The 849881-nt window shown below is 39.2% G+C and overlaps 12 protein-coding genes, 3 long non-coding RNA genes and 1 pseudogene across 62 annotated transcripts; 7 read left to right on the forward strand and 9 right to left on the reverse strand.

Annotated features, from left to right (window-relative positions):
• Positions 1–223: 223 nt before the first annotated feature.
• Positions 224–239797, reverse strand: NCOA1 (nuclear receptor coactivator 1). 11 transcript variants are annotated; one of them, XM_057309412.1, is made up of 24 exons: positions 233493–233615; positions 231449–231561; positions 184038–184172; positions 133946–134011; positions 110011–110166; positions 94111–94216; positions 86935–87101; positions 80354–80451; positions 71609–71786; positions 69329–69508; positions 67941–68036; positions 63201–63341; positions 55655–55802; positions 52910–54230; positions 49824–50004; positions 38422–38539; positions 36988–37156; positions 35419–35733; positions 26430–26531; positions 24022–24424; positions 16822–16996; positions 10657–10840; positions 6473–6562; positions 224–2623 (listed from the first exon to the last, which is right to left on the reverse strand). In XM_057309412.1, exons 6-24 carry the CDS (start codon positions 94197–94199, stop codon positions 2453–2455), a joined length of 4326 nt encoding a protein of 1441 aa, XP_057165395.1. In that variant the 5' UTR covers positions 94200–94216; positions 110011–110166; positions 133946–134011; positions 184038–184172; positions 231449–231561; positions 233493–233615; the 3' UTR covers positions 224–2452. The 11 variants fall into 11 exon arrangements, with proteins under 11 accessions (XP_057165395.1, XP_048078386.1, XP_048078385.1 ...); XM_048222429.2 differs by lacking the exons at positions 231449–231561; positions 233493–233615 and adding an exon at positions 239679–239797; XM_048222428.2 differs by lacking the exons at positions 231449–231561; positions 233493–233615 and adding an exon at positions 239601–239797.
• A 6745-nt stretch (positions 239798–246542) lies between these two features.
• On the reverse strand, positions 246543–247705 carry LOC130543095 (uncharacterized). The gene is made up of 3 exons (XR_008958127.1): positions 247626–247705; positions 247469–247538; positions 246543–246950 (listed from the first exon to the last, which is right to left on the reverse strand). It is a non-coding gene; the product is annotated as an uncharacterized LOC130543095 (long non-coding RNA).
• Positions 247706–304218: 56513 nt separating this feature from the next.
• Positions 304219–317986, reverse strand: LOC125283177 (uncharacterized). Its single transcript, XR_007190869.2, has 3 exons — positions 317416–317986; positions 315085–315194; positions 304219–305275 (listed from the first exon to the last, which is right to left on the reverse strand). It is a non-coding gene; the product is annotated as an uncharacterized LOC125283177 (long non-coding RNA).
• A 7564-nt stretch (positions 317987–325550) lies between these two features.
• On the reverse strand, positions 325551–357660 carry LOC130543175 (uncharacterized). Its single transcript, XR_008958312.1, has 2 exons — positions 357571–357660; positions 325551–325786 (listed from the first exon to the last, which is right to left on the reverse strand). It is a non-coding gene; the product is annotated as an uncharacterized LOC130543175 (long non-coding RNA).
• Positions 357597–496716, forward strand: ITSN2 (intersectin 2). Of its 19 annotated transcripts, none has more exons than XM_048222828.2 (41): positions 357752–357843; positions 384644–384707; positions 386707–386808; positions 392390–392482; positions 394198–394261; positions 395502–395665; positions 396992–397198; positions 397356–397455; positions 398305–398444; positions 403603–403666; positions 404211–404348; positions 404802–404887; positions 405584–405846; positions 406718–406867; positions 409923–410063; positions 411073–411160; positions 414868–415007; positions 415955–416035; positions 427083–427219; positions 430220–430356; positions 431617–431714; positions 435542–435717; positions 436034–436178; positions 439586–439791; positions 441731–441795; positions 443279–443445; positions 446472–446517; positions 446599–446720; positions 454707–454803; positions 455265–455456; positions 479895–480016; positions 483494–483600; positions 484522–484705; positions 488297–488395; positions 489827–489994; positions 490420–490635; positions 491218–491339; positions 492150–492232; positions 494654–494737; positions 495166–495339; positions 495832–496716. In XM_048222828.2, exons 2-41 carry the CDS (start codon positions 384677–384679, stop codon positions 495987–495989), a joined length of 5157 nt encoding a protein of 1718 aa, XP_048078785.1. In that variant the 5' UTR covers positions 357752–357843; positions 384644–384676; the 3' UTR covers positions 495990–496716. The 19 variants fall into 19 exon arrangements, with proteins under 19 accessions (XP_048078796.1, XP_048078797.1, XP_048078788.1 ...); XM_048222827.2 differs by lacking the exon at positions 357752–357843 and adding an exon at positions 357973–358189; XM_057309343.1 differs by lacking the exon at positions 357752–357843 and adding an exon at positions 357973–358132.
• LOC130543106 (translation initiation factor IF-2-like) lies at positions 357742–376477 on the reverse strand. Its single transcript, XM_057308962.1, has 2 exons — positions 376453–376477; positions 357742–358628 (listed from the first exon to the last, which is right to left on the reverse strand). Exons 1-2 carry the CDS (start codon positions 376475–376477, stop codon positions 357742–357744), a joined length of 912 nt encoding a protein of 303 aa, XP_057164945.1.
• Positions 493459–540050, reverse strand: LOC113270466 (protein FAM228B-like). Of its 8 annotated transcripts, XR_008958311.1 has the most exons (19): positions 539702–540050; positions 538919–539049; positions 535711–535779; positions 533628–533819; positions 532927–533007; positions 529323–529410; positions 529072–529228; positions 523037–523144; positions 520719–520894; positions 515595–515701; positions 513841–513909; positions 512243–512434; positions 509967–510047; positions 508565–508652; positions 508281–508437; positions 501031–501175; positions 498820–498962; positions 497420–497521; positions 493459–494723 (listed from the first exon to the last, which is right to left on the reverse strand). XR_008958311.1 is itself a non-coding variant. In XM_048222846.2 (18 exons), exons 2-18 carry the CDS (start codon positions 539015–539017, stop codon positions 497497–497499), a joined length of 1977 nt encoding a protein of 658 aa, XP_048078803.1. In that variant the 5' UTR covers positions 539018–539049; positions 539702–540050; the 3' UTR covers positions 493459–497496. The 8 variants fall into 8 exon arrangements, 7 of the variants coding, with proteins under 7 accessions (XP_048078803.1, XP_057165331.1, XP_057165332.1 ...); XM_048222846.2 differs by having other exon boundaries at positions 493459–497521; XM_057309348.1 differs by lacking the exon at positions 493459–494723 and adding an exon at positions 500362–500399 and having other exon boundaries at positions 497429–498962.
• Positions 540051–540767: 717 nt separating this feature from the next.
• PFN4 (profilin family member 4) lies at positions 540768–546162 on the forward strand. Its single transcript, XM_026519861.3, has 4 exons — positions 540768–541031; positions 541415–541552; positions 542568–542673; positions 545134–546162. Exons 1-4 carry the CDS (start codon positions 540915–540917, stop codon positions 545160–545162), a joined length of 390 nt encoding a protein of 129 aa, XP_026375646.1. The 5' UTR covers positions 540768–540914; the 3' UTR covers positions 545163–546162.
• On the forward strand, positions 545920–555548 carry LOC113267957 (quinone oxidoreductase PIG3-like; annotated as a pseudogene).
• TP53I3 (tumor protein p53 inducible protein 3) lies at positions 555247–561571 on the forward strand. Of its 2 annotated transcripts, XM_044390609.3 has the most exons (5): positions 555249–555811; positions 557446–557713; positions 559179–559391; positions 560258–560454; positions 561235–561571. In XM_044390609.3, the coding sequence occupies exons 1-5, from the start codon at positions 555674–555676 to the stop codon at positions 561415–561417; spliced, it is 999 nt and encodes a 332-aa protein (XP_044246544.1). In that variant the 5' UTR covers positions 555249–555673; the 3' UTR covers positions 561418–561571. The 2 variants fall into 2 exon arrangements, with proteins under 2 accessions (XP_044246547.2, XP_044246544.1); XM_044390612.3 differs by lacking the exon at positions 560258–560454 and having other exon boundaries at positions 555247–555811.
• A 445-nt stretch (positions 561572–562016) lies between these two features.
• SF3B6 (splicing factor 3b subunit 6) lies at positions 562017–574221 on the forward strand. The gene is made up of 4 exons (XM_026519739.4): positions 562017–562339; positions 565302–565420; positions 571795–571933; positions 572096–574221. Exons 1-4 carry the CDS (start codon positions 562310–562312, stop codon positions 572183–572185), a joined length of 378 nt encoding a protein of 125 aa, XP_026375524.1. The 5' UTR covers positions 562017–562309; the 3' UTR covers positions 572186–574221.
• Positions 574222–574233: 12 nt separating this feature from the next.
• Positions 574234–586537, reverse strand: FKBP1B (FKBP prolyl isomerase 1B). Of its 2 annotated transcripts, none has more exons than XM_026519752.3 (4): positions 586384–586537; positions 582860–582907; positions 577974–578086; positions 574234–576867 (listed from the first exon to the last, which is right to left on the reverse strand). In XM_026519752.3, the coding sequence occupies exons 1-4, from the start codon at positions 586418–586420 to the stop codon at positions 576739–576741; spliced, it is 327 nt and encodes a 108-aa protein (XP_026375537.1). In that variant the 5' UTR covers positions 586421–586537; the 3' UTR covers positions 574234–576738. The 2 variants fall into 2 exon arrangements, with proteins under 2 accessions (XP_026375537.1, XP_057165335.1); XM_057309352.1 differs by having other exon boundaries at positions 576831–576912.
• Positions 586538–588235: 1698 nt separating this feature from the next.
• Positions 588236–608286, forward strand: WDCP (WD repeat and coiled coil containing). The gene is made up of 4 exons (XM_026519704.4): positions 588236–588320; positions 598722–600570; positions 603972–604086; positions 605444–608286. The coding sequence occupies exons 2-4, from the start codon at positions 598741–598743 to the stop codon at positions 605569–605571; spliced, it is 2073 nt and encodes a 690-aa protein (XP_026375489.1). The 5' UTR covers positions 588236–588320; positions 598722–598740; the 3' UTR covers positions 605572–608286.
• Positions 608287–613265: 4979 nt separating this feature from the next.
• MFSD2B (MFSD2 lysolipid transporter B, sphingolipid) lies at positions 613266–627849 on the reverse strand. The gene is made up of 14 exons (XM_026519685.4): positions 626203–627849; positions 623043–623168; positions 621817–621941; positions 621120–621243; positions 620832–620910; positions 620619–620749; positions 618401–618491; positions 618167–618288; positions 617630–617713; positions 617118–617198; positions 616771–616880; positions 616242–616385; positions 615679–615858; positions 613266–614078 (listed from the first exon to the last, which is right to left on the reverse strand). The coding sequence occupies exons 1-14, from the start codon at positions 626287–626289 to the stop codon at positions 614054–614056; spliced, it is 1509 nt and encodes a 502-aa protein (XP_026375470.1). The 5' UTR covers positions 626290–627849; the 3' UTR covers positions 613266–614053.
• Positions 627850–629435: 1586 nt separating this feature from the next.
• Positions 629436–682097, reverse strand: UBXN2A (UBX domain protein 2A). 9 transcript variants are annotated; one of them, XM_048222452.2, is made up of 11 exons: positions 682023–682097; positions 681768–681898; positions 681207–681330; positions 680569–680699; positions 672284–672383; positions 660183–660235; positions 650331–650469; positions 646984–647090; positions 644732–644869; positions 643310–643468; positions 629436–632764 (listed from the first exon to the last, which is right to left on the reverse strand). In XM_048222452.2, exons 6-11 carry the CDS (start codon positions 660221–660223, stop codon positions 632572–632574), a joined length of 777 nt encoding a protein of 258 aa, XP_048078409.1. In that variant the 5' UTR covers positions 660224–660235; positions 672284–672383; positions 680569–680699; positions 681207–681330; positions 681768–681898; positions 682023–682097; the 3' UTR covers positions 629436–632571. The 9 variants fall into 9 exon arrangements, with proteins under 9 accessions (XP_048078409.1, XP_048078407.1, XP_057165359.1 ...); XM_048222450.2 differs by lacking the exon at positions 682023–682097 and adding an exon at positions 668547–668666 and having other exon boundaries at positions 681768–682009; XM_057309376.1 differs by lacking the exon at positions 682023–682097 and adding an exon at positions 668547–668645 and having other exon boundaries at positions 681768–681998.
• Positions 682098–682164: 67 nt separating this feature from the next.
• ATAD2B (ATPase family AAA domain containing 2B) lies at positions 682165–831098 on the forward strand. 3 transcript variants are annotated; one of them, XM_026519592.4, is made up of 28 exons: positions 682165–682769; positions 705990–706141; positions 712601–712650; positions 713011–713164; positions 715324–715426; positions 716276–716384; positions 718928–719044; positions 722016–722091; positions 728649–728747; positions 730721–730832; positions 733499–733614; positions 735697–735871; positions 740571–740659; positions 751257–751416; positions 756373–756463; positions 761438–761749; positions 764731–764866; positions 773040–773226; positions 783405–783590; positions 794293–794428; positions 796760–796956; positions 800839–800998; positions 814349–814471; positions 817521–817658; positions 820957–821640; positions 824791–824918; positions 825241–825369; positions 827651–831098. In XM_026519592.4, exons 1-28 carry the CDS (start codon positions 682554–682556, stop codon positions 827690–827692), a joined length of 4377 nt encoding a protein of 1458 aa, XP_026375377.1. In that variant the 5' UTR covers positions 682165–682553; the 3' UTR covers positions 827693–831098. The 3 variants fall into 3 exon arrangements, with proteins under 3 accessions (XP_026375377.1, XP_044246522.1, XP_057165362.1); XM_044390587.3 differs by having other exon boundaries at positions 796760–796941; XM_057309379.1 differs by having other exon boundaries at positions 682245–682769; positions 705993–706141.
• Positions 831099–849881: the final 18783 nt, after the last annotated feature.

Raw genomic sequence — 849881 nt, forward strand, 5'->3', positions numbered from 1 at the left:
CGGGCAAATGGCCAAAGCTACGATTTCCTCATGGCCCACTCTCACAACTTTACTTTGACCCTTTCCAATTTTCACTGGTTCGTATCAGGGTGCCTTCAAGGATCTTTGGCTTCAGGGATCGTTTCTTTTGTGATCCTTTAATGACTCATTAGTCATTGGGGCTTTGGCAATTCCTGCAGGATGTAGGTTTCATTTCTTCCCTGTAAATGAAGAGGCAACCCAGGAGGTTGTTAAACAAATTCTATTCAGTAGCTGGAAAAGTGAATTTCCTGTGGAATGACAGGAATTACATAGAAGCAAGCAATTTTATTTTCCTCAAATGTAGCAATAATTTTAATCTGTACATACATAAAACAAACAGTGCAATTATAAAACCTTGAAGGTGACATGCATACTTTAAGGTGCAGCTGGGATGGGCAGGATGTTATTAGCATCTCCAATTTTCCTTACCACTTTTAAAAACTAGTTCCTTATGCAAAAGCACTGAGTCAGGAAACTTCATCTGGAATGCTGAAGTTAAAGGTGAACTTCCTGAAGTCTGCACATCTAAATATCACAAACAAAACAGAAATGACCTCCTAGAGCAGTTTGGTAAGGACTAGAGTAATATGGCTGGGCGTTCAAGCTGGGAATGAATGAAATCAGGGATGCATTTTCTGAAAAACTAAAAGAGATAATGTTTGTAACTGAGTGTCCTATTTCTGTTTCATAGTTGCTACCCATGTGAGCCCTTCCAGCAATCTTTTTATTCGGTATAGTTTCTGAGTAGATGCTGTTCAATGGAGTTATCTGTAACTAGGGGCGGTGAGATGCACAAAGGAGGACCTGGGAAAATGGCTTCTTCCTTGGTGTCCGAGTCCGTGCTCTTCATCCGTTGTTAGTTCTTATGGCCTTTGCTCTGCCGTGGAAGCAGAGGTAGCTGGTGCACGATGTCAGATGCTGTCACATTCACAGGCCCGGGGTGCAGGTAAAGGCGAGTGATGGGGGTCTACCTTTGCTTCTTCCACAATACCCTTCTCAAGCTTTCCTGGCCTTGCAGTGGAACTTCTAGAACTAGAGGCAGTTCACTGGGTCCTTGACTCAGAGGCCAGGATGAGACAAGACGTGGCAGAGTGACAAGACACAAAGGGAAAATACGGTACCAATTAGCCTCAGAGTAGGATAGAGAAATTTATATTTGCACTGATGAAAATTCAAATCCCCAAAGTCAATCTAAAACACATGAAAATTTTCTTTGAGTACTAATTTTTCTCTGTACAAGTAGCCTGTGCGCTTCTGTTGTTAACTCCTTGCACTGTCTCCAGGTAGGTGATCCCAGGGACACTCTAGGGCAGTATGCTCTAGCTCACCTGGAACAGCTCTTTCTGGCAGTGGCATTTTGATTTGAACCGCAAAGTAAATCCATACATGGCATCACAGTTAGTAAAATAATGAAATATCACTAGCCAAATGTAACTGCAATTCAATCAATGATATATTCACACACAAGTTTAGAAAAATCAAGAGTATGATAATAAAACCATAAAATTAAACGGAAGGAAATCAATTTCTACAAGAAATCAAATATATTTACAGTGAGATTTAAAGGGAAAAATAAGCTACTTGGATCATAAATTTAATTTTATTTTAAATAACTTTAGCTACCTTAGCTGTTAATACAATAAAAGCAGAAAGAACAGGCTGCCTTTTTTTCCAGATTTAATCAGAAAAATTGTATCTACAATAATTGACAAAACTCGCTTCTTGTCCTTCACCCATCTCATCAAAAATTATTGCATTTTCCCCCAAACTGTATTTTTTGGATTCCTCTGTGAATAGACTCATTTCGTCCTCGTTCCTGGAGGCATCTTGATTTAAATCCATCTTTAAAAAAAGGAGAAGGGGTACATATGGGAGGCAAAATATTCTCTCGAAGCCAACAGATACAGAGTTGCTAGAAGAAGCTGATTGTACACACAGGCTGCCTGGGGTCGGGGAGGGGAGGGCTGTGGGTTTAGACACACGTGACAGCCTTTGGTGGACGGGCACAGGCCAAGCCCCACCGGGCCCTTCTTCCTCGTCAGGGTCAGGACTGAGCCAGCAGAGGCGGGGCTTCATCTTCCCCTTGGAACTTGTCGTTTTGGTTCTCCTCCAAAAGCCTTCATCCAGATAAGAAGCCAATGACTGATTACAAAAATAAGAATAATTAAATTTGGCTCAAGAAATAGATTGTCCAACTGTTCTGCCTTGTTATTTTTTTCAATATCCAAGGCCTTTACAAAGAAAGAAACAAAAACACCTCTCAATCTTCCAACAAAAGTGAATTCCTTTTTTTTTTTTTTTTTTTTGCTCCAAATGCTACGACCTGAAGAATGGCTGCAGATTGAGATATCAAAAATCTCAGAAAAATATATAATATATTTGTATATCTCTGTATGTCTATTATTTAAATTTCACATTCCTTTAAAAGTGGTTATTCAGTCAGTAGCTGCTGAAGGAGGCTCTTCTGCTGGGCCTGGGGGGTCTGTGGTCCTGCTGTGGGTTTTTGAGTTCCCAGTGGACCAGGCTGGTTCAGGTAAGGGTCCCCGCCTACCAGATTCACTGTACACTGGACGTCAGCAAACACCTGAACCTGTTGCACCTGCTGGAACACAAATAAAAGATGTGTTTAGACAGAAGGGTCTGCCCCCCCGGCTTATGAGTGGGTACTACTTGAAGTGGAAACTCACTAGAGCATTCCTCTAGTCTGTAGTCACCACAGAGAAGAACTCTTCTGTCTTCTTGTCCTACAAAAAGAAAATCGCTGCACTCATTTTGCTCAGGGTTCTGGAAAGTTCACACTTTAAAAATAAAATCAAAATTGGAATGGTCAAGCCTCCTACAGGGTTGCCATCAATAATGAAAATGAGCATCACTGCTAATATTGCCAAGATTGGGAAAAGCCCAGGGTCAGAGTCTGGGTGTCCGTGGTGGGTTTAAAAATATATATACATACATATATATTTATTATTTGGAAACTGGTTACAAAAGCATTCCATGGATGACTTTAGTAGGATAAAAAAAACTTTATGATGTTAGAAAATTAAGGGCTTTAACCCAGTATTAGCAAAATAAAAACCACCACAACTCAGTAATAGGACATCAGCATTACTAAAGTTAATGTCCAGAAGATTTGCATAGTATCTAAATATACTATTACATAGCTCTTTTACATATTGCCTTTAGAATTACAGCAAAATATTAGTAGAACAATTTTATATTTAACTTCTTTTTCCTGATAGACAATTCATTTAAACACACGAGTTAAAAATAACAGTCAATTACTAGCTGAGAACAGTGTGAATTTTCCCTTTAGCTACTTCCAGTAATAATACATGTGTTCCTGAAAAATGTCTAAAGTTGCATAGTTCTAGCATTTTCTATTGGGAAAACAAAGCCAGAAGTTAGTTTTTACAACCATCCTTATTAAAAAGTCATTTGTAGAACTGATTAAAGCCAGTATCACACTTGCGAATGTTCCAGACCGAGAACTGAGATGCCTTCCAAGGCATCCAAGTACATCTGTTAGTGTCTCAAGCCTTTGGCAGATCTGTGCTTCATGTTTAATAGGTACATGAAGTATTTTAGATCAGTGATGCATTTTTTGGGTCATTCATCACTAATTTATGTCAATTACACTCAGCTTTTCTGAAAACTTTTCTATCCTAATCAAATAAAAGTTGTTTTCATCAGCCTTCATTGGCCACATGTCAAATGTCCCGACTCCAACTGCTGTGTCAGTCCAGCCCCCAATGTCTTTCTCTCTTGATCCATCTACACCTCCACTCTATGCTCCTGCAGAAAAGGCAGTCTCTGAGCTGAGTCTTCTCAGCCTGCGGGTTAAACCTCTAGTTAGATTAGCATCATTTTTCTCCTTATCCTCTTCTCTGCCTGATTTCCCAAATTTTGCTTCTGGAACCCACAGGCTCCCATTCGTTTGGGTCTTTTTTTGTACTACTACCATACACCAGCTCTCTGAGTCTAGTGGTTAGCTAGCCCTGTGCCCTCCCCTCCCCTATGTTCCTAACTTCTCTTTCCTACTCCTTTCCTTCTGGAGTTCCACCCCCTGATCCCCCTCTCTCCATGTCAACAATCCCCCTGCTAAGCCACCTTCCTGCTTCTCTGTATTCTGTTGTTTTCTGGTTCTCTGCTCTGTTTTGCCTCTTCCCCCCTTTCTGCTCTCCAAATACAGGTAGTCCTCAATCCTCCTTGAACCCTCCTCTCTTGGTTCTTTTCCCTCTCCTTTCCTGTACACCTGTTTCTGTATTTCTATTAAACTCACCCCCAAGCTTCTGTCTGGCAAATACAAAAGCACTGGAGCAAATAGAGATTGCATGATGGCCTACAACAGAAAGAAGATTCCTCCACTGAAACTTGGCATGAGCACAAGTTATAAGGTTTTTAGGCACTGACTGATTAAAAAAATAAAAGCATGTAAGTTTCATGCGTATGTGTTTCAACATATGAAATGCTGGGGCAGAGCACAAGGTGTTTCTGTCCCCGAACACTTAAAAACATTCTTAATAAAGGCGTGATTGAACAGAAAATTTTGCTTCTTTAAAAAGAATGTTTTTAAGATAGTCTATTTTGAAATTTAAAAAAAAAATGGAAAAGATCAAACCAAACTTCAGCCATTTTGAACCGCTACTTAAAAACAGGATGCCTTAGACCAGCCCTCAAAGGACTTCAGTTATTGCCACACCTTCACAGACAGGCAAAGCAAGACGCACACAAATCCTATGATTTGCCAGGTAAGAAGAGTGGTGTGAGTGGAGTCCCAACCTCTTAAGATTTTCTGGCAGAGTTTTCACATCAATTCAAATGCTGTCTCAGAGCTCACGAACTTTGAAAGTCGGTTGTTTAGTTTTAATTGACCTGCTGAGCTGCCCAGTATGTCTCTGCAGGAGCGAGACTTTGGAAACCTTCTAATGAAGACTTCATTGTCCCTATCACAAAATCCCCTCTTCACCCTCACAGGACTCAGATCCTATTTCCTGCAGCTCCAACTACGGACATGGCTCCTAGCTGGTCTTTCTCCTCCGGAGGAGGCTGCCTACTGCTCCTCCTGCCCCTCTTCCCCTCAAGATGAAGCCTGAGCTGGTGCTTATATCACTGTTCCCCCTGAGGGTGACACTTCATCTGCAGGACTCAGTCCAAACCCCTGAGTTTAGCATTCAAGGCTCCTAGAAATCTACTCCAATCTACTTTACCAATTTTAATTCCTATAAAATCTTATTACAAACCCTTTACCTCCCGTGGATTTGGTTTCCCAGGGCCATGCTAAGACATTACTCTCTCCCTGTCTCCGTGCCCTCCACTTCCAGTCCCCTACACTTGCAAGCTCACTCCCTCCTCCAGCCTCCGACACTTTCTCCTTCACCTTGCCTTGCTAACTCTCCTCAAGGTCCAGTTCAGCTCCTATGGAAATGCTCTTCTGACCCTCACAGCATTTTCTCCTTTCTTTGAACACTATGGCTCTTGTTACCTGTAACACAAAGTTTGAGTTTGCCTTCTTTTGGTGATGTGACAATTAATGTGTGTATGTCTGCGTGTTCTATCTTTCAACAGGCTGCAGTGGTACGGCAGAAAGAGCATGAACTGCGGCGTTAGAAATACCTGAGTTGAACCTCAGCTCTGCCACTTTCTAGCTTTGTGAACTGTGCGTGTAGTTAGGTCTCCTCAGGTTCTGTTTCTTCATCTGTGAACAAAAGGAATACTACTTCCTCCATAGGGTCATAGTGAGGCTTACATGAGATGAAGCAGACAGTGCTTAGCAGAGTGCCGGGCAAACTATAAGCACTTCACAAATGACACTTCCCTTCCTCACCTCTCCCCACAGTTCACCTAAGGGGCAACATGTTTCGTGTTTCTTTGTATCTCCACCTTACCATAATTCCTGTATAGTATCTTAAAAATATATATTCATTAAGAGACTAAAGACTAAATCAAAGTTACTGAAGTGAACTAAAACATCCACAATCTCTAAATTTAGGTTAATTCAGGAAAGTGGCCAGCCTTGCTCTCTGTATTGTTTTGAAACAAACTTCTAAAAGGAGGTAGAGTACACAGCAGGCATTCTATTTTGTCCGAGTTTACGGAGATCTTTTGAGGTACTTTGATTACACATGAGTTTTAGAATCGTGCTTATTTACTATATAACAATTAGTGGCCACCATTTGTGATCCCTTTATCCTGTTTTACCACTAGATTAAACCTTTTGAAAACTTATCTCATTTAACCATCTCAACAATGTATCTTGTTAGTTCTGTTGGTTAAGTAGCAGTTCAGGAAAGTTCCCTAACATGCCCAGGAGGACACAGCTAAGAAGAGTAGAGCCAGGACCCACACCCAGGTCTGACTCCCAAGGTCAGGCTCTTAACCATGATGCTAAACAAAGTTTCCTGTGTATCTAGAGTACATCTGGCAGCTCTGGGTTTAGAATTTTCTTACTGACCTGGGTTCCATCTGTTTCTGTTTTGAGAAGGTCAGTGGATGAGAGCTGGTTGCAGTAGAGGCCTGTGTGTCTCAGTGCTGGGTCGTTTATCTATCAAAGATAAGTACAAGACCAAATTACAAGCTAGTTGTTCAAGCTGAAGACCAAATTCTTCCATGAAGAATAATCTCACTGACAGAAAATAGGGGCGCAGCAGAAATAAAAAGCTTAGCAATTAACTGTGTTACAAGTCAGGACAGTGGTTCCCTTTGCAGGGGTGAAGAGGGATGTGGAAGGGAGCATGAAGAGAACCTCCGGGGTACTGTTCATAATGTTTTGTTTCTTGATTTGAATGGTAGCTTTAAAGATATGTTCAGTTTGTGAAAATTCATTGAGTTGTATATTTTTCTGTATATTCTTATATGATACTTCAATAAAAAGTTAAATTCACACACACAAAAGTTAATCAGCAAATCACTTTTATTTCTTGTCAAGATTCAGTAATAGAAATCAGATTTATCCTCTGCCTGAATCAATAAAAATTAGATAAAATATATGAAACAGAGGTGCTCAAGACATTGGACAAACCCAGTGAAGGACAGTGATCCCTAAGAGCTAGGAAACAATTGAGGTAAGTTCTACAATTACCTTAGCTTACTGTCTATAGAGAATTTCCAGGCTGTAGCCAGCGTGGGGACAGGGAACCCAGGCAGAGCCCTGTAGCCTCCCTGAGTTGAGATGATGCAGCTGGAAGTCTGAGATGGTCAAGGCAGCTGGAATTCACAGGGGAGAATATCAGAGAAGAGGGAGCTATGCAGAAAGAAAGCTCTGAAGACCTGCAGAGGGTCTCCTCAAGTCTGCAACTTAGTACTGATCTGCTAATGGGTTTTAGGGAACTACCCAAAGCAGAGAAAAGAGTCACCTGAAAAGATGTTGATGGAATAATTACCAAAGATCACACAGAGCTGGGAAAAAGTCCTGATCCAACCAGCCAGAGTGGAAAACATAATTCATACAGTACCAGGCAGCATATTAGGAAGGCTCTGCCTCATAGTAAAGTAAAATGAGCCCTATACTAAATACTGCTCTGGACCCACTAAGCAAAAAAGCAAGACCTGAAAGGACCAAACTGTTTCAAGTAACTGAACCGTTTCCCAGAAGAAAACTCAAGAATGTAGGAATACCAACAAGATAAAGTTCATATGTTTGGCACGCAATAAAAAATTACCAAGCCATGCAAATTAGCAAAAAAGATGACCCATAATGAAAAGAAAAGTCAATCAATTGAAACCAACCCCAAAATGATGCAGATGATAGAACTGACACCAAGAATATTAAGACAGTTATTACAATAACCGTATTTCATATGTTCAAGAAGATAAGAGGAAAGGCTAAACATGTTAGAGAAGATATGAAAGAGATCCAAATTGAACTTCTGGAGAGGAAAGCAGAATACCTGAGATGAAAAATACACTGGATGAAATTAACAGATCAGACATTGCCAAAAAAGAAAAGAAAAAGATTAGTGAACTTAAATCTACAGCAATAGAAACTATCTAAAATGAAACACACAGAGAAAAAATCGACTGACCTTCTGCCCTTCCCCTCAACATCCCCAAACCCAGAAAATCAGTGAGCTGTGGGACAAGTTCAAGTGGCCAACTATGTATATGATGTGATGTGATGTGATATAATGTAATGTAATATAATATAATGCGTGTATGTGTATGTGTGTAATTAAGAGTCTCTGAAGAAAAGGAGGTGAGTGGTGACAGAAAAAATATCTGAAGAAACAATGGTCAATAGCTTTCCAAATTTGATGAAAATTATATACCTATAAATCAAGAAGCTCACTGAACCCCAAGCACAAGAACCATGAAAACAATCACTAAGGCATACTGTAATCAAATTGCTTAAAATCAGTGACAAAGAGAATAATCTTTTTTAAAAGCAGCCAGAGAGGGAGAAAAATCAATCATGTACAGAGGAACAAAGAGAAAATGCCAGCAGATAACTCATCAGAAATACTGCAGTGGACCAACATCTCTAAAGTATTGAAAGCTAAAACTAAAGTCAATCTAAAATTCAGGGAAAAAGAACTTTCAAAGATGAAGGTGAAACAAAGACTTTTTCAGACATACAAAAGCTGAAAGCATTCAGCAGCAGCAGACTATAAGAAATGCTAAATGAAGACCTTTAGGCAGAAAGAAAATGATACCAAGCTGGAAATTTGGATCTACATAAAGGAATGAAGACCACTGTAAATCACTACATGGTAAATAAAAAAGTTCTTATTTAAATTAAGAAAAAAATGTAATTGTTTAAAGTAAAAGTATGTGGGGTATCTGACATATGTAGACATGATATGTACGGTAACAACAGCACAGGAGGGGAGAAATGGAAGTAAAAAGCTGTGAGGTTCTTATACACGAGGTGATTATCATAGCACTTGAAGGTACATGATGGTAAGTCAAAGATGTATGCTATAAACTCTGAAGCAACCACTAAAATAACGAAATGGAGTTATATATAGTTAATAAGCCATCAAAGGAGATAAAATGAATTAAAATGTTCAACTAAACAAAGAAAGGCAAGAGATAGAACAAAAAAAAACCAAAAAAGATGAGACATTTAAATTCAACCATATCAATAAGCACATTAAATGTCAATGGGCTAACCACTCCAATGGAAAGGTGCAGACTGTCGAATAGAATAAGAAAGCAAGACCCAACTAAATAAGAAATACGCTTAAGTGTAATATTCTTTTACCTAATTCATTATATTTTTATTATTTTAATCTGCTGGAGATAGTGAAAAATTCTAATAACTGAATAATAAGAACAAGGACAACAGACAACACTATTAGGTCTTCTATTTTGCTATAAGAAATGAATTACTAAGTTGTTGATTTTTTCCCTGCTAAACTCCTCAGGGACTTATTATACAATATCCAGGGAATAGAGAGTTTTCTAAAAAAATTCACATCAGAAAGGCATTCTATAGAAAAGGTAATCAGGGTTTACACGTTTTTAAGACTTGCTATAAATTATGGCTACATGGTCACAGTCTACTTTGTGGTTGCTAAAAATGAGAAGAGTAACTACAGGGAGGTACCCCAATGATCGTCTTAAATATCATTTTGAATTTAGTCATTCTGTCCCTAAAAATCTTCAGGATGCTCCAGGATAAACTCAAACATTTAGATGGCTTGCGATGTCCCTAAAAGCTCATCACATAGATTCTGCTTTAGATATAGTATCAAGGTCCCCTTAACATTCATTAGACTTTTCAACCTCTACTCCTCCCTAGGTTATGCTGGGGCAACCAGTCTTGAATTTTTTTTTTTCTATTCTCTCTCTTCAGGCAAACCTTCCAGGAAGCCTTTCCTTATCACACAGTTTTTCCTTGAAACCCTCAGTAGTTAATTGCACATCCCCCTAATCTAAATATGTATGGTCTCATGGAGGTCCGTCTCTTACACAGCAGTTTTGTCCTATTATTCAACTGATCCTTTATGTTGTGTCTCCCCAACTTGTTAATATTATATCCCACAGAGCTATCTTTGTATATAGTAAGTACTGAATAAATGTTTGTTGAAATGAAAGGGAAAAGTGAAGAAAATGTGTTCAGAATATAAAGAGGTAAGTTCCAAGCCAATGTATTATATGTATCATTTTATTTTATTTCATTTATTTATTTTTAATAACTTTATTAAATAATTTTTATTATACTTATTATTTAATTTATTATTTAAATATTTATTAAATAAATTAAATTAAATAAATATTTAATAAATCCATGCTCAGCGTGGAGCCCAACACGGGGCCTAAATTCATGACCCTGAGATCCAGACCCGAGCCGAGATCAAGAGTCAGATGCTTAACCGACTGAGCCACCCAGGTGCCCCTGTAACATTTTATAATAAATCTAAAACAATATAATCTCTTGAGACTAAAATCTTACAAGGTCTGTCAAAACTTCCATTGTATATCTTAAGAGGTAGTAATTATCAAAAGATAGTGGGAAATCATAAAGAAGTGCGTCTTTTCCCCCTAGTGCCACTGAGAAATAACTGACATACATCTCTGTGTGGTGTGGTTATTTTTGATGAGTAACTGAACATACCTGATTTTCCCCGGAGGAATGACCTGTGGTGTGGTCTGGGGGGAGGGGTGTGCAGCAAGTGTGCCAGCTGCCCCACTTACCTGCTCGGGGCACACAGTGTTCATTCCCGGCATCTGCAAAGAGCTCATCTGCATCTGGCCCATCATTGGGTTCATGTTCTGAACATTTGTGTTTCCACCTGCCATGGACACGGTGATGCTCATATTGTTGTACACTCCTGGCTGCGCAGGTGTGGGCTGGTTCTGGACAGCTTGACTGAACACACTGTTAACTCAAAAACAATCCCAATTACATCCACGGATCATGAACACGGGGGTAATGTGACTGGATTCTGTTTCTTAAGTACTAGGTAAAATTCCAAAGAAAAGATTTTACATTCTTAAATTACATGTAAGACTTTATCTTATTACAATATATAGAAAATGAGTGTAATGCAGATGGATTTTGAACTCTGCCCAAAGGATTTAATAACTACAAAGAGCTCATTTTAAGTTACAATTATCTGGCCTAGTATCAGAGTTGTTAAGTTCCAATTAGCCAAATAATTAAGAAAGAAAGTTTTCCACATAAGTACATCTTACAGATAACTGAAATATACTCATTTAACCATCAAAATCTTTCTAAAATTTATTATACTGTTTTATCTTCCTAAACCAAGAATATTCTATTTAAGCAAAATGCCTGGGATATATATCAATGCTCAATAAATGTTCATTGAATGAATGAACAGAGGAATCAATGATTCAAAGATGGCGTTCTTACACTGTGATTGCTTGTAATCTTCTTAGACTTAACACTTAAGGTGAACAGTACTATCTTGTTCCACTCATTCCTTGTCTCTAGTAACAAGTGACACATGGCAAGCACTCAGTAAATATCTGGTGAATGAATGAATTATGGACATGAGTTATTATTACTCAATGTTGTCAACTGATGAGGTTTGGACTGCTTCTTATTTATAGCTTTTCTTATTTATAGCATCTATACCAATGTTTTTCTGAGGGTAGCCCAGAGACCATCTGAAGAGAATTCCCTGGGACTCGTTGACAACTGGGATTCCCAGGCCTTACTCCAGCCCTAGTGAATCATTTTCTGAGGGTGGGCACAGAAAGTCGTATTTCTTTTCTTTTCTTTTTTTTTTTTTAAAGTTTTTATTTATTCGACAGAGAGAGAGACAGCCAGCGAGAGAGGGAACACAAGCAGGGGGAGTGGGAGAGGAAGAAGCAGGCTCATAGCAGAGGAGTCTGACGTGGGACTCGATCCCATAACGCCGGGATCACGCCCTGAGCTGAAGGCAGATGCTTAACCGCTGTGCCACCCAGGCGCCCCCAGAAAGTCGTATTTCTAACTACTTATGCACATTAAGACTCAAGAGCCTTTATTCAATGTTCTAGAGCTTGCTGTTGCTTCTCAAGGATTCAGCTTCTGGTTGCTTTCACTATGCTATAAACTAAGAAGAATATAACCAGATATTTTTATTTGGCAAATGTAATGTTTTTAAAGACTCCAAAGGTCTTCTCAGGCCAGAAGATAGCTTTTTATCTTTTCCAGAAGCAAAATGCAAGGGCAATTATGTTTTTCAGAGGGCTTGTTTTACTGACTTCCTTCTTTATGGCCTCGTTCTGGACTGTTGTTACAGTCCGGACTGTTTCTCTTAGTAGGCAGAATAGTATGGAATCAACTCCAAGTAAATAGAACTTGAACCTTTACATTTGAACTCCCAAATTCTAAATGATACACATAAACACATCTAAAGGAAAATGATATGAATTGTGTCTTTTCTAAGTTCTACAAAACACCAAATGTTTTATGATTATTAGTTGTTAAACAATAAACTGCTGGTAAAATTCCACCTATTTTAATGTTAATTCTGGAGAATTTGATTTCTAAAAATTATTTACCCCATCAATGGCTTATCTATTCCTTATCTATTCCTTGCTAGCCCCTGGGAGGTAAACAGGATGTACTGACATTTATAGTTTCCGGTAGATTAAGGTAATCATACTAAAATTAACAGACTGAGAAACAGCCTATTCATCATGTCTGAAGAAAAGTAGCAAATTTTCCCCAAGTAATTATAAAACACAAATGCTCAAAGAAAATTATATGCCTAGGAAACAGTCAATAATATGTCTTTGAACCATTAATGTCTGTACAGTGTGTATGCTTGTGAGGCAGTGTCCCCACAACTAAAGGTGAGGAAAAACCTATTAGTTTGCTGCCCATTTTCTAATGAGAACATTTCTGCCCCAGACAATGCTCATTTGTCAACTGATCCGTAAGTCACCACTGTGGAGGCTCAGCTCAGGGCTATGTAAGTTAATGCATGCAGAAGCTTCAAGGACTGCAATGATGTCATACTTAGTGAAAAAAGTTGAGGATTTAATTTCTTTTCACATTTACACTTGGGACTTACATTAGCTTCAGTTCATTCAAACTGCTCTTGCCAGTAGTTCCATTTTAGTTTCTTCCATTATGGGAAGAGGACCAAGCCCTCTGCAGCATCAATCACCGTTCTAGGTCTCAGAAGGGACAGTGGGGTTCACCAGGGCACCTTAGGCCCAATATGCGAAGACATCCTCCCTCCCTCTGCTTTCTTGGTCAGCCCCATGGCAGTTACTACAGTTTCTTAGACTAGCACCAGGTATTTGGAAGCCCATAAATTATGGCGGGGTGGGAGAGGAAGGTAAGGATGAAGACTTCAGCCTGAAGTGGCTATTGATATTAGAGGTTAGAGGTATTATTAACAAGCAGGGAGATGCTCCTGGTCATATAAGTCTAAAAACAAAGGGTTAAACAACAGGGCTTCCTGGCTTTTAAAATGCTAATAAGTGCTCTGACTCTCCCTAGCTACTAACTTTACACAAACCAGCACTGTTTCAACACAAAGAGGCCTGGTTTAACCCTTTATTTTTCTTGCCACTGGAGAGATCATGAAAAAGAATCACATTACAGTTTCTCGTTACATCATTCTTTTTTTTTTAAATGATTATCTCTATTTATTTATTTTTATTATAATAATATTTTTTATTATATTATGTTAGTCACCATACAGTACATCCCTAGTTTTTGATGTAAAGTTCCATGATTCATCAGTTGCGTATAACACCCAGTGCACCATGCAATACGTGCCCTCCTTACTACCCATCACCAGCCTATCCCATTCTTCTACGAAATGATTCTTTGTTTCATGTTTTACTTCTCTCCCTTTACTGCCATCACCAACTGGACTCTTGGGAACTTGACAGCAAGGGCAGTCCTCCCCCCCACACCAGTTCCTTGTGGAACAGTGCACTGTGCAAGAGAAACAGCGAGGGAGCAAAAAATACATGCTGCCTCTGTTGACTAATAAGCTTTTACACATGAAGCAAATAAGCAAGTGTGAATACCTGGAGGCTTGGTGACAACTATTTTCTTTTCCAAATGATTTGGCAAAGTCAAAGTTCAAAAAACTGTAAAGTACAACAAAGCTTCAAGCCCACATTTGAATCTGCGCCCAAGAAGTGACTGAGGTAGGACAGGGAATTTTTGTACTCATTCACTCAATAGATGTACATTAAGTGCTCACCTGTTCTAAAGGATGGACATACCCAAGCAAACAAAAACAAAATCTTGCTTTTAGGATGATTATATTCTAGTTGGAGGAGACAGACCATAAACAAACGGATTAACACACAACATGTCAGGTGTTAAGCACTGTGAAGAGAAATATAGACAGGAAAAAAAGGACGAGGGGGTGGGAAACGCTGTTGTTTTAGAAATGATGGTCAGGGAAGTTTAATATGGTGACATTTAATATCTATGTCTAATAAGGTGACATTTAAGGAGAGACTTGAAGTGTGAGAGAGCAAACCATGTGGCTACTGTGTGAGAAGAACATTCCGACAGAGGGATTTAAAAACGCAAAGGCCCTGAGTTTGCAATGTACTTGGCACATGTGAGGAACAGAAGAATAAACAGACACCAATGTGCAGACTGAGTGATGGGAACAGCAGCTGAAGTCAGAAAGGGACCAGGAGCAAGACCATGCGGGCTTCACAGGCCCTATATTGCATTCTGAGTAAGTTGGTGAGTTTTGAGTAAAGGACTGCCATACTGCTCATGTTTGAAAAGCTACCATGTGGAGATTACACGGCGGAGGAGCGAGGGTGGAAGCAAGGAGATGGGAGGGAGGCTCCTTCAACAGTCCAGGAAAAAGATGACGGTGGCTTGGACTAAAGTGTCCAAATGAGACAGGGAAGAAGTGAGAGCTGCTAAGAAGCTGACATGATGTGCTGATGGGCTGTCTGATGTGGGCTGTGAGAGGAGAAGAGGTTTTCTTCTGAATAACTGGAAGAATGAAGTTGTCGTTGACTGAGATGGGGAAAAGTGGAGAGGTGCAGGTTTTGGGGGAGAATACCCCCCCCCCAGATTTTGTCACGTTAAGCTTGAGATGCCTATTAGACTTCTGAGTGGGATGTCGATTAGGTAGTTGTACATACACTATGGTGTTCAGGGGAAAAGTCTGGTTTGGAGATTTACAGACTTTATTTTACTTTTTTTTTAAAGATTTTATTTATTTGTCAGAGACAGAGAGAGAGTGCGCATGCAAGCAGGGGGAGAGGCAGACAGAGGGAGAAGCAGGCTCCCCACTGAACAAGGAGCCCAACGTGGGACCCGATCCCAGGACCCTGGGATCATGACCTGAACCAAAGGCAAACGCTTAACTGACTGAGCCACCCAGGCGTCCCTGGGCTGGAGATTTAAACTGGGGAGTCATACACACTGAGATAGGTGTTTATAGCCATAAGAGTGAATAGCATTACCAAGGGAGCAAGTAGACAGAATGAGCTCTGAGGCCCTCAAATGGAACTCAGGGGGGTGAGGAAGCCCCAGCAGAGGACATGGACAGACAGGACGAGAGTCACCTTTCTCAAGAGAGAAAGTTGTTCCAGAAACTAAATGAAGAAGGAGCTTCAAGAAAGAATAAATGCTCAAATATGTCAAATGCTACCAACAATCACTGCTTTTGGCATTGTAGGGGACACTGTGACGACCTTGACAAGAGTATGTCTGGTACAGTGGTAGGGATGAAAGCCTGACGGGTCAATAAGGGAAGGAGAAGAAGCGTTAGAGTCTTTTAGGAAATTTAACTGTAATGGGGAGCAGACCTGTCAGTGGGACTGTGTTTTTTCCAAGACACATTTAAATGCTTAAGATGTAGGTATGGAGCTAGAGTTCAGTTGGATTTCATTAGGGAACGTCTCGCTAGCAGGGCCAAGTGCAACAGAGGAAGAGCTGGGCAAGGGAGTGGAGAGTGTCTGTAAGGGAATAACGATAATCATGGACCACCGTGGAATCGAAAATGAATTTAGGAAGCTGGGATTAGAGCATATTAGGAGACTAAATTCTTCTTGCACGTTATATAGACAGTTTCATTTCTACCTAATTTACACACGGTCCTCACTGAGAGCTACACAGTTCTCTAACAGGAAGACTTCCTCTCACCTTTCAGTGAACTTTAGGAGAATATGGTCTTAAGTTTTCAACTTTAACTGCCTTACTTATTATGTTGTCAGATCAAACGGCTTCCCTGTCATTAGAACCAAGACACAACCTAATTAAAAGCCTTATAAAACTCAAGTGAAGTGTGAAAAGTTCAGCAGCCAGGATTTGGGGGGAAAATGACGTTAGTGAGACAATTCTAAGCAGAATGGGCAAGATGAGGCCACTGAAAATCTAGAGATTCAAAGAGCTGGCTGAGGCAGAACAGCCTGAGAAGTCTCACAACCTTGGCTGTTGCTATGACATCTTTCAAACATGCTAAGAAGGGTGAAGCCTGTGTGCCCACTGTTCAGGCTCTAGTGAATTCTGCTACTTAATCATTCTTGCTTTCGATTTTTAAGATTTTTAAGTGTTTTCATAACACTTTTTTTTTTTTTAAAGTGCACATTTCTACATCTGTCCCAGGGAAGCTTGGCTCCGCACATGACTTGATCAAGTTCTTCTGGTATGTTAGCAGCAGGATGGAAAGGTCGGGGGCTACTAGATCACTTTTCTGCACTGTAAACATACAAATTTGCCTTAAAAATGACTTGAAACTTAAAGGATTTAGAAGTCATTATTTCTCTTTGCTATGACATAAAATTCAGTTCCATGAACTTGCAAATGGCAGTAGCCAATACTCTTCTATTTTGACTGTGAAGGCATGACTGTTCTCATGTGCTGCAGAGATCAGGGACGCTCATATATAAAAACTTACTTACTTGTTGTTTCCCATTGCACCTTGCTGCCAGGCCTTCATGTCTGGTGACTGGTACCCAGAAGAGGGTGGAGTTGGCTGGAGCAGAGAGCTCTGAGGAGGAGGGATTGGCATCGGCACCATGGAGCTCCCAGGGCTTAGAGATGGAGCAAAGTTGGCCTCGCCTTGGGGAACCATTCCTGCAAATTGACACAAATTAATTTATGTGAATACATTATATATTTATTAATCCCATAAAAGAGAACCCCCACCCCCATGAGGATCTGTCATAATATAGTTAGAAATAGCCTATTCATTAGAGTAGGGAAAACATTTTAGTCTCTTCAAAATAAGGCAGAAAATTTCAGTATAAACAGACAGAGAAGTAAACATATAAGTTTGGAAGAATGCCCCTTCTATTCACTAACATATTGACTTGGGTATCAGGATTATGTATAATTTCTTTTTCCTATTCTTTTTTGCTTACATGGATTTTTAAGTATAAAAAACATACATGAACATACATGACAGATTATTTGTGTAATAAGTTAGGGAAAAAGGCAAGACAAACGTGTGAGATGAAAAATGAGAAGAGTTTTGTTGTCCATGCCTCAGTCATCTCTGTGGGCTCTTTTTTCTTTCCCTGTCCTTTTTTCTAAAGCTTTACTGAGATATCTACACAGCCTCAAATTCACCCTCCGAACTGCACAACTCAATGAGTTTTAGTCCATTACAGAGCTGTGCAACCATCAGCACAGTGCTGTTTGGACATTTCCATCCTCCTCATGTCCCCCTGTGCTTGTCTGCAGTCAATCCCCTCTCCTACCCCTAGCCTCAGGCAACCACGGATCTGCTTTTTGTCTCGACAGGTGTACCTTTTGGGGGCGATTTCATTTCAGGATGATGCTTATTAGCAGTTATTGATATAATCATGTTAAAAATCCATTGGCCATAATATTAATAATTTATTTCTGGATTTTTAGGCTGTTACGGTGGTCCGTATGTCCACACTTGTACTAATACTATATTGTCTTGATTGATGTGACTTTATGGTAATTTTTGAAACGTGACAGTCATCCAACTTGGCTTTTCTTTTTCAAAACTGTCTTGGCTACACTGGGTCCTTTGCATTTCCATATAAATTTTAGGAGAAGCTTGTCAACTTCTCCAAAAAGCATATTGGCTGCTTTGAATTACAAGATCAATTTGGAGTGAATTTGCCATCTTTTCAGTCTTTTTCTGATTTCGTTTTGTACAGTGTCCACTGTTATATCTTCAACTTCACTATTTTTTCTTTTATAATGTCTAATCTCCTTCTTATCCCATCTAGTATATTTTTCATCTCAGACATTGTAGTCTTTGTCTCCAGAAGTTTGATTTTGGTTTTATCTATATTGTCCTTGACTTAATATGTTCAAGCTTTCCTCTAGCTTTTTGAATATCCAGAAAAATGTATGATTTTTAATTGTCTCAATGTCCTGTCTACTCTTTTTATCATTTGTGTGATTTCTGGGTTGGTTTTGATGACAGATTTTTCTCCTCATTATTGGTTTTATTATCCTGCATCCCTGCATGCCTGGAATTAAAAAGACCAGATCCCAGACCTTGTGAATTCTACCTTGTTAGGTGCTAGATTTTTAAAAGTCTTTAAAAAAGGACTGAGAGGGAGAAAAAGGGAGCGAGTGCATGTGAAAGGGGGTAGCAGGTTAGAGGAAAAGGGAGAGAGAGAGTCTTAAGCAGGCCCCATGTCTAGAGTGGAGCTTGACATGGGGCTCGATGCAGGGCTCGATCTCACACTCCTGAGATCATGACCTGAGCTGAAATGAAGAGTTGGATGCTAAACTGACTGAGCCATCCAGGCATCCCTAAAAGGCCTTTAAATATTTTCAACCATTGTCTGGGTTGTAGTTACATGACATGGAGACAGTTTAATTCTTTTGGATCTTGTACCTTAAGAGACAAGAGCAAAGTTTAGGGCTCATTTTGCCTGCTACTGAGACATTTTACTTGACACCCCATGAATCACAAGGTTTTCTATTCTGGCTGGTGGGAAGAGAAGTTGGCCCTGTGCGAATTTTGCAGATTGTTCCCTATAATCTTTCCACGTCGTTTTCCCTGGCCTTGTTTTGTGCGTGTGCACACGCACACACATAATACCTGAGTGGGACCCTGTGCACATCCCTGTGTGGCTCTCTCTCTTCTCTGATCCTGTTCCCTGAGACCTCGAGTTGCCTTGGTTTTCCTGGACTCCCAGCTTCATGGGCTCAACTCAGGGAAACCACTGGCTCCTTTTGGACTCCCTCTCATGCAGCATGGTCTGGATAATTTCGAAAACTATAGTTCAATGTACTTTGATTTTTTTGTTTGTTTTGGAGGGGAGAATAAATCTGGTTCCTTGGCCAAAGTGGAAGTCCTAACAGTTTAAAAGAGTAAAAATGGATTTCTTTTTTATGATTTCTGTTATGCTAGCACTTTGTATTTTATCTTTTTTTTCCTGACAAAATACATTTCATAAATACTTTTGAGGTACAGAAAGTTATAAAGGTGCAGAAAAGAAGAACGTCATGATTTGATTACCCATAATTTAGTATAATTCCTTCAAATCTTCTTTTCTAAAATCTTATGCGATTTTGTGACCTGCTTCTTTCCCTTATGATTATATTATAAGCATGCTTCTATGTCCTTAATGTCTCTCTGTAAATATAATTGCATATTCGATGTTTTGCCATTGTTATCATGACTTTCCTCCTTTTTCTTTGGTTAATATGGCCAGAGATGTAGTTAATTTATTCACTTTTGTTTTTTTGTAGGCTACAATTTAAAAAAATATTTTAAATTTTCTGTGAAAGTTGAGCCAAGTGTAAACTTCCTATATCTTTTTCTTTCATTAAATGTTTAACTACCTTTTTCTCTTGGTAAAGATTATATAAATAAAGCTACATATTTTCTCTTTGTTGCTTCCTCCATCTATAATTTAATCCCTAATAATTTTGACTTAGAATATGTGGAGAAGTTAATTTTTTCATTAATGAAGGTGGGTTTTTCCCCCATCTTCTGCATTTATATGTTGACTATCTTTGCGTACACTCTAAATTTTAACTATTTTGGTTGTGATCTTTGAAAAAATACTTGTCTGTTCCTAATTCATTTTTAACCTTGTTAATGATGAAATAATTTTTTTCAGAAAAACATGTATGTACTATTCTGCAGAATCAAAGTTAAACAATAAATAAGAGATTGCAAGTATATCAGCATACTTTTGACATTTCTTTCTGGACTCATCTCACATTCTAACTGTTTTCCTTATCAGATGACCTAGTTTTAGTAGAAAGAACCAGCTTGTGAATAATGAATTGGAGGGGTAGTCAAGAGTTCTCGTTCGGGTTCTGCCACCACATTGGACCTTGGATTCCTCGGACCAGACAATCTAGTTCCTTCTAGTTTAAAATGTCTACAATTCTATCTTAGCCTAGACTATGCTAAGCCTCCCTGCTGGACCATAAATAGCATCGCAGCCATTTGGCAGCAGCAACCAGAACCGGGATTCATCCTTCCATTCATTTACTTCTCCAAAGATTCATTGAGCATCTACTCTCCCAGCCAGACCACTGTGCTAAGCAATTGAGAAACTAAAAAGGTCACACTTTGCTCAGTCAAGAAACTTACTGTTTAAAAAGTAATGCAGCTAGGTGAACAAGTGTCTGTAAGACAGGGTGGTGAGTGCTTATGACTGGGAGTGGTCAGGGAAGGCTTCCCAGAGGACACACTTCTGAGAGGAGGCAGGAACAGGAATGAGGCAGGTGAATGAAGGATATTGGTTTGAGACAGCGGATACAGGATTACAAGGCCTAGTAAGAAAAGACAGCAAGGTATGTACTCTTTCTTAGATCTTGAACAGTTTGTTACAGCTGGAACACTGAGATACGGAGAGAAGGGAAAGTGGAATTGAGAAGTCTAACTTTGGACAAGTTGAGTTTGGGGTGCCAGTGGAGAGAAAATTCAAGTATGTCTGCCATCAGGCAGCTGTACACAAGAGCTGGGAGATCTAGCATGAAGAGGTCACTGAAGCCACAGGAGTAGATGAGATCACTTAGGAGGAATGGGTGGAGTAGTATGTTTACTGTAGTTCACAGAAGAGGGAGCTATGGATTGGCTTCAAGGAATTCATGAAGTCGGTACAAAATTTTGAAAATTTCCATCATATTTCCTTTAAATATCACCTTAGTATAAAATAAATTTTATTTATTTATTTTAAAAATACAGTTTTGGTTTTTTTGTTTTGTTTTGTTTTTAAAGATTTTTTAAAGATTATTTGAGAGAGAGCATGAGCATGAGCGGGGGTAGTGGGGGGAAGAGGCAGAGGGAGAAGCAGACCCCCCACTGAGCTGGGAGCCCAATGCGGGGCCTAATCCCAGGACCCTGAAATCACGACCAGAGCCAAAAGTAGATGCTTAACTGACTGAGCCACCCAGGGGCCCCTAAAATAAATTTTAAATGTGTAATTCTGTTCTTGTGCACTCATCATTATGGCCTGATAGTCTAGAAAAATTTTTGGTTTTCAGAAATAAAAGAAGGCATACTCTGCCATTACTACTACTTTCACTTATTTTGGGCTTCTACTAAGCTAAAAGATGCCAAAGCAAAGGACTAAAGCTAAGTTAAAATGAATTCAACCTTTGGTTTTACTAACATCAATTAACACAACAAGCTTTTTCTACAAAGGACCAGATAGGAAATATTTTTGGTTTTGCAGGCCATAAGGTTTCTAGCACAATTCAACTCTGCATATGAAGCCAGCCACAGATGACATACATAAACTAATGAGGATGACTGTGTTACAATTAAACTTTATTTACAAAAACACGTGGTGGCTGCCCCCCTCCCCATCTCCGAAAGATGTCCTCATTTGCAAAGGTTGAAACTTTTCCAGAACTTGAATTTGTACTCACACAAAACCTGGTCTTGAAGCTTTCTACCTGGTTGTTGATAATGTTGAAATGAGTTTATAACTTAGAGCAATGGAAAAAATTTAAAAACACTGCCTCTGGGACGCCTGGGTGGCACAGCGGTTAGGCGTCTGCCTTCGGCTCAGGGCGTGATCCCGGCGTTGTGGGATCGAGCCCCACATCAGGCTCCTCCGCTATGAGCCTGCTTCTTCCTCTCCCACTCCCCCTGCTTGTGTTCCCTCTCTCGCTGGCTGTCTCTGTGTCTGTCAAATAAATAAATAAAATCTTTAAAAATAAAATAAAATAAAAATAAAAACACTGCCTCTTTAAATGTTCTTCCGCTCTCCAGAAAACCTGACAACTTCCCCCTTATTATTTTGAAGTAGTTCATGGAAGAACTGCAAGCTCTGTCATTTCATTTCAGTTTGCAACTGGATGAAACAACCACTCTCTTTACTGCACCCAGCTTCTGGGTTTTGTTTGTAGTAGGAATGCTGACTTCATCAATGATGAATTCTTATTTTGTGAAAAGCATTTTCTGTCAATCTGAAGTTGGGCTAGGAGAAAAATCCAGGTACCAGATAGAGCACTTACGATGGGTAGCAACACATCTAGTTATGTCGCCTAGAGAAGTAATCTCCACCCACTCATGATCTCAGTCACTGTGCGTACATGGACACGGCAACAGATCAAAGACTAGACCCCTAACTCCGAAAGAAATCTTGTTAACTTCATTGGAAATGGGGTTCTGAAGCGCTGCCTTTCTAGGTGGCTGTGTCAAGAAATGGGAGCAGGATAGGAAATTCTTTCTTGGCTTTTCAGAGAAGAGGTGTTGAAGAGCATGAATGAAAATGGACAGAAGTACTATTTTTATTTATTTATTTAAGAGAAGAGAATCCTTGGGGAATTTACTAATGTTTGGCTTACTCATAAGCTATTTCTTTTTGCCGATGAATGAGACAAATCTTTTGATTTAAGGCTCTATCATCAATATTCTGAATGCTTTTAAGATTCTATTTGCTGTCTGGGCTAAGTTGCCATTTTGGAAGAAGAATGGAGAACCAGGTCACTAAACAGGTCTTCTAATGTTGGAAGAAGTACTTCTGCAGGCTAGAATAAAGTGAAAAAGCCTTGTCAAGTTCTCTGCATACAGAAGTCGTAAGACACATGAAAGTGGCCTTCAAAATGTTCAGAAAATATTATAATTAAAATATAGATTTATAATCCTTTTCTTGCCCATACAGATAGTGTCAGCGATATAAACCAGCCAAAGATGACTTCATTGTCTTGAGGACAAAGGAACTGATGTGACATAATTTTGAGTAAAAGGTCTTAGAGAATTCTGGTGCTGTCTGACACAAGTCTCCTAGATAACTTAATTTAATAGTCAAAGGATTTTAGCACTTGTTGCCCCCAGAATGAAAGTCTAAATTGATTTGGCTGTCAAAGTTGATAAGCGTATTGCTATGTAAAAAAAATCTCTATGTAACCTCAACATTTTATTCAAGTCAAATAGCAGTCTTCTCATGGAAATTCATTTTTAGGCAGACTTATAATTTACTTTTTCTTTCATTTATACAATGAAGGGATTTATTTCAATTTTTTCCCTAGGAATATGCCATTAATTTTGCATTGAAGTTTGATTAAACATCATGGATTAATCAAATGTGTTTTATTGCCACTACCCATTAGAATCTGAAAGTGATAGAAGTAAAATTTAAAAGGACATCATCACCTAGGACAAAGAGAATGGAAGAGAGACAATGCAAACAAAAGATTAAAAAGGAAAACCCAGGGAAGAATTTTCAAACTTCAGCAGCTAAGAATGCTGACACCAATGAGAAGTCTGAGATGCTTTGTAAAGATGGGCTATCCCTATATAAACTATCAAAAACAAAGTCTCCAACATAATGAAAACACTATATGCACATTTTGAGTTAATGTACTTCAACCCATTGTCTGAAGTGGACTTTCATAAGATTCTTACAGGGATCCATGACAGAAAGTAAGAAAGTAAGAGAATGTTACCTGCAGACAAAATGCTAAAAATTACAGAATCAGACAGGTCCTTCTGGATCCTCTGATTAATCATCTTAGCTATCAGTGAGTGATAAGCCTCCATTTAACCACTAGAGGCAAGAGATGAGTCTGGAGCCTGGATCTCCTGACTCCCATGTCAGCGTCTTTCCTCCTCGGCACACTGCCCCACCATTGCTGCACTGAAACACCGGAGCCTGTACGTTTACTTATGAAGTAGCGTAGAGGTGTAATCCTCATACCTGATCCTGGATACTGGAAGACATTCTGCTGCATCTGAGGATTGATTCCAGTGCCAAACTGTCCTCCCATGTTTCCTGTCATGCCTCTGTTTACCATGCTGTTGCGGTTGGCCAAGGTTGACTCAGGATTTGCTGCCAGTTGTGAAAACGGGCTGGTTGAAGCAGGTGGGGTTCCTGGATTTGTACCATAGTTTGGTGGGTAGGGAAATTGCTGCGGAGCACCCTGAGGAAGACGGGGGTTCCCCATTTGAACTGGCAGTCCAGATGAGGGAGGGAGGTTGTTCCCAAAGCTTTGTTGCCTCATGAGCATGGCTCTTTGCTGCTGTATTAGCTGCCTCTGTCGGTGCTGTTGGCTGTACAACTCCCGCTGACGCTGTGCCAACATTTGGGCGTTCAAGGGTGGCTGCAAAGGAGAACACAAATCCTCACTTATTAATATTGTTATCATCACCACCTACTTTGGAAAGCTTACAGGATAAAGCCTAGTAGCTTGGGGCAACAAAATATGTAGCCATTATCACTATGACTTCGAACTTATCTGACGTTAGGTTGTCAGGAGACTTTTTTTTCTTTTTCATTTCCCCCAAATTTACTGTGTTTCTTAGTTCCCCTCTTTTCTCACTGAGATCATTTATTTCACACTTTACTTAAATGAATAAAATGTGATTATAACTGATTTTAATTTTCTTCATTATACTTTCCTGTATTTTCCAAATTATTTATAATGAACATGCATTATCTTTACAATTGGAAAAACCTACAAATACCATTTAACAAGGAAGAATCAGAAATCCAGGATCCAATGCCAAATTGTTACTTAAAAAGAAAATAATTAGAAATAAAATAATAAACAGAAATAAATGGAACCAGCTATTTTTTTTTAAAAAAAGATTTATTTATTTTAGAGAGAAACCATGAGCAAGGGAAGGGAGAGAGGGAGTAAGAGGGAGAGAAGGAGACTCCCTGCTAAGCGCAGGGCCAGATACGGGGTTCGATCCCACAACCCTGAGATCATGACCTGAGTCAGAGGCTTAACCAACTGAGCTACCCAAGGGCCCCAGAACCAGGTATTTCATAACATTGTTGCAGTAAAGACTACTCCAGGCATTAGAGTATGTGTTTTAATAGCTATAATACTAGGAATGACAAAAGCAACAGTAAAATTAGGTTAAAATCACTTTTTGGTCTAACTTGTAAAGCAACATGGCATGTCATTAAGCCTTCCTCAGAAAATTTCAATTCAGATTGAGGATCTGATCGAAGCATATAGGTACTCTAAAATTAAACTTGCCAACTAGATATAGTCCAATCTAGAAGAAACTGTGACATATGACTTTCTAACGTGAATTCCAAAAGTGGGGTCTTGTTTCCTTATAACCTAATTACCCTTGCATGAGCTAATCACTGAGATTTTTAAGACAGGGAAACCCAAGTATGGATCCATGAAGATGCCAGTATCTGCTGCTTAACAGTAGTTTCGTTTCTTTTCTTTTCTCTTTTCTTTAGAGAGAGAGCAAGCGGGGGGGGGGGGGTGGTGGGAGCAAGAGAGAGGGAGAGAGAACCCCAGGCAGACTCTGCGTGCTGACTATGGAGCCGACAGGTGGCTCGATCCCAAGACCCTGAGATCATGACCTGAGCTGAAACCAAGAGCTGGATGCGTAACTGACTGAGCCACCCAGGCACCACATTAAAGGTAGTTTCTGTCAATATTTATCCTTTTGGTTACGGTTGGCTTCCTGTATTTGCCCCAAATCCATCTAGGTACACTTTATGGAGTTTAAAGAAAAGTTTTGTGTGAGTCCCGTCTAAAATTCCTCATCTCTCAAAATTTTGTGTCATCTTGGTTAAGAAAACATAAAAAAGTGGTTGAAGCAAAAATACTAAAGTATGTGTGGAAGTTAAGTAGGGAGTGAGTACTAGACAAGACTTGGAAGGCTACCCAGTTCTTATGTTTAAAGTTCCAATGGCCCTGGGTTCATGTACAAGGATTGTTAAAGATAAATAAAAAACAGAAAATGCTGATGCTCAGACTGAGCAGAGAACACAAGTTAGTTAAGATAACTCAGCAATGTGACTGGGCTTTGATCAGGTTTCAGGTACCATTCACACAGTTTCTTATCTAGGTGTCTTATTACTGGTCCTATTCAGGATAGCAATAGAGTGGTCTACGGATTCATCTGGTATCTAATAGCAATGACAACACCTATAAAACCAAACAAAGGACTCTTGGCTTTAGATCAAATATCAGTAAGGGGTATCACAAGTTGATTATACATTCGTTCTAGAAGAAACCTGCACTACCACCTTAAAAGATCAATTCACAGGCCATTTCGGACACTCAAGTCAACACTTAAAGAAACACAGCTTGGGTTAGAGAGGTACTAACAATGTCTGGTTTCTCACATTACCTGAGGTGTAATTTGCTGCTGCATGCCTGATCTCATATTGATGCCAACGGGAGCGTTTGCTGCAAACTGGTTCAAGATGGCTTGCCGATTTTGGTGGATCAACTAGAGAAAAATGGAACGATGAGATGTATTTCTATATACAAACATATACTTTGGCCCTTATAGAGTGACACAAACTTTTTATTGGTTACTAACAAGTTTTAGTATTACAGGTTTAGTAAGATTTTTTCCCATGTTTATCTGTCAAACGGCTGGCAATTCCTAACATTTATCAAATATTTCCTGCCTACAGAACATCAAATAGGGCAGAGCATTTAAAAGCAGAATCCATACTCATGTGCATATATATATGCACACAGGTATATACACATATACATACATATATCGTACTTTCGTTTTTTATTTTTTTAAGTAGGCTCCACACCCATCATGAGCTGTGGGGCTTCAACCCACGACCCTGAGATTAAGACCTGAGCTGTGATCAAGAGTTGGATGCTTAATCGACTGAGCCACCCAGGCACCCCCATATAGCATACTTTTAAAATCATGCTAATGTTTAGTTATTTCAGATACGTACAATAATGGAAAGAAAAGAACCATCAGCCCTACATCTTAAACTACTGTGAGTATAAAATTAGGTATATAATAGGGCACATTCTACAAAGGTCTGAAAGATTAATGGAAAAGTTGAGGTATTTCTCACTTAGAGGCTGTCGGATGGGTACATATTTGGGGAAATCCAACGTGATTTCATTTGCTGGGGAGAATTATGTAAGAAACAAATGGTTTGAGAAAATAGACTATTTATTTAACTAGAAGAAGTAATTACTTTAGACCAGCATTTCCCAAATTGGTGTTCTAAAGAACACTGTTCTGCAGGATATTAATAGATGTGCCAGGAAAATAGCATGCTGTGCTGTATTAAGTATTGGAAATGATGGGTTACACAAGGTGAAACAGATTTCTTTACTGCAGTAATTCTATGAGCCTTTAATTGGCCAAAGCACACTGTGGATCTTCAAGAAGGGGATATACCATGCAATTTGTTTTCACAAACCTTTTTTTCCCTGACATATAGCCATTAACATTTATCTCCTAGAATAATTTTGTATGGAACACTAGTTTGGAAGATGCTGTCTATATCAGGCTTAGGATTCCAGGTCATAGGCATGCCTTAACCTCATTAGGAAAACAAGCATCCTGGGAAGTGATATTTCCTGGTAAACAATCTATAACGTAAAGAATTTCTTGCTCAGTCATTTGATGTGAATAAACTGTTCGAGAAATAATAACAATATCAGTACTATTGTGTTTATATGGTACTTTATAACATAAACGACAAATATATTAACACATCCATATATTTTAATATATTTTATATTTTAATACATTAAAATATTTTAATATATGAGATGCAAACTAGAAAGACCATGAAAGTTTTATAAGAGAATCCAAACTGCTATAACAGTGATTAAATTTCCCATCTCCCAACAGCTCAATTCTTAATTCTGGTTTCATTAATTTTAGATCAGAAATTAGATCAGAAAACAAACTGTTTTTTTGGGGAAAAGCTCATTTTAATATAAATGTAAAAAACTAAAACTTTCAGGTATTTGTGGAATAGGATAAAACATTCAGAATTGCTTAAAAAATAAAGATATAAAAATTATGGTTTTAAAAGTCAAAGGGACTCTTGAAGCAGCTGGGTGGCTCAGCTGGTTAAGGGTCTGCCTTCAGCTCAGGTCCTGATCCCAGGGTCCTGGGATCGAGCCCCCTGTTGAGGCTCCCTGCCCAGCGGAGAGCCTGCTTCTTCCTCTCTCTCTCTGCCCCTCCCCCTGCTCATGCTCACGCTCTCTCTCTCAAATAAATAAAATCTTCAAAAAAAAAAGATAAAAGTCCAAAGGACTCAAGTACAAAGATCTACGTAATTCTTAGATTCTATAGACCACAGACATAAGTTTAAATAAACCATTAATTTTACAAAGATTTATAAAAAAATTAAGTGTATGCAAGATAATACACAGAGTTGAAGGCTACAGAGGTGAGCATATCTCTGTCCTCCGGACTTCTCTATTGAGTGGCAGAAGCCAACACAAAAGGGCACCACCTACAAGTGCTATCTATACTTGCATATCCAGAGATATCTACGAGGCACTTAGCCTAGAGCAGGAAGGCAGGGACCAAGAGCATGAGTGCGCTCAATGGGACCTTGAAAGATGAGAATGCCAGGTGGCAAGAAGGATGGTAGAGTTAACTTAAAACAGAAAGTACAGCAAGTCTAGAAACAGAAGACAAGGCAATGAGGATAGGGGAAAATACATTAATCTTAGCGATGAGGAGAAGTAACATTGCCAGGGGAGTGGGAGTTGGGTTTCCAAACTTACAGCTTTATATATTCTTTGAATTGTGAGATAATGTGAGAATGAACTGGGTGGGGATGGAGGAAAGATGCTTGAGAAGTAGTAAAAATGAGAAAATAACTTTAGGAAATAAATCGCAACCTGAGAAAATAAATAGGTTATTTTTAGAAGTAGAAGAAATTATTCTAAATTACTTTGTTAAAGAAAAATTTATCTATTTATGCCCTTGAAATAATTCTTTCCATTTCCTCCTCCCCTCTCTCTGTGTACAACCTGACTAATGCTGTATACAGCTGTCTCACTCTGACCTGCCTCTTCTCTCTGATTACTAAAATGCTACTCATTATCTAGCAAGCAGGCCAAGTTCTATTCTTCTTAGGAAGTCTTCCCAAAAGGATCACCATATCCTTTAATGCCTTGGAAATCTTGACTTTTGGTCGGTGGGAGGAGAGAGGTCTGGAGTCCTCAGAGCTGGGGACATAAATTCAAAAGTCTATGAAGGCCAGGTCAAGAGGTTTGTATTATAAAAAGAAATGTGCGGCTTCTGGCCAATGGAACAGTACAAATCCAGCCTACACATATAAAGCACACACACACACACCCTCAGAGGTCAGGCTGCCTGACATTCTGTCTGAATGGATTTTTTTTTCAATGCCTTATCAAGAAGTCCTTCCATAGGAAACCTAAGATGATTATCTAGCCTAGAGGTTCTCAACCAGGGATGATTCTGCCCCACAAGAGAAATTTAACAATGTCTGAAGACACTTTTGGCTGTACAGCTTGGGGAAAGGTTGCTACTGGCATCTAATGGGTGTAGGTCAGGGATGCCGTTAAACATTCTTAAATGAACAGGAAAGCCCCCTATAACTAAAATTATTTGTCCCAAAATGTCAATAGTGCGAAGACTGAAAACCCTGATTTAGCCACCATGTAAATTCTTGACAAGGAATTCTTTTATTTATTTTTTAAGATTTTATTTATTTATTAGAGAGAGCGAGCCCATGTGCGCAGAGGGAGAGGGTGAGAGAATCTGAAGCAGACTTCATGCTGAGTGCAGAGCCCCACGTGGGGCCTGATCCCATGACCTGAGCCAAAACCAACCGAGCCACCCAGGAGCCCCAACAAGGGGTTTCTTTTAAAGAAGCTATTCTTCTATCAGGCAGTTTTCATTGCCAGAATTCTAGAGATGAAATTAGCTTCACTGCATTTTCCGCCCTTTGATCTTAGTTCTACTTTCGGGTCACTTCTATTTTCTCTAATATATATATATATATAAATAGTCAATAGTGGTTCTTTTACCAGGTCCATACATTTCTCCGTTACTCTAACACATAACACATGTGAACTCGACTTGTTTTAAGATGGCTAATATATCACATTTCTTTATGTGTCTCAAATGTTACTCCCTTTTCATAGTATTTTCCTGAGAGTACGAAGACCCTGGCTGAAGAAGAATACAAAACTAGAACAGAATAATTACACCTTTTATGAGCCAATCTTACATAACTTTCTACAAGCAGCAGTACTACCCATTTTTGCTGTTGTCCTTTTCTCAAAATAGAACTTTAGGAATTCTTTATTTGTATCATGTATTTATTTCTTATTTGACATGTGAGCAGACATTACACCTAAGGGCTTCATTACAACTTTGTATTTCTTCTTAATCACCAGCTCCCTCCTTCATTTTTGCTGTTCTTTAAAAGTTTCAACCAATGAATCTCTACTAGTTTCCTAGAGTGTTTCCCCACCCCCCCAACTGGGGATTATTCATAACTGTATAAATAAATTTAAAATCTTAGAATCTTTTTACTCCTTGTGTACCACATTCCAGTCAATAAGATATACTTATGGTCAAGAAATGTGCTTTTAAACTGATCTTAAAATCCATTAAAAAGAAACTATGATGTAGATCTGAGTTTGTACCTTTCTTTTTTCAAATCATCAGGCACTGTCCTAAATTCCGGCCTATGAGATGCTTTATATCTCCTGTGTTTGGCAAGAGGGAAGGAGGAATGAGAGGATATGACCAACAAGACACAGATGATATCAATCTAGCAAGGTAAGTATATTATGAACACCATGCTATGAATCTGATGTATTCTGGATACTAATCTTTTGTCAGTTATACAGGGTTGCAAATATTTTCCCTGAGTCTATGGCTTGTCTTTTAACCTTGTTTATGTTGTCTTTTATAAGTTTTAAATTTTAATGCAAACATCAACCTTTTCCCTTATGCCTTTTAAGGGCCACATAAATCTTCTCATAGTCACATTTAGATCATTAAAATATCTAGAATTTATTTTTGTGTATGGTATGAGATAAGGAATCTAATTTCATTTTTTCCTCTCAAGGACAGTCCAATGTACTAGCATTTATTATACAGGCCATCCTTTCTCCACTGATTGCCACCTCTGTCCGTCATTAAATCTTTCTATACATCTGGGTGTGTCTCCGGGTTCTCTATTATGTTCCAACTGGTAGAACTACCTATGCCTATGCCAGTTCCACATTGTTTTAATTTCTGAAGCTTGATTTTAAATCTTGGTATCTGACAGGGCAAGCTCATCTTCACGATTCTTTAAGATGGTATCCATGCTTCTAAAAGTTAGCATTTATTTGTTAGATTTCATGTTGAGATTTTGATTGGAATTCTACTGAATTTAATTAATTTCAGAACAACTGCCATCTTTATGATAGTCTTTCCATTCACTAATATCTTTACTTGGATCTTTTTTTGACTTTCAATTACAATTTATAATTTTCTAAGTCTTACAAATTATGAACATATTTTGAAATTATATTTTCTAATTGGTTGTTGCTTGAAAAGGATTGCTATTAAATTTTGTTTTTCCCCCCTAGAAACACTGCTGAACTCCTCTACTGATTCTAAGTTCCTTACAGATTCTCTTGGATTTTCTATATAAGCAGTTGCATTGTTTGCATAAGATTATTTTGTTTCTTTGTCATGTTTGCTTTCTGTATTTCAAAATCACTTAATTTTTAGTGTGCCAATGATATTCTTTTTTTTTCCTGCACTAATATAAACTTATTCACTTAAAATATACAACCCGTAGAAAGGGCAGATGTTCTACCTCAGCTCACCAATTTGATCCAACTATGAACTTACCTGTATAACTTTATATATTTAAACCTCAATTTCTTGATTTTTATCAGGTACTTTATTGCCAGCCCACAGCCATTTACCCTTCCCTTTTTCCTCAATGACAGCATAGGGTTTTTGTTCAGCTGATTATCCCAAATCACACGTCTCAAGGGGCAACCTACATACCCTAAGCCAATCCTTGCCCGCAGTTGGGTAAGGGTGTACATAGGACTCTGTTCTGGTTAGTCAGATGTGTGAAATTTAAAAAAAAAATTTTTTTGGTCCTTTTTTTTTTTTTGGAGTGGTAGGGAGTAGAGAAGGAGAAGAACCTGGAAAAGATTTCTTGGCTTTTGAAAAAAGATGGGTAGGAAAGAGTCGTCTTTTTCCTGTTAGTTTTGTTTACATGTAATATTTGTAACCCTGGGAGCCATTTTTCTAGCTGCCAATGATTATAGAGTAAAAAGATAGAAAGAACCTAAGTCCCTGATAACATTCTGGAGCCTCTGAGGTAACCACACCTTGACCTCTCTCTTTTGTATTATCTCATTATCTGAGTCAAAATGCTTTTTTAAAATGGTTTTACTACTTTGAATGGGTCTTTTTTTTCTTCTCTTGTTGCTGAAAGCATCTTAACTGAAATACTGACAGACATGAGCCTTGGCCAGACCTTTTCACAGAGGGCCCTTAAGTGGACAGACACAGAAGACTCCAAGCATTTGCAGAGTAAGAGCCACTGCGGACTGAGGGCCCGCTGTTAGAAGAATTTATGGTCCAGAAGCCGAACAGCAGGTCTGGCTGCTGAGGCTCGTTAGGTAGCAGAGTACTGGCTTACGTGCAGTGTAAACTGTTTTGTGTACTGACATATCTGGGGGCTTAAAATTTTGATTTTGTGTTAGTGTGCACCAAATTTTGTATTTCTCTAACTTGATGGATATTTCACTCTGTTGGGCTACAAAGGTCACCAAACTTTGGACATGCTTCCATAATATTTACAGGCAACAGGGAGCCACATACACCTGTCTGCATCCTTATTACATGTGTACCCTTTGCATTGCTACTCTGCTTATCAGCTGCTTCAGGAGCAAATCAAAATAAAAGCAATGTTTTTTGGGGCGCCTGGGTGGATCAGTCGTTAAGAGTCTGTCTTTGGCTCAGGGCGTGATCCCGGAGTCCCGGGATAGAGCCCCGCATCGGGCTCCTCCACTGGGAGGCTGCTTCTTCCTCTCCCACTCCCCTGCTGTGTTCCCTCTCTCGCTGGCTGTCTCTCTCTGTCAAATAAATAAAAAAAATCTTAAAAAAAAAAAAAAGCAATGTTTTTTCTAAACTATGTGTGAGTGATTATTTCACACATTCACAAACCTGACCTAGACTGTTGATCTAGCATTGCTCGATAAGCCTTTAACTTTAGTCAGTATTTACTGACTCTATCCTGTAAAATGAGAAAATCAGCACACCTAGGTTTTCCTCTACTTTTCGGGATAGCCTTTAATTACTTACTACTTGCACTGTTATTTCGCTTTCCAGGTGTGTATGTTTGGAATGCCCCAAGCTGACTGTAAGTTCTAAAAGTTGCCTGTATTTTTTACTCTTTGTATTCCTCATGGTACCTAGTATATCTCCCTAAATATGTTTTGTGAACACTAATTTTGTGAACTATAAACATTTCTTATTCTTGTGCTCTCTATTGAATAATGAATGACAAGTTATAACAAGAAGTAGTTTACCTTCAACTAATACTCAGAACATATTACTATTTCTTTTCTTTGTTTCTCTTTCCTTTCCTCTCTTCCCCTAATTCCTTTCTGAGTTCTTTTTTTTTTTTTTTTAAGATTTTATTCATTGAAGGAGAGAGAGACAGCCAGCGAGAGAGGGAACACAAGCAGGAGGAGTGGGAGAGGAAGAGGCAGGCTCCTAGCGGAGGAGCCCGATGCGTGGCTCGATCCCGGAACGCCGGGATCACGCCCTGAGCCGAAGGCAGACGCTTAATGACTGAGCCACCCAGGTGCCCCCCTTTCTGAGTTCTTTATTCCACCCCAACATTTTAGAAATTATTCCTTTCTTTGCTATTCTACCATTAATAATTTTTTTCTATCTCATCTCTTCTTTTCTCTCTCCCTTTCATCACCTTCTTTTTAAGTGGAATGGAAACTCATTTTACATTATTTATTGAATATAATTTCATAATAATAGGTAGTATTTATTGTGTTACTGCACACCTGGCACTGTGCTAAGATCTTTATATGTACCATCTCATTCAGTCCACATACCACCTATGAGACAGAGGAACTATTTATTACATTTCTTTTATGGATATAATCAGAAATCAGAGGCTTTGCAAGGGTAAATAGTTTGACTGTCAAACTACCTAATTAAGGTTAGAACTAGGACTCGAAACTAGAGCTCTTATAACATTATATAATATTGCCTTTCTAATATAATTTAGTTCCTTCTTTTCTGAATTTGTAACACTCTAGGAAATTGCTTTAAATAAAGAAAATCCAAAGCAATATACACAGATGGTTTAAAAAAATACAAAAAGATTAATAAGAAGAAACAACAATCTATAGCCCTGGTCCTGCCTGCCAGAGACAATACTTTTTTTTTTTTTTTAAGTAGGCTCCATGCCCAGTGTGGAGCCCAACACGGGGTTTGAACTCATGAGCCTGAGATCAAGACCTGGGTTGAGATTAAGAGTCAGATGCTTAACTGACTGAGCCACCCGGGCGCTCCCCAGAGACAATACTTTTAACCATTTGTTTTTTTGGTTCTTGATGCTTATCTCTGTATTTGCTGCTTATACAATCTTAAATATTTATGCCATTATACCCACTCATTACATGTCATAAGAGGGAAGATTTAACTCACCCAACTCCCCAGGATCCCCAAACTATCCTTTCCTCCATTCTCCTAATACAATAACACCACTAAGCTCCAATCGCTCCAACTTCAAACAACATAAATTTCATTTTCTGTTCCAGCAATCATAACAGTATCTCTTGGAGCACCTGGGTAGCTCAGTCAGTTAAGTGTCTACCTTTGGCTCGGGTCATGATCCTGGGGTCCTGGGATTGAGCACCATGTCAGGCTCCCTGCTCAGTGGGGGGCCTGCTTCTCCCTCTCCTCCCTGCTCATGCTCTTTCTCGCTATCTCTTTCTCTCTCAAATAAATAAAATAAAAAATAACAGTATCTCTTGATGCTCTACTTTATAAGTTAAGCTACATATTTCTCCTTATTAATTTAATACTAATATGATGTTCATCCTAAGTATTTTTAATCTCAAAAACCAAAATTAAATTGCTTTTAAGTTGTGAGTCTCAGAGTACTTTGTTACGAGCCAGCTGTCTTTAACTGAATGAAAGTCTCCTGTATCTTATCCTAGCAAACCAAGGATGGTTTTTTGAATTTTTCATAAAGGTTGTGGGAACACTTCCAACTGACCCTTTATTCTAGCCACCGGGCTGTGTTAGTATGGCGCGAGTCAGCACAGGCCTTTACCAGCGCCACCTGCTAACCAGGACGACTCACCTGCTGTTGCCCCTGCAAGCGCTGCTGAAGCTGAAGCCGCAGCTGGTTGGGCGCGGCTGGAGGTCTGTTCAGAGTCTGCCGGGGCTGCATGCCCATGCCAGGCGAAAAAGCGCCTCGGGGAGGTGTCACTTGGACAGGCAGAGTCCCCAGTGAAGGTTTTTGCCTGACCATGCCTTGGAAAGGGCTAGAAAGATTGGCAGTAGGTGAAGGAGAAGAATAAGGCTGGGAATAAAGGTTGGGTCTTTCTTCCATCATCAAAGGTGGTGTTGCTTGTTGTGGTGGAAATCTCTCTGATAAGACATCTAATCCACCTCCCTGTTGGAAAATAAGCCAGAACATTTTACAAATAAATTACTGCCAATAAATGACATGCTTCTTTAGATAATCTTGGATCTGAGAACATGTTATCTCTAGAAAGTATTATTATAAAATATTATGCTGAATTCATGAAGCTAAGACCTTGCTACCTGAAGGAATCACTTATGAAAGTTACTTCTGAAATGGAGTAACAAATTAACTGAATGTTTAAAAATCTCAGAAAAGAGTTAAAACACAGGCTAAAATCAATGGAATGAAGCTAAAAGGTTTGAAAAGAACCACATCGCAGGGGCGCCTGGGTGGCACAGTGGTTGGGCGTCTGCCTTTGGCTCAGGGCGTGATCCCAGCGTTATGGGATTGAGCCCCACATCAGGCTCCTCCGCTGTGAGCCTGCTTCTTCCTCTCCCACTCCCCCTGCTTGTGTTCCCTCTCTCGCTGGCTGTCTCTCTCTCTGTCGAATAAATAAATAAAATCTTTAAAAAAAAAAAAAAAAGAACCACATCGCAAAGCCGAAGAGTCAACAAATGTTACATTTGGTAGTTTGCCATGAGAAGCAGACTATTAAAGGAGGGATAAGTGAAGCATTTTTCTATCTCGAATACAGAATTCATGCTTTCCTCTTATTCGGAAAAAAATTCATAGTTGGCCTAACAGAATGCCATAGCTACAGCTTTAATATTGATAACTATTATTCATTGTAAAAAATCTAACTTAAACTGTGACCTGGTGTGTGTGTGTGTGTGTGTGCGTGCGTGCGCACGCGCAGGCATGTGCACACCTATACACATGTGTACATAACTGAAAGTTTTATGAAACATAACTTCCCCTTTTCGTGGGCTATGCATTCTGATATAGTCTACTACTTAAAAAAATGTCGGTCATTTGATTTTTCAACCTGACAGTGTGAAAAATACCTCAAAGTTGCAGTATCATGGAATATACAGGTTGATAGCTAGCATGAATGAAGGATAAATTAAGTCCTAGAATAAGAATGATGATATAAACCTGGATTCTATTCTAGGGGGAGCCTCTAAGATTCTGGTTCATAGTGAAAGACTAAGACTTTCTAATTCTAACTATTTCTAATTATTATGACTTTTTTTGTTTAAAAAACTCACTTGATAACTTTCACAAGAGTAAGTTATAAAACCACTTAAACACAGTGAGAACAATATTGAAAAATCTTGCTTAAAAATAATTTTCTAGCTTCTCAGGATTGTTCATTTAAATAACGCCAATTTTAATAAATACCTGGACGAGTTTGTCAATTCCCAGAGCTCTATCTAGTTCAGCTAGCTCAGTTTCATCTTTGCCGCTGAGGAAGGACACTAGCTGTTCAAGAAGAGCCTTCTCATCATTTCTTCCTTCTACTGTTGTTGGTGGACAGAGAAGCTCATCTAATTGTGAACTAATACACTGGCTATAGAATCAAAAGATAAAAGAGTTTAAGACTGATACAGCAAATAAGTATTCAATCTCAATGACACACATACATATACATGTGTGTGTGTGTATATATATATATATATATATATATATATACATAATACACACATATATGCAAATCTTGTTCTAGAAAATTCTGTTGAGATGGTTTTCAACCAATTCTCACGCAATGAAATGTTCTATACTTATGTACCGAAATTTACAAATGTTCTGTATGTAGCTTGAATATATTCTCACTGTTTTGTCAATCACTGAAATTTGCTTCCATATTCTTTCTCTTAGCTTATAGAAATAGCTTGAAAAATTAACCAGAGTTAAGAAAGGGAAAAGAATTCTTGATGAAAGTCAAAAATAAAAATCAATCAAAATCTTAAGGAAAAAAATCATCTAGCCTATAGTAAGATTTATTCTATTTATACTTAACTTTCAAAGATGATCAAATCGTACTGATAACATAACATGATTACCATTTACAAAAGAAATCAAACTAGGAAAATGAAACATGCTCAGTGTTAAACAACAAAAAACACTATTGATTACATGAAGGAAATACACAGTCTAACCCAACTGATGCCAACTGATGCATAAAACTCAGAAATATATAGAAAATAATATTAATAATACAAATGTAATTATAAGGAATCTTCTTTGGGGAAGGTAAGTGGGAATACAGTTCATAGTTAAAGCTCTAAGCCACACTCGACACTGTCTAGTCATCCTTTGGTTGCTATGCATGAGATGTACTCTAATGTTTTGGAATGGAGCTACTTATGTCAATTAAGAAATTAAATTCTAATCAAGATGGGACACTGAGTAGATGTAAAAAGTACTTTCCCTTCTTATACCATCTTGCTCCAAAGAGAAACACTGGACAAAATAATTATACAACTAAAAGCTCAAGAGCTTTTATAATAATTGATATACTGAGCTCAATTCATCTACAGGTCTCAGAAATTTTAGAGTAATCAATCAAAGCAAAGCAAGAGATGAAAAAGAAAACAACTGCTGCATACTACATCAATCTTTTGGTAATTACAATACATACTAGCTTTGCAGTCACACAGTAAATAAATCTGTTTAACGTGGTATCTTCCTCTATCCCCCTTTTCTCGTTAAACATTCACTTCTACTACTATCTCACAAAATACCATGGTAGGCTGGAATCCAGTTTGGGAAAACAGTTCTTTGTCGTTGAAGTTGGTATCTGATATTTTATAAAATAGGAAATGTATTACTCACTCTTCTGGCTTATTCTGATTTACAGCAGTCACTGTATTATTTGCCCATGGAATCTGATCACCTGTTCCTGGCTGTCCAAACTGGTTATCAATTGCTTCCAATTCCAGCTCCGGTAACCCTGATTATAGAAGAAAAGGTAAGAAGTCAGTATCACAAAGGAAGATAAAACAACAGTATTTTTCAGAAGCAATATGTTGTATAGAAGAATGATATTTCCCCTATAAAATATTATTTCAAGGATACAAAGGTCCCTTATTCAGAAACTTAAACCGTCTAGAATGTGGCCACATAATTACCAGTGAGAAACTAAGAAAAAGTTGTCTGAACCAAAGACAATCTGATGTAAAAAAAAGTTCGCACATAAGTTGATGTTACCATAAGGAGAATCACTCAGAACTTTGCCAGAAATTATTTCTTTTCTTTCTTTTTTATTTTTCTTTCTTTTTTATTTTGATGCTTTAGATCTTATTTTTAAGTAATCTCTATACCCAATGTGGGGCTCCAACTCACAACCCTGAGATCAAGAGTTGCATGTTCCATTGACTGAGCCAGCCAGGTGCCCCCAGAAATGATTTCTTTTAAAGATAATTATAACAATTTTGGTTAACTGCTTTCTCAGTCTGTTAGGACATCAGAATCCGCTATAGGTAGGGACAGTGCTACCTTGACACAAGAGTGGCAAACACAAGATAAAATAGGTTCCATAACAGGCAGGAACAGAAACTAAATAGCATGGCAGTCTGGCATCATTCTGAAAATGGACAAAGCCCTGCAGCTGTTAACTGAGAACAGGGCTATATAATAACAGTGTAACAACCGATGCTTATGATGATGACAAATGAAGAGAGAGGTTTAGTTATATTTTATAATGGAAGAAAATTGTATATGCATTTTAGGAGGTTTTTGTTTAGGCATTTTTGGGAAAACCTGCATTATTTCTGTACTCTTCAGACTAGGAAAAATTGTAAATAACCTAAATTCCAGAAATTTAGGGACTGATTAAGGAACCATGGTATAGATATTTACTGTGTGCCATTAAATGAAAAAAAAAAAAAAACCCATAAACCAACACATTATGTTCCGAATGATTCTAGTTTTATAAATTATTTCATGTATATGAATAGGAAAAAATTCCAAAGGGTGTATATATCTTTGGTCGATTTTAGGTTCTGAGATTAAGGATGACTTTTCTTTTTTTGACTTTTTTTTTTTAATGCTTCCAATGGTTATCTGTAAATTCTGAAATGGACATATATTAATTAATTATTGTGATGAGCTGAACTGTATCCCCCCAAAATTTATACGTTGAAGCTCTAACTCCTAGTAATCAGAATGTGACAACTGTATTTGGAGGTGGGGTCTTTGGAGATGTGGTTAGGTTAAAATAGGGCCGTTAAGGGTGAGCTCTAACTCAACAGGACTGGCGTTCTTAAAAGAACAGGGGATTAGGACACAGACAACACAGATAGAGGGATGACCATGACACCACAGCAAGGAGGCGGCCATCCACAAGCCCGTGAGAGGCCTCAGAAGAAACCAAGCCTGCCAACCCCCTTCACCTTGGACTTCTAGCTTTCAGAACTATGAGAAAATTAATTTCTGTTGTTTAAGCCACCCAGTCTGTGGTATTTTATTATGGCAGTCCTAGCAAACTAATGTGATTTTTTAAAAAACAACTAAAAATGCCTTGGAGTTATTTTATTTATTCTATTTTTTTTTTTTTTTTTTTAGAGAGAGAGTGCAAGCGAGCATAGGGGGCAGAGAAGGAAAGGGAGAGAGAGAATCTTAAGCAGGCTCCATACCCACCACAGAGCCTGACGTAGGGCTTGATCTCATGACACTGAGATCATGACCTGAGCTGAAACCAAGAGTCAGACATTTAACTGACTGAGCCACCCAGGCGCCCCACCTTGGAGTTTTAATAGAAAACATAATTAAGTAGAATTTCTCATTCTAATGAATGGAGAATAAGTAGATTTAAGAATGCCTGAAAAAATGTGTTTAATGCTAGATAATGATCATTATAACTATAGAAAACATGTTAGGTTCACTTTTATGTGAAATATACTCAACATTTAGTATGAATGAAGTATAGGAGTCCAAGTAAACACATTCATTTCTAAATGCAAATAATTATAGCTTTCAGTTAAACTTGTCTTCTCTCTCGTGACAAATGATAGAAAAATCAAACTCTGTAGAATTCTGAAAAACAGAGCAAAAAAACCCACCAAACAACACCAATCACAAATAATGATGGGAAAGTAATCACTTAATTTCTACCTTTATTTAAATCAGAAAGTTGGTCAAAGATCATCTAAAGCTGTCCCATTGCTCTACTCCATACATTAATTCCTCAATCTTATTCTATTTCAGAAATCTAACCTAGACAAAATTAATTCTATTTAAGAGTCAAAGAAAATTTACAAGGCTGTCTACTATCAATACTGGAATATAAGATAGTTTATTTGACTCGGTAACAGGACATAACAGTACCTTGTTTTACTAGTCTTGATGGGGAAAATCTTAAGAAAATAAGTTGGATAAAATTTCTCAAAATGAAATAAGATTTATGTGCGAAGTTTGAGGACTAGGGAAAAAAAAACCCAAACAAATCAAACTTTGATTCAAGTAAAACTTTTGTTTGGATAGGCTTTATACTTAAAAGAAGTAAGTTTTTATTCTAAAAGTCATCAACAACCTCTTAGGATTTCCTTTAGAAATTTATTTCTACAAAAAAATCAAGGATTTCCTGGAATGTTTTAAGAAATACCTGTTATCTTCTCTTAGTCTGGGGAATAAACCTACTATTTTTGGTCATGTTTGTGCCCTTTCTCAAACATGAGTAAGTATGTATATATGTAACCCAAGACAGACACAATAACTTGTAAAGGGAAGCATCGATGTATCCCCAGTCCCTGTGTTGGAGAAGGGCAGCTGAAGTGGGTAGAAAACAAGCCCTTAGGGATCCCTAACTGAGCTATTAACCTTTCTTATCATCTTTGCAAAGAGCTCAACATCATATTTTCTCCATTTAAAATCTGCTTAGGGGCACCTGGGTGGCGCAGTTGGTTGAGCATCTGATTCTTAATTTCGGCTCAGGTCATGCATGATCTCAGGGTTGTGGGATCGAGCCCCCTGCTGGGCTCTGCATTCAGCACAGAGTCTGCTTGAGTTTCTCTCTCCCTCTCCTCTGCCCCTCCCCTGTGCTTGCTGTCTCTCTAAAATAAATAGATAAATCTTTTAAAAATCTGGTTAAAAGGAAAATTATTATCTCCATTAGCCACAAAAAAGTTACAGTAATAAAAAATTTAACAATTTCTACACACAAGTAGAAAGCATTCTCTAACCATTAGAGTGGCTTTTGCACATTCTACTCCTCTAACAGTTCACTATCTAGTGATTCTGAGGTTCAGCTACTTTCTTCAGGCGTTGGTAAAGAGGTTTCTGGTTCAGTTTTGTGTTACATTTGGCTACTGTAACAATGCACAGCAGTTACAATGTTTTATTTTTCTAAATATGATGTAGACAAAGGATTAATTTATTGAATGTAAAAAAAATATATCCTACAAATCATAAGATGAAAATGGAAAAACCCAATAGGTAAATGGATAGAGAAAATGAACAGGTCACATGGCAATCCCTGAAAAATGATCCAACTAATTTACAAAAAAAACCCACCTCACAGATTAAAACTATACTGGGATACTTAAAAAAACCAAACCATCAGATTGACAAAGATGTGAAAGCATATAATTCAATGTCTTAGAAAGGATGTGTAGAAAGAACATTATCCGTTAGAGTGTAAACTGACAAAATATCTAAGAAGGGCCATTTGGCAAAATCTATCCATCCTTTGACCAAGCAATTCTATTTAGAAATTCTATGTCAGATATACTCTCACATGTGATAAATGATCTCTACGTAAGATTATTCATTATAGCTCTATAATAGCAAAAGATACCTACCAAGAGACATAACACACTAAAAAGGGGGAAATTAAAATAGATTTTTTAAGTACTGAAAATGCTTTATGTGAATCTCATTATTTTTAGAGTTATACTATTATTTTAATGTACTAGAAATTAATGAGATTTAAAAATTAATCATCTCAGAATGTGTATGTTCACCAAACATAAAATCATCCACAAGATCACTCGCTTTTTCCAATGAAATTCTCAAAGTTCAAATATTTTTGGAATTCTTCTAGATCTATCTAAACTAGTATACAAGTCCCTCAAGAAAATATATCTCCTTATAGTTAGATCTAATTTTGGTTTGGATTTAAAAAAAGAAGTATTATTCTTTTTGGATCAACAAATTTGGCCCCAAATAACTCTAGAAAAATATCAGAAGTCAAATCCACCCTCAGAGGACAGGGATTTGAAGACAGTCAAAAGGACATAGCAGAGGGGCGCCTGGGTGGCTCAGTCATTAAGTGTCTGCCTTCAGCTCAGGGCGTGATCCCAGGGTCCTGGGATCGAGTCCCGCATCGGGCTCCCTGCTCCACTGGGAGCCTGCTTCTTCCTCTCCCACTCCCCCGCTTGCGTTCCCTCTCTTATTGGCTGGCTCTGTCAAATAAATAAATAAAATCTTAATACAACAACCACCACCACCACCACCATAGATATAGATGACAAACTGATGGTTGCAAGCAGAGAGGGGAGTGGGGGATGGACCAAATAGGTGAAGGGGATTAAGAGGTACAATCTTGGGGCGCCTGGGTGGCTCAGTCATCAACCGTCTGCCTTCAGCTCAGGTCAGGATCCTAGGGTCCTGGGATTGAGTCCCGCACTGGGCTCCCTGCTCCACTGGGAGCCTGCTTCTTCCTCTCCCACTCCCCCTGCTTGTGTTCCCTCTCTCGCTGGCTGTCTCTGTCGAATAAATAAATAAAAAATCTTAAAAAAAAAAAAAGGACATAGCAGAGGTTTTGAGGGTACTGCCAAAGAGGCACACTGTACATAGTTTGACCAATAATACCCTCCTAAATTGTCTCTTGATGTGCTCTGGTAGTACATTTCTAACAAAATTATTTAAATCACTTGGTCACACTGCATGGGTGTGTGGTGTGCATATCAACAGGATGTTTTGAAACCAGGCGGACTGAGATTTAAATCCCGATTCTGCATGTACTAAGTGGAAAACTTCAGGCAAGTTTTTGTATTTTTTTTTTTCCTTTTCATTCTCTGGTCCTTCATTTTCTCATATGTAAATAGACCTAAGGAAATGTGCCGGTTCAATGTGGCAGATTTATCCCTTCTATGTTATTTTCCCTCCAAAATTATCTCTGAAATAACAAAAGAAATAAAAAGGGAAAAAATAAATCTCCAGCTGAAGGAAAGGCAAAAGAAGTATTATGGCAGCTGACTCAAACGATGACGAGTTTCTGAAAGACAAAACAGAGGGAACAAACCAATGGTAAGACTTCAACGAAACTAAAAAACAACAAGACAAAGAGAAGATTCTCCAAGAAGGGGAGTTTTCCAAAAAGAAGCCCAGAACAACTCCAAGCTCAGAGGTCACTGGAGCGGGTACAGAAACAGGCCACAGGCAACCGGGCCACTGAACAGCTGCAGCAAGCTCCGCCCCACATGCAGACGACTCTGGCATCTGCCCCTGGGATTAAAGAGGTAAGAGCATGACTTGAGGTGGGAGTTCTGCCCAGGGAATCTCCCAGAGTGGGTGCTTGGGCTGCCACGAGGATTTCCCCATCACCAAGCCCCACTCTCTCACAACAGCAACACAGAAACAGGGCTTCTATAATCAGAACCTCCATTCGCTGCCAGAGCAAGAAGGTTTCTCACTTTCGCTAAAGACACACTCTAGCTACCAAGATTGTTCATTCTCAGCCTTGGTCAGTGTACATGGACAGACAGTGTAAATGCACTAGACATGCAAGAAAAGTCAATGGCAGGAAAGAGAGCAAATTTAACAAAGAAAATAACTTCAGAGAAAAATAGATTCTTACAGAAAATGGACAAGGCCTAGAGCAAGTATAATAAATGTATCATCACACAGATCACAAGGGTTCTCATACCCACAGAACGTAATGGATTCTTGTGAGAAGAAACATAATTTCTAGAAATTAAACACACGATAGCATAATCTCCTCCAGTCCTGTCCTGGAGGAGATTATGCTAAGTGAAATAAGACAAGCAGACAAAGACAATTATCACATGGTTTCACTCATTTATGGAACATAAGAAATGGGAAGATCGGAGGGGAGAAGGAAGGGAAGAATGAAGGGGGGGTAAACAGAAGGGGGAATGAACCATGAGAGACTGTGGACTCTGGGAAACAAACTGAGGGCTTCAGAGGGGAGGGGGGTGGGGGATTGGGCTGGGCCGGTGATGGGTATTAAGGAGGGCACATATTGCATGGAGCACTGGGTGTTATACACAAATAATGAATCATGGAACATTACAACAAAAACTAAGGATACTGTATGGTGACTAACATAACATAATAAAAAATATTATAAAAAAATTAAAAATAAAATAAACACACAAAAGCTGCAATTAAAAGAACTCAATAGATGGAACTGGAAGGCAGAATGGATATGATTGAAGATTCAGTTTTGATCTGGAAAATGTGGCCCAGAGATTTTCTCAAAATACAGTGCAAAAGGGCAAGGAAAAGAAAAGGTAAGAGAAAAGATGAGTGCCATGGCAGAAGCTCTGACTGGTGTACCTCAGGTGGTGACTATACGACGGTGACTAAACTCTGTCCTACTCTAGGCATTTGTACTTGACACAGTTCAGCTTAAGACTCAAGACTAAGGAAAGATGTTTGATTTTCCCAGATGGGCACAGGTCAAGACATGAAATCAGCCACTCAGTGATGGACTCTGGTTCTAGTAAAAGGTAGCGGTGGCGAGCATAGAGACTAGAGGAGACAGAGAATTAGAGGTTATTCTCTTCTTTACTGGATACGTTATCATATTTTTGTCCCAACTTCTTTTTCCTTCACCAATCCTTTACTCTTTTCCTTTATTCTGCCCAACTTGTTTCCTGAGCCTTATGCCCCCTGAAATCTTACTTTCTTTCCCGTCTATATGGAATTCCACATTGTAGGCTGGCTGTCTGCATCTATCCTCCTCACCCTCCTTTACCTCAGGATCTTCCCCTTCTATGCTTTTGGCCTTTTCCAACACTATAGCACAAGGTTTAACAGACTCTGGCCTATTTATATACTTTTATACATGGAGCTATATTCAGGGGAGGAAATCTCAAGAGAGAAGCAAGAGCTATTTGCCTCAGGACAGACTATGAAGGAAAAATACTCTGTTTTCACAGGCCTGCAGAGCTAGAAAATCCTTTCTTTTTTGTATTAACTTTTTAATCAAATTAATACATGCACATAATTTTTAGAGTCAAGACCAAAAGGACCATTACAAATAAAAGCAACTTTAAGCTTTACCCCTTTTAATCCTTTGGTTATTTCCCTTTTAATGGAGGCAGCCATTCTCAACTTGTGTAGCTGTCTTCTTTGGCATATGCCTATTTATGTCTAAATAGGCATATGCTGCTATTCCTTGATGGCTCAGTTTGAGATTACTGACCTTCCATTGTGATAGATAATGTCTTAATTTTCCCACACCTACCTTTCCTACTACCTCTTTTCCCTAACAGATCACAGTTTTTTTATAAAATAAAAAGTTAATACTTAGATTCTTATGATTATGCAAATATTACTCATTACAAAATTACATTGTGCACTATGTTCAAATCTCCTTTCTTGTACCATGCTTTCTTTTTCCTGGAGTTAGCGACTGTCTTGTTTTTTCATCTGCCTTGCTTTTCTAGGGGAATCTTTCAGATGCTTCAACATTGTTGACGTAAATCTATCAGTAACCTTCTCTATAAACTCAAAGAGATCAATCTCATTTCTCCCCTAGAAGCCTCCTTTCCAGAAGATTCAGATTCCAGTCTGTATTGGTTGTTCCTTAATCTAATTGATCAGCTATCATTCCCGGATTTCCTTTCAGATCCGCTGTTTCCCATGGACCTTGTATCTTTCTCTCTTTTGGTTTCCTCCCTGTCTTGTTGAGTACATCTCTAAGGACCTTCACTAGAAAAATGACTATACCATGCAAATATTTGAGCTGTTTTAGATCTGAAAATGTCTTTTTTCCACTTTACAACTACTGGAAATTTGGATGGCTAATTATAGGTTAGAAATTACTAACCTCAGATATTTCTGAAGTACATTTGATTGAGGTCTAATTTATATATAATAACATGCACCCATTTTAAATGTACAGTTTAATAAATTTTGACAAAGATATAAACCCATAACCTTCCATCTCAATAAAGTAAATAGAATATTTTTGTCATGTCTAAAAGTTCCTTCAGGCTGTCGATCTTCTCTACCTCAACCCCACACTGGTAACCAACGATCCAGACTCTTCTCACTCAGCATGTTTTTGAGAATAATTCATGCCAGGTACCACTAGTTTCTTCCTTTTCACTGCTGAGCAGTATTTCATTTTATAAATGTACCATTTCTTTGTTGATGGACATTTAGACTATTTCCAGTTTGAGGCTATCATGAATAAAGCTGTAGGAACATTTGTGGTCAAGTCTTTTTGATGAGCACATGCTTTCATTTCTCTTTGTTAAATACCTATGAGTTGGATTGCTGGGTCACATGGTAATGTATGCTTGACTTGATGAGAAACTGCTGAACAATTTTACCATTTTATATATCCAAAAGCAATGCCAAAGTTCAAGGTGCTCCACATCTTTGACATCACCATTTGGTACTGTCAGTTTTGAAAATCTGGGGTATTTCAGTGGATGTGTAGTAGAACTACATTATAGTTTTAATACCCATTTCCTTGATGATTAAAGATATTGACCATGTTTTCATGTGCTTATTGGCTATTTTCAATCTTCATTTATGAAGTGTCTTTTCAAATCCTTTGCCTATTTTTTCAGATTGGGCTGTTTCTTCTAATATTAACATTTTGCATTAACGTACTACATTTGTTAGAACTGATGAGTTAATATTGATACATATTCATTAACTAAAATGTATAGTCTACAGGGTTCACTCTTTGTGTTGTATGTTCTATAGATTTTGACAAATGTGTAACAACATGTATCCACCATTACAGTATCATACAGAACAATTTCACTGCTCTAAAAATGCCCCATACTCCACCCATTTATCCCTCCCTCTGACAACCACTAACAATGAATCCCTGTCAATCACTTATCTCTTTATTGTCCCCATAGTTTTGCCTTTTCCAGAATGCTTCATAGTTGGAATCATACAGTACACAGGCTTTTCAGATTGGCTTCTTTCACTCAGCAATATGCACTTAAAGTTTTTCCATGTCTTTTCATGGCTTGATAGCTTCCAGGTTTGGGTAATTAGGACTCACTGCATGCAATTCATATCTTTTCTCTGAAAGCTTTTAGAATCTTTCTCTCTGGTGTATTCCAGAATTACATGATGATAAGTTTTGGTACAGGTCTTTTTTGTATGTATGTGTTGGATACTTGTTGAGCCACTGAGATATGAAGAATTATGTCCTTTGGTTCTAGAACATTCTTGATTTTTTGTTTGTTTGTTTGAAAATATCTTCTCTTCCCTTTTTCCCCTTCTCATTGTTTGATTGATTCTTATCCATCATTATTGGCCCTCCTAGGTCAATCTTAACGTTTTTCTTCCCAACTTTCTACTTTTTTTTTTTTGGGGGGGGTCTTTTTGTTCTTTCTGAAAGTTTTTCTCAGTCTTGTCTTCTACCATTTCTCTTGAAATTTTAAAATGTTGGATATCTAATTTCCAAAGATTATTTTCTTATTCTTTGTCCCTTTTTTTCTTCCCATATGGATAAAATATCTTTTCAAAAATTTCAGGTTTTGTTTTTCTTTTTAGTCCATGCACTCGTTATATAGCTTTATTGCATCCTCTTTTTGTTTCTTTTACTCTCTTTTAAGTTGCAGACTTTGCTCAAAGTCCTGGTGATCTCTGTGTCTGTTCAGTGTTCTAAAACACCGACTGTGAGAGCTGAGTGTGAGGCTTGTGTCTTCTGGGAGCCTTCTGTTGGATGATTAGATGGCAGGGTGACCTTAGCACTTTAGGGAGCTCCCCTTACACACTCATATTCAGACATCTTCTTTCTGGCCATTCGGTTCCCCTGAGATAAATACCCCAGGCTCCCATACTGCATGGGGATCCAGGATCAAACCACTCGATATTCTGACTTCATTTCATTGCCTTTTAGCCTTTCACCTTGTTTCCCCAACTGTGTCCTGCTATCCCAAAGTCTGGAGCCTCTCAGTTCCAATTAGAAGAGAATTTTGGAATCATTTCATCTAATTCTCCTTTTGCAGATAAAGAGAATAAAGCTCAGGGAATTCATGTGCCCAAAGTAACACTGTTAATAAATGTGAGACTTGAATGTGAGACTTGAACCTGGGCTCCTGCTCATACCTAGTGCTCTGGTCAGCTGAAAGACTGCTTCCAAAAATGTCAGAAATGACTCAAGACCTTTTTTCCCAGCTTCCTGGAAATCTTGGCAAACTTGCAGGAATTGTGTCATGACAGCTAAAAGCTGCAGTAAGACTGAAATAAATGAGTCCCACATCTGATCCTGTCAGAAAGAGGGACAAGACTAAGATCGGAAACATGGGCAAATTTTGAAAGTGAGTTGCTTAGTTTCCCTTGGTTTCAAGGTTACACAATGGAATTACCACCACTGTTATTTTCAACTTTAAAATGTGACAGATGAAAAAAACTTGACAGTCCAGTCTTCATGAAGTATTATACTATCGAACTGTCTCTTTAGGCTAGAGCAGCAGTGACCCATTTCAACACAGTTGTCTCCTAAATGGTGCTCCATGGGATAACATGACTTGAGAAAAGAATTCCATAATCAAGAAAGTATGGTAAATGCTGGGTTACAGAAATCTAAACTGGTATCTTTAACACAGGACTTCTTAAAACTTTTAATATACACTGTGGATTTAAATAGGAGACTGGTATATGTGCTATGTAGCATTTACCCAGTGGATTTTAGCACAAAATCCCTTTTTTCCAATTCATAGGACTAGCATTCAAGGAAGACAATTTGGGTAATATAATCTGACCAATACTGTATTTTTGAAGTACTGCTATGGAATGTTTTGGGTAAGAACACAAAATTGCTCTCCCTAACATCAACTATTCACTTTAACATTAATTACAGAAAGACAGATGTTATACTATAATTTAAGATACATATGATGAGTGAAGTTCATATGTATAAAAGTAACTGTACATTATTTACAGTGGCATCAATGCAAAAATAGTTCACTCTCAACAAATTAATGGTCTGTGCAGGAATGTTAAGAAACAAAGCACTAATCCACATTATCATTAGACATTTAAAATGAGGTTTTTCTCCCAACACATACTATTCATCCTGGAAGTGGGTCTGGCAGTGGTGGATTGAAGTGAAGCTGGCAGGGTCTCCGATTTGATGGTTACATTGGTGACCGCACCATCCATCCTCTCTGGCTCGCATAAGCCTGGCAACTGGGCTGCCTTCTCCAGCGTGGGTAGTAACTGATCAAACTGGTCAAGGTCAGCTGTAAACTAAGAACGGAAACCAAAGTTAGAGGAAATATATTCTATACTTTACCTGAATCAATGCAGAAAACAAGTTGTTCCTTTACACTCTATGAGTTAAGTGTGACTATGAGAAAATGAAGAAAGAAGAAATAATTAAAGATTGAGGCCTCACTGAAATTATGTGAGCTACTGGAAAACAGTTTGGATGCTTACGATATTAATATACTGGAGGATATAAGATAATATAGACATAATATTTGCCTACTATATTTTGGCATAAAATTTAAGCATTGGAAAAAGATTGGACTGGTAAGAAGTGTCAAGAATATTGTGTTACACTGATCATGGATGATTTTTTGTCATATTTCTAAAAACCTTGTGAAATGACTTACTTTATGATGGAATGAAAAATAAACTTACACTGATGTAACTTTATAATTTAAAAAAGTTTGGGAAACTTTTTAATAACTAGTATACCAGCTTCAAAGATCCCAGGAAGGTCACGTCCCACTTGAGGATTTAATAAAATAAGAAACATATCTTCTAGACTAGACACGGTATCCCTACATCTGTCTAAGGTTATGCATAGGAGAAAACTGGCCTTTATTTCACAATATTATTCTACTATGATTACTTTGAGATCAACATAAAATCTCTATCTGTTTGGGTTTCACTATTTAATTCAACTAAAATTTATGTTTCTAGACTGTCTAAATAGAACGAGATATCTCTATCTCTATCTATCTATCTATCTATCTATCTATCTATCTATTTTAAATGTCTGACTCCTTTCACTTAACATTACATTTCTGAAGTTCAGGACCTTGTCACAAGCAGTAGTTAATTTGTTTTCACTGTGGAATAGCAACCCACTGTATGAACATACAACAATATATTTATCCATTCTACTGTGATGGATTTGGGGGTGTTTCCAGTTTGGGGCTAATACAAATAAAGCTATTATGAACATTTTTGAACAGATCTTTTGTTATACATGTGCAAAAAAGTCATAAAGGAAAAAACTGACAAATTGGACTACAGTACAATGAGGAACTTCACTTCATCAAAAGTACCATTAAAAAAAAAGAAAAGGCAAGGCAAAGCATAGAGAAGATGTCTGCAAGTAAATAACCAATAAAGGACTCATCCAAAATATGTAAAAAATTCTTACAAGTCAATAAGAAAAAGACAACATATTGGGAAAATGGGCGAGACACTTGAATAGGCAGTTCACAAAAGAAGATATTCAAATGACCATAGACATTTACTAGGGAAATGCAAACTGAAACTACTATGTACCACTACACAGACCCCAGAATGGCTAAAATTTGAAAGGCTGACAATACCAAGTATTAGCAACAACACGGAACAACTAGAGGGAATTCTTTGTACACACTAGAAAACTGGTGTTATCAATTAAAGATGAACATACACATATCTTATGATTCTGCAATTCCACTCGTATGTATAAACTTAGCACAAATGTATGCACATGTAAACCAAAACAGATGTACCAGGATTGCACACAATGGCATTATTTTATATAGCTGTCACTTTAAGTTAATTTTAAAGAGTGAGAGTTTTAAAGTAGTTAATATTTAAAGTGTTTTTTCAGCTTAAAAACACAGTATTAGTTTACTTGTACCAAGAAACATGAGAGATAGCCTTATCCTCAAAGCGCACACACATATAGAAATAACCAAAATAGTGTTATTACAAATAGTAAATAGAGACAATATGGAGCTTTATGAATGCAGAAAGGAAAGAAATGCCTAATGAGGGCTAGTGGGGAAGGCTTTACAGAGATGATGTCTGAACTGGTTTGTGAAGGATGAGGAGAAGTTCAGCAGACATAGAAAGGAGAGCAAGGCAGAAGATGCTTAGAAGAGACATGGCTTATCCCAGGAATGGCAAGGACTTCCATGTGCCTAGAATGCAGTATGCCTGAGGGAAGAGAGATATTTCTGTGAGACGAGGGTAGAACATAAAGCTAGCTCAATAAATGAAGGACCTATGCACACTAAGTGTGAATCCTGTTTCACAATGGAAAGTCTCACTGATAAGCTGCTTTGTAAATACATTTCCAGCTATCTTATACTTGTCTATATTCTTTCTAAATAATTTGTAAGCTCCTAGGGGGGGAGAGACTATATTTTCTGTTTTTCTTAAATTCCTTCACAGGGTCCACAGCAATTATTCAATAAATGAAGTGCTTGTTAATTTCACTCCACCCCTCCACCTCAGCCTAAACATAGAGATTCCTAATCTGTAACAATTTATGCAAAGGTTTATTTATGTTTACTTCTGTTTCAGAATACTCAAAGTCCTAGAATACTCAAAGTCCCTATTCTGATAAAGACTGAAGGTGCTTAGAATCAGATGAGAAGAAAAACAGCCTTAGAAAATGCTTCAAGGGAAACTACATAGCAAAGAAAGCCAGACTAGGCAGTCTTGCCTACCTCCTCACACTTTTCTCCCATTTCATTTACATCAGAACTTCCCAAATTTAGCTATACATCGGAGTTCTCTGGGGAGCTTCTTAAAAATACAGATTTCTGGGTCCTATTTTCACAGAGTTGGATTCAACAGGTGGGGTTTGGCGGGGGGGGGGGGGGCAGGAGAGGTATGTTTAAAAATCTCCAAAGCTGTGAACTGATTTTATATAAAGAAGCAAATCTCCACTTGCTTAGAACACCACATTCAAACTGTAGCCCTCCAAAGTTCCAAAGTGGACATCCTGTGATTTTGCAACTGTTTTCTCTGAGGGTATCCCGTAATGTTTCAACACTGATACTAACCTTTTAATCCACGCCCACTGGGTCAGACAAAACATAGCCTGAATCCAAAGCTGGTTTATGGTTGGAGTGAAATACATGAAAAGGAAAAAGTAACTCTGAATGTTCATTCTATGAAGCGAGGGATTACCTACCTGACTCTGGGACTCCAGTTTAATTTCTTCAGGAGCAGGTTTGGTCATTGGAGTTGGGTTTGTGTTACAAGGATCCATCTGTTCTTTCTTTTCCACTTTCACCTTTACATCATCCAGGCTCAGGTTCGGAGTTGATCTTAAATCTTTCTCATCTTTATCTAAAAGATATCGTAGGAGCTGATGGTCTTTTGATTCTTTTTTCTTTGAAGCCTCCAGTTCTAGTTTTACACTCGAGTTCCCCTGTACCTGTCCAGTCACCGATACAGAAGTAGATGCACTGTCCTTTTTATCAGGCTCAACAGACAAAGTGGTGATATCCGAGGGGCTACCCTCCTGTAGGAGCCGGTGCAGAATTTTGTGCCGCTCTGTCAGCGAGCTATGAGAGGAGGGGCAAGAACCGCTTGAAGAGTTAGCAGAGGCAGAGCTGGAAGTGCCTGAGCAAGACAGTACCTCTTTGCAACTTGTGTCTATATCAGCGTGCCGTAACTGCTGCTCTGCAGTGGTTGTCAGAAGCTGCACGAGTTTGTGACTGGTTTGAGAGTATTTATTGTCTCCATCTGAGAGTCTGTCATTGTTATGCAGAAGCCCAGAATCCAGAGGTTTGCCATCACTAGAGCTGTTGTCAGACTGAATCATTTCATTTAAAATGGATGCAATCTCTTTGTTATCTTTGGACTCAGCTTTTGCTGGTTGTATATTTAATCTGCTAGGTGAATTCTGTGAGCTCATCTGCCTGAGGACGGGAGAACTGGAGGAGAAGCCAACGGAGTTATTGGGTCCTTCATTCATGCTCTGTAAAGATGGTACTGGGATGTTTGAATAAGAGCGGTTACTATTATTACAGGCAGTACCTGTCATGCCAACGGGGGAGCTTAATGTTGGAATATTAGGAGGGAACGAATTGTTTGGCATCCTGGGCCTTGGTGCTAATCCAGAACTAACTTGTCTCCTCGGAGACATGAACTGTGCGAGAGATATTCCTGTACCTTCCATAGGAGAATTATTGAGGTTTAAAGAGGGGTTAGTGCTCTGGGAACTGGCCTGTCCCTGGTTTAAGGCAACACTGGCTACAATCTGATTTCCAGGTGAGCATCCAAAACTCCCTTGGCTGTTGCTAGAATTACTATGACTGCTGCTATGGAGGTCTGAGCTCTGTTGGCGGTTTACTCTGGGGGATACCATGTTGTTGCTGGATGGTGGCAATGTGGATGAACGGGCCACACCATGAGCTGGCGAGATACTAGAATTGACGGAGGGGTTAACTCGGGGAATTGACATTCCAGAATTAGTGTCATCTTGAGGAGAAAGACCACTGTGTTCCCTGGGGGGGGAAAAAGACATTATTATTCAAACATCTTCACTGGTTTCCATTAAAATATTTTTATGATGCATATTATAAACCAAGACCATTAACCTCATTAGTATTGCAAGCCATCACGTAAAGAGCTTCTGTATGACTTTAAATTAAGGAAAAACAGTGGACTGTTAGCACTACTGTGAAATATTAGCACCACTTAATAGGAAACAGTGCTCATGGTCCCATAAATTTGATAATGGTTTCAGTTATATGGGAAAGAAATCTTTCTTGGCCTTGGAAAAAATCCAATATATGTACTTTAAAACTTTTCAAAATTTAATACAAATACTTAACATTACAATAATATTTTTGGTTGAAGAGAAACTTCCCACACCTCTGTTTACAAAGTCTTTTATTCATGACTCCCTTGTTACAGCTTTTAAGTATTTCAACTCCAAAGAGGAAGACTGGGTAAGGAAAATACTGTGTCACTGATGTAAAAATTAAAAAGGGTGATATGCAGACATAGCAGATGTTTTGAAAGAGAAATCACAATATGAAAAAAAGAACTGTGCTAATTCCACTCACAAGCATAAATTAAACTAAAATTAGAAAAAAACAGAATACTGAATTCAGATTTTCACCGAGCTCTTTACTCAAATCCATAATTATGACAACAGATTTGTGACTGGTATTACCATGTTCCAATAAGCAAATATATCGGATGAGGAAAAGATGAAGTGAGGGGAAATGTCTTTGTTTTTGTTTAATGCTACATTTTAAATAGTTGCAAATGTAGGGTTTTGAATAATTCATAGGATAAAAGAATGGTTCCATGAATTTACCATATATACCAATGTAAAATGTATTTAGAGAGGAGAACAAATTAGAGGCAATGACACTCAAAAATCTCAAGTTGATAGTTTAATGACTTGTAGTTTGAGAAACTGTCAACTTGAACTCAGGGGCCATAGAGTTTGCCCTAAATGAGAATACAGCACTTTTAAAAATAAAAATAACAATATTAACAAACTCTGAAATCTTTTAGAAGACCAAAGTTCACATACGGAAAGTTGGCTATTTTTAGCCACCTTTTTGGTTTTTACCCCTGAAACACGTATTTTCAGCCTAACCTTTCCTGTGTTTCTTTTTCTTTCTTTTTCTTTTCTTTTTTCCCTTCTTTTCCCTTCTTTTCCCTTTTCTTCTCCCCTTTCTTTCTTTCTTTCTTTCTTTCTTTCTTTCTTTCTTTCTTTTTTTTAAACAATAAGGCTATTGTTAGGCAAAAAAACTATAAAACCCAGTATGGATATAGTGATTATATACTCATCACACTAGCTTAATGCCTAACTTAGAATTTTTGCTTTCTAGCCATCAAGAGTATAAAAAATTTTCTCTAAGAGATATGTGAACTGACTTATTTCATATGAAGCTCTCCAAATAAGTAGTACCTGTCGATGATATGAATTCCCATGATGAAAGGTTGCATGTCTGGACTTTGAGGGTAGCAAAGTTTACACTTGGTGTGGGCGCTAAGCATTGTCCCATCATTCAATATGAATCTATAGGATGGGCTGGAGGCAGTGCCACGAGTCATCACTGTTTCAAACAAAAGAAAAACCTAGTTAAAATTCTGACACTTGCACTTTGGGCAGAGGAGAGTTACCAAGCTTTATTTCTACCTTGAACCTCATTTTAAATGCCCTCCCAACAGCTGCCTGCTCAGACTCAAAATGAAGAATAGTTCAGACAAAGCAGATATCTGAGGGGGAGGGGAAATGATTCTGGTTGAAATAGACCACTCGATGACAAGTTTTAATTCAGTACTACTCGAACGAATGCCTCCGCATGTAAGTTAAAATTATGAAGAAACTTCAAACCAGGAAAAAAATCAACCTTAATCTTTCCCATAAAATGGGACAGTTCTTCAAATTTATTAAGTGTCCATTAAAAATATCAGGAAGTAATCTTCTCCCTTCTCCCTTTTGGAATTATCTCTAATAAGTCTGTTTTTTTTCTTTTTGCTGGCTGATTTTTTAACAGCTTTACTGAGATATAATTCATATATCATAAAACTCACCCTCTATGGTTTTATTACTTTGCAAAGTCACTTAACTGAAATTCAAATTTAATTTTTCACTCAGGAATGTGAATCACTGAGGTCCCATCTGACAAACTGTATTCACATATATGTATTATTTTTGATGTTTGAATTTAGTGTAGTAAGCAAATTAAGATAAAGTTAATCATGACTAATATAAAAAAACAAAAACTAGGTTAAGGCAGTCAAGTCACTATATAAACAACATAATTTACTTTTGTCTTAAAGGTTTATTAATAGCAGACAAAATTCTAACCATATTGGTAAGTATTTATTGAATACGTAAAGGCTATACCAGACTACTAAGTAAGAAAATGTCATTGATGTTTTAGCAATATAACAATTGTATTTTAATAAAGATGTAATAGGTAGATTCACTATATCAAGGTTAAAAATCGTATTCATGGAAACAGAAGAATTACTACCACAAATGACTATTACAATTTAGCCTGTAATAAATGTTAGTGCTATTTTTCAAAGACATTTCAGAAAGCCCTTCTATTCCATTTTAAGGACATGTTAAAAAGACTTAAAATGACCAATTAATAAATATTTTTTTAAACTACATTTTACTTTAAAGAGAAGACATACTCTCTTTTATTGCTTTGGGTATACCTTATATACTGAAAAGGGGATAATCTGTTGTAAATCTATACCATACACAAATCAGCTAAAGTAGCAAAATTAGAATATAAACTTAATTGAAAGGATTGAGACTGATGTCCAACCAACCACATTCCTTACCTATCTGGCAATTTCAGCCAAATCACTGGTACATTTATTTACCAGATATAACACACAGAGAAATTTAGTACCTAATGAAATAATAACTGATGAAAGAGAGTCTTAAATGAAATGGATAATTTTGTATAAGGATATAAATAAATGTTTGCTATAACATAACCCTAAAAAATTTTAATGATTCCAAACTGTTAAATCTTTTTAACAGTATATTTTGGAAAACACATCTACAACAAAAAAGTAGCATTTCAAGATAAGTTATTAATTTGAGGTAATGATAAAGCTACATTATATAAAGGGCCAGGCAAGATACGATATATTTCATGTTATTTTGCTTATGCCATTTTGTCTCTTTCTTCACCATTGTTTATTGCTCTTTAGGGTCTCCCCATTCTGCTGGAAAACACTGGCTCTTCACTATTGAGCTGCACTGTCACCAGCCACATGTGGCTATTTAAATTTAAAATTAGATAAAATTTTAAATTCATTTCCTCAGCCACACCACATTTCAACTACTCAATAGCGACACGTGGCTAGTGTCTCCCATCCTGGATAGTACAGTATACATATATACAATCCGCCTTCGACTTACATTTCCAACCTCATTTTTCATTGCTTCCTAAACATTTCTTCTGTGTTGTTTTAAATAAGAGGTAGATAACTTTACACACTTATTTTTCTTCATCAGCTAAAATAAACATAAGGGCTAGTACTGTGTCCCATTCTTGTTTTCCACTCCCCTTGAATCTTGCATGATGCTTTTCATGTAAAATCACCCAGCAAGTACTTGCTGGTTGGCCCTCAACTTGAATCTCATGTAAACAGATTAATATTGACTTGTGATCAACTACCATAACATTTCTTTAAAGGATAGATTTTAGATCTTAGCTGTGTTCTCAAATGCTTATATTTCAATTTATGTTCTTGCTCTCCTAGGAATGTGGACTTAACTTTTATAATGAAAATTAATGGAGAGACATTTCTTGATTTGTTGATAAGCTCTATAAATTGAGAAAGAACTAGAAAATGACTAACTTGGAAACATTTAAGATACTTAATGTGGATTACAGAAACATCACTAGTCCTTTGGTAACTACGCTGTCTTAACTTGGGACTCTATCTATCTAAACTAGTAAAAATTCCAAAACTGGGGAACCCCTATTAACTTTATAGAAGGAAATTACTACGCTTTAAGTTTTGAAGTTAGATTATTTATTTTGGATAATTCTGTGTGGAAAAAGACTTAGTGCACATCACAATTCACACATTCTTTGAAAAGGAAAAAAAGGTAATATAAACTACAGTAAAACTTTAATTATTAGAACTTAATTAAGACTATCCAGTTAACTAGGGGCATCTGGGTGGCTCAGTTGTTTAAGTGTCTGCCTTCAGCTCGGGTCATGATCCCAGGATGCTGGCATCAAACCCCACATGGGACTCCCTGCTCAGATGGGAACCTACTTCTCCCTCTCCCTCTGCCCAGTGCACTTGCCCACGCACTCTTTCTCTAATAAATAAACAAAATCTTAAAAAAAAAAAAAAAAAAGACTATCCAGTTAACTAAAATTCTCCTGGTGCTCAATTTTCATATGGGAAGGTAAGCAGGAAGGTAGCATGGATCAATGAAAAGAACAAAAGCCTAGAAGTCAGATTTAGGCTTGAACATGACTTTGTCATTTATAACTTTAGGACTTCATAATGCAAATTAACGTTCACCCATCATCACTAAAACTGAGCCACTAATGTGAGATAATATCTAGTATGGAGCCTAGTACATAGCAGGTACTGAATGAATACTTCCTGAATAAACACCAAAGAAAAAACAAACAAAAAGTGCCTATGTCCTGAGTCAAACACACATTTAGCTAATCCCTAGATACCATTTACACCAATAGCTTCAATCCTATATAACAATCATTAATATTTCAAACTAAGACATAAGTAAGGGAGTCACAGTTCTTCACAGAGCTGGCTGGATAAACACTTGCTCTGCACACCAAATTTCCCTATAAATGGGTTTCAAGGTTTACAACTGGACAAAACTATTTGGAATGTCACTGATCACAGGTCCTGGCCTTGTTTTCCAATCTAGTTTTGTCAGGTGTATAGCTAGCTAATATTGTGATCCCTGACTCCTGTGTCCATTTCTAAAATTTTTAGAACACTTAGTGGGGAGGGATACTATTAATGTGGTATTACTGACACCCCAGAAACTCTTCTAGGAACCTTTTAAAATAACAACTGTTTTGTTTTGTTTTCCCCTCCAGAATAGGCCTCAACAGTTACAAAGCAAAGGAAACCATTTTCTCCAGTGATGGCAGCTGTAAGAGTAGAGCTATTGGGTTTTTGACTCCACCCAATTTGGGGCCAAGATAACCTCAACAAGCATGCTTTACTGAATTTAACTAAATGGGCAGGTATAAAATGTGTGGTAGGATACTACAGGTCAATGCTGGTAGAGATTTCTTTTTCCTTTTGGTATTTCCCTAGATATGTGTAGAAAGAATGCAATTTAAAAAACTGTTAATTACGATAAAGAAAAAAAATTACCCCTAGATGCTCTAAGATTTTTAATTACTAATAAGTAAACCTTATTCAGTATATCAAAATTTCTCAAAAAGGAAAATAAATTCATATTTTAAATATTTTCAACAAGACCAACAAAAAAAGATTCTCAGTTAACTCTGTTCTATGGACCACGGAATTAACCACATTACACAAGTCTCAAAGAACATTCTGGTTAATCATTCATATGGGTACTTAAGTTGTTTAACAATGCTTCCAAACTTCTTGATACTATAAACTCCGTCCAATTGTCTTGTCATTTTCTTAATTAAAATAACTTTATTTTGTGATTATAACGTTAAGATAACAGAGAAGTGAAGAAAGAGTAAGATAAAGTCATTTGTAATCCCATCACTCAGAGATAACCACTGTCCACATTTCGTAAACCCTCTAGAATTGGATAAACGTCCAAGAGTGAGATGGTACTATATATGCTGTGCTTTTGTAGCCTATTTTTCAATATAACAATACATCATGGACATCTTTCAAGACAAAAAAAACGATGATCCATTAAATCACTGATAATAGGTAAGCAAAACTTTCATAAAACTTTCCTAGGCTATGTAGACCAACATTCCCATGACTGCTGCTCTCCCTAAATGCTGATAGACGTGCTACAGGAATAAGCATGCTGAGGAAAAATATGTCTGGATAACAAAGTCAAAGAGGTACCTTTATTGTAGAACCTCCCAGAAACTTAAACACTTTATACGTCTTATGAATTCTCAAGAGTGGGAGACTGAAACATTCCCCAAACTTAATTCAGCATGAAACATCATTCCTTAGTTACAGCTATTAATATCCTGTGGAATGTAGGTTTATGTTTTCCAAACTTCTCTGTAAGAAAACATCTTAGACTATAGACTCTGATTCAGTACTGTGGGTGGAGTCCAGAAATCTGGTTTAACAACTGCCCTGGATGAATGTTATCAAGGACCCTCGGGAAGTATTTAACCTAAACCTTTCTTAAAGGAACAGTTCTCAAATGAACTGAATCTGGGAAACTCTTCCAAACCATATACACCTACACAGAACTCCTCCCTAGTTTAAAAAGTTCCTCCCATGATCCTGATACCCATTTTCCCCTAATCTCACTGGAGAACCACAACTGTAATCTAGTTCATGCTGAATGCCCACATATTCTTTGGCTGAAATGTGGTTTTTTTTTTTTTTTTTTCAAATTTGATTCTGGAAAATGAAACAGTGAACTCCCTTTAAAAGCTGTCTCTGTCAAAAGCAGCTGAAAAACTAAGCTAAGAACTAACTTAAAGTTTAATGCACATTAGGATTTTCTACAAGCCACGGCCTTCAAAGAGTAAGTTAATGGGCAGGAAAATAAAAAAAGACTCAATCACTATAGAGTTTTACAAACTTCCAACATTTTAAAAGTTTCACACAAAATCAAGTTTCACACGGTAGCATAATTTCACTCTTTTCACACCGTGCTTGAGTGAAGAGGGAGCAATGGAACCGCAAATACAAATTTACACCTGCCCCGACTCTTAATAGACCAATGGGTCTTCACGCTCCATGTACTTAAGCGCTGCCTTTGGAGCTTCAGAAGATGCCTGGGCCCTCACAGGAGATTTTAAGCTAGCAGGCCACCATCTTTAACAGATGATCCCCATGTGAGTGTTTCATGGACCACAGTTTTCTTACCAGGTTAGATACTGCTGAGTATGAAATACCAGAAAAAAATGTGTTCAATCCATGAACACTGTTAGGCAAATTGCCCAGAATCTCCAAAACTATATAATCAGAGTCATGTGAACTCTGGACAACAGTGCTGAGAAAAATACCAGTTATCTCTATTGAGGAATGTTTTCTTCCCCCCAAAAGTGGAAGAAAAGGACATGAAGAAATGACTAATGGGGAAGAGGTGTTGAATTATATTTCTTTACATTCCACTCTAAATTGTTTTACTTCATATGTTAATAATAGTTACTTGTTAAACTTTAATCAATCTGTTTTATAGAGAATTCTAATGGTTTAGAAACACATCAACTGGTTCAGTCACATCTACAGGGAACCTAGTCACTTAGACAATAAGACAATAATCTAGACCTGCTTTGTCTTGGTGCAAGTATATATAAATTATAGGCAAATACAATTAAAAGTGTTTCACGTAAAGTCTTGGAAGGCCCAACTTATAAAGTTAAGGTAAAAAATAAAGACTATCATATACTTTAGCATTTTGGGCAGTGAATGGAGACAGTGCTCCGAGTCTCAAACTTAGGCAAAAGTCAAGTGCCATTACCGGTAGAGGGAGTCACGAAGTCTGCAACCAGTAAATGGCATTAGTTGCTTATTGCAATGGTTTCCAAACCTGACTGCACTTCAGGATTGCCTGGGAACTTTTTAAAAAATGTTAGGTTCTTGGTCCTATCCACTGAAATACCATCGTTGGGCAAAGTATCAGTCTAGTAAGAGGCCCACTAGAGAAGTATTTATTAGTCTACAGGAAGTTGTCCCAGAAGTAACCAGACTAGTGAGATTCAAATAGATGGCTTCCCGAAAAAAAAAAAAAAAAAAAAAAAAATCAAGCTGCTTCCTCTTCACATAACACCTGGAAGCCATTGACCTAAAATGTAACGAATGGAAAATCATCTATAAAGTTAGGAAACCTAATATTACAGGGAAATATTAAAATTAAGAAGGGTGATAGAATAATGAAAAATATTTTTAAATTATTTTTCAGGAAGAGCCATACGAAGAGTCTCTTTCCAAAGAAACTATTAAAGAATAAAGAATAAATTACACAGGGAATGAAGTATTAGGCTAACATAATTACGTGACAATATTTTTAAAGTATATAAAAACCCTCACCTCTGAAACTCTATGAACTTTCTCAAATAATTTTCCCTATGTTTCTTGTAATACTGTTAAGTTCCTTAAGGGCAGGGAATATACTTGTTTTATCTCGCATCCATGATATAGCATCTTTACAATTATTAATTTCATATGACATATTTTTAACTTGAAACTTCAACCTGAGTCAGGTGATATAGGTACCGTAACAGTAATGAAGTAAACCTGTGTGATACAGATTTCTATATTATCTAGAAGCCCTTTCACATGCCTGTTCTGCTGGGAATGATCTTCAAAAGTCAGACGAAATTATCACTTCTTCTCTGAAGACATCCCTGATTCTCCAAGTCAGAATTAATTTTTTGCTTTGGTTATACCTCTGGGTATAAGCCCATGACACACTGATCTTTAAAGTCACATATTGTCCTAATATATTTTGAGCTCCTTGAGGGCAAAACCCTGCTTTTTAGTCATCTTTATATCCCTGCCACCTGACATAGTGTTCTATATATGTGAGGAACTTGATACATGTCTGCTGAATGAATGAATGAATGAATGAGTGAGTGACCACCACATGATACCCTGTTCTTTAAAATGTGCATCCCAAATTCAGGATCCACTCATGAATTACTTTGCTTACCCATTTCTTCCTTTCCTAAAACTGATTATTGCAAAAACTGTAATTTGGAGAAAATACTTATCAAGCCATAAGTTCTATATAAATTACTTCATATTAATAAAAAGCAAGGTTAATGAAAATAATTAAGAGAAAAAAATTTTACCTTCTTGAAACAGTTGTCTGGCATAAGATGGTTCTCTGCCCTGAGGTTGGAAAAAAGCATAAATGCACTTCCTCACCAAATCTTCCCAGCCAGTTCTGCCAGCCGCTCTCAGGGAACTAGTATCAATAGAGATGATTTTACCTACATGAAGAAGGAAAGATTCCATTTGTGACAGCCTCTTGATATAAGTCATCTGTATTTCAAAATCGACAACTATATCAAAGAAATTTGCTGCTGCCCCTAAATGCTTAGTGGACAAAAACATTAATAAACACTACTAATTTTTTATTATATATGGTAACAGAGTGTATCACTTATGTGATACTAAAAAACTGTTTTGGCCGTGGAGTGTGTAATGTATTAGCATATCATATTCTAAAATTCAATTCCAGTCAAGTATTAAAGTCGTACCATCAAGACCTGAAGCTGCAGGGACTAACGCAAATCCAACTCCTCTAGTCTGCTCTTTGGATTCTACTCTCTACACACTAATGACTGGATCACTTATTGGAAAAGGAAAGACAGAGATGAAATATATTATTTTCGTTTAAATTAATTTCCAATAACTAAGTGAAGAGAATATGAGAAAGTAAGCAAAACTTTTCTTTTCTACCTCTTCTTGGGTTGTAGGCAATATTGCATTGAAGAATAAACAAAGACTAAAGGCAATGAAAGTTAAATCAGAAAAAGATTACAAGTGAGAGCATTAAGATTGGTTAGACATTCTGCACATAAAACATATGCTTTATAAAATGTAGTAGTGATTTGCTATTATTATCATACTTGAACAAACTTCCTAGATGGCTATGGAAGAATTCAGGTAAATTAGTCCTTAGTTAACCAGGGGCCGATTAAGCCAGTTTGGGATTATCCAGATCTATTCTATTTTTTTATGCAATCTTATATTAACACAAAATAATGTAGGTAAGATATATACATGTGTAGAATTAGATTAATAAAATGAAAACCTGCAAACCCACCATCCAACTTCAGAACTGGACCACCACCTATACCATTCCATTATTGTGTGTACTCCTCACTTGTCACATCCCTCTGTTTTTACATTCTCCTGTCAAGGGACATCTAGATTGTATCCCATTTTTTGATATTACAATCAGTGCTGCTGTGAACACTGTCTACATTTTCCATGGTGCATGTGTGTGAGAGCTTCTCTAGGGTACAAATGTAGCAACAGAACTGTTGAGTCATAGGTTATGTGAATATTGAACTTTATAACATTAAACTGTTTCCCAGAAACGTATATAAGAGCTACAATTAATCTAACATCCTCTCCATCACTTGGGGTATTGTCAGACTTCTTTATTTTTTACAATTAATAGCTGAAAAAAGTTTATGATCTAAATTTGTACTTCCCAATTAATGAGGTTGAGAATTTTTCATGTTTCCTCTTCTGTGCATCGCTGATTTTTCCCCTTATCTTCCCTCTTCTCACAACGAACTCAAATCTGTTGAATTATTTGTGCACCCTCATTTTAACTAATCCCTTCTTTATGTATTTCACTTGGTTTGCTGGAATTTATTAGGCCACTTTAACTCAGAGTCTTGAATCTGATATATCTGAATCTGTCTGATAAGGCTGTCACCCAAGTCTTGGCATAAATGTAAATGGTAGAAAGAAAAGAAATTTAAACTTAAAGAGGTAGAAAGAAAAGAAATTTAAACTTAAAGAAAGGAATTTTGTTATTTAAGAATGGTTTGGGGAAAGCCTAGTGAACACTTGACTGCAACTATAGACAATTCTGGATTTTCTAAGAATTATAATTATTTAATCTCTGTCTCTTATTACATCAGAGTCAAGAGTTGGTTATAGCAGAAAATCAACTGTCACAGGACCTTCACACACAACAAATGCTCCTCAGAGGCAATGACTAAGGTAGGGGTGTGTGTGTGTGTGTGTGTGTGTGTGTGTAAGTATTCATGTCAGTACTAAGCACAAGAGAGCAAGAGTCTAGACTTGCATGATTGGAGGGGAGACAGTGATTAAATTATCAGCAATGGTAACAAATGGTTGGGTAATGCAGTGACTATCTCAGAAAAGAATCATGAATGGGTTGATTTAGAGTACCTCTGCTTGCTAGAGGAAAGTTTAACCAACCAACCAACCAACCAACCCACCCACCCAACTAATAAGCCGCTGTTCAACAGTTCTTGGTAGACGATTTTTTCTTTTTTTAAGGGCTGTGAACCACTTTTTTAAGGGACGTAACTCTATGTAGAGTTAAAACTACTACTAAAATTTAAGGAATTAAATATCTAATACTTATTGCAACTAGTTTATTATTTTTTTATCTAAATCAATTCAACAATATAATAAAATGTTATTTACATTTTAAGAACACTCTATATTTCTTTGGCACCCTTCTATTTTCCTTATATTTTACATTTCCTCTGGTACCTTTTATGTAATAAGTGTGTATGGTACAGTGATGTCCTTGCAATAGTGCTTTGGTGGAAGGCAATGCAATATAAAGGAAGAGTTCTATATTAGGACCTATGGATGTCCGTTCTCAGTAATTAGCTGTATGGTTTTGGAAAACTCAAGATTCTATCCTTTGTAAAATGAGTGGGCTAGAGTCCATGATCTCTGAGGTTCCCTCCAGATTTATAATTATTTTATGATTCAGAACTTAATTTTAAATTTGTACACATTTACTTTAAAATCACATACATGTAAGATTTTAATGCTGGGTCCTTGGTCGGGAACAAAACTGCCAGTAATAATACTGCTGCTATGGGAAAATACAGTCTTTAAAACAATCCGATTTAAGGGCCACCTGGGTGGCTCAGTTGGTTAAGCATCTGATTCTTGATTTCAGCTCAGGTCATGATCTCAGGGTCTTGAGATCAAGCCCTACATCAGGCTCTGTGCTCAGGAGGGAGTCTGCTTCTGTCCCTCTCCATCTGCCCCTCCCCCTGCTTGTAATGCTCTGTCTCTAAAATAAATTTTAAAAAACAAAATAATCCAATTTAAGATTCAATGTCTAGAAATGCAATATGAGGAAAAGCTGAAATACACTGTTCCTAAATTATCCCGATAATTTTTAGGACTCCTTCATCTCCCCAATTATTCGGTAACCTGACTACCACTCTTTCCAGCCTGCTTTTATTCTGCTCACAAGCCCTTACTTGGTTTTACTGACACAAAAGACCAGTTATATTTTTCAGTGGACCCTATTTTTTCCCCACACATTAGTATTTTTGGTTTTCAATAAAGGTTATTCAATTTTTCCAGAGCTGTACATTGGCGAAAAATGGAAAAGGACATGTAGATGGTCGACTCAAAGAGGGAAGGAAGAAAGTTATGGTGACGGCTAATTACTAGGCGCCGATGCTGTATCTCCAAGTCCCAGACATTCTCTTTACTATACTCTATTATTTGTGCTAATTTATCCCCACCTACTCCTCAGTAACAGCAGCTGGGAGCTTATCTTTAAAAACACAAGAATAAAGCACACAACAGGAATATTAAATTTCTGGGACTAAAAAACTAATAAATAATGTAACAAATATTAACAAATGTTACAAATAATGGTAAAAGTCAAAAAGTACATTAAAACTAAACTTTCACAAAGAATATAATTCAGTAGAAATTATTTTTAAAATCTTGGTCTGCTAAAAAATATCTCTAGGGTATCAATCCCTATTTTAAAATGAAGGGGTAATTGATACATAGGTAACTCTGACGTAAAAGTCTGAAACTTGATGTGTTAAAGTGAAGATTACATAAATATATGAAAAGTACTACAGAAAATTGTAAAGAACAATAGCAATTTGTTTTGGCTGAAAGTCAAATCTGAAGTAGGCCTTTACTTAGAGGCCTTACTTCCCAGCTCTCCCTTTTGAGTTCTACTGCCCTTCTTTCAGTTCCTCTAATGCACTGTCTGTTTTCCCACGGGGCTTTGCAGCTAGCCCTCCTTCCTCATTCAGGAGTACTCATGCTGCACAGTGACCCTTCCTTGCCACCCCTTCCACACTTTGCAGAGTTGGCACCACCTCATCTTTTGGAGCTTAGAGCTTAGTATCAGCTCCTCAGACAGGCACTTGTTAACCAACTAATTTAAAAATAGGTTCTCCCTATTAGTTTGCCTTTTACCATCTCACAACTTTTCCATCATAAAATGTACCACAATTTGTAACTACGTTATTGGTTTTTGCTCAGCCATGTATACCCTGAGCCGTCACACATAGTGACAGGCGGTTCTAGGAACTTAATCCGTATGTGCTAAATACATTTAAAGAAAAAGAGGAAAGGAAAAAGAAATAGCCAGATACACCAAAGCATAATTTTAAAACCACCATTTATAAATAAATATATCTACATCTACATTGCCAAATTTCTTTAAAAATTTTACTTCATGATTATGAAAAATAATTTATAACCAAAACAATATGTGTATAGTTATAATGTTCTCCCCAACACCCTGCCCATGGCAATGATTACAGCATCTAAAATGCACAAGATGAATGGGGTGCCTGGCTGGGTCGGTCAGTGGAGCGTGTGACTCTTGATCTTGGGGTTGTGAGTCTAAGCCCCACGTTGGGTGTGGAGACTGCTTAAAAGTAAAATCTTAAAAAAAATTAATACAAAAAAATAAAATGCACAAAATCAAGACCATTATTTAAAATATTTTCTGTATAAGACAAGTAAACAGAAGCCGAACAGCAGACAAGAGAAGGACACAAAATTTTTTATGTAATTCTAGACTTTGCAGTTAATACCTGTAGTATCTTGCTTGGTCATAAAGGATTCTACACCTGTAATGGCTGGAGGCCGAGGTAATCGCCGTGCAATACAAATCAGACATGACTGGAAATCTGCCCAAAACAAGAAAGGGAAGTTGAAGAAAAGAGGGCAGAAAACAGTTCACATCTATCATTTGCCATTAATGGTTTTCATAAAAACAACACGTTATAGGATCTGACACAATACTGGAGTCACTCTCATCTCATAATGTAAGAGATAAAATTGCTGGTAACCAAAAACTGGCAGCTCCGGGTAGAGATCTGGTTAGCAAAAATTATCCCTTCACACTGAATGTTCGGATATAAAACAGAGAAGATGGACACATCTCATGTACTGGGTGATAACAACTTGAAGAAGTAGTTTTCACTAGACTTAAGGAACACAGTGATTTTTAAAATACAGTTTTTAGTCAATTTCCTATACTTACCAGTACTTAACAGCTACAAAGACTATTCTTATAACCATTGTGTAGATAATAATTACCATATGAGAAAAACATTTAACTCTTTCTGAAGAAGCAATTATTTTGTCCTTGATGGGAGGACTTCAATGTTTCAGGATCTATAATTTTTTTCGAAGTCCCATTTCCGATTTTTTTGAGTGCCACACATGATATCACACAGCTAAATATGAACTCAATCATATAAGACAGTCTGGCACTGGCCTGTGTATTTTGTAAAAAGTCCTCAGTTGACTGTGGCACCCATTTGCAGGTTAAACCTGCTGCAGGCATGGCCTTTTTTGTATCCGATTAATTTCTCATCTTCTACCTTCCCCAGTCCTTACTCCAGTTTCCAATTTGTGATGTTCTTCACTTAGCTCAGACTAGCTCACGTGGAAAACTCATCCTCTGTCACATATTTGACTAATGTCATGTTGATACCATGTTCGTATTAGAGCGTCAGCTGTGTTTTCATCTGTTCATACGCTTTCTCCTTATAAATTACCTTGTATGGCCTCAAAAATGCTAACTCTATTCTCCAACATTCACCACACTCTAAACTTGAAACTTTCTAAAAATCAGAGCTGTTCAACAGCCTGCTGCATCTGGTACATTTCCAACTGGCAGCAGTTAGCTACGTCTCTTATTTCTAGGCAGCAAGTTGGTTTGAATTTGACATTTTAGTGGGAATGCCAGCTTAAAACTGAGAGTGTGGGGGCATTTTAAAGGGGTGATTCTAGATGTTGGCAATTTTTTTCTTAAGTATTAGGAAATAACATAGTAAGCTGAAAAGCCACTATGATACATAATATACTGACCAAAAATACTATCTGAATAAGGCTGTTTATGATCAATTACCTCCCTGATCTTTAAAGCCATGGAAAAAGCAATCAAACACCTTAAAATCACCCTTTGTTTTACCTTCTCCATCCTCTTGAATTGATTTTGGCTGTGACACAGTGAAACACTGCATGACTTCATACCGCTGGCAAGCTTCTTGGTTCTCGGTGCCTGGCTCATCTGGAGGGTGAATTAGCATCCTGCAGTTAAAGGTATGGCTATTTCGTCGTGTTGCCTCCTGAGGCCAAGGAACTCCATTTACTGTGGAAGAAAAATTGATTATATGTCCGCAAATAGGGTGAAAAACTCTAAGGACACAAAAGACATACATTTAGCCCACTGCTTTATTAGATATTCAGATTAAAAGACAGATCTCTTCACATCTAACATCCTGAGGCGACAGGATACTTAGCTTCCTTAGCAAATCTAAATGTCTACCAATTACAAAATTGTCACATTTCTAAGAGATTGTATAGGATTTCCCCCCTAAAAAATAAGACCTTACATATTCCTAATTCATTAACAGTCTTTATAAACAGTTAAAGACAAAAATTAAAAATTAATAGCTTACTACCCTTTTACTCAGAATTTTATAGCAGTTCATTAATGCACTTTTCCATTTGTTTCCAGTTATATCCTGGAAACGAAAAAATGATTGGAAACCACAGATCCATTGTCAAGCAGAAATTTTAACCTGGCAGGCATGCATTCTTAAGGATGAGCTTGTGAAAATGCGCACCTTTTTGGGGAGAGGATTTAAAGTTTCTCAAAGGAGACTGTGACTCAAAAAAATATTTAGAATAGACAGAGACCAACCTTGGCTTCTTATAACCATTTTTCTCACACTTTATTTGCAACAATGCCTCGAACATAGTGGGTAGTCAGTAAGTTATTACATAAAAATCGGGGCGCCTGGTTGGCTCAGTCGGTTAAGTTTTTGATTTTGGCTCAGGTCATGATCTCAGGGTCATGAGATTGAACTCTACGTAAGGCTCCACACTGGGCATGGAGCCTGCTTTAAGATTCTCTCTCTCTCTGTCTCTGCCCCTCCCATCACTCCCTCCATACCTAAAAAATTAAAAAATAAAAATTTAAAAAGTAAGTTATTACATAAAAATGACTGTTAAAACATAAATGTTGCCTGACTTGGTATAAGAAAACTGAATTCAGTTATAGAAACTATGTCTGTACATTTTAAGTGATCATCACTGTGTGATGATTTCTATTTCTCAGTTACAATGCTATATTCAAACCACGGGGGCAGTCAGAGGGTTTTTAACGCTCTTCTCTCACCATTCCCAACAGTTTTCTTACTTTATCATCTTCACTGACCCTCCTTCCTTTTTAGTATCTCATCTGCCTGTAACTGTTAGAGGAATCATGGAAACAAACTTATACTGGAGGAAGGTGTCTTGGTTCTGCTATGAGCTAGCTGTGAGGTTTGGGTTAATTACTTTATCTTTGTACCATCTTTAAAATAAAGGAATCCACTATATTATCTCTCAAGTCATTCATATTCTAAAATTCTATAACAAAACACATAAGACCCCTTGATAATTCAAAGATCAAACTGTTGAAATCTTAACAGAAATAATCATTTCAGGCCCCCAGGTACTATAAACACACACTACTCTTTTCAAAGAAGAAATAAAGCTTCCATTCTATTGAGTGAATAATGTAGAAAGTAAAGAGCTACAGATAAGATTTGATTTGCATGTGTGGCTTAGTTATATAGAATTTCTAGTCAAGGCCCTCCCCTTACTTATAGAGCACACATAAGCTAAGGAACAGGCACAGGGTTTAGCAAATGGAACAGAGGTTGGAAATCAGACCCCATCCGTCCTCTCAGCTGGGCTCCTTTGTCAGCAAACAATCTGTCCAACCATACTTGAAACTTCTGAGTTGAAACCACGTATATCCAAAAATGTTCATTTTAATATATATATAATATATATAACATGACAGTATATTTTTCCCTCCCTCCCTCCTTTTTTTTCTTTTTGAGCGGGGTGATGGGAAGGATATACGTTTATCTCTTTCCTGGACATAATCAAAACTAGAAACAAAGGTAATTTCAAGCAGAAGCTTCTAGTGGCAAGGCAGCTGACTGCTCTGCTTCCTACTACTGTCACATGACTAGGGCATAACAAGAGGAACAGGAGAGAAGGAATGCTCTCTATCAGCTATCTGATGATACTCTCCCTTCATATTTACATATCAGGCTGAAATTAAATTTAAAAATATTTTTAATATGTTATAACATATTCTAGAATAATACTATGTATTATAAATATAATAATTATATAATGGAAAAAAGCTATAGAGAGTTCATGTTCTTTTAAAAAACACATTGCTTTGTACCTAGTGATTTTGGGAGCAGATTCTTCACAAATTCCGCATGATCCCCCACATGCAGTATGCTGTAGACACTGGTATTCATTAATTCCTCCTGATTGTAACCCAAGTAGCTGGTCACATTCTCTGACACAAATACAATTCTCCCTTCACAGTTCACAACAAAGAAAAATCCATCCAAAGCCTGCAAAGCCAAAAAAAAAAAAAAAAAAAAATGATTAAGAGATTAGGAGGTTAAAAAAATAAAAGAAAAATAAACATATACATTTCCCTATTGAAAAAGAGATCAGAAATATATGTCAAATTAAAAGAAAAAGGGAGCCTGAATAGAAGATTTAATATTGCATGTTTTCTGTAGAAGGACAGGATTTTGAAACAGACTGTACAGTAACGTACAGCAGGCACAAATGAGTCTATCAACCTTCCTCCTTAGAGAGAAACTTTATGGTAGGAGACGTGAAGTAGGTAATTGATATTCATGCAGTCATAACATCTCTAAATTATAGGTTAAGACCTGGTCACTACCCTCAAAGAACTTGGGGTACAGTGGTAGAGAGACATAAATATAATAAAATACTAGTAATGCAGTGTCAGAGCCATACACCAAATATTCTGTGAGCACAAAGAAAAATACCTAACTTGAGGCTGGGGTGGGGGACAAAGAAAGGCTCTTTACGGACCCCTACCTGCGTTCTACAGGACACAGTGGAGGAGTGGAAAAGGAATGAGGGAAGAACATTCCAGGCAGAGGGAACAGCATGGCACATTAAGGAACAAAAAAGCAGTTTAGAGTTGCTGGAGTACATGGTACAAGACAGGCTCATGGCAGGAAATAAGTTTGGAGAGGTGGACAAGAGTCAAATCAGAGGGCCTCCTATGCTGTGAAACAGAGTTAGGGGACTTCAAAAGGAAATGTATATGCCCTAAGGGGAGCATTAAATCCTAGAGGTGCAGGAAAAAAGTTAGAATCTCCATTTATAGTGTAATCTAAAATATAAAGAAGAAATTAAGCTTAACAAACCATACTGACACCCTGATATCTCAACTCAGTCCAGATAGGCACATACCACAAACCTGAGAGAAGATCCAGAACGCAGCAGTTGATAGCGGCACCTTCCTTATTTATAACCTTTCCAGTTATTGTAACATATTGCAATTTACTTGCTATAGGATATGTACAAGCAGTAAAAACAAGACATCTATAGGATTTTGTAACAAGATGTAAAATGACCGTGAAAATCCTTTGTATCACACATAAGTGTGCTAGTTATCTGTGGCAAAATTCTTAAAAGAGCTAACAATGTCACGGGCTATTCATTTTTCTTTTTTAAAAAGGCAAGTGTCCTAAATTTGTTTTCTATGACTACAAGTGCTTGTGATAATAAGTTACCTAGTAGATGTTTTCCAAATAACAAACACACTTAATATTGTCCCCGCAGGGTAAAGATAAAATTTAAACAATGAATAAGAAGTAAACTGCCTTTCAAAAAGACACTTACACTATTGAGAGAGTATGTGAAAATGCATGTTTTGAAATGTTAGCATATGATGAAAATTACTTGTAAGAATTCTCTTCTCAGTTTAAAAATTTAAAAACAGGACTTTTTACCTGCTCAAAAATCTTCCAGTTTCAGTGGGCTTTAAACTCATTTTTTTTTTAATGTGAAAATGCAACACCTTTTGATTACTTTGGAAGAATCACTGTTTGAGATCAACGAAGATGGAATTTCAGTAAAAACCTAGGGATGTGATTAATGATCTAAAAACCTCACCCCTATATAAACCTTTTGCTAACCTATTTCGTGTTTAGAAGAGCACAGGAAAGCACCCTCATTTCTAACTGACCGGGTTGTTTTTTTTTTTTTTTTTTTTTTTAAAGATTTTATTTATTTATTTGACAGAGAGAGACAGCCAGCGAGAGAGGGAACACAGCAGGGGAGTGGGAGAGGAAGAAGCAGGCTCCCAGCTGAGGAGCCTGATGTGGGGTTCAATCCCAGAACACCGGGATCACGCCCTGAGCCGAAGGCAGATGCTTAACGAATGAGCCACCCAGGCGCCCCCTCGTTTTGTTTTTTTTTTTAAGTAAGATTAGCTATAAATTTCATAGCAGGTGATCAATACATATTATTTGCCTAGCAGTTTACGTGAAAATAGGAATAATGGAAATACAGATATATCAATTTTTTAAAAAGTAGACCTAAAATTATTTAAATTGTTCTTAGCTATTAATTGAATCAGAATAAATAGAATTTCACTTAATTTATTTTTGGTCTCTTAAAAGAGTTTAATAAAGAACAGTGGGGTATAACTAAGTGTCATAGTTTAGAGCAAGAAACAGTATTAACATCAAAGACAGGCAAGCAAAACCTGGTTGTTCCATGGCAAACCTATTGCCAGGGCGATACTACCCAGCCTCTTTAGCACTACTTTCTCCCTTTTATCACCTAGTTTTCAGGGCATCCTTCTTGATTCCTCCCTCTCTGCCTCCCTGGTGACCCTGTCTATCTTCAAAGCCACAGCTATTCTCTCCCTTGCTTTCTTCACTTTCCATGTCTGTCTCTGGATATCTCTGGAAGTTGCCTGTTACCTGCAGGGGGAATGGGAGAGAACAAGACACGCTTTTGGGATCATCTCTGTCCAGTCTGAAGACTAGCCAATGGTGGGCTCAGCATCCAGCACCAGAAAGACCTACGGATTCACCCGGACTATTTGGTGCAGTTACTTTTAAAGTATTTACAAAATCCAAAGGACTTAAAAGTTCTCCTTCGTTGTAGTAGCCCTGGAGTCCCTGTAGTATCCTTTCCACAGACATACTGGGGCTTCTCCAAGTTCTCCTCCCATTGACTGTACCTGATTTCACTGCCAGGCTGGGAAGTTATTATAGTAACTGGCCTCTGGAATATGCAGCCGATCGGCCTTACAGGGAGTGTAGAACTCTCACCGGGTCTCTGCTTGGCCTCAGTTACATGGACTTGTCTTGTTTCCTCTGTGAAGTCTGGGCCATCATATTTCTTTTGAGCTTCCCCAGAAAAGACTGGCTTGGAAAACAGGTCTACAAAGGCTCCCTCGTGTTTGCAGAGTTGTCCTGCTGACCCTACTCCTGGGATGCAGACAGCCTGTCGTTTGCTGGAAATGCCTTTTTTTTTTTTTTTTTTTTTTTTGCTTTTTAATTACAAATGATATATATACTTATAAAAATTGCTTAAGTATGAAAATGAAATAGTAGAAGATCTGCCAAAATCTCACCCCCAGGAGACTGTTAACATTTCAGGGAATATTCTTTGAGACTATTTCTATGAATATACAAACATCTCTAATTTCCTCAAGTATGACTGACTAATATAATCTGCTGATACCCGCTCTTATTCTACAAGTTTCTCTCATATGTTGTGCATATAATTAACTTCCAAGTGTGCTTCTGGGAAGGAATCTTTCTGTTTCTCCACACCCTGGCAGCCAGTCTTTCGCTGAGCTGTGCACAGATGATAACAAGTGTCCATCCATTCAGCACATCATCAGCAATCTGAGGGGGTTCTCTCCTGACCTCCCAGTGTCTCACAGCAGGGGTCCACACTGGCCAAGGGTCTTGGCTTTACACGACCCCACAAGCTTCACTGTCACCTACATGCCAGGTAACAGACAAAAATTCTAGAGATAAAAACACACAATTCTCAACAATTCTATAGTCTCTGAAGGGAAAAAGACAAGTACACATAGTTATAATATAGTACAAAGAGGAATTCAAAAAGGTTATGCACAGAGTGAAGCACTCGAAATGGGTAAAGAAGCGACTGCCATTGGTACGGACTCCCGGGAGGAGGCCACACTATGCCTGGGCGAAGTCTTGAAGGACAGGGAGTAGTAACTCAGGTGGATAAGGGGTGGAAAGGACATTCAAAACAGAGGAAACAGCTCAAAGGTTAAAAACAAAATCACCTTGTATGAACTTGTTATATTTGTGATATATATTACAGTAAACTGTGTTTTTTCTAATCTTCAAGAAAAGCAAAAAGATAATAATAATAAGGAATTTATTCTAAAGGCAATGGGCATTTTCTAGAAGGCCATGTTTTTAAGCACAAGAGTGACATGATCTGCTTTTACAAAGATCCTTCTGGCCACAGGTTTGGCATGCAGACCGGAAGCAGAACAGTTGCAAAGCTATTGTGATACTCTAGTTCGAATGAGAGGGCCTGGATTAAGGCAACGGCAGTGGAAGTGATAGAAAAGAATCTGACACAGGCAGAACAAACAGTATTTGGTGACCTCTAGCAGCTGTGGGAATGAGGATTTGGGGTGATCCCTCATTAATGATGTAAGGGTTCTGGCAGATAAGTGCCTTTCCCTGAGAAAGGGGACCAAGGGGTAAAGAAATCTACTCTTCATTATTTTTTCCCCTATTTTTAAGCAGGAGACAAGAGGACAGATTTATAAATTTAGTTTTAGAAATGTATTTGAGGGGCGCCTGGGTGGCTCAGTGGGTTAAGCATCAAACTTGATTTAGGCTCAGCTCATGATCTCAGAGTCGTGAGACTGAGCCCTGCACCAGGTTCACACTGGGCATGGAACCTGCTTAAGATTCTCTCTCTCTCTCTGCCTCTCCTGCCCCCACTCTCTCTCTCTTTCTTTCTCTTAAAAAAAAAAAAGATGTTATATTTGAAATGACTAAGCAACATTTAGATGGGCAAGATAGGCAGCAAGATATAGTGAAAGAGAAACTGAAGAGAGATCTGAGCTAAAGACAGACATTTGCAATTTACAGGTACATACGGTATCATTTGGTTTTTTTGTTTATTGTTCTTAACTACAATCATCTTCTCTCCCTTCCAAAGAATATCTGATTTCCTTTGGGGAGTTACTTCTTCCCCATTAAATAAGGTCTCGTGAGATTCTTAATCAGGCTATTGGGAGACTTCCGACCTAAATGGGAACCTTGAGGAGAATTGCAGAAAGAATGAACATAGCTGGAATGCATTCATTCTAGCAGCAGGGCACTGCCCAGACGGGTCTTTCTAAGAGAGCATTTGTCTCGTATCTGCTTCCTAGCCTCCTTAAGATGCCTTGGTTTCATCTTATTTCCAAGCATCATTCTGTGATATCCAAATAGCACTCCAATAAATTCTCATGTGCTAAATTTAGTCAGAATTGGTGTCACTTGAAAACCAAGAAACCCAAATGATAATTTACACATACTTACATGTGCACACGCATACATGAATACATCACAGGACACAGACATAGATGTATATGAAACTGCCCAGGAAGTATGCACAGAATAACAAAAAGGAAAAGAGCCAAGCCCAGAACCCTGAAGGATGCTAACATTTAAGAGGCAGGTGATGAAAGAGAAATCTGAGGGAGAGGCTGAGGAGTAGCCAGAGAGGAGACAGTGCCTGTCAAGGAGGCAACAGGAAGAGTTTTAAGAAAGAGGGATTGGGTGGTAAATGGTGTCGAGAGGCACACAGCAATGTAGGGAATGGCACAAAGTGACATAAGGAGGCCTGAATGCACAACAAGACATAAGAGACCTCCATGACCAAAACAGAATCTTTCTTGGGAAGCAATGGGAGATAAGGAGCTAGAGTCAGATAATGCAGAGCTTTGAACAGGAGGCAGAGGAATTTAGACAGCAGAGAGCAATGGACAATGAGGACAATAAAAAAAAAAATGCAGGAGTTCTTACTATGCATCAAGCAACAAATATTTGTTGACTAAATAAAGTCTAATTCCACTCTCTCTTTAAATGTGAGGAAATTACCTCCAATATCTTCATTCTTAACTCATGCTACTTTATGTTTAAAAGGGGAGGGATGGGAATAACTGGAAAACTGTATGACGAGAATTCCTCATAGAATGGTTGATACTTGGTTACTTTTTAGATGTGCACATCTTCCATCTAAACAAGTCCCTCTAGACCAATGCTGCCAAAGAGAACTTCCTGTCATTGCAGAAAGTTCTGTATCTGTGTGTCCAGGACAGTAGTCACTAACCACATGTGGGCACTGAGCACGTTAAATGTGGCTGGTGAGGCTGAAGCACTGAATTTTTAGTTTTATTTAACTCTGAACAGCCATGTGTGGCTAGTGGCTAGCTTACTGAATAGTGCAGCTCTAGGCTGCAGCCTGAATGAATCCAAGGAGTGTCACGGTGGCTTTTCACCACTTCTCCTAGCTGCCCTGGATTAGACTCTAAAAGTTTAAGGCGATGAGGATGAGATTGGGGGATACAGAAGAAGGCACAGAAAAAGTTGTTGATGGACGCAACTTTGAAGGCTGTAAAAGTTAGTAATTCTATTTTGCAGTCTGTTTCACATATCTATAGCTCATAAATAAAAATACGATGAGCTCCTTGAAGTCAAGAACCTAAATATATTTCTATTCTGAGGTTTCGGAATTTCTAATTTGATGTGTTTTCTCCTATTTGAAAATGCTTGCCCGATGATATCTCGTTCACGTGCGATGTTGTGCCACAGCTTTCCTTGGATTCACTGTGGTTCTCAGGGTAATAATTTCATCGGCTAAAAGAAATAATTCCTACTTTGTTTTCTTTTTATAGTAGCTTCGAATGGATGTCTTCCTGTCATTTTCACTTCATGTTAAAGTGTTGTGGACTTCTCTCACACAGCAATAATGAAGGTTTAAATAAATTAAAGTAGCAGTAGTAATACTGTCTCCAGTTGTGCTGTGTTCAGTTTGTTGATAATCTGCTTGCTGTCCTTGCTGATCTCTTGTGGTTTCTGAAGAACCTGTGAGGAAGCTAGGATTTAAATGATCACCATTTTCCTATAGGAACCCCAGAAATCTCAAGAACCTGTACACCTTATACTTACTAGTATCTCAAAAAACATTATATGCAGCAAATAAATTTAATAAAATATTTAATGAATTGAAAGGAATCCTGAGGCTAGTTTTAACCTTAGGGCACTGAGAAGGCAGACAGAACCCACACAGAAAAGCTAGAAGATATGAAAAAACTAGCCTACTAACATCCTGCAGGGTAGAGGAGATAGGCAGTAAACGCTAGGACACATCAGGTCTCCAGGAAGGGCCAAGGGTAACCAAGCAGTGGGCCAGTGACAGGTGCTAAGCAGGGCAAAGAGATGAAGTTGGAAATGAACCAAAAGTGCTTTTCTTTCTTCAACAAATTTTTCTCTAATAGCTTATATTTTAAAATTTCAAAATACAGCAATGTTGAAAGAACTCTGTAGTCAGAATTGGTGGTATGTTCACCACCTAGATTCTACTATAAACATTTTTACTATATTGTTACAACACTGTTTCCAAGATATGGTCATGTGTCACGTAATCAATTTAATAGGTTATGAGAAGGAAAGAATAAAAACCATCAGACTATCACATGTGGTTGGCTCTCCTCTCCCAGTTACACGTGCATGCATGTGCTCAGAAGGCAGTCATTCCTACCCAGTTTCAATGGCCTATGTCCTTTACATGTTACAATTCTACAAAATATGTGCCCATTCCCTTAATAGAAACCATTAAGACCGATAGTGTAAGTAATAAAGTGCTTGTGTCACATGGAGGGAAAATGAAGAATTTAGTTTTTGAGGGGGGAACTGCTACTAGGAGAGCAAAAAATATTTAGCAGCCTGTTAAAAACACAGGAACAGAGTAGGTAAAGAGCAAGAAGTACGTATTTAGGTGTCATCTCCACGGAGATAAAAGGTAAAGCAAAGAACATATAAGAAGTTTCTGGGGCTAGAAAAGCAAGAACTGAATTCTCAGAATACTCCTACATTAGCGGTGTTGGAAGAGGGAATTATAGATAATAATTAAAAAAAAAAAAACAGAGGAATTAGTTGGGATAATAGGGAAAAATGCACAAGGGAGGTAGAAAACCAAGAGACCTGTGCAAATCTGAGTTGTTAGAAAGACTTCACCAGAAAGGAGGGCCTTCGGATAGGACCAGAAAAGGAGAATTTATTATATTCACAAAATATATTAAAAATATATAAGCGTATGTGTGTGTATATGTATTTATATATGTATGTGTACACATACATACAGGTATACAAATGAAACTAGGCCTAGAGACAGACAGGAGTACTCTGTGGGGAATGAGTGTGTCCATACGCACATGTTCTTAAACATTCATGTATGAGAGGGAGCACTTAAGGTGATGAGCCTGCTTGGAAACAAAACATCTGCGTTGAGAACAGAGGGAGTGAGGATTAGATAGGAAAAGCTGGGAAGAAAATTACACAGTAATTACAAAATAATTCCAGTTTAAAAGTTCTTCACTTTAAAAAGTTTGATAGAGGGTTGTTAAAATAGTAAGTTTTCTGACAGCATTTACATAAACAATTAAAAATCTTAGTCAGGAAACTTCTCAGGAAAACAGCTACCGCAATAAAGTGAGGCATCCCTTACTTAAAAGTGAAATTCTATCTTAGACATATAGATAGCACTAGCAAGCTAAATAATTCTAATGTTTTATACTCCCAGCAAGTCCCAACCCCCCCAGAAATAAATGGCAAAGCCATCCAGCAGGTTTCAGTTTTTCATCTGACTACACAGAATGCCTTCGTGAAAGTCCTCACATTCATCATTCACACTTAATTCTGAAATAGCCACAACTGTCAAACAGGTTACAAAATAAAATAACTATTAAAGGTTTTTTAAAACTTAGTTGGTTTTATAATTTATTAATTGGAAGTAAAACATAAAAGATAAAGAAAAAACCAAACTGGCTTAGACCAAACATGTGGATCACTTTCTGACTCTGAACAGCTACCTCCAACAGAAGAGGTCCCAGGGATTCCTTTTCTATCACCCCCTGACTGCTGGACGAGATGTCTGACTTCTGCACTTCATCGTCAGTTGTGGATTTCTCTATAATAAAGAAACAAAAAGTCACACATCCAAGAAGGGTGCATTTCCACGATGGCAAGTTGGTGAAGAAATAGATTCACCTGATTTAAGATTCAAATAACATTTATCTCCTATCTAGGTCATGTTTATTAACAGTATTATTTAATCTTAATTATACTCATTTTATGGATGACAAAATTGAGGGTCACAAAGGTTGAGTAAAGTGTCGCAAATCATATAACAAATAAGTGGCAGCAGGAGAATGTGAATTCTGACCTATTAAGTCCAGTATTTCACACACTGGAAGTTTTTAAGAAATGACTAAACTGTAGAAGAATGATGATTTCCTCCATTTTTCTTTATCCCTTTCTGGTTTGATCAATTGCCATTGAATAAAGAGTGAACAGATGCTTTTTCGTTTCGTGAGCCTGCATGAATTAGCTAACCTTTCACATTCATGTCATGGTGATCTGACTGATAAACCCGTAACCGCTAAAGGATCTGGAATTCTTTTGTGCAATAATGTTGAAAAAGCCATCCATCATCTTAAAACAGCACCATACTTAAATAAGTTTCCAATCTGTCAAACTAGTTAGTTAGTCAGCCAAAAACCAAATGTGGTATTATTGAATATAGAGACTCATTTTTTTCACTTTAAAATATGAACTATTTCATATATTCTAAAAAAATACAGAAAATGACATAGCATACGTTCACATAGCCACCGTTCATTTTTCACAGATGTTAACATTTGCTTCAGGTCCTTCCTTTTTAAAAAATAAAATGCTGCACATAGAACTAATGCTCTGCCACCATTCCTACTCTGTCCCTTTTCAGAACTAATCAGTATTCTGAGGCCAGCGTAATAATTTCTAAGCCTGTTTTTATTACTTAAGTACACATGTATGATTTCATGAATAATATATTACCGTGTTGTAAAGTTTTAAAGTTTACATAAATATACAGAGACTTTTCCAACATAAATATATAGAGACTTTTCCAACTTACTTTTGCCATTCAGTATTATGTCTGAAATTTAAGCACACTGATACAGATTTGATTCATTCATTTGAACTGCGATAGAGTATTATATCAAATGAATAACTCGAGTTAGACTTCCTAGTCCACTACTGACAGTCCTTGGACCACCACATACAGTGCTGTAATAAACTATTTTCAGTATTTCCTCTTTTGTACACGTGTGACTGTTTCTTTAGGGTAAATACTAAAAGTGAAGTTGTTGGATAATATAGGGTCTGTGCATTTTCAACATTATTAAGTTTGGGGCACCTGGGTGGCCCAGCCGGTTAAGCGTCTGCCTTTGACTCAGGTCATGATCCCAGGTGGGGGTCTCAATCCAGAGATTGAGCCCTGCGTCGGGCTCCTTGTTCAGCAGGGAGTCTGCTTCTCCCTCTCCCTCTATCCCCCCACCCCCTACTTGTGCTCTCTCGTGCCCGCTCTCTCTCAAATAAATTAAATCTTTTTTGAAAAAGTGCTAAGTTTGACAGATTGCTCAGAGAATGTACCATGAGTAATGTTCAAGGGTTTTGTCTTTCTGCATCCTCACTGGCAACTGATGTCACAATTTTTTTTTTTAATTTTTGTGAATCTAATGGGTGTAAAATGTCATCTTATGTAGTATTTATAATAACAGCTTTACTGAGCTACAATTCACATAGCATACCATTCATGCATTTAAAGCATACAATTCAATGCTTTTTAGTATATTCACAGTTGTGCAACCACCATCACAATAAATTTTAGAACATATTCATCACCCCAAAAAAGAAACCTCGTGCCCTTTAGCAGTCACTACCCATTTTCCCAAAACTCCCAAGCCCTAGGCAACCACCAATCTACTTTCTGTTTCTATGGATTTGCCTATTCTGGACATTTTATATAAATGGAATCATACAATGTGTGGTTCTTTGTGACTGGTTTCTTTTGCTTACCTTGTTTTCAAGGTTCATCCATATTGAAGCATTTGTCAGTACTTAATTCCTTTCTGTTGCCAAATAATATTCCACTATGTAAGTATACCTCATTTGACTTATCAGCTGATAAGATATATGGGTTGTTTCCACTTTTCAGCTATTTATGAATAATGATATTATGAACATCTGTGTGCAAGCTTTCATGTGGAAGTATGTTTCCATTTGTCTCAGATTTATACCTACAAATGGAATTGCTGGACAATACGGTAACTCTATGTTTAACATTTTGGGGAACTACTGGACTGTTTTCCAAAGTGGCTGCACAATTTTTTTTTAAAAGACTTTATTTATTTATTTGACAGCGAGAGAGATAGCCAGTGAGAGAGGGAACACAAGCAGGGGGAGTGGGAGAGGAAGAAGCAGGCTTCCCAGCAGAGCAGGGAGCCCGATGCGGGGCTCGATCCCAGGACCCTGAGCTTACGCCCTGATCCGAAGGCAGATGCTCAACGATTTAGCCACCCAGGCGCCCCTGCACAATTTTATTTTACATCATTACCAGCACTGTATGGGGGTTCCAATTTCTCCCATCCTTACCAACACTTGTTATCTGTCTCTTTGATCATAGCCATCCTAGTATCTCATTGTGGTTTTGATATGAATTTCTCTGATGGCTAATGATATTGAGCACATTTTTCCTGTGCTTATTAGTTATTTACATGTCTTTGGAGAAATGTCTATTCAGAGCCTTTGCCCATTTTTAAATTGGATTATTTATCTTTTTATTATTATGGTTATAAAAGTTTCTCATTTTGTTCTAAGATGTACTTCCTTCATCAATTCATATGTTTATGACATTAAAATAAGTTTTTGGGGGCGCCTGGGTGGCACAGCGGTTAAGCGTCTGCCTTCAGCTCAGGGCGTGATCCCGGCGTTATGGGATCAAGCCCCACATCAGGCTCCTCCGCTATGAGCCTGCTTCTTCCTCTCCCACTGCCCCTGCTTGTGTTCCCTCTCTCGCTGGCTGTCTCTATCTCTGTCGAATAAATAAATAAAATCTTTAAAAAAAAATAAAATAAAATAAGTTTTTGTTTTTAAACATTAGTTTGCAAAAAAACATAAACCATCAGGTTCAAGTAAATTAAATAACGATGTGTGAAAAGCAAAATATCTAAAATTTTAGACAAATCCTAAGGCAAGAGTGGCTATGGGACCTACTTTCTGGCTTAAGGAATGTGAACAAAATGACATGCAATTTCTGGGTCTTATCCTTTTTTTTTTTTAAAGATTTTATTTATTTATTTGACAGAGACAACCAGCAAGAGAGGGAACACAAGAAGGGGGAGTGGGAGAGGAAGAAGCAGGCCCCTAGCAGAGGAGCCTGATGTGGGGCTCGATCCCAGAACGCTGGGATCACGCCCTGAGCCAAAGGCAGACGCTTAATGACTGCACCACCCAGGCGCCCCTGTGTCTTATCCTTAAAAGGAAAGAAGCATGTCTTCCCATTTTCTTCTTCCCCCTTCCTGTCAGCTGGGATATGGACAGGTAAGCCATGTTTGACCACAGGGGTGATGGCAACTCACTAGGAATGGCACAGCAAAAAAGACAGAAGGAATCACAACCTCTGACACATACCTAGATAATCTTGTTAAAGCCACTGTATTTGGGTCTCTTCTAACAGTAGCCTAGCCTATATCCTAACTAATACATCCTGTATTTCTCAATAACATGTTTATTTGCTCTATCTTGATTATGTCCATGACAGACATTATTGAGGTGCTATCATGAAAAGTAAGACTTGAACTTAATTACATCAACCTTCTTATACACACATTTCTCTCTCCTTCCATCCTCCCAATACAGTTACAACAATTTTTAGAGCAATCAGTATTTAACGTTACTGTGGCTACATAAACATACTTCACAAATGAGCCAAGGTGCGTGCTACAATTTATGTTTCTTATATTGTGTTTTAGTTTTTTTTTTTTTAGTTTAACTCATCTCTAAACTATCCCCGAGAGCTGAAAAATTCCTCTCAATTTGGTCAGTCATCAGATACTCTGTTCCATTTTTTTCCTATGTAAATATTCCTCCTGAAGACCCCTACCCACCTGCTCCAACTGGGAACGGCTACGTTTTTAGGTTGATTCACAACTGTAATCCTGGGTCTCCTCCTACCTTTCTTCTGTTAAGACTCCATGGTTTCCCTGGATTAAGATCTTATGCCTTTCTTTGTTGGTTTACTACCTTGGTTTTGATAAGCATTTCTGAAAAAAGATAACTTTTCAACTGAGGCTCTGAATGTCTGAAAATGTCTTTATTTTGCACTCATACTTCATTTGGATGCACACAGAACTCCAGGTTTAGAATTCTCACTTTTCAGTCCTGTTATTCAGAAATCTGGATACATTCTGAATCTAGTGTGTGCCTATTTTTTATCTCTCTCTCATTTTTTCGTCTAGTGTCTGAAAATTGTGCATTGGTGTGCGTTGGTTTTTTCTCCTTTTTTTTTTATTCACTATGCTGGGCACTATATGAGGGCTTTCAATCTGGAAACCCACATCTCTCTAATTCTGAGAAGTGTACTGTTTTGTTTTTGTATTATTACTCTTATAATTTCTTCCCTCTATTTGGTTTGTTCTCTTTCTCTGTAACTGATCGTATGTTTCACCTCCTGAATGAATCCCATACATTTCAATCTTTCCCTTGTTTTCCACTGCTTACCTTTTTATTTTACTTTCTAAGGGATTTCTTCACATTATCTTTCAACCCTTCATCTGGTTTTCAACAAATACTCACTGAAAGTGTACTATGTAACCCGGAACTGTTTTAGGTATTGAGGACACAATGATGAACAAACAAAAATCCTTACCCTCATGGAGCTCTAGTGGGAGTAGGCAGACGATAAACAAATAATGTATGTAATATGTAGATGCAAAAAACACTGTGGGGAAAATAAATCAAGGAAGCTTAGAGGTGTGTGTGTATTAGGATAGTTATGGACAAGTTCATCGAGAAGAAATATTTGAACAAAGACATAAAAGGGGTGAGGGAGTGAGCCTTGTATATACCTGGGAAAGAATATTCCAGACAAAGGGAACAGAACATACAAATACTTGAGGCAGAGAGTGTCCACAATGGTTAGGCAGAGGGTATGAGTAAGCAAAGAGTAGTAAACAAGGTAAACAGGTAAAGTTTAGTTCAGCTCTCCTGATTTTAAGCACCAAAGGTTATTTGGTGTTCTGGATGTTTTACTTTATAGCATCTTATTATCATTTCATAGATGAACTATCTTCCTTTACGTCTCTGAGGGACTGTTGGATGGTTTAAGTTTTCTTCTGCTCCATGCATTGTCTCTGCTTTCTCTGAGTTCCCATTTTTTCTATTTGCTTGATTGGTGCCATTCCTTTTTCTGTTTGCTTGATTATAGCCTTTCCTCAAATATCTGGATTTTTATTCATATTAAAGAGTGAGGTACTAAAATGCTGACTGGCAGCTCTGTGAATAGAGGGGGCAAGAGAGGGAACTGATTTTGCCATGTAGGGATCACTCCCAATGGTCAGCGTCTGTGTCTTTTCCTTTGGACTGCTCAGTGTCCCCAGGAAAGTCCTCCCACCTTGGACTTTCGGAATAGGAGTCAGGCTGTCAGGGTTTGAGACCAAGCAGTAAGGAGACATATAGGCTCTTACTGGCTCTCCCCTTTGCAGACTTAAAAATACCAGTTTCTCCCCTCTGCTCAATCGGCTGCCACTAAACTATCTACTTATAGTCCATAAGTCTGTAAGAGTCTGTATGTATCTATAAGTCTATACTTATAGAGTCTTACATCCAGCTTATAAAATATTAAAATGCTATCACTTTAATCACTATAAATATATTTGTTTATAATCTTTTCACATTGTTGTTCTTAATCTGAAGTTCTTTTGGGTCTATTTCTTCTCTGTGTTATTTGTGCTCCCACTTACTGTAGATTATTTCCTCATATGTTACATGAATTTTTAGCAAAAAATCACCCTCAGAAGCACTTTTTCTTTGGGAATGCCCTGGGACCAGGTATGGGAGTTTTCCTCCAAAGTGCTCTCTCTGCCTTTGTATCTACTTTAATTCTTTGCCAGGGGTTTTGTGGTGTGGAGTCCTCAGTAAATATGGATAGTATAAACATGAATCATAAAAAAAAAAAATCAGGGTCCTCTCATAGGTGACTGTTTCCCACACCCAGAGCCCAGGCAGAGACCAGCTTATTACTCAGATGGAAGGATTTTCCTACAACTGAGCTGCTGTCCTTTAACACGATGCTACAGCTTCAGGTCTGACACCACAACTTGCATCTCTTGACTCAATCCCCTAGCATACCAGGTTCCATAACCTCCCAAGGCAACAAGTGTTCAAGTTAAATTAGCTTTGTTGTAACAAGAAGGCTCTCAGATTCACTTTCTAAAATAAAGACCATCTAAATGAAAATATTTAATAAAACTATGAAATTCAAAGCAATCTCTTAATAATAAAAAAATAAAATCATATATTATAAAGGTCTTCACAACAAAGCACACAGCTATGGGTTTTGTTTGTTTACCTTGTTCCATTCTCTTCATTAGCTGTATCTGATCGACTGTCTTCTTCAAAATCTTGCATTTGTCTGGCTTTACACTCAAACTGTCAATGTCACTGATGTTGGCAGACAGTAACTCAGCGAGCTCTTCTAAATATTTATTTTCTTGCTCCCTGCGCCTCTTTTCAGTGCTGTTACACAAAGAAAAACCAGTTAGTGTACATTTCTACCAACGTACTTACTTCTCTGTTCAAGTACTTAATATTTACATACTTATAGAGATCCGTAATTTTATACAGAATATAAAGTCAGATTTTGAAAACATCTAAATTCACATCTGAAAAATAGATACTATAAAATACCAAAGTACAGAAAACAATTCTGGCCAAAATACATAAAAAGAATGACTGCCATGAGAGACTATGGACTCTGGGAAACAAACTGAGGGCTTCAGAGGGGAAGGGGGTGGGGGATTGGGATAGGCTGGTGATGGGTAGTAAGGAGGGCACGTATTGCATGGTGCACTGGGTGTTATATGCAAGTAATGAATCATGGAACTTTACATCAAAAACTAGGGATGTACTGTATGGTGACTAACATAATAAAAAAATTATTAATAAAAAAAAGAATGACTGCATCACAGATGTATTTCTTCATGATGTAAATTTCTTCATGATGTAATACATCAAATACTTCAAACAGCTAATGAATGTTAGATGTTAAGAGGAAGCAGACAGTACATACACAATTTGCATTTGGAATTTACGTTCTAAATAATAACTCTTTGAAATAGAAAATCTGAATTTTCAAACAACTTTGTTATGAATTAAGCAGGGGAGACTATACTATAATTTAAGTAAGTTATACCTGGAAATCTGATAAACTTATTTTTGCTACTGATAGAAATCTGATAAACTCTTGATTCTTACAATGATTAGACCATTAGTTGGTTCTCATCAAGAAGAAAAGAGTATCCATCCAAAAAGTGAAATAAGAAGAATAAAAAATCAATCATTAGAGAGACAAAGGTATGGAGAACAAGGTTTTTTGTATACAACTTTGTTCTAAAAAATAGAAAAGACTTCTATTTATAAGTTCTCAAAATGTACGAAATAAAATCAATTTTGATTTATCTTGAAGCAAAATAATGAGAACAAAGGATAATAGTGCAAACAGCTAGCACTTTAAATTCATTCAAATGTACTGAATGAATATTGTTCACTTTTGCTAGCACTTTATATTCATTCAAATGTACTGAATGAATATTGTTCACTTTTGTTTTCCAGTTTTTACTTCTGGTTTAATTAGCCAAATCATCAGGCAACTTGCTTTATGTAATACATATAAAGACAGTGACGTTTACTTTGAAATGAATTTTTCCATTATCAAATTAACATAATAAGAAAGACTAGTCACAGATAGCTCTTTGTTTTATAAGCAGCAACCCAAATCATCTGGTATAATGGTAGAAAAGTGGTAGAAAAAAAGAGGTGACAAGAGGGAAAGATCAGTTGCTTTTTAAAAAGCTCATAATTGGCAACAATTAAAATACCACTTGCTTTCCATAAAAAAAACTATAAAAGCAATATTTCCCTAACAATACAGTAAGTTGGGAAGAAACAAGTCAGCCAATCAACTGCATTTAACTACGTAAATCAAGATACTACATACACATCCCAAAACAAAACCAAATTTTAAAACTATAACAATCACATTGCCTTATCTTTAAAACCTTTCATTATTGAGTTATTAGTCTCATTTTACTTAGTAAAACTTTATCTTACAGTTTCTGCAGAAAGTACGTGTAATAAGATATTTTGACAAATTTCATACCAAGGCACTGAAAACATGAAGAAAATAAGTAACATACATTTTGATATATGCAAGGTTTCAGAGAACTCCATCTCTGCAACCTTGATAGTGTTTTAGAGGACACATGATTTTACCATAGAGAAATTAATTCATACGAGACTTACTTTGTAGATTCAGTCTAAAGTATGATCTGTTTAAATCTAGGGATTTAAATTCCAACATGAGTAAATTGGATTCATGTGGTGGAACTCCCAAATCTGTTTTTGACATTAAATTTTATGTAAAACTGAAGTACCTGACACCACTGCAGAGTAAAAGAAAGTGACAGAGTGGCAAGATAGTCAGAGAGGTGACAGAGGAAGCAAGAAGCTAAAAAGTAATGAAATGCTGAGGTGTCTATAAAATGACTGAAGAATGAAACTAGGAAAATCACCATGAAATGAAGTAACTAATAAGCAAGGACAGAAAATGAGAGCAGATATATTCAATAAAGTCAAAACTGAAGAAGGGGCGGATGTGACCAAAAAATTCTACCTTAATAGAAAAGTAGGCTTCCTTTCTTACTCTGGGCCACTTATATTTCGCCTCACCAGCCCAAAAGACTTCCACTGATACTGCACACATGCTGGTTAATAATGCTATGAATTAACTCCTCGTGTATCTTTTGTTTTCAACTTACTAGCTTTTTCAACAAATGCTCTTCTGCTTATTATGTGCCAGGTAACCGTGTACTATGTCCTGGGGACCCAGGGGCAAATGAGATGTAGTCTCAATTAGGGTGAGATAAAGGAAAGGAGCCATTAGAGTGACAAGACTGTAATACTACAAAAGCTCACAGAGATAGCACCTAGACCTAGAGAATGAGGTGTCCATACCTAGTGGTAGACAGGGATTGGTTTCAGAGTGAGGGAGGCAGACAAACACACCCAGCTTTTCCAAAGGTATAAAATGGGAATGAAAACGTCAAGTTAAAGGACCTGTAAATAGTTCAGTATGGCTGAACTATAAATAAGAAACAAAAGGGCAAGAGATGAATTCCAGGCCGGGTCAGGAGGGCTCTTGCATACACCATGATAAAGAGCATGGTACATTGCTTAAAAGCACAAGTTCAAACTTCTTTCGTCATTTATTAGCTATGTAACGCTGGGCAAGTTATTTAATAGCAATTTGACTTCCCTAAGCTTCAATTTCTTTATCTGCAAAACAGGGATGATGACATTAATTATCTCCCAGAATTTTGTGAGGATTAAAAAAGATGATATGTGCAAAATGCTTGGCAGAGTTCCTGGCTATTAGTTCAATAAATGTTATCTATCATCATCATTTTGGCTATGAACATTTATTTTCAGGGTAAGAGGAAGCCCAGAAGGGTTTCAGAAGCAGAATGCATAGCATGACCAGATTCGTAAGCTGCCTGAAGATAGAAAACATGTCTCATTTCACTTACATCCTTACTAACATCATGCACACCATGCTGGTTGAATAGTAGGCACTTAATAAAGCACTTGTTGAGCTGAATTAGAGATGTTACACAAGCACAAGGCACAGCTACCCACCATTTTGAGACCAGCATTTTAATCCCCATTCTCCAGCACAGTTAAGGAATGGAGAAGAGGTAATAGGAGGAGATATGAGACATCTCACCCCACCACGCAATTACTAAGAAACTCTATCAGGGCTCTTGTGGACAGGGCTGGCAATACTCTGAAGTCTAACATATGCTCTTTATGATGAATGAGTTCACAATCTGTTTAAAGAGACAGCAGATGATAAGAAAACCAAAAGAAACATGACAAGGTGGTATTCATGTGCAAACTCAATCAGTTTCAAAAATCACAAAGTTTTGGTTTACCATATCGAAAAAATCAATTGAAACTAAAGCCTTACAAACCTGAAGGAGGGAATGTTCGCAAACATTTTGAAAGCAAACATACAAAGATAAGGATTATCCTTACAAACATATGAGGATTATCTTTAAAATATCTAAGAAGAGAAAAATATATTAAATTTTTGATATTTGTAATAACATGATTATCTTTGCACAAAAAAATCAAAGACCTACAGATAAACCATAAAACAAATAAAGTTCAGAACAATGGATGCACATGCACATGAGACCAATAATCCCAAATCATTAGTATTCCTGTATATTAAAAATTGCCAATTAGAAGGTAAAATAGACAAAATGATACCATTTCTAAAAGCAATAAAAATTTGGCGGTAGCCTGAAATATATCTAACTAAAGATGGGGTAGTTGTTCCAAGGGGAAAATGATAAACTATTACTTAAGAACAGTGAAGACCCGAATAAGCGAATAGCCTTTATATTCATAAAGAAGAACACTCTGGAATCTGGAGTCTAGAAAATAAAAATGTCATTTCTCTCCCAATTTAATCTATAAAAGTAAATGAAACTCTAATCCAAATCCCAGGAGTATTTTTTTTCCAGGGGAAGCTTAAAAAACTGATTTAAAAATCTGAATGGAAAGGTAAAGGGTTAGAACAGGGAAAACAATTTTGAAAAATGACAAGGAAGAGTGACGTGCCCCTTCAGAGATCAAAATAATTGTCATAAAAAAGTTCAGAACCAGATCCCTATCTATTTATTCAGGAACCTGATCCATGATAAGATAACAGTACGAAAGCAAGGAAAGGATAGGGTCATAATACTTATGTTCTACATGGGAAAAAATAAAATTATATCATACACAAAAATAAATTTCAGATTAATTAAAACTCTAAATATGTATTAAAAGAAAATATGCAAAAATACAGTTAAGGCCTTGAAGTAGAGGGGAAAAAATTCTTTAATAAGACCCGCCCTGCCCAAGAGCTTGACACATGAAAACTGAAGGTTCCAAGATACATGAACAGATTTCAAAAACAGAGTTAAACAGACTGGGAGAAGATATCTGCATCAAATATAAGCAAAAAAGAGTAGTACCCAGAAAATTAAAAATAACTCTTACAAATAAAATGGAAAAGGACAAACACCCTAGCAGGAAGATATAACCAGAAAATTCACAGAAGAGGAAAACAAAAATCATGATCAATTTATCTAGTGATCGGTGAAACATACTTAAAACTGTAATCCCACACTCATCAGACAGGCAAAGAGTCAAAGTGAGGAGAGAACAGTGTGGGTAAGGATGTGAGAAAAAAACTCTCAATGCTTGTTATTCGAAAAGCAATGTGATAGTTACCTAGTTAACATAAAAATGTACACAGATCCTAAAGGAACTCTTACATTTAAAGTAGGAGGTGTGTACGAGGATGTTCACTGCAGTGCTAGCGGTAAGAGCAAAAAATTCTAACAAAAAGGCTGTTTATCTACAGGGAATGTCTCTCTGTAGTGAAATGGATTTTTCAAATGGGGTACATTCCTGTAATACAATATTTAATCAAAAATTGTACTATAGTCAACAATGTTGTGTTACAAACTTCAAAGTTGCTAAGAGACTAGTTCTTAATTGTTCTCACCACAAAGAGAACTTAATAACTTGGGAGGTGGTAGAAGTATTAGCTAACACTACACAGAAGGTAATGCATAAATGTATCAAACCAACACACTGTACATCCTGAACTTGTGCAATGTTATATGTCAATTACATGTCAGTAATAATAAAAAAATAACTTAAAAAAGTGATAGGACTGAATCTATATGTATTTATATCTCAAGATGCATGTTGAAAAGAATATATTATAGAAAAATATAAATAGTATACAGCATTGTACAATATGTACTTATAAACATTCTATATTACTCACTAATCCTTATATATATATAATTACCAAAAATGGAAAATTAATTGCAGACAGATCAATTTAATCATTAATCATTTTACTACTTTTATTCAAACAAGACTATGCAAATATGATAAAATGTCAACAAAATACTAGTAATACCGAAAAATATGAACAATGGGTATTGTGATGGGTATACAGTTTCTTAGTCTCTCTACTTGTACAGATTTAAAAAATTCCCCCAAATAAAAAATTAAATCTAAAAAACATAGTTCTAATTATTTATTCTTAAGTTTTCCTTTGAAAAGGACCGACTTTATATACATATAAGAATATTAACTCTGACAACACAAATCTGGATTGTATCTTGATATCAACATTCCTCTGAGCATCTGGACACTTACCTGTGGTTGTGAGTACCTAGGTTATGACCTCTTTGTAACAGTTCTCTGAACTGATTAACTTTTCTCTCTCCATCCTGGAGCCCTGGCACTCACTCTTCTATTAAAATCCTTTCCTCCCCACCCCCCCCAACCCCATGTGAAAGAAGCGTGTAATCCAGTGATAAAAGTCTTCTGCCACTTGAATCTTTAGATCAGTGATTATCAACTGGGGCCATATTGCTTTCCCCGTCCTTGGGAAATATTGACAAATATTTGATAATGTCTGAAGATATTTTTGGTAATCACAACTGCTGTGACATTTTGGTTATTGTAACTGATATAAAGACGCTACTGGCCTCTAGTGCGTGAAAGCCAGGGACACTGCTAAACACCCTACAATATATAGGATGGCGCCCCACAACAAAGAATTATCTGGCTGACAATGCCAATAGTGTGAAAGGCTGAGAAAGTGCTCTAGATCCTAGAAGGTGAATGGATCCCAACTCTTCTCCTCTCAGGTCGGAAGCTGCTCTTTTGATGTGATTAAGATTCCTTCTCCATCTGGCATTTGTTAGTCTCCTTTTAGCCTATTTAAGATGATCATATTCCTTATAATATACAAGTATTTAATTTCACAAATAGGCATTCTTTAAAATCCTAATATTATAACAATATATTTCTTTCTTCTACTAAGACCATAATGTTCTAAGACAGCAATTAAAGATGTACAATGGATTTATTTATTCACCTGACAAATATTTACTATGTCCTTACTATATATAACCCAAATACTATGCTACAAATCAGGGATAAAATGGTAAGAACAGACAAGGTCCTTACCAAATGGCAGCCTAAGCGTGTAGTGGAGAAGCCCGGGATTTGTGAAATAATCCCATTAACTAGTAAAAATCCAAAATTATGGAGCAGAGCTATAAACATACATGTGTCTGAGACAGATACATGAATGAGGGAGATTTAAAATAATAATTATGGAAGTAAGAGAAGGCTTCTTTTAAGGTGGCAATGTCTAAGCTGGCATCTGGAGAACATACAGGTGTTAACTACAGGAGATCTAGAGGGAGCAAGCTGGATTAAGGGAGCAACATGTGCAAAGGCCCTGGGGAAGCAAGAGAACATGGTGAGTTTAAGGGACTCAAAGAAGACCAGTAAACTTGGAGTAGATGAAACAAGGGCTCTAAAGTGTCAATGGAGATGATAAAGAAGCTCTCTCAGATACAGACTAAGACAAGAGTGTTCCTACCTTGATGCCAGTGTGTCACATGGCGATCCTTTCCTCTTATGTGAGTCTGGGTTAGCAGGGTCGGATGAACTGTCCCCGAGGCCACTCATGTTGAAAAACTTCACACCTAAAAAGGAAGGACAACTATAAGAAATCCACCCCGGTGAACTTTCTAACCATAGTGGAGTAGGAAGCTCCCTTATGTTGGAAGATATCTAAACACTGCAGTCTCTCAATGAATAGCTAATTACAGCCATCATAAAAGCAACCATATCTATACAAAAGCACAGAGTCATAAGCTAGTTACTGAAAACTTTCTTTTCTGTATCTGTAAAACAAAATTAATAAGCCCTTATGAAATCATAAAGGTCAATTAGGATGAAAGTATTGTTAGAATAATGAAGTAGATACTGAAATTTTTTTTCAGTGAAAAAAATCACTTTCAGATGTAAATGTAAAAACAATGTATAACTGGGAGTCAGAGAAATTATTTTTTATGTTTATTTTAGATTATACATTGAAAAGAACTTTAAACAACTTTTACTCATAAGGTTTGGGATTTTATATTGCTAGGAAAATAAATAATACATATATAATTAAAGTTAAAGCGATGAACTAGATTTGGTACTTACCAACTTTGAATTCTATACTCCTAACCTTGTGTCTATGTAGTCAGGCGACAAAGATCAAATGTTTAGTCTATGTTAGGATCTTGGTATAGATGCCAGAGAACACAAAGTCATTTCCCTGAGCATACCAGCCAGGTCTCTCTCTCACATGCTGTGCCAGTTAGTGACTGCACTTACAGATCCCTTCTGACCTGTCCCTATCAACCACCAGTCTCTGTAGAATCCCTGATGGCACTCAGAATCCTATTCCTGGCCTTATGTTTATTACTACCTTTTGTATTCTATTAGTCCCGAACAACACACCTCCTCCATTCCCTTTCACTCCATCTACGCTTGCAAAAGGAAAGAAAATTTTTGTTAAGTGGGAAAAACCTTTAACTTTTCCTTAAATCATAAAATTATTCAACCACAGCAATGGCAGCTGTGCTTATAAAGTTTCTTATTAAGAATGCTGAGATCCATGAGAATCACTCACATGGTTTTAATGAATACATCTGAGTAAATCCTTTTTCTCTAGTCCTACAACTTACTCTGTCTCTAGTCCTTTCTCAATACAAAGACTGTCATTTCCCCCTTTCAGTGTATAAACAGTACCTAAAATTCTAATCATGAATTTATTATTTCATGCAACCAAAAGCGCACATTTTTAATTTCTCCCATATTAGAAGTACATTTCATAAAAATCTCCAATGCCTAGGATTGCAGTCTTATAATTACTTTTTACTTTTCTCTTTTACTCCTCATTTCTATTTGGTATCTGTGTCCTGTCAATTCTTCCTTAATCAGAGATCTTAGATTGTCCCCTCTTTCTTTATTCTCAGATATAGTTATGATTCCAGTTGGAAACAAATGCCTCATTCTGGATTAATGCAAGATCCATGTATCTGGTTTCTCAATTCCAGTCACTCTCATTTCTAATCTGTCCTATAAACAGCACCTAAACCATTCCTGCTCAAATGTCATTTTCAAGGTATCAGTTCCCTAATGAGGAATCAACTGGATCCCCCACTGAAGCACAGTGGTTAAAAGCATGCGCTTTGGGGTCAGAAAGGCCTTAAGTTTAAGTCCTGGCTTAACCACTACCTGCTTATTCTTGGGCAAAGTGTGTAATCTCCTTAAACCTAATTCCTTACCTGTAACACAGGGATAATAATTACCTTCACCTACCTTCAGATTTGTTGTGAGGACTGAATAGCGCGTGTAAAGAGCACACTGTAGTTCCTGGAGAAGCTAGCTACCGTTATTACCTCCTCTGTGGACAGAGAGCTCCATGAGGGGCAGTGTTCACTCAGTGGATAACTCATCCCCCACCCCCATCGATAAATACAATGGACACTTTTCATTCCTTTATTTATTAGTGCTCAATATCTGTTAACTATTATAATTATTTTACTGCACTACTTGGAGCAGCATTTGAGATAGTTAACGTTCTGAAACACTGTCATCCACTGGCTTCTGTGATCCCACAGCTCCTTCATACTTAACAAATCTATCTATCTATCATGCATCAGGCACTGTGTTAAAAGCTGAGCAAATAATGGACAGCAAAAAAGAGGTTCTTGCCCTCATGGAGTAGGAGACATAAACAAATAAGACACAAAAATAACATATCATTTTAAATTGTGATAAAAGTTACAAAGGAAAAGAATAGGGTTCATAGAAGCAACAGAGGAAACCTAATTTTAATTGGAATATCACCTGAGCCTTCTCTGAAGAGGTGATATTTAAGTCATGACCTGAGGGATTAGAATTAGTGTTGTTCTCTTCTTACTTTATTCTTAGTACTTCTTGCCCAAATCTTCGAAGTCAGGATTCCTCATGGTCCTAATGTCCTACGCCTCTTTTTCCCTCAGACTATATACATTATCCTGGGGTGATACCACTCACTCAACATGATTTCAAACCACATCTCTGTACTGACTATCCCCAAAACTCCATCCGTAGCTCAGACCTCCTGGGTCTCAGACCCTGAATCCAATTCTTCACCAGATATCTCTATCCAGATGTCACACAGGCACTTCAAATTCAACTTTCCAAAACGAACTTAACATCACCTCATGTATATCTTCTCTCAGTCAGTATGTTGAGCTTATTCTAGCCTCTTCTCTCGTACCCCACATGCAAGTAGGCGCCAAGATTTGTCAATTTTTATTTCCTAAATATTTCCAAAATCCATCCCTTCCTAATATTCTCTTCGTATTGCCTCCCGCTGGACTATTAAAATAGCTTTCCAGATGGTCTCCCTGAGCCACGAGAATAGACTATCAAAAATGTAAGTCTGATCACCTCAATCTTTGTTTAAAATCCCTTCATTAAAGCCTCACTGCCCACAGGACATTTAACCTCCTTGACATAATATACAAAGTTTCCATCACCTCTCACCTACTGTGTGTCTATTACAGAACTTGCTGAATAAGTGATTAACATCTGTTCAATCAAGTATTTATAGATTTTTTAAAAAGATTTTATCTGCTTATTTAAGAGAGAGAAAGAGAGGGCATGAGCAAGTGGAGGAGCAGAGGGAGAAACAGACTCCCCGATGAGCAGGGAGCCCGATGTGGGGGGTGGGGGTATTGAACCCAGGACTCTGGGATCATGATCTGAGCTGAAGGCAGATGCTTAACCAACTGAGCCACCCAGGTGCCTATAGATTATAGATGTTATATATTATATTATATACGACACATATATATAATCTATAAGTAAACAGATATACACACATGTAGATTACATATGTTAATTTTAGTTTTGACCCTAAGGAAAGACTTTAAAAATAAAATCCTTGATTATATTCCATGTTCCCAGCAAAGGTAAACATTATTCAGAAAACTTTAAATTGATCTCAACGTGGGAAACCCTAACTTAACTTAGCAACAAATATTTATTAAGTTCCTAGTATATGCCAGCCTCCCTCTGTTCAAGGTACTGGGGATATAGCTGTGAATAAAATTTATAAAAATCATAGCATTTCATTCTATTGTGAGGGAGAGAGACAAATAAAATTAAAAAGTAAATTATAGAGTATATTAGAAGGTAGTTAAGTGTTACAGAGAAAAATCAGGCAAAAATGGAGACGTGTGTGGAAGGGAAGGGACAGCAATTTTCAGTAGCACAGTTAGAAAAGTCCTCATTGAGATGGTGAGATATAGCAAAGATTTGAAGGAGGTGAGGGAGAGGGAAGGGCTGTAAGGCCTTAAGGCCAGAGCATAACTATGCTTTTTGAGAAACATGAAAGAGATCAGTGTAGCCAGAACCAGGGAGTGAGGAAGGAGATGAGCTCAGAAAGATCACAGGAGGCTACATCGTGTAAGGCCATAAAAACCATTTTAAAGACTTTAACTTTACTCTGACTGAATTAGGCAATCAGTGGAGGATAAAGAACAGAGGAATGACAAGATCTGATTTTCATTTTAAGACTTCCGCTACCAAGGGTAAGTACAATCTTTCTCATCTCAGGAATTTGGTATTTAAGTTTCCAATGGCTAAATGGCCGTTTTCATTTGGATATCTCACTATCACCTCAAACTCAACATGTATAAAATATGCTGGACTTTTAAGTTCCAGACTTCCAATAATGATGAATAAACGAGATGAGCTGCACTGTTGATTAATGTCATCATAAAAAATACTTGTTCAAACTCTAGTAGTGGGGGGAGAGGAAGGACCTATGATAAGGAAAATAATTGCAATGTAGGTGGAAAACCTCAATGCAAAGGCAAATCTGCCAGACTTGTAATAACAACCACCACAACAAAAAAGATGTCAAAAGGCCTGGCATGTTTGCTAACATCTATTCTGAAACCCAAACCCAAAATAAGAATAATCATCTAAGTAATGTATTACTATAATTAATACAATTGCTACCTTCTTTTCCTATGGAAATTCAAAGAAGCATAAATGAGGTTAATCAAGTATCACAGAAGAAGGCACTTCATTTTATATTCAGATAGAAATAAAATGCAATATTTTTAAATGTATTAATACAAAAATGAAATTATGCAACAAATTTTATAATAACGAAGGAACATTAAACTTTTCAACAGAAGCAGAAATAAAAGAGAGCAGAAAATGAAGAGGGGAAGAAAATGAAAGAGAAGACCTTAGAGTTTGCTAAACCAAAAGAAAGGAAACAGCTAACTCCCTACTTCCTTCTTACTTTCTTATCTGCCCATCTTTTCTGCCTCCAAAGACAGTAGGTTATACCCACCTGAGAATTTACCCATCTGGAATTCTACTGGCTCTCAAAATTGAAAGGGTCATATACTTCTTATTATACTATGGTAAAAAATATAACTGTCCTGCTTGTCTCCCCTTCTAGATTATGAACTCAAAGACAGTTACTAGATCTTTTTACTGTATATCCAGTATCTAACATAATGCCTAAAAGATATAAAAGCTAAAATAGGTGATGAATTCAAAGTGATAAAGCTTCTTAACTAATATGATATTTAAAAGTGTAAAGGATATTTAAGATATTTTATGGTTAAATATTTTCTGGAATCTTTCATAAAGCTTTGGAATTCTTTCCTATAATTGAGAAATTGAGCTTACTTGAAATCCTTGCTACCTTGTTTTCAATGGAAAAAAAACCAAAAAAAACAAAAAACCTGTCTTCTGGGAGCGCCTGGGTGGCTCAGTCGTTAAGCGTCTGCCTTCGGCCCAGGGCGTGATCCCAGAGTCCTGGGATCGAGTCCCACATCAGGCTCCTCCGCTGGGAGTCTGCTTCTTCCTTTCCCACTCCCCCTGCTTGTGTTCCTTCTCTCGCTGGCTGTCTCTCTCTCTGTCAAATGAATAAATAAAATCTTTAAAAACAAAAACAAAAAAACCTGTCTTCTTGATAGAGAAATGGAGAGTCTTTCTTCTAATTTTGAAAAGGTTAAAATCTACTACTTTGGGGAAACCTCCCATAATATTTCATAGTACTGTAGAAACATGAAGTCATGTTACAGTCATACAATGGTAAACATAAATAATACAATTTCGCAGACTAGATAATTTTGAGCAACAAATAAATCTAGATTTAAAATAAGATTCCCTGTACTGTGCTCCCCTCGGACTACTGGCTGGAGATTGACATCTTCTAAATTTATCTGAGATTCTGGGGCTGAGGAGACACTAGACAATAATTCAACAGCAGCCAGACAGGCTGGCCTACCAAAATAAGAGCCAACAATAAGAAGCTATGAGAGAGTCACCAACAATGTGCTGATGATACGATTCTGGTATTAACTGCTTTCTATTTACAAAACACAATATACAGATAGTGGAATGCAAAACCTCTGATGAGTGAAAACTATTACAGCTGTTCTATTTGTGGAATGGCTTTACATTTGGCAGTAAGGGTACCTAAATAAGGTTCATTAAGAAAAGAAATGTTAGTTTCAGGAAACCAATCTGCATATCACCTTTTAAAAAGAGGTAAGGTTTCTAAGTAAAAGTACCCTGTTGACTTGAGGAGTTGCTAAATTATACCCAAACAACCTCATGCAATCTGTAGAGAACAGTTTTAGGAATTAGAAACCACATCTATCTCAAATAGACTAGACAAAACCAAACAGGTGGGGCTGAAAAAATAGGTCATTGTTTTGTATTTCAGTTGAATTATAAATTTCTAGAGCATAAGACATTTGTCACTCATCCCCCAGACTTAGCTGAGAACCATATAATTTGAAAAATAAGTAACAATATGTTAGTAAACAACTCTAATAATACACTTAAAAATGCTTAGCGGGCAATTAGCACAAAACAGCACAGACATGATGAGGGGAGCATTCTCGGAGCTAAACCTCTCCACGTTGACAGCTGTATGAAAAGAATCACAAAGGAAAATCATGATAAAGAGCTCCTGCACTGGGCAACTGCCATATAATTTCTCAGATTAGTGTCCTCAGACCCCTAGGGTTCTCTAAAAGAAGTTCTCAATTTTGTCTTTTCATTGCCTTGTCAATTGAAATCTTTCTCATGTGATAAGAAAGTATGGGGACTTGGGGATTTTCACCACCCTGTTTATGGCTGAATAATTTTCCATTGTTTGGATATTCTACTTTTGCTTATCCATCATTTGATGGACATTAGGTTTTTCCATTTGGGGGACTATTTACCAATAATGATTCTGTGAACATTTATATGCATAAATGTGAGCATGTCTTCAATTCTCTTGGTATTCTTGGAGTGGAACTACTAAGTCATATTGTAACTCTCGTCAGCTTTTTGAGGAACTGCCGAACTGTCTTCCACAGTGGCTATACCATCTTAAATTTTTACCAGCAATGTACAATTGTTCCAATTTCTCCACATCCTCACCAAATTTGTTATTTTCTGTTTTGTAATTTTATTTTAATTCCGGTCATCCTAGGAAGTGTGAAGTGGTATCTCATTACAGTTTTGATTTGCATATATTTCCCTAATGTGCTTTTTCATGTGCTTATTGGCCATTTGTATATCATCTTTGGAGAATGTCTCTTTGGGTCCTTTGCCCATTTTTAAATTGGATTATTTGTCTTTTTATTCTTGAGTCATGAGAATTCTTCATATTAGGGTACTAAGCCTCTACCAAATATATGATTTGCAAACATTTTGTTTTGTGAACAAAGTCTTTAATTTTCACAAAATCCAATTTATCTACTTTTTCTTATTGAGTAAGTGAAATTCCTGGACTTCTTTAAAGACAGGTTATATTGATTGCTATTTTTCCTGTGTATACGCCTTACTTTCTTGTTTCTCTGAATGCCTAACTTTTTGTTAAAAAACAGATATTTTGAAGCTAACGCCTAAACAAAGATTTACTTAAATGTCTAGAAACAAAAAGTCTCTCTGAATCCACAAAGCCAGAGACCAGAACTCAGAGGGTGGCTATCTCCCTGGCCCAGAGAGGAACCCCTGCCATAAGTCTCTGCCATAAATGGCCTGCCAGTGTCTGAACTCTCATGGCCAGGAATAAAAAACAAAGGCAAAGAAATGGATCAAAGCAATGAATTCTTAAAAATAAAGACATCATTTTGTCTTATTTCATTGATTCTATAAAACATCAGATTTTTCTTAAAAGAAAATTCTGTGCAAAATCTTATTTATATTTATTACGTTAATAATAAAGATATTATCAAGGACTTGGTGACTTAAATTCTAAGGTATATAACGTTTGAAAACCTGCATTTAATAAATTTATGTTTACCACTTGAAGTTTATCCTACAGATTAAGAGAATGCTTTCTTTCTTTGCATTATTTTTTCTAAATGGAAAGAGTAAGTTTTGAAAAGCCATAAAAGTTTATTTTTTGTTTTCTATTAACAAAAATATAGGAAAAAAGAAAAATCAAATTAGTTTTAAAACCCAATATTTAGGGGCGCCTGGGTGGCTCAGTCGTTAAGTGTCTGCCTTCGGCTCAGGGCGTGATCCCAGAGTCCTGGGATCGAGCCCCACATCAGGCTCCTCCACTGGGAGTCTGCTTCTTCCTCTCCCACTCCCCCTGCCTGTGTCCCCTCTCTCGCTGGCTGTCTCTCTCTCTGTCAAAAGAGTAAATAAAAATCTTTAAAAATAAATAAAAATAAATAAAAAAATAAAACTCAATATTTTAAGTTACTCACACTGACTTTATTTAAAATTTAATTTTTTAAGATTAAAAAAATAAACATATATGCATTCACCTTGCTAAAATACTCCTGTTGTATGAATTTGTGCCTGAGGAAAGATAGCATATGAAATATGTATTTGTGGTAGCTATCTTATTAAGACAACTGGGCAGAAACAACCCGCAACATTTCCTTGCAAATCCATGAAACTAGATGATTCCAGTTATTGTACAACATTGAGTAACTGTAGATACACTTACATGTCTTCCAAAAATCACTTCTATATCATTCTAACTTGTGGGAAATATGTTGGTATTTCTTAAAATAAAAAAAATAAAAAAGAGATTAAAATCACACTTCCTGACCACAGCTCTCTTTAACTGTGTAAACAACAAAATAAGTATTATTTACTTGCACATGCGCAGGAGAAAAGTTTATAATAGTTTAGCAAAGAAGTAACGGACTTAAAAAAAGATAATTCCAAGATAACGTATGATTTTTGGTGCTATTGTAAATGGGATGGATTCCTAATTTCTCTTTCTTCAGTCTCATTGTTCGTGTATAGAAATGCAACTGATTTCTGAGCATTGATTTTGTATCCTGCCACATTACTGAATTGCTCTATAACTTCTAGTAGTTTGGGGGTGGATTCTTTTGGGTTTTCCATATAGAGTATCATGTCACCTGCGAAGAGAGACAGTTTGACTTCTTCTTTTCCAATTCGGATACCTTTTATCCCTTTTTGTTGTCTGATTGCTGTTGCAAGGACTTCTAGTACTATGTTGAATAATAATGGTGAGAGTGGGCATCCTTGTCGTGTTCCTGATCTTAAGGGAAAGGCTTCCAGCTTTTCCCCATTGAGAATGATATTTGCTGTAGGCTTTTCATAGATGGTTTTTATGAGATTGAGGAATGTACCCTCTATCCCTAGACTCTGAAGGGTTTTAATCAGGAAAGGATGCTGTATTTTGTCCAATGCTTTTTCTGCATCTATTGAGAGGATCATAGGATTCTTGGCTTTCTTCTTGTTGATATAATCTATCACATTGATAGATTTGTGAATGTTGAACCACCCTTGCATCCCAGGGATGAATTCCACTTGGTCATGATGGATAATCCTTTTATTGTACTGTTGGATCCTATTAGCTAGGATCTTGTTGAGAATTTTGGCATCCATATTCATGAGGGATATCGGTCTGTAATTCTCCTTTTTGATGGGGTCTTTGCCTGGTTTGGGGATCAAGGTAATACTGGCCTCATAAAATGAGTTTGGTAGTTTTCCTTCTGTTTCTATTTTTTGAAATAGCTTTAGGAGAACAGGTATTATTTCTTCTTCGAATGTTTGGTAGAATTCCCCGGGGAATCCATCAGGCCCTGGAGTTTTGTTTTTTGGAAGGTTTTTAATCACTGTTTCAATCTCTTCATAATTACGTAAAGGATCTATATTCTAGAAACTACAAATCACTCTTGAAAGACATTGAAGAAGACACAAAAAGATGGAAAAATATTCCATGCTCATGGATCGGAAGAATTAAAATAGTTAAAATGTCCATGCTACCCAGAGCAATCTACACATTCAATGCTATCCCAATCAAAATACCAATGACATTTTTCAAAGAACAGGAACAAACAGCCCTTAAATTTGTGTGGAACCAGAAAAGGCCCTGAATCGCCAAAGAAGTGTTGAAAAGGAAAAACAAAGCTGGGGGCATCACAATGCCGGATTTCAAGTTGTACTACAAAGCTGTGATCACAAAGACAGCATGGTACTGGCACAAAAACAGACACATAGACCAATGGAACAGAATAGAGAACCCAGAAATGCACCCTCGGCTCTTTGGACAACTAATCTTTGATAAAGCAGGAAAAAACATCCAGTGGAAAAAAGACAGTCTCTTCAATAAATGGTGCTGGGAAAATTGGACAGCTACATGCAAAAGAATGAAACTTGACCACTCTCTCACACCATACACAAAGATAAACTCCAAATGGATGAAAGACCTCGATGTGAGACTGGAATCCAACAAAATATTAGAGGAGAGCATAGGCAGCAACCTCTATGACATCGGCCACAGCAACCTTTTTCATGACACATCTCCAAAGGCAAGAGAAACAAAAAATAAAATGAACTTGTGGGACTTCATCAAGATAAAAAGCTTCTGCACAGCCAAGGAAACAGTCAAAAAAAACTAAGAGACAGCCCACGGAACGGGAGAATATATTTGCAAATGACACTACAGATAAAAGACTGGTATCCAAGATCTACAAAGAACTTCTCAAACTCAATACACAAGAAACAAATAAATCATAAAATGGGCAGAAGATATGAATAGGCACTTTTCCATTCCAATTTTACAAATGGCTAACAGACACATGAAAAAATGTTCAAAATCATTAGCCATCAAGGAAATTCAAATCAAAACCACACTAAGATACCACCTTACGCCAGTTAGAATGGCAAAAATTGACAAGGCAAGAAACAACAATTGCTGGAGAGGATGTGGAGAAAGAGGATCCCTCCTACATTGTTGGTGAGAATGCAAGTTGGTACAACCACTCTGGAAAACAGTGTGGAGGTCCCTTAAAAAGTTAAAAATTGAGCTACCCTATGGTCCAACAATTATGCTACTGGGTATTTACCCCAAAGATACAGACGTAGTGAAGAGAAGGGCCATATGCACCCCAATGTTCATAGCAGCATTGTCCACAATAGCTAAATCGTGGAAGGAGCCGAGATGCCCTTTAAAAGATGACTGGATTAAGAAGATGTGGTCCATATATACAACGGAATATTACTCAGCTATCAAAAAGAACGATTTCTCAACATTTGCTGCAACATGGACGGCACTGGAGGAGATAATGCTAAGTGAAATAAGTCAAGCAGAGAAAGACAATTATCATATGGTTTCTCTCATCTATGGAACATAAGAACTAGGAAGATCGGTAGGAGAAGAAGGGGATAAAGAAGGGGGGTAATCAGAAGGGGGAATGAAGCATGAGAGACTATGGACTCTGAGAAACAAACTGAGGGCTTCAGAGGGGAGGGGGGTGGGGGAATGGGATAGGCTGGTGATGGGTAGTAAGGAGGGCACGTATTGCATGGTGCGCTGGGTGTTATACGCAACTAATGAATCATGGAACTTTACATCAAAAACCAGGGATGTACTGTATGGTGACTAACATAATATAATAAAAAATATTATTATAATAAAAAAGAAAAGAAAAGAAAATGGTGATCAGAGAGACCAAACTAGGTGATAAAAATTTCATTGTCTCTTTCTTCCCATCAATTCCACCCTCTTTCAGATTCAAATACTAATTAGTGAGCAGAAAATAGAAGCTGCAGCCAGAAGAGAATGAAGATCAGCATTAGACACAGATAATTCACAGATGACTGATTATCTAAAACCAAAATCACATTTACTACATAAAATTATTCCAATATCTACGGGTGCCTAGGTGGCTCAGTCGGTTAGCATCTGACTCTTGGTTTTGGCTCAGGTCATGATCTCAGGATGGTGAGATCAGGCTGGAGTCCGCTTGAGCTCTCTCTCCCTCTCCTTCTGCCCCTTCCCCTGCTTGTACGCATGTGCGCGCTCTCTCACTCTCTCTATAAAATAAATAAATCTTTAAAAAAAAAAGTCCAATATCTAAAATAAAGAGTAAAGCGTTTGATTAGAAGTTGTTCAATTTTCCTCAAATATATCAGAAACTCATTTTGCAATACAGTATAGTTAAATGTACATATATAAACCAATAAAAGAAAAATAAATGTACTAAAATTTGATCCTTAAAGTTATAAGGTAGCAGAAGTACCGAAATTGCATGTCAATTATTTGGAATTATATGGAATTATATTTTGAGGGCACTATAAAATGATCAAGTCAGGTAAACCTCCAGTTAATTTCTGGGTCATCCCCCCAACTGGAGCAGAAGGGAAATGAATAAAATCACAATATAAATGTACATACAATCTTCACTACCCAAATTTATAGAAGAATATGTACTTTTTAAAGCCTAGTTTAAAACTTAAGTCATCTCACTTGATTCATTTATTTTTGGCAAAAACCTTATTAATACCCGTCAGGAAATGAAAATCCCCAAGCATTTCAGGTGAATAGCTGGTTAAACAGCATTTCCTCAATGATCATACTAATTGAACTAGCTATATTCCTTCCAGTGCAATGCCCAATGGAAGACTAACTCTAAACAAGTGAAATTCAAATTTCACTTTCCAGTGTTCTCAACAGAATAACAACTATGAAAATAATGCTTATATTTCAGAATCAATGGAAAATAATGCAAACAGTCAGAATCAGAGGGACCCTAGCAATTGTCATCTTCTGCACTGCTTCTCAAACTCTTTGACTATAGGCCACGTAAGGATATACACAAAATGCCTGTCTTGCCTGTTTCCACTTGCACAGGATAAAGTCAGTTAGTAACAAAGAATTTGAGAGGAACGAAACAATGAATAGGTTCACAAAAAAAGGAGGCCTATTAACATGCATTTAAAGGATATGACAATGTAATAATATATATATTGTTCATGCATTTTATATGTATTAACTCATTTATTCCTCACAACTGCTCTATGAAGTATGTATTATTATTATTTCTACTTACAGAATCACTGACTGAGTTCAACAGGTTTATCTTTCTGATAAAGAAATTACTGACAATGATAATAACGATGGAAATGATGATGGTGACCACCACTTACATAGGATTTACTATATACGCCAATCATTGATCTAAGCATCTAACTTAAATAATTTACTCATAAACCTTACTAGTTCATTCCCTCATATGAGACAGGTAATACTATAATCCATTTCGGAAATGAGGAAACCGAGCCATGGAAACATTATTTAATCTGCTCAACTTTGCCAAGTGGCAGAGGTAAAAACCATTCTTGGGTAGTTAGCTCCAGATTCTGGCCATGCTTTAACTTATATAACTAAACTACAGTCACATAACTGATAAGCAGAAAAGCCAACGATAGATTCCCAACTTTTGCTTTTCTTCTATGCTAAAATGCTTCCTCATTAGTTTTCCCAGAAAAGCTGACATTAAATTACACCACCTCTAGAAACCTGGGTGGTATTTACAAGAATCTCAAACACACAAACAGAGTCTTCTCAATTCTTAGTCCAAACATCACACAGAAATAAATAAAATTGATCATATATCTAATCCTGACTTCTCTTGCCATTATAATATAAAACAATTTTTCCTGTAAGATGTAATTCACTTTAAAATGTAAATGTGCTATTTCTTTAAGATAAAAAATTTTGTCGTTACAAACCCTATCTTTTGCCCAAAAAATTAATAAATCTTTTTGGATTTTAAGATTATATGTATACATACATACACATAAAAAATGGCTTTTCAGTAACATCCCAATCATCTTCAGGAATCTACCTTTTGGAATTTTGGGCTCCTATCATGATTTAACAGACTTTCTCCTGAGAAAAATCTTTACAGGCTTTGTTCTACCAGACAAGTTCTCAGTTAACAAACCCATGAATCTCCAAAGCCCCACATTATAGTCTCTTTAGAAAGGAACACAGATGGAAAGAGATATCAGGCTCAAAATGAGTGCTACTGTACAAAATGTCAGTTTTATGGAAGTCAAAGAAAAGGTGATAAAGAATTCCAGGTTAAGAAACCAAATAGCTGTAACAACTGCACAATGTGTGGTTCTGGATCAGACGACTGATAAAACTCTAATATGAACTATATATGAAATAGTAACAATAATGAAAATGTTTCCTGAATTTCATTATTATATTGTGGGTAAGTAGGAGAAACATATTGAATATTTAGGAGTGCAAGATCATAAATGTCTATAACTTACTCTCAAATGATTCACTGTCATCATAATGGTGGTGGTGGAAGAGGAGGAGCAAAAATAGTCGTAAATATACAGAGATAGAGTAAACGTAACACGTAACAAAATGTTTACAACTGGTGGAAGTGGACAATAGGCATACAGGGCATACCAACCCTGCAACTATGTAACAGGTTTAAAATTGTTTTTGATAAATGTTATGGGGAAATAGAAAAGATAAAAGTTTACACTATGATACGAAGAAAAAAGATGTTCTCAGAGTCACTCGATGAAAAATGAGTTACAGGAAAAGACACCCATGCCACAGATCAATCATTAGATCATTCTGTTTTCTCTCCCTTTCTCTTTCATAAAGTCACGGTACCAATATTTTCTTCCTGAAAACTCTTAAAGAGAGAGCTCTCCTATGTGATTAAGATTTCTCTTAATTATAATACATCTACTCTGCAAAACGGCTTTTTAATATTCAAAATGCTTTATTAACTCACTTCTCTCTTGTTATTGAGAATCAACAGTCTGATTTCAAATAACAGAAAATATAAGTTAATAAATACAATGTATCACCAGTTCATAAAAGCCAGAAATCTGGAGTGTGTTCTAGAAACCAATGAGATTTTAAAGTGAGAAGTAGCAGGATCAACTGAGTATCTTCTCAAATCATTTTGCACCTCCAGTCCCTGCTTTAAAGCTCTCTGCCAACAAGCAGTCTCACTTCCATCTCCCAAACTCATTGTTTATTCCAAACATAGGTGTTGCCTGTCAGCCAACTAAATTTAACTGCCTTTAACTTCTATGATTGTTAATAAACCTACTCAAGTTGACAGCTATCACTCTCCATGGTTAAAACCTTCTCCTTTAAAGTGATTGGGTGGGTGTGCAGCTGGGGCAGGGATGAGGGACGTTTCTGGGGTGCTGACATTGTTTTACTTCTTAACCTGTTTGACAAATATGTTTGGCACATGATAACTCAAGAGTTCCACACTTAAAATGTGTAACTTTTTTCTGTATAATGTATAATCTGTTAATTTAAAAAACTTCCTGCTGGAAGTCTTCCACTTACTGATTTATCAGTTTTTGGTTAACATTCAGCTTTTTACCTACTATCTTGGCTGGGTGCATGTTTATTTTTCTAACTATAGGCTGCTGTGATCATTGTCATGTTCATGGATTCACAAGTACTACTACCTCAGCTCACAAACTCTTAGAAAACAACTATGTAAAAATGCCCAAATGTAAAAAAAAAAGGGGGGGGCACCAAATATAGATTTTTTTTTTAAAGATTTTTATTTATTTTATTCGACAGAGATAGAGACAGCCAGCGAAAGAGGGAACACAAGCAGGGGGAGTGGGAGAGGAAGAAGCAGGCTCATAGCGGAGGAGCCTGATGTGGGGCTCGATCCCATAACGCCGGGATCACGCCCTGAGCCGAAGGCAGACGCTTAACCGCTGTGCCACCCAGGCGCCCCCACCAAATATAGATTTAATGACCGCATACATGTTAGAAATATATAGACCAACAAATCTAGGGATGGTTCAGTATAGTTTTTCTGCTTGCCATTTTTAATTCAATGAGGGTCTCATTGTAAAATACTGGTATGAACCCTATATTCATTTCAACATGCATTAAAGTGGTTCATAAAATGTAATGTAGAACTTCTCTAACATTTTTGTTTAGCAATGTCAGCACATGTTTTATAATAATCTTGACACTCTCAAATCAAACACATTATTTCCATTAACAAAAAGAGTCAACACATAATCATTTTCCCTCCATACTTTTTGTAGAGACAAAGGTTTTTTTTGTTTGTTTTGTTTTGTTTTGTTTTTGTTTTGAGACAAATTTCTTTAAAAACACAGCTACGATTCCCACCTGGGAGACTTCTTTGTTCATAATGAGTCCTCAAAACAGATATGGTCAAATCTTGTACTCCGGAGGGTAGCTTCCAGGGGAGTGGGGTAGCAAGGTTTCCAGAGATGGCTCTAGTTTCTTCACTCTCACCTCATTTAAGGCCAATTACACAAACAACTAAAAGGAGAAGAAAAAAAAAGCAGAAGGGAGGTTAGATTGCCATTTTATTCTTGAAGAAATGACAAAGATCAGAAATGCTGTGTAAAGAAAGAAAATACAACTTTTTTTTTTTTTAAGATTTTATTTATTTATTTGACAGAGATAGAGACAGCCAGCGAGAGAGGGAACACAAGCAGGGGGAGTGGGAGAGGAAGAAGCAGGCTCACAGCAGAGGAGCCTGATGTGGGGCTCGATCCCACAACGCCGGGATCACGCCCTGAGCCTAAGGCAGACGCTTAACCGCTGTGCCACCCAGGCGCCCCAGAAAATACAACTTTTAAGGCCATATGGAAAAATACTTCCAAAAGACAACGGACGAAGATACGATTTTACAGCTGAAGTCCTTTCTGGTGATTAGATACATATTCCTATTTAAAATTACTACTTAGGTAATACATAATTACATTCTGCCCTTAATCTTCTGAAAGAGCTATTTATGTCTTTAAAAAAAATTTCTGGCAGCATTTGTAAGTTTATCCTTCTTTTTACTTAAAATACTGATTGTTCGTATTTTCAGTTTACATTGAATGCTTCTTTTGATTTCTGTAATACTTCTCACTAGGCATTAAAGTTACTATGATATTTTACCTTCAAATTTTTTGTCGAAAAACTTTACGAACTCTTTATATTCACAATACCTAAAATTAAATTTGTTGAGCTCTGGTTCCAGTAATGATGGACTATCTTGTATTGGACTAACTTGCCCACAGATAACAATTATTAACACTGGGCAAAATATTAAAAAGAACTGTTCAAAGACATAGAAAAGTGACTAAGGCAGAAATGTAGGGGATTTGATCACTGAAAGAAAGGAACCATACTGATGAGATGTACACACGTATAACTTTCCCTTAAGAGAAAGCTTCCCTGTATATCTCCCTCAAGTACTGGGAGGCTAGAGTAAAGAAGAAAACCACAGCGCCACTGGCATCTGAGAGCTGACAGAAAGCTGGATCATAGGAAGGGAAAATCATGGTAAGAAGGGTGGTACAGAAAGGGGGGGACCTTAAATCTGTACACGAGTGTTCCTCCAATTTTGGTTGGTCCCTGAACTGCTCATGCACAGGGAGACTCCAAGTACCCCAAAAGAACACAACAGCTGGAGGACTAAAAAGCTGAACAGAGATTTCAGCTTCCTACCACAGGAAAGACAGTTTGGATTTTGAATACTGCTAAGTTAAAGGGCCTGGTGAACACAACTGGCTTCTCACAGAAACCACGGAAGGGCCACATCTTAGGGTAAAGACTATATCCCAGATATAAGGATTCTCCTAAGGCTAAGGGCAAAACTGAAATACCATCTGGTATGACAAAGCATAAAAACCAAACCTCCATAATTTCAAGGTGGATCAGTCAGTAGTATTTTTTTACTTTTTATTTTGAAATCATTATAGCCTCTTATCTTCACCAGAAGTTGTATTAGTGGTACAGAGAGATCCCAGATACACACTACTCACTTACCCCCAATGGTGACATCTTACATAACTGCAGTGTATTACCATAAACTGAGACACTGACTGGCACAATACAATTATCTAGACTGCAGACCTTACTTGAATTTTGCCAGTTTTTTAATGCACTCTTTATATATATATCTGTGGCATTTTCGCACATGTAGAGATCCATATACCACAGCACAACTTAGATTCCCTTTGCTTTTTATAATCACACCCTCCTCCCCTTTCCTTAATTCCTGGCAACCACTTATCTGTCCTCTATTTCTATAATTTTGTCACTCTGAGAATCTTAAAAAAATGAATCAAATAGTATGGAAACATTTTAGATTGGCTTTTTTTACTCAGCATAATACCATTGAAATCCATCCAATTTGTTGAATGTATCAATAGTTTGTTCCTTTTCATCATCAGTATGTCATTGCTCCATCATACCAGTTGTTTTTGGTTTTTGGTTTTTTCCCACCATCCACCTGTTGAAGTACAAATGGGATGTATTCTTTTGGGGGTTATTATAAATAAAGCGGTTATAAATATTTGTGTACAGGTTTCTATGTGAACATAAATTTTTCATTTCTCTAGGATAAATACCCAGAAATGCAACTGCTGGATTGTATGGCAAGTGTGTATTTACCAGCCAGCAATTTAGAACAAAAATCAATACAATTAAAAAAAAAAAAAACAATCTATGGGACGCCTGGGTGGCTCGGTCAGTTAAGTGTCTGCCTTCAGCTCAGGTCAGGATCCCAGGGTCCTGGGATCGAGTCCTGCATCGAGCTCCTTGCTCAGAGGGGAGCCTGCTTCTCCCTCTGCCTGCCGCTCCCCTGCTTGTACTCTCTCTCTCTCTGACAAATAAGCAAGAAAATCTAGGACATAATAAAAAAATTACTAAACATGCAAAGACGTTAAAAATTTTAACTCAAGATCAGGAGAAAAACCCTATTACAAGATGATCTAGATGTTGGAATTAACTGACAAGGATGTTTAAACAGTTAATACAAATATGTTCAAGATGTTACAATGAGTGAACAGATGAGAAATACTGGCAGCAAATGGGAAAAAAAGAAATAGAGAAATGAAAATTCAAGAGCTAGATAGTTCAATATCAAAATTGTAAAATTCACGGGATAGGCTGAATCTACTATTAGCTAATAATAGATGTGAGATGCCACAAAAAGAAGTTGCTAAACCTTAAGGTCAAAACAATACTCAATCCAAAGATCAGACAATTCAAAAAAATTAAAACCAACCGTTTAAAAGATTAGAAAAAAATTATTAATACTTTAACAAAACTGTCCAAGAAAACCAAGAGAAAACATGAATTATCAATACCAGAAATAGGAGAAATATCACTTCTGATCCTACAAATATAATGTTCTAAACCACATAATGCAAATCAATCCAGTAACTGAGATAAAATGAAAAATCCCTTAAAATTAATAAAACTAAAGAAATAAATAGAATGCTATCTACTAAAGAAATTATTTCATAATTAAAACAAAAATAAAACAAAACACCATTAAAACAAAACTCTAGGTCCAGATGGCTTCACTGGTGGGCTCTATCAAACATTTAAGGAAGTAATAATAGCAATCCTTTCTAGAAAGAAGATACTTTCTTTTTTCTAGAAAAAAGAAGAGAGATAGTCCTCAACTTGTCTTATTAAATAAGCAAATCCCTAATACCAAAAACTGACAAAGATATTATCAGAAAAGAAAATCAGCCTCATGAATACAGATGCAAAACAACAAATTGATTATATATATTTATATGAAGGATAATATATCATGATTGTTGTGGTTTATCCAAGAAATGTAAGGTTGGTTTAAAATTCAAATATCAACTAACGTAATTTACCATATTAACAGAATAAAAAGCATATAAACATTTCAACAGATACAGAAAAAAATCTGACAAAATTCTGCACCTATTGATAAAATTCTCAGCAAGCTAAGAATTAAAGGTAACTCCTTCAATCTGATAATGAGGATGAAAGAAAAACTACACCTAGTATTTTATGTAATGGCGAAAGAGTGGGAATTCTCCTAATATTGGGAACAAGGCAAGAATGGTCACTCTAGCCACTTCATTATTTTTTTTAATTTTATTTTTAAGTAATCTCTATACCCAACCCTGAGATCAAGTATGGCATGTTCCACTGACTGAGCCAGCCAGGCATCCCATAGCCACTTCATTACTGTAATGGATGTACTGAAGGTCCTACTCAATGCAGTAAGAAATAAAAGGAAATTCAGAGAGGAAGAGTTAAAATTGTCTTTATTCACTTAAAAATCATTTTTTTGGTATATAATTCTAAGGAATCTGAAAAATGATTACTAGAAGTAACATGTGATATGGCAAAGCTGTCTACAAAAATCAATTGTGTTTCTATACAACCACAACTGGAAAATAAAATGCAAATTTGTAATAGCATCAAAAAACATAGAATACTTAGGAATTAATTCAACAAAAGACATGCAAGACCTATACACTTATATTTTATAACATTGCTGGGGCACCTGGGTGGCTCAGTCAGCATCTGACTCTTGATTTTGGCTCATATCACGATCTCAGGGTCTTGAGATCAAGCCGTGTGTGGGGCTCCCCGCTCAGCGGGAGTGTGCTTCCTCCTTCTCCCTCTGCCTCTGCCCCTCCCCCAGCTTACACCCTCTCTCTCTCAAAATAAATAAAATCTTTAAAAGAAATTTTTATAGGGATGCCTGGGTGGCTCAGTCGGTTAAGGGTCTGCCTTCAGCTCAGGATCAAGTCCCACATTGAGCTTCTTGCTCAGAGGGGAGCCTGCTTCTCCCTCTTCCTGCTGTTCCCCCTGCTTGTGCTGTTTCTCTCTGACAAATAAATAAAATCTCTAAAAAAATAAATTTTTATAACATTGCTGAAATAAAAAAGACCCCCTCAAAAATAGAGGGATTCAATATTTTCATGGGTTCACCAAGATTCAATTCTCCCCCCAAAATTAATTCATATATTCAAAAATAAAATTAGTGGTTTACTTTATGTATATCTAGTACATTACACCATCAATAAATACATACGTATTTTTCTTCTGTTTTACATTTGTTCACAATTTTTTTAATGCTTATTTTGGGCTTTTTCTTTTTATATAAAAACTATGTTTTTTCTAACTCATGATTTCCCCAACACTGAATTCCATATTAAAGTGAAATGTTTAATATTAGAAAACTGGGTGATCTTATCACCTGGATCCAAAAGTGCTTACCCCTTCTAGTCCCTCTAAACTAAGTGCTTTTTGTATTTTCAAGGTTTTTCTTCTCTTGATTTAAACCCACAATTCAAAAACTCAAAGAAATGAACTAGGTTTTCATATTGACTGACAGTTAAAACTATTAAAGGATTTATACTTAGATTAGCCCAATTTACATTATATTTGAAGTTTCCTCACTTTATATGTCTAGTTTATTTGCCTTTGTAATAAACAGTGCCCTAGAACATTTTCTTGAAACAATTCATTTCAGTCCTCTGATGTTATTTTGTGGTTCATTTGTGAAGCACTTTATCTTTGAATTATCCTAAGTTAAATCCGCGTAGGAATTGTTAAACAGCAAGTGGCTATTGGCAAAGATGGCATTGTTCATCTAGTCATCCATAAACCTAGGTTCTGTCATTATTTGGCTTCCAAGAAAGAGCAAACCCCCAAATCACTTGCATACTTAATCCTGGAGGTATAATCTTTGCCACATAATGCCACTCTCTTCCATAAAACCCGAGAGTTTTTATGGGTACTTCTTCAAAACCAAGCAGTAACTGAAGCCAGATGGATCTTGCTAACGATTTAGGGTCCTGATGGATTCATGGTCAACCATATGAGGGACTGTAAAAGCAACGCTAACGGGGAGGCTGAGCACAGTCATTTGGAAACTGCATGAAGATGGAAAAGCACATGATAAATCCATATTCAAAAAAGATACATATACCAAAAAAATATATATGTACACAATGAGAGGTAAAAAAAAATATGGAACCAGGAGATAGGTGACTCAGAGAACTTACGACAGGAGGAATATGAAGAAATATTGAGAAAAAGGACAGTTCTGATAACCTGATATTTGATTATTACTGTGAAATCAGTGAGCTCTCTTAAAATGTATCTCTCCTTGGGGCGCCTGGGTGACTCGGTTAATTAAGGGCTGACTTTAGCTCAGGTCCTATGATCTCATGATCTCAGGGTCCTGGGATCCAGCCCCACGTCGGCTGCTGAGTCAGCTTCTCTCTCATCCTCTGCCCCTCCCCACCTCTCGTGCTTGCTCTGTCTCTCAAATAAATAAAATCTTTTTTAAAATTAAAAAACAGAATGTATCTCTCCAGTGATTTTTTTTCATATAATTTAATTTTAATTCCAGTATAGCTGACATAGTGTTATATTAGTTTCAGGTGTACAATATAGTGATTCAAATATTCCATTCCCTAGTGATTGCTGCGTAACTATCTGTACTATCAACAGCTCAGCATTTTAAGTCTTTCTTCACCACCTCTCCCCCCATCCAGAGGAATTTAGAGTAGGAGATCTGATACAGATAGTAACAAACTCCTACTAGACCCCCATGATTACGGAGCATGCCTGAAGGCTTTCAATTACTGGTTTCATTTTTCCCTCCTGTATGAAGGCCTTTCTGTCTTTATTATCCGCTTCTGATGCTGGATTCTGGCACAAGTTCTGGTTAATGGAGCACCTCAATTCCTTCAATTTAATTATTAATTTAATTTCTTAAGTTCAATCTGATTTAAAAATCAAATGAGGAAGCCAGCTGATAGAAGAGCACCTAACATGCAGCTACCACAGAGAAAGAGTAAAAAGGAAATCTATTAAACACTCTTTGTTATTTTGGAGTTAGGCAGAGGTACAGAGCCAGAAATTATGAATATATAGAGAAATGGAACAAATATCTATGGGTATACCCTCAGAATTAACAACAGAAAACACTTTTTATATTTTTTCTTTTTTAAGAAATGAAGCACTACCAATAAATCAGAAGTCTCCACACTGACACAGAGCCCACTCTGTTCATTCCCCCTCCCTTTGATAAGAGATAACCACTGTCATGAATATAGTACATTTCTTTCTGAATATGTATGTGTATCCATAAATAATACACACTAATGTTTTGTGTTTTAAAATATACGTGTTTAAACTGTATACTGCGCATAAATTCTGCATTTTGTTGATCTCATGCATTATGTTTTGGAGCTCTATCCCTGCTTAAGTGTGCACGCGTGTGGGTTTCATTGATACATGTATGTGAATATACACAGTCTCAGCCATTCCTGTATTTAAGGGGTCAGCACATTTTCATTTTTACAGATAATACCTCAATAAGTGTTCCTGCACATAGCTTCTTGTTCATATTTTCATGTGCACGAGTGCAAGAATTTCTAATGGCAATACCCAGAAGTGTACTTCTGAGTAACAGGAGCTACATATCTTCCACTCTACTCACCATTCGTCAAGTTGCTTGCCCAAACGGTTGTTTCATACTCCCACTAGCAAAGTATAAGAACCATTTCCCCACATTCTTTCTAACACCTGATACCATCACTTTATTTTTTAACAGTCTAATGGATGAAAATGGGATTTCATTTCAATTTGTATTTCCTTGAATATTATGGAGACTGAGCATCTTAGTTGACTATATGGATATCTTATTATTTGAAGTGGTACTGGTGTCTTGTTTTCCTTTATGCTGGGCACCCAAAAGGCACTTTTAGTTTTGGGAAGTTTTCTTGGATTATACTATTTATTTATTTTCTTTCCCTTCATTTATTCTGTTCTCTCTTTTTGGAACTCCTAACACTAGTCAGTTGACCCTCCTAGAGTCATCTTTTTATTTTCTTCAATCTTCTGATTATCATTTGTCTTTTTACTCTACTGAAATCATGACCTGAGTTAAAATCAAGAGTTGGATGCCCAACAGACTGAGCCACCAGGTGCCCCCATTTAACTGTTTCTTAAATATCTTTTAAACAATCCTCCTTATTTTAGTTCCCTGCCCTTCGTCACCTCCCACTTTCAAAGTTATGCAATACTACCACTGCCTGAGCCCTTTGGAGATTCACCAGTAAAAATTCCATCAGCCTTAGCTTTCACCTTGTCAAACTGGGCTTTCCTAGGTTTAATAAGATTGCTACCACTTGTCTTGCTGTTTTCCAGCCTTGAAAATTTTGCCCTATTTTTCTCCAATTCTCCTACAACTCTGGATTTATGACTAAAAACAACCCAACAACAACCCTTATTGACTTTATTTTGTTGTTGTTTAACTTAACTGTGGTTTGGGGAAGGAACAATATTAACTGTGTGCTCAACCCACCACCTTTACCTGTAATCAAATACTGCGTTATTATTGGTAATTTTGTTTGTTTTCAATCTTTCTGTTATTTCATAATCTTTATAAAGTTTTGCCTCGTGTATTATTTTCATCTTAATCTTTCTGACAATGTTAAAATCCCCATCCCGACATTCTCAAGAACTGATCCGCCATTGAAATTGCTCAGTAACATAATGAATGATATGGCAGAAAGACAACTAACAACAGGAAGTAAGGCCTATACAAAGTTAATTAGGAAAGTTTTAGAAAGGACCAGCTTTAGATCAAGGGAACATCTCTTCCCACACATTAGCTGATACCATGGATTCTGACTTTGGGAAATCAGAAAAAAAAATCCACCTTCCATTATCAACTGTCACCTTATGAGATGAGTATTAAAAGAAGCTGTGGTCTATTGTTCTTTTCTCTTTGAGGAAGTAAAAGAAACTTTCAAATCTCTAAGGGCAATAGATTCTCTCCCCCAGCCCACATACCGTAATTGTGAAGCGTGATGAAAATAACGTGTTACTTTAAATTACTTAAAATTACAATGTTTATACATTAAGTTACTTAAAATTACAATGTTTATACATTCACTGCTTTGATACAATTAGTGCAGATTCAAGGTTATCATTATTACAACATGACTTTAACTCTTCTTCTTTATGATGTACTTTTTGATGAGGAGAGAAAAGGAAAATGTTAGCCAAAATCTGGGTGTGATGGAACTACCTTAGGTTAGCTGTGCTGCTGTCCTATAGTGGGTCATTATAAATAAACCATTATCACTAGGAGCGACTAGAAATTACTTTGGTTTATATGGAGTAACTTCTCTGTTCTTATTAATTCTACCCCAAATAAAATTTAAGAAAGAAGGTGGCACCCAAACTTTGTGAGAAATGGGTTTTTTTCCTTAAGAGATACTGTAAGTTTTCCACAGAAGAACAAAGAAAGAATGATGCTACCAACCTCCTCCTACTGATCATGCAAGAGTCATGCTCTCCAAATCGAAGGCGAAGATAATTTAAATAAAATATGAAATCAAGCCGCCACATTGTTTAAAAAAATAATTTAAAAATATATGTAAAGTTTGTTTATTTAACTTCTCCATAGTATCTGTTTTTTCTCATTAACACTATGAAGAGGAGGCCTAAAAAAAGACTTTAAAGATGAAATTATTTTTTTTAACAGAATGGCAATATTTACTTATTTCTCCTCATTAATCTTTGATTTTTGGAAGGCTGATTTCATTGCTCTTATGATTACAAAATCGTTTTATGAAAACCTGGTAATCTCTCTCCAGAAAAAAAACCACCTCTTCACACAATTTTTGGATGTCTTAAAATATCTGGGTAAATTCATGGGTGCTGTTAGAAGAAATTGTAATGTTGGAAAGATACGAAAACTGTTGCTCCATGTAAAAGCATGAGCTCCAGTGGAACTCCAGCCGGAAAATAAATCTTGGTATGTGGCAAGAATTCTGAGTGGACCAGCATTAAAGAGAAATGTGACCCCAACAAAATTCTTTGTGTATGTGGATAAGAGGTATGAAGAAAGATGTTCATGCCAGCATTGTTTATGAGAGCAAAAAATGGTAAGAACGCAAATGCCCATCAATAATAAAATGGATTAGTAACCACTAGCATACTGATAGAATAAAACCTCACACCAGTGGAATTAATTAACTGAGCTTTAGCTATCCACATCTGCCTACGGGCAACCACATTCCCGTCTTACAACTGAGGCATATTGCATTATGGTTACAAGTATGGATTCTGGAGCTCAACTCCACCATCATTAACTTTCTGACCTTCATCTCTACAAAAAAGCACAATACTACTTGTACCTATTCCAAAGTTGTTAGGGGAATAAACACTTAATATTTTTAAGTTGTTTAAGATGATGCCTGGCACATGGTAAACACCGAGATGTGACTAACAGACCATAGCCAACTAAGTTTAAGATCTCTTCTGCTTGGCAGTCACTTATCTCATAAATGATGGCAGCCATCACATTTTCCCTTGTTTTTTTCCAGACTTGGGTATCATGATTTCTCTCATTATTTGTTTCATAATACATATTCAGGAAATTTAAGAAGCCCTCATATGGCTTCTTGTTTTTAATTCTCATTCGCCTTCCAAAGAAATACTGATGCTTAAATTCAAAGTTTTAAAGATAAAATGAAATTTAAATAACACAGTAAAACATCAATTCAAAGTACTTTGTTGAATCATAATTTCTATATCTTGTCCCCTCCTTTAAAAAAAAGGTAGATTATAAGCTTAAAACCAAAATTGTGTTAACTGCTTGCATATCAACTACTAAATCTAAAATATTAATGATTCTTACATCTTCCATTACATTTACATTAAAGAGATAAAACGCTGAAAAGCCCAGACTACTGGATTTCAAAACTACTAATTCTGGATGTCATATAAACACATCTATTTTGGACATAAGTTATTCTCAAAAGAATGCTCCTACTATTTTTATGCTCTATTTTAAGCTCCACACCTGTAAGCATCTGCCTAATTATTAAGTGCCAAACTAAACTCCTCTATATTCCTTTTCCTTGGTTATTCCCTATGAGGGGAGGGGAGTACCTTCACACTCACCCAAATGCTATCACAGAAACCAAGATATCACCTTTGAAATCTTTTCCACTGTCACATCCTATAGTGTGCTCAATCACCAAGCCCCATCTAGCCTATTTCAAAAATAAGTCATCATCCACATACATACAAATCTGATATCCTATTCCTGCTTACACCGCTTCCATGAGATTTTATCTCACAATAAAAGCCCAAACTCATGACATAGCCACTCTTCCCACAGCAGGCTATGTTTTAGCAGCACGGGTCCCCTCCTGAGTTCGTACCTATTGCCCAGTCTTTCTTCCCTACTCCACAGCCTTCACTATAATATATTTTCTGTTGCAAATAATCTCTTATTTTCTTCACCTGCCCAATTCCTATTCCTTGTTCAAGCTTCAGCTAAAACTCTACTTCTTTTACCACAGTAATCTAAATCAGCCCTTCTCTATACTTTAATATTAAACACTTTCTACTTTTCCTTCTTAGCATTTTTCTAAATTTATATTAATCTACTTGTTTGATTATGTGCTTATTGCCTATCTTCCTCACTAGACTTTTAAGCTCCTAGACGGATGTTTTTTAACTTGCACAGAGTAGGTACACAGCATTTTAAAAGGTTTAATTATTTTATTACTGAACCTATTCCAATTCAACAATAGTAATGCAGTTAAAAGCTTAAAGAGAAAGAGGATTATTAAACTGGTCAAAGGACATTATATCCTTCTAAACAAATCCAAAAGTGGTATCACTAGCATGGCGGGAGGCGGGGGGGGGGGAGGGGATACACTAGATTGTTAATATAAGGGATTAGACACAGGTTTGAAGGTGAGAAACACAGAGAAAAGAAAGATGAAAGTAGTAAACCTGCTGGATTAGTCTCTACTAATTGGAGAAAGCCCATTTCTGTGGCATCATTCTGCAATATAATTTATCTCTCTGTTTTTGCTACAAGGCGAGAGAAAACACCAGGATGTTGGAGAGAGTCCACATTCAAAGAGCTAAAAATGAAATGTAACACCTAAACTACAAGTGTTTAGTTCTTTCTTAAAGAGCAACTTTACTGAATCGGAAGGCAGCTGTTGAGGACTATCAAAACTAAGCTGTTCTAAATCTCCAAACACTATGGCGGGATGCTCAGACAGGACTGTAATTCCCAATACAGACTTTACACGTGTTAGAAGACGACATTGTACGAAGATGGCATTTTACAAAACACAGGTTAGATCACTTTAGGTAACAGTTAAAACTGGCATATACTTTATCAGATGAGTGTTTGCATTACACATTTTTCTATGTGCGGGCTCGGTTTATTCCACACACTGTCAACCGACAGACAGTCTTACTACTTTGTACCTCTCAAGGGTAGCAAAGAATAGATACTCACTAAAGTTAACTGATAAAAATGTTTGCATCTAGATATTTGTTTCTTTTTGTAACAATTCTAAATTACATATTACCTTTTAAAATAGAGAAGTGACCTGCAAATGTGCTTAGACGTTTTAAGCACATATAAGTAATTCCATTTTTTGGAATGCAAAGTTATAATCACATAATGAGGTGTGCTAATCTACAGTTACATTTAACCATCACTTTCCATATAGTGACATGCACAGTATCCTCAGGTGGGGGGGGGCACACAATAACCAGACACCTAGCCTCATGACTTCAAAAACCAGGTAATGCACATTATAAGGATTTTAAAATCAGATTATAAAATATTTTCTTTTTATTATTTCTTTTACTCAGTACACATAATTTCTTTTGTAACAGGCAGAGTGATTCAATCCTCACATATTTAAGAGCCCGATGTGTGGTAAGCACTATAGCAGGTGCTTGGGCGTGGCAATGAACAAGAGAGATGAAGTTCCCACTCTTCAAAGCTCACATTCCAGTGAGGGGAAAAGATCAGTAAATAAAACTGAATAATCTGACGTAGAGTTACTAGGGGAGCTACTTTTACACATTAGATGGAGTGATTAAGGCCAGTTTATACGTGAGGGTAATGTCTGAGCCAAGACCACATATAATAAAAACTTCATCCCAAAATGATTTCAGAAATGAATGATGTCATGGTTTGTGTGAAATAAAAACTCAGCACAAAGAACCTCTGCTTGGGGGCACCTGGGTGGCTCAGTCAGTTAATCATACAGCTCTTGATTTCAGCTCCGGTCATGATCTCAGGGTCAGTGGATCGAGCCCTGAGTCGGGCTCTGTGCTTGGCAGGGAGTCTGCTTGTTCCTCAACCTCTGCTTTTCCCCCTCCCCCCTCTCTCTCTATATATAATATATATATTATGTCACTTCTCTAAATTGTCACCTCTCCTTTATATTTTTAAAAATTATTGAGGACTCCAAGCCAAATTCAACAATACATTAAAAAAAAATTCAGCATGATACATCACATTAACAAGAGAAAGGATAAAAACCATATGATCATCTTAACAGATTCAGAAAAAGCATTTGACAAAGTACAACATCCATTCATGATAAAAACTCTCAACAAAGTAGGTTTAGAGGAAACATACCTCAACGTAATACAAGCCATATATGAAAAACCCACAGCTAACATCATACTCAATGGCAAAAACCTGAGAGCTTTTCCCCTAAGATCAGAAACAAGACAAGGATGTCCTCTCTCACCACTTTTATTTAACATAGTACTGGAAGTCCTACCCACAACAATCAGACAAAAAAAGAAATTAAAAAAAAAAAAACACATAAAGGACTAAAAAGAGTTTTAATTTATATAGGTTATCAATATTTATTGTATTATAAATTAAAATGAAGCAAATTTTAGAATTCTTAATAGCCCTTTAATAACCTATTATTTTTTTTACTGCAAATATGTAGCACTGAAGAAGATAAAAATCACAAATACAGTGGGGTACCACTGCCTTGATTTGTGGTAAGCTACCAGATTTACCGTCCGTTCTTTTTGTACCCTCAATGAAAATGTCTATGCATTAGAAAAGGCAAATAACATCTTAGTATTATTCACAAAACCATTTGGATGTTGTAGGGACGCCTGGGTGGCTAAGTCGGTTAAGCGTCTGCCTTCAGCTCAGTCATAATCGCAGGGTCCTGGGATAGAGCCCCACATCAGGCTCCTTGATCAGCAGGGAACCTGCCTCTTCCTCTGCCTGCAGCTTCCCCTGCTTGTGCTCTCTCTCTCTCTGACAAATAAATAAAATCTTAAAAAAAAAAAAAAAAAGCCATTTGGATGTTGTAGATCCCATGAAAAGATCTTGGGACCCTGTTATGGACTGAATTTTGTTTCCCCAGAATTTGTACGTTGACACCCTAACCCTCAATGTGACTGTATTTGGAGATAGGGCCTTTAAGGAGATAATTAAGGTTAATTAACACCATAAGGATGGGGCCTTAATCCAACAGGATTAATGTCTTTATGAGAAAGGGAAGTGACACCAGGAGTATATTCACAGAGGAAAGGCCATGGGAAGACACAGTGAAAAGGTGGTCTTTTGCAAACCAGGAAGAAAAGGCTTCACCAGAAACCAACATTGCCAGCACCTTAATATTGAACTTCCAGTGACCAGAATATTGAGAAAATGTATTTTGTTGTTTAAGTCACAAAGTCTGTGGTAGTCTGTTATGGCAGCCTAAGCAGACTAATGCAGACCCCCAGGAATCTGCAGACCCTATTTTGAGAATTTCTGCTCTAGATATATATACTTACTATCTCCTTCTCTGTTCTTAAGGAAGAGGGCAAAGGTGTGTTCAAAGAAAAAGATGGCCATCTGGAGCGTGGAAAAGGTAAATAAGATGACATCCAGGAATACTAAAGAACAGAAATATCCCAATAAACATGCAAAAAATTATAAGGTCCAATAGATAATCCATATAAGCTGGGCTCTCCCACCAACCTACACCTAGATTTCCCAAATCCCATGTTACTTAGACTCTGAAGTTTACTTCTCACTATATCACTTCTCTGAATTGTCACCTCTAAATCCTTTTAGCCCTTTGAACCAAATTCTGTAAAGTTACAGATTTGAGGAGATTTGAGGTGAACCTTCTGTTCATTCTAAACTCAATTCTCTTCGAGCTTTCAGGCGCCTCATAAGAAACTACACTCTCCTGGTTGTCCTCAGCTTCTCAATATCTTTCCAATGTCTGGTAAATGTGCTCAGTCTTTAGCCCTCTTTTCTTCAATGCCCATGTAAACACACAGGAACACACACACAACACACACACAAATTCTCTCTTCCCTTAGATAAGTACCAGTGTTCTTCTACACTCAATTTAATTTAAAAATCTATCGAGTATCTTAAATACCACATTTCAATAACTTCAATAACTTCAATACTAGGACACATATGGGCATAAGGCCAGTTATAAATTTAAGCGAGAAACCATAAAGAAAACACGGTAATTCTGACCAAAAAACAATGAAAAATTCCTAACAATGAAAACAATCTCATAATCCCACAAGTGACCAAGTTAATCTCAGAAAAATGGGCAAAGAATTAAAAAAAAATAATGCACATTAGATGATAGATAATATATAATTGGACAATAAAAATGAGAATACATCCAACCTAATTAATAACTGTTTGCATTAAATTAAAATTAAGGAAAAGTAATTTCTCATCTACCATGCTGGTAAAGCTAAAAGACTGACAAAATCCAGCATTCGTGGGGGTCTAGGGAATTATGCAATGTCCCACATCATTGTTAGGAATGTAAACTGGGGGGCGCCTGGGTGGCTCAGGTCATGGTCCTGGGGTCCTATGTCGAGCTCTATGTCGGGCTCTCTGCTCAGCAAGGAGCCTGATTCTCCCTCTCCCCGCCTCCTACTCATGCTTGCTCTCTTTCTCTCTCTCTCAAATAAATAAATAAAATCTTAAAAAAAAAAAAAAAAAGGAATGTAAATTGGTACTGCCTTTTTGGAGTTACCAAAATAATTAAAATGTACATAAAAAGCAACCCACCTTCAAGGAACTTGTCCTCATAATATAATCAAAAGTACATTAATTGTAGGGCAGCCACTCTCAACTGGGACCTTTAGTTCCCTCCAGGGAACATTTAGCAATGTTTGGAGACATTTTTGCTTGTCACATCTTGGAGCAGGGAATGCTACTGGTATCTGGTGGGTAGAGGCCAGAGACGCTTCTGAAAATCCTATAATGTACAGGTCAGCCCCCAAAACAAAGAATTATATGACCCACAATGCCAATCGTCCTGAGGCTTAGAAAGGCTGGTTTCAAGAACTTTTACCATTGCAGCTACCCTTCCTCATCCCCAGAAGGGAAGAAAATTAATTCTTATTTACATCAAACTCTAGTATACTAACTAGCTATGTAACTGGCAGGTGTGGATAATGTGCACTAAGAGGTCCGACTGCTATATGGCTCTCCTTCTCCTCCATTCATCATCTATTTTGCTAGACAGGTAAACTGATTCAGCCTGACTTCCTAGAAGCAGCTGAGCATCTTCCTCTCACACAGTTAATGAGTCAACTACATGGGGACTAGAGGTATCACAAGTACTACCATGTGCCTATCATGTTGCAAACAGAACTTGATAGTCAGCTAACAGAGTAAGGTCAAACATTAGGTTTAGGGAAATGAGACAAAGGTGTGTACTAATTCCTAACAGAGCCTCCTAGGATACAGGAATACAGAGATCTGTAACTAACTGGACCCATGGGGAATGCAAATTCATGAGCACTGCTTAGAAACTTGCCTGAACACATACCAAAAAATAAAATCTGAATTTACAGACAGGACCCATGTTCGGAGGTGTGGTGGTTAAAGTACTCAAAGGGAAAACAGAAAAATAAAGAGATTTTAAATATATGAGATATATATTTAGGGGACAAAGGAAACCTCAGGAAAGATAAGAACTGAAGTACCATTGTTGCGATTTTCTAGATGTTTAAAATGTCATATTCTAGGCAAGGGGTCAATGGATAAGTAAACCTTCCGGGGCCCCATGATCATGGGAGTTATAGTCACAACCCCCTTCCGCCTAATGAGGCAAGTCCAGTGGATAAAAGAGATCGAGGCTGGGATACTGCAAAGAAGAGGTAAGGAAAATTTCTAGCTTAGTTAACCAGATGAAAGATGGTATCAGGAATTCAAAATAGAATTGCTTTTCAAATATCCTGTTATCATCTCTTCCCACTTACCAGAGAGATATTTTCCCTAATTAGCTTAAATTTCATCACATACATCTAACTCATATTGATATGCCTGGAAAGGTCTTGCATATACTAAATTTATAGATCAAATCTCATTCTTTATATGCAAAACTAAAATATTTCATTCAATGAAATCCTAGTGTGAGCCATTCTTTTATTTTTTTTCAAGATTTATTTATTTGAGAGAGAGAGAGAAAATGCAAAGGGAGGGAGGACAGAGGGAGAGGGAGAGAGAGAAACTACAAGCAGACTCCCTGCTCGGCACAGAGCCCAGTCTCAGGACCCTGAGATCACAACCTGAGCCGAAATCAAGAGTCTAATGCTCAACTGACTGAGCCACCCAGGTGCCCCTGAATCATTCTTTTAAAAATTAATCCCACCTAGGGGCGTCTGGGTGGCACAGCGGTTAAGCATCCGCCTTCGGCTCAGGGCGTGATCCCGGCGTGATGGGATCGAGCCCCACATCAGGCTCTTCCACTATGAGCCTGCTTCTTCCTCTCCCACTCCCCCTGCTTGTGTTCCCTCTCTCGTTGGCTGTCTCTATCTCTGTCAAATAAATAAATAAAATCTTTAAAAAAAAAAAATTAATCCCACCTAAACATCTCTTTTGTAGAAAATCGAATTTTTACATATGGGATGGTGAATATATAAAATACTTTAAAAACACACACAGGGGCACCTGGGTGGCTCAGTCAGTTAAGCATCTGACTCTTGGTTTTGGCTCAAGTCATGATCTCATGGGTCGTGAGACAGACCCCCACATGCGCTCCCTGCTCAGCAGGGGGTCTGCTTGAAGATTCTATCCCTCTGCCCCTTCCCCCATGTGCACATCCGTTCTCCCTCTCTTTCAAATAAATAAATAAATCTTTAAAACACACACACAATAAGAATTAAATTTGCCCATATTGTTTTCCATATTCCCAGGCAGAATCATAAACTTGAACAGTTAATAATAACTTTATCATGACAGTTGTTGCACATGCTAAACACACCAAACTATATAAAACTTGACAATAGCCATGAAAATAGAAATCCCAACTTAATGCCAGTTGATTAAAGCAAGATGAACAGAATCTCCCCAAAGACACGCCCTTCTTAAGTCTCAGTTTACGCTACCTTTGATCTTGCTGGAAAGCAATTTAAAAAATTTTTTAGAAAGGATAAGAATTTTACCTGGAAAAACTGTAAAGAATTTGTAGAGCAGGTATGAGGAAGACTGAACAGTCTGCAGAGGCTGGGAAGGCAGGCGATTTGGGGGAAGAGAAGGTAAAGAAGAGGTAGAAAGGTGGCAGCTTAGTAAGGAATAGGAAAGTCTGAGAATGAACAAAGATATTTAAAGGCAAATTACAGGAAGTAAGTCTTGCTGGATGATACAGAATGCAAAGTACTCGCTTCATTCCTACAAAATCTTTCAGGAATAGTCTACAGTATTTATCTTCAAAAATATAACTTGGGCACTGTATTTTTATAGGGTTTTTTTGCTTGTTTTTTTGTATGCAAGAAATCCCGAAGAGAGCTTCAAGGACACAGAACGGTAGTCTAAGGGTCAAGACCAATTTGTCCCCCATCCACACAAAAATTACATTACAAAAATATAAACTGAAGTACAGAGTAGTCTATTTCTCATTGAAAAATAACATATTGCTCCAAGTCAACTAACCAGTTAACAAATTGGTTAATATAAGGTCATAAGAAGCCGAAGTTTATGGGTCTGGATCCCCATGACCCACAAACTAGTCTATTCTGCGTTCACATGCTATATGCCTAATCTTTGGTAAACTTCCTTTCAAATGAAAGTAGCTGGATGGTCAGTGAATGGCAGACAAGAGACTATGAAAAGATGAATGAAAAGTCATCACTATCTCTGGCAAATAAGTGCATGTCCCACTGATGTCGAATCTAAGGTCATACCACTTTGCAGAAAAAGGTCAAAGAACCATCAGCAGTTTGGAAAATTATTCTATTTCAGTCTTATGTAAGTTTTTTCAAGAAGGTTCACCATGTAATTTTAAGTCTAAAACAAACCCAAGTAAATACAAAAATAAACCCAAGAATAAATTAAGGACTACATTCATAAGAGAATTACAGCTTAAGATGCAATTATCTCACTTTAACGATGCTTAAATTAAAGCAATTAAACAACTTAACAGGGGAAATGTGTCTGTGATGGGTTCTATTTATTGCTGACCACAGTTAAGAAATTAAAAAAAAAAAAAAGAAAAGAAAAAACCCAACACATTTTGTTTAAATTTCTCTCATGTTTAAATCGAACAAAAGCAATAATGATAAAATAAGTAATATGTAACATCAAATTCTTAATCATAATTGAAAAGACAGAACAAAATGTCTACTCTTTCCTATTTAACCATCTGGAACATGTTACAAACTCCCTGAAAGCAAGAAAAATCTGCAAGTATAATTACACTCTGGGACTATTAGCATGACATGCTTCAATAAATACTCCTAATAGGATCTGCTGATATAATAATTGGCACTAAAACTGATGGATTTTCATTATTTGGCTATTTGTTCTAAATACTCAAGAAAACCAATAAACTGTCCCCTGAATAGAAACAAACAAATACTCAGCAAGGGCAAAATGTGATGGGTTACAGGGGTAGAACAAAGGAACAAAGAGCAAAGATTTGGAAATACCAGAGTTCAATTTATATTTTCTCTCTCCCTTTCTTCCTCTCTTCCCCCACCCCCCCAAACCTGGTGTAGCTATGTAGTCAAAAGTGACTCTGTTAGGGTTAGGAGAAAATGTTATATTAAGTCTTGAGCTGGCCAAATTCCAGTTGGCTGAAGCTCTTGAGACCAAATTGTAATAAGGGAAAATATTCAAAATGTATTCTACTCTTGATGGTTTTGGAGATTTAACATCTAACTACTTAAACTGGTAGGGCTAAGCAAGGAAAGAACCCAACTAGCTAAGGTTTTTAGGAAGACAGCTCTGGTAGCTGAGCAACGGAGGCAAGACGGTTGCTGTGGCAGTCTAATTCCGATGTGATGAGCAGGTGGACTGATGCAGCAATTGAGGTGAATGAGATACTGGACTAAGTCCACAAGAGTTGGGGGTGAAAAAGAGAGGTCAAACTGTCCACATGTCTGAATTACAAACATTGTTCAGGTTTACTGTTCAAATTCAGAAAATATAGGTAAATAAAAAGAATAACATATAAAAATCACTCATAACTGTTCCATCTAGAATTAATTAATGCAAACACCTGTATATTTACTCTTCTACACACATAGATATATATATGGTTTTGTTTTAATGATTATGGATTCACAATGCACATATTGTTTAAAAGCATCTTTTTTCACTAAATTTATGTATATAACTTATGTCATTAAGTATACTTCTACATAATTTGTATTGTCTGCAAAATATTTCTGTGTGTGTGTGTGTGTGTGTGTGTGTGTGTGTGTGTAGCAGTTTTTAATCAATGCAGTGAGGCAGAACTTTATATTGGTTCTAATTTTTTGCTATTACAAACAATACTACAGGGCACCTGGCTGGCTCACTCGGTAGAGCATGTGACTCTTGATCTCAGAGTCATGAGTTCAAGTCCCACATTAGGCATGGAACCTACTTAAATAAATCAGTACATCAATAAAATCTTTGGGAAAAAAACAATGTTATGATAAGGCATCTTTCTGGCTAAAATTTTATTTACATTCAGGATTATATTCTCTGAATAAGCTCCTATAAACACCAAGTTTCCTGGCACAGGAGACTGGATATATATTAATGCAATTTAGCCAAGAATCCGTTTACAGGAGATAACAGGTGTCTGAGGGAGAGGCTACTGAATTCAGTTATGTCCACATTAATTATGAATATGACATACAAGCAGATAAATCCAGATGACTTCCAAACAAGCAGTATATAAAGGTTCTGGAATCTCTGACATGTTGATAGTGGAGTACATGATATGACCAAGGAAAACTGTGGAGAGAGGAGAATGAATTACTACAGAAACACTCCAATATTCGGGGGCAGCGCAGCAGTTAAAACTGAAAGATCAAATGAAAAAAAAAAAAAAAGAGAGAAAACGAATAAGGTGAGAGGAAAACCAGCAGAAGTTGAAGGTAGAGAGATCATAATGTCCAGTTTCAAGAATTATTTTCAACCTGCCAAAAGAATCACAATCCCTTAAAACACAACAAACTCTTAGAAAAGTGCCCAGAGGTAGTCAAGGGCCCTTGCTAAAATAAAGCCCAATGAGACACGAATGCCTCAAAGGTACCAGGAATTCAATACATCCCAATACTACCATAAGCACTAAACCTACACACTTTTATGCTCAATGTGTCTATCACCTTCTCCCAACTTCATGCCATAAAGGTCCAACTAATGAAGAATTCTATGTAAATTTATGGTATAGCATTATAAAGGGTTTTGGGGGGCGGGGTGGCCTAAAATTGTTTTTTCTCCCTTCAAGTTTCTGGCTACTCCTAGAATTATTATCACAGAAAACATGTTTACAATTTCAACCTCATTTTATAAGCTTTCCAAAATATCTTTTCCAGAATTAATTTTTACAAACTTGATTTCATTTTTCCCTTCCTCTTTCTACCCTCTGCTTAACCCTGAGGGATTAAGAGCTTTAGTCCCCCAACAACTGGGTTCTAATATTTCCAAATGTCCATACCAATTGCCCCACTCAGGGACTGCTCTTGCAAAACACCACAGACCTTGGTAGGCCTCATATGGATACAGAAGTTGAGCTGCAGATCAAAGTATACTCTGACATCAAGTCACATTCATGTGGCTGCTAGAACGTGCAGAGATACTGCTTGCCCTGGGGTTATTTTTAAAGACCAACGTCATTCATTATTCCTATAATCACTGATTCCATTTTATCCATTACAACTGCCATTTCAATATCCTCTTCTTTCTTCCAGTCTTACATTCTTCCCCTTCTAGGAAATTTTTTATTCATTCTCTTTTTCATAACCCAGTTCTTCCAAGGGAGTGGTCTTTCCCTTGCATATTTTTAGTAGGTTACTTTATTACGAAGAGGCACTAGAAAAAGATGGAAAGAAATCTCAACTCCTATACATACAGTTTTATTGATCAATATGAAATCCATACCAGAGCAAAGTACTATACCAAATTAAAACTATGAACTATAAATGAGCCACTTAAGCAAATATTTTTTCATTGCATGTAAATAAGGATGGGAGAAAAGGAAATGTGTAAACATGGTGATATTCACCCCAACTCACAAATCATCATTCCATCCTCTGAAGAGCATTGTTTCTCACTCTCTCTCCTCCTCAGAAGCATAACTTCATGTGAGACTAGTACTGAATAACAAGCATGTAGGCCATGTGTATACAATACCTCAGAAAGTGCTCTTTAATAGAAATTTCAATACTGTATTTTACTTTTTACTTTTAAAAACTACTTCAGTAAACTCCAGACCTAAGAGTAGGCTCTTAGTATTTCAACATTGACCTGATAAAAGCATACTTTCTTAGCATCTCTGACATTTTCATTAATGTGAAGGATACCTATTTTGTTAGTGAATGGGACACCTTCTGTGCAATGACAAATTTCTACCAGCCTTTGCTTTGCCTCCTATCTGGATTTATTATTCTAATCCACCACATCACCATTCTCGTTCTGGGAAGCCATTCTTCGTCCACTATGGGTTGACTGAGTATCCCTCCTATGTGTCCCCATAGCACCCTATGTTTACCACACTGAGCATCTAAATAAAGTACCTGCCAACATATCTGTCTGGATCCCTGCAAGCAGACTGTCAACTCCTTGAGAGCAGGAAGGCTATGTCTTTCTGACTGCTGTATCTCTAGAGCCTAGAGCAGGGCTTCGCACCAAGTATATTCTCAACAGAGACAGCGTGGCCCCCACCAGCACCATTAACCGGTACCACCAACTGCTCTGCTCCTAGACTAAGGCTTATTACAATCTCCTGTATGAGAGTCAACACAGTTTTCTTGGGGGATACCATAAATCCTGATACTGACCTTCCACTTTGCGTGTGGTTAAGCAACACATTATAGGTTCTATTATTTCTTCAAAATCTCTATGAAGTAAAAATAATTATCCTCCTTTACCAATAAGAAAAGTAAAAGCTCAGAAAAGATAAAATGCTTTCTCATAACTATACAGTAAGCACCTGAGGAAAGATTCATACCTGTCTTACTGTAAATCAAAGCTGTTTCTACTATACTATTCCCCTTCCCCTATACCTATACTGAAGTGACATGAATATATAATAATTCAAATATATTTTTCTTGCTTTATTCTGCAATGTTGGATTCCTCTTGGAATCAATAAAATGTTAAGTATCTGGAAGACTACAAGGATTGTGGGTTAAGCCTATATGCTCTGGAATTGTATTAACTATCCAGATTCAAGTATCAATTGTGCTACGCGCTAGCTATGAAATATTGCGTAAGTTATTTAACTTTTCTTTGCTTCAATTTCTCATTTATAAAATGAGAATAGGAGTAGCAGCTACAGCACTGTTGTGAGGAATAGATTACAATATATGTGAAGAATTTAGAATAGAGCCCAGCATGTAATAATAATACTAACAGCCAGGATAATTGTATGCCTACTATGTATGTTAACTCCTCTTCAGTAAACATTAGCTATGAATGTTTATTTAAGTTTACACAAAGAAGTTGTTAACTTTTTCTATGTCAGTGGTTCTCAAACCTTATAGCACATCAAAATTATCTAAGAAGTTTTTAAAAATACCCACAGGACCTGCATTCTGCAGATTCTAGTCTGTGGGTCTGGACTGGTTTCTAGAAACCATTCTTTTGAAAAATTTCTGACAGGATTTCCATTCTCTGAAATGTTCTAGAGGTCATAAAACATGTCTGCTATATAGCATCTGAAACTGCTCAATAAAATATAAAAATTACCCTTTTCAATGCTGGATACCCCATAAAGAATGCAAGGGAAAACCACTAACATCAAGAATGGAAACAAATTAAGAAAAAAGACAGAAAAGCAAGCAGCAAAGCTGCCAGATAATCCAGGGGGAATAAACTAGGGGTGAGAGAGATCAAGGAAAAAGGCTCAGGCCTACTGAAGTCTCAGAGACCATCAGACAAAGTCGGGGCCCAAAAGGACAATAACCCAGGAAAAGGATGAATTCATACATCAAAAACACCTCAAAGGCAAACATCAAGGAAAATTTACCTCTTTGCTTTAGCAAACACATCATGAGAATTTGATGCCTGAATCATCTATACGATGTGGATGTTCCTAAAAACCAAGAGTAAGAATTTTAAGTTAAAATCCAGATTCATAGACCAAGCCCTCCAACTCCAAGCACATAGTAGAAGGAAATAAAAATCCTCTCCACAAGAATGTATCCTGAACCCAAACCAAAAAGAGTTTTCATAATTACACAGGATTCCAAAGAAAAGGAGTTCAGGATTCAAAAAGAAAATCACAAAACACACAAGTAAACAAGGCACTATTACAAAATACCAGTAAAAATTTAAAAATTTGTTGTAAAAATTTCCTGCAAATTCAGATATTAGAATTATCAAATATAGAACATTAAATATGTTTAATACATAAGAGAAAGAGAAAAGCAAACAGGGGTGCCTGGGTGGTTCAATCGGTTAAGTATCTGCCTTCGGTTCAGGTCATGATCTTGGGGTCCTGGGATCAAGCCCTGTGTTGGGCTCCCCTGCTCAGCAGGGAGTCTGTTTCTCCCTCTCCCTCTATACTCTCTCTCTCTCTCGCTCTCTCTCAAATAAATAAAATAAAAATCTTAAAAAAGAAAAGAAAAGCAAATCGAAAGCACTAGTAAGGTTCAAGAGGGTATAAAAAAATAAACAGAGAAATCTGAAAGAGCCAAAGAGAAGCACTAGAACTGAAAAACGTAATAAGCAAAACCACAATGAAAGAGTTAAACTAGAAACTAAAACAAAGTGAACAGTGAGACCATTACGACAAATTTACACAAGCCTATATGGTCACTAGAAAGGAAAGTGTGAAAGAGGTTAAGAAACATGGAGGAGAGAATGGAATAATCACCACCACCAGAAGTACTATATTCTCTGATCACAATACAATAAAAGAAAAGACAGAAATAAACTAAACACAAAACTGCCAAGCATTTGGAAATTTAAAACTCCATCTTTAAATAACTCACAATTCAAGAATAACAGAAAAAACATTATTTTTTAGCAAAAAAAAATTGTAAAACTAAGAATGAAGCAATAATGAAACCATTACATTTCAAAACTATAAAATGCAGCAAAAGCAACACTCAGAGGAGAATGTATTCCCATAAATACTTTCATTAGAAAAGAAGAATGGCTGAAAATTAATGGGCTAAATGTCTAACTAAAAAAGTTATTTCAAAAAATAACCTCACCTTAAAAAAAAATAAAAAGAAATACAAAAGCATAAATCAGTGAAATGGAAAACAAACACAATAAAGAGAATGATAAAACCAAAAGTTGGTTCTTTGATACTAGTAACAAAATACCCTTGATGAGGTCAAGAAAAAAAGATACAAGTTAATTATTAAAAATGAAAGGAGAACCTATCTATAAATAAAGGAAAGATTAAACAAATAGGATATTATGAAAACCCTTCCACAAATAGACTTGAAAACTTAAATGAAATAGGTAAATTCTTAAAAGAAAACCATCAAAGCTAACCTAGGACATGCGGATATAAACATACGACTGAACAAATAAGTAAACAGAAGAATTCCAAAAAATATATGGAGCTACCCCCCTCCCTCTAGGAGGAGGAGCTAAATTTCTAGACTCAGTGGCTTAGGAACTCGTTACCAAAGAATTAAGTAGGGAAAGAGAAGAATAATGACTTCACAGTGGGAAAACCTGGCAACACTACCTTAGCCATGTGAGGAAGGTTAATTTACCATCATCAGTGACTCGGTGGATATCATATACCCCCTAAAATGATGAGGTAAGAATGGCACTTCCCCTCTGTGGTATTCTTCTCATAACCTCAGTTTGATCATGAGAAAAACATGAGACAAACCCAGATAGGGAGATATTCTATAGCACAGCTGGTCAGCACACCTCAAGAGTCAAGATCATAAAAACAAGGAAAAATTAAGAAAGTGTCATAGACTAGAGGAGATCGGAGAAACATGACCACCAAATACAATGTGACACTCTAGGTTGGACCCCAGACAGAAAGAGGATATCAATGAAAAAAACTACTCAAATCCAAATAAAGTCTGAGTTTAATTAGTCAATGTCGCTGTCTTAGTTTTGACATATGCATCATGATAATGGAAGACGTTAAGAATGGGGTGGGGTGGTTGAAGAGCGTACTAGAACTCAATATACTATTTTTGTAACTTTTCTATAAATCTAAAATTATTCAAAAAAAGTTTTTCTTGCTTAAAAAAAAAAAAGACTAAACCCAGAAGATATGGAAAGACTTAATAATCCTACTGCTCTCAACGAGACTAAATCAATAGTTTAAAATCTTCTTCCAAACCATGAGTCAATTAGCTTTCCTTAAAAGTACAAGATTTGAGGACTGAGTGATCAAACTACTTAGAATTAACTTCATATACAGATTTTCTTTTGTGTCTTGATATAAGATTGCTTGCTCTTAAAGGTATAATGTATGGCACCACAGAAAATAAGAAAATATAGACAAGCAAATAAAAAAAGAAAACTCAATCCTAACAATTAAAAAAAAAAATCTTCTCACAAGGCAGTTGAGTTTTACCAAAAAGTTTGCCAGAAAGAGGAAATATTCCCCAACTCATGCTATGAGGCCAGTATAACCTTAATACTAAAACCAAACAGTATTAGTAAAGGAAATATGTCAATCTTACTCTTGAACAGAGGTGTGAAACTCTAAATAAAATACAGGTATCCCTCACAACAGAAACCTCAACACAAAAAATGCATTTATACAGCACATTTTATTAAAGGTAGGGCTGATATCCTTTGTTATTCCAATTCACCTCAATACTTTATAAAATGTATCAAATGGGGGGAAAATGCAGTATCCTTCAATGTCTACATTGTCACTATCCATTTTCCAGAAGTCAGGACCTAACTAGTTCAGTGGTTCCCAAACTATGTTCCAAGTCGTCCTGAGGTGCCACAGTGAACTCACCAGGGGTGTCAAGGGATGTTTTCAATTTGAAGGAAATAGCAACATACAACATCTGTCAAACATCACATGCATTCTTTCATGGTTTCAACATTAAATCACACTGCATTCCTTTTGATGACCTCTTTGTGAATCTGAGTTTATGGTGGTTGCTGCGATAAAAAGCAACCACCGTGTGAAAATCAACATGGAACAGGAAATGAGCGTGGCAGTGCCCAATCTGATTCCAAGATTTGAGAAGCTATGCAATACTTTCAGATGCACACATCCCATTAGTAAGTACAGTTGACTCTTCAACAACCTGGGTTTGAACTGCACTGGGCCACTTAACACTGGATTTTTTTAAAAAATAAATACTGTACAATATTATATTTCCTTTTCCTTACAGTTTTCTTAATATTTTCTTTTCTCTAGCTTACATCATTGTAAAAATACAAAATATGTGTTAATCGACTGTTTACATTATCAGTAAGGCTTCCAGTCAAGAGCAGGCTATCAGTAAAGTTTGGGGGGATTAAAAAGTTATACGGGATTTTTGATCATGCAGAGGACTAATCCCTGCATTGTTCAAAGGTCGACTATAATTGCAGTTATTTAAAAATAAAATGAAAATATAACTTTTTCTTTGAATTTATGTATGTATTTTTTGAAACAGCTACTAAGCTGGTAGGACATAAATACAAAGCTATTTCAACCTAACTGCTTAATGAATATAGCTGTTAGGTATTTCTTTGGTGTAAGGGCACTGTGAACTGGGGGAGTTTGGGAATTTCTGAAATAGTCATTTAACAGAGCATCCCTTACTATCCAAGCTAAGAATCTAAAAAAAGTCATTACTGAAAGATACTTAAATTAGCAAACTGCAGTGATGAACAAAAGATTTATCCATATAAGTTTATGCTAGGAATACAAGTGTGATTTAACATTACAAAGATATAAATATTATTCACAAAATTAACAGATCAAAGGAGAAAATTCAAATGATCATTTCCATAGTAACTGGTAAAACATTTGATGAAATTCAACATTCCTGATAACATTTTTAGAAAAATCTTTAAGAGAACATCTTTACTTTATGAAGGGTATCTAGAGAACATAGAAAATATTGTAGATAATTGTGAAATATTTGAAGCATTCACTTTAAAATTAGAAACAAGACAGGGACAGTCACTGACCACCACCTCTATTCTACCTATACAGGTATGTCGGGCACATTATACATAACTGGGGTAGGGAAAGATGAAAGAATTGGTATGGGAGAAACAAAACTTGGCCAAATGATGGGAAAGAGAAACTGGATGATCACAGACGGCAGATTTCTGTGGGCCAAGCCTAAAGGAGGCATACATTACTTCTACTCATATTCTACAGACTAGAACTCATTTAAATGGACATTCCTAATGCAAAAAAGGTGGAAAGTACAACCTAATCTGTGCCCAGGAAGAACAGGAAAATTTTAGTGTACATCTAGCCACTCTGTGCCACAAATCAAATTAGAAAATAATTTAACATTATCTGAAATTGAAAACGCACATACCAGATGGTCCAGCAATTCTATTCCTAGGTATCGATGCTTTTACACATGTATACCACAAGATATATATATGAGAATACTCATCACAGTATTGTTCATAATAGAAGAAAACAAAAACAAGCATGTCAATCAACAATAAAACAATATCACTGCATATTTACAATTAGCCATGAAAATACATGTACAGAGCAATGTAAATGAATCTTAGAAACTTAAAAGAAGATCTTAAGATGAAACATACAATATACCATTTTTTATAAAGTTCAAAAATAAATAAATCAATAGACTATTCTGTTTAGGCATAGATATATATGTAGTAAGACTTATTTTCAAAAATTAAAAGAGGTGGGGGGACTGCCTGGGTGGCTCAGTCGGTTAAGCGTCTGCCTTCAGCTCAGGTCATGACCCCAGAGTCCCAGGATCTAGCCCCGTGTCAGGCTTCCTGCTCAGTGGAGAGTCTGCTTCTCCCTCTCCCTCTGCTCCTCCCCCCGCTTGTGCTCTCTCTCTCTATCTCTCTAATAAATAAAATCTTTTTAAAAAATTTTAATTAAAAAAAATTTAAAATTAAAAGAGGGCACACGGGTGGCTCTGTCGATTAAGCACTGTTGAGCTCGTGAGGTCGAGCCCTGACTCAGGATGTGCACTCAGTGGGGAGTCAGCTTGAAGATTCTCTCCCTCTGCCCCTCCCCCCACTCATGCTGGCACTCCCTCTCTCTAAAATAAATAAATCTTTTAAAAAATTTAAAAAATAACAATCACAAAATTCAGCATAGTGTTTACACTTGTGGGGAGACAGGAAGAGGGATGAGTTGAGACAGACATACAAAGGGAGTTTCCATTGTATTGGTAAAATTCCATATCTTAGGCTGAGTATACATACTACTGCTTGGTTCATATAAACATACTTTTTAATGGAGGACAATAATTTTTTATTCAATGGATTAAGGAGATTATAGAATAGTATTTTATGGAGAATAACAATATAAATATTTCAAATAGCTCTACTTATGTTCTTATTTATTAACTAAAATATACTGCTGATTACCTAGAGAACTACTATTGAAGAAACATACTAGTTATTACGTAAATATTTAAAACAATTAAACATTTACTAAAAAAGAGTTTACCAGTTGACCATTCAATTACTTGTTCCTAGTCTTCCCCAATCACATGACCATTTAGTAAATTATACTATTTAATATAACAACTGAAAGCTACATTGAAGTCTCCATGCTCTTCCTGAATTTTAATTAGAGTATTTTTTGAAATTACAGAAGTAGTAACAAGGAACAATTAAGTTGGAGGGGAGGAGACATAATAATTCTAACCAAGTTTAAAGTACACGCGAAGAAAGGAATACTTGTATTCTGCCCTCTTGGGTAAAGGTGGGAAGAAGGTGGGGCTGTTTTCCAAAGAACAATCTCCAGAGGAATCCCAATTAATAAAATTGTCACAGAAAGGAGTGGGATTAAGATGCTCAGGAGCTCTTAAATCCTTTTTTCCCAGCACTGTTAAAAATGTAGCTTCACTGACTGATTATAAATGTACAGTATTATTTTAAAACTAATATTGAAGCTACAGAATTATGGAAAGTAATCCATGTAAACTGCATTAATATTTTAAATACTCCATTCTCCAGTAACTTTGTAAGTGACAAGCCTCAACAATACCAGCTATCTTTTATTGCAAGATGATAATATGTACTGAAACCTTGAAGATATAGACTACTTGGAAAGAAAATCAGTGGACTTGATGAAAACTGAGGCAAAGATTAACTGAGGTACAGAAAATAAATGCAGTTTTTTTCAGTAATCCAAATTCTGTGCATATCATAAAAACTGATATAAATGCAATCCAAAGAAGAGATTTACCATGGGACTAAAACAGTAAGAGGCAATAAGGTTTGGAAAACAGAAATCAGAATGGGGCCTGAGAAGCACGCACAGGAAGAAATACTACCATTGATAAAAGCTCCTATCTGGAAGGAGAGAAAGGAGAGAAAGGAGAGAAAGGAGAGAAAGGAGAGAAAGAAAGAAAGAAAGAAAGAAAGAAAGAAAGAAAGAAAGAAAGAGAGAGAGAGAGAGAGAGAGAGAGAAAGAAAGAAAGAAAGAAAGAAAGAAAGAAAGAAAGAAAGAGGAGGTAGGCCAAAGCACAATGACAATGGTAGGAATATGTGACTTTGGACCAAGAAACATCCCCACATTTAGGACTATGGGCAAAGCAAAGTAATGAAAACAAAAGCATACACAGTGTGATGAAATGTATGTTTCTTTTTTAACTTATTCATATTCTTTATACAAATTTCAATTTTTCCATAGCTGATTTATGAAAATGCTGAGGAATCTTTTTCCCACTGAAATTAATCACTTACTTGGTACCTATGATGGTTAATTTTACATGTCAACTTGGCTAAGCCACAGTGTCCATATAACATCAAACACCAATCGAGATGTTGCTATGAAGGTTATTTTTTTTTAGATGAACTTTTTTTTTTTTTTAAACTATGTGACAAGCCCTGTTTTTATTATACTTTCACTCATTTAAGAAAAAAAAACTTTCTTCTTATAGAAACTTTTATACACAGAAATAGAATAATACAATAAATCCCTATATAACCATTACCCAGCTTTAGCCATTATTAATGTTCTGCTGATCTTGTTTCACCTACTGTAGGCATGAAGAGAAAGATGGAGTATTTTAAAGCTATCCCAGACATCCTATTTGTTTGACCCATGAAAACTTCAGGCTATACAGAAAGAACAATTTTTAAAATGGAACAATACCAACTATCAAATCCCATAAAATTATAGCTCCTTCCTATCATCTAATACCTACTCCATTTTAAATTTTTTCTGTTTGTCTAACAAAGTCCATCTTTCTATAACTAATCAGGATCCACATGAAGTCCACAGCATTGGGATACATGTCTCTTTAACTTCTTTCACTTTTGCAGAAAAGTTTTTTTCTTCCTTTTTCTCTTATAGACATTCTGACTCCGGATTTGGTTGAAGATAAATTAACATTTAAATCAGTAGATTTTGAGTAAAGCAGATTATCCTCCAAAATATAGGCAGGCCTCACCCAATCAGTTGAAGGCCTTAAGAAAAAAAGACTGAAGTCCCCCCCAAGGAGAGGTAATTCTGCCTACAGACTATCTTCAGACTTGAGCTGCAACATCAACATTTTCCTGGGTGTACAACCTGCCAGCCTGCTCTGCAGATTTCAGATTTGCCAGCCCCCACAGTTATGTACACCAATTAAAATTCATCCATCCATCCATCCATCCATCAATCAATCTCTCTGGAGACATCAGGCTCTGGAAAACCATTACAGAGTACCCCAGAGTTTAAAGACTTGTTTGGTGAGTATAGAGGACTCAAAGATAGGTGCCTCATGTCCCTCAATCAATTCATTCATTTAAGAAATATATAAGCATCTGCTCTGTGCTACATTCTGAAGATTCGAAGCTGATCTAGATCTTTGTTCTCAAGGACTTGGGAATAGGGGAAGTTTAGCTGAAAGAAAAATACAATAAACGTGCAATAAATTCTAATGCAATTAATATAAGGTTATGAGCTCAGGATACTAATCATGAGAGCACGGGAAGGAGGGAGGGGCAGGACACAACTGAGGTTCCTGCATCAATTGAATCTTACTGCCTATAACTAAAATACTTCATCATATATTCACCCTTGAAAACCAATTACATACCTTATATGTTTAAATATAAAAATAAATACATTTTAAAAGATACAGAATGTGAAAACAAACATAACAGAAATACTACATTGTTAGTATTCCTTTGGAGTGATTTTTTTTTTATAAGCTGAACTGGCTAAGGAATCTTAAAATAGGACTCAGAATGTTGACGAATCTTGTTCCAGTTTTAAAAGCCAAACTGATTAACTGGGACTGGAAAGATTCATACAATCTCACAGCTCATAAATCTCAAGCATACCATGCAAAATGAATATTTTAAAATGGGATTAGTCTTTAATTCTTTGAAATGTAATAAGACATTAAATCATAAAATCCTTATTTTGAAAGCATCTTAAGCATATATGAAAAGTGATTACAATTTAAGTTCATTAAGAATACTTCAAATTGGGTGCCTGGGTGGCTCAGTGGGTTAAGTGCCTGCCTTCAGCTCAGGTCATGACCCCAGGGTGCTGGGATCCAGTTCCACACTGGGCTCCCTGCTTAGCAGCGGGGGGCAAGGGGGATTCTGCTTCTCCCTCTCTCCTTGCTTTTCCTCCTGCTCATGTTCTCTGTCAAATAAATATTTTTAAAAATAAAAAAAATTAAATAAAAATAAATTTTAAAAAAGAATACTTCAAATTAATTTGCTACAGCTTTAACACTTGTAACTATGCTACCTTTTATTACCAAATAATATAAAAATTCAGGATCTATGTTCATAATGAGAAATGTGACCACAAATTTAAACATTAAAAAATCATTAACTTAAGAACAATAGTTAAAATCTCAATCAGATAGTGAAGAGTGATAAATAAAACAAAACTCTTGTTTTTTTAGCTTTGGTCCTTATTTAAATAAGGCAATTTAATTCCCATTAGTCTGACAATCTGTATTATTTCATAACTCTTCAACTGGCATACTAAGGACTATCATACAAAAACTACTATCAGTATTATTATACGACATTTTCTTCTACGGGTTAGTGATGCGAAAGAAAAACATTTTCTGGGGCACCTGGGGACACAGTTGATTAAGAGTCTGACTCTTGGTTTCAGCTCAGGTTGTGATCTCGGGGTCCTGAGAGCCCCACATAGGGCTCTGTGGTAGACGCAGAGTCTGCTTGAGATTCTTCTCCCTCTCCCTCTCCCCTTCCCGCTCATGTGCCCTCTCTCTCTCTCAAACAAAAAATCTTTAAAAAATGTAAAGAAAAACATTTTTCAACATTAATTAAACTGATATTATTAAATTAACACAATCTCATAATTTTCCACAATTATTCTTTATCAACTAGTGAAACCTATATCCCCATAGTAGGCAAACCATAAATACTTGCTAGCAGAATGAATGAAATGTCCCTAAACTCTACCTGAACACGGACACTGCCAAAGGTATAATTTTTTGGTCAAGATTTTCCTTTGGGACTACAGGGACCTCCACATATCGTCCCTCTAAGACACTACATAAACTAGCATCTCTAATACTTCATGAAACTACGTAGCAAATTATTGGAGATCTCTATTGTGCCCACAAAAGCTTGTATTCAAATACAAATACCTTGCTATCAAGCTGAAAGCTCAACAACCTCTGTGCTGAAGCTGGAAGGCTAAAAAGGCCCTAAGAAATCAATCAGGATACCACCACAAGAGCTCTGCCGGGTTCTCTGCTAATCCCTGGGTAAGTCATTAACTTCTGCGCGCTGCAATTTACTCACCTGTAAAAAATGGAGGTTGGTCACTCCAAGATTCTATGATTAAATGATTCTAGAAAGCAAAGCAAATTTGCCTTCAATATTCCTTTGGAGGGTACAATGCTTCAGAAGCCCTATGAAAGTGGTTTTTCACCTTGTTTGGCTGATGGAAGGTTTGAAACTCTACTAAATGCTACAGACACTTCATCTCAAAAAAATTCCCACACAGAAAAAAATTTTTAACATAATATCAGGAAAGTTTAATAACCCTCTGAAGTGGTCCACGGAACTCATGTTAGAAACTTACGTTCCATAAATTTGAATCTCAATAAACTGGAGACATGTTAATAAGTGTGAAAACAAAGCAGCACTTTGCACCTGATTCTTTTTTATTAACAAATTAAATTTTAAATTTCAAACAACAGTAAAGAGGAATCAATTATTTTTATACCTATCAAAGAGAAACATGGTTTCAAAGCACTCAAACTACTAGCTTAATACATTAAACTATATTGGTAAATCTGAGTTACAGATAAGTGATATCCAAACCATTATGATTATATGTCAATCTCAATTTGAATGAACCAGGTGTAATTTATTAAAACATTTACTTAGGATTCCAAACTTAAACATACATTCCATTTTATTCTCTTTGTGTATACAACCCATTTGGAGATACGACTTCAATGAAAATATAAAACTAAATATAAAATACTGACTTGCTAAAATGGCTTCAATTTCTGAAAGATTACATAGCAATCATGTACTTTAAAAGTTGAACATAACTAATTTATAGTTAAGATTGGTTAAGTTTGTTGAGCTATATGAATTTGTTCATTATATTACGAAAGAAAGGAAAGTTAAGAAAAAAATTTAAAACACTTCTCCAATGTAAAAGGAAAGAAAGTAGAGGGGCCTGACTTATCACATACAAGAAGAAAAGGAGCAATTATACAACTCTGTAGAGATTAATTAAATATAGGCAAATAATGCTGGTGTTAAGGTTTTAAATCATCTTCGGAATAAGCCAAAGGACGCTAATATCTGCTCTTTTAGTACAGTTTCTAATGTAGATCTTTTGTGCAAGCTCCTCTTAGGATTTCTCTCATCTAAAACGGGTCCCCAGAGAACCAGCAAGAAGAAATTCTATGATTATTTTTCTGATGCAATAAAGGGAGAGGCCTTTTAAGGAAAATAATGACTCTGCCCCAATTGTGGATGGCAATATTCCTATCAGGAATATAAAAGTAAAATGGCTATAATTTCTGCTGTATTTCTTTTGTCTTTTGAGTTAAAGCATATCTTCTTAAGGAATTTTTTCATTAAGTTATGAAATCATAAATTAAGTCTTTTTATTACAAATTACAAATCATAGTTTATTCATTTCACAAGTGAAAAACACTTTTATGTAACCCGCTTAGAACAACACAGATTCTGGATTCTCCAATGTTCCACTTACAAATTAAATTATTCAGGGACTGTGAATAGGGGCTGTGTCTACTCGAATAATTGCACATCTACCTGGAAATGAAGCAAATATCTAGAACTTAGTCTATAATCATCCTTACAAACCTAATTTATATTCTAGATTCTTGCTTCTGTCTTTCAAAGGATGGTACACTTACTAACAATTGCAGAGATATCAGTAGCAGAATTAAACAAGAATCCATAATTTATGTCTCCTCTTTAGCTTTAGTTTTCTTAGTCCTCCTTAAAGATACACTAGGCAAGGCCTTACAGAGTAGGCTCATGTGTGAATCCATGACAGCAGGAAATCAGTCAAAACACCAGGATTTTACTCCCCAAATTTGCCACTAACCTGCTTTTGTGACATTTGGTATATAGGACAACTTCTCAGAAACTCAGTTTCTGCCATGTGTAAAATAAGGACGTTGGAGCAGATATCTCCAAGGTCACTTCACTAATATACTTATGTAAATCTACATTTATGTGAGTATACAAATGAGTAACAAAATCAGAATAAGTCCATATGAGACTATGGTCACAGGTATGTATGTAGGAATAAAAAATGGCAAAGAAATGTACCAAAAAACCACAACCCAGCCACAAGGTTTACATTTAAGGTTTCCTTTCACATTTTAGGTTGGGGCTTGTGATTAAAAAGGGCCCAGAAAGCCACGTTCATCCAAATCCCCAGAACCATCTTTGCATGCTGCCACTATTCTAATGTCCACAAAGAGTATAACCTAAGAGCGTGCTTTTCTCCCATTATAACCATTCCCACATCTAGTCCAAGATGAACTGATCTAGTCCATCTAGATCAGGGGTTGGCAAACTTTTCCGTAAAGAGCCATTTAGTAAATATTTTAGGTTTTGCAGGCTACACAGTCTCTGTAGCAACTAATGAGTAGCGGTGGCTGTGTTCTAATAAAACTTTATCTACAAAAAACAGGCTGCAGGCCAGATTTAGCCCATTGGCTGTAGTTTGCCAACATCTGGTCTAGATCACATCAAGAAACCAGATGGTATAAACCAGCTGTAAGCGAAGGTGGCACAGTTTCAGAATAGAAAATCACTACAAAGAAAACAATTATGAGTCATTTTAAAATTTAAAAGCCTCCTTTCAGCCTAGTATAAGAGAGAGCATGATAGAGTAGAAACTACCTCTGCAGGTATTCAATACATATTACATGCTTAATAAACATAGATTTCCTCTCCCTTCTCAATAGTGTCATCCCTCAAGGTAGTATTTGCTGCCCAGCCTTCCTTCTAGAAATCACTTACTCTGGCCCTCTGACAAAAGCTGGCCCTCGATTCTCCTTGATCCTGGCAAACATGCTTCTGGTACCACTGTATCAGGGGTTTAGTGCTCCTTCATTCCCTTTTCACCCCATTAATCTAAACCTCCAACTTCACAGTCTCTTCCATCTGAGCCTTAAATCCCAGTATTACTATCACTCCCTGTGGCCCGGGAAGGTGGTAAGGAAAAAGAGGAGAGAGACAAGAGGACAGAGAGAGGGTTGATTCTGGTGGAGGACAGGCAAGTGGTAGCATTACCTCTCTTTCCTGACTCTAAAAAAGGAGCCAGGTGCTAACTTACTGTTAATTTAAATGAAAATGTTGTCTACTCCAGTGAGAACAAAGAACATTTCACTTTATGCAAAGTGCTCCCTAATGAAAGAACTCAGTTCTAACAGAGGGAAAAAACCACAGTTAAGCTTTATTCTTATGCTTTTATCTAGATCATTCTGCCTCCAGCTGTGAAACTGACTGAGGTTTTTAAAGCTCTAAGGAGCCTCTACTAGTAACCATGGTTACTACTTCAAAACAGTACAAAAAAAGTAGGAGGGGATAGCAATTTGAGGAGAAAAACAGTTTTCTTGATTTTCATCAAATGAAGCTATAATAACGAGATAGACAGGCTGATGGCTGGGCAAGGGCCTCAAGACTATCTCTTTTCCACAGAGCTGCTGAGGTACTTGATCCCTCAGTCTGATGGGTCTAGAACCTCAATGGGTCATTGTACCTTATCCAAGAGTGATCCCCAAAAGCTAATTTCATCATTCACAATGGACAATATTGTATAAACTCAACTGATATTCTTGAATTTGCTTTGCAACAGAAACTTACTTGGGGAAAAAAAAAAACCAAAACAGAGGGCAAGTTCACTTAGAAGTATATGAATCTGAGCACCTAAGAAGCTACCTCTGGTTTTCATATAAAGCTGCCCAAGTAATGCTTGGTGAGTCAAAAGGCTTCCATCAAATGTTCCTCTTTTCAAATTCCTTACAACTTTCTCAGTTATTTAAGAATTCGTTCATATACAGTGTCTCCCACGTTTCAGGCACCGTAAAAGATACTGTGTACATCACAATAAAGAAAATACACACAACTCATGCCTTGATGGGGCTTACAGTCTAATGGAGAAGAGAAACATTAGATACACAGTGACAAATTGTGTTAATGTGCTAAGAAGGAAAAAAAAACTAAAGGATTTTTACTAGGGTATCAAGGACAGCTTTGATATGTAAACATACTTAATGCTGACAGCTATTGATGCTGGGTAACAGCGATTTCTCATACTCTCTACTTCCGTATATGCTTAGAAATACTAAAAATAAAAGCTTAAAAATGCAAGATATAAGAAGAGACCTGAAAGATAAGTAGGTGCTAAACAGGCAAAGGCTGGCAGAGAAGAGTGTTCTCTGGGTCAAAGGAAGAAGATATGCCTCAATCCAGAGAACCTGGGAGCTTGGCACACTACAGAGATTAAAGCCCCAACAAGAGCTAAAGATCTTTCACACTCACAAGCTACAGATGAAAAATATTCCAAATAGTGACAATGGAAGGTACCTTTATTGAGCCTCCACTGAACGGCAGGCAGTGTGGTAAGAGTTAATGTGCTTTGTCTCATAGGTATCTCAGAACAATCTGCAAGAAAGGTGCAATTATTCCTCGTTTGCACAGGAGGACACTGATGCACAGATCAGGTAACGTGCCTACATCTGACTCCGGAACCTGCGCTTTTTCTTAACTACAATCACATATTCTGCCTACCACATATCCGGACGCCACAATTAATTATTAAGTTTTACTCAAGAGTTCTAAATACTTGTTCCATCTCAACAATTAACTGACCGTGTGTGCTAAGTCAAGTCACTTCACCTTTGGGCATTTCGCAAAATGAGACCAAATTAGATGATATTAAGGTATTCCTAGCTTTTGAACTCTATGCCTTTATGACTACATTACTAATTTTTTTTTCCATTCCAGAAGTTTATACCTATCATATTTGGTAGATCATATGGAATAATTTAGGCAATTATCTGAATTTGAACAAGTCGTTAATTAATCATTCTACAATCACTGGTCATCCTTCTGCCAGGTACTCTTCTAGGTATTATGAACACAGTAGTAAACAAAACAGTTAAAAATCTCTATCTTGGTGGCACTTAGAATTTAGTGGGGGGAAAAGAGACAATAAATTAAAAAAAAGTAAGTAAACAATATAGTACATTAGGATATGGTAAGGGGGCACCACGGTGGCACAGTCGGTTGGGTGTCCTACTCTTTGGTTTTTGTTCTGGTCATGATCTCAGGGTCATGGGATTGAGCCCCCATCAGGCTCCACGCTCAGAGCGGAGTCTACTTGGAACTCTCTCTCTCTGCCTCTCCCCCCTCTCTAAAAATAAAATAAATAAATTTTTTTTTAAAGCATCTGGTAAGTACTACAGAGAAAAATAAATCAGTGAAGGAGTTTGCTGATCCCCCGCCCACCACCAATTATGAGCAGGAATACGCCAGTCACTAAGGCAAATAAAGACAAACAGTACCTGAGGCCCTGCCCTTGAGCTGATCACAAATATGAGGAATTTGAGAAAAGACCAGTAAACAAAGAACTATGGGAACACATAGGACAGGGCCATAAGGCAGAAGGAACTGAACTGCAAGCTGAATTTTGCTCTTTTAAACACATACGACAACAAAATCAAAAAGAAAAAGAATCATGTAAAAAGAATATGAGACCTGTATTTTAAAGCCACATTCCAAAATTTTACAAAACCTTGCTGATAAATATTTAAAGAAGATACAAAAAATAGAGACACAGACTATTTTCCTGTTTGGGAAAATTATTATTAAAACACAAAATGGTCCCCAAATTACAGGCTTAATACAAATCAAATGAAAATATTTTTCAGAAACATAATCATAAGAATCTATACTATAATTAAAAGGGTAAGAGGGTAAATGTAAGAAAAAACAAAGCAATTTTTAAAGGAGAGTAATGAGGGTAGATATACCCTAATGATTATGAAAACAGTTATTAAAATATTTTTCCCATTTGTATTTCCTTCTACAGACTTCTCTACTATTCTATAATAGTACCCATGTGGTTGGAGAAATTTAGGAATATGAAGAGAAAGAAATATTTAATATTTACCTGAATTTAAAAAAGAGTTTTGCAGTAAGATAAAAGCCTTGAAAGTCTAGTTTTCCCAAAGGAAAAAAATTTCTGACACTAATATCTTCTAATCAAACCTGAAAGACTCAGATTATAGCTATTTCTACATTATAGAGCAGATAGCCCTTCTGCTCATGACAGCTACAATGTAAGGCTTGTTACCCAGGGTGGAAAGAAGATCAAACCTAAAGAAAGTGTGAATTAAAGCCTCCAATTCCTAATTCTGGCCAGAGGATTGTGGGATAAAAAAGTGAGACAGAGACAGGAGAAGTGAGCAGACCAACATTCCCACTGCTGTTTGATGGAATAAGGAAATCTGGGAGTTAGAATGGCTTTTGCTCTCCTTCCTGCTGAGATGGTGCCGTCTGCCTTTGGGGAGCATCCCCCCACAACACATACCACCGAACTCTCACCTCCCCTCTTAAACACCCCACATAAGCTGGAGATAACCATCAAAAAATATACACAGAAGCATGATCAGATTGAGGAAGGGTGTGAGATCAGCTCTGGAGTCTTCCTTTTCTATGAATCATGGAAGGCACTGGGAAATTCTGAGGGCTCTAAAAAGTAGTACAGGAAAGGTAATCAGAGATGATGGATGGTGAGTTTGCCAGAAGAGGTCAGTGTGATTAGGAGCAAAGTAATTCCATATTAGAGGCCTGGAAAAGACACCACCTGGCGAGGGGGCCAATGCAAAGCCCTAGGCAGACCTCAGGTTATCCGTGACACCTGGGAAGGTGGCCAATGCATCCTGGGAACCAGGAGAACAGATCTCAAGTAACATCAGTTGTAAACTTTAGCCAGACATCTGAAGAACACCCAAGGACAGTTCTGGTAGCACTATAGCAGTCACAACTCCAGGGGGTAGCATAACCATTTACACCAAAGGGGACAGGAGAGAATAACCAGAGGAGACAGCACATGGACCACAGGTCCTGACACCCTTCCACCACTACAAGGTCACACAAGCCATGGACATCCAACCCATAAGTCTGGATTCCACTTCGGGAAGGTGTGAGATAAGAGATGATATCTGAATGACTCGTATCCAAACAGAGACTGAAATATCCAAAGAGATTAATTAATTAATTTTTTAAAAGATTTTATTTGTTTATTTGACAGAGAAAGACAGCCAGCGAGAGAAGGAACACAAACAGAGGGAGTGGGAGAGGAAGAAGCAGGCTCCTAGCGGAGAAGCCTGATGTGGGGATCAATCCCAGAACACTGGGATCATGCCCTGAGCCGAAGGCAGACGCTTAACGACTGCGCCACCCAGGCGCCCCCCCCCCCCCAAAGAGATTAATTTAAATTACTGGATAAGACTTAGTTTACCAGACTGAAGTAAGACCGGTACTCTTCCTCTAGTTACCCAGTGACCAGGGTCCATCAAAATGAAAAGATGAGTTACAAAGAAGCTACATTTTTCTTTGCACTCCTGAGTATGAATAAGTGGCAATCCTGCTACAGATTTTATGTTTATGTGAGAATTAAAAATACCTCTTGGCACATTACAAACCAACATCACTTTAAAACTAACAGTGGCTTTCTAGTTCAAGATGGCAGCCTGAGCCCATGCATCTACCTCTTCCCTGTCTTAAATACCTCGTGTCAGAAGAGCCTGCAAGTGTAAGCAGACCACAGAACAAATGAGTGAAAAACCACCAAAGGTGACCGGTACGACTCTGGTGGTAAGTAGTAAATGCTGAGTCTAAAGTCTTTGTCAGAGGACTTATAGAGTGAACTTTGAGATGGAGGTAATAGGCTAGGGACAATCTCTATAAAAGGGGGAAAAAAAAAGACAACTCGAACTGATCAGAACTCTCCCTGCATATAAATTCCTTCCCTATAGTTTAAATGAGGGAGGGACAGGTCCCAGCTTGTTAGCCTTGTCTCTGCAAGTGCCTGATAAAGAAAAAGGGAACTCCACCTCCTGTTCACCAGAGCAAGCAGAAGGCCAACCTGCAGAGTCCTGTGGTCAGAGATGATATTCACTGAAGAAGACAATGCTTTGTGAAGGAGAATATTGACCTTTCTAGAATTACACCAGTTACCTAGATGTTAACAGCATCAGAATCACCTAAGTGTTTAGGTGCCCTACCCCAGACTTACTGAATCAGATTTCTGTGAGGCCAGGAATCTGCATTTAAACTGGGTCCCCAAGGGACTGTTATATATATTCAAGTTGATAACCACTGATTCAGACCTTCATTTGAAAATACTGTAAAGAAGAACAGCTAGGGGCGCCTGGGTGGCACAGCGGTTAAGCGTCTGCCTTCGGCTCAGGGCGTGATCCCAGCGTTGTGGGATCGAGCCCCACATCAGGCTCCTCCGCTGGGAGCCTGCTTCTTCCTCTCCCACTCCCCCTGCTTGTGTTCCCTCTCTCACTGGCTGTCTCTATCTCTGTCAAATAAATAAATAAAATCTTAAAAAAAAAGAAGAAGAAGAAGAAGAAGAACAGCTAAACCTTACCAGCTATTTAATAAAAACTAAGGGAGGCACTAAGGTGAAAAAGCAAGGGCACAATGACCCAAAGCAAGAGAGTACGGTAACAAAAAGAAATAAAAGGTCCTTAATTTTGATTGGTATCTTCAGAGAGATTCAAGAAGTGAATATATTCATAAAACAAGAAAAATCTGTTCATGAAATGCAGCAATCAAGGAACAAGAAAGAATTTTTGGAAAACAAAAACAAAAATTATTTTCAAAATGAAATAACTTGACTTTCAGTGAAGGCCAAGAAGTAGTAAGCCCATTCACTACAGCAATCTCTCCCACTGAATACAACTCAAAGCTCTTGAGAGAATAGTGCAACTAACCACCTGAAGACTCTGAAAAGTAAACAATGGCAGGAGCATTGAGGAGGGAAGTCAAAACTTAAACGAACAATCAATATGGTGGTGAGTTTACTCTTTTTTAAAAAACCCTCCACCTACCACTTTGACAAGAGGATGGGCAGAGTCCCAGAATTATGCCAGAGGCACACACAGCAAAAACTCCAAGAGAAACCCCCTCTTTCTATCTAGAGTAAAAGGGGCATCTGTGAGCTGGGAAGTGTATGTGTGTTGGGTTGGGGGGTAGTTACCAGTTCCTTACCCACCCCACCCCCGCCCCTGCCCTGAAGCCAGCCCAAGTCACAAAGCTATACCTCAGAGACAGGACACTTAAAAGCCTAAGAGAAAACCTGTCCATCTGTCCTAAGGAACTAGAAAAAGGAGCCAAGATACTATGAAAAGTATGGGGGAAATCCTCATGATGCATTTTTCTTTTTCCCTTACTACTTCAACCCAGGAGGGACCTAATGGGGTACAACTGTGTAACAGTAGAGAGGGGCAGCACTAAGACTCAAAGAAGGAAACCCCAGATTTCTAGTGAGGAGGCCAGGAAAAAACTCCTGGGAGTCAGAGTACATAAGGAAAGTCCCCAAGAGTACAGGGACAGAAAAGATTTCCTGATTCCGCTAAGGTGCATACATACAGAAACAGCACGAAGAAGTACAGAAAAGGCTGGAGGAACTAAACAATGATATAAAATGACTGAGCATAAAGATATAGCGATACCAATTTTTCTCCAAATATATCCTTAACTTGATGCAATTCTAATCAAAATCCTTCAAATCTTTATTAGAGGAAATCTGAATGCTTATTTCAAAACTCCTAAACATAAAAGGAAATCACAAAATTAAAGGCAAATAAAAAGGGTAAAAGTATTTGCAAAAACTATGACAAATATTCTTAACATATTAAAAATTTATACAAAATGATCTAATAACCTGTAAGACTCTGATAGATAAGTGGACAGAGGACCCTAAATACAAAGCAACAAAAATCATCGTGCACCTATCAATTCAGCAAGCACTGGAGGTAAAGATCACCCGGTGTGATAATGTGGCAAAACAGGCGCACTCATTTGTGGACAGTGAGGGAAAGGTGACAGGATCTTATTAGGCAGCAATCTGACATTAAGGAGCAAGAAACTTAGAAAATGTTGATGCTCTCTCAAATTATTATAAGTTAGGAGTGTCTTCAATTCTAGACTCACATCTGACAGCTCTGTGATACGAGGCAAGTCACACACCATTTTGAGCAGCCGTTTCTTCACTGTAAAATATGAACACAAACCACTAATGCTCAAAGTTGTTTTTGCGATATTTTAAAAAGTACCAAAGCATGTAAAAATATCTTTAAAACTACAGAGGGTTGACCCAAAATCTGTGAACTCGGGGAGTTTAGAAGATCCTTGAATCACCCTGATTGAACATGTGTGAATGTTTATGAAAAGGGACTGCATACAGCTTTAAGCAGACCCTCCAATGGATTCCTGATCCAAAAGAAAATTGAAAACCACTACAAGCAAAGAGCAAAATCAAAGTGAAGATATTCTTCCCAGTGTCCAGCTTGATACCTGACACATTTTAGGCCTAAAATCAAGAATTCACTATAAAAATCCAGGTAGTATCTAAGATGATATTAAACTTAACCTTATTTATTTCTAAACCCCTCAGAGTGGTATTTAGTGATTTCTCAGCATATTTTTAAAAGATTTTATTTATTTATTTATTTATTGAGAGAGAGAGAGAGAGAGAGAGCGCGCGCGCGCAAGGGTGGGGGGTGGCTAGGGGAGAGGAAGAGACCCTCAAGCAGACTCTGTGCTCATTATGGAGCCTGACACAGGGCTCGTTCTCTTGACCCTGAGATCATGACCTGAGCTGAAACCAAGTGTAAAATGCTTAACTGACTGAGCCAACCTGGTGCCCTGATTTCTTAGTGTATTAATTCATTCTGATGTAGTTGTAAAAAGAACCTGAGGTTATGAAAACAATATGACAGTCAGTTGTATCTATCTGGATCAATCACATGGAAGTAAAGCAATCTACTTTAGAAAACATTTAAAATGTTATAAGATAATTATGCTTATCTTAATTCAATAAGATATGCAAAATTAATACATAAACCACACAGGGACATTTCTCCTGAAGCAAACAAAAACTAGAGATTTTATGTATATATTTTTAATAAAATGGGATATAGAAAATTATCATTTTCTCCAATAATTAAGACAAAGAAATTAATTCTAAAACTTCCATTTCTAGATGATGAACCATTTTTATTAAAAAAAATTTTTTTAAGTCCTAAATGTAAGCCACAGTGATAAAATTCTACCCACTCAAGCATATGGCAAACAGACTAAAAGGGAATTTTAACTATAATGAAAACTAAACAATTAAGAATTAAAAGTACTTGAAGACTTCCACTTCTGGGAAAGTGGAATAGATGTATTTTTTCCCTATTCCTCTCACAAAAATAAAAGTCAAAGTCCTGTATATCATATATAACAAATAGAAGAACACTCTAAAAGTAGAGAGAGACAAGGCAGACCAGGTAGGGACCTAGGGCCCAGAGAAAATGACATGGTAGTGAGTTCTGTGGGGGTTTTTTTGTGCCTTAAATATCTCAGTCTAGGAGTTGAAGAAGCTGGCAACCTGGAAATCCCAACGGACACAGACTCCTCAAACAAATAAACAAACAAATAAAACAAAATCCTGTTCTCCTTAGCCAAAAGATCAGAAAAGGGACAGTCTAGACAAAAGCTGTTATACCCAGACAAGCATCACAAAAAATTTAAAAAGCTGTGGACCCACCCCCCTCCAACAAAGGCCAAGTAGGGAGCCTAGACTTCCCCACCCTTGTCAAGCTGTAACAAGGAACCCCACACTACCAACCACAGTCACGTCACAGAAAGCCAGCTGGGGGGCTTGGTGTCAGCCAAGACCACATGGAGAACTTGGGACATTCACCTGGAAGTAACGAGGTGCCCCCTCCCTCCCCAGGATAGGCTGGCTTCAGGAGAGGCCTAGTGAAGTCAGGCCTTTCACCACTGCCCAGCAGAAACTGGCCCTCCCCATGGAGGCCATGTGGAAGGCAGTACTGAGGCACTCCTGACCCTCCTAGCCAGGGAAAAGTCAGTGGAAGCCAGAACTGCCACACCCGACCAACAGTAATGAAGAATTTCCTTCCAACCTGACAGTTAAAGGAGGCAGAATGAGCCGCCTGGACTTCTATCGGCACCAGGCAGGAATGCGGCAGCAGAGCACTCCCCTTCTCATGCTGGAGCAGTGCCAGAGGAAGCCAGCTAAATCAGAATGTTTAGAAAAAAATCCAGTCTCAGAACATAATACTCAAAATGTCCAGGTATCAAATGAACATCATTCATCATACCAAGAACCAGGAATATCTCAAACTGAATGAAAAAAGACGACACACAGATGTCAATCCCATAATGACCAAGATGTTAAGATATCTGAAAAGGGTTTTTAGCAGCCGTCATAAAAACGTCTCAAGTTACATATATGCTTAAAACAAACAATAAAAAAAAATAGAAAGTCTCAGCGAAGAAAGGAAAATATAAGGAAGAACCACATGGAAATTTCAGAACCAAAAAATACAGTAATGATATAAAAGATTCAAGGATGAATATGATAGAATGGAAAGGACAGAGGGAAGAATCACTGAACTGGAAGACAGAACAAAAAAACTACCCAATCTTAACAACAAGGAGAAAATACTGAAAACAAATTAACAGAACCTTGGGGACCTGTGGAATATAACAGAAGATTTACCTTTCATGTCATCAGACTCCCAAAAAGAAGAAAGAGAGCAGGGCTGAAAAGTACTCTTAAAAAGTAAAAGCTGATAACTTCTAAGCTTGGCCAAACGCATAAATTTAGGAATTCAAGAAGCTAAGTGAATTCTAAATAGGATAAGCTCAGAACAATCCACAAACAAGACACATCATAGTTAACTTCTGAAAACTAAAGACGAAGAAAATGTAATGAAAACAGTGAGAGTAAAAATGATGCTTTACCGAAAAATGATGTTTTATACGAAAAGACAATTCAAATGACAGATTTCTCATCTGAAACAAAGAAGGGATAAAGGAAGTGGCACAACGTTTTTCACTGAAGTCCACACCTGATCATCTGTGTTTCTATATCTGTTTCTCTCTTGTTCATGACTCTTGGCATGCCTGGAATCTAGGGACTGAATGTCAGATACTGTGTAATAAAAACTGTAGAGGCTGTGAATGCTCCTCTTTCTCAATAGAAGATTTTCTTTAGTTTCTGGTTGGCAACAGAAGCCAATGCAATCAGCTAACTTGAAGCCAGTTTTCAAGCACATTAAGACTTGGTCTATTTCTCTAGTTCCCCCTTCCTGCTAGGATATAGTCACTCACAGATCTCATCTAAAAGCTGAGGGCATTGACCAGGACTCCTCTATCTCTATAGTACCATTAGACTGCTGAAAATTCTGCTTAGCTTCTCAGCCTCTCAGCAGCTACTTTCTGCTCAATTTTTCTGCCTATTAGCTTATGCTTACTAATCTGCAACAATTTCTAGAGGCAACATGGTTCAGACTTTTGGGCTCACTTCTCTAGGTTTATATTCTCTTCATGGTCTTGGTCACTCAAGTTATAGCTGTCTTGGTAACCCAGAATTCCAAATCTTTCCACCCCTGTAAGACTGCCAAAAGCTCCCCTCAATTTCTGTTTCTTAGCAACCACTATATGTTCAGCTTTTCTGTCTCTTGGTCATCTGCAAAACAGTGAAAATTCCCCTAGAGATAATTTATGTTCCTTTTCCCATTAATAAAATTCAAAATCCTAAAATAAAAATCCTCAGCAAGTTCAGAACAAAAGAAAAACTTCCCTACTTTGTTAAGTCAGGAACAACAACAAAACACTACTCTACTTTGTTAAAATCTATTAGAAACCAATGGCAAATATTATACTTAAGAATAAAATAACAGATGTATTCTCATGTATGTTAAGAACAAGATAATGAGGGAAATCACATGTACTATTCAACACAGTATTAGAAGACTTAACTAATGCAATAAATCAAGAAAAAGAAAACAAAACATATTCATTCTGGAAAGGAAAAGGCTCCCAAAACGTTGTTATCTGCACCAAATATGAATACCTATCCTGATAAAATTCAAAAAGAACAGGGTGAATCACTACTGGGGTTCATGAGTGCTCAGCTGATGTCAAGAAATAAAAGTCGGATCACTGTCCTTGTAGAAACCACATTCTAGGTTTGGGGAGAGGGTAAGGAAGACAGGTAATAACAACAAACAAAATAAATAATCAACTCTGTTACAAGGTGATAAATGTTATGAAAATGTAATATAAAGTAGGCTAAGGGGAAATCAGAACTGGAACAGGTAGACTACAGTTAAAAAAACAAAACAAAACAGAATCACTTCATTCCAGAAGAATCAAAAATAAAAATCACCTAGGAATAAAAAACTGTGAAATATGTGTAAGGTCTTCAAGGAGAAAGCTAACTTTTCCAAAAGAACAAAACCTTCAAGCATAAATGGAGAAACAGTCAATATACATACTAAAAATATTAATTTTCCCCAAGTTGATATATAAATCCAAATAATATGCTAGCAAAACTTCTCAGGCCTCTTATGAAGTAGATTCAAAATACAGAGAAAAGATACACATACACACATAGATATAAATAAAAAAGACCATTATGAAAAAGAACAAAGCAGTGTTAATTGTCTTACTAGATATCAAAAACTATTTTAACAACACAGTAATTGGAAGTAGGTGGTAATGGCACATAAGTACAAAAATAGATCAAGGGAACAGAATACAAACTGTAGAAACAGCACCTGTAAATACGGGATGTTAGTATATACAAATGTGGTATTAGCAAGAAGGCAGACTATTCAATAAATGTTGCCAACTGGGGCGCCTGGGTGGCACAGCGGTTGAGCGTCTGCCTTCGGCTCAGGGCGTGATCCCGGTGTTGTGGGATCGAGCCCCACATCGGGCTCTTCTGCTATGAGCCTGCTTCTTCCTCTCCCACTCCCCCTGCTTGTGTTCCCTCTCTCACTGGCTGTCTCTATCTCTGTCGAATGAATAAATAAATTAAAAAAAAAATCTTAAAAAAAAAATAAAAAATGTTGCCAAGACAAATGGCAAACTATTTAAATAAAAGTGAGATTTATATCCCATACCTTCAAAAAGTTAAAAAAGAGAGAGAAAGAGAAACAAAATAGCTAAATGTGAAAATTAAATCTTAAGTTATTAGGAAAAAAAAGCTGGGGGGAGGGGAAAATGGGGGGATTGTTTAATGGATATAAAGTTTCAGCTTTGTGTATACCTGAAACTAATATTACACTGAACGCTAACTAACTGGAATTTAAATTAAAATAAAACTTAAAACAAGTTTCAGTTTGGCAAAATCAAAAAGTTCTGGAGATCAGTTGCACGACAATGAGAATATATTTAACACTACTGAACTGTACACTTAAAAATAGTTAAGATGTAAATTTTATGTTATGTGTTTTTTACAATTAAGAAAAGTGTTAAGTGAATATTTTTATGTCTGTGAGGAAAGAAACATTTCTCAAACTAAAAAGTACACATAAACCATAAAGGAAAAGATGGATAAATGTGATAATTTTTTGTACAATTTTTGTATATCAAAGGACAATATAATCAAAATGAAAGACTAACAATAACCTAAGAAAAAATATTTGGGATTATATAACAGAAAAAGAGGATGTGTAATCAAAAGATCCAAAGAAATTCAAATCAATAAGAAAAATCTTCAACATCCAACAAAAGAGACAAAGCATATTTTGAACATGTAATTCCCATTAGAGAAAATACAAATGATCCCAAAAAATAAAGAAAACAAGCAACCTCACTAGTAATTAGGGAAATATTAAAGACCGAGAAGACATTTTCCATTAGTCAATTCAGAAAATGTTGAAAGCTTGATAACAACAGTTCACAAATGTGAAACAATGCTTCAAATACTAATGATGGAGGTATAGATTGAAACAACGGTTCTGGAAGATATCTGGCAATATCTTCCAAGTTAAAAATGCACATACCATTACTATGTGCCTCCTTATACTAGATGACAACACTGTCTATAAAATAGTCTTGACAAAAAGAAATCAAATCTGAATCTCATCAAGCATCCATGCCCAACTAAAAATTTATAGGAAATACAGAGGACAAAAAAACCAAGTTAAACAGCGTCATGGGATGCAGTAAGCAAGAGCCAGAGTGTGGAAAAATCTTTAAGACAAACGGCCCAGTCTCTCCAACCAATATACTGCAAGAATTTTAAAAACAGAGAAAAAAAATGGGGACAGGAAAAGAAAAAGGGGGTTGGGGAGAAGGAGATGATTAAAAAAGAGATGGAGAGAGGTTAAGAGGGAGAAAAAGGAAAAAAATAGATTAAAAGAGACTTCCAGAAAAATAATGGTGTATCAACCAATCATTGGGATCCTTATTTGGATCCTAATTCAAACAAGTAAAATAATAAAAATATAGAACAAAATGTTATTGACATTAAAACAACTAAAATTTGAACACTAAATATTTAATAATGTCAAAGAATTATTCTGAAGTATGATAATGGTGTTGTGACTATGTTTTTCTAAAAAAAAGAAAGCACTTATGTTTTCCAGAAATATATGAAATACTTACAGATCAAATGACAACTAGATTTATCTCAAAATATGAGAGGGGAGAAAGTGACTGAGAGTACAGATAAACAAGATAGGTAAAGCACTGATAATTTTTTAAAATGAGTAGGAATTCATTATTCTATTTGTCTACTTTGGCATATGTTTGAAATTTTCTAAATAACACATTTTAAAAATGCATACACCATATGACTCAGCAATTCCACTCTCTTTATCTTGAAGGAACTCTCATGTAGGCACATGAGAGAGCACATACAAGGATAATTCTGTCTTCATTGTTAGTAGTTTTAAAAAATTATAAACAATCTGCAGTAAAAACCTTGAGGGTCCAAATAAAACTACAATATAGCCATAATACAAAAAACAACGTGGAAACTAAAAAAAAAGACAAAACACAGATCTAAACAAGTTGTAGAGTGCAAAAATCATAATGCCAAACTATATAAATATGCCATTTATGAAAAACAGTCCACACAATACTATACATTTCCTACAACTATGTGGGTGTATTTGGGTGTATTTAAATCAGAGTATATATGTGGATTAAAATGGATTAAAAATATTTGGAAAGACAGACAACAAATGTTTAACAATAGTTACTTATGAAGAGAATGGGAGAGAACCAGGACTGCGGGAATGTTCAAGCTGGACTTTAGGGACTTCAGTTTTATCTATCTTGCCATTGTTTCAAAAAGGAGAACTAGTTCTGTAGGTAAAATTTATTTTTAAAACAGAACATTAATTCACATTTTTGCTATCTCTTCGCAAATCAGTGAATCTTTTTTGACTTCTGTACAGAAACAGGACCAAGAAGTATCTCCTAGAAAATTAACAACATATTCTTCTCTATGTAAGAATAAAGAATTTACAGACAAGAATGCATCAATCTGGGGGAAAAAAAATACTAGGTTTACCAAGTGAAACTGCCAATATTCTACAATTTTTTGCTTTTAAAAATGGCAATTTCATGAGGTTTGACATAAGAGATTATCTAATAGCAATACTATTATTGCAGGAAATTCTTTATATTTATACATAATATATACCTGAAAACTTGTATGAAAGATAAATAAAATGTGTGAAAAAATAAAATGAGTTGCTATTATAAGGTTAAAAAACATGTATGTCCCTAATTTCACCAACCAGTTATCAACAGTATAACTACAACATTTCTACATTTTCTTCAAATTCTGCCCTCTTATTGCACACACAATATTGGATTAACATACTTTCATCTGATAAGCATCTGACTAAAGCCAAAGATTTGTAATTTTAATCTTGGTCTTAACTAATATTCAATTTATAAGCGTACTTATACCTGAATTTCTTTAATTTTCTACTCATTTTTATAAAATAAGAGCAAGTATTTATCCCAAGGACTACATAAATAATTTTTTTAAAGATGGCAACACTTCTGAAACCAAAATATTGGACAGACACAACTAGGCAATTGTCATGTTAGTTGGTTACAAAGACTTGTTTATTCATATGAAAAGCAGGGTACAATGTGCGAAAATACAGGCTGTATAAAAAAATTAAAATTATAGAAACAAAGGACTGCTTATATTATTATTCTTATCTTCACAACAATCCTAACACCGTAAACAGATTTCAGGAAGCGGGACTTCACAAGTACTTGTGGGAAAAGATGCAAGAAATGCCTTATTTTCTGTTCTTCCTCTTAGATCTTCAGTCTATCCCCCATCAATTCATTCTCCATACCGAATATTAAAAACATTTCATAAACTTCTCTTTAAAAATGATCTGATCAGGTCATTCCTCTGCTTAAAGGAGCACTAAGTCCTATGAGGACCAAATGATGCGGTTCCTCTCTATTTCTTCCTACCTCTTACCATTTTTGCTCGTGCTCTCTGTGTTCTAGTTCTGCAGTCTTTTTTTAAACTGTAGCTTCACTTTTTAAAAATCATAGTTTGTAAAATATTGTATAGTAAATTGACTTTTTTTGCACGTACAGGTCTATGAATTTTAACATACATATTGAATAATGCAACCACCAACACAAGTGGAAGACACAGCTCCATTCCCTGTAGACATAAATATTCCCTCATGCTTAACAGTCACACCCTCCTACCACACCTTAACCCTAACTGGTCTAATCAGAATGACTTTGTCTTTTTGTCATAGAAGAGAATGTCATGGAAGAGAATGTCATATAAAAGACTGTCATATAAAAGACTGTCATATAAAATGTCATAGCATACAGTAGGTAATCTTTTGAGACTGGCTTTTTTCACCTAACACAATGTCTCTGAGAGTCATCCAAGTTGTTACATGTACCATTAATTTATTTCTTTTTATTGCTGAGTAGTAATCCACTGTACGGATATACCGCATTTTTTTTTTTTTTTTTTTTTAAAGATTTTATTTATTTATTTGACAGAGATAGAGACAGCCAGCGAGAGAGGGAACACAAGCAGGGGGAGCGAGAGAGGAAGAAGCAGGCTCATAGCTGAAGAGCCTGATGTGGGGCTCGATCCCATAACGCCGGGATCACGCCCTGAGCCGAGGGCAGACGCTTAACCGCTGTGCCACCCAGGCGCCCCGGATATACCGCATTTTTAATCTACTCACCCAAGAGGAAAACATTCAAGTTGTTTCCAGTTTTTGGTGATTATGAATAAAGCTACTATAAACATTTGTATACAGATGTTTATGTCAAATTAAGTTTTTCTCCTCTAAGGTAAATACCCAGAGGGTGACTGTTGGGTATATGGTAATATATGTTTAACTATATAAAATATATATATATTAGTTTCCAGAGTGTTTAAAAAAATCAGTAATGTTAACCTCAACATTGATAGTCGTGTTGATACTGTACTCTGTGATACAGTGTAAAGAAATGGGCGCCTTCCTGCGGTATTCTTCCCAAAACACCGTAGCCTAAGTCTAATCATGAGAAAAATATCAGACAAACCCAAAGGAGGGACACTCCACAAAATATCTGACCTATACCATTCAAAAATGTCAAAGCTATCAAAAAGAAGAAAAATCTACCAAATTGTCACAAACCAGAGGAGATTAAGGAAACATGATAGTTAAATAAAATGTGGGATTCTGATTTGAATTCTGGAACAGAAAAAGGACATCAGAAACAGAAAGACTGGTAAAATATGAATAAAATCTGGAGTTTAGTTAAAAGTAATGTACCAAGGTTGGTTTCTGTGTTTTAAAATATGTACCCATGGTTGTTTTTATATGGTGTTAACATTATAGGAAACTGAGGTACATGGGCATCCTGTATTATCTTGGCAATTTTTTCTGTAAATCTTTATAAATTCATTCCAAAATTTCTTTTTTTTTTTAAGAAAAATATGTACCATTTTATATTGTCCCCAGAAATGTATGGTAGTTCCAGTTTCTCTGCATTCTTGATAGCACCTTATTATTACATATGTTATTACATATTTCTTACTTTGGTCATTCTAATAGGTATGTACTGATATCTCGCTATGGTTTTAATTTGCATTTCCTAATGGCTAATGATTTTGAATATCTTTTCATGTGTTTATTTACCAACCTTATATCCTCTTTAATGAAATGTCTGTCTTTTGCCCATTTTTAAATTGAGTCATTTCTTTCTTTACTGTTGAGCTTTGACAGTTCCTTATATATTCTTGAGAGAAGTCTTTTATTGCATATGTGATATGCAAATACTCTCAGTCTGTAGCTTATATTCTTAGTCTCTTAACAGTGGCTTTCACAGAGCAAAAGCCTTTAATTTCTATTAAATCCAATTTATCAATTTTTTTCTTTAATGGATTGTGCTTTTGTATCATTTCTGAGAATTCTTTGCTTAACCTCAAGTCAAAAAGATTTTCCCTTATGCCTTCTTCCAAAAGCTTTATAGTTTCTCATTTTACATTTAGATCTGCAATGCATTTTGAGTTGTTATATAAGGTGTAAAGTATAAATCAAAGTTTATTTTTTTGCATATGAATGCAAAGCCATTTACTAAAAAAAGTTATTCTTTCTTTCCTGAATTGCTTTTGCACCTTTATCAAAAATCAATTGGCCGTATTTGTATGCATCCTATTTCTGGATTGTCTATCCTGTTCCAATGATCTATGTGTCTATCCCTTTACTAATACCGCACCATCTTTAATTTCCACACTGACATCTTTGAGTACCTTCAATATGCTATCTGCTCCTTCCTCAAAGACCTTTAGATATTCTGGTTCTGTCTGCCTGCACATTCCTCTTCTCCCACCTAGTTACTTCTAATTCATCTTTCAGAATTCAGCTTAAATGTCACGTTCTCAGGAAAAACTTTCCATCATGACGGTCAAAGAGGTTTCATGACAAAAGGAAAAAAATCAAGATATATCACTTCAAAAGGGCTTCCAATTCTCAATTCAGCAAGAATCAGTGACTATCAATGGCCTTAAAAGCTATTTGCATTTTCTAAGCTTTGTCATACCCCTGTGTTTATCTGTCATGACCACCACATCCATTCTCTACCACTTCCTCCTTCTACTTTTCCCCTATGCTTAGCCGTAAAATCCTAAAAGCAAAAAAGGGAAAGTCTATTTGTCATCCTGGTGGCAAGAAAGGGGTAGCTGCCAACAATACAGCATTCCACTCCTGCCCTGGACAGGTACTGGAGAAAGAAGATTCTCAAAGAAACAGAGCAAGTGGATGAACTTCCTTGGACCTAGAACAAGGAGGAAACTCATTTAGTTTAACAACAATAAGGTCTATCTCCAACAAAAAAAGCTAAGGCAGTATTGAGAAACAGGCTGATTTTTGTATGAAGTAATCACAATTTAAAGAACTGGTGGGTGGGGGAGGAGGTAAGACTTCTTTTAAAGAGCCTCTTCCCTTAAAATGTTATGTAGTTGACAGTAATGATTTCAAAACACTATAATCAAAAAGAAGAAGAAGAAGAAAAAGAAGAAGCAGCAGCAGCTCCAAGTTAACTAATATTTTCTTTTTTTTAATTTATATTTCAGTTTTAGTTCATTAACCTACAGTGCAATATTGGTTTCAGGAGTGGACTTCAGTGATTCATCATTTACATACAATACCCAGTGCTCAGCACAAATGCCCTCTTTAACACCCATCACCCATCTGGCCCATCCCCCTCCCACATCCCTCTATCAATCCTCAGTTCGTTCTCTATCAAAGTTAACTAATATTTTTTGAGCATTTTTTATATGCCAGGGACTGGGCTGGATACTTTACATACATGTTCTCATGTAGTCTTTCCCAAAAGTCTACAAAGTAGACATTCTCATGTCTACTTTACAGAAAAAGAAATTGAGCTTATACAGCTAAGATTGGTTCTATGTCCTCTTTAACCTTATTCTCCTAATGTTTTTATAATTATATTCATTCTGAAAAAAATAAATATATGAAAACTTCAACTTAAATGAGAAAAGACAATTAATAGACACCAGTACTGAGATGACAAAGGATTATCTAATAAGGATTTTAAAGCTGCTATTTGTAAAATGAACCAATAAGCAATTACGAACTGTACTGAAACAAATGGAAAAACAAAGTTTCAGCAAAGAAATAGAAGACAAAAAGAATAAAATGGAAATTTTAGAACTGAAAAATACAGCAACCAAAATTAAACTCACTGGATGGACTTGATAGTGTAGTAACAGAAGAATCAGTGGACTTAAAGATCGATCAACAGAAATTATCCAGTCTGAACAAAGAAAGTTAATAGGTTGAAAAAAAATAAATGAAGCATCAGGGACCTGTGGAACAACTGCGTAAGATCTAACATTCATGTCATCGAAATCCCAGAAGGAGAAAGAGTGTGCACTGCAAAACTATTTGAAGATATATGGCTGACAATTTTACAAATGTGGTGAAAATCATGAACTAACAAATCCAAGAAGCAGAGCAAACTGCAAACAGGTTAAACCTAAGACATACAAACACAGACACACAATAACATTTCTGAAAACTAAACACAAAGAAAAAAATTTTGCAAGCAGCCAGAGAAAAACAGTGCATTTGCATATGGGAGAACAAGAGAATGACAGCGAATTTCTCATCAGAAAACACGGAGGCCAGAAGGATTCCTTTACCTTAAGAAAAAAAGATTATTAAGAGCCAATACGGTGCCTGCTTTTCATTCACATTTTAATTTTAGATAGTATTTACTGAATTTCTGCTACAAAAATTGAGAGAAAGTGTACTCATAACTCTAACTCCCATACCTCAATTTATTTTGTTCAAGTTTCGACATTTACATTCTACCTTATAATTGTATAATCGATTACACATTATAATTACATATGCAATTCCCACAGGTATTCAGTCTTAGTTCTAATCTTAAGTGAGTTCAGTGTTTGTCATATTTAAAGAACACCATCAACAAGCTGGAACTACGGCTGATTCCTCATTTCGGTTTTATCTGGCCCCCTACCTAAAATGAAAACGCTTCCCTACTACTCTCCTAGTTAACTTTTGTCATAGCACTTAATCACCTGAAATTAATTATGTGCTCTCTCTGTGTTCTTTATTGTCTGGCTCCTTCCTCCACTAAAATGTAAGTTCAATGAAAGCACAGACTTTTATTATGGTCAATGCCATATGATTCATACGCTTCTTTCTTGTATTGGACATTTAGTTTGACAATGGAGAGCTGAAAAGCTCTTCTTTAGAAATGCAGTATTTAAATAATAGGTACAAATTTGGAAAAAATGTGATTTCACAGGCAATTTTTATTTTTTTATTTTTTTTAAAGATTTTATTTCTTTATTTGACAGAGAGAGACAGCCAACGAGAGAGGGAACACAAGCAGGGGGAGTGGGAGAGGAAGAAGCAGGCTCCCAGCAGAGGAGCCTGATGGGGGGCTCGATCCCAGAACACCGGGATCACGCCCTGAGCTGAAGGCAGACGCTTAACAACTGAGCCACCCAGGCGCCCCCACAGGCAATTTTTAAATCAGCATTACTGAGATAAAATCTGTATGCAATAAAACGTGTCTAATTTAAACGGACAGAGGAATAAGTTTTAACAAAAGAACTACCACAATCAAGATTTAGAACACTTCCACTCTCCCAAAATGGATCTTTACAACTCTGTGCAGTCCAGACAATTTTTTTAATAGTTAAAGGTATCCTAAATGAATTTATGAGAAATGGTTTGACATGTTAACAGAACTTTTTTCTATAGCCACCAATTAAAGGATCAAAATGCTTATTTATATTTAGTGAGAAGAAAGAAAGAAAACTCTTATACGCCCCTTCATGCTGCACACACTATATCTAAGAACATACTTTTCCCTCTTCTCCAGGGTGTGTGGGTCTATCTGTCATTCAATTCCCAGCTCGTGCCACCTTCTCTGCAAAGCTCTAAGTCTCCTCTCCTCCTGTCCCTTTAATCTCTATGTTCCGATGGCACATCATTATGACCCTTATCTCAATATCTGTTGCAGTTTATAAACAACTGTTATTCCATTAAAGAACGAACCATATATTACGCATATGTAGAAAACCCAGTATCTGGCATGCAGAGCAGACAGTACATACTCAATAAATTATCTTAAGACTCAGGTAAAACATCACCTACTCAGCAAAGCCCTTTTCCAACTCAACCTCTAAGCCTGAAAATATAAAATGATTTAGTTATGCACTTGGGTATGTTCTTCTAACCCACTACTCAACTAATTCAACTGAATTGCCAATTCAATTAAAAATTCATCATTTGCTGGGGCGCCTGGGTGGCACAGCGGTTAAGCGTCTGCCTTCGGCTCAGGGCGTGATCCCGGCGTTATGGGATCGAGCCCCACATCAGGCTCCTCTGCTATGAGCCTGCTTCTTCCTCTCCCACTCCCCTTGCTTGTGTTCCCTCTCTCGCTGGCTGTCTCTATCTCTCTCAAATAAATAAATAAAATCTTTAAAAAAAAAATTCATCATTTGGTCATCTAAAGCTTTCATTTAAATTTTTAATTCTGAATGTTAAATATTAATGCTCAAAAATACTGGTCAATTGCTTGATAAAATGCTTACTATTTTTTAAAAAGAATCTGCACATGTTTATCTAAGCTAATTTAATTTATGATATCTCTCTATTTTGTAAACAATGCAGATTTTAGTCTTGCACAACTACTGGCAACACACTGGTTTTTCTTTAAAGATCTCTTCTTTGTTTATTCCAAATAAATTTCATGACCCTAATTCAGCACAATGAACTGCTTCATAAATGTCAACTTTCAATACCCTAGTGTCACTAATAAGTTAAAAACTAGTTGGGATGGGGAAGAACCTACTTTTTCATAAAGCCCTAGATAGCAAAGTAGGCCTTCAATTCATAATTTTTGAAGTCTGATCCTTCACTAGAAGATTATAATTTTAAAGAAATTCTAGCAATATTTTTGACAAAACAATGAGAGTTGACATAGTTTTCTTCTATCGTCAATGAAGAAGGCGAGATTTACGAAAATGAAAGTAAAGCTGAAAGAATTACGTATCTGTGTGGCATCGTTCAATGGAGGCTTCCTAAGGCAGTTTTATTTTGACCCTGAGCATTTTGGGGATCATTTTAAATGTTAAGATTTCAGTAAAAAATTTCCTGAATATTTAAATTTTTATTTATTCTTCTAATAGCACTGTCCTTTTACAAAACCAAGTTTAACTCTTAAAATTAATAAAAATAACAGCACAAAGGAACAATCATTCCTATCCATAGTTCAAGATGAAAAACAAAACAGCTTTACAATTACTATAAACTGGACTTCTCACATGAAGTTCCACTCCATTTCCAACAGAGTTTAAACTGATCTCCCTGCCTGAACCTGCTCTGGATACCAATGCCAGATTAAACTTCTTGAATTAAATAACTTTTCCAATGTCAACTTCTGTTGAAAAATCATCAATGACTTCCCATACTACAGAATAAAGTCTCATCTAGTTAGCTTGATTTCCATACAAGTCTACTGAGAACACTGCCTTAAGGGGCGCCTGGGTGGCTCAGTTGTTAATTAAGCATCTGCCTTTAGCTCAGGGTGTGATTCCGGGGTCCTGGGATGGAGCCGCACATCAGACTCCTCGGCTGGGAGCCTGCTTCTTCCTCTCCCACTCCCCCTGCTTGTGTTCCCTCTCTCGCTGGCTGTCTCTCTCTCTGTCAGATAAATAAATAAAATCTTTAAAAAACAAAACAAAACAAAACAAAACACTGCCTTAACCTATGCCCCAGCTCCTACCTTATCTTCCAGTCAATTTCTATGGTCAGGCCTTTCCTCAGACTGACCCTCTTCCTGGAGCGGCTTTCCCAACTCCTGGCTCTCAAGAGAAATCCATGTCTTACTGAACTTTCACACTCCAGTTCAAACTTCTCCAAAAAATTCCTCATCATCTCCCTTTCTCACTAAGGTACTTATGAACAGGTTCTCTGTATGTGTATATTTCAAATTTAACTTAACATTATTCCACTGATTTGTTCATTTCAATAATAATAATTGTTGAGTACTTATTATAAGCGAAGCTATTCTCGGCACTGGTGTTACAATAGAGAACAAAAGTGATATACTCCCTGTTGTCACAGTGCTTACACTTATACGTATGGAGATGAAGTATTTGGGTATTAATTGATCATAATACATCAAAGTTCCCATTGTTGGCCAATTAGGCTGTCCTCAGTTTTTACTATTATAAGTAATATTATTGTGAATATAGCTCTCATACAGTTCTTTTATTCCTTGAATTATTTATTCAGGGTTAACTCCCAAGAGCAGAATTACTGAATCAATGGTCACAGATATGTTTATGGTTTTTATGATATATATACTACCATACTACCCTCTAAATGAACAGTACCAATTCCAAAAGCAATGCATAAGTACTGGATTGCCTGTGGACGACTTTATTATACTTACTCAGTAAGTATGAAAGGTTATTCACTACTATTGTTTGAATTCCCAGGAGGTTGGACTCCTCCTTATTTTTGTTTACTCAATAATCTAATGGACATGACTTTACCAATGTACTTACTCACTCTTATTACTATAAATATTTATAAATATTCATAGTAACATTAGATAATATTTAAGATCATGTTTGTAAATATTTTCCATTTTATTTTTCCTTTTCAATTTTATATTAGTTTTCTTTATATAGATGTGCTTAATTCTTTATAGTCAATTTTTTCACCTTCTAACTACTCTTTGCACAGTTTTATAGCTTTTCAATTTTAAAAAGTTAACCATACATTTGCATACAGACATGTTCAACACTGATTTTTCTGTTATTTGATCTCAAAACTTATTAAATAATTCTACCACCTGACAGACTTTATGCTTGCTCACTGTATATTAAATTCCTAAATCATATTTTTTCAATACTAAAGGTATTTATTTTTCTTTTCTTTTTTTTTTTTTTTAAAGATTTTATTTATTTATTTGAGAGAGATAGAGACAGCCAGTGAGAGAGGGAACACAAGCAGGGGGAGTGGGAGAGGAAGAAGCAGGCTCATAGCGGAGGAGCCTGATGTGGGGCTCGATCCCATAATGCCGGTATCACGCCCTGAGCCGAAGGCAGACGCTTAACCGCTGTGCCACCCAGGCGCCCCGATATTTATTTTTCTTAAAAAATAATATTTTTAGGTCTCTGAAACTAGGAGAACTATCAGAATTCATGTCTAAAAACCTACCACTAGCCAAGCAAAAGAGTAAGTTGTAAGTCACTGCTTACCCATGTGTAAATCTATGGGAAATACCGTTCCTGAGAAGATACCTGTTTTACCCAACTACGACCATAGCAGAGTTAACTGCATAGGTTAACTCATATGAGTCGAACTTGAAGTTAAATCTGAAAGCCTAACTGTTGCTTGAAAATATTTTCAGAAAGGCTGAACTGTGATGAAGCTCCGCAATAAAAAGCTATTGTGGTATAAAAGTTGTCCATTGCAGGGCAAGCAAGGGCAATTAAAGCCAGTAGAAATTGCCCAATCTTTCAAAATAGATCAGAGAATTATCAGTGTTGAAGAGAGACACCGGTGTGACCGATTTACATTTTACAAGGTACTAACACCCAACTGCTGGATATCAATCTGTCAAAAGTTTCCAGGTGTCTCAAAAAAGAAGTTATTTAATTCACAGTTTATATGTAGAAAAACTGAAACTATGAGTTTAGCCAAAAAAGAAAAGCAGTTAAATCCAAACATTTCCCATATGACTCAAAACTATATCATCATAATGTGTAAAGAAAAAAAGCAAGCACAGGTGAGGGAAAACAGCGTGTCAGACTGTGAAAAAGGATTTGATTTTATGATTCCAAAGAAGATGGTATAGAAATTATATGGATAAATGTATGCTTCTGTCAGTTAATTTATAAGAATTTTTAAAATAAATTTAATGTTTCTTTTTTCTTGAAAATGTATTAAATCAATAGTATATATCATAACCAACAGTCTTAGAATGTTGAAAATGCACTGTTTATATATATGCACGTATATATTTGTCTACATCTGTTCAGTTATTTATTTGCTCTTTCATTTCTGAGTAGAGAAAGGCAAGAATAGAGAAGCAGGAACAAAACTAAAGATATAATGCATAAAAGATCAAACCCTTTCAAGCTCCTAAAGGTTACTGTGATGCGGAAAAATACATGATGAATGAAGTAAATACAACCCAGATGAAAAATGACAACCAGTTAGATAACTAGCTAATAATAACCAAAAAATCTGATAAAATTAAAGGTAAGTAATAGCAAATAGAAACAGCTGAGAAAAAGTAAATAGAAATTCAGCTTAATTCAGCTTAAAGTAAGAGTATTAAGAACTTATTAAAACTATGTGGTTATCTGAACAAGATTCAGAATACCATAATTCTTTTTTTAAATTTTTATTTAAATTCAATTAGCCAACATATAGAACATACAGAACATCATTATAGAATACTTTTTTTTTTTTTTTTAAGATTTCATTCATTCATTTGACAGAGAGAGAGAGAGAGCACAAGCAGGGGGAGCATCAGGCAGACAGAAAGGGAGAAGGAGGCTCCCCGCTGAGCAGGTAACCGGACATGGGGTTCCATCTCAGGACCCTGGGATCACGACCTGAGCCGAAGGCAGACGCTTAACTGACTGAGCCACTCAGGCACCCCCAGAATATCATAATTCTTGATCAACCACCCTACCACCACAAAAGATTCCAGAAAGTGAAAACGAGAAAGGATGTACCAGGCAAAATTGCCTGTTTTTATTAAAAGGTTTGGAAAACAAGCAACTAAAGACTCTTCCGCCTCAGTTACAGGTTATCCTAATACTTGAAATACTGAGAATAAGCGAACTGGTTTCTTGGCTTCTTTCATACTCAGGCCATCTTAACCCACAGAAAAGAAGAAGGAAAAAATAATCCATCAAGTATTTCCACAAACAGCCATGATGGAGTTACAGGAATCCAATTAATCCTCCTGCCTTATACAACCAGAAAACTGGATAAACTGGACTAATAAAACAACAATTTTCAGATATTGGACAACAGTCAAAGCAGGAGTGGGATTCCTGAGAAAGTGGGGGAGGAAAATGAGGTGAGTCCTATAATTGTCCCACCTCATACCCTTGAGGCAGTTTCTAGGATGCAGCATAGAAAGTGAGGACTTCAATGAGCCTGGAAATCTCAGAGGGTTGAGGAGACAGAGAATGATGTTCAGGGAGGACAAGGCAGTCAGAATTTGTGGAAAGGCATACCAGAGAAAAGGGACTGCACAGAGAGACACAGCTCTAGAGATCTGCAGAGGTGTCCCCTTCACGGCTTGACAGGTAGTGATCTGTCCTGTATGAGAGGAAACTACCTAAGGTTGGTGAAAGGACCACTGAAAAATAAATAGGCCAAAGAATTCCTAAAACTCATACAAGATTACGAATAGTTTGTATTCCCATCAAGTTGAATGAAAAGACCTCATGATACATGAGACATTAAGTAAAGTCCTCAGAAGGTATTAACTCTAAGTTAGCTCCAGGAAAACAGGCTGCTCTAGACCCACCCTAACAAAGCTTCCTCAAAACAAAGCAAGTCTCAAAAAAGCACCAAAGAGATTTCAAAAAATTCAACTGCATGCCAAAACTTAGACTAACATCATTGAGAGGAATACAACAAAATCCAGCACCCAGTATCATAAAATTCACAATGTCTGACATCCAATGAAAATTTACCAGGCATATAAATTAAAAGGGAAATACGACCTATAACCAGGAGAAAGACAAATCAATAGAAACAGATGCAGAACTGACAGAGACACAGAATTTGGCAGACAAAGATGTGAAAAGAGCTACTATAAATATGCTCAATATGCTCAAGAAGGTAGAGAGACACATGGAAGTGTTGAGGGATAAGTGGAAGATTTTTTTAAGGCCGAAATGGAAATTCTAGAAATGAAAAATAGAGTATCTGAAATGAAAAATACACTGGATGGGATTAACAGCAGATTCAACACTTAACTTGAAAACCCAGCAATAGAAAAATATTGAGAATGAAGCACAAAGAGAAAAAAATACCGAAAAAAAGAAAGGAAAAACAGAAAGAACACCAATGATGTATAGTAATATATCAAACAATTTAATATACACGTAATTGGGGTCCTAAAACTGGAGGGAAGAAGGTGACAGAAAAAAATATTTGGAGAAATTATGGGCAACATTTTTTCTAACCATAAACCCACAGATCCATGAAGCTCAACAAAATTCAAGAAGGAAAAACAAAGCAAACCACACTTAGAAATATCATAATCAAACCGTTGAAAACCAGTGGTTAAGAAAAAATGGAAAAAGCTGTCAGATTATGTACAGAAAAACAAAGACTTCTCATCAGAACCTATGCAAATGAGAAGTCAATGGAGTGAAAGCACGAAGTGCTAGAAGAAAGACACACTGTCAACCTGAAATTCTGTATCTGGTTAAAATATATTTCAAAATGAAAGTGGCAATGTTTTTAGACAAAGGTTGAGAAAAATTCATTACAAGATATGCAATGCACTTAAGTGCTCTCTAGGCAAAAAACCTGCATCCTCACAAAGGAATAAAGAACACCGGTAACAGTAAATACATTAACAGATACAAAAGATATCTTTGTCTAAGTTTTTAAGTTCTGGGTTGCTTTTTCCCAATTATCTTAATTTCAATAAAAATCTTTGCTCACAGCAGAAATGTAAGTAACTCCCCTAAAGAATCTTACTCTCATGAAGTAATCATTGTTAAGATATTCATACAGATTTCATAACATTAGTTGGGCATATTTCCATTTTTTATAATCTCTAGAACAGTTTCTCACCATAGGAATTATATGTTCCTTGAAAGTTAGAAAAAAAACTCACTGGCAAAACGATCTGGCCCCAGAACCAATTTTTGGAGAAAATTTCTTAAACTTTCTTCCATAGTTCTTGGTTTACCCAGATTTTCTCCTTAACGCAGTTTGAGTGTTTAACAATTCATTTCAAAGAGATTTCAAATGAACTGGCTTACAAATAAATAAAGCCGTCTCTTTTCTATATATATATTTAAAAATTTCTTATCTATATATATTCCCTTTATTCTTTTGTACTTTGGTTTTCTATCTTTTCCTTGATAAGATTAGATTTATTTGTTTTTGTTTTTTTTTAAAGATTTTATTTATTTATTCGACAGAGAGAGAGCCAGCCAGCGAGAGAGGGAACACAAGCAGGGGGAGTGGGAGAGGAAGAAGCAGGCTCATAGCAGAAGAGCCTGATGTGGGGCTCGATCCCAGATCGCCGGGATCACGCCCTGAGCCGAAGGCAGACGCTTAACTGCTGTGCCACCCAGGCGCCCCCTAGATTTATTTGTTTTTTAATCCTAAGAAACAGCTCTTAGATTTTTCAATTCTGTTGTTCGTTTTTTAATGCATCTGTTTCTGCTTTTATCTTATTTATATCCTTCCTTTCCCCTAGGCATTTATTTTGTTGGTTTTATTTGTTATACTAAATTCTCCAATTGAGTTCATTTCTTTTTTTTAATCAATTTATTTCTAAGCTTGGTATTAGTCTTAGCTTGAGTCTCATTTCAGTTAGCTTAATAATCAGTTATTGTATATTTGATCTCCTCTTTGACTCAATATTTAAGAACAGTTTCTGTTTGATTTTTCCAAGTGGTTGGAGTAGTGCATTTTAAACTTCTGCTGTAGAGAGAAAATGGACACAAAAAGTTCCAGCTTTTCAGGAATTTACTGAGGTTTTTCTTTGTGGCTTAACCTAAAATTTACATTTTTTTTTTAAATGTTGCATGGTCAACTGGAAAAGTATACTTAATCCCAAATTTAAAGAAAGCTTTAGAAGTGAATAAGCCCCATTATAAAAGCAATGTAGGTTTTGCACTGTAGTCAGGCTTTCACTTTTAACTAGCATTAAATGCATGCATATGATATTAAGAATAAGGACCGAGATTCTCAGTTTTGCACCTAACCTAATTTTATGTTTACATTGCTAGATAAAAAGAGTTTAATAATGTAAGAATTTCTTTTTTTTTTAAAGATTTTATTTATTTATTTGACAGACAGAGATACAGCCAGTGAGAGAGGGAACACAAGCAGGGGGAGTGGGAGAGGAAGAAGCAGGCTCCCAGCGGAGAAGCCTGATGTGGGGCTTGATCCCAGAACACCGGGACCACGCCCTGAGCTGAAGGCAGACGCTTAACGACTGCGCCACTGAGGCGCCCCAATAATGTAAGAATTTCTAACTTCAAGGAATGTCCAAAAGTTCTTGAAAGTTTCAAAAGTTTTTTAAATTCACTTCCATGTTAAACATTTCCATGTTCATCTTTAACTGAGGAAGTTAAAGTAATAAAATACTGGTACATCACTCCATGTCAAACACCATTTTCAAAAACCAGTAATGTATCCCTCCTTCTTCTCTAAAATGGTAAAATGTGATTTGACTAGTGAGTAGCATGTTAGAACTATGACCTTTCTTGTATGAGACACTATACTCCAACTAATATATCTATGATTAATAACTTTTAAGGAGCCCTATCATATCAGAAATTTATACTGAACTAGCTAAATCACTGGTTTTCCAAAATCTATGCTTTTGCAGTTTGTTTGAACTAGAATAATACACTTTCTTTTTTAATTCTGATTAAAAATAGTTTCTGAAGTCGAACTTTTGATTTTATCCCAAGAGAAAGAGATGGATGAATCTTTACTGTGAGTTAACTTCAAAGTAAGCCTTATTGGGATACCTGGATGACTCAGTTGGTAGAACACGTGACTCTTGATCCCAGGGTTGTGAGTTCAAGCCCCACCACTGGGCTTGGAGCCCACTTAAATAAAAAAGTAAGCCTTATTAAGACTCAGTTTCTTATACATAAAATAGATGTAATAATAGTTTACATCTCACAGAAATAACTATGAATCTGAAAATATATAGAATCTAGAATCTGAAAATATATATAAGTGTCTGTCACAGTGCCTGGCACATAGTGAACATTAAATATTAACTATTATTATTATATTTTTTGTTTTCCTCATGTCAGCTTTCTTTTCTCTTAAATTCACTAATCCCAAACTCTGTAAATGGCCATATTAGCAATGCCTCCTCATTTAAGATCATGTACTGAACAATAATCATCTCAATGCCTTTACCAACTGACTGATAACAGATACTAAATTGAGTACCTCTCAACAATGCTTAATTTTGCCGATCACCTTTTTGTTTCCAAGGTATCCACGTGTAGTTTGGGAGGTATTTCATCTTTCCACAAAAAGCTTTCATGATCAGATAGAGAGTGAGTTTCTATCATACCCATTTATTTTATTCTTCAAAAAGTATCTTTTATCTCTAACCAATAAACTATAGCCCATAACAACAAAACCTCTTCTTTAATAGTCAAGTGACCAATTGTTCAATTTTAATAGCTACGCCACTCAGTAATTATAGCTGTCATGTGAAAAATGGAATTCTTGTACTCTACCATCTTCAGTTTCCAAATAGTTTAATATCATTTTCAAAAATACCATTAAAGATATGTTAGGTTACTACAGTTTACTGCTATACAAAATCACAGGTGCACCTGAGTTAGAGGGAGGAGCATGGTAAAGTACAGAAAAATAGCACAGCTTTTAACTAGCTATACCAGGTCTTTTATAACTTTTAGGAAAAGGCTGTAACTATGACTCATCTCTTTTTCTTGAGGGTGAAACCAAAAATTTTCTTTCTAGTAAGGAAAGTATATGCCTCCTTTCACGAAGCTTAGCTATCCTAAAACCCATGGAGTTGTAACAAGTCACATTTCCCCCTAAATTGTTCCCACCCCACCCTCTAAAAGGCAAGTATCCTTTTGACAACCAACTCTCTCGGTAATCTTTCTCAAACTCAGAGATAATTATTTTTAAACAGTTCCTTACAGAGAACACAGAAATTACTCATTAAACCACCATAACACATTATCAACAGTTTTTGTCACCTGTCCCAGGCCTAGGACTTCTCTTAAAATAACTAAGCCATATTCACCCTTTGCCATTTTAAAAATTAAAGAAAAGGAACAATTTTTAAACAAAATCGTAAATAAGTTACCTCTTAAATCAGAAGGCATATGTTCATTAGATACATATTGTGTGCTAAACCATATACTAAGTGCTTTGCCTAATTTTATCTTATGTAACCTATGTAAAGTCAGGTGGGAAGTAATTATATAACAGGTGTAAGGGCTAGGTGAAGGAAGGAGTTATTTTATCTAAGATTCATAAAGAAATTCAGCAAATAGGACCAATGAAATCAACAAGTAATTGAAAGTAAAATGAGCCATGAATAGGCTGCTTACAGACCAGGAAATAAACCAAAAAAACAAACAAAACAAAAAAACCACTAGAAGCCGTTACAATACACTTTATTCTGTTTCTTGCTACACACTAATTCTTAGACTAGTAGTGAGTACCTTATATTTGTAAAGAAAACTGCTATTTAAAAGTTTAACTTCTAGCCAGCACATTAAAACAAACAAAAATAAAAGGTAGGATTAGAGCAGAGAGAAGTTACAAGGAGAGATACAAAACCTAGAGAAGCACAGACTCTAGGGTACAAGGCCTGGATTCGAATTCCAGCTGTAACCTTGGGCAAGTTAACGTCTATATAATTGGAGATCTTGTAAGGATCAAATGGGTTAATACATGTAGTGCTTAGAATTAAACGCCTGGTAAATAGTAAGCACTATAGTGCTTACTGTCCTTTGCAAGCAATATGATTTTGTAAGCAATATGATTTTCTACACAGAAAACCCAACAGACTCAAGAAATTATCAGAAATAAGAATTCAGTGGGTTGCTAAATACACATAATTCAACTGTCCTCTTATAAGCCAACAGAGAGAATAGATTTCTGGACCTTCTTCTTATGGAAATGTTCAAAAAAGCTTAGAGAATAGTACCAAGAATTACACCACTACCACCCCCAATGCCAGAAGTACCTACTTTTTTGTGTGTGTGGTGAAGATCTGGGGACATGAATCCAAAATCAGTGGTCTCTTTTTAGATAAAAAGAGAATCAAAAGGGAGATTTTTAAAAGGACAAACAGAATGCTGAGTCTGATAATAAATATCAACGTCAATGATAGTGCTGAGAAATATTTCTTTTAAATTGTAAGACCTGGAAAACTTTGCTATTTGAAGTGCCTACTTTAAACGACGATCACATCAACTCGAGGCCAATATGGTTTTATCCCCACCCACAGCCTCCCCTCTATTCTGGATAATAATGAAATAGATCCCAGACATATAATCATTTTAATATGGATCCACAATCATTTAAATATGGATCTCTAAAAGGTAATGACTCTTTTTAAATATAACTACATACTATTATCACACCTAAAAATTACCAAAAATTCCTTAATACCAAATATGCATTGTTCAAATTTCCCTGATTATTTCATAAATATTTATGTATGACAATCTGGACCCAGATAAAGTCCAATCATTGCTATTAATCTCAGGTTTCCTTCTCACTTCTCTTTTTTTGTTCCTTACAATTTATTTGCTGGAAAAAAAAAAACCAAGTTGTGCATCTCAAGGACTTCCCCTAAGCCTAGACTTTGCTGACTGCATCTCCATGGTATCATTTCACTTGTTTCCCTGATTTCTATGTTTCCTGTAAACTGGTAGACCTAGAGGCTTGATGAGATTCAGGTTCAAGTTCTATTTTTTGGCAAGAATACTTATTAGGTTGTATTGTGAACTTTCATTGAGAGCAATCTAATGTCTGGCTCTCCCTCTCTGTGATGATAGCAGCCACCAATGATGTTTACCTAGGTCTAGGAATTCACTACAAAGTGGTGATGTTCTATTTATCACTCTTTTTTCATTTATCAACCAGAATACTCCTCAGAAAAGAAACTTCCTCTTTTCAACTCTTTGGTTACATTCAGGTACATTCAGGTACAGCTAGCTGGCTCCAAAGAAAACTAATCAGGTTTGGGGGTTTTTTTTTAACTATCATTATGAACTCATGGATTTAAACATATTTGATGTGATTGATTATATTGCAGTTATACTTACTAACGCTCAAAATGTCTCATCTTTGGCCAGCCAAACCCCATTCAATTAAGCACCTTTGTTGTTTTGCCACACCCTGTTAGTGTTTGATAATCTCCTTGCAAAGATTTCAAGTCCCCAGGTCTAGAATCATCTTTAGCCATAAGCTGCTTTCCATATTCAACTAGTTTCTTTCTTATTCTGTATTTCTACTAAATTAAAAATCACTAATTCTTAATGACAAATCAGCTATGTTATATACTGTGGAATTACAACTGAACATGGACCTAGAAATTGTAACACTATTTCTCACTGAAGTCTTTCAGCATTCCATTGAATGGAAAAGAAGAGAAAAGAAAAGAAAAGAAAAGAAAAGAAAAGAAAAGAAAAGAAAAGAAAGAAAAGAAAGAAAAGAAAAGCTATCCCACTCAAAACTAGATTTTAAATGCTTCAATTTGAAAGACTGGAGCAAAAAGATTCCTAATCTATTCTCTGCTGGCATTTTGGCTCTGGAAAGTATTTTTTCATGCTCTATTCCAAAATTCGGGGATGGTTTTTAAAAATGCACAATAAAAATGCACTGTTTTTTTCTTTGATAAATTGATAAAATCATCAAGAATAAGAAAATGGTCAAACTCTTAAAGGTTGAAGTATTTTGTACCATAATTCAGACTTTTGTAAAATCCTCATATCTCACCCTTAACATTAAAATTCATGATAACTGTGAATATGAACTTATAAGTTCTGACTATTTGAAATATCAAATATATTTACTATGCTGTGCGCCCTTCAAATCATAGAAATGGCATTATCAGTATTAAAAGAAATATTTATCTTATTTTACTAAAAAATGAATTAAACATTTAAAGCCCTGAGCTTTAGCTAGAGCTAGCTAGCTAGCATGCATCACTGTGAAAAGGCACGATCCTATACTTAATGACCATTTCTTCACAAAACGCTGAAAAGACATGGCCTTAGTGGTCAAAAATTGCTTACATCCACAATTTTTACCACTGTGATATTAAATCACAATCAAAAATCACATTACTGAGGAGGTACCTGGGTACTTCAGTCGGTTGGGCATCAACTCTTGATTTTGGCTCAGATCATGATCTCAGGGTCCTAAGAACTCCTTCGTGCTGAGCATGAAGTCTGCTTGGAATTTTCTCTCTCTCCTCTCCCTCTGCCCCTCCCCCTGCTTGCGCCCTCTCTAAATTAATTAATTAATTAATTTTTAAAAATCTAAAAAAAAAAAAATCACATTACTGAATGTCAATTCTCCCTGAAAAAAAGCAGATATGAACTGATACCCTGGTGTGATTTCTTTTCCTCACAGATTAAGTGAACCCTTTCCTGCAACTAACCTTGTGAGGCTTTGACCACAGGAACTAATGCAACTTTTCCAGTCAACACTGGCTTTAAACAAAGGCCACCAAACACCACCACCACCACCACCAAAACAAAATAACAACAAAAAAACTCCTTTGCTGCAGTAAAGATTTTTCAGTGATAAACAGTAACACATCTCTATGAAGTGCTGGTATGTTCTCTGAACATCAGTGCTTTCATCCAACTGAAAAACAAAAATTCTGCTAGCGTGCACACGTGACAGTAATTGCTTTTCCAGATGGTATGCCTTTGATAAGGGATTTTTGCCAAAAGCTCATTTTACTTTCTCTCCAAGCATAATATTTGCCATTAACTTTGAAACTGGTTTTACAAGCTTCTCACTAGTAGTGTGAGCTGACCTGTTTTTTTGCTATGAGAAGGATAATTGTGAATGATACTTCAGTAGTGTGGTCTCCTCTGTATTTAGCAACAACACTCACTAATCTCACACTGAGAAGCATTATTTTATATAATTTATACACATTTCACTTTCCATCACAAGTCTAAAAAGTAATATTTCTAAGACAGAAATATTAATTCCATTCCCCAGGGCAGCATGGAAGTAGAAGAGCCGAAGTCTGTGCTCTTTCCATCATGCCACAGAGAAAACCGTAGCAAGGGAATACCTATTCCCTTAATATACCTTGTTGACATTTGTTTTCAAATGTTTTCTTGAGTCCAAATAAAATATTTTTTAAAGGTACCATTTTAACTTAATGTAAACTATAATCTAGGACATAACCTTGTACATGTTCTAGAGCCATAATCCAGGTACTGATTTTATTTTGTTTTGATCCTCTTCAAACAAAACAAAATCCCACAATCTCAAAATCTAAAGTTCCCTCAAAAAAAATTACAAGAAAATATTGTTAAAATGTATCATACAAAACTTCTGAGCACAAGTTTGTGTAATTTTCACTTTTTTTCATTTTCAAAGGGGAAAATGAAAAATATTAATGAAGGATATCATATGCAAACTCTTGTAAATGAGTGGGGAGATATAAGAAATTGATGAAGTAGAGATATCTTCGTTTAAGGAATTAAGCAAATAAATTTAGCTATATAGCACTTTCACAAGTAGAACCATAAATAGTTAACAGCCACAACCAAGTAGTCAGCAAACTGATCAGAACTTCCTATTCCCTAATCTTAACTTTTGTTGAGATCGGAACATAGTACAATATTACTTAGAAAGGGCTTCCAAAACCTGATTTTACGTGCTCGTTTTATGATTGTTTTTAAATGGTTTTCAGATGAGTGTATTTAGCTTCCCTAGCCCCAAGAGTAAACATTTGAAGTGAAAGATTTCTTCAACTTCATTTATAATGAAGCTATAGAATAATTTATATTCTTCCCCATATCTAGAAACATGAAGTTACAGAATAATTTATATTCTTCCCCATACCTAGAGTCATTCTTTGCAAAGCTTAGACATTCAACTACTGTTGTTAATGTTGTTAAACATCAGTTAAAAGAAAGAAGAAAAGATATCTTTAAAAACCAAGGGAAATGGTTCCAATAACAAGACACATTATATATTTATCATTACCCTTTGATTCAAAATGACACCAAAAAATTTTTAGAGAAGTACAATGTATCTACTAGCTGCCAAGAACAGTTTTAAAACTTCTCATCAAAGCAACCTAATTCTTCTTCATCTGCTATTTGATTTGAGGTAACTTTTCTTTCACAAACATTGCTCAGTTATACCATCCCCTTTAGAAGGGAGCCCTATAACTAAAGCAGTCTTAGGATTTTCCAATATCATGGAATTATTTATTACTTTAGAATTTATTGCTTTATAAATCAGAACAAAATGAAATTAATAATCCTTGCAGTAAGTAATACATTTTTCTCAGATTTTCTTCTTTGTATTCTAGCAAGATTAATCTACAAACCTCTACAATGTATACAGAGAACCAACCAACTTTGACCTGCCCCTTAAAATAATTTTCCATACTTCTTTCCTATTTGGAAAAACCTAATTAAAAAAATATATTTTGTTTTTAAATGAACACCTAACTGACTATATCCAGTTAGGAATATATGTGTATTTGGAAAAATAGAGTACTGTTTGTTTTCTGTTGATACTACATTTCCTTTGATTGTTTCCAACTGTCTTATGTAGTCTTTAAAGTGGGGATCCACCCCATGATTTGGACGTGTCACTTGGTTCTTTAATTATTTATCTCCCGTTCTGGTCCAAGTGAAACTAACCCAACAGATCCCAAAAGTCCCACATGGACAGTCTATGAGGAGTAAAAGTGACACTTCTTGGTGAATAAAAAACCCTTAATAATAAATTTAGGAGAAGAGGAACAAAAAGGTTTCCAAATCAAACTAAAGGACAATCACTAAAACCTCATGTATCATGTGAGCAGACTCTGTTAGAGTGCTGAATTCAGCTGCTCATCCCAGAGGGTCATGACATAAAATAATCACTAAATTGACATTTATTTATTTCAGTTCTTCTAACATACTTTACTCAGTCTTAATCTGCACCCAGAAGATTTCTTATAATTGACATGCTTTACTAATTATAAAGAGCATCTCCCTTTAAAATATGGATTTTTTTATCAACTAGTTTTAGGGGGAAGTGGGTAAGGAAGGTTGAACTCTTCTCTAAAAGCTAACATTCTCTGGGGCTCCTGGGTGGCTCAGTCAGTTAAGTACTTGACTCTTGGTTTTGGCTCAGATCCTGATCTCAGGGTCATGAGACTGAGCCCTGCATCGGGCTCCATGCTCAGCACAGAGTCTGCTTAAAACTCTCTCTCTCTCCCCCCTCTGCTCCTCCCCCCATGCTCTTGCACACTCTCTCTAAAATAAATAAATAAATCTTAAAAAAAAATAAAAGCTAACCATTCTAACATAAAAACTTTTAAACTTATGAAATCTACATATAGAAACCAAAATTATAAAATGACTTCCAAGGAGTCAGATTAAAGTAAATTTGTGCCTCAAATACCTTAGAAAAAGTAGAAATTCTAAATGTCGGTGTCTTCATTTGGAACCAAAATTTCCTACTGCATGCTCTTGCTGATGGTCCGTGATTTTATCATCAGAGTCAGTTCCAGTTACATTTCCACTAATACGGACAGATCTAAAGTAAGAGAAGGAAGACAAATTTAGTCTACTGAAAACATTACAGACTTTAGACTCTACCACGTATCATTGTTTCCCTGTACGCATGCAAAGATTCCTATACAGATGCTTTAGTTGTTCAAGAAACACCAATTCTCATTCTTGTCCCCACTACAGACTTTAAAAATTGAAATTAAAGATTACAGGCTAAATAAATAAAATTAATAACAGATCATTAGTTACTCGCTTTAAAAGGTTCAGATCCCCAATGAAGCTAAGCAGAGCAAGCTGGGCTTTACATTGGTATTCCAAGGAGACCGGGACCCTCAACTATCAGCTTATTCATCAGAGTTGCTGACGTCACCGCAGCAGCAGTGGCCTCAGTAACCTGTTTCAAGTAAAGTGGAACAGTAGGAGGAAATGGGATTCCTAGCAGAAGATACTTCAGTGTAATGGCTAGCATTCATTACTGGGTCATTGGCAATGAGATAGGACAAATGGGATTTTTTAAATTAATGATAGTACTATGTCTTCCCACTTTTATCTCAAAGCTAACTCCTAGGGTTGCCTGGGTGGCTCAGGGGATTAAGTGTCTGCCTTCAGTTCAGGTCATGACCCCAAGGTCCTGGGATTGAGCCCCACATCAGGCTTCTTGCTCAACAGAGAGTCTGTGTCTCCCTCTCCCTCTGCCCCTTCCCCAGCTCATGCTCACTCATTCACTCTCCTGCTCTCTTTCTCAAATAAATAAAATAAGAAATAAAAATAAATAAAAAATAAATGAAAAGTTAAATAAATAAAAACTCCTAACAATGGGGGGACTTGGCAGACATCAGAGAATGTTTAAGAAATGTGAAACCTACTGGCTTTCATTACTTAAAGCCTAACTGGTTTAGGCTTTATCACCCAAGGTTAAGCTTTTTACTAAATTTAATATTCCCTTTAGATCACAAAGACAGAGTGGATTAGGTCCAGAGAAATCATTATATCACAGGCCCATTCAGGAATGTTACTAGTTAGTTCTACCTATGGCTTCCACCCATCACCCTTGGGCTTTACCCAAAACACAAACCATTCTGGCCAGCTACCCTCTCCCCTGTTTTCATGCCCACAGTGCTCTCTGTGCTTTCTCACCCACCCCATGTTTTCCCCCACTGTTGCCCTTCCTTCCAACCTTTTCCCTGGGGAACCTCTGGAAACCTCTTTTACACAGTGAAACAAATCACTTCTCCGTCCTCAACCTATAATGAATACTTCTTTTAACCCCTCAGCTATATCCGTCTATTGAGAAGAACCTTCTAGAGTGAAGGCTAAGGCAGTAGGGCTCAACCTTCTCCACAGTGATATTTCTAGATCCTTACTCACAAGCAATCCTATTCCTTACCTCAGGCTCAGGCCATCTGGCTGTCCCACCTTCTTCTCTTCATCATGCAATAACCCAATCTACCTTTTGTAACCTAGGTCCAGATTTAATTCCTTAGATGCACTCCACCTAGTATTATCTCTCCAGTTAGCTACTATGTTATTACCAGTCTCAAAATGTTGGTTGTCACCCAAACTATCAATCTCTCTAGTATGTTACTTTCTTTCAACCACTTCATCACCTTCAAATTCCTAATCCAGGTTCGATTCAATCAATTGCCAAGGAGAAAACACCCAACCATGTAGATTGATCCTGTTATACCATTAAAGTCTTCTATTTCAGACTTACTCTTTTACAATCAGGTCCTTCCCCCATTATTCATACTACCTTTCTTTCCAAACTTTAGCCACACTTCCTCTTCCAGTCCTACGGGGGGTGGGATGGGACAGCGATTTCTTCATGTTTTCCCCAACTGTTTGTGCAGGTTATTGATATTGTGAAAACACTATTTCTTCCATTTACTTTGAACATTTTCTCAACTGCTGGCTTTAATATAAAAGTTTTTTTATTTTTAGGTGGCCAGATTTGTCCACCACTGTCTTCTCCATCTCTTTTATTATTTTTCTGCTTAGAAATTTCTCCCCTTTCAATGATAGCAGATAAATACTCTGATGTTTACCTTTCTGTGGGCTAATTATTCCAATACTTCATTCCAAAAGATGCATGGAATGAGATCTGACTCTAAACTGTTTTCTGAATTGCCCAGTTTTCCTAACAACACTCAGTAATTCTCACCATCCTTCAGTTTATAAGGTTTTTTTTTATAAGGTTTCTTTTCACATATTTCATTTGTTTTTCTACAATACAGTTGATTTCTGAGCTATAATCTGTGGAAGTAATGTGATTATTGTTTCCTTATATTGTACTTTGTGGTAAGAATATCCTCTGGTATTCTCATCTCCTATTCTTACTGACAACAATTAGATACATTTTATTTGTTTCCCAGGACATGCCAAGTGATTTCATGAATAAGAAATGGTCTCCCAGTCTACTCTAAGCACTGTGTATTTCTGTTATGGTTGTTGCCTACACACACTGTTCCTTTCTGTTTTAAGGGATCATCCATTCCACTACTGAGTCTAGAACTGAAACCTTTCTAATCGTGCTAGAAAGCCACACTTTCTATATATTTATTCACCTGGAGCCAGATTCATAAAACCTTGTTCTTCGTAATTTTCTGTGTTCTGCATCTTTTCATTTGTAAAATCTGATTTGCATAAAATAAAGGTATCTCACACACAATTTTTATTTCATAGGCCAACATTTTTCTATGAGCTCTGAAGTATTTTTCAGATCTTCCTATTATCTTTTAAGATCCACATAGTTATGCTTATTATTTTTAGTTTACTTTTTTAAAAAGATTTTATTAATTTATTTGAGAACGAGCGAGAGAGAGAGAGAGAGAGAGAGAGTGTGTGTATGTGCACAGGAGCAAGGGGAAGGGCAAAGGGAGAGAAAGAAGCAGACCCCCCACTGGGCAGGGAGCTGACATGGGGCTCAATTCCAGGGCCCTGAGATCATGACCTGAGCCCACGGCAGACGTTTAACCAGCTAAGCCACCCAGATGCCCCTTTAGTCTACATTTTTTACATACTACATTGACTTGAAAATATTTTATCAAAACTGAAAAATGATGTCAAAGGAACATATATTTGAACAGTCTCATTCCTAGATCATCCACATGCAGCTCACATTGCCCTTGATTGCTACTGGTCACCACTTTTATTAGTTTATCCTATATTCTTCCAGCAATTCTTTATGCAAATACACTTGACTGAAAAACAGTCTTATTCCTCCTTTCTTCTTAAATAAAATGTCCAGTTTTGCACCTTATTTTTTTTTTCACTCAGTATATCCTGAAGATTTTCCATGTTAGGATATATTTCTTCACTGTTTTTAAAGCTCTACGGCATTTTATTATGTGAATACATACTAGTTTGCGTAACCAAGCCCACAGTTTTAAGAAATTAGATTCCAGAAATTTAAGTCTTGTTTCTGAAAGTAATTTAGAATTCAATAGCAACAACTGTACAAACCAAACAGCACAGGAACCTATGTGGTGGGATTTCACAAATTTTTATTCTATTGATAAATATAAGTTCTCTTGTACATCACTTTATCTTTCTCTCAAGTTTACTCCATGAGTCTATCTAAAATCTATCAACCATTATAGTCATAAACTCTGAAAGTGGAAGGATAGTTCTTAGGGGTGCCTGGGTGGCTCAGTCAGTTAAGCATCTGCCTTCGGCTCAGGTCATGATCTCAGGGTCCTGGAATCAAGCCCTGCATCAGGCTCCCTGCTCAGTGGGGAGTCTGCTTGTCCCTCTCTGTCTGCCTGTGGCTCTGCCTGCTTGTACATTCTCTCTCTCTGTATCAAATAAACAAATAAAATATTAAAAAAAAAAGGACAGTTCTCAGAGTAAGAAGCCTCAGATTCTAAAACCTGCCCAACCTCACTAAGCGTTTCAATGGGCCTGCAAAAATAAAATACAACTATACAAGAGTCAAGACAGTTGTACAAATAAAGAAATGTTCCATTCTACTTACTGGAATCAGGAGAGGCTTCACAGGGGAAACAGTCCCTTAGGTTCAATCTTAAAGGAAGAAATGCTCAAGAGGCACAAGAAGGCAAGAGAAAGCATTAAGGAGGGATCAGAATAAAGAGCTGTTTGAAATAGTACACCTTGTCAAGAACTCTAGTTCCACTTGCATGTAAAATGCTGAAAGCCACAAAGGAATGTCAATTGCACCCTCATAAGAAAAAGGTAGATCTATCAAATCAAAACTTCTCTTAAGCCTAACGAAGAGCTGAGGTCACAAGGCAATCAAGTAAATTTAATTCCAAAGAGTGACAAGTTCCTCCAAGGAGAGACCATACACGTATGTTTTACCTTTGGCAGGTCACAGAGAAAGAAGTGGCCACTGTACAAGTGTGTAAGAAAAAAATCAGCTAAGATTTTTTTTTTAAGATTTTATTTATTTGTGAGAGAGAGCATGTGAGAAAGAGTACAAGCAGGGGGAGGAGCCGACTCCCCGCTGAGCAGGGAGCCCGATGTGGGACTCGATCCCAGGACCCTGGGATCATGAACTGAGCTGAAGGTAGATGCTTAAGCAACTGAGCCACCCAGGTGCCCCGAAAAAATCAACTAAGATTTTAACAAATTCTTTAAGACCAAGCGTAGACTCATGTTTCAGTTCGGAATGGCTGGGGATCCCTGACACAAGAAGAGTTTACACTCAACTGTAAGTTCTTCTACATGCCTCAACCAGGTGCTCACAAGAAAAATTAAAGGTAAATCAGAGAGAGCCCTTCATCAATGGGGCAAGTGTGCAGGAGGTGACAAGCACCGACCTGAAGCCCTGCCTAATTCCCCAACCTTTCCTTAAACACAGAGCAAAAGCCTAGAGCCACTAGGGGAAGGAAAGAAAGCCTTCTCACCCTAAGGTCCAGGCAAAAATTGACTACTTCAGAGGAGAATAGAAGCAAAATGCCTCTGCCTCTGGAGGAAGGGGAGAAAATAGTGTCAAGTTCCCAGACACAGGCAAAGATATTTTGATGCTAGGAAAAGGTAGAGACAAAAAATAATTCTGCCACTACTGGGGAGGGGGAGCAGGAAAAAGTCTTGGGCAAAGGATCCTACACCAATACCAAAAGTGATCTACCATAGGGGAGGGAAAGGATATTCCTGCCCATGACCAGCTACAAATATATGGCAGAGTTTGACTGCCCCAGGGAGAAAGAGTAGAAAAGGTAAGAAAGAAAGCCCTACCACTAACACCCAGGAACATAGGGCCTGACCAGCACTGAGTCTGGACTAGAACAAGAGAACCCTGCCTTGTCCCACAAGCAAAGCATTGGGTAACAAGCAACAATAATCACTTGGAGAGGGACAATAACATAAAGAGAAATCTCTCCAGTGCACAGATATGCAAAAACTGTTGAAAGATGAGAGTGGTATAGGAACACAGAAAAATCCTGTAGTACTACATGCCACACTCTAAACACAGGGGAACAGCAGCCAACTGTTGGAGAAATTTGGAGCCTGTGGTACAATGAAGATAATGAGGGCAAAAGAATCCAAACCTAGCTCAATTCATGATTAGATTGACTCAACCTCCAGCACAATAGCCTAACAAAAGAAGAGGATCATTTCAATCTCTCCTATTCTTCTGTACACAATGATGAGCATTAAATAAAAAATTACACAAAAGCAAGAAGAAAAAAACCCTTTGTCAAGAGATAAAACAATCAACAGAATCAGAAATGATTCTGCCATTGAAACTATCAGACATTTAAAAATAACTATAAATATCTTAAATGCTCTAGTAGGAAAGATGGACAACATGCACAAACAGACGGACATTTTCAGTAGTGGGATGGAAACTTTAAAGAAAGTAAAAACATAAAAAATATAAATTTTTAAAAAATCTCTAAGAGAAAAACAAATTCCCAAGACAAGCTCAACAGCAGGCTGGACACAGAGGAGGAAAGAATCAGTGAACTTCAAGGCAAGCAAATAGAAATCATTCAAAATGACCACAATTTAAAAAAAGTGAGGGAAAAATACAACTCAGGGCATCCAAGAGTTGTGGAACTATATCTCAAAATGTCTTCAAACAAATTCTATTCAATTGAAGCCCCAAGAAAAGGAAACAAACAAAATGAGATACAAGAAATATGTGAAGAGATAATGGCCAAGAATTTTTCCAAATGAATTCAAGACAACAAACCAAAGAGCAAAAAATCCTAGAGAATCCTAATTGTGATAAATACCAAAATGCACACACATAAACAAATATACATGGATATATCAGAGCCCAAATGCAGAAAAACAAAGATAAAAATCTCAAAGGCAGACAGAGAAAAAAAATTACAAAGACCAACGATCAATATTTCCTTTTCTTCAGGAAATTATACAAGCAAAAAGACAATAGAGTAGAAAGATAAAAAGGCTGAACATGGAGTTCTATAACCAGAAAAATATTTTTTCAAAAATGAAGGAAGAAAGAATTTTTTGACAAATAAACCCTGACAGAATGCACTGCCTGTAGACACCAAAAATGTTTAAGGAAGTTCTTTAGGCAGGACTGAAAATTAACAGGAGAAAATGTGGATCTACAAAAAAAAATGATGAGGATTATAGAGAGAAGATAAATACAGAAACTGTTTTTTCTTGTTTTTTTCTTTTTTTTTAACTTTATTATTTATTTGTCAGAGAGAGAGAGTGCACATAAGCAGGGGGAGTGGCAGGCAGAGGGAGAAGCAGACTCCCCACTAAGCAAGGAGCCTGATGCAGGACTCAATCCCAGGATCCTGGGATCATGACCTGAGCTGAAGGCAGACACTTAACTGACTGAGCCACCCAGGCATCCCAAGACTGGTTTTTTCTTATTTTTACTCATTTTACATTATATAAGAACACAAAAAATAATAATGTATTGTATTGTGGGGTTAATAACATATAGAAGTAAGTAAAATTTGGGTAGTAAGGAGGGCACGTATTGCATGGTGCACTGGGTGTTATACGCAATTAATGAATCATCGAACTTTACATCAGAAACCGGGGATGTACTGTATGGTGACTAACATAATATAATAAAAAATCATTAAAAAAAAAAGAAGTAAAATTTGTGACAATATAAAGAGAGAAGGTAGAAAATTAAGGTATATGGTCATAAGGTGATCATGTGACACATGAAATAGTATAATGTTATTGAAATAAAGATTGTCAGAGCACCTGGGTGGCTCAGTCAGTTAAACACCTGCCTTCGGCTCAGGTCATGATCCCCAGGTCCTGGGATTAAGCCCTGAGTCAGACTCTCTACTAAGTGGGGAGTCTGCTTTCCCTCTCCCTCCCCCCCACCTCATGCATGTACGTGCTCCCTCTTCTCTTTCAAATAAATAAAATCTTTTAATAAATAAATAAATAAATAAATAAATAAATAAATAAAGATTGTCATAAGTTAAAGTTAGATCTTTTATTTTTTTTTTAAAGATTTTATTTATTTATTCAACAGAGATAGAGACAGCCAGTGAGAGAGGGAACACAAGCAGGGGGAGTGGGAGAGGAAGAAGCAGGCTCATAGCAGAGGAGCCCGATGTGGGGCTTGATCCCATAATGCCGGGATCACGCCCTGAGCCGAAGGCAGACACTTAACCACTGTGCCACCCAGGCGCCCCTAAAGTTAGATCTTTTAAACCCTAGAGTAGTGGTTCTCATACTCCCTCAAGGACATGTAGCAAAGTCTGGAAAGGTTTTTTTTTGTTTTTGTTTTTGTTTTTGTTTTTGTTTTTTGAGAGAGAGAGAGAGATGGCACATGTGCACAAGTGAGTGGGGGTGGGCAGAGGGAGAAGGAGAGAGAGAGTCTTAAGCAGGCTTCATACCCAGCATAGAGCCCCACACAGGACTCAATTTCACAGCCCTGAGATTATGACCTGAGCTGAAATCAAGAGTCCACCACTTAGCCAACTGAGCCACCCAAGTGCCCTCAGAAACATTTCTGGTTGTCAAAACTGGGGGTGGGGAGTGGTTGCTACTGTCATCTAGTTGACAGAGGCCAGAGATGCTGCCCAAAATCCTACACTGCATACAGGATATCCCCTCCAGTCCTCAACAACAGAGAATTATCCAGCTGAAAATACTAATAGTGCCAAGGTTGAGAAACCATGACTTAGAGCAACTGCTAAAATACATATGTATATATACATACATACGTATGTGTATATATGTGTATGTATGTATATGTGTATATTTGTGTGTGTACATATACGTGTATATCTAGACATATAGAATAAGCCAAGAGTAGTACATAAAATGGAATTATGAAAAAGGATTAATTCAACAGAAGGCAGGAAAAGAGGAAAAAATAAATTTAAAATATTCAAAAACAGAAAACTAGCTGGGGCACCTGGATAGCTCAGTGGGTTAAGTGTCTAACTCTTGATTTCAGCTCCAGTCATGATCTCAGGGTCATGCGATCAGGCCCCACATCAAACTCTGCACTGGGCATGAAGCCTGCTTAGGATTCTCTCTCCCTCTCCCTCTGCCCCCCTTGCCCCTTCCCACTCATGCTCCATCTCTCTCTCTCTCTAAAAAAAAAAAAAAAAAAAAAAAAAGTTTTAAAAAATTAAAAAATAGAAAGCTAGCAAGATGACAGATTTAAATCCATATTTATTAATGATTATAATAAAAATTATCTAAACACCCAATTAAAAGGTGGAGATTATCAGATCATATTTTAAAAATGAGATCCAATTATATGCTATCCACAAGACACTTATACTACATAAGGATAAAGGATCAATACACTAAAAGATATAGCAATCCTAAAAGTGTTTTCACTTAATAACACAGCTTTAAAATAAATGAAACAAAAACTAATAAGACAGGAGATTAGACAAATCCACAATTACAGCTAAAGACCTTACTACTCACTTGTTATTAATCAACAGAACAAGAAGATAGAAAATCACTAACACATAGAAGATTTGAAAACACTATCAAATGACTTGACCTAATTGAACATTTATAGAACGTTTTACACAATGAGAGCAGAATATATACTCTTTTCAAGGGCACATGGAACATTCACCAAGAAAGACCATATTTTGGGCAATAAAATCAACCTCAAGATATTTAAAAGAATTTAAGTCAAATAATGTATTTTCTCTGGCCAAAACAGAATTAAATCAGAGTCAATAACTGAAAGATAAAGAATCACCAAGGGTTAGAAATTAAACAACACACTTCTAAATATCCCAAGTAAACAAGAGAAATTTTTTAATGTTTTTAATTGAATGAAAATTAGAACATAGCAAAATCTGTGGGATACCACTAAAGCAGTTCTTAGAAACTTAGAGCAGTAAATGCTTATACTAGAAAATAAGCATGAATCAATAATATAAGCCTTCATTTTAGAGAAGCAGAAAAAGAAGAGTAAATTGAACACAAAGCAATTAGAAGGAAGAAATAAAATTGAGAAAAAACAATAGAGAAAATCTATGAAACTGAAACCTAGTTCTTTGAAACATTCAATAAAGTTGAATAAACCACCAGATGACCAAGAAAAAAAGAGAGAAGCCACAAATTACTTATATAAGGAATGAAAAGAGAACATCACTAGAGAGCTTATAGATATTAAAAGGATAATAAGAGAATATTATGAAGAACTTATGGCAATAAGTTTTACAACTTCCATAAAATGTATCAATTTCTTAAAAGTTTGAAGACAAACTACCAAGTTCACTAAAAGAAAAAATTAGATCATAAGAATAGGTCTCAATATACTAAGGACATTTAATTCATAATTTAAAACCCTCCCATGAAGAAAGCTCCATGACAAGTGGCTTCCCTGGTGAATTCTGCCAAACATCTAAGAAAGTTATACCATATAACATAAACTCTTCCAGAAATACATAAGAAGAAAACACTTCCCAATTCATTTTGTAAGCACTACTCATAAATTTTAGCATTACTCTGATACAAAAATCAGACAAAAGAAAACTCCTTAAGAAAAGTAAACCATAGACCAATATCCTTTCATGAACACAGACACAAAATACCTTAAACAGATATTAGAAAAATGAATCGAGCAATATATAAAGAGGATATATATCATAACCAAATAGAATTTATCCCAGGAATGCATTATTAATATTAGTTCAAGATATGATCACCCTAATAATGGACTAAAACATAAATGATCATCTTAACAGATGAAAAAAAATATTAGAAAAAGCCCAGTCAGTCATGATTCAAAACCCTCAGAAAACCAGGAATAGAAGGGAATGTCCTCAGCCTAGGACATGAATCTACAAGAAATCTACAGCTAGTATACTTAATCATGAAAAACTAAATGCCTTCCCTCTAGGATCAGGAATAAGGCAAAACCATCTGCTCTCACTACTCCTACTTACCCCTGCCAGTACAATAATGCAAGAAAAATAAATAAAATAAAAGCCTAGAGATGAAAGAAGAAAAAAAAAAAAAAAAAGAACCAAAACTGTCTTTTTTCACAAATGACAGGATTGTCTATATAGAAGATCCAAAAAATCTACTACTAAAACTAATAACAGAATTTAGCAAAACTGCAGAATACAAAGTCAACACACAAAATTCAACTATATTTCTATACGGTAGCAATAATTACAAATAAATGAACAAAACAGTAGCAATTATATTAACATCAAAAAATATAGGATAAATATAACAAAATAAATGGAAGATCTGTGCGCTCAAAAATATAAAACTCTGAATGAAAAATCAAGGACTTCAATAAATGAAGAAATACTGTTTTCAAAGATCAGATCCATCAATACTGTTAAAATAGCAATTCTCCCATTTATAGATTTAACCTAAGCCCAATTAAAATCCCAGAAGATTTTTTTGTAAAAACTGACAAGCTGATTCTAAAATTTATATGGAAATGCCAAGAACCTAGAATATTCAAAACAATTAATAAAAAAAGAACAAAGTTGGAAAACTTACACTACCTGATTTCAAGACTTTCTATAAAGCAATAGTTATCAAGACATTGTAACTCTGGCAAAAGATAAACATACAAATCAAGGGAATGGAAGAGACAGTCCAGAAACAGATCTACAAATTTACAGTCAACTGACTGTCAACAAAAGTATTGGCGTAATTCAGTGGAAAAAGAATTACCTTTGTAACAAATGCTGCTAGAACAACTGACCATCCATATGGGGTGGGGGGAAAAAAAGGCAAACCTATAAAACTTCTAGAAGAAAACATAGGAGAAAATTTGGGAACCCTAGGTTAGCCCAGGAGTTGTGAAACTTTTTCTGCAAAAGTTATACAGTGAATATTTTAAATTTTTTGGGCTATTCAGTTTCTATTGTAAATATTCAACTCTGTCACTATAGCATGAAAGCAGCCATGGGTAATATGTAAACAAATGGGCATGGTCATGTTCCAACAAAACTTTATAAAAACAAGCAGTGGGATGAATCAGCTGTGGTCTGCCAACCCAAGTTAGGTAAAGAGTTCTTAGGTATGACACAAAAAGCACAAACCTTAAAAGAAAAAAAATGATATATCACAGTAAAACAAAATCTTTAAATTCTGCTCTTCAAAAGACAGTGTTATGAAAGTGTAAAGACACGTCACAGGCTAAATATCTGCAAAACACATACCTCCTAAAGAACTTATTTCTGGAACATAAAGAACCTTTCAAGCAATCCAAAAAAAAAAAAAAAAATGGCCAGAGCATTTGAACAATACTAAAATGACAACTCTAACAAGCAGTCTTGTTACTTGGTACATGTGTTTAATCTTTCCTACTGGCCTTTAGGCTCCCTGAAACTAGACTACTCCGGCCTGAATGGAGCATCCAACATTCCAGCTTACACAAAAAGATAAGCAACAAATGAAACAAAGCTACCAGAGCATTTTTGAAGTTAATTTTTAGTTGGTATATGTACCTGATATAAAAAGTAAACTGTCCTAAAGAGTTACAATAAATAGAAAATTTCCCCCAATCATCCTGTTCCCTTTCCTTGTTTATTATGTATTCATAGGTATTCTATACATACAAAATCATTTACATACATTTTTAAATGAAAGTGGTGGCACACTTACACAACTTCTCATCATGATTTTTTATTTTAATGTACCTTAGAGGTTTTGTTTTTAAAGATTTTTTTTTAAGATTTTATTTATTTAAGAGAGAGAGAGAGCAAGGGTGGGGCGTAAGGGGCAGAGGGAGAGGGAGAAGCATACTCCCCGCTGAGCAGTGAGCCCGATGCAGGGCTCAATCCCAGGACCCTGAGATCATGACTTGAGCCAAAGGCAGATGCTTAAATGACTGGGCCACACCTTTGGCCATAAATAAATAAAGATTTATTTATTTGAGAGACAGAGAACTAGAGCATGAGCAGAGGGAGGAACAGAGTGAGAGACAGAATCCTGGAGCAGACTCTCCACTGAGCGCAGAGCCTGATGTGGGGCTTGATCCCACCACCCTGAGACCATTACCTGGGCTGAAACGAAGAGCCGACTGCTTAACCAACTGGGCCACCCAGGCACCGCTAATGTACCCTAGAGTTTACTTCACATCATCCCTTTTAGAATTCCCTCATACTTTTAACAATTTCATAATATTATATGAATATATCGTAATTTATTTAACCAGTCTCTCACTGATGAACTTATTGTTTCAGTATTGACAATGCTGTAAATCACATCTGTATGCTTATGAAGTGGAATTACTAAATCAGAGTATCTTGATTTTAAATTACAATAGCCTCTGCTAGACTATGCTCCACAAAGTTTATCAGGGCTTAAATATGATATATATGGAAATATGTCAAAAAAATCTTCCAGATTAGGGAAACAAAAATAAAGCAGAAAATTCTCGATACAGCCCTAAAGAAAGATGTTTTGAAGACTTTAACTTTAAATAATCCAAGATACTTATTAATCCAAGATAAATGTATAGTGAGTCATGATAAGAATTGTGAGGTCCAGCATGGTCCCCCATTATCCTGAAATCTTTTCTATTAAATTAAGGTAATAATTTTTATTTAAAATTTATAATCTGTCTAATTTCTAAGAGGACTTGGATTGGTTACAAGTTAAAATACAAGGTAAAGAGGATTCATCACAATAAAACTATATAAATAAAATTAAACAGTAGACAGTGCAGCAGTTGGTATGGGCACATACTACTCTCTAAAGATGGCTGCCATTGATTCCTTCTCTCCCTTTGCACACATGTCATTCCATCCATCAGGAGTTAGGGCTAAAAAAACCAGGGTGGGGGGGGCGCCTGGCTGGCTCAGTCAGAAGAGCATATCACTTTTGGTCTTAGGGTCGTGACTTGAAGCCCCATGCTAGGTGTAGAGATTACTTAAAATAAAAAACTCAGAGAGAGACAGAGAGGGGGCCTATTTCCCAGCTCCTTAAATCTTGGTTGGCCTTATGACTTGCTTTGACCAACAGGATGTGGTGAAAGTGACATTCTCAAGCTCTAGAAACTAGAAGGATTGGTAGTATCCCTTTTCTCTCCCTTAGAAACTAGAAGCCATGTAAGAAATCCAACTACCCTGAAACTATCATGCTGTGGAGAGGCCATGTGGAGACAGGCCAAAGTGCCAGACATGTGACAAAACCTTCTTAGACTGTCCAGCCCTGCTCACCACCAGCTGAGAGATCCTAGCTGAAGTCACATAGAACAGAAGAATCCCCTAGCCAAGCACTGCCCAAATTCCTGATCCACAAAACTGTAAAAATAACACATCAACGTTATTTTAAGACACTAAGTTTGGGGGTGATTTGTTATATGGCAGTAAGCAACTGAAACAGATGCTATCAAGCTCATGATATCAGTAAATTATAAACATTGAGTGTCAAATTTGGGTCTATGTTTTCCAGGTTATAAGTTTTTAATTTTTGATTAAGAAAAAAACATAAATTTTGTATCTGAACAATATTGCACTGGTATAAATAACAACAAACCTAGCGGATTACAGTTTCACATACAATTTTAGAAGATGTGCATCATTCAAATGATGTTTCTTTCTTTTTTTTTTTAAGATTTTATTTATTTGTCAGAGAGAGAGAGCACAAGCAGGGGGAGTAGCAGGCAGAACAGGCAGAGGGAGAAGCAAACGCCCTGCTGAGCAAGGAGCCAGATGCGGGACTTGATCCCAGGACCCTGGGATCATGATCTGAGCTGAAGGCAGATGCTTAACCAACTGAGCCACCCAGAAATGATGTTTCTTACAGACAGATTCTATACAAACAGCACATCATTAAATCAGAATTCAGTATAGGCATTTTCATGTCAGGGGAGACTGAGATGACATGGTCCTGATACTTTTGTTCTACGAAAATTTAATACAAGAAACTAAATGAATACATCATTAAGATATTCATTATACTATCTTCTCAGATTTGATATCTTAAGTGAGCTTTCAATAGACACTAAGTCAGTTTGTGATTAAATATTCTAATAAGAGGGGCGCCTGGGTGGCTCAGTCATCGGGCTCCCTGCTCAGCAGGAAGCCTGCTGCTCCCTCTCCCACTCCCCCTGCTTGTGTTCCCTCTCTCGCTGTCTCTCTCTCTCGTCAAATAAAATCTTTTAAAAAAAATCTTCTAATAAGAACACACAGATAAATCTTCTAATAAGAACACACAGATAAATATTCTATAAGACTGGTTAAAAGTTAGAGATACATACATTAATAGCCAAAACAACCTACCTTCCCCCCTAGACCTGGTCCCACTGAGGTCACCAATTTCTTTAATGCTGCGTCCCATGAAAAGTCCTTGGTCCCTGCCTTATTTAAACAGCATCCACACAAATAAGCATTCCTCTTTAGTCACTAAGTGCAGCCCACACTCAAGGAATGGGGAATTAGGTTCTGCCTCCTTAAGGAAAGTAAGCATCTGTATAAATTACTTTGAATTCTTCTGTACTGGATAAATAAATAAGTAGGGGCACTTATTTATTTAGTCACTTCTTTTAATCAGTATGGACTTAGGGATATTTATTTTATACTTTGGGTTATAATCCAGTACTTTGCTATTTATTTTGTTGTTCAAATTGTTCCTGCTAAGGCCACTGGAAGCTCTTTCCGGCTGGTTCCTGTATCTTTTTGCCAAGCCCCTACATTTTGGGATTTTGAATATATTCTTACTTTCAGCACTACAAAATGTTCAAGGCATATGTTGCATATTCTTGCCCCACTCCTAGAATCAGCCATTTTCCAAGCAGCTAAATTCTTTTTATTGGAGAATGGTATTAGAAACCAAGATCCAGGGGTGCCTGGATGGCTCAGTCGTTAAGTGTCTGCCTTCAGCTCAGGTCATGATCCCAGGGTCCAGGGACCGAGCCCTGCATCAGGCTCCCTGCTCAGCAGGAAGCCTGCTTCTCCCTCTCTCACTCCCCCTGCTGGTGTTCCCTCTCTTCCTATGTCTCTCTCTGTCCAATAAATAAATAAAATGTTGAAAAAAAAAAAAAGAAAAGAAACCAAGATCTGGGTCCTCGGTGTGCTTCTATACCATGGTGCCAATGCTTCTAGGCCGTCTCAGTAGAGCAAAGAAATATATGTATGTATACTATGCCATTTATACATATATATCTATAATCATTTCTGTATTTCTTTTTTTTTTTAAAGATTTTATTTATTTATTTGACAGAGATAGAGACAGCCAGCGAGAGAGGGAACACAAGCAGGGGGAGTGAGAGAGGAAGAAGCAGGCTCATAGCGGAGGAGCCTGATGTGGGGCTCGATCCCATAACGACGAGATCACACCCTGAGCCGAGGGCAGACGCTTAACAACTGCGCCACCCAGGTGCCCCATTTCTATATTTCTATTAAGCTAAACTTGAGGGGCGCCTGGGTGGCTCAGTCAGTTAAGTGTCTGCCTTCAGCTCAGGTTATGATCCCAGGGTCCTGGGTTCAAGATCCCTGTCAGGCTCCCTGCTCAACGGGGAGCCTGCTTCTCCCTCTCTCTCAGCCCCTCTCCCCTGCTTGTGCACTCTCTCTCAAATAGATAAATAAAATCTTAAAAAAAAAAAAAAACTAAACAAGTTCATATTGATGTCTCTAACTCTAATCCAATACCATATGGTTCATTCTAGTCTTTCCCTTGCCCAGGGTTATCTGTAATCTCACTCTTCAGAAGTGAGAAACCTGGCTCCACAGTTTACCATCCATTCATTTATTTGTTTAATACCAATATACACATAAAATGGTTTCAGAATTGTTAGCCCACACTCTCCTGAATTTTTGTCTTATTTTTTTTGTCATTCCTTCTGAAAGTCTTATTAGAAGAATCCTCATTTTAGATATATGTGTTCCTGAGGTCTTTCACCTAAATCATCTCTTCCCTCTTTGCACATTCTACATGGGTGATCTTTCACATCCATGACTTCAGTTACCTTCCAAATTAGTATCTCTAGCCCAGATCCCTCTCCTAAACTTCAAATCCACTTATCTATCTTCTGGACTGGTACCCCAAACTGAACTTACCATCCTTCCCTAATCTTCCATGGGGGTTCCCCTACTGAATGACATCATCGTCATGTACCTATTGCACAAACCGAAAATTTAAGATCAGATCTGTCCTCTTCCCTCTACATCTTCCTAATATCCAACCAAAGCCTAAATCTTTCTCAAATCCATCTACTACTCACCGTCCCATGATCCTACCATAATCAGCCCAGCATTACCTCTGACATAGAAATATTTGTTAGAACAAACAAATAAACAAGACAATGCTCTAAATGATCTTCCTACCCTCAATTTTACTAGGCTCTAACCTGATATTCTCCACACTACAGCCTGAGTGATCTTTCTAAAAAACAAACAAGATCACATCACTTTTTCATGATTAAAACACTTTAATAACTCCCCATTATAATGCCCAACTGCCTTGACATTGTTTTCAAGGTTCTATGTGATACTGTCCCTCATTACCTCTCTGGTGCCAACTGTTCCTTCCTGCACGCACTCTCGCATGCAATCAACTAATCTGAAATCTTTTCAACTTCTCTCTCCTGTCTTCTCATCTCAACACAGACGTTACTTCTTCAAAAAGCCAGCTCCTGCTCTATGCTCACATTCCACCCTGCAGTCTATCCACTGTAGCATCCATTGTACTGCATCGTACCTACCTGGTTCTTGTATCACTAAACTCTAAGCTCCATCAGGGCAAAATTCACATGACCTTGTTGTTTTTACTGTATCCTGAGAGCCTAGCTCTCTGCCTAGTACACAATAGGAACACAATAAATGCTTAAAATAAATACTTTTGAGTTTCTGCTTTTGCTATTTCTGTGGCTTAGCTTTAATGACTCACAAGTAATCGAATTAAATATCTTCTATAAGGTACACAGTTTAATATTAACCTGTTAAATCAAGTTTACTAATTATATTATTGATACTTTTTTTCAAAAAAGATACAAAGCCAGTATTATTTCTGAAACCGTGTCTGTCTGGAAATTTCTATTTGCCCTTATATGTAAATGACAGTATGGTAAAGTGTAAAACTCAGAGTTCATACCCTTTTCCTTCACAGTCTAAATACTGCAGTAATTACCAAACTCCAAACCAAGAACCAATACTATTTGGTAATGAAATTTTCACTACTCCCCAACTCAGTAAAATCAATAAAAGTGAGTGTTCTTTACCCTAAAACAAAAAGTATTCCATTGGTTACTTTATATTTTATGTCCTTATTTAGTCAAAAAATGTTTGATAATTTATGTTAATCACTCAAGTCTTCTATCAGCATTTTATTGGCCCATAAATCCAAAGGTCTAGAATTCTCTGATTTGGCATCTTCAAGAAAAATAAGACTAGATTCCAATCTGGTTATCTTTTCCTTGAAAATCATTTTGTTTTCCTCCAGAATACTTGTGGAATTTTCTCTCATCCTTGAACATCAGAAACATGACGAGTATAATCACTCATCTTTGCCATTTGGTGAGTTCTTTTAAAAATGTAACTCATTAGTGTAACAATATATTCAACACATACTTTTGAGTATTTCTTGATTATTTATACATCATCTCTTTTTTTCCTTCTAGAAAAAAATCCATATCTTTTGGATCTATCTACTATGCCTATTACTCTTTTTTGGCATGATTCACTCTTTTCTTTACGTAACTCGGGAACATCATTTGAACTAATGTTCTAATTGACTAACATGATTTCCTGGATATGCAATTACTTTTCACTATTATTACTTATTTTAGTTCAAAATTAATGATTTTGTTTTCCAAAAGCTTTTTCCTGTTTTCTGAATGCCCGTTGTTCATGACAACCCCCTCTTAAATTTCGCTGAGTCTAAGAATTCAGATTTTTTACATCTGGCACAGAGTCCTAACTATGTTGCAGAGAGCTATCTGCTATGAAAATTCAAATTATTCCTTCTTTTGAACTGCTGAGTCTTATCTCTTATGATTTTTCTGTTTGTTCATACCTATAAGGATGGCCACATATTTTCAGAATCAAGCTGAAAAAATTAGAATGACTTAAGAAGTACTTAGAATTACTTAGATCAGTATTAAAATCTTTCTCAGGGGCGCCTGGGTGGCACAGCGGTTAAGCGCCTGCTTTCGGCTCAGGGCGTGATCCCAGCATTATGGGATCGAGCTCCACATCAGGCTCCTCCGCTAGGAGCCTGCTTCTTCCTCTCCCACTTCCCCTGCTTGTGTTCCCTCTCTCTCTGGCTGTCTCTATCTCTGTCAAATAAATAAATAAAACCTTTAAAAAAAAAAATAAATAAAAAAATAAAATAAAATAAAATAAAATCTTTCTCAGAGGGGTGCCTGGGTGGCAGAGTCGTTAAGCTCGGCTAAGGGCGTGATCGGCTAAGGGCGTGATCCCGGCATTCCAGGATCGAGCCCCACATCAGGCTCCTCCGCTGGGAGCCTGCTTCTTCCTATCCCACTCCCCCTGCTTGTGTTCTCTCTCTCTCTCGCTGGCTGTCTCTGTCAAATAAATAAATAAAATCTTTAAAAAATAAATAAAATAAAATCTTTTTCATAAAATCTTCCCTTAAGGTCAAGTCTGGAAACCCAAAACCAGCTGGGGCCACAATCTCTGTGACTGCTGAGGCTGGCCTCAGTAATAGCCTTAATCCAGCCAGGGGACTGGCCCTCTGTGTCAGTTCAGAGTAGGTTCAGTTACACACAAACACCTGCGGCTGACAGAAAAGAGAGGTTTATTTTTCTCTCACATAAGACATCTGGAGGTAGGAACATCACGACAGATGGACAGCTCAGTAGTCACTATCGATTCCCCCCGTTCCATCTTTTCGCTCTGCCTTACCCCATGGCATCTATGCTCAAAGTCATCTAAAGGTCAAAAAATGATCATGGCACCTCCAGAAATCATATCCATGTACCAGGCAGAAGAAAGAAGGGACAAGAGCTCCTTCTGAGGCTTCCCAGATGACTCCATCTCTTTTAAAGAGCTTTCCTAGAAGCCCTACCCTAAGACTTCTGTTTACAACTGCTGGGAAATGTTTTATAGTTGGGCTTAATGATGTGTCCACACTATAGCAGTAATGTTACTAAGAATGAAAGGGAGAATAGATACGAGGTTGGCAATCAGCAATCAATCCATCATTTTTCTCTTTCTCCTGAACAAGATTCTAGTTTGCCAACATCTTTTTTTTTTAAGATTTTATTTATTATTTATTTGACAGTGAGAGAGAGAGAGAGAGAGAGAAAGAGAGCACGAGCAGGGGGAGGGATAAAGGGAGGGAGAAGCAGACTCCCTGCTGAGCAGGGAGCCTGATGCAGGACTTGATTCCAGGACCCTGGGCTCATGATCTGAGCCGAAGGCAGACACTGAACGGACTAAGCCATCCATGCACCCCTGCCAACATCCCTCTTGAAATGAAGTCAAACAACAGATGTTACATGTATTTCACCAGGGCAGGATAATTAATTCTTCCTGTAATCAGAACATAATATTTCAATTAATTAATTTAAAGGTTGCCCAAATTTTCCCAAAAGTCATATCAAACTTCTAATTATCTAAAATGTGTTTCTTGGGGGCACCTGGGTGGCTCAGTTGGTTAAACATCTGACTCGATGCCAGCTCAGGTCTTGATCTCAGGGTCATAAGTTCAACGACCACACTTGGCTCCATACTTAAAAATAATAATAATAATAATAAAGTAAAATGTACCTTTTTTGCCAGAACTACTCCAAAATGGGATTTTGGAACTAAATGTATTTATGCAATTGATTTTTTAATGACTCTTAATTGAACATCTTCAGTGTGACACTGTGGTCAAGTTAAAGACACAAAAAGACCTTGAAAGACTTGTGGTATCAAGTAGCTGAGGAGACAGAGAATACAAATAAATGAACAAAAAGGCAAGATATATAAATATTTCCAGACAAAGAAAAGAGAAAATAAGTGCCACAAAAATGGGGAGTTGGGAGAAAAGTTTAAGGGTGAAATGGGAGAAGGTAAAAGGAGAGAATGAGAGAAAACCCCTGACAGAAAGTGCTAAGAAACTAGCAGAGAAGAAGAGAAGCTAGAGAAGAAAAAAGAACTAACAGAAGAACATCACTCCTCCAACCCTGCACCCACCCCATCTCAGCTCCCACAGACCACGCTCCTCTACAAAACCTGTATCTACAGAATCTATTTTCACAGCCTCTACCATCTTACCTCCCATGCATTTTTTTTTTTAAGATTTTATTTATTTGAGAGAAAGACAGGGAGAGCAGGGGGAGGGGCAGAGGTAGAGGGACAAGCAGGCTCCCCTCTGCACACTGGGTGGACCGGGGCCCACGTGGTGCCAACACGGGGTTTGATCCCAGGACCCCGAGATCATGTCCTGAGCGGAGGGAGATGCTTAACTCACTGAGCCACTCAAGTGCCCCCACTGTGCATTCTTTAACTTACTGCAATCTGGTTTTAGCCCCACCACTCCACTGAAGCTGCTCCCCGCCTCCACTGAACTGCTAAATCATGACTCAGCCTTCATTTACCCTTTGGTAATCTGACATTGTTGACCACTCCCTTACTTCTCTAGTTTCCGGGACATTACTCTTGGTATACCTCTCACTCTTCCAACCCTCCCTTGCCTGTGCTGGTTCTTCTTCCACATACCTCTCAAATGGAAGTGGTCATTCTGTCTCAAAGTCTGCATTTCTCCTGAGCAAACTCACCAATGAGCATGAGATCTGACACCACTATCACCTATACAGGACTTCCAAAACTCTCAAGCCCAAACACTTCAGTTCCCAATCCATATATCTACTGATCTAACAGACAACACTTCATCCGGTTGTCTAACAGGCACCTCAAATTCAACATGTCCAAGTAAGAGAACACTACCCTACCCTCCCCCCCGGAAAAAAACTGTTTTTACTCTTTAATTTGCTACTGTGATTTCTGGCAATATAACTTCTCCACTTAAACAATGAAGAAATCTAGTAATTTTCAGATTCCTTCCTCTCATTTACACACAAGTGGTCTTATTAGTTCTATATTTTTAACCTAACATCTCTTGTATGTGTTTCCTCAGCTCTATGTCTACTGCTACTATCTTAGTTCAGGATCTCATTGTATCACTGGATCATCAGAAAGAGCCAGTTTTCTCTGCTACCAATCACGCACCCTTCTAATCCATCCTCCACTGGCACCAAATACTGTTTGTTACATTTCAACAACCATATTTCTCATTCCTCAGATCTCTGACTCTTCCTAATATATGCCTACTCTTGTTCTATAATCACTTGCTTTTGTTAAAAATATAACAAATTCCTTATCTCCCTAAAATTATTAGCTAAACTTATTTTAGAACTCTCTTCTAATAACTTTATACTTGACTCTGAGCTCTTCTGTTTGTTGATTCTCTTGCATGGTGCTGGCTTTCCTGAAACATCTGGAAATTCTTATCCTTGTATTTGGGATTCCGTTACATTCTGCTGGCTTCTGTTGGTACTGCTTATTCAGGAAGCAATACTCATTTCTTATTGTTTTCAGGAGGAGTGGAGGAGGAGCAGACGGGGTGTCTCAGGGCCTGGTCTTCCACGTGTGAGGATAGCCAGTTACCCATGGTGTTTCACTGTCTCATAGACCCAGGCTCCTACATGCAGTTCTTGCATGGAAACAGACCTTTCGCTTGGTCCAAACTGGTGTTAGAATATACACAGGTTGGAGCTACTTATATTACAGTAATCACCTTACTGACTACTCTGGGACCCTTCATGCTCCCAGTTTCCCCAACCTCTGGATATAAGTGTTACCCAATGGACCTCCTATTTTCAGAAATTCTTCAGTTTCTGATTTACAGAGATTTCCCCTTATTTCTACAGATGACTATGTATATATTTTTCTATTACTTTTATAGATTTGGTGAAGGAAAGCAAACAGGTAGTGAGTGTTTAGTTTGCCTTTTTGAAACTGCCAAAATAAGTTTTTTTTTTTTTTAAGATTTTATTTATTTATTTGACAGAGAGAGAGACAGCCAGCGAGAGAGGGAACACAAGCAGGGGGAGTGGGAGAGGAAGAAGCAGGCTCCCAGCCGAGGAGTCTGATGTGGGGCTCGATCCCAGACCACCATGATCACACCCTGAGCCACACCTGACGACTGAGCCACCCAGGCGCCCCCAAAATAAGTTTTCTAAAACGCAAATCACATCATAAATCTATCACTTTCCTATCTTTTTTTTTTTTAAGATTTTATTTATTTATTTGACAGAGATAGAGACAGCCAGCGAGAGAGGGAACACAAGCAGGGGGAGTGGGAGAGGAAGAAGCAGGCTCATAACAGAGGAGCCTGATGTGAGGCTTGATCCCGTAACGCCGGGCTCACGCCCTGAGCCGAAGGCAGATGCTTAACCGCTGTGCCACCCAGGCGCCCCTATCACTTTCCTATCTTAAAACCCTTATGGGCTCCCAATTTCTACAGACTCTAAATGCCTCAGTATCACACTCAAAGTATCACACTCAAAGTCCTCCACAGTATGGCTGATAACTCCAAACATCTTCCCACTCCCCACGAGATACCCCTCATAGTCTAGCCATACCTAACTACTTGGAGTTAGCCATACACAACATGCTTTTTCAGGCCTTCATACCTTTGTATTCCTCATTTCTTTAATGCTTCCTCCCCCAGCCTCTTTTTAGTTGTCTAGGCATCCTTTAAAACCCAGCTTCAAAGGGGTAGGAAGAAATAGGTATCAAGGTATTAAGAGTGGTTGTTTTCCTAAGTTTTGCTTATCTACATTTCCTAGTTTTTTGTTTACATTAAGAATTTACTACTTTTGGGCGCCTGGGCAGCTCAGTCGGTTAAGCGTCCCACTCTTGGTTTTGAGTCAGGTCATGACCCTGGGTCGTGAGATTGAGCTCCATGTGGAGCTCTGCACTCAGCGCAGAGTCTGCTTCGGATTCTCTCTCCTTCTCCCTCCTGCTCTCTTCTCTTTCTCTCTCTCAAGTAAATAAATAAAATCAAAAAAAAGAAAAGAAAAGAATCTACTACTTTTATTGAGGGAGAAAGAAAGTTTTTTTTCATTTTAAAACTCTGGTCAGGGGTACCCTGCTCTATAAACCCTTACTTGACTGGCCAAAAAAGATTCACTTCCTCTTTGTGCCACCACATTGCCATGTTACATCCCTTTTTTTATCCTACTGTTTTAAATGTTTTTCTTCCCCTACTAGCCTATAATCTCCTTGAGGACAGAGTTCTATGTCTTCTTGATCTTCCCAGAACCTAAAAGAACCTGAAATTCTGCACGTCTCATAAATGTTTGCTGGATAAATGAATAAACAACAAAACTGGGAGAATTAGGAATGAGGAGTTTCACAATCATACAGACTCTTCTTGGAAAGTCATTTAACTTTTCCTCCAAGAAAAAAGAAAGGGGAAAAATATATACAGACATTCAGAAGTAGTGAGGAAAATATAATAATTATGCAATGGTTTTAAATCGTTAAAGATTTTAAGAGATCAGTACATGCAAGCCCTCAGGTTACAGATTAAAGAAGTGCATACCAAAGAGGGAGGTAAAGTGATCTGCTCAAGCTCAGAACCTCGAACAGAACATGGATTTGAACCCCCATCTTCTAATTCCCATTACAAAGCTCATTCAACTTTACTGACTTATCCTATTACTGTTCAAGTCCTATGAGGCTTGGGAAGGATAATACCATCTTAATAGCTGAACACTGCTTGAAAATGAAAGTTCTCCCAACCTGTACCATCACCTAAATTTTAGTTTATCAACATTTGGCCATGGTTTGCCTTAGAATAAGACTTCTCTTGCAGGCAGCTACTCATGCTCAAATTGGGGAAGGAAAGGTTAAAAAGCATTCATTCAGGCCACAAATCTGATTTTACCAGGTGACCAAATACCAAACACAGAAGATTTGCTCTTTCTGTGGATCTATTCTGTAATTTTATCAGACATCCTAAAAAGCAAACAAGCAAACAAACACGAAAAGTCATCTCTTAACAATGAAAGCAAGATAAATTTCCCAAACCCGCACAGTTGTGGGCTTACAAAGAAAGAAAGGGGGTTTTGTTAGCTTGCTTGTGGTAATGGGCTGTTCCCTTCCCCCATCCTAGAAACAAAAAGTTAGCATAGCTGTCAATTGAGCAGTCCATCATGGCTATTCTACAACACTAAAGAAGCTGTAAGATCATTTTTTATTAGGAGGCTTTAATACTGCTAAGATGAGGCTATAAAGAAATCTGATATATAAGAAATCCCCATAAGACTTTGTCTCCACAGCAAACTCTTTTAAGAGGTATCTTCTATCTAAAATATTCATAAGTACATTTTCTTTATCTTCGTTTCAAACTCAATACATTTCTCGGTCCCTTCTCTCCCTACCAGCACAGAAGAGATTTGCAAAGGTCCTATACATTCAAGTCTAAACACATGTGGACTCTGGACTTTGCCATTTTAAAGGAAGTACTGAACAAAGTAAAAGAAAAATGCAAACTCACTTAGCTTGAGACAGACAGACTGCAATGCCCTGCCTGTTATTATATTTAATCTGCACAGGGATGATAAACTAGGGGGAAATAACTACATGGAAGCAAAAGCTAGATAAAGAATATTGGGCCTCAGTTGGAACAAAGAATCAATAAGCCCCCTGAGAGAACAAAAGCAGAAATCTGAAACACAGACCCAGGGCCATACCATTACAAAAGCGAAGTATACAAAACACATGTGTCTGTATTTCCCAAAACAAATGCCCCTGATAATCTAGAAATTCCATAGTTAGTCACAATAAAAATTCACTAAAATGTCACAACATAAATAAATGGTAAAGTGAATGTAATTATTAAAACAATGATCTACACCTCTAACATTTAATGGTAAACAAACTGATTTTTTTCTGTTTAAATCAAAACTATTGAATATCTTTTGTCTAACTCTTCTTCAAATATTCTGCTGACCAATAAAAATGGCACAAAAAAAGTGGCACCAGAAAAATAAGCCACTGTTAATTTTAAAAGTGGAAATTTTTTGGTTGCAACTCTCATGTCCTCTGCAGTTTTTAGTGAGAAACTAATAAAATGCTATTTTTGATAAGTAGTAGAGACTTTCTTAGTTCATGGGGGGGGGGGTACACTAGAACTTAAATAATCTGAGAAATTTAATTTTTAAAAATCTGCAATATGCTATAACTAAAAAATGTATGTATTTTACCAGCAGCTAAATTATCAAAGAGCTTAAGTTATGTCATTATGCTAAATATGGCTGATTTTGTCATAAAATTGGCAGTTTTCACGGCATAACCATCAAAACAAAATTAGGTGGATAAATTAGGACAATACTAAAGAGAATATACAAATGTTACACTTTTCTCTCAAATATCCTCCCAGAAAAAAAAATGGTAGAAAGGAAGTGGTTAGGACACTTCCAGGCAGAGATACTGTCCATAAACCTTGGCCCTACAAAATGCTAACTAACCACTCAATACCCACCACAGAGTAGCCCTGTGGTGGCCGGACTCAGTGCTCAGCCTCAGGCTGCCCCGTTAAATATTTTTTTCAATGACTTGCTCCAATAATTCAAAAACGTGTTCATCAGATCTGCTGACAACATAACACTGAGTAGGCTAGACAATGCAATAAATGAAAATTAAAAATGGTAAATGATCTAAAGGATAGAACACTGGATTAAAAATGAACCAGAACTAAACTAAAAGTGACAAACTTACTATTAATTTTTTTAAATGTTTTATGTAAACATTTAATAGATGCAAAAGAATATATAAAAAATATGTAGCCAGTAAAGAATACTATACAGCAAACATTTATGTAGTAAAGCACTAAAATAAAGCATATTAAAGTTTTTTCCCAGGGCGCCTGGGTGGCTCAGTGGGTTAAGCCATCTGTCTTCTGCTCAGGTCGTGATCTCCAGGTCCTTGAATCAGGCCCCAGGGCAGGCTCCCTGCTCAGTGGGGAGTCTGCTTCTCCCTCTGCCCCGCCCCCTGCTTGTGTGCCCGCGCACGTGCGTGCTCACTCTCTCTCAAATAAATAAAATCTTTTAAAATAAAATAAAGTCTTTCCCTAGATTATTTCATTTACTTCTCATAGCAATCAGAGTAATGAGGCATTACTGTCCTCATTTTATTTAAAAACAAAAACAAGGGGCGCCTGGGTGGTGCAGTCGTTAAGCGCCTGCCTTCGGCTCAAGGCATGATCCCGGCGTTATGGGATCGAGCCCCACATCGGGCTCCTCTGCTGGGAGCCTGCTTCTTCCTCTCCCACTCCCCCTGCTTGTGTTCCCTCTCTCACTGGCTGTCTCTCTCTGTCAAATAAATAAATAAAATCTTAAAAAAAAAAAAAAGAATAGTGTGTGACTCTGGATCTCTGGGTAGAAGTCACTTAAAAATGAAATCTCTAAAAAAAATAAAGAATAAAACCAAAAACAACAACAAAAAAAAGACAAGTCAATAATCCAAGGACACTTTATTAATAAATGGCAAAACCCAAATCTTTTTGCCCCTAACATCCATGGCTTGATTTCTTACACCATTCTCTTCTCTAAGTTTAAAATGAAGACAGGAAGACCTGGCTTAATAGCCAGTTATGAAAATAAATACGTAGGTATATAAATAGGTAAATATATAAATAAAATAATCTATAGGCTTATATGACCAAAGTAGTTAATGGGAACAAAATGTAGGATACAGTCATTCAAAAGACAAAAAAATAACTGCAAACTTGGACTACCTTGATCACACTGACAAAACAGACCCTTTCTAATCTCAGCTGATCATGATCACATTTAAACCATTAGATGAGGTCTTTGAATACCATGATTTAAAGGGCTTAAAGTTAGAGATTATCTAGAAGGATTTACAAGTCTGAAACAGTGGCATACAAGAAACAATTAGGCTATGGAAATAGCCTGAAAAAAAGCATATGGGAAGACAGAATAGCTATCATCATAAAGAGACACTGAAACAGTCATCAAATATCTGAACCCTTGACATAGCAAAATGGACAGAGATGTTCTATATGACTTCAGAGAGTATCACTAGGACCAGTAAGCATATAATGTAAAGAAGTCAGCCTCACAATCATTATTACTAAAGTTAAACACAAGAGAGATGGACTAAAAAAATCAAAGGTCTCAGAGGGTCAAAAGATACAAACTTCCAGCTATAAAATAAGTAAGTCATGAGGATTTAATATGTAGCATGGTGACTACAGTTAATATTATTGTAGCACATATTTGAAAGTTGCCAAGAGAGTAAATCCTAAAAGTTCTCATCACCAGAAAAAGAAAAAAAAATTGTAATTCTGTATGGTGACAGATGGTAATGAGACTTATTTGATAATTTCAGTGTATACAAACATTCTACTGTACACCTGAAACTAATATAACATCAATGTGTCAATTATACCTCAATTAAAAAAAAAGTTTCCTTACAAATCTCACACTTTTTCTCTAATCTTTATCCTTAAAATGAAGTCTTTGTTCTCTAAAACAAATTATACCCTTAATTTTAACCATGTTAGCCATTTAACATTTTATATGCATATTCCTATGAAAGAAATGTCACGAATGACGGTCCAACTGGCAGGCTAGTCCACAAATGCTTACTTTACAAAGCTATACTATAACATTAACTATAGTGAAGTTACATTTTATTTGCTTTTCTCTTTCCCAAATTCAACCTAATCTTCAGCCCCATACTAGTCTCCCAAACATGGAAAATGAGACTACATTGAAGAATCAACCTAAGTTCTGAGCGTGTGAGCAGGAGGTCATCAGAACAAGACAGCCTTAAAGAAAAAAAGTCCTTTTTCCCTTAAAGTGGTCACTCCCCGAAGTGTCATCTGTAGTTAATTTTTTACTAAAACAATTTGTCTTTTGTGTATTCCACATTTCTGCACAGCACTCTCCATCTCAGTACCCTCAAATTCCCCTACACTCTAGAACCCTACTCTGGCCCTACTCTGGCTGCCCCAACTTACCGTAATACCCTGATCTCCAAGATTACATTTCTCCCTTCTAATCACAACTCGGGGTGGAGAAGCAATCTGACTGGAAGAGATTATAAACTCTTACCCTAACCAGAGGTACCTTAGAAGCAGGTACTTGTCTATCCAAATCAATGCTTAATAGACAGGATTTCAGGCAACATAGCAAAGTAAAATTTAAAAAATTATCATGGCAGTGAAGATATTTTTGTGTAAAGTCCATCATAAGCCTTGTCTGAAATCAGATCCTATAAGTGGATTCTGTTTCATAACTTTTCCCCTTCCTCTAATTCTGAGCCTTCAAATTCTTTAAAAGCCTATGGTTTTTAAGAATTGTATCCCTGAGTTACGAGCAGAGGGAGTCTGATAATAAACAGGACTGGGAAAAAATGGCTTCCATTAGTGCTTGTGTAAATGAATAATTGTAATTAGAGAAAAACCTTGAATAGATAAATAAAATACTAAGACGTTAGGAAAATTCTAAGAAGGAGGAAAATGAGTCTATATACTTTTCTTAGGCTTACATGACATTTGCTCCCTCATCATGTATCAACAAATGTGGAAGAAAGACAAAAGCATTCCATCAGCTTTAAAATACAGGTATAAATGATGATGTGGGGGGAGCTGGTTAGGTGTAATAAAAACAACTGGGAGAATATTGCGGGGAAGGGAGAAGGACACAGTCAACAAAGATGTCTTTTGAAATGAATGGATAATCCACATACAAATAAATAATCTACCTAAAGATAATCATGACTTGACTGCACATATATCTGAAGGTAAAATATATTATTCTTTTTTTTAAAATTTATTTCTTTATTTTAGAGAGAGAGTGTGTGTGTGAGCAGGGGGGAGGGGCAGAGGAAGGGGAAGAGAATCTCAAGCAGACTCCCTGCTGACCACAGAGCCCAATGCCCCTAGATCCCATGACCCTGACATCATGACCTGAGCCGAAAATAAGAGTTGGATGCTTAACCAATTGAGCCACCCAGGTGCCCCTGTATAATATATTATTCTGAATTTACATGTGTAAAATGTTTAGCCTAGTATGTAATAAATACTCAAAAATTGATCACTTCTACAACTATTAGTTTATAATACGCATTGTTTGTAGTTTAAAGGAATTCTAAGTACTCAATCCTACCCTCTCCTAAGAGTAATGAGTAATACATATTTAAGATAAAAACAAACAAAATATATTACCTCTCTCAGGCTTTTAGAAGAACCTGCCTCAGATTACAATGATGTGTTACAGTACAAATTACTAAAAGACACTGCATTGCTAATGATTAAAGTTGTACTTGACCTTTTTCAACCTTTTTTTTTTTTTTAAGATTTTATTTATTTATTTATTTGACAGAGAGAGAAAGAGATTCAGCGAGAGAGGGAACACAAGCAGGGGGAATGGGAGGGGAAGAAGCAGGCTCCCAGAGGAGGAGCCGGATGTGGGGCTCGATCCCAGAACGCTGGGATCATGCCCTGAGCCGAAGGCAGACGCTTAACGACTGCACCACCCAGGTACCCCAGACCTTTTTCATCCTTGACAATTGTTGGTCCTTTTACCATCTATTTTAGTATCTGGCCAAAATACCCCTTAATGCACGTTTTGATTACTGCATCCTTTTGTTCAGCTGTCCGTCCTCCTCCCATTTCTACCCCACCCCCAAATCAGGACCTAACCTCTAGCTCCCACAGAGCTGGGCACCAATCTGGTGTAGTCTCTTTGTAGCTTCAAAACGCCTCTACTATGTACCCTTATCAGGCACCATTATACTAGCTGCTGCTGTATGTACCGCCACTATAGCCTGACAGGCCCTAGAGAACAAGGCCCACATTTTCCCCATCTTTATGAGGCTGGTACACAACGCCTGATTGCAAATGTTTACTGAATGAATGACTCTATCCTTCGGAAATAAACTATGTGACAAGAAATAGTTTAATAAATTATACCACAACTAGATGAACTATTATATAGTTACTGAATCATTATAAAAATTAAGTCATTATGAAAACTCAATAATCATTGTTAGAGAGGCTGTATATCACAGTAATGAGCGTGTGAGTTTTGGAGTCATTCCCGCTTTCACTCATTCATTCAACAAGCATTTAATGAGAGGCCACTTTAAGTCAGGCATTATTCTATCCTGGCCTCACAGAATTTACATTCCAATGTAAACAATAAACACAATAAATAAGTAAATTATGCAGTACTTTATAAGATGATAAAATTTTATGTGTGTGTGTGTGTGTGTGTGTGTGGTGATATGTATTAGGGGGTAAAATAAAGAGCAGGGAAAGGTATTGTGAGTAAAAAGGAAGGGAAGGGAAAAACTATAACACTAAATAGGATGGTTTGGGTAGACCTCCTTTACTCAAGGTGAGATTTGAACAAAGACTTGAAGAAGTTTAGCAGTATATCCAAGAAACTGCCAGAACGTTTTCCAAGTGACTGCACTACTTTATATTCCCACCAGTGTTTGAAGATTCTGATTTCTCCACATTCTCATAAACACTTGTTATTATCTGACTTTTTTGGATGTGAAGTGCTTTGTGCTTTGGTTTACATTTCTCTGGTGGCTGTTTTTTTTTTCCACACTCTTGATAGTGTCTTTTGAAGGTCAGAAATTCTCAATTTTGATGACATCCAATTTATCAGTTTCTTTTCTAGATCACGTCTTTTGTGTTGAACCTAAGAAATCTTTGCCTAACCAGTGGTCACAAAGGGTTTATACTATCCTTTCTCTAAAGAGTTTAAGGTTTTATATTTAGTTCTATGATCTATTTAGAGTTAATTTTTTCTTTTACTGTGGTACAAAATATGGATCAAAGTCCATTTTTTGCATGCGGATATCCAATTGTTCCAGCACCATTTGTTGAAGAGTGCCCTTTTGCCACTGAACAGCTTTGGTACCTTTGCCAAAAATCACTTTAACATATGTGTATGGATCTATTCCTGCACTTTCACAGAGAATATAGTATATAGTATATAGTATATAGTATATAGTATATAGTATAGTATAGTATAGTATAGTATAGTATAAAAAGTACAAATTCAAATCCCTACAACCGCCAAAGTAACAAAAGTGTGTAAATGGGGCAAGTTTAAGCCAACAGGAAGAAGTGGAGACTATGTCTTACTGAACAGAATACATCCTTAAAGCACTGAAATTCAACAGATATTAAAAACACTGTAGAACAAACAAAATGGTGTGTGTATGTGGTTATGGGGTGTGTGTAGGAAAAAAACACTGGTATATTAACATATTATGTTAAAGATATAACAAAAATGGAAAAAAGCTGGATAGAGAGGACAAGGTTAGAGAGGCAGTTTAAATCAACAGGTAAAACGGAGGGAGTACCAGAGAGGGAGAAAGATGACACTAACAGACGGGAGAAGAGACTAAAAGGTCAGATACCAGACTGAGAATTAAAGGGGGTTAGGCCAAATTTTTTTTAAATGTAAACTCTACTAATATAATATTACTAACGTTTCATAAAGGTAACCATTAGTTTGGCTCAGTTAACAATAACAGTCATTTGCATACACAGCTTAGCGAACTTCTGTGGTTGCTCCTCCTCAATTACAAAAGGGAAAAACCTGTTCATATTCATAAAGAGAAAAAACACATTTTGTAGGTCAGGGTCCATGTCACTTGTGCCTTTAGAGCCTGCAGAGCAAGGTTCAGCCTGTTTACCACCAGGCAGCAGACACGTAGGAGGTCACAGTCAGGCAGCTCACAGGTGACTGACTACCGCTGGCGGCGCCGCGATGGCCGCTCCTCCGTGACAGACAGAATACCTTCTTTCTTGAAGGAAATTCACTGAAGGTTCCTGTTTCTTGTTTGTTTTTGTTTGTTTGTTTTTAACTCCTGATCCAAAAAATTAAAGAACAGGTATTTGCTTTGGAAAAAAACGCCAAAAATTCTGAATGAAATTATAAATCCGTACTGTAACTTTCAGACATCCACCAAAATATTAACAGCTTTTGTCTAGGGACAGGACTATATGTGGCTAGTTACTTGCTCTAAGTTTTTCTCCCTTCTACTTTTAAATATTTTCCCCTATAGTCTATAATATTGCATTTTCCTTTCCTAACAAGGGGGACAAAAACAACCAAGCAAACAACACAGTATTACTGACAGCTTTCAACCAAGTAATATAACATGAATGACCTTTAATCTCTCAAAATACCAAAGGAGAAATAAATTTAACATGGGTGCCAAAGTAAATGTCCCAAAATAAATTATTCCTAAATGCACATTTAATAATTTAGGAACTTCAGAAGAAATATGTCTTTAATACTATTTTTTAAAAATTCAAGATAAGCTCTTTCTTAATGCTCAACTAGATTTAACGGCTATAACTTATTCTGATGCCTGGAGTTTGAGCAAGGGTCAAGATGTGATAAGCACCTTTATTTCTGGCTCACACATTTGCTTCTTAATCCAATAAACACACCCTGTCTTTGTCTTTGAACTATCAGTATATATGAGAACGTAACCAGTACTACAGATTCATCTAACACTCACTGTACTATACTTAACCATATTTACTTTGTATAAATGATCACAAATGTCTTTCAATGTCAAAATCTTAAACCATAAAAATTTAACCTTCTATTTATGTGTACATTTTACTACCCTAGTATATTCTATACCAATTTTATTAATTGGCTAATATTACTTAAGGTCGCAATTGCTAGAGACTAGAATCTTACTTTACTTGCTCTACATAGAATATAATCAAATAAAATACAGGCAATGAAGACTTTACCAATGCTTATAGCATTGTGTTATTGCCAAGAAATTGAAAGTTGCTATTTTTCAACTAAACTTGTCAAATGAATTATGGGTTATACCAGAATAAGTTAGACACAAACCTGGAGCCACACAGTTCCAGGAGCCCGTTCATTTGATAGTATAAATGTTTCCTTATACATTTCAAGGGCTTCTAAAATTGGCCACAGAAACTGCTAAACCTAGTAAGTGCTCAACCTCTAGAACCTGATTAATTCATTATTTGAGATAATGCTAAAACTTGGTGGAGGAAGTGTAGGGAAAGTAAAACTCTCACACTCTGTCAGTAATACTAAATTGGTGTACTTTATAAAGTAATGTCAAATGATTCTCCAAAACTGAAGAGGCATATACTCCTCAACCAGTGATTCCAATCCTACACACATACACACACATACCCCCTACATGTTCTCTATAGAAATTCACACATGTTCTCGAGAAGAATGTTCAGGAACAGTCACTGCAACATTGCCTAATAATAAAAAAATTGGAAACTACCTAATAACTACCCAAAGACAAATAAGTAAATAAATTACGGTGTAACCATGCAATAGAAAAATGTTGAGGGGAAAAAAGTACATTTCAAGAGCATATTGCAGTATAATATATATCTATACTTTTAAAACATGCAAAACAGTTACATTATTTAAGGAAACAAACATATTCAGGATAGTGTTTACCCCTAGGGAATGGGTAGGAAGGAAAAGTGAGAGAGAATGGTACACAGAGGGTTCAACTCCACAGTGTTTTACTTCTTTAAAAAAAAATCTGAAGCAGCAGCACCGGTTAAGCATCTGCCTTCAGCTCAGATCATGATCCCAGCATCCTGGGATCCAGCCCCACATCAGCAGGGAACCTGCTTCTCTCCCCTTCCCTCTGCGGCTCCCCCTGCTTGCACGCACACTCTCTAATAAATAAATAAAATCTTTTAAAAAAAATCTGAAGCAAATACAGCACAATGTGAAGATCCAACTAAGTTAGGTGGATGGTACATGGAATAATTTTTCTACTATTCTTTACTCTTTTCTGCATGTTTCAAAAATTTCCTATCAATTCAAGATTTACAGAGATCTGAACTGGGTGGATTCTATTTAACAGTCAATATCTGACCAAACGTAAGTAAAGCCAGCAAAGAAGCACCTGTGACAGAAGACTATTTTCACAAGAACTATTTCCATTTGGATGCAAGAGGCATACGCATGCATAGGCACAAATCATCTAATTAAATCCGCAACAACAGTGTGAAAATGGAGGTATTATCCCCATTTGACAGATAAATGAGGTCAAAGAAATTTGGTATCTTGGATAAGGTCATACAGCCAATAAGCCACAGAGAAGAGTCCAGACAATTTGTAGGGGTAAAGCAACTTTCACAGTAACTCTACAGAGTTTCAAAGGAATGGGACATGCAGTTTAGTACACCATTAAAAAGGGGTTTCATTTGATCATAAGTTCAATATGAGCCCCAAAGATATGGCTACCAAATACTGCTTAATTCTGGGTTATATAAAAAGAAACAAAACAAACAAAAAGTATCAGCCAACCATACTTTGTACTACTATGTGCATACGTGAAGTACTGACTTTAATTTTAGATGCCAAGTTTTAAGAGGACGTTGATAAAATGGAGAGTTGTTACCAGGGGCAATATTCCAGCTGAATTAAAGAATAAATGTTCTAACCATTAGTGTTTTCAAACTGAGCTGAATTGCTCCAGGAATATAAGCATTTCTCCTACTGTGCTGGTGGATATAATGCTCTCATTTAATTATAAAACATTCTGGGTTATGATTAGTCAGTTCTGGCTGCTATAACAAAATACCAGGCTGGAGGGCTTAGAAAACAAACATTTATTTCCCTCAGTACTGAAGCCTGGGAAGTCCAAGATCAAGGTGCCAGTAGATTCCATGTCTCATGAGGGCCCTCTTCCTGGTGTATAGATGCCTGTCTTCTTGCTGTATTTTCACAGGCTAGGGAGCTGTGGGGGGTGGGGCAAGCTCTCTGGTATCTTCTTATGAGGACATTAATCTCACTGCGAGGACTCCGCCCTCCTGACCTCATCTAAACCTAATTACCACCAAAAGGCCCCACCTTCTGATAATGGCACACTGGGGGTTTAGGGCTTCAACATATGAATTTTGGAGTGACACAAACTTTTCATCCATAACATGATATAATCACCAACTCTTTTTAACTTAAATTGCCACAGGAAAAATAAAATTGAAACTGCAATAAACTACTGATAAGCTCGATAACTACCATTTCCCTCTGACACATTTTTTATTTATAACATGATTTTTTATTAGGTAAGATTTCCTAATGTAACTACTGCATTATAGTGCAATACAATTCAGTGAACTAACCATCTCTGAAAGTGTCCGGAAAGAAGTTGAAAAGCCTTTCTGTCACAGATGCTGAAGCTTCTACTCTGGTAAGAGGTTTGACTGTGTGTTCAATAAACTTCCTCCTAATTCTCACATTCTTGTTAAGTGCAAGGGTTAACATAGCTTTAGTAAAGAAACTCCACTTAAGACCAACAAAATACTCATTAGCAGGGAGTCAGAGGTGAAACTAATGAAGTGGCAGGAAATTATATACTGATTAAAATATTATCAAGTGAGGTGAATAAGAGGGTCTTGCTGGTGTGCAAATTTAAAAAATAATAAGCTTTATCTCTACTGCAAAAAGAATTGAAATCTACCTCATACCATACAGAAAAATTAACTCAAAATGTATAAAGGCATGTTAAGTGCTAAAACTATAAAACTCTAAGAAAAAAAATAAGCATAAATTTTCATCACCTTGGTTTAGGCAAGAGTTTCTTAGTTATGACGCCAAAGACACAAGAAAAAAAAAAAGATAAATTGGACCTCATCAAAACTGAAAACTTTTGGGGCGCCTGGGTGGCACAGCGGTTAAGCGTCTGCCTTCGGCTCAGGGCGTGATCCCGGCATTATGGGATCGAGCCCCACATCAGGCTCTTCCGCTATGAGCCTGCTTCTTCCTCTCCCACTCCCCCTGCTTGTGTTCCCTCTCTCGCTGGCTGTCTCTATCTCTGTCGAATAAATAAATAAAATCTTAAAAAAAAACCAAAAAACTGAAAACTTTTGTGTCTCAGAGGACATCATCAAGAAAGTGAAAACACTATGCACATGATGGGAGGGTGTATTTGCAAATCATATATTTGAGATGATAGAATATATAAAGAACTCTTGATATCCAATAATAAAAAGGCAAGTAACCAAACTTTAAAACAGACAAAAGATCTGAGTAGAAATTTCTCTCAAAAAGATGTATGAATGGCCAATAAGCACATGAAAAGATGTTCCACATCTTAGTCATTAGGGAAGGACAAAGGAAATTACAATTCCTCTTCATACTTGCTAGGAGGGCTGGAATCAAAGAGTCTGTAATAATAAATGTTGGAAAGAAGGTGAAGGAATCAGAACCCTCATACACTGCCAGTGGGAATGTAAAATGGTACAGCCACTTTGGAAAACAGTCTGTATTCCTTAAAATGTTAAACACAGAGTTACCATATGACCCAGCAATTCCACTCCTAAGTGTATTAATAAAAGAAAGGAAAACACACATCCATGTAAAAACTTGGACATGAAAGTTGATAGTAGCATTATTCATAACAGTCAAAAAGTAGAAATAACTCAAATGTCCATCAACAATTGAACAGATAAATAAAATGTGGTCTATCCATACAACAGACTATTTTTTGGCCATAAAATGGAATGAAAAGCTGATACATGCTACAATCTGAATGAACCCTGAAAACATTACGGAAAGTGAAAGAAGGGAGACACAAAAAATCAAATATTGTATGGTTTCATGGGATTTCTTTTGGGGGTGATGAAATAGTCTGACATTAGTGACAATACTTGCATAACTTTGTGAGTGCACTAAAAACTACTTTAAAAGGGTAATTTTATGATATGTGACTTACATCTCAAAAAATAAAAATAAAAATAAATAGGAAGGGGCGCTTGGGTGGCTCAGTCGGTTAAGTAATCTGACTCATGATCTCAGTTCAGGTTTTGACTTCAGAGTTGTGAGTTCAAGCACCACACTGCGCTCCATGCTGGGACATAAATGAATGAATGAATGAATGAATGAATGAATGAATGAATGAATGAAAATCTTTCTTAGGAATATCACAATCCAATCCTAAATATTTCACCATAGTAGATACAGAATGACAATATGATTCCCAGAATAACAGAAGAACTGCAATAAGCACAGTACCAAGAACATGTGTCCAGGTCAAGCCCCGGGGCTTTCTCATAAACACATTACCAACCTTTAGCAAAAACAAAGCACATTTTCCTACACTCTGCACGTCTGCCTCAGGCAGACATCAGTCATCAATCACAACATCCTCTGCCTTCTAGCTGGAAATGACAATGGATCTCTTCTCAACACAGTTGTCCATGTACTCGTTATCAAATGATCATCGTGGATAACAAATTGCTGAAGGTTAGACCTGAAGGTACTAACTTCACACCCATTTCTCTTGTCTGTTACACATGCAAATATTGTGGTTAGCACTTTAAATAATAGTTTTATTAACTATAAAATATTTCAGACATGCAAATAAGGTATTGAAAATAATTTTAACAGATATACCCACTATCTGGCTAAAGAAACATTACATTACAAATTCAGTTAACACTTTCCCTACTTTTAATAAATATTTATCCTTGTAGAAAAAGAACTGTAACTACATTCTTGCTCTCTCAGTTAAAAATATCTGTAGTAGCCTACGTATGTGGCCCATGGAGTAAAACCAAGACATCACTACTCACCTAGAGACTCTTAAGCGACCTCTGACATATGACATTTACCACACATAAAATCTCTATCGCTGTCAATTTTAACAAGAGAAGGAAACTCTCCCACATGTCAACAGCAGTAGTAATGGAAACAGAAGTTAGAAAGTGACCAGAGGATTCTTTCCGTCCACACTTTTCACTATCACTTAGCCAAAGGCAAAGGCCTCCACTTTCACCTTTCCTGTGTATTGCCAGACCAGCACACTTCTCATTTTAACATCTATAATATTTTTCAAGGCACTTTCACACACAGTATCTCATTAACCCCACAAGATAGATAAGGCAGCTCTATTTATACCCCCTTTTAAAGACATGGAAGAACAGAGCTATTAAGAGCACAAGATTGGAGTGAAGCAGGGCTTGAATCCCTGCTTCACTACTCAGCAATGTGAACTGCAAAATAAAGATGATAACGCCTGCCTCACAGCATAGTTATGAGGATTAGACTGCACAACGTAAAGAAAGTGCTTAGTACAGAACCTGGTGTAAAATAAACACTAAAGGAATGGTAGCTGCTACTACTATTGCTGTTAATTAGACAAGATCAAACAGCTCCTAAACACAGGAGCCAAGCCTGAAACTTAGGTCTTCTTTGATTCCACACCAAACAGTTTCATTCTCAAATGGTCACCAGGAGTCCTACTGTATAGCATAGACTCTTCCATTTGCAGGCAATACCTCCCTGTTCTCATCTAGACACCAAGGTGAGCATGTTAGGATTTTAAGAATCAAAAATCAATACCAATACGAACAGCTGCTAACGTCACCAAAAGGCAACCAAACATTATATGTGTCTCATAATACTATCTATAAAGTTGTCTAGACTCCCACACACAAAATTAAGTCTTAATCAAGCTTCTATGTCAAACTACCAATTTATAGGATACACAGAGGGTAGAGAAATACGTTAAACTAAAGAGAAATCCAGATTGTAACAAATTCTATAGGACAAACCACCCATGTTCTTCAACATATAAATTCAAGGGGGAAAAAAAAGGAATCTACAAACTTAAAAATGACTTAAAAGACATTTCAGTCAATCCTGATATCAAAAAAACTTTTTTGATTCTCCCCCCAAAAAAGGCATAGCATCAGTCCCATGTATTATCTGCTAGGGCGAGAGAATATACTAGAGACATAACCAGAAATATTCAGGAGTATTTAAGGCTTTGGGGCATTTCTTTTTTACCCCTTGCAAATCAGTAAATCAACATTCTGGTTTTTAAAAGAAAGGCAGTAACAATACATACAGCTTTTACTCTTTCTGTGCTACATCTATGATAAAAGTCTTAATCTGAGGAGTATTTTTTAAAGACTACAAGTTTACAGGTTTTTTAAAGGATCCTCCCCTAACCCTTCCCCCAATCTACAAGAGATGGCTGGATCAAAGGTCAAGGGAAAAAACAAACAAGAAAAGTCAGGAAGGAACACTTTTGTAACTGAAGCTTAAAAGAAAACCCACAGCATCAACAGGATTAGCTGTCAACAGGAACCTTCCCAGAAGTAACCCATTCTATGATGAGATTTGAGATATCTTAATGAAAATTACAGCACCTCCTTGTCATCAAGAAGCAGTCCGTTAAGGTAAACTGAATGAAAATTAATCTGAAATTTCAACATGGGCACCTGCTGTAATGTAGATTACTTGTTTATATCCATGGTATTCTAAAAAAGATGTGAGACAGCTCACTAGAGCGTTAGAATTAAAAAGAAGGAAGTGATGAGATTGGGGCAAGGAGAAAATGAGGGAGGAAAGTAAGATGAAGTGAGGCATAAATTTGCCACACAAACTATATGCCACAAGGTCCTATAAAGTTGCAAGGGAAGGACTGCCCATTTGACTGAGTTCCCTTTCACGGAGAAAAATACCATGCGCTACACGAGTCATGACTATGTAATACAAGCAGACCAGCTGGTCAGGGAAAAGGCAGTTTCTCCTGGTACCAAGACCGGGGGAAAAAGTTACTACATGGGTCCAAACAACAATAATGGTGATGATAGCAGCTTGTACTATATACTTAAAAATGGTGAAGATAGTAAATTTTATGTTATGTGTATCTTACCATAATAAAAAAAAAATGGGGGCGGGGGTACAGCAGCAGCTCTTTTTCATTGCATGTGTGCTGGGCTGGGCATGTTCCAAGCATTTTACATGTTTAAACTCACAGAATTATTCTTTTTTTTTTTGTAAATTTATTTTAGGTCTGTTTTTTCCCCGGTTTTATTGAGATATAACTGACATACAGCACTGTATAAGCTTAAGGTATACAACATAATGATTTAACTTATATATACTATGAAGTGATGACCACAGTAAGTTCAGTTAACATCCATCATGTCGCATAGATACAGAAAAAAGAAAAAAAATGTTTTCCTTTAATTTGTGATGAGAACTCTTAGGCTCTATTCTTTTATTTTCAAATATATCTTATAGCAGTGTTAACTATAGCCATCATGTTGTACATTACACCCCTAGTGTAACAGAAGTTTGTACCTTGGGCCACCTTCATCCAATTCCCCAGCTCCCTACCCCTAACCCTCGTAAACTCACAGAATTCTCACAACAACCTTGTACAGGTAGGTGCAATTATTACCCTACTTCCCAGATGAGAAAACTAAGGCACCAAGAGGTTAAGCAGCACACAACTAGGAAGCAGCAGAGCCAGGCTTCCAGCCCAGGGAGTCTGGCTCCAGAGTCCACACTCCAAACCATTACATAACCCCTCAACCAGAATGGTGTCTCCTTTTGGGCAAGAGTATTCACATCAGCTATTAGCTCATTTTGTGTTCAGTCTTAGTCTTTCAGATAGCTGCTAACAGCAATAGTAGTAGCAGAGTTACAACATCAATAAGGGCACTAAGATAAAGGAGACAGCAGGCTCACAAGAATTCTATAACAAGAGTATAATAAGAGGAGTACTAAATTTTATAAAGCTGTTCATTTTAATCACCCTTAATAAAGGTTGATTGCATTATACCAAATAACAATTCTGTAAAGTAATTCTAACCCAGTCTAAAACAACGCAATCTATATACTTAGCTTTCTGATATTCTGGCTTGATCCAAATAAAAACTGTTTCTAGAGCAGTGGATCGAATGTGTTTAAGCAATTCTGAGACAGTGCTGTTTCTGACTGGTAGGTTTTTGATAAGAATTGGGCAGGAGAGTAAGTGGATACATACTCGCTAGAGCAAAGTTATTCTATACTGCCAATTACAGGGGGACTAAATACTTTCATACTCAAGTACAGAGTCACGTTAATATCCTTTTATGAAAATTAAGGAGCCTAACCGCTAAAGATACCTAGCTTACGTCCATGGAGAGGTGAGTTGGCTGCTAAGAAAATATTTTCTTATAGGGCCAAAATTTTCCTCTGAAAGTGGTTCTGATTCTGCACCAATGGACAAACCAGTCAGTTGAGTCAGAAAGCTCTATACCATTCAGTGTACTCAGTGATTCTGAACTAGAAAATTCTCATAACAATGTCTCCCAACATTCATCTCAACCTTAAAATTAACCTCAATTAAGCACTCATGGAACATCCATCCAATTAAGGTATGTATCCTTGAGCTAACTAAATGAATTGGGCAGTTATATAAAGTTATTAGATATAAACCAGTTAAATGTCCAGGGATATCTGTAAAATATACATATGATGTGAGTTTTGGAGTAATAGATATCTCAAATTTTTCTTTCTGAAATAACTAGGTAGCAGGGTCAGCTGCCTACCAAGGCCATTCCTAGTTAATGTAAATACAACTACATCATAAGCACGTTATAACTAGGAAGCAATAAAAAAAAAAAAAAGACAAACATCCCAAAAGGAAAGTGAACAGTATGAATAAAAGAACCTTAGGGGGAAAAAATCCAACATACAGTAAACATCTGATAAGATGAACAACTTTATCAATAGTCAAGGAACTGCAAATCACAACAATGCTGTTATACCATTTTCACCCATCAAATAGGGCCCAAATACAAAGGACTGATAATATCCAGAGTTGATAAAGGTGGGGGAAAGCAGCAACTATCACATACTGTTGGTAGAAGAGTAAACTGATAGAGTTTTTGGGGTAACATTTTGAAAGGACATGAACTTCTTAAATGTGCATAACCATTAATTCCATAAGTATGTTCTCATACATGCATAAAAGTACAAACTAGGATGTCTACCAAAACATAGCTTACAACAGCAAAAAACTCTGTATCTAAATGTCCATCAAAAAGGAGAAAAAGACAGCTAAATTACAGAATATACACCTAATGTAATGCTATGCAGCATTTTATGCAAACATAAAATGGCTCCTTCATATTCTGACACAAAACAATTCCCATGACATTAAGTTTAGAAAGTCTATAACAATTCAAGAAATATGATCCTATGGTGGGGTGGGAAGGATAGGGAAGAAAGGAGGGATAGATGCCAAAAGGGGTCTGAATTAGTCAGAACTTTCAGCTCCAAGAGACAAAAACCTGATTCAAACTAGCACAAGCAAGTGAGGCAACTGATTAGCTCATTTAACTGGAAAATATAGGATGGATCTAATTTAAGGTTCAAGTGGATCCAGAGGCTCTAATGACTCCCCACGCTCACGCATGCAAGCATGTCAGAATGTGTGTGATTGTACATTTCTGAGCGTGAGAGAGACAGTCTGTCTCAGTCAGCTCCACTTCACCCTGTATGTTGGCCTCATTCTTTCCTATAACAGACAGGCTTCCTTCATGTGGCCAGGCACACTCTATCTCAGTTTAGCAACTCCAATGGAATGAGCCTGTCCTTTGTCCAACATCTGTTTTTCAATCTCAGGGAAAGGCTCTGAACCTGTATTTGTCATATAGCTATTTTGCAGCAATCACTGTGTCCAAAGAAACTATGACGGGGCACCTGGATGGCTCAGTCAATAGAGCATGTGACTCTTGATCTGAGGGTTGTGAGTTCAAGCCTCATGTTGAGTGTGGACCCTATTTTTAAAAAATAAAGTAAATATAAATAAATACATACATACATACATACATATCTCCAGCCTACGTCACGTGCCCATCCCTTGGCCACCAGGAAAGATACTGTGACCTGAAATGGGGGGGAGGGGTGCTAAATTAACAGCTGCCACATAATTCACTATTGAGACTTTCACCTGTTAACTCTATATACTTCCATTTCTTTGAATTTGTTATTAGAATATAGTCATGATTTACATATATGGTTTATTTTTTCATTTAAAAGAGAATGCTACTGGAATGCAGTCATAAAGAAAGCCGAAGGTATAAAAAGTTCAGGGTTGATGACTTTAAGAAAACTAGGAGGAAAATAAGCCTCACGTATAAATAAGAAACTGGGCTTCCTAGTCCTGCATACTTGGCCAACATTTTTAACCACCACCCAATAGTCCTTATTGAACCAAGCATTAAAATATAAACCAAAAACAGAGAAAACAGATTTTAATTACTTAATTACATTATGTTGATAAGAGGGAGGGAAAAGACCTCCAGGGACTCTAAGGAGAAATATTATGAAATCCTCGGACAAGCAAAAGGTCTCCAATAGTGTCAGAAAGCCCTCTCTCACTTTTCCCACCCTACAATGTCATCAGCCAAACAGTATATGTAGAAAAGCTCAGGATCAGTCTTACTGAAACCAAATAATCACTTTCTACCTGTTTCAAATAGATAGTCTAAAGATGGCAGCAAACCATCTAAACTAAAACAATGTATATTACCTACCCCTAAAGTAGAGATATCATTAAAATTTCTCCTTTAACTGTCCTAAGGCCTACAATTGAACAAGTTCTTTTTATAAATAAAAATAAAAATCCCAGTTAGACTGACACATAAAACAATTCCTCTTTACTTCAATGACTCAAGAAAAGCCTACCAATTCTGGTATTCAATCACCTCTCTAAAGAAAGCCAATTCTACTATGGTAAGACATTTATTGCTCACCAAGTATTTCTTGCCCACATTTCCTAGCCCTTTAAGTAGTTGCTCTGTGACTACTACTGACCAATGGATTACATAAGAGGAAGTGATGAGGATCTCTTCAGGGCCAAAGGCACAGTAACCAAAGAGGTTCCATGTTCCAGATAGTGCACCAAACATACTTTATTATTTTAACTACAGAACCCTTTTTTCCTGTTCCAGGAAACTATGCTAAAAGTTAATATTCCAGATCCTACAAATCTAATTCAAATTCCACTTCCTCCAAGAAGCCTACCCAGCCTATGCCAGCCTCCTAGCATTATCATTAACACACTAGGTATATATACTACGGGTAAAGAACTATGAAAGCACTATGGTACTGACATAGAACTAGTACAATAAATGCTCTACCCCCTATAATTTACAATGTGGTTGCTGCAACAGGACACATGTAAAAACAGAAATAAATATACATGATAAATAAATTTCAAGCAAGTGCTAAAAATAGTAAGTGCCACAGGAGTTTCCACATATCTCAGTTAGCAAGTAACTAGATAGTTATATATACCCATATGACATCCTTTCTATGATTTTTTAACTCATGTATGATTTAAAGCAAATGAGATTCCCTTATGGAGATTATAAGGGCAGAAGATAAAGTAACTTCCTGGCTCCCCACAGCACCATCCAAACAATAAGTATTCAATAAAAATATAGTTTTTATTGAGAAGAATGGGCTGAGAAATTAAAACAGAAGTATAGGAATCCCCAAGACATTAGGAATTTGTGTCTCCAGCATGGCAAAGGAGAGAGAGAAAGGAACACGAGTTTTTCTATTACCCATGGCAGGTAGAACTCTACACTGAAGAACAAAGACTCACCAGGCTTCCCTAGACTTTTGATCATAGCCCATGACAGCCACCTTCTTAGGCTGTAGGACTACATGCTCTCCAAGCAATATCTGATTTCCAATTCAATTTCCCAAATACCCTGAAACCAGTAAAGAGAATCCCTAGGTAGTACGTACAAGTAATCCAGGCACATGTTAAAAAAAAAAAAAAAAAAAAAAAAAAAAAAAAAAAAAGTCTGTTTCCCTAAGTACATTAATAAGTAGCATTATGATTTAATCAGTCTTATTTATCAAGTGCTTTACCATCTATGTGTGTGAACATTACAGAGGACAAAATATAAAGTATAATTCCCTTTTGCCATTCTCATACCCTAATTTGGGAGACAGGACACATGAAAACAAAAAATTCCACATAGTACAAGGCAGTAAAGTGTCAAATGGATAATAAGGAAAATAAATATTAAAAGAGTTCGTTGAAGGAAGAGGTTACTTTCAAATTTCATATTCTGAACAATTCACAAGCCAAGGTGGAATCTCAGCTTAGCTTTAAAGGATAGGTACAATTTCAAGAGGCACCGAGTAGGGTAAGAGAGAACATTCCAGGGAAAAGACTACATAAAGCAGTAGAAACAGAGAAGCCACAGGGATGTTCAAGGGACAGTAAACTGACAATTTATTTCAAACAGCTTACTAGGGGAGAATAGTGGGAAATGAGACCAGAAATGCAGGCTGGTGCCAGACACTGGAAAGCTTTAAATGCCAGGCTAAGTAACAATTTTATCTTGACAGTAATGAAGACCCTTGGAAGGTTTTTAAGCAAATAACACAATGAAAATAAAAATTAGGATGATCACCCCAAAACAAAATTTAAGATAGACTTAAAAAGGAACTCACTGGGGACAGTGAGACCACCTTGGACACCATCGCAATAATTAGGCCTAAATCAGAACGCAACAGTGAGGAGAAAAAGGAACAGATCTAAGCAGCTGATCAAACTTGGAAAGTGTTTCTAGCATATGTCAAATCAGACCCTAAGGACTCTAGAAAGCTGAGATTCAAATGCTAGAAAGAAAGAGTTTAAAAGCACAGCAACTGTGAATTCCAGCCTACCCAGCATGGTCTCCCTACACTTGAACTGATACAGGGCTCTGTCATACATATATGCATTCCCATCTCCACACTCCTACAAAAGGTCCACTCTTTTTTTATTGGGGTTTAGGGGGACAGAGGTGGGAAATGAAATATAAGAGCAGCCAAGTGATGAAGACCAGGTAGTTGTGCAACAAATAGAACTCAAACATCTGTAAAGGCCAAAGGCAGTGTAATCACATCTATTGCAAAATGGAAAAATAGACTGCAAATCCAGTCATACTGCGGGCTTGAGTAATGACATCAGATATATCCATTAAACTTGGCAAGAGGGTAAGAGTGGATGAATGGAATTATTGAGGTCCCAGTCCTTAACAACAGAGGTTCTTAACCTTTGGGGAGGTTTTGAACCCTTTTGGGAATTTGGTAAAAGCTATAGACCCTCTCCCCAGAGAAATGCACACACATAAAATTTTGCATATAATTTCAGAATATTCACAGACCCTCTCAAACCTATCTAGAGACTCTGAAGTCTTTGAATTAGAACCCTTGCTAGAAAATACTGATAACCATTTCTTATTATATACCCCACAGTTCAAAAGTTTTTGAATAGGAAGCCATATATGTATGTATGTATAATTTATATACAGTGCACACCAGACCAATAAATTATGTACCTTGTAAAGCACACACAAAAATAGAAATTTAACAGAATGACACTTCTTATAATAAAATAAACAATTCTAAAGCATTTATTTTACTTATTGATGACACAGTTTTGTGCTATTCCTACTAAACACTATTATTAATACCACTATTTTTGGTGAGAGTAATGTGATTGAACACGGTGTTATTTTTAAATTCTGCTTTCATATTTTGTAATATGGCAACTTGAGGTCTGGTTCTACATTTCAGTTCATTTTTATAATAAATAACTATTTTATTTGGTTTTAATGGTTATCATAGCCAAAAAATATATATTTCACAAAGATGGGTAAAACCAAATGAAAGAATGGCATCACTTGCTGCACTGTATAAAACACGATATGATATTCAATTTTCAATCCCACTGACCATTTATGCAAAGGTTTTTGCTAAAGTTCAGCTAGTGCATTTCCATATTTCCTGATGACAACCAGTTGTTCTTCCTAATATATCAAAAGGTATTGCTTTTTTATACTTTCAGCAGATAGGCTCAAAATCATTAAAACACCTAATTTTACAAGGCTTTTATACAGGTTAGAAAATTTCGTTTCCAAGTTCAAATGTATGTATAAAAACATTCTTAAAGTTACACACATTTTCAGCAATTAAACCCAATAATGATGGAAATAGTTCCAAATGTTCATTTCTAATAACCTCGTCTATAACATTGAATTTTATTTTGTTCTGAAAGGTAGTTACTTTTTGAGTCACTGTTAAGAACTTACCATCATCCCAAAGGGGCAGATAAAGTAAGTGTGTTTATTTTTCATAAATATCTGCTAGGCAGCATATTACTCACAGCCACTTGTCACAGAAAATGTCAGCAAATTTGGAACATCTGTTTTTGTGAAAGAAAAATGAGTAAGTCACCTTTAAGTTAGACAATTCTTAAGACCTTTGCCTTAAGATGACCAGTTAACCTCTATGAAATATTATACAGAAGATCTGCACAGTGACTCTCTCCTGCAATACAAAGTATGCTGAGAGTCTACCATCCAACAAATTTGAAAATCCAGTTACCCAGGACCCTATAAACTGTAAAACATCACAACAGACTGAAAAAAAACTTCCTTACAGACCTCTACTATTTCTCCCATTTCCCAGACAATTTTAGGTAAACTATACTGTAGACACCATGGTTCTAGCTGTGCCTGGGTTCTCAAGGGTCAAAGCGCTCTATCGGTACCCTCCAACCAATTTCCCTCGCATGCTAGCAAAGTTTAAAGGAGTTATCTTTAAAGGTACTCTAATTATATTGTCTCCATCTCTGAATTACTACCAGTTTGGCAAAAGACACAACTGCAGCACATTCTGTGACACCAGTTGTCTTCAACACTGTTCCCTCAGTGTAATGTTGGCTAGCAGTTCAGTCAAATAATAGACAGGGCTAGAACAAGGTCCAAGACTCTTCATGACATATCCTGCCTTAAATCCTTTTTGGAACATGGCAGGGCATAAATAAATCAGTAAAATAAATCATGAACTATATTGAGAGCCAGGGACTTTCAACTTACATGACCAACCTCACTTATACAGAGAAATACACTTATATTTATACAAGGAGATGACATTTTTATACTTAAAAAACAAGTCCACTGCATAAATGCCAAATGATAAGACACTGTTTAAAAAAAACAGCTACTGCTTTAAAAAAAACAAAAAGTATAAGCCAGTGAAAAAGATTTTGTACTAAGTTCTATCAAAAAAAAAAAAACACATAATCTGTTCTCAAATATACATAAAAATGAGTGAATAAGTTCCTAGTGTGGTAAGCCTTACATATGGAATCATTTCAAAAACTATGAAAATATAAAATTTGGGGTGTAAAACCTGCCAAAAAAAATCTATGTAAATTTGGAAAACTGACATTTCTCATAGATCTCATCCAGATCTGCATACTTCACTGTTCCCCACCACCTCCCTCCATTAAAATCCTGCAATGTCTTGCTACTGCACCTACAGCATCTGGTTCCCTCCTCCTACTTCAGCTGGTGCCACCCTCCTCCTTGCACTTTCCCCTTTCGTTACTCCTAAATAATCCCAAGCTTTTCTGTCCTTTCATCTTTGCTACTTAATCTTCCTTAATATACTGCTCTCCTCACCCCCACTCATATACAAATCATTGCCTGCCTTCAATGTTCTGGTCCACCCCAAGCCCTGCATGAAACCTACTCTGATCACTCTCAAATGAGAATAATTGCTCCCTCTCTTGAATCCTCAAAGTATTATTTCATACCTCTCTCATAGCACTCATCACATCCAATCAGTATTACAGGCATTTGTGTGTTCGTCTTATCACCTCTCTTAGGTCATAATCTCCTGAAGAACAGGATCTGTATCTTATCTTTTAACTTCCCTATCTTTTAACAACACAGCACCTTCAACAAAGTAGGTACTTATATAATATTGTCTTGAATGAATGATTGAGTGGCTACTTAGAAATTCAATTACAGACTTCCTGTACCACCTGGAATGGAGAGGGAGGTATGAGACTCTGCACAACAAGCAACTTTCCCCCCCAATTTCCTCCAAACAAACTCACCAAAGTCAAGCCAGTATGACACAGACAGGTGCTTTCAAAAAGCAAGGACATTTCATCCTTCAACTATCTGGTCAAATATAGTGTGATATCTTTACATACACTCACATAGAATATCTTCCATTAAACAATCAAATCTATGGTTGATAAAAGCATGTAAATATTTTAACCATAGAGACAAACTAAAAATTTAAGATGTAATATATTAAAGCTATCAGAATGAGACCAACCATTCAAAGTACAAGTGGAGGGGCTCCTGGGTGGCGCTCTCAGTTAAGTGTCCAACTCTTGATCTCAGCTCAGATCTTGATCTCCATGTCGTGAGTTCAAGCCCCACACTGGGCTCCATGCCCAGCGTTGAGCCCACATTAAAAAAAAAAAAAAAAACCAGTACAAGTGGAAACACAGAGAATGACCAAGCAATTTATTCCAGGTGGGGAGGAAAAAAAAAAAACACCTGAGCTTTAGCTATTTAAATGCTAACGAAACCTGAGAGGCACAATTTTATTGCTAAGAATCCAAAACCAACCATTCAAAGATAAGCTTACCTAGACAGAAGCACCAAAGAATCAACATTACTAAAGTACAAAGGTGAGATCAGAAACAGCACGGAAAATCTTAAAGTGACACTATCATTAACTAACTGGTATATATGGGCTCCCGAGTCATCAGAAAGCAAGGAGACTGCAGGAGTCTCCACTGCAGAGGTAAGGAACAGAGAAAGCCCAAAAAGGAAAGGAGGGCTACAATGTGGCCAACTGTGGCAAACACGCATGGAGAGAAGCCAATTTAAAGGTATGCCTGTGAAGGGACACTTGACTGGCACAGTTGGTTAAGCCTCAGACTCTTGATTTCAGCTCAGGTCGTGGTCTTGGGATGGTGAGATCAAGCCCCTCCAAGTCGGCTTCAGAGTCTCTCTCCCTCTGCCCCTCTTCCCCCCCAACCCCTGCATGCGCTGTAAATAAATAAATATTTTTTAATAAAATTAAATAAAATAAAAGGGATGCCTGTGATTTCAGCTCAGAAGACCCTGGACTCAAATGTCATCCCTAATACCTAGAAGCTGTGCAATCTTACACCAACCACTTAACCACCCTGAGCCTTGTTTCCTCGTTTATAAAATGTAACACGGAGAACAAGCACAGTACCTGAGTACAGTGTGTCTTGGAGACAGCACTCAACAAATATTTGCTGACTCTGAATAAGGGCCGTACAAGAAAAGCAGACATTTCTCTCCAGGCACTTTTGTAGTTTTTGAGAGAGCAGCCTTAAGTAATTCCTGATTAATACTTTATTGCAATATTTGACAAATTTTTGGCCAAAAAATAAAAATACTCCTTTCCTCCTCGCTTACACATTACTTAAAAGCTTAACTAAAATTCTTAAAATTTAAAATCTTCGTAATAACTTTCAAATACTAAAACAAAACAAAACCTCTCATAAGGAAGCCTAGAAGCCAAATACCTGGATTCTTGCCTAAGTAACGCCACTAAATACATGACCCATGAAAATTACTATATTTGCCAGGCCTTAGTCTTCTCGTCTGTAATATTAAGGAGGTTGTGCTAAATTACCATTAAGGCCCCTTTACTCTAAATGGTGTGGTTCTAATTGGGTGATGGGCATTAAGGAGAGCACTTGATGTAATAAGCACTGGGTGTAATATGCAACTGATGAATCACTAAATTCTATCCCTGAAACTAATAATACAGTATGTGTTAACTCAATTGAACTTAAATAAAAAAAAGTTTTTAGTGAATTTTTTTTTTTAAATGATGTAGCTCATGCCATCTCAAGGACTGTTCCAACCTAATTAGGAAAAACAATTCAATGTACAATTTTTAAAAAAGGATTTCTTTCCAAAAGAAAGAAAAAGAAAAAAGAAATAAGAAATTTATTACATTGAAAAAACTGAGCAATTGATGCTAAGGGAGTGACTAAAAAATCCCGCTTTCTAGAGTACATCCCAACTTTGACCCTGTTTTGGAAGGTCAAGAGATAAAGGAAAAGGAAACAATTTAAATAAAGAAAATGAAACACATAAAATCAGAGCAAGATATCTACAGGTGATTATAACACTTTCTTCACTTGTGTAGCACTTTACAGTTTACAAAGCATTTCTGCACATGCCATCTGCAGCAAATATTCTGGAATGAGAAATACAAGAACTGTTTAAATTATTTACATTTGATAAATTTGTCCACAGAAAGTCTCTGCTACAAACAATAACACGAAAAACCATTTTGGAAAGGAATTTTTTAAGTATTTCTGTGTAGGATGAATTAGGCAAATGCATGCAGGCAAACAGCTATAAACCTACAAATCACAGAACTTAGCACAAGGAAAAAATGCGGAATCAGTCCAATATGCTGATTTAATGATAAAGAAAGTCAAGCCCCCAGAGTCATGTGACTCTCTTCACTCTATGTGCAAAATGACAGGGGAACCAGATTGAAGAACCAAAAATAAAGGGGGAAATCCAAATTGCAGAGAAAAGAACAGAATTTGGTGATGAATTAGACAGTGATGCGTTTAAGCTATGTTAGCGTAAGAAAACATTATTAAAGTCTTACTTTGTGCCAATCATTATGCTAGACCTATTTTGTTATTTAATAATTTAAAGATCATAACAATATGAGAGTAAGTACACTATTCCGATCTTACACATGAAAACCTGGGGTTTAGTGTGGTTACATAACTAGCCCAAGGTTCCATCTACTAAGTATCTGGAAGAGCCAGGACATCATCCCTTTCTGAAGTCAAACCTCCATTTCCAAAAGAAACCTACAACTTGCCTCAAAAGTATAAGCTAGAAGAGCAAAGTTAAAGTATCACTCTGTAAACAGTGGACACTGCAGTGTTATTACAATTCTGGTCCTGTTTATAGGTGTATTTTGCCTCTATGCCTGCACCCACTGCTATCAGTCTCATCTGTCTGTTCCCAATGGTCGGGTCCAGGATGCCTCAGTAAAGCTAAACTTCCCGGCTCTCCACACTAAAACATCCATGGGGAGAGATTAGATCAAAATGTATGTAAGATGAGGGTGACTGGAGGGTGATTAATTTCAAGTCCTAAAAACTCAAGTGACTATAGCTTCTGTTTTGGCACAAGCTATTTATCTTCAAAATATGATAACTATACTAAGCTTTTCTAAAAGCCTGTCACTTCAAGGAGCCTCAAAAATACTGTGGTGCAGATGGGGGTATGGGGGAGGAAGCATGGATACAACAACCCACTCTACTTGCACCTCCGAATTGGATTTATATGTTGATGTCAGTGTTTTGTAATAATTTCTCTTCTTCAACCACATATCCTGCAGAAATATAAAATAACCATTTTTCTATATTCCAAATATCTATAATCCAAATACTGTATGCCCATAAAACATTGCCCAGAGCTACAGAAATATTCCTGCACCTCTTTAAACTAAGCAACCAAGTATAGTACCCAGTTGCCACTACGCCACTTTATGACCTCTAACCCCATATGTTGAGAGAAAAGTACAAAGTCTAGGTAAAATATAAAGAAGGGAGAAGAAGGAAAGGCTTGGAATGACTAGACCTCATCTCGAATGGTAAGAAAAGAGATCAGAGGCCACAGGGCCCATTCCCAGTGACCAATGACCAAAGGCTAAACTAGTGATTAACCAAGGAAAGAAGCAACAAAGAAGTCCTTTCCTATAGTCTAGTCTGTCCCAGAGGATAGGAAAGTTGTACACCGTGAGAAGAAATTTGTGCGGCTCTGAAGCCCAGACCCGATTCGACTCCTGGATGGCCTGAATTTTCACCCACTCCCACACTACCGTCTGTACCTGATATTTGCAGGTAATGTAAAAAGGAGCCCACCACGTGGTTTTGGACCTCTGCCAGGAAAGCGGTTGATGGCCCTCTGAGAATTCTTGTGATTATCCTATGTAGAAGGCAAAAACCACTACCAAGATAATAATGAGCATCCTGGGGCTCTCCTCCCGTGCCCCAAGCCTTACGGGTAGTGTGTGCTTATATTGACCTCCCGTATTTGCCCTAAAAGGAAAGCTATGTTAGGCCATAGGGTTTAAGGCCAACTAACTCCAAAGGATATGCCACATAACAATCAAACAATGTGGAGCCCTTGGAGGATGAGGCAAAAAAAAAAAAAAAAAGAGAAACTAAAGTAAGGAACAGAGGTAGTATCTCTCTAAGAGAAGGTATATAAAATTGATGACAACAAAGAAGGGAAGGCTAAAAGTCTTTGAAAAACAATTAGAAATCACATTGTGATCTATAATCAACAGAGAAAAGATTTTCAGGGAATGTCCAATATCCTCTCTCCCACACTCCACCTTTCAGCACCTCTATACCACCCTCATCACTTACTCAGTATCTAGTCCTGGTGAAGACCAGTCATTGGATTAGCAGGATCAAGAGTACATGCAGAGAACATTCCATCCTGAGAACATCTTTAAATTATTTAGGCTTGTTTACCACCCTTCTCTATAGAGTAAAAGCATGAAATGCTGCCAGCGCTTTCACAATATATACCAGTCAGCACCATAGCAACCCAAACCTCTGCCCACCAAAAGATTAACACATACACACAAAACAGGAAATTCAACAAAAATTAAATTTGACCCTAGACTCCCTCAACAGTTAAATGTCTTAAGTAGTAGCAGTATCTTTATATCACACCCACTTCATGCTACCCTTACAGCTTCCTGGCATAAGCAAATTCTTGGGATTATACAAACTGCTGCTTCTGTTTCCAGCCCAGATTTCTAGAAATGAAACCCTAGAATTGAGGGAGAAAGAAAAACAAATGTTGGCAGAAAGAGGGAGGAAAATGCATTGTCTATATAATCCCAGTTTAAGTGGAACAATCACCATTAGTTCCATCAAGCACTTTTTTTCAATAAAACCACTTACCCAAAAATGCAGATCTAAAATACTCCCTTGGCTTAAACCACACAAAAAGCAATTTAATAGACACAATCCTACAGATTTTCTCAGAAAGAAATGAGGAAGAGGTTAACTACAAATTATGTCAAATTCAAGTTTTGCACCTTATAACTCAGACTTCCTTATGAGTTAAATAAATGTAATAAATAAGCAGTGCAACATGTCTACAAAAATCAAACCAAACACCTGTTCTTATAAGCAACACCCTCCATTTTCTCTCCAAACCATGTATTTCCCTATTCAGGCCCCCTTTTTGATCCACTGTTCCCAAAGCATGAAGTCTGAATAAGAAATGGAGGGAAAACATTTCAGATGCTAGTTCACAAAACCAAATTAGACCCTTCCACAAAGTACAGGAGATAAAATAGAAACTCATCCAAATTGTATCTCGTTTATGACAAATAGTTCAAGGAATGACCATTTATTAAGCTGAATCAAACCCCACTGCTACCTTTCACCCAAAACTGTTTCTAGTTCAAGAGCCAAAAGACCCAAGCAAATACTTTCTTTTCACATTATTCTCAACATGAAGAAATCTGACCCCCCTTCCTACTACATCATAGCTTCTGTGAAACAAGCTGAGAGGCCCCTTTGGCCAACTTTTTTTTTTTTTTTTTTTTTTTGAGCCTAACCTCCAACCAATTCCAGAAGAAGAGACAAACCTCAAACAAATTTAACCCCTGATATCCACCCCTTCAGCAGTACAGCAAGCTCCACCACGGCGATGTTTTACACAGACACTTGAAGATTTCTTAATCACTGAAGTGTAAGCCTCAGCCCTCACAAATCATCGCCACAGAGATTACTCTTGGCATCAACAGAGGGTGCTGGGACTGCAATTCACTCAAGAACCCTTCATTCACCATCACCATACTCGACGTTAAAAATTCGCCCTCTCAAAAGAAAAAAAAAATGTCACCTTCTCCACAAGGACACCTGCCTCTTCAACGTCTCACAGTGAACGAGGAGAGCCAAGCAGGAAAGGCTAAAACATCCTCCAGCTTAAAGTTTTCCTCCCCAACAAACTCTGCAGCCACAGCACCGTGGACTGTCCTTGTCACATACACAGGCTTTACTGTCAACCTTCCCGTCTCCCTCTGACATCGTCCGTGTCTAGACCATGGGGGTGACTGCTTTAAAGAGAAGCAAAACGAACAAAACAAAACAAAACAAAACCCACAGCTGGTAGTAAGAACTGGGGACCCTGGTGTCCGGTTTCTCCGTTTCTCTTCCGAGAGACCAGAGGGCGTCTCGCGTTCTGCCGCTGACCATTAACCAGTCCCACCTACCGATCGTCCAGTTCACACGTCGGCTCCCCCTCCTTGGTCCTTTCAGCAGACTCCTAGGAAGTGGACCAAACCCTAGCCCTACAGCAAAATCTCATTTATCCATCCCCTTTCTACCTCCGAAATCCCTCGCCGGGAGAAGGAGAAAGCAAGTGCGCCGGGGTAAACAGAAGCGCCGTCGAAGGCTGCGCTTACGGAAAGGCACGCCATGGTCATCCCCATTTCGCAGTCCGGGCAAGCGAGACTCGGAGAGGTTGCCCGGCTTGCCAAGGTCACCGCGCGCGCCGGGGCCGAGGGGCGCCCGCGCCGACTTCCGGCTCCCCCTCTCGGCGGCTGCGGCGGCGGGGAGCGCCAGCGGGCTGGGGGCGCCGCTCCCCACGCCCGGCCGGCGGCCGCGAGCCTCGCGCACCCTCCGCGGATGCTCGCCCAGTCGGCGCTAACTAGGGCAACTGGGAAAAGGGGCCGCGAAGTCGCTGCTGCAGCAATTTCCTCCGCGGGCGCAGCCCCCAGCTGGCGCCCGTGACAGCTGCGACCTCCGCCCCCTCCAGCCGCGCGAGGCCGAGGGAGAACTCGGGGAAAGTGGGAGGGGGACGGAACGGAGAGAAAGGAGAGCGGGGGGCGGAGGGGCGCCAGCTGCTCCCCGCCCCCTAGGGCCTCGGCGGCCGCGCGGCTCGTGACAGCTGCACCCACCGGGAGGCTCGGCGCCCGCCGCCCGCCACTCACCTGCCGCTGCCGCCGCCTCTGGGCCGCGCTGACGGGCGCCGCGCTCGCCGGGACCGAGGCGGCGCCGCCGCGGCCTCTGCCGCTCCACGGGCCGGGAGCCCGCCGCCGCCGACGCCGCCGCCGCGGCGGCTCTCCGGCCCCCTCCTCCGGAGCAGGGGTCCCCCCGCAGGGGGATGCAGAAAGAACCAGGCGCAGGCTCCGCTCGAGGGAGCAGCAGGGGACCGGGCGGCCGAGGCGTTCGAGGCCGCGGTCCAGCCGTCTGAGGGGAGGGCTCGGCGGATCGCGTCAGACTCCCGCTCGCCTGGCCTGAAGAACAGGCATTTCAGCCGCTCTCCGCGGCCGCCATGTTCTCCTCCTCCTCGGCCGCCGCCGCCGCCGCCGCCGCCAGCACCGCCCCCCGCTCGCGGCCCCGCCCCCTCCGCGCCCCGCCCCACCCCGCTCCGCCCCGCCCCGCTCGCTCGCTCGCTCGCTCCCCGCCGCCCCGCCCGCCGCGCTGCCCCTGCGCGCTCGGGTCCGACCGGGCCGCGGCGACCCTGCGCCCACAAGCTCCGACGGCGCGCCCGAGCAGCGCGCTCCTTGCCCGCCCGGCCGCGGAGAGTCTCCCCGCGCCCTCTGCCGGCCGCCCGTCCCAGGGAGGGCTGCCGCGGTCCCGCCCCGGCCCGTGTCCTAACGAAGTGTGGGAAAGGAGGCCCCAACTCTTCCCCTCCCCTCGGGGCGTTCCTCCGACTGCTGCCGGGAAGCCGCTTGGAGCCCTAGGGTGCTTTCAGCTAGGCCGCCCGGCCTGCAGCCTCCCGCCGCGCTTATCTTTCGGAGAAGGCTGTGGTGCCGCGGCGAGAGGCCCTGCACACCCGGGAGGAGTCGGTTCTGGGCCTGGCCCTGCACTCATCTGTTGTATTACTTTGAAAGAGACACATCCCGCGGGCCTCTTTTTTTTTTTTTTTTTTTAATTCTGTAAAATTGGGAGATGGTTGCCTAGATGATTTCAGAAGCTGTTAGACAAGGGAAAAGAAAGATCATCTGCCCCCTTCGTTTTACAGATGAAAAGATCTGACTGACACGTCTGGCTCTGCAATTCTATGAATTACCCAAAATGTCTGTCATCGACAGAGCTTTCCCCTCAAGGGGGCCCACACCTTCCTTCTTTTCTACCCGCTTTTTTTATTCTATAATGGAAGTACTACTTCCAAAAGTGGAGTGTTCCTTGTCAGTGGAGGAATCAAACAGCTGCTGAACAGGCTTTCTGAGCCGTGATGGCCTTATCTGGAAAGCATCCCTCATTCCAAAGGCTGGCAATATAATACCTCTCTCTTTCCCGGGATGTCCTAAGGATGAATGAGTCACTGGCTGCGGAAGTGCTTTGTAAAGCATACATCTTTCCTTTCCTGCACTCTTTTTCCCAGTTAGTTAGCTGCTTTCACCTGCTTCAATCCTGTCCCGCCGCTGCTGTCTCGCAACGTTATCTGCTGTTTCTCATCCAGTGTTTTCTATCCTAGAGCAACCTCTGTAAATCCTTAACCCCTCTCACCCCTCTTGACTGAAACCCGACTGCCTTGAAAACACCGTCCTCCCTGGCATTCTCTGAGGCAGTGGGCAACTTCTTCCAGAGGCAGGTACTCCATCCTGCCTTTATCCACTGCCATGCCCATGATCATCCATCTTCTCCCTGTCCTGCTCATAAAGCAGCCTTTCACCCACACTCCACGTTCACTCATATATTCATTCATTTATGTTCATTCAACTGATTCTTGTCACTTCATTAGATCTTGCCCTCACCTGGTTTATCAGGACCTCTAGCCACCAGCAGAGTCCCATCCCCAACAATAGCTGAAACTACCCAGCCTATGCATCTCCACATTCATCCTGTTGTCCCCTTTTGTAGGACCCAGCTCCCAGTCCAGTCCAGGCCAGACTGTGTGAAGGTGCCCACCAATGACCCACGTGGATAGATGATGCTGTCTTCCTGTTGGGGCTGCACTCTAGTTCCTGCAGATTGCCAAAGCCAGTGGACACTTCAGTCCTCCCGCGATTGGTCTTTCTACAGTGCTGCATGGATACTGCAAACTCCTCCTTTTTGAAACTCTCCTCTTCTCTCTCTTCTTCATCATTCTCCTTTCCCTCTACTTGTTTTCTGACCTTCCCTGTACTAGCACATTTCTTGGCTGCTCCTTTTTTACAAAGGCATAAAACGTTTGTAATCTCAAGATTTTATTTTTCCCTCCTTTCCTCTCACTTAGATTGACTTCATCTGTTTCCACCACTTCAACTGTTAATAACTCCCGCCTCTCCTTCTTCTAGCCACCCCCCCTCCACCCCGCCACACACACACACACACACACACACACACACACACACACTGCAGCTCAGTGGCTTAATTAACTTTAAAACATCCTCAGGACACGCAGTGCTGAGATGCCTGGGTGGCTCAGTCAGTTAAGCATCTGCCTTCAGCTCAGCTCATGGTCCCAAGATCCTGGGATCAAGCCCAGTGTCAGGCTCCCTGCTCAGAGGGGAATCTGCTTCTCCCTCTCTCTCTCTCTGCCTCTCCCCCCACTTGTGTGCGCTCACACTCTCTCAAATAAATAAATAAAATCTAAAAAAAAAAAAAAAAGAACATGCAATGCTGAGATTTTGTTGAATGATGAATGAAACTTAAGGCATTATTTATATTGCTATAACCATCCATATATGCTAAGGAAAGAACTCTTTTTCCTAGGGTTATACTCTTTCTTAAAACCCTTTGACTTTTTTCTTCTTCCTCTTCAAATCATCATCACTTGCCAAAACAGTTAAATCCACTTTTTCTTTTATTGTGCTTAAATACATGTCACATAGAATTTACATCTTAGCTTACCATCACGTTGGTGTGCAGCCATTACCACCATCCATCCCCAGAACTCTTTTCATCTTGTAAAATAGAAACTCTATACCTATTAAACAATAACTCTCCATTCTCTCGTCTCCCAGCCTCTGACAAACACTATTCTACTTTCTGTCTCTATGATTTTGCTTACTGTAAGGACCTCATATAAGGGAATCAAAGAATTTCTGTCTTTTTGTGTCTGACTTATTTCACTCATATAATGTCCTTAAGATTTATCCCTGTTGTAGCATTTTGCAGAATTTCTTCTCTTTTTAAGGCTAAATAATATTCCGCATTTTGCTTATCCATTCATCCGTGGACAGACACATTTTAGCTATTGTGAATAATGCTACAGTGAACATGGGTATACAATATCTCTGAAACCCTGCTTTCAATTCTTTTGTGTATTTACTCAGAAGTAGAATTGCTGGGTCATATGGCAATTCTATTTTAATTTTTTTAGAAACCTCCATACTGATTTCCACAGTGGCTATACCATTTTACATTCCCACCAACAGTGCACAAGTGTTCCAATTTCTCCACATCTTTGCTTACACTTGCTTTTTATGTACTTTTTTCCTTGTTGGTGTTGTTTTTATTAATCACCCTAATGGATGTGAGGTGGTATTTCATTGCAGTTTTGCTTTGCATTTCCCTAGTGATTAGTGACGTGGAACATCTTCTCATGACCGTACAACCCACTTTTACTTCTCTCAATTGGTCATCTCTTTTTCGGTTATTTTCAACACCTCTCTGGTTCCATCTACTTTTCCAAAATGGGCCCAATTCCTTAATTCCAACTAACCCCTGAGGAACCGTTAATACACGGGCAAAAGGTTTATAGTTAGATTTACTTCCTGAACCCCAAGGCAGCCTCTTGGAAATCCATTTGCTTTAGCTACTTAAGTGAAAGTCCCTTTACTTCCAAGGAGCAATGCCCATCAACAAGCGGGACTGACTCCAATTAAATGAAAGTGCTTTGAAGAGATTTTTTAAATGAAAAGGTAAGACATTTAACTTTTGTAGCCCAGATAGATCTGATTTTAGACCAGGTCCTTTTGACCTAGGTCCAGGATTTATAACATACTCACGGATCTGTAACGTACCTGTTGAATTTGCTCCAAAGCAAAATAGATTCCTGGTTCTATAAAACATCTGGCTAGTGTACATGAAATCGCTCCAGTTTTTGAAACAAGAACAGATTTAACTTTGACACTCTTTTTTTCAAATAGTTTTTTTGTTTTGTAATAATGAAACAAATTCATAAAATACTCAAACAATAGAGAGAAGTATGAAGACGTTAAAAAAAAAAACCTTCTATTGAGCCAGAGAAAAACATAGTGAACACCTTTCCATGTTTTGACTACATGTTTGCACATATAAGTACAGTAAGGCATTCAATTTTACATGATAGAATCATACTATAAATGCTCATCAATAATCTGGTATCTTTTATTGTAAAATATATTTTCATCATTAAAATGGCCGAATAGTCATGCATCGTATGTCTCTTCAGCCATTTAATTAACCAGTCCCTTACTAAAAAATGTTTACATAGTTTCTGGTTTTTTTGTTTGTGTATTTATTTTTTAAATAATGCTATAATTCTAATGCATGCCTTGTGCCCAGTTTGAAAATTATTTTCTTAGGCTAAATTCCTAGATTAATTGCTAGCTCAAATTGCTGGCTTAATTTTTTTCTCCTACACTTTTGCCAAACTGGCCTCCAGGAAAATTGTTCCAATCTACAATCCTACCCATACTGCCCAAGCCTGCCACTGCCCCACAAAATAAATTTTGTCTGTGTTCCTTTGAATAGTCTTTCATTTCCACATTTGCTTGAAGTAGAGACATCAAGACTATGTTTTGAGTTAGGCAGACCTGGGTTTGAAACAGCTCTGCCACTTCCTAACTGTGTGACCTCGAACAAACCACTTTCAATACCACCAGACCTCAGTGTCCTCATCTGTAAAATAGGACGCTAGCCAACAATTATGGCAAAGATTAAATGAAATAATGTGTGCACAGCACTCAGTAGCGTGTTCAGCATTTAGGATTGCCCATGAGAAAATAGAAACAAGTATACACTCAGAAGGTAAAAATCTTCCCCGCCGTTCATCAGGCTGAAGGCACAACACAGTTAAAGCCAGCTGCACAGTGAACAGGTTGCAGTGTCCCCTGAGGACACACTGCAGCTGTAAAGTGTCGTAAGAGCTGCGAGTGACTACTGCTTTCCTACTCACTGAGAAACTTTGCTCTCTACAACCACCGATACCAGAAACTCCGGAGTTTGTAATTACATCAATAAGAATGCAGCCTCCATCTCTTGCCAGGAGAGTCGAAATCCTTTTTGACAGAGACGTCATCTTGATTTACAGCCTAGACATAGAGTTTTAGGTAAGGGGGGGGTTTCTAGACAAACACCTCTACACTCTTATTGTTTCCAAAGCAACAGGACTCTGGGTCTACATTGCAGTCCAAACTGGATGTTGACCCCTTCATTTATTTAAACTTGCTTTATTTAAACTGCATCTAAACTCTGCTCACAGTTGGTATCTTCTAGCATGTGGTATTAACATTGAAGTAGGTGTTGTGTAAACATAGGGTTGCATCTGGAACATCTTATAAATTTCTTTTTAACAATTTGAAAATATCATTTATTAAGGTAGCTATGATTAGGCAAATTGAATGGTCATATCGCCACATGATGGTGATTTTTAAACTTTTAATTCCAGTACAGTTAACATACAGTGTTATGTTAGTTTCAGGTATACAACATAGCGATTCAACACTTCTATACATGACTCCGTGCTCATCACGATAAATGGATCTTAATCCCCTTCACCTATTTCACCCATCTCCCCTCCCCTCTGATAACCATTCATTTCTTCTTTATATTTAAGAGCCTGGTTTTTTTGTTTGTCTCTTTTCTTTGTTTGTTTGTTTTATTTCTTAAATTTCCCAGATGAGTAAAATCATATGATATTTGTCTTTCTCGATGTATTTCACTTAACATTATACCCTCTAGATCCATCCATGTTGTTGCAAATGGCAAGATTTCAATTTCACTCTTTTTTTTTTTTAAGATTCATTTATTGATTTGAGAGAGAGTGAGCACAAGTGGAGGGAGGAACAGATAGAGAGGTGGAGGGAGACTCTCAGGCAGACTCCCTGCTGAACACAGAGCCTGACACGGGGCGTGATCTCACCCCCCCCACCCCGAGATCACGATCTGATCCAAATTCGAGAGTCAAACGCTTAACCAACTGAACCACCCAGGCACCCCAAGATTTCACTCTTTTTTATGGCTGAGTAATAGTCCATTGTATATATACTCCATACAAATGATAGTAATTTTTAGTTTCTTTCAGTCCAAGCTGTTAATTTGGGTGGTAAAAATTTTTGCCCAGGAAGTAGGTATGTTTCAAGTCAAATAAATACCTTATCATGTCCTAGTGTTCTGTTATCAAATAACAGGATTTCTGGTCTCTTTGCCAGGTCTCATGGATTCATTGCTATAACTTCATTTCTATACATCTTGCCGCAGCTCTTGTCTGAAAGACGCTTAGGTTCTGCATTGGTTAGTTCCCTTTTCAGAGGTACTTACCTGGCAACGAAGTCTTGTTCGCACCTGGTGGTGAATTCTCCAGTGATACATGCGGCTCCGATGTGTCCTGGACCCCATGGCAATGGAAGCGTAATTGTGTTTAAAAGACAATCTTGAGGCGCCTGGGGGTTCAGTTGGTTAGGCGGCTGCCTTCGGCTCAGGTCAGGATCCCAGGGCTCTGCGATCAAGCCCCACATTGGGCTCCTTGCTCAGTGGGGAGCCTGCTTCTCCCTCAGCCTGCCACTCCCCCTGCTTGTGCACACGCTCGCTTGCTCACTCTATGAATAGATAAATAAATAAAATCTTTAAAAAATATATATATATAAAAAAATAAAAGACAATCTTGTTTTCTGGAATGACCACTTCACACTGTTAGTCTCCACACCCGTCCTGTTTCTCCTAAGGTGGACATTATCCATGCATGCTGATCTCAACTAAGAAAATGAGAGTAGCATAAAATTCCTTTGGTTTTTACATCTGAATTCCGGGGATTATAGTCTCTATTATGGACATTTTGGTTATTTAAAATTCTTTACTACTAAAAACACACTGCAACAAATGCTTTCTTTGCACCCTTCTGAGATGACAATATCATCTATTTTCCCAAGCATTAATGATATAAAACACAGGCGTGCCTCCCTAACATGTGTAGGCTTCAATCAGACTCGCGGTAGCAGCTGCTTCTCACTTTTGAAGTCTGAGTGCCAAAGCCAATTGTACATGTAGGAGGACTGGATTGGCGGTCGCCTGTGCTGTGTGCTTCCAGATGCCAGACATACCCCACCCCCAAGCTTACCATAGCGCCTGCAGTTTCAATGACAGAGATTCATTCCTCTGGGTTTGTAATTCGCTGTCTCAGGATGATCCTTTAAACAAATCATTTCTCCTTGATTACGGTTATTGTAGAAAATTGAGAACATAGAGAGAAGTTGATAAATGAAAATAGACATTACCTGAAGCTCAAGACTCAGACGCCACGACTGTTAAAATTTGGTATTTCCTTCCTTTCTCTTCACCTACGAAATTGAAAAGATGACCTTATTTAAAACTCTTTTGTTATGCATTTAAGCAGCTTTACAATAAAGGAAATTGATGAATATAAATTGCAAGCTTTCTCTAAATTTACCTCTGCTTCCTTCCTTCATTCAATGAACATTATTAAATATCTACTATGTGCTAGGCACTGAGCTAGACACAGATTTGTGATACAGAACACATTATCAGTGTATAAAAATTCGCATATTTTCACAAATTAGTAATCAGACATATAATCAGTGCACTAAGTATTTCATGTTCTAGTTTTCCTTTTTTTTTTAGATTTTTTAAGATTTTATTTATTTCTTTGACAGAGACAGAGAGAGAGAGCGAACACAAGCAGGGGGAGAGGGAGAAGCAGGTTCTCCACTGAGCTGGGAACCCGATGCGGGGCTCAATCCCAGGACCCTGGGATCATGACCTGAGCCGAAGGCAGACACTTAACCAACTGAGCCACCCAGGTGCCCCTCTACTTTTCTTTTTCAATATTATTTCTTATAGGTTTGTATACGTGCCTCAAACTTCTTGGTTTTTAAGGGTTGTATAGTATTCGATTGTATTGATTTTACCATTCTCTAATATTGCAGATTTGGGCTCTTTTCTCCTCTCTTGTTTTTGGATTCTTTCCTTAGACTTTATTTCTCAAAGGAGGTTATCAAATGAAAGGGCATGATTGTTACTTATTTCCTTTTGGAACTCAAATACTAACAGGATGGGGGAAAAATTACATATGCCTTTGACGTTGCATGAATTCAGTCATGCCGATGGTTCCCACTTCAGGGAAGTAGAGGCATTGAAAAAGGTAAGTGTCCCACAGGGAACGCATAAGCCACCAAAGATGAACTTTCCCATCTGCATGGCTCTGCCAGCCTCCCCGTGAGCGACAGGAATGGTACCTAGGAGTGACGCCCTTTCCACCATTGTTCCATTGTGGATTCCACCCCCATGCAAGCTCACTGAGGCCAGAGGCTTCTGCATCTGTCATAAAGCCCACGGCCCGTGTTTTTCATTAGGTTTGGCTTTCAGAAGAACCCGCACTTCTGCACTTTATCCACTGATGCAAACAATTCATTCTTTCGTATCTCTGCGGACCAACGATGACTGTAAACTTTCCCTTGAAGATGGGGCCCCCCAGTTGCCGATACATGGGTGAAAGCTCATGGTGGCCCCCATTTGTGCCCTGCAGAAGAATCCCCAGGCAGGACCTGCTGAAGGGATCCTCATGTGGGTCGTGCCAACTTGCCACTGGGCTGCAGACAGATTGAAGTCCCACTCTCTAGGCTTGATGGGGTGGCTACATTCCTCTTTCCCTCCCACCTCCCAGGGCTGCCCAAACTCTGTCACTTGGGCAGAGGAAAAGTGTAAGAGAGCAGCGAAGGGGAAATTGCTAGCTCCATCTCCTCTGTCCTGAGGCAAGCTGTCAGGCCCTAAGTTTTCAAATACAAGAACTGTGAGTAGAGAGTGTATCCAGAGCTTCATTCACGCAATCATCCAATAAATATTTATTAAGAGCCCACTATGGGCCAAGCATAAGTGTTGGGGATACAAGGGGAACAATTTTTGTCCTCCAAAGCTTACATTGTGGAAGAAACAGATAACAAATGAATCAAGAATAAATGAGGAAAGGCTTCATCTAAGTAGGATATATAAAGTGCAACCATCAGTACTAAAATAATCTAACGTGTTAATCATTCTGAATCACTCTCAGAATTTCCCTTCAGTAGGAAGCTGAATAAAATCTAAGAATGTTCTTCAGTCTGATTTAACAAACTGAACTTCCTATAGTAGCTGGGAAGCCAGAAAGACTGAAAAGACAGGTAGGGAAGTTTCACGTATTCAACTAACCACAATAGTTGGTGCTTATAACTGTATATCTTCATGATGGGAAGGGAGATGTACGTATGTATTTCCATTCATGAAGCTAGCATGTGTCAAGGACAAACTTCAAATTCTGCATATCCTGGGTCCACAAGCTCAGAGCCTACACACCGCCTCTTGTTCCATGAGTGTCTATAGATACGATTCCAGGAAAGAATTTATCTTGCCCCTCTGCTCTTCCCCATTGCCCATTCTCATCACTGCCCTCCTGCATCTCCTTGATTCCCCTCCCCAACTACCCTTTCTCCATGAGCTATCAGAGAGTTCACTATCTCCTCACTTTCTTATTGTCCCTAGGGTCAGGAGACACTGGGGACACTCTTTCCCTTGGCTCTTTCCTCATCTAATTCCCTACACCCACAAAATTCTAAGGCAGAAAGAGATCTTGGTGTGACTTATCATATGACAGATAAGGAAACTGAGGTCTGGACAATTTAAGTGACTTGTCCAAACAGCTAGTTAGTTACTTCCTACAGGGAGCATTTTTGCTAGGGGAAGTCAGGGGAAAGCTTTCAGGCACAAGGTTTAACAGATTTCAGGCACAAGGTTTAACAGATTTAAACAGATTTTAACTTGCCTGCTGCTGGGTATTAGCATGGAAAGGATGATGAGCCCTCAGTCGACCAAATAGAGTTAACACACAGAGCAGTACAGTCACCTGGCCACTCAGAGGAGCTGGGGTGGAAGCCACTTACAAGTGGCTAAGAAGTGAGCAGACAGCAGAAGGTCAAGGCTAACTCACTTGGGAAGTCTGTTGATGGGGAGAGAAGATGGTAATCAAGAACTTAAATGGAGACAAGAGAATTATCATTTCAGTAGAAGGGAGATAATGACATGTTGATGCACAGAGGGGAAGATCATTTAGTATAAAAGACAGAAGTTGCAAAAAAGGAAAATATTTGACCAAGCAAGGTTTAAGGGAAGTGGAAAGGGTGAGATTAAAGCCATAAGTAGGGACATGATTTCTTGGCTTATTGTGCCATTAACTATTTACTCTAAATTCCACAAGGACTAGGACCATGTTGGATTTTGCTCACCATTGTGTCCAGTACCTGGCACATAGTAGGAACTCTATAATATTTGTTGGAGGAATGGATGAATGAATGAATGATAAGGGAACCTCCCAATGCTGCACTTATGTATTCAATGGCAAAAGTTTAGGCCCAAATACAACTAATCTTTGATAAAGCAGGAAAAAACATCCAGTGGAAAAAAGACAGTTTCTTCAATAAATGGTGCTGGGAAAATTGGACAGCTACATGAAAAAGAATGAAACTTGACCACTCTCTCACACCATACACAAAAATAAACTCCAAATGGATGAAAGACCTCGATGTGAGACAGGAATCCATCAAAATCCTAGAGGAGAACATAGGCAGCAACCTCTACGACATCGGCCACAGCAACCTTTTTCATGACACATCTCCAAAGGCAAGAGAAACAAAAGATAAAATGAACTTGTGGGACTTCATCAAGATAAAAAGCTTCTGCACAGCCAAGGAAACAGTCAAAAAAACTAAGAGACAGCCCACGGAATGGGAGAATATATTTGCAAATGATACTACAGATAAAAGACTGGTATCCAAGATCTACAAAGAACTTCTCAAACTCAATACACGAGAAACAAATAAACAAATCATAAAATGGGCAGAAGACATGAACAGACACTTTTCCAATGAAGACATACAAATGGCTAACAGACACATGAAAAAATGTTCAAAATCATTAGCCATCAGGGAAATTCAAATCAAAACCACACTAAGATACCACCTTACGCCAGTTAGAATGGCAAAAATTGACAAGGCAAGAAACAACAATTGCTGGAGAGGATATGGAGAAAGGGGATCCCTCCTACATTGTTGGTGGGAATGCAAGTTGGTACAACCACTCTGGAAAACAGTGTGGAGGTCCCTTAAAAAGTGAAAAATTGAGCTACCCTATGATCCAGCCTTTGTACTACTGGGTATTTACCCCAAAGATACAGACGTAGTGAAGAGAAGGGCCATATGCACCCCAATGTTCATAGCAGCATTGTCCACAATAGCTAAATCGTGGAAGGAGCCGAGATGCCCTTCAATAGATGATTGGATTAAGAAGTTGTGGTCCATATATACAACGGAATATTACTCAGCTATCAAAAAGAACGATTTCTCAACATTTGCTGCAACATGGACGGCACTGGAGGAGATAATGCTAAGTGAAATAAGTCAAGCAGAGAAAGACAATTATCATATGGTTTCTCTCATCTATGGAACATAAGAACTAGGAAGATCGGTAGGAGAAGAAAGGGATAAAGAAAGGGGGGTAATCAGAAGGGGGAATGAAGCATGAGAGACTATGGACTCTGAGAAACAAACTGAGGGCTTCAGGGGGAGTGGGGTGGGGGAATGGGATGGGCTGGTGATGGGTATTAAGTAGGGCACGTATTGCATGGTGCGCTGCGTGTTATACGCAACTAATGAATCATGGAACTTTACATCAAAAACCAGGGATGTACTGTATGGTGACTAACATAATACAATAAAAAAACATTAAAAAAAAAGTTTAGGCCCAAATAAAAGAAGGGGAAAAAAGAGGCAAGAAGGAGTTTAAAATACAACACAGATGCCTGCTCTGGCCTCTTTGGCCAATGTACTGGATGACATCCAGGAAACCAAGATGAATTGTCAGTAGTCACTGCCATGTAGAGAAACTGGTAGTTCTGGTGACTTCAGTGCTGATGTTAATTGGAACGGTACACCACAGCGTAAAGTTATTTATCATCCTGAGTTCTGAATGCCAAGTGAAATTTATCATGTAAATCTTTATATGAGGACCCTGAATAGCAGAGTAGCTAATGCCCTTGATAGAAATTTTACCAAAAAAGATAAAGAAATCATACATAGGCACAGGGCTGATATTCAAAATATTTAACATCTGGTATGGCACAGGCGTAAGCAACCCGTGTTGCTGCACCTGGGCGTACTAATGATCAGGACGTGCATGCTGTTGCTTACACTGATGCTCAGAAAACAATAGAGCTGTTTTTAAAAGGCCACTTTGCCGGATGGAAGAAAGAGTGCGCAAAGCAATGTTGCATGCTTTCAGAGTAACAGCGTCCCCATCAATTCTTAGTCCAATGCTTCTCCAACCAGTAGAGCAGAGCTGCACTCACTGTTTTTTCTACTTTGTCCCCCAGACTTCAGCAAACCCTGATATTGGACACTTGCCTCATTCTCTGGCTTCCTTGACACATCGAACTCCTGAGCTGGGCGCACCTGTACAAGGCCTGCCCTTAGCTAATCTATTTGCCGATGACCTTCACTAGCTTGCAATCACTCCCAATACCTACCACCCATCCTGGTCATCTGCCTAACAGACCAGCTGCTGGATAAGACTTAACCACAAAATAAAGCCTCAAAAAGAGTTTTGTGACCTGGAGGACCAACAGTAGATAACCAAGTTCCAAGAAGGCACAGACTGAGAATACTACTAGGAGATAGGGTTCTGATCCCCTGAGTTTCCTGTGGGTCGTGGGGCACTACAACTCTAATTTAAAAGACAGAAAACCAAATACAGATATTATATACTTCTATTTATTACTTAAGGAAAATAGGTCTTCTCTGTGTCTTACACTGTATGGTGTACTGGGAAATCAAAGGGAGTACCCCTAATGGAATGCCTCCAACAACCCAGGAAATGTGTTAGTCAACAACTCACAGGTAATTGCCACAGCCGTTTAGCCTCCTATGGAAGGTGGACCTTATTCCACAGCATTACAATTAACCAACCACTCAACAGGGTTGTATGATAAATTGTGTCCCCGTCAAAATTCGTATGTTGAAATCCTAACCCCCAGTTCCTCAGAATGTGACTGAATTTGGAGAAAGGGCCTTTAAAGGGGTGATTAAGTTAAAATGAGGCTGTAAGAGTGGGCACTAATCCAGTCCGACCAGTGTCCTTATAAGAGGAAACTCAGACACACAAAGAGATACCGGGGATGCATACACGACACACAGAGGAAAAACCAGGTGAGGACACAGCAGGAAAGCGACTACCTGCAAGCCAAGTGGAGGGGCCTCAGAAGAAACCAAGCCTGCAGACACCTTGGTCTTGCACTTCCAGCCTCCAGAACTGTGAGAACATGATCTCTGTTGTTTAGACCACGCCCCCTCCCCTCCCCGTCGTCTATGGTATCTTGTTATGGCAGTCCTAGCAAGCTAATGCAAACAGGTCCTTACTGCAGGTCATAGGGACCATAGTGACAAAGTGTCCTCCACTGAGCTGTAACTATTTGAAGGCAGGACCTAAGTGTTACAGCTCTTTGTATGCCCCAAATGCCCAGTGAGGTCCCTTCGCAGAGTAGGACCTCAGCACACATCTTTAAATTGATAGTTCATGAAACAGTCTAAGATACAGTCACTGCCTTCAAATGCTTGCAAACTGGTAGCAGAGGTAAGACAGGCATGGCAGGGTCACCAGCAAAGCAGGAGGTACCAGGGGGTGTGAAGCACTGAGGGAGCTGTAGGAGCATTTGTGGAGTGCTTGATGGCTAGGGAGCCAGATAGGAAGGGAAGAAATTGGGGGCATGGAGATATTCCTGGGACAGAGAACAGTGTAAGCAAAAGCAGACAATTGGAAATGCTTTGTTTTCTATTAACAAAAGAGTAAATCATTGTTCCAGCTAGAGTGGCATGTTCATGTAAAGAAAATACACGACATTTTTGAGAGTTTTGAATGCCAGTCGTAGGCCTCAGGACCTGATCCTTGTCCTAACACCCTTCTGGAACGAGGAGAGCTCAGATACCATGCCCACCTGGCCCGGGAGCTGCGGGAGGGGAAGATGTAAGGAAAGATGGGCGCATGGAATTACAAACAGTGGCATGGCCAGGATCAAGGTCAACGGATCAGAGAGGCAGAACTAGTTATGAGGTAACCAGACTGACCTGAAGGTGTTGAGACACAGCTGGCTCTGGAAGGACGTGGGAAGCAGCACCTGAGGTCCCACAATGGAGCACAAGAGCGTTATGGAAGCCTTGTCTCGGGACGCGGGCTGCCATGAGGAGGATGGAAGATTCCGGACACTATCCAGATGATGAGGGGCCACTGAAGGTTATTGACCAAAGGCCAAATAAATGGTATTTTAGAAAAATCAAGTAGGCAGCCCTGGAGCAGTAGAGTGAGAAAGGATAGTGATTTAGAGGCTGTGAGAATCTTTTTGAAAATCCCCAGCGTCACTTTCCTTTGCTCTCCTTGGTGTCTAACAGGCAGTGCGTACTCAATAAATGTGAAAAATGAAATGAATGCTTTCTGTACAATGATTGTTTCTGTCCTTAGACTAAGAATAGCTCATAGAATAAAGTAATAAATTAATACCATGGTTTACATATCAGATTCCTGTGAATTTGGCCAATGTGAATTCTTTCTGTGCAGCCTAATAGTTCTGGATGAACTACGAGTAGTGAGTTTATAAACCTTGCAGCTTGGGGAGCTGACATTCTATCAATTCTTTGGTGGAAAGTCATGGAAATAGACTTTTGTTAGTTGGGCAAACATTAATTGATTGGAAGTATATAAGGCAGGTCGGAGAACAAAAGTCTCCGTTGGATCATTGGCCTGAGAAGGCCAGAAGCAAAGCAGCTTCAGGTACCTTGGTGGCAGGACCTTGTGAACTGTCCTTCTATGGCTCTGCTTTCAGATAATGCAGCCTCACCACCTTCTGTGTCTAGATGTCTCAGCTCAAAATTGAAGTTCCTGGGATGAAAAGTGTTATTGGCCAAGTGAACATCAAACATCAACCTCCATGTTGGGTGTAGACGGAAGAATGCTGTTACTGAACCCATCAACACAACCTATCAGACACACCAAGTAGGGACAGCCTCCCAGGAAGGGATTCAGGCAGACAAAAAAATAAATGATATCCACTCCGGGCACCACCACTTCAATATTCACCTTTAGAGGAATGTGGGGGTGCCTGGGTGGTGGTTAAGGGTCCAACTTTTGATTTCAGCTCAGGTCATGACCTCAGGGTCCTGAGATGGAGCCCCGCATGGGGCTTAAGAGTCTCTCTCTCCCTTTGCCCCTCCCCACATACATGCACACACTCGCTCTTTCAAAATACATAGATAGATAGATAGATAGATAGATAGATAATATAAAATAAATAAGAGAGTGTGGATAGGTGATTGGACAAGATGCTGCTTGAGTGCCCTTCCGTCCCTGAGAAGTCTCCACACTGGAATTTACATTTGTCATTCCAGAGACCAAATCCTACAGAAAATGATGAATTCATGGACTGTGGAGCTTTTCTACAGAAGTATCTCATTTCCTAGAATTTACAGTATTTGTTCAGCATGTCTACATGATCTGGTGGGTTTAAAATTTTTTTCATTCTAGTATAACACACGTAGTAAAGCGCACATGTCATAAGAGCTCAGCTCAAAGAATTTGGTCAATAGAACAACGTGTAATCAGAAGGCAGATTGTGGGGGCACTTGGGTGGCTCTGTCAGTTAAGCATCTGCCTTTGGCACAGGTCACGATCTCAGGGTCCTGGGATAGAGCCCTGCATGGGGTTCCCTGCTCAGTAAGAAGCCTGCTTCTCCCTCTCCCTCTGCCGCTCTCCCTGCTTGTGCTCTCAATCTCTCACTCTAATAAATAAATAAAATCTTAAAAAAATAATTAAAAAGTTGAACTTACTCTGTGAACCAGCACCTCCACTCCTTGATACATACCCAACAGTAATGAATACATATACTCACAAAAGACGAGTTCAAGAATGTTCTTAGTGGCACAATTTGCAATAGTTAAAAACTGGAAACCAATGTGCATCAACAGTAGAATGCATAAGCAGTGATGTACTCATAAAATACTCTACAGCAATGAGAACAAGCAAATTACTACTATTTGTAGCATTATGAATGAATCTCATAAAACAAAAGTGAATGAAAGAAAACTGATACAAAAGAGCACATAATATATGATCCAATTTACATAAAGCTTGAAACCAGGCAAAACTCAGGTGCCTGGCTGGCTTGGTCAGTAGAGCGTGCAACTCTTGATCTTGGGGTTGTAAGTTCTAGCCCCATATTGGGCATAGAGCTCACTTAAAAACAAAACAAAAACAAATAAGGCAAAATTCACTGATGGAAACAGAAGTTAGTTTAGTGGTTACCTTCGTTGGGAGGAAGAGGACTTGAGGGAAACCTTCCAGGGTGCTGGTTATATTCTAGTTCACAATCTGTCTTCTTTGGGGGGGGGTGCCACCCAGGTGCCCCCTAAGTCCAGCTTCAATAGGGAGTACAAACAGTTATCCAAAATGGTTTTACAAATTTATGTTTCCAACAACAGTGAGGAAGAGTTCTAGTTGCTCCATATCCTAGACATCACACGGATTACCTGCCTTCTTAGTTTTAACCGTTCTGGTAGGTGTGTAGGAGCTCGCTGTGGTGTTAATTTATATTTCCCTGATAACTAATGAAGTTGATCCCCTCTTCATATGTTTATGAAATCCTGTTTTATAAGGTGCTACTAAGATCTTTTGCCCATTTTTTTAGTTGTGCTTTTATTGATCCATTGGGGTTCTTTTATATATTCTGGACACGCGTCCTTTTTTTGGATACATGTATTACAAATACCTCCTCCCATTCTGTGTTTTTCCTTTTTACTTTTAATCATGCCATTTAATGAACATACATTCTTACTTTTAAGGTTTGCCAATTTATCAACTTTTCTTCTATGGTTGTCACTTTTATTGTATTGCTTCAAAACCTTTGACAGAGAAATCCTAGCAGTTTGAAAAAATCATGGTAGTTTCACAGAAAACTAAAAATATGTAAAACAAAAAAATATGGCATTTATTAACTTCCAGAAAAATTGTACTAGAAGCAAAGCATAGTCACAGTTTAACCACTTGTTTCGATTGTGAGGATTATTTATACAATAATCATAATACAATCGATTCCTGACTACTGATTTGTCCAAAGATGATGATAACTTTCAAGGTCTCTGTGGGGGTCCAGTAAGTAGCGGCCATCTTCCCGAGTTCTGAACAAATTGAAGGTAAAACAAAAGCGTGGCAGAGAGAGGTTACGATGTCACCTGTACTATAACTGATAGAAGAAGACTGGCTGGAGGATGTAGCATCAAGTGTTTTTGCAAAGTGGAATAATTAATACAGAGCCAGACTTAGGAAGAATTGCCCCATTGTTGTGGGCAACACTGGACCAAGGCAGGCTTCCTCACACGAGTTCCTGGCATTGCCCATTCAGCCAACGGGAGCCCGTTCCAGCCAGCAGGTGATTGCCATCCATGCAACACCACCAGATTTTCAGAGTTGTCTCTAGAAAGCAGTTTAGCTGAAAAAGGAGGAACGTTTATCTGTAGTTCTTTTGGTAAAAAGAAAACCATTCTAAGCAGTATTCATGTGGGAGTATGTTTCAATTAAGATATAGCTAGTGCTATAAAAAAAAAGAAAAACACCCTAAATGTATAATGTTTCAAGCACAATATAACTTGATTTCTTGTTCATGTAGCAGGCCAGATCGTATGTTCCTCATCAGTGGGGGCAGCTCGGCCATTTTCTGCACATGGCCTCCACGGTTGGTAGAGACACGTGAGAAGGAGGATTTTATGGGCCGGGCCTGGAAGTGTCACTCACTGTTTCTACTCGTTGTCAGCTGGCAAACTGCAAAGTAATTTGGGACATGCAGCCCAACGATGAGTTCAGGAAGAAGAGGAGCCCACGAATTTTGGCCATTGCGTGTGAGGTTCATTTGGGCAGAATCTTATTTCTTTCCTATTGCCTGCTGTGCCTGACACGTAGTGAGAACACAGCACATGCTTGTTGAGTAAATACGATAGTGGGAAGAGCATGGGCTTCGAAATGAAGACCTACATTCTAATCCAAGCGCCACTACTTGCTAACTTGCTAACTGTGTTAATTGAGGCAAGTTCCTCAAATTCCTCAAGACTCAGTGTCTCATCCACATCATGGAGATGAAGATACGTTTGTGCTCTGCTTCCCAGGCCATCCCAGCCAGGTGTGGGAAGGCCGAGTGACTAAAATGTGCCAACAAAAATAACGTTGGTGAAATAAGCCTCTTTGACTTTATCCAAATAGCTCTGGGAGTGGGGGAAGGGCATGGAACATGGAGCCAGTGGTTGTCTCATAAGTATTCTTAAAGAACTATAGTCATCCAAGCAGCGCATGGAGTCGACCACATCCTTGTTTTCCAGCTGTGGGATCAGGGGTAAAGCCTGTTGCCAAGGAGCCAAGGCCTAGGCTGAGGCTGCAGGTGCCCCATGCTTTCAAGTTCAAGGTCACTGTGTGCTCTCTGCTTCTGGTTCCTCCAGAGCCCTGTGGCTGCGCTCTGCCCAGCAAGGGTGCCTCAGGTCATAACATCCTGCCTCGATAGTTTTCAAGTGAAATGGCTTTGTTTGTTTCTGCCCTTTTGTTCAATCTCACTGGGATTAAGGCGAGAAGCCTCACGGCAGAGTCAGCAGGTAATGTGAGTGACAGGAGGATTACAATACTCATGACCACCCTCCCACTTTCCCCCAAATGTGCCCCGCTCCTGAGAATGAGTCATTTCTCAGGCCCTCCATCATGCTTCAAGCAAATAGGTCCCTTCCTACCAGGTTTCTGGATACTATCCCTCAACTACTATGACTGAATTCAAGTGGAGTGGCTAAACTGGGACCCTCCCCACCCCCCATCCTGACCTACTTTGCAGGGTTGACATTGGCATCCAATGAGATAAGATAAAATGTCAGACTTGGCAGTGGCATCAAGAAGGTGCAGAATAAGTGTTAGTTCTCTTGCTATTCCTTGGGAAATTTCTGGCATCGCTGAAATTGATGGCTCCATCATCTACCCCATGAAGGGAGGCCCTGGCTACATGCATCTCTGAATCTTGACACGGACAGTTTAAGTGCTGCATTGCTTTGGTACTTAGGGCAAGGATGGCAAATTCACAGCTCACAGGCAGGCTTGGATATAGAATTTTCCAAACTAGGAAGTAGGAGGCTGATACAGGCCACAAGGGAGTGATATCATGAGAACGGCATATTTACACATACGATTTTTCCAATTAGCCACAGATATTTTACTATTCAAACGGGTGTGGGAATTACTAATGTGGTACCACTGTCCTAACAGCTGCTGGACGGGAGACCCGCATTTCAGTCCTGCTCGAAAGCCAGAATGAGACCTCAGAATGACATGACCAAAAAAGGGAAGAAGCTGTGAAAGTGAAAAAATATTTCAAGTCAACCTCATGTCCCAACACATGTCTTCGGGCTGAGTTAGAGCAGAAGGGAAGGATGGGAAAGGAGAGGTGTTGGCAGTGACTGAGGAGGGAGCAGATGAGGGCCAGCCCCGGGAGGCAGTTGTTGAACTGGTTTGACAATGGCGAGTGTGCGACCCTGCAGAAGAGAACTCAGGAGAACTTTGTGATGTGTTAGATATGGGGCAGGCTGACAGAAAGGAACAGAAACGATGTGAGGTTAGCACTAGGTGTCAGGCCGTGCTCCTGAACTCAAACACAGAACCAAGAGTCAGAAGACCTGCCTCTGTCACTTTGAATGAGTTACCTCTTGGGCTGTCTCCTCATCTGTCAGGTGCCACTATCAGCCTCACAGTGGTTTTGTGAGGCACAGGTGACAATGTCCCGGACAAGTGGACTCAGCACAGCTCACCATCGTTGTTCTCATTGTTGGCAGTAGGGAAGCTGGAAAGGGATAGAATTTGAGGGAGAATACAATAAATTCCATTTTCAACGTGCTAAGGGGGCACCTTGGTGGCTCAGTCGGTTAAGCAGCCGGCTCTTGGTTTTGGCTCAGGTCATGCTCTCAGGGTCCTGGGATCAAGCCCTGCGTTGCTTCCCCAGGCATCCCAGCCAGGTGTGGGAATGCATCGTGTCTAAAATGGGCCAACGAGTATGGTGACTAACATAATACAATAAAAAATCATTAAAAAAAAATAATAATAAAAAAAATAAAAAAATTAAAAAAAAATAAAATGGGCCAACGAGGAGTTGGCATACTCAGCAAGGAGTCTGCTTGAGGATTCACTCTCTCTCTCTCCCTCTGGCCCTCCCCCTGCTTGTTCTCTCTCTCTCTCTCCCTCTCTCTAAAATAAATCAATGAATCTTTAAAAAAATAAAAAATAAATGTGCTAAGATGTTGGGATAATATGGAGAGAGCCAAATAACAACGAATAGGGTAAACTAAGGAGTTAATGAGTCAGGGCCATTCTACAGAACAAGAGCATGTTTCTGTAAGGGGTCAGGTCTTCCAGCTTATTGATAACAATTTTGGAGTGTGGACTCAACTGTAGAACTGAGGTTTGTAATCTCTTGCATGGTATACCAGTCTATACAGGACAGCTGAGGGGCCGTGTACTGGTCTTTCTGTGCTGGAAGCCCGGATGTGGCTGGTGGAGCACCAGAGAGCTTAGAGGCTCATTCATCAGCATCCTTGGATGTCCGCCCATGTGAATTACACAGAAAATAGCAAAAACAAATAAGACTGAAATGAGAAAAAAATTGTATAAGAGGAAGTAGAAAAGAAAGAAAGAATAAAGTGGGAAAGTAAAAAGAGATGCTGAGTAAAGAATATTTGCCAGCTGGATGGAATAATAAATAAACTAGTGGGAAAAAAGAGATTTGTAAATATCTAAGAATGTAAATCAATGAACGAGGCTGAGTATCATGTAAAAAGTGGTGGTGACAAAAGAAAACCTACTTTTCCTGAGAAAAAGCTACAGGCAATCATAAAAACCTGCTATTTGAAGAAATCGTATGATGGCTCCTAATGGAAAGCAGAGTTCTCTTCATAAAGCAAATGTTCACTCTCATTTATTAAGGGGGTGAATTGGTGAATTGCAACCGTTTGTCACCTTGGTAGAACTTTATTGTCATCCCCTAGGAATCTTTAGATCAAAATAAGGACATACATTGAACCCGAAGTTCAACTACACACAAGACATTTTCTACTTTCTCTCCCAAGTACATCTTCTTGAATAAGTCCCCAGGAGACCTCACACACTTGCCTTTCCAAAAGTAGCCACACAGTGAATGACTAAAGAAGTGGGCCCCGGACTCAGGGCCATCCTACCCACATGGTCTGGTGCAAAAAAGCGAACTAGGCACAACCAGTTCCCTCTCCTGCATCTTTGGACTGGAAAAACACAGCAGTGATGGCTGAAATTGCCAACAAAGTTGAAGAAGCAAGAAACAATGAGAAGGCAGAAGGAGCTGTCAGTAGAGAGAGGAAAACAGATACGCAGAGAGAAGCAGAGAAGCCACAAGCCAACACAATGTACCTCAAGCAAGGAAGAAGGCCTTCCCATGTTGATTTGAGGGTGTGGACGTCCTTATCACCATGGACATTTCCCAGAGATAATAGCTGAGAATAGCTTCCACTTACCGAGTACGCACAAGGCTCGAGGTCCTGTGTTACCTGCATTTTTTCTTTTTATTCTCACCAGTAGGCAATAGGATTACCACCAAAGGCAAAAAGAAGCAGAAAGGTCACAAGCCATTAGGGAGTGGCAGAGGATCAACCCAAGTGTGCCAGACTCCAAAATCTATGCTCTTAACACCGCGTTATGCCCTTGCCCCCAGCCCCCAGGAATTAGAATAGGCAGACTGGGCAGCTGTCCCTACGCAGAAGCCATAAGGTAGTCCCCTCCTCCTCCTACCAGCTTGAAATGTGGAAATGAATCTTATTAGTTTAGACCAGGAAAAATCACAACATCAGAATGGATATAAGAAACTGTGCTGGCACCATGGTCTGCTGGATGCGGTAAGTGATACTCCTGCTCTGGGCCCCCACCTTCTGGGGAAGGGAAAGATGGAAGGAATACAGGAGCTGGAGGATCAGGAAATAGGAGAAAAGATCAGAAAGTCACTCTTAGAAAAAGGTCAACTTAAACAGTAGATTAATACGCAGATAATAAATCAAGGAACATTACACCAAAAACTAAGGATACACTGTATGGTGACTAACATAACATAATAAAAATTATTAAAAAAAAAAAAAGAGGAAGCCCAGCAAGAGAGACGGCTACAGGAGATGCTGATGAGTGGAGAGGTCAGCAGAGTACCACTGCTTTGGATTTCAGGAAGCTTCATGAAATGGGACACATCCTGTGTGGGAAGGTGAGGCCTCCAGCATGTAGGGAAAAATGGGGCTTGGCTTCCTCGTCAGCCAGGGGAGCTAAGAACCGGACTTTCATTGAGAATTGGGGGTAAACATTACCTGAGAGAACTCAAAATCACAAGATAAAGTAAATGAATTATATATTTATTATTAATTAAGTTCTTCATCAAGCTCTTAGTATATGGTCAGATAAATTTAGGTTTAAATCGCGCAACCATGTGCCTACGATCTACCAGCTTCCTGGGATACGTAATCTAGGATTTCCACGCTCCGTAGCACACTGGTTCTGCACACTCACACATTACCTGTGCAGGTTGGGATAAAAGAAAGTAATTGTAACAGGGACCCTGGAAAGAAGAGAAGAGAAGTAAGCCTGCAGTCTGAAGGGCCAGGTCAACTTCAAAAAAAAAAATGCCTTTAAAAAAATAATAATAAACTTAAAAATTATACCCTCCCCCAAGATTCTAACACTGTCACCTGAGGGAAATGTTTTCCAACCATGGGTCCTGTAGTCAATGCAGGTGGTCATGACCAGCATTTTTAAAAAAAAGAATAAGAACTGTCTAAAACAAATTGTTTTGTTTTCATTATACGACACACAAATGTGTACTTGGTTAAGATGCAAAACATATTTCTTGTCTTGTTACGGGTCACAACAACAACAACAACAACTAGAAAAACACTGCTCTCTCCCTGGCCTCTCTACTGAGATTGTTTCATTTTCTGCACACGTGCATCTTTATTTTCTGTAGTTTGCATAATAGGAACCAAAAAAAATCATTTATTTTTAAAAATAAAAGTATATTCTAATATGGAATGTGTTTTTCAAACAATCCTCTCCTTCACACCTGCAGATTCTTCTATTGTCCCAAAGGTCAAATGTGCCCTGGTTGAGAAGCTTTGGACAAAGGCAAGGGAAAGCTAGTCTCTTGGGTAGTCCTAGCAGCAGCAATCCCCAGCAAGGAACCCCTATAAACCTTCTGTTTGCCATGCTGATGTGTTCATTTCATCACCCTATTTCCAGAAAGAACACAGACTTCAGTGGGCCACCGGGAGTCTTATAAGCTGACATTTAGGGTCAATGAGTTCTCAAGCTGATTAAACATAACAGGTGGCATTCTCGGCGTGCCACTATTATAGAAATATTAATATATTTTAGCCAGGGTGATCTTTAAAACATTAAATGGCGGCCAGCGTGGCTACCAGACAATCTGAATGAATGCTGACCATAAATAACCAAACAGGTGAATTCCGGTACCTGAAGGTCAGCCTGTGCTTAGCAGTGAAGGAAATGCATGATCGGATACCTGGCCCTCCCCCAAACAATATTTGTGGATTGTTAGAAAACATCTCAGAGCAAGAATTAGAACTGGTCAACTTCAAAAGATAACAGTGAAGTTTAAACTATTTTTTTTAATATTGAAGCTAACGATAATCAGATATGGTATGGGAGAGAGCAATACACCGGAGTGAAATGAGAAAAGGTCGTCAAGAAAAACAAAGACATCCGGAAACAAGAAGAAGAAGGTAAAGCAGGTTTTTAAAAATAGGTATAGGGACGTCTGAGTGGCTCAGTCGGTAAAGCATCTGACTTTTGAATTCAGCTCAGGTCTTGATCTCAGGGTTGTGAGATCCACCCCGCATAGGGCTCCGTGCTCAGCGGGGAGTCTCCTGGTCCCTCTCCCTCTGCTCCTCCCCCTGCTTGCTCACTTGCTCTCTCTCAATGAATAAATAAAATCTTCAAAAAAATAATAATTTTTTTAAATAAAAAAGTCTATAAGGGACAGATGGAAGGGAAAAGCTTTCAAAAGAAGGCTCAGAAGACCCAAGATAATGAAATGAAGATCAATCATATCTTACTTGTTTAGCCCAAGTCTAGAAAAATAAGACAGGAATAAAAAGAAGATATCCAGGTTGACTTCAATGGGAAGAATATATATTAAGGGACAGAGACAGGAAATTGCCTCAAGTTTCCTCTTGGACATTCCAGCACCCAGGGAACCCCACTTGCTTTCAGGATCTAGGATCCAGGACTAGGCTCAGAGATGAGCAAAGACTGGCCCGTGGGCTGTAACTGATGGAGCCAAGGGAAAGATAGCATGCATGGGCAAAGCTGGGAGGGTGCCAAACAAAGAGTCCCACGGAAGTGCCCGGCCAAAGGATCTGGGCTAAGAGACAGAAATAACCAGGTGCTGGGCAAAGCAACGGGAACTGAGATCCCAGGACAAGGCAAGTGGTTTGTAATGACAGGTGGGAGGCAGAGCCTGGGGGTTTCCCAGGGCACTGGACTACCCATGCAGAGGATTTTTATGGGGCTATTTAGGGTACTAAGCTGGTTTTACATAAATGCAATAGAGCCAAACCCTTAACCTCAGCAAGAAATAATAGGCACAAAAATAGCAACAAAAATGACAGTAACTATTCTTTAGACCCATTATGGGCCTTGGTTTGAGTCTCGGTTCCACCAATTGCTGGTGGCAGAATCGGTGTATCTGACCTGTTACTTAACCTCCCCCGACCCTGAGTTTTCTTGTCTTTTAAAATGCAGATGATAATACTTTTACACTCTCTCCATGGATGATTACATCAGAAAACGTAGCATTAAGTGTCTATGTGTTGACAACTTTCAAATTCATTCTCCAACGCAAATCTCTCCTCAGTCTCAGGCTCCTGCACCCAAACACAGCACAGACTTCACGAAGGTAAAATGAAATGACTCCGAGTCAAGGATCCTGGTTCTTGTCTAAAGGGCTTCACCTCCACAAACGTTTCCATCACTTGACTCCTCGCTTCCTCCTTCTCAATAACACCTAACGTCCGATCCAGTAACTCCTAGAATAAAATCCAAAATCCTTACCAAGGCCATGGCCCATGTCCTTAAGTCCTTCTATCCTTGCCTTAAAATCATTCTGCCACGGTCAGGAAGATGCGTAAGATCGCCATAATGGTTTCTGCCTCCCAAAATCCCCCCCAACCCCCCAACCCATCCCCCCCCCCCAAACCCACTCCTTCCACTTCTCTGCTCCCAACTGCTGCTCCTCATTGCTGCCTTTCTGGGGTTTTCCAAACGCTGTTTGGTTGCAGGCTCTCCCAAATTTCTCTGACCCTCCTGGCATTTATAACTTACCCTTTGGGATGTATTTCCCTGGCTCTACCTCAGCTCTCTTCCTCAGCAAAGGTTCTGTTCTTTCCCCACTGGTACCACGCCCAGAGACCACTTTGCAACACCACAGAGAAACACTTCTAACTCTGCTTTAGCTTCAGTAAAATTTGGTGGTGCACAGAACAGCATCAGGTGTGGCAGCAGAAACAATAAAGGACTCTGAGAGAGACTGTTAGAGACATCCACACCAAAAGGTCTAGCTTTTTTTTTTTTAAATGGATCATCTGCCTGTCATATGTTATTAAATCTTGCCTATGCGTTTAGGGTATATATTCATTTTTTTAAAGATTTTATTTATTTATTTGACAGAGAGAGAGAGAACAAGCAGGGGGAGCGGCAAGCAGAAGGAGAGGGAGTAGCAGGGTTTCCACCAAGCAGGGAGCCCGATGCAAGGGCTCGATCCCGGGACCCTGGGATCATGACCTGAGCCGAAGGCAGATGCTTAATTGACAGAGCCAGCCAGGCACCCCAAGGTATAGCTTTTTATGGAAAAATATTGGCAGGTTGGAAGGATTCAAGGTCATCCTGAAGTGAAGGAGCTGGCATATCCCCAGACTGGACTTCTGTGTAATCCTTCTCCCCCCCGCCCCGCCCCCCGTTACACTGGAGCTGCCTCGCCCTCCTCTTGCCATTTCCAGCTCACAGCAAAACCAGAGTGTGCAGCCAGACAGTTGGGTTATCAACCTCTGGTACACTTCCATGAAGTAGTGCCGTCCACAAAAGGCAGAATGATAAAGCGTTCAAATGCAAGCGTTTTTGTCCCAATCCCTCTAATGTGTGGTTCATCTCAAAACCTCAGAAATACTCAGGAAGCTGAGAAGCGTTGTGTGCAGTAAGGATGCATAAGGGGTGAGGAACTGTGCTCCACTGTTAGAGCAGGTTAAAAGTGATGTAACTTTCCTTCCCTCCTTGAAGAAGGTACGAGATACAAATTTAGGAAGTAATTTTTCGTGGAGGATGCTGACTCATTTTAAATGCCGCTCCCAGGAGGAAATTCTTGCATGACTTCTCTTTCTTTACGCCCTCTAGGATAACCAGACCCTGTTTTGTTCATTGTAGTAGCCCCACCAACGAGCCCAGTTCCTGGCATGTAGTAGACACTCATTAAATATATGTTGTATAAATGTAACCACTACGGGCACCCCAGTGCCCCAGCTTCCCCCTGCCTTTTGCATTTTATAAATTTTTTTGGTTTTTAAGTAAGTACTTCAATCCTCAGAACACAGTTGTTCCCCTCAAAATAACCCGGGCAGACTGGCAAGATGGGGACCCAGAGATCTCAAATGATGAGCACAGACTATCAGAAAATGTGCATAATGCTTCTTATTCTTCAGAGAATGAGAATGTTCCACTGCTTGCCCTTGCTTCTAAAGAAGAGTGCTGGAGGCACACATAGCTTTTCCTCCTATCATACGGAGGAAACTGAGGCCCAGAGAGGACGAACAACTTGCCTGGCTTTTCGCAGTTCTAGAGTGGCAGTGCCAGAACTTTCTGGAACTTTGGAAAATGCCTGAGCTAACCTGACTCCAGACTAATATTTGCAATCTCCCTGGGCCTCATCTTCCTTTGTAACAAGGAGTAACAATGCCTACCGCAGAGGATTATTCTATTCCAAAAACTGAATTAAAATAGGTAATTAAAATAGGGTGATATAGAAAAGTGTATACAAATTAGATACACAAAAATCATAGTTTCCTTCTTCCCCCCTTCCCCCGAGTGGAAACAGCAGGCACAATTTTGTAAAGATAGTAAAACGATCTGTTGATTATTTAAAAAAATTTTTTTTCTGAAAATAAAGATCACATGCATAATAAATCAGTATTTATAGTAACCTAATTTAAAAAGCATTTCAACAATGTTCATTCTTGTGTCTGACATGTATGTTATCTCATACACTCACATGTGTGTGCACACGCACGTGTGCACTCACACACGTGTGTGCCTCTCCTTCCTTGTTATTCAGCTTGAACTGTCAGCCTGCAGAGAGGCCGCAGACAGGGGCCCAGGAAGCAAGGGTGAAGAAGCTCCCACTTCAGATGGGTTCTGAGACAATTTTCCCCTTCCCTCAGGCTGAGATATTCTGCCATCTGTTTTGATTAAACCTTTCAAAATTCAACTTGTGTTTTTCCTTCCATTCCTTTGAAATCTCCTCTAATTCAACAGTCTTTAGGCTTTCTTCTTTCCCTTAACCACCATCTGGTGCTTCTATGAAAGAGAGAAAGAAAGAAAGAAAGAAAGAAAGAAAGAAAGAAAGAAAGAAAGAAAGAACGAACGAACGAACACATACAACAAACACTTTGAGTTCCTTGGAAGAAAGGTATAATGATGAGGATAATTTATTCCCATAGTGAGGCCCATTACTATTTCCATGGCAACAGACTGTGATGTTCTGAACATGGGACTTTGTGATCATCACAAGAACAGGATGGCAAAAGGCCCTGCTTAGACTCTTTGTCCTTGTGGATTCTTTGGGTAGTCACCCTTGGTGGCTCCCAGTTGTCTACAGAATTAAGTCCAAAGGTCTTAGCATGGCATTCAAGGCCTTCTCAGTCTGGTCCAATCATTCTAGGCTCATCATCTATTAATCCCAGAGCCCCTGGTACTCTGGCCATTCTCTACAGATCACTGTGTCCTGGACGCATCACATTCTTTCACGCCTCCATGCATTTGCTGCTGTCATTTCTCCTTACAGTACCCTCCTCTACTTCCTTTTTTTGTTTTTTAACCTAGTGAAATCCCCCTCATCCTAAAGGTTTGGCTCAAATGTCACCTTCTAGATGGCTCTTCCATGGCTCACCCAAACATCAGAAATAACTCTTCCGTGCTCCCAACATTTTGCTGAAACAGGTATAGTGATACCTAACTTCTTTTTCTTTTTTTTTCCTTTCCTTAGATTTTATTCTTAAGTAGTCTCTACACTCAACATGAGGCTCAAACTCACAGTTCCAAGATCAAGAGTCACACACTCTACCAACCAAGCCAACCAGGTGCCCTGACACCTAACTTAAAACAAACAAACAAACAAACATACTTATGTTTATATCTCTTTTACCTGAATTTGAATTATTTGCTGTTGGGATCGGTTTTGTTTTTTAGACCACCCCAATTACTTTATATGATTTCTTAAGATGTCCTAAGGGCTAGAGGGGCAGGCATTTTATCCCCCTTTTACTATTAAGGTTTGGAAAATGTAAGTGACTTTGATAGGTAGTAAGTGGCAGACCCAGAATTTCCCTGATAGAATGGAAATATCGTGGACTTTGCAAGGCATATCTGGGCTCAACCTAACCTCCCCTTCCTCTCTGAGCTTCTGTTTCTTCACCTTGAAATGAAGATGACATGACTTCACGCATGTGAAGGTGCGTGGCACATCATCACCACTCAGGTCATGGTAATTTTCTTCTTTCCCCCTTTACTGAAGCATCTAGAATCAAAATAAAATTTTTCTTCCATTTTTGTTTCCCAAATTTTTATATGGTGCTGAAATTCAGATGAAGAAGCAAACGAACGTCATTAGCATCTCCCAGAGGGGAAACTTTGCCTTAATTCCCTTATCTGGAATCTGGTTCGATGAGGGAAGCTACCTAATCGAGTTGTAAAAATTTAAGGAAGCCATGTATGGATGGATACCTGAAGCTCTGATCACAGTGTTTGGTATGCAGTTAAGTACTCAGGATGTTTGCAATTTCATTATTACTATTATCTCATTAGCATTATTATTATCATTATTTGGGGCATGGCAGAACAATAGGCCCTGTGAGAATGATAGGATTAGCAAGACGGTCTCACGACTCTGTCTTCATGCTTCCCCCCCGCCCCGGCCTGCCTCTGTACACCCCAATGTCCGCACAGTCATTTCCTCCTATTAGATTGTAGGTTTTAGATAGGGCTTCTGTGCCTTATCTGAAGTTCTTTCTGTTGGGTGGACCCAAAACAAAGCTTTCAGAGGAGAAGCCTTCAGGAAAATGCTGAATGATACCTCTCCGAAATGAGCACTAAGACTGAAAGGAGGTTCAAAAGCCTCTGGCTTTCTCACCATCATTAAGAAGTTAATTTTCAGTGGTGGCATGTTGGCAGGGGAGCCATTTTGGGGGAAGGTTGTACACATCAATGGGCTACTGGATGGAGCTTTTTGATACTTTAGGTAAACTTGTAATGTTTCCTCATAGGACATAGATGATTCCCAGACTAGAAGACAGACAGCGCCTGATCTCGGGGAGATATGCGAGGGTCTAAAGAAATGGTCCTGGAAAACACGTCCATTGGGTCTTCAAGCTCAGCCCCACCCAGACGATCCAGGGGCAGGATCACTTAGATAATTACTCAGCATATACTTTATGCAGTACCGCCTTTCTTTTAGGCCCAGTGTTGAACCAAGCAATACCATGAAATCCTGTTTAGCAACCTGCAGTCTCCTCCCCGCCTCGCCCCACCAAACCAACCACTTAATGAGAAAGAATATTACTACCTTCGGATAAAGGAAATATGGCTCAGGGTGTTTAAGTGACTTGCCCCAATATCACATGCGTAAGTGATAGGGGAAGGGATTAAACTTAACCCAAGTCTCTAAGATCCGGGGCTCATACACGTTCCCTGATGCATCTCCTGGCCTCCTGGGACCACTTGGAGGGTACCCAAAAAGAGTCATTGCTGGTGATCACACCCCAGTGGCAGGTGCTGGCCAGTCTGTCCCCTTTCTTATTATCCGTCATGCTACAGTGACGAATCAGAGTTAGCTTTGTCATCTCTCCTTCTGGCCATCACTTAGACTGTGGTCTCTGGTCTGTGCCTTCTTAGAATGGTCGAGGCCCACAACACTCAGGGTGCAAAGGATTGCAGGGAGATTTGTGGTGTGGTGTGTCCTTTAATAGCTTCCTTTTTAGAATCCCCCCAATTTTTTTTTTTTTTTTTTTTTTTGGTTACAGCTGGGGTAGGGTGGGGGGCATTGATTCTGACTCACCACACTCTTTGAGAGGCTCTGACTCATCTCAGCTCTGGTGTTCTTCCAACTCTGTTCAGAACACTGTGGGTGCCCTTCCCCAGCTGCCCAGGAGCAGCCAGACCCGTTCAGATGTGCTTGCTTCAGCCCTAAATGACACCAAGTTCATTAGTAAATTAGACACACACACAAGAATCAAAGACTCCCCAGCAACCAACAGGGCTCAGGCAAGTTTTATACTGCGTTGAAGCCAAGATTAATGTGCAATACCATTAGAGTGAATTGACTGCTTTGCATTCAAGCATGCAGTTTACAACTACATTGGTAGTATTATTGATAGTTGAAGGTTTATCTTAAAGTTTAAAAACTTATAAAAGTTACCCATAAATATTAAATATTAGTAGTGGAAAGTTAAGCATGACTTTTTAAAGTTAGGTATAAGTTGAAAGAAATAGACTTCTCTGTATTCATTTTTTTAGAGCTCTGTATAATAAAATATCCGTCCTGACTTTGGGAATATGTAAGAGGTCCCATTTATCAAAAGAAGCCAGCTTTAACTGCTTAACTGCTTAAAGAATGACCCCTTGGCTGTTTCCAGATAGTAAATGGCAGGTGTTTCTTCAGTACATAAAGGGCTCCAAGTTCATTTAATTGTTCCTGATTGCCATTTTAATCACTATGCAGTGACTCCATTTCAAAAAAAGAATTTTGCATTTGGTAGACTTTGGGCGTCACACTGTCTTTTCTTTCCACGAGCCTGTTCTGGTTCACTGTCCAGCGGAAGCCTTTCCCTGCTCACTTACTGTCAAGAGTGCTTTGCTGCCGACTCTAACTTGTAAACCTTCAATTTCCAGCACGGATCGTCTTCTGTGAGGTGGTTTTTATATTACATCAAAAATGGTCTCATCCTGCAGTGCGTACCCTGCACAACGGCAACGAACAACTTCCTTTTGGGGCAAGTTGGCTTTATCTCCACTTGTAAGAACAGATGTTTGTGCGTTTTGATGAACCCCCATCCAGGATCTCCTCTGACTTGCATCCTTCGACAGTTCTTGTTTTCTGACACCTTCCACTTGAACTTCCTGTACCTTTGCAAGGTCGATTTGCAAAGGTACAGTGATAGGTGGATAATAAGATTTCTGTTACCTCCCTTGGCTACATTTTAAAAATGTTTCCTAGTAATTTGTGTTCTGCAAGAAATGAAACAGAGCCACGGTTCTGCAGAAACTTGATAATGTCCTCCCTAGAGGACTCTGCACCGCTCAGCCTCCTGGGGACCGGCGCAGCCGATCCTCCCTCCGGGGTGAGGGCCCTCCGCTCATATATTTTAGATGTATTTGGAACCAGGGAGTTTGGGAAGACAAAGGACGTTTTAAGGATTTAAAGAGAAAAGAAGCCGCCTACATTGAACTCATTCCCGTGCCGATGTTATTACAGTCCCTGCCTCTGACACCGCATGTGTTCCGGCTTTTAGCAGGATTGTTCTCCCAGCTTTGCTCTGAAATGTAAAGCCCCATTGCCCACTGCAAGTCTTAATGAAAAGCAGCTCATAAGCAAGTTACGTAACCTAATTGTAATCCAGGGATCAGCTTGGTTATATTATTTAAAGAAATAGCATCCATTTTCTGTGACCTGATTTAGAAAAGAAACCGAGGGAAGAAAAAAAAAATACCCACTTCAGCACTCGGCTCCCTGTGCTCATTCTAATGAGAACACTTCTAAATAATTCAGAAACAATGACTTTTAAGAACATTAAACCCAACTTAGCTCAGGTTTATATCTCAAAGCAGCTTTAGCTGCTTAAAGCAAATGATAAATGATCGTGAAATATAGAGCTTATTTTTGCAGACAATTTAGTCATTGAGTGAGTTTAATTTCCTCATCAGTTCCTCACACGCAGAGCCGACTAGAGGCACGATGCCAGGGAATGCTGAGACGCACGAGCTCTGCTCTCAGGAAGCTTACAATCTGGTTGGGGTCAGTAATAATGTACCATCACCGACTCAATAATTGGAACAAATGTACCACAGTAATGTAAAATGTTGACGGTAGGGAAAACAGGTTGATGGTTGGTGGCGGGTTTGCAGCAACTCTGTGCCATTTTTGCAACTTTTTTAAAATCTAAAACTATTCTAAAATTAAAAGTTTATTTTTAAAAACCTGGATAGGGAAACAGTTGGGTACACAAATAGAAATGCATCTATGCTTATTGCCTGGTTTATAGAAATAAAACCAGGCCTGCCTAATAGGGGGCTTCGTAAGTGCTACGATTGCTTTATGAACTTCAGAAGCACACGACTGGATTAATCATAATCCTGATTCATGTTAATAATGTGTCAGAAATCAAGGACTATGATTGGTTCTTTGGTCCTTACTAAACCTCATTTAATTGATTGATACTGTATGTATTATAATAATACAATAAACCACCCAGACCCACCTTTCAACCCAAGAGCTAAAAGGCCTCCATGACTTACGTAAACTTACATGTCCCTCTTCCGTCCCATCCCCCAAATGTCCCCTCAGTAGTAACCACTCTCTTTAGTTTTGCTTCAATCACACCCTTGCTTTTCTACACATTTTATTACACATATGTTTGGGCCTAAACTTTATGCTAGCTTTATTTGCTTTTGAATTTACATGTTGTCTTCTGGGACTTATGCTTTTGGCTCAACGTTATGTGCCTAAGATTTATTAATAATGTTGTGATTATAGTTAATTCATTTTCGCTGTCGTATAATATTCAATAGCAGGAATGTACCACAATTTATTCACCATGTTCATCGGTGGTTTCGAAATTTTTGCTATTACAAATGGGTTCTGCCATATGTGTCTCCTGGGAAATGTGTGCTGACATGGCCATTGAACTAGAGCTTTACGAGACTGAACAATCTTAGAACAGTATAAGAATCACAGCTAAACAGTTCACTTACAGAAAACATGTTATGTGTGTCCGGGGCAGAGCATATAATATAAATTCTTCACCTTTGAGGCAAAGCATAATAGGAATGATACACTAATTCCATGTCAGTTGAGATTTGATTTGGCTCTACCATGAAACTGAAATTAATATTGGCTTAAATATCCATGTTGCTCTCATGTAAAACATCCAGAGATGAGAGGCCTACAACTGGCATGACAAGGGCCACAAAGTTGTCATGGATCCTGGCTTCTTCCAGCTTTCCAGTTTGCTATCCTTAGAGTGTGAGCTTTGTCTTCATGATCCAAAAGGGCTGCTCAACTTCTAGCCATTATATCTGCCTCTCAGTCAGTAAGAAGGAGAAAGAAAGGGGAACAGATGCACATCTTTCATTCAAGGACCCTTTCCCCAAATTGCACGTGACATTTCTAATGACATCCCATTAACCAAAAGGTAGACACGTGGCTCAATCCTAGTTTCAAGAGAGGCTGTAAAATGTAGTGTTTATTCTGGGCATCCCTGTCCTTAGCTAAAAATTCTATTACTAAAGAAGAATGGGAAAGGGGACTTTGAAGACAATTAGCAGTATCTGAGAAAATTATCACAGCTAAAGTGAGAGCAGAAAAGAAACCAACCCAACAAAGATTTATGTCGAAAAGTATACAGAAAAAATAAACACTGATAATATCACCACCCAGTGGTTACCACCATTAACTTTCTGAGATCTATTCTTCCACACTTTTTCATCCATATATACAACCAGCATATCCAGAACTATACCTATATTTCTATAAATATATCCACACATTACTTTTAAAGGGACTGTTTTAATTACTGCAGTAAGTCAAAGGGAAAGACAGCCAGGTTGTTTTTCTCCCTTTAAACTCTTAATAAACTTCATGGGAAAAGCAACACTGGAGTAACCATAGGAAAGAGGAGAGTGTGTCCTATATTTGCGTGTTCATATTTCTCAGAGTTGCTAAATGCAAAACAACTTTAGCTGCATACAGTGTACTCTGAAATAAGATTTTAAAGGTGAATTTAAAAGAAAAATGATTAGCCATCCCAGAAAAAGTACAGGCATGTCTTCAAAAGGGAAAGTGGCTGGAAAAATTCACAGACACAAGAAATCTGGAGAAATCCATCAATAGAGTTTCCTAGACCATAGGCAAGGAGATTAAGTACCAATAATTATTACCCCTAAGCATGCCCTACCAGATGAGCACATGAGAGGCTCTTTGGGGATCTTTTCTCTGTAAAAGAGTCTCCGAGATAGTGAACCAACATGCCATATGACCTTGGTCAAGAAAAAGGATGATTATATAGGCTGCAAATTCACTCAACAAACTTACTGGGACTATGTTCCTGTCTTCATGGAGACCATAGTACAGTAGAGGAGACAGAGAGGTGCCTGTAAAGATAAGCGGACATTTACTGTGTGCCAGACACCATACTAAGCACTTTACATGTATTACCAAGTTTAACACTTATACCAATCTATTCTTATTCTTCTCCCCCTTTGACACATGAAGAAAATAAAGCTATAGGTTAGGTAACTTGGTTGAGGTCAACAAAGCTAGTAAGTGGCAGAGCTGAGATCTTACCCCAGGTCTAACAGATTTTAGAGCCCCTGCTCTGGACAACCCAAGTGGATATTGTCACAACAAAAGTTTGTACAAAATTCTGAGGGAACACATAAAAAGCATCAAATACCTGCCAGGGGAAAACTTGTAAAGCAGCACAAAAATGAAAAAATTTGAAGTATGAATATAACGTCAGTAGTGCTGAAATAAAGATGAATGTAAGCATTGATAAACAAAGGAAAAGACAAATCTCCACATGGGAGCCAATTAAGCCTGGATTTTAGAAGCAGCCTTTTTAGTTTTGTGATTCACTACATAATTCCATCCTACATCGTCTAATATCTTTACCCTCTTTTAGTAGTTAATCATATATTGACACCATTGCTTCTTACCAAGCTATTTTTTCTGTGAGTTGTCTCCATATGTAGATTATTGGCCATAGAAAGCAAAATGCAACATGTTTGATTCATTTTCTTTTTTGTTTTCTGGATCCCTAACAGATGTACACACTAGCATACTAGGTACAGAGTACATGTATGAGTTGAAGTGATATCCATTTATTTAACGTTGGTTCAAAGTGGTCAATATAGAAGATATGCAAAGAAGATCCAACATATGGATAATAGGGAGTCCCTGAAGAATACAAACAAAACATTAAAACAGAAGAAATATTTAAAATTAGAATCCAAGAAAAATGTCTAGAAATAGGAGAAGATTTGAATCTACATATTGAACGGAACATACAGAGATGAGACGGAGATTAGGCAGGGACCAGAGCACGTTGGTCATTGTAAGCCACTATAAGAAATTTAAATTTTGTTCTACGTGCAACAGGAATCCTTTGGGGAACTTTAATCAGAATCACCATTGATTACACAAAATGGAGGAGTAAAAATGTGTATGGCCCTGAAAAAAAATGAAATATGAGAATTAAGCCATGGTTTTAGTTTATAACACAGGGCCTTTCTGCTTCCATATTAGCTGTGGCAATCTCTTACACTTCTTCATGCGTGGGACCCCCCGCCCCCTTGCTTTTCTTCCCAGTTATCAGAATTCTACCCATAATGAGGCTAACTTTATGCCAGCCTTTTTGGCATGAAGAATTGGGAAACAAAGAATACCAAGCAATTTAGGGATTAAGGATGTGAAACGAGCACTAGATAGCTGAGATAAGCCTAGAAAGCATTGCCAGGTGATAGGCACGGGAAGTGACTGGGTAATCAGAAACCTGTTGCTAAGGTGGAACAAGCTAAAATTACAGTACAGGCTTGGGGAGGAGAGAGTATGAGGAGGAATATTCAGGAAACAAAGCTTGGGACAAGGCCTAGAACTCTTCATGTTCGGCATACCCGGGGTATCAAAGTGTCTATTCAAGAGAAGGTGGTAGAAATGGAATCAGAGAAAGAAACAAACAGGAAGATTTTAAAAGAAAAAAAGTTGATGCTCTGCATACAAACCTATACTTTTTTTTTTTAAAGATTTTATTTATTTGTCAGAGAAAGTGAGCACAGGAGGGGGGGCATCAGGCAGAGGGAGAAACAGGCTCCCCACTGAGCAAGAAGCCTAATGCAGGACTCAATCCCAGGACCCTGGGATCATGACCTGCAGACACTTAATGGACTAAGACACCCAGGCGTCCCAACAAATCCATACTTCTGTGAGTGAAGAAATAATAGGGGCTTCCTTGTCAAACTCTTATCATTTTAATATCACTGTTTTCTTTTTCTTATAGTCTCTGTATTCTTAATTTTTCATTCTCTACCTCTCAGATTATATGTAATTTTCTGTAAAATTAAATTGTCATGTGGAGTGTTTTGGTGCTGACAGCATGGGATATTGAACTATTGCGGACCAAATTTCACTACAAACACATTAAAATGCTGTATCAATTCATACAAAAAATTTAATTAGTCAAGATTGAGAGAAAGAAAGGAAGAAAGAAAAAACAGAAAGGGAAACTCTTTATCAAGAACAAAAGGTGGATTCAAAATCAGAGCAGTAGACTTCAGTTATCCTGTAGTAACCTGGCAAAGTGGGATACTGGACTTTGATACAAGGGCTTAAGGCTGGAGGCTGGGAATCAGACATCCACGAAGGGAAAGATACATGACCCTCAACTTGAAAAAGGCAGGATGTTGGAACTGAGACCTTGCCAAGATGGTCTATTAAATTCATGACAAGGGTACTAAAAAAAGAGGCATCCCAATGGCTCACAGAAGTTGCAAAGTAGGGGCACCTGGGTGGCACAGCGATTAAGCATCTGCCTTCGGCTCAGGGCATGATCCCAGCGTTATGGGATTGAGCCCCACATCAGGCTCTTCCACTATGAGCCTGCTTCTTCCTCTCCCACTCCCCCTGCTTGGGTTCCCTCTCTCGCTGGCTGTCTCTATCTCTGTCGAATAAATAAATAAAATCTTAAAAAAAAAAAAAAAGAAGTTGCAAAGTAGCTCTGTGCCCAATACAGAATGGATTACATGCCCAGTGGGGGAATGAAAACCCTAGACTATTCAAATGTGGGTATAGGATGCCTATTTTTAGTGCCTGTAAGGTATAGAAATCCCTAAACTGGCCTAAGACTCACAAAATTTGTCAAGTCCTGGCAAGAGAAAATATAAAACATCAAAGCAGAGTGACTCCCACAGTTCAAGGCACTAATATAAGAAAAAAAGAATATTCCATATCCTCCAAAATGAGTTCATAATATACAAGAAAGATGAAGAAATAAACCAGCATGAGGGAGAGCTCATACACACAATGGAAAGAATTCGTGTGCTACAACCTAGATATAGCAGCAAATCAGAAAGAGAATTCTAGATATTGAAGTTAAAACGATGAAGGAGTTGACACCGAAAACATGATTCTTAAAAGGAAAAATTGATAAATTGTACCTCATCAAAATTTAAAACTTCTGCTTCCAGTAGACCCTGTGAAATGATGAAGATAAGCTACAGACTCGGGAAAAATATTTGCAAACCACATATTCAACAAAGTATTTGTATCTAGACAATACAGGAACGCTCAAAACTGCACAGTAAAAAAAAAAAAAATTCATTTAGAAAAGGGGGAAAGATATGAACAGATATTTCACCCAAGAAGACAGACAGCTGACAAGCACATAAAAAGCTGCTAAACATCATTAGCCTCTGGGGAAACACAAAGCATTACAAGATATCACTGCACACCTATTAGAATGTCAGTGAGGACATGGAGAAACTGGATCATTCGTACAGTGTTAGGACATAGCCACTTGGCATACAGTTGACTCTTTCTTTTGAAATGAAACATGCAATTATCATATAACCCAGCAACTGAACTCTTGAGCATTTATTCCGCAGAAATGAAAACTTATGTTCACACAAAACCTGTACATGAATAGTCATAACAGTTCTATTCATATTAGCATAAAACTGGAAACAACCCAGATGTCTTCAGCTGGTGAAAGTTTAAACAACTATGGTATATTCAAACCATAGCGTACTACTGAGCAATAAAAAGGAGTGAACTATTAATTACAAACACAACTTGAATGGATCTCAAGGGGATTATGCTGAGGGAGACAAGCCCATCTCAAAGGTTACATACTGTATTATCCAATGTATATAACATGCTTGATATAACAAAATGATAAAAATGGAGAACAAATTTGTGGTTGCCAGAGGTCAAGAACAGCAGGAGGGGGCGCCTGGGTGGCACAGCCATTAAGCGTCTGCCTTTGGCTCAGGGCGTGATCCCAGCATTCTGGGATCAAGCCCCACATCAGGCTCCTCCGCTATGAGCCTGCTTCTTCCTCTCCCACTCCCCCTGCTTGTGTTCCCTCTCTCGCTGGCTGTCTCTATCTCTGTCGAATAAATAAATAAAATCTTTAAAAAAAAAAAAAAAAAGAACAGCAGGAGAGTGAGGGAAGTGGGTGTGGCTCTAAGAGCAGCCTGGGCCTTGCAGGGATGGGGCACTTCTGTATCTTCATTGCGGTGGCAGTTACACAAAGCTATACGGTTAGAAGATTGCATAAAACTACACACACACACACACACACACGCACGCGCACACAAATGGGTAAAGATATTTAAGAAAGAAAAGAAGCTATGATAAAGAAAACCTAGGCAGTTTTTAAAACACAAACAAAACTTTTAGAAGTGAAAAATATTGTCACCAAAATAAAAAGCTTAAAAGGCAAATTAAATAGCATATTAGATATAACTGAGGAGAGAATTTATTACTTGAAAAATAAGATTTGAATAAATCACGCAGGATGCTGTTCAGAGGGATCAAGAGATGGAAAATGCATGAGAGAACTAAGAGAGAGGACACAAGGAGAAGACACCACATCTCTCTAATAGGAACTCCTTGAAGGAGAAAAATAGGGCAAGAGGCAATGTTCAGAGAAAACAGATGAAAAATTTCCATACTGAAAGAAAGTTGTAAATGCTCACATTGAAGGACCAGGCATGAAACCAACCAACCAACCAACACTCCAACCAAGAAAGGCAAATGATGGCAAAACTACAGAATACCAGAGATAATGAAAGTCTCAAAAGCAACCAGAGAAGGACATACTACCAAAAAGAGTAGCTATTAGACTGACAGCAGATTTCTCATCAGTAAAAATGGAGTTTGAAAGATTAGATTTGTATCTTCAAAGAAATAATAAGAGAAAATAACTAAAAATTATACACAGTAAAGTATCTTCTAAAATAAGGCTAAAATGAAGTCATTTTCAGGCAAACAGAGAAAAAGTTTATTACTCACAGGCTATCACTGGAAGATCTGTGATAGTTAGTTCTTCCTGGAGTCCCAGAAGAAAGAAATCAAAACAAAAGTGAGGAAATGAGATGCAGAAAATAGTTGAGAGATAAATTGGCAAACATGTAGGTAAAATCGACACAAATATTAATTGTAAAAACAACATCAATAATATTGAAGACTGGAGGACAGAAACCAAGTGTAAATTAAATATGAGTGAAGAAGAACACGTCACATGGGAGGTGGGGAGATTAAATTTAAAGAATTTAAGGCCTTTGTGCTGTTTGGGAAGAGGATAGAACTCTTGGTTAACTGGAAACATTGTTAATAGCAACTATACATGTTAAATATTAACGATAACCATAAAGCCTCTAAAAATATAGATATATAATATACAACCTTCCAACAATAGAGGGAAAAAGACTTAAAGAAATCAAGACAATGGTGGGGCACCTGGGTGGCTCAGTCAGTTAAGTCTCCAGCTCTTGGTTTCAGCTCGGGTCATGATCTCAGGGTCTTGGGATCAAGCCCCACATCAGGCTCCATGCTTGTTGTGGAGTCTGCTTGGGATTCTCTCCCTCCCTCTCCCTCTGCCCCTCCCCCCCACTCTCTCAATCTCTCTCTCTCTGTCTCTGTAGGAAAAATAAATAAAATCTTTTTTAAAAAATCAAGACAATACAGGACAGGAAAAGAGAAAAAAAGAAAGAACAGGGTAAACAGAAAATGCAAAATAACTTGCTATACCCATGATCAAAATAAAAGAAAAAGGATGATTTTCTGACTCCATTAAAAGTCAGCTATTCTCACACTGGATTTAAAAAACAACAAAGTCCTGGGGCACCTGGGTAGCTCAGTTGGTTAAGCATCTGCCTTTGGCTCAGGTCACAATCCCAGGGTTCTGGGATTGAGCCCCATATTGGGCTCTCTGCTCAGTGAGGAGTCTGCTTCTCCCTTTGTCCCTTCCCCCCACCACTTGTGTTCTGTCTCTCTCAAATAAATAAATAAAATCTTAAAACAAAAACAAAAACCAAAGACCTGCCATATGTTGATGAAAACAAAAAGATTTTTAAAAAACCAGGAAAATTTACATTTTTTAAAAGCTGGTACACCAACATTATTATTATACAGAGTAAATGTTAAAGCAAAAAGTATTATTAGTGATAAAGAGTATCATTACTTAATAATGAAAGGAGTAATAGTTCTATATTGTTTGATGCTGTTTTTTCACTGTCTTGAACAATGCCTGGCACATAATAGGTGCTCAGTAAATGAATAGTTGAATAAATTAAGTCATGAGGAAATTATAGACCTGACAGCATAGCCTTAAAGTTACTTATCTAGGGAACAGGAGCATCCAGGTGGCACAGTCAGTTAAGCATCTGGCTCTGGATTTTGGCTCAGGTCATGATCTCAGGGTCGTGAAATCAAGCCCCGCAAGGAGCTCCATGCTCAGCAGGAAGTCTGTTTCTTTCCCTCTCTCTCTGTCCCTTCCCGCAGCTCACACACACTCCGTCTCTCTAAAATAAGTAAATCTTTAAAAAAAATAGCTGAATCTGACAAGATTATAAGGAAAATTGATAAATCTATAACATTGGTAGATTTTTAATGTTTCTCACACATGACATAATGAGATCAAACAGATTTAGTTAAAGATACAGATGATTTCTGTAACTGACTTAACAAATTCAATCCAATAGACATATGGAGGACCCAATACCCAAAAATTATTGAATACATAACTTTTCAAGATCACTTATAAAGTTACATAGAAAACATTTACAAACATTAACTATGTGCCAGACCATAACGGGAGTCTTAACAAATACTACAGAATTTATATATAGATCATTTTTTCTGAGCACAATCTGATAAAGTTAGGTATAAAAAAAATATTTTTTAATGTTTGGGAATTTTAAAACACATTTTTATTAATTTAGTCTTCAAAGAAGAAATAATCACGCATATGAAATACGTAGAAAATGAATGGCAATGAAAACATTATATATCAAACTCGTAGCACAAAGAGCATGAAAGGAAAATTTACTGCCTTACATGCATATATTTTAGGAAGAAGAATGAAAATTAATAAGTTACATTTCTAAGTCCAGATGTCAGAAAATGAATAATGGAGTATGAAAGAAAGTAGAAGGAAGGAAATAATAAAATCACAGCAGACATTCATGAAATGAAAAACAAACAATGAAGAAGCTAAGAAGGTAACTATTTACTTTGAGACACTTTTCCCCAAATTTCCACATTTCTGAAATATTTTACAATTGGTGATATCTAAGATTCGATTAAATATGATAGACAAAGTTCTGGTAAGGCTGACCAATGAAAAAAGAGAAGGCACAAATAAACAGTATTAGAAATGATATGAAGATAGAACTATGATTACAGTGAAAACTTCTTTGACCAAATTAGTGCTGATAAATTTGAAAACAGATGCCATGGATTTTTAAGATATACTATTAAATTTAACTTGAGAAGAAATAGAAAATATTACTAGACATATGATCATAAAAGAAATGGAATCATAAATAAATCTACCACACACAAAAAAAATTAGGCTGATAATATTTTACAGGTAAGTTCATTTCCAGAAAATGAACTCAAAAATGGAAATTTCATTTTAAGAGGCTAATATATCCTTGATACCAAAACCAGACAATGACTGTAAAAGAAAGAAAACTATAGGTCAATCTTGATTATGAACATAAACATAAAAATATCCGATACAAAATAATAACAAGCCAAACCCAGAAATATTTTTCTTTTAATAATGACCAATTGGGTTTATCACACAAATGTAATGATGAATTATCCTAAGAAAAAAATCTATTGTTTCATTCCAACACATTAATAAATTAAAGAAGGAAAACCACATAATCACTTCAGAGGATCCTGGAAAAGTATTCGATAAAATTCAACATTTGCTTATGATAAAAAAAAAAAAAAACCTACAAAACTCTTAACTAGAAATAAAAGGACACTTCCTAGCCTAAGAAGGAATATTGAGCAAAACCTACAGAAAACAGAGTAATAGTGAAATGTTAGGAGTATTCTTACATTTAGGGGAAAAAAGACAAGAATGACAGTCATCATCATCTCTATTTGAGATTGTCTTGGAGATTCTGTGCAAGAAACAAATAAGATATGTAAGAATTAGAATCACAGGAACAAAACTTTCATAGCATATTAACCATAGTTGTCCAAATTCTCATTCTGATATTTCCAGCATCTCTTCCATATCTGAGTCTGGTGATGCTTGCTCTGTCTCTTCAAACTGTGTTCTTTGTCTTTTAGAATGCCTTGTAACTTTTTTTAAAAGATTTTATTTAATTTGTCAGAGAGAGAGAGCACAAGCAGGGGGAGCAGCAGGCAGAAGGAGAAGCAGGCTCCCCGCTGAGCAAGGAGCCCAATGCCCACTCGATCCCAGGATCCTGGGATCATGACCCAAGCCGAAGGCAGACGCTTAACTGACGGAGCCACCCAGACGTCCCTGTCTTGTAATTTTTTGTTGAAAGCCAGACATGACATGTGGATAAGAGGAACTGGGGTAAATAGGCGTTTAGTGCGTGGTTTTATATTTAGCTGACTGGGGTTACATTGTGTTTACTGTGTTTACTATCGCTGTAGGTGTCAGAGGTTAAAATTCCTCCTGGGGTCCTTGTTTCTGTCCGCCCTCTTGTCTTTAGGTGTCTCTAAAGACTTCTTAAGTACTGTCTGAGATATGCAATCCTTTCAGTGGTCTTCCCCGTTATTATTCAGAGGCCTTCTTGTGGTGGTGGGTAAGTGTGGGGGGAGAAGTGTTCCATATAGTCCTGTGATGAGGTCACAGACTTTTCGTATGTCTTTGCCCCGAGGCTGTGACTTTACAAGTGCTTCTCAGTTCTGTTTAGTTTTTACCCTCTTCAGTGACACAAGAAGTTTAGAGGGGGCTGATATTGGGTATTTCCCTTCCTTCGGGTTGATTAGTGTCTGGTAAAAACCCGGTCAGTTAGGCTCTGCTAAAATAGTTTCTCTCAAGGCCTTGTTAAGAACACAATAATAAGAAGACGGGCAAACTTCGAAACTGAATTTAAAATGTCATATCAAGGGATGCCTGGGTGGCTCAGTGGGTTAAGCATCTGCCTTCCACTCAGGTCATGATCCCAGGGTCCTGGGATCGAGCCCCACTGGGACTCCTTGTTCAACGGGGAGCCTGCTTCTCCCTCTGCCTGCCACTGCCCCTGTTTGTGCTCTCTCTCTCTGACAAATAAATTAATAAAATATTTAAAAATAAAATAAAATGTCAGTATCAAGTCACCAAAACCATACTTAAAAGACAAGTTCCGGGGCACCTGGGTGGCTCAATAGGTTAAGCGTCCAACTTTTGATTTCGGCTCAGGTCTCGGTCTGGGGGTCAAGAGATCAAGGCCCACCTCGGGCTTTGCCCTCAGCTGGGACTCTGCTTGGGATTCTCCCTCTCCCTCTGCCTCCGCCCTTTCCCCCATGTTCCCCCACATCAAATAAATAAATAAATCTTAAAAAAAAAAAAAGTCAGTTCCATGTTGGCCAAGTTGTGGAGAACTAAGAACTCTTAAACACGGCTGGTAGATATCTGAAAGAGCACAACCTCTTTGAAGAGCAATTTCGTGTTATCTCATAGAATCGAACACATGTATGTATCCTAGGCCCCAAGAATTCCATTCCTCGGTCCATACTCTGAACTAGTTGCCTTTTTCAACATGTTGTTATTTGCACTGATGATGCAGAAGCCATTGTAGGTAAAACTCTGGTGATTTAGCACAAACCAAGGCTGTGGTACCAAACTGTTCTGTTTGTCAGTGTGTTCTTTACCGTCAGGCACTTGAAGTAAAATCATCATCATCACCATCGTCATCATTGTCATCATCATCCAGTTGTACTTAGTAATTTTATTGATGAAGCAGTAAAAACTATTAATAAATTTTATTAAATCTCACCTCTGACGTACATGTCTTTTCAATATCAATATTCTGTGTAATGAAATGGAAAACACACATTAAGCACTTCTGCACACCAAAGCATGACACTTCTCTTAAGGAATAGCAATTTTTTTGCACTGTGAGCCGAACTAGCTGCTTTTTTCATAGAACACCCTTCTTACTTGAAAGAAAAACTAAAAAAACTATGGTTATTCAGACTTGGGATTTTGGCAGGCATTTTCTCATAAATGAACAAAGTGAGCCTGTCACTTCAAGGAAAGCAACTGACTGCGTCTGTTGCCAATGATAAATTTTGAGCTTTCAAGCAAAGTTAGAATTTTAGAAAATTTGTGTCCACTACCATGACCTTGATGGTTTCCCAATTTTTAAAAAAAAAACCTTTATGATTAAATCGGTGGTGATAGACATAAATGTGGGTTTTCGATATCGTAGAGGATGTGTTGACCTTCGTAAGGCGGTATAACTCGGTGAACCAACGTCTCCCAAATGGCCAAGAAAGATGCACAGGTCTCAGTGTAGCAAAGCAGGAGAAATGCATTGATACGATTTCAGATTCCACATTTGCAGCTAACCTTTAAGGAACTTTTCCCTGTAGACTTCTGATTTAGTCTCTTTGATGAGGAATATCCAAAATTATCTAAGGAGGTTATTAAAAATTCTCCTCCCTCTTCCAACTACATATCTGTGTGAGGCCTGTTTGCCTTCATACACTTGAATCAAAACAACATATTGCAAGAGATTGAATGCAGAAGCAGATATAAAGGTCCAGCTGACTTCTATTAAGCCAAACATTAAAGAGATTTGCAAAAAACGCAAAAACAATGATCTTATTATTGTTCTTTTTATATGAACTAGTAAATCAACATTTTTAAAAATTTCTCAGTTTCGATTTCAAACACCATAAATATGAATAGACATAATCCATATAGACAAAAGCTCTTTGGGGTCCTTAATAATTTTAACAGTTTAAAGGATCCCAAGAGCAAAACCACCGCCCTGAAGAAAAAAAGTTCCCTTATGTTCCCCAAGAGACACATACAAGGCTATTCATTATAGCAGCGTTTGTGATTCAAAAAAAACTAAATTACTTCATGTTTATCAATAAGGGGATGCATAAATACATTTTGATACAGTCGTATAATAAAAACACCTCTCCGAAGTCAAAATAAATGAGCCAGATTTTATGTATTAACGTGGGTGATTTTGGAGCATGTTGAGAGAAGTAACGTGTTGCTAGATGAGGGGCACAGAATGATGCCACTTACAAACATTTCAAAGACAAGGATATGGTCACTTATGGGTACACCCATATTTAGTGAGAATATACAACCCCGTGGAAACACAGGAAGATACATACCAACCTCCGGATGCTAATGGGATCTGGGGCCAGGGAAAGCAGGGGGAGGTTCAAATGTATACACACAAATTACTTAGCAAGAGCTGGGGCGTAACTATGGCACACACTTAATGTTTCCTATCTGAGGCCATGGCTGTGGTTCTATATATTTCTATCCATTTGAAATATCACAATATTAAAATATCCTTGTTTTTAAATGCCTCTGCGCATTTGCTCTCAGTTAAGAAAAATTCAACTGGCTGGTTCCCAGTGGAATACATTTTCTCCATCCAGGGCTGGACAGCCAGCTGTCCTGCTTTTTGCCGGCTGCTTCTTGACCCTCATAGACAACTTGGGATATTTGAAGGGTAATGTCTTTTCTGTCTGCAAAGCTCTTGATCCCGGGTTCTCAGTCATGGCCGCAAAGGAAATTCTCCCTCGGATTTCTTACAGAACTCCTGCAGCTGTCAGGCAGGGCAGGAAGCCAGCATACACAGAGACAACTTGAGCAGGCATCAGCATAGTTCCCACTTGGGGCAGGAGTCCCAACACAAGGTATCCTGTTCCTTTTCCTTTTCCTTCTGAAGCCAGAGAGCAAGCCTTTGATTCATGGGGCGATGATATCATGTAGCCTGCTGGGTGTAGCTGGGCTCTGGGCGAGCATCTGGGAGACACCTAATTCCCCTAGCGCTCCCCGGAGCCTCGTGAGCCCTACTGGAGGATTTCATGGTAGCGCCGACGGGATATTTTTACCTTTAAATTCATACATCCAGCTCAGAAAAAGCCACACGGCTTCCCGGAATTTTTATTAAGAGTACCCTCAGCCACAATTTCAGACTTCACAGCCTCCGATAAGGAGGAAAGAGCTTGATATTCTCGTTTTGTTTCTGTTTGAAGAGCGGATCCCCAAAGGAATTGCATGTGTCCCAGATTCAACACAGCTGTTAATTAGAGCTGAGAACACTTGGTTGACCCCTGTGTGGCTAATTGCTGGAATTGAGAAGCGTCTCCAAGGGCCTCATATGATAACAACGGAAAATTGTACTGAGCATCACCTAACGCTTCTGGAAGCAGTTCAGGACGGGAAGCAATAGGCTCCCTGCGGTTCCTGGCGCGAGAGAGGCAGCTATGTGCTGAAGGAGCAGTATTAAGGATTCTCTTCAGTGATTAAAACACCCACATTTCACTTTGGATGTGTGACTTGAGGCAGTGTGCGCGGAAGGGCTTATCGGAGAGCTCGGAATTGTGCGGCACAGCGTCTGTGGCCTACTTCGGAGGGCTTGGACTACTCCCCCGACGTCTCACCTCCGGGGCCAGCACGGCAGGTCAGGGGGTGACACAGCTCCTGTCAGGAGGTGAGCAGCTTCTGAGGTGCCGCCCGGAACAACTGCTCTGTTTTCCCATCTTAAAGGGACAACCAAGTGTCGCTCTTACAATGAGAAAAATGTATGGAAATCACCTAGTTTCCCTCCTGGCACAAAAGGGTGGCCATCACCTCCCCCCCTGTAAGGAAAGCCGATTGTCAGATAGCTGGCCAGAGGGACGGCCGGTCAGAGAAAGGAGGAAGGAGAGGCAACCAGGGGAGAGGAGGTGGTGGGGAGGGCGGAAGGGCAACCCTAGGAGAGGCAAGGAAGAGAGGGGGCTCTTCCTCCTTCCTCCCCAGGTCCTGGGAGACAGTAAAAGTCAGCAGAACCGACTGTGACTGTTTTGGCCTTCTCAGCCAAGAGGCCTAGAGCATACCCCAGATAGTTTAATGGCCTGGCCTACTCTACTCCCTTGGCCTGGCCTAAGGAAGGTCGCCTGGAGCCAGCAGTGTAAGGAGAGACCCATGATCCCTTTTCCAGAAGAGATCCAAACCATGGGTCCAATTCCAGGAAGTGACAGCAGCAGAAAGCAACCCAGAGTCCGCCGCCCAGGGCCAGGGAGGGGAAAGAACCAAAGGGAGCTGGAGGAAAAGGGATCAATTGCATTTTCTTCTAGACCCAGATTGGCAGTTTCAGGCACCCTATGCCAAGGACAGCTGGGAACCCCACCGATCTTGAGTCTCTAAATGGACCTTTCAGATATTCCTCCTCCTAGCAGACACCTCTCACTAGTATATGGAGGGTGCCCTGTGTCTCAGCCTATGTTGGACAATAGTTGGGGAAATGGGGACAGCAAGTATGGCTGCCTTCTGTAGGCAATGAATTGGAGAAGAAAATCTAATACACAGGAAATCACAACGTGCAACAGAGAGCATCAGATGTTTAGCACAATGGGGCAGTGCCAGGCTGAGTCTGTAGGTACTGGAAGGGCAGCAGTGAGGGCTGGGGCAGTCCGAGAGACTTCATGCAGGAGGCTGAACTAAGGGTAGGTGCAGACCTCGGGGGTAAACACAGAAGCAGAGTGCCTTGCTTAGATGAATTGACAAGGCTGATCTCATTTGGGAAGGTGCATGTTAGAGAATGATGAGAAATCACCGTTATTGCCTCACATTCACATGGAGCTTTATATATTGAGACTTTTCATATAAATTTTCATAATCGCTCCTCACAAGGCTTTTAAGAAATAATTTTTACTTTCAGAATTGGAAAATATCATAGATTTTTATATAGCCCAGGCTCCACATATCACATTTGAGGAAATGATTCCCAAAGAGGTCAAGTGACTAATTCAAGGTTGCACAGTTAAGTAGCTCCAAGACTATAATTCAGGTCTCATTCTTCTACTTAAACGACTTACCAAAAAGCATATAAATGCAATTTTGTTTTTATTTATATGCATTTATTTCCTGTAATAGAGACCTATACTTAAAAAGAATAATTGTATATGTTTTGTTTCCTTACAGTAAAAGGAATATATGATCATCCCAGAAAATTTAGAAAATACAGGTGAGCCAAAAGATTAAAATCATCCATTAACACATCATCCATTTCATTGGCTTTGAAAATCATTAAAAGTATGTATGATTTTCATTTGATCCTTACAGGCAGGTAGCTTTATTTAAGGAGAAGCACACCAGGTAGGATAATGTGCCAAATCTCAAGGACATACGTAACATTTAGAGGTCAAAGGTCCAGGTTCAAGACCTGGTCATGACTAGCTGTGTGGTCTTCCGTAAGTCAGTCAACTTTCCTGTGCTTTGGATTCTCATTTACAAAATGATGGGGTTGAAGGGATCCCTTTCTTAGCTTGCGAAAATGTCTTTTCTGGGACTACAAAATCAGGCATTGTAAGCTTAGAACAGTTAATTAAAACAAAACAGTTTCTGATGTTTTTAAAGGAATGTAACAGCATGTTAAAATAGGCCTCTTCCTTTCTCAGGCTTTTGGCTGGGGCTCCAAAGCAGAGAACAATGGGTTTATGCCCCCCCCTCCCAACTCGCACACATTGTAAGCGAGATACAAGACTGTCTAGGCAGGCCTTGTAACGAGAGTGACCGTGAGCTTGTTCTGCCTCAGTTAGACCTTCACACATCACCAGGCTTTGCAGAGAAGGCTAAGAGAAGGGACCGGGAGGCTGCCTTCTCATTCAACTGGGGGGAAAAAAACAATCTTTAATGAATGGCTGGCTGGTGGCACCTGAGGCAGCAGAGCAAAGCCAATGGGTCCCAGAGGAAATAAGCTACACTTAAAGAAACAATAGAAAAGTTTATGCCATTAGAACATGAAGAAGAGAGTTAGACTCATTATCTTCTATACTCAAAGAGGCCCTTCTAGATGATTCCAACAGTAGGACACCCTGTGTGGGGTGTTCTGCTGGAATCCAGATGATAAGGGGGGAGTTTCAAGAGTCTAGCTGAAGTGGGTATCATTCAAGCAATGCTATGCTAGGCTATCCCCGGAAGGAAGGGTCTCTCAACAAATCTTCCAAGGCACCCCACTAGAGAAATACCCGTTCGATCTGCCATTCACAGAGGACTCTGTGATGACAAAAGCAAGAGCCACTGAACGCCTTGCCTCTTCTTCTCTAATCCCTTCCCTCTCCTGGGCCCAGCCAGTGCAAGAGGAGGTGAAACGAAGAGAGAAGAAACGTCCGTGAACCGTGTTTGCAAGGCTGGCTGTGGCCCACACTCGTGGGAGGGAGAACTCTAATTTGGATAAGAAATTGAAGTTTTGAAATGACATTGGACAGGACTTTTCAATACTTGAAGCAGAAAATCATGGGTAGGGAAGAAAGATTGGAGAGAGTGATTTCAAAAGGCCTGTCATAAGGTCGACAAAAGTTGCTTTCTGCTTGAATCCTCCCAGCACCTGCCTATTTCACACGCCAGTTACAGGAGGGTAATTTTGATGAGTTGAGGGAGGATTGCAAAGGGGAGCGATACTGGTGGCCAGATCCCAATCAAGAGGCTGTTGTCTAGAAATTGGGCAACAAGGTGTGCCTGGCTGGCTCAGTCAGTTAAACACCTGCCTTCAGCTCAGGTCATGATCCCAGGATCCTGGGATCAAGCCCTGCTTTGGGTTCCCTGCTCAGCGGGGAGTCTTCTTCTCCCTCTCCCTCTGCCCTTCCCCCTCCCTGCTTGCGTGCACTCTCTAATAAATAAATAAATAAATAAATAAATAAATAAATAAATATCTTTAAAAAAAAGAGATCAGGCAATAAGGCAATGGGAACTGAGGGTATTTCTGAGGTAAATCTGGCAGGAATTAATGACTGCTTAGGCGTGTTAGACAAGTAAAGTGGGTGACTCATATAAGCTTCTAAAGTTTCTAGCCTGAGAGACTGGAAGATGGTGACTTGATGGATAGCAATGCCGCTTCTACAGCTAAATATGTGTTCTAGAGAGATCTCACACTTAGGTCAATGATGCCACATTTTTGGAACTCTTTCCCTGGAGTCTCCTGAGCCAGTGGCTTCTGAGCCAACATATGAGTCATATAAAACAGTCATTACTTTTCACTTATCCATTTTTCATTTAATCCACCATTTAACAAACTTGTGTGAAGTGTCTCCTATGTGTCATGCACCCTGCTAGCCCCTGCAGAGAAAAATCAGTGGGCACAGGTTGGCCCTAGTCTATCTGTTCCACCTACTCCAGTTACCAGGTTAACCCTGGTTTTTGTGGCCTTATCCCCCTTTTAACTACCTTCTGCCATTGCTTTTATATAGAAAGGAGCACAGCATGGTTTAAATTGGGTATTACCATCTTAGGTACATGAATGTATTTCCATTTGTCCATTTTCCATTTTGTGTCGTGTCCTACAGAATTCAGGCCGTTATGACAACATGGCCCAGAAATTTGATCTCTGTCCAAATTTGCACTTTCTAAATGTAAGTAGACACTCAAAATGAGTCTAAAAATCACTGGCACAAAATGTACCCAAATAGGCCCACACAATTGTTCTCTTTCTCTTTCTCTGTAACATACACACACACACACACACACACACACACACACACACACACACACTCATACCGTTCAGATTCAGTTCAACGTGATAAAAATATGTATCTAGTACTTGGAATATCAAAGTTTGGTGTGAAGTCCTCCAAGGGATATAAAAATTAGAAACAGAGTTCACTCTTTTCAGAAGGCCACAACTTAGTAAGAGAAATAGATGCATTTATAGATAGACATATGTGATACATGGTGAAGTGTGAAGTGATACAATAAAAGAATAAACAATAAATTATAATAAATTAACAAGGGAGAAAGAATCTATAATAACCGCTTGTATTCGGGTTGCATGAGTTTTGGACCTCGGGTACAAAGATCTGAGTTCATCATACTCTTCAATTCATTCAACAGACATTCCTGAGCCCCTACTATGTGGCAGGCACTTTTCTAGGTGTCGAGGATATGCAACTCTTATTCAAGGTGCGGAGACAGTCAACGAGTAAGCACATCTCTGATAGTAGTAGCAATGGGAAGAATTAAAGCAAGGTGGTGGGAAAGCAAGTTATTAGGTGACTCATTCTTGGGTAATCAGAAACAGCCCCTCTGAGGATGTAACATTTAAGAAGGAGCCATCTTGAGAAGAAAGATCAGAAGGACAAACATCTCAGACAAAACGAATACCTATTGTAAAGTCCCCAAACAAAAATGAATCTTGTGTGCTGCAGAGAGGAAAAGAGGGCAGGTTGTGCCTGGAACACTGTGGGCAAGATGGGGAGACAGGAACGAGATGAGGCTGAAGAGGGGGGCACCGGCCAGATAAGTAAGGCCAGGTTTTAAAATAATGTAAGGTTTGGCTGATCCTTACGTGTGCACATGCGTATGTGCATGTGCGTACACACACGCACACACACACGGGATTCCAAAACTGTTTCAAGCATTGGCAGAACTGCTGGAATCTACGACTACTTTGCAGGAAATAACACTTACTTGGATCAAGTTTAAAAACTCATTTCTATTCACATCTAATACTTAATTTGACTACAAAAGTTGAAGGAGCAGAAGAGTACTTGCAAACTCTGTATGAATTCTAAGCATTATCAATGGTATCACTGAACAGAGCATAGGAAAAGCCATGCACTCCTAAAGAACAATTTGAAAAAACAAATCCCATGACAGCAGGCCGGGTGAGTGGAACAATTCCAATTATGGGGGTGAAGAATGGCAGTTTTGCTATGTTTCTCATTAGGCTCGAGATAATTATGCCATATTCTCAGCCCTGGTTGCAGATAAGGCCTCTCTCTTATATTGTTGTTTTTCCAATCCCCACTCCATAGGTATCCTTCTGAGGATGCTTGGAAAATGTCCTCCAATGGGTTTGTACCTTTGATAAATGCATGGGTTGTTTTCCACAAATGTGATTTTAATTAGCCAACATGGAATTGTTCTACGGTACTGTTCTGTCTTATTTACTTACTCAAGACTATTTTTAAAGATCTATCCATATTGCTCTGTGTATCTCTAATTCATCACTTCCAATTGCTGTAGAGTATTTTATGATAAAGAGTCTTCATATTTTACTTACCCATTCCTCTAGAGATGGAAACTAGGTTGCTGCACACTCTCTCCATGTAATGAACGTCCTCGTAAAGATGCCCTTATAGGCTGAGGTGAGCTCCTCTGGGGGGTTACAGGGTCATAACAATGACTCTCATTCAGATTCTCTTGATAAAGCTGGACCGCTCTTCTGAATGAATGCAGTAGTCTACATGCCTAGGATATGTTCATAAGTGATTTATACAGAAGACACTAAGTCTCGGAGACGTGTGGTGATGTATACAAGATCCAAGCATTCCGCTTCAGTCCTAAGGCCTTCTCCATGGGGAAAATGCCTTTCTGAGGAAGGCTACCGTACCCACTTCGATGAGCACCAGCACAGATGCAAAGTTCGGCTGAATTACTCCTTAAGGCGTATAATTATCCTTCACTGCCCTCATTCAACGATTATTTGTTGAAGGGCAACTAGAGAAGACATTGCTTTTTTTCTTCAGGAGGTCAAGGTTTTATTCGCTTTCATCATCAGAGCACCCGTACCAAGCAGGTATGCACTAGAGAGGAAATCCTCCCTTTCCGTTAAGGAACTTACAATCTAATTTCCTATCATAACCACAATCAACATTACTACAGGTAGCAGGTTGGTTTTTTTTTTTTTTTCCAAAAACTTTCTGTGGTTCTATTTTCTTTTTCTTTTTCTTTTTTTTTTTAAAGATTTTATTTATTTATTCGACAGAGATAGAGACAGCCAGCGAGAGAGGGAACACAAGCAGGGGGAGTGGGAGAGGAAGAAGCAGGCTCATAGCGGAGGAGCCTGATGTGGGGCTCGATCCCAGAACACTGGGATCATGCCCTGAGCCAAAGGCAGACGCTTAACCGCTGTGCCACCCAGGCGCCCCATGTGGTTCTATTTTCTTGCATCTGCATTTCATGGCCTCAAAATCCCTCAAAATTGATCATTTTACCTGGTCCCCTGTTCTCCATTTCTGGACATTACAAACTCCCTCAAACTTCAGGTGCCAAATATCCGAGTCATACCAGAAGACAGTTACAAGGCTACCATCCGGTGCCCAGCATGTAGCACAGGGATTCTATTGGGAGTTCAATGCTTTATGAACGAATATGGCAGAACCATAAAATAGATCCATTTTAGCTGTGGTCGGTTATGCCCTTGGGTTTGAAATGATTAATTTCCTAGACATGTGGTTCCCAGATGAAATTCATGCTGTGATTTGATTTTTTAAATGCAAAAAAAAAAAAAAAAATTCTGCAGCAGAAATTCAACACCAACATGTTAAGGAATTTGATGACTAAAAATAATCTCCCCATAGAGTGTATGGATGTGGTGTGCAGACTTGAAAAGAAGAACACACCAGTGAGGCTGTATAAGAGGGAATGACAGGAGCACTGAACTGGGGACCCACGTTTTGACTTGACTGGTATCAAAAGGCTGTCTCACATATCAAAAAAAAAATTTTAATCAATTAAATAAGAAATGATTCTAAATGCCTACCATGGACACCAGCCTTCAAATCATACTCGTTCCCTAAAAGGCAAATTATAAGTTGGGAAGAGTGTAGCACGAGACATTCTTAACATCTCCCTTTTGATTCTGAGAAGGAATCTGTACTTGATACCCATTTATTCTGTACACAGTTAGGTGGAACCCACTCTTCCCCCTCAGAAAATGGTTCTCCTAGATCCTGGGGAGAGAAACCACTCGGTTGCTTCAAAGGGAAAACGTGGAAGCTAGGAATTACTTTGGGGCAGGCAGGTGGTAATGGTTGAAAGCTGAGAACACTGACAGATTTACACTGAGCCTCTAAGCCCAAGGCCATTATTTAGGTTCTAGGGGTCTAGGACCAAATTGAGTCTGCCAACTTGAGACGCAGTAGTGGAAGCGTCCGGCAGCTAGCCCGGCAAAGGAGCCGTGCGGCTCTCTGGGGAAGACCATCCTGTGCAGAAAAGGTCTTCCTGCAGGTTGTAGGCAGCAGCTCCTGGTTTGGAGGAAGTGCCTTCCTGGGCCCAGCAAACGCTGGCCATAGCAACAGCTACCTTGTCAGGCTGGTTCTGCAGTATGGTTCTGAGAGTTGTTCTAGAAGTTCAACGTATAGCCTGTTCTTCCAGCCTTTCCAATGCTTATATGAGCTACCTAATAACTCCCTTTCTGCCCAAAGTGGTTACTATGGATTTTATAGTTGACACCAAGAACTTGACCCAATTTTAGTTGATTATAGTATCAGTCTTAGGGTTTTCCTTTGTACTAATTAGCATGTTATGCCTCTCTATGTGATTTATCAGCTTTAAATGAAATCTTTTGACCCCTTAACTATCAAAAATTAGGAAATCAGTACATTTACCCTCCTCGATTTTTATTACACAACTTCCCACTGGCTCCAAAGATCTTAAGTTCTGGGCAGCTGACTTTCCTATGTGATTCTTATAAACTGTCATACTCCTAAATACTTGGTGCCCAGTATGTGATTACCCCACACCCCAGACATAATGTTTTTATGCTTGCCCTGTAAGAAGAAAGATTCATGCGGGAGGACAGGGCATCCGTCTATTGAAACTCAAAGCTACTCTGTGTTCAGCTGATTACCTAGGTCCTGCTGCGTTTCTCCATGGGATCATGAGAAGATAGAGGACTAGTCACCTTTTCTCTTCTTGATGACCCCTGGCTTATCATTTTCTCCAAAAAAATCTGGTCCTTAAGCCATATTGCATGATGTTGAAGAATTCATTCTGAGCCCTGTTTTACCATGAGTGGTAACCACAAAGGGACTCACCTTGTATTACAGTGAAGATCATTTCTCAGGATGTTGAAAAAAAAATCATCAAAGAAGAGTCCGTAACTGCTACATCATGAATAAAAAAAAATCAATAAAGCAATAATTGCTATAAGCAAAATCAAAAGACAAATGACAAGCTGGGAAAAATATGTGCACAGCATATCACAAAGGGTTTATTTCCTCAATATAAAGAGGTCCTGTAAATCAACAAGACCAACACCCAACAGGAAAATGGAACAATGATACAGACACACAGTTTATAGAAAAGGATGTACAAAGGAAACAGTAAGAATTTAAATGACTTTTAAACGACTTTTAAACATACGAAATGAAAAAATTTAATTTCGAAATATACTGAGACTCCATTTTTAACCTCTTAGAATGGCACAGACCAAAATGTACAGTAGTCCATGGTGTTAACAAGGGCCTGGAGAAATGGGCACGCCTGCTGATGGAAATATAAATTGGTACAATTTCTGGGGAGGGCAATTTGGCAATATCTGTTCAAATGAAAAATGCACATATCCTTTTAGCCAGTACGCCAATCTTAGGGATTTATTCTACCGATACACTTGCATATATACAAACTGAGTTGTGTACAATTGCAGCACTGTTTGTGCAAGCAAACTATTTTTAATCACCTGAAAACAACATGGAGAATAAGAAACGTAATCGTTAACAAAATGGCCAAGTCGCTTTTACCCTAAAACTTAACATATATGAAGGAATTTTTCTATATTTTTCTATATCACCATATATTTTCTATGGTGATAGTCCAACCCAAGTAAGAAAGGAGACCTAGGCAGAGAGGTTGCATATCGCAGAGCTGGCAGAACACGAATGCTTAAATGCAAGTGAATCCCCAAGGTGCAAAACCAACAGTACCTTGCTTAGAACCAGACTTGGTGCAGGCCATCAGCTGAAATTTTCTTGGACTCCACTTGAGACTACAGAGGGGTAGGGGAGCAGGTGAAGAAAGAAGGTTGCAGACCCACCATCTTAGCGTGGTGATGTCAGGCAGAGGAAGAGTTGTCAGTAATAAGCTGCCCTGCCATTGCTAAGCTTTTCCTCTGAAGAGGAGGAAAGGCTAGGCCAGCGCATACACGCACATACACAAACCCTGCTCAGATTATGGGGGCTAAGGGAGAGGTTTGGGACTCTGCTTTGGTCCCTTCCCCACAAGTATTTCTGCACATAGGTAGTCTAAGCAGCAGGGTCTCCAAGAGACACCATTCGTATTGTATTTTGTGGGACCACACCCCCTAGGAGAGAACACAATGTGGAGATTGTCCTTTGAAGATGTGCAGTGTGTCAGCCCAGCTGGAAAAAGTGCCCTTACTTAAAGGTAAGAAAAATCAAAAGGGAGACAGCACAAATCTTTACAAAAATATAACAAGAAAAGGAGGAAATCAATAGGGAAAATTATTGGCAGATAAAGAACTACAGCAGAAAGATCTTGCCACAAAGACAATGAAAATTGTGACCCAAAAAATTTCCATTATCTCTAGGAACTAAAGAAAAACTAATCTCTAGAAAAAAAATAAATAACCTGTATATAACAAGCACTTTAAGCAGAGGCACAAGGAGTCAAGGAGAAAATGACAAGACAACTGAAGTTTAAACATGAGTTAGTGGGGTGCCTGGCTGGCTCAGTCAGTAGAGTATGCTACTCTTGATCTCAGAGTCATGAGTTCAAGTCCCACATTGGGCAGAGAGCCTATAAGAAAAAGACAGACGATCCAATAGAAAATGGGCAGTCTTGAATGGCTACTTCACAAAAAATAAGCACATGAAAAAGTCCTAAACATGAGTCCTCAGGAAAACATAAATTACAACTACAATGAGATGCAGCTACCAGAATGCCTAAAATTAAAAGAACTAACCACAGTAAATAAACGTTAGGTTGAAGAGGATGCATTCCTGGTTTAAATGAATATGGCTCCTTTGGAAAACTTTTTAATGATTCCAAAGCTAAAAAGAACAACCATGAGTTAGCATTAAAATTTGTTTTCTTTGATGTAGAACTTATAAACAGCAAAGTCTTAGATGTATAGGCTGGTGAATTTTTAAACGATAACTACACCACGTACCCACATTCTGATACAGATATGGGACATTACTAACACTCAGAAAGATTCCTTCTTGTCCCCTCCCAGTCCAAGGTAATTGCTATTTCGACCACTATTACCCACTATCAATTAATTTTGCCTAGTGTTGAATGTACCATAAATGAAAACATACAGTAGGTACTCTCCTATATGTCTAGGTTTTTCCACTTTACCTTATGTTGAATTCTCCCATTGTATCGTTGTGAATAGCAGTTCACTCTTTTGCAATATTACATCATATTCTATTACATGAATGTGCCACTATTTACCCATTAACATTTGAATTGTTTCTAGTTTTTAACTATTGTGAGAAAAGCTGCTATGAATACTCTTATACATGTCTTTTGGGAGATATAAACATTCATTTCTGCCGGGAATACACAAATGATTGGAATTTCTAGGTCATAAAGTACTTGTATATTTAGCTTTGGAATCATTAAAAAGTTTTCCAAAGGAGCTGTACTCATTTAAACCAGGGATGCATCCTCCACAACGTGGCCTCTGTTTGGTGTTGTTAGTTCTTTTAATTTTAGGCATTCCGGTAGCTGCATCTCATTGTAATTGTAATTTACATCCCTCCCCCCGCCCCAGGACTCCTGTTTAGAACCTTTTCATGTGCTTATTTTTTGTGAAGTAGCCATTCAAGACTGCCCATTTTCTACTGGAGTGTCTGTCTTTTTCTTGTTAATATGAAGGAGTTCTTATGAACAGACATTTCTCCAAAGAAGACATCCAAATGACCAACAGACACAGGAGAAAATGCTCAACAACACTCGGCATCAGGGAAATAAAAATCAAAACCCCAATGAGATACCTCCTCACACTGGTCAGAATTGCGGAAACTAACAAGTCAGGAGAAGACAGATGTTGACGAGGATGCAGAGAAAGGGGAACCCTCCTACACTGTTGGTGGGAATGCAAGCTGGTGCAGCCACCCTGGAAAACAGTATTGAGGTTCCTCAAAAAGTTAAAAATAGAGCTATCCTATGACCCAGCAATTACACTACTAGATATTTACCCCAAAGATACAAATGCAGTGATCTGAAGGGGCACCTGCACCCCACTGTTTACAGCAGCAATGTCCACAATAGCCGAACTGTGGAAAGGGTCCAGATGTCCACCGAAAGACGAATACATAAAGAAGATGTGGTGTAGATATACAATGGAATATTACATAACCATCAAAAAATGGAATCTTGCCATTTGCAACGATGTGGATGGAACTAGAGGGTATTAGGCTAAGTGAAATAAGTCAGTAAGAGAAAGACAATTATATGATTTCATTCATATGTGGAATTCAAGAAACAAAACAGAGGAGCATAGAGGAAGGGAGGGAAAAATAAAACAAGATGAAATCAGAGAGGGAGACAAACCATAAGAGACTCTTAACCATAGGAAACAAACGGAGAGTTGCTGGAGGGGATGGGAGTGGGGGGATGTGGTCACTGGGTGACGGGCATTAAAGAAGGCATGTGATGTAATGAGCACTGGGTGTTATATACAAATGATGAATCACTGAACTCTACCTCTGAAACTAATAACACTAATTAACATGTTAATTAATTGAATTTAAATTTTAAAAAACTATGAAGGAGTTTGTATATTCTGGATAGGTGTCCTTTGTCAGATATATATATATATATATATAAATATCTTCTCCCAGTCTGTATCTTAACTTTCCCTCTAATCATATCTTTTTGATGAACTTAATTTTAATTAGGTCCCCCTTATCAGTATTCTATTTTATATTTAGTGCTTTTTGCAACCTGTTTTAAGAAATCATCGACTAGGGGCGCCTGGGTGGTGCAGTCGGTTAAGTGTCTGCCTTCGGCTCAGGTTATGATCACAGGGTCCTGAGATTCAGGCCTGTGTCAGGTCCCTGCTCAGTGGAGAGTCTGCTTCTCCCTCTCCCTTTGCCCCTCCCCCCTCCCCTACTTGTGCTCTCTTGCTTGGTCTCTCTCGCTCAAATAAATAAAAATAAAATCTTCTAAAAAATAGTGCGTTAAAAAAAAGAAGAAAAAAGAAATCATTGTCTACCTGAAAGTCATGAAAATAATCCCTCATATTCTTTTCAAGCTTTATTGTTTTAATTTTTCCATTTAATTCTAAGATCCATCTCAAATTAATATTGGTGTATAGAGTGAGGTAGTGCATATAGGGGTCAAGCTTAACTTTGTTCCTATAGCCAATTCACCCAGAATCGTTGTTTCAAACACCATCTTTCCACATCTTATCACAAATCACGGAACTGTATATGTGTGGTCTGTTTCTGGATTTCTGCTCCGTTATCTGTCTCTCCTAGTATCTATACCACATTGTCTTAATCATTGTAGACAATCATTTATAAGAAATCTAACGCCTAAAAGTGTAAGTCCTCCATTTTTATTCTTCTTCTTCAAGATTGCCACTTTCAAGATTGTTCTAGGTCCTTAGAATTTCCAGATAAATTTTAGAATAAACTTGTTAGTCTAAGTTAGTGTACTTCTAGAACCAGATATTTTTAGTCAAAACTTTGTTCAATTAGTCCTTATACCTTATATATGCTTTATAATTTCATAGATAAAATACAGCATAAAATTGATTTTAAAAATTGATTAGAAAGATTAGGAAAAGAGTGCCTGGGTGGCTCAGTCAGTTAAGCATCTGCCTACAGCTCAGGTCATGATCCCAGGGTCCTGGAACCTAGCCCCACGTTGGGCTCCCTGCTCAGCAGGAAGCCTGCTTCTCCCTCTGCCTGCTGCTCCCCCTGCTTATGCTCTCTCTCTCTCTCTGTGTCACATAAATAAATAAAATCTTTTTTAAAAAAGATTAGGAAAGAAGAGAGTATGGTATTTACCATCATGGAACTGAGGGTCACAATAGAAGTAACAAAGAAATAGTGAACCCTTGAAAACCTGTAAAGAACACAGAAGAAGCACTGAGAAAAAGCAAAGCAAGATGAAAACAAACATTCTGAACTGGCAACAAGAATGTCTCAGTAAAGTCACTGGACTTTAGTGACAAAGAAAAGAATATTTTGAACATTTACGCAAAATTATCAACTCATCTGCAAAGGGAAAAGTTTCAGATGAGCTTTAGACTTCTCCATAGTAACATCTAACAACAACAAAAACAGTGAGGCAATCCTCAGAAAGAAAAGAGTGTGACCCAAGAATTTCATACGCAGCCTAACTATCATCATTTAAATATAAATGCAACAGAAATATTGTCAAACAAGCCAAAAGTCAGGGAATACAGTTCCTTTCTGGAAGAAAGCCCTGCAGGACAACATTTTGCCAATCAAGAGAGGATGGAGAATTTGGAGAGGTGCATTCATTGGATATGAGCAAACACAAAGGACTGGGAAGGCTGCTGCTCCCACAACTTGTTTTGAACTCTGGACAACAGTGGAGAGTGAAGCTTGTCAGAGGAATCACCAAGGTAGGAAGGCCATGGCATGGAAGATGGAGCAAACTGCCTGGACCAGGCTACCCTGGAAAAGTAGCCAGCAGGAACCACAGAGAAGGTGAATGGCAGGAAGTACCATCAGGCCACCCTTTGCTGAGACAAGCAGATCACACGACATGGACCCCAGACTTAGCTGTGAAAACCATGAGATGAAGAGCACTCAGGCACCCCCGAGATCAGCAGATACCAGACAGCACATCTGCAGCACAAAGCCAGGGGGTCCCTTCCCCCACACCAAAGGGGAGAAACCCTAGCTCCCCTCCATTTAGAAATCCAGATCCAGGGGTGCCTGGGTGGCTCAGTCGTTAAGCGGCTGCCTTCGGCTCAGGGCGCGATTGCGGCGTTATGGGATCGAGCCCCACATCAGGCTCCTCCGCTGGGAGCCTGCTTCTTCCTCTCCCACTCCCCCTGCTTGTGTTCCCTCTCTCGCTGGCAAATAAATAAATAAAATTGTCTCTGTCAAATAAATAAATAAAATCTTAAAAAAAAAAAAAAAAGAAATCCAGATCCAGCTTAGGAACAGCAAGAGGGCACAGAGCACTTTCATCCGGGAAGAATAACCACGAATGTATATTAAGTGCTCAGTGTGCACTGACTACGGTTATAAGCTCTTTACATGTTTAATTCCTTTGATCTTCACGACGCTGAAGGGTAAACAGTATTACTCCCATTTTAGAGATGCAGAAACTGAGACACAGAGAAGTTAAGGAGCATGGTTCAGGCCACACAGCAAATAAGTGGTCTAGCTGAAACATAAATAGAGACAGTCTGGTTCCAGAGACCACGTTCAAACAATTTTGCAAATAGATTTTTTTTTCATATCTTTATTTACTTTTCTATAATAAGCTCTACACCCAACTTGGGGCTTGAATTCACAACCCCAAGATCAAGAGTCGCATGCTCTTCCAACTGAGCCAGCCAGCTGCCCTGATAAATGGATCATTTAAATCCGTCAACAAGGGTAAACCTAAATCTTTGCAAATATGGAACTGGTAAAGTAGATTACGGAACACCCTCTCAAGGAAATTTAATGTGAGTGAAGTTTGTACTATGTGCATATGTTACCTAATCAGAGACATGTGGCTTCAGTAAGTAAAGAGAAAGCTCGCTCCCAGGGACATGGGATAAAGGCCATCTCACCCATCTGAGTGAGGCTCTCTGGCAGAGGGAAAGTTTTACCGGAGATAATACTCTAAACAAACGCAATATCCTTCAAAGGAAAAAGAGAAAACAGACATGACAGGATGCTGAATAGGGAGGTTTGACAGATTTCACACCAAAGTGTGGTGTGAGGTCAAGGCAGATGTCAAGAACAGGTTAGACAACTGACCCACATGAAAGGCCTAACATGTTAGGAGAGGAGAGAGGGAGGATTTTGTGTGGAGGATTTCTTTGGAAGGAGCTGGGAAACCTGCTCAAAAGTGGAGGAGCTTCAGCCAGACCCCCCCCTGGAAACTGGCTTTGTGCTCCTTGCAGGGTTAGTGCTGGGGGCCATGACTGAGAACGTTAAAGGGGCCAGGTCACAGAGAAGAGGGAAATAGGGCCCTCCACCCCTTTCCCCCTGCCAAGAGCACCAGCAGATCCCCTCCTGTTGTCACTTTGTCGTGAGGTCATTTAAAATAGATCCCGCCAGTGAGGGCAGCTTGCTGGGGTGAGGGACACAGGTAAAAAGAATAGTGGCAGGGACAGGCCCCAGGAGGAGAACAGGTACAGCCAGCCAAGAGAAAGGGCACTGCTCAGGTCAAAGGGTTTGTCAGTCAAGGCCCAGGAGCAGAATGGATAAAGGGCCTAGGAAATTGCCCAGGAGAGTGTTTCAAACATGGCTAGGCCCAGAGAGGGAAGCCAGGCAGTGCTAGTAAGTGCGTGCCAGTCACCTCTCTCTTCCTATAATACCCACTCCCGGCTCCCAGCTCCCGGCAGAGCTCCTCACAGACAACAGACAATATCTAGGTGCGGGAAGGCAGTGAACAAAGAGAAGCAGTTTCCCCCTCCCACCTCTCGTGGATCACAGACTCTAGTCTGCGACAGGCCCCGCCAGAGGAAGGGAGAAGCTGTAATTACGAGGTTGAGGCTGTGTGTGTGACTTAAAGCCACCATAAGGATGCTTATTACCTGAGTGATGAGAAATGAAGGACGGGCTTGAGTCTTCACCCAGAGGGGGAGGACAGGAGGACACACAAAGAAAGTTGCTTGCACTGTTTGATGGGCCAGTTGCACAAAAAGATTAGTTAACAAGAGTAAAAGTGTGCGAATCTTTCATCATTTTTCATTCTAATTAAGAATAATTAGATCTTATCATGAATGATTATTTTTTTAAGATTTTATTTATTTATTTATTTGAGAGAGAGAGAGACAGAGCATGAGCATGCACAGGGGCGAGGAGGCAGAGGGAGAGGGAGAAGCAGGCTCCCCACTGAGCAGGGAGCCAGACGGAGGACTCGATCCCAGGACCCTGAGATCATGACGCGAGCCAAAGGCAGACGCGAGCCAAAGGCAGACGCTTAACGGACTGAGCCATCCAGGCGCCACATCATAAATCATTAGAAAGGTCTATTAATATACATCAAACGGAGGCATTGATCAAGGTATGTGCAGACATCAAGAGAAGGAATAAAAAGGCTCCACACATTGATTTATTGTTATATTGGGATGCATTCCATGAAAAGCAAAGGAAAACGTGGACACATGGCAATGGAAAAGGGCCGTATACTCTCCCATCCACCCCATTCTGTGCATATGGGCTCCTGGTATGTGAGCCCCAGCCAATCTGTGGCTGCTCTGAGTCGCGGTCTACAGTTTGGCTGCCTCATTTGCTCCTCGGCTTGATCTGCCACATGACTGGAAGATTCTTGTGCTTGGTCCTTCAGAGGCTGTGGGAAAGCACCGTGGCAGAGTTCCGTTCACGCTGATGTCCCACCTGGTGTGAAAACACGTAGATGATTATCAGTCACCTTAGAATGTTCTAGTGCAGTTCATCACGTGGCTACAGCATTCACGTCGTGGCGGATCTCCTTCATAACTGGCGACTTTTTAAAAGATGAAGGAATACAGTTCTATCTTCGAAAAAAAAAAAAAAAAGAATAAAGAATAAAAAGGCTCCAAACATGTGTGACTTGTTTCAATTATCCACACTTGAAGAAAGTCCTATATAATGACAGAGTATGTGAGAAGTTTCATCCCGATCCACAAATTAAGATCCAAGCCAGTCAGTGCTGCTCACTTGGCTGAAGCTCATAATGGACGAGTTAATTATACCTTACGGCCATTACTGCACATGTAAGATGGGGCACTGAGTCACTCCTGCCTATTGCCACCACTCTCCTCCTAGAGTTTCTTTCTTAAACATTCTACACACTTGTTTATCCAAACAAATCAAGTAAAGTGCTTGTGCCCCCACCACTTGTAGTTCACGAGCTGTCTTCTGCGGTACTGGGGGCCAACAAACATTCCATTTCTCCACGTCATGTAAATACTAGTTTCTAATTTTCTTGTGTCTCAACTCTTCTCCATTGCATCCTGAGACATAGATATCTGTACTGCACATCACGTGTGAGCTTTGGAGCTAGAGCCCCACAACGGTGAACTGATTCTTCATTTCAGCGTGATGCAATCATCTCAGAAGGTGATGGCAGGAAGCACCCAGAAGAGACTTTTCATCTTTGCATGTGCCTGAAATGAACTGGTGGATATTCACGTGTATTAATCAGAGAGACCCAGGTCAGCTATATTACAGAACATAAAACATAAACTTTTAATTCTGATAGGTTATTCAAAGACTGTACAGTCAATTGCATAGACATGTGCAATTTTTTTTAGATTTATTTATTTCAGAGAGAGATAGAGAGTACATGATGGGGGGAGGGGCAGAAGGAGAGGGCGAAGGAAAGCAGACTCAGGACTCAGTCTTCAGACTGAGATCACGACCTGAGCCGAAACCAAGAGTTAGATAAGCATGACAATCTTCTAAGCCAGACCTCATTTTGGAAGTTTAGTTCTCCTGAAGTGGAACTTTGTACATGCAGTATTCTCCCAATGGTTGAAAGAGATTTAAGTATTTGTTGTGTAGGGAATGCAGTCCTTATTTCATGTTTCTATGAACATCAAGTTTCCCAACTTTCAGTTTATATACCAGACAAAGGCTAATTTCCTAATATGTCAAGAGTCCTTCCTTAATATGAAGAAGATGACCAACCCACAAGAGAAAAAGGGGCCAAAAAATAAAGTATGGATAGTTCCCAGCAGAGGACATCTAAATATATCTTATACAAATGAAAAAGATGCTGGGGCACCTGGCTGGCTCCGTTGGTAGAGCATGCGATTCTTGATTTTGGGGTTGTGAGTTCAAGCCCTATGTTGGGTGTAGAGATTACTTAAAAAAATAAAATCTTCCAAAAAAGTAAATAAAAGAAAAAGAAAATATTCCTAGCTTCATCATCGTGAGGGAAACTAAATTTTAAATGATAATGCAGTACCATTTTCACCTACAGATTGGTAAAGATCAAAAAGTTTGACGACACATCTGAGTCGGCAAGGTTGTAGAAAGCAGGTACACGTACCTATACAACCTTCTCAGGAGAGCCGTACGGGAATATCTACCAAAATTACAAAGGACAGCATGAGTCAAGACTTGCAGAACTGTACACTCGAAATGGTAAAAACTGTGCTGTATATAAATTATACCTTAATTTTTTAATGAAAAAAGTCAATGTCAGTCTCCTCACAAGAAATCCTACATGGCCTTTAAAGAGAATGAGATTGACCGATACCAGCAATAAATTCTAAAATACATGAAGTGAAAAAAGCAAGGTGCAGAATGGTGCGCATTCCTTATATATTCCTTTCAAGCAAAGACAAGTGACATATACTTATTCACAGATATAGGTTTGTGTATGCCTATAATCTCTAAAAGTGTATACACGAGCAGTGGCTACCTCTGGGGAGGGAGTGGAAGCCAAAGGGTGGGGTGGGGGAGACTCATTTTTCACTGTATGTACCTTCATATTGCTTGGTTTTATTCTGTCTGTTTTACCATGTATATGTATTACTTTTTCAGGTATAACAAAACCTCTAAAATGAGAAAAAATACAAAGACACTTGCCCTCAACCGAAACACTTCACTTCTAGAAATTTGTTTCAAAGATATAATCGTTCATGGGCTGACTGATGTATAGGTGAGGTTTGTCACTGTAGCACTGTCTGTAAGAGCCAAAGATTGGGGGAGGGGGGATGTAAATGTCACCAATAGGACACTCGTGAAATCGCGGTATTATGAAATTATGGAATTCTAACAGGCTATGAAAAAGAATGAGGAGGCTCCTTGTGTACGGAAATGGAAGTAGAGCCAAGATATCCTAAGTGAAGGGATGCCTGGGTGGCTCAGTCAGTTAAGTGTCTGTCTTCAGCTCAGGTCATAACCTCAGGGTTCTGGGACTGAGTCTTGCATTTGGCTCCTTGTTCAGTGGGGAGCCTGCTTCTCCTTCTGCCTGCTGCTCCCCCTGCTTGTGTTCTCTCTCTCTCTGATAAATAAATAAAATCTTTAAAAAAAAAATCCTAAGTGAAAAAAGAACTCTGTGCCTTTGCAGAGTGGGACATATACCATTGTTGAGGTAAAAGGGGAAAGATGATATTTACATGCATTTGTTTAAATGTGCATAACATCGCCCAGAGAAGAAAACATCAGATGGATGGCCTCTGGGGAGGAGAACTGGGCATGGGGAGAAAAGGGAGTAGGAAAGAAAACGTTCACAAATATTTTGAGCCATGTGAAAGAATTACCTATAAACACAAACCGTAAGCATTCCTGGTGTAGCGTGACCAATATAGCTGCATGATACATGACAGAGGGGCTCACTATGAAGACAACCTTCTTTTAGCACAACCAATGTGCCTTTTACCACCATAAAAAACAAAACAAAACAAAACAAAACAAACCGCAACGGAATCTGCCTTATTGTTTTGTTTGCACAGGAAAATGAACTGGGTCTGTTTCCAGGGAATGTTCCAGGTAGACGAACTGGCTGGCCCCTTATCTTGGAATCACCTTGCCAACGACAAACCATTTCTCACCCTTTGACAAGGATGTAGACACCAGGAGTGGAGAGCACACAGGTCACCGCGGGGAAGGCTAGAGGCATTGACTTAAGAATGAAGACTTTCTGAAGTGAACGGTTTCTTCACAGTGACCTCCATCTCCAGGCACAAACGTCTCTCAGCCAAGACACCATGGTCACACTGGTGGGTCAGCCTGCTGTGCCTGTTTCCCAGAACAGCTCTGCTTGAGCAAAACAAAGAGCCAGAGAAATCCAGGCCTTGCTGTGTGAGACCGCCACTTTTATGTGAATGATAATTTATCAATATTTCTAAATATCTTCAAGATTATTTTATCCCCATAATGGGAAATAATTTAGATTCAAAAAGGAAACAAGTGTACATGCTCAGACTTGAGGAAGCTGTCCCCAGAGCACATTACCATAATAATGATTAGAGTTCATTAAGTATATCATATCAAGAATACTAATTTAAGCTCCTTAAATTACATGACAGGGGAACATTGCTGTCTGAAGAAAAGACAGTACAAATATTGGACATAATAAGTTATAAATGCACTTATTCCCTATGAAGTATTTTCCATATTAATTTTTTTAAAAGATTTGTTTTATTTATTTTAGAGAGAGAGCAGGGGACCAGGGGCACAGGGAGAGGAAGAAGGAGAGAAGCAGACTCCCCACTGAGCGTGGAGCCCATAGTGGGGCTGGACATCACAACCCTGAGATCACAACCTGAGCCGAAACCAAGAGTCTGATGCTTAACTGAGCCACCCAGGTGCACCCCCATATCAATTTTTACCACACATTCAGTATCTGAATACTGAGATGTTTTCTTGGTCATAAGAGATTCTGAACCTATGTATCAGTTAGAACTCTTTGGGCAGCAAGCAAGAGAAAAGAGAGAAAAGGGAAAAATCTGATCCAAACATTGGCTTCAACAAAATAGGAACTTACTAGATTATGTAACTGAACAGTCCATGGATAGGAATTGGTGCTATGCTGCTATCTTGGTTTGAAGGCTGGAACGTATCACCAGGGAGCCTTTCTGTCTGTCTCCCTCTCTTTCTCTCAGCTCCATTCTGAGACTGGTTCCCACTCAAGATATCAAGATGGCTACAGCAACTCTGGGCCTCACTTTAAAGATAAAAATCTGGCAGGACAGAGAAAGAATCTCTCTCTCCCAGAAGTCCCAGCAGAAGTATTCTCACCAATTCTGAGCAAGGCTTCCATGAGTCAGTCAGCCTGGCCAGGGGAATGCAACATTTGGACTGAAGGAGGTTGCAAGCTCTGTGTCTGAGCCAGGGTGAAGCCCCAGCAGGGACAGCCACACCGGGGAGGCAGGGGTTTCCACAGATGGGAGCTAGAGTATGGTTACCAGCAGAAGGGTGGCCACATGGTGGGCAGTGAAGAGAACAGCTGTCAGTAAGCAGCTGTGGCCTGAGATAATTAGTGTGCAATGGAAATCCAATAGGAATGAGAATCTACCAAGAACAAGAAAGGGACACTCAAAGAAAGAGGATGGAAAATAGATGTTTATGTCCATCATTTGATATTAATATTTTAAATTAAAGAGTCAAAGTGTCTGGACTTGATAGGCAATTTCAAAAAGAAAGAATAATGACTGTTTCTGGACTTGATGTGGCAATTTCAAAAAGAAAGAATAATTGCTTTATTCTTCAAAACTAAAAAAAAAAAAAACCCTTCATAAAATAAGCTTTGAGAAGAAAATTTTATCCTGAGAATTACTGCAAATATAAGATTACTCTCATCTAAAAGCATGTCAGAAATAAAAGACAGTGCTGGGAATCAGCTGCTGTCAGTTCTAGATGGAATGTCTAATTTGAAAATGATTTATTCTTTACCATGTAAGGTTCTTCTATCATATGTAAATCAGAGGTGATTCGTACAACTCATGTAGTCGGAAGATAAGCTCTAGAGTAAGAAGTTTGGGTTAGAAGCAGGGTGACTTTTAAAAACAGTTTTACAGTCAGTTTCTATACTCATCAAGCATTTAATAGCCAGAAATTTAGTCCGAGAATTTTTCTAAGTCACTGCAGAGAATTAATAATTATCAGAGGAAGAAAAACATTTTACTAGTTTCTGTGGAGGCATTGTCCTGCCCTTGGCACAGGGCCCGGTGCATTTAGCGTGTATAATTTCTCCTGAGCTCCTCTGCAGGGGCTATTGGTAGCCTACCCAACAGCTATTCCCCACTTCTTTTTGGCTTAAAAAAATAATAAAACAAAATAAGTACATAAATAAAACAAAAGCCCTATTTCAATTGGGCAGTGATGTGCCCAGCTTCAAGGTCTAAGTAAAGCGTGCCATTCTCATTTCCCTTTTGTCCGTCCAGTGAGGGGCATGCGGTCAAGTTCTGGCCCAAGACGTCTGCTAGGAGCCTCAATGTTTCTTCCTGCTCAGGGAGGCTTAACAGAAGAGAAAGAGAAACCCGGTTTGCTCTGGTCTCCTCCCTATCTGCTCAGGACTCTGCAAGCTGAGGGCGTAGTACTTAGAGCAGCTGCACCACCTGCTGGCCGGAAGGGGAAGGCCAAGAGAACAGCCAACTTGCGCCCGGATGTCCAGCCGCTGAACACCCCAGTCACCACCTGCTTCCACGCGTTTTCTTAAATGGCACATTATGCATCATGTGGTTTGAGCACTTTTAGCTGGATATTCTGTTGCTTTCGGCCAACGTCATTCGTAAATGATACAGAACCCCCTGAAATTTCTGACTTGTGATTGCCAGACTAAATACCACCCAGCTAAATTTGGAGGCTATATATTTGCCTAACAAAGGCCAAAACAAAGGACTGACTTTCAAACAGTCGTTCTTGCAGAACTATTTCTTAACCTGTCCTATTTGTTTAAATTTGATCTGGCGTTTCCCCCTCCCTGCAAAATAATTCAAGCCAGACTTCTTTTTTACCCCCCTACCATTTCCTTTGGAAAGAAAGCCACTAAAGACATGTATTGGTAAGAGGACATTCCCTCACAGAGGACACCTGTCCTCCTGTTTCAAATACGGCAGTCAGTACAATTTGCAGAGAGAAGTTCTGAGCTCATGACAAGGAAGAGCCTTCACTCAAAGCCAGAGCGAAGACACAACAGGCCGCTCCTGAGGGCGGTGACAGATGGCAGACCGCACCCGCAGAGGAGCTGAAGAATAAACAGAACGACAGGACTTTGTAAAGGAAATTTAAGTGTCAGATGGAATTAGATAAAATAATCTTCGAGGTTCCTCTCAACTCTGAGATTCAAGGATTGTCTGTTCTTCCATCTCAAATCTTAAAACTGAAATACACCCTTTTTTGTGTGACTCTGAAACAGTTTTTGTTACCCTCTTCTCCCCATGAATATCTGATAAATACCCCCCCCCCTTTTTTTCTCTCTCTGCTTTCTGACTGCCTCCTCCTCACCCTGAAGGTTAAGTAGCCCATACTCTCTACCCCGCCTCTGGACTAAAAGTTCTTTTACTAATGACTGAAGATTTCAGCCAAATCCAACATTTTTCTTAATCTTTAAAAAGCTAGATAATTGGTTTATTTCTGCAAATGTTACAAAGAATCAACATTCATTTTTATTTTAATTTTTTTTTAAAGATTTTTTATTTATTTATTTGACAGAGATAGAGACAGCCAGCGAGAGAGGGAACACAAGCAGGGGGAGTGGGAGAGGAAGAAGCAGGCTCATAGCTGAAGAGCCTGATGTGGGGCTCGATCCCATAATGCCGGGATCACGCCCTGAGCCGAAGGCAGACGCTTAACCGCTGTGCCACCCAGGCGCCTCAACATTCATTTTTAGAATTCTCATTCTTGCATATATGCCTGCAATATTAGCATCTGGTGGAGTTCCTTGCTGTTATTGGCGTCCTTGTTCCTTGTTACCCATCTCTCTCTTGGTTTTCACATATACCTTGCATGATTTTTTCCCCAGCTCTACTGAGATTTTATTGACATATAACATATAGAAGTTTAAGGTACAGTGTGATGATTTGATACATGTAAATAATGCAAAATGATTACCACAATACGGGTTAACACCTCCAACCCCTCACATGTGGGGGGGTGAGAACATTTAAGATCTACTCTCTTCACCTGCAGGCATGTATTGTTGTCCTGTTAATTATAGTCATTATGCCATCCATCAGATCCCCAGAACTTACTCATCTTAGAGCTGGAAGTCTGTCCCCTTCTTAATCTTCATCCTGTCTGGATCACCGGCTGTATCTGAGGCTGTTTCCCAGCCCCTACTTGAAATTCTCTCCTTCCTTCCATGACATTCCAGACACTTTAAATTTTTTTTTCCTTTGTAGTTCTTATCAAGATATAACTGAATCATCTGGGGAAACTTTTACAAAATTACACGCATCCAAGAGCTAGTCCAAGATTCAGGGAGTCAAATATGGGGTGCCTTTGTCCAAACATCCTGTGTTTTTAGAGTATACATTTCCCCTAATCCTTCTCCCATCTCTTCTGGTTTTGTAAGAAGGGAAGAGATAGAGGATGGCCGTTAGTTAGAATACCAAGTCCTGTGAAGGATTACACAGTTAAATTTGGATTTTAAACTACTGAGGAAAAAGGCTTGGCGTGTGCTATTAAAAAGTGACCAAGGGGAACTTCTTCTCAAAAAGGAAAGAAAATTAACCATAAGGAGAAGAATGATAAATTGAGCTATGTTAAAATTAATAACTTCTATTTATCAAAAGACACCATTAAGAGAGTGGAAAGGTAAGCCACAGAATGGGGAATCATATTGTTACCACACATTATTGAAAACAGACAAGAAAGGAAAGAAGGAAAGGAAGGAGGAGGGAGGAAGGGAGGAAGGAAGAGACTGGCATCTAAAATGTATAAAGAACTCTTACAAATCAGTAAGAAAAGTATGGACAACCCAGTGGAGATTCATAAAGAATTCTAGAAATTGCCCATGAGCGAGCCAGCCTCAGACATTGACGAGCTCTTCAGCCTGGGAAGCCGTCTTACAAAAACGTCAGTGAAATAAACTTTGCGACTCCTCACCTTGCCTTCGCCCCAGCCCGATGCTCGCCTCTATCCTGGCTCCTTGCAGAGTTATGAGCACACAGTTTAGAGGTTACAGAGGAGAACAGTGAGAAAGAGAAAAGCTGTACACACAGACTTGTATCCGCAGCAGGTGCCAGTGGGGAAAAGATTTAATTACCAAGTTGAGGCTATTTTCGCACGTATTTTAGTGATTTCACCTGGTGTATAATTCTAGATTGGTAGCTGTTTACTTCAGCACATTAAAGATATCATTCCTTAATCTTTTGGCTTTAATAACAGCCGCTGAGAATTCAGCAGTCAGTCTCACCATTGCTTCTTTGAAGGTAAACTATCCTTTTACCTCTGGCTGCTCTTAGTTTCTCATTGCCTTCGGTTTTCTTCGCTTCCCTATGCTGTGTCCGTGCTGACTTGCTTTCTACGAAGCTCCTTGCAATTTATTGGGCTTCTGTGGGTTGATGGCTAGAGCTGAAAAATTTCAGCTATCATCTCATTAAATGTCGCTTCTGTCCCACTCTCTTTTACTTCTTTTTTTAAGTTCTCCAACTGAATGTTCATTGCATTCTCTTTTTATTTTTCCATTCTTTTTTCTCTTTGTGCTTCATTCTGAAAGGTTTCATCTGATCCGTCTTTGTCAGAATTCTTTCTTAATTCTGTCTAATTTGTTCTTAAATGCATCCACTGGTTTAATTTAGGTTATTCTATTTTTTTTCACTGTTTGAGTTTCTCTTTGGTTCTTTTTCAAGTCTATGTCATTTTCTTATACGTTATAGTTTTCTGCTAAAATATTCATACTTCACTTGTATCTACTTGAACTTGGTAAGCATAATTGCTTTACAGTCTATATTTGGAATCCCTGAGGGTCTATTTCTGCAGTCTGGTTTATTTTTCGTGTTCATAGTGTTTTATCATCTTGTATACCTGGTTATTTTTTCCTATGTCTCGATGACTGCATTTTTAATTATTTCTAAAAATAATTTGAGGCCTACTATGATGTTCTCTTTCTCCAAAGAGAATTTTTTTTAAGATTTATTTCATTTTAGAGAGAGAGCATGAGCAGGAGGGGCAGAGGGAGGGAGAGAGAGAATCTCAAGCAGACTGCGCTGAGGGGGGAGCTTCATGCAGGGCTTGATCTCACAACCCTGAGATCACGACCTGAGCTGAAACCAAGACTCAGATGCTCACTGACTGTGCCACGCAGATGCCCCATCCAAAGAAAATTTTTATTGCTTCTACCAGGCACTTGAAGGTACCAACATTCCAATATTACCCTAATCTCATTTCAGGCTTGAGATTTTCCAGGCCACCCAGATGACTCGAAGACAGACTGCAGTCCATGCAAGGCTGGTTGACTTCCAATTCACTCTTATTTCCAGTGTCTGTCAGTCTCAACTCAGGGTGCAGGGCATTTACCCGTGGCAGGCCCCAGGCTCCACTTTTGTCTCCCCAGCCCTGACCGGACCGTTAAACCTCTCAGCCCCCTGCTCTGGATCACCACACGTCCTCAGGACAAAATGGCACGAATACCATGCTTGTCTTTATGGATGTTCATCTTCTCCAGGAACTTAACCTGGTAATTCCTCACTATTTGTCACGTTGCTATTTCTAGAAAGGTGATTTTATATTTTGTTCAGCATTTTAGTTGTCTTCAATGGGAGGATTTTTCTAAATGACTTAACTTATCATTTCTGGAAGTGGAAGACTAACCTTAACTTTTCATTTCCTACTTACCATCCTGTGACTTTTCGAGGAAGCACAGACATAGTGGAGACAATGAAAGTTGGGGGCTTGGTATTGCCCTCTCCATTAATTTGTTATGTGCTTTACCTAACATTTGACTCTCAATTTTGTGGAAACAAATTAAAATTAGCACACGCCCTCAAATTCTTTACGGAAATTTAAGGAAAATGTTCAAGGGAATTAAAAAATATATATATGTCACTGAGGCCTGAAAGAACTTTTGTGCTCTTCTCCAAAATGGCTTAGTCCGTGCTGATAAACATAGCTAATTGACAACCTTATAAGCTAAACCCCAAAAAATTTTGGTTACCTAATTATCCAGATTTAATCCAGGTCTTAAATAAGATTATATTTGATCCTGTTTTATATGAGTCACAGGTGACATATTTTTCTATTGGGCTTTCTTCTTGATCATGAAATGATCTATGAAAAAATAAGAATCCCCTTGCTGTCAAATATTTTTGATAAGAGATGTTTTACTCACACAGAGATGGAGCTTTCAGATCTGTATATATGTCAAAGATTTATAAATTACATTTTGGATAATTGTGGAAAGTTTAAACCATGGCTAATATAAGATGGTATTGTTGATGTGTTAACTGGTTGAGACTAGGTTATGCTGCAGAAATAACTAATCCCCAGCTTCCACTGGTGTAACCCATGGAAGTTTACATTTCACTCACGCAAAGTTGGCTGCCTGTGCTGGGGCTCTTCCCGACACCTCCCTTCCAGGCACGCCTGACATCCAGGCTGTTCCACCTTGTGGTTACACCGTCTCCAGGTTTAGCCTCTGCTGTTGTGGCGGCAGGAAAAGAGAGAAGCATCAAGAACTAAAAAAGTGCTCTTCTCTTTATTCTTTGTCCCAGAAGTGACACATGTCACTTCCACTCACAGCTCGCTTGTCATAACTCATCACATAGACCCATCTAACTGCAAGGGAACTGGGAAATATATGGGAGCACATGGATATTCAGTGACTAATAAATTATAATAAATTACATCACTTTAAATATGATTGAACTTAACATGAACTCCTTGAAATATTTCCAAGGAAGAGTTACTCCTGAAACAATAGGAAATCCATGGTGTGATTTCCAGTATTTGAAGAAGCAGATCTTCTGCTGTGTCTCCCCCTAAACTGGTTAACTTTTAAGAGGTTCTGACAGCTTCAAACATAAAACACAGCACGGAGCTTCGTTTATTCTTGGATAGTTGCCTTACATTTAAAAGGAAGGAATTGGGCTGGTTGATCTCTAACGTCACTTAAGAGCCCTTGAAAACACTGTTTAACATCCCCAAACAGTTATTTTTTATTTTAACTTGGAATAATTTTTTCCAGAATTCTGTTTTTTTAATTCATTTTTAAAAAAAGATTTTATTTATTTATTTGACAGAGAGATAGAGACAGCCAGCGAGAGAGGGAACACAGGCAGGGGGAGTGGGAGAGGAAGAAGCAGGCTCCCAGCGGAGGAGCCTGATGTGGGGCTCGATCCCAGGACTCCGGGATCACACCCTGAGCCGAAGGCAGATGCTTAACGACTGAGCCACCCAGGCGCCCCTGTTTTTTTAATTCAAACTTTAACTGTGTACCAGAAGTTCTAGCCCCTTGGGGGGAAAAGTTTTTTTTTTGATAAGTGAACTAGAGCTTCAGGTAAATCTTATGCATCTGGTTTTTGTCACACGGGATTTCTATCCAAGGACCTTCATTCTTTTTTTTTTTTTTTTTTTATGAATGCATTTTGTTAGTCAGCGTAAGTCAAAAAATGGAAACGCCATTCCTCAGATGCAATGGCAAGGGGTGAGATCAGATTATTCAAAAAAATTGACATGACTTTATGTCATTAAAACTTTGCTCTCTGTGTATAACTTAGCCCATCTGAGTTTTAGTAAGAGAATTCATTAGTAAGAAAATTTCGCTGAATTTGTTAATAATGTTTCCTGTGTTCTGTTTATTGGGTAGAGATTGGGAGGCCATTGGTAATGGTCTCTGGAGCTGTGGTTGCAAAATCAGATCCTGTAGGGTCTAAACAGGTCGGCAAAGCAGATGCGTGGGGTTTGTGAGGACAGTCAAGAATAGGAGCGAGCTTGTTTAAAGTGGGGATCCAGTATCAGTGTGTTGTTGTTAGGCAGGAATTTGGGACCTGTGTTGCCAGATCTTCCAAATTAGGAATGAAGGAAAGAGAGAAGTTAAGAAGGTAAAGAGGCTGCTGGCTTAGAATGGAAGAGGCAAGGGATCGTTGCAGGGAGGGAGAGAGGCTATATCTTTCTTCCGACTCTTGGCTTCCCTCTCTCACTCTAGCAATTTCTTCCTTATGCAAGACTAGAGAGACGGAAACCAGGAAAGCAAAGGCTGTGGGATACATGAAAGTAAAATTTAAAACAACAACATAGCTCTCAGAAGTCAAGGCCTGAAAACAAAAAGGGACAAGGATTACTGACAATGGGAATAGGACCAGTAGCAACGAACAGTTATTGAGCCCTTACCCTGTGCCAGGCACTATTCTAAGAGTTTTACATGTGTGTATTCATTGAATCCTCAGAACCACTGTGTAGTAAAGAATTTAGCCTAAAGGAGAGGTCTGGCCTTTGTCTAGCTCTAGGAGGTTACCTCTATACCCTTGGAATTTTCCAAATGGCAGGGGGGTCTTTGTGGTTCATGGTGGGCCCTTGGAACCACACTTGAGAGTTACACTAACAAGAGGACCCATGGTAGTCTACGCAAAGAAGATGATTCAAGGTGGGGGCTGGCCACGGCACAACCATGGGATTAGAAGGCTGGGGATTCGGGCCACATGATACCAGCCTGACTTCCACGGAAGGGAGAGATTGAGTTCTACCACGTGGGCAATAATTCAATCAATCATACCAGTGCAATGAAGAGCCAGTAAAAATTCTGGACACCGAAGCTCCGAGGAACTTCTCTGGTTGACAATACTCTTTAGGTATTGTCACATTTCAAGGCTGGGAGGGTAATGCGTCCTGAGGATGATGGAAGCTTTGCATTTGGAACTCACCCACACTTAGCTCCATCTGTATCTTCCTTTGGCTGGTTCTAATTTGTATCCCTGCCAAAAATAAATGTGACTATGAGTTTAATAGCTTTCAGAGAGTTCTGTGAGTCTTTCTAGCAAATTATCAAACCTCAGGCTAGTCATAGGTACCTCTGAATTTATAGCCTGCTGATCTGAAGTGAAGGTGGCCCTGGGAACCTCCAAACTTTATACTGGTGTCTAAATGAGGGTGGGTTTCCAGGGACTGTGCCCTGTGACTGTGCGGTTTGCTCACCTCCTCTGCACGCACTCAAGAGATTGTTATGATGACAGAATAACACAAACAGGGTGAGTAATCTGCCTGAGGTCACACAGGGCATAAGAGGAATAGCCTGGATTCAAACTTGGGCATTGCAACCACCACGTTATATTCCTGCTTCGTTACCTCAAACTCAATGGAAAGAATACCTCCTAGCACCTTGGGAAAGGTTCGCTTACACCTGTTTTTCAAATGCACTGTGATACACACAGTAGGAATCTGTATTTTATATGACTGCTCATATACACCCATATACACACCTGAAACAAAATGTGACACGCGCTGACCTTTTCCAAACTCGACTATTTGTGTTTTCTAAATGCTATAAACCTACCAAATTGATTTCTTATCCAGTTAAGAATTTTGTACCAGCAAGGTAAAAACAAACAAACAAAACAAAACGCTGGTTTAGAAAGTCGTTTTAGAATAGTAACTTTCCAATTCTGGTTTTAAATTGGAATAACCTAGGGAATTTTTTCAAGAAAAATGCAAAACCCAGGTTCCGCCCCTCGAGATTTTAATTCAATTAGTCTAGGATGGAGGTAGGGTATCAACGTTTTGTCTTTTTAAAGTCTCTGGGCACTTCTGATGTACAGCCAGGAGTTGAGAACCACCGTTCAAAAATACTATCTCATTATCTCATGCGATTTCAAGCAAATGTTTTAAGGAATCAATATGCTTTTATTTTAAAATGAAAATGCATGGCTAAATCTGATGACCTGGATCCCTTGCAGCTCACTTTCATGGCTATGGCATCTATGGTAGTTTTATACCTAAACTGCAAAAGCAACCGTTTGAGCAATTAAAAAATAAACATGAGAACAGACTCTGTAACTCTAAATACATGTAATGACATGTTGGTGACTTTTCACTTAAAAGTGATTTTATTAATTATTAAGAAGAGAAAAAATATTCTTTTATATTATATAATTATATATTATAGTTATATGCATAATCTTTAATTTTATATAATTATATATAATCATATATATTATATAACATAATATATAAATATGTAATATATAAAATATATAACATGTATTTTAAAATATGTATTAATACAACCAATATTAATAATATATAAATAGATAATAGATATGTTACTATATAATGCCAAGTCATTTTCCCAAGTTACTGTCTCAATTTACACTCCCACTAGCAAAGTATTAGAGTTTGCATTGTTCTGTGCATTGCCAACACTCAATATTGGACATTAATTTTTGCCAGCCTGATGGATATAAATTTGTACCTGAATGTATCATTTTCTTGAAAATAATGAGGTTGAGCATTTTTCCATGTGTTTATTGTCTCACTGGGTTTTCTCTTGTGTGACGTTCCTGTTCTGGTCTTTTGCCCATTTCGGTAACTTCTTACATGACAGCCTATCAAGTCCTCTGAAAGCAAAATATGCCACAGTGAGATGATCTTCAACCAGAAATCCCTCCAAAGTATGTTTGTATGGAATTCCTTAAAGTTTTTAGGTGATCATTCTAAATATACTGAATTTGTAAATTTAAGTCAAGCTACTGAAATTATCCAAGGGGCGCCTGGCTGGTTGTTGATCTTGATCTCAGGGTTGTGAGTTTGAACCCCACGTTGGGTGTAGAGATTACTTAAAAATAAAATCTTACAAAAAAAGAAAGAAAAGAAAAGAAAATGATCCAAACTATCCACATATCGCCAGGGCTTCCATCCCAGATCTCCCTTATGACTGGGTTACATTTTTCTAGGAAGATCTCATGGTAAGGTCACATGCAAGGCCCGGTGTTTACTGCGGGACAGAAACCTAGATAGAGAAGAAAAACTTCTGACAAAACCAAATATTGTGGAGGAAAATAGTGAGGATATGATTGGAAAGAGCTTGTCAAATGGAGCTTTCTTTATGCATCTGCTTTCCTGTCAGAGGGTGAGAGTAAAGATACACAAGTAGTACAAATGAAAAACCAAAGTATCCCAATGCAAATAACAGTGACTTGGGGAGTAGAGCTAAAATATTAAGAAGGGAAGACTTGCCCTACTGGGCCACATCTACACTAAATGAAACCCAGTAATCACGTCTGCAAGGATAGAACTACTGGGCTCCTTCCCCAGTTTAGATTCCATCCGATCCGTTACAACCAGTTCCTGCATAAAGCTCAACTCCTTCATCCGGCTAACACTCCAGTTCTCTCACCCAGCAAACCCCAACCCTATTGGCATTCTTTAAATAAAGTATTATGTCTTTTCCCAAAAATGGTATAAATCAGTGTATCTTAAGGAGCTTTTTATAATTTGATCATTTCCCCCATTTCTTCAAATTCCTTAAACTTAAAGGTTTCAAATTTAGTCTGTTTATACAGTTTCGTGTGTGTGTGTGTGTGTGTAGTGTGTGTGTGATAATCTATTTCAGTAAAGAAGTATGCTCTGGGAAATACTTTGAAACATATTATCTGTGTTTCCACATTGCTGTGGTTTTCATTCACAGTCCTCTGTCACATTCGTTTTTAAAGGCTCATCAACATAAAAGGAGGTGATTTACCTATTTCTGAGCTTACCTTATCTTACCTTATTAACTGCTTGTCGATTCTATTTCACTATAAAAAGACAAATATTTCTGTTTTCATTGTTTTAGGGAAAAGCGACTCTAGATCTGAGCCTGATACTTTTTTTGCTCTGGGAAGAACTGTCCAGAGAAGGCAACTGTGTGCTCTCAGATAAGGGGAGACTGGAGCCGATGAACTGGTTCGGGTGGAGAGAGTTCCTATCTGGCCTCCCACAGTGAGCCGACTGCCAACCGCAATGACCTTGAAATCTGGGGGGAAATCTAATTCTGCTGAATCAGAGAACCTCTCTAACACAGGAGAATGTGATGTTCCCAGCCACAAAAAAAAAAAAAAAAAAAAAAAAAAAAACCTGCTCTGTCTGGTTTTCCAGCGTCCTGGGAACCACAGTCCTCCTCCTCCCTCCCACTTTGTCCAGGGGAAACTTCTAAACACAATGGATGCCTTGGTTTATCTAGCCTAGACTAATTAGACTGCTTTTTGAAATAAAGATAAAAATCAATAGTTCAGTTAAGTTCCAAAGGTAGTAAGTCTTTAAGTCCTAAACAAGGCAAGGAAAGGGGGCACCTGGTGGCTCATTTGGTTAAATGTCTGCCTTCTGTTCAGGTCACGATCCCAGGGTTTTGGGATCCACCCCGCATTAGGTTCCCTGGTCAGCGGGGAATCTGCTTCTCCCTCTCCCTCTGAGCTTCACCCCGCTTGTGCTTTCTCTCTCTTTTTCTCAAATAAATAAATAAAATCTTAAAAAAAAAAAAGGCAAGAAAAAAATCCTAAGGATGCTAGGTCAGAGAAGAATCCAGGAATTCCTAAAATACAACAGAACCTGCCTCAGATCCCATGACAGATAGTGAGCTAGAACCCTGTGCTGTTCTGATACTATGTCAGAGTCACAAACTCATTGAAATTAGGAATTCTTTTTAGTGGACATGAGTTTATTTTGCCAAACTGTTATTTTGAAAAATTTCAAGCTTACACAAATTGACAAGAATAGAAGAAATACTCCATACACAATTCATCTAGATTCACTAATAGTTGACATTTTAACATGTTTGCTTTATCTTACCCTCTCCATACACTCTTTCTCTCTTTCCTTTTTTTCCTTTTTCCCTTCCTTCCTTCTCTCCACTGGAACATTTATTTTAGTTAGTTACAGACTGTCATGACACTTCACCCCTAAATCTCACAGATGTTTCTTCTTCTTTTCTTTTTTTTATTTAAAAACATTTTATTTATTTAAGTAATCTCTATACCCAATGTGGGGCTCGAACTCATGACCCCAAGATCAAGAGTCAGATGCTCTTCCAACTGAGCCAGCTAGGTGCCTTCCAGATGTTTCTTCTAAGAACAAGGACAAACTCCTACAACCACTATACAATTATCACATTGAGAAAATTTAGCACTAATATAATACTATTATCTAATATACAGCCCATATTAAATTTCCCTAATTATTCAAATAGTGTGTATCATAGCTGTTGGTTTTTTCAATCCAGGATCCAGTAAATCATAATGAATTCAGGATTTTTTTAAAAACAAAGAAATAATGACAAAGAAAAAAATAATTTAACTCTAAAGCTCATCCTGGGAGCAGTGAAATTTTCCTACTTGCAAACAAAATTAACAATGATGACTATGAAATATACTTGGTCAAAAATACACCTATAAGATGTAATAACTACACTCACCTGGAATACAGTCCTGAAAAATTTACTACTGCATAGCACTAAAATAGAAAATGTTTAATTTTAGTAAGCATTTACCATTTGCCTTATTCTTTTTATATATGGAGACTGAATAGAGCCTCTTATATACAATTTTTACAGTCTTTTAAAGACAATGAGATAAAGTGAAGCAACATAAAAGCCCTGTTTGATGAAGGAAATGGTATTGCAAAAATACACAAAAACAACAAAAAAAGGCAACCTTGTTTTTAGAAGTGACACTAGAAGCAGATCTTCAACAAATTCCATGTCATTCACCTTGGCTGTGAAGCTACATAAATGAGTTCTTTCTCATCACATGTAGTGATCACAAGCAGTGGGTCATAGTCTGTAAATCCCAAAAGATATCAGCAATTTTGGAGATGAAGGGATGAGGGGGAAAAAAATAACAATCAGCATGACCTATAAAATGGTGTTTATCAAAGAAAGAGATCAAAAATAAAAATCAGAATTAGGTATCAAGTTAAATTTACAAAATAGTTGATGTAGCATTCAACATTCTCTGTGAAAATGAACTATATTTTTTAATTTTTTTAAAGATTTTATTTATTTGAGAGAGAAAGAGAGAGCACACATACAAGCAGGGGGAGGGGGCTGAGGAAAAAATGAGAGACAGAATCCCAAGCAGACTCTGAGCTGAGCCCCACACAGGGCTCGATCCCACCACCCTGAGATCATGACTTGAGCTGAAATCAAGAGTTGGATGCTTGGGGCGCCTGGGTAGCGCAGTCGTTAAAGCGTCTGCCTTCGGCTCAGGGCGTGATCCTGGCGATCGGGGATCGAGTCCCACATCAGGCTCCTCCGCTGGGAGCCTGCTTCTTCCTCTCCCACTCCCCCTGCTGTGTTCCCTCTCTCGCTGGCTGTCTCTCTGTCACATAAATAAATAAAAATCTTAAAAAAAAATAAAAATAATAATAAAAAAAAAAAGAGTTGGATGCTTGGGGTGCCTGGGGGGCTAAGTCGGTTAAGCCTCTGACTCTTAGTTCCAGCTCAGGTCATGATCTCAGGGTCTTGAGATTAAGCCCCAAGTAGAGCTTTGAATTTAGTAGGGAGCCTGCCTCTCTCTCTCACCCTCACCTTCTCCCCCTCCCCCCACTCATGTACTCTGTCTCTCTCTCTAAAATAAAATAAATAAAATCTTTTTTTTTATTTATTTTATTTTATTTTATTTTATTTTTTTTAAAGATTTTATTTATTTATTCGACAGAGATAGAGACAGCCAGCGAGAGAGGGAACACAAGCAGGGGGAGTGGGAGAGGAAGAAGCAGGCTCATAGCGGAGGAGCCTGATGTGGGGCTCGATCCCATAACGCTGGGATCACGCCCTGAGCCGAAGGCAGGCGCTTAACCGCTGTGCCACCCAGGCGCCCCATAATCTTTTTTTTTAACACAAAAATTCTCTAAAAAAAAAAAATGAGAGAGAGAAACTTAACTGACTGAACCACCCAGGTGTTCCAAAAATGAACTATCTTTAAAGATAGATTGCATATTAATGACCTTAATGGGAATAAGTAAACATGAAAATGCTAATCCCCCAAAAGCTGGATTGGATATAATTATTATCAGACAAAATAGACTGTAAGGCAAATCCATTACTAAGAATAGAGGGTAACTTCATAATGATAAAAGATTTTTTTCACCAGGGGCATATAACAATTTTAAATTTACATGCACTTTATAACATAACCCAGAAGTATATACAAAAAAAAAAAAAAAAAAGAACTGAGAGAAGAAGGAGATGAAACAAAAATCATTGTGATGGATTTTAATATACTTCTTTCATTAATTCCAGGTAGATTATAGATCTGACTGTGAGGGCAAAACAATAAAGCTTTTAGAAGATAATTTAGGATGATAATTTCATGAGCTTGAGGTAGAAATCAATTTTTTTAAAAAGATGCAAATATTTTTTTTTAAAAAGATGCCTATATTTCCTACAAAGACATAGAAACAGCACATTGACCATAAAGGGGAAAAATTTTGATAAATTTGACCAAATTAAAATGAAGAACTTTTGTTTATCAAAACATATCATAAAAGGTGAGAAAAAATAAGCTACAAAATAGGAAAAGATATTTGCAATACATACAAATAACAAAAAGTTTATACTAATAACCTATTTAAAAAACTCCTATGAAATCAAAAAGAAAAAGCTGAGGAACTAGTAGGAAAATGGTCAAACACTTGACAAGTCTCTTTACAAACAGCAAACATAAATGGTTAACAAACATACGAAAAGATGTTAAACTTGATTAGTAATCAGGGAAATGTAAATTAAAACCACTATGAGATACCGCTACACAGCTACCAGGTTGCCAAAACTTTAAATCAGACAATGCCAAATGCTGGTGAGCATATGGAACAGCATGGTATTTATATTACCAAATTTTAAGACATATCTCCCTAGGGATCCAGAAATTCTACCCCATGTTGTATAGCTTGGAGAAAGACACATGCATGGGCACCAAGACATATGACCAAGAATGTGCATAGTAGCCTTGCTTGTGATAGCAGTAGGAATGACTCACATGCCCATCAGCAACTGAATGGATAAATAAAGTGTAGTATAAGTATACAATAGAATATTACTCAAAAAGTAAAAAAGAATAATAAAACAAGCAATATATGATATAATATATACTTATATATGTGTTATTATATATATAATATACTTATATTATATTATAAAAGTGTGTTATATAATATATTTCTATAATATATAGTATTCTATATATTCTATAATATCTGTAATATATAATATATATTATATAATAATTATATTATAAATATATTATATATAATATATTATATATTAGATATTATAGAATATATAGAATATAGAATATAATATATAGAATACTATATATTATAGAAATATATAACACACTTTTATTTATATTAAATAATATGTAACTTTTATATAGATACATATTTATATACATGTAATACATTTATAAATATATAAAATTAAATGGAAAATAGAGGAGCATCAAAGCTAAATTTTAGTCATTGAAAAGACAAACCTCTTTAAAGACCAATCAAGGCAAAAAAAGGAAGTTACAAACAATATTGGAAGTAAAAATACAGGATATAACCAGTGAATTTTAAAACAGAAAAATACAGCTTACTAAAACTGATTCAGGAAAAAAGAGAAAACAGGATTTTATAATTATTAAAGAAACTGAATCAGTTTAAATTATTCCCACAAAAGAAAACAATAGACCCAGACAGTTCTAGTAGTGAGTTCTCTCAATAACTCAAGAAGCAAACAATCTCGGCCTTATACAAACTGTTCCAGAGACTACAAAAGAGAAACACACCCAACTCACTTTATGAGGCTAATTTTACTTCAACACCAAAAGCTTCATGAGACTACATGATAGGAAAATTACAAACTAAATTCATTCAAACACTGAAGCAAATATCCTAAACAAAACATTAGGAAAAGGAAACTAGCAATATATGAAATGATAATGCACCACATCCAAGTTGGGTTTAACTCAGGAATGCAAGATGAGTGTATCGGTTACCTATGCTGCATTAAAAACAAAACACCAAAACCAAAATGACAACATTCAGAAACAGTGGCTTGCAAAGTTTATTTTTTCTCACAATGCCATGGGTTGGCTGGGCTGGTCTTGCCCTGGTTACTTTCATGGCTGCAGTCAGCTGGGAGTTCAGCGGGGGGGGTGGAAGGCCCAAGATGACCTGACTCACGTATCTGGGACCTCATTTGCAATGTCTGGAATGGCTGGGATTCTGGGCCTCTCTCTCCACGAAGGTAATCCTGGGCTTTTCCATGTTGGGAGAAGTGTTCTACGAGGGAGAGAGCAAAGGAACAAAACCCTTGAGGCCAGGGATCAGAAATCACTGTGTTTCCTCTGCCACATTCTAATAAAACAAAACACAGGCCAAAGCAGATTCAAGGGGAAGGGGACTCCACCTTTTGAGGAGATCAATGGCAAAGTCATATGGCAAAGGAATACAAAGGATGGGAGGAATGTTCTAGCCATCTTTGCAAACAATCTAAACATTGGTTTAATAGTAGAAAATCAATTATAATATACCATAAGAGCCAGAAAGCAACACATATATATAAATATAACCCTTTCTTCAATATATGCAGAAAAGGCATTTAGTAAGGTCCAATACCCATTGAAGATTTCAACAAAAACACTGCCATAAGAAAACTGGGAAGAGAATTTTCTTCACCTGATAACATGTATCCACCCCCAAAAAACCTACTCTGAACATTACTGTAATTGTGAAATATTGAAAACATTCCCTGTCGGACCAGGAAGAAAACAAGTGTGTCTTGTATCATTAGCATTTCTAATTCATCTTATTGTTCTGGAGTCCTTAGATCACACAATCATATAAAATAAATGAGCAAACAAGAATTGGAAAGTTAAAAACAAAACCTTCATTGTCTGCAGATGACAAAACATTAAAATTAGTAAGAGAGTTTAGCAAGTTTGCAGGAAATCAAATCAAGATTAAAAAATCAATTGCATTTATATTCACTAGTAATAGTAATTAGAAAGTGTAAAGATACTATTTTTGGAAGTATCAAAAACTAACAAGTTGCTGTTCCCAGTAAAAGAGAGTAAGGACTATGCCCCCTCTCTCTCCCACCGAATGCAGCTATGAAGCCTGGACAGAATGCATGGAGCAGCTCTTTGAGGACTCTAAGCGTAAACAGGACAAGATTCTCAACATCATTAGCCATCAAGGAAACGCAAGCCAAAACCACAATGACATGCCACGTCATGCCCTCTAGAATGGCAACAACATAAAAGAGGCACTAACAAGCGTTGGCAAGGCTGTGGGGGAAATCGGAACACGCATACAATGCTGGTAGAAATGTAAAACAGTACGGCCACAGATTGAAGAGAAACCCAAGAGAACGGAAACTTGTCCACACAAAAACGTATGCAAAAATGTTTGTAGCAGCATCATTCATAATAGACAGAAGTGGAAACAACCCAAATTTCCATCAACTGATGAGTGGATGAACAAAATGTGGTCTAGCCATACAACAGAATATTATTTGGCCATCAAAAGGAATGAAGAATGGATTCATGCTAGAACCTGGATGAACTGTGAAAAGGTTATGCTAAGTAAAAAAAAACAAAACAAACAAAAATCAGACAGAAAAGGCACATATTGTATGATTTCAACATCTGTATTAGGGTTCTCCAGAGAGGAAACTGGCTCACACGACTGTGTGGCCTGGCGAGTTCAAAATCGATAAGCAGCTGGACATTCGGGGAAGAGTTGGTGTTGCAGGCTTGAGTCCCCCTTTTTCCAGGGACCTCAGGCTTTTTTTTCTTAAGGCATTTGATTGACGGGATTAGTGACTTCTAATGGGTATGGGCTTTCTTTCTAGGTTGATAAAAATATTCTGGACTTACTGCTTTATACAAAAAGCCATGGAATTGTACACTTTATTTTTTTTAGGGTTTATTTATCTGAGAGAGAGAGAGAGAGAGGGCGTGCACATGAGTGTGTTGAGGGGCAGAGGGAGAGAATCTTCAAGCAGACTTCCCGCTGAGCGCAGGCCCCTACACAGGGCTGGATCTCATGACCCATGAGATCACGACCTGAGCTGAAACCAAGACTTGGATGCCTAACCAACTGAACCACCCAGGCGCCCTGGATTTGTACACTTTAAAGGGGTGAATTTATAGTATATGAGTTATATCTCAATAAAGGTGCTATTAAAAAATTCTAGCAGTTTTTTTGAATATAGACAAGCTGATTCTAAAATGTATTGGAAAGGAAAAGGAACCAAAATGGCTAAAAAATTTGAAAGAGCAGAATAAAGTTGAAGGAATCACATGATCCAATCTTAAGATTTTATAACCGTGCAGTAACCAGTATAGGATAAATTGCAGTCCATAAATGCAGCCCTAAGTCCTGAGATTTTTAATAAAGGGAAAAGTTTTCTTCAAGCTAAAAATTTTTGTTCTTTATTCAATTATTAATCTCTTCCCCTATTCCAAAAAAAAAAAAAAGGAATTTGAGTCACCCTACCAAAATACAGTATTGAGTGAATGAGTAAAAGGCGAGTGAAAGACAAGGGTAAAACAAAGGCCCAAAAGTCACTTAAAAGTAATACAAACCATTGCATACTCTCTACCCTCCAGAATTACAAGCAGACTTAGCCAAGCGCTTTCTCGCAGCCAGCCCCCCAAAAAGAAGAAAAGTCCATTGCAGGGAGTCCACCGTGCTCAGGAGATAAAAAGACAAAAGCAGATGCTCAAGAGAGAATATCATTTCCGGATTCTGTGAATCGAGAGAAATTTCTCCCATTTAGGAAAAACACAACTGTGTGGGGGCCAGTGAGGGTGTGAAATGTCATCCGCGTTGGAGCCAACAGCTCTGGCAGAGACAAGGAGTAGCGTCGCTGGCACAAACATCAACCATTTGACACCAGGTACTGGCAGCCGGGGAGCAGATGAGTGAGTCTGCCGCCGGCGGGGGCGCGGCCTCCCGTTGGCCTCTGAAGACAGAAGAGCGAGCACAGAAACTTGAAGGCAGCCAAGAGAACAAATTCACAGAACACTTGTGAGATACCACATAGAGATTCCAAGAACTCTTCACTAGCAAACAGAAGAGTTCTTAGAATAGGTGGGGGAAGAGAGAGAAATACTGCTATGTGACTACTATTTGGGTCCACACATGGGATATGTGTTTCTTTTTGTTTTCTTGTTTTTTATGAAACCAATGAGTGTATATCTTAAAAAAAAAAAAAAAAAAAAAAAAACTGAAGTGGGACAGTTAGCTTACAGTGGAATATAGCAGAAGTCTGCCCCTCTGATCCTCATTCCCAAATTCCCTCTCCTCTTTCCTTTTTTGTTTCTTTCTTTCTTTTTTTTTTTTTTTTTATTTGAGAGAGAGAGAGCGAGATTGAGAGAACAAGTGGGAGGGGCAGAGGGAGAAGCAGGCTCCCTGCTCAGGACTTGGTCCCAGGACCCTGGGCTCACGACCTGAGCCAAAGGCAGACCTTCACCGACTGAGCCACCCAAGCACCCCCACACACACCAAATTCCCCCTCCTCTTAGTCAACTTCTCTGAATTTTTTTGGCTGTTTATTCTAGTTTTGCCTCCATGCATCTAAACTATGTGCTTACGTCGCCATTTTTTCTCATTTTTTACTTTACCTATTATCTGTTGACTTGCTGTTATGGTAAATGGAGATTTACCTCTCTTAAATCACCTCCCTTAAGCACAGGCACACCTCATTTCATTGTGCTTCACCTTATGGCACTTCGCAGATACTGCGTTTTTTTAGGAATTGAAGGTTTGTGGCACCCCTGTGTGGAGCAAGTCTGCTGATGCCATTTTTCCAACAGCCATTTGCTCACTTCATGTCCCCGCGTCATTATTTTGGTAATTTTGCAATTTTTCAAACTTTCGCATTATTATTTGTTACAGTGATGGGTGATTAGTGATGATGATTCTCTGAAAGCTCAGGTGATGGTTAGCAATTTTTTAGCAATAAAGTATTTTTTAAATAAGGTATGTGCTTTTTTTTTTAGACATAATGCTGTTGCACACTCAACAAACTACAGTATAGCGTAAATATAACTTTTATAGGCATTGGGAAGCCAAAAATTCATTTGACTCACTTTATTGCAATATCTGCTTTATTGCCATGGTCTGGAACTGAATATCTCTAAGATGCATCTGTGTATTCATTTAAATATTCTTCCTCATTCCCCTTTTCCCAAATCTGTTACAGGGGCATTTTTGTTTAAATAAAATTTTATTATTTATATTAGTAGAGTTCCTACTAGTCATAGCTGTGATAGTGTGTACTATGATAACATTTACTTCTTGAACAACTTCATGTTTTTTCCAGTATAAATCATTGCTTTGGTTTTTGTTACTTGTTTGCTCAATTTTCCATGTCAAAATCACTAATTCAATTCCAAACTATCCAACAGAGCTAAAAACAATTTCTGAATATACTAAAATACACTGGATACTCTATACATTTAGTTTTCTCCCTTCAATATTCTCTCCAAGTATCTCTCTTGGAGCCCTCTGTCTTCATTTTCTTATTGGTACTGGTTGCTCAGGAGGCCTGCTGCCTACCTGTTATCCTGAAACTTCTCATCACTGAAATCCTGGGAATTTTTTCCCCCTCACTTATGTGTTGAATCTTTGTTCCCTGGATCCGGTGTCTTTCTCTTTCTTGGCTTTTTCCTTTTTTACATCCTTTAGTGTTTCTGAATAAAAGTGTCAGGATTTTACTCAACTTACCTGAGTGATAATTTGCCTACATATAGAATCTTAGATTGCATATAATTTGTCCTCAGAATTTTAAGCCACCACTCCGTTTTTTTCCCCACACTAATCTAGTATTCTTGTTTTGTTTGTCTTTTTTTTTTTTTTTTTTTCTGAGTCCTGAATTGCTTTTCCTTCCTTTGGATTCTTGCTATGGCTTGTTTGTTTCTTTGTATATTTAGCATTGGTTGTCTTTGTCTTTCTTGTTTAAGTCTTTTTCAAATATCTAGTGATCTTTTGTTGTCCATTCAATATTGAACACACATTCAGATTTTTTAGGCTATTGCAGGGAAGAAAGCTGAACCTTCTGATTGGTGGGTACGTGGGGATAGAGCTATCAACGTTCTGGCTTTCAGCTTTCTTGGCACTAAGACACTCAAGAAAGTGGGTGGAGAATTATCCTTTATTATATGCACTTTGTCTTAATCTCACTCTTTATAGTATGGTGCTTCTGCTTTGCCTACCACTGCACTTGTCCCTGAATTGGGGCCTGTCTTTTCAATTTTTCCGTAGATTAAACCTCCAATCTTCTGCTTTGGGCATGGGAGAGAAATTTCAAAGAAAATAGTCAAATACTTCTGCATAGGAAAAGATACTGGAAAAAGGATATCTAACAGTTAAACATAGCAGATTGAACATATGGCACTTATTTCTGTTGCCTCCAGAAATTCTGCTAAAATGAGAATAAAATTTTGGAAATGAATAAACACAGTAAAGAGAGAACATGAACAGCGATGTAGCAGTCAGAGTTCTGGCAGAAAACGGATTGGCACATTCAAATGAGAATTGAATAGAACTTAATAAAACTATTTACAGAGGTGTGGGCAGGATTAAGAGAACAGACAAGGGATGGGGAAGTACATGGGGGCTAACAACATTCAGAAGCTATCACCGTCTCTAGACTTCTAGCGGCAAGTGGAAAGAATGATGACTGGTTCCTGGTAAGAGCTCTAGGCACAGAAGAGAAGAAAGAACCCTATAGGAGTCACAGAATTAGGTAGAAATATTGTGCCACCACCAAAACTATGGCATTCCAGGGAGAAAGTATGTGGCGAGAAGGCAGCAATGGGAATAAATACCCTTACATCTACAATTCTATCTCCTCCCACTCTCCAGTCTTCTGCCAGGACCTCCAATTAGCTGAATCCAACTGGAAGCCGAAAGTCAAGGGAGCTTAAGTCCATAGAAGTATCTTCTCTGCACACAGAGCAGGGGGGAAAAAAAGAGGGAGAATGGATTTGGAAGAGCAAAGCAGATAAATAACACAAGCACAGACAAGAGATGTCAACAAATTTTTAGAAGATAAGAATTGGATAAAGGAGTTGCTAGAATTGTGAAAGCTTAGTACCGCAGGGGTATGCTAATGAGAAGAAAACTGAAATCACCACAGTATTTTGTAAATGCCCAGAATCTGGAGGCACCAGTTATCTCTAAAGGCAGAAATTAATGCAGAGCTGAAAAGAGAAGGACTGGTTGAAAACTTTAAATGGCTTGCTCATATCCATAAAACGCCATTCTGCAGAGACAAGTGGGCCCTCTTTCCCACTCCAGCAGAAGACAGGCTGTCAGGAAACTTACAGCATCTAGACACAGTAATACCAGACACAGCTGAAGGCAAGAATAGTTATTTGTATGGAATTCAGAGGGGGAATCACAATTCTATTGGAGAGTTTAAGGTTGAACTAGTAATTATTACATAGAAAATTACTAGAACAACCCACAGGCAATTATTCATTTCAGTATAGCTAAAAAGTTATTTAATCAGTAGTATAACAATACAAACATATTATAAATATTGATTTAAACAAAAAATGTGAAACAAATAGATTGAGAGGATGAAAGGAAGGAAAGGAATGTTAAGTGTGTTAAATCCTGTTATTCCATAATATGAAGTCAACAGATAGCATATAAAGAGCAATATAAGAATATTTTTGGAAATACAGAATTAAAAACCAGAAGAAACAGCTAAAATAATTCAAATTTTTGCTGCTAGGGAACACATTTCAGAGATGGGAATGGTGGTTCAGGATGCTATTATTGTCATTATAAACCTTATCATCGTATTAGACTTTTTCAAATTATGTGTATATTTCACTTTCATAAAAGCTAAAGTAACTTCTAAACAAAGGAAGAAAAGATATATGTGTTGCCATTAAAATAGTAAGGTTTACTCAAGACCTGGAGAAAAAAAAAAAACAAACCTGAGGAAATGCTTAAGGGAGGGGCATGTGGTGGAGGACATACTGGGTCTCATCAAACCCCTCAGAATTCAGATTTATTAAGTACTAATAGAAGTTGCTATTAACTTGTAAAGACAACAGAAATACGTTTTAGATATACAAGAGCATATCCTAAAACACTCTTCAGAGAAGAACTACAACCAAATGAGAGATTAACCAATTATAAATGTAAGGTAATGATGGAGTAGTTCCTATCAAATCAACTTTCTAATGGATAATAAGTATAAATTCTGAGAAAAATTGTAAAAAAACAACAACTTGAAAGCACTGGAGAAAAACCAAACTCAGGCCAAAAGTAGATAGTAGGGGCACTTACATTTGAAAAAAGGGAATGGTTCTTAATAAGTTTCTCATTGCTATACTTTTAGCTTGAGGGAAGGTACCCGTTGGCCCCACATGGGATAGGATAGTAAAAGTTGAATAAGAAATAGAAGAGTGATGGGGCTCCTGGGTGGCTCAGTGGGTTAAGCCTCCTGCTCAGGTGATCTCGGGGTGATGATCTCAGGGTTGTGAGATTGGGCCCCACTCGGGCGGGGAGTTTGCTGGAGACTCTCTCCCTTTGCCCCTCCCCTTGCTCTCTCTCTCGCAAATAATAAATAAATCTTTTTTAAAAAGAGAAAAAAAGAAAAAGAAGAGAGAGAGGTGATAACAGCCCTTGAAAAGAAAAAGGAAAATTACAAATAAGAGAGAGACAGAGAGAAGGAAGCAAGGTTCTTTGTATAAACTCTGCCCCTATCTCTTTCTGACTTTGAGCTACACTTGCACAGGGCAGACTCTATGCAGACCAGCCAACACTAAAAGAGCTGAACTGAGATTTCAGCCACTGCCCACAACAGAAGAAACAGTTTGAAGTTTGAGTCTAGCCAAGTTAACTGCCTAGTTAAGCCACAAGCAAAACAAAACAAAACAGAGGCATCTGGCTGGCTCAGTTGGTACAGCATCTGACTCTTGATCTTGGGGGATCATGAGTTTGAGCCCCATGTTGGGCATAGTTTACTGAAAGAAAAAAAAAAAAACCTTTTTGGAGAAATATAACAGAATCCAGAGTTTCCACAACATGTTGTTTATAATATCCAGGATACAGTCCAAAATTACTAGGGAAAAACAAGGGGGAAATGTGGTAGAGGATTCTGGGAATATGGCAGAATAGAAAGTACCAGTAATTTGTCTCCCCACCTAGACAACAATTGATGGCAGAATCTGTCTGATATAACAATTTTGGAACTCTGGAGTCTATTGAAGCCTTGCAACTTCCAGAGGAAGGCTTGAATGGTAAGTTGTGGTTAATTTCAGTCAATTTCAGTTCTTATCACAGGAGCAACTACCCATTCCCCACCCTCAGACCCACAGTAGGCAGCTATGCATGCCTCCTAAAGTGGGTACACACAGCTTGTAGGAGCCAGCATAGGCAGAAATCACCCTCCAAATATCAGGGATCTGTGTTTTGATTATGGATTGCTGCTTCTCATCACAGAGGTACAAAGAGGTGGGTGGTCATTGTTGCACCTACCCCCATTGCCGCAAACTCCCACCTCTCTAGGTTAGGGGATTTAAGGGCTTTTTCCCTTTATTTTTTTCTCTTTTTCCCCTTTAAGGGGATACACATTAAAGACTAGGACATTTGGGGTGCCTGGGAGGCTCAATTGGTTAAGCGTCTGACTCTTGATTTTGGCTTGGGTCATGATCTTGGGATCATGGGATTGAGCCCCACGTCGGGCTCTGCACTCAGCATGAGTCTGCTTGTCCTTCTCCTTCTGCTCCTCTCTCTCTCAAATAAATAAATAAATAAAATCTTAAAAAAAAAAAAAACAAAAAAAGACTAAGACATTCAAAAACAAGTGCATAAATGGGGAAATTAGAAATTGGCCATGCATGCCCAGGCAAAAGTGTAGGCTCAGGGGCACCTGGGTGGCGCAGTCATTAAGCATCTGCCTTCGGCTCAGGGCGTGATCCTGGAGTCCTGGGATCGAGCCCCACATCAGGCTCCTCCGCTGGGAGCCTGCTTATTCCTCTCCCGCTCCCCCTGCTTGTGTTCCCTCTCTCACTGGCTGTCTCTCTCTCTGTCAAATAAATAAATAAAATCTTAAAAAAAAAAAAAAGTGTAGGCTCAGAAAAGACCAGAGAAGATATTAAGTTTATGCCTCACATAGATCCCTGACACAGAGCCAGGCTACAATAATTTTTTTTAAAGCAATAAACAAAACAACAACAACAACAACAACCAAAAAAACCAAAAAACTTGGAAAATAAGAGAAATCTGATTTCAAGTGTTACCACATTATTAAATTAAAATGTCTAGTTTTCAGGGTACCTGGGTGGCTCAGTCGGTTAAGTGTCTGGCTCTTGGTTTTGGCTCAGGTCATGATCTCATGGGTCATGGGATCAAGCCCTCAGTCAGGCTCCCCACTCAGCGGGGAGTCTGCTTCAAGATTCCCTCCCTCCGTCCCTCCCCCATGCACATGCACTCTCTCTGTCTCTCTCATATAAATAAATTGATCTTTTAAAAAATGTACAGTTTCAAGAAAAAGATCACAAGGCATACAATGAAATAGGAAAATGTGGCCCATTCAAAGGAAAAATTTAAATCAACAGGGACTGTCCCTGAAAAAGATCTGATAGCAAATCTACTAGAAAAAGACTTTAAAACAGCTATCTCAAAGACACTCAAATATCTAGAAAGTCAAGAAAATGATGTATGAATAAAATAGAAATGCCAATAAAGAAATAGAAAATCTAAGAAAAAAACTGAAAGACATTCTGGAACTGAAAAGTGCAATAACTAAAACTGAAAAATTCATTGGAGGGATTCAAAGGCAGATTTGAGCAAGCAAAAGAGAGAATCAGCAAACATGAAAATGACAATGGAAAGTATCAATTCTAAGCAACAGAAAGAAAAAAGACTGGAAAAGATTGACCGAATCTAAGAGAGCTGTGGGAGATCACTAAACAGACCAACATAAACATTGTGGGAGTCCCAGAAGGAAAAGAAAAGGATAGAGAGAATACTTGAACAAATAGTGGCTGAAAACTTCCCAAATTTGATGAAATACATGAATATAAACATCCAAAAAGCTCAGTGAATTCTAAGTAAGATGAACTGAAATAGACCCACACTAAAACATGTTATAATCAAATTTTCAGAAGACAAAAAGAGAGTCTTGAAAGCAGCAAGAGAGAAGCAATTCACTGCATACAAGGAGGAAGATTATCAGCAGATTTCTCCTCGGAAATTTTGGAGGCCAATATATCCAAAGTGCTAAAAGAAAAAAACCTGTCAGCCAAGAATTCTATATCCAGCAAAACTGTCCTTTGACTGTCACCTGCCCTTGGAGAAATTGATACATCACTGATAGAGAAAAGCTGAGAGAATTTGCAACCACTAGACCTGCCCTTCAAGAAACGCTCAAGGGAATCCTGCAGAGTGAAATGAAAGGACACTAGATAGTAACTTGAAGCCATATGAAGAAATCGAAACTTCCCTCAATAAAAATAAATACATAGGCAATAACAAAAGCTACAAAACTACAGTAATCAAAACAATGTGGTACTGGCATGAAGACAAAAATATAGACCAATGAAATTAAATTGAAAGCTCAGAAATAAATCTTAAATATAAGTTCAAATTAATTTTTTTAAGATTTTATTTATTGATTTATTTGAGAGGGAGAGAGACAGCACAAGCAGGGGGAGGGGTAGAGGGAGAGGGACAAGCAGATTCCCTGCTGAGTGTGAAGCCCAACACAGGGCTTGACCCTGAGATCATGACCTAGACTGAAGTCAGACACTTATCTGACTGAGCCACCCAGGCACCCCATATGGTCAAATGATTTTTGCAAGGGTCCCCAGACCAGTCAATGGATAAAATATGGTCTTTTCTACAAATGGTGCTGGGAAAACTTGATATTCACATGCAAAAGAATGAAGTTGGACCCTTACCTAACACCATATACAAAAATTAACTTAAAATTAGTGAAAGACCTAAATGTAAAACTTAAAACTACAAAATTCTTAGAAGGAAACACAGGGCAAAAGCTTCACAGTGTGGGATTTGGCAGTGATTCCTTGGATATGACACCGAAGGCACAAGCAACAAAATAAAAAGTAGACAAGTTGGATTTCATGCAACTTTAAAAATTCCGTGCATCTAAAGACGATATCAACAGAATTAAAAGGCAACCTGTAGAATGAGGGAGAATATTTGCAGAACCACATCTGATAAGGGGTTAACATCCAGAATATACAGAGAACTTGTATAACTCAGCAACAACAGCAGCGGCAGCAACAACAAATAACCCAGTTCAAAAATGGGCAAAGGACTCTAAATAAACATTTGTCCAGAGAAGACACACAAATGGCCAATAAGCACAGAAAAAGATGCTCCACATCACTAATCATTAGGATAATACAAATCAAAACTACAATGAGAAACCACCTCACGTCCATTACGTTGACAACGATCAAAAAATAACAAGAAAATAACAAGGGTTGGCAAGGATGTGGAGATGCTACCATCCCTGTCCATTGCTGGTGGGAAAGTAAAATGGCACAGCTGTGGAAAACAGTTTGGCGGTCTTCGAAACGTTGAACATCAATTTACCATGCAACCCTGTAATTCCACTCTAAGGTTCACACTCAAAAGAACTGAAAACAGGGACAGGTAGTTGCATGCCAGCGTCCACTGCAGCGTGAGTCACAATAGCCAACAGGTGGAAACAACCAAAATATCCATCAATAGATAAAAGGACAAATAGTGGCAAACGCACAGACGGGAATATTACTTAGCCAGAAACAGAATGCAGTTTCTGATGCATGCTGTGATGTGGAAGAACTTGGAAAACATACGAAGTGAAATGAGCCAGACGCAAGAAGGAAAATGCTGAATGATTCCACCTATGCAAAGTATCTTGAACAAGCAAGTTCATAGAGACAGAGAGTAGGTTAGAAATTACCAGGGACTGGGGGGAACGGGGAGAACAAGGAGTGATTGTTTAATGCGTACGAGTTTTCGTTGGAGGCAAAAGAAGTTTTGAAAATAGATAGTGGTGGTGATTATATAACATTTCGAATATAATAAATGCCACCGAATTTTATACTTAAAAATGATTAAAGTGGCAAATTTTATGTTACATATATTTTACCACAATAAAGGTTAAAGCTATGGGAAATAGGGGGAGAAAGGTGAAATTATGGCCTCAATGCCACTATTTATTATCCCAAGTCTACTTCCTTTCTGCAGATTAACATTAAATATTTGCTTAGAACTCTAGTTTATAAGATTTATAAGGGACTTGGTTGTAAAATACTCTAGCAATACCGTATTTGTTTAGGAACCTCTGACATACAAGGCAATGCTTCTTAAACAGCTAAAGAAAAATCCTCAGTAGTCTGAAGATCACCTGCATCAATGTCACCTCAGGATGCTTGATGAAATGCAGATTCTCGGCTTCAACCAAGATCTACCAAACCAGAAAATTTGGGAGTGAAGCCTATGAATGTGCATTTTAAACACGTGTCCAAAGAGAAATTATGCTTAGATCAGAGGCAACTATATTTGTGCTCAGTTAGTTAGGCTTTCTAAATTTGGTGCAAAGGGACCTGTTTCTGATGGCTTCCTGGAACTTTGGAAAGGTGGGGACACTTGAGAGATTTGGAGTAAATTAACCCACCTTTGGAGTAGCTGAAGGAGTAAATAAGACCCCTCTATTTAGACTGAACAGAATAAAATTTTTAAAAAGAGAGAGGGAGGGGCACCTGGGTAGCTCAGTCGGTTAAGCATCTGACTCTTGATCTCAGCTCAGGTCTTGATCTCAGGGTCATGAGTTCAAGCCCTACGTAGGGCTCCATGCTGGGCCTGGAGCCTACTTAAAATAAATCAGTAAATAACTAAATAAATTTTTAAAAAGGAAGAAGGAAAGCATTTTCCACATAATTGAGGATTTAGATTCAAAGGTTTAAATAAAGGAAGGGTATATACTGTGTTCTTTTTTTGGGGTGAAAGGCTGGCACGCTACATTATTATGGTGTGCTCATTGTGAATGTAACACTGTCTGATGAGTTTGATTCCAGCATCATGCATCATAACTGCAAATGAGACGTTAAATGGGGAAAGTGCCTTTGCAAGGAGTGCACAGCAGTGGTTTTCGGCCTTAATGTGCCTAAGAATTGCCTCACCACCACCATCTCCTCCCCATTCCATCCCTAAAATTCTTTGTCTTTCTTCCTTTCATTCTTCCCTTCTTCCTTCCTTCCTATTTCCTTCCTTCCTTCCTCTCATTAGTTTCAGAAGTAGAATTCAGTGATTCATCAGTTGCATATAACACCCAGTGCTCATTACATCAAGTGCCCTCTTTAACGCCCATCCCCAAATTATCCCTTCCCCCCACCCACCTCCCCTCTAGCAACCCTCATTTTGTTTCCTAGCGTTCAGCGTCTTATGGTTTGCCTCCCTATTTTCATCTTATTTTATTTTTCCTTCCCTTCCCCTCTGTTCATCTGTCTTGTTTCTTAAATTCCACATATGAGTGAAATCATATGGTATTTGTCTTTCTCTGACTGACTGATTTCATTTAGCACAATACCCTCTAATTCCATCCGCATCCCCGAAATTCTGATTCAGAGGTCTGGGGTGGCACACAGAAATCTTCATTTTAAAGAAATACTCTAGGATCTTCCCATGCATGTGGTCCACTTGGGCTGCGTTTGATAGACTGTCTTGACATAACTGGCTCCCTGGGTAGAACATCAAAGGAACATTTGCAAAACGGCTGAACTACCTACCCATTTCACGAGTCCCAAGCGGAGAACTAGCAAGGGTTAAAGAATCAGTTGCACAAAGGTACAGACAGGACATTTCTGATACTCTGCTAAGCTCCCTGGAGGGGGAAAGCAACACCCTAAGTTTCCTAACGTTAGCACTAAAACAACAGCAACTACAGCCTCCCAACACACGCAGTGTGTTTGCCAGTCAGTGCTGAATGCACACTCTAACCACTAGAGGGAGCCCAAGGATTTCCACACACAAACCCCATTCCCTCTCAGGGAGAAATTTAACACTGGTCAAGGACTTTTGGGGACAATAAGGGTAGAGCAAAGTTAGGTAGGAACTAAAGGCTAAAAGCATTTCATTACACATGCAATGTCTTTTAGTTCTGGCTCCTATTTAAAGCTTTGCATCTTAAAAAAAAAAAAAGTGGCTCTCTGAGGTAGCCTGGGCTGGATTTGCCAGGGTTGTTAAAGAAAAAATTATTCTAAAAAAACTGTATTATAAAAGAAAGGGGGGAGGCACCTGAGTGGCTCAGTCGATTGACCATCCAACTCTTGATTTCAGCTGAGGTCATGATCTCAGGGTCCTGGGATGGAGCCCACAACGGGCTCCCCGCTCAGCAGGGAGTCTGCTTCAGGATTCTCTTTCTTCCTGCCCCACCCTTCTCTAAAAAAAAATAAATAAATCTTTTAAAAAATACATTGTATTTTACACTTCAAATTGCTAAGAGAATAAATCTTAAAAGTTCTCAGCACACCAGAAAGAATAAATAAGTACCATGTGAGGCGATATTCATTTCGCAATATATATGTCTAGAAAAATCATCACATTGTACACCTTAAATCTACACAATGTTATATGTCATTTATATTTCAATAAATGTGGGGAGGGGAGAAAAATATTCTGGTACTTATTAAAACAGTGAGAAAGATTTTATTCAAGACTGCTGGAATAGGTGTTCAATGCTATCAAAATGGGGAGAGAGATCAGGCTGAATTCTGAATACAATAAGGACAAGTAGGGATCAGTGGCCAAGGAGCAGAGTGAAGGGGTCAGTGGATGGAAAATTACTGGAGGAGACAGCAAGGGCAGAGGGTTTGTTGCTAAACTCACTTAGCAGGATTCTAAGGCAGGCCAGGACCTTAGAGTCAAAAGTAGGGAAAGAAGAGCTTGATCAGATATGGAGGGTGATCAGATATCACAGGTGGGGGATTCTGTCCCAACTGATTTGGCAGGATTCTTGCTAAAACTGGGCTCTGCAGGCCAGGCAAGGGGGCTTTGATGGGGAGGCCAAGATCGAGGTCCAGTCAAGAAGAAGGCTCAGAGGAGCCCAACTTAAACTTGGTCAAGGAGACAATCTTTGTTGGGGCTTATGGAAAAAAGATTCTCTTTCTCTTGGTTTCCTCCATTCTTTTCCTTGTCCTTCCCAGGATACGATCAAGGTGTAGCCCCAAGGGCAAAGGACCTGTAAGGCCTGCTTTTACCTAGCCTTGGATCTTGAAGTCTTGCCTGGCTTAGCAGAAGCTTAGAATAGCAACTGAACCAAATTCCTAGCCTGCAATAGAGTAAATAATATCCTTAAAAATGTCCGTTCATCTATTTTTCTCAGAGATCCAGTGGGTGTACATCTGGGTGGCTGGCGGAGTGTTTGGGGATATAAAATCCAAAATCTCTCTTTTATACACACAACCAACCTTGATGATATATAATTGAATGTAGAGTAAATACACATACCCACACACATGCACACATGAACACCCATTCCGATTTAGAAAAATATATTTCTAAATACCAAAGCCCCTTTATCTTTATAGACCTAGAAAATAGACTGAATAATATCCCAAATTTAATCTAAGACTCCCTAGATGTGTCATAAAAAAACAAAAATTGAATGAACTATGGAGTAATCCAGTCATTAAGACTGTCCTGTGTGTGCTTTTCCACTCAGTTAGAAGAAGAGAAGACCTAGGATGTGCCAACAATATACTTGTTACCTCATCGCTTGAAATAAATGTATAAAGTAGACTGTATGTCCCCTTTAAAGACGAGAAAAAGACTCAGACTACATAACCTGTCCAAGGCAAAAGTGCTGGAAAGGCAGAACCAGAAATTTAGTTGAGGTCTGGGTTTAGAATCTTATTTAAAAATCATTTCTATTACTTTAAAGTAAAATATTCTAAACTAAATGGGATCATGCCACATGCTTTTTAATTCATTTTTTCCTTATATTATGTCATGATTCTCCTACTTCATAGCCTTCAAATTCACTGTTTTGTTTTGGTTTTTTTCCATAAAACTTTCATACTTCTGGAAAAAAAGATGGCAGCTTGAGAAAACATGGTTAATTCCTTTCTCTACCTATTCCATACACCCCACCCCTTGTAAAATGACCAAAGCAATATAAAGTAAGGAAAATTCTGTATCAGCACTGACAATACAGAAGGGAAGTGTACAAATACCAGACACCTTGAGGGATTTTACTACATTTAGGGCAGATGGTAGTTAAGAATACTCAGGCAGGATTAGCAAATTTAGCAAATAAAAATACAAGATACACAGTTAAATTTGAATATCACAGAAATCATAAATAACTTTTATACTATTGGCTCATGTGATATTCATTGTTTAACATTTGAATTTAACTGGACATCCTGTATTTCGTCTGGCAATCGTACCTCACAACCTGTTCAGAGCTTTCCTGAAGGAACTTCCAGACCAGGAAGGGAGGGAGGATGGAAAGGAGGGAGGAAGATGCTAGAGCTCAGGGATGGAGAGACAATGGTTGGGATTGAGGAGCAGGTGGGGTTGACCAGAAAAGCTGCATCTGGGGTACCAATTAGTTGCTAAGGATCCTGGGGGTTATAAGTAGCCCTATGCTCCAGGGATGTCAAGCGGGGTTAAGGTGTAGAAAACTTAAGGGGGCAAAATGGGACCCTCTGAAACACTGCTAGTAGATGAATAAATTATGAGAGTTTTTCTAGAGGACAATTTGGCTATACATCAAAAGCTTTAAAACATGCATATACTTTAAACTAGCAATATCTCCACTAGAAATTCATTCTAAAGAAATGATAAATGTGTTCTTTAAAGTGTTGGTTATAATAACAAAGAAATGGATGCATCTTAAATGATGAACAACAGGAGGATGTTTAAGTCATGATACATCCACATGCTCATTAAAAATGATGCCATAGATTATATATTCCTATGAAAAGAACTTTCACCATATTATTTAAGTAAAAAAAAAGGCAAATTACAAAACTGCTTAACGGTAAGATTCAATTTTGTAAAAAAAAAGTATATAAATATATATATATATATTTATATATATGCATCTTATGCATAAAAAAACTCCCAAAAAGTTAACAATGGTTTTCTCTAAATAATTGCAATGTGGATAGCTACTTTTTACTTATATATAGTTTTTTTAAATGTGTATTACCTAGGTAACTTTTTAAAAGTATTGTTTAAATCTCTCATTGGTGAACATATGCTTTTGAGTAACTACAAAATGAGATTACAGTTATAAAATGGGCTTTACTGTTAAGGAATGTCTAGTCAAGATAAATGAGCACTGAGTTTCTACTGGGTCCTAGGCCTGTGCTTCAAGCTGGGGCTAGAGATGAATTGGACACACTCTAGGCCCTCCAAGAGTATGAAGGCCACATTCCTTGGTGAACTTCCTTGGCTCTCAGCCTTGCTGGCTCTGAAACCCCATTTGTGATCATCTCTCACGATTCAAATTCACTGATGAACAAACTAGGACGATGTATTAACTTGTGCTGAGAGTTATCACAGTCCCAGAAGAGCACTCCCAGCATGACCAGCACATTTGTTCCCTGTAGGGTGACACAGGGAACCAGATTGTGATTAGAATGCTGCTTGCTAAGCCTGGAATCATACCAGGGGTGGGTAGTAACTTGAAAATTTAATGGGACCTGACTAAAGTAGGCAGGAAGTACCTTTCTCAATAATCATGGCCTTGCCAGTAGAACTATAAATACAAGTCCGATATTTACTCTTCCCAGGACAGTAGTAGTTGGATGGGCACTGCCAAAATTTAATCCTAGAGATTCTCCTTTTATAAAAATCTCCCCAGACTAACAAACCTCCATTTCCTTCAGATTGCACCCTTAACAGCTACAGTCACAATTTGCTCAGATCTGGAGCCATTCCATTTCCTTCAAGTAATTTTTAACTATTTTTTCTTCTGCAATGTTGTATTCTGATAGTTTAACTCTGAAGATTATTTCCTCAATTTCTTTTCTTTTTTAAAATTATTTAATAATTTAATTTCATTACTATAAAAAAGTAATAATGATTTCCACCACACCTGTTAGATTTGGTTAGGATGGTGGGTGAGCAGAATAAGTAAAACCTTTCTAAATTTTTATTGTTTGAAAAGAGGCTGGAATTATTGATAACCTAGTGGCAAAACAGAAGGCATATGTGAAATTACATTTTTCTTCTTCTTCTTCTTCTTCTTCTTGCTTAACAGAACACTTATTTCTTTTTTTTTTTTTTCATTTTAATTCAATTTAGTAACATATAATGTATTATTGGTTTCAGAGGGACGGGTCTGTGATTCATCAGTCCTATATAATACCCAGTGCTCATTACATCACGTGCCCTTCCTTGATGTCCATCACCCAGTTACCCTATCCCTCCACCCCCTCCTCTCTAGCAACCCTCAGTTTGTTTCCTATGATTAAGAGTCTCTCATGGTTTGTCTTCCTCTCTGGTTTTGTCTTGTTTTATTTTTTCCTCTCTTTCCCTACGATCCTCTGTTTTGTTTCTTAAAATCCACATATCAGTGAGATCATATGATAATTGTCTTTCTCTGATTGACTTATTTTGCTTAGCATAATACCCTCTAGTTTGATCCACGTCATTGCAAATGGCAAGATTTCATTTTTTGATGGCTTTGTAATATTCCATCATATGTGTATCTATATATCACATCTTCTTTATCCATTCATCTGTCAATGGACAACTGGGCTCTTTCCATAGTCTGGCTATTGTGAACACCTCAATTAATTTTCTTAAAGGGCATTTTAATATGCATTTACATACAACAAACTTTTAAATATTAAATGCATTTTTTAAAAATATTCCAAATCTGGGGAAAAAATGAAAAGTGTTTTTGGTGAAGAAATTAAGGCCGAACCCGCACAGAGGCCTTTCATAGCTGCTCTCTTACTCCTCAATCAAGATCATATTGGAGCAAAATTCTTATGCTCAAATATGAAATTGAGCTCCTACTACACTGATAGTAGACACCAGGCACAGCTGTCTCTTGAGGAGTCATAAAAGAGTTGCCCCTTGGTGTAGCTTCCTTGGTTGCCAATTTATCTACTCAAATTTTCTGTAATTGGAACCAAAGTCCACACAATCTACTTAACATTTGGAGTTCTGAAGAACATGGTGTACCCAGTGTGGATTATCCAAAAAGCAAACCAAGCACATTCTTAGGGTACTGGCAGCAAAGGCGTGCCCTTGAACATGCATATCTGTCCGTGTGTGAGCCTGCACACATGGCATTCACACATGCACACACACACAATTATTTAGAAATACTTCAATATTTGAGAGTTCAAAAAAAAAAAAAGAAGAAGAAGAAGGGCAATGAAGGGTCTCCTGGGTGGCTCAGTCAGTTGAGCAGCTGCCTTTGGCTCAGGTCATGATCCCAGGATCCTAGGATCGAGCCCTGCATCAGGCTCCCTGCTCAGTGGGGAGCCTTCTCCCTCTCCCTCTGCCACTCCGTCTTCTTGTGCTTGCTCCCTCTCTCTCTCTCTGTCAAATAAATAAAGAAAATCTTTAAAAAGAAAAAGGCAATGAAATAACTGCCACACAAAATTACAAGACAAACAAATCATAGAACTTAGTAGACTTGCTGATTTTAAGGTTGAGCGTATTTTGGTGTTTTGTTTTGTTTTAATTTTGCACATGTGTGCTTTAATTTTAGGGTCTCTAAACTCTCAATCCAATCTTGCTGACGTTAAGTCTAGTATAAATATTTTTATAATTCTTAACATGAGAACCACCTGATTTTCACATTTATCAGGCAACTACATTTATGTATCACAAATTTCAACATGTCTCAGCCATGGGATACATTCCTGACTCCTTCTAAGAAGCCATGAAAAGTTTTCACATCTCACTTTCATCATACACCAAAATAGCTCTTAAAGTTAATTATACTTGGAGTTAGAGTTTTGTGCCAAACAACCAATACCTAACCATTAATTATTATTTCCTAAGTATTGAGAGTGCAATGTAAGCTTCTAGTACCTGTCAAAACCTGCTTCCTGCACTGAGGCTTGCCATATAAATTACAAAACAAATCAATTCAGGCTGTGCACTACATCAAATTAAAAGCAAGGTTAAACTTGAAGGACACAAAGTTCAGGGACATTTTTGTAAATCCCTAAGAAATTACCATAATTCTAACAAAAATTTTTGGTTGGAGGGTAGAATTTTATGATTGTTTTAACTTCTAACAATGCCACTGCCAATGTTTTGAGAAAGAACCCTGAACTTAAGAAAAGAATACTAGAGTTACTCTTTCTTTCAGTTACTCTCTCTTGTCCCAAATGAAAAGATCAAACAGCAATGTAAAACTCTGATATCACCCAGATTCTCCCTAAGCATCTGGATAACCGCAGTATATCATGCCATCATAACAAAAGTCTCAAAGACTCTTAGCATACTGCAAAGACATTTTAATATTTATTTTTTTCTTTCCTTTAAAAAATTGCCATCAGTACCAATATGTCTGCCTGACAAAAATATTACAGGAGAAATCTTTTGTGGTATCTGTCCAGTTCATATTGTTCCTCCTTTCCCCTTGTCCTCCAGACATTAAAATTCCAAAATCACAAGACTAGATTGAATCAGACATGTTTATACAGCTTCATTCCACCTACCTGACTGTAGTTGCTTGGACCAGGAGTGGGCACCTGACCCAAGTTGGACTGCTCAGAGTCTCATCCCAAGAAATTTGGAATTGGAACTGAGGGATTCAACCTTCTTTTATGTGGCTAGACCTACCATATTTACGACTCAAAGAACTAGAAAAAGAAGAATACATGAAGCCCAAAGTTAATAGAAGGTGAGAAATGAGAAAGAACAGAGCAGAAATAAATGAAATAGAGACTATAAAAGCAATAGAAAGGGTAAATGAAACTAAGAGCTAGTTCTTTGAAAAGATCAATAAAATGGAAAATTCTTTAGCTAGATTCACCAGGAAAAGAAGAAGTCTTAAATAAATAAATTCAGAAATGAAATAAATAAAATCAGAAATGAAAGAAGAAATAAAATCAGGAATTACAACTGATACCACAGAAATACAAAGGATCACGAGACTACAATCAACAATAATCTGCCAACAAATTTGGCAATGTAGAAGAAATGGATAAATCCTAGAAAGTTACAACCTACCAAGACTGAATCATGAAGAAATAGAAAATCTGAAGAGTCTGATTACTAGGAAGGAGATTGGATCAGTAGATAAAAACCTCCCAACAAACCAGAGTCCGGGATCAGATGGCTTGACTGGTGAATTCTACCATACATTTAAAGAAGAATTAATGCCAATCTTTCTCAAACTCTTCCAAGAAATATAAGAGGAGGGAAGACTTCCAAATTCATTTTACAAGGCCAGCATTACCTTAATACCAAAACCACACAAGGACACCACAGGAAAAGAAAATTACAGGTCAATATTTGAACATAGATACAAAAATCCTGAACAAAATACTAGCAAACCAAGTTCAATAATACATTAAAGGGATCATATACCATGATCAAGTGGGATTTATTCCAGAGATGCAAGGATGGCTCAACATCCACAAATCAATCAATATGATATGCCACATTAACAAAATGAAAGATAAAAATCACATGATCATCTCAATAGATGCGGAAAAAGCATTTGACAAAATCCAACATCCATTTATGATAAAAACTCTCAACAAAGTGGGCATAGAGGGAATCGACCTCAAATTAATAAAGGCTACATATGACAAACCCACAGCAACATTGTCTCAGGAACAAGATAAGAATGCCCATTCTCACCACTTTTGGCCAGAGCAATTAGAAATGAAAGGCATCCAAACTGGAAAGGAAGAAGTAAACCTGTCACTATGTGAGGCACCTGGCTGGCTTAGTTGGAGGAGCATGCAACGCTTGATCTCGGGGTCATGAGTTCGAGCCCCACATTCAGTATAGAGATTACAAAAAAAATTAACTTAAAAAAATTTAAAATAAAACTGTCACTATTTGCAGATGACATGATATCATATGTACAAAACCACAGAGACTCCACCAAAAAAAACTTTTAGAATAAATGAATTCGGTAAGGTTGCAGGATACAAAATCAATATACAAAAATTGTTGTGTTTATACATACTAATAATGAACTATCAGAAAAAGAAATTAAGAATATGATCCCATTTACAATTGCATCAAAAATGAATAAAATACCTAGGAATAAACTCTACCAAGGAGGTGAAAAACCTGTACACTGAAAACTATAAGACACTGATGAAAGAAATTGAAGAAGACACAAATAAATGGAAAGATATTCTATCTTCATGGATTGAAAGAATAAATATTATTAAAATGTTCATACTACCCAAACCAATCTACAAATTCAAGGCAATCCTTATCAAAATCCAATGGCATTTTCCACAGAAATAAAACAAACAATCCTCAAATTTGTATGGAACCACAAAACATAGAAACTCCAAATAGCCAAACAATCTTGAGAAAGAACAAAACTGGAGGCATCACACAGCCTAATTTCAAACTATACTACATAGCTATAGTAACCAAAACAATATGGTACTGGCATAAAAAGAGACACATAGCTCAATGGAACATAATAGAAAGACCTGAAATAAACCCACACATATGGTCAATTAATTTAATGACAAAGGAACCAAGAATATACAAGGGGGAAAGGACAATCTCTTCAATCAATGGCTGGGAAAACTGGACAGCCACATGCAAAAGAACAAAAGTGGACCACTCTTTTACACCATAAACAAAAATTAAGTTAAAATAGAGGCACCTAGGTGGCTCAGTCGGTTAAGCATCTGCCTTCAGCTCAGGTCATGATCCCAGGGTCCTGGGATCGAGCCCCACATCGGGCTCCCTCTTCAGCAGGGAGCCTGCTTCTCCCTCTCCCTCGGCCCCTCTCCTTGCTGTGTACTCTCTCTCTCTCTCTCACTCTTTCACATAAATAAATAAAATCTTTAAATAAAAAAATTAACTTAAAATGGATTAAAGACTTGAATGTAAGGCCTAAACTTCAAGAAGAAAACATAAGCAATAAGCTTGACATTGCTCTTGGTGATGGTTTTTTGGATTTGACACCAAGGGAACAAAAGCAAAAATAAACAAGCTTCAAACTAAAAAGCTTCTACACAGCAAAGGAAACCATCAACAAAGTGAAAAGCCAACCTACTGAATAAGGGGGAAAATTTGCAAATTATGTATCTAGTTAGGAGTTAATATCCAAAATATATGAAGAATTCATATAACTCAATACCAAAAAAATCCAATTAAAAAATGAGCAGAGGACCTGAATGGACATTTTTCCAAAGAGGACATACAGACAGCCAACAGGTATATGAAAAGATCATCAGGAAAATGCAAACCAATGAGATATCACCTCACACCTGTTAGAGTTGGAATTATTAAAAAAGACAAGAAATGACCAGTACTGGTGAGGACGCAGAGAAAAGGGAATCTTTGTGCATTGTCAGTGGAATGCAAACTGGTGCAGCCACTATGGAAAACAGAATGGTGCTTCCTCAAAAAATTAAAAATAGAACTGCCATATGATCCAGCAATTCTATGTCTGGATATTTATCCATAAAAAATGAAAATATTAACTCAAAAAGATATATCACCCCATGTTCATTGCAGCATAATTTGTAATTGCCAAGATAAAGAAACAACCAAAGTGTCCATCAGTGGATGACTGGGAAAAAAATGTGATATACACGCAATGGAATATTATTCAGCTATAAAAAGAACAATATCTTGCCACTTATGACAACATGGATGGACCTTGAGGTCATTATGCTAAGTGAAATAAGTCAGACAGAGAAAGATAAATACCATATGATCTCAGCCATATATGGAATCTAAAAAACAAAACAAAACCCAAAAAACAAAAAACAAGTTCATAGATACAGAGAACAGATTATTTATGGTTTCCAGAAGTGTGGGGTGGGGGTGGGCGTGAAATGGCTGAAGGGGGTACAAACTACCAGTTGTAAAATAAATAAGTCATAGGAATGTAATGTACAGCATGAGGACTATAGTTAATAATACTGTATTACATATTTGAAAGTTGTTAGGAGAGAAATCTTTGTTCTCATCACAAGAAAAAAATTGTACTTATGTATGGTGACAGATGGTAACTAGACTTATTGTGGTGATCATTTGGCAATATGTACAAATATCAAATCATTATATTGTACAATTGAAACTAATATTATATGCCCATTATATCTCAATTTTTAAAAAGACTTTATATGAATTGGTAAAACTGGAATACTATAATAACGTAAATGAAGAGAATGTGAATAATTCACAGAAGAAAAATTAATTTTTTAATAAAAAGTAATTTTATTGCTTTTACTAATTAAAGTATTAAAATGTTGATCTTCATATTACAGAGTAATGATCTAAAAAAATAATAATAATTTAGGGGCGCCTGAGTGGCTCAGTCGTTAAGGGTCTGACTTAGGCCCAGGGCATGATCCCAGAGTCTTGGGATCGAGTCCCACATCAGGCTCCTCCACTGGGAGCCTGCTTCTTCCTCTCCCACTCCCCCTTCTTGTGTTCCGTCTCTCGCTGGCTGCCTCTCTTTCTATCAAATAAATAAATAAAATCTTTAAAAAATAAAAAATAAAAACAATTTAAATTGAAAAATTATTTTGCCTAGTAATTAAAATTTTTAAATGTAGATGAAATATTTTGAGGAGGGTGTAGTGGAACTGGTATAATTTACAAAGTAAATTAATATATTTTTATAGAAAATTTATATTAATATATTTTTATAGAAACTATCAATAATTATTTTATGCAGTAATTACAGTTCAGAGCATTAATTGTAAGGATGAATGCCAAAAGAAAGAAAAATGGTATCTAGGGGCGCCTGGATGGCGCAGTCGTTAAGCGTCTGCCTTCAGCTCAGGGCATGATCCCAGAGTCCTGGGATCGAGCCCCACATCAGGCTCCTCCACTAGGAGCCTGCTTCTTCCTCTCCCACTCCCCCTGCTTGTGTTCCCTCTCTTGCTGGCTGTCTCTGTCAAATAAATAAATAAAATCTTTAAAAAAAAAAAAGAAAAAGAAAAATGGTATTTATGAAAACATTTATTAGGAAATGTATTTTACATATGTTTAGGTGTTTAGAAAGGAAATGTAATTTATTATAACAAAAAATTAAAATCGGCCAATAACAAGAGAATCATTAATTATGGTACTTCATTCAATAGATAGTATATAGCTTTTAGAGATAAATATGGAAAATATAGAAAACATGCTATTATGGATAAGTATTTATGACTTTACATTAAGTGAGGAAAAGCTGAAAATTATATTACACAATGAATACAGTGAAATAATGAGTATATATATAAATGCACAAATCCTAAGAGGAAAATGAAAGAGGTTTGATTTTTTGTTATGATGCAACTGCATTATTTAGAATCTATGTGTAATTCTGAACTTATTTAGAATCATTGAAATAATGTTGTTTGGGGAAAAAAAAGGGATAAAACAGCCCCTTTTTTTCCTAAAGAAAAAAAGTGAATTTTAGAAAATAAAAACATGGCTGGATTTGGGGACGGTGGTCAACAACTTTCTTATATACCAAAACAATGCTGGCATTTTCCAGAACACAGAATCGAAGATTCTTAGTGTAGTAACAGAAAGAACTTGAAATTATTTTTTAGAACAAAATACTATGGACAGATAAATGGATGCATAACTTTTACACAAAGATTTTCATTAATTACTTCTTGATGAAAATAAGATAATAGGCAACCTTTTAAAGATGACATACTCTGAAATCTTTTTAAATTTCTCATCCTATGGATGAGTAAATTGTAGGAAGAATTTCAAAGTAGGGCAAAAAATCTGTTGCTTCAAAATGGACTGTCTACACATTGGGCAAAAGAAGCCAGACACAGATAGATACATACTGTATTTCACGTACATAAAATCTAGGAGCCTGGCAAATTTATGATGTGTGTACCTTACCATCTGCAAATTATACCTCAATAAAGAAGAAAAAAAATGTTCTGTAGTCAGATCAAATCATTTCACAGAATTGAAAATCAGACACAGACATTAAGATTTTATTTTCCTTCAATTGCCTATTCGGAATGTAATGAAGCTTTTCTAAGTATCTTGAGTAATCCGACCTTACCGAATTACCTTGGATCACTGTGGGTGGTCACGAATGGCAAGATGTTCATTTAATTAGTTATTATGGTTCACGCTGGCCAGACTGAGCATACATCTTCAAGGCTACCCCTCTTCAAATGATCACGTAGATTCTCTTTATTCTAAAGAGTTATGTTAGTTACATGAGAGACTCTTAAAGGAAAATAAGGAATAAGACCATATAAGTCACATCCTGGAAATCCACGACCAGCACAGAGAACAGGAGTGCATGGGGACACGAAGTCGTGACCTCAGTGGAAGGACTCAAGCTCTGGGAGCGTCACACGGGTGTCTGACTGCAGAGTACAACCTGACCTACTATTTGCTTCTTCATATTTTGGGGAACTGTTCTTCCAAGATAAATTATTTTGGAAGTTCTTACTCATGCATGTTTAATAAAAAGATAGAGAAATTACTGAGGCTGTATAATAGGGAGAAGAAGTAGGGTAGAAAGAGCGTTGTCTTGATAGTCATAAAAATAAGGATTCAAATTCTAGCTCTTCCACTTCCTAAATATGATTTTGGAAAAATGGTCCAATTTATCTCAACTACAGTTTCTTCACCTGTGAAGAGAGGCTTATAATACCTGCCATGCACTGTTATTTTTCATTAGAAACTATATGTATATGTATATAAGTGTATGTATATATGTGTATGTATATGTGTCTGCACACTGCAAACAATGTTGGTGGTGATTGTTAAAAATTCTCAGTATTTATGGCTGAATGGCTTTGTTCAAATGCTGTACTTTTTTTGACACTCAAACTTATTCATTTATTAAAAAAGGCACAAACATCCACCTGTTGAAGAATGGCTTCTAAGGTTCAATTAATTTGCAGGCAAGCCTATTTTGTTCTTTCTTGCCCTCCCATGTGGTTCTACTGAATTAAACACTTAACAATTTTTTTTTCATTTATGTATTTTCGAGAAAGAGAGAGAGAACAACCACAGGGAGTGGCAGGTAGAGGGAGAAGCAGGCTCCCTGCTGAGCAAGAAGCCAGATGTGGGACTAGATCCCAGGACCCTGGGATCATGACTTGAGCTGAAGGCAGACGTCCAACCGACTGAGCCACCCAGGCATCCCTGAATTAAACACTTTTAAACCATAGGTACTTGAAAAAAGAAAAAGGCCTATTTATTGGATACATGCAACACAAAAGGAAAGAAAAGAAGAAAGAAAGAAAGAAAGAAAGAAAGAAAGAAAGAAAGAAAGAAAGAAAGAAAGAAAAATGGCAAATAGCACCAAGCACCCAATCCTAATTTCCATTTGAGTCCCCAGGTGGAGAATTCTCCTGGTCTGGTCATTCTTCCCTAGGGTGGATGAGGATGGCAACCACGCTGAGGTTGCTAACCCCATCTTGGGAAGTGATTTCATTGCTCTAATTTTTAGATGTTCATCTTGTTCTTGAGGGAAATCAAAACAGAGCAAGTTTTAAGCGTATCACCTAAACAAGCAAAATGTGGCCTCCCATTTGCCTGGGGTCTTCCTCCTCTAGTGTTCTGGCAAATATAGCAACTCCATCTCTCTCTCCTGAGAGTGGGGGTGGGGGCCAGTTATCTCTCTTCTATTTCATTGGTTTAACATATTATCTTCCTTAGGAAGAAGAAAATAATAATTCTAGAAATAAACCGGGCCAAGCAGTACAAAATGATCTGATCCATTGTGTATTTTAAACTAAAACATTGTTGCTATCTGAACCCAGAATAGCATAGCCTGTTTCCCTATTTAAAGGGGAAAAAGAAAATCACAACAACCAGGCATGGGAAAGCTATCCACACCAGACTGAGGCCTGATTTTACCTCTTTCCTTTCATACCAACCAAGGTTAGACGATCACAAACAGATCTTTACCCTGCTTCCCAGCATTGTTGTGAGGATTATAAATGAAATAACAAAATTGCTCTGTCAAGTGCAAAATGCCACATAAATATTAGTTAGGTTATTACAAAAAAGGGAACTGGAATCACTCCAAGTTTGTGCTGGAGATGGCAGCAATGAACTGGACAGCTGGGCAAATATGCCAGACAGGAAGCATGTCTGACTCCTGAACACAGGCTGGATTCCCTTTTGCTGAGCTACACCTGCCAGACTGGAAGCCCCTGGTGCTTCAGTCATGAATGGACACGTCCTGTCCAGAGCTCTAGGGCCTTGCCCCAGTCCGGCCTTTGGTTCCACCCTGCCGTGCTGGCCCAGAGCCAAGTCTGGGCTAACTTCCCCTCTAATATGCCTGGTACTGCCTCTTCCAGTACCATCAGGCCTTAAGCCAGAGCCTCAAGTTTTGCATGACACAAGCGGCCCAATAATGAGAACACTCCCTCTGGCGTGCTTGGGAATTATCGTTCTCTCCTGCTTCCCCTTAAATCACTGCTATTTCCATTTCTTCTCTGTTTCTCATCTGTGCCAGGTTTCCAAAATAAGATGCAGGAGGTTACGAAGTGGTGACAGGGTGAAGGAACTAATTAGGCCCATTAACCACACCTCTGAACTGGGTCTCAGCGGCTTCCACTAGTGCTAACTCCTTGCTAACTGCTTGTTTCCAGTAGCTAAAATGTAATAGGTTCTTAATAACTATTTGCTGAGTGAAAACAAATATCTAATTAATGAATCAGCAAATACATACCAGATGAAGCCCTAGGCCTTTTCCTGGACCCTGACTTCCCCTATCCCTGACCTGCTTTTCATTTGCTCTTCTGGTCAAATACTAGGGCACTCTCAGCTTGGTTTCCCAGATTGACTTTGACTTTAGTTCTTTATGAACAAAGGATGACTGTCAGCACATCTATTCTTCTGTGTGAGTTTTGAAAGAAAAAAAGAAACTAAAAAAGGACAAACCTCACTTTCCATCTATTTCTCAGAAGGAATAGAATAATTCTGACTCTGTGTGTGAGCGCGCGCACTCAGGAGTGGTATAGAGATATTGTTAGGTTTTATTGGTTTTTTTTTTTACCACAGAATAAAAGAGACTCCCTGGTAAAAAGCACAGTTGCTAGCAATAGAGGCATTTTAACTCCTACCAAAGATAGAAGGTAAAAGGAGTACAGCTTTAGATTTCCACTGCTCACTACTCTTATCTTCAGATGCCCTGAGGATCAGAACGGTAGAGCCAGGTTCTTCTGGTGTTCAATGGTGGTTCAACACTGCTACATCTATATGAACCCCAGATGATATCAAACAATCAAATATACATGTAACTGGAATGCCAGAAGAAGATAAGAGAAAGAATGGGGCAGAAAAAAGTATTTGAAGAAATAATGTCTAAGATTTTTCTTAATTTGATGAAAGACAGAAATTTGCAGATACAAGATTGTGGATAAACGCCACACAGAATAAACACCAAAAAAGTACACACTGGTACACATCAGGGTCAAATTATTGAAGGCCAAGGATAAAGAGCAAATCTTGAAAGTAGCAAGAGAAAATGGCATATTACCTAGAGGAGAAAATGATCTGGTCAACCTCTGACTTTCAGTGGAAACCATGAAGGCCAGAACACAATGGGAAAACATCTTTAAAATGCCAAAAGAAAAAAAACTCTGTCAATCCAGAATTCTATATTCAGGGGATATGTAATTCAAGTATGAAAATAAAATCACATTTTCAGATAAAACTAAGAGGACTTGTAGCCACAAACCTGCACAACAAGAAACAATAAAAGAAGTTCTAAATTATTTATCACATTGTCTCGGAGATTTATTAGTAGTAGAGGCATTACAGATGAGCTCCAGTTTCTCATAGCCTTCCTGTTCTATAGGATAGATAATATATTTATCTGATGGAATGTTTAGAGCCTGGAATTGCTTCTCTTCTCTATTCTAGCCTCTTCCCACCACTGTGGGTTTGTTTTCAGGGTAGACTGGGTGGGAATGGGATTAAGGATGGAATCCTTGAAAACTAACAGAAAGAGAAATTGATATAACATAACATACATATGGTTGGGGTGGGGAGAGTCAGTGCAGGTAAGGAAAACAGATTGAGATTAAATGCCCCCCCAGGAAAAGCTAGGTTACTAGGAATAGGCCTAAGAATCTATCCTAAATTATGGAAGAACTTGGGGAAGAAAAATGTAATATATCTAGTCCCTTCCCTGACCTCTATGACTTCTCACCCTACAAGAACTCCTAATCTTCTTTAGACTTGACAGGTATGTCTTTATGTCTTAGAAGGAACTATGACTTAGTTCCTTCAAGTATCTGATCACCAGTTGGTTTGAGGTAAACAAGAGGTGGTGGGATTTGGGAAATACCAAGGAGAGAAATTACAGATACAGTTCCAAGATATGCTCTGTGAATAGAAGAGGACATCAAAGAAGTAGGATGGTGTTTGTATCATCTATGTAAGTCATAAATACTGAATGAGAAGGATAGGGTGGACAAACTGGCCTCAAAGTTCCTTATGGAAACCTGAGATATAATGTTTTGGCAGCTAGGATACTATAGGCTCCCAGTTATATACAGGACTCCAATTTCCATGAGAGGTTGCTACATTTTTGGTTTATTTTAGGGAAATGTTTAAAATGTTTTTTCTTTTTCTGTTTATAGATATTCCTTTTAATAAATGTAATTTTTGTCCTGCCATGGATTTGGCACCTCCTTCAGAAAGAAAAAGGACTCCGGGTGAATTTCATCAGGTCCAGAACCCAGAAACCAATGACACTGACAAAATGGTGGGAGGGAAATGGAGACTAGCCATCTGCCTATCAGGAATAAAAAGACAGGTTTTGCCCTCGACCAAGTCTCTGGAGCATTATGCTGAGAAGGATTCAGAGGCTTAGACTCTTGAATATGGGCTCTGAAAGGAAGTACCACAATTAATTGGTGATGTCTACCATGGGAATGAGACCACGTGGTCAAGAGTGTTGTTCTTAGCTAGGGTGGTTTGTTTGCAGATTGATTGGTCCCCAGGAGATAAGGGTCAGATTAACCCCAGTAGATAAGGGACTTCCTAGACTAACACAAAGGAGTCCGGCCTCACTGTGTCACTGAAGCACAGGACCTGTCTGCCAGGTCTTGGTCAGGTCCTAATCGAAGAGTTAGGAAAAACACTGAGGGTGAGAGCGGGAAAAGCCTGTTTATCATCATTGATGTTTGCTAAGTTCCTCACATGAGTTGGTTGGCCAGTTCAGATGGGTCTAAGGTTTGGATCCAATCCTCTAGAGCCAGCCTTGCTACCTTCTCCTGCCCTAACAGGTCAGTAAGGAAGCCACAGGATCATTTGATCTGCACAGATTCCTCCCTTACCAACGTAAGTCAGGGGGATAGGAGTTTTGTACTTGGGACTAGCCCCCACTCTGCCTCTAAAAGCCAACAGAAATATTGGGTCTTGTAACCCCATTTTGTTACACCCACAGAAACCATGACTCTGCCTCCAACCCCAACTAACAGAAACCGTATCTCTAGGAGTGCTGTGTTAAGGGCAAGGGTATATGGTGGTAACTTGCGTTAAGTCTGGTGTTCTGTGCGGAGACCAGGAGCTCGAAGTGTTGAGAAAAAAAGAGATACTCTGATCTTCACTTGTCAGGTGGCTATAGCCTAGGGAAGAATGTTCAGCTTCTGCAGACCACCTGGTGGAATTTGGGGAGAGCTGAACATCTTATTGCTCAGGAGAGTTTACGGGGAAGTTGCTTTCCCAAGTGGAGGTGGGTGGGGAGGTCCCTACCTTGCTGGACTTTTTTTATGTGGTATAGAGGAGAGTGAGGAACGCCGAATGGATGACCTTTGGGTATGGTTAGTCCTTCTGGAGACTGTACCACACCCATAAGCAAGAGCGAGAATGACCTCCTTTCCCTGCCTCAGATCCCCTTTCCAGGAGAATCCCAGCTCTCACATCAGCGAACTAACCTTAGAGAGAGCGAAGGTTCCGGAGAGAGCCCCATATGGGGTGCAACAGGCATGTGTCCGACACGGCTAGGCCTTCCCCGAAACCGTGGGGGTTCTGCAGTGGCAGGAAACGCACCACCCAACCTCAACATGTCACCTCGGGGAGGAGGAGCCAGGTGGGCCGTCGCTGCTTCAGGAAAGGGCTGCCGGGCCCGGGGCTTCAGGGCCTCCCCGAGGGGAGAGAGAAGCACTGGCACCAGGCCCGCGGGGTCCGGTGCCCCGGGACTCTGGGGGGTGAGGAGCCGCGCCCGGGCCAACCTCGAGTTCCCGAGGGTGGGGGAGTTGGTGCCGGCCGCGGGCGGGCGGGCGGGCCGTCAGCTGCCCGGCCCGTCGCCTACCTCCCCGCCCCCCGGCTTCCTGCGGAGGCCGCGGCCGCCATGTTGTTGTGGGGCTGAGGCGGCGCCGCGCAGCCCGAGCGGCCGTGACAGGCTGCGCAACAGGTTCGCTGTCGGCGGCCTGGCGACGAACCGGGCGGCGACGGCCGAGCAGGGTCTCCCGGCGTTCGCCCGCGGCTGCGCTGCCGGTACCAAGGGGCGCGGGGTCGCGCTGTGACGTGCGGGAGGCGCGGCGGGGGCGCCAGGTGGGTGCAGCGGCTGGCAGGGGCTGCGGTAGGGCGCGGGGCAGGTGCGGGCGCCGCCGCGCTCGCCGCGGGGAGGCTCGGCGGGCCGGGCTGGGAGGTGGCTGCGCGCCCCGGCCGCCGCGGACGGGCCCTCGGGAGCCGGAGCTAGGCCCCTGGCGGGCTTGGCGGCGCCCGGCGGAAACCTCCGGCCCCGGTTCCTGCCCCCGCGGCGGGGCCGGAGCGGACGCCGAGGGGCCGGAGCCGGGCCGCCCCTTCCCGTGCGGCCGAGTCCCGGCCCCCAGCCCCCGGCCTCTCCTGGCAGGTGCGGACGCCTCTGAGGGCGGCGGGCGGCGTGGCCCCTCGTTTTTGAGGTGCGGGCAGAAGAAGGCCCTTAGGGGCACCCTCACGCTTCCTCGGGGACCATTTTTTTTTTCGCCGAGTTGGCTTTCCTTGGTAATGGCTGGTGCGGAATGTCAGGTGAGCCGCATCCCGGTGCGTCAAAGTAGCCGGAGTCACGAGCGGCCCGTGGGCGGATGCTCCGCGTCCACGGCTCGCATTAAACCAAAGTTGGGAAATGTTACCGTTTGACTTTAGCTTTATTGACTTCCAGGGTATACAGGAAGCACGGAGAGATGTAATCTCTCAGGCCAGAGTAAAGTTTACTGCTTGTTATTATTTATTTTTTTAAAAAGACTCCTGCATGTACGTAGTGAATGGGTAAACAGAGGCCGAAACTGCAGATGGGTTTGCATTCTGTAAAAAGATGCAGTATTTGGGTGATTAATCGTGTGGTTTGTCGTTGAATGATTGCCGATGGCAAGTATGCTTCATTTGAGACTTGAATTAATTATGAATTAGGAATATGTTTGATAGAGCCAACCAGTTTATTTTAGGAATTAAGGTTAACACAAAATGATAGCTTTATTAAATGCTGTAGTTTGTTTTTTACTAGTGTTTACTTGCTTATCCAGAGATAGGCGAGGTGTGACTTGAAATTTTGTGTTGTTTTAGTCAGCTTAATTTAGGTGGCATAGACTCTGTAGGTTAAGCTCCTTAAGCCTGTTAAGAAAATTAATTGCTTCTTTCCCTGTACTTGTTTGCTGTATTGTTAGTGATAAAAGCTAAACGCAATCTGGAAATCTTTACATAAATTAATAATGTCCCTCAAACTTTAAAGGTAATAATGACTCTGATGTGCATACCTTTGGGTTTCTTTGGCTGGGCCTAACATTCTCTAGTAATTCCTCGTTCCCACTCCTCCAGCTTTATTGAGATATGATTGACATATATCTCTTGTAATTTCAAAAGTATAGAAGGTGGAAGTTGTTTTTAAAAGCTTAATTTAAAAACAATTTCATATTTTTCAAGGACATGGAAAAATGTGCATTGCTGCTATTTTAATGTAATATTAATGAGCAGCAGAAAAGCTTGTATTTTGTAATGCTCTAATGAATTTATTCCCTCTGCTCACATTTATAATGAAAGGTAGAATTGTCTGAAAAAACTTGACCTGTACTGAATTATTGAGCACGAAAGTACTATTGTTAGTTCAACAGATCTCAAGGCTAAAATCCCAGTCTCTTCTGAATATGAGGAAATGTGTTAGGCATGTTCTGGGATTGCAATTATAGTCATAAAAAATTTGTATTTTTGCAAAAAAGAGAATAGTTTAACGAACCTCTCTATGCCCATCACTTATACTTAGGAGCTGTCAGGATTTTCTTTATCCATCTCTTATTCTTATCTTTATTTTTTAGTCATTTCACCCTACATACCTAACACATCTCTTTTTTATTAAGTGGAATTTTTTCCCCATAACCTTAAGATTTTTATTTTTAATGTATCTTTAATACAGAGTTTCACAAATTCCCACCTTTCTAGTAAGACAAAAAGAACATTTATTGGCCATCTCCTTCAACTACTTTCCTCAATATTAACATATATTTGCTGCGGTTATAATTTATCGAGCACTTGATACATGCTAGGCCGTGTGCTGTTTTGTATAATCAGTTAAACCTCACAAAGACCATAAGAGTAGTTCTTTTTCTTCTATCAAATAGATGAGTGAAATGCTAACCTGGAGGTTAATGGTCTACTCTCGGTCTCTGAGCTCATAAGTACAAGAGCCAGCCTTCAAACCAAGGTCCTTCTAACTTTAGAACCTGTGCCTTTATCATTCCTCTTGGTTCAGAAATTAAAAAAAAAAAAAAAAAGGTTATTTGGGCATTCAGTAAATATTTATTGTATAAGTAAATGAATGAAAATACATGTTAGTCCACTGATAAGTAACTAGCACTTTTATATACTATATTTACTTGTAAAGCATTTTATGAACAAGTTCCAGAAATGATTCAGAATAAACTAATTGTATTGCTAAATCATATCACTAAAACTTATATTACTAAAAATGTGGTATACTTATTTCTATCCGTGCATTTGCTTCTCTTTCTTTTCTTCTTCTTCTTTTTGAATTCTAATCTTTTCAATACCTTATTTATGGAAAATTTTTTTGTGGAATAACTATTTTTGAAGGAAGACTAAGAAAAGGCAGACTTTTTTGGTGTACTAATTGTTAAAGGCAGGATTCCAACTGTGAAGTAGAGAAATAATGTTTAGAATAAATTCTGTAAATGAATAGATCTGGAGATGAAGGTGCATCAAAAATGCTGTTTTTTTTCTTGAGTTCATTTTTTACTTGTACCCTTCTGTAACTACAGAGCACAGCAACTGATGACAGAGGACAGCCACTGATGTTAGAGTCCTGTTGGGTAGAAAATGAAGGTGCATCAGAATTGCTGTTTTTTTTTCTAGAGTTCATTTTTTACTTTGTACCCTTCTGTAACTACAGAGCACGGCAACTGATGACAGAGGACAGCCACTGATTTAGAGTCCTGCTGGGTACACTGTATATTTGTAGGTATTCTTTGAGAAGGAGGAACTGAACTGGTCTTAAAGGATCTTAAGGCAGAGAGGAAGTGGGGGAGGAGAGGAGGAAGCTGAGCAGAAGTAGGGCAGTGAATACATCAAGAAATAAGGTATTTATACAACTCTAAGAGGGCAGTGTATTTCATTTGCAAATGTATTATTTTGAGAGATTCACTTAAAAAATCATCTCACAGCTCTATCAGGATGCCGAATGATTTAGTTACTTGTGAAGCTATTCAGCCCTGGTTATGGGAGACATTTGGGATCTATTACCAGACAGTAGACATTTAACTTGTCTCATTTAAGCAACTGTTTTATATTTTGTAGATTATTTTCTTCGCTAATGCATATTCATTTTAGAAAACGTATGTGTGGTTAATAAAAATTGCACTTATTTTCATTGTAATCATAGTAGATAAGATACAGGCTTTCAAGTTAAACCTCCTGCTCCTAACTCCAACACTAAATAGTTGTGTGACCTTGAGCAACTAATTTTAATTCTCTGAGCTTCTGTTTCTCATCTATAAAATGTATCTATTTCATAGTGTTGTTGTGATATGTGATATAAAGTTCTTAGCGCAGTGACTTCTGCTTAGTATGAGTGCTCAATAAATGTTACCATTATCCCAACTAGCTTCAGTGAGAAATTTCAAACCAGCTTAATGCTTTTTTGGGGGGGGGGGGTCTTTTTCCCTAGTGACTGGAAAAAATTTCACTTTTTTGCCCCTTAATTTTTAATCTTATCATCAAAACAATCCATATAAGAGGTCTGGAAAATAGAAAAACTGATCCACAATCCCATATCCCCATAAAGAATCTGTCTTTTTAGTCCCCTTAATTTGGGGGGGGGGGTAGAAAACATAGCCTACAGGAAGAAAATATCTGCAAAAGGAGCTATTGCTTTGGATTATCACTTCCAGGTCTCTGAATCCAGGTGCTTAAATAACTTGGACTTTTTAGTATGAAGGGCACGTGATTGGTATGAGGTGGACAGGGAAAAGAATGGTCAAGAATGGTGGGCCATGTGAAACTATAGAGTCCATGTTGATAAACCCCAGCAGGGTTTACTCTGACAGTTAGAAGGATACTGATAACTAAGGCTTTATCATTTTCTTTTTGCTTAAATCCATTGGCATAGGTATTTGGACACTTTTCATCACCCTACTGCTCCTCCTACACACTTAAGAATGAGTGCTTAAATATAAGAATTAAGTAGGTCAGGTTAATAAATTTCACAGCGTACGTAGCATTTGATGATTACTTTTTAGTGAGCATGAAATACATTTTGGTGAGTATAAGTGAGAACTTCAAGATTAACGAAAATTTGCGGAGAATGATGTGAACTGAGATGCACGTGTAGCACTTTCTAACATTGTGGTAAGTCTTGGAAACCTAAATGTAGAAAAACAGAAGCTATGGTTTAATTTCCATTTACCTTCTCTTCATTAGGGGCATCTTAGGCTTTCCCTCTGCCAAAGTTCCAGTGAAGTTCCAGCTTATAAATTGATTTTGTCTTGCTGCAGAGACATCCCATATTGGAAGGCTTTCCCTGTCCACTTCTTTCTTTGGTGTCTGGTCCTCATCCTATGGTTCTGACTTGGAGTTTTTGGCTCCTTCAGGATCCAGGTTTCCACTGGGTCCAGAGAGCTGAGTCATTTGTATGATTGAGATGTCAAGAGCCATTTAGACTATATACAGATAACCCAAAACTTTTTCTGAACGTTGCTCTCTAGTACCTGGGTTTTATAGTCTTTGTAGCATGGTGGTAATCTCATCTTGAAAAGGTACGTGCTGCAGCTCCCTCTTAAATAATCTTTGCTATTGCTTTCCTCATGAGATTGACTTTACCTCATCTTTGTCTTTCTAGGGGCTTCGATGGGGAAATAAAAAAAAGTCTCCCCCCGTTTTCTTTCATCTGCTTTAACTTTTTCTTTATTATCAACAACCATTTTTCATCTTTAAAGAATTAAACCCAACAGAAGTTACTCATAAATCATGGTACCAAATTAATTCTTAAAACAAATACTGCCTTCATTCCAGGAACTGGTCCAAGCAATGAGCATATAAGCAGTAAACAAAATCCACAAAAATTCCTGCCCTTGTGCTGCTTACATTCAAGAGGAAGAAGGAGAGACAATGAAATGTTTAGAAGTTAAGAGTTTGGTAGGGCTATGGAGAAAAGTAAGGTAGGAAATGGGGGTAGGAAATGTGTGGGTAGTTGGGTGGGGGGTAATTGAGAGAAGTAAATTTGCCTTATTTGAAGTTATTATTAAGGAATTCAGGATTTGGGAAAAGATTATTCTGTGCGTTTTATGAGTAAACTTAGTATTTCACATCTTTGTATTTAACATAAATGTTCATCATTTCAAATATTACTATTGTGCTTGCACCCAGCACACCTCTGAATATTTCTCTTTTCTAGTAATTTCAGCCAGAACAACAGACCCCAGGCACAGCAGGAGTCTAGAGCAGAGATTTGTCAAGTGGTTTAGAATAGATACCTTAATTTTATTTTTCCTAAAAGTGATATATTGTGTTTGTTTTTAAGTCCTGTAGGCTTTTTGTTTATACCATTTTTATGAGTAATATTTGTTGTTTTGGAAAATTGGAAAGCAATAGGGAAATTGAAAGAAGAAAATAATAGTCACTAATAATCATGTTACCCAGAGAAATGGTCAGTATTAATATTTTGGTAGATCTCCTTCTAGAAATTTTTCTTTGCAAAAAAATGGAATTATATATTCTTCTATGTAACCTGCTTTTTTAGCTTACTAGCATTTATCAAAAACATGGTTCTATTTTATTGTATATTTATCTACAGCGTAATTTTATTGGCTAAATTATATTGCCTTGCTACCACAGAATGTTCATGATGTCTAATATATACTGAGCATTCACTGTATTCTAGTTACTTTTGAGACACTTTACGTATTTTTACTTGTTTAGTTTTCAGCCTTTCCATAAGAACTGTTCTATTATTATTTATTTTACAGTTGAGAAGATTGAACAAGGACAGGTTTAGTAATTTTCCCAAGATCCCATAGCTAATAAGTGGTAGACAGAGGATGTGAACTTAGTCTGGCTCTGCATCCTGGGCTCGTATTGGTTCTGTACCATTAAAGTATTTTGTAATGATTTTTTAAATTTTAAATTGTGCCACAGTTAACATCTTTGTAACTGTATCTGTGTACACATCTACGAGTGTAAACTTATTGCCAAGTTGTCTTCTAGAAAAACTTGTCGGTACCAAAGTGTTCTCCTACCAATGAGACCAGTCCTATTTCCCACATCCTCAGAAACATCGGCTTTTTTTTATCTGCTAATTTGATAAAAGACCACCTTGTTTTTCTTTATTATTGAAGTTATACTTTCAAAGATTTTTTTTTCTCTGAGAAATATTTATCTCTGCTCTTTCTCACTTTGGCGTTTTCATCTCTTAGTTATTTTTAAGGATTCTTTATATTTTAAGAGTCGTAACTCTTTGCCATATAGGTATAATTTTTCCCAAGTTCGTTTCTTAGTTTTGTTTTTAGATTTTTATCAATGATAATAGCTAGAATTTATATAGTACTTCCCATATGCAGCACTATTCTAATTCGTTACATTTATTCCCTCAGTTAATTTTTACAACATTCCTATGGGGTAGGTGCTATTATTAGCCCCATTTACAAAGTCCTCTGACATTGTCTTTTAATTCTCAAACAGCTTTCTCCTCTGTGTCTTTGCCTATTTCTTTTCTTTTCTTTTCTTTTCTTTTCTTTTTTTTTAAAGAATTTATTTATTTATTTGACAGAGATAGAGACAGCCAGCGAGAGAGGGAACACAAGCAGGGGGAGTGGGAGAGGAAGAAGCAGGCTCATAGCAGAGGAGCCTGATGTGGGGCTCGATCCCATAACACCGGGATCACACCCTGAGCCAAAGGCAGATGCTTAACCGCTGTGCCACCCAGGCGCCCCTGTCTTTGCCTATTTCTGTTCCCAAGTCCTAAAAATCTCTTTTTCTAGCCTACTGGGTTGTACTTATTGATTAGTTCTTCATTACTCAGTTGAGGAGTCATTTCTTCTGGGATTGCTCATCTGACCACTTTCTAGTTCTCTAAGGCGAAAGTTAGGTGCCTGTCTTCTGTCCTTTATACCTATAGCACCCATATGGAATTCTGAGTTTTGGCTTTATTCCTCTTCTATATTCCCTGCTCTTATACATCTTATCCAGGTGTTACACCTCTGATGACTTGGTAAATATTTGTCAATTTGAATTAAAGGTACTCATGATGATGTTGGTGATACCAAGAAGGGAATCTGCCTTCCAAGTATATAAAATAGAGAAACTTACACGGAGGCAGTAACAATGGAGCTGGGCTTAGAAGGCTAGTGAGGAAGGGGGGGAAAGGAGGGGCCAAGAGACAAATTGAATGAAAACAGACTTGGAAATTTCTCATTCTGGGAATAGCAAGTTACCTAGAGTGACTTTGAGGATTATTAACCTTGCCTCTGGGAAAGCCTGAGGAAAAAAAATCCCTGTTTCAGCCCAGTATACCTCTTCTGGTGTTCAGAATTTGGAATCTTCCTTCTACATCTCTTCCTTCTAGCTCAGTTTCTCTTCTGACTTCCCCCTTTTTTCCAGTGTAATGGGGGAAGTTGGAGGGTCCTGATATAATCCTGGTAAGGTTTTGAAATGCCCTGGGAAGTTTGGTGAACTGGTGGGGTAGGCCCGCTGGTTGCCTCTGCCAGAAGTCAGAGCCTTAGGGGAGAGAACAGCTGTGAAGCTGTTTTCTCTACAGACTCGGGTTCTAGTCGCACTTCTCCCTGGCTGTTGGTACATTGGATGAGATCTCAGTTCCTTTTTCTTTACATTTCTGTTCTAATTTTTATTAGCTTTGTGAGTGTACCAGTCTCACTAAGCTTTGGTTTGCCCTTCCTTAAAAAGTGGAGATTTCATTAATAATACTTAACCTTAGAGTTGTCAGAAGGATGAAGAGATAATGTATGTTTAGTGTGGTCACCTCATAATAAATCTTTATAAATGTAACAATAATAATCAGGCCTGTCTTTTGGTAAGGTTAGCTGGGGCTTCTGCCCTGGGCTATGCCTGGAGGGAGGGGATCATGTCTGAGGCACTGTACCTTTCTTTCTGAAACAAAGTTCAGTTTCTAAATTTTTTTTAACATTCCCAACGGACCTATGAAATTGTTTACAATGAGACCTTCTTTAGAGTGTAATTTATCTCGGGCCAACCCTGCAGTTGATGACTGGCCCTGAGCGTCAGACCCTTCTAAGATGGCTCTGTTATAATGATGATGTCAGTCATAACATGTAAAGACCTAAGTGGAATTTGCTACATATTCAGGGATTGTTAGCTGCTATTATTATTTTCATAATGATACACATTTATATCATAAATTATAAAAACATAACCAGTTTCCATGTTATTACATGGTTTAGCCAAACTTGTGGTTTTTTTTTTTTTTTAAGATTTTATTTATTTATTTGACAGAGATAGAGACAGCCAGCGAGAGAGGGAACACAAGCAGGGGAGGTGGGAGAGGAAGAAGCAGGCTCCTAGCGGAGGAGCCTGATGTGGGGCTTGATCCCATAATGCCGGGATCACGCCCTGAGCCGAAGGCAGACGCTTAACCGCTGTGCCACCCAGGCGCCCCTGAACTTGTGTTTTTAAAAGTAGATTTATTGAGATGTAATTTAGATATCATTATGAATTTGATATTTGGTTTAAGTAGCAGCATGATACTTGGTTCAGTGTATTCCCCATTGTTGGACATTCATGTTACTTCCAGTTTTTTCTTTATATAATAACACTAATTGCAGGGAATATCTTCACGTTTCTTTCATTTATCATGATTTTCTATGACAGTTTTCCAGAAGTGAAATTGTTGGCTTATTGTAGCTGAACATTGGTAGAGTTCTTGCTGTATATTCTCAGACTGTTTTCTGAAGAGCAATACCAGTTTGCATTCCCATGAGTTATGTCTGCAGCACTCACTCCCCTCACCTTTGCTAGCCCTGAGTATTAGTTGTTGTTGCTGTTTAAATTTTAGCTAACATACAGTCTATATTGGTTTCAGGAGTAAGATTCAGTGCTTCATCACTTACATGAAACACCCAGTGCTCACCACAACAAGTGCCCTCCTTAATACCTATCATGGATCTAGTCCATCCCCCACCCTCCTCCCTCCATCAGCCCTCAGTATGTTCTCTCATGGCGGGATCCCTGGGTGGCTCAGTCGTTGAGCATTTCGTTGAGTGTCTCATTGAGCGTCTGCCTTTGACTCTGGTTGTGATCTCCCAGTTGTGGGATGTAATCCTGCCTTGGGCTCCCTGCTTGGCAGGGAGTCTGCTTCTCCCTCTTCCTCTGCCTGTCCGCCTCCCTCTCATGCTCTCTCTCTCTCTCTCAGATAAATAAAATGTTAAAAAAAAAAAAAAGTCACTTATGGCTTGTTTCTCTCTTTTTTCCCCCTTCCCATATGTTCATCTGTTTTCTTTCTTAAATTCCACATATGAGTGAGATCATATGATATTTGTCTTTCTCTGACTGACTTATTTCACGTAGCATAATACAGTCTAGCTCTGTCCATTGTTGCAAATTAGCCAAGGTTTTTTTGTGTTTTTTTTTTTAGTAAGTTTTTCGGGGAGAAACAAAACAAAACGTCATTTGCATTTCCTTGATTATTCATAATGTTAAAATTTATTACCCAGTTTCATTTCCCCTTTGGAAAACTATTTGAGGTCTTAGTGTTTTCATTATCTATTTTAATAGTTCTCTGTACATTAAAAATATTGACTATCATATTTGTTTTGGTTTTTCCCCATTTACCTTTAAATTTTGTTTTCAACAAACGTTTAAAATATTCGTATAGATGAATCTCAATTTTTCCCTTTGGGTTTTCTTCAGTGGCTTTAGAACTTAAAAAGTTATTTTTTTCAGAGAGGTGATATTTTACTTGAAGGCGAAGCGTCTCTCTGAATGCTTTCCCTCTCTACTTCTTATTCAAGACAAATAAATAGCTTTGTTTCAATATTTAGTCCTGATATGAGACTGAAGAGAACAGACCAAATAGCCGGCTCCCCCCACCTTCCCCTTACAGCGGTGCAGGCTGAGTCACAAGCTATTCTTAGGTGTTTTTTTTCCCCTTTGTGTGGGTGAATTGTCTTGTTCAGAGTTGTTGACTAGTTCTTCTAAAATTGATTTGACTTTAATCTGCAATATAATTGGAGTAGTAACGACTTCAGTATTAGTTTACCATTTCTGTGCTTTTATACCTGCTCAGTTTATTGGTTGATTCTTTGTAGGCTAAACTTAACATTTATAAAAGTTCAAACTTATAATTTATATTTAAACATCTTAAACTGAAGATGCTAAGTTGCAGAACTAGAACTAGTAACTAAGTTTGTATAGAAAAGTTATCTTCTTTGAAGCTTTTAAGTCTCAATATCTTTTGTTTATTTGGACCCTAAGCCTTTCAGTAGAAATAATAGTAACCTTTTTCTCAGATATTGAATAAAGTGAGAAAAATATGTCCTTATCAATAATTGGTACAACTTTAGTTTGTTGTACCAATTCAGTGAAATCAAGATAACTGTTGTGTTAAAAATAATATTGAAATAATAGTGGTAATAGTCATCATTTATGAGCACCTTCTATGTGCCAGGTGCTTTACAGACATTATATCTAAGCCTTAAAACAACCTGGCATTTAGGTGCAATTATCCACACTTATAGGTTAGGAAGTTGAAGCCATGTCATATGGAGTCCACAAAGCTAAGGAGTAACTATGCTGGGATTTAAACACAAGTTGGTTGATGTAGTTTGAGAGTTCAAGTTATTAGCCTTCTTGTTCTCATTGCAGTTGAAAGAATGCTAACCTCCGAGAGTCAAAAAGCATTTGTGTTTCTTAAAGGATATTTTAGTGCCAGTCACATGGCTGACTTCTGGACACTAGGTATATGGAGATGAAGAGACATTCATAGGAGTTCACAGTGTCATGGAGGTGGTTGGCATGGAAATAAAAGTTAATAATACTGGGTAGTATGTAGTTTATGGAGATATATACAAGATCAAACAGGAATGTGGCAAAGGAAGCTTTGTAAGTGGAAGTGTCACTGAGGAGGTAGGTAGTTGCACAGGTACAGAGAGGGGGGAATGAAATAAAATGGGGCAGAGATAAAAGTGGGAACATATTCCAACACTAGAAAGATAGGCAGAGGATAAACCCTAAAACAGCTCATATGCCATGTGAAGGAGATTAGGTTTTTTTTAATGTAACAGTTTTGTTGAGATATCATTCATACCATAAAATTCACCCTTTTAAAGTTTACAATTCTGTGGTTTTTATTATATTCACAGAATTGTGCGGCCATCAACAATATCTAATTTTAGAACATTTTAAAGACTTTATTTTTTTTAAAGATTTTATTTACTTATTTGACAGAGAGATCGAGAGAGGGAACACAAGCAGGGGGAGCAGTAGAGGGAGAGGGAGAAGCAGCCTCCTGGCTAATCAGGGAGCCTGATGCGGGGCTCCATCCCAGAATGCTGGGATCATGACCCAAGCTGAAGGCAGATGCTTAACCATCTGAGCCACCCAGGTGACTAATTTTAGAACATTTTTAAAAAAGATATTTATTTATTTGAGAGAGGTGGGGGCGGGGACAGATGGGGGCAGGAGCAGGGGGGAAGGGCAGGGGAAGAGGGACAAGCAGACTCCCTGCTAAGTAGGGAGCCCGATGCAGGACTCTCTCCCAGGACCCTGGGATCACGACCTGAGCCAAAGGTAGATGCTTAACCAACTGAGCCACCCAGGCACCCCTAATTTTAGAACATTTTCATCATCCCAAAAAAAAACCCCTTATCCATTAGCTGCCATTCCCATTCCTCCCAAGCCCCCAGCCCTAGGCAACTACTAATCTACTTTCTGTCTTTATGAATTTGCCTATTCTGGACATTTCATATAAATGGGAACATAAAATATATGTGGTCTTTTGTGATTGGTTTCTTTCACAACCATAATGTTTTTAAGGTGTGTCTTTGTTACAGCATATATGAATAATTCACTCCTTTTTGTCGCTAAATATTCTATTGTATGGGTATATCGCATTTGGTTTATCCATTCATCAGTGGATGGACATTTGGGTTGTTTCCACTTTTTGGCTATTAAGAAGAATACTGCTGTGAGCATCTGTGTACACATTTTTGCATGGACGTGGGTTTAGGTTTTCATTACACTTGCGTTCATATCTAGGGGTAGAAATGCTGAATTATATGGTAACCTATGCTTAACATTTTGAGAAACTGCCAAATTGTTTTCCAAAGCAGCTGAATCATTTTACATTCCCACCAGCAATGTATGAGGGATCCAATTTAGGAGATTCGATTTTATACTAGTGATGAGCTATTATTATACAGAATCACAGTGGGAAAATGGCTGAAAATTTTTGGATTAGATTGCTGCTTCTCCAGTGTGGTTCAAGGCACATGCTAGGTCAGCAGACTTTTCCTGATGAATATGAAACTAAAATGCAAGTTATTTTCTTATTTCTTAGGAGCTACTGTTACTTCATGTCCATAGTCTTTGATTTTTGTGTTAGTATGGGTTACTTACTGATAATCTGAGTTACTAAGGATTACTGAAACTTAGTGTTCATAAAATAAAATTAACCAATTTCTAGAGCTTACTGAGGGCTCTAATTTACTTTTCTTTTAAGAAACCTAGTAGCTATACAACACTTTGGCAGCATTGAAAAATTCCTATAATATACACCCACACTCAGATGTAGATGTTTTCAGTGTAAGCTTTGGTATTGTCTTGAGTTTAATGTGGTTCCAATTGCTATTCTTGAATTAACTGTAATTAATTATAGAATCAATGTTAGATTTAATTTTGTTGCCCATTTTGCTGTTATGCAGCTGTTGCATTTTATAATTCTTCATCATGGAGTTATTTTTCTGTTGAAAAATGGAAGCAGGTGGTTAGGTTGGGTCTCTTGTCCTGCTTAGGTGGGCCATGGTTAGAATAGTTTGAGAATGAATGGAATACATAATGGAAGGATTCTTTCCCACTCTAATATTGTATACATTTTTAAAAGTGGGAATTAGTGTATTTATAATCAAGAGTCTTAGCGATGGAAATCACGAACCCTCTGAAAATCTTCACATTGGCTTTAGAGGTCTGTAACCTTTGGAATTGTACATTATACATTTGTGTTTTTTTCCAGAAAGAGCAACTATAGGTTTGCCAGATTTTTTTTTTAAGTCCATGACTCCTCAGAATTAAAGAACTCAGATTGGTGAAGAGAATTTGTAAATTTGTGTTTTTGAAGTATTTGAGGGAAGTGAGATCTTGTTTTGGTTAGAGATAAATATTTTCTGAACACATTGTTGGTTTTAGTGGGACTAATTCCATATTAGGGTATCTCTAATTTGTTGTTTTGTCTCTCCGTCAGAACTTGGAGTTTGCTTTTAAAATCCTCATTCTACATTTATTATTTTTACATTTGCTTTCTCAGTAGATTAGGATGTTCTTTTTAAGAGTGTTCTTTGTGCTGCATTGATAGCATACTTTCCAGTAATTGAAACATACTGATATTTAAAAAAAAACAATACGAAACACCTGAAATTGGACTGATAGAATAGGAAAATGGATGGTTGCCTTTGTACCCATTGGCTACTAGTTTCATTTTCTTTACTCTCTTGTTCTTTTTGGGTTGAGATTGAAAACTACCAGTCATAGGTGGAAGCTGTTCCCACAGGACCTTCTAGGTGTGGCGTTGGTTTTGGATGCCAGTCTCTTTAGGCCTCTGCAGTAGGGTATGTGTGAAGGAGTGTGCTTTTTTTCTGTAGTTTTTAGCACTGGATATAGCGTGGCAGGGTTCGAGAGGAGATTGGTAATTTTAGTTTAATGTTTTTTGGTAAAACAGACTTGTTACTTACTATTGTTTATAATAGACTAAAATATAGACAAGAGGAAGGCTCTGGGTCATATTTGCTATTATGTTAAAAGATGGTGTAGTGGAATACAAAAATATATTTGGTCTTTGTCCCTGGTTTCTGGCACAGATATCCTAAAACCTTTGCAATTTCCTGAGTGATAGGAATGTCTTTTATTCATAATAAGCCCCTTCCCATCACACCTGAGGTGTGCTAATGAGGCTTAGAGTGGTACCCCTAGATAGCCTCAGAATGAGGATACTTTCCTTCCCACCCACCAACCTCCAGGAAGAGGAGGTGGGCATTAGAGATTGAGTTCTATAAAAGCTCTATGACAGTGAGATTCAGAGAGCTTCCAGGTTGGTGAATGCATTGAGATGCAGGGAGGGTGACATGCCTGGAGAGGGCATGGAAGCTCCATGCCTTGCCCACCATACCTTGCCCAGTGTGTCTCTTCCATTTGGCTGTTCCTGAATTGTATCCTTTATATTAAAACAGTAAATAAATAAATAGTTTTTCTGAGTTCTGTGAGCTTTTCTAGCAAATTATCAAACCCGAGGAGGGGATCATGGGAACCTCTGATTTATAGCCACCTGGTCAGAAGATGGCCCAGTACTAGTGACCAGTGCCTGAAGTGGGGGTGGTCTTGTGGGACTGAGGCCTTAACCTGTGGGGACTACATAATTCTAGGTAGTTAGTGTCAGAATTGAATTGAATTGTTGGACACCCAGTTGGTGTCAGAAAAAAAAAAAACTCCATAGAAGGCATTATTGGTCTTTGAAAGACAAGTAAATTTACCATAGACTTCTCTTCTTTGAATTACTGAAGTCATAATATATTTTTTAAAGATTTTATTTATTTATTTGACAGAGATAGAGACAGCCAGCGAGAGAGGGAACACAAGCAGGGGGAGTGGGAGAGGAAGAAGCAGGCTCATAGCGGAGGAGCCTGATGTGGGGCTTGATCCCATAACGCCGGGATCACTCCCTGAGCCGAAGGCAGACGCTTAACGACTATGCCACCCAGGCGCTGCTGAAGTCGTAATATTTTGTTTTTAATTGCTTGACATTTTGGTATATGTTCATATGGGATTAAAAAAAAATAGCAACAAAAAAAAACTTGGAGAATAAGAAAATTCACTCACAGTCTTTCAACCCATCAACTACTTTTAGTATATTAATGCTTTCTTTTAAAAAAAAAAAACAGTTTATTTTAGAGCATGAGCAAGAGGGGCAGAGGGAGAGGGAGAGAGAATCTCAAGCAGACTCGGAGCTGAGCACAGAGCTGGATGCAGAGCTCAGTCCCAGGGCTCTGAGATGATGACCTGAGCCAAAACCAGGAGTCAGACCCTTTTTTTTTTTTAAAGACTTTATTTATTTATTTGACAGAGACAGCCAGCGAGAGAGGGAACACAAGCAGGGGGAGTGGGAGAGGAAGAAGCAGGCTTCTAGCGGAGAAGCCTGATGTGGTGCTCGATCCCAGAACGCTGGGATTATGCCCTGAGCCGAAGGCAGATGCTTAATAACTGCGCCACCCAGGCGCGCCAGGAGTCAGACCCATAACCGACTGTGCCACCCATGCGCTCCAGCATATTAATGCTTTTTAATCAGAGTATTTATCTATCACTATACATACACACATACATATATACTTTTTACATAATTGTAATCAGCATAGATTTTGTCCACTTACTACATGGAAGGTATTTTTTCTGTGTTACTTCATGATTTTCATAAGTATTAATGGCTGTAGTAGATAGACTATGATTTATTAACTATACTCCTATTTTCAGGTGTTTCGTTTTTTTGAAGTTTTTTGCTATTACAAATAAAACTGTGATAAATATTATTATTTGGTGAATATATATTAAACATATAGTCTGCAAATCTCTTAGGTGTTTCGCAAAGATAAGGTCCTTTCCCTTAAGGGTTTTCTTCTAATCCTTGACATGTGCGTATATAAATTTGAATATTTTCATCCATATTCTAGAATTTTGTATTTTTTAAAAATTTATATCACAAATATTACCTATCTACTATAACTTGAAATTATTGTTTGTAGTATATGGGTAGTATTCTGAAATTTATTTTCTTGTTCCTTTCTCTTTTGGATAAATTCACCTGATTCATATACTCAGTAGTCATAAAAGAAAAGATTGACAAATTTTGGTATGAAAATAAAGAAGTTGGTATAGTAAAAGATGCCTTCAAATCAAAAGGCAACAAGCTGGATGAAAAGTTTTTATGACACATGTTACTGAGTCTGGGAGAGTGAAGAAGAGGAGTGTGAAATGGTTGTGGGCAGTGGGGTGGGGGGAGCAGTTGGGCTAGGGAAACATGAACTTGTCAGGCTGGCAGGAGTCAGTGGTCAGGAGTTTAAAGTAATGCCAGTCAGCACCTTCATTTGTGCGACCATGGAATAGCCGTGGGGTTTTACCAGATGCATAGTATATTTAGGAAGAGGGGAGAGTGAACTTGAGGATGCATGCAATGACGATAGTGGACTGCGATACTCACTTTGGGTAAGGAGGGGTATTAGGACCTAAGGAAGGGGATGTTAGGGCATAAGCTAGAATGAGGGATGGTGAAAAGTTGCCAAGACCAATAGTTTGTAGGTCCTGGCAGAGTTAATTGCTGGAGTCTGGGAACTAGAGAGTGGGCTGTTGAGCGCAGGCTCTGGTGAAGGGAGGGTGGGAGGCTTGAAGTAGGTTACAGAGGAGTGCAGTCGTCCTGATAACAAGGCCTAGGGTGTGACCTGGGAGTGCCTGGCTAAGATAAGATGGAAGATAAGACATTTGGAATACTGGGCGTCAAAGACTTGGAGGTCATGATGTAGGCAGGATCCTATGTGTGGATGACTTGACTTCACCAAGATATCTGGGAATAATGGTGGAGAGGAGATGATGAGGTAGGTGTGAAAGCAGTTAAAGAATTGTCATGGTGATTGCAGGGGACAACAGTGAGGGAGAGCCAGTGGTCAAGTCAGATGCGCTAATTTTCTTTTTCAACTTTTATTTATGAAAAATGTCAAACAATGCAAAAGTTGAAAGTGATCACTTATTTTTATTTACCTTCATTTACCCATATACTTTTTAATTTAATGTTTTTGTATTTTTACATGAGCTTTAATTCTTTTTGGAAGAAGGCAGGCTATAAATAGGTCCATTTCCAGATTCCTGTCCAGAAGAGTTGTTGTGCTAATTTACATTTCTGTCAGCTAGGCATTAATATAATAATTATTTTTACAGCTATTGTTATAGTTCCTTGCATTGTTAAGCTCTTCACTATTTCATGTGAATAAACTGCCACTTATTTTCCCAGACCACGCTCTTTGCTCTGCTTTTGCGTGTATTACCTCTGCCTAGAATGTTTTTCTCCCACATTCATTCATGTAACAAATGTTTCTATGTGTAAGGCATAGCTATTTGTACACAAGCTGAAATGCACATACCTGGTTGATTCATGGAAACATATTTGCACGTGACCTTCTCTTGTTGCTTGAAGAGAAGAGAAATTTGTGCTTAGGCACCCCGGAAGATCCAAGAGTTTGTTTTCAGCCCTGCCCTTTGGACTGTCTGGACCCAAAGAAAAGCTGTACTTTCTCAACTCCTTTTCCTTCCGCTTCCAAACTTGTATGTGTCTTTATTAAGCCTTACTATCTATTTTGTCCTATATTCCCAGAGCCAGAGATGTGTGCCCCATGTTCTAGCTTTATACTCTGGAGCTGTCTACTTTCTTTGGACTCTAGCGTTCATTATTAGGTAACCTCCTTTCCTTCTCCTTTTGGAAATTAAATCTCTCCCTCTTCCTCTAAAAATAGTTCTGTTCTCCCATCTAAAAGGAAAGCCTTATAACCTTGCCTCTTTCCTGAAGCCTCCTATCTCTCTTCCCCCCCTTTCTTCCTCTGTCCTTTAACAGCATACTTCTTCAGTCACCTACACTTCTACTCCCATTTACTGCGGGGTCTGCTTCAGTTTGACTTATAGCCAGTTCCCTGCACAGATTGCCAAAACTAATGGCTTAGTCTTGACTTCTGTGATATTTGACAGTTATGACCATCATCTCCTTGAAATGCTTCTCTTTACTCTATATTCTGATTTTTCCTTTTCCTCAACCTCTGTTCTGATCATTCTTCTCCTGTTTCCTGTACGTGCTTTTTGTGGGTAATGTCATTCACTGACCTGTTTACAGCTATTCCCAATCCATGGTAGCTACCAAACCTGGGTCTGCAGCCTGGACAGAATCCTTACCATCTCGTAGACATTTCTACCTGGATGTCTTTGTAGGTGCATCAGATTGGGTAAACTGAAAATTGAACATTTTGTTGCTTACCCCCCAAATCTAATATCCAAATTTCTACTTTCTTAGAGCTTTTGTCTTGGTTAATATTACCACTCTACAGTCACCCAAGATAGAAACTTACCTTGATGTTCTTTCATCAGCAGCATTTAGCTGATCAGAAAATGCTGTCCATTCTAGCTCGGAAATTCCTCTTCTCTGTTGTCCAAGTTCATATTCTCACCGTATGGATTATGCCAGTCGCTCATAACTGGTATCCCTGTCTCAAGATACTCAAGTGCAATTCAGTTCCTATATTTTTTGTCAGAATTCTCTTCCTCTGCCCTTAAAATTTCAGGTTCTTCTCTTGTTTCTTATATATGCTTTCCCTGGATGAAGTTACTCACTGACTTGATGACAACTATTTCCAGTCCCTGGAGACTACCAAATCTGGGTGTCTATCTTGAATAAAATACTGGCTCTCCATGACTTGCACAGTGAAATTCAAAATCAATAGCATGACATACTTTGTTCCTTAAATTGTGTGCTCTTGGCAAGTTACTTAATCTCTTTGGCTTCTCTTTAATTGTTTCTAAAATGAAGGGGATGGAATTCAGTGTGCTGTTTAATTCTTTAAAAAAATCATCAAACCAAATATTATAGAGAAGCCTCAGTATATAAAACACAAAAACAGAGCTCCTTTCATTGAAGTTGGTATCCTCTCCCAACCCTCCATTCCTCTTCCCTACTCTACATCTGTTGTATCTCTTTGAAATTTCTAGAACTGCAAGGAGCAAAATTTAAAACTATTGGGTTTCTTAAGGTCTCTTTTAACAATTAAAATTAAGTGAGTTCTTGAAATCACATGGCTCTCAAATCACCCCGTGTTTGAATAGGAAAGGCTCTGCTGTGATACTGGCTGTGTACTTTCCTTTAACCAGTTCTTCCCATAGATTCATGGACTTTCCTTTCTCTGTATCATTGCCTATCCACACACCTATACAATGTCTTTCACTCTGAGGATGCATGGAACCCACTTTCTTTGCCATCATGATCATGTTAGATCATTCTTACACAAATATTTCCTCCTTTGTGATATGTGCCCTGGTTTAACTTACCTCCCAAGTAGTGGTAATTCTGTCCTCTGAGTTCTTATAACATTCTTCAAATTCTTTTATTATAGTGACTATTTATGTTTGATAAATAAATGGATGAATGAAGAAGGGATGGCTGGATAGGGAACAGGTGTGGAGAATATATGTACACTGTGAATTTCCTCTTGCTGCAGAAACTGTAAAGAAGGTAATTTTGCCTCAGTCATCCTCTCATGAGACCGACCTTGATCTCCTTAGGAATCAGATGAAGAAGGAACTTTCCCCAATTAATCAGTAAGTTTGCAGAGTTGGCTCTGTGCACATAGCACGTGAAATGGAGGAGGCACTGGATTATAAGATATGCCTTCAGGAACTTGATTATCTTGCTTTTGAATGTCAGACCTTCAGTCAAATTTGTTTAAGCTAAACAATGTTTAACGAACATGATAAGTATAATTGAAAAACCCAAGTCTTTCTATCCCAGTGTAAAAGCTTCAGAATTCAACAGGCCATAAAACTTTATCTCTAAAAGTATACTTAAAAGAAAAAGTAACAAGTTATGGAAAGGCCAAAAAAGGATAATTTGGTCTAAAATCCAGAGCTCCGGTGCCTGCAGGGTTTCGAGGAAGTTGTTTGGAGTTTCTTTTCTGAAATTCGGTTCCAGAGTGCCTCGCTCCATGCTTCCCTTGCTTCATTTTTGTTTATCTTATCCATACTACTCCTTTACCCAATTCATTTGTTCAGCAAATCTTTATTGAACATTTTCTCTGGAAGGTCTGGTGTAGGCACTAGGCCTAAAAAAAAAAAAAAGTGCCCAGAACAAGTGAAGCACGTGCAGTTGAAATACAGTGTGATACGTGACGTTACTGTGGGACGAACAAGTGTTGTGCACGATGTAGGAGACCATGACTAACTGGGAGGACACAGGTCTCTCAGATAAGAGGTGTCTGTTGAGTTCAGAGTTGAAGAATGAGAAGAAAGTGTGGTGAACGTGACAGAGGGAACAGCTCTTTACAAAGAAGTAGGGGAGTGAAAAAAGCATCACTGTTTCAAAAAAAAAAAAAGCTGATGTAGTTAGGACATCTGAATCAAGGGGACGTGTCTAGAGATGAATGTGGTAAAGTAGATTGAGGTGAGGTTCTGAATCATGTTTCTTACTCACCATGTTTCATACTAACAAGTTTGGGCTTGAACTTGTAATTGTGAAGTAATTTAAGAAGGAGAAGGGCATTAGTAGGTGTTTTGGAAGAAAACTAGTAGCTCTGTGGAAGGTCTCAAGGCAGTAAGACCATTTTAGGAGGTTCATGCCCTAATTCACACCATCTCCCAGTGATGTACCTGGGAATCTCTAGATTAGTAAGTGTCCCAGAGTGGTGATATGGTCAGGCAAGTTGGAAAACTCTTATGTCCCAGAGCACTGGACATAAGAGATGTGGTTTCCAGGACCAGTGTTGCTACTGACTAGCTGTGTGAGCTCATACCAGTCTCTCAGTCTTCCCATCTTGAAAATGGAGTTTTGAACTAAGTATTGTGATTGTTTCCTTCTAAAATTCTGTTCTTCTAGACAGACCCCCCCCCCAATCCAACCTTAATTGAGCTATTTTTAACTTATAATGGCTATAATTTTCCCCCATCTGGATCTTGAAGAAGGACTTCCTGCTCCTGGTGAAGCATTTCTACTTTCCTCTCCGTTAGTGTGAATGTAGTTGCCATGTTCTAAAATGGCATTTGCTTTATATTAATTTGTAGCATTCTTCTTTGCCTTAGGCCTGTTATCTACCACACGTCTTTGCTTGGTGTCTCAAAAGGTAACAGTGACAGTTCTCCATTAATTTATAATGTGCAAGGAAAGCTCCATATGAATATTCTTCTTTTTTCTACATGAATATTCTAAAGCCATAGGTAATTATCACAGCATTTTAATTACATGATAACTGCAAACTGCCAAGATTGCCCATCATCATGTTACCCCTTCTAAGGAATGGAGACAGATGTTTGTTGGATGCTGACTCCAATCACACACACCTGAAATATAGGCATCAGGCACGTACCTGGGGAGATGCTGATTACCCTTTTCTTCCTCTGAGAGGGTTATACCAAGAGGAAAGAAATAATTAGCTGTCCCCTAATTTATGTATGCAATAGACCTATGTGTTGGAAGACATCTCTGGCTTGTTTTCCTTCTCCCTACAAATGTACAACATTAAGTTGAGGGGCTGCTTTCAAGAAACTGTGACCTATTCATCATTAATTATTATCCCCATTTAAGAGAAGAAGAGGCATATAAAGCCCATGGGAAGTTCTTGGGCTTTAAAATTAGACGGATTTGGGATTGTATCCTGGCTTCATCTCTCAGTGAATATTGGCAAGTAATTTAGCCTTTCTGTTTCTTCATCTGTGAAATGAGTACAATATTCCCTGCCTTCCAGGGATAATTGTGAACATTATTAGTGTTATCAAAGGTGTTTAGCAGTATCTGGCACCTGGAAGCCTGTTCTGCCAGCTCCTCTGTTTGTCCTCTGAAGCTCCTTGCACACAACCTATTAGATTCTCCGTATTGAGCATGACACATAGTAGATGATTAATAGAAGTGTATTGCATTAATAGTAAGCACTTATTAAATGGTAGCTAGTATGATTACATAAAGTAAAATAGTTGATTTTTAAGTGTAAAATGACTACTTTTTCAAAATTTCAATTGTTATTTGTACAAGTACTATTCTGTAAGTAGATTAGTAGATTGTTGAGCATGAGGTAGTTATTTGACAACGTGGCAGAGAGAATTGATAGAAACATAACAGATATGAAATAGTATGCTTTAAAAGCTTTTTGGTTCCAACAAATTGCGCTACCGTAGTCAGATGTTACCACAGTCAATCAGATGTTACATGTATACATCACGTAATAATATGGTACCTGCATGCATGGCTGGCTAAATCCCATGTACCAGGTAAAGAAAGTTCTGTGCTATTAACTTCAGCTTCACTGAAGGGATTTGCCGTCCCTTCCTATTATATTATTTGATTCATTCTTTGGTTTTATTTCAGAATTATACCAGTGATGACTGAGTATCTATTATGTGGCATTCTGTTGTATTCATGGAATATGTAATGACTAACCAAAAGTCCTGGACAGATAATCTTTAAATTTTAGACCTAGATCTAACTGATTAAGGCTTTGTGACTGTGGGATCCTATTCTTTGTCTTTTGTAAGTGCATGCTTTCTCTTCAATCTGTCTTTGATAATTCACATGCTTTTATGCAGTTATACAGTGTTTCGCATGTAATACTTTTGGAGGATTTTTCTCCTTCATTTTGAAACTCAGTCTCAGAGACCTAATAAAACAGGTCTTGCTATTTGCTACTGCGTATCTGTAAGTAAACCGTTTCTTTGCAGGCATGCTGACTTATTTCGGTTTAACATTACTGATAACAATTTAAAATTGGGGAAGTAAAAATTATACTTTTTTTTGTAGAATTTTTGTACTGAGGAAGTATCACTCATAACTTTATTTATGAGACTTCCTCTGTGTTCACTTTTTCTTAAAACCACGGTTCACCCAGTCTCACAAATTCTGGGAGTCATCGCTTTGATGCCTTCTACTTCAAAATCCTTCATATCTAAAGAGTTTCTGGCTGCTACCTGTTTGAAACCCTTCCTTATTTTTCCAATTCATCCCATCTGCTCTGTTCCTTCTACCGATATTTTAAATCAGGTGCCAGTTACTGTTCTTATCTCTTCCCTAACTGATCCCCCTGGTGCTCCTGTGGCCTTGTCTTCACCATTGATTGTCTTAAGTGAAATCTGTGTCCCTCTCCTTAAAATTACCTTTTACAACTCCTTGTGAGCTACAGGTTCAAATCCAATGTTCTTAATCCCATGTTAAGTGAGTTCTTAACTACCCCACCATGTTTAGATATTATTTTTCTGTGTAGTAGACAACTCTTTTTTTTTTTTTAAAGATTTTATTTATTTGACAGAGATAGAGACAGCCAGCGAGAGAGGGAACACAAGCAGGGGGAGTGAGAGAGGAAGAAGCAGGCTCATAGCGGAGGAGCCTGATGGGGGGCTCGATCCCATAACGCCGGGATCACGCCCTGAGCTGAAGGCAGACGCTTAACCGCTGTGCCACCCAGGCGCCCCAGTAGACAACTCTAATACCTGAAGTTTATATTACCTTTTGAGAAAGGAGTGAAGAAAAAACTAACTTGCATATAGGTGGAATTTCTTCCTACCTAGGAAGAGTATAGTGATAGGTAAAGTCTAAGTGTGGTAACAGGATTAAAGCTCCATTGCAATAAAGCTTTTTTTTTTTTTAATTCCAGTATAGTTAACACAGTGGTATATTAGTTTCAGGTGTACAATATAGTGATTCATCATAGTAAGTATACTCTTAATCCCCTTTACCTAGTTCACCCTTTCCCCCACCACCTCCCTCTGGTGGCCATCAGTTTGTTCTCTGTAGTTAAGAGTCTGTTTTTTTGGTGTGTCTTTTTCTCTGTTTTGTTTCTTGAATTCCACAGATGAGTAAAATCATTTGTCTTTCTCTGACTTATTTCACTTAGCATTATACCCTCTACATCCATGCTGTTGCAAATGGCAAGATTTCATTCTTTTTTTAAAATTATTTGAGAGCAAGAGCACGAGAGAGATAACGGGGGAGAGGCAGAGGGAGAAGCAGACTTGCTGCTGAGCGGAGAGCCCAGTGCAGGGCTCAGTCACAGGACCCTGAGATCATGATCTGAGCCGAAGGCAGCCAGCTGAGCCACTCAGGTGCCCCAGATTTCATTCTTTTTTATGGCTGAGTAATATTCCATTCTATATGTATACCGCATTTTCTTTACCCAATTGGGCTGCTTCCATAATTTGGCTATTGTAAATAATGCTGCAATGAACATAGGGGTGCATCTGTCTTTTCAGATTAGTGGGTTCATATTCTTTGGGTAAATACGCAGTAGTGGAATTACTGGATCATATGGTAATCCTACTTTTAATTTTTTGAGGAACCTCCAAACTGTTTTCCACAGTGGCTGCACCAGTTCGCATTTCTACCAGTAGTCCATGAGGGTTCCTTTTCCTCCACATCCTCAACAATACTTGTTGTTTCTTGTGTTTTTGACTTTAGCCGTTCTGACAGGCATGAGGTGATATGTCATTGTGATTTTGATTTGCATTTCCCTGATGATTGGTGATGTTGAACATCTTTTCATGTGTCTGTTGACCATCTCTATGTCTTTTTGTTTTTGTTTTTGTTTTTTTTGAGAAATGTCTGTGTCTCTTTTAAATGGATTATTTGTTTTTGGAGCTTTGAGTTTTATATGGTCTTTATATATTTTGGATACTAACTCTTTATCAGATATGTCATTCAGAAATATCTTCTCCCATTCAATAGTTTAGTTTTGTTGATGGTTTTCTTTGCTGTGCGGAAGCTGCACTAAAGCTTATTAACATCTAAAGAAAGAGTATATACTTAAAGAGGGAGGATGGTATATAGTGGTAGCATACAAAAAAGCTGGGAGTCAGAAGAGTAAAGTTGGCAGTGTCATTCAAAGCATTATTGGAGGTTTAACAATCCCTATTGTGCAGTCCTTGGCTTATTCTTGTTGTGTAGATAAATGTATCTGACTGTCAATGCCTGATGTCATTAAGCATTCCGATCACTGGTAACTCCCTTCCCTAACTACACAGTGGTCTGGTTGAAATTTAGTAGATGCTAGTTTGCTTTATAGGAAGAAAAGGTACTGTTAGTTTTCTCGGCTATTAAATTTCTCTTTGTAAATCAATAAATTAGATGTGTATACTAGTCTTCTGTTGGTGTGACTAACTTTTGGTGGTTATACTGATACAGTCGTACTTCTCTTTGAGCACACTGAATTCACTAAGATCTGGTGCCTTGTAGCACTTCTTAGCAGCTGGTTAGCCAGCTCCTCTGGTGACACCTTCCACTGTGATGTGTAACTCTTCATGCCTTCTTTGTTCACATGGCTTGTGCAAACATTTTTCCTTGGCTTCTAAGGATGTTAATATTTAAGTGATTTAGGTAAATAGATGAGCTACTGAATGGTCTTTTTATTTTTTATTTTTTATTTATTTATTTTTTAAAGATTTTATTTATTTATTTGACAGAGATAGAAACAGCCAGCGAGAGACGGAACACAAGCAGGGGGAGTGGGAGAGGAAGAAGCAGGCTCACAGTGGAGGAGCCTGATGTGGGGCTCGATCCCATAACGCTGGGATCACGCCCTGAGCCGAAGGCAGACGCCCAACCGCTGTGCCACCCAGGCGCCCCCTGAATGGTCTTTTTAATGTAGTGATTTTCCTCTGCAGTGTTACAATCCGTGGTTTTAATTACTAAGTACATTATTATAAATTTCCTAGGTCTTCACTGTCCCTAACTGGTCTTACCCTTAAGATTCATGGAATGCATTTTGTATTTATTCATAGTAAAATAATTCAGGGTTCAAAATTACATTGCACACTCCCTCCCTGGATGTTTGCAAAATAGCCATTTATCAAACACTCACTGTGTGTCAAGCAGTGTATTGGAATATGTCTAATACTTAAATATTCCTGCAGAGTATTTTTACAGATGAGGAATCTGAGACTCAAAAAGGTTAAATAACTCTCCCATCGCCACAGCTAGGAAAATAGCAGAGTTGAAATTTAAATCACAGCTGTTAAAATTCAAAGTCGCTTTTCTTTTTAGTACAGGGTACTTGCCAAACACATTTAGTTATGTTTAAATAAACTTATATATTATAATAATTCTGGACAATTTTTATAAACCTGTAGAACTCTGTCCCACATTTATTTTGGATATTTTTCTCATTTGGGGATTTTTTAAAGAAAAGAATGTTATGGATTTCCAAGTTATTACATGCTTAGTTTATACAGTGGATTTCTCTGAAATAGCATCTTGCCTAGTTATAACAACCTTTCTATTTCCCATGTTAATTTCTACAAAATTGATTCATGCCAAGGGTTTCTTTATTCAGTATTTGCAATGAAATATGGGACTGTTTTTCTTATAAATGTTTCTATTTTAAAGGCAGCACCATTACCCAACAAAGTCTCCTACCCTAAATGTAAATCCTTCCTCTTCAGCAGCAGCAGAAGCTCTGCATTGTGTTCTGTTGGAAGTGTGAGCTCAAGGGGACAGACGTTCCCACTGCTAAGCTGGTCCACTAAAGCTGTGATCTGCCCTTGTTGTATTATTAATGGCACAATGTTTTTATGTTGCAGATGGCTGAGAGCTAGCAAGGAAAATTCAGGACCATGATGGCTCAGTTTCCCACAGCTATGAATGGTAAGCTGCTTTGTGCTTGTGACAAGATAAAGAGGTTATGGGGTTTTTTTTGGTAGAGGTTGTAAAATATTCATTTTGATATTTTTCCTTAAGCTTATAAATGCAAAACTTAAAGTATTCTTACTGAAAATGTTTTGATAGTTTACTTCAGAACACTGCATATATCTTCTTTTAGACTATTCTGCAGTAAATCCTGTGACTCAATATATGCATGTTCTGCAGTATCATCTGGAATGTGTGCTTGCCTTTCAGCAGTTAAGAATAACCTAAAGGTATATTTGTTCGTTGCATAAAATGGAAGGACAAAAAGCAGAGTGCTATAAGGGAAGAATATTAAAGTTATTTTCAATAGTTTAGGATGATTGTAAACTGATTAAGCCAATAAAAATTCATCCAGTAATATACATATAAAATTAAGTATTCATTTTATAAAGGGTTGTGTATGCCTACATGCACAATTGTTTAATATGAAACATTTTTAAAGAAAATTTCATTAGCCAATTATAAATATAAAGGAATAGAGAGTCCAGTCAATAACTCTTTAACATTTAAATTGAAAGCAGTAATATTAAAGAACATTAGGGGTAAAAAGAAGCATCGTGAATAATTCTACCACTTTCAAACAGTAATTCTCTTTTAATGTTACCATCTTGTATTTGATCAGTTGCATCTTTTTAAAAAAATGTGTTTCCAGTCACAGGGCCAAATTAAGCACATTGTTAATATAGAAATACATGTTGTATATCTAAAATTTTAAGACTCAGGATTGACCTTCTGAGATTTAGGAAAGTTTCGGAAAAATGAATTATTTGTGTAAAAGGTGAAACTAAATTCTGTGTGGTAGAATTCTATGTCATGTAAGGGTGGACTTGAGATAAGAGTTTTGTTTTGCTTTTTGCCTTTTCAGAACTCTTAGTTAAAGATCAGTGTGAGCATTGCTGGAAATGGTATGGGATTATGAAGATTATTTGATACCACAGGCAGTTTTTAAAGATTAAATAATGGTTTTTTTCTTCATAATGAGTGATAAACATAAGTTTAGAATCAGGGTAATAATTGTAGTAGTAATGTGCTCTACCCAAATTTAGGATTTCTGCACACCATACAAAGGGGTTTGCATTAAATGCATAGTTTAGCTTCAAACTTCAACCGAAATGTTAAGAAGGTTTACAAACAAAATGAATGTAAAAGAGAGCAGTATAGGCCTAGTCTTTTTTCATTCTGTTTCTTCCATTCCCTTAACATTTGTGTATCTACTTCGTAGCTTATTGCATTAGATATGAGAAAATAATATTGGACAAAATGTTGGATAATTACTTTGGGAATGATATATAGGAATCAAGGTAGTAAAAAAAGGAATAGAGGTAGTAATTTTTTTAAAAATTCTGAAGAATTGATAGCAAATGTAGACTGTAGACTGTGGTACCCTCCTACCTAGTTTATAATATAGCTGAAGATTGAAGATAATCTTGTTTATATCTAATTCAAGTCCAATTCGGAGTTTAAGATTTTACTGGAAGAGGCATTCACATATAGCACAAAACCTTCAAAAGCAGTGTTTGCTCTTCTAGTAAATGCTCAGTTATAGATGGTATTAAATCTTTTCAATGCCCAGTACTGTTGGAACTTGTCTTTAAGTGCCCTAGACCAAGCTGTGTGTCTAAACGCTTCGAATGTATTTCTCACATTTTGCCATGTCTATTTCATCATCCCAAGACTAACCACAGATTTAGACTTCTTTGGTTCCCACAGAGCTGTGCTGCCTTATATAGTAGCCATTAGCTACATGTGACGATGTCAACTTAACTTTAATAAAAATTAAATAAATTCAGTCCCTCAGTCATATAGCCATGTTTCAAGCTCTCAAAGCCACATGTGGCCAGTGGCCATTGTATTGGACAATGCAGATACAGAACATTTACATCATCTCAGAAAGTTCTATTGAGCAGATATTCTTTTCTTAGTCTCTTTGATGCTTCACTTCCCATCTCCTCAACAGAGCAAAAAAGATCAGTGCGTCATATTTTTACCACTCGTGACTCTAATTCTGGTGTCTTCTGCACCAGCAGAATCATCCTTGCCAGAGTCTTCTTTGATCATGGTAGGTTTGCTTTATGCTTTTCAAAAATGTAATAAAATTGTAAACACAGCCTGATATTTGAGTCATCGGGTGATAAGCAAGAGGCTACTTCAAATTCATGTTGCTGCCTGTTGATTGTAGTGTACTGTAGCTTGTTCCAGCCTTAAAATTTGGGGGTTACTGAAGACTGGTTAAATGAGTAAGAAGTTCTGAAGCCCATGACAGTGGCTCTATCCAAAATTTGGAAGAGGGAAGGAGGAGGGGGAGGGAGAGAAAGGCCAATGGCTTTAGGGGGAAAAAATGCCATTTTAGAGTTTTATTACTGTTTCAGAATTTTAGAGTTCATTAGTCTTTTTATTTGTGTTATTAGGAAATTGTTAAACACAGGATCTACAGAATCAGAGGTTGGTACTGTAGCATTTATAACAGCCCAAGCATTTATTATCCATGTCCCAGTTAAGGCTTTAGTTCTGTCTAGACCAGTATTCTAGTTGTGTTTTAGAGATTTAAATTTGTACTGGGTAGACATATATCATTTGACTATTATTTTGAACTGGACCAGAAATAGTCTTCAGTTAATTTCACAGCATATGAGCAAGATTGAACATGTTTGAATCATGTACCGTCAGAACTGTGTGTTAAAATACTGCTGTGCTACTACTCAGCTGTGTTGACTTAACCTTGTGGAACTTGTGTGTGTGTGTGTGTACACATATGTGTATATACATATGTATATGTATGTATGTCTATGTATGTAAAACAGAGATGACACTATGTACTGCATGGGATTTAGTATATAGTGGATGTTCTGTAAATGTCTATTTTTCCTTCTACATAGACCATAAGAACGTTTTTGACAGAGCCAGTAGGTGAGAAGATGAGAATAAGCAACAGAAATCTTTACGAAAATACCATATTCTTAATTTAGTGATGAGTGGGGGAAGAATTTTAATACGTTTCTAAAGTAATCAGACAATGTAAAAGGTTGTTAGCTTTTCAAGGAAATATTAAACATCAACCCCAGAACTTAGGTTTTCCTGACTTTCTGTAAGGCTTACAAATAAATACAGAGAAAAGTTGGGAAATGCTTTCCTGGAAGTTCAAAATAATAAACTGTTGACTTTTAGAAAGGTTCTGTAAGTATATATTCTAAGAAAGCCAGAATTGGATCAACTATTTTTTAAAAGATTTGATTGATTGATTGATTGATTGGGTGGGTGGCACGGGAGGGCGGGGGGCGGGGACAGAGGGAGAGGTAGAGGGTGAATCTCAAGCAGACTCCGCACCCAGCGCAATGCAGGGCTTAATCTCACAACCCTGAGATGACCTGAGCCAAAATCATGAGTCAGACACCTAACCGAGTCACCCAGGTGCCCCAGATCAACTATTTTAAAATTGTTTTTGAAGTACATATATTTCCTAGTTTTCTTATTTCTGTGTAACTTTGTATAACATTCTTAGTGCATTAACATCTTATGTTTTAATATGGTCATTTTTTTGAAGTGTTCGGATTTAAAGATTATTCAAATACTACTTAAAACTTATTCCTTGTTGTAATGCTTTAGACATTTTTATTCTGTTAAGTGACATTAATCATGATAATATTAAATCATGATTGTTGTGTGTGATTCTCGGCTAAAGGAGTGTGTGAATACCTTTAAAGCATTCATTTTATTCATCCTTGTACCTCTAGTCTTTGTACACAATGATGCCCCAAAATGTTTTTTGACTGAATGTATATGAAGGTGTCAAGGTTGTTGGAACTAAACAAGAAACCTTATCAGATAGTTGAGTTGGCCATTGTGAAGACCGGTAGCCAAGCAAAAGTGAGGTGACAGTGGGACATCAGAAAGCGTTGTCCTTCTGATGCCACGGAGCCCTCTGCAGTCTTAGGAAGCAGTTTGCCACTCCCTGGGGATATACACTGCCTGGATGTGTGTTAGAGCAGCTCACGCCTTCCTAACCAGACTCTCCAGACTTTAAATAGTCTCAAGGTTTCTAACTAAAAAGCCTCGCTCTCAGTATTTTCTGGCAAGGGTACCTTTACCAGAAGGGGAAGAGCCTGAGAAAGATTTTAATGCTCTGACTTCTCAATTATATCGTTCCCTGGGATTGGGTTGAGTAAGGAAACTAATTTATTGAACAGCCTCCATGTGGCTGGCCTGTATTAGATGCTATATTTTTATTTTATTTTTAAGTTGGGTTTATTGGGGTATAATTATAAGTATATAGTTCAGTGGGTTTTAACAAATGTATACAGTCCTATAAATCAGGATATGGAACATTTCCATCACCCAGAAGGTTCCCTCATTCCCCTATACCCCGCCCTTAGCCACTGGCAACCACTGATCAGATTTCTGTCCCTACAGTTTTGCTTTTTCCAGAATGTCATATAAGTAAAATACACAATACATAGCTATTTGTGTCTGACTCCTTTCACCTAGCAAAATGCTTTTGCAGTTCATCCATGACATTGTATATATCTTTCTTTTTCATTGCTGAGTAGAATTCCATTATATAAATGTGTACCACAACTTGTTTATCCATTCATCTATAGAAAACATCTAGGTTATTTCCAGGCTTTGGTGTCTAAACCAAATGTCTAAAGCTGCTGTAATCATCAGAGGACATATTTTTATCTGGAAAAAGTCTTCATTTCTCTTAGGTAAATACCTAGGAGTTGTTTTTGTTTTTGTTTTTTTTAAAGATTTTATTTACTTATTTGACAGAGAGGTCACAAGCAGGGGGAGTGGGAGAGGGAGAAGCAGCCTCCCTGCTGAGCAGGGAGCCCACACAGAGTTCGATCACAGGACCCTGGGATCATGACCTGAGCTGAAGGCAGTTGCTTAACCTACCGAGCTACCCAGATGCCCCTACCCAGGAGTTTATTGCTGGGTTGTATGGGAAATGCATATTTAACTTCATAAGAAGCCAGACTCTTTTTTCTAAAATGTCTCAGTTTCCTTCCCCACCGGCTGTATGTGAGAGTTTGAGTTGCTCAGCATCCTTGCCAGCAGTTTAAAAAAAAAAACTTTAGACATTCTATGGGCATGGAATGATATGTTACTGTAGTTTTAATATGCATTTCCCGGGGTGCCTGGGTGGCTCAGTAGGTTAAGCATCTGCCTTTGGCTCAGGTCGTGATCCTAGGATACTGGGATCAAGCCCTCTGCGCCCCCACCCCAGTCAGGCTCCCTGCTGAGCAAGAAGCCTACTTCTCCCTCTGCCCTCCCCCTGCTTGTGCTTTCTCTCTCTCTCTCTCTCGCATAAATTAAACCTTTAAAAAATAATAATAGTACGCATTTCCCGGCTGATCAGTGACATTGAACATCTTGTTACATGCTTATTTGCCATCTGTATATCTTTAATATAGTTCAAATCTTTTGCCCATTTTTTGGATGGGGAGAAGCAGGGATTGTATTAATGAGTTGAATAGTTCTTTGTATATGCTGGATGCATGTCCTTTATTATGTTTTGCAAATATTTTCTCCCAGTCTGTAGCTTATCTTTTTATTTTATTTTTTTTAGATTTATTTATTTTAGAGAGAGAGCAAGCTCATGTACGCACAAGCATGAGTGGGGGGAGGGGCGGAGGGAGAGACTCTCAGGCAGACTCCCTGCTGAGTGCAGAGCTGGACATGGGGCTTGATTTCATGACCCATGAGATCATGGCCTGAGCTGAAATCACAAGTCGGACGCTTAACCGACTGAGACACCCAGGTGCCCCATTTTCTTTTTACTTTCTTAAGAGTGTCTTTAAGAAAGGTAAAAGTCCAACTTATCAAAAAGTTTTAATCATTTGTGTTGTTTGTGTCCTAATATCATTTCCTAATCCAAAGTCACAAAGATTTTCTTGTTTGCTTTCTTCACAAGAAGTTTCACAGTTTGGTTCCTGTGTTTGACTCTATAATCCATTTGGAGTTAATTTTTTGTATATGGTGCAGGGTAGAGATGGTTTGGCTTGTTGTTGTTGTTATTGTTGCTCATGTGGATGTTCTGTTCTTTCAGCCTGGTTCAGTGAAGGGCTATCCTTTTCCCATTGAATTATCTTGATGTCTTTGTGGAAATCAAGTGACAACATATTTGTGGGTTTATTTCTTTTTAATTATTGTCAGGGGAGATAGTTTAAGATTCTTAATCAAGTCTGAATTCTCATCCTGTCTTCTACATGTACCAACTTTGATACCTTGGGCAAATTACTCTTTCCATGTCTCTTGTTTTCTAGGGATAGTAGTAATAGTAACCTCATAGAATTCTTGCGAGACTTTTAGAAACAGTAAAGCTCTTAGAGAAGTACCTACCACATGGCAAGTTTCATTAAATGCTAGCTGTTGTTATCTTACCGATCTAATAGATGAAGAATTATATTTAGTGTTATTTTTAGAGTAGATTACATTACCTATAACATACAGTCTTTACAACAACCCTGTAAACTTAGATAATCTTCCTAATTTTCGGAGGTGGCAGCTAAGGTACAGAGAACATGAGCATCTTATCCATAAATATTGAGAGACAGTGTAACACAGAGTTCAGGCTACCTGGGTTCTGAGCTCAGTTCTGCCACTTATTAGTTGTGTGACCTTGAGCAAGTAACTTTAGCACCATGGGTTTTCGTTTCCTCACCTGTGTCATGGGGATAATAGTAGTACCTAATGTACAAGGCAGCGGTGGGAGTAGTGAGTTACTGCATAAAAGTCCCTAACATAGAGTCGGGGCTCAGTGAAAGTGAGCTGCTTCCTTCTTTGTCATCCTTTGTTGTTGTCATTGTTTTTCTGTTGTCATCAGTTTTCCAGATTCATACGGTAGTAAAGCAGTCTGATACCCACACTCCTACTCACAAGAGTCGTGACAGGTCAATTTGTTTACTTTATAATAAACTGATAAACCAAGTAGGTGTTTACTGTGTGTGTGATATTTACTTAGAAAGTGTATGTAGGTTTAGCTGTTTTAGGAACTTAGTTCTTCAGTACATCTGTTTCTGTATTTTTAACTCTAATCTTAAAACTTGTCTTTAAAAGAAGATGTTTATAGATTTTTTAAAATCCATTCACTTAGGGCTAAGAAATATTTGTTAAATCAGATCCATCTTAGTGTTTCAAATTACAGTGGGTACCTACTTTTCAATGATAGGCATTCCTGGAAACACCTCTGTAAGGCAGATTTTTATACCATAAACAGCAAACATGTATGAATTTATCTAAACATATCTTGTTTCTTATTGGTGGAAGTTGAGTAAACGGAAAAGGTAGTCAGAAGTGAAGTGTGTAGATGGTTATTAGCTATGTTGAATGTGCAGAGAGGAGGGGAATAATATTTTATTCATCTTTTTATTTCCAGAATTTAGCTTTTTGCCTATTTCTAGTGAGAAGTATACAGTAATTGTTCTATAGATGTTAATGGGGTGAATGAATGAAGAACCTCAGGGCTGTGCTATATATATATGTATATATGGTCATGATAGAGCCTTGCTGTTTGTGTCACGCAGGGATAGAGTACTGTCACTAACTGGACACCTGTGATTCATATTTACATTTTAGAATTATTTGGAGCATTCTCATATATATATATACTATAATTTCTTTGTTTTTCACTTCTGGTTTAGGAGGGCCAAACATGTGGGCTATTACCTCTGAAGAACGGACTAAGCATGACAAGCAGTTTGATAACCTCAAACCCTCAGGAGGTTACATAACAGGTTTGTATTTATATATTTTTTTGTATTTATATTTTATTTATGAGTTCTGTTCCTTTTCATGTAATGTCTTAGAATTAGTTTTAATTCAGTTACCATCAATTTTGTATTACTAAGTGATAAAATTCCTATCAATCAGAATTCATGCATTAAAAAAAATAGTGGCTTTCTTAATTTACCTGCAACTGTCTTAATTTGTTGTTTTGGATTTGGCTTATGGAAGATCTTTTCTTAATCCTAAATGATAACCAAGAATTTCAGTGTAATTGTCCAGGTTCCCACTTTAACATTGTTTCTAGAACATTTTCAATTTATTTCTTAAGGTAATTGAGACTTTTTTCCAACCAGATTTATTAATGTGCTCCTAATACGTTATGCCTGTTCCCTGTATAACAATCAGTATTGCTAAGTCTAGAAGAAGTGTGTATCAGGCCCATTTCCTTGAAAATAATCTAGAAGGTTTTTTCTATACTCTGTTTTTATAATGCTAGTCCTCTGTTTTTGAGAGGTGATGCCAAGCGTTGGTTGTTGGCACTAGCCCTTGTTTTGGAAGATGGCCTCCATAGCCTAAAGAGGATTAATATAGGTGTGTATTTCAAATTTTTTTGTGTAGATTAAACTTTTTTCTGTGCCAAAGCAGCTGAGTGCTTTATTTACAGTAACAGTAATTGTAATGACTAATATTTACCAGATCTGTGCTGTATTTCAGGTGCTGTACCTCAGTGCATCACCTCATGTACTCTAGCAACAACCTTGTAAAGTAGCTACTATTGTCTGTATTTACAGATTGTTAGTGTTCATCTGTGCTTTGAAACCTTTCAGTCTGATTTTGGAATCCATGCTCTTAGCCGTGACAGCTTAATGTTATTTGTACTTCTATAATAATAGCTACCTTTCCTGGTATCAGGACTGGGATTTGATTACCCTACTTACAAGTTAATAATGTAGTCTGTTACTGTCTCATGGATGCGGCACAAGACCCAGGGTTCCTGAGTCTGAGACAGAGGCCTTTGTTACAAATGGCACAGCTAGCAGCATGAGCATCAGCATGTTCCTATAGCCTCTCTGTCCCCTAAGTCCCACAGGGTATTGCAGAGAGCCCAAAAGGATGTTAAAAATGCAGCAGTTGTGTTATAGGGCAGGAACACTGAGCCTGAGGGAACCCACCATTTTTAGCAAGTAGGCTTGTTTTTTGGCCCCAGGGGAAACATTACCTCATCATGCCTCAAGATTGCTCACTGCAAACCCAACCTGAGAAACAACCCAGGTGAAGAGTAGTTAGGGTCTTGCATTCTTGGCACACACAGCAGGACTTAGAGGATTGTGAGAGACCCACTGGGGGACTGTCTTTCCCAACACCTATTTTTTTATTTAGAACTCTTCTAGGGACTAGTGTTTTAAATTATGAATTTTATTAAATGGAAATACTATCAAGTAATACCCCAGTTATTATGAAAAAGCTAAGATGACTAATCTTTCATCATTGATTAATGCCTGTAACTTCATTTGTGGCTTTTTTGTTTTAAAACCTAAATCTTATTAATGTAATGTAAATAATTTTATGTGTGTGTTTCTGTTTAATTTATTCTTTAGTGACTGCAATAAAAATGACAATAAAGCAATAACATTGTCAGTATTGTCCGTTATTATTATTCAGAGGCACTGGAGGAATTCCATTTACTAATGTGCTACTTGATTTTTGTTCTTATTACCTTCAGGTGATCAAGCACGTACCTTTTTCTTACAGTCAGGCCTGCCGGCTCCTGTTTTAGCTGAAATATGGTAAAGTGTTCTCTCTCTCGTAGATGAATTTAAATTTCTGGTTTGGTTTTATTTTGCTTTTGATACAGTGTTAATATAAAGATGTTTTTACTCAGAGTCTGCTGTTGTTGTTTATTGAAAATTTTATTGAGTAAATGACTGAAAATAATTGGGGTTTTGTTCTATTGGACAAATTTTTTTTTAAAGATTTTATTTATTTGAGAGAGCAAGCGTGAGTGCAGGGTGGGGAGGAGCAGAGGGAAAAGCAGACTCCCCACTGAGCACGGAGCCCGAAGCGGGGCTTGATCCCAGGACCCTGGGATCATGACCTGAGCTGAAGGCAGATGCTTAACCGACTGAGCCACCCAGGCGCCCCTCTATTGGACAAATTTTTAATGTCCTTAGAATTTTTAAGGTAAGATGTATACATTGCCATTGAAAAACATTCGTTTATAATTTGGTAGACTCTCAAAATATTCTTTCTGTTACTTTGTAGTTATTTCATTTCTTTCATCATCTATAAACCCAAAATTAGCCCTCCCTTTTCCTGCTCCTACCTTAAACAAAATTGTTCTTTATATTAGCTAGGGTTTTTTTTTTTTTTTTTTCAATTTTTAAAAAGATTTTATTTATTTATTTGACAGAGAGAGAAAGTGAGAGAGAGGAAAGAGCACAAGCAGGGAGAGCAGAAGAGGGAGAAGCAGGTTCCCCACTGAGCAGGGAGCCCCATACGGGGCTCGATCACAGGACCGTGGGATCATGACCTGAGCCAAAGGCAGATGCCCAACTGACTGAGCCACCCAGGCACCCCTAGGATTTTGCTTTTTAATGCATTTACATAAATATCAACCCCTACCCCATCTTTCTTTCCACTTGGAATATTCCCATGCCTGGTGGAGTACTGGACACATAGCAAGCTTTCAATAAATATTTGAGCAAATTAATAAATTAAGTATAGAATGATTATACTCTTGTATAATTTCTTTCTGTCCGTACTGGTGGAATTCATCCCGAAGGTCTCATAGATTCTCTCTACATGGATGCTATGTACACTGGCAGTAGTATTTCGTTTGATGCTATCTTTGGTCAATATTTCTTAATGTACAGGTTTTAGGTTTTTGGATTTTATTTGCTTAATCTTATATATGTGGTTATTAAGTGATGATCTGTGTGTGAATGCTATGTCACTGTTTCTATTTTATCATCCTCAAAAATAATGCTAACCCTACATACCAATCTACCCACCTCATGATCCTTTTAGGGCTTTATCAGATCTGAACAAGGATGGGAAGATGGATCAGCAAGAGTTCTCCATAGCGATGAAACTCATCAAACTAAAGCTGCAGGGCCAGCAGTTACCCGTGGTCCTCCCTCCTATTATGAAACAACCTCCCATGTTCTCTCCATTAATTTCTGCTCGTTTTGGTATGTATTTATTAGTTGAATTGACTGCATTTGATAGTTAAACTTGATTCCTATACATAATATTTTGGGATTAGAAAAGGGTTTGTTAGCATAAAACAATAATCCTCAGACTCCAAGTTAGTTTACATGTCTGAGATAAGATGTTAAACTCGCTGTCATGGCAGGGGTGTCCTTGTGTCCCAGTTTTCCAGGGACAGTTCTGATTTATGCCTGTTGTCCTGGCCTCAAGTCTGGTTAGTGTTCCCTTTCACAATTCCCAGTTGGATGATAAATTATATGACCCCCCCTAGTAGAGCTGATCTTAAATACTATTCTTAGTTTCCTCTCTACTCTGTATGAGTAACAGAAAAAATGTGAACAATTTTAAACTCACTTGAAATGGTTTAAGTTGGGAGGTAATTTAAAATTATTCCTAAGTAGAAATTTTTCTAATTTAAAGGTTAATTACCCAGCTAAATTTAGGGCTAAAAGTTGCAGACTTTGTGCTCATTAATTTACATATTCATCAGAGAGAATCGTTTTTCTGTTAATTTTGATTAGCCAATTTCTTATTAATTATATATAAGCATTCATTGGAATGGAACATTCAATTAGGTATCTCTGTGAATCTGAAGCATGTTCTTTCATTCCAGATGTTAGATCTTAAAATACTAAATTCTTTGACTAGTGCAGTGAGCTCTAGAGATAAATACTAGATCATTTTGTGACCATAGTGTACCTAGTAATCTGCAGTTAGTCAATGAATAAAAGTCATCATTTTATTATTTTTAAAGAATTGTTGTTAAATCCGTGGATGTGTTACTTATAAGAAAAGTGAAATATGTGGCATACTTTCTTCTTACAAATAATACCTATGCATAAGTGGATCTCCTAACGGATCTAGTAACTAGAATATCCTTTTTTGGCGGGTGGGGACTTTGGGGGAATGTGTGTGTGTGTTGAGTAACTCAACAGCACTATATTTATTATTATCTATCCTTACACAAAACCCCACATTTAATCAGGTAATACATGCTCTCTTTGAGAGTACTAATATTTAATTGGAAAAGCCTGCTTAGCTTTCATCATGATGCTAGAGGAGAATCTTTAACTCCTTAGAAGGCATTCCCGTAGTTTACACAGATCAGAATGTTGATATTAAAAGCAGTGGTGTACCTCCCTCACTGCTAAGTCAGAGCTGCTTTAGTGAACTTTTTAACTAGAAGACTAGTTTGCCTGTATGTCTCTATACACGTGGATCTGCTCACTGTACTGTCAATTTGTTTTCTGGCATTTGTTTTACAGTCCATTGCTAGCACTGAGAAATGTGTTCTGTTTTGTCTCTAGGAATGGGAAGCATGCCCAATCTGTCCATTCCTCACTCATTGCCTCCAGTTGCACCTATGACAACCCCCTTATCCTCTGCGACTTCAGGGACCACCCTTCCTCCCTTAATGATGCCTGCTCCCCTAGTGCCTTCCGTTAGCACATCATCACTACCAAATGGAACCGCTGGCCTCATTCAGCCTTTATCCATTCCTTATTCTTCTTCAAGTAAGTACTAGCTAATGAGTGAGAAACTGTCAGAGAAAGAAACTGGTACATTTGTGTCCCAGTAAATACAGATTTCCTTCATACTTTGTGGTATTGTTTAGTGTGAACCTTTTTCTTTCTTCATTTCTTTCTTTCCTTTTGTTTTTTTTTTTTTTAGCATTGCCTCATACGTCATCTTACAGTCTCATGATGGGAGGACTCGGCAGCGGTGCTAGTTTACAGAAAGCCCAGTCTCTGATTGATTTAGGATCTAGTAGGTATGAAGGCTTAAAACTCCAACTTTTTATGCTTTCATTAAGGAGTGTCTACAAATGACTTTTTTTTTTTTTTTGCAAGCTCTGAGCTTATCCAGGTTTTACTTTATAATGGCCAAATGTAAAATGGGTAAGGTAAATTTATTACTTATAACTCACATAAAATAAATTTTTATTTTTGGAATTAGTAAATGCTTGAAAAAATGTTTCACATAAACTAAAAATGTTCTGCTATGTTTTTAATCAGTCAAGCTTTTGTCCAGAATAATGTACTTTTTGTATATGTTTCTCAAAAAGTCTCATAATTATGGTATATTATTAATTTTTTCTTGAGCAAATTCTGCTGCTTGAATATCTTTTAAATTTTAGAAAACACAAGAGCTTCAGTATTCATTCATCATGCCTCATATAAATCATAATAATACTCTTCAAAGCAATGTACCGAGAGTGTTAGCTTTAACCCAGAAGAAGAGTAGTGGTATCCCAGCTTAGATACTCATTGAATGTGTGACCTTGTTTTTCACAACATCACTGAGCCATAGTTTGCCCATCGAAAAGGTAGGGACAGTAATACCTTTTAAGTTTGTCAGAGGGATTAGACATAGTATTTGTAAAGGCCCTAGCACAGTACAGAACCTGACACGTAGCAGGTTCTTGGTATACGGTAGTTCTGTGCTTCATGTGGTATTTGCTTTCCTAATAATGAGGTTAAATTATTTAAATCTTTAAAATATCAAACACAAAAGCATTTACTATCGTACTATAGAAGGTATGATTCTTAAAGTCTCTGCCTTATAAGGTTTAACTAAATGTATTTTATTTAGTAACATAAAATTTTTAAATTTGTTATAGCTCAACTTCCTCAACTGCTTCACTACCAGGGAACTCGCCCAAGACCGGGACCTCAGAGTGGGCAGTTCCTCAGCCTTCAAGATTAAAATATCGGCAAAAATTTAATAGTCTTGACAAAAGCATGAGTGGATACCTCTCAGGTAGGTGGCATTCAGTGCTTAAGAATGTGAGAGAGTTAAAGTTTTTTATATGAATTTCTACTGAAGAACTTTTGAGTTTGTACTTTGTAGCTCATCTAAATTTTTAACATCCAAAAAATTTAGCAGGCATTTGATAAATACAAATATTTTAAGTTGTGTGAGAGTTCAAAGATGGATAGAACTTGGTTGATTTCTTCAAAGTTCTTACAGTGAAGTTGAACACATAGCTAGACACCCAAGTTTTGGGTGTCTTTTTGAGAAGATTAAGCCTCACCCTCTAGTGCAGTGAAAGGAGAATCTCCTATAACAAGGACCAGTATTTGGGACTTAGCCTTAGCTTTTCCCTGTGGGTCCCCTTCCTAATTGGGTCTTTCTGTGCTTACCCTTACTAAAACCTCTGTGAGCATTGTCTACCCTTTAATGTTCCAACCTAGATGCGCCCATAAGACTTGACCTCAGGTCCCTACAGAACATTTGAGTCCATGCTAGAACATTATCCAAACTTTTCTAATAAGGATAGTGGAGGGGATGTAAATAGAGGGTATTAGGCAAGTAGAGTTCCCGTCTTTTAACTTTCCCCCCTCTTTTCACTCAGCAACTAATTTACAGTTTAGACTGAGTAATAAAATAAGTATTTTAAAATAATAGAGCTTTAAAGTGCTTAGGGAACATAGAATGGGAGATGCTAATACTAAAGAGATTAGATAAAACATCTTATAGGAAGGGAGCGTTTCAGCTCCAACATGAAAGGAAGAATTAGGGTTTGGACACATAGAGATTAAAGGTGATAGCATTTGAGGGTGACAGAGAAAAAAATCTTAAGAGCAAAAAGTACATGGTATGTTTGGAGAATTTGAAAGGTAGTCTATGGAATAGGAGTATGGGGGTCTCTTAATTGTGCAGTGGGGCAAGGGAGCAAGAAGGCCTTGGAATTGATTGGACAAGCAAAACTGTGCAATGTTTTCTTTATATTTACATAACTATGTGATAAAAACTTAAGAAAAATAAAAGGTAGGGGGTGATCGGTCCTTAGGCTAGACTGCTCCCTTTCTATACACTTAGCACTGCCTACAGCGCTTGTGTCTAAGGTCCTGTATGTCAAAGCCACTAGAAACTGAAGGGGAAAAAAGTGGGCAAAGGAATTGCGTACACAAAATTCAGGATGGTAGTTCCCTGTCCGGGAGGAGGCCTGGAGATAAAGTTGTGGAGCATAGCTTCAAAGCATTTAGTAATGATCTAGTGTTAAGTTTGGGTGGTAGGTTCAGGCATGTCTTTATATCATAACTTAAAATTCGCTATTTTATATGTATCAAATAGTACATAATAACTATATTTTTCTGTAATTTTATCAAATTACTTGAAATAAGATATACTATATTTTTAAGTCACATTTTTTTTAAATCATTTTAACATCTCTGAAATTAGGGTGGTGTCTCAGCACTGTGTCATGGTTTTGTTGGCCGTGTTTTAATTTTTCTTAGTGTTACATAAAATAATGATGGGTCTTATAATTGATGGCATCTTAGAGTCTGTGAAATATGCTGTTCAACACACTTAAGATTCATGAAAAGTCACAATTCCCATTTTTAGAAAAACTGAACTTTGGGCCCTATATTTTGCATTAAAAAGTAAAATAAAAAGTAGACTAAAAAGACATGTACAAAAATGTTCATAGCAACTTCATTCAAAATATCCAAAAAAGAAACAGCCTAAATGTCTATCAGCAGGGGAATGAATAAACATATTGTGTGTTTCTGTAACACAACACTTCACAGCAAAAAGATGAATAAATTCCTGATACATAACAACATGGATAATGTACTGAATGAAAGAGGCCTGGCCCAAAGGGTCCACACTATTTAATATATTTATATGAAGCTGAGGAACCAGAAACCTGATTGATGGTGATAGAAATTAGAATATTCTCATTACTCTGTGGGGAAGGGACCATGCACAAACCTGCTGAGGTTCTACAAACATTCCGTATCTTGATCAGGATGTTGGTTGCATGTGTACATACCTATGTAAAAACTCATCAAGCAGTACACTTTAGATTAGTACACTTTATGTATGTACTAAAAACATACAGTATAAACAAAGGTGGAATGTGAAGGTCAATGGAAAGTCAACTATGAAGAATTAGTCCCCTAATGTTACTTTATTTGTATATGGCACATTGTATGAAGTTCATGTATTGACTTATTCTCAGAGAATGTTATTCTGAAACATACAAGAGTAAAGCTATATATTCATAGTTAAGGGAAAGATTTAAAAAAAAAATAGTTGTTTCTTATGTCTTGAAACTGAGCATGAGCCCCAGGTGTATGAGGATGGGACTGACCTAGACTTACATGTTATGCTTTGTTCAATGAGTGTAGCATTCAGTGGTCTAATTTTCTTCCTCTTCTCCTTCTTCCCTTCCCCCTAAACTCTTGTGATTTATTTAGATTAATTCATTGACTCATAGTTTCTGAGTCACATATCTTGTGGGCACTCTGTGACGCACTGGAATGCACAGAGAGGGGAAGATATGGTCCATATTTTTGAGGAATCCATAGTATATAGGTTACATAATCATAATATTTGATTAGTGGTTTAAAAGTGCTGTGATTGGGGTGCCTGGATGGCTCAGCTGGTTAAGCATCTGAGTTTTGATTTCAGCTCAGGTCATGATCTTGGGGTCATGAGATTGAGCCCTCCCGTCGGGCTCCATGCTCAGCACAGAGTCTGCTTGTCCCTCTCCCTGTGCTCTTCCCCCTGCTCGCTTGCTTACTTTCTCTCTCAAATAAATACATAAAATCTTTAAAAAAATGAATAAAAAATAAAAGTGCTGTTGATTACTATAGATGAGAAAGCAACCAATGCTGAGGATATGAGAGTTTCATAGAAAAGATGACATCTGAGCTGGATCTTATAGGATGAGTAGTCCACCAGGTAGAGAAGGAGGGAGTAACATTATAGGCACAGGAAATAGGATATCCAAAGGATTGGTAGACCAACAGTGTAGACGTTGAAGTGAGCTTTTCCTAGTAGAGTACTCTGTTGGCTCTCTATAGCCCTCTGTATAATTTACACCTTGCACATATTTAAGCCTTCCACCTGTAGGCTTTTAACCATTTACATTCCTTCCTTCCTTCCTCCTGTTTGCTCTGTTGCCTAATGCCAAGGGATCTACTTTCAGTTGTCTTTGACCAAGAGCTGAACATTAGTTACTAGACCTTTTTTTCAGGCTTGAAATAACCTTCCATTTCTCTTTATTAGAAGAGTCCTCCTTTTAACACAAAGACCTCCTCAAATCTCACGTATGTGAAATCTACTGAGGACTAATTATTTGGGAGACGGTATGAGCTATTTCCAGTGTTTTTTCCTTATGTGATTTCTATTAAATGACCAGATTTTTTTAAGACTGAAAAAGATTTTAAAGTTATATAATATAAACATCCAACTGCATGTTATAATTTATGGTGTATTTGTGTTTGTTCCATGTAGTATATATAGCTTTGATTACCCAGACCTCATGTTCAAAGCTCAGTGAAACAGCGGGTTAGAGAATTCATGCTGGCTCTGTAGTGGCAGCTGTTGCTGAGGAAAAGTTGGTGGACGTACTCTTTTCTGTGCAGAGTTGTTTGGGTAGTTCTCGACTCAGGCTGAACCTTGAGGGGCGGACTTTCCAGTATTCATGGCTCAGTCGTCACCTGGGAGTGGGAGGTGGGACACCTGCATTACTGACTAGGAGACCTGCCCTAGAGAAGCCATGTCGTTTTATCCATGGTCAGAAATCCACACACTTGCCCACCAGGAGTGAATGCTCCTGTGAATCAGACAGGGACTTTCTGTTCTGAATGGATTCTTGGGATTTCTGTGTGACCATTATCCTGGCATGAAAATGCAGGTCAGGAAGCCTGTTACAGAAACATATTTTTGATCGCTGAGGGAGAGAAAGGAAGTTGGAACAGTTCATTACAGATCGTAAGCATTCAGTGAATGCTGTTATTACTCTCAGACCCTATCCCAGAAGTCCCCACTGCGCCTTAGAGAACTTTGGATTACAACTGTATTCATCACTTTAGCAAATATTTATTAAGCATTTATGTACCTGGTACTGGGTACAAAATGTTAGTGAATAAGGCAGTCAAAGGTTTTTCTCCATAGGACCTAGTATGACAGTGGAAACAGACAATAAGCAGGTAAACAGGAAGATAAATGTTACATTATAGATTGTGATACAAGCTATGAAGGAAACAAGCAGGAAGTATATTGGATCATAGGGTGGAGAGAGAAGGTATTTCTGAGAAGGTGACATTAAATTGGGACTTTTAGGGTGGGAAGGACCCAGACATGCAGTGATGTTGAATTGTAGAACTTGATGTTGGATGTGAGTGTACATGAGGAAGGGATCAAGGGTGACTTTTTGGTTTCTGGCTTGAGCCCCTTGAGGGGCAGTGATGCCACCCAGAGTGGGGGGAAGGCTGAAGGTAAATGGTTTGGGTGAAGGCTATGAATGGGGACTGAGAGAGAGTCATTTTGTACGTATCTGGTTTGAGATCCCTGTGAAATGCCAGTTGTATATAGAAGTCTAAACCTAGAGCAGAGATTTGGGCTGGGGCATACATTTGCAAATTATCTAGGTGCTATTTAAAGTCACAGAAATGAATGTGAACACACAGAGAGAACAGAGTGCCCAGGACAGAGCCTTGGGGAATGCCAGCATTTACAGGTCATTTGGAAGAGAGAGAGTAGAGACAGAGGAAAGATCAGAGAGAGATGAGAAAGTCTGAAGATGCTAAGAAAGCAGTGCTTAGAGGTGCATAGGGAGCACGAGGAGGCCCGAGAGCTCAGCTTCCAGTACTTTCTGTGCCAGCACTTGGTCCTTCGTGTTGGTCAGTGGTATACATTGTGACTTTCTGAAAGGACATGGGGGAACACTTGAGTTACTAATTCTTGATTTTAAATTCCTTGGGGCAAGGGCTGTATTTTGATTACTACTGAGTGCTCAGCACCTGGCACGTGGTAAAACCTTTTTGATGTTAAAAGCTTCCAGGGTAGCAGCAGTAGTATTTTATGGAATACAGTTATTTAGGTTTGCATGACTTTAAAGAGGCTAAAGAATTTTCTTTTTTTTTTTTTTTTTTTTTCTGGTTTTCCCCCACTCAATCAGGTTTTCAAGCTAGAAATGCCCTTCTTCAGTCAAATCTTTCTCAAACTCAGCTAGCTACTATTTGGTGAGTTTGTCCATTATGATTTTTAACTATATATCCTCTATTGTAAGAAAAATACTGTTTCTGTAAAAGTTTGTGACTCAGAGATGTTCCATAAAAGCAGCCATTTGAAGGTTAATGCAACCTTGAAAGCCAGTAAAATTGTACAAATTGTTATTCTTGACAATGTAGTATTTAATTATTTTGCAAGTAAAACTAGTTTGCCTTTTCATAATGGCATCTATGGAGAATTAGGGAATATCTCATTTTTAATTTAGAGCCAAATGTGATTTGATAGGTGAATTATCCATGAAGTAAGACAAGCTACCTTTTCAGAAGGAATGTTTCCTTTTCTGTTTCAAAGTTTCTCCCCTCTCTTGTGTGATAGGACAGCGAAGTTTAGGTAAAAACAGGCTCACTTTTCCATATATATTTACATTTCAGTAAAATATGTTAACCCAACTGTTTTACTGTCGTTATTCTTGTTTTGAAATTAAATATTGACCTCTTTTGAAAATACTTTAAGTAGACTTTGTTTATAAGCTGTGAACGTACACATTTGCTTTAGGACCCTGGCTGACATTGATGGTGACGGGCAGCTGAAAGCTGAAGAGTTCATCCTTGCTATGCACCTCACTGACATGGCCAAAGCTGGACAGCCGTTGCCACTGACGTTGCCTCCTGAGCTTGTCCCTCCGTCTTTCAGGTGGGCGCCTCCTGAAGTGAAGAGGTGTGGTTTTGATTCCTGGGCAGACATGATTATTACATTGCGATCTCCTGAGGCCTCTGCTCTAGTTTAGTGGGAAGTTAAACATTGACACTGCCATTTGATTTTGGTATTTAATGAGTTACACCAGGAAGGTATAGAAATAGGTGTGTTTCCACCATATTATAGATAAGGAAACCAACAGCTACAGAGATTAATAATACACTCGCTCACGGACAGCAGTCAGCTAAACCGTGATATGAATCCAGATCTCTCTGGCTAGACAGTCCATATGCTGCTATACACTGTAACTCTAGACCATATTGCATTCTAAATGTCTTTAATACTGCATTGTGAATATTAAATGGCTCTAGTCATTGGTAGTATAGCTCTATATATAGTCTAGAAATTCCCAGACTGCGTGATGCTAAATTTGTTGTCTGCTTTTCTTAGAGGAGGAAAGCAGATTGACTCTGTTAATGGAACTCTGCCTTCCTATCAGAAAATTCAAGAAGAGGAACCTCAGAAAAAATTACCAGGTAACATTGGAGTGTCTACGTTGTATATTGACGGTGGGTTCTCTTAAATTTTACCTTGAGATGTAAATGAGTATTTAGAATCATTACATTCTTAATATTTTATATGCTATAAGAGAAAACTTTTCGACAAATGGGTTGGATTTTGACAGCAGTAAAGTAAGATAGTAAAAAATGAGAAGTGTATTTAGGAAGAAGATACAGCGTGTGTATTTGGCAAGAGTCTGACATCGTAGTTAGAATGTTTCTCCCACTTTAGGAAAAATCACTGCAGCAAGCTTTGTGATGAAATCTTTAGCTATAAAGAAAAGTTTGAATATTGGTTGAAAAAGTACATATGTAGATGTTTTAAAGTATTAAAAAGTCAATGAACTCTATCAAATAAAGCAAGTATGTAGCCATATAGCTTTGTTTGTCCTTGAAGAAAATGCTGAGAAAAATGTTGGAAAGTATTTTTATTGGCAGGAATAGTAAAATTATTTCTCTCTCTCAGATGGATTCAAACTTAGAAATTTGTTTTCCAAAAATGAATACTCTTAGACAAAAGTAAATACTATTTACATTTGCGTTAAAATTACCCTTGGGGAAATACCCACAGAATAACAGCACTCAGATGATCACAAGGCATGAGGGTGTTGAAACTGGAGACCACGTTCTTGGGCTCTTCATGTGAGAGCACTTACAATATACTTTATTTAGTTACTTTTGAGGACAAGCGGAAGGCCAACTACGAGCGAGGGAACGTGGAACTGGAGAAGCGACGCCAGGCACTGATGGAGCAGCAGCAGAGGGAGGCCGAACGAAAAGCCCAGAAAGAAAAGGAAGAGTGGGAGCGCAAACAGAGAGAATTACAGGAGCAAGAATGGAAGAAACAACTTGAATTAGAAAAACGCTTGGAGAAGCAGAGGGAATTGGAGAGACAGCGGGAGGAAGAAAGGAGAAAAGAGATAGAAAGACGAGAGGTTATTTTTGAGTTATTTTGTTTCCTCAGAAAATATTTAATAAGTGGCTTCATTCCATTTGATTTAAAAATGGGTATTTTTGTTGTGCCTCTTTCTCTGCATCATTCATTCTTACTTATTATGCTCTCCAACTCTGACCCTTCCTTCCCTTGTGGAGGGGAAGAGGGCCCTTGGTTGGGAAGGGTTTTCAGGGCCGGAAATGGGTAGAAAAGGCATGTCTACAGGTGATAAGTCATTCAAAGGAGGCCTGATTGCGAAGCTGAGTTGAGTGAGGAGCTGAGGTTGGTGAGCCAGAGGAAGGAGTCCATCCAGGCAGGGCATGAACAAAAGTAAGCTTAGCATCCAGAGTGAGAGGCCACGGAGTTGGAGCAGAAAGCGGAGAGTGGGGAGTCGAAGGTCTGGAGGGGAAGCACGAGGGTGGGCTTGCACAGGTCCTTGGGATAAATGCTATTGTGTGTGTCCCTAGGAGGACTGGCTTTGTTTTAAGGGCCTTAGGACGGAGCACAGAAATCATAATGACGCTGAAGTAATGTCAAGAGAAGGGTTTTTCTTCCCTGATACCAGAATAAAGGTGCAGTTATTCCTAGTAACATTTGTATTTCTGAAATTGTCTTTTTGTTTAAGAAAAAAGTAACTACAGGCAAAAAGGTGGTCCCATGAAGCAATCAAAAAGTCTGATGGGTGATGCTGCTTTTGTGGACGTCTCTAGGTTAGGCCTACTGATAAAACTGGATTTGCCCAGTTTCCTAACTTGGGCCCTGAAGCCCACTAAGTGCTAAATGTTGCCTCACCTTTATCTTTGTCATCCCATCAGTTTTTGAGTGATGCAAAATTGTTAATTTAAACATTTAATTTAATTCATTATTTTCAGGCAGCAAAACAGGAACTTGAAAGACAACGTCGTTTAGAATGGGAGAGGATTCGTCGACAGGAGCTTCTCAATCAAAGGAACAGAGAACAGGAAGAAATTGTCAGATTAAACTCTAAAAAGAAGAGTCTTCATCTCGACTTGGAAGCACTGGTATGGCTGAAGTTTAAGTGAAATTTCTCTGAATGATGCTAGAGTTACCTGTTGAAAAGTGTCCTTGTTTTTTATTTTTTCTTAAGATTTTATTTACTTATTAGAGAGCATGCGTGAGAGAGAGCGAGTGTGCGCACTCAAGCTCAAGTGGGGGGGAGGGGCAGAGGGAGAAGCAGGCTCCCTGCTCAGCAGGAGCCCCAGCAACGCGGGGCTCCATCCCAGGACTGGGGGATCATGACCAGAGCTGAATGCAGGCGTTTAACCTACTGAGCCACCCAGGCGCCCCTGTCATTGTTTTTTAACCCTACCTCATGAATACATTATGTTTTCATGTGATTAGTCATGTTTTCATGTGTGCTTCTTTTTTTTTTTTTTTTTTTTTTTTTGTTTTTAAATATTTTATTTATTTATTTAACAGAGACAGAGACAGCCAGTGAGAGAGGGAACACAAGCAGGGGGAGTGGGAGAGGAAGAAGCAGGCTCATAGCAGAGGAGCCTGATGTGGGGCTCGAACCCAGAACGCCGGGATCACGCCCTGAGCCGAAGGCAGACGCTTAACCGCTGTGCCACCCAGGCGCCCCTCATGTGTGCTTCTTAACAGTCTGGACAATATAGTTTACCAAACTGACTCAGAATGCTGAGAGTTATGTCGTGGTCTCAGTTCAGAAGCTGACAAACTGGGGCGCCTGGGTGGCTCAGTCGTTAAGCATCTGCCTTCAGCTCAGGGCCTGATCCCAGGGTCCTGGGATCGAGCCCCGCATCAGGCTCCCTGTTCTGCTGGGAGCCGCCTTTTTCCTCTCCCACTCCCCCTGCTTGTGTTCCCTCTCTTGCTGGCTGTCTCTCTGTCAAATAAATAAAAATCTTTAAGAAAAAAAAAAGCTGACAAACTAGGTATTCCTGGGCAAGACATTTCCCTTCTCTTGTGTTTCCCCATCTGTAAAATAAAGAGTTGTACTAGTTCGGTAATTTTTTTTTTTTTTTTTTTAGTTTAGTAATTTTCAGTTTTGAAATTGGTGTCTAGAAGATGGTCTGCAGAGGGGTGACCAGCAGTGGGGGCGGATGCCAAAGCAGCAGGGCAATGCTCCCTTCTCCCCAGCACTTCCCATGACTCAGCGATAGACAAGCTTCACGGTTACCTGCTTTGCTTTTCTTAGAGTTTTAACTAGATTTGTTTGGAAAAAAAGGATTCTGCTAGAAAGAAAAAATGGTGTGAAACTCCCGATCTAAATGGTCTCTTAGGATTCCTTCCAGTTCTCCAGGCCTATGGTTCTTCACTAATATTGGCCAGTATGCTTACCAGTTTTTACACTTCAGATGTCAGAGAGTCAAGTTGTTTAAAAGACTTTGTTGTAAATACAAGGTGAGAAAATAGACAGGGTGTAGGGAAGGCATTCTATTCTGCTACAACCCTAGATTCCATAAGCCTGACCCGATAGTATAATAGGGTTTTGCAAAAATACATGTGTAGCCATGTCGTAGAGCCAAACTCAGATCTTCTTTAATTGGAGTCTAACATTTTATTTGGTTGATGACTTGAAATTAAAGTTTTTAAAAATCACAACATTTGTAGTCATAAAGGTACTATTTTATGCCTTGAAATGGATGGGAAAACATACCGCAATTAGTATTCATGCCATAGTACCACAAAACAGGCCTAAAAATCTTCAACTTCTTTGTGTAGCTACTTGGATTGCTGTCTGACTATATTTTTCCTTAAAAGTATAATAAGAGGGAACCTTAAGATTGATTGTGTTCCCTGAGAACCTGGATTGCATACCAAGCAGTAGCGCACATTAATATGCAGCATCTGGAAGGTCCAGGCCTATACGTGCTGAAGATGGGGACATGAGTGCTAGGGTGGACATAGCTTATTCCTTTTAGCATGTGTTTCTCAAATATGAAACTCTTTTCAGTAAAAACTTTATCAGTGATTTTTAAGCTTCGTTTTTCCTCCTCGCCTTGCTGTATTAGTCGGCTGGGGCTGCCATAACAAAATACCACAGGCTGGGGGGGCTTAAACAACAGAAAGGAATTTTCTCACAGTTCTGGAGTCTGGAGACCAAGATCAAGATGTCGGCAGGTTTGGTTACTTCTGAGACCTTTCTCCTTGGCTTGCAGATGGCTGCCCTCTTGCTGTTTCCTTACATGGCCCCTCCTCTGCCTGTGGATCTCTGGTGTCTGTTTTGTATCCAAATTTTCTCATGTCATAAGTCAGGTTATATTAGGGCCCATCCATATGACCTTATTTAACCTTATGATCTCTTCAAAGACCCTAGCTCCAAATACAGTCGCATTCTGAGGTCCTGGGGATTAGGACTTCAACATATAAATTTTGGGGGGATACATTTCAGCCCATAGCACCTCACTCTTCTCCTTAGCCTCCATTAAGAATCTCTGCTGGTTTGTTTTGTTTTGTTTTTTCCCCCTACTTCTCAGAAGAAGAGGAAAGGAATATTTGGTGTAGGAGAAGAGAATTGTGGCCAAAAAGGCCCTCTTGGCCCCTGTTTAATTAGAGGAAGTTAGATGGCAATGTGGAGGATAGAAATAGAAGCTTAGAGATGGTAATGCTGAAAGTCACATGCAGATGTTTATTTCTCCTCATTATTCTTTGAGACTATCTCTATTTTAATATTATAAATTAATGTCTAACTGCTGAATTCAGAAAAAATTCAGTGTGCTATGTTTGTGCTTGCTCATATTAACATCTGGGCTCTTATGCTCTGAGAATGGTACATTTCTTCCTAATAATAACTCTGTCTGGAGCTAACAGATACAACCTTAGAACACATTCCACTTAGTTTTATTTATTTATTTATTTTTAGGTAGGCTCCATGCCTAATGTGGGGCTCGAACTCACGACCCCCAGATTAAGAGTCACATGTTCTACAGACTGAGCCAGCCTGGTGCTCCCCCCCACTTAGTTTTAGATATTTATCTAGACTGAGTATAAATGATAAATGACATTTAAAAGTTTAAATAAGAATATGATTCTCCTGATAGGAGCTTTTCCTATTAGCATTTTATGTTACCATATATTTATATGCTTTTCCTATAGAATGGCAAACATCAGCAGATCTCAGGCAGACTTCAAGATGTCCGACTCCGAAAACAAACTCAAAAGACTGAGCTGGAAGTTCTAGATAAGCAGTGTGACCTGGAAATTATGGAAATCAAGCAACTCCAGCAAGAACTTCAGGTTAGTCCTTTGCTGCCGAATTGTCCATAAATGTGAGCAGTTGTTAATAATTCTTTCTCATAGAACAGTTTTCATTTTGGGGTGATGAACCCTTCTGGGTCTCTGATAGACTTCATTCCTAGAAGGATATAAAATATACACCATCTTGTATATAATATCAGGAAACTCACATGCCCCCTGAAGCTCTACTAGACATCTGGCTAAATTCTGCTGAATATTTGTACATAAATGGATGTTTATCACTTTGACTTTTAAGTCTTTAATAAATGTATAGATATACCTATACGTTAAACTAAGTTTATTGCTACTTTAGGAAATTTTGGCTGAACGTTATTCTTTCACAGTTGTAGTAAGAGTGTTGATTGTGTGTGTCCCTCAGGGACCTAGTAATCTTCTTTACCTGTGCAGCAGGGTCTAGCTCAGTTATCATGGTTTGCAGAATAGGGACTCTGGAAGCATTCTGCATCGTTAGAGTCCTCTTACCAAATTTCTGTTTCTGTATGGACTAGCAATTAATTAACAAAGTCGTCTTTCTGTGTCATAGCTGGTACAGACAGGGGCCAAATAACATTTCCTGTGTGATTTAAACCTGCTTCCTTAGATATTCCTGAGTTTTTAGTTTCTCTTTGATATTCATTCTGGGGTGTCATGACCTGCTTACAAATACCCTTTAGTGCAGATAGCAAAGGCACCTCTCACCTTGTGCCTGCTGACATCCATCAGTACACTGAAAATTGTAAGACTTCTAGACACACCCCATTAACAAAGACTTTCTTCACCACCTTTTCTCCAGCCAGTCATTCATAAATGGATTTATGTTTAAATATTTGTATTTTAAATCATGCATAATTCCATTCTAATTTATTCATAAATTGTAAGCAGTTTACAGCAACGTGTTATTCCCATACTAAGTTTTAAGAGTGATTAAATCATGTTTTTAAGTTTTAAAAAAATTCTCAGACAACATAACAGAATTTTAATCAGGCGCTACTTTTTTTTTTTAAATAAGGATTATCAAAATAAGCTTATCTATTTGGTACCTGAGAAGCAATTATTAAATGAAAGAATTAAGAACATGCAACTCGGTAACACACCTGGTAAGTCTCTAAGGTTTGTTTTACCTCTTTTGTTCTCTGAATGTACCAGTCATACTCTGTTACTTGTTAAAATAGCATTATTCTCTTATACATAGCATTTCTTGTCTGTAGTTAAAAATTTCAAGATAATGTGAAAAAATCACAGATGTTAGAGCATTTTTAGCGATAAAAAGTAAATAAAAATGAAATAAGTAGTTATTGCGGTATGAATTCCTATCTTGATTACATTTTATTTATATGTTTCAAATATCAATCAAATAAAATGTTAGACTACAATTAAATCAGATCTAGGTTTGGCTCTAACACAAGACTGTACGTGCATTTTGGCAAAATCCTACACTAATGGTAAAGAATGGTTCAGGAGATTTTACCATGGGACCACACCTGTGAGATTCTGGGTGCTAGTGTAGAGCAGTGTTAGGCCTAAGCAGAATGGAATGCCCTTCCCAGACCTTTCATATCACCTAACTGATTCATATAAAGACTTTTACCAGTTTGGCCTTCTGACACCTTTGGAACAAAATAGTCCGAGATAATTTATGGAATGTAACATTTTTCTTGATCCAAGTCCCAACCAGGATACTGAAAAAAAGATCTCCATGTTGGCTAGCATGCCTGTAACAACACAACAGAAGAAAGGTTTACTTAGAGAAAAGTAAATCTGCAAATACCATGTTAGAAGTAACTGAAGTATCCTAAATGTCTCCCTTTGAGTATCTGTCAGTCTTTCCATTCCAGGGCTCTTTATTGTACTTCTGGCTCTTTAGGAAGTCCAGTAAATAACATCCGTCATCTTTGCCCAAGTTCTGAGCAAATAGAGAAATAAGGCAAAGGAGCAAGACATATGAGAGACCAAAATATTGCCTCATTTTTGGTAAAGCTGATATTGGACAGCCTGGCTTACCTGTGAGTGGGACAGCCATCCCTGTAACAACTAGGTGTATGACAAAGTAGAACAGATTTCCTGTGGGCAGTTTAGTCTCAAGAACACAGGGATTGGAAGAGTTTAGGCTATGTATGCCCAGGTCCTTATCTTGAGCTCACCAGTTACTGAAGGGGTAGAAAGAAGCTGAGAATGGGGTCCTAATGAAGGGCCCTTTATGTGGAAGAAACATCAGGAATAGAGAATTTACTTTTGTAAACTGTTCCTGCTATGTCTCCCACCTTCCACTGAAACAGTCTGTCCAGACCGTCTGCCTTGCACATAATTGTTTCCTTGGCTGTTCAAAGTGTATCAACCCCCACCTCACCCCCCCACAGGCATTCCAGAGGCAGAATGAGCCAGCCCTCCTGATGTGCGCAATCACAGAAAGCATAGCATCACTCTCGTTGTTTTAGTATTTGGATTGTGAATGGAATGTAGAATATGTCTTATTGGGGACCTGGTAGAGCTAGTCTTTCTTATAGAATGTGATCCAAATCACCTGTTATTATAGCTATCAGTTCAAAATAGGAAGCTTTTGTTTGCAGTTTGCAAAGTACTCTGTATCCCTTAGATTCCTCTCTGCATCTCTGTTGCCACTGAAGATTACCAGCCATGTGCCAAGCACCGTGCTAGGCAGTTTTCATGCACTGTGTCCTTTAATCTTTACAACAGCCCAGTGAAGTAGGTATTGTTATTCCCATTGTGCAGCTCAGCAAAACTGAGGCTCAGAGAGATTAAGTAGTTGCTCAAGGTGGTACAATAGTCATTCTCAAATTCTTGTCTGAGTCCAAAGCCCACCGTGCCACCACATTGCCTCTCTTGATTTTCAGTTACCTAACATGGGGCTCATAGATATGCTGTATTCAGATTCAGTATTGAAACATCCATTATTCATCATGCTCATTTTGAAGAGTACTAGGAATGTAAATTAACTGAATTTTTCCACATTGCTTGTCTCCCAACTGAGCTAGACTCTGAACTACTTGAGGCTAGGACCCATGACTTGTCCTTCTTTTTCCCCTGCTGTTGAACATAGTATAGTGCCTTGCACATAGCAGATGTGTAATTTCTTGAGAAAATATTTGTCGAAATACTGGAAAGCCGCTAGAGAATTAGAATTTAGCAGGATGTCTGGATAAAAAGTGAGCATGTAAAAATCAGTAACTTTTACTACATATCAAAAGTACTTAATTAGAAAATATCATGAACAAAGGTCTCATTTACATTAGCATTCTCATTGCTATGTATAAAGAAATGTGTAGCTATAAAATTTTACTGATAGATATGAAAGATTCCTGGATAAGTAGGTACATGTTATGTTCCTGAATGATTTGCTCAGCATTGTAAAGATGTCATTCTCTACTGCTTCATCCCATACATTCAGTTCCATTCAGGTTTCTTTAAATGAAACATGGCAACATAATTCACAGATTCACCCAAAAGAGAAAACATGCAAGATTAGGCAAGATTCGAAAAAGAATAACATTGGTGGGGGGAAAGACACTAGCTCTACCAGGTATCAAAACATGTTAGGACCCCTGAAACAAATAAAACATTATATGTTAATTGGTTGAGTTTAAAAGAATTTTTTTAAAAACATGTTAGGAAAGTTCTAGTCCCTGAAGTAGTATATTATTGATCAGAAGGAAAACAGAACAGTGGAACTGAATAGAGCGTCTAGAAACAAGCCTGTATATATATGACAATTTAGGATATGATAAAGTTGGCATTTAACACTGGTGGGGAAAGGATGGGCTTTCAGTAATCACTCTTACTTCAAAAAGTGATCTGGGGGACAGTTGACTCTCTGAAAGGGAGGTGAGGAAGCTCTTTACCTCACTCTGTACAGAAATAAATTCTAGGTAAACTAAGAGGATTAACATAAAAAATACCTCTGGAAAAATTGTTATAAAAACAAAGTAAAATATTTTTATAATCTCAGCATCAAGAAATTTCTGTTTCTTCAAATAATACTGAGAGCTATGAAGGAAAATATTTAGATTTGATTATATAAAAATGAACTTTTTCATGATGAAAGACATCATAAACAGTACAGCATTGAAAATACAGTACAACAAGAATTTAGAGCTGCTGCAAATCAGAAATAAAGACAACCCAACAGGAAGAAAAATGGCAGTGGATAGGGTGAGGCAATCCAGGAGGGTGGCAAATAAGCCTAGAATGGTGTTGATTTGATTTCAGTTGTTTATCAAGGAAATACAAATTAAAATAACAATAAGTTTTCATTTTTTTGCCAATTAGAGAAAATGAAAAAAAAGATTGATAGTATCCAGTGTTGAGGAGGAGTACTTGCAGAAACAAGTACTTTGGTGTCATTTTATGTTAGTGTACCTTTTTGGAAAGATGGTTGGGCAGTTTCTGTCAAATTTAAAGTGTTCAAATCCTTTTACATGGCAGTTCTTTCACCTCCTAGCCACGTAAAATACTTTAACATGTGGTTTAAAATACAGGTACGAGGATATTTATTGCAGCATTTTTATGTAAATAGTAGAAAATTAGAATACAACCTAATGGCAGTCCAAACGGGAATAGTTAGGTAAATTATGAAATAGCCATCGTGTAGACTACCACGGAGCAATCTTAAATTTATATGTCTTTTTTTCCCAGTGTTACTGAGATGTAATTGGCATACATCACTCTGTAAGTTTAAGGTGTACATGGTAGGAGTTTGACTAAGATATATTGTGAGAGTAAAAGTCAGCTACCAGTAGTGACAGAAGAATTTCTACCAAATGTAAACTATCTGATGTTTGTATTTCAGATTTAGGGATTGGTTTGCTTCATAAAAAATCATTGGAAAAGGAAGAATTATGCCAAAGACTTAAAGAACAATTAGACGCTCTTGAAAAAGAAACTGCATCTAAGCTATCTGAAATGGATTCATTTAACAATCAACTAAAGGTATTTATCTTCTATTATATTCATTTTTAGTTAGCTGCCTTCTTATCTTCCTCATTTTGATTTAGTGGAATGAGTAACAAAAGCTGTTATTGTTATATGTAGTATATTTGCATAATTTAACTTATAATTTGAGCTATACCAGGATTACAAGATTGCTTCTCATGTTCTCTGTAGATATTATAAACATTGTCATATAATGAAACCGGTGATATACCATGGTTTCCAGTTCTTGACTGTTTTTATCGGCATCTGTACATTTTAAGAGTAAGTGCCTTTGTCAGTATAGAAAATTGGATCTCAGCCAACATGACCTTAGGCAAAATTCTAAGATGGTAGATACGGAAAATTATTTAAAATAGTTCTAACGTAGAGGCTTTTATAACATACTAAATTCTTATGTCTGTTTCTTTGTTATAATTAACCTTTGTGAAGTAATGCAATAATCAGTGAAATCCAAAGCGTAATTTGGCACTCTGAACTTCGCATGAAAGTTAAGTTCACGATTCATTATTTGCTGCAGTGGCAGAGCAGATGTCTGTATGCTTACCATTCTGTGCAGTATTAGTTGTATACTGAAGCCACACCTACAGAAGAAGTATTAAAAGGTAAAATCCAGACTGATGGCACATCATTCCAGTTTGGGAATAGTCACAGCTATCTATCTTTTCATGTGACTTTTGCTGACTTATTTAGAATAATATTACACCAACTATAGAGTGAACATTATAAAGAAAAGAGACCATGATGGCTTCAGTTACAGAGGGGAAATTTTAGGTGAATAATGTTAATACATTTTACATGAGCATATATTCTGTAGAAAAATTTTTAAAGAAAACCCAATAATTTGTCATTGATGGACAGAGAAGCCAGCCAAGTTATCTTCCCTACATAATTTTTTAAAAATCTGTACATAGTTTAATTGGCTTTTTATCTGCCTTATCTTACAGTGTGGGAATATGGATGACTCTGTTCTGCAGTGCCTTTTGTCTCTGCTAAGCTGTCTCAACAACCTCTTCCTCTTACTTAAGGTTATTTTCTAATATCTAGCTTCTTTTCTTTGAGTTACTTTACTGTTTTCTTTTCTTAAAAACTAGACTATTCTTTGCATTTATCTGAGTATCTTTGTTTGAAATAATATACACAATGTGAACCTTTTTTCTTTCTGTTTGCTTGAATACCCTTCTGCTGTCTAACTGCCTGTTTGAGTCTAATGCCAGAAATTCGTAGGGTTGCCCGGAGTAACCTGTCTTATGAGGAGCTCAAGACACTTAGAAATAACTACCTATTTCCCTTACAACATCCCTGTGTGTTGGGTTAACTGCTGGGATGATTACTGATTAAATTTAAAAGAAAGCTAAGGGAATGTAAGATTAAGTCATTTACCCATATCACTGAAAATCATTGTTTAAAATAAAACTTATTCCTTCTGAAATGTAGGGCGAGGTTATGTCATGTATATACCAGGCTGCTTCCTAATACTGCTAGAAGGAAAAATCTTAGAGAACCAATAATGCAGGGGCAGCTTTAGTTATGTCTAGTTACCAGGCCTCATGTTTAGACATGCTTGCACTTCAAATAAAAAATGTTTAAATCATATGCATAAATAAATAGCTCACTTTGTCATTCGTAGTGCACAGAGTATTTCAAATACTCAATGAATTTCTGTTTTAATGTAGTTTAAAGAAAGGTGCTTTGTATTTGGCTCTTGCTGACCCTAGATTTTGACTGTGCATTCTATAGCAGTAGGGCTGTTGCATATATATGTATATGTCTTCACACAGAGTGAAGACAAGAACATAATAAGTAGAACTCATTTGTTATTTAAGCAAAGGTAGCGCAAGTTGGAAAGATGGTGTCAGCCTTTCCTTTATGGTTGTAGCATGAATGGCCGGATTATCTGGTCTTAGAACTTGTGCTATAGGTCGCACAGAAATGTCACCCTACATTTTTTCATCTACATAATGAGGTTTGATGATTAATTTGTGGGCTGTACTCACACACATAAGTCTGATTATTTCAGTTAGCATTTGATTCTCCACAGGCCAGCAGATTATTCTTGTCTCTTGTTTTACTTTCTTCCTTCTGCTTCCTGCATTCCAGCCTTTCACTGCTTGTTGATACTTTCATCAGAGGCAATTTAGGATTAAAACTAAGAGGGGATGAGAGTGGCCGGGAGACTGCTGTCACAGCAAGAAAAGAGGCCTCCTATAGTTATCACTGCAAAGCACTGCAGAGCAGTCAGTTAACATAGTGATGAAAAATACCCATGGAATTGTTAGACCTTTGAAGAGCTGTTCTGAAAGTGCCATTTTAGTTAAGTGAGCAGAAGCTGAACTGCAGCAGATCAGGAATGAATGGGAGTTAGGAAGGGCCGAGTGAGTGTGAAAAAACAGCTCTAGGAGGAGAGTGCAAAGAAAGCATGAGGTCAAAGGAAAACAGGGTTTTTTTGGTTTAAGAAAGACTTGAAGAACAAAGGATACAAAGTTTCAGTTTTGCAAGATGGATAAGTTCTGAGATGTGATGTATAGCATGGTGACTCTAGTTAACAATATCGTGTTGTATGCTTGAGTTTTGCTAAGATAGAGAAAATGGTAACTATGTGAGGTAGGTATGTTAATTGACGGAGTTATGGTGATCATTTCCCATTGTGTATTAATATCGAAACATCAAGTTGTATACCTTAAATATATACAATATTTATTTGTCAATTTTATCTCAAGAAAGCTGGGGAGAAAATAATCAGGACCACTCTTGGAGGTGGTATCAGCTTTCTGTGAGGCATATGCTTACGTGCGGAAGAGATGGTTTTGGTTAGGACAGAGGAATGGGAATGGAGAGACTAGAGCTGGTGAGGTAACTGACCATGTCTGTCTTAACGGTGATTGCCTGGCCAAGCCGAATATCTTGTTGCTGAATTCCCAGCACCTGTAGGAGTACGTGGAACGTTAGTGGGTGGCAGTAAATACTTGTGGAGTGAATGAATGGTTTTGAATGTTCTCAAAAAATATGCAGCATTTTAGGGTTGATATATAGAGTTTATGAAAAAAAGTAGAAAGGAATTAGTCAGAAAACAGCAGAGAACCATGTATCCTACATTCTAGGAACACTTGTGACTCCCTGTATTTTTTTCTGTTAAGACTATTTTTTAGATGCAAAAAAAAAGGGGGGTGCTTGGGTGGTTCAGTCGGTTAAGTATCTGCCTTCGGGTCAGGTCATGATCCCAGGGTCCTAGGGCGGAGCTCCAAGTTGGGCTCCCTGCTTAGCGGGGAGCCTGCTTCTCCCTCTCCTGCTCCCCCTGCTTGTGGTCTTTCACTCTCTCTCTCTCTCTCAGATAAATAAATAAAATGTTTAACACACACACACACACACGCACACACACAAACTTGAAGGAGACAAAAGGGAGAGGGAGGAAGGAAGGAAGAGCTTGAGGTTGAATATATAAGGTGGTGGTAATTGATAGAGTCCGGGGGAACCAGATTGAAGTATAATCCAGAGCATAGATCTAAGGATTAGATAAAAAGACTGCGTGTAACATATGGGGGAAAGATGAGTGTGAATGCAGCTAAATTTGCTTGTGGAGAGTAGGAAGCTGACAGCTTCAAGACTTAAAATCAGAAGCAAGTTAGACCATTACAAGGAATCTTCCTGGGTAGTTGAGGACATGGAATAAGTCCAACCAGACTACAAGTTGGGTGCAGATGCAGGAAGCTTTATTGATTTTTGAGATGGGAAGATGAGGGAGTTCCAGTCTGGTGGCTTAATGAGGCAAAATTATTAGCTGGTAATGAGAAGAATGGATGTGAGATTAGGGAGTTTTGGAAACTCCCAAATTCCCAGATTAGGGAAGTTTAGGTAGTTCTGTTTCAAGAGAGAGAAGTAGGCGTGAAATAGACATCTAAGTGGGGGTAGGGGGTGTATGCTTAGTAGAGGAAAACAGTAGGTGTGCTGAGCAATGTTGAATGCCTGTGTGAAGTTGGAGGTCATGAAAATAAATTGGAAGTAGTATGCCTAATTGTATGATTTTTTCCCCACCAAAATTCAGCTGCTTAGATAAAAGCACAAAGAAGGGTGAAGTAGGTTCATAGATTCATACAGGTTTGAGGTTTTAATAGACATGACAACAAGGGAGGGACAGGGAGTTGCAGATCTTGACACAATAATTACAGAGATGAAATCTGAAATATGAACTGGACATGAAGGGGTGTGAGGAGAGGAAAGGATGCCGATGAAAAAGGAGAAAGTGATGGGGTCATTGGGTGTACCAGGTCCAAGAAGAGCTCCAAGGATAAGAGCTTATGTTTGAAGAATGAGATATTTAATCAGTGGTAGTTCTGTTTCTAATGATGTCAGGATTCAAGGTATAATAATGCAAATGGTGAGTTAAGTGGAGTAAAAAGGAAAGTTGAGGTTTTGATCGAATCCATGTGGATGCCAAAACCTTGGAGAGTAGTGAAGATTAATGAATGAGGATCAGACCAGGTGATCAAGAGGTGACAATAAAGAGGAAGAGGAGGGGAGTGTTGCAAGATGATATGAGCCTCAGAAAAGCATGACTTCAGAGGAGGGAAGAGAGATAATGGCCTGGAAATGGCAGTGAAGAGCAAGGAAAATAACTTTAGTTATCCCCTCACCCTGATGTAAGTGGAATGTGTGGTAATAAACTGAGAGAGAGATAGAGGAAAAGTAGCATCCTGAGGGATCAGCCAAAAGGACAAAGAGCTAAGGGAATTTCCGTTCAGAGAAGCTATGTAGATAGGTGAGGAGCTTCCTGACCACAAACAGGAAGTTCCCAGGCAATGGAAGGATTTGAGGAGAGGAAGGTGGGAGATTGGGTCAGATCAAGAATAAACAGCGTTCTGGAGATGAGAATTTGGGTAATAAAGGATGACAAAGGAAGGCCAGGTGAGTCGACAGGTGAGAGAGAAAATGGGCCTCGTTGGCCGTGGAGGAAGACAGGCGATGAGCTGAGACAGTAGAGCATCTGGAGTAATCACTCCTTTAGGCTACTTTTGATGGAATATTTAATATAGTATAGTGTAATATTTAAAATCATTTGAAGAAATTATGTTCTACTGGACCCTGTAATATTCATGTACAGGATCAGTGGTAATTCTTACTCTTTTGCTCAAGTCACACTAGGACACATAGCAAAGCCTGTGGGTTCAAGATGAGACATTTGACAGGCCTTTATTCCATTAAGGAAATTCACACACTGTGGTATCTTTAACACACATATAATGAGAAAAGTATTGGCCTCAGAATCTGAGAAATGAGTTCTAGTCCTACCAATGCCACTTGCTAGCTGTGTAACTGTTTGTTATTTAACCTCCAAATTTTACTTTCTTCATTTACAAAATGAAGCTGACAATATCTGCTCTGCCTTCTTTGCAGAGTCTTAGGGCGATTAAATGAAATAGCAATATACGGAAGTGCTTTGTGAACTATTACGCACCATACAGATTTTTATGTTTTTCTTATTAGGGTAGGGATCACCTTGAATCTCCACAGTACTTTCAGTGCATTGGAAAGTGCATTGGAAGGTCACCACTGCCGACTTGGGATAATGATAGAGGAGGTGCTGTTCCTTAGAAAGAAAGTGGAATCTGTCAGCACCAGAATTGGGACTTACAGACCTCTGTCCTAAACCTTATTGGGGTTTTGTCATTCTGGCCTTACTCACTAGTCCTCAGTTACTCTAGATAGTGCTTCTAAAATGGAGTTTTACTGATGGCCCATCTGATTCAGGATGGAGGTGGGTGATCCCTCTTGTTGTTTAACAGGCTCTGAGAGAACGAGCACACTAGGGTTGGTTAATGGTTATCACTAAGACTTGATGTTTCCTCCTCTTACTCAGAGTGCTGCTTTTGTGTTCTTAACTCACAGTTACCCCCTTTAGAATGGACATGAAATACTGTTTGCTTCAAATCCCTTTAAATCATTTAATTTTTAAAATGTTTCCTACCTAATTAAGGTATTTTAGTAATTTAGCTGAAAGTGAATTTAAGTGAAAATAAGTACAGAATCTGTGGTATGATCTGGAGTTTGAATGACATAGTGGAGATATTTCAAAACTAGGCAAGTCACTTAATCTTCTGAGCCTCAGAAATGGTCATCATTATATCTGTTTTACAAGAATATTATCAAGATCAAATGTAGATATTATGTGTAAAAGCACTTTAAAGTGCTACACAGCTATTCAGGGTTTTTTGCTTTGTTCTGAAGTTTTTTAGATGTTAAGTTTGAGAAGTTAATTTGCATTCTACTATGATTTTTTTTCATGACTAATAAAAATTTTTGGCCTGATTTTTTTTCACATTATTGAGCTGACCTGTATTTCGTCAGTTGAATCTCTTTTAAAGCCTGGCCTTTGGAAAGAACATAATATGCTTTCTTTAAGCAAAATCAGAATATAAGATTACTTGCTGTCACTATAGGAGGTATTCAGTATTGGTGGTTAAAGTTCAGTGAGTTACATCTTCCATTTCTACCAGGATGGTAGAGTAAGTACTCTGAGCAATGAAAACAATAGTAGTTGCTGGATTTAAAAAATTTTGTGAGTGCTTTGTTGAGCCATGTTGAGGTACACTCGGGCCCAAAACTAAGTAAACCAATCTTAACCAACTGGTCAAATTAAACAATACCAAAATGGCACAGACCAACATTATGTGTCTCCTGATACGTTGTGCTGAAAGAAACACATCAGCTCTATACTATTTTTGCCAAAAATGTTTCATCTAAGTGTAAGGAAATAAATTAGACACACACAAATTGTGATTTGATCTATAAAACAGCAGACTGACCCACAATCTCAAAATGTGAATCTCATAAATAATGGAGGAAATCTTCCAGATTTAAGGAAACCAAAGAGCCACAACTAAAGGACACTAAAGAGTCATGACAGCGAAATGCGGTGTGTGATCCTTGATTGGATCATGGATCAGAAAAAAAGCTATTATTGAGGACAGTATTTACACTAGTGGGGACATTTTTGAATATGAACTCTGTGTTAAGTAATACTTTATGGCTGTGTTAAATGTCTGTAGTTTAGTACTGGCATTGGCATGGTAGTTATGTAGAATAGTGATGAAGGATTTGGGGTGAAAGCATCAGTGTCTGCGACTCAGTCAGATTTTCTGCAGGTTTGAAATTTTCAAAATAAAAAGAGAAAAACTTAGAGTTGCAAAATGTCAAATGTTTATGAAAAATGAAATAGTAGATTAGGTATATTTTTAAGTTATAAAGGTGCTAAGTAGGTTAACCAGCAGTAAATATCAGCACTGGGAAATGGAGAGTGGTGGGGGGTAGTGTAAATTAACAGACTTCTCCTCAGCCATATCAGGGGTCAATAGCTGTTTGCTGATTCATAAGTGAAGATATATTAATATTAGCTAGGGTTTATTAAGGGCTTTCTCTGGGACTGACACTGTTTTAAGTGTCTTACTTACTGAATCCTTACATTAACCCTGTGATGTAGGTTGGTATTACTCTTGTCCACATTTCACGTAGGAGTAAATTAAAACACAGAAGTTGCCCAAGCTCATATAGCTAGTAAGTGTAAGAGCAGAAATTCAACCTAGATGGTTAGCCTTTGACCTTAAATGGTTATATTGGGGGGGGATGAAAATGTGTAAGCTAAGTGTTCAACTTAAGCTAGAAAAAGACTAGCAAAATAAAACAAAAAGAGTAGAAGGAAATTAATGAAACAAAAGACATTAATACAGAGAGTCAAGAAAGCCAACATTCAACTCAGAGATTAATGAAATTAAACTTTGGCAAGACCATTTTTAAAAGGAAAGAAGGTAGGAATAAAGACAATTAGGAGTGGAAAGGAAATATAATTAAATATGCTGCAAACATTAAAAGAAGAGGATATTTGGGCACCTGGGTGGCTCATTTGGTTAAGCAACCAACTCTTAGTTTCAGCTCAGGTCATGATATCAGGGTCTTGGGATCGAGCCCTGCAGCGGGCTCCGAGTCAGGCGGCAATCTACTTGTAGATTCTCTCTCTCCCTCTCCCCCTCTGCTGGCGCACGCACTCACTTTCTCTCTCTCTCAAATAAATCTTTAAAAAAAAAAAGAAGAGGATATTATGACAGATTTTTGCACATAAATAAAAAAAGTAGATGAACAAATTACTGCTTGCCAAAACTGACTCAAAATATAAAATATTTGGATAGCTCTATCGTCATAAAATATTTTAAATCCACAATTTAAAATCTTCCCTAAAAGAGAAGCCCAGAGTTTTTACTGGAGGAACCAGTAAATCTAGTCTTACACAGCTGTTTCTATCGCTTCTCAGCCTTTTGGCTAAGATCAAGTGTAGTTTTACACAGCTGTTTAAAAACACAGGAAAAGTGGGAATATTCCCAACTTATACAAAGCTATCACAAACATATCAAAACATATAAGAACAGTATGAGAAAGAATAATCATGGGCCAGTTTAACGTAGAGGTGAAATTTCTAAAAGAATGTTAAAAAGACAAATGCAAAATTTATAAAAAAGGATAATCCATAATGTCCCAAAAAATTGATTTATCTTAGTCATGCAAAGATGATTTGACATACAAAAACGTAATTTGCCCTATAAACAGATTAAAGGGAAAAAATGGTATGTTTATCTCATTAGATGCAGGAAACGTATTTGATAAAATTTAAAATCTATTCATGATTAAAACATGAAAAACTTACTAACAAATTAGGAACAGAACTTCCTTAAACCTAAAAAAGATCTGTCATTCTATTAAGACTGCAACAGTTCTGTCCACAAGTGCTGATTAATTTACTTGTCCTCAGTTAACTCATCTATTGAACCGGGGCCTCCTGGAAGCAGTAACTTAATCCAGAGGAATGAGTCTAGTGATAGGAATTGCTAAGATTATTGCAGTCAGGCAGAGGAAGTTTCTGGCAAGCCTTATAGTGCTCTTCAAATCTTATTAATATGTATAGACTGTTGTTTATGCATTCTCATTCGTATATGAAATACTAATTAAATATCCACGCTATACCAGGCCCTCTTGGGTGGGGATACCTTGATGAAAGTCAGTCCTGTTGTCAAGAAACTCACTCTAGCGGAGGAGGCAACCATACAGTCAGGAGACACTGACTATGATAGAGGAAGGCACAGGATGCCTTGGGGAGCCTGGGAAGCTCATGAACTCACACCCTGGAGGAATGGGGCTGGTAAAGGAAGACTTAGAGCAGTATCTTACAGGACAAGTTGGAGAGCTAATCTTGCACCATAAGATCAGACATTAATTTGGCTTCTCTTTACTTTTAAACTTACAATTCTTTTCCTTTATGACGTCCACCAATAATAATAGCTGCAGTTATTATGAACTTGCTCTGTGTCCTCCACAGTTGTAAGAAGCACTTTCTGGGTATTAACCAATTTAATCCTCACAACAATATTGTGAGGCATGTACTATAATTAACTACATTTTACAGATAAGGAAACTGCAAAGTAACTTTCCTGATGTTACTTAGCCCACCACTGACAGAGCCTGATTCAGACCTATGTTCCCAGAGTCCTTATCGCTAAGCCAAACTGCTTCTCCATAGATTGTAACCACCATATCCTCTACTTCTCAGTAGAATTTAGAGAAAGGTGCAACCAAGAGAACTATTGAAGCTGAGATTTGTGGAAACTTTGCTCTGAATGCAGTATTTGTATTATTTTTGACTTAAGCTGCAAGTCTTGATCTGAGACATTTTGGACATAGTATTCATACTTATACCACATTGTACTCAGATCGTATCTATCACTTCAAGTTAGAAGGGTTCACCTATAAAATATTTTAGTTCTGGAAAGAAACGGAGTTTGGGTTTTCAGGGGGGGGGGTTGTTTTGGAGGATTTTTTGGTTTCGAGTTTTGTTATTGTGTGTGGGTAGATACCCCAAAACATTTTTTACCAAAACATTCTACCGAATATAGTTGACCCTTGAACCACATGGGTTAGGGGCGCCAATGCCCAATATAGTTGAAAATCTGCTTACAGCTTTTGACTTCCCAAAAATTTTACTAATAGCCTACTATTGATCAGATACCTAACCTAGGACATAAACAGTGCTTAACACATATTTTGTGTTATATGTATATTATACTCTATTCTTAAAATTAAGCTAGAGAAAAGAAAATTAAGAAAATCATAAGGAAAGCCATTTATAGTACTATGCTGTATTTATTTTTAAAAATCTGTGTATAGGTGGACACAGTTCAAACCCGATTATTTGAGGGTCAACTGTACTGTTGAAGTTTCCACCTTTGCCATGAAATCTCCTGATTACTTTAGTTTTTGTGGGAGTTTTTTGGTTTGGGTTTTTTTTTCCTCTTCCTTACTCCAGTCTTTTTAAACTCTCTTTTTCAGGATTCTGTAGATATCGTGTAAAAGAAACTCAGTTCAAAATAGTTAAGCTAACAAGAGTAGTTACTGGAAGAGTACCAGGACTGCTGAGTCCATAGAAGTGCTGCTGGGCAGGGGCCATTCCTAGACATAGGAATGCAGTGGGAGAGTTGGTTCCCCAGGCCTCCCTCTCCCTGCCTCAGTCTTTGCTTCCCTCTTTTCTGTACTGATTTCATTTCTACCCCAGTGGCCTCACTTAGTAGTGGGACAGCTCCAGGTTTACCTTATCCCAGTCTAATGAGTTTAGAGAAGGAAAGACCTCTTTCTCCCCTCTTCAGTCTATCTGAATCCCAGGAAAGGATTCTGGCCCAGCTTGGATCCATGTGTATGTCCCTTGGACCAGTCGTTCTGGCCGGGGAAGTGGAGTACTGTAATTGGTTGGTTAGGCCTAGATTAAGTGACTGCACCTGAGTGGGAGTGGGTGGAGTCTGAGGGACAGATTCCTCACAACCGCACAGGGTTGGGGCGGGTGCTGTGGGACAGGTGCTGTTAGAAGACAGAAGGAAAATGCTGAACAGGTACCACAGGTTTCTGCTAAGGTGCTTATCTCTATCCCACATTTTGGCACTTTTCTCTGCTTTGAGACTTTGAGCTCTTTGAGGGCAAAAGCTGCAAACTTGAGAGCCAGAGGGCCCTGGATTTGATCCACTGCATATCTCTGTGGCACCGCATAGAACTAGATGCTCAGTAAGCAAGTATTTATTTCAATTCCTGTTTGCGATACTTTTCATTATTTTAGCTTACTCTAGTCATGATTTTAGATAGACCTTATCTTTTCCATTTTTAGTTTTAACTAAATTATTTAATAATTTCTTCTACATTTAGTTCAGGATCTTACTGAATCAGTTATGGGTACTTGGTTAAACTACATATGTAAAAAATATAAACGAAATTCCTCTTCAAGTAATAAATTGTTTCCCATATTTTTTTTTAAATTAATTCATTTATTTTAGAGAGAGTGTGCCAGTGTGAGCAGGGAGAGGGACAGAGGGAGAGGGAGAGAGAAAATCTCAAGCAGACTCCAAGCTGAGCATGGAGCCTGATGCAGGGCTCGATTGCACAACCCTGAGATCATGACCTGAACCAAAACCAGGAGTCGGATGTTCAACTGACTGAGCCACCCAGGCACCCCTGTTTCCCATTTTTTTTTTTTTTAAGATTTTATTTATTTATTTGACAGAGAGCAAGATAGCCAGTGAGAGAGGGAACACAAGCAGGGGGAATGGGAGAGGAAGAAGCAGGCTTTCAGGAGAGGAGCTTGACGTGGGGCTTGATCCCAGAACGCCAGGATCACGCCCTGAGCCAAAGGAGATGCTTAACAACTGAGCTACCCAGGCGCCCCTGTTTCCCATATTTTAATGGATTGGGTTTTTTTATTGAAAATAAAGTATCAAATCAAAGATTTGGCTTATGAAATTGGCTTATCTTTATTCCTTAGAAATGAATTAATACAAGAGTACATGATTTTAACACATATTTATCCTCAGTGGTTACAGGATTTAAATACTTATATTCAAGATTTTTTAATCATCTAGATATTTTTAAAACTTTTTTTACTTTAGTTTAACTTGCTTTCAGATTTTTGTCTTTTAATGAAAATGCCACATTAGTACATAAAACAAAAATATTTAAATCAACAAACAGCATATTGACTTATTTTCATTTTCTCCTTAGGAACTGAGAGAAAGCTACAATACACAGCAGTTAGCGCTTGAACAACTTCATAAGATCAAACGTGACAAGTTGAAGGAAATTGAAAGAAAAAGGTCAGAACTAATACAGAAAAAGAAACTAGAAGATGAGGCTCTAAGGTAATATAGCTGATAAATTTATTATACTGCATTACTATTAGAATTCTAATTTTGTTGCCCATATCTTTAGTTTGACTATAATAATTTAAGGGAAATAAAAGGATTTTCCTTGGCTGCTAATTAGAGTCTCAATTTTAGAAATTCAGTTTTTCTTTTAGGGACTGAGATTATAGTAATTTTATGTTCCATTGGTAAAAAATAGGGGCTTTGGAGTCAAACCTGGTAGACTTCCTGATCTACCACTTACTATTTAGATGACCTTGGTTGAGTCATTTTACCTTTTGAACCCTGGTTTCTGCATCTGAAAAATAGAAATATTGATGTATGCCTCATAGGTAACTGAGAATTAAAAAAAAATAATGTAGCTGATGAGCCAGACACAAATGTCTTACACTCATCATTTCTGTCTCTCCATTGTAAATCTGTTAGTTTGCTGAAAGATCACAAAAACTGAATACTTAATTTTACAGAGTGATGAGATGGAGTATATAATGCCATGTTGATACAGTTCTCTTTGTACCACTGAGCTTATCAATTGCCTCCATTTATACCAAGGAGAAGTAAGACAGTTACAGAATCTGAAGCATAGAACTATTTATTTAGAGACTCGGCATGACTTTTTTCTGTTGTAAAGTCCTGTTTCTAATATGTTCCTCAGTCCCCCCCGCCGCCCACCCTGCCAAGTTCTCTAGTGTCGGAAATCAGTATAATTCCTTTGCCTTGGAGATAAGTAGACAAGTAATGCCCATGAAAGAGCTAATCGTTACTAGGGAGGCATGAAAGACACATTACCATATAGCAGGCCTCTATTTTTAATGGCTTCAGAGTAACCACTCCCAGCACACTTTTTTTTTTTTTTTTTTTAAAGATTTTATTTATTTATTTGACAGAGAGAGAGACAGCCAGCGAGAGAGGGAACACAAGCAGGGGGAGTGGGAGAGAAGAAGCAGGCTCACAGCGGAAGAGCCTGATGTGGGGCTCGATCCCATTAAGCCGGGATCACGCCCTGAGCCGAAGGCAGCCGCTCAACCGCTGTGCCACCCAGGCGCCCCTCCCAGCACACTTTTAATGAGTGCCACTGTTGACTGTGATGCAAGGAGGCTCTGGTTTTACTCCTTGTTCCATGATTCTTTATCATTCCCGTAGGAAATGGCAACAGCTAAACAGGTCTCTGTAGTACTCTTTACTCCAAGGCCCCTACTTTTGTGGCCCTTAACAAGAGACACTAGAATAATATAAAAGAGAGACAGTGAAGTTCAAATTAAGGCTTTTTTTTTTTTTTTTTTGTCACTTAACTATGCAGCATAGCTAATCATTTTGTCAGAATTTTCCGCCAACATATTGCAATTATCTTGCTATCCATCACTGCTCACAATTTTTTTTTAGGTCAGCAAGCCGTATTAATAATACACATTTTCCTTTCATTCATCCTCCTCACACATTATCCTGCTACAGAAAATGGAAGAAATCAGAACAGAAACACATGTTGGATTAGTCCAGAGCTGAGTCTTAGAAATACAACCTGATTTCTTGGCCATTTGCCTAGGAAGATTCTCTTCTTGTCCCGTGCTGTTGGTTATAGTCAGGTTTTCACAGTGTAGATGTGGCCTTTTTGCCCTTTGTCCAGCTTCTGAGGTATTGTCTGGCTCTGGACCAGTTTCTCATACACCAACTCATACATAAGGAAGCTTACCAAAATTTAATTTTATATACTCTTAACTCTCTAGCCTTTCTTTATCCCAGTAAATGTGTGGTAAATACTCTGACTGTGGGTGTTTATAATCTCTGGGAATTCAAATAGAAGCTAGGTTAGGTCATCTTAGGTGTGGGAGAATATCAGAGAAGGTGACTGAGGAACTAACTGGGAAAAGGAATGGCGGTTGACATTAAGAAAGGACCTCAGAGAAGCATGGCCCTCAAAGGAGAGCCAGATGTCAGTCACAGAAAGTGCTGGAGGAAGCACTCTTTGGAGTGGGGGAGGGTGTGGGAAGATTTGCAAAGGGTCAAGACGAAGCTAGTCATGGGGTAATGAACCAGGAGTATGAAGTGTAAGTCCAGGAATGAGGAAGAAAGGTGGCTAAGTGGGTCTACAGTTTTGGGGATTATATAGAATTTCCAAATTCCTCCAGGAATTCTAGGAGTTGAGACATGGAATTAAGCCAAGATGTCCTCCTTGGTGGGGCATAAATACCCCCAGCTCCCAGGATGAATCCAGCCACAAGCTCTACTGTCCCTGATAGTGTGAACAGAGGCTTGGAGAAGGTGCTAAATTTAGTGGTGACAGCTACGCCTCCGAGTAAGACCATAAAAAATATGTGCAAGAAAGAAAACTAGGGTGAGCATTAGTTTTAATACTGTAATAGCTAAGTGTGATCAGAGACCATCTTGCCCAGTTAGAAACCAAGCTGCAGCTATATCAGATGTCATAGAAACACATATGGAAGCACAACATATAGGGGAAACATGCCCTATTCTCTAACAATGGAAAAGACTTTCAAGGGATAATGTGGAAAGTAGATATCTGCCTAGAAGCATTTCCTGTTTCCACAGTAATGACTGAATCCTGAAAACACAGGTTAGTTAGCTAGGATAGTGGAAATAAGAGCTGGAATCAGTCCTTTTGAAAAATCTGGAGAGAAAGGAAAAACACTTAGATATACCTTTTGCATTTGTTTTCTGAATAGTTCCCCACCTTCTCGGGATTAGGAGGTTGGCTGACAGGAGGGAATTTAAGGGTATTGGGTCAGTCCTACTCCCCAGCTCATCTGTTTGCCCAAGGGTCCTCTCTTGATTAATTGATTTTCCCCTTCATCCATGATCCCCACTGTTTCTCCACACCCCCTACTAATATGTCTTTGCTATGTAGTAAGTATATAAGATTATGTATAATATATAATATGTAATATTTCTGTAGTTTGTGAGGAACAAGATCTGATATTTTTATTTTGCATAGCAAAAAGTTTAGGACATTATGCAACTCTCTTTTTTTTTTATGTAAAGGAAAGCAAAGCAAGGAAAAGAAAACTTATGGAGAGAAAGTCTTAGAAAGGAGGAAGAAGAAAAACAAAAGCGACTCCAGGAAGAAAAAACACAAGAGAAAGTTCAAGAGGAAGAGCGGAAAGTGGAGGAGAAGCAATGTAAGGATAAGGATAAAAATAACAGATTAGATTTTTCTGAGACCGAACAATGAAAGCAATAAGGAAAAAAGATGATGAGAAGAAAAAAAAAAAATTTTTTTTAACAGATTGTTAACCTTTGAGTCAGAAAAGAACCTTTTTCTAAATTAAACTTGGAGAAGTACATAGGCTTTATTAAAACAGACTGAGGGTGGGGCGCCTGGGTGGCACAGTGGTTAAGCGGCTGCCTTCGGCTCAGGGCGTGATCCCGGCAAGTCTGGGATCAAGCCCCACATCAGGCTCCTCCGCTGTGAACCTGCTTCTTCCTCTCCCATGCCCCCTGCTTGTGTTCCCTCTCTCGCTGGCTGTCTCTATCTCTGTCAAATAAATAAATAAAATCTTTAAAAAAAAAAAAAAAAACAGACTGAGGGTAGAAGTCTTAAAACAATTTGTAGAAAAGAAGATCATTATCACTGAGTAGCTATTAACAGACCCTGACATGGTTTTCATAATTGAAGTAAACGGTTGTAGTTTATTCAGCCAGTGTTAACTAAACTGTTTATTTTAATGAAACAACAGTAAAATTTTAAGTCTTTGCATATTGAAATTTTCTCAAACAATATACTTTGTTTATGCTACACTTCAGAATCCTTTCCTAAGATACTTTACATATCACTGTATCTCTTTTGGATACACAAATATTTGAATCCTTATTAATGATACATGTGTTGAAATTTCTGTAAGCTAAAGCATTCTGCAAATAAAGTTAAATATTTTTAATCTTATTAAGGCTAGTGTATCTGTGAGCTCTTCTGTTTTTCTTTTAGAACTGTACTGGTAAATCTACAGCTCTTTCTTCACTGAACCCTGTTCACTGCTAACCTCATCTGTGACCTCTCTCTCTGTCTCTTCTTCCCTCTTACATCCTGAGCGCCACAGAACAAACCTCGCTGCTTGGCCTCCTTGCACTTTGCACGGCTTAGCCTGCCACTACTCCTCTGCCTTCCCTGACGTCCCCACGCGTGGCACACCCTGCAAGTCATGTCTTTGTTTCATTGTCTCCTACTTTACTGAAGATGAACGTCCTTGTTTGCTTTTATATTGATCTGTGACTATACAAGATATTTAAATCCTAACAACCTTTGTCAAATGGATTTTCATGAAATTTACCTTTTGATGTTCAGGTTTTTTTCTTTTGATTTTACGAGCTTTTTATATTGAGTCATCACAAAGATGTGTATACATGAAAGTAGCAAATAATGACAATTATCTTCTCTTTAGGTGAGCCAGCTAGTGCTTTGGTAAATTATAAAGCATTGTATCGCTTTGAAGCCAGGAGCCATGATGAGATGAGTTTTAATTCTGGGGATATAATACAGGTAGGAAATAGTCTTTCTTGTTCATGAATAAGCTTAATACAATGTAATATATTCCTTTCTATAATAATAATGACCGTAATTTTATATAGTGATTTACCATTTAAAAAGCATATCTTGAACTTTATCCGATTTGGCCCTAATGGCATACTGCATACGTTTACACAAAATGTAACAGTGCCAGAGTGGGCTGCAAGTACATGTCTTTGATTTCCAAATCCAGTGTTCTTTACACTGTGCCGTTGCTTCACATCATAAAAGGTGATGCTGATTTTGTTATTTTAATAAATTACCAATGAAATTTGGGGAAGCTGGTTATTTTCTGGCAACCATTAAAAGAGTTGAAAGAGATAAGTTCTCTGGCTCTAACTAGATGCAATCCCTTGTTCCTTGAAACAAAAGGCCTTTGTTATATAGGCATAAACCACATAAAATGGATGAATAAGAGAAGATGCAGGGAATAGCATTTGATACAGCTATTGTGATATAATGGAAAGAATATAGGCTTTAGAAGCATACTAACTTGGGTTTTAGTCTCTGCTTCAGTTTTCTTCTTAGTAAATTAAGGTAATACTACCTTGGAATACATAGCCATTGCCTGCTTTTATTTTTCCCTGCATGGTCACCAGTTTGGTGTATTTTATCAGTTACATAGCAAATATTTAGTGATACTTGGCATAGGGTTTCCCAGAAACATCTGTTCAAACACTCAAGATGGTCCCCAGCTACACATTCCTTCTGTTACCATTGCCACCACTGACAGTGCCAGTCTGGTGGCCCTCCTGTTCCTCCTCCCCCTGTTGGTGATGATGAGGTTGTGTCCAAGAATGAAGAGATGCAGCCTTTCTTTGGGCACATTTGGTCAAGAGCCTACTTATATTTTTGGTTAGATCTTTTATTTATTCTTTCAACAAATACTTGTTGAGGACTATGCTAGGCTAGGAATATAGTAAAAAAGGCACAGTCTCTGCACTTAATGAGCTGATAGTCTGATAAAGAAGACAGACATTCTAATGTAGCAGAGGAAGGAAGGTGGTGGAAAGCTACCAGCTTTAGAGCAGACCTCCCCCGTGGTCATCAAGCCAGTCTGGTGGCAGTGACAACAGGAACATTAAGTTAGCTAGAGTTTCTCGACTGTATTCTCCGCTGAATCACTCATGTAAAGAATGAGTCACTTGTTACTACAAGATGCCTGATTTGGACAACTTGGTTGATGACAGTGTCATTCACTAAGAGAGGAAGATCAGAAGGAGGGAATTTGAGTAAGAGTTACAATGAGTTTAATTTTGGGTAAGTTTCTGATTTCTAGGCAGCAGGTGGATACACCTCCAGCTATCCAGAGATATGGAGAACTCTCAGGCAGAGATCAGAGGAGGCCAGTTTGAGTGTCATCATTGTGTTGTGATAGTAATTGACATGAGTGTAGGGGATGATTGATGACGCAATCCCCAGAGACATGAACACTGGAGGGGTTATTAGAGGAAGGGGAGCCTTAAAAGAAACAACGAGAGGTAGGAAAAAGCCAGGAGAGTCGTATAGTGTCAGGGAACATTGAGAAGAATGCTCTGGGTCTGCATGTGAAATAAGATGGGACTAAGAAAATAACCATTAAATTAACAGTAGACAGCTATTGTTAACCTGGAGGAAAACACTATTAGTTGAGTGGAGTGGTGGGGGAAGAAGCCAGATTTCAGTGACCTGAACAAATTGGAAGGTAGGAAGAAGAGACAGTGAATATATAAAATTCTTTGAAGAGCTTGGCTGTTGAAAGGGGGAACGGAGAGAAAATGATAGTGAGGAGTGTGGGTTGAGGGAAGTTGTTCTATGTTTTTTGTTGTTTTTTTTTTTTTACTTGACTGAAGCTTGAGCAAGTTTAAATAATGATAGAGAAGATCTGCAGAGAGGGAAAGAGCACAACTGTAAATGTACAGCTCAAATTATTTGTACACATGTATATATCTGTGAAACTACCACTCAGATCAACATATAGAACATGGAACACTCAGGAAGGCACCTTGTGCCTCCTTGGCAGACCTCTCTATTCTGACCAGTGGTTGCAGATGAGAAACATTCTCGATAAGGCTGGAGGGCTTGGGATCTAGAGCACAGGAAGAGGGAGTAGTGGAAGGACTAGATAACCTCTTCTTTTGTGATTAGAGTGCTGAGAGAAAAGATGGATGGGATTATAAAGTACATTTTGCTGAGTTAGAAGGTGAGCTCAGATCTGAGGGCTTCCCTATTCTTGGTAAGATAGGAGGCAAGGTCTAATCAACTTAATGGATGAGGGTAGCAGAAGAGATTTGATCGAAAGTGAAAAAGATTAGAAATTCCACTGAGCCCTGGCAACATTTTCCGTGACAACCTGTTTTTCTAGCATTCACATGTGTTAATGCTATTTTTGAAGTAATAGTTTCCATTAACCTGTGAGAACTTATGTAAAATTTTCTAGTTTAAGTCTCTATGCAAATTGACAAGTAAAAATTCAGGCTAAAAATAACAGATATGAAATTGGTTAAAATTGACCCCTCACAAAGCAAACTTGGTCTAATTCTAAAGATTAAATGAATGGGCCTTTTCTTGGAAAGGTAGAAAATATTAGGAAAAAGTTTTAAAGAGAGTAGGCTTTTTAAAAGTTTGTAGGAAAAGGAAGAAGTTAGTGTTTGAATGCCAGTATTCATACCTGTCATCCTTGCTTTAAGACCAGCATTTAAATCAGGTAAATTGCTGAGCATGCTGCTTTAGGTTGCATAATTCCTTGGGGTCTGTTGTGTTCTTGTCTTCATTTTTAGTGCTCTGGATTGGCTATTTTAAAGTAGTCTTAAACTAGATCTACAGGATGATATTTTAGCAGTGATTCCTTTTATTCTGTTTCAGAACACCATTTTATAGTTATTACATAGCTATGCTAGAACTGATGAGTGAGTTTAGCAAGGTTGCAGGATACGAGATCAATATACAAAGACAAATGTTCCTAGTTTTATTTGTAATAGCCAAAAACTGGAAACCACTCAAGTGTCCATCACTAGGTAAGCATATAAACAAATTGTGGTACATCTATACAAAGTAATATTACTCAGCAATAAAAGAGAGAAAAAATGAAACTATAAATCACCTATGTGTGTTACCAGTTGAAAAATAGTATTCAGAACTCTTAGAGAGTTCAAGAAGACTGTGTGATAGGGACAGAAAAAGCTAAGCAAAACAAAAAGTAATGATTAACTGTAGGATAACAACAAGTTTACAAGAAAGTAAGTGTAATTATCAGAATAGTGCATGATTCAGATGTGAAAATTTATTTACATAGTCATAGTAATGTAAACATTGAATATAATTTAACCAAAAATTTTGAGATAGCAGTATTGATAGAATGAGAAGATGCAGTAAAGGAGAGTTAAATGTTGATTTTCATAACCAAAAGCCAACAGATAATGTCTAAAATTGAAACATTCAAGAAATAGTAATATAAATATGTTATTTAGAAATAGAGAAGATAATACAGAAGAAACAACTAAAAATGGCAAGTTACTATGAGGAGTGGAAATCAGGGCATAATGAGTGATGGGGTCTTCCATCATAAGCCATGTAGAATGCTATTTGTTTTTGTAAACTATTTTCATATTTGACTTGGATGAAATTAAAAATTAAATTTTAAAAAGGCACTTTGTCAGTCATTAGAGATAGTGCCCTATTAATTTGTAGAAAATGTGTCAACTCTTTAGTTCTATGGGCTTAATTCTGAAAATGAGGCTACTATACAGTAGTCTGCATCTCCTTCCTTTGTAAATATGTGGCATTCTAACCATCGTTAACCCTTCTTTTTGTTTCCATAGGTTGATGAAAAAACCATAGGAGAACCTGGTTGGCTTTATGGTAGTTTTCAAGGAAATTTTGGCTGGTTTCCATGCAACTACGTAGAAAAAATGCCATCAGGTGAAAAATCTGTGTCTCCTAAGAAGGCCTTACTTCCTCCTACAGTATCTGTATCTGCTACCTCAACAACTTCTGAGTAAGTTTTTAGATAACAGTGGAGTTTATGCATTTTTTTGTAAATGTATAAATACCTAATAGGTATTTGTGTCAGCCTGCTACTTAATCATATTATAATCTGTGCTGGGCTCTCCAGGAGTACCTTGGAGAGGTATTCCAAATTTCATAGTGGAATTTAATAAATAAAAATGTAGGTCAGTACTTTGATCATGAATTTTTTTCCCCACAAATTGTGTTTAAACACAAAGTAAATTATATACAAGCTGATAAATTTGTAGTACTTGATTAGATTTTAAATGATTAACTGTACTTATATCAAAGTGTTGTATTTATAGATCACTTTCTTCAAATCAACCAGCATCAGTGACTGATTATCAAAATGTATCTTTAACAAACCTAACTGTTAATACATCATGGCAAAAGAAATCAGCTTTTACTCGTACTGTGTCCCCTGGATCTATATCACCGATTCATGGACAGGTGTGTATCTTTAATTTTGTGTGTGTTATCCTTCTTTTTTAAGATTTATTTATTTTGGTGGGGAGGAGAGTACGCACAAGCAGGGGAAGGAGCAGGGAGAGCGAGAAACTCAGGCAGACTCCATGCTGAGCACAGAGCCTGATGTGGGGCTCAGTCTCACAATCCTGAGATCACAACCTGAGCCAAAATCAAGAGTCGGACACTCAACTGACTGAGCCATCCAGGCGCCCCTGTGTTCTTTATTCTTTGACATTGCTCCTGTTCACATAAAATAGAATGAAGATTTTTGTACAAAAGCATCATTTACTTTTTTTTTTTTTTAAGATTTTATTTATTTGACAGAGAGACAGCTAGTGAGAGAGGGAACACAAGCAGGGGGAGTGGGAGAGGAAGAAGCAGGCTCCCAGCGGAGGAGCCCAGTGTGGGGCTCGATCTCAGGACCCCGGTATCATGACCTGAGCCAAAGGCAGACACTTAACAACTGATCCCCCCAGGCGCCCCGTCTTTTACTCTTTTAACCGGAGTTTGTAGCATTTGATTTCTGTTCTTATTGTTCACATGTGATGTGATGTAAAGAAATTATTATTACTTAGAAGTTTTTCAACAATTCATTTTCATAGCATCTAGTTGCTACCAGTTAAGGTTTCTAAGCTCAAAATGTCATCCTCACAAATCTGGTTATATTATTCGTAATTCATAGTTATTGTAAGAAGATATTTGGGCTTGGGAGGTTTTGGTTTTTTTTCTTCTTAAAGAAGTTATTTGTGTGGGAACTATGTTATATATATTTAGCCTCTAATTTAGATGTAACCATTACAGGCATTGTTACATTAACATTATTGAAAAGAAATCACAGACTTCATCAGAATAGAGCCCAGAGATTTCACTTTCACTCAAAAAAATATTTATTACGTTACCATAGGTTCCAGGCATTTCATTATGTGCTGGAAATTTAATGGAAAAAAAAAGTCTCTGCCATTAAGAAGTCATAATCTAATGAGACAGACACAGAAATAAATCACTGTAGCAGCGCCTGGGCAGCTCAGATAGTTAAGCATCTGCCTTCGGCTCAGGTCATGATCTCCAAGTCCTGGGAACAAGCCCCGCATTGGGTTCCCTGCTCAGCAGGGAGTCTGCTGCTTCCCTCTCCCTCTGCCCCACCTTGTGCTCACTTGTGCTCTCTCTCTCTCAAATAATAAATAAATCTTTAAAATCTTTAAAAAATAAATCTTAAAAAAAAGTAATTGTAAAGTATGAGAAGTATTGTAATAAAGATACTCTACAAAGTCTTGAGATATATACAGCTGAGAGAGATCTCATTCAATCTGTGGGAATTGGAGCAGGGTTCACAAAGGGCCAGGTATTTGGGCAGGACCTTTGAAGATAAGTAAGATTTTAGCAAACAGAGAAGGAAAGTTATTCCTGTGAAAAAAATAATTTGGGGAAGATCAGTGAGGCATATTAACACAAGGAGTTTGCAGGATGAAAAGTGTGGCTAGAGTACAGGATTCATGGAGAAAGGGTTAAGAAGTGAAGTTAGAGGTGGAGGTTTATTTGTGAAGTGTTTAATACAGTGCCCAGCAACTTGGCAGTGGGCAGCTCCTGAAAGTTTCTAAGAGGTATATATTTTAGAAACCTAACTCTGGCAGTAGTACAGGGGCCAGATTGGTGAAAGAAAGCAACGGAAGGAGATCAAGTAAGGAAGGATGCTACTGTGGCTAAGTAACAAAAGAGGACGAGGTGAGCCAGTGCCACAGTAAAGAAGACGTGTAGAAGAGGAAATGGATTGCCCCTCTATACATTTTCAGGATCTTTAGCTCGAGTAACAGGAAGGATGGTGATGGCCTTGTCTTGGGTGGGCATTGCAAGAGGAGTGGGTTCCATGAGTTCTAAAAATGATACATCCCACACGTGCAACTTAGGTATCTGGTTTAGAGACAACCTGGTGGGAAGGCCCAGTAAGCAGTCTGACTTAAAATTCTGGAGCTCAGGAGATAAAGTTACAAATAAGATATAGATTTGAGGGACACCTGGGTGGCTCAGTTGGTTAAGCATCTGCCGTAGGCTCGGATCATGATCCTGGGGTCCTGGGATCGAGTCCTGTGTCGGGCTCCTTGCTTGGTGGAGAGTCTGCTTCTCCATCTGCCTGCTGCTCCTCTGGCTTGTGCTCTCGCTCTCTCTCTCTCTCTCTCTCTCTGACAAATGAATAAATAAAATCTTAAAAAAAAAAAAAAAAGATACAGATTTGAAGGATGCCTGAGTGGCTCAGTTGGGTAGGTGTCTGCCTTCAGCTCAGGTCATGACCCCATGATCCTGGGATCAAGTCCCTCATAGGGCTCCTTGCTCAGTGGGGAGCCTGCTTCTCCCTCTGCCTGCTACTCCCCCTGCTTATGTACTCTCCCTCTTTTTCTCTCTCTCTGACAAATAAATAAATAAAATCTTTTTTTTTTTTTTAAAGATACAGATTTGAAAAGGCATAGACATAAGTAAGATAATTTAGTGAAATCATGTGAAACAGGAAAGGAAAGGGCCTGGACCAAAGAGGGGATCCATCCATCACCAGAGAGTGAGCTTTCAGAATGGCAGGGGGTGTTAAGTGATGTCAGGACTGTTCAGACATCAGGGAAAATAAGGGTTTGGAAGAAGGTTTTTGGGCTTTGACGTTATCAATGACCTTGTCAAGAAGAGGTTCAGTAGTGTGGTGGGTGCAGAACCTAAATTAAAATGGATTGAGTTTGTCTTTAAGGAATTTAGAAGTAGAGGTAGGGAGGTGGAGAGATTGACTATCTCAGAGAGGCACTTCACGATGTACAAACTATTTTTAGAAAATGGAGGGCATAGTAGAAGATTTAGAGCACAGGTAAAGAAATTAGCCTTATCAACAAAACACTCCTGAGAGGAGGCAAAGAGAGGAGAATGAGTAAGAATAGGAGGAGGAAGTTCAGGGACGGAGAGCAGAAAAGTGGAGGGAGGCAGAGCACAAGTGCATCTGCACTCCTAGTGGTGTGACCTGGTGGGACCTGCCGTGACCGCAGGGAGGGACACTGGGAACTGGAGGACAGGAAGAGGCTGTAGTAGCTCTTTGCATTTGTTCTGTGACATCTACTGGATGGATTTATGAATGCTTTCTTGAGTGCCCAGTGTTTCTCTTCCAATCCAGTGATACTTCATGCCAATGTGTTTCCTTGAGTGGTAGGTGTTCAGTCTTTAACTTTTAACAGAAGGCTACTCAAACGTTCTCTGTCATATATCATTTTAAATCCGTTAGTAGATAAAGGTTATCTTAAGTCACCACCACACCAAACTAGTCTCTGTTTAAACAGTAAGTAAGTTATATGTTAGGAAACAGAAATCATGGTTACCTTTTTTTTTTTTTTTTTTTTTTTTTTGTGGTTTTGTATTCACAGGGACAGGTTGTAGAAAACCTAAAGGCACAGGCCCTTTGTTCTTGGACTGCAAAGAAAGATAACCACTTGAACTTCTCAAAACATGATATTATTACTGTCTTGGAGCAGCAAGAAAATTGGTGGTTTGGGGAGGTACATGGAGGAAGAGGATGGTTTCCAAAATCTTATGTCAAAATCATCCCTGGGAGTGAAGTCAAGCGGGAAGAGTAAGCATTTTGTGTTTTCTGAGATGTGGATGTTGGTATTTCCACTAATGAGTCCGCCGTAAAACCACTGGCTGTTCGTCAAATAAAACATTTATGCTTGAGTTTGACCATCAGAAGGGTCATTCCTAGAGTGAAAAAAGCGCACTTCAGATATTTGTACCAGTTTTAGAATATCTTTTATTCTAGTTATTTCAGATTCCTAAAGTTCTCAAAGTGCTGTAAATTTGAGATCTGTTGTTTTCTTTGTGCTATCAGGTCAGTTAGAGAAGTTACTTTCATTTCCTTTGGAGCACTTCTCCCTTGTTATTTACTATGCACTGTTGGTTTTTAAATAAATGTTTACTGAGTACCTCCCTTTTGCCGAAGTGTAGGGCTTGCCATTTCTGGGCCTCCAGAATTCCTTGAAGATCACACCTCTCTTACTGCTTATAACAGACTGGGCTGTAGTTATGCATTTTCTTGCCCATATCCCTTATTAGAGCATAAGCTTCAGGAGGACAGGGTCCATGTCTGTTGTTTATTTTTCAGTTTTCCCCTGCCTCATGTCATCTCAGTCATGTTAGTTCAGTGAATAAGGAGAGGAGTCAGTGAAGGGACAATCAGTTGAATCCATTTTAAATGAACAGCAAGTAAAAACTAGACAAGATCTCTGGCCATTATTTCCCATTCCGCAGAGGAGTGAGGTCTTCAAATATCTTTAAGATGTTTAAGAAACAAGTACTGTAATGTAGTGATAGACAACTGTCTCTTGTGTTTTACATGGAAGTTTATCTAAATAGAAAAGTGATGGGATTGAATGAAAAGAGACAGGTCTTTGGAAATCAAGAGGCTTATTACGTTCTGATTCTGCTATTTTTTGTCAGGCTGTATGGAATAACTTGCTTTGTCTGCAGTTTTCTAATTGATGAGATAAAAAGAGTAAATTGATCTTTAGAAACTCTTTCAATGCTGAGACTCTGTGTGTGAATTTTTAGTTCAAATGCAGAAATTTACTTTTCAGACTGACACAGAATTTTAGACTTAGAATTGAGTAAGTGATAACAATTCAGAGCTGACACGTGCATATTGGCACTGAGCTGGGCCCTTTATAGGAATTATCTTATTTACACACCATAACATTTTATGGAGTAGAAAACTTAAGTGCAAAGACAGTAAGTTTAAATGTGTTTTTCCCCCTAACTTTTCATTCAGTTACTGATCTTTTCTAACAGATAAGGCATGTAACTTGAAAGCTTATAGTAACGGAGAGATCATGCCCTAAGCAAGGCAGTCTGTTCAGCTATGGCCATGAGCTGTAGTAAGCTTCCACTCTGTTCCCCTGAGAACTGCCTTATCGTACAGTTTCTTCAAGGGTCCTGGGAAGCACTGGTACATCCTACAGATGTCTAGTTCTTAAACATGACAAGTTTTCCAGATTTTTTAAAAACAGTTTCCTGGGTTAAATTGGAAATTAAAGCTTTACCGGTTCTGAAATATAAAAATAAAGTTCTATTATTTTTATATATTTAAATGTAGTGTGCTCTAAACAAATATTAAAATTTATATATTGTTATATTGTCCTTGTTTCTCCCTATACCAAGCCAAGCCCCCTATGTACTTTAGTAAATAACTGTCCATTTACCAAAGCACTTGTATCTTTTAAAATCCTTTAGCAAGGCAAAGTATCTCACACTTGAAAAAACTGTTTATAAATCATGTTGAAATTACTTTATTAAAAAATTTAGACGTCTGTAACTGTAGGCCCTTCTTAGTCCCCAGGCAATTTTGTGTATGAGAATATTTCTAGCCTGTGTACTGAGCCAATATTTAAATCAATTTTGGAAAGCTCTAAAAGAAAGTATTGCAAACACCTGCTGTATCACCTTTCTTGGTTTTTGCTTGTTGATGTCTTTGTTTCATTATTGTTTTTTTTTAATCTGTTTGTGTATTTATCTGGCAGCCCAGAAGCTTTGTATGCAGCTATAAACAAGAAACCTACCTCTGCAGCCTATACAGTTGGAGAAGGTGAGTTTTTGGCAATTTGTAAATTAAATGGGAGTCAGATTAGCTATTGACTAATTATCTAACTTCCTACAGTTGTTATTTCCCCTGTTTCTGTGTCTTCAGTGTTAAAGTGGGTTTAGGAGAACTTGCCCCTTATCTATTTCATATGAATATTTAGAATATAGAAAAAAAAATGGCACTTTTAGAAAATCAGTGCTATAAAAATTAGCAATAAAATCATAAATAAAAAATGTTGAAATGAGATAGCATGAAGGTTTTTGTTTTCCTGTTACTAGATATCTAGGTTACATATATTTAGGAGGTAAGGCAATTTTAGTACATTTAGTTATTTACAAATTGCATTTTAATTACAGCATATCATATAAATCATTAGATTTGAAATCAAGGTACACTTTACCATAATTATTACAAAGAAATTTTTTTCTGTAGCCCTTTGGGTTGACTAATAACTTATTTTTTATTTTAATGTACTAAAAAATGAAAGATTTGTCTACCCTAAGTTTCAGACATTTTTATTTAACACTTACATAACTTTATAAATGAATTGTGTACATCCATTGTAAAATTAGTTGAATATTAGAAGTACATTTTATGTTTATATTATTGCTCAAGAAAATCAGTTTAATGGTAAATTAAACCATTTATTCAGTATCTACTATGTTTAAGATTCTGTGCTAAAGCCTGAAAAATACAAGGATGAATAAAACACAGTTTCCCAAGTTCTCACAGTAGACTGGAGAGTATAGGCATACCATTGTAAGAAATCCTATAATGAGTACATAGAACTTAATTTTGAGGACCTATGAATCCACAGACATGGCAGTGTTGAATCATCTTAAGCAAGGAGTAGAGTTTCGCATAGTGACGAAGGAAGAGAAAGCTGTTGTGGACAGTGAAAGTCAAGAGCCAGGGCGTGGCTGTGAAAGGTTAGGTTAGAGATCGCAGATTGCCAGCAAGGCTGGAACCGTTAGGTTCACTGTGGAATGAGTGCTGTGAAGTGAGTCTGGGAAGGGAGCAAGGAGTGTCTGGGGAGGACCTTGCTCATTGCAGCATACCTAAACCTTGCAGGCATTTTTGGTTTTGTTAAATCGCCTAAATTGAGTAATACTGGGAACATGAACAGTAAATAGGTTGTAGATGGTGTTCCTAGTCCTTTCTAGTTTATGATGTACAGATGAAATTCCATGTTGACAAATAAAAATAACTAGAAAAGAAAGACTTCTGCAGCCAGCTCATTTTTTATTCTAAGTAGCAGTAATGACAGGTCACATAAATAAATAAAACCTTTAAAAAAAAAAAAAAGAAAGAAATTATGAAATAATTGCCTCATTCTTTTTTCTATTTTAAGATCTTTTTACATTAGGTGTCCTTAAGTTACAAGGTCTTTTACAGTTACTTTACACAAGGTTTGAAGATAACATAATTTTTTTCTTTCTATAATCTTACAACTAAAATTAGTTTCTTTTTGCTTTGTTTCCTACAGAGTATATTGCACTTTATTCATATTCAAGTGTAGAACCTGGAGATTTGACTTTCACTGAAGGTGAAGAAATATTGGTGACCCAGAAAGATGGAGAGTGGTGGACAGGAAGCATTGGAGATAGAACTGGAATTTTTCCATCAAATTATGTCAAACCAAAAGATCAAGAGGTAGGGTTATTTTGGTATAGAAACAAAATGATTCCATTTCTGTGGATCGAGATTCATCCGTAAAACAGACTCATGTATATATGGTTTTGTTCCGGCTTTGGTTATAAGGAAACCACTGAAGGTGGCACCAATAAAATAGAGTTTATTACAGGGATCCTGTTAGATAAGTGGAACAGGATTTCATGAAATTTATAAGACTAGGAGCCGTAGATAGGGCTGGGCCTCATGGTAACTGAAGCTAGGAAATAGTCCCAGATCCACGAGATCAACTTGAAGGGGTCAGTAAAACTTTACTTTGGGCTCTGACATTAATGTGACTCAGCCTGCACTCTGAGCTCCTGCTTCTTTTTGACCCAAACCTAGTGTGTACAGTGCAGCAGTTCTCAAACTTTTTGGTTTCAGGAACTTTACATTCTTAAAAATTATTGGGGATTCTTGGAGCACCTGGGGGTGGCTCAGTCAGCTGAGCAACGGACTTTTGATTTCACCTCAGGTCATGATCTCAGCAGGGTCTTGAGATCGGCCCTTGCGTCATAGGGCTCTGTGCTCAGCAGGGAGTCTGCTTGAGATTCTTTCCCCTCTGCCCCCCCCCTCACACTCTCTCTCCCTCTCTCTCTCTCTCAAATAAATAAATCTTTTTAAAAAATTATTGGGGACTCTATAAAGAGTTTTTAAAAATATATGGGTTGGGGGCACCTGGGTGGCTCAGTTGATGAAGCGTCTGCCTTTGGCTGAGGTCATGATCCCAGGGTCCTGGGATTGAGCCCCATGTGGGGCTCCCTACTCAGTGGGGAGCCTGCTTCTACGTCTCCCTCTGCCTGCCACTCCCCCTGGTTGTGATGTCTCTTCTCTCTCTCTCTCAAATAAATAAATAAATAAATAAATAAATAAAATCTTTAAAAAATACATATATGGGTTAAAATACATATATAGGTTATATATAGTTGTATTTTCCATATTAGAAATTAAAACTGGAATTTTAAAAATAATTTACTCATTTTAAAGTAACAAAAGTAGGGATGCCTGGATGGCTCAGTCATTGAAGGCATCTGCTTTCCCAGGGTCCTGGGTTCAAGTCCTGCATCAGGCTCCTAGCTCAACGGGGAGTCTGCTTCTCCCTCTGCCTGCCACTCCCCCTGCTTGTGCTCACTCTCTCTGACAAATAAATAAATAAAATCTTTAAAAAAAATAAAGTAACAGAAGTAAACCCATTACATGGTAATATAAATAACTTGATTTTTATGAAAAATAACACTATATTTTCAAACAAAAAAGTTTGGTAAAACATCTCTTTAATGTCTGGCTTAACTTGAAGACAGCTAGATTCTTCTCTGTTTCAGTATTTAGTCTGTTGTGATACATTCTTTTGGTTGACATATGTGAAGAAAATTCAGCCTCACACAGATATGGGAGAAAGCAGAAGTATTTTAATAACGTCCTCAGGTGTCTGTGGTTATTCTTTGATATTACTATACCAAAACTTAATAAGTGTTAAATTGTTATAGGTTAGTTACACGTGGAATCTAAAGCCATGTCAGTGAACATTTCTTCCTGTTATATTAAAATTCACCACTCTATTTTGACATTGAATGGATTTTTTACCCATGCATTGGTCATTTGGAAAATACAGAATCACTGAGTTAAGCAAATATTCCTTGTATTGACACATTTCATTGTACAGTATCAAAAAGTTTTATTTGTTAATATCACCACAGATCTCATAGGAAAATCTTCAGATACTTCGAAACTATCAAGCTCATGGTGGTAGATACAAGTTTTCTAAAACTTCAATTTTCTCTTGAAATCTTGAATTTCATCATTGGCAACAAGTCCTTGTCAGCTGTATTCCTTGATGTGACAGGCATACTTCATCTTTGAGAAAATGTCTGCTAAATCCTGAGTCTGAAGAGTTGTCTTTCATTCGTTCTTTCAAGTAAAAATGTCCCATGAAAAACCCAGTTTAGCTCACAGTTTAATCACACAAGTGCTTCTCTTTGAGATAGCCATCTTGCTATTTCGGTATGCAGCAGAAACACCGTAGGCTTGCTTCCATTTAGTCACACAGAATTTTTAAAAGGTCACATATTTCATTAAGATTTCATAACATTTTTACTGCTTGATCAAAGGCATTCTTAAGGGCAGCTGGTTTTGTTTGTTCTGTGAATATGTGGTTGTGAAGAATACTCTGACTGCTAGTATAATTTGGCACCACTGTCATGATTCATGCTAAGGCATCAGCAGTTTTACCCATCAGTGTAAATGTCAACATAGTGAAGGAGGTAAATAAAGTCTTAATACTGTTAATGAAAAAGGCCTTTATCTTCTGGACCCCTGAAAGGGGCTCAAGGATTGTCCCCAGGGATCCACAAACCACACAGTGAGAACCATCTAGGTTGACTTCTGGCTCCAACACTTAGAGCCAGTTGTTTCACCTTTCTGTACCTCAGTTTCCTTCTCCGTAACATGGGGATAATCCTAATAAGTGTTCTGTTCCTTCCCTTTACTTGTTCAGATTCCTGAAATGAAGAAAGCTGGTTGGCCCAACTATCCTGTATAGCCAAACTGAGGTTGTACTTGCTACCCAGGGCATGGATTTTTTTGTTCTTATGTCAGATTCATGGGGAATATGCAAAAAAAATAAAACCATTGTCTCCTAGGCAGCAGGAGTAAAACTCATGTATGCCCTAAGATATGTTGTATGTGGTGGGCATTGATGCTAACCTGATAAATGAGAGGTATCTGGTCACGTTTGATATTCAGGAAAGATGCATTAAATAAGCTATTGTTGTTGAATCAGTGGATGCCAACATCAACCACTTGTCTATAATGTCTGTTAGTAGACCATATCTCCCCATAATTATGTGTTGGATTCTTCACTTACTTGGTTAACATAAGGCTAATTGTTATTTTGATCTTCATTTAAAGAAACAGTCCTGGGAATTAGAAATCTCTAATTCCTAATAACCTTTGCACTCTTACATCTGGATTATTAGAAAATGATAAAACAGCATGTTTTTTCCTTACAGAGTTTTGGGAGTGCTAACAAATCTGGAACATCAAACAAGAAACCTGGTATGTATAATAATGAAGTTGAAAAATTACTACAGTGTTTAATAGTCTTGAATTCATAGTTTTTGTCTGCCTTCTTTTCAGAGATTGCTCAAGTAACTTCAGCATATGTGGCTTCTGGTTCTGAACAACTAAGTCTTGCACCAGGGCAGTTAATATTAATCCTAAAGAAAAATTCAAGTGGGTGGTGGCAAGGAGAATTACAGGTAATAACCTTGAAATAACATTTATCATTTTCGTTATAAAAGTAACACATGCTCATTAAAAAATAAAATTAATTAAAATTTTAGATAACCTATAATCATACCACTTAATCAGTATTAACATTTTATTTTTTTTTTTTAATTTTTATTTTTTTTTTTTTTTATTTTTATTTTTTTAATGATTTTTTATTATATTATGTTAGTCACCATACAGTACATCCCCGGTTTCCGATGTAAGGCTCGATGATTCATTAGTTGTGTATAACACCCAGTGCACCATGCAATACGTGCCCTCCTTACTACCCATCACCGGTCTATCCCATTCCCCCACCCCCCTCCCCTCTGAAGTCCTCAGTTTGTTTCTCATAGTCCATAGTCTCTCATGTTTCATTCCCCCTTCTGATTACCCCCCCCTTTCTTTATCCCTTTCTTCCCCTACTGATCATCCTAGTTCTTATGTTCCATAGCTGAGAGAAATCATATGATAGTTGTCTTTCTCTGCTTGACTTATTTCACTTAGCATTATCTCCTCCAGTGCTGTCCATGTTGTAGCAAATGTTGAGAACTCGTTCTTTCTGATAGCTGAGTAATATTCCATTGTATATATGGACCACAACTTCTTAATCCAGTCATCTGTTGAAGGGCATCTCGGCTCCTTCCACGATTTAGCTATTGTGGACATTGCTGCTATGAACATTGGGGTGCATATCGCCCTTCTCTTCACTACGTCTGTATCTTTGGGGTAAATACCCAGTAGTGCAATGGCTGGATCATAGGGTAGCTCAATTTTTAACTTTTTAAGGGACCTCCACACGGTTTTCCAGAGTGGCTGTACCAACTTGCATTCCCACCAACAATGTAGGAGGGATCCCCTTTCTCCACATCCTCTCCAACAATTGTTGTTTCTTGCCTTGTCTATTTTTGCCATTCTAACTGGCGTAAGGTGGTATCTCAGTGTGGTTTTGATTTGAATTTCCTTGATGGCTAATGATTTTGAACATTTTTTCATGTGTCTGTTAGCCATTTGTATGTCTTCATTGGAAAAGTGTCTGTTCATATCTTCTGCCCATTTTTTGATTTGTTTATTTGTTTCTCGTGTATTGAGTTTGAGAAGTTCTTTGTAGATCTTGGATACCAGTCCTTTATCTGTAGTGTCATTTGCAAATATATTCTCCCATTCCGTGGGCTGCCTCTTAGTTTTTCTGACTGTTTCCTTGGCTGTGCAGAAACTTTTAATCTTGATGAAGTCCCATAAATTCATGTTATCTTTTGTTTCTCTTGCCTTTGGGGATGTATCATGAAAAAGGTTGCTTTGGCCGATGTCGTAGAGGTTGTTGCCTATGTTCTCCTCTGGAATTTTGATAGATTCCTGTCTCACATTGAGGTCTTTCATCCATTTGGAGTTTATTTTTGTGTATGGTGTGAGAGAGTGGTCAAGTTTCATTCTTTTGCATGTAGCTGTCCAATTTTCCCAGCACCATTTATTGAAGAGACTGTCTTTTTCCCACCGGATGTTTTTTCCTGCTTTATCAAATATTAGTTGCCCAAAGAGCCGAGGGTCCATTTCTGGGCTCTCTATTCTGTTCCATTGGTCTATGTGTCTGTTTTTGTGCCAGTACCATGCTGTCTTTGTGATCACAGCTTTGTAGTACAGCTCGAAATCCGCATTGTGATGCCCCCAGCTTTGTTTTTCCTTTTCAACAGTTCCTTGGAGATTCGGGGCCTTTTCTGTTTCCATACAAATTTAAGGACTGTTTGTTCCAGTTCTTTGAAAAATGTCCTTGGTATTTTGATCGGGATAGCATTGAAAGTGTAGATTGCTCTGGGTAGCATGGGCATTTTAACTATGTTAATTCTTCCGATCCATGAGCATGGAATATCTTTCCATCTTTTTATGTCTTCCTCAATGTCTTTCAAGAGTGATTTATAGTTTCTAGAATATAGGTCCTTTACGTCTCTGGTTAGGTTAATTCCAAGGTAACGTATGGTTTTTGGTGCTATTGTAAATGGGATGGATTCCCTAATTTCTCTTTCTTCGGTCTCGTTATTCGTGTATAGAAATGCAACTGATTTCTGAGCATTTATTTTGTATCCTGCCACGTTACTGAATTGCTCTATAACTTCTAATAATTTGGGAGTGGCTTCTTTTGGGTTTTCCATATAGAGTATCATGTCATCTGCAAAGAGAGACATTTTGACTTCTTCTTTGCCAATTTGAATACCTTTGATCCCTTTTTGTCGTCTGATTGCTGTTGCAAGGACTTCTAGTACTATGTTGAATAATAGTGGCGAGAGTGGGCATCCTTGTCGAGTTCCTGATCTTAAGGGAAAGGCTTCCAGCTTTTCTCCATTGAGAATAATATTTGCAGTAGGCTTTTCATAGATGGCTTTTATGAGATTGAGAAATGTACCTTCTATTCCTACACTCTGAAGGGTTTTAATCAGGAAAGGATGCTGTATTTTGTCAAATGCTTTTTCAGCATCGATTGAGAGGATCATATGGTTCCTGAGTCTTTTCTTGTTGATATGATGTATCACACTGATTGATTTGCGAATATTGAACCACGCTTGCATCCCAGGTATGAATCCCACTTGATCGTGATGGATAATCCTTTTAATGTACTGTTGGATTCTATTAGCAAGTATCTTGTTGAGGATTTTGGCGTCCATATTCATTAGGGAAATCGGTCTGTAATTCTCCTTTTTGAGGGGGTCTTTGCCTGGTTTGGGGATCAAGGTAATATTGGCCTCATAGAATGAGTTTGGTAGCTTTCCTTCTGTTTCTATTTTTTGAAATAGCTTTAGGAGAATAGGTATTATTTCTTCCTTGAATGTTTGGTAGAATTCCCCAGGAAAACCGTCCGGGCCTGGAGTTTTGTTATTTGGAAGGTTGTTTATCACTGACTCAATTTCTTCATAATTAATTGGCCTGTTTAAGGAATCAATTTCTTCCGGTTTCAATCTTGGTAGTTTATAGGTTTCCAGGAAGGATTCCATCTCTTCCAGATTGCTTAGTTTATTGGCATATAGCTGTTGATAAAAATTTCTAATAATCCTTCCAATTTCAATGGTGCTCGTCGTGGCCTCTCCTTTTTCATTCATAATTTTAATAATCTGGGTCCTTTCTCTTTTCTTTTGGATAAGTCTTGCCAGTGGTCTGTCAATTTTATTGATTCTCTCAAAGAACCAGCTTCTAGTCCTGTTGATCTGCTCTACTGTACTTCTGGTTTCTGCTTGATTGATTTCAGCTCTAATTTTGGTCAACTGCTTCCTCGTGCGTGGATTAGGCCTGTCCCTCTGTTGCTGTTCCAGCTTCTTGAGGTGAGAATATAAAAACTGCATTTTAGATTTTTCTATTCTTTTGAGTGAGGCTTGGATGGCTATGTATTTCCCCCTTAGGACTGCCTTTGCAGTATCCCATAGGTTTTGGACTGTTGTATTTTCATTCTCATTGGTCTCCATAAATTGTTTAATTTGATTTTTGATTTCCTGGTTTATCGAGTCATTCCTGAGCAGTATGGCTCTTAGTCTCCAAGTGTTTGAGTTTCTTCCAAATTTTTCCTTGCAACTGGTTGAGTTCCAATTTCAGAGCGTTGTGGTCTGAGAATATGCAGGGGATAATTTCAGTCTTTTGGTATCGGTTGAGACCTGTTTTGTGTCCCAGAACATGGTCTATTCTTGAGAATGTTCCATGGGCATTAGAATAGAATGAGTATTCTTTGGTTCTGGGGTGTAGTGTTCTATATATATCTATGAGGTCCAACTCGTCGAGTATGGCATTCAAAGCCTTTGATTCTTTGCTTAGTTTTTGCCAGGGTGTTCTGTCTGTTTCTGATAGTGGAGTGTTGAGGTCCCCTACTATTAATGTATTTTCATTTATATGTCTCTTTATTCTGGATAAGAGTTGGCTTGTGTATCTTGCTGCTCCCCTGTTGGGGGCATATATATTTATAATTGTCATATCCACTTGTTGAATACTTCCCTTAAGAATAATATAGTGCCCTTCTGTGTCTCTAACTATAGTCTGTAGTTTAAAATCCAATTTATCTGATATGAGAATTGCTACCCCAGCTTTCTTTTGAGGACCATTTGCGTGAAAGATGGTACTCCATCCCCTTACTCTCAGTCTGAATGCATCTTTGGGTTTGAAATGAGTCTCTTGTAGACAGCAAATGGATGGGTCATTTCTTTTTATCCAATCTGCAACCCTGTGGCGTTTATGGGATGGTTCAAACCATTTACATTAAGACTGATTACTGAGAGATATGATTTTAATGTTGCCATGTTGCCAGTAAAGTCTTTGTTTGTATTGGCTGTGACTTTCTGTTCTGTATCACTCTTGGGGCCTTTTTACTTTTATAGAACCCCCCGTAATATCTCCTGTAGGGCTGGTTTCGTAGTTACAAAATTGGTTAGTGACTGGCGATTCTGAAATGTCTTTATTTCTCCATCAATTCTGAATGACAGCCTTGCTGGATAAAGGATCCTTGGCTGCATGTTTTTCTCTGAAAGAGCTTTAAATATGCTCCCCCAACCCTTTCTCTCATTCCAGGTCTGTGTAGACAGGTCTGACGTAATTCTGATGCTTTTGCCTTGGTACGTGAGAAATTTCTTTGCCCTGGCCGCTTTCAATACTGTATCCTTGCATCTAATATTTGCGAATTGCACTATGATGTGACGTGGCGTAGGTTTGTCGTGGTTGAGCTTGGGAGGGGTCCTCTCTGCTTCTTGGACACGAATGTTTGTTTCCCTTGCTAGATTAGGGAAGTTTTCAGCTACAATTTGTTCAAATATCTCTTCTAGACCTCTGTTTTTCTCCACCCCCTCGGGGATGCCGATGATTCTAACATTGGATCCTTTCATTGAGTCAGTAATCTCCCGTAACCTACATTCGTGGGCGTGGATTTTTTTAAGACCATCTTCTATTTTCATTTTTTCCTCTATTAACCCATCCTCCAATTCACTAACCCTTTCCTCTGCTTCTGCGACCCTGGCTGTCAGAGCCTCTAGTTTTGCCTGCATTTGGCCCATAGAATTTTTAATTTCTGTCAGATTCGCTCTCATTTCTGTCCTTAGGGATTCTATATTCTCAGTAACCTTTTCGTTTATACTTTTTTCAATTCTACTCATCATTTTGACCATCGTTACTCTGAATTCCATTTCTGATAATTTGGTTACATCCATATCCATTATTTCTGTGGCAGAGGCCACAGTCTCACTGTCTTTTCTTTGCTGGGGGGGGCTTCTCCTTCTTGTCATTCTGATGAAGAGAGGTTGTGGGGTTTCCAGAGCCCAAATTATTGACTGGGTCCCAGGCCGTGCCCCTTGTTTTATAGGGATCTTAGGGATGTGGGTTTCTTCTTTAAAGATTTTATTTATTTATTTATGTGGCAGCCAACCAGCGAGAGAGGGAACAGAAGCAGGGGAGTGGGAGAGGAAGAAGCAGGCTCCCAGCGGAGGAGCCCGATGAGGGACTCCTTTCCGGAACGCTGGGATCACGCCCTAAGCCGAAGGCAGGCGCTCAATGACTGCGCCACCCCGGCGCCTCGGGTTGTGGGCTTCTTGATTTTTCAGCCTGCCTTCTGGGGGAGGGGCCTGCCGCGCCGATACTCAGGCAGCCCTGTTTGGGTAGAGTCTCCGCGTCCCCTGCGAGGGGGGATGGGGATGGGCACTCCCTGAGCTGGTATTTCCAGGCTTTTGTTCTCTGGCGGCTTTCCCTGGCGGTTTGCTGTGCCTCTTCTGAGAGTCAGAGCAGCAGCGGCCAAATTTCAGCCTCTGTCACAGAACAGAGGGATTGCGGCCCGTTCTCTACTAATGTTCTGGCCACTTTAACTCTGTCTCTGTTGGTGCTGCTCAACCCTGCAGCGTCCGGGATGTGCGCCCCACACCCGGCGTCCCAGCCCTCACTTCCAGGGCCGGCGCGTCTCTGTCCTTTGTGTTTCTAACGCCGCCAGCCGCCCCGCGCGTGCGCGCTCCAGAAGCTCCCGGTTTCAGTCTGGATCCGGTGAGCGCACCAGGATTCCGGGGTTCCGCGAGATGCCTGGTGGCGCGCGCACCCGGCTCACGGTCTCAGTCTGCTGTTTTGCTGGTGCCGACCACGAGCCCGCCCGCTCCCCCGTGCAAGTGGCTGCCGCTTCCCGGTGCCCGAACGCGGCGGCTCCCTCCCCCTTCCGTTTATCTTCCGATATCTGTGCACAGTTTCATGGCTCCCCGCTTCGTACCTCAATACTCAGCGCTGGAGATGTTCATTTGTAGAGATCCAGGTGCGTCTTCCTGCGTCTCAGGCTGGTTCCGTGGTTGTTTAGGCTGGTCTGGTACCTATCCAGCTCGACTCGGAGGACCGGCTGAAAACGGTGTCTCCTACTCCTCCGCCATCTTAACTCCTCCTCCCCATCAGTATTAACATTTTAATGTATTATGTTTCCCTCTAGCCTTTTCTCTGTTCATTTTTAGCACAGTTGAACTGGTATTATAAGTAACAATATGAAGAATAATTTTCTCTACAGACATAATTGTTTTCCAATAATACCTGCTTTAATAAACCACAGGTCAACTTCTTAAAGGAAAGCATAGCATCACCTTTGCCTGGGATAACCCCAGGCTTGCAGTATAGCCTCTATCCTGGAAAAGAAACATGATCCAGACTGTGTACTGAGAAAATGCTATTCGTTGGACTTTTCCAACCACAGTCTTATGTTTTTGAAACAGCAGTGCAAGGAAAGGAAATGTAGGCATAAATGAACCTAGTTTTTTCCTAAAATATTAACAGAGACAGTTATTGCATATGTTTAGATACAGAAAGAGATTTCTTTTCCCCTAAAAGTTCCTTACTAGAAAAACAAAAAAGCATTTTAAGATTAAAAAATGAGGAGAGGTATAATAGCTATATTTTTATATAAGATTGGTATATGATTATAATATGGAGGATAAACACAGCTTCATTCTTGCAAATCAGCCTTACACAATTCCTAAAGAGCAATGGAGGTTCAAAATTCAGTGTCTTGAATAACCCCCTGAAATCCCACCTTCCTGATTGGCTTTGAAGATTGACCCAAGCAAATGGGAAACATGGCTCTCCACAAATTGTATTTCTGATCTCTGTGTTAATTATTAACATAGCCCCAATAGATGTTCATTGTGCACCGTACCATTTTAAGTGTTGACTTGAACTTACCAGGAGAACTCTAGAAGAGTCTTTATAAATATCATTTGTGTGAAATATGCAGAGAACTCTGAACTCCGAAGGCCTCCTAGTAGACTTCTACAGTAGCATTTTCAGCAGCACTTTGAGATGCATATTGAGTCTTCCAGTTGTTTGATACTGACCTGGCAGGCCAGTGCAGGATTCAGCGGTCCCCAAGAACACCCTAACTCTGACACCAGCTATAAGTTTGGAGGTCCCCAAGACCACTCTCAAGTTCAGTAACTTCAGTAACTAACTAGAATGACTGGCATAGTTTATTACGGCAAAATAATTTAGATTAAAATTAGCCAAGAGAAGAGATGTATGGGGCTGATTTCAGGGCAGTTCCAAAAACAGAGCTTTCATTGACCTCTCGCAGTGGAGTCATGGACAGCATTAACTCCTGGCAACAACACATACCAAGTATTGCCCAGCAAAGAAGCTCATTTGAGCCTTGGAGTCGAGAGTTTTTATTGGGGCTCCGTGACATAGACATGGTTCTGCCTGTATGGCTAAACTCAGTTTCCAGTCCCTCTGGAGGTTGAGTTCACACTATGTGATTGAGAGTATCTACCGTAAGTCACATTGTTAGACTATCTGGCACGGTCAAGGCCCCCAGAGGAAAATAAGACACTTAGCAGTCAGGACATACCACAGGTTTAGAAGATTACCTCCCACGAGCCAAAGGCAGAATCCAGACCTCTTTTGGGACAGGGCTAAATTCTTTACTACAAATCCTTTTTTAGTTTATGTGTCAATAATTGTTTTTAATCTCGTCTTTCATATTCCTTTTGCTGATTTTATAGGCCAGAGGAAAAAAGCGACAGAAAGGATGGTTTCCTGCCAGCCACGTTAAACTTTTGGGTCCAAGCAGTGAAAGAACTACACCTGCCTTTCATCCTGGTACGGTGGTGGGTTAACTTGTATCACAGCTTCCAGAAGTTTTGTTGAAACTCAGCAGCTTCCTAGATTAGCATACGCTTTGAGAAATATTAAAAATTGTTTCTTTTTATAACTCTGCCTAAAAGCAATGTCACAATTAGAACTTCCTTTCTAAAAAGTTCTATGTAAAAACAGCCAACTGTTCAGTGATACTTGAACCACCTTATTGCTTCAGATTTTTCGACGTGGAATTGCCCTGCTCTCATACTTAAAGTGCAGTAGTTCACGTGGATTAACTGTAGCTGGGAGAGTCTTGTTTTGTAAAATAAGGAATGGAAGAAGGAGGGTGAGTGAGAGCAGCTCAAGGGAAATTTTAGCCTAATTTTAACATCTAATGTTAGAATAATTTAAATCTGAGGGCAGTTTTAACATGGGATCTTTGTAGGAATAATTAATCTGTTATTTTGTTCTTTTTTTGGTAGTGTGTCAGGTGATTGCCATGTATGATTATGTGGCAAATAACGAGGATGAGCTGAATTTCTCCAAGGGACAGCTTATCAATGTTTTGAACAAAGATGATCCTGACTGGTGGCAAGGAGAAATCAACGGGGTGACTGGTCTCTTTCCTTCAAACTATGTTAAGATGACAACAGACTCTGATCCAAGTCAACAGTGTGAGTAATATCAAACTGTTTGCCTCTCAGCTAGTGCAAAAGCTTTGATATGCAGCACTGCATATTCTGTCCCAGAGCGTATCTTAGACTCAGCACTCCTAGCAAGTATATATTAATGATGCAAGCAGTAAATTGCAAAAGGAAATTTTTCACAAAATCATAAGTTATACTGCTTTAAATACTTTTTTTCTTAGCTTTAAACCTTACTATTAGACTATCTGAAAAAATGTATAACTCTTTCACAGGTTCTTGGGTATAAGAGCAGTCTATGCTTCAACTTCCCTTTACCACCATCCTTTTTTTACCTCTAATGATCTCTTTCTCCGTAATAAAGAGCAGCCAGTAATTACCATATTCATCTATTCAAATTACCCTTTGAGAGTACAGGTGCTCTTAATTTTGCAACCTTCTCATTTAATATCCACATATTTACACATCATCCAGGTTAGCAGAAAATTAAAAACCTGTTTAAACTGTTGGCAAAACTCTGTTAGGTGATTTTTTTTGTGAGATACCTAATGCTATAAGAGATACATGAATCAAGATCTGTTTCACTATTTTTAGAACAAGGATCCAGATCTCAGTGTGAAACATGGTATTATATAAAATTATCTCTTAGCAGTTGCCTAGCCTTTCTTATATTTGACAATAAACATGCATTTATAGTGGAGAATAAACAGCACTTGGAAATACTTTCTACCTTTATAAAATGTCACTTTTCCCCACCCTTTTGATTTTGTGTGTTTTTTTTTTTACAAAATACATCATGATTCATCATGATTTGTATTTTTATCATTGTGAAATTATCTAAAATATTTAGCCTTTCATTGTAGTTTCCGAGAACATATAAATGGTAACCCGGTCAATCTGAGATATGCTGATGATTCCGTGCACATATTATGCATTTATACTATATCTTATCATTTTGAAATATTAGTGCATTATTTTCACTATAGAGCTTGTAGCTCTAAAGATAGTTCTGATCCTGGGAGAAGACTTTCCTTGAGATAAAGCAACTAAATTTCCCAATTTGGTTGTGGGAGGAGTTGAGTTTTGTATGGTTTGAACATTCCCCAAAAATGTGGGCTACCTAAATGACCGTTTTTAAGCTCTGCTGATGGTTTGGCAGCTTCCAGAGCTTGCCTGTGCATCTACTTAATTAGACATACCCGAGGTGCCTTCCCTGGCCCTGAGAGGGGAAGATACTTCTCAGACCTCTGGGATCTGGGAGCTCTTTGGCTAGTGAACCTTGGAGGCACCCAGTACAGCGGTACATTTAGCTTTTCTAGTGCCCGCATGTGAAGGGACGGGTTTCCAAGTGCACTGTTGTTGTTTATCTTGCTTTCCAGTGGAGGAACACTTTTTTCCAATTAAGTCTTATATAATAAGAAATATAAAGAACAGATAAAAGCTATTCTAAAGGAAGAACAGCCAGGAGTATATGAGTCTGTGAAAACTGGTTAAATTTTAAATTACCATTTGTGTTTCTTGGGCCCTTAGATAATTATTATTTTCATTTTATTATGTAATTAGGATGTTTTTTTTAAAGATTGAGAGTTTTAATAGTTCAGATTTGTTTAGTTGATGTTGCATGTTACTAGTCAAATTTTTTCTCACCCACTTAATTTGCTTTATGTTCATTTTATTCCTCATTTTTCTTTTTATAGGACCCAATGTTGTCTTCCAGTGTGAAAGCACCCCAGAGACCCACTATCCAAGTTTGACTCTAGCGTGGAGGCAGGGCAGGCAGCCCTGATCAAATATCTCCTACACAATTCATTAACTTCGTTCGAATGTTAGAGCCACTTGTGATTATTTCTTTGTGTTTCTAATTTATAGTTAAAATTTGTAACAAGTTAAAGGATAGTGGGTCTTTGTGTGGCTTTCCCTGCTGTTCACTCTGGCATCCTTTAGCATTTTTCTTCTTTTTTAATTTGGTAATTGTAGGTCATTAGCATGCATATTGAGTTTGCCCTTACATGGTGGGAGTTCAAACACACAAAGACCCACTATTTGCACAAACTATTCTCACTGGTTTGGAATGGGCTGCCATGCTTTCTAATGTTACTGCAACATGTATATTCATTACAATTCAGATAAAACTTGCTTATGTTTTGCTCTTATGTTTGATCTAATCCTAATCACAGTGAGCTCTTAACTGGTTCAGTATGTGATTTGCTCCCAAATCTGCACTGTTTACTCTGTTACTTTCTAGTATGCCACCAAGAGTACCAATATTTAAATTCGTTTAAAGGCCAAGAACTGGAAATAACCTTTTCTCTATTTTCTGTGTATTTCCGGGTGGGAGAAATAACACTTCTGGGAAGCTTTTCTCAGAAAAGAGGAAAGCAGCCTGCCCCAGCAGAATGTGCAGAGCGGGCTGTTTCCTCCGTCTCAGCTGCCCACGAACGGGCACTGTACTGTGGGAGTTCCCTTGGGGTCCGTGAGCTCTGGGCTAATGATGATCCTGCACCATATGCTGTAGCAGTTAGTGGTTACTTCTTTATTGGCGACCTAAAATTGGATTCTTTTTGAGGAATGGAAGGCTCCCATCATTGACGGTGAGATAGAAAACCTTCCCTAGCTTAGCGTTTAGATCTAGTATACATTCTAAAGTCAAAATTCATGATACCTATTTTAATTAGGTGACTACTGTCCCAGGTCATAAAAGGACACGTGTTGACGTTCTTCTTAAAGTATTTCATAAAAATCATAAAGAATCCTTGAAGAGTTTAAAGGCCCCTAAAGCAGGCATACAGGCTCTGCTCAGTCAGGAATGAACTCCAGTGAAGGGAAGATGTGAGAGTGGGCGTTCTTCTATGTCCGTGAAGCTGCTCTAAGGCTAGAAGATTGATTTTACCATCCAGAATTCTCTGGCTAATATCTTGTCTTCAGACACATTGGCTACTTTGGCATAGGATTTTACTCCTTTTCCTTGAATTGAAAACAGTTTAAAAATAATAAACATTATTATAAATAAGTAAATGATGGGAGAGTACCTAGCTGAAACAAAAAGGGGTTTTAGTAGGCAGTATTAAACTGTATTTGAAAATCAATGAGAAGTTTATGCAATTTAAAATGTTTACAAACTGCAGTGCAATCTACTGTTTATGAATGTCAGGGTATTATCAGGAAAAGTGTACATACAATCACAGAGTCTTATTTCCTCACAGAGTTCTTTAAGGAGAGTGAAATACCTTTTTATATCTCTGAGTTTCAGTTAGAGGCATATTTTGTGCAATATTTATGTTAATGTGCCTATACATTGTGAATGAATAATTCAGTCTTACCTAAATCATAACTTTTTTCTTGAGAAAGAATCGACCGTTTAGGTAGAACTTTACAAAGTTCAGATATCTGTGTTTCAAAATGCTTAACATTATTGGGATGTATGATGATCTATATGTGTGCTCCCTGGGGCAGGGATTTCTAGTTATTAGACCACCTCGGTCTTTAGCATTTGGCATCATCATGGTACTTTTATAAAATATGACATTAATAAGAAAGCAATAATAACACTTTACAGGTGGAATAACAGATTTGCCTGCAGTCAGTAAAGGAGACAGTGCAAAGACTGAGTCATTGTGAATTCAGCTGATCTTCCAAATTGTGTGGATTACTTGGTCTTGCCTTTTATTTTCTGGACTTTCTGCTTTTGCATTCTTTGTTGGGTTCAGATTAAGGACAATTACTTTAAATCCATTTTAAGCCCTGAGAGTGGAAATCAGACCACTGTTAATTAGCCACACAATTTGGTATAACATTTTCTCTTTATAATTTTGATTTTGGGCTTATCTAATACACTGATAAATTATTTCAAGGATATTTTTATAGCTCATATCGCTTTGTTGTAACCCTGATAAATATAAGTTATCAATAATGACATTCAGGCAGAGCTTAGCATCTGTAATCAATCTGAAAAACAGTACGTTCATCAGATACCCATAGACTAAATCAAATCACATAACGGCATATTTAAGCTGGGTGTTGGTCTGGAAAATAAGTTTGCTGTATTTCCTGAAATACCACTCTTTGTGTAGGTATTTTGCCATATTTTTGAGAGAAAGCTAAAAGTAAAGGAACTTGAATGACATGTAAGAGTAATCTAAATCCTTCTTAAAAGTGCACGCAGTCAGTCCTTCGAAGTCCCTCCCACTCAGCCACACTGTTTGCTCTCTCCCTCATTCAGGATAAGAGGCAGCTTTCATTTGGCTTAGAAAGCAACATTAGAAGGAAAGGGTTTATCAGGAACACGGAATTTTAAAATGGAAATAAATCTGAACCCCATAGGAAGAATCCAAATACCTGTTTATTAAAAAAAAAAAAAACTTGTTTATTTAAAAATTGTAGTATGTGATAATCATTTTTAAAGTATGGATTAAACCTGATAGGTTTTCCAGTGATGAAAAAAACCAGTTCTCAAACCAAAGCTGATTTTTTAGCAAATTTGAAAATTTAAGTCAATCCCACCCATTATATAGTTTCCTCTAAAACTTTATCTTAAAGGGTCATTTTAAAATAATACAACTATTAAAAAATGTAACTGCTGTTTTAAAACACAATACAAATACTGATAGTTTAAAAGAAAGTGGGGGAAGGAAAAGTAGAGAAAGAAATGCCAATTCCAGTCCAAAGCTTTATTTGCCAAGTTTTTCTTAGAATAAATTTTACCAAGTTATAAGTTCTTGTAAATAGAATCTATAATGGAAATACTGAGAGACTTTGCCAAAAGTGGCAGTATTGGATGCTGCTGTGTTGCTACTGTAATAAGTTATTAAATTGTTGCGAAGTGCTGTTTTTGCCTTAAATTTTTATTTTGTGTGTCTTGAAACTATAGTATAAAGATATTGAGATTGTGCAGATGCTGGGCACGCTTGGCATGAGGTCATCTGTTTTTATTTTTACAAAATTGTAATATAACTATGCAAGTGTGTTTATTAAAAGGACACAAACTACATTACTTGTATTGTGTATTTCTTTTGAAGCACCCTTTGAAATGTGTTTTTAATTATATGTAGTTGTGATTGAATTTCTTTGGAATTTTTCTTTTTCCTTAACGTAGTCTGTGGGTACAGGCCAGCGAATTGTTTTATATCACAGAAGGCAGAAGAAATTTTTAAATGGTCAAGATCGTGATAATTTGATACAAGATAATCATATGTATCTCAAAGCAAAAGAAATATTTATTTGAAAGTAAAAGAAAATATAATCCATAGACTACTTATGTTATTTACAGTTTTTACTCCAACTTTTTTCTAAAAAGATTGGAGGGAACTTACAAGTTGATAGTCATTGCAGATGCAAGATAAAACATTCTTAGTACAAAACAAGAGTCTATATGAAAGAAACTGCAGTGAGTGCTTGGAGGCAGTAGACTTAAGTAGAGGGTTACACTTAAGAAATCAAGTTGGTGGTTTCACCTTGAATGAAAAAATATGGATCAAAATCCACCCCATCTATCAATGTCTGGCATAAGCAGCCTCTTCCCAGAAAGCCTTTCCTCATCTCTGGAATTGAGCATTTGCATAAGGCCAAGCAGGGGACTAACTGCTGAGAATATGAAAATGAGTGTCAGCTAGTCCTGGGCTCAGTTATTGCATTGCTCTGTGAGGGGGTCAGGCACATAGGCAGGTAATTCTAGAACAGCATGCTGATAATAAGCGCAGTAATAGGCATTCCCTGGGCACCAAGAGAGTACAGAGGAGGAATACCTCATTCACTGTAGATTGGTGAATTAGAGAAGACTTCCTGGAGGAGGCAACTCTGAGACCGATAAGATAAATCAGAGTAAGCTAGATGGGGGGTGGGATGGTGAAGAGTATGATAAAGCCAAGAAACAGTGGAGGTGGGGGAGGGGCAGTGATTTTTATAAGCAGTTCATTATGGCTGGAGTGAAAGTGCAAAGCCAGAAACACTGAAAGATGGGGCTTGAGAGGCAGACCAAAGGCTAAATCAGAGATTCTCTAGCTCGAATGAGAGATTCATTGGGATCACCTGGGGTGCCTAAGTCTTCGTGTAAATGTCCTAAAGCATGGTCTGTGTGTGGGGATTTTTCAGAGCTCCCCAGATGATTCTGCTCTGAAGCCAAGGTGGGGAAAAAGGGATGAAACAGAGCTAAGAACTGTGTCTGAAGGAACATTGGCAGGAGTTATGGATGGATGGGATGTGTGGGCAGGTTTGTATCCTGGTGATGGAATAGTGGTGCCGCCAGCTACAGTAAGGAATCAAGAGTTAGGGGAAGAAGAAAAGTTTGGTTTTGACTACAGAGCACCAATGGGACACCCAGTAGACCCGTGCAGCAGGTGGTCAGAGAGGACTGAGCCGCAGCAGCAGGACATCAGCCGGTGGCATGAATGCAGGCTGATGGCATTGAGCCCATGAACGTAGGTGAGCTGACTGTCTGAGGGTGTCAACAGTTACAGGTGGGACAGTGAAGGCACCCACGGACACAGGAAACAGATTCTAGGAGAATAAGGAAGCGCTGGCTGTACAACCATTGCTCATACCAGTGAAAAGAAAAGAAGGAATGTGCCTTCATTGAGCACTTACCAATCTAGGTACTTTTCTGAAGTTCCCAAACGTTTTTCCTCATTATTATTTCCTTTTTACAGATATGGAAATGAAAGCAAAAGCTAAATAACTTGTCCAAGTTTACACAGCCAGTAAGTGGTAGACCTGGGTTCAAACCCACATGCTTTGGCTCCAGAGCCGATACTCTCACCGTCTACACTAGTGTGTGGGCACTGCCACCCTGTTTAGTGCAGCGAGGCTCCGCAATACGACCATCGCTGGAACCAGGGAAAAGGAAAGAGGAAAGATCAGAGGCGGCTCAGTGTTTCCTCTTTGTAGCAGGTATACACAGAGAAGCAGGAGGCAAAGACTGATTATGACAAACAAGGACAGGAATCTTTAAGAACCGCGTCTGGAGGGGTAAAGCTAAACATAATCGCTTCTTTTGGTAGCAGCTTTATTGAGATATAAGTCATATACCATACAGTTTATCCACTTGAAGTGTAGAATTGAATGGTTTTTAGTATATTCAGTTGTTGTGCGACTATCACCACAGATGGCTAGTTCCAGAACATTTTCATCACCCTCAAAAGAAGCCCTGAACCGTTTAACCCTGTATCCTCCTATCTTCCTGTACAACGCCCACCCCCAGCCCTAGGTAGCCACTAATCACCTACTTTCTGTCTCCGTATGTTTGCCTACTCTGGACATATCATACACACGGAGTCGTAAAATGTGTAGCTTTTGTGGTTGGCTTAGTTTACTCAGCATAGTATTTTCAAGGTACAGCCATGCTGTAGCATGCCGCCATACTTCATTTCTTTTTATGACTAAGTAGCATTCCATTGTATGGGTATACCACATTTTGCTTATCCATTCTTTAGTTAATGGACATTTGGGTGGTTTCTACTTTTTGGCTATTATGAACAATGCTGCTATGAATACTTGTGTACAAGTTTTTGTGTGGACATACATCTTTATTTCTTTTAAGTATACACTAGGTAGGAGTGGAATTGCTACATCAAATGGCAATTGTGTGTTTAACGTTTTGTTGTTTTTTTTTTAAGATTTTATTTATTTGAGAGAGACCAAGAAAGCGCATGAACGGTGGGGAGGGGCAGAGGGAGAGGGAGAAGCAGGCTCCCTGCTGGGTGGGGAGCCCGATGAGGGGCTTGATCCCAGGACCCCAGGATCATGACCTGAGCCAAAGGCAGATGCTTCACCAACTGAGCCACCCAGGCATGCCTCTGTGTTTAACTTTTTGAGAAACTGCCAGACTATTTTCCAAAGTAGCTGCACCATTTTACATTCCCATCAGCAGGGCACAAGGTTTCTCTTTCTCCATATCCTCAGCAACACTTGTTATTATCTAACTTCTTATTGTAGCCATCCCCCTGGGTGTGAAGGGACATCTCATTGTGGTTTTGATTTACATCTCCTCAGTGGCTAATGATGTTGAGCATGTTTTCATGTGCTTGTTGGCTATTTGCGTATCTTCTTTAGAGAGACGTGTATTTAGACCCTTTGCCTATGGTTTGAGTAGTTTGTCTTCATAATCACGTTTTGAACTTTGTTTTAAACAAGAACACGTTCTGAAATACACGAGAGATGTCAATGCTGTTGTCAAAAGGCAAAATCACTTAGTCAAAGGGAGGGATAAAATCAAAGAGTGCTAGAGCGAATGTGCTGGGGAGTGTGGTGTGAGGGTTGCTTTGAAGCCCAGCTCTCCCCGCTCACTTCCTGAGACAGCCGCACCTGTGTATAGTGAGGTTGAGAAACCTACACTGCAGATGCGACTGAGGGGTCTCTGAAGCACTGGGTCAGTGTCTAACACACAGAGACTAGAAATAACAGCTAACATTTACTAAGCCTTTGCTTTGTCCTGGGTGATGGACTGGGTACTTTGGGTACGTGTCTGGGTTAGCCAGTGGTGGAGTTAGAACTCGAGTCCCAGTCTGACTCCAAGGCAGAAGTATGTGGAACAGTGCATAAGAAGTTGGCTGTGGGACACAGCTACTCATTGCATGTGTAACAGAGAAAGTATGTAGGTACCAGTCGTCACTTAGACACAAAAATGAGTTAAAGGAGAGTGAGAGCTCTGTTGGCATTTCCAGAAAAGTGCCCCTTTTCTCCTCTAGAATTCAGGCGGCAAGCATCAGACCAGGTCACGTTTATACACACTGTCGTGCGTGGTTTGCCTCAAGGAGAATGGCTGTGTAAGCACCATTTAAAATGGCTTGGCATTTCAGAGTGTAAGACTTAAACCAAGAGGCCTAGATGTAGGGACTCCGTAGCTCTAAATTCTGCCCTAAGTCTCTTAGCCACCAAACTTCAGAGTCTGTGATTTACACAGCAGGGGTCAGAGTGATAATCTGTTGTTCAGAGAGTTGATGAGAGGTGGTAAATCGTCATACGCTTGTTGGTAACAGTTATTTTTATGTTCAGATTAAAGGCTATATGTTGGGCGGACACGAAAACTAGAGTTGCATGACACCTCTTCCTAATGTGCTGTGTTTACATAGCACATCAAGTCCCTCAGTTGGGTCCGCGATAGAACTCTGGCAGTCTAGGTGTCGCAAGGATCAGCCTGAACAAGACTCCTTCGAGGCTGAGCCTTGGAGGCATCTCTGTCTACCAATAGGAGTTCTTCGCTTTCTTTTAGGCTTATGACCTTTCACTCTAGAGTCAAAAATAAAAATAAAACCAATAAAATGTTTCTTTGTCCACTGGCGTTTATCAACAGACTTGCTTTGGGAAGTCTGGAATACTCCCATTTACTGATAACCAAATATTATCCTTTCTGATGGTCTGCAATATTAGAATATAATATTAACTTCTGTTTTTGTGCTTAAACAACCTGACTCCTGGTGACAAAGAATTGACAGGCATCAAGAAGACATCGAGTTTAAAATTTTGTTCAACAATTATTTAAATTTCCAAAAACAAAATCGCAAATATCTGTGGCTTCATGGTGGGAGCATACTACCTGGTACATAGTTTGTATTCAATAATAGTGGCCAAGTGGATCAACTGCTATTCTTTTACAAAATAAGATATCCAGTAGTTTTCTGGTGCCCTGACAAAACTTCTGTATTAAAGGCAGTCTTCAGGGGCGCCTGGGTGGCTCAGTCAGTTGAGCGTGCAACTCTTGATTTCGGCTCAGGTCATGATCTCAGGGTCGTGGGGTGGAGCCCCAGCGTTGGGCTCTGTGCTCTGCCCAGAATCTGCTTCTCCCTCCCTCTGCTCCTTCCCCCACTCGTGCTCTCTCTCTCTCTCTCTCTCAAATAAATAAATAAAATCTCTTTTTTAAGGCAGCCTTCAGAAAATGCACACAGTTTAGTCATCTGGATTTACTGTTAAAAATTGTCTTTTCGCTGAGCTTCGACTCAGTGAGACTGAAAACCATTATGTGATCCTCTGGCTGCTTCTTTAGGACAGAGAATGGCGTTGTTCAGTGGCATTGCTCTTCTCACAATGGGCAAGGACTTTTCTGGGACTTTATGACATAATGCAAACAAGCTCTCTTTGTCTTCGTCATCACAAACCATCTTTTGTCCGATCACCTTTTGGAATCTTCGCAGAGCTCCCTCCTCTGCTTTCTTAGGCGTCTCTCATTTGCTTCTTGCTCTCGCGTGCCTTTAGTCTGCAGCTGCCTCCCAACTCTGTGGGACACAGTTTACACGAGCTGTTATTCGTTGTGTATAACTCGGCTATCAGTCTCTGTGTCCTCACGCAAGTTGTGGGGTGGGAGCGGGGGGGGGTCCTGTGGCCCTGGGGACTTTCGCCTGATCGTCGCCATGATCTCTCCTTTCTTACTTTCCCACCCTTCCTGTCTAGCAGAAAGAATTTACCAGTAAGTTTTCATCATTCTCTCTGGCCACCTGTAGTCTCCTGCAGTTCAGACCTTATCTTCATATCACATAATACTTGTTGAAGACCTACTATGTGTCAGACACTGGGGATATAGCAGATTAAAACACGGGGAAAAAATTTCCTCCCCTCTTGGAGCTGACATTTAAGTAGGGCAAGACAGAAAACAAACAAAATGAATGAATATGTCATGTCTTGGAAAATTAAAGCAGGTTAGGGAAAGGGAGGGATGAAGCAGACAGATTTCAGTTTTAAACAGGCTTCTCAGATAAAGCCTGTCTGAAGTGGTGACATGGGAGCAAAGAGTTGAAGGACAGGACAGCTGTCTGGAGGGAGCCATGTAACTATCTGGAATATCATTCTAGGCAGAGGGAAGAGCATGTCAGGGCCTCCATCAGGGGCATGACCGTAATGCTTGAGGAACAGTGTGGAGGCCGGTGTGGCTGGAACAGAGGGAGAAACAAGAGGAAGACCTGAGGACAGAGGGTTAACTGAGGAAATGGGAGAGACTGTCTAGGTTCTTAGAGGCTGTTTTTAAGTATTTTGGCTTTTGCCGGGAGTGACAAGAACCCATCAAAGGGTTTTAGTCAAAGGAAGGACATGATCTGATGTGCTTTAACAGGATAACTCTGGCGTGCTAGATGAAAGCAGGGGTTGGGACAGGGAGGGGCTCAGAAGCAAGCAGACACGTTAAGAGGCTAGTTCAGTAACGCAGGTGAACAGTGGTGGTGGCCCGATCAGCATCATCCAAGTGGACATAATGAGAAGTAATGTGGACATAATGAGAAGTCGTCAGACTATGGGTGTATTCTGAGGATATAGCCAACAGGTGGATTGAATGTGAGATGTGAGAAGAAGAAAAGTATCAAGGGTGTCCCTAAAGATCCTGGCCATAAGCAACCGGAAGATGGAATTGCCATTAAATGAAGGCACATGATGAGGGAGGAGGGGCAGGGAAGATGATTAGGAGTTTGGTTTTGGATATTACCATTACTTACCTTTAAGATCGATAAGTGGAGATACTGGGTAGGCCGTAGAACATGGTGAGATCCAGAGGATATATTCAGGCTGGTGTATACATTTGTTTGGGAGTGCTTCAGTGCGTAGGTGATACTTAAAGCCACCAGACTCAGTGGCTGGATGTGGAGAAGAATTACAAGGCTGAGACTTTGGGTTCCAACATTAAGTCTGTGGGTTTTGGAGGAGCTAGGAAAGGAGAGGAGGAGACTGGCCAGTGAGGTAGGAGGACGTGAGGCGAGGTGGTGACCTAGAAGCCAAGTAGAGAAGGATTTTAAAGGGGAGGGAGTGATCCACTGTCACAAATGCTAAAGGAGGAAGTGACGTGGAGCTTTAGAACCTCTTCTTCTTTAAACTATAAGATTTGAAAATAATTTTAATGTTTAATTTTTCAGTTACAGTCAGGAAATGTTTTTACACAGTAATATAGACTCTGGTATTTGTTGAAATTAATTCTATGGGTGCTTGAGAAGAACATGTGTTCTCTTGCATATGTGTTCATTATATTAATACCTGTTAATATTCAGATCTTCCATTACTAATTTTCATTGAGAGAGATGACAGTCCACTACTTTGATTATAGATTTTTCAGATCTTTTTTCTTTTTTCCTCTCTCCCTCCTTGCTCCTCTTCTTTTTCTTTCTTTCTTTTTTTCTTTCTTTCTTTCTCTTTCTTTCTTTCTTTCTTTTTCTTTCTTTCTTTCTTTCTTTCTTCTTTCTTTCTTTCTCTCTTTCTCTCTCTCTCTCTCTCCCTCTTTCTTTCTTTCTTTCTTTCTTTCTTTCTTTCTTTCTTTCTTTCTTTCTCCCCCCCCCCTTTTCAGAGGTAATTTTGTCTGTTAATTTTACATTTTGAGGCTGTCCTGTTGCACATAAAATCAAAATTATTATATTATCCTAAATATTTACAATGTTTACACAGATCTTTGAAAGCCTATTTTGTCTGCTGCTAATAAAACCTCCCTAGCTGCTTTTTAATATTTTGTAAATGTGTAGCTTTTTCCAAACCTTTACTTCTGACATTTCTGTAACATTACAGATTAGGTGTCATAAATAGCATCTAGCTGAATTTTTTTAAGTTTTAATTCCAGTATAATTAATATGCGGTGTTATATGAGCTCAGGTGTACAGTATAGTGATTCAGCACTTCCGGACATCACCAGTGCTCATCACAGTGTACTCTTCATCCCCATCACCTGTTTCTCTCACTCCCACCTACCTCCTCTTTGGTAACCACCAGTTCTCTATACTTAAAAGTTTTATATTTGTATCTAAGAGTTTTTTTGTTTGTCTCTTTTCTTTGTTCATTTGTTTTATTTCTTAAATTCCACGTATGAGTAAAATCATATGGTATTTGTCTTTCTCTGACGGACTTATTTCACTTAGCATTATACATTCTAGCTCCATCCACTTCTTGCAAATGGCAAGATTTCGTTCATTTTTATGGCTGAGTAATATTCCATTGTCTATATATACCACACATCTTCTTTATGCATTCATCTTGGGCTGCTTCCATAATATGGCCATTGTAAATAATGCTGCAGTAAACATAGGTGTGTGCTTATCTTTTTAGTTAATGTTTTCATATTCTTGGGGTAAATACCCAGTAGTGGAATTACAGTACTGTATGGTAATTCTATCTTTAATTTTTTTAAGGAACTTCCATACTGTTTTCCACAATGGTTGCAAGAGTGTGCATTTCCACCAGTAATGTAGGAGGGTTCCTTTTTCTCCACATCCTTGGCGACACTTGTTGTTTCTTCTGTTTTTGGTTTCAGCCTTTCTGACAGGTGTTAGGTGATAGTCATTGCAGTTTTGATCTCTATTTCCTTGATGCTGAGTGGTGTTGAGCATATTTTCATGTATCTGTTGGCCAGCTGGATGTCTTTCTTGGAGAAATATCTGTTCATGTCTTCTGCCCATTTTTAATTTGGTTATTTGGGGTTTTTTTGGTGTTAAGTTCTTTATGTATTTTGGATACTAACCCTCTATCAGATATGTCTTTTGCAAATATCTTCTCCCATTCTTTAGGTTGTCTTTTGTTTTGTTGATTGTTTCTATTTCTGTACAGAAGCTTTTTATTTTGATGTGGTCCCAATAGTTTATTTTTTGCTTTTGTTACCCTTGCCTCAGGAGACATATCTAGAAAAAACTTGCTGTGGGGGCACCTGGATGGTTCAGTCAGTTAAGCATCTGATTCTCTATTTCAGCTCAGGTCATGATCTCAGGGGTCATGAGATCAAGTTCCACATCAGGCTCCATGCTGAGTGTGGAGTCTGCTTGAAATTCTCTCTCTCCCCCTCCCTTTGCCCCTCCCCCTGCTCATGTGTGTGTGTGTGCGCTCTCTCTCTCTCTCTCTAAAAGAAATAAAATCTTTAAAAAGAAGAAAAGAAAAAACTTGCTGTGGATAATATCAGAGAAGTCACGGCCTGTGTTCTCCTCTAGGATTTTTATGGACTCAGTCTTAAATTTAGGTCTTCAATCCATTTTGAGTTTATTTTTGTGTGTGTTGTAAGAAAATGGTCCAGTTTCATTCTCTAACATGTAACTATCCAGTTTTCCCAACACCATTTTTTGAAGGGACTATTTTTTTCCCATTGCATATTCTTGCCTCCTTTAAAGGTCAAAGGTTAATTGACCATTTAATCATGGGATTATTTCTGGGCTCTCTATTCTGTTCATTGATCAGTGTGTCTGTTTTTGTGTCAGTACCATACTGTTTGATTATTACAGATCTGTAGTATATCTTGAGATCTGGGATTGTGACACCTCCAGTTTTGTTCTTTTTCCAAATTGTTTTGGTTACTTGGGGTCTTTTGTGGTTCCACACAAATTTTAGGATTATTCTAGTTCTCTGGGGGAAAAAATGCTGTTGGTATTTTGATAGGGATTATATTAAATCTGTGGATTGCTTTGGGTGGTATGGACATTTTCAACAATATTTGTTCTCAGAATCCATGAACATGGAATATCTTTCCATTTGTTTGGGCATTCTTCTATTTCTTTCATCAATGTTTTATATATAAGTTTTCAGAGTACAGGTCTTTCACCTCTTTGTTTAAATTTATTCCTAGGTACTTTTTCTTTTTGGTACAATTGTAAACGGGATTTTTAAAAAAAATTTCTCTTCCTGCTACTTCATTATTAATGCATAGAAAGGCAACAGATTTCTGTATATTGATTTTGTATTTCTTCCTGATTCATTTTTGGGAGGTTATATGTTTCTAAGAATTTATCCATTTCTCTAGGTTGTCCAGTTTGTTGCCATATAATATTTCATAATTTTCTCTTGTAATCCTTTGTATTTCTGTGGTGTCAGTTGTTATTTCTCCTCTTTCATTTCTTTTTTTATAATAATTTTTTATTATGTTATGTTAGTCACCATACAGTATATCCTTAGTTTTTGATGTAATGTTCCATGATTCATTATTTGCGTATAACACCCAGTCCTCTTTCATTTCTGATTTTATTTGAGTCCTCTCTTTCTCTCTCTGTCCTGTTTTCTCTTTCTCTCTCTTTTATGAGTCTCGCTGAAGGTTTATCAATTTTGTTGATCTTTTCAAAGCATCAGCTCCTGATCTTACTGATCTGTTCTATTATTTTTTCAGTTTCTATTTTATTTATTTCTCCTCTAATCTTTATTATTTCCTTCCTTCTACTGGTTTTGGGTTTCCCTTGTATGTAGCTGTGTTCTTTTTTCTTACTGCTTTTAAAATTCTCTCTTTATCACTACTTTTTACTATTTTAATTACTGTGTGTCTCGGTGTGAACTTCCTCGGGTTGATTTTGTTGGAGCCTCTCTGTGCCTCTTGGATCTAGATTTCTGTTTCCTTTCCCAGATTCAGGAAGTTTTCAGCTATTATTTCTCCAAGTAAATGTTCTGCCCCCCTTTTCTCTCTTTTCTACTTCTGGGATCCCTATAATGTAAATGTTATCACACTTGATGGTGTCACTGAGTTCCCTTAATCTGTTCTTATTTTTTTTTTAATACTCTTTTTTTTCCCTTCTCCTGTTCAGCTAGAAGTGCTTTCCATTACTCTGTCCTCCAGGTCACTGATCCATTTGCTTCCTCTAGTCTATTCTTTATTTCCTCCAGTATATTTTTAACTTTGGGCATTGAATTCTTCCTCTCTCATTGGTTCTGTGTGTGTGTGTGTGTGTGTGTTCTGTCTCTTTGTTGAGGGTCTCATTGAGGTCGTTGACTCAAGTCCATTGAGTCTCTTTATGACCGTTACTTTAAATTCTCTGTCAGGTCTATTACCTATCTCTATCTCATTTAGCTCTCTTACTGTGATTTTGTCCTGCTGTTTCATTTGGGACATATTCCTCTGTCTCCTTGTTTTGTCTAACTCTGTGTCTGTTTCTCTATGTTAAGAAAGTTAACTACATCTCCTTCTCTTGAAAGTAGTGGCATTGTGAAGAAGAGGTCCTGTAGTGCTCTGCAGTGCAAAGTCCCCTGTTCACCAGAACCTATTATTGTAGCTGAGCTGCATTTGCCTTCAGTGTAGGTGTCTACAGTGGCTCTCTCTGCCTGTTGTAGGCAGGGTTGGGTCCCTGTGTTGTTAGTGGGCCATTCTGGGGCCACCTTGGGCTTAAGTTTGGTCAGACCAGTCATTGACCAGAACCGCAGTAGCACTGAATTGTAGGGTGCTCTCCTGTGTTGACCCCTGAGAAGCTTTTGTTGGTGGGCAGGACTACAGGCAGGCCAGATATCTACCCCTAGCTCACTGCTGGAGCCAAAGTGGAACTGATATGTGTAGTTTTCTTCCCTTCTTCCTGGGGCAGGAGTCACTCTGGGGTGGTGCTGACCCCTCTCGGGGCTCCTTGCACACTGCCATGTTTGTGGCACTGCTTTGGATGGATTTCTGTCAAGGTCAGGTTGGAGGGGTGGGTGCACAGAACACGGGGCGGGGCACTTGGTGTTAGCAAGCTAGATGAGAATGTTTGCAATGCACTGATTCCCACAAGTGTTCATGTATCTACGCAGGGGGTCAGGGGAGAGAAATGGTCCTACCAGCTGCTTTGCTCTTGGAGAAGTCTCCCAAAGATCCCTGTCCCTCCAACATACGTTCTGAGATTAGTAAATAAATCTTCCCATATACCCAAGCATTTTTCAAACTGCTGCTTCTGTGCTATTTCTCAGTAGAGCTATTTGTTATGCTCTTTAAGGCGGGGACTCAGTTTTCTATCACCCTGTGGCTCTCCCACAGTTTTGCCCACTGATTTTTATTTTTTTTTTATTTTAATAATGATTTTTTTATTATATTATGTTAGTCACCATACAGTACATCCCCGGTTTTCGATGTAAGGCTCGATGATTCATTAGTTGTGTATAACACCCAGTGCACCATGCAATATGTGCCCTCCTTACTACCCATCACCGGTCTATCCCATTCCCCCACCCCCCTCCCCTCTGTAGCCCTCAGTTTGTTTCTCATAGTCCATAGTCTCTCATGTTTCATTCCCCCTTCTGATTACCCCCCCTTTCTTTATTCCTTTCTTCCCCTACTGATCATTCTAGTTCTTATGTTCCATAGATGAGAGAAATCATATGATAGTTGTCTTTCTCTGCTTGACTTATTTCACTAAGCATTATCTCCTCCAGTGCCGTCCATGTTGTAGCAAATGTTGAGAACTCATTCTTTCTGATTGCTGAGTAATATTCCATTGTATATATGGACCACAACTTCTTAATCCAGTCATCTGTTGCAGGGCATCTCAGCTCCTTCCACGATTTAGCTATTGTGGACATTGCTGCTATGAACATTGGGGTGCATATGGCCCTTCTCTTCACTACGTCTGTATCTTTGGGGTAAACACCCAGTAGTGCAATGGCTGGATCATAGGGTAGCTCAATTTTTAACTTTTTAAGGGACCTCCACACGGTTTTCCAGAGTGGCTGTACCAACTTGCATTCCCACCAACAATGTAGGAGGGATCCCCTTTCTCCACATCCTCTCCAACAATTGTTGTTTCTTGCCTTGTCTATTTTTGCCATTCTAACTGGCGTAAGGTGGTATCTCAGTGTGGTTTTGATTTGAATTTCCTTGGTTCCAGGTATTAAGCCCCACTGATTGTAAGAACTTTCAAAGGTAATCCACTCTGGTTTATAAAGCCAAATATTATGGGGATTGTCCTCCCAGTGAGAGTCCCCTGTGCCCAGGGTGCCTGGTGTGGAGTTTGCTTCTCTCCCTTCTCTGTGCCCATGGCATCCCTACCTCCCAAGGACAGTCCTACAGGTCACTTTGGCTCCCAGCTGAGTCTCTGCCCTTCCTGGCCTTTTCAGTGTGGCCTCTTCTGTGCACTTAGCTATGCAGAATCCTGCCAGTCTTCCTGACATTTTCTGGGTTATTTACACTGATGTCAGTGTTACCTACCTGTATCTGTGGGATGAGGTGACCCTAGGATCCTCCTACTCTGCCATCTTCCCCAGCATCTACCTGAATTTTAAAATCCAATCTCAAGTCTTCTTGTAATTGACAGATTTAAGTAATTTACATTTATTGGAACAATGGAATACTTCTATTCATATCCATCTTATTATATATTTTCTATTTACAATGCTTTTCTTTCTTCTTATTGTTCTGCCTATATGTTACTTCTGTTGCTTTGATCAAATTTACTTCCTTTATTTCCCTTTACTGGTTTGAAAGTTATGTTTTCTCTGTCTATTCTTTGAGTAGTTACCTTTCCTTTTCTAACATATGTGTTTGCCTCCACACAGTCTAAATTTGATGTTTATATTCCTTCTGATAAGTGTGGGTGGGATCCTTTACCTCTAATGATTCTCCTTCTGCCCCTCATGTTACTGCTGCTTTGTGTTTTAAAAAAATACTTTTAGGTACATTTAAAATCCACCTTGAATTTATACCATCATTATCATCATTTTATATCATCAATCATTATTTTGATTTTTCACATATTTACTAGTATTTTTGCTCACCCTTCCTTCCCTCCCTCCCCTCCCTCCCCACTTCCTTCCTCTTTCTCTTTCTTTTTTCTTTTCTTTTCCTTTCTTTTCTTTTTTTTCTTTCTTTTTCTTTTCTTTTCTTTCTCCACCACTCCTTACATCTCATTATTCCTTCCTTTAAAATTTTTATTTACTTATTTATTTATTTGAGAGAGACAGAGATAGTGAGAGAGCACTAGTGGGGAGGAGAGGGAGAAGCAGGCTCAATCCCAGGACCCTGAGATCATGACCTGAGCCAAAGGCAGGTCACCTTTGGCTGACTGAGCCACCCGGGCACCCCCTCATTATTCCTTCTTATTATATTCCTTCTTCCCAAAATACACCTCTTAATAGTTCCTTTAGTCAGTCTATTAGTGGTAAATGCTTTCAAACTTTGTCTGAAAATGTTTGTATTTCTCCCTCCATGAATGGTATATAATTAGAATCCTGGTTTGACAGTTATTTTTGCTCAGTACCCCCTACTGTTGTGTTGAGATGCGTACAGCCAGTGTGATTCCTGTTCCTGTGTAGTTATTTTGCTTTTTCTTTTTGGCCATCTTAACCTTTTTTTTTTTTTTTTTTTCTCCTTGGTGTTTTGCAGTTTAGGTATGGATTCTTTTTTTCCCCCCCTAATCAGGAATCATTGTTCCTTTTGAATATGTGGAGGTATATCTTTCATTAATTCTAAAAAATTCTCAACCATTATAATCTCAATATTACTTCTTCCCATTATTTCTGTTCTCCCCTCCTGGACTCCCATTAGATGTATGTTGGACCTTGTCATTCTGTCCTCTGTGTTCCTTAATCTCCATTTTATGTTTTCCATCTTTTTGTCTTTCTGGGCTACATTCTTAATTTCTTCATATCTGCCTTCAGATTTATTAATCCTTTCCTCACATGTGTTTGATCTGCTATTTAATTTATTTATTATTTCCATGATAATATTTGCCATTTTTATTATTAGTTTCTTTATATATCTGCCCATTCTTTTTTATAGACTCTGTTTATGGTTTCAAACCTTTCATGTATGTCTTGGGTTGTTTTAAATATACATATTTTACCTTTTTTTTTTTTTTAGATTTTATTCTATTACCTATGTTTTTGGGGTTTTTTTAAAGATTTTATTTTAAGGGGCGCCTGGGTGGCACAGTCATTAGGCATCTGCTTTCGTCTCTGGCCTGATCCCGGCATTCTGGGATCAAACCCCACATCAGGCTCCTCTGCTAGGAGCCTGCTTTTTCCTCTCCCACTCCCCCTGCTTGTGTTCCCTCTCTTGCTGGCTGTCTCTCTCTGTCAAATAAATAAATAAAATCTTTAAAAAAAAAAATTTTATTTTAAGTAATCTCTACACCCAACATGGAGCTCGAACTCACAACCCCAAGATCAAGAGTTGAACACTGTACCAACTGAGCCAGCCAGGCGCCCCTCTTAGGGTTCGTTCTGGTCATCATTTTTTATTTATGGTGGATCATTCCTTATTTTTTGTAATTTTTTACTTTGAGCTCATCTTTAGTGAGACTTGGTTTTCCCATGGAAATCCTGTGGAACCAAGGTTGTGAGAGAGACCCCCTGGACAGTTGTACATTTTCTTTGGCCAGGCACCCTAAGGGTATCACCAGCCAGGGACCAGTTTTTCTGTTAATCTATCAGTTTTGGAATTCTTTTTTTTTTTTTTAAGATTTTATTTATTTATTTGACAGAAATAGAGACAGCCAGCGAGAGAGGGAACACAAGCAAGGGGAGTGGGAGAGGAAGAAGCAGGCTCATAGCGGAGGAGCCTGATGCGGGGCTCAATCCCATAATGCCGGGATCACGCCCTGAGCCGAAGGCAGACGCTTAACCGCTGTGCCACCCAGGTGCCCCAGTTTTGGAATTCTTGAACTCCAAATTTATGTGAGATGCAAACCCAACAATTTTTCACTTCTTTACTCCGCAGACCTAAAAGCTCTCCTGTCTTCTCACTTTTCTAGCAGAAGGATTGTTTTCCAGTTAGCCCTATATTCTCCTTCCAGAGCCTCCTCTCATTGGCCAAACCTGGGCAGAAGCCAACTAAAATAGGAGCTTATACAAGCAGCCTCTGGGGTTGGCCTCCCTGCAGTACAGAGCAGAAGAAAGGTGAGAAACAGGTCTGGGGACCAACCCAATAGTCTGCCATTTGACAAATATTTCCTGACCTCCATGGTCAAAACACTGTGTTAAATTTGATATTATCAAACTGTGGGTGATACAGTCTCTGACCTCCAGCGGGAGAGACGTACTAACTAACTAACTATAGTGCAGGTTACATTACGTGAAATGTTAAATACAGATGCAAACTGGCCTGGAAGCACAAGAAAGAGGCAGTCTGGGGGTAAGTGGGACAGGGATGGGAAAGTTTCCCTGTAGCAGGGTCACGTGAGCTGTACCTTGAAGGGTTAGTAAGATGGCCCTGTGTGGAGAAGAGGACATGGGCAGTGTGTACCACGTGTACAGCATGTCATGGGGACTGAGCCTGGGCTGGGGTAGCTAACGGGCAGGCTACCTGGTCAAAGGTGAGGCTGCAAATGTAGGCCATGGGTGGATTATGGAGACTCCGGAGCCCTGTGCTGCTAAGCTAAGACGTTATTCTGCAAATAGCAGAAGCCACTAAAACTTTCTGTTAGGGAAGGAACATAATAAAAAATGTTCCAGCTGGCTTGAGCTGTTCAAGAGAAATATAATGTAAGTGATAAATGCAGCCCATATGTAATTTAAAATTTTTCCAAAAGCCACATTTTAAAAAGTAAAACATGGAATTAATTTGAATAATTTTTTTTACTTTTAACTAAAATATTGCCATTTTAATATGCAGTCAGCATAAGAATTATTAATGCATTATTTTATGTTCTGGTTTTGTACTAGGTCGTTGAAATCTGGTGTGTGTTTTACACTTCGAGCACCTCTCTGCTCGGACTGGCCACAGTTCAGATGCTCAGTAGGCACGTGTTGCTAACGGCTCAGATGTTGGACAGTGTGGGTGGGAAGGACCGCAAGGGGCCAAAAGCAGAGGGTTGGCTAAGGATGCCAGCTTCAGGAAGAAACAGGATCCCCCATCCCCTGACACAGGAAGGAAGTACAGGGGTGTGAGCAGGGAGATGAAGGGCAGAAGTAAAAGGGCTACCATGTCTTTATTTCTTTGCTCTGACATCAGAGGTAAGAACTTCTGAAAGTGAGGGTCGGGGTCAAGTTGGAAACTTGAAGAGAATAAAAGTTTAAGAACCATTGTAATGAAATGCACAGGGCTACGTTAGAAGTGGAATATAAGGATGGTCCCCGCATTCATCCTGATAAAACTAATGTTGTGCATGTTCTAGCCGTAGAAATGATAAAACAGGGGCACTGGGGTGGCACAGTCGGTTGAGCATCTGACTCTTGGTTTCAACTCAGGTCATGATCTCGGGATCATGAGATCAAGCCCCACATCAGGCTTCTGCGCTCAGCACAGTCTGCTTGGGTTTCTCTCTCACTCTCTGCCCCTCCTCGCCCTCTAAAATAAATGAATTTTTTTTAAAATGATAAAATATCTGAGACTTTTCCTATTATTCCAAGGTACAGAACAGATAGGCTGATGCTTGTGGGTTTTACTGTAAATCGTTGTTTCCCAAAGTGTGATACCCATATCCCCATGGTACCCAATGTGATGGCACACAAAACAGTACCGAGGAGGACTTGTTGGTTGGTTGGTTTGTTGGTTGGTTGGTTGGTTTGTTTCTTAAGCAAGCTCCATGCCCAGTGTGGAGCCCAATGCAAGGCTTGAACTCATGACCCTGAGATCAAGACCTGAGCTGAGAGCAGATGCTTAAGAGTCAGATACTTAAACCGACTGAGCCACTCGGGTGCCCCATAGGGGGACTTGTTTTATTCTGATGGTTATGTGTGTATTTTAGTGAGTATTAGAAGAAACATAAACAGTACGTAAAACCCACGATTCCCTACATACTTAGCCAAACATGAGTAAATTTACAGAGGAGGATTATGTAAAGCACAGGTGGAATGTGGATGTAGCAGAACGTGAGTGGCTGAAATCTGTAAAACACAAGTGTAAGAGGTGGAGTGACCTTAGAAACTTAGAAACGGTTCTGAGGGCTTCCATCTGAGTCGGCTGGTGGCTCTGACCCGTGATCCCGGGTCGCATCACGATCAACATTTCCCCTCCGGCCTCCTCACTCCACACAACCTCGTCAGACAGGCGTCTGTATTAGCTTTACGGGGTCAGAACACTGGTCTTCCTGCGGCTGTCCCCTGCAGAACAGAATACAGTACGGTCCCCAGAAAAGCTGGCTAATTTCGAACATGACAGTGGCACCATGATGTCTTCTTGAAAGCGCCAAACACAACCTGCCTTATTCTATTTCTGTTTTACTGTGAGAAGAGTTTTTTTTTAAGCTGTGGGCACCATGTACAGAAAAGAGACCAGTTTTCTTCCTTAGAACTGTTAGCCCAAATCTATACAAAACATATAAAAACTCAAAGGCAAGCAGAAAGAGAAACCCCCTTGAAAAGCCTGGTCTGCTCCTTGCATTTTCTGCCTCTGTGGCTTTATGTGTTCCCAGTGCCAGACAAGCACGTCCCCGAGCGGTGCCTCCGTATCTGTCCCCACCCTGCCCCGTCGATGAGGGCTGGGCACGGTTACACCTCCACGCGCTGCCTTCCGTGGTTACCTCAGCCACGAGGCCCATCCACGCCTCACTCGGCTTCCTGTCTCCCTCGTGTGTAGCAGGTACCTACCTGCTTTTTCTTCTTGTCTGAGGTAGGGCTACCTGAGGTAGTCCCCTGTCACCGTGCATAAAGCAAGCCCTCAGCTATGTACCACGCAGTTCTGGAATTGTGTCACTTCACAGTCTGACATTCAGTTAGGCTCCCATGTGCTGACTGAGCTGAAGTGAATGCAGTGCCACTCACCCTGATGCCAGGCTGCTAGAGACTTCCCTCAAGGTCTTATGGTCGTGGTGTCCCAGAACCAGTTCTTTATTCTAGTGGGTTAAGGCAGTGGTCTTGTTGGGAACTGCTGGATCCCGGGGATTTCAGGTTTCCTAACCTTAACACTTAACTTTCAGAAATCTAGAGAAATGTTCCTCAAACATTTTTTAACAGTAAGAAATATAGTCTACATACCTAACAAAAAGTACTCACAGAACAATACTTACCAGTCCTGTGCACAAGATCGTTTGTATTTGTTTGTTTAATGCTAAGCCTGACCCACATTTTTATTTATTTACTTGAGAGAGAGAGAAGGGGAGGGGTAGAGGAAAAGAGAGACTCTCAAGCAGACTCCCCACTGAGGGCAGAGCCTGATGCAGGGCTGGATCTCATGACCCTGAGATCATGACCTGAGCTAAAATCCAGAGTCAGAGGTTCAACCAGCTGAGCCACCCAGGGGCCCCCAACCCACATTTGTTTTTAAGATTTTATTTATTTGAGAGAGAGCACAAGCAGGGGTTGGGGCAGAGGGAGGGGGAGAAGCAGACTCCCCACTGGGCAGGGAGCCCGATGTGGGGCTTCATCCCAAGACCCTGGGATCATGACCTGAGCCAAAGGCAGACGCTTGACCGACTGAGCCACCCAGGCACCCCCTTTTTTAAAAGGCATTATTAATTTATTTGAGAGAGAGAGCCTAACCCACATTTTTAAAAAAACTAAATTGACGTAAGGATCCACGGATGGCTTATGACCTGCACTTTGGCAAACACTGGCCTCAAGCATTTGATTGATTTAATCATTTCAGTATCTTTGAAAATGTCCTGAGGTGATGAGAACTGCATAGATTCTTCATAAGTTCGACACAGTTCTGATCTCTCTGAGGCCATTTCTAAAAATCTAATTCTGTCATTTATCTGGACAAGAAGTTAGGGCCACACTGAGATGTTATGGGCGTTGCTGCTTGCTGCTCCGAGTGGCGGCTGGTCAGGCCGGCTTCCCGCAGGTGCGCGCCGCTCTGGGGGACGCCGGGCACGGCTCGGGAAGCATGTGGCTTGTTCAAGGCACCGTTCATAAGCCCAGCACATCTGCTGATACATGTCTGTTTCCTACAAAGAAGACTAAAATACTCTTTTGGAACTGTGCCCCGTCTTCCCGCAGGGTGTGCTGATCTCCAGAGCCTGGACACCATGCAGCCGGTGGAGAGGAAGAGGCAGGGCTACATTCACGAGCTGATTCAGACTGAAGAGCGGTACGTGGACGATCTTCAGCTCGTCGTGGAGGTGAGGGCCGTGCCTGCAGGGCTGGGGGGCCTCGGTCTCTGAGTCCGGTGTCGCCCTCGATGTGTGCGTTCGCGAGCAGCGACAGGAGCTCCCATGCCCTCAAAACACTTTCTGTGCCCATGGGAGGGCACGTGAGGAACTCGGGTCAACTCCTTCCCCCAGATTAGCTCAGTCAGAGTGGAGAGAGCAAGAGATGTCTGCTGGATGTGAGAGAGGCCCATCCAGGAAGGACAAGGGTGGCGCGTCGGTGGGAAGGCACTAAAGCAATCTTTGTCTGCCTCACATTCTTGCCTGTGTTTACTGGGCTCTTCTGACACCGGACATCTTCATAAGCTCTGATATTTCCAAAAGGATTGTGAAACAGTGGGAGTGTTCATCTAACATGCGTATCAGTTTAGAAAACCAAATAGGACCATGTTGTCAAATATCTCCCAGTTGCGGTGTATTTACTGTTGGCGCCGATTCATGTTCCCAGTGACCTCTAAGCCAGCGACAGCCATTAGAGTAGCGCGTAAAATGGTTTGTGTTTGAACAAACAAAATAAGACTTGTCTCCATGGCTCCTAGTTCCCATGTCAAGGCCCTCAGATGAGAAGCCCAGTTAAATAAATAAGCCACCTGAAGGGAATACGTGTCGCCACGCAGGCCCAGCAGGTGCAGCGCAGGCCTGGCTGTGACCTCACTGGAGGCGTGGAGTGGAGGCTGCATCCTTCTTCATCTTCCCCCAGCAAGGCCTGTCCCCGATTCGTTCTCTACCCTCTGCGCAAGTGGGGGACCCCCAGAGCCGACACACTTGTTCTGCTCACAAGTGCGCTCCACCACATTTCACAGTTGATGCTGTCTCTCTTCCTGCAAGGCTGGGAGCACCTGACAGCAGGGTGTGTATCCTTCATCCTGCATCCCCAAAACTCAGTCTGGCCCTTTGCGGGCCTTCCCATCAGTACTGAATGAATTACGTGTGTTTATGTCTGCACCTCTCTGACCTGGAAAGATGGCCTAGAAGAAAAGCCCGTCTCACTATTAACCCCTCCACGTAGCAGCCCTGCTGCTGGTCAGATTACAGCGCTAAGAGGTCGTGAGTGGCCGTGGAAGCCCCTGTCTGACTCCCGCACAGAGGGTGAGCAGGGGGCGCGGGCCTCCCCACTCAGACCGGTCACTTAATCACGTGGGCCGTGGTTTTTCCCACTCTGCACACCTGTCCTTGCCTCAGGGGCAAGGGGTCATGTCAGGGTCAGGGCCTTCGGGTGAAAGCATGTTCATAGGCCAGGCGTTCTTATCGCCGTCCGCATGGAGGCTCCCAGAGGGCCCAGCCATCGTCGTCCTCTGCTGAGGCAGGTAAATGGAATGAATAAACAAAGTAACGTACAGTCATCAGCGGGTGAAAGAACAGACCAGCCGGTGCTTTCCCCTCCTTCAGGAGCCCCTCTGAGCAGATCCACCACCTGTCGCTCCCATCGGAGGATCCCGACATCTTCGCTTGGAGTTTGGAACTATGAAGGTTTAGAGATGCCAGTTCATAGCACTGTTATCTGCATTCTTTGAATCCGTGTTCAACACAACTCAGTAAATAAACATTAATTGAAGACCTACCATGTGCAAAAAGCACTGTGCTGGAGAACAGAGGTAAAAGAGCAAGGAGTTCACAGTCATGCGGAGAGACAGACAGACAGCTACAGAACAGTGAGGTGGGGGCCAGGAGAGGGCTGACCACCCCTGGCGCAAAGGAGAGTCAGGAGAGACCAGAAGGACAAGGACGAGTTTTCTATGCCCGGAAGAGGAAGTAGAAGTGGGAAGGCATGTGTCAGGTCCTGCCAGTAGTCCCATGTGGCTGGAGTGTCAAGTACTTGAGGGCCAGGCTGGTGAAGTTGGCAGGGTCAGATCACACCGGCGTGGTGAACCTCAAGAAGGAGTCTCTGTCTTATCACAGAGCCAACGAACAGTTTCAGTAGGCTGACGTGTTGTGTGTATCTCGGAAAGATCGCACGTGAGAAGGGTTGTCTCAGATAACTTCACAGTTTCCTTAAGGCCTTTAAAGTCATTCTCTAGGAATCCCAGTTGTTTAGTGGAAACCAGTTTAGAATCTAAAAGACTGGCATTTTCGTTCTGGCTCCTCCGTGTTCTAGGTTTGTGATCTTGAGCAAATCACTCTCTCAGCCTTTATGTCTTCATGAGTGCCCTGGGAATAATAATAGCTGAGGGGCGCCTGGGGGCTCAGTCAGTGAAGGGGCTGACTCTTGATTTTTGCTCAGGTCGTGGTCTTGGGGTCTTGAGATGGATCCCTGCCTCGGGCTCCATGCTCAGTGCGGAGTCTTCCTGGGATTCTCTCCCTCTGCTCCTTCCCCCACTTGCACTCACTCTCTCTCAAAAAATAAATAAATAAATCTTTTTAAAAAATAATACTAATAGCCAATTCGGCTTGACCTGCATCATCTATGAAGTTCATTCAGAACCCACCTACACCCGCACACACACACGCACACACACGCACACACACACGCACACACACACACGCACACACACGCACACGCACACACACGCACACACACGCACACACACAGACGTATGCAAATACATACATACCAGCTTTATAACCCGTCAGTGCTGTGGAATGTGGACCGAGGGGCTCACTTCGCCTCGATCAGCCAGCCTCTGAGATGCGCACCTGCTCGGGGGCCGTGTAAGTCATCACTTGTCCTATTGCTGAACCTCTCACAGACCGCTTCCAGGAGTCCGGGGTGCCCAGCCCTCAATTCTGCAGCTTTTACCGGGTGTGGGTACTTTGTGCACATGGTTTTGTTTAACCGGCTTCATCTCCCTAGGCTACTGGACTCAGTCCTTCTTAGAATTAGTCCTAATAAGGGGCTCCTGGCTGGCTCAGTCAGTGGAACATGTAAGTCTTGATCTCAGGGTTGTGAGTGCAAGTCCCATGTTGAGCATGGAGCCTACTTGAAAAAAAAAAAAAAAAGCCCTAATAAGAACTCAAATAGCAAATAGTGGGAAATTATGCAATTTAAAATTTAGCAATCAGGACCCCTGGGTAGCTCAGTCGGTTGGGCATCTGACTCTGGGTTTCAGCTCAGGTCGTGATCTCAGGGTTGTGGGATTGAGCCCTCTGTCAGGCTCCACGCTCAGTGGGGAGTCTACTTGAAATTCTGCCTCTCCTTCTCCCTGTGCCCCCCAACCCCCCACGCTTGCACTCTCCCTCAAATAAATAAAGTAAAATTAAATTTAGCAATCAACAGGGCGTTATATGTAAGTGATGAATCACTAAATTCTACTCCTGAAACCAATATTACACTATATGTTAACTAACTAGAATTTAAATAAAAACTGGGGGGAAAATTTAGCAATGATAAGTAGCTTATTTAAAACCATCATGATCATATTAGTTTCAGTATTTGAAGATATTGTTGGATTTAGACCACATAGCCTGTGTATTCACACCTAAGCTAACATCTCTTTTGTGTCTTGAATTTAGGTTTTTCAGAAACGGATGGTGGAGTCAGGCTTCCTCACTGAAGGAGAAATGGCTTTGATCTTTGTAAACTGGAAAGAGCTCATCATGTCTAACACGAAGCTACTGAAGTGAGTTGTGAGCAGTACCTGCCCCTGCAGTGGGCAGACACCCCCAGCCCCCAGGACTAGCACTTTCCCACGTAGCTCCCTACAGGGCACTTCAGCAAAGGAACTTTCAACCATTCTCTGCTCCCTCAAGCTTTTTATTTTGTTGTCATTTTATGAAATGCCCTATAACTGTAAAATACATAATTATTGAAATCGAGAAATATAACAAAGAAAATACTTCAACCAAATGAAGAAAAATTAAATCATAAAATAAACAGTATATTAACACAGGATTTCGAAATATACTTGACTGCACTGGGTAGAGTAGGAGAGAAGCTGTAGCTCATGCCCCAGACATACTGGCTGGTCCGGCAGTCTCCTAAGTCCTTGGGTGAAATTCCATTCCTTGGGGTGATTTCCCATCCCCCAGGCCTGTGAGGAGAGACTCCTGGTTGGGGGGCGGGGGCAGGGAATCAGCACACCCGGCCATTGCCATGTCTCTGCCCTCCTTGGGGCACAGCAGCTCTCCTGAGGACAGTGCTCCTCTCTACCTCCACACCTGGCCTCTGTGGGCTCCTGCTCCCTTTTTCCCCTACAGAGTGTAGAAAATTCCTTTCTTCTTGGATCAGCTGAGAACAAGATAGAATTTTTCTAAAGGAACTTTTCTAAGAAACAAAGATGAATCCAAAACAATTCCAAGGACCTAGAAATACCCAAGTGTACAGACTTCATTTTCTTACTGTTTGCTAACATTTCACCCAGGTTGGCTTGGCCAGCAGAACGTAGGCCCCAGCTGCCTCCTCCTCCTGACTCTCCCCTCGCAGTGCCAGGTTTTTAGGGAACTCACTGGTTCTCGTTACCTTTAATCTCCCGTGATACTCACATCCTTTATTTACTACCGACATTCACTAGAAACAGACCGTGAGAGTATGTCGGTTGCAGGGCCTTGCGGGTACGGAAGAAGACTGGAGGAGAGAAGATGCCCGTGCAGATGATTGGGGACATCCTGGCCGCCGAGCTGTCCCACATGCAGGCCTACATCCGGTTCTGTAGCTGTCAGCTTAATGGAGCAGCTCTGTTACAGCAGAAGACAGATGAAGACACGGATTTCAAGGACTTTTTAAAGGTAACTCCATTCTGGGATCATGGGCAGGCCAGCCCTGTTCCGAGCCTGGAGGCAGAGACTGGCTGCCCCGTCAGGAGGCTCAGCATGGGGAGGGGTACCCCCTGCTTTCCAAAGGAAACACCAGGATGGCAAATAATTGTCTGAGTGTCTGAGGTACCGTGCATATCCAATTGACTTTTCTTGGCACTGGGACCATGATTTTGCCCACCTATTAGTAGATTATTATTTAAGCCTATTAAATCAGCTACTCGATACTCCAAAAATATCCAGAATGTCACTTTATTAAATTTGTAAATTATATATATCTTATTCCAGAATGAGTATAAAATAGCTTACTCAAATATACAAATAGCAACAAGATAAATAAAATGTTGTCAGTGGATGAATATAGTGGGACAAAAGGAAATGAGAGGAGAGGGGCAACACTGGGACTCAGGATGCTACATAAATGCACATGTGTGACTCTGTGCATGTGCTCCACGTGCACCCCAGTGTCCTCAAAGTGTCCAGAAACCAATGAGAAGAGGACACAGTCGGCCCCGTGAGGCCGTGGTCGTAAATGAAAAACAAACCCTTGGTGGGAAGTAACGCTAGAAGGACACTCGGAGAGCAGTCCGTGTAACACAGTGAGTCAGCGGCAGCCTTCTGGTGACACGGCAGTGAGCTCACTGATGTTCAGCCGTAGAAACTCTTACCACACGTTAAAGTGGCGAGAGAAATGAAAGTCACATCTGTTTTCTTGCTTTTTTACATGTCTCCTTGGGTTTTTTTGGTTTCTGAAATACTGCATATTGGGATCTATTGCAGCCACAGTGCCTTAAGGGAGAATGCATAATTTTAATGTCTTCATTATCAAAAAAGAATGGGAAAAATAATTAAGCACAGAATATAATATATTTAGGCAGAGGATAAAAATTCTAACAGAAAAATGGGATAAGCAACAAAGGTAAAAGCACAGGGTCGCCTGGGTGGCTCATTTAGTTAAGCGTCTGCTTTCGGCTCAGGTCATGATCTCAGCTCAGGTCATGATCTCGGGGTCCTGGGATCGAGCCCCACATCAGGCTCCCCGCGCTCACCAGGGAGTCTGCTTCTCTCTCTCTCTCTGCCCCTCCTCAGTGCTCGGTATCTCTCTCTCAAATAAAATCTTAAAAAAAAAAAAGAAAGAAACCTACCTAATTCACTGTATAAGGCAAAAGTGTTCCTGACCCCAAAGCCTGTATTCGTATTTGTATTTAATTACAATGAAAAAAGAGTTATAACCCCAATATCTCTTGTAAATATAGTTGTTAAAATCTTAATTAAAATATCAGTGAATAAAATTCAGCCTTACATGAAAAGAAAAGTCTATCATAACCATAGGCTCATCCCAGGAGGCAACATAGTATCACCTTAGAATAAGACAGCTCCAGAGCCAGACTGCGGGCTGTGTGACCAGGGCCAGCTACTTGACATTTGGTGCTTCAGTCCCCGGGGCATAACCCAGAGAGAGTCGGGTACTACTTTGAAAGTACTTTTTAGCACAGAGACCAGCACATAATAAGCATTCAATAAATGTTAATTATATTTACCTTCCTTATGATGATCTCAGGGATGCAAAAATGATTTGATATAAGTAAGGCCCTGAGGACTGACTCTTCAGTTGGCAGTAATGGGGGGGGGGAGCACAGACTTGCTTAGAAATGAACTAGAAGAAACATACAAGGGAAACAAGATCACAGACACAAACGGTGGTCAGAATAAGTAGATAAATGTGGGATTGTGAGAGCATGCATATGTTTTTAAATAATGAATAGAATTAAAAATAGGATATTTAGGGGTGCCTGGTTGGCTCAATTGGTAGAGCATGTGACTCTTGATTTTGGGGTTGTGGGTGCAGGCCCCACATTGGGTATAAAGACTATTTAAAAATCTTCGAAAAAAATTGGACGTTTACCTTCTAAAGCATAAGTAAAAGATTTTTTAAATTTTCCAAATAGTAATAACAATAGCAATGTAAATAGGGTATCAGTGCCATCACAGCCGTAACAATAGTAAGAATAAATAAAAAGTTTATAGTCTCATAGTGAAGGGCATTGTGTCGATTACGTTACATTAAAAACAAAATCTAGCAATAAGCTTTGTTCTAAATGTAACTATTTTCTTAACAGTTTATTTATTGATTGATTGATTTGAGATAGAGAGGAAGAGTGAGAGAGAGGGAGAGAGACAGAGCACGCATTGGGGTGGGGGACTGAGGGAGAGGGAGAAGCAGGCTCTCCACCGAGCAGGGAGCCCAATGCCGGGCTCCATCCCAGGACCCTGTGATCATGACCTGAGCCCAAGGCAGCCGCTTAACCAACTGAGCCACCCAGGCACCCCTAAATGTAACTTTTTAAAAGGTCTCAGAAAATACAGAAATAAAAAGCATGAAGGTGCTTGTTATAGCAACACATATAGATATATCCAAAAACAAACGGAGGGAGCAGTTTAAATATACCATGGTGGGAAACAGTTAGGTAAATTATAGTAAACGTGCTTTTCAGTCATTACAAATGGTCATCAAAAACCAAACAAACAAGGTAATCCAAGAAAACTAGCTACTTTATTCGGGTACTGTATTAATAATAGGAGTAGAAGCAAATTAAGTTGTGGTCCTTAGTCTCCTGGAGCTAACAGTCTGCAGGGTCATGGAGACACCTCAGACGTGATCCCTCTACCTGTCTTACCCAGTCCAGAGGTGGTGTTACAGTAAAGACGGCCATGGGTTATTGTGGGGGCTCGAGAAGGATCACTGAAAAGGAGGGAAGGCATCAAGGAAGGGGAGAGGCTGGCCAAGAGGAGGCATAATGTGAGTCTTCAGAAATGAGTATGAATTAGCCAAGGGAAGAGAGAGCAGAAGGAACAGTAGCCAAGGCTAATGCACTCATTACCTGGCACATCATAGGTGCTCAATAAATGGTAGTGATTGTTTCTAATAAAGCAGAGACGATGGGCAGGCAGAGGCAGGGAAAACCAAGAGCGATTTAGAAGATGGACTGGTGTGGAAGGTGACTCCCAGGCGTGTGGAGAGAAGGTGGGTGGGTGCAGAATGATGCTACCAACTCAGGGATGGAGTTGAAGAGAAGGCTTTCATGAAGGAAGATGAAGACTTTGGGGTAGACTGAGGCACTGAGGTGCCTGCAGGAGATCCAGGTCGGGGGAGAGTGACGCGGCAAGTAGCGAGCTCCAGAGAGGGTCTGGGTGACGCTCCAGGCCTCAGCTGCACGGGGTCTCGGGCAGCACCTACAGTTAAGGGCAGGTAGAGGAAAAGAAAAAAGCGAGGATTGGGAAGGAGCCGACTGGGAAGATAGCTGTCAGTGGTTCTGGAAGCAAAGGAGGGAGTGATGGCACGGGCACAAATCCACGTGAGAAAGGAAGAGCTGAGAAGCATCTGCTGGGTTGACCACATGAGGGGAGACACTCCTGCTGTTAATCTGATCCGTGTCATTTTGAATCCTGACTTTTCAAGAGAAATTAGAAATCTAAAAGGTGGTCAGCGTCAGGAGTACAGTCAGTGTTTCCTTTGTTTCCCTGGAAGCTATGATCTCCTCATGAGCCTCTAATTCCTCGCAGAAACTGGCATCTGACCCTCGCTGTAAAGGAATGCCCCTTTCCAGCTTCCTGCTGAAGCCCATGCAGAGGATCACCCGCTACCCTCTCCTCATCAGAAGTGTGAGTGCGCCGGCCGGGACAGGGTGGCAGGACCGCTGAGGGCCACAGAGGCCCTGCTTGGGGAGCCTGTGAGAGTGCCAGCCACCCCGCCCCATGGACTGAGCCAGGCGCCATGTGTGTGCGCGTGCACGTGAATCCAGATCAGGCAAATAAAAGTCACCCTGTGTCTCAGACGTCTCAGGAGTCCCCGCCTCAGCACCTCCTAACCAGAGCGCATCACCCTCCCCTCGCCATACCCCACTTCAGCTTGCTAACTCAACGGTCCTAAAATTCCATCCATCTTTTAGCATCAACTGTGTGGGCCTCTTGCGCCAATATGCCTTGTAAGGAGAAGGCGTGCTTTACAAAGCGTTTTTCCACAAGTTATCATGGATACAATTTTAATCACCTTACAAAGGAAAACAGCAAAAATAATATAAGACTGTTACTTTCATTGATTATCCTTTGACCACTGGTGTCTAAGCCATGTTAACTCAGTATGGACCTTATGTTACAGTTATGATACCAAACTGACCCATTCCAAAGTCCCTTACCTGAAATATTTTGAGCCAGATGTTTCAGAATTCAGAATGTAATTCAAATACGGTATACTGTCGGGCATCGCAACAAAGCCTGGACATCACCTTTAACCAAACACAGTAATACCCCTATAGTGAAATACATGAATAATCACTTTTAAGTAGAATAAATAAGTATCTCTCTTCAGTTTAGGTCAGGTTTGCCACCCAGTGAATATCGAAAAACGCTCTACTTTCAGGGCTTTGTCCCATTTTGGAATGTAAACAAAGGACTGTGGCCCCAGTGTGACCAGAATCCAGTCAGGAGCCATCCGCTGATGGGGCCCCTAGTTTCCAGAGGGGCCCCACCGGTAAATGCCAGCTTCTGTTCTTTTGAATTTGTAACATTAGTTTGAAGTCACTTCAGAATGAACTGAATGTGTTTTCTTACAAGCTGATGACATGGTTTTATCGTATTTTTCCTGTAGCAGAGGATTCATGCTTTCTTCAGATTTTTAAAAAAGATCAGTGACCCCCAAAATGTTATAAGCCATTGCTACTCAGCAAGTTCCCACACTTACGAGAGCTGCAGCCCGTTCTACTGGTGGGTTAAATGCACATGGCTTAAATGATGGCGGCAGGAGGAGGGAGGGAGGCACCCTTTCACACAGGTGCGATTACCAAGACCCTGCCAGAGAGCCACCAGGCACCCACACGTTTCAGGGCACTTGACCCAGGTAGCACCTGGCACACCCTCTTGTCACTGAGTCTCCTGTCTCCCCAAGAACTCTGGAGCTGTGAGCTCCTCGAGGGCAAACAGTTATCTTACTGTTGTCTAGCCAGTGCCCAGCACCCGGCACATACAGCAGCCAGCAGGACGTCTGGGCGGGTGGGTGACACTGCTTCCCAGATGACGCAGCCCACTGTTTTCCAGATTCTGGAGAACACGCTGGAGAATCACGTAGACCATTCCTCCTTAAAGCTGGCTCTTGAGCGGGCAGAGGAGCTTTGTTCCCAAGTTAACGAAGGAGTTCGGGAAAAAGAAAATTCAGACCGACTGGAGTGGATCCAGGCGCACGTTCAGTGTGAAGGTCTTGCAGAGGTGAGGCCCGTGGTGCTGAGCTGGGTGCCACTCGGCGGGCTCCGGTGGGGAGCTGGGTTCAGGCCTTCCCCTGCTGCGAACAGTCTATGCCTCAGGCCAGCCCTTGTGGACTCAACCATCTTGCCCCTTCTTGGGGTGTCATTTTCCTTTCTTATAAAGAGGAATTTGATATTTTTCTGAATTCAGTTCTCTGAATTCAGCTGGTAAGATCCATAGTCTGTGGATATAAGTAAGCATTTTCACATGCCAGTTTGAACTCTGAAGAAAAATAAACGCAAGGATCTTCTGTGTCAGGGTGAATGATTACAGCCACATTCCCAACTAGAAGATTCTGCCACAGCACACTCAGGTGCAGGGCACTGGCCTGTCGACGGGCACGGGGATGGTTTGTGCTGGGACTTACAAAGCGACAATTTCTCTTTAAGCAACTTATTTTCAACTCCCTCACCAACTGCCTGGGGCCCCGGAAGCTTCTGCACAGCGGGAAATTATACAAGACCAAGAGCAATAAGGAGCTACATGGATTCCTCTTCAACGACTTTCTGCTCCTGACCTACATGGTCAAGCAGTTTGCTGTTTCCTCAGGCTCTGAGAAGCTTTTCAGCTCTAAGTCCAATGCCCAGTTCAAAATGTATAAAACGGTAAGTGTCACGTTCCTGGCTGTGGCATCAGGAGTGTAACGAGGTGTTTCCTTCACCTCGAGGACCTCCTTCCCCACCTGAGCCTTCCTTGTCCTCGTGGGACTCTCTTCACCTGTCTCCAGATGGGTCACTCCTCCTCCGTCATGTCCCAGGGAGGAAGTCCCAGTGTGGCTGGGCCCTCACTGCCCTCTGGCAACTGACAGCTGGATTCCAGCTGTGGATTCTGGCCTCCTCCCTGGCAAACATGACGTCTGATCCCAGCTCCGTCCACATTCAGCATCAGGTCTCTGTAAAACTGGTGGCTGAAGCAGGGTGCTCATGTAGGTCTGTGGAGGAGAGACCCTGTCCCGTGAGCAGTTATGGACACTCAGAGCTCCTGTCCCCAGTTCAGGAACCACTGATCTGCCCAAGATGTTTTCTTCTACAAAGTGGACACAGTCTCTTTTTCCCTAAGTAAAAGACTCGAGAAGCTTGACCCTTCTCTGCTTCTCAACAAGGCTCTTCAGAACAGAGCTCTCCCGAGATGTAGGCGGGTGGAGGGTTCTGGCCCATCTCACAGCCTGTGTTTTGGCCCTCTTTCAGCCCATTTTCCTGAATGAAGTCTTGGTGAAACTGCCCACAGACCCTTCCAGTGATGAGCCTGTCTTCCACATTTCTCACATTGACCGGGTCTACACCCTCCGAACAGACAACATTAACGAGAGGTAAGTCCTGACCACGTGTGACCTGCCTTGAAGCCTGGACGGCTCCCTCCCGTAAACCACCTCCAGACCATGCTCCAGTCCTACTCATTCTGCACCCTGGGCTCTCCTAACTAGTCCCATGCACCCCAGCCCCACTGGTCAGCCTCGGTGTGGACATGCCAGGTTACTGCGATCACCTCAACATGTGTCCCTGCCTCCTCCAGTCTCCTCAGGATCTTCCAAAATGGGAGATCCAGCACCTTGCTTCCCACTAAAATCCCTCATGCGGCGGTCCAGGCTCCTTCACCTGGTCTCCGAGGCTCTGTGTGTATCTCAGCCCCAGCCCCATCCCTGCACCCCCAGGACCTGTACTCCAGCCAGAATGCCTGCCCTCCTCGCGTGGAGCGCCACGCTCCTGCTCTCTGCCTGGCCAGCCGGGCGTCCTCTGCAGCGGAGCTCAGCGCCTCCGTGATGGCACACTGGGGCACGCCTCCTCTGGGCACTTGCGTCTTTGTCTGATTTCAGGTCAAATGTTCCTCTGTCGTGCCCAGTTGCCACTGATGGGGTGCACTGCATCTTCTCCTTCTGGGTGCCAGCACTGTGCCAGTGCCTGGTGTTTTACAAGCAGTCAGTAACTGTCTAGAAATTCCTAGCTTGATCTTAATGAGCTAACAAGTCTTTCAGTTGAACTAATATTAGGTCTGTGATTGGAAATTTGTCAAAGCCAAGGTTAGCACAGGAGTGAAGAATACGTGCAGAGCTTTGGAACTCCTGGTTGAGCTGGGGAGGTGTGTGGGAGAGCCGTCCCATGGCTGTGTTCTACTTCTCCAGGACTGCCTGGGTCCAGAAGATCAAAGCGGCGTCCGAGCAGTACATCGACACGGAAAAGAAGAAACGGGAAAAAGCTTATCAAGGTAGTTGGTGGTGCCCTGGAGGGTTGGAAGCAGCTGCCAGGGGATCCTGGGGAGGGGGAGGACACAAGCTGTGCTCCTGCAGTGAGGGGGCTAAACAGGGACAGCCTGAAAGACCAGACTTGCTAAGGGATCAGACAGCAGAACCCGCTTGGCTGCTGCTGCCCTCGGGCCTCCCTGAACCCCTACCCACTACACAGATGGGGGGCATCCAGTGCCAGCCCTGGGACCTCCCTTCTGTGGCAAAGAAAGAGGGTCCTTAGCACAACCAAGTCCACTTCTGCTTGGTCCATTTTGCTTCACCCAGTTCCACTTCTATGGCCTGTTTGCCTTCAGCTCTGCTCCTCCTCTCCCACCCAGGCCCCTGCCCCAGCCCTCCTCCACATCCACCCATCCTCCCTCCCTCGACACCGACACCGGGGCCTGGATCTCAAGGCTCTCCTCCCCCTCACCTGCCTTTCACCCCACTTGCTGTCCCCATCCTGTGCAGATGGCTCCCTCCCTTGACACTATTGACCTAACCCACAGCTCCACTCACTCTCCCTCCTGAGCCCCCTGCACCCAGTAGCAGAAGTCAAGGCTCCTCCTCCCATTGTACCTGGAGCTCCACCCTGGCCTAAGCCTCTCTGTCCCTCCGCTCTCTCAATTTCACGAAAGTCATGCTGGGCTGCTTCCCTGAGCCCACACTCCAGAAACACCTCACCTTCTCCCGGCCACCTGCTGGGCTTCGCCCCTTGGCATCCCCTGGGAAGTTCTGCGGGTGGCAGTGTTGTCCTTGCCATCAGACTGGAAGCATGCTCTCAGCCCTCATGCTCCTCTGCTCAGAGGCCGAGTCGCACACTTTCTATCCTTCTCTTCCCTGGTCCTGGTCTTTTCCCGGTGGCACAGCCCAGCGAAGACCCTCCAACCTCCACCCTGGCACACGGCCCCCATCGCCCACCCCCTTCATTGCCAGAGTAGTCTTCTTATAGGGCTGACTCTCCCTGCTTAAGCTTCTTACCTGTTAGGACAAATTCTTACCCCAGACTCAGGGCACAGCCCCACTCCTCCCCTTTCCCTCTGCCTTGCCCACACCACTGGCTGACTCAACAAACCGCCTTGGAAACCGTGCCCACCCCTCCCACCCCCACCCCCCCACCCCCCCTACCCCCGCCTTCCCTGTCCAGTCCTCCCCGTTATGTTCCGCTGCTGTAGCTGCAACTCTGTTTTTTTTATTCAGGTTTCCCTTATTTTGTTATATACTCTTGAAAGGTATGTGTAAATTGGCTTTTGCTGATTGAATCTTGTTTTAATGGTACTTCAAATGCTTGCTATTGAAAAATCAACGACTGAATGATTTGTAAAGCATATAACGATCTCTTAATTGGTAAAAGATGTAAATCAGAGTTTTTCTATTAGTTTTGCTTAACATCAATATCCATACATATTGTTACGCATTTCCGTAGGTTCAGTTCTTGAGGCATTACTTACTCTGTGCCAAGCCCCGTGCTAGTCCGAACCAGGCCTTCAAAGGCGAGTGTGGCCCAGCGCTGCCTCTAAGGGGAACGGAGCGGAAGCGCTGCGCTGGAGGGGGGCCACGTCTCCTAAAGTTTTACGTGCCCGAAGTGTTTAAAAATCAGTAGCTCACCAAGCAGCCTTTTGTTCGTTTTTAAACCCTTGAGGGCAAAACCTGCTTGGCTCATATTTACCAAGATAACCTGAATTCACGCCCTCAGACTTCTGAGTACCTCCTCAAGCAGGGGGTCTGAAGTGAAACCGCCTCACAGGCTGAAGTGTCCGCGTGCGATTGGAATGACGGTGGGCGGCTAACAGGCTTGGGAGCCGGGCGGGGATGTTTTACCTTCTGTTGGCAGCCCCTGTGACCGGGGCGGCTAAGTCCTTCCTCAGACTCCGCTCTCCCATGTGCGGAGATGGCAGCTCTCAACAGCTAAGTACAGCGTCACTCCGCGGCGTCAGTGACGCTTTTGTGCAGGTCTAGCGCGGTGCCTGACACAAAGTAAGGATCCAGTAAACGTCAGCTGCTTTTAAGTGCTGGATGGATGTAATGTACTATTTATTACCATTTGCCAGGCGGCTGAGGGTGAGCACAGCACGCCAAGCTCTGCAGCGGGCTCTGCCGGCAGAGGACACGGCCAGGACGCAGAGGCGCAGGAGCGCAGAGCCGGGGACAGTGAATGCGCAGGAGCGCAGAGCCGGGGACAGTGAATGCGCAGGAGCGCAGAGCCGGGGACAGTGAATGCGCAGGAGCGCAGAGCCGGGGCGGGGCGGGCAGGAGATAGTGGAGCAGAGCCGCCCGCCGCTGGTGGGCCAGGCCCGGGGCCGAGGCAGGGGACGCTGGGGCCTGTATCTACCGCTCAGTGTCCTCAGTGCGCCACCTGCGTGCTCGGAGAGGAAGCTAACAGGGCTCGTCTTCCTCTCTTGTAGCTCGCTCTCAAAAGACTTCAGGCATTGGGCGTCTGATGGTGCAGGTCATCGAGGCTACAGAGTTAAAAGCCTGTAAACCGAATGGTAAATGCTTCTCTCATTCAACACATATGGTAACTGCCCTGTTCTTTGCTGATGACTCTTCTGAACGTTGAATATTTGAACACTTACAAAATCTTCCAGTGCCACTAAAATGGTTGTGGGAGCAATATTATCACCAGTGTGTTTTCCCAGTAAGTTCCAGTGCCTCCCTCCTCAGCATATCTGAGTCGAAGCTGCACTGACACGTGCCCAGGCTCATGGGAAACAAGGGGGCACCCGAGCCCGCATGGTTGCTCCCAAGCTTATAGTGCTGTGAGCACTGGGGACATGGAGACCACCAGGCAGATCTGGGCCCCCAGACAGTGGCTCCTGCTCTCGTGGTTTGGATCCTGCTTCTGTTCAAGGAAGGTCCTGTTGTCATTTATTGTACCTACACATGCCACATGGGTCTTTGGTTTGTTTTTGTTCAGGAAAGAGCAATCCATACTGTGAAATCAGCATGGGCTCCCAGAGCTATACCACCAGGACCCTCCCGGACACGCTCAATCCCAAGTGGAACTTTAACTGCCAGTTCTTTATTAAGGATCTCTACCAAGATGTGCTGTGTCTCACCATGTTTGACAGAGACCAGTTTTCACCAGATGGTAAAGTATAATTCGACCAGGGAATCCAAAGTTTCCCCAGTACTCTAGAATTTGGGGTCTAGGTCCAGGGTACTTGGCTTTACTTTTACCGCATGACACCTAAGGAAAAGGACAGGGGCCTGTGGGTACCCGCAGCTCCCGTAGGAAGCAAGGCTTGGGGGGGGGGGTCCTCTCAGGAGTAAAGGGTGGCCTCCAGTGTGTTTCTGCGACGGACCCCAGTCCCTCCCTACACACAGAATAGCAGCACTGCTCCCAACACCTACTGAACAGCCGACACATTCTCTGAAGGGACTTGGTCCCAGAGAGGCAGTTTCCCTCCCACACAGCCCTCGTTCTGCACGCATCCAGTCACAGGAACAGCCACTAAGCAAAAGAAGTTCATTGTTCTGAATGAAAGTTTTAAGAATGTCTTCAGACACTCCTCCTGGGGTAGTTTTCTTTAACAATTTTTATAAAGAAGAAACTTTGACTCTTCGCATGTCTATTTACCAGATTTCCTGGGTCGTACTGAGGTTCCAGTGGCAAAAATTCGCACAGAACAGGAAAGCAAAGGCCCCACAACCCGCCGACTCCTGCTTCACGAGGTGCCCACGGGGGAGGTCTGGGTCCGCTTTGACCTACAGCTTTTTGAGCAAAAAACTCTCCTGTAGGGGCCTCAGGGATCTGCCCAAAAGGCTGGGGCGAGAGCCAGACGGACGGTGCCGCACCTGGGCCGAAGGAGCACCGCTGGCTTCATCCATCACAGGCCACACGCGCCGGGGCTATTTTATTGCACACTAAATTGCTAGCAATCTATGCAAACATGATCTTTCCTATAAATAAACCAAACCCATAGCACAGTGCCTTGTATTAGTGTTAACATCTCTGGCCGTGTTTAGATGCCAGGGTTTCCATTTTCAGGGCTATAAAAAGTATTAAGTGGAAATGAGGCATCAGAACACCAGACGCTAGCCCGTGTGGCTGGACGTGCCCAGGGTGGGTGGTTCACCCCGTGCCGGGGGACCTGTGCCAGGCCACAGGCGCTCAGAAGGCGGACGACTGGCGAGAGATGCTGCAGCCTCGGCGTGGGCACAGCCTCGTACTGAAGTCGGTCTGCTGTGTGCACTGAACGAAAACACGGACTCGATCATTTTATTCCCGATTAGGTTTTATCATCTCTGCTGAGACAATAGAGTTTGAAATATAAAGGGGAAAGCTTGATTTACTTTAAATACTGTGAACTCTAACGATATGGAAATATTTTTCAACTTTAATTTTCTGAAGTATAAATTATTTATGTAAATTCCTTGTTTTGCATATTTCATAGGACATGCATCTTTAAGCTTTATCATTGCCAATATGTACAGAAAGAATAAAAATATAAGTTTATGAATGTAACTTCTTTCAAAGTTTGATTTACATTCCACCTAAAAGGCTCTTAAAAAGTAAGTTCAGGGCACTTGGGTGGCTCAGTGGTTAAGTGTCTGCCTTTGGCTCAAGTCATGATCTGAGGGTCCTGGGATCCAGTCCCCCATTCAGCTCCCTGCTCAGTGGGGAGTCTGTGCCTCCCTCTCCCGCTCCCCGTTTGTGCTCTCTCTCTTGCTTGCTCTCTCAAATAAATAAAATCTTTTTAAAAATAAAATAAAAATAAAAGGTAGGTTCAAGGGTTGCTGGTAATGAAACCAAATTTGCTTTCTGCTACAGTAGCAGAAACCAAGGGCGGCGTGGGGAGGGGGAATGCCTAGGAGACCCTGCAGCCTCGTCTTGACTCGCACTTGCTCTAGGACGCTGGTGCATTTACGTCCTGTTTCTGGGGCTTGGTTATCTTTGATGGCTAGACTGCTGACCTCTGTGGGAACAAGACCCTTCTGAGTCCCTCTGCTTGCCAGGCGAGCAGGAACCTCAGAGGTGGCTTAGGACTCAAGAAAATGCACAGACGTTAAACACCCCCCGCAGGCCCTCAGCCTCCAGCTCCAGCAGCGTCTCTCCCCGTCCCCCGTCCTGTCAAAGCCACATCCACACTCGTCAGAGCTGCTTGTTTGGCCTCTGGAGTCTGAAGTAGGAAATTTGTTTTGAACACTGATAAAAAATAGGATCTTACCCACTAAATCCCTGGGTGCAACTGGAAAAAAAGCTGTCTTGTGGAAAGAACCACACAGGCTGCAGGAGCCCTGTTTCTCAGGAAACACATCTTCTCAGGGAGCTGGAAGAACAGGAAAGATTCAAATGTCCCTCCACCCCAGCCCCCATTTCTGTCTAAACATAATCACTGAGCAAAGAAAGGCTGGAAAACATAATTCAGAATATTCAAGTTAAAAAAAAAAATCATCATCCCAGGTATCAATCCTAGGCACTGACTTAAAACTTAGATGTAAAAGAAATATGGTGTTGAGTGTCAACACCACTCAACATCTGAAACCAAAACAACTGGATATATTAATTAAGGAAAAGTTTAGCTGGTCAGGCACAGCCTCACTGATCTCCTAGAGGGTCTCCCAAAGGTCTTGGGAAGCAAGTTTTGTGTTGGTTTTGGAGGCAGGTATGGGTCGATGTCCAAGTCTGCCTCTGACAGGACTTCCAAAGCCTAAGACCATCACTGATGGGTCAGGCTGGTTTAAAACTAGTTCTGGGGTTACTTGTGACCTGAGCTACAGAATAATCCTTTTCCCAAGACGGTGAGGACTTGAATTCTCACTGGGGTGAACTGTGGCTACAGCCATTTCTCCATGTCTACATATGTCAGGGTTCTCTTCAGATTCAGGACAGAGGAGCCTGGAGGACATGAGTCAGACAACGTCTCAGAAACTTCAGAGGACATTTAATGTCTGTACTCCCAGCAACGCCAGTCACCTGATTTGACCTGGGAATGCAGCTCTGCCCCTTTAGAAATCAAGTTCTCTCCTGACTGAAACGTGAACTTGATTTTCTGAAGGGTGAGGGAAGGGGGTGTGCCTTTAGACTATTTGCATCCCCTGGAGAAGAACTGAGCAGACCCGAGGGATGCCCAGCAACCCCCACCGCACCCCAGTGCTCTTCAGGATCAGGACACTGTGGCACACCAGCACGATAACCACCCTCTGAAAGGGACCCAAATCCTGAGCAGTCTGACATTGCAGGGATGAGGAGGGAGGGTGCTCTGGTGATCAGACCAGTGCTCTGGCACCAGGGGCCTGGACTTGGAATTGAGAATGCTGCCACTTTCAATGATGCGGCTGACCTTGAACCAGTTACTAAACCCCTCTGAGCTTCATGTGACGGGAGATAATACTATCTTGGTGTGAAAACTTTCACATGAATATAAAATACCTCACCTGGTTCAACAGGAGCTCAGTAAATGGTAACTATTATTATTTGATTATTTCTTGCAATATCTTACATGTCTGGAGAGAGAAAACCTATTGGCAGCATTTTACCTGTTGCACAGACACTACGAACTAAAGCTCAGCAAAGCTTTATTGCCAGTGGCCTCCCTGCAGATGACACAGTTCCTGGCAGCCTCACCTGAGCCCCAGCTGCAGGGAGGCCAGGTGCCGCCCCAGGACCTCTGCTGTCATCACTCTCCTTTCCATGTGCCGTGCCCCCCGCTTATGCTGGCCTTCCCCAGCCGCCCAGGATCGCGGTCTGTGCTGTCTGGTTCCTCCGACCTATGAACAGAGGGAAGTGCTAAGTGTAGGGTAGGGAAGAGGGGCTTGCAGGGGCAGGGAGGAAGGCCTCGGAGGATCCCACCCAACACTCGATCCTCCTGCCTGAGCTGAGACCTTCCAGGGAGCCCTCTCCTCACCTCTCCCCTGCTCTCTGGCTTCTGCAGTCTCAGCCCAGGCTGCCTATGTGTTTGGACTCCACAAGTACTAACCTTTCTGTGGTGGGACAGAGATGACCAGCTATCCAAGACACTTGCTCCCTCTGCCATTGTGCTCAGAGCAGCGAGGGGCTACTTTTCTCCAGCATCCTCCCGCCTATGGTTAGGGACAACCATGTGACTGGTCCTCGCTGGTTAGAACACGTGAGACCTGGCCCACCTACCCTCCCAGGGCAGAACTCCTCCATGATCTATTCCCTTTTCAGGTTGACAGGAATGAGTTCCCCAGGGCAACCTTGGAATCTGGGCACTGAAGATGACAAACGTTCCATCAGCCAGAGTCCCCAAAGACTGCAGGAAAGAGGGACAGCCTGCCAACCTACCCAGTTCCAGTACCTGAGTGAGAAACAAACTTCTGTTGTGTGTAAACCACACTCCATTTCTTGGCTCTCTTGGTAACAGCAGTTAGGCCACCCTGACAGAGGGCTGAGCTGACTCCTCCCCCATTCAGAACTAAGGGGCTTGGCTCTCAGAATTATTCACAGAAGAAATTGCCGAAGGGGGCACCTGGGTGGCTCAGTTGGTTAAGCATCTGCCTTTGGCTCAGGCCATGATCCCAGGGTCCTGGGATTGAGCCCCACATCCAGCTCCCTGCTCAGTGGGGAGTCTGCTTCTCCCTCTCCCTCTCCCCCTCCCCCTGCTTGAAATCTTTCTCTCTCTCTCAAATAAAATCTTTTTTTAAAAGTTAAACTTTAGGGGCGCCTGGGTGGCTCAGTCGTTAAGCATCTGCCTTCAGCTCAGGGTGTGATCCCAGAGTCCTGGAATCGAGCCCCACATCGGGATCCTCCTCTGGGAGCCTGCTTCTTCCTCTCCCACTCCCCCTGCTTGTGTTCCCTCTCTCGCTGGCTGTCTCTCTCTCTCTGTGTCAAGTAAATAAATTTTAAAAATCTTTAAAAAAAAAAATTAAACTTTAAAAAAAGTTGCTGAGGAAAGTGGTATGGAAACTTGACCATATAAGGAGAATCTATTTCTCTCTGAGAGACTGGGGAAAACAATGGGATTGTTTTAGGACAATAGGACTTGGGTCACACAATATCTAACAAGATTTTCATGCTAGAGAGAACAAGTCCCTGGTCCTCTGTGTGCTGGAGGTGAGAGTGGGGCAGTTGGTGAACACAAAGATCCATGACTCCAGAAAGTCATGAGCCCCAAGCACCTGAAGGCTTCTCTGGAAGTGTCCTCACCCCGAGGCATCAGGATACAGGATGTGGGAGAGGAGAGGCTAGAAGGGAAGATGTGCCAATCAGACTGTGAGCTCTCAATAAGAAACCTGTGCATGGAAAATACCTACATATAAAATAACTTTCATGTATCTAAACCATCATTTGGCCTAATTTTTAGTATAAATTTCATTTCAGAAGATTCTCACCTATTGTGACTAAGGAGAACAAATTTTTTTGGTCTGGGTTGGATGTGTAAATGGTAGAAAAATGGCAAAAGAGCAAAAACTCCAGGAAAAAACTGAGGAAATCTTAGAGGGCAGAACTCCATGGCCAGGGTTTCTCTCATCTTGTAAGGGCACACTCTGTCCCCCAAAAGTGAGGTCCAGGGTTCCCCAATATGTTCCTTTTCCAAGTTTCTGGACCCTAGGCTCCCTGCCAAAGGCTGTCCCATCTACCCAGCAGCACCAAGCCCAGACACAAACCCATCATTTCTTGTGCATTAAATAAAGACTCTTCTGCATCCTCTTTTTCACTCCCTTCCTTGGCTCCTGCCTTCTCTGCCCTGGGGAACCCACATGAGAAGGAGGGATTTGTCAATGGCTCAGATTTTACAATCAATGTCTGCTATCTTGTGCATGCTGCAAACTTACGCCTTCCCAGCCCTGCTCCCCCCAGATCTCATCTGCTCACCACACAATTCTTCTCGTCCCTTTTATTCTCCTGGCTGAGCTTCGAGGAATGAAACTTTCTTTCAAGGACAGTCTGACTTAGGTCAGCAGTCTTGTTCTCTTTATCGGGCAGACATTTCTTTTCTGAACAGGTAAAATTTTCAGAACTGCAAAGAAAAACAGAAAAAAGATCTCAACTCCATACAAACAGAATTGTACTGTTCAATAATTGCCTGAAAATTAATGTTGCGAACTCAGTATTCACTTCATGAAAAGGAAGGACTGAGTGGACATCACTTGGTGGTTGTCCATCAGTCAGTCTACCCCACCCACACCCCTGCTGGCACAACCACTAGACAGAGAGCCATGTGACCCTTCTCTGCCTGTGGCGGAGGTACCTGGTCCAGGGCCTCAGTCCCTATGGTTGTAAGAGGGACAGGATGGCTTTTAGGCAGTCCTGGAGAACCCAAACCAGAGACCCAGGCAAGCCTGGGGCATCCATTTTCTAGCACACACACAAGAAAGCAGAGAAAGCCAGTGTGCAGAGAAGGGAAGCAGGTTCACAAAGAAGGTCTGATGAAAGCCAAAAAGCCCCAAAGAGGAAAGGACACGGCTCTTAGTCCTTACGCAGCCTGGCTGTCCTGACTCCTATGGTCTGAATGTTTTTGTCCCCCCAAAATTCATATGTTGAAACCTAACCCCCAATGTGATGGGATTAGGACATGGGGCCTTTGGGAGGTGATTAGGTCATGAGGACAGAGCCCTAATGAATGAGTGCCCCTACAAAAGAGGCCCTAGAAAGCTCCCTCGCCCCCTACCATGTGAGAACACAGCAAGAAGGTGCCATCTAAGAACCAGGAAGTGGGCCGCACCAGGTACGAATCTGCCAGCACCTTGACCTTGGACTTCCCAGCCTTCAGAACCGTGAGAAATAAATTTGTTGTTTTTAAGGCCCCCAATCTCTGGTATTCTGTTACAGCAGCCAAATGGGCTGAGACACTGACTGTGGCTTCTGTAATCGACCAGTGCTCTCTAACCTACCCAGGCTCCTCTCACTCCCCCCTCCCCATTTTAACTTAAGAAGGCTTCTGCTTTTTGTAATTGAAATATCTCTGACTGACATAGCCACCTTGTCTTTAAGTCCTTTTCTTGTGGCATCTCCGGGTGTGTCCTTCCGGAGGATCTCCCCAGGGCTGCCCATTCCTGCCTTGGGGAGCCCAGGCCTCTCTAGTCATATAACCCTTCTCCTTCATTCCTCCATTCACTCCTCCATTCCTTCTTTCATTCATTCAACAAGCATTTACTCATCCTCTACTGCATTCCAGCTAAGTGCTGGGAACACCAAGATACAGACGACACAGTCCGTGCCCACAAGGGGCTTGCTGGAGTAGGAAAAGGCAGATGGAGAGTGTGGGTGGTATATCCCCATGGGATAATTCCCTCTCTTTCCTGGATTGGGATGGTCAGCAATGAAAAGAAGGGGCAAAGGCATGAACCAATGTAGCAGTTCAGGCAGTTATAACTGTGCTGACTTGACCCAGATATTTTTGTAGTTTATATGTCTTCTTGAAGGGGAAGGGATTTTTTAGATGAAGACAGAAAGGATGGCACGGCCCAGATAGCACCTAATGTGCTAAGAGTCTGGACTTTATTGTTAAGAGTTATGGGAAGCTACCAAAGGGTCTTCAGTTGGAGAGGGTTGATCACTTTGGAGATTCCTCCAGCTGCAAGGTGGAGAATTCAGGAGAAGACACCAGACTAAAGGGCAGAAATGAGGAAATAAAACAAAGCCTTTGTCTTGCTGGGGGATAGGGAGTTACATAATTATTGATGTTTAAACTAAAATTGTTAAAATGTATAAAGAAGCCAAGAAAGCAGAAATAAAACATCAAATTTCCAAATCAGAAGGGGAAACAGAAAGTAGCACTGTTCATTCCAGCAAAACTCAGGGTGAGAGACAAAAAGGAAATATCAAGAGAGCATGACAGGACTTCTATTCTTTGTGTAGAATTTACAAGTTTGCGCAGGCCAACACTCCTGCTGCAACAACTAGAAAAACAGAATATTTACCACCACCACCCAGAAAAAAAAATTCCTAATTTTAAAGTCATTGGACAATTTCAGAGAGGAGAGAGCTCTTTCAGAATGAGCTGGCCCGGGGAGCCTGGGTGGCTCAGCCGTTAAGCGTCTGCCTTCGGTTCAGGTCATGATCCCAGGGTCCTGGGATTCAGCCCCACATTGGGTTCCCTGTACAGCAGAAAGCCTACTTCTCCCTCTCACACTCCCCTTGCTTATGTTCCCTCTCTCACTGTCCCTCTCTGTCAAATAAGTAAATAAAATATTAAAAAAAAAAAAAAAAGAATGAGCTGGCCATCCCTGGCTATTTTCTCTGCTGAGAGAATTTGTCAACCTCAGGCAGCAGGGTATGGACTGATTCCTCCATGGTCCCAGCATATCTTTCGTGGATTTTTTTCTCCCAGGCCTGGTTGCTATCTTGGCAGGTGGGTAGTTAACCTTGTTTTTAGCATCTTCCTCCCAGTGGTAGGCAAGTCAAGCAGTGCATTGAGATAGGGTCCCCAGTAGGGGGTGGAGACCCTCCAGGCCCTGAGTCCAGACAGCCTTCCCCAAATCTATCTGAAAAAGAACCAAATAAAATGCTAGAACTATAAAAATAAAACACCCAAAAATAAGTCACTGATGGATTTAACAAGAAGTTAGACACAACCAAAGAGATAATTAGTAAAATACCTAGAATCAAGTATAAAGTAACAAAAAAAAAGATGGAAAATACACAAAAAATGGCAAGAAACAGTGATGATACAATGACATAGTGAGAAAATCTAAAATATGTTTAACTGGAGTACCAGAAAGAGAGGAGAGAGAGAATACGGCAGAGGTAATAAACAAAGAGAAAATGAGAACTACCCAAAACTGGTTAAAGATATCTATTTACAGGTACAATAAAACCTATGAATTCCAAGTAGAATAAATAAAAAGAAATTCACATTTAGAAACATCATATAAAACTACAGAATGAATGAGACAACAAGAAAATGTTTAAAGTACCCAGAGAAAAAGACAATTTTCTTCAAAGGATCAACAGTGAGACCAGCAGCTGAGTTCTCAACTGCAAGAGCTAAAGACAGTGGTATAGGAGGAAGGGGAAGGTGGTGGTGGAGGAAGACCCTAGGCTCACCTTGTCCCACAAATACAACTAGGTAACTATCAAATCATCCTAAATACCCCAGAAATTAACCTGAAGCCTGGCAGAACAACCTCCACAACTAAAGGGGGAGAAGAGGCCACATCAAAGAAGGCAGGAAGTGCAGAGATGCAGTCTGGGAAAGAAACAGATCATGGCCAGTGGGAAGGGAGCTGTGGTGGTGGTGGTGAAGGATGAGAGCCAGACTAACAGGAGCTCACAGGGGGGAAATGAATCCTCATAGTATTTGGCTTGGAAAACAAGAGGGGCCAAATTTCATAAGTTCTTGCAAGCAGTGGGACTTAAAGCCTGGCGTTCTAAAAGTCAGCATACTTCGCTCTGGGAGAAGACACTGGGGGTGCTCTTGGAGAGAGGGCAGGGCAAACAGCCCACAGATATATAGCGTGGAAACAGTGATCTGAAGAGCAGCGGGGGCACACAGTGGGGAGATTAGTTGCTCATCTCTGAGCCTGTCCCAAAGGGGCAGCACTCACGGAGAGACCCCTCCAGGAACAAAAGAACTGACAGGCAACATTTCCACCTCTACCCCTCAGCATAAGCACAGCGCCCCCTGTGGGAACCAGTGCAGCAGGGACACTCACTACCTAACTTGCTTACACCAACCCCTGCCCCACCCCATGCTCCAGTGGAACTGCCCTTTCTAAAGTCATGCTTCCCCTAGTCCCAGTGCAGCAGGCTCCCTCCCCCACAAGACGGGCACAAACTTCTACCCACACCACAGCTCCTGACCCGGGAGTTTTGTAGGGCCTCAATTCCAGGGGCAGTAGTGACAGGTCTCATATGACAAACAGACCAGAGCCCACCTAGGTAAAACATACCACATTCAGGCCAGGGACCAAATATGCCCACAACAGGCAAAGAGAACCTCTGGAGATGACCGGCCTGAAGGGTAAAGTCGTCAGGACAAAAGAGCAGAGTACACACAGCACACATTGGAGACACTTCTGGGGGAATAGAACACTACACATCAGGGCACTACAGACCTCTTCTTCATAAGACCATTACCCTCAAGAACAAGAGACGTAGCTGACTTTCCTAGCACACAGAAACAAGCAGAGTCTTAGACAAAATAAGAAGGCAGAGGAATTTGTCCCAAATGAAAGAACAGGACAAGGCCACAGCCAGAGATCTAAGCAAAAGAGATAAGTAACATGGCTGATGGAGAATTTAAAGCAATGATCATAAGGATACACTCTGGACTTGAGAAAACAATGGAGATATACATGAGACCATTAATACAGAGATAAGGAATAACATAGCAGAGATAAAGCTCTCAATAAACAAAATGAAACACACACTTGATGGAATGACTAGCAGGCTGGAAAAGCAGAGGAATGAATTAATGACCTAGAAGACAGAGTAATGGAAAGTAAGCAAGCTGAACAAAAGAGAGAAAAAAGAATTAGGCAAAACAAGAATAGACTTAGAAAACTCAGTGACTCCATCAAACATAGTAACATTTGTATTATAGGAGTCCCACAAGAGGAAAAGAGAAAAGGGGGCATAAAGTTTATTTGAAGAAATAATAGCTGAAAACTTCCCTAATCTAGGGAAGGAAGTAGATATCCAGAGCCAGGAGGCACAGAGAACTCCCAAGAGAATCAACAAAAGCAGATCCACCCCAGACATATCATAATTAAAATGGCAAAATATAGTAATAAAGAAAAAAATATTAAAAGCAGAAATACAAAAGGAAACAGTTACATACAAAGGAAACCCTATAAGGCTATCAGTGGATTTTTCAGCAGAAACCTTCCAAACCAGAAAGAGTATCATGATAAACTCAAGGTGCTGAATGGGAAAAACATGCAGCCAAGAATACTCTATCCAGCAAGGCTAGGAGGAGAGAAAAAGAGTTTCCCAAAACAGGGGTGCCCGATGGCTCAGTTGGTTCAGCGTCCGACTCTTGATCTCAGCTCAGGTCTTTTTTTTTTTTTTTTAAGATTTTATTTATTTGAGAGAGAGAGAACATGAGGGGGTTGAGGGGCAGAGGGAGAATCAGACTCTCCACTGACCAGGGAGCCCACTGTGGGGCTCAATCTCAGGACTCCAGGATCATGACCTGGGCCAAAGGCAGACATTTAACTGACTGAGCCACCCAGGCACCCCCTTAACTTAGGTCTTGATCTCAGGGCCGTGAGTTCAAGCCCCACATTGGGCTCTGTGCTGGGCATGAAGCCTACTTAAAATTAAAAAAAAAAAAAAAAAAAGTTTTCCAGACAAACAAAAACCAAAGGAGTTCATGGCCACTAAACCAACCCAGCAAGAAATATTAAGGGGAACTCTGAGTGGAAAGACCAAAAATGACAGTATGAAGGCAGGAAACACAAAAGCAGTAAAAATGAGTATTTCTGTTAAAAAGACAGTCAAGGGACTCACAAAATGAAAGGTTGTAAAATATGACACCATATACTTAAAACATGGGGAGGAGACAAACTATTCCGAAAAACAGATAAGGAAAAAAAACTTACAAATTCATTCTATGAGGCCAGCATTACCCTGATACCAAAACCAGATAAAGACCCCACACACAAAAAAAGAACTATAGGCCAATATCTCTGATGAACATAGATGCAAAAATATCAGCAAACCAAATCCAACAATACATTAAAAAAATTATTCACCACGATCAAGTGGGATTTATTCCTGACATACAGATGACTAACAGACATGTGGAAGATGTTTATCTTCACTTATCAGGGAAATGCAAATCAAAGATACAATGAGATATCACCTCACAACTATCAGAATGGCTAAAATTTTAACAACACAGGAAACAACAGATGTTGGCGAGGATGTGGAGAAAGGGAAACCCTCTTACACTGTTGGCGGGAATGCAAACTGTTGCAGCCACTCTGGAAAACAGTATGGAGGTTCCTCAAAAAGTTAAAAATAGAACTACCCTATGATCCAGCAATCACACTACTGGGTATTTACCTAAAGAATAGAAAAACACTAATTCAAAGGGATACATGCACCCCTATATTTACAGATTTATAGTAGCATTAATTACAACAACCAAGATATGGAAGCAGCTCAAGTGTCCACTGATAGATGAACGGATAAAGAAGATATGGGGTGTGTGCGTGCGTGCGTGTGTGTGTGTAACGGAATTATTATTCAGCCAAAAAAAAAAAGAATGAAATCTTGCCATTTGCAACAACATGGATGGGGCAAGAGAGTATAATGCTAAGTGAAATAAGTCAGAGAAGGACAAATACCATATGATTTCACTTATATGTGGAATTTAAGAAGCAAATGAGCAATAGGGGGAAAAGAGAGACAACCCAAGAAACAGACTCTTAACTATAGGGAACTGAGAGTTACCAGAGGGAAGGTGGTTAGAGGATGGGCTAAATCGATGATGGGGATTAAGAAGTGCAGTTGTCATGATGAGCACTGGGTGATTAAAATACTTATTTAAAAAATTTAAATTCTGTGGGAAAAAAATTTTTGAAGTGGTTATCATAGGAAGAAGATTAAATCAATCAATCAATCAATCAATCTGCTATTAGTAACACTCACTGGAAAATTTGGTTAGTGCACTGGGACCAGCTTTTAAAAAATGGGGTGTGGGTGCCTCAGTGGCTCAGTCAGTTAAGCAGCTGCCTTGAGCTCAGGTCATAATCCCAGGGTCCTGGGATCAAGTTCCACATCAGGCTCTCTGCTCAGCAGGGAGTCTGTTTCTCCCTCCCCCTCTGCACACCTCCCGCTCGTTCTCTCTCTCTCAAATAAAATCTTTTTTAAAAATTAATTTTAAAAAAGTGGGGTGCTATCCTACAGGTGTGAATGGATTTTCTTATCAAGCTCCTATATGTTGATTACAACCATCTTCTGGGTAAAATTAAAAAAAAAAATACAGCAGGATATGTACTAAAGGAAAATAATTGTCAACCTAATATTCTTAATCCTGTGAAAACATCCATTAAGGATGAAGGTAAAATCTGGAAAAGGCTATATGTATACTGTGTGATTCTAACCATATGACATTCTGTAAAAGGCAAAACTACAGAGAGAGTAAAAAGATCCATTAGTCAGCGCATCCTTACCTGCATTTTCTATGAGCTCTGCTTATCACAGACCTGGCAGAGGCTTTGTGCCGCTCTTTTGGAATAGCACTATGTAGAGTCAAAGTGAATTGGGGCAATTTGGCATAAAGCCCAGCCTTCTCTAGGTCTTTAAATTCTTTTAAGGTATATCCTTTTCCTACAGGAAGATAAAAAAAAAAAAATCTAAATCGACACTCTTAAAGTCAACTCCAGTCACTCTTGGGGTAGGAAATCACTAGACAATTAGAAGTCTCTAAAAATAAAGCCCAGGGATCACAAAGTACCTGTCTTATATTGAAAAACAGCTCTCTTCTCTTCATCCAGCTCTTGCTGTCTTCTAAACAGAGGATCACAAAATGAGGGGACCATAACCTGCAAGAAAAATAACTTTGAGGATCCTAGTACAGTTTGTATTAAGCTCTCTAAATCTGCCTGAAGCATTCAAGTGTGACCTTACTGTCCACCAAGGGGTAAGGACCCATGAATAAAGTCAATCCACAGAGCAGGGAAAGGGTAAATGTCATCTGTCTCAGGTGAGGACATTTCCCTGAGCCGTGAGTGGCTGACTGGAGGGAGGGCCACCCACACAGAAGCAACACGCTGCCAAGAGTTCTGCTGCGTCAGCCAATAAACATGTGCTGGCGCACCGTGTGCAACATCGCAACAAGTCCCTGTCCTCAAGGATCTCTCCGTCTAGAATAGGAAGTCACATGCAGGGACAATCTAGTCATAACAGGTATCAGCTCAGGACAGTTCAGGAGCACAAGGCAGCGCTCCCAGGTGGCCTGGCAGTCACAGAGCTCCTGGAAGCCCTGGCAACCAGTCTTGAAGGGTCTGTGAGAACAGAAGGGCAGGGGAACCTCAGTGTCGGTGCGCGTCTAAAGGCTGGGCTACCGACGTTGCAGAGAGGTTGCACCTTTCTCTGCAAGGTGGTTTTCTTCTCCCCATTCCCGATTATAGGCTTTAGACTAGGGCCCATTTTCCCCTTCTTCACTTTGCCCCATACACCTGGCATGATGCTGGTCCCCAAAGCACGTATGAGGTAAACAGTTACTGAATAAGCGAGGCAGCAAAATAACTGACCAACGTACTAGCAAGTCTCCCAGAGCCAAAAGAACCTTCTTATCTTCATAACAATGATCTGCCTTTGCTTTCTGGGAGAAGCAAAACAAACCACACATATTTTTTAATGACTTCTAATACCAGGTGGATACTTTTGCTACACAGGAGTAAAAAACTGGAACCTACACCTCAAAATTTTAACTCCTATATCGTTGAGCTTGAAACATGAAGACTCATGACAAGCCAAATTACCGGTTCTCTGGGCAGCCCTTCTGGCATCCCTCCTTCCACCTTCCACAGAAAAGAGCTCTGCCTCTTGGGCCAGGGCCCACACTGATTCTGTGACACCTGTCACACCCCATTGCACATGCTGTCCATGTCTTCCTCTCCCTCCTGGGCTTCCAGTTTGCTGAATGGGAGTGGAGGAACACACACATGTAAATTCCCCAGTAGGTGAAATTGCTGTAGGTTCCTGTTCTAAAACTCAGAGGAAATGCTTCCGTAGATTTCTGAACGAATACAGAGTAATTACGAGACTTCTAAAATGTCTAGGTATTCCCCCAACCTCAGAGCTTCCGAGAATGAATGAATGAATGAATGAATGAATGAATGAATCTTACTTACCTTTCCGTAATTTGGGTCTTTTTTTGTCATATAAAAAGAACTGCATACTTCAGGATCATAAAGGTCTCCAAATACAATTTCCTTTAGAAAAAAAAAATACACCTAAGAGCAAATCACTGCATACAGAGGTGTTTCGTGAGATTCAAAAAAGCCAAATGCTTTATTCTGCTTTTATGGAAAATCATAGATTCACACAGATTCAAAGGGCTAGAAGGAAACTTAGAAGTAATTTAGACTGCAGTGAGAGCCCACCGCCTTCTGGGAGAAATAATCATCAAGCTTTAGAGTGAAGTCATCAACTAGCCTAAGTCTGAGAACTTTCTGCTCCACCAGGCAGGTACTTTGGTCATTCTAACCACCAGTTTGTCCTTAGACTGAGTTGAAATCCACCTTGTCACTGCCCCGGGGGAGATACTAGTTCTCTACCCCGAAGCAACACGAAATTTATCTACCCATCACCCAGATACCAGCCTTTTAAATATTTAAAGTTTTCATTCCCTCTCTTTTCCTCTCTTCCTCAGGCTAAATACCCCACATTTCTTCCCACTTTTCTTCCTGTGAAGTGTCGTCAAGCCTCTACCTTTTTCTAAAGGTTCTGCAACTGGTGAAGGTCCCTTCTACAGTGTGAATCGGGAGTGACAAGATAGCAATAGGACTTTGATGCTTCCCACTCCAAGTACCACCTCCCTTCATACAACCTAAGAGCCCAGATGTTTTCTTAGAAGTCAGCTCCCACAGTCGACTCACACCGATTTTACTGTCACTTAAAACCACTCACACTTAATGGGCACCTGGGTGGCTCAGTCGGTTGAATGTCTGCCTTTGGCTCAGGTCATGATCCTGGGATCAAGCCTACTTCTCCTACTCCCTCTGCCCCTCCCAATTCCCATTCATGCTCTCTCTCCTGCTCTCTTGTGCTCTCTCTCTCTCTCAAAGAAATAAAGTCTTTAAAAAAAAAAAAAAACAGAAAGGAAGGAAGGAAGGAAAAGAGAAACACTCACACTTCAACACATGCCTTTAAGATTTAATTTATTTATTTGAGAGAGACAGAGCATGAGTGGGGGGAGAAGGCAGAGACAGAGGGAGAAGCAGACTCCCCACTGAGCAGGAAGTCCGACTCAGGGCCTGATCCCAGGACCCTAAGATCATGACCAGAGCAGAAGGCAGACGCTTAACCAACTGAGCCACTCAGGTACCCCAACATATGCCTTTTCTAACGCATCGCTTCATGGCATCCCCATCCTATACTTGTGCAATCACATTTCCAGGAACAACTGTAAGACTGTGCACTTTGGTTTCAACACTGAGCTCTGCCTCTTAGAGTGCTTAAGAAGTATTTAATGTTCATACACAGAAATTTTGCTCAGCAAATAAATACTCTGACATTCCAGGCAAACTACTCTAGATCTCTAGTAAATACCTGGAAACCTAGGCAGACCTAAATTCCAAAAGAGGGTCCTGACCTCAAAGTTAAAACAGAAAAAAATCTTCAAAAGCAGCAGTCAAAACTTTATTGTTTTGTAAAGCCAAACTGAAGAACAGTGTGTAGAAACCAGTGGTCTCCATGCCTAGTGGTTGGCTAACTCAATAGCCATGGAATCCTCTTCTCCCTTGCCCTTTTCCTACTCAAGAGACTGGAAAGCCACACACTCTCTTTCCTGGCCCTGCTTCTAGCTAGCACTTGTGATGTGACCCAGTTATGGACAATGGGACCTAAGGGGAAATCAGCTAGGAGCTTCTGGGGACTCCTTGTGCTTCCAGATCAAAGGATCAGGTATAAGAAAAGGGTAGCCTCGCACCATTCCTTACCCCTTCCTGCCTTGAGCATAGATCTAACACCTGAAGCTGTAAGTAACCAAATGTGCTTACAAATGTAAGAGTGATGGGGAAAAACTAAAAATATTTAGGATAGCAGAAAAGAACTAGAGGAAAAAAACCTGGGTGATTAACAACATTGTTCTGCTGACAGAACCCATCATAAGACCACCTAACCCTCAATTTCTTAGTAAATAATACATGTTCTTATGGCTTAACCTACCGCTATTCTCTTTACATTTACCTAAAAGCATTCCTGATAAATCTAGTTCCAAATCAATACTTCTAGTCCCTCCTTCTGAAACCCCAAGTTTAAAAATGTAGTAGGCTGTACTATAATTCCATGAATTCATCATAAATACAAAAATAATATTAGGACTGTTTGCATAACCAGTGCAGTGAAAACGTTGGCTTGACTCTATAAATTATACTTATTAAAAAAAAAAAAACCCTCACAGTACCCTTTTATTGTTGTGCTGTAAAAAATATTCAAAATTCTCTTGTTTCTTTCTTTCCGACCCTCCATATGAAATTACTTTCTCTGTAATTCTCTGCTGAAGAGGCTCTGCAACATTTTCAATCCATTTTTTATGTAACATCTCTTTTCTTCGTTCCTTAAAAATATCCACATGCTGAAAATATGTATCCAATCTCTAATGAAATGATACAAACAAGGAAAGCAAATTATTAAGAAGTTTTCCACTTATCATCATTTGAATAGGGGGAAACACTTGCTCCCACTCCCAAGCTCTCAACATATTTGGGTTGCGAGGTCCTAGCATGAGATAACTGAGGAGCATAATGAAGCTCAGGAAGAGAACCCAGGAGCACAGAGCAGGAGGAAGCCAGGAAAAGCTCTAAACCAGAGTGTGCCTTCAGCTTAAACCACAGCCAAGCCATTCCTAACTCATGAAACTCCTGCTTCTTTGTAAGGATTTCAAAGCGTCCCTGTCACCCATGGCATGTCCCCAGGCTTCATCATCAAAGTCTGTGACCAAACTGGCAGAGTAGAAAGGGTACTCAACTTGCTCCAGCACCTCTCTCTGAATCTATAGAAAGAGGCCAATCCCACCTACCTCTCCTGATGCTCAAATGAGAATATATGTGAACTTCCTTTATAAATTATAAATTACAATACAAACATTAAAGTACCATTTTAACACCAAATTTCAATCTCTCTCATTAAAATTAGAACTCCTTTGGGGTACCTGGGTGACTTAGCGGGTTAAGCATCCGACTCTTGGTTTCGGCTCAGATCATGATCTCATGAGTCATGAGATCAAGCCCCTTGTAGGGCTCTATGGGGAGCCTGCTTGAAGATTCTCTCCCACTGCCCCTTCCCCCCACTCACTCTCTCTCTAAAATAAACAAATTAATCTTTAAAATTAAACTCCTTTAAGTTTATTGGGGTGCCTGGGCAGCTTAGCCGGTTAAGTGTTCAACTCTTGATTTCAGCTCAGGTCACGATCTCAGGGTCCTGAGATCCAGGTCCGCATCAGGCTCCACACTCAGTAGGGAGTCTGCTTGAGATTCTCTCCCTCTGCCCTTCCCCCACAACTCACACTTTTTCTCTCTCAAAAATAAATCTTAAAAAAAAATTATCTCTCTTTCCCTTTGCTCCCCCCTGCTGCACACTCTCAAAAAAAAAAAAAAAAGAAAGTAAAAAACACCTTTATTTCATTGTAACTCTCAGTACTAAGAGGTCATTACCCTTAAATACTATTTCTGGTGCTTTTACATAGCCCCGTTGTGATGTGGGAACATATGAGAAAGAGGTAAGTGTGAGTCAGAAAGAATTTCTATTCAGTACCAGAACAAAGAGGGGAAGTAGGACAATCTGTCAGACCCCTTACAGGCAGATCTAGGAATCCTGACCTTTTGGTGATCCTACAAGGAGGTGGTGCGATCTCAGATCTATGTTGTATAAATAAATGAATCAGAGGAGGCTCCTTCTCCCAGCAAAATGAATCTCTGTGACACAGTAATATCCTCTTGGCCATGCACCACTCTTGCTTACCTGGAACACACTTAGAATCCACAGTCTGTAGCCAACGCTTACCTTCGCAACGTAATTTTCTCTAAATAATATTGCACGTACAGCTTCATCAATGTCTTCTCTAGCTAGTGCCTAAAATTGAAGAATTGAATATTAGGATGTAAATACTGAAGAAACAAACCAGAATGACAAAACTCATTGTATTTTACCAATAGTTTTACTTTATATCTACTGCCTGTTACCTCAAAGAATATTTTGTAACTTTTTATTAAGGAAAATTTCAAACATGATTCTCTGTGAGCCCATCACCCAGATTCAATAATTACCAACTCAGAGAGTTAGTCTTAGTTCATCAAAATCCCTGCTCACTCTCCCCGGCCCCCCTACCCAGATTATTCTGAAACAAATCCCCTACACATCATACCATTAAATCATATTTTTGAAGTACTAAGAAAGCTTACTAATTAAAGGGATCCTCTATACAATGAATCCTCTTTTCAGGCATTCACTAGGTATGTTTTAAAGGGCCCTTGAAGTTCCTGACTTCTGCTAGGTCTCTTTATAAGTCAAAAAACCTCTTTTTAAGTAAAAAAGAGACAGTTAGTGGCAGCTCCTGGCCCAGAACCAAGACTCTCTTACATCTAGAGACTTACTGTTTCCATTATGAGTTTGGGTAAAGCTGATGCACTTAAGACCTCACCTTAGGGCTTTTCATTTGGATCACTACCAGTTTTTATGCTTATAGGACTACGTAGGAACAAATGGAAAGGCAATAAAAATCCAGTATCCAGAAGAGAAATACTATTACCTAAAAGAACTAGTGTAAAAAGATCCAGGTTCTTAAAACTATATTATTCAATCTCTGGTTCTGTCACAGTGAATGCATCAAAACAAACTAAACCCCAAACTCAAATAACAAATCTGTGAATAAGAGAGATCTTGAAAAGGAGAGTTGTAGTTTTATCCATACATTTAACAGCTTCAAATGAAATCTAAAATAATATTCAAATAGCTATTCGGGTCTTCAAAATAAAACGCTCTTGATAATATAAGCAGACTCTTGCTTGAAAGCCTCCTTAGACTTATTTTAAGACAGCAATTGAAAAATCATGTAAAATAATTAAATGTTTTCCCCTGATGCTATAAACTTAGATCAATCTATTTGGAGAAGAAACATCTACTTTGACAAACATCTTGGAAAACCACATTTTTTTAGCCATCCTATTAATATTATTAGCAAATGTTATAAATACTATTGATCACGTGTCCGACTTTTGAACCACCTTTTTAAAGGAAATAAACAGTTTTTGCCTTGATAGCTCCTTCTTCATCATTTCACCAGAAAATATAAGGAAGAGGTTAATGATTTCCGGCAGCACTTTGGAAACCCACAGCTTTCTGTGCGCGCGCACACACACCAATACTGAAGGTCTCATCACTCTTCTTTAGCTGCTACCATGGCAAAAGAAAGGAAATATCCAAGAGCTTTTCTTTACAGTGAGACAATTTACAGGATCATACAAAGCAATGGAACTTTCTTTATGAGGAAATCATTGCTTTACGAGACCCTTAAGGATCGGAATTCACTGGGGAGCGCCGTCCACAGGCCGGCGAGCTCGGGGACAGCGGGACCCTCGGACCACACTCTCGGGCCACCTTTGATCCTGGATCATTCATTCCCATCCACGCAATTTTTTCTCTGACAGGCGCTGTTCTAGTTCTGGGAACTACAACCGTGACCGAGACAAAATAGTTCTCAAGGGATTTATGTCCCATCGCCCAAATAAATAACGTCCCGAAACGCCACGTTCCCTTACCTCCATGAAAGCAACGGACTCCGGCTCTGGCCATTCTTTCAATTTTTCTGGCCTGAAATGTTCGCCATAGGTGGGTGCTTTCTTGGAAGCCATAGATAATAGGATTCCTGAGGGGAGAGAGTAAACCGGAGAGACTTCGTAAGGCAGAAAGCAGTTGAAACCTGGCTCTGCCACAGACATCCATGGCGCCCTGGAGCCTGTTTCCAAGGGTGATTATGCCTCCACGTGTGGCCGCGGGGTCCACCCGGCCGGCCTGGGCGACCCCACAACCCTGTCACCTAGGAGGACCCCCTTCACCCCCTGACCGCCACCCCGCACCCCTGCCCCCACCCCCCGCAGGCTTCCCGCCTCGGTGGACAGCCTGGCCCCCATCTACCCCGCAGGCTAACGGGAGACTGGTGACCGAGGATTGCGGGAGGGAAAAAGGGAGCGTCCTCTTAAAACCAAACTAAAGCACTGGGCTGAAAGCCGAGCCCCGCTTCCCTGGAAGCCCCTTACCCTGTCCCAGCAACTGATGTCAAGGGTGGGGGAGGTCAGGGAGGAGGAGGGCCCGCGCACCTGGGGCCTTCAACTGCCCAATCCAACACCAACCTGTTTTGTTTCAAATAAGTTGACGTCTTGTAAATTAACACTACAGAGAATATACGGTTTACATGTATGATCTAGGGCTACGATTAGGAGAGGGATGATTTTTAGTGTTCCCCTTGCCCAAGGAAAACAAAATCCTGCTCTCCTGTGTTCTAGGGCTTACTATGTCTTCCCCTGACTAGGGGTCAGACTCAACATGAGCCAGGTGACACACAGAATCAGAATCAGCATCAGCAAGTAGGTAATCACACTCAAAATGAATTCTTAAATTTTGAAGAATTTTTTTTCAAGATTTTATTTATTGGGGCGCCTGGGTGGCTCAGTCGTTAGGTGTCTGCCTTCGGCTCAGGGCGTGATCCGATGTGGGATCAAGCCCCACATCAGGCTCCCTGCTCTACCGGGAGCCCTGGGAGCCTGCTTCTTCCTCTCCCAACCCCCCTGCTTGTGTTCCCTCTTTCGCTGGCTGTCTCTATCAAATAAATAAATAAAATCTTTTTTTTTTAAGATTTTATTAATTTATTTGTCAGAGAGAGAAAGTGACAGAACATAAGCGGGGGGAGCAGCAGAGAGGGAGAGGGAGAAGCAGACTCCCTGCTGAGCAGGGAGCGGGAGGCGGGGCTCCATCCGAGGACCCTGGGATCATGACCTGAGCCCAGGGCAGACGCTTAACTGACTGAGCCGCCCAAGCACCCCGAATTCTTAAATTTTCTAAAGACTGTTAGAAAAACCTGGGGAGGGACACCTGGGTGGCTCAGTCAGTTAAGGGTCCGCCTTCAGTTCAGGTCATGATCCCAGGGTCCTGGATGGAGCCCCACGTGGCTCCCTGCCTGGTGGGAGGCTGCTTCTCCCTCTCGCCCCTGCTCGTGCTCTTAAATAAATAAATAAATAAATGGAAGGAAGGAAGGAAGGAAAAACAGAAGAGAGGAGAGAGGAAAAAAAGAAAAAGAAAAACCAGGGGAGAATATAAAGCAGTGGATTTTAAGGGTACCTCACCAAAAGGGACACACCTAACTTGATTCAGGAAAGATCAAGTGAATTGAGATAGGCACTCAGTAAGGTAGCTATCATTATTTTTATTGGATCTTTCAGGCAATATTTAACTTCTGCAGAAAATACATTTGCAGTAACTGTCAATACATGATATTGTGATTTCTTAATTATCATAAAGACACTGAACTCAAAAATTAAGTGTTTATTGCAGGTGCCTGAGCATGCCTTCCTTGGTCCTCACTCTGAATGAATCCTGCTGGCACATAACTTCCTCTGGAGCAGCCTTCTTTTGTGTTCCTCACCAATCAAGGATCAGGGTGTGTGCTCCTTGGTTGCTAAAACCTTTTGAAGGTGACAGAAAAGAAGAGTTACATGTGATATAGGAATGGGGAGCCTACAAGAGCACAAAGAGTTCCTCAGCCCAGCTGAGCTGAACCCCCTAAAGCCTTGTCCTGCCAGAGCTGAGTGACTCCTCTCTCAGGCAAAGGCCCACCTAAACCTACCTCAGCCTCTCGTCACTCTCTCTGGATTCAAGACATGCAGAGATCTGGGGATAAGCCAACCCTATTATAGGGGGGGTAGATCACTGATATGTGATATGAGTTGAGGGACCCCCTGTGGTCCTGCTTTCAGACTGTCAGGACGTCTGGAGTACTAATTTACACTAGGATTATTGTGATTTAGAAAATACTACCTTCTTTTCTTCCCTTTTTTCAAACCTCTGAATCTTGGTCCTCCACCTTCACTATCAGCTGACAGATGACCTTCTCACTTGAGTAAGGAAATGAACAGAAATAAAAAATGTTCCTTCACAAAATTCACCAAGCTACATCCAGGTACTCTGCCTCCATTTGGGTCCTGCATCCCACCTCTTTACAGGTAAAGGGGGTAGGGAGGGTAGGAGAATGGATGAAGGGGACTATTTTAACTAGAGAAGTCAGAGAAGGCTTCTCTAAGAAGATATTTGTGCAGAGGTCTGGCTGAACTGAGGGAGTAAGACATGGAGAAATCCAGAGAAAGAGTGTTCCTGGTAGAAGGAATGACAGAAGCAAAAGCCTGAGATGGGATTAAAGCTGGTATGTTCAGAAAACAAAACAAAACAAAACAAAAGGCTGTTGAGGCTGGAGCACAGCAAATGTGGAGAGAAGGCAGGAGATGAGGTTGGAGGAGAGGCAGATGCCTAACGGTCCAGGGACTTAGACACCATGGTAAGGAATTAGAATAAATTTCAAAGTGCGAAGGGAAGCCATTCAAAGGTTTTGAGGAGAGGAGAAATCGGATCTAACATTGTTTAAAGAATATAGCTTCTGGGGCGCCTGGGTGGCTCAGTCATTAAGTGTCTGCCTTTGGCTCAGGGCGTGATCCCAGGGTCCTGGGATCGAGCTCCGCATCGGGCTCCCTGCTCCGCTGGGAGCCTGCTTCTTCCTCTCCCACTTCCCCTGCCTGTGTTCCCTCTCTCACTGGCTGTCTCTCTGTCAAATAAATAAATAAAATCTTTTAAAAAAAGAATATAGCTTCTGCATGGAGAATGGATTATATAGGGGCAACCACAGAAGCAGAAAGACCAGTTAGGATCACAATGGCCTGAATTGGTGAGAGCAGTGAGGAACCAAAAAGTTAATAAGCTGACAGAGCTGGCACCTGCTAAACATGGGAAGTGAGGAAAAGCAAGAAATCAAAAATGACTCCTAGATTTTTGTCCTAAGGGGTCCTGGTTGGATTATAATCCTGTTCCCCTGAAAGAGGGGAAATCTGGAAGCAAAGCAGGTTTTGGCAGTAAGCGGGACACAAATACAAAAGTAAAGGATAATCCTTTTGGTGGCTGGTTAAATTCAAGATACAACCATTATAACATATATTTGTAAGGTCTGAGTATAACCACTTTACCTGTTTTATTTTCCTCATTGCACTTATTAGTAGCTCACATATGACATAATTGTTTATTGTCTGTCTCCCCCCCCCCCCCATCAAAATGTAAGCTCCTCAAGATCAGAGATTTACCTCTTTAGTTTGCCACTATGCCCCTCAAATACTGCCTGGCTCAGGGTAGGTGCTTGTTAAAATTCTGAGGAAGAGGGGCGCCTGGGTGGCTCCATCAGTTAAGTGTCTGCCTTCAGCTCAGGTCATGATTCCAGGGTCCTGGGATCAAGCCCTGCATGTGGGGTCCCTGCTCAGCAAAGGGAGTCTGCTTCCCCCTCTCCCCTTCCCCCTGCTCATGTCCTCTCTTGAACTCTCTCAAATAAATAAATAAAATCTTTAAAACAAAAATTTTAAAAGATTTTATTTGAGAGAGAGAGCAACTGAGAGAGCATGCATGAGTGGTGGGGAGGGCAGAGGAAGAGGCAGAAGCAGGCTCCCCGCTGAGCAGGGAGCCCTATGCAGGACTCGATTCCAGGACCCTGAGATCATGACCTGAGCAGAAGGCAGACGCTTAACTGATAAGCCACCCAGGTGCCCCCTTAAAACAGTTTTTTGAGGAAGAAAGCAAGCAAGCACATGGGAGGATACTAAAAATTACACTAAAAGGAGTTAAACTACAAAATAAAGTTTTAATAAAACTTCCATGAGTGGGTAAAAAAAAAAGCTTATCCTTGGGGGTAGGAGTAGGGAAATGGAGACAGAAAATAAGATGGAAAGACTGTATATTTGGACTAATGCACCATTCCCATATTTATTTCTAACCAGAAGATGGGGAGGGTGTGCTGTGACTTCTCCTCCAAATCCACTTCTTTTTTTTTTTTTTTTTAAGATTTTATTTATTTCTTTGACAGAGATAGAGACAGCCAGCTAGAGAGGGAACACAAGCAGGGGGGAGTGGGAGAGGAAGAAGCAGGCTCATAGCGGAGGAGCCTGATGTGGGGCTCGATCCCATAATGCCGGGATCACGCCCTGAGCCGAAGGCAGACGCTTAACGACTGCGCCACCCAGGTCCCCCTCCAAATCCATTTCTAAAAGAGGCTCTACCCCAGGGCCTTGGGACATGCAAGGGTGTAGAGAAGAGAACTGAAGGGGGAAAATGGCACGTAGACCTGGCCACCAAGTTTAACTGTAGTTATCCTAGGATGAAAAATCTGTGCTCTGTGAACACCTATATTTCTATACATTTTACATTTTCAAATTTGGGGGCTTTTACTTTACTTCTTAAATTTTACTACATTGAGTTTACTACATGGTCCTTTTGAAAATTTTCTGCCTGTCTTGGTTGAATTAAGGGGAACAAAATTTGGGGCCTGGCTTGGGTGTCTAAGTAGAAAATGGTAGAGATGATAGAGATGGCAGAGAGACAGAAGAAGGGTTAATTAACATTCTAAGACAGAGGTAGGAAAATCTGATAGCCCACCCACCAGAGGGCATGTCCATTGTGTAACTCCCAGGGGAACTCTCTCCATTCCCTCTGAATAAAGGAAGCTTCTTCTCAGTTTCTTCTACCTCCTCCCTCGCCTTGTTTGGGGTAAAGGGGTGCAGCCCACTGCCTCCTCTCTTCCTGAAAGCCTGTCATACAGAGAAGCTTCCAGCTGCTCAGATTTTGGTATCAGCAATTGCTACCTTGTATATGGCAAAATAGGACTCTCTCAGCTCTCACCGCATCCTGGTCCCCATCCCTTTCTATCTCCTGCTGAGGGTCAAGGAAGTGACCTTCAGAGCTGGCCTCTTTGAGACTTGAATTCTTTCTCTCATGAACACATAGAGGTTCTTTTTCCAGAAAGGATGATCCTTTGTTTCTGTAGGAAGGAAAGAGAAAGGAGTCTCTTAAATACCGACTCAACTGTAGCATTTACATTTTTTTTTTTACTTTGAAGTTGGTGAGTTTTATACGAATCTACACATTTTTATAAAAAAGAAACCCAAATAAATAGCATTACCTAGCTTTAATAGTAGTTTCACTTGCAATTGCTTTGCTGCTTAATCAAACAGCTGAGTGAGGCTCTTTCAGAGTAAATGACTGCCTCACAGAGTCATCCATTGTGTCTTCCCAAGGAAGGTCTAACCGCCAAAGACAAATATGCTTTCTCCACCCCTGATGCCATAACTGGGATGTTTCCCCAACTCATAGACAGGAATCTAATCTTCCACCTCTTTTCCAGGGGGGAGCTCATATACTTAAGCCTCTAGTCTAAAATATAGGCCCTCTGGTACTCTAATATGAAATATTCTCCTTCATATCTGGGTCCCACTCTGCTAGAAGAGGTATTTGAGGACAAAACCCCTCCTTTTATTATATCCTATATAGAAATTAAATAGGATTTAAATGTTTATTATCCTAAAACCTGACCCAAAAGGTCCATGAGACTGTGGCAGTTAGGGACTGTAGAGAAACTTACTCTTTTGAAACCTAGGATGCAAGAGTGATTCTGATTCATTCCATCTTTTAAGGCCTTTGCTACCAAGTGAGTAGGGCTTAGTTCCAATACTTCTATTATCCCTCAATTTCTACTCCCATTCAAAAAGCAGCCAATTGTTAAACCACACCTCTAGGACACTGAGAAGTCCACAATGGCCAGCACCATCTCTAATAGTTATCTGTTTCTACAATTAGTCATTATTCTTTCTGCTGCCCATGGCAGCATCAAGCATCTCTAAAAGCCCTCTGCTTCTGCCACACTGCATTTATTCATCAAATTCTGAGCCTATTCAGAAAAAGGAAAAGGTACTGCATCTTACTTTGAGGCTTTTTAGGAACAGAGAATTGTACACCATACAAGCTCATTTTTCTTCTGCTTTGCTAGGTTCTTTTTTTTACTATTTTTTACTATTATCAACAGCTTTACTGAGGTGTAATTTACAGATCATAAAATTCACACCCATTTTAAGTGTAGGAATCAATGATTTTTAGTATAGAGTTGTCCAACCATCACCATGATCTAATTTTAGAACATTACTGTCAGTCTAAAAACCTCATGCTCATTTACAATCACTGTCCATTCCCAACCTAGGCCTAGCCCAACAATCTACTTCCTGTCTCTACAGATCTGCCTCTCTGGACATTTCCTATAAATGGAGTCATACGATATGCGGTCTTTTCTGTCCTCTTTCACAGAGTAGAATAGTTTTGAAGTTCATCCATTTCATAACAGTACTTCTCTTCATTTTAATCCCCAAATAATACTCCATGTATAGATATGGCACATTGGGGTTTTTTTTTATCCATTCACCAGCTGATGAATATCTAGGTTGTTTCCACTTTTTGGCTATTGTGAATAATACCGCCATGATTACTCCTGTCTAAGTCTTTATGTGGACATATGTTTCCATTTCTCCTGGGTAGGAGTTGAATTGCTGGGTCACATGGTCACTTAATGTTTTACATTTTGAGAAACTGCCAAACTATTTTCCAAAGTTGCTGTGCACCATTTTACATTCCCTGCAGCAACATCTGAGGGAACTCGTTAGTTTTAATCAGATAAACATGTTATGAAACTATTAGAGAAATCTCTTTAATTCCATAACTAGGCAACTGAGATGATTCCCTCTGTCACACACACAATAGTACATACTACCACTCTCCTCGTAACATCTCTTCACTCTGGGTATACCTACTATCCACCAAAACTAGTCCAAAATTCCATTTTTACTGCTCCAATTCCAATTAAAAATCTCCTAACCTTTCAGTTGTTAACAGTTTATTTTCTGTCTGTGCTTGTTATTTCTGAATGTGTTAGCAATTTGTTCTTTAAAAATCAGACAAAGTTGAGGCAAGTTGCCACCTCACCCAGACACAGAGGAGAGAGATGCCTGATGTCATGCCATCAGAGTGTGGTGTATGCCTCAGCACTGTTCCAGCAACTTAAAAGGATGGCAGGGGCTGGAAACACAGTCAAGTATCTTTAATGAAAAAAAGCAAAGCTATGGAATAACAAACTTACTTGTAAATAACTGATTTTTCTTCCTGCTGAGATTCCACAGGATGAGGAGTTCTGGTCAAAGGTTTCAAATCGAAACTACAATCATTAAAATTCGTTTTCACTTTTAACCTTTAACAAAATAACATGTGTGAGGATGTTTTGAAAACAAAACTATCTTACATTTATACAGAAATTATTGTTATACATTGACTGCTATGTATATTGTCCAAAAGACCATTGTTTCAAGCTAGTGTACATTCTTGAGTGTTTAAGAGTTACTGAAACTGGGACACCTGGGTGGTTCAGTCGGTTAAGCATCTGACTCTTGGTTTCAGCATAAGTCATGATCTCAGGGTCCTGAGATCCAGCCCTGCATCTGGCTCCCCGCTCAGTGAGGAGTCTGCTTCCCCTCTCTTTCTCCTGCCCCTTCCCCTGCTCCTGCACTCTCTAAAATAAATAAATCTTAAAAAAAAAAGATTTTCTCTCCCTCTCCGTTTGCTCCTCCCGCCTCTAAAAATTAAAAATAAAAAGATATAAGAAGGTCTAATATATGTCTAATTTGAGCCCAGAAGCAGAATGGAAAAAATGAAGAAAAAGCAGTCAAGAGATCATTGCTGTGAATTTTCATTACTGATGAAAAACAAACATAAGAGATCCAGGAAGCACAATATATATTAGTTAAATAAAAAGAAATCTGTACCTAGACACCTCTAGCAAGAGTGCAGCAAACTAAAGACAGGGGCACCTGGGTGGCTCAGTTGGTTAAGCGTCTACCTTAGGCTCAGGTCATGATCCTAGGGTCCTGGGACCAAACCCACATCGGGCTCCCTGCTCAGCAGAGAGCCTGCTTCTCCCTCTACCTCTGTCCCTTCCCCTGCTCGTGCTCTCTCGCTCACTCACTCTCTCGCTCAAATAAATAAAATCTTTAAAAAAATAAATTTTTAAAAAGAACCCTAAAGACAATGAAAAGATGTTATAAGCAGCCATAGAGAAAGGATGAAAATCAGAATGAGAGCAGACGTCTCATAAACAGTAGAAACCAGAAACAAGAAGTATATCTTTAAAGCATTAAGAGAAAATAAATATCAACATAGAATTTTGTATTCAGCAAATTATTTTTTTAAAGATTTTATTTATTTATTTGACAGAGAGAGAGACAGCCAGTGAGAGAGGGAACATAAGCAGGGGGAGTGGGAGAGGAAGAAGCAGGGCCCCAATGCGGGGCTCAATCCCAGGACCCTGGGATCATGACCTGAGCCAAAGGCAGACGCTTAACGACTGAGCCACCCAGGAACCCCAGCAAATTATCTTTAAAGAACAAGAATAAGGATATTTCAGATACACCAGAATTGAACATTAAAGGCTGAACTTCAGAAGAACAAAGTCTCCAGAACTATGGTATAAAATGGAAGCCAGATGGCAACCACACAAATTCCCTCCTTTAGGAAGCTGTCTCCAATCTCTATGTTCCTACATATATGTCTGCTAACTTCAGAGAGGAAGTTTTCTCCTGGATTCACTCAAACTAGAGATCATTTAAATTAATAAAATTATATAAACTGAACACTGAATAATTTCAATCCCAAGAAAATGATGCTTCTCCTCATTTTTAAAAATTTTTTGGAGAAGAGGGAGGGGCAGGGGGAGAGGGAGAGAGAGAATCTTAAGCAGGCTCCACGACCAGCATAGAGCCTGACACAGGACTTGATCTCATGACCCTGAGATCATCACCTGAGCCAAAATCAGGAGTCGGACACTTAATCGACTCAGCCTCCCAGGAGCCCTTTCATTTTTTTATTTCTATCCAGGATCCCACCTTTATATTTTGTTAGGCTGGGTTAAGTGTCCCTCCTCTGTGCTTCTGTAATAACTTGTACAGATCGGAATTATCACATCTGCCATTAGTAATGGAATTATCTATTCAAATAGCTATCTTCTCTATTGTATTGTGAGTACTTTAAAGGCAATTTTAACTTAATACATAAGTCTCTGATTGAATTAATTTGAAATATGGGTTGAATTGTGTCCCCCAGAAAAAATATGTTCAAGTCCTAAACTCTGATACCTGTCACTGTGACCTTATTTGGAAATAAGGTCTTTGCAAATGTAGTCAAGTTAAAATGAGGTCATAATGGATTAGGGTGGGCTCTAATCCAGTAACAGATGTTACAAGACAGAAATTGGAGGGGTGCCTGGGTGGCTCAGTCGGTTGGGAACCTGACTCTTGATTTCAGCTCAGGTCATGATCTCAGGGTTGTGGGATCAGGCCCTGTGTGGAGCTCCAAACTCAGTGCAGAGTTGGCTTGTCCCTCCCCCTCTGCTCCTCCCCTCAGCCCACTTGCACTCAAATAAATAAATAAATAAATAAATAAATAAATAAATAAAATCTTTAATTAAAAAAAAAAGGAGGGAAACTGGATACAGAAACAAGGGGAAGAAGACTATATGACAATGGAGGCAGACATTAGAGTGATAAGACGCACACCAACTAAAAAGATTTCCAGCAGCCAACAGCAGGTAGGAAAGAGGCAAGGAAGAGCCTTCATAGAAGGAATGGCACTGCTGACCTCTTGATTTTATTCTTCCAGCCCCTAGAACTGGGAGAAAATACCCAGTTTGTGGTACTTTATTACAACTGCCTTAGGAAACTAATATGTAAGATAATATTTCTCAAAACTGAGTTCCCCTCAGGGCGCCTGGGTGGCTCAGTCGTTAAGTGGCTGCCTTCAGCTCAGGTCACCATCTCAGGGTCCTTGGATTAAGCCCCACGTGAGGCTCCTTGCTCAGCAGGGAGCCTGCTTCTCCCTCTCCCTCTGTCAGCTGCTTCCCCTACTTGTGCTCTCTGTAAGATAAATAAATAAAATCTTAAAAAAAAAAAAAAAAAACTGAATTCCTCTCTGACTCTTCCTTTTCCCTGGCCCTCCAAATCTGGCCACCAAAATCTAAAATTCCTGTTTTATCACATTAATCTCTTCATTTCATTCCTTTTGCCACCATCCTGAGGCCTTTATCAACACAACATGGATCCTTATAAAAACTTCAATGATCTCCAGCTTCCAGTCCTATCTTATCTCTAATCTATCATATACAGCATATGCCAGATTAAAGTTTCCAGCATTTCATGCTCTCCTCAACTATCCTCAATGACTCCCCATTCCCTACATGATAAAATCCCAATTTTTAAGCTGGTATTGAAGGCTTTTACAAAATCATTCCAAACTAGTTCCACAGATTTAACCAATGAGTAGTCATCCACTCATTCATTTCACACACAAGTAGACAGTTGCAAACTGTATGATAAGTGGAAAAGTACATGTGTATCAAATGATGGGACCAAAGAGGGACTAGACCATACTGACCAGTATAAGGAGGTGGACTGGAAATATTTTACTTTAAGATTATTTTTTTAGGTTTATTTATTTAAGCAATCTCTACACCCAACATGGGGCTCAAACTCACAACCCTGAAATCAAGAGCCACATGCTCTACCAGTTGAGCCAGCCAGGTGCCCCAACTGGAAATATTTCATAGAGGAAGTGTTAAAGCGGAATTTAACAGAGTCTTGGAAACAGTGTTATCCTCAAAAAAGACTGGGCATAGAGCAGAAGACCACAGAAAGGCCCCATCAGTGGCAAAGATGCACAGGAAGAGATCAAGAGCTTCAGGTAAACAAGTGCAATGCCCTACCCATTTCCCTGGATCCTTCCATACTACAAAGCAAAAGCCCGAAGCTGCTGGGAAGAGGGAAGTAAATTCTTCCCCACCCCCCAGGACAACAAGCAAAGATATACTGCTTCTGGAAGAGAAGTAAAGGCAAAACCTGCCTGCCTGTGGAGAAGTAAGAGGGGTACACGCAGGACCAAGGCAAGGATCCAGTGCTACTAGGATAAGGATAGAAGCAAAAATCCCCTGTCCCATAGGGAGAGACAAGAAACCACTTTAGGTCCCTATTCCTATACCTATACCAAGCAGAGATCTGCTACTATTGGAAGAGGGGCAGGAAACTCACCCAAGAACATCCACACAAGAGCTTGGCTGCCACAAGGAGAAGGGAAAGGACTCTATGAACGTGCTATTCCTGAGGCCCACGCACATAGAGCATGCCTAAAACCGTGGAGGGATAAGGAAAACAGAAAAAATTCCTCTGCTCCCACTATGAGCCTAGCAATAACAAGCAATAGCAGTATACTTCTGGGAATGAAGCAAGAACACACACCCCCACACACACCTCTGTGATGCAGGCTTACAGAAATAGCCAAAAACTGGAAGGGGAAAAGGAATGCTTGAGAAAACCCTTCTGGCATACCAGCCCCCACCCTGAGCACAAGGTAACAGCAGCCCAACACTAAAGGCATTTGAAGCCTGCAGTGCACTAAAAGTAACAATAGCAATAATAATACCTAAACCCAGCTCAAGTTCTGACTAGATAAACCCAATTCTCCACACTAATGCTTGACAGAAGAAAAGGCATATCTATTTCTACACATGCTCAGTCTACGCTGTTCTACCTCTACTGCCTGATATTCAATCAAAAATGACAAGACATGCAAAAAAAAGGGCAGGGGGCAAGACAAAATAACCTCAAATATCTAGCATTTAATAAAAAATTATAAGACATGGGGGAGTGGGCAAGACAAAACATAACCCATTGTCAAGAGTTAAAGCAATCAATAGAACCACATTCGGAAATGACCCTAGCATGGGAACTATCAAAGAATTTAAAAGAACTATGACAAATATGTTAAAGAATCTAGTGGAAAAATTAACATGTATAAATGGGAGAATTTCAGGAGAAATGAAAACTATGTGGAAAAAAAAAATCAAATGGAAATGCTAGAAATAAAAATCACACCAGAGACAAAGAATTCCTCTGATGGGCTGATCAAGAGATGGGACACAGTGGTGCCTGGGTGACTCAGTTGGTTAAGCATCTGCCTTCAGCTCAGGTCATGATCCCAGGGTCCTGGGATTGAGCCCCACCTTGGGCTCCCTGCTCAGTGGAAAACTGCTTCTCCCTCTCCTCCCTGCTCATACTCTCTGTTGCTATCTCTGCCTCTCTCTCTCTCTCTCTCAAAATAAATAAATAAAAAGAGAGAGAGACAGAGAGAGAGGGGACACAGCTGAGGAAAGGCTCAGTGAACCTAAAGATAGGTTAGTAGAAACTGTCCAACTGAAATATGAATAAAAAAATTTTTTTCAACACAAAAGAACAAACTAAGAGCCACAGAGCAATGAGACAATATCAAATGGTCTAACATACATATAATTGGAGTCTCATGTAGCACCTGGGTGATTCAGTCAAGCATCCGCCTTCGGCTAAGGTCATGATTCCCGGATCCTGAGATCAAGTCCCACATCGGGCTCCTTCCTCAGCGGGAAGCCTGCTTCTCCCTCTTCCTCTGCCCCACCTCTGTGCAAGTGCACTCTCTCTCTCAATCGTTTGCTCTCTCTCAAATAAATAAAAATCTTTAAAAAATAATAATATCGGTGCCTGGGTGGCTCAGTTGCTTAAGCATCTGCCTTCAGCTCAGGTCATGATCCCAGGATCCTGGGATTGAGCCCCACATTGGGCTTCCTGCTCAGCAGGGAACCTGCTTCTCCCTCTCCCTCTGCCTGCTGCTCCCCCTACTTGTGCTGTCAAATAAATAAATAAAATCTTTAAAAATAATAATTGGAATCTCAGAAAGAAAAGAAAAACAAGAATGGGGCATAAGAAATATTTGAAATGACAATGGCCTTATATTTTCCAAAAAAATAATGAAAGATATCAAACCACAGATACAAGAATCTCAGAGAACCCTAAGCAGGATAAACAGAACGTGGGGGGGGGGGGGGGGCACCTAGACACAGACATAATCTAGCTATTGAAAAGCAAAGAGAAAAATCTTGAAAGTGCCCAAGAAAAAAGAAACATCAAAAACAGGAACAAAGAATTACAGATTTCTCATTGAAAAATAAAAATTTTTTAAAAATCAGAATGATGACATGTATACCACTGTCTCATGAAGTTTCCAAATTCCAAAATGTTCCATAATTTCTATTATATTAACCATTACCTGCTCCTTTTACAAAATTCACTTTCTATGTAGGTTGTAGGCAGCTTAAGCCACTCATTTGGAGTCATAAAGTGCCTTGAATTAGAAATTCTTGGGAATCTGGAATGCAGTTTGGCCTCTTCGATCTCTTTAAATTCTTTTATTGTATATATTTTGCCTGCAGGAAGATTAGTAACCTAAATTAGCACCCTTAAATGCAACTCCCATTGCTCTTGGGTTATGAAATCATATAACAATTAGGCACTAAGTACCAGTCTCACACTGAAGAAGAGTTCTTTTTTCATCATCTTTATCATATTGTGCCTTTTTCAAAGGGTCACGAAATGGTGGAATGGTAACCTACAAGAAAAGCATGTCTTTTGAGGACAGGTTCGCAGGTCTTTTTCAGTCTATCCTAAGCATCTATGTAGGCCAGAAGAATCAAGAATGTAGTATCTACAAACTACTTTAGTGTAACCATTATATATTTTTAACACTTTACAAAGAAATGAGGGTACTCCAATACATCTCTTAGCAAGGCCCTCTGGTCATGGCTAGCTCTTGTTTTAATAGCTTTTTCAGATCACTGTGGATATTCTTCTTAGACACTCTACACAAACTCAGTAAGTGGTAGTTTCTTAAAGGTTATGATGTGCAATCTGAAACTATATCAATAAATTATTCAAATTCAAGTACATTAAAATCCATTGGCTATCCTGAACTTTGAATGGATCTTTTATCTATGTCATGGGTTGATTTGGAAAAAATTGTATTGCTGAGTTACATGAGATCTTCCAAATGTTAATATATTTAATTATGCTATAATCACATTCATTAAAATCATTACCTCTCATCAGAAAAGTCTAAGAGCACTGGGAAGCTGTCATACTCATGACAGTGAGTATTTTCCCAAAATTCAAATTTTTTGCTTGAAAGCTCACATTTTACTGTTAGCAACAAATATTGTCAGTTGTTTTTCATGAAGTGACAGATGTACTTCATTCATTTCCAGAAAATGTCTGCCAAATATCCAACACTTAATAACCACAGTTTGTAAGATATTCTTTCAAGTAAAAATGGTGTACCATTAAAAAAAATTTAACCAGGATAGCTCACAATTCATGCACTCATGCTGCATTTCAGTAGCAGCAGAAATGCTCTTTGCATACCTCCCATTTCATCACACAGAATATTCAAAAGATGTGTACTCAGGAGCAAGATTTAATAAAATTAACAATGTTTAATGTTTGATCAAGGACAAACTTCAGTGAAATTGAACTCTACTGTGAATGCATGGCAATAAAGAATATAATGACAACCAATATGATTTGGTGACACTGACTTAAGCAGTTCTAAGGTACCAGCAGCTTTACCCACCATTGCTTTTGCACCATCAGAGCAAATGTCAACAATATGAAAAAGGCAACCGATATGTGGCACTATTATGAAAATACTTGGCCTAACGGACCCCTAAAAGGGTTCCAGGTTTCTCAGAGGTCTATATTCCTCACTTTGAGAACTGCTGCTATAACTTCAAAGTGCTCAGCTGAAGAGGCAGCCACCTATCAGCTTCATTTAGAAGGACAGCATGGTAAAAGAACTGCAATTTTGACACAAAAAGATCTGGTTTCAGGGCCACCTGGGTGACTCAGTTGGTTAAGCCTCTGACTCGTTATTTCAGCTCAGGTCATGATCTCAGGGTCATGAGATCCATCCCTGAGTTGGGCTCCACATTCAGTGGGGAGTCTGCTTGAGATTTTCTCTCTCCCTCTCCCTCTGCCCCTCCTCCCCTTGGGGTAAGCATGCTTGCGCTCTCGCTCTCTCTCAAATAAATGAAGTAAATCTAAAAAAAAAAAAAAAAAAATCTGGTTTCAAATCCCAGTTCTGCCCCTTACTAGTTATGTTACTAGCTAGTTTATATAAGGCTCTAGCTGTCAACATCTCAGTTTAACTTTCACCTATTAAAATAGAGACAATATGGGGCGCCTGGGTGGCTCAGTCGTTAGTGCCTGCGTTCAGCTCAGGGCGTGATCCCAAAACGCTGGGATCAGGCTCCTCCGCTGGGAGCCTGCTTCTTCCTCTCCCACCCCCCCCCCCAGCTTGTGTTCCCTCTCTCGCTGGCTGTCTCTCTCCGTCAAATAAATAAATAAAATAAAATAAAATAAAATAAAATAAAATAGGGACAATAACACATGCATACAACCCAATTTGGCAAAACGAAAAACAAAAAATCTGCTTTGTCTGCAAATGCCATTAGCTTAAAATGTCTATGACTCAAGCTAGGTCTATGACTCAAGGATTTTAATTTTAATAATATTCACTATTAGCAAAAGTGTGGGAAAATGGACTCTCTTGTGTGGGTACAAATTTATATAACCATCCTGGAGGACAATTTGGCAATATAAATCATTCAGCAATTCTACTTATAGCAACTTATCCAAGGAAAATCTTACGAAATAAATAGTTACAGGGAAGTTCATCATAATGTCATTTATAACAGCAACAAGTCAAAAAAAATCTAGATGTTCACAGTAGGGAATAGGTTAAAAAAGTGATGGTATAGCAAGATACCATATATAGTTAGAAACACATCTATGCTCTGCTATTTATGCCTGTGTGACTCTGGAAAAGTAACTTAACCAATTTATGTCTCACTTGCCTCATCTTCAAATTACATCATGTGGTAGCAGTGAAGAGGAAAATAAATAAATAAAAGTCCTAACATTTGGTTAAGCCTCAGTGCAAGTTATCTTTTTTTTTTTTTTGAGATTATTTGAGAGAGATAGATAAAGAGGGAGAAAGGGAGAGAGTGGGGAGAGGGACGGAGGGAGAGGGAGAGAGAGAATCTCAAGCAGACTCCCCACTGAGTGCGTAGCCCAAATCGGGGCTCAATCTTAGGACCCTGAGATCATGACCTGAGCAGAAATCAAAAGTCAGAGGCCTAACCAACTGAGCCACCCAGGCACCCCAGCTGTTATTAATAGAATACTATGCAGTGTTTAAAATTATGTATTTACATTTATTGACAAAGAAAGAAGCAAATCATAGAACTATTGAGGAAAAAATGCAAATTATAAAACATAATGTGTGTTACACCAATTTGGAAAATAAAAACGTGTATATACATCTATATAAAGAAAGTAGTCTTGGCTATCCCCAAGGATATACAGAAAAATGTTAATAAGTTCATTCTGTGTAATGAAATTGTGAGGTTGTTTTGTTTTAAGATTTTACTTATGTATTTGAGAGAGAGACAGAGAGCATGAGCAGGGGGAAGGAGGCAGTGGGAGAGGGAGAAGCAGACTCCCCACTGAGCAGGGAGCCCCACACAGGGCTCCATCCCAGGACCCTGAGATCATGACCTGAGCCCAAGGCAGACGCTTAACCAACTGAGCCACCCAGACGCCCCTGTGAGTGGTTTTTTAATTCTTTATTTAAAAATAGATTTTTGGGGGGGCACCTGGGTGGTTTAGTCGGTTAAGCATCTAACTCTTGACTTCAGCTCAGGTCATGATATCAGGGTTGGGAGATTGAGCCCTAGGTTGGGCTCCATGCTGGGCATGGAACCTGATTAAGATTCTCTCTCTCCAAAAAGTTTTTTTCATGTATCATGAAAAATGTATTACATTTGTAACAAAATTTTAAAAGTCTATGAAATTCTTAAATATCACCTATTACCCAATTATTATACAGTATTTTCAAATTTTATAGAGGTTTAATTTACTTTGGACTTTGGCTTTTTTATTCCTTTCTGAGATATGGAGATGGGAAACTATTGTTACTGAGTTCTTAGGGAATCACTAAAGAACTACCTATATGTTAGGGCTACTCAGAATAACCAACCACATAAAACCAAAAATAAGAAATCTATCCTACCTTCAGAAAATTCGGGTCCTCTTTGCTCATATAAAAAGGATCATACTCTTTTGGATCATAATGTTCTATAAATGCATTTCCCTATAGGAAGGAAATAAAACTACAGATAACAAGAGGTACACAATTGATTTTGAGCATAACAGGACTCAAGAGTCACATAGTTCATCTTCTGCTTCAAAACAGCATCAATGACAAATGCAAAGGGGAAGAGAAGACCAAATTTGAAATTAAACTGAATGTAGCCAAGTAATAACTATTACAGTGACTGAAGGAATCTACTTAAAATTTACAAGAATAATGAATGTTGGAAAACTAACAGATTTGGGAATTTGTTTTTAAATGCTTACTAGCCAAATATCTCAGATCTCTTAGAAATGCCAAAATATTTTACAGCTTTGTAAATAACTGAGTTCTAGAAAACTATATATAGATATCCTGTAGAGTCCAAATTTAATTGGTATATAAAATTAATAATTACATTTAAAAAGCAAAGAAAACTGATTGTGATGTACACATTTAAATCCAGACCTAACCCTCTTCCCTCCATCCTTTCCATGTGCCCTGGATTTAAGAACAGTACATGCTATAACAGAGTAGAGATTATACATATACAGAGTTAGAAGGGCAGGCTGTTTGGATGATTATAAAGATAATCATAGTTTTAAACCAACTGAAGAAAGTATCAAATGACCTCTTGGTACCTTTTTATTTACATGTTTTAAAAAACCATCTAATTCTTCTTGTCTCCTTTTTTTAATCTTCTTATATGAACAAACTTTTTCTATAATTTTCTTCTGGAGAGGATGTGCCACATGGTCAGCCCATCTTTTATGTAACATCTCTTTTCTTCTTGCCTTTAAGAAGTCATGATGTTGTAAATACTTATCTAGCTCCTAATAAACAATGATGGAAAAGGCAATTACCTTAAAGCTCATTTACAGTCCTAAGAATAATCCACAGAGTCATTCATTAATTCAATCATTTATTTGGCTTCTACTGGGTGACACACACTATACTGGAATTAGTGAATAATATGCAGATAAATCAGACAACATGCCTGCTCTCCCTGGAGAGACAGACTACAAAACAAATATACAAGAGAGGGACAATATAGCAAAATACACACACACACACACCCTAGAAACAGACACTCAGATACTTGCACATCAATGTTCATAGAACCATTATTCACAATAACCAAAAAGTGAAAACCCAACTGTCCATTGACAGATGAATGTATAAATAAAATGTGGTATATACACAAAATGGAATATTAGACAGCCATAAAATGGAATGAAGTTCTGACACATGCTTCAAAATGGATGAATCTTGAAGACAATATGCTAAGTGAAATAAGCCAGACACAAAAGAACAAGTATTGTAGGATCCCACTTATACGAAATTATCTAGAATAAGCGAATATTCAGAGACAGAAAATAAATTAGAGGTTACTAGAGGGAACTCTGGGGTCCTTTAAGTAATGGGAAGTCATTACTTAATGTGTATAAAGTTTTGGCTGGGGTGATGAAAGTTTTAGAAATAGAAATAGATAATGGTGGGGCGCCTGGGTGGCACAGCGGTTAAGCGTCTGCCTTTGGCTCAGGGCATGATCCCGGCGTTATGGGATCGAGCCCCACATCAGGCTCTTCCGCTATGAGCCTGCTTCTTCCTCTCCCACTCCCCCTGCTTCTGTTCCCTCTCTCGCTGGCTGTCTCTATCTCTGTCAGATAAATAAATAAAATTAAAAAAAAAAAAAAAAAAGAAATAGATAATGGTGATGATTTCACAACATCCATCTTTTGGAAATAGTGATGATGGTTGTACAACATGTGAATGTAAGTAATGTCACTGAACTGTACATTTAAAAATGGTTAAAAATAGCGAAGTTATAATATACATATTTTACCACAATGGGAAAAAATGACTAAATTTTTCTTTTTAATTCCTACAGTGGGAGACACTTGGGATGGGCCTTAAAGGATGAAGAATGATCTAGGAAGAGAAGGAATGAGAGAATGTGGAAGAAGTATATTCTATGGAGGGAAAAAAAAAAGACAAGAGTGAAGAGGCAGAAGTATAATACAACCTGGATGAAATGGCAAACAGCTGGTAAAGAAAATGACTGACGTAGACTATGAACTAAAACTTCTTATCCAAGACGTATCCACCTTTCATCTAGCAAATGAAATTATGTGATTACTACAATCAACAACATGAAACTCAAAATGAATAAATAAATAAATTAATTAATTACTAAAAACCAAGAACCCTGAGAGCTTCTCTGGGCTCTATCCCTCCCTAGCTTCAGGTCATAGCACTCTTCAACCATTCTAAATGAATAGCTCCTTTCCTTTGTAAACAACTCTAAAGAAAATTTTTCTTTACAGGTTACCCACTCCAGTGTTTACATGGACATTCATCTTGTTTTATAATTAAGCCTATCCTGTTACAGTTAAAGCCTTCCTCTTACCTATGCATACCTGTGTAGTAATTGGTCAGTGTGGTCCAGTAACAGCTCTTAAAACTCTTAAGAATACACACTGACGCCACAGAAGCCCCACTAGATGAAAGAACGGATTGGGGGAAAGCTCTTACATAAAGGTATCTGTGAAAGAATCCCCACAAAGTATAAAAAGAGAATAAGTCAATTAAAACAATCTCAGAGATCTCTTAAGGTTAATCCTAGGGGCTAATGAGCGTTTGTATAGTGATGATGCACTACACCTAAAATGGACAAATAAAATTTAATTTGTAATTGTAACACAGTCTGTAGTCAATTCTTACCTTAATTACATAACTTTCTCTATATAATATTGATTGAATAGCTGCATCAATATCTTCTTTAGCTAATGCCTAAAATGACAAAATGAAATTTTGAAAATCAAATCTTAAAAAAAAAAAATCAAATTATTGGGGCACCTAGGTGGTGCAGTCAGTTAAGCATCCAACTCAGTTTTGGCTCAGGTCACAATCTCAGGGTCCTGAGATCAAGCCCCGTGTCAGGCTCTGTACTCCGCACAAAGCCAACTTCAGTTTCTCTCTCCATCTCCCTCTGCCCCTCCCCGCCCCCATTCTCTCTAAAACCAAAAACCAAAAAATTTTAAAAATCAGATTATTAATACTGTCTGGACTTGCTTTTATGTGACAGACATATCCCTAGAAAGTTCTCTGTAAATACAATTTTTCTACTTCAAATCATATCATCAACTACTTTTTTTTGGTAAGATTTTTTATTTACTTATGTGTGAGAGAAAGAGAGTGGGGAGAGAGAAAGCACAAGAGCGAGGAGGGTCAGAGGGAGAAGCAGACTCCCTACCGAGCCAGGAACCCTCATCAAGTACTTCTTAAAGGGTATTTGAATTTTTCTGCCATTTACTATAGCTCATTCAAGGGCAAAAAATAACTCAGATCACAGACATTTTGAGTCTCAGCATGGTCAAACGACTTTCCCAGAGTCGCATGGTAAATAGAACCCATCTTTTTTTCACGTTTTATAAAATGCTTTTACCTTTATGAGTTAAATAAAATAGAATCAGGCCTCTATTTGAATTCATTCAGTCATTAGTGAATTCTACTTTAACTCATTTAGTCATTATAGCTTCAAATAATAAATTTATATACAAGTCACATTTTCAAATCTTTTTAAAGATTTATTTGCAAGAGAGCACACACAAGTATGGTGGGGAGGGGTTGGGGAGGGGAGGAATCCCAAGCGGACTCCCTGCTGGGCGCGAAGTCCAAAGCAGGACTCTCTCGCAACCCTGTGATCACAACCTGAGCTGAAATCAAGAGTCAGACACTTAACCAACTGAGCCACCCAGGCACCCCACATTTTCAGATTTTAAAGCACATAATCTTCAGGAAATAGTTCATAACATTAATTTTTTCCACTTGTATAACAAATCTTGCATAAATACCCACCAGAAAATACAAGAGCTTGTAAACCTGTCACTAAATTGTACACTTAAAAATAGTCAAAAATAGCAAACTTTGATGCTATGTATATTTTACCACAATGGAAATACGATTAAATTTTTTTAACTTCCCTAAGTGAGGGACATTTGGGATGAGCCTTTGAAATCTTCTCACAATTGCACAAAAACAAAATATTCTCAAATTAACAATCATTGGAAGTAGTTGGCTTCAGTTCCACCAGTTTTCAGAACAGATGAGTAAAATCTCAAAATCCAAGAACTAACCTTCCCAAGGATGGTTAATACCCAAGGAAATATAAGAGTCACGGGAGTTAAGCAACAACCAGAAGCCTAGAAAATCCCGCACTGAGTCAGAATTTAAACTCAAATATAGGGGCACCTGGGTGGCTCAGTTGGTTGAGCAACTGCCTCCAGCTCAGGTCACGATCCCGGGGTCTTCGGATAGAGTCCCATATGGGGCTCCCTCTGTTCTGCGGGGAGCCTGCTTCTCCCTCTCCCTCTGCCTGCCATTCCCCCTGCTTGTGCTCTCTCTGTCAAATAAATGAATAAAATCTTAAAAAAAAAAAAATTAAAAAAATTAAAAACAAAACAAACTCAAATATACCTAACTCCAGATTCATTTTCTTTGTTCTTTCTGTCTCACAGAGTTGCTATTCCTGGCAAATCTGTTGTTCTCAAAACCAAGATGGGTACTGAATTAACATTCTAGACAAAAATATAAAAAACAACAATCTGAAGACACTGGAGACTGACCAAAAGCAGAGAAAAACAAGAACGTAGTCAACGCTTGGAAAAAGAGAATAACATTGGTGTGAGTTTTCAGTTTTTACGGACTTCTGTCTTAGTGCAGGCCTCCATCAGAGCTAAAGGTAAAGGCTCAAACTCAGAAACATGAAGTTTTACAGAATTCAAGAATTAGAAGACAGGGGCACCTGGCTGGTCAGTCAGAAGAGCATGCAACTCTTGATCTCAGGGTTGTGAGTTTGAGCCCCATGTTGGGTGTAGAGATTACAAAAAATAAATAAACTTAAAAAAAAAAAAAGAAAAAAAATTAGAAGACAGGGTTCAGGACAACCATAGGAGCTGGAAAGTCAAAAGAGAAATACCTGAAATGAGAAAGCCATAGAGGAGATGCCACCAATTTTACAAATTAACTGACCGAATCTCTGGCGGATCCTTGAACTATGTATGTACAAGGCAAACTTCTTTGGAAAACAGTTTGGCAGTTTCATAAAGAAGTTAAATTCACTTACTATATGACCCAGTCATTCCACAACTAGATACCCAAGAGAAACGAAAGCGTATGTCCATGTAAAGACATATACATCAGTGTTCCTTACAGCTTTATTTGTAATAGCCAAAAAATGCAAATGACCCAAATTTCCATCAGCAGGATGGACAAACTAGGGTATAGCACTCGGCAAAAAAAAAAAAAAAAAAAGGAATGAAGTACTGATACATGCTACGTGGATGAATTGCAAAATAATTATGGTGAGTGAAAGAAGCCAGACAAAAGGAATACATGTTAAGATTACATTTGCATAAAATTTTTAAAATGCTAAATAGTGTAGTGACAGAAAAAAAAATCAGTGATTGCCTTGAGGGTAGGCAAGGAGGGAAGGATGACAAAAGGGACACAGGAAGGAAACTTTGGGAATACTGAATATTCACTCTCTTGATTGTGGTGATGGTTTCATGTGTGCATACATACATCAAAATTTATCAAACTGTACACTTCAAATATATGCAGTTTACTGCGTTACCAGTTATACCTTAATAAAGCTGTTTAGAAAAAAAATTACAATAGTTTCTAAAAATACAGCAAGAGTTAAAAGTGCTTCAGGAGAAACTTTATAACTTTGTTATATAGGAAATGTAATCAATTGCCTATGATTCCACGTTAAAAAGCTAGAAAATGAATAGCAAACACAAAGTTAGAACGAATGGAATTACAAAGGGCAGAAATGAAATAGAAAACATAGAAAAAATATTAAGCACAAGCCACTTCTCAATGCAACTACCCAAATACAAACTTCAAAATGCCATACTACTGTTACCTCCATAAAAGAAAGTCGCTGAGGTTTCAACCATTCTTTCGAGCTCGTGGGCTTGTGAAGCTTGTCACTTATCAGATCATCACTGTCTAAATTTCTCATTGTGATCACAAAAAACAGAGCTCCTAGAAAAACTTAAAAAAAAAAATTAGCTTATTCAGTAATGAGAACTCACAATCCTACTTTCTCTTCTGTTTAATTAACAATCCTTGAACCACAAACGGGTGTGGAACGTATTCTGAATTAGTAGGCACCCACACTTTCCCTAACAAGAGGCCTTCACCATAGTTTCTGATGAGGTCTTCAGAACCCGCCTGTTTTAAGCCGGGGAGGTTCTCTCTGGACTGACCCCAGCTACCCCCCGGAATTCCAGGCTTCCCACGTCCTTCTACAATACGGCCCGCTCGAGGCGGCGTAGCAATCACCAGCCAGGCCTCTAGGGGTCGCACTGCAGCAGTGTTCTGACTCAGGGCCGCGAACCCGGAGAGCTGCAACTTTCTGACTACTGAAGCCCACACAGGGGCTTAGTAGAGAGGGGGAGGGCTGCTTAGAGAGGGAGGGTGTTTCACAAAAATTTGTGTCCTCAAGCTCTAGGACGCCCAAAGCACCCACCCCAAACACACACACACACACACACCGTTATCTGAGGGGGAAGCTGTCATTAGGGCTTGCGCCTGTTGTAGACCTACAGCACCCACCACCCCGTCCCTTCCCTTCCATCCCGTCAACAAGATTAGTGCGTGCTCCGCCCGGCCTGGCAGGGAAGTTGCAGACCGCCACGGGTACCTCAGCTTCCTTCCCAAGACTGGCTGGGCCTTGGGCTCCCTGCAGCACGCGAGGGGCCCGACCCCAAGGCCCACGGTCCCGCGGTGGTCGGCTGCGACGGGAGAGTGTGCCCCTCGGGGCCTGCGGCCCCGTTAGCTCGGCCCCGTCGCCTCGGAATGACAGAATGTTCGAGTCCAGTGCCTCCTTGACGCAGCCCCCCCGCAGCCCCAGCGCTGCGACAGACGACAACGAGTCAGAATTCTGCCAGCCGCCGCTGCGTCCCTGAGCCCCGCGCAACTGCACGTCCGAGGCCAACCCGGTGGAGAAGTAACCTAGGGGCCTGAAGTGCGGGCGTCGCTGGGCGGGTCGTGGTTAGCAAACCAAACCGAAGCTCTTCTCGGTGACGAGCAGATGTTGTAGCCAATAGCTAGGCACGTCGCCTTGCCGCCCCGCCTTCCCCGCCGTTGACGGGAGGTTACCCTGGTGCCCGGCCCTTGGTTCAGCGCCGCCGCTGTCCTTCCGCGAGTGTCCCGTGCCTTCTGCTCCAGCCTGGGCCATCGCCCTCCCCAAACCCTCTGTGCGTCTTCCCAGCCAACACGACTGGACGTTAACCCCCCGCCCCCCCGCCTCCAGTCCCTCTTCAGGGAACCCTCCTCCCCGTGGGCTAAACCACTGTGCCGGGAGTTGCCGGAAAGGGCGCCTGCCTTCAGTATCCCTTAGAAGGACGGGTGTTTGTGGAGGTTGTCTTTATGAGGTCGGCCCAAGAAGCTTGGGGGTCTTGTGAGGGAAAGGCCGCTTTAAATGCGTTAAATGTGTATTTAGTGCTCTGTATCAGTACCCATAGTTCGCGCTGATGTTGGTTGGGGTAAGGAGCAGCTGATCTTATTTAGCCTCAGTAGCTCGGCATCCCGCAGGTGTTTGGGTTTTGGTTTATAATCTCAGGTGAGTCTGATGCGAACCATTGGTATAACTAGAAAATTGTGAGCAGTGATTTTCCAGACTCAATAACCTGCTGTGTGAACTGTGATTTTCTATGATTCTATTTTCTTCTTTGAGTATTGGTGGATTTTAGATGACAGACCACCATTTTCACCCTTCATTTTCACTACTTCCAAAGTGCACGCGCTGAAAACCGTCCAAAGTGTCTTAGGAAGATTTGTATTCGCGGGCCTTTTCGAAGCTAGCCAGAGTGAATCGTTTCACCTGTAGTTCCCCTTTTCAGAGCTGAGGGAGCATGAGCCATCTGCAGAACTTACTGTTAGATACCCTCCTGGGAACAAAGCATGTGGACAGTGCAGCCCTCATCAAACTCCAAGAACGAAGCTTGTGTGTAGCATCACCAGGATTTAGTGTAAGGAAAAGCAAGTTTGGTCATAAGCATTTTAACAAACTTTTTCTGTAAAGAGCCATAGTAAACATTTTAGATTTCTGGGCTATATGGCCTGGGTCACAACTATGCAACTACTATGCAGTTTTAGTGGGAAAACGGGCATAGACAATACATAAAAGAATAGATGTGACTATGTTCCAACAAATCTTTATTTATGAACACTGAAATTTGAATTTCATGCAATTTTTACATATCACAAAATATTAGTCTATTGTTTTTTTTTTTCCAATGACTTAAAAATGTAAAAACCATTCTTAGCTTGCAGGCTTACAAAAATGGACAGTGGGCCAAATTTGGCCAGCCTGCCATAGTTTGCCCACTCCTACTCTATTTAACTTCTGCAGATAATGCCTGGTGATGTCCGAACACTTGTGAATGGATTCGCCAAGAACCCTTTGCAAACCAGAAGAGAAGGATTGTATTTCAAGGAAAAGGACTACAAATGTATCCGGGCAGATGACTATTCTCTTTATGCTAAGAATGTGAGTGTTCACGATTTGAAGACAGCTAGGTAAAAAAACCTTAAGAATTTTATTCCAATTTGCTGTGTCCCTCCTGATCCCATTTATAAAACAATCTAAGCCTATTACTACAGGGGCAATGTCTGAGACAGCAGTCTAATGCTAGGAAGACATATGTAAAAGAAAGCACGAACACAGAGCCTAGTTGAAAAACATTGATTCCAGAATCAACTGAAATTTGCTTGCAGTATCTCTTTTCACTACTCCATACTCTACAGCCTCCTCCTTTTAAAAAAGAAAAAAAAAAGGTAATATTCATATGCTTTAAACCTCTCTTGGCTCTCTGTTGTCTATAAAGAAATAAGAAGATGAAATTCACGTTTACTGGATGCGCTGTCTTAAGGGTTAAGCACACTTCATCTGCATTATAAAGTAAATAGCCTCATTTTACTGGAACGAGGAAACTGAGAGTTCCCAAAGTTAAATAACTCTTCCTTTGTCATGCAGCAGATAATGGAGGTGCTGGGATTGAAGCCCAAAGCTGTCCAATTCCAAAATTTAATACCTTCTCTTCTTTTTTTTAAGATTTTATTTATTTATTTGAGAGAGAGAGAGACAGAGATAGACAAAGATAGCGAGAGAGAGCACGAGCAGGGAGAAGGAGAAGGACTCCCGCTGGACTCCCACTGAGCAGGGAGCCTGACACAGGGCTCAATCCCAGGAACTGAGCTGAAGGCAGATACTTCACGGACTGAGCCACCCAGGAGCCACCCAAGTGCCCCTAGTATATCAGTTGTTCGCACTGGGATAGGGGTATGTTACAATCAGTTGGGGAACTTTTTCAAAATACACATGCTGTTACTACAAGTCTGAAATTTTTTGAGCAAAGACAACTAAATTAGTGAAAAAGAGTGAAGAGTCCAAAACTTAGATGAGTGTATGGAAGTTAAAAAATGGCACAAAATGTGGCTGGAGTGTAACTGCTAGTCCTGGGACTAGAACCAAAAGAAGGGCATTCTGTTTTACTCTTACCCAGGAAAACACTGGTGTGATTGTTGTGAAGACCCATATGTATCTTCTGGTGGCAACTTACACTGAAGGCATGTATCCTAGTGTTTGTGTGGAAGCCACAGAGAAGCTGGGTAAGTTTGTCTCCCCATGCCTGTATTCATTCCCTATGGTAGTCAGATCTTCTGACTGCCAGTAACTGAGAGCCAATGCAAACCACCTAGGGCAGAAGAGAGGAATTTATTGGAAGGATACTGGGGTTACTTACAGAGTGAAACTGAGCCAAAGTGAAAATAGACTCCAGGGACAGGAATACTGCTAGAACGCTTCTCTAGTCTCTGTTTCTAAGAGAGTCAGCTTTGTTCTGTCGCATTGCAAAGCCTCCTTTCCTGGCTGGTATCATGGCCAAGCCTCACATCCTGCCTCTTAATTTCTTTTAAGACCCTGATTTGACAAGTCTTGGGTCATATGGTTTACCCCTTTATTGGGAGCCTAGGGGTGAGGAAGGCAGCAGGAGAAAAATAAAAAACCAACCCAGAAATGTAGCTGTTGGGGGTCACTCTATGAAAAGGAACCTTTACAGGAAAAGAAATTACTGAGCCAGGCAGCTACCTTGTTGGGATCGACTGCGTTCCCCTTCCATGTCTTTATGTTTTCGAATGAAGACCTAATGTAGGACTAACTGGAAAATTATATCTATGAAAGTTGAGTTTAATGAATGATAAGTTATGTTTGTGTTTAGATTTTTTAATGTAAACTTAAATTCCTAAAAAAAAAAAATGCTGGAGTTGCTTGAACACTCCTTTGAGATAGTAGAATCCTCTACTTCTGCTAGTGAGGAAAGAAGGCATTCTTTCATTCTTTCAACGAATATTCAGTGATGATTTACCATGTGTGCTATACTGTGCCAAAAGCAAGAAAATCAAAGCTGTAAACAGATACAGTCTTACCTTCCATATCTCTATACATGCTGTCCTATCTGTAGTGTCCCTTTCTGTCCCTGCCCTTTCACATCCAGTTGTCAAATTCTTTTTTTTTTTTTAAGATTTTATTTATTTATTTATTCGACAGAAATAGAGACAGCCAGCGAGAGAGGGAACATAAGCAGGGGGAGTGGGAGAGGAAGAAGCAGGCTCATAGCGGAGGAGCCTGATGTGGGGCTCGATCCCATAACGCCAGGATCACGCCCTGAGCCGAAGGCAGACACCCAATCGCTGTGCCACCCAGGTGCCCCCAGTTGTCAAATTCTTAACAACTGAGTCACCCAGGAGCCCCTATCCAGTTGTCAAATTCTTAATCATCACTGAAGACTCAAGTCAGATCTTGAGTTTCTCTCCACTATGCTACGTATTTTATGCATACCTTTATTATTAGAGTTCATTTTTATTATTAGATCCACTAAAGTTCTTTGTTTACCTGGACTGTGAGCCCCTAGAAGATAAGAATCGTGTCTTAATTTCCTATCTCCAGTACCTAAGACAGTGTCTACTGTTGAGTAGGCAAATAATACATGTTTGATGAACACATAAATGAGTGACCTCTGCCTAGCAGAATCACGGAAGTCTCCAGAGAAATGAATCTTAAAAAACTGAGAAATTAAGTACCATCACAGAAAACAATACACACATAGACACACAAATATATGTATGCACAGACCTTCCCAGTTGTTACAGTTTCCTGGCATGGAATGTCATAAACCATGCTACATAGCTGGCAATGAGGTATTCTAAGAGTAAACAGGACGGAGGCTGGACAGGACACAACCTTGGAAGCATCTAATAGGAGTGAACTCCAACCCGGGAGAAACAGGCAATTGCAATATCAAGGACATTTTCTGAGCAGATGTCAAAATTTGAGGGAGGTTCCATTTCAGTAGACTAGGGCTGGGGCAGGAAGACAAAACGGAGACCTGTAGAGTGGGGCTAATTACCTCATTAAAGGTATACAGAAAATGAGGCTAGGAAAATGGGCAATTAGGCTGACAAGAGGCCAGATTCTATCTGATCAGCTCAGGCCCAGGGCTAATTCCACAGGTGTCCTCTGGAGACAGGGAAGTTGCCTGACCCCTGTAAAGTAGACTCTGTGGCTGGCAGTAGAAGTTGAGATTCTTGTTTAGGACCACAAAAGACTCCGAAGAATGTGTACTGGTTAGAAGGAGATGGCTAAGATCATGCTACTAAAGTCGCACTGCTCAAGGAAGGGCTAGGCTAATCTTGGAAGTGGTTGGATTCTCACAAGGGATGGTCGAGGCTGAAACCTACTTAGGGGCCAGTTACTGGTCTTATTACTTCTGTTTCCTTCACTTGTTTTTCTTGTAATTCTCTTTCTCTCTGTCAAAAAATTCTACATGATAATTACAGAAAATTTGGGACATAAAGAATCATGACCATTTAAACATGTTTTATTATGAAAGATTCTAGGAGATATATATATCTTTGAAAGCAGGGACTGGGTCTTAAGTATCCAGTCATCCAGATATCTCCAGTATCAGTACATGGTAGCCACTCCCAGTGTCTGTGGAATAAATATAATGAAGCACATTGTGGTGATAATTTGTTGCTCACAAATAATAACCCTGTTCTGTTTCCTTTCAGGAGAATATCTAAGAAAAAAAGGAAATTAAGTCATCAAAGGACTATGGACTATTTTGTGTTTGAAAACACTAGGAAGAAGATATTTAAAAGAAGAATGAGTTAAGGGAGCAATTTTTCTTATTTCAAGAGATCCTCTTCTTTAATTGGAATTCTTTGATAAGCTTTACTTCGTTTTTTTGTTTGTTTTTTTAAGTGTTGGTCATTGACATGAGTGTGAGAAACCTGATAGCTGCCCAAGGCTTATCCGTTGAGAGACTCATCCATGAGTGTCTTGCACTCCCACACATCTTGCTGGGTATGCCAAGAATGCAAGGCTCTAACGACTCTTCATCCAGGCCATTTCTCAGGTTGATTTTGCAGAAAGCAACCTTAAACAACGAAGTAATGCCTCCCTGCAGAATGAAGAGCAAACTTTCTTACTGCTTGCTATAAAAGAGGTAAGTTCCCAGAACTCAGAGCTATAATGCAGCTCACTACATGTGTGACATCCATCTGGTCCACATCACCCCTGTAGGACTTGGGGAGAAGGGCGGCACAAAGGCCACACTTCAGGCCACTAGTCAAGGCATTTAATGGATATTTCACACTCCCCACCATCTGCAGGCATCTGATTTTGTTGCACATTGGGAAGGCCTTTCAAAAGTCAAAAGAATTTTTAAAAAATCAACTCGAAAAGATTTTTGATTCTATCTCTTTGACTTCCTCCTAGTCTATATAACTTAGTATGGTTAATAAATGGAGCCTTCTCCAGAAAGGGTTCATCTCATCTTGGTCACCTCCTGGGCGATGATCGGGACAATAAGGGTGGGAAACTATAGAACCTATTTTGAAAATTCAGGATTCCACCCTGATCATTTCTGGGCATGATGCATCTTTCTTTCCCCTAATGGCAACTCCAGGCCAACCTGATTGGTGTACTTTCAGCTGTCCCTGAGGAGGGAACACCTTACACCACTGACATCAAGTCTTAGACCTCTTGCCGTTCTTGACATTATCAAGCAGCAAGATAAAATTTCTTGAATTCCAAAACCATGCTGAGGCTTTCCATGTAGATCTGCCTATATGTTTTGGTGTCAGTCCTCATGCGAATGGTTTCTCCTTGTAAATCAGCACACTGACATCTAGGCTTTATAACTTAGTCATGTGGATTATATACTCACTCTCCACATGCTGTCAAGCTGGGGTTTTGAGCCCGCAAGGCAGAAGGTCTGACTCTACAGGGATCTCTAAAGTGCTAAAGGCCATCACAAAGCCTCTTGCTGGCTCACCACCTGGTCAGCCAGACCTTCCTGGACACATACCCACTGCACTGCTGGGAGCCTCATGCGCCTATTTTGTAAACCTCCTCAAGGCAAATGCCTCACTCTCTGGAGCCCTCCTATGCAAATCTGTCCAGTTGCTTCCTGTAATTCTCATCGCAAAGTTCCAGCTATGTCCAGCTATTCAGAGAGACCCACAAAAGTGACCCTTTTGTAGCAGCCACGTAGTACCTGCAGAGGTGCCCAGGGACCAGATGATCTTCTGAAACATCAGGGCTCTCCAAACGAGGGAGATTTGTGTCCTGGTAATCCACAAAGACTTTCGAAGGGGCACACAGGCGCAAATGGATTTAAGTGATTAATTTTTTCCCAGATCCTCAATTTCCATATGTACTTGCTCAAAGCTCCTGTGACTGAGGAATCATGTCAGCTCTAGCTTTCCACCTCCCCACCCCCAGGATACTAAAGAAAGGTGTACTCTCATCCAGCCCTAGTCTTACTGTGATGCTTGGCTTCGAGTGCAAAACCTGCAGTGTGTGAGGGAAAGAAAAATTCTAAATATTTTTTAATGTTTTAAAATCCATCCTCTGTTGTCAAAAATTACATCATATGTGAAGGAGAGATCCATGAGAATAAAGTTAAAAAGAGCATCAGTGAGAAATAGTGAAAACCTTTATATCATTTGTCTTGGAGAGGAAGGTTCTGTGTCTTATCTGTCTATATTTCTTAAAATTCAGAAGCAAGATGATTGTCATAGGACATGTATTAATAACATGATTACTTGAGGGGCACCTGGGTGGCTCAGTCGGTTAAGCATCTGCCTTCAGCTCAGGTCATGATCTCAGGGTCCTGGGATCAAGCCCCACATCAGGCTTCCTACTCAGTGGGGAGTCTGCTTCTCCCTCTCCCCGTGCTCATGCTGTCTCTCTCAGATAAATAAAATCTTTTAAAAATTAAAAAAAATATGATTAATTGAATTGAAGAATGAGAAACCTTCTTTGATAGAAAGTAATTTTATTTGCCTGATTATTTAACAATGAGGACTGGCTTTGCCAATAAGAATGTCGCAGATGTTTTTCATAATTAAATCTGCAGCTCCAAGATGTTAATGAAAATGTATTTGAAGCATATGATAAGGTAGAAGGACTTGATTTTTTTTTAATTGTCTTAGCAAAAGCGTATTGAAATTAACATTTTTACTTTCTGAATCCTTTGTGAATATATCAATTTAAACAAGGTATCTGTAAGTGAAAAAATAGCAGATATAATTGATAATCATTTGATAAATCTTCACAAACCTTTGTTAATATGATCTCAGAAGCTAAGACCCTGAGCGATACTTATGGCTGGATAACAAATCCTTAACAGGTTGAGTGGTTTCCAAGTCTTTGCTTTCAACAAAATTAAAGAAAGACCTAATTAAGTTGCCAACTAATAGATCACTGAAAATAATTTTTGATGATAGATCATTATATAGTTTTTAATCATATAACTCAGAGGTATTCAGAGAATTGGCTGACATTCCTATAATGAAATTTCTCTTTCCCCATCTAATTTATGCAAATTAGGTTCCTCAGAGCTTGTCTATAAAAATGAAAAATAGGAAGAGAATTAATGTTGATCGCAGTCTCATTCTAGCAATGAGGAATATTCATCCACAGACATAATTACTTGGAAAAATGCTACCCCACCAATGGTCATTAAGAGCTATCTTTCCATAAAATTTTACTTTTCATGTTCGGTAATTATTAATATTTCAAATAATACCTGAAATAATATAAAAATTCAAAATAATGTTTTGATCAATTTTGGACTAAGAATAGTGTAATGATAATAAAATCCAGAAGAAATTTAACACTTAGAGCCCTGTGGTCATAGGAAATAACTTTTTAAATTAGAGTCAGTTTTTGGACACATCTTTGTTCCAGATAAGAATGATGAATAAAGCATAAAATACAGCAGTATATCCTAGGAGAAGAGTAGAATAAAAATATGAGTACTAGAAGAAAAATGACATTTTAAAACTTCCAACTGTTAAAGAACTGTTTTGAGCACTTTTAGTGGATGATTATAAATATCAAATTGATCTGAAATCTGGATTCTACTTGATACATTTTAAAGCCTGATTTAAGAGTTTTAAAATGTTAGTATTTATGGTCAGAAATCATATCTTTGCACTGTTTAAATTTGAGATTAAATATTTTAGATATCAACTTAATTTTTTTATTTTTATTTATTTTTATTTTTTATTATATTTTATTATTTTTTAAATATTTTTTATTTATTTTTTGAGAGAGAGAGAGAGCACAGAGGGAGAGTGAGAAGGAGAAGCAGGCTCCCCACTGAGCAGAGAGCCTGATCCAGGGCTCAATCCCAAGACCTGGGGATCATGACCTGAGCTGAAGGCAGACGCCTAACTGACTGAACCATCCAGGCGCCCCTAGAAATCAACTTTAAAATGTGAGAGGGGACAGACATAGTTTTTGAAGAAGTTTCATCTATTTGAGAATAAAGTGTAAAGATCACTGCCCAGAGCAAGAAGTGCCTTGGACGTTGAGTGCCTTGGACCCACATGGATGGGTGGGTGCCCAGGAAAATGGCAGGGCCAGGTAGCCAAAGAAGCAGCCTCCAGAAGACAGGGGCAGAGGACCCCACCAGGCTGACTCCAAGCCTTCTCTCTCCCAGAGCTCTCCTAAGTCCCTGCTCCTGAGATTTGTCCCACCAACTTCAGGAGGGGGGAGTGCCCATGGAGAGAGGGGAGAAATAGCCCAGAGAGAGTCCTATAGGCAGCAAAGCTACCATGAACAACCCAGACACAAGCTGCCCCAGCTCCTCCGGGGAAAAGTGCCAGCCCTCACTCCGCTTAGGAACCACGAGTCATCACTGAGCTGCTGGGCTGCCAAAGCATGGGTTTGGTCACCAGAACAGCTGTTGCCTCAAGGTGACACAGAGGCACTGTGCAAAAGCCGCTGAAGGGGCTGGGACCCCGATGGACATCTGGAAGAGATTATTCTAGGCCCCCAGCCCCATTTAATGTAGAGCAGCAGCGGCAGCAGCTACACCTCAGATCAGTGCCTCCACCCCATTCCTAATGCAAAAGATCTTGTTTGTTCTGCTAAAATATAAACCTTTGGGGAGACTCTTTAGAGGCCAGAGATGTGGGGGACTGTGAAATACTGCCACTGCAGAAATTACCTCCCAATGCCAAAATTTGGATCTTGACAGAGAATTGGAGCAGGATATGCTTTTAAGAAAAGCAACCTGCGGGTGCCTGGGTGGCTCAGTCAGTTAAGGGTCTGCCTTTGGCTCAGGTCATGATCCCGGGGTCCTGGGATCAAGCCCGCGTCAGGCTCCCTGCTTAGTGTGGAGTCTGCTTGTCCCTCTACCCCTCCCTGCCATTTGTGTTCTCTCTCTCTCTCTAATAAATAAATAAAATCTTAAAAACAAAAAACCAAAACCTCTAGAAAAGCAACCTGTTTTGTGGGGTGGCCATCTGCCTCCAGCAACAAAGAGGACTGACATTGCACCCTGGGCCCCTCTCATCAGACCCACTTATCTGTGTGCCCCTCTCTCTGCAGAGACAAGGCCAGTATTCCCAGCCCCCAGAAGCCAGTAGCATTTTGGGACTCTAGACATCTAGACAATGGGCAGAGCTAGAGCCCACCTGCCAGGGGCACTGGGAGATCAGGGACCCAGCCATGGTTTTGCTGCCTGGCAGGAGCCAGGCTCAGTATGTCACTGACCCTGAAGGGCTCCTCATGCCCATGCCCATCATGGCAGGACTGACCCTGCCCTAGGCTGCAACCATCCTGGAGGCCTGGCTCACTGCTTTCCAGATGCTACACTGCACAGGGGAGGAAGACCCCTGGAGACCCCTTCCTGCCAGCCGTGCCCTGTCACCAAAGCTAACTGACAACCATTCAGTTGAGCAGACTGTTCAGAGCCATCTCCCTGGTCACCACGAGCCCCAAGGAGAAGACTGAGATGGCCTAGAAGGGTGCCACCGCGGGTTTGATTATAAGGAGGACTTCTCTGAGGCAGTGCTGAAGGCCTTGCAGGGTATAGATGTGCAGGTTTCTGCAGGGAAACATTTGAAGGAAAAGCCAAACTGATCTTACTCCCCAGCTCAACCCTTTGTCTCTTGTCCTACTTCCTCCTCTTCCATAATCTTTTCCTCCTCTTTTCTCTCTTGTATTAGTTACCTGTTATTGCATAACAAACTGCCCCCAAAACTTAGAGCAAACACTTATTATCTCCCGATTTCTATGGGTCAGGAACCTGGGAGCAATTTAGCTGAGTCCTCCAGCTAGGGTCTTAGGGTCTCAGAAGGCTGCAGTCATCTTGAGGCTAGACTGGGGGATGCTCTGCTTCCAGGCTCACTCATGTGGCTTTTGGCAGGCCTCAGGTATTTGTTAAGTCTTAGCCAGAGACATCACTTCCTTGACATATAAGTTTCTCCACAGGGCAGCCCAAAACATGGCAGTCATTTGGTCTAGGGAAAGTCAGGCAGTTCTGCTATCTCACCAGGGATTATTCATGTGGCCATACAGTAAGCTGACAGAGCACCTGGGCCTACTTGGTCCCAGGACCTCGACTGACACAGTTTGTCACTATTCCATGAAGTCTCATCCTCTAGTAGATAGCTCAACCTTCTTCACATGACGGCAAAAAAGTTCTCAGTAGCAAAAGAGGGCAAGTTCAACATGTAAACACTGCATTGTTCCCTTGGAGAAAGCAAGTCATGCAGTCAAACCCAAAGTCAGTGCAAAAGGGAACTAAATACAGTACGTAGGGGTGCGGTTACAGGGAGATATGGTTCGTTGAGACCATTAGTATAGCAATCTATATCATTTTTTCCTTAATTTTAAATATTTCATTTCACATAGCTCCACATATAAAGTGCTTAAAAGTTCATTTCCTTTTTTTTGTTTCCTACTTCCCATGACAGCATCCTCTCCCAGGTAACCTAAAATAACACATATAAAAATAACTCTATACAGAATATAGAATAAAAAGATTCTATATCTTTTCCCATGTTCGTATGACCGTATATATGTAAATAGCCAAGTATATGCATAGAGGGCTGATTTGTCCTTGTTTTAACAAAATGTTATTCTCATTAAATAAATGTGTCACAGAAATCCATCTATGTCAACTGCTGTAACTCTAAGGCACTTTTCAAATGGATGCATGGTATTTGTCATTTATCCAGCCGTTCCCCTAGTAATTTTTTTTCTAGATTTTTGTCACTATGATCAATGCTGCAAGAAACATTTCTGTTCATACATCCTTACATATTGGTCTTTCTTTCTTTCTTTCTTTCTTTCTTTCTTTCTTTCTTTCTTTCTTTCTTTCTTTTTTTTAAGATTTTATTCATTTATTTGACAGAGACAGCCAGCGAGAGAGGGAACAGAAGCAGGGGGAGTGGGAGAGGAAGAAGCAGGCTCCTAGCAGAGGAGCCTGACGTGGGGCTCGATCCCAGAATGCTGGGATCACGCCCTGAGCCGAAGGCAGACGCTTAATGACTGTGCCACCCAGGCGCCCCCATATTGGCATTTCTTATTTCTATAGAACAAACACTTCAGAAATAAGTACTATATTGTCACTGTTATCATTCTTACAGTACTTTCTGACATCTGGTAATATACTTACTACTATTTTTCATATATTTCTTGGCCATTTGATATAGATGGCAAGAGGAGGGACAGTGGCAGACAGGCATTTTTGTAAAACAGAAGGCTTTATAAAAATATATTATTTTGGGGTGCATGAGTGGCTCAGTTGGTTAAGTATCTGCCTTCGGCTCAGGTCATGATCTTAGGGTCCTGGGATCGAGTCCTAAGCCCCTGTCGGGCTCCCTGCTTATCCAGCAAGTGTGCTTCTCCCTCATTCCACCCCTCCCACCCACCCCTCAGCGCTTGTGAGCTCACTCACTCTCTCTCAAACAAATAAAATCTTAAAAAAAACAGTAAAAAATAAAAATATATAATTTGGATAACCTTCTTGCAAGAGGTGTACTCAGCAGAGGGATGCAAATAAAGAGATAAAGGGGATTTTGCAATTAATAGGAGAGATGCTATGCAAGGCAGCCCGCTACAGTAGAAAGAGCCCTGGACCAGCGATGTAGTTTTGGAATGTAGGTGAGGTTTGGTGGGGTTGGTGTAGGAAAGAACGTTAGGGTTTGAAGCTGACAGCCAAGAAAGAATTCTTGAAAAGACATCTTTGGTGCAAAAAGGTGGTTTTATTAAAGCACAGGGACAGGACCCATGGGCAGAAAGAGCTGCCACCAGGGTCATGAGGAGTGGCCCATTATATACTTTCAAGTTGGGAGGGGGTTAGGGATAGCCTAAGTCTCTAAGGAATTTGGAAGCAAGGTTTTCCTGGTCTTGAGGCGGCTAGCTCTTGCTGGGAAAAGGTCATTTATTACCATCTAATAAAACCTTAGTCATGAGGCCCTCCAGATGTGTAACGGTGGACCATATGCGTAGGGGGGTGGTTACCAACATGTATTTTGGGGGGTTTAGACATAAAGGAATTTTTTTAAAAAGATTTTATTTATTTGACAGAGTACAAGGAGGGGGAGCAGCAGGCAGAGGGAGAGGGAGAAGCAGGCTCTCCACTGAGCAGGGAACTCGATTCAGGGCTCCATCCCAAGACCCCTGGATCATGACCTGAGCCAAAGGCAGACACTTAACCAACTGAGCCACCCAGGTGCCCCAAGATAACGGACATTTCTAAAGGAATTTTTATATGTTAAAGTAGACTTACAGGATGGGGGGGGGGGGGCGGTAGGCTAGGATTGTCTTTTGCCCTTAGCAAAGCATTATCAGGGCAGGGCAGTTGAGTCCCTAGAGGAATGTTACTCTGCCTGTTTTAAGGACTTGTCAATGGGCTGTAGGTAGTAAGGAAATTTAATCATTTTTCTTCTGCCTTTGTTTCACACATGTGGGTGAGGTCCAGAGCTGACAGCCAAGAAATAATTCCTTTTTTTTAAAGATTTTATTTATTTGACAGAGAGAGGTATAGCAAGAGAGGGAACACAAGCAGGCGGAGTGGGAGAGGGAGAAGCAGCCCTCCCGCTGAGCAGGGAGCCCAATGTGGGGCTCGATCCCAGGACCCTGAGATCATGACCTGAGCCAAAGGCAGATGCTTAACGACTGAGCCACCCAGGCGCCCCCAAGAAAGAATTCTTGAGACATCTTTGGTGCAAAATTGTGGTTTTATTAAAGCACGGGGACAGTGCCCGTGGGCAGAAAGAGCTGCTGCCCCCCTCCCCCAGGTTGTGAGGGGTGGCTGATTATATACTTGGGAGTTGGGGGAGGTAATGAAAACAGAGATTTTCAAAAGAACTTTCTTACGTTAAAGAGGACCTACAAGATACTGGAGGTCTTGCCTTTGTCAAGTTAAGGTTGTTTTCCCCTCTAGCAAGGCATTGACATTAAGATAGTTGAAGTTTCCTAGAGAAGGTCACAGAGATCCCATCCAGGAGTGGTGGTGGTGGGGTGGCTTCAGGGTGTCAGCTTGTGCTTTGCCCTCAGCTAACCTTCTGCTCCCTCATCACCAGGACTCAGATGTGATTTTGATTCTTGGCTCAGCACTCACTAGCTATGTGCCCCTTGAAATCAAATTAATCTTTCTACATCTCAGTTCCTTTTCAGTAAATGAGAATGCATGAGGTGGTAAATTATAAGGCACTACAAAAAGATGTTACTTATCTTGTTTTGTACAAGCACATATTTGTGTGGATTCTTCTAACCCAGTGCTGCTTAACTGGGGCAATTTTGCTCCCCCCCAGGGGATGCCTGGAGGCATTTTTTATTGTCATGACTGGATGGGGGTGCTATCTAGTGAGTGGAGACCAGGAATGCCCTTAAAACACTGCACAATGCACAGGGCAATCTTTCAGAATAAATTATCTAGTCCACAGTGTCAATAGTGGGGAGCCTGGGTGGCTCAGTCGGTTAAGCATCTGCCTTTGGCTCAAGTCATGATCTCAGGGTCCTGGGATTGAGCCCCACATCCGGCTCCCTGCTCAGCGGGGAGTCTGCTTCTCCATCTCTGCCCTTCCCCCCTGCTCATGCTCTCTCTCAAGTAAACAAATAAAAATCTTTTTAAAAAGTTTAAAAAAAAAAAAACCGAAAGTGTCAACAATGCCTAATTTGAGAAAGCCTGATGTAGGCTATTCATACAGCTTTAATCAGTCAAAACTGCCGCACTGGGCAGCATCCTCCAGGCGCTGCCCCCTCATCCCCAAGAGGAAGAGCAGAAGTGTAAGGATTCCAGGACAGCTTTTTTTTTTTCTTTAAACTGAGAGACAATATTCTTTTTTTTTAAGATTTTATTTATTTATGTGACAGAGAGACAGCCAGCGAGAGAGGGAACACAGCAGGGGAGTGGAGAAGCAGGCTCCCAGCGGAGGAGCCCGATGTGGGACTCGATCCGGAAGGCCGGGATCACGCCCTGAGCCGAAGGCAGACGCTTAACGACTGCGCTACCCAGGCGCCCCTCCAGGACAGCTTTTACCTTCCCCTCTCTTTTCTCTCAGCAGCACGCTGCTTGCCCACCTATACTTAGGATGCCAGCCTTACAGCGTCGAGTTAAAAGCCTGCCCTGGCTGCAAAATGGACCGCACTCTACTTCCCTAGCGAGACGAAATTTTCTCTTCTTGCAGGGAGGGCTGGGACATTTCCTGCCAACAGGAAGAAAGATTAGTTTCCCAGGCTCAAAAAAAAAAAAAAAAAAAAAAAGAAAAGAAAAGAAAAGAAAAAAGGAACCTGATTCGCTGTCACTAACTTTCCACCTTAAAGGGGAAAGGAGGAGAAGGAAGTGGATAGGTCCCGGTCAGTCCCACCCCTGGCTCTGCCCACAGTCCAGTCGTCCTTCGCGCTCGACACCGAAGCAGTCCTGGGCTGCGGGGTTCTCCTCCAGGGACCCGAGGAAGGGGAGCGCAGGACCGCTTTGCGCCACGGGGAGCAGCGGAGAGCCGAGCCCCCAGTAAGTCTCCAGGACCTTACACCCGAGCCGGTGGGGGCGTTCCAACTCAGAGGGAGCGCAGCTTGCCTCACGCTCTTCAGTGTTCTCTCCGTCCGCTGCACCCAAGCCCGGACGGTGTCCCCACTTCCCCGTCTGGAGGCTGCTGGACCTCGCGGGAAGTAGGGCGGAGCTCGGCGGGGGTCAGACTTCGTGAAAACCGAAAGGGAAGCCTCTGGCCGGCAGGGGGCGCCGCGCTCCGCAAAGGGTCTCGGGCTCCCTCCCTTGCTTCTACAGTGTCCTCAGAGAACATGTTAGCTGTGCATTTCGACAAACCGGGGGGACCAGAAAACCTTTACTTGAAGGAGGTGGCCAAACCCCGCCCAGGAGAGGGTGAAGTCCTCCTGAAGGTGGCGGCCAGCGCCCTGAACCGGGCCGACTTAATCCAGGTACCCAGGAGTCAGGCATTGGCTGGGGCAGAGTGGGACTCCAGGGCCTTCGATAAACATTAACCAGACAGATGAAGGAATGACCTAGGGCACTGCCTGTAACACTTATAAAGGTGTGTTTGCAGAATGTGTGCTGGGGGTTCTAAGACAATATACAGGAATATTTACAAAGCATCTACCCTGGGTTAATCCATCATCTGCTCTGGCTTCCAGATAAGGAGATGGGGGTTGTGTGTTAGGCTTTACTCTTATCTCATTTACTCCTCAGGCAACCCTGCTTACCATTCATATTATACAAATAACTGAGAGACAGAGGTTAAGTAATACACCTAAGGCCAAGACACGAGTAATCAGGGCAGCTGTAAGTCAAATCAAGGGCTTTGTGGATCCAAAGTCTGTATTCTTTCCACTCTGAGGGTCTCAGAGCTGGCAGGGGACTATACTCTAGGAATCTTCTTTTTTCTGCTATTTGAAAAGCTAAACTGAGCCAACTGCATTGATTGGAATAACTGAGAAAAGTGTGCCCAGAATCAGCTGGAGCACTTTTCTTTTTCTTTTCTAAAAGTTATTTTTATTTATTTGAGAGAGAGCGCACACAAGTAAGGGGAGCAGCAGAGGAAGAAGGAGATGCAGGATCAGGACCTGAGCTGAAGGCGGAAGTCCAACCGACTGAGCCACCCAGTCATCCCTGGGGCACTTTTCAAAAATAAACATCACCAGAACCCAGACATGTGTACTTTGAAAAAGCTCCTCAGATGGTTCTAATGCACAATCCTGGTTTAGCCCCTCTGCTCTGAAGCCTTCAATCAGAGGCTTCTTTTTTTTTTTTTTTTTAAGATTTTACTTATTTATTTGACAGAGATAGAGACAGCCAGCGAGAGAGGGAACAAAAGCAGGTGGAGTGGGAGAGGAAGAAGCAGGCTCATAGAGGAGGAGCCTGATGTGGGGCTTGATCCCATAACGCCGGGATCACGCCCTGAGCCGAAGGCAGACGCTTAACCGCTGTGCCACCCAGGCGCCCCCAATCAGAGGCTTCTGAGGATTGCAGTGAGAACAAAGCCTGGTACTTAACCTATGAGAACTGTCATAAGGAGTTTATGGTTTTGTACCTAGTCCTGCTACTAATTTACTTTGTGACTTTGGACAAGTCATCTCCCTGTACAGGTCTCAGTTTCTCCGTTTGTAAAACAAGGAGTTTTGGTAAAGTAAATAGCTAAGGACCCTACCAGTTCTGACATCAACTGATTATGTGACCTACAGTATCTTATTTGAATTACTTTTCCTGTCTCTCTTCCTGGCTTACAAAACCTGACTTTATTCCGATTTTTCTGAGAAAAAGAGGGGTTATCGGAAGAGGGCCAGGGATGGTGACACACACATTTCTTTTTTTTTTTTTTTTAATTTATTTATTTGACAGAGATAGAGACAGCCAGTAAGAGAGGGAACACAAGCAGGGGGAGTGGGAGAGGAAGAAGCAGGCTCCCAGCGGAGGAGCCTGATGTGGGGCTCGATCCCAGAACACTGGGATCACGCCCTGAGCCAAAGGCAGACGCTTAACGACTGAGCCACCCAGGCGCCCCAGACACACACATTTCTGATCATGCTCACCACTTAGTGCACTCCTCTTTCTACAGAGACAAGGCCAGTATGACCCACCCCCAGGGGCCAGCAGCATTTTGGGACTGGAAGCATCTGGACACATAGCAGAGCTGGGGCCTGCCTGCCAGGGGCACTGGAAGATTGGGGACCCAGCCATGGTTCTGCTGCCCGGCGGGGGACAGGCTCAGTATGTCACTGCCCCAGAAGAGTTCCTCATGCCCATCCCAGCAGGACTGACCCTGTTCCAGGCTGCAGCCATCCCGGAGGCCTGGCTTACCGCCTTCCAGCTGTTACATCTCTTGGGTGAGGAGCCCCCCATGCTCACTCCATACAGTGTGGTTCAGTTACTTCATGACTCAGCCACCTCAAAACCCAGCAGTCCTCTGGGGCAGCTTTGGCCTGGCCACTGAGCCACATCCAACCCCAGCACCTCACCCTAATGTACTACGGGTAGTATCGGGTTCTCATACCGTGTTAGCAATGGCCTAATGTTGAGGCTGAACATCATGGTTAGCAGATGGAAAGCCTGGAAAGCACTGGATAGAAGGCCTGTGCATATCTTCACACTGTAGGCCCACCAGTAGTCCCAGCTGCTCAAAGTCCAGCAGAGATTCTCTTTGTGAGGCCTAGTACAGTAGAAGGGGCCAGTCAACCAACTTTTATTCCTCCTCAGTCCTACTGAAGCCAGCCAAGAGCTGATGGGGGGGGAGCCTAAGAAGATTTGGTCCCTGCTGTCAGGGAGCACAGTAAACGAGGGAAGACAAGGCATGCATAGGAATTAAACAACCACAGATTTCAGAATATGGCCTTGTCTCTACCATAGAAACTCAAGATGGAGGGGGGGGGTTGCCTGGGTGGCTCAGTCAATTAAGCATCTGCCTTTGGCTCGGTCATGATCCCGGGGTCCTGGGATTGAGCCCCACATTGGGTTCCGTGCTCAGCGGGGAGGCTGCTTGTCCCTCTCCCTCTGCCCCGCCCTCCTACTCATGCTCTCTCTCTGTCAGATGAATAAATAAAATCTTAAAAAGAAAGAAAAGAAAAGAAAAGAAAAGAAAAGAAAAGAAAAGAAAGAAAGAAACTCAAGATAGGAACAGTTAGTGTGGGAACGAGTGGTCAGAGAGGGCTTTCTGAAAGAGGAGGATTGAAGGGTGGGTAAAGTTGAGATGTGACAGAAGGCAGGCCAAGGTGGCTTAAGAGTGTCAAGGTGAAATCGGCTGCTCCACTCAGAGTGAAGGATGATGAATATCATCTGTGAAAGATGACACTGGGACTGGGTTTTAGTGGCCTTGAATGGCACGTTGCCTGGACTTGATGAAAAAGCCAAATGAGAACCACTTTATATTTTGAGGAGAAAGTGACATAATGAAAGCTCCATTTTAGGAAGAGGAGCCTGGTGGTTGTGTGTGGTGCCTGGATCACTGAGATCAGTTGGAGACCAGTTTCAGACTGAAGAGGAATTGGCTTCAGGTGGTGACAGTGGGAACGATAGTTATTCTTACTTACTAAGGTGTATGTCAGAGGTGTGCATCTCAGGATGATGTCATAAGTAAAACATGGATATGGCTGCCAACAACTGTTTCAAAAGGTTGCTTCCCACTTTGACAAAAGGCAGTAAAACAAAAAAGAGCTGTCATTATGTTCTCTTAAGAGAGCAAGAGATGTGGCATTTTGTCATCCAGGGCCAGGTGCATGTGGTCGAATATGCCTGCGCGGGGAATGTGTAGCACTTGCAAAGTAAAGAGAATGGTTCCTGTACTTTGTGCCGTAGGAAACGTTCAGGCTGGAGACTCTGTGCTAATCCATGCAGGGTCAAGTGGTGTGGGTACAGCTGCCATCCAACTGGCCCGGATGGCTGGAGCTATTCCTCTAGTCACAGCTGGCTCCCAGCACAAGCTTCAGATGGCAGAAAAGCTTGGAGCAGCTGCCGGATTCAATTACAAAGAAGAGGATTTTTCTGAAGCAACACTGAAGTTCACTAAAGGTAAACAGTAGCTCCTGCAGCCCAACAGGAATTTCAGAGATGATTCAATCAAATCTTCACCAGCCTGAAGTGTGCCAGTGCTCTGGATCTGGCTTGCCTCTGCTAAATACACAGCAGCTGCCCAGCCAAATTCTAGCACTCTGGTGTTTGATCTCTGGGGACAGGCAGGCAGTGTTCAGGACTAAAATGTTTCCGTGCACATTCTTGTAAGTGACATCATTCACACACATTTTAGAAATCAGATGAGTCACAGAGAGTTGGACTGGAATTATCCAAGTCACTCTGCAATGAGTTAACAGGAGCTTAGTGTGGTCATAGTAGGGTTAGGATGGTAGCTCTCTAAATGGGTGAGCCTCTGTTTTCCAAAGCCAAATCTGTGTATTTTTGGCTCATCCTTTTCCATTTTTCCACATGAGTTAAAAAGGAGACATGAAACGAAAGCTTGTAAAACTACGAATCAGATAACCCAGTGCAGACACTTCATAATTTAGATGTGAACCGCCTGCCCTGTAGACTGGGTGGATCTTCCCTGTTGTGTTCTCATTCATGCCTGATTGCCATTGGGTTCTGTACTGACCTGGGGATCAAGAGAGATACCAGGTCATGATGTTGCCCCATTTCCCTCTTGCTGTGGCTAGGGATCATAAAAGATGAACTATAGCACACATGTATGATAGAGTTTAGCTACCTAAACTCCATCTACAACAATGTTTCTATGAGCAGTGTTTCCAGTTCCAACCTATAGATTTACCACTTGCACCTTTATATATATATACCCATATATTCACTAATATACCATGGAATCTTACTTTGCACAAAGCCTTCTGTGTCTGACAAGCATTACAAATCTGTATTTCATGTGAAAGGTGCTGGAGTCAACCTTATTCTAGACTGCATAGGTGGATCCTTCTGGGAGAAAAACGTCAACTGCCTGGCTCTTGATGGTCACTGGATTCTCTATGGTCTGATGGGAGGAACTGACGTCAGTGGACCTCTATTTTCAAAGCTAATTTTTAAACGAGGAAGTCTGATCACCACTATGCTGAGATCTAGGGACAAAAAGGTGAATGATAAGTAAAAAGAAAACATGTAATTATTACCCACAAAAGTGTGGTGGGTTTACGTAGCTCCAAGAAAGGAAGATCTGACACATCTTACATTAGAGAGCCTATGTAGAAACCTGCCCCCTGCCCATGGGTAAATAAGTAACCATTTTCATAGAACTAATTAAAACTGGTCAATAGAAGTCTCAACATCTTGGGAAGAAGGTAGCTAATCCTTCACATTATTATTTAAACTTTCTAACAAAATGAGCAAAGCATTGACAGTATTAGGAAATGTATTTCTAATAGTACCAAGATGTTGTCTTCAAAGACAGAACTCTTTTCAGTGTGGTAAGAAAGGTGAGTAAGGTTAGTTAAGGCTCTACCTTGAACAGATTATGTTACTGAAATCTTCTGTGTGGTACTCTAGCAGGTGCCAGACTGGGGAATGTTTCCCCACCTAGGGTTTCACACCTGTGGGATAACAGCTTAAACATCCCTTTTGAACTGAGCCTATAGAAGTCCTGTCTGTGGCCACCTCCTGCTTTAGCCTTCATGAACAATCCTGTTGTCAGTGCCACTGATATTACAGAACAGGATTCAGTCTTTCTCTGATACGGAGGAGAGGTTATACATTTGGGGGTACACACATACATGCTGGTAGGGAAGGGGTTAGGTACCCCCTGTGTGCCTTTTCAGATGTGTCCACATTTCGAAGAGCGCACAAAGGCTAAGCAGGATGGGGAGAGGCAAGGTAATGTCTCTGTCTAGACTGATGGTCTCCTTTTCCTCATCTTAAGTACAAGCAACGGCTGGTGGAGGCTTTCACAAAACAAATCCTGCCCCACTTCTCCACGGAGAGCCCCCAACGTCTACTGCCGGTGTTGGACAGAGTCTACCCCGTGACTGCAATCCAGGAGGCCCATGCATACATGGAAAGCAACAAGAACGTGGGCAAAATCGTCCTGGAACTGCCACAATGAAGAAGGCTTTCCCAGGACAAACTGGAGAAAATCTATGGTACCCAGGAAAGAGATCGGGCCTACTCCAGGCCACCCTGTAACCCACTGGCCCTCCCCTGGCCTCGCCTACTGATCCGTGTAAAGCCGATCTAAGGAAATAAAGAGTAGATTTGAAGGGTGGCCTTCTCACTGTGGCGGCCCCAGACAGTGGACTGAGGCCTCCTGGGCGGGGGTGGAGTGGGAGTCGCGACCGCCGTCACCACAGGGATCACAGGAAAAGGCCCGAACAGTGGGTACTCCACTCGGGCTGCTCTAGGGCCGGGAGTTCCGGGTACGGGAAAAGCCTCTGCACCACACGACGTGCCACAACCCTTTAGGCTCCCCTCTGCGCAACACCCGAGGCCCGGGTCCACCCATCAGCCACCCGCTCCGGCCGTACGCGCCGCACGGAGTCCGGCCGTACGCGCCGCACGGAGTCCTGCCCCGCGCCACGCCCCGCCCTCTCCCGCACCTCACCTGGGCGCAGCCTCACCTCCTCCGGCTCTCCTAGGCCCCGCCCCCTCTGGCCAGCATCCTTTGGTCAGGGCCGCCCCGACAGGAACACCGCCCCTTCTTAAGCTCAGGCCCCGCCCTTTCCGGTGCGCAGCTCGTAAAAAGGTCTCGAATGCTCGCCTTTCTTCTTTCGGCCTTTTTTTCGTTTCAGGATCGTTTCGCTCCGGCGTCTTTTCGGAAGGGGATATTACGTCAGCACGTCTCGGCGTGAGACGGCGATAATCCGGGGTGTTGGAAAGCTTCCGGCGGAGGTTGGATGTTGATGTCCTGGAGTTGTTGTGTTGCGGTCCAGTAGAGCGGGCTCCGGAGGCGTCCGGAGGAATTCCAGTGTTTGCTGCAGTAACCATATCAGCCCGCCAAGATGGCGATGCAAGCGGCCAAGAGGGCGAACGTGAGTATCTGGCCTTCTGCAGAAGGGGTGGGGGGAGGACCTCGCTGCTGGACTTTCTTAACGGCGTGGAACTGTGTATTTTGCCCCTCCTCGGTTTCCCAGGCCAGAGTAGCCCAGAATTTACTGTCTTATCGCTGGGAGTTCCATCTTGGCCCCATCCTTACAGATGCGTTTTGAGCCACAGTTCCGCCTCCACCGTTTTGAGAGTTCCCTCGGTCTCTTATTCTGGTGTCAGTCATAGTGTTAGCCCTACAGCGTTTGTTGCTTGATCTTCACCTAGGACCTGGCAACGGGATCTTCGCCCGAAAGTCAGTAGCACAGACAAGTCCCCAGTGAATAACCTAATAGCTCACAGGCAACCAGAGCCTGGGATTCTCCTCAAGTCACGGAGGTTTTTGGATCCTTCATCAATGTCTTAATATGTTTGAGCACCTACTATGTACCAGAATTGCGAGATAGGAAACAATTCAAAAATTAAATTTACTGAAAACCTACTGTGTGCCTGACACTAGTCTACGTATTGGGGATACAACAGTGAATGAAACAAAAAGCCCTTCTGTTTACATTCTAATGTTAGAGAATGGGGTATTATAGAAACCTAAGAAAAAATAAAAAGAGGTAGGTCAGCTGTAGGGCTGAGAGGTATAGGATAATGAAGACAGAAAATTGGACATGGTGAGCTGCAGAATTTTGGTGACCTTGATGATGATCATTTCAGTGGATGAAAACTTGGTTGCAGTGGGATGAAAAGAGGATGGAAGTTAAGAAAATGGAGACAGGGGCGCCTGGGTGGCACAGCAGTTAAGCGTCTGCCTTCGGCTCAGGGCGTGATCCCAGCCTTATGGGATCGAGCCCCACATCAGGCTCCTCTGCTATGAGCCTCCTTCTTCCTTTCCCACTCCCCCTGCTTGTGTCCCCTCTCTCGCTGGCTGTCTCTATCTCTGTCGAATAAATAAATAAAATCTTAAAAAAAAAAAAAAAAGAAAAGAAAATGGAGACAGCTCTTTACACAAGTTTTCATGTAAATAGGGAGTAGAGAGATTGGATGATAGTTGACTTTTTCCTGTTTTAAGATGTGTGATATAAAGTGTATTTGTATGACAGTGAGAATGATCTGGTAGAGTGGGAGAAATTGATGATGTGGGAGAAAGATGAGGTAAGTTCAGGAGTGAAGGTTTCGAGTAAATGATAATGGGGGGGTGGATATGGATAAATTTAGATTGGTGGGTTTAGTGACATGAATATAAGTACTTACCATTTGGTCATATATATTTTCTTCAATAAGTAAGAGGCAAGATCAACCCCTGGGATAGGCAGGGAAGAGGTGACAGCCCAACTGAGATGTAAAGGAAGTGGTGGTAAGGTTTGAGGAATGAAGAGAAAGTGTGATACAGTGTTTTACAGAGTTGAGAAAGCAGATTTAGGAGAGAAGTGTGTTATAATTGTAAGTGTTGATTGTCTATTTGAACTCAGTCTGAAATCTTAAATCTAAAACTTCATTGTACTTATTTGTTGACCATTTGTTAATGGTTTGAGGGCAGGGAATAAGTATCAACACTTAGCTTAATGCCTTAAGAAGCTGCCAGTTCAATAGTTGTTGAGCAAATTAATATCCAGTATGTAATTGAATATGTTAATAAGAACATAGGAGTGAACTCTGGTTGGGAGATACATATTTGAGATTCACCAACTTTGGAAACCATGTGTGTGGTTAAGAGATCAAAGAGAGTGTAGAATTAAGGGAGAGTATACAAAGGGTCAAAAAGGAATCTAAAAGTAAAACTGTGGAAGAGCATATTTTAATGGCAAAGAAGAGTGAGAAGAACTAGCCAGAGAGGTAGGAGGAAGCCAAGGAAATTAAGTGTCAAGAATACTCAACAATGTCAGAAGCCTCAGAAGTTAGGTGTGATGAAAATTGAACACTGCAATTAAAAGGTCTTAATGCCAGGTTGCCTGGGTGGCTCCAACGGTTAAGCGCCCCACTCTTGGTTTCGGCTCAGGTCTTCATCTTGGGTTTGTGGGATCCAGCTCCATGTTGGGCTCCGTGCTCAGCGCGGAGTCTACTTGAGATTCTCTCCTTCTGCCCCTCCCCACCGCTTTTATAAGGTTTGTTAAATCTTTGTATACGATTTTTTTTTAAAAATGTCTTAGCATAAAAGTATTTTCATCAGTGCTGGGGTGGACGCTGGGTTGTGGTAGGTTAGTGAGTGTCAGTGAACTAAAGATTATGAGGTAAGTGAGTATAGACTATCTTTCCAGATGCTTGACTGAAAGAAAAGAAAAAAGCAAAATAGGATAGTAAGTAGAGAGCTGATAAATTCAGGGAAGGCAGAAACCTTGTTTTTTTCCTTCACTGTGTAATCCTAATACCTAGCCTGATGGGTGCATAGAGAAGGTGCTCATTGAATATTTTGGAAAGAAGGAAGAAGGATATAAATGACTATTTTGTTTTGCATGACAATTGCCAGGATATCAGCAGCTGCTCACCTAAGGAATAGAAGCCAGTGATGAAGGAAAGACTGTAAATTCAAAAGAGAGAAGATAATCGTTGATATAACAGTTTCTTGAAAAGACCACATAAGAGTCATCAATGGGAGTTTTATTGTCTAGGAAACAGGAACAGTTCCCTTCATTCCCATATATGTCTGAGGCATTGAGGACTTTTAAATGAGGTTGGAAATCCTTGTTTAACTGCAGTGACTGGAAGCCTGGGTTTTATAGTAGCCCCTTACTAGTTCCTACTAATACTCGTCCCTAAAACTAGTGCCCAGTTGTTTTTCTGAAAAGCATGCCATTTTCAGGAATATCAGATTATAATTTTTTAAAAAATAATTCTTATTCTTGACTGTTATGTGGGGTTTTTTTGTTTGTTTTTACTGTGAGGATTTATTATGAGAAATTATTTTTAGGTGGGGGCACTCCTGCCTCTGATTACAATAATAGTACATATTTCTCATTTTAGATTCGCCTTCCACCTGAAGTAAATCGGATTTTATATATAAGAAATTTGCCATACAAAATCACAGCTGAAGAAATGTATGATATATTTGGGAAATACGGACCTATTCGTCAAATCCGAGTGTGAGTCTTACTGAGACTTTTGAAATGTTTTTTCAAGAAAATGATTGTATAATCTCAGAATTATAGCTGACAGCAAGGCCTAACCAAGAGCCTAGAGACTAAATGGATTGAAATCTGGGAGATGAGATTTTTTTGTATGGAAAAAAATGAGACCTTCCTGATCTAGCTCGGTGAGAGCCAAGAATAGTAGTTGTGAAATTAGAGGAAGCATGAAGTAGTAATGAATGGTTTGAGGGGAATGGGTGGGAAAAGAAAGAAGCAACATTTATTGCGTAACTATTATTTGTAAAATCAGATATGATACTTTGTTTTTTATATGCATTAACTCAAATTTTCTCTCCTGTCTACTTTACTGACTCTGGAATTTCTGAATAAATTGAGTAAGGAGGTATACAAGTAACTGAGAAAAATGATTTTTTTTCCCAACTACAACTTTCTATTGAAGATTTATTTTTTATTATTTTTTCTACTGAAGATTTAAAAGTATATGGGAGAATAATTGCAACATGAGTTCAGGCTTTAATTAAATCTAAAAATTGGGGTTCATATATTTAGATATTTATTGAACATCTACAAAATGCCATTTGTTGTAATAGGTGCTTCTATTTATATCACCAACACTACAGCCCTGTGTGGAGGTGATAATTGTCTGTTTTGTTTTGTTTAAAGATTTATTTATTTGAGAGAGAGCACGAGCGAGCATGGGAACAGGGAGGGGTAAGGGGAGAGAGAGAGAATCCCAAGCAGACTCCTTGCTGAGCACAAGCACTCCCAACGCAGGGCTCAGTCCCAAGACCCTGAGACCATGACCTGAGCTGAAACCAAAGGTCAGACAACTGACTGAGCCACCCAGGCACCCCGATAATTGTCTGTTTAACAGGTGAGACTACCAAGGCCCAGGGAGTACAAGTACTTTTCTAGCTTCACACAGCTATTTAGTGATAAAATCTCTGGTTCTAAGTTGAATATTTACACTACACAGATCCATAGCTAGTGAGACTCTAATTAGAATAAATGGGCCACTTACCTCAGAGTTCATCTGGGAAAAAAAATTTTTTAAGTTTATTACTATGATTATTATTATTTTTTTAAATAATAACCTAACACAGGGGCTCAAACTCACAAGGCACACACTTCTACTGAGCCAGCCAGCACCCCTGAATATCTCTTTCTTAATAAATTTTCTTTTGTGACCTGAGAGCTTCTTCTTGGCTTTTAGAATTCTGTGAGATCTTGAGAGATTCTCCGTTTAAATCATCACTTTCCCTTCAGAAAGTAAACCGAGTGCTAGCAATACATCATCATTGGTACTCAAGTGGGGATGGAAATGAAGTGTTACAGACCAGCCATCCTCTTTAGGAAGTCTCAGTCCTTTTGAGTATTTGATAAAGGCTTTGGACCCTTTTCACAGAACAATACACAAAACATTTTGCATATGATTTCAGTGGGTACACAAAACCTAGGTTAAGAAACCCTGTTCTAAACATAGAAGAATAGTATATAGAGGTCCCCTGACTTGGATAGCAGAAGATAAGATTCTGCTTCAGGCCCTGCAACCCTAGACAAGTTGTCCAACTTTTTGGTTTTCTGTTCCCTCACATGTAAGATAATCTAGATAGACTGTGCCTTTCAGCTTTTAACATGGAGGCAGCAGGATAAATTTATTGAATTGGATGTAAGACCTAAGTTCAAATACTAGCTGGACGTCTTCTAGTCATATATTAACTGGGCAAAATATTTAATCCCTCTGAGCTTCAATTATTTATAAAACACAGTCTTCCTAACCTGTCTTAAAAGAATTTGAGTAAGGATCAAACTAGATCATACCTGTGAAAGCGCTTTGTCATGAAGTATTTCCTTCCCAGTGTGCATGAACCACGCCTCTGTGCTCCCACAGCACCTTCTGTGAACATCTTTTAACACATGATTTTGCTGTTGTCTGTATACTTGTCTCTCTTGCCAGCCTGTGAGCTCCTCCAGGACAGGTATTATATGTTCTTTTCATTTTGGGATGATAGCTTTTGTGCCTGATACATGTTAAACACCCCCTGTATATAAGTAAATGAATAATACAGAAAATGGTTGTGATTGACTTCTGAAAGTGTTATAAAATTTATTGATAGTACACAAGGAAGAGATGCTTACATCGGTGAAGTTAGTGTTTCAGAGAGCCCAGGTAGATAATCAAGCAGTGGCATCTTTAGAAGGGTGCATAGTAGCTCAGGACCTTTGTAGTCTGGTCCCTCCATTTGGAATGGTTTTCACCTGGCTCATCTCCTATCTGGCTCCTCATTCTTCAGGTCTCCACTTCAGCGTCACCTTTTCAAAGAGGTTTAGTTTATCCTGACCACCCTAGCATTAAGTCATCCTTGTCCTCCCAGTAATCTCTGTCACAGCTGTCTACTTCCTTTATAATATTTCTCATCTGTATTTATCTATCTTTCTCCCACTTGGGTAAAGTTCCTTGGAGAGAACATGTTTGTCTTTTTCACTATTCTGTTTCCAGTGCCTGTCATACAGAAAGAACACAATATATATTTGTTGAATAAATTCATAAAAGCAGGAATTTGGGTCCAAATTATAGATTGAGAAACACTTTTTTGTTCCCTAGCTGTGATCATGCTTTATCACATATTTGGCACCTAGAACTAGGGTGACCAACCTTCCCAGTTGGCCCAGGACCAAGGGGTTTTCTGGGACATGAACTTTCAGTGCTAAATCCTGGACAGTCTTGGGCAAACTGGGATGAGTGGTCACCCTTCCTGGCAGACAGTGCTTTGAACTTTTTAAAGCCCTTTCATATCTTTTACCTCTTGATTACTAAAACACGGAAGGCGTCAGGCATGTGAGAGATCCTGATATGGCTGTTAGACATATGAAGCCGCTGAAGCTGAGCGAGGTTAATGCACATGATTAGGTTTTCTTATTCCTACTCTGAGGTTTACCACCAATCAAGAAAATAATGTTGGCTCAGTGCCTACCATACAGTAGGTACCGGTTACATACTTCCAGAAATTGAAGGTACAATACGGTTAAGATACTAGATTGATAGTTAGCAGCTAGCACACTTGGAGATGAGAATCTTTAAAATGGTGTTGGTACCCATCCCTGTTCTAGTTGCTAAGAAGATGTAAGAGGAAGAGATACTTTTGTTTTGATTTTTTTTTTTTAGGCTTCCAGGAGAAAGAGAATTGGTGGGAGAGAGTAGATCTCCACTTTTCATATGTTTTTTAGCACTTGTGTGCATGGTGCTGTGAGAAAAAAATGAAATATAAGACCTTTCTTGCCCAGTTAATAAGAACTAAAATATTAAGTTCTTTATGTTTTTATTCCAAAGGAGAAATAGGTAGGCTTTTTGGCAAAATCTCTGGGGCAGTGTTTTTTTCTTTGGGTAATCCCCAACTTTCAAAGCTAATGCATTATTTTTTTTTAATTACAAAAAAATTTTTTTAGGCTAATCCATTCTTGAAAATTAAGTCAAAAGTCCAAGAGTTGGGGTGTCAAGCTGGCTCGGCAGGAAGAGCACTCAATTCTCTTTTTTTCTTTTTTTTTTTTTAAGATTTTATTTATTTGAGAGAAAGTGAGAGAACAAGAGAGAAAGCACAAGAGGGGGGAAGGGCAGAGGGAGAGGAAGAAGGAGACTCCCCACTGAGCAGGGAACCCGACTCGACTTGGGGCTCCATCCCAGGACCCTGGGATCATGACCCGAGCCAAAGGCAGACGCTTCACAGATTGAGCTACCCAGGCACCCGAGCACACAATTCTTGATCGTGGGGTCTGAGCTCCATGTTGGGTGTAGAGATTACTTAAATAAATAAATAAACTTAAAGAAAAAAATGTCCAAAAGTTGTTAGACTGTTCCCAGACAGTAAGGAATATTATAAAGTCCCTCATTGGGCCCATTCAGCCTGACAGCTTGTAAGCATTCAAGGACACTGGCACTCTGACCACGCCAGCACCCCGTACCTCTCCCATTCCCATTTACAGGAAGCATAAGCTCTGACCAGGGCCCAACGTTGTAGTCTTGTCCTGGATCAAATTTTAACAGGTACCTCCCCTTCCCATGGCCTGCTACCTTTGCTTGACCCTATGTGGGGACTATGACAGATGGAGAGGCAGTCCACGGTCTTAAACCTTATTCCACAGTTGGCACTGGGTGGCTAGAACACAGATGGAGGGGTCCATCTTTATCACACTGGGAGCATAAGCTGAGTGGGACCTGTGCCCACTGCCCCCACTGACAAGCACATGGCCATCTGCTGCCTGCAGTTTGTTGCTCTTCACACTTCCCTACCTCCCTGAGGAAGGAAGCTGGTGAGGTGAAGAGAGGAGGTGGCAAGGAAAACCTACACAAGAAGCAGCTCCATATCCTCCATCGAAGTCCAGCTTCCACTTCTATCCACCTTCCAGCACTCTCCCTGGCTGGCAGATGACCCCACCCACAAGGCAGATCACTCCCTCCCACCTGCCTTGGCCAAAGCTGGACCCTTCTCCCAAGCCAAACAGGGCTGTGTAATGCATGGGAGTGCATATATTATTAAAAATGAGTGTATGAAAAGTTTAGAGTTGACCGTACCACGTCTTAGAAAAGCAATGAATCTTCTAAGTGGGAGAAACCACATTAACTCTTTACATCCTTTCCTGGCCATAAAGGATAATGGTTGGCTGTTTTCCTAGACATCATTTATAATTTTGCCATCTTCTTCATAGGGCTTCCACCCCACCCCCGTCTACAGACACAGGTTTTATTTTTATGGATTTGATAAACCTTAGTAAAATACTGCTCAAAAACATTTGTTTCCTGCATTGATGGAGACTGTATTGTCTTTAACTGAAACTAAAATTAGAGTTAGGGAGGGGTGCCTGGCTGGCTCAGTTAGTGGAGCTCATGACTGTCGATCTTGGGGTTTTGAGTTCTAGCCCCATGTTGGGTGTAGAGATTGCTTAAAACAAAGTTAGAGTGAGGGAGAAAATTAAAATCTTTAGAAACAAGAGACTAGTTACCAGGTAATAATGTGATAAATAATTTAAGTATTGGTTCTGTTGCATAAATGTGCAGTAGGAAAAACCTCATTCTAGACATTGCTGACTGATAGGAGCCATCACTCCCAAATACTGTACTTTCCAGCTTAAGACTGAGAATTGGGGGTGCCTGGATGGCTCAGTCAGTTAAGTGTCTGCCTTCGGCTCAGGTCATGATCTCCAGGTCCTAGGATTGAGGCCCAGTTGGTCTTCCTGCTCATTGCGGAGTCTGCTTCTCCCTCTCTCTCTTCCCCCCGTGCATGTGTCCCCCCCTCCCCGTTACACATGCGTGCACGTGGCTGTCTCTCAAATACAATCTTTGAAGGAAATAAAAAAGACTGAGAATGAGTTCTTAGTGTGAGAAATAGGAAAGACTAGAACAGTAAACATGAAGACTGGGACAAAGTTTCAAGCTAGTTCTTTGCTGCTAGTGCTTTGGTAGCTGTAGTAGGAGTCCTGACAGCAAGTTTAACCTGCAGCTCTTTTACTTAAAAAAGAAAACAAAAATTAACCTTAATTCAAGAAACAGTAGGCTTATCCAGCATACCTATCCATAATGCTTATTTCCTCTAACAGTGTTCAGGTTGATCTCAAAATACTTGAACTCCAGCTATGTCTTTAATCTTTTGTGGTTAGTGGTTTAAAAGACAGTTCTGGGGGCGCCTGGGTGGCACAGCGGTTAAGCGTCTGCCTTCGGCTCAGGGCGTGATCCCGGCGTTGTGAGATCGAGCCCCACATCAGGCTCCTCTGCTATGAGCCTGCTTCTTCCTCTCCCACTCCCCCTGCTTGTGTTCCCTCTCTCGCTGGCTGTCTCTCTCTGTCGGATAAAAAAAAAAAAAAATCTTAAAAAAAAAAAACGACAGTTCTGTTATTCAACTATCAGTGCTCGGGTAAATGTGTATTTTTTTCCACAGTATTTATTGTTTATTTATAAAGAGAAACTATTCCATAGCTCAACAATCCTGTTTCATAGTTCAGGAATACAGGTCAGTGACAAATTTCCATGGAACTCAACCCAAAGAAATTCTTTACATTCCAAAATCACTTTGCACTCTGAAAGATACCAGCCTTTTTCATCTCCTCAAAATCTCTTATGGAATCATAATTTCTGTAGAAATCTGCATATCCTTCTTTCTTGGTTTGGCCACAGCAAACTTCTAGAAAGCTGCAACCCCAGGGAATGCTCCAACAATATGAAATTGCAGATGCTTGGCCAGAAGGCCTCCCATCTGAGGTTTCGTCAAAGTCTGGAAGTCATGGTAGTTACTCTCCTTAACATCTGACCTCAAACCCAGCGTCTTTCCTAACTCAGGTAAATGTGTATTTTAATTAAGTCTGATTTCACTCTGCAGGGGGAACACACCCGAAACTAGAGGAACAGCTTATGTGGTCTATGAAGACATCTTTGACGCCAAGAATGCGTGTGATCACCTTTCTGGATTCAATGTTTGTAACAGATACCTGGTGGTTTTGTACTATAATGCTAACAGGGTAAGTATTAGCCACAGTCCTCAGTGCATGGGGAGCCCATGTTAAGTAGTGTACCATGAGGGGAAGAGTATACTGTGAGTTCCTATCTCGCTAGTGCTGTTAGTGAAATTTCATTTGACTACAGATCAGTAACTGTTAACTTTGGTGCTTATCACATTTCAGGCATTTCAGAAGATGGACACAAAAAAGAAGGAGGAGCAGTTGAAGCTTCTCAAGGAGAAATATGGCATCAACACAGATCCACCAAAATAAACGTTTTCTGCATTTTCATTTTAGACTAAAACCCACCATCACCCTTTTCTTATTTTTAATTAATGCTGAATGTTGTAATTTCTTATTCGAGATTCAAAAGGACTTGCTTGAAACTTTGATACATGTTAGAATATGTTATATGAATAAATAAACTTGTAACTTTTTGTAAAACACGTCAGTGTTTTCTCTTAAACTTTCCCTTCTTATTTGATACCAGAAAACAAATCAGCAGTTGAACTGTATCAAGAATTGTTTGGTGGTAGGTGGTCACAGAGACCAAGCTTCTTAAGAGCAGGGAGCTTTTTGTATTCTTAATGCCTCTGATGTCCAGTCCAGTGCTTAGCCATCAAGGGAAATTTTTAGAGTGCTGTCATTTATTGCATGTTAACAACTCACTGAAGGTAGGAAACTCCATTTTACAGAGATGTGTTGGTTGAATGAATAAAATGTTTACATAAAAAGTTGCTGTAACGTCAACCAGTATTAACCATACCAGTACATTTGAATAATACTTGCCTTACAGTTAACAAAATACCTTTGTCAATATGGGTACCCCATCCTTAAAACAGAAGTCAGTTCTAGAAGTGGCCATTCAGATGACAGCACATTGTTAGAAATTTGAGAGCATGCTTCTTGGGTAGTGGTGTTGGTTGTTACATGTCTAAGATTGTATTATGCAGTCTTTTCCTTTAGTTAATAAGTGTCCGTGAATATCTTAGACCTTAGTTCATAGTATATCTTTGCTATAAATAGAATATTTAAGCTTATTCTTATAATCATATGCTCCCATGGAATGGAAATAGTATGGTTATTACCACATTTCATCATAGCTTGGCAGCTTGGAGGAGATAGCTATAATTTTCTTTTTATAGTTTAGTCATGGGCCAAATGGAAAAACATGGACCAATTGTTTTGTATATAACTATAACCCAAAATCAATTTGAAGACTACAAGCACTGGATCATTTAAATGGACAAAAAGCATCTATTCTACTTTTAAATGCATTTAGCTTTGATATCTATGCTTACTTTAAGATAATATGCTCTTTTATACTTCTGGTACTGTCTTCTCAAAGCCTACTATTGAAAATGAAGAAATTATTCCTATTAATTATGTCAGTACTTTTTGAAAGCACTGTAAAAGACTAGAAAGAACCATTTCTAAGAAGGGCAGGGAGATAACAAAGGAGCCATAGCTTTAATTTTCTTCTGAATGCTTTTATGGATTCCTTACTAATTTGTGTAATGCATGGTGTGCCTTTAGGTATTTACCAATGTAAAAATAATTTTTTTTAAAGATTTTATTTATTTATTTGACAGAGATAGAGACAGCCAGCGAGAGAGGGAACACGAGCAGGGGGAGTGGGAGAGGAAGAAGCAGGCTCATAGTGGAGGAGCCCGATGTGGGGCTCGATCCCATAACGTCGGTATCACGCCCTGAGCCGAAGGCAGACGCTCAACCGTTGTGCCACCCAGGCGCCCCCTAAAAATAATTTTCTAAAAGACTTTTTTTGTAAGGGGAAAACAGACTTCGAGTGTGCTTTGTCTAAGTGGCAGACTGGCTTGCTCTAGTGGAGTTTTAAGTTAATAACAAGGGGAAATTCCTTCTATTGACAATTATGGCCAGTCCCTTCGTTTGGATTAGTATATCTGTTAGCTGAGTTTCATGACCTAAGGCTAAGAGTTTTAAAATTCCAGTCGTCCAGGGCACCTGGGTGGCACAGTTGGCTGAGCGTCAGCTCTTGGTTTCAACTCAGGTCATGATCTCAACGTCGTGAGACTGAGCTCCATGTTGGGCTCTGTGCTCAGTGTGGAGTCTGCTTAAGTTTCTCTCCCTCTCCCTCTGCCCCTCCCCCCTGTACTCTCTCTCTAATAAATAAATCTTTAAAAGAATTTTAAAAATTAAAATGTCCGATTGTGGGGCACCTGGCTGGCTCAGTCAGTACAGCATGTGACTCTCGATCGCATAGTCGTTAAGTTTGAGTCCCATGTTGGGTGTAGAAATTACTTAAAAAATAAAATCTTTAAAAATTCCAATTGTTTGGCAATTTTGTGGCCTGTCCCAGTTAAAAGAACTTGAATTCTGTAGATAAATCTTGAGCACCTACTCTGTGCCAGGTCTGTGTGTGCTAAGAAGCTGAGGCTATACTTTTAATCGGTCTTTTTCTACACCAGGCATCTAAGGCTATTTTTCAGACTGCCGCTTTTTTTTTTTTTTTAAGATTTTTATTTATTTATTTGACAGAGATACAGGAGAGAGGGAAGACAAGCAGGGGGAGTGGGAGAGGGAAAAGCAGGCTCCCCACTGAGCAGGGAGCCTGACACAGGGCTCAATCGCAGGGTCCCGGAATCATGACCCGAGCCGAAGGCAGACGCCCAACAACTGAGCCACCCAGGCGCCCCTTCAGACTGCTTTTAGGAGTACAAGGGACAATCGTGCTCGTGCACATGTATGTGTATCGATGTGTGCCAGAGCTGCTTTACGTTCACCGAGGTTAAATTTTGAGTTTCTAAGAAAGATTTTGTATGAGTAGACTGGAAATTTGAAGATGACTGATACGACATAGATCTCATTACCACTCTCCTGCTTAACAACTCTCAGTGGCTCTCCCAGGACAATGTCCAAACTTGTTAGCATACTGTCTCATAATTTTCTGCATCATCTTTTAAGAGCGCCAGTAAAGCAGAGCCTGCAAAGCCTAGCATATCCTTTCCAGGTGCTAGCCAGTAGTTACTTGCATTTGTTTGTTTTGGTTCTCTTGGTGGGTGTCTCCCATGACCCCTTAACCTATGAATAGTCTACACTGAGATCTTTTTTCAGCTCCACAGTGGACACCTGAAATGGTTCTTGATGCCATTTTTAATTTTATCCTGCTGGTGTCACAGCAGAAAACAGGAGTATGTCTCTCATAACAGGCAAAGTTCTGAGAAATTATCAGAGACATTCGTGTCATTGAAAAAACCTGGGAACTAAGACATTCTGAAGGAAAGACCCCAGAAAGGAATGAGTGCAGCACCCTCTGGCTGGTCTGCTTCTACAACAGAAGTGAGACCAGGGGTTGGGTGATTAAAAGCAAAGCGCCCCCTTTCTCATTTCTTTTCCTCCATCTTAAAGCACTGCCTCTTAACTCCTTGATCTTCAGCGGAGGAATACAGCCAGGGCTTCCTGGAGACTAAAGGGGTAGATGAAGCAGACAAGATGACATGGACCTATTATCATTCGTATGACATTATGTGACATGTATCAATGAATCTATGCGGGAAACTAAGTACTAACCTACCAGCCTCTCCTCAATCTTAATCCAAGGCCTCACTGACAGAATAGCCCCGACTATGGCAAAGAACTTTTCTCACCTACGTCAAAAGAAAAATCTCTTAGCCACATTGCCCCAGGCTCCCTTGGCAAACACACAGCCCACACCAGTAAGTGGGCTGATGATAAACCCTAACTGGGAATTCCCATAAGTTATAGTAAATATAGATGGAAATAAGCAGTATATATGGAAACAAGTTCAGAATCATACATTCTCAGAAATAATACCCCAATGTAAGAGCAAAACTAGATGAAACTAAGCAGTAAATGCAAAAACAAGCTCAAAACCACACATTCCTTTTCAAAAGTAAGTTCCCAGCGTGAGTGAGTGTAGGGCTCGAAGACCTAACACACCTTCATTCGTTCAGGCGTAGTGTTCTTTTCCTGCTGGGTGAGAACTCGTCCCTCTAAGTCCAAACACAGAGAGATTGCAAGGTCACGCAAGTGCTCAAATCCTATGTTGGACTGCTAGGCTATGGGGTTTGAACACAATACATTCCTTCGGTTATTCGGAGAAGAATTCTGAGCCTGTGAGGCGAGTGGCAAGTTAATACCTACCTTGTAGGGCTGCTTAGAGGGTTGGTGGCAATTTTATTTAAAAATATATAGAACAAGGCCCAGCATGTACAAAACTCACATCATAGCTATTATGTTTATTATCATTCCTGGCTACTTGGAAGGCTCCTTCCCACTCTTTCCCAAGGGCAACTGGTTATGTAGTCCTTAAAGCACTTCCTTCCTACAATAAGGATGGACAGGAATTTGTCAAGCACAGAGCCTTTATTTTACATATCATTTCCGAGGAGGACATTGTGTAAGTCAGCAGCCAACAGAATTGCTAAGAGAGAAAGTGACAGCAAAGGTAACTGGCTCAAGTCCCTCTGTGTATACCATGTACATTTCATGTCTGAGCACCTTGTGTGTCTGGCTTAAGTAAGGCAGTGTAGATTGTGCGAACGAGAAATCTGTATTCTGTGATCAGAAATGGCTACGACATGCATCACGCAAAATGCACAACCTGAAATGTTTTGATCTGCAACCGAAGTTTCCTCAAGCAAAGATGCGCGTGTACGATGATGAACACATACAGAGCAACTTGGGCAGAGCATGGATAATGCTGTGGGGCAGTGAGGTTAGCGCACTGATCAAGAGCCCCAAGCAGGAGGAGCCGTCCCAGTGGCAGAGCAGGCTAGGAGGGTGAGCAGCAGCCATCTCCAGCCACCTCGAGTTCCTTCCTGCCTTCACTCTAAGTTGAGCAGCTCCACGTCAAAGATGAGGGTGGCATTGGGAGGGATGACACCAGGGTGGCCCGTGGCTCCATACGCCACATCGGGGGTGCAGGTCAGCTTCGCCCTCTGCCCCAAGCTCATCTAGCAGGGATGGGGGCAGATGGGGAGAGGAGAAAGAGGACCCAGCTTGATTTAAAAGAAAAAAGTAAGATAACTATGGCATTTTCCCACACCATCCTCAAAGTAACTCCGAAGATCTGAGATGAATTTTCTATGGGGCACACTGAAGTGATGCCGAATTGAGATTCTGCCTCAGACTAGCAGAGACTTCACTGCGGGGCAGTAACTTCCACCAAGTAGTCCCAAATTCATTCATCCAACAACCACTGCTGGTTATTCAACTAGTGCATGGCCCCAACACTTCGATTGGTTCATTATTGTTCCTCACCCTCTTCCAAAAGAACCTAAAGAGGGCATGTAAAGAGCACACATCCAAGTACACACTCAAGGAGATAAAGGAGCAACCATTAAAGATGTGAAGCAATCAGAGGCCACCGCAAGGTGTGGAGGGCTGAGAGAGCTACTCTAACAGAGCATCGTATGGCTTCAGAGACCAAGGGAGAAAAGCATGAACCAGGGCTCATCACAGCAGTCATCAAGGACACCTGGCACTGGTGGGACAGGTGAAATTTGAAAAAATCGATTTTTAAATTTTGAATAACCAACTCAAAAATTTGAATGGCTCGGTTAATAGTACTGTATCAATGTTAATGTGTAATTGATCACAAACTCATGTAATTTGATCATTGTACTATGGTTATGTAAAATGTTAACGTTTGGGGAAGCTGGGCAAAGAATATATGGGAACTATTTCTGTGATATTTTTGCAAGTCTGAAATTTTTAAGTTAAAAAACAAAAACAAAAACAAAAACCCCTTGGCCTCCCCACCCCTCAACTCTCCTGCTGCCTCTGTCCCAGACAGCTGGTAGCTCGCAGGCCTCCGAAGCTAGTTCTGAGCAAGCCTGGAGGGTTGTGCTTGGAATGAGAGCCCCCAGTGACTTAAAGGAGTCATGCTGGCAATGAGAGGGAAGGGGTGGAGGCACAAAGCCAAGGACAGAATCTGGATGGCGTCCCCATGCCCTGGCAGCAAAGTCAAAGCTGTGGCTGTCTGTGATAGGGCAAGGGCAGCGTACTGAGCCCAGACTCCAACTCCCCGAATTCTCCCTACTGAGGATTCCCATCCTACCTGGGCTGCACCCTCTTCAAAACCCTTGATGACTTCCTGTTTGCCAATTCTGAACTTGAAAGGTTTGTTTCTGTCTCTGGACGAATCGAATTTCTTTCCATTTTGGAGCATTCCTGTGAAAGCAAGAATAGGATGGAGAAGAGCGGTGGTCATGAGTTAACTCCCAGTTCTGGGGCCGCATGTCTAAAATGGAATTCCTATTTGGCACAAACTGTGCCTCTTCCAATCTCCCCACCTGTCCTGTTGCCCAAGCAAGAAACCCAGATACTTTGCTCTACCTTACCCCACGTGCAGCCTATCACTAAGTCCTACACATCTCTGCAATCTACTTGCTTTCTCCATTTCTACTGCCACCACCCCGTGACTGCACCACGTCCCCATCATGTCTCACCTGTGTGCGGAACACCCTCTAACTGGTCTTTCTACTCCACTCTCACTCCTCCATTCCAGCCTCCACATGACACCCATGACTGTCTTTTATAAACATGTATCTGATCATGTTACTCCCTTGCTTAAAACACGTCAATAGCTCCCCGAGGCAGAATCTAAATGCCTACACTGCACACAGGCCCTTCAAGATCCAGATATATATATATATATATAGCCTGCCTGATAACCCCTCTCTGCTCTCCCCTGCCTCTCCTTCCCCCCATGTCCTATTCAGGGCACACCTTTCTCAAATACCTCTGTGCTTTACAACCTTTTCTGAGCCACTTCCTCAGCCCGAAGATGTTTCTGCCTCAGGTTGCATCCTCACCTGCTTTTCACAAGGTTCCCTCAACACACAAAACCCAAAGGCCATATCATCATCCCCTTCCTGCAATGAACAGAGCAAAGTGAGCCAGTCAAGGGTGGCCTCCAGACCCCATAAAAAGGGCCTGTTTGAACCCGGAACACCCCGATGCTGTCTCCAGCAGTTTGGAGCATCCCTGAGCCTCCAGGTGTGGCTGCCTTGTCATCCCTGACGTACAAACACTTCTCATTCCTGCTGCCTAAGGCTCAAGAGCTGTTTTTCTGTTTTTAGTTCGTTTGGTGATTGGCTCAAAGATCAGACCTACTGTAAACGATGCTCTCCCACGATTTCTTCCTGCAGCCTGCAGACCACAACAAAAGGCAATTTGAGACCAGAGAAAGATTTGGCCTATGAGTTCAGAGACTGGATTCTGACTTCATGCTGGCACTAACTCATTGTGTAAAGTTAGGCAAATCACTTCCTTTCTCATGGTCTCAGATTTGCCATGTTTAATGTGGGAGGTCTGGACAAGCTTAGTGTCTGAGCATCTATGACTCCACTTCCGAATTCCTACCACTTATATACGAGTGACAGTCTCATTTTTCTACCTTCTGGGTAGAATAAATTGGACTCTTGCCCTGGGTACAAAATCAGGCAAAGGAGAAAACCCTGTGGCTATACAGATGGATACTAAGGAGATGAAATACAAACTCATGCATGATACAGGTTAAGATATTCAGATACACAGAGATACTCATGCGGGCGCATGGGCACTTATGCACACACTTTCAGAAGAAAGACCCTCATGGTCAAACAGATGCTAAGAAAATATTTAAATCCACAAATCTACATACATTCACACAGACACATACTTGGACAAAAACACATATGTGTATGCACACACACACTCCCTTTGAAGACTGGCTTTCTCATTCCCCAATTTCTTCAGGTTTCATACGACTTAATATACTTCAGGACACATACAGTTATCTACTGCTACAAGTTCAGCCCAAACCATGCGGCCCAGAAAAAGACCCACATATACGTGGTTACCTGATTCAACAAAGGTGCCACGGCAATGCAACAGATAAAGGATGATTTTTTTTTTTATTAATGTTGCTGGATCAACTGCATATCCATATGGAGAAAAAAATGAAACTTGACCCCTACTTTATGCACACATAAAAATCGATTCCAGATGAATCACAGAATTAAATATGAAACATAAAATAATAAAGCTTCTACAAGATAACAAAGAGAAGAACATCTTCATGACCCAGGGACAAAGATTTCTGAACTGAACACAAAAGTACTAACTATAAAGGAAAAGATCGATACGTAGCACTTCATTAAAATTAAGAACTTCTAGAAGTGCCTGGTTGGCTTCATAGGTTAAACATCTGCCTTTGCTCAGGTCATGACCCCAGGGTCCTGGAATTGAGCCCCGCATCGGCTTCTTGCTAAGTGGGGAGTCTGCTTCTCCCTCTGCCTGTCGCTCCCCCTGCTTGAACTCTCTCTCTGGGTGTGCTCTGTCTTTTTTTGTTTTAAAAAAAAATTAATTAAATTAAGAACTTCTATTCAAAAAATGCCATTAAGAGAGTAAAAAGACAAGCTCTGGCATGGGAGGTGATTGGAATCAGTATAACTAACAAAAGACTCATACCTAGAATATATAAAGAATTCCTGGGGTGCCTGGGTGGTGCATAAGCGTCTGACTCCTGATTTCAGCTCAGGTCATGATCTCAGGGCTGTGAGATCGAGCCCTGGGTTGGGCTCTGTGCTGGGCATGAAGCCTGCTTAAGATTCTCTCTCTCCCTCTCCCTCTGCCCCCCGACCCCATGCTCTCTCTCACTCTCTCTCTCTCTAAAAAAAAAAAAAATTCCTTTAAAGACAGCCAACCTAATTTTTATAATTGGACAAAACTTGAGCAGACTAAAGAGGATATCCAAATGGTCAGTAAGTGCATGAAAAGGTACTCAACTTCATTAGTCATCAGGGCAACGCCAATCAAAACTACAAGATACCACTGGACATCCACCTGAGTGGACCAAAAACAAAACAAAAACATGAGGATGCCAAGTTGACGAGGACGCAGGAGAACTGGAACTCTCACACATGGCTGGTGGCAGTGGAAATCGGCATGACTACTTTGGGAAGCTGTTTGGCAGTATCTGCTAAAGCTGAGCATTGGTATAACCCCATGCCCACCTAACTCCACTTCTGGGCGTATACCAACCGAAATGTGTACATATGTGCACCAAAAGACACCTACGAGACTGTTCGAAGCAATACTACTCATAATAGCCAGAAACTATCAACAACCCAAATGTTCATCAATTGTTGAAAAGATAAATTGTAGTATATTCATCACACAATGAACTGTACAGGACTAAAAAAGAACAAATCAGGGGCTCCTGGATGACTCAATCGGTTAAGCATCTGACTCTTGATTTCAGTTCAGGTCATGATCTCAGGGTCATGGGATTGAGCCCCGAGTCGGGCTCCACACTCAGCACAGAGTCTACTTGAGATTCTCTCTCTCCCTCTCCCTCGGCCCCTCCCCCCACTCGTGTGTGTACTCTCTCTCTCTCTCAAATAAATAAATAAATCTTTAAAAAAAAGAACGAACCACTTTCACAGACATAATCTCACAGACATAATATTGAGTAAAATAAGCCAAACACAAAAGAGAAAATACTCTATGATCCCATTTATATGATATTCAATAACAGGCCAAGCCAAACGATGGGGACAAAGGTGTGAATGCTGGTTACTTCCGGGAGGTGTAATGACTAGGAGGAGGCATGAGGGAGATGCCTGAGCCTGGGGGTTCTGGAAATGTATGTGTTGGTCTGGATGGTAGTCATATATAAGTGTAATCACTTCGAAAAATTTCATTGAGCTGTACATTTTAGATTTATGTTCTCTACTGTGTTTATATTTAATTTAAAAGTTTACCAAAAAGTCCCATACAGTCTCTTGCTGGGTTTGATGAGACAGTCCTTCCCCAAACCAGAGGCACTCATGGCTAATGTTAGTGTTTAATGAACATTGCCTGCTCTCTGTATCTACTATAAAAAGTCTTTGCAAAAGGATGTTGTGGTTTTAGTAACTTGATAAGTACTGGTCTGTCTACAACATGTAGAACAGATAAATCAATTACACAGGTCAGAGGCCCCAGAGGACTCATGGTAATTAGGCCACATCACCGGGAGATAAAACACAGCTCTAGCCCACTGACGTCAGCGACCGGCAACACAGCTGTTGAGAAATACCCACACTGTCTGCCTAGATTTAACCTGGCACTTCACACTGGCCCAGAGAACTGCTAAAAATGGCCCCATCTGAATACGTCCTAGGAATTAAACTGGCCTTGCTGTCTGCTAAGTGGCTGTCACCAAGTTTGCCACATTGGGAAGCAGGTCACAAGGCAGAGCACTCGCCCCTCTGGGAACAAATACCTGCTCGTGATCTTTCTGCCAGCCGTCCTCAGGAATCCATCTAGAATGTTCCTCAGCCCACCTGACCTTCCAGTACAGAGCATCCAAGAGGGATCAGCAGAGATGTGGGGGGCTCCAGCACCCTGAGACAGGCACGGCTGTCACCCCCCCACCCACACTGCATCAGAGACCCTGGATCACTGGTCTCTCCCACTCCCCAGAGCCCCAAAGAAGGAAGGAATCCTCCCTTTTCAACTGTGTCCCCAGTGCCCAGGACAGCATCTTGCACACAGTAGGTACTCAACAACAGTAGGCAAGTCAAATAGTCTATTTTTGAAAAAAGAAAGGAAATGCTGAGGAGGTCAACCTCCTCTTCTGTAATAATATTGTAAGAGGAAAAAGGAGTCTGTAGAGAAGAGCAGGGCTCTCAGAGCTTTAAGAAGGGATTCCAAATATCAGACAGAACCAGGAGGGCCAGGCTCCACAGAGGGCTCCTGATGGTGCAAGTGGGGAAGGGGTAACCTTGCAAGCCCCCTTTCCCATATGCACAAGGCTGGCTTGAGAAATGGGGGGATAGCTGGTCAGAGGGAGACCTGGCTATCTGAGGCTTTGGGCCTGAGCCAGGGCGCAGATACCTCCGGAGAGGAGTATCAGAGGAAAGGCCTCCCTCGGGAGGGGCAGGTCTGGGTGAAGCCTGAGGGAGCAAAGCCTACCTGTGTAGTGCACCACACACGTCTGTCCCTTCTTGGGAAATGTCCTTCCTGCAAGGAGACATGACAGCAGATGAATGAATAAGGTATTGGAGAAAGTGACCTGGGACGTTCAGGTGTGACTGTGACCCAGAGGTCTGGCCCACATTCCCCTCCATACCTTGGAGATGCCCATGGCTCTAGTTCTGGCTCCCTGCCTCCTGTGAGCCAGATTAGTCTCTTCACCTCTCCTTATTTGATTTGAACTTTATACCCTTGGGTTCCTCAACTCCACTCTCTCCTTGTTATTTTCCTTTCCTTGACTGCTCCTTTTACTTTCCTTCATCCATTCTACAAACATTTCCTGACAGCCTACTATGTGCCTAGACCAGATTTCAGAAACACAGAGCAATCTATGAACTCATGGTGAAGTTAGGGAAACAGACACATAAATAAATAATAGATTATAGTGCAGGATGATGACTGCAAGCAAAGATTAATAAGCATAATCATTCACAAATATTTACAGAATACCTACTATATGCGAAGCCTGGGCCTGATTTCAGGGACCTGGCAGTAAACCATACAGACAAGATCCCTAATCCTTGGAGTTTACATTCTAATGGAGGGAAACAAACAGTACTCAGATAAACAAGACAATTATAAATTATGATAATTCTCTAAAGGAAAGAAACACAATGACAAGTTAAAGAGACACAATGATCAGACCATTTTAGAAAGGGTGGTCCAGGATGGCCTCTCAGAAAAGGTGACATTTGGGCTGAATCTGGAAGAATGAGCAAAATGCTGGGAAAAGCACTGCAGGAAGAGGGAGCTGCAAGTGCATAAACCTTGAGGCAGGAAAAGATTGGAGCATTTGCAGAATAGAAAGAAGACTGGTGACTGGAAAGAAGAGAGGGAGAGGGAGACAAGTGGGAAAGAGCCGGATCATGCCTGGTATTGTGGGGCTGGATTTAACTCCAAGTGCAATAGGAAGCCACTGGAGGGTTTTAAGCAAGAGAATGACATAATCTGAATTAAGATTTTATAAGATCACTCTGGCTGCTGTGTGTAGGATGGACGGTTAGGCGCCTGTTGCAATAATCCAGACAGGAAATCAATTATGGCTTGAATTAATGTGGTGGCAGCAGAGAAGAGAGCAAAAGAGATGTATTTGGGAGACAGGGCTGACAGGGTACATTAGTGGAGTGGAGATGGGGTCCAGGATGAGGGAGAAGGAGAAATCGAGTACAATGCTTGAGTTTTCAGTTTGGGCAACTGGATGGACAGTGGAACTAATTCCAGGTGGGGAAGACTAGGGAGGAGCAGATTTGAGCAGTTGGCAATCTTGAAATGCCTATTAGACATCTGAGTTTATATTGCAAGTAGGCAGATGGAGAGTCTGCACTGGAGGTATAAATCTGGGTGGAATTTAAAGCCACAGGCCTGGATAGCAAAGCTTTGGGAGGCTAACAACTGAGCCAATATGTTGAGGACTCTATGGGGAGTCAGGGAAGGCATCAGAGAGGAGATAAGGGTTAAACTGGGTCTTAAAAGATTAATAGTTTGCTAGAGGAAGTAAAGGGAGGTAATCTGGGAAGAGCGAACAACACATTCAAAGGCCCAGAATCAAGAACTAGTGGGATCCCTGTCTGGCTCACTGTTGTAACCCCAGGACCTAGCACATTGTACATGTTCGATAAATATTTGCAGAATGACTGGTGTGTTTAACCACTTTGCAGGCAGCTTGCCGAAGCTAGAGAAAAAGGTGGTAGTGGGAGTAAGGGCTGTAGTAAGAAAAGAGGCTCTACTGTGGAACATAAGACTAGACTAGCTTACTATCTGTCGGGAGAAGGAAAGGGAAGATTCATTAAAATACAAGGCAGAGGGCCGGGTGGGGGAGGAGCAGAATGGGATGGGACCGTCAAACATGCATTTTAAAGGGTCCTCAGGCTATGGTGAGGAAAATAGGCCGTGAGTTAGGGAGACCCAATGGAAGGCAGAGAGCTGAGACTGGAGGTGGGGAGACCAGTTTAGAGGATGTGCAGAAATCCAGGTGAGAGATGGTGGTGGATGGAACCAGAGCAGGGGCTAAAGGGATGGAGCCTAGAGATTTTCAGCAGAAGGACCAAGTCCTGTCAGACTTGCTGTGAGGCTTGACCAAGACCCGGTGTCTCTAGTGTTAACAGTACAGTAGCTTGGTCCTTTTGTGCTTTCTTGACTCAAGGGTTTAGACTGTTAAAAGCAGGCCAAAGCTCTTGCAGGCTTCCTCTAAAAATCTAATCTCCCTCAAGAGAAAATGCCCTTTGTCCTTGGCCAGAGAGGGAGGATAAGCAGAGAAAACTCTAAAGGCTACTTTGAGCTAGGGAAGGGAGAAGAAGCCTCCAGCCCCTTGGCAGAACTCAGTGGCAGTGCTCTGGGGTGTGACAAAGTCTCAGGGAGATGCTTCCTGGGACCCAGCCTCATGGTTCCCAGGGTGGGCAAAGAAGCCTGTACCTGCGGGGTGATAAGGGTAGGGGCTGGGCCCTCTAAGGACCATTGCCTTTAACAAGAACCAAGAGGTCCTCCAATTTCCTAGAAGGGGTGGGGGTTGTCGGTTATGTCTCACATGAAGTTTGTCTATCAAATTCTGCAGAAATGGGGGCTCTGGACTGGATTAAGTTTCATTTAAAAATTAAAAAATGGCTATTCCTTGCACATCCAGACCCAATTATACAAGAGATGCCTGGCTTGGGAAAGTGCGTGGTGCCAGTTCTGGGGGCAGGGAAAAGGGAATAACAGAGGAGTGCTTGGGAGTGGGGAGGACAAGGAGCATGAGTTGTTTTGGACTTGCTGAATTAGGTATCCGTGGGACATCCAGGTAGAGGTCGAGCCGCAGCTGGATAAATGGACCACCTTGAACTCGGGTCGGAGATCTGGGCTAAAGGCTTAAGTTTGGAGGGCATCGGTTTGAGACGGTAATGAAAGCCATGGAAGCGTACAGGATGGCTGGAGAGGCTGAGTAGGGCGGGGAGGATAAAGCAAGATGCAGAGGCGGCGGAGGGAGCGCTTCTTCCTTCCCAGACTGGCTCGGTCCCCACAACATCTCACCGCCCAGCCCACAGGGGCCGCCCGATCGGAGGCCCGACGGGGGGCGCGTTAGAAAGGATTGCCCCAAGCAGAAGGGAACCCTTCCAGCTGTCCCCAGAGCTCACCTAGCAGGGCAGGGAAAGCAGAGCTAAAGCCCTGCGCTGGGAAATCAGCAGTAGCAGATAACTGAGAGGTTACAGCCGCTGCAGCGGCGGCCCGAGGCCCCCGGGGCGGTGGCGGGCCGCAGACCCCCGGCTCCTGGCCGCCGCCTTCGATCCCCTAGGTGAGCCGGCGCGGAAGGGGATGGTGGAGGATCGTCTGCTAGACCCCCCAACAATCCCGTCTGGGGTCTCCTCCAGCCGCCCCATCCTATGCCCTCCCCCGATTCAGCACCCTCCGCGCTACCTCAGAATCAGACCCCCGCCCGCCCGGCTCCGCCCCGGGACCCTTCCTCCTCCCCCGGCTCCGCCGCCCGGTACCGTCTCCCGGGGAGATGGTCTCGATCTCCACGCCCATCGCAGTCCCACTGGCCCCGCCTCCGAGGGTCCCCGCTGCTGCCCCGACCCCGGCTCGGCTCCGGCCCTGGCCCGGCTGGCGCTCCGGCTCGCCTCCCCGCCGCCACTGCAGAGCCGGAGGAGGTGCGGCGGGAGTCGGGACCTGCGCGGGGAGGGGCCACGGGGAAGGGGGCGGCGGGGCGGAGCGGCGCGGAAAGGTGGGGTCGACTGGGGCGGGGCCCGGGGGAAGGGACCCTGACGCGGCTGCTCCAGAGCGTGGCCAGGCTAACGGTCATTAACTGGGGAGGATGGCGAGGGAGGCATGAGACACCCGCGCATCCATCCATGCATCCATGCATCCATCCATTTATCCATCGATCTATCCATCCGTTCCACACAGATTTATCTAGCATCTACTCTGTGCTAAGCTCTGGGGAGTCAACCCGGTCCCACAGACTAGGGGAAGGCCGGCAACTAAACCAACACTTTAAATAGATGCGCTCACTGGAGTTCAGAACGTTATGGAAGCACCTGATAGGTACTTACCCTAGCTCGACTGCCCGGAATGTAGGCGCATTCTGGGGATGCGCGGGGCGTGGGGGGGGGGGGGGAGGCGGAGGGGAATGGGAGGGAGGGAGGAAACCATTCATTACCCTACCGCAACCACCCTAAACCCCTATTCACCATTCCGCGTAGTTCTGCCCCACTCACAGGTAGTTTCCCACCTTTCAAGGCAAAGCACTGCGCCCTGCGGATACCAATTAAATTAAAGCAGAATCGCTGTCGTTAAAGAACGAAATTTGTGACGGGTGGGGACACAGAGTTAGTTACAGCGTGGAGTGATTCAAGCTGTGAGATGAATGAGTAAATTGTACCTTGAGCTCTTCTTCCACGCCAGACCCTTCACCGCTACCCAAAACAGTTTCAGGAATCTGGAAAGATTATTTGGAGGAGATAAATTTGCTTGAAGAATGAATGGAACTTTAATTTTTTTCCCTCTCTTTTTCTCTCATTTTTCCCTGCATTGTTCTAAAAATTGACTTGAGAGCATGATTCTGACCGGTGGTACTGGAATATAGGCACGGGGAGAGAAGCCTGAGCAGAGGCAGCCAGAGTGGGCCCTAGAATGTTCTTCGTCCATTTCCTCCCCCCACCACGCCCCCACTCTCCCAGGTGGTTAGGTCACATTTCAGGTTATCAGTCTTGCTGAAGGAGGACTGGCTGTTTTGTTCAAGAAAGATGATTGTCAACTGTACTATGAGGGTCAGCATCTGAAACTCCCTATGGGCTGCTTTACTGCGTGGCCCAGAGTCTCCCAGGTGTGTAGCTATCTAAAGTCTAGTATCGCGCTAGGTCCTTGGACTGTGGCCATGGGGAGGCACTCTTGGGGTAAGCGTCGAACAGGAGTTTATAACTCGGACAGGTCCATGGAGCGGCTTCAGTTGAATGCACAATATTTTGTATGAATAAGAACATTTTTGTGGGGAGATTTTATCGCATTTTAAAGAAGTCCTCAACACCTTCTCACTCCCTGACCCCCTTCCTCCTCCCAAAAAAAGTTAAGAAACCGTGTTGACTCTAGGGATCCTGTACTCTTTCTTAGACTAAGAGAATCGAGGAGAAGTGAGGGAAGGCTCTACCCTAAAGCGAGAGCGAAAGTGTAGCTGCTTTACTGTAGATGGAGTTTCACAGAAACTACTATTCCCAGAGATCTGTGCGGCAAATCCCGAGCTTATTGGTCAAGGGGAAGGCCCCTCCCCTAACGTGACACAAGCAAAAACCAATAGGCAACAGGCATTGTGGGGCTTGCCCGCTACCGCTCACCTATCAGAAGCCTAGGAGCCGATGCTTCCGGTATTCGCTCTGGGCTCGGGATTCCGCGGCACTTGGATTCTTATTTTCTGTGGGCAGTGATACCAAAGGTATTTTGTCTCTGCTGCTGCCCAGCCTAGCTGGTGTCGGGAGGCTGTGGGTGGGCCGGAGGGGGGTGGAGGGACCGGCACTTGTTGGGGAGTGGGGAGGAGACCCAGGCGTGCAGAGAGGGTGAGGAGAATGGGAGTAGGAGGTACGCGTGCGAAGGACTGGCCGCTGACGACGAGCGAGGGGTGGGCTTAAACGTTTGACTATATTCCATGTGACTCACTGGTGACACTTTTGGGAATATATCCTAAGGAAGCCATCCGAAATGAAGAACATGCTTTATCCATAGAGACCTTTATCACAGCGTTATTTATAATAATATAAAGTTAGCTTTAAAACCTTATAACCAGGTGTCTCAACAGTGAGGAAAAATTATGCGACTTCACTTAGTATCAAGTGGCTTCTAAAAATAATTTATAAAATTTAAATGGCATGGAAAAACGCTAATATATAATAAGTGAAAAAATCGTGATACGAAATTTTACAGTATGATTGAAAAAAATTTAACCGAAACTGCATATAAAAAAGCCCAGAGGGATGTAGTCATAATTTTTTTCCTTTGGTTGAATGTTTTTTTGTGAATTTACCTTTTTACCTTTCTTGTGTGTTAATTAAAATATATATATATATATAAAGAACTTGAAATTATTTTATAGTGGAAACACAATAATAGAAAAACAAGTTGGGGGTTTTGTAGCTTTGTTTAAACCAACTGAAAGTGGTCCCCTTCGCTCAGGCCCCTTGATACTCACGGTGAGTTGTCTTTCAAGAAGATTAAAAACCAGCATTAAATGGCCATAGGCTGAGCACCAGGTCCTGGTTCTGACTGTCTCTCCCCTGAGCTAATAAAACAGTGAGCTTTTCTTTCCCTAAAATTCCCTGAAATCTTATAGTCTGAGGGTTGAGAGGCTAACAAGTACACAGTTAGCTTCAGGCAGAATTTAAATATTTTTAAAAATACAAAATAATTGGGGAATGCCTGAAGACTATTTCAGCCTTTGTCCTCTTGGCTCTCTGATCTTTCACAGCCAGGCTGTCCACTGCTTTGGCTTTAACTACCTACATTATGACAGTGACTCCCAAATCTTTAACCTCTGACTGCCTAAGGTACATTGCTACCCTACAGACATCTTAGATGAAGCAGATCTAATACAAAATTTATCACACACTGCACACCCTTCCTACCTTTGAAGCACGCTCTGTGCCCTGTATTATCTCTGATCAATGGTTCAACAACTTCCCAAGCAAAAAAATTGTGTGTTGTCCTTAATTCTCCTTTCTTCCTCACCACTCATACCCTACCTGATAACATTATCTATTCCATCTGCCTTAGCAATCTCTTTTCAATCAGGCTCTTTTTCTCTACTGAAGTAGCTACAAACTTGGCTCCCTTTCTCATTGTAACATTCAAACTATTTCGTGGCCCCTCATTAAACTTACCAGCCGCCTTCTTTCCCAGGTCCATCCTGCACATTGTCATATGAATGTGTGCTAGTTTTTCCTATCCTCAGCAGGCCCTTTAGGATCAGGGAGATAAGGTTGGAAAGGTATATCGATCTCAGAAAATAGAAGGCCTGAAATACCTTGCTAAGACGTTGTGAAAGAACTTTTTAAATATATGTAGACTGTAGAGACAAAGTATTTGAGCAGAAGAACAAAATGACCATAGCTGTGATTTTTTTAAAAAGACGATTCTGCCCTGGGGCGTCTGGGTGGCTTAGTCAGTTGAGCGTCCACCTCTTGGTTTCAGCTCAGGTCATGATCTCATGGGTCCTGGGATCAAGCCCCTTATGTGGTACTCCGTGTTCAGCGGGGAATCTGCTTGAAGATTCTCTCCCTCTGTCCACTCTCCTGTGTGCTCTCTCTTTCTTTCTCTCAAGTATCTTATCTTAAAAAATAAAAAGGATGATTCTGCCCAATGACATAGAGCATCTGGGCTCTGTGGGAAGGAAGAGACTGGCGTCCAGAGATTTTTCCTTGACCTACCCTACTAAAAAGGGAGAGGTGATCAAGACCTGAACTAGCAGTAAAGTACAAAGGTTTGGAATCGATTTTTGTCAATTGTGTTCGGTTTTTGAGAAAAATATGCCAGATTTCTTTTACTAAGGATGAAAATACTAAAATTAATTTTTCTAAAAATCTCAGTAACATGATCATGTTTGTCTTTCTCTTATTTATAAATCCTTACCCTGTGCTATCCCTGGCCATACACATCGTCAATGACATTAGACTGACTTGGGTGGCCTAAAATGTATCATATAAATTGCCTTTGATATAATTGGACCGTTAGGAATTTTCTCTGCTCAGGAAAAAGTATCATGCATTATTTATCAATTAAATTATTTTAAAAGTGCATAAGTAGATATTAGAGGAAAACATATATTATCTTATATAAGACCAGTGGGTTAGAGATGGCAGTTTTCTTCATTAGTAACGACAGGGGACTTAATTCCTCCATTTAGCAAGCCACCGCAGACCCACTTAATCTGACATCATGTGTGGAAGCATAATAGACCGTTCCTTCTTAGTAAAAGACTCTACAGGCAAGGACAAGGCTAGCAAAGAGGTATGAGAACTAAGTTGCAGATAGTTAAAAGCAAATCACCAGGCAGTTTGGTAGAGAATACATTTTTTTTAAAAGATTCATTTATTAGAGCATGAGTGGAAGGGTAGAGGGAGAGAGAATCACAAGCAGACTCCCCATTGAGCGCAGAGCCCAACATGGGGCTGGATCCCATGACCCCGAGATCACCACCTAAGCCTAAACCAAAAGTTGGACACTGAACCATCTGTGCCACCCAGGCACCCAGTAGAGAATACATTTCAATGGATTTAGAGTCCAAAGGCAACTTCTCAAGTTCTGTCTTTGACACATACTACTCAGTAAAACAGGGTTGAAAAGTGTCCTTTGGGTTCAGTGACCTAAATGGCACTGGTGGCTTGGAAAAGGTGGTAATAGGGTCAATTTGGAGTGGGGTAAGAAGAGAGAGTGGTGGGGCGCCTGGGTGGCTCAGTTGGTTAAGCGTCTGCCTTCGGCTCGGGTCATGATCCCAGGGTCCTGGGATTGAGCCCCATGTTGGACTCCCTGCTCAGCAGGGAGTCTGCTTCTCCCTCTGCCTGCTGCTCCCCCGCTTGTGCTCTCTTTCTCTCTCTCTGTCAAATAAATAAATAAAATCTTTAAAAAAAAGAAAAAGAAGAGAGTGGTAAGGAGGTACCTGGCTGGTTTAGTTAGTGGAGTGTTCCACTCTTGATCTCAGGGTCGTGAGTTCAAACCCCAGGCTGGGTGTAGAAATTATTTAAAAAAAAAAAAAAAAGTGGTGAAGGAATGGACACCGCAAGTTCAGACAATTCTTTGATAACTAGTAAGATTAACCACCACTCAATATGTTTATTGATCATATTGTATTATTTTGTAAATTGTCTGTTGATATTCTTTGGCCATTTTAAAATTCAGGTGTTTGTCTTTTTAACTGGCTCAAAAGAGCTCTTTATGAAGTATTTTTTACATTTAAATCTTTATTTCCTTCTTTCAATGACAAAAAGGCTATTTGAATACATGCTTATTATAAAACAAGTTTTTCAAAAAATACGAAAATAGGAGAGTCCCATCTTACCTGTTATATCACCCCACTCCATTTTAGTTATCTATCTTGAACAGTTTTGGTGTGTATCATTCCCCATTTTTGTCTGCATCTTTATGTAAATATATACAAATACCCATGTTTGGGTTTTTTTTTTTTTTTCTTCTAAAGGAAGACTATAGATGAAAGAAAGTTACTTGAAAACCTTAAGAAGGAGATTCTTTTAAGACATCTTGGATCCTGAATTGCAGTAAAAATGATCACTCTAGGGGTGCCTGGGTGGCTCAGTCGTTAAGCGTCTGCCTTTGGCTCAGGGCGTGATCCCGGCAGTGTGGGATCGAGCCCCGCATCAGACTCCTCCGCTGGGAGCCTGCTTCTTCCTCTCCCACTCCCCCTTCTTGTGTTCCCTCTCTCGCTGGCTGTCTCTCTCTCTGTCAAATACATAAATTAAAAAAAAAAAAAGATCACTCTATCAAATAATATAATGTGTTTTGGAATTAGATTTTGGCATTTAATTTTATAAGATTTTAATCTTTATGCACATTTATGATATTATTTTTTTTTAAAGATTTTATTTATTTATTCGACAGGATAGAGACAGCCAGCGAGAGAGGGAACACAAGCAGGGGGAGTGGGAGAGGAAGAAGCAGGCTCTTAGAGGAGGAGCCTGATGTGGGGCTGGATCCCATAACGCCGGGATCACGCCCTGAGCCGAAGGCAGACGCTTAACAGCTGTGCCACCCAGGCGCCCCAACATTTATGATATTATTATATGTAATTGTTACATAATCTATTTACAAAAAGGATTTGGGGTAGCCATCTACTGTGTTAACCAACTCCATGATGAGTCATGATGAGTTGATTCATTTCAGGCTTTAAGTGCATCTTGCATATTTTATTGGTCTCCCCAATTTATCGTAGCATCATAGTAGGGCTATACCCAAAAATTGTGATTACAGTGACTTAGATACAGGATTATCTAGTCAGAGTGCACATTTTTTGTTTACTCGATTCCTGTCAGCATCCTGAAACTTTGAACCAAGAACTGCTACTGTAAGCATTGCTATTATTTTGCCTAAATTACTGATTTTTGGTATCTTGTTTGTGATCAGGGAAGTTTGAACTAGGGGTGCCCGAAAAATGCATTTTGGCTGCATAAATGGCCAGGGGTAAAAACTAGTATTCCACTGGGGCAATCATAAGAACCTGTGAGACAAAAGACAAATCTGAAATTTCATTCCTGTTGTTAAAAATTTATTATTAAAACATTATAGTCATTACATTTCAAAGGTTTGACCTTATTTTACAGGAAAAATAATTTCTCAGCACTGCTGCCGCTCCCGGATTGAACTTGTGATCGCCAAGCGACACACTTTCAATGCTAAAAAGCCACTTCCTTTCAGCTGCAAGATATTTTGGGTACCTCATTTTTATTTAACACTTTTTCCTTCATTCTCTTTTTCAGTATTATGTCTGGACTGAAAATGATTTATTAGGAATTTTGGAGATTTTCCACCTCATGAAAACTGATGACAAGTTCACTGTCTGCCTTTAGTTCATTCTCACAACTTGTGAATAATTCCCAGATAGGATGTTTACTTAAAAGACCCATGGCTAAATAGAATTTAAAGACTAAAAGTTAGGGGCGCCTGGGTCGGGCTCAGTCGGTGAAACATCTGTCTTCGGCTCAGGTCATGATCCCGGGGTCCTGGGATCGAGCCCCGCATCAGGCTCCCCCCTCGTCTGGGAGCCTGCTTCTCCCTCTCCCTCTGCTGCTCCCCCTGCTTGTGGGTTCCCATGTGCGCTCTCTCTCTCTGTCAAATAAATAAAATCTTAAAAACATAAAAATTAAAAAATATAAATAAATATCATAAACACATTGATCAAAAAAATGCAATGCTTTTCTTTAAGTTACCTAGCTAATGTACTCTTTTTTAATATTTATACTATGCTAGTCTATTTCTCAGTAAGTCAACTACGTGAAAGTTCTTGTTTTTGTCCTAAAATTAATGTTAGTCATTTATTATTGCAACATTTTATTCCTACAGCCAATATATATATATATATTCACTCATTCCAAGTTGAGGTGTGTATATATCTCAACTCACCGATAGGATTTTGAAATAGAATGTACCTGAGCAAATTGTTGCCTTTTAAATAAAGAATGGTTGTCATGTTTGTCTCTATTTGAAAATGAATACTTATCATTTAGATAAATTAGAATATCCAGCTTATTCTCGTTACTGCCTTATTCTCATCTGACCTTATCTTAGATATGTGTGAACACACCATTTAGGGATGCTAGCATTAGGCTGTTCAGTTTTCCAAAGACTGAAATCCAAGCCAAATAGTAGATTTTGGCTGAATACTAAGGCAAAGCCAACTTTTGGTGCATCTGAACTTGAAGCTCACTAAAGCAACAGTAAACCAGGTTCTGTACGTAAGACGACTCAAGGAAAGATTTTCATACTGTGGCACTGATGTAGACTCTACGTTATAGTAATCACCAGAAATAAAGATGTTTTCCCCCCTGTAACTACCCTAGGAAGGAAACATTTGATTGTTGCAAAATCCTACATTAGTTTTATAGAATGTTAAAATTTTATCATATAAATATATGATTTATTAACATTGTTTGATTGTTTATTGTCATGATTTAAATGACAGTATGAGTTCTTTAAGACCTGGAAATTTGTGCTAATATGTATGGTTGCTTAACTTTTATTTTTTTAAATCATACAGAAAATGAGAAATGCTGGTGTATGGCTGCATTAGGACTATATGGCCCAGTAGGGGAGGGAAATATCTCTTAATATATAATCCCTCATCGTTTTAGTTGTTATTGAAGAGGCTGGATTTTTTAACAGACTTAGAAAGAACGTCCAAATACAGTTCAAAGAGGTTTACTGACAGTATCATAAGAGCCTAAAACAACAAACCAAAATGTGATCACCACACAACCCTTGGCAATACCATGATCCAGTTGGAAACTCCTTTTAGGATATAATGGACACAGAGCAATCCATCTGAAAGTACTTGCCAGCACTTCATGAAATGTACTAGAAACTGTCAGGCAAAGAAGTTAAGTCTAGTTTCTATTCTCAAGGACTTTGTGTGTGAGTTGTGAAATGCGAGGCAGTACATGAAAGAGGGACTGGTAATTGCAGGTAATGAACTGAAGGTGTCACACGAGTGCTTTAGACTGTAAGGGCTGTGGGCGTTAGGAGGAGGGAAGTACCAGCTTTAGCAGGATGATTAAGGAAGACCTGTTGGAGGAGATGGTGTTTAAGCTGGGCCTTCACTTCACCAGCCGTTGTAACTATGAAGATGAGTAAACAGAAGTAAGACTGGAGGGCTAGGTAGGTCCACACTGGGGCAGGGGTTTGAATGCCCAACTGAGGAATTCAGAGTTTATCCTATAGGCCAGTGCTGTCCGGCAGAAGGTTCCTCACTGATGGAAATGTTCTGTTCTGCCCTGTCCAATATGAGAGCCACTAGCCACATGTAACTGTTGACCACTTGTAAAAGGGCTAGTGTGACTGAGCAACTGGATTTTTTAGAATTTTAATTAAATTTACAAAGCACACGTGGTTAGTAGGTACTGTATGGAACAGCGCAGCTATAGGCGGTAGGTAACGTCTGCCAATTTTTTTTTAACATCTGCCAACTTTTAAGCTGATAAATACGTAAAAGAACATTTTAAGATTGGTTTTGCACAAGATGGACTGAAGAAAGACAGAGGTGGGGAAATCAAGTAGGAGGAGATCGTTGGCAGTCATCTAGGTTTGAGGTGACAGTGATCTGACTCAGGATAGCGCTGGTGGGAATGACAAGGAGGACTGGATTCAGAAACACTTCTAAGAATTAATAGGACTTGGTGACTAACCGAGAGTACAGGAGAGCAGTCAAATGGAATCCCAAGTTTTTAGCCTGAGTGAATATGAGAATGGTGGTATTCATTAAGGAGCTGCTGTTGAGAACAACAACCAAAAAAAAAACATTCTTTTTTTCTTTAATGCACATCTGGTTTGAAATGAATGTGGGCAGGGCTACTGTCAGCCATAATGTGAAGCCTAACAGATATTCCAGTAGCACTGCAGCTCAGCAAGAAGCCAGGAGAAGAGATGCAGGCCTGACAGTAATAAACAGAGATGATCATCAAAGGCAAGAGAGTAGGTGACACTGGAAGGAGAGAAAAGAGAAAACAGTAGTGAGAACTGAGTACCAAACTTTTGGACTCTATCCACATCTAAATAAAAATTGAAAACAAGCTGAACTCCCACCTACAGGGAAAGCATTGGGTACATAATGGCATTCCTTGCAGCTACTAATGAATCTACTTAAAAGATTGGGGGAGTTCTATTTTTACTGACTTGGAAAGGTACCCATGATTTAAAATAAATTAGTGAATAATATGTAACATATGATCCTTGTGGTAATTGTTATTTTTTTAAAACCCATTCCCTAATTTGGGGGCAACTGCCCTTTGAGTCTCAGTGGGAGGCAGAGCCCCATCCCCCTATTACAGAAGCCTGTGTGGGGAAACCCTCTCCCCATCCTGGCAGCTAGAGCAGGGCATGGAAGCTAGGCTTAGCCAGTGGGAGGCTTCCCCCCCAGCCAGGCCCCCATTCGGGATCTTAAGCAATTGCCATCAAAGAAGGGGGAGTGAAGTTAGATTCTCAGGCACTAACGTGTGGGGGAGGGAGGGATGGCCATGGTTTATTCTGCCTAGCCCCATTTGGTTCCTGCTTGTTTGCAGGGCCTGGTTCTTGAGCCTTCTTTTTTTGCTTAAATTAGCCAGAGTCATTTCTGTTGTTAGTACCCAGGAACTTTGACTTGTACCCCACTTTTTGTTTAATGGGGAAAAAAAACTGGGACACCTGGATGGCTCAGTCAGTTGGGCGTCTGCCTTCAGCTTGGGTCATGATCAGGTCCTGGGATCAACCCCTGCATCAGGCACCCTGCTCAGTGGGGGAGTCTGCTTCTCCCTCTGACTCTACCTCCTGCTCGTGCTCTCGCTCACTCTGTCTCTCTCAAATGAATAAATTAAAAAATCTTTAAACATAAATAAAAGGAAAAAAAACTTAGCACATAATACAATTATTTTATTTTATTTTATTTATTGGTAGTTTTCTTAAATGGTTACAAAGGCTACACACCAAATTGTTAACAGTGCTTTTATCAAGGATTTGAGATTGGGGAGGGGAGGCGTTAGCATAGGATAAGAAGAAACATTTCATTTTATTTTAGACACTTCTGGTTTGTCTGAATTTCATTGCAGTGAGCGTGTACTACTTTAGTAATTTAAATGCCTGAAAAAAAACTTAAGAATGAGAAAATGGAAGATAATACTTTCTTAACCTCCTTTGTATTATTATGAAAGATTGTTGCAAGGAGCAAATGATAGGGAATGTGAAAATGAGCTGAAAATTATTAAGCGCTATTTGAATATGAGGAAGTAGAAGGAACAACAGTGACTTTTGAGTGTCATTTCACTGTGGAGGTAAAAGCCCTTTTGAAGGGAGTTGAGGAAATAAGTGCTAATAATGTCAGGGATGTGAATATCAATTAATGCAATTTGGCAGTGAAAGAATACAAATTAGATGGGAAAGAAGTCTTTCTCAGTTTTGTTTTGTTTTGTCTTTTAGAGAGAAAGAAAATGTGAGTGGTGGGAGAGGCAGAGGGAGAGGGTGAGAGAGAATCCTCAGACTCCTGGCTGAGCTCAGAGCCCTGCATGGGGCTCCATCTCACAACCCGAGATCATCACCTAAGCCAAAATTAAGATTTTGATGCTTAACCAACTGAGCCACCCAGGCGCCCCTCGATTTTTTAATTTGAAAATTTTTAAATTTGAAAGTGCCATAAATACCAATATAGCCTCAATCTAAAGAATATTTTTTATTTTTTTTAAAGATTTTATTTTATTTGACAGAGATAGATAGAGACAGCCAGCAAGAGAGGGAACACAAGCAGGGGGAGTGGGAGAGGAAGAAGCAGGCTTCCAGCGGAGGAGCCTGATGTGGGGCTCGATCCCAGAACGCCAGGATCACGCCCTGAGCCGAAGGCAGACACTTAACGACTGAGCCACCCAGGCGCCCCAACTCAATCTAAAGAATTATTAACATTTTGCTACATCTGTTTGATCTCTCTACATTTCTGTATAAAATGTGTGGGGTTTTGTGTTTGTGTTTTTTGTGAAACCATTTGAAAGCGAACTGTAGGCGTCATGACACTTGACCCCAAATACTTCAGCATTATATTTTAATGGTACGGACATTCTCCTACATAACCACAATACCGTGTTCACACTTAAGAAAATTAATAACTCCACAACATCTACGAATATCCATTGCATATTCAAATTTCTCCAATTCTAAAAATATCTTTTTTTTTTTATAGAAAATTTTATTTCCTTGGGACACCTGGGTGGCTCAGTCAGTTAAGCATCTGCTTTTGGCTCAGGTCATGATCCCAGGGTCCTGGAATGGAGCCCCACATTGGGGTCCTTGCTCAGCGGGGAGCCTGCTTCTCCTTCTGCCTGCCACTCCCCCTGCTTGTGCACGCGCTCTCTCTCTCTCTCTCATAAATAAATCTTTGAAAAAAATTTTATTTCCTCAATTCAAGAGCCAAAGTTTATATATTGCATTTGCTTGTTATGTGTGGCTCAGTAGTGTCTTTTAATCTGTCACGTTCCTTTGTCCTTTTATCCCCTTGAAATATTGACCTGTGAAAGGCCTAAGCCAATTGTCTGTAAAATGTCCTACATTTTAGATTTGTCTGGTTATATTCTCCTGGTAAGTCTTTCCTTCTTACTGATTTCAGACAACCTGTATCCAAAAGGATGGAGTTGGGAAAAGGAAGACTCCTCAGGACGGGCCTGAATGCATTATATCAGGCAGTACACCCAGTTCACGGCCTTGTCTGGACTGACGGGCATCAGGTAGTCCTGACCGATCTACAGCTTCACAGTGGAGAGGCCAGGTTTGGGGACTCCAAGGTCATTGGACAGTTTGAACATGTACATGGAGTGTCCTGGGCCCCCCCTGGTGTGGCTGACATGCCCGCTCTGCTCGCTGTCCAGCACAAGAATCATGCCACTGTGTGGCAGCTGTGTCCCAGCACTGCGGAGACAGGCAAATGGCTGATGTCGCGGACGTGTGAGATTAGAGAATCACTCCCTGTCCTTCCCCAGGGCTGTGTGTGGCATCCAAAGAGTGCTGTCCTGGCTGTGTTGACGGCACAGGATGTGTCCGTCTTCCCAAGCATCCATGGTGACGGTCCCCGGGTGAAAGCGGACATTGACACCGGGAACTTCATTCACTGTGCCTGTTGGACCCAGGATGGCCGGAGGCTGGTGGTGGCAGTCGGCAGCAGCCTGCATTCCTTTATTTGGGACAGTGCTCAGAAGACCCTTTGCAGGTGCTCCTTCTACCCGGTGTTTGATGTGGACAGCTGTGTGCGCGCCATCGGGGCCATCGCAGACTCACAGGTCGCTGTAGCCACTGAGCTTCCACTAGATAAGATATGTGGCTTAAATGCATCCGAAACTTTTGACGTCTTGCCTGGTGGGGAAGACACTCGTCTGTGTGCTTCACCGGTTACTGATCAAGTACCCACCGAGGATAAGGGGGCGGTTGCTTCTGAAACAAATTTTGAATCCTCAGTTTCTCCCGTTTCTTCTTCCTTTTCAGATCCTCTGGATCTAACTCATATACATTTGAATACCTCCAAGTCTGAGGGTAGTTCTCTTATTTGTCTAAGACAAAAGGACTGCTTGACCGGAACTGGCCTGGATTCCTCACATTTGGTCCTTGTGACCTTTGAGAAAGAGGTCACCCAGACCAGAAAAATCACCATTCCCGGCATTCTGGCTCCCGATCTAATAGCGTTTAACCCTAAAGCACAGGTGGCGGTGGTGGCTTCCAATACCTGCAATGTAATTTTTATCTATTCCGTCATTCCATCGCGTGTGCCAAGCATCGGGCAGATTCAGTTAGAGAGAAGTGAAAAGCCAAAAGGTGTATGTTTCTTGACAGATGAGTTATTATTAATTTTGGTAGGAAGACAAAAATCCACTGAGTCAGCATTTCTTCCTTCTTCGAAGACTGATCAGTATATCATTCGTTTGATTGTTAGAGAAGTAACATTGGAAGAAGAATTTCCAGTAACAGCGACTGAAAACCAGAGTGGAGACTCTACTCTCAGTACTCCGTTAAATAAAACAGACAGAAAAAAGCGAACTGAAAGTCTTTCCCCAGACTTTGATCACCAAAACAGAGGGCTCCTAACAGCTAATGGCAGTGGGCAAAGCGGGAGGCCTGGAAGAACCCTTATTAGAGCAATCAAAAGTCCTCCCACCAGTATCTGTGCTGGTTCCATCGTCCTTGACGCTCTCGATGCTGAGTCTGTTAACTGTTCAGTAACACGTCCCAGAGCCAGCAGCACCCCCCCACATACCCTAACTCCAGAACCTCCTGATTGGCCTCCAAGCCAGAACTTACAAAGGGAAAAGGAAATTTACCAGCTGTCTAAGGAAATGGAAATTTTATCTAGGACCCTGACGGAAGTGCAGCGATGTCTCTCTGAACTTACAGATGTTCTGCAAAAGGAGAAGTCCTCTCCTGTGTATCCACTCTCTCAGGACCCGCCCTATGTGCACATCGCTTATCAGGTAACTTCTTTGAGGAGCTGCCGCTATACGGGAACGGTCCTGCAGCCAGTGGGTACTGGCAAGAAAAAGTCATCGATAAGCAAGATGGTGTTGTAGCTGAACCTCCCTGAACTGGGCGTGTTACGTTACAGGCAGGTTGCTCTACCTCTCTGGGTTTGTCGGCTGCTGGCCAGGTGGGCACGCGGCCAGCATGCACTGTGATTGCATCACCTGCGTGGTGTAAAATATGAATGATTGTACTCACCCTGGCAATTTATATTTAGAAAAAAAGAATTCTCCTTATTGTGCTCTTTCACTGTGGGAAGCTTCTCTTTATGCATTGCAGAGAGAAAGGTTAGGTTGATTTAGAAAAATTTAAGGGGGGACGCCTGGGTGCCTCAGTCGGTTGAGCATCTGCCTTCAGTTCAGGTCATGATCCTGGGGTCCTAGGATCAAGTGGGCATCCGGCTCCTTGCTTAGCTGGGAGCCTGCTTCTCCGTCTGCCTGCTGCTCCCCCTGCTTGTATGCTCTCGCTCTCTCTCCCCCTCTCTGACAAATAAATAAAATCTTTAAAAAGAAAGAAAACTTTAATGCATGTGCAGACATACAGTATTATAGGAATGGGATCATATCTTATCTGTTTCTATCATGAACATTTCTCTCCCCATTGAACTTGGCCCTACCCCCGTCCCACGATAACTCACTTTAACTCACTGCTTAACGTGGCTCCCTCCATTATTTTAGTTCATAGTCCTACAGTCTTACACATTTCTTTGTATACATAGGTCTGTAGATTTTGGGGGTGGTGGTGTGTCATCGTTTTACAAAACTGGGGTCGTGGGTGCACTCTCTGTGCTGGGAGTACGTCATTTATGTAGCTGGGCCCTTGGTGGACATTCACGCGGCCTTTAGCTCTTCACTTCCGTGTCTTCAGTCACCCCCAGTCGTGCTATAGTTTTCTTATGTGTAGCTATTTGTACTCCTACTTTTATTTCTATTGGGTTGGTTCCCAGAAGTGGAAGTGCTAATTTGAAGAGTGTGTGTGTGTATGTATATATATATATATATATATATACATACACATGTTTCTACTTTTCACAGCGTTGCCAGATTGCCTCTCAAAGATTTTTACTTAATGCATCATCACATGCCCGTTCTCAACCTATGAGACTGTCCTTTTCCTCACAGCCTTACCAGTCTTGTATGTGTAAAGTGCTTTGCACTTTTATTCATTTGTATTTCCTTTACTTTTGGGGCCAATTGAATATGAATTGCCTATTGCTTATTTTTTTACTCTTGAGTTATCAGTTTATAAGAAGTTTTTGTAGATTCTAGAAATTAATATACCTGTAATAGTCTAGATTCTCTTGCATTATTTTATTATATTAGTTTTTACATTTAAGTTTTTAATCTTTTCATTAAATTTTGGTATATGGTCCACTTTTATTTCCTGAGAGATCACCAGTTGTGCTAGCAGCATTATTAAAATTCCATCCTTGGGGAAAAAAAATCCATCTTTGGGACACAGGGCTGGCTCAGTATATGGAGCATTCAGCTCTTGATCTCAGGGTCTTCAGTGCAAGCCCCACACTGGGCATAGAGCTTACTTAAAAAAAAAAAATCCATATTTAATCCCACTGAACTGGATCTACCGCATTTGTCATCGATCAACTTACATATACTGGGATCTAATTCTGGATTCTCCATACTGTGACCACTATAATGCTGGTCTCTTTAACTAGAACTTTATCAATATCACACTAATTTGATTACTGTGGACTTCTGTATCTTTGTTTTAAAAGATATTGCAGAAAGTTGGTATCGAAATCATTGATAAATAATACAATAAATTAGAATTTAATAATGATCAAGAAGAGGTATTTTAATTAGTTTTTTCTTAAAACTACTACAGTTTGACCAACTCAAGGATGTAGGGTTTTTAAAAAATATTTTATTGATTTATTTGAAAGAGAGAGACAGAGACAGAGCATCAGCAAGGGGGAGGAAGCAGAGGGAGAGGGAGAAGCAGACCCCCCGATGAGCAGGGGCTCCATATAGGGCTCAATGGCGGTCTCGATGGGGGGGCTCAATCCCAGGACTCTGGGATCCTGACCTGAGCCGAAGGCAGACGCTTAACCAACAGAGCCACCCAGGTCCCCAAGGATGTAGGTTTCTAAAAGAACCAAAGAACAGTTTAAAACTGAATTAAAATTTTATTATGAAAAATTTCAAACATATATTTTTTATTATGAAAAATTGTAAACGTAAATAAAGACTACATAAATCCCTCCTAAATCTGTCATCTGGATTTAATAGTTGTTAATATTTTTCCATAATTGCTTTTTTTTTTAATTTCCTAAAGTATTTTAAGTAGGAATGTCATGGTATTTAACCCATAAATATTTTGGGATCAAATCCTTTTGCTGTATTAAATAATGTAACCAAAAGCTGCTTATTTACAACTGGTCTAGTTAGAGTGATAGTAAATAGGATTTTATTTTTTATTTATTTTCTTAAATTAAATTTAATTTTTTAAAATATTTTTTATTATATTATGTTAGTCATCATACAGTGCATCCCTGGTTTTTGATGTAAAGTTCTATGATTCATTACTTGCGTATAACACCCAGTGCACCATGCAATACGTGCCCTCCTTACTACCCATCACCAGTCTATCCCATTCCCCCACCCCCCTCCCCTCTGAAGCCCTCAGTTTGTTTCTCAGAGTCCATAGTCTCTCATGCTTCATTACCCCTTCTGATTACCCCCCTTTCTTTATCCCTTTCTTCCCCTACCGATCTTCCTAGTTCCTATGTTCCATAGATGAGAGAAACCATATGATAATTGTCTTTCTCTGCTTGACTTATTTCACTTAGCATTATCTCCTCCAGTAAATAGGATTTTTAAAAACTGCTTACAGGGCACTTGTAAGTGCTCAGTTGGTTAAGCGACTCCTTTCAGCTCAGGTCATAATCCCAGGGTCCTGGGATCAAGTCCCACATCAGACTCCTTTTTTTTTTTTTTAAGATTATTTATTTATTTATTTGACAGAGAGCGAGAGAGGGAACACAAGCAGGGGGAGTGGGAGAGGGAGAAGCAGGCTCCCCACTGAGCAGGGAGCCTAACGCAGGGCTCAATCCCAGGATCCTGGGATCATGACCTGAGCCGAAGGCAGACGCTTAACAACTGAGCCACCCAGGCGCCCCAGCACATCAGGCTCCTTGCTCAGTGGGGAACCTGCTTCTCCCTCTCCCTCTGCCTACTCCTCCCCCTGCTTGTGCTCTCTCTCTCTTTCTCTCTCTCTCTCTCAAATAAATAAATAAAATATTTAAAAAAAAACTTCTTACACATTCTATTTTTAAGAAATGTTAACTCTATTGCTTCTGCAATCAGTTTAACAACTTTTATTTTTATATTTGAAGAAATCTTATGTAGGTCCTGTTGTTGAAAAAAGAGCTGTGCTCCTCTGCGATGGCAAACTAAGACTCAGTACCGTTCAGCAGACTTTCGGCCTCTCTCTTGTCGAGATGCTCCATGGTAGGTAGCATTCAGAAACTGCCTCTACCCCACGCCCCCTCCCTCCACCATCTATTTTGTAACTTTTGTTGATAATGAAGACGAAGTATTCGAGAACCATTCAGTGATTCACTAGATAGTTAATAAGAATTGTTCGTTGCCTACTGTATACCCAAGTCTATCATAGGTGCTGAAACACGTGGAAAACACAGGTTCGGCCCTTGAGGAGCTTACAGCTGTGGTGGAAGACCTAAAGGTACACAGGAAAAAACTGGAAGAGTTGCAAAGCAGTGTATAACAGCTGCAAAGGAATGACATAAAAACCTCTATACACCTGTTGGACTAAACATAAAGATCGTAGCAGCGTTGCAGAATATTTCTTAAAGGAATTGTCATTTTAATATGTAGCAAACATGGGATGAGAAGGGCATCCCTAAATGCCAGCAAACAGAGCTGTGCCCACTCCATCAGATGCACTGTGTGGTGGGTTTTTGGTGCCTCATTCTTCTAATGGTAGTAGCCACTGCATTGAACATGAAATCTGTTTCATTTTTCCCCTCTTAACATAGTAGCACCAGCATTTTTCTGTTTGGAACATGCATTTGTGATATGACTGCATAATTGTCATTTGTCCTGGGTGGGGTTAATATTCCATTCTGGGTGTACCATATTTTACTTTGCCATATCTTCTTTGACCTTTAAGCGGTTTCCAGTTTTCAGCATCATACATAGCACTAATAAAAACCTCTCTGCATATTTTAACATGTTCTTGGAAAGTATAGATTTTGAGAAGTGAAATTACAGGGTCAAAGGTGAGGCACAGTAGATTCGAAAGAACCAGAGAAGGTCCAGGCATGTGTTAAGGCCTCTGGCCCTAGGTTATCCCAGAACAAACCATTCATTTTTATCTGGACCATTCTAGTCTAGCAGTAGTCAGCTCAGCGTCCTTGGGTGTCTAGAGGTTGGTATGGATCTAAAGAATAAAGGATCCTCCAGAGAGGAGCTGTTCCCACCTTCACATAGTTTCTGGAGAAGCTGCTTAAGAGAGTGTAGATGGGGACACTCAGTACACAACCCCTAACAAGTGCACTACATGCACAATCATATGCACAGCACTGAGTGATAAATGCCTCACCTGGTAGAGATGGACGTCCCTAGCTATGCATCAATACCATCAATACCCGCTCCTGCCATATGACGTCACCGTCCGTAGTACTCAGTCCTTCCGTCTCCCCAGCTGTCTGCACGGTCTTATGATGATCAGTTCAATATTATCAACTACTCTATTCTTACCCTGAAAAGAAGATTTTGCCTTATTTTTCTTTATAGAATGAGATGAGATATCCTAAATTGCCTGTGTGTTTATTTCACTTCGCAGACTCACACTGGATCCTTCTCTGTGCTGATAGTGAAGGCTTCATCCCGTTAACTTTCACGGCCACTCAGGGAATAACCATCAGAGATGGCAGCGGAAATGTCTTCATGGACCCGGTTCCAGAGTCTTAATCCTGCTCCTTCTCTTCAAGCCTTGAGAGACCTGACTGTCCAGAGTGTAGACGCCACTGGCTAATCTACCCATTGAGGCAGTACGGCCTGATACTTATTTGCGGAGTATTTGCCGCGTAGCTTTTCAGATGAGGCCATTGCAGACAAGATCTCTTTCCCACCGTGGACTCTGCTCGGCTGGGGTTTGCACTGTCGCTCACAGGTGAAGCACCTGCCGTGGTTGGCTTGGCGGCTTTTCCTCCCTGAGCCCCCACCCCCACCCCCGGGCTGCCGCTCCCTGCTCTGTAGCAGAGCTCAGTCTCTGTTAGATGGCTCAAAAAGTGGTCGTTTACGTATTCATGACTGTGTGGTTTTGTCTAAGGGCAGAATTCCCAGAACAAAACAATATTCTGGTGCCATGTGGATGGTGTTTTATGGTTTCTCTGAGGCTTTCTGTCCCTTGCCCAAAACTGTTAAAGCTGGCTTAGAAGCACTTAAAAGCTATTTCAATGTTGTTATAGATCATTTCCTTGGCTTAGAGATGAGAGTAAGAGGTACTGGAGAACATATGCTCTAGCTTATCCTTCTTACCCCAAACCAGCAGGAATCAGCAGAGCTCAAAAGAAGACCAAAAATCGATGGACTTCTGTCCGCAGGGCTACCTAGAACAGGAAGTAGTTCTGACGTGGGCTGGACCTGCCAGGATTTAAACCTAACTCTCTTGCTTCCTTAAAATTTTCTGGCCAGCTAAGGCCCAGATACTCCTAAAAACTAGCCCTGGGCAAATTTCAAATGAAATGTCAAGTGCTCTGACCCTGCTGGACCCCACTTGAGCGTGTGCTTATGTTAATAGCGCGATGCCAAGCACAGGTGAGGTCTAGGGCATAATTTCGTGCTCTCGCTACTCCTGATTTTTCTCCCTGAAGTGCCTTTTTTTTTTTTTCTTTTCAGTTTTGGGATCATAAAAATGTCTTATTTTCCTCCCAGTAATCAGCTCCCTTAATTACATTATCACTTCAGTTTTGATGTTTTTCTTTTCCCTCCATTCAAGTCTTAGAGACCAGCAGAGTCTGTGAGAGAAGGTAGTTCAGAAAATTGGAAATTTCACTGAGTCTGAGGCAGGTAAAAAGTACCAGCTTATAATTATGGGCCAAAGTGCCAACTCCGTAAAGTGGGAAAGAGCCTTGATCGCAACTTTGGACAGACACACCACTTCTCAGACAGCGCCATAAATTTCAGGGACAGCAGCCTGACAAATTGATGAGTGTGTGGCTGGTCAGGGCACATCTGCAGATAATTTGCTTTGGCCATAGAGGTTCCATTAGCACACATGCATCTTCCCCCCCCCTTCCTTGAAAATCATCCGGAAAGAAAGATTTCGTACCCTCGGGGACTCCTGTCTGTTACCGCTTGTGAAGATGGAGCTGGGATAGGGAAGAGGCGAGGGCCCCCTTTGTGGTCCAGACGCATTAGGCGGCTGCTGGGATAATGGAAGTGGAGGCCGCTGGTCTGTGATCGGGTGTCTGAGAGCAGTAGCCGAGGACAGCCTGAGGCCTGACTCCGTTTGCAGAGGAAGTGTCTGGGTGGGATGAAAGCACGCTATTAGGAAGCCTGGGGGGCCTGGGGACCCTGTTGTAAGATCAGCGCGGTGCCTCCATGTATAGGTTATAACCACCATTTCCCTGGACAGAGTCCTGTGAATGAGTGCATAAAATCACTAATGCTTGCTGTGGCCGTTGTGAATGTTTTGATGGTATTTTCTCTGTGATTATTGCTGGTATAAAGAAAAGTTCTTGATTTTATGTTTGTGGACGGTCTGGCACGTAAATTATGTATTTCTTTACAACAAATCTGATTCCATGACAACTCTCCTACGAAAGACATTTCCTTGGCCTCTGCTGTTATTACAGTCATTGGAGCGATAGAAGATAATCCAGTATTTGCTTGCTTTGGAAACAGGGACAGAAGAGCTATAATATTTAATTATTGTTTAATGTTCTGTTGAGAATAGTTTGCATAAGGAAAGACATTAGTTACAAATCCCATTTGGTGGCCCAAATTTCTCTACATTTTGTATGGGTATTTATTATTTAATACACACAAACATATAAAGTATAGGAAGGCTTAATTGTTTTAAATTGTTTTTATTTATCTGACAGAGAGAGAGCAGAAGCAGGGGGAGCGGCAGAGAGCAGAGGGAGAGGCAGGCTCCCCGCTGAGCAGAGAGCCCACCATGGGGCTTGATCCCAGGACCCTGGGATATGACCTGAGCAGAAGGCAGACGTTTAACCGATTGAGCCACCCGGATGCCCCAGGAAGTCTTAATAATAAAAAGAGCCACCTGCCACCTCATTTAAGAACCAGAACATTACTAGAAACCATTCTGGATCCTTCTCTATAGAGATAACTCCACCCTAGAGGTAACTAATCTCTTGATTGTTGTAATGATCATTCATTCCTTTCTTTTTTTACCACAACCACCTATACACATTGGCCTAAACAACATAGTGTTTATCCCCCCTTGTTTTTGAGCTTTATACAATGGTGTTACATTGTATATAGTTCTCTGCAGCTTAATGTTTTTCACTCAATATTGTTTCTAAGAATCCTGCTTATTATGTGTTTGTTCTATTATTTTCACTGTTTTGAGTTACCATAATATATCCATTTCCTGCTGTGTACATTTGTACCGTTGCCTGGTTTTACTTTTGCAATTATAAGCAATAATGCCTTGAATATTGTTGTTAAGTATGTCCTGATGCAAGTATTTGAGAAGTCTCTCTAGGGTCTTTTTTTTTTTTTTTTAATTTTATTTATTTTGAGAGAGAGGGCACCTGAGTGCAGGCACCTTTGTGAGCGGAGGGGGGGCTGGGGGGGCAGAGGGAGAGAGAGAATCTCAAGCAGACTCCATGCTGAGCGCCCTGGGCATGGCTTGATCTCACAACTGTGAGATCCTAACCTGAACCGAAATCAAGAGTCAGATGCTTAACCGACTGAGCCCCCCCGCACCCCCTGGGGTCTTTGACATAGATGTGGAATTGCTGGAGCACAGGGGGGTTGTGAATTCAAATTATTTTCCCAGGTGGTCACATCAGTCTTCACTCCCAGCATCCATGTATCAGAGCTCCTTTTTTGCTTGCTCAAGGCTTCTTACCTTAGGACCACGGAGTAGTTTCAAATGGTTTCTCATTGTGATCCTAATTTTTACTTCCAGACCACCAATGAAATTGAGCATCTTTCATGTGTTTATTGGCCAATTGAGTTTTCTCTTTTGCAAAACCCCTGTTTGTTTCTTTTGCCCCGATTTCTATTGGGTTGTCTTTTTCTTCTTGAGTTGTAGGGATTCTTTTTATATTCTTGATGTTAATATACGTGGCGAATGTCTTCACCCAGTTTGTGTCTTGTCTTTTGTCTTTGTGGTGTGTTTTGTTGAACAAACTGTTCATTTTAAGCAAGTCACATTTATCAATCTTTCCTCTCATGAAGTTTTGCCTTTCACATTTATTTCTTTAATCAACATTCTGTTGGGTACTTGAAGGGAACCCTCTGTGTAGCTCACTTCTGTCCAATATTCTGTCCTGCAAACTCTAACCACTTTGGTCTCCTTAAACTCATCTTCCCAGCTTAGAGTCCCCTGGGCTCCAACTGTTCTCTTCACCGTCATCTGGAAACTCTCGAGGCAATGAGCTGGGGTAATTGTAAGCTTCACCTCATATGTTTCCCATCTTTCAGAGATTCCTCCTTTGTTGCTTCATGCCCAGCATCTCGAAAACTATTGTTTCATATATTCTCTCTAGTTTTTTTTAATTGCTTCAGCTGAGAGGCTAGGTCTGGTCTCTACTAGTCCATCATGGCCAAAAGCAAAAGTCTTTCCACATCCTGTTCATTTATTTCTAGGTATTTTATATTTTTTGTTGCTAGTGTTTAAAAATTGTTTTGTAACTGTTACTGGCATATACAAATATAATTTGTTCTTGTTAATTTTATGTCCAACTATCTGGCTATACTCCCTTACTCTAATAATTTATCTGTAGATTCTTTTGGGTTTTCTGTATAGGTAATCATATCATTTACAAATAATGGCAATTTTGTTTCTTCCTTTCTAATTATTATACTGTTACTACACTAATTAAATCTGCTGATGAAGTGTTGACTAGAAGCAGTGATGGTGGATCTCCTTATTCCTGATTTTAAAGGGACTATTTCACCATTAAGAATGATGTTCACTCTAGGGGCGCCTGGGTAGCGCAGTCGTTAAAGCGTCTGCCTTCGGCTCAGGGCGTGATCCCGGCGTTCCGGGATCGAGTCCCACATCGGGCTCCTCCGCTAGGAGCCTGCTTCTTCCTCTCTCACTCGCCTGCTGTGTTCCCTCTCTCGCTGGCTGTCTCTCTGTCACATAAATAAATAAAATCTAAAAAAAAAAAAAAAAAAAGAATGATGTTCACTCTAGATTTTTGGTAGATCTCCTTTCTCAGGTTTAAAAATGTCCTTTTCCTCTTGGTTTGCTTAGTACTTATTTATCATCAGTGGGTATTAGCTTTCTATCAAATGATTCTGTATCTATTGAGAACATAATTTTTTTCCTCCTTTAATCTGTTAATGTGGTAAGTTTCACTCAACAGATTCTTCTCATGTGAAACAAACTTGGCATTCTTAGAATAAACCCAATGTGTTCATGATGTGTTTATTTTTTAGACATTGCCAGACTTAGTTTACTAATATTTTGCTTCAGATTCTTGCTTCCATGTTCTGTGTTCAAGATTAGCCTGTAAATTTCCTTTCTTTTTTACTTTGCTTGTCTGGTTTTGGTATCAGACTTATCCTGGCCTGCTATAATGAGTTGCCCTTTTATATAAAAGGGTTTGCCCTTTTTCCGTTTCCTGGAAAAGTTTTCATAAGCTATGAAATGGTCCTTGAAAGTTTAATAGCACTTGGTAATATCATGCGGATCTCCGTGTTTTCTTTGTGGGAATGCTTTAAAATATCTGTCTCGTTCCTTGAATGTTTATGAGATCATTTAGGATTTCTGTTGTTTACACTCAGCCACGTGTACACTCAGTTCTGTTATAATGCTTGTTTTGAAAACACACATTAGCTCCAACAAAGTTACTATATTAAGGAACAATTAGAGTGTAACATGAATTTCCTTGCTTATGCACCAGTGTTGTCCTGAAGAAACACTAGGTGAACACAGAAATCTGTACCCAGCTGACCAGGGTCCTGTAGGAGTACATAAACAGACACACGACACATCTCAGACACCTCACGGGCAGCTCTCTCAGTCGCCATGTGTGTTAGGAGTCACACCCAGCCATATCTGCGGCTACGATTTTCTGCCCGATTCCAAGTAACTTTTACCATTTGACAATAACCTACAAGCTGCAACCTTTTCCTTCTGTTGCTTAATCCACACTCAGCGTGCGTGGGGAGGGCGTGGTAAAGTGAGTGGGGGAGAAAGAAAACGAAGACGACACCAAGTTTTTGGTTTGGGTGACCTGATAGATGCTGACGTCATTTACCCAAAAATGCAGGAGGCTGAACAACCGTGGGGAGGTGATGAGCTCCACTTCAGACAGAGGATGTTCTAACTGCCTGAAGAACACCCAGTTCTTCAGAACTTCTGAAGTTCAGCAGCGAGTTCTGAGTTAGAAAGACAGAGGTGGAGGGGCGCCCGGGGTGGCTCATTGGTTGAGCGTCCAGCTCTTGATTTCGGCTCAGGTTGTGATCTCAGGGTTATGGGATCGAGCCCTCGTCAGGCTCTGCACTGGGCTAGCCGTGGAGCCTGCTTAGGATTCTCTCTCTCTGCCCTACTGCCCCCCGCCCCATGTGTTCTCTCTCTCTCAAAAGAAAGAAAGAGAGAGGGAGAGAGAAAGAAAGGAAGAGAAGGAGGCGGAGGGAAGGAAGGAAGGAACAGTAGCAGAGAGGGAAGGGGCAAGGGCGATGTCTGCTCTTTGTCAGTGATAGGCCCAGGGGTGGGCCTTGGTGGCAAGGAGACATCCTCTTTCTCTGAAGCAGGAGGTCTGGCTCTGAGAGTGGGTGTCAGAAGAGGGTCGGGGGTATAAGGGGGGGCTCCGTGGGCAAATGTGATTTGAAGGACCCAGAGTAGGAATAATGGGTGGAATTGGGAATAATAATTCCCAAATAGTGGGGATAACACTGTGGGATGGGAGCATAGGGTCAGAGGAGGGGATGTTGGCATTTGGTTTCGGGGGAGGAGCAGTCCTGGTGCTACCAAAGTGTGGGCATCGGCTGTTCCTCCAACAGATGTGTTCAGCACCGGCTGTCTCCACAGCTTTGGAGTCAGGCCCACTTAGGTTCAAGGCCACTGCTGCCACCAGCTTACCGTAAGCAAGTGACTTAATCTCTCTAAGCCTGTTCTGTTTCGTCATCTGAAAATAAGAATAATAGGACGCCTGGGTGGCTCCGTCGGTGAAGCGGCTGCCTTCAGCTCAGGTCATGATCCCAGCGTCCTGAGTCCCGCATCGGGCTCTCTGGTCAGCGGGGAGTCTGCTTCTCCCTCTGCCTGCCACTCCCCCTGCTTGTGCTCTCTCTCTCTGACAAATAAATAAGTAAAATCTTTTTTAAAAAGTGAAAACGAGAATAATAGTACATGCTTCGTAGGGCTGCTGTGAGGGAGAAATGGAGTAATACACTGTGGGCAGCCCCTCATCATCTCTGTCTCCAAGATCCAACCCTGGGCCCCAGAGGTGGCCCCTGCAGCTGTATTTGGGCAGTATAGTTCAGCTCCTTGAGACTGCACTCCTGGGAAACAGGTAACGTAGAATTTGGCACAAGTTTCTGATCCTACCTGCATTGCCCACGTTTCCGAAACACAGCATGGTAACATGGTAGAAACTCGACGTCCCCTTCTGTCTTAGCAGGTACTGTGTGCCCACAGTCAGTGATTTTCCACTGTTGAGAAACTGTTCTGTGGGGATGTGCGCCTGCGTGTGACCCGCACACCCCGGGGTGAGCAGAGCTTCCTGTGAGCCTGTTCCTAAGTCAGATGGGCAATGAGGAGAAGCTGACCCAGCTCTTTCCCTGGTGCCCTGTGATGCCAAGGGTCAGATACCCATCTCAGTGGCACAAGGGCAGAGAGTTCAAGCATCATATAGACCAGGTCACACCGTGCACTGTTACTCTGAGGTCAGGTTCCTTCTCGGGCTACCGTGTTTTTGGAGGAAGCCGGATGTTTCATGCTTTGAGGGGTATATCCTGTCTGAGCGTGAGTCTGGGCTCTGACAATCATAGGTGAGAGTCTGGAACTAAGAGGTGGCCAAGGTGTAATGAGGAAGTGGAAGGGGGCCTGGCCCTGGGCGGGGATCTCCAGAGAGCTGACCCCATGGAAGGGACAGAGCAGGGGGCTGGAGGGGAATGCAGGGGGCAAGTCTGCACCTCCTGGTCTTCTGGGCTTCTCTAGAAGTTGCTGGGGCATCAACCAGGACTCCCATGGCTTCCCCAACCCCTCCACAGATACTGTGGCCTGCTGCCCTGGGCTACTCCACTTCTTATTTCTTCCAAAAGGAAGGAAGGAACCCACCTCCCACATGGCCATCTCTGCTCTCGGAACTGTGGGGTCCAGGATATGTGGCTAAGGGGACATAGCCAGGTGCAGTGACATCAGGCACCCCCACCTCCGCTCCTTGCGCGGTGGTTTCCCAGGAGATGGGATGAGAGGGCTGGCCATGGTCATATTTTACAGACTCAATAGAATATAAATCCTTTAAAATATATATATATATATTTTTTAAATAAACTTCAGTGGGTCTTTCTTCCCCAAAGATATGGCCTTTAGAAAACTGTGGTCCTTGTGCTTTTATAAGATACAATTTCAGAAAACTATTTCCACGAAAATAACTTCTGTTCAAAAAAATGATTGATCTTTGGTGGTTCAATATCAGTCTGTGTCTGATTCCAGAAAGTGTTGCCAGCTTATCTGAACAAACAGAAAGCCTTGAGAAACGCCTCTCTAGTCCTGCTCAGTCTCCTCCCCCGCTGCTGTCCCCATTTGCTCCCTCTGAGGTCTGTTGGTCTCAGTGCCTCTATCTGTGTCTCTCCTGATGTCATTCCCAGCATGTCCATCTGTCCCCACTCTGCCCATTCATGGGGTGTCTGTCAGCCTCTCTGTCATATGTCCACTGGAGTGTCAGGAAGAACAAGAGGTCTGTGTGTCTGTCCTGTCGGGTGAGCAGGTTGTGGGTCTTCCTTTTCCAGGAATAGTTGCTCTTGGGATGGTTTCCAGGTCATGGTTACCCGGAGCTGGGTGGCCTGGGGCACAGGCCTATCTGACATGGTCTGTGGTCAACAAGCAAGAAGTGGCGGGTGAGGGTCCAGGAGCCCAGGCCAGTCCCTTCAGGAGATGTCCCTGAAGGCTCCATATCCCAGGGGAAAAGACGGGTCATGTGTAACCTTCAAAGTAGACGAGCTAAGGGACTGGGAAGAAAGGGACTTCGAGCCCAGAAGACGCTGGCTCCTGCTGTTCCTGCCCATATGAGGTCAGACCTCAGGCGAGGCTATAGCTGGTCCTCCTGCAAAAGGAAAAGAAACCAAAGAGACAGATGAGGGTGGGGGAGGACTCTGTCCGGCCCCAGACCCCTGTGGACGTGGCAGTGGCAGCTCCCTGCCTCCCTGGCAACTCCTCCAGTTCCCAACCCCTAGAATAAAGCTGCAGCCCCCGTTTTTCTCCAAGTCCATCCAGCAGTTCCCCATCTATGTGTCGTTCTAAGTGTGCGTGTGATCTCAGTGTTACTTGGCCGGAGTCTGAGCCATCCACACTGAGAATGAGGGACCGATGACAGTGTCACTTCCTGCCGATCCCGTATATGGACAAGTGCTGGTATTTGTGAGTGTGCGAGCATCTCCAAACAGGTGGCCATGTGCTTGTGAAAGCTGCCGGGCCACACTCCTTGACACTGCGGCACCAGCTGGCCTTGGCCTCTGAGCTGGGCTGGGCATGCAGAAACGAGTAAAACACAGCCCCCGCCTTCAAGATCCCCACAGTCCACGGGGAAAGCCAGCCAGCGGGCATCTCGTCGGGCAGCGGGATCAGTGCCCTGGAAGCAGGAAGAATAAGCTTCAGAGCGCAACTCAGCACAACCTGTGGGGGAAAGAGTAGAAGACCACCCAGCTTTTGGCTCCCAGGCGGGAGGATGGTGCCATCACAGGAGGCAGAGCCCCAGGCGGAAAGAAGATGAGTTCAGTAGTTCGGGGCTCTTTGAAAGTGACTCCATGCTTGTGGGACATCAGGTGGAGACGTGCAAATTAGAGCCAGATATGTGGATCGAGAACGTGAAGGAAGTCCGGGGGAGGGGCAGGTCTAGGAGTCTCCAGGTAGAAGAGGGGCTCGAGATCAAGCCAGTGGATGAGATGCCTGATGTTATGGAGACCAAAGGGAGCAGGGGCCAAGGAGGGAGCCCTTCCACACCACATCTAACAGATAATCGAGGGAGGGAGACTGAGCAGGGATGAGCAGAGTCGCTGACGAAAATCCAGGAGGGACGCCTGGGTGGATCAGTCAGTTAAGCGTCTTCCTTCGGCTCAGGTCATGGTCCCAGGGTCGTGGGATCGAGTCCCACATCGGGCTCCTTGCTCAGCGGGAAGTCTGCTTCTCCCTCTGCCTGCCACTCCCCCTGCTTGGGCACGCTTTCTCTCTCTCTCTGACAAATAAATAAAAATCTTTAAAAAGAAAAAGAAAAAAGAAACAAAGAAAGAAGGAAAGAAAGAAAGAAGAAAGAAAGAAAAAGAAACCAGGAGCAGGGGTGCACAGGTGGCTTGGTCGGTTAAGTATCAGACTCTTGATTTCGGCTCAGGTCATGATCCTAGGGTCATGAGATCAAGCCCCATGTTGGGTTCCACGCTCCTTGGCGAGTCTGCTTCTCTTCCTCTCCCTCTACCGCCCCCCCACTCATGCTCTCACCTACTCTCTCTCAAAAATAACTAAATCTTTAAAAAAAAAAAAAATCCAGGAACATATGGCATCAATGAAGCTACAAGAAGAGTCTCTGCAAAGGCAGGAGTGTTCAACTGCGTAAATGCCTCAGGGACAACTGCGGACCTGGCGGTCAGTCTCACACTGGCTCATGTTTGTGCTTCCCTGGGTGTTGGGACCCGTGTACGTGGGGTGCCCACCTCTGAAGGCTCTGCCGGTGGGAGGGGTCCTCCCCAGAGGGCACCTTTGGAGTGGGGCCAACCATGAGGATGCACAGACCGGTGAGGATCACGCAGGTGGGCACGGCCCCGATGAGGACCTTGAGGGTCACCACCACCTGCTCCGCCTGCTTGCAGGCTCCTGCCTCGTAGCCCGCAAACCTGGAGAAACAGCATCCCACAGATCCAGCTCAGATCCCACCGGGCCTGGCAGGAGGGGTCCCGGGTACCCCACCCCACACTGCCCTGACACTAGGAGTCCTTTCCCGGCCAGATCGGCTTAACCATGGCAGAAGGGAGCGTCGAGGGAATGGGCTGGCCAGGGAGCTCTGGCAGAAATGAGAATGTGGGGAGCTGGGGCTTCAGAAGGGGTACAGCTCCCGAGAAAGGCCCCTCTCAGTCATGTGCACGGAGAAAGCTGGGGCAGGTGTTGCCCTACACTCTAAAGAGCAGACAAGTGGCCCGCTAGGGTGGAGAACTCTGCCCCCTTCTTCCCACCCCACTCGTTGTTTGTGCCTCTAGTACAGCCCAACGCTGGGACTCACTCCAGACTGAGAGTGGAGATACCCAGGGCGCATGCGCCGGAAAGCTTGGTGAAGAAGACGTAGGATGAGTAGAAGATGGTCTCCAGGCCTGGGCCGTGCTGGTGCTGCTGCTGGAAGGCATCCACCACATCTGGAAGCATGGACCTGGGGGACAGGGCTGCAGAATTATTCCTTGTATCCCCTGGACAGCCGCCAGCCTGAGAGCTCTCTGGGGACGGAGACCACATCAGATTCATCCTTGGGTTCCTGCTGCCCAGGACCAGGACTGGCCCACAGAGAGCCCAGCAATGCGTGTGCTCGCCTTTCAGCCCCATTCCCCAACAGAGCTGCCCACCATTCCTGCCGCCTGGTGCTCTTTCAGGAGAGCTCCAAGGACGGAGCCGGTGGCCTCCATCTCCTGCAGGTGGGAGAGCCCCTCCCCAGCACAGGCTGGACACAGGGGCCTGGGACAACAGGTGGATGGGAAAGAGAGCATCCCCATTAGGAAGGACGTGAAGCTCCCGCACTGCCTTCCCCTCACCCAGCCTACCAGGGTAGCAGCAAGGACACAGCAATGCTCAGGCCAGATACCAAGGCCACCACATATGCCACAGGTGCTGTGGGTACAGCAGCCAACAGGATTACAAAAGGCACCATCACCTGGGGAGACAGATGTACCAGCTGATCCTTCCATCTGCCCCTGACATGCTCTTTCATTCCTACACTCACCGGTCTTTACTAATAACCCCTGTGCCTGGTCCTTTGCTAGGGACTGAAGACACAAGCAAATAGAGATCAGCCCTGCCAGCCCCCGGGAGACTCAGGCTCCAAGGCTACCTCCCTGACCCTGCCACCTTCCCTGCAGCCACCCCAGGCCTTGCTTCCTGCATCACTCACACAGATCCCGAAGGCCGATGTCTTCTTCCCAAATCGTTGTATAACCCACTCCCACAGTGGGGTGCTCAGCATAGCCGAGACCTGCGAACAGACAAAACCATCCCAGCCCGGGCCGTGCTGCCAATGCCTTTACCCACCCAGGTTCTAGAAGCCCTGGTTTTTAGGTGGGATGCTCGACCTTGACTTTGCCCCCTGGTTGGAACCAGTGGCTATGAACTTCATGACTCCGCCTTCAGTCCCACCCTCTGCTGGAGTGCAGGTGACTAAGATCACAAAGGAGTCCAGAATGTTGACCGGAATTCTGGCCACACATCTCTTGTCAAGAACCACACCAGGGGTGCCTGCGTGGCTCAGTCCATTAAAGCATCTGCCTTCAGTTCAGGTCATGACCTCAGGGTCCTGGGATCAAGCCCTGCAATGGGCTTCCTGCTCAGCAGGGAGTCTGCTTCTCCCTCTTCCTCTGCCCTCCTCCGCACTCGCGCTCTCTCTCCCTCCCTCCCAGGACCGCTCACCAGGATGGTTAGCACCACGCCCTGGACATGCTCGTGTAGCCGGGAGGCGTGTGTACAGAACAGGACCAGGTAGCTCTGCTCCACCTGAGGAGGCCAAAGGAAGTGGTCGTGTACAAGGAATAGCAGGAGCTCAGAAGTCAAGGGCAAGGCCTAGGTCGCAAGTCTGGCCTCTTCTTTGGGACCTCAAACACAGTTGCTCCAGTCGTCATGTATCATGCGGACCCCTCCCCCACAAAGGACACTTAGACCCGAAACAGGTATAAACACTCTTCCTTGCCCATTTCCCCCTTAACCCAGCGAGTGGACCTTGCTACCCAGATCTTGTCAGCGCCCCAGTGTCTAGGCCTTGACCCTCCCTGGTCCCACAAGCTCTGTCTAGGTCTCTCTCCTCCCTGCACTGGGCTCTCTGGAACCCGTGGCAGCCACCGTTTCTCTCTATTTAAGCCTAACTCCGGTTGGTGGGGCCGAGAGGCTGACGCTGAGCCTACACAGGGTCAGTATGGCCAGAGCCAAGGCCAGAGCCAAGGCCAGAGGTACCTGAATGGCTGCTGAGATGAACAGGAAGGAGATCACCAGCTTCAGGTAGGGCGGGTGCCGGACAGTGAGGCGCAGCCCAGCCAGGAAGCTCAGGCCTTGGCCGGAGGCTGGGTCAGAGGAGCCTGCAATGCAGGAAAGTGACACTTCGGCTTGTCAGAGTTCCAAACCAAAACCCAGGCCCAAGAGGAACCTGTCCCAGCTTCTGCTTCCCGTGCCCTGACTGCACCCCCTTACCTGGTCGCTCCTTCACCCCGAGGCACAGCAAACCACTGCAGACAGGGTAAGTCAAAGCGAGCACGGCGGCTGCGATGGAGTAGAGACGAGCCTGTGGGACAGGACAGAACCGGGGTGTGGGTGATGTCTCCAACCTACAGAAGTGGGGACACCCTGGGCAGGAGTCCTTCCCAGTGGGGCAGAGGGACCTTCAGTCCAAGCCCAAGGGTGCTGGGTGCCTCTCCTCCCAATCACCGGAGCAGGAGATGGAGATCTCTGGGCCCACAATGGTCCTGCTGCCCCTGTGCCTCATGCATGAACAGGAGGGCATCCATGCCACCAGGGGTCGGAGCTCTTCCTCTCCCTCTTTCTCTCTCATTTTTTAAGGCAAACATTCATTGGTGGCCCTTCTGCACGCTAGACCCGGAGGGTACAGTGATGAATAAGTGACTCCCGTCCATCCCCAGTAAGGGGCTTGGAGTGTGCAAGACAGACTCAAGAGCAGACAGGTACAGCATAGTGAGGCGCGAGGACCCAGATAAAGGGCGAAAACAGACACGCCATGGTGCTGTCATCCAGGGGAAGATACATAAGTAATAAAATCCACGTAAAGACATGCCTGGGAGCAACAGTCACCCGCCTGAGCTGAGGTTGTCTCTGCAGAGGGGAAGAAAGAAGGAGGTGGACAGGGCCTCACCTGGGTGGGCTCAGCGCAGTTGCACAGGACCCCACATTCAGGGGGGGGGTTTTGATAGGCATTAATGCTCTGCTCTCACTGTCTTGAAACGCTTGATCATTTTATCTACAAATCTGTGTTTTGTGTGAAGTCAATGGGACGACACAGCAGGAGCCGCGGGAAGCTTTGGGCCTGGGCTCACATGAGGCTCCACCTCCCGGGGCTGGACTTCTCAGCCTCCTGCTGCCCATTCCTTTGCACTCCAGGCCAGGCCAACCCAAGGCCACTGTCACCCCCAACCAGAGAGTGACCCAGTACTTCTGGGGTGGGGGCCTAAGTGTATATATGGAGAGGGTCGATCTGGGAGGGGCAAGGCCACAACCTTCTGGCCCTAGGCCAGCAGCCATGATGAGTCTGAGGGCACCTGGGTGGGGCCACTTGTGCACCTTCACCCAAGCAATCCCTTGGTTAGGGCAGTGGGCCATGGGAAGGACAGACTGGCTTCCCCGCTCTCTCTAGAGCCCTGTCTTTTCATTCTGCACCGTACCTAGGCAAATTTTATAGCTGGCCCTGCAGATGGGTCTGGGGATGGGTACACAGGACTTCACTGTAATGTTTTCTTAAGTGGGTGCTGGGCCATGATGTGGCATTATTCTCATACCATTGATTCTCAAATGCTGGTGGGGGTCAGAATCCCCTGGAGGGCTTGTTCAAATATAGATTGCTAGCCCCCTCCCAAAATTTGTAAATCATTGGTTCTGGGTGGGGCCTAAGAATCTGCCTTTCTACCAAGCTTCCAGGTGATGCTTCTGGTGCTGCCCAGGGACCACACTTTGAGAACCACAGCTGTATAAGTTTTTGTAAATCTGAAATATTATTAAAGGAGCAGATGAAGCAGAATGATGCAGAGAACACTGAGGAGAGACCACAAACCCAAGCTGAGGAGGAGCAGCGGGGCAGGGTCCTGAAGATGAGGGCCACCCACGTTGGAACTACTTTACAGTGTCACCCTGACTGGGCTGGGGAATGGCTGGAGGCTGGGGTACCGGGGGGGGGGGGGGGGGGGGGGAGACTATGCAGTACTGGGGTGACCCAGAGATGTTGGGGATGCAAGGTCCAGAAGATCGGGGGCCTAACATGTGCAAGGGATTTGGTAATGGGTTGGAGTGGGGCTCAGGGTTGGAGAGGGAGGGGACTCCATGTTGGCTCCCGGGGTTTGGGCGCATAATGGTATCATTTGCTTAAGGGAAAAATAGCTGAGCTGGTTGGGTAACATAGATGCACGTCCCTTAGTTGCATCTGGTTTGCGAGGAGAGGAAGGGCACTGCCTCCAGGTGTCCCTCCTCCGTGCCCTGGGGGTGAGGCCGGGGTGGGGCGGGCCACAGAAGGGGCTTTACCCAGAGCGCTGCAGGGACGCCAGACCCTCTCCCCTGCCCCTGCCCGTGCCCGTGGCCCTTCCCCACCCCTCTGCCCTCCTGCTGCTCTGCGGTCCGCTTTCCCGGGCGGAGAAGCGGGGTCAGCGGGACGGAGGGAGGGAGAGGCGCGGGCCGCGGGGGCACTCACCGCGTCGGGGGAGACAGCGACCGGCCGGGCGAGCGCGGCGTCCTCGCACCTGTGCGGCCGGTGGGCGCCCGACACGATGAGCCCGTGCACGGCGGCTCCCATCAGCGTCCCCGCCATCTCCATGGTCATCCCTGGGACAGAGCGGCGCCAGGTGACGGGCGCTGGTGGGCCCGGGGGCCGCGGCCTCCCGCCCGGCCTCACGCCCGCACTCACGGTACGCCGTGGCCGAGTCCCGCTCCGTCGGGCAGGGGGTCAGGAGCATGGTGAGCGCCGCGTAGGGCACCTGGAAGAACTGGGGACGCCCGGGCCGGGCTCAGGCCGGGCCCCCCAGGCCGGCACGTCCCGGCTGATGCCCCCTAAGCCCAGAGTAAGGGGCGGAGGGCCGGAGGGGTGGGTCCCTCAGGGACACCTACCCTCTCCCTTCACACACTTCACGGTGGCCACCGACCAGCAATGGGGTCCCAGGGGTCCAAGCCCCCGCCAGGGGGTGCACCGGCTTACCGTGGCCAGCGCCTGGAACAGGCAGTAGAAGCTTGTGTACCAGAGGCCCCGCAGGCTGGTGAAGGGGGGCAGGAACCACAGGAGGAAGTAGACCACGGTGATGAAGGGCGTGCAGCCCAGCACCCTGTGGAAGCACAGCGGGCATGGAGCGCCAGGACAGGGGACAGGAAGGGCAAACCCGGAACAACCACACCCTTCTGGGCATAAGTCCTCTGCCCCAACAGGAGCCCTGGCCTGGGGCTGCCAGGGTGGGCGCCATGGAGGAGGAGAGGGAGAGGTGGCTGAGGGATGTGTCGGGAGCCTGGGGCGTGGGGCCATTCACTGCAGAGGTCCGGGGCACTTGGGTGTTGGCGTTGCCATTCCCTGCATCCGGGGCCCTGGAGCACCAGCGAGGCCTATCTCCTTTGTGAGGATTTCCAAGGCCTCCAGCCCACCCTGGTCACACATAGACCCTGGATCAGGCCTGGGAGCCTACGAAGCTTTGTCCGGCCCTGTGCCACCTGGTGACAGAGAGGCCCCAAGACTGTCTCTGAACTCCTGCATGGCTCAGCCTGACCTAGTCTCGCACCGACACCTACTACTGTCTCGTCCTCTCACCATCCACAGGGGTTTCCACTAAGAAGCAGGGCTGTGACAAACACAGTGGCCTCAGGCCAAGGTTGGAAGCCAGGACCCTGAGGGCTATGGGGCTGCTCACCATGGCATGAGGCGTCCAGACCCTGTCCTTCTGCTTCTGTTGATGAAGAACCCAGCCACAGGGTCGGCAGCTGCCCCAGACACCTTCCCTCCAAACAGGGCAAGTGACACCTGGGCAGCAGGGACCTGAAAAGCACAGGTGGGAAGATGGCTGAGGCCTGGCAGAGTCAGAGAGAGTGTGGCCCACCTGCCAGGAGAAAGCGCTGGGAACCTGGCAGGGGCAGAGCCGCGGTGTAAGGGTCTATGGGGTCTCTTTCCCAGGACAAGTTCGGATGGATCTAAGGGCAAAGCTCCGTTAGCGAAGAGAAGGGCAGGGGGAGGAGCTGACGGCCCCACACTGGCACGTTCCCATTACCACTCCTGCCCAGCCGCTTTTGGAGAAGACCCGGGGACCCCTCATCTGTGCAAGAAGGGCGACAGAGGTAGACTTTTTGTTTTACAATGACCATGTTTTATTAACCTTTCTGAGTACATAAATGACACACTCATTATAAAAACATTCAAACAGTACAGAAAAATACTGAGCAAAGCTCCTCTGAAATCCCCCCATCCTGAGACAAGCGCCAGCGCATTTTGGTGATCACCCTTTCAGGCGTTTGTTTATGTGCATTCGTAATTTATGATTTTGCATAAATGAGATCGTATCAGTGTCATGTAACAAAATCATGGGGCTACATGAGAAATCTTTCTGCTTCCCCTCTATCCTCCATTCCCTCCTCTAGGCAACATTAACAGCCTATGTAGATCCTTCTGTAACTTGTTTGCTTCATGCTTGTACTTGAATCATGTACAGCCACATATTTACACATACCCATGTACCCACATGTATGGGGCATGTCTTCATTTCGGTAAAATGGGATCAATTTGTATACTCATCTCTAAAAGCAACTTTTCTTACTTGACAGTGCATCGTGGAAATCCCTCCAAGTCAAATGTATAGATCTAGCTCGTTCTTTTGAATGACTACACAATAGTCCATTATGTGGATAGTACACAACTTGTTATCCAACTACTTCTGTATTGTTGGGCATTCATATTGTTTCCCCATTTTTTACCACAAACAGCCTGCAATAAACATCCTTAAGGGGGTTGCCCTCAAAGGCATTTGGCTTCCTGTCAGTTTGGGGACTGAAGTGCCATCTATCCAGTGAAGGACAGGTCGGGGCAGGAGAACTGGGTACCAAGGAAGATGGGAACAGGGGGCCCTGGGGTGCTTCCCACACTCACCTGTGCCACATCGAGCAGGAAGAGTTGCAGGTAAAAGGCTGTGGCGCTGGAGGCCACCTGGTTGGGGATCCCACCAATGCCATAGCACACCTTGGTACAGAAGGAGAGCTGACCAGCTCTGCTGTCCTGGGGGGGCGGGGAGGGGGGAACACAGGAGCCAAGCTTCCCACCTGTGCAGATACCCAACAGTTCCCACACCCTCCTGAGCCTCCGTAAGCACCCTGAGGTCCCTATACCTTGAGGGCTTTTCCAGCAACCTCAGTCCTCATTTACCCTAAATCATCTTAAAGGGAAGTGAGACAAAGAGGGGAAAAAAATCCTAAGCCATGACCTCTCAAAGATCCCACATCCCACGGGACAAGTTCTTCCTATTTCCCTCTTAATGCTTCCTCCTGCTAGTCCATTTTGTTCTCTGAGTCAGCAAGCCAGAGCGAAGTGGGGGGTCAGGAGGCTCCCAACTCTGCCACCAACTCCCGGTGGACCTTGAATAAATCACTGTATCTCTCTAAGCCTCCTATGTCAAACAGAATATTCCTGCCAACTTCAAGGGTTGTCTTGATGAGCAAATGAAGCTGAGTGTTATTTGTGCCAGGAGCTGATTGTTATATGTTGAGGACTTCGGCCAGTCCTCGAACCACTGGCAGCCTGAAATCAGCTGTGGTGAATTTATACCACAGGAATCAGCAAACACTACAAATGAGAGTTGCTTTCTTTATTTTCTTGGAGAGACTGTTTACCAGCCCACCACTGAAATAAAGCAATGCTTATGACTCCAAATGTGTGTGTGTGCCCACACACGTGTGCGTGTGCGTGGAGATAGAGACATATCTCATAAGCCCTAAGCTACCCAGTGAACTCCAGACTGGAATATTCGACTGCCTACTCACAGAGCCACATGGTTGCCTACCAGGCATTTCAGTTTAGCATGGTCAAAACACAGCTCCTGATTTCCATCCATTGTCTAAACCAATTCCTAACCCTATTGTCCCTATTGCATTAAACGGCCCCACTGTCCAATGTCCATTCAGCAGCTCAGGCCACAAGCCTAGGAGCCCTTGATTTCTCTTTCCCAATTCCCCCACCAAATTCATCAGTGGCTTCCTAAGTGGTGGCTTCCCAGCTTCTGCTGTCATTCCCTACTATCCACTCTCTACCCAGCAGCCAAGGTGATATTTTCATAACATAAATTTGATCATGTCTCATCTCTGCTTAGAACTCTCAACAGCTTGCCACTGCAGTTCGAATACAATTCCAAGTCCTTCCCATATAGCCTCCAGGAGCCCACCCAATCAGTCCCCACCACCTTCCCACCTGACTTCGGATAGCTCTCCTCAACCTTGGTAGCTTGTTTGCTATGCCTCAAAATGACCATGCCTGTTGCTGCCTCAGAGCCTTTGCACTTCCTATTCCTTCTGTCTAGAAGGCTCTTCCTGAGTCTTTGCAGAGCTGACTCCTTGCCAGTCAAGCCTGAATGTCATCTCCTCACAGAGGCCTGCCCTGACTACCCAGCTCTCTAGTGTACGTAATACCTGATACACTCATTTATTTTCTCCCTCTCCCCATGAGAACGTAAACTCTCTGAGAGCATGCACTATAATTTTTATTCACCACCATGTCCCCAGTACCTAGAACCGTATCTGGTATATAGTAGATGCTCAGTATATATTTGTTGAAATAAATGTCATGAAGACACTAGGTAAAAGGCTGTTTCTTCAAAAGATGCTGGGAATCCTTCCTTTTGATCCTTTGCTTGGGAATGGGAGGGGGTGTGGAGAGGACTATGACTTTACCCGTTTTAGTATCTTGCAGGACACCCCAACTCGGCCCTTTTGAAGGGAAGTTCTTGCCAGATAAGGGTTTATCATATCCTTTGCACACTCTTCCTACCCACAGAAGAAAACCACACATGAGGCAGGATGTCATCTCCTTTTCTGACGTTTGTGTGAACATAATTTCAATTTCCAGAAACTGAATAAGAGGCAGAATGCAACATGATAGCCCCACCCCACCCCATGTGGCTCTTGTTTCTCCCTAAACGCTCCTAGCAAGCTTCTGGCACACAGAAGTCACTTGAAAGATAGAGAAATTCCAGCTGAAATTTCTCTTGGAGGCTTGCGGATGTCAGTTTCTCCTACTTAAATCATAAGCTTTTCGCAGTTAACTGAGCACAAGTTTTAGCGCCGGACTAACTTGGATTCAAATTCTGTCTGCCGCTTCTAGCCGTGTGATGCAGGGCAAGGCACTTCAACAGCACTGAGCTTCATTTCCTCACATGTAAAATGGGGTAAAAAACAGACTGCAGAGGTCGTCATGAGAATTCAATGCTGGCACTTCCTCGGCAATGCCAGTGTTCCCTCTTGCCATTACTCTCCCCGAATGTCTCAATTTCCCTGGGAAATGAGAGTCCTCAGGGGGCCTCCCTATCTTTCTTTCTTGGGGGCCACAAGCCTTTGCTCGGAGGTGTCTGGCAGGAAGCACTGAGTCGACTAAGAGAACTGAAGTGCTGAAGTGAAGCCACACACAAGTGGATGCGTTGAGCCTGGAGCCAGCGGTGGATCTCTGTTCAGCACGAAGCTCAGCGGTCCTAGCCCCTCTCGGACACAGCCACCCTGGCCGCCTTGCGCCCGGCCCCATCCACGCAGGGGATGAGGAGGCCCTGAGGACGCCCCTGGCTTCCCACCAGCCCGCTACCCTCCCAGGGGAGCCTGCTTGCCAGGAAGTCGTCTCTGGGGGGTCAGTCTGCAGGTGAGGCCGGTGCCGGGGTGTGAGGAGCTGGCTGAGCCTCCCCCTCGTGCCAGGACACTGGGGACAGGACGCAGCCCCTCCCACACACCGGGAAGTCCTACCTGCCCAGGGTGCCCCAGAGCTCTGGGAAGACCTGGAGTGTGGCGTACAAGAGCCCGAGGCTGGGCATCAGGACAGCAGAGACCGGCCCTGGTCCTGCCAGCCCAGCCGAATCAATGCAGCAAGCTACTTCACCTGTCTAGGACTCGGTTTCCCATCCCGTTCTCTTTGGGGCTCCCGAGTATCTCGGCCTCTCGACTCTCAACTGTCCAAGTCCACTAGGGGGGCTCAGAAGCCTGAAGGCTGGGGCCCGCGCCCCTCCCGCCGCCTCCCTCGCGCAGCCCCGGCTCCCCCCTCGCCCTCGCCCTGCGCTCACCGAGCCGCGCCCCAAGGTGCGCGCTTCCGGCTGGGGTGGCGGCGCCTCGACGGCGGGGGCCGGGGGAGCGGCGGGGGACGCGGCCATGGCTCACGGCAGCTCCGCCCGCGGCCGTAGCCCTGCGGCGTTATCACCCGGCCCGCGGCCCGGCTCCCGCGAGGAGGGCGGCTCCGGGGGCCGAGTGGGCGCGGCGCGGCGAGGGGCGGGCCGCGGGCAACGCGGGGACAGCGGGAAGCCGCGAAGGGCGCCGTTTCGTTTCCCGCAGGAGCCCAGATTTGCCGGGGGTGGCGGGGGCGCCGGTAAGTCCCTCGGGACCGCTGTACTGGGGGCAGGTCCCCGAGGGAGTTAGAGCCAGCGCCGGTTCGCGCTGGACACCCTAAATCCTCGCGGGTGAAAAAAACCGCCAGATCCATTTATTTGAAAAACGAAGCAATAGAATTGACTTGCTTAGACTGACTATGGCCGAATAGGTTAACAACCTACATTTGATGCGAGATGCCTGAAACACACATTGTCCAGCCTCCCGCAGATGAGATGGGTGTAGCCACGTAGTTCGGCCGGTGAATGAAAGCTGAGCAGTGTGTAATGGTTTCCCAGAAAAGTCCTTCAAAGGGAAGGGGTCACATCACACACAGAAAGTAACCGAAAACGCACCACAGACCTAAGTGTAAAGGCTAAAACTATAAAACACCTCGAAGAGAACAGGAGCAAATCTTCATAACCTTGGGTTAGATAACTTTTCTTAGGACACAAGATGGACTATCTAAATGAAAAATTTTGTGCCGCAAACCATCTAACAAGTGAAAAGATAACCCACCGAGTGGGAGAATTATCTGCAAATCATAAAGACTGGTACTGGAATATATAAAGAACTCGTACAACTAACTCCACAATAAAAGACAACCCAATTAAAAAATGGGCAAAGGATTTCTATAGGTATTTCTCCAAAGGTAGACGAGCTCATGAAAAGCTGCTTATGTCATTAAGGAAATACAAAATTACAAGATACCACACCACTGGATGGCTAGAATTAAAAAGGACAGGAACAAGCATTGGGGAGGGTGTGCAGAAATCACACATCGCTGGTGGACAGACATGTAAACCAGTGCGGGCACTATGGCACGCTGGCTCTTCAAAAAGTTAAACATGGTATTACTGTATGACCCAGCAATTCTTCCTAAGTATAAACCCCAGAAAAAAACATGTTCACACAAAAACTTGAACAGAAATGTCCATAGCAATATTATTTATAACCCAAAGTGAAACCCGATTGTCCATCAACTGATGGGTAAATAAAATGTGGTGGATACATCCACACAATGGACTGTTACTCCGCAATAAAGAGAACATGGATGAACTTTGGAAACCTTAAATGAAAAGATGCAAAAACCATATATTGTATGATTCCATTTATATGCCATCTCCAGTAGAGGTAAATCTGCAGACGGAATAGGTTTGTGGTTGCCTAGGACTTAGGGTAGAGAATGGCTAAGGAGTACCCGGTTGAAGACAGGATGAAAATAGTCTAAAATTAGATTGTGGTGATAGTTGCACAATCCTGTGCTTATGCTAAAAGCCACTGAATTGTACACTTTAATTGGGTGAATGGTGAGGTGTGTGATTTATATCCCAATAAAGTTGGGTTGGGTTTTTTTTTCCCTGTTCTTAAAAGGAAAAGTGTGTGCTTCTTCCCACTGGATGGAATGCAGACGTGAGTGGTGCTAGAGCAGCTCTCTTGTGGTCTGGGGTTAAGTGCTGGTGTTGCCAGATTAACAACACAAGTCTCAAGTTTTATGAAGCTGACCAGTCCTGAATTGCTTCCCTCTAGACTTTCACATGGAAAAAAATTAAATTTTGTTCTGTAAGTCACTATTATTTTAGATTTTTTTGTCACAGCTAAATATAATCAAGTATACATGCTACCCAGTCTAAATAAATAATTCCTTTCCTATGCCTCAATTCTTTTTTCTAGAGGTATAATTGACATTTAACAGTATACTAGTTTCAGGTGTACAAAGTAATGATTCAGTATTTGTATATCCTGCAAATACACCTCAATTCTTTAACCTACAAAATGCGTACCTTCTGTTTTCTTGGTTGCAGCCTTATCAACAGTGGAAGGATAATGAGATAATGCATTTAATTCCTTGGAAACTTAAACTCAAGCTGAAGTTTCTTTGGATAATCTACTTTCACATACATCATTTTATACCATTTTTAGGTCTGGAAGCACTTCGTTCCCAATATTTGTACTTGGCGCATACACAACCACAATTTTAATTTTGAAAAAAGGAAGTAAAAAAAGAAACTCTTCGGGGCGCCTGGGTGGCGCAGCGGTTAAGCGTCTGCCTTCAGCTCAGGGCGTGATCCTGGCATTATGGGATCGAGCCCCACATCAGGCTCCTCTGCTATGAGCCTGCTTCTTCCTCTCCCACTCCCCCTGCTTGTGTTCCCTCTCTCGCTGGCTGTCTCTCTCTCTGTCGAATAAATAAATAAAATCTTTAAAAAAAAAAAAAAAACTCTTCATCTTTTTTCCCTCCCTGCACAAAAAGGTAATTAAAAGGCATTTGTCCCTAACACCTATTATTCTAGTTAAAGTGATGGCATGTTCTGAATGTAATTTTTAGTTAAAGACAAATACCTTAGACTTCAACAGATAAAACAGCATTACAATAACCAAGAACCTGCCTTGTAATTAATATAAAACACTGATCCACGTAAAAATACCTGAAAGGATGCACACCAAAATGTTACTAGTGGTTATATTATTTGAAAGGTGAAATAGGTGATTTAAAGATCATTTCAGCATTTTATAATTTTCTACAATGAATAGGAATTATCTGTGAAAAAAATATTTAAAGCAAATGACAAAGAGCCAAATATTAGTCTACTGAATTACCCATTTCTATCTGAAGATTTAGTGTGATGAGCAATTTCTCAATTAAATGGTATGTACTTAGAGAAAGAACAAAGAAGTAAACCCTACCAAGGAGCCTTCATGCTAGTTCAACTCAGGACACAAATGTTTTTTTTTTTAAAAAAAGCCTACCTCTGAGCATTAAAATATCACGTTAATATTTCTGAGGATTACATGAAAGTAACACTGATTAAAGTACGTGGCAAACAGAAGGCACCTAATAAATGCTGATTCTCAAACTGAATGACTTTGCCAATGCCAAATAAAAATAACAAATGCACCCAGATGTAACTCTTGTATAAGAAACAACTATAGATTATTTCACAGATCCTTTTAATGAATTATTTCATTCTTAAGACAACAGTTAACCGTTAGCAAAAAACTGCTTTCAAAATAAGGCACTGAAATAGATGCAAAATACTGTATTTTCAACACAATAAAACGTAATGAAAAGTATCCCGAATGAGAAAAGTATATAAAATAAATAAGACCAGTTTTACAGTCTGCATACTGCATAATTTAACCATCAAATTAGAATCTGTAAAACTAGAAATGTACTTCTTGTACCAGCCTTAACAATGATTTTCAAAGAAACTGATTGACGAGTTTTGAAACTACCGTACGTCAAATTGTATTTTACACCTAAAAATGTTTGATTATTTTCAAGTTTGCCTTCCCTTCCTTTGCCAAATTCAATTTGTATTTTCTAAGTCAGTATATTTTATGTAATCTACACATTTAATTAACAACTTTACAATTTTGAACTTTAAGGTAGAAACCTTTAACGGATGATTCTCATTTTAGAAAACCTCTAAGAATATTATTCACATTAACGGAGGTGTTCACAGTTACAAAAACGAAGGTTATTGCTGATGATGGGTCTTTCTCCACAGGAATTTCTCACTGGGGTATATTCTACACGGACACACAAGAAAACCTCCAATGTATCTTCTGGATAAATAATTATAAACTGGAAAATCCACAAAGGAGGCTTTTTTTTATAGGTACAAGAAAAATATTTCCAATGAGAAACCCCTTTATAGAAATATATGGAGAATCACAGACTATAATTATGCAAATTAAATTGTACAATGCTTCATGATAGGCCTATAGGAGACATTTTCTTACAGACTCTTGAAAAATAGATTAACAATCATCTTATTTTTATATCTGAAAGAGTTCACTGATTTTTACCATTCCCTCACTATAAGAATGCCATTCTGTTTCACTAGAGAGGGCTCTACCACAGCTGTAAACATACTGACAGTATTTTCTACTATATATCTGTTCATTTCTGAAAGTAAATGACAAAAGGAAAAGGCTCTCCTTTGTCTTCCCTCCCTTCCTGATAAAAAGATAGGCCTCTACCACGTGGAAGGCTGGGAGCTAGAAAAGAAAGCTGTCTTAACACGGACCTTAAACAGAAGATGCAGCTTATAACCAGGTCAACTAGTTATGCGTATTTCCCTTCTGTTACTCCTGAACTTCTAATGAAATTCTCATTGAAATGTTCCAGCCTCATCTCAGCTGTGCTTAGAGAAAAGGAAGTATAGGTTTATATCATGATTAAGAGTTCAAGGGGAACAGTCTAAGAACAAATTGTGGGAGATAAAGGATAAAACCTAAAGGTCCCGAAGTCCCACTTCGGTGGAGAGTCTTCTTCCACTGTTCGTGGTGAAGCACACAGGTTAATTTTCTTAGGGTGGAATCATAGTGCAGGATTTCCTCAACACTGGTTCTTCTACTACATACCTGAAAATCACTTGAGATTACAAATGCAGAGATCTGGGACCCATCCCAGGTACAATGAATCAGAATGTGTGTGGTAGATGCCTGGAACAGACATTTTGAAATGCTTCCCAAGTGATTCTTACACTAAGATTTAAGAATCATTGTAAACTGTTTTGTAAGAATGGTTCTTTCAAGAGGTCTGTAAAGTCGAACTATTTTCATAATCAAACTAAGACATTATTTGCTTCCCCCCCATTTTCTCATGAATATACAGTAGCATTTACTAGAAGCTACACGATGCGCAATATCACAACAGATTGAACGTGGAAGCAGATACGAGATTCCATCTGTCTTCTTTAAGTTAGACGGTAAAGACAGTTGCAAAAAATGGAATATAATGCCATTCTCACTCAATTTTTTTTAGAAAATGCATTTTCATTAAAATGTGGTTTATATTAACATGTGCTTATTTTTAATGAATATTTTATAGTTTTTTATTTTCAATATCATATATATAACCCACATAAACAAAAGGTCTTGAGACCAAAAAGTTTGAGATCTGCTCTTTCCAGCAGACACCTGGTGCCCTATGAACATTACTACTGATAGGTATGGCTACTTAGTTCCTTGGCACATTTGATGTAAATTTTGCTTTAAATAAGATTCAACAGATAATTAGCAAAAAAAAAAAAAAAAAAAAGCTTCTTAGACTTAAGGCAAGGGAATTCAATCTGACAGTGAAATATAGAAGTCGATCCAGTTTGAGTTAAAAGACTAAAATACAAAACATATTTTCCTTGGTGGCATCAGAATGTAATAAATAATCCTTTAATGTATACCTAGGTTGACTCTGATATATGGAATAGAAAAACCATACTTATGTGACGCATTTAAAAAATATTAATTAGCAATGTGCCAACACAAGCATTAGATTCTAAGTGAGTGGTAGCAAATGAAAGGCTTACTCAAAAATGTTAGCTAAAACCAAATCCCTCATTTTCAGAAGAAATTAAAACAAGGGATGAACTAGGGTTCCTGGATAGAAAGACAGTTTTAAAAATTACACTCCTTGAAAATGTCAAAATGTGAGTAGGCAGATTGACATCATACTAAGCTGCACAATTTTATTCCTAAAATACATTTTAGATACTGTGCCAAATTAATATGAGTCTATCTTGCCATTAGAAAATAAAAATTGTGAACACTTTGAGATTTAGGCATAGCTGTGGTGAAAGCAGTTCCTTCTAGCCTTCTGACTGTATCTCAGATGTAAAATAATTACTTTGATGTTTTTAATCTGCCATGTATGATTTTCTTAATATATTGCTATTTAAAAAATCTGAGATAGCTAACATCTAAACAAACCACTGCTGGTTGGGAATATTTGAATGAATGATGCTGTGAATACATTTGCTAATTTAAATCACATTAAGATTCTATATGATATAGTGATTTAATATCTTATTGTTGAATAACTGGTATTTGAAAATAAGTGTAGTTTTCTGAGTAGCCTTTTGGAAAAAGTGCATTGAATATAGTTTCCAGTCATAGTTCACTTTCCTATCTTGTACTTATTTAAAAATCTTATCAGAAGGGAGTTAAATAGTGCTCGAAACAGAAGTCCAGTGAATCTGACTTCTTTTCCCTCATTTTGGTTTGCATGTTCATTTACGACCATCATTTCTCTGCAAACTTTCCACTTAGTGTATCAAAAATCAATGTTATGAAAGTTCCCTAAAAGGTTCAGCAGTTTTTTGGAGTCTCTGAATGATTACAGCATTCTGTAAATCTGCTTCTTCCAATGTGAGTGTTTCATCTAGCAATTTGAGGAAAGGAAGAGCTGTGGCCAGGGAAAAGGGAGGACTTCTTTGAGATCCTTGGTATTTTTCGATGAAGTCTTTGATGTGGCTTATCCTGTAAAATAGCACAAACTATTAATATAATTTTATGAAAACCTGAATTAATTTAAGGTAATAACTTGAAGATGTCTATCTAGCTATGTTAATACACAGAACAGTCCAATTATGATGCTAGAACTGATCATTTGGGCTATCTTTTTAAAGACTGACCCTGGATAGTAAGGAATTACCATTAATTATCTTTTCCGTGTGACAAGGATATTATGGTTACATTTTTATTTTGTTTTAAATTTAAATTTAATTAATATATATTATTAGTTTCAGAGGTAGAGTTCCGTGATTCATCAGTCTTATATAATCTTATGGTTATGTTTTTGTAGAGTACTTCTCTTTTAGAGTTATATATTTAAATATTCACATAGGAAACTAAAAGTCTAGGATTTCCTTGAAAACAGTTCAGTGGAACTGAGTGAGGGATCACTGTATCTTCTCTTTGTCTGGGTGTATGTGTATCTGAAAGTTCCTATAACAGAAAGTTTATATATCTATATCTGGCTCTGAATGGATCAAATATGGTCACACTAGTAATATTATACAGATACAATCTGTATCTCTTAAATACCAGGTCATGCTGTATTTCAAACACAATTAGGAAAATTCTTAACTCAGTGTAGAATTTCAGTTAGTATAATTAACACTACAGTGTAATACAATAACTGCCATTTTGGAGGTAGCTCAAAGTTAAGTTCACCTAAATCCATGTGTGTGTATTTACAGAGAACGCATACAGAGCTCAGTACAACTAGGATACCACTGATTTTTAAGACACGTCATTTTATGTGTAGCTAAAAAAAAAATCCAGATTCTGACAAAGTATTTTCTTAACACTTAGAGAATTTTTATATTTATTGAAAGCACAGTTAACTTAAATTTCATGTAAACATTTCTCAAATCAAGCATGTGCTTCTATTAGAATAAAATGGTTAAGCCATTCCTAATACCTGAACATTGTTCAGATGCAGATCCTTTGAATCACTTTTGATTCAGTCATTATTTGATACATACTTTTCTTTTTCTTTTTTTTTTTTTTTAAGATTGTGTTTATTTGAGAGAGAGAGACAGAGACAGAGTGAGCATGAGCAGGGGGAGAGGGAGGAGCAGGGGGAGAGGGAGAAGCAGGCTCCCCGCTGAGTAGGGGGCCCGATGTGGGACTAGATCCCAGAATCCTGGGATCATGACCTTAGCCGAAGGCAGACGCTTAACCGACTGAGCCATCCATGCACCCCAGTACATATTTTTCCACATAATCCCAGCCCTGTGTATTACCAGGTGTTGGTGATATACAAGACTATGATCTCTGAGAGGCTTTTGTTCGGCTGACACTTGCTCTACCGTGCTTTGAGGCAGATGCTAAGGCAAAGATAATTATATAATGATTGCCATGTGGCCAACAACCATGGATTTTTAGGACAAACCCTCATTTCAGAGAGGCTAAAATGTGAAAAAATGTATACCTCAGAATAAATGAAATATGCCATATCACGAAAAGCAGAACTCTCCCAATCAATTCACTAAAATTCATTAATTGCCACTCTATTAAACCGGTGTGAGTTGCCAAAAAAGTCTAGGACATATAGTCTCATGTATTACTTGGGTACCAAAAGTTGGGATAACAAAAGGGTAAAGCTAACAGCAAACAATACAAATATAAAAAGAAAACAATAAAGATTAAAGGAACCATGTGTTAAAAATTTTTAAATGTGGGGCGCCTGGGTGGCACAGTGGTTAAACGTCTGCCTTCGGCTCAGGGCATGATCCCGGCGTTATGGGATCGAGCCCCACATCACGCTCCTCCGCTATGAGCCTGCTTCTTCCTCTCCCGCTCCCCCTGCTTGTGTTCCCTCTCGCGCTGGCTGTCTCTATCTCTGTCGAATAAATAAATAAAATCTTTAAAAAAAAAAAATTTTTTTTAAATGTGTACTGTGATCTCCTATGTTGCCATTAAGAGAATAAAAAAAATGCACATCTAAAGAGCTGTAAGAGGATAAAAATAATAAGTACACATTAAGCTCAAAAGGGGGCAAGAAAGGACTAATAAAGGATAAAAAGGGGTGCCTGGGTGGTACAGTCAGTTAAGTGTCCAACTTTTGGTTTCCCAAGTGCGGCTCTGCGATCAGTAGGGAGTCTGCTTAGGATTGTCTCTCCCTTTCCCTCTGCCCTTTCCCCCACTCCCAAATAAATAAGCAAATCTTAAAAAAAAAAAAAAAGAAAGAAAAAAATAGGGGCACCTGGGTGTTGCAGTCATTTGGGGATCTGACTCTAGGTTTCTGCTAGGGTCATGATCTCAGAGTTGTGAAACAGAGCCCTGTGTGAGGCTCCATGATCAGCACAGAGTCAGCTTGGGATTCTCTTTCCCTCTCCCTCTCATGCTCTCTCTCTAAAATAGAATAAACAAACCTTGGGTGGGGGGGGGGGGGAGAACAGGGCGCCTGGGTGGCTCAGTTGGTTAAGCGTCCGCCTTCGGCTAAAGTTATAATCTCAGGCTCCTGGATCAAGCCCTGCATAGGGTTCTGTGCTCAGTGGGGAGTCTGCTTCTCTGTCTCCCCTCTGCCTGCCACTCAGCCTGCTTGTTGTATGCACATAAGCGTGCTCTGTCAAATAAATAAATAAAATCTTCAAAAAAAAAAGAATAAAAAGATAAAAAGACATGGGGTAAAGAGAAAACAAACAGCAAGATGGTGGCCTTAAAGCCAACTAGTTCAGGATATTATATATCACTGTGAAAAGTGGACTAAACATTCCAATTTAAAAACAAAGCGTGGGGGGGTAGTGCCTGGCTGGTTAAGTCAGATAAGCATGCGACTCTTGATCTCAGGGTTATGAGTTCAAGCCCCGCATAGAGTGTAGAGATTACTAAAAAAAAAAAAATTAACTTAAAACTTTTTTTTTTAAATAAAAATAAAAAACAAAGCCTGGGCCACCTCTGCTGTGGACTAAGGCGAGATGGCGACCATCGAGGGGCTTGGGGAGGCTGCGCAGGGCAGCAAGCCCAGTTAGCCAGAGCCGTCACTGCCCCAGCAGCAGGAAGAAGCTATGGCAGCTGAGCGCAGAAAAGCAATGGCGCCCCTATGGATGGTGGGTTCCTGAGCCTGGACAGAGCAGAATGATGGCCTCAATTCAGGGGTCCAGATCATTTACAGTGGAAAATTTAGATTTGATTATTTCTGGGCTGTTCTGCAGTATGATGAAAGAAGTGAATGAGCATTTATTTTTTTTTTAGATTTATTTATTCACTTGAGACAGAGTGTGTGCAAGCATGCGAGCGCACATGTGGACAAAAGCAGGGCGGGGGACGGGGAGGAAGACAGAGACTCTCCAGCAGACTCTGCACTCAGCACAGAGCCCTATGCGGGGCTCCACACCACCACCCAAGATCATGACCTGAGTCGAAATCAAAAGTTGGACGCTTAACTGACTGAGCCATGTAGACACCCCAGAAGTGAATGAGCTTTTAAACTAACCAGAGATGCTACTGAGTTAAATGCAGCCAATTATACAATGTAGCATCTTCAGAAAGTTTTCTTAAAGGCACCTCAAAATGACTGACATGAGGAAATGAACTACGTCACTCCAATACTTGAGGAACAGACCAAAAACTATGGAGTTTAGCACCACAGGTATTAGCGGAATGGCTAAAAGATCCATCTGAGGACCCTGAGTTTGTTGCTGATACTCCTGATCAGGATGCAAAGAATTATTAGAGCCTTGGGGCCCTGGGTGGCACAGCGGTTAAGCGTCTGCCTTCGGCTCAGGGCGTGATCCCGGCGTTATGGGATCGAGCCCCACATCAGGCTCCTCCGCTAGGAGCCTGCTTCTTCCTCTCCCGCTCCCCCTGCTTGTGTTCCCTCTCTCGCTGGCTGTCTCTATCTCTGTCGAATAAATAAATAAAATCTTTAACAACAACAAAAAAAGAATTATTAGAGCCGGCCACATCAACAATGGGTTATTCAGGAATTTAAACTTTGGGATAATGAGCTGCAATATGTAGACCAATTTCTTAAGGAGGATGTGAGAAGTAACTGTCTGGAACCAAAGATATTTCATAATTTCTAACACTAGAGGTTAGACTGGAGAGAGAAGTCCAGTACACTCTGGGAGATGATCAAACTAGTACCAGATAATGAAAGTGCATGCAACTATTTTAAAGGGATTTTACAGGACTGTGGTCTTTCCAAATATTCCCATCTGTTTAATCAGTTACTTGATTTACAACCAAGTCAGAGGTACCCCTAACTGCCTTTCTCGTGGACATCTATAAAGACATGCTAGAAAACCAATGTGACAACAAGGAAGACATTCTCTCTAATTTAAAGATTTTGAAGTAATCTCTACACCCAGCGCGGGGCTTGAACTCACAACCCTGAGATCAAGAGAAGCACGCTCCACCAAATGAGCCAGCCTGCCACCCCAAGGAGGACACTCTTCTTTTTTTTTTTTTTTTTTTTTTTTTTTAAGATTTTATTTATCTATTTGACAGAGACAGCCAGTGAGAGAGGGAACACAAGCAGGGGGAGTGGGAGAGGAAGAAGCAGGCTCATAGCAGAAGAGCCTGATGTGGGGCTCGATCCCAGAACGCTGGGATCACGCCCTGAGCCGAAGGCAGACGCTTAACAACTGCGCCACCCAGACGCCCCCCAAGGAGGACACTCTTAATAAAGCATTAGAGTTATGTGAAAACCTACCAAAAAAAAAAAAAAGCACCCTTTAAGGAAGGAATACTGGAGATATACTGAAGATCCCTTCATAGCAAACACAGCACAGGAAGTGACTCACCAACAAACATACAGCAGTAACACCATCTAGAAAAAGTTGATGGCATGCTTTAAGTTTTGAAGAGACTCTAATGCAGGAGTTTCAAACTACAGTGATCACTCCCTTTGCCTGAGGTAGAAAACATGCACCAAACTGCTTTTTAAGAACCAAATGCAATGCTGCTTGGGTGCTGCTGTTATTCAGACTAGCAATTTGATTATTTTAAAGCAAAGTAATTTGGGGAGAGAGAAACAGAGTGTCCCATGAAGGAACTTTTATAGTCTTACCAACATTTACTCTAATCCCTTAGCATCAGCTCCTCCCTAAAGTGAATATGGGTCAGGATTTGCAGTATCAATGATTGCGGTAACTAGTATGTAACGGATCTAACGTAATTTAAATTTTAGTTCAGGAATCAGGGAATGCAATTGTTACATTGGCGATGCTATGCTGCACTCACAGTATCTTGCTCACTGTAATGTCAAAAGAATGGTTTTGTAATAAAATTACAGATGTATCCTAAAGATTTTTTTAATTTAAAAATTAAAAAAATAAAAACAAAGCCTGATTAATAATCATTTAATAAATATTGTTGGCCAAAGGTTTTTAAATGCTTTAGTCATTCAAGAAAAAAAAATCTAGGTGACTGTTACTGAAAATGTTGGAAGCATTGTTCTAGACAAAGAAGTTGAGATTAAAATATTTTATCTCCCTAAAAAGAAACAAACTTAGATTGGAATAACAAATCCCTTCTTCCATTTTCTACCTGTTTAGTTTGCCTTCTTCCCATTTGAAAGGAATCTGGGTCACAGAAGAACATTCTAAGGCACCATTTAAACATATGCTTCTTCTATTATGGGGGCCCAGGTGGTTAAGTGCTGGACTCTTGATTTCGGCTCAGGTCATCATCTCAGGGTTGTGAGGTTGAACTCCATGCTGGGTGTGGAATCTGCTTAAGATTCTCTCTCTCTCTCTCTCTCTCTCTCTCCCGCAGTCCCTCCCCATCCCTTCTTCTAAAAAAAAATTGTTACAAAAATTATAAACACATGCTTCTTATATTATTATGATCATCAGCTCTCTGATTCTAGCTGTCTAGGGTGGTTTGCTATTTACTAATGATATTAAGTAGAAACGCCTTGAAGAGAGCCTAATACATAGAAAACATTCAATAGATGCTAGCTAAAAACAAAACACAAAAGAAGAACCTAAGAAAACTGTTAACCTAGATACAGAAACTATACTCAAATAACTATTTATAAGAAATACCTTTAAATATACAGAAACATATATATATATATATATACTGAAATTAAAAGGAAAGAGAAAGGTAGAGACACCTCGCAAGCATTACTCATAAGGAGACTTGTGTGACTATATTAGTATCAGGCAAAGTAAACTTCAACACAAAATTATCAGGGATTAAAAGGGACATTTCTTAGTGCTAAAAAGGTCAATCAGAAAAAAAACACAATTTTGCCTCTGTATAGACCTAACTACAGAGCTTTAACATATGTAAAGTAAATGTTAACAGAAAGAAAGGAGAAATAGACAAATCCACAATTATAGCTGTAGAGTTTAGGACAGTTCTATCGGTAACTGATAAAATAAGCAAGAAAATAAAGCAGTAACTTAAAAAGTAATAGTAATTAAGAGAACGTGGAGTTGGCAAAAGGAAAGCTAGATGGACACTCAAATAGAATGGAAAGCCCAGAACAGATCATCAGCTTTATAAAAAGATGTTACAGCAACTGGGTCAGGAAAGAAGTCTTTTCCACAAACAGTGCAATAAACAGGACTTGGCCATGTGACTTGCTCTAGCCAATGAGATATTAGTAGAGTGATACTAGTAAATGGGTTTAGTGCCAGCTTGTGCCTCTGCTCCTGTTATAAGAACACAGACAAGTAGGCTGCTGATTCAAGGATGAGAGACACAGGAGTAGACCTAGACTCACACATGTAGCTTAAATTAGTGCTCGCTTAGATCATCTGCAAACATATGAATGAGCCCAGCTGAGATCAGCAAAGCCACTTCAGCTGGCACATAAGAAATATTATTCCATGCCATGAGGTTTTTCTGGCTGTTCATTGAGCAATGCTGATACATCCACATAAACAAATATAAACCCGGACCATTACCAATAAAAAGAGAATGGATAGCTGATTCCATATAATGGATTATAGTACAGTAATGAATGAGGTACAGCTACACACATCAACATGGATGAGTCTCAAAAAAAAAAAAAGTTATAGTATAACACAATTCCATTCATATCAAGTTTAAATAAAAAGCAAAACAGCCTTTTTTTTTCCTTATTGAACAGCTTGATCCAAAAGCCATTAGTACAGCAGAACATGGCAGCCAGAAATGATAGGGAGTTGAGGTGGCCCAGAACAGGGAATCAGTCTAAGCAGGGTTAAGAAGGCATCTGTATAGGAAAGCTGCCCACCTGCATGGTGTCAGAGCCTGAGAAGCACAAGGAGGAGTCCATGTAGGGGGAGGTAAGGCAGGGGTGGTCAGAGCATTAAGCAGGGTTAGGAGTATGTCCCACAAAAAAAAGTTGTCCAGTACAGAGTGTCAGAAGCCAAGTAGGGTGAGGAATATATCCAAATAGAGGGGTAGGAGGAGAAGTGGCCTGGAGTGGGCTGTCTCAAGCAGAAGAGAAAGGCCTTCTTACAGAGGAGCAGCCAACTGCAGCAAGTAAGAACCTTTGAGGAGAAAGTAAACAGGTATGGAGGAGAAGAGGGAGCACAGAGTGTCAGAACCAGAGAGGGTGAAGAGGTCATTGGCATGGGGTGTTGAAGTGGCCTGGGGAGATTTGTCAGAGACCCAGCTGGAAGAGAAAGGAACTGCAATGGGAACTCAACCGGGATAGTTAAAGTCCAAATAGAGTGAAGAAGTCTTCCATGTGTGGATGGTGGCAACAGGGAAAAAAAAGAGATTGGTTACATGTAAGAGAATTAATCAATCAATAAACATATTAAGAATAATTGAGGGGTGCCTAGGTGGCTCAGCTGGCTAAGCATCTGACTCTTGGTTTAGGCTTGGGTCATGATCTTGGTCGGGGTCCTGGGATCAAGCCCTGCATCGGCTCCACACTTGGTGGCGAGTCTGCTTGAGGATTTCTCTCCCTCTCCCTCTGCCCATCCCCCTACTCCCCCTAAAATAAATAAATAAATCTGAAAAAAAAATATTGGAGCCAGGCTATTCACTCTGGAAGAAATTAGTTATACATATGGAAAGGGAAAAACTGGAATAAACCCTATGGTGGTGTATTGAGTCTGGAGACATTTATGTGAACTCATGCTTTTGCTTATGCAAAGACACAGAAAATACACATGTAGATGGATATGTATGTATGTGTATATATGTGTGTATACACCTATAGCTCTCTCTACTCAGAGAGGCTGGGAGTGGTGGCATCAAGCAGTAAGCATACCTACTACCCAGACCCAGGTTTCTCAATACCATTGTCCATGAGAAAGAACAAGGGTTTCTTAGAAAAAGCCTGAGGAACTATTATTTCAAATTGAGACATGACACCTAAATGCAATGTGTGATTCTGAATGACCTTTGGGTAAAAAGGATGATATCAGATTAAATGGCAAACTTTGAATAGGGCCCAAATATTAGCTGATAGAAGTGTATCAATGTTAAATTCCCAGATGGCTGAATTGTGGTTATATGGCCATGATGATGTCTCTGTAGGAAATACAAACACACTAAAGTATTTTGGATGATGGGTCATTGGATTGGCAACTTATTCCCGAATGGCGAGGGAAAAAATTCTTTATAGTGTTCTTAAGACTTTTCATTATGTTTATGATTTTTTTTTTAAGATTTATTTATTTCAGAGAGAGTGGGAGCGGGGTGGGAGGAGGAACCGAAGGGAAGGAGGAGGAGAAGGAGAGGGAGGGGAAAAGAATCTCAAGCAGACTAGATTCTGAGCATGGGGACGACCAGGGGCTCAATCTCATGACCCTGAAACCATGACCAAGCAGAAACCAAAAGCCAGATACTTAACTGACTGAGCCTCCCAGTAGCCTCTATTGATGATTGCTTTAAAATTTAAATTATTTGAAAATGAGCAAAACAGCTTAGTATTTTTTTAAGATACATATGTACTTGATAAAACTATGAATAAAAGTAGAAAATGATTAACACAAATCCAGAATACAGTATCTCTTGAACAAAAGAAAGAGATTATGATCAGGGAAAGGTACCTAAGGAATACTGGTATATATTCTGAGCTTGTGTGTGTGTGTGTGTGTGTGTGTGTATGTATATGTGTGTGTGTGTGTGTATATATATATATATATATATATATATATATATATTTGTGCGTGTTTTAAAGATGGAGAGGGTGGGGAGGGACAGAGGGAAAGGGGGGAAGAGAGAGAATTTTTTTTAAGATTTTATTTATTTATTTGAGAGAAAGGCAGAGAGAAGGAGCACGAGTACGGAGAGGGGCAGAGGGAGAAGCAAACTCCCCGCTGTGCAGGGAGCCTGAGGTGGGGCTCGATCCCAGGACCCCAAGATCATGACCTGAGCCAAAGGCAGATGCTTAACTGACTGAGCCACCCAGGTGCCCCCTAGATATGTAATTTTACTATTTTTTTAAAAGATTTTATTTAGGGGTGCCTGGGTGGCTCAGCCGTTAAGAGTCTGCCTTTGGTTCAGGTCATTATCTCAGGGTCCTGGGATCGAGCCCCGCATAGGGCTCCCTGCTCAGCAGGGAAGCCTGCTTCTCTCTCTCCCACTCCCCTGCTGGTGTTCCCTCTCTTGCTGTGTCGCTCTCTGTCCAATAAATAAATAATAATAATACAATAAAGATTTGTATTTATTTATTTGAGAGAGAGAGCATGAGCAGGGGGAGGGGCAGAGGGAGGAGCAGAAATTACATAACTAGAGGTGCCCCTAGATACGTAATTTTAAAATAATAATTTTTAATATGTCTTAAGATTCTCTCTCTCTCAGGGCACCTAGATGGCTCAGTTGGTTAAGTGTCTGCCTTCGGCTCAGGTCATGAACTTGGGGTCCCGGGATCAAGCCCCACGTCAGGCTCTCTGCTCAGTGGGGAGTCTGCTTCTCCCCCTCCTTGTGTGCATGCTCTCTCAAATAAATAAATAAAATCTTTAAAAAACAAAATAAAAATTACCTATCTAGTGGGCACCTGGGTTGAGTGTTCAACTATTTTTTTGTTTGTTTTTAAGATTTTTATTTGACAGAGAGAGAGCGCACACGAGCACAAGCAGGGGGAGTGGCAAGCAGAGGGAGACGGAGAAGCAGGCTCCCTGTGGAGCAGGGAACCCGATGCCAGGCTCAATCCCAGGACCCTGGTATCCTGACCTGAGCCGAAGGCAGATGCTTAACCAACTGAGCCACCCAGGTGCCCCAAGTGTTCAATTCTTGATTTCGGCTTGGCTCATGATCTCAGGGTTGTGAGACAGAACCCTGTGCTGGGCTTCAAACTCAGGAAGGAGTCTGCCTGAGATTCTCTCTCTTCCTCTCCCTCTGCCCTTCCCCTCCATGAAATGAATAAATAATCTTAAAAGACATAAAAATTACATATCTAGTTATACATACAGGAAAACCAGTCAAATAATAAAAATGATAACCTATAAAACAAATTGAAAGTACTTCGTTAATGTCCAAAAATTTCTACTGTCATGATATATTATGTTTAGAGAACTGGTAAGATCCTTGGTTAGTTCTTAAAAACTGCCAACTGAACTGAAAAGAAATTTAAACATGAAAAAATTCAGACAAATAATGAAATGGAAGACTCACCTATGAGAAATGTTAAATTTCTGGACAATCCTTTTTCCATTGGCTAACCAGATCTGTACATTAGTGATGGGTTCCAGATTGTTTAGTTGAACAACAGACAAATTATTTTTATTCTCAACTTCAATACTCTTTGCCTTAGAAACAATTTTTGGTGTGGCACTAAGAAAAGCCAGACAACAAAGTCAGATGCATGCTGTTCATTAAGTAGAACTTAATCACTGAACAAATACTATACAACTTTTACATTAAGTATACCTTTTAGAAAGATTTTAGCAAACCACAGCCGTTTTTGGAATAATAACATAAAAATACTAACATCACTTATGTCCATCATATATGATGAAAGTAGATTCCTAATGAAATTATGCATATCCAAGTAATTTGTAAGACTGTAGAATGTTACGTAAAATACTGTAATTATTTAAATAGTGTCTTATAGAACTGACAATTTTATAGGGTTGAAAGATTTATAGACTTAACCTTTATCTACTACTCCCCAGGTTAAAATTTCTGTAAGAAATGATAAATTCTCAAAAAAAAAACCAAACCAACCAAAAAAACAAAACAAAAACCAAAAGGGGTGTGCCTGGCTGGCTCAGTCAGAAGAGTTTGCAACTGGACTCGATCCAAGGATCATGAGTTTGAGCCCCATGCTGGGTGTCAAGATTACTTAAATAAATGAATAAATAAAAACTTAAAAAAAAAAAAGGTAAGTTCTCCAGAGAAATTAGTCCTTGGATTATAAAGGGGAAAAAAAAGGAAGCAAAGTATTTCCTGATCATTCTCAAAGTGACACCTGAGTATTTTTATATGTGTGGATGAATATGCAGATAACTTTATCAATACTGATAATTTATGAGAATTCATAAAAATGACCACATATCTGACCTCTTTTATACTGTCATAAAGCATAGTTACACATGATGAAGATGCAAAATCTGACAATTAAAGGCTCTGATAGGGGTACTGATTTTATCATGCATTTTTTCATTTTTATTACTGCAAAATTCAGATACTTATCACAGAACATAATGTTGAAGGCACTGGTAACTATAAAATGGAACCCTATCCTCAAAAGCTAGCATATGTATTCTGTAACATTAATGGCAATGCTCAAGTGGTAGGTGCAAAGGACAAAAATGATTTACCCATCAATTCTGCCTAACGTCCTCAATAATCCAGGTCCTTTAATTTGGTAAAATCCAAAAAGCCTCCATGATTTTTTAGTGTACTGCCAGCATATGTTAATTTACACTAAGGTAAATAGAACTTAGGAGTCCTCGTAAAAGTTAACATGAAAAATATCACTTCCAGTGAGAGAAATGATAAGCTCTATAGAGCTGGTCTGTATCATAAAATAACGATAAACTGAGTATCAGTCAAGCCTGTTACGTGGAAAGCACGTATCATGAGTCTACTCACCTTCCCAGTCTGTGACCCTGTCCTGAGAAGGGCTGGAACACAGGCTTCGTTGACATACATACTTCATTTTTTTTGTCCTCAACTTTAACATCCACCTCCTCTTTATCAAAAATTCCCTGTAATTCCAAAGGTAATTCCCTTGGAGGGAAAACAAACAAAGTGATAAAGCTCCCAATGTTTCTTCCTTCTCTGAAACTTACTCTGAATATGCAAACAGAATTGAAAAATATATAGAAATAAGAGGCATATAATCTTTACAATAAAAAACTAAATGCAATTTTTTTGAAGATTTTATTTTTAAATAATCTCTATACCCAAGTGGAGCTCAAACACACAACCTTGAGATCAAGAGTCGTAGGCTCAGGACTCCTGGGTGGCTCAGTGGGTTAAGCAGCTGCCTTTGGCCCAGGTCATGATCCCAGGGTCCTGGGATAAAGCCCCACACTGGGCTCCTTGCTCAGAGGGGAGCCTCCCCCTGCACTCCATCTGCTGCTTATGCTCTCTCTCTGACTAATTGATTAAATAATTATAAAAAAGGAGAATACTACATGCTTGTTCTAAACAAAAAAAAGACGGAATGCCTGAGTGGCTCAATCCGTTAAGCGACCTACTCCTGGATTTGGCTCAGGTCCTGATCTCATGGCTCCTGGGATCCAGCTGTGCTGCACTCCCCGCTCAGCAGGGAGCCTACTTGGACATTCTCGCCCTCTGCCCCTCCCCCGCTTGCCTGCCCGCGAGCTCTCTCTCTCAAATAAATCTTTATTTTTTTTTAAGATTTTATTTATTTATTTGACACAGTGAGAGAGCACAGCAGGGGGAGCAGCAGGAGAGAGAAGCAGGAGAGAGAAGCAGGCTCCCCACTGAGTAGGGAGACCAATGTGGGGCTGGATCCCAGGACCCTGGGTTCATGACCTGAGCTGAAAGCAGACGTTTAACCACCTGAGCCCCCACAGGCGCCCCTACGTAAATCTTTAAAAAATAATAATAGGGGTGCCTGGATGGCTCACATGGTTAAGCACTAGACTCTTGATTTTGGCTCAGGTCATGACCTCAGGGTCGTGGGAATCTCTCTCTGCATGGGGCTCTGCACTCAGGAGGGAGTCTGCTTCTCTCCCTCTCCCTCTACCCCTCTCTGTGTGCACACAGCTCACTCCTTCTAAAAATAAATAAATCTTTAAAAAAAATAATATTAATAGGGACACCAAAAAATAATATTAATTGGCTCAGTGTGCTAAGCGTCTGCCTTTGGCTCAGGTCATGATCCCAGGGTCTTGGGATTGAGTCCTGCATCAGGTTCCCTGCTCAGTGGGAAGCTTCTCCTTCTCCCTCTGCCTGCCGCTCCCCCTGCTTGTGTTCTCTTTCTTTCTGTCAAATAAATAAATAAATAAAAATCTTTAAAAAATAGTAATAAATAAAACAAAAAATGTAAACACAAGTCAACTTCGAAAGTGACTGTCCTTACTAATCCAACTCTCACTTTAATAAAAAACTGGGGCACCTGACTGGCTCAGTTGGTAGAGTACATGACTTTTTTTTTTAAGTAATCTCTACACCCAACATGGGGCTCCAACTCACAACCTCTTGGGCTCTCAACCCCAAGATCAAGAGTCGCATGTGCCACCGACTGAGCCAGCCAGGCACCCCCAGCATGGAACTCTTCTTGATCTTGGGATCATGAGTTTAATAAGCCCCATGCTGAGCCTAAAGCTTACCTAAAAAGAAACAAAACAAAAACCCACAAAACTTTCATGTTGCAACTCCTAGATTTTTCTCTATACATATAGTAAAACTCCATGTAATTATTTTATTTTTTCCACAAATGGTACTCATCTATACACACTATTCAGTATTCTGCAAACTGCTTTTTAAAAACGATATGCCACAGAAATCTTTCCATGTTAATATACAAATATCATTCATTTTACCAAATGCTTGCTATTCTGTTATTAAGTAGATAAAATGGTACAAATATATAAAATATCCCTTCTATTTATTTCTTACTGATTTGTGAGAATTGTGTATATATTCCATTTGTATTTCATACATGTAACAAGTGTCCCCAGTCCGGCACTTGTCTTCTGACTGTTAGTGTCTTCTGGTATATGTAAGTTTTTAATATTTACATAATGAAATTTATGCATATTTTTATACTGCTTCTGGGATTCGTGCCAACTACAGTTATATTCAATAACATGGATTCTTCCAAATGAAACATACCTAAAATAATCCTTCTATTTACAAAGACTGCTTACCCTTTTTTGATGGAGTTCAGAAACTGCTGACTTGCACCATCAGAGTAACTTCTGAAATCATCATTGACTGTGAATCCATTTTTCCATAATTTTATACTTACATCGACCTGCAAAGTAGTAAGAAACAAAAAATGCATTGTAAGAAGTCTGAAAACTTCCTCTATTGTATATATTTTATGTATCGTTCCTTTTTAAAAACTGAGACATAACTGACATATAACACTGTTATTAGTTTTAGGTGTACAACATAATGATTTCACATATGCATGTACTGCAAGATGATTACCACAGTAAGTTTAGTCAACATCTATTACAAAACACAACTACAATTTTTTTTCCAGTTTTACTGAGAAACACAAACATCTCTATATAAGCTTAATGCATACAGCATTATGGTTTGATTTACATATATGATGAAATGACTACCACAATAGGTTCAGCTCATATCCATCATCTTATATAGATAAAATGAAAAAAGAAGAAAAAAGAATTCTCTCCTTGTAATGAGAACTTCAAGTATTTACTCTCTTAATTTTCCTATGTATCACAGAGCGGTGTTAACTATAGTCATCACATTGTGCATTATATCCCCAGTACTTATTTACCTTATAATTGAAAGTTTGTACGTTTTCACCACCTTCTGCCAATCCCCCCCAAGCCCTCTGCAAAATTTATTGTATCGTTCTTAAGAGCAAACTTCACATATAAAATATCAAAAAATAACGTATATGAGGTCCCTGGCTGGTTCAGTCATTAGAGCATGAAACTCTTGATCTTGGGGTTTTGAATTCGAATTTGAATTTGAATGTTGGCACAGAGTTTACTTAATTCAGAGCTACTTCAGATTAGACGCAGGACTGATTAAAAAGCTGTTTAAGAAGGTATCAGACCAGGGGCCCCTGGGTGGCTCAGTTGGCTGAGCATTTGACTTCAGCTCAGGTCACGATTTCAGCGTCCTGGGATGGAGCCCTGTGTCTGGCTCCCTGCTCAGCAGGGAGTCTGCTTGTTCCTCTCCCCCAACCACGTGTTCTCTCTCTTAAATAAATAAATTAATAGAGGAAGGAAGGAAGGTATCAGACTAGTAGAGCCTCTCCTTTATCTCTAGCATTCAATCACTTATTCATTCAATATACGTTTATTGAGTACCTATTAAGTAACAAACACTCCATTAAGATGTTAGGGAAAATAATCATAATAATGATAAGAGTATATTATTAGCACATCTACCTACCTATTACTTAGTATGTAACAAATCCTGGTTAAAGCACTTTCCATATATAAATTTATTTACTCCTCCCAAAATCTACACAGGTAGGTATTACTATCCCTTTATATATAGAGAGAAACGGAAACACAGAAGATTGATTAAATTGTCCGAAGTCACAAAGTCAGTAGTGGTGGAGCTGGGGCTTGAACCCATGCCTTTTTTTTTTTTTTAAGTCATGATCTCATGGCTGTGGGATCAAGCCCCACATTGGGCTCTATGGTCAGTGCGGAATCTGCTTCAGATTCTACCTCTCCCTCTCTTCTCAAATAAAATCTTAAAACAAAACAAAACAAAACAGAACAGAACAGGAGGCTCCATGCACAGCATGGAGCCCAATGTGAGGCTTGAACTCACAACCCTGAGATGAAGACCTGAGCTGAGATCAAGAGTAGGACATTTAAGCCACTGAGCCACCCAGACACCCCTTGAATCCACACTCTTAACCACTAAATTTTACTGCCCTTTTATACCTATAACCAAGTTTCTGCTCTGAGGGTACTCACGTAAAAGATGAGAACAAAACAAATAGGAAAAGAGTTATTCCTTCATAAAGACACTGAGGAAAACAGACGAAACTGAAAAACAGGGGCACCTGGGTGGCTCAGCTGGTTAAGTGTCTGATTCTTAACTTTTTTTTTTTCAGATTTATTTATTTGAGAGGGAAAAAGTACATGCATGAGCACATGGTGGGGGTGGGTGGGTAGAGGAAGTCCTAAGCAGACTCTACACAGACTGTGGAACCTGACCAGGGGCTCAATCTCACAACATTCCCTACCTCTGTGCCCCAGATCACGACCTGAGCCAAAACCAACAGTCAGATGCTTAAAACACTGAGCCACCCAGGCATCCCTAAACGTCCAGACTCTTGATCTCAGCTCAGGTTTTCAGGTCAGGGTTGTGAGTTCAAGCCGCATATTGGGCTCCACACTGGGCACAGAGCCTACTTTAAAAAAAAAAAAAAGACAGAAACTTAAAAACAAAAATCCGAAATTGATAACACACTCATATGAGAGAATATAATGTCTGAAAGGGAGGGAATAATCAGGGAAAAAACGGCTCTTAGAAACTAAAAGTGGAAATTGAATAAAAAGACTGAACATAAGGTCAAAGTTCCCAATTAAAAATAGAACAAAATAACAAAGAGGTGGAAAATAGAACAATAAAAAATTAAGACACTTGGTCCAAGAGGTCCAATATGTAAGTAAAAAAGGATTCTAGAGAGACCAGCAATGGAGGAGAGCAAAATACCAAAGAAACAACATAAGAAAATGTCCTAGAATGGTAAAACATTGAGTTTCTAGATTGAATGAATGACAAAGGACCCACCATCAAGGCCCATAAGAACACAGGGTTAAAGATTCTAATAGCTTTCAGTGAGTAAAAACGTGCCACATACAAAGGCTCAGATACCATGGGGCACCTGGGTGGCTCAGTCAGTTAACCACGGACCGCTGGTTTCAGCTCAAATCTCCTATCTTGGGGTCCTAAGACGGGGCCCCGCATCAGGCTCCCTGCTCAGCATTGGGTCTGCTTGGGATTCCCTTTCTCTCCCTCAGTCCCCCCAGCCCTGCTTGCTCACACACGTGCATATGCGCTCTAATAAATAAATAAGTCTTAAAAAAATTAAAAAAAAAAAATAAAACACACACACACAACAAAGGCTCAGTTACCAGAACGGCATTCTATCAATCAAGTGTGAAGGCAGAATAAAGGCAAATTTAGGCTTGCAAGGTTTTAAGCCATCTACTTCCAATGCACTCTCCTCACACACATTTTCTAAAACTGTCCCAAGACTGGCTTCATCAAGGACATTCTTAATAGCAACCAGCATGCCCCCCACCAAATGCAAGCAAAATATGCAGCAATTACTAGTACAGTTTGGTGTCACTGCCTTCATTCCTCCCAAGGCACTGGCAGTTTTAACCACCATCGCTTTTGCAGTTAATAGTGCAAAATCAACACAGTGAAAAAGGTAAATAATATCTTAATACTATTATGAAAACAGTTTTGACCTGATGGATCCAAAATATGGTCCCTATTTTGAGTAACACTGTATGAGAAAAAAGTTATGGACATTTACCTGTTTCTTCTGTTCAGTGGGAGACATGCATTTGGCACCAACCTTCTCCGCCTCCTCAAAAAGGCTGTCAACAAAATATTCACAATTTCTTTGTCGATCCTCACCAAGAGGTTGGTTGTCAGATCCTGTTTCACAAACCCTACACAAGAAAAGAAAATTAAGCACTACTATTACTTTTCCAAAAATTGACATGACCTTCTAGTTAAAGGATCCTGAACTGAAATGCCTCCAGTTTCACAGTTTAGACCCACCTCTAAATAAGATCCTAAGCAGATATGTGACCTTGGGAAGTCATCAATCTTTCTGGTCCAGAGCAGGGTTTTCTCACAACTTCAGTCTACTGACATTTGGGGAGGGATAATTCTTTGTTGTGTGGGCTGCCCTATGTATTGTAGGATGTTAGGCAGCATCCATGGCCTTTACCCACTAGATGCCAGTATCATGCACACTCTACCCATTCCCACCTCCAGTGTTATAATAACCAAAACCATCTATAGACATTGCCAGGCATCGGGGGGGGGGGGGGCGGATCTCAACAGGTTGAAAATCACTGGTCCAGAGTAAAAAAAAATGAGTTCTTTGTAAAAAGCTCAAAATAGCTTTACAAGGGGTTACTACGTACATTCCGGTAATAAAAAGCACTTTTTTTTTTTAAGATTTTATTTATTTATTTGCGAGAGCAAGTGCGTGCTCGCACGAGTTGAGGGGAGGGGCAGGAGAGGGAGCAGCAGACTCCGCACTTAGCAGGGAGCCCGAAGTGGGGCTCAATCCCAGGACCCTGGGATCATGACCTATGCTGAAAGCAGACACTTAACCAACTGAGCCACCCAGGTGCCCCAACAGAAAGCACTCTTGAAACTAAAGATGATAATGTGTCAGGAACAGTCCTAATCACAGTTTTGGTTGTTTGCATACTTCAGAATGAGATTTCCCACTGAAGACTTCTGATTTGTAGTTGTTTAATACTCTACTATTTTTTTTTTTAAGATTTTATTTATTTATGTGACAGAGAGACAGCCAGCGAGAGAGGGAACACAGCAAGGGGAGTGGGAGAGGAAGAAGCAGGCTCACAGCGGAGGAGCCCGATGTGGGACTCGATCCTAGTACGCCAGGATCACGCCCTGAGGCGAAGGCAGACGCTTTAATGACTGCGCTACCCAGGCGCCCCAATACTCTACTATTTTTTAAATTGATGTATAATCAACATGAGTTTCAGGTGTACCACACGATTTGGTATTTATATATACTGTGAAACGGTCACAACAGTATGTCTAGTTAACATCTATCACCCATATACAGTTACAAAAATTTTTCTGTGATGAGAACATTTAAGATGTGATTTTTTAGCAACTTTCCAATATGCAATAGAGTATTTTTAACTATGCTATATATTACGTCCTCATGACTTATTTTATAACTGAAGGTTTATACCTTTTGACTCCCTCCATCCATTTTGCCTACCCCCACCTACTGGTTTTTATTTTGCATTTATATTTTATCATCTAAGAAATATTACTGAAGATTTTGTTTGACAGAAAAGATGGTTTCTGACCGATCTTTTTAAAAGTCATACAGAAAATTCATACATGTACTGAAACATAACTTCTCAGATTCCATAAATAATATTTTTACAGCTCTCATACTTTGCCAGGAACTATAAGATAGATACTCTTATCCACATTTTTATAGGAAGGAAAATGAGTCACAGAAATGTTAAGTTACATGAGGTTACAGCTAGTAAGTGGCAAAGACAGAATTAGAATGCTGTTAATTTGCCTTTCCACATCTATGCACCTATGATATGCTATAACGCTTCTCTTAATAGCTAACATTTATTGAGCACTTATTAATATATTTAGAAACTATTTTAAGTACTTTACATGGGTTAACTCATTCAATCCTCACAATGACCTAAAAAGGCACACATTGTTTTTATTCCCATTTAGGACACCCCCCCCCCCAAAAAAAGAAAGAAAGAATAAAAAAAAAAGCTTAAGGAAAAAAAAAGGTAAAATTAAAAAAAAAAAAAAGAGGGGCACCTGGGTGCTTCAGCTGGTTAAGTGTCTGCCTTCAGCTCAGGTCATGACTCTGGGGTCCTGGAATCCACCCACATTGTCATGCTCCCTGCCCAGCAGGGAGCCTGCTCCTCCCTCTTCCTCTGCCCCTGCCCTCCCTTAAGCAATTTGCTCAAGATCACAAAGCTCTTGGGAGGCAGAGCTGGAAACTGAACCCAGGCTACCAATGCCTGTGCTCTTAATCATTGCGCCAGACAAAAGAGTCATCGCTATGTTATTAAAATGCTAACACTCGGAGCAATATTTTAATTTAGGCATACTCTTTTTACTCTTCTAGATAATCTCTCTATATATATTCTTAAGATGCTTCATATTATCCAAGGATTAATTATGCTTTTCTGAAAGCAATGACATGATACTTCTTACATAAAATATCATATCCTAAGATGATTTCTCACAATACTAATGATCTTCCTCTCTTTAATTAGTACAGCTGTGTGACAGTAGAGGATACTGTCTAAAAAGTTCAGGCTTTGGAGTTTGTGTTTAGGTACTGAGTCACACTTTGGGTGAGAAACCTAGCAGCCTCTACGTGATTTGCCATTTTCATCTGCAAAATGCAGATACTAGCATCTATCTTACATGGTTGCTGCAAATATTACACACAAACACATACAAAAGCCATCGTGGTATACATTATGTATCAGGTACAGATACTGGCACATAATATTAGATAAATAATATCATTGTGACCACTGAATGCTCTCTGGTATTTGCCAGAAAAGAGGATTTTGGCTGCCTCCAATTTTTTTTTAAGATTTTATTTATTTGACAGACAAGAGACAGAGTAGGAGTGGGGGGGGGGAACGCAGACAGAGAAGCAGACTCCCACCTGAACGAGGAGCCCAACGCAGGGCTTGATCCCAGGACCCTGAGATCATAACCTGAGCTGAAGTCAACTGAGCCACCCAGGTGCCCCTGGCTGCCTCCGCCTTAACCTCACTTTCCAGTTAGGTTCTTTCCAGATTGTTTCTGGACTCAGGCAAAAGACCCTGAGGGTAAGCATCCCCTGATGGGACCTGAAACTACCCCCTCGAGCAATAAGGACTGCCCTGAACCAGCAAGACCCAGCTCACGACTGACTCCGAGAGACAATGATCAACTTGACCTTCACTGCCTACCCGTACACACCCACCCACTTTTGCCCCACATTTTCCTTAAATAAACCTGAAGTATTTTTGGCACTCTGGAGACAGTCTGAAACGCTAGTCTGCTGTCTTTCCAGCACTGGTGTCACTGAAATAAATTATTTTCCTGTTTCACTACCACTTGTTTCTCTGCCTTTGGATTTTGTCAGTGGCAGTGCCAGAACCTGGTATGTTTGGGACCCCCAGAACCAGGTGCTCTTGCACCCCCGTGTCCCAGCTATAAGAAAGCAGCTTATACACAATTAGTAAGTACAAAGCCAATGAAGCTGAGAATCCAAAGTAGCTTTAGTCCTTTATCTTACCTATCTGATACATAAATTCTATTAAGCCTCATTTTGTTAAGTCAATCAAACATTTATTGAGTACCTACTATATGACAGGTGGTGAGATATAAAGATGAGCAAGAAGTAGTCTAGGTTTTTAAGAGGTTCAGAGTACAGTGTGTGGAGATGCATTATAAATGGCTCTATGCCCACAAATTTGGTAACTTAGATGAAATGGACCAATTCCTTGAAAGACCTTACCTTAAGGAGGAACATATACAAAAGCTTGTATCTATTAAGAAAACTGAGTCAATAATTAACAATCTTCCAAAACCGAAAACACTTGGCACAAAACATGATTTCAATATTGGGTGTGATGTGGTTCTGGAATATAGGTGAGGTTCAGTGGGGTGGAGTCCAGAGCCCACAACCAAGAAAGAATTCTTGAGACATCTTTGGTGCAAAATGGTTGGTTGGTTGGTTGGTTGATTTATTTATTTATATTTTATTTATTTGACAGAGAGACAGACAGCCAGCGAGAGACAGAACACAAGTAGGGGGAGTGGGAGAGGAAGAAGCAGGCTCCCAGCGGCAGAGCTTGATGTGGGGCTCGATCCCAGAACGCTGGGATCACGCCCTGAGCCGAAGGCAGACGCTTAACGACTGCGCCACTCAGGCGCCCCCCAAAAATGGTGGTTTATTAAAGCACAGGGGCAGGACCTGTGCACAGAAAGAGCTGCTGCCCCGGGGCTGTGAGGAATGGCTGATTATCTACTATGGTGTTGGAGAAGGAAATGGGAGGTTTCATAAGGATTTTCATATGTTAAAGAAGACTCACAGGATACCTGAGGCCTTGCCATTGTCAAGTTAACGTTCTTTTTCCCTCTAGCAAGGCACTGACAGGAAGATAGCTGGGAACTTCCCGGAGGAACATTATACTCTGCCTGCTTTAAGTATCTGTCAATGGGCTGCAGATTATAAGGACATTTAATTGTATCTGCATTTCCTTCTGGAAGCTAGGTTATTGATAGAAATGCTTTGTTCTTGTCTAAAACATTTGTAAACTGAGGGAGACTCAAGTCTCGCAGGATTATGATCTCTATAAGTTAACTATTTGTTTTTCCTTTCTTTAGCTTTAGGGCAGCCAGAAGTGCCTGAGGAATGTCACATAAATCCCATCTGGGGGTGGGAGTTGTGGGGCTCTGATTCTGCTTTTTCCTCAGCTTGCCTTCCATTCCCTCATCAGGTGGCTCAGTCAGTTAAGCTTAACTGGCCTGACCATAGGCTCAGGTCATGATACTAGGGTCTTGGGGTGGAGCCCTGAATGGGGTTCCCTGCTGAGGAGGGCTACTTCCTCTCCTTCTCCCTTGGCCTCAGTCTCTCCATGCCCAGCCCCCCACCATCTGTGTGCACGTGCACTCAGCTTGCTCTTTCTCAAATAAATCAATCAAATCTTAAAAAAATAAAAAGATTTCACTAGTAAATTCTATCAAACATTTACAGAAAAAATGATACCAATTCTCTACAATCTCTTCAAGAAAATAAAAGCAAAAGGAACACTTCTAACTCTGACTCTTGGTTTTGGCTCAGGTCATGATCTCATGGGTCGTGGGACTGAGCCCCACATCAGGCAGGCTCTGTGCTCAGCAGAGTCTGCTTGGGATTCTCTTTCTCCCTTTGCCCCTTCCCCCGCTCATATGTGCACATACTCACTCTCCTCCTATCTCTCTCTAAAATAAATAAATCTTAAAAAAAAAATAAAAAATAAAAATAAGTAAATAAAACCAGACAAAGACATTTCAAGAGAGGAAAAAAACAGTATTGACGTAGTTTATGAATGCAGGTGAGGACTGGAGCCGACAGCCAAGAAAGAATTCTTGAGACATCTTTGCTGCAAAAATGGTGATTTTATTAAAGCATGGGGATAAGACCCATGGGCAGAAAGAGCTGCTGCACCAGGGTTGTGAGGGTTGGTAGATTATATACTTGGGAGTTGAGGGAGGTAAGGAAACGGGAGGTTTTCAAAAGAACTTTCATATGCTAAAGAGGACCTACAAGATCCTGAACGCCTTGGTTTGGTCGAGTTAAGGTTGTTTTTCCCTCTTATAAAGCAGTAACACATTAAGATACTTCCGAGTTCCCTTCTGGAAGTTAAGGTTATTGATAAGAATGCTTTTTTTTCTGGGGCGCCTGGGTGGCTCAGCCATTAAGAGTCTGCCTTCAGCTTGGGTCATGATCCCAGAGTCCTGGGATCGAGCCCCGCATCGGGCTCCCTGCTCAGCAGGGAAGCCTGCTTCTACGTCTCACACTCCCCTTGCTATGTTCCCCATCTCTCTATCTCTCTCTGTCAAATAACTAAATAAAATCTTAAAAAAAAAAGAATGCTTTTTTTCTTGTAAATCACTAAGACATTTATAAACTGATGAGGACTCATGGACTATGATCTCTATTAACCATTTGTTTTTTCCTTCCCTTAGTTTTAGGGCAGCCAGCAGTGCCTGAGGAATGTCACACACATGGTGTGTCAGCTTGTGCTTTGCCCTCAGCTTGCCTTCTGCTCCCTCATCAGTATCTCTCATGAACGTAGATGCAAAAATCCTTACTGCGACCAAGTAGGATTTATTTCAGGTATGCAAGGCTGATCCAACATGAGAAAATCAATATAATCCATCACATCAATACACTATAGAAGAAAAATCATGATCATATCAACAGATAAAAAGCATCTGACAATATCCAATACACACTCTTTTCTTTAATTTTAAAATTTTATTCAAATTCAATTAATTAACATATAATGTATTATTAGTTTCAGAGGTAGAGGTCAGTGATTCATCAGCTGTATATAACACTCAGTGCTCATTACACATCATGTGCCCTCCTTAATGCCCACAACCCAGTTACCCCATCCCCCACCCATCTCCCCTCCAGCAACCCTCAGTTTGTTTCCTGTGAGTAAGAGTCCCTTATGGAAAAAGCTAATATTTTCTGAATTCACTTGGAAATTCTAAATTGCAGTTACAAAGGCACATCTTAAAAACGTTTTTCTTTTTCATTTAGAATTAAAGCTTGGTTTTAACTTCTATCTCAGAACATATTGAGAATTAAATTTAGTACAAAATATTGCAAGAAGGACCATGTTTTAAGAAATATACTAAGCATGGGTAGGCTAAATATGGCTAGGTCTGATATTGTCCAACACTCATTCTTGAGAAAAACCCTCAGCAAACTAGAACAGACAAGAACTCTCTTAACTTGATAAAGAACACCTACAAATAACCTACAGCTAACATTGTACTTTATGACAAGGAACTAGATACTTTCCCCCTAAGATCAGGAATCAGACAAAGATGCCCCTACTCACCACTCCTATTCAATGCCATATTGGAAATCCTAACTAAATCAGTAAGACTAGTAAAGAAAATAAAAGGTACAGCTTTGTCTGCAGATGACATGATTGTCTACACAGAAAATCCCAAATAACAACAACAAATTCCTGGAAGTAATATGCAATTTTAGCAAGGTAGTAGAATACAAGATTATTAAATAAAAGCCAAGTGCTTTCCTATAAACCAGCAGTAACAACTGGTACCTGGGATCAAAAGCACAACACCTGGCTGTCTCAGATGGAAGAGTATGCAACTCTTCATCTCAGGGTTGTGAGTTCAAGCTCCACATTGGATAGAGAGATTACTAAAAATAATAATAATAATAAACTTAAATAAATAAAAGCACAACATCATATGCATCAACACCATTTGTCAAACCCCAAAGAATTGTACAATACAAAAAATGGGTCCAAATGTAAACTACAATTAATAATAATGTATCAATATTGGTTCTAAATTGTAACAAATATACTACATAATACACAATGTTAATAATATAGGAAACTGTGTGGTGGGGAAAGCGGTGGGAAAGGGGAGGATGGAGATATGGGAACTGTGTATTTTCTGCTCAATTTTTCTTTAACCCTAAAACTACTCTTAAAAATAAAGTTTATTAATAATAATTTTTAAAAAGAAGGGGTGCCTGGGTGGTTTAGTCAGTTTAAGAGTCCAACCCTTGATTTCAGCTCAGGTCACAATCTCAGGGTTGTGAGATCAAGCCCTGCGTTGCGCTCCAAACTGGGCATGGAGCCTGCTTAAAGATTTTCACTCTCTCTCCCTCTGCCCCTCCCCCCTCCTCCCATGCACTAAAATAAAATAAAATAAAATAAAATAAAATAAAATAAAATAAAATAAAATAAAAATTGAGTATGAAAGACATTCCTGACAAGGAAAAATAGGAAAGTACACCATATTTAATTTTTTTATTATTTGTAATTCAGGGAATCCCTTTATATTGTACTATATTAAGATAGAATGCAGCAAAATCCCATGGGCAGATAAATTTATGAAGACTTGCCTTAACACTAAAAATATCCAGACATTATTATTTCATCTATGTTTTCTACTGTTATCCTTTCCCTTATGTGTCACTATCCTTTTATGATGTAAGTATCAATACTCCTTTCCAAAATTTGAAAACCAGGTAACAAAGTTCTTATGGCTCAGTATACAGTCTTGAAGTTTCAGGAGTTTCTCTGATAATAAAAAGTAAACAAGTTCAGGAAAAGGACTTTGAAACATCTATTTTGGCTACAGAGTACCCTCTTCTGCTGACTTTCTCATTCACTACTGTGTTCTGAATAAATAAGGTTATATCAGCTGGTGTCCAAATGGGTGAAGGATTTGCATCTGTGTATGCTTTGGCAGCACACATGGTAAATATGGATCTTCACCATTTATAGTCTTTGAATTACTGATATGCTTAGGAAAAGTCTTTTCATTTTTTTACCGGACCACTATTTCTTGTTACAAAGAAAATTATAAAATCTATTCCTAATATTTTTGTATAGATATCTTACTGATTATTTAATTACATTCATAGTAGTGGTACATATTACAACACACCAGTAAAAACTCTAGACTGATTTCCAATGAACTTCCTTAGGCGAACAACAATTTACATGTGGTGTCATAACTTATTACTGGGAGAATTAAGAGCATCCTAGATGATTCCACTGGGCAAGGACTCTTGAAAGTTTGAACCTGGTTTCCTTTGAACTTCACCCCATATGCTTTTCCCCTTTGCTGATTTTACTTTGTATCTTTCCATTATAATATAATAAGTCATAGTCATTAGTATGATTATATGCTGAGTCCTTTGCATCCTCTCAGCAAATCATCAAACCTGGGGGTGGTCTTAGAGGCCCCCTGACACAATCTCACAATTATATAGTTAGTATAAAATATTTATATAAAATAATAATAAAAAAATAAATAATATTTGTTTAGTATAGAAGCATTTATGAAGTATTTTTACGTATGAAACAGTTGTCTGTTTCCTTAAATGGACAGTGAAAGGAAGAAATTTACCTCAAGTATTTAAAACAAACAACATTAATACAAAAATACACATTTTACCTCAGATAAGTGAAAATAAAATATTCTGTATTGATAAGAACCACAGACTATGCACCAACCATTTCTTGAGTCCCTACTATGTGCTATTATTATTATTATTATTATTATTATTATTATTTAAAGATTTTATTTTAGGGACCCCTGGGTGGCTCAGTTGGTTAAGCGCCCAACTCTTGATTTCAGCTCAGGATATGATCTGAGCCTGAGACTGAGCCCCACATGGCTCTCTGCACTCATCGGAAAGTTGGCTTGAGATTCTCTCTCCCTTTGCTCCCCCCCACTCCATGCATGCTGGTGCGCGCTCTCTCTCAAATAAATAAATAAATCTTTCACAAGCCTGAGATCAAAGGTCGCACACACCACCGACAACCACCCAGGTGCCCCTGTCCTAATACTAAGTGCTTTATGTCAGCTATCTAATTTTCATAAAAACCTTTCAGGTACAAACATATATGTACCCCCCTGCCTGTTCTGCAGATGAGGTAACAGAAGCCCAAAGAATCTACCTAAGCTGCTCTAAGGCCAAAGAGGTAGTAAAGACATGGGGTTCAAACTCAGGTTTATCTGACTCTAGAGCCATTTTATTTCCGCTATGACTGCAAGACAGTGTAACATAAAAGACTAACAAAGTGAACAGTTACTTGAATTTCTCACTTAAACAACAGAAGTAATATGTGAACAGAGAGAAATTTAACATGTTAATAACAAAAACATTTTAAAACTTCATTAGAATCCATTCAATGTAGCTTTGACTAAAAAAAATTACTTTAAAATGTATTACCATCAGCTAGTTAACTGAAAGAACCATAATGAAAACTTATATGTGTCAGTGAAATGCAGTAAAAATAGATAAGAAATGCATTAATAACAAAGAAATGCAAAACTTGAATCAACTTACCATTCTTCTTTTATACTTTCGAGATTATCTACTTCTTTCATTCTTTTGCCTTACTGTAAAAGTAAAAATAAACAAAAGCTAAAGTCCTCAATTCAGTATTTTAGATAAGTTCATTCTTATATATGCATTAACAATCTTTAACGTAAGTTATTAGGTATCCCTAAAGTAGCACTGAAAGGGTCTTAAGAACTTACGTGACCAAACTCAAAGCTGTCATTTTCATTTACAGAGTACAACAGTAATAAAAAATAACTTTTGGAGTCTAATAATCTTCCAACAAAAATATTTTTTCTGCTTAGAACTATTTCTTAAGAATTATGATAAAAATTATAATGTGCCCTTTGGTTTAACAAACAAAATATACTACATTCTTATTCTCATTCTTACAATTCCTTGGGGAAGCAAACTGACATGTACGGTATACAATTCAATGGCATCAATTATATCCTCAATGTTGTACAACCATTACCACTATCCATTTCCAAGACTCTTTCAACTTCCCAAAAAGAAACTCTGTACCCAATAAACAATAATTCCCTATTCCTCTCTCTTCCCAGGCCTAATAACCCCTATTCTAACCTTCTCCCTTTATGAATTTGCCTTGTATTTTGCATAAATAGAATCATACATTTGTCCTTTTGTGTCTGGCTTATTTCACTTAACATAAATTCCTTTGCAGGTATATAACATATTCCATCGCAGGTATATATATTTGTTAACACATTCATCTGTTTTTTTTTTTTTTTTTTAAGATTTTATTTATTTAGTTGACAGAGAGAGACAGCCAGCGAAAGAGGGAACAGAGGCACAGGGAGTGGGAGAGGAAGAAGCAGGCTCCCAGCGGAGGAGCCTGATGCGGGGCTCGATCCCAGAGCACCGGGATCACGCCCTGAGCCGAAGGCAGATGCTTAACGACTGCGCCACCCAGGCGCCCCAATATTTGGACTGTTTACACCTCTGGCTAATATGAATAATTTTGTATTCCCACCAGCAATGTACCAGGGTTCTAATTTCTCCACATCCTTGACAATACTTATTTTATTAAATAATACTATCCTAATAAAGTAAATCTCATTGTAACTAGTGATGTCGAGCATCGTTTTCATGTGCTTATTGGCCATTTGTCTATCTTCTTTGGAGAAACATCTGTTCAAGTCCTTTGCCCATTTTTGATGTATTTTGCCTGCTGTTTCTAAGTTGCATTTTTCTTGATTCAGCCTTTGCTTGGCTCCTATACACCCTGAACTACTTTCCAGAGTTCTAAGTTGGTTCTAACAGCTTCTGCTTGTTTTTCAATGTTTCTGTGGGAACATGAGCTTGAAACTGCCTATTTTGCCATTTTGCTGATATGACCCTCAATATTAATTTTTTAAAAGATTTTATTTATTTATTTGAGAGAAAGAGCGAGAGAATGAGCAGGGGGGGAGAAGGAGAAGCAGGCTCCCCGCTGAGCAGGGAGCCCATCGTGGGGCTCGATCCCAGCACCCTGGATTCATGACCTGAGCCTAAGGCAGACACTTAACCGACTGAGCCACCCAGGTGTCCCCTCAACTTTAATTTAAAAATTTTAAATCTCAGATATATTTGGAACTTATTTTAGTTACAACGACTTCACCTGACTGTTGAGTTTATGGAAAAGTCATTCCTAAAAAAAATAAAATTCCATCTTTTCCTCATGGACTTTTGTTTTAGTCAGTGAGTTATAAGTCACTGATATATCATTATTTATTTTGATGTTCCATTTCCCAGATTTGTCCAGTGGGAATCCCTACAGTGTGATGTCCTTCTGATATGGATTCATCATCCTGTGAGCACCTTCTTACTTTCTGGAGCAAGAAGATGCTCCAGGATAATTTGTTCTTTCTCTGCCCCAGCCCTGGAATCACACTTTTCTCTAAGGAGCCATGGTAACTTTTTTTTTTTTTTTTTTTTAACTGTATTTAGAAACCAGGATGTGGGTTTGGCATGTTTGTTTTTTCTACTGTGTTGCTGCTTCCACGACCTCTTGGTGGACAGATGGCTTGGACTACTTTAAACATTGATCTGTTTGCTTATTTCTTACAATATTTTGTTATAAAGGGAAAACACTAATACAGAAAGTTTGGGAAAGAGAGAAAATAATCCATACTTTGATTACCCCCAACAATAACTATTTAACCTTCTGCTTCTTCCTCTCCATTTTTTCATACACATTCAAATGTATTGCTAGTATATTAATGATTTTTGTTTCCTGTATTTTTCATTTCTGTGCTCTTTTTTTCCATTTGGCTACATAAACTGCTTCATAATTATTTTTAAAGGCTACATATTATCCCATCAGGCAGCTATACCATGACTACTGGGAATTTAGTTCACTTTCAATTTTTCCTAACAAGTAACATCTGTGGTGGGTAAATTCTGTGTATACAGCTTACTTTGTTGTTCCTTTAAATTCCCAAAAATGTGGAAAATCAGGGTCAAAATATATTAATGTTTCTACGACATGTATATAGTGTACCTCTATTTAAAAATGTAAGCACATTTGCATAGAAGGCAAACCTGCAAAGTAAAAGTCACTGAAGATCCACCAGTCCCGTCCTAAAGCCATGAGAACAAGAAAATGGCCTTAAGTAGTAGTCCATTGCGACCACTTAAAACTCTCTCCCAAAAGAAGTCTCCGAAGTACCTGGAGGTGAATTTAATCTGGTAACTGAGGATCTGGTGGCAGCGGCCTTTCACCAGGTAAGAATCAGTCTGAATCATCTTAGGGCCTGCTAACGGAGCTGGGCCAATAAGCACAGCAATTTGTGTTGAACACTAATTCCCACTTAGCCTCGGTTTTGCTAGGAATTAAAGCAGAAAAGTGGACTCTGCTTTGGAAAATATCCTGTCATTGAAAGTTGTTTTAAATACCTCTAGCTTTAATTATGAATTGAAGTAAAATTGATAGCAAATTTATTGAACCTCTTCATGAGAATATTGTGAAAAATTCTGAAAGACAAGGGGAAACAGAAAGGCAAGGAAAAAGCAGGAAATGCAATGGGGCTGAGGAGTGTGGAATATAAAGTGAGGGACAGCACCATCAATGCCATCCCAACAGTAACTTTGGATTCTGCCTTGTAGCTAGAGTTAGGTAGGTAGGAGTCACTAAAGCCATAGAATCCAAGAGGATGGCATTGAACAACTAAGGCAAATTGGATGTCTCTACTGTCTCAAACTATTTTGTATTTCTAAGACTTTTCTTAACCCTTCCTGTAATGCTTTTCTTTTTTGAAGATTTTATTTATTCATTTGAGAGAGAGAGAGAGAGAGACAGAGCACAAGTAGGGGGAGAGAGAGAAGCAAACTCCCCGCCTGGCTGGGAGCCCGACGCCGGGCTCGATCCCAGTACCTGGAGATCATGACCTGAGCTGAAGGCAGACGCTTAACCATCTGAGTCACCCAGGTACCCCTCCTGTAATGCTTTTCAAAATTATTCTCTGAACTTAAAAATGCAAATAGACCATTATTTCATTCAAAGAATCTTAGTCAATATAAATTATATGTGATTTAGCATTGATTAGGCACTAGATTTACAAAGTAATAAACCAGACAAGATTTTTTGTATCAATAGCTTATATAGATTATAAAGATTTATATAGATTAAATAGATTATAAACTATAAGCTTTAAAAATGCAGCCATTAAAAATGATTGTTAAATACAAGATACAATATTGTATCAACGGTCTTTTGAGTCTGCAATGTTTATTACAGTTACTGGATAAATATAAGCACCATTTTAAAAAATTTATTTTATTTTATAAGATTTTTATTTGACAGAGAGAGAGAGAGACAGGAGAGAGGAACACAAGCAGGGGTAGTGGGAGAGGGAGAGGCAGGCTTCCCACTGAGCAGGGAGCCCAATGCGGGTTCAATCCCAGGACCCCTGGATCATGACCTGAGCCAAAAGCAGACGCTTAACCGACTAAGCCACCCAAGCACCCCAAGCACCATCTTTGGACCAAGGATGGACCTGAGGTCTAAAGGAAAAAAAAATAGTGTGTATTTTTACTTATTGTATGGGGAAAAACCGAGCTAAAACCATTAAGAGGATGTGAGAAGGTAAAGCGGGTAAACATAAGAAAGCTAAAATGGTTATCTATCCTAATAGCGATGTGAAAGACAATGTTCAAAAATAAGAACTCAAAATGTTCATGTTGTTTAGAAATATGACTGTAAATAACAGAACAAAAGCTGTGAGTTCCAAGTAGTTGTACTTAGGGAAAGGGGATGGGAGTATTTTTAGTTTTCCAAAACTATTATCTTTTAAACTATATGTATATATTATTCTAATTTAAAAAAATTAAAAAGCAGAAAACAAATTAAAAACATATTCAGAAAACCAGAATTTCATGTTCACTAATTTTTTTCTCCTAAGATTTTGTCCTTCAAATCTCATATTTCTAAACCTATTTAATTGCTTCCCTTTAAAATTCTTCCCTTTCAAACATACATAAAATAGAGAAAAATATAAACACCCATCCCAACCATTCAGGTGTCAGAAAAGTTTAAATTTTGACTTCTTTACTTCTTTTTTAAGAAATAAAGCATTATGGGATGCCTGGGTGGCTCAGCTGGTTGACAGTCCGACCTGATCTTGGCTTGGGTCATGGTCTTGGGATTGTGGAATGGAGCCCCACACTGGACTCCGGGTTCAGTGCAACTTTGCTTGTCCCTCTTCCTCTGCTCCTCCCACTGCTTAGGCATGTGCCCACTCTCCATCTCAAGTAAATAAATAAAATCTTAAAAAAAAAATTGGGGGCGCCTGGGTGGCACAGTGGTTAAGCGCCTGCCTTCGGCTCAGGGCGTGATCCCGGCGTTCCGAAATCGAGCCCCACATCAGGCTCCTCCGCTGTGAGCCTGCTTCTTCCTCTCCCACTCCCCCTGCTTGTGTTCCCTCTCTCGCTGGCTGTCTCTATCTCTGTCAAATAAATAAATAAAAACTTTAAAAAAAATTGAATTGAAACTATTTCAGGTAAAAACATTTATTAAATGGTATGTCTTAAATATGTGCATTTTATTGTATATTAATTACACCTAAACATTAAAAACGTGTGTTTAGGGGCACCTGGGTGGCGCAGTCGTTAAGCGTCTGCCTTCGGCTCAGGGCGTGATCCCAGCGTTCTGGATCGAGCCCCACATCAGGCTCCTTCGCTAGAAGCCTGCCTCTTCCTCTCCCACTCCCCCTGCCTGTGTTCCCTCTTTCGCTGGCTGTCTCTCTCTGTCAAATAAATAAATAAAATCTTAAAACAAAACAAAGAACGTGTGTTTATTCAGCACCTACTATACACCAGGTATGATTCTAGGTGCTTGGGATACATATAGAACAAAGCAGACAAAGATTCCAACCCTCGTGGACATTATATCCTGGTGGTACTGTTTCCAACATTATATTCAACTACTCTAAAATAATCCCTTAGTTTAGATACAATCCTTATTGTGTCATAACATGTTCATTACACTTCTCTGTTCAAATTGTAACCATCCTTCCGGGCATTCAAATCCTAATTATCCTTCAGGTCCCATGTCTACCTAAAGGGTAAAATATTAAACCCATATTAATATTCCTCTCCTAAAGCATGTTGATTTTTGGTATTTAAATCATATTGTCTGAGACTGTTTATTATTGTTTCTTTTGTGGTTTTTAGCTGGATCTAAGATCCTTGACGACAGGTATCATGACTTACACATTTCCAAAACCAAGAGGAGCCATCCCTCAAGTATTTCACTGTATTTCCCTTTAACAGGTTATTGTTCTCTAGCAAACTGCTAATATTTTTCATCACTGTATAGTTATAAGCTACTAATATTGTTTTTACTTATTTTATGACACCAATAGAGAATGAAGACGACTTTAGATTCAAACTAACTTTTGCTGGGATACTGACTACATCATTTTTGAGCTGGGTGACTTTGTTGTTATTTACCTTCTCTAACCCTAAACCTGTAACACGGAGATGATTTTCATCCTCATAAGGTTGTTTTGAGGTCCAGAAAAAATACTAAGAATACAATAATGTTTGCTCCTTTCTCTTTCTCCATTTCTCTGTCATAATCTACTACAAGGATCAGTAAGAAACATCTTCACACTTACTCTCAAGTTTTAATTTCGACATGGCTATGAACTTTTAGTTTACGTTTTGGTGTTTTGGGGTTTTTTTGTTTGTTTTTGTTTTTTTGGAGGCACTTGCTCTAAACCATGTTAAGGTTTTTTTAATTTATTATTTTTAACTTAAATTCAGTTAATTAACATATAAGGTATTACTGGTTTTAGAGGCAGAGGTCAGTGATTCATCAGGCTTATATAATTCCCAGTACTCATTACATCACGTGCCCTCAATATCCACCACTGAGTTACCCCATCCTCCCACCATATTCCCCTCCAGCAACCCTCAATTTGTTTCCTATGATTAAGAGTCTCTTGGGGCGCGTGGGTGGCTCAGATGGTTAAGCGTCTGCCTTTAGCTTGGGTCTTGATACCAGGGTCCTGGGATGGAGCCCCATATCTGGCTCTCTGCTCGTGGGGAGCCTGCTTCTCCCTCTCCCTCTGCCTGCCACTCCCCCCTGCCCTCCTTCTCTCTCTCTCTCCCCCGCTGTATCAAATAAAAAATAAAATCTTTTTTAAAAAGTCTCTTATGGTTTGTCTCCTTCTGATTTTATCTTGTTTAATTTTTTCCTCTCTTCCCCTATGATACTGTTTTGTTTCTTAAATTCCACGAGTGAGATCATGTAATTGTCTTTCTCTGACCTACTTTGAACTTTTAGTTTTGATTTCACTAACTTAACTTTTAAAAATGTTTACATATTTACTGAAACTCCCACCACCATGTGCAAGGCACTGGTTTAGAATTAACGAAAGAAGGGTTAACGTGACAGACACAGTCTCTTAGGAGTTTACAGACTAACAAGGAAAAATATACTGCATTACTAATAGCAAACATGGTATAGAATCATGAAGTAAAAACTGAATCTAAGATGGACATAAAGTCATTATTAAAAAAAGAGTCATCATTATTTTAGGTATTTCTTATTATAAATTAGTAATATGTAATAAACCATGTAAAATCAATTTATATCAGCTGAGTGAACTTCTATAATCATCACAGTCATGTGACACAAATGAACCTAAGTCATGCACTGTACTACAGAGAATAAAAAAAAGCCATCTGACAAATGTCTAAGTTACCATCATGAAGCTCAGAATTAGAAGGGACAGATGAATAGAATTTCCCTCATTTCGCTTCAGTTTACTTCCAATTAGTACCACTACCATCTTATATTAGTATTGTGTATCACAGTTTACCAGACACCTTCCCAATTATTATCCCACTTACTCCCAACAATTGCAGTGATAAAATCAGTCAGGAGAGAGAGATTGAGCTTTCTGGAACATATCCACTGAAAGGAAAATCCAGTCAAAAATAGATTCAGACTACTAAGAAAAGCAGTTTTTTTGATGTATACATTAGAATTCAAATAGAAAAAATCTGCACATTACCAATTGTACTTATTTTTGTAAACACACATGACAGGCTGCATTTTTTTCCCCCAAGATTTAGGTTTTGTATCAAAATAAACCATGGGTATGCTATCTTTGTGTAGAAGCTGACGTTTCTCCTTAGAGATAACACCATTTCTGGCATTAAACACAGCGCAAGGAACCGATGGATCACATTTCCATGTGGAGCCCTTTTCACTTAGATATTCTATGGAATGGGAGTAGGCCACCAATCCTCCATGAACAAACTATGGTAGCACCAAAATCAAACACTTCAAAAGACAGTTTGTATATTTAATGAATTCTAGTTTACTGTTAAATAATAAAAAAATGAAAAATTTTGGAAAGTTTCAGCTCATCTTAGTTGCAGAGTAACTGAAGATATTTTTTGTCTTTTAGATAAACTGTTAATGAGGAAGTTAAATACCCCTAAGGACCAAAGTGATAATTTCAATGAGAAAATCCTAGGGGCAGGGGCGCCTGGGTGGCTCAGTCCTGCCTTCGCTCACAGCGAGATCCATCACACCCCATGTCGTTGGGTTCCCTACTGGGAGCCTGCTGCTTCCTCTCCCACTCCCCCTGCTTGTGTTCCCTCTTTCGCTGGCTGTCTCTCTCGGTCAAACAAATAAATAAAATCTTTAAAAAAGAAAATCCTAGGGGGAAAGGGGCACTTGAGCAGAGGTTGTCAAGGTCACTAAGGCATTTCCATTCCAGGGTTCCACACTTAAGTGTTATCTACCTTGCAAAACCCAGCTCAAATACAATATCCTTTAGAAAACTTTCCACAATTTCTCTGAAAGATGTAAATATAAAATTATTAGCAGGGTGAGGAGAGATGAATATCTACCCTCAGAACGTGCTCTATCTTCACAGCCACAACTCTAGGACCAAATATCACCTCTTGGTGGTTTCCTCACTCCATTCTTGTCCTCACTCAGTGGAGTTTCTACACAGGAGTCAGGATGGCCTTTTTAAATAAACAAACAAACAAACAAACTCTACCCAACAGGATGACCTTTTTAAATAAACAAACAAACAAACAAACTCTACCCCCCAACTCAGAACCCTGAGATCGAGTCTCATGCTCTACCACTGGACCAGCCAGATGCCCCCAAGGTGACCTTTTTGAGGGATGCCTGGGTGGCGCAGTCCTTAGGCGTCTGCCTTTAGCTCAGGGGGTGACCCCGGCGTTCCGATCGAGCCCCACATCGGGCTCCTCCGCTGGGAGCCTGCTTCTTCCTCTCCCACTCCCCTGCTGTGTTTCCTCTCTCGCTGGCTGTCTATCTCTGCCAAATAAATAAATTTTAAAAAAAATTTTAAAAAATAAGATACAAATTTGAGGGCTCCCTGCTCAGCGTGGATCCTGCTTCTCCCTTTTCCTCTGCCCCTTTGTCTGCTCATGCTGTCAAATAAATAAATAAAATCTTAAAAAAAAAAAGATACAAATTTGACTGAAACTTCCCTGCTTAAAACCTTTCAATGACTTCCCACTGCTCTTCATTTTTTTTTTTAAAGATTTTATTTATTTATTTGATAGAGATAGGGACAGCCAGCGAGAGAGGGAACACAAGCAGGAGGAGTGGGAGAGGAAGAAGCAGGCTCCCAGCAGAGGAGCCTATGTGGGGCTTGATCCAGGACTCTGGGATCACACCCTGAGCCGAAAGCAGACGCCTAACGACTGAACCACCCAGGTGCCCCTCCCGCCGCTCTTCAAATAAGGTCCAAATACTCTGGGTAATATTACAGAGAAGTTCATAGCACTGTTACCGCATTTGAGTATTTTGAAAATTTCACTGTAAAGCTTTAAGGTACAGAATAAAAAGCCAGTCCCAAATTGTTAACGTTGCTTAAAAGACCTGGCATCATCTCTCTTGCCCTCTTTTGCATTCTACACTAAATACAACTGCTCTGAACTTTCAGTTCTGTAAATTTCCCTAATCTCCCTCTGGGGAACCTATTTCCTTTGCCTGGACCCTCCTTTGGGGCAGGTCACCTTTAACTAATTCCTATTGACCCATAACATCTTAGTGGGAAGATTACTTTCCTAAGAAAACTTTAACTGACTTTCCAAGCTGGTCATCCCCTTGTTATAATATTTAAACTTCTATCTATATTTACTGACATTTACAGTTGAGCCTTGAACAATACAGGTTTGAACTGCGCAAGTACACTTATATGAAGACTTTTTTCTATAAATACAGGTATTTCTGTAAGTATAGTACATATAAATGTATTACATATAAATAAATAGAAATGTACTATATATAAGTATAGTATATTATAAATGTACTATATATTACAAATATTTTCTTCCTTATTATGATTTCTTCATAACATCTTCTTTCTTCTAGCTTATTTATTGTAAGCACACACCATAATACATATAACATACAAAATATGAATTGATTTCAAGGCTTTCAGTCAACAGTAGGTTATAAGTAGTTGAGTTTTTGGGGAATCAGAATTCATACACAGATTTTCCACCGCGTGGGGGTTGGCACCCCTAACACTCGCACCATTGTTCAAGGGTCAACTGATGAGACTTGTGTGATTGGTTGTTTAACCAATAACAATGTGAAGTCCTTAAAGGCAAAATCTAGAGGGGTCAAAAAAAAAAAAAAATCTATAAGGGTTACCATAGTATCGTGGGCACTCACCAGACAGTAGGTACTAAAAAAATTTTGAATAAGTTAGTAATTAACATTAGGTATCAAGTAAAGTATGCATGTAAAGTATTACCACAGTGCAGGGCTAAGAGTCAGTACTCGATAGGAGTTTCTGTTAATACTGTCTTCCGCCTTGTATCATTACTACCTTGTGTGCTTAATCACTCTCTCCATAGTGCACCCCATTCTTACTGGTTTTTGGATGCCATCAGTGCCTAGCACGAATAGATGCTCAATATTCAGTGAATTTAACTGCCTTTAAAATCAATACGCCTTTCAGCATATTTACACAGAAGACATAACATCAACTTTTAACTTTTCCTCATTAAAAACTAAACTGTAATTTAAAAACGTGTAACACTCCCAAAACACAACTGAGCCATGACTTTGAAATACGGAGGCCGATTTTCACGTCGTTCACACAATGTCATGCTTTACAGTTCCACACTGACATCAATGAAGACTGTCAGTTTCCTATCTTTATTTTCCATCATCTCCAATGATGTACGAAGGAACCGATGTTGGACCTTACCGTTCCTTACTGCTAACAAGAAACTGCGAGTAAAAAGACGCACACACAAAATATTAAACATGGAAAACAGCAAACTCGAAACCTACAAAAAGACTGTCGTGGGGGACTGGTGGTGAAGCTACCTGAGAAATGGCCACCCCAAACAAACGTGCCTGTTATTTCTGCACCGTGCTCTTGCAGCGCACGCCTTTGGAAATGGGGCGGGGGCATTTTAAGTGCGCCTGACTCGAAGTTTCCGAGCGCCCCCAGAACGGAAGCCCTCCGCGGAGCTGGCACAGAGCTCGCCACGCAGGAAGCAAGCGCAGGCGGCAGGCCCGAGGCTCGGCTCACCTGAACTGGCCGCGAGTCTGGCGCGTCGCCGAAACCGCCCAGACCCCGGGCTCACCAAGACCGCCTGGATCGCTGCGGCTCCGCCCGACCCAACGACCACCCCAGCCCAGCGCCCCGCCCGGGAAACGCCCGCCCACGCCCGGCGGCGAGTGGACGTCCCAGCCCCTCACCCCACCGAAGGCGGCGCGGTCCGCCCCAGCGTACTCACCTCCGGCGCGGCCGCAGGCGGGGGCTGCACCGTGTTGTCGCCTCGCGGCCTGGTCCTCGGTTCGCTCAGGGGCCGCGGCTGCCACCGCCGCTGCCGGGCTGGAGCCCCTCAGACGGGGAGCGCCGCCACCCCCAGACCCGCTGAGGTTCGCGGGCCGCGCCGCTGCGACCCGGCCCGCCTCCGTGGGTCTCCGCCGCCGGGCGCCGAGGGCGCGCCCAGCAGGCTCCGCGCAGACCCGAGAGCGCGCGCGGGGGGGCGGGGGCGGGGCCGGCCGCCACCGCCTCAGGCCTCCGCTGACGCGCGCTAATGGCGGCCGCCTCCTGTCCGCCGCGGGCGCTGCTGCTGGCTTCCTTCTCACCCCGTGCCGAAAATGCTGGGAGCGAGGTGTGGGCTCAACGCAGAGCCCAGCGTCTACCCTACTTCTGTACCTCCGCAGCCTCTGATTGAGTCCGCGGAGAGATTTCCCTGCATTGTTACAACGTTGCACTTAACCCGAGCCCCGTAATTCTGGAAAGGGACGGTTAAAGAAATCCCCTCACCCTTTTGTGCTCCTGAAAGGGTTTACTGCTAGGAACCACCCTTCCCCGTGTAACTCACGCGTTCCCCCTTGTTTTTTCCTACTACAGATCAGACACAGACCGTCCAAATTCCCTTCGTTTTTGCCTGGTAAATGGTAAGGTGAACCGATTGCACCAACTGACCAATCTGGACGAAATACGTGTTACCCTGACTTGACCAAACTTTAGTTAAGCTGCTCTCCTTCCACCAGGCCCCTAAACTTTGACCTACTCTCAGCCTGAGCCGGTCTGTAACCCTTTCTTATCCACCACCCCTGAAAATCGGCTCACCTCCTTGCAGAATACCTTTGTACTGTGTGATCACTGCCACCTCCACCTGTTCCTGCTGCTTGCGTACACCCAGTTCTTTCCAGTCTTTGTTCACTTCTCCCTGTGAAGGAAAAGCCCCTTTTTGCCTGACCTTGGAGATAGTTGCAGATCTCCTGGTCAGAGTTCCCCTAGAGGAATAGTCACCCTTCACCCTCCACACCCCTTTGAAATAGTCCTTTTCCCTCTTCCTATCTCATGAAGCTGCGCTAGTCTAGGTACCTCATATAAGTAGAATCATACAATATTTGTCCTTTTGTGTCTGCCCTTACTTCACTTAGCATTATGTTTCCAAGGCTCATCCGTGTTATAGCAGGTATCAGAATTTATTCTTTTGTATGCTGAAAAATATTCCGTGTTATAGCAGGTATCAGAATTTATTCTTTTGTATGCTGAAAAATATTCCGTTGTTGTATATACCACCCTTTGTTTATCCGTTCACCTGCTGATGGACATTTAGATTGTTTCCACCTTCTGGCTGTTGTGAACAATGGAGCTGTGAACATCTGTATACAAGTATCTGATTAAGTCTCTTGCTTTCAATTATTTTGTATATATCTAGATGCAGAATTGCTGTATCACATGGCGTATGTTTAACCGTTTGAGGAACTGCCAAACTGATTTCCACAAGTACAGCATGGTAATATTCCCTTCAGCAGTGTGGAAGCAATCAGGTTTCTCCAAACCCTTGACAGCACTTCTTTCCATTGTTTTGGTGTATTTATAATAGCCATCCTTGGGGTGCCTGGGTGGCTCAGTTAGTTAAGCATCTGCCTTCAGCTCAGGTCAAGATCCCAGAGTCCCTGGATTGAGTCCCACATCGGGCTCGCACGCACTCTCTCTCTTTTAAATAAAATCTTGAAAAAAAAAAAAAGCCATCCTAATGGGAGTGAAGTGGTGGTATTTATTGTGGGTTTGATTTTTATTTCCCTAGTGACTAGTGATGTTGAGCATGTTTTCACGAGCTGATTTTTTTTTAAATTTTGTTTATTTGAGAGAGGAAGAGAGAGCACGAGCAGCGAGGGAGGGGCAGAGGGGGAGGGAGAGGCAGACTTCCCACTGAGCAGGGAGCCAGCAGAGGGGCTAGATCCCAAGATCCTGGGATCATGACCCAAGCAGAAGGCAGACTCTTAACTGACAACCACCCAGGTGCCCTTTTTTCAGGTGTTTATCGACCGTTTTTATGTCTTTGGAGAAATGTCTAATCAAGTCCTTTGCCCATTTGTATGTATGTATGTATGTATGTACGTACGTATGTATGTATGTAAATTTTATGCCCAACCTGGGCCTCAAACTCATGACCCTGAGATCAAGATTCCCATTCTCTGTCAGCTGAGCCAGTGCCCCAGTCTTTGCCCATTTTTAAATAGGATTGTTTTTTGTAATTGAGTTGTAGTTTTGTGGGGGTTTTTTTGTTTCTTGTAGTGTCTTCTGGATATTAATTCCTTATCAGAGATGTGTTTTGCAAATATTTTCTCCTATTCTGTGGGTGGTTCTTTCATTCTGGTGGTAGTGTCCCAATTTGATACACAAAAGTTTTGAGGTTCAATTTATTTTTCCTTTTTTCCCCTATGCTTTTGGAATCATATCCAAGAAACCATTGCCCAAATCCAATGTCATGAAGATTTTCCTGTTTTTTCCTAAGCATGTTATAATTTTAGCTCTTACATTAAGTGTTTGATGCATTTTGAATTAATTTTTGTGCATGGTGTAAAATAAGGGTCCAATGTCATTCTTTTGGATGGTTATATAGTTTTCTCAGAACCATTTTTTGGAAAGACTATCAGTCCTTTCCCCATTTAATGGTCTTGGGATAAATACCACTCAGTTATGGTATAGAATTCTTCTGACATGCTGCTGGATTTGGTTTGCTAGTAATTTGTTAAAGATTTTTGCATCTATATTCATAAGGGATTGTGCTCTGTAGTTTACTGTGATATCTTTGTCTAGCTTTGGTATCAATATAATGCTGATTTCATAGAATGAGTTAGGAAGTATTTCCTCCTCTTTTATTTTTCAGAATATTTTCAGAAGGATTGGCATCAATTCAGTGTTTGGTAGAACCTGGGAAGTCATCTAGTTCTGAGCTTTTCTTTGTCAGGAGGTTTTTGATGACTGATTCAATCTCTTATTGTAGGTCTGTTCAGATTTTCTCTTTCTTCTTGAGTCAGTTTTGGTTATTTGTGTGTTTCTAGAAATTTGTCCATTTCATCAAGATTAACTAATTTGTTGTTATACAATTGTTCATAGTATTTTCTTGTGATTTTTCTTTCTAAATGGTTGTAATAATATCCCTACTTTCGTTTATGATTTTAATAATTGGTGTTTTTTTCCCCTTTTTTTCTTGGTCAGTCTAGCTAAACTTTTGTCATTTTTGTTACTCTTTTGAAAGAACCAATTTTCAATGTATTGTTTATCTCCATTGTTTTTCTATTCTTTATTTTTTAAATTTCCGCTTGAATCTTTATTATTTCCTTCCTTCTACTGGGTTTTGGGTTTCATTTGCTCTTTATCTAATTCTTTTCTCTGTTAGTTTTTTGTTTGTTTTTGGGTGCCAAAACCCAGGATCGAATCTGTTGGCTTTTTTGTTATAAGCCACTATAAGCTCCTTAAGGGTGCAAACTGAGTCATATATTTGTTAGATATTATCTAGAGCACTTTATACAGTAGCTATTATACAGGTATATACTAGGGGACAGTAAATGCTTTTTTTTTTTTTTTAAGATTTTATTTATTTATTTGATGGAGAGAGAGAGAGAGCACAAGCAGAGAGACAGGCAGATGGAAAGGGAGTAGCATACTCCCTGCTGAGCAGGGATCATGACCTGAGCTGAAGGCAGATGCTCAACAAACTGAGCCACCCAGGCACCTCCGTAAATGCTTCTTCAATTGACATAGAAAGATGATAGGTGACCCTCAGGAGTCTGCTCCTGATCCTACATCCTCTTTTCCAGTTGGTATCCCTTCCAAACATCCAGTTCAGGTTACAAATACAGTCATCATCTTTGAGCATTTCCCCTACCTCAAGATGAATATCTAGGCTGGAGCTGCCCAATAAAACTTTTTGAGATGAGGGAATTGTTTCTGCACTGTCTGATACATTAACTGCTAGCAACACTTTGCTACTGAATACTTTAAATATAGGTAGTATATCTGAAGGACTGGATTTGTAGTTTTTTAATTTAAATTTAAATAGCCATATGTGACTGGTAGTTATCACATTAGATAGCACAGAATTCTAATGTCACCAATTCTGATTTTGTCCCATGATTCAGTGTTTATTCAAAGTGTCATGCTTCTTAAAAAATACAGCCTCTTGGAACTCACCCTATGCCTAGTGGATCAGAATCATCTCTTCCCTGAGGACCTCCTTAACAGAGTTGTAGTATCTCATCTGAGATCCCTCAGAAGTAAAATTAGGGGCACCTGAACAGCTCCGTGAATTGAGCTTCTGACTTGATTTCAGCTGAGGTCACAACCCCAGGGTTATAAGATCAAGCCCTGCATCAGGCTCTGTGCTCAGCAGGGAGTCTGCTTGAGATTCTCTCCCTCCCACCACTCATGCATGCTCTCTTTCTCTCAAATAAATCAATGTTCTTCTTCTTTTTAAAATATTTTATTTATTTATTTTAGAGAGAGAGCACAAGAAGGGGGAGCAGAGTGGCTGAGGGAGAGACAGAAGCAGGTTCTCTGCTGAGCAGGGAGCCGATGTGGGGTTCAATCCCAGGGCCCTGGGATGATGACCTGAGCTGATGGCATATGCTCTACCAACTGAGCCACCCAGATGCCCCTAAATAAATCAATCTTTTAAAAAAAGTAAATTAAAAAAACAAACAAAACCAAACCTAATTTTGTCATTGCTTATCCTTTCTGTTAACTTTTTATATCCTGTATCATTCTTTGTTTTTATTTTTACTTTCTCCCAGCCTGTGACTTGCCTTGTAAAAAGGTGTCTTAAAAGTGTCTTTCAAAGAACCCAATTTATCAGCTTCTATAGTTTATGTTTTTGTGTCTGTTGTAAGAAATCTTTGCCTACCCCATAGTCACAAAGATTATCTTTTAGGCTTTATTCTAAAAAAATATATAGTTTTATCCTTGCGTTTAAGTCTATAATCAATCTGAAATTAATCTTTATAATTAATATGAAGTAATGGTAAAGATTTATTTTTTTTGCATAGGAATATATTCTAGCATCATTTATTGAAAAGTATCCTTTCCTGTTAATCACCTTGGCATCTTGACAAAAATCAATTGACCATATGTGTGAGTCTCTTTCTGGACTTTCTATTCATTTCCATCGAGCTGTATTACTATATATTTACACTGCCCTGATTATTATAACTTAATAGGAAGACTTATGGGGCGCCTGGGTGGCTCAGTCATTAAGCATCTGCCTTCGGCTCAGGGCATGATCCCAGAGTCCTGGGATTGAGCCCTGCATAGGTTCCCTGCTCTGCTGGGAAGCCTGATGCTTCCTCTCCCACTCCCCCTGCTTGTGTTTCCTCTCTCGCTGGCTGTCTCTATGTCAAATAAATAAATAAAATCTTAAAAAAAAATAGGAAGACTTAAAATGAGGTAATGTAGTTCTCCACTTTTGTACTGTTCCTGATTGTTTAGGTGACTCTAGGTTCTTTGCATCTCCATATAAATTTTAGATTCAGTTTCTTAATTTCTAAAATGTCTGCTGGGATTTTTACTGGAATTGACTTGAATCTATTGATTAATTTGGGGATAATTTTCATCCAGCAATATGAAGTATCTGGTAAACCTCTCTACTTGTTTAGTTTTTCCTCAGCAATACTTTTTAGTTTTCAGTATATAGATTTTCCATATTTTTAAAAATATTTATTTACTTGTCAGAGGGAAAGAGAGAGAGAGTGAGAGTGGCAGGCAGAGGGGGAAGCGGGCTACCTGCTGAGCAAGGACCCTGATGCAGGACTTGATCCCAGGACCCTGAGATCATGACCTGAGCCAAACACAGAAGCTTAACCGGCTGAAACACCTAGTTGTTCCTAGATTTTCCATATATTTTGTTAAATTTATCATCGATATTTCAACTATGTTCAATTGCTTGTTTTAAGTATATAGAAATAATTTTTATATTGGGGCGCCTGAGTGGCTCAGCCATTAAGCTTCTGCCTTCAGCTCAGGTCATGATCCCAGGGCCCTGGGATCAAGCCCCACATCGGGCTCCCTGTTTGGCAGGAGGCCTGCTTCTCCCTCTCCCACTCCCCTTGTTTGTGTTCCCTCTTTTGCTGTCTCTCTCTGTCAAACAAATAAAATCTTAAAAAAAAAAATAATTTTTATAAATTGATATGCTATGACTTTGCTAAATTCACCTATTAGTCCTACCAGGGCTTTTTGTTGTTTTTTAGATTTTTAAAGATTTCCTATGAGATTATCATGTTTATCCATAAAGACAGTTGCTTCTTCCTTTCTAAACTGTATGTATATCTTTGGGGTGCCTGGCTGGCTCAGTTGGTGGAGTGTGTAACTTTTGATCTTGGGATTGAGTGTAGGGATTACTTAAAAATAAAAATCTTCAAAAAAAAAACCTATATACCTTTTATTTATTTTTCTTTACTATTGCTTTGTCTAGGACTCCTAGTACAATGTTGAATAGAAATGATTAGAACAGACATTCTTGCCATGTTCCTGAAATTTAGAGAAAAGCCATCACCTTTCAGCATTTTTCTTTTTTTAAGATTTTATTTGAGAGAGAGAGAGATGGGGAGAGAGCAAGCAAGGGGGTGGGGAGCAGAGGGAGAGGGAGAAGCAGAGGCCCCATTGAGCAGGGAGCCCAACACAGGACTGGATCCCAGGACCCTGGGATCATGACCTGAGACGAGAGCAGATGCTCAACTGACTGAGCCACCCAGGCACCCCAACCTTTCACCATTTGTTACTGTGTTAGCTATAGGACTTTTTAGATGTTCTTTATCAGGTTGAGGAAGTTACCTACTAGTCCTACTTTGGAACTGTCAAATGCTTGTTCTGAATCTAAGACAACCATATGGATTTTCTCTTTTATTTCTCCTTTCTCCTTATTATACTGATATTGCGAATTACATTGATTTTACTTTCAAATGTTTAACCAATTTTGTATTCTTGGGATAAATCTCACTTAGTCATGATTTATCATTCTTTTTATGTATTCATGGATTTGATTTATTGTTGTTAATGTTTTGTTACAAACATTTGTGTTCTTCTATGTAAAAGAAATAGCTGTTTGTGTTTTCTTTATGTTATTAGTTTCAATATCAGGGTAATGCGGACTTATGAATGAGTTGAGAAATGTTTCCTCCTCTATATTCTAAAGGAATTGGTGTAAAATTGGTATTGTTTTTCTTTAAATATAGGATAGACTTCACCAGGGATGTTATCTGGGACTGGTGTATTATTTGTGGGAAAGTATTTAATTACACATTTAATTTATTTAACCAATAATAGGGGTATTCAGGTTATCTTTTTTTTTTTTTTTTTTTTTTTGAGTGAGCTTTAGTAATTTCAATTCAAGGAATTTGTCTACTTCATAAGTATTTTGGAACTTCTTGGCATAAAGTTGTTCATTATATTTCTTGTCTCTTTAATGTCTATAGCAAAGGCTGGCAATAGCAGCCCATGGGCAAAATCTACTCTATGGTCTGTTTGTGTATATGTGTGAGCAAGATAAAAATATTTATAAACAGAATTCTGCTGACTCCAAGTCTGTAAGATCTTGAGTGATGCTTACACTCTCACTCCTGAAATTTATAATTTGATTTTCCTCCTTGCCCATCTCCCCCTTGATGGGTCTGGCTAGGGGCTTATCTTTTTTTCTTTTTACAGAAATCAACTTTTGATTTAATTGAATTTCTATATTATTTCCTATTTTATTGTTTTATGCTTTAATATATATTAAATCCTTCCTTCTGCTTCTGTGTAGTATCTTTGAAATACATGTAAGTTTTTGCATATATCACTAATTAATTCCCCTTTATTGCTGAGTAGTATTCCATGTTGTTGATGTGCCACAGTTTAACTATTCCTCTATGATGGAGATTCCCCTCCCCCATGTTTTTGGCTATTGTAAGTAAAGCTGCAATAAATTATGGTCTAAGGCTGGGGGGGTGGGCTTAAAAAGAAACCAACAGAACAAAACAAAACTATGGTCTACAGGTTTTTGTATGGATATAGTTTTCATTTCTTTGAAATACTTAGGATTGCAATTGCTGCATTGTATTGTGTTTAGATTTTTAAGAAAACTGCCAAACTGGTTTTCAGATTGGGACTGGCTGTACCATTTTGCATTCTTACTAACAATGTATGAAATATCCAGTTTTTCTGCCTCATCACCAGCATTTGGTACTGTCACTGTTTTTTATTTCAGTTGTTTTAACAGGTATGTACTGATAATTCATCGTGGTCTTAATCTGTATTTCCCTACTACTGACATTAAAATGTTTTCATAAGCTTATTTTCTTGATTCATGTCCTCTTAGATGAAATATATCTTCTGGTCTTTTTCCCATTTTCTAATTGAAATTTTTTATTATTGAATTTTGAGAATTCTTTTTATATCATTATCATTATTATTATTATTTTAGTAAGCTCTGTGCCCAGCATGGGGCTTGAACTCACAACTCGGAGATCAAGAGTCACATGCTCTACGTATCAAGCAAAACAGGTGCCCTCTTTGTATTTTTGGTGAGTGCAGATGCTTAACCATCTGAGCCACTGAGGTGTCCCAAAATATTTTATTTTTAAGTAATCTCTACACTCAACGTGGGGCTTGAACATACAACCATGACATCAAGAGTTGCATGTTCTGCTCACTGAGCCAGCCCGGTGCCCCCACGGAACTAAGTTTTAGATTTTGATGAGGCGTAATTTATTGTTTCTTTCCTTTTATAGGTTGCCCTTTTGGTGTTAAGTTTAAGAACTCCTTTTACTTTTTAACTTCTGATTCTTTTAAAATTCTCCATCATTTTTGCTCATTATTTTCTCATCTTTATATTACATATCTGAATATCAATCTGCAGGCCTCATTCTATTAGTCTCTTCTTTTCTGTGGGCTGTTTTTCATAATTTTTTAAAAATGTTTTGTGATTTTTTTTAATGGAGTCATATTTATGAGGCTTAATTTTTTTGCATCCCCTGTTGAAAGTGCATTCTTTTGGAGATAATTTATGTTTACTTTTCCTTTGTGCTAAGAATCCCTTTTGACTTAAGCCTATGTAACATAAGGTACTGTCCCAAGGTTCTTCATACCTAAGAGATTTGGTGAATTTAGGCTGTAAATCTGAGGACCACTTTGTTGTTCTGAATTCTCAAGGGGTATGTTTTTTTTCGTCTTCATTCTTAGCGTAGATGTTGGGAAAGGCAGTTTTCCTTGAAGTTTCCTGAGGATGAATGATGGGAAGGTTAGCAGGTTTATTTCTAATTCATTCTATACTTAGGTGTATCCTTTGTACCAGGATTTTGCAAGGTGATTACATTAGATGCCATAACTTGAACAGGTTCTGGGCTTTGCCTTGTCTTTTTCTTTCTTTTTTTAAAAAGATTTTATTTTACTTTAAAAAATTTTATTTACTTGAGGGAGAGAGAGATTGCATGAGCAGGGGGGGAGAGGAAGAAGCAGGCTCCCTGCTGAGCAGGGAGCCCAAGGTGGGGTTCCAACTGGGGGATGCTCAACTGACTGAGCCACCCAGGCACCCCAAGATTTATTATTTATTTTAGGAAGAGAGAGCGTGCACTCTAGCAGGCGAATGGGGTGGGGGGTGCAGAGGGAGAGGGAGAGGGAAAATCTCAAGCTCTTCCAATGCAGGGCTCAATCCCACCACCCGTGAGATCCTGACCTGAACCGAAACCGAGTCTGAGGCTTAACTAACTGAGCTACCCAAAATTACCTCCATTCTCAGTGCTGGATGAAGTTTTGTTGAAGGACTGGGCTCTTGGATGGCCAAAATTCTCTAATTTTGATGCAGCTTGCGTATTTTTACAGGAATTTTCTTGAGCCTTCAATTTTTCTTACTGCAGCAAACAGGAAGAACTTATGCCCAATGAATAATACACATTCTAACGCTAATGTACCGAGAATTTTGGTGAAATTAACATAATTTCTACTTTACTGGAGAGCTTTTCATATTGTCTTAATCTCTGAAATTAAATCACAAATTTTGTATTTTGTGTTCAGCTTTTTATATTCTCAATTCTCGCGCGGGTGGGGGCGGCAGTGATAAAGGAGACTCTTAGGAGAAAGAATTCATTTTTTGTGACTCCGCCTTAGATCTACCTGGCGAAGGTTATAGAAAACGACCCTTTCTTGTTTTGCATACAGACGCAGGGGTCTAGCGTTTGTTCTTTTCTAAACTTACATGTGCCAGAAGCCTCACAGATCTATTTTACCATAGTCTCATTTTTACAGCCACGAAAAGTGCGACTCAAGTTCGGTGTCCTGCCTCAAGTACCTCTGGGATTCCAGCTCAGGTCACCGCGCCCTCGTCCTCCCGTGTCACCGTCTATCTCTCGCCTTTGCCGGTCGTTCCTTGCTCCATCCAGGCCATCTGGAGCGATGGTGGAGATGGTAGGGTCGACAGACCTGGTTGGGCATGAGAATTCCAGGGCCAACTCAGGCGCGCTAGCCTTTCCCCACACTCCTGGTTACTCCCGTCCCCACATTCCTTCTGGTTACTCCCATCCCCCTCCTAGACGCCCGGCCAGACCTGGAAACCATAGAGCTCACACAGCCCAGAGCGTCCCTTCCCCAGCCGCCGAGCGCTGACGCTGCGCCGCTGGGCGGGGTCTCCTGGAGGGGCGGAGGGAGAGGAGGGGGCAGTGGGTAGGAGACGGGCTTGCCGACCCTGCAGCGCCCCGCAGCGGCCACGGCCGGAAGCGGTCTCGTCGGCCCTGCGGCGCTGGATCCCTGACGCACGGAGCTCGAGAGCGAGAACGAGAGAGAAAGGGGCAGAAATGGCGGCTCCGCTCGGCTCCCGCTGAGGAGGGCGAAGCCGGTGGAGGGTCTGAGCTGTCGGCCTGGAGCATCGCTCCCGCTTCCCGCTTTCTGCCTTCTCACGCCTACTTCTCTTCCTCTGCCCTACTCTCGCCTGTCCTCGTCTACGCTCCGCAGAGTCCGGGTCGGCTCGTCTCTCCCGGCCCGGCTCCACTGGCCCTGACTGCCCGGCCGGCGGGCCGGCCTTCCTTGGCTCTCCCGGGCGCGGCGGGCGCGGTGTGGACCCCGTCCTCCTGGCTGGACCATGGTGAACACCCGGAAGAGCTCTCTGCGTCTTCTCGGGTCCAAGTCGCCTGGGCCCGGGCCTGGGCCTGGGGCCGGAGCAGAGCCTGGGGCGACCGGAGGCAGCAGCCATTTCATCTCCTCTCGGACCCGCTCCTCCAAGACCCGCGCTGCCAGCTGCCCCGGCGCCAAGGCCGGGGGAAGCGGTGGCGCCGGCGTCGCTCTGGAAGAGGCCCGGGTAAGAGCGCGGCGGCCCGAGTCCGGAGGCTTGCGAGTGCCGGCCCGGCCGCCGGGGCTTTGTCTGGCCGGGTTAGGGCAGGAAGCCTCCAGTGGAGACCGTTCGGGAGGCTGGAGACCGGGTCTGCGGGTGCGGTGAAGGATGGCACCCGGCTAGGTAGGGCTGCGACAGCTTTGCTGGTCCGGCTCTTTTGTGTAAAGAACAGGACTGGAGTCTGGGGAGAGGGGCCTGGGGGGTCTTTTCGGGGACATTAGAACGGTCTGCTTTCTGTGTCCTTGCCCTGCCTTAGAGGGGAATTCTAGGGGAGCAAGAGCGGAGGGCCGGAGTCCCCGGGTGGAAGGGCTGGAGAAGAGAAGCGAAAGTTTTCTGCGGTGTCAAACGCTTCTTGTAAGTGTGTCAGCTCCTGCCGGTGTCTTAACTCCAGCTTACTCTCAAACTGTTTGGGGGTGGTTCAAGTTGGTGAGGAAGTGAACGGAGAGCTCCAGTTGGCAGCCAGGCAGGGATGCTGAAAAAAGTTTGTAGCTGCTCTGACACCAACTTTAAAAACAAAACCAACGCTATCGCCTCTCCAGGCAGGAGAGATCAAGCGTGATTTTGTAGCTGGGGAATCAGCCAGCTAGCTAACCAAGGTTCTAGTAGGGACCTAGTAGAGCTTTCTAGTAGAGCTTTCAAGTCACAAAAGGGGCATGTCGAATGTTTTGGATTGTACACACTACCTTCATATTGTATGGTTTCTTGGATGTCTGCATTTTTGTTACGGGGATAGTTTATAAAGGGTGAATTAACACCATCGTTACACTATTGCAAACGTGACATTTGAAGAAGGCTGGTGATTTAGTTTTTTAAAAAAGCGGTTGAAAGATCTTGAAATTTTATTATAAAACTCTGAGCTAGCACTTGTTTTGTCGCTCTAAGGGAATTGATAAGTTTGTGTTACGAGATTGGTTATGAATTAAGAAAAGAGTATTGTTTCTGTCTAGCAAGAGGCTAATTTACTAAGTTAATTTGGCTGGAAATTGGTATTCATTTAAAATGCTCCTTTGATTTCACACCATTTTGTTATTGTGGGAGGGAAGCAATATTTTATTTTCTATGGGGTCTACAAGATTATGGTTTGTGCTTTTTCTCTGTATTTCCTACTGTTCGGACACTAATCAGAGTGAACTGATGCAAATACATCATATAGTTTACTGTACTATTCTGAAATATATTTATTGTATCTTTGAAAATATATTTGGCTTTTATTTTGCTAAAAGTCTGGAAAATATTTTAAAAAATTGTCTTGTTAGTAGACTATTTTGGGGCTAACAGATCTCTTAGGTTTAAATAAGAAAGCAAAATCTTAAAGTTGTGCAAACTATTTAGAATAATTATTCTGAAACCTGGCATTTTGTAGAAATTATTCCCAATGTGTACAGGCTTGTTGACTTTCTGAAGCTAACATATATTTTAAAATAGAAGTAAATTTAAGAAAGGTCTGTCTTCGCCTGAGTACAAATAAAATGTTTAGAGTGTAAGCATTTAATTGTAGTATAATGGTATGAATGCCTAGTCTATTAGAGCAGTGTCTAATTCATCTGAAGCAATTAGCTCATCTGTCACTGATCAGTTTGTGGTCCCATTTTTGAATTCATGGATATCATGCTGTCCTTACCCCCTGAGGAATAAGGTGAAGTAATTTGTCAAGCAGCTGTTATGGAGATGTTAAAAGGCAAGAAATCAATAATCTAATGTAGAAATGAACGTTTGGTAGCTTTTAAATTGCAGGAGGAATGAAAGATACTAGAGCTTTTTCTAGAAGGATGCTAATGAAACTTTGTTTCAGGGATCCTTTTAAAATGTTTTAAAAGGCCATAAATAACAGGCTAATGAAGATTTACTTTAAAATATTTGTTTTTCAGTTTTAAGACTTGTCTTCTGTCTGTAGTAGATGATAGAATGATCTAATGGCTTTCTCTGAGAAATTTAAGAAATTTACTAATCCTATGATTGGTCCTTTCAAAGAGGATAAGTTGTAATTCTGAATTTGTTAAGTTTATGGACAGATGTTTTTATGAAGCAATTTCTGTGTATTTCTTTGTATATATTTCTAAAGTGGGTTGATTTGAGTCTGGTAAGGTCTTCCTCTCAAGTTCATTTTATGAATTACAAGAATTTAGTACTCTTTCCCATGTATTTAAATAGGTATCCTCTGTGTCCTTCGAGTTTTAGACATTTGCTAGTGTCTTTAAAGACTTATTTGTTGGAAAATGGGGTTGTTCATGCTGTTGCTTTAGGAGAACCTTATTTTTGTAGGAAGAAATGTATTCCTTTTTATAAGATACATAATTGAGGAGGTCCTCCTTTTTCTTCTTTTGTTATGTTCTTCACTTTATACTTGATGCTGATTTCCCCCCTCATCCCCCTTAACCTCTCGGGATGTTTTTTAGATTTCATGCACTGTATTTAGAGTTATTTCATTTGTTTTAAAAAGCCATAGGACCATGAGCTATGCGTATAATTTTGCCTTTTCCCCAAGTATGTGTAGAATTGGGGAATAAACATATGGTACATTCTGTAGGTTATTGCAGTGATTTTCTTGTGCGTGCCCACACTTTTTATTTTTTATTTTATTTTTTAAAAAAATATTTTATTGATTTATTTGAGAGAGAGAGAGTGAGCATAAGCAGGGGAAGTGGCAGGCAGAGGGAGAGGGAGAAGCAGGCTTCCCGACGAGCCGGGAGTCTGATGTGGGGCTTGATCTTAGACCCTGGGATCATGACCTGAGTGGAAGGCAGACACTTAACTGACTGAGCCATCCAGGCGCCCTGTGTCACACTTTTTAAATGTCAAGCTGACTTAGGTAGGTAGTTGTAATTACTCTGATAACTGGCCTTTTTTTTTTTTTTTTTTAAGATTTTATTTATTTATTTGACAGAGATAGAGACAGCCAGCGAGAGAGGGAACACAAGCAGGGGGAGTGGGAGAGGACGAAGCAGGCTCATAGCGGAGGAGCCTGATGCGGGGCTCGATCCCATAACGCCGGGATCACGCCCTGAGCCAAAGCCGAAGGCAGACGCTTAGCCGCTGTGCCACCCACGCCCCCCTGATAACTGGCCTTTTTTGTTTTAGTATGTATAAAGTTTGACCTCTTTTAGGTCAGTTAATATGATCAATAATTAGCATTTAGTTGCTCCACCAAAGAGTCACTCTCAGCAAACTAATACTATATTCACAGAATTGGAAAGCAGTTTTTTCAGCTCTTTAACTTATGTTACGCCTGTTTGCTTTTGGCTTCATCACTAGCTTTTTGTGCTTTTTGGGAAGGTTATATAGTACGTTCTGAGTCCACATCTTAGTCGAGAGGGTTAAAATAAGTATTTTGAGTAACTTCCGGGCGCCTGGGTGGCTCAGTCATTAAGAGTCTGCCTTTGGCTCAGGTCACAATCCCAGGATTCTGGGATGGGGGTCCCGCATCGGGCTCCCAGCTGGGGGGGAAGCCTGCTTCTCCTTCTCCCACTCCCCCTGCTTGTGTTCTCTCTCTCACTGTCTCTCTGTCAAATAAATAAATAAAATCTTTTAAAAAAAAGTGTTTTGAGTAACTTCATAGGTAAACTTGCTTTACCTTAATTTCATTAAGAAAATCTCTGATCCTTGTTTAATATGCTCTTTTATCATCTTGTACTTTATTCTTTTCCAACACCCATGCATTTACCAACATAATACAGGCGGAAGTTGAAGTTAAACATGGAAAAGAAGTCTGAGAGCAAAATGTAATAATGTATATAACTCTCAGATGAGTAGGGAAAAACATAAGTCCTTCAGAGTAGAGCAAGTTTTTCCTTATATGTATCAAGGTCTTGAGTAATGGGTTAAACAATGTCCCCCGTCACAGTTTTGAACCAAAGCAGCTATAGAGTTCATAGGATTATCTGTGGTAGCCAAATGAAAATGCAACTTAAAAAAATTCAGTTACTGGCAATTTCTGTAGTCTAGATATTCAGACTTGCAGTTTTTAAGGTCATAGATGAAACTTACAACACCTGTAGAAGCAAATGCATATTAATTAATTCCTTAAATCATTTTCCCTGGGAAGTAGTCTTGGTAACCATTCCTTGGTAGGTCCTTGATTGCATGTCTCCTGAATACCTAATTGTAGATAAACCTATAGCCTCTTGAAAACCAGCTGGACAGGTGATAGGTTTACTACTTGTAATCCACTGTGGGAAGATTTTGTGAAAAATGACTTACTGAGTAAAGGCATTTGGGCATTTCGGGATTTTTGGATAAAAACTTCTGTGAAAATACAAAGTTAGGGGGGAAAACCATCCATAAAATGTTGTATTTAAATATAAGCTAGACAGTTTTAGAGAGATATGTTGTGTGTGGCTTACATCAAATGATAGACATCTAAAGGGTCACCTGGGTGGGTGGCTCAGTTGGGTAAGCGTCTGCCTTCCGCTCAGGTCATGATCCCAGTGTCCTGGGATCGAACCCCACGCTGGGCTCCCTACTCGGCGGGGAGCCTGCTTCTCCCTCTCCCTCTCCCTGCTCATTCTCTCTCTCTCTCAAATAAATAAAATGCCTTTTTTTTTTTTTAAGATTTTATTTATTTATTTGTCAGAGAGAGAGAGAGAGCCCAAGTAGGGGGAGTGGCAGGCAGAGGCAGAATCAGGTTCCCCACTGAGCAAGGAGCCCATTGTGGCACTGGATCCCAGGACCCTGGGATCATGACCTGAGTTGAAGGTAGACGCTCAATGGACTGAGGCACCCAGGTGTCCCAGTAAATAAAATCTTAGGGAAAAAGAAAAAGGAAGAGACATCTGAATTCTAAATTACAGTTATTAGGCTGTAATTTGTATTTGTTATTAGATACTTTGAGTATATGCACTAAGATTCTAAACTTCAGATGCTTTTGAACTGTAAGTATTTTGTGTGATTTTTTTTTTCATTTTTAGATTGTTATTCTAGTTTTATCTGGAGGTAGAATATATACCTTTGTTTAAAGTTTTTCTCCCTTGGGGGTACTTGGCTGGTTCAGTTGGGAGAGCATGAGACTCTTGATTTTGGGGTCATGTGTTCAAGCCCCATGTTGGGGGTAGAGCTTGCTTAAAAAAAAAATTCTCTCCTAGACTTTTCTATTAGAATAATCTATAAGCTTCACTAGGGTAGGCACTGTATCTTATTTTCCCTCTATTGCTATATTCCTAGGGCCTAGTGTAGCATCTGACACATAGAAGATGCTTAATAAATTTCTGTTAATGAATAGCATGTTAAGGAGCCAATTATTTTGTGAAAATAAGGATGATTGGAGTTTGAGAAGATTAAAAAAAACCACAGTCCCTACTTTTAGGGGTGTAAGTATACACATAGTATACGTGTAAGAAATTATTAACAAGACAAGTCAATTCAACTAGGGGCTAAATGAATGACAGAGATAATCAATGGGATGAGTTCTTACCTTTTACTCAATGTTTTGAGTGGAAATGTTTGATGTTCTTTAAAGACAGAGGTTGTCATATTTACAGCTGTATCCTGAGTGCCTACAATATTGCCTGCCAAGCATAGTGCTCAGTAAATAATTTTTGAACGAATGAATGGAAAGTATGCTTCAATTTATTTATGTATGTGTGTATTTATTTATTTATTTAAAGCTATGTCTACTATTTTTTTTTTTTAAGATTTTATTTATTTGTCAGAGAGAGAGAGAGCACAAGCAGGGGGAGTGGCAGGCAGAGGGAGAAGCAGGCTTCCTGTTGAGCTAGGAGCCGGTTGTGGGACTCGATCTCAGGACCCTGGGATCATGGCCTGAGCCAGAAGGCAGACACTTAACCAACTGAGCCACCCAGGCACCCCTCAAGTATGCCTCATTTTAAGTTATTTTCATGTTGGCAGTCTTTACTTCAGCTGTATTTACTTGTTGCATTTTGCTCTTCTTCCCATTGGTGGTGGCCTAATAAGGAGAGGAGTAAACTAAGGTTTATTTAGCATTTCACGCCAGGTAGTTTAATGCTGTCTCATTTAATCCCTGCAACCCTGTAAGGCAGGTGATGGTACCCCGCATTTTACAGTTAAGGAAATGAGTTGTCAAAGAGGTTAAATGGCCTGTAGAAGACCAAATAGGTAATAGGTAGTAGGTAATAAGCAATATTAAGTAGGTAATAAGTGGGTTTAATATTTAAATCTAGTTCTGTCTTCTCCACTTGTGTATCTTACTGTCTTATCTGTATTTATCACTATTCTCTGATGCTGTTCAATCAGTAGTTTCCGCAAATATCTGGAAAAGCAAAGAAGGCAGCTGTTGTACAGTCAGGAAATTCTCTACATACTGTGTATAGACAGATTTTTACTAGACTATCTGGAGTTGTGTCTTGAATTGTATTGGGACTAAAATTTTCAGTAATTGTTTGCTGCCTTATTTCAGGGGGTGGGTATAGGAAGAGGAACAGACATATTGTGGAGAGATCATTTTGCAGTATTGTAAAGATGACTTGGGAAAAATCCCTATAAAGAGAGTAAGTTTGGGGCATTGTGGTCTATAGTAGAGGTGTGCTTGTGCTGTCATCTCTCCCCTCTGCTTGGCGGTAATTTATCAGTGTGTACATTTTCTTCTATGCTCTGAGACTCTGTTTGGGGGGTAGGTAAGTGTTTTCCATTTGAAAAAATGTGTCATGCTTTAAACCTCTTGAAAAGAGATTATATAGCATACTTACAAATGAAGATACATACTAGTTAATTAAACATGTTTAGCATTATTAGTTTGTGTCTGTATCCTAGGACCCAAATTAGGATCTCTGCACCATGGTGCTTCCCATCCCCATAAAATATGTTCTCTGATCTTGCTAGAGAGGAACTTGGAGAAAATTTAATCTAACTTTGGCGGTGAGGTTTGCTTATTCCTTTGTTTTTTCATTCAGTCAATAAATATGTATGAAGTACTACTGCATTAAAATGTAAGTGCATTGTGGGCAAGGATTTTTGTCTCTTTGGTTCACTGTTATAGGACTGCCATGTTGCAAAAAGTCAAGGAGGCACCATTCACACTGCAGTCTCTGTGAATGGCACCCCCTGGAATTGTGCATTGCAGTCTTTTTATGTTATATGCTGCAATTAACATCCTCATACAATGTGCCTTGAGGACTTGGTATAGGAATTTCTTTGAGATACCCAGGAGTAGAACAGAGTATACATGTACTTAAATATTACTTCACATTTGCTGCTCTGGTGTCTACTTCTAGGAGTAGTGTATAGGAGTTCCTGTATCCTCAGACACCTGCCAGTATTTGGGAATACCTAGCTTTTTTTTTTTTTTTTTTTCCGGGATTCTTACGGAATTTTTATTTATTTTTTATTTTTTATTATGTTTAATTAGCCAATATATATAGTACATCGTTAGTTAATACATACCTTTAAAAATTTTTTTAAAAAAGATTTTTATTTATTTATTTGACAGAGAGAGCACAAGTAGGCAGAGCTGTAGGCAGAGGAAGAGGGAGAAGCAGGCTCCCCGCTGAGCAGGGAGCCGGATGCTGGGCTCCATCGCAGGACGCTGAGATCATGACTGGAGTTGAAGGCAGACGCCCGCTTAACCAACTGAACCACCCAGGCGCCCCAGTTCTTTTTTTTTTTTTTAAGATTTTATTTATTTATTTGACCGAGAGAGAGACAGCCAGCGAGAGAGGGAGCACAAGCAGGGGGAGTGGGAGAAGAAGAAGCAGGCTTCCAGGGGAAGAGCCTGATGTGGGGCTCGATCCCAGAACACAGGGATCACGCCCTGAGCCGAAGGCAGACGCTTAACGTCTGATACACCCAGGTGCCCCCAGGCGCCCCAGTTCTTAGCTTCTTAATTGCTTTTCTTTGGTTACTGATTTTTTTTTTTAAAGATTTTATTTATTTATTCTACAGAGATAGAGATAGCCAGCAAGAGAGGGAACACAAGCAGGGGGAGTGGGAGAACAAGAAGCAGGCTTCCAGTGGAAGAGCCTGATGTGGGGCTCGATCCATAACGCCGGGATCACGCCCTGAGCCGAAGGCAGATGCTTAACCGCTGTGCCACCCAGGTGCCCCTTGGTTACTGATTTTATGAACAACTCTTTATGTCCATAGTAATTTTTTTGCTTTACCTCTAAAATGCTGTTAATATTTTTTGCCCATTTTTCTGTTTTTTTACTGAAGTTGTTAATTTTTCTTGTTTTCGGTGGCTTTTAATCTTCTTGTCCCGTAGTAAGAGATACTGTTTACATTATGACCCTTTTCTCTCTCTTTTTTTTTTAAAGATTTTATTTATTTATTTGACAGAGACAGCCAGTGAGAGAGGGAACACAAGTGGGGGAGTGGGAGAGGAAGAAGCAGACTCCTAGCGGAGGAGCCTGATGTGGGACTCGATCGCAGAACGCTGGAATCACGCCCTGAGCCGAAGGCAGCCGCTTAACAACTGTGCCACCCAGGCGCCCCACGTTATGACCCTTTTCACACATATAATTTTTCCTATTTAGATCTTTGATTTATTCTATTCTAGACAACCTTTCCTTTGTACTACTGCCACTTGATAACATGACAAGTTTCTGTATATGTTCTGCTCCAATCTCTCTATTCTTTTTTGTTGGCCTGTTTATTATTGTGGCAGTACCATACCGTTTTCATGACTGTGGTTTAGAAATATACCTTAATATCCTAAAAGACAATTCCTCCTCTTTGTTTTTTTCGAAGTTGACTTAGATTTTCAAGGATCTTCATTCTTTTCATATACATTTCCAGTTGAGATTATGGAATTCCTCAAAAGATGCAGTTAGAATTTTGATTGGGCAAGTATTTGATATATATGCTGCTGCAACGAGTATGCCAGAGTATTTGAATTCCTAGATTAATTTTCAGAGAATTGACACCTTCATAATAAATCCAAGAGGAAGGAACATTACTCACATAACCTAGTTTGTATATTTGTCTTGTGGAATTTGATGCTTTCCTTGTGACCTAATATACTGTCAGTTTGGTGAATGTTTTGTATGCTTGAGAAAAATATGTGTTTTTTTATTTGGTGTAGAAAAATATATATGATGGAAAACATTAGGAGATGGAAATACTATAGTGTGGATTTATTGATTATTTGATACTTAAATCTCTTGCCTCTTTTTTTAAAAAAGGTTTTATTTATTTATTTTTGCAAGAGAGAGATTGCGTTGGTGCAGCAGTGTGGGGAGGGCAAAGGGAGAAACAGACTCCCTGCTGAACTGGGAGTCCGATGCAGTACTTGATCCCAGGACCCTGGGATCATGATCTGAGCTGAAGGCAGGTGCTTAACCACTGAGCCACCCAGGCACCCTCTCTTGTCTCATGTTAGGATTCTGCTAAGGTTTTTGTTGTTCAGATCCTCCTGTTGTGTGTGTGTGTGTGTGTGTGTATGTGTGTGTGTGTGTGTGTGTTTTATCTTGTTTTGTTTAATTTAATTTAATTTTTTAAAGTAAGTTCTGTACCCAGCCTGGGCCTTGAACTCATCACTCAAAGATCAAGAGTTGTATGCTCTACTGAGCCAGACAGGAGCTCCTCTATATTCCACGCCCCCCCCAAATCTAGCTAGCTAGCTAGCTGGCTAGCTGTCTATTTATTTGTTTGTTTGTTTTTAAAGCTTTATTTTTTAATAAATAAGTGAATGAATAAATGAATAAATAAATAAATAAAATAATATAATAAATAAATAAAATTAATAAATAAAGCTTTTATTTGTCAGAGTGAGAAAGAGAGAGAGTGAGAGAGCTCGCAGGCCAGCACGTGCACAAGCAGGGGAAGCAGCAGCCAGAGAGGTAGAAGCAGGCTCCCCGCTGAGCAAAGAGCCGGATAGGGGACTCCATCCCAGGTCGCTGGGACCATGACCTGAGCTGAAGGCAGAGGCTTAACCGACTGAGCCACCCAGGCATCCCTCTATATATTTTTAAAGAAACTTTTTTTTTTTTTTAGAATTGTTTCTAATTTCTTTCCTGCTTTATTCTTGATTCAGTGACGGTCAAAAACAGTGGGCATTTATTTTCTAATTATCTTTTTGTTATTTACTTCTAGTTTAATACCACTATGTTTACAGAACATACTCCATCATATGATTTCAATCTTTTGAAATCTGTTCTGATTTATTTTTGTCACTTTATTTATGGTTAGTTTTGGTAAATATTCTGTGTACACTTGAAAAGAATGTGGATTTTGCAATTGGGGATGCAGTGTTATAGATAAAGTCTAGTGGGTCATATTTATGAACCTTCTGATTTTATTTTATTTTATTTTTTCTTTATTTTTTTAGAGTGGGAGAGAGAGAGAATGGGTTGGGGGTAGGGAGAGCATCTTAAGGTGTCTCCACTCCCAGCACAGAGCTCGCCTCAGGGCTTGATCTCAGTGTCATAAAGCTTTCAAGCAGGCTCCATATCCAGCACCCAGTGAGCCCAGCCAGCATGGATCTCGAGGAAGGTGGGGGGTAGGTTGGAGGGGTGGGGGGGGTGACCTGAGATCATGACCTGAGCCAGAATCAAGAGTTGGACCATAACCTACTGAGCCACCCAGGTGCCCCTATTCTTTCTAACTACGTATTATTTAACATACTCTTGCAATGTGCCACTGTCCTATCTGTGTATTGTCTAGAATTTTAGTTCTGACTTTTTATGGGTATAAGTGCTTTGTCTTTTTATTTAATTTGTGTTTTTTTTCCAGTAGGAATAAAGTTTTCTAAGGTATCAGTTTGATTATCTTTTTGTATTTCTTATTATCATCTTTTATTTCTCTTTTTTGTGAATACATCCTCCAAGAATATTTTCAGTTTGGAACTCACAAATTTGTAACAGACTTTCTGTGGAATTACATGGCTGAAAATATTTTCATTATGCTCTTTCATTTAAATAAAAAGTTGGCGGGGTGCCTGGGTGGCACAGTTGTTAAGCATCTGCCTTCGCCTCAGGGCGTGATCCCAGCGTTCTGGGATCGAGCCCCACATCAGGCTCCTCCGCTAGGAGCCTGCTTCTTCCTCTCCCACTCCCCCTGCTTGTGTTCCCTCTCTCGCTGGCTGTCTCTGTCAAATAAATAAATAAAATCTTAAAAAAAAAAAAAAAAAAGAATGCTAGACACTTCCATGTTATTTACTTAAAAAAAATAAAAAAATAAAAAGTTGGCTGAATATAAAATTCTAGGTTTAATACTGAAATAATACTACTTTATTGTCATCTTCTATCTAGTGTTACTTTTGAAGTTTGACGTTGGTGTGATTCTTTCCTAGGTGTTCTTTCTTTTTTGAAGCTTATAGTTTTGTTTTGTTTTGTTTTTGTCTTTGTGCATATGTTTTGCTAATACTAGGTATGGGTTTTTCCTTTACCCTTTTGGCAATCTTAGCTCTTTTAATCAGCAGTGGTTCATCTTTTTAAGATTGTGGTCAATTTATCGTTTCTTTTTATTTATTTATTTATTTATTTTTAAGTAATCTCTACATCTAACGTGGGGCCTGAACTCATGCTCTTCTGACTGAGCCAGCCATTTGTCTCAATTTATTATTTCTTAGTGATAATTTAAAATTATCATTTCTTCAAATATTACTTCTGGGACTCATATTATTCAGATGTTGGCACCTAGAAGAATTTTGTCCCTAATTGATAATTAAGCAAACTGTTTTTAAGCACTTTTTTTTGTTTAATAATAGCAGCAACAATCTCTCTTTTTTTCTTTTAAAGATTTTATTTATTTATTTGTCAGAGAGAGAGAGAGAGAGAAAGCACTCAAGCAGGGAGAGTGGCAGACAGAGGGAGAAGCAGCAGGCTCCCTGGGAGCCTGATGCGGGGCTTGATCTCAGGACCCTGGGTTCATGACCTACATTGAAGGCAGACGCTTAACCAACTAAACCACCCAGGCGCCCCTGTTTTTAACCACTTTTGATTGCCTACTGGGGAAATACACTGACAGGTACTTGAGTAAACAAGAAACTTACAGTTACTTGGTGCCTCTTATAGCTGACTCCTATTGACCATTTTGGTCACGTGTTAAGTGGCCCATTTCTTGGGATAAAGCCTTGAAGTTTCTTTTTCTCCTTTTTTTTTTTTTTTTAAGGTTTTATTTGTTTATTTGACAGAGAGAGAGACAGCCAGCGAGAGAGGGAACACAATTGGGGAGTGGGAGAGGAAGAAGCAGGCTCCCGGCCGAGGAGTCTGATGTGGGAATGATTCCAGACTGCCGGGATCATGCCCTGAGCCAAAGGCAGACACTTAACGACTGAGCCACCCAGGCGCCCCAGGCCTTGAAGTTTCTTGATAAAAGTTCCTTTCCTTTACAACTTGTTAACACCCTTTAACTAGAGTGTATATACTCCAGTGCTCACACTCAGGATGAGTGTTGTGGTTGTGTACATGATTGTGCAAGTTAAGGAAAGCTACTTTTAAAAAACCAAACCCCATTGCAGAGCTATACCTTCTTTTTTAATCAATGACACATAAAAAATTTAAATATTTGTATAGAAACAGGAGGAGCTTCATTAGCAGATGTGCACAAATGAGATGGCAGCACAAATTCATGAGCTGGTGGGTGGAGTCTATGTTAAAAATTTGAAAATACATTAATTTAAAATTTCAAATTTTAATTTAATTTTCATTTTTTAGTTTTTACTATTCTAATTTGGTTTCCAAATTTATTAGATCAAGAATTGAGGGGAAGTGATAGTTGCTTAAGAGCATACAATTATTTCATTTCATTTCATTTTTATTTTACTTTATTTTCTTAGGCAGGTTGGGGTTGAGGGGTCAGCATGCTCTTTTTGATTGGTTTCTAAAGTAACTTTTATTTAAAATAATATGCCAAAGTGGCACATTTTGGAGCATCCTGCCCTTGGCCCCTCCTCTGAAACTTCCCTGGAAGGTTTTTGTTTTGTTTTGTATTCTGTTTCCTGTTAAAATTTATTTAAATGCAATAAATTAACATATAATGTATTATTTGTTTCAGGGGTACAGGTCTGTGTTTCATCAGTCTTATATAGTACCCAGTGCTCAGTAAAACACATACCCTCCCCAGTGTCCATCACCCAGTTACCCCATCCCTCCATCCTCCTCCCCTCCAGCAACTCTCAGTTTGTTTCCTACGATTAAGTCTCTTAGGGTTTGTCTCCCCCTCTGGTTTTGTCTTTTTTCATTTTTTCCTCTCTTCCCCTATGATCCTCTGCCTGTTTCTTAAATTCCGCATAGCAGTGAGATCATATGATAATTGTCTTTCTCTGATTGACTTATTTCACTTAGCATAATACCCTCTAGTTCTATCCATGTGTAAATGGCAACATTTCATCTTTTTAATGGCTGGGTAATATTCCATTGTATATATACGCCACATTTTTATCCATTCATCTGTCGATGGACACCCGGACTCTTTCCATAGTTTGTCTATTGTGGACATTGCTGTTATAAACATTGGGGTGTAGGTGCCCCTTTGGATCACTACATTTGTATTTTTGGGGTAAATACCCAGTAGAGCAATTACTGGATCATAATTTTCAGCTCCAGTTTCAACTTTTTGAGGAAACTCCATACTGTTTTCCAGAGTGACCGCACCAACTGAGCATACAATTATTTAGAAGCAGCAGTTAGCTGAAAATGGAAATTTTTTCTTTCTTTTTAAAAAAAATTTTGTTTTTTATTGTTTATTTTATTATTTATTTAAAATCATGGTTTTTAAAAAGATTTTATTTATTTATTTGACAGAGAGAGTGAGGGAAAAAGCACAAGCAGGGGGAGCTGTAGGCAGAGGGAGAGGGAGAAGCAGGCTCCCTGCTTAGGAGGAAGCCCAATGTGGGGCTGGATCCCAGGACCCTGGGATCATGACCTGAGCTGAAGGCAGAGGTCCAACTGAACCATCCAGGTGCCCCTCTTTTTTTTTTTTTTTTTTTTTTTTAGAATAATCTCTACACCCACCTTGGGACTTGAACTCAAGACCCTGAGCTTAAGATTTGCATACTCTGCTGACTGAACCCAGGAAGTTATCTTTTTAAAAATTCTTTCATATCTTTGAGTAACTCTGTGTACCAGGTAGACACTGAAGATAAAGGAGTATGCAAGATTCTTGGTCTTAGCTCTTTGACAAGATATTTTATTTTTATTTAAAAATTATTAAATAGGGGCGCCTGGGTGGCACAGCAGTTAAGCGTCTGCCTTCGGCTCAGGGCGTGATCCTGGCATTGTGGGATCGAGCCCCACATCAGGCTCCTCTGCTATGAGCCTGCTTCTTCCTCTCCCACTCCCCCTGCTTATGTTCCCTCTCTCGCTGGCTGTCTCTATCTCTGTCAAATAAATAAATAAAATCCTTAAATAATAAAAAAAATAAAAATTATTAAATAAAAAAATTGTGAGGGGCACCTGGGTGGTTTAGTCGGTTCATGATCTCAGGGTCCTGGGATCAAGCCCTGCATCAGGCTCTGCACTGAGCAGGGAGTCTGCTTCTCCCTCTCCCTCTGTCCTTCCCCCCATTTGTTCTCCCTCCCTCTCTCTCTCTCTCTATAAATAAAATCTTTAAAAATATTACGAAAGAACTATTTCAAATAATATGGAAGTACACAAAAAAAATAAGACCCTCCCCACCTCCCGTTTCCTCCAGTTCTTTCTTCCTAATGATAACAACTGTTAAAGCTGGTGTACATCTTTCCAGACCATTGCACATGTATTTATGGGTAATTTATATGTGTACTTTTTGAACAAATGGAATTATAACCTATATATTATTTGATATTAAACTATGTATCATGTATTTTTTTTTGTATTACTCCTTTTTGATGACTTTCCAGTATTTTGTTGTGTAATTGTTCCCTGTTGGTACACAGGTTGTCACCGTGTTTTTAATATTATAAGTAGTGTAGTAGAAAATGAACTTTTTTAATAGGTGAAGTGGAATTACAGGGTCAAAGATATATGTATTTTATTTTATTTAAAATTTTTAAAGATTTTATTTATTTATTTGACAGAGAGAGAGACAGCCAGCGAGAGAGGGAACACAAGCAGGGGGAGTGGGAGAGGAAGAGGCAGGCTCCTAACGGAGGAGCCTGATGTGGGGCTCGATTCCAGAACGCCAGGATCACGCCCTGAGCCGAAGGCAGATGCTTAATGACTGAGCCACCCAGGTGCCCCAAAGATATACGTATTTTACATTTTTATAGTTTTTTTTTTAAATTGTTCTCTAAACAGGTTAAATCAGTATGCATCCCACTCCCCAATACTCTGAGAACTATTAAGTTTTTATATACTTTTACTGGTGTTTTAAGGAGTTAGGCTTTAACTTTCTTGGAGAGCAGAGACTATCTTGTCATCAAGTATTTTTAGTATCTAACACAATAATAGGTGCTTAATAAATTTTATTTGTGAAAGGAATGAATTCACTAAAGAGAATTTAATAAGCTTATGGAGTTACATTAATCGTACAAAGCTGAGCAAGTGCTCTTACTTGGACTGTATCCACTGCCATGCTGTAGGTGTAATATTTGTTACTTCTACTGCCTCACCTGGTTCTTCTAAACAATCTTACGAGGTGAATAGTAGTTTTTAATTACAGTGATTGTGCTGTTATGACTGGTCCTGTCCAACATTTAAGTCTGTGGCATCTTTCTGTACCCATGTCTCTTTCTTATTTTAAGTTATGTATTATTTTCAGATTAAAAATTATTTTCCATGGAGAAAAATGTATCCTAAATTACAATAGACTATTTTTGGTTTTTTACAATTCCTCAGCTCACTTGTATATATTTTTGTCTCTTTGTATATCCTTTCATATATTCATTCTTGTTTAGTAATCTTAAACTAGTAAGCCATTGCTCTTGGGGTATTTGAGGAAAATTTAGGATCTTTTGTGAGCCTGAAGTTTTAGGACTTTGTGGAATAGTATTGGCCCTAAGCAAATAAATAGTGTGAGTTTGTTTTTTGCAGTCATGGTAACTGCTGAAAGACAAAGAAATTGCTCTTCCAAGCTTTCTCATGAAAGCAGGAGTACTTATTTTTTTTAAAAAAGGTAGAAGAAAGGACTGTCTTATATAGGAAACTGGGAAAGATTGATTGTATTCATACACTTTTTGATCTAACCTGGGTGATAATATTCCTATTTTGCTTTTTTTTGTCTTTTCAAGTGTCTTTTTTTCATCAGTTATCTTACTTTTTAAAGTTTATTTATTTTTAAAAAATATTTATTTATTAGAGAGAGAGTGCAGAAGCATGGGGAGAGGCAGATGGAGAAGCAGACTCCCCACTGAGCGGGCATCCCGGCGTGGGGTTCAATCCCAGGACCGTGGGCGCACGACCTGAGCTGAAGGCAGACAGTTAACCTACTGAGCCACCCAGGCGCCCCTAAAGATTTATTTTATTCTCTTCTGTGGTTCCTTCTGTTTATAAGAAACCAGGTCATCTTTTTTTTTTTTATTTTTTATTTTTATCTTTTTATTTTTTATTTTTTTATTTTTATTATTATTTTTTTAAAGAATGGATTTTTTTTTAGAGATTTTATTTATTATTTATTTGACAGAGATAGAGACAGCCAGTGAGAGAGGGAACACAAGCAGGGGAAGTGGGAGAGGAAGAAGCAGGCTCCCAGCGGAGGAGCCTGATGTGGGGCTCGATCCCATAACGCTGAGATCATGCCCTGAGACAAAGGCAGATGCTTAACGACTGAGCCACCCAGGTGCCCCTATCTTACCTTTTTTAAAAAAGAAAGTTCTTGGGGTTCCTGGCTGGCTTAGTTGATAGAGCACGTGACTCTTGCTCTTGGGGTCATGAGTTAGAGCCCCACATTGGGAATAGAGTTTACTTAAGAAAAACATAAAGGGGGCATTTAAAAAAAAATAAAAAAAGAAAATTCTTCCCTGACTTCTTTGACTTTGTAACCTCTTTAGACAGTTGTCTCATTTCTTTCTTCGCACTGACACTTCCTATAATAGTTCTGTAGTTATCACCTGTACTTTCTCACTGCTCTCTCAGTTCTTCGCCTAGCGATTTCTATCCTGCATTTCAGAGAATTTGCCCCAACAAAAGTTATAGTGATGTTCTAATTACCAACGCACAGGTTTATCAGCTTTTTCCCCATTCAATCTTTTGAAATAAACTTCCACTCCCCTGTTTTAGTGAGACACTATATATTTTTCTCTGGATTTCTACAAAATCCTGTCTGCTCTTTGATTGAATGTAGGCCTATTTAAGATTTTTTACTTCTGCTCTCTGTTTTTTCATTCTATAAATTACCTATGATTCTTCTTTTAAAAATTTTAAAAAGATTTTATTTATTTGAGAGAGAGGGAGTGCATGCATGAGTGCATGGGGGTGGGTCAGAGAGAGAGGGAGAAGCAGACTCCCTGCTGAACGTGGTGCCCCACATGGGGCTCTACATGGGGCTGGATCCCAGGAGCCTGAGGTCACGACCTGAGCTGTAGTCAGATGCTTAACCAACCCAGGCGCCACTTACTATGTGCTCCTTCTATTACCGTGTCATATCTATCTGTAGTCCTCCCCTCACTCTGTCTCAGAGCTGCATTTCCCACAGCCTGATAGACATTTCCCTACATTTCTGGCTAGAATTCTAAACCTAACTTTTGAAATTAGAATTCACCATTGCACTTCATCTTTAACATCTGTCTCCTGGCTTCCCCTCCATACCCACTGAAAAATAACAATCACTTACACCTGCAGTTATTGTGCTTCTTTGAATGCTGGCATCACTGATTTCTCAGGTATTCTGCTTTAAGGAATCAGTTTTTAATTTTCTACTTCTACAATTCTACATGAAGCCATCATCAAGCTTCAAATTAATCTCATGGTTTGCTAATTCACTTATTTCCTTGATTTTCTTATTTTTTGTTATACTTGGATATAGTCTTTTTGTCTTTACATTAAAACCCAGGTTCTAGATTTCTGACAAATTTTCATCTGGTCAAGAAGTCTTCCCTAAAAATTAGAGCAGCATAAATTCTTTCTGCTTTATCATTCCCAAATTCTTTTGCCTAGTTTTATGAAATTTGTGGTAGAATAGTGGCCAGTATTTGTAGTAGGTGATGAGTATGGCTTAAGAGACTCTTAAGACTCAAGGAGAAAATGATTTTTGCTAATAGGAAAAATAAAAATAAGGTTAGAATTTAGAGTAAAAAGTCATTTAGGTGGGAATGACTTTATGTTTTCATTGTACTCTTATTTTCTGTAGCATTTCACACTATTACAATTCTACTTCTTTTGTAAGTTACCTCATCTTTGAATCATGTTCCTCTAACCATTCTTTGTGCTCTATTATTATGTTTTTACAAAATAAATTCCACATCATTTATGATATCTTTGTTCGTCTCTACTGGCAGTTACCATTTTTTGTTTTTGTTTTCAGAGAATTGTGTGCTTCTATTATGGTACTTACTGTAATATGGCATATATCGTCATTGTGACTGCCAATCCAGTAGATTGTATATTGAGTTCAAGTAGGTCTTAATCTTTTTTTACCATTGTCCTCCAAGTCTTAAGTACACAGTAGGATCCTCAATAAATGTTTGTTAAATGTAATTATTCGCTTAGTCTGAGATGCCTTTCTTACTCCTGGATTGTAATCTGACACAAATTGCTGCATGACTGGGGGTAGATTGCGTAATCTCTCTTAAGTATCTTTGTTCTGAAACTGGCAATGCCTTCCCTCAAAGGGTTAGGTTATAATTAACTACTAAAATGCTTTGAAGATAAAAGTTAAAGTTGAGCATTATGATCATCCTATTAAAGGCTAACTGTTAGTACACAGGTTTGTAGGTAAAAGCTTTCCCAAAGCTAATTAAATGGTGCTGAAGTAATTAATTTGTATGTATTTACACTTGGTTATTTGCTTTACTTAAATCTCTAGATTTCTTTGGAGGGAAGGAGCTTTTTGTAATGTTACTTATTTTGAGGTCTCTGTCATAGAGCCAAGTCCAAATTGAAACCCTACCATGATAAGAAAAATACGATAGAATAGTGCAGCAGTAGGGGTGATGTGACTCATATACTTAAATTGTATCATATGCTAGAAGTCTGCAGACTTTTGGGTACTAAGAGTCATTTGGAGGCCCTTGTTAAAAATATCCCAACGCCAGAGATTTCTAGTTTAGCAGGTTATGTTTCTTTAAATGAGAAATCAGGTGATTTCTGATTCAGGTAGTATGTGAATAACACTTTGAGAGACACTCCTGAATGGAACTGAAAAAAGCTAGTGCAGTATGAGAGAATGACCAATAAATAAGCCTGTAAGCTGGGGCACCTGGCTTGCTCAGGTGGAAGAGCATGTGACTCGATCTCAGGGTCGTGAGTTTGAGACCCATGTTGGGTGTAGAGATTACCTAAATAAATAAATATTTAAAAAAATCCTACAGACTCATTTAAATTGATATTCAAAGTGTTATATAGTAACTGTAGTTGAATATAATCAAGTGCCAAAACGTATAATAGAGGTGCAGCTAGTAGAGGAAAAAGGTCAATTTAGATTAGATTAGATCCTTCAGATAAGATTTCAAGGAAAAGATGGGTCTCTTTTTTTTTTTTTTTTTTAAGTGGGCGCTCTGCTCACTATGGGGCTTGAACTCACGACCCTGAGATTAAGGGTTGCACATTTTAGCCAACTGAGCCAAGCACCCTGGAAAAATGGGTCTTGAAGGGTGAGTGGTAGGATTTGATTAGGAGGAGTAATGCTGGCCTGGACTGTCTAAATTGGTGAAGTAGTTCAAAGGAATCAGTTTCTGTATTCACAAACATGACATTGCTTCCTCAGTAACTACTTGTTGAGCACGTGATATAATAATGCTTTTCAGACACTTGTGTATACAGGAATCACCTGGGGATCTTGTAAAAAAATGTTTTCTGGATAGTCTGGGGTGGAGGACATTTGGAGTGACAAATGTAGAGAGTAATCAAGTCTGGGATGAGTAGTTGAGTTAGATAACCTTTAAGACACACTTTAACCTTAGTATTTTTATAAATTTCTAACGTGGAGTGTTTGAGATGATAGCTATTATATATGAGGAATGGCAGGACCAAATTTTTTTTACTCTAGTTCTGTCAGTCATTCGTTAGCCATGTGGTGTTGGCGTAGTTAGTTAATGTACTCTGCTAAAGGGTGGTGGTTGGAGAAGGCAAGAGAGCCTGAGGAAGTGAAATAGTGCAATTTTAAGATTTATTATTTTAGAGCGAGGCAGTGAGCAAGGGGAAGGGCAGAGGGAGAGGCAGAGAGAAGCAGACACCCTGCGGAGCGCAGACCCTGATGCAGCTTGATCCCACAACTGATCACGACCTGAGCCGAAATCCAGTCAGTTACTTAACTGACTGAGCCACCCAGGTACCCTGAAATGGTGCATTTTTAAAAAGCACTCATTTGTTAAGTACAGTAAACATGTTTATTGATAAAGTACTATTACATGTTTGAATTGCATCTTAAATAGTTTTTCCCCCCTACTGAGGATAGTTTGGAAGTAGCTAACTAGTTTTTCTTGGTAATTTAAAAAGTGATGCTGTATGTTATACAACTAATATGTTTATTTTCCTTAATTATAGACACTCTGATGTCCGAATATCTAGTAGTTTTTCCCTTTGTGTTAAAATTTTTAGTGTGAATGTGGTCTTGTGGCTTTAAAACTAGCTCATGGCAAATTGTATTACACCACAAAATGAGAAATTGGTCTTTTTGTAAAAAACTTTTCAGGAAGTGAATGTTAAATCTACAGGTTATACTTGGGTATGTTTAAACATATAAAATATTACAAGTTTTTTTTTTTTTTTAAAGTAAGCTCAATGTACAACATGGGGCTTGAACTCAAGACCTTGAGATAGGAGTCACATGCTCTATCAGCTGAGCCAGCCCAGCGCCCCTAGTACAAGTATTTCTTCAGTTTGTTTGCTAATGGCTACATTTTGACTAGTTAGTTGTATAATGTAGTTGTCTTGCTTTGGGAAAATAGGATTTAGAAATGTGCATTTATGAATTGGATAGTTCTTACATTTCTTAAATTTGTAGTATAAAAGGAAATAAAACTTTAATATATTTATTTGGTAGCATATTGAAAACGATCACATATACCTTTGAAATACTGATCTATAATGTCAAGTGACGAAGTATTAGTATATGAATTAAATCATCTCTAAAGTAAAGGTTAATCTTTCCTCTGCTCTCTTACCCACTTGCCCAATATCCAAGGAATTGAGTGGTAAAGAGGAGAGCTGCTGTGCAGTTACTGACCTTTCTGTAGTCTGAGGACATATGGCTGGGGAGGGAATAATGGAAATGTGATGGATGGAGGTCTCTGGTTAAGAAATTGGTCTCTGGGTGGCGCAGTCGTTAAGCGTCTGCCTTCGGCTCGGGGCGTGATCCCAGCCTTCTGGGATCGAGTCCCACATCAGGCTCTGCTAAGAGCCTGCTTCTTCCTCTCCCGCTCCCCCGCTTGTGTTCCCTCTCTCGCTGGTTGTCTCTCTCTGTCAAATAAAAATAAAAAAAACTTAAAAAAAAAAAGAAATTGGTTATTTTAAACAAATTATTAATTTGTTTAAAAAAACAGATAAATGTATTAAAGATAATGGAAGCCGTGTTTCTCCCTGAGAAGAGCTTACAAACATGAAAGGGGAAAGTCTAGAAAGAAACTTAAAGTGTGGGATTAGAATTAGAAGCCTTCGTGTACACAAGTATGTTATTATTCATGCACAGATAAAGAAATAGGTTTAGATGTGTAGATTTATATGTATGTTTATATTCATGTATTTGCTAGCTGCCTGTGCTGAGTACTCAGTAACAGTGAAGGCCCAGTGACAATGAGCACACCTGATGCCCACATCTTGGTTTCTTTCTTTCTTTTCTCTTTTTTTTAAAGATTTATTTATTTGAGAGAGAGCACGTGTGTGCTAGTGGGAGGGATGACGAAAGGAGAGAATCTTCAAGCGGATTTCTGACTGAGCACGGAGCCCAACAAGAGGTTGGATCCCATGACCCATGAGATCATGATCTAAGCCAAAACCAAGAGTCAGACGCTTAACTGATTGAACTACCCAGGCGCCCCAATTTCTAAATACTATCCTTGATTAAAGGAGTCAGGGCTCCTTAGAGAAATGACTAATTCTAGAGTCAGGGAGGGAAAGTATAAGATGAGCTTAGAGATTTCTTTTGTGTCAGAATGCAAGGAAGTACTCAAAATGATGGGGTAATCTCAAAAGGGTACCGGAACCACTTTGAAAGGGCCCTCGATTGCCAAATCTTGTGTAAATTGAGCCACAAAATAGAGTAATGGATTATAACCTATAGTATAAAATAAGAATCAATGAGTCCATACTGTTCAAAGTAATGAGTAAATGAATTGGGCAAGGGGATGGAGGGAAAGCTCTTTAAAGTAAAATGTGAACTAAAAAATGTAGAAGGAATGATGGGATTAGGTAATCACCATCACAGTGTTATTGGATAAAAACAAAAATAGTCAATGAATGCTAATGGCTGGTGGGTGGACGTTTGATGAGGAATAGAATATTGGTGAATTATCAGAATAATTCCTCACTAAATCTAATCAAACACAAATGGAAGAATAGTGACTTTATGGTGGAGAAACCTGGCAGATACCAACTTGACTAGGTGGTCAAGGTTATACCTAATGTTGGGTAAGTAAAGTATGCACAGTATCATTTCTATATGTTTTTTCCAAGAATATATGGTCTGAATTTGGTTGAGGAGCATCAGACCCACATTGAGGGTCATCCTAGAGAACTAAAGGGCTGTACTCTCTTTATAGGGCATGAAAGATGGGAAACTAAAGAACTATTCCACATCGAAGAAGACAGAGGAGATTTAATAACTAAATACAGTATATGTTCCTGGATAAGATGCTGAACCTGGATCAAATAAAATTTGAATGTGTTTGTGGATTGGCTCTGTGTTATATCAGTGTTGGTTTCCTGATTGGAAGGATTATATGATGCTAATGTATCAAAGTATCCTTGTTTTGGGATGTATGCATTGGAGTATTTAGGAGAGAATCAAGAATCATGTCATAAAAAGATACATACATCTTTTCTGTAGGCTTGAAACTATTTTAAAATAACAAACTATATCCTTTTCTGATTATAAATGTAATCTAACTCCCTTGATTCTGTATTTACAGATTATTACATTTGCTATACTTGTAGAGTGCTTCATTTAGTAAATATTTATTGGTTGAATAAATACTGTACCTTATCAAGAATTTAGGAATTCTGTGTTTTAAGAGGAATAATAAATACATTTTTAACTGTCTTTCAGAAGGCTGAAGTTGATGGTAGTCTAAGTGATAGCCACGTGTCTCCTCCAGCCAAGCGCACTTTGAAACAACCTGATTCTGTTTGCAAAGACAAATCAAAATCACGAAGTACTGGTCAGCGAGAGGAATGGAACATATCAACTGGACAGGCCAGGTGAGAAGTGAGAACTCATCCATTGTTTATTCATGAATTATTTGATATGATTCAGGGCTCATATTAATGCTAATTTTCTTAAGTTGTAAAGCCACTATTGTCTAGAAATATGTAGAAATTTTTAAACTTGTTTTATGATTTTGTATGTTTTTATTTTATCACATAAAATATATTTGTTATATAAAAATATGTAGTATATAATGGAAACCATTATTACTAAAACAAGGATTTCTATAGGTCTTGAATATGCATACATACTACACTCGTGGAAGTTTTTAAATAAAGACATTTGGTTAGAATTATATTTTTATATGCAAATAAAGTAAAATCTCCACTTTCTAAAATTATTAAACATTACACTTGATATACTAAAATGTAATAAAATCAAAATTAATTTTTAAAGAAATCTTTTCATTTGTCTTTTTTCAGTTTAAATTTGCTTTGGGTTTGGCCTGATACATATCAGGAAAACTTAACTTTTACACACTTAACCAAAGTAAATAATAATTTAATGTGGGTAAGATAGGCACACACACAGAAAAGATTTAAACTTTGAACTCAGAATTTTTAGCTTCTCTTTTCTCCAGTCTTTGATGTAGAAGTGCTGATGATGTGCTGACTACAAACAAAAGTAAAAGGGAAATCCTTTGGTTTCCTTCCTCCTTGAAGTACTTAAAAAATACTTGATTTTATATGCGCAGGTAAATTCTGGATACTGTTACTCTTTTTTTTAAAATTTATTTTAAAGATTTTTATTTATTCATTTGAGAGAGAGACAGAGCACAAGCGGCGGGGGGCGGGGGGGGGTGGGGGGCAGGAGCAGAGGGAGAGGGAGAAGCATACTCCCTGCTGAGCTAGGAGTCCTGCGATGGAGGAGATCAGGACCTGAGCCAAAGGCAGCCAGTTTAACCATCGGAGCCACCCAGGCGCCGCTGGATACTGTTAACTCTTTAATGAAAAAAAATCTTGGGGTTATATAGACTTTGATAGGCCGTATACATTTACTAGTCCCTAAAGAGTCTTGTACCTGTTTCAGTATGTTCCAGGAGATGCACCACTTTACTGTAAGTTTTTTATTTTGCATTGTTTGGGAGCTAAGTAGGAAAATCTTGAATCATAACCTGTTGATTTTTCTTTTCCCACACTCTTTAATCTATGAGATAAAACAGATCCAGGTCACTATAATGATGTTACTTAAAATGAGTACTCCCCTTTAATTACACTTCTAGACTTGATCTACCTGTTGTAATCTGTATCTTATGTTTATTACGTGAATGAATCAGGCTGCTTTTTCTAGATAAATGTTTCTTAAAAATGTTCTTTTAGTGTCAAATTTTGACCTTTCACTGTAAGATAATTTTAACAGTTTGAGTATATAATGGGCACTTGATTTTCTACATCTTAGCCACTCAGAAGGCCTTTGTGTAAATTGATTTTGATCATGTCTTTTGTATAAAAAAAGCCACAAAAATTGTTTTGGGGAGAAAGTTTTGCTTCCAGTTGGGTGCCTTAGTGTGATACTCCTTTTTAAAAAAATACTAAGTACATTTTGAATGAAAAGCTTGAGAAATAATGAATACTAACAATTTATTATTCATATTTTGGCAGAAGATTAACAATTTAAAAAATTTTTCAGTTAGGGGCGCCTGGGTAGCGCAGTCGTTAAGCGTCTGCCTTCAGCTCAGGGCTTGATCCCGGCATTCCAGATCGAGTCCCACATCGGGCTCCAACCCTGGGAGCCTGCTTCTTCCTCTCCCACTCCCCTGCTGTGTTCCCTCTCTCGCTGGCTGTCTCTATCTCTGTCAAATAAATAAATAAAATCTTAAAAAAAAAAAAACTTTTTGAGTTAAATTTTCATCTCGGAATGTAAAGTGCTACATTGTTAGAATGTTTTGGTGTTTCAGATGACCTGAAAAGAAGACACCATTTGACCTAATAGATTGAAGAGAATTGAATTTTGAGGGAAACTTGTAGTTAAAAATATTTTAGATTTTGAGATAGTATAAATACAAAAATCAGGATTTGTATGGCAGCTTGTGTTTGTTTTTATGTCATGAGCCTGAGAATCCCAATTCCTTTATTTTGGTAATCTAAGGTCTTAGGAGCATCTAAAGTAAAATTATTAAGATTTTTTCAAAGAAACACTTTGTTACAAATGTGATTCATCTGGGGGAAAAGTGAATATAGACAAGAATTAGTATTCACTGAAAAATAATGAATCCTAAAGGACTTTGTAAAGACCACTACATTTTTAATTTTTAAATTTTTTCTGGGGAGAAAGATTGAGCATGAGCAGGTGGGGAGGGACAGAGGGGGAAGGAGAGAGATAATCTTTTTTAAGTTAAATTAAATTAAATTTTATTTTTTAAATTTAAATTCTATTAATGAATATATAGTATAGGAGAGAGATAATTTTTTTTTTAAGATTTTATTTATTTATTTGACAGAGAGAGAGACAGCCAGTGAGAGAGGGAACAGAAGCAGGGGAAGTGGGAAAGGAAGAAGCAGGCTCCCAGTGGGGCAGGGAGCCCGACGTGGGGCTCGATCCCAGGACTCAGGGATCACGCCCTGAGCCGAAGGTAGCCACTTAACGACTAAACCACCCAGGCGCCCCAGGAGAGAGATAATTTTTTTTTTTTTATTTTTTAAAAGATTTTATTTATTTATGTGACAGAGAGACAGCCAGCGAGAGAGGGAACATAGCAGGGGAGTGGGAGAGGAAGAAGCAGGCTCCTAGCGGAGGAGCCTGATGTGGGGCTCGATCCCATAACGCCGGGATCACGCCCTGAGCCGAAGGCAGACGCTTAACGACTGCGCTACCCAGGCGCCCCAGGAGAGAGATAATCTTTTTTTTTTTTTTTTAAAGATTTTATTTATTTATTTGACAGAGATACAGCCAGCGAGAGAGGGAACACAAGCAGGGGAGTGGGAGAGGAAGAAGCAGGCTCACAGCGGAGGAGCTCGATGTGGGGCTCGATGTGGGGCTCTATGTGGGGCTCTATGTGGGGCTCGATCCCATAACACCAGGATCACGCCCTGAGCCGAAGGCAGACGCTCAACCGCTGTGCCACCCAGGCGCCCCCAGGAGAGAGATAATCTTAAGCAGGCTACACACCCAGCGCAGAGCCTGACACATGGCTCGATCTCACAACCCTGGGATTATGACCTGAGCCGAAATCAAGAGTAGGACACTTAACTGACTGAGCCATCCAGGCGCCCAAGACTGCTTAATTTTTAAAAAAATTACTGTCACTTGGTGAAATAACTTTTCTTTTGAGAGCTCAGTAATTGGATGAAGATAGAGGTAAAAGAGGAACTAGAACTTTGAAGTTTTCATAAACGATTTGAAATAGATTGTGAGTTTTTTTGGGGGGAGAAATCTGGGCTTATATATTTAAAGGCAAGTTTATCAACATAATTATTATAATTTTTTATAAAGTAAGGATTATTTTGGTTAAAAATTTTACTATATATTCTTCTTTATCTTGTATGTAGAAATTCACAAATACCTGTGCTAGCCTAGATAGATGTTGTAGCTTACAGATATTTTCAGTAAAGAATCCCATTTTTGTCAGCTGATATTTATTTAGCTACTAGACATTTATTTGACTGGGATGCTGTGGGTGTGCGTGTGCATGCACATGTCTCTGTCCTTCTGTATTGCTGGAGGAGGCACCCTAAAGAATGTGACATGCATTTAATGTCTCTAGAATAATAGAAACACAAACTCTAAGATACAGACAAAATTAAATCTTTGATAAGACTAACTGTATACTTAACTGTAGTATGTGTGAAAATTTTGTTTTGTGGTCAGATGATGAGAGAGGAGTGAGGTTAGGCAGAAATGTAACCACTTGTGTTAAACTGCTGAGGCACATTAGAATTTATAGGTAGTATTGGTTAAGGTCTTTCCAAACTGAGGCTTTTCCTGAAATGAGGTTTAAAACCTCTAAATCATGAAATGCCTTGGGTTTATATGGGAAAGGGAGAATAAGTAATGATTACTAGTAGCCTAGTACTGCATTGGTAGTATGCTCCAGATAACTAAAGGTGTAGAAAATTGTAACATAATGATCATCTAATGTAAAGTAATGCTGTCTTCGTTTAAAAAATTTAGGAAAGGGGTGCCTGGGTGGCTCAGTCGTTAAGCATCTGCCTTCGGCCCAGGGCGTGCGTGATCCCAGGGTCCTGGGATCGAGCCCTGCATTGGGCTCCCTCCTCCCCTGGGAACCTGCTTCTTCCTCTCCCACTCCCCCTGCTTGTGTTCCCTCTCTCGCTGGCTGTCTCTCTGTCAAATAAATAAGAAAAAAAAATTTAGGAAAAAAGATAAAAATAAATACAAAATTTAGGAAACGTAGATACAGGGAAATATCTCCACCCACTCCCCTTTTCAAAAATAAAGGAGACTTCATAATCATAAAAGACTTATTGGAGCTTTCATTTAAGCAGTGAACTCACCTAGTTACATTTTAAGTGATTAACTTTGGGGAACACTGATTTAAGAAACTTTTTAAGGCATATATATTATTGTATAGGCAGGCCAGTTCTTAAAATCCCAGTATTCTCTCTTTCCATACTCAAGTATTTAATATTCTGTCTCCTTTTTGTTCTTTTTCGTCTTTATAAAGAGAAATGGTAATGGAAAAAGGATGACAATAATCTATGATTATAAGGTAATTGGACTGATTGAAGAATAAATTTTTATTTTTCCCTTTTAAAACAGATCCTTCATTAGCAACGAAATAAAAGCCAAGTAAGCATTGTCTTCTTCAGAGGAACAAAAAGCTTATTGTGCTTTTTTTCCAGTGATGTTGCTATTGTTCACAAAAAGTTTTAGATTTCGTTTGTACAATGATTTCAGGGTTAGCATCTTATGTTTTTGAATAATTTAAGTATGTACAATTTCAACGATTCGGTTTTGCATACACTAAAATTCATTTGGAGCCAAGACTTGTAAATAAACTGATCAAACTGAGTTAATATTATGTTGGGTCCAAAGCCAAAGTATATCATGAAGTAGTAAAATTGACTTTTCTATGTGGTTTTAAGTGAGTTCAGAAAATTTGATATGTATAGTCTTCCAAGGAAAGATATGTTAATACACCAATTTCATTACTTTATGTGTACTTTGTATACAAAGGTGCTAAAAATGAAATACTTTCCAAGGGGTGTAGCATATTAGATTGAGTTTTGTTGTTTTCTGGGGGAAAGGAGGGCTGGAGTTTTTTGTTTTTGCATTTTTGACAGTATGAGTACATGTAACAGTTTGAGTTTTTACGTATATCCTTTAGTCATCCTGGTTCTGACCTTTATTAGGCAAGGGCATTTATAATTAACATTTAATATTTAATATTTAAAATTGAGCATGAGGAGTGCCGGAGTAACCCAAAACATTAGAATATTTTAGTTAAGAAAATTTGTACAAACAGGAGTGGGCGATAACAGGCTTCCAGTTACGGAATGAGTAAGTCACAGGGATGAAAGGTACAGCATGTGGAATATAGCCAGTTAGTGGTATTGTAATAGCATTGTGTGATGACAGATGGGAGCTACACTTGTGGTGAGCACAGCATAATGTATAGACTTGTTGAATAAGGTGTTATGCCCCTGAAACTACTATAACATTGTGTATCAAGTATACTTCTATTAAAAGAAAATTTTGTGCAAACTGTATAGATAATAGAACAGAAGATAATCATATATTTACTATTTTCTGAATGGCCTTTCCCTTTTTTTAATTTTTGAAAATAACAATCTTTGGGTATTTAAAAAATATCTTAGTAAGTTTACATTGACAATTATTTTATTATGTAGCAATTTAGTTTTTGTTTTTGACTTTCTAATTATACAGAAGCATACTGTGCATTTTAAGTCTTCATGTTTTGATGATCATTTGAGTATCTTACTGAATTAACATTTGTTTTCCTCCACCCATAAGGGAGAATTGTACGATGACTATTTTGAGAAATTAGCTAAGTTTTCATTTGTCAGGTTAGAATGTGTAATAAAATATTTTGGAGAAATTATTAAATGGTTCAAGGACTTTATTCTTCCTACAGTTTATTGTTTGAATAAATTTGTCATTGTTTGATTTTTATTTTGTTAAACCCAATAATAAATGTCTGTGACCATTGCTGCTAATGGTATCAGTTAACTTTACGGTACATGTTAAGCTTAAGCCTCTTCTTTGGACTTTGTATTATATAGAGTTGAAAACAGAGTAAATTCAGTTTATAATCTGTTATTAAAGTTCTTCTTGAAGTAATGAAATGACTCATAGCAAGTATATTTTGTTAATTGATATATTACCGATCTTAGAGTAAAATAATGTCATCTTTATTCTGAAAAAAGTAATATTACTGACATTTTAAAGATTAAAATGATTCCACCAGTATTGCGTTTCTTGCTTCTTTAAATGAATGTTGATGTGTTTGCATATTAAATATAATTGTGTTCTAGGTTAACTTCTCAGCCTGGTGCTACATTACCAAACGGACATAGTAGCTTATGTGAGTATTCTGTTATGAAACTGGTTAGTATTGAAATTCTTACTAATGTTGTTAGTAAGTGTTAAAGCGGGGTAAAACAGTGATTTATTAGTATGTTCAACATACAGTTGGAAATGACTCGATTTCAGTCATAGTGAATACTTACGTAATTGTTAAACATTGAGAAATCAGTACAAATGAAATTATTTAAATTATTATGACATTGTAAATGGTTATCAAATTTTAGATTATTGGATATTAAAGCCATTTAAGAGGTTATATTAAATTTTTTGTAGTCTTTTAAAAGTAATTTTTGATGTATTTTTTCTTTTTTCTTTTTATACTCTGTACTTTGAAATGTAAATCTCTTTCTTCTTGTAGCCCTTCGAAGTCATCCCCTTCGAGGGGAAAAGAAGGGAGATGGGGACCTTTCTTGTATAAATGGTGACATGGAAGTCAGAAAAAGTTGTCGTTCCAGGAAAAACAGATTTGAAAGCGTGAACCAGAGTTTGTTATTTGATCAACTAGTAAATAGGTATGAATGCTTACGCGGTAAGCAGTTTAATTTATTTATTTAATTGATTTTACAGATTTCAAAATTTCAAAATCAGATTTCAGATTTCAAAAAAAATCAGTGATTTTTAAGCTAGTTATGTTTTAAAAAATAATTTAAGCACTGACTTAGTAATAAATGCAATTATTTTAAAACTTAATTTGAATTAATAGTGGTTAGCAATAATCAGTTTCTAGTCTGTTTACTAGATTTAATAGTTTATGAAATAGCTAAGTTTTCTCATCCTTTTAAGTTTTTGTGCATAAATAATATAAAAAGTAATTTTATTCTGTCTTTACTATTATAGTCCTTTAATATTTGCTCACTAACAATTTGTTTTTGACAATTTTCAAGCAACATTAAATTCCATTATTGATGTGTAGTAAGTGTACTTCTGTTTAGTCAAGATTTTGAATTTAAGGTCTTTTGGGACTGGGTATATGGGATATAGTTAGTGAATGAACCTAGCAGATTGCTCAGTATCTCCATGAAATGAAATTTTATTCTTCTCAGATGATAAATTATCCTACTTAATCTTTGCAATGACCTGGAGAGGGGAGGTCAGTGTAATTCCTGTTTTACAAGAGAGGAAATTATATTCTATACTGGTAATGTCAAATTCAGGTATTAGTTATTATTTGTTAAGCACTTTGATAATCATCTGGACACACAGTAAGTGCTATATAAATGTGTTTAAAAGATAAAATGTGATCATGTCAGCCTCTATTTCGTGGAGGTCAGTGTTGTCTAATTTTTAAAAATAATCTGTTCACTATGGACTCTGGAAAACAAAGTGAGGCTTCAGAGGGGAGGGGTTGGGGGATTGGGATAGGCTGGTGATGGGTATTAAAGAGGGCACGTATTGCATGGTGCACTGGGTGTTATATGCAAGTAATGAATCATGGAACTTTATGTCAAAAACTAGGGATGTACTGGGGCGCCTGGGTGGCACAGTGGTTAAGCGTCTGCCTTCGGCTCAGGGCATGATCCCGGCGTTACGGGATCGAGCCCCACGTCAGGCTCTTCCACTATGAGCCTGCTTCTTCCTCTCCCACTCCACCTGCTTGTGTTCCCTCTCTCGCTGGCTGTCTCTATCTCTGTCAAATAAATAAATAAAATCTTTAAAAAAACCCCAAAAACTAGGGATGTACTGTATGGTGACTAACATAATATAATAAACAATTATTATAAAAAAGTAAAAAAAAAAATAAAAGAAAAAAAATCTGTTCAGTTAACCTTATGTTGGCTTTAAACTTTTTTTAAAGTAGGTTCCACGCCCAGCGTGGAGCCCAGTGCAGGGCTTGAACTCACGACCCTGAGATCAAGACCTGAGCTGAAATCAAGAGACATTTTACCTATTGAGCCACCCAGGCACCCCTGGCTTTAACCTTTTTTGTTTGTTTGGTTTTTTTTTCTTTTTCTTTCTTCCCCCCAGCTTTAAACTTTTCACAGATTCTTTATCCTATAAATTTTTTTTTAAAGATTTTATTTATTTGAGAGAGAGAGAATGAGAGAGAGCATGAGAGGGGGGAGGGTCAGAGGGAGAAGCAGACTCCCCGCTGAGCAGGGAGCCCCATGTGGGACTCAATCTTGGCACTCCAGGATCATGACCTGAGCCGAAGGCAGTAGCTTAACCAACTGAGCCACCCAGGCGCCCTATCCTATAAATTTTCATAACACCGTCTTGAAATAAAAATATTGAATTCTTTTTTTCATTGCCTTGGATCTGGTAGGCAGTTATTTATAGTGGCGTTGTGGGGTTACATATTTGGAGTATTACAGATTCTATTTTTAAGTAATCTTGATACTCAATATAGGGCTCGAACTTATAACCCTGAGATCAAGAGTTGTATACTGTACTGACTGGGCCAGCCAGATGCCCCAAAATTTTGGGAGTATTATAAACAAATGTTCCATTTTGTAAGTTTTATTATAATAAATATATTAAGGTAAAAGATGTTCTGGATTTTGGGGGGACATTATCTTCTGATGGATGCTGATTCAGAAGGATATTGGTATGCCGTGTACAGTTACATATCAGAGATAATTTAATTATGCTTTGATGAAGAGCTCTTTCACATGTATGACACATTGTGTGGTCTCACAGTTGTCTAAATCCTACTTTTATTATGTGATTGTAGTACTGCTGAAGCTGTACTACAGGAAATGGACAATATTAACATCAGACGGAATCGTCGGTCAGGAGAAGTAGAACGACTTAGAATGTGGACAGATACAGAATTTGTGAGTATATTAACTTTAACAGCCTTGGCAGATGTTTTTTATTTTGGTTGAGGAATTCAAAGGGAGGGTGAGCAGCATTTGGATTTTCTTGAGTTTACAGAATTGTTCCTTTCTTTTTTCCGTTTTACTTTGGGATTTTATGTTTGCTTCTATCCTTACTCTACTTGCCACAATCTTCCCCAAAAGACCCTTTGCGCTTTTGCCACAAGAGTCATCTTAAAGTACCACTCTGATTTTGTTACTTTTCTGATTTGGACATTTAATATTCTTTTTATTATGTACTGAATTAATTAAAAACACCTTGACCTTCATAATCTGGTTTCAACTTTATCTTCTCACACACCATTGCCCAAATATAAACACATCATTCTTGTTCCTTTATCCTTAACTTCTGGTAATACTTTTGGTTAGGGACTGCTGCAATCCTACCTTTGTTTCAAGGTTCATCTCAAATGCTGCCTTCCTTCCCTTTCCTTAGCAACAGGATGATCATCTCTCTGAATTCTACAGTATATTGTACCTTTCTTTATGGCATTTAGTTTGTTTTACTTTGTTTTATAGTTACCTGTGACTTGTCTTATTCCATCCTACTAGACTATAACTTGCTTCAGGGAGAAAGTATGTTCATGGCATTGTGGTTTTAAATTTTCAAATATTTTATAAGTTTGTTTTATTTTTTCCTCCGGTCCCTTACATTTATTGAATTCTGGAACCTCCATTTTACACGAAGCTGTGCCTTCAAATAGCTGCTGAGTAAATTTCAAGAGTGGTCATGTACCATTGGGTTATGATACTTATAGATAGGAATAAATTTCATGTTAATATTTGACAGCTTTCTCTCTCTAAAAGGAAAACATGGATATGTATTCAAGAGTGAAAAGGCGAAGAAAATCACTGAGAAGAAATAGTTATGGGATACAGAATCATCATGAGGTCTCTACTGAGGGTGAAGAAGAAGGTTCGTAAAGTACCTTATGAAGTAAATACTACAAGTTCAGGTTGGGGGGAGGAAAAACATATACAAGTAATATATGCGTAATATTGTTGGGTGGGTGAGTTTTGGTTTTAGAGGTCTATATTGTATAATTTGGAATAATTTTTATTTGGCATTCTGAGTTTTCACCGTCATCTGGAAAAATGCCTTTATACTATACACCGTTATGTAATTTATCTTATTAGTAGCCTTCAAGTGACCTAATCTGGTGTGGCATTTGCCATCGGCTGATTTGTTGTTAGGTGAGGCCTCTTTTGTCTTTAGATACTTCTAACTGGAAGCCTCTATCCACAGTCACCTTCTGTCTATATCCTCTGAATGTCTGATTATTTGGGTCCCAAGTTTAGTTATGGACCAAGAAGTAAATGGTGAGTTCAGAGAAAGAAGGCCTGCTAACGTTAGTGGAAGGGGTTGTACTGCTCTTTCCTGAGACTTTTCTGGGTTCTGAACTGAAGAACCCTGGCTGAATTTGTAGGGCTGGAGCTGGCAACATGATGAAAGTACATTTGCCCCAAAGATTATAAATCAATGACTAGTAAGTACCCTTATAGAATTTAATTCTGTAGGTGTTAATCTTTATTGAAATGGATTTTCAGAAGATTCGGTGTATTGTAAGTGCAGGATAGTTGTATTTTATCAGGAAACCTTACCAGTTCCTGCTATTTGTATAGCTTAGATGGAGATGAAGGGGTTTATTTCTCAGATTCTCTAATTAATAGATTTTTTGAAGAGCTGATATTTCTAATGAAGGTACTTTATTGAGCGGATGTTGTTGTTGTTACGACTAGACACTCTATATTGCTTCCTTTGGAGAAAATCAGTATAGGTGAGACAGATTTATAATGTGACTTTTGCCTTTTCATTAACTGAACACCTATGTAGAGTTTTCCAAAGTATATTTGCCATGTATAGAATTTCTTCCCACAGTTTTATTGTGCAGGTGTTTCTCAAAACGTAATAATTTTTGAGGATTTAAAGAGACTTATTTGGGTAAAAGTAATTTATTTAGATGATGATATTGTATTTACTGATTTCCTCCAGAACTTAGTAATAAAAATTTTTATAAACTTAGAATAAGCTTTCAGATGTCATTACTAAAATATGAAGACCTTTGCATTTTTAGTCTGTTTCACTTATTATCACTGGTGATTTTAAAATTTTTCCTGTGCCTTGATATGGTTGTGCTATATTGACAGTTCCTGTGGTTAAAAAGTTAAGCACGAAGTATATTGCATTTGGGGACCATAAGCCAATAAATTTTCATCAGAGTTTTATTTTATTTCATTTATTTATGTATTTTTAAAGATCTTAGTTTTAAGTAATGTCTACACCAAACATGGGGTTTGAACTCAAAAACCTGAGATCAAGAGTTGCATGCTTTACCACCTGAGCCATCCAGGCACCCCAGACTTCTGTTTTAAACTGTAAATCGGGGTGCCTGTCTGGCTCAGTCTAAGCGTCTGCCTTTGGCTCAGGTCATGATCCTGGAGTCCTGGGATCAAAGTCCTGCATTGGCCTCTCTGCTCAGTGGGGAGTCTCCTTCTCCCTCTGCCCCTAACCCTGCTCGTGTGTTCTCTCACTCTCAAATAAATAAAATATTTAAAAATATATATATAAATAAGTAAAAAAACTGGTTTGGCTATAACTATGCTTTGACATCTATTTATAGTTTATTTTTTTAAAGATTTCATTTATTTGAGAGAGAGATACAGGAGAGTGAGAGAGAGCACAAGTGGGGAGGAGAGGGAGAAGCAGTCTCCCCACGGAGCAGGGAGCCCCACATGGGGCTCGATCCTAGGACCCTGAGATCAAGACCTGAGACGAAGGCAGATGCTTAACTGACTGAGCAACCCAGACATCCCCAGCCAAACCATTTCTTAAAAATAAACTTTTAGGATTTATTTCTGGAGTGTAGAGTTAGGTGAATTATAAAGTGATTACTTATGTCAAGAAATAAACCATTAATACCCCAGAAATCGGCTTCGTGCTCCCTCCCAATTTCTACCTGCATTTTCTTACCAAAATAGAACTAATTTGTGCTTATCTGTTGTCAGCAGGCCTAACAAACCATTATACTGCCAACAAAAATTGCTCTTGCTGTAACATTAGTAATTATCTTGTAAGCATATTCTTTTGAACTACCAAGTGGTATTTGAATACTAACCTTATTCACTGGTGGGTAACTGGCCATTAAATGAAGTTTGATGCAGTCAAATTTTGATTAATCGTCTATTACGGTTTTGTATGACCAAAGAGATGGAAAGATCATAAGTATACCTAGGTTATTTAGCAGAGAGCTATATTATTTGTAGGAAAGGCATTTTTTTTTTAACATCTGTCTAGGTTGATTTTTAATTGTATTCATATGTGCTGTATCATAAAATGTTGACTCTTTTAAATGTCAGCTGTGCAGAGTAAAAGACAAAATGTAAATACTCATTTCTAGAGTGAACCAATCCTTGTGGATTAAAACAGTGATTCTTTTCTTTTGTGTGTGGGGGAATTAGAATCTCAAGAGGAGGATGGAGATATAGAAGTTGAAGAGGCAGAAGGAGAAGAAAATGATAGACCATATAATTTGAGACAAAGGAAAACAGTGGATAGATACCAAGCACCTCCAATAGGTAAGAAATGCTGAAGAACTTTTTTGTAGTTGAGCAGCTTATTCTGCTCCACCCCTTTAAAAAAAAATAGTGCTGCTGAATTTAAAGATTTTATTTTTAAGTGATCTCTACACCCCATGTGGGACCTGAACTCAAGACCCCAAGAGTTGTGTGCACTACTGGCTGAGCCAGACAGGCGCCTCTAGTGTATCTGAATTTAGAAGAATGGAATCTCTTATAGTTCCATTCATCTTTTTTAATATATACTTCTGTTCACACACACAACTGAAAGAATGTTGAAGTACCTAGTTGCGATATAGAATTACATACAGCATGTACATTTTATTTAAAGACTCTTAAATTTAGTAAATACTGCTCATACTTTTGTAATACTTTAGATTTTATAGAACACTTTCATTTATAGCAGTTCTTTTATGGCAAGTATCTCTATGTTCCAAGTGGTTAAGTAGTTTAGCCAAAGTCACAAAACTGGTAGGACTACAGCTTGGCCAATAATCTAGGGTTATTTGTTTATTTATTTTTTAAAACTAATCTCTACCCCCAACATGGGGCTCAAATTCATGCTCCATTCACATGCTCCATTGTCTGAACCAGCCAGGTGCCCTAGTTTTTTTTGTTTTGTTTTATTAAGGAGGAAACTTTTATCTTAATGTTGTTAAGATAATGATAGGTAATCAGTTCCATAAGTGCTGTTTTATTGACTTTTCATCACTATTGATCCCTATAATTTTTTTAAAATTGAGACATAGTAATCCATGTATCCTGAAATTCACCATTTTTGCTGGGTTTTGTTGGTTTTTAATCTGTATAATCCATTGGTTTTTAGTAAATTTATATTTTATAAATATATATTTATAAATAAATATTTTATTATTTCCACACTTTCATTCCCCCAGCCCTTGACAACCACTAATGTACTTTCTGTCTGTAGATTTGCCTTTATGTGACCTTTTGTGTCTAGCTTCTTTCACTTAGCATAATGTTTTTAAGGAAGGACTGAGATATTTATATTAGATATTTATACTCAGACTTTTTTTTTTTTGAAGATTTTATTTATCTGAGAGAGAGAGAGAGAGAGGGAGGGAGAAAGAGCATGAGAGGGATGAGGAGCAGAGGGAGAAGCAGACTTCCTGCTCAGCAGGGAGCCCAATGCCAGGCTCAATCCCGGGAGTCCAGGATTGTGACCTGAGCTGAAGGCAGACGCTTAACTGACTGAGCCACCCAGGCGCCCCTGTACTTGGACTCTTACGCTCTAAAATGATGATTGAATCTCTGGAAGGGGTGGATCAGAGTTCTCTCACTAGAGGCTTGCCTCTAGTTTATGCAAACTTGGTATGCAGACATTACACCAGTTAGGAGTCACTGTCACAGATAGCCCTATTGATAATGGGGGAGATACGTAAAGATAGGAAAAAGATTATGAACCGTTTTTCTAGATTAAAAAAAATGTTTATTGGGGTATAATTGAAATATAGCCTACTGCAATTGCAAATATTTAATACATACAGTTTGTCAAGTTGGAAATACCTTAAGTATATACCTGTGAAACTGTCATCACCATCAAGATGATGAACATGTTTATCAACCCCCCAAATATCTTGCTGCCTGTTTGTAATCTACTCGTAACCTTCTGGAGCCATCCCCATCCCAATCCTCAGGCAGCCACTGATCTCATCTGCTTTCTCTAACCATAGATGAGTTCACATTTTCTTGAATTTTATGTACAATATATATTCTTTTTTGTCTGACTTCATTTACTCAGCATAATTGTAAGACTCATCCATGTTGTTGAAAATAACACTGGTGTATTTCTTTTTATTACCAAGTAGCATTCCATTGTATGGATGTACCATAATTTGTTTATTCATTTGTGGATGGACATTTGGATTGTTGACATTTTTAGTATTTTGCTGTTATAAAGTTGTTAGGAACATTCATGTGCAAGTCTTTGAACATATTTTTTTCATTTTCCTTATAAACACTGAGGAGTGGAATGGGTTTTGTGATTAGGTTTATGTTTAATGTGCTAAGAAATTGCCAGACTGTTTTCCAAAGCGATTGTACCACTTACATTCTCCCTAAGAATATATGAGAGTCCAGTTGCACCATTCTCTTGCACACACTTGGTATGGTTCGTTTTTGAAATTAATTTTAATACATATTTACTGTAGTTTAAATTTCCATTTCCCAAATGATGTCGAGCATTTTATGTGCTGCTTTGCCAGCGTTATCTCTGGTGAAGTGTCTGTTCAAATCTCTTGCCAATTTTTTCAGTTGAGTTGTTTATTTTTTTAATACTGAGTTTGAGAGTTCCTCATATATTCTGGATTTCAGTTCTTTATCAGATATGTGATTTGCAAATATTTTTTCAGTCTGTAGCTTGCCTCCTTTAATTTCTTTTTTTTTTTTTTTTAAGATTTTATTTATTTATTTGACAGAGATAGAGACAGCCAGAGAGAGAGGGAACACAAGCAGGGGGAGTGGGAGAGGAAGAAGCAGGCTCATAGCGGAAGAGCCTGATGTGGGGCTCCATCCCATAACGCCGAGATCACACCCTGAGCTGAAGGCAGATGCTTAACCACCGTGCCACCCAGGCACCCCTTGCCTCCTTTAATTTCTTAATAGTGACTTTCAAAGAGCAGAATTTATGATTTTGATGAACTCCAATTTATTAATTTTTGTAATGGATTATGCTTTTGGTGTGGTATCTAAAAGTTTTTTTTTGTTTAACCCCAAATCATGAAGATTTAATTTAACATCTTTTTCGAAAGTTTATTTGCAACTTAGCTATTACCTACCACAAAGCTTTTGTTGTTACTGTGCTCTTTGTAGATAGCATTTGGAACTTGAACACATATGACCAGCTTCTATTCAGAAAGTTAACAGAAGTAATTTCTATTCCTTTAATATATCAGGTTATCAATTATTATTAGTTATTTCTATGTTGTCTTTTTTTTTTCTTTTTTTAAAGTACCAGCTCATCAAAAAAAGAGGGAAAACACACTGTTTGATATTCACAGATCTCCAGCAAGAAGGAGCCATATCAGGTATGTTTTGTTGGTATTCGAAAGGAGGAAAAATTTATATCTGTCATTTAGATATTTCCTTTAAATAATACATAACAAAATGCCTTATAATTAGAATATAGGTATTGATGGTGCTTGTAATGTCAGTGAGGGACTAAATGGCATCTTTCTTTAAGGGACTGGTAGTTATTTTCTTACATGTGACTATTCTCTTCCTGGTTCAGTTTGCTTGGAATAGTTACTGTTTTTTGTTTTTGTTTTTTAAGGATTTCATTTATTTATTTGACAGAGAGAGAGACAGCCAGTGAGAGAGGGAACACAAGCAGGGGGGGTGGGAGAGGAAGAAGCAGGCTCCCAGCAGAGCAGGGAGCCTGATGTGGGGCTCAGTCCGAGAACCCTGGGATCACGCCCTGAACCGAAGGCAGGCTTAACGACTGAGCTACCCAGGCGCCCCTGGAATAGTTACTGTTTTAACAGTTACGTTCCCTAAAGCTCTCTGGTGGTTTCTTAGTAGAGTTGAATCCAAACAACTCACATTGCTTTCACTTGAAACACTGGTTCATTTAGTCTTTACTATTTTTCCCCCTTTTGCCTCCCCCCCTTTTTTTAAAAGATTTTATTTATTTATTTGAGACCGAGAGAGAGAGAGAGAGAGAGAGAGTGTGTGCATGAGTGGAGGGGGGTCGCAGAGTGAGAGGGAGAAGCAGACTCCCCACTGAGCAGGGAGCCTGACTCAGGGCTCTATCCCAGGACCCCGAGATCATGACCTGAGCTGAAGACAGACGCTTAACTGACTGAGTCACCCAGGCACCCCTTATTGGCCATTTTTATATATTCTGTGTAAAGATTTCTATTTAAATCTTTTGCCCATCTTAAAATCAAGTCGTTTGCCTTCTTACTGAGTTTTAAGAGTTTTATTAAAAGTATGTTCTAAACATAAATCTTTTGTCACATGTATATGTATTACAAGTGTTTCCTCCATTGTTCGACTTGCCATTTGTTCTCATAATGATGTGTTTTGAAGAGCAAATGTTTAAAAATTTTTTTAAGTGAATATTTAATTTTGGAACAATTTTAGCTTTGCAGAAAAGTTGCACAAATTGTGTAGAGTTTCCTTATAGCTCTTACCCAATTTTTGTCATTGTTAACATGTTGTGGCATGTTTGTTAAAACTAAAAACTGATATTGGTACATAAGTACTCACCAACCTCCAAGGTTTATTTGGATTTTAATAGTCTTTTTCATTAATGTTCCTTTTCTGCTACAGAATACAGTTCAGGGTACTACCATATTACATGTAGTTGTCATGTCTCCACAGTTTCCTCTGGTCTGTGACAGTTTTTTGTCTTCCTTGTTTTTCATGATCTTGATAATCTTGAAGAATCCTGTTCCTGTATCTTTTTTTTTTTTAAAGATTTTATTTATTTATTTGTCAGAGAGAGAGAGCACAAGCAGGGGCAACGGCAGGCAGAGGGAGAAGCAGGCTCCCTGCTGAGCAAGGAGCCCGATGTGGAACTTGATCCCAGGACCCTGGGATCATGACGTGAGCTGAAGGCAGACGCTCAATTGACTGAGCCACCCAGGCATCCCACCTGTCCCTGTATCTTGTGAAATGTCCCCCAATCTGTGTAATCATGTTTTTCTCTAGATGAAACTGGGGTTAGGGATTTTTGGAAAGATTGCCCAGGAGGAAAAGGGTCCTTCTTGTTGTATCACATCAGGGGGAAAATTATATCCACATGACATTACTGATAATGTTATGTTAACCATTATCACTTAGAGTCATATTTGCCATGTTTATCCACTGTAAAAGTACTGTTTTTTCCATTTCCATAGTCTATTTTTTATATAAACAAATCACTAAGTCTCACACACCTTCAAGGAAAGATAGTGGTTTGGGAATTGAGCTCCATCTCCTAGAGCAGAGAGTATCTACCTATATCACTTAAAATTATTTTGTAAGACTTTGGCATCCTCCCATTAAAAATATTTATTCAGTCATTTATATCAGTGTGGATGCATGCATATTTATTTTATACTTTGGGTTATAATGAAATACTGTGTTATTTTGTTGCTCAAATTGTACTGCTTTAGCCATTGGAAATTGAGGTTTTTCTCCAGTGTACCTTTTACATACCTCCATCCTTTTGTTTTTTGAGTACTTCTTTATTTTCTATCATTACAACATGTGCCAAGCTCATCATATAATTCTGTGACCCAGCTCTAGGATAAGCCATCTCACTAAGGATCCCTGTTTTCTTTTATTGGAGAATAATATTTAGAAGCCAGTATCTAGATACTGTGTGTATTTGTAGCTACAGGGCCTTCTTGTAGATAGCTAGGTAATCTATGTATGTATGTATACTGACTTATGTAACAGACACATTTATAATTCTTTCTGTATCTATCTGTATATTAAGCTACACATGAGTTCTTAATGAGGCCACTCTAATCCATTATCACAGAGTTTATCCTAACCTTTCTTGTTTGTCTTGTAACTTTCAGACATTGAGAGACCTGCCTAACTCCTACTATCTACTGTCCATCTCTTATTGCTTGTTTCAAATTTTTATGAAGATCAGAATATCCATTTTTCTTTTATAGTGTGTGTTTTTTTGAACTGTTCTTCCACCATAAAGTCACAAAGATTTTTATCCCATGTATTTTACGAGAAGTTTTATAGTTTTTTGTGTTTTATGGGAGGTAAATGTTGTGTTTTTTTCTGTACACGAATAACCAATATCTCAACATTACTTGATGAAAAAGCTGCCTCATTGAGGAGCAAGGAGCCCGATGTGGAACTTGAAGTACTTGGAACTTGGCTTGGTACTTCTGTCAAAAACCCAATTTCCTATATGCAGTCTAGGTCTAGTTCTGGATTTTGTGCTACTGATCAAGCATTGTACACTGTCTTGATTACTGTAGCTTTATAATACATCTTGAAAGCAGGTACTGTAAGTCCTCTAACTTTAGTCTTCTTTTTAAAGATTACTTTGGACATTTTATTTTAAATTTCTATTTTTATTTATCTTATTTATTTAAAGATTTTATTTATTTATTAGAAAGAGAGCTCGAGTGCATGGGGGGAGGGACAGAGGGAGAAGGAGACTTCCCAACAAACAGGGAGCCTGATGTGGGGCTTGATCCCAGGACTGGGATCATGACCTCAACTGAAGGCAGATGCTTAACAGACTGAGCCACCCAGGCGCGCCTACTTATTTATTTTTAAAGATTTTATTTATTTATTTGAGAGAGAGAGAGAGAGACAGTGCATAGGCAGGGGGGAAGGGCAGGGCAGAGGGAGAAGCAGGCTCCCCCTGAGTAGGGAGCCCGAGGCGGGGCTTGGTCCCACGACCTTGGGATCATGACCTGAGGTGAAGGCAGACATTTAATGGACAGGTGCCCCTACTTTGGATATTTTAGGTCCTTTGCATTTTCATTTAAATATTATAGTCAGCTTGTTAGTTCATTTCTCTTCAAAAAAAATAATTTGGATATTTTAGGTCCTTTGCATTTTCATTTAAATATTATAGTCAGCTTGTTAGTTCATTTCTCTTTAAAAAAAATAATTAATTTTAAAGTTTTTATCTGTTTACTCGACAGAGAGAAGGAGCACAAGCAGGGGAAGCAGCAGGCTGAGGGAGAGGGAGAAGCAGGCTCCCTGCTTGAGGGACCCTGGGATCATGAGCTGAAGGCAGACGCTTAAAGACTGAGCCACCCAGGCACCCCCCAAATTTATTTTTTTTAGAGAGAGAGAGAGCACGTACGTGCACATGCTTGGGGGGGGGGCAGAGGTAGAGAATCTTAAGCAGGTTCCACGCTCAGCATAAGTATGCAATACTCGATCTTACAACCCTGAGATGATGAGCTCAGCCAAAATCAAGAGTCCGATGCTTAACCTAGTGAGACTCCCAGGTGCTCCTCTTGTTTATTTATTTATTTTTTTAAAGTAATCTCTACATGCGATGTGGGTCTTGAAATCACAACCTGAGGTCAGGAGTTCAGCATCCTCTGACTTAGCCATCCAGGCACCCCTGTTAATTCCTACAGTAAAAGCTTGCTGGAAATTTGTTGGGTTATATTGAGACTGTAGGCCATATGGGGAGAATCAGTATTGTAATAATATTTAGTCTGCCAATCCATGGACATGTTATGTCATTTCATTTATTTAAGTCTTTTGAAATTTCTCTCAGCAGTGATTTGTAGTTTACAGTGTAGAGGTTTTTCATATCTTTTAAATTTATTTTTAAGTATTTTATTTTATGCTTCAGTGGAATTGCTTTTAAAAACTACTTACTGGATGCGTGGGTGGCTTAGTCGGTTAAGTGTCTTCGGCTCAGGTCATGATCCCAGTGTCCTGGGATGGAGTCCCACATCAGGCTTCCAGCTCAGCAGGGAGTCTGCTTCTCCCTCTGTCTGCCACTCCCCCTGCTTGTCCTCGCTCGCTCTCTCTCTCTCTCTCTGGCAAATGAATAAAATCTGTAAAAAAAAATAAAAAAAAATAACCCCCCCCCCCCCCCCCACTTTCTAGGGATGTCTGGCTGGCTCAGTCAGAAGAGCATGTGACTCTTGATTTTGGAGTTGTGAGTTCAAGCCTCACCTTGGGTATAGAGATTACTTATTATTATTTTTTAAAAATTTTATTTATTTATTTGAGAGAAAGAGAGCACAAGCAGGTGAAGGGACAGAGGGAGAGGGAGAAGCAGGCTCCCCGGTAAGCAATGAGCCCAATGCAGGACTTGATCCCAGAAGCCGGATCATGACCTGCGCGGAAGGGGGACGCTCAGCTGACTGAGCCACCCAGGTGCCCAACATTACTTAAATGAATAAATAAAAACTTAAAAAAAAAACTCTGTAAGAAAACTACTTTCTGTTTGCTACTAAGATTTAAAAATAGAATTGTTTTGTCTATTAACTTTGTATCCTGTGACCTTGGCAAATTTTGTTATTCTAGTAGTTGTTTTGTAGATTACTGAGTATTTTCTATATAAACCATATCATCTGCAAGTACAGACAGTTTCAATCTCTGTGAATTTTATTCTTTCCTATTGTAATGGCTAGGCTCCTCTGTACAGTGGTGAATAGAAGTTGTGACAGTGGGTATCTTTGTGTCATACCCGGTTTTTGGGGAAACGTTATTTCTCCAGTAAGTAGAGTATTAGCTGAAGGTTGTTTGTTTGCTTGCTTGTTTTGTTTTGTTTTTAAGATTTTATTTATTTATTTTGAGATAGTGAGAGAGAGCACAAGCCGGGGTGGGGGGGCTGGTGGGGAGGGGCGGGGGGGGGAGAAGCAGGCTCTCCAGGTCCTGGTACCAAGTTCCATGCAGGGAGCCTGCTTCTCCCTCTCCCTCTGCCCACTGCTCCCCCTGCTTGTGCTCTCTGGCTCGCTCTCTCTGTTAAATAAATAAATAAAATAAAAAAAAAAATAAAAATCTTAAAAAAAAAATAGAGTAGAATGGAGAGAAGTGGATGTTTTGTATCCTAACTTTAAAAGTAAGGAGTGAACTATGTGGAATTTAAGAAACAAAACAAATGAACAAAGGAAGAAAGAGTTAAACCAAAAAACAGACTCTTAACTATAGAGAACAAACTGTTACCAGAGGGGAGGGGGTGAGGGGATAGGGGAAATAGGTAAAGGGGATTAATAGTACACTTAGCCTGATGAGCACTGAGTAAAAAAATTTTTTTAAAAAGATTGTATTTATTTATTTGTAAGAGAGAGAGAGTACAAGCAGGGAGAGCAGCAGGCAGAGCAGGCAGAGGGAGAAGCAGGCTCCCCATCAAGCAGGGAGCCTGACGTGGAGCTCGATCCCAGGACCCTGGGATCATGATCTGAGCTGAAGGCAGACGCTTAACGACTGAGCCACCCAGGCATTCCTATTGTATTTTAATTTTGTAAGATTTTATTTGTGAGTAATCTCTATACCCAACGTGGGACTCAAACTCACAACCCTGAGATCAGGAGTAGCATGCTTTGCTGACTGAGCCAGCTGGGTGCCCCTCTATCTTGTATTGCTTCGACTGATAACATTTATATTTTTTCTGTGACACTTACTAAGTCTTACTTGATTAATTTGTTAGGTTAATCCTAAAAGTAAAAAACTAATATCTTTTACATTTCTATCAATAATGACTGTGTTTTTCACTGTAGGGCTAAGTTGGGTGTAAGGATTAAATATCCTTTTTTTTTTTTTCCCCAAATATTTATTTATTTGAGAGCAAGAGAGCAGAGGGAAGAGCAGAGGGGGAAGAAGAGGGAGGGGTAAGAATCCCAACCAGACTCCGCACCGAGTGCAGAGCCAGACGGGGGGCTCAATCCCACGACCCTGAGATCATGACCCCAGCCGAAACCAACCAAAAGTCGGCTGCCCAACCGGCTGAATCACCCAGCCGCCCCATGTTGGTTTTTCTTTTTTAATATTATTTAAGTAATCTCTGTACCCCACATGGGGCTTAAGCTCATCCTGAGATTAAGATTTGTGTGCTCTTCAGACTGAGCCAGGCAGGTGCTCCAACAGTGTGTTTTTTAAAACCATTTGCTGCTCTAATGATTTTAAGGATTTTACTCTCTTTAAATAGGAGAAAGAAGCATGCCATTCATAGTAGTGACACAACTTCTTCTGATGAAGAACGCTTTGAAAGAAGGAAATCAAAAAGCATGGCAAGAGCAAGAAATAGGTTAGTAAATTTTTTATTGTTATATCCATTGTAGAAAAAAGGGAGAACAGTTATTTTTTGAATGGGATTCTTATCTGCAGTAGCATTTTGCTAACACTGATATTCAATACATATTTTAGACTAGAGTAATGCACTGACTTGGTTTTTACTTAGTAATGCTTAGAATAGAAATCTAACCTTGGGGAACTTCTCATAAATTATTTACTATGTAAGTATTCAGTGAATGCAGGAACATAAAAGAAGAAGAGCCAAGGGAAGAGCCAGTCACTATGATAGTATTTCCTTGGCACCTCTTCTCTAATCCATATCCATTTAATGAAACTGATTTTTAGATGCTTACAATGATTACAGCACTCAGAGTAAGATTTGGTTTCTGTGGTTTTTTTTTTTTTTAAAGAATTGATTGATTGATTGATTGATTTGAGGGAGAACTTCGGGGAGAGAGAGAGAGCATGAGCCGGGAACAGGGGCAGGGAGAGAAGGAGAAGCAGACTCCTTGCTGATCAGGGAGCCTAACATGGGGCTCAGTCCCAGGACCCTGATATCATGACCTGGCCGAAGGCAGACACTTAACTGACTGAGCCACCCAGGCACCCCTGATCTGATTTCTAATAGAATCATCTCAGGAGCCCTTGGATTTTATTGGAAAATTGGTTTTGGTTTAGTGAGTGCCATCTGGTGGTCTTTGTCTACCTAGGGTAAATGACTGATTACTACATAGCTCACTAAAACCTCAGGAGTTTTCACTAGGTGAGAAAATGAGTATTTTGTCTAGTAAATAATTAGAATGTCAAATCATAATTTATTCTTTAAAATTTGAGTTAATTTTCTAGCTTACATTTATACTAGTAAAGATAAATTATATTTAGAAAATTTACATTTAACAAAGTATTTCTATAATATGTCATTATATATCTCTTGTAGAAGTACCAAATTTTCAGTTAGTGGGTCTTAGGAACAAGTTTGGATTGGTGTAGATTTTATCCTGAAAGAATTGCTCATGTGGATGATAGAAAGAAGATGTAAGAGAAAAAAAATCTAAGTTTATTTTTAAAATTTTTAAATTTTTAAAAAGGATTTTATTATTTGTGAGAAAGCGAAAGAGCACAAGCAGGGGAAGCAGCAGGCAGAGGGAGAAGGTAGGACTCGATCCCAGGACCCTGCGATCATGACCTGAGCCAAAGGCAGACAAACACTTAACCTACTGAGCAACACAGGTGTCCCAAAATCTAAGTGTAAATAAAAGAATTTAATGCCCATTTAATCTGAACTATTCTGATACTTGCTTTGGAAGTATATTTTTAAGGTTAAGTTAGGATTAAGAAATGTGAGTGAAAAATACATTCATTATAGAAACTATACTTTTTTGAGGCTGTTTATGTCAATCTTTTTGGTGTTTACCCAAGATTAAAAGAGGAAGTAGATTATATTTGTTTTAGGGGTGATAAATAATACAATGTAAGATTTTAGGTGGGTAAAGATGTATTTTAAGGTAGTTACACAAAAGGTAAAGGTTAGTTAGATCAAAAGTGATCTGGAATTGTTTTCCTTTGAATTAAAGGGAAAGAAATTTCTCTAACTGTGTAGACATATCCACATAATACCAGAGGATAAACTTTTTTTACAAAAAAAGTTTGAATTCATTTAATGGTGTATATAGCATACACATAGTAGATCTATTTTTATTTTATACTTGTATAATATCCAGTATCAGATATGTTGTTTTCTGAGTTGGAGTAGGTCGGGTTCTTTGGACAAATAAATAGTTATCTTGTTTGTTTTGTCTCATGAATACATTTATTTTTGGCCTGTTGAAAGGAACTTAGGAAAAGTACTTTAAAAATATGAAATCCTTGTTATTTTCTGAGTTTTGAGAAAAAGAAAGATGAAAATGTGTGAAACATTTACACTTATTTTGATGTTAAAAATGTAAAACTTCTAATGTTCTCTACTTGTATTTTTATGAATTTCAGATGTTTGCCTATGAACTTCAGAGCAGAAGATTTAGCTAGTGGTATTCTCCGAGAACGTGTCAAAGTGGGTGCAAGCTTGGCTGATGTTGATCCAATGAACATTGATAAATCAGTAAGTTTTGTAAATGTTTTTCTAGAAATAGCTTTTTTTAAAAATGTCATTTCTTGTTTCTAAAGCAATACTTAATAAAAATAAAAACTGAGATAACACCATTATTAGTGTTTTGATGCATATGATTTGGAACCTAGCACTCTAGTACCATGTGATGCTTACTCAGTTTTTCCCCCCCCATTTCAGTGTTACTGGCATATATAATAAAAAATGGGGGTAGGAAATGAGGCTGACAAATATGGCAAGGCCCCCTAAACCATGATATGTAGTAGGGTATTGTTGAAGCTGCTTGGATTTCATGATCAGATTTACATTGTAGATGGAGCACTCTATCATGTAGTTAATGAATTTGAGGGAAGCAGGGCTGGCATTAGGGAAACTGGTTTAGAGGTAGTTGTAACATAGTAATCTGGAGTAATGGTCGTGGTAGGGTAATGATGGAAAGAAGGAATAGGTGGATTTGACAGAATTCAGGAGAGAATTCAGGTTTAATGAATTGGGTGAATTTATTGCTTTTGGGGGGTGAGGGAGAGAAACAAGTTGAATGTATGACCTAGGTTTCTGGCTTAAGTGACTGGATGGGATCCACTCTGTGAGGTAGGGAACATTACAAAAAGAATGTATTTTGAGGGGTCAAGGTGATTTAGTTGCAAACGTGTTTAGGTGTCAGCGACACATCACAAATGGAAGTAACTTGTAGGAAATTAGTTATTCAGGTTTGGCATTAAGGAGCAATATCTAGAAAATCAGATGTGGGTCCCCAAAATAAAGATAGTTGAAATCACTGTGGGAAATGGGTTATAGTACCCAGAGTATGTAGTAGTATGAAAAGTGAGATAAGACTTAGTGGATATAGTAGTTTCTTACTGTTAGTATAATCTTTTTGGGGGAAATATTTTGGAATGAGGTTACTGCATAACCAAGATTTATTTGATTTTTTTCTTTGTTCCCATAAGCCTTTCTATACATCATAGTTTAACTGATTCTCATATGAGAAACTTAAGCTATGAAATGTAGTTGTGTAGTATTTCAAAATGATATGTTAGTTATCTCCAATCTGAAGTCATCGGGGAAAATATTTTAATCAAGGACCTTATTCAGAATATTGAATTAACAATCTCATATCTATGAGTGCACATTCTCAGAGGACCTTACCTTTTTTTTAAAAGTTTTTATTGAGAGAGCACGAATGGGTGTGAGTTGGGGGAGGGGTAGGGGAAGATGGGGAGAGAATCTCAAGCAGCCTCTGCGCTGAGCGTGGAGCCCGACGGGGGAGTGGGGCTCAATCCCACCCTGATATTATGACCTGAACCGAAGTCAAGAGTCAGCAGTTTAAATACCTGAGCCACCCAGGCGCCCCTCAGAGGACCTTACTTAATGATCTTTGCTTATTTGGTTTACCAGCACCTTACTCTCTTGAATCTAATTAATTTTAGATGTCTCTGCCCTTCATTAAGAGTAGTATTTCTTTAAAATTTGATATGTGTAAGAAAATATAGTTTCTCTTAGAATGTTTTTGTTACTTAAACTGTATTTATTTTTCTAGATTACTTAAGTTTTTTTATGTAGTAATATTCATTGTGAAACATTTTCAAGTACTGTAATAGAATAAAGATACAGGGGAAGAAATCTGTCCTAATCCAGTAGTCAGAGACAGTCACTGTTAACATTTTGGCATTATTTCCTTCAAGTGCTTTTCTCTATACAATTTTTACTTTACAAAGTCTTTTAGGTATGGGGTGCCTGGGTGGCTCAGTCTGTTAAGCGTCTGACTCCTGATTTCCTCTCAGGTCATGATCTCATGGGTTGTGAGATCAAGCCCCACGTCAGGCTCTGTGCTCAGCAAGGAGTCTGCTTGAGATTCTTTCCCTCTGCCCCTCCCCCCACTTACTCTCTCTTATCTCTCAAATAAATAAATAAATAAATAAATCTTTACAAAAAATAAAGAATAAACTTGGTTATGTAAAGTTCAGCTTTGGAGAGTCACAGCCATTATAGTAGCTAAAATGTTTTTCACCCTACCTTTTTTTTTTTTTTTTTAGATTTTTTTTTTTTTTTTTCGGATTTTTTATGTATTTGACAGAAAGAGACACAGCAAGAGAGGGAACACAAGCAGGAGGAGTGGAAGAGGGAGAAGCAGGCTTCCCACTGAGCAGGGAGCCCGATACAGGGCTTGATCCCAGTACCCTGGGATCATGACCTGAGCTGAAGGCAGACACTTAATGACCGAGCCATCCAGGCGCCCCCTTTCACCCTACTTCTAAATCAGTTTTTGCTCCCTTGGGGACAGTATTGCTCTTGCTAAGAATGTATGTGATAGATGGCATTTTGAAAGGCATTTAAATTATTAGAGTGTAAATACAACTTATCATCTCCTATAGATACCCATTAAAGTGTTAGATTGGCCATTAATCTTGTCCTTACTTACTAGGAGATTAAAGAATGGTAGCTTTATTTAGCTGAACTGAAATGTGAACTTGAATTTTACTGCTGAGTTTATTTTTCTACATTTCAAAGGTGTAATTTTTTGAACTTTCTGTTCAACAGTTCTGCTGAAGGCATATAAGGCATACATTTCTGAATCATATGACTATCATAAATTTTAAAAATTCTATAAGCAGTTAAAATTATTTTATATTAAACTTTTTCTTTCCCTTCTTCCCAAGGTGCGGTTTGATAGCATAGGTGGATTGAGCCATCATATTCATGCACTAAAAGAAATGGTAGTATTCCCACTTCTATATCCAGAAATTTTTGAAAAATTTAAGATCCAGCCTCCAAGGTAAGTAATGTTCTAGATGTTTATTATTGTTACTACTATTAATTTATCAAATTTCAGTTAGTAAATGATTATAAATATAAGTATTTCATATGTATTTATTTGATGTGTTCTAGCAATGAGAATTAGGAATGAAATTTTATTATTTACAAAGGCTTTGGTGCTAAGTGTGTTCTTTTTTTTTTTTTTTTTAATTCCCACTTTTATTTTTTTATTTTTTTTTTTAAGATTTTATTTATTTATTCGACAGAGATAGAGACAGCCAGTGAGAGAGGGAACACAAGCAGGGGGAGTGGGAGAGGAAGAAGCAGGCTCATAGCGGAAGAGCCTGATGTGGGGCTCGATCCCATAACGCCGGGATCACGCCCTGAGCCGAAGGCAGACGCTTAACCGCTGTGCCACCGAGGCGCCCCAGTGCTAAGTGTGTTCTTGAAGTTCACATTTCAGCATTTAAGAGTCAGGCACAAGATATAAATCTCTATGCAGGCCTTGAATATACAAGTGGATTGCCCAAATAAATTTTCCTTAATTTGGCCTTCTAATAACAATGAGTTTGATTCTTTATGTTGTTTAGTCTTTGGAAACACACTTTCAATTTAGTGTTTCTTTGACTTGATGACGGGGTAGTTTTGAAATGTTAAGCTTGATACTTATTTTTATGATCAGATTAATTGTGTTTGATCACAAGATAGCTGAGGCTGAGAAAAGGCTAGAAATTATGTTGAAGGAAATTGGGCAGAATAAAATATTTCGAAGATGTACACATAGACTGTTAACCTGTTTATTTTTTAATTTTTTTTTAAGATTTTATTTATTTATTTATTTGGCAGTGAGAGACAGTGAAAGAGGGAACACAAGCAGGGAGGAGTTGGAGGGGGAGAAGCAGGCTCCCCGCCGAGCAGGGAGCCCGATGAGGGGCTCGATCCCAGGACGCTGGGATTGTGACCTGAGCCAAAGGCAGATGCTTAACAACTGAGCCACCCAGGCGCCCCTAGACTGTTAGGTTTAAACTGCTAAATATTCCTTTTAATTTTCCATATGTTTCAGGATGTAAATCTTACTAAAGAGTCATCCTCTATTCTATTAATCAGTAGATTAAAAATGTGGGTTACAATTCTACAGTGGCTTTTTAAAATCATAAAAGCAGTTTATTTGCTTTTGTAGATATAATTTGAATTTTAAAAATAATTATTACTTTTTTCAAAGTCATTAAAGTAGTATAGCTATGGGAGAAACAAACAATGGAGGGAGAGAAGCAGAAAGTGTTATAAGTAGAGGGTAATCTTACTCCTTAAGGATGAACAATTTTGTATATTTTTATAGGCTTATTTTATACATATATGTGCATGTTAAGTTTATATTTTGCATATATTAAGCACATATAAACATTTAATACAGATGAAATTATTCAGTAATACCTTTATATAACCTTTTTTACTCTACAGTACATTCTAGACACCTTCCCATATCAGTAATGTGTGTATTATTCTTTTTGACATTTTACTACTATTTTGTTTTATAGATGTAACAGTATATTTATCTGTGCCTTATTATTTTTAAGCTTTTTTTTTAAGACTTTATTTTTAAGTAATCTCTACACCCAATGTAGGGTTTGAACTCACAACCCTGAGATCAAAGAGTTGCATGCTCCACTGACTGAGCCAGCCAGGTGCCCCTGTCTGTACTTTACTAATAGATAGCACTTAAATTTTTTCAGTTTTTCACAGTTAGAATTAATGCTTTTTTGAACATGATTAAAATCTATATTATATTCTTTTGAGTCTTTCTCTATGATACATTCTAAGATAAGAATTTCTGGGTCACAGGGAAAACACATTTAAAATTTTGATATATCTTGTCAAATTACTCTTTTCTCTGATTTGCCTACCAAAGTTTTGTTAAGAACATCCTTGAATGCTCTCAGCACAGTGAAACTTTTGTCTCTATACTACATAAAACTTTCCCAGTGTCTAATAATTTTCATGTACATTAGTACAAAATTATATGGGTGATGCATCCTTGTATATTGGCTATTAGTGGTGGTGATAGCATTATCTTACTTCTGTTGATTCTTTTTTCCTTTAGGGGCTGTTTGTTTTATGGCCCTCCTGGCACAGGTAAAACCTTGGTTGCCAGAGCATTAGCTAATGAGTGCAGTCAAGGAGACAAAAAGGTGGCTTTTTTTATGCGAAAAGGAGCAGACTGTCTGAGCAAGTGGGTTGGTGAATCTGAACGGCAGCTTAGGCTTCTTTTTGATCAGGTAAGTGAAATCAGCTTATATCATTATCTTCTTTAGAATATTTAATACATTTAGTCTGTAAATACAAACTGTTCACAAGGAGGCATATTTCCAATCAGTATGTTTAATTTAGGATCAGTAATCTGAATTTGTATTCTTTGGATGTATTTAATAGCAGCTTAACTAGTACTAATTTAACATGATTCACAAAACATTTATTAAGGTGACTAGTAGGCGTATAATACCATTTTAGGTGCTTTTGAGACCCTGGAGTATAACATATATATCATTAGGTTATAATCTAATTGAGGAAATAGAACAAGCATAAAAAGTTAAATATCTGTGCAAGAAGTCTCACAGAGCAGTGTATTATTTTCATGAGCTGTAAATATGGTGCTGGAAGAATTCAGTAATGAATGCTGTTTATTCATTTTAAAAGATTTATTTATTTATTAGAGAGAGTGTGCGTGCAGGGAGGAGGTGCAGAGGGAGAGAATCTCAAGCAGACTGTGCTGAGTGCAGAGCCTGTTGTGGGGTTCCATCCGAACCCCTCATGACCTGAGCCGAAACCAAGAGTCAGACATTCAACTGACTGAGCCACCCAGGCGCCCCAGTAATGAGTGCTTTTAAAAGGCAGGGTTAGATGACTGAATATCATGTACGCAATCTTCATTTTTTTTATTACTATAACTTTTTTTTTTTTTAAGATTTTATTTATTTATTTGACAGAGATAGAGACAGCCAGTGAGAGAGGGAACACAAGCAGGGGGAGTGGGAGAGGAAGAGGCAGGCTCATAGCGGAGGAGCCTGATGTGGGGCTCGATCCCAGAACGCCAGGATCACGCCCTGAGCCGAAGGCAGATGCTTAACCGCTGGGCCACCCAGGCGCCCCTATTACTATAACTTTAACAATATTATTTCATAAGACTTAATAAAACTTAGTCCTGTTATAAATTCACTTTTGATTATTTGAGCTAGTGAAGGAAGTCATTCATATTTGGCAATGCAACTTTTATTTCATAATATCTAAGGAAATTACGTGAAAGTAAAAAGCTTTCAACAAGCAAACTTTGAGCAGTCATTACTTTAGTTCATGTGTATCAAAGTCCTTTGTAATTGGTAAAGCACTTCAAATGTTTTTATTTATTTTTAAATATATTATTTATTTTTAAAAAGTTTTATTTATTTATTTGAGAAAGAGAGAAGGACAAGGGGGGAAGGTTAGAGGGAGAAGCCGACTCCCCGCTGGGTGGGGAGCCTGATGTGGGACTTGATCCTGGAACTCTGGGGTCATGACCTGAGCCGCAGGCAGATGCTTGACTGACTGAGCCACCCAAGCACCCTCAAATATTATTTTTAGTTAGTATGAGAAACTGCCTTGTTCTAGATAATGGGAATAGAAAGAGGAATAGGGTAAAATTTTTGCCTTCAGGGTATTCAGTGTGTATTGAGAAGTGAAACATAGGCAGTCAGTTTGCTTCAAGACAATTTACTAATAATCGAAAAATACAAATATAGAACAGTATTGGTAGATGAAAGAAGAATTAGTTTGGGAATACTAATATATTATCTAATGACTTAATTTTAAATTTTTGACAAGAGTTATATAATATGCTTTTAGCCCCTTCATGCTGGGAGTAGGAATGTCTCTCGGTTTCATTTGAAACTACAGCATAAATTAATGCTATTTTTAAATCTGAATTTAGTTTATTTCTGTTTCATAGTTTTCTTTGTGGGTAACTAGATAAGAGTAGATGGAATGCTTGCTTTCTTTTTTTTTTTTTAAAAAAGATTTTATTTATTCGACAGAGATAGAGACAGCCAGCGAGAGAGGGAACACAAGCAGGGGGAGTGGGAGAGGAAGAAGCAGGCTCATAGCGGAGGAGCCTGATGTGGGGCTCGATCCCACAACACCGGGATCACGCCCTGAGCCGAAGGCAGATGCTTAACCGCTGTGCCACCCATGCGCCCCTTGCTTTCTTTTCTAAAATACTGCTGATAGTCATTGTTGTCTTACTGTTTAAAAAAAATTTTTTAAAGATTTATTTATTATTTTAGAGAGATTGAGAGTGGGGGGTGGGGGGAGAGGCAGAGGGAAAGAATCTCCAGCAGACTCCTTGCTGAGTGTGGAGCCTGACCCAGGGCGTGATCCCACAACCCTGAGATCATGACTTGAGCTGAAATCAAGAGTCGAACACTTAACTGACTGAGCCACCCAGACGCCCCCATTATTGTCTTTTTATTTATTTATTTTATTTTTTATTTAAAAAAATACATATTTTATATTTTATTTGAGAGAAAAAGCGAAAAAGAGCATGAGTGGGGAGGAGAGGGAGAAGCAGGATCCCTGCTCAGCAGGGAGCCTGATGTAGGGCTCCATCCCAGGACCCTAGGGTCATGACCTGACCTGAAGTCGGACACAACCCACTGAGCCACTCAGGTGCTCGTATTACTGTCTTTTTAAATGAAAGAGTCCACCTTCCTAAATTAAGGACATGATCTATGCACTAAATGAAATAAAGGCGGTATAATGTATTGGCTAAGAGTTTGGTCTTTGGGGGTGCCTGGGTGACTCAGTTGGTTAAGCCTCTGCCTTCGGCTTGGGTCATGATCCCAGAGTCCTGGGATGGAGCCCCGTGTTGGGATCCGGGATCCCGCCGGGTTGGGAGCCTGCTTCTCTCTCTCCCCCAGCTCGTGCTCGCTCTCTCTCAAATAAATAAATAAAACCTTAAAAAAAAAAGTTGGCCTTTGGTGTCAGAAAAATGTTTTAACATCTGGCTTTACTATTAACTATATAATGTGAAATAAATGAAAACATCTGATTCTTAGCTGCCTCTTCTATAAAACAGGGTAAATAATACCAATCTCACCGACTACTATGAGATTTCACAGAAAGGAAGTATGTAAAGTGTTTATCACAGTGGAGGGCACATAATATACTGTAGTTTGGTATTACAATTCTGCAAGGCTGTAGTTCTGAAAAACAGCTGTGTGTATTATGTATATAAAAGTGATGATCAAATCTTTATTCTTTCTTTTTTTAAGTTTATTTATTTAAGTAATCTCTACACACAGTGTGGAGCTTGAACTCATGACCCAGGGACCATGAGTCACGTGCTCTACTGACTGAGCCAGCCAGGCTCCCCTATTCTTTTCCTCTTAATACATAATTCTAGTCTTATAAAGTTTTTTTTCCCCTAAAACCTAAGTTTTGTAGTTGAAATGCCCTTTGTTTTAAATTATTAGGGGGCGCCTGGCTGGCCTAGTTGGTTAAGCATCCCAACTCTTGATTTTGGCTCAGGTCATGACCTTAGGGTTGTGAGATTGAGCCCCATGTTGGGCTCTGCACTGGGTGTGGAGCCTGCTTAAAAATCTCTCTCTCATCTCTCTGACCCCCCCATCCCCCCCTCCCCATTTTAAATTATTAGAAAACATTGGATGTTTAATGCATATCATGTTAATAAGGGAGAAATGGGATATTCATATCTGGTTTTTAGTAAGTTGACTTCCCTCTGAAGCAAGAATTTGCTGTAAGTAATTCTGAAACATAAATTATATATTTGAGTAAATTATATAATATAAAGACTTTTCATTTGCAATCTAGTATTTTTTTTACCTTCAGTTAAATTCCTGCTTGATTTAAGATTTAAGTGAAAAACGACAACTTTGAAAGTAATGGAAGAAAACCCTGGAGAGTTTTTGTTTCTAATCTCAGAGTAGGGAGAGTCTAACTATGGAAGAAAAGATCCACTGTATAAGTTTCCTTTTTAGATTCTGCATTGCAACAAATTAGCATAAGCAAAACCAAAAGATAAATATTTAAATGCTTCTTTGCAAAAAAATATTTGTATTTTCTTTCACAGAGATAGCTCTAATTTTTATAATAAAGAGCTTGAAATCACTAAGCCAAAGATCAATGATCCAGTAGAAAAATTGGCAAAGGATATGAACAGAACTTTCGTTAAAAAAGCAGTATAAATGACTCTTAAAAGATATGGAAAGTGCTCATTTTTATTGATAATAGAAATAAAAATTAAAGTGAAATGAGATTTTTATCCTAAAAAATTAGTCAAGATTGAGAAGTTTGATAATACATTGTTGGTGAGGATTCTTAAATATTGCTGGTGAGAGGGTAAATTGGTAGATCAGTAGAAGGCAATTATTAGAAATGACATTTGCCTTTTAAACCACTTTTAGAATTTATTATATTGATATGTTTATAGGAAATGTTAAATATACACAAATACTTATTCAAGCATTGTTGATAATAGGAAAAGATTGAAAATAGCCTAAATGTCCACAGATAGGAGACTAGTTTAATCATGGCCCACACAGTAGGGCATTTTGTAGCTGTCAAAAAAGAATGAAGCAGATCTTCATGTACTTTAAAATATATTGTTATATAAATAGACTGTGTTATTTGATAAAAGCAATGTGTATACGCTTCTTAAAATGCATCAAATAAAATAGTATGTTTAAAAGTACATTTTGTGTACGTGTATAAACAACACATTTGGAAGAATAAACACAGAACAGTAATTGTCTACTGGGAGAGGCCTTGGGGTTGGAGACTGGGTGGTAAGGAGATTTCATTTTTATTGTATCTTTCTTAGCTGCTGCATATTGTACCATTTGCTTATATTACCTATTTAGAAAATACAATAATGAAATGTACAAGTGAAAACTAATATAAATGACATTTGTTTTCTTTTTATATTAGGCATATTTGATGAGACCTTCTATAATATTTTTTGATGAAATAGATGGTTTAGCTCCAGTTCGCTCCAGCAGACAAGATCAGATCCACAGGTGATTTTTCTTAATCTGATTATGTTGGATTCTTATCACTCACTGACATAGTAGTTAGCCTTAGTCTTTGGGTAAGTGCTAAGAGGCTTATAAAATGTGAACTGTGTCCTTGAGGAGCACTCCTTTCACGTAGCTCAGGGTCAGCAAACTACAACCTGTGGGCCAAATCTAGGCTTCTGCCCGTTTCTGTAAAGTTTTATTGGAACATATCCATGTTTGTACCTTTTGCATTATATATGGCTACTTTTGTGCTCAAGAGCAGAGTTGAATGAGTAGCTGTGAGAGAAAGATTGTATGGCCTCTTGCAAAGTTTACATACATTTACTTTCAGGCCCTTTACAGAAAAAAGTTGCCTTATCCTGACTTAGCATGTTTTTGAAATTTATCCGTGTTGTGTATATTAATATTTTGTTCTTTTCCATTTCTGAGTTGTATTCCTTGGGAAGGGAGGGAGGGACAAAGAGAGAGGGAGGGAGGGAGAGTGTATGTATGCACCACTATTTATTTATTTGTTAATCTATCTGATGGAGATTTAGTTCACTTCTATTTTTGGCTATTGTGATAATGCTACTATGAACATTTGCATACGCATTTTCGTGTGCACATATGTTTTCATTTCTGTTGTCTAAATATCTAAGAGAGGAGTAGCTAGATCCTATGGTAAATGTATGTTTAAATTGTTACTGTTTTCCCAGTGGTTGTACCATTTTATGTTCTTACCTGTAATGTATGAGAACTTGGGTTGCTCTTCCTCCTTGTTTAATGATATTCCTTGGTAGAGTTTGCTCCATTTTTTTTTTCTCATTCTTGAATTGAGCTGCTTAAATCTGTGAGCTTCTAGTTTTCATCATAGTTATAACATTTTTGGCCTTTCTTTCTTTCTTTCTTTTTTTTTCTTTTTCTTTTTTTTTTTTAAGATTTCATTTATTTATTTGACAGAGAGAGAGACAGCCAGCGAGAGAGGGAACACAAAGCAGGGGGAGTGGGAGAGGAAGAAGCAGGCTCCCAGTGGAGCAGGGAGCCCAATGCGGGGCTCGATCCCAGGTCGCTGGGATCACGCCCTGAACCGAAGGCAGACGCTTAATGACTGAGCCACCCAGGCGCCCCTTGGCCATTATTTCTTAAAATATTTCTCTGTCTCCCTTGTTACTGTCTTTCCTGTCCTTATGGGCCTCCAGTTACACTTACACTTTGCTTGGTGCTGTCTCACAATTCACTGATGATAAGTTAATTGTGCTTTCTTTTTCTTTTTAAAGATTTTATTTTTTTAAGTAATCTCCACACCCGGTGGACCCCAAGATCAGGAGTCACATACTCTACCACCTGAGCCAGCCAAGCGCCCCTAGTTTGCTTTAAGCCAGCTCTTCAGTGTTTCATTTTGGGAAATTGCTTTGCTTTTTTAGACAACTAATCTTCAGTGTCTAATCTGTTCTTAATCTGGTTCATTATATTTTTTGTCTTACATATTTTTATTTTGATCTCTGTAAATTCCATGTGGGTCTGTTTTGTGTCTTCTATATAAAAATATAAGAAACTTCTATGTAAAAATATAACATGGAATATAGTTATAATTACTACTTTAATGTCTTTGCTAATTCTAATATCTTTGGGGTTGATTTTATTTGATTGATTTTATTTTATTTGATTGATTTTTCATATTATATAATATTATAAGTACTATTTTCTTCCTTCTTCATGTACCTGGCAATTTTATTGCATGCCAGATACTATAAATTTTGCCTTGTTGGGTTCTAGGTAGGATGTTATGAATAAGTATTCTCATTTTTTGAGGGGGGCACAGTTAACTTACTTGAAAACAGTTTGATTATTTTGAATCTTTCAAGATTTGTTATGTGGATCTGGAGTAGTGTTCGGTATAGCAAATTATTCCCCACTAACGAAGGAGGGTCCTTCTGTGTATTACTTGCAGTGACCTGTGAATCATGAGGTTTACCAGTCTGGCTTGTGGGAAATGGCAATATTCTTGCTTCTTTGTGAGTGTAAAATACTGTTACTTCTATTCCTTCTGGGTGTTTTTTCCCTAAGCTGTGACTAATTTCCTCACTTGCATGTAGTATTTAGCTGAAGTCTTGAGGGGACCTGTGGGTATTTCCTAATTCTCTCTTTGTTCAGTGCTCTCTCTGGTACTCTTTCTGATGAACTCTAAGTCCTGTTGGTGTCCTTGGAATCTTAGCTCTGTCTCTTCCACTCAGTGAGTCAGCTGATTGCCACCAGGATTCCGTGTCCCCTACATTGTAGCCTAGAAGTAGAAAGCCATTAATTGGATGGATCATTGTTCCCATGCTTTATATCATGTGGTTTTTCTCTTGCTGCTATGAGTATTTGCTCTATAGCTTTGTGGTTTTGTTGTTGTTTTTGCTTTTAAGTGGGTTCCATGTCTAGGTGGAGCCCAAAGTGGGACTCAAACTCATGACCCTGAGATCAAGAGTTGGTCGCTTAACAGACTGAGCCACCAAGGCGTCCCTATGACTTTGGTTTTTAACAGCTTAGCTGTGACATGCCTCTGTATGGGCTTTGTGTTTATTCTGATTTGTGTTTATCATGTATCTGCAAATTTGTCTTTTTTCAATGTTTTTCTCTCTTCATCTTGGATAATACTTTCATATATCTTCAGTCAGTCCTTTTTACTTTGTTATGTCCATTTTGCTGTTTTGTCCAACCAACACATTTTTTTTTAATTTCAGAAATTAGTTTTTCAGTTGTAGAGCTTACATTTGATTTTTTTTTCTTTTTTCAAGAGAGAAGCACAAAGTCTGTGTGCACGTGTGTGCGAGCATGGAGGGGGAGGGGCAGAGGGAGAGAATCTTAAGCAGACTCCACACTGCGTAGGGAGCCCAATGTGGAGCTCAGTCTCATGATGCTGAGATCATGACCTGAGCTGAAATCAGAAGCCGGACGCTTAACTGAATGAGCCACCCAGGCGCTCCTTGATTCTTTTTCATCGTTTCTATTTTTCCCAATGTGATTTTCATGTATTTGAACATTTTGTTTTACTTCATTGAGGTTATTAATAGTTGCTTAAAATCCTCTTGTGTTAGGGGCGCCTGGGTGATGTAGTCGGTTAAGTGTCTGACTCTTGGTTTCGGCTTGGGTTGTGATCTCAGGGTCATGAGATTGAGCCCCACATCAGGTTCCCTGCTCAGTGCAGAGTTTGCTTGCGACTCCCTCTCCCTCTCCCTCTGCTCCCTCTCCCTTCCCCAACGCTCACATGCTCCCGCGCGCGCACGTGCGCGCGCGCACTCTCTCTCTCTCAAATGAATAAATCAATCTTAAAAAAAAGCCTTCTTACGCTAGCTTCAACATCTGGTTTCATCTCACTGTTAGGCCTGCTTGACTTTCTTTTCTTCTGAAAATATGTTATTGTTTTGGTTCTTCATTTGTTGGGCAATTTTGGATTGCATCCTGAATTTATTGATGTTAGTTTGTGAAGGCTCTGAATTTTATTATTTTTCTTTTATGAGTAGTATTTCTTATGTTTTACAGATAATTTTCTGTTTTAGGCTTGAACTACAGACTGTTTCTTGGCTGGCAGCTTTGGTCTCCTTTCAGATCTTTCATCTTTAGCTGCTTTTTTTGCTCTGTGTCTTTGTTGTTAGGGGTCATTCAGAGATGTGGGTAGATAGAGTTTGGGGATGTCTTCACTGGTTCTTGCCGTTGTGGTATCCCCCACATTCTTTAGTGTTAATAGTCAGCCTTCTCTTTTCTGAACTCTCAGGCTGGAAAGTTAAGGGGTTTCCCTTAACATAATCTTCCTCACCTACCTCACTGTACTTAGCCCCATGTTAAAAGCCAGAGAGAGGGGAACTTGCTTTCTCTATGTTCTCCTTTTCTCCAGATGACCATGAAATTCCAACAAAGTGTGTATGTCTCTGTTTACGTACTGATTCCTTCAAGTATATGCTTATGTATTATTATGTACAGGTTTTATAGTTATTTTCTGAAGCAGAGGAAGGGGTTATCTGGCAGGGTCTTTATCCATCAAACTTGGAAGGGGAACCGTTGAGTACCAAGTATGCAAGTTTTAAGTTCTAGAGTAATTACTAACAGAAACATATTGTAATTTCTAAAGTGTTGGTGGTTGGGGGGAGGAACAGAATAATAAGAAAATCGAAATGCAGTCAAAAATAGGAGGGGAATCATAGAACCAGTGGGAGAAACAGTAAAAATATAATTGTAGATTTAAACCCAAATATATAAAAAAAGATGTGAAATGTAAAGGGACTAATGTTCTTTTTTTGTTTTTTTAAAGATTTATTTATTTATTGTAGAGAGAACACATGTGAGTTGGGGGGAGAGCAAAGGGAGAGGGAGGGAGAGAGAGAATCCTCAAGCAGACTCGCCACTGACCATGGAGCCTCAACTTGGGGTTTGATCCCAGGACCCTGAGATCATGACCTGAGCCAAAATCAAGAGTCCGCTGTTAACCGACTGAGCCACCCAGATGCTCCAGACCAAATGTTCTTTTTTTCTTAAGATTTAAAGATTTATTTCTTTATTTTAGAAAGAGAGAGTGTTGGGGGGGAGAGGCAGAGAGAGAGAATCTTCAAGTAGAGTCTGACTTGGGGCTCGATCCCATGACCCATCAGATGGTGACCTGAACCAAAACTGAGTCAGAGGCTTAACCGACTGAGCCACCCAGGCTCCCCCTAAATGTTCTTTTGAAAAGACAAAGATTGTCAACCTGGGGAAAAATAAAATATGATGACACTTTGTTTATAAGAGACACACTATGTATAAGGATATAAAAAGATTCCAGGTAAAATGGTGGGAAAAATGCATGCAAAACCTTAGTCACAAATATTCATAGCAGTGTTATTCATAATAGCCAAAACATGGAAATAATCCATATGTCCATCAGCTGCTGAATGGATAAACAGAATGTGTTATATCCGTACAATTCATCCTTAAAAAGGAATGAAATTCTGACACATGCTACATGGGTTTACCTTGTACAGGTACATGTAACATGGATGAACCTCAGAGACTTAATACTAAGTGAAGTAATTCATACACAAAAGGTCACATGTTATACTATTTTATTTATTATTTATTTTAAAAAGATTTTGTTTGTTTGTTTATTTATTTATTTATTTATTTATTTATTTATTTAGAGTGAGTGCATGAACTGGGGGGAGGGGCAAAGGAGAGGGAAAGAGAGAATCCCAGGCTGACACGGGGCTCGATCTCATGGCTCTGAGATCAGAGGCCAAAATTAAAGGTCAGATGCTTAACTGACTGAGCTACCCAGGTGCCCCAACTATTTTATTTATATAAAATGTCCATAATAGTCATTCTTAAAATGTCATGAAAATATGCCAAGTAAATACTAATAGAATACTGCTGTAGCTATATTAGTATTAGAGAAGATAGACTGTGAGGCAGAAAGCATTATTATACATGTAAAGAGGACCAACTTACAATGATAAAAGCTTCAATTTTTCTTTAAGGACTATTTATTTATTAGAGAGGGAGCGTACACGAGCAGGGGGAGGGGCAGAGGGAAAAGCAGACTCTCCGCTAGCATGATCTGAGCCAAAGGCAGATGCTTAACTGACTGAACCACCTAGGCACCCCATAAAAGCTTCAGTTTATTAGAAGATGTAACAATTTAGATTTTGTAATTCCCTAATGACCGTGTTTCAGATTGTATAAAACAAAAAATGACAGAACTGCAGAGTCAAATTGCTAATCATTGTGAGAGATACCATATGCCTCTCAGTAATTAAAAGACCAAATGAGCAAAAAAGTCAGTTAATGCCCTATAGATTATGTGAACAACCATATTTTATGATCTAGTGGGTTTACTTACATAAGATAAATATACGGTGAACACTATTTTCAAACATACACAGAATTTATAAAATTTGATCATATATCATGGCTTAAATCACAGCTAATTTCCAAAGCTTAGTAATATACAAAATACATGAAACAAATAACAAAAAGATATAAGCAGAGAGTTTTGTTTGCTGTTAAGAATTATTGTTTTAATTCTGTGTTACTAGTAAACAAAAAATAGTGAACAATATATGAACTGCAAGGAAAGGTATATAGATCTGAAGAAATCAAAAGTTGCTTCTTTGAAAAATAATAAAATTAACAGACCTCTGGCATGATTGGTCATGAGAAAAAGAAGACACTAATAGGGGTTATTAGGAATGCAGTGTGACGTATCAAATTCTTTAAATGTTAAAGGTTAAGAGTTAAAGGCCTGAACTTAAGAGGTTAATGTATAAAATTTTTAAGAAAAAACCAACGGGAAGATCTTCATGACTTGTGTATGAATCTTCATAGCTTTTTTTGTAATAGTCCCAAATTGGGAACACTCCAAATGGCCATCAACATGTGAATAAATAAACAAATTGTGGTATATCCATATAATGGAATACTGCTTAGCCGTAAAAGGGAACAGACTGTTAGTAAACTAACAGTGTGCTGAATCTCAAAATACTTAATGCTGAATGACAGAATCCAGAAAAAAAAAAGTACTTATTGTATGATCCCATACATATAAAATTTTAGAGAATGCAAGCTAATCTGTAGTGACAGAACATAGATTAGCAGTCACCTGGGGACTGGAAGAGGTGAAGGAGGAGCAGTAGGGATGGATTACAAAGGGACGTGAGGAAGAGCATTTTGGATATGTTACTTATTTTGATAGTGATGGTAGTTTCACAGGTGTATACACACTTCAAAACTTACTCTACTGTATACTTTAAATATGTTCAGTGTAGGGCGCCTGGGTGGCTCGGTCAGTTAAGCATCTGCTTTCGGCTCAGGTCATGATCCAGGGTCCTGGGATCGAGTCCCACATCAGGCTCCCTGCTCAGTGGAGAGTCTGCTTCTCCCTCTGCCCCTCCTCCCTTGCTTGTGTGTGCTCTCTCTCTCTCTCGCAAAAAAATAAATAAAATCTTAAAAACCAGTATGTTCAGTGTATTGTGTGTCAAGTTTCTCTTCAAAAGACTTAAAAAGAAAAAACTTGTTTAGAATGGTATGAGAAAGTTAATTGGAACCCAGTTTCCTTGTGAATGTGGATATAACACTCCTAAACAAACTAGTAACGTGTGACTTCCAGGAAGATATAAAAAGAATAATACATCATGACCAAATTGATTGTATTTCATATATACAAAGTTGGTTTAATATGAGAGAAATCAGTTAAGGTAAATTCATCACATTATCATGGTAACGAAAAATCAAATCATATAATCATCTCAGTAGATGAAGAAATGTTGATGCAATTTAATACTTGTTTTTGATAAGGTCACTCATCTCAGAGAATGAGGAATATAGGTATCTATAAAAATCTATTACAAACTTAATGTTGAAAGATGAAAACTTTTAATATGAGAGTTATAAGCATGGCTATGAACACTTCTGATCAGTGCTGTACATAGGTCCCAATCAGTGTAGTCTGATAAGACAAAACAATATAAGGTGTGTGTAATGGAGAGGAATAAACAATACCATTATTATTTGTAGATGATATGATTATGTATGTAGAAATTCCAAAGCAGTGTCTAGATAACTTCTTAGATGTAGTAATGAGCATCTAGCAAGGTTAAATCAGTCATTATAGTGAATTTTGCCTTTCTGTGTACCAGTTTTCTGCATAAAAATGTAAAATCACTGTTTAAAAACTCATTTAGAAAAGAAGATATTAGGAATAAATTAAATTCCATGTACATTTTTGGAGAAACGAATGAAACTTGATTCAGAAACATTAAAGGAATATTAAATAAATGGAGAGAAATACCGTGTACATGAGTTGGAAGACTGGTTATTTATAAGTTGTTTGTTCTTCCATATTTATCAATAGATTCAGTGTAATCCTATTCAGAATCATAACTTTTGGGGGTAGAATTTGACAAAAATGATTCTGGAGTTTATATGGAATTAAAAAAGAATAAGAATAGTGAAGACTTTTGTGGAAAAACAAGGTGGGAGTGTTTCCTCTCCTGGTTATTAAGGCCTCTTAAGGTTAAGATAATTTGATGTTGGGGGAAGACTAGACCAGTAGACAAATGGAACAAGTGGATGCTTGATTTATAATAAAAGAGGCAATGCAGTACTCTTGGGAAAGGATGACCTTTTCAGTAAATAATGCTGAGAGAATTGGGTATCTCATGAAAAAAATAAGACTGGATCCTTCTTCACACCATACAAAACAATTCCAGTTGATTTTATTTAGATCCATATTTGAAGGTAGTGCAAATGCTTTTAGAAGATGTGTAGGGGAAAGCGTTAGGGCAGGCAAGGAGGCCTCAAATGAAGTATTAACTAGTTTGGACTTTATTTTGAACGTAATAAGGGTTACTAAAAGATTTTGATCCAGAGGCTTGTCATTTGATTTTTCTAAAGAAGACAGCTTTTGGTAGTATCTAAGCTAGGTTGCAATTCTGTTGCTGACCATGGTTGAGGCTTTGTTTTCTGAAAACCCTTGTAGAGAACACTTAAAAATGCTGATAAATATATTTTTTAAAGATGTATTTATTTATATGAGAGGGTGGGGGAGGGGAAGACAGAGGAAGAGAGAGAATCTCAAGCAGACTTCCTGATAAGCGCAGAGCCTGACTTGGGGCTTGATTTCAGGACCCTGAGATTATGACCTGAGCTGAAATCAAGAGTTAGGTGCTTAACTGACTGACCTACCCAGGCTCCCCCAAAATGCTGATAAATCTTAACAAACACTTGATACCTCTCTGTGATTGGAATGTACTAAGGAAAAATTGGAGGTTAAATATGAACTTACACTTAAGGATGCTTATTTTGCACCCTTTATATCTGAAGTGAGACACTTAGATCATTAATTTTCACTTATTTAATTAGAACAAGCACAAATCCTCTCTATACATGTATGTAGGGTCTCTAGCATTTTGGTTCCATTTATAGTTTTGAGAAACATTTCGAACAGCTTATTTGGGAGTGAGAATGATTTCTTTAACTTACTGAGCATATTGGAGAAGTTATTTCAGGCAGGTGTAGCAGTAAGAATAAAGGGATAGAAGTGAGAAGAGTTACAAAACACTAGGAAGACCTTTGTTACTAGAACTACGGTTTTTGTTAAAATTAGACATGCAATATTTTTGTTCAGAAATGTTTAAGTCATAGTTTCAAAAACTAAAATATGTACAAAATGATTTTGAACTTAGTAGCCATTCTAAAGAAATCATCCAAATTATAACAATAATGCAAATGTAATTCTATAGGAACGCTAAACATCATATAAATTGCCAGACATAAAGCACCCCCCCAAGATTACTGTCTATTAAAACAGACTATATTTCTTCAAAAATTTTTTTGTAATTAATTAACTTTTAGTAATTTCTACACCCAGTGTGGGGCTCAAACTCACGACCCAGAAATTAAGAGTCACATACTCTACTGACTGAGCCAGCCAGGTGCTCCTATATTTCTTTTTTAAAAACAGTTTATTGAGATAGTATTCCTGTATCATACAGTTCAGTCATTTAAACTGTTTGTTCAGTGGCTTTCAGTATGTTTCCAGAGTTGTATAACCATCACCATAATCAATTATAGAACATTTTCATCTCCCCAGAAAGAATGAAACCTTTTAACATTTAGCCATCTCTCTCCAGCCTCCTCTTCAGTCGCCCCAAACCCTAGGCAACCCCTAATAATATACATGATGTTTCTGTAGATTTGCCTATTGGATATTTCATATAAGTGGAATCATACAGTATGGGGGCTTTTGTGACTTTTTTTTTTCAGTGAGCCCAGTGTTTTCAAGGTTCGCCCATATTATAGCATCTACCAGTATTTCATGTGTGTTTCTTGACAAATTATATTTTATTTTATGGATATGCCACATTTAATTCATTCATTCATCAGTTTTTGGACATTTACATTGCTTCGACTTCTTGTCTCTTGTGAATAAAGCTGCTATGAACATTTGTGTACAAGTCTTTTATGGACATTGCTGGATCATATGATAACTCTATGTTTAAGAGTTGATGGAACTGTCAGACTGTTTTCAAAAGAGATATACCATTTTACATTCCCATCAAGGAGTGTGTGAACGTTCCCATTTGTCTACACCCTTGTCAATACTTACTGTCTTTTTGATTATTTATTATCCTAGTGGGTTTAAAGTGGTACCCCATTCGGTTTTGATTGGATATCCCTTATGATGGGCCCTTTGTATATCTTCTGTGGAGAAATGTCTATTTAAATCTTTTGACTGTTTTAAGTTGCGTTTATTTTCTTTATATTGTTGTGTTGTGATTGCTCTTTTTATATTCTGGACTCTAGACCCTTTTCAGGTATATAATTTGCTGATATTTTCTCCTATTCTTTAGGTACCTTTTCATTTTTCTTGATAGTGCAGAATTGTTAATTTTGATAAAGTCCTGATCTCTTTTGTTGTTTCTGTGTTTATTAAATGTTTTGTTTGAATACTTTCAAAAATGATTTCTGTACATTATTTTGCACTAAAATTTATTCATGGCATAAATTTATTAGCATATAAGACTGATAAAGTTTAATCTGAGCAGTTTTTACAATCTTTTTCTTTCCTTTTTTTAATTTACAATTTTGTCTGAAACTTTCGTTACAGCTCTATAGTGTCAACCCTCCTTGCTCTTATGGATGGATTAGATAATAGGGGTGAAATTGTTGTTATTGGTGCTACAAACAGACTTGATTCTATAGATCCTGCTCTTAGGAGACCGGGTCGTTTTGACAGAGAATTCCTTTTCAACCTGCCTGATCAAAAGGTAAAAGTTTCTGTTTTTAATATATGAAGATCTATTTGTCTCCAGTTTTGAAGCATATATGCACTTTGAAAGTGGTATTTTATGAACTTTCATTTTAAAAATTTTGTACTTAAGGGGCTATCTTAGTAATTCTAAAAAAAATGCTTGAATAATTTAGTCTTTTTCTCTTAATACCTGTTAGAATATTTATGACTTTTAGGAAGAGGAAAACCCTTGATTAGATTACTGAAATGCTTATTTATTCTTTTCTTTAGTTCTCCAGATTTATTTGTAGTAATTACCTTGGATGGCAGGTTATATGTCTCTAGTTAGCCGAAGGAGCTGTGTTCCCATAAAAATAATGTTTTTAGAGTATTCGTGAGTTTATGAATAAGAACCCAATGTGCAAATTTTTATAGAAATGACCATGATATCATATTTAATTAAAAACAGCAAAAGTTATTCATAATAGTATATTTTTAAGAATGTATAGTTAAAACAGGGCAATGTATAGTCATTGTGTAAAATGTTATTTAATATTTTATATAGTTTTTTTTTTCCTTAATCCTGCTTGACATTTTTATTGTTGTTCTTGGTTTGAGTAGTTTAATCATTGACTGTCTCTTCACTGGAAACTCAAGTTTGAAAGGGGGAGATATATGTAGAGAAGATACTTTATTTGACTGTTTCCCATGTAATTTAACATTTCAGATAAGCATAATTAAAACATTTATAACATATAAATATAACCTAGAGAAAGAAGATACTATATATAGATATTATTATATGCACACATACACATTTGTAATTGTTACATAGCTTTGATTTTAGCTCTCCATGTAAAGTGCCTGGTTTACATACATAGATGTAAAAGGCTGTGATTAGAACAGTGTACAAGGCTATAGGGAAATGAAGGCAGTGGTGCTGCTGTGTAGAGCAGTTCATACTTCAGCTTGAAATCAGTCTGCACAGCCACTAGTAGGTGTCTCAGTTTTGGATTGACTGTCTAACTTAAAGGCTTTAGTTAGGTACTGAATTTACCTGACTTTGTCGGGATAGGAAGCCTAGCATATGCAGCATAATTTTCATTACCCCAGTGTAGCTTTCAGGACTGTATCAATGCATAGAGGTGTGCTTAGTTGTAGAAGACAAGGCTGAAATGGGAGCAGTCTTTTTCAGCATGGGAAAGCATCAGCTGTCTTGTTCGGGACTTCTGATGGTCCAAGCACATCTTTTAGGCTCTAGCGTACGTGGGTAATTTGTTTAGTTCTAAGAAACACAGTCTGTGTACATTTTGGCACAGAAAAGCCATTATCTCGATTAACCAATTGTCTTCTAGTCATGTGGCCCTCAGTCATGTATGCCAATTATAGTCCTCACAATTCAGGTGCAGTCCACACAAGTCACAGATTTAACAATAAACAAGGTCTAGAACAGCTCTGTCCAATCGAATTTTCTGTAATGATGGAAATATTCTGTATTTGCCTTGTGCATTGAGCAATGTCCAGTCAGGTAGCCACTAACCACATGTGGCTATTGAGCTCTCGAAGTGTCACTATTGTGACTAAGGAACTGAATTTTAAATTTTCTTTAAAAATTTAAATAAAATAGCATTATGTGGCTAGTGGCTTACCACATTGTATAGCATGGATCTTGACATAGTTTTCCATGTGAATTTTAACTTTCTACATTTCAAGGAAACCGTGCTTTGAGACTTAAGCCTAACGTCGTTTTTTCTTGGTCTGTGTGGAACAGGCTTGGACAGTTTTGTTTGTTTGGTTTTTTTTTCCTTAGATAATATTTAAAGTCATGAGATTGTAAGATTGAGATTATCAATCCTCTGTCCTAAGGAACAGTTAGTAAGGTAAAAGGAAAAGTATCAGAGTGGATTCTGGAAGCCAAGTGAAGAAAGTGTATCAATGAAGAGGTTGTGACTAACTTTGTTGTATGTTCCTCATTTAAGTAAGATGAGAAAATTGGCCATTGTTTTTAGCATTATGTAGGTTATCAGTTAACCTAGATGGGAGCAAGTTGACATAGAGGTGAGTGCAAAAAAAGCCTGACTGGAGTATGGTTAGTTTAAGAGAGAACAGGAGGAGAGGAAGTGGAGACAGAGAATGAAAGTAAGTTTTTCAAAGAGTTTTGTTGCAAAAGGAAGCAAAGAATTGAGGTGATAGATGTTGAGGGAATTAGAGGCAAGAGAAAGTGTGTTATTTTTAAGCTGGGACAAATAGCCAATAGAGAAGGAAATTTTGGTGATGAAATCGAGAAAGAATTACCCAGTATGTCCTTAATAGGCAAGAAGGGCCATAGTATTACTATATGGGTGGCGAGAATGACTTTAGATAGGAATTGGATAGTTTGTGATACTAGGGAGAAGACAGAATATTATGGGTACAAATGCCTACAGGTGGACAGATTTAGTGTGGAGTGTCTCTGGAACTTTTCCTCTAACTGCTTTAGTTTTCTCAGTGAATTAAGAAGCAAGGTCTGAATGAGAAGCTGGGTGTGAAGACAGAGAAACTGAACTAGTCTGCTAGGAGATAGACCTAATGAATGACCTAGGGAAGGATTAAAGACAGTGATAAGGATCTGTTTGGGACATTAATTTAAAGTGATACCAGTCAGTGTCTCATATTTGTCCTGTAGTTTGGGCAGTGGAATATCATGACTCCTGCTGTTTGACCAAATAAAAGTTAAAAAAAAAAAAAAAAGTAAAAGCAAGCCTTGATTCTTCCAAATTTTAGTAATTTAGTTAACTCTTTATTAGCATGAAATAGCACATACCTTCTTGAGGCAGTGATGCTTTTTAATTTCTTTTGTTTCCTTTATTATCATCAACACTTAAGATTATTGTTATGTGTGTATTTATGAATCCTGAAAAATGGGGAGCTTGAATTTGCCTCTGACTCTTAATAGTAGAGGAAACTACTTTCTTTTAGGGGAAGCAGTATAATTTACTATTCTGTATGCCATATAGAGTAAAGTGCGTAGTGAAGTATTTCTGATTTAAGCAATTTCTTTTTCTATTTCTTGTTTTTACGATAAAGGAGGGAGACTCTGATTGATTACGTAGACAAAGAGCAAGGCACTGAACATCTTAGAGACCTGCCAATAATTTTGACCTTAACTAATTAATTTCATTCCTGTAAACCTTGACTTATTTTGTAAAATGACAGGATAAGAACAGATCTTTTTTGAGGTGTCTTCCAGCCAGAATTTTTTTTCGGTGTGTTTCTAATTCTGTAAGGGTCTTCTACAAGTGGTGCCCGTGCTGCTAATGAGGTCAAATAGATTCTTAATGTCATCTTCTAGAGAATATAAGCTCTCGGATTTTTTTTTTTTTTTACCTAGATTTTACTTTTTTAGTATCTATTCAGGCAGATACTTCAAGTTGGAAGAAAATAAGTGTCACATCATTGCTTTATTTTTGGTAGCTGAACACCTAACTTACAACTTGGAATTAGAACAATAGCTGTTGTTACCAGATTTTATCAACTTTTTGAGCAACGTTTATCTTGATGACTTTGAAGTTCTTTTTGTTTTGGTCCTGGACCCCGAATTCTTCATCAAGCTACTAAGATTATCATCTTGGTTATAATTTGCTTTTTCATATTTTTTTTTAAGATTTATTTATTTTAGAGATAGTGCAAGCGAGTGCACATGAGCAGGGATAGGGGTAGGAGGAAGAAGGAGAGAGAGAAAGAATCCTCAAGCAGACTTCCTGTTGAGTGTGGAGCCCCTTGTGAGGCTTGATCCCAGGACCTGGAGATGACTTGAGCCAAAATCAAGAGCTGGCCGCTCAACTGACTGAGCCACCCAGGCTCCCCTCTTTTTCATAATCTTAAAAGCTCAAGTAGCAGATTTAAGGGTATGCGTGCATTCAAGTTTTACAAAGTGTTTTTTCCTTGAAAGAAGGCAAAATTGAAAATAAAAGTCTGATAGAACTCTTCATGATGGTAATATCAGCTGATTATGGATTCTTACTACTTCAGTTTCTTTTTGACTGGAAGAAGAAGAAATTTCATTTAATTGGAAACCAAGATGTTAAAATTTTGATTGTGATATACAATCAGATACAAGGTAGAGGATGCTATTTTGAAAAAAAAAATCAAGGTAGAATTGCTCAAACATTTGATTTTTTAAAATGAATTAAATTAATATTTACTGAAATATTGCCTTGTTATTTATTAAATGCCAAGGCATCTACTAACTTACGAGGTAATAATGTGCGTTATACTTGTATAATTGAAAACCGTTTCAACTTAAAACTATTTTCAAGTTTTAAATTACTTGTTTAGCTCATTGTCAGTTATAATAACTCATGCATATGATAGAACCAAAAGTTTTATGAAATCTAAATCTAGAGTTTGTTTAAAAGTTAGCACTAATTGGGGAGCCTGACCGGCTCAGTTGGTAGAGCATGCAACTCTTGATCTCAGGGTCGTGAGTTCAAGCGTCGTGTTAGGTGAAGAGCCTACTTAAAAAAAAAAAAAAGTTAGCACTGAGTAATGTATGGAATTGTTGAATCATTATGTTATACATTTCAAACTATTATAGCACTATATGTTAATTATATTTTAATAAAAAAGGTTATGAATATTATAACACATTAAAGTTTCTTGTTCATATGTATTTAGATGGTAAAAATGATCTGATGTGGTAGAACAGTGAAACTTAGTTTTGAATCTAGTCCTACATCAGTCAAGATTAGTCATGTAGTCATATGTTCCACTAGTCAATTCCTTTACCTCTCAGAAGATTAAATATCTTAGTTTGTGAAACAGACACACGATATCTCCAGCATATTACTGCATTGTTATTGTGGAAATCAGAGTTGATGTGGATGCTATGGTGTTTAAATTTCTTTTAAAATAAACAGTTGTTTTTCTGGGGTATGATGAGTACATAAATTTGTTCCAGTTAATACATTTGAGAGGTTGTTGGTATTTTACTTATTTGTACTTTTTTTCTTAGGCAAGAAAACACATTTTACAAATCCATACCAGAGACTGGAATCCAAAATTGTCAGATGCTTTTTTAGGTGAATTGGCTGAAAAATGTGTTGGTGAGTGCTGTTATTTGAATTCTTTGATTGTTATTGTTTGTTCTGCTCAGCCTCCCCTATGTTTGGAATGTGAATGAATATAGTTATGTCTCTGTGCAATAGATGGCTGGCTCTGCCTTTAAATGTAAGAATTATTTTGAATGTTTCATTTGAAATTTGAACACTTCTAAATTACGATTTTAGCTGCCATTAGGTGTTTGATTATTAACAAAGCTAGTAGTAATATTCCTTTCATTGAGTGCTGGATTTCCATAATATTACTGCCGTGTGTCCTTTTAGGAATTGTTCCCTCAGAAATTCTACTAAGAAAAATAAGCTTAACCTTGAGAGATGAAGGTCCATGTTGAAGGCAGGACTGTAGTCTTTTACTTTGCAGATTACCTGATGGGCTCATCTTCATGCCTGTGGTCTAGAAAGAAGTTGAGTGAGAGGAGTCTTCAAAGAAAATACTTACTGGCATCTGGTAGTATTTCCCCAAATATAAAACTTTCCAATTTAATGTTAAATTATTCACAGAGTGGAAGATCCTCCCCACAGAGTGAATGAATACTACTGTCCTAAAAGGATGTACTGAGAGTATTTTATATGCATACATGATCCTATATAGGTGATGGAATTCAAGGGTTTGGCTCTAACTAGGTTGAAATAAAAATGAATACAGTATGAAGCAACTGAGTATACACAAAATGGTATTTCTCCTTCATTCTTTTCTATCTTTTGTCTGTTTTCCTCTTACTCTCTCACAAATAAAAATTAAGAAATCTTTTTCCATGAACTTTTTAAGCATTATGAAAAAATCCCCAAAATAAGTTCACTACCAATCAACAGTCTACTTGGGAAAACTTTAAAGTTACCAAAACCAGAAAGAACAACTTAGTTAAAAAAATCATTGGGATCCACCATCAGATATTAAAACTTAAATAGAACATTAGTCCATTCAGTTAGCTACATCCGAATTATCCTCTTCATCCACAGGGACCTCCATCTCCGAAGCAACATCCCTCAGCTTTTGAACCACAAAGACCTCGACATCTTCTGGTGAGGAGAAAACGTAAATCTCTCCAGCACTACTCCAGTTTAAGCTTTGCCTGGTATAAGAGAGCATGCGCCAAACCCATTTCATGTTAATTTGGCTTGACCTTTGCAAAGCCTTGTGCTGCTTAATGGGAGAGGGTGGTATTTGGTACAAAATCCAATCTTTTCCCTTTTTGAAATTTGACCCCTTTTATTTCCTACTTTTATGATATTATTTTATTAGTGTACCGATCAGACTGGGAAATCTGTGTAGATTTTTCTGTGATTCTGTCACAGAATGATCCTTAACTGAAATAAGCAGAAGTCTTCAGATAACTTTGGAAATTCCCTAAGCGATAGGTATCTTAAAATTACTTGCTATAACCCTCTATCTACCATCTGAAATGTTACACTCTAATTCTTTATCCTAAATAAGAATCTTAGTTTCTTTTTTCATTTCCAAAGGCCACAACTTCTCATTATTCCAAGTGATTTATTTTGGCTTTTAGTCAGTTTCTTAAGTTCAAACATATTAAAGACATAATTTCTTATAGGACTAAAAAACTTCTCTTGCCTTTGGGGGTAGTGGTGGTGGTGTTTTAGAATCTGCTTGTATCTGTACCATTTTCTTCCTGAAGAGTGACATAAGAAGCCAGTTTCAGATTAAAACAAAAAGTCAAATGCAGGTCTTCAAACAGGAATGAAATAGTAATACATTTTAAATTCATTATGAACTTACCACTTTCTGTATCCCAAACATGTTTTAACATGTATGAATTCAGTGAAATTTATGCCTAAGAAAAAAAATATGTAGTCTTGATGAAAAACTGCAGACAGCTGACCTGTTAGGGGTTATGGATTTGGTAACTTTTACCTTGAAATAAATTCCCAAGTACATGGAGGGGTTTGGATGCTTAATAGGGGTGATTTTTAAAAGTAGTCCTCACATGATTTTGGTGTCTAGATCACATGCACAAATAGTAGGAGCTTAAGGTTCTCTATTCATTTTCACTAAGAGGGCCAAAACAATCGAAGTGTATCAATGAGGCATCTATCTTGTGGGCCTTCATTATGTTTGATGTTTTACTTAAACAGTAACTATAAAATTTTGGTATTACACTTGTTTATGACCTTTTTGTATTTTCAGTTTTTCCGACAAATTTCCATTTCAGTGGTGGTATTTAAGAATGCTTTTTCTTGGGGTGCCTTGCTGGCTCAGTCAGTAGAGCATGTGACTCTTGATCTCAGGGTTGTAAGTTCAAGCCCCACATTGGGCGTAATATAATGTATTATTTGTTTCAGGGGTACAGGTCTGTGATTTATCAGTCTTACACAACACCTAGCACTCATCACAAACACATACCTCCCTAGTGTCCATCACTCAACCACCCCATCCCTGACCCCTTTCCCTCCGGCAACCCTCAGTTTGTTTCCCGAGATTAAGAATCTCTTATGGTTTGTTTCCCTCTCTGGTTTCGCCTTGTTTCATTTTTTCAAAAGAATGCTTCTCTCTGGTATCTAGATATTTGTGTTCATCAGAGTATTCGAATTGTAATGGTAGAATAAATATGATGATGGAATTCTTATGAAAGGGATGCTGACATTTTCTTTAACATCAACTTTTAACTTTCAAAAGGCTGTAATATATTTTCCATATATTTAGAATGATCATATTATCTATATTTATTTTTCTAAATCAGGACCCTTTGGAGAGTGAAAAAATATGCTTTTAATTTTGACAAGACAAGAGGCTCAAACCAGGACATGTGATCTTAAATATAATCTCTTTAGCCGTGGTTATCATGTAGTTTTAATTATGTTTTAGAGTCTAGTAATCCAGTAGTGCTCAGTTTTTTGTTTTGTATATCAGAATCACTTGTAAAACTTTCTCAAAATACACATTTATGATATTAAATCACTGGAGATTCTGATTCACTAAGTTTGTTGGGAATCTATTTTTGTTTCAGTTTCATTGTTTATTCAGATCAGTGGTCAAGATTGAAAACTACAGATATAAACCAGTAATTCTCATTCATAGGCAAATGTAATGAAGATAAATCCTCTCTTTTATAATCTATTGATTATGGTAATCCAAGTGAAGATTTATTTCTTTAAATGGGACCTATTGTTACACTTTTAAATTATCTTTAGTAGATTAAGCGAAAATGAACAGTACATTGCTATTATGTATGTTACTAACATGTAGAACATAAATGTTATGGGTATCATTTATTACATAAAATACCTTTTAGTGGCTTTTTTTCTGTTTTGCATTGTTTCTGAGCTTTCTTTTTAGCTTCTTAAAAAAGAAATTTAGGCTTTTGCTCTTAGAAATAGGATCATATGGTATGTTCATCAACTGTGTTGTATATGCTTTCAAAGAAGAAAAAGAAATGTAGTTGTTTATATTGTTTGAAGATGGTAGTTTATTTTTTACTTCCTCTGAAGTGGATTATTTCACTAACTGTTTATAACTGAGCTGGTATTTTACGGTTATTTTGTTGAGCTAATATAACTAGGATATGTACAGCATAGGAAAAGATACTTTTTTCCAGGTTTATTCATTGAGAAATGGTATATAAAATGAAAGACTAATGGTAAATTTGGTTATTCTGAGAATTATTTGGGAGATTGCGGTCATGGGACTGTGTTAGTGCTTCATCTGCTTATGGTTTTCTGAATTAGATTTTCACAGGTTATACTAAATTTTCCCTTAACTCTGAATAAATATTTCTTTAAGAATGTAATATTTTTCTGTTTTTTCATAGTTTTCATTGAAATTTTTATTCACAGTAAGTTGGCCATTTAATAAAAAAAGAATTTAGATTTCTTCAAAAAAAAAATGAAAAGCCTAATGAATATAATTCTTCCACTTTTTAATGGTAGTATATGGTAACCTCACAATTGTACATCCCCAAACTATAACCTTGGAGTTACTCTGTTCTTTTTTCATTCATTCTTTCATTCAGGACATATTTATTGGATATCTACTGAATGCCACGCCAGGCATTATTTTCAGTATATGAGATATGTTAGTGAACAAAACTGATGAATACCCATACCCTCACAAAGCTCACATTCTAGTTGGGGTGATAAAGATGGCCAAATGCAAGTTTAATTGCTGACATAAAAAATTGCTGGTTTGCGTTTTCTTCCTTTTTGTGGTTGAGACCTAACAGTTTGTGTGTTTTTGTATGCATTTGTTGCTTAAATGAGTGAAATGACTTAACAGTGGGAGCTTGATCTATTAACTACATAATCAGTCAAGTATGGATAATGGATAATACCCTGTGTTGGTATAGCCCTTAGAACTAGATTATCAGTTTTTTAAGCTAAATGCATAGATTAAAAGGACGTTAATGTGGAAAATTAATGGATTCTTATTCCCTTTACTATCTTTGATATTATCAGAGTTGGTGACAACTTTAAAGTATAATTTTTGGGGTAATTAGATACAAACTTGCTGTGGTTTGCACCCAAAGTTGGTAGGAGAATAGCTCTGTTCTTGAAATTTCTGCATATATTCCACTTTGTGCTACTCCCTTATATGTGTTTGGTAATTAGTAGTATTAGAAAAGTTTATAGGTAAGTGTAATGTCATGAGGACTATACTAATTATTGGGAATATTGATGAAGGGTTCGGATGAAATTTATTGTTAAAAAAACCTTTCCTGAAGAAAGTTGTACATTATAATCAGTGATTTTGGCACAAAATAGATGGTTTGTTTTGATATCATTAGTTCATGTTTTGTTAATTAAAATACTCAAAACACTTTTAGTCTTACTGAGTAAATAATTTTATTAGGTGACTTAAGTGGTCAGTTTTTGCTGATAAAATTGCACATAATTATTGATTTAGTATTAATTATTTCCTCAGATAAAGATGTATATATTTGCAAACCTAGTTGGTACTGGGAGAATGAACTTACCTTTGTTATTCTTTTCCCTTTTGTGCATTAGGCTATTGTGGAGCTGATATCAAGGCCCTGTGCACTGAAGCTGCCCTGATTGCCCTGAGGAGGCGTTACCCCCAGATCTACGCTAGCAGTCATAAACTGCAGCTAGATGTTTCCTCAATAGTGCTCAATGCCCAAGATTTTTACCATGCAATGCAGAATATTGTGCCTGCTTCCCAGCGTGCTGTCATGTCTTCGGGACATGCACTATCCCCCATCATAAAACCGCTGCTGGAAAGGAGCTTCAACAACATCCTAGCAGTCTTGCAAAAAGTGTTTCCTCATGCTGAAATTAGCCAGAGTGACAAGAAAGAAGGTACTATAAAGTACTTTTTCATATTGTTAAAATGAAACAAGTATAGGCATAAATAAATTCTGAGTTTCCTTATAAGGTTACTTGTGTGATATTATTTTATATTTGCCATGAATATAGAAAATGTATCTGTTTCACCACTAGGTTGTATTCCAGGTCTGGTATATTGCCTGGCATATGGTAGTTGCCTAGTGAATGTTTGTCAAAAGAAAGAATGAACGTTAGTTCTATTTGTTACCTCTTGGGACATTCTCAGTATCTTAATGTGGATGTGTTACTATCTTTAGAAAAGTTGACTATAGTAACAATGGCTTACATTTATTTTATTATAAAGCCCTTAAATAAATTGTCACTTATTAATCCTCATGACAGTCCAGTAGGGCAGGTACTTTTATACTGTAAAGGAGGAGACTGGGAGACTTAGGAAGTATTCACTTATTTGGGTCATTCAGTAAGTTCTAGGGCTTAATCAGACCCAGGGCACCTGACTCTATAGCCTGCTCTCTTAACTGTGTTGCTTATAATGTCCTTCTGGGTTCAACTCATCAAATATATTTTGTTGGTACTGGTAGGGCACTCTGCAGTGTGCTGTATTAATGGAGTGTAAATCATTAGTAAGGGAGTAAATCAGAACCTGGTTGTATAAGGTCTTGAATTCTAGCTTCAAGATTGGACCTTAGATAAAAATGGAACACTGCCTTTAAAAAGTCATCCATTGAGGGTGCCTGGGTGGGCTGAGGTCATGATCCTGGAGTCCCAGGATCCACTCCCGCATCAGGCTCCCTGCTCAGCAGGGAGTCTGTTTCTCCTTCTGACCCTCCTCCCTCTCATTATTTCTCTCTCAAATAAATAAATAAAATCTTAAAAAAAAAAAAAAGTCATCCATTTACAGGCAAACTAGGTTTATATGCTAACCAAAGTAAGGTCTGTGAACTTTGAAGAGAAAGTAATGAGTTTTAATTATCTTAATTTTCCCAGTTCCTAATAGCTTATTTGGCATGTAGTCTGCACCAGAAAATTGTTCAATTAATTATACTAACATTAAAAATATTATATATAGTAAAAATCATAAACATTCAGTGCATTTTGCTGTCTTTATAAATTATATTTTTTGGAACCTATATCACATGGATTACTTGATCTCCTAAGTTTGTCAAATAGGGAAATAAATATTTTATTATGATTGAGCCAGGTACTCTGCCATGAATTGTACATTTCTTATCTCTGATTTTCATAAATGAGGATATGTATCTTTTCCCCAAATTTTAAAAAAAATTTTTGTCATGTTTAGAAAATCATAAAAATCATATCTTCCCATTTGAGAGATTATGATAGTTCATTTTTTCATTTTTTATTTTTTTAATTTCGGTTAATTAACATATAGTGTATTATTAGTTTTAGAGGCAGAGTTCAGTGATTCATCAGTCTTGTATAATACCCAGTGCTTTTTACATCATGTGGCCTCCTTAACGTCCATCATCCAGTTACCCCATTTCCCTGCCCCTCTCCCCTCTAGTATCCCTCAGTTTGTTTCCTATGATTAAGAGTCTCTTATGGTTTGTCTCCCTCTCTGATTTTGTCTTGTTTTATTTTTCCCTCCCTTTGCCTATGATCCTCTGTTTGTTTATTAAATTCCAAATATGAGTGAGATCATCTGATAATGGTCTTTCTCTGATTCACATATTTCACTTAGGGTAATATCCTCTAGTTCTGTCCACGTCGTTGCAAATCATTCCGTCCACATCATTTTATTTGATGGCTGAGGAGTAGTCCATTGTATACATGTACCACATCTTTATCCATTCATCTGCCAATGGACATATGATATAGTTCCTTTATTTTCATTTGAGAATTTTTTATGGCATTATTATCTGTTTTATAAATTTTTAAAATAAGTATAAAGTATGCTTTAGTTCCAGTTCTTCATGTACCAGTGGAGAAGAGAAACCAAATTATGATTATTTGATTTATTTGATTATTAATTGATTATTAATAATTACTTTTAATTTATTTAGTTATATTATTCTGGTTTGTTTTGGTCTTAATATTCTTCTTAGACTGGTATATGAAATTATCACTCAAAAGGTATTCAATTATTTTTCAGGTTAACTTTCATAATTTATTTATACTAAATATTTAACTTATAAAATCCATTGTTGAAATCTATATCTGCCACACAGTTTAGTACCTCTTTGTAGAAATCATCCCCTTCCCCCCCTTTTTTGGGGGAGGGAAGAGTATGATTTCTATCAGTGTTAATTCTCTCTCATTTATCTACACTGTAGCATTGCTTTTTATTGAGCGAATGGACACTTTTGTTAGGTATATGTGAAGCACAGTTACTAGTACTTCAGGCTGTAGTCCAGGTAAAGTATTGAGTATTGCACTCTGAATAGAGTTTATAGTTCCAGTTTGTCCATTGAGGAGTAACAGATAGCAGACTCATATAGGGACTAATGTTTCTTGAATGAGTTCATATTTAAGATTGGTTTTGTTTCCACAGAATTCCTGACTCCCTTAACCAGATATGTAGATGTGTGTATATGTGTGTGCCATGTTAAAAAATAAGTCAGTTTGTTCCTAATTGTTGTTTTTATAAGAGTTGGCCATAACTCTAGCACCCTAGTAGCTAAGCAAGATATTATATATGAAATGCACTGGTTTTGGTCAAATTAACTTAGAAATTTTTAGTAAGCATATGGGTGTCATTTCTTTTCCAGACTTTTTATAGTTATCCAACGAAGTCTTCCAAATCACATCTCTTAGTATTTAGGTAGTCTGTAAAGGTGAAAGAATTCCATTAGTTCCATTTACAAATTATTAAAAAAACCTGCAGTTTGTCAGTTTGCCTAGTTGAGCTGTATTATTTGATAGGTAACTTATTAATGTCACATGATTTTTAAACCAATTTTCCTTAGCTTGGTGGGGCATTAATATTAAAGGACTTTATAAGCCTCATAATCTGTGATTTTTTTTTTGAACAGATGTAGAAACTCTGATTTTAGATGATAGTGAAGATGAGAATGCTTTATCAATTTTTGAGACCAGTTGTCACTCAGGATCACCAAAGAAACAGTCGTCAGCTGCTGCTGTACATAAACCCTACCTTCATTTTACAATGTAAGTAACATACCAATTTTTAAAAAATGTAGTGATTTTTACTATTTTATGGTTAGAATTATGGTATATTTTTACTTACAGTTGTAACTTCGAGGTGTTTTTTTATGCTTTTTGGACACAATTCTGGGAAACTTACTGTGTGTGCTTTTTTGTGTGGTAATAAATGGATTTATTGGTCAACTAAAGTTTATTTTTTTCTAAACTGTGACTTTTTTTAAAAGGAGATTTATTTATTTATTTAATTTTAAAGATTTTATTTATTAGAGAGAGAGAGACCACAAGTGGTGGTGGGGGGGAAGGGCACAGGGAGAGGGAGAAGCAGACTTCCTGCTGAGCAGGGAGCCAGCCAGTGGGGCTCTATTCCAGGACCCTGAGATCTTGACCTGAGCTGAGGGTAGATGTTTAACTGACTGAGCCACCCAGGTGCCTCTCTCTTTTTTTTTTTTTTTTAAACCAGGGTGGAAAGAAGGGTTGTCTTTTAGAAAGTCAGCTCATGTCCCCAATTTTAATGCCTTTTATTTTGAACTAAAATGGTTAGAAATGAAATATATATCGTTATCTGGAATATTTTAATTTGTAACAAGTGTCAAATGATAGGGATTCTAAGAGTACTAAAAAGATTCTGAATTAGAAATTTCTCAGTAAACAGATAAACAGATAACTTTTTGATTCTCCAAAACCTCATTGGTTTACTCTTCCCTGATGTAGATTTTATGGTTTTTCTATTTACATTTACCTTTATCTGCGTTAAAGCAGCTATTGTTATGCACTTTTTATTGGGTAAACAACTTTAGTGCTAACGTAATTTTAAATTAAGAGACCAAATAGTTTTCAAATACTAGCAGCTTCATCACTGGCGTTTACGTAATAAGCCTGGTAGTTGTAGGACCATACTGCTCTGTCAGGTAGGTCTGATAACACTTTTATTAGAAAAGGCTGGATTGATTATATGTACTTTTAAGTAATTTTTTTAAGAGATATTTGAACAAATTTAAGTCTTCAACTTTAAGTTTCTCCCATGTGGATTTTGGTGAAATGTTAATTTGATTATTTGCACTGATAACTCTTTCTTATTTTTTAAAATGAGACTAAGTTACTTTCATTTACTTTTTTTTTCTTTTGTTCTTTAACAGCAGGTTCTTCTATTAGAAACTTTTCTTCTATTCCAGATCTTTTCTTTTATGCCTTCAGGGACGTTTTCTTAGACTTTTTCAGTAATTTCACAAAACTATTTTATTGATGGCTAAGGGAAAACCAAATAATCATTTTTTTTCTGACTCTCAACTGGCTACCCTGTGTGCACGTGTGTGATTTGTTTAGTTATTTGGATTTGAAATATATAATAGGAGCTAAGAAACTCTCATCAAAAGACTTCCAATTTTATGAGCCAGCTCTGTTGTCAGTAAAGTGATACAGAAATAGAGTTTGATTTAGAAAACTTCATGTGCAGTTTTGAGGCTTTTTATTAAGAACATTCTCTGTTATTTAATGTGTATCACTGGTATGGCTTGTTTTGTTTGGTTTAACCTTTTTGAATGAATTGGTTTAATTTTAGCTTCTTTTATGTAAAATTTCTAGTTTATGATGTGATTTTTATTTAATAGGGAGACAGCTATATCCTAGGAGTAAGCTTTTTTTGTTTTAGATGTTTTGGTAAATTCCAATTATTTCTTTATTTACCTACCCATTCTCCCAATTTTTATGTGTTTATGCCTGGCAATGTACTAGGTGCTGAAAACATAAGCATGAGTAAGATGATGTAAAGTAGTTCTTACTCTGGAGAAGTTCTTTTTATTGAGGGTGACAGACATTGTGATATGGCTGAAGTGCTGTGATAGCAGAACTAGAAGCTTTCATTGGAAATCAAGGAAGGCTTGACAGAAGAAATGGTGATGTTTGCTGACCTTCTGGGTATGAAGGGTCAGAGTTAACATCTGATAGTGCTCATTACAAACTAGACATGTGGTAGGTATATAAACCTTGAGGCTTTATATGTAGCAATACATATAGACCTCTCATCAGTCATACAGCATTTGTGGTATGGTCATTTTATAGATGAGGAAACTGAACCACAATGAAAAATAAGAAAATTGCCCATGATTAAGGTCTTAGCAGGTAGCAGAGTTAGGCTCTGTGCTTTTTGTTTCCTAGGATCCTATTTTTTTTTTCTATTATACTATGTGATTTCCAAATTGATTTCTGAACTTAATAGATAGCGAATTGTATTGTTTTTTTAGGTAGGTTGGACAGTAGGAATTTTCATACTTTCCAAGAAGCATACACTTTAGAATAGAGGCCTTTAATAAGGGCTATACGTGGGTTTTGTTTGTTTTTTGTTGTTGTTGGTTTGGTTTGGCTTTGTGTTTGAACCAAGTGTTAGCATGTTCCAGGTCAATACAGAAAAAGTGCTCGATAGGTAGAAAGCATGACTTTAATACTGGTCTCCGGTAACACTAGCTTGGGCATTGTTGGTGGGTTTCTGTTTCTGGGAATAGTTTCCTAAAACAATGGTGAAACCTTTATTTAGATTTAAGGTGAAATAGAAGTCAAGATATTTAAAGGCTACCAATCTGATAGAAAACCCTTATGATGGAAAGTAAGTTTTCTTTCTTACTGTATATTACCATAAGGGGATTAGAAACAGAGCTTTCTGAGGTTTTCTAAATGAAAATAGCTTTGTTTTTTCTGATTAGAAAGATGATATACTCTGTAGAAAATTCAAGTAATAAAGAAGAGCATAAAGAAGAAAATAAAAATTAAAGCCCAAGCACCTGAAGGTAATTTTTGTTAAAGTTTTGGTGACCACACTTCCATATTCTATGTGTATAGACAGACCCACATATTATTTTATGTAAATTAAAATCCTCCTGTAATGCTAATTTAACTTGCTTTTTTATCTACTACTTTGGGAACATTATTTCATGCCAGTATATGTTTAATATCATTCTCTTAAAATAACTACATAGTATTTTATTTTGGGGATGTTCCATAATTTTTATAACCTTATTAATAAAGACTGAAATATCCAATTTTCTTCTTTTATGATAGATATGTGGATCTGGATAGGCATCTTTCTCAGTATACATTTTTAACATCACTATCTGATCCATAGCTTAGGGTAAATTTTAAAAACAGTGATTGCTATGTCAAAGGGTATATATACATTTAAAAACTTGATACAGGTTGTTAAATTGACTTCCAGAACAGTTGTACCAATTTACATTTTTAGCACCGATATATGAGAGTGTTATTTTTCCTATACCCGTGTCAATTCTGAACACTGCCTTTTTAAATCTTTGCCAACCAGATAGATGAAAATAATATCTTCTTGCTTGTTTGAATCATTCATTTGTTCTTTCATGTTTACTCATTCACATATTTTGTCAAAGTGCCCATCACGTGCCATATGTTGTCCTAGGTACTTGGAATATGTCAGTGAACAGAATGGACAAAGACCCCTGACCTCATTCAGCTTACCTTTAAGGTGGAGATAGACAATAAAACAATAAGTATAATAGATAGATAAAATATTAGGTGATATGTACTATGAAAAAAAATGTAGAGAATAAGAGGTAAGGGAGTCCTTGGGAGTGCGATGAGTTGCAGAATATCCTTGGATATACATATCAGCATGTATGTGACATAATTGCCAAATTTAAGTTTGGAAAATTTTGCTTTTTTCTATTACCACTAATCATGAGAAAACCAAATTTCCCAATATCTACTCACTAGTGGTATTAAAATTAATTTTGTTTATCAATCTAACAGGTAAGAGATGTGTTTTCATTATTTTCATCATTTTTTCATCTCTGTTAATAACTACCAAGTCTCCCCCCATCTGTAACTACCAAATCTACTTTCCTTCCTTCTTCCCTTCCTTCCTCTCTTTATCCCTCCCTCCCTCTCTCCTTCCTTCCTTCCTTCCTTCCTTCCTTCCTTCCTTCCTTCCTTCCAAGATTTATTTATTTGAGGGGTGGGAGGGGCAGAGGGGGAGAGAGTCCTAAGCAGACTCTGCACTGAATGTAGAGCCAGGTGCAGGGCTCAGTCCCACGACACCGAGATCTTGACCCAAGCAGAAACGAAGAGTTGAACGCCTAACCAACTGCGCCACCCAGATGCCCCCCTGCCAAATCTATCTTTCTTTTTTTTTTAAGACCCTATTCATTCATTTGACAGAGAGAGAGACAGCCAGCAAGAGAGGGAACACAAGCAGGGGGAGTGGGAGAGGAAGAAGCAGGCTCCCAGCAGAGCAGGGAGCCCAGTGCAGGGCCCGATCCCAGGACCCTGGGACCACGCCCTGAGCCGAAGGCAGAAGCCCAACGACTGAGCCACCCAGGCACCCATCCCTCAAATCTTTCTTAAGCCAACATTGGTCTTGAGCTTTGGACTATCTCTACCTGTCTGTTGCCCTTAGTGTGCCACACATTTTTCAGTATGTACTGGACTGTGTCTCCCCTTCTCCTCCTGTGAGTCTGGTGAGCTACCATCCATGCAGGTGTTACAACTAGAATTGGACATCATCCTCAACTCCTTCCTCTTTCTTTCCTCTGTATCTGGTCAATGTCTAGGTCCTGTGAATATGTCTCATCTCAGGTTGTTCCTTCTCACCTCCTCTGACATTGTTCTTGTCTAGATTACCATTAACATCTTATTCCTGGGTTATTACTGCAGACTCCTAACTGGTCATCTTTCCTCCTGTTTTGTCTCCTTTCAAACCTTTTCCTATACTGACATAGTGATCTAGAGTTATCTTCCAAAACGTGTATGATCATATCACTTCCCCTGCTTAAGCTAATATGCTTCCTCATTATCTTCAGTGTGCATTCCAAACTTCTAACATGGTTTACAAAACCCTTTGTAGCTTCATAGTCTGATTCTCCTTCCCTCCTCTCCTCCTTAACTCCAGAACCTTTACCCATACGTTGCCCTAAAACCTTAAAGAAGCTAACTCTATGAACTATTACTCCAAAGGGCCAGGGGCCTTTGATCCTTTGTACATCCTATTTTTATTTCTTAGAAATTTGTCCTTTCTGCCTCCAACCTGTTGAATTTGTGCTTTGGTAACACTTTCCAGGAAAGCCTTGAGTCTCTAATTAAGGTCTTTCATAGCATTCTCCACTTAAACAGTGCTGCTTGTTAATCACACTGAATTATATTAGTTGTATATTTCCTTTTCCCACTCAATACTATTCAAGTATGAGCTCTATGATAACAGGTGGTGTTGGGTATCTGGGGCTGAGGGACTTACCATAGGAAGCATTCTCCAATTACTAAATGAATGAACATTTTTAAAAAAAGTTATGCTTCTATTTTCTTTTTGAATTATATGTTTATATCCTTTGCCCAGGAAGCTGTTTTCTGTTAAAACGCTATGAATATAAGCTCTTTATACATTAAGAACTATTCCTATTAATGGCAGATTCTTTGTCTCATTTAGTTGTTTGCCATTTGTTTCAGATTGTAATTTTTGAGTTAAAAAAGTTTGTAGATTTTTATGAATTAAAAGTACACAAATCTTGTTTTTTCTTTTTTCTTTCTTTGTTAGAATTAATTTTGTTCTGTGAAATGAGGATCTGAGTTTTCCCTATTTTAAAACAATATTTTATAATTCATCCCCATTCCATTTATTTTTTATGCTTATTTCCTGGGCTTTCCAGTGACTTGTTTCCTGGGCTGCCTATTATATTCTGATCTGTGTTTGTTTTCTTTGGTGTATTCTACATTCTATTCTATTATTCCATTCTGTAATACATTTCAACATACAGTGCATCCTAACACAGTGGTTCAGCTTGGCAGTTATATGGGCCTGAATGAGAATTTGAACTCTTTCACCACCCATTTGTACAGTCGCATACCTAACTTCTCTTGATTCTTGGTTTCTTCATCTGTTTAATAAGAGGAAGCTATGTGTTTCATAGAATTGCTAAGAAAGTTAAAGCTGTATGAAGTACTTATTACTAAAACAGGTTTAAATGTTCTGAAATTGGAGCTAGCACACTTTACCAAAATTTTCTTGATGTTCTTACTTACTCTTTCAGATGATATTGTGATTAAGTTTTAAATCTCCCCTTCTTCCTCAAAATTTTTTTCAATTTTGATGTGAATATTTAAATTTTTTTCTCATTTTTAAATTGTAGTTAGTTAGCATTTAGTGTAATATTAGTTTCAGGAGTAGAACTTAGTGATTCATCACTTACACGGCTCAGTATAACAAGTGCCCTCCTTAATACCCATCACCCATTTAGCCCATCCCCTACCTACATCCCTCTGGCAACCCTCAGTTTGTTCTCTATAAAGTCTCTTATGGTTACCTTACCTCCTCTTTTTTCCCTTTTCTGCTTTGTTCATCTGTTTTGTTTCTTAAGTCCCACATATAGATGAAACCATATGGTATTTGTCTTTCTCTGACTGACTGACTTACTTCATTTAGCATAATACACTCTAGCTCCATCCACGTCATTGCAAATGGGAAGATTTCATTATTTTTTTTTTTTAAGATTTTATTTATTTATTTGACAGAGATAGAGACAGCCAGCGAGAGAGGGAACACAAGCAGGGGGAGTGGGAGAGGAAGAAGCAGGCTCATAGCAGATCACGCCCTGAGCCGAAGGCAGACGCTTAACTGCTGTGGCACGCAGGCACCCCAAGATTTCATTATTTTTGATGGCTGAGTGATATTTCTTGTGTATATGTATCACGACATCTTCTTTATCCATTCATCAGTTGATGGGCATTTGGACTCTTTCCATAGTCTGGCTATTGTTGATAATGTTGCTGTAAACATAGAGGTGCATATATCCCTTCGAATCTGTATTTTTGTCCTGTGGGTTAATACCTTAGTAGTGCAATTGCTGGAATTCAGGGTAGTTCTGTTTTTAACTTTTTGAGAAACCTCCATACTGTTCTCCAGAGTGGCTGCACAAGTTTGCATTCCCACCAACAGTGTAATTGGATTCCCCTTTCTCCACATCCTTGTCAACATTTGTCGTTTCCTGTGTTGTTAATTTCAGCCATTCTGACAGATGTGAGGTAGTATTTCATTGTGGTTTTGAATGTATTTCTCTGATGATGAGTGATTTTGAGCATCTTTTCATGTGTCTGTTGGCCTTGATGTGAATATTTTAAATGTATGAAATAAAATACCATAAACTATAGTTAACTATAAATGGGTTAGGAAGAATTGACATCTTTATATTCAGGCTCATTTCACACTTTTGCTAAGAATCTTTAATATTGTTTGTTTTATTTTATTTTACTTAGCATTTGTGAATAGGACCTCCTTTCCTTCCTTAAATTGGTTAATGATGGTATTAGGATATGTTTTGATTTTTCTATTTCTGTCTTCTGAATTGTTACTTTTAGTAGATTCTGACAGTTATTAGCTGATTCTCTTGGATTTTTTTAGTGCATAATCATATCCTTTACAAGTAACAGTGTTTTCCTTATTTACTTCTATTCCATTTTTTATTTGCTTTATTCTTATTACATTGCTTAAAATTTCCTGCGTTATCTATAGTGATAGTAGATAAACTTGTTTCATTAATCATTTTAATGGTGCTGTAGAATCTTGAGACTACAAGGTGAATTCAGTTTAATATATTTTCCTAAATTTGCTTTCTCTGTTGCAGATCTTTAGATATTATGTATTAGGGTATGCGCATTTAGTTTTTATTGGCCGAAAAAACAGAATTTCCTGCCACTGAGAAAGTCCTACAGTTTTTTTCTGTGTTAAAAATTGTGGTAAAGTACATATAAAATTTACCATTTTAACTATTAAAAAAAATTCTTACATCTTGGATGATCTTTGGATATATCTACTTCTTCGTTGAAGTGGGATTCTTAACATTGACCTTGGATAATTAATAGATAAATCCCACTTAGTGTCTGAAGCATTTTCCAAGTTAACACATATGATAGGATGAATACCCAGGTATTTTTACATTGTTTTAGAATGAATTTTTATACTTTACATCTTGGTTATTAAAATGGTCAGAGAGATCAATGTTTTAAAAATATAATTAATGAGAAAATGATTACTGTACTTAAAGATAAGAGAAAGTTCTATTAATTTGGAGTCACATTTTTAGTGTGAATATTTTATCTAATTTAATTTCATACTGATCTTCAGAGTATATGGTTTTGAAATAATTATCATGTCTTACATGTATTGCAGGTCACCATATCATCAGCCAACCTCTTACAGGCCAAGATTATTGCTGTCTGGAGAACGAGGCTCAGGTCAAACTTCTCACCTTGCTCCAGCACTTTTGCACACTCTAGAAAAATTCTCTGTGCACAGACTAGATCTCCCAGCACTTTATTCAGTTAGTGCCAAAACACCTGAAGAATCATGTGCACAGGTAGGTTTGTACCAAATCAGAGTATTTCTAACTTTCTTATTGTTTATATCTCTGTAGTGTTTATAGATAAAATTTTTTCAAAGAACAGTAATGTGAATATTAACTTTTTGTTGGTTATTCATTAACATTCAAAATTAAGGCCAAAGATCCTTTTGATATATATCATGTTTAAATGTGAGCTCATTGTTTTCCCTGTGATATTTCATTCTTTCCTGAAATTTTATTATCTTCTTTCTTATATTAAAGTTTTATTAAACATTGTAGAAAGGAAGTTTCTTTTGTCGTTTTCTGATCCTCTTTTCAATGCTGTGGTTTCAGAGCCCTTCTAGACTTCTATCTGTATTTAGAGCCTTCCCAAAGAAGGGGAAATGATAACCAATTTGAGATGCCAGGATTTAAAATTAATGTAGAAAAATGATAATTTAAAAATTATATATATTTGCATTAGTAGTCAAGTGTGTTTGATATTTGATTTTGAACTACTTTATGTTTGCTGGTTTGTGAAGTGCAAAGTTCTAGTGGGGCTGTTTGTATTTCTTGAGGTTTTACTATATAACTATGAATTTATTGTAAGTGTGTCATGTTGGAACTAGGGGTTAGGGGAATAAATTTTTTGAGCCAGAGGACCATGTCTCACCATTTCTGGGTCTCTCACACAGTGCCTTGCTCATAGTAAGTCCTCATTAAATGTTTAAGTAATGTTTCTTATAAATAAATTAGAGGAATATCACTTTTTACTTTGATTTTTAGCCTACTTTTAGAGATTAGGTGACTAGAGGAGTAACACATAAGAGCATTGCACGTAATTTTTTTGGTTTTTTTTCAGATACAGTTTATAAATATTTAATATCTACACATATACTACCAAATTGAAAACCATTCTGTACCTTGCAGCAAGAAATACGTATTTTTTCCAAAACCCATGGCTTAAATAAAAAGCTATATACTAGTAATTTATTCCAAGTTTTATACATTTAACTCATCCTGGCTGTGAGTGTTTTCCAGTAATGTTGATTATATATTTGTTCATGTTTTTCCTCTTTAGTGACACAAAATTATTGCAGTTTGGATGCAAGTAAGAGAATTACTCAATACCATTAAAAATAAATCCAGGGGAGAGAGAATCTAAACAGACACGTGGATGAAGAAATTGAGTATCAAAACACTAAATCCAGATAGTTTCATGGGTTAATTCTTTTAATCTTAAAGGATAAGATCTTTTTAATGCCAAACTAAAATACAGAGAAAACCCTAAGACTAATCTCACTTAGGGCAATGGTCATAAAGTAAATATTACAAATGGATTCTAGTAGCACATCAAAAGAATAATATACTATTATTAAAGCATGCAAAATTGATTCAGTTAGACATTGAGAGATATAAATATTGGAACAGACACATTGAAGTTATAAATATTTGCCTATGATAATTGTATATTTGGAAAACTTATAAGATCTACTGAAAACTTACTGGGGACAAAAGAGAGTTCTAAGGTGGACACTTGCAGAGTTAACGTAAAATAGTTCTCTTTTATATACATAGTAACAAGTTAGAAATAAGTAGAAGAAATGGTTCCATTTAAAATAACAACTAAGTTTATCTGGAAATTAAACAATTAATTTGCAGAGCCTAAAAGAAGAAAACTAAAAATTCAATGAGGAGGACAGTTGAATAAATAAAAAACACACCTTGTTTTTTAATTACTGTACAATTCAAAGTGTGCTCTCAGTTTAAATTGCAAATTGATTAAAATATCAGCTACTTTGCTTGTTGTTTGTAGCCTTGGAAAAATTGCTGAACTTCGTTGAGCCTTAATTTTCTCATCTATGAAATGAAGATAACGATGCTATATAAGGTGGTTGTAATTATTAAAAGAAGCCCATCCACTAGGGATGGCATATAGTACCCAGTAGCTGTTAGCTGTCATCATATTTATCACTACTCCTACAGATTCTTTGCATAGCTAAGGGCTGGTAAGACTCAAAATTGGAAAGTTGTGAGTTCTTCTTTAAATCAGTGTATAAATTAAATGCAGTCTCAAATATAATGTACCCACAATTTAAGAGGAAAAGTTAAAAAAGGGCTTTGTATTTCTTCTAGAAAATAAATATGAGGGGTCCCTGGGTGGCTCAGTTGGTGAAGCATCTGACTCTTGATTTTGGCTCATGTCATGATCTCAGGGTTGTAAGATCGAGCCCCGCATCTGGCTCCATGCTGAGAGGGGAGCCTGCTTAAGATTCTCTCTCTCCGGGGCGCCTGGGTAGTGCAGTCGTTAAAGCGTCTGCCTTCGGCTCAGGGCGTGATCCCGGCATTCCGGGATCGAGCCCCACATCAGGCTCCTCCACTGGGAGCCTGCTTCTTTCTCTCCCACTCCCTCTGCTTGTGTTCCCTCTCTCGCTGGTTGTCTCTCTGTCACATAAATAAATAAAATCTTAAAAAAAAAAAAAAAAAAAGATTCTCTCTCTCCCTCTGCCCCTCCCCACTGCTTGTGCACATGCTCGCTCTCTTAAAAAAAAAAAGAAAGAAGAAAAAAGAAAAGAAGTATGAGCATAGCAAGGACTATCCTAGAGGAAAAAAATAGAATGAAGGGAGCCCTACCAGGTTTTTAAAAATGTAACAGAACGTAGTAATAAAGAATATGTACCTGTGCAGGGATAGACTGACAAAGTAATAGAAAAGAGAATGAACACTTAGGGCTGTGTAGAAATGAGAATTTAATATCTGATGACAATTAGCACATGATGATGGTGATGACATTTGCTGTTATAGATTAGATGAATTATAAGTGGTCTTGGAAAACTGTCTGACTCTATGAGGGGAAAAAGAAAAAGAAAGTGAAACTGGATTTCCTACCTTTTTTTGTGGCCCCCAAATAAATTCTAGATTGTCAGTGGGACTAAAAAGAGAGAATTCACAAGGTCAATATATATATTATCTTGAATATGAAGAAGTCGTTTCTAAGCAATGAACACAAGCCAGGAAACATAAAGATATGAACAAATTTGACTTTATAAAATTTAAATTTCACATGGCAAAAATAATTATTTTAATAAAATTAATAGACGCAACCTGGCAAAAAAGTGTATTTGTAACACACATGTCAAGGGTAAGTTTCCTAAATATACAAAAATATGTTAAAATCAGTAAGAAAGAATGACAATGACAACCTCATATAAAAATTGGCAAAACAGCGTTCCATTTGTAGGAAGAAAAAAAAATAGAAAAAGCAACTAGTAAAAGTTTGAAAAGATTCTTAGCCTCACTTGTAACTGAAGAAAATGCAAATTAAAGCAATAGGATACTACTTTTGAAACAACTGTCTGGTTTGTGAAAATAAAAAGCTTGGTGGCACCTGGGTGGCTCAGTTGGTTAAGTGTCTGCCTTCGGCTCAGGTCGGGGTCCTGGGATTGAGCCCCATGACTGGCTCCCTGCTCAGTGGGGAGCCTGCTTCTCCCTCTCCCTCTGCAGCTTCCCCTGCTTGTGTGCTCTCTCTCTTTCTCTCTCAGATAAGTAAAATCTTTAAAAAAATTTTTTTTAAATATGAAAAGATTGATGATGCCTGGTGATTTTGGTGTGTAGATTGGCACTATTGTTTACAGTTTTAAGTACATACACCTTTTGGCTTAGGAATTTTACATTATGGGATTTTTCCTGAAGATGTTTTAGCTGTAAGTAGTCACTGCTGGATGTACAAGGACATTTATCCCAGCATCGTATAGTGTTGCCAAACTAAATAAGACCGACAAGCTAAATGTCCTTTAATGGTGGATGGCCTATGATAAATTATGGTATATCCTTACGTACTATGAAGCCTTTAACAAGGATGCGGTAAATTTACATAGGAGAAATATGTGAAAAGCAAGTTGTAAATCAGTCTATCAAAATATGATCTTTGTGTAAAAAAAACCTTAAAAAATATATATTCATGCTTATATATAAGTAGAAATTTTGTCCAAGAATAGCCTAAAAAACTTAATATTATCATTGCTTTGGCTTGGGGGAAGGAATTTGGAGAATTGGGGAATGAATATAACTTTGTCATTTTAGTTTACACCCTGCTGTACAATTTGGATTTTTTTTTAATATGTATATATGACAGTATCAAGCAAGCTACAGATAAAATAACTTTAAAAGAGGATCATTTTCAGAGTGAGAAAGTATTCTGTCTGTGGTTGTTCTTTATGGCTAATATGTGTATGTACATGTTCATAAATCCATTACTGACTTACATTAGGTGAGGAAATACTTAGGAAGCATTGTAGTGAACTATATGTTGGTGTTGCTAGGATCTTAGGATTTTTTTCTGCATTTAACTGGGCATCATTGGGCTAAATTTGAATTCTAACTGTATACTCTTAGGTCTCTTTCTCATTTCTTGTCTTTTACTACTTTTTTGTTGTGTTCTTAGGGAGGATGGAGAGAAGTGTCCTTTGGTAGTGGAAAAGAACAAAAACTTAGCACTTATTGTTTTGCTTGTATTACACTGCATTTATTACATCAAGACATCTCGTCTTTGCTTTTGCCTACAAGGTCCTGAGTTAGTAGTAGAGCTTATTTTTGAGTGACCACACCTGGGTGTCCAGTCTGCCCAGGGACTGAGTAGAATTTTGTGAGATACGGTAGCTGAAGCTCAGACTTCTGAACGTTGGCCAAAGACCAGATAAACTGTCCTGGTTAATCCCTGATTATTTGTATCTTAAGTACATATTTAAAGTTATTTTAAATTTGCAAATATGTTACTGTCTCTTCTAAAAAATTATCCAAAAGGAGACGATTACATTATAAAACTGAGGAATTTTTTTTCTTAATTTGTGAAACTATTAGTGGATATAAGAGAGTATAAAAGTCCTGGGAAAGAGAGCATACTAATCAGGGGCTAAAATGCTGGAAAGAATAAAAACTTCTCGCTCTTCCTTTGTTCTGTATTCCCTTTCTTCCCTTTTGCCTTACTTTTCCTGAGAGCTAGTCTTCCTGTAGGGAGGATTATCTCTAAATAGATGTGGTTTAGTCTGTGCCAAATTATTCTTCTGTGCTTTTCTCTTTTCCCCAACCTCTAAGATACTTACTATAAATTAAGTTGAGTTATTTAATAATGTGACACAAACATAATCTTAAAGGAAAGAAGTCTTAAATCGCCTTTAAAGGGCTGTATTTATATATGTGATAAAATGGAAAATGGAAAGAGCCCAGTTTTTTATATTTCTTTATACATGTTTAATTCTATGTCTGTTCTTTAAAACCTATCCACACACAAACATGTATGTGAATATCTTCCTTTTTTCCTTCATATCGCCTCAGGTGATGATGAATATTAGAAATCGTGTGAAAACAGTAGAGGAATTAGTGTCTAGTCTAGGTTTTCTCATTGTTAATTAAGATTTGGTGAGCTAAAGAGTTGTCTGTGGGTGCTTATTAAAATTTCTGATTCCCTGGCTCTGTTCCCAGGGTTTCTGATTCCTTAAATTTGGGGTGAGCCCCAGGAATCTGCACTTTAAACCTACAACTGGGTGTTACTATCCTAGGTCTTCAGTAGATGACACTTGAGATACAGTACTTCGGCCGATCACTGGACTCTAGGTGTTTATTACTGAAAACAACTACCAGAGTTCATAAAGTGGCTTTGTGTGTGTGTGTGTGTGTGTGTGTGTCTGTGTGTCTGTGTGTGTATCTCTGTATCTACTTACTTACCTACCTACCTAACTAGGAGTGTTTTATAGTTTTCCAAAGGCTCTAGAAGGAAAATAGAAAACCCTGGTGTAGCCTGGAAGATTTATGATTGTTCCATTAAGTTCACAAGTAATTGAGCCCTACGTAAGGTTGGAGATGTTAGTAGCTGTATTGAAAGACTTATCTGTATTAACACTCTAAAAAACCCAGCAGCTATGATTCCCCTTTTCTGACACCTTCAAGTGTATTTTTTTTTTTGCCTTTTTTATTATTTCTGCTGTTGATTTAGGAAAACCAGGATTGATGAGTGTATCGTATTTATTCTTCTCATTAATTCAGAAGTGTGATTGAATTGATAAATTTATGTGTTATCTGTCACAGGGTTTGGAGTTTGGATACTTTATGGTATTACAGATAATTTTAAATGGTCAATAAGGGTCTTTTTTTTTGGTGAAAATTTTCATATATTTCTGTTCCCTGAAAGAAATTGTATTTGGAAATGTTCAGGGGAAATTCTTTTTGGTTAAATAGCATGAAGGAATTAAGATACTTACCTATGTGTATTCTTTGGATGCTCTTGTGTTTGTGCATAAGGGTTTCTGGATTTCTCCTTAGCAGTCTGTGTATACTTTGGATACTCTTTGTGTTTGTGCACGTGGGTTTCTGTGTTTTACTGTAGCAACGATTTTTTTTTTCTTGAGTTGTAAACAAATTAAATTATCCTGGTCCAGAGTTTATCACATTTACTGAAATTCTTGAAGTTCTTAGGCAATGAAAATAACAGAAAAGGAATTTGGGTGATTTAATTTTCATTAAATGTTGCTTTATATTACAGTCATCGTGTAGAAACTCTAGTATAGTTATATTTTATAACAGGCTGATTTTGTATGCTTTTAAAGAAATCAAGCACTTTATTTCTTGAATCTTGATCCTAGACAATGCCTCCTTTTTACAGAGATACTTGATAAATCCTAGGTAAATAGAATATAAATGGAGTAAAGTGATAGATATGAAGTAATTAGTAATGCAGATATATTATTTATTATATTTTGTGATAGCATGGTATAAGGAATTAAACTTATTTTAATAGTGCATTTTAGTAGTGCTTTCTATTATAAAAATCAAGAATATTTTAGCCCCCAAGATTTTTCTTTTACCTATGTTTTATAAATTTTAGCACAAGAGCAAGACAAATTCTGGAAGTTTATTGATGACAAAAAGTTGTTTCCCTCTTTCTTATATAGCCCCTTTTAGGAAAGTGAAAGCTGTACTAGCTTGGAGCTTTCTGCTTCATTCACATTTGTATTTAAAATTGCTTTAGTTTCCAGTTTCTAAAGAAAATAGCTTGATACGGACTATATAGTCTTTATTTTTAAAATACAATAAATTTTCTGCACTACACACTTAAATTTGCTGGCTAAAATACTGACTTTAAAGTTTAGCTTTTGAGATGATAAGAACTCTTATAAATATAGGTGTAGTTTATGTATATGTAATTAGTGCTTCCTTATATGGATACTTTTAACTTCAGTGGCCTGATTTTTCTCTTTCATATCTTTAATATTCAGAGAAAGTAGTTTGTGATTTTTTTTTTTAATAAAGAAACTTTTAAAAAAAGTTACATAAGAGACCATGATGTCTGGGGCAAGAAGAGGCCAGAAGGAAATAGAATATATTGTTTAAAGAATCAAAATGAACAGTTCACATACACTGGTGTTTGTTCATTTTATTTGTGCAAGAGTGCTGGTCATGTCAGAGGTATTTTGGAACGGTTGGTTCAGTAATTTGGCCTACTGTCTTTTTTTCTCTATAACAGTTTTTCTGTTTTCTACTACACCTTGCACATCCACCAATCCAAGACACCCTGTAGGTGAGTATTTTTCTAGTTATCAAATGGCATCACTTGTTCCCAAGACAGTTGCCGCTTCACTAAAACTAGGCTTTATTTTTCTACTCTGAATCTGGTTAATTGATTTAACAGAGTGTATCTTATTCCACAACTTTAAAAGTTACCAGCAAACTGCTGAAGAGCTGTTTTTACATCATGGAAAAATCACGATAGAGTTAAACTTTTTTCTGAATTTTTAAATACTGTTTTTAGACTATTATTTTTGAATTTTCATTACAAAAACCGGAGAATTAGAACAGGTTGGCTATATATTTAAAGAAAATATGAAAGTTTAGATATTCTGAGATCACATGGATCAGAAAAATAACACTTATTTTATTAATGCCTTTAAAAAAGTTTTCTAGAAATTAAGCATGTTTTTGCTGTAAAGGTTTAGGAGAGAAATTTTGAAAATAGCCCCTGAGTATTGATATTGCATGTAGTTAGATTAATTGTAAAATCAGGTGATTATACATTCATGGACCAGAAAGCCTAAGCATTTTTATTTTTCTGTATTTGTCTTAGGCTTTTTTCTTTCTGATTTTTTTACCCCTTTAGGTTTGAAAATATAATTTTTAAAAGTTCTGTTAATAAAGATATTTTCCTGAAGTCTTTAGAAATAAGAGGTTCAATAGGATGTCATGTTCACTTTGTTAATTTGGGGAGAATTGGATGAAAATAGAAAAGAAATAGAAAAAAACCCCTCAACTCTTTTAGAGTTGGTGGTGCTTTTGTTTCTAGTTCAGCCTTGCCAATAAGTTTAAAACACCTATAGTACTGCATTATTTAACTTCTGGCTCTGTAAGGTTTTTATCACTTAACCTTCTGTTGCTTTGCCCTTACTCTTTGGTGCTGATTAGCAGCTAGATGTTCTCAACACATAACCTACAAGTATTAGAATGAACATTTTATGTTTTTTAAAGGCATGTTTTCTCATTCCTCCTTGGGCATGTGGTACCTTGCATGGCTGAATTAGGTGGTTAGTTTTGTGAGGTTTCTCAGTAAGCTGTATAGCTCATTAGTCTTTTTCATGTAATCACACTTCTTTCTCTGCTGACTCTCCCTAGTTTTACCAGCACAGAATGGGAATTGGAAAGACAAAAGGCATTGGTCATTGTCTTCCACATACCATCCCTTATTTGGGTGGCATGTAACAATTTTTTTTGGGTGGGGGGATTAAATGCCTCACTTGCCTTTGTGCTCCTGTGTGGTTCCTTCCTTTTGCCAATATTTATGCTTGTTTTTCTCTTATGAGTCTTCTACAAGAACTTTGGAAAACAATAATCCTTGGATTTTCAAGATCCAGGATAAGAGGGTGCGTGTTTGCAGAAAAGGTCAAAATTTGAAAGTCCTGGAGTTGTACTGTACAACTGTTCTGGATTGGTGGATATGCAAATATTAAAGGAAGGGAAGGAGCAAATATTACTTTTGATGTGAGTGATCATAACATCTACATTTCCAATTTGGGGGAAAATTTTATTTCAGCATCTTCCATCTGGTTTATTAAATTGGCAATACGTTTTATTTTACACAGAATGTTTAAGCTTTCTAAAACGTAGCATTTGAAAAATTCATGCAAGCGGTCCTTTTCATTAAAGAAAAATAATCATTTTGATTCTTAGGAACATATCTCATAATCCTAATCATTCGAAATAGTAGATAAAAAATATTAGATCATTATTTCTCTATCTTGCACATTACACAGGTTAATTGAAATGTGTAGAGAATTTTAGAAATAGAACTCTTAAGTTGAAGAAAGATTTTTACATTTATTCTTTCACTTGTTAAAAGTATTGAAGAGATGCCATATTAACCCACGAGAATTTGTTGATGGGCTATTGAGCTGTTGTTGACATATATGTTAAGGGCAGTAGTTCTGCTTGGCAGCTTACTAATAGCCAACCTGGTCCTTATTGGCGTACGTTGGCAGAGTGCGACTGAAGCTATGGTTAGGACTCTTTTTAACACCCGAGGAAACTTTAGTTTGTATTTTCTGACAATGGGAGTGTCTCAGAGCTTTTTCCTAATTTATTTATTGCTCTTCAGTGATCTGAGGGTATTCTGTGACTACTTTATGGAGGATTGAATTAAGGTAATAGGTAAACAAGTGGTTCAGTAGGTAGTTCATTAATTTTAAGCCCTAGGGTGGTACATTGTGGTAAAAATGTTTATTTAATTCATATATTTAGTGATTTTAGGGAATGTGCACAAACATGGAAACTATGTCTTCCGTCTCTTCTTTGTGCTTACTGATACCATTCTGACATGGGTGACATATAGGTGCATGTTTATCTCTTTATTTGTAGCATATTTTATAGTGGTGTTTTGCTTTATTATCTTTACTTGATAAGTGGAGCAATTTGATACCTTTGTACTATTAATAAATACTCAATAGGCATAACAAAATGGCAAAAAAACCCACACCCCTTCTTTTTTTAGGTGGGGCAAGGCTAGATAGACACTATTATGTGAGACTTGTATATCACATCTTGAACAGCTTAAATATTTGAGCTGAGAATAATTACAGTAATAGGCCTGACACATTTCATGTATTTGGGGTTACTGAGTAAACTTTAGAATAGTATCAATGTGAATTTTTAATGCCAGTTCTTTCCTTAATTAGATTTTTCGTGAAGCTCGAAGAACAGTACCTAGTATTGTTTACATGCCTCACATTGGTGATTGGTGGGAAGCTGTCAGTGAAACTGTGAGAGCAACTTTTCTGACATTGCTACAAGATATACCATCATTTTCACCTATATTTTTATTGTCTACCTCTGAAACCATGTACAGTGAACTGCCTGAAGAGGTAAGAAGTGATTAAATATTTACCATATTGTTTTGAAATAGTTGATCTAGTAAATTGGACACATTTTAATTTATTTAATAAATTTAACTTCTTAAACAAAATAAATACTGTTTAGATTCATGCTTTGGTTATATCACTTATTAGCCCTGTGACTTAAGAAAGTTAGTTAATGATTTAAGTTTCCGTTTCTTTTTTGGTGTACTAATGATATATTTGTCACTATTACTGTGAAGATTGAGATAATTCACGTTTAGACCAGAGCCCAACGTATGTATGGTACGTACTATAAAGGCCTAAGCTGTATCACAGTTAATTCCGTTACCATTAGCCTTCTTGTTTTTACTATCTGGTAGATTATTTGGTGGGAATAGACCTTTCAGTTCTTTCCTTGGTAGCATTACTGTTAATTTGACTGTTATTACTGCTGTGCATATTTTTCAAATCTGATATTTATTTTTGAGTTCAAAGCCAACTCATATTTAACATATTAGAATCAAAGGTAAAATCACATTTGTTTCAGGAAAAAATAGTCAACTCATGTGAATGAAATTGATTTTTGAAAAATTGTGTTTTAAACACCCTAAGCTTACTTGAAATGATCACCTTTAGAAATGCTTAGAAGTATTTTGGCCAGGTGACACAGTTTATATAAAAGATTTTGCATGTTTTAAATGCTATAATGTAAACTTTGATTATGTAGAATTTTATGATTAAGATATCTGCTTGCTGAGGTTTTCTGTTGTGGTTAGCACTTGTTAGCTATTCTGCTAAAGTTGATTTGTACATTTATTGATTTCATAAGTAAATGAATGTAGAATAATTTTTGGTTATTCAGAATCTGATATTTTTAATTAAGACCATTAATCACAATCTTTTCTTTTCTTTTCTTTTTTCTTTTCTTTTCTTTTCTTTTTTTAATCATGGGGGCCCATAAAGTTTAGTAGAATGGTATATGTAGTAAGAGTCAGAAAAACCAAGTTGTGCTGACTTACTAGTCTTTTGATTTGGGGTAAATATTTGAACCTAGAATAGCTTAAGCTGCCTCATCTATAAAATGTGGATAATAACAGACAAGCTTCTTGGTGTGAGATAGTATATGTGAATTCATGTTGGAAATCACAGAACTATAAAATGTTTGGTATTATGAAGTAGGAATGTACTTGAAATTGTTTTAAATGGATTGAACCTGGACATAACCTAGAAGCCACTTTTAAAAATTAGATCCTCACTATCAAGTAGTTTTATCATAATTTTATGAGATAAAGAAAATTTGGGATAATTGAGGGTTCTACTTAGGAATATATAATTACATGATGTTTTCCTTATATTGTCTGAAAATTTTGTAAGTAAAAGTCTTATAAACGCATTTTGTTGATACAGCAATTTTGCCTCCTGTTGTCTATTCACATATGTGATTTTATTATTGGTTTAGTTTAGTTTTTTTTTTTTTTTTTAAAGTAAGCTCCATGCCCAGCGTGGAGCCCAACACAGGGCTTGAACTCATGACTCTGAGATCAAGACTTGAGCTGAAATTAAGAGCTAGACGCTTAACTGACTGAGCCACCCAGGCGTCCCTGTTGGTTTAGTTTTCTAAAGCTAGCAGTATATCATACAAATTTTCAGTGTTGCTATATTGTTGTCATAATTTTTAATGGATTCAACTTATTCATTATTTGTTTACCAGTACCCTTAATTAATAGCTAAAATATTAGAGATTTACTAGCATTGAATCCTGAAATTTCAACTCTTTTTTTCCCCTTCATTTTCTCTATTGTTTGCCCTTATTAACCAAGTAGCTAGCGAAGTTATCATGGATCTTCACATTTGTGAGGAGAAGGTTATGAGAATTCTTAGACTACTTGTTACATAACATGTTTTACACTTACTGTTCTCCAGAAATCCTTCCCTGCCCCTAAGCCTTTCATTTAAATTTCAGCTTTGCCATTAGAATGCTTGCTTGTTTCGGTCACAGACTGTGATAGTAGTGAGTAATAGCACATAGTAGTAAATGTTTGGTGAATAAATGAAAAGCATAGAGAGTTGCGGACTAAGTAACTGTAGTTTAGCAAAGTGCCTGATCTGTAGAACAGATGAAGTAGACAGTGGGTGGCAAATAACTCAAGTGATTCTAAAAGAAGGAAATGGCCAGTTACTAGAGTGCCTTTAAGAAAATACAGTGGAAAAAAAGAAAAAAGAAAATACGGTGGAACGGCGCAGAGGATCCTTGCGGAAGGGAGGGAAAACTGAATGGGACAGTCATTAGGGTGAAAAACTGTGAGAGACTCTTTGATTATAGGAAACAAATTGAGGTTTGCGGGAGGGGTGGTGGGTTGGGGGATGGGGTAGTTGGGTAATGGGCATTAAGGAGGGCATGTGATGTGATGAGCACTGGGTGTTACATGCAACTAAATTGTTGACCTCTACATAGGAAACTAATGATGTACTATATGTTGGTTAATTGGATTAAAATAGAAATACAGTGGATAATTTAAAAGTAAAATACAGATTTTAACCTGTCAAATAGGCAAATATAAAGAACAGTTGAATAAATCTCTCCAGGGCAGTCCAAGTAGTAGATTTAAATATGTACACACATTTTGGCTCAGCAATACTATTTATGGGTAATTATCTGAAGAGTTTTTCATGGACTAACACAAAGATACAGTGCAGACCACACAAAAAAAATACAAGAGTAATTATCATAGCCTTTCTTCATAGATTGGAAACTGTCTAAATGTCGTATTGTAGGGGATTGGCTAAGTTATAGATTCCTTCCATGAAACACAATGAAGCCTTTAAAATATTGATGTAAAAAATAATGTCGTGGGGTCCTGGCTCAGGTGGTAGAGCATGTGACTCTTGCTCACAGGGTTGTGAGTTTGAGCCCCATGTTGGGTGTAGAGATTACTTAAAAATAAAATCTTAAAAAAAAAAGTCATGAAAAGATGTTGCAGATATATTGTTAAAAAAACAGGTAATCAGTATGTATAGTATTATCCAAGTTTATATAGAAATAACGGTTAGTAGTTATATAGTTATATATATGTAAATAGTTTTATTTACAGAAATAAACAGAATAACAGAAGTGTTAATTATTTCTGAGTATTAAGATTATAATAGTTTTAATTTCTTATCTGTATTTTCTGAATCTTCTGTACTAAATGCTACTGTTCTCAGAAAATAAATTCATTCAGAGATGGAAAGGTGTTCCATGCAGCTTTTAAAATAGAACAAAACCAAAAAAGAATTAGTTAACAGGGGGTAATGTTTTGTTTGTTTTTGTTTTTAAGATTTACTTACTTATTTTAGAGAGCATGTGCAAGCAGGTGTGAGGGGTGGGAAGGACAGAGGGAGAGGGAGAGAGAGAACCCCAAGCAGACTCCCTACAGAACATGGAGCCTGTCATGGAGCTCCATACCATGACCCTGAGATCATGACGTGAGCTGAAATCAAGAGTTGGACGCTTAACCAACTGAGCCACCCAGGCAGTCCCCCCCTGGGGGAGGTAATGTTTTATTAGGAATATAAAACTACTTTCTTTCTGTGAGACAAAGTAGTAATTTCATCTTTTAGAGCTCTTTAACATTCTTTTCTAGGTGTTTCTCTCTCTAGTTACATCTCTTCTAGTTACATCTCTCTCTCTCCTAATCCAGTAGTTCCCAAGTAAGTTTGTACATAAGGCAGTACACTGGGATATTGAAAAAAACATTAGACCTTCATTTGTCTTCATATTATCTTTTTTGTGTATATAGGTTTTATAATAGAAATAATATTTGTAGAATAGTATATTTAAATAAATAGTGTATTAAATAAATCTACTAGAAGAGATGTTTTCAGATTTTTTTTTACTGATGAGGGTTAGATAAAAAAAAATTTGGAAATCATTGCTCTAGATCAGCTGTTATCCAAGTGTGGTTCAAGGACTTCTGTGGGCCCCACAAGACTTTCAGGGAGATGTCACATTCCCCTTTTTTTCTAATTACATATCTGCTTGAATTTGGGTTTTCTTCATGTACTGTACACAGTTAAAACAACATATTGTAACACATTGAATGCAGAAGCAGAAATGAGAATCCAGTGTTGTTCAGTAAGCCAGACATTAAAGAGATTTGAGGAAATGTAAAACACTGTCACTTTTCTTGCTAAATTTTATTTTATATATATTTTACATTTTGAAAAAATATTTTTTTAAAAGGATATATTTTTCAAAATAGATTTTCAGTGTTAATATGTAATAGGTTTTAAATGAATATGTAATTTGGAGTGCTCTTAGTTTTAATTTTAATACATAATTATGGGCAGATGTAACCCACAAAAACTGAAGCTCTTTTGTGTTCCCAAGTGGTTTGTAAGAGTTTAATCAGATCCCAAGACCAAAACGTTTGAGAACCTCTGACCTAGACCACAGCTCTTTGAGAGGAGGGGACTGTCTTACTGGCCTTCACTTCTCTACTTCTTGACACATTGGAATTGCTCAGTAAATGTTTGTTGCATAAAAAATAGGAATTTACCACTGAATCACCACATTGGCTTGAGCTCCTGCTCAGCCTAATTTCTTTTTTATTTTTTTATTTTTTGCAAAATTCTAGTGTAGGTAAATTTACTTTTGTGGACCCTGTAGACTCAGAATAGTTGGAGAATTTTAGTTGAGTTACATGGGAATTGCAAATTATTTCTCTTCAGGAGAATTAGAAAAAAGAATTGAGGGTTGAGCATAGGAAAGGGACTTTTAAATAAGGAAGCAGATAAAAAGTAGAAATATTTGTAGGAAGGAAAACAAACTTTGGTCAGAAAGAATTGTACTTATGTTTCTGAACAGATTCACAGTATGTATTTTGGTATTAAATTATGGGCATGCTCAAGATGATATAATTGGAAATGGATTTTATTTTATTTTTAATTTTATTTATTTATTTTAGAGAGGGAGGGGAGAGGGAGAAGAAGAAAGAGAATCTTAAGCAGGCTCCACGTCCAGCAAGGAGCCCCACGTGGGGTTCAGTCTCACAACCCTGAGGTCATGACCTGTGTCGAAATCAAGAGTCAGACGCTTAACTGACCGAGCCACCCAGGTGCCCCTGGAAATGAATTTTAAGGAAATACCTCCTCTGCTACACTTAGGAAAGTGAAGATTACAAGCAGTGTTTTGTTATTTCAATATTTCCTGTCTTTTTGTGTCTCATATCATGGGAACTGGGAGTTAAAAATCAGTAACTTAATTAGAAAAATCAAGTAGGGACATTGAAAACTCAGATGAAAGATTTACGTATACAAGAGAAATATTTTAGTATTGATTTTTTTGTTGTAAAACAATGACATGATTCTTAAAATTTACAAGGAAAGAGGTCAGTGCAAGTCTTTTAAAATCACAGCTATCTCTAGTAAATGAACATGAATTATTACTGTGTTAACGTAAAATGTTATGGTTTGTTTACGATTATTTATTTTGTTTTGAGGAAAGCAAATTTTATTCATGAAGCTGTCTTAGGTTCATTTCTGACCTAATTTCCCATTTCTTTTATCCTTGAGGTCTTGAGTCTTAAAACATTAATTTTCCCCATTACAGAGTTTGAATGAACTCTACCTTTAAAACTGGGGACTGACTACTCTAACATTTAATAAATGAGGTAAAATGAAAAGATTTTGGTAATGAAAGAATTGCTGCCACTTATGCAATTATGTCCCAGGCACTGTAGAAGCCAGTTACATATATTATCTAACACAAGTTTTTTAACTGTTTAGTAAGAAAAGTATTACTATTGTTTTCCCATTTGACAGATGAAGAAACTGAAGCCAACAGGGGTAAAGTAACTTGTCTAGGATCTCACAGCTAGTATGGCAGAGCAAAGTTTGAACCCAGGTTTGTCTTCTTACAAAGGTCATGCACTTAAAATGCACTGTACTCTTCAAGATTGCAGAGAGACCATTTCTGGATATTGTGATGCTGGGCTGATGAGTGGTCAGGGATATGAGTTTTATATTTATCAAGTTAAAACTGTTGTTTATTCATCAAAAATTTATTGTGTACCTATTGTGTTCAATGCATTGTTATAATAAGTGAATTTGTTTAAGGCAGGTCCAGTGTCTCTTTTCCTCGTGCTTTCATTCACAATGCTTAGCTATCTTATGCGGTCTCTCTGTGTACACACACACATAGAATACTCACAAATGGATGCATATATACATGTACATGTTTCTAGTTTGGTAAATCTTTGTTGAATGAATGAATGAATGAATGAATAAAATAGGTGAAAAAACTCAAAAGATAGCCACTGTTCTCTAATAATTTCAAAGTTTAGAGTGGGGGACCTAGGTGGCTCAGTTGGTTAAGCGTCCGACTCTTGATTTTGGCTCAGTCATGATCTCAGAGTCGTGAGGTCAGGTTCCATACACAGTGCAGAGTCTGCTTGAGATTCTCTTTCCGTCTCCCTCTGCCCCCCCCATAAATAAAATATATATATATATATATATATATAAGTGTAGAAGGAAGAGAGACCTGAAGAAAATAATACAGTATGAGAAGTGCTATGATAGTATAGTATATAAAAACACAGTCCATAAAAGGAAAAATTGATAAAGTCAGCTTTATCAAAATTAAAAACTTCTTAAAAGACACCATTAAGAAAACGAGAAAACAAGCCACAGACTGGGAAAAAATATTTCAGATACATCAAATTGCATATCTTGATAAGACTTAAATCCAGAATGCATTAAGAACTCTTTCAGGGTGCCTAGCTGGCTCAGTCACTAGAGAATGCAACTCTTGATCTTGGGGTCACAAGTTCAAGCCCCATGTTGGACGTAGAGATTACTTAAAAAAACTCAGCACAAGCCCACAACAAATAATTTTCAGCAAGAGTGTGAAGACCATTCATGGGGGAAGCGGTAGTCATTTCAGCAAATGGTGCTGGGAAAACTGAATATCCACATACAAAGGAAATGAATTAGACCCTTATTTTATACCATATGCAAAAATTAAAATGGATCAAAGAACTAAACAGAAGACTTAAAACTATGAAACCGTCAGAAGAAAGCATTGTAGATTTTATGACTTTGGATTTAGTAATGATTTCTTGACTATGACACCACAAGTACAGGCAACAAAAGAAAAAATAGATAAACTGGAATTCATCAAAATTAAAAACTTGTTGCATCAAAGGGCACTTTTAACATTATTTAGCTTTAAAAAGGAAGGAAATACTAGCACATGCTACAGCATAGATAAACCTTGAAGACATTATGCTAAGTGAAATAGGCCTGTCATTAAAGGACAAATATATAATTCCTCTTTTAAAAAGTTCCTAGAGTAGTCAGATTCACAGAGAAAGTAGAATGGTGATTGTCAGGGGCTGGGGGAAGGGAGAGTATGGGGAGTCAGTATTTACTGGATATAGTATTTCACTTAGGGAGGATGAAAAAGTTCTGGAGTTAGATGGTATGATGGTTGCATAACAATGTGAATATATATAATGCTACAGGCTGTATAATTAAACATGGTAAAAATGGCAAAGTTTATGTTATGATTATTTTACCACAATTAAGGTAAAAAAGACTACAAGTTAAGATTTAAGTAGACATTCACCGAAGAGTATATATTCTCTTGGGCTACTAATACATGAGAAAAGATTCTTAAAATCATTAGTCATTCTGAAATCAGATACCACTGCACAACCACTAGACAGTATTGAGTGTCGGCAAAGGATGTTAGAGAAACTGGAGGCCTTATATATTGGTGGTGGAATTGTAAAGCATGTAGTCATTTTTTGAAAAATTGGCAGTTCTTAAGGTGTTAGTCATAAACTTATGATATGACTCAGCATTTCCACTCCTAGGTAACTACAGAAGAGAAATATGTTCAAAGACTTGAATGCAGATGTTCCTGCTACCATTACTCATAATAGTGGAAACAGACCGTTGTTCATTCACTGGTGATTGGTGAAGCCAAATATTGTATATACACACAGTGAAATACTGTTCAGCATTAAATGGAACAAACTGATACATTCTACAGTGTGGATGAGCTTCAATATATTATGCTAAAGTGAGAGAAGCTGGACAAAAAAGACTACATGATACACAATTTCTAGAAAAGGCACACTTCTAGAGACAGTAAATCAGTGGTTGTTGGGTGGGGATTGTGAGCATGAGTAGGGATTAATGGCAGATGGACATGAGGGAGATCTTGGAGGTAATGGAAATGTTTTAAAACTGACTTTGATGGCTGCGCAACTGAATTTACTAAAAATCATTGAACTTAAAGTTTAATGAGGGGTATTAGAAGGTATGCCTGAGTGTATATTGGAAAGTCAGAGAAAGCTTCACCCAGAAAGCATTGCTTGAGTGGAGAGTTAAAAATAGGGTTTGGAAAGCGTGGATAGCACCTATAGAGATCACTGTGAACTACCGTGAAAGAGCATGATTTCAGGGAGTTATATGAGGCTTCTTGTGTAGTTGCAGCATGAAATTTGAGGGTGGGAATGTCAGAAGATAAAGTAGGAGTAAATTTAAAGTAAAATGTAGCCTACTTATAAAGTGTTGGATTCTAAGCTGTTGGTAATAATCTGGCAGGAGTATCAGGGTATTATTACAGACTTACTCTTGGTATGCTTTTGTATTCACAAAGTTCAACACAATGTTGAAAAATGATCAGAAGGAAGAATATTTAAAACTGAGGTTAAATGTTTTTCTACTCTTGAACAAAATCATTGTACTTCTAGGGTATTGCATTCTATTTATTTTTCAAGACCCAGTTAATGTTAACTATTTCTGCTATATCTTATCTAATGCTTCGTCACCCCTACCTCCTGCAGAGTCTCTTCTGTTTCTCTACAAGTGTTACAACACTTCTGGTGTGGTACCATAAAGCTTTCTTGTAAAACTTTTAAGATCCTTGACAGCAGGAAGTAGTTGTATTTTCTTCAAGTTTGTAATGGCAGTATTTGGCATTATATTTAGCACACAGTGGGCATTCAGTGGTAAATTTGCTTGGCAGAACTTTCGAAGAAGGACCAGTAAAGCATAGATCAAAGGGTTGGGGGGAATTTTACATGAAAACAGTCTACAAAAAAAGTACTGAAAGGGCACATGGTGAAATTTTATAAACTCTTAAAGGATTTGGCTTTGGGTTGAGGTAAATAGTTCCCCATCCAAATTTTGAATTCTGCTTTTCATTGATTGTTTCTTTTCTTTTTTTTTTTTTTTTAAAGATTTTATTATTTATTTATTTATTCGACAGAGATAGAGACAGCCAGCGAGAGAGGGAACACAAGCAGGGGGAGTGGGAGAGGAAGAAGCAGGCTCATAGTGGAAGAGCCTGATGTGGGGCTCGATCCCACAATGCCAGGATCACGCCCTGAGCCGAAGGCAGACGCTTAACCGCTGTGCCACCCAGGCGCCCCTGATTGTTTCTTTTCTATGTTAGAATTTTAGAACTGGAAAAGGCCTTTAGAGATTATGTAATGTAGTTTTCTTTACTTATTTTGTGACCTTGAGCCAGTTATGTAAACCTTTCCAAGTCTAAGTTTTCTCAAGTGTAAAATGAAGGACTCCTATATATACTTCATTGTTCTAAAGATTGATTGAAATAATATTTAGAAACTTTTAGTCTTCAATTCAGTAAGTGGTTAGACATTACAAACTGAATGAATTATCTAAAGTTTACCATAAATGTGTGGCTAAATTTGGGCTAGGAACTCATGTCTTGAATTTTGATCCAATGTTTCCTCATTGTCTCATCTCATAATTGGTTCTTCTTTCCATGTTAGTGACCTTTTCCCATTTTCATTTGCAGTTTCCATTTTGATCTGGGCTGGGGAAGAAAATTGCAAGCTTTATTCATTCAGTCCATGCTAAGTACACATTAGTATGTCCCAGTCACTGTGGTAGGTATAGGAAAACAGATGAATAAGGAATGGTCTCCGTTCTCAGGGAGTTTGGTGTCTAGAAGTGGAATACAGACCTTGTAGGAAAACATAAAAATTAAAGTGAGTAGAATTAATGTGGATGATGTGGAAGATTTAAGCAGCCTATCTTGCAAGGGGGACATCTGGGGCCAAAGCCTCCATAGAGGAGTTAAACAAAGGAGAGATAGGTAATCACCAGTGGGAAGGAACTGAGGGATGTGAGAATGACTGGCTTAATATTGCTTGGGAGTTTTGTGTGGAAGGTGGTGTCATTGTGGAGCATTCTGGGGAGAAACTGAAGGTATAGTTTATTTGCAGTGAAACCAGGAATCCGGAAGATGCAGTGGAATAGACTTGGTATGAAAAGAGCCCAGGAAAGGAAATGACTGAATAGAAAGTAAACAGAAATAACAATAACATACAACAAGTCAGTGTTGTTAGCATCCTTCCAGTTCTCTAATGTAGATTCTAGGTAATTACTTTCCAGCTCTTATGCAAGAAGTCCTTTGAGATTTGCCATCTAACTATTATAATCAATTATCCTTTCTGTTATTATTTGCTGACTCTCCCAGGTGTAGTATAATTTATTAATGACTTAGGCAACTGGTCATTCTCCCATTATGGTTTAGTCCATAAGGTTGAGTCTTTCAACAGCATAGCCTTAGGACTAGGTTAACCCTAACTCCACATGAATGAAAATTGAAAATGCTACTGGAAGTTGAAGAAATTGTAGTTTGGTATAATAAGTAAGCTTTTAATTCTCTATATATTTAATGTCTTTGTGTGTATGTGTATGTGTGTAGGTTAAATGTATCTTTAGAATACAGTATGAAGAGGTCTTGTATATTCAAAGGCCTATTGAAGAAGACAGAAGAAAATTTTTTCAAGAATTGATTCTCAATCAGGCATCAATGGCTCCACCACGGAGGAAACACACTGGTAAATTTCCTAAAGCTTTAGGAAAATGAGGGGAGGGGGATGGCGAATGGAATTAAGAAATGCCCTTTTTTGGAGTTACTTTTTTAAAAAAACGTTTCTTGTGGAAGTAAAGTCAGTTTTTTAGATTCTCCTCTTTAGATGGACACATTCTCTTTAGATGGACACATCTCTTTAGATGGAGTGGTCATTGTGTTTACCTGTCTTGAGATTGTGAAGAACAAGCCTCATAGTTAAGGCTTTACTAACAGGTGACTGTTAAGTATTCTTATCATTTTAATCCAGATGCTCTGGTAGAATGTGAAATTTTCTGAGGCTCAAAAAGTCTTCAGTTCTGCTCTGTTTTAGTCAATTTAAGTACAGAGGACTTGAACTGTAAGTTTGAGAACATCAGGTGGTGTACTGAGTGCCTTGTGGGTCAGGGTAGGTGTGATGGGTCAAGAGCTGATTAGAATGTTTGCTTTTTCTGGTTTATTTTTCAAATATTTATTTAGCACCTAGTATGTTAGGTATCTTATGGTAGGCACTTGGAAACCTATCATGACCTTGTTTTAAGCATTAGAATTTTCCTGGATTTGGCCTAATAGCATAGTATTTCAAATTTCAGCCCCCTGACTTAAGTGGGGAATGCATTCTAAGCCCCTCAAGAGACTGAATCTTAAAGATGTGTAAAAGATAAAGTCTTCTTTGTAATCTTTCAGCCTCTTCTTGAAAATAGCCATCCTGTTGTAAGTTTTTAGGTGTCTTTCCCCTTGTTCTTTTTTTTTCTCGTATAGTTTCCAACCCTTCCAGGTCCTTGCTTTTTCATATTCTACTTGTTTTTTATTGATCATATTATCCAACACTTCAATCATTTTATTGTTCTTTAGTGACTCCTTTCCACATTTTCTCAGAGTTGTAAAAATAAGCACCTACCAAATGGCTATAGTTGTGGGGTTTTTTCCCCCCTAGAAACCTTGGGAAATTAAATATGGAAGTTACACCTTCTGATTATTGGTTGTTGCTTCCTGTTAATCTAAATAACAGTATTTAAAATATTTCATTATGAAAATGATTCATTTTATCTTGCAAACTTCCAGATACATGTTAGTCTCAGAGATTGAATTTTCTATGTTAAAGATTAACATAATTCTTTTTTTCTTTCTGAGTTGCTTCTATTGACTTCAGTTTTTCGTTTTAGGAGCTATTTAGAAATCAGCCATAATCCTTAAAATTTTAATCCTGAAATTCAGTGTGATACTGGGAAAATATTTTAAGGAATTAGGGAATGATATGTTTAGGGAAGTTAATACTTTACTTTTTGAGAAGATTTTTTGTTTGTTTCAGGGTAGATAGTGAATATTATGGATTTTATATATCACTGTAGACTGGGTTTTCCATCTTACCCATTTCTTTGGGATTCTTGTTTTAGTTCCTTTTTTCTTTTTGAGGGAGAGAGAAGGTGGGGAGGGGCAGAGAGAGAGGGAGAATCTTGAGCAGGCTCCACGCCCAGTGTGGAGCACCACGCAGAGGGCTTGATCATGCAACCTTGAGATCATGACCCAAGCTGAAATCAAGAGTCAGACAGGTAAACAACTGAGCTACCTAGGTGCCCTCAGTTTGTAATTTTTTTTCTTTTCTCCCTGCATAGTTACGTGCCTATTCACTACCCCTACTATGTTGTACTAAGAATATGAGTGTAGAAGACTTGTCTAAAATTAGAACTCTTGGGGTGCCTGGGTGGCTCAGTTGGTTAAGCGTCTGCCTTTGGCTCAGGTCCTGATCTCAGGGTCCTGGAATTGAGCCCCACGTCAGGCTCTCTGCTCGGCAGGAGTCTGCTTCTCCGTCTGTGCTCCCTCCCTACCTGCCTCTCCCTCTCTCTCCCTCTCTCTCAAATAAGTAAAAAAAAATTTTTTTAAATAAATGAAATTGGAACTCTTTTGGGAGTGGGAAGGATTAAAGAATTGTTACTTGACTATTTCACTTTCATCCATATGAGGCAACCCCATTTTGAGAAGAAGGTTTTTAAACAACATCGACTTTAAGCAAATCAATATACAGTTCTTCACCTAAAGATATTTTGTTGATTTGAAATATTTCTCATGAGTTGTATGTAAATCATATTTCAAAATGAAATTATTTAAAATCATATTTGTCATTTAAAAGAGTCCTGTGAGTTGTTTTATGGAGTAAATCTGTTCTCTAATGTACAGTTGGTTTCTGTTCAAATTTTTACTTGCTGGGTTTCAAGTGGTTTGTATGTATTTGGAATTCTTTTTTGAGTGAATAACAAAAGTAATTGAGGTACTGGCTCTGCCATGTTGGAATCTTAACATTTTCTTCTATTTTCTTTAGGTCTTTGTGCTATGGAAGTGCTTCCCCTTGCACTACCTTCTCCACCTCGTCAGTTGTCAGAATTAGAAAAAAATCGGATGGAGGACCAGGAGGAAAATACTTTAAGAGAGTTGCGGTTGTTTCTCAGGGATGTAACCAAGAGGCTGGCCACAGATAAACGCTTTAACATCTTCAGCAAACCGGTGGATATTGAAGAGGTCTTGTTTCAGTAGTGTGCAAACAGTGAAGTTGAACTGGCTAAAAGAAAAAAAATATTGACATCTTTTTTTGGAAGGAAAAAAAGCAAAGGCATGGATGAATATTACCCCTAGCCTGTAAAATTTTAATCCATGTGATAACTACTGATGTCATCAGCAAACATCTGGTGACTTTTGGATGAAAATAATGACCAATTTGTATGTCCTCTTAATTAGTATTGATCTTTGTGATCTCTTACTCTTCAGTTTAAGAAGAGGATTAAAAGTTACTTTAGTAGAATGTCCATACTATTTTTATTCCAGGATAAATCTTGCTCTTAAAAAGTATATTGGTGTTAACCAATAAATACCAGTTAATTTTGGCATTTTCCAAATTATGTATACCTTAGTGAAAGAGGTGGCAAAGAAACCTGAAATTTGTCTTTCATATTTTGGAAATGCCTGTTACTAAGATGCTGTTTGAAGTTAAGCATATCCTGTGCAGCTAAAATTGTTTTTCCCTGCAAGGATTTTCTCTGCTCCCAGTGGAAAATTTCTCACTTTTTATGTGTATTGTTTTGTGTCCTTGTGGGAGCATGGTTTGTGATGATAAGAAATTTTCCATTTGGAATCTACTATAATATTGTAGATGAATTTTTTTTTTTTTTTTTTTATCCTGGGATAATATAGTGTGTGGATGAACATAATACAGTCTTTACTGGCCTTCTTCTTATAGTTCAGACTCCATGTTTGAACAGCTCTGGTGTTGTTAGTTTTAAGTTTTTTCTTCATCTTTTTTTTAAATTTGAATTATGAAATGATTCATAGTTTAATGTTGCATCCTTGTTGTGAAATATGTATTTTTGGACCTGAGCAGATTCCTTTGGAATCATTACCTCATCTATGACTGGAGAGAATGAGCTAGCATTATGTTTTTTTCCTCTCTGAAAGTAGCTATTCCCGCCCCCCCTTTTTTTTGAGTAAGGGGATTATTTATAACTTTATTTGTATATTTATATTTATCCACAACACATAGTTTTATCCATTTGATCCTTTTAACAACCTCACAAGGTCATTATTATTATTCTTATGTTGCAGCTGAGGAAACTGAGGCTTGCAGGCAAGTGACATAGCCAAGACTCAAAGGTTTTTTGAAATTCAAAGCCCTCATTCCTTACATTATATCACAGCTGTCCCTTAAATCTTTTTCTACTGAAATGACAGGAGTTGCCTAATTTGCTTTTGCAATTAATAACATTTTACATTTGTGAAACATTTTTCCCCTCTTAGTGTTATCAGATAATCTTAAAACTATCAGCCCACTTTAAAGATTAGTTTAGATGTTTATTTTTATGTATTTATGTATTTATTTATTTATTTAATTAAAAAAAAAAAAGATTTTATTCATTTGACAGACAGACAGCCAGAGAGAGAAGGAACACAAACAGGGGGAGTGGGAGAGGGAGAAGCAGGCTCCCAGAGAGGAGCCTGACGCGGGGCTCGATCCCAGAACACCAGGATCACGCCCTGAGCCAAAGGCAGATGCTTAACGACTGTGCCACCCAGGTGCTCCTAGATGCTTATTTTTATTTTATTTTATTTTTTAAATTTAATTTTATTTTTTTAAGAGATTTTATTTATTTATTTGACAGAGAGAAAGACAGCCAGCAGGAGAGGGAACGCAAGCAGGGGAAGTGGGAGAGGAAGAGGCAGGCTCCCAGTAGAGGAGCCTGATGTGGGGCTCGATCCCAGGACCCTGGGATCACGCCCTGAGCCGAAGGCAGACGCTTAACAACTGAGCCACCCAGGCGCCCCTAAATGTTTATCTTTATTTTAAATTGGGTACGGGACTCTGACACTTAATTGATAAGGGCTTGACCTTAAGTCACCCTCCCGTACTGGGAGTAAACCAATTTTGCCTTTTCCCCAGAGAGCTCTCTTTCATTCTAAGCAGAAGAGATGATCAGATTTCAAATGCCTTCTGTGGTAGAGTCAAACATTTTATAAAGGATGGTAAGGCATTGGAAGGGGATAGAAAATGTTGGTCAGATAAAACTGTTTTTCAAGAGTTGTGTTTTCTTATTTTTTCTTTTATTCTTTCTTACCTTCATTCTGTTACTGGTTCTCTACTCTTAAAGGTGAAATCATAGAGGTCTCTGTGAAGCATGAGGGAAAAATAAGATAACATTTATTTTGTTTTTTTAAAGATTTTATTTATTTGAGAGAGAGAGTACACACTGGGGAGGGGGTTAGGGGGAGGGGTGGAGGGAGAGCAAGAAGCAGACTCCCCCTGAGCAGGGAGCCAGAGCCTGGGCTCATGCCAGGATCCCTAGATCATGACCCGAGCCAAAGGCAGACGCCTAACCAACTGAGCCATCCAAGTGCCCCACAAGATAACATTTAAATAACCTAAAACATAAACATTTGTATTCAGATAATGAATTTGAAATGTCTAAAAACTTTTTATGGAATTCCAAAGCAGACTTCAGAGAAAACAGAAGTTTAGAAAATAAACATTGAATTTAAAATTAAATATTGGGGCAAAAATTTTATAATCTTTAGTAATATAAATTTTTAAAAAATATTTTATTTCTTTGATAGAGAGTGAGAGAGCAAGCGAGCATGAGTGGAGGGGAGGGGCAGAGGGAGAGGGAGAAGCAGACTCCGCACTGAGCAGAGAGCCCGATGTGGGGCTTGATTCTAGGACCCTGAGATCATGACCTGAGCCTCAGGCAGATGCTTAACCGACTGAGCCACTCAGGCACTCCAGTAATGCAAATTTTTATAGTGCTTTGCAGGTAATAAACAGTTTCCATATGTACACAAGGCATGCCAAATGCCAGAGCCAAGAATCCAACTGATATCTTCTGAGTATTGTTTGTTCAGTATAGCTTCACTATCTCCCCTGTAGGGGCGTTTTCAGTTCCTAGAAATTAAAAAATAAATTATAACATGCCCACACAGTTACCTAAAAATTTAAGAACATGTATAAAATATGTATATGTGTATTTGTGTGTGTGTGTATTTGCAATGGAGAAAAAGTAACAGTTTCATAGAGCAGAAATTATCCTAGCTCCAGAATTTGGTCCTGGACTAATTAGATGTTTCTAAGGCTGCTTTTTTATCAGACCTGATTACTAGATTTGAGATTGCATTGGGGGAGGCACTAGATAGATAGGTTGGTAGTTTTCTTAGTGGTCAAATGATACAAAACATTGGGCAAATCCTGACTTAGGAGCTTCTATTTTGGGTTATCTCCCAGAAAGATGGGACATGGAGCACATTTGCTTGCAGATTTGTTTATAATTAGCGAAGTCCAAGCAAATCTTTTACTAGTCATGAAGGCAGTACTTATTTTTGTTATATAATTGACTCAAAATGTTTGTAATGAGTCCAAAGGAGCAGAAAATACTTTCCATGAAATGATTCACCCTGGAAAATGAGAAAGAAAAATGTTTTTTTGTTTAAAGATATTAAAGAGATTTATCAGAGAACTTCTTTAATAATATGAAAAAATCTGTGTTTCTTAATTTCCTTCAAAAGAATTTCTTAAAGTAATATTTATTGATACTTATTGGGTGTTTTTACCAATACATTCTTCTCTCAGGTAATATCCAAAGGATTGGGGGGGGGGAAGCTGACAAAATTGGTTTTATATTTCAAAATGAGAAACATTTCAGAGTTGATTTAGATATGACTTGAAACCGAAGCTTTTCATGGAAAGTATGACTTCAGAGTAGTAACTTTAGTAGCATAAATTGTTCTACAATTTTATCCTTATTTGTAATTATTTTTAAGATACCTAGATTTAATTTTTAAATAACTACATGGTTTTGTGTTTTTATTAGTAGATCATATGAAATAGCAGAAGTAATTTTTATTAAAATATCCCCTTTGTTTTAGGTTTCAGATTATCTTGAAGTAATCAAGGAACCAATGGATTTATCAACAGTAATAACTAAAATTGATAAGCATAATTACCTGACTGCTAAGGATTTTCTGAAAGATATTGACCTCATCTGTAGCAATGCTCTAGAGTACAATCCAGATAAGGACCCAGGAGGTAAGGATGCACTGGACAAATTCACTTTGGTGATCAATGAGAAGATAGTTGAAAGTTTAAATACTAAAGCATGCCCTGTTTCAGGTAGATAAATTAGTTTTAATGACATATTGTATTTAGAAGCTTCTTGATGAGGAACTCATAATATACTTAAATATAATTATTAATTTGTTAAATAGTGGATTTAAATTAGAGGATTTTATATTTTAGATATTCTGTTCAGGGTTTAATTTTTACTTTTTTACTTAGATTCTTACTTTGTTCAGGTAGGATGGAAAATGGAGTAATTGAGAATTTAATATGAAATTTGTTTAGTCAACAAACATCACTAGTGCTGATAAACACTGGGAATTCCAAATTGGTGAGAACTCATTATAGGATAACTTTATATAGTAAAAGACCCCTTTAGGTAGACAGTATGTATTCTGTAGATTTTGGGTATTTTTAATGTTATTTTATTGTTTTGTTCCTAATCCCACCCTGTACTCAAATCTGTAGTCCCAGCTCTTTGAGTGTCCTGCAGAGAGGACCTCTAGGAACATATCTGTAGTTAAAACAAGGTGAATTCACTGATTAATTATAACAGGGAAGAATATATATCATATGGAACCAAATAGGATTTGAGCTTGTGCTAAGGATTTTGGAGAAGGTTTAAGAAAATAGGGCATTACAGTAGATTGGATGCTCTTAGGAAGTGGGGGTAATTTTGTGATTAGGTATTTTAAGAACCTGGAAGGCAAGAAGAATGGAGCAAGGCTAAAACTGGGTTGGGTAAAGAAGCAGCAGTCATTCATATTATCTAAGATAGGATTATGGTTGGTTATTTTTGTGGCTAGGACAATGTTCATGCTTTTGTCTATGTTCAGATATGATTATGGAGTACTGTTGTTTTTATCTCGATTCATCATGGTCACAGAGTGGCCTTTTCTGATGTTGTGTTCTTAAAATTGTTTGTGATTAATATGAGTACACCGAGGCCAGCTGATAGTGCCTGGCCAGTTTCCAGCTGACAGGGGCTGTTATTCTCTCTCTCACTCTGCTGTGGATTCTGTTTCTTCAACAGGTGATAGACAAGTAAGATGCTTTTTTACTTCTTAAACGTTGATTTTTAGCTTCAGTTATCTCCAGGTAGTTAGAATATAGTTTCTGCTTTGTTTCTGTATTCATGGGCAGTAGTTCTTAGGCCACTTGTTAGAATGACCTGGGTTTCTCACTTTCACATGAAATTTGGTGTTTCTCATCTAAATTTAGACCACGGCACGTCATATATCCTAATTCCAAGTTTAGAGGCAGAATAACATTTTACACAGCTGTTCTTAAGCTTTGTATTAGGACATTTGCCTCTTCTTAGTTTTTGTTTCTCTTGCTTCATTTTGACTTTTTATTATATATGTTGTATAGAAAAATTTATAAAGATTAAAAAACAAAGAAGATAATTAAAGTAACTTGTAATTCCATTACCTTGGTGTTCTTTCTCTCTCTCCACACAGATGTATTGTATATAGAATATATACATGCATAATATTTTTACTAAAATGAGAACATAATTTTTGTGTACTTTGTCATTCATGTAGTGTTTTGTGAAAAGTTTATGAGTTAATATATTTCTATGACATTATTTTAATCACATAGATGTACTATTAAAGCCAATACCCTATTGTTGGACATACTAGATTTTTTTCTTTTCTTTTTTTTTTTTTTTAATGTTTTTTTATTACATTATGTTAGTCACCATACAGTACATCCCTGGTTTCTGATGCAAGGTTCAATGATTCATTAGTTGCATATAACACCCAGTGCACCATGCAATATGTGCCCTCCTTACTACCCATCACCAGTCTATCCCATTCCCCCACCCCCCCTCCTCTCTGAAGCCCTCAGTTTGTTTCTCAGAGTCCATAGTCTCCCATGCTTCTCCCCCTTCTGATTACCCCCCTTTCTTTATCCCTTTCTTCCCCTACCGATTTTCCTAGTTCTTATGTTCCATAGATGAGAGAAATCATATGATAATTGTCTTTCTCTGCTTGACTTATTTCACTTAGCATTATCTCCTCCACAGTGCTGTCCATGTTGCAGCAAATGTTGAGAACTCGTTCTTTCTGATAGCTGAGTAATATTCCATTGTATATATGGACCACAGCTTCTTAATCCAGTCATCTGTTGAAGGGCATCTCGGTTCCTTCCACGATTTAGCTATTGTGGATAATGCTGCTATGAACATTGGGGTGCATATGACCCTTCTCTTCACTACGTCTGTATCTTTGGGGTAAATACCCAGTATTGCAATGGCTGGGTCATAGGGTAGCTCAATTTTTAACTTTTTAAGGGACCTCCACACTGTTTTCCAGAGTGGCTGCACCAACCTGCATTCCCACCAACAGTGTAGGAGGGATCCCCTTTCTCCACATCCTCTCCAGCAATTGCTGTTTCCTGCCTTGTTGATTTTTGCCATTCTAACTGGCGTAAGGTGGTATCTCAGTGTGGTTTTGATTTGAATTTCCCTGATGGCTAATGATTTTGAACATTTTTTCATGTGTCTGTTAGCCATTTGTATGGACATACTAGATTTTTTAGTTTTTTCCTCTGTTATAACACTGATGAATATCTTTGTAGCATAAATATTATATACATCCTTACCTATTTCCTCAGAATGAATTTCTTTAAGTGAAATTTCTGAAACAAGGAATATATATATATATATATATATATATATATATATATATATAATCTTTTAAGGCTTTTAGTCTGTATTGTTAAAATTTTCTCACAATTTTGTTTTCTTTTACCAGCAGCATCAGGGCCATTGTTATCCGATATAGCAATTTTGTGTGAGTGAGACAGTCTTCTTCTTCTGTGTAGGTGGCATCCAGCAACAGCGCCACAGTTTAGTGAAGAATGGGCTGGATGTCAGCTTCATTTGATTTCCTTGCTGGGGCCCTTGGTGAGGGTACAGTCCGCACAAGTGTGTATAGTGGCCTTAACTAAAGTGTGAAGGTACTGAGTACCTACACTGTGTCTTAGTTTTCAAGACACGCAGGTTGCTGAAACTGTAGGCAGTAATAAGAGTTTGGGCTTTGGATTTATACCTAAGTGTGAGTCCCAGTTCTACTATTACCTACTTCATTAACATGATCAAGTTTAGTCCTTTAAATTTTAGTATCCTTATCTGCAAAATAGGTATAATTAAGTATTCTTATTGGGGTGGTTGTATGGGTTAAATGAGAAAATGTATTAGGTTAAGTCTTACAAAAGTACCATTTTCATATGGTTCAACCTAAATATGTTAAGCCCTTAGCATAGTGCCTGAGACATGATGAGTGTTTTGTAGAGGTTAGTAGTTCATATTTTTTCATTTTTGTTATCATCATTAGTATTATTTAAATTGTGCTTTAATTTTTCATAAAGTGGTTGCTTAGTGGGTACCTGTGTATTAAATTCCCTGGACCACATTTAAAATTTAATCCTATTTTGGAAAAAATCTAGGGACTGATAGTGAAAAATAAATTTGAATGGTTAGAGAAAGCCAGTTCAGGTCAATCCAGATTTTTTCCCCCTATGTTACTTAATTATAACCACATTGGGTTAATCATAAAGGTCAATCTGGTCAATTTAGATTTTTCATCCTATGTTACTTAATTATAACCACATTGAAATAATACTACCTTTGAGAAAGAAACCGTGGTTTCTGGTGCATAATAAGCTTTTCCTATCTGATGCAGTTGTATAAAAAAAGAATATGGCTCTTTCTCACTGAGTTGACATAGTACACTTAAAACTTTCTTCACTGTTTTGGATGCAAAGAGTGTGATATAATTCAAAAGCATGATTTTGGCTGTGTTCAGATTATTTCATATCTTTAAGTTTAGAGGCTTGTTTTTTCCTTAGCAGAATCACTTGTTACGTATTAGGAAAACAACCTCAGGGTCTGTTGTGTAGCAAGTGGAAATTACATGAATGCTGTTATTACTTTTACAAGCTCCCATGAGTATTTGCAAGCTTACAGTGTTCTGTTTTGCAGAACCCTGGCCATTTGGGAAAAAAACTAGCATATATGTAGAAGACAAAAGCCAGTAGTTTGAAAGCTATACGTGTTGCCTAAGCATTTACCCAGATTCTCTCCCTTGAGGATGATGTGGACAGAAATTAAATATGTTAGCCGGAAGAATTTTAACTTGTAGTTCTAAATGTAACTGGTATCAGATATTTGACCCTAATTATTATCTTATAGATCTATATATGTTTAACCATTCCCCATTCTTTGTCTTGTAGTATATCGAATTCTCTAGCTCTCAGTCTCATTCACAAACATAACATTATTGAGCTAATTTTGCTGAAAGTTCAGCCCTAGTCTTGTAGTCTTCTCAAAATCTTCTGTTTTGCACCACTTTGCTCACAGCTTCACCCTAGCTTTTGGAGCCCTCTCCGGGTTGTGCTTCAGCCAAACCCATTCATATTTTCTATTAGCATTCTATTAGCATTTATGAGTACAGTGTACTAGTTACTGAGCTGGGTGCTTAGAATACGAAGGTGACTGTGACAGTCCTTGCCTCTTGCGGTAGAGATACTCAGATTGTAATACCTGTTGAATAATTACTGTGTGGCAGACATTATGCTATGTATTATGGTATTAGTTTGTTAGAGCTTCCATAACAAAATGCTATAGGCTGAAAGTGGCTTAAAGAACAGAAATAAATTTTCTTACAGTTCTGGAGGCTGTAAGGCCAAAATGAAAGTGTCAGCAGGTTTGGTTTCAGAGGTAGAGTTTAGTGATTCATCAGTTGCATATAACGCCCAGTGCTCATTACATCAAGTGACCTCATTAATGCTGATCACACAGTTACCCCATCCCCCCGCCCACCTCCCCTTCAACAACCCTCAGTTTGTTTCCTATAGTTTCCTATAGTTTCTTATGGTTTGTCTCCTTCTCTGATTTCATCTTATTTTTCCCTTCCCCTATGATCATCTGTTTTGTCCACATATGAGTGAAGTCATATGATAATTATCTTTCTCTGATTGACTTAATTCGCTTAGCGTAATACCCTCTAGTTCCATCCATGGTGGAATGTAAGATTTCTTTCTTTCTTTCTTTTTTTATGGCTGAGTAATATTCCATGGTGTGTGTGTGTGTGTGTGTGTGTGTGTATGTGTGTGTATGTATACACACACACACACACACACCACATCTTCTTTAACAATTCATCTGTTGATGGACATCTGGGCTCTTTCTACAGTTTGACTATTGTGGACATGGCTGCTATAAACATTGGGGTGCAGGTACCCCTTCAAATCACTGTTTGTATTCTTTGGGTAAATACCTAGATGTGCAATTGCTGGGTCATAGGGTAGTTCTATTTTCAACTTTTTGAGGAACCTCCATACTGTTTTCCAGAGTGGCTGCACCAGCCTGCCATTCCCACCAACAGTGTAAGAGGGTTTCTCTTTCTCCGCATCCTTGCCAGCATCTGTTGTTTCCTGACTTGTTAATTTTAGCCATTCTGACAGGTGTGAGGTGGTATCTCATTATGGTTTTGATTTGTATTTCCCTGATGTCGAGGATGTTGAGCATTTTTCCATGTGTCTCTTGGCCATTTGTATGTCTTCTCTGGAGAAATGGCTGTTCATGTCTTCTGCTCATTTCATGACAGGATTATTTGTTTTTTGGGTGTTGAGAAAAGTAGTGATTCTGGTAATTTTATAGGTGCTCATCAATTTGTCCCAATAACCATTACTTTTTACTGAAGACAAATGTGGGTGGTCATACTTTTATTTTATAGGTATAAGGGAGCTGGGGCTGAGAGGTTATGTACTTTGTATGCAAACCCACAAATGTTATATGGCACAACTGAGTGGATTGAGTTCTGTCCTCAAAGCCAGTGTGTGTGGTTTTTTGCTGTGCTTATGTTACTTTCATATTACATGGATTTTGAGAATCTTAATATCATGAAATATGAGACAAAAGAAGTGGTAAATATGTAATTTATATTTTAAAACAAGGATTTTAAGTCTGATGTCCATGAGAAAGTTTCTGAACAACAACATCCAAAATTATATACATTGTAATTTTTCATTTTCATCACATGCTTGTAAGGATCTAAGATTATCCCCCCAAAAGATGAAGTTTAAAGACATGACATTTGTTCTAGTTTTAACGTTCGATAAGCTTATGATTCTTTGCTGTGTATAAACATAGAGTTCTAAGAATGATTAAAAATAATTATAATGACAGGCACATGAAAAATACTGTTTCCTTATCAAATGCAGAAGCTCTTCAGAATAAATTCCTTATCCTTCAGACCAATGGGAAATTTTTATGAAATTCTTTTATTCATTCATTCATTCATTCATTCATTTCCCATTTAATTGGGGATGCAATATGGGTGGGAGGCATACATTTAAAAAGAAAGACCATTGAGTTATTTTAGAGTGATAATGTGCCAGATACATGGCTTTGTATTTAATCTTACCTCTTTCTTAGCTTTTTTCAAGCTGAGGTAGAAAGCCAGTGGCAGAACATTGTGGTATCACATGTACTACAAATATTATATTATCAGCTTGAAAGTACAGCTACTTCTAAGGATGTTTATTGTAGGTTTTTATGTGTAGTAGCTAAAATTTGACGCAACTTAAAACTTCCAACAGTAGAGCAATAATTTTGAAAAATTAAGGTACATCCTACTTAGGATTTTTACACAGCCGTTATAGTTTGGTTCTCAAAGAATATTTGAAAGTTATCGGGAGAGTTCTGATTTTGGCTGTGGTAGAGTAAAAGGAGCTGAATTTACCCTCCTACCTGAAACAGTGAAAAAACTGACCAAAATGTATGAAAAAATATTTCTAAAGACATTGGATATCAGGAAATGAAGGATAGTGTTCCCCAAAAGATGAGGAACTACAAGTTGAGCACTGTAGTTGCCTGGAGAGTTTCCAGACTGTGGTGCAGGAAGGAAGAGCCCAGAGCCTGGAAGTCTGCCTAAATTACAGAGACAGAGCTGGGAATGTAAGGAGGTCAAAGTAGGTAGAGTTCTTAGGGCAGAAAGAAAGCTGCACAGAGAGAGCAGTCTGGAGATCTGCAGAAGATCCTCCTCCAGTCTTGAGCTGAACACTGATTGTTGTGTACATGTGACAGACTGCCTGAGACCAGAGAAAGGAAGCACTCCTTGAAGCTCACAGCGGGCTAGTAGTAGTGCAGCAAATACTTAGAGCTAATAAACCAGTAAGGAGATAAAATGGGATCATAAATAAGTGCACATCCAAAGGAAGTAAGAAAAAGGAGGGGAAGGGAACAAAGAGCATATGGGACAAGTGGAAAATAAAAAGCAACCTTACTAATAATCACATAAATCACAGTGAAAGTATTTCAGCGTAGTCTCACTAGCTTAATTTTGCTTTTGTTTCCCTTGCCTGAGGAGTCTTATCTAGAAAAATGTTGCTAAGGGTGATGTCAGGGAAATTACTGTCTGTGTTCTATTCTAGGAATTTTATGCTTTCAGGTCTCACACTTAAGTCTTTAAGGCATTTTGAGTTTATTTTTGTGTATGATGAAAGAAAGTGGTCCAGTTTCATTCTCGGGTGTGTAGCTGTCCAGTTTTCCCAACACCATTTGTTGAAGAGACTATCTTTTCCCCATGTATATTCTTGTCTCTTTTGTCACAGATGAATTGCCCATATGAATGTGATTTTATTTCTGGGCTTTCTATTCTGTTCTCTTGATCTACGTGTCTGTTTTTGTACCAGTACCATACTGTTTTGATTCTTATAGCTTTGTAGTACACCTTGATATCTGGAATTGTATACCTCCAGTTTTGTTTTCCTTTCTCAAAGATTGCTTTGACTACTTAGGGTCTTTTGTGGTTCCATACACATTTTAGTATTGTTTGTTCTAGTTTTGTGAAAAATGTTGTTGTCCTGTCAAAATAGGAATTGCATTGAATCTGTAGATTCTTTGAGTACTGTGGATATTTTAACAATAAGTATTAATTCTTCCAATCCATGAACGTGTAATATCTTTTCCATCTGTTTGTATCACTTTCAGTTTCTTTCTTCAGTGTTTTATAGTTTCCAGGGTACAGGTCTTTCACTTCTTTGGTTAAGTTTTTTCCTAGGTATTTTGTTCTTTTTGGTGTGATCAAAATGTATACTTCAAATATGTGCAGTTTAACATATCTTTACTTTACCGTAATAGATCTGTTTTTTTTAAAGACTTATGGAAGTACAGTATGTTAAATAATAAATACAGATTACACAGTTGTTGTGGTTTTTTGGTCATAGATTCTTGAGACTTATATTTTCATTTATCTCCATATATTCATGATATCTCCTTTTGGATATATATTTTTTATGCATATCAAAATAAACTTTAATTTCTGACTTTTTCCTCCTTCCCTATTTATTCTCTGGTTTTTTGCATCTTTGTAAGTATTACTTCCATTTTGCCATTTTTCATTCACGAAGCTAGAGAATTATCCTTGTTACATACCTCATCCTGTATTTCATTATCAAGCTGTGTTATCGAGAACATTTTTCAAGTCTGTAATAGTCTCCTTTTCATCATCACTATCACCACCCTCACCCCCACCCTAATTCAATTTGCTCTCCTCTCACTAAAAAAAGAGCCTTCTGATTATGTTCCCTGTTTTCATTCTTGACCCCTTCAATACAGTTTGCAGATAATGGCTAGAGATGATCTGTTTTTTTTTTTTTAAACTAGGGATGTACTGTATGGTGAATAACATAATATAATAAAAAATATTATTATTGGGGGCGCCTGGGTGGCACAGCGGTTAAGCGTCTGCCTTCGGCTCAGGGTGTGATCCCGGCGTTGTGGGATTGAGCCCCACATCAGGCTCCTCTGCTATGAGCCTGCTTCTTCCTCTCCCACTCCCCCTGCTTGTGTTCCCTCTCTCGTTGGCTGTCTCTGTCTCTGTCAAATAAATAAATAAAATCTTTAAAAAATATATTATTGTTAAAAAAAAGATTTTATTTATTTGAGAGAGGGAGGGAAAGAGAGAGAGTACAGAAGGACAGAGGGAGAAGCAAACTCCCTGCCAAACGGAGCCCGATGCGGTACTCGATCCTGGGATTCTAGGATCATGACCTGAGCCGAAGACAGATACTTAACCGACTAAGCCACCCAGGTGCCCTGTTTATTTGTATTCTAAACATAGAGGCTGCCTTTTAGTTTTTTGAAATCTCTTAAGATATTTTTACTCCAGAACTTTCTCCCATGGTATTTTCTGAACCTGCACTAATTTTCCCCCTACTCTTCAGGGGGCTTCCACTGCATGCTTTCAGTCTCTGTTTAAATGCCACTTCTTCAGAGAGGCCTTTCCTTACTTGTCCAGTTCAGATTGGCACCCACACCAAAACCACGTGGGTTTTCCTCATAGCTATTATTCAAGGCTTTGGGGGGCGGTGTGGGAAGGGTGAGGGAAGTGTTTATATGTGTGTATGAGAGATTACTTTATTAATACCTCTGTCCTATACTAATATGAAAATTTTCTTGAAAGCAGAGACCTCTCTTGTTCAGTACCATGTAGCTATCACCTGGCTCAAGTCCTGGTACAGTTGCCAGTATTTATTTGAATGAATGTTTAGAGAAAATGTGTTGGGAGGAAATACACCAGTGTTGCTGCTTGAGTGCTGCGTGTTTCTGTAAGATTTCCACAATGAATTATTATGGCTCTCTAATAAGAAAAGTTATAAATAAAATGTCCATCTATACTTTTTGCCTTTACTAGGGTTGGAAAAAGCAGATATTATTTTGAGACTTGGGGTTTTAGTTCTTGATACTTTGTAAAATAAGTGACCTTGATATATTTGCCTGACTTTTAGTTTTTTATTTTTATTTTTTAAAAAGATTTTATTTGTTTTAGAGAGAAAGGGGGGGGGGGACAGAGGGAGAGGGACAAGCAGACTCCCTGCTGAGGGTGGCCTGACATGGGGTCGAAATTAAGAGTTAGATGCTTACCTGATTGAGCCACCCAGGTGCCCCTTTAGTTGACTTCCAATATTTCAGAGTTGCATAGCTCTCAGGAGTACTTTTTATGTTGTATTGTTCATGAATGAGAGCTTCTGGATTAGTGTAAAGCAGAGACTTAGTGCAAGTGTCAGGTATAGTTTACTTAGAAGGGTGTGTGTATTTCTTTCTCGGATTTACCTACAATTTATATATTATCTCGAAGTCTTTGGCTTAGAGTGTCTTGCTATATTTTTTCATTTCTGTCACAGTTTTTTAATAGGTCACTGTTACTTAGGATATATTATATTCTTCACAGTTTTGACCAGTTTTCACTTACGGAGAAAATTATGTAAGATTTTCTGAATTCTCAGTATTCATCTATGGCAACTCTGGTGCTGGGCATATGGTGAATATCCTCTGAATCTCTTAAAATTTTTATTGAAGATCATTCATTTTTGGTTTTTAAAAACATAAAATAAAACTTTGTATCTTTGAGATAATGATTTGTTAAATTAAAATGATTTGTAAATTGACCCTGAGCAACTCAGGTTTGAACTACTAGGTCTACTTATACATGGATATTTTTCCCCTGATAAATGCAGTACAGTACTGTAAATATATTTTCTCTTATGATTTTCTTAACATTTTCATTTCTCTAGATGTATTATAAGAATATAGTATATGATACATTTAACATACAAAATATGTGTTAATGGACTGTTTATGTTATCTATAAGACTTCTGGTCAGCATTAGGCTATTACTAGTAGATTTTGGGGGAAGTCAAAAGTTTTGGGTTTTTGACTGTGTGGGGAGTTGGCACCCCTCACTCCCTGTGTTGTGCAAGGGTCACCTATACTTGGAAGTTCTAAAAAATATAGTTCTCAGGGAATTATCAAGATGACTAAGTGGCTTATTTATTTATTTTCACATTTTTATTATTTATTTATTTTTTATTACTTTTTAAATTAACATATAATGTATTATTTGTTTCAGGGGTACAGGTGTGTGATTCATCAGTCTTACACAATTCACAACGCTCACCATAGCACAAACTCTCCCCAGTGTCCATCACCCAGCCACCCCATCCCTCCCACCCCCCTCCACTCCAGCAACCCTCAGTTTGTTTCTTATGATTAAGAGTCTCTTATGGTTTGTCTCTCTCTCTGGTTTCTTCTTATTTCATTTTTTCCTCTCTTCCCCTATGATCATCTGCCTTGTTTCTCAAATTCCACATATCAGTGAGATCATATGATAATTGTCTTTCTCTGATTGACATATTTCACTTAGCATAATACCCTCTGGTTCCATCAATGTCATTGCAAATGGCAAGATTTTATTTTTTTGATGGCTGCATAATATTCCATCGTATGTGTATATATGGATGTGTGTGTATGTATACACACACACACACACACCACATCTTCTTTATCCATTCATCAGTCGATGAACATCTAGGCTCTTTCCATAGTTTGGCTATTGTGGACATGGCTGCTATAAACATTGGGGTGCAGGTGCCCCTTCGGATCACTACATTTGTATCTTTGGGGTAAATACCTAGTGGTATAATTGCTGGGTCATAGGGTAGTTCTATTTTCAACTTTTTGAGGAACCTCCATACTGTTTTCCAGAGTGGCTGCACCACTTGCATTCCCACCAACAGTGTAAGAGGGATCCCCTTTCTCTGCATCCTTGCCAACATCTGTTGTTTCCTGATTTGTTAATTTTAACCATTCTGACTGTGTGAGGTGGTATCTCACTATGGTTTTGATTTGTATTTCCCTGATGTCGAGTGATGTTGAGCATTTTTTCATGTGTCTGTTGGCCATTTGGATGTCTTCTTTGCAGAAACGTCTGTTCATGTCTTCTGCCCATTTCTTGATTGGATTATTTGTTCTTTGGGTGTTGAGTTTGATAAGTTCTTTATAGATTTTGGATACTAGCCCTTTATCTGATATATCATTTGCAAATATCTTCTCCCATTCTGTCGGTTGTCTTTTGGTTTTGTTGACTATTTCCTTTGCTTTGCAAAAGCTTTTCATCTTGATGAAGTCCCAGTAGTTCATTTTTGCCCTTGCTTCCCTTGTCTTTGGCGATGTGTCTAGGAAGTTGCTGCAGCCGAGGTTGAAGGGGTTGCTGCCTGTGTTCTCTTCAAGGATTTTGATGGATTCCTGTCTCACATTTAGGTCTTTCATCCATTTTGAGTCTATTTTTGTGTGTGGTGTAAGAAATGGTCCAGTTTCATTCTTCTGCAAGTGGCTGTCCAATTTTCCCAACACCATTTGTTGAAGAGACTGTCTTTTTTCCATTGGACATTCTTTCCTGCTTTGTCAAAGATAGACCATAGCGTTGAGGGTCCATTTCTGGGCTCTCTATCTGTTGCATTGATCTGTGTGTCTGTTTTTGTGCCAGTACCGTACTCTCTTGATGATTACAGCTTTGTAATGCAGCTTGAAGTCCGGAATTGTGAAGCTGCCAGCTTTGCTTTTCTGTCTCAACAATCCTCTGGCTATTTGGGTTTTTTTCTGGTTCCATACAAATTTTAGGATTATTTGTTCCGTTTCTGTGAAAAAAGTTGATGGTATTTTGATAGGGGTTGGATTAAATGTGTAGATTGCTCTAGGTAGCATAGATATTTTCACAATATTTGTTCTTCCAATCCATGAACATAGAATGTTTTTCCATTTGTGTCTTCCTCAACTTCTTTCATGAGTATTCTACAGTTTTCTAAGTACAGATTCTTCGCCTCTTTGGTTAGATTTATTACTAGGTATCTTATGGTTTTGGTGCAGTTGTAAACGGGATCAACTCCTTAATATCTCTTTCTTCTGTCTTATTGTTGGTGTATAGAAATGCAACTGATTTCTGTGCATTGATTTTATATCCTGCCACTTTACTGAATTCCTGTATGAGTTCTAGCAGTCTTGGGTGGAGTCTTTTGGGATTTCCTTTTTTTTTTTTTAAAGATTTTATTTATTTATTTGGCAGAGAGAGAAACAGCCAGCGAGAGAGGGAACACAAGCAGGGGGAGTGGGAGAGGAAGAAGCAGGCTCCCAGCGGAGGAGCCCGATATGGGGCTCGATCCCAGAATGGCGGGATCACGCCCTGGGCTGAAGGCAGACGCTTAACAACTGAGCCACCCAGGCACCCCTCTTTTGGGTTTTCCACATAAAGTAGTGTGTCATCTGCAAAGAGAGTTTGACTTCTTTGCCGATTTGGATGCCTTATTATATTTATTTTTTACTCATCATTTAAATGAGCCTGTTTCTCACCTGAAATGCTTTTTACAGTTTTATTTAAATGTTTGCATTCTTTTTTTTCTCTTTTTAAGGTGCCCTTTGTTAATGTTATTTCATTTATGTATATAGTAAACTATACCAACTTTTTTAACAGATAAAATAATTAGGCACAGGGCTTGTACCCTGAAGGACACTGCACATGCGATCATTGCGGCGGAATTGGATCCAGAATTTAATAAACTCTGTGAAGAAATTAAGGAAGCAAGAATAAAAAGAGGTAAGTTATAGAAATGAACTTGCTACTGAAGAACCAAGAATCACTGAGTGTTACTAAATGGTGTTTCTTTAAGGTTGCTGGCATTATGAAAATAATCTACTTTGAAGCACAGACTTTACATATTTCTGATACTAATGTGTCATGTAAATTCTCAAAGATATCTTAAAATTTTGCTTTCTATGCAAGTTTTAGTGAGTGCAGGAGTGCAAATTACAGAAAGTTCTTTTTGGTGAAATTTTTTTTGCAGGTGGATGTCTGTTATTGATTCTTATTATTAAAGGATTTATAGGCTTTCATATCTGTAGAGGGTTTACTTTTTAAGAGCTTTTAGGAATACTGTTTTTGTTTTCCTTGTTGATGTTTATGTGTAATTTTGTAAATATAAAATTAACAGAATTAGCAAATGTGGTGTGTTAATTCAGTGTATAAGCCTGTCCTTAAGGAACTCACTTAGTAGGAGACAGAATTGTAAAACAAATCAAGTACAGTTGAGGTATATGAGTTGATTGAAACATGTTTATAGCACAGAGGAGAGACCTCCTTTTAGGGATCCCAGCATTTTGTCCAGAGTTTGGGGAGTGAATATAGGAGTGTTGTCTCTAGAGAGCAGAAGAAGGGAGGCAGTGACAGAGGAGGAGGAGATATTTGTAAGCACAGCAGAGAATAGCAGGTATAAAGGCACAGAACTATGAAATAACATGGTATATTTGAAGAACTACAAACTGGTATTGCTGAAGCTATAGGGGGTGGTGGGAAATAGAGCTCAAGAGGCGAGCTGAGTCCAGGAGATTGAAATTAAGAAGCTTTTTTCCTACTTCCTTAGGCCCTTCCTAGTCACCTAATCTAATATAGGTTCTGGTCACCATAGCACATGGCATTTTGTCTTTTTTTTTTCTTAGTCTCTCTTCCTTATTTGGAATATAAGTGTTGTGAATGGCTTATTCACAGCTCTGCTGCAGTCCCTAGAACTCTGTCCTATAAATATTTGAATGAATCAATACCAGTGCTAAGGAGCTTAAGACTTTATCCTGTAGGTCAGTGTTTTTCAAAGTGTGTGTGCCTAATACCCACATCAGCTTATTACACTTAGCAAATTAGATTCTCTGAGAGTAGTAAGGCTGAGAAATCTGTACTTTAACAATCTATTCAAGTATTTTTTTGTACACTGAAGTTTGAGAACCATTGCCATAGTCGATATGAGTCATTGAAATATTTTAAGCTGTGGAAAGAATTGGTTAATTGCTTTGGCAGCAGGAAATAGCAAGGTCTCAATGTGTCAGGATAGGAGGATGAGAGACCAGTCAAAAAACTGTCAGAGCCAGTTTGGAAAACAGTTTGGCAGTTTTTAAAAAATTAAGCATAACATTTACCATATGACCTGTGATTCTACTTCTGGAAACAGCCCAAGAGAAATGAAAACATATGCCCGTATAAAGACTATTCATAACAACTAAAACCTGGAAACAACCCAAATGTCCATCAACTGGTGAATGGGTAAGCAAAATGGTATATCATACGATGGCATACTGCTCAGCCATAAAAAGGAACAAATTACTAATACATGGTACAACATAGATGAACTTCAGGAACATTATCCTCATTGAAAGAATCCAGTTACAAAAGACCACCTGTTGTGTGATTCTGTTTATATGAAACATTCACAAAAGACAAATCTATGTAGACAAAAAGTAGATTCGTGGTGGCCTGGGATAGTTACCTAAAACTGGGCTGCTATGGTGATTGCATAGCTCTGTAACTTTACTAAAAATCATTTAATTGTATGCTTAAAATGAGTGATCGTTGTTGTTGTTATGTAAGTCGTACCTCATTAAAGCTTTTGGGGAAAAAAGCTGTTGGGGTTGTGCAGTTTTAATTATGAAGTGGGAATGGATATAGGATCAATGTAAATTGGGGCAGGGTTGGAGGCCATTGTGAAGGGAAGGAAGAGTCAAAATTGGTTGCCTATATTACTGATTTAATGACTTAGTAGATGCTAATACTACCAGTAGATACAGGGAATATCTCTATAGAGATAAGGATGAATAGATATTTTGGTGGGGAAAGATAAACTAGTTAGCTTTAATTTGACCCATCTTTATGATACCCAGTTGGAGATACCAAATAGGTGATACCAAATAGGCAGTTGGATATATGGGTCAGAAGCTCAAGAGATGCTTGGGCTAAACATGTGGATTTGGGAATTCTTATGTGATAGTGATAGAAGCTGAAGGCGTGAATGATACTTTATGGTAGAAGGTATAGATCAGAGTGAGAAGAAAAGGGATTCCAAAGGCAACCCTGAGAAACGTCAATATTTGATGACCACATAGAAGAAACAAGTCTAGTGAAGGAAATTGAGACGGAGTGGTTACTCTTCGGAAGATCCATGTAGGAAAACCAAACTTACTGCAGTGTGGTGTGACAGACGAAAACAGTTCTTGTGAATGGGGTTTAATGACCCAACAAACACTTACACATTCTAAGATGGCAAAAATAATAACTTTTAGACAACATATTATCATTGTCTTAGGGTCATAAGAATGTGTGGCTTTGCTGGGGTGCCTAGGTGGCTCAGTCGTTAAGGGTCTGCCTTTGGCTCAAGGCGTGATCCCAGAGTCCTGGGATCGAGCCCCACGTCAGGCAGGCTCCATGCTCTGCTGGGAAGCCTGCTTCCTCTCCCACTCCCCCTGCTTGTGTTCCCTCTCTCACTGGCTGTCTCTCTCTCTGTTAAATAAATAAATAAAGTCTTAACAACAACAAAAAAAGAATGTGTGGCTTTGCAAATTAAACCGAGTAAACATAGGGTTCCTTTGGGGATTAAGTGTTACACATGGCCTGCCGGGTTATTTTGTTATGATTCTATATCTGGTTTCTTTTCCATTTTAAAACAAAAGATACTGTTTTCATCTGAATTACAAACTGTCCAGGTGTAATTAATGACTAAAACTTAGTTCTATATTTCAGACTTTTTTTTTTTTTTTTTTTTTTACTGTGTTGGTTTATGTAGCTGGGAATATTTAAATAGGTGTTGCTTATCTTCTGCCTGCAGGCTTATCGGTAACAGCAGAACAAATAAATCCTCATGGCACTGGAGCTCGGAAGACAGAAGCTAGAGTTGAAGAGGCATTTCGGCACAAACAAAGAAATCCACTGGATGTCTGGCACAACTCTGCAAATAAATGTGCATGTGAGTGTTTGAGACCATGTTATCCAGTAGTGGGAATGGCTGAGAAGGATGCAGGTTTGTGAGGAGTTGGGGACACAAACCAGGTGCTGCTGTGTTCCCAGAGTTCTTCTCCTCTCTTTTCAGAGGTGAAGAGCTTGTGCAGTAGGATGTCAATCAGAAGTATACTTCTCTTTTCCATCTACATTCAGTATTTGCTGCTATTCATTGAACTAGGTTTGAATATTTTTAGTTTTAAACTTTGGTTTTTGGATAGAGATGTGGAGCCAACACTTTTCATCTACCCCTGCCTCTAATCCTAAGCCCTTGCTGTATAATATATAGGCTGTTCTTGTTATTGTGGAAAATGGCAACTTTGACTTAAGAGAGTGGCCAGTGTGGCAGTAGGATGTTGATTTTTCTGAGAGAATATCTTGTGCTCAGTTTGAAGAATCTGTACAGCCTTTTTAATATAGTTTTGTTTAAGTGAGATGTATTTAGAAAGAGAAAATTCATTGTTCTAGGTTTTCTTCACTTGTCCTCATTTGTGCTGATTATAAGATTTCTGAAAGACAAATGTAAATGAACACAGCATTTTCCTAATATAGTCCATATGTTTTGTTGAAGATAGCCACCCTTGGAAGATATATGCAGTTCTGATATAAAGGTGGTCATACTGTCGAAGCTGTCAGTAAAGCTGGCCATAATATGTTCTTTCACCAGCGGCACTGAATTTGAATGAATGAACGAGACTCTCTCTCTCTTTTTTTTTTTTTTTTAGCTCTTCTCTTTGTAATAACTGGCATTCATATGTGAGAAAATTTGAAGGACCTGGTGGTACCTTTGGTTCCATGAAACTGAAGGAAGCTATTTGGTGTAGTTGTATCTTGGATCATGACCTGGATTATATAATAACACTCAAATTTAAACCTTGAAATCCTATATATTCTCTGCACCTGACACAAATATTTACTAAAACCCATTGAAAATTGGCTTTAAGCAGTTTCATTTCCTTTAAACATTTAAAATGTTGTTTTAATCTACAAATGTGAGTTTTGTTTTCTCTTACCAGTAGATGGCATATGTGACTCATCATTTGTCTGTTTTCACATTAATTTACTTGAATTATAAATCTAAATATCCCTGAGAGAGAGTTGCTTTCCTAAGGTCTTAGTTTTGGAATCAAGCTCAGAGAGGCTGTAAAAATTGACTCTAAAGATTGTGACCCCTATATTGGTTTTTCACACAAAGTGCCCCTGTAAAAGCAAGTAGTATGTGAAAGATTTAGTTCCATAAATGGATACTACTACCCCATGTCAGGTGCTGTAGAGATATAGCAGTGCCTAAAACAAAAATCCCCATTTTTGTGGAGCTTATATGATCAATTTCTCTTATTTTACCAAAATTATACTCACCATTAAAAATAATTACATAAGGAGGAGAAAAATATCTCTAGTTGACGTCCTCCCAAATGAGAACATTTTCTTTTGTTCTTAGCTGGGATGAAAGTGTTAGAAATAAACTTGCTTCAGTTGGCCTTCTAAGCCTTTGCTTAGTCCCTACAGATCAAATAATTGAGCTGGCTCTTGATTGAATAGAGTTTAGCTGCTTCTTTAGAGTCAGATGGCTTAGTGAGGAAAGAAGAGGGGAACCGTTTATGCTTTGGTTGCATGGCTGGAGAATAAGAGGTCACAATGTCTGGAGTCAGTTGTCAGTAAAAACCTAATAGCTCTACCTTTTAGAGAAAGAGCAGGCTGAATTTATTTTTTTTCACTTTTAATGTGGACTGGATTAGTTTTTCATATGGTTAATGGAATACTTAGAAATGCCCATCACTTTAGCTTATGGACAGCTTTTAACAGTAAATTAATAACAGAAATTTCTATTCCAACTACCCTGTAAGTGTAAATTATGAAAATAGGAATTAGTAGGGGAAAAAGGAAGGGAGAGATGATTCAAATGATACGGTTTTGAAGGCAAAATATATTTTAACCAAGTGACAAAATAACTTGAATTTGGGAAATGATTTCAGAAACCTTTAGTAGATTTATTCTTAGATGAGAAAGAAAAGTAATACTTATAACAGCATTTGTCCATTTCCTGTGAATACCTTGGTATCTTTACAGAGACTTAGTAAGGATTAAAGATGAAAGGATGAAAAGTTTGAAAAACACATATATATTTAAAAAAATAATTAAAAAATGAAAATCTTTAATTTTAAATTAAAGATTCCTGGGCCCATTGTTACTGGAAGTACTCATCAAGCTCATGACGTTTTCTGGCATCTAGAGATGAATTTAGTCTTTATAACTTCTGTAGGTCTTCCTTTTTATATTACTGACCAAATATTTATTTTCAATGTTTGTTAATGTTGTTGCTGCCTTGATAACGGAGGCCTTAACTTTTTTCCACATTTTCTTTCTTTCTTTCTTTTTTTTTAATATATTTATTTTGTTTATTTATTTGAGGGAGAGCAGAGGGAAGAGCAGAGGGAGAGGGACAAGCAGACCTCATGCTGAGTGTAGAGCCCAACGTGGGGCTCAGTCTCAGGATCCTGAGATCATGACCTGAGCCAAAATCAAGAGTCAGACGCTTAACTAACTGAACCACCCAGGCGCCCCCACTTTTTTTTTTTTTTTTACATATTTTCAGATGATGGCTGTATAACCAATTGATCCTGCTTGGTGAACCATTTATAGTAGAGGAGGCTAACAGTTGTCTAACCATATTGTCTCTATAAACTTCATAGGGTTTCTGTCCACAACCATACTTTCTGTGGGTAATTCCTTCTTCTGGAAGGAGAGGCAGTGGATAGTTCTTTGTGGGACACCTGTAACAGTTCTGTCTTGATGTACCGGCTCATGCGTTCATTTTCTTTCATGGTTTAGGAGCTTTGGGGTGATTTTGCTGGCAAAGCACTCATTTTCCTGGTGGAAATCCAGGGCTGTGGCCCCCAGTTTTCTAGGTAGCCTGGTAATGTGGTTGGTCATTTCCTAAATGTAGATATTATATGCTTGGCCCCTGAATGTGAGGAATTAGGAATAGCTGTAAAGTAGAATCTAGGAAAATAGAAAATTAATGCTGGGTGAAGTCATATTCAATTTTTTAAAAAATTTCATTCTTCAGATTTTGTCTCTGACTTCATATTCATTCTACTTGTAGGTCGTGAGGATTAGTCAGCATGGATGTCAAGAGCTAAGTAGTTCTTGTGTGTTACACCAGTAGGGGTTTAGTTTCTTTTGGGTCTTAATATAGAGAACATTTGTAAAACAAGTGTTGCGCTCTAAGTTCTATATACCTGTTTTCCTTCTCTCTAAAATAGTTCGAGTTCGGAGAAAATCAAGGCGGCGATCACAGTGGGGTAAAGGAATTATTAAGAAAAGAAAAGTCAATAATTTAAAAAAAGATGAAGAGGACACTAAATTTGCAGACTATGAGAACCATACGGAGGACAGGAAGTTGCTAGAGAATGGAGAGTTTGAGGTAAGCACTGACTGCCATGAAGAAAATGGTGAAGAGACCGGAGACCTCTCTATGACCAATGACGAATCATCATGTGACATCATGGACATGGACCAGGGGCAGAGGCTTAACAATGGAGCGGGCACGAAGGAGAACTTTGCATCTACTGAAGAGGAAAGTTCCAATGAGTCTCTCCTTGTCAACAGCAGCAGTTCTCTAAATCCAGAACAGACATCTAGGAAAGAGCCTTTTCTTAAAGGAAGCTGTCTAAATGGTGAGGCCTCCACTGACAGTTTTGAAGGAATACCTGTTCTGGAGTGTCAGAATGGCAAGGCTGAAGTAGTTTCTTTCTGTGGTAGTGGAGACAAATGTAGTTCTGAACAAAAGATTGTCCTGGAGGACCAGTCAAAAGAAAAACCAGAAACTTCAAATGAACATCATGGAGATGATCCCGAGAAACTAGAGGCCCTGGAATGTAGCAGTAATGAGAAGTTAGAACCTAGCCCCGAAGTGGAGGTTAAAGATGCAGAACTGGATAAAGAAGGTAGAGTGAATATTTTTTTAAAAATCTTCTGAAATTTTAAATTCCAGAGTTAACTAATGGCGTATTTTGTTTGGTCCCCAGTAACACTGGTTGATAAGCAGTTATACCCCTCTGAGAATTTGTTAAAGTTTTCATCTTTTTCCCTGGGAAAGTGTACATACACATGCCTAGTAAATTTTGGTGGAAGTTTCAGAGGATTATGGTTTAGAATGCATTGCTTTCCTGGCTGCTTACTGTTTTGCCTCCCACCTGATTATTATCCCTATCTTAATGGATTTATGGCTAAAGGTTGAGTAAACCCACAGATGTTAAGAAGATGGAATTCTAATAGGAATGATTAGGGTGGGATAGGCTGGGCTGAGAAGACTTGGATACTAAAGCAGTATGGTATGCTATGCTCACATATACTTAATGTTAATTACCACTTCTGTTCATTATAATCATGTGACTTTGAGCTGGTTACTTATGCTCTCCAACCTTGTTTTTCCATCTTCTAAATTAAACTTCAGAGTGGTGTCACTGTAGGAATTGACTAAGTCATGTATATTAATCACCTCTTCTTGTACCTGGCACATACTGAACTATATTCATTCCAGGCATTCACTGTTAGTCGAATCTAAGGGATGTTGAGTCTAAGAGGCTCCATTGCTTTGTAAAGCCAGTGGTATAGGAAGCAGCAGAACCCGTGCTGTCAGATCTGCCTTGCAGACTCAGAGCACTCTGCTAGCTCCTGCCTTCCTATGGCTATGTGATTCTTTTAAGAAGCAGCAGAAAAGGGGGCCTGGGGGTTTCTAGCCCGGCTTTGTTTATCATTCTTCAGCCCGTAGTGCGAAGGGGTGCATTAGAGATCTACCCTTTGAATATACATTTTCATCCTGAACAGGTACTCTTCTTATAACTAAGGTATTTTGAAATTTTATTATGTTCGCTCAATGGTCTGGTATATACATAGCCTTAGCCTGGGATTCGGGCTATGTGGGAAAAGTTTTTTGCTGCCAGTTTTTGAATCCTCTAGCAAAATTAGGAAGTGGGAAGATACTATTCAAAGTCTTAGAATTCTCTTAATGGATAAAAGAGAGATGTGTAATACTGGTCTTTTTTTACTTTTTTTTTTTTAAGATTTTATTTATTTGACAGAGAGAGTGAGCACAAGCAGGGGGAATGGGAGAGGGAGAAGCAGGCTTCCCACTGAGCAGGGAGCCTGATGCCAGCTGCCAGGGCTTGATCCCAGAACCCTGGGATCATGACCTGAGCCGAAGGCAGACGCTTAACTGAATGAGCCACCCAGTCACCCCATGTTCTTAAGTGTTACCTGTTGAGAATTTTGCTTTCTTTTCAACATTTAATAATAGAAGGTAGTTCTTTTTTTTTTTTTTAAGATTTTATTTATTTGACAGAGACACAGTGAGAGAGGGAACACAAACGGGGAGTGGGAAAGGGAGAGGCAGGCTTCCTGATGAGCAGGGAGCCCAACACGGGGCTCGATTCCAAGACCCTGGGATCATGACCTGAGCTGAAGGCAGACGCTTAACCGACTGAGCCACCCAGGTGCCCCATGAGGGCAGTATTTATTCTGGTATTTATTTATTTATATTTATCATACAGACAGGATTTTAAACGTGTTAAAGCTAGGGTTAAGTAATACTAGAACAGAGTGGGGAGAAAGGGAGAGATCTTGCTGATGAGGCACTTTGGATATGAGGTGAGGAGTCCTTTTTAATGTTCTTTCACTATGAGATTTTAGTATGCTTGCAGAAAAGGTTTAAATTAATATTATGTTCAATTGGTTATCTAAAATCTTTAAAGGTATTTGTTGTATAAAGGCTGTATCTGAAGTTTTCACTTGTAACTGTCAGGGCAGTGTTACCTAGTGCAAGTTCTCAGGCTCCTGGATGTCCATGGATTTGGTAATGAGGATCCGAATTTCTTAACAAAACTCTTAGCATATGGTAATTGAACCATAAATAAAGGCTTTCACTCCATAGGCTGTCTGAAATATAAAATTTCTCTGCTACATGGAGGTATATGTTTCCCAAAGCAATATTTTGGTTCTTTTACTATTTATCTGTATAGCAAGCATTGATTAGAGGGAATTGTTGAAAGACATGGGAATAAGAGAACTAACGCAGGAGGGAGGGGGAAGTGTTTGTGTCCTTAGTGTTTGTGACATCGGACAGTTCCTCTATAAAGTTCTGAAACAGGGACGCCTGGGTGGCTCAGTTGGTTAAGTGTCTACCTTCAGCTCAGGTCATGATCTCAGTGTCCTAGGATCTAGTCCCACATAGGGCTCCCTGCTCAGCGGGGAGCCTGCTTCTCCCTCTGCCTGCCACTCCACCTGCTTCTGCTCCCTCTCTGACAAATAAAATCTTAAAAAAAAAATAAAGTTCTGAAACAGTTTGAGTTTGTCTTTGTGTTCCTTACCCCTTGGCTTCTTAGAGTATGCCTACCTAGGACATCACAGGGCTTATGGCCTGTCTGCCCTCTCTGTCCCTCAGAGTGCCTGGTTCTGTTAAATTATGCTCAGCCACCTCAGAATTTCTGTTTGTTTTCAGTGTAGCTGGTCTCAGTATGTTGAGAGGAAAATAATTCGATTGTAGTAATTTACTCTGAGGTAGGAAAGATCACTAGTCCTATTACACTTTGAATGGGCTTATATTTTTAAGAAAAAAATGTTAGATTTCTGATAGAAATCTGGGCAGTGTAAAAGAGAAAAATTTCAGTTCATGTTGAAGTTTTTTGTTTGTTTTTACTTGCAAGGCAAATACGTAGACAGATTGGCCTCACTTGGTGTGAGTATCTGCTTTTCTAGGTTGCCTCCCCTCTTCCAGTTCTGAAAGCTCTAAATTTTAAAATGGTGGCTATCATAAAGAGAGTGAAGACTGTTTATAGGTTAGTGCTTAGAGGTGATGATTGCTTTTCTCTTCCTTTAAGCGGCTGTGTTTATTAGATGATACTCTAGCATAACTTGGCTTTCATAGTTGTGGTTTAATTTTCTTCAATTTGTGTTACTTATTTTAAAAAATTATCATTTAAAGAATATACCCTATTCCAAAAAGTTTTTATGGTGGGTAGAAGAATTTATAGTTGTTTAAGCTTGATTTTTCTTAACTTTTACTTGCTGCAGTGCATTTTTTTTTTTTCAATTTGTAGGTGCTTCTAAAGTAAAGAAATACCGTAAGTTAATTTTAGAGCAGGCAAAAACAACAAGCCTGGAACTGGTTCCAGAAGAGCCCTCTGAGCCTGTGCCACCTCTCATAGTTGATCATGAGAGATTGAAGGTAAACTTCGCTGTTCCCAGTCAGTCTTAAATGAATGAAAAGAGATTTGGATATGTTTGTAGGCAGTGGAATAAAACTAGTTTGATAATCTCTTGCTTTAACCTACAAATATAAGTGCTTTAGGACTTCTGGTAAAAAAAGAGTTATGTGTGTTTTGAGGGGTTTAGAGAATGGTCTTGGTAATAAAGTAAGCCTTAGAATCTTCTAAATGTGTCACTGTTACACCATAGCCTATGGTGTCTGTTGCCTAGCCATTTGAATATACTGTTTCAGTGTGAAAATGAGACCAAATTTCATTTTATTCTCTTCTAATTTTTCTTAGAAATTGCTTGATTTGTTGGTAGATAAAAGCAACAATCTGGCAGTTGATCAACTTGAGAGATTATATTCTCTTCTTAGTCAGTGCATCTATCGTCATCGTAAAGATTATGACAAATCACAACTTGTAGAGGTAAGTGCTCAGTTCATCCTTAGAATAAACAAATATTTGCTTTTACTTGTCCCAGAGAAAAAAAGAGGAAAACATTTTTCTAGCCTATACCTTTCACCAAGTAACTGAAGAATGTTTCAAAGATTTACACTTAGAAGACTCATTAGGCATTATAGTTTGAAGAATAAATCCTTTCTGTATCATTTGTCTCAGGACAGAAGTAACCTGGGATTCTTTGTTTATCAAAACAGAACTTCGTGGTTCTGGGTTGGCAGATACCTAGTATAGCATGTCACAATTCTCTTGTCCCTTGCTTATTACCGACAACACTGAGCATATCACTTGGGCCTATTGAATGCGGGGATGGCCTCACAGTCCTACCACTGCTACCGAGGCAGCCACTGCTGATTAAGGGAGTGGGCCTAGGGAGTGAGACCTGTTTGCCATCCCATTAGTGATTAGAAGAGAACTTAAAAGTCATCTTATTCATCAGATCTAGTCTTATGAGATGGCCACATGAAGGAGTGGTTGTCCTTTTGCTTAGACACTTTGAGGTGATACGTTCCCTTTTTTTAAATTTTTTTTAAAGATTTTATTTATTTGAGAGAGGGGGGTGTGCGTGCAAGCGGGTGGAGGGGCAGAGGGAGAGAATCTTAAGTAGACTCTGAGGTGAGCACAGAGCCTGACAGAGGGCTTGATCTTACAACCCTGATATCATGACCTGAGCTGAAACCAAGAGTTGGACACACGCCACCCGTGTGCCCCGAACCATTCCCTTTCTAGACAACTCTGGGCCATAATGAGTTCTTCCTTATAAATATGAACTTATACTTGTTCATCTAATTTACATCATTAAGCCACATTTCTGCTTTTTGAGGTCATCTGAGCAAATGTAGACCCATTAAATGGCTAAGTGACTTAGACTCCCTGTTCATTTCCCAGTTAGTTTATCTAGTGGTCTGATTATTAAATACTTACTGAATGCCTGTAGTTCCAGATACTGTGCTAGATGTTTGGGCTGCAAAAAATGAATGAGACAAAGTCCCTGCTCTCAAGGAGCATTTCTAGTATATTAAAGATTTATATGTAGAGGATGTGATTATTTTCCATGTTCAATAAGGAATATTGGACTTGAATCAAAGGGAGAGAGCATTTAAAAGTTATTTTCTAATCACATTTTTATGAGTTACATTTTTATGAATCTACACTGTCATTATACAATATATAGAAATAATAAGAAAGCACAAAGGAGAAAATAAAAACATCATCCACATCCCACCATCTAGAGGAAACTAGTCAGTGTTAATCTTTTGGGATATCTTTTGTCCTTTAAAAATGTCTAGATGTGCATAATGTGTATAAGTATGTAAATACATATTTAAAAATTGGGATCATATTGTATATTCTGTTTTATAATCTGACTTTTTTCCTTATTCAGTAATAATATGATGAAACATTTAGCACGAGTGATTTTTATTGATCTAATATGAGAACTTCTTGATTAGACAATAATCTGGCCTATTGTACAGAGATTTAGAATATAATTTCAGGTGTTCAAAGGGGGAAAGGAAAACCAAATGTCTTAGATGTATTGGACACTTGACCATCTGAATGAAATGTGTAGGTTAGAGTTCTTTACTTTTTTAAAAAATTCCAGAACTTGTTTATTCACATGGGTTGACATTTGATTAGCTTGAATGGGTTGAATAGTCTTCAGCAGTGCAACATTTTTCAGTTGGGGATGTGGAACCCTGTAATCTAGGGCCTTTTTTAGGGAGGAAAAGGACTTAATAGCAGAATCACCGGTGAGTGGCATTCCTTGTGGTGATGGCAGTGACTCTTTCTGGCTCCCCCCTCCCTTTTGTTTTCAGCTCTGTTTAGAGTGAGTAACAATGGGAACAGGTGCCTTCTACTTTTGGTACAAGTTTTACTATACTGAATACATTCATTTTGCTTTGAGAGAATGTGAGTAAAGGAAGGGCTCAGGCTCTGGAGTGAGGCTACCTGTACTCAAATTCTGACTTCGCTACTTATTAGCTGACAAATTATTTATATTTATGAATTTCTTAGTACATTATTGGGCATAATAAGCACTCATTGAGTATTACTAGCATCATCTTCATTAGCCTAAATATCAAAATAGGAGCCATTTGGAAGTAGCTATGGTATTATAATCAGAAAATAATTAAAGCTTAACTTGTATCTAAAATTCTTTCTCTAAAAAGTTAATTGAAAGTGAATTTTCCCATAGTGTATTTGTCTTTTCTTTAATCAATAACATGCACTTTTTTTCCCCTTGTAGGAGATGGAAAGAACAGTTCATATGTTTGAGACATTCCTATGAACTTTTCAAGATGAGTGGTTTATCCTCTCCAATCTGCTCCTGACAGAGCAGTCTTCTGAGCCATTCAATTTCAAATTGCACCAATTACGTGCAGAGCCTTGGTGTAAAGTGCTCTCTCACTCATTCTTTCTCTGTTGAATTTGGTGCTATTGTCTCAGGTACCTGAAACCAACCAGCCTACAAGAACCAAACAGAACTTCAGAAACATGTTGTATTTTCCACAAATAAAAAATACAACCCCACAGATTGGAGATTTTTGGTGCTACAGAAACTGCTCTCACTTCTGCTCCTCTTTTCGTGCACTCTCTTTTGGAGACTTATCTCTTAGGGAGCAGACCAGCAAACACGAGGAAACTGGATGGGGCAGTTCTAACTGTGTTGAATTGTTTAAACAGTGGGCAACCTGTTTTGTTTTGTTTTGTTTTTTCTTTCTCCTTTCTCCTTTTAGCATATTTGTTTTATTTTTTCCTCTGGGTAATGGACTGAAACCTGTTTTAGAGTTGGCTATGGTATATTCTGGTGGGAAACTGAAGAAACTGGATGAAATTAGATTAGGCTCTTTAGAACGGCCTTTAATGTGCCTTTTAATTCATTTGAGAAAGATAAGGCTAAACAAAAGAATGGGCTTGTTTGTAGCAAATGAATTAGAATGTCTCTTTGGTCACAACCTTGAAAATAAGTTTTGATACTCTGTGTCATTAAGAGGCAACCAGTGTTTTGGTATAAAATGCCTGTCTTGTTTTCAAAACTCAATCAAGACAGTCATTAAGCCACACGATATACTAAAATGGTAAGTTTTCCTGTATGGTCTGTTTCTGTTTAAGAAACACAAAATAAAACAACAATAAATAATACACTGTCCACCAAAAAACTTACACACTTTACAGTATTGCTGACAATGATGACCAGAAATTAAATAGAGAACGACATTCTTTTCCTCTCTCAGTGGCAATTTAATAGTTATTCATGTTTGAGTTCCCAGAGAAGAATGATTTCATGTATAGTAAATTGTAACTGTTTTGTTTTAAAGCCAGGACTTGCCAAATGGACAGAAAAGAGGAATTTGTCAGAAGCTCCATGAAATTCATTTTCTTTATGCGTAGTTGCAGGTGAGCTTTGGTATGGTCCTTGAATGACAGTATTAATGTTTAAATCCCTTACCATAAGCTTACCTTCACAACTATTCATTTTGATTGGAACCCATTTTGGATCTTGTTGAGTGATTTCTGTGAATTGTACTTACCTAAAATTAATTATGGTTTACTAGTTTTACAAAAACTTCCTATAAATTTGGAGACACAGTCTAGGCAGTTGCAAAGAGGCAAAGGGAGTGCAGTGACATTTTTTTTATCAGATGATTTTTAAACAAAAAAAGTAGAAAATTTTGACAAGTTGGCTTGATATCGTCATTCATTATAGCCGTTAGCTGCAGGTGTGTCTTTCCAATATATGCAACACATGTAGTTTGGGTTTTGATTAGATCAAATGGTCTTGGACTACTGCAGAGATACTGAGCTACCTCAGCTTTTTGTATTTTAGTTACCAGTAGTGTTTACAGAGTCCTGTAATCACTTTGCCACCGTTTACATGCTGAAGCTAAGGTACTTGTCTCCTTGTCTCTGGCTGTTCGTAGTGTGCCCGGCCAGCGCCGCGCGCACACTTTGGCCGTAGGCTACTGCAGTAATCTGAAGTGCTTCTTTGCATTTACATTAACATTTTGCGCCTTCTAATTATAGATTAATTTTTTAAAAATGCCACTTTTTTTTCTTTATACCTAGTCTATGAAGTTTTCATAATATTCAGTCATATAATTCAAGATGCTACCCATGTAGACACACTGTATTTTTAAGGTGGGCAAGTGCGATTAACGATGAACCATTTTAAAGGGGAGGTTATTTGAAACCTCTAATTTGATTATTGGGAGGATTTTCATGCTTTCTTTAGTATTTATTACCATCAAACCAGTTCAAACTATTTTACTGTCTAATACATTAGCATTTTGTATTTTGATGGAAATTGTTACAGAATTTAAAGATTTGATGAAATAAGATGTAGCAGATTTTTTGTAGCAAGTTTCTGCTAAAAGGGTTTTTTGCAAGTCTCAGGTTCTTGCTGCACTATTTTTTTTTAAATATTTATTCCAGTTACTCTAATTCAGAAGCATTCTGTTCAAGTAACAGCAGCACTTGTGAAAGGAAAAAAAAAACGCACATGTTCTTAGTAGGTTACTAAATTTGTACAAGTTAATTAAGATTTTAGCCATCAGTGGGTTTGACAAGGGAAATTTATTTATGTTCAGCATTAAAATGCTTCCAAAAGATCAAGTTTTTTTATTTTAACCTTGATATAGGTGGAGAAGTAGGAGGCAACCTCAGTATGATAGGAACTGCCACTTTGAACAGTTTAGGTCTTAAAGAGAAAGCCAATCTAATGCCAAGGGGAGAAAAATTAGCTGAAATTGTATCAACTCCTCTGCTCCCCTTCCCCCGCCCCCCCAAAAAACCACATACCAGTTTTGCTTACTTTACAGATATCTGGTGGTTCTATAGTTTAAAGCAGCTTGTGAAATTATCCAAGTGGACACAATTTTGTTTACCTTTCTGTAAGTTCTTAATTTTTGCTGTATAGCATTGGCAAAAATATGTACAAATTGACCTCTGTTCTTATTTCCTATTGTGAGCATTATAAATGATAGCTCCTGTGTAAAACTTTGCTCTCAGATCAGTAAAATATGTATCACAGCACAGCCCAACAATAGTTAATGCTCAGCTGTGGGGACCATGGGAGCTTTTTGAAGATGATGGAACCGCACTAGGGTTGAAACTGATGGCTGTGGAGTTAATTGTGGTTTTGAGCTTGAATCTCACCTGTGATTAATTTTTTTAATTTTGTTTTATGTCCTTTCATGACTTGATTTTTCTCATATGCCAATGTATTTGTAGGTTTACTGGATTTTATTTTTAGGGAGTGGGGTGGTAATATCTTCCCATTTTTTGATTAAGTTGGTTCAGCTATGGTGCTATTCAGTAGGTATCTTCAGTGTCAGGTCCCGTAGCTGAATGCCATTGTTATTATAATTATTATTTGTAATCACATTGTAAGCTTGAATTTGGACTTGTACCTGCATCTTTTGTATTTTGTACATTCAGTTATTTAGATTTTGGGAGTCCTTTTTGGTTTCAGTCATGTATGTCTACTTCGTAGATTAAGTAGACTTCATCAACTATGGTCTGTTTTGGGTTTATAGTTTAATTTAGAATTGTGTTAAATTGATGTTTTGCATTTGACTTCATTTTACATTAGTTTGAAGTAAATTATTTAATTTTTGAATTCTGGAATTTTGAACATTTACTGTAATTTGTAATATAACTGCTGTGAAATACTTGAATAAAGACGACAAGAAAAACCTGTCTTTAGCCTGACGATGATTGCTGCTGGCTGCAAGTGCAGCACTACTGTCCTAGCTGAACTCTGCTGTGCGGTTAGGGCGTGTTGATGTTTATTTATCTAGCTGTGTTCAAGGGGCAAGGCAAGCATAGGGTCCCCCTTCTGCTCTGCCATCTTAACTCCTCTGGTCAGCACGTTGATGTTTATTAAGCACCCATCCAAAATCTTGTAATGTTCTTTTAGATTTTAGTAGCCCTCAGTATTTTTTAGCTAAAAGTTTTTTCTGTTGAGGACATGTGTTTTTAATTTCAGTTGAGGATTATCTAAAATGTGTCCTATAGAAGCAGATAGATTACTTCTGAAATTTGTTTTTCTGTTTGGAACACTGCTACAGCAGATGATCAGGTAGTTTGGTTAACTTACTTTGTAGTGTTTTTCTCTTTGATCAGATAGTTATCAGCATACTTTGAATAGTACACAGAATTTAAATATGGAGAAAGATTTCATACCAGAATTTTGAGGGGCTTGTTGCTTCATAGCAATAGAATGTTCTTGGCTTTAGATTGCCCATGTTTCTGCTGTCCACCATGTGCTACCTTTTCATGTCCTGAGATTAGTATACTAATTCTACTCAATAGAAGTTCCTAATTTTTTTTTTTTAAATCACAGTAAAAAGGAACTGGTTGAATTTGAGTAATACTTTGTTTTTATTGATTTTGCAAATTGTATTAATTTTTACTTTAAATTGTATATCAAAAGACTGGTAGTAATAAACCTGGGAAGCATTTTTAAACATTTTAGCCAAATGTTTATATAAGTAATTTATAAGTGCATTTTTTTAAAAGCTTTTATTTATTTGAGACAGAGAGAGAAAGACAGGCAGGGGGAGGGGGGTCAGAGGGAGAGGCAGACTCCCCACTGAGCAGGGAGCCTGATGCAGGCTCGATCCCAGGACCTCGAGATCATGACTTGAGCCAAAGGCAGATGCTTAACCGACTGAGCCACCTAGGTGCCCCTGTTGGCTATCTTTTTAAATATAAATTCCCTCTCTTACCTGCACAGTCTTGTCTGTTATGTCCTAGGTACTATGCTAGACACATTCTCTATCTTTCAGTAGCTTGTGGTCCGCTAGGGGAGGCTGGTGCATATACCAGTAGTAATGATCAGTGGGATAGGGCTATAACAGAAGGAACACGGTATTGTTCAGAGTTACAAGAAGGGAAGCAATTAATTCTGTTTAGGAGTGGGGAAAATGACTCTTCCCGGAGGGAGTTGGCATTTTATTTGCCCTTTGTTTCTTTCTGGCTTTTCTAGAGTGTAGCCCCACTTTACCAAAACCTTTTCTGTTTTCTTGTGACCATTCATGCTACATCATATCATCACTTTATTCATACCACTCACCATGGAGTATCTTTATTTTCAACTTAATGAAATCTTGCTTATATTTCAGGGCTGTGCTTAGATTCTCCACCAGTGCATCTCCCTTACTGTTATCTTTCCTTCTCAGAACTTAGCTGTATCTTATAGTGCATAACAGTGAATTACTAATGTTAGGCAAAACAGTAATTTATTTATGTGGGAAAGGAAGTATCATATTTTTTCTGCATTCCTTGTAGGAATTTAAAACAATGCTGGACTTACAGTAGATGCTTATTTCTTTGGCTTAATTGACATAGTTGAAATTTACTTAAATCATCCTTTCATTGATTGAACAGAGTTACAGTGAGTGCCTACAGTGTGCCAAGCAGTGTTGCAGGTGCTGGAAATAAAGCAACAAACAAAGCAGAAAAGGTCCCTGTCTTCATGGAGCTTAAATTCTTTCGATGTCATGTGCCAGATTTCTGTCATGGTTGGTCAGGTTCAAATTATTTTTTTGAAAGTGTTCTTCTCTCTACAAACATTGAATGAAGCATTTTGTTGTTAGACATTTGCCAAGAACTCTTCCTTTTCTTCTATTTCCTATCTTAGTGAATAGAACCATATCCATCAAGGATCCAAAACCTGTCATCCTAAATTTTATCTTCTTTATGGTGCATCTCATTCTAATCATGCAGCGTGTTCTGTTGATTTTTATCCTTCTAAAATGTCTCCTATCCATCACCCTTTTTTCATTAAGTAGCTGACCTAATCTGGGTGCTATTCCTTTTGTCTAACCTAGTGTAACAGTCACAGTTTGGGAGAATGTAAAGATGGGCAAAGACATAGTGTCTGTCTTCAACAGGATTTTTATAATTTAACATCCTTACATCATATTTACTATCCACTAGGGACTTTTCTGAGTGCTTTACAAATACAAATACATTCTTAATACTTTGAGAACCTTATGAACTATGTGTTATTACTATCCCCATCTTACAGGCCAGGTAAACTGGGACATAAAGTGATTTGTCCAAGGTCACACAGCCAGGATTCAAATGCAGTCTGGCACCAGAGTTGATGCTCTTAATTGCTATGCTTCACTGCCTCTTGTGGGGGTAGAGAGACGCGCAAGTGTATTTCAGTATACTATGTATAGCGTGTGTTAACGATGGAGTCTGCGTAAGGTACAGCGGGAGTACAGAGGAGGAACATGTAGCCCAGCCTCAAGAAAGCCTTCCTAAAAAATCTGACGCCTGAGCTGAGGCATCAAGATGGGAAAGGTTTTCCAGGCAGAAGGAACAACAGAAGCATATACTGAAGAGTAAAACAGCATGACAGCTGCAGGTGAAAGTACAAGCAGTTCCTAATCACCAAAGGTCAACATTTATTTAACACATTTATTTGAGCAATGCCACTTGCCAAGCACAGTTCTTGGCGTTAGAGTTACAGTTGAGGACAGGACAGCAAGGTCCTGGTTCTCTTGGAGTTCATAGTTTAGTGGGCAAAGAGTAAACAAGTTGTTATCTAATAGTGGCCAGTGCTTGGGTGATAAATACAGTAGTAGTAATTGCAGCAGCAAACGTCTGAGTGATAGATACTGTTTAAGGATTAACCATTTAATTATCCCAGCATCTATGAAGTTAAGTACTATTGTTGGTTCCACGTAACAACAGGGGATATTGAAATACAGAGCTGGTTAAGCAACTTGCCCGATGAGGCTACAAAGCTAATGAGTCTTAGCTGGGATTCCAGCTTGTGTGGTTTCAGAACTTGGATTCTTAACTGATCTATCATTAAGGTGAATGATAAGTTCATTTGCTCGTATTCAGGTTTTTCTCCCCTATTAGTAAACATTTTTAAACCGTAGAATACTGCAGAGAACAGTACAACATGCATGTTCACGTCATCCAGGATTAAATGTTAACAGTTTAACATAATTGTTGTAGTTCTTTTTTATTTAATTTAAAAAGTCTTTATTTTTTAATTTTTTAAAAAAGATTTTACTTATTTGTTAGCTTGAATGGGGTGGGGGGAGAGGGAGAAGCAGACTCCCCGCTGAGCAGGGAGCCCACCGTGAAGCTCCATCCCAGGACCTTGGGATCATGACCTGAGCCCGAGGCAGATGCTTAACTGACTGAGCCACCCAGGTGTCCCTGTAGTTCTTTTTTTAAAGAAAAAAATTCTAGGTAAGTTGATGTCCCCTTCCTACCAATCCCCAGTCACATTCCTTTTCTTCAGAGGGAGCCATTCTGATGACTTTGATGAATATCTTTCCTGTCTGTTTTTAACTCATTATTTGAGAAGGTAATAGTATGGGTGCTGAAGCCAGACTGAGTCTGAATCCTAGTTATGTTCCTTCTTGGCTGTGTGACATGAAGCAAGTTACTTCACCTCCCTGCACATCAGTTTATCTGTAGGAAGGCGGATAACGATAGCACCGAGCCTGTGGTAGTTATATGAGGATGACGCGTTTGAATCAGCAAACACATCGTAGTGACCTTAGAACAGTCCCAGGCACATAGGGTGTTCAGTATGTTTTAATCATTACTACTGTAATTATTACTGTTTGTATGTGTCCGTCAAAATGGTTTAGGAGTTTCTTAAATGTACATAAATGGAATTATTTTACGTCTTTAAAATGTTATATATTTTTAATTTGGAAATGCATGAATATGGTTTAAAGAATGAAGTAGTTCTAGAAAGCTTGTTATAAAAACTAGTTATCCCTATTCCTCTTCCCTCCCTTTCTCCCCACAAAAAGGAATATTCTCCCCAGAGCCAGCTGTTTTCAACACCCTTAACTAGTATTTAAGTACGCATCTCTTATTTCTAAATAATATTCTTATATGGCTACTTTTTTTTATTTTCCAGTTTTTGCCTATATCTTGATTTCCCACCATGGAAGAGAGTAGTCACAACTGTCCCTCACGCACCTCCACACTTCCTGTTTTCTCATCCTCCCAGTTAGTTTTAATTCTTGTTAGATCATTATTCAGTATTTATATGATCGTGACTATGTAAAAACTTGACAGCTGAGATATTTAGGATGCTATGATTCATTTCCTGTACACGTTTTTGTTAATAATAGACTTTGTTATTTGCCTAGTTTTCTATTATTAACAACTAGTTTGTCCCTAAATTTGTCCCCAGCAATCCAGCTCTTATCTTCAGACATACCAGGTATTCTAGCATTTCATCATCTTGAGAAAGTGTTTCTGGGAGCATTCTCACCTTTTTCACTGGTATGTTCTTGTATAGCCATTTTTCCTCGGTTCTCCCTTCGCTACATTCCTTCACCTTTCTCTTCTGACTGACACTTACATCCTGCGTTGCTGTTGAGTGGTCCAGTGCTGTTCTGAGTCTTTTTTTTTTTTTTTTAAGATTTATTTATTTATTTTAGAGAGAAACCCTCAAGCAGACTCTGCACTGAGCGTGGAGCCCCATGTGGGGTTTGACCCTCAAACCCCAAGATCATGACCCGAGCCAAAACCAAGAGTCGTACGCTCATCTCACTGAGTCACCCAGTCTCCCCTGTTCTGATTCTTAACACATTTTCTTGATTTTGTTTTCCTTTCCTAAAGCTTTTAGAATCTTCACTTTTACCCTGATGTTCTAGAATATCCCAGACATGTCTGGATGGGTGTCTGGGCTAGTTGGCCTCTCTGCTCTGAAAATTCATGTCCTTCAGTTCCGAGAAATTTCCCGGAGTTATTTCTTTATGATTTGCTCACCTTGTTTTTTTTTTTTTTGGGGGGGGTTATTTTTTTGTTGTTTGTTTTTGTTCTCCACTGTTCTGAAGATACTGTTCTTTATTGTACTTTAAAGATATTTGTTCTCTAAAGATATTGTTCACTGTTCTTTAGATATTGACCCTCCTAGACTGTTCTCTAAATTCTGTTGCTGTCCCAGTTTTAATTGCATATTTAATTTTTTCATGGCAATTGTTTTCTTGATTTTTTAAGTATCATTGTGTTCTTGTTTAATGGATGTAAAGTCAGTCAGTCGCTTTTGAGGATATTAATAATTATTTTTTCTTTCGTGGTTTTTCTTCTTCCTGTGTAGACTCTTCTCCAAGTTACTTTTCCTATTTGTTCTGGCTCCTGTTTAGTATGCAGCTTTTTCTTAAATGTTCGGTAATTCTTTGCTATCTGCTCATATTGAAGAGTGGAGGACTAAAAAGTTGCTTTCAAAGCGTAGTGTAAGAATATCCAGATGGGAGAGTAGCAAAGGCTTCTCTGGAAAATACCATCAGCCCAATAGGAAAAAAGCTAAAGATAGTAATGCTGGGGATTCCCTGAGGAAGCCATCCAGCCAGATCACCTGACAAAGTTGTATAGATTGGAAATGATGAATACAATGTCGAATAAATTTTGGCTCCTTCAATATCTTCTCTATTCTTTTAAGAAATGACCTTGAAATTTTTCAGTTTGCTTGGGTATCCCAGTTGAAGTCTCTTAGTGGGAATGCCTTTGTTTTTGGATAATTTTTACAAGTTTGAGATTTTTGAATATATATATATATATATATTCCTTTTGTTTGCTGCCACCTTTGCCCTCTTAACCTCATTTTCCTTTTATTAGGCCAGTATATTAGATCCAAGAACTCAAAAGGTATTACAGTGTTCTTTGGAAGATTTTGCACTGATGGCTTTACCCCTTTAGGAGCAATAGCTGTCTTTAGAGCACTTGGAGGTGATGGAGTCAGGTTTTCTCCTCACTTTGACTTCTATTAATGCCAGCTATTTTCCAGACAGCACCTCTTGTTCCAGAAACAGAAATGATTGGTCTGTGTAAGACCACTTGGGTTAATGGTCCTACTGTTAATGGCTAATATGGCAGGTCTGAAAGGCTACATACCAAAAGTCTGAAGACTCTCTGATTTTCTTACCATAATTTTTATTTCTTTTTGGAATTCCGGATATCTAGAATTTTTTCAGGTTAGTGTTTTGATTAACAGAAGAAGCATAACTTAAGCCAAGAAAGATGAAGAAAGACTGGACTGGAAAAAAAGGTGAGTAAAGCAGAAAAAAAGTTTAGTGTTATTTTTATATATGTAAAGTAATGTGTTTTATAAGTTAAACAAAAAGTTATCTTGGCCTTACTCATCTGCTGGAGATATAGAAGTTAGGAGTGTGACCATTCCATTCAGGTATCCATGGCAACATTTAAAAAAAAATCAATCAATTATTAAAGTAAGCTCTGTGCCCAACGTGAGGTGAGATTCGTTGACCTTGTGATTAAGAGTTGCATGCTCTACCAACTGAGCTGGCCAGGTACCCCCATGACAACATTTTTTTTTTTCAAGATTGATTGATTTATTAGAGAGTGCATGGTGAGTAGGGGCAGAGGGAAAGGGAGAGACAATCCCAAGCAGACCCTGGACTAAGTGCTGAGCCTGACTCAGGGCTCCATCTCACGACCCTGAGATCACAACCTGAGCAGAAGCCAAGAGTCCGTCGCTCAACTGACTCTCCTACCCAGGTGCCCTGGCAACATTGTTTTTAATGTCAAGCTGCATTGTGGGTAATTGCTAATGAGGTGCTAAATAAGTATTAAATGTAAAAGGCCAACATTTTAATGAGTATCGAGAGGTAGGGGTCATAAAGTTGGTTTGGAAGGCTGAGTAGACTAGAACTAAAGATACTATATATAAGGAAGTATGGTGGAGATAAAGCTGTCTAGGTGGTTGGGGTCTCGTTATGGAGGACCAGGCTAAAGGTATTTGTACTTTATCATGTGGCAGTTCTGGAAGGTTTTTGAACAGCACCAGGACATGATGAAAATGAAATTTTATAAGTATCGATTTGACAGGAATATGGAAAATAACTACTTCTTTCAAAAAGATATGTTGACTACCTACTATTTGCTATAAGTATGTACGAGGCACTGAAGTTACAAAGCTAAGTAAGAGAGTCCCTGCCTTTGGAAATAACTACTCAGTAGAAGAAGATATATTAAGGGATTTTTCTTTTAATTTAGAGAAATGCAATGATAATGGTGTAGCTGAGGTGCTATCAGAGCATAGAAGGAAGGAACTTAACCCACCTAGGAATTCATGAGAGGGTTTTCTGGTGAATGTGATAACAGCATCTCAAAAAATGAAGGAATGCAGTAAAAACTTTGGGGAAGAACATTCCAGGCAGAGGGAACAGTATAACAAAGGCATAGAAACAGAGGCAAACATGTTAGTTTCAAACAACTTGTCTAGTTTGCTGTATTCTGAAGGTAACTAAAGAGAAGAGTAGTGTTTGAAGTTAGCAAGGACTTTGCATGCCTGCCTTTCCTTTCCTTTCCTTTCCTTTCCTTTCCTTTCCTTTCCTTTCCTTTCCTTTCCTTTCCTTTCCTTTCCTTTTTTAAAGATTTTATTTGACAGAGATGGAACACAAGTAGTGGCAAAGGGAGAAGCCGACTTCCCGCTGAGCAGGAAGCCCAATGTGGGGCTCAATCCCAGGACTCCGAACCATGACCCATGACCCGAGCCAAAGGCAGATGCTTAACAACTGAGCCACCCAGGTGCCCCTTTGCATGCCTGCCTTGTATTCAAGGTGAGAGATGCTGCAGGCCTCAATGAGGGAAGTTGTGGTAGGGATGGTGAGAAAGGAATGGTTTCTTCTAGAAAATGTAGGAGTAAAATCATTAGAACTAAGTGACTGGATTTCGGGGGCAAGGATAAAGGAAGAGGCTCAAATTGCTCTTAGATTTCTGCCTGGGTAATCAGGTAGATTAGTAGCACCATTAATTGAGACTAGACAGCAGAGAGTAGCAGATCTGGAGTGAGTGCAATATGGGACATTTTGACATCCAGGTCCAGCAGACAGATAAATATATCCAAAGCATGGGAGAGGTCAGAGCTAGAGACTTCGGGGTTAACTGCTGTCAGTGCCGTTCCAGCCACAAGTGTGCATCAGACGTAGGCGGTTCTTGGAAGCAGAATGAAAATGGTACGTAGAGGAGCAGGAATGTTTGAGCAGCAGTAGAGAATGTCTTACAAAGGAGATTGGTCATAACTTCTCAAAAGCAGGACAGCCAAGGACAGTATCACGGAACTCAAAGAAGAGAGAATTTATGTTTGAAATGAACGAAATATCAAATGCTCCAGTAGAGGCTGATTAAATATGTACTAAAACCTTGCCAGTAGCTATGACAATTTGGTGATCTTTGTTGTTCTCAGGAAAAAGGGAAGGAGTGAGAGCCTAACTAGAGATGTGCGCAGGGTTGAGGAGAGGATTTTGATAAAAGTGAAAAAGACTGAGCATGTTGATGGACTGAAGGTGATGATAGCAGCTAACACTGAAATGCACTGGATTCCAGGCCCCTCTCTAAGGGCTTTCCATGTGTTAACTCATTTACTCCTCACAGCAACCCTGTGAAGTAGATACTGTTTTCCTCATTTTACTGAGGAAAGTTAACCACAGACTGTTACATGCCTGACAGCTGTTAAAAGAGCAGAATGAGAATTCGAACCCTGGGATTCTGACACAATAGCCCAGTTACTTACCACTGTCCTGTACTGCCTCCATAGAATGGTGGAGCTTGTAGATGCGGGGAAGAGGAGTGCTCATTAATGGATCAAGTTCAGAAAAGACTGGAGAGGATAAAGCTTTTTCTCTCCAGAAAAGACTGGAGAAGATAGGTGGGAGTTTTGGTCTTGAAGAAGAGTAAGGATATTTTATGCTTGGAGACCAGAAACCGGGGCTACAGGTGGAGATCGTGAGTTCTGGGGTGGGAGGGGGGAATAAGGAAGTTTAGGAATTTAATCACATGAGACTTTTCCCATCAAATACATATTTTTATTAAATTTATACGTTTTTATTGTCAAACATAACACAGATAAGGAAAACTGCTGAAAACAAATGTAGAGCTTATCATGAACTCTTGTAAGATATAACCACCACCCAGGTGAAAGAAATTGTCAGCCGGTCCAGAAACTCTCTTTGTGCTCCATTCCAGTTAAAATCCTCTTTTTTCTCCCCCAGTGTTACCACTATCTTAACATTTATCATAATGATGTTTTTTTTTTTTCTTACAGTTTTAGCACCTGTGAGCATTTTTAAATCCTACATTTAAGGTTTTTTTGCCTTTTTACTCCTTTGTCCTTTAAATCTCAACCTACAGATTCCTCCTCCGTCTCTTTTTCCTTGCCATTAATTTGATGAAGAAACCAGGTTTTGACCTGTTGAATTTCCGACAGTCTGGATTTTGCTGATTGAATACCTATGGTGAGGCTAACGTGTTCATTTATTTTTGGTATTTCCTATAAACTGATACTTGGATCTAGAATTGTGCTAATATGGTAGCCACTAGCCACATGTGTCTATTGAATGCTTGAAATGTCAAAATTGAGATATGCTGTAAGTATAAAATGCACACGTAAAGATTTATTATAAAAATAATACGAGATATCATTAATAATTTTTATATTGACCATATATTGAAATGACACTTTGGATATATTGGGTTAAATTTATTAAAACATAATTTCCACCTAGTTCATTTTACTCTTTGTAACATGGTTATTAGGAAATTTAAATACATCTGTGACTTGTATTATGTTTCTGTTGGGCAGCCCTGATCTAGAGGCTTAATCAGATTCTGGTTTTATTTTATTATTTTTTGCAAGACTACTTCATAAATAAGAGTGTGTTCTTTTGTTAGGAGGCATATAGTGTCTGGTTATTGTTCTTGTGATGTCAGCAGTGATTGATACTAAATGCTTAGATATCTTAATTCATTAGAGTTTGCAAAACTGAGTTCTAATGAAATCACTCCTTACTCATTTATTATTGCCTTGTCTGTTAACCTAGTATCCAGGTAGGATTAATGCTTGATTCTTTATCTTTATTAACCAGTTTTGAAAATGAATGATCTTCCTATTCAAAAGTGATAAATTAGTTTTCTTTGTATCATTATGAATTCATAGTTTTAAACATATTTGATGCAGTTTAGGGCATTGCCATTATTATGCTTATTGCTGCTAAAATGTTCCCATCTCTGGCCTGGGGGAATCTATTCAGGTTGGTTCCTGAGTCCTTTTGATACAACTCTGCTAGTCTTTGTTTGCTTTTAGAGTGGGCTATGTCTGTAGTGGTATCCCTTTTTTTAGAGTGGTATCCCTTTTTTAGAGTGGGCTATGTCTGTAGTGGTATCCCTTTTTTTGTACCCGAAATTGACAATTCGTGTCTTCTTTTTTTTTTCTTGGTCTATTTTTACTCATCTTTTCAAAAAACTTGTTTTTGGCTTCATGGACTTTATCCTATTTTTTTCATTTTCTCTTTCGGTTTTCTGATTTCTCAAGTTAATTTCCTTCCTTCTGTTTGTTTTATGCTTAGTTTCTTAAATGGGAAGTTTAGATTATTGGTTTGAGATTTTTTTCTTTTTTAATATAAAGATTTACTGTTAAAATTTATAAGCAATGTTTTCATGGCATCCCACACATTTTGATATGTTGTATTTTCTTTTTCATTCATTTAAAAATATTTTCTGCTTTACCTTGAAACTTCCTCTTTGACTCCTGGATTATTTATTTATTTATTTATTTTAAAGATTTTATTTATTTATTTGACAGAGATAGCCAGTGAGAGAGGGAACACAAGCAGGGGGAGTGGGAGAGGAAGAAGCAGGCTCATAGCGGAAGAGCCTGATGTGGGGCTCGATCCCATAACGCCGGGATCACGCCCTGAGCCGAAGGCAGACGCTTAACGACGCGCCACCCAGGCGCCCCTGACTCCCGGATTATTTAAAGGTGTATTGTTTAATTTTCAAATATTTGGGATTTCCCAGGTTTTTGTTGGTTTCTCATTTCTTTCTGTTGTGGTCAAAGAACATACTTTAATTCTTTTAAACCTATTCTGATTTGTTTTGTTACCTAGTGTATGATCTGTCTTGGGTTTTTTTTAAAGCTCCACATTTTTCTCTCTCTCACTCTCTTCTTCTATCTGTCTCTGGGCTTGAACCCATGACCCCAAGATCAAGAGTTGCATGCTCTCCCTACTGAGCCACCCAGGCGTCTCTTGGGTTTAATGTTTTATATTACTGGAAAAAAAAAGTGTATTCTGTTGTTGGGTGGAGGGTTTTATAATGTCAGATCACACTGGTTGCTTGTCTTGTTCAAGTCTCTGTATCCTTGCTGATGTTCTACTTATCTCAGTTACTAAGAGGAGTGTTGAACTCTTCAGCCATAACTGTGGATGTGTCTATTTCTCCTTTTAGTTCTGTCAGTTTTTGTGTCCTATAATCAATGCTCTTTTGTTAGTTGCATACACATTTGGGATTTGTTATGTCTTCTTGGTGAATTGAGCCTTTTATAATTATATAATATTCTTCTTTGTCCCTTCTAATTGTCCTTGTTCATAGTTTTCTTTGTCTGTTACTACTATAGCTACTTCGGTTGTTTTTTTTAATCAGTGTTTGTGTGGTATGTCTTTTCCCATCACTTTACTTTCTTTTGCCCTAGCCTCTCATCTTTCCTTACACATAACTTCCTTCTCCAACAAGAAATATGACTCCCATTAGCCTGAATATATTTCTTTTCTAAATCCTTAGTTACATGAAAAGTAGTTAAATAAGGATTAGCTCATACCACTGGAAAAACCCCCTGCTAAATAGAGTTCAGATTATGTTTACATTGCTTTTTGTCTTTAGTCTGAGGGCATATAGTCTAAATACTGTGTTCAAAAGTTACTTGGGTTAATCTCCTTCTCCTCTACCCCCATCTCTTCTGGTTATGTTATTCTTTGAAATAAAATATAGTTAGATTCTTATGTTTTTTTGTTTGTGTTCAGTTTTAAGGTCCCTCCCATCCTTATTTGTTTTAGTGTATAAAACATTAACATAGTTATAAAAGTCATAACTATTCAAAAATAGTTAGACCCAGAAAAGTGTCATTGCTCCCATCCCTTCCACCATGGAAGTAACTAATCTCATTAGTTTCTTTTTATCTGTCCGGTGTTTCTTTTGCTAAAATAAAGATTCATGTACATTTTCTTCCCCTGCCCTTATTCTTACACAAAAGGGAGTTATAATAATCCTTTGCACATTTTTTTTAAAACAATTAACAATTAACTATTTTGTTGTTGTTGCAGTTTTAGGTTTGCAGAAAAACTGAGCATAAAGGACAGAGTTCCCTTATAACTACTTACCTACCCACCCTCTCACCCCACCAGTTTCCCTTATTATTAACATCTTACATTACTGTGGTACATTTATTACATTTATGAGCAAATATTGATATGTTGTTATTGTTGTTGTTGTTGTTATTATGATTTATTAAGTAGGCTCTATACCCAGCATTGAGCCCAACACGGGGCTTGAACTTAAGACCCTGAGATCAAGACCTGAGCCATGATCAAGAGTTGGATGTTTAAACGACTGAGCCACCCAGATGCCCTTTGATACATATTATTAGCTAAAGTCCATAGTTTACATTAGGGCTCATTCTTTGTATTGTATATTCTATGCATAGGTTTTAACAATTGTACTCATCATTGCAGTATCATTAAGAATCATTTCACTGCCCTGAAAACCTCTCTCACTCCACCTGTTCATTCCTTGCTCCTTCCCCTGGCAGTCACTGATCTTTTTACTGTCTCCGTCGTTTTTCCTTTTCCAGAATGTCATGAAGGGAGAATCGTGTAGTGTGGAACCTTTTCAGATTGGCTTCTTTCACTCAGCAATATGCATTCAGAGTTTTCTCATGTCTTTTCGTGGCTTGATAGCCTTTTTTTTTTACACAGTAACACTCCATTGTATAGATGTACTACAGTCTGGTATCCATTTGCCTATTAAAGGACATCTCGGTTGCTTCCAAGTTTTGGCACTTTCGAATAAAGCTGATATAAATATTCATGTGCAGGTTTTTGTGTGAACATAAGTTGGCAACTCATTGAGTAAATACCAAATATCGTGATTGCTGGAGTATATGGAAAGAGTATGTTTGGTTTTGTAAGAAACTGCCAAACTGTCTTCCACAATGGCTGTATTATTTTACATTCACACCAGCAACAAATGAGAGTGAGTGCCTGATGTTGCATATCCAAATTGATATTGTCAGGGTTCTGGATTTTGGCCTAATAGGTGTGTAGGAGTATCTCGTCGTTTTAATTTATTTTTTATTTATTTTTGAGGGAGAGAGAGAAAGTGAGGGGGGGCATAGGGAGGGCCAGAGGGAGGCTCCGTGCTGGGCTGACATGGGGCTCAATCTCAGACCCTGAGGTCATGACCTGAGCCGAAATCAAGAGTCGGACCCTTAACTGACTGAGTCACCCAGGTGCCCCTCCAGAACTCCGTCTTGGAAAACTGAAACTCTACTTATTAAGGAACAACTCCTCATTTCCCTCCTCCCCACAGCCTCTGGCAACCGCCATTCAACTTTCTGTCTCCGAATTTGACTACTCTGGGCACCTCATGTAAGTGGAATCATACTGTATTTGTCCTCTGTGACTGGCTTATTCCACTCAGCCAGAATTTCCTTTCTTTCTGAGGTTGAATACTATTCCATTGTATGCATATATCACATTTTAAAAATCCATTAATCCATTAATGGGCACGTGGGTTTCTTCCACCTTTTGGCGTGTACAAACATCTCTCTGAGTCCCTGCTTTCAGCTGGGCGTAGACCAGAAGTGGAATTGCTGGGTCGTGTAGTAATTCTCTGTGTAGTTTTTTGAAGAACCACCGCACTGTTTTCATTTTGCATTCCCACCAACAGTGCACGAAGGTTCTCGTTCCTCCCCATTCTCCTCAACACTTGTTGCCTTCTGCATTTTTGATAGCAGCCATCCTAATGGGTGTGAGGTGGTTTACATTTAATGTGATTATTGATGTGTTTGGATTTAATGCTGTCATTTTATTTGATCTTTTCTGTTTGCCTCCTCTTTTTTATTCCTCTGTTTCCCCTTTCTTGGAGTCTTTTGGATGATTTAAATATGGTTTAGTGTATCAGTTTAATGTATCTGTTGGTAAAAGGGACTTTGCAGATATGATGAAGGGTTATGAGAATGGAACGATTATTCTGGATTATCTGAGTGGGCCCAGTGTCATCACAAGAGTACTTACAAGAGGGAGGCAGGACAATCAGAGTCAGGAAAAGGAAATGCGATGACAGAAGCAGAGGTCGGAGTGAGGTGCTCTGAAGATGGAGGAAGGGGCCACAAGCCAAGGAATATAGGCAGCCGCTAGAAGCTGAAAGAGGCAAGGAACTCCAGGAAGGAACACAGGTCTGTTGACACCTTGATTTTAGCTCATGAAGGCCCATTTTTTACTTCTGGCCTCCAGAATCATAGGGTAGTACATTTGTGTTATCCTAATCCATTAAGTTTTCAGTAATTTCTTACAGCAGCAATAGGAAAATGCTACAGCTCGAGAGGCCAGTGTGGGATCTCACGCCCTTTGCTCTGTTGATTTGGCTCAGTTCTATGCATGTGCAACTCAGGATTTCATACAACAATTTAAAGGGCCTCATTCTCCTGCTCCCTCCTCTTTGATATCTTCTCCCACACTCTTGGGTTCCCAAGAGCCTCCTTTCCTGGTGGTCTGGCTGGAAGGAGAGAAATGAAGCTAAAGGGATATGCCCATTATCATTGTTATTGCTACCATGGGTTTAGGTCTGAAGAGTCTAGAGAGAGTGTTTTTCTTCTGAGATTCTGGCTGCCCTAGAGTGTGATCTGGGACATACAGGAGATAAAGGCAAACCTGGGAATTCACCACTGTGTGGGTCATTGTGTGAGTGCTGTGTTTCCTGCCTGGTTCATTGCTTTACACATTTTTCAGAGCCCTTAGGTAATTGCTTATGTCTTTTGTCTGGGACTTCTGGTTGTAATCAGCAGGAGAGAGAGTAGAGTGTGCCTACTGAATCTTAACCAGAACCAGAAATTCTTTCATTTCTTTGTTACTTTAAGAAATTTCCTGCCTTTTTTCCCTCTGTTTGTCATAAGGCATTACCTAATGTTTTTTGTTAACTCTTATGTTCTTTCTACTTTAGTGTGTATTTCTAATGTGATCTTTTTTTTTTTCCTAATTCTAATCTTCTCTGTATCATTCTAATTTTAGTATATGTGCTGCTGAAGCAAGCACTCTAATTCTTTCTGAGTTATTTCATATCCTTTGTGAGTTTTTCTAATTCTGGTTTATATTGGTCTTTCATTCTACTATTATTGTTTTGTGTCCTCTGGCTTGTTTTGAAATCGTAGGTCATAATTTTCATGTATTTTGTGGGCTTGTCTTTCTGGAGGGCTTTTATTGCCTATAGGGGGTAGCCTTCTCCTTTTAAAGTTTTTTCTTGTAATATATTTATATGGGGTTTTCCCTCAGTCCTTTTGTTTCTCACTTTTATATGAAATTTTCTTGAACTTTTAGAAGGAAGCCTGAATTTCATGGTGCTAGAGCTCTCTCTTCTGTTATTTTTGTGAAGTGTTTCAATACAGGACTGCTGTATTGAATTGTATTAATTGTAGTAATTCCCCTATTTATATCTGGGTCTCTCTTTTATCCCTGTGCTGTTCGGTTTAGACTCTGTCCCTAGTAGCTTTGTCTGTACGGGATGTGGTCCTGAATGGGGGCTTTGGCATAGTGGTTTTGAGGATTCGCAGGGCTTATATTTACCACGGAAGCCTTGCCCTCACCTGAGGACTGGAGTTTGCACGGCTTCTTGGCTCACGTGCCCTTAGCTCTGCCCCCAGCTCTCCAGCGAGTGTCTGTGGGTGTTCTTAATTCCATTAGACGCCCACAGTTCTCCTCCTCACATATGGACCACAGTGGTTTGATCCTACCCACTTGGGATTGGGAGTTCCAGATATCCCTGTCACTTAGTTTTGTTTTAGATGTTATCCATGAGTCTATGAATTTTTCATCATAGTTTCTCTGTTTTGTTTTTTTAAAAAGATTTTATTTATTTATTTGACAGAGAGACAGCCAGTGAGAGAGGGAACACAGTCGGGGGGAGTGGGAGAGGAAGAAGCAGGCTTCCAGCACAGGAGCCTGACGTGGGGCTCGATCCCAGGACTCCGGGATCACACCCTGAGCCAAAGGCAGACGCTTAACGACTGAGCCACCCAGGCTCCCCAGTTTCTCTGTTTTTAATGGGCTCTTCAGAAAGATTTAAAAAACCCACAAAACTATGCACCCATTGCCACCATCCTTCACCTCAGGTGTTCTTATGCAAAGTGATGCTCTTGAAACATAAGGGGGAGAGGTGAAGGTTTGCAGGAGTCACTGATGGAAATAGGGAGCTCTTCGGGGATGATGAGAATAAGGTATGATGAGAATAAGGTAAGTGCACAGGTGAGGGTGGGGACTGTGTATGAGTCGTGGCACCAGACTGTGTGAATGTGCGTTTTTTCTCCTTGTAGGTATCACCCCAAATGAAGCCTCAGAGGAGGCTGATAGCTAGTTTAGGATTATAGTAAGGATTGTAATTTTGTCTCGTTGCTCTGATTGAAGGACCAGAATTTTGGTGGTTGAGATACCTTTTGGGAGAGGAATTCCATTCCTGGGTATGAATGGACGTGAAACCAGGGTAGGGCTGCTAACTTGGGAGACAATAGAAGGGATCTAAGAACTGAAAACAGTAATGAAACTAAAGAGCAAATACAAAAGGGGAACCATGCGAATGTGCTAGATGGAGACTGTTGTCAGAGCTGGAGTTGGAGATTTCTTAGGTAGAACAGGTACAGGTTAAAAAAAGAAGACTCTGATATCAGGTGCAGCTTCATACATTTGATCCCTATAAGTTATCAAATGTTCTGTAATTTCCATATTCTCAACAAATGGTGAATCAGTAGGCATTACCCTAAAATTGTCACAGGAGCTGGAGAGCCATAAGTAAAACCACAGGCTTAAAAAACTTGAGAGCTATTAATAAAAAAACACATGAATAGTCTGAATCATGTGTTGGTGGCTATCTACACAGAGCACAGAGATTTTCTAGCGTTCTCATTATGGCAACAAAGTAAAATTAATTTTGATATGATATATAGCATTATTTCTAAACATTGCATATAGTTACTTTGCTTATAGCATAAAGTTCCTTGGGAAAGTGTTGGAGATTAATTACAAATTTCTATGTTAGCATTTTAATGAGTGCAAAGTATTTTAACAAGACTTTGCAACAAAATATCCCTTTAAAAAGAAATGTGACAATCCACAAGTAGCATTATACTTAATATGTTACTGAAATAAAGGTTATTTGTGGTGGGAAGTCTCAAATTACCTCACATATATAAAGGAAACATCAGTAAGCTGTCAGTTCTATAGTTTACCAGAGTTTAATAAGGAAATTTCTTTAATAAGATTATGTTTAAAATGGAGTTGGTAGCAAAGAAAGGAGTAATTGCCTATCACACTATAAAAAATCAGTTTCACATCTTTGGAATGTTTCTTTACACTAATTTCCACATTGTTTGAACTTAAATTATATATACACAGAATCAAAAAAGCAAAAGATCATCAAAAAGCACTCCCCCCCTCCCACATGCTCGAGATTTTAAAGCTGGAATTGGATGGAAATGTATCTCATTATTAACACAAATGTTAATCTAAACACATATTCAATAGAATTTTTTTGTTTTAATAGATCTTAATGAGGATACTGGAATTAATGTGAAAGTTTTTGAATTTTCAGTGTTGATGGGACAAGTGATTGATTTCTCCGTCCCCTGATCTCTGATGCCGTCAGTCCCCTTGTTAAGAAGATTGTCATGTAGTTCAAAATAAATAAATTAATAAAGTAAATGCCCGAGAATCTTTTCCAGAAATTGTCAGGTCATACATTTGCAACTCTCACTGGATATGTGGGTTGGGTATTTTAGTTGTGTACAGTGGTTATAGTGTTATTGTTTATTTCACTCTTTTAATAATACAGCATAACAGATGCTGAAGTCTTTTTGGCACTTAGAAAATTGCAGTGAAACATATTTTGCTGTATTCAGAAAAAGGATCTGTTGACTTTAAAGAATACTGATCTTCTAATATATAAAAATGTATCAATTTATTTTAGGAAATATTTTGAGAATTCTAAATCAGAATTTGCTTCTGAATCTTTCACAATATTACCTTTACTTTCTCTTGTACATCTTTCAAAGAGGAGAGTCAGATGTATTGACCCCAGAATCCCATTGACTGTTTGAGCTTGTTTGTTTGTTTGTTTGAGAGAGCGAGCACGTGCATGCGTGTGCACCAGGGTGGGGAGGGGCAGAGGGAGAGTGTGCACGGGCTGCAAGCTCAGGGTGGAGCCTTGATGCAGGGCTGTCTCACAACCCTGAGATCATGACCTGAGCCAAAATCTAGAGTCACATGCTTGGGGTGCCTGGGTGGCTCAGTCCTTAAGCATCTGCCTTCGGCTCAGGGCCTGATCCCAGGGACCTGGGATTGAGCCCCTCATCGGTCTCCCTGCTCCACTGGGAGCCTGCTTCTTCCTCTCCCACTCCCCCTGCTGGTGTTCCCTCTCTTACC

This window comes from Ursus arctos, unplaced genomic scaffold, assembly GCF_023065955.2.
Source record: "Ursus arctos isolate Adak ecotype North America unplaced genomic scaffold, UrsArc2.0 scaffold_8, whole genome shotgun sequence".
NCBI classification, from domain to species: Eukaryota; Metazoa; Chordata; class Mammalia; order Carnivora; family Ursidae; genus Ursus; species Ursus arctos.

What these genes read in the sequence shown, in the direction of transcription:
- ATAD2B (XM_026519592.4), top strand. Translation starts at nt 682,554, where the DNA reads ATGGTGAACACCCGGAAGAGCTCTCTGCGTCTTCTCGGGTCCAAGTCG. An exon ending in CAATGAACATTGATAAATCA is followed by an intron (nt 730,833 to 733,498) that starts GTAAGTTTTGTA and finishes CTTCTTCCCAAG; the next exon opens with GTGCGGTTTGATAGCATAGG. An exon ending in CCCTACCTTCATTTTACAAT is followed by an intron (nt 764,867 to 773,039) that starts GTAAGTAACATA and finishes CATGTATTGCAG; the next exon opens with GTCACCATATCATCAGCCAA.
- TP53I3 (XM_044390609.3), top strand. Translation starts at nt 555,674, where the DNA reads ATGTTAGCTGTGCATTTCGACAAACCGGGGGGACCAGAAAACCTTTAC. An exon ending in ACCGGGCCGACTTAATCCAG is followed by an intron (nt 555,812 to 557,445) that starts GTACCCAGGAGT and finishes CTCTTTCTACAG; the next exon opens with AGACAAGGCCAGTATGACCC. An exon ending in AACACTGAAGTTCACTAAAG is followed by an intron (nt 559,392 to 560,257) that starts GTAAACAGTAGC and finishes TTCATGTGAAAG; the next exon opens with GTGCTGGAGTCAACCTTATT.
- PFN4 (XM_026519861.3), top strand. Translation starts at nt 540,915, where the DNA reads ATGAGCCATCTGCAGAACTTACTGTTAGATACCCTCCTGGGAACAAAG. An exon ending in TAGCATCACCAGGATTTAGT is followed by an intron (nt 541,032 to 541,414) that starts GTAAGGAAAAGC and finishes TAACTTCTGCAG; the next exon opens with ATAATGCCTGGTGATGTCCG. An exon ending in ATTCTCTTTATGCTAAGAAT is followed by an intron (nt 541,553 to 542,567) that starts GTGAGTGTTCAC and finishes ACTCTTACCCAG; the next exon opens with GAAAACACTGGTGTGATTGT.
- SF3B6 (XM_026519739.4), top strand. Translation starts at nt 562,310, where the DNA reads ATGGCGATGCAAGCGGCCAAGAGGGCGAAC. An exon ending in CCTATTCGTCAAATCCGAGT is followed by an intron (nt 565,421 to 571,794) that starts GTGAGTCTTACT and finishes TTCACTCTGCAG; the next exon opens with GGGGAACACACCCGAAACTA. An exon ending in TGTACTATAATGCTAACAGG is followed by an intron (nt 571,934 to 572,095) that starts GTAAGTATTAGC and finishes ATCACATTTCAG; the next exon opens with GCATTTCAGAAGATGGACAC.
- FKBP1B (XM_026519752.3), bottom strand. Translation starts at nt 586,420, where the DNA reads ATGGGCGTGGAGATCGAGACCATCTCCCCGGGAGACG. An exon ending in GTGTGTGGTGCACTACACAG is followed by an intron (nt 578,087 to 582,859) that starts GTAGGCTTTGCT and finishes TTGCTTTCACAG; the next exon opens with GAATGCTCCAAAATGGAAAG. An exon ending in TTGAAGAGGGTGCAGCCCAG is followed by an intron (nt 576,868 to 577,973) that starts GTAGGATGGGAA and finishes CATCCCTGCTAG; the next exon opens with ATGAGCTTGGGGCAGAGGGC.
- UBXN2A (XM_048222452.2), bottom strand. Translation starts at nt 660,223, where the DNA reads ATGAAAGAAGTAGATAATCTCGAAAGTATAAAAGAAGAATG. An exon ending in CCACTGAACAGAAGAAACAG is followed by an intron (nt 647,091 to 650,330) that starts GTAAATGTCCAT and finishes ACTACTTTGCAG; the next exon opens with GTCGATGTAAGTATAAAATT. An exon ending in CTGAACTCCATCAAAAAAGG is followed by an intron (nt 644,870 to 646,983) that starts GTAAGCAGTCTT and finishes TTTCCCTCCAAG; the next exon opens with GGAATTACCTTTGGAATTAC.
- LOC130543106 (XM_057308962.1), bottom strand. Translation starts at nt 376,477, where the DNA reads ATGCTGCTGATGAAAGAACATCAAG. An exon ending in GCTGATGAAAGAACATCAAG is followed by an intron (nt 358,629 to 376,452) that starts GTAAGTTTCTAT and finishes ATTCCGCACCAG; the next exon opens with CCATTACCAAGGAAAGCCAA.
- MFSD2B (XM_026519685.4), bottom strand. Translation starts at nt 626,289, where the DNA reads ATGGCCGCGTCCCCCGCCGCTCCCCCGGCCCCCGCCGTCGAGGCGCCG. An exon ending in TGTTCCAGGCGCTGGCCACG is followed by an intron (nt 620,911 to 621,119) that starts GTAAGCCGGTGC and finishes GGGCGTCCCCAG; the next exon opens with TTCTTCCAGGTGCCCTACGC. An exon ending in GTGTCCTTGCTGCTACCCTG is followed by an intron (nt 616,386 to 616,770) that starts GTAGGCTGGGTG and finishes CCTGTCCCCCAG; the next exon opens with GTCCATGCTTCCAGATGTGG.
- ITSN2 (XM_048222828.2), top strand. Translation starts at nt 384,677, where the DNA reads ATGATGGCTCAGTTTCCCACAGCTATGAATG. An exon ending in CCTGTTTTAGCTGAAATATG is followed by an intron (nt 394,262 to 395,501) that starts GTAAAGTGTTCT and finishes TGATCCTTTTAG; the next exon opens with GGCTTTATCAGATCTGAACA. An exon ending in ATTAATTTCTGCTCGTTTTG is followed by an intron (nt 395,666 to 396,991) that starts GTATGTATTTAT and finishes TTTTGTCTCTAG; the next exon opens with GAATGGGAAGCATGCCCAAT.
- NCOA1 (XM_048222429.2), bottom strand. Translation starts at nt 94,199, where the DNA reads ATGAGTGGCCTCGGGGACAGTTCATCCGACCCTGCTAACCCAGACTCA. An exon ending in CAGACAACTGTTTCAAGAAG is followed by an intron (nt 55,803 to 63,200) that starts GTAAAATTTTTT and finishes TGTTTGAAACAG; the next exon opens with TGATGACTCGTGGCACTGCC. An exon ending in CTTCCAGTATCCAGGATCAG is followed by an intron (nt 16,997 to 24,021) that starts GTATGAGGATTA and finishes GTCAATTTGCAG; the next exon opens with GAATGGTTCCCCAAGGCGAG.
- WDCP (XM_026519704.4), top strand. Translation starts at nt 598,741, where the DNA reads ATGGAGTTGGGAAAAGGAAGACTCCTCAGGACGGGCCTGAATGCATTA. An exon ending in ATGTGCACATCGCTTATCAG is followed by an intron (nt 600,571 to 603,971) that starts GTAACTTCTTTG and finishes TTATATTTGAAG; the next exon opens with AAATCTTATGTAGGTCCTGT. An exon ending in TCTTGTCGAGATGCTCCATG is followed by an intron (nt 604,087 to 605,443) that starts GTAGGTAGCATT and finishes TTCACTTCGCAG; the next exon opens with ACTCACACTGGATCCTTCTC.
- LOC113270466 (XM_048222846.2), bottom strand. Translation starts at nt 539,017, where the DNA reads ATGAGAAATTTAGACAGTGATGATCTGATAAGTGACAAGCTTCACAAG. An exon ending in GAAAAATCAGTTATTTACAA is followed by an intron (nt 520,895 to 523,036) that starts GTAAGTTTGTTA and finishes TCCTTCCTACAG; the next exon opens with AAACAAAGGATCATCCTTTC. An exon ending in TACAGCACAACAATAAAAGG is followed by an intron (nt 510,048 to 512,242) that starts GTACTGTGAGGG and finishes TTTTTTCTAAAG; the next exon opens with GAAATTGTATTTGGAGACCT.